Raw genomic sequence first — 1026860 nt, forward strand, 5'->3', positions numbered from 1 at the left:
GTAAAGACTGATTTTGATCTGACTGTTTATAATACAGGCTCTTTTTTTTTTAATAAAAGATCGAAGTAGAAATCGGCCGTGATTGTAAGTGATCACTGTGGACTATAGGCAACAGTAACCAAATTCTAATCACTTTTATTCATATTGAGAACCCTTTTTGAACGTCAACAATCTACCACCGCTTGGGAAGGTGTTTCGCTATGGAGAAGAAGCGGCGAAAGAAACTTCATACGCGTGCAAGTTTGCATCTTTTAAAAATAAATATTAGACAATTTTACATAGTGGTACATAGTATATTATTTATGATGGAGCTGGAGTTGACACACTATGCAGATTTATACCAACTTCATATAAAAATTGAGGGTTTGTGGGATTTTTACCGCACTATAATCCCCCCGGTGGCCGTCCTCAACGCTTGTTGAAGAACTCCGGGATCTCTGAGGGAATACAACCGGAGTCCTCCAAACGCGATGCCCCGATCGGGCTCTGCCCTGGGGGAGCATTCGCTCCTTCCATACTATTATGTATGGAAGGAGCTAGGAGGAGATATATATTATGGTGTTTACGACGGTATGCGGCCACACATGCCGCCGTCCTTCCCGGGGTCGCTTACTGGACGGTTCGAGCACCCACTCTTACCGCCCGCAACCCCGGAAGCCCCTTTAAGTTGCATCTTACGACAGGCAGGGGATATCTTAGCCCTATTTAAGTCCCGGAACTACAGGGACAAAATGCTTATGCCTAAATTACATAAATTAGAGCCTGATGTATAAAGTACTTTTCTCATTTAGAAGGAACTCGTGTGCTCGTAAACCTACAAATTAACAAGAAAGTGTTCGTCTGTGACTTCAGAAAATGCCATTTACTGATCTAATACGTCTATTTTCGTAATACAACGACACAATATAGCGTAGAATAATATTATGGAGCATAGCAGAGCAGAGCAAAACTATGTGCTAACTGACTTTACTAAACATCTTCATTGTTCCCAGTCTGACCCAAATAGCACTGGTGTCTGGCTCGGTGTACATTACTTTGAATGAATACATAGCAATACACAAAATTATGAGCAAAATACATTTTGTTGCTTTTTAGCTAAGTTTTATAAGTAGGTACTTAATACGCAAGTGAGGCTAATTTTCTTTATGAAATTGTAACATGCTTGCATTATAAGTGCCGAATGTTAAGTGGTTGTCGTCCTCTCTGTAAAAATGTATCTGGTTTCTAATTAAGTAAGACAAACGCTTTAATAGGTGTAATGGTGGAGTTGCTGTCAAACCTTTAATTAATTATTAGCAATCCTGTGATTTAATTCTTTCTACATTAATTTTAAACGTTTGTATTTTTATATAATGTATATACGTCCAATATGATTTGCATTTGTGTATATTATTTTTATTAATAAAATAAAAAAATAAAATTGTTTATTTAAAAATTTATTTAATCAGTTCTTTTAAATTATTTTCTTACGGTTGTGTCTAATCAGATTAAATTGTGTTCATTTGACTAGCTTAGCTCAAGAACTTAGATATGATAGGTATGATGGCAGAATAACTCTAGACAGCTCTAGCAAGGTCTAGCAGGAGCTGATGTCGGGCAGAGATCCCTGGCAGTTGTTGATCCACCCGTACCACGCTCTGAAGCCGTGTCGCTTGTAGATCTTCTTCGCACAGGTCGATGCCTTCGTGATGTCATCGGTAATAACATCTGTAATAAGTATCAGATTTTTTTTTTATAAAATGAGGCATATTATAATTTGCTAGGCTGATATTGATAATATAAATTTAAAAAAAAACATAGAAGATTTAAACCATTTTAAATATAATTTTTATTTCAAGTAACGTCATTTTGTTTTATTTGTATTCTCTCTAGAACCCCTTACATTTAATACCCTTATCATAGGAACACACCTTGTAAGGGTTTTCGCCAAATAAGATTTAACTGACGTAACTAAACTAATAAAATCTAAACAAAATTTCAATCGAATCGAGTTAAAAGATTTAAAATCCATTTGACTCACATGCATACGAAGAATCAAAGCAAATTGAAGACGTCAAAAAAGATGCTTTCTACACTCAGCCCGACATCTAGGTCTAGCTAGGATTTCCTGTGCCGTGGATGCTATGGACACATACAAAAACGAATACACAACCCAACACCCAGACCCTCAACCGACGTCTAAATTCATCAGTCAGATGTCTGTCTGACCGGGGATCGAATCCGGAACCCTCTGCGCGTCATACCTGCGCGTCATATGGTGCCCGCTCCGCCACGCCGGTCATCGGGTTAAATAAAACATTGTAATAGCACTCCACTAGTTTAGTCAATTATAGTTACCATTGCAGGTGAGGTTACAGTCCTTGCCCGGAGTGCTGGTCTTGCTGCACCAGTACTTATCGTTGATCTGGAACAGGCCGTAGTCCCGGGAACCATTCTTGTTCACTGTCCCGATCTTGTGGGTCCGGCGGGAACTCTCGTGCTCCACTAGGCACACCCCTGGAAGATATCAAAATGTATAAAATAACACAAAATTACATTTAACTCCATTGAGCGTGTAAACGCAAAAGTCCTGGGTTCGATTTTACTTAATGGCGCTCATGTGTCCATCAGAGAATCTTAGAATGTAATTTTTTATAAGACTGAAGTACCACATGAAAATAGGGGCGACCTGATGATAAGTGGTCACAGGTGCCCACGAACGTCTACAACCAACTCAATGCGTTAACTCCTGAGGATTCAAATGGTCGGCTTATAAGTAAATCAGCTGGCATCTACACCCTTCCACCGATACGCCAGAAGTTCTTGAACTAGAAATAGGTGACTATATATAGAAGTTATAACATTTACCATTTAAGCAGGGAACTCTATAAGGAGAAAAAATACTTACAGTCTCTCATCTGGGCTTCAGGGAACCCCTGGTTCCTGAGTTCATGCACCAACTGACACCTGCTAAGCTGCTTGGCTTCAGATTGAAGGAAGACGGCGAAGAGAGCCACGAGAACCACGGCGTACTTCATCTTGGCAATTGAAGAGTGTTACTTGGAGATGTTCACGGCTTCAAAGCTAGATGTGTTATGATGTGCACAGGAAAATGTTGCGCTTATATACGCCGGTGTATTATTCAGTTAACCGAGTGTATGATAAAGGGGATTTTTTTCATCTGGATGTTATACTTGCCATTGTTTCTGTTATCAACAAATGATTGTCGTGAAACTGGACCTATAAGCAACATTATGGGTACCTATAAAGTTGTTTACATTTGTTAGTTGTTTACTTATTTTATGTGACGGTGTCACGATAGTTTTCATTGCGTTAAAGTGAAAAGTGGTAGAACCATTAAAGGTCGACCGAGGAAGTATCACCGTCACATCGATAATTGACTTACATATGAGCCATCGCGTCTGTCTGACTTCAGGTAACTGTAACCAATAACCAGATGTCCATGGGCGGAAGTGACTTACCATCAAGTGTGTTCCAACTAAGTATATTTTCATTAAAAAATAAATTCTGCGCCATATTTTTTTAATGTCCCAGACTATTATAAGTATATATAGGAATTATAATTGCACAGAATATGACTAAAGTGTAGTAATATCATTGAAGTGTGTAAAGAAAACAGTAAATAAAGATAATAGGCGGATGTAAATATACAAATGTAAATAGAAAAAGTGAAGAATGTTAACAATAATTGACTCAATTTATCACGCAATGTCGCACTTTCATACCAGTAATGTAATATTATAGGTACCTACTTGAGAAATAATCTCAGCTAATAAAACAATTTTTTATGTAACTTTATACTGTATCAGTGATATCCTAGTAGTTTGGAATATGACCGCCCATGCTTCAGTCCGGGATTCAAATCTCAGGCAAGCATCTCTGATTCTACGAAATTATGTTCGTAATTAAAATTATAACTTAATTATTCAGCGAAGGAACATATCGCGAAGGAATCTACATGTCAGTAGGTAATGTTAAAGATCTTATAGGTGTGTGATGTCTTGTCCCTGTAGTTCCGGGACCAGAATAGGGCTACGGTATCCCCTGCCTGTCGTAAGAGGCGACTAAAATGGGGCTTCCGGGGTTGCGGACGGCAAGAGTGGGAGCTCGAACCGCCCGGCCAGCAACCCCGGGATGGACGGCGGTATGTGTGGTCGCATACCGTCGTGAACACCAGATGGTGTGGTGAGTGTCAAGCTCACCTGGGCGGAGCCCGACGGGGCAACGCGCCAAGTGGACTCCGGTTGCGTTCCGTTGGAGATCCCGGAGTCCTCTACGCAGCGCCGAGGACGGCCACCGGGGGGGTTTTAGTGCGGTAAGAATCCCACATAACCCCGTGTCGCTCCCACGGCATAGGGTACCTTTTGAAGGTTTCCCCCTCGTCAACAAAAAAAAAAAAAAGGTGTGTGATGTCTACCAAATTGTATTTGGCCAGCGTGGTCATGTAAACGTTTTTCACTCTAAGATTAAACCCACGACCCGTAGTGGGACAGTAACGGGTTGACAACAACAACCCGTTATCAACATAGCATAATTATATAATATCATAATCATAATAATATTTCATATTATGCCTACAAATGTAACTGTCTCATACGGGTTTTCCCGGTCGTTTGGACCCGCAAGTTCGCCGGTAAACTCCCGATCCCCGTTGATAAAATTATGTACGTGTGTTACATATGCACGTACACATGTATGGTCGTTCATTGATAAGTGGTCGCGATGAGTGGGTTAAATATGAATATGTACTTTGTAAGCAAAAAGGTACACAAAAGAATAAACAGTTTGGTTTGACCAGATCATACCGCTGCTTTGCATAACCCTTTGATAAATAAGAATAACTATACAACTCAAAAAAGTAATCTTCCAGGAGAGCCACTTTAAAATTAAACAATGTCTTTGTTTTGAGATCTTTTTTATATGAATTAAAATAATCAAAAGTAGACTTATGTAACGTCAGTATAGTTGGACACATTAAAATAGCAAATATTTTGTATTAAATTGTTACTTTATCAGAAAAAAAAAATGATTTAGGTATTCCTACGGTTATTCATGCAAAGCAGAAACATATTATGGCGTCCCAAGGTTCAAATCCTAGGCAGGCTAATATTTCAGAATTATGTGCATATTAAAAATTAATAAGGTATCACTTGCTTCCACGATGGTAGAAAACATTGCGAAGAAACCTAAACACTTCAAAGTTCTTTAAAAAAATGTCAAAGGTTTGTAGAGTGGTCAGTTAATGTAGGTACCTGCACTCGACCAAAGTAATGATCTATGACCTAAACCCTTCGATCACTAATAAGAACTAGATACACAATCAGCGACAAAAAAATGGCGCGACGAAAAGAGCACCCAAATAGACATTTGGGTGCGCTTTTAAGTTAGGTCAGAATGTATAAACCATTTAAATTGTAAAGTCTGTTACTAAACGTACAACCTGTAAAAGTGATAGCTTATGACAGCTAGCTTATGTCGTAAAAAATTATTGCTTTTGGTAAGCAGTTTTTGAAAAACACCGTTAAATAATAGTGATAAGGTTGATTTTGCATTAATTTTAGATTCTGTCGCTTAGAATTTTAAAAACACGTTTGACTCCACTTTTTAAGTTCATTTTTGTATGGGATTGTGTATCTAGTTCTTATTAGTGATCGAAGCTTACACCACACGACGACTTTACATGAATAGTGCATTCGCATGTATATCTATATCTATGAATAGTTTCTATTTTTTTATGATTTAACAGGAAAATCTGTAAGTGACGGTGACGTCACTGCCACAAAATTAGGTACTGCCCCGCGACTGTACGAATCAATTGATCAATTAATTGAACATAATTGAGACACCGAACAAGAGAAATAAAACAAAACAAGGTCCTCCTGGAAAATGGTCTGTTCTCGCCTATTTTATATAACGTTTAGATAACAAACAAGCATGAAGTTATCTTGACGATAAGTGCCTACAGCCGCTTATGCACATCTATAATCAACCCCAGATAATAATACATTCCTACCTGAGGTTAGCCACTGATGCGATGCTATCCCTGAGGACTAAGTACGCCTCGGACACCTAGGTTTTTTCTTACCACGCCCTTCAAAGCGGAACACAGCAGCACTTAACAAGTTGAACTACGAAACGTTTTACCATCTTCAAAAAAGTCTCAATAATGCAAAAGGTATTCCGGAGCCCTAAGAAACATTTTATATGCCCATGGAAAAAGTAAAACAATACCGTGTAGGAACCGGCTTGACAAAATAATTATATCTAAAACTGGAAAAAACACAAGAAATTTTATTTATAAGTCTTTTGTATTAGTTATCTATATGTGCCATAGATAAGTATATATATCTCACCGCCTTGTAATTAAAGGAAGCCATTAAATGACTTAAACAGCTGACAATTCTGTCAGCCATTTAATGGCTGTCATGGTGTAATGTATGGTGTAACAATGCCGACATGCGCAGTTAAGTCGTAATAAAACACGAAATCGAAGAAAAAGTGCGGAGAAATATCGTTTTATACGTAAATGATCTAAAAACTATTTTTTTTTTAATATTTTTCAAACACGAAATTAGATGACAGTGACAATTTCAATTGTCAAAACTGGTTACATTTTCTTGTTAGGAGTGAGTAATCTTTACTAACCTATGATGTGTGGATAAATACATAAATACGAAAGAAATATCTGGATATTTATTATAGGTAGTAGGAAAACCAATTCGATTATTCATAGTAATAAAGTAGGTATTTCGTATTTACTTTACATGGTTAATCGATTTTCAGTTTATTTCATGCCTATTCATATTTTCTAATTATTTAAACTCTTTCTTATCTATCATCTATTTAACTGCGTTACAATTTCAAGGTCGTCGATTAAGGTTATTAAAAATACTACTAATTACTAATTTACAACAAAGACAACAATTATAAAGACTACATAATTATATCAGTGATGAGTGCTGACAATGCAGTCAATTTTTAAGCAAAAACAACATACATAAGATACATATTACATATGTACCTATATTGAGAAAGAAAACACAGTAGAGTAGAGTAAAATTTTGTATTTTAGTTAAACACAATCAAACTTTTCCCTTATGACTATGAGTATGATACTCCTACATAGGGGCTTTCAGGAATACTTGTATTAGCTTTTCGGAGGTCCTTTGAGGTCGGGGACATTGGAAAGGGCCCCGCGTACCCTTAGAGCGTTTGTCCACCGCTGCCGTCACCGGACCGTCACCGAGAACGATATGACAGCGCCGAAGTAGCGATACATACATTTACTATAGCCGCGTATCCACCGCACTTCCGTCATGTCATATTAAAGTTGGCCCCAAATAACTTCGTTCTCGGTGACGGTCCGGTGACGGCGGCGGTGGACAAACGCCCCTATGGTAAAGACGGAAGGTAGTAAAAATATATTTCTAAGACCCGTCTAAACTAAATACAAAAGTGATAAGAAGAACATTGTAATTGCATTAAATTTCGCAGACCGACTTAGCAATTGCTGATATCAGGCAGAGGACCCTGGCACTTTACGACCCAGCCAGTCCAGGCTTTGAAACCTTGGCGTCTAAAGATCTTCTTCGCACACGTCGATGCAGCCGTGATGTCGTCAGTCAAAAGAGCTAAAATTAAAATTATATGATATATTTTTAGTGAATATATAGATTCGTCAGAATTTAGATTTGAGACTATTGCGAATTCTACTTATATCTTATTTGAATTTAAAAAGTATGTTACATTCTGTTTAATGCAACAAATTTATATATATACGTATACACAAATCTATACCTAAGCTATCATCCATCAATGAGTATTCGTTGCTACATCAACGAGTATTCGGTACTTGTATAAGCACGCATACATGAACGCAATCATGCATCCATACTCACAAATACACATATTTAGAAGTGCATGGCCAAACGCGCGCATTATGTATATGTAGGTAGGTACATATACATATTACACTAAACTTTTCAGCGTACTTATACCCCTATCAGAATATTTATACCCATGTTTTTTGTACATGAAATCGTACACACAGCGAGTGTTGCAATAAAAGTATCTAACCTTTACAAGTAACATTGCAGCCCTTTCCCGGGATGTTGGTGTTGCTGCACCAGTACCTGTCGTTGATCTGGTACAGTCCGTAGGCCCGGGAGCCGTCTTTTTTACTCGGTCTACCGACCACGTCCGTTCTACGGGAACTCTCCGCTTCTACGAGGCACACCCCTAAAACATTTTAAGCGTGTATGACTAGTTTGAATAAGAACAGTCACAGTCGGCTTTGAACATTTACAGCAGAGCAGTATACAGGGTGAATTTTTCAAACGGGCCTTCAGGAATCTATATCATCGGAATCTATAAGGATTAGAGGAAAATGCTGAAAGGAGTCACGAGACCGATTTTGATAAACATTAAAACTGCATCATTACTTTTTTTTAAATATCTTTTTCCCTAGCCGGGAGTCGAAAGAATTCATTTTGAAAAAAAAATACACCCTCTATATTATTCCACTATCTGATAGCGAGTGTCGCTTATAAGGATCAAATTCTGGGAAGTAATGATAAATGACAAACTAAAGTAAAAGCCTCAATTTTAAGAAAATATATATTTTTACATATTAATTTGGCCAGTAAGTTCCCGCTATTCATTAATTTATACATTTCGCGTATTAACGCGCATTTCGTCTGTAAAAAAAAATTAACGAATTTAATTTAAGTAAGTAATTTTTCAAATCATTCGAAAGCGGACGTTTTATTATCCAAGAATTTATGTTTTTTTGTTCAACTTATTTTTACGACCATTATAATAGATATTCAACTTGCTTTGCGCGGAGTTTCGTTTAATACAGATGTAAAGTTGATAATTTGCGAGAATGACTTTTTCGACTCCAAACCGAGTGATTACTAAATAAAGAGATATAGAAAATCATATTCAACGTTGAAACGAAGTTGTAAACAACAAACAATAAAAAAATACTAATTACCTGTTTTTATTAAACCATAAATCGTAAAAACGACGGGAACTTATTGCTAACCTATTAGGTAGGTACTTTGTCGTACTAAGCCGTATGTCATGGTCATAACATCGAAGAAATAGTTGATTAACCAAGAAATTTGAGGGAAAAAAGATATTTAAACTTTGAAGGTGGTAGAACCCTTTGTGGTTCGACTCCGGCGGCACCACCGCCACACCTATTTCTACCTAATAGCAGCAGTGTTAGGCGCTGCTGTGTTCCGGTTTGAAGGGTGTGGTAAGGGAGATAGACTTTTCCGAGGCGTTCCAGCTTAGTCCTCAGGGGTAGCGGCGCATCTGTGGCCGACCTCAGGTAGGAATATCTAATCCTATCTGGGGTTGATTACAGATGTCCATGGGCGGCAGTAGCCACTTACCATCAGGTGGACTGCATGCTCGTCTGCTACTCTCATATTATAAAAAAAAAAAAAAAAAAAAAAAAAAAAAAAAACTAATAATGCAGTTTTAGTTTTTATCAAAGTCGGTCTCGTAACTCCTTTCAGTATTTTTCGCTAATTTGGACATTTTCGAAGAGCCATTTCTTAGCGGTCTGAATGTCAGGTTCGAAGGTTCAAGATCTTTTCCGAGTGAACCCAAAAAGGTTTCTACCACTTGTGAAAAAAAGCATTTCCTATTTTTTGAGTGTTGCGGACCCATAGGTACTTACAGTTTCTCATCTTATCTTCAGGGAATCCTTGCCTTCTTAGTTCTCTAACCAATCCACACCGAGAAAAATGTTTAGCTTCCGAATAAAAACAGACAGAAAATAGAAGCAAAACAACAATTAACTTCATCTTAAAAATTAATTACTTTTATCAGAGTGCGTTCTCGAAAATTTTTGATATTAAAAAATAGTCCTACCGATCTCGTGTTCATAAAAGGTATGATATGTTAAGGAAAATGAAAGTGGTTTATTAAGAAAATGTGGCATTTATAGTCATTCTGACTATACATAATTATTGTTCGTTATTGTTACTGAGTAAGAATTTACTACCAATGGCTCCTTAATGCGTAGTTAGGACACATTATTTTTATTGCGTGTGACCCATTATTTATAAACCGTAAAAAAATAACGATGAAAAATATTCATTTCAATATTTGTATTAAAATATAAATATTGTATTGTATAATTACGATTGCTACTTTAAGGATAAATTCAACTTTTAGTGAAGCAGTTTAAGTAAACACGCAATTTCTAAATATTAATCCAAATTACTCATTTTGATATCTACCTGGCCGGGGCTCAAATTCGTTCCGAAGAGCAAAAGAAATAATAGTTAACAAGTAATAAAAAAATCAAAAACCCGACTGCACTAAAAAAGCTGAAGTATAACAAAAAACGGTGAAATAGGCGTTTCATTATTTTTATCCAGAAAGCCAAATACAAAGTTTAATAGTAGGTATCTGCTTCAAAATCAAAAGATGTTCAAACAATATTATCCTATTTTTTCCTCGTAGTGCTTTATCGCTATATAAAGAACCTATGTGTAAAATTCCAGCACTCTAAAGTTCAGCGGTTTCCCTTTGCGTTGAACTCAGGCACAGCAACACTACTCATTTAGTCAGACAGTCATCTCGATGTTTTATATATATGTATATACAGGGTGTCCCGTAAGTACCACGACAAACTTGGGGAGAACATAGGTTAGAGTCTGACTTCTCAGAGAAAAATAAATTACCTTAATAAAAGTGTCACCGTTTTTGCACTATCGATTGTTTTATATTTTTTGAAAAATTCAGCCCTCTTCCTCTTCTTTCGTTAACTGCGTGTACAAAGGTGATGTAGTGTTTATTTTTTCTATTTAATACTATCAGATAGTTGGTCTACCATATTGAAATGTAAATTGGAGATGTAATGGAACCATAACTAAATAGGGCTATTTTTAGATTTTATTTTTTTTACTATTTTTTCCTCAACTATCCGCGCTGAAAAAAAAATGTACTGAACTATAAGTTCACATTGCTCAGTTGAAGAAAAAGTTAAGGCAGTTTTTGCATGAAAGGAACTGAAACCAACTAAAACGTAATGATCCAGTTTTTATTTAAATTACGTTTGCTACCTACTCAAAACGTGTCAAACAGTACAAAATTACATAATTGACTAGTTAGACACTTAAAAATATCCTTCTTCAATTGTAAAAAAAACAACTAAGTAACTAACTAGAAATCAAAGTAATACAATTCTTCAAGTAAATTTTTACCTTCTTATAACTGTCCTGTTGAAGTACTCGTAAAACTTCATATGTGTGTGTAATTTGAATGACAATGCCATAATTTGGTATCTTGGAACTGATCTGATGATGGAACGAGGGGTGATACTCCAACTCTTCAGCGACTAAGGGTAAAAACTGGTAGGAGATTTACCATCCATCTCCTGGCCCCATCATCAGATCATCAGATATACAAATATATTTTTATAATCTCCGTTTAATTTCCTTTCATTTGATACCCTACTCGATAGGTTCGGTTAACTTTTTTTTTGAAATGTGTTACTTTTTCGGGCCAAACATGGCGGATGTTTGGCGCGAAAAAGTTTGACTTTTTTTCTAACACCTATCTAAGGACGTGTGCAAAGTTTAAAATTTATCAAGCTTTTAGATACAGGTGAAAATTGAGCTCAAAGATTCCGTTACATACATAAATACAACCCAAGCTAATCAAAGCGTGTTTTAATTACTACCTTTTAGTCCGCCACTTTTAACCTACCCCGGTTTACGGTTCACTAGAAGAAAACATTTGTTCTTAACTCTTTCCAGCTACGCGGATAAATCATACACACTTTCTGCAATTATAACCTTGGAACTAATTCTCTCGAAAAGTGACTATTGAAGCTCATAGATATGTAATCAACCCCAGATAAGAATAGAGTCTAACTTGAGGTCGGCCACAGATACATCCCTCAGGACTTTGTTGGACCGCCTCCGGTAATATGTCGCCCTTACCACACCCTACAAACTGAAACACAGCCGTAGCGGTGGTGACTCTATAGTCGAAACTACAAAGGGCGCTCATGAAAATGCATATACCTACAAGCTATTTAGAAATAAAACCATTTCAATGTTCAAAATTTTTATTTGTATAAGTAGGACGAATAACTCAAAAGATCTGTATCTAGCAATTGCTTATGTCAGGTAGATTTGTTTGACAATGGTTGAGCCATCCATACCACGCTCTGAAGCCGTGTCGCTTGAAGATCTTCTTAGCGCAAGTTGATGCTACCGTAATATCGTTGCTTAGAAGTGCTGAAATACAATGAAAAAACATTTTGTTATTTTTTTAGAATTAGTACGACATAAATATTACCTTGTGGTAGTGGAGGGGAAAAGACCTCGAGGAAGATCCAACCAGATGGTCTGACCAGATCAAGGACTTGACCAAGATGTCTGTCACAGAACGTCTGAGACAAGCGAAGACCGAGCACTTTCGCGAAATTTGCAGCACACCTCCACAGTTATGGACCACCAAAAAAGGCACGACCTTCCTACACAAGGCGCAGTGGTGGATACACTTTAGTTAAGGCCTTGATGGCAGGAGAGATCAGTGTCCAGCAGTGTCCCAAAATATACTTACACCTGCAAGTAATATTGCAATCCTTGCCCGGAGTACTAGTCTTACTGCACCAATACTTGTCATTGATCTGGAATAGGCCGTAGTCCCGAGAGCCATCTTTATTTGGTTTGCTGACAATGTTTGTCGTACGTTGACTCTCCTTTTCAACGAGGCATACCCCTGTAAATAAATACGTAGTTTAACTAGATGATGACAGTTTTCTTAAATAAAGTGTTTTGTCCCTATTACGCATCAAATTACATAAGGAGTTATTTTAAAATGCAGAACGACATTTCGATTTTTATTTATTTGTGGATAATACAATTAAAAGCTGTTGATTTTACGACTTGGGTTAATATTTTTGTAGTAACGTTTTATCAAATGAACTCAACAAACAAATCAAAAAACAAAACAAATAAATATAACGGATTTAACCGTTATATTTATTTGTTCTGATAACAATACGGTACAGTAAGATGTATTGGTTAGATACAGTTTAACTATACTATGATAGTCATAGATCAACAAAGATAGACTTTGCCTCTAAAACAAAACATCGCACAAAATCCTACAGTTGACGTTACGTATAGTTCAGATATACATTATTTTTCAGTTTAGTGTGATTTTTTTATATAGAGTAGGTACGTAGCTGCCGAACATGTAATCCACCTGGTGGTAAGTGGCTACTGCCGCTCAGGGTCATATGTAATTAACCCCAGACAAGATTAGATTCCTACCTCAGGTCGGCCACAGATGCCGTTACCCGAGGACGAGGAATGCCTCGGAAAAGTGTGCCCCTTATCACATCATTCAAACCACAATACAGCAGCGCGTAACACTGTTTTTATTAGGCAGAAATAGGTATGTCGGTGGAGCCACCGGAGAAGAACTGAGGGTTTTACGACCTTTAAAATTACCACTATAATGTTATTTTATAGTTATGTACTTTGAAGGTGGTAGAACCCTTTGTGGTTCGACTCCGGCGGCACCACCGCCAAAACCATTTCTGCCTTATAAAAGCAGTGTTAAGCGCTGTTGTGTTCTGGTTTGAAGGGTAAGAGAGACATAGTTTTCCGAAGCGTTCCGGCTTAGTTACCGTTATGGGCGGCAGTAGCTACTTACCACCAGGGGGACTGCATGCTCGTCTGCTACTCCCATATTATAAAAAAATGTACATATTACTTACAATCTCTCATTTTGGCCTCAGGGAACCCTTGTCTCCTCAGCTCATATACCAATCCGCATCTTGTAAATTGTTTGCATTCGGATTGAATAAATAAATTTAACAAAAGCACTAAAACTACAATACGAAGCATTGTCTAAATTTTTGTAAAAATATCGTCTTCTCGACCCCAATGTCAATATTGTTATGACTTCGTATACAATCTCTGTAACAATAGCCAATAAAAATATTTCGATAAAGCTTAAAATTTGGCGGATAACAGAGATTCATCCATAACAAAAACAATGAAAACACGTCGTATTTTTGTACCACTTGAATATAATTGAGTATAAAAAATGTTATATTGAATTTAGACACAGTTTACGCTATTATACGGTCATGTGTTGTACGGTCATGTGGTAGTGCCATTCGAACAATAATAATCAGTCATGCAATTTTGTTACTTTTTTATTTAAAGAAAAAACTCAGTTTATATACCTTTCTTAAGACATAGAGCTTGTCTAAAAAATGCAAAGAACTTTTTCGAAGTGAAACATTGGCGTTTTCTCTGGTGATGTGTATTTTGAGGCGACGTTGGCCATTTTTCACTAAGTTGTCCGTCTGCCTTATCTACAGGTTTATTTTAATAAGTAATACATACTTGTTATGGCCTAAATAATAAAATAAACAAAAATACCAAACCAAACCAAACCTTTTCTGCTTCCATTTTAACCTATGCATGCGATTAATATAATTAACGTTGTGTATTGTAATATTATATTAACTAACTATACTGCGATGATATCATTTGTTATTAGGTTTGGTTGCAAAACAACTATGTCTCATCCAAAACAATAACTTTAATTAACAAATGTTTTGTTTTTCTTTATATGTAAATGCGAACATATATTGACAGGAAAATGCAGAGACATATCCATTATGTGCAATATCGTCCATCGAATTCAATATAGGGCTGATATAAGGAAACAGTATTGATGAAATATGACAATAGGATAATTATAAGAATGCTAACCCGGCAAACGTTGTGTTGCCATATAAATAATAAAATGTTAAGGGTGAACAACCCTTATCACTTAGGGGTATGAAAAATAGATAGTATTCGATTCTCCGACCTACTGAATATGCGTATAAAATTTGGTGAAAATCGGTAAAACCGTCGAAGGAGTACGGTAACTAACATTGTGACACGAGAATTTTATATATAACATATGCCAAGCTTTTAACTTGCCTTGTCGTTCAACATCGCGTGAAATCAGTGAATGGCGTAAAAAAAAAGAATCAAACATATTGTTTAAAAAACTTTTATTCTAGCATAACTTAAAAAGATCGTGACCTAACATTAATAACAGTAGCAGGCAATTTTATATTCAAGTTTTAGTTTACACCTAATTATGATACAAAAAATTATATTATTTTAAATGCTTATATTTTTAATTTTCTCTTCAATTTTCTTCCGCGCTTCAATGGTCTTTTTCATTAATGTCTCATCCATAGATTTAATCTGAAATAAATATGGATACAATAAACGAGCAGCTCAGACATACAATAAAGTTGACAAGAAACTTTCTATTTACAAAATGGCATACTATGAATGTAAAAAAGAATTAATAAGATATTTACAACCACTCACTTATGAAGAGATTGAGTCACTACTGCAAGCGTAAAACAATTAGACACACACACGCACACACATACTCACACACACCCACACACACATATACACACACACACACGCACACGCACATACAAACATTTACTTATACAATTGCTCACAAAAATGCAAGTGCACTAACAGTTTTAATATTATGTACTTGTGAAATACTGGTAAATTGTAATGTTATGTAACTTGTTCTTCTTATATCCTAACACAGGCATATTTTGCTTAAAAGGAGGCTCTGGCCACTTATATTGTAATGAACCTAATCTGAAAAGCAATAAAGTATTTCTATTATTTATATTTCTATTTCGTTTATACATAAGTAAATTATTACATTCTACACATTAATTTATACTTTTTATTTATTCTAATGGTACCTCCATTAGTGTAAATGTAATGTTATTTTCACATGTATGTGATTGATTTCTATTCTATACCTGAAAATTTGTATTTGTTTATATACTCGTTTTTATGTTTTAATGACACAGACAAATAAATAAATCTAAATGCATCGTTTAGATTTCTGGCTTGCCGGGAATCGAACCCAGATCTCTTAGCGTGCCAGACCGGTATCGACCACGCCGAATCGTCAAAAATCGTTTTCATGTTCATATGTGTACTAATTATTAATGAAAGATTGAATCTATTTCATACTAACTTCACTCGTGAAGCTCTCCTGAATGCTGGCAAGTTTCTCCATACCCTCCGCCTTCTCTTGCATGTATGTGGAGGTCAACTCCTTAATCTGTTGCGTCCGTTGGATCAGCTTATTGCATCTCTCCTTGCATTTCTTGTCTTTTTCTTCTGTGTCCCGTAAGTTGCTGGAAATTTTTTTACAAATAATTATTAAACAGAAAAATGTATTACCAGAGATTTGAGATTTTGCGACTTTTCGCTACTGGTCAGGCGGTGGCGCCAGTATACCTGAATTACGTTTTCGATATTTTACAGCATACATTTTTTAAGAGTATGTATGCGATTGGCCAAACCGAAACTACAACAGCCAAAAATTATCGATTTAAAAAACTTAAATGTTTTCATTTCAGTTTATAAGAAAAATTTTGCCCTTAACTGGTAGTTAAACTAGTTCATTCAGAAAAAATATCACGCCTTAGTACGCCATTTGATAATAATTCTAATAAAGATGAAACAAAGTAATTATAGATGATAAATACATATTTAACCTGACTGTAAAGCGTTATGTTTTTCGGGTGTATATATATATATCTCGATTGATTTTATTAATTGGACCAACCGTACCTTCCAAAATCTTAATATATAGAAATGAATGTTGTCTATATGTGCTTTATAGAATTGTAAACTAAGCATTTGACCATGTGAAAGGTTGAGAGAAGTTGTTCTTTTTATTGTTTGGTATGGTCGAATTTCGACCACTGGAAGACCGCTAGTATAACATAAACATACGTCTCAGCCAACGTCTTCTCCTGTCGCCTCTTGTTATCAGCCTCGTGAATGCTCTTCGCGGCCGCTTCCCTCGCGGCCGAGATCTCAGCCAGTTGCACCTCCAGTTCACCGAGCTCCGTCTTCAGCACATCTAGCTCTCCCTCCATGCTATCTGAATCTAGATCACCGTTCTCGTAATCCCTGGAAATATTTGAAAATTCAAAAATACAAATACAAAAACACTTTATATGTCAATTTACTTCCTCGAACAACAATTTTGTGCCAAGATTTGATTATTACTTTGATGAAACATTACCAATAATTAAAAATGTCGAATTTCGTAAACAATGAGATTATTCTATGTCATGCTATAAGGCTCTCTATTATAAATGTGCCCCATTTTTTCCAAATGTCTTATGCAGTTGTTTTAAAAATTCTACACATTAGGGGCCGTTCAAGTATTACGTAACGCAATATTTGAAGATTTTTGACCCCCCCTCCCCCCCTTGTAACGCACCGTAACGTTTTTCTATACCCCCCCCCCTAACGTTACGTAACACTCAAGTGTCAATTTGTACCCTAAACTCGCTAAAAAGTAATATTATAGTTTTTATCCTTGGGATACTTTTACTTACATATTTACTTTATAATACTAAGAAATAAAACAAGAGATTTTTAATGCGAATAACAGTAAAAACTAATAAAACATCAACTCACGGGCAGGCAAAAATATACTTGTCCTTTTTAACTACACCTAGTCGCTGTCGGATCAAACAGATACTCAGGACTTAGTTCGGCTGAACCAGCTCATTCAAACGTAAATGAAAAGGGTTGCCAATTTAAGAGTTTTAATTCTCTATTTTTTATTAAAAAAATGTTACGTAACGTGTATTACGGAGACCCCCTCCCGCCCCTGTAACGCATCGTAACGTTTCACAAGACCCCCCCCTCCCCCCAAATTGCGTTACGTAATACTTGAACGACCCCTTACTCACACAATATATAGAACATTTAAAACATCTTTTCATATTTTCGAAATGACTATGTTAAAGTTCATGTTTATATTTGCACAATACCAAAATTCAAAGACCTTATCTATCTTTATTAAAATGTACATGAACGGCAAAATCTTAGGAATATGTGAACATATTTATGAATTGACTTTGAAAGACGAATTATATGTTAATAAAAATCATATTCAAATAATAATTACCTCAAACTAACAGACAGTTTTGTGATCTCGTGCAATAGGTTGTTAGCAGCATCGAGATTTGGTTTTATGGTTTGCAGATTCTTCAAACTATTCTCCTTTTGCATTAACGTCTCTCTTAACGACTTCAACTTCTCCTCCGCTTCCTGTACATTCTGTGCTGCCTGTTTCTCCTGTGCCCTTATATCCTCAGCATCGTAGACCCTAAGGGCCTGCTTCTTCTCAATTTCAGCGATCAAACTATCCTTGTGCCCTTTCTTCTGCTCAAGGGCTATGTCGATTTGCTTATTCTCTTTCAAAATTGCCTCAAATTCTTGTTGTTTTTCATCATGAGCGTCCTTTTCAATTTTTAATTCCTCTTCGAACTGTTTTATTTCAATTCCTAACTGAAATTTAAAAAGATAAGATTAAAAAACAATATATGAAAAGAAATACACAGAACGCGTTCTACAATCTTGAAAAACAATTCAAATATGTTATTAAGTAATAACTTCAAGTTTGTCTATAAAATTTGTGATATAATCATATTAGCCGTTTTAAAATTGAACTTTTTTTTCTTTTTAAAAGTACATTTACCATTTCTAGTTGTTCAGCTCTCTTTCCTTTCTTCTCAGCTTGTTCATTAAGCATTTCTAACAATTTATTTTTTCTATCTTCCAAGTATTTTACCTAAAAATATAAATAAAATATATTTTCATATCTCATGAAAGCGTGCCACATATTTTATTATTACCTATGAGTTTATATGAAAACCTCCAAGTTAATACTTGTTAGATAAGCATTTGGTGCGCACTAGCAAAGAAATTAATTAGAATTAATTAGTAATTGTGTGTGTGTGATTTAAGTGGCCAATTTTAAAGATCCTTAGGTAGATGTATGAATAATGTATTTTTAAACTATAGATCAAAGTTGACCTGAATGTTTTAGCTCTGAAAGAGTCATAGCTGAAATGGGTAAAAGAAAAGCAGGTATTATTAGAAATAAACTATTTCAACACATTTATATAACAATTAAATCCACAAATAACAATCCACACTCCTAGAGCAATACACTATAATATCACTTAACAAAGCAGGGTATATTACCACAATCAAAAATAATAAATACCTGATCCATCTTCGAGAACAGCACTTCCTCATGAGGCTGAATATCTCCAAGTCTGTTTTCATTAAACGCTGTGAGGTTCATCAGGAGCAGGAGAATGGAATGCGAAGTGGCGACCGTTGGTTGCAGGAAATGTGTGATGCTGACCGTAATGTCCATGCGAGGTATAAACGCAAACAGGTATTTGATCACACGAGTCATGTTGATCACTGGCAAGAGGTCCCAGTAATATATTGTGTTCTCATTGCGACTTTCTTCTGGTGGAGGCTGTGGAAAAAAATTATACATATTTTTATCAGAGATATTGTCTTATTTCCTTACAAACATTACTACTGAGTTACTAACAATGTGTAATTTTATCTAAGATTAGTCACAGATACATTACTACTCCTGGCAATTAAATTGGATTACCTTAAATTGGTATGTCTCCCTTGGCATACCTTCGGAATTTACATTTTATGAATAGTAACAGCCTAGTGATTTTAAAATTCCCTGATAGAATGTACATTTTAATGTTTAAAAGACATCACACCCTAAGAATGTGTCCAACCCATCAGCATTTAAAATACTATTATTAGGCAAAAACATAATGCTGCTGTCAGGGTCCAAAAAAGGTCCAGAAAAGGTTCTACAACCTTTGAAGCTTTATCACTATATACTGACCGCAAGAAGAGCGTCCTCATCTATTCCTAGCCTCTTGAACACCTGAAACAGAGCGCCCATCACGGTATGTGGCTTCTTCAGGTCAGCAAGAGTCAGCTGGTAATGTGGAAACACACTGTTCCAGTCCTCGAGTAACTTCTCCGGTGTAATTGCTGATGAAAATGAAAAAATAATAAATAAGTAAATTTAGTAAAACATATTTTCGAAATGTATCTTCTTTGAGAAGAAGGTCTTCTCAGCAGAAGCGGCGCATCTATGACTGATGTAGGAATATAATCTTATCTGGGGTCGATTATATACGTTCAGGGGCGGCAGTAACCCCATGGTTACGTTGCATATCGAAGCAAACGACCTTGCATCGATATGCAAGGTTGTCTGCTAGTCCAATCTTATAAGAAGAATCTACACATTCAGTTGGTTTTGATAACTTTATAAACATTTGGTTTAAGTCGGACCGATCATATTTATAATATCTTTATTTACTATTACCTTTTTGAGCCATGATTTGATTTAAATACCATAAACAACTTATAATAATACAGCAATATCACGGTAATTCCCTTTATTTATTCCTTTTTTATTTTAACAGCAACAATGAAGTTTTCAAATTATTTTAAATTCTAACGTAGCTTACGAAGCAAGAAAACGGTTTCTCAATACAAAATACGAATGTCAAATGTCAATTTTGTCATACATGACACTAATGATCACAGAATACCTATACCTTATGACTTGTAAGTTCCAGTCTAATAGATACTTTGTCAATAATATTATAGATTGGAATAATTATGAAATAATTTGTAAATTCAATTATATTTTTAAATGCTTATACATACTTTAAACACATTTTAGAAGAAATTTGTATAGTCTAATAGATCATTTTCCTATAATGGGACGTAACCGTTGACGTTGTCATGTACTTGTAGACGTCAACTCAATAATAAAATAAATAAACGTCATCGAGTGTTCTTTCGACACGGACACGATTCCGTAAATTTAAAACTTTATGCGTTTTTACTGTGATGTTAAATTAGCAAAAGCATAAAAATGAGAATCACGAATGTTAGACGCGGGAGGATTTTCCGCATGGCCGGCGTGTGTGTGATTTTGTTGTTGTTGATCTACGCTCTGCACAGTTACTCGAATTTGAACGTTGGCAGTGTTCAGAACGATGTGGTGCTCGCTGACCCTCAAGCGAGCTACTACAAGTTCCACCGAGATGTGTATCCTACACTCAAAACAGGTAAGAAGCGAATAACATTCATCTGACTGCAACTTTCCCAAGTACAGTTATATGCCCTACTGTGCCGGCGATGCGTGATGTTTTTATCACGTGTGCTGCTGTGTACGAGTGACGAAATAAGATTGAAAACAGCGATAATGTGGGAGCATTTTTTGTTATTTTCTGCAGTTTTATGAATGCATGCTCGGTGGAAATTCCGTTGTAAAGTCTTAAACGACTTATAGCCTTTCATACTTACCTATTATGTTGAGAAAGAAGTATGTATGTATATAATTTTGTAAGTCAATATGTAAAATTCTTATCTAGGAAAAATACATTAAATTTGTAGTAAACATAAATTGGAAAGAAGTAGGTAATATTCCTAAAACTGATAGCATTATAAACCTGTTTGAAATATCTAAGTACACACATAAAGTATAATATTATAGTGTAATAATTATATGTGTGACAAATTAGATTAGTATTGAATAACATAAAAAGTAGCATGTTCAGTTCTGATATTCAAAAATAAAAAAGCTTTTGTCCCTGACATTTAGCCAATTTAAGGGTCACATAACTTGAATGCACTTTGCTATGCATTATAAAGTTTGTATATCTATAAAGTACACAAATTTAACAAGGCATTTTTGTCTGTATATCTGTCTCACCTTATTATAATGTTATATATTTATAGCAGTCTAAGTGTAATCATAATTGAAACACATTTTTACCAGACTGTCAAGGCAGGGTTGTTTTTCGTGTGTATTCTGTATGTTTGTCTTTCTTTATTCCCTCGGATGTAACTAACAGCTGGATGAATTTTGACAGTTATGGTGTCATTATGTTTGTCTCAAATACACAAGTGTCCTTATATAGGTTTTTTTTTTTAATAATATAGAGATAACAGACGAGCATGCAGTCCACCTGATGGTAAGTGGCTACTGCCGCCCATGGACATCTGTAATCAATCCCAGCTAGGATTAGGTATTCCTACCTGAGGTCGACCACAGATAAGCCGCTACCCGCTACCTCGACTAAGCTGGACTAAGTTGGAACGCCTCGGAAAGGTCTGTCTCCCTTACCACACCCTTCAAACCGGAACACAGCAGCGCCTAACAGTGCTGTTACTAGGTGGAAATTGGTGTATAGGTGATGCCACCGGAGTCGAACCACAAAGCGCTCTACCACCTTCAAAGGTGTTAGAAAAAAAAACTAAATGCTGGATTTTTACGTGAAATGGTGATTTAAACATATTTTCATGATATGTAGTTCAGTTGTTTTTCTGCAATACTTGTTGAATCAGACAAACAATAGTTATACCTATAATAGTATAGATAGACCTTAAAAGTGTATATTCATGTATAAGTTTAATATATAAATTAAAAGTTGCAGCTTAAGTAATGGTATACATGACTTCAACACTCATTTTAATACTACTAGATATAGGTCCCATAGCATGATATACTTTATATTAATTACTTAATTTGTATTTTAGAGCTCGGCAACTTTGAACCCAAAGTGAAGAGGGTGGTGAAAGGTCCTGGTGAGGAGGGCAAGCCTTATCACATGTCTCAGGACCGGGCAAATGACATCGCGGACTCAGAGAGCGAGTATGGGATGAACATAGCTGCTTCAGATGATATTGCTATGAACAGGTGAGATTTTTGACTCTTCATTATGTGATGTAATTTATTATCATTGAGGATCGAGTCCCTGGCATGCACCTCCGATTTTTGTCCGTATTACAAAAAAACTATCACTTGCTTACCTGCATACCTGAGGCATCTTAAAAACTCAAATGTATGTTGACTACGGCTAATCTTTCTCATTCTGAGATATGATGTATATCTAACATTAATTAATTAGTAAAAAAAAACCATCCAAAATGTGTAAAAGTAGAATACTGTTGGAAGCACAAGATCTCAAACATTTTTAATAAAAGTATATTCGGCCATTATCATATAAAATGTAATGTGGTTTAGCAATCATTGGAAGGCCAATCTTTGTTAATTGAAGTGTACAATGTTCATAACTTTCTGTTCAGCCAATCATAACTAAATCATAAAAAAATCCTACATAAATGTGATCAAGTCACATTTTATCAAAGTAAATACTAAATGCTATTTAGCTAAATTTCCTCTATTTTATGGTATGATACAAGGGCATACAAGGACATACAAAAGCTACAGATAATTTAAATACATCTAATTGTCTACATTGTCTATGACTCATACATACAGTTTGCCACCAATTATCTTCCTGGTCTTTGTACTTTTTTCTAGTTTATTTTTATTAGCTGCCTACATTTCACTTCTTCTTTATGTAACATCAGATGATTTATGGCAGCAACCATTGCAGGTAAGATCACTCAACCGGCAAGTTAATGTACGATAACTTTTCTTAACTTACACAACCAAACCAACACCAATAATATCAGGAAATGTCTTTTTGCTGGTCTACAAAAGTCTGTTGTTAAAATGTTGGTTATAAGTTTCAAATTCACGAAGTTTTTAAAGTTACAACTTTCGAATTGTGGGAGTTTTTAAATATGATTCTCATGGGATCAGCATAAATGTGCATTCAAGTACTTGTTGTCGTCTTCAACCCATCATTGTCCAACTGCTGGGCTGAAACGTTCTCCTGTTAAAGAGAAAGGAGTTGAAGCCCTAGTCCAGCGGTGATCCAGTGCGGATTGGTAAACTTCTTTTAAGAACTGAAGTCTCGGGAGTGCGAGTTTCCTCATGGTTTCCTCACAATGTTTGCATTTACCGTTTAAACAAGTGAAAATTATTTTCTAATAAACACGTAAGTTTGCGTCGGGATTCGAACCCTCCGAATTAGAGCTGCTTTAGTCAAGTAAAATATTAATACAATAAAGTATTCTTACGTACATTATTATTGACAGCCGTGTTTATGTATAATTATCGCCACTTCAACAATTAATTCATGGTGTTGGCAATATAACATAGCGAATCTATTCTTATCAAACGTACCTTATAATTGTTGATTATACTAAAAAATAATTATGAAAACAAAAAATTCAACGACGCCTTATATTATGTTTTAAATGTGAAAAGCAGTTTTAGGCTGCAGGATACGCCAAATAATGGGATGCTCGAATAATATTACTCTCCGTATTTTCAGCCAAAAGTTTGAGCCGAAAATGCTGAAAAATATTTTTTTTTGCCTAAAGCGGCCAAAGGCGAAGCTTCGGTCAGGCAATAGTGATTGATTTCGTATAGCTCCAGACCTGGACAAATGTAAATATGTATGGCAGATTATGTAAACTAATTGACATTCGAAGTAATGAAAATACAATACAAATAGCTTTTGCTATTTGTATTGTATTTTTGAATTGAAATAGCAACGCAAAATCGTTGCTATTTCAATTGGTTGAAATGAAATCAATTGTAACTTGTCGACAGGACCGTCCCGGACACTCGGCTAGACGAGTGCAAGTACTGGCACTATCCGGAAGATCTGCCGAAGACTTCCGTGATCATAGTGTTCCACAACGAGGGCTTCTCCGTCCTAATGCGGACTGTGCACACGGTCATTGATCGCTCCCCGCCGAATATACTCCATGAAGTCGTGTTGGTAAGTGGATGTGTAGCTTAATATAATATGCTAGTAGAGGTAGCGGCAAGTGATGAAATGTTTGTATGACAGACCGTTCTCTAGTGGTGTGAGTAATGTAATAATATATCCACAAATAGTTACTTTGTGAAAGCTTACCTAGTTTTCGTCGATGTTAAGTACAACATTTGAAAATACACGCTAAGAAGTGAAACTATTAAACAAATTATTGGTACATAATATCATATAGTATTCTTACAGTATCGTATTCGTATCGCACGCGATCATAGTATCATGTCTATAAATCGATAAAAATTAAATAACATTATCATAACGTAACATTCCAGCGTAACCGTTCTCGTTACAAAAATCGATTCGCCAATACTTTTATCTTTCTTATGTTGTGCTTAAATAATTATAACTTCAAACATTTTAAGTGGTAATTTTTATTTCTCGAACTGAAATATTCACAAAACAAATTTATTCACAGGTCGACGATTATTCTGACAAAGATAACTTGAAACAAAATCTCGACACTTATATTAAGCGTTGGAACGGCAAAGTCCGTTTGATACGAAACAGTCAAAGAGAAGGTTTAATTCGAACTCGGTCCAGGGGAGCCCAAGAGGCCACTGGTGACGTCATAGTATTTTTAGACGCCCATTGCGAGGTCAATGTTAACTGGCTACCTCCTCTCCTAGCTCCTATATACAGAGACTACAGGATCATGACAGTACCAGTTATAGATGGTGTCGACCACAAAACTTTCGAATACAGACCAGTTTATCAGCACGGTACTAATTATCGGGGTATCTTCGAATGGGGTATGTTGTACAAGGAAAACGAGGTGCCAGACAGGGAAGCTAATCTTCACAAACATAAATCAGAGCCCTACAAGAGTCCAACGCACGCTGGAGGTCTTTTCGCGATAAACAGACGCTACTTCCTGGAGATAGGGGCGTATGATCCTGGTCTATTAGTATGGGGCGGAGAAAACTTCGAACTTAGCTTCAAAATCTGGCAGTGCGGTGGTAGCATCGAATGGGTTCCCTGCTCGAGAGTCGGGCACGTTTACAGGGCTTTCATGCCCTACTCCTTCGGGTCATTAGCGAAGAACAGGAAAGGATCTCTAATTACAATAAACTATAAGAGGGTTATTGAAACATGGTTCGATGAAGAACACAAAGAATATTTCTATACAAGAGAGCCGATGGCTCGGTTCTTGGATATGGGCGACATCAGCGAACAGACTGCGTTGAAGGAGAAATTGAAATGCAAGGATTTCGGCTGGTTTATGGAGAATGTGGCTTATGATGTGTATGATAAATTCCCAAAACTGCCGAAAAACGTTCTGTGGGGTATGGTGAAGAATAAAGCCAGTGGAGTATGTTTAGATACGATGGGTAAAGCTGCGCCTGCTTATATTGGTAAGTATTCTTTGTTGATTCGAAAAAACGTTAATTTTTAACGGACTTCTAATTATTCCAAAGGGGAGCACAAAACGTGCCATAATTGTCCATCGATATTATTTAACGAAATGGAATTAACAAAAACTAATTTATCTCTTTCTTCATATCTATATTCTAGTTATTGTCGTTCCTTTATAAATTGCATAAAAAGCATATTTGGATTGCAAAAATAATTTTAGTACATTTTAGTACTCTTCAGGCGAATTTTTTACTCATCGTAAGCATCTTCGCCTATGGACTTTTAGAACACCAAAGGAGTCTTAAGTATCGCCCTCTTATAACGAGAATTCTTTGTGCATTTTCTGTTTTATTTTCATATATGAAAACACTTTTCAGGATTCTTTAGGTCTATCTCCACCTCTTACCATGTATTTACCCCTAATTCTTTCCAGGTACATCAACCTGCCACGGCGCTGGCAACAACCAGCTATTCAGGCTAAACGAAGCTGGGCAATTAGGGGTTGGAGAACGCTGTGTCGAGGGTGACATGGATAGCATCAAGCAGGCCATCTGTAGGCTCGGCACTGTTGATGGACCTTGGAGGTAAATATACGTTCTAGTCTACACTGCACATCTGTTACGGAAGTTTCGGATTTGTCTTAATGAAACGATTTTTATTGCGATTGGCTTAAAGATATAAAATAATCAAAGCAAAATGTTCGAAACTTCGAACTAACTGGTTTGATAAAGATTCCACTTCAGGAATAAAATCAGGAAATTTGTAACTTGGTTGCCAAATTGCATTGCATTTTTTGTGTAAGACAATTTTTATTTTACTTTACTAGTTTTTATCGTTTTAGATGTTTAGCAAAAAAATATTTATCACAATTGAATGTACCTAAAAACAGCTTAAATTACCTACAACTCGAATAATATTGGGGTTGATTCATCATCATCAACCCATTAACGTCCCACTGCTGGGCACGGGTCTCCTCTCATAATGAGAAGGATTAGGCCATAGTCCACCGCGCTGGCCAAGTGCGTATTGGTAGATTTCATATACCTTTGAGATATTTTTTTTTTATAAATCTCTCAGGTATGCAGGTTTCCTCACGATGTTTTCGTTCACCGTTTTGCAAGTGATAATTAATTTGTAATACGCACATAACTTGGAAAAATCGTAGGTGCCTGGGATTTGAACCTCGGACCCCTCAATCGAGAGGCCGAGTTTCTTAACCACAAGGCTATCACTGCCTGGGGTTGATTACCAGCATCATAATTAGGGTCATGAGCAATTTGGCAACGCTTTATTTTGCGCCCTTGTAATAGAAAATTGTATATAACCTTTAGTTTATTTACTACTTTGAAATTCCAGATACGACGAGGACCACAACCAACTAGTGCACCGTCTGCACAGCCACTGCCTAACACTGCAGCCACACTCCAGAACCCTGGGTCTAGCGCCCTGTGACCCCCACAACACCTACCAGCAGTGGACCATCACACACAAGAAGCCCAACTGGTGAGCCTGACTACCCTACTACATGTGGTTCTTAACCTAAAGGCATAGATTAGTAAAGATTACTCACTCCTAACAAGAAAACGTAACCAGTTTTGACAATTGAAATTGTCAAAACTGTAAACTGTGTTGTAAATTACACCATGACAGCCATTAAATTGGCTAACGGAATTGTTAGCCGTTTGAGCCATTAAATGGCTTCCTTCAATTAAAAGGTGGTGAGATATCTATACTTATCTAAGCCTGGAGTTAATAAATCTTCGATAAAGAATTGTACAATAAATGACAGCGTTTTTATGTACTGCTGGGCACGGGTATCTCCCATAAAAGAGTCAAATCAAGTCAAATCTACTTTATTGTGAGGGTTGGAGCATAATCCACAACGCTCCATTGTGAATTGTGAGTATAAATAATTTGATTCTAATCTAGACGCACGGTCGTGCGTCCACCAAAATCCGGGATTTATTTTAATTCACACTTGACATAATTGTATGCGTAAAGCCTTATCGCTCAAGAAACAATGTTTTTGTCAATCTAACCTACTCTAAAGATCGAAATAAGAAAAAGTACGGGCGCAGTATACAATAATGTGTTAACAGACAGAAAAAAGGGCAGCAATAACATTTAAAATTAAAATTTTTGATAGACTGGCAAAACAATGATTTGCTATTATTATTATTGAAACAAATTACGTGTTTGTATAATATTGCTCATTCATTAATCCCAGTACACACATGTTCAAATGATTATACGAGTAGAAGTTATTTTTTTTTTATCAAAAATTAACTATTGTACACAATTACTTGTCACAAGTGAGCAGTCTACACTATAATATATAATTTATTGTGTGTTCAACTTTATTTAATGTGGCAATAAATAGGTTAAGAACCACTGGACTTAGATCATAGATAAAAACTTAATATTTGATTGGGTAACACTGACAATACAATATTCATTTACTGATAGTCGAGTTTCAGTAAAATTTGAATGCAATTGAAGTTTGAGATATACTTATGTGTGAAAAATGACTGGTTTTGCTTTTATAGTGTTTTAACTATTTTTTTACTATTTAATTTATATATCCAAATTTTCATTTACATATTTTGAGATTATAACTATTAATTTACTCTTTTATGTATATATCTTAGAAGGAATAGTTTAGTTTTCTTTTATTTTGAATATAAAACATTGTAAAATTACATATTTTTTTAAAATAATTCTACATATTATTTAGTACATATATCGGCCCTTTTTCTGAAAATGATAGTGGAACGCTCACATCAATTAAATTTATTAAATAGATAATAATTTGCATACAGAATATGCCTTCTTGATAAAAATACTTTTTATTTTTTATCAATACTATGATCGCATAAAAAAGTGAATAAACCTAATAAGTTGATATATCGTTTAATTACGTACGGATTTGTGCCTCCTGTACATAGAAAAAATGTAACATAAAGGGTGAAAATAAATTAACGAGGTGGTAGACGGTGGTAGACGAGATGTGGTAGGTGGTACGAGAGACATACGAGGTGAATGTACTTATTCGGTAAAGTGTAAATTAGGTTTGAAATAATCGAATAATCTGATATAAAATAAGTATGAAAACAATTATTATTAGAATATGATACGAAACACGCACATATTAAACAATACAATTTTATTGGACATTCGATTACAAATTATCATTACGTCAAAATGAATTTGTGAGGATATTGTATTGAAGTTGTCTAATAAGTGTTCGACGTGATATGGTTTAACGTACGTCTCATTATACTAAGTAGTGACGTCATATAATATCATCGTGATTCGCAATTTGTAGACTAGCTTTATCAAGCTGACATTCTCCTGTTATTGATAATCGATCTATCCATTCTTTGCCTACCAAAGATCGATATTACATAATTTCTTCGAACTAGAAATTGTCAAATTTCGATCTTTGATGATCGATCTTTGATTCAAATGTGAAGATTGATTTATTAATAACAGATGTTAGTAGCTGACCCAAACATTAACTCAAGTTAAATAACTAAAGTGCCTAGCCCTCTGAACGTTAAACTTCACGTAGGGTCGTTTTAAATGTACACGTAGTCCATACCACTTTTCTACGATACCACTGCAAATTTACAAAAATATTATTACGAAATTGCTACTAAATTAATGGGCTGAGTGTAACATTGAAATATAATTGAAAATATATGTCACATAGATATCCATTAGATAAGATTAACTTCATGAATTTTTCAATCATACTTCTCAGTTAAATTACGATAGGAATTCGTGTTGAATATGTAATTATTAATTCCATACCTGTATGTATGAGTTGATTCTTATTATCAACTATTATAATTAATATGTCATTTTATCATTGCTTATGTTTGTAGATTGTTACCGGAAAGTAGCTAATGTTAACAGATAATGTTAATGGAATAATGTCCATTAATATTTGATACACATCATTGATTAAAATAAAAGATACTTAATCTTTTTTAAGTATTTTAGAATTTTTATTTACGTAGTAGGCGTGTCTCTACTTATGATGACTTGTATAAAATGTTAGCAATGGTAAAAATATATTATTAAAATCAAGCATTCGTAATAAGTATTTACGTAACTCTTATATAACAATTATTTTATTAATATATTTATTCGTGAAATTATGAAACAATTTGAGTAACAGCTTAGAAATACACCTATAAAAATATATGACAAAATTTAATTGTTTTTTGAAGAAAAATACAATAATATATTTCCGAATTAAAATTCCGCATTTCTTTTGAAAGCCCTAAATTTCCGCTTTATATTATTTATTACATAAGGTATTTAAAAGTATAAAATAATTATTTTATTTTATTATTTTCTTATGAATTTAGTTTATTTGCAACATAATTGTTTTAAGGAGTAAAATAAATTGTAATGTGTATCATTGAATTTAAGTTTAGATTTCTATTTTGGTTTAGTATATAACAATATTTTAAGTGTGTTATCTTATTTTCGTATATTTAATTCTCAAATTTATAATTATTTTTATTTAAGTCACAAAAATGGCAATAATATTTTTATTTTTTCTACATTTTATATTAACAATGCAAGCACAAAACTGATAATAAATTTAATTGTACATCTGCTATACTTTCTTTTTTAGTTTTTCTATTACATAATGTTAATGTTATACCAGTTATATAATAGCAAAAACCATCAGCACATAATATATAATACTCCTTGTCTTTCTTCGAACTATTATAACTACCACGTTCATACTATGTATGTTGCATACACGATAACATATTGATGAAAGTTACATAATATAAGGCAATCGAATATGGTCCTCAACGATCATAATCCATTGACTTGCCTGGATTACTGGATTGGGATATATATTAAAATGAAAATAAAATCACTTATTCTAGGATTCCCTTGCCAGATAATTTTACATAATATTGTAAAAATTATAACTTTACATACCTACTATAAATAGCTTTTATATATTCTTATGAATCTGCGTTAAGAAATTGTAATAAATAAAAAATAAAGCCTAATTTTTAATTCGATAAACCTTACGTTTTCTGACATTTCAAAGATGACTGTCTTTTTGTAATCACTACGCCATTTATTTTATCTATTATGTCTAATTTTATTCTAGTCGATTGGCAACACTACAATACATTGACTAGCAACATTTGATAATGTCGATCTGTTTTTCGAATTAAGAATTTGGGTTTGTTTATATAGTTTCGTACTTAACTCTGTATGTGTATATTCATTAACATTTTTAAGAATCTCTTATAACATATTATGTAACAATCTCCTAAAATATTTATGGCTAATATGTTCCTTATTCTACCATTTTATATACTCCTTCTAGACATACAAAACCTTTAATACACGAATATTATGATACATACCTTCTACAATATAAGGTTTACAAAAATGCTCAATTTTCAAAAGCTCTCTCGAAAGCTTTTAATGGAATTAGTTTACACACATTAAACGTGTTTTCCTGTCACGCGGGTTTACGCCCACACGCGCACTACTTGCCTATCGTTTCACGCGCACACGTACACAAGTCTCGAAGACAGCGGCTAGTTAATCCATGTGTGCGTTGGCAGTGTGTGCGGGATTAAACACGAGCGACAGGAAAAGCCCTAAATTGCATTTATTTTTAATTCGAACTTTCGCCATTTTATACATATCAATTCCATTTCACGTAAGAATAATTATTACAGAGTAACGAATACTTCTGTATGTACTCTAAAGATTGAAAAGACAATATTTTAAATAATTACTCGTACTATATATTATACTCGTACATTTGTATTAACCATTGAAACTAAGTTTTGTAATGAAAGCAATAATTTGATTAAACGTGTGATTTATTATTGGCATTTATTTTAATGAGATTATATTTATTATTCGCCTTCTCAATTTTAGGTCACACTACGTTATATATTAGAAATGATTTTATACCTACATGGTCCAAATAAAATTCATTAAAGAAAAGTCGCTACAACTTCTTTATTAACTATGACATTATATAAAATGCATTGATTTTATGTAATTAATAAGAAACATTTACATTACATATAGTAATAGTTGTTTATTCCTGCACATTTGTATAAATCATTGGTTCCTAACCTTTGATTGCACAGTTTAGGACTATAAAAGTAATATAATTATGTCAAAATATTTAAAATTTGTTTAATTCGTACGCCGTCGATATAACGAATAACAATATTAGCAAATTTAGCGGTCGAAAAGGTTGGGAACCATTGCCATAAATACTTATGATTATCTCACATCATAATGTAAAAAATATTTAGTTTTAAACACATTGCTTCTATATAATCTGAATTTGGAATAACTACATTCATACCTATGTATTCCTAAATATTTAAGTACTAGAAAATAATTTTAGACAAATAAAATATGCACAGTTTGAAACTTATTTGCATATTTTCAAATATTGTCATGTATTTTCTTTTGTAATAATAATTTTGTGTAAAATATATCAATAAAATTTTCAATAATTATAAGATACTGTGTTCACAAACTTAAAAAAGAATTTATTACGTTATTTATTTATGATACAATATTTTACATTTATTTTGCTTAACTTGGCCTATAGTTCATAACATTATTTAATAATAATATAGATAGACACTGTGATGTTTCAACATTTTGACCATTTTATATATTTTCAATGTAGAAATAAATTCATATTTATTGTTATAATTGTTTTATTTATTTTTCCTCGTTATCCCACGGATAGTACATATATTTCAAATACCAAGTCACTTATGAATAAATAAATAAAAGACATAGTTAGTAATAATTGTTTTATTCATAAATTATTCAATTTAATAAATGCTATCGTGTTAAATCAAGCAGTTACATTTTAAATTTAGGAGTGAATATCTCAGATTACAAACGCTTTTCGTAGCAAACACCTAATTTGAGTTCCTATACATTGCTTGATTTCTAAGATTTAGGTACTATCTACAAAATACACTTATAAAATCAAAGGATTTTACATGTTTTATAGGATGCTGTTCTTACGAAAAAACATCGAGATTTTTTGAAAGTGGAAAATGATATTCTGATGGATTTATTCTGACATGGGTATAGCACTGGGAATTATCAAATTTCATTATAATTTCAAGGGACCTGGTTAAAAAAAATTGGTTTTTCCTCATGAAAATTTAAATTTACAAAAACCATTTATTTAAGTTGAATAAGTCTTAGATACTTTATAACAATATTATAATTATATAAGTATATGAAATTAGTTGCAGGTTATATATTAATAAGAGTATTTTACAGAAAGGTTAATTAGTTATGGCTACGAAAAATTTGGATAGAATGACTTTATATTTGTAAATTTTCCATTAATTTAAATTTTCATATCTTTAATTCCACTGTAACAATATTTTTTTTTAAACTAAAAATGGATATATTTTTATTTGAGTAAGACAAAAGGATTAGGCATGAACTACAAAATGCTGCACTGGCATGTAGAAGCTTGAAATAAATGGGGTGCGTTTATAACGAAGCTGATTTAATACTGAACTTTCAATTCAGCTTCGCCTTGTAGAAAGTATTTGTTTTGTCGTATGACCATAAATGAGCAAGTAATTTGTTAATGTTCTTGACTTAGTTGCCTAAATCATCTTCGTTATAAACAATTGCAATTTTTAACTACTATGAAGGTACTTTTGACCACCAATCGTGCCAGTCGTACACACGCTGAGAGGAGTCCAATACTGACCAATTAGGCGACGGAATATCCGGCGCCAACCAATTGAAATCGTCTAATCTGTCCCAATTATTGCTATTTCTAAGTAATGTGGACATATTGAAATGTTTCTCTAGATCGTCGTAGTGCAAATTGTATGGTGCGGTACGAATCTCTGTGCAATCTTCGACGATACCTTTACTGGTCACATGTAAGTATATATCGCATTTGACTGAAGTGTGCATTCTGAGCTGTTGGCAGGCGGTGACGATTTTACAATTAGTGCACTTTTCTACAAAAACGGATGACGTCACTGGCCCGGTGAGAATAACGCAGTTGTCTAGGTTCGTCAAGTGTAAGGTGCCCATCACGCCTCTAAGTCCTACAGTACAATTTTTCAGATTACGTAACGCTACATCCCTTTGATATAACTCATCATTATCGAGTGACAGTACCATATTTTCTTTAGAATCGAATCCAAATAATTTGTCATCCCATTTATTGCTATCCAGTTTGCCGGCACTATCATTTTCGTCAACAGAATTCTGTTTCTGACTGGGGGATTTCGGCAACTTTTTCCTAGTGAATCCAAACTTCTTCCGTGGAACATATATATCTTCCAATTCGTAGCATTTCGTTTGTAAATTCTGTACTATACCCAAATATTTTCTCATGTTGAACTCCTTGAGGAAAAACGACGATGTAACCACATACTTTTGTAACTCATTTACTTCTCGCTTTATATTATCGAAGTGTGACGGCAAAACCTTTGTATCTAAAGTGGGAACTTCGGCAAGTAACTGTTCTACATATTCGGATCTAATTTTGAAAGCTCCAGAGAAGTAATCTTCGTTTTCGTCCGAAGCGTCGACTTCTTCTCGTGCCTTGTGCGCCTTTTGTAGTTTTTCTAACCGCTGTGCATCTCGCCTACTCAGTCGTTCTAATATGTTAGGCTTGTCGCTCATTTTTTCAATAAATCGTCGATTTTCTTGCTCACGTCACTTGTGGGATTCGCGGCCTCCTTTAATGCTGTTACTGTGTCTTGAGATACTCTTCGAGCGTCCGTAAATTTGGAATTTTGGTCATACTGAAAAACACAAAATTCTAAATGTGGCATGCTTCTTACAATCTTGTATTGTATGTTTCAACATTCAAAAAAAACATTTTTTTTAATTTTTGAATGCTTGGAATTTACCAAATGTTAGACCAAGAACTTACGGAGCTATTTTCTATCGCTTTTATCTATTGCAAGTAACTTGCCGCTGGAACGAGAGCCCCAGGTATACATGGCACCATGAAATTGGCAACTATATTTCACCGATATTTATTTGGTGTTTCGGATCCGTATCGGCGCTTATCCGCTCCGTGAGTTCTGAGCCTTACTAGTATATGAAAACTGAGTTAGTGATACATAATGTAAACTAAAATCAAGTAAACATTCTCAAAATCAGAAATTTGGCCAATGCTTCACATCCACTTATTTACTTTGGCAGCTCCACCCTTAATTCATAAAAGTTTCGTAGTGCTACTGTATACCAAGGCAGCCTTCCTAACATGCATAAGCCTGTCCAGCTACCAAGACTTTATGGACAGCAACATATCTGTGGTACAAATCACAGCTTTTCTAAGATTACAACCCTATTTCTCCTCATTTGGATTATATGGCACATAAATTTCATGAAAAAAGCTGAACTTTTAATGTTTATTATTAATGATTAAAGCTAAATGAATATACCTTGGGTTTCAAGTAAAATTTCCAAAATTAGGACAATTTTACACATTATGGTAATTCTTTTAATCTTATCTATATTAATATTTCATATAGGATCAAACATGATGAGTTCATAGTTATGATTGAGTCAATGTTTGTGTGTTGGACACTGATTTACTGTATATTATATACGGTATACCATAAAAAGTTAAATAATAAAATATATGCTAAATATTAAAAAAAACCTTATACATTTTAATATCCATACATATTACATGTATGAAAAAGGTGAGTTTGTTAATTGCTAAAAAAAATATTTGATTTTTAAATAATGAAAATAATGACATAAAAAAGCAGGAAAGGAAAAGCAGTTGTAGTAAACGGAATTGTAAAATCAAATAATATAAGATTAAATTTATGGTTCATATTGTAGAAGCATATTTACTATAGACTTTTTAACACGCTTTTATTAGCTTGGGTTGTATGTATGTATGTACGTAACAGAATGGAATCTTTGAACCCGATTTCTATCCACTTTGAACGTTCAGTTTAATTCAAAATTTTGAAGAATTATCGAAAAAACCGATGACAATACACGATTTTAATAATTTTGTACCATTGTCCTTATCAACATCCTCAGGATTAACGATTTTCCAGGCGAAATTAAATAAAGCGCCTGTGAGAAAGTTCATCGCAAGTTACTACATTGCAAATAATTGCTTTTTAGTTTCAATAACTGTTATAGCATGATTTTTAGTTTAGAAAATAGTAATGTTATTTCCCTATAACTCAAATGTTCTGAAACATATCTATAACGCCCTCAACTAAAAAGAAAAAAATAATCTTCAATCTAGGAATCAATTAAGGAACACTAAATAGTATAATTGTGGAAAAAGTGTGGGGCGCTTTTCGAACCTGATAAATGGAGCACCCCATACTTTTTCACAATTAAACTATTTACTGTTCCTTAATTGATTCTTAGATTGAAGATAATTTTTTGCTTTTTAGTTGATTTTAACATGAAAGCGTGTTTTTTTAGTTTTTTAAACTATATTTATTTCTTGTAAAAATTGATTCTAGACATGAATAGCTCTCAATTATTAGTCCATAGATAATTTACTGTGAAATATCTCAGAAAATACTTTTACATCTATTCTAGCTGACCCGGCAAAAGTTGTGTTGCCATATAAATAAAAAAATGTTAAGGGTGCACAACCCTTATCATTTAGGGGTATGAAAAATTTTCTTTTTTAAATATGTAACAGGGATAATAAATGTAATACACATAGTAAATTCAAAAGCAAATATTTGTTAATGGGTATATGAACTTTGGAATAGGATTAATAATTTTATTAACAAAAAAAGTAAGAGACAGTAGATCAGTGACCACACAACACACAAATAAAAAACCAAGTAATGACCTGTTTGAGGAGTTCATCATCAGGTTTGACAACCTTAAAAAGGCCGTAGCCGAGGGTGCCGAATGAAGCCACCCAAAATGTGGCCTTAACAGCAATGTTCATCTCACCAAGTTAGATCTTGCCTTCGTTAGTCCACACTTTGTGATCGAGCTCTCTGGTTTTCAGGTTGCCAAAGTATTCACCGATTGTATAATACGATTCCAATACCCAGTTGTAGTTCTTTTTCATGTGAAGACGGAAATCTAAAATGGGCAAGAGATAGGTAATTTGGCGCAGAATAGTTATTTTTGTTGAAGACATAATTATGTAGTCATAAGTTTAAATGTTATCCTTAACAAAACGTAGGTGTGTCTGGGAGATGTGTTAGTATAACAGACCTGTATTTGTTTTGTTAGTATCATTTCATTTCATTTCAATATCAGAGTTATTTAATTACAATATGCATATGCGTGTCAATACATTAATATAATAATAAAGAATCAGTATTACACTATCAATTTTAGCAAACAACAGAGTTAAGAAATAACTGTCCACTATGTATATTTGACATAAGGCTGAAATGGCAGCCACCACAATTAAACCACACCCTTCTTTTTAAAAGGATTTGCATTTTAAAACCTAAATTTTGGCTAAACTGTACATTATGACCTGTCGAACTGTGAGTTGCGAGTTTTATAGGTGGGTAGGGGGGTACTACAGGAGCATTCCCTGTGAATATGGGTTCCGTCGACCTTAGTATAATCAAATTCTAGGTTTAAATAGCCATTTAATTGTTTCAGAACTAGCTTATAGACTATTTGTGAGGGGTAAGATGTAGGAGGTTGATTTCTTTCAATATTATGTGCATCCCCTAATTATTTAATCTCAATTCCTAATAAAATACATAGGTAACCTCAAAATTTAAAAAAAATATTAAAGGGGGTTTCCCACGGGGGGGGACGGAAGTACAGTTTTACCTAAATTTCTGTTTGTTCACTGTCTAGCACTTTAAAAGAAAATATTCTGTATAAAATTCCTAACTTTTTCAAAACCTGGTGGCAAATAGTTTCTAAAATTAGTTATGTAACTATGATGTATTTATGCTCTATATTTTATAATTGGAATAATTAGATTGTTGCTTGCCTTTATAATCTCTTTATCAGTACTTGATGTATTCAGAGCCATGATGAAATTGCACATTTTAATAACGTAATAACAATTTTGAAGTAACATAAATTGACATTTTAAGGGCTTTTGTTCTGTTCTTCATATTTTTATATCTTCATATGTGTTCATTTTCGACATAATTTTGTTAAGTTTTACTAATCCAAAAATTTTACGAAAGTAAATAAGTTCATTAACATTATAATTCCTTCATTTTTATTACAACTAAATGTCAATGACCTTTCTTTTTTACTACAAAATGCATTTCAAATTAATTCTTACCTCTTTCGGTGTTCAATTTGTACCACACTCCGTAAGTAACCACAGCTCCTAACCCTTCCACAACGAACACAGTGGCCGCCGTTATACCAAGATAACGCTTAAGCTTAGAAGTGGGCTGCTTTGTAAGCATAATAATAAAGCGAATTTATTGAGAATTTTTAATCTTTTTCGATTCCGATAATGTCCGATAGAAAATTTATTTCACAAAATGTCGCACGTGATGACGTAAGAAAATCAGCCTTTTTTATTCGTTAATTTATACTAAGGTAAACGTATTTAACAATACAGCCAATATACATTTAATATTATTTAAACAATTTTGCACTAGCAAAATTATTTACAAATCTAGTACCTGTTTATTTTATTGCACAATTACAAAATTTTGGTATATTGTGTACGGTCTCAATTTATAGCACCAGTAAATTATAAAGTTAAACGTACACTACGGTTTTAACCGTTTTGCAATTTAGGCATTTGCAACGCTTATAATCTCATCAACTTCGTTGTAACAGCACGGCTGTATTGTTTTCATATTTCTGTCCATTTTAATTGAATTAATCTTAGAAATAGAAATCTTATTAAATCCATTGTAATATTGCCAATTGACTTTCATAAATCTAAAAGTAGTTAGGTAGTTACTTACTAGTAGATAGTTAATAAAACACAAATAGATAGTTAAAAAGTCGTCATTTATTCTTGTAGAATGTATTATAGGTAGTATATACTTTGATGTACGTAAATATATAATAGATTGCTAAGTTACCATTTACTTTCTCCCCCAACCCCCTCCAGGTGGAATAGGATCTCGCCATGTCCTTCTTTGAGCATTAACTGCAAGAAATAGTTAATTGAATGTAATTGAATTGAATTGAGAATAATGCGAATTACTCATTTATTCTATCTTAAATTTTATGTAAGAAATAGTTAATTACTCTATTATTACTTTATTATTATTTATATTCATTTACTCCTTGCAAATGAATATTATTAATTCACATAATTAATATTCATTTACAAAAAGTAAATGAATATTAATAATATGAATTTATAGAACTAGAAAAGTGGTAATGATTTCACATCTGGATATTTACTCATTGAGTTTCTCTTTGCAAGACTTTCTATAATAATTTTAGTAACAAAATTATACAATGATAAAATATGACATACTTTCTTCTTCATCACAACTGTCTTGGCATTCTTCTGTCTCGGTATCCGGGTAATTTTTTATACAAAATTGGGATGCATCTTTCGTGTCATACGATGAACCCTTGAAAAAAATATTTTAGTAATTAAATTTTTATTATAAAAAATAATCAATGCCAGATCACCCGTCTATATTGTACAGTTGATGTATGTTCTGGAGGGCGACAATATCTACGTTTTCGTATTACATAAGAAAGAAAGAAAGAAGAAAGAAAGAAAGAAACATTTTTATTCGGATAAATTGCAACACTAAAGGAATATAACGGAAAGACAAAAAAATATATAACATAAAACAAAAGAGAAAAAAATAAAACAAATCAAACATAACGTGTATGTTATTCTTATAGGCCTAGTCAATTTCGCAAATTGCAAAGTCCTATTTAATATCTGTTTACCTTTTTTCGGTTTTATTCCTATAGCACACGCTACGCTTCTGTAGACACGCGCCTGTAATCGACCTCATATAGGTTTTGCGTTAACTACTGATGTTTATAATGTGCAATGACCATTTGACATCGTGTGATTGCACTGTCTCTTGCTTCTTTTATAAAAAACATAACAAATAATTGAAAGCATTTAGGCAGTTATCCTACCGTCCACTAGTATGACTATTTACATTTATGCCTTGGTGGTTACTTACGCTCTCCGTATACTTCCTAACAGGCACATTATCGACGAGGTGATATCTGAATCTTGTATGATAGCCTTCCAGGACATTGTTGGTGCATATCCCTTCACATGGCATCCATTCCTCCCAATCCGTCATCGGACATTCTCGGGTACCGCTTCGGGGTGGTGGGGTTTCACTAGTCATAATAATAATATAATTATTATCAATATTTATGAACAGTTATAAATGGTATGTAAAGAAGCTAAGAACCCTAATAAGAAAATTTCGTTGCTTTTAACTTACTTCTGCGGTTCAGTAGTAGGCTCGTATTCTTTTGAATCTTCGCTTGGTTTCTCTGAAATAACAATGACCATTTAGCATAAAGAACAATAAAACACGATCACGGTCATTGCACGATAGTCCCCGACCTAGTTTTGGTCCATTTTCAGACACCCAAATTTTCGAAATGGTTATCTTGAAGGTTATTTTTCATTTTTTTATTTGTTACACACATAATTTCGATCTAAAACTCCTGCTATAATTTGGACAAAAAAAATCTGTAAAATTTATTGTCAACCTTGTTGATAGCTGCTGCTCGTCAACAGCTATAAAACAAAAACAAAGAAAATTATTTAATAAACAAAAGAGAGATACTTAAATAACATTTTGTCTCACAATAGCCCATTTCGTCTACCAATAAATACTTGACAAGTGCCTAGCCGGTAGACTATGGCCTAATCCGTCTTATTCTGAGAGGAAACCATTGCCCCGTAGGATAGTGTTGCGCTGATGATGAATAGCCCATTATATTTAATACAATGGTTCGAAAGAAGGCAGGGCCTCGAAATCTAAAATATTTTTTTTCTCATAATCAAGTGCCATACCGTTATCTTCTTCATTTTCCGTGGCAGGTGCCTCAGTGATACAATTCGGAGTAATGTAAGTTCGTATTAATGTAAACAGTAGCCTTGCGAAGGGTTTCATTTGCTCCTTCGTTACAGACTTGTTTATCACCGCCCGAGATATCGGCTGGGGCGGCATCGTATCTTCATTGGGGGCCTGTGAAAAACGTTACACATAGTAATTACTTAGCATAATCTTGAGAAAGTGGCTAGCGGTTGAAACTTGTTTTTGTATCTCTGATTTTTTTTTAATGTTATTGCTTATTACATAGATTAGTGGCTTATTATAAGAAATTATCAATTGTTATAACGGTACAGGAAAATATCGTAAGGAAAATGAACACGGCTGAAGTATATATTCGCATAGTCTAACAGTCTGCACTTGGCCAACGTGGGTATGTGGACAGTTTGGAGAAATCTGTTGTCCCAATTTTGGGGACGACTACAGATGCATTGATCAATGACCCGGGGGTATGAGTTAGAATGTCTGGTATTAATGTATTTTCCTTACCATATTTTTCAAACCACAACACAGCAACGCTTAATATTTTATAATGTGCAATTATGCCTCCAGAGCCCAACCGCGAAGATTTCTTCTAATTTATAATTTAATCATCCACTCACCTCGAAAGTTGCACCACTATCGGTCCCAGCGTCTAAAGGGTACAAATTGAATGTCAAATTCGACACCCATCTGTTGGTACTGATCTCACATAGCTCCATATTGGACACGCCCAGGAACCAGTCGGGAGATGGCAAGATGGCCGTGACCAAGGAAACTCGATGGTGTTCCCGACTCGTTCGGAAGATCGCCCTGGTTACCATGTCGGGTTTAGGCTGACTGGTCGCTTTGAATATCGTACGCACAGATATGCCGAGCTGTTGGATAGACGTTAGTTAATAATTTAGAATAGTACATTACAATACGAGGACGAAAAATTTTTTTCTGACAAGTGTGAGTTTGCAGGCCGAGCCGCAGGCGAGGACTGCAATCACACGAGTCAGAAAAACATTTTTCGTCCGCGTGTTGTATAAAATTTTATATTACGGGGTCGGAAATGGGGGTTTTGCGCACGCGAAGCGTGCGTAAAACGTCCATTTACGCACGCCGTGATATAAAATATTTTTTCAGTTGAAGTAATGCTGGAAGTAACTTTGGGTTATACACGAGAAGCGAGACATAACACCATAAAAACAGTGTAGTTTAGTAGCGATTATCTAGGCGTTCATCAGCTGTCGGGCTGTCGCATAACTAAAGAAGTATTATAAAAACGAAGCTGCAAGATTTAAAAATATAGGCTATTCCACACTCACAATTTAGGCGAATCTAACGACACTTTATTTGAAATTTGATAAAAGTTTAGAAACTTGAAAAATTTCGAACTTCGCTAGACAAAAATTGGTCCAGATTCATTTTTAACGGGTGATACTGCGCGTGAAACTGAGGGACAGTTAGTAACTTAATACGCACATATAAGTTTGCCAACAACCTACCTGTTCCCGTATTTCCATCTCTAGTTCCGTGGTGTTGCCCTGCGCTGCCAACATTTTCAACCCTTGACTGGCATCGGATTCGAAACTGTACAAAGTAAAGCTCTTGCTGTGCGATGCGCCCACCACATCGCTGAACCGAGCCAATTCTTTAGTCCTGGGGAACATGAGCGGGTGGGTGTTGTACGACCAAAGACCCTCGAAGGTCAACTGTAAAGAAAACAAAAGATACTTAAATAAGCATATTATGTATATTATTATAAGGACGGCAATCTTAACTGAATACTCCTAATACTACCTAATATTAAATTAATTTAACTACCGGACTAACCATATATCGAGCATCTTCACAAACGTTACAGTTATCGTTTTCTGCTGGCGGCATGTCTTCAGCTTTCCGAGTATCCTCACACACTTGCTTTGAGAGGGGTCCGACTAGATCGTACCATACGTCGGGCTTTACGGCTACCACTGCATAAATTGTCACACATTTGTTGTCTTTCGGTGGAGCTTTCCAATGCGCCTGAAATTATGAAAAATGGTAAATAGGCACTGTATAGGTAGTACGCATGTTATTCACTAAAAACAGCGCATTCTTATGGCATTTTTGTTTTCTTTTCGGTAATGAGGTAGTAACCTGCAAAAGATACCCAGTGCTGTAGAAGTGACACAGGATTATATGGGATGTTAACCGCACTAAACCTAAACATTCTTTTTTATCAATGTTAGATCCCTGGTCGTATATAACGGCATATAATGGAGAAAAAATAACGCTTTCTACACTCACAGCCCCACACTAGGATTCCCTGTATCGTGGGTGCCATGGACACACACAGACATATATACAAGCTAGTTACCTGCCTATATAGTCTTTAGTGATAGCAACGTATTCACGTCTGGTAGGATTCCTACATATCTGGATTATTGCAGTTGTTAAGGGTGACAGATGCCACTTATCATCAGATGGACTGCATGCTCGTTTGCTCCTCCTATATAAATAAAGTAAGGTCTAAATTCACCTCTACTGATGTTTTGGGCGTTATATCCGATTGTATGACGGAATTGTTGCAAGACCGACTGCGAACGGTGTCAGAGTCTGGGGATGGTTGGATCAGGCCAGGGTCCAGCAAGATGGGTTTCCTAGGGTTTTTCTCGTTATATTTCGTGTCCTCGCGAGCAGATATTGTGAACGCAATAAATGTGGATGTGTTGTCGGTAGAATAAAGCCGGACTGTAACACAAAATACAATATCTTATAGCGGTTTCTCATCTCACTCTCACGGAGCGTTTTTCTTCGGCTTCCGCTCACAAACGCGAAACGAAATCGCAAGTTTTTAAAGCGCAATTTATTTCCATTGCAGACCGATTATTAGCTGTTTCCACTGCAACGTAATACCTTGGACAACATAGTTATATTGATCTTTTTCCGCCCTAAGGTTACTACGTAACTGAGGCGGCTTCATAAGTTTATTTTTAATCGCCCAAAACTGCGGGTATTAATTGGGTATACGTATAATTTTGAAGAATCGTGCTTGCCTGAGATTTGACCCATTGTGTAACAAAAAGTGAGATTCAACAAACAAATAAGTGAGATAAAACATTCTATCTAGACATTGTATATCATGGATAAAACATTTTTCCTTACCAGTATACATACGCGATGGTATGTACTCCTTATTATTGTTATCAGTGATGCCTACTATATCAATTTGGAACCTGCCATCTGATGGAAGAGGATCGGCTTTGGTCCCCAGAGGCCTTCTGTCGCAAACACCATCATCGGAGAAACACAGATGTATGGCCAAAAGTAGAAATAAACCGTTTAGTGCTCCGCTTATCTGTACCATGATTCTTTTGGAGTTTTAAGCTGAAAAAATAATTTAGATTCGCACTTAAATGTTTTTCTTAAAACAATTTGACTTGAGAAGAGTCATGCCTCAAAAATAATGTAGGTCTAGGCTATATATAGATCTATATATAGATCTATCAGATCCAAAATAAGTTAAACTGGAACTAACGATACGCACTTACAAAAATTCATTAAAATGGGATGTGAAGTATAATTATTCACACGGCAACACTCCCATAATAGTACCCATGTTTCGTGGTGTGTTCGTGATATATTAGTATGAGGCATTCCAACTTAGTCCACGGAGTAGCACGTAGCCGGTAGCACCTAGTTGCTACTGCTTTGCTAGGATCGAGTACAGAAATATAACTTCTTTTTTATTTGAAACCAAATTAAACGAGTTAAGAACTTCTGTACCTTTTTTTAACCCAATGAAAAATCGCTTACCTCATATAAAAATCGCGTACATTTCTCAAAACTTGTAACTCAGAACACGATTTACAACGTTTGTATATTTCGGTCAATTGACGCCGGGATACTGGATGGGGTAATTAGTGTTAAATTCATATAACACGTTAAATTACATCTCCCACACATACTTGCTGATGACGGAGCGTTTGATACGGGATAATGACCCTTATTGCGCTAGAAGATTAACGACCAAGTAACACAAACACTTTTATTACGAATCCTTGTTAATCGCTTCAATAGATGAATATGGCTATATTCTAGTATATTTACAGGAATTATTAATTGACTAAAAGTTTTTGATCATGCATGTTCGTTTTAAACGCAGTTAGTTCATCAAATAAGTAGGCAATACCGAATGTATCTTTAATTTTATATAAGTAAATCAGGATTATGTATAGAAAAGTACTTATTAACTTTTAGTAGAAATATTTAGTATCCAATGAAATTGAACTGCTGATAAGCAATTCATTCTGTTCTAGAACTAAAATATTCGTATTGAAGTTTTAACTTATCTACTTTCTTGCAAAGTTGTATGTGTTGGCGCTCTGGTATTGTAAGTGGGGTATGCATAAAACTAATCTTGTCTTAATTAAAGATAGTTAAGATGTCCATATGGTTCGTATGACCACACAAATTTCTACAATCATTGATAAAGTTTAAAAATTGTATAGCAGAAACAACAGGATCGGTGTACGTAAAAAAAGGTGAAAAACTTTCTTCTACAAAGTATTTTTATTTCCTTAGTAATAGATTAATTTATTTAATGAACACTGTAATAAGAATACATAGAAAAAGTTAATACTTATAAGACAATAAGAACAAGTTTCTTAAACAAATATTTTAAATAATTAGTAAGGTACGCGCCTTTTTTTAGAGGTCCAAGAATGGCCAGGAGCTACCGGATCCATTATCCTCCGTCCAGCTGTGGAATAAAACATGCACAAATTACTTAATAATCTTTAAATTAAAGGGTTTTGAGATTGCAATTAGGTGGTGTAGTGATGCATGTTATTGTTTTTCATAAAGTCCAAATTCAAATAGGAATGATTGATAAACAACTGAACAAGTTTTTTCTATAATCATAGGGCTAAGAATTCTTTGTTTTTTATATTTAACCTAACGATAAGGCAGACGAAAGCAGTCACCGCCGCCTATGGACATTGTCAACAACAGAGGAGTCGCCAATGCATCGCCGGCTTTGTAATCATTGAAAAACAATAGTTTGGGTAACATACAAAAGGCACATCGATACACACATTCACCACCATTCACACTTTGAATTCACAAAATTTGGGGGGTATAAATATGTAGTTAAACCCAAAACTAACAAAGGGTACTATCCCTTTAGGAATATTTCGACTTACCTGTCACCTGTTTCTGTTTGGGTTTGTCTGAGCAATCAACATTACAGTCTTCTATCTCATAGTCAGTATAATGTTCTTTACAGAATTTCGGAACTTCCTTTTTAGGTGCATGCTTGTTCTTGTTCACCTGCAATTAAGAAACAAAAAGTTAACTTAGGGAATGTCTAATTGCAACGTATATATTTATTAATTTACATCAGTAAATAAAATATCCAAATATCGAGGTAGGCACAATTCTCTCAACTTTCGAATTATTATAGTTGTAGGTGCTGAAACCGAATTTCTTTATGATGTGTAAACAGCCACGCAATACATGTGATGTTTCAGTCTTAGCTGAGGTCAACCACATACTTGTGCTACTCTTAAAGAATAAGAATGCCTCGTGCTAAGAGCCAGGCTTATAGGCATGAATAGTTCTGCCGTGTAAATACTCCTCTACACTTTATAGTTTCGAGGTTTTACCACTGAACTGAATATTCCTCACATTCGGATCATATTTCTCGACCGCGACACCATCAACCAGATGGTACCGTTCCCTCCACCTAAAACCTGACATTTTCCCGTTTTCGCAGATACCATCGCAAGGGTTCCACTCCAGCCATTCCGTTAATGGACAGTACTCGCTTGAATCAGGGTCTGTTACTAAGGGTGTTTCGCTGGGAAAATATAAATAAGGGTTAGTGTAAGCCACATATGAATATGAATTTCATAATTTTTGAATATGACTGAAATGGGAAATGAATTTCATCTGATGGATCTTTTTCACCAGATCTTTGAATCGTCGCAAAAGTATTCAAATTTGGAACACATCCTGTCGACCTAAATGACAAGTGGTCGCAGCAGCAAATATATGTAACTCAACTCTATATCAGCAATAAGGGATTTTTACACTTAAGAATCACACTCATGAATTTCTGTCTGCCATATGCTCCGAAATGAATTTACATGGAACAATTACTATCAGATTCCAATCTCGGCCAACAAACTAAGATACTTTAGATTTTTTATTATAATATTGAAATTGCGAACGACCGTTTAGTCCACTTGATAATAAGCGGTCACTACGTCTCAAAAACACCTGTAACCAACTTCATAGAACAAGGGCTCTATCAAAAGCCGTTCGCAGATGCGTTACCACTTTTATAAGGACTGAGATGATCGCCTCATAATACGCAAGTCAGCTGAAGATTTCTGTTTCGTGTCAAATTATTGTGTATTCTTATTCATGTCCACGGCACCCACGATGGTGGGACTATTCATACATAACTTAAAATGATGAGCAAATGGCATGATCCGAGGTGACAATGGAGAACAAGTAGAAGCTCACCCCTCGCCGCTAGCTAGATCTGTGTTTTGGTACCTGGCGGGCTCATCTGGCTCGGATAGACCGGTCTCTGCCTCTACCGTCGTCGTTTCGGTCTGGCTTTCTGTTGTTGTGCTCGTCTCATTGCTAGCTTCTACAACAAAAATATGTTTATACAGAAGTTGTAATAAAACGGGCAGTACAGATGATGGTAAGTGGATACTGCCGCTAAACGACTGTTGTCAGCTCCACATAGGATTGTATCCTATGGGAGGTCTGATACCGCGTTGCTACCTCTCAGGACTAGGTGACCTCGTTTACGTGTACCTGTAGATATGATGAAGGTATACGCACAAATCCATACCTTCCTCCACCATTTCTGTATCACTTGTGTACTTGTAAACGTGTATCACTTGTGCTTCATAGTGCATTTATATCTACAACACTAGTTGTAGCGAGAAACTTATGGCTTAAAAAGAGTTCCAAGATTCTAGATCACATACCTTCTGTTGTTGTTTCCTCTACACACTCCTTGTGGTAAGTTCTGATTAACTTGATATTAAGTTTGCCGAAAGGATGCAAATCTTTCATGTCTGTTTCGTAAAACGGTGAGTTCCTGTCGTACGAGCTCATTGCCACCCGAGACACTGCATCTTGTGGATACGTCACGATATTTGCGGACTAAAAGTAAAGTAAACTAATATAATGCAAGTACTGTTATGATAAAAATTCCCAGCAGTTTTTGGAAAATATAATTATGAAATAACGAGGAATTTTACAGTCGTATAAAAATAGGTGCTTAAATATAATCCTTTCTTGTATGCGGAAAAAAGTAAACAAAAAGAATTATAATGATTTTAACAATAATTAACGATAACAATATCTAACAAATTGTTGCATTACTAATTACATTACAAAATTACGACTATGTCAGAATATAATGTTCCGTCTATTAGTATGTTCATTAAAATTTAATTTACATTTAAGTACATATCATACCTTCCCATGTCATCTCATTACATTTTACAAATTTTATAAATTAAGTACACCTAACCAATCACCAATTTTCGAAATTACGTGCATTTACCTCGTAGGAGACACCGCTGTCAGTCCCCGCGTCCCAAGGATACAGCCTCAGTTCTCTCTCTGCCAACCAAGTGTTATCCTGGCAGAGCTCGTATCTCGTGACTCCGAGGAACCAGTCAGGTGACGGGTCCAGAGCAACTGCCACCGTGAACAGATGGTTCGTTTTGTCCGCTCGGAAGAACGCGTAAGTAGGCTTGCCCATCTTAGGAAAGCTGTGGCCTTTTCCTTTAATCATAGTGCGGACTCCACTGCCAATCTGACGAGTAATTTATGGATGATTTAAGGATGATATACTTAAGGCATGCTTTATGTTGTAAGTTCAGTAAGTATGTAAGTCAGAGTTATATTCAGAGTCATAGCGGTGGCAGGCAGACGTCAAAAATATTTTTGTCAAGAAGTTACTTATCAACTGTAAAAAAATTATGTTACTTACATTCTCACGAATCTCAGCTTCTAGCTTGCTCGAATTGGCGTACTCTGCGAAATCTTTGAAGCCATCGGTTACTAAGCTATCAGGCATCCATAATACGTAACTGGTGTCATGGGATGCTCCGACAAGATCGCTGAAGCGAGGCAACCAGTCGTTTTCAGGATACAAACGAGGATGTGTGTTACGAGACCAAATTCCAGTAAATGTTAGCTATAAGAGGACAATTTAACATCTTTTAATTTGGGAAATTTAAATAATAATAGAAGCAGTGATAGCCTAGCCTCGGCCTCTCGATCGAGGGGTCCGAGGTTCAAATCCCAGGCACGCACCTCTGATTTTTCAAAAGTTATGTGCGTATTAGAAATTAATTATCACTTGCTAAACGGTGAAGGAAAACAACGTGAGGAAACCTTACATACCTGAGAGATTTAAAATAAATCTCAAAGGTATGTGAAGTCTACCAATACGCACTTGGGTAGCGCGGTGGACTATGGCCTAATCCTTCTCATTATGAGAGGAGACCCGTGCCCAACAGTGGGACAGTAATGGGTTGTTAATGATGATGATGATGAAATAATAATATCGTCTATAACAGTTACTTTCTGCCAAGTTTTGCATTTTATCAGTTATGCTGACTAAGAATAATCTCACGAAGCAATAGGTAAATACTTGCTGTTTTTTTACTTGAGACCCTAGCTGGAATATGATATATACCTACATGTCTCTCCGAATTAAGGAGCCCCTTGGGTAGTTACGTAATATTTAAATAACTCCTTAGACAGAAGTACGAGAAGTGAGTGAGATAGAAAGAAGCAGCTATTACCTCATATTTAGCTTCGTCACATGTCTGGCAATCAAAGTTTAAAATCGGGGTGACATCGTCCGGTTGGCTCATATCCTCGCACAGCCGCTGGGTCAACGGCGATCCGTCCTGGAACCACACTTCCTCGTTCTCCGCAACCATTGCGCGCAAAATGACGCATCCGTTCCCAGATTCAGGAGCTTGCCAGTAGACCTAAAGAAACAATGTGGACTTTTTTCGTATGGAAAATAACCTACTGACAATGTCGAATTTTTGCTTATTCCCTAATAAGAATTGTTGTAACTTGTAATTCAGATCACATTAAAAATATATTTAGTAAAATAGCGGAATAAAAAATCTTTTAAATTAGGTCTAAAAATAATTTACTACGATATCTAAGAAAAGCATCGTGAGAAAACCTACAGGTCCAAAAGTTTTCCATAACTTTCTCAAAGCAATAAGTAAATGTTGTCAACGGTGAACTTGCTATCAAAAAATCACGTGAATATTTAAAAAATATCTAATATTCCTGATTACCACCACGGATGATTTTGTCGATGCTATAGCTTGTTCCACGGCGTACAAACAGCGGTCACTAAACTTTGCCGTGAGGGTATCCTGTGGTCTGAGATCTCCTGGGTACAGGGCTATCATTCGCCTAGGATTCTTGGGATCTACTTTTGTATCTCCTTCCGCTGATATGACAAAACCCGTGAAAAAGGACTTATCGTCTGTGGCTATTATTTGCACTGCAAAAAAGCATTTTAAAAAATTTTACTTAGTTGTATAGAATATACTGAAGTACCTTGTGATTTAGTGTAGTGAGAGTAAAATTGATTATTTAATGATAGTGTACTTATGAGAAACTTTAGCGATATAAATATATGCGAATAAATCGCGTCACTTTTTGTATAAGGCTTTACAACTTACGCTTTAGGAGTAGCATTGCATCCGTAACTGACCTATGGTAGCCCTACAACCCTATTTGGGATTGATTACAAATGTCTGTAGGTAGAATTAGGTATGGCTTGCTACAGTTATATTTAAAAAAATACAGTGTTTCTCAAAGCAAATCATATCCTACTTAAACTCTCAAAATAAGTTTATCATTACATAAACATTTTTCAAATCATATTTTTCAAATTCAGGAATTATGTGCAGAAAATCGTCAAGCACAGTAGAAATGAGAAGAACGAGAAGCTGGCGGTCAAACAACTTACCCGTATAAAGTTGTCCAGGTATGTAAGAGTCTTCGGTCCCAACTACCTCTAGCTTGAAGCGACCGTCGGGAGCCGATGGTTGTGTCATGGACCCATAAGGCCTTCTATCACAGCGGAAACTTAAGACTTGGTATTTCAAAGCAACAAAGGTAAATATAAACCATAATACACAACCAAATTTGAGTCGCTTGGTCATCTTTTAGTTCAGATGCTAAAACGGTATAAATATGAATATGAATGTTGAAAGTAACAATGTAAAATCCCCAATTACTTAAAATCATGTTTGCAATTTTAGTAAATAAATATTTCTCGTAAGTCTGTAAAGCACTAAATACCTTTTAAATAGTTAGTTATTATGCGCGTTATAAGTAATTATACGAACATAAATAACGAAAAATTCGTCCACGCGTCCTGACTTCAGAATCCTTAGTGGTATATAATAATTTAGTCCAGAAAAGCAAATGGTCACGAGAACGTACAAGATATCGTATATCAATATAGGTATTACATTTCTGTTGTAATTGGCATGTTCAGACTTGACCTAATATCTCAAGAAAACGCAGTGGGCATATCCCATGACCAATTTGTGTTAGTTAAGAATTAAATACTAACAATAATATATGTTAGGTATATCATTTTATGATCCATGGGATAATCTTTACGGTAAGCTGTATAGTGGCTGCCCTCAATAGGAAAGGAAGAAGTACTTATATAGCTTACTTCTCTGATATGGAAAAAAGATAGCGAAAAACAAGATTGAATGTGCAGGATGATTTGAATTCCAAAAAAGCAACACTAGTTTTGCCACTGTGTCGAGATGTTGCGTTTATTATTGACTAAACTCTTCAATAACTTTTCACAATACTCTACTTAATCAGAAGTCTAACAAAAGCTAATACAAGCCAGACAGAGCTGGTTAAATAAGAGCAGTTATTGATAGTCGATCCATCTAATGTTTTGATTACAAGCGATCGAAATTTAGTAGTTAAATTTGAATCTTTGGCACTTCCGATCGATGCCTAAGTGTGCGTCAACCTTTAATATAATAATTTATTTATGAGACTTATTTTCAACCAGTAGGAAAACCAGTAGAAATATTTGATTTTATTTGTTCTATTAAAATATTAAAGTACCTATTTTTTATAATTCATTTGTCTCATTATCAGAGACGTTGAGATTGTGCAATTTGTTGTTACAAAAACATGGAACGAAGTACATGAGAATATAATAGTTAGTATTTTACGTGAGCTACGCAGTTAATTAATACTAAATCAATCAAATTTATTATACTTATTGTCTCAATATAAAGAAAATCATAGAATGAATGAGTAACATGAACAAAATAAATGTATAAACCTTATGGCAACATTGCGTTTTCGAACGTCAATCAATGTCAATAATGTCAACTTATTTTATTTTATTAAAAAATTACTGGCTTGGAGTTCTGTTTATGGGACGCGAACAATAAAATATTCTGTGGCCGCGTTCGTGTCAAGGAAGTGATTGTCAAATGGTGAATAGATGTCTGCAAAGCCAATAAAAATGCCGTCGGCAACGAAAGATTCGACTATACTGAAGATTGCGGTGGAGATGTTAAATGCACCGGATAAGGTGCCACAATTGATTGAATTCGACCAGAGCCAACCCTTATCTAGCTACATTCAATTGCTGTGCAAGCAGTGGGGTCTGCTCGACCCAGAAAACTACGCCTTACAGTTTTCCGAAAGCAATAACCAGAATTATATTACGGAAAAGAACCGAAATGAGATTAAAAACGGATCGGTGTTACGCCTCGAGCAGTCCCCAGCGAAAACTGTTCAGGACATTCTCGCGAAGATCAATAACGGCTCAGAACAGGAACAAACGGAAGCTCTGTGCAAATTATCAACAGTGAGCAGCGATTTGACATTTGCGCTGGAATTTATAAACAAAAAAGGTTTGTCTCTCATAATAAACAACATCGAGTCTGGTAGGTTCAAGGGCAGCTCCCTAAAGTACGCTTTGGTCACTTTTGTTGAACTAATGGACCATGGGATTATATCCTGGGATATCCTAGAAAATCAATTTATCAACAGAGTTGCCAGTTTCGTCAGCAATCAGTCCAATACACAGGACCCGAAAGTAATTCAGTCATGTTTATCGATTCTCGAAAATATTGTATTGAATAGTTCAGGGAAAAATTCTCATGTGGAAAAGGAAATCACAATCCCCAGTTTGATATCACACTTGCAAAAAACATACCAGGACAGTATTATCCAGCAGAATACCATAGCATTGATAAACGCCATATTCTTAAAGGCAGATATGACTAAAAGAAGAACAATTGCGGCAACATTATCCTCTAAACAAGTGCGTAATGTGATTTATGAAAATCTGATTGGTCCTCGAGAGGGACCAGGCTCGGAGCTTGATCATCAATTGTATGTGTTACAAACACTCACTCTTGGCCTACTAGAACCTAGAATGAGGCAAAGGGCTGATTCCCAAGAACAGGAATCACAGGAAAAGATTAAAGAATTGAGGAAAATTGCATTTGAAAATGATAACAATTGTAATGTTGAAGTTACTACACGAAGACAGATGGGGAGCTTCTCAAAGGACTTCAAAAAACTTGGATTTATGTTTGAAATTGACCCCATCAAGGATTTTAATGAGGTACCACCTGGTATGTTGGCTTTGGACTGTATGTTGTACTTTGCAAGGAATTACCCAGAAGACTATGCAAAGATTGTTTTAGAGAACAGTTGCAGGGCAGATGAACATGAATGCCCCTTTGGTAAGACTAGTGTAGAGTTGGTGAAGCAGTTGTGTGATATTCTGCACATTGGCGAACCACCCAGTGAACAAGGTATTAAATATCATCCTTTATTCTTCACACATGACCATCCCTTTGAAGAACTATTTTGCATCTGCATTGTGCTGTTAAATAAAACATGGAAGGAAATGAGAGCTACCACAGAAGACTTTGTCAAAGTCTCTAGTGTTGTGAGGGAGCAGATAAGCAGAGCGTTATCAGCGTTTCCGAAAGGCTTTGATAAGTTTCGCCAGAAGATAAATCAACTGACTTACACTGAAATAACACAGATATGGCAACAGGAACGCACAAATAGAGAAGTGTGGGAGTCACGCGCGACACCCATTATAGAGTTGAAAGAGAAAATCACCCCAGAAATAATAGACCTAATTCAGCAACAGAGATTAGGGGTTTTGGTTGGTGGTACCAGGTTTAAGAAATACATATCTAGGGGTCAGAGGATGAAGGACAAATTCTGGTTTGTGCGTCTATCTCCCAACCACAAGATATTGCATTATGGTGAGTGTGATGAGAAAAGTACACCCAGCCTAGAGGAGCTCACTACAAAACTAGCAGTTGCTGATATAAAGTGTGTTTTAGTTGGCAAGGAATGTCCACACATGAAGGACTTGAAAGGCAGAAAGATTAATCCTCACCTTGCCTTCTCTCTCATTCTCAAGTCAGTGGAAGTGCCATCACTGGACTTTGTTGCTCCAGATGAACAAATATTTGACTACTGGACGGATGGAATCAATGCTTTATTAAAGGAAAAGATGTGTAGTAAATCATTTGAGAATGACTTGGAGACATTGCTGTCCATGGATATCAAAGTGAGATTATTGGATGCCGAAGGAATTGACATTCCTAAGGATCCTCCTCAGATACCACCAGAGCCAGAAGACTACGACTTTTATTACGATAATAACTAATGAAAGTCACATTAGCATATTGTTTAATCATGTTTTATTATGACATGTATATAAAATCAACTTTAAGTATTATATTTACCTAGTATACATAACATATTTAATCATTTATGCACAGTATGCTATCCGGAGCTTTATATGCTTTAAAATTTAATGAATATTCTGGCATATCCCAGAATGTGTGAATTGTACTGCCAGGGAATTATAATAGGCATTAACTGATCTCTGTGTAAAACCTGAGAATGATATTGTATGTTTTTGAGCTTAAATGTGTTGATAGATTTTCCTTTTTCGGTTTTAAGTTTGTGATTTTGCTTTGGATAGCAGTTTCGCTGTGTTTTAATAATAAGCATATTTGGACCAGGCCTCATTCCTTTTATTTGTATATTTATAATCTATGTCATGTTGTATGATTGACTTATTGAAAATGTGTATTGTGAAAGGACACTTCTTCATCAGAAACATTTGTCTATCATGTAACAGTTTAGATCTAGCGTTACATCAATAAGTAAGAACTGAGCATTACAATATGAAACTGTAATTAAACATTTTACATATTTCATAGCAGATGATTTTACATAAAATATGCCATTTAGGATTTTTAGAATTTTTGGTTTTTAAAGTGAAGATTCATCAATTACTGACGCAGTATAGTATGTAAAATTAAAAATGTAACCTTGGATTGTTACATTAAAGACAAATGTCTCGATAAGGAAGCACCCTAATGTTTATTCTTGTATTGAGCATTTACTATTTATCTAAATATCAACATGTCACACATAGACATGCAAAACAAACATTATATTTTAGCTATTTTTTTAATAATAAATTACCATTATAATGTCAATTTAAAGTATAAATACGAATGTCAAAAGGATTTCTTTAAAAGCAATTGTATGGAAGATTTTTAACTACCTTATTTTAATTTATATAAAGCACAAAGTATTTGAAATGAATATTTTTTATAATATTCAATTTTTATTTAAATACAACTATATTATAATATATTACTACACTTGCTACAAAATTTTACATACTTACATAACAATTAATCAATTTCCATTGTATTATATGGACTGAATTCAATAATTACTTGAAATTACGATATTAAGCATTGTGGCCATATTCCGATATTATATTTTACATACCAAAGATAATCTGTAAAGAACAAAGTATATTTAACAATATCATTATTAATAAATAAATTTTATTAAGAATCATTGATCTTTTATTTGTACTAGAGAAAAGTGAATTTGTACAAGGACAGTATACTTTAGTTTTAGCCCGTTATTATTAATCCATCCAAATTTTGCCAACGAAAGTTCGATATTCTGTAATTTTTAGTAACGGATGTTATTAATCAATTTATCCATTTCTTATCTACCAAACCAGATGTGGATTCATATGTCGATCTTTAGTAGGCAAAACTTTGGATAGTTTATTAATACCGTGCGTACTACTCTGGTAATAAACATAATATAGAATATAAAGGACCTATACATACATCATCTACCTGATGTCATCATAAATGCATCTAAAAAGTGATTAAGATCTTTCCCTGTCTTAGCATAAGTTTATTTACCTCTCACAAAAGACCTTAAACATAAGTATTCATATCAATTTCCTTAATTCATTTTAATTAATACTTCTTGCGTTTTCTAGTGGTGCGCCTAAACTAGAAATAATTCTGATGCTTTAATTCTTGATAGCGTAATGTAATATCTATGATTTGCATCATTACCAATGACTACAAATGTATTCCTCAATAAGCCATAATATTTGGGAACTATTTTCGTACCATTTTTATATCAACTAATTATAATAATTTTGTTATCGCGTCATGTTTGCTTCATGTTTTCCAAAAGATTGATATCCTGTCCTATGGGTCTATGATTGTAACTAATACCCAGACTAGAAACAAAATCAAATATCTTACTTTGAAAAGTAAGCTAAAATAGTACAGTTCCTCTTACAGGAAATTGTCATATTACTTTTTCTAAATAAATATTTTATTAAATAAAAAGTAATTATCTTGTTTCAAAAGGATTTTAGAAAGTTGCAGATATATAAATCAGGAAAAGAGTTTTCTAAAACACTTTAATTATATAAATATTTAAAAGTGCAAAATGTAAAAAAAAAATCAACCATATTACGTTTACTCCACATAACGCTACACATAGACCATAAAATATTGCATCTAATCTCACAACTCTTTAGACATTAGCATTTAGGAGCACCACACACGGTAAGCCTCAAATAAAACACAGATCACAACACGACACTTTTATACATCTACTGCATTTTGGAGACTTCAAACTTAGTGTTGATGATTTCTTCATCGGAGTCGAGTAGGGGTAGAGTGCTGGCCGGGATGTTGTCCTCGACCCAGCGGAGGTCGTTCTCGAGGGAGTTGTTGCGGGCCTCGGGTGCTTCGCGACTGTCCCCGGAGTCGCCGGTGCTGGTGCCCCTCATCTTTACGCCGTACGCGTCGTTCACGAACTGCTCTTCCTCTTCTGAAATCCAAACGTCAAATTATTATCGTAAAACTGCTTTACAGTACGAAGTAAGCAAATGAATTCTTAATACGGAATACTACTCCTTCATATTTTTTAAATCGCTGAGACATGCTGGTGGAACAGATACATGGGACCCAAGTTGGATTCAATCAGACAGATATCCAAATGCGTAGACATTGCGTAGTTGACATCGACGGAAAAAAAGGGCCCTAAAATATATTCTCAACCCATGCTAATTATCGGAATTAAATCTCTAAATTTTAATCAAAATTCTAATTCTCTCATCTAATAATTACCTAATCGAATTAAAAATATAAATTTATCAGTGTAAACAACGTTCTTATATTTGTTTTTTTTTGGCCTTGGCAAAGGAAGATCGGTAACCCCAAAACCCCACTATAACCGCCCATGACTAACACATACCGTCATCATCCTCAGCGTTATCGAGCAGCGGCGTGAAGGCGTACCGCTGGTTGTTGTTGGTGGGCCGCCACAGCACCATTATCGCGGTGAGCACGCCCGCGAACAGCATGTGCCAGTACGCCTCGTCCAACCAAACGCCTTTCCAATCCTGCCATTTCAAATGTTATTTATTTATTTTACAAACACACCTATCACTACAGGTACGGTCTGTGATTACAAGAGTTATGTATTGCGTCGGGATGCAGCAGCCAGGATACAGAAAGACCGAATTACTTATATACATGTATTTAATCAAAACTGAATATTACAAGTTTTGTATTAAATCTAACCTAAAATATAACTAATTATCCTAATTGACTTGCTGATTGGTGATTATAACACAGGCACAAACCTTTAATGTCTAGATACAGGTCTGTGATTACAGATAATTCCCAATACGTAGTTTGATTTGTTTTTTTTTTAATCCATTAGATACACTGCCTTACCTTAAAGTTGTATGTTTTTTACTTTTTAAAAGATACAAATTTGCAAAGGAATGTTGTTTACAGCACTGCTTCTTCTTCCATAGTGAAACACTTTCTAAAGCGGTGGTAGATTCTTCAAAAATAGTTATATTTCAACCAATTTTGAATATTTATTGCCCACAATTGAACCAGGACTATACAACACGTGAGTTCTCATTCTTAGAGGCAAAATAAAAAAATAACAGTTTCAATTTGCAATGTAACAATATTTGGTATTTAAATATGTCAATTTAGCTTTGTTAATATCATCATAATTTTGGAACATTACATTGAATCAATTATATTAACAAGTCGTTTAATCGTATGAGTAAATAATGTACTGTTTTTTATACAATCAATTTTTTTTACTTTTCGGCTTGAAGGACCAAAATTTATGGCATTAAATAATAAAAAGTTGAATATATGTGTTACAAGTAATAAAAGTGTAAATTTAGAAATCGTTTTTACATAATCGGTTACTTACAGTGATACAATCCAAGATTCTGTAAGACTTGAGCGAGTAGAGCATGAATATCACAGAGGCGATGACGGCAAATATGAGCGTGTTCGTGAAGTGTCTGTACAGGGAGAGTTTCACAGAATTTCTGTAACAAATATGTGAAATATGTCATCATTGTGCCAATTAAGATACAGAAACATAAAATAGATAAGGTACAATAATAGGAAAAATAAATCAATGTAGAAGGAAAACACAAGATATAAATAAAACAAAATTAATTTTATTGTATTTTTGTCAGTAGCTTCAAGTTCTGAAAAGTAAGAAGTCGATACGCTTATATGTATTAGTTGCTGCGTTGACTAGTGTGTGTGTGCGTACGTGCGCGCATGCCACGTTTGTGTATGTGAATGCATGTGTACATACTTGCGGCTTGTTCGTATGTGTGCACATGACTGGGTGCATGAGCACCAACGGGGCGTGGTACGTGTATATGTGTGTATATACATAGATGGGCATGATGTGTGCAGTGATGGCATGATAGTGCGCGCGTGGCGCTTTTGTGTGTATGCTTGTTGGTATATGTTCATTCGTATTAAATGGGGGCGTGAGTATACCGTATTCGACGTGGATGTGTGTGTTGTTGTGTAGTATATTTATATATATACTTGAGTGTGTATATGCATGCACGTAGACGTGTGTATGTGTGTGCGCGCGTTGTGCATGCGTGCGTATGTGTATGTGTGCATATGCGTATACAGCGCAAGTAGAATGTACCGACCTGCGCAGCTGCAGCGTGCGCATGGTGTGCGCGAGCGACACGAAGACCCACCAGCAGATGGCGCTGTCGAGCAGCGAGAGCGGCGCCTCGGCCAGCAGCAGCGCGCGGCGCGGCGCGGGCGCGGGCGCGCGGTGCAGGCGCAGCCACGCCTCGATGCCGCCGAGCAGCGCCCACAGCAGCCCCGTGCCCACCACGCGCTGCAGCGCCGGGCCCAGCCGCGGCCTGCAACCGACACCACATTGAAAATGCTATTTAACATTAAGTCCACGTTTTGTACCACATTGTTTTTAACATGGTCAATAAAGAGTAAATAAATAAAAATAAATTAACGGAACCATTCATCCAATTCCAGTGACCACGAGTCTCCACGAAGTCCTCTTATGACCATGATTACTTGAGATAGTCACTCATAGTGTACTCAAACACGGAAATCAATTAGACCATAGCAAGAGAGAATTATAATATAATCATAATAAAGTTAGAAATGTTGCAGCCAATTACCTTAATAAACCATTAACTATTTGCCTAGCTTAGTCATTTAAATTATGCATTAAACAAGCAACTACACAAAAATATATAAAAGACAAATAAATTCCTTCGCTGTTAAAACAGTAATCATTAACATTATAAAAAAATTGCAACCCAAATAGCACAATACATTTCTTTTTATTTGTAAAAACTACGATTTGATACTTACTTAACAATTCCAAATCCAAGAGACACGATTATAACTAACATTCGAGCAAGGGCCCTCTTAGCTACAGAGACCCATTCTGCAAACATGTACGCTTCAGAGTTGAATAACCTGCAAAATTAAAATCATAAGACATTCTACATTTCTCATAAAATCATAACTTATGACATCAAAATGTCAAATTACAAAAATAATTTTAATTTTCAATAAGCAATTATTGTTATTAAAAATATAACCTACTGAAACAAAAATCCTTTACTAATAAGTCATCTTTAGATTTCAACTAGTAGAATGAACAGTATAGAATGTGGCCAAACGTCGAACATACGGACAAGGGGATCTAAAATTGTGCTTTAGTGTGTTAAAAAAAAAGCAACTACCAACTCAACACCCACCCAGTTCTATTGATGGACGAATAGACCCCATAGTACACAGCGCTCTCCACCATGCCCATGAGCGCCACGCCGCCAATCCAATACTGTATCCTGAGGAGGTCCCGCCATTGCAGTGCACATACGATCATCCAACATGTGCAGAGGATCGTGTACAGTCCACACATCGTCCCGAAGAACTGGTAAAAAAACAGATGTTGAAGTAAAAAAAATTAAAATCAGCTGTTTGCGTCAATTGAATCATCCGCCATTTTGTGTGAGTAGCCATTTCGCGATCGTCAGACTATTCTGCTATTACTTATTTTCCTATTTTTTCCTTAACTTTTAAATAAACAACTCAAATCGTTATTAGCTGTTAGTTAATCTTATCCTTATTAGCTATAAGTCTCACATTTTTTTCTAACAATAAGTGGATTAATATATTACAGATGATAGAAGTGTAAATTTATATGGAAAAAAAAACTTAAATGTGTAATTACTATACACTGTTACACTATCTTTATTAGCATTTAAACATGAAAAGAATCATGTATCATTAACGATAAAAGTAATGTTATACCAAAATACATTTTTGTCAAATGATATATACCTACTCGTTAGGGGTGTGCGAATATCGTTCGAATCGAATCGAATCGAATATCAATATTCGATTCGAAATTCGAATCGAATAATTCGAATTTTCGAATTATTCGAACTTCTTCGAATAATTCGAATAATTTCGAATAATTCGAAAAATTTCGAATAATTCGTAAAAATTTCGAATAATTCGAAAGTTTTCGAATAATTCGCGAATTAAGGGGGTATTCTAGTCTAGAAGCATGAATTTCAGGTAATTTTTTGAAGTGCCGTAAAAAAAGGCAATCAATATTTTTACCATCCATTTTTTTATAACTTATTTATTAACATTACAAGATTCAGTATCGTATTTATTATTTTTGAACAAAAATTTGTAGCAGATTTTCAAATCTTGATTTTTCATAATACTTTATTTGCTATAATTTAATTTTTATTACTTCATTATTTAAAAAAAAAACTATATTAATTGTTCTATTTGTGTTACTATATGGTTTAAATAAAATGTATATTGATTATTGACTGTTAAATTTTTATTCGAAAATTGAAAATAAGAAACCCTGAAAAAATTCGAATTATTCAAAAATTTTCGGATTATTCGAAAATTTTCGAATTATTCGAAAATTTTCGAATTATTCGAAATTTTTCGAATTATTCGGGAACTTTCGAATAATTCGAATTTTCGAATTATTCGATTCGAGTTTCGAATCGAATATTAATATTCGATTCGGAACGAATAATTCGTAAGTTCGAATTATTCGCACACCCCTACTACTCGTACCTACTTAAGGAAATATAATGTATTTGCTATTGCATGCTTGAATTTGATATTGAAGTATCTATAGTATTTCAAATGTTATGGGAGAACAATAAAAAGTTATGCTGGTATTAAAACCTTATGTAAAAGAATGGACATCACACCACAATACATCTACTAGGGGTGTGCGAATATCGTTCGAATCGAATCGAATCGAATATCAATATTCGATTCGAAATTCGAATCGAATAATTCGAATTTTCGAATTATTCGAAATTCTTCGAATAATTCGAAAAATTTCGAATAATTCGAAAAATTTCGAATAATTCGTAAAAAATTCGAATAATTCGAAAGTTTTCGAATAATTCGCGAATTAAGGGGGTATTCTAGTCTAGAAGCATGAATTTCAGGTAATTTTTTGAAGTGCCGTAAAAAAAGGCAATCAATATTTTTACCATCCATTTTTTTATAAGTTATTTATTAACATTACAAGAATAGGATCATCCCCAAATTTCAATTTTTATTATTTCATTATTTAAAAAAAAAACTATATTAATTGTTCTATTTGTGTAACTATATGGTTTAAATAAAATGTATATTGACTGTTAAGTTTTTATTCGAAAATTGAAAATAAGAAACCCTGAAAAAATTCGAATTATTCAAAAATTTTCGAATTATTCGAAAACTTTCAAATTATTCGAAAATTTTCGAATTATTCGAAAATATTCGAATTATTCGGGAACTTTCGAATTATTCGGGAACTTTCGAATAATTCGAATTTTCGAATTATTCGATTCGAGTTTCGAATCGAATATTAATATTCGATTCGGAACGAATAATTCGTAAGTTCTAATTATTCGCACACCCCTAACATCTACCCACCGGTAAGAGAGGCCACATCGAAGCAGATAAGTAACCAGAGGGCGCCACCATCTCGATGTGGAAGCTGGCGTTGAATTTCGAGTTGCTCTGCACTTTCATCAGCAGTGCATACGTTCCTTCAGCTGGCATCACTAATACTGGCGGAATGAGCTGAAAGTTCAATATAATTTAATTTTTTGTTACATATAAACTAACAAACAAGCATATGGTCCGGTATGGTACGGTCACAGCCATCCGGAAACATTTGTCAACCATAAATTGTTAGCTTCAATCCTTCTTAACTACGACAGACACTTAAAATTGAATTCACAAACTGCCTGGCCCAGAACAGAAATTAAAATATTTACTTGGCCAGGAATCATGCCTAGAATCCAAATTGTATCTAAAAATGATGGTAACAATTTTGTCAAGAGTATAGTCTAGTGGAATTGAAGCTTTCTTTACTTTTCAGAGCTCGAATACAAAAAAGAGGATGATTCTACACTGTACAAAGCATTAACTCTCATAATTAATACTCATTCTATCCAAATATTGGCTAACAAAGATCAAATTTTGACTACTTCTAGTTTGAAGATCGCGAAATGTCAATCTTTGGTATGAAAAACATTGGATAGATTGATTATTAACAACTAGCATTGATCTGGTATTAAAAATTCCAAAATGGATAAATAAAGCTAGTGTCTTACAGATTGCCCAGCACTTTTCGGTTGCTTGCTACCATCGTCAGTCTTGCCGTCTTCTGATGTGGAAAACACTATGGAGGTCTTACTGCTACACATATAGTTCTTCCTCACGCTCAACTCTTGAACGGGTGTCGAGTTATTTATGTCATATGTTGACCAGTCCACTTCATTTGTGCAATCTACGATATGCTGGGAAAAGATTAAAAAAATTGAACAATATTATTATAACAATACATTAAGGATGTTATAATTCAAGTATACCCATACTACACTGTAGTAGTAGTAGTAGTAATTTAAATTGTGGGTTGTTGTCAACCCATCACTGTCCCATAGCTGGACATAGGGTTCATCTCAGAGTGAGAAGGGATAGGCCAAAGCCTACTGTGCTAGACTTCACAACTATTTGTATGCAGGAAGACCATTGTTAGGAAACCTACACTTCTTTAAAATAAAAATTTCTCTATGTTGTATGAGGTCTACCAATGCACACTTGGCCAGAGCAGTGGACTATAGTGTAAATCGCTCTCACCCAGAGACACGTGGCCAGCAGTGTCACAATAAAGAGTTGACAAAGATCTGCTTGACTAATCAGCCTTATTAATTGTATAAGTAAAGGTCAGTCTTTTTTTTTCAAAATTATTTTATTGTTATTACGTACAATATTATGTTGAAATATAATAGAAAAGTGATATAAAAAAATACCTCTTCAAAGTAATGAAAATAGTCCGGTGAGCACCACGTAGGTCTAAATTTGTACGAGACAGTAAGGTTAGTTTCCACATCGCTATCACAATGCACTGAAAAAAAACCTTATATTATTTATTTGAATCCACATTACAAGTATAAATATTACACTGCTGTTATGAAATGAATTGAAATATATTTATTTTGTATAGGCCAACAACGGCACTTACAAATTGTCAGTTACAATATTTTTCTTAAACTACTCCCAGATCGGAATGCAACCTCTACTGAGTGAGATACATTATTAGGCAGCAATAGGTTTATGGTGGTGACTTCCGAGATGAATCACAAAAGGTTCTAACACCTTATGGTGATTCTTTTATAAGTTTATGTGACATCTTGAAAATACTGTTGTTTTTATTTTTTGGTCATCAAGATGTCATCATGATGTCATAATGTGTCTTCATGCAACATCTTATCATTCATGTGTTACAGCCTGTAGTGCTCCGGTAACACAGGTTCATTAAGGGCAAGGCTTACCAAAGTTTTAAGATTTAAGATTCAAAGTTTTAAGATTTTTTTACTATAATTTGTTATTTGAAATAAAAATAAACAGCATTCCTTAGTTTTCTAGTACTCATACATCTTTTCCATAAAAAAAGGATCAAAAAGGTAAAAAAATATAGCTATTGCCAGCATGCATCGCCAACACCGCCCTTATCTCCAATTTATAGAACAGATAGGTGTAGATACTACATGCAATAACCAGTTTTTAGTACTGTTTATCTATGAGCAATGGCTATCAATTTACTGAGAAATCATAGACATACATAGATAGACGAGAGAATTTATACGATATTATTTATACATCCTTAAGTTATACGATAAATGTTTGTATGCCCATAAGGGTTGAAGATAGAGCTTTTTGTAATCCCTAAAAACCTGTATACACATATAAAGATATTATTATTATTAACAATAAATAAAGAAATAATTACAAAATAAATAAGGATTTATGCAAAATATAAAGAGACAGGTCATCTGAGGGTAAGTGATGTCACCTATAGGTATTAGCAATGCTTGAAACATCGCAAATTCATTGTATTTCAGGTACTACATGTAGGTATGCAGGTAAACATTCAACAAAGAACCATAGACATTTTTGTTCACAAACGCTTTTGAATGAATGTTTTTGTTTATGCAACTTTTCCATACCACCATGGCACCATTTTCTTTTTGCATTTGAAGTTTACTTTTCTAAGGTAACTAGGTAATTGAAATAAATTGTAATTTTAGTTGATATCATTCTAATTGACATTCTTATTTGTTGTTATTGTTTCAGAAGCAAAACAGATTATTTTTATTTGATTGCTAACAAGTATTTGATATAATTTATTAACCATAATGTTATCGAGCATAAAGTTTCTATACTTAACTAAAATACTTACTTACTTAATTGTTTACTAAAATTTTCTGTACAAAATGTATGTAATATGGCATTATCAAGTGTTGGAGTTTTATTTTTTTAAATTTCATATCATTTACAAATGCAAACCATTTTTATCTAAAAACTAGTTAATATACATGTCATACTCACATACTATTATAAGTTTGGTATCCTTAAATAATGATTTTGATATTGCAAACCTACAATCCTCCTGAAATAATAAAAACATTGTATTAAAATTACAATAATATATAGGTTTAAAAAAAATATTGATTTTTCATAGTTTGAAATACATATTACAAAGATATTAAGATTATTAAAACATCCATTCTATTAAATATCCATAGAACAGACAAAAACATAAAAGTAAACAGATTTTCAGGCATTTTTGTTAGTGCTGTAATGAGTGTCTAGAAATTATTATTAATAGGTGGACAACGAGCTATCAATAGATATTTACGTATAAATAATAATCTAGAATATGTTTTGTTGTTATTTTATATGTTATGTATATTTAAAATTATCATTATAAAACGTATTTTCTCACCCCACTCATCGGCAAATCCCATTTTCCGACATCGGAAAAACTAAGCGCTACTTCGCAGGCCACTGCCAATAATACTAATTGTCCTAACGTTTTACCCATTGCTACGGAAGCGGAGAGCTACGGATTATGTAAAAAAAACTAAATTTTTCAAAAACATTATTCTAATTTTGTTTTACAAAGCAATAACTTTTAACATTTTTGTATGAATAGAACGTAAAGTGAATTAGTATGCACGTTTGACAATGACAAATCGCGTCAGAGTTTATCTTGTATCTTTGACAGATAAATTTTAGATAATAAGATATAAACTCCAAAAATATGCATTATAATATTAATTATAACTGATAACTTTTTTATAATATTTAAGATTAAATAACTAATTCCCTAAAATATTTAATAAAATTAGCTCATTTATGATATATTTTTGATATAAAACAGAATTCAATTTTGACAACTACTTGTATCCGAACTCAACGTCACAACATTTTGACAGCCTCGATTTGTGGTTGCTTGTGTGTCAAAATATTTTTGTTTTGTTCTTCATATTTTACTTTTATGTAAGTGTTATAATGTAATTAATGTGATATATTCTGGTTATTTTATTGTAGGACTACAAGAGGGAGTTAAATGTACAATGATCGGTGGTTATGGTTCGGTGGCGCAGAACTCGTAGTGGTGTGTGTTAGTCATGTCAGATTGCGCGCTGGTAGCCAATGTAAGCGAACACGATGCCAGTATGGACGTGGGGAACGACAAGTCTCTATTCGAGCCGACTGTTGATATGATGGTAAATGACTTCGACGACGAGAGAACGTTAGACGAAGAAGAAGCGCTCGCGGCGGGAGAGCACCAGGACCCGAAGGCGGAACTGAATAGCCTCCAACGGGAGGGTGATATGCCATTGGAAGAATTACTCGCACTTTACGGTTATAACAGAAAAATGGAGAAGGCGCTCCCGGAGCCGGCGCCCGAGGTGGTGCCCGAGGAGAACGAGAAAACCGAGTCTGCGCTGCAGCAGTTGTATACGGAGACGACTAGCCCTGAAGCCACGAGATGCCTTAGGTCGGGATCCCGGCCCCCTTCCGAGGAGGAAGACGACTACGACTACAGTCCTGATGAGGATGATTGGAAAAAAACTATTATGGTTGGCAGTGACTACCAAGCTGGCATTCCGGAAGGTTTGTGCAGCTATGATGATGCCCTGCCTTACGAGAATGAGGATAAATTACTTTGGAACCCAAGTGTATTGGATGAAAAAATTATAGAAGATTATATGAGGAAAATATGTGCTATGAACTCTGGCACAGGCATGGATGCCATTCCACGTGGCAAACAGCTTCGGGATGATGAGGAAGCATTATTCTTACTGCAACAGTGTGGTCACAATGTGGAAGAAGCTTTAAGAAGGCGACGCATCTCCGCACAGACCCCAGCACATGCCAGTGTATGGTCTGAGGAGGAGTGTCGCAACTTTGAAAATGGTATTAAGGTGCATGGGAAGGATTTTCACCTCATACGACAGCAAAAGGTCAGAACGAGGTCTGTTGGTGAACTGGTCCAGTTTTACTACATATGGAAAAAGACAGAGAGGCATGATATTTTTGCTAACAAATCTCGCTTAGAGAAGAAAAAGTATACTTTACATCCAGGTCACACTGATTACATGGATAGATTTTTAGAGGAACAAGAAGCGACAGGCACCAATGTGGTAAGACCTGTCTCACCATCTCCGATGATGGTATATGTGCCTTCTCCCGCTGCTCAACCCGACCCCTTAGCGTTAGGAGAGAAGGAGGTGTTCTCCCAACTAAACCCTCACACTTCACCCCCAAGGACTCTTTCAGTGGAAGAACCAGAACCCGACACTGTTTCCTAATACACGTACAACGGCAATGCCATTTGTCGTTTAGAATGCACTGTTTGCAACATAATTGTTATTAGACGAGAGGCATTGCATTTTCCTTATTCACAAATAGATACATATTTTTTTTACCCTAAGACTAAAGAGTTTTTTATCAGGTGACCCACGGAAATGTTTTATACGAATATTGACAGTACAATGTAAATAATATATTAATGTGTCGTTACTATATGTGAATGAGGGAGCTGAACAATAATTTTGGTATAGCCGAAGCTATTTTCGTAATGGAAGTTAGCATGGTCTCAATACAGCATTTGTAACTCGTCATAAACATACATGCCATTTTTTGTTATTATTTATTTGTATGTTTAATTTAATTTAAATGATGGCTTCTGTACTTTGTAAACTCAGTTTTGCGCGCACATTAATGTTGTGGCGAGCAATACTCAGTTTCACTGAGCGAGGAGTAGATTAATATGATCAACTTTATTAATGAGTTGGGAGAATCTATTGGTCAATTAGTGCAATCCATAAATGTGTGGAAAGTTTGATATACATTATTGTTATACCGTGTCAGAGTATTATAGTATTGAATCTATGTTGTTATGCAACTAGGTACTTCACAACAGAGAGAATGGTAAGCAGAGGTAGCGTTAGTGCCTAAAAGTTTTAAATTCATAGGGTTTTATGTCCTTAAGCATAGTTAAGGTTATTTGACATTTATAATGAATCATTTTTGATAAGCAGTGCCTAATGTTTTTGTTCATTATGTCTATTGAAATCATGTGTATTTTTCTGTTTGTGGTATTCCAAGTCTATGAGTATCTTACATTACACCTAGATATGGTGTTACCATAAGTATGTCTTGAGTCATAATATTTTATTTTTTGACAGTTTCATGCTGTAATTGATGTGCAAAAATTATGATGAAGATGTAAAAATTTTGAAAATTTTAAGAATAAACAGTGCAAAAGTAATACCATGTATTTTAATGATGTAAGTCCAACATTTAAAATTGGGTACTTGACAGTTATAACAATAAAATATGAAATATGTTGGATATGATAGCTTATAAGTAAACATAAATTATGCAGTATTTCGTTTATTTTTTAATACGTTCTAAGTATTTTAATTTTTAAAAAGAAATTTTCGATTTTTTATCTGTGGATTTTAAATCCCAAAACGGCGACAGTGCTGCCTCAAATGTCATGTGACGTCACTACATCGAAACCAAACAAGACAAATAATAATTAAATCGTTTGCTGTTAGAGTTGGTTGAATTTATAATATGTTGTGAACCGAAATGAAGCCATACTATATTAAAGCTGATAGCGTGAACCTGCTTAAAGAATCTCCATATATGCAGTGCAATAAATCAAAATGGATACAAAAACTTCCGTGAGATAACCTATGGAAATATCAAATAAACAACGTAAGTAAAACATTCTTTATATTTACATTTAATCATATCGGACAATTAAAACATTTCTTAACTGACTTCAGACAGAAGAAAGGTTGTCTTCAAGTGATTATTAAGATTTTTTTAAATATACTTATATTCTTATGTGAACTGTTTTAAGGTTATTAATTGATTATATTTATATTTACAGATCTTCCCGACAATCGTATAGTGACGACGTTATAGAGTATGTGCAGTTTAAGAGGAAGGCAAGTTTGTGTTTCATGAAAAGTAAAAGTTGTCCTGAACACAAGGTACATCAATGAAAATGAAAATGTGATGACTGTCCTGCCTAGAAGAAGTGAGGAGCCAAAAGTTTCGAAAGTGGGCACCAGTCTGAAATACATAAAGTAAAATACACGGGAAATAGTACTTCTTTACTTGCGTAACCTACCCAACAAGATGAAGGAAGAAAAGTGACCATACAGTTCCTATTATTGCATTGCAATTTAATTCTGAAAATGACAGTGATAAAAATATATATCCATTTGTTACGGAAAATAATTTTAGTAATGAAGAAAAGCAGACACGCAAGCAGCACAAAAATTTAGCTTAGGTGATCTGTAGTAATTATTGTAACTGTAACATATGATAAATATATACAAAAGTTCTACTGTGTGTACTCACTAATAGAACCATATAAACCAAATAAACAAAGAAATCGGTTAATAAAATACTAATATTAGCAAATCATGTATTTTTAATTATACAGTCCTGTAACTTAATCAGTGCACATGCACCATCAATAATAACACAGTCATGAAATATTTTAATTGTGTCCTATTAATTACAGAATGGGCCCTTAAAATAGAATTCTCATAGACGTCTTATAATTCTATTCTTATCATAGACATCTATATAATATATTAAATATATGAATACTTCCACTTGCTGTTTTGTTTTGATTACGTCCCGTTCCAATGATTTGGAATTGACGAATCACTCGAGAGTTACTAAATTTAATCCTTTTTTTCAATAATACTTCTCTTACATAGATAGTATAAAATGTCATTGCTTGCAAACAGAGGATTTAAACATATAAGAATCTGCAAGTTCTTTAACGTTTATGAGATTTGGGTTTAGGAACTTGTATAAGCAAATTTGTTAGGATATTTAGCGATCGTACTTGAACACATCGTCACTGCACACGCCTTGTAATTTGACATTCTTGCAATTGTACTAATAAAAGTTAAATAATTCCCAAGATTTCCCCTGAATATGTGTAGCGTCGAAGTTTATTTCTATATTTTCAATGTGTTGACGTCACGCTACGAAATGACACTTGACCGCCTGTTTTGGCGTAACGTTCCGTTTACCGTAATAAAAATATGTTTTTTATTAATAAATAGCCCTTTTTTCGAAAAAATGACCAATGAAAGGCATATATAATACGTATATGAATTCATTAAAACAGTTTCCCAAAAAGTGTCAAGTTGCCAATTATGAACATAGTTGATCCTTCCTTCTTCACAATGATAAAATATAATTTAATTATGAATAATTAACCACATTCTGATATGGATTTTTACATGTAGACAATTTAATATTTATCATTTTCGTTGTGTTATAAATGTTATAATTAAACTGAAGCCCCAAAATATTGCCATTTAAATTCACTTATTGCTACAACACCTGTGTTTCACGGTTTGGTCCAGGATTTCTCCTTCTATAGATATCCTGCAGGATTATAGACCCTGATGAAAAGTTTAACTGCAAGTGGTTTATTTGTTTTCACCTTATTTTTGTTAAGAGTTGTGTGTGAAAATACAAAACCAAACACGTGCTAATACGATTTGGATGCAGTTTTCCCTATTGTCATAGATGACGTACGTTTATACATTATATAAAGATTACTAAACTTGAACGGAGACTGCTGTAACATATATATTTTGTGGAAAGAGAACGAACATAAAATAATGCTAGCCCGAAGCTAGCCATTTACTTGACTATTTACTAATGTACTGTGGCAATATTGTTAAGCCAAAAGTAAAGAATCAAAGGCGCAAGAACTGTGTATTAAAAAACGACAATAGATGAGTAATAATAATCGATTGACAACTTGAATAACTTGACATGACAAGAAATCTTAAATGATAAAAACAATGTTTTTTTCAGCAGAACTTAAAAGCTAAATAAAGTAAATATTTCAGTAAAGTATTTGATATTTGAGCTTCTTTTCGCGGCAGAGTAAAAATAAATGTAGGCTATTGTTTTTGGGAAAACAAATCTTAACGTGTGTTAGCGAAATATGAATGTGACTGCAGACATGACTGAGAAGGAGATTCTTAACGATTTTAAGGAGAATTATGGGAAAGTGCGTGAACTTCTCGACGAGCAAAGCAAGAATGATCCGGAGAACGAGCCGTATTTATCGAAATACAAAGCAAAAGGTATTCTTATCAATATGCGTGATTCTCTCTTAGCCCTTAGTCCAGACGCGAATTTGGATAAGTTGAAACACGATGCCATGTTAGGCGCTGTGTTGATGAACATCGGGGTCGTTGACATGGAAACTGAGGAGTTGACTTCAAGCGAGAAAGTGTTGATGGAGGCAGTCGCCCTGCTTTCACCAAACGCATCGAAACCAGAAATAGTAAACACGCTTATCAACGTGTACAACAATCTAGGCATCCTTTGGTCCAATAGGGATGAACCCGAAAAGGCGAAGATGCATCTTCTTAACGCTAAAGGCCTGTATGAGTCCTTCAAATGTACTCTACAAATGCCATTACCAATTGAACAAATCTTCAACAACGAGAATGTTGCCGGTGATTTCATGGTGCTTGAAAAAGCACATACATTAACCTTGTACTACTTAGCTCAAGTGTATGGGTCTTTGAAAGAAAACCTAAAATCTGCTATTTACTGCCATGTGACTTTACGCAGACAGTTACAATACTCGGACTATGAACCGATCGATTGGGCATTGAACTCGGCAACATTATCGCAATTTTTTGCTGAACAAAACGGCTTCTTCCAGTCCAGACACCATTTGGCTGCTGCTTCAACAATTCTTGAGCAATATGAAGCTAAGTTACTTGAGTCAGAAAGCGAAGATGAAGTGTTCTTGGCAAAGAAAGAGACTTTGAAACACAGGTCTGCTGATGTCGCCAGGTGTTGGGCCAAGTACTGCCTGTTGCTAATGACCGCGTCCAAAGCCAGGCTTATGAATGATGCAGATAAATTGAGTGATGCTATTACTGGTAAGGATTAATATATAAAATATATTTCAAAGTATTCAATAGTCATTGTGAGATTATTATGATAAAGGTAAATGGAATATAACTATTGCAATCATATCAACTATGCATTAACTATTTCTACTTTTACCCTAATCATGTGTCATAAACATAGTATGAAAAGTCCTTATATCGGAGTATTTAACTTTCATTCAGAACACAGCTTATTACTAAATTGCTAATATTGTGCCTAATATTACTAGTATGTACCTATTTATTCTATTTTATTAGACCAATTCGTGGTGTAAGAGTCAGATGAATGTATCTACATTTTGTCAATTTTACAGGAGAGCAAAAATAGGGTGGAAATTTGCCACTTCAAACTTTACCAGATCATTAATAGAGATAATATACAGTAGTTGTAAAAAAAATATTGAATATAGCATTACGTCGTTTTGCCATTTCATAAAAGACTATGTTGTGGACCGTTTTGTGAAAAAGAAACCAATTTTTTTATTTTTTGTACATACGTTCATCTGACTCTTACACTGCGAATTAAGGATATTTTAAGAATAAAACAATGTGTTAATATTTTCAGATATGTCCAACTTGGAATTAGAAGATCACGAAAACATTTGTGGAGGAGATATAAAAAATTTGATATTCCCTGATTTAGATGTCACAAAGTTTGAAAATAAGATTGGAGACAAATTCTTGCTGACATACCAAGATGCTAGGGTGGTGTTCTTGAGCTGCCAAAGTTGGTTGAACAAAGCTAAGGAGTATTATAAGCTGGATACACTAGCATCAGACTATATTGAATTAGTACAAGACAGTTCCCAGTCTTACTCATATCTAGCCTTCTTTGAAGAAGATGATGAAAGGAGAGCAAAGATGCATAAGAGACGAGTGGATATGCTCGAAGATCTTATTAAGGAAATCAATCCAACTTACTACTTGCAGTATTGCCGACAGTTGTGGTATGAACTGGGTGAGGTATACTCTGATATACTGAACATTAAGTTGGACAAACTTAACAAAATGACAGCAAAAACAATCCCACATATGTTGAAGAAAATCAACTTGCTTTGCGAGAAGAGTATTGAGAATTATGATCACTTTTTAGACTCTGTTAAGGATAAAAACGGAATAATGCCTCGCAAACTTGAGTTTGACCTCATACGGCCAGTTATCAGTGCATATGCATTCATTGGCAGGAATAGTATGAAAAGAATCAGTCTAGATAAGGCAGCACAACTTAGTTATGCCAGGAAAAGCTTTGATTCTTACCAAGCGGTGGTTGATATTTGCAAGAATGACGAAGATGCAGCAATAATGATGAAAGAGGAGTTCAGTTTGTGTCACGAGATGGTCAAAATCCTACCAATACAAATAAAGAAACATGAAACAGATTTGCTTGTCTAGCTTATAAGGTTGTGTATGGACCAGCTTTGTTATATGATAATCAGTAATTAAAATATTTAATCGCTTGGAACTAGTCAACCGGAATCTGTTAAATTTTGCTGTTTATATCTGATCTCCTAGTACAGGTACAGTCCTAAATATACCCATTTTTTTGACATTAGCAGTAAATATATAGAAATTCTACTTATGATTGATTTGATTTACATAGGTTTAACCAATAAAGCAGAGGTATAAATTAATGCACAGATGTAACTGCTATGCATAAATATTGCTAAAATGTAAACGAATTTGCAATATCGCTACTAATATAAATGGGATAAAGACACAATATTCAAAACATTTGTTTGCAAAGCAGAGGAATTATAGGTATGTACCTATATGTCTATGTACACTTGCGTTTTTATGCTGTTACTGTTGGTTGGAACATGTTATGAAATAAAAATGTATATGTATTGCTTCTATAATATCTAGTTTTATTTATACTCTTGGAATCAAACACTTAGTGTTATTTGTTTTTTATTTTTTATTATAGGAGTGTAGTCCGCGCCAAACTGCTAGTCCGCTCTGAAGTTGTTGCGAGCAGTGTAGTCATACAATTTGCTATGGCGACGCGATTCATTTCTATATTCAGAGCGGACTAGCAGTTTTACGCGGACTTTACCAGACAAGCATGCAGTCCACCTGATGACATGTGGCTAATGCTGCATATTGACATTTGCAATCAACACCAAATAGGATTTGATATTGCTACCTAAGGTCGGGTGCAGATGCACCGCCAACCCTGAGGACTATGCTAATTTGTCTCCCTTACCACACCCTTCGACCCAGAACACGGCAGCACTACTGTTAACTAACAGGCTTAACACTACTGTTGTGTTATTAGGCAGAATGGTGTTATTAGCAGTATTTTTCGTAGTGACATGGTAGGTAGGTTATAAAACCAAACACAATATATTATGATCTGGATTTAAATAACGTTTAGAAATAAAACAAATATATAGGTATTCTTAAAATATTTTATTACTGTAACATTAATTTCCAGCACCGTAATTAGGTTAAATAGTACAGTTTTTTTGAGACAATTTTTATAGCACCTCGCTTGTAATACTAAAACCAACTTAGTTTTTACAAGATTAACGACTTTTTACAAATATTTTATCACTGTAAATCGCATTTACATAGTTATTAGATTAATTAATAATATTTTCTCAGAGATTAGCACTATTTTATAATAGGCTTCGATCACTAATCGAAGATAATAGGTAGGTATACATTTTCGAAACGAATATATTTTTGAATTTATGGTAAACGAATAAACAATTTCTTTGTCTGATGATGATGCAGTCTGCGATTTTGGTAGTATTTTATTAATAAATAAACATTATATTGCCTAAGTAAAATAAATAACCATAATTTAGCGAAACAATTGTGTGTACCTAAGTTTGATTATATTAAAAATTTGAAAAAGTATTGTTGAATAGTTAAATTTCTCCCTCAAAATTCAGTCCAGGACGATAAATTCTTTGAGCCTCAACTTAGTAAAGCCCCTCCCAAAGAATGCTGGGTTCACCACAATATGTCTATGCGGGTCTTCATAAATTCTATTAATATATTCACAACCAAAATGTCATAGAAAATGTAACAAAGGCTAGGTAGGTAGGTACATTTATTTTCAAGTTGTTAGGTAGTTAACCGCGTAGTGTGATAGTGTCTTATACTACATCCGTTCGCTAGCCAAATCGTCATATATTCAATCATATGGATGCCCCATTTGACTTGGTTTGTGTAGTTTGCAATCACTTGTAGGGGTTAAAAGTTTACGTGGACGCGGTATTACATTTTTAATATAATAATATATATGTTTTTAGATATATTTTTTGTGAATTTAGTAGCTACCTATTTAGTTACTACCTATTAACTAAACCATCAAGCGTACGATTTAAATAAAATATTATTTCATTCTCATTATCCTATATTAATTTGGCATACATTACACGACCAAGGACGAGTCATGTTATCTTAAATTTAAAGTTTAATCCAAAAACCATATTGATATTTATCTAATAATATACATTTAATATTTGAAACTACCCTGCCGTGTTCTCACTATTTGTCGGAATGCGATCGGCATTACGAAATAAAATAAAACATGGTATAATAAAGGTTATAACAAGGTATAATAAATAATAAATTAAATTAGGATTTCTATAATTAAATAAATTGTTTTCTACATAGCGAATATTATATAATTATCTAACTATCTATTTGTTGGTAAGCTAAATTCATTTATTTTAGTGAGGTTAATGGGTTACATTGCGAGTTTTTGCAGCGATTTAATAACGCGTTATGTGAATTCACGTTAAATCCGTACGAACGCCCGACTGTGTCAGGTGACATCAGAATTCGGGTAGAACGGGGGATGCAAAAAGTCGTCGTATGTAAACTTGCAGTCAAACAAAAAATATTACCTCGCGCACAATATATTGAAACAAACGAAATTGTGGCATTTTAGTTTACGAATTACAGACAGCTACAATGCAAGGTATAACTTGCATTGTAGCTATGTCTGTAACGCTCTGTCTGTAGCTTGCACTGTCTTCATTATAAAAGCAGAATATAAGAGTCACAAAAACTATTTATATAGGTACATTTGTCAAATTGCAACTTTCTCGAAATATGTCATGGCGTTCATTCACTCACACAAGTACTTCAATGCTATGTTCCACGAGACATTATCTTTCTTGGGCTGAGACAGAAACTAATGCATCTTCTCTTTACTACTCCTAGTAAAAATGCGAGATATCCGCGATAGAGCTAGCCAAATCGCACAAATAGCGAATAATACAATGCCAATTAAAGTCGCAGCGACATCTAAAAGAGCATGTTCGAAGAAGGAGAGTTCTCTCGCTGCGGTGTGCAACGGGGAGGCTGGTCCCCATCTGATGACCCTCTCGACCCAATACACAGCTGTCTCCAACGGACTGGACTGCCGGTCTTGCCAAATCTTGGACAATCGACGTGCATTCAATCGCATTCTGAAAGGAAGCATAAAAGCACTTTGAGATAACTAAGTACTCATTGTTATTTGTTTTGAAGCAAACCTTTAGACCCAAAGTACAGACAAGTTTACTACTTATCTAAATGTGAAGTCGTTACGTTAAGTAGCTGCTTACTTAGGTATAGTCCGCGTAAAACTGCTAGTTTGTTCTGAATATAGAAATGAATTGCGTCGCCATAGCAAATTGTATGACTACACTGCTCGTAACAACTTCAGAGAGGACTAGCAGTCTGGCGCGGAATATACCTACTTTTTAAAATTTGCAGATACAAAACTTATGGACGCCGATTTTTTATATACCTACGTAAATATGTTGATGAACAGGAGGGGTACTTTATTTATATGTACTAAAAACATACTAGAAAATAATATTACTAAGGACACGATAAATTTTAAATTCGTTAATTCATTACTTCAATAGGTGGTAGAAACAATTCAATATGACCACTAAACCTGTTCTAGAAAGCAGTTCTAGCATTTCAGCCGAGCGTAGCTGCCGAAGGAACCCATAGGCCTGAGAAGTGTCAGCGCATTTGTGATCTATGTATTTAGAGTTGGTTGGTATGATAGGGACCACTTCCAATAAAGTGGACTGCATGCTCGTTTGCCACTTCAATCTTATATATATGTACCTACGTAGATAATTATTGTTACTGTAAGCAACATAGTTTTCATATCATTGGCAAGCGAATTAACAGTTATACATGTACCTATTTATTATATCAGACAATCCGATTTTAAATCAAAGGCAGCTGTTGTCTGCATGGAAATATTTATCAAACATACTTATAACTGCCTTACATAATGTATTGTTTTGGCGTGTACCTATTACCTTACATGTATTATTATGTAGGTATTGTATAATATCAAGAACTGGAAAAAGTTATGGTATAATAATAATTATAATACTTAATTATTTTGATTGTAATTTAATTCCCAGAACGGATTAGAACAAGTTAGGTATATTTATTGTCAAAAAATTTTTGGAATATTACAATCTTGATTATTTTTGACACGCTTTTATTAACTTGGATTGTATGTATGTATGTAACTATGTAACGGAATCTTTGAACCTGATTTTTATCCACTTTGAACGTTCAGTTTAATTCAAAATTTTGAAGAATTATCAAAAATCAATGACAACACAACATTTTAATAACTTTGTAGCATTGTCCTTATCGATAATTTTAGAAAACACCACATTGAAAGTAAAATTACTTTCCTTATTTAGATCATATAACTTAGAATATAGTTTTTTTGAGCCAACCAGGGTGACTTCATCCTCTGCTACTTGCATTGATAACATTTTCTGTAACTGCTCTGTAGTTGAAAAATCTATAATAAATCATATTAAATCTGATCACAAGGGGCAGTCTGTCCATATCCAATACAACATATCCAAGGAAGGGAACATAAAGTTTCTTCATAGACCAATTACAAGTCACCGTTTATTAAAATATAATAAAGTGCTACTAAATAAGTTGTCAGTTCTGAACCATAGCACTTGTGTTAATAATTTATATTCTGCATTTTTCTCCACAGTGCACACAGAGTTTAAAAAAATATTTTCTGAAGTTAGGTATGAAAAGAGTACTAGACTTAGTTTTTGTGAATGGGCTACTAAAGGTATTCGTCTAAGTAGAAGTAAACTTTTCGAGCTTTATAGTGAAAGAGAGAATAACTGTAGCCCTCACTTCAATGAATATGTTCGTAAATATTCTAAAATATTTAAATCAGTTTGTATGACAGCTAAATCTAAGTTCATACATAATAAAATAAAAAATGCTGATAATAAAATTAAAACAATTTGGAAAATAATTAATGCCGAAACACGAACTTGTAGATTAAGTATCAGTAAAGTATCTCTTACTACTGAACGTGGTCAGATTACCTCAGATAAAGAAATTGCACAAGAATTTGAAACTTTTTTCTCGAATATACCATTTAATACTACTAAATTTTTAAAATCATCCCCAATTAAAGCAGTGACCATCCTTAAAGAGAATTTAAGTCAGTGTCACATTAAATTTAAATTTAGACATATTTTAATTAATGACATATTAAAAGCTTTTAAAGAATTAACTGTTAAAAATACAGAGGACATTTGGGGAATGTCAGTAAAAGTTTGTACATCAATCATTAAAACTTTAGCTCCCTACTTAGTCACTATTTTTAATATGTGTGTTGATCAGGGCTGTTTCCCTGATTTAATGAAACATAGCAAAATAATTCCATTGTTTAAGGCAGGTGATACTAAAGATCCCAACAATTATAGACCCATCTCAGTACTGCCTGTTCTAAGTAAAATTTTTGAAAAGATCCTCTTACACCAAATGTTGCTTCATTTTAAACTAAATAATCTTTTACATCAAAAGCAATTTGGCTTTACTAAAGGCCGTTCTACCACAGATGCTGGTGTTCAATTGCTGCGACATATTTTTGATTGTTGGGAACAAGCACATGATGCTATAGGTATTTTTTGTGACTTGTCTAAAGCTTTTGATTGTGTTGATCATAAAACCTTATTGTTAAAATTACATTATTATGGTATTCAGGGAAATTCTCTAAAGTTGATAAATTCTTATTTAAACAATAGAGTCCAACGAGTGCAAGTAAATGGAGCATTATCAGCAGGTTCTAATATTAAAATAGGTGTACCTCAGGGCTCCATCCTAGGTCCGTTTCTATTTTTAGTTTATATAAATGATTTGCCAAATGTAGTAAAGGATTTATCTGAGGTTGTTTTGTTTGCTGATGACACTTCCTTGGTGTTTAGAGTAAAACGACAATCACAGGATATGAACGATATTAATGAAACTCTTTGTTGGATTCAGAACTGGTTTGATGCAAACAACCTACTCTTAAATTCTAATAAAACTAAATGTATTAAATTTATGCTACCAAATGTAAGGAGTACGGGGATGAATGTCGCTCTAAATGGTGAGACTTTGCAATTCGTCAATGAAACTGTTTTCTTGGGGATTACCATTGATTCTAAACTCCAGTGGGGTCCCCACATCTCTGCTTTGTCCAGCAGACTTAGTACTGCAGCTTTTGCAGTCAGAAGAATTAGACAGTTAACAGACATACCCACTGCCAGACTTGTCTATTTCAGTTACTTTCACAGCATTATGTCTTATGGCATTCTACTGTGGGGCAGTGCTGCTGACATAGACTCTATATTTACTATTCAAAAAAGAGCAATAAGGTCAATATATAGTCTGCGGCGTGGTGAGTCCCTAAGAGAACTGTTTCCCACTATTAATATATTGACGGTGCATAGTCAATACATTTATGAAAATATTATGTATGTAAGAAAACACACTGATATGTTTGAAAAAAATAGTAACCACCATAACTTTAATACCAGAAATAGAAATAAATTAGCAATTCCTAAACATAGATTATGTAAGGTGGCTAGATCTTTCGTGGGCAACTGTATTCGCTACTACAATAAAATACCCGACCACATTTTGAATCTCACAGAAAAAAAGTTTAAACATGTCGTTAAACTAACGCTATGTAAAAAAGCGTACTATAAAGTAAGTGATTATTTGACTGACAAAACGGTGTGGTCTGAATTAGCTCCAGCTCCACATGTACCATTACGTTAAGTTAACATTGTCAAAAACATTTTTTTTAAAAAGATGTGTGTTATGGAGTTTCTTTCGCCGCTTCTTCTCCATAACGAAACACCTTGTGAAGTGGTGGTAGTTGCTTTGACTTTCAAAAAGTGATCTGTAAAGAACCTATTTTGAATAAAAATTTTTGATTTGATTTGATTTGATTTGACATCCTCAGGATTAACGATTTTCGAGGCGATATTGTTCGAGCGCCTTAGAGAAAGTTCATCGCAAAGTTACTAGATTGCAACCATTATTACTTTTTACTTTCAATAAACGTTGTAGCGTGATTTTTAGTTTTAAATAATAATGTTATTAATTTCAAAAACTTATAGCGTGGTTTGTTGTAATGAAAATTTTCGAAAACTGATAAATGGAGCACCCCACGCTTTTTTCACAATTATACTATTTACTGTTCCTTAATTGATTCCTAGATTGAAAATTATTTTCTACTTTTTAGTTGATTTTATCATAAAAGTGTGTTTTTTAGTTTCTTATACTATATTTTTTATACGTTAATTAACTAAATTAGAAATAATTGGAATAAAATGTAATTACTTACTTAATTAGAATTATGTAAGTAATTAATTAGTTATAATAGCTATATATTTAGACACCGTTTAAGAATAAAAAAATAATTAAGTCCTATTCCATCTATAAAAGTTTATCTTTAAGATCTTTAAGATTTTATTACTAAATTGTTGAAGGTAAAGAGTTCTTTCATAAATGATACAATATCATAAGTATTTTATTAATAATATCAACGTTAGATTAACTTAAACTACATTCTCACACAAATATCACATAAATTAGCACCTACTAGTTAACTAACTTGCCCTTGTAGGAGATATAAGTTATAACATGTTGTGATCCATAATAAATTATAAAAAGTAGCTGACATAAAGAAATTAAAATAATTAGTTATTATTGAACTAAAACAGCGTAGAATAAATAATGATATCACATAATTATATTTGCTAATTACATACATAAATAAAATGTTATGGTTATTTTTTATTTATTCTTAATTAACACTCGTAAATTTCTCACAGTGAATGTAAGATTAGACGTTTTTTATTTGATTCTATTTAAACAAATATCGTAAATTATACTGCCTAAAATAAAATAATTAAACATAAAAGTCATAATTTAATATTAGTTGAAGTAAATTTATCCATGATTAATTACCCAGTTATATTTTTATGTGAGTCGTGAACATGACTTTACAACAAATTGGACTTTCAAGCTTAGGTTAAAACTTAAGCAACTTATTGGTAATTGTTGGTAGGTTATGCATTGGTTTATGCGACAAGATGATAATCTACGTAACTATTGTTACAATAATAGCCAATGAAATAATAAATCCACCTTCAGACTGAAATGTGTAGTTTTGATGAAGCAAAATTTAAATTAATAAATTAAAGACTTACATTTGAACACGAAGGTTTAAATTTGGAACGTTTTTTACGACAAAAAATAATGGGCCATTCCAACGTCATTTTGAGTGTTATTTGTGAAAGGTCCAAAGTGTTCAATTAAAAGAGATTTTTTAAAAGATGGACATAGGCTACAGTGATTAGATAATGTCAGTGCCCAGTGGACTGCATGCAAATTAGCTGCTTACTGAATACATACGTATCTACTTGCGAAAATAATAGACTAGCCACTAGCATTTCCAGCATTGTGTATTTATTGCAAGCGGTATGTACCTTCTTTATCCACGGTAATTTTACATACGGAATTACGGAAGCGTGCATCGTATTGCCAGACTTATAATTACTAACATTGACTCTGGCACAATCTTTTGACTATACCTAGTTATCTGAACTCTTTCTTTGTTAAGTAAGTACCTAATATTTTTCTTACATTTCCCAAAAGTACTACATTTTTGACAATGTTTTGCTTAACATAGGTATTTTGTTCAAAAAAGGGAGCAAACTTAAGATGTACCTCTAACTATAGAATAGGTATGTATCTAAATTTCTTATTAGACTCAGTCAAGTTCCTACGATATACATGGTATGCACGATAGCACAGTCCTTTGCCCTTTCCATGTTATATTCATACATATATTTCTGACCTACCTTGAAAATTGTTTCTATACAATAAGCGTAAGGTACACGGAAGGTAACACGGAACCCACATAGCCCATGACGTCATGCTAGACAAAGCTATGTGCTGACACACATGTGTGTTGTAAATCTGTACCTAACAAGATAAATAGGTACTATCTCTCGGAAGTATGCCAGCGACAGCGACGCTAATGACACTTTTAACCGTACACAAGTGTGAGATAAATATAATGGGATATGAAATATACCTGTTTACTTTGTGTTACGATAACAAAGCATTTTGTATTTTTTAATTTTCAACCCCAATGCAAAAAGAGCAAGGTATTATAAATTTAATGTCCACAGATGTATATCTGTTTCAATGGTCCCGAAAGTATTAGCCAAGTGCAGGTCGAACACGGATGGTTCATTACCATCACCACCAAATTTTCATTCATAGAAATGATCATCAGCCATAGATATCCATTGTGAAAATATAATAGAAAAAGCGTCGAAAAATAGCGGTTTCTTGTACGACGACCTCCATTTATTTTGAATCTTTATTTTTAGTATTTCTTGTTATAGCGGCCACCGTTACACATACTCTGTAAAAATTTCAAGTGTCCATCTATTACGGTTCATGAGATAGAGCCCTGTCACAGACGGACAGACTTATATATATATAAAGGAGGCTTAGTAAAGTACTTAGTAGGGTTCCGTGTTTACCCTCTGGGTGTAGGATGAATTACTTACGACCGAATTTTTCAATTTAATTTCACAATTGACTACGGTGATATATAAATTTTGGCTTATTAAATTTACATTATTATAAGTTTATATAATAGGTATTTAATTAATAATTTTCGTTACGTAAATGTTAAATAACTTATAAACTATCTGTATTTCCTTTTAAATTGCGAAATAATGATTATATAATTAAAATTTATAATATAAGTAAAAGATAATAGATAATAAATAGACGATAAAAAGATGTCTAATTTTCTAATATTATGATTGATATATTTTATCTTTCGCGTAATTAAACACAAGCTTATAATTGGTAATTATTCAAGTCGACGACCCGTGACAACCCTATGTCAAGTGATTTTCATATAAGTACCTACTTATAACATGCTGTGTCATGTGTGACCCATCCATTATTGTCTGACTTCTATAGGTCTTGATATTATCAGAATGAGGATATTCGATATTACAATACATTAGTCAAGTGTTTCGTGTTGCAATTAATATTCCGGTTGGAGAGTTACGGTTTCGTTACCTAGGTGTTTGTCTTCTATGTGGTATCCATAAAATTGATAGAAAGATATCATCACTGACTAGTCGCCTGACGAGTCGTTTAATGTTCATCAACCAATTAGTGTACCACTGCTGGGCACGGGTCTCTTAGAATGACAAGACTAGGCCATAGTCCACAGCGCTGGCCAAGTGCGAATTGGTAGACTTCACATAGTACCATCGAGAGCTTTTTAGATCTCTGAGATAATTAATTAAAGTGATAAATCACTTCTAATACTCCCATAATTGAAAAAAATCAGAGGTGCTTGGGATTTGAACCTCAGACCCTCAATCTAGAGGCCGAGTTTCTACCAATATCTATCACTGCATATCATACTTATGTTACAGAAAACCGTAAAAGAAACTTACTCAGCACTAAGCACGCTCTTCAGCCCGTTCTCGAGCGCGTCTTCAGTCAGCTCTAGATACGGGATGTACTTCGCGAAGCCGGCTGCCGTGGCCGCCGCCGCGTTGGTGGGCTGGTCTCCGAAGAAGGGTACCACTAGCATCGGCTTCCCCGCCGAAACCGCCTCGGTCATGCCGAGTAGGCCGCCGTGCGCGAGGAACGCCACTACTTGCTTGTGTTCTGAAATAAAGAATTGAAGGTAACTTTTTTATGTCCTAGTTGAACATTTATGTGGCCTTACAAGTGTGGAAGGTTTTTATATCGCCAAACCTGTGTCTTTCTCCATTATATTTATGGGAACTTTTGGGGGTAGGGTTAGTATGTTGACACATAGTGTAAGATATAGTATTTGTTATATCTATCTCATACCTTTAAACGAGCAGTTCTTGTATATATATTTATATCAAAGATCTAGGAAATGGCTCCAACGATTTTCTTGAAATTTGGGTCGAATTGAGAAACCTCCTTCTTTTTTGAAGTCTTTCTTCTTTTTTAAAAAACACCGAGCAAAGCAAACTCGGTCATCCGCTACTTAATAGTTAAACAATTGCCCTATAATATGTTGTACAAAGAATACGATTAAAGATTTAGAATATTTAGATGTTGTGGCCCTTGGCCATTTCCTGAAAACCCTAATAGTTCAACAAAAAAAGTCATCAAAAAGTGAGTTGGCTTAAGATAAATGTGTATTGTATTTTTTCTAAAGTATCGCATTTTATATGAGGAATATTTTTTCCCAAAGGAAGTAACTAGATACCAGAAGGTGGCCAATCCATGTGAGATATTATCGAACGGCTCTTAAGACCTCCGATAAAGGTAAACTGTCTTAAATAATCGGCGAACGTGCTCTCATTGGGTCGAATTCGGAACATTTTGCCTGTCAGACGATAAAAGCTCCGGTTTAAAGACTACAAAAAGTTCTCAATGAGAAATAACGGTATTTTGAGTGAAATAGTAGTATGTAAATGTAAGCGGGCAATCGAACGAATCGTACATTCGTACCGTTATCAATACTGTGACCATATTTTATCGCTTACATTAGGACATGGGCGGTAACCCATATATCTATACTAATATTATAAAGAGGAAAACTTTGTTTGTTTGTTTGGTTGTAATGAATAGGCTTAAAAACTACTGGCCCAATTTTAAAAATTCCTTCACCATTCTAAAGCTACATTATCCCCGAGTAACATAGGCTATATTTTATATGAAATATATTTGATAAATGGATTTTGAGGCGGTACAAAGTTTGCCGCGTCAGCTAGTTATTTATACCTTAATAACTAAATGGCTAATTTAATAATTAGGTACTTCAAAATGTATTGTTTTTGTATGTTAATTTAATAATTATGTAATGCTGTAACGTACCTATCTTAAATGAGATGATGAAGTTACATAACCTTTTTATAAATGAACGAAAACATAATATGTTTTTAATAAGTGTTTTTAGTGTAAGTTTTAGGTAAATAATGTAACATACATTCAAACATTTTAATTTATTGCTCTAACAATGTCATACATTAGTAAACATTTCTGCTTTGAACTTTACAAGTTAAATTTTATTGTTATTATTATATTATTTTGTACATTACTTTTTGTAGTATACGTTATTCCTTTATATGTAACGCAAATGGCTGTAAAATTGAATAAACGAATAATATTACAGTTTCAAAATGCAAGTTGCAATTTGCAAATAAAATTATGGCCACATTAGCATGACGTTATAACAGTTATTACAGTTCTGCGAGTTTTTGCAACAGCTCGCAAATTCGTTTTTGCGGTGTTATAATGAATGTTATTACGGAAAGGTGGCTTCTTTCCACCGCTTCGTATGCTATTACAGTCTACAGCAGTGTTTTTCAAAGTTGCGACCCCGTGAGGGGTTCTATAATCTGTCATTAAAAAATAAAAAAATATATATTAAGCAAATTAAATTAAATTAATTCAAGAACGTTGATATGCACTTATCTAATTATGCACATATTTAACAATTACCTACTTATGAAAATGTATATAATTATTGTATGATTTTAATTGTTTTAATATAATCAAATACAGATTGAGAACAGTCGAGAATATGACATAATCGTCAAATATTTCCAAATTTTAGGAGATCGCGTAAAAAGAGATTGAAAATCACAGGCCAAGATATTTGACTTCCTTCTTAAAATTTTGATGAGAAACTGAGAGGCTTCTTAATATGAGACTTGGGGTTTTTAGGACTTATGGTGATGCCGCCTCATACTTATTATACCCAGAAACTTAGTTTAGGTACACGCGGGGCACAATTAAATAGTATCTAAGTATTAATTAGAATTAAACAAGAGAAAAACGTGGTGATTGAATCTAATTTGCGTACAAGATCGTGGATAGATATCACATCATTATAAAGTGTTAAAATAACTAATGAGAATATAATTATTTAACAATAATATTATCGTTAATATTGAGATTATAAGTCATGACGACAACACACGTAATAATATATATTATTATATTATTTATTACACTTAATTGACGTAAGAATTATTTCTCGTGATCTGACTTCGTTTCATCCTAGTACTCGTGAGTATTGGTTAGAAGAGTAATTTCTTGTAAGAACCTACTGATGCATACGATATTGTAATATTTTAGGCGGAAATCGTGTTCCTTATTAATTATTTATTATTAGATGATTACGTCCACTGTACGTAGAACTTTCAACGTATAATGAACATGCTGATTTAACAGGAAAATGTATTTTTATTTTATTTGTACTTCCAGTTTTTTATTTATTTAAGGATTGGTAGCTTCGTATGACATTCGACCACAGCAGGGGAGGTTCGGGGTTTCAAATTCCATGTAAATTTATGTATCTATTAGGAGTTTCATTAAAATAGTCTTCAAACATATGGGAAGCGTATTATTCCTCACTCAGCCAGCGAGGTGGATTAAGGCCTCATTCTGAGAAGAGACAAGATGCCAGCAGTGGGACAATAAAATAGTTGACAATGATTGTAGTTCCTTTTTTTAAGAACATCGGTCCACTTCTAGGACAACACTCCAATCGAAATTGTAAGTGGTCTAAATTGATCAATTCAGTAAAGATTACCTGATTGATTTGACCTTACAGTGCATTTTGTCTCACGACAATAAATAAAGAAAGATAGGTACTGTATGTGCGAATAGGTTATAGGAGTGACTACGGAACAATAAAGCAAACCTAATTTAAATAAATAATTTTGCTTAGAAACATCCGTAACCACTTCTAAATGGCACCGGAGTTATTAGTTCTACTTAAGTGGCAAATTTTTCAAAGAGAACAAAGCATCACATTTGTTAAAAATGACAATTATCGCATTTTTAAAGCGGTTTTCATTTGAACGCTTGTTCACATATCGTTACATCCCATACATAATTGTTCCAGTAAAATCTCTCGGTCTGACACTCCTCCAGATAAATTAGTGCTGATGGAGTTTTCGAATGGCTGAATAGCAGGTAATATGTCAATCGATGTTTTAGCTAGGGAATGTTATGTGAAGTTGAGTAAATGGAGATAATGAATGAAGAGAATGTGAGAATTCTAAAAAGTAAATTCTCAAATGTATCTGCCTCTGTATATCAGTCTAACCAATTCGCATTTGGCTTCGCTGGCCAATATGCCTCACAACGCGGTGGATTATGGTCTAAACCTATTCTAAGTAGACACCAGAGTCCAGCTGTAGGATATTAATGTTTCCCCTTCGTCAAAAAAAAAAGGATATTAATGGGTTGATTTATTTGTTTTTTTTTAGCATTGACATAGCAAACAACGTGCAGCACGTCTGATGCAATGTGGTCACTGCCGCTCATGGACAGTTCATGCGTTTTAACTGAAGCCGATCACAAACTCGTGAGGACTTAGATAGTCGCCTCATATCTTTTTCATTATGATGGCTTTAATTAAATTAAATGCCTAAATCTAAGTAGCTAATTAGATACTAAGATTTAGTTAATTAACTTTAATTGTAAGCGAAATATATAGAAGATACTTACGTAACAATTCGTACTGAGGAATCCACTTGACTCTAAGAATTCTGCCGTTGCCTATGATGGTGCCTTCTTCGTCACTGTCTTCGAACTTCCAGATGACCCTCTGCTTTAACTTCGAGAGGACGTTGATGAACATCTCCTCCTTATACTTTGGCATAGTGGCAGTCTTGATGAGGGATCCGAAGCTGAAGAGGATCACGCCATGCTCGGACTCGTTAATGAACTTCTCGATGTACTGGAAATTGGAATAAGAGACATCTGTTGAGCAGTGTTCGGAATACCTTGGCGTGATCTTCATCACAGATAATGTAAATTGATAAGATCTTTTGTAGTTAAAGGTAAGGTAACGAATTCGTTTTTTGTTTGGTACTTATAAACATTGGCCAAATTAACTGAAAGTCAAACTTGCAAATATAATTGAAGAAAGAATGAATTGCTTTGTTGACATTGGCCAAATTAAGTTTATGACAAATTTGCATAAACAATGTATCAAAAATAAATTGCTTTGTTACCTTTTAGCCAAATTACGTTAATGTCAAACTTGCAGGCATAATGGAACAAAGAAAAAGTTGGTTTGTTAACATTGGCCAATTTAAGTTAATGTCAAACTTGCAGGCATAATGGAACAAAGAAAAAGTTGGTTTGTTAACATTGGCCAATTTAAGTTAATGTCAAACTTGCAGGCATAATGGAACAAAGAAAAAGTTGGTTTGTTAACATTGGCCAAATTAAGTTAATGTCAAACTTGCAGGCATAATGGAACAAAGAAAAAGTTGGTTTGTTAACATTGGCCAAATTAAGTTAATGTCAAACTTGCAGGCATAATGGAACAAAGAAAAGGTTGGTTTGTTAACATTGGCCAAATTAAGTTAATGTCAAACTTGCAGGCATAACGGAACAAAGAAAAAGTTGGTTTGTTAAACAACATTGGCCAAATTTATATCATATTATTAGTTTTATGTACATAGGAGGCGTAGTTAGTAATAATTCTAATTGGGTATTTTAGATAACACGGTTTTTTTAGGAAGTGTGTGGTGTTAAGCAAAACATATTGTTGTACCCAAACCACATTTGATAACCTTTTGCCCTTAACTCTATGTTATTAGAATTATTTTAACGAGTTGAGCTCCAGTGTCACCCGCAATTAAAAATCATTTTTTATAATATTCGAGTAGCAGACGAGTATGCAGTCCACCTGACGGTAAGTGGGTACTGCTACCTATGGACATCTGTAATCGACCCCAGATAGGATAAAATATTCCTACTTGAGGTCAGCCAAAGATGGGTTATAAAATAAATACTTACTCAGAATTTTAGTTTTATTTTATTTTTTTATTTTAATGTTTATAACATCAGCAAACTGCCAAGGGATGTCAAAATCGGGCCAACCGTTTAAGAGAATTGAAGGATCAAACAGGCAGTGTTCAAATTGTATACAGTTATATTTTCCGGTGTTCATATAAATATGTAGCTATACATTGCATCCACGCCTGATGATACTTGGTCGACCGCAGAAAACGTTAAATTAAGCGTAAACATATTTTTTTTATCTGTTAGCGTTAACGTGAGTTACGTGGTCTCGTTATGGTGTTCATCCCAATAAACATACATTATTAAACTTCTCAATATTTTAAAATGATATCTCTTTAAACCACTGTTTATCAAAGTGCGGGTCTCGCGACGCCCTGCTGCGTCCCAAAATTTCTATAAGAGGGTCAAAGGAGGTCGCAAAATTAGTACGCAAGAAGAATAAAATAACTTAAACTTCATAATAATGTTTTTACCAATTTAGATTTTAATTAAACGCATTTGGCGTCATTTATGTCAGATATTATGTCCGTTTCAAAGACTTATTTATTTAGGTATTTAGCTAATTAAGTTGTTATTATAATAATTATTGTACTGAGTACATATTTGTAAAATACGTTTTTATATTTATATACATACCTATTTATAAAGCGTGTTACAAAAACACTGCTTTAAATCCTGCCTTAGACTGTTGCCCATTGGTTACCACAGCTTGAGCAACGGATAGATTTAGTAATTAGTAGTGGTTAAAGTGCCCCTCAAAATTACTCAGTGATTTAGTAGTAGTAGTTGCTTAGTACCTAGTACATGTAGACCGTATCTTTGTGCCATTCCTCGATCTCTCGAACAATAAATTGAATGCCCGACCGGCAAAAAGGTGTCCCCCACCAGGTTTAAAATGTATTATTTATTTGTAACATGAATTAAAACATTATTCAATTATTTGAGTAATAAATTAACATTATTTAGGCATTACTTAAACGTTTCATTTGGTTATATAATAAATTAGTTTTAAATGCTCTCTTACGGTCATCGTAAAACTTGAATAAGTAATTTATTGTGGCACAAGTAGGTATTCACTAAATAAATAATTAATTGTATTTTTGCTTAAATGTAAAATTTAATACGATATTTGCCACTAAGTTTAAGCCCATCTTAAGAAGGATACCAATGATGAAGGTTGATAAAATCACACCTTTATCAAATCCCTTTTTGCAAACTTTTTATTACCCTGGCATGTTACGGATGGGTAAAAAATAAAATAAAATATCAGGCACGCACTTTAGATTTTTCAAAGTTAAGTGCATATTACAATATTATATAATACCTGCATACCTGACAGATCCTTAAAAAAGTTCTTAAAGGTATGTAAAGTCTATTTATTGGTAATTGGCCAGCGTGATAGACTAAGTCCTAATCCTTATCATTCGAACAGGAGACCCGTGCACTGCAATGGGAAGAATAATGGGTTGATGATGACAATACAAGACCACGGTTTTGAAACCAGAGCAATTAATTATTTATGTATGTCATTTAATTAAAATAACAATTAAGTTCAATTACAGTAGAGTCATCGCTTTTAATGATTATGTGTATAAAGATGACGAGTGAAAATAGGCCACTGTTATATAGTATCTATAGTCTATACCTACTTATTATACGGAAGTTTCAAGTTTAGATTAAACACGTATGGTTCCCGCCGGAGAGCCAAAGATTCTTAAACTTATTTCGTATGTCACCCGGAGAGCATTAATTATTTTCTAGCGCCCCCAAGGGCCGCCGAAAAAAAATATACCTATAACAATCATCTTTCATTGAAAATAAGTAGCCACATATACGGATCTATTTCTATACTGCCTGGAAAAAAGAGACCTCTCTAGTTGTTGACTTCTAAGTACATTTGTTCCATTTAATAAATCACAAATCAACCATGGGCTTTATACCGCTTCAACGTAATTTTATTTGAGCCCTTACCGCCCACCTATAGGCTGTAGCACCTAAGAGAAGTTATCGCACACTTTGAGATACACTGGCTTAAACAATGTATGTGGTCACGTTTATTAGGTCATTCAAAATCTTTTTCACTTCTTAAGGTTAACGTACGAGTATTACCTAATTATTTTTGCGCAAATAGAAATTAACTGTAGTATTTTCAGCACGTTACGCTAAGTGCACACTGCACGTGCTGATGAAGTTAAGTAATACCTAAGTAATTTAAAAAAGTTCCGTATTCTAAATCTTAATCTTCAATGGTAGGGATTCGTTTTTGACATAAGTCAGAGATGACCGTCGAGACTCGAGACGACACTTCCTTAACTTATACATAAGGATTACTGATATCCTAATTATACATACCTACTGTAAATGGACACTAAAAAGTTTCGGAAAATAATTCTGAAGATCTCTATAGAAAGATACAAGCGGAGCTGTAGGCATTAGATTGTTTAGAATAACCTTTAAAAATCGAAAACAACGCTATTTATTTAACCTTTTTTATCTACTTCTGATAAAATTGACGATTTTACTTGTTATATTTTATTTGAATTTATTACTGGATTTTCGTACAGGATTTAAGCCCAAAAATATATTTAAGGTAACAGGTACTTTTAAAACTATAAAGTGAATTTTTAAGTAACTACATTGTCAATAAGGTTCTATATATTTTAATAGTTGCTAAAAATGAGTTGGTAAACCAATATGATACAAGAGAGGCGTAGCAATTAAAATAATGTTCTAAATCTATTTTTTATTATCTTACACTGTTGGTTTACAACTTGCTAAATTTAAAGTGTAACCTTACACTTGAAATTTTGAAATTTAAAATTGGACTTTGAATTTATGTTTTTTTCAGTCAGGTTTTTGATATTTTTCATTGAATTTTTTTTATTAAGATTGTGTTTTTGAGACGACATCTTAATGGTTGAAATCCATCCAGCCGTTTGTAAGATACGATGTAATAAGGAAATTTACGATATGCCCGAAAAAACCTTTCCTTGGAAATTGGGTAAAACCTAATAATACCTACTTATTAATTAAGGTAAGGTACTTATTTACCGGAAGTATTAGTAGGTACTTAAGGTATTTTTTTGTTCGGAAAAAAATATATTAATTGCATACGACAACTGTGATATTTACAAATATCATTTACGGAACTCATACCTATAACAGAATGTTTATAAAACAACACGCAACCTCGCTGACACCGATATTCTACTGACCCATTTTTTTAATTAACTACTGTAGGTATCGTAAAATGATTTGATTGTTAACTTACCTGAGGTATTGGTTTTCTTATGGATCCCAAGTGCATTCCACCGACTTCCACAACACCAGGCACCAAAGGTTTCGCGCCATTTAACGGATGGAAGGTGTTCACTAATAGCAGAGACATGTTCTTGCTTAAATCCTCCAAATCTGGGATCTTTCTTCCATACTGCTTCTCGATAATCACTTGCTCTTTCACTTGGATTTCATACCTGAACCACCATTTGTAGAAATAGTTGAAGAACGTGTTCGTGACCCGCTCAGGGAACGTCATTTGAGTCGAAAAGGGGAGGCAGGTGACCGGTACGTAGGCCGGATTGTCGGTCACACCGATCCGGTAAGCCGACCATGGCAACATCGCGCTCGACATCAACGCGACGACCGGCGCTCGCACATTGTAAACATGCAACAAGCCGAGCATGCAGTCGCTGTTGAAATTTTCCACTATTACTAGATCATACTCCTTTTTCAGTGCGGCTACCAGAGGCGGCCAGTTAACCGCCTTCTGGCAGACGTTGAGCGCCATCCCGGCCAGCGGGTGGAACTCCATTAGCCGCATCACGAACTTTCCCAAGTATGGTGTCCTGAGCAACAAGCTCGGGTTTTCGAACAGATTCAAATCTATCGTTTCGAGTCCTACGTTGGCGATTCCTTGGAAGCTGATGTCAGTGTAATTGGCCGGTGGGTCCGCAAGCGGAAAAAAGGAAGCGACGGTGACATGGTGGCCACGTTCCGCTAGCGTTTTTAAGAGGGGCTCGAAGACCATCTGATGGCTCTTGCCGGTGTGCGGGAAGAGGCCGAGGATCCTCGCGCCGTCTGCGTACGATAGCGCGAGGCACGCGGCAAAACAAATCAGTGCGGGACGCATCGTGCGCGTTCTTCCCTACACCGAGTCGAGGCGAGAACTGCCCGTGTACGCTACCGCTACATAACGACCGCGAACTCGAGAGCTATTTTCAGAAACGGTTACGTTAGCACTGTCCACGGCCCGCCCATGAGGTGACGTACCTGAACAATAGTGCAGCAGTGGAAGTGAGTAGCGTTCGACATACGGTTATAACCGTGTCGAGTCTAATGTCACACCGGCTTGCAACTAATTGATTGCTTTGTAAAATTGTAACAAAGTAATTATGTTTTGATGCAACTTGACCATTTGTCGAAACCGACAGACTACGTAGGTTTGTTCATTAACATGTTTCAGTTGTTAAAGCTTGTACGCAAGTGACTTGATCGATAGGTAAGCACGTGAAAAAGTAACACGCGTGTTAGGACGGAAATTGCTTTGGACCTATAAAATAAAATTCATAACTACTTTCCAAGGAAAAATAAAAATACATTATCCTTAAATCTTATGTGGCACTCTTCTAGTATATAATGTATTTTTAACCGACTTCTTGTAGCTATTTATTGCACGGTGATAAACAGGCCACTGGCCTTCACACCTACATTTTTTGGATTTCAATCTGTTTTATAGACTCATGATCTGTTTTACTTTAAGTACTGAAATAATTTTATTATTCCGACTAAAATAATTAATAACAAAACATTATGTTAATAATAATTCAAATACCTATGAAATTATGACTGAAAAAAATCATTAGCATGAATAACCTATTTAGGTAAATGTATGTTGGAAAGAAATAGGTAATCATAACGTCCATAGAATACTATTAAGTAGGGCATCTACAATAGATAAATGTATTTAATCGCGTTTAAATCATTACGCAAGTAGGTATATAGGTGCGTAGATCCACGAAGTCGGTAAGTTTATGATCCTGTAATATTAATAATAAATTTATAATATTAAGCCATTTTAATATTAATTATTTCACAAAACCTTGGGTAATTTTGATAAAACATTTATTAAAAAATACTTCACAGTAAAAGTTACGTAGCTACCAACTTGTAAAATCAGGTCAATTATGCAGAAAGGTCATTCGTAAATTCGAGTCAGTCAGGAAATAAGAATTGTTATTGTAAACTTTCTTAGCACAATCGTATAAAATTTTATGATGATCATATAAAATATAACTTACAATGAATACCATGACAAAACAACTGTATATCTTTATTGCAACAAACTTTAAATACATTACATTATTTATAAAAAAACATATTTACAATAACTATATTATAACTATATTTATGTACATAATAATATATACAAAAAAGGGGAATAAAAACAATAATCACTATAAATAAAACAAACCATCTAAAATTGCCGTGTGAGGCATGGTTCCCAAAACACTGGCGGCGTTCCCTTGCTGCACTGCTAGGCTCAATCTTTGGGCGAAGTAGCCGCCAGCTCTTTGGTCACCAGAAGCGACGACAAGTCTGGTCGACATATCTGACATGAATTTCTTCATGTCAGATGACCATGGACCCATTGTCTCTACTGCAAGCGCCGCAAACAAATAATTATCCAATATATTACTATATTTGCGGCGCTTTAGTATCTGGGCATGGTCGGCTGCAGCCCCAGCGCTCACAGAGGTATTACCAACGTGAGATGGGGCTAGAGTGTCGACACAGTTCGCGTCCCATACCAGGGGTCGTCCGAGACTCCACGGCACCAAAGTGATACCATCGGGTCTCTTGCCATCGTCTCTGAATAGACCAGAAGGTTCCAGTGTCGCTGGTACAGAAACGGTAGCAAGAGCACGACGAATAAGATCGTTAAGAGTCCCGTGACGATAAAGTCGACCGGCACTCCTGGTACAGGACAAGCCATGCCGACCCAACGTGTCCACCGCCTGCCCACACGGACAAAAGTGAGACTCGCATACCTTGGCACCGAGCTGGAGACCTACAGAAATATTTTCGCGAACTTTTTATGTTCGATTTAGCAAACCTATAAGTCTCCAGAATTCGACATTACCGATTTTCCTTAGAACTGCTTCAGTGAAAGATAACATCTGTTTTATATGCAACTATTGTACCTGATTATAATTTACGATGCTCATAAATAACATAATATCTATTTAGACGATGCCGTATTGCAATCTCATTTTATCGTTATTTCATGTAGATAAGTCATAGATAAGTATAGATATCTTACCGCCTTGTAAATGAAGGAATCCATTAAATGGCTTAAATGGCTGACAAATGTGGCAGCCATTTAATGGCTGTCATGGTGTAATTTACGCGGAACAATGCCGACATGTGCAGCTAAGTGGAGCAAAAACGCGAAATCGAAGAAAAAGTGCAGAGAAATATCGTTTCATTCGTAAATGATCTAAAAACTACATTTTTTAAATATTATTCAAACACGAAAATAGATGGCAGTGACAATCTCAATTGTCAAAATTGGTTACATTTTCTTATTACGAGTGGGTTTTACTAATCTATGAGGTAAGTAGGTACGTTAATGTTTTTCAGATCATCTATACACTTAAAAGTAAATAAATATAGCTCATTGTTGTCTGCGAGAGCTGTGAGAAAGAAAATCCGGCAAACTATGGTTTTAAGTCTACTATGAGAAAACTAACGCTAATTGTGAACTCATTACGTATTTAGGCATCTAGTTTCCTGTCTTTTTCACTCTACAACAACGTAATTTATTAAAATTTTCTAATGAGAATACTTCATTGATGATTTACAAAAAGACCGAACTCAAAATACATAGTGCATAAAACGTCTTTACAAGGACGCGTCATGTTATTTATCCAGAGGTCAATGATGACGTTGGGTAAAACAAAAAAACTGAGGTGTGAATTTTTCAGTATTTTAAAATTAGAAAAGTGGACTGCATGCTCGTCTGCTACTCCTATATTATAAAAAAAATAGAACGAGAGCCCGTCTAAAGTCGTAGCTATAGTAGTATGCGCCACATGTAAATTATGAAGTTTACGTCTCCAATTTTAACATCTTGGCAATGTTTTTTAATTCTTTATACATGGCACACTCCTTATAATACAGATTATAGTATAATTATGTAGCTTATCTCCTTATGAAAGTGCTTATATGCACTAATTAGTAAAATGTGTTCCCTTTATATACACCGTTGGTAAGCCACAACGTTGACCCAATCCGATTGTTATTAGGACAAAGATTTCTCACACTTACTCCAGTATGAGAGACTACAAATAGGAATACTGTCAGGGTTTATAATTATGCTTACTTCCAGAAGACTTTATGACAAAAGTCAATATTTATTGTAGTTTTCTTACATTGTAACAGTAACCTTTGTTTACTTGATGTAGATTAGCCGCACCAGTTTTACTCAGTATAGAAACAATATTTGTTATGTATGCTTTCGCAATTTTAAAGCGATTCATCTTGTTTTCGTGCTATAAAAAGACTGTCTTGCAAAATGTTCTTTGTTTTTTCTATGAGACTTAAGTAAACATTCTTTCAACAGCTAGAGGCTAGTTTTCTTAATTAGTCACAGCCAATTTTAATATGTAAGGAAAAAAATGTGCGAAAATGTTTTCATAAAAATATACTAACCTATAGGTAATCATACTTTTTGGTGATGGAGGAAACCTGCCTTATAGTTCGGGTTTTTGCCGCTCTAAAACTTTCTACGTGATTTTCTTCAGGCCTCTAAATATGCCTTCGACGTCTCGTAATACAGGAACATGTAGGTGCTTAGCTACATAACTAGGCAAAGCTAGGCAAAGGCTCAGCTCGAAACGCCCGGCCAACGGCCCCGGGAAGGACGGCGTTATGTGTGATCGCATACCGTCGTACGCATCAGACGGTGCGGCGAGCGTTAGGCTCACCTGAGCGGAGCCCGACGGGGCAACGCGCTAAGAGGACTCCGGTTGCGTTCCTTTGGAGATCCCGGAGTCCTCTACGCAGCGCCGAGGACGGCCACCGGGGGGGTTTTAGTGCGGTAAGAGTCCCACATAACCCTGTATCGCTCCCACAGCATCGGGTACCTTTTGAAGGTTTCCCCCTCGTGAACAAAAAAAAAGGTGCCTAATTATGTAATATAAATTACGGGTAAAGGATGATATTTACTAACAAGATTTCAGCGTATAATGATGCTAGTTACAATCATGTTACAATACCGACATTCGCAACCTACAGGTAGGTACTTATTACAGTCGGTTTGTCATTATAGCATCAGTAATGCAATCATTACATCCATTAAATCTGTGAAATTAGTTCAAGTTAGTGCTAGATTTACCGTATAATGCGTAATTGGTGATTGGAGTTGCAGAATATATCTAGATTTATTGATTGTAATCATCAATTACCGTCAACTCGTCAAAATTAATCATGTACCTACCTATTGTTGAAAATGGGATCATAGAATAAAATATACGCATGCATATAAAGTATAGTAAAAGTAATGCTGTGTTCTCGTTTAAGGGGTCATTCAGTGATTGATGCAGGATAGGATGAAATAGCTTGATCCGATAGTAGGTAGGCATTTATTGTGTAAAGGGTGGCGAGAGTGGCGGATCCATGGGGTAAGTGGCCAAGTTGATACTTCTGTCCACTCATTCATGTCATGTTCGATTTAATTCAGGGGATTTTTTATAGCAATCATTCTTGTTTTTGTCTGAATCAAGCCAAACGAAAAGCAAATGGATCCGTTAGTATTATAAAGATATTAGAGATCATAGAATAAGCACGTGATAGACATTCTTGGCATAACAACAAACGAAGGATTAGTCAACTGTAGTCAACAACTGGACTCAGAGCATTGTTTTCCCGAGACATAAATCTGGTGAATTTGGCTCATTTCCGTGATAACCTTTGGCGAGTAGCCAGCACTAATAATACTTAGAAGAGGAATATAGCTATTCGGAACTTAAATGTATGTTGGCCTTTTGAGCATAGGGTATTTTAGTTAGCTAGTGCTCATTGTTCTACTATTATAACTCGCAATTCTTAAAATAGAAATAGCACTACTAGCAAACGAACTTGCACTATGCACTCCACTTGAATGGTAAGTGGCTATTGGCACCGACTTTCAAAAACTACCCCGGATATAATTTAATCTAATTTACCTACATTTTTAAAGGTTTTGAAGGTGGTAGAACCCTTTGTGGTTCGACTCCGGCGGCACCACCACCACACGTATTTCTGCCTCATAACAGCAGTGTTAAGCGCTGCTGTATTCCAGTTTGCAGGGTGTGGTAAGGGAGACATACTTTTCTAAGGCGTTCCAGCTTAGTCCCTAGGGGTAGCGGCGCATCTGTGGCTGACCTCAGGTAGGAATATCTAATCCTATCTGGGGTTGATTACGGATGTCCATGGGCGGCACTAGCTACTTACCATCAGGTGGACTGCATCCTCGTCTGCTACTCGTATATTATAGTATACATAAAAAAAAAGTTGGTAACTGTTGAAAAAGTTTAAAACATAGTCATAAAATCCTTACATACCTGTAACCTTTGAACCGTTTGGATTTATTAAGTATATTTTATCCTCTTACATTAAGAAATTTAAACATACCTTGAGGCGAGGTAAGTTTCGGGTATCTATGTCTAAAGGTAATAAAAGCGGGACAAGCTTGCCAAAAAACCTATATACCTAAATGTAGTTTTGTAAACAAAAAACCTATTCACATACACTAAATTCATTTGCAGAATTTTGTGTACAAAAAATATTTATGTTTTATTAGTAGTATTTATTATTAGTTTTATAAGTAAAGAAAATTGTAGGTAGGTGTTAATGTACTTTTTCCTAGTCTCGGGACCAAAATAGAGCTACGGTCATGAAACAGAAAAAACAAGTTTCTCTTCTATGGCTACGGTATTCCCTGCTTGTCGTATGAGGAGACTAAAATGATGTTTTCGGGTTTGCGGGCGGTAAAGGTGGCCGATCAATCGGCCCAGCCGGCGATCTCGGATAGGTCAACGGTACATGTGGTGTACCAGGTGTCACTCCCCAGCCCCAGTATCTAACCTCCTTGTCAAGAAAAATAGTCGCTTATTGATACAAACTTAAGGAACTTCCGTCGTGTGGTTTCCCTGGGTAAAACCCAAATCGAACATCTAGGATAAGCGGCATAAGAGTGATTCGCAGACAAGAGGAAATTAGTAAGGAAATGACCAAATAAAACAGTATTTTACCTCATTAAAGACGTGTTTGGGTTATGGACGAAAACCTCGGCTGGCTTAATGCTAATATTGTGCGTTTAAAAAGAAATTGATAGCGAATTTGCGAATGTAATACTTACAAGGATATTATTATTATGAACACTTTATTTATAATTGGTATGACGTCATTATTGAATAAATGATTGAACCGTCACAGATTATAATAATTAAGTGGATAAAAAGTGGCAAAATTAAAAAAATAAAAGGACTCATTGCGATTTAAAAATTGTTTCAGCTTTTTAAAAGAAGTCATATGGGTAGACAATGGCTACTAGATAAATAAAAACAGGTTTTTATATTTTGGTATCATGCCAGTAAGCAAATAGCCAAAATAAAAGTTATTTTGAAATTATAGATAGAGGATAGATATATATAATTTTAGAAATCAGTGTTTAAAATAAATATAGTTTAGTTCCTGCGTTTCAGATCTCATATTAGTTTATAACATAGTATTTTACTTCAGTGTAATTTCTGATGAAATTCCTATTTCGTTGCTTAGACTTAGTGCTAAAGCAAACCAGGTCAAGTCGGTTTGTTGCCAAATGGAAGCTCTATTTATATCAGAATGATTTAACTGCTAATTTCGTTTAATAAACTATATATCGAACCCCTAAAATCCGATCACAGGCGTAGATGCAACTTTGGTTAGAGGGGCGTATGATATATATGGTCTCTGAAATTTGCCGGTTAAAAAGAGATCCCTCTGTTTGAAGCATTTTTCTTTTTTCTTCTTTGCTAAGGGCTTGGGGCCTAGGGTCTAATAGTCACTTGGACCCTCATATACGCTTAGCATAAAGGTATGAAGTACGGTTGAGTTTGTATTTTCTTGAGTGTACCTATGTATTTTTCTTATCTTATTGTTTGGAATAAGTCTTGAAGATAATAAGTAGGTGCTTTCGAAGGTTTTCGATATAATGTAAGTTTTATATTATAAGATATAAAACTTAAATTATCAATACTATTAAGTAAATTAAAGGTATATAGGAGGTATACCTACTCGTATAGTTAATAAGTTACAATTTACATATTGCAACAATGCAACAAATATAATGTCTCATATATTACCTACCTACTTAGTAACAGCATTTTTTTTTTATTGTATAACCTAACGATTAGGCAGACGTGCTACCTGATGGAAAGTAGTCAACGCCGCCTATGGACATTTGCAACACCAGAGGAGTCGCCAATGCATCGCCGGCTTTGTATGAGAGCTCTTTTTGCACCTTTTTTGAAGAGCCCCATGTCATAGCGCTCCGGGAATACCTCAGGAGGAAGTTCATTCCACATCTTACACGTCCGCGGCAAGAACGTCCGTGCAAACCGAACCGCGGAGGACCGCCACGAGTCCAGTTGGTGTGGATGGAACTTCAACCTTCGGCGAGTGGTGCGATGGAGGAATGGTGACGTAGGCACCAGGTCAAATAGTTCCTCGGAACACCCACCATTGTAAAGCCGGTAGAACACACAGAGGGAACCTATGTCCCTCCGCAAACTCAAAGGTTCTAACCGATCGGAGATCACCGGGTCGTTGACGATTCAGACCGCGCGTTTCTGCACGCAATAATGCAATAAATTTATTAAAAATGTCCAAGGTTAGAAGATCTTACAAATTGCATGGCAGACATTTATGTTGTTTTTTTTTCATACGAATGTAGTTATGACGTCATCGTTGCATGCGTGCACACGGAGGATTCCGTGTTTAATCTCCGGGCATACACACAAAAACAAATAGTGTGTGTGTGTGTGTGTTTGTCAGTCGTCTATGTCTCCAGGGCACCAGGAACAAGGAATCATGGTGTATAGATTTGTGTGTAGAAGCGTCATTTTAATTTTATTATACATATTTGACATAAGTGAACGTATTGACGTAGGTAATTAATTACTTTTCGATTGTAATTATAAACAAACAAGACATACCTACAATTATTTTACGTAGGAATAGATAATCAAATAAACACACTCATTTATCGCAGGTGAAGAGTATCATGTAAATAAATGCGTTTGTAATACTGAATGAGTAACTGGTAAAGAAAGATAAGTTATCTTATTCAGTGCACGTGTCATCAACATGAAAGTCTATGATGGGTAATAGCCACGTAAGGGGCAACTAGCATCAATCAGTCTCTATTTTATATGTTTCACTATGTTAATGTTGTCATTTGATAGTAGTCGTCAAACATTGTAGAAAGTTTATGAGCCCTTGGAAAACATCTTATATGGGTTAGCTACTCATCATCATCATCATCAACAACCCATTATTGTCCCACTGCTGGGCACGGGTCTCCTCTCAGAATGAGAAGGATTAGGCCATAGTCCACCAAGCCGGCCAAGTGCGTATTGGTAGGCAGTATTTTTTTTTATAAATCTCTCAGGTATGCAGGTTTCCTCACGATGTTTTCCTTCACCGTTTAGCAAGTGATAATTAATTTCTAATACGCATATAACTGAAAAATCAGAGAATCGTGTCTGGGATTTGAACGTCGGACCCCTCGATCGAGAGGCCGAGTTTCACCAACCTCCAGATTCAGCTAAAAACAGATGCTTAGGAGTGCTACAATGAACAGATTTTAATTAAGACTGCATTCTATTTTTAATTAACACGCTTTTATTAGCTGGGGTTGTACGTTTATATGTATGTATGTACGTAACAGTAACGGAACCTTTGAGCCAGATTTCTATCCACTTTGAATGTTCAGTTTAATTCAAAATTTTGAAGAATTATCAAAAACCGATGACAATACACGATTTTAATAATTTTGTACCATTGTCCTTATCAACATCCTCAGTATTAACGATTTTCGAGGCGAGATTTTTCAAGCACCTTCAGCAAAGTTCATCGCAAGTTTAGATTGCAAATAATTATTGCTTTTTAGTTTCAATAGGCGTAATTGTTATAGCGTGATTTTTAGTTTAGGATCATATACACACAAACACAATCATATACACACAAGAGTGTTTTTTAGTTTTTTGAACTATAATTTTATACTAAGGTAATTTTCATCCTTGATTAAAAAATAGTTTTAATACAACCTATCGACGTAGTAGACCAGCATGCAGTCAACCTGATTATAAGTGCTTACTGTAACTAATTGATGTCTTCAGTCCCAGTAGTCTTATCTACGGTAGATAAATAATAAAGATTGTATTTAAGTCGCTTATAGGGAAGTAATAAGAGGGCTTACACGCGTCACGATGTGCATAATAAGTGGTGCTCTCTTATTTCCTTCTTCATTTTTCATTGTAACTCATTCTGATTTTGTATCCGCTTACCTTGAAAAGTAGTCAACACATGGTTGACAAGATTTTTTCAGACAACGTTGCTTTCAAAGTATTTTTTATTGAAGTTACCTATTTTCTATCCTGAAATTCCCACAAGAACAGAAAACCTCAAGTTGTTGTTTTGAGTGGAAATAAAATTAATAACCTTTCATTTACTTCTTAACTAATTTATCAGATTGCATTCAATAGAAATGCATCCATGTTTTTTGTCTTCAGACAAAATGGATGGGGTACAAATAGGTCGATCCAAATAACTAACGGATAAAAAATACAACAAAATAGGGGTCTGTTTTTATTATTAAAATACATTTCACGAACTATACTGTAACAGTTACACATAAACACAACATTCCATTTGTTCAGACAATACATGACACTCCCTTATGGGGCACTAACAATAAATAAGGGTTTAATGGAAAACTTCGAAATGCATTTTGTAATTACGCTGCGATCAGTACCACGATCATTCTGGAACAAGAATACAACATATTCGTTAATTCGTTAAGTTTCCTTGTTATTAATATTACTTAGTCATATTTGTAATCACTCCAAATATAATAGAAGTCACGTTCAAGGTCTTTTAGATAGATAGTCCCTGAGGATTCAATTGTATGTTTTATGTAATTTGAAGTGGTAGAACCCTTTGCGGTTCAACTCCGGCGGCACTACCGCCACACCTATTTCTGCCTAATAACAGCAGTGTTAAGCGCTGTTGTGTTTTGGTCTGAAGGGTGTGGTAATGAGGACATACTTTTCCGAAGTGTTTCAGGTTAGTTTTCATTCAGGGTTAGCGCGCATCTGTAGCCGAACTCAGGTAAAAATCTAATCCTATCCAGGATTGATTACAGATGTTTTACGAGCAACAGTTGCCATTTATAATCAAGTAGACTGTATTATTGTCTGCTACTCCTGCATTAAAAAAGGCCCCCGATATATTCTACTTTTATATTCTTTCTTCAGTAAAGTAGTCGACTAACTCAATGTATATTTTACCAAAAACATATATCTCTCGAGGGAATAATAAAATATAGTATGGAGTATGAAGTGACTTACTAAATTTTGATCTTTAGTAAACAAAATGTATATAGATTGATTATATTACCAACGTGCGTGAGTTTTTTTAGGAAATCAATGATGTCGTCTTCAAATAGGATTTACCAATTGGGTATTATAAATGTCAATGAAGAGCAGTGGCCAGTAAACCCTAATCATTTGATAAAAGGTCGCTCTATGAAAGGCATTCTACTAACTCTATAATATAATCTCTCATTATTATTGTTAGGCCGACAGAAAATAATATTTCTGCTTGATTGTTAAAGGACAGTAAATCAATGCGAAAGTATGATAACGCAGGTCAATGCAAGGCCCTGTCCTATTTATATCTTATGAGCGTGATATGGAATTGTTGTATTACTTAGAATAACTAGTACTTAATATGATACATGATCTATACAAATAAATAAAACTGAAGTGTCTACTTGTAATTTCAAAATAGTAGCTTTTTACTTAATGCATATGAAAGTATATATGGTATTTATAACAATTTTTCTGTTTTTCTGACTTTTTGTTAGTTTCAGCTACTCTCCCAAATGGCTGGAAATAATTTGAAGAGACTTTCATTGACATTTGGCAGATATTAAGGAGTGACTCAGGCTACTTTTCGGAAGAGAATCGGAGCTCCGCGCACAAAAACTAAAAGTCATGTAATATCCCAAGTGGCCAATTTTAAACGCGTTAATGTAGTTAAAAGTTCGCTTTCAATTTGTTTCTTAAAAGAAAACATGTTTCTTCTGACCTCAAGGTAAAAGATAATAATCTTTTGACCTTTGATTCTATATAAGGTGAGATTAAATCTTATCTCAATTTGTATTTATCATGTGACACTGTGTTCCATCATGCTAATCTATGAAACTGATTTCAATGATATATTGTGTGAGGGGTTGAATGAGGGGCACTGTGTGGTAAATTTATATTTTGGGACCCTTTGATCCTACTTCAATATACTCAAACTATATTTATACTATATTTATATAAAGTGTAAAAACTAAGTGCTCTGTTCAGCTTTAGTCCTTACTATGTTTTACATTGTATACTAGCAGACAAATAAATTACGTACTAAATTGACTGTCATAGGACTAATCTACAATAATATTATAAAGAGGAAAACTTTGTTTGTTTGTTTGGTTGTAATGAATAGTTGCTCAAAAACTACTGGACCGATTTTAAAAATTCTTTCACCATTCGAAAGCTACATTATCTACGTGTAACATAGCTATATTTTATATGAAATATATTTGATAAATAGATTTTGAGGCGGTACAAAGTTTGCCGTGTCAGCGACAAAAATCGAAATATGAAGATAAAAAAAATTTAAAAGCAAAACAAAATTTTATTCAAACTACTTAGAGGCAAATGTAAAAAAATATCGCTAATCTTTTCCACAAAAGAGTTTTACAATAACCACAAAACATTAAAATTTTTAGAACTATAATAAACAGTGGGTTTTTTTTTTATTTATAATACAAAATTTAGACTAAGTTTAGATCATTTCCAGTGACTGACGAAGATATCATATCACATTTATAATTTCATTGTTATCATCTTGTTATCTTATATCTATAGCAATCTCAGTTTATCACAAGGCTATCTATGGTTCATACAATGCAATGTTGGATTCGAACAATTCATACTCATATGGAGTAAAGATCAGTTAATATTTAAATAACCTCATTGTTTATAGGAACAAACTGAATTGTCACTTCTATTTTTAACTTTTATTGTAATAATGTTTCTTTTATAATTTAACATGTGTTATTTTGTTATAAGTAGATTTGAACTATTTGAGCGTGCAGTCTGATGCAGTGGCTACTAATGCCCATGGACATCTATAATCAACCTGAGATAATTGAACAAGATTAGTTCTGAACATGAGGTTAGTCTAAGATGCGCCTCTATCCAAGCAGACTATGTAGGAAAGCTTCGGAAAAGTGTTTTACTTGTCACTACCTTCAAACCAGAACACAGCAGCAATTTATACTGCTGTTATAAGGCAGAAACAGGTGTGGTGGTGTTGCCGCCAATCAAACCACAGAGAGTTCTACCAACTTCTTAGTTAGAAGTTTCAAAGTTTCTGTCTTATATAGATCAGAATTGAAATCAAAATTCATTCTTACATATGTCTGGCCAGGAATCAAACCAAGACTATGCCGCACTGTGGCTATATAGGTACATAAAAATTGATTTTTACTCACCCATAAAGGTATAAAAAGAATGACAGCAAGTAAAAAGCCAGCTTAATCCAGCCTTCTCGTTGGCAAACTGTTAGAACATCAGCATTCATTATAGTCGTTGGATCATAGAGACCTTGTCTTGACATGACCGGTCTTGTGCGGTATCTGGAACAGTTTGCAATTGTTTCATTATGTATTTGAATAAAGCTTACTGTGTAATGCCATTAGCATTAAATATAGTATTCTGTAAAGAATTAATTAATGTTGTGGGAACTGGAGGCCTAAAGGCTGAAGAAATTTTTGGAGTGTTGAAAAGGTTGCAAAGGCAATGGTTTATTTATTTATTTATTACTGAATAGACGAACTGTGGACATTGGCGACATGAACTTTTTTTTGTTTTTATTCAACTATTTTCAGGCAGATTTTTGTTGAACTTCACAAGTTGAAAAATATAATATGTCATGAAATTATTTATCATTTTAATAATGATAATTAAAAATGATAATGATTAACATTACATGACTTTACAATTTCTTGTAATATTATTCAGTAAAATTATAATTAAGCTTCCGAAGAATGAATCCATATGTTTAAAATACTTAGTAGTTATTCTGTGGGTAGTAAATGCATTTAAACACAATATACTTGATACGTATCAAGTACGTGAGTGTAATATTAAATACGCATTAATAAAAAATAGTAATGAGTCACGATATACTAAGTATAGACGAAATGTTACCTTTGATTAGCATTATTGACAACATAACCTTAATACCTGTGTATGTGATATATGATGAGGGGGACGTTTATCAATAATGTGGTCCATTCTCCCGCCAACAGGAACAATAAGTTTATGAAAAAGTGTAGCAAATACTCCGGTAACACCAACTGTAATAAAAAATAAGGTTACTTAAATCTTAGTACTGCAAGTCAGCAAAGCGTCACTTTGCAAGGATAATACTCACGGGATTTAACGTATCACATTGATCTATTGGATTCTTATAGTCAGTTTTTAGTTCATCGAATGCTATAACGTGAAATATAGAGAAGAATATTAGAAATGCATCTATAATTAACGCTATAATATACGAGAACGCTGAAAAGCTAAACGCCATTTTGACAAAAACATACCTAACTGACAATTGACATGATGAATGTCACCTGACGCATGGCAGTGAATACTGAGATTGCCAACATTTTACTAGTTTTTTTTTTATACTATTTATTACAATACTTAATTTTATGAATAGTTTTATAAAACGAAATAGTAATATGATTAAAATAGTACCTATTAAAATCTACACATTAATAATAGTGTTTACACTTTAATAAAAGCCCCACATGTTTGTTGTTTTTCTGAACTCAGAACAAAATGTCAATGCTTCTGTCAACAAATGGTAAGTCACCAGCTCATAGTTTTATTCTATAAGCCGACCAAAATATGTTGTACGTTCTTTAACCAATACTTTCATAGAATCTACGTAGTATTTGTATCACCTAGAATTTGTCAGGTTATCTCATACTGTACGTATTCGTAAAGAATCAATGCTGAATTTACTGAAAAATATATAATTATTTAATATGTGTATGCTCTAGACTTTATATATATTAGTTTACGATGAAGGCTGTGTGGTTAATATTGTGTGTAGTGGGTGTTGTCCAGTGTTTTGAGGGTTTAGGTTCTATCAATCATGACTTCAGAGGCTTTGACGACAATATTTTGTTTTCTATCAAGTGGCCGGGCCAGTTAGACACACCGGAGATCGTTGGGGATGGAGAGAATAATAAGTCTGAGGTAATTGTAATACAAAACTATATTGGGTAGCTATATTGCTAGAATGATAATGAGGTAATAAATAAGTGATGCGAAACTATACTGCTTGTGTGATTATTTAAATATATCATATCTCAAATTTAAATAGTACTTATGTAGATGTAGAAAGTGAATATAGCTCCTAATAGTTCAATTACTTTGCTTATGTATCTCTATTTTATGAAATTGTAGTAGCAAATATAATCAAATCCGATGGCCAGTAGATGTCGTAGTGAAGCAGTCGAGGATCATTGCAGCTACCGCTGTTCATGCATGTCTGCAATGATCCTCATAAAGGATTATCTTCAATACAATTGACCAAAATATTTAATATTCTGGTTTCAATTCATATGGTGGCTAACTGTTTGAAAAAAACATCAATTTCGGTCTTAATTGGTGGTGATGTGGCCACATTATTAGTGATGTGTCCTTCATCTTTTTCAATGTCAAACAAGGCACCTTCAATATAATTAAGAATTCAAGTTTAGAAAGATATGCCATGGCAACTGTCATTAATTTAAGTTCATTTAATTTCAACAACTTATACTATACAAGCTAGTAATATCTAAAATTTCTATGATTCCAGAATAAAGAAACAATAAAAGTCCTAACACATCACAAGGAGAAGTATGAGTGTCAGCTTCCGGAGCTATATTCGAAAGAGTCTTCCGGGATTGAGGAGTATGATGGTCCCTCTCCAATACGTCTGCTGCAACCCCTGTTCTCCCAGAAGATATGCTCCTACAGGCTGGAGAGCTACTGGAGCTATGAGGTCTGCCACGGGAGATACGTCAGGCAGTATCACGAAGAAAGAGATGGTAGGTTTTAATTTTAATTTGTAGGTATTTATTTCTACATACCATTAGTACCATAGTAATTAAATTAAACAGTTAAAATAAATGTTTGTATTTTCCATCTACCTCCAAGGTTTTATTATAAAAAAATGTTTTACTTCTATTGTGCAGTGTATCATATTCTTATTTTATTCTTAAAAAAATCACATGTAAGTGAATGTATATTCTTATGAGAATAAAGATATCTCAAATCTCAAATGTAGCTTAGAAACCTACTTTATTAGATGGGTTTAGTTTTATTACTTTTGCATTTCCAGATAAAAAGGTGACAACACAAGAGTTCTTCCTGGGACATTGGAAGACCGAAAAGATGGCGCAGCTTGAGGCTGATATGAAGACGGCTGAGGAAATGAAGGAGCCTTTGAAAACCACTAAGATGGAAGGCCTAAGCTTACCATTTGTAGAGATGGTTATGGATGATGGTAAATAGATTATATATATGGTATGGTATGGTATGGTATGGTCAATGGTTTCATATGAATAATGTAATATTTTGGTGTGATAAATATATGTTCCTAAATCAGAAGTTTTATTTAAAGAGAATATTGTATGTTAATTATCATCATCTTTGGCAGACTGTTATTAACTTGATTACTATAATGAATATATATGAATTATATTTAGAGTATTTAAGTATTTCATTCAATCCTTATTGCTTTATTTTTCATTTAATCTTCTTTTTTTTTTGGTCCTCTGAGCCGGATTTTATTACTTATTGTATGTATAACATAAACCTTAAATTTTATAATATTTTTAAAATAAGAATTACTCATATTCTTATCACAGAATTTATTTGGAACAGAATGATTAAATGTTCATTTATTCCACAGGAACAGTATGTGATCTGAGTGGGAAACCTCGTCTCACTCGCGTACGGTACGTCTGCGACGTTCATGGCAAGCACGAAGTCTATTCCTTCAAGGAAACGGCCACTTGCGAGTATGAAATAATAATCCTGTCACCGTTCCTCTGTGAGCATCCAAGGTTTAAACCGAAGGAAGTCAGCGAAAACGTCATAACGTGTCTACCTCTAGACGGAGCGCCAGCGAAACCTCGGAGTCTATTAAAGGACGAAATTGACAATGTCAAAAAGCAATTCCATTCTATAAAACTCTCGGTAAGTTAGGAGTCTATCAATTAGGTTAACCGCTTAAGACTTGCACGGGCAGTTTAATCACTAGCGGTTGAAACGCTGTTAAATGTGCTATACTCGGCGCGAAACTGCTAGTCTGTTCTGAATATAGAAATAAGTCGCGTCGGCATAGCAAATTGTGTGACTGCGTATGCTCGCAACAACTTTAGAGCGGACTAGCAGTTTGGCATGGACTATATCAGTCTAAATGTATCGACATACGGCTGATTGTCCGCGGCGTTTATTTAAATGGATACGACGTTTTATTTATATACAAATACAGTTGTTATTTAGAGGCGTTATTTTACATTATATAAAAAATAATAGCGACTGCCGCCAGTAATTAAACGCTCGTGCACGCTACACAACGATTGTGCGCTTATTAGATTCACTGTACCGGTTAATAATCGCGCCTGTGTGTGTAGCCTTATTTTGTAGATAGATTTTCGTAGAATTGCAATTGTGTTGTTTAGTGTTTTGTTAATAGAGATTTAGTTGTTATGGCGATATATATGAATGTTCTATGTGCTGGACACAGGTCTAGATAACTCTTAGTAACTGAGGAGGTCTAGATTTCGCTACAGATCTGGTTACAGATGTTATAGACAGTAGTGACTACTTTACTTTTCAATTTTATTTTAAGATTTTGTTAGTTTTGATTTCAGTTGTATTAATTTAGTTAACATTGTGATATGTTATTTCTCTTAAACGGTTTTTACTTAAGACTCAATCTTTCTTCTTACTCTTTTTATTTTTACAAGCTGGTTTTGATACCGGATAGTGGTTCTCAACATTATACTCTCAATTTTATAAGTATTAATATACACATATTATTTTTCCAATAAATTATTTTCATTTATTACATTATTCAGTAGTTCACGTATTGTAGTGTTGCCATATTTTGCCGTAAAATCTGCTTGAGTTTTAATTTTGTATTTTGTGATGTTGTTTCACTAGTGCTTGATTAACATCTATTTTGGCATGTATTCAGGACAGCGAACCTAGAGATATCCTTGCTGTGTTGAAAATTGAGAAAATCGATGAGGTAATTATGTTTTTGTAGTATTTGCTTAGTTTATTTTTAATTAATTTGCTTTCATATCTGTATGCTGTTTTGTTGTGTTCATTATTTTAGTGTTAAATAAAAGGTAGTTATTACTAAAAGTTGATTCTTGTTGACCTTAAAAAGACAGAAATAATTGGATTTGAATGTCTAGGATATTAAATTAACATCTAAGCTTAAAAGTTTATGGACCATAGTCATTTACCCAATAGCCATGGTTTTTTTTAATTGGCAATCCACTGCTTGGTTGGACTCTGAAGGCACTAACTACTACATCTTTATATTTTTGTCTGATAATGGCAGTGTTAAGCGTTGACAATATTTTAATTTGAAGGATGTGGTAATTGTGTCTTATAGGCACTTATAAAGGCATTCTTTTCAGGTAGAATTTTAATATTTTTAATCCATTCAATAAATTTATAATCATGTGCTGTGGAAACATGTTTTCTTAAATGTCAAAATATAAAGGTTGCGTTGGCGTTGATGGCGCCACGATCGAACGACAAATTCTGTAACGTTTTTGTAATTTGTGTCGTAATGTTTTCAGGAAGGGGGCCTTAACTTCGAGCTGCACCCATTGACTGAAATGAGCGAGTTGACCTCGGAGGCCGGGAAAGGGACAGCGGTGTCCAAACCGATGTCTGTTATCTTAGACGATTCACCGGTACGGGCGTTCCTTAATGGCGAGAATTGCTTGCATGGGGTAAGGGTTTTTTATGATAAAATTTAATACGCGAGCACCGCTGAAACTATCAGCGTACGTACATAAACACACAACTAGCGCGTCTACGTCTACGCAAACATACACATACAATACATACACTAATATGAGCGTAAGACTGCAACGGTGGAAATGACGTAGGTTTGCAGCGGCCGAGATTTTTATTGTATAATATAGGATAGCAGACGAGCATGCGGTCATACCTGATGGTAAGTGGCTACTGCCGCCCAGGAACATCTGTAATCAACCCCGAAAAAGATTAAATGCCTGAGGTTGATCACAGATGCGCCGTTGCCCCTGAGGATTAAGCTGGAACGCCTCGGAAAAGAATGTATCTCTCGCCACACCTTTCAAACCAGAACAGACAACGTTCCAATTTGTTTACACTACTGTGAGGCAGAAATAGGTGTGGTGCTGATTTAAATTGCGCCGTTAAATTGGCAACTGTTATTCATGAATTTTATGTATTGGGATTCGGCCACATGGGTTGGAATTCAAGAAAACAATCTATTTGTAATTTGTGCGCTTGCGACACGTCTGTCTCTCGCCACTACTCATGTAGGACTAACCCGAGCCGATCGGTGGGTTTGCAATCTACCATTTACTTCCAAAGGGCGGGCAGTACACCATACCCTAAATTCTCCTATTCCTGGGGTTCCTAGTTGCGGTTCTGTTCTGCGTCGAGACACTGAAGAACACTCCGCGAGTTCCACACTATAATGTTGCACAAAATGCCTTCCAGGGCACCGGTTGGTGGAAGTACGAGTTCTGCTATGGCAAGCACGTGCGGCAGTACCACGTGGACCGCAGCGGCGCCAAGCAGTCGCTGCTGCTCGGCGAGTTCGACGAGCGCGCGCACCTGCAGTGGATCCGCGAGAACCGCGGCAAGGCGCCCAAGCCCGTCGGTGAGACACCCTATTGCAGCATCGTAGCACCAATACAAAAGAACAGAAGTCAATCTTTTTTTATGTTATAGGAGTAGCAGACGAGCATGCAGTCCACCTGATGGTAAGTGGCTCCTGCCGCCCATGAACACCTGTAATCAACCTCAGATGACAACCTGAGGTCGGCCACAGATGCGCCGTTACCCCTGAGGACTAAGCTGGAACGCCTCGGAAAAATATGTCTCCCTTACCACACCCTTCAAAACGGAACAGTTTTTTAGAGAGTTATAGTCCGCGCCAAACTGCTAGTCCGCTCTGAATTTGTTGCGAGCAAATGTAGTCATACAATTTGCTATGGCGACGCGATTCATTTCTATATTCAGAGCGGTCTAGCAGATTTACGCAAACTATAACTAGCTAAACTAACTTGAAGGTGTTAGAACCTTTATGGTTCAACTCCGGCAGCACCACCGCCACACCCATTTCTGCCTCCTAACAGCAGCGTTAAGCGCTGCTGTGTTCTGGTTTGAAGGGTGGGGAAGTAGGTAAGGGAGACATACTTTTCCGAGACCTTCCAGCTAGGCTCTTCAGGGCTAGGGGCACATCTGTGGCCGGCTTCAGGTAGAAATATCTAATCTTATCTGGGGTTGATTACATATTCTATGGGCGGCAGTAGCCACTTACCAGCAGGGGGACTGCATGCTTGTCTGCCACTTGTATATTACATTAAAAAAATTACTATATGCAGCGTCGTAGTTAAGAACTGAACTAATAGGTAGCTAATAGGTAGGTGATACCCTGGGAGCGAGATTTTCTGACTATAAATTTAAAAAAAACAAACAAAACATTACTAGCTTGCTAGTCACAAACTGTATTATGAGCTCTCTGTTTTGTATCAGTTAGTTATTAAAAGAGTTTTATTTTCAGAACAACGCACATCAGTGTCCCACTTCTACGCAAACGGTGAGATTTGCGACAAAACAGGCAAGCCCCGGCAAACTGAAGTCAAACTCAAATGCCTAGAGAACTCATCGAGTCCGGCACAAGTTTCCTTATACCTCCTAGAACCGAGGACATGCTATTACATCCTAGGAGTGGAATCGCCATTAATTTGTGATATTCTACCGCTAGCGGATGAAAATGGGCTGATAAAAGCCACTAAACTCCCTAAGAGCCTTTCTGATCTGCCTACAGATAGTGCGAAAGAAGAAAAAGCTGATTCAGAGCAGACTCTCATCGATATAGAGAAAACAGATGTTGAGTAGGTTAATAAATCTTTTAGTTTAATCTGTTGTTTTATTTATTTCATTGGTTGCTGGGCTAGTCTTCTCAGAACTCGGACAGGACTGTAGCAAACTCCACCATGCTGTTATTAGGATTCCGTAAGAAAAAACAAAAAACGGAACCTTTACAGGATCACTCGTGTTTGTGCGCCTGTCACTTGATAACTTTCGTATAATACGGACAATTTCAAAGATTATTTAATATCAGCATCAACGTCGTAATTTTCAGGCCATTTTATTTGATAAAGTTATATTATTTTGACAGCGACATCTTTTCTTACTATAGGAAAGCACCAAGATAAACAACAGCGATATCTTTTCTTAACATAAGAAAACGCCACGATAGCAAAGGAATAAAAAAATGCTTAAGTTTTTCAATAGACGGCATTATGTGTAGTTCCATATTCACGTAATATTTTGTTTCACTCACGCATTATGATGCAAATGTGCGAGTGAGATACAAAATATTAATAGAACAAACTGTATTATGTATTTACGTCTCACTCACACTTACATATGCACACCATTAGGGCAAGAGAGAGATGCACAAGAAAGATGCACAATAATATGAATTTCTTTGGAATAACCACTTCTGTATATTGCCCTGGTACCTGAACGTAGTGAAATAGCGTATGGAAAAACAAAGTTGGCTAGTATGCAAAAGGAGATCGGCAGGGCCCATATGGTACTGTTCGTTTCAGAAACTACATACACCAAAAAATCATCATCATCATCATTCTAACCAATATTATCCAACTATATAATTATTATACAATATGCGAATGTGAGTTTGCTATACTTTCACGTCTTAACTACATAATTGGACTAGTTAAACGAAAAGGATCCAATCCATATGAAGACTTCATATAGATTGGATCCTTTTCGTTTAACTATGTCCAATTATAAGATCGTCATGAAATTTTGTACACACTTTCTCAGGGGTTCAAAAAGGGACATGAAGTACATTTTATCCCGAATAAACTACCGTTCCCTTGGGATAGATCATTACTTTCCATAATTTATTACTTACATAAGCTACACTATCTGATGCTGGAATAATATAGGATGTTGTTTTATTCAACTCGTTCGATTCCCGGTTAAGAAAATAGGTTAAAAAAATCTAGTCATCTAAAAACCACGTTTTTAGAGTTAATCAAACTAAAAAGTAATAATTGTTGAACTTGCAATCTAGTTACTTTGCCATGAACTGTATCCCTATAATTAATGCCATCTAGCGATTTGGCGGTGAACTTTGTAGATCGATAACAGCATCACTTGGCTAATTAGTTATGATTTAGTCCGCACCACATAGCCGCGGCGCCACCTCCTTCTAACAACGCTTCGTTAATGCTGATGATTCTAATAAGGACAATGGGACAAAATTATTAAAATAGTGTATTGTCATTGATTTTGATAATTGTTTAAAATTTTGGACCAAAGTTAGATAATCGATATTGTAGATAAACTTTTTTATTCGAATTTTTCACTGAATAATTAAATATGCATAATATATTATGCATGTTTTATTTTCTGTTTTGCTCATGTGTTAATGACATCTAAAATGAATGGTCAGGAGAGGTATGGGTATGTAAAATTAATACACAGTTATTTAACTTGACATTTATTTACATTCATATCAACAAAACGGGTGTTGTATAAAACAGTTCTTTATATTAATTTTTATACCAATTGTATACCTACTAAATAAGGTGCCTCGAAATAGTGTAAAAATAAATTTTGCGTCTGTAATAGGATATGCTGGTTTTGTAGGTACCGTGACTTTTGTTTTTTTTCATATAGATTTCTTTCGAATATTTATATTTTACTATAATTTATAATTTAAGCGCTTTCAAAATATAATCAGCACTGACGCATTGCAATTTCATATTATTTTCGCAACTCAACAAATGTCTACCAGATGGCGCTGGTGTCGTAGTGTTTTTGTCAGGTTATAAGAAGCCTGAAGTCCTATGTATGCTGCAACATTAGTACGTTATTGTTATTTAAAATTATAAACAAAACCTTTATCTATAACAAATGCTAAGTTGCGAAAAATTATGTCAACGCGAGTTTATAGCTCTCTGCGTCTCGCTGTACTAAGTAGGTACTCGAAGCAAAATCCGGCAGAAAAATAGTTATGATGCACTAACTAGCGTTTTTAGCATTTAGCGCTACGACTTATTGCAACGTACAGAATCAAGTAATTGGACACGATTCGGGCGGGATATTTTTTATCTGTTGACATTTTGTAATTTTAAGTTATAATGTTTCTATGACTCCACGATTATGTACAACATTCTGCAATTAAATACTCATTTGTCTTTTTTAAGTATATAGGTAAGAAGTTTTAGTGTAACATGCAGACAGGTAAGATCTAACAGAATTTTATTTTTGCAACATTAAATTCCCGAATCATTTTACAATATATTTCCATCATATTTACTTTATACATCTAGTCCTTTGTCTAATCTATAGACAGACTCGTCACCCCTGGCCGTTTTGATTCATAACCAAGCACCATAGATCTATGGACAATTTGATAACTTCTTTAGTACAGTTTCTTAGGTTTTAATTTATTTTCGAACCGACGAACTATGATTGTGGATCAAAACGAGCGAAGGGATCTTTGTAAAGTCTTTAACAAAATAATCCGCGACATACACTTAGAGTTTATGATAAGATAAATTAAATTTTATATTAATTAACTTTTCATTTTTCTCGGAAGTGGTACGCTTCTTATCTAACTTAAAGCGCAAATATAGTCATCCACAGACCGTAGAGAATGGACACAGATCTTTTTCGGTGAAGTATTTGCACTTGTAGATAGAAAAACAAAGGCATAAAAGATAGGTATATTTTACAGTCAACAGCAAAAGTTTTTTAAACTGTACAATTGTATCCCATTTTGTCGCTAGCTATTACGTCAGAAAGGGTAGGCATTTATCGTTACAACAACAATAACGAGTTCTCTAAACTGTACAGTTCAGAGAAACTATAAGTAGGTAGAAAATCCTCTTAATATTATACATATTTTCATTTTTTTTATCTAAATCACACCTATAAACAGACTGTTCAATATGGCCGTGCCCAGGACTTTTGTTCGAAATAGAATTGCCATATAGAAAAATGTATCGTATTAGCAAACAAATGAAATCGTGTAATGTAATCTACAAAAATATTTTCGTAGTCTGATCTAGCCTCAATTTAAATCAATTTAGTGTCGATTAATTAGAAATTCGGGTAAATCGTATTCCAGACGTAGTTACTGATAATAATTAATAAACTTATTTTTAAAAGTTGTGCGTTTTGAATAATTTGGGCAATGAATTTTTAAATGTAAAAGTGTAAGTGAAATAGCTCGTATGGCGATACAGATTTCATAAAATCTACAATAGTGAGAAGGCAGAACTATTCCGAACAATATAAAAACTCAATACATCCCCTTTTGTAATCATTTATTAACATTAACAAAGAAATAAAGATTGTATCGCGAATGCCCTCTAAAGCGCTCCTTACATAATGACACACGATGGCCTACACTTAAACAATTCAAATAAAGAATCTAGAATCTAGTACTTTAAGTTGTTATACATTGTAGGCTAAACCATCGTGGGCCATCATAGCGTGAGCCGTAAGGAACTAGTGTATGCCAAGACAATAACAAACTGAAGTTACAAACACAGCTGTATAATAACATCTAAGACAGGAAACTTATTCAGTCTAGATATTGTCTTTCCTCAGACATCAAAAACTTGGCTAAAATTATACTAAATAAACAATAAGCCCATTTAGATAAACTTTCTCTTTAAATACAATATAATACTCAACTAAATTAAGTTACAATAATGACGCTCTCTACCTCAGTTCTTTTACACAAAGAATTGAACAAATACTTAATAATAATCGAAAAAGAAAAAAAAACCTTAATGTTTTACTCTATTGGTCATTTTACTAACGGCAACACGCACGCAAGCAATAAGTAATTTGAATGAATCATTTAAAGTGTAGGTGTTTTGTAGCATGAAGCAATAATAAGTAGTGAAATTTCCAATTGAGCGACCTTTAGCGAATAATAATTAAATAATGAAGTGATACAAAGAAGGAATAAACAATATATTAATACTTAATTTAAATTTTAAAATTAGAATAAAAGATGCTACAAATAGTAGAGGTGTAATCACAATGACTTTATAGGATTTAAAGGCATTGGGCATTCATTGAAACAGCCAATTTCATAATTAATTACAATACAAAAATTGGCCGTTTCAACAAATACTGAAACATTAAGACATAATAATTTGGATCATTATGTGCCAATAAAGGAAAGAAAGTGATGAACAAGTACTTATAATATAAATAGACAAAAAGAAAACAATTTATATGCTTATGAATGAATGAATGTCGAACTTACACAAAAGTCTATTATTAAATACTTAACCTAACAAAAATTTTTGACTAAAGGATCGATGTTTATATAATTATAATTAGGTAACATAAGGAAATTATATTTCTAACGGATGCAACATTGTTCGAGGCTGTATTTTTTGATCTATCAACTCATTCACTGAAGTATTTTAAAAGCTTCCTTACGGACGGAGATTTCAATAATTATATTGTTTTTTTTTTCAATACATTTTTTTGTAATATCATGTAATATATTGTTGTTAGAACTCCATAGACCCTTAAAGTAGTGAAGACAAAAACGAGACTCAATATTAAAAAAAAATATCATTCGACTTTTTTCGGTTAACGTGTAGAAATGGCTGTAATATTCTACACGTTGCATTTTATAGGTAGTTTAAGGTGTTTCATGTCAATACTGACTCTAGTTTAGCCTTCATAAAATGTTGTTTGCATGTTCACGGTAACAAGATTTTATATTTGTAAATTTAAGACTCAAGATTTTATTTTATGATAAGACCTAAACTGTTATGTTGAAGCTGTTAAAATAGTTTCAATAAATGAATTTATATTTTCAAAACATACAACTCGAATACCTCATTGTCAGTGTGACAACTTTCTTTGAGCAGTTTCATTTAAAATTGTTAGTTGGGCTTCCCGCAGAAAAGAAAATAAATGACTCGTTATGTCTTTTCATATTAAATTTCTTTGCGCGTCATTAGGAGAGGCGCAATGTCTAGATTAAAAATAATATTTTTAAGGAATTTGTTTTAGTAAAAAGTAATTAATAAGTAGCTTTAATACACTTGTTTAGCAGTAAAATCATACGACATAGAGTCTACAAATTGTTTGTAGACAGGAAATAAATTTGACATCACAACGTTTCGTACAATCGAATCATATTAAAACATAGTCGTTACAAACGTGAAATAAGCTCTAGGAAAACACAATTAAGTACGATATTGACAACAAGTGAGGGAAAACAATAAATACACTGATCACTTTGAGATCATTTCGTTAATCTAACATCTTATAATTTTAAACAAAGACTTAAAAATGTTACTGACAATGGCCACATCATCTAAAGTGGTAACACGTATGAACGTAAATGTAAAATCAAAATCATGTTCCGTAGAACGTAACTGTGTATTATATCTAACAGCAATACTTAAGGTAAATCGGTTGCATAGGTTGACAAAAATATCTCTCTTATATTATACAATATAATATAGTTATGACACAAAACGACGCGTTCAAACATTTAGTTCGGAAACGAAAATATCTTAGTACCGTCTCTTTGGCGTTCACTAATCGCAACGGTCGCTAAACGCATCCAACTTATCATTAACGCGCACAGATTTAAATCGGAGATACGCCCTATGAATTTCAAATATTGTAGACATTATAATGTTTCAATAACGGCACAAACCGTAGACTCGGTAGACTGTATAGATATGTTTAGCCACAGACAAGAATGATAGATTATAAATTAAAAAAAAATAATTGTCACTTGTATATCTTAGGCTGCAAGCGCGCCACAACATTGGTTTGGAAAATGTCATTAGTTTGACATTGACAAGCTTTATATATATTTTTTTTATAGATATAATCATAATTATGTAATTAGATTGAGACTGTTTTCTGCATTGGTACAATTCATTTAGTCGACTAAAAGTGTTATCTTTGCTTTCTAGGCGTATCTAAGATTTTAATCCATGGTAGCGTGACTAAAACTTATCGTTTATGAAATAAAAATATGTAGTAATAATAATATAATAATTACTATGATATAGTAAGTAAGTAAATAAACAAATTTGGGGAATACTTTGGAAACGATAAATCCTTTGACACAAACCTTAACTTTATTCTTATTAGATAACAACTGTGCACGTGGACTCGCGTATTCGACATTCGAACGAAAATTACGAACTACCGTCAATGAAATTATAAATAATCTGAGACAGACGCGACATACCCGCAAAAATAAAAGAGCCAACTCAAATGCTTACTTTTTTTTAGTTTTCAAAAGAAAGCGAAGAAATATGTAACTATTTACAGTTCGAATGTAAATAAACAGTTACGCCTACTACTAACGTAGTGAAATCAATGTAAGTAAGAAGCGTGCTTTTAAGACAATGGCCGTATTTTTAGAAACGTAACGTCTATCTCAAATTATACAAAATATCATCGACAACCATCAGTTCAAGTGCACCGGATACATCACAACAAACGATCAAAAACTTACAACCTCTGCGATAGTTTCTTTCATTTATTTCATCTTTCTTTTGTTTTAATTTGATTTTCACTAGGAACAACTTCTGGAATATTCTAGTACGGTCTCGATAGTTCTTTGGATCGTTTCAATTGAACTTTGAGTCTCTTTGTACCTATTTGGAAGCCGTTCATGGCTTGTATCGCGGCTTGCGCGGAGGCGGCGTTGTCGTATGAGACGAAACCGAAGCACTTTGATAGGTTCGTCTGTTTGTCTATAAACACTTTGGCGGATATGACGTGGCCGAAGGGCAGGAAGGTGGACGCTAGGTCCGTGTCCGTGAACTCCTGCGGCAGATGGTAGATGAACAGGTTGCCACCTTCCGGACCTGGAAATGACAGAAAATGGGTTATTTTGATGTATCTCACTATTTCATACATATTAACTTACAAGTTAAGAAGAAAGTAATAAGTACGAACATCTGTAATCAACCCTAGAATGGATTCTAGTTCTATCTTCTCGGTTAGTAAAAGATCAGTTATAACAGATGTTGCTTTTAGGATTCTGTTCCTTATGCCTCGTATCTAAAAGTTGTTGGATTGCTTCAGTTTAAATGTATATAAAGAATTAGTAGGTACTCGTTTAACTTATAATCGTGTGATTAATATCTATGTTTTTGTGAGAACAAAAGTAAATAAAAACGTTGTACTCAATACTGTTAGTCTAAAGCAGAAGTAAATGTAACGGTGGTTCTCAAAAACTGCTATTATAAGTTAAAACAAGTACCTATACAAGTATAGTCCGTGTAAAACTGCTAGTTCGCTCTGAATATAGAAATGAATCGCGTCGCCATAGCAAATTGTATGACTACACCTGTTCGATGTTCGCTAGTGGTATACACATGCGTACGCCGTACACGGCTTAAGCATCAAGAGTTCCAGCTCAACTCACCTTCGACCTGTTTCCCCGCCGCTGCCGCCGCGGCCGAGCCGAGCACGGAGCCGAGCGGCGCGGCCGCGAACGTGCCGAACTGCGCCGCGTACGCCGAGCTCAGCGGCTCGGCCGTGGACCCTGCAAGTGTTGCCAGGTTATAATCTCGCAGTAGTGTGGGGAGAATTTGTTACGGTAATGCAGATTGACTACGATTGAATCTACGAGTATGTGTAACGCTATACTGTCAGTTATAGGTACGCATGATTTTTTTATTATTAAAAATATACAAATAAATGTATGTTATTTATTTTTTATCGATTTAAATAGCTGCAAGTAATACGGAATTCTATCTACATATTATAGTTGCTCAGTCAAAACTTAAAAGTTCCTATTTTAAAAAAATTAAATCCCTGTAGACAGTTTTATCCCTATTTGAATAGCTTACGAAATCTATTTTTACGATAGGTACTTTTTCCCCGCCCCAAGTAAAAGAAAAAGCGGTCACATTTCAAACAACCGAATGGCAACTAGAGACGTCTTATCCGATTTTCCTTGAGACTACTCATAATAGAATCGTATTCGTAAAAGGGGAGACTTAAAGGAATAAAAAGTGGCATCCAGACACGTGTCAATCCGAATTAGGGAAATGTGCCCTTCGAGTCCCTTTGAATGCGAGAAAATCCTTTGTACGGTTGAACTGCGATCGTAAAGAAGTTACACTAACACGCGTTTTAGAACTATAAGTAGGTGGGTATTTACATTGTTGCCCATCTTATGTTATATTCGTATGTAACATATAGAATGATATTGTTCTATCGCCTTTAGAAAGAAATCTATTTTTGTTTGAGGAAAACGTTCTTCGTTGAAAACGTTGATAGCTTTGAACGCGCTCACTCTCGATTATTTCTTTTAACGAAAATCTTTGAGCTCCAATTCCATTGTAAACTAAACCGCTCAAACTAATCTAATCACAATATGGTCCAATTATTTTAATAGAGTAATAATAATGTATGATGGATTGAGTGACTCTACCTCTTGATAAGCCGTGTCTTTTTTATAAAAGAAGTTCATATTTAGCTGACATAACTATGAATCGGGTGTCGCTACATTAGTTTTGGACGTTGAAGGCAAGTTTTAAAACTATTAACATAAAATAGGTAGATCGTTAGTTACTTTGTTGTAATAACTGACAAAACGCTCAAAACCGAGTGTGTTTAGATCCTTTAGATGTAGTATCGTCTATGCAATGTGAATAAAATAAGTAATCGAAAATTTGAGATTTTATTTGTAGTATTTTCTATATTTTTCATTATGTAAAAACATCTCTAATTTAAAAAAAATAACATAAACTAGAAATATCTTTTATTTCCTAGTTCGTCAAGTGGTTAAATTATCTTGGTATCATTAAGTTTTGGGACACCATGTACAATAATTAATGACGACAACAGTTTTATTACTCATTCATGCCATTACGACGCGTTATTAGTACGACACACACATTCGCGAACAGAAAACAATAACACAATAAAAATCGAACAATATTCGAACATCAGAACATAGCAAACACACACGACGGATTGTAAAACAATCATTTAGTTTTTAACACGTTCATGCGAACATTAAACACATGTTAATTAACAGAAGACGGTTTATACCTAATGTTAAGTGTTTTAAACGAATAGTAAAATTATGTAGTCAATCTATACCTGAATAAAAAGTATGTAGTGTGCGTCGACTCTAATCTTTCAGTTTAATTTGAGCTGAATTATAAATATTATAGATTATATATTTGATATAATTTAAAGAAAAAAAGTTATCCAAAATGGCGGCTTTTGACAGTTATATTATGTATATCGCTCACGCTTTATAAAGAACGAGCGCAATGTCAACAGAATTGCCGCCATTTTGATTAACAACGTTGATATTATATTCCATTACTTTTTAAATTACTATATTCGTATAAATAACAATGTCTAATTTTGTGGTTCAACGGAACTATCAAACTGAGTAATTTTCCTGGTTTTATTCATTTTCAATTACAAAATGGTATTAAGGATAACAATTTTACAAATAACTTATACAAATAGCCTAATTAAATTAAACTCTAATAAGGAAATAACAAAGAATAAAGTAAAATGTGCGTTAAATTGAGTTAGTTTACAGTTACCATTTTGGTTTTAAAATAACTGTAGTTAGTGGTTAAAGTGAAAAACACTTTGAAAAAGCATATTAATTGACCATGCACGGATATTTCATAAGTCAAACTACAAAAAAATCTATTCACAAACGTAAAAAATAATCATTGACAGCCATCAAACTAACAAAAAAAAAAGAACAAGCCAGCACGCGCCAAAATCGATTTGAAGAAAAAAAAAACAATAAAATACAGATAACGTATAATGCCACAGACTTTAAAACACAAGTTATACACTGGCGTCATTCAGCCTAGCTGAGCCTGTACAAAGCCTAACAAGCCACGTCAGATCTACATTCGATGCAATACCGCACAGATATCAAACCAAGCTTTCCTAGAGCACTGTAATAAATGAGATCAATAAGCCGCCATGACGGTCCAAATACTTTAATACTCGTATAGTCCACTATTATTGGGACATGTTTCAAATAATTTCCTTGTATTATGTCGTGTCATATCTAATTTTAATTTGAAACATAAATTTGAATAATCAGTATTATGTACATTGTAACGCTAATTTCGATTTTTGAATGTTAAAATCTTTATCTCTAAAAAGTTAAGTAGCTCGCTTTATTTTTAGTTCATTTGTTATATTTTTTAACTGTAACGAAGTCTTTATAATCATCAATCTCATTTATTGCACTCATCTAAGAAACCAACAGAGATAAGTCATTCCATAAAACACACACTTTCGACTTTCTTTACCTGTGATGTTAGTCTTCCCGAGAAGACCTGAAGTGTGAAAAAGTTTCATCGTTAATTAACGTTTTTAAGTCTCTCAATAACGTAAAAAAGTCCAACCTGAAAGAGGAAAGTTTGTGGACAAAAATACTTTACAGTTTTGCAATGAAACACCCCACTTATTGGGTAAATTTGAGCTGGTAACATTGTCACTATTATCTTGACAATATAATTCTAAGACCTTGAGCTATTGAGTTACGGTACAGTGCGGTACGGTTGTTACCGTATCGTACGTTTACGATATAGAATAACGTATTCCATGTCTCCATATTATGGATAAGTGCTAACGCATCTGTGACCAAACCTACATACAAACTTAGAATATGAAAAATATGCAGATCTATTTTAAATTAGGAATATTTCTCTAAGAATCTTAAGTCTCGATACGTTATTCTTTTTTTAATTTAAAGTAAATTGTAGAGTTACATTATTGTACAGAGTTACAATATTTTACCTAATGTTCTTCTTGAAAAGTTTAGTCCATTAACGAGTTCGATCAGAGGGGAAAATTTTAGATATCCAATGCTTCATATACGCCTTCTACGTATTTTCTATATTCTAAGGATAGAGCGTTACTGATTTTGCATACTGAGTTGAGCATGCCGGGTACAGTCGGATCGGAGTCGGACGGCCACAGCAGCTACTTAACACGGCAGACATTTGGTCACTTAATTTTCCAAAAAAAAAACTTGTGGGCTAAAAAGATCGTTATGGTACCACCACACTGCCGTGGCCACATTCCAATTAGAGATTTGGACAGGTAAAGCAATTAGGACGGAATTTATAGAGCCTTAATTGTCTTGCGGAGGTTAAATTTGGGGAAGGGACGGCGGTGGGGCGCAAAAAACGTCAATTAAGGTTGGCACCCGGATACTTGTGTCGGCCTGAATATTTTCACAGATTCAACGAGGCTTTTCACCTATTTTTAAGTAGGAAATTATCTTGACCTCATTTTATATAATGCAATAATTATGTCGTTCAGTTTTGATCGAATGTTCCTCTTCATAAGAAATTTAATGGGTCAAATTTTTTATATTAATTTTCCAATGAGATATCTTGGAAATTATACTTATTCGAAAAACTAATTTAGAATCTTTGGACTCATCTCGTGTTATTGTTAACATCAAAAGATTTAAACTAACTAATGTTAGTGTCACTAACAACATAAACAACAATACTTACATAATTGTGGTGCGGTTGGCTGCGGTGCGGTCGCTGGTGCGATCGGCGCCGCCTGGGTGACTACAGGGGGTTGGGTCATAGCGGCCAGTGCGGCCAGGTTCTGCACGGACACCGGCGCCAACAACCCCTGGAGTTGGTCAGCGGCACCCCCGCCTATGTTACCCACCCCTGTCACCCCGCTTACAGCACCCCCGCTCAGCCCTGCGCCATTGAAACCGATATCCTGATAGTTAACACCTAAGAGGACACCAGATAACGCAAATTAAACAAAAATAAGGGTTAAAACAAATAAACAAAAAAGGGTGACGACACAAAATAAAGAACAGAATAAAATTAACATAAAAGGATGAAATAAACAATAAAAAGCGTCTAGAAACTAGCTTATCTGTACACAAAAATTCACAAAATATTATAAGTTACAAACGTAAAGACTAATAGAATTTTATATACAAAGCACACATCTATATACAACGTAATCCCCCTAAAACCCTCCGTGGCCGATATAAAAGAAACTCAATGAAAAGTAATAGCATTTTAAATGGGTATAATTAAACGACTTCCTCTAACTGAATACGTAATTAGTCGTAATTTTGTTTCCAATTACGTAGCGTACGTAAATTTGCACAATTGTTTTTCGGCGTTTCATACGCGCGTGTTGGCGTCATTGAAGCTTATTCGCTTTGTGAGGTAACATATGATTTATAATTAATTGGTAAATGTTTTACTACATAGTCGTATTACTAATATATATTTTCAATGTCTATTTTGTAATCCTTAAATATATACAGTACTTAAAATAATTAATTGATTATGTGGAGGCACTGTTTATTATTAACCAAATTGAATCTATAATAAAAAAAGTGCTACCGACCACGTAGCACGAGGTTATGCTGATTTATGGCGCAGAGGGTTCGATTCCCAGCTTAAAAAACTTAAAAAATCTTCAAAATCTAAAAAAGCTTATAAATCTTTTTTAGATTTTTATGGTACTCGTCGTGACATTAAAACATGCGAAATCCTTGGAAATATCAGCGTAGAAGGCGTATAGAAGCGATTATTCATTTTTAAGCACATTTTTAGGGATTTATCTTCTATTAAAACGCTCTAGAACTGCCGACCCAAATATTCCGGAAGTTTTTATTTACATCCAACGCCGAATATCATGAAATCCGAGACGCGTAGCTAGCTCACCTTGCAACAACGTGGACCCCTGTCCTTGCAGCAGTTGCTGTTGCAGTCCGACTGCTTGCAACTGCTGCAAGAGCTGCAGCTGTGTCGCTGGCGACAGCGCGGCTTCGGACGCGAGGTACGCGGTCGGCGTGACCGCGGGCGTCGTCAGCCCCCACAGGCTCGCCTGCATCGCTTGCATCTTCTTCTGTTCTTTCTCCTTCTGCGTGTCAGCGAACTTCACCACTAGGGGCGCTGAACACCCCTCCATCGTTTGACTGTGGTGTAGCGACTGGAATTTTTATTTAGATGAATGAGTTTTAGTTTTGTAATTAGGAAAGAAAGAAACATTATTTTTTTCATATACATCCATTCACCGTACAGCTGCTAGAACTCCACTGCAGGACTGTCTGTCTTTTTCAGGTTAATAATTGAAAACCTCGTCATGTCATGCTTTGTACTTTTTGACTAAATTTAGTCAACGATAATGTGGTGGTTGCATTTTAAATGTTTAAAATTCTAAAGATGGTAGAATTCCGCATGGTTCAGCAGCGGTGGCAGCGATGATATTTAAAAAACAGTGTTAAGCGCCGTCGTGTTCCGGTTTCAAGAGCGCAGTCAGACAAAGAATTACGCATAAGATGTTTCAACTTAGTCGTCAAGAATTGTAACATTTGACCTCATGAACGATTGAAATGTTATTTCTGTTTGATTACAGATGTTTATAGGCAATAGTAAACGATCATTATATGAACTTCATGTTCGTTTTTCACATTGATTCATGTAAGTATAAAGCTTCCTTAATTTACTAAGTTGAAGTATACCTTGATAGCCGCGATGGCTGCCTGCTTGGAGACGAAGGTGACGAACGCGCAGCCCTTGCTCTGCCCCTGGGCGTCTCTGAGCACCGTGCACTCCTCTATCGTGCCGTGGCCGGAGAACAGCGCTCGCACGTCGTTCTCTGATAGTTTCTTGTTCAGCATACCCACGAAGAGTTTTCGTTCTGCGAAAGAAATAGACACAATTTAGCTTATAGAGTACAGTATAGCTGAGGCTTTTAATGAAGGTGTGATAAACTATAACTACGTACTACTACAAAACACAAAAAAAATGTTTTATAGTACGCTAAAAATTCCGAGATTATTTTGAGTGGGTTTTAAGTAGTTTAAGTAAGGGTTGAAGGGTGCGACGCTGGTATCACAAATATTTTTGAGGTAATTGTTAGTCTTTATTGCGTCCTGTAAGTATTTCTATATTCAAATGAAAATCTTGTGTATATAATTTCAGTTGCGAGTAACATTAGCCCTTACAACTTACAAGAGAAAAATAAAAATAACTTGTTTATTTGGTATATTTATGGTTTCGTGTAAAATAGTTACCTATGCTTATGTCTGAAAATGTTTTATATTTAAAATAAAGATAATATTATAATCAAAGACAACGATTATATTCAGAGTACGACACCTAACATCTCCGAGTGATACAAGACACACGCACGCCACGTCCCCTAAAGGTCCAATTCCGGGGTTTTTCTTATATTAAATAATAAATCGTGCGCGACACATGTTTAGCGTGTAAACTACCAGATTCCGTACGCCGACTGAGTGGCGGTTTTATACAACACCCCGTGATATTGCAACGTGTAAAAAATATTGAAATGATTTTGGTTTTTCTAAGAATTGTCTGAATTATTCTGCGTTTTACTCGCAATTTGGCTTTGTATAGTCTGGTTTGTGAGTCAAGAAAGTGGTGAAATAACATTTAAAATCACCTGAAAGATCTGTCCAAGTGAAGAATACACGTATAGCATTTTTTTTAAGTTACGTTTAAGGAACTGATTGGTTACTTTTCAGCCATTTACGGAAGTTTCGCGCGCCAGTTATGCCCTGGATCGACATAAATTAATTTGGTGTTTAAAAAAACATGATGTACCTTTATAAAAGTCAAAAAGTCCGACATACTTACGGTATACTATATTTAGTTTCCTTTTTTGCTGTGAATATAAATTTATCATTGATTACGTAGATTTAAGCACGTGTAGTATGTCTACATTCTACACGACATTTGTGTAGAATGTCTCGAACGTGTAGAGAGTAACATACCATATGAGCATACTTAGGACGTCAAGCAACATATTATTGCTACATGTGTATCGCGCCTAAACTTTGCACAATCGGACGTATATCGTACAAAATAATTAACATGTCCATTAGTAATGTGAAATTATTACAATGTGCGACATTCCATTACATTACAACTGTACCGACCGTTTATTTTACGATTGTTTATTTGTAAAACGGGGACACGGTGGCTTGTTACACAAATTTTGCTGTAAAATTACAATTACAAAGATTGTACATCACGAGCCAAGTTTATCCTCTAATAATTGTAAAAAATGTCAAGGTCAGTTTATTTATTTTTCTCTTAACATCTTGTTATAAAATAGTAAAAAGAATTTTAAATTAAAATTAAATTGCTATGCGAAAATAAAAATATTTGTCCTACAGATGAGATATTGTTATTTATTATTTTATTATTTAATAATTTTTGTATAATATCATTTTAAAGGGTTTGACCAAAATTTTTATTTAAATTTTTAATTTATTTTGTAATTTTCATTTCATTTAATTTTTGTAAAAAAAGTACTTAATTATACGTTACACTTACGCCGTAAATTTCAAAACCCGTAAAATACTGTCTCTAACCTTCGAATGCTAATTCTAACCGATTACCATGCCGCGTTAAAGCGTTTAAATAACCACAATGTGCCAGTAATTAGTTACCATCATTGTTAAACGGCCTTCGACGCCGCAGATAAGACTTACACGTCTCCGCTACTAGTTTTACAAGAAAACAAAACGATATTTATTATTTAGTTTGTACTACATTCAACATTCAATTTGGAACAATTTCATGTGACAGGAAGGTCGAATTTATTTAGGTTTTAGAGATAAATAAAGAGATTTTCCTCACAGAATCATTTGAAAAAGTAAATAATATTTTTGAAATAGTTGCTCAAGTTACTTATTATTCCAGAGGTTTACATAAGCTATATACCTATTACTGTTATTTATTTATTTACTCTCAACAAACATTTCATTTTCAATTTAAACTATTACTGTCCTACTGTTGGCTTCGGATTCTGACTTTTTTATAAATAAGACCCTATCAACTATCCAGAGCATTTAGGTTATTGCTTGCCCATGGATCCAACCTGGTGCTTTTGAGAACTCTAACGTCCCATTAAGGAATCGCATCGAATTAATAATTTTCCCTCAGCCTTTTATTATCACTTTAGTATAACAATCAAGTTTTATCTTTACCAAAAGCTAATAAACTACTAACTTAATACATATTTACGAGTATGTATTCATACTATGACAACAGCTTCAGTTACGTCGAGCAATCAATTTATTATTTCTGAAACAGAACACAATAAAACACTGAGTGATTTCAAGAAAACGACGTTTATGTTACAGCCCCTCATATTGTAGCCGGCGGCCAACTCGCTACAGTCAATAATAACAGCTACAGTAAATAATACAATGTATCAAACTTTGTGTAATATCATATTATTACATTTTATTTATAGTGATAGCTAGGTGATACGAATTTCGACCTTACATCTGGAGGTGCAAGTTCAAATTGGAGACGCTCAGATATTTCATAGTTACCCATATTACAAATTGAATTTAATATTATTCGTATTTACGGAGAGAGAAATATCTTTAGGAAACATGAGTACTCTATTATGTTTTTGAGGGTCTATGATATGTCTTGATAGAGATAAGCTGATAGCTTACAGATGCAAAATATTGGTACGTTATTTTTTTAAGAAATATTTTTTTTTTACCAACGACAATTTGAATTTCAGCCACAAGAAGTTATTGAAAGTAAAGAATTTTGACTTTTCTTTCATCAGCAACCCATTACTGTCCCACTGCTGGGCACGGGTCTCCTCTCATAATGGAAGGATTAGGCCATAGTCCAGCGCGCTGGCCAAGTGCTTATTGGTAGACTTCACATACATTTGAGATTTTTTTTTTATAAATCTCTCAGATATGCAGGTTTACTCACGATGTTTTCCTTCACGGTTTAGCAAGTGATAATTAATTTTTACGCATTAATACGCACTTTGAAAAATCAGAGGTGCCAATCAGAGGTGAAAAAATCAGAGAGCCTGGGATTTGAACCTCGGACCCCTCGATCGAGAGGACGAGTTTCTTAACCACTAGGCTATCACTGCCTTCTTTTCTTTCGGAGGTCCTAAATCCAATACTGTGACAAATAAATTATGATTTGTTTTATCGGCTAAGGAAACCATCGTGAGAAAATGTACATGCCAAACGATCTCCGTAATCACTTCCTAAGCGTTTGAAAATATATTTTTTTTATTAGCTTGGTGTAACATTAATCTGTCAGGAAAACTGTGCGCAGTGAGGCTGTATGATCCTAATGTATTGAAGATTATAATCACGTTGTATAGCAAACAGTACTTGGCCTAGAGGTCACGAGTAGGTTTTACCTTCAATATACTTTAATCCCAATAAGTACTATTTACCTATACTATATCTACTCTAGTCTTATTGTCCATTGACAAGTACTAGTGCTTTCAGTAATAGAGTACACCGCGAGACAATTCCATAGCATTATAGTCACAGAGTGGCCTCGTACAATTACCCTAATGATGTAGGGTTGACAATTTTCGTTTATTGCAGCTGCTCGTAGAAAATCCTGCCAAAGTAAGGGCTGCCTTACATGACTTTAAATAGGTCACTTATACCAGAGTGGGGTCATAGGTACATTGGGTTCACGGTAATACAAAGGACTAAGTAGGAACTTATATAGGAATCTTTGCCATATTAGACTTTTAAAAACATCAGCTCAGTTTCACTATAACTTTCATCATCGACTCATTGTCCTACTGCCGGGCTCGAATTTCTTGACAGATTGACAAGAGTTAAAGCTATGGTCATCTACGTTAGATTAGTACAAATCAGTAGATTTCACAAACCTTTGCGAAGTTCTAAGAGGACGCTTAGTAATTTTCATACCTGTGTCGATGATAAGGACTGAGAGTGTTCTGAAGACATGTGTCGTCATGACATGTGTTGATAGAGATTTATAATTTTCAAAAAAAATGGACCAAAGTCTAAGCCAGAGCGAATATGGCTGATTATTACTAACCTAACCCAACACAAACCAAACAGAAAACCTCGCTACTAACGCAAGCAGCAACCATATCCCGGTTCCTCCCTTGACCCCCAGAGGTCGGGGGGAGTCAGGAGGTTATGTAAATTGTTTAACGAACGATGCCGTTACGGGCCCGATGGCGCACTTAAGGCATTAACATTTTAAAACGTTATTTCTGCTAAGTACACAATTACTCCTGCATTCAAACTGATTACCTGCCGTGTTCGGTGTTCGACTACAATAGGGTAAAGAGTAAACTATGTTTAAGGCGAAGCAATACTCTTCATCGTGTGAATATTCAATGTTGCCTAAAATTTTATAAGCTTTTTGGTCATCGTCAGAAAAGTGAAAAACATTGGCATATTTTACGTGTCAATAATATTATCGCTAAGGGACGTCAATTTCGTCAAACTCATTTTTATAAGGAAAATAAAGGTTTATTTTCCTTGTCAAAATGTAACAGAATAATAAAAATGTTTGATATTAAATCATTGTATATTGATGGTTATGATATTAAATCAAAAACGAATTAATTTCTAAGCAAACAATATATTGAGACATTGCCTAAGTTGTATTTCAAATACAACAATTATCTGAACCGATTAGTACTTAAACCTGACCTCCATATGTTACTAATGTAATCAATTTAGGCAGGTTAAAACTGACAAATTTATAATTTCGATAGATAAAAATTGGTTATCATTGATTATTTATTAATAACTTTCACCACGTTGATAAAGAATATTAAGCAAAATTAATGAGTTAATTTTTGACAATTCAATCAGTTTCAAAAGTTTCATTCTCGCTTACCTCTTTACTCGCTACTCGCTAATGTTGAAACAAGTCCCACTAAGAGGATTCACTTTAAATATTCTAATTAGTAGTTGCCCAGTCTTTACGGCCATTTCAATGGTATAACGACTTAGCCATTTGTTCCACCGCTCAATGCTCACAACTCACCTTTCTGTGCTCGACTTGTTGCTCGATTTTGCTCCGAAAATACCTGTATTCTATTCCGAGGTTGAATGTCGGCTGTTTCTTAGAATTCTGAATATTGTGTCTGAAGGATTTAGGTTGTATTCATAACTATATTAAAACAACTCATGTTAGGTATGTTCCTTTCAATATACTTGTATGTGTACAAGGAATATAGTAGGTAATATCAATGAATCGGTTGGCGAATTTGATGATGATTGGTTGTTTGGGAAAAATCTTGTGGAGAAAATATGATTTATTTTAACAAAATAATACCTATGTGCTTACTAAACAAAACGTATAGGTACATGTAATATTATCAATGAAAACTGTAATAGGCCAGATAAATAATATGCTGTTCTTATCTGTGGGAACCGGCATTAGAATCCAAAGTAGTATTTTAAAATGAATATTATGGCGAAAATACACTGAATAAGAGTTGTATTTTAATGAGTGTGGTTAGGAGTCACTTGTTACAAATTGTTCTAGGTTATCAGCGCATCTACAAAATCTACATTACTTTCGATCTCTGATAGAACGGACTCAAATACTACTGAGGATTGATAATAGATGTCCATGGTCGGCAGTACCCACTTACCATTAGGTGAATTTCACGACCGTTTGCTATTTGAATTTCGAATTTTATAAAAAAAAACTCACGAGTGTGACTACAAACGATGCGTATTACGACCGAACATTGTTAAGACGTTTATTTGAGGTCGATTACATAAATCAATGAATGGCAGTAAACACTTATCAGGTAAATAGAAAGCCGGTTTGCTATTAGAATATAGAATTTTCTAAAATAGATGACTAAAAATGACGCGTTTTACGAACGAACATTGTTAAGACGCGAAATGATTTTCGCACGGCGCACGTCGTTTTCATGCTAATTCCGCGCTGATTTCGCGAGCATGAAATATTTGTAACAGACGCGCCGTACCTTTTCAATTTCCCCACACGCTGCCCCGACGGGATTCAAATGTTGAATTTTACGCGTAATGTTTGTACAGGAGCTGGATGGTTAGAATTTATAGCTTTGGCGGTAAGGAATATTCGTAGGATGAGACATGGCTTCATCCGTTATAAGTATCTTCATTATAAATACTTAGTCTATCGATATTTTGTCCACCAAATATCGATATTAGACAAATCAAATTTCTTATATTATACATTATCAAATTTCTTTGGTAGGTAAAATATGGATAGATTAAATATTAATAATGAGTGTTACAGAAGGATCATATTTTAGGCATATCTATATTACTGGTTCATAAAATTCTTACAGCAGTGTTTTTATTTTAAATGAGTAATAAAGATACAATATTGTTTTTTACACGAGAACAAAATTATTTTTATTAGAGGTAGTTTTCTTTTCTATTCAAACTTAGTAGTATTGACAGAGATTACTTGTCATTAGAAGAACTGAACTTAAACTTTGAAAATTATTTTCTACGTTATTTAATACGAAATTCTTTCTCCAAAATAGGTTATTTCCCAAAATACCATCAAAGTCTGAAAGGGCAAAGTTATAATAAAGACAAGACGTCTTACGTCTAGAAAAAGCTACTTTAGTTCAACTATATTTTCAAAGTGGCTGTTTCTGAACTTTGTGGTCGCGGAGCTTTTTTCCACAAAGCTCTCGGTGTTAACTCAAGATTGCATTGTGTTACGAGGCTTTTGACGCTTCGAGGGGGAATTTCGGCGCCGAAATATTTTCTTGAGCGCCGTTTGCTATTTGACTCGCCCGCGTTAGATGCATAAATTGACTTTTGGAATTTTAAGAACATTTCGCTCACTTTGTCTTTTTTAGAATATTTTCGTGAAATTGCTTTTATTTTAGTTAGAAGCTTTGGGGACAGTCTGGCAACCCTTTTAATCAAAAGGGCAATGGCCTAGTATGGGTCTTTTCTCACAAAATAGGGATTGTCACAAAATAGGGATTCTCACAAAATAGGGATAATCGCATTAAAGCGGCGTGGTAGACCACGCCGCTTTAATGCAGGTTGGTGGTAGAAAGTAGTGGTAGTGGTTTTCTAACATATAAAATATCCAACAAGGTTTAATTGCTCTCCATAGGACCGAAGCTTCAAAAAGTTTGTGTAAAGCGCGCTTAGTTCGCCTGACCCGTGAAGGGATCCAGGTTCGAACCTTGGTCTGATGGACATCTTAATGATGATCAACGTTATGATGATACCATCGACGTAACAAGGAATTCAGCAATTTGTTGTAGTGAGTGTAGAACGAATCATACTTCTTGTATTACAAAAAGCGTCTCCAAGAGAGTTTCCAATAGTGCGTGAAGTCTACCAACTCGCATTTGATCAGCGCAGTGAACTTCAGCCTAAGCTCCTCATTCTAAGGCCCATGTCCAGCAGCGGGACAGTAATAGCACGCCGACGAAGGTCCAAACGTGCCGTCGCAGTGAAACAAAGGTCCACCATTTATAGCAGCACTTACGTCCACAGCCGTCAAGACAGTGGGCCGTAAACCTCACATGCGAGCCGCGGAAGCGTATCCTTATAAGATGGACTTGTCATTGTTGTCACGTAAATGCGACACTTATCCGGCGAGTGCGGCTTCTGTGCCGTAATATATTCCTTGACCTTGTTCCAATATGGCGTTGAAATTGATGTACGTGCGTTATACGGGTTGCTATTGAAGAAACTGTTTTTTTATAATATAGGAGTAGCAGGCGAGTATGCAGTCCTAATGGTAAATGGTCACTGCCAGTGCCGCCCATTGACATCTGTAATCAACCTATAACTGAGGTCGGCTACAGATGCGCCGCTACCCCTCAGGACTAAGTTGGAACGCCTCGAAAAAGCATGTCCCCCTTACCACACCCTTCAAACCAGAACACACTAGCGTCTAACGCTGCTGTCATGAGACAGAAATAGGTGTGGCGGTGGTGCCGCTGGAATCGAAAGGGTTTTACCACGCCTAAGTGGTTCTGCCACGTTTAAGTGCCAAGTTTATTGCAGCTCATGGATTTCTGATACTAAATTCCAAGACGATCATTATCATTATCATCATCAACCCATTTCATACTGTCCCACTGCTGGGCACGGGTCTCCATTCAGAATGAGAAGGATTAGGCCATAGTCGACCACGCAGGCCAAGTGCAAATTGGTAGAAGGATTTCTCAGGTATGCAAGTTTCCTCACGATGTTTCCTTCACCGTGTGATGAAATACATATTAAGTGTTTGCCTGATCGAATTGAACACAGATTGAAGACAGGTCGCTATTAGATTACGCACATCAGTCATGCTATCGGAATAAGATTTATTAATTACTCAGCGAAACCAGATACAATCAGTATTGAATGTGCTTACATATTGAATCCGCACACATATCAACGTGATCAATTTACCGGCATCAACAGATACACTTGCTAATAGCTAATAGCCAATTAATATCCTATTACAATGCAATGTGTAAACCTAGTTCAGTTATATCGCTTGTACAATGGCCGGCAAGTTGTGTGATTAAAGAGGTATGATGGTATGTCAGTGTTGACGGCAAACGATCGTATTTCGGACTGTCGTTGAACGAATACGGCGCTTAAAATGAGAATGTCTCTAATATTACATTATTGGGAACGTTGAGTCAGTCATAATTTGAGCACTACAAAACTAAAATAACACAACAATATGTATTGCGGCTTTTTTTTTACTTAGATATGGTAACATTAATATCGGGATATTAAATTGTCTTGTCGTGTAAAAAGAAACGCCTTAATACTTGAGCGATTACGCCGTAACCGCTCCTAAATCAATTTGTATCCGTAAATCATATTGTATGAAGTAAACGTAAGGGTTAATTTGGTAGATACCAGCATTTATTGATATTGATTAAGTTTTACAAAGAAACAATACAAAGGTAATAAAAACTAGATCTAGTATGATGTCTTACATTTGGCCCACAAAAAGAAACAAAGCGTAAAGAAGTTGAATAAGAAGAAAAAACCGCCCAAGGTACGAGCGTTTGAACGCCACCCGTGTGACGCAACGCTTAGCCGGCATAGACGCGATATCGCACGCCACATAACTCGCGCCTAACGACACATTGTCTCCGCGGAACAAGCGAACGCACTCCCATACGCTACGAATGAGTGACGAATATACTGACTACTGAGACAGTTTACGTGATGTCTTGAGGAGTTTGCCTGTAAATGGATTGACAGTGTACCTACCCTTAATATGTAGGGTATGTTGGAAATTACGAATTACAATACTTGTAATTTTTTAACAAATATCCAAAAATGAAAGTTAGTTTCTTCTTTTCGATCACTTCAACGGTATAGTTATTATTGTTAGTTGGTATTTGTATTAAATTAAAGCATGTATCTAAAGTTCGTAAGTTGAATACTAGTATCTACCAATGTGTACGGCTATAGTGTTTGTATGGTTATGGATATTCCTACCTATATACGAGTACCTCCGATTACAACATCTTATTTAAATTATGGCTTACAAATGCTGAAGACTACATGCAAAAATCCCTCTCATTTTAACCATAAAAATATATGTTATACCTAGTAAAAGTCCGCTCTCGTCACGAATAAATCTATTCAAGATTAGTTCAGCCACCACATTTGCTTATATTTATAGGTTTTACTTACAGTAGCTACCTACTTTTTATATTCTAACAACAACAACAAAATAGCTTATTCAATGTGCAGACAGACGAACATTACAATATTATTCAGTAGTAAGATATGAGTGGAATCTCAGTTAAAAGGACCGAAGTAACTACTCCGGATCAGTGTTTAATGAGTTTTGATTTGATTCCGAAACTAGTTTGATGGTAATTAGTTTGCCTGAACTCCGTCGCTTCAGTTGGATAAACTTTTAAATCTTCTTCTTTAATACAAATAACATTCAGGTCTTTTTTAGAACGACACTGAATGCAGTTTAGCTGTTTACCGATAATTGAATTGATTCTAAGTTTGACCTTCGTCGTTCTCACGGCAAATCTTTACAATCTTTCGTGCTCTTTTGCAACCTCGTTATGTCAGAATAAAAGAATGTTTATGCATAAATAGTAAAATCGCAAAAGTTTTAATAATATATAGAACAAGTGAAGAAGCGAGCATAAGTGGCTACGCCCGCCCATAGAAATCTCTCATCAAACTGAGGTCGTTCAAAGGTCAAAGATAAATTTTAACCAGGACCAAGTAGGAACACCTCGAATAAGTATGTCTCCTTTACCATCAGAAGTAGATGTAGCGATGGTGCCTGCGGAGTCGAACCACAAATCATGCACTCTTTAACTGCACTTTACTTGTTATACTCGTACATGTCATGAGCACGTGCGCCTTGAAGAGACTAGGGGAATTCACGAGTAGAGAGTAGATTGACATATGTACGGCGGACGTACACATACGTTACAGGAAAATTCATAATAACGGATCAGGGGTAAAACCGTACGATTAAAATTTTAGAGGAAACTGGGCATATTTTATAAAATTGACGACATTATCCACGCTATGAATATGTACGTCATTTCGTCAATAGTACATAGATACGTTTTATGACACAATACGATTATTTGCATAACACAGGTTGCAAGGACCATGTTAATTGAATAGATTTTGTTAAGTAGTTCACAACAAAGTAAAGTAGTGACTGTAACTAAGTGCGAGAAGTTGCGACTGACTCCGTGACTCGTTAAATAAGGTAATTAGTTTGCGATTGAGTTTAGACGACTCGTGATAGGTTGGCTTGGAGATAAACTGCTTAATCCTGTATTTTCTACTTGTTTGTTTAATCGAGTTTTGTTAAGTAATATGAAATCGTTAAATCAATTCATTTTGGGTTTGTTTTCTGGCAAGGCGAAAGTCTCAATAAATTTGACTTGTGCTTTCATTCTGGGTGTTTATATACTGAGTGTGTGAATGTGGTTATGAATGTACAAAGCGTTAATCTGACTTATTATATAAGAATAACAGTTAAGTAGCCATTCCTATCATTTTATAAAAAATCAGTAAATTGATCATAATCTCTTGAATAAATTAATCAGCTATACTTGCTAAATGCATTAACTTTTAGCATACACGAATAAGTTATTTGTTCATGCTTATATCGTTTATTTTATACATTGTCAGACAAGCGGCCAAGTTCAGGTTAAATTAAGTGAATAAATTTGTCAAGTACGTACTGTTAAACAACAAAATAGTTAGCAACTGCAGCGTTTAACAAGTTGATACTAATTCCGCGGCTGGTTAATAAGGAGGTAATTAGTTTGCGTTTGAGCCGGGACGCGACGCCGCGATGGATCCTGCCTTGAGGACAAACTTAGTGCCGGCGTTTTCCATTTGCGTTTGCTTAATCGAGTTATGTTTTGCGACAATTTGTTGCCGCTATTAAATTGAAGTAGGAAACGAGCTTGCAGTCCATATGATGTAGGATGTATGTATGTATGTATGTATGATAGATTTTCAGTGTAATTTATTGACATTTATTATTCCTATTTAACCCCAAATATTCCATCTAAGAATCTCAGGTAGAACACAAATCCTATATGCGGTTGAGATGTCCCTGAGTACCAGTGACTTCTTCCCATAAGATGAACTTCACGTTCGTTTAATTTAATAAAAGAAAACATACTTGTATTGAATTCACAAGTGCTTCGTAAATCTTTACATTACAGCTAGTACAATACTTAACATAGATAAAACCTCGTGGAATAGCGAATATTACCCATTTTCGAGCGAAGTTAGAGGGATATACTACAATAGACTAAGCGTCGCTAAGACTAGCAACTGACCTTGAGTTATTCATGTGAATATGTGTTACCAACACATCATCTCCGCAAACATATTAGCGTTAGATAACGCTGTCAGTGACAGATCGCCGGCACCAGCTAATTGGCTAAGTGTGTCGTGTGTATAGCGTGTTCGCACCTCGCACAACCATGAAGCTCCACTTAGTGCGACCTCGATACGTCCTCGGGGCGTCACACGGGCGGCGGTCGCACGCCGCGGTTGAAACGCTGGTGTATTTGCGTTTGTATTATCGCTACATTTAAATTGAGCGTTTGTTGATATTATACAATTTGTTTTAACTAGTCAGATTAGCGTATTATAGGAACCCGTTTAGATGCCTTATTAAGCAAGTTTTTAGAATATCTGTTTATCTGCTATATTGGCTTAAATGTTGCTATTATAGTTTACGGACACGTAGTCGACATAACTATTTATTTAAATGTACCAAAAAAATCTTGAAACATATCTGTAATAACAGAAAAGTGAAAAAAAAGAACTTAAAATGGATGTCTAAGTTTAAAACCCGAGACCAACAAAACGAAAGCACCAATCATACCACTGCGCTGTTATTGAAAACAATACTCGATAATAAAATAAAATAATTTAATCCTGGCAACCGCAACAATACAAGGTTTGCACAACTTAAATATTTAATTAACACCATTGTCTCTGTTCGAACGTGCTGCGCGGGACCCAGTTTTAATTTACAAGAAAACTCGTAGACTCATTTAATAAGGTATGAAAAGAAAATTGTATTTTCTTGTGAAAAATACTTGGATTCGCTCCGCGCTGGAGCTGTAAAGCTAGGAACATATTATGGGTGTTATTGTTTCGTTGACATATTAGGGTGATTGTTTTCAACCCATTACTGTCCACTTTAGACCATTGTCCACACAGGTCAAGTGGGGACTTCAAACACCTTAGATAACTTGAAAGTTTAAACTCTCTGTTCCTTCCCAATGTTTTCCTTCAATGTTTCAGCAACTTTTAATTTATTTCTAAAGCTACGATTGTTCGTTTGAACACGCTTTGAAATTTAAAAAATATTTTTGGGTAAATAGGTACTGTCATTTCATTTATTCAGAACAAGCTTTAATACCATCTTAATCATGTCTCCGAAACCGTTACAAATTTAAATGCAACTTTTGAGTGTTATGAATAGTAGGCACCAGCTTAAGAGACAGGATACATTTGGATCCAATATTGTAAGCAACAAAACGGTTTTCGTGACAGTTTTTATTTACTAACTCATCCACACATTCCTCCGTGTAGAACACATTGTATAAAGAAAAATATCATCCAATATCACTAAACAACAAACGAAACGTATTATCAAAGAGTAGGTAAGTAATGTGTTACGCATGTAAGTACTTATACACATAAACACAAACACAGACACGCGATCGGGTCCCGGGCGATCGCTAGTGAATTATTCCATAGCATTATGTAAATCCCGTGTTTCTCTACAAACTCGAGATTTATCGAACTGATTTACATTCCACGTTAATTCCATTGTAAGGAATCATTTACCTTCGTACGCGGAAATTGTTTTGGAAAACGCGGCTTTATTCCATTCCAATGAGGGGAATTCCAACATTGGAATCTATAATAACTTGGTCATTTTTTCGACTCTTAAATGAGAAACGCGGCTGGTCCAATTTGCATTTTGTCCAATACGCGGTTGGTCCAATAAAAAATGTCCAAATTATGGTTGGTTTCATTTGCATTATGCGCATTTGGTCCAATTTAAATCTAATTAATTAAAAATAAACAAAGAAATGAAAAGATATATAATACAGATATATTAAATGAATAAATAAATAATTAAATGTGTATTAATAATATCAATAATTAAAATATAAATTACTAATGAATTTGTTACGAACGGCAGCGCAAAGTGTCTATACTATTTTATTTTCTTTTAATTTACAAGAGGCGCGTGTAAAGTTTGTGTATGTGGAAAACGCTGTATTTTCGTACAGATGTTGTTTATTAAAGGTTGTTTTGTAGCAATTGTTTATATTAGAGACAAAGTAGGCACCTTTCCATTCATAGCAGTGTCTGAACAAATATTATTTAATGTGGGTGTTTTTAAAGAAGAGCCACGAGGTACGAATGATAAGGGTTTAGACTTTATGGAATTATCAGGGATCTAGGATCACTTAAGATCTAGGATCTCACGATGCCGTCTTTCATTGTTGCCGCCCACAGACACAGGTCTGTGGGCGGCAATATACAGATATTCGACAGAAATCCTGTCTGAAGTTGATCAGGGTTGAGCTGCTTTGAGGTACTTTGAATAGTTGGGATATTATTATTTCTGCCTAAGATTAAGAGATAATCGTTCGAACATTTATTAATCCAACATCGTGAAACATATTGCGATCCGATGAAAAATCTCAATTTAAATTTTCAGATGGGTTTAAACTATGTTTTAACTTATTTATAAAATTAATTACAGTATGAACGAAACAATTAATATTCATACACTTACGTAAAATGTTACAGATGAAGAACTTAATAGAGTGCGTACAAAACATATGTATTTGTTCAGACCTCATCTTTCGACTTAATTAAATCGTGTTTGCGCATCAAAAGTGGATCTCATTAAGTCGAAACGCGTGAAAACTCGCGACTCGACGAAAAAGCGAACCGACGATCGACGAACGCTTTTGTTTTTACTGTATAAAATATAGACTCCTAATACAATGTATAACTTTCTTTATGCCATATGTCATTAGGAATTTCAGAGTCTATTTAAAGCTAAGAACATTATTGGCACAATTTGTTAAAAACTTGTCGTATAAAAATAAGTGAATCTGCAAAATTAAATCAGAGTAATGGGAGAAAATATAAGCAAATAATTGACCGTTTAATTCAACACACATCACATATCCTAGATTTGAAAAGGGTGTATTGGGTAAGTGATTTATTTAGACTAAAATTGTGAATAGAATCAGATCTGATGTGAGATCTAGATACGTAAAGAGACAGAGTTTTTGTTCCAGAATTTGATTATTATTCACGTAAGTGCTGAGTTTTTTTCAAGCAGTTGGAATCGAACAGGTTGCGGTTATAGTTCTAGCGATTGAGCGTTTTGTAGACACTTCCAAGACTTTGCGCTTATGAAAATATATATACATACTAAGTACATTTCTACTTGGTTCTTATCTATTTCTATGTGGAGTCTATTTGGTTCATTCGTCTGCGTTATCAACAGAGCTGAGACGCGATGCGATTCAAAATTAATCACGCCGGTACACTCAGTCTTTGAAGGGACACTTTTCTTGTCACATAGGGCTGTGACTTACGTACCTTTGAACGATGATTTTTTAATTGCAGACGTTTTAGAGTTTAAAGACATTGCTGCTATATATTACCACGCTTTTATTAGCTTGGGTTGTATGTATGTATGTAACGGAATCTTTGAACTCGATTTTTGCCCACTTTGAAAAGTCCGATTAATTTAAAATTTTGAACAATTATCAAGAACCGATGACAATACACGATTTTAATAATTCTCCTCATCAGGATCGTCAGAAATCAGGATTAACGATTTTCCTTGTGCGATTTTAGCATGGTTTTTAGTTTTTAAACTATGTATTTTTAATGTATCAGTGTGTATTTTGACGTGTGCTGACAGCCTAAAACAGAACCTAGACATAATTTTTCGTTATTTTCCCTGCATGATAAATAGGTAAGAATTGTTGCATATTTGTCGCAACATTGCTTGCAATACAAATTTAGGATAAATAAAATCTGTAATGGCAACATTCAATTCTTGTACGTCACGCGTGCCGAAGCAGTGTTTTTCAAATTTCGAATTAAACAACTACATAATTCATTAGAAATAGTTCAGTAGTGTTCTTAAGATTTTATTAAACCACAGCTGTTTATTATTCTAAATGGAACTCCGAACGTGAAAGTGTAGTTATGTGCCTCTATTCGTTTAGTTTTTTAAAATACAGATTGTATAAATGCCAAGTAGAAAGTTTTGTAGTCTTCTTTTTGCAAAAACTTTAAATTTAATAGAAATTCTAACAGTAAACTAGACATTTCATTGCATATGACATGTTTGTGTATGATTGGTTGCAGCTTGAAAAATAGGAGATATTTGGAATCAACAATTGGCCTTGCTTAGTTCTCTAATAAGTTTTATTTCATTTTTTAGGGTTCCGTACCCACAGGGTAAAAACGGAACCCTATTACTAAGACTTCGCTGTCTGTCCGTCTGTCCGTCTGTCACAGGGCTCTACCGCTTAAACAGTAATAGATAGACACATGAAATTTTGACAGAGGAGGCATAACGGTGGCAGCTATAACAACAAATACTAAAAATAAAATAAAGTTGAATATTAAAGATAACCATAAAACATATTTTAATGTACTTATTTTAATTTTATTATACTTTGATTACGTATAATCGTCGTCCCATTGTCACCGCAACGCCATCTATTGTTGTTTCATATGACTAAGTATTGTTGAAAATCATAAAATGAATTAAAATAATGAACATTTGGTAGTACGGAAGCCTCCATGTGCGAGTTCGACTCGTACTTGGCGAATTATTTTAAACAATAATGAGTAAAACATGAGTTTTTAACATATTTTGTAACACATTAAGCCGCTTTTAGTGGATTTAGTGTTATCAGTTATCAACCCTGATTCCTTGCGTGACGACTAACTTAAAAGCTGGCGCACATAATAAAGTGTCGTCAAATAGTGACGCAGACAAACAGAGCTCGGTAGTGTGCCGCGAGACAATGCCGCGGTGGCCGCGCCATTGTGCACTGTTTGCGCGGGAATTTTGAAATGCGAACGCCGAGTTTGTTGCGAATTATTCCCAGCTTTGCGACTAAGGTAGACGCTGTAAATAGGACGGATTGCGTAAATTTAAAATGTTTTCTTTTTTGTTTTAGTAAATTTCTGGTTTTTATTCTTTTATAAACCTTGTTAAATTGTTTGTGGGTACTGGATAGGATCTATGGGGGAAATGTTAGTCCAAAAGTATAAATTACGATCAGCCGATCACTACGTTTTTACAAACCATATAATTTTTCCTTTTATTGTAAAAATAACAGGAATCGACTATTTTATTTTTTGCTTTAATTTCTTTTTGGAATTCTGTATTATGTACCAAATGCGAAAAAATGTATTATATTCATCCTTTACCCTATCGCTAGGTTACAAAAGAAAACTCTACACGATATACGAACTTACTTAAGCTGTTTTTGTATTCTGAGCTGAGAGTCATATTGTTTCCACGTAAACGAGTGCGACGCTATATAACCCAAATTAGTTTTAGCTTGGTGTTTATTTTCACGCGACTTTGGCTAAAACCTTAAGGACTCAGGAATGAGATTCGTTTTAAGATGTCGCTTTAAACGCTGGATAAAGTCACTCTGCGGTGTAGAGAGGGAATTTCAAGATAGCGGGTTTATGCGATTACGAGCGCCAACGACTATATTGTTTATTTTGCCAAATTTTGAAATTGTTATGAATTTTCTGTTTTTGCACTTGTCTCTGTGGCATCGTATCCAAATTGACGATACAATTTTTAAGTTTTTAATCGAGTTGGTTTTGAGCTAACCCTCTAATCTGTTCAGATGTTTAAAGTTTGTCAGCTCATTTTCTAGTAGGCGTACGAATTCTCAACAATAGTTAGGCAACAATATTTTTAATTTACTAACTAACTTTGTTATTTATACAAAAGCCACATTTGTAAATTATTACTATTTTCTACCTTATTATAGCTGTAATGCTGTGTTCAGGTTCCGAAAATTTTATTAAAGCAGATTATACATGTCATGCCTACATAAGCGGCAGTAACCATGTTCGCAAAACAGCATCAGTCATAATATCTTAACATTATAAGTTAACAAGAAATATGAAAAAACATACACAAGTATTCCAAACATAGTTTCAGAACCCGGCGCACCTGATGCAAACCGAAATCGAATTAAATTGGAAATATTTTTTCCCTCCGCGACCGTTCAAGGGGACCTAGTGAGGGGGGCGACAACGGAAATTATTTTGTTCGGCGCACTCGTGGGGAGATGGCAACTCCATTTCAGCTCCATCGTCAACCGACTGACTATTTGGGGCTCGACTATTGCTTTTCCTTTGTTTTCATACATCTTTATTTTGCCTTGAAGTGCCTCTGTAAAATATCAACAGAAAATCGAATTTTGATAAATCTCGATTGCTCTGAAATTGTAGCAAATGAAATCTTATTCCGAATACAATGAAAATGTTAGGGATTCTAGTGCTTATGGAATGTTTTCGTTCTAAGGTCATTAAAGATTTTTTTTACAAAAACAGTTCTACTCGACTCCACATTCAAAATTGCGACGTAGTCACAGGAGCTCATTTTTATCGAATATAAATTTGGTCATCTTAGATTTATATCTAGGATAGTAAACAATTTTATATACAGGACTCAAACATTTGACTGATTACACTGACTATTTGGGACTCACTATAATTTTTATTATGTTTTCATAAATCTTTTATTTTTATTCTATTTTATTTTTATACGTTTGATTTTGACTTAACTCTTAAAATTATAAGCGGTAATATACATTCCTTACAGACAATTAATTATTTGACTTTTCTTAATATAGAAAATGACTTCCACTGTCTCAACTAAACAAAAAATACTTGGAAAAAGAATAAAAAAATCCTTAATAAAATATCTTGACTATTTCCTACGCAATCCTATCCTTACTATTTCCTACACAATTCTACGAGTTCAAGGTACCTACGTAAGGAAAGTAAAATTTCCATTCGTTCATTCAAAAGGACCGGCGACAGCGGAAATTATTTTGTTCAGCTCTCAGCCTTCAAATACTCGCTCCATTTTACAGGTATCAAGACTTCAATCTATTCGGGGACTGACAACTAAGAAATAAAGAAATAAATAAAATATCTACAAGAGTTGTATTTCTGTTCTCGTTTTGTCGTTATATTGTTTGGTAAAATTCTATACGAGTACATGAATGTTTTTCAAATGACGTATCTTATACTCTTGATGGCTTTGAAGTCAATTTGGTATCAAAATAAAGTACTTTGTTATAGTAAGTATGTATCTAATAGGGGGTTTTTAAAGGGTTGAGGCGCGTTGTTAATACAATTATGTTTACATGGGGCTTCCAAGTTAATCCTAGAAGTAGCGAGGGATAGGTTGCAATGACAGTATTTTACATAGTCTCAACGGATAGTACATGTCATATGGAAACCCAGAATAGAAATAAACCTTTGTTCCCTCCTGGCATTGAAGCTGCATTATTGCTTATAACGTTGCACTTAAACATTGATTAATCGGTCCGTCGGAACAGCATTCCGCCTACAATAGGCGGATCAATAATACCCCCAATAACAATGACGGGATCGAAGGTTAATACACTAGAAAATGTACCTGGAGTTCTCCATCTTTCATTTCCGCTGAATTGATTCGTAAAATTGTATAAATTTGAATGCGTAAGGGAGAAAAGCTAGAGGTTTAAGTGCAGGTTGAGGGCGAGAAACTGTTAGATGACGATTTAAAATCGTAATACAATGAATGACTCGATGATAAGGTGTGTAATGTTTTGGGGTTCGATTACGGCGACACCGTTAATAAAAGGATATGAAAAAATGGCTTGCGGGCGCAAAAGAAGGAGCTTGAACCGTTCGACTAGCGACTCCAAGAAAGACGACAGTATGTGTGACTGTATGTTGTCGTAAACATTGAAAGGTGTAGTTAACGCAAATGTTCATTAGGGAAGAGCCTGTTTGTGGCCCGGTGCTCAGAGGACTCCGATTTCGCTCCTTAAGAGATCCCAGAGATTTCCATGTAGCACTAAATATCTATAGTTATTTAAGCTATTTGACTAATCGTTTAGTCAATTATTCATAAAAATAGATAATTCCGGTTTTATCTAAAAGCGTCATCAAGATAAGTAGAATAAAGTAACGTTAAAACAAACTAAGATGAAACTCTAGGAATTGTGTGGTATTTCAAACGGCCAATAAATATTATTTATTTTTATGTATAGAAAACAATAAAAATAAATGATGCGAAACAAAATAGTGTCAGGGCGATCGTGTTGCGATGAGTACATACAACATGGTACAGGGAAAATACATTGTATTGTCCACAATACGTGTTGGTTGTACGATTCGTAAATTGTTTACATTTTATTATTCCTTTTGGTCCTTTTATGTTTGTCAATAATTTTAAGCTTTAAATAAAAAATAACAATAGATTACAGTGTGCGTGAGCAGACGTTTTTCTGCGCCAAAAAAGTAAGTATTTATAAAGACTTAAAATATAGACGTATATATATATAAGTATTTATAACGACTTAAATTGAAGGTGGTAGAACCCTTTGTGGTTCGACTCCGGCAGCACCACCGCCACACCTATTTCTGCCTGATAACAGCAGTTTTAGGCGCTGATGTGTTCCGATTTGAAGGGTGTGGTGTAAGGGAGACATACTTTTCCGAGGCGTTCCAGCTTAGTCCTCAAGGGTAGCGGCGCATCTGCGGCCGACTTCAGGTAGGAACATCTAATCCTATCTGGAGTTGATTACAGATATCCATGGGCGGCAGTAGCCACTTACCATCCGTTGGACTGCATGCTCGTCTGCTACTCGTATATTATAAAAAAATATGCCCTTTCGCACACTCTATTAGACTCGTCAAAACGAATCGTATGAACTCACTCGACAGGTTTACTGGTAGCTACTGAATACGACTTGTAGCTCATCAGATTTGCTCCAAGATGCCAAATTATAGAAGTATCATCTAAACTACATACATCACAATAATACACAATATTAGTATGCGTGCTTAATATCGTAGGCATAGATTCGTAAAGATTAATTATCGCTCCTAACAAGAAAAATGTGCCTTTTGACCTATCTTATAAGCTAGAACTAACCACATATACAATACTTCGTTAAAAATCGGTTGAGCGATTTCGAAGATTCGAACGAAACCTTAATAATTTGTAAACGTCGAGCTCAATCTGTACCCACGAAGTATATCTAGACTACAACTTAAGTACAAGTTAGTACAAGCCTTAACACAGACGTACGGAGTGTAAAGTTGTTGTATTATCGACATCTTGTCTCGGGTGTCAGCTATTTCAGACAACGGCAACATGAACGTTTTTAACAGGGTTGCTACTTTGGTTAAATAGTTATAAATAATATTTTAATATGTGGAATATGCTTTAATAAAAGAGTCATCTGAGAGTTAAATATAATTTTGAACTTTGGAAATTGTATTCAAATTCGATATATTTTTTGCAATCTCTAGTCACTTAGGTAAAGAAGGACTTATTATTATCAATACGGAATTTGTTACAGATAAGCGAAATTTACTACTTCGGATATATTCTATGTGAAATGTGGCAAAAATAAAAATAAGTGGCAACCCTATCGAAGCCCATTGTATAATCGCTATCAGAAGGGATTGTACACAGTCCGCGTGCGGGGCATCAGCTGTCGCCGGCCATGTTAGATTGTGTCCGTTCTGCCGACCGACGTACAGACCGACTGATCTTACCAGGTCTGAGACATTGAGAATCAAAATGTATTTATTGGTTACATACATTTTTAAATTCTTTCAATATAAAGTAATTTCATGCTATTCGAATTTCATGGGCGGTAGGACCCTTCGTAGTAGACTCCGGGGGCACCATATGATATGCGAAGGTTACGGGTAGATTTTGTGGTTCGACTACGTAATACCACAGTTATTTCTGTCTCATAGTCACTGTAAAGCCCTACTATACTCTCGTTTGATAGGTGCGATAAAGGCTCTGACATTAAGTGTTTCGGTCGGCCCTTACATGTGTTTTAGTCGATTTCTGGTAAAACTCTACTAATCCTGTCTGGGGTTGCTCACAACCTTCCTTCAATTTTTAGAAAGTAGCTATATATTTATTCAAGATTTAGTTATTTAAACGAAACAAACAAAGCTTAATTTGAACGCACGTAAAGGAAAACAAATAACGGTGTGAAATGTAAGGTAGACTTTTTTTCTGATAATTAGGTGAATATATTTCTTTTAAACAACAGAAAAACGATCTACTTAGTATTCTAAGCAGAGCTCCTGTTCTTAGTCTCTCCCAGGGGGAGTATTGTCCTCTCATTAAATCCCGGGTCTAGAACAAAGTTTATTATCCTATAAGCTTTCATCCTCTATTTAGCCCCTTAGGGGATGGATTTTCAAAAATCCTCTATACAAGGAACTCGTATGCAGAATTTCATTACTAGCCCACATCAGTTGAAGCTCTGGGCTCTGTCTGTAAGTCAGTTATAGTTTGATTTTTTAACAGAATATCCAGAAAATTCTGATTAATATTATCAAAGAACACTTAGACTTATAGACTACTTTGAATAATGAATTTAGACCTCTATAATAATAAATAAATTGAGAACAGAAAACCATTTAAAATTACATTTACTCGAATACATATAAATAAATTAATTTAACATTATTAAAAGAGCCTAGTGAAACAATTTATGACATCGTATTTGATTTCCATGTAAATAAAATAAATTATAATACAAGTATGATTAGAATTAATAAGAATCTTTCGATTCTAGGTTTACAATACAAAATGAACACGGCATTAAATGTTACGTTGTACAGATTCGAGTATTGAGTAACGAGGTATATTTTTTCAATATATTTCAATAAGCGAGCTCAATAATAACAAAAACACTGGCAAGCAACCGTTCGCATAAACGTCAACGGGAATCAGGGAGCAAATTCCCAATAATATATCGGCAGCCATTGTAATACATTCCCAAATTGGCACACTTATCGCGCTCGCACATAAAAATGGCTACGCATTATTTCTTTGACGTTCTGTGATGTGAGAAAAATCTATTCGAGTATAATACAATACAATATACGATATCAGGCGCCGCTAAACGCACGGAGGGGAAATTATATCGAGAGCGCTACAAAATGTGAATTTTCACCTTCAACGGGGAAAACAAGAGAAACGAGGGCAACATTTTGTATATTAAAGCCAGTTTTTTGCCGTAACTCGGGGAAATTTTATATCCATGTTCAATAATTATTTTTATATTGTTTTTCTCGGAATAATTAAACAACCGCCGGAATGAGATCGAATTGAAAATTGGTTTTACGGTTGTATTCTGCACGGTGAGAAAATTAAATTACTTTCGTCTTTTTACGTGATATTTTTTTGCGTAGAAGTGTAAGTTTTTGTTACGAAATTTAGCTACTTGGGCCATTACATAAAATTCACTAACGTAATTACCGTTAGAACGTTTTGGCTAAACACTTTCAGAAGCAGTATGTCACTACCTTAATGTTATAAGCAACTCTAAAAACCCTATAAGCCAGGTGCGTATTACACATTTTAAAAAGAGAAAAGTAAAACAGATAATTAATTTAAGACAGAAACGCTACAATAAAAACAATACAAGAATCGTGTGTCATTTAAAAAGAAGAATTTAAAGTGAAATATCAGAAATAAATAAAACAATAAAAATACGATGAAAAAAAAAAAGAAAACAAATATAAAACCCGTGTGCCATTTTAAAAAGAAGCATTTTAAACAAGTTATTGTCGTTCGGTGCAGCCCGCGTGCATGCAGCGTGCTCTCGCCGAGACAATGCTATTATTCAGCATGAAATGTTCGCCGTGCATGACACATATTGCTAGTGAAATAAAATAAAATTCTAAAGATAGATGACTAGAACATGGCTGAATGCGACATGAAAAAATAATTGACTTTTGTTATCTGTGATGCTTGCTTGTGTCGAAAAAGTTCTGACGAAAAATGAATATTGGAGAATAATATGGGTTGCTATATTTAATGTGTTTTTAATTGTGAAATCATTATTTAAAAATTAAATTTCCAATTCAGATTAATGCAATAGTTGGTACAATCAACACTGAGCATACGATTTTCGGCCGGAAATTTTTATTGCTGATTTTATTTCAAAAATACGAATTGGTGAAGTAACTGAGATTTTTCTTTTTCAGAACAAGAGTTGTTGGAGAGGGCTTTTCTCGTGAAAATTGTAGAAGCTTCTTGTAATTACAATTGTTGCTAGCTTTTAGTTTAATTGCTATTTACGGTATCTGCGCAACATTTTGGATAGGTTTATTTATTTAGCGACCATTTCACTTACGCTGATGAGAATTAATGTCCATTTGTAACAAATTACAAATTGCAATCATAGATTAGTAAAGATACTTCGCCGCCTTGAAATTGAATGAAGCCACAAACGGCTTATTAGTAAGTTCTTTTTTTGAATTCTTGACAAATAAAAACATTTTTAGAGAAAATTTACGAATAAATAACTAATACTGCGTAATTTACATAATAAATAAATAAGTATTTCAAATATTTTAGGGACATTTTAGCACGGAGACATGGCAAAACTTTTTTACGCAACTATTTCAATTCTCAAAACTGGGTACATTTTCTTGTTAGGAGTGAGTAATCTTTACTAATCTATGATTGCAATAAAGAAAAATAATAATACAACGCACATTTTCATATTTTTTTATTTTTAGTATTTGTTGTTGCGGCCGTCATTAGGCATCCTCTGTAAAAATTTCAAGTGTCTACCTATTATGGTTCTAGAGATAGAGCCCCGTGACAGACGGACAGATAGCGAAGTCTTAGTAATAGGATTCCGTTTTTACCCTTTGGGTACGGAACCCTAAAAACGACCACAAAATAAAACTTGGCGGGCAACTGGCATCGTAACAAATCAGTGTTGCGTTGCAATATTCTATTACGGTGCAGAAGAACTATAAAAGCGTTAAGCTCGTAAATAATTCAGTGTATTTAGCCAACGAGTCCTGTAAAGCAATATTACCCGGGAGAAATCTGAGCACCTCGCCAGGAGAGCATAAAGTGCAATTCGAGAGTTGTTTTGGAATTACCATCGTTCAGAGTTGCCAACTTTTACAAGCTCCGACTTGGGACACGACTGTTTTGTTGATTTGGATAAAAATAAAAAATATAATTTTCTTTTTTAATTAAACCTAGTGTTAAGATACATGTATAGGTAGATGATCAGTTGGTGGCAGCTGTTGTTATGGACTTGTAAAACTACAGGAGTCGTCAATGCATTTGGTTTTGAAGAGCTCCATTTGGATCTCTTTTACGAAGGTCCTCATGTCATTGCGGTTCGGATTTTCAATTGGTATGGATGAAACATTATGGCCGTCATCCATTAACGATTAAAAAGAAACTCTATTGTTATAAGATCTATTAGTTAAATTTAGTCATATATTTTTCAATATTAAATTATCGATATATAGATATCTGGCCATGCATCAAATCCGGAACCACTACGTGTTAGATGTGTATAGTGACAGCATCATGGTCCAGCATGCATTCCACCTGATGGTAAGTGGTTACTGCCGGTCATGGACATCTGTAAACAATCCCTGATAAGAAAGAGAGATTAGAGACCTGATGTCGGCCATAAATGCGTTGCTAGTTGTTTCACTTGATTACTAATTTGAAGCGCTTCTTAAAGTATGTCTCCCTTACAACACTTACTGAGTTTTCACTTAATTACAACACTCCTGGACATACAGAAAGCTAGCTTCCCTATTACGGCATTTTGTTTATAACAGACAGGACTCAACAAAACTGCTCTAGTTACGGACATTTTCAAGAATCAAGAGCTTGACGGGAGTGCTTTGTTAAAATTTTGTTTAGTTATTCTGTTTAGTTTTTTCTGTTTAGTTTACTCTTCTGTTTAGTTATTCGCTGTTCGTTGTAGAATTTGCATGGTGCTGAGAAAATTTCTTCGTTACCATTATAAGTTATTTTTGAATTATTCTTTCATCGAAAGTGAAAGAACGAAAGAAAGAAAGAAAGAAGGAATGAACTTTTACGTGTTCCTATGTATCTATTTAAATTCAATGTGATTATCGCTGATAATAAAAATTAAATGTATTTTCTTAAGGAACAAGGGAACTGCGTCTTCGGTCATCAGTCAGGATCGCACGTAATAGGTGCATAGCTACTTAATGAAACGTGCATAGAGTTAGCTAGTTAACTTTTAAAAATCATCTTAAATGCTTGAGACTTTATTATAAACAGAATGACCTTTCGCGCTCTCTCAGAAGCAACATTAATATCTACTATTAATTTTCCCAAGTTCCTCCCTTATATACTCTCAATTATATAAATTATTATGCATAATCTTTAATTAAACATTAGCAAACGCTCGCGTATACGGCTAATCAAGTGAAAACATAAAATTGTTCGTAAAGCGTACGAGTATTGTAAATAAATAACAGTGACTTCACGCATAATGCAACGAGCTGCGAGATCTTGATAGTGTCACAATGTGAGGGACATACGGGCGAGAAAAACGTATGTGAGGGACATACGGGCGAGAAAAACGTAGCACCGAACTAGGGACTGGACTGAGAAATTATTGTTATCTGAGGTATCCCCTGAACGCTATGACATGGTGCTCTTCAAGAAAGGTGCAAAAAGAGCTTGCTAGCAGAGTCATTTATGGCTAAAGGCCTTTTTATTTAAGATACGAATTCAGCAATGGAACGACAAACGATTGTTCCATAATACACGTAATAGTAAACAATAGAGTTTGCTCTACCTTATAGTAATGAAAAGGCTTTCGCAGATAAAAATAAGTTCAAACTGTAAGACAACTGATTGAGCTCAGTTCGACAAATTACGCTCCCGCATATTCGTGGCACATGTGGGAATATTGAACAATTACGTGGTCGCTTTCCATTTCATTAACGTTATGTTACGTTACGTTCTGTTATAGAATCTACCACTGTTCTGTTATAGAAAACGGCCTATTATGTACATACAATTTATTTTCCCTTTCCGTAACTACTTAGTTCTAACTCTATGACACTGAAATCAATAATAAAAATTTGTCAATTTGTCACTTGTGTGTTTAAAATTGTTCCGTTTCAAAACTGTCTAGGTCTTTCTAGGTCTTATTAGGTATTCTTTAATCATTCCAGTAGTATCGATACAATACGCTTACGTAATTATAGTCTGCGTAAAACTGGTAGTCCGCTCTGAATATAGAAATGAATGGCGTCGCCATAGCAATTGTATGACTACACCCGCTCGCAACAACTTCAGAGCGGACTAGCAGTTTGGCGGGGACTATACCACGCGACAATTCCGTTACTTGCCGAAAAACATTTTGCTGCTTGCCGAAAATCCGTACAATATCTCTCAATGCGCCAAAAGAACATATTTAAAGACTTTGTTTTTTTTTTAATTAAGAATATTAAAACTAAACAGTTTATCTCCTATCCGTACTTTATTTTAAACGCGTTAAAGATACGCCTTCTATTTGTTCAAAGATTAACAACCGTTAGTTTATAGCCATTGGTTAATTCTGAATTGAAAGTCTGACTGTAAAAGCTTTAGATGTTTAGTTGCAGCTGTTTAGTAAGACATCGCGCGTTAACGGTTCATAAAGATTTTACGATATTGAATCATTCGCGAAAATATCTTATACTGATTTCATTTCAATTATCTATAAAGTTACGTGTATTTTAAAAGTATATTTTTATACGACTTTAAAACACTGGGCGAGCGTTTGCCTAGTTCGAATCATCTAACTATATGTATAACGCACATATGGAAAGCCTATAAGGAATAATTTTCGGTTTTGCTATTTATTTGGATTGGATTCGTCACGATTATTTTAAAAACTGTTTTAAGATTTATCAAATTTTGATAAAATGATATGGGTAAAATATAAACAATAACAATGTATGATACTTCTTACTTTCTGGGACTCTTTACAAATATGGGACGGTTTCTTCCTTACCTGAAACAAAAAAAAATACATTAGAAAATCATGCATATAATTGATAAATCCCAAATAATACTGTTATATCATAGTTTTAGTATAAGTCTACACTGTATCTTTTATTTTTTTATAATTTGAATTGAATATTTAGTTAACGCGAGGAGTAGAGCAAAGCTGAAACAAATTACCTAAATATAGTTTCCAGATTAAACCATTTCTCTTATTTTAATTAAACAACTAATCGGACGTAAACGAAAAATATACTCGTATCTAAATTAAGGCACCTATCTACTCGGAAATGTAAGTCACAAAGGGTAAAGCAAAATGGCACGTAAATAAAACAATTCCTCGTGATTCTCTTCACAAAATCGCTTTTACACGTAGAACAGGAGCGCTAAAGTAGTATCAAAAACCAAACGATCCGATATAATCCGTCCATCTTTGTTCTGTAAAGCCAATCGCAACGTTCTCGCATTTCAAATTACGTTTGCAACGCGAGCCTTCGGAATTAAATTCCCAGCTCGCACAAAGATCAAAATTGGAGTTCGTCCCACCAATTATTTGCAACGTCGTGAAAAAAAAAAACACGGGGCGTTCGCTCCAAATCAGGGGGCAAACAGAGTCGTATAATGGCAGGCGGCAGGTACGCTCATGATAGCCGTAGTGGGCGAGTCACCGAATCTGCTACGGGTATGGTTATGAACACTGCCGGCTACCGGTTACGTACCGACTGCGTTTCAAAAATAACTTTGTACATTGTAGCTTCAATTGTGCTGTGACTGCCATGAATATACGAATACACGAAGAAGTACGTATAGAAATCAAATATATAAATTAGTTTTAAGATTCCTGTCGTAGCAGAAATCTAGTTCGTACCAATCTAAATTAAAAAGCTAAATAGGCAAGTGTAAACTTTTAAATACAAAATGTATGTATGTATGTATACCTCTAGGCGTTCATGATTAGCAATTTTCTATTTAATACATATTTTTATCTGCTAACATAATCAGTATTCGAACTAAATTGATGCAAAAGAGCTAAACAACCACGGAACAACATTTCTAAAATTGTCTAAAGTCCTCATTCGAACTCGTCATATGACGCTAAACAGCGAAGTCGGCAAGCGGGCGGTATTATTTCCACTAGCGGGAACACACCACGTTGATATCGAGTGTCAATATTCGGGATCACGGCGATTCGAGTGAGAGTATCGATTCGGTTCGCATCCGAGATAATGCCGGGTATCGAGAGGCTTAATTGGGGATCGACTAGTCTCGCCTGTTCTGCTTCTCTCTTAGGTGAAGTACAGACGACAGACAGATTATTTGGAGCAAAATGATCATCGTTTAGGATATGTTGACTTATCTATACATTTTATTATTCTGCGACGTGGTTCATATTATTTTGTGCCTGAGAATTGAGAGAGAATGTGAATAGAAAGAGATAAGTTAAAATTAGTTTATAATAATGTCTATATATTTTTGTTATGTATGTGGCACCAATATAGACCATATATGTGATCAAAGGTAGAACAACACTTGTAGCCGAATTTATTACTTTAATAGGAAGTTATTGCTTGCAACCCATCGCTGTCCCACTGCTGGGCATAGGTCTCAGGGTGAGAGACGTTTAGACCATAGTCCACCGCTATGGCCAAGCGCGAATAGGAAAGTATATCTAATGAAATCAATTGAAATATTATATATTAAACAGGATTATGTATTTTATAGGCAGTTAATTGGTAAAATAATATTAGTTCATACTTTAATAACCTACACGGGTTGTGGTTTTCTTTAGCAGACTAAGCAAAGAGTGAAATAGAGATTTTACATTTATATGTAAAAGTTGTATGTATTTTAATTTATTTTATGGCTACAAGTGTATGTATTTTCATATATAATTAGCTGACTCGGCAAACGTTGTGTTGCCATATAAATAAAAAAAATGTTAAGGGTGAACAACCCTTATCACTTAGGGGTATGGAAAATAAATAGTAGCCGATTCTCAGACCTACTGAATATGCATATAAAATTTGGTGTAAATCAGTAAAGCCGTTTCGGAGGAGTACAGTAACTAACATTGTGACACGAGAATTTTATATATAAGATTAGTTAGTTCATAAAATGGTTAGTTGTTACAGCCACCCAGCGACGTCTGACCACCGCCATATAGGACGGGATTCTATCTAAAGCCGTAGCCGTCTATCTCAGAGTCCTCAGGATTAAGATCGGCACATCATAAGCCACTCAGTAATGCTTAAAATATGAAAAAAACAGGACAAAATGTATTATACAGGTAAATTTTTAATAACAGCCGTGTGACAACAACCCTTAGCCGAATCAACCCTATTTCGCTCCGAATTAAAACAGGAGTGTGGGATTTTCAGTAAGCACACAGTGTGCCGACGACTCCTCAGGTTAAGCCCCGGATTTGCTACATCTCGTCATATGTTCGCGAAATACACGATCGCTGATGGGGTGGCGTGGGGGTTGAAGTGATATACATTTATCAGGGTTATGTATTCAAAGGGTAAAAATAAAACCCCATAAATAAAATTGACTGTCTGTCGGGCTTTCTGTTTCCGTATGTAAACGATAAAAAATATTACTAAGCCTCGCCTGTCTGTCCATTTGTTCGTCTGTTACGGGGCTTTTATTTGAACCGTAATAGATACCTGAAACTTTATCAACAAACTTAATCTAAATTGTGGCTAGTAAATAAACAAATAATAAAAAAGTTTACATTAACGAAATATGTAGGCACTTTTTTTGACAAATAACAGGGAAAGTTGAAATTTTGCTGTAAACTCTGTAGAAAAGGAATAAACCGAAAAATGAGAATGTTATATAAACATATAAACAATATTTAATAGCAGACTATCGTGGTTATTTGCGTGACGACTTACAAAAACTTCCTAAAAATATAATTCAAACGAGAAAGACTGAATAAAGTAAATTACAAAATACCCACTAAGAAAACAAAAAATACTCGAGTATTCTGTGTCATTGCTTTTTAAGTAAGTGATAAGGACAAATTGTCTTCACAAGGTGCGTAGGGCTTTAAGCTCCTGGAATTCAGGTTAAGCTCTCGTGTTCGTTACAATTTAACGCGCGACGTGTTCATGTATAAAGCTTTCGCTGTTTAAGGAACATATCGAGGATTTTCGACAATATGAGCTTTTTTTTTACTTTTTTTGATAATTCGGAACACGGTAATTTATGAGAAGATTCAGAATTTATGATTTTCATGATACTTGGATAATTGAATATAGAGAAGAGAAATAATAATTTCTGAGAGGAGAACCGTGCCCAGCAGTGGGACAGTAATGGGTTGATGATGATAATGATGAAGCGACAATATTGTACTGCTCAACGATTTGGGGTGTGTTTTATCCAAATGATAATATCCTTTTTATCCTGTAATATATTTGTTCGATTTCCGGCTAGACAAGGCGATTTTGTAATTTACTTTGTACAATTTTACTACTTACTAAGAACGCAAGACTTCTTTAGTTTTTTTTACTGTTGTGGCTGTTCATGCCCAAAGTGCTACCCTCCCACGTGAAAGTATATAAGTAGAGAAGTAATTAGAAAGAAGAAATTGTCTCTACAAGGTGCTTGAGGCTTACGTTAAGCTTCGGGGATTTGCGCCGAGTGTATAAAAATAGAGCCTTCGGATAATGTGACAATACGAGTACATCTTCGACATACATATCAAGAAGATGAATTTATGAAGCATTTACACGGAATATTTTCGCGCTAATGTAGAAATAGGAAACGAGCTTGCCATCCACCTGGTGGTAAGTGGCAACTGCCGGTCATGGACATTTTTATTAGGTAGGATTTATGTAAGAATCTTTATCTTACTATAACCTTCAAACCAGAGCGAAGCACTGTTGTTACTAGGCAGAAATACGGGTAACTACAAAGGGCTCTACCACGTAAAACGCAATCACATCACCCTTTTATGTAAATTATCATTATTAGGCACTGCTAGTTAAAATATTAAGCGTCATAGAGATTAATAATTATCTATAATGAATACTTTGAAATTTGTAATAGTATTTGTGTGTTAATTAAATTCAAGTTAAACTTTAACTAGGCTCTAGGCTTTCTTATGATTACATTGTGACTCATCAAACATTACATCATTTCATTGGAGCTGGTATGATACATTTAACTTATCGGCACAGCACACGTCTGACTGTTTACGTGTTTGAATGCGTTTGTGTGTGTATGATTCTTCCTTTAGTATGTATATTTTATTGTATTTTTTTAAGTAGTTCTTTCCTTTTATTTATGATTCAGAATTAGACCTTTACAAGCGACTTTATTGTATCGCATAATGATTCGGAGGGTGTTTCATCTGAATGAATTAATTCGATTCCCGACTAGAAAACGTGATTTTTTAAATAAGGTCCTTTGTACATTTTTAGGTTTGAGTATAATTTAGATTACAATAGGTGAACGAGTAGGAAAAATGTAGCTACTATTATTTGATAATAGGAATGTCAATTTATGATAAATTTAAAACGGGTAATGTACGAATGTATTTCCGAGTCAAACGAAGTCAAAAATAATTACAGTATGCAACATATTTACGGCCCCAAAAACACCTTATCGACACGCTAGATGTAATCATCAGCGAAAGCCTATTACAAGAATGGTAGTAGGTGCTGCCTTAATGTAATAATAATATACTCCGCCCTGTAATTTGTAAGCGCAACACCTCGCTTTGTAAAATCATTATTCGGTCACGCAAACCGGCGAGACGCGATAGGATTATATTAAAGTGTTTTTATAAAACAAAGAAAATGTGTTTTTATTTTTATTGAATTTGTTATAAAATCATTTTATGTAAATTAAGACCATTTTAATCCTTTTGAATAAACTTACTCGTACTTAAAATTTATTTGCAAATTCGTAAACAGCAGTAATGATCAATATTTAATTCCTTAAACCTTTAACTTTATCGCTCGAGTGTGGAGATAGTATCGCCAAATCTATTTCTGCCTTATAACCGTTTGAACCATTTTAAAGATTCTGGTGATATACAATATACACTTATAAGAAGCGTTTCAACTTAGTCTACAAGGGTAGGACTGAATCTGCCGCGGAACTCCAGGCAGGTGTTTAATCATGGGAATTATTACAAACGAGCTTTTGCCCACGGCTTCGCTCGCGTTACGATGTAATATTTTCATCCCCTATTTTATCCCCTTGGGGGTAAAATTGATCAAAATCCTTTCATAGCGGATGCCTAAGTCATAACATCTACCTGCATGCCAAATTTCAGCCCGATCCGTCCAGTGGTTTGGGCTGTGCGTTGATAGATCACTATGTCAGTCAGTCACCTTTGAGTTATATATATTTAGATGTAACAATGGAAGGTAGTGGCCACCTAAAATATATTTGTATCATATAAAAATAAAAACATTAAATATGTGTTTAATTTAAAGAATTTACTATTATTTTTTAATTTTGTAAACGGTATTCGTTTTAATAATCTCTCCACAGTCACACCACGGCTACTTCACAAAGCAAAGCCTTTGCAAAGCTCACTTTGTGGCTCAAAAGCAAATTGAAAATTGTGTTAGCTCTCATTTTAATCGCTAAATGCGGGTGAGTTGTGGGGATTAAGATAACTTGACGTTATTAGGTTTTAATTTTTGACGAGGTTAACCCGTCGGCACTGGCTTGTAGCGAGCCCTTTTTTCATTTTATAACATGCGCTAGATATTTTTAGGGTGTGGTATTTTAAAAATTGCCTAATTAGGATTATTGTTTTGTCGCTTCCCGTTTGTTAAATTGATTCAGTAGTTGCGAGGAAATATAACATGAATTTAAATAAAATTGGAACGCCTTAGATATGTCATCCTTACCAAAGCTTTCAAATAAGATTACAACCGGGCTTAACACTGTTATTAGGAAAAAAGAGATGTAGTTGTGGTCAAGGGTTTTGGTAAAAGAGAAACAATTATTGACTTATACAAGAAATTCCAACTTAGTCTTCAGGAGTGTCAACTCATCTGTGGCAGACCTCGGACAGGACTTTAAAACTATCTGGATTTGGTAAAAGACAACCGAGAGCTTCAAGGGCCACTAACCAAGTGGACTGCATGCTCGTTTGCTACTCCTGTGGCATTAAAGCTGTCTTGCGTGTAAAAGTCATTACCATACACTCTGTGGCGTGTGCCAGTAAGGAGCTTAAAGCTCCCGTGTTGCTACTTAAGTTAACCGTAAGCTTCTTAAGGCCACTTTGTTGATTAATAGTAAATCCCATGAGGAGGTTTGGTACGGAATAGCAATAAATGATTTCTTGTTGAAATCACCATATAAAATTGTCGTAGCACCTAATATGTCATTCATTAATTGGTGTTTTCTAAGCTCGTAACTCTACACTAGAGTTCCTTCAGTTTGAGGTGTTATTGACACACACCATGACACAAACACCCAGACCAAAAACAAAAATCAAATTCATAATTTTGATTGCTGCCTGACCGAGGATCGAACCTGGCACTCTGTTTGTGTCATCGCACCGATACGATGACCGCTACGCTGCGCCTTCGATGTCTAACATAACTTCCTTTTATAACAAACTAGCTGACCCGGCAAACGTTGTGTTGCCATATAAATAAAAAAATGTTAAGGGTGAACAACCCTTATCACTTAGAGGTATAAAAAATAGATAGTAGCCGATTCTCAGACCTACTGATTATGCATATACAATTTGGTGAAAATCGGTAAAGCCGTTTCGGAGGAGTACGGCAACTAACATTGTGACACGAGAATTTCATATATAAGATAATAATAGATAATAGAATTTTAACATATGTAACATATCCTTTATCACAAATAACAGAATTAGAATCAAGCATAGAATATGCATTCAACCACAAACTTAAATGCAAATCGCTGTTAAGTCGCGCACACACTCGAGTTAAACAACTAGCGGCCATGATTTATGCAGACACTCGCGTCGGCTGCAACGGTCTTGCGAGTTGTGAGCAGAAGTCATTACCATACCCTTCGTGATCTGAATTTTGATTTATAGGGAATCCTTTTAAATATTGAAATGTTCTTATACTGCATCCGCAAAGTTTAAAGTAGTAAGTGATGGATTGTGTTTCAGTTTCTATAGTAGTTTCACGTATTTATGACAGTGACATTCAGCAACGGCAGATCTCCTGCCAGACCAGGAGCTCGTACCTGGAGCGACAGTGCTCCTATAAGTCTTAGTTCTTAGCTTGTATTATTATTTTTATATTTATACTAAAAACGATGAGGGAGACGGGCTACCTGATGGAAAGCAGTCACCGTCGCCTATGGACATTTGCAACACCAGAGGAGCCGGATGTATACAATGTATTTACATAAATTCGACAGCGTGATTTGGAATCTCTTCAGATTCGCGGAAAGTGGCCATGAAGTGTTCCTACAAACACTTTACAACTCATTTATGCTTCTCGCTGTTTAGAAAACTTCCATAGCGTGATTCAGAAAGGCATCCTTTGTCATCGCGTGATCTTACTCGTATGTTGTACTACGTAAAGTCGCCGCAGACATTTCTTAAGCGCTCAAACATACACGACGACTGTAACTAACTATGTAAATCGCTTTAAGCCGCTCACACACTCGAGTTGAACAACTGGCAATGATTTATGCCGCAGACTAGCGTCGGCTGCGACTGTCGCGAGTGGAAGTCATTACCATACCCTCCGTGACGTGAGTGTGTAACGGGCTTAAGTGAGTGCGACGCTACTTGCGCTGACCGACTGGAGGAAACACGAATGGAATTTAATTGAAGTTGAGTCCATTACAGGAAAGGGATGATTGTAACAATTACTTCGATTGGAAAGATGAGCGATACGTATCGCATGAGATGTTTCTTTAATGCTAGTGTACATTTGCCTTTAGCTTCATCTGTCGTAATTTTTAAAGAACAATTCACTGTTTTTTTTTTTTTTTTTTGGAAATGACATTTCCTGTATCCTGACACCATGATCGCTTGTATCGTGGTTGCACACAAAAAAACATAAATATAGACTCGGCAAATATATCTAAAATCCTAATTTTGATATCTACCTGGCCAATTATTGTCAAAATACTACAAGTATTGTCTAAGTTAAGAGTTGTAAATGTCAGCTATATCAGTTTAGAGCAAGTGTAGTAAATTTTAAAATAAAGTAAAAAGAAAATGAATCGAACAAAAGTCTATTTATTTAATTTGTGGTAATAGCTAACTTACTGCACGATAAACAAAAACTCGATCCCACTCTTAATCCATTAGCTTATTACATAACATTTTTCTCGTAAGCAGTCTTTCATTAACCCTCAAGCCACATAAATATCATTAATAGCCCCAATAATCTCACAGAGATGTACACTGATCCCGTTACGACACTCGGACAGGTCTAGATTAGCGCTAAGTGTGTAACAATAATCCTGATGTTGTTATTAAGTGCGGTGTTGTGCTATTGAGTTCATAATCCTGTTATAAATGTAAGGAAGGAAGGTAAGGAAAGGTAGATGAGAAGGGATGAGTACGGGTGATTGAAAAGGATTTTTTATGTAAATTGTAATGGACAACTATGTAATGTTTATTAATAAGAATTAAACAAACTAAAGATTTGTACACCGGATCAACCGGTAGAGTATGCCGAACGCAATTATTATGTATGAACTACTTAATAAACGCATGCTTTAACAAATAAATAAATTCATTCATTCATACATTCTTTAATGTAATATTAAGTTGGACCATAAGTATAAAGCTAACAAAGTTATGATAGTTGTTGAAGTGTTTGAATATTTATTTTGTGTTTTATTGGTAGATATAAAATGTTTTGTTCAATTATTTTACAGATATGTTCATTGTATTAGTAAAAAAAACTAAGTGTTATTTTTTCAACTTACTTTTCCACATTTTCAAGTTCGAAGTGTGTGACAATTATTGTTATTATTAAGTGCGATGTTGTCGTCATTAAGTGCGGTGTTATGCTATTGAGACAATAATCCTGTTATAAATGTGGCAGGAAAGGTAGATAAGAAGGGATGAGTATGGCTGATTGAAAAGGATTTTTCATTTTTGAATGTAATATTACGATGGACCCTAAGTATAAAGCTAACAAAGTTATGATAGTGGTCTCTAGTAAATACTTCTGAAAATAAAAGATCAAACGCTTATCAATGACGTCTTATTCTGGTTATTAACTAATCACAAATAAATGGATAGTTGTTGAATTGTTTTAAAGTTTATTTTGTGATTTATTGGTAGACATAAAATATGTTTTTCAATTATTTTACATATAGTAAAGTAGTAAAAAAACTGGGTGTTACCTCAGATTAATAAATAGTTATGGTGTCACTTTCATTTTTCAAGTTAGAAATGTGAAATGTGTAAATAAAATTAACGAACGAATATAATTAAAAAAAAATCAATTGCCATCCTTACTATTTCGTATCCAAAAGATTTTTAACTTGTTAGACAGGTAATGCCGCACACAATTCGATTGAATTTCTACTGCATAGCTCACCCGAGTCCTGGCTACCACAATTCCTGCTACATTTATGACTAGCTGAAAATGCGAAGCTCCTACGTACATCAGGCACTCTGCTATATCAATAGCCGTATGAGCGTATTACACCCGAGGGAATTATATGCAGCATTATAGAGTATTTCCTCTGAATCATCCGTGGATGTGGTTACCAAATAGACTGCTAATGCAAGATGTATTTTTCAGCAAATGTTGACACATTTATATCAGTCTGTATTATCTATACTAATATAACAAAGAGGAAAACTTTGTTTGTTTGTTTGATTGTAATGAATAGACTCAAAAACTACTGGACCGATTTTAAAAATTCTTTCACCATTCAAAAGCTACATTATCCACGAGTAACATAGGCTATATTTTATATGAAATATATTTGATAAATAGATTTTGAGGTGGTACAAAGTTTGCCGGGTCAGCTAGAGTAATAAAGGAAAATCATTAGTCCTATTTACTGACTCATTTGTTTAGAATTAGCGTGCGATTTAGACATTGAAGTCTGGACTGTCACGATTAGCGCATACAATTGACTATGTTATCTAAGTATCTAATATGTAATTAACGCCGCTTTGTCTGTACAGACAAGCAATATTAAACAAAAACAAAAACTAATTTTGATTATCTATATTTTTAATATTGCTTTTTCCTGCATTTTCTTTTGTTTCTTTCAACAGATTTTAAAGGGTTTTATAAAGTTTGAAAACTAATAGTTTGACCTTAAATTGTGTTTTATTTTATTAAAATCTGTTGTTCCAAAATTTTGAACTTTATCTTAACATAATCACCAAGCATTGAGGATCTCAATCACACCGTCGAACTTTAGGAGAAAAAGTGACAAAAAACGGAAACCTTTCGGTTCGGAGTCTATTTAATCCATTCGTCCGTGGAACCACCTCTCAACATCTGAGCGCTTGTTACGTGTACATCGCTTATCCAGATCCGTCCAAACGATGTTATAAACTCAGCAGCACGTCTCCGAGGAACCGTTACCGCTATTAAACAGTTTCGGTTTCACATGTTAACGTGTACCCACGTTAACGATTATGGTTCATTTACATGTACAGACACAGAGGGTGTCGGACACGTACCGTAGACAAAAGTATTCTTTTTTTCTTATTATAAGTAAGTATAGTAAAAAAATCTATCATTCTCATTGTCTGAGAGCACAAAGAAATACAAATTTCCTTATCCAGTAAATAATTGTATCAGTAATTGAAAATCGTGTTCAGCAAAGACAATAATCTTGCCGCGTCGAAGCAAACGTTAAAAGCTTATGTTGTAACAGGATTAGTAGATCTCAAAGGAATTGTTACCACGAAACAATATTTCTGCTGTAATTAACGTATTTACGAGTATTATGAGATCAGTATTGAGCTGTGCGCTTCGAAGATGAGCTCTGTATTAGCGTCATAGATTAATGAAAATGTAAGTGTACAAAGTAAGTTATGTCTATACTAATATTATAAAGAGGAAAACTTTGTTTGTTTGTTTGATTGTAATGAATAGACTCAAAAACTACTGGACCGATTTTAAAAATTATTTCACCATTCGAAAGCTACATTATCCACGAGTAACATAAACTATATTTTATATGAAATATATTTGATAAATAGATTTTGAGGCGGTACAAAGTTTGCCGGGTCAGCTAGTATTGTATAATAGTGTTATTACAATGCTTACTTCACTTGTATGAGTGTAGAAAATGTAGAAGGTGGTAGAACCCTCTGTGATTCAACTCAGGCGGCACCGCCACGTATATTTCTGCCTAATAACAGCAGTGTTAAGCGCTGCTGTATTCCACTTTGAAGGTATTGCTGGACATACTTATTCGAGGCGTTCCAACTTAATCCTCAAAAGTAGCAATACATTGTGGCCAACCTCAGGTAAGAATCTAATTTTATCTGGGGTTACTTACAAATTTCCAAGGACGGCAGTAGCCACTAACCGTCAGGTGAACTGCATGTCCGATATAAAAGTTTAATGGCGATTTTCTTATTTTACTACTAGCTGACCCGGCAAACGTTGTGTTGCCTTATAAATAAAAGAATGTTAAGGGTGAACAATCCTTATCACTTAGGGGTATGAAAAATAGATAGTAGGCGATTCTTAGACCTATTGAATATGCATATAAAATTTGGTGAAAATCGGTAAAGCCATTTCGGAGGAGTACTAACATTGTGACATGAGAAATTTACATATAAGATGACAAAGACGGAAATAAAGTAGTTTTTTACGTTTTGTGTTTAAAATTTACACACTCTAAAGTGACAAAGATTGTCATTTAACTTATACTTAGCGCTGAAAAATGTACCTAAAATACAACAAAAATTACAAATGGTTTCACGTTAAGGCTGCCAAAAATTCAATTGTGCAACATTCTCGGTAAAGAGGATAATAATGTGTTGGCCAAGTTCCTCCGCTATTTGGCAATCGTTATTCTGTGTCATATTGTTACAAACTGGCAAATAATTTTTTAATTGTCCACTGTTATGAGTATGACTTTTCTTCTTATTATTTCGTGGCGTACGGAGAAATTGTTACGTTTTGTGCACGTTACATAAATCGTTCATGGAGAGGTCTTAAACGGCCAAGTCGTAGTAGTTACACATTTTAGTGCACAGACTCTAGCGAGCTTACATATGAGACAACCATCTCGGTCCTCACAAGTAGCAATACATATAAGATGGGCTTCAGTTAGAACCTCTACTATATGGTGTCCATGGGCGGCAGTGACATGGCACATGGACTGTAAGATCATACACTACTTAAATTTTATAATAACAAGTGATATGAGTATTACGTACATTCCAGCTCAATCAGTAAAAGTGGAAGTTAAAGAAATAGTTGCAAGACTTGACTAATACCTACCTAAATCCTAAGCCCAATAGAGAGTTGATAATAGCTTGTACTTAATGAAAAGTCTGAAAACGCCAGAACATAGCAATCGGGAGTCAATCGCGTCAATCGGTTGGGAACTAACGAATGCGAACCGACGATGATCGCAGCTGACTCGACACGAATGCAAGTGAGCTATTCACTTCAACACGATACGATGCATTACGCTATACGTTCTGAATGGCAATGCAGATGACATGTTTATATAATATACTAGTGGTGCCCGCGGCTTCGCCCGCATTTTAAAGAAATAATATGACATACATAAAACGGAAAATTTGTACCTGCATTGGAATGACAGTGGTGCCATCCGAAAATTGGTCTTACCACCTCCCAAACCCTCGTGGGCTCTTGGAAAACAACTTTGCTAAAGATCATCACTTAATCGAATGCATAGATTTCGATTCTATAACTACTTACGAATTAAAAATTGAACACACTCAACAAATTTCATCAAAATCAGTCCAGTCGTTTAGGAGGAGTTCAGTGACATACACACGCACATAAGAAATATATATATATATATATATAAAGATAACAAAAAGTGTAACAATAAATTGAAGACAAAATTTTATAAGTAGTGTATTAAAATACTGGGGTCATTATTTTATCGTTTATGATGTATTTATTCCTATAATAGAACTGATAGAAATTACATCAATACGTTTAAATAAAACGAGAATATCTTATTAACTTCAGGTTTTGCTATGGCCAGCGTTCGGCGTTCGTTAAATTGACATCACCGTTGATATATGATGACATGACATAATAAGTATCTTAAAAATCAGCTCGAACGATTAAGTATAAGTAGTTAAAAATTTAGTAGCAAGTTTGACCCACACTAGCTTGCCGGTGAAAAGCATGAAATGAAAACTGAAAACGCCAGAACATAGCAATCGGCAGTCAATCGCGTCAATCGGTTGGGAACTAACGAATGCGAACCGACGATGATCGCAGCTGACTCGACACGAATGCAAGTGAGCTATTCACTTCAACCTTAAACGATGCATTGCGCTTTACGGCTATACGTTTTGAATGGCAATGCAGTTGACGGATTTAAAGGAAACAACGAAAATAAATAAGTATAAAATAAAAAATAAGCTTTTAAATGATATTTATACCACACACAATACACAAATGCGCAAACAAGGGTTTTGGCTGGCAAAAAATGTTAAGAAAAGTATGATTTTGTCTAATGTCTGTAGATATAGACGAGGCTTTAATTTTAAGATTGGCTTCTATACTTGTTTCATGTGACTTAAGGGTTCCTTTTCATTCAACTAATTTAAATTAATTAAAATTAGCAATACAATTGATGGATCTGACTTACATCCATAACTTAACTATATCACACATCTGTCTCCCACCCTACAATGCATATGATTTTTCTAACACATCTTTCCGTCTCAATTATTATATAATCTACGCTAGTAGGGTAACCTACATTCGCCTTACAACAGACAATTCAATATCAAAGCCTTATTTGAAACCATCGTAAAATGTAACCACGCTACGTCGGGCTTCCGATAGAACCCGTTCATAGCCGGAACGAACATCTATTTCATACAACGGTCCCATTCTTCTAGAATAATCGGCGCCCATACACGCCATCTATCCTGAGACAGGCTCCGGAGGTGGTGCCTATAAATCAATATCCAATATCCAACTATTATATTTTAGCAATAAATTATATTATCGAGATGGCGGGTATTTTAAATTTTGTTACGACGTACCGGGCTTATGTAGCTCATTTAAAAGTGTATGTATGTTTGTTATTTGTATATGTAATGAAATGAAATATATTTATTTTGCATAGGCCTACGGTGTCAATTACAAATTGTCAGTTACAGCATTTTTTCTTAAACTATTACCGGATCGGAACGCGACCTCAAATGAGAAGATCCGTTAGGAAACTTTACTATTGAGTACCTGCGACTTAGTCTGCGTGGACTTCAGAATTAGGTTTAGTGAGATATGAAAAACGAGTAAGTAACCAAAAATTAATGTTTTATAAACATAATGCTTTATGTAAAGACGGCCGTCCTACCCTTCCTTAATTTTAATAACAATTGTGACATATTTTCAGATAATTTTAAATATTTATAGGATAACAAAAATGATAATAGTCTCATGTCTTAATACTATTTGTGGACCAAATTGGTATAATTGTAATAGGATTTGAAGTATTTTAAAATTTATTATAGAATTTTTGATACATTTTTTCTACCTTCTTGAAATTCAGTTATTTTAAAATTCCAATGATAATGACAGAAAAAAACTAAATTGCATAACAACTGCAGCTACAAGATTTCGAGGGTAGGCCACTAAAAGTCATTACCTACCCACTTTACATTAATGAGTTCCATACTTTCAAGTCCTTTATTATTTTAAGTAGGATTGTACTGCATTTAGCTCATTTCGAAATCTTTTCGAGGTGAGGTAATTTTGTTGATTTTACCTTCGTGAGGACCCAAGAACGTTCGCTCCTTAAGGTTCGGTTTAATATTAATTAGCTGCTGAAGTGTTTCCGGTACCCGTTGAATATTTCATCGTTAACCCCTCGGGCGTGTAGGGTAGGTGGTCGTGTTAATCGTGTTCTGAATGTGGGTGCACGGGAGATTTTAAGTTACGATCTGTAGTGACGGTAACCGAGTCTTAGCTGAACGTTTTATGCACTTAAAATTATTGTGCTTTAAAAAAGTAGGTACCTACCTATATATCATTTGAAAGTTTCTTAAATTGTTATTAAATGTATTTAATAATTTAAATAGATTCGTTACATTTTCAAACAATCAATCAATTAGTTTTTACATTTGATTTGTTAAATATAGTTGCGGATTTTAAATTTATCAATCTTGAGGAAACACATGTTAGTTCACTCGATCGCCGCGGTGAACTAAGGGCTAAACCCTTTCTGCTGTAAAGGGATTAATGGCTAGTATTGCCCATCTGTGGGTTGACGACAAGTTGTATATATTCACCAATTATTCACAATGAAACAAAAACTTTGCCATTCGAGACGGTGTCAACCTATTTTCAGATTCAGATCTTCTGATACCTCAGAGCGGCTGAATATTTCATCATTAACCGTCTCAAGGCCGTATTGGAACCATTTAAAGCCTGCGAACGAATTGCGGTCGTACATTTTAAATGTGTCACTTGAAACTTCAAAGCTCCTAGAACGTTACCTTGTTACGATTGAAGTTTGTTGTAATCGAATTGTTTTTCAATTTACACGATGTAAACCTGTCTCGTTTGTGTAAAATGTTCAATTGTACATGTTGTTATAATTCATTTCTTGTAAGCATCTCTATTTTTACGGTAACTATTATAGAAATAAAATATAAGTTTTGTGAAGAGAGAAATAAATATATGATTATTATTGTAAAGGTCTGTTCAGTCTGAAGGTGAAATCAGTGAAGATGGTAGAACCCTTTGTGGTTCGACTCCGGCGGCACCACCGCCACACCTATTTCTACCTAATAACAGCAGCGTTAGGCGCACAAACACCCAGACCCAGAACATAAATCTAGACCATTTCGATGCGTACCTCATCGAAAATTGAGCCCGGACTTTGGATATAACACTATATAAGCATAATATCAATTACTTTGTAGTCTTCGTGCATTTGTCATCAAGATAACGAGATATGAAATTATATCTGAAGGTAGTAACATGACTCATACTAAATACAGTTGTTTAATGCGAACCGAAAGTCGACACCGAAAACGTTGGCGGCAAGCATTTAGCAAATTGAATCGTCCCCCGCAAATATTAATATAAGTCTTGTAATTATAAAGATGGACGCACACCTGATGGCACCCTAAAAATCTTTGAATAAATCTAGATTAAATGTTAATTTGGTTCTTTGGAAACATTCCTAATGATTTGGATGTTATAAATTCAACTTTACTATTAAGACAATCGGAAATTTATGTGAATAAATGTTATTTGTAAGAAATAAAAACTGATATCGTTTTAAAACGCCCTCTATTTGCAGTAGTAGCAACATATGGGTCCGCATTATTAATATTATTCTCTTATTAGTAGATGGCGCTATTAGTTTGATTGCAATTTTAGCATGATAGAATATTTGCATACCTAATGTAATAAAAATTGTAGTGAATGTTATATACTAATATTTGTTTCGTTTAAACGTCCTTCATATACAGACATAGCTTAGTCAAAGTATAGACTCCACTCTATACCACAGATACACATAGAACACGTGGGCAAACTACACAATCATGTACACTTGATGACAAAACAATAGCGAACGCACACATTCGTATGCGAGCGACACAAGTCTTCGGGGAGTATCGTTTAGGCTCGAGGTGCGAGGTGTGAAACGGGCATAACAGCTGCATTGTTATCGCGTTTGTGGGAAGGGGACGGGAGGTTGTAGCTGTCGCGGCCAATCAAGGTCAGGGTTGCCAGGATCTAACGTTTTGCCCGAGATTTGGGAATAATTTTCGCATCCTTATTTATTCTAGGCTGTCTATTGCATCTGAATTATTTGTAATTTATGTACAACACTTTATTGTGTAAAAGCCTTACTTTTGGTGTGTTAGGTTATATGTGGTCTACATACATAATGTATTATTTATACTCACCTAAAATTATGATATAAGTTTATATGAAATTTCGTTTTCCGATGGCCATAAATAATACTCAAATTAATGTTGATTTTTCACATTATTATAAAGTACCTACCTACTTATTTCCAAACCGTATAAGTCAGATCATGCCTAATTAGTAAAATATCAAGGTAATCCTTTTATTATTTACTTTAAAATTTATTATTAAAAAAATAATTAATCGCAATCGAATAAGTCATAAGTGTTTCACATGCTAATTACTGGCAACCCAAAGCACACACATCCGCACGTTACCTGACGCAAACGGACTCACCACGAATGTTTACATTAACTAAATACCTACTTCTATGCACACGAGCCGAGGCAAAAGCTACGTAATCTAAATTCGCACTAAACTTTACTACCTACTTATCTGTTGTTAAGTAAGTCTTACATTTTGAGTAATAAAAAGTCCCCAATACACAATGCCGTAGAGTCATCGTATAATGTGTCATCCCTTTTATTTTTCCTTAAAATGTAAACAGTATTTCGCATTCACTTTATAACGTCATATAAAAAAACAGCAATATAACATTATTTAATATTAGTCTAAATATAGGTACGATAGGATTTTGAAAAACTTAAACGTAGGTTAAGAGATGAATCTGGAGGAATATAATCTTAAACTTCGAATTTGGTCTGTTAGGCGATCTAGTTACATTAAGCTTATTATAATTTATCTAATTGATTTTCATATTTGCTGGTATATAGATTTTGTACCAGTATATTTCGTTCTTGAAAGCTGCTCATCCAATTTGAACGTGATTTTTACACAAAAGACAAAAGTCAATAAAATTAAAAATATAGACTACTTTTGCTTATAACGGTTTTATACAGAATTTAAAAAAAAGCTGTGCAAAGAGCGTACAATCAGCGGTACGTACAACGTACAATATACACCCGAATAAATACGCGCTAAAATCATACATTTGTACAGAAACAATGGGCGTAAGATCGCTAAGACCAATGAATAAGCAATTAAATCAAATGTTTCCACCCTCGGGGTTCGAGTGTGTGCTCCGCTTAACATTTCAGTAAATCAGGGTTGTCGCTTGCTCCATGATAAAATAAATGTTAGTATTTCAAAACTTTCCAAAAGAATGTGAAGCCTACCAATTCGATGGACTATGCTCTAATCCTTCTAATTCTGGGAGGAGAACCGCACTCAGTAGTGGGACAGTGATGGGTTGATGATGATTATTTTTTTAATTCATTAAATAAAAAATGGCTCAAGATTTGAAAATTTGATTGTAAAATTAATGTGTTAATTAATTAATTTATTATATTTAGGAGTGCATTCGTGTTTTTGTTTATATAAATGTATTTCGCAAAAACGATTAGAATAACATAGTTTAGCACTTCATTGTAAAATGTTTTAAATTACACTATACAAATCTTATATGATGTAGGTAATAAGAAGAGAAGAAAACTCTGTCACGAAGCTTGTAATGTATCAACACGAGTTATTTTTACAAATAAAAATTCATTCATAATACTACTAGCATTTTGGCAAACGACATATAACATCTGGCTCTATGACTCCGATGGAAGTAACTGTGTATCTATTATCTTGGTTTAGAACTTATTTAAAAGAGTAATGTCATGTAAAGCAAATTGACCGTAAAAAATGGTGTTCACTAGAACATAAAATCCGAAGAAAACAGCCTAAAGTTAAATCGCTAGAATCACACACATTAAAAATCCCTTTACGATTACGACTTTCATTTATGACAGTGTCGTAATAATGCGACGTCGTTTGTGGTCGCATTGCCGTTAAGTCAACGCATTACGTCGACTTTTGGCTAGTTGGCAAATAGAGGCATCATAAAGCAAACGTTTAAGGTCATCCGTATGTACTGTACACTCTTATCGTACATTAAAGAGTGTCGCAAAGAACCTTTTGTTTCCTAAGAACTTATGTAGAGTCCGATTTCTAAAATCATCAGAGTAGTGCTTTTACCGAAATTTATTTGAAATTAGAAAACCTTACTTTTTAAATATTTATGTATGTGAAACTATGTTATAGTTTTTGAAATGTTGACATCGATGTTAATGTGTTTAATAATAACACACACTAAAGCTAACACTCCTCAGCTTATTTTAATTTATGTATGTTCAATTCATGTTTATGGGTGTCTAAAAGAAAAACATACAATACCATTTACTTTACTTGAAATAAAATAAAACAATTCATTCTACGTTACCCCAACTCACTCACGCCGTGGTGTGAACCCTACAAATTTAGATTTGCCGATCCTTGGGCGTGAATTTCCCGTGCGGCGTGACTTACCGAGCCGTGTTGCTCCACACGTGAGATGACGACAAACTGCCTACTTACTACGAGATAATATGTCACTGTTTACAATCTCGGCTTATGGCAAAGTGAAATTAATTTTAGGGAAATTTACTCATTATTCTTAGTGATTGAATCACTCTCAAACTGTCAAATCAAACTGTCTACTTGAATGTCTAAATACAGCAAGAGCGATGCTTAAGTAAAAAACTGACATCTTGTTTCTTAATTAATGTTTAAAAATAAATGCGTGACTAAAATTTAATTTGAAATAAGTATTATAAGGGACAAGAACAAAAACAGTAATTAATGTTTGGAACAGTAAGATGATTAAAAATATAATTTTAGTTTTTGCTTACAGTATGATATATTCTCTACAAGTCATCGTAAATTTTTCTAAATTAATTTATTGCTACTTAGCAATTATTTACTGTGTCTGATATTAAAGAAATATTAATCTACACTAATATTATAAAGAGGAAACCTTTGTTTGTTTGATTGGTTGTAATGAATAGGCTCAAAAACTACTGGACCGATTTTAAAAATCCTTTCACCATTCGTAAGCTACATTAACATAGGCTGTATTTTATATGAAATATATTTGATAAATAGATTTTGAGGCGGTACAAAGTTTACCAGGTCAGCTAGTGATTTAATAATTTTAAGGAACGAGCTTTTTTATTTAACGACATGAATAATAAAATGGATGTGTGTAAAATTTTAATTTAATTTCGCAGTACAAATATAATACAGGTGCATTGAAGAACAACCACTGAAAACCCTATATCCTATATCGTTGTCATACTTAGCCCGATGTACTCGTGTTGCGCGGTCAACCGCGGCGCACACGTGACGCTCACGTGTTTTATGATGTATGGATGCTTAGAATTATAAATATTTATTGTAAGCATTTAATTAATAGTATATTCTTCATTTTAAATATAAATACTGGTAATATTAAAATCATAAATATAAGTAATAGCTGATGACTTCATGAAATAGTTATTATTAATTGTCTGGGATCCGATTTTAGTTCTGCTTTTTGCATGATACTCGTACTAGTAAAGCGTTTATTACGGCTTTTATTTCATAGAATTTGCTTTATCAAAAAAATATTGTTAAAGTTTTGGTTTTAGACCATTTTGGTTTGTTAAATAGTAACATTGTTCATATCAAAATATGACCTAGTAGTTTTAACTGAATAAAATATTTAGCGATTAACGATAATTAGCACTTAAATTAAATGTCAAGCGCAATGTGAATTAAACTATTGTTTGTTCGAATATTTTACCTTGACAATAATCGTTGACATTAAATTCACAGTTTGCACAAATATTTTATCTCGTCTAATAAAACAGTAATATTGTATACCCAATTATTTACAATAAGTTGATATTGTAAATAATTGGGTTAACACTTTTATTCATTGTTAAATATAACAAAAAGTATGATAAAGAAAATTAGATATTGTAATTGTTACACTTAATTTAATACTTACTTAATACATACATTAATCAATTATTTATTAAAAGTTAACGAACAAAAAACTTAACAAAACAGTGTGGGATTTGAAATACTGAAATTTATTTTGTCAAACTATTATTTTTAACATGTTTCATTGATTAAAGGTTAAACAACAGAAAGTGACAAAGTAGGTCGGTCAAGTCAAGTAGCACCAAATGTTGACCGATTGGTGATAACAAGAGAATGTTTAACCGGAGGTGTAGTCTGTTTAAATGTAAACCGAGCCATTACGGCGTTGGAGAAAACAATGAGACCCTAGCTAAGGTAGCGTTCATGACACGAATATGTGTCGCCCTCTGCAGGTTATTGATCTGCGGTGTAGAAACACACTGGGGGCTGAGGATTTGAACAATGAAATATGTGTGAGTCAATTTAACTGTAGCGTCTCGTTGTGGCATCAAAGTAATGCCATTGTTAACAGAGTCGTGGAATTTTGCAGGATAAGAAATTTGTAAATTCTAATGAGATTTTTTCACAAATGTTATTAACTTTATGTAACTTATTAACTTATAGATAACACAAAAATGTCAGGACTGTGTCTGCTTAAATAGCATATTCTTAAAAGATACTGAATAGATTTTAATTGTATTTACTTGAAAATATTTCTAATTGGACGTTATAGGGATGTTATGGGATGTTATAATGCTACTCCATTACTAAAAATCAGTAATCATTAAAAATAATCCGCGTATTAAGGACTCTTTTTAAGTATAATTCAACAATTAAATAGTTTATTTTATAATTTTAAAGTACCCTCGGAAATAATATAATGACTGCATGTATTTTTTATTTACTTCACTATGTAGGTACTGTAAAACGCTCAGTGACACTTGAAATCATAAAGAATCGTAATAATTACCGTAACGTAACGTTACGTAACGTAGTAACGTGTCGTAATAATTAATTAACTTGCCTTTGTGCTTTATTATCAATTTATTCGTAATGGGCGATATACATACCTGAAACAAAAAACATTATCATTAATAACGTGGAAACATGTAACAAAGAAATAAAATTACTATCTTAAACTACAAAGACTTGTCCTTTATTTATTCAAAAGTTACAAGTCACAAGATGAAGTCCAAGAATATTTTTGTCATTTAATTTTTTATTTGCCAATGTCAAAATATAATATGTTTTTTATGTTCACATTTTATTACAATATTTGTGTGAAAGCTACCCCCAGTGTGCAGCCAGCTCGTAGATCGCTGTTAATATGCGATGCGCGCGCGCCGCCGCGTCCGCTCTTTCGATGTGTACGCCGATGGAGACGTTTGAATTTAAACAACAGTACCATTTTAATACTTCGTTGAAGTATGATCTTATGAAGATAATGTGCTATAAGTTTTCTATAATATTTTAATAAATTAAGAGAGACAGTTTAAACAAGACTCATGAAATTATACATACGATTCCTCGGATACCTACTTAATTAGATAGTATTAATATAATACACAAGCTTTGAGATTTGTATAAGTGTTTTAAAAAATCCGGTTAAGCGGCTAAATAGAGGGTTAAACATTTTATGATAAATAATTATGGTTTAAATACAAATGAATAGAAGACGAATTAATTAAGAAATTTGAAAATTCATCTAATACGTACAAAGGGACTAATCTAACACGAACACAAACGCTCAGAATATTTGGATTAATTCGTAAGTATACCAAAAATGATCAGCCGACGTTTCTGGCAGCCATAGTTCATATCGCATAAAATTTTCAAAGTTTAAAGTCATGTGCATATAAAATATAAATATTGTAATTTTCTTTAAATAATACCGTAAATAGCTTCAACATTATGACATTTTACAATTAAAATCTAGGACAATAACGACATCTCAGATGTTAATTAGATGACCAAATTGGATCAGCAATGCCAGAATTTCCAATTTCATAGACGTCCGACGGTTTGAATAGGAATGTTTTGAGTTAAATTTGTAACTAAATTAGTTCTAAATTCGTGCCGAGTTCGAGAGAATTTGAATCGATTGTCACAGAAATTATTGTTCTCTAACTATTGATAGAGTTGTGGATCTTACGCTGCTAGTCAAGCGTGAACCGTTAAGATAATGTATAAGATAAAAGATAAATTTAAAGATGACGAAGACAAGTGATTACACGAAGAAATTAAAGAAGTATTTAACTAAAACTTTAAATATCATTTTTTAACTTGATAACTCAAGATTAAATTACCAAATTCGAGTCAACTTCGAGTTTCCTCCAAAGTCGGTTAAGAAATTGACAACAAATTTAATTTTGGTTAGACGGTATAACTTCAGTAATCGCTAACTGATTTTAAAGTGCTAATCACAAAATCTGACTCAGATATCGGAAAATTTGGATAATAATTAACTTAGTTAAATCCAATCAACTAGTACACACATATTAACATCATCGTCAGTCTATCACTGTCCCACTGCTGGGCACTAGTCGAAGTGAAGTTGAACTTTATACCTTACTAAAACCTTCAGGACATTAAGATATCAACAGTAAATGATAAAATTGATCAGGAATCTCGGAGTGGGAACTTCATTATCCCAATAGTTAAAGCTACGTAAGTGTATTAATGCAATTTGGTCCAGATCGGGTAACTTGAGGAGTTTCTATTACGGTCACTTCTTTAATGCTCATCTCGTTAACTGAAGCTGTAAATTCGTTCAGGAAATCAAAGCCACATAGATTCCGAGACCTTTCTATAGATTGAGACAGGTCAAAATGAATTAAATACTTTACTAAACCAAAGCATTTTTTTATTTATCTACGACTGGTGAATTATGGAGATACCAATAAAACAGCTCTAGCCTTTTGATTTAAAGCAGTCATTCTTGTCCATAGGCGTTTATAATTGACTGGGAAGGATAGTAAACCGAATGGAAGAAGATCAAAAACGCATTGCATCCGCTGAAAAGCTTGAAATGATTTTTTGTATTTTCCTTAGAACACCCTTCACATCAGAATACAGAAGCACGAGTATTGTTAGCCAATAGGCAGCCATGCAGCCGTAGTTCACAAATAAATCTATCACCTTCAATTAAAAACTGTTTAAATATAATAATTGGAATACAATAGCCAAAGGATCTCGCAGTCAAAAGCGCCGGAGGTCACGAAGCGGTCCCACAACGTTAAATTATTCAAATATGGGGATCGGAGAGATTTCTACCAGCGACTGTTCATTGCAAATTGAATCTTGATAATGTAATTTGTGAGTCTATTCGACGCCAGGCCGACAGTATCGTGTGGGCAATTGATATTTTAGTCACAAATCCAGTCGTTCGTTCGTTCGTCGATATTAAATTTGCGGTCCGAATGAGCGTCGGAATGAACTTATTGACGGCGGATCCGTAATGGAATTAGCGTCTCTGTTAGTTTGATGGAACGGATTATTTTGATCGCGCCGGATTATAAGGATTAGTCAACGAGACATGTTTATAGATTAATACGTGACTTTGTCCATAAGCGTAGTTTCTGAGAAGTAGTACTAAGGAACAGGACGCAAACAGATGAGCAAATCTAGGTTCATCATGTTGGCAGTATTATATTTTTAAGCTAGACTTCTATGCAATAAACTGCTGGGAATAGGTTTGTCCTAGAAAAAGGAGTTTTGCCGTTGTCACCACGTACGAATTCGCGTGTTGATGACTGCAGAATAAATAACATTGCAGGAAAACTGTGCTGCCTAAACCTTGACTTTATAGCTCTGTAGCTTTCTAGGGGATCCATATGAAAAGAAAGAAGTGCCTTTTAAGTTAAAAACGGGATTTTGACGAGCACATGTATGTCTCGTTCTTTAGGATGTACCATATTAATTTATTGTTAATAGATTGGCATTATAAAAAAGTGCTTAAAAAATAACAAAGTGACTTCGAAACTATACATACTTGATTTTTGTATTCGGTTTGCTTTTAAATGTTTCATATCATCTTTGTGTTATATTGTTAGTATTTTTACATGTGTCGTGTTTCAATACATTTAATAATGGTGTGTTTAATGTGTCTCTTTCTTCTTTTGTGTTTTTTGTAATGTTCTTAAATGTGTTATTGAACAATTGTCGTAAGATAATCTAAAATTATGTAGTTCTAAATTACACAGTTACGTGTTATTTTCAGACATTAGCAGTGCATTTAGGTTAGAATGGTAAATAATTAGCACTAATAGAAAAAAATAGGATATAGAAAAAAGTTGGCTACAGACTTTACTAAAAGCTAACTGCTCTAGTTTCTAGATAATGTTTAGGGTTGGCGAAACTGAAATTGGAAATAGTGTTACGTTATTTTTTTTAGATACTAATAAGAAATACTTTCATTCGACTCGCTCCAAACCTCCGTATGTTTTGTTTTTTAAACAGGAATAATAGTCTCTATTTTGTGTTATTCTCTACAGCTATTTTCATATACTTAGAATAAAATTTCGAGCTTTTCCAGGCCTTTAATGTTACCTCTAATCGTTTCAACTCAAGTGCGTATTAGAAATTAATTATCATTTATTATGATGAAAAACATCATCGGGAGGAAACCTTGTGAGAACCTCTTAAAGACTATTAACTCGCACTTGTCAAGCGCGGTGGACTATCTAACCCCCTCACTCTGAGAGGAGACTCGTGTTTAGTGGCACAATAATGGTTTGACGACGATGATTTATGTAATGCAACTTGTTAAACATGAATATAACAAACAGCGTCCATGTATCAAGGTGGGATAATTTGCCGCGCGGCCACCGGCTATTACGCGATAGTATCTAACTGGCTGACAAACGTACGACTTTGCGACTCTGCGACTAAGAAATAAACGTGAATATAACAAACAGCGTCCATGTATCAAGGTGGGATAATTTGCCGCGCGGCCACCGGCTATTACGCGATAGCATCTAACTGGCTGACAAACGTGCGAATTTGCGACTCTGCGACTAAGAAATACACGTAGATTATGTACAAGTTTCATACATAAAATTATGGTATGGCATGGTGTTCTGCATTATTGGTTATAATTAAAAGCGGAAACAAATGTTGGCGTAAAATGTTTTTAATATTGTTTACAGTTAGACAACGGTAGTTTAAGATTTGTTTTTGTGATAAGACGAAAGTAGGAGAAATACCGATTTAAAATTACATTTTGTACGATTTTTAAGATGAATATTAATAGTTAATTTAGTATTATGCTTTTAAAATAAAAGTAATAATGAATAAGGTAAACTATAGGTTTGAAATATGTTCAAAAACCTCAGATGTACGTGTGTAACCCGCCTGTTCACATGTAGCCGGTGTTAAATTGCGTTTATCGCATCATTTAGGTCATTTCGTTTAGAAAACGGGGATTAAAAATACAAACGTATTTTTTAATTAGTGTTTTTAGCAGAGTGCAGTATTGAATGAGGTAATTCTATACAAATAATGTTGGTTATTTTGAAACTCGAACGACAAATAAATTTTGATTCAAACACCGAGCAAATAAACCTATCGTATTACCAATTAGTTCCTATTTCTGTTTCAATTCTATTAAGTCGAATCGAAATGGAATTGGAGTTTAAACTCAAGTTCAAAAAATTGCTAGGTATAAATAACGAGTTCTAATGCTCGAATCAGGTGCAATGTATAGGTACTCGCTTGCTTTTTAAGATTTTCCCCTCGTAAACAACAGGTGAAGGTGGTAGAACCCTTTGTCGTTCGACTCCGGCGTCACCACCGCCACATCTATTTTTGTTTAATAACAACAGTGTTAGGCGCTGCTGTGTTCCATTTTGAGGGGTGTGGTAAGGGAGACACACTTTTCCGAGCCGTTCCAGCTTAGTCCTCAGGTGTAGCGGCGCTTCTGTGGCTGACCTCAGGTAGAAATATCTTATCCTATCTGGGGTTGATTACAGATGTCCGTGGGCGGCAGTAGACACTTACCGGTGGACTGCATGCTGTTACTCCTATATTATAAAAAAAGTTCACGTTTGCTATTCTCCACTCTATTGTCTTTCCATCTATACAGATATATAATGTAATACGTACGTGCCTTTTTTGTATTAGTTTGAAGATACGGCAGTCGCAAAAAGCACTGACAGCATAGGCTTAGAAGAACCGTTTCTTTTACTAAAAACCCTTAAAAATACCCTACCGTAACATATAACAAACCGAACGTAATCCGAAACACAGAACATAAAACAAATAGACACCGCGATTAATCACGCAGTCAACAAAACGGTAGACAAAGACGTGCTAGATTGATGTCGGTTGCCTATTAACGGACGAACAAAACGACATTTTGTTTGTTTCTTTATATTTAACGCCAGCCACGGATATAGCGCGCTAATAATAAATCAAAGGGAAGTCTTGTGCTGTCGAGTTACGGTTGAGACATGACAGTGTAAAGAAAATATTGAGAGTTTACGAGTGTCTTATAATGAAGGTGGTAGAACCCTTTGTGGTTCGACTCCGGCGGCACCACCGCCACACATATTTCTACCTAATAACAGAAGTGTTAGGCGCTGCTGTGTTCCGTTTTGAAGGGTGTGGTAAGGAAGACAGACTTTTTCGAGGCATTCCAGCTTAGTGCTCAGGGGTAGCGGCGCATCTGTAGCCGACCTCAGGTGGGAATATCTAATCCTATCTGGGGTTGATTACAGATGTCCATGGGCGGCAGTAGCCACTGTACGGCAGTACCATCAGGTGGACTGTATGCTCGTCTGCTTCTCCTATATTATAAAAAAAAACCTACATTTTCATTGAGAACATTATCAATGCTGCATTGAACTAAAATAGTATCCACTCATATATCGGTCCAGAGGAAGTATCCATTAAGTCGGCGACTCTACAATTATAATTGACTTGTGCCTATTATTTCGTGTGGCCATTAAACCCGCTGGCACTGAAGCGGCCTAGCGTACATTTTCAGCATATTATAAGTTTGGTATTTAAACTTGGTAGTCATTAATTGTTAAAGTTTTTGAGTAAAATGTATATAAATATACAAAGATAAATCGCATTTATTTGTTCATTACGTTTTTGGTATAAATTATATAAGATTTCAACTATAACTTTTTATGTCCCAATACAAAGCATGGTTTCCTAACTACTACTGAGGGAGAATTGGACTCTTCACCACTCCACTTAATCGGATTTTCAAATATAGATTAATATATGGATAAAAATAAAGTCAGAGATGTCAAGTAAGTCTTCTATCATATTTTCATTGATTACACCCGCACTTTGGTCCCTTGGTCTAACTATCAGACTAACTACTTGCTCGTTACTTCAATTTAATATCTATATGTATAAAAAAATGAATGTTTGTTATGTCCTTTATAGAATCGTAAACTTTGCATTTGATGATGTGATGATCTTAAGCAATGTTGTTGTGCATGAGCCCACGAAGGTTTCTGAGTTGGTACCACCAATTTTCAACCGATGGCGCTAATGTCATTCCAATGAAGGTGCAAATTTTCAGTTATATGTATGTCATGTTATTTTTTTAAAACGTAGGTGTAGCCACGGGCACTACTAGTAAGCTTATAATCACTAACTAAGGGCTAATGAGAAGATATAGTTACACACATGTAGAGAATACATTACATTTAACGTAATCGATATCAAATTGGGGATGGTTCAAATGTCACGCTACTGCCAAGAGACGTGACGGCCGACGTGACACATTCCAGGGATAATTGGTGTTTGATTAACGCACACATCTACATTACATATGTATGTTTAATTGGTATAATAATATACTTACATCTAGAATGCGTCAGGTGGACTTTGAAAATCTTTATATAATTATTGTATGAATAAATTATGGTTTCTACAGTTAAAGCCTGACACTATTTCCGGTGTCATCAGTATCATACAAATTTATATATGTCATTTGATATTTAAACTGTTTGATTACACGTTTGCTTTGCCGGGGATAGAACCTAGATCCTTTTGCGTGTCTTACTCGTATTATAAGTACTGACGGAATGACTTCTAATTATGGTTTTCTAATTATATCCTATTTGTAACCCATTTAGACAATGATTTCTTTAACAGAGCTCGTATTTTATTTATCTCTAATATCATCGTGAATTTGTCTGACTACTTCAAACAACTTGGAGAATACTATAACGATCTATTAGGTAGGATATGAGTTGCCTGTATACGAAGTTATAAGAAAAAGCCAAAAATATAAGACTAATATAGATATCGTATTACTTTACCTAGTTTTTTTTACATTATTTTAATGTCACAATAAAAACAGCATACTATACTATGTAACTTGACATAACAAAGTATTAAAACAACATGAAATAAGTAAATAAATAAAATAATACACTAACATATATTACATCAAATGAAAACGTTTCGAGAGTACGCCAGTAAAGATAAACGGATTGAGCCTCAAACGTAGAGCCTTAAGCTATACACACAACGCTATGCAAACGGAATAACGGAATGCAGTGAATCATTGTAACGTAATGGGCGTCAGTTTCCGTTGCCTCGGTTTCTCGCTGGCATTTCTTGCGATTCGACTGTCCTTTGTTTGCTGGTGACAGGTTGTAACGATATCGAGGAAAGGGTGCTTCGTAGTTCCATTGTGGCACCATCGCCACACAAAGTTTTGTCTTATAACAGTGTCGTGGTGACAGACAGATGATATCTACAGACTTAGAAAGCGTCAGGCACGGTCTGTGGCAAAACAAAATCATACCGTTCTATAAAATGTGAATGTACGTAGTTCGCCAAGTAGTAAGTGGTTTCTGCTGCCCCGAGATAAGATTTGAGTTAGTACTCATTCAGCCTGAGGTCGGCTCTGTAGCCTGGCCAGGGGTAGCAATGCATCTGTAAGCGTTGCTAACGTGAGGACTCATTTAGAATAAGTACCTATGTCAGTACCACACCATTCAAACCAGAACACAGCAGTGCTTAGCACTGCGTTTAGTAGTCAAACATAGAGGTGTGCTCCTTACTAACAAAGTACCCTTTGTGGTTCCACTACCTTGAAGAGTTGATGGAGCAATAGTTGGTGTTAAAAGTGATTATAGTAACAATATAATTTTAACGCTCAGTGTCCGACAAATTCTCGTTACCGTACCGTACTTTCAGTAGCAATGGGAACTGCATTCTTATTCTTATAATGTGATCGCACGTGGGCAGTTGCAGCGTGTGATCGGATGCCAATTCGGATGACGCATAAGGGCGGCAGACTGACGAACCTGAATACCGATCGGAGATTCCACATTGACGTATCAATACCTGTCGATCCCACTTTATTGATTTATTTCGCACTTACAAATAAATTAATGCTACGAAATATATGATTTATTTATTGCTTATAAATAAATTAATGCGTTATGATATATTTATTGGAGGTGATCTTTTTTAATATTATTTGTTGTAACGGATATGACGTGTTTTATGAAATATGATAAGTTTGTAAATTGATGTCTATAAATATTTCTGTAAAGTTTTCTAGACCTATAAATTAAATAATTAATTATAAATAATAAACGTTATTACTAAACTTTCACATGCAACGATTCAACATTTATTTTATCCGTATTTCAGTTAAGTCGTATACATAATTCAGTCAACTATAAATTCGTCAGATTTATTTCAAGTATAACTATTTTTCATTTATCGATTTTCAATCAATTTACGAATACGTCGGGAAATAAACTATCGAGCATTGCGCGAGTAAACAATAGTTCATAAAAGATCCACTCCATTACATTACTTTTGTATTGCTGGATTGTTGTGCAGTGAGAGATTGGTCAATTGAAATTCATGTAGTCATGTTTGAAGGTGGTAGAACCCTTTGTGGTTTGAAGGGTGTGGTAAGGGAGACAGACATTTCCGAGGCGTTCCAGCGTAGTCCTCAGGGGTAGCGGCGCATCTGTGGCCCACCTCAGGTAGGAATATCTAATCCTATCTGGGGTTGATTACAGATGTCCATGGGCGGCAGTAGCCATCAGGTGGACTACACGCTCGTCTGCTACTGCTATATTATAAAAAAAGTCAGTCTGTAGGCTTGTTGTAGGCTTCGTTGTAGTTCGGATGTTACAGCAATCTGCTTCTATCATATAACAGTGGTAACCGTTGTTATGTTCTCGTGTGGTAAAGTAGCTTTGCGTGAGGATTTTTATGTAACAGTTAAAACTGCTGTGTTCTCATTTCAAGAATGTTCTTAGGCAGATTTTCTTGAGGCATCTTTAAGCCTTTTACAGCTCGAAAATTGCATTTGAATTTATACAATCGGATTGTATTAATAAATGTAGTTTCGGACAGATCCGAAGATTCATTGGATTCTTACAGTAGTAGGCTATTATGGTAACAATTGGCCATGGAAGGAAATTACTTAAGAGATATATCTTCAGAGGAAGAAGAAAATTCGTCTATATTCCTTTAGAAAACCTATCTTTAAGGTAAAGTTAAAGCAGTATTCAATGAGATAGCTCAAGACAATAACACATATAGGAAGATATACAAATAGATAAACATAATACAAATTAGATTTTACTTGAGTTTCCATGCCATGTAGGCTTAAAAACGTAGTAATTTTGTAGTTACATTTTATCTATTTGTAAAGATGTAAAGATAGGACTCTACTGAAGAGTAATCTGCTCTGAATCGAGATAAACATCCCTAATACGCGATTAAAGGCGCGACCTTCGCTTTTGCTCGGCTCACTTCGTTTACTTTACCTTTATCTTTTATTTCCTTGTTTATTTTTCTCTCGGCAATAAATTTACTCTCGGGGAGTGATACGTCATAACCGACGTACTTTCATTGCCTCGATGTGGGTATATGACACGTTTGGATGATGTATGTTATAATAATGCTAGTGATGTCTTGGAAAGCGCTTTGAAGTGTCCATTGAAACTGGTAATGGGGCAGGCACCTCACCAGTCTGAAATTGAGGCCTGGGTTCGATCTCCGGCCAGACAGATATGTAAAATATATAAATTATGAATTTAGATTTCTGTTCTTTGGTTCTTTTCGTTCTTTGTGTAAGTTTCTAAGGCATCGAAAAGCTATTTTATTAAAGAACTGCACAAGAAACTAAGTTCTCAAAGGCATGCGAAGTCTACCAATATACACTTGGTCAGGGCGGTGGACTATGTCCTAATCCTTCTCATTCCAAGAGAATGCCCGTTCCCAGCAGTGGGATAGTAATCGGTTGATAACGGACGAGGAGACTATCACCAAACGGTACAAGGTTACGAAAGTCTTTGGGAACACAACACTAGCGTGTCAGCCCGTGACGTCACGCGATACCTTTTAGCGGCAGCCGGGATCCGTCACGAGCGTCTCACCTCGCTCTGTCAACGGATCAAATGGAACAACACTATAATAAATGTTCACAACATTCTTACGGTAAACGTAATAGAGTCAACTTCTCTATGATTTATTGAAATGTAAATTTGCGCGGGTGATTTTTATTTTATACTAGCTAACCCGATGACGCTTGGCTTCTAACTCGGTCTGATATTAATTAATAGTAAAGTGGTAAGTAGTAAAGTGAAAGAATGTGATATAAATGACAACACATTTGTTAGATAAATTGTTTTTATTTAAATTTACGAAACTGGTGAATCTTCTCAATTAAGAGCTCATGCATTTCTAGCGTGAGTTCTGAGTTTTGGTGGGAGGATGCTGCTGATTAGATATTAGGACCTTTTTAGTCTTTAGGATTGGCAACGTATCTGTGGTCGGCTTTCGGTAGAACCTTTGTTCTATATGGACTTAATTACAGATGTGTTTATGCAGAAGTGGCAACTTAGTCAGGTGTACTGCAAGGTCGTTTGCTGCTCCAATAGTATAGAAGTATTGAATAAAAAATAAAAGGCACGAATATAAAAAATGTTCCTATAGCTTCAACGTTATTTAAAAGTATGAAGTCAATACATCGACAACTTATCGAGTTTTGCGGTCATAAACACACGCGAACTGAATTTTATATATCAAGATTTTCCGCAACGATTTTCATTAAACTGTCCGCTACGGTCGTACGTTTGTTTTAACGTTTTCGCTCGTCGTGAATATTTAAATGCCTCGAAAAGAATGGGTCATCAGGTCTGTGGGTACGATCGGTACAATTATATCAACGGCCCTCTCGGCCATCTTCCGACCGTTTTATTTTTATTATAGTGAAACTGAAACATTTTATGGAAGTGTTATTAGGGCGCGTTAGTGGCGAAATATGGGACGAGTTTTACCGTCACGCTATATCGACAGCATAAAGTAACTGTTAAACAGTTTTTAAATTCTTGTTAATGCTATGGTGTTGCTGGAATCGGTTTAAGTCCATTTATTTTTATATGTACAAAAAAAAAACCTACTGAAAATTTGATATGTTAATTTCGAATAACGATATTAATAGTTGACCTAAAAGTGTTTATATAAAATTGAGAGAAATATTTAGTATGTTAAATTATCTATTTGTATCTTTTTAATCAATGCTAGTTCTAAATCGTTGACAGGCTAATCCATTTTTCAGGGAAGCACCAGCTCTTTGATCGTTTGTAGAAATGAAAAAAGACTCAACATCAAAATCCGGCCGCGTAATAGCTTCTGTACCAAACGTCACAAATATTTAGTCTCGATGGAACGCGACATACTTTCGCACTTTGCAAATTCCTGCCGGCCGCCACAACACAATTTGCCCTTGAGGAGAAATCCAAGAAATATATTTGAAATCAAATATTACAGCATTAGGGTAGGTCTGGTATCGCTATTTGGTAGATTATTGCCAAGGTGGGCGTGGTCTCGGACTTTGATTGATGGACGCCGCGTCCGTTCCGATCGCATCGCACGGCGTCGTCGCGGTCCTCACGACGTCGTGACGCGGTTACGATTCGGTCCAAATATTACTAACATTACGAAGAAATAGCCCCGATATCAGAAAAATATTATTTTACGTCCATTATTAATAATATCTATCCCTTGCTGTACCTACGAAAGATTGACACCTGATGTTTTCTTCATACTAGATCTGCAATTCTGCACATACTTATTATTACGTCCCTTATTAATTTATTTACGTCCCTTATTAATAACCAATCTATCCAATGGTTTGCCTACTAAAGACAGACATTTGATATTTTCTTCATGCAGAACATTGATGATTGATTTTTCTTCATACTAGATCGGAATTTGGACCTTTGAGCGGTAAACATTGATTATTATTAACTAGCAATAAATGGCTTCAACTTTTTATTCGGCCTATTTTGGTCTCTACGTTCAGCTTTCGTTTCATTTAGGTTCAGGTGATTTAGATTAATTAAAATTATTAGTTACATTTTAGTGCAAACTTTTTTGGCGTTAATTAAATTTTAGCAATAATAATATATCCTATGATATAATATAGTTACTAATAACTACAGGGCAGCTGCAATAATTTTAACATATGGGATGAAATTCACTACTAACACATTTGAAAATTTTAAAAGTAAGTATTTTAATTGAGGTAGAGGGAAATCTAGTTGAGTTTCTGATGGAAGAATAGTAATGTAATTTTAATGAATTACAATAATTATTTAAAAAATGTTCACTTTCCAGACTTTTTATTTTAGTCTCAGGAGCAACAACAATGAAAACAGCGTTAGGTTTTACATGAAGTTGATTACAAATGTCCATGAAGGTCTTTAATGACAATAATCTCTCTCCGTTGCTCTACATAATTTGCTACTACTATAACACAAAAAGAAACTTCAATAAATATGAAATTATTACACGAATTTTGTTATTTTAGCTACACATAAACAACACTGTCATTCAATACCGGATCAACGTTGGCCATTAGCAAAGCAAATGTTTATTGTTTCAACTATTGTCTTTTAAAAAAGCGGAACGTATGACGCATCGGTCATTAGCGTGCCGAAGACAGAAATAGTGCGGACGGTATATTTGGACCTTCGTCGTTCCCTGTTTCAAACAATCGGTATTTAGTACAGGTGATCTGACTTGGCTTAGGGTCGCTACGTTAAATATGTTTATGTTGATTCATCGACATATTGTGGAATAAGAGTGGTAGAATTTAAGGCACAAAAGCATAACATTTTAACTTTGCCAGAGAGAAAATTGTGTGACAGGCATATTTAGAGGTTTCAAACAATCTGCATTTATCCAAGACGATATGATATGGCCTGGGCTTACTATGGTTACGGCTGAATACGTGAAATAAGAAGAGGTAAAACTTTTTACTTTTTAGAACATAGTTGAACTGGAACGTTCTACCACCACGTCTATTTATGTGAATGATAAATCACTGAATTTGTAATCATTTTTAAATATTTACGGTATTTAAATTCCGCTGGGTATTTACGTTGTTTTATATCTTAACTTGCTTATATTATTACTTCGTAACTTGCTTCCATTTAGGATCTTATGATTGTTCAGCTTTGATAACATCGATGTCAGACAAATGTCTTGCAAACGACTATGCACGAAGTATTTTTTTAAGAAATATCACTTTCATCATAAAGACATGTACGTAACGAGCCAACACCGTCCACTTTACGCCGATGCGTCTTATAAATAGGAGCGTCACTTAACGGCCGGGCATTCGGGAACCGAATACCGGCGCGGAGGCGATGTGGGCCGGCGCGCGTCAATCTTCACCCATCGCGGACGAGTTTTGTTCGTTTTGTCAACCGTAGAACGGTTACGTTATTTTGGACTGGCGGATTTCTCTTATAGGATAGATTATGGAAATGTAATGTTCATAAAAACAGAATCTTCATTATGTAGTTGACACTGAAGATAAAACAGTCAGTGAACGTCGTGGCATTCAGGTATCGAATACCGGCGCGGAGGCGATATGTGCCGGCGCGTGTCAAACCTCACCCATCGCGGAGGAGTTATTTTGGACTGGCAGATTCTCTAGAGTATAGACTATGGAGATGAAAGTAGTTTCCAGGATCTCCATTATGTGCTTGATACTCATGGGCGATTCTGTTACTTAAACGTTAGGCATTTGAGAACCGAATACCGGCGCAGAGGCGAAATGGACCGGCGCGCGTTATTTTCCACTCATCGCGGACAAGTTTTCGTGGATACTGGTGGACAATTTTGTTGATCGATTTGGGTTAATTTCAAGCAGCGTTTAGTTGGTCCAGTAGCTGTATAAATATTTACTCTTTCAAAGACCAGTTATAATTATTTCATATACTTAACTATTTTTCGCATTTATTTTAGAAAATTAAACAAGCCAGAACGACATTCAGACAACGCGCCGCCATGCCAACAGCCGGTCTGATTCTCCTTAGATGTTTCACACCAAAAAGACAATTAAGACCTTTAAACACGACTTTATCAATCGTATTTCCACGCTCTCAATCTCAATAGTTAATTGTGTAATTGTTCCGCGATTAGAATTTAATTACCGACACCTCATTTTACTTTACGACCATTATAGACATTATCTAAGCACGCTTCTTTTATTGATCCATTACCATTTGCATAATTATCTAGCCTTACTGGTGACAAGTACGATAGTGCTTAGGTATTTAACCTTACTTAGTTATTCGAATGTGTTTTATTAGTAACGAGCTTTTGCCCGCGGCTTCGCTCGCGTTACCAAGTAATATTTTCATCCCCTATTTTATACCCTTGGGGGTAGAATTGATCAAAATCCTTTCTTAGCGGATGCCTACGTCATAACATCTACCTGCATGCCAAATTTCAGCCCTATCGGTCCAGTGGTTTGGGCTGTGCGTTGATAGATCACTATGTCAGTCCGTCACCTTTGACTTGTATATATTTAGATTTAGTAGAATTAGATACACTTTACTTGTGTATCTGTAACCTATTGGAATGTTATTCTAGATGGACTGACATCGACTGTGTATCAACTTCTATGGTATTGCAAGTCTTTAGGAGACCATGACTGTTTCCATTAGGTGATTTGAATGAGGATTAATCGTAATCATAATTGTGATTAACGTTAGTTAACATTTACAACTTGGTTAAGTAATTTCAAATTCCTGTACGGCAATATTTGGTTAATTAAGACTAAAATAATTTGAACAAACCTAACTTGACTTTTGGGAAATTTGAAAAAAAAAAACATGGAAAGACGTATGGATAAGTTATAGCGTACTTCAGTTCTAATCGTAAAAGGAATACTAATATAAAAAACTTCGTCCCATTCACAATCCCATGCATATCACGTGCATGCATATGCGCAATGCATTGTGGCCGCTAATTCAGCAAAGTGCACATCTAGCGCCAATAAAGCTCGCACGAACAATTCTATAGAACACAAAAACAAACCATTCGTTCGGTTCAATATTTGTTCAGTGCCGAGGAACGGGATCTATGTAAAATCTCTATATGTATTTAAATAAAGTAAGATCATTGTAATACTATCTAATTGATAGATTAGAAAGAGGCGTTTTATCTTACTTTTATAGAACCTGCAGTGTTAGACAAAGATGGTAGAGCCAGTATGGTACGACTGGGAAGGTACTACCCCCATATATTTATTTCTAGCCAGGGTTAGTTCTGCAATGTGTAAGGGTGTGGGCTGAATTATATATGAAGGAACTGTCTTAGTTCTTAGGAGTGACAACGCATCCGTGTTCGACTTTAGGTAGAACCGTTAGGTAGTACATTTCCTTGAACACTTACCGATAAACAAGGTTTAAATTGAAACGCCTCGGATAAGTATGTCACCACTGCTGTTAAGACAGTAATAGGTGTGGAGATGGTTCTACCGAAGTCAAACCGTGAAAGGAACCACCTTCAAAATGTAAGGAACCCGGCATGACACCCATCCACCGAAACCCAACAACTGCTCTACGTTATAAATACGCGTATTGGTGGTTCCTTCTCAGTCGAATCATACTCGTTTTACTTTTCCAGAAATTGTGTAAAGTTTTGCGAATTTTGCGATAATGGTTTATCGTTCGCAAGTAATTACAATGCTTTCTTTAAAACCGGTTAATTTACATAGCAATCAACGCATTACGAATGGTGACGATAAAAGGAAACCAACGTTTAAACTATTTACGATTAGTTTTACAGCATAATTCATATGGATCACCTTTGCGCGTTAACAAACCTTATATTTAAAGTCATTTTTATTATAAAACAACAAATTATCTTATATTTAGGGGTTATTATTAATTATGAACAAAATGCCAATGATGTTACTGTATTTTAAATAATTCTTAATTCAATATTGCTTATTTTTCCGGTTCTCGTACTTCCTACATAAGTTTTATAATATACGTACTTAAAGACCAATTATTGATGTGAAACATCTATAGCCGCACGTAAAACCGATTTCTGGCGTGGCGACGCATGCCGTGCGCAAAAATCGTAATATTTTATTTTATCATTATGACATATTTAGTTCCTATCACAATATGTTCTTTTCTGCATATTACTTTTACAAAATAATGTCGATGTTTCACATCTGCCAGGCGTCCCGTGACGGCTCACATGTTTTTTTTTTAAATAAAAGTGTTAAGGTAAATAATTTTGAAAATTAAGCACCCGTAACTCTGTATCATTGTAATATCAAGTCGTGTATCAAACTATCCATAATATTTTCCGTAAATACGACCCGAAATCACACACAATAGATGTGAAACATCTATAGCCGCACGTAAAACCGATTTCTGGCGTGGCGACGCATGCCGTGCGCAAAAATCGTAATATTTTATTTTATCATTATGACATATTTAGTTCCTATCACAATATGTTCTTTTCTGCATATTACTTTTACAAAATAATGTCGATGTTTCACATCTGCCAGGCGTCCCGTGACGGCTCACATGTTTTTTTTTTAAATAAAAGTGTTAAGGTAAATAATTTTGAAAATTAAGCACCCGTAACTCTGTATCATTGTAATATCAAGTCGTGTATCGAACTATCCATAATATTTTCCGTAAATACGACCCGAAATCACACACAATAATAGCGAGCATTTATTTACCGATCGAGTATTATAATAACATAATGCCTATTCGATAGTGATCCCGCCCGAGTTCCGTAGCGGGCAAAACAAACCATTCATTCGTTCCCGCACCGTATTTATTCAGATCCGTCGAACGTCAAATAATTCGCGCGATCCGAGAACTGTACGGTGGCAATAAATAAACCATTCGCATTTTCGCATTCGTATCCGCGCCGAAAAACGATACGGTGTGGCCATGATTCATGGAGTTATAATTCAGGACTGGGAAATTACGCTCTGGGCGGGGAGGAAAAAAGTTGTGTTATTGGCGATATTAAACCGAGTGGGGGGTGGGGGGGAATAGTGAATTATGAGTCTCCCGTGCATTACAGTAGGGTGACAACACCGAGCCGGATTATGGCAACAACAAAGCCCGAACGCTAATGAAATTAATCTCGCCTACAAATGACGCTTATTGTTTTCTCTCTGTGCTATTTCTACATTTCGGTAATAATGCGGTGGCTTTGATGGAATAGTATTTGGGACGGTTTTGATTCGCGTTTGGTAGGTTGTTAGTCCGACATCTTATATTATGACTATTTAGTATTGTTAATAGAAATGATTAGACGTGTTTCACATCACAGATTATAGAAACAGTAAGAACAAGTTATGTTATAAAAAATTTGAAACGATATTTTTAGGTATATCTTCAGTGCTTGACTTATAATGCAGGTGTAGATATCAATTCTGTCTTTATACAAAGTTTAACAATATTTTCTCATATAAAAAAAAAAAACTTAAACTTAAAATTTATTACCCATTATTTGAATATTTATAATAGCCTATTAGCATAAATAATTGTCTTACCATTACACGAATAAATTTGTAAAGTTTGGATACTTTACAAAAAATAAAGCAGCGTTCTTACCTGAAACAAAACAAAAGTTATAAATATTAATATCTTATATATAAAATTCTCGTGTCACAATGTTAGGTACCGTACTCCTCCGAAACGGCTTTACCGATTTTCACCAAATTTTATATGCATATTCAGTAGGTCTGAGAATCGTCTACTATCTATTTTTCATACCCCTAAGTGATAAGGGTTGTTCACCCTTAACATTTTTTTATTTATATGGCAACATAACGTTTGCCGGGTCAGCTAGTCTCTATGTGAGATAATGAAAATATATTTTTAGTTAACGAAAATAAATATAGCAAGTTAAATAACTTAAATATAATATTATTTAGTTTGTAACAGAATATAAGTACCTAAATTATTATATTAAAAACGTATGTAAATAATCACGTTAATAATAACTACAAAAAACTTCACGACAGCGAAAAACCTGATTTTAAATATATTTTTGGGATTTACGTTCATATTATTATACACAATAGTTGTACATTTACGGAATATGTTCATAAAGATCTTTAATTAGGCATTAAACAAGATTTTTGATATATTTTGGTAGTAATGCTTTATTAGGGTACCGTACCCAAAGGGTAAAAAACGGAACCCTATTACTAAGACTTCGCTGTCTGTCCGTCTGTCACAGGGCTCTATCTCAGAGCCGTAATAGATAGACACTTGAAATTTTCACAGAAGATGTATAACGGTGGCCGCTATAACAACAAATAAATAAAAATAAAGAAAGTCGAAAATAAATGGGGGTCTCCATACAAGAAACCGCTATTTCTGGACGTTTTTCGTATTATCTATTGAACCGTAATACGTAGACAGTTAAAATTTTCACAATGTATTTATTTCAGTGGCTGCTATAATAACAAATACTAAAAATAAAAAAATATATGAAAATGTTGGTGGTACGGAACCCTCTGTTTGTGAGTCCGATTTGCACTTGGCCAATTATATGTCCCTAATAGGCCTCCATGTTAAATATACGACGTACTAATATGTAGGTATGTGTACTAATTAAGTACATAAACACAAAACATAGTGCTATCAACAATACCTCATTAGTAAAAATACTACAAAAATGTTGGAGTCTGGGAACAAACGAACATTTATTCTACACAGTTTGCTAAATTCTACAAATCTCCTTCATACTCGTACTTACGTACGGCTTAATTAAAATCGTGTTAAAAAGAACGTACTAATAATATGTAAAAGTGACGGCATTTAAAAAAAGAGGATAATTATTATTAGAGAAAAGACAAAACCACTGAGTTTCTTACCGGATCTTCTCAGTAGAGGTCGCGTTCTGATCCGGTAGTAGTTTAAGAAAAATATTGTAACTGACAATTTGTAAGTGCCGCCGTTGGCCTATACAAAATAAATATATTTCTACTAACTGCATGAGTATTGCCACCTTATAATAGAGCGCCATCTAGTTGTAACTTTATAAGTTATAATGATTATTGTAAAGCACTAAACCAGGCTGCTTACAATAATTGCCTATGTTACTACTACAATTCCTCACCTCATATACATATATGTTTTTTAGAGGAGCAGACGAGCATGCAGTCCACCTGATGGTAAGTAGCTACTGCCCCCCCTGGACATTTGTAATCAACCCCTGATAGGATTAGATATTCCTACCTGAGGTAGACCACAGATGCGCCGATATCTCTGAGGACTAAGCTGGTACGCCTCGGAAAAGTCTGTCTCCCTTGCCACACCCTTCAAACCGGAATACAGCAGCGCCTAGCACCGCTGTTATTAGGTAGAAATAGGTGTGGCGGTGGTGCCGCCGGAGTCGATCCACAAAGGGTTTTACCACCTTCTACTATTTAGTTTTCAATACCACATGAGGTATCTAATAGTCTTCTTAAGTAATATGATTTTTGCCTTCCTTTCGCTCTGTCGTATATACAACTTCAAAATTGAAATAATTTGTAGTGAAGTTATATTTTACAGGATGAATATGAATGAAAACAAACTGTCAACGAATTTTATTTTATCTGTGATTTCATAATTTTAGTATTGTTTTCATCGCGGCTATAAAAGCAAAAGGCAAAAATAACTTGAATATACTGCCATAACTGATGCAGTGTATTTTTCCCGCGGTTTCCTTTGGAGCTTTTATTTTTTATATTTTTAGATGCTTTGCTTTCAGAAAGGATACGCCGCGGTAAAAGTTATTTACACTTTATGTTTCGCATGAAAAAGTATATTTTATTAAGAGAGCCATGCCATTTCTACTTTGTGAAAAGTAAATAGTGATTTGAAGTATGTTTATTTTTAAAGAAAATCGCTTTTACCAGTAAATACGTTATTCGATAATAAATAAGGTTATTTAACATCCATCTTGTGTTATAATAAAACTTAAATAAAAAAGAAAAAAGAACAGAAGTATTTTAATAAAATAGGATTTTATTAAAGTCACATGAATCATAATAATATATTTCTAATCATTATTCGCTTGTGTGTTGAATTATGTTTGAGAATAATATTGTGCCTGAATAAATATTTGGTCTAGAACCCCTCATGCAAGAACCGGTTTCGTCAAACGACATTACAATTTAGCTATTGTTAAATTTAACAAAATAAATGACATAGCCTTTTTATGATATTAACGTAACAATGGGTACAAAACCATTCGACCTCTGAACCATTCACTCTTGCCTCACGAAACCAAAGAAACTGATAATTTTACACGGGGATTAGCAAGCAAAAACATAAAAATTATGTGAAAATCTATGACTGTCCTCAACCTTATTACGAACGCTTCCGAGAAAACGTTTACAAGGCCGCATTACGTCAGCAATTACACTAAAGTGTAATTGTTATGGCTTGTAAATTAATTATCTATTGCTTGTTTATCTCCTATTCATTAATACAATAGCTATACAAAGTCGGCATTGAACGCGATACATTTTAAATTGCTCTCACTTGCAATTTTCTTTTGTATTTGCTTGCATCTCACGACGGCGTGACAGGAATCAAGATACAACGTAATTTGATATGAAAATAAAGACGATGTGAAGTGCCATCGTGAAATGATGTTAACATCTATATATTATATATTATGACCTTCGTTCTATGATATAACTCGCGTACCTAGTAGGTTAAGTGTGTATAATTTATGCAGTACGTTATGCGGTTTCTATGCAAATGTTATTAGCATCCTCAGTTAATAAATAAAGTGTATTTTATACTCATAAGTAAGACAAGAATACTTTTTTAAAATTATGAATAAAATAAATGTTTTAGAATGTCTATTTACAGTTTTATCTACAGAATAATCATAAGAGGTGATTTAATTCGTGATATAATTATTAAGAGTCGTATCATCTTTGAAGGTTGTAGGAGATGCAACTCCAGAGGAACACACCTATTTCTGCATAGTAATGAAAATACTCTATGCTGACTCTAGTTTGAAGGATAAGGGTGTATACACACATACGAGGATTTTAATCCTATCTGGAGTTGATCAGAAAAGGAAATGGGCGGCAATGGTCATTCTCTAATGTAAGGTGGACTACAGGTATTATAAAAAAAATCTTGTTAAAATTGACCAAAAATTCGTGCAATATTTGCGCGAACTAAGGAAAACTGCGCAAATGTTTTCAGATGTACTCTTTGACTGGGTTTAATCACGTTGAATTGAATTAGCAATACTGGGATTGTTACAATACTCTGTTACCTTGTAGTTTTTCCAGTTACGTATTACGTTAGATACAATATTATAGTAACATTTATACGTTTTCCTATTACATGATGAGATCCTAATTGATTACACATACGTTACCTTTGACGTCATAAGTTAGACTACGTTAGAACGCCTCATTTAGTCCAGTCTGTCAGGGCTACCTTTATACGTCAAATTATCTAGTTTTTATTTCATTTTTATGCAGGAAGCTTAAATATTTTTGAGGAAAAAGGCAATTTCCGAATTATTATTACGTAATATAATTTACAAGACAAACCTAACTATATTTCTCCAAACATAACTTTACACAAGGAATTTGAGTGGGTACTAAATTTTGTCTGACCGGGGATTGGAACTAGGATCCCTCTACTGTGATACCTCAGCAACAAAGTTGTTAAAAACACAAAAAAATATATACTTTCTCTTAATTAAGTATTGTGCAAACAACAACATAAGCGTAATACGTCTTACATCAATTATTTGGAAATAATACACAACAGTTCAATTAAACATATTCGTACACATCGGTAATATTCTGGCGCTGCTCTCCCGCGGTCGCGTCGCTCAGAAAACGATAATTGAACAATTAATCATTGGTGAAATGATGATGAAAAATCGACGACCATTAATGTAATTAAGCGAATGTAGCACGGGCCGACGTCTGATTTATTGACTACTGGCATAACACAATAATATTGTTATTACACTATCAAATGTGTTATGGGCAAGGAGAGTACTTCTCAGTAGAGCTTGACGACTTTGTTTAGTTCTGAAGACCTACATTTCTGCGGAGGGTAATATATTTTTTAAATTTATTGTTGTTTACAGCAGTATAAAACTTAAACATAAATAAATTATCCACCAAATTACGAATGCAGTTTTTAGACGGAAAAAGTTGCTCTCATTTTCATATTACATAATACTACTTACTATTTATATAATTACTACTTACACGCATTCTAAGGAAGCTTAAATATCTACTTACAATAATCAATAATATTGTATTATAAACCCGTACAAACTTATAAATAAAATACCTACTATTACATTACATTACATTATTATATGTTGTCCCCATTGGATTTGACAGACAAAGCTGAGTTTACATATTATTATTCGAGCGTCTGTATGTATGTTTCATTTTTATCGACTCGCCTTACAGCCTAAACACCTTGACAGGTTTCAAAATATGAGGTGTCGTTGAATTCAGTTATATTTTACAGTTCCACCATACAATTTTCTTGCGGATTGTTAAAGGGATGTTAAGAGTTAATGCATGTTTTCTTTTTATAATTTAAGAGTAGCAGAAAAGCATGCACTTCCACCCGATGGTAAGTGGCTACTGCCGCCCATAGACATTTGTAATCATCCCCTGATAGGATTATTTCTATATTTAAGGACTAAGCTGGAACGCCTCGCAAAAGTATTACTCCCTTACCACACATTTCAAACCAGAACACAGCAGCGTTAACACTGCTGTTATGAGGCAGAAATAGGTGTGGCGGTGGTGCCGCCTGAGTCGAACCACAAAGGGTTCTACCACCTTCAAACCTGCTTATTAGTTCTAATTCCTAATGTGCCTTCGCTTCATAAGCATGCATATGCTAAATAATTTGCTTAACCCGTTCATCTCACGGTTTGTTCGAGAGCTATTAGTCTTTCCACTTCACACGACCGTATTATGGTGATTGTTATCGTATGTGCATGTCACGAGTGTTTGTGCTAATGTGTGTACAAATGGTGGTTGGATTACGGTGTATGTTTTATATTTTTTATTATTTTTGATAGGCAGAAGTGGGAAATGTCCAAGTAGTCTGGCAGCCTTTGCCGCGCATGGACATCTGTTCAACTACAGATAACAGGAGTCCTACCTAAAGCCAGCCACAGATGCATTGAAACCATGAGGACTAAGTTACAACGCCTCGAATAAGTATCACACTATGAAAGATATATACTATACTATACTATATACTCGTAATTTTAGTATATTAAGTACGTACGTAATATTCCCTATGCACTCTTGATGTAAGATCTTGATGTTTTCCTTACATTGACCAATCAACGTTATTAATAATGAATCTGTCTAATGTTTTGCCTACATATCGACATTTGCAAATTTCATACTAGACATTATCAAATTTTGATCTTCGGTGGGTGAAAATTGTAGAGATTTATTATTGATAATAGATGATGATAGATAAGTCGATTTCAGGTCAAAACATCATAGATACATAATAATAAAGTTAATATAATCTGTAAGTTGACAGCATAGTTAGTACCAATAAATAATATAGTCACGAATATTTTCTGTTAACACATAGATACACAGTGCACATATAAACACAAAGAACACACATGTACGTAGTCGTACTAACTAAATTGGCACACAACAGCGTACAGTGCATTTAGCATGGAGTTGTTTACTCTCTCGCGGAACGCAAAGCTTTTTAGCAGCGCAGCCTAGTTTTCTACGTAATATGGCTCAGTCAGATAATTACATTTGCGGGTTCATTTCGGATGTTTTCAAAATAATTGAAAACAAAAATCTATGAATGTAAAGGCGGTAAAAGCCGAGATTTGATATTGGAGGCATCATGGCTTTTTCTGACTAATGATAGCAGTTTTAAACGATGTTTTGATCTGGTCTTAAAAGTGCGGTTATGGCTTAACTCTTATACGAGGCGTTGCACATTAGTCTTTAGAGGTAGCAATGCTTGTGTTGTCGATTCCAGGTAGGAAGTCAATTTTATTTAGAGCTGGTTAAAAAAAATCGAGGTGGTCTATTCATTGGGTGATCATCAGGTGCCCATTTTCAATTTAATTAGCATAATTTTAAGATAGACAGATTTTTAAGTTTATCTTTGAGTTATACTAAGCTCTACTATAGCTTATCTATGTTTATTCAGAACTGTCACTACATGACAGATTAGATACAATACCATCAATATTTTGTCTGTACTTTGATATAGACAAAAATAAGAAAACATAGTCAGTTTTTGGACGATTTTGCAAACATTAATGTCATGGATGACAAGCGAATTGATCATAATGTTTGTTGATTTCTTTACATAATGGCGGCAAATGTAACAGAATATAATTCAATGCTGTAGTCAATTTCAAGACGTTTTTAGTTATTTATTTCATAAAATCAATACTTTTTACTAACCTTTTTACATATCTCATTGTTATGACTTATTTATACTGTGTCGAAATAACACTAAAGAAGAAGCGTGAAAATGTAATAACAAATTTTGAAGTTACTTGTAAACTTGTTTCAATAAAAATGGTATAGGATGGTCAATTTGGTATATGCTTCTCACTCACACATTATACTGAAAGAGCGAGAGGTAAATACAAGTTCCGTCATTTTGCATTACACTTTTATGGAATCAAGTTATACTTAGTTGTTTACTTAGGTTTTTTGTTTAAACAGTTGCACTGCAGCGGTTTCACTTAACCTCGATGAAGCCCGTGTGACGTCATATTGGATTCGATTCACCTTTATGGTGTAACAGGCACGCCAATACTATAAACAACAAGAAACACTGTAACGTCTTATATTTGTGTGAAAATAACACCAAAGTCGTCTTCATCGTTGCTTGAGTTTTCCATAAAATCAGTAGAGCTTTCATGGCAAATGAATATTTATATTTATCTACTTCAAATTTCACCAAAATTGTAGAGCCGTTAAAAGCGTAATTAAGCTTATAACTTATAAGATACATTTTTAAATGTATGCTTTAATGGGTTCTTAATATTCTTATTCATAAATGTTTATTCATAAATGCCTACAAATAAAAGTTAAAATTATTCCCACTAATAAGCGTACGACGGGGTGTAAAACTAGTATTGTTTACTTGTGTCTGTTACCCGTATTGCCCCACTCCCGAGCCCTATTGACCCAGTTACCGTACAATCGAATGCAGTGCATGCATTGTGCTTGTGTTATATCAATTATATTGCCAGGTAAAGGTAGGTTAGATCGATCTAAGTTTGTATTTTATAGCGAGTAAATACAGTTGAAACATCACCTGAAAATTGTTTCGTTGACGTTTGGGATTATTTCTAAGGTTTGGGGGTAACCGAGTAAATGTAAGGTAACAGAAAAGACAAGAAGGCCCTGAAGAAGGACGCACGTCTTTGAGAACGTTAGAAGCGACAAAAGGCGTCCTAAGGAATACTGTGGAGTACCTATATCCTCCCTTTAGGAGGTTAAGAATTGGAAAAAATTATAAGTAGGTATGTCATGTCATATAGATACAACTTTCCATAGGAGCAAGTTTGAAAAGATGAAGTAGATTGGTTTTAATATTACATGTTTGTTGTGTTTAGACCTTGCAATACCAAGTTCCAAATACGTCTACGTAGGTGAATCTAAAAGAAAAATAGTAGTTACAGGGTAATGGTGTTCATTATTTAGATAAACTCGGGCAACAAAAAAAAATACAAAAGAACTAGAAAAATAGACTAACAGATCTACTGTACACATATAGATACAACAGATCTACTGTACACAGTCGATCTGATAGTTTCTTTTTCCAGTGTTTGTTTTTTGATATAATGTATCAAATCACATATATCAAAAATATTTTTACAGCGGAGTTAAATTAATTTATACGAGTGCAATATGAATTTCCATGCAATACTCCATCGCGTTGATTTCTCCTTTTTGTTTGTTCGTACCCAAGTTTTTATATGTTGTGAAGAGCAACCATCTTGAAAAACATGTCATATTCAGAGACAATTTAAACCTCGCAATTGGGACAGTGTTCATTAGAGAATAATACTCGTAAACCACGTTTTTTATTCGCAAGCACGAAGCCATTGTTACGTGAATACTTTTTCTGGTTGTTTATAATCCGATGGAAATGTGCTACGAGACTCGTATAACTTATGGTGTAGTTTAAGATCATTTTGTCAAGTGTCAATAGATTTTTCACTAAAGCAAAAGAACAGTGGTCTAATAATAACTTGAAGGTGGTAGAATCCATCTTAGGTACTTCTGTATTGTAAATATTTCTGTATTGTACGTTATCGTTTTATTATGATATAGGATGAGTTGTGATGTTGTTGGAAATGATACTCAGAAGCTATTTACACGACTCACTATATTATAGATTTATATATATACAATTAACAAACGAAAGTAAGCGAACAATAATGAAAGATTTAAACATAAAAAATTAATTTTCGTATCAACACAATTGACATGACATCCTAACTGTCTTTTCTTCTTTTTCCTCTCAAAAATTCGGTTTTCAATATCGAAATAGAAGGAGGTTTGTAGGTAACACTCTACAGTACTCCCCCACCGAGATCGCTACTGCGATCGATAATAATCTGGGAATGTAACTTTTCTTCCGCTTCTTGTTCTCTTGACTTCTGGAGCTGGTTGAGCAGATTCATCAGGCAGTACATCTGCTTCACGCATCAGATAGGCTGGTTTAAGTCGATCAATCGAGACTGTGACTGTCTTTCCTGACACAATAATTTTGTAAACTTTAGGGTTGCGCTCGACGACTTTATGTGGACCTGAGTAAGGCGGTTCCAGCGGTCTTCGAACATGGTCCTGCCGCAGGAAGACGTGTGATGAGTCTTTCAAGTCACGTGGGATGTAGAACGGACTATTCCTGTGCCAAGATGCTGGTTTTGGTGTGAGATTAGCTAGGCTAGTGCGCAGACGAGTTACTAGAGTAGTGATGTCTCCAGTGGTGTGGTCATTGGATGGAGCTATGAACTGACCTGGAAGGCGAAGAGGTTCGCCATAAACCAGCTCTGCTGAAGATGTCTGAAGGTCTTCCTTCCATGCACTTCGTATGCCGAGTAACACGAAGGGAAGAACCTCAGTCCAGTTGGAAGAGTTGTGGCACATAATCGCAGCTTTTAATTGGCGATGCAGACGTTCGATCATACCATTGGCTGATGGATGATATGCGGTCGTTCTGAAATGTTTAGCTCCAACCATGGATGAAAGTGCATTGAATAGATGGGACTCGAACTGTCGACCTCTGTCTGTGGTGATTTTTAGTGGACATCCAAATCGGGCAAACCAACCAGACACAAGGGCGGATGCGCAGGTCTCAGCGGTAATGTTTTTGAGTGGGATAGCCTCAGGCCATCGCGTGAACCTGTCGATGACGGTGAGACAGTATGTGAAATCAGATGATGGTGGTAGTGGACCGACGATGTCAAGGTGAATATGAGAGAACCTTGAAGTAGGGGTAATGATAGGGGAAAGAGGAGATGAGGTATGGCGGTAAACTTTACTGCGTTGGCAGTGTAGACATTCACGTGACCACTCTCTACAAGTTTTGCGAATCCCTGGCCAGACAAATCTTTGTGTTACCAGTCGCACTGTAGCTGCTGCTCCTGGGTGACTCAGACTGTGTAGGGAGTCAAAGACTTGTCGGCGAAAAGTAGGTGTTACGAATGGACGTGGTAATGTTGTTGAAGTGTCACAGTAAAGTGTTCGACGCGACTGGGGGATCTGCACCTTCTCAAGTCGCAAAGATGACCCATGTTGAAGCAGGTCTTGCAGTTCAGGGTCAGTTTCCTGAGATCGTGCAAGCTCCTCATAATCAATAGATGACCCAATTTCCTCTACTCTGGATAGTGTATCGGCCACAACATTGTCACGACCTGGTATAAATTTAATGTTAGTCGTGAATTGGGAGATAAAGTCAAGGTATCGAAATTGTCTTGGTGAACATTTATCTCTATTTAAGGAAAATGCAAACGTCAAGGGTTTGTGATCGGTGTAAATAACAAAGTGTCTTGCTTCTATCATATGACGGAAATACTTGATTGCCTCATATGTGGCTAATAATTCGCGGTCATATGGACTATACTTCTTTTGCGATGGTGTTAGTTTGTGAGAGAAGAAAGCAAGTGGTTCCCAATCTTTGTTTTTCCTTTGTTGCAAAACAGCGCCTATGCCTGAGTCAGAAGCGTCAGTTGTAATGGCTAGTTCAGCAGAAGGGTCTGGGTGTGCTAATTGCGTAGCTTGGACAAGCGAATCCTTACAACGCTGAAATGCTTCAGTCATCTCGGGCGTCATATGGACTGGATGGGCACCTTTAATCTTCGGACCAGCTAGTGCTGAGGTGAGTGGTGCCTGGATCTGAGCTGCATTAGGAATGAATCGGCGATAAAAATTAATCATGCCGAGAAAACGGCGAAGACCCTTAACCGTCTTAGGTGCAGTAAAGTCTTGGATGGCTTGGAATTTGGTTGGCATAGGTCTGGTTCCATCTGCTGAGACTAGATATCCAAGAAATTGCACCTCAGATTTTCCAAATGTGCACTTCGCAGAGTTGATAAGCACCCTGTACTCCTTGAGACGATGTAAAAGCTGGCGTAGATGACTTTTGTGCTGCTCTTCAGAAGATGAAAAAATCAAAATATCATCTAAGTAACCATAACAGAAGTCAAAATCGCGTAAAACCTCGTCCATGAATCGCTGAAAAGTTTGTGCAGCATTTCTTAGTCCAAAAGTCATGAACGGGAATTCATATAAGCCAAAGGGAGTTGTTATGGCTGTTTTGGGAATATCATCTGGGTTGACAGGTATCTGATTGTAGGCTTTTACTAAATCTATAGTGGAGAAAATGGTGCATCCAGACAATTGATATGAAAAATCTTGAATGTGGCGGATGGGATACCTGTCAGGTATGGTGCGGGCGTTAAGAGCTCTATAATCACCGCAAGGTCTCCATCCGTCATCCTTCTTCTTAACCAGGTGCAGGGCTGAGGACCAAGGGCTTTCTGAAGGGCGAGCAGTACCGGAAGAAATCATACCCTCGAATTCTTGTTTAGCAGCTTTGAGGCGGACTGGGTCCAAACGTCGTGGTCTGCTGGTGACAGGAGGTCCAGGTGTGGTTCTGATGTGGTGCACTGTGTTGTGTTTGGGTGCTGTAACCATACCCATAGGACGAGTTACCTCTGGGAACTCACGCAGGATCTCGTGATATTGGGTGTCTCCAGCTACTGCTTTAACTGACACGACGTCCTCAGGAATCTTCATGCATAGGGTAGACACAGTGAGAGTGGTAGTGTTATCTATAAGTCTCCGATTTTTGCAATCCACAAGAAGATTATAATGAGTTAGAAAATCTACTCCGATTATTGGTTTTGTAACATCGGCTATCGTAAATTTCCATTTGAAAGAACGCCTGAGTCCAAGGTTCAAATCCAGGTGGATGGGACCATATGTATGAATCACGGAACCATTGGCTGCTACAAGGTCAAAGCTAGATTTGGTACAGGGCACCTTGCAAGCTGAACGCGGGAAAACACACAGGTCTGAACCAGTATCCACTAAGAATAGCATTTTCGTGTAGCGATCAGTAATAAAAAGGCGGCCTGTAGATGAAGGGCAGTGGTTGGCCGCTAATTCCGGCTGCCCAATGAGTTTTCCGAGTCAACGAAACTGCAAGGCTTGACGCATTTCTTCGCGCGTAACCCGTAAGTGAAGTGGTACCAGCAGTGCGGATGGTTAGATGGCGGTTGCGCTGATCGCGAGTGACTACGGGAGCGATGTCTGTATCTAGGACGTGAACGCGACCGATTCCGCGGCATCCGACTAGTCTTGAGTTCTGCCACTTCGCTAGTAAGTTCGCTTATTTGTTTTGCCATAAGGTTCAGAGTAGCTTCAATTGATTTGCAAGAGGATGTTGATGTCGATGAAGAAGATGCTACTTGCAAATTAGGTGGTACAATTTCTAAAATTTGATCGGCAAGATCAGCAACTTTTGATAAAGGCATATCCGGATGCGAAGCTATCAGTGTTTGAATATAATGCGGCAGCCGACCAGACCATAGAGTTCTCATAAATTCGTCCGGCATAGACGAACCCGCGAGGCTTTGCAAGTGTCGCAAAAATTGTGACGGCTTACGATCGCCTATTTCTTCGTGCATAAGAAGTTGTTGCACTTTTTTATTCTTGGACATGGAAAGACGTCTAATTAGCTCACCTTTCAACTTTTCACACTTGCCCGAATCGGGGGGTCTGGAAATTATGTCCTTTACCTCTGCAGCATATTGATGTTCAAGCTGAGACGTCACATAATAGAACCTTGTGGAATCGCTGGTAATGTTGGCCAAAGCAAATTCTCCTTCAATTTGATCGAACCAAAGGCTGGGGTCGTTGGGCCAAAACGGCGGAATTCTCACGCCAACTCGATCAACAGCTCGCGTTTCCAAAGGTATCGCGTCTTCGTACTTCTCCATCTTCTTAAATGACGTGTTTTAGTCGGTGGTCACCAATATAGGATGAGTTGTGATGTTGTTGGAAATGATACTCAGAAGCTATTTACACGACTCACTATATTATAGATTTATATATATACAATTAACAAACGAAAGTAAGCGAACAATAATGAAAGATTTAAACATAAAAAATTAATTTTCGTATCAACACAATTGACATGACATCCTAACTGTCTTTTCTTCTTTTTCCTCTCAAAAATTCGGTTTTCAATATCGAAATAGAAGGAGGTTTGTAGGTAACACTCTACAATGGTTTTAAGGTTTCATTTATTTTTTCAAAAAAATATGCAGCTATCAATTATATAGTCTACCGAACGCTAAGTGGTCATTACCATCTTAGGAAATTTGTAAAAAAACCCAACGTATTGGACCGCTAAAGTATTGTAGTTCTGCGTAACATCTCCCACAAATGCGTTGCCATCCCTGAAGACTAAATTGGAATGCTTCAAATAAGAAACTCGCTCTACTAAACTCTTCTTTATTAAGTCTTTTAACATCGTCCTTCTAATAAGCTAATTCACCGTCATAGATTCAGTAACAATTTTAAAACCAATATGGATATTTTTTAATCAAAAAATACCTTTCGCGAATATTCCGATAGTGTAGATATTTTTTTCAGTGCCCGGAAAACTAATCTAGAGTCCCGTCAAGAGCAGTGTGTAGCGTTAATAAAATCACAGATACAGTATCGATACGACAAAGGGCCGCTGCGGGCGATGTCGCCAGCGCTACGGACACGGCCATTGGGAAATATTTTTAAAGCTGTCGTATACAGAAATGAAAAAAAAAGTAAAATAATTGGTCAAGTCGAACCGGAGGGTTCCGTACCACCAACTTTTTTTTTTTTTAGTATTTGTTATTATAGCAGCCTTTGAAGTAAATACATTGTGAAATTTGAACCTATTACCGTTTCATCGATAAAGCAAAAAACGTCGGAAAACAGTGATTTCTTGTATGCTGACCCACATTTGATTTAAACTTTTTTATTTTTAGTATTTGTTGTTATAGCGGCTACCCTTATGTGTACAGACTCTGTACAAAATTCAGTTGTCAATGTATTACGGTTCAGGAGATAGAGCCCTCGTGACAGACAGCGGAGTTTTAGTATTAGGGTTTCGTTTTTACCCTTTGGCTACGGAACCCTTAAAAAAAGAAAAAAATATAAATTCTACAAAGTCGACGTGACAAAGAGCGGCCGCCGGCGAATATCGACGTGTTCAGTGTTGATATTAAAATATAAATAAAAGAAATATCAATAACAGAAATGTATTGATTTTTTTTATGATGCACCGGTGGATGTGTTTTTTAAATTCCAGATAGGTATTATATGTACAATAAATATTTATAAAAAAAAACAAAGTGATCACAGAAATCGCCAATAAGCCACATTTAAAAGGAGATAGAAATAAAGGTTAATAAGGGAAGTTACATAACCAACATATTATTTTCACCTTTTTTTAAAATTATACAACATATCTGGCTCTTATGGTATGAAATGTTTTGGACTTAGGTGACCTTTGAATGTAACTTAAAAAAACATAATTTTAATAATTGTCCAAAAGATCATATTTAAAGAAAAATGTCTCGTGTTTTAGAATAATACACCTTTTAAAATACTCCGTATTAAATTACTTCGCCTTTGATAGCGCAGTCAGGGATTAATGAGACAGCTCACAATGCGAAAATGTACTTGAAAATGTTACCAAATGACGCTCAAAGAAATGTCTAGACCAGTGGCTCTCAAGCTGCGCGTCGGGATGCTTTGCGACAGCATGGTACTACCTTAGATGTATTGATTATTAATATTGCTAGTTATTAATAATCGATCTATGCAATGTTTTGCCTACAAAATATCGTTATCTGGATTTGTATAGTGGAAACTAATGATAAGCAGACGTTCTACCTGTTGGGAAGTAGTCAACGTTATCTATGTTCATTTGCAACACCAGAGGAGCATGACATTACCAATACATCGCCGGCTTCATAGAAGAACTCATTTCACCTTTTTTGAAAAGCTTTTAGGAATATTCTGGATTGATACGATATTTTTTGTGTCTACTAGAGTTCCAGACAAGTATTTTTTTAAAAGTTTAGCCAAATACAACAAATTGTACAGTGAATCATTATAACAAAAGTTTGAGAATCACTGGTCTAGACGACTAGATTTTATTAAAACCTGTAACGCGATGTCAGCTTTCTTATTTTAATAATATGATTTAGTTCGTTTGGTGACCTTTAGACATTTATGATGATCCAAGAACTAAATATAAGTAGTAGTATAAGTATAATCTCCTATTAGTAGTAGTAGTATTAACCATTAACACTAATTGATAGGAGGATTATATGTTTTTTAAATAATATAGGAGTGGTAAATAGGCATGTAGTGCACCTGGTGGTACGTGGCCACTGAAGTTTATGGACATCTGTTCTCAAACCCAGATAAGTTTAGAGTCCTACCTGAGGTCAGTCACAGATGCATTGTTACGCCAGAGGATTAAGATGGAACGACTTGGAAAATTATGTCTCCCTTACCACAACGCTTCAAAATAAAACATAGCAGGTTTGGCATTCATATATTAGGTAACTATACAAAATGTATTGTTATGTATTTCTACCTAATAACAGCAGTGTTAGGCGCTGCTGTGTTCTGGTTTGAAGGGTGTGGTAAGGGAGACAGACTTTTCTCAGGCGTTCCAACTTAGTCCTCAGGGGTAGGGGCGCATCTGTGGCCAACCTCAGGTAGGAATATCTAATCCTATCTCGGGTTGATTACAGATGTCCATGGGCGGCAGTAGCCACTTACCATCAGGTGGACTGCATGCTCGTCTGCTACTCCTATATTATAAAAAAAAGTGTGTGTGTGTCAGCTACGACGCACGATTGGAGTTTACTCCTTACGAACGATAATTATGATATATATCGAATAGAAAATAGTTAATGACGTTTTAATGTTTTATATATTGCTAATTATTTTTATTGTAATAATTACTTTCATATGGGATTTGAACTTACTGTATTTTAAATTAATAAAAGCACTCTTGATTCATATTTTGGTTAAAAACGCTACTTCATTTTTGAGAGGATATGATGATTGTAATAAAAAGGAGGGATTGTAATGGAATCATTTACGTTGCCGCCCAGCGACATGTATACATGTCCGAAACGAAATGTACCGTAACCGTCCACGGACATGTATACATGTCCGAGTTTAGCACCTTCGTATTTGGCTTATTTTAAATTATCTATGTTTTATTTGTGGCTAAAAATACTTTTAATATGTAGTCTGTGAACCTATTTTACCGATACAACGCATTCTTTCACGTCACTAGTACAAAAAAATAAAATTATGACATTTCTATTCAGTGACTTCACTGGTGTTGCGCGTAAAGTGTGGATATATATGTTTGTCTCTTTCTACGTAACGCCTCAACTTTTCGTGTTACACTTGATTTTACTCCTCATAAAATTTCCGTACCGGGCCTTATAACTCAAATCGTTTCTTAAGGAGTAAACTCCAAAAAATGGAAGGCAGATACATAAAATGTTGGTGCTTCCGGAGTCGAAACATATACGGTTCTACCACCGGTAAGAGAGTCGCCTAGTTATATGATTTTAGCATCTCGCAGACTACATAATTGTACCCGGTTGAAGTATTATAACCTTGATGAGTGAGTTAGAAATAAAACTATAAAATTAATACTCTTACATTTTTGTAATTGCTCACTGGAGATTAGTCGATTTTAATTGCAGAGAACATCATAAATAACTTTAATACTAAATAACTTACTTTTAAATACTAAAATCATATTATATTGTGTTAAGTTTTATTAATGTATTATAGTACCTATAATATGTAACTTATCTATAATAATAAAAATAGATATTTTAATGTTATGAGTTAAGTTTTTAAAGTTGACTCAAAATAAAGTGGTTAAGTGTGAGTTGGGTTAAGAAAATTGACTCAAAATTATCCAACTTCATTGGTAAATATAATAACACTACTATATTTTAACTATATTTTACTTATGGTAAGGAATACATATGCCCGCTTCGCAATGAACCGGTAAATTCTAACCCGTTATCGAATTACGCTAAACTTCATATTTGTACAAAAGCATTCGATTTATAAACATTCGAATTTCGAAAACCGTTAGCGGTGATTAAAACAAATATACTCGTAGCAACAAAACGAATGTGCCCGAAAAACATAACGAAAACAGTAAACAAACTGAACACAACCCGTCAATAACGTAATCATATGAAATAAACAAACGGCCTTTGATGAAACACCACTATTTTATTAAAACCAATTTGGTCCGCGACTGTTACGTACGAGCGTTTTTTGTTTGGGTGCAATTTCAACACTTATTGCTCGGGGAATAAGGGCGAGTGTCACGTGCACTGTTTGTACAGGATAGGGATGGGACGGTTTTTATTTTGTGGGACTGCAACCCTTTTTTGGCCCACCGCTGGATGACCCCCCGAAGGACAACTGAAGATCTGAAATGTTCTACTCTACATGGGGATTGCTGAAGAAAAAGAAGAAATTTTAAGAAAAATATAGGGAACTCTTGTCCTAATAATGAAAAACATAGTGTGAAGATAGTATTAAATTCATGAAAAATCGATGAAAATACATTTGTGTCTAATAATAAAAGTGTTCAGCACTGCTGTGTTCTGGACTGAAAGGTTTGGTAAGGGACTCTTGTTCAACTTAGACCTCAGGGGTAGCAAAGCATATCAGGTAGACTCTAATCTTATCTGGGATTGATTACAGATATCCATGAGCACTGATAATCACTTACCAGCATGTGTACTTTTTTGCTACTTTTATTTAAAAAAAAATAGCTCGTTATTTGCCGCTAGGTCAGTGATGGGGTTGCAGTTTTCATCGGAACATCCCTTAAAGAATGGAAACAACATAAAGTTTTCACACTCGACTCATGGGCTGAGTCGTGAATTGTATCGCGAGTCGTAAATATTTGAGCGGACAGAAAAATCAACGGCGGACGTAGAAAGTTTGGACTGTTGTGCCACAGAGCTAAGAATAAATAGAGGGTACATATTATAAATTTATCAACCCTTTGAAGTTACAAACGAGGTTTCCGATTATCAGTATCAGCGTTAATACCTTAGATAATGAAACTAAAATTTACTCGTCATCAACCCAAACTTTACTACTTCCTACGTACCTCCTACTTTGTTACTAGGACTAGGAGTTTCTTACTAGCAGTAGAGTGTAGTAGTAGTAGAGTCCTTAGTATTTGAAAGTTGTTCCTTATTACACTAATAGTATTTAACATTACTATTAAAAGCAAAAATAGATGTAATGGTGATTTAAATTATTACCTATGTATTAAAGAAAATATATACCTATTGCTTATATTACACCTAAATTATAATCAAATAATTATTAAGTTATTAATAAAAAGAATTCTAAACTTTACCATATCATTTCATTTTTTTCTACCGAGATTCAAACTTGTAAAAAATCTTATATCTCGATTGTCGACTAAGTTTTAATGTTATGTCGTTATGTGTAATGTTATATACTAAAAACATTAAAATATATCATACTAGCTGACCCGGCAAACTTTGTACCGCCTCAAAATCTATTTATCAAATATATTTCATATAAAATATAGCTTATGTTACTTGTGGATAATGTAGCTTTCGAATGGTGAAGGAATTTTTAAAATCGGTTGAGTAGTTTTTGAGTCTATTCATTACAATCAAACAAACAAACAAAGTTTTCCTCTTTATAATATTATAATGTAGACAAGTAACTCGTAAGCAAACATCTGATATAACTCGACAAATGAGTATAAATTTCAGCTGAAAACCGCTGAAATACGACCGGAAGACGCTAGGGCGATAGAGATCTGGAGATTGGAGGCGAGGCCTGCAACCGACGAGGTATTTAGCGAATAGTTTAGATACTAACTGTAACTTGGAGTAGCGTGAGCGTAGTGGAATGGTTTCGCGAGTCCAGAGTTCGAGTCCAGAGTTCGAATATCGAAATCTAGTTTTTACGTTTTTACGGTTTTACGTTTTGACAAATATGACTATTTTGGTATTTGTTTTTGTATTTGCCCATACATTTCCAATCAGAGTCTCTATCGGACTGTATCAGAGCTGATTGGAAATGTATGGGAAATACGTAAACAAATACAAAAACAATATTTTTTGTAAAAACGTAAAAACTTATACTAAGGGTACTGGTCTGACACACAGTGGGTTTTAGGTTCTGGGTTCGATCTCCAGCGAGCCAGAAGAGAAGAATTTAAATTTATGTTCTTTGTTAGGGGGTTGATGGATTTGTATATTCATAGCACTCATTTCATAGGTAACCCCAATGCGGGGTAATGGGTGTGGAGGCATTACAAACATGACTTTGATTTGACTATTGGATGACTTGATGACTTAAACCGAATTTTAACGCCTAATGCTTTCTGCACTAATATTATCACTACCATAAGTACCATAAACACAAATAATACACACATCCTCCAAAGTCAGAACAAAAATCAACACACATTATTTAGACGTCTGTTAAGAATCGAACCCGGAACTCTCAACACCGGTATAATGACCGCCACGCCACGCGGCTCGTAAATAACTATGCACCTACAATGTACTCCTTGTTTAGTCCATCTGTGACACATTGATTGATTGTATATCCATTTCAGTCACACGTCACACTCAACAAGTGGCACGCCAGTCGTGCAAAACGCAAAACGCAAAACAAACATTTGAAAGTTTACAAAATTGTAACGACAAACTTCACAATTCTGTTTCGCGCCGAATAGCTTAGCGTATCGGATATAGTCAGTGGTTCCCAACCTTTTTAGCAGCACCCCCCAAGAATGTGAAAATGTTTCGCGAGCCCCTTTGCTGTTAGTAAACAGTATTTTACAAATGAAAATCAAAATTATGTTACAAATGAAAATCAGTAAAATTTGGTTATTTACTTTTTAGTTTTGATATTAGGTATATAGCTAATTTAGTGTCTAAAATAGTTTTTACATCTTTTACTTCGGCAAATGCTAAATAACATTACTTTATGGTGTTATTACCCGACTGCCAAGGAAGGGTTATGTTTTTCGCGCGTATCTTGTATGTTTGTCTTTCTTTATTTGATCCGATCTAACAAACGGCTGGATGAATTTCAACAGTTAAGGTGTCATTATATTTGTCTCTATAACCCGAGTGTCCTTAGATAGGTGTTAGTAAAAAAAAGTCAAAATGGCGCATTTTTGGCGCGAAATAGTAACGCATTTTAAAAAAAAAGTTAACCGAACCTATCGAGTAGGGTATCAAATGAAAGGAAATTAAACGGAGATTATAAAAACATATTTGTATATATATAAAACAGCAAGGTGACTGACTGACTGACTAACTAAATGACTTTTTCATTTTTCAGAAATCAACGTAAAGCCTAAACCAAGGACCTTACAGTTCTGAAATTTTGCACATAGGTTCTCTATATAGCGTGAATAAGTACTAAGAAATACTTTTTGGAAATTCTACCCTTAAGAGGGTAAAATAGGGGAAAACTGTTTTTTTGAAATCCTTTAATTTTTAAGCAACTACTATAAAAAATTGTATTTGGCTTTCTGGATAGGAACAAGGACACACTTATTTATCCCCCTCCGAAAAATCAACCCCGTAGAGGGTAAAATAAGGGTTAAAAGTTCATTTGAACAATCGTCAATTTTGAAGCAAACACTATGAAATTTTGTATTTGGGTTGTTGGTTAAAAATAATGAAATTCTACCCCTTACGAGGTAAAAATAATGACCGGAACTTTGAATTACTGAAGTTATATATTTTAGGAGTGTAAATGGTGGATTGTTTTTGCGAAATAGTGACACGTTTTAAAAAACTTAACCAAACCTATCGAGTAGGATATCAAAATAAAGGAACTTAAAAGATATTACACATACATTATAAGTATAATATAGACATATATAAAACACATCGAGATGACTGTCTGACTAAATGCACTACTCATTTAGTTGCTGTGATAAAGATTAACGCAAAGGAAAACCGCTGAACTTTAGAGTTCTCGAAATTTTACTCATAGGTTATTTATATAGTGTAAATGAGCAAGCACTACGTGGATAAAATAGGATAATATTGTTTGAACATCTTTTGATTTTGAAGCAGATACATTCTATGAAACTATGTATTTGGCTTTCTGGATAAAAATAATAAAACGCCTATTTCACCGTTTTTGGAAATTCTACTTTTGCTTTTATAGTGCAGTCGGGTTTTTTTATTTTTTAATTAATTACTTGTTTTATTTATTAAAGTTTCATGACCCGTGCAACACTCATATAGAGCCTTTACGACCACCCAGGGGATCACGACCCATACGTTGAAAATCACTGGTTTCCCGACATTACTGTGAAGCCAGACTCAATACTAATTGGCGCAGTCAAATTTTCATTTACAAAATTGAAATTGGAGCTGCACTAACTAACATTTGCACGCAGCTTCGAGTGAAATTCATGGGTGCAATTTTCAAGTTAGACCCATCGTGTTCGAAGGGGTCTATTCTGGTATAATGTCGACGAAGTTTCGAGATTGCTCGAAAGTAAATTTGTAACTATCCGACGAAAAAAATAGATAACGTTTTTCCTTCGAGAAGTCAGTTTATAATTATTGTTTACTGTAAGTTTTGTATATGTTTAAAGTTGAACAATTTCTTTCAATAAAGAATTTAAACCAATATCTTGACATTTATCTGTTTATTATTAACTTGTCCACTTTGTTTATTATGCAAGCGAGAATCATTTCATCATCATCAACAACCCATTACTGTCGCACTGCTGGGCACGGGTCTCTTCTCATAATGAGAAGGATTAGGCCATAGTCTACCGCGCTGGCCAAGTGCGTATTGGTAGACTTCACATACCTATGAGATTTTTTTTTTTTTTTTATAAATCTCTCAGGTATGCAGGTTTCCTCACGATGTTTTCCTTCACCGTTTAGCAAGTGATAATTAATTTCTAATACGCACATAACTTTGAAAAATCAGAGGTGCGTGCCTGGGATTTGAACCTCGGACCCGTCGATCGAGCGGCCGAGTTTCTTAACCACTAGGCTATCACTGCTATATATACAATATAGAATCATTTACAAGAAGGGAAGTTTAAGATTTTACTATTTTTTAAACCAAGTTAAATTATAATAAGAGTTTACCTGTTAATTAAAGATTGTGTTGAACCAAGTTATAGAATAGTAATGGTCACCTGTCAAGGAAACTAATATTTGTGTTGACTGTCCGAAACAGACATCCGAAACTTCGTACGAACCTACGGACTACATGGATACAGAATACACCCCCTATTTCCGCTCGAAACTATCATTACAGCTAATACGAGGCAGCCTTCAGGGATCGCGGGTGCCTATTTCGCGGTGTCTTTTGTTTTAAACTCAATTAAAAGTTGACGCCTGCAAAGGAGACGGTTAGGATCGTTAGCAAGTTTGTACATAGATCAAATAAGAAGTGGATTTGGGATACGCGATACGGTCGCCGATTTAACTTGTGCAGTTAGATTTATGACATGGGCGTTAAGGGAATGCGTTGTACCAACTGCAATTTGAGCTTCGTCGCGGGACAGTTCAAACTTTGAGATGCTATGACTTCTGTATGTGAGTTTTGAAACGAGCTTTATATGATATGAACCAAATTAGACAGCAAATTGGTAGGTATGGTTATAAAGATTGTTAAAGAAATTGCTAAATGTTATTTGCAATATAAATGTTGTAACGTTTTGTTAACTTTTGTACTCAAAAAAGGACAGGAGTCCTGCATTGTTACATCGAAGATAAAGTTGGAATTTCTTATTTGCCTTTTTATCGTTTAAACATATTATCTTTCTTTTTTGTTGGGCATGTTTTGAATATAACTCTGATCTATAAAGTCAATGTCCAAATTTAATTTTATCAATTTCACTCATTCCAATTTAATGAAAATAAAGTAATATACTATTGAAAAACTGATGGCTGTAGTAATTAAAATTGTAAAATATACATGTATATTGTAAACACACGCAATGTGTTACAATATTTAGAAATATTTCAATTGAGAAATACGTCATTGAATTGATAACAAATTAGAATTAATTGAAAATAGTTTAGCGGGTAATTAAAATATCAATCAACCTAATTCCACGAGTTTATTTATGTTTACATTAAATTTTGTAATTAATAAACGATAGAATTTACATGTACGAGTATCGTTTATTAATTTACACACATGTACAAAATTATTTTGAGTATTACTTGTAGGTACTCAAAATTATTTGAATATGAATTCCAATATGTTAGTATTCATAGTAAATTAGTTAATTTGTAACTTGAAGGCTGTGTTTAAGTACGACAAAGATAGTGTAAAGTGTAAAGAACGATGCGATGCTGAATGTGGTAGAACCCTTTGTGGTTCGACTCCGGGGTCACCACCGTCACACCTATATCTGCCTAATAATAGCAGTGTTAAGCGCTGCTGTGTTCCGTTTTGAAGGGTGTGGTAAGGGAGACATACTTTTCCGAGGCGTTCCAGCTTAGTCCTCAGGGGTAGCGGCGCATCTGTGGCCGACCTGAGGTAGGAATATCTAATCCTATCTGGGGTTGATTGCGGATGTCCATGGGCGGCTGTAACCACTGACCATCAGGTGGACTGCATGCTCGTTGGCTAGTCCTATATTATTAATAAAAAAAAATATGCAAATTATATTCCGATGTACATCCAAATATAAAAAGTCCTAATAATAACTAACTAGTTCCATTGCAATCAGAATAATAAATAAATAACACAATGAAAACACAAGCAAACAATTATTTTTGTACATAAGTAAAGTTGCACTTCAATTTTAATTTATCATACAAGCCACGCGCCAGCCCTACATTCAAAGTCAATGGAAACGACTTCCTCTAGTAGCGTTGTGTATAAATTGTAACGTTTACACGGCTCGTTGAGTACGAACGCCGTCGCGCTAACCGGTTCAACGCGAGCATTGTATTTTGATTGTAATAAATATGTAGTTGCTTTTAAAACACCTTTTGTAAGAGATAATGCAGATTGCATTTACTGATAAGCACCATGGCCCACTATGACCTATTAGGGCAAAATGTAAGTTTTTAGGGAAGAATGACCAACATGGGATAAACATGAATTGTAATTGTAACTAGCGTACCGAAACAAATATAATTTTGCAATGGGATTTTTTTAGTAAAAGTACATTTATTTATTTCTTTTAAACAAACATTTATTTTAGGCCATTCCTAATACGGTAATGTATTGGGATTCCTTTAACAAAGTTTAAACGGAATAGCACAAGACATACGTGTGGTATCTGTGATTTCATTCATGAGAGAGAGAGAGAGAGAGAGAGAGAGAGAGAGAATATATATATTTTATTCTGTAACGATGTTTAAAGTGCGTATTATAGATATTTATAAGTTTATCTTTTACTTTATGTATTTTATTAAGCTTCATAGTATTCGTGATAACGATACAACAGTTTAAGATCTGTGGTTTGATAGATCATAACTATATACCATTTTTACACCGAAAACAATTACTAACAGGATTTAAAACAAGTGAATAACTCACGTTATCGCGTCATGAAACACGATCTGCGTTCCTATCGTTTCCCATCGACTCATTTAACAGCTTCTAAGTAATATACTCGTATGTACATACGTTGATACTTAGAAGAGTATTATGTAGTTGTGGATTCAGGATTTTCGTTTTGGGAGAGGCCTGAGCCAGGCGAAGGTAGATTTTCAAAGAATTCATCGCCGTCTATATGTAAAAAGGGGTTTTCATGTGTAGAAAAACAAAATACATTTGAATGTGCAAGTATGTATATGCAAACAAACACAGGGTGTAATTTTTAGATTTTAGATTTCTTTACGCCCACTTGAGCTCTTTTAAAGTGTGGTAAAAGTCCCACATAACCCCATGTCACCCCACGGCACCGGGTACCTTTTGAAGGTTTCCTCTTTGAAAAAAAAGGTTTAGATTTTACAGTTTCTGTCGCTAAGTGTTTGACGTCTCAGCAATTAATTGACAATTCTACGTAATATTCATACCTACAAGCACAATATTAGACATACATATAAATATGTTGCATCGATGTTCAAAGTCCGTATGACAAGATGGTTGTCAATATACGTATAGTTTTATCGCTGTGTGGCGGCTTACATTGTTTTGTAATGATGGTAGAAGTTATGTTACCACCATACCTAGTTTATTAAATATCAGCTTCTCCGAAGCTGGAGATACATTGGCATAGTTTATTAAAATAATGCCAATGTATCTCCAGCTTCGGAGAAGAGCTCCTTTTGCAATTTTCTTAACGAGCCCCTTGTCATATATGCCTCGGCAATACCTCGGGGGAAGGAGGTAATGGTAAGTGGTCATTACCACTCAAGGACATCTGAATTTCTGGAAAGACCTTTTTTAAATTCATTTATGAAAAGAACAAGGACAATAACAATTCAAAATAATTATACAAAATTAAATAATTATTTTAATTTCCCGAAAAAAATCTTTGTTCTACTTACGACATTTTGTAGGTATATTGATCAGAATGTCCTACAATATCCATCATGCCGAATGTCCTAACTTCGAACCTGGGTTCTTGTGGTGCCCAAAATGCTACGCTATATCCAATAACACTCTCTATATATGAATAGAGCAAGGCAAAACAATATAATATTTATAGTTATGAATGCTATTATAAATTGCTTGGTTGCATCAATGCTCATGAGTCAGGTATTGACGTATTAGAACACAATGGCCGTGACAATACCTACTGTTGGCTTATTGATGGCGATTTTTCATTAAAACGTATCGATACATAGTTTAAAAGTATTTAAAATAGTCGTACAAAGTAGTGATCGTTTGCCCGAGTCACTACTTGTATTTCATCATCATCATCATCATCATCAACCTATTACTGTCCCACTGGTGGGCACGGGTCTCTCAGAATGAGAAGGATTAGGCCATAGTCCACCGCGCTGGCCAAGTGCGTATTGGTAGACTTCACATACCTTTAAGATTTTTTATAAATCTCTCAGGTATGCAGGTTTCCTCACGATGTTTTCCTTCACCGTTTAAGCAAGTGATAATTAATTTCTAATACGCACATAAATTTTAAAATCAGAGGTGCGTGCCTGGGATTTGAACCTCGGACCCCTCGATCGAGAGGCCGCGTTTCTTAACCACTAGGCTATCACTGCTACTTGTATTTGCGTGTTACAAATAAATAACTCATTTGCGCCTTAAAAATAAATGATCACAATACGTTTTTTTTAAACTTCTTATTTGCCTAAAAGTTATTTAAAGATACCATTACATGCTATAGAAAAATATTAAAAAGATATGGCAAAAAAATGAGACGGATTCATTATTAATAGATCTGTGTAGGATTTCATAGCAAATTACATTTTTAACTTTGTTCTTTCTAAGGTCGTAAAATTAAGCTCTCCCATTTAGCTTTAAAAATATTTGAATATATATTTTTTTAATATAGGAGTACCATACGAGCATGCAGTCCACCTGATGGTAAGTGGCTACTGCAGCCATAGACCTCTGCAATCAACCCCAGATAAGATTAGATTCCTATCTGAGTTCGGTCACAGATGCGAGGTTACCACTGAGGTCTCCCTTACCTCATTCTTCAAAGCAGAACACAGCAGCGCTTAACGCTGTTATTATGAGGCAGAAATAGGCGGTGGTGCCGCTGGAGTTGAACCACAGGGGGATCTTCAAGAATAATTTTAGTAAATTGCCTGTCACAGGATATTTTAGGCGTATTTTATTCAACTTCATTCGAAACCACGATTTCCAAGTAATACTTAAATAATTACCTATAAGTTTTATTACTACTATAATAATATTCAATATTCAATTAATTATTATATTGTGTACGGACAATAAAGTGACTACTATAGCGTGCATAATGCAAACACAGCATGCGTAGCGTCGGCCGCTTGCGTAACACTACGCACTTATGCAAACAACGCTGATAAACGTTTTAACAGGGCTTTTAAACCTCTGGTCCTTTGTTATTTAATATTTTATGACATTAAGCAGCAAAGGCGCATGTAGTCAACGTTTTCTGGAAGTGAAATCTTTTTAAGCGGCGTTGTGCACATTTTGTGATGGGTAAAAAATGCAATTTACTCGTACTTCTGCCGGCACTCCCGGGGTGCATCCTGTTGATTTTTATCATAAAACTGGAATAGCAAGAGCATGCGGTCTAATGGTGACTGCTTCCACCCATGGCCTATCTCAGTTCGGCTACAGTTGCCTTTTTACCCCTGAAAACCTAGTTGGAACGCCTCGGATAGAACTAACTGTCGAACTTGTTAGCGCTGCTGTGATAGGTTTCAAGGGTGTCGTAAGGAAAAAATACTTGCAACAGGAGTCCCAACTTAACCCTTAGGGGAACGCCTATGTGGCCAAACTCAGGTATACCTCTAGTTTTATCTAAAATGAATGAAAGTAATGTTTTAAAAGGCATTTGCAAATAAATTTCTGCAGCTAACAACGAAGTAAAAGCTAGCTACTTTTATAAAAGTATTATACTTGCTCTATCATAATTTATCATCATTATATTACTGCCTGTATCACGTTTTGACTGCACCACAAAGCGGGCCCGCGGTTGAAAACCCCTGGCTTCCTTACTAAATCCTTTGTAATAAAACACGATTGTGTAACTTAGAGGAGCCGGATTAAATTTATTGTGTTGGAATTCTTTATCTCCTCTGTGGTTTAAGAGCTAATACACGTAAAAAGTATTTGAAAAAAACGTGCGGTTTCCACTATGTACAGTTTATACAGTGTCTTGTTTTGTTGGCGGTGCATCCGGAACGAAAAATAAGTGAATAGTTTTGATTTGAACTCAGACCAAAAATGTTAGACTTGACTCAAACACAAATATTGCAGCATATGAGAATTCTGCCAAGTTGCTTCGTAATTATGACCATGGAAATCATGCCGATTGTTTTTACCAAGTAACAGAATTTACGATGAGTTTTGATGTATGATGATTATAATAGACATCAACTCATCACAATATTAAATGGTTGGAAAAAATGTTGACAATATTATTTTAGTATTACCAGTTCCTAATAATATAATGGAACATAATATTAATACAATCATGTGAAAATTTCACATTCGCTACATACAACAAATTTAACAAGGCTTTCAAAGTCACTTACAGAAGCGTTTGTTGTGTTGTGCAATGTTCTGCTAGGCGTTGTTTGTAGTTTTTGTCTGAGGTGTCGAATAAATTGAAATTATATTTTAAAAACTTTTGTATAGATATAATCATCTCCAAACTGTTTTTACTTGTGACACTCTCCGAAATTGAAAGGTAGCGCAAAAAGTGACGCAAAAAGAGCTATGTAGCCGGCAATACATTGGCAGATTGTTTGGTGTTGTAATGAGGATACATGCGGCACAGCAGACAGAGGAAGGATCTCGGTTTAAACCCTGGTCATGTAAGCTTCAGATATCGTACGTATCAGACACGGGCCGTTGCTAACAAAATATTATTCTTTTATACAAAAGTGCATACACGTATTTATATGTATTTTTTTCAAAGAAATATGATTATGTCTGACTCTACACGTTTAATATAAATAGTGCCTTAGTGTTGAATTTTTGTAATCATTTGGAGTCATATAAGGTTTGACGGTAGTAGAAAAGTTGATAGAACCATATGTGGTTCGACTACGGCATCGCTACACCTATTTTTGCCTAATAACAACAGTAAGGGAGATATGCTTTTCCGAGGCGTTCCAGCTTAGTCCTCAGGGGTGGCGGTGCGTCTGCGGCCGATCTCAGGTAAGAATATAATTCTATCTGTGGTTGATTATAGATGTCCATGGACAGCAGTAGCCACCATCAGGTGAACTGACGCTCGTTTGTTACTTCTATATAATGAAAAAAAAATTAAGGTGGTAAACATTTTAATAATCTTATAAATTCATCTTGATTAGTACATAGCGGTTATAAATATTTATCACAGTCTGTGCATCTGGGCATTGATTATCTGTGAACAAATGTCGCACGTTTGTCTGTGCTTGTTTGTTTGTCACCCGTTCGCGATCACAATAACGGAATGTAATGTTTGTGTTCGTTTGTAAACAAGTATGTTTCGATTCGCAAGCATTTATTGTTTGATTCAAACGTCATGACTGTGTTGTTGTGATGTCATTTCATAGGTTTTAAGTGTCAGTGTGACTTTTGTTCATATCAATTAGTAATGAATCTAGTGTAATGACATCATAAATATCTGAGGAAATGAATTTTTGAAATTCATTTCTTAGTTCCTCATAATTTTCTTCATTTTGAGGAACTTCTGTAAAAAAAATCAAGCTTCTAGAGTCTAGACGGTCTAAGTTGAGTATTGTCTAAGTATATTTTTATGTGTAGGAAATAAATGAGTGATTTAAATTAATGGTAATAAAGTTGACATATTTAGGTAAATTCCATAACATCCTTGCTTTTGCATTTTTATTGTATGGACATTTGTAATCAATCCCAGATAGAACCAAACTACTTGATGTCGGGAGCAGACATGCTAATTCTGAGGACTAAGATGATGACCTCATATGAGTCTGTCCGACGTCTATACCCTTCCACCAAAACACGAAGTAATAGGGATGGTACCCCCTCGGTCTAACTATCTTAGTTCTACCATCTTAGAAACATTCACAAGGGGATTTCTGTCATCCTTCGGGTGCAATTCGAACCTACATTCTTACATACATTTATTTATCTTATTGAGTTCATACACTCACAAGGGGCTTTCCGTTGATCTTCAAGTGCAGCGAATTCACACTAAGTTTCTCACACACATTTACATATCTATGTTACCAAGCTCACACACATAACCCCAACCTATTGTTCCTACACACACGTGAGTATGTGAGCTTATCAGTGCCACCTGTGTGCACGTATCAGGGCATTCCGGATGCATGTGAGGCAATCAAGCGCGGTGTGTGGTTTAAAGTGACACGTGATCTCTATAACATATGTATTTACATGTGTAGGTCATCCTGAAGTAACGTTTCTGATGTTGAAGGTTTTAGAAGCCTTTGTCGATCTATTATGGTAATGATAACACTGACAGTTATAAAAGTTATGAACTCTACATGGTTCGATTTAAGCGGCGTGGCTATAGGTATATATTAGTATGTACTTATGTTAGTCTGTAACGTATATATGATATGGACATTTGTATTTGATTATTTTTATTATTTATCTTTGTTTATATTGTCATTAATAAATGAATATATAAATATAAAATAAATATAACTACTTCTGCGTTATAGCAGTAGTATTAGGTGCTGCTGTGTTTTGGTTTGAGTAGTTAGGTAAGGTAGAGACATTTTTTAAGCAGTTCTAACCAACCAAGGTAGAAATGCTTGTGTAGTCGATAGAGGCATAACATATATAGAGACTAGATATTTGCTTAAATTTGCAATTAAATTGTGACTAGTAAAAATAATTGCATAATAACTATGTAATGTAATTCTATAAAGTTAGTTAATTATAACAAATGATTTAGTTAGACACTACATTTAAACCACCATTAAACCATGATATATCAGTCTTTAGTAATGATTTTTTATCATTGTTGAACTAGGGCTCAATCAAACGAGCATAGAAAAACATAATTCATTTCTAAGCCATAAACCATCCATGGCACCAATGTAAAATTCCAATTCTTCTATTCTATTACTATAAATGTAATATTTGTTTAAACTTTCTGAAAGTTTATAACAGTTATCCCCCAGGCTTTCGATCGTTCAAGTTTAGTTATTAGCCCAGTTTCGGCCTACGAGAAAATAGCATCAACGTCGCAAATAGTTTAAAGTGCTCCTCTAGACACCTGAGATTGGCAGACACCTGGGTATATAGGTACTATATATAGGTCTCCATTTGGAGCACTAAAAGTACATTACGTTTACTTTAAAGGATTTAGGTCTCACACTTTCTAAATGTGGTAGAACCCTTTTTGGTTCGACTCCAGTGGCACCACCGCTACATCTATTTCCACCTAATAACAGCAGTGTTAAGTGCTCCTGTGTTCTGGTTTAAAGGGTGGTAAGGAAAACATATTTTTTTTGGCATTCCAGCTTAGTCCCCAGGATTAGCGGCGCAACTGCGGCCAACCTCAGGTAGGAACGATTCCTATCTGAGCTTGATTACGGATGTCCATGGGCGGCAGTAGCCAGTAGCTCGTTTGCTCGTCTTGTTACAAAAAAACATTACTGCTCTGTACAGGTTTGATATGTAACTTCTTTTTTTGTCTAGTGGTTAAAATAAAGATTAAAAAAAACCCTGATTTTATGTTATGATCTTTAAGGTGTGCCATGTACCCAACTTTGAGCATAAATACCTACTTTTAAGCATACATACGAGTATAAGGCGATCATCTTAGTCAACGCTTGTATCGGCTTCGGAAGCGTGACATTCAATGAATCGTTGATTCGTATCTCAAATCTACGATTTTTTAATTAAGAAATTTAAAAATAAGCAGCACATTTAAACTAAATTTAGTTTTGATGTTTTTGTAAATAATTCTATGTGTATGTAAATGCGTCTTAAGTAGTAATAAATAGTAATAATAAAAGTGATTCTGTGATAGTATGAATGGAGTTATATGCGTACATTTAATTAAATGTCGGCACACTCATAACAACGAGGATCTTAGTTCTCAAGAGTAAAGCTTCTAGGTTTGGCTTCAGTTAGAATCTCTTTCTACAAGTCGGTTACAGATTTCCACGGGTGGCAGTTACTACTTACCATCAGGTGGACTGAGAGTTCAAAATATATAATAACAAAATACTATACTTATTACTTTAAAAAATATTTTAAATTATGCTACGCAATAAAAATTAATGTTAATGGTAGAGTTGACATCTCGGCAAGAGGTTAAAATTGGATTTGAGTTTGAATAAAATTAAATCATAGGTATATATTTTTATATGAAGACTTGCTTAACGTGATGTACTCATATATAAATAGTAATTACTGTTTACATTAGAATTAATAGGTGCAATTATATATCAATTGAATAACTATTTTTATGTGGTAAATTGATTTATGTCTGCAATTACAATAGAGTAGAGTAAACTAACATACTCGTATATTTTACAATACTGTAATAATACAACGAAAATTTTGATTGATCTATTTAATGTCTCTGCAGGAACACCTCGAAAAATATGTGTCCCTTACCACAGCCTTCAAACCAAAACACAGCAGCGTTTAAAATGTCCGTGATTAGGCAGAAATAGGTGAGACGTAGTCAAACCACAAAGAGTCCAACCACCTTCAAACCTTTTATGCTTATTTTTTTAATAATAATATAGGAGTAGCAGACGAGCATGCAGTCCACCTGATGGTAAGTGGCTACTGCCGCCCATGGATATCTGTAATCAACCCCAGATAGGATTAGATATTCCTACCTGAGGTCGGCCACAGATGCGCCGCGACTCCTGAGGAATAAGCTGGAACGCCACGGAAAAGTATGTCTCCCTTACCATACCTTACCACCAATGTAAGACATATATAATAAAATTCTCATTAAAGGGGTGATAAATATTGAACACTCTTCATGCACACACAGTCGCAAGCTACGCAAGTCTCAACTCAATCTGGGAAGTCAGATTAATACATACGTTGGTAACGATCTTAAAGTCTAGTATTCGCGTGAATTAGATATTCAAATAGTGTTAATACGCACGTCATGCAGTAAACCTAGATTCTGTGCAAACAATTCTAGCCTCAGTGGCCACCGGCCGGCGTCGATGTGCGTGGAGGATAATGCATTGAGGAAACAAATAGACACTTATTTTCGTCACACGTGCACAGTGCAATGCGCTGGCAGAGGGTGCTGAATGATGAATAAATTAGCAATGAATAGAATTCACATACTCGTGTGTGTAATGATTTGATGACAGAATTAATTATCAGTATTTATTGTTTTTATGTGTATAGTGCCTATCTGTTTATCATTTTAAAAATATAACGGCTGCCATTTGTATAAGATTATATTATTTACTATTTTTTTTTAAACATGTAAATATTATTGTACTTTTATAAAAAAATAACGAGTGCAAGAAAATTGTCTTAACTAATTAGCCAATATTCTACGCCATTATTTAAACCGTATCCAAATAATCCATTTCTTTTATGCTCATTAACTTGACGAGGTTTTTAATACGATTTCACGGAATCATAGAATATAATGGTTAAGAACAGAGTAATATTTTTAATATAAAGCCTAGAGAAGTTTGAAGTACCTAAGCTATGGATGTATGTATGTCACATTCATAAATAGAATTGCTAGATTTTCATTCAGTTAAATCCCTTAATCAAAATAATGCAATCTTATTGGTAGATTTGATATACATCCATAGGTGAGTTACCTGGCAAATATTTAGTGAACACGCACCCAAAAAGATAAATAACGTTAACTCTGCATATTATCTACACTGTGTTACAAAATAATCGGCGTTAAAGCGTACCCATTTAATGTGTTTATCCTTACCAATGTGCGACATACTAATTAATTATTATCTGTTATTTCATGAACTTATTCTATATATATCTATTCTGCGGAATTAAATATCGATCCCAACTTTGGCGAAATATATAACCTAAAGTAGACTGACTCTGTTCTGAGTCTTAATATTAATTTTTTATCAGAAGGATTTTTTTTATAATATAGGAATATCAGACGAGCATGCAGTTTACCTGATGGTAAGTGGCTACTGCCGCTCATGCTCATTTAATTTCAGATATGATTAGATTCCTACCCTAAGCTCGTCAACATATCCGCCGCTGCTTCTGAGGACTAAACTGGCATGCCTCGGAAAAATATACCATTACCACACCCTTCAAACTAGAATACAGTAACTCAACACTGCTGTTATTAGGCTAAAATAGGTATGGCGGTGGTGCCGCTAGAGTCGAATCATAGAGAATTCTACCACCTTCAATGTGATGTGTTTTTTTGTAGCTAAAAAGGGTTTCACCTAACGTTTATTGGTCACAGGAAGTGGTTCCCAATCTTGTTTTTAGTGTCTTCGTTCTTTGGACCAGTTTGGCATTTTAGTTTTCAGCAAGAACTTTTATCATATAGTAACCATTCAGTTATTTCAGTTTGAAAGAAATAGTAGACCAGAAAGTTTAAAACTGTTAATCACCGCTTTGGTAGAATTAACGGTTTAAATTATCTTAGGTCTTCCAGGCCAACAGACACATTCTGGACAATTTATTGATGACCTCTAGCTTATGTTATTATTTTTTTAGAAGAATAAGTTGAAAAACATATTTTATAAAAATCAATGGTATTTAGATAAACGTTCTCTTAAACGCAAAATGAATTTATGTACTACTGTATTCTTCAGGTTTCAGATTTATCTGATACTTCTTCGCCATTTTCTCTGACATCAGTTTCATATTATCCGATGAAAATCTATCAAGTTCAATATTTCGGACACACTTAAAGCGATGGTGTATACTCGTAGATTCGTTCCTCAAGCCTTCAGCTTAACTAATAAAAGTTAGTGCTCTTAAGTTGGAAATGTCTTAAATATACGACGGAGCTATGGACATCGTACAGTAGCTGTAGAGTATATTCTCATCACTTCAATATTTTCACTTTTTTATCACATTTCCCTATTTTAAAAAAGTAGGAAAAATATAAAATATTGCTAGTATGGATACGAATGGCGGTGATTCCGATTCTGGCTCTACAATACGAAGTATTACAAAGTAGTTTATATGTAGAGTATATATACATGTTTTATACCGTCATAAGATATCTGTATACACATCGATAGAGTCAGATATAACAAACACTAATTTATAAAATCCATACAAAATACCATATTGTACGGAGTAATAACTCTACACTACATACATGGTACATCGGTAAGTGACTCTACAAACACTTAATTACGTAAGACTCTCCTTGGTATAAATTAGCGCGTATAATATTTGCATTATATATTCAAACATCGGTATTTATATAGTAAGCAAGGTTCCGAGTAGGCTTTATGGGTAAAATGAAGTATTTTGTATCATTATCGTTTATCTCATGTGTGCATTTAACCATTAAAAATGTAGAGATTTTTTTTATTGGTTTTTTTTTGTAAAAGTGTAGCGTGTTCGACATTATGACATATTTAATACTAAAGAAATAAAAAAAAACAATTAGACTTTTTCTAATTGGATTATTATTAATATTCAACAATAGGAACATAATAATACCTTTAATTATAAGTTATTATTCAAGTTATACGCATAGTTCTGTAATTACATAGTTACACAATTTTGTAAAAAACTACGTCATTTGGAACCTATTCTATCAGCCGGATACGAACATTTTAATAGTAGTCATTAAAAGTTAATGAAGCAAGTAATTATTAAATGATAAGTCGAAATTAATTAGAACAAAAATGACGTTCGCAGTCATTTTTGTTCTAATTAATTTCGACTCGGCGTCGAATCGGTTCTGTTCAAATTGGTTTGATAACATAGGTGTTGTGGCACAAAACATACGTGACTCATACGATATACGAGCACTTTGTTGGATATTCACATCATTTGTCGCAAATGAACCGGCAAACGCGGCTAGATAGATTAAAATACCAGAGAATCCGAAACGAACGCAATTTATTACGAAAACGCGACGGAAACACGGTATTGTTTTTCAGCTTGCATATCGGTCAATGTCATGCCGGCTTTCGATTTCAAATCCAGCGCAAAAAATACACAGTCTGCAAACTAGACACACCGAGATACGCTACAACACTAGCACAGCGAACGGTGCATGATATAATACGTTTCGTAAACCGCAACAATACCGCAGCGCAGCTAAAAATTTCACACATCGCACATCGGGACCAACGTTTGATCAAAATCCCCCCCATCGGCCAACAATTCGAGCGTTGTTGAACTTATCACTAAAAGTGCGATGATCACAATCCGACGTGCGATTCTCGTGCAGTCGTGTTTGATAGAAGCATAGCGAACCTGGCACGTGGTAGGGGGTCGGGTTCGATGGTGGTAGCCAATAGGCAGCGCTGATGGGCGGGTAGTTGCCGTTCGACCTGGCAGCGCCCGCCTTGCCGCGCGCGCCGCCCGCCTCGCCGCGCATCCTTCACAAACACTTCACTGCACAAACACTTTCACGACATGACGCGTCTGCATTGAACCGCAGCCGGGGCACAACTAAACACGTATAGCGATAGCGAGGTGCGCGCACGCTGACGGACGATCAGTCATTCTTCGCGGGTCTGTGTCACCTCAGCCCCCCCTCTCCCCCCACACCTGCGGTAATGAGCTCCGTCCTGTACGACGTCACGTCGCCTTTTTCACTCGACTTCTGTGCTACCTCTATTGTGATGCCCACCTTTTTATCAGCGGTTTCAGAGACTAGTTTTTGAGTAGATTCAAACTGATTTCAGTCACGGCTTGGGGCATACTTCTCGTGTTCTTTCGTCTAACCACGTGTATATGTGTCGAAAATAATTCTAAGAAATCATGTGAGTATTGTTCTGTGGTATTTCCCAACACTAGTGCTCTCGAACAAATTTGAATAAGTATGTTCACTACTTACCTACTGGATTCTAATTAGTGTTTTCCTCAATAAAATGTGTGTACTACCATGTGGTAGCTATTAATACTATAAGAGCTAAATTGGCAATCATATTTCAACGCATCATATCTCTATGTTACATAGGGAAAAAAGTTTACAATCTACATGAAGAACATTAATACGGTTTTCATATGGACCATCCTCATACCAACAAATTATTACTAAGTATACTATAATATTACGACCTAAAATGCCCAGACGTAGGACAATAACAGAAATAAGACGATTTTAATAAGATTACTAATCGATTCATTCGAAGCTGAAGTGAAGTGATAAATTTAAATTCCAAGCCACGAAAATGTCTCTACATCTCTACCGATTTAATCAAAAAACACTTTTAAATAGAGACATCAAAAACTATTAACGATACAATTAACAGACGGAGTCACTTTAATTTTCAACTCACTACTTAACTCCATTTAAATAACGTTCGAAAGACGAGAGTATTTTTAAAATATTCCAATCCGACGCCGAACTATAAAGGCTATTCCATTCTGTGACAAAATTGTCTCTTCAAAGTTTTCCATTTGAATAAAAGCGATTTAAAAATGAAATCACCCAGTCACAAACTGTTCAGTATTCGATAGTCGAGTCCATTCTAATTCATTCTAACTCATTGCTTTTTGACTGACACTGCTTTATGCCACGTTCACACAATAGATATTTCGATGTTGAATCTACATTTTTTACGCGATCGAGCATTCGATAAAACATGAAACTATTTCGTGTCATACTTTGTTACGAACGATATGAATAAAGTGTAAAGTATATCTGTGATTTTGAAAATACAGCCATTTTAAGCTGATATTCGAACAATATGTCTGTACGAGTTAAACTTAAGCTGCTGAACTGAAATGACGATATATAAACGAAACAAAAAATGGCGTATAAAAATAGTTCGTGCTATCTGAAAACCTATTATGAAAGATAAAAGATATTAGACGATATTTTACTAATAAATGAAAACCAAATAAGTCTTGTAAAGTTTTGGCTTATTCGATACGATTCATAGAGCAAATTTTGATGGTTGATTAATTTGGCGTTGTTTTGCGGAAATCTGAAATTTATTATATTTTGAAATAGTTCACTTCAGATAGTGAAAGGTGGCGGAGTTTTCAGGAGGTGGACCCTTCACTCATAAGCGGTAACGCATCTGCGAAGGATTCAAGTAAAACTTGTTTTATATATAATTGCTCACAAATATCCAAATACTCATTACTTTACTTTTGAAGGTGGTAGAACCCTTCGTGGTTCGACTCCGGCGGCACCACCGCCACACTTCTTTGTACCTAATAACAGCAGTGTTAGGCGCTGCTGTGTTCCGGTTTGAAGGGTGTGGTAAGGGAGACAGACTTTTCCGAGGCGTTCCAGCTTAGTCCTCAGGGGTAGCGGCGCATCAGTGGCCGACCTCAGGTAGGAATATCTAATCCTATCTGGGGTTGATTACAGATGTCCATGAGCGGCAGTAGCCACTTACCATCAGGTGGACTGCATGCTCGTCTGATACTCTTATATTATATAAAAAAAAAAAAAAAACTTACCAGCAAGTGGCCTGCATGCTATTCTGCCACTGTTGTAAAAAATCTGTACATGCCTTAATATTCAATCGCTTGTATGACCCCGGCACGTGTCCCGCTAAGTTCAACCCGTCGCGACTGCGTAAGACACCGGCTATGGAACCGGGTGATTTAGTCCCGAACTTTGTTCCCGAGACCCGTCTACATACAAACTTGTGTCAAGTATTTCGGTTACGTCTCCGCTTTTCTGTTATTCGATACGATTTATTTAGGAAATTTTGATAGTTGATAAATCAGGGTTACTTTGCGAAAATCTAAAATTTATCAGATTTTGAAAAATTTTAATTCGATAGTGAAAAGTGGCTTTCAGGAGTAAAACTTTCGAAAGGTGGACTTTTCACTCCTACGTGGCAAAGCATCTGTGAGGGATTCACTTGGCACTATAGAGTTGGTCACCAATGTCCGTGCGTAGCACTCATCACTTACCATCAAGTGGACTTTAAAGTCAAAAAATATCTGCTTAAGTGCTTGGATATGAATCAGAATACACGCAAAACCGCGGTCAAAAGCCAGTAGGTATTTAGTAATTTCTCGTAACGTCCAACCGTATTATTATGGTTTCGGCTTACGGTGAACTCGTAAACAATGCGACGTCGGAATTAATACGAGCTCTCCGAGTTAATCCATTTATAACTATTACCTGTGATGATATAATCGTGGGGTAGGTGTGTAATGGAGGTATTACTATGATCAGTCCCACTGCTGGAAACAGGTCTCTTACTATTAAGGATTGGCTTCGGAATGATGATCAGTTTGTATTGTTATATTTTGCATACGTTCGAAAGATTTATAGAAAATAAAAACTTGTAATTAAAGACCCTTTTATGAATAGTTTGCCCTTCGTATCCATAGGAACTATCTTCATATATATTTTTTGGGTTATACAATAATATGAAGTATTTTGGTTTGAATTCTGTTTTGTTAACTTTTTTTATTTTTTTTGTTTTTATAAGATTGATGTATTTTTAAGATTCCTACTCAGAAATGACAAATCCGTTGTCACTTGTGAGTAGGAAGACGGACGTCTCATATGTAACTTAGTAGGCATTCACACCCTAAAGTTTGTGTCATAGCTAAATAGCTGTTACAAGTAAAACGATGTAACTGCGAATAACTATACTTTTAAATACTTATACTATTCGTAAACGTAACATAATCTATCGCAGTATTAATCGACTAGCTAACCAGCATATGCAATATTAATGTCCAATATGTGTCGATTGTAAACATATTGATTATGAATACATTGCTCTACCTACAGTGCCACAGATTTAAATGAGAGGAAATGACATCGAAAAAATGAAGTCTGTTTTTTTTCAAGCTATATCCAAAAGAATCAAGTATTTAAGGCTTATTAGCGTATGCAATATTAATGAACATATTGATTATGGATACATTGCTCAACCCCAGTTGGTACCCCAGATATAAATGAAAGGATATGACATTCGATAAACAAAGCCAATTTTTAACCCACTTCATAAAAAGATGTTCTATATTCGACCACTACGTTATAAACATACATACGTACATATATAGCTACATATATATGTATGTATGTAAGATTGTATGTAAAAATTATTTCCGAGCCAATCTACTAGGTAAATTTTAGACATTCCTGTCAAAATAATTTCATGGCTTATTGTACCAAAAGTACTAAGTTCGATTCCCGATCAGGTGCATAAAATATCTTTAGATATCTGTTCTGGGTTTGGGTGCTTTTTATTTATCCTCCTTTTTGTGTCCATAACATTCAGGACATTGATAACGGAGGTTATTTATGAAAATGTAGCAAGCAAAGACGATATGTGAAATTATTCACCGTCACAATGAATCGATCTTTCATATTTGTAAATAATTAAATTACGTGTGTTTGTAAGGATGTTTATATTTATGGATGTAAACGTATGTTGACCATACAAGTAAAAATAGCACATATCAATATAACAGCAATCAATGCGGCATGTGCATAATAAATTAGAGAACTAGAATAATTTGTAATCGATTTGTTGCAGCTATTGTATTGCACAACTCGAAGTGGAGTACCGTTATTTCTTTCAAATATATTTTTGAAGGTGGTAGAACCCTTTGTGGTTCGACTCCGGCGGCACCACCGCCACACCTATTTCTGCCTAATAACAGCAGTGTTAGGCGCTGCTGTGTTCCGTTTTGAAGGGTGTGGTAAGGGAGACATACTTTTCCGAGGCGTTTCAGCTTAGTCCCCAGGGGTACCGGCGCATCTGTGGCCGACCTCAGGTAAGAATATCTAATCCTATCTGGGGTTGATTACAGTTGTCCATAGGCGGCAGTAGCCACTTACCATCAGGTAGACTGCATGCTCGTCTGCTACTCCTATATTATAAAAAAAATCTTTTATATCACGGCGTGCGTAAATTGACGTTTTACGCACGCTTCGCGTGCGCAAAACCCCCATTTCCGACCCCGTAATATAAAATTTTATACAACACGCGGACGAAAAATGTTTTTCTGACTCGTGTGATTGCAGTCCTCGCCTGCGGCTCGGCCTGCAAACTCACACTTGTCAGAAAAAAATTTTTCGTCCTCGTATCGTAATGTACTATTATAGCACTCAGTGACCTAAACCCGCATTTTAGCCACGCCTTTCCGTGTCCAAAGTAGCCGATTTTTACACTGTATCAATGTCAGTACACTACTCTCACAGTTGTAAAAAATAAACATCGCTATAAACGTTTCATACTTTTAAATGTCATTTGAAAATTAAAAGTGAGTAAGGATTATTTTGTTTAAAGCAATAATTATGTTAATATTTTATTTTGCATGTACATATTTATAAATATTTTTGCCATTTTGTATATTCTAAGCAATAGCATCAATGTAAGACTAACTGTTGAGCTGTATCAAATTTTATTGTTTGTTTTGACTGTGTATCTTCGCTACACACCAAAGTAGGACATATTTAAATTAGGAATCATTATCAAAATTAGCCATAATACTACTCCCGTAAAAACTTGATAAAGCGAACTATTTGTTGTCGTACGGCATTCGGATTATCGAAAATTTGGATAATTGCGTTTATGAAGAAAAGCTATTTGATCCGATTGAGGAAGGCAATGTTTTTCGACCGTATGTTTGTACGTATGTATTTTTCATTCTTTGTCAAACCTAAACGACTTCACTAATATTGACATACGATATGTCGTTGTATTCATCTAAATTGCAGGGATAACATAAGCTATATTTTTAAGCAATCGGGTTTTTGGTTTGTATTATAACTTTCTAGTTACGATTTGGCTGCTTTCTGGAATTTAAATGCACATATCACACACAACGTAGGTAATCTGCGGTTATTACAAAGTGACTTGTTCACGTTTGGCGATACAAATAATCTGTACAACTGAGGTCCGGATAATCGATTTTGTACTGTATCACTAGTATATATTATGTGATTGGCATGCAGGTAGATGTTATGACGTAGGCATCCGCTATGAAAGGATTTTGATCAATTCTACCCCCAAGAGGATAAAATAGGGGATGAAAATCGTAACGCGAGCGAAGCCGCGGGCAAAAGCTCGTCACTAATAAAAGAATAGGCCAACTGAAAACTTGTTAACACAAAAATTTACTAGATACAAATTACTAAATTGTCTAAATCAAGACTTCTTCACATCAAATTTCAATGGTTTTGGTTGTGTCACATTTTTATTGGTTTTTTAATTCATAATTTTTAGTTTCAATCATTTATAAGTTTCAAAATAATTATCATTTATTTTCATATTACTTCACAAGTATAATCGGGTTTATGTCACACGAGCTATAAAATAGTGTACGATACTTGTGACATAAGTAGCCTATTATGTGCACGGCGTTTAGCACCCTCGCTGCGCTCGGGCGCTAACTTCACGCCGTGCAAAAATAGGCTACTTTGGCCACGCGTATCGTAATGTACTATTTGAAATTTATTAGGTACTTAAGATGATGGATTGCTTTGAAATTTAGATTTTCTTGGCCGAGTGCATAGATCAATTTTTTTTCCAATTGTGGTAGGCAGAGATGGCCAAATTTTGATCTTTGGTAGACGATATTGCATAGACTGGTTATTAATAACATGCCTTAGTTAGCTTACGGAATATTATTTCTTATATTATATTCCGTAAGTAATTATGTATACCAATGTAATGAAAATTATAAGATTGTTAACATATACTGCTATTAACTGCCACGTGTTTTAAAAGATGATAAATAATTATGTAATAAATATGCGATCTTTACATGGGTTTTTAGTAAAAAAAAATATCTTTAGTAAAAACAATCTGCAAATGTAATGCTAATTAGTGTATTTCTTATCAAACTTAATTACAAACTCAAACTTTCTGAAACGGCCATATTTTAATCAACCATAAGCGACAGAGACAAAATATAGTGACAACAGTATCTAATAACCATAAGGTCATGAAAATTCACCGGCGCCGTAACATCCAGCAAACATAAGCTAGGGATGGCGATTCTTTCCGAAGAAGATCGGTTCTCGAATCGAAGTGTAGTAAATCGAATCATAAAAAAATCGAGGCCCAAAGAATGGATTCTCCGAAAATTTATTTTCAATCTTTTCAACTAAAAAGAGTAAGGATAGCGAAAAACTAGCACTGAAATACGTATTCGTCACCAAAAATTGTCTCTAAAATATTTAACCAACTTCGAAAAGATCAATTTTCAAATTTCTAGGATAGAGATTGACTCACTGAATCAATGCATTCCTGAAGATCGATTACATTAATCGTTCTTTTTATCGATATATAAATCAAATCGAAATCGATCTCAGGTCGCCATCCCTAACATAAGCGCGTTTGTATGCATTTGAATATTTCATTATCGCGGACAAATCCCGTTGTGTTGATTATGAAAAGTAAACAGGATTATGACGTAGTAAATAATAAATAGTGCAAGTGTCATGGCGTATTATGGGGTAATAAACGACTTTAATAATTATGAAAATCTTTTGCAACTGGAAAGTTTATTTAGGGTATAATAATAGGTAATTTATAGAAGGTTCTTTAGGTTCAAAATATAACAAGTATTTGTAATATTACTTTTTTTGTAATAATTAGATTCTTCATTCAATTATTGTTTCATACATATGTATATTAAAAAAAATTCAACACTTCCAACGTATTTTTGTACTTTTTTATTTAGGTTCTAGTTGTTATGTACATTGTTTACTGTACCTCCTCTACTAATTTACGTTTTCGGTATTATTATCGAATAACATATGTATCAGTATGATAGCTACATAATCACTCACCATTTCTATTCTCGCTGTCAGCTGGCTTCATCTGAATCGGGTGATGCATCTGTAACAACATATTTTGTAATTTAGAACTTCTTCTTAAAAATCTTAAAAGTAAGTCTAGATCGAAAGGTTTACCAAATCATAATAAAGCTTTTCAGGAAACGTACTTTTGTAAAGATGAGCATGTGATGAGCTTTTTATGTTATTTTTTACGTATTTTATGTCTTCTTTTGTTTTATTGTTCTATGTAGTATTAATTACTTAGTTTTTTTTTAATTTTGTTCTCTACGTATTGCAATGACTGCAATACACTAGTTTTCTTTCATTCTTGATACTTCGTATTTATCAGAGAGGAAAGAAGAAGATTTATTCAGCGTCATTTTAAATTCATACTTAATATATCATGTGTATGCACTGAGCAAAGAAATACAGAAATGCAAGCAAAAGGAGCTATATCTGGAATACTTGGGTTTTTCACAAGGAGTATGCACGAATCAAAGGGAGTTTCTCCTTATGAAATTCCTGCGCTATAGCGGATAAGCGGGCACAAAGACTCCCCGGCGTCAAAGGCGACAGTAGCCGCTACTCTATGATTGTATTTGTACGTTTTTTTTTTTGTATTTTTTAATAAATTGAAGTAGCAAATAAGTATGCTTTTGTAATTTTATATTCTCTAGTAAATTACGATTATAATCAGTTAGAACAACTCGTGTCATGGGCATATAGGATGACGTACCGAAAGATATTACTTCTTTATGTGGTATGCCAAGAAAGGTCCTTCCTGGATATTTCGGGGCCTTTTGAGGAAACGATCATCTCTTTATCACAAAAATATAATTATTAAGTAGAAATATGAAATTCAACGAAAGTAAAAATTGCTTAACTCATTTCTCCTTCCTAGAATCACCTGGAAGTATATGGTCTAAGATCCGAAGCTAAATCGAACTGGACCGAGCTGATAATAGAATGAAACTCATTTTATAATGAAATTAGTACATTGGGTAATACATTAAAACTGGGTTTGCTAAAAAAATCCTGGACAGGATAATTTTAATTATTTTTTGAAAAATTAAAATTTAATTGAAAATTAAATTTTGCAACATCAAGATAATAAGAAAATTCTATTCTGAGTGAATGTTAAAAACATACAGAATGTGCAGGCTTTGGGTTAGCTATTATTTACGTGGACGAACTACTGGGTTGTCAGGTATAAACAGGTATTTCGCTGGCAACTACTTTCACTCCTGATGATAATAGATAAAATTTTATATCAGTAGAAGCGCTGTTTTATTGTGAACACGTTGATATAGGGTTGTCTGCAAAATGAAAATTATTTTTTCAAAAAATAATTAAAATTATCCTGTCCAGGATTTTTTTAGCAAACCCATTTTTAATATATTACCCAATGTACTAATTTCGTTATAAAATGAGTTTCATTCTATTATCAGCTCGGTCCATTTCGACTTAGCTTCGGATCTTCTACTAATAGTTAGCCGTACTACCTACAGTAAGTATCTTCAGTCATTCAGTAAGTGGTGATTACTGAGATTCAAACTGAGTTTTATAGAATTTTAATTTGATAACAAAGTCAGGAGCTCTTACTCTGTCTTACCACATTCTTTAGTACAGAAAAATAAAGCAGAAATATCAAACACACGAACGTTTTATTCATTATTCCACAGACAGATATTTCATTGCCCATCGTAGCAACGTCTCAATGTTTACACAATACTTGTGCGCGAACGACAAATGTTTACGAATAATTTAAATGCCTCCATATGTTTGTGTAACGCGAAACGACGACGTTCGACGAATTAACCTATCATCGGTCGATGTTACGTTATTAATAAACCATATCATCGTAATGCAATTAGATTAAAATGTCACTCTATTTGTCGACCTCGTGAAGTGGCGTTGAGAGGTGTGTGGCGCGTACGCCAAATATTTTCGTATCGGCACAAAGTGCTCGACGAATTAATCATAATAAGTTTGTTGAGGAAACTTTTTTTTTACTGAAACTTTTTAGACGCGTGTTGTATTTGTGTCAGTGTCACGTTCAGGCATGCGTTCTTTGAGATTTTGTTTTTAAAATGAATAGGTTAAATAAGTTTAGTGCAGATTTTAGCTTTTTATATCGAAATTTACGCCTGGTTTAATAATATTAATCAATCCTTGTCATTTGACAATTTCTGTTCCTTAGTTAAGAATTTAGGACAGATTGATTATTAATAACGCGCGTCACTTACAGCTTTTTTCTTACAGCTATGTACGAATACAAACTTTGAATGATATTGTGGTATATGGCTAGTGGCTACACATATTTTTACCGCAGTGTTAAGCACTGCTATATTTCGCTTTGAAGGGGCTAAGATACTTACTTATCCGAGGCGTTACAACTAAGTCCTCAGGAGTTTTCAGATAGTTCTCTAAATTATCTCTAATTTAATTTAATCAAATTGAAGGCGGTAGAACCCTTTGTGGTTCGACTCCGGCGGCACCACCGCCACACCTATTTCTACCTAATAACAGCAGTGTTAAGCGCTGCTGTGTTCCGTTTTGAAGGGTGTGGTAAGGGAGACAAACTTTTCCGAGGCGTTCCAGCTTAGTCCTGAGGGGTAGCGGCGCATCTGTGGCCGACCTCAGGTAGGAATATCTAATCCCATCTGGGGTTTATTACAGATGTCCATGGGCGGCAGTAGCCACTTACTATCAGGTGGACTGCATGCTCGCCTGCTACTACTATATTATAAAAAAAAAGAAAAAAAATATATCAGGCGTCAATTACAGAAGACCATTGTCCATGCCTTGCAGTGGCCATTATCATCAGGTGGACTGCATACTCTTTTACTGAAATATTATTGAAACCTAAGACCGTAAGCCGCAAAATCAATATTCCTCCACATCGGCCGTTCGTCACCCGACATCCGAGTTCCAGAGCGAATGTCAATCAGTAGCCAGTTTATTTTTACAGGCGCGAGGACTGACGGCCGGCGAGTAATGGCCGCGATCTATTGGCAGATGACGTTCGTGCTTTGGATGTAAGAAAATATTGGCCTATTGCTTGGAAAGCTGCGCGGTGGGTCGTATTGTGTAACTCACTTTGGTATATTACTCGTAGATAAGATTACGGTATTGTTAGCAATAACATTACTTTAGGTAGATTGTTATCTTTATTTTGGTGTTAATTTCTTTATGATTGTTGTAGCATCTAATTATGTTATCCCATTAAATAAATAGACGAAGACAGTCAAGTTGATATGTAGCATGTCTAAATATAAGGTATGATATAGCTACAATGACAATAACAAGCCTTCTCCAAGAAATATACGTAATATATCAGACAAATGTTCCAAATTTATGGAGACTAGTATACACACATCACATATCGCTGGAGTCGTTAACAGAAGATCTGACGAAGAGAGTAGTTAACCGCTGTATGTGGAGAAAATGAAAGCAGTAATCCCCACGATTCGGGCAGTCCTATGTATAGCAGTAGACTTACAAAAGCAAAAATCTCTTACAGACGCCGAAGATATAGAACAAGAAAGCAACAATTACGTACGTACATACAAAAGAAAAGAGAACAATGCATACGGACCGTAATACAACACAGTACTCATACACACATCAGTCACGAAGACCACGGCGCCCATGAATCACGGGCCGAGATTACGGCGGACCGTCTGCGAACATCCCTTATCTAATTAGTCGCAGATGGTCATCAATCACGCGTGACGCCGCGTGCACACACTGTACAAACTGAACGATTTGTCACGGAGACGTGATGAGTGTGTGATCACGCCGTCTGTCTACTCTTCCGAGGATCCTGGTTTAGACGTGTTAGAACCGTTTATACTTTGGTATGCCTTTAATGAGCTAGATTTTCACTCGAATAGACTAGATTTTCAATTCGGTAATTGATGATACTACTAAATGTCGCCAAAGAAACGAATCTTAACAAGGGAATTAAATTCAAGTGTTGATTTGTGATTCAAAAAATGGAAAAAATGTATATTTTTTACACAATCTCACCTTCCCAATTAATCGTCTTTCAATCAATCAATTCTATGCTTTTTTTAATCTTTAGTTACGTAGTATGTCAATTATGTTAACGAAACTTTCACACATACATTTATAATATATATTTTTTTCTGTGTACTTTGCAATGGCTTGTGTAAGTCGTGTCTGTATAATTAAGAAACTGGACTAAAAGTCGCATAGGTACAAGAATTGCTCAAAGTTACAAGATAGAGTTGGGGAAGTTACATACGAGCAACAATAAGCTGATACATTAAACAGCCCGCATTGACGACTGTCGACGTCAGTCAACAGCTAGTCATAATATATATCGGAACCCTTAGGAAAAAATTAAGTTGTTTTAACCGTCTATGATGTTTATGTACACCATCATCATTGGTCTTCAAAACGAGAATTGTTTATCGCATCGCAAAACAAACAACAACTATCTCAAACAATTGACGTTTATCGCCGTGTCGTAATTCCATTGCGCACTCGACTAGAGAGCAATGTGATTCGTGTCAAATTAACATGAGCATCGTCGCCGTCCAATTTGTCGTGACAGACCTTCGGGGTATTAACACTGATGTAGCGGCGCCTTTCCCCCCATTTGTTACGAAGCGCTTTTATTAAGCGCTAGAATTGCTCTTCGCTCTCATTCTTATGAATCAATGTGAAGTCTGCTTTGGTATTTACGGGTTAGTTTTGAAGTCTCGTGAATTGAACGGGTAAGAAATTGGGATTTATTCAAAGATTTATTTCAATTTAAATCACATACTGTCGTACTACTGGGTAAGGGTTTCCTTTTGAAATGGGATGGGAATGGGATTTTGACCATAGTCCATCCTCTGGCCAATCCTGGGCAAGGTTCTTCTCTTAGCTTTATACTTCATCCTGCTGGCCAAGTGTGAATTGGCTCCACACATCTATAATTGATATTTTTTAAAGAACTCTCAGGCATGTAGATTTCCTCGCTACGTTTTACATCATCGTTATAGCAAATGATAATTAATTTTTAATACGCACATAATTTTGAAAATTTAGTAGTACCCTAGGATTTAAGCCTCTGACCTAGCGATGTTCCAGCCACTAGTCTATCACTGCATATTTTTTATATTATAGTATCACTGCCTATTATATATTAGTGATATGTAATATATATATGTATGTAGACGCAGAGAACTAATTTCCAATATCCGAAGACCTTCAACTAATTGGCATACTCATCACGCGTGACATTGATTGGATCACGGATAAGGTCAACAAGATGGCCGCCATGGGAATTGGACCCGAGAGATATCGTAAGGGAAGCAATGAGACAGTATAAATTTATCTAGACCCTTTCCGCACACGACTAACCGCGGAGTACTCACCATAAAAACGTGCAAAGGGTTCCGGGTTAGATCTGAACCCAGTTAGACATCTAGATGATGAACTTGTAAGTAAATAAAATTATTAGAACTTAAAAAACAGCTTCGTCACTTACATCACAATTAACTGAGTATTTTTAAAAACTGCATGATTAACTCTTAATCATTAAAATTTTCAGAATATTAAAACATGTAAAAAGTCATTTATAACATGTAATTATAATTAAAGATTCGCCAGGAATCAATTTTAGACTCTCGATTAAAATGTTAGAATTTAAATATCGATGCATTCGTTTGTAGTTGAAAGGGTTGGACAAACACTCTTGTTAGGAAATCATTAATGCGATGTTGTCACAAAATAAAAGGACATATTTTTCTGTGCTTAGATGCTCAACATCCTAGCACCCATTACTAATTAGCATACATGTCACGTGGCGTTCCTTGGATCGCGGATAAGGTCGTTAGAATCTCTCCCATGGGTATTGGACACTAGAGATTGCACATAGGAAGCAATAATTCCTTGTGGGTTTATGATGATTATAATATCCATGACGTACCACTCAACTACTTTTGAAGACTGGGCTGAATGGTGCGCCTTAGGACAGGCTTATGTCCAGCGGTGAACTGATATTAGCTGATGATAGATTGATTGACTGCCAACTCTATCTATAAATTCAAGGAAAGATGAAAAGTCTATAAAGTTAAGCAGTGATAGGCCTCGTCAAAAGTAGGATAGATGACCAATTGATCACTACAGGTTATGTTAGATATATAGAAAGTATACATTACTATCGTGCTGCGAGGGCTTTATTTTATTGTTGGTCAACTTGGTACTATTGGTTTGGTTCCAATTGATACTATTGATTAGCAATTGGTGAAGCTTGTTGGAATATAACATACAAATAATAACAGCCTATGAACATTTAGTGTAATACCTACTTTTCCGTTTGATTCATTTCTAAAAATAAAGATTCTCGGAAGTTCGCAAAAAGAAACTGTACGGGATTCACGATCAATTTGTTTCAATATAATTAATCACTCGACGATCTCTCATTTATTTTACAAGTAGTGAAGATAAATCGTTAGAATTAGATATATTTACATACTCATTGGTTGTGTACGAAAATAAAATAAACATTTAAGTTATTCTAAATTGGCGTGTGATGATAAAATTAGGGAAACTAATTGGCAACGATCCGCTATCAACATGCATGTTGATTGACGGTATATATTTTATTTAAATTATATTAGTATGTATTTGAAGGTGGTAGTACACTCTGTGGTTCGGCTCCAGCACACCAGTGTTTTGGTTTGAAGTGTGTGGTAAGGGAGATATAATTTTCCGATTCATTACAACTTAATCCTCAGGGGTAGCGGCGCATCTGTGGCCGACTTCAGGTAGAAATTTTCTCTTATCTGGGGTTGATTACGGATGTCCATGAGCGCCAGTAGCCACTCACTAGCAGGTGTAAGTAATATACTATTTAAATATACGGTTTAGGTATAATCAATATCGTTAATATCAACGATACGTCGATATATTATAAAACGGTTATTTCTGTTGTTTTAATTTATTTGTTAGTGTTAAGTAACACTGAAATTAATATATAATTAAAACTCAAGTTAGCTAATGCATTCTTTCTATATTCTAAACCAAAGCAAGCAAGTGTTCTTTTCACCGCAATCCTAATATAGATTTAGTACATAAAGCATCAAACAATCCTTCAGTCTATAAAGGTCGCCGTGTCTATCGATCCGATGCCACTCAAAATAACCCTTCGAATACATTTGCCATAGAGCATGTAACTGAAAGAAATGCCATGCGGCGTAAACACTTCAGTCTATAGTTACTTTTTAATATAGTTAAAATACCCAACGCGCATGCAGTCCATCTGATGGAAAGCGGCAACTGGTGCCGTCTATGTACATTTATAATGAACCCCAGATAAAATTATCCAAGGTCACAGGGTATCTCCTAAGGATTAAGTTGGATCGCCTTACAAAAATGTTTCTGCGTCACCACACCATAACACAGCAGTGATTTATACTGCTGTTATGAGGGAGAATTAGGTATGGCGGCGCGGCGCCTTCGGACTCGAACTACAAAGAGTTCTACCACTTTTACACTACTAAATAGAGACTTATTCTACAGCTTTTGTATTTGTAAGTATGTAGTTATTTGGAGAAAAGCGTAAAATACCCGTGACTTGTCGATTCAATTTCAATCACTTACAAAGTTAAGTAACGTCGGCCGCTGTCGGAAATTAGATGGATGATCCCAGGTGGCAAAATATCTGGGGTTGATTACAGATGTCCATGAGCAGTAAACCGTTACCATCAAGTGGACTGCATGATCGTCTGCTACTTCTATGTTAAAAATCCTACCCCCTCCGCTAAAATGTTTTGGGCGCAGTGTGGTAGTGTACGCTTCAGACCTTCCCAGTACCCTTACCGCGAGTTTTCAAAACATCCCACAATTTTACGTTACGTTTACTCAATCCATTATTCTGTTCCGTTTGCTTCAGTAGACTGAGTTAACGTAACAATAAGTAAGTGCTCAAGTTTTTTGTCTGCCTCACATTTTCGCAAAATAGAGAGACATAACATAAAGCGCCATTTTATCAATTAAGACATTTAATGTTACGTTACTGACACTATAGTTCTGATACAATCCGCTAGGGGCGCTGATTGGAATTTGTATGGGCAAATACGTAAACAAATACCAAAACAGTCATATTTGTCAAAACGTAAATGGTAAGGGTACAGATTCACGCAGCGTTTACAGCCGAACTATTTGTCTGTGACAAGTAATTACGTGTCTCTATGTACAGGTACGAGATGTTCGTTCGGCTTTCAAACGGACGGGCCGTTTAAAAATAAACGAAGTGTAACTGTTCGAGCCAAGGCGGCGGCTCGGGGCTCATTAGCGGCAACGCAAATTAATTTATGGTACCTTTGTTTGACGCGTAACTACCTGTATCTGCATTGCAACGGGAAATACAATGTAGGTGAGTCTTTTTGACGACATGGGGTTCTGGGTTCAGTTCCCGGTTAGGCAGATGAATAAATGACAATTTCGGGTCTGGGTGTTCATTTTTATGATTGTGTGCGTAACCCATGACACACAGAATCCTGTTATGGGTATTTGATTTTAGAAAGCTTACGGATTTTTTTTATCAGAAAATTATGCGTGCTATAGGTATGTTCGTCGACCGTTCGAAACGGTAAAGTATACTCGTACGATATACAGATATAACGATAACCATTTTTCATCGAAATGCAGAACTGCCTTAAGCTAGAAATAGAGGTTTTACATATTACTTCTCTATTTTTTTTATAATATAGGAGTAGCAGACGAGCATGCAGTCCACCTGATGGTAAGTGGCTACTGCCGCTTATGGACATCTGTAATCAACCCCAGATAGGATTAGATATTCCTACCTGAGGTCGGCCACAGATGCGCCGCTACCCCTGAGGACTAAGCTGGAACGCCTCGGAAAAGTATGTCTCCCTTACCACACCTTACCACACCCTTCAAAACGGAACACAGCAGCGCCTATCACTGCTGTTATTAGATAGAAATAGGTGTGGCGGTGGTGCTGCCGGAGTGGAACCACAAAGGGTTCTACCACCTTCAGATTACCTTCTTTTGTAAAATTCCATATTACAATTTGCTTCATTATGATCGTTATACGATTTGGTTCTTTATGTAATTATTTTGCAAAAGTATAGTATAAAGGCACGATGACAGATTTTGAAACAATATATTCATTATCCATAATGTACATAACATAATATATATTATCATCATAGTATTCGTCTTAACAATACATCATAATAAGCGAAGCACTCAATACTACCATCCAATCATCCGAATCAGATCAGAGTCAGGTAGATAAACGAAAAGCAATATCTGCCTTTCTTTCTTTCAATATCAAAGACGGGATATCATCCAAATGGGTCGGCGTTTCTTCCATTATTTCAATACAAAGCAAAAATGTCCGACCATGATCATATAAAAACACGAGTTAGTATGACTTTGTCTGTGAAGGGATATTTATATTTCGGTACGTTTGTCATGAAAATGCTGATCTATATCCATACATATAATAATAATGTAAACTTAGCATGTACATTGAATATATTACAAAAAAGTATAATGAACTGACAATAAAACTAAGTAATAATAATAGCAATTTTTAAGAATGCAATGTAAATTGTGCAATTTTTAATAAGTACTTTCTCTGTTTATTTATCTGGTGTTATATATTTGACGTTATGTTCTTAATCCGTACGAGCGAAGTCGCAGGCTCAGCTTGTTCGTAATAAAGCCATCTCTGTCGAACTGTTCGTAGCGTATTTTCCAGAATAAGGAATGTGTGGAGATTAATTGCAACTCATTCAATTAGTTTAATTTTAAGGTCGTAAAACCCTTCGTGGTTTATATCCAGAGGCACAATACGATACACCAATTATCTATTATTTATTTTAGGCCTAACAAAAGCACTCAACCTTTACTACTCCAATTTATTAAAAATATTTCTATTGCGTACCAAGTTCATTTGTTAGTAGAATTAGAAGGGCTTAGCTTATTCACTACATACTAGTAAGTACATTGCCACATATTTTCCATACTAAAACAAAACCAACATACGTTTAAAATTACTTCGAATTGAACTCAGAAACTTCCAAGAATACGCTTTCTACACACACAGCCCCACACTAGGATTCCCTGTGTCGTGGACGCCATGGACACACAGATAGCCAAATACACAAACACTCAGATCCAGAAACAGAAATATATTCATAATTTAGATATCTGTCTGACCGGGGATCGAACCCGGGACCCTCTGCGCGGCAGACCGGAATGGTGACCGCTCCGCCACGCGGGTCGTAAGACAAAGACGAATAAAACTGAAATTTATACCAATTCTCAAGGGGACTACAATATTCATAATTTACGTCTTAAATACTCGTATTTTTTAGATGACAGTAAGCGATCAAAGCGAAGTCGGTCCACGTCGATTTCCATTCGATAATAATCCGTAAGTCCATCAAAGGTGACTGAGAAACCTACTTTAAAAGGAATCAAAGGCCTTTTAGGCTTATTACACGTTCGAGGGGTCGCGGGTAAAAAATAATTCGCCAAGTGCGAATCGAACTCGCACATGGAGGATTCCGTATAACCAAATGTTCATTATATTTTAATTATTTTTATAAAATAACCATATTGAAATATATTTTATTGTTCTTACTTGTATTTATCATAATAGCAGTTATAGTAGTAACTAGTAGTAGGATTGTAAGAAATTCAACTGTCTTCCTAGTACAGGTTTTACAGTTAGATAGAAATATGCCGAAAAATACCGGTTTGTTGTATGGAGACCCTCTTTAATATTCAACTTTATTTTATTTTTAGTATTTGTTTTTATAGCGGCGACCGTTGTGCATCCTATGTAAAATTTTAAGTCTCTATTTATTACGGTTCCAGAGATAGAGCCCTGTGACAAATGGGCAGACAGAAAAGTCTTAGTAATAGCGTTTCGTTTTTACCATTTGCGTACGGAACCCTAAAATACCTTGTCCGTTCTTCTGTGAGGGGAAAGCGGCCGCAAATACAGCGGAAGATAATTGTAAGTGCCGCGTTGTCTCTTAAAGGGAGGTATTATGAAAGGACTGGGAACATCATTAGCATTTTTGAAAGGAAGCTTGCTCGGTCGGCCCTTAGGCCTGGTTTACATAAGCCGATTTTCTTGAAAAATATCCACAATAAAAAATAACTTGGGCATGTTGATAATAAAATGTAGGTGTAGCGAATGACCTTGCAATCGACATGAATGTTAAATCTTCGTTGGCTATGGACATCTGAAATCAATTATAGATAAGACTGGACACGTACGTGAAGTCAGCCACAGATTCGTTGCTACCTCTGATGACTAAGTTACTAATAACACCAAATGCAAGTGATTTTCCTTTACCATACACTTCAAACCAGTAGTTAACATTGGTATTCTAATGCTGATGTAGATAGCTATGGCGTTAACGTGTTTGAACCACAAAATAAATATTTCGAAAATTTTGATATAGATACTACACAAATAAAAAATAATAATTTCATTTCACTCCTAATTCTATTTCTGGGTACACGTTCCGGCTAATTCAATAATAAATCACCGCCACTAATAAGAAGATAAGTCTTAGAAGCGGGTAATAAAATTATAAATCTAACTGACCCGCTCTCGCATACTAAATCATCTAACTGCGAATTAAGCATTCAACCACGATTCGTGTCTGTAATTCATTTTACTTTGTGCTTTACATAAGTTCCGATGCACTTATTTACTTTGACTGCCCTTATTCCGACCATGGGGATCTTTAAAGTCCGTTATTATTATAGATCGATAATAAGTAACTCAGTGTTTTGCTACTGAAGTTATATGACAATTTCAGCATAAACGAAAATTTGACGGATAGAGTATAATAATAGTGTATAGGCAATGATTTATAGATATTATACATAAATAGATGTAGCTGAAACATGTACCAAATGGTAATAGCTTGTAGTTGTGTGAGAAGAACACAAATAAATCAATAAATAAACTTTTATGTTGTCACACACGCAGTACTCAGTAAGATCGACAAATAAAAGTTGCAATAAAAAGTTGCGTTCGCAAATCATATCATCAAGAAGTACGTGCGACCGTCGATCTGGAAGTAATCTCTAAGAATCCCCTTATCCCTGTTTATTTTCAGCGGCGCACCGAAGCCGGGGACATTGACTTTGAGCTCGAAGTTAGCGAGTGGAAAAAATCGCCCCCGAAAACTAATGGACCGATCGACAAGAGTGAACTTTCGAAGTGTCGTCCACACGATGTAGGCCGCATAAATGAAGATAAAACTTTTTAAGAAACCTAATAATAATGTTAATGATTGCTTAAGTGACAAGTACTGTCAGTATGACGGAACTTCAGTACCCTTACCATGAGTTTTCAAAACATCCCACAATTTTACGTTACATTTACTCAATTCATTATTCTGTTCCGTTTGCTTAGTAGACTGAGTAAACGTAACAATAAGTAAGTACTTAAGTCTTTTTGTCTACCTCACATGTTCGCAAAAAAGAGAGACAAAACATAAAGCGCCATTTTGTCAATTTAGACATTTAATGTTACGTTACTGACACTATAGTTCTGATACAATCCGCTAGGGGCACTGATTGGTAATTGTATGGGCAAATACGTAAACAAATACCAAAACAGTCATATTTGTCAAAAACTCATGGTAAGGGTACTGCTCACAAAGTTACTTTGAGCTGCTTTTTTTCACGAGCAAAATGCCTGACAAAGTAATGGTAGGTAGTAGATAAACGTTTAGAGTTTTACTGGGTTTAGTTTGAACAAATATTGCTCGTTTCAAAGTCCGATAAATATACATGAGATTGGATAAATCTGTACATATAAATAAATAAAATTAAGGTGTTCCTCTGTAATATACCACTACACAATTGACTCTGCGCATAAAGTTTGCTAAGCTAGTGTTATTATGCTCATAGAATTAAATAAAATTACATAGAATAAAGGTTCCCACAGAACTAACCAAATACCAAAGAAGAACAAACTAATAATAATAAATTGATATTTAACATATATTATGAAGGGAATTTTTAGCTACACTATGTTTTTTATTTACAGTCACCAACAAGCCAATTTTGATAAGACATACAAAAAAAAACGTAATCGACTTTTCCAAGCGGCTTTACTATCGGGCCTATTTTTAAATTTAGGGTCGAAGTTAGACGTGTGGAAAAATTGACCCAAACTAATGGACCGAGTGCCGTAAAGTGAACTTTTGAAATTGTGAGCTCAGCCTTTCTGTTACAACCGACTCAGCAGTGTATTCGATTGGAAAAGTATTCATTGGACCAAGTTATTAATGGGCCTGTAAGTAAATTTACAGAACACCTAGGAGTATACGCATATATTATTAAGCGACTCGTAGCAATCGTCTTTATGAACTGTACCTTTACCAGGAGGTTTTACGTTTCGACAAATATGACTGTTTTGGTATTTGTTTACGTATTTGCCCATACAAATTCCAATCAGCGCCCCTAGCGGATTGTGTCAGAACTAGGAAATTATATTGGCCCATACGTAAACAAATATCGTGTCAGAAATAGGAAATTATATTGGCCCATACGTAAACAAATATCAGTCATATTTGTCGAAACGTAAAAACTCCTGGTAAGGGTACTGTAAAAATTAACGTGGTAGACTTCTTCGCTTTCTTTGTAGCGATTAAAATCTGAAGAAAACCTTTAAAGCTACTTTATATTGCTTAACATCTATATGTACATAACAATTATTATTCAAACGTTACCATTCTACATGTTCTGAAGGGAAAATAAGGCAAGACATGAATATGACGCGTTTCAACTTAATCTTCAGAAGCACTACAGCGTCGATCTAACAACGAATGTCTATCACAGACTCCTATTACATTATGCAGTAACGAATTAATATCAGATAAATGCAGCTCATCTGATATTAGCTTGTTTGTGACTTATATAGAATATTGTATTACAATGAAATACTATGGTGGCTATCTAAATATATATAACTCAAAGGTGACTGATATAGTGATCTATCATCGCACAGCCCAAACCACTGGACGGATCGGGCTGAAATTTGGCATGTAGGTAGATGTTATGACGTAAGCATCCGCTAAAAAGGATTTTGATCAATTCTACCCCCATGGGGATAAAATAGGGGATGAAAGTTTGTATAAATCTTCTTACTTAATAATATTACTTCGTAACGCGAGCGGAGCCGCGGGCAAAAGCGTGGGTAATGTGTTATATATGGAAAAAAGGACAAAAAAACTTTTTTAATTATCAGGATACCCAAGTTCTGTCCCATATCCGAACGTCCTGGTAAGGGTTGTCCGCAGAAATGCACTCGCCGTAAACAATCGGATCTTTTCGCTCGTAACGTAATTTACGGGACGCGCGAACCGACCGCAAATCGGGCGATTTATTAAAATATCCCCGGGAAAACGGGGGAACGGCACGAAACGTTCGATCTATTGGCTCAAGGTACGGACGGTATTGGTTTTCGGAGTTTGATTGTTTTTCGAATATATTACTTAATATAAAGATGATTTTATTCCATGTTACTTAAGCAGAATTTCTTAGGATCGTTCATAACGTATTAAAACGTTTATGGTCAAAGAACATAGCAAAAAAAATAAGGTAAGCTTGTTGCTGCGCAATACAAGAGTGGTAGCTCAGAAGTTTCAACTAGATTTCACGCGTTAATTGGCTATTGACTTGCTTTAAAGGGTGGAGAAAAACTCGATGCGATATATGAGTTATATACGTGCCTAAGAATTTCCATTTTGGGTGTAGCGTAATTAATTATAATTACCAGGAGCTTACATTTAATTATTGGAAAAGTATTAATCGTGTATTTGTAGAGCCTCGCAGGCGATCCAAATTGTTGCGTTATATATTATTAAGATTACACTTTACAGATATGCCGTCAAATCCCACCACCCTTTATCATAATGCGATTGAGCAAAACGAGTTTCGTTCGACACACCGCATACCCGGGTTCAGAATGGACCGGTTCACCCGGAATGTGATGGACGGCCGGATAAGACAAGGAAGGTGCGCCGGGTCGGGACCGGGACCTTTCAATTTCCTTGATTGTTCGCCCTCGGGATCGATAGTGTCTCCATTTCGACCACTCTTATCCCATTTATGGGGGTTCAACGCAGAGGTTTGGGTTCATGCTTATTAATGTTATTTATATTTCATATAAATCAAGTGAAAGTGTCATTTTATAAAATTCAGTGCCTATTGGGCTAAGGAAAAGTTGTTTTCGAGATATTTATCATATTAAGTATTGGCTAACTAACTACTTACAATTTTTTTTATTAAATCCAATTAGACGTGACTTTTATTAAAAGTTTTTAAGATAAATGTTTTACCACAGATATATTCAAGTTCATGTTGAAATGTGTACATATTAATCAAACGAATAAGACAACATTCTACAAAAAGTTAATTAATAGAATGATGATAAACAAAATTTGTAAGCATTCGCCCATTGTCAGTAAGCGTTTGTTCAATACGAACGAACGTAGATACAAACGGTTCTAGGCGGAACAAAGTTCTTGCAAACCTATTGAAATATGCCTGCATTCGACAAGTACAAAGGTCTATCTGTATACGTCGAGACGGTTTTAAGATTTAAGCAAACACACTCGTGCCTCGTATCCGCCTTTTGTGTCGAACAAATGCGAATATTTGCAACAGACATGAGAGTATTTCGAAAGGTTTCAAAGCGTTCTATAAATAAAATAATCGGTTTTGGATTACAGCGAAAATAATTTGTTTATGGGTGCACCACATAAAGATCTCGTGGAGATTTGTGGATTACCGTTGTTGTATAAGTAAGTATAGTAACGTCGACACCTAAAGCAGAAATTATATTCACCACGAGTGATTAATTAAGGGGCCCTCTGCGTATGAAACCGGAAATCAAATCAAAATAATAATATAATTTATTTGAAGTCTCAAGTTTTAAGATTTTCCTGACAGAAATGCTAGCTGTTAGGTGTTAAGGGTTAGATAGTTCTTACTCTTACCTATAAGCTTTATATAAAGCTAGTTAGGCATCGATATGTTTGATTATTATCTTAGTTGCTTATGACATAAGTCATAATACGAGTACACAAACAATGCAGACAAAGAAAAGACCTTAAAGAAACATTTCAATTTCAAAACATTACTTAGATCAAATCTGGAACACTCTGTATATCAAGCAACAATGGTTCCATTCCCACGCAGTCACGAAGAAAGGTTAAATCCATAGCTTTAACAAAAAAATCGCTCTCAAAAGCCAACATTGCATAAATATCCGACTAACAAAAGTAACATTTTAGGTTAATATTGAATGTCCTACGAGGGTCCTAAGCGTCGCTGTTTAATATCCGATTTTCATGAAAGCTCTCGGAAATGCCTCCCACGGTCTTTTGTCGTTCATCGGGGATATTTACAGCGCACACAGGGATCCTTTCAGGAGCTCGGAACTTCGTGATCTCCGTATTAGCCAAGATATCGCTATACAAGCTTTGGGTACCAGAGCCGTTCGGGGAATGTAAGGAATAATTCTTGTGTATAATATACAGGATGTTTCAAACAGGTCAGTAGCGGAAAGTCGAATAAGGATAGAGATATTTGGTCTAAGAAGAAGAGAAATTATAATTATTATATACTAGGTGGCTTTGAAGTGGTGACAGATTTTTAATTTCAATCTGTTGTGTATTTTATATTTGTAGTGCCATGACAACATAAAATATGTATTGTATTGTAATAAACGTATGGCATTGTATTAACATTATAAAGTGATATTATGGCATAATTCATATATTTTATTATATAACTCATAATATGCCATTGTTAGCAAAATTGTAACTCTTAACTGAATGGCATTTCGTTCTAATTGTTCAATTTATATTGTATCTTAACATGTATTATTGGAAATAAATAAAGAAATTTAGAAATCGTATGAAACTCCATCGCCCAGGTAGTACAAGTATATAGAAAGCTTGTCTTCAAAAGCACAATTCTGGTATCTCATCTATGTAATGGATCCAATATCTAAATTTGCGTACCTATTGGATACGACTGCAGTAGTATGCAAATAGCTGTCCCAGGCAATACTTCGTCGTAGCCTTTTGTCGTATTGATAGTGGACACAATGCTTTCCGTACAGCTGTATTTGGGAGACAAACTTGTCTCCTACGCTTGTACAGGTTCCGTGTATTGGTATGTAACAACTCTGTACAACAATGTAGGATACGTTATATTATTCAAAATCTTGGGTAATTTATACGGGATTATTTATGGATGTTTGTTTCCGACGGGTTTAATGATAAACTAAACGTTTTCTATCAGTGTCGCAAATATATTGTCGTCCTTGAAAAAAAAACATTTAAAACAAGACACAAGTCTTATTTTTAATACAGACAATAATTGTAAAATGGTATAAAATTAGGTCATTTTCAGAGTAGATTTCAATTTGAGACAAACCATCTTATTCCTCAGAGGTGACTATGTATTTGTAATCGGCTTCAGCTGGAATCTCTGTTCTATATTGGACATAGAATTCTATGGTCGGTTGGGACCACTTATTACTAGGCGAACTTCTGATTTGCTACCTTTACATTTAACTAGCTGACCTGGCAAACTTTGTACCGCCTCAAAACCTATTATCAAATAATATTTCATATAAAATATAGCGTATGTTACTCGTGGATAATGTAGCTTTCGAATGGTGAAAGAATTTTTAAAATCGGTCCAGTAGTTTTTGAGCCTATTCATTAAAAACATACATACAAACAAAGTTTTCCTCTTTATAATATTAGTATAGAAAAAAATCACTTAGATTACGTTCTTAAGTAATTTTATATGTACGAGGTTATATTAAACTTCTTCAATACTAAAAGAGCAACGAAGTAGGAATGGCCATATAAACGAAATAGGTTTGAACTTCGAACCCTCCAAAGTTTCAATTGGTTACCCAAAGGATCCTAAGATATATTCTGAATAATATTATCTATGCATACGAATAAAATTGACATGTGTGTCTGTGACTTCAAACCTACATCATATTATTTCTATTCGTATTTAAGCAAATAAACTGATTGTAATGACTTTGTTATGATATACTCGTAACCTCTCTTCCTTTGGGAAGTCGGTTAAAAAGATAAACAAAAGTATATTGAGTATTCAAAGGTTGTAACATTTTCCCTACTTATATTATATTAACTGAAAAATATTTACAATTATAATTAAACTTACAGAAAATTAAAAGAAATAAATTAAACTATAAATTCCCTACTTTGTTTTAATATTTGCTGATCGAATTTTTTTAAACCGTAGATACCATGGACAAACCCATTTACAAAAAAATGCGCAAAATCATCGCTTATGTTACAGTTTAACATGAATTCGAACCAAGGCCCTGTTAGGCGTACCGAATATTCGCATCAAATCTTTGTGATCACTGAATACTGGAAATCGCAAGCGAAGTCACAAGCTACCGTTAGTATATCACATAAGTATTCCTATCATATTCCGCTATATGAAAACCGAGATACCAACGGAACAAGATTTCAATACGTGGTGTACGTGGGTACGTACGGTTCCAATACAAACTTGTACCGGGTGTTCACGTTGACCAGGATACGCTGAACTTTCAAGACAGAAGCCTACGTAAGGCGTCCGGGGCACGTTCAGTTTGTTGTCAGTTACCGTTCCTACGGTAAATTATTTCGCAAGGCACCCTTGGACGTAAAGTTTTAAGCAAAATCAATTTAAGTACAAATATTATGTCCATCATAATTACTGCAACATTAATTATGTTTCTATTCAGAGTAAATATCTAAATATTAGGGTTTTCGAAAATTATATTAGAGTCGATTGTCTTTAGAAGTGTCTTTTAATACAAAAATGCCTGTTGATTCTTAAAAAGACATTATTAAAGTACCAATTTATAATTATATACAAATCTTCTATTCATTTTGTTTTGTCAAATGTTAAGTTAATAATTCAATAAGTTTAATATATGTATATGCGTATTGCGTACATAAGAACGACCGTCTGTCAATTTAAAATAGCTTTCAAGCTCAGATGCTTTATTGTGTGCTGGATACTAAGAAAAGGGGAACGTAACAATATTTATTTCTTGTTTATAGTTGGGAGTTAATATTAGAAAAATCTGAGCCACAGGAGTCCTACAGTTGCAATATTGACATTATAAAGGGGAACGTAACAATATCTATTTCTTGTTTATAATTGGGATTTAATATTAGAAAAATTTTAACCACAGGAGTCCTACAGTTGCAATATTGACATTATAACATTCAAACAATTTTACGTAGATACTCGTACTTAACGTATGCGTGCAGCCTTACGCCCCTTAGGATGCAGGATAACCGATCAAGTTCGAGAGGTCTGCGGTGAGCTGGCGTCGGTTATGCGATCCTCGTTAGGATAATATCGTGGCGTTTGATAGGCCAACTTCATATTGCGAGTGGAGAAACTGTTCAGCCAGCTCAATATTCTCCGTAGTTAATAGGTTTGTAAGTGAGTCGCAGCTCAATATGAAAAAATGTATTATTTTGATTCAAGTGTTACAGGCACATCACATTGATTCATTTATATTGCTGGTTGTTAATACTTTACGTCACTTATTAAATACTTTTCTATTTTATATTTTTTAGAATATTCATTCCTGCTTTGAGTTATGAATTGTCAACTGATTTTTGCAATGCCTTTTATTATGAAGATGTGGTAAAATAGTGGATAAATATGTATTAATGTATTTTGAAGATTATGGAAGAATATATTGTATTTCTGGAATCCCTTCTGAGCGTTTTTATACAAATTTACTTTAGATTTTTTATTACGATTGTTTTTCTTAATTCTTATATGTATTGTTTTTGTGTCATTATGTTGGTGCTTTATATGCACATATGTATGTCAAAGCTCAAATAACCCAGATCATAGAAAAACGATCTTTATTAATAATCATTCTTTGAGATCGACTTTTGACAACTCCTTCTTACAACAAATTTTTAAATTTGGATCTGTGTAGGCAAAAATAGAATAGATTGAATATTAATAACAGACGTTATACGACTATTTTTGAACACGCATTACAAGTAACATCTCAGGTAATGTAGGCAATGGTATTTCGTTTATTTTATATTCTTACTAGCTGACCCGGCAAACGTTGTGTTGCCATATAAATAAAAAAGTGTTAAGGGTGAACAACCCTTATCACTTAGGGGTAAAAAAATAGATAGTAGCAGATTCTCAGACCTACTGAATATGCATATAAAATTTGGTGAAAATCGGTAAAGCCGTTTCGGAGGAGTACAGTAACTAACACTGTGACACGAGAATTGTATATATTATAGGAAGATTAAACTGACAATATATTTTTTCGAGTAATCATATAAAATACTTTGTAAGGCAAACATAACAGCACACATAAATCGGAATATTTTTTCCATTTCGTACGATATTCGGCAATATGAGCTTCGGCATATTTTCCAGTCGCGTGACTGCAGCTCTAGGGATATAAGAGAGGGGACTCAATAACCGCTAATGCTATTACGTACCTATTACATTAAATGAGCTCTCGTTATTACGAACTCACTTCCAAGGTATTCCTTGGCAGTGAGTTTGATGTTCGTTCCATTGTACGGGAACAACATATTTTCTATTTTTGCTTTTAATCAATTATTAGTACTTGATATCTAAGAAAATATAGATACATCCTCTTTTCATAATTTGTTGTAAACTTTTGTTTCAATTTTCTTAATTTTTGTTTAAACTTAAGTATAAAATGGTTTTTATAATCAAAAGTTATTAATAATTATTTAGTTTTTATTTCATTAATAACCATCAAGATTATATCTTGATTCAAAAGTAATACATAATGTGTAAAAAAAATCAAGTGTCTTTCTATTACGGCTTAAGAGATTGGCAGACGGAGGCTTAGTAACGGGGTTCCGTTTTCATCCTCTAGATGCGGAACCCTAAAAACCATTTCTATACTTTATAGAAGCGTGGATTGAAAAGGTAATTCCATTATTTCTTACATACGTCGGTTTCTCTCCGGTTTGCTATCGCGACGATCGTTTAACTGGAAAAATTGGATTCCATACTTAGCCGGCCGAACCTTTTTTTATGTCGCCATCAATTATTCCTTTCAGAAAATCCATAGGTACGATTATTTTGCCGGTTCACTGTAAAATGGAATCGTACGGATCGTAAACTCGTTATTTCTTACGATAAAGCACATTAGAGTTTTGTGATGCGATTATAATGGTTAATAATATAATCACTTATTTTATATCTCGTATAAGGATTTCCAGTGTTGTGTGAACGTTAACGAACTCGAAACCCTCAGCACTTTAGACCAATTTGGTGAGTGGATCTACTAGGCTCGAAAGTTTATGAGCGTCAATGACCATGATGATAAAAATTTCTTTATTTTATTAAAGGTAATGTTAAGTTATCAAAATTTACAAATTTAGGGGTTTAAAAACGGACATAAAAGTAAGTACATCGAAATGGTCAAAATTTCAGACTAAATTAGAGATTTCATTGGTACAACGTATACTATTCATAATAATACCTAAAGAGAACAGTGCTACACTATAATATAGAGCCAAAACAGTTTGGAGTTAAGATTTCCATAATATATTAAATATGAAATTCCGTAGGTATATATTAGTTTCATAAATAAATATTAGTTTATGTTTATATCAAATCAAATATCAGTAGTCATTTTATATAGAAGCTAAATCCGATTCCAATACAATGTAGGTAAGCGATCCTCCCGTATTTCTATATCGCACCGACTTACCCGGTCATTCCTTCCGGTACATTGTCTTATCCGGGCCGCGCGGCCGCCATCAATCATACCCGGGTCAGCACGTCGTAGTCGGTGCGCCCGGTCAAACGTACTTCGCGATATGTGTGTGACTTCGTAGGGTTACTGCTAGATCTCAATGTTAGGTTATGCTGTAAGAACTTTTCTTGATATTTTAAGCGATTTATTATGATGAGTACAAAACTTATTGCATATCTATACAGTGCAGATCTGAATATGCACATTTTTATACATGGCTTTTCATTGGCTTTAATTCTGCGACGACTAGTCAGTCAGTGAGTATTTTTTTGCATATATATAAAAATTTGTAGTAATTTAATATCGAAGCTAAATACCATATCAAAACAATGTAGGTAAGCGATCCTCCCGTATTTCTATATCGCACCGACTTACCCGGTCATTCCTTCCGGTACATTGTCTTATCCGGGCCGTGCGGCCGCCATCAATCATACCCGTAACCCGGGTGAGGTCGCCGTCGTCGGCGCCCCCGGTCAAACGTACTTCGCGATATGTGTGTGACGGCGTAGGGTTAGATCTCAAGTTGTAAGAAGAACGTTTCTTGAGGCTATCAAAGTATTTCAGAACTAGAAATAATATTGCGATTTAAGCAAGTGATTTATTGAGATTTAAGCAAATGATAATTAATTTAGTTTTTTGTTAGTTATGTAGTTACCAAACATCTCACGTGCGTGAACCTTGGATCTCTTTATTCTCCTAGACAGTTTTTAACAAATGGTTTATTACTGCTTAATTTTGGGGTTTCATTATAATGCATGAATTCTAAATATTTTAAGGATAAAAAAGTTTATAATCCTTGTGAAGTCTTCTTGGATATTTTTGTAATATTACATGGAAATTTCGAAAAAAACGATTTATCGGTTAAACAGAAAATTTGATAGATAGTTTACATAGATAGATAAAGGGAAATGTAGTTGAAAAGTTAATAAAAAGATATAAAAGAAAACTTTTAAAATTACTACTTACATAGGATTTTCATGTTTCCTTTTATTACAAAAGCATTATAAGTCAAAGATAATGATTTCAAAACCTATTATTTGACTTTTGACAAGTTTAAACACCGTTAATAGCTTCACAAAATCGTTTAAGTGTTTCCGACATGCAATCGTAAAATAGGATATAGTTTCAAAACGATTATTTTACGAGGACTTATTAAAAGTTTTAACATTAAATATTAATTTGCTTACAAAACTTTTTTATTTTTGTCGGTAATAGCTATTTAGTAGAGAATTAATTCAGTTGCAACTTTGTTAGTAGTTATTGGGTCTAAGTAGTTTAGAGTTTATAAAGCAAAATTGGTTATAGAAATATTACAATCGTTAAAACTTTGAAGTTGAACTTATTTAAATGGGAGATTAATATAAAAAAAGGCGAACTTTGTGTGGAAAATTGCATTTGCAATTGCAGTGCGTGTGCCAGGGCTAGGCAGCAACCTTATATTAATGATTCAAAAAAAATCTTGTGAAATAAAGTAATTAAACTGGAATAAGACTAAGTTATTGAATTTTGCCAAGTTTCATAGACTATTTTCTGTGTTAATTGGTTTGAAATCAAGTTTTCGAATACTTTGTATCTATTATCTACTAAAAGTAATTTTACTTATTCAAATTCACGGTTATAAACTTGAGTAAAGCTTATAATTACTACTGAGTTGTTAACCAAGTAAAGTAAAAAATTGTAAACACACTCCGTGCTGATTTTTTTAACTTTCCAACATAGATTAGTAAAGATTACTCACTCCTAACAAGAAAATATAACCAGTTTTGAAAATTGAAATTGCCACTGACATCTATTTTGATGTTTGAAAAATATTAAAAAATGTAGTTTTTAGAGCATTTATATGTGAAACGATATTTCTCCGAAGTTTTTCTTGGATTTCATGTTTTTTGCACCACTTAACTGCATATTGCTTGCTTAATGCCGACGGCATTGTTCAAGTGGCAGTGTAAATTACACCATGACAGTCGGAGACGTAATGTCAGTCATTTTACGTATGTCTCTGCCATTTGTGGCTTACTTCAATTACAAGGCCGTGAGATATTACTTATCTATGGTTTCCAAAAACATCGTAATGAAACGTGATATTCCATTACAAAACTTATTACAACATTCATTCGTATCACAATCAATCTCTATCGACATCTCCTAACATGCCATTCGGAGCAGTTGCGTCGGATCGTCATCCATCATGTAATATTAGGTTTTGGCCCTTCAGATGAAGTGCCCTGCAACATCTTGTGGTGATCTAAGGACTCTATTACATTCTTTTTGGGAGCAATTTTATGGGCATAATCGATGTTTTCATGTTTGAAGATATTTTTTGTGAAATATGCTACACACAAAAGTTTAGTGATGGTAAGGAGTCCCTATCGCCCATGGATATCAACAATTAACATAATGCACAAAGTTGAAAGTCCTTCTGTCTTTCTTACTACGTTCTTCATTACATATTATTTATTGAAAGAAATAGATATTGATCGAGTTTATGAATAATACGTAAAAAAATCTAACGTAATACTCAAGAATTCATAGCTATACGTTCTTCATTACATATTATTTATTGAAAGAAATAGATATTGATCGAGTTTATGAATAATACGTAAAAAAATCTAACGTAATACTCAAGAATTCATAGCTATACGCAGGTGTCATCGACGTTAGATACTCTAATCTTATTTGTAGTTGATCACAGACTTCATGGGCAACTGCGATCTCTTTAGTAAAATGCGAGCTCTTTAGTGATCTCAATTTTTTTTATGAAATATTAAACGCTTCTCATACATACAAACACTAGAGAGACAAAGCGAATTAAACCAAATATATATTTCATTAATGTATCTTTAATTTTCACCTGACCGTCGTATTACGACTCTAGGCAGTAGCCACTTAGTTAGTGCCTTTTAGTCAGCGAATTACAAAAGTTTTTCCCCATTTCGCTGCCGTGTTGCCGTACTATTAGTGCCGCTTCGCAAACAGATAATTTTGTGTGCAAGCACAAGCACTATTAGCGTAGCCCTAATGCTCTTTTATAAGCTCTGTTGATGCTATTAAGAGGCGATGTTCGTAAACTTACTAGTTAATTCGGTTTGCGCCTTGTACGAATATTTCTAACGTAGTTTTTTTTGTAAGTCACAGTACTTTATAAGCCGTAGTTGGTTAAATAATTCAAGTAACTTAAAGTAAATAAAATAAGTAACTAAATGAATAAGTAAATAAGAAAGCAAATTGAGTCATAAATGTTTCATTAGTGATCTTGAAAAAATATGTATAAATACATAAATAAACATATTGTACACCTTTTTAAACACATCGCACGCTCTGAGTGTAAGATTTGTTATAATTAAAGTTCATATAGAGAAGAACTGCATCAATATAAAATATAAGGTATATTTGTGGTGCAAATTTGTTTAACAAAATAAAACCTTTACTATTTACTTTATCTTGCAATATTTGGTCCCGGTAATAGGTGGTAGTGACAACGTATAATTAGAATAACTGCTTCCATTACCTAAAAACTTTTAAATATTCGTTAAAACAATGAATTTTGATTTTTTCCTACATTATCAGACGAAATGTAATCCCAAAAATGCGAATAATTTTCATTACATAGCAGCGATACGCGCTTTAGTGCCTGTTTTAAAATATTTTCAAACTGAATTGTGGAATGTCGAAAAAATGTTCAAACATAATATTAAAATAGGGAAGAATTTTTGGCAAAAATTTGAATTATGACATCCATGGGCTGTGGGGTACATTATGACCCTTGGCGGTATTAAGGTGACATTTGGAGGGTTCTGTGAAATATGGGCCAGGAATTCGGTTAGGGCTGACATGGTCTTACGTTGGATAAGCACAATTTTGGTGCCAAGTAAAATCGAGTAGGTCTCACAATATTAGAGGTCTAATAAAAACATTGATCTTCATTTTGACGACATGAAGTATTAAAAGTTGTATAGGAATATAAAATGTAGGCCAAATTCATTCTTACGTAACTATTGCATATATAAATAAATAAAATTTAATAGAATGATTGTGATTTTAAAATAAGCGTCATTATAATTTTTACTTGTTGTTACTTTTTGTAAAATAACAATAATTGAAATTTTCGCCGATTTGTCCCTGCTTATAGTCCGGTCAAGTTAGACATTGAAATAGCTAAAATTCCGGGAAAGCTGAATTTTCGTAGAGACCTTGGGTTTACCATTACAAATAAAGTGTCAAGAGTCTCCATCGATCTGACGTGTGCGTCGGCAATTATTCGGGGTCAAACGTCAAATTTTTAGGTTTTTTGGATTTTTCTCAAAAACGGTAAGTTTTATCGAAAAATACCTCAGCACAAAGTTGTAGCTCTTAAAATTCTCTATAAAATGGTGCTTATATTTTTTTCTCTGAAACCAATAATTATTCAGATATTGCGCTTGTAAGAATTACGTTTTACATGATATCCACCCCACCTGTGAAATAGCGTACTTAGCCGGGTTTTTTAACATGGTTTCTCTGGGGGGACTATCCCAAAAACCTTTAAGATGCTATTTATGTGATGCTAGTATGAAGATTATTGATATTGGTTATTGAGTTCAGCTGTCGTTCTAATTTTTTGTTACTTTAATCTGATTTATACTCTTCATATTCAACTTCAACAATCACGTTTTCTTCTATTTCTTTTTCTTATTCTTTCTTCATCTTTTTCTTCCTCTTGCTGAATGTTTAGAAATTGTTTAAATGGAGACGAATCAGTTGTCTCTTCATCAGATCATATACCTGTCTTGTATTTAATTAAACATTTGAGCAAGGTAGACCTTGGCAATTGGTACACGCTGAAAACACTGTAACCCTACTTTTCTACAGCCACATTTGGCACTACGACCTTTTTTGCAATAACAAAAAATAGTGTTAACAAGTTTTTCTCGAATGGGGGTCAGTAAAGTTTGAATCGATTCCAAAGTATTATTCATTAATTTTGAACCCCAGTCTTCAGGGCTCAGTTGATTGCCTTGCCATGTCTGACCTGATACAAGTGTTGAATAACAGATGCCAATGTTGGAGAAGGAAAAGATAGTTATACTTGCTTAATTTCACAAATGTTAAATGTCTGTACTTATCTACGCATAGATATACGAGTATCTATGTATCTACGCAATAATTTTTGGAGGTCCATAAATAGTAAGAAGAAGCCGAATTCCCTTCGTAATTTGATTATTGCTTGAGGTGAAGAAACAATTCTTCAGTTCTTCGGCGTGTACCAATTACCAAGGTCTATCTTGCTCAAATGGTCCATTAAATACAAGAGAGGAAGATTCATGTGATTTTGATGACAGAGACAACTGATTCATCTTCGTATGAACAATTTCTAGACATTCAGCAAGAGGAAGAAGAAGAAGACGAAGAATAAATCGAAGAAAACATGATTATTTAAGTGGAGTATGAATCAAATTTTTTGAATGGGATAGAACTCTTGGTTCGACTCCCGCGGCACCACCGCCACACCTATTTCTGCCTCATAACAGCAGTGTTAAGCGCTGCTGTGTTCTGGTTTGAAGGGTGTGGTAAGGGAGACATACTTTTCCGAGACGTTCCAACTTAGTTAGTCCTCAGGGGTAGCGGCGTATTTGTGACCGACTTTAGGTAGGAATATCTAAATATTATAAAAAATATATTAAAGTAACAAAGAAATTAGAACGACAGTTGAACTCAATAACCAATATTAATATTCTTCATACTATTACTACATCCTAAATAAGTCTTGTTGCTGGAAATAACATCATAAAGGTTCGTGGAACAGTCCTCCCAGGGAAACCACGTTAAAAAAAACGCGCTGAGTATCCTATTTCATAGGTGGTGTGGAAATATGTGCATATCATGTACTCATAATTCTTACAAGCGCAGTATCTGAATAATGATAGGTTCTAGAGAAAAAAAAATATAAGGACTATTTTGTAGAGAATTTTAAGAGCTACAACTTGGTCCTAGGTACTTCTTCGATAAAACTTACCGTTTTCGGAAAAAAATCAAAGAACCTAAAATTTTGACATTTGACCTCGAATATCTGCCGACGCACACTTCGGACCGATGGGGACTTTTGACACTTTATTTGTAATGGTAAACCCAAGGTCTCTACAAAAATTTGGCTTTCCCGGAATTTTAGCTATTTGACCACAATTTTATGTCTAACTTGGCCGGGCTATTAATCTTTATAATCAGACGACCCGCGTGGCGGAGCGGCCACCATACCGGTCTGACGCGCAAAGGGTCCCGGGTTCGATCTCCGGCCAGACAGAAATATAAACGATGAATTTAGATTTCTGTTTCTGGGTCTGGGTGTTTGCGTATTTGTCTATGTGTGTGTCCATGGCACCCACGACACAGGGAATCCTAGTGTGGGGCTGTGAGTGTAGAAAGTGTTTAAAGTGTTTTATAATGTCTGAATTAATTTCGATTAAACTTTATTGAAATAATATTCTATGATTTCAGTACAAAAATTCAAGTTACTCGTAATCCAAGCCAGGTGTCAAGCTTGTATCCCGCTGATAATTTCTATAACAATAAGGTCCGTAGGGTATACTAATTGGCTTCGTAATGTTATTATAAGCAACACCGCTAATTACACGATTAGTAGGCTCCCAGTGATCCTGAGTGACCTCCATCGTAATGATGTAACTAGTTAAACCGTACACATAGGGGATATTAATATAAATGTATATTACCTGGGCTTAGGTTAATGTAGAAAGTCACTCATATTAATTTCCAATGATAGGTATTTAGGGACATATTCGAAGTGATTGTCCTATTTTAGGCGCAGAGTAAAAAGCCTTATCTTATAATCAAATCAAAATATATTTGTTAAAAATATTTTTAATGATTATTTTTCAACTTCAATAAAATATTAATACCTGTTTTTTGGTAAGGTGTTGCAGTACAGCCACGCTATCATTATCATTGGTTTAGCATTAATCTTCTGATTAATAACGAATCTTTATGATGTATTTTATGTAAAGGTATATATTTCATTACAATACTTTTTTAATTATTTTATGTTAATAATAGTTTATTTAATTGCTGATGAGTAGTAATCTAGCGGGAAACCATATAAAAAGAAAGTAGGATATTATATTGCTCCAGAGAATAAGATGTCATAGATTGGATTGTCAGAGAAAATAAATAATGGAGTTATTATTGAATCTTTTATTATATGAAATAGTCTTTCAAGAATAATGAGTTTATAATTAGCACATATATCATTATAACACTATATTACTTTTATAAATAGTAAAATTAATGCTTTACTAATCTATTGCACCATTAAACCTTGATATTATAGGCACGGGGCTGAGAATTTGAATTATTTCAGAGGGTGGCCGCTTCGTTATCTGTGAAATTCCAATTTCAATTTGATAAACCCAATTATCGTGTGACTACATCTCGCTTCTTCAATTATCATCATCAAGTCATACTGTTTCACAGTTGGGCACAGGTCTAGACTCTTGAATGAGAAGGGCTTAGGTATTCTTGGTAAAACGAATTGATTCATACGTTTGTTTTATGTTATATATAAAATTCTCGTGTTACAATGTTAGTTACCGTACTCCTCCGAAACGGATTAACAGATTTTCACCAAATTTTATACGCATATTCAGTAGGTCAGAGAATCGGCTACTATCTATTTTTCATACCCCTAAGTGACAAGGGTTGTTCATCCTGAACATTTTTTTATTTATATGGCAACACAACGTTTGCCGGGTCGGCTATTTTTCTATAAAAGTTTGATTAAAGCATCATAGGACCGCGATTTGATACAATACTATAACTCAATTCTTGCCGTTATGAGTACAAACGTAACACCTTATAGGTACATACTAGTACTGATGGATTTGTCTAAATTGAGATAGTTAAAGGCTATATTTTTAAGCAGACGTATTAAATATTTTTTTATATAATTTTAATTTCTCATGTAATTAAACTAAATGCTTGTGCTTGGGATAGGAACCCCGGATACCCAATGTGTACCAGTAAGCAATCACTGTTACGAATTTATGAAATCGAAGTAAACAACAATCATGCAGTTCACCTAAAGGTAAATTGCCTCTAATAATAAAGTTTATACAATTCAAAGCGGAATTCTAAAGGTTCTACAGGATGTCACGGGGTTCAAAGTAGGTCCCCTCTCGAGCATCGATCGGGCCTCGCCTATAAAACTTATTGACATGGGACTTGAAATTTGCCCTTACAAACTCCGACGAAGTATTCCTACGAAGATTTATGTATTAAGATTAAAGGTCTTTCCAAGTTTATGGGTAGAATGGAAGGGAGAACTTTTCGTGGTGACTGCCGAGGCTTGTATAAGACAGGGATTGCTCAGTGGTTGAATCTCGGCCTCTCAATCGGTGATCCGAGGTTCAAACCCAGGCACGCATAGGTATCTCATTTTTCTAAGTTACGTGCGTATTAGAAAATAATAATAACTAGTTATAATGGCGAAAGAAAACATCATGAGGAACCCTATATGCTTGAGACTTTTTAAAAAAGTTCTCAAAGGAAGGAATAAGACATACATACGCTGAGAGGAGCCAAGGAGTAATTTACACGTATAAAGGCTCGTCAAACATTACCCTTCAGGGTCAAGTAATATTAAAATAATCCAAATGGCTATATCTTTGTAATATTCGGCGAAAATTTTACCCACCGTAATAATAGAGTTATCAAGGTGAGCGTCGCGGAAGGAATTAGCGGACCATCAATTTGTATATCTGGACGTGTCAGGGGTAGGAAACTTTCGGCTCGCTAGCTCGGGTTCCGTGCCAGCAAAATACGATAGTTTCCAGTTGTTAAAACTTTGTTTATGAGAAACACAGAGTACAAGGAAAAATAAGAAAGAAAGAAAGTATTTGAAAAAATAATTTACTTGATTGTTTGTTATGTTCAATTTATTATTAGAAAGTATATTCGTATATAGCATTATTTTATCGACAAAGTTATAAAATATAACTATAGTACTTTTCTTGAAGTAGATAGAAAATAATAAATAAGTTTATTGCATCTATTAAAATGAAATTTTTATAAACTTTTGGCATATGTCATTTAATTATTTATTGGTGTAGGTAATATATCTAGTATGAATTGGCAGACCGTATCTTACCTTTCAAAACTTTTTCTTTAAACATCTCTCAGATATGTAAGTTCCTAATGTTTCCCCTTATCGTTAGAGCAAGTGATATATTTTTTTATAATTACATTGAAAAGTTAGAGTTACCGGTCTGAAGAAGCAAACTTCGGGTTTTGGATTGAGAGGCCGATTTTCCTAGGCCATCATATTTTTTTAAATAATTAGCTACCCGATAAATATCCATTCTATATGCCCCTTGCCGGATAGCTGAGAACACCCTACCGTACCCTAAGTCGAATGGACCACTAATGGTAGTCAATTACTTAAGCTTCAGAAACTTGATCATATACCCGCGCCATTCATCAAACATTGTTTAACGTCCCGGAAGTATGGACCTAAATATAATAATATGAAGTTTTGTGACCTTTGTTAATAAATAATAAGGATTTCTTCAATGATAGCTCTACATTCATAAAAATCTTCAGGTCTATCTTAAAGACAGGCAACTTGATCAAAAAATATCACCAGTACGTAAATATCTTAAGGTCGGGCAATTCAATCAAAAATCAATCCGGTCATTAGGGACACTTTTGTGGAATCACATAATTGATAAAACCATTTTAAGAACGTGTATTTACTTAGTATTCAAAATAACTTAAATTCGGGCACTTAGACCTATGTGTCAATACGAAATTGATACCATTCCCCTTAAGAATGCGCTATTATCCAAAATTTAAGATTTTTTGATAACTTTCAGTCTGTCGATTACTATATTTCAGTTCAATAGCAAATAAAAAAGTTAAGAATTTGCGCAATTTACGTGTATTAATTCCAACCCAAACGTATAAAGTGACACTACTACATCATGTGCATTGTGCACTTAGACACAATCCACTAAACACTTTTCCTACCCCAACCGTATAATACGAGCCTCTAAGCTTCTGGCTAGTTAATGGCGACAGTCAATTACTTAAGGCCGGGCAACTCGATCATAAATCCGGTCATCGATCAAAGCTCGCCGGAACCGCACAAATGTAGTTTTTCGATTTTTCGAGCGCGCTCCGCTCCGACCAACGTTGATTTATTATTTAGCCGTAAAGTTAGCGACGGACGATTAGGCTTTAAGATGTTGTGCTGTGACATTTACTAAATAAAATATTGATTCATTGCTATCGGGGTTTCGGTTCTTTAGTTTTACATTTTTATTACAAAGTAATTTTATGACGCAAATTTTAAGCCCCAGAGCCAGGCCAGATTTCAGGTACTAGATTTCTCAAACATATTTTTACATTATAATCGTTTGCATAGATTTCGAAGTGTAATTTTTATTAGCTAAAACAATTGTATTTTAACAACATTTTATTTTTGCAAATAAAAAGATTCTTGTACTATTGTAGGATAGCGAACAATAGCATGCATTAATTGCAAGATTTCTTGATATGGCGATAAACTACCCTTAAAATTAAAAGGCGTCTGACGTTTAGACAGCGATCGTATTAAGTAGCCGGGGGTATGTGTTAGGGACGGTGGTTGTGGTAATTTGAGCTTTATCATTAGTTAAAGTTGGATTTTCAATATTGTAAGTTAAGAAACTTTCGCAGATAATTACAATCACCGAGGCGGTTACAAAGTTTCAATCCAAATATTCCAGTACAATTCCAACTTCCCCTCTGATGGCAAGACGCACGCGACCGCATTTGTCATGTAACGCACGACGTGACATTTGTTAACGTCACATCTGCGTGCGACGTCGTCACTCACGACGACGTCTTCTGCACGTTCTATAGCTAAGTTGAGAAAGTTCGCCACAAGAATTAATAGATTCAATTCAGCAGCCATACGATAGTTCAGTATTAGGAAACTATGTTTTTTACTAATACTATTCATTATTTAAAAGAAGGAAACAATAAAAACATTATTTTACTTAGGTTGCTTAATTTCATTTGTCAATAATGATATAATGTCAATGAAATCAAACCATTTTGCATAGAGTCTAATGAAAATCACCAAGACAGATACAAAGTTTCGATCCAAATATTCCAGTACAATTTCAACTTCCCCTTTGATGGCAAGACGCACGTGTTAGCCTAACGGCGAACCAGGCGATTTTATAAACAAATTTATGTATTGATATAGGGAGTATAGCTATAGAGCTACATATGTATTAAGGTCTGAGTAGTAAGATTTGTTGAATAAAAGAGTTCTGTACTGACAGCCTCTGGGCAAAGACGTATTTTCATTTACCGAATCTCCCAATACTTCTGACATCAGAAGTGGGATTGATTCGACTAGTTCGATAGTTAACTCACGCCGCAATACATTAATGTTCGATAAGTGAAAAAGGTGAAATGAATTTCAATAAATGAAGTTATCGCCGACAAACTGTTACAAAAATTACAAATAGACTATTGTGACCTGTGACCTGAAATTATAAGTCGAAAAACTATATATTATAAGAAAAGTGAAACAGTACAGAAGAACATAATGCAGAAAGCAAATACAAATAAGTTAATAGTGATAATTTGAAAATTCATCAATGAACGAATCAATCAGTGAGCCGCATCCTGTGACTTTTACTGCGAGTGTTGGTGGAAAAATAATATCATAAAAACAATAATCAAAAGTATATCAAAAAAAAAGTGAATCGCTGAGGTGTAATTCAACAGTTAAATGGAGGAATTACAAAAATAAAAATATTGTGGTGAAAAACTCAATGACTAAATGTATAAATTACACAAAGAAGTGTTATACTGCATCAACAATAAATAAAACAGTAAGTGAGAGCCTGATGGGCATTTAACGAAGATTTAATTATCTTACAACTTAAGAAATTTAAGTGGCAATATTACTATTGAAAATTATCTCATCTTCGATGGACATGTATAAGGACTTAAAAGTAGCTTAAATGTGAAGCTCATGATAAATATATTACACAATTATAATAAATAACGACAATAGTTGTAAATGACTACAGTGAAATGTTATTAATACAATAATAAGCATACAAATACAAGAATAAGCAAAATTTAAATGTGAGACTGTAAGAAAAAAAAACATGGTTATTGAAGATCAACTATTGAATAAACTATTGAATTAAGATATTGAAGAAGACCATCGATATAACAACTACGAAAATTATTACCAGTAATATTGAAATAATGGTTACAACGTGCGAATAATGAGAAGTTATACAATTAACGTAAACAAATCCCTACATAGAGCTCCGAGATCGTGAAATAAAATGGGAAAGAAGTTAATAAAAAAAAAAGAAGAACTTATTTCCCGCGTTTGACAACTACAAGAAAACTGCAAAGTAAATTATCACTTATGAAGGCAATTATTAATGATGGCTACAATGCAATCGATAAAGAAAAAAGGCGACAATCAAAAAAATAATAAATTTTATGCAAGAAGGACCCATATAATAAATACAAAATTATGAGCAAAAGGACAGTGCAAAACAATTATGTACTGTATATTAAAAGATATAAAAGAATTGAAAATTTGAAGAAGACAGCACATTCGTTATAACAGTAACAATAAAGTACATATGTACTGCGAACGGAATCATCGTGAGGAAACATAAGAATCATTTATAAAGTACACAAAGGTACTACGGTGTGGGAAGTATTAATACGAGTCCGCACTTGGCCAGCGTGGCTGGGTATGGCTTATGGCCTAAATCCTCGTGTACGAGAGGGCCCTATAATGGGACAATAATAGTAACGGGAATTGATAATAAAGAGAGTTAAAGTTGAAATTAATCGCATAATAGAGTATAATACTAATGCACTGAGGTTTATTGTTCAATTCGCAATATAACAATAATTGTATATTGTGCTCTGTATTTTATTGCAATATCCTTGTACAGTAACAATGCACAGTAAAAATGATTAAATTGTAAAGATCGAAAAATATGTGTTGAGAAATCAATAAAAAGTAAATGTATAATATTAAAATAATGCTGGGCATATACTGCAATTTAAAGTTACAGATAGATGATGATAGATGTACAGATAGTTTGGCAATAAATTGACTTTATCTAATTTAATGAGATATAATTGCCACAATTTAAGTAATATAACAAAATTACAAAATATGGGGTGCCGATGGGGTGACGCAATATGGCAGAAATAATTACGTCATTTGTAATACCATAATCATAGCGTCGTCAATAGAGCATTCAGTTCAAACAAAATAATGTTTACAAGACTAGGAATGTACTTCAATAACAATTTGAATCTGACCCCGGGAATATGAATTCGTTTATACTCTTGACAATATAATAGTATGGTTATAGTTGAGAACAAAGGCCCAGATTTAAACGATATTTATTAAACAATGCTTTAGGCCTAATCATTACAAAGAAATAATATGGAGTTAAAGGACCGCTATTCATTAGTTAAAACAGAGAGTCAATTATACTCATCGTAATTGAAAGTTAACTAATACGAGTACAAGAAAGTTAATTTGAACTTTGTGTAAAATGTATTTATTTGTTATCAATAATCAGTATTTATTTGTATCAAGTACACCGATTGTATTTAAAAGACAACTTAACTAATCGCATTAAATAATTATTGTAAATAAAAAGAAAATAGATCGGTAAAAAAATATAATAAGCGAACACAGAATCGTTATAATATTTAATTTGTATATATTTGATATTGATATTTAATTTATCAAACCCTTATATTGAATACATTAGTATAGTATACAAATTCCAGTAACTGTTGGAAAAGGAAAGTTTGATTGAGTAGAAAAACGGAATATTGCCTTTAAATGAGTTGAAATATATGTGACGGTGATAAAAGTTATTTAGGATTAATACCAATATATTTTGTTTTCAGTTTGGTCCATGCTATGGAATGTTTATAATGATAGTGACAATTATCTGACGAATAGTATTTTTTCGATAAAAAAATTACCTATGTAAATGAGAACTTTTAAAACTTCTTAGAGTATTTAAAGTAATATTATTTCGATAAAAATATACCTATAAGTAAAGGATCTCATTTAAATGAAATAATATGAAAAAAATAAATTATAAGGCTTCTTAGAGTATTCAAAGTAGAATATGTCAATAATGTTTATCACATAAAGTATTAAGCAATCTTAAAATATAATTTACTAGTATTAAACAAAAGAGACTAGTAATATTATGTTGTGTATATTTAATTGATTAATTATTAAGAATATGATCTTTAAAACACTAAAGGGAATATAAGAATCTGATTGGATTTTAAGAGGATATTAAATATTTAATAAAAAACTGTTCTGCTATAAATAATATAAAAATCAAGTTAATAAAAAAAAAGAGTTTAATAGAAGTCTATTTCACTATGGATCAAATAAAAGTAAATTCGATTATTTAAAGGTGCATAAAATATACTAATGAAATAATTAAAAATGCAATTTAGTCAAAAACGGAATAAATATGAATTTAAAGAAATAAATCTTTATTTCATACAAAGGAATAAAAATGTTAAACTGAAGAAGCATAAGTTGAAAACAAGGTAACGGTGACGGATGACTTTACTTTATATTATCATTGATGATTTTAATGGGAAATGATTGAGAAAAATGAGAACAATACCTTTGGACAAAGATTAAAAAAAAATCAATTAACTAGTATATCTTATAGATTATAAAAGTTAAATTAAATGTCATATCTTTTTGTTTTGAAGAGGAATATAATTTAAAAAAAAACGTATTAAGTTACATAACTTACAAATTCTTTAAGATTTAAACTTCATTGATATAGATGACATTTCTCATACGACAATTAGTTAATCGCCCCAGCCTTAGATAATGGTACTTGTGCCTATAAAATATGATAACGATTGAATAAAAAAAAATGTTAAAAGAGTCATATAAGAGAGTTATAAAATCTATAGACCAAACATTGAAACTTTTTGGCCGAATAATATATAATATTAATAACTTACAGAATTAATAAAAAAATCGGTGTTTTAAATTAAAAATACCTGTTTAAGCTTCTATAAGTCGACTAAGTAAAATTGAATCATACAGACAATGAGGCGAATAAGTAATAAAAACGTTCAAAAGTATAAACTAACAATGACTCTAGCTTTTATAAATGAATTTAAGCGATAAAAGTCAGAATGGTCAAGCGGGCAAAATATGTTGTTCAATAAAACAATAATATATTATACTAGTTGACCCGTATACAACCCTTATCATTTAGGGGGATGAAAAATAGATGTTGGCCGATTCTCATAGATACCGGATAAGCACAAAAAATTTCATCAAAATCGGTCAAGCCGTTTCGGAGGAGTATGGCAACGAAAACTGTGACACGAGAATTTTATATATTAGATTACAAAAAAATAATTAATGTTAAAATGAGTGATATATATAGTTAAGTATAAAAACAGAAAAAAAAGATATAGTGTCAAATACAACAAAGTAAAAAAAAAAACCAATGGCAATGATTCCTACGTAGTAAAAAATACTAGGTAGAGTAGGTAACTAATTTAACATATTATTTGCAGGATCATTTTCAGGTTTTGATAAATAGAAATGGCCGTGTTAGCCCTTGTTGGAAATGTTACTTTGGGAAATATTACTATAAATTGAGATGTGATAGCCCCGGAAATATTACTAGAAATTGGGATGTCAAAAAACAGTTGGAAATATTAATAATTGAAATGTGATATCCCTGGTCGGCAACACGAATTGGAATGTCAAAATGTATCACAAATAAAAATAAACAACATGAATTTGGAAAAAGCAAGGGTCATAAAATGACAAAATAAAAAAAAAAATAAAAAATAGCGCGAGCAACCCACCTAAATGGGGGTATGCTAGGACCGCAACTGGCGCGAGCAACCTACCTAAATGGGGGTATGCTAGGACCGCAAATGGCGCGAGCAACCTACCTAAATGGGGGTATGCTAGGACCGCAACTGGCGCGAGCAACCTACCTAAATGGGGGTATGCTAGGACCGCAAATGGCGCGAGCAACCTACCTAAATGGTGGGTGTGCTAGGACCGCATAGCGCGAGCAGCCTACCTAAATGGTGGGTGTGCTAGGACCGCATAGCGCGAGCAGCCTACCTAAACGGTGGGTGTGCTAGGACCGCATAGCGCGAGCAGCCTACCTAAATGGTGGGTGTGCTAGGACCGCATAGCGCGAGCAGCCTACCTAAACGGTGGGTGTGCTAGGACCGCATGGCGCGAGCAGCCTACCTAAATGGTGGGTGTGCTAGGACCGCAAGTCATGTAAAATGACGAAATAAAATTTGGCGCGAGCAGCCTACCTAAATGTGGGTGTGCTAAGACCGCACAGGTAAAAGTATTGAAGAAACAAAAAAAAAAGAAAGAAGTTTAAGGTATGAGTAAGTTACCAAAAACAACAAACGGAAATATAACTGCCCAAAGACTACAAAAAAAAATGTAAATGTAAAGTTGATGAATTTAAACAACTGGGTGTGAACCGCAGATATAAAATAAATTAAAAAGCTTGTGGATCAGAGATGCCACGAGAACCTAATAAAAAAAAAAATAAGCGGACACTGAATTTCTAAGAATTAAAAGTAAATTAAATGATAACTTCAATGGGAAATAAAAATAAAAACATGCCAATCAATTAAGTTTCAGGGCATGAATATTTGAAGATATTGAAAGCTTGCTAATATGAGTTTAATTTCAGGTATATAAAAATAATGCTTCGAGAGCGAAGCATGGGCAGGAGGGCCGTGTTAGCCTAACGGCGAACCAGGCGATTTTATAAACAAATTTATGTATTGATATAGGGAGTATAGCTATAGAGCTACATATGTATTAAGGTCTGAGTAGTAAGATTTGTTGAATAAAAGAGTTCTGTACTGACAGCCTCTGGGCAAAGACGTATTTTCATTTACCGAATCTCCCAATACTTCTGACACACGCGACCGCATTTGTCATGTAACGCACGACGTGACATTTGTTAACGTCACATCTGCGTGCGACGTCGTCACTCACGATGACGTCTTCTGCACATCTTACAAGGTTTCAGCAAAGTTTATGCGCAAATTAATTAATTCAGTACGGTATATGAAACTTAATATAGTAAGTAATTTATAAAATAAAATTATTAAATATTGAAATAAAATTCAAATGTTTGCACATTTGAATTTTGTTTCCCCTTTCTCCTCCGAGTCATACATTAGCAAACACGCACATCAGTTTACGTCGTATCGACGGAAGGGTGTATCGCTTACATTCAAATTTCGGGAAGATAACTTTTACCGTAGCAACATTATTGCCTATGAGTATTTAAATGTATGTATATGTGATATATAAAAATAGAAGCTCGATTTTTATTTTTTTTGAAATAGCAAACGAGTATGCAGTTTTCCTGTTGGTGGCTACTGCCGTCTATGAACATCTGTAGTTAGCCCCAGATAAGATGAAAGTCCTACCCAAAGTAGGCCATAGATTTAGGACTTCTGATCACCGAGTTGAAGAGCCTCGGATAAGTGTGTCCCATTATCACATCATTCAAATCTGAATACAGCTGGGCTTAACACTAAGTCTGTTGTTAGGCGGACATAGCTGTGACGGTAATACTACGGGATCGAACCACACTAATAATAATTAAAGTTTTTCTATTAAATTTATTTATTATTAGAGTAGATAGAATACGCCAAACTGAAATATATTTTAGTATACGAGCAAATACTATCTATATACTAAGACATTAGGCCGTGAAACGAAATTATGTTCGCGAGATGCGAGTGAGCGATGCGGACGCGCGCCGGAGCGACGTGAACTGATGTGTGCATCCGCGCTAATGTATGACTGGAGGAGAGCGGGGAACACTTTGCATGTTTTATTGTGATGAAATTTACACGTGTAACTTAGTTGGTGTCACAAAAAAGTATCTTCTAACTTATTTGGGTGGAAATGTCAAATTGTCCACGGGCGGCAGTGCCTACCTTACCAAGTTGACTGGATGAAAGATGAGAGCGAATAATTTATTCACACTAGATATAAGTATAGTGGTACCTTTCCAGTCGAGTCATACAGATATCTTTCAAATTTAAATTCACTTTGAATAAAAAAATAACCACTTACTAATGATATTAAATATCACTATAGTGAAATGCAAAACGAATGTCTGTAGAATTCATTATCACTTAGTAGCAGTGGGAAGATGGATTTTAAAATTCATGAAAGATATCGTTAAAGATGAGTGCGGTGTAAATGAAGGCGGAATAAAAACTGCTTAATGAAGTTTCTCGTTACTAAATGGCTAGAGGATAATGGATGGTTATCGATGGCTTTCATTAACGTAATCAAACTCCATTTAAAAGACTGCTCGGATTTTTAGGCGAAATAAGAATTTGGTAGTCTCGGACTTTTCACGTAAACTGACCGCCGAAATGCTGTAGTATATACGTTATTTATAGGACTCAATATTATAATATTTAAATATCCGATAAAGTTGAAGAATTCACTGACAAATAAAACAACGTACGCAAACTTTCAAAATGCTTTAATTCAAACACGAAAAAAGGAGTTTCACAAATCAGGACTGCAATATCGACCAAAATCCAAATCAAGAAAAACGCCTAACAATGATACAAATGTCTACAAATGTCACAAAAAATATACTGAACGTAATGCAACCGATGAGCCAATAAAGGATGAATGCAAATAAAAACTCAAAACAAGAACACGAAAAAAAACAAACTATCATACTGAACACAAGAAAGAAAATCAAATAACAATTAAAATACATACAAATGACACTCAAAATACACTGAACGTAATGCACCTGACCGAGTCACTAATGAATGAAAACAAAGGGGGGACTGAAAATGAGAACGTAAATAGGATGGGACGATTGGACCAATCAACAAATATTTCTCCGATTCTGAAGTTGGATCGCGCTCCACTTACCTGCCACCGCCATCAAAAAGCGCTGCGAAGCAATCGACGGAGAAAAAAAAACCGATATTATAATACGAGGAGAAGTAAATTATCGCTGTAATAAGCCGCTAACATAACCTAACCTAACCTAACCTAACAATGATTAAAACATCCACATATGACAGTAAACCAACTAAATAACTAAGGAACGAATACTAAGAACAACTCGAAACATGAACACGAAACCAAATAAAATGTCATACTCAACACAAGAAAGAAAATCATATAACAATTATTATACAGAGAAACGACACCTTATGTACACTGAACGTAATACACCTACCTGACCGAGCCACTAAAGAATGAAAACAAAGGGGGGACTAAAAATGAGAACGTAAATAGGATGGGACGAACAATTGGACCAATCAACAAATATTTCCCCGATTCCGAAGTTGGATCGCGCTCCACTTACCTGCCACTGCCAACAAAGTGCGCTGCGAATCAATCGACGGAGAAAAAAAATCCCGATAATATAATACGAGGACAAGTGAATTACTGCAGGATTGATCGCTAATCTAACCTAATTTAACAATGATTACTATATCTAAAAATGATACTCATCCAACAGAGTCATTAAGGAACAAATATACAGAACAACTCGAAACAAGAACACGTAATAAAATAAACTATTAAGAAGGAAAACCTAACAGCAATAATTATAATACACACAACGGACACTCAAAATACACTGAACGTAATACACCTGACCGAGCCACTAAAGAATGAAAACAAAGGGGGACTGAAAATGAGAACGTAAATAGGATGGGACGAACAATTGGACCAATCAACAAATATTTCCCCGATTCCGAAGTTGGATCGCGCTCCACTTACCTGCCACCGCCATCAAAGAGCGCTGCGAATCAATCGACGGAGAAAAAAACCCCGATAATATAATACGAGGAGAATTGAATTATCGCTGGAATGAAGAGGACATTCGATTAGGGTGTTCGCTCTTTGGAACAAATATACGGGACACGCGCTATTAGATGAGGAATATAGAAATCACAAAAGAATGTGGGGATGAAAACTGGAATAATATTAATACAAATACGATATGAGATACAAATTGAGTAAGAATAATAATTAAAGGTCTTACATATTTTAATTCAAAATAGCAATAAACAACAACGCTATTATGATTTATAAAATTATCTCATGTTTAGCTAGCAATATTCAAGACTAGTGGCTAGACCCAGAATAGACATATAAATCATTTAACAATTACAAATCTGGCCAGTCAAGAATCGAATCAGATATAGTTACTACATTGGAATATAGTCTAGTGTACTATCGAGATAGCGATCTATTGTACTAGACTGCACATGGTATATTCCTAAAATAATGTTGGTTTCGGATTTCGGATAACATTATTCTATTCTCAACATAAATGAGCCGCTTTGTAATAGTTTTGTTATAATGAAATCCGATGATAATTACATAAAATAATATATAGATATATTTCGTGTTAAATTACAAAAATATCACCGGAACTTCCACCAAGAAACAAAATAAGGGTTAACCGTTTGCGAGAAAACGCTCGATCTGAAGTAAAAGACTCCATAATTCGATTGCGCTTGCTAACAATCGGCGCGTAATCGAATGGCCCTGTTTGTTCCCTATTGATAAAATAATGGGTATTGACGCGTCCGTGGTACAAATAAATATTATGTGGTACGCGCTTTTAAAATACATATTTTGTTTAAAATCAGTGCTTTTGCAATAATGTCGCTTAGATGTACCTATACAGAAATCAATAAAAGCTAGGATAATGTGCATCTGTGGCCGATCTCAGGTAGGAATACCTAATCCTATTTGGGGTTGATTACAGATGTCCATGGGCGGCAGTAGCCACTTACCATCAGGTGGACTGCCTGCTCGTCTGCTTCTCCTATATTATTAAAAAAAATAAGATCACGCCCGATTCTGTATTTAGGTTGTACCTTCTATCATTTTGTCGGAAAAATAAATGTACATTTTCTAATAATTCCATTCTCAAAAATGACGCGTGAAGCGTAATACTTGTGTGCACCCGAAAATATATAGGTACGATGTCTCGCAAAAGTGCATAATACGAGTGCTCGTAAATATATAATATAATTTTCTTGTTGTGCTAAACTTTGTACCAAACTTTTTTTTGAGGTTTATCATCTGAAAAGTTTTAATTCTTCGTTGGAAAATCGGAAAAGTCACATGTAAATCCTTACACTCATGTGCATCTGAACGTGCAACCTCTTTTACAAAAAATTGCTGATTTACACCCGACAATAGCAAATGTTTGTGCGTAGACTATAATATAATTAAAAAATATATAGGTCTTGTTATTCTTCTCGTTCATTAGAGAACCCCTAGATCCTAATTTCAAGCTACATACGTGGATATAAAAGAAGATTTACTCCGTGGAGAACATGCAACAAACAACATTGATCAACACGATAATGTTGAGCAAATATATTCGAAGTCGCGTCAGGATACAATGGAAAAATTCTGTTGTGATAAGCAACAGGTTTTGTTTGGATAAAACATAAACAGTGCTGTGAATAGTGTGTACAAACAAGTGTACCTAGTGTTTGTATGCAATTGTTGTTTAGTATTATCGAATATGATTTGTTGATGTTAAGATTGATGATGATTATCGATTATATAACAATTTGGTGGTGATTCTTCAAGCCTGAATAGAAATTTAACTGTACATCACACAAAATGATTGATACTATTGTCTAAATTTATTTTACTTTATTTACCGTTTAATAAACATAAAAGATGCCTGTCCGTAAATTTTGTTATAATTTGAAAAAAAAAAGTTATTATTAAAAATGTCAGTAATTTTACTATAAAATAAACATTGATACATAAAATAAATCTACATACAAAAGTAAAAAAATAACTAAAGGAGAAACTGCTCTTCGAAAAGAGACGAATTCTCCCAAAAAACATCAATACGCCTCCTAAAATTGCACATCCTACAGACTACATACAGAACTATGAACATTTTAAACATTTCAAATCATAACAAAACATACGGGCAGGCTACATATAGGATAGCGAAACATGTAAACGCACTTACCCCGGTCAATGTTTTGATATTGTGCAAAGCGTCCTGGGCTTTCAACGCCGCTTTGCGCGTGTAAAACGTCACAAAACAGCATCCTGTAACAGAAGCGCACACTTACACACACGTACGTGACACGGGCACAACGGGACACGGGACATGGTCCTATATACAGGGTGGAGATATTGTCAATGGTCGATTATTTTATTTGTGATAATTAATGTAACTTTTTTAAATCATAAAATATGATTATTTTCTTAGAGTAATATTAATATTATCAAAAATGTTGACTATATATCTCGCTTACAAAATGAAGAGGTAAATAAATGGAAAAGGCAACATTTAGAATAACAATATTTGTTGATAAACGTTATATTTTTCATCATAACAATTCAATAATTATGCAATACAGCAAAACATCACGTTATAGTACTAATTTAGTACCGACAACATAACAAATTATTGTAATTTAATAACATGATGATTAAAATATATTTTTTTTGTAATCGATTGTTAATAAATAGTCTCCATCATAAGTAATTTACACATATCTATCTACATTGAAACATAAAAAATAAGTTTTACAAACGACATAAATAAAAAACAAACAGTGTTAACGTGCCTTTAGCTGTACAATCGTTACGATTTTACAATTTTACAAATTTCAAAGCACGTTTTTTTTTTTAAATTAAACACAAGCAAAACAAACTGAGGACATATAAACGTATTAAGGGTTTTTTTATATCTTCATTGGACTCGTGTGAATATTGTAGCTTATATACTTAGAGCCCTCTTCGGTTCTTGTATCTTGTAAAAAGTTATGTAAAAGTTTTACGTTGTAGGCATTAATATTGCATATTATATAAAGCATTATATAACCTCATTGAAACTTATTTACTTTTGCAATGTGAAGAAAGGCGGAAGTAAAGTGTAAGTATAATATTTTTTTTTATTTAAGACGTACTTTGATTTACTATATTTATTTTGTCTTTACTCGTTCTTTAAAATAAATTTTATTCACTTTATAAATATCATAGATATAAAAGTATTTATTTTTAAAAATGATCTATTTTTCACATATTTACGAAGAGAGAAATGTCCTATATAAAGTAATTTCTTAAAAGAAATAAATTGAAGCCTTCGGAGAAGGCCTGTAGATACGTAGCAATTCCGTAGCTGTTCTACAAACTCGGGTAAACGTACCCAGTATGAAGGTTACCGAGATTGTAATGCGTTGGTGTTGAATACTAGTAAAACTTAAGAAAATTACTGCAAACTTTTATATCATCCTTTATAGCGTGCAATTAATTAGAAAAAAAAAGAGTTGTTGCTATCTAAGTCAAGCTGCTTGGACAAAAGATAAGAAAGTAACACTTTAATCCAGTCTTTAAAAAAGACTTCATGCTTAGTCGCACGTCCTAAACAAAAACTTTGCTTGGAAAATCTAAAAGCAAGCTCAAATTTCAATGGCGGGATCAATTTTATAGCGAAAGAGGAAGACTTTCCGATCACTGGGCGATATTAAAAAAGTTGCCAACAACTGGACGAGGCTGGCACCGAGACAAGTTTCTAAAGCAGTGGTTGTAAACATTTTAGTAGTAGTTTTTTCTTCTAAAGCGTGATGTCTTGAATTTCTTAAGTTACAATAACAGCAATTGTTACATTTTTTAAAGCAAGTGTGAATTCGCAATATGATAGACGTACAGAACATTTTTTTAATGAAACGTTTACAATTTTTTTGCGACTACTTTAAAACATACTCGTTTTATCAACGTGGGATTAACCATTGTGTTCTGATAAACGTGTCTGTCTATTATCTATGGGAACCAGAAAAAGTGGCGGCGAATAGGCCGGGACAGCATCACGTGACACGTGACAGACGCTATATTATATATGATGTGAACATATATATGACAACGAATGTCTACGCATCGGTCAGTAAGGCCAACTAGTTATTAAATTATAAGTAAACTAGATATTAGTTGTTAAATTTATAACTAAACTAACTGCTATTCACTAAATTGATATCTAGACGATATGTGAGATATAAATGTGAGGTTTATTAATATACTGTTACTTTTTATTAAAATCCTTACGATAGATCTCTATTAAGATCATTATATATGCGTTTTGTTTAATTATAATCACTAAGCAACGTTAATGCGAATGGCCCAGTGACCGTGACACGTGACAGTTGTCGCAACTGTCCTGAATATGCATATTAACACTACAGTAATTGGACGTCATTTTCTGGCATATTACAGGCCTTGGTCATAGAAAGTTATATCATTAACAGACAAAATAAGTCCTTATTTTAAGACAAATGTAATGGCAACAAAATAAATTAGTGCCTTAATAACTCTTTCTTCTTTTTTGTCAGTATTAAAAAAAATAATACAGATTAATGTATTTTTAACAATTAATAGGTGACGTAATTTAATTATCCGCATACCGATTACTGGTGCTTGCTTGTAACCCTCTTGTTTAATAAACAATCTGCGAAATGCTGATTTACATATGTCTGTGATGTTAAGATTTCTTTGTGAGTGGGAACACTGTTTCGTAGAAACACTGACTGTGGTCTGACCCTGACCTGAACTGACCCTGGTCGTGACCATCAGAGATTCTGATAAATTTGATATAAACTGTAGTCCTGAATTTCTACTGTAAGTAGGTCTCGTATACTATTGAAGCATTATTGAAATAAACTTATATCACTGATTTGCTTTTCTGTTTGTCGTGTAACAATTACAACTGACTAAAGTGACGTTGAACAGGCACAGAGACCGCGGAACGTGACACGTGACGGGCGCCGCGTCCGTCCGGAAACGTACGTCCGCATACCGATCAACGCAGTCCGTTTGTCACTTACTTAGTAAAATACCTGCGCAATGCACACTTGTATGTGGTAAAGGTTAAAAAAAAGTTTTTTGATTCATTTTCGAAATACATAATAAAAGGCATTTTCTTGGAAAAACATTGTGACGAAGGTATAAGTTTAGGACAACCATGATAATCGTACTATCAGTGAGCATTTTAAAGCGCAGTTTAAATAAAAAGATACTATTTACAAATATTATGCAGAACATTGAGATCTGTTATTTGCTTTCCTCTTTGTCATGTAACATTTGCATTGGGATAAAGTGACGTTGAACAGGCACAGTGACCGCGGAACGTGACACGTGACGGGCGCCGCGTCCGTCCGGAAACGCGCGTCCGCATACCGATCAACGGGACCCGATTGTCACTTGTTTATTGATCGCTCTACGCTATAGTTCCTTGTGTGTGACGAAATATTGCGAAAGTATAATGAGTGTCTTCTGGTTTGGAGGGTTTGGTAAGGGAGACATATTTTTTCCGAGGCATTCCAGCTTAGTCCTCAGGGGTAGCGGTGCATCTGTGGCCGACCTTAGGTAGGAATATCTAATCTATCTGCGTTCGATTACAGATGTCCATGGGCGGCAGTAACCACTTACCATCAGGTGGACTGCATGCTCGTCTTCTACTCTCATATTATCCTTATCCTTATCCTTACTAATATTATAAATCCGAAAGTAACTCTGTCTGTCTGTCTGTCTGTCTGTCTGGTTGTCTTTTCTTCACGCCTAAACCACTGAACCGATTTTAATGAAATTTTGTACAAAAATAGTCAGACACCCGAGAAAGGACATAGGATAGTTTTTATCCCGGAAATCCCACGGGAACTAGGGATGGCGATCTAAGATCGATTAATCGGAGAATCGATCTTTTAGACCGAACACATCGATTATTTTAATCGATATTAGTAAGGATTGAATCGTAAACTATGCACTTGATCAAGTGATGATCTTTAGCAAAGTTGAAGGTACGAATTTTGATTTTTATGTATGTTAGTTTGTTATGTTATTTTCTTTAAAAAGCGGTCGAAGCCGCGGGCAAAAATTAGTAAAAAATAAACAAAAATTTTGTAATAATAAAAGTGCCAATACATATTCAGTGGACAAATGAAAATATTTAATGAACTTTGCTGTCACTGCGGCCAATATACAACCATAACGAGATTCAGTTACATAAGTAGAAGGATAATATTTCATCTAATAATAAAGTAAAATCTTACGAAGCTGAAACAGCGAAGAAATCGAATGGTTTTAACGCATCCAAAGACATTGTTAGTGCAACTCGTTTTGTAATTCTCCATAAGTACCAAATTAACAAACACCGACCTAGGCCGTGATTTGAATAACCCTTTAAACCTAATAAAGAGAGATCAATGCCACGATAAAAATTTTATTATAGCTATAATCCCATTTAATACAGTCACTATTTAGGCAAAAGGCCATAATCTAGACATTGTAGAATATTAAATTGCTAATTAACTTTCGGCTTTATTACATCTGATAGTACTAAGTTTGACCATTAACTTATTAATGGATTTCGGAACTGCGTTTAAAAACGTTCAAGTTAAATGTGTTAACAAAACGGAGAATGTGTTGTAATGCAAATTAGTCTTCAATTGCACGTACAACGGACATTGCAACATTTCTCGCTCGTATAATGAGATATGCGAAAATTAACAACATGTGAAAAATAGTGTTTGTACATTTTATCTATTTATATCTAATTTCAACAAATATTGAAAAAATGACTTTGCTAATAGTAATCACGTTTTTTTCCTAATTTTATAGAAAACTTGACACACAATTATGACTACAACCATATATATATTTTTTTAACTTATAGGAGTAGCAGACGAGCATGCAGTCCACCTGATGGTAAGTGGTTACTGCCGCCCATGGCCATCTGTAATCAACCCCAGATAGGATTAGATATTCCTATCTGAGGTCAGTCACAGATGCGCTGCTACCCCTGATGACTTAGCTGGAACGTCTCGGAAAAGTCTGTCTCCCTTACCACACCCTTCAAACCGGAACACAGCAGCGCCTAACACTGCTGTTATTAGGTAGAAATAGGTGTGGTGGTGGTGCCGCCGGAGTCGAACCACAAAGAGTTCTACCACCTTTAACCTCATAACCCGTACTTTAACTAAGTTTTATATTTTTAAAATATTCAAACAGTGAAATTATCCAGACAACTATACAACGTAAACGTAATTATGAAGAGTAAAGTCCATTTAAACAGTTAAAACAACGCTTTGCTATGACAATTAGCTTTGAAACTCTAAGTAGATTTAAAATGTAATTTTATAAAAGCCACATTTAAAACAATGAATCGTTTGTTTGAAGTAGTTTTGCAAATTAACGTGGGTCCTACGTACAATGTGTCAGTTTAGGTATATTGTGCGAGTAGGTTATATTTTTTTTATTTCTTACTTTAATTTAGATATAGAACTGTCCCATTATTTAATTCAAGTAATAATATCATAAACTATGCAAGAGTAAAAACTTATACTCGTACATCGCAATAGTTTATTTTGCGCTAGCCTTTATTTCTTTTTTGAGGATCATAGTGTGTCACAAATTGTATTGTGTGTGTGTGTGTGTATGTGTTGCCAAAATTGTCAGACAAGTTAGCCTTTAAGTTGTATAAATAAATGTGGTCGTGGCATTTTAATGAGGTTTTATAAGTATCCCTTTTTTTAGTATTTTACTTTACATTTAAAAGATGTTTAATTATTTTCATTTGAGTGGGTTAAAACTAAACTTAGTTTATCTAATTTGTATTAAGTGTAAATTATGAAGGTGCGTGGGAATTAAAAGACACTCTAAAATATATAAGTAAGTTATTCGCCATGTCCAGCTGTACGAGTGGATCTAATATTATTACACAATGTGTCCATTTTTAACATGAATACTCACAAAAGGCGCTTTGTCAAACAAAAGACGTGGTTTATGCAAACAGAAATGTCAACATATTGTTACGAGTAGATGTAAACGTTTAGTTGAAATTTAGGGTTACTAGATACGATATTCTATTTCCCCCTTTTGTATATTATTACTGAGAATTAGCACATTTTCTGGGGAAAAAAACGCATTTCCCATTATTTTAGTTGTTTTTAATAAGTGCTGTCTGCAATCAATTGATCAGTAAAAATAAATAATGTTTTATGATTTTACAACTAATAAAAGCCAGTCGCTTCAATTTTCTGTAGCAAAAAGTAGTACTCGTAATAATAGTACCTAGTCGTAGCAATAATAAAAAATATTAAATCTATTTTTCTTAATATTTTTACTAATAACATTCGAAAGGGAAATTTTAAAATTTCCCATTTACTTGGCAACATTTGTGCAAGTGCTGACAACCATGATGAAAACAATACAAATGAGATTCTTGCCAGTGCCTTTGTAAAGTATGAATAAGTTGCAAGTTTTAATAGAATAGTCCTAAGCCTTTGCAAATATGTAGGTTTTGTTAATCTGGCTTTTGTGTTACACGACATGATTACAATGTACATGTGAATTCCCTTGTTTAAGGCATAAATGACGGATGTGGAGGAGTTGTGAATGGGACTTTTGTTTCAGAGTTGCGTTTAGTCTAGTACTGCTGTGTTATGATAAGGCATAATACTCGTATGAGGTGTTTGAACCTTGTCTTCAATAGTACGAAAGTTTTGGATCCGACGTTAGCCAAGAATTAAGACGTTTATTATATTTATGTTTTGTAAAAGTGACCATTCTACGTTATGTGGAGTGCATGTATTTTTTGTAGATCCTATGTATAAAATTGATAAACACATCTCTGTCTTTCTTTATCATATATTTCATTCATTAAAACGATAGCAAGCGATCGACATGCTTATTAAGTTACTATTAATCTTCGAGATATAAAACAATCCCAAATAGAATGGGAATCAACTCTGTAATGGACCACAGATACGATGCTACTTGCTACACATAATTGAAACTAGGGCACAGGAGCGTTCTGCGTGCCCTTGAAGACAAATGTAGACGTGGCAATGATTCCGCCGGAATCGAACCGTGAATGATTTTCATCATGTTTAAAATATTTATTTTCTACAAATACTATAGGAAATTTGTCAGAGAAAGCACCACCAACTAACCCATATCCTAATAAGCACACACCACATAACTAGAACAACATCAATCAAACGCAAACGAGACAAAATCTCCCACAAATGTTTGTCTCCCACATTTTCCCCGTAATTTAGCAAAAAAGATGTCACGGCCCGGAATATCTTTCATTCATTTCGGATCATTGTGTGGACATCATATTTTACATTCCAACATAAATCTTCGCGTCCTGACAGCTCCTGGCCTGTTCCTGGAGGAACAAGAGCAATATTAATTTATGTTTTTGTGCCCTCCGCGTTTCTTCGAACGGCGCTTCGTAAATTATTAACGTAATCATATTTCCCTGGCATTGTTCCTAGTTCCCGGTTTGCTTTGTTTGTTATTTTATTTGAATACTTTATTTATTGTACTCTTACGTATTACGTTCCAAAAGAAATGCATTTTTGAAAATCGTTCATCTGCGATATGAGTGAAGGCATTCCTGTACAAAATGTCATGACTTTAGACTCGGGATTAAGTTATGTATTATATTGTTTGCTAGTCCTGTATAAGAATTATTAAGAAGTTGCCCAAAGTTAGTAAATACTTTTTTTAAATAATGCTAAGTTTACAATAAAAAAAATAATTTGTATTTGTAGTGGAGTGAACTATGCTATGTAACAAGTCAATGAATGCGTTAGTACGTAGTTTTTTCAAATCACATTGGTAAGAACACTGCTGTCATATAAAAAAAATGTTATATGTGTTGACGCCGTAAAAAAAAATTACATCTTCATAGCCCACTTGTGATTGAGTGAAGTTAACTATTCAGAGACCTCTGTAAATAACTTCAAATAGGAGCCTTATCTGAAGCTAGCCAGAAGTCTGCTAAACTCAAATACACCAGCTTCATACAACTAATACATCAACCTAGAAATAAAAACGTGCGAGAGCAAAGAGTCATGGAAGGTAGATCTAACCTTTACTCGAGCCAGTGATCTTGTCCCGAAGCACGTTGATCTGGTGTACTCTGCCGAACTCCTCAAACATCAGCCGGAGGTCATTCTCGTCCATGCTTCTGGGTACCTGACCAACGAACATCTGGAACAGGGGAATTGCTCAATTAGAAAATGCTTTCGAGATACTTTTAACTAGGAACCTCGAGTATAAAAATATGATGTTGCCTAGTAACACATTCGTAAGAAGGCATCTAGATTTGTCTTGCCTTACGCCGAAAAATCACTTTTGTAAAGATACAATTTGTGTACAGCTTTTTTTCTTTTCGGAATCGAACGAGTCGTTTGATTCCCGGCTAGGGAAATAGATTAAAAAAATGTAATGATGCAGTTTTAGTTTTTATCAGAATCGGCCTCGAACTCCTTTTAGCCTTTAATCCTTATAGTTTTGGATCTGGATTTTAGACTTAGCCCAGAAGGCCCATTAGAAAAATCACCCCATTGTAAAATCGGTGCCAATATTCCTTTGATACAATGCGCTTGACCAAATAACTTTGAAAAGGCTCATAGGATTAATATAAATTTATAATACCCTAAATTCTGAAAATATCTTCATATTTTACTTTCTACTTGATCTCTGAAATTAAACTATTGTAATAAAGATCCCGATGGTACACCAAAGTATTCTATTAACTCACAAGACTCACGTAATATCGTAACCGTTCTTTCAATAAAGTCAAAGTCATTAGTTGTCTACAAAGTAAAGTTGTTTCTAAAGGTCGCAAGGAAAATTGTCCTTCGAGGAATCGTTTATAAGGTCGTATGAATCAAAGGAAAGTTGAGAACAACTTTCAATAATAGTGTAGAATAATGTTCTAGAAAATTGCATTTCTGAGGATCCTGTAGAAGTTTTTTGGATAATTTGTAGTTGTAAATGAGTATGGAGTGCAATGTTAAGTGAGCTTTGTCGCCAATCGACACTTGTAATCAACTCTGGATAGAATTGCGGTCCTATCTAAGGTCGACCACAGATGCCACAGATGCTTAATTATATGCATATTCAGTAGATCTGAGAATCGGCTACTATCTATTTTTCATACCTCTAAGTGATAAGGTCACTTCATTTGCGAATTCGTTGCGAATATGTTTAAAAAACGTTGTTTTTATTAGGCACTTTTAACGACTACCTACTTTATTATAAGTTTAAACAAAAAAAATAAAACAACAAAATCTACACCTAACTATATACCTACGAGGATTTCACTAACGTAATCTAATAATTATATTTATTACTAGCTGACCCGGACACACTTTGTACCACCTCAAAATCTATCTTATCATATATATTTCATATAAAATATAGCCTATGTTACTCGTGGATAATGTAGCTTTCGAATGGTAAAAGAATTTTTAAAATCGTTCCAGTAGTTTTTGAGCCTATTCATTACAATCAAACAAGCAAACAAAGTTTTCCTCTTTATAATATTAGAATAGACAATTATTATTTACTTATTTATTGATTACATTTATTACAATTTACTTATAGTTATTTTAGTTTATGTAAAACAACAATAACAATAAGTTCCATTAAAACAGTAACAAATTGAAAGTAGGCGAGAGGGGATCGACATCGGCGGCGCGAAACCTTTTTAATTACCTCTATATATCACTTCATTTGCGAATTTGCGAGTTCGCCCTCCTTCTCGCGATTTACGAATCGGGTTTTACTTCGCGGGAATACTATTTAAGTGCTTTTATCATTAGTTTATTATGTATATCATTTGAATCAAATAAAGGAATAACTAATTTTACACTTACAGTCGCACACTAGGATTCCTTGTGTCGTGGATGCCATGAATACACACAAAGAAAGTTTCACAAACACGTAAACCTAGGACAGTAATCGGAATTCATCAACCCATTACTGTCCTACTGCTGGGCACAGGTCTCCTCTGAGAATGAGAATTGGCAAATACGAATTGGTAGATTCACATACCATTGAAAACTTTTGTCAATTGGATTTTTTAAGTATCTATGCAGATTTCCTCGCGATGTTTGTGAATCATCACAAGTGATGATTCACAATCATCAGTATTATATTCACACGTATTAACCAAGTAATAATTTATTTCTAATACGCACATAATTTTTAATTTAAATTTAATTTCGAAAATCAGAGGTACGTGCCTGGGATTTGAACCTCAGACCGCTCTATCTAGAGGCCACGCTTCTTGACCACTGGGCTATAAATGCACCGATTCAACATTCATATCTGGCCGAGGATTGAACCTGGAACCCTTTGCGCGTCAGACCGGTGATCGCTCCGTCGCAGGGCTTGCCTAATAATGTCAGGTAATATTAAGCTATGTTAGCTTACGATTGCCTAAAAAAAACTGTTGATCTAAAAAAGTTCAGAGTCTTCTTAAAAGAGACCACGTTTGCGTTCCCAAACACCATCCAACATCAGATATGACGCAAGCCTGTGCAAAGAATGATAAGCGCCACGCGGCCGATAACGACTAGGGATGGCGATTGTATCCAAAAAGATCGATTCTTGAATCGATTCGAATCGAAGTGCAATAAATCGATTCACAAAAAAATCGAGGCCCAAAGAATCGATTCTCCAATAATTGATATCCGATATTTTTATCTGAAAAGTGCAAAAATAGCGAAAAAAAGGTCTTCAGGACCAAAAAAGCACTAATACGTATCCGTTTGCGAAAAGGTCTATAATACATTCAACCAACTTGGAAAAGAACGACTTTCGTTTTTCTAGGATGAAAGATCGATTTACTGATTCGATCCATTACTGTAGATCGATTAAAATAATCATTTTTTTTTGGCCCAAAAGATCGATCTCAGATCGCCAACCCTAATTACGTATCAGTAGATTCGGTGCCGGCGCAAAAATTGCGTCGCCACCTTTATCTAATTCGGTGTCAGTTGAACTTTAAGTGGGACACCTGGATTGCTCTTTTGTTATGACGCAAAAATGGCTTTTGCGTTATAAAATCTTTTTGGAAGGAATTTTGTTTGTGGAATTGAAGTTGTAAATTAGCGTGTTGTCTACGTCATGTGATAGGTCATCCGATTATAGAAATGTATTTATCATTTGTTAACTGGTTGTAAAAGGTAGTAAATTTATTCGTGGTCCGACTCCGGGGGCATTATTCCAGATTTCTGGATTATAACAAATGACGGTAAGCACTGCTGTGTCTCAGTTTAAAAGGCGAGAAAATTATAAGAGGTATTTCAACATTTTCAACTTAGGACTCAGGGGTAACAACGCACCTGTGGTCGACCATAGATAGTAAATAGATAGAATATTCTTTATTGCACACTTCAATAGAATAGAACAATAATAAACAATTATACAAGTTAATTGTATGCAATAGGCGGCCTTATCGCTAAGCAGCGATCTCTTCCAGATAACCTATGAATGGAAAAAGTAAGGAGGACAGTGAGGAAAGTGGAAAGTGTGTATGAAGTGATAGTAACGACTATATTAACTGAACTGCATGCTGCTTCTACTCGTACAATCTTAAATATCAAAAACAATAGGAGTCAAACGTAAGATCGCATAAAAATGTGTTACGATTACCGTCAGGGGCTTAAAACACTTAAAAAAGGTAATGACACTGTAGTCAAATCCCAAAGAAATCTATGCCTTTTTACGGGGGATTTAAAGGGGTGATATAAGAATAACAATAACATCTTAAATAGCGTTTCTTGTTATATTTGTGCGCTCCAGTGGTTTTAATAAGCCTGTTATCAAATAATATAGTTATAAAAGTATATCACAAGTTATATTATTGTTGTTCATCACGATAAGAATATAAACGTACGACAATCATATTATTATGCGTGATGTTATTTTGCCTTAAATATTTTGTTGCATAAACATTGTTCAGGACTGTTTTTTTATTAATTGAAAATTGTATCAAATGCCTATCCTCATACCTATTGCCTATTACGTCGCCGTCGACCCTTTGTTGACCCACTGCTGGGCACAAGTCCCCAGGTGGGCACAGGTGTAAGGGTTTTTAGGTAATAGTATACTGTGCTCGCTAAGTGTGAATTGGTAGTCTTAACACACTCTTGAAGACTTTTTTGTGAACTATCAGATGTGCAGTTTTCTTCACGTTTTCTTTCAGTATTTAAGTAAGTATTAATAGCACGCACATGAATTCAAATTGCATGCGTATTAAGACGCACGCAATTTGAATTCATGTGCCTGGGATCCGAACTTTTGTTCGACAATTGAGAAACTGGGTTTATAATCAGTAGTAAAATAAAATACTCATACAATATTTAAAAATGTTTCTAAGGCAGATTGATTAACTTGTTATTCAAAATATGCACTTAGTTAAAACAAAAAAATCGATTACAATTCAAATATACTACAGAACCGCGAGCACTTCAGGGCCGAGCCCGATTAGGTAACTTAATGTTCTAATAGCTGAGAAAGTGGTAAGCCGGTTACAAGAAGATTTATTTGGTTCCCACCCGCCGCATGTAACAGCTCACGGTAAAGCTTGGATACAAACACAAATCCCCGTACACAGATAGCATGATTCGTAGTGAATAAGGCCGTTGGTACACTGTGAAACGTATTGTTAATGTTGATTCAAAGGTGTTTGACTGAAAAAAGTAAACACTCGACAATTTGTAACCTATCATTCCTGGGAAAGTTGATTGAAATACACGAAGTGCGCGTAATGAAGTATGTTTGAATTAATATTCTACACAAATTTAAAAATAAAAATATATAAGGGTATGTGATTAAACATTCTACAGTTTTTTAAATTTTAAAACATTTAAGAATGTAAGTGCAATTTTGGGACCTAGATTTTCTTATAATAAACATTTTATTGGTGCATAATTTTAAATTGTAGTCTGGTCTACAATACTGAATTACTACGATACTGATCATTTAAATCAACCGAACGACCTCTAGTTTAAGGAACTGGAAACAGAGCGTTCTACCATTTAAAAATCTTTATTTAAATTTGAACAATATCTTGCAATAATATTTATAAACCAATTAATAACTTGGTATAATTATATATTATAATTTGGTATCATTATATTGATATAAACTATGTTAACGTTAACTAATGTATAACGTGCTGCACAGTGTGTAAGGCGCCTACGAATAAATCGAAATTCTGCAAATCTCATGCATTAGTGAGTAGTTCGCGAATACTACACAGAAAATAGCCTGCGATATTGTATCGTACAAATAATTACATTTATTTGTTCATTTAACTAGAATATTATTCTAAGAACAAAAACCCGACTGCTAATAAAATATAGTCTTTATCACTCCCTACATTGTTTAGACGAATTCAACGTGTTATTATGTCAAAATCCGTCAAGCCGTTTGAGCTGTAACGCGGACCAAAAAAATACATACAATTGTTCGAAAAACATTACCCTCCACAATCGGATAAAAATGTATTTTTTATTTGGATTTAAATTGGTTTTGTAATTCATTCCTTTTGTAATTATTTTAAATTTAATAATATATAAAAAAATATATCGGAGAATTGTAACTGATTAAGGTATTAGGAACATTAACGCATTAGGGAACCCTGTAATGTTAGATGTAAGATATGGGTGAATAAATAAATAATAAATCGATCTAGATAGAGGTTTATACCGTAAATTATTTTCAATAAGCTTTGTAGCACTAAATGGGTCCTTTAAAATATTTGACCTTTTAGTAGTAGTTTATTCTAATTTACAGCTATCCCAAAAACTTTGCAACAAAGTTAAAAACTTTTATAATAATAAATTATTAATTACCTTAATATAGTCAGGGTCCGGTAAGTCTGACTTCTCGTCATTGTTGTTGTTGTTGATGCTCGTGCTGTTGTTGTTGTTTATGTTCATATTCAGCCCACTGGAACAACAATAAAGAATATTAACAACACGAAACGCTATTTCGGTTACAATGTTTTTAATAATTAGCACTGAATATTTTACTATTAGGTGCTTTCTTCGTGAACCAAGTATTTATTAGATATTCGCAGGAATTTAAGACAATCTTAGGATACGATAAAAAAAAGGCTATAACTAAATACAACTTTCCATCTTTGCATGCATGTAGACCTGTACCCTTACCAGGAGTTTTTACGTTTTGAGAAATATGACTGTTTTGGTATTTCTTTACGTATTGGCCCATACTATTTCCAAGTTCTGACACAATCCGCTAGGGGCGCTGATTGGAAATTGTATGGGCAAATACGTAAACAAATACCAAAACAGTCATATTTGTCAAAACGTAAAAACTCCTGGTAATGGTACTGATCGACTTCACGTACATAGATATCGTGTTCGATGAGGTCGGTTACAAAAAGATACCATGACAAGTTTACTTAAAGAGGCATGCTTCCAATTAACTTACAGTATCCTTAAACTAACTAAAATTATAAATAAAATAAATTCGCTGCCCCGCGGATTACCTCGTTGTAGTGTCAAACTTGTTTGTTGGCCGAGGTAAGCTCCAGTATGGTGCTTTTAGTTCAGGTCATTAGCCGGTTATACGTCATGTCTTAATAGGTATCACGTATAACCTAATACTAACTACATACATATAGGTATCTACTACAATGATTAACTAAGTCAATATAGTCATTCACTACAATAGATGTTTCATTCACAAGTGTAATACTAATATTAGTCATTCCATAATAGGTACAGAACCGTTTTTAAATTGCATAAAGGTGGTGAAACGAATAAAAATGATTTCTATACAATAAATATAATAAATTCAAGAAAAAGAAATCAATTGTTACATTCAAACAACAAATAAACAACTTATTCTTATCATTCCACATAATTAAAATATTTAATAAACATGAACTACTTATTTTACAAAAATGTCTGTATATAATATAATCATCATCATCATTGACCCATTACTGTCCCACTGCTGGGCACGAGTCTCCTCTCATAATGACAAGGATTAGGCCATAGTTTACCGCGCTGGCCAAGTGCGTATTGGTAAACTTCACATACATTTGAGATATATGCATGGTATGCAGGTTTCCTCATGATGTTTTCCTTCACCATTTAGCAAGTGATAATTAATTTCTAATACATAACTTTGAAAAATCAGAGGTGCGAGAGAGAGCCTGGGATTTGAACCTCGGACCTCTCGATCGAGAGGCTAAGTTTCTTAACCACTAGGCTATCACTGCTTTTATATAATATAATATTAAATATAATATAAACCATTCCACTAAGCTATGTCATTTCTTAGTTACATATCATACAATAATTAAAAAAAAACACAAAATGATAAAATAAATTACAGCGTTTTAAAATTAAAATAATGACTTCGTGTATCATAATAATTCGCGTTGAAAAAACTTCAGGCAAATTTTGTGAGTACATGTAATGGAAAGTTACAAATATTTATTGTGTAGATAAATACTGATTTCTTTAAGGAACACAGCTAAGAATAAAGTACACAATTACGCTAAATATTTTTATGTATAAGAAATTATTATATAGCTTCGGATCATCAACAACAAACTGGTATGGAATACTAGGACTTCAGCGATTCTTAGTAAATCCAATACTACTCGTATATTATCACTTTGGCAATAAACCTCGGCTTAAGGGAGCTCAACATATTTAAAACTCACATACCTCAACGCCATCCCAATCAAATAACACAAGCACAGAACATTTCGTTCATCACAAACTACTTTTAGGTTATGTTATGTTGGTACCTGATATTTCTCGGGCCGGCTCTCCATACGCGGTACTCAGCGTACTTGTTTGCAGTGCCGTTATCACTGATAAGAGTATACATGGCTCGATTACGCCTTATCACTTATCACTCGATCAACAAAGGCCCCGAGAACAAGTTATAATGCAAGCCAAGTACCAGTGTTGACTGAATTCGTCTATGTAACCTACCCGCGTTTGGGCTGATATTTTTCGGTTGGATTACTTGTGGCTGAGGTATACGAATAATATGAAATAGCAATATATATTTACTAGTATAGTATTACGAGTGACAGGGATAGATTGAAAGGCATTACGTGAGACGATGTAATCAGAAGCATGTTGTATTTAAATATGTATGTATAAGGAAGTAGTCAAGCGCGTATCGGAATACGCACAAGGGTTCTGTAGTCGGCACGACAGAAATAGGTTAATATTTTTCATAGTGTTTCTCGAAGAATATTAATAATTCGGATGTTAGAATTAGTTATATACATTATATTTATATCGATACCTTAATTCGCAAATCAGCCAACTCCACTTTTTGTCAAAATGTTTTTTTTAATTTATTTTGATAGTAAATGGCGTTGAACGATATCAACATAAATAAAAAAAAAATACGTGTGGCACTCGGAGACTGCCGCAGTAAAGCTATTGCATAGCATTTTTTATGCTATGAAAACGCTCAGAAGGAATTCCAGAAATACAATATATTCTTCCATAATCATCAACATTTACATTAATACATCTTTATCCATTATTTTATCATATCTCCATTATATAAGACATTGCAAATATCAGCTGACATTTCATAACTCCAAGCAAGACTGAACATTCTAAAATATAAAAAAAATGTGTATTACTGCCATCTGTGTTCAAGTTGACGAATTAAGGTTATCAAATAAAATAATAAGGAATGTAAAATAATACTTTATTCAATTATATCCAATATCCATATTTTTCTATTGCCAGTCAACAACTCGGTTGCCTGGAGACTTGATATCCAACAGTCCTCCACCGCTATTTTCACTTACACCACCAGGGGCGCCGGCAGCATTTGGTCAAAGTGACGGCGCACCAGTATGCCATTTTCAGTTCTGACTTCATAATGGAGTCTACCTAATCTTCGGATGACGACTCCGAACTCCCATTTAACTCTTGGGTTGGTGTAACTGCGGACTTGTACCTTATCACCTTGTCCGAACTCCTTCGTTGGCGGTGCATTGTAATGTAATCAGGATAGTGGGGCGGATTTCTTAAATAAGGCATGCATATAGGTTCTTACCTCTCTGCCGAACATTAACTGATAAGGTGATAACCCTTTTGTATTAGGTGTACGTCTCAATCGTGCCTTGACAGTTAACAGTTTATCAAATAAACTTCCGCTCTAGCCGATATAAAAGAACATTCAGGTATTAACCGATTATTTTCTTTTTGTACATTCAAAAATTTAAATTTTAGCTTTGTATATATTTCTTCAAATTCGTACCTGTATTTTATTTCCTCTTCTAAATTTTCTTCTTCTGTAAGCCATTAAATTTTTTCTTGAATCGAAAAATATGGATTATGGATAGTTGAATTTGTTCAAATTTTCTTGTAAAGAATTCAGTCGTATATTTATTTCTTCATTGTCAATTTTTTCTATTCCGGAAATGTAATTTTCGGTTCATTTCATTACCCCCGTAATGTGGCTCGTATTTTCTTATTGTTTTTTAGTTCATTCGACATCTCGTCGCCAATATCAAATAAAATAATAAGGAATGTAAAATAATACTTTATTCAATTATATCCATATTTTTCTATTGACAGTCAACAACTCGGTTGCCTGGAGACTGTATACAGTTCAAAGTCATTATGAATTATCTATATTATTTTAAGAGCTGATAGTCCACACGTTTAATTCCAAAATAAATGTATATTTTATGTTTTACGAAAATCCGATGAGAGTGATTTTTTCTTCTTAGTTACACATACGGTTCATGTTATTAAATTATACACCAAAAAAATATATAAAAATAAATTTATATAGAAAACAAATTTACCACGGAACCCTAACATGAGTAAGTATTAGTAAATTCTGTATGATACAGTTACATAGCAAGCACTCGATTTTTATCTTTTTATCTATTGATCGGTGTTGTGTTACTATCTATTGATCGTGGAATATAACAAAATGTTTACTGTAATACAGAAGTGTTCTTAAAACAGACTTAACTAAATACAAGTAACACAAAAGGAAATAAGTATAGACTTATTTCTTGAGAAAATAGTTTACCAGTATAATAATACTAATAATATAATAGGTATGGGTAATGTAATCGCGAAATGCGTAAGAGATAATATTAATAATTTAAGAGAAATTACCATCACCACCTTTTCGCCATTCTATTATTTGCATAAGGCGCCTCCCTTTAGTCTCCAGGAGTGACGCATAAGTGGCCAACCCCAAGAAAAATTCCAATCTGGAGTTGATTACAGGTGACCATGAGTGGCAGTGGCCACATATGCTCGTTTGTTACCTTTCCTTTTTTTTTTTTTTATTTATTTTTTTTTTCTTTTTTTTTTCTTTTTTTTAATAATATAAGAGTAGCAGACGAGCATGCAGTCCACCTGATAGTAAGTGGTTACTGCCGCCCATGGACATCTGTAATCAACCCCAGATAGGACCAGATATTCCTACCTGAGGTCGGCCACAGACGCGCCGCCACCCCTGAGGACTAAGCTGGAACGCCTCGGAAAAGTCTGTCTCCCTTACCACACCCTTCAAACCGGAACACAGCAGCGCTTAACACTGCTGTTATTAGGTAGAAATAGGTGTGGCGGTGGTGCCGCCGGAGTCGAACCACATAGGGTTCTACCACCTTTTCCTATATTTTAATACTCGTATATTGTAAAAAATGTTACAGACACATCACACTGATTCATATACAAACCACACAATTGCTGGTTATTAATAATAATTTATGTCACTTATTAAATACTTTTTCTATTTTACATTTTTGGAATATTCAGTATTGCTTTGAATTATGAATTGTCAACAAATTTTTGGGTCATTTATAATGGAAGTGTGACAAATTAGTGGATAAAGATGTATTATTGTAAATACTGTTGATTATGGTAGAATATATTGTACTTCTTAAATCCTTTCTGAGCGTTTTCATAAAAGTAATGTTATTATTTTTTTTTGTAATATAGGAGTAGCAGACGAGCATGCAGTCCACCTAATGGTAAGTGGCTACTGCCGTCCATGGACATCTGTAATCAACCTCAGATAGGATTAGATATTCCTACCTGAGGTCGGCCACAGATGCGCCGCTACCCCTGAGGACTAAGCTGGAACGCCTCGGAAAAGTCTGTCTCCCTTACCACACCCTTCAAAACGGAACACAGCAGCGCCTATCACTGCTGTTATTAGGTAGAAATAGGTGTGGCGGTGGTGCCGCCGGAGTCGAACCACAAAGGGTTCTACCACCTTCAAATTCCATTCATCCTATTTCCATAATATCCACAAAAAACTGGGACATAACATAATATTAGACAGGTTAAAATTAACCCCATTGTCAATGCTTAGGTATACGAGTATTCCGCTATTCATAAGGGGACCGTCTCCATGGAAATGAATCCGTGATATTGAAGGGCTTTCGGGGTGAAAGGTGGCGTGTAACGTATTATCGCTTTTTATTTCCCTTTGAAAGAGGGTTGAATTTTTATATTCGCATCTGCTCAATTGTTTGACATTAGCGATAACATTTAAAATATGTACCGTATCAATTTTATTTCTTTGAGTCGGTTTCTTCGTGTGGGTTAGGTATGTCATATACCTAACCCACACGTTAGTAAGATTTCTTAAACACTTAAGAACACGACGTCATTTTAAATATACAAGACAGAAATATCAAGTATTTCTGTCTTGTATATTTAAAATGCTTCTATGATCAATCCCAGATAGCACCTGTGTTTCGTGAAGTGGTTTATAGATGTTCATGGGGTCCGATAGTCACTTTACATCAGATGGACTGTGTAGGTTTTGGCTGCTTTTGAATATTCACAACATTACACTACACATGACATTATTATCATGGTATAAACATGGTATAAATGACAAGAATAAATATACGAAGCTCCAACGCTTACAATTATACTACGAAAAAGTGTTGCAAATTTCCCCTTCGATAATTGAATTGGTATAATTAAAAATAATAAGGCCGTAAGTAGGGTTAAACTCGAGTGAATGTAATGAACGACAAGTTTTCACGAACAATGCTCAATTAATTGTGTAGCGGAATCGTGCTTATTACGAGTGCTTTTTTTTGACATTCATGCACTTTTAGTGTGGCTGTCACGTGACTCGCCGCCACTGATGTCAAAAATGTAATAAGTACCAGTTATAATTTCATGATTTAAAATTATAGTAATCTAGAAATGGTTATATCGATATGTAACAATAGTTAACACTGGTAGCTTGATTATTATAGAAGGATTAATAAAGGAGTTCCAGCTAATGAAACACTAAAGGAAAAAGCTCAATTGCATGATTTTAATGAACTGTTACGAAAAAGAGTGCTGCAAAATTCACTTGATAATAATATTACCGTAATTAAAAACGATTACATCGTAAATAGGGTTAAACACGACTGAATGTAATGAACGATAAGTTTTCACGAACAATGCTCGGTTAATTGTGTAGCGGAGTCGTGCTTATTACGAGTGCATATTTTCGACATTCATGCACTTTTCGTGTAACTGTCACGTGATCCACTGCCACTAAACCAGTAAGGCTTTGTGACTAGAATAAAGTTTTTATTAATAACCTGCGTCAGATCATGTTCTAAATGGGAAGAATGAACAGTTAGCTACATTCAAGTATAATTTATTGAAAAATGTAACAAGTAAGAGTTATAATTAGATTGTTTAAAAATATGGAAATCTAGAAATGATAACATCTATGTTATAACAGATAACACTAGAAGCTTGATTTTTATCGAATATTTAATAAAAGATATCCATTTAATGAAACACTAAAGGACAAACCTCGAACGCATAATTTTAATGAACTGTTACGAAAAGAGTGCTACAAAATTCATTCGATAATTAAATTGGCGTAATTAAAAACAATTACATCGTAAATAGGGTTAAATACGAGTGAATGGAATGAACGATAAGTTTTCACGAATAATACTCGGTAAATTGTGTAGCGGCGTCGTGCTTATTACGAGTGCACATTTTCGACATTCATGCACTTTTATTGTGGGTGTCACGTGACTCGCCGCCACTGATGTCAAAAATGTAATAAGTACCAGTTATAATTTCATGATTGAAAATTATAGTTATCTAGACTAGAAATGTTAATATCGATATGTAATAATAGATAACACTGGTAGCTTGATTATTATAGAAGGATTAATAAAGGAGTTCCGCCTAATGAAACTCTAAAGGAAAAAGCTCAAATGCATAATTTTAATGAACTGTTACGAAAAAGAGTGCTGCAAAATTCACTCGATAATATAATTACCGAAATTAAAAACAATTACATCGTAAATAGGGTTAAACACGACTGAATGGAATAAACGATAAGTTTTCACGAACAATGCTCGGTTAATTGTGTAGCGGAGTCGTGCTTAATACAAGTGCATATTTTCGACATTCATGCACTTTTAGTGTGGCTGTCACGTGACTCGCCACTAGACCGGTGAATGGTTTTCGGTTTAAACGTTCATTATTAGTCGACATAACCTACGTTATGAATTTTATTGAAATATTAATTATAGTAGAAGTAACCTGCACTGTACAGTTTATTGAAAAGATGAATATATGCAAAAGGTTCATTATGGGTCGAAATCTTAATTGAAAATTTTAAACAAGTTATACAACTTTATATGCCAATTGATTTACAAGGAAAACTTTGTTCTTTGACATTAATTTCTAACTTTTTCATGTGTCTACATCTTTAATATTTGGTTGAGAAAACTAAATAGGTATATACTTTTTCCAAATTGGAACTGAAGGTTATATTATTCGCGTGCGTGTCTATTTCTTTGATATGTCTATGGTGTAAACCTTTTTAGATATGAGATGTTTCTAGATTCGTCTTGGTATTAATTATCACTGTCTACACTAAAATAAAAAAAATCAAAATGCCCTGTTTAATTTGTTATTATTTTCAGTTCGGTATATTGAAATTACCCAGTCAGCTTTCTTTTTTGAAAGCACATGACATGCCAATTTTGCTTATACGTGATAAAAATATTTATCGCACACATTAACCACCATGTTTGTTTTATTGTTTATCTGTATCCATACCATCAAAATAATGGCGGCTATAGATACGCCATAACCATCACTGAAGGGGAGCCGTCGATTATTACAATGTGGGGAGCCATTACTGGATCAATAAATAATATTCATGGCGTTGTGACAGCTGTAATTTGTGTTTTTAATTTCTCCGAATGGCGTGATTGGTTATTATTGTTTTTATTTCGTGAACGCTGATGCGTGATTGTTTTTAACTTTCGATGTAAAAGGAGGGGGTGTAGAAGTCTATCTGCCTGTCAGTAACAGCCCTTCTGATGTTAAGTAGACAGTGCTGTCATTGGACATACAAATTTAATATGCCCAATAATGCCCAAATAGTACTAGTACAGTAATCCGAACTGAGATCAATCACAGATTCGTTGATGGTCCTCAGAATTGTTCTCAATTTCATATTTCTGCCTTACTGCACCCCAGTAATAAGCACAGCTGGTGTATAATAAAATAGATAAATATGGCGGTGGTGCGTGCGCGGTGGTGTCTTTAAGCTTATTAGTTCCGTTAAACATAAAAAGGTATAAGTAGAAAACCCCGTGTTTGGGAAATTTAATATGAGATAAATCGTTCTCTGCCTAATGGAGATTCGCGTTCCGCGGTGGGACAGTAAATAGTTGAGCAATATGAAGTCTACCACTTCGCACTTGTCTAGAGGAACGGACTAAGGACTAAGCCCCTCTCACTCTGAGAGGAGACCAGTGTCCCTCAGACAGTAAATAATTGAGGACGATGGACGACTAATTTATATGTTTAGGTAGTCTGATAGACGAAGTAATATCAATAACTATATTAACCCTATGAATGCTATCAGAAGGTGACCCAACTGAAATCCCCTATCGATACTGCAAGCCACGATACGCATGCATCGAACAGCTGATAAGATAACCGATTTTAAACTGGTCTATGATATGACGCTATATTTGTGACGTTGTGATGTTATAGGTAGCATTTATGTTTGATATTTCTTTCTATAGAGGAGATGTCTATAGTTTCTAAGAAAGGCATTTTGTAAATTCTACCCCTAAAGAGATTAAGTAGGGGATAACAAACAAGGCGGTTAAATTTATTTAGTTACTTAGTTCTTAGGAGAAAAAAATGTGGTCGGCCTTAGGTGTGTTACTTTTATTCTATCAGGGATTTTTTTAACATTCTCCATGGAGTTACGACATACCATCAGGAGGGTATGTAGCACCTTTGCTACTTCGTAAAATATAAAAAAATATATGAGAATATAAATTCTATCTTTCCCATAAATTTAGTTGCCTAGTTTGGAAATTACCGGAAAATGGGAATGGAAAAAAAAAGTTAATTTGCCATTTAATATGAAAAATACGAACTTTACACCTTCAGTGCAACACGACGTGAGAGGGGTGGGAAAACACGTCAAATGCCACACGCGATTTTACTGAAACACTTGTCGTATTTATACGACGTGTTCGTTGTGACGTTTATTGATGTTCTGATTGGTTTTGGTTCACACGTAGTTGTGGTGTTGATGTTAGGGATTTCCACTAAGCATGTGGTTTGTAATAAATTCCTGATTATTTGTACACATTTGGCGTTTCTATTTCTTTAAAAGGCTATGATTATATTATTTTCTTGTGTACGTTACATTAATCTGTTTGTCTGTTTCAACGATTATCACATAAAAACTTTAGGAGAGGGTTTTCATAAGTTTTATGTTAAAAAGTTTGTGGTTAGACAAAAATTTGCATTATATTATCTAGCTTCACTACAAACCAGAAAAAAACATAGTAGATCAGTTGTTATCATTTCAGTGTTAAGTGTAATCCATCACGTAGACCAAGTCCATAGTAAACGGGTTTCGTAAATAAATAAGTTACATTAATTTAAATACGAGTAACTAAAAAATTCGTACAAGGCTTTTAGCCTCAAATCAATGATAATAAGTTTCCAAAAAAAATTACTTACTCAAAAACATTCAATGGAAAGTCCAATACTGACAAAAATTAAAGTTTGCTAGTTAAATATTTCATGTTAAAACTAAAATAATTTATTTAGATCATTGTTCCAAGTGAAATAGTTATAAATGCGCTATCTAGGAGTCAAGGGCGAGTATGGGGTACGTAGAAAGGTTGAAATTATCACATTTTATATGCACACAAAATAAAGTATGTAAAGAATTAAAGTAAATGCGAGTGAGATTCGACTAAGATAAATATCGCGAAATGACATTGCTACTCCCACATTAAAAATCTTCGTAAAACAAAAACGAATATATATTAGGAAATACCCAGAATTAAAACAAAAATCAATTCGGAGGATAGTCCCGCCGGGGATCGAACCTAGACTCCTTTACAAGCCCGGTATTGCCACGCGGTTTATCAACTAACGTAGCAAAGTACGTGAAACGGTGGCTTTAAACTTGTGGTTTGAAAATTACTTTTCCAAAATCTATCTACTTAGTTCACGTAAATTTCAGTAATAGTTGTAGGTATAGCCATAAAATGGCGTTTAATTAAATACCTAAAGATTGAAAACATGCTGTAAATTAAAAGATTCTAAGTACCGTAGTCTGCTGTTGAGTCACGTCTAATCTCTATTTGTAAAGGGTAGTGCCATGATGACCAAACGTAGCATCAAAACTGGCGTCATAATTCTTACTAAACAAAATTAGAACATTTAAAGAGCCATTAAAATATTACGGAAGTATAGGATGTAAGTGAACTGCTTCGTACATTCTAGGACAAATAAACTTAGTTATTATCATATTTTATCTTGATGCATATTTTCATAAAATGTACAGACAGATAAATGTAAATAATATTTGAGATAATCATTCAAACAAATAAAAACATAAATTAAAAAATACGTTTAGTAAACGACTGTTTTTCAATTGTTTTAAGTTTCCTTAGTATTTACAGGCATAATTTAAAAAAAATTATACTTGGATTAGAAACTAAACACTAAAATGTATCTACTAAATAGTACTAAAGCATTAATTAAAACGTTGATGCAATAACAGAAATACAGAAAACGAAATAAAAATCCAATTCCAACATACTAAAACACGTCTAAAATCAGTGATCATTAAAGGAAAGGAATAAAAAAGCGAATGAAAAAGAGAAAATAAATTTGAAGCGGAATACAATTATAACTTTCTAGAGTTATTAATAACGTGAAACTAGTTAGGAATATTAATTTATATTTCCGCTTTGATGGTAAGAGCTTGAATCAACAGGTGACGGAAAAAACCTTTATCGCTCGAAATATTTATAAGAGTGGTTAATGAATAGGACAAAATAAATATAGGGGACATTTTAAGTTTGAATAATGACGATTTTGATTGAAAATATCAGTTGGAAAAGGTAGCAAAACAAACCACTTGTTTATGAGAGACCAGTAGGTTATTAGATAATGAACAAGCTTGAGGACTATTGAGTAAAGTGTAAAGATATAACATAGGTACGTAACGTTATACGGTTAGAGACTTCACATGTTTGAAAATTCTCATGTAGCCGTATCTATCTCGTATCTAATAGTTACAGAGATAAAGAATGTAATGAAGATTAGGAGACCTTACTTGATCGAGGTGAGGTAGTTGGACTGAATTTGGAACCTGTTGATTCAATGGAAAATGTTTGAGTACTGTAAATGTTTGTATGTGTATTTACTGAATCTACACATTCACTATTTACTAAATTCTAATAAGATAAGTTATGCTAAATGTATGACGAAGCTAAACTTTCTAACCTACACTTTTATCAGACCTGTTAAACTATGTGTGTATATGACCACTTACTTTGGCTTGGAGTATGGCGACGATGGTGACGACGCCTTGTGGTTCCTGTTCGGATGCGTGTGTCTGTTCGCGTTCGAGTCGAGGCCGCCGCCCGGCGATATCTTGCCGGCGAGTGCGTTCAGTGAGTGCAGCATGGTGCAGGGCGGCGGCCGCTGGCTCCCGAGCGGCCTGGTCACGGTGAAGACTTGCTTACGTTTGACGAGAGCTCGCTATCAACCGCACACGCCTTATCTCCTGATAAGAGGCGCGGGGGCACACCCGCCCCCCGCCTCATCGCCACCTGACACTGTCACCGCACACACACTCACTGATTTTTTTCTATCTAATGTTTGCTCACACCTCGATTCGGGTCAGCGTCCTGTCCGGCCAAGGCATATTCGAACCATATTTGTCAACTATCGGTTGGGTTTTGTAAACGCACTGGTTTCGGTTTTGTCAAAGCACTATGCTCGTAGCAACACTGTGGCGGACTGGAAATTCACATTTGGCATGATTTAGACCGTGGAGCACGAATGGCTGTTGCGATATTTCTACGTCAGATACGGAGTGGATATTTTGCTTTCGGATTGCAAAGCTGGTACTTGGATGTCTGTTTGGTTAACTTTTGGATGTTTTGCCCCCTACCAAAGTGACTCTTCAAAGTAATGGGAATAATTTTTATACTACGATGAATCAGACTCAATGCGGTTGTATGATGGATGTAGTATTTCGAGAGGAATAGAAGTATGACACTAAAAAAAGACTTGAATAGCTATGTATTATGTACTATGTTATGTATGTAAATACCTATCGATAAATGTTTTGAGTTGTGTAAGAATTACTTAAATCAAGCTTTCCTACCTTTAAATCCGTTTAACCAACGCTCGAATGACTCGATTGTATCATAACGTTAGTTCTGTCTTGACTAGAACGAAAGATAGCACTTAAATAATGGTACGCCTGACAAAAAAACAATCGCAATAAGTCCAGACCGTTGCAGAAGGATTAAAAATGCAAATTACAAGAACAATTGTTTTTGCAAGTGGAAGTAGAAGAGAAAATATTTAGTGCGAAGTGTTTCGTAGTCTACTGTTTTAACTCGTTTGAGTAAGTGCTCTTTCAGACGATTAAAACTTCGAAAAATGCTTCGAACATTTTTAAAGTAGGTCTTAACGTTCATTTGTGCATTTTAATTGATAAAATAAGAAGATAATAATGATTATACCGTTTTATAATAAGGAAGAAATCAGGCAAACAACCAGACGTTTTGATAAAGTTACACGTTATAAGATTGGTGGGTTTGAAATGGTGTAAGATCCTTATGAATTTTGAATTCGTGTAGTATTGTCTACTGGGTAGCTTTATGTGAGTTCTTTCAGTAGTATAGTATACTGTTGTGATCGTAGAAGTAACTGTTATTGCTAAGCCGATAAGTTTGCGTAACTGTTGAATATGTTTGTTATTTGATAATACTCGTAATACAAATGGATTAAGTGAGAAATTTTCGCAAAAATGGACTAAACGAAATATTTAATTATTATATGATCAGAAATCAGCTATTGTTAATTTAGATGGACGAAAGAAAAGAAGAAAAATCTTTGTTAGCAGCATAATTTAGGTTAATTCAATTCAAGTTAGTACAACTATGACGAATTATAGCATGACGTATCGCTTAATAAAATTCGACAATCGGGTATTTTTGGTACCAACCTTCTAAATCATGCCCTGTTCGAAAATTTAAAACCTGCTCCGCCGGAGCGTTTCACGACAAAGAATGGGCATGAAAAGGTCGTGGAACCTTCGCGAATTATCCGTACCGTCTATTACGGGACCATAAATTGAGGGGGGCGGGGGTTGACTTTTTTTATCGAGCACGCGATTCCGACGACACGAAGGGCGCCCACCCCTTCAAAAAGCGTCGAATGTTCAACAAATGGGGGTAAGAAGAATTTTTTCGTGAATATTCCTATTTGATTGTACTTTTACCGACGATTTTAATAAAGGTTATTGTCGTATTACGGTGGAAGTGGAACGTCAGTGCGCTGCGGAATTTCATCTTTGAAAATCGAACGCCTTTGAAAATCGAACGTAAATGTAGGCGTTGGGAAATAACGCTCCCGGGAGATATGCGGCCAATATAATTTTTATTTAAAATACCAAGTGCACCTGTGCAACAAGTATTTTTAAAATAATTTCATAAATACACATAAGTAGAAGATTATTTTCTCGTTTTTAGTTTTGGTATCTTTAAGTTTTCACAGTTTTTAGGCATTTTATCGTGTACCTAGTCTGGTCTAGTTGTAGTTTTGTTTACCTTAGATAGAAACTTGACAAAGTTTTTAGTAGGAAGACATCATCAAAAGCCGATTTTTGATAGATAAAACATTAAGTAGATTGATTGATTAGTGGATGTTTGCGTTCTTGCCTAAGCATGTATCTAATTTAGTATTTTAGAAAAAATCTATGTCTAAGTAATTAATTCCAAAGCAGAATTTTTGAAATCTCTTTGATTATAATACAGACTGAAAGTAATAATAAAGTATATTATAGAATAACATTATTTTAATATTTAAGATTGTTGAACTTTGTTAATAACGGAGGAAGGCGTCTTTTTTATAACGGAGGAGAGGACCAAAGAGTCAGAAGAATTATCTCCATTGTTCGGCTGAAAGTCAGTATTGTCACCTGAAATATTAAGATCCTCAAATTTAATTTAGATTCATTCAATCAAACAACAAACGTTTGTTAGTTACGCAAACATTGTTTCACTGAGAGGCGAACTTGAATACTACAACCCTGTGCTTCGACCCAGTTAAAGTAAGAGACCCAATTCAATACTAGGTAGGTTATATGCCACGGACGGATGCATCTGAAACTTATTTCAGTCTTAGTTTCAATATGTTAATAAATATTCACTATAGGTACCTTCAGTAGAAATACATATATTTGGATTGCAGTTATTGACAGATTTTAACAGAGTAACAGATTAAAAATGAAAACCTATATTGTAATATATACAAAGTAAAATAAATGAGTTGAATTTTTAACGATGGTTTTAATTTAAGGTTAGTTAAAATATCGTAAACACATATTTCCTTGAAAAATTTTGAGTTATCTAAGAAGTTTTCTAAGTTATAAGATAGGTCAAATACGATCCTTTCGATATGTCTAAAAACTTATATCAAACGTGTTTTTTTGCAAGATGACAAAAATAATTTAAACATTATCAAGAGGATCAAATTGATGATTATTATTTATATTTAGTTTGATTAACTTACATTTATTTTTTGGTTACAGGTTTCCGTAGGCGACAGTACTAATACCAAGTAGGCTACTTTTTTAATAAAATATTAAAATTTATCTACAATTAATAAAATTTACAAACAAACGTAAGTGGGTGCTAACTCTTGTGTGAACACCTATTTCTACCTAAAAATAACAGTGTTAGGCGCAGCTGTGTTCCAGTTTGAAGGGTGCGGTAAGTGAGACAGACTTTTCTAAGGCGTTCCAGCTAAGTCCTCAGGGGTAGCAGTGCATCTGTGGCCGACCTCAGGTAGGAATATGTAATCTTATCTGGGGTCGATTACAGATGTCCATGGGCAGCAGTAGCCGCTTACTATCAGGTGGACTGCATGCTCGTCTGCTACTCCAATATTATAAAAAAAAATAGATTATCGTATCGGAACAAAGTTGAAAATCTTTAACGATCAGCTTATTCGGTTGAATTTCATTTAATTAAACAGTTAGCTAAGCGGGTTACATTTTTAACGAGGTTCGAGATAAGTGTATTTTAATTGAAACACTTCCATTTTACTGGCGATCATTCTCGATGATTTTAAGATACTGTTCTCAGAGCGTCTTCTGACTGATCTGACTTACAATAGCAAAATGTTAACGAAATTATTTAAAGACTAGCTGACCCGGCAAACTTTGTACCGCCTCAAATCTATTTATAAAATATATTTCATATAAAATATAGCCTATGTTACTCGTGGATAATGTAGCTTTCGAATGGTAAAAGAATTTTTAAAATCGGTCCAGTAGTTTTTGAGCCTATCATTACAACCAAACAAACAAAGTTTTCCTCTTTATAATATTAGTGTAGATTGGTGCTTGAAATTGTTTACAATTGTTGTTAGGAATGTGTGAATATAAATTTATTAGTTAAAGGCCACGTTGAGTTCTACAGAGTTCTCCACTCATTTAGTTTTTATCTTTCTGCTTTTTAAGTCTACTATAGCATATAGGACTCCTAATAGGTAATAGGCGCCACTCCAACCGGTTGTGCATCATTAACATTGTGCATCGTTCCCATGAGCCCACTGATGGGAACCATATTTCCTATATGGGAACAAAGGGTTCGGGTGCAAACCATCTGTTAAACATCTTTTAAGACTTTTTAAATCCTGAGGCGTGTTGGTTTTCTCAATATAACTTAAAAATATACGTGTCTGGTATTTGTAACTCGGATATTAAAAGGAGAAGTTGAAATTCATATTATTACTAGGCTATTATTATATAGTAAAAGGCATTTCTCAGCAGCATGAAAAGAAACGTATTAGAAACGCGCTATTTAAAAATGAACAGTCATCAAATGTGAGCTCAAAAGGCCGCGTGATCTTGGCTTGAGGTCTAGCCTAGTGCTCTGATTATGCACGAGTGGCACTCGTCAGCTGCGAGTCAAGTGACCTTCCGCTGTTAACACGTTTAAAACGTGCGCTTGGAACTGCACTTGAATGAAAGAAATAAGTAAGATTGTTTTAGTATATTAATGTATAGCTCACATCATAAAGTAGTTTTGCTTATAATTTTATGAGGATTTGGTTTGAATCATATAACAACTCTCATCATAAAGGAAACTTAAAAAAAAATGTTTCGGTAAATAATTTGGGTTACATAAAAGAGTAAAAAACGCCACTAAGCCTAAGCTTGTTTCTTCTTTTGCCCTACGTTGCAACGTTATATTTATAAAACTGTGTTGTAACATTTTTTTTACAACGTTTCTGGTTTTTGTTTTAACATAAAAGGTCACTCGTACAAACTCTCTAGCTTTAAGTAAAATATCAAATAATATTCCAGGCCTCCTCCAGTACAAGGAAGGATCCTTGTTCTGCAGTGAGATCATAAGAGTTACAGCCAATTGTGAGAGAGCTTCAGTAAAACCAACAAATATAACTAAATTGAAATAGTTATAAAATCAATCGATCCGGGCGAAACTGCTGATCAAAGAACTTTTGACGTTCAATGTGAACTACAAAACAGAGTAACTGATGACGTAGCAAAGGCAAAAGTTTGGCGAATGAAAATTAATGAAATACTCGCGGGCACGGTTTACAGTGCGCTGGGTGAGTTTGTATCGCGGATCTATTGGGAATTATCTGGATGTGGTACATGTGGAGAATCAAAAGTTAGTACAAATTTTCATGGAACTCCCACAGGGTTCAGGTTTTGGATATCAGTAAAAATCCACAAAAATACAAGTGTATGATATCGCCTCAAACCCTAAAGATTAAATTGGAATGTCTCAACACAACTGAGACTGATTTGAATAAAATTAATTGAGTAACCAGAAATATAAAAGTGGCAAACTTGTAGAAGAAAGACACGTTAAGCCTATACTTAGATATGTGAAATTTTGAAAAAGTTATTTTTAAAATGTTATACAATATATTTTTGAGATAGCGGGATACCCTGGTATTTCAAGAATTAATATTAATTTGATACTTCAAAATCGCGAACATTTAACTATATTTAGCAAATGAATATTCCTTTCATACTTCCAAATATCTAAAATATAATTACATTTAGCAAATGAATATCACTTCCGCGCTTTCGAGTCTGGAAAACAGACAATACTTCACGGCTTCGCAACTCCATCTCTAAACTTTGTGAGCAACTGACCCACCGCAGTGAAGTTTTAATAAACAAATTTCAATAATTACTGCAGTCGAGTATCGCGACTTGTAGGTGCGAGTTTTGAACCACTTCTTTTTAAAATTAGTAGTAGTATAAAGTGTGTGAGTTGCAAAAGGATTTCATAATATTTAATGTATTTGTGTTATCTTAAAGAATTAAATACATATCGTAATTATATACTACTTGTAAAATAACGTACTTATAAAAGTAAGGTACTTAAGGATAGAAGGCTACTTTCTACACTTGTAGACTTATACAAGATTTCGCATACTGAAGAAGATTATAGGGACAGAAATCTAAATTCATTATTCAGGTGTCTGCCTAGTCGGGAATAGAACCCGAAACTTTCTACGGACAGTCCAATATTGGGACCGCTTTGCTACGCAGGTCATCACATGGGTTATAGTGACTAAGTAAATGATTCTCGTAAACCCATGGTTGATATAAGAATTTATTAATACGATTTTATCAGCTTGGGTTGTATCTATGTAACGGAATCTTTTAGGTCAATTTTCACCAATTTCCACAACTCTGATTAATTTGAAACTTTGCACACGTATCAAGGACCGATGACAATGCAATAAATTGATAACAGTTTTCCATTATCTTTATTAGATTAATTAATTCCCCAATTTATGAGTTTGTCACAGACAAAAAATAAATAATACTAAAAAACACCTTTTTTAATAACTAGAACTAGAATAGAATAGAATAGAATCTAATAGAACTAAAAACTAGAAAATAATTTAAGTTATTAAAATAATAATTCAATTCAGAGTAAAAAGCGTGGGGTGCATTTTACTGCGGTTCATAACTATTCTCTCATAGATAATTGCCAACAGACTGATTGTAACATTTAAAGTATCATATAGATTCTTTTCCACAATATTTCTATTTATTTCTTACACAATTTATCAGTAGTAATAGAAATAGTAAACAATAGCTTTAACTTTATACACGCTTAAGAGCCAAACGCGTTAACCATTTCGGAACTTCCGTCGCTTACTGTACCATACTACGAGTATGGTGGCGCGCAATTATTCAGCAAATTAGGAAGAGACGACCTCACATTCGCCGCGGAAATATAATTTCCTTTCCGCAATGTTTTCCTGCCGGCGCCTGTCCCGGCTACCGGTTGCATCCGATACGATTTTAATATTACAATTAAGGTCCTAGCTTCTCCCGCTCGTAGTTTAAGCATTCGTTATTTGGGCTCCGTTGTTTCATCAAGACTTTTTTGTAAATGAACTGGCAAATATATAATTTTTATAATATAGGAGAAGCATGCAGTCCACCTGATGGTAAGTGGCTATTGTCGCCCATGGGCATCTGTAATCCATCTCAGATAGAATTAGATATTCCAACCAAAGATTGGCCACAGATGCGTCGCTACAACTGAGGACTAAGCTGGAACGCCTCGGAAAAGTATGTCTCCTTTACCACACCCTTCAAACCAGAACACAGCAGCGCCTCACACTGCTGTTATTAGGCAGAAATAGGTGTGGTGGTGGTGCCGCCGAAGTCGAACCACAAAGTGTTCCATGTTCAAATTCATTCTAAATCACAAACAAATAAAATCGGCAAAGTATAATCTCGATTCTAATTTAACGATTCAGGGTGCAGACAATTTTTACGACTTCGTGATTCGATTTAAAAATATTATCATGTAATTACGTTTAGCGGCACAAAGATCGTATCGCGAGGTAACCTGGGGTGACTTTTTAATAAAAAATATATAAATATTATTTTGGAACAAAATATGCGAATAGCCGACCCACGCACGTTTTTTCATTAATTCGTAATTATTTGTTTCGGACGATAAAATTAGATGCTTTTATTTTTATAATAGAAACGGCAAATCGGAGTCATTATGCAAACATGGCTTCTTTCTCATCACGGTCGATTTTGGCAAACTGTGAACAGTTGAAAGTATGTCAGAAATCATTCCTTAGGTATAAAAGATGGCCTGTAAACTCCTGTAATCTCGTTAAGGTGCCTCGAAGGGTTTATTAAATAAACATATTTATGTTTATTTAATAAACCCTTCAAACCACTATTTGGGCAGCATGGATATGGTTTATTATAAAAAAACTACAAAATAAAGAATTTCAAAATATTACTGTAAGCCTACAAGAAATAAATATTTTTATTTTATATATTATTCACTTGCTATAAGTCATATTAGTTAAATAGCCCCTATTTAAAAACTATTAGCCCTTTTTTACACTCAAACTAAGTCGAGACTTCAAAATTAACCTTTTTGATTTTTTTTTACAGTAATGACAGGTAAGGAAATATATAAAAGGAAAATCACCCTTATCTTATTTTTCACCCTAAAAATGTAATGGCACGTCGTATTCAGCCAAGCGTTATTTCGCGCGTCAAAAATCAGGCAACTAATTACGGCATGCTTCATGCCTTACTGATTTGTTACACCGCAGGAGATTAACGATAAGCGATGAAGGATATTTGTATTATATAATATGAAATGTGAAATAATTACAATGAAATATTTAAATTTTATTTTTCATAATGATATAAGAAAACGAGCGTTCCATCCATCGGATGCAAAATTATCAGGTTCACCTTAAAACGTTTAAATAAGGCTACCTACCTGATGTCAATGACAGAAATGCATTGCGATTCTACTATTATGAAGTGCACAGATATACAACTTTGGGCATATATTGTCAGAGTCCATATTAATTTGAAACATCCAACACGGGTTGCCCGCCAACTAAAACTTTCCTCAACCAATTCGCATCGCCCTATCGCTATTCGCATAGACCTGTCCCAGTTACAGCAGCAGAACATAAAAAGAGTTTCAGCTACTTTTATTTCAAAAAATATTTTGTATCTTATCGTTCATCGTTGCTCGACGGCGATAAAACCAGCACCTTAGCGTCAAACCTCATACAATATTGCGAGGGAAACTAATTGCCGTCCCCCATTTTTATTCCATACCAGATGTACCTTCCAATTTCTGGGTTTATTAGTATAATATTATGGTTCATTGACAGGAAATTGTTATTAAAGACGGTAGAATACACTCCCTAAATTCCCCCTTCTTCCTGTCGTAAGATATAAGAGAATATAAGGGATTATGGAGCATGTAGTAAGTAGTAACAAGGTAACCAATCAGACTGTATTTATACTGCAAATATTTTTTAAAGAATAAATTAATATCTTGTTTTAGTATAAAATTTACGACATAATAATAATATAGTCTGCGCCAAACTGCTAGTCCGCTCTGAAGTTGCTGCGCACAGGTTTAGTTAGCATATACTCCTCAACGTAAGGGCATACTAACCCAGCTATGTACAAATGGGGGCAGCGGATGGATGCCGGGAGTGGTCCCGCTGTCTTCCTCCCGCTAATATCTACAATTTGCTATTCGACGCGACTATTTTCTATATTCAGAACGGACAAGCAGTTTGGCGCGGACTATACAAAATGACCTAAAAAGTAATTAATATCTTAATTCATTAAATTTTTGTATAATTTTAATAAGTTATTATTAGTTATAATTAAAAAAAATACTTTCAAAATGGACATACGAGTAATACAAAGAATTCATTGACTATACAGTCCTATAAACCTATGTGTTTGGTTTAATTATTTAATAACGAAAAATGTATACACACCTAAAACTAATTTCCGGTATCCTACATAGTGAAGTGAGCCGGCCCTACGTTTTAAAACCGAGATCAAGTCAAACACTACCCGGGGCGGAGCTAACTGTTTCGTTCGGTTTACACTTAATTAACTAATATTTACATTGGACGAGAGAAACAATTTCAACTGGCACACCTGCCGGCTATATTGCGGCTTGGAAGACTGCCTTTTGATTGAAAACACACGGGAGATTTTTGTGGACGTGACCGCTACTGTTTTTAAATTTAAACCATCAGTATGTCGTACCGCACATAATTATGTGTAGGTAAAGCAACATGAACTTGAATTATATTGTGTACATTGAGTTTTCTTTGTTACTGTTGCTTTTTCTACATTATTGACCATGAATTCGCAATGCAACATAGCAACACAGATTAGCATTCGTGTAGTAGTTATCAGCCAATTTATTTACTCCATTTTATTTATTAAATACACTTGTAATCTGTTTGTATTGTATTGTATATAAAGAATAATGAATTCATCTCCTTGTATTTAATGTTTTTATATTGAGATTCTATGGGTCATTGAATAAAATAATGTAATTGCTGTATAGAACAAAATTGACTTCCGAACACGTAGCGTTTAAGATTAGAATATCATTATGTATGTTTCCCTTATTACGTTGCATTGTTTGCACGATTCAAGTTACCAGTGGTGATTGCGCAACGAGATGTAGTTTTAAGTTTCTTTACTTGAATCTATTCCCGAGTTGGTTTTGGCACGGAGTCCGAATTGTTGAGTTTTTATTAAATTAGAGCATTTGTGTGGGACAATTGATAGTTTGGTACGTATGTGCTCGGATTTTAGACTTGTGTTAACCTGGAAATGCTTAAAGCAAGCATATGGGCATTTTAGGTAATTGTGCTACTCCTTTAGTCATCGCTTAGATATAAGGCAGACAGATATCTAAGATGAACGTGTTTTTTTAAATAAAAATATGGAGTAGCAGATGAGCATGCAGTCCACCTGATGGTAAGTGGCTATTGCCGCCCATGGACCTCTGTAATCGACTCCAGATAGGAATAGATATTCGTACCTGAGGTCGGCCACAGATGCGCCGCTACTCCTGAGGACTAAGCTGGAACGCCTCATAACGGACGGACGGAGTATGTCTCCCTTACCACACCCTTCAAACCAGTACACAGCAGCACTTAACAATGCTGTTATAAGGCAGAAATAGGTGTGGCAGTGGTGCCGCCGGAGTCGAATCACAAAGGGTTCTACCATCTTCAAATAGTAACGATGTAACGATGCGGCATCCGGGTTCGATCTCCGACCAGATAAATATCTGAATGATGAAATTAGATACCTGATCTGGGCCTGGATGGTTTGTATATTCGTCTTTGTGTGTGTTTATGGCATCAACGGCTCAAGAAAATCCTACATCATATTGTTTTACATAAACACCCCATCCTAGAATGGAAATCTAAATTTACACAGGCGTTTACCTAGATACAGATAAAACCCGGAACAGCTAAGTAGATAATATATTGACGAAAATATTAATTTATTTCCCGTCAAAAATAAAAAATTACAGACGTTTTCCTTATTTCGTCTTTTTCTCAATCTCAGCTAACTGATGATTAATGATTTAAAGAATTCTGCAACAGTTGACAGAAAAAATAACGAAGGAAATTATTTTCCTCAAATTCCATTTTTATTTGTCCTTTGCTCAGCGGTTTCTTAATTTTGTTCTCTTAAATGGGATTAATTGAGGCTTTTAATGAGTTTGGGGGATTAATCTCTTTTCCGTATAATTTCATGGGGAAAAGGAGGAATTTTTCATGCTTCCTTCACAAACACTTTGAACGTACAACCTCATATTATAATTAATTTCCGGTGTTTTTTGTTCGTCATTAATACGTGAAAGTAGTCGTCCAGAAAAGGAAGAGATATAAAAAAAAAAACAGCTGGTACTGGCCAATGGTCAATCACCTGTGTGACGTTTTGGTTTAGTACTAGGTCTTGAAATCAATTTAGAAGCACCCAACCTACATCATATTTAAAAATCTGTCAAGCATTTTGGCCTGTATTTTTTATACGGTATGTACCTAAATTCTTAAAATTTATTATGAAAATCAACTATTTATACTAAACTATCTTAAATGGAAGGTAACGCAGCCTATGTCACTGCTTTTTTTTCTTAATGAGGGAGAAACCTTCAAAAGGGTCGACTTCAAACGACGTGGGATCGACGCCGGGCTATGTGGGATTTTACCGCACTAAAACCCGCCCGGTGGCCGTCCTCAACGCTTGTTGGAGAACTCCGGGATCTCCGACGGAACGCAACCGGAGTCCTCCGAGCGCGATGCCCCGATCGGGCTCTGCCCTGGGAGAGCAGTTTTCACTCCTCTCACACCATCTGGTGTTTACGACGGTATGCGACCACACATACCGCCGTCCTTCCCGGGGTCGCTTACTGGACGGTTCGAGCTCCCACTCTTGGCCCCCGCAACCCCGGAAGCCCCCTTTTAGGCGCCTCTTACGACAGGCAGGAGATACCTTTGCCCTATTCTAGTCCCTAAACTACAAGGGCAAGCCTATGTCACTCCTACAATTTAGACACAACAACTACAACTACAATTTAGAATCTCATACATTAAAACTGCCAAGCCATTTGAGTTATAAGACGGGCCAAATAATGAAATTATATATAAATACTTATATAAGCTCGAAAAACATTACCCTCTGCAGTCGGGTAAAAAATAACACACACGAGAAACGAAGGTCAAGAGGTCTTGCCCCACACATGAAAAGCCGCCCTAAAACAGAAGGGCTCCTTGAGTTTTGTCTATAGCAGAGGTACTTCAGAGGGTAAGAGGTTCCTCTTTTTTCGGCACTCCCGTCTGATTGAGCCAAGTGTCGGCTAACCGAGTTAGCGAATTACTCGACCGTTTAAAGTGCTATTCCATCCTTCCGAACTTTCTTTCTCTGATGTCTTTTCGTTCAGAAAATTCGGTGATTGGTTAAGTGCGAGACTACGTTTTTTATGTGGTACGTACCTTGATCTACTTTCTATAATAACCTATTCAACCTCAGACAAGATTAGAGTTCTATCTAAGGTCGGTTACACATGCGTTACTCGGATAATTATGTCTCCCTTACTACACCCTTTAAAGCAGCACACAGCAGCAGTAAACACTGCTGTTATTAGGCAGAAATAGGTGTGACGGTGGTGCTTTTGAAATCGTACCTCAAAGGGTCCTACCACCTTAGAAACCAACCATCTAGGGGAAGGCAGTGTAATACTCTTACATGCTACAATATAGCCCAATTGTTTTAGAAAATTCAAATCCGAAAATTAAGTCAGACCCACAAATCGTGTCGAAAACAATAAAATGTGTCATTAACGACATTTCAAATTGGCGAATATGAATGCTATTATTAAAATGCCTCTTAACTCAGTGAAATGTTAATAGCGACATTTTATCACGATTTCAGATGTTTAGTTAGTTTTAGTTCTATTTACTTTGGGCTAAAATATCAATATGGCCGCTTGTTCTACTAGTGTAGCTATGAAATGTGAAAATATCATAGCTCATATATCGTGATAGAACCTTTTGTTGAGTCGAAAACTCCGGTATGAAGTGCTGCTGTGTTCAGCTTTCAAGAATGTACCTCTGTGGTGAGACGCAGGTTAACAAAAAATTGTCTTCTTCTAGTTCAAGTTCTTCTTCTAGTTCTACTTCAAGTTCTAACAACATTTAGACTGGTGTCCATTGCATTGACCACTTGTTATTTGGTTTACTGCCTGCTAAATTGTTACTTCATAAAACTCAGCATCAACTCCATAGTAAAAGTAAATTGCTCTTAACAATTTTGTTAAGGAACGATTAGCAAAGACATCTATAAGAATAGAAAAGTGAAACAACAAATTTCCATTGCGCCACCTAAAGCTTCAGTAAAAAAAAAGAAAAGTAAGCGTGATAATAAGTTAAAGACTGTCGCATAGTTGTGCAAAGATTAGTCACAAAGTGAACTGACCACAGAAGTGGCAATTGGAAATAGTCTCAGCGCCGGCGACGAAATCTTATTAAAACTTGGTCGTACCGTTTGTTTAACTTTATTCCGTACCCGGACTGTCCGATTTGCACTGTAAATTGTCCGGGCTAGTTCCCTCTGGCCTTTTTATTTTTCTTTCCCAAGATTTATGGTCAATAAAAGGAAGAATGTGGAGCCGTTTTGAATAAAGTTCGCCCGGACGAAGTAAAAAGGCGGCGAGTAAATTTATGTGAGATTGACATAATTATGTGTGCTGGTGTTTTGTGAGCGAATATTATTTTTCCTTGTTTTCTATTACATATATCTATGGTCAACGTTTAGAATAACTTGGGTAACAAACTTCTTGAATATTATGAAAGTTACGGCACTATTCATTTTAATACTAAATAATAATGCGTAGTTTCATTCTTTTTGCACTTTTACCTTTAGAAAAATTCACCGATTCTTTAACTATAAGAATTTATAGAAGAAAATACACATCAACATGGAGTACTTCAATTTCAACGTAATAGCCCCTTTGAAACATTTAATATAACCCAAGTAAACATTAAAGGGAGCATTAAATATCTATTACTTATTATACCTCAATAAATTATTATTATAATTTTATCTACAAGTAAGGCAAGGTATTTATCGCAATCGTCAGAAATTATCCTCATGATGTAAAAAAAAAGGTTTCTTGTATGGCAACGCCCGTTTATTTTCAAGTGTATATATATTTCGGTTCAAGAGACAGAGCCCTGTGACAACTCAAGAGATGGACAGACAGACAGACATATTGGATAGGGTACCGTTTTTACTCATTGCGTACGGAACCCTAAAAAGAACTAAACGGAAACAACTGTGTCCATTCGGCCGGAATATTCCCCAGTCCCTACAGCATTATGATACTAATACCATATTGCCTTTCCCACAAAATAAGGACTATTGCAGACTTAGCAACTCCGAGAATTCCCCCTAGGGCTCAACTTAAGCGGAACGAGGTACCCTTACCCGCTGCAGTGTTGCTAGTTTCGGTCCCCGAAATTGCTATTGTACGGTTTTGTGTTGTTAGCAATTTTTGTTAAGCATTTCGAGTGGGTTCAGTGTAATCCCGTAACAATGGTTTTATTGTGTTGTGGAATATTAGCAATTTTCCTGTTTCGTTGACTATACGTAAGGTATTTTTAGAAGTAAAACCCTTCTGTAAAAAGTGAGGGGGCTTTGACCACAGACCCGTGGAAGTGAGGGTTGGTATATTTCTGTCTAATAACAACATACGTGGAGACACACTTTTCTGAGGCTTCTTTCCAAGCTGTTTCTCAGTGGTGGCAACGTATCTATGGCCAAACTTAGGTAGGAATCTAATCTTATCTAGGATTATTGATGTCCTTGGATGTTTGTAGCCATGTACTATTAAATTGACCGCATTATTGACTCGCTACTTCAAGATTTAAAAAAGGCATTCTTCACACAACTTGTTTTAAGAATTCTCAGGCGTGCAAGGTTACCTAAGTAATAATAAAATTAATATAGTACATAACTATTAAAAATCCGTAGTGCTTGCCTGGGCTTGGAATATAGCTCCCGTGCTTGAATAGCCCTTTTTCTAACCACTACGCTATCACTGCTTACATGTTTCACACTTATTACTCTATATTTAATAACAAGAAGGTAGATAACATTAAAATTGATGTCCTCACTCGAAAGTTCGCAAGTTGAGTCGAATTTTCGGTGAAAGTTTATCAATTTCGGTTTGAAACTGCCGCGGGCGTTGACCCCACTCGTTACAATATTAGCTATCCTTCGCACAGTGCGGGAAGTTAGCGCAAAAATAGTTTGCGAGGGTTCTGATGGATTTTGCGCAAATTTTCTGTTGTCCATTAATTTTACAAGTTTGTTGTACACTTTGTTGTGTATACACAAAGCTCTCTAATTTTACGAAGTGGCTATAATTATCTATTGAAATGACCGATTGCGGAGACTATGGTAATGTATGGTATTTTTCGAGTGTATGTATGTCTTATTCTCTGGCACGCCCTACAACCTAAACGGCTTGATGGAATCTTTTTATATATAATATAGGAGTAGCAGACGAGCAATCCACTTGATGGAAAGTGGCTACTGCCGCCCATGGACATCTGTTATCGACTGCAGATAGGATTACATATTCGGACCGCAGGTCGACAAATGCGCTGCTACCCCTAAGCATTCAGCTGGAACACCTCGTAAAAGTATCCCTTATTTACCACACCCTTCAAACCGAACACAGCAGCGCTTGACACTATTGTTCATAGGCAGAAATAGATGTGACGGTGGTACCGCCGGAGTTGAACCACAAAGAGTTCTACCACCTTTAAACATATGGCTTTATTTTTAACCGGCGGGATGCTGTTTTTATAATAATAGCTGATTGGTTTTACTGGTCAAATATGCAAAATAAAATCGTAATATGAAACACATAAAAGGCCGTCTATAAATAAATCGAGGATCCACTTACGTTACGTATACTCCGATGAATTTTAAAGTTTAGTTTTAATTATGGTCAAATTTCAACCACTGCATCGGGCGACTGATATTTATAGATGCGCGTATCACTTTCGTGGTTGAACTTTATCAATTTTCGACAAAACCGCCTCAAGTAAGGTTCTCGCTTAATTACAATATCGGCTATCCGAGTATCCGTTATTCACGGTTTGTTGTCTAAGTTTTGTAGTACAGCAGCCGTGTTTGAAAACTGGAGGTAGTTAATTTTGTACCCAACATCCGTATAAATCATTCGGATCTAGGTTTCCGGATAGATCCACTCCTGATTTTAGATTCAGTGCCCTTAGTATGAGTTTTTACGTTTTAACAAAAATGACTGTTTTTGTATTTGTTTACGTATTCGCCCATACATTTACAATCAATTCTGATACAGTCCGCTAGGCAGAACTGTTTTACTATAATTTACATAATGTGTTTGCTTAGCTTAAAAATATATATTTTGTTCTGGGTTCAACTCGAATCTTCATAATGTAAGTACTGTTTTTTATTTAAATTCATTTTAAGTCTCAAAATTTGTACTTTAACTGAAGGGTTTGAACTTCACGGTAAGTACCTTTAAAAACTAAAATATGGGTCAAGTGAATTTTTAAAAACCATCATTCAAATAAAAAAATAAAACCCATCCATTCCACATTCACAACAACTATTTCGCTTTACTTTAAAACTTTAAAAACAATCCCACATTGTACAAGTTTCGAAACATCCGTCAAAGCCTTGAAAGCGTGTATGCCCTTTGCCAACTATTTTGTCAGAACTCCGCAGTACTATTAATCCATACAAACAAATGAAACTGTCTGTCTGTAATTTTAAATTTATTGTATGGTATTGTAAGTATTGTATGTGATATATTAAGTAATATAATAAGGATAAAAATATAACAAAAATCAGAAAATAAATAATTTACTAAGTAATGAGCAAACGAAAATGCAGTCCACCTGATGGTAAGTGAGTACTGCCGCTCATGGACATATGTAATCATTCCGTTATTTCACGGTTTAATATTAGGAATCTAATCTTATATTATAATAATAGCTCGTTTGAAATTAAATTATTTATTTTAATCTAATATAATAATATTAGATTAGATTCCTACCTGTTGTCGGCTACGGATGCAGCATCCAACTTAGTTTAGCCCCTCTGAACAGTAAGTTGGAACATCCTGGATAAGTCTGTCTCCCTTACTTTCAAAACAAAACACAACAGCACTTAACACTGTTGTTATCGAGTAGAAATGGGTGTTTTCTTTACTGTCGTAAGAGGAGACACCTGAAAGCCAGCCTCCATAGAACACACACGAGAGGACATTCGGGTAAAACGGCGCGTACAAGCTAGTAAAATAATTTCATTCCAGCAACGACGAGCATTATGTTTCACTTTGTCAACTGTTTAAAAGCTCGCGTTCCAGATTCTTTGAATATTTAACAAGCGTACATACAGTCTCTTAAGCTAAATGGTTTTTATATCATTACATTAAAGAGCAGAGCGACATGACCGATATCTACGAGTAGATCTCACAAAGTTGGTGGATAGAATTAATATTTCTGTAAGTACGCTAATGCTGCTATTTTGACAGTAGTATATTTTTCCATGACTATGTTTGTTCTCTTAGAGGAGTTATATAAAATTAACTTAGTTGTTTTATATAAAATAACCCTTATATAACTTATTTAAGACATTTTTATACCCTTACGAAATACTTTAAGTACATAATAAGTAATAAGATACTTTATATTAGTTACAATCTACCCTATTTAAGACATGATAGCAAGCAATTTTGGACAAATAGTTTGTATATAAAATTAAGTGGATATTGAGCGATGAACTTTATTACGTCCAATAAAGTTGTACCCCTTTTTATATAGTAGGCGAAACACATAACTTATCGAATTATCCATATTTAGTCGCCAGCGATAAACTTTGCCCGAGTCACCCTAATATCCCCATCAGATCACCCCACTTTGTAATAAAAATTCTTATACGAGTTATCAAGTAGCATGTAAGTACACTTACGAGTAGATACTCAAACGCGAAATTATTTAAGTTATGAACTCCCACGTCGTTCTAGACTTAATTAAATTCTTAAAAAAATATTGAAACGTAAGCGATATTAAATTTTCTAAGTATCCCGTTGGTAGTGAGCAGTTTTATAATATTATATTAATTTCGCGCGAAGGAACTTTCCGTTCGTATCCCTTTATGAAGATGGAACGCCGATTATTTTGTTGAAATTAAACGTCGGGTTGGGGGTTGGAGTTTAATAAATTCGTTACTGATTTCAGTGGGGGATATTCATGAATAAAGTTATTTTATTATTATGACAATTTTGAGATCGTTTTTAACATCGGTATAAAGCTGGTTTAGTTGCTTTACGGTACTGTTTTAAAATAGTAAAATAAACATAAAATGTGGAAGAAGTGTCGTAGTTACATTGTGGCAGTAGTACCTATTTTTTGTTTAAAATAGGTGTCATAAAAAATTGTTCTTATTGCAAGAAGGTGGAAAGGCTGATCAACTTAAGCTAGATGCTCTAACTTACTTCGTAACTCTTATGTGATTGACTAGAAAGGGCGCATGTCCTAGTTGAGTCCAGTTACAAATGTTTGCAGGAGTAACGTTTAACATTAAGTGACCTGCATGCCCTTTGAACGCCATTTTTTTATTATTAATTAATGTTTTTTTAATTAATAATATAAATAATTCGAAATACATACGTTTCCTCTTTTGCTATTTGCTATTTCTTGCTTACTTGACTGTAGAGGGTAATATTTTATGTCCGATTTTTGCTAAACCATACAGCCCAAATATGAGGTTTCGTTAGACACGTCTAAATTGATGAAGTTACATAGGCTACAATATTTTTCATTTCAGTTACTACCTTAAAGCAGTCAAAATTTTTTGTTCTTGATCTCTCACTGTCTGAGGGCTGACAGTGAGAGATCGCAAAGGTACCGGAAGATTAGTCAAAAGTAGAGTTTTTCCGGTCGAACGAACGGAATTTTAATTAGAGAACTGTTAATCAAGCTAAAGGATGCTCCGTTGCAGCATCTTTTTGAAAGTACCGGATTTTCAGTCATTACCCTTCATTAATTTACTTGATTTGATTTTTCAGTAGGTATATATGTGTATATTTAAACGTAATTAAATGTGACGGGTATTTATGTTACATAAGATGAAATCTTTAAAGAGTTATAGACTAAACGTTTCCATTTTGATTTTCGTTTTGATGTCTTCTGATATATTTTTCTTTTCCTTAAGGTTGTAAGTAAAAGACAATTCATATTTATAATAATAATATTACAAAATTGTAGGACTATACATACTATAAAGTCAAAATAAAAAACAGTATCAGCAATTTACAAAGGATATAGCCTTCAAACCTTTACCGCGAAACAAGCCGCTCAATTCCCCAACGCAACACTTCCCCATCTCGATAGGTAAAGATTAATCTCTACCATCTCTACTATCTCTACAAACCGGTCTCGAACAAACAACCCGCCATTATACTAATGACGCCATCGGACAAAAGATTGCACGATTAAAGGGTGTTAAAAGGAATAGTTTGTAGTAGAGCAAGGTAGAGAGTTATGGCTTTATTAAACGTAAGCTGAGACAATTGATAGAGCTATTTGATTGTGTAGAGCTGTTCATTTCATTTGAATTAATTAAATGTTATGAAAGGTGTATTTAATAAAGTTAATAAATATTTTTGATCGCGGAGTTTATTTAATTTTATTTTAGTAAAATATAGGAAATAAGGGATTCATGTAACTTTGAAAAATGTAAATCTTTTCTAGACATTTAAACAATTTTGTTGGGTGGAATACGTAAAGTAATAATAAGTACATTTAAACGCATGTTGCGTAGCATGTGTAAATGTTTTTGTTAATGTCATAATAATTTAAAATATTATTATGTTTTTTATCTCTTTTTTGTTACGGTCTTTTAACAATCCCAAAATCTGACAAGAATAAGAATAAGAAGAATAGGTATAATAATTAAATGTATTATTATCAGGTATTATATAAAACATCGTATATAACATAAAAAGAAACTGATATTTTAAGGTTCTAATAAACAAGTTACAATGTTTTTATTTCCAGCAAACTTTAACATCTCCGTTATTTATGACACATTCGTCAGATGCCCTCCAAATGTTTACAGTGGAGGCCCATAGCCCATAGCGGGCGTAACGAAAACAACTTGTTTTCCCCACTGCTCGCATTATGTAGATTCGTCCCAGAGAATTACTTTTTTAAGCTATAAACGGACTGGGACGTCGTATAAAAATCTTCGCCCAGAGGAATGGAGAAGTACAAAAACTGTTGGTCCAAAATAAAAATAATACATGTAATTTAGATTTTAAGACTAGCGTAGCAAATAATGTCAGCATTGTAATAGTAGATTGGTATACAGCAGCGTTTTCCAGCCTTTTTCAGTCCACGGACCCTTAAGAAATCAAGCACAGTTTTCACGGACCCGCTTAATAAAATAAACAGCAAAAACGGATTAGGTATTTATTTGAGTTATTACAGATACAAAAAAAAAAAACAAATACAGAAGTATGTGGTGGTTGGTTGGTCCGCGGACCACACGTTGGAAAACGCGGGTATACAGTATGAAAATTATGGAATGTGTTTAAATCTAATATATGAAACTACTATAATTGGCAAGTAAATGTGTAGACATGGATTCGGTTGCACCTTCTTATTTCTTTCAGTGTTGCCGCACGTAGTCTCGTGACTGGTGTAGATCGTAAGTAATTTACTGAGCTAAGCAAGGTCGAAAGTGTGATTTATGGCTGTTAATGTTTTAATTCCATTCGTAGTTATGATTAGGTAGAAGTTATTATTAACCTTGTTAGATATCTTATATGACATTGAAAACATCTGATTTTACAAAATCTTAGATATCTCTTACCATTGATATGCACTCTACATAGCGCAGTAGAGATCCTAGTTCCCAGTAGTGGGAGATCCATATTCAGCAGTTACCATCTCAAGACTGGTGGATATCGACGAATTTGAGTTTACACGTCATTCAAAGATTAGTAGTATTCAACATTTTCAACTTTTTAAGAAAGACAATTTGTGTTAGCACACTAACCTACAATACTGTGTAAATACATCCTATAGTTTGAGTCATTACCCTTACTTGTTAGCGTCGTGGTATCGTCAAAGTTACGAGAAAGACAATTAAACAACAATACTCATTAAACCCGGCGCATAATAAATTACATTACAATTGTTTTGAACAACGGACACCATCCAGTAAGAGCGAGAATAACGACCGACAGTAAGTCGCAAACAGGCGACAATAAGTCACAAATAAGGCACAATAAGTCACAAATAAGGGACAGTAAGTCACGAATAAGTAGCGACTCGCTGCCAACTTGTGACTCGCGTCCAAAGGGCGGGACAGTGATAATGGTTATGGCAAAAGTTCGCCGTTTTAACGGCCCTATACTGTAGCGAGTTCCTTTAGGGCTGCTGTCGCGAATCCTGTTTGGTGACATTGTTCGGAAAGTACATGCTGACTTTGTGTCGTAATTTATTTATTTATTTAGTCAATTAGTACGGATTACTCCAATTACACTAATGAACAATGATTGATAAAAATTACAATTTGAATAATTAACATAAATACATTAAAATAATAATAATAAAAACAGATCGTGACATTCAAAACCAAGATAATAATAAATAAAACAATGTCCATGAGAAGACAAAACACAAAGAAGAAAGGGTAACAAAATGGCTAGTGTCTTGTAAAAGTGACGAAACTAAAATAACAGAAATGATTGAGACTTAAGATGATACAATTATCAAGCCAGCAAATGATCAACTCATTCAATAGATCACGTGTGTCATTGCCCATTCGAAACTACCGCAAATAACATATCTCTGTGTGATATAACACGGATTTGTGTTCTTCATTGTTCACAGGTGGATTCACAGGTTCACACAACGCACCATTGATACAACCATCTATTAAATACATCTACATATCATCTGACCTATTTGAATGGAAATTGCAGACCTACCAAATCTTTAAAATTCAATTTTAAGTATCTTTTCAAAATAAAATACAGGGTGAATTCTGTAGCGAGACAACAATATGAATTTCCGCTTCTCTTAGAATATCGCTCGACATACGGGATGTCCAAGCGAATGTCAAGACGTTACGGCGGACCGTAAACTGCTCTAAACCTTATGTGACATATACGAGTCTCTAAACCATGAGGTGGCTATAAATTGTATTGTTCAAATATTATCTGTCTGTATATGTCACAATAAAAACTATCCTATGTCCTTTCTCGGGTCTCAGACTATCTTTGTACAAAAATTCATTAAAATCCGTTCAGTTCAACTCACGCCGAGCTTATTGCTATTAAAATATTGTTCATTACAAAATGTATTATTTTTATTTTGATATTTTTCTTAATTTGTATGGCTAGTTGATTAGCAAAAGACAGTAGTAAAACCCTTTGCGTTATCACTAGTGTCGTACAAATTTGGATCTATCCCTTCGAAACTGCATACAAACTACAAATGCGCAAATTTTAATTTACGAAATTATCATTTTTCAATACAAATTAAAATTGTTTTTCATCACATTTTTATCAACCCTAAATTTACTGTTTCGTCGCGCGACAATTTGTTCGGAACAACTTTTGGGCGAATTCGCGACATTGGGTGTTATTGCTGGATCCATTGTGAGTTTTCGTCGATTACGCTTTACTTTTAAACTTTTACAGTAAATTCTTGCCTAGTAATTTACTCTAAATTACGGACCCTTAACAATTTCATTATCAATAAAAATAAATACTAAAAGTTCTATTATTTACTAGAAAATAAAGTTCAGCCTAAATCATAGGGTTTGCACGCAATTCTGCACAATTGCACATGCGAATTTTGACACGGTTTTTGATAAATATCCCCGATGGCGTTTTTAAGGGAGTTCTATGTTTACAAACACTTGATTTCTTTGTAATAAGCCACGACTTCTTCATTTGTAACTTGAAGAATCTAAACGCACGGCCGTGTGTTGGACAATTTTCAGCCGTTTAATATGTACGCATACGTAATTAACCTAAAATCTGTATATGTAAATTATTCATATAAATTGCATAATTTACATATAACTATATTTATCTATAAACAAATAAAAGTTATACTATTCGGTTTGAAAGCACAAAATGTTCATTTTTATGTGCTCCTAATCGTTTCTCCTACATTTACATGAGTCTTATAATTACGTAAAACATTAAACTGGATTTTTAGAAATTTATTCTTCAAGAGGGTTAAACAGGGAATGAGACTTATTCAACGCCGAATTTTTATCAACCCTAAACTGCGACTTAGCTGCGCGACAATTTGTTCGCAACGACTGTTGGCGGAGTTCGCGAGATTGGCTGTTATTGCCGGCCTCGATTGAGAGTAAGCTCCTTGAACATCATTTTCGCAATTTTTTACTTAAATATACAACTTACTTATTTATAACATTATTTACTGGTATACTATTGAGTTTGAGAACACAAATTTTTCATTATTTTCATGTGCTCCTACTCGTACACACAGAAGATTATTATAATTATTATTTTCAAAACAAAAATCATGCTACAACAGTTATTGAAACTAAAAAGCAATAATTGTTGCAATCTAGTAACTTTGAAATGAACTTTCTCTACGGCGCTCGAACAATCTCTCCTCGAAAATCGTTAATCCTGAGGATGTTGATAAGGACAATGGTAAAAAATTATTAAAATCGTGTATTGTCATCGGTTTTTGATAATTCTTTAAAATTTTGAATTAAACTGAAAGTTCAAGTGGATAGAAATCGGGTTCAAAGATTTCGTAACACAGTTACATACATACATACAACCCAAGCTAATAAAAGCATGTTAATTATGTATAACATAGCACTACACCGAATTATGGAAAATTCATTCATCAAGACAGTTAAATAAGGAATGAAAGCTTTTTTCTTTGTCTCTTCTCCAAATTTTTTATCAACCCTAAACTGCGACTTCGTTGCGCGACAATTTGTTCGCAACGACCGTTGGCGGAGTTCGCGAGATTGGCTGTTATTGCCGGCGTCGATTGCGAGTTTTCGCTCCTTGAGCGTCACTTTCGAGAACTTTCCACTGAATTCGGATGAAGTATCGCGTAACATTGTACGATTTAATTTGCATTTTTCTACTTATTAAAATACTGTGTTATTTATGTTTGAGAGAAATAAAATATGGATTATCTTAAATTACATAAATTTAAGATAATCCATAGCTGTTTGACCATCTTTCATTCATTCATTCAATTATCCATAGTTGTTAACCAAATTTTAGGTTTAAATGTCAGGCTAATTCATAATTTTTCGACGCTGTGTGCTTATTAGAATATTATTTATTTTAATCGTGAAAGAAAGCATCACGATGAAGTACACATTTTTGGTTCGTAATTAATAGATAAAACGTAATCCTTAAAAAGGACTTTTTATCTATACTAATATTATAAAGAGGAAAACTTTGTTTGTTTGGTTGTAATGAATAGGTTCAAAAACTATTGGACTGATTTTAAAAATTCTTTCACCATTCGAAAGCCACATTATCCACGAATAACATAGGCTATATTTTATATGAAATATATTTGATTAATAGATTTTGAGCCGGTACAGAGTTTGCCGGGTCAGCTAGTATATAATATTATCATAAAAAAGTATAATAATAAAATTCAACACGCACCGTGACCCTTCCTACATTAACCTGTTATCACAACCACCGATTACGGTAATAACGAATTTTAATACATGTAATTTGCGTTTACAATTTCCGTACTAGGGTTTTAATTAACTTTGCCAACATTTTCATTGGAGTAGCGGACGTAAAGATGAGTAATTCTAGATAGTGTTCTTTACAGTGCTATTGTAATGGGTGCTTTACGGAGTTGTCGGAGAAAACAATTTTCTATCGTTTTAAAGGTTTACAGGTTTAGAGTAACTACGAAAGGACCTTTCGAGGAGGTTACACGCATTTTAGTAAAACAAAAGTATCAGGACTTGCTGTCTTCTGGTTTCGAACTATATATAATATACTATGGTAAGGGAAATAATTAATAGCTATTCCAATACTATACCAACTTAGTCATCATCATCATCATCGACCCATTACTGTCTCACTACTGGGCACGGGTCTCCTCCCATAATGAGAAGGATTAGGCCATAGTCCACCGCGCTGGCCAAGTGCGTATTGGTAGACTTCACATACCTTTGAATTTTTTTTATAAATCTCTCAGGTATGCAGGTTTCCTCACGATGTTTTCCTTCACCGTTTAGCAAGTGATAATTAAATTCTAATATGCACATAACTTTGAAAAATCAGAGGTGCGGGCCTTAACCTCGGACCCCTCGATCGAGAGGCCGAGTTTCTTAACCACTAGTCTATCACTGCTATTAAGTAAGTCACTACAGTGTAAATATTATCCCTGAATTTGGTGGACGCACCGCCGTGCATCTAGTTAGAGTGTATCGGTGGTCGTCCTGAAATAGGATTATCTTGTTTGTAGAAAATTTTAAATTTCCATGGCTAGCTGAGGCTACTTATACTACCATGTTTGCAACTTTTATATTAGAAAAAATAAATGTGTTATGTATATTATTATGGTACTAGTTAAGTTAAATCATTAAATAGGATAATAAGATTTCCATTATTTATTACATGTCTATGGTACCCTAAAAAATGAACATCAATACAAATCACCAACTTTAAACCCATGAATAATTTGCCTCAAACTAAACACACGACAAACGCATACATAACGCCCATTTAACCAATAAAGGTTTAAAACTAGCTGTACTAGCGTTACTAGAGTTACGCGGCGGTAAAAATAAATCCCTACAATAAAGTGGTCCCGTATAAATTAAACGCGTCGTTAGGGACCCGTACGGTGGAATGGTCGCGATGCAAAAACGAGGCCTCGTGATTTACGCAATGTGCGGTTGGCTTTAGTTTGCCGTGTCTTGAGTATTTATAACTAGAAAGGAATAACAAAGTTGCGTTATGGATTAAGAAGCATTTATAGAGGACATTATTTACTTTGATTTTATGTGTGCGGTTAGATTTATTTAATATGGTATGTACACTTGTTTTTTATTTTTATTTTAAGTAGTAAACGAAAATGTAGTCTATTTCATAGTAAGTAGTCACCGTCTGTCAAGGATATTATGTATAGTGAACCCGTAATAAGATCAAAGACCTACTTGAGGTCGGTCACAGATGGGTTGTTAATTCTGAGAATTACGTTGGAATGCCTAGTGTATGTATGTAAATCTCTATCTATACCTTATTCTCCGTAACATCAGTAACCTATAGATTAGTACTTATGGATTTTAAGGTGGTAGAACCCTTTGTGATTCCACTCCAGCAGCACCACCGTCACACCTATTTCTGCCTCATAACAGCAGTGTTAAGCACAGCTGTGTTCCAGTTTGAAGGGTGTGGTAAGGGAGACATACTTTTCCGAGGCATTCCAGCTTAGTCCTCAGGGGTAGCGGCGCAACTGTGGCCGACCTCTCGTCGGAATATCTAAACCCATCTGGGTTTGATTCTAGATGTCCATGGGCGGCAGTAGCCACTTACCATCAGGTGGATTGCATGCTCGTCTGCTACTCCTATATTATAAAAAAAGTTACAGCTAGAAAACATTTTGGTCATACTACATTTACATATAAAGGTGTGAATTAACATTAAAAATAGTTTCTAAAAACGAACATCCTATATAAATTAAACGGGCCGTTACAGCGGTCGCGATGCAAAAACTGCGACGCGTCGTGATTTACGCTGTGTGCGGTCGGCTTTATTTAGTTTGCTATCTTAACTGAGTAGAACGTTAGTTATCTTGAACGGTTTAACCTGTTTTGTTTGGGGATAAGTTATTGTTATGGAAGTTTTTCAGTAAGCGTTACACCTTAATAATACTACAGTGAAAGTTTCGTTCTTCTGTGTGTTCGAATATCACATGAAGTATTGGGTGATTTTAATATTAATTGTTATTAATAAAACTTATTGTATTTAAAAAAAATATAGTTAGACTTGAAAGTTATTAACCCATTACTATCATACTGCTTTACATGGATCTTCAGTTCTTAGAATAGTTTAGTTCATTGTTCACCGTGTTGGTCGAGTGTGAATTGACTTCACACATCTTTGAGAACATTTATTTTCTTTTCAAGAACTCTGAGTAGTATAGACTCCTTCATATACGCACGCAATTTTTGAAAAATCAGAGGTGTGTGTCGGACTTGAACCCTCGATTAAGGGGCAGCGTTTCAACCATACTCTACACTACCCTACCACTGCCTTACTAGACTTCAAAATTATGCATTATTTTTTCTTAAACCTTTACAAAAAATCATTATAGTTTTCACTTTCACGTGAACTTTCATACAAAAGCCATAATAGTTTACGTTGCATGGTCGCCGTGATTTACGCAGTGCGCGGTCGCCATATCTTAACCGGGTAAAGTGTTTCGTTGAGATAAATTATACCCTCTGGTTAGATATCGCGTTTAATGTTACGTGTGATGTTTGGGGGACCCGCGATGCGACCCACTCTATTGTTGTGTGCGTGAAAAGGTGTTATTAAACGATTTTCTGAGATGTTATCCTGCAAGATGACGATAAAGATTGTAGCATTATAAAACATATAAAAAATTATAACTACAAAATGTATGTATTTATATTTATGAAAAAATAATATACCAAGTAAAAATAATTGTGTTTCACACTCTACTACTCCGACTCCTACGCGCAGCAGTTTTAATAGCGCTTTGATTTTCAGAGGGTGCTTAGTTCGATTCCAGGCTAGGTTTACATTGAAATGTAGGTTATTTTTTGGGACTGGGTGCTCTAACTATCTTTTGGGGTGTTCATTGCACCCTTGACCAGTTAAATCTATTTTGGATCATAGTCACAGTAGCAGTAGTGTAAACGCAAATATTTACTAAGTACTTGGTTTTGCCTACTGGAAGAAAATCTGCCGTAATTGTTATTGTAAACGCAATAACATAAGATAAACAAAAAAATAGGAAAGCGATTGACAAAAAACAGAGTAACTTTTTTCTCATAGCCCTATATAAAATTAAGAAATATATTTCCTCCCGGTACACAAGTCTAAATATCAAATCATACAGCCATTATAACAGATACGTAACATCGCGGATAATAAGTTGAACAAACAATTACAAGGCAATTTGTCGGCACGAGAACGGAACATTGGAACATTATCTCTAGAACAAACAGCGATCGGGAGATCCAACGCTAATAAAATATTAATTCTTTGTTCTTCCGTCGATTGTTTTCGGTTATTGCCGGTGTAATCTTCATATTAGGGGGGGTGCTGGGATCTATCGGGTTTTGAGTAATTTGTTACATGATTGCAAGATATTTAGAATATGTAAGGAACGGGAGATCCTTTGGTTAAGTGCATAATTGTGCAGCATGACCCGCGTATCTGAGTGTTCAACATGCTGGTCTGAAACGCAGTGGGTTCCAGGTTCGAACCCCGTCCAGGCAGTTACCTAAATGGTATGTTTCTTGTGAATGAATAGAGGATTAAAAAATAAAAGATCTAGGTATATACATTTACATTATTTATAAATGATAACCACATAATTACTTAATAATCACTACAATTTTATAAATATAAATTTTGTTCACATTTACGAGATTACTACCAAACTTTATAACTAGCGACCATATTCCACGGTACTATTGTAATGCAAGCTAACATCTTGAACTCAACAACACCGAAACGTCTAGTTTTATTACGCTGTTTATATCTCTAACGTGCTCGCATCTGTAAAGCCAGAGTTATCTTGGAACAAATTCGCAATTGTACCTACCCACTGGTAAATATTAAGGTTGCAACGAATTACATTTTATGCTTACGATGACTGAGAATAATCTTCTATTTATAAAATGAATGTATCTCTGTTTGTTCTTTATATACTACATAATTCGCCCGATCGTCATTAAAGTTTAGAAAGTTGTTGAAAACACTCGTAAAGGCAGATATACATATTTATCCTATAATATTAATTCACTATATTAATCAATTAAATTTCGTATGCGTTATTAATTTTGTATGCTTGTTTCGCTCTTAAATATATCTGCCGATAGGTAGCGCTGTCGTCGAGATTTTGTTTGTGGTAGAAAAACATTTGCTGAAGTTCACGGGTAATAAACCCGTAAACCTCGTCATTGAATTCAATTAGGAGTTATATTTGGCTAACCCTTTATTTTAACTCTTAGATTACCTTCCACGATTAAGTTCCAAATAAATAAGAATAACTTGAGCGAATGCCTACCCCGAATACATCTAAGATAATTAACTCAATCTAATTACCCGAAAAAAATATGAGTTTCTTTTGGGACATAACTTATTTCTGCGATGACTTAGCAATACACTTTTATATCCAGAAATAATTTCCCAGTTTGTGCCCACCATCATTTCGAAATTATATTTCGATATCATTATAAGTGGTATTCCTTAGAGACGTCCCTAGCGATATTGAAGTGATGTTTTATATCTAATACTCGTAGGTATTAGGTAGATTTCTTTTATTACTCCGTGGGTAGAAATATTTACACGCTAATCCCGAGAGGATCCGTTATGAAAATACAAGTTAATATTTTTATTGGATCTCCCGCCTAAGATTGGGGTCGGATTTCGGGAATAAAAGGACATATTTGTTACGTTTCCCGGCATTAGACTGTACGCGTGGGTGCGGCGTGGAAATTTGAAAAATATGCTTTTCGGAGCTTATTGTAATATACAGACGTTATGTAGATATACAATACTAAAAGAAATATTTTCTGTTCCTTTTTTAGGCCGTGGAAGGTGACTTTTTCGAGCGTTCTTATTCTATGAAACGCACTACAGCCTAAATTACAAAATGGATTCTGGCGACGGATATATTATAATGTGATGCTATTGAGTTTATTTCAGGATTGAAGAGGAACTTAATACTATAGTTTTATTACGGTCGTTAAAGTCATAATACGGTAAGGTACGGTAAGGTATAAGTTAGTCTAAGACATTTTTGTTTAATTATGGTTACTCCAAAAGCGAGGAATACTAGCATAAAAACTTTAAACTAAATTTTAATTAAAAGATTTACGTGCAAATACTTTCTTTACATCTATATCGTTGATAACTCTAGAACGTATTAAATTAACTTTAACGTGGGAGTATAAAAAACAACCACAACCCAATAAATAACAGTGTTTTAAATAACATTTCGTTTAAAACGCGTCGCCGCTCAGTTTCGTCGCCGCCCGCCCATAAAATCGTCGAGTTCGTCTTTAGAAAACAATCGTCTAGTAAACTGTTCGATCACTCGTTAACGAGACGCTTCGAGGCTTTCAAGGAGGGGAAAATGAAGGAGAAAATGCAAAGAGCGGAAACAGTGTAAAATATTTTGTGAAATGAAGTTTTTCTTTTCCATTTCGCTCTTTTAACTTTTAGATGGATGGTTGGAATTGTTTGTTTCTATACTGTTCGGATTTTTCTTACAAATTGAAGTTAATTAATGTAATTTGAAGGTGGTAGAACCCTTTGTGGTTCGATTCCGGCGGCACCACCGCCACACCTATTTCTACCTACTAACAGCAGTGTTAGGCGCTGCTGTGTTCCGGTTTCAAGGGTGTGGTAAGGGAGACAGACTTTTCCGAGGCGTTCCAGCTTAGTCCTCAGGGGTAGCGGCGCATCTGTCGCCGACCTCAGGTAGGAATATCTAATTCTGGGGTTGATTACAGATCTCCATGGGCGGCAGTAGCCACTTACCATCAGATGGCTGCATGCTCGTCTGCTACTCCTATATTATAAAAAAAAATCGGTATTAAACTATTTCCAGATATTTTCAAGTACAGAAATATTAGTCGAAAATAGTGAATAGAATAAATTCGGAATGGTAAAATAATGTTAATCCGAATAAAATATAACATGACTGATTCAAATTTAGTGATTTTCATGAGCGTAAAATTGTTGTTTCACTTTCATGAATGGTACGTAATCCGTAATAAAACTTTTCCATCACAGCCCTATATGTATGACTTTTCAAAGCTTTAATAAACAAATGTGACAATCTTTTTTCAATACTATTCGTTAAAAGGGCATTTATTACATTGTTCTTATTCTTAAATCATTAAATCATAAATTTATCTCGTATCGCTAACATAATAATATGATTTTACAACACATCAAATATTTATTTGGCGTAAAATCAGAATATTTAGTGTAAGTGTTAGTACATACGAGTAATATTCTGATTTTACACCATATCAAACATTTATTAGGCGATTCATATGAAAGTTAACCAATATTGTTCTGTATTCAAAACACTAAACAATAAATTCCTAGCGAACAAGCAGTATGCGGTGCCGCTGTAATATCGGGGTAACGGATGGCCGAGCGTTAGTTAAACGGCGGTATTAATCGTTGTTTTGTCTTCTCGGCCCGCGGCTATACCTCGATTTATCGTCGGTGCTACCGATTAATATCGAGACGGGAAGAAAACACGTCGATATTCAAAGACGGATGTGTGTACGCCGTAAATAAATCTTGTGTGTGTCTGTGTGTTTGTGTGTATGTATGTGTTTTGAACATTGAAGTAGCAAACGAATATGCACTCCATTTGATCATAAGCGGTCATTGCCCCCCATGGAGTCATGAAACGAAAGAACTGTTTTAGAATAAAAATTGGTGGTAAATTGCATGGATTGATAGTTCTTGCGTCTAAGTGTCGAACTACGAAAGTTTCTACTATGTTTAAATATTATTTGTACTATGTATTAATATTATTAAATTTATATATCAGGCGACCATCAGTCCTTCCTGAGGACCGCCAGGGCATCGAGATCGACTTCAACTTGAACTCATTTTCTGGAATACCTGGAGTACCTTCCACATGTCCATGAGTAGCAATAAGGTCTTACTATCAGTTGGACTGCGTGCAAATCTGCTATTTCGACCTAACAATTAAATATATAAAAATATACATTAATTAGTTTAGCGCCACACGAGTACCGTCTGTCAACAGAACTAATCGAAAACAACGTAATAATTATACCTTTTAGCACTTACTGGAAAACGTTCAATCATCTTTGGACATTGACAAACACAAATGGAAAAGGCTAATTGATGATCTGACGAATTATCGCGTCGAATGTGTTTGACAAGTGTAATTAATGGAGCGGGTGTGTACGTTTGCACTTGCACGCTCGTAACACTTTATGACGGTAATTGACGATCAATGTGGATGATGTTTATGAAGGTGGTAGAACCCTTTGTGGTTCGACTCCGGCGGCACCACCGTAACACTTCTTTCTACCTAACAACAGCAGTGTTAGCGCTGCTGTGTTTTGATTTGAAGGGTGTGGTAAAAGAGACATACTTTTCCGAGGCGTTCTAGTGTAGTCCTCTGGAGTAGCGGCGTATCTGTGGTCGATCTTGGTAGGAATATCTAATCCTATCTGAGGTCGATTACAGATGTCCATGGGCGGCAGTAGCCATCAGGTGGACTGTATGCTCGTCTGCTACTGCTGTATTTAAAAAAATGTGCTAATGATCGTCGTGGACATAAAAGTGGAGTAAACATGCAGTTTTTTCACACTTTACAAAGTTAGGTTTGATACAAACTGAATGTGTTTGACAAGAGTAATTAATGGAGGGGTTGCACTTGTACGTTATAACACTCTATGACGGCAATTGATGATCAATGTGATGATGATCGTCGTGGAATTTATAAATGTTTAGAACGTCTGGCAATTTTTTAATGAAATGAAAGTATACATATTTAGTTAATTGTATCAGGCGGTATTTACTTTGCGGAAATCCATGCTTTAATAGCATTATTAGTTAAAATTAAAACTACTTTGCAACAATCCGCTACAAATATGTATGATGGTATATATTTTAAACCATGCAGTATGTACCATCCTCCCTCCCTCAAAGGATGCATGCAGATGCAAAAATTAAAAATATACACCACCATACATACCACCACCAACACGTGTTTCGCTCCAAAACGGAGCATCATCAGGGTATACATATTTTGTAAGAATACCGAAAAAAATCATGCTGAACTTACCTCCTACTTTTTAAAAATAGGCAAAAATGAATAGCATAAAAATAATTACAGTTATTACGGTATTATAATAACATGAAAAAGTAATTTTAATTTGATGTTGTCATGAAATAGTACTTATCTTGTAATAGTTTCTTTGACTCGCGTTATTGTTTCACTCAATTAACTCTTTATTGACATAGTTCACGCGATAGGATATTAAAGGGGTAAGAAATAAGTTGGGTATACCTGCTTTTTATTTTAATTAAATAATATTTGATATAAGGATATAGATTTATCTTATATCGAGTGATTTAGCATGTAGTCCTTATAAAAGTACCGCATGGGTTGCCATTTTTTTTCTTTCCTCTGGTGAGCGCGATTCAGTTTTTAAACCTATGGGGGATCTAGAGCTCACTCGACCATGCTTTTCTGCTGTTAGTTTAAAGAGGATATGGGTTAACATGACTTACCAGAACAGTCTTACTATTACCCTATGCTCATAACTTGGACTGACGGAGTAGTATGATCTTCATAGCACAGGTGAAATTTAGAAACTACTGATTATTTACCTGATCCCAAATGCGCTAAACATAGCTTAATTTTATCCTGGGTGTATATGTCCTGTATATAGATATTTGTAATCTCATGTAGCCACAGATATTTTTTTGTAATGTTGAACTAAGTTGGAATACGTCATGTAATGCAGGGGCTTTACCATACAATGCAATAGTGCAAACACGTTTGCACTTATTTTCAAGGTTTATATAAACTTTTATAGCAATTTATTGCTTTTATAGCAAATTGAAACAGTTTATTAGTTTATTTTAAAAACCACTTACATCCACATTATATTTAATGTTTTTCAATTTTTCAAAAGTGTATAGAGATCGCGTGTCCACAAATCAAGTCCGCGTATCTAAACAACTCATTAGTGCGACCGGCCCTTAACGGGATTATTTTTAATTTAATAAAAGCTTTCGAGTCGTGTCTCGCCGGTTCACCTACATTTACATTGTAACTTTATTAATGAAAACCTAATTAGGTACGTTAACCCCGTTGAGGAGAATGGACGAGCACACGTTGGTTTATTATATGAAGGAGTTGGGTTTGATTCCCAGTCAGCTTTAGAAGCTATAGCGAAGTTATCTGGAATTTTTAACTAATATGATCACCGTTAAACGTTTGCTTTTGAAATGGATAGTATACAAACAAAAATAGAAATAAAATAACATGTTTAAATCACTTTATCCTTTGTAGTACTTATATTTCGGACGTTGTTGTACGAAGACTCGTAATCATAGGCAGATCAATGATTATCTGGCAATTTGTTCGTTAAAAATAAATTGTGAGTTAAATCGGTAATAAACCTAGGTATACCATAAAACAATTCAGTACCCTTAGTATGAGTTTGTACGTTTTGACAAAACTGTCTATTTTTGTATTTTTTACGTATTTGCCCATACATTTCCAATAAGCGCCCCTAGCGGACTATATCTGAACTGATTGGAAATATATGGGAAATACGTAAACAAATACAAAAACAGTATTTTTTGTCAAAACGTAAAAACTCATACTAAGGGTATAGTTTATGGAATTGGTACAACGCTAGACAAAACCATCCTCCAAAACCTATTTGTCTTAAACACTGACAGTTACGGCTTTAGATGTTTAGCGGAATTATCTTAGAAACGTATTTAACATTCATACCCACGGTAATGACAAACTACGTTAAGCGACGCGGGACGAGTGCAGTGTAAACATTTAATTGATGCAACATTTTAGTTACCAACATTATCTCGACAGAGATGCTACATTTTATAACGTATACGGACATTTATATAATTTCTTAACTACAAACGGAAATACGAGTAGTATAATAATCTTGACTTTAAAACCAGCAATTAGAAAGCTAAAAGAAAGTAGAAAAAAGCCCTTCATGGATCCACTCTAGAAGCAAACGTTTTTTATGTTTACAACTGCAGTGCTGAGTGGTGTTGTTTTATTAAAGGAAGAAAGGAGATACGGTACTCCGACGGCACCATTGCCACACTTATTTCTGACTAACAAAGGCAGTGGTAGGCGCTGCTGTATTCTGATTTGAAGGATCTGGTAAGGGAGACATACTTTTCCTAGGCATTCCAGCTTGCTCCTCAGGGGTAGCGGCCCATCTACGGCCAAATTCAGGTAGGAATCTAAATATAGGGCGACAGAAGCGATTTAGATGGATTTAGATTTAGCGATTTTGATTTACCATCAGTTGGACGGCATGCTTGTCTTCTAGGATTCTTATTCCATATGGGATAGATTTAAGATATCCATATTACCATTATATGATCATCCCATGAAATCGACTTTCTACTTGTTTGATACATCTATATTATAAAAAAAAACCTTATATTCAAAGTTCCTCTGTAGAGACGCTATATTTTTCAATGTTAGTGGGACATTTATATGATTCCTTAACTTAACTACATTGGGAATGGTTACAATAATCTCGACCTTAAACCAGCAGTTACAGGGTCAGAATCGCGGAACGTCACGCTCACGACGTAATATCGTAGTGATTCAGCCCTATCTCAACGATGTCCCGATGTCCCGATGTCCCGATGTCCCGTCCATAGTCCCAATTTATGCGCCCTCGTGCAAATAGACGTCCATTGAAACGTGAGTGGACTCGAATGATTGGACCTCACGTCCGGTCTAAATGGACTTTATGTATGGAAACAGTAATCGTGATGCAATGTACTGATGAAGCTGGGCGATATGTGTGATTTGTGCGCGCACGAATGTGTGGGTACGTATTCGGTTTGTTCGTGGGGTATGTTAGATTAAACACTCATATGATATCTAATCTATTTCCATTAAATTTGTAATATTACGTTTTCTGGACATAAAAGTAAATATATTAAGTATAGAAAGTGCAAACATATTTTTGTAAGCAACGAGTTTTGAATATTAAATTTAGCAAAATTATAAATTTTGTACAATAATTAAATGTTTTGAATAGATTAAAGTTGACTTTTTAGCAATATTTAAATATCTAGGTTATATAAAAACGATTCTCTTACAAAAACAATGAAATCAGGTCCATCAAATCACATAAAATAAATTTAAAAGTAGTGAAAGTTTTAATTTACTTTATTTAAAAAAAGTTATCTAAACTATAAGACATAAAGCAATAATAAATTAAAGAAGCAACATTGCATAATTGGAACGGCGATAAATTCAATTGCCCGGATCGCAATTACGTACAATTACGATTCACGCATGATAAACCGCACTATTACCGGTGTAGCAACACCAACAATTAATGCGCCATCAAAATCATAACATAACACCCCTAATAGACCATTAGGCGATTACGTAAAATCACAAATGCTGTACTAGAGTGACTGTACGCCGTAAAACGGTTAGCGTCCGTTAATTATTCATTTATCGTAGCCGGGCGTTATTTACGACGATCCGTTTAACGGCTGGCCGCCTCTACGAGCTACGGCGTAACGGTGCTACGCCGTAGATATAGGAAACGTAGAGGGAGATTAATATTTATTTGTGTAAAGAGACTCGTTAAATGGAGGAGCTCTTAGCAAGTGTTAGAGCATGCTCTCAGTATTAGATGCTCGGATGAACTTTACGTTCCATATCTTTTGTATTAAATGCCTCGTGTTAAGTAATTAATGTAGAGTAGTATTTATTTTTTACTTGTTATTTATTTTTTACACTAAGAAATATAATTTAAATTTTATTTTTAGTGTATATTGTAGTTGCTTTTCAAAATATTTTTCACGCTTTACCAAAGTTTGAAAGTTGAAGAAATATAATTGATTTTTTCTTACCACAGATTATCAAAACTAGAACCATGCTTTTCCAAAACCAAAAAGGTTGGTTCAGCGCTATAGTAAACTTGGACATTACACACGCCATACCAGATACATAAAATTGACAATTTGTTAGGTCTTTCGCGGTATTTGTGTAAAGCTTAACGCATACTGGAATATCATTTAAAAGAAAACAAGTAAATGTTAATTATCAAAAATGAGATAAATAATAGTGGAGATCATATATTAAGTTAATTTGATTGTATTGTATAAAAAATAAGATATAGTTTAATGAAATATAAATAGTTTATGTAAGGTATTACAGCCTTTGAGAGCCTATTAAAAATTATAACGCATTTAAAATTGTCAAATAGAATAATATTGATATTTCCGAAAAAAAAATCTTTTTACATCTTTTTCCGTATACAAGCTAAAAAGAACTTTCGACTACTAAATTTAGTAGAGTACGATAATACCTAAGCCGAAACACGCAATTCACGTTCATTCAATTTGTATGTGAAACAATTATTTGTTATGAAATATGTGTAACAATACTCCTGTAGCGGGAAAGCGCAGAGTTATCGGTATCATAAACATATTGAATATCAATGTGCCAGTGTAAGCTACGTACTACGGTGCTACGTCGTAGCGGATCACTCGTAACCGTAGTACGCTACGGCCGAACATTAATATGTATTTGCTACGAGGGCAGATGCCGCCGCTCGTATTTTTGAATATTTTGTTGTATGTCAGCAAATAGCGATTGTAAATATAGCGAAACGTTATATGGTTTTTACAACCGTTTTATACTGCTTAAATATATAAAGTAAGTGGAAAAGTTACTTACGCGTTCATAATTATAAAAAGTCTTTTGTAGGTTACAAGGTTTTTTCGAATTTTATTTGTTTATTTTGTCCAGTACCCTTACAAGGAGTTTTTAAATTTCGACGAATATGACTGTTTTAGTATTTGTTTACGTATTTGCCCATACAAATTCCACTCAACGCCCCTAGCGGATTGTGTCAGAACTAGGAAATCGTATGGGCCAATGCGTAAACAAATACCAAAACTGTCATATTTGTCGAAACGTAAAAACTCCTGGTAAGGGTACAGATAACTTATAAAACGGCTAACTCGGTACTGACAGGACAAGAGAGAGAACTGAACCGATTACATTATAATTTAATCAAGTTTTTTTAAAACTCATGTAAAAACTGTTTTTTTTTATAATTGTTTGTATTTATTGATATTTTTTTTTTTTGTAAAATATATAATCTATAAAAAAATATCTAGAACCTTCTAGCTTATAAATATATGTAACAAAAGTTTCATTACGAGATTTCAAAACAAGAAAAAATTAATACTTCCATTAGTTCTGTAAAACAGCAACTACAGAACAAAACAAAAATATAAGTACACATTAATTAAAATGGGAATGTATATTGTTTTTAAAACGAGCTTTTTCAGCCAGTTACATAAACTATTCAAATTTATCAGCGATCTACGTTCGGCAAACATAAATATTAACGTGTTCGGTATGTATATATGTATGTATGTAGAAGTATCATTATGTTTCATGTCAACGACGTATTGTGCAAATAATACTGACGTAAATAATATTTGGAGGTATAATTTATTATGTCTCGATTACGTTGACAAACATTTGATGCGATATGAACTGAATTTCGTGTTATTAGGAACGTTTAATATACATTTGAGTGCTTGTAGTCTTTATAGCCTGAGATACGATTACTACGTTTTTCTTACATAGATAAAATATATAGATAAACTAGCTGACCCGGCAAACGTTGTATTGCCATATAAATAAAATAAAAAATTAAAGGTGAACAACCATTATCACTTACGGGTATGAAATATACGTAGATAGTAGCCGATTCTCAGACCTACTGAATATGCATATAAAATTTGGTGAAAATCGGTAAAGTCGTTTCGGGGGAGTACGGTACCTAACATTATGACACGAGAATTTTATATATACGCAGTAGCAAAAGCGGATAAGTGCTCACTGCTGCCCGTAAATATATAGATATTCCAACCAGCTCTATATAGAATGGGGATTCTACCTGACGCTAATCTCAGATGTGTTACGGATCCTGAAGACTAATATCTGCTCATATGTTAGTCAAAGTAAAATGTAATTTTATTTTGTATACGGGATACGGAGGCACTTAGAAATTGTATGTTTAAATATTTTTTTTCTTGTACTACTGTCGAATCGGAACACGACCTCAACTTAGAAGACCCGGTAAAAAATTCAGTGACATACACATTCCACACACATCCAGAGTGAAGCAGAACTGCTGTACGTTAGAAATAGGTGTGTTAGTAGTGGTACCTTCCCAATTGAACCATACTGGTTTTACTACCTTTTAAATACCTTCCATTAAACTAAACGTACCGTACCAAATCACAAATTCAGTTTTAGGGCGTAATGTTTTAGTAGAGCCTGAATATCAGGCTCGACTGAAACATTACGCTCAATTCCCAACATTTATATAACACATTGGTAAGCACATAATGAAATTAGTCACTGGTGTGAATGTTGGATTCTATTAAACCACAATGCGCACTTGTGAACGTTAAATATAGGGCATTTGACTGTAGCTAGGGCGTCTAAACACGGCAGTTTACAGTTACATTTAAAAACGGTTACGTTACCGATATTTAGATTGAATATCGATATGGAAAACTGTTTTTATTGATCGATATTAGAAGCTTGTTACCAATGTACTATTAGTAATTCCAGTTTTGACATCTACATGTATTTTGACACAATTATTCGCTTCGTCTCTTTCTCACCTCGGCAAATGTTGAAAGTTGAACAGAGATGTAGCGAATATAAGATTGAAAACGGTTCGGTTATATAGTTTTTGCTACCATAAGTTGATCGTTTGTCTTCATATATTGGTGGGCTTTTGTCCTTCGTTAATAAAATCAACGTATTCAAATATTCCCTAACAGATATCGAAATTTGACAAGTTTTGTCTTATACATAGTCATTTTTGGACCTGTGGTAAGTAAAATATTAGACTGATAAGTTTAATATTAACAGCCGTATAAATAGTGTAGCGATATCGTACTATATAGGGATAGATAAAACATTAGATAGATTGATTTATTAATACCGGCCGTATATACAGTGTATCGATATCGTAGTATACAATATATTATGAATAAAAACAGTTTTTAGTTAGCTCTCGGTATATAGTCAGCATAAGTGGCTAAGCGTGCCACATCACAAATTCAGTAATTTGGGCGTTATCAAAGCGATCACAGTCGACTGAGCCTGCCGGAAGTCGGCACCAAATTATCCGCGCCGCTTAACGTCCACTGTACGATCGTCTCTATGTAGAGCTGTTTTCGGGTGTGATTACGTTTTATTGTACTAGATTTGTATATTTCGTGGGTAGCGAGAGACTAGTAGTCAATCTGGGGGACTGAGGTTCGAACTTAGGCACATCTGATTCTTAAAAGTGTGATAAGTCTATCAATTCGCATTCCTAAATTCTAGTTCGTCGGCTTGTAAGCCGACGTACTAGATTTCACACGTGTTTTGTACGTTGGGTTAGTTCCATGATATATGTTCATGTGAAACTATTGAAACATTTTGAAGTTAGTAAGCCTCTTAGTAGTTGTATTATATGCAATACTTTTATCGTAATAAATCTTAAATTTACACTTATGCTACTTTAGGTCCCTTTCAGTCTATATTTAGTTTTCTTTCAAGTTCCCGTCCATTTTTAAGGAATCTAACAAAATTTTAAGATATATTAAGAGAAACTTATTCTTTCAAATACAAAATTACTCATATTATATATTTTTTCTTGTTTCTTATAAGTCTTTTTTTATTATCCTGTAAGTTAAATAAAATCATCCAGTAAAACAACAACATAAGATTCACCATAGCACCACCCGCATCCTACACATTAGGCCTTATCACACATAGCAGACAAAGTCCCAAAGTGCACTTTCATCCATTGTACTAAAAATCGCGAACAAGCCGAGACGCTCTCAATAGTTATCAATCGGCAGCTCTAATCAATAGAGCGATCGACCCCCAGGGGTCAATGGCCGTCGCCTCCGTTATCAATTATATCGCTTACCTCGGGGTAGCGCCCGGTCAATCAATTATTCGTTCAGTAACGCGTATCGGTAATTTATCGGTGCCGTACGGGCGTAAGTTACAGTGTATTATATCACCTATTATTGTTCTACGACTGGACGTTTGTGTCGTATACGAATCACAACATTTAGAAGTAGATAAGTGCTTCTTGATATAGTACAGAAGTTTCCTATTTCTTGCTTCCGAGCATGTAGCTCATGTGATGGTAAGAGGCTTCATGATTATCCGTAATCAATCTCAGATAATAGAAACCTATACAGATAATAGATAAAGTAGACCAGAATGTTGAAACGTTTTGAATAAATAAGCACACCCTTCAATCCGGAATACAGCGGCGCTGAACACTGCTGTTATTAGGCAGAAAACGGTGGATGTACCTCCTTACTGTAAGGATATTTACTATCAAAATTTTCACAAAAGTCTTATGTACATTAAGATACTACTTTTGTACTAAAAACACGGCTATCTAGTCATGTAGTTACACTGTTCAGTAAATTAATTATTCGTTCAGGTGAGTCTCACGTACTGAAATTTATAGCCGTAGGTTGTATTTAGTCTACGCTTTATTGTGCCTGATGGTAATAAAATGAAGGCCTGGAAAGGTAGAACAGTAATGACTTACCACCAGTTCACCGAATTTCTGTTTGATATATTAATCTTATAAAAAAGCTTAGACACACATAATATAAGCAATAAAAAGTCAAATTAAAACGAAAATAGAAAGAGAATTCAATAAAAATGTCACTTCAAAAATTTTGACCAATGGCGGGATTAAAACGTACAAATAAAAATCTAAAATCCATTTAACATAAACGGCGTTTGCATGAAACTAAAAGGCCAAAGGCGTTTTAGGCCGACGCGCGACACCGGAACTTTCAACGCCAATAGTTTCATTCATAGTGGCGATTACAAAGAGAAAATCGCAAAAAACCGCTCGTTTTTTATTGTCCCCCGACGGCCGCAAATGGTTCCACCCGACATATGTGACATGAGTAAACTTAGAACAGTTCCAACTGTGATTTGTCGTCGGCCACTGGAAAAAACCGCCCGGTGACCGATTGCGGTCGAATTGTTCGTCGCACGTTTTATTCGTCGGAGGTTTTACAAGAATAGTTTTGTGACGAATCGGGCGTGATGCGATTTTAATGGTACGTTCGTTTTTTGCGACGCGCTTACTTACCGGCTTGATTTTTTGCGTCGGCCGCTTTTTCATTTTTGTTGAGGACATCATCACATGGGCAGATAACCTACTTTGTTTAAATATTCCTGTGACATACTTCCATAAATATTTTTTGGAGACAAAACATCCTATATTTTTACATTAAAGGCGAATTTTAGGCTCTATTATTGAAACGAATTAAACCACAAATGAATTATTATTCAAATTAACATGATCATATTATTTGCCATTTATAAAGAAACTAACTGATGTAAATAAACATACTATCTGACAGTAAACTTGTAAAATGAATAGTAAGTAAACAGTTTAGTTTAGGTAAGATCATTTTGAATGAAAAACTTACATACTAGAACAAGAATAAGTTCAGATGTTAGTTCATTTTTTGCTTCAAAATTATTGTATGTAATAAGCAAAAATTACATCACGTAAACGTGCACTTTTTATCATATATCATTTTTTTTAATATAAGAATTAAGAACATAAGTGATATACGAAAACGAATTAAACTCTCCGCCGGATGACGTAATCTTCTAACTCGTTAGGTATAAACCCTTTAAGATGTATCACTTCCATCAGGCCGGTCCTCTGCCGTCTCATTCATCTTAATTTGCTTCGTAATCGTATCATGAAGTAAATTAATAAGCATATTACTAACTGAGTGAGAGCCAAAGGCTTCGGAAGTTAGGGTTGCCAAGTTTATGTATCGGGATAGATATATGAAAATTGACGTTTTGCACTATTGATGACCAATAACAGTACTTTACGATTAAATACGAGAAAAGAAATTAAATATGATCCCTATATCAAAACAATAAGCCGATGTTTACTATTTCTAATCCGTTCCCACATCGTGTTGGTCATATAATAGTTGAAATTGTAACGGGATTTTTACGAAAGAAACGTATGACATAGTGTTTTACCACTATACCCCGTTTGTACCCCGAATATACTTCAAAATTAGTGACAGGAAAATTCTTTTGACATCAGTTTAATTATATAATTCGATTTAAATCGCATTGCTGTTTGACTATCATGTATAAATGACACGTAAAACATTTATTAAATCTAAATGTACGTTGCAGAAAAATCCGGGACTGTCCAACTAAAGCCGTCGACGTGGCAACCCTACATCAAATTGAGGTTAGGTTAGGCGAGATATAATTTGCATAATCACCGCCTACTTAACCACTGTCCGAGATATTAATCACGGCGCGCATATTTTGTACGCAAAGTGGGGTGAAGGCGTAAAATTGTTTTACGCATGCGATTGCACGGGTGTTTGCGTAAGTATGCATGGATGCATGCATAATTGAACGCCATCAATTAGCCGTGCAACAGCATGCTGAAGAGCGTAGAGCTGTTAATACGTAAGTTATTTTTTATTAAAAACAATACAGTGCGGGTTTCGAATTGTAAATTAATAATTAATCGTTAATTTTAAATTGTCGCTAATTGTCTGGAATTGCAATTGCGATAGGAAATTAAGTATTTGGTTGAAATAAATATTATGAGTTGACTTTATGTTTGTTCAAGTATCACATAAATAATCGTTTTCTTAATTAAGTACACTTATTAAGAACCAATTTACTTTTCTGTGAGGGCGGCCCCTGAATCTTAAGAATATCAATATTTGGTTTAAAATGACATCTTTTATTTGGATTAATTTTATTATTTGTTATAATAGGTTTAAAGTTGATGGGTATATGTATTTAAGTTTACGACCTGGAGGTCTGTGAGGATGAGGGTCTAAAAGTTCTCCCTGAGAGTTTTACTTAAGTAGGACTCCAATATAGAGTTAGTAGTATTTAAGATTGATTACAAATATCCATGGGCGGTAATTCCCACTTAACATCAGGTGGACTGTACACTTATTTGCAATTTCTACATACATACATATATATATATATATATATCAGTTAGACAGTATATTCGTTTCTTAGGTCTATATTATGACTATCTTTCTTAGGTATATATATTGTTCTGTTATTTTTATCAAAACAAAGGGCAGAGCGCTAGATTGGTTTCGCATGTAGCCGGCGATGTTCGGCTACTAATTGACAGCACGAGTGAAGTCACTTACCGCGGCGCTATCGCCGGCACCTCTTATATCGAGACGAGGCTTCTGGAGGCATGCGAAGTGATTTTTGTTGTTCAAAGTTAAGCGATGTTTCTTTTTGTTTATTATGAGCATCGGATTACTTTTGTACTCGACTGTAGGGTAATGTTTTTCGAGTACATATGTTTGTTTCATTCTTTGGCACGTTCTACAGGGTAAACGGATTAACGGATTTTAACATGTGGTGTCGATGATTTCTTTTTAAGTTGGCGGGTTGTCGTTTTAATATATATTCATTTGTTTATATGTTATTGGCTAACTATTATATACGATGGGAGTGGCAAACAACCACACAATATAAGTGGCAATTGCCGCCCATGGACATGTGCAATGAATCCCACAAAAGATTAGAGTACCACCTGAGTCACAGATGTTTTGCTATCCCTGAAGAATAAGTTGGAAAACTTTAAATACGTCAATGTGACGTTTTTGTTAAAAATATTGATTGTTAATACATGCTTTCGTTTACAGCTCTACACTCAGTTACAGTTGCTTTTCAATTGAGTTCGGCATGCGACAACAAAATAAAAACAAAAAAAAACAACGAATATTAAAACAAACAAAAACAATATAAAAATAAATAAACAGAACACAAAACGATTTAAATTTCAACGTTTAAAATATTCCCCGTGACATTAAACATCGGGCCATAAAAGGGGGAATTTTAAATCAACTCAATACCTGCGCTGTATGGAGTGTCTATCGGGGGCTCGTGTGTGTCCCGAAACAATATTTCTAAATAAAATACCTCCGTTGGGGACTTGAAGGTGTGGTGCAAGTTATAAGCGATGGCTGGAATAATATTTTTTTTTATAATCGACTATGTATTTATATAAACATAGCTGTGACCTCGTTTCATATCGACTTAAAAATACACCATGGTCTCGCTTTCTATAAATATTAAATGAACGCTATTTAGGGTAGCTCTAGTAGGGTAGTAACTAGGATAGTTACTATTTATTAATCTGTGTCTATGTTGGGTAATAGACTTATTAGAAGTGACAAACGTATAAGCTAATGTGAAATAATTTGTAATTGTATATTTAGGAGCAATATTTCCCAAGTAAATACTTATGTTGATTGCATGTAATTTACAAACTGCGTGAAAACCATTTAATCAAATTGTTATATTTTCATGTTTCATTTCATACGTCGATCACTGATGAATACGAGTATGAATGCAATGAATATGTGCAATTCATTTTAATTAATTAAATTAATATTAACGACTTTGGACCTGTTCATCTTATGTACCGATATTTGTTTATCCTACATCTTACTGGCTCATTTCATTATTTTTATCTTTTATATCTAAATGCACAAAAACAAATTACCCTCTACATCTCATACCTTGCGACCTAACCTCAAGATAAAAAAGCCCTATCGCCAACGCGGTATCGCCCGCATTATATTTAAGTGGGTAGTTTGCGAGAAAAACAGCGTATTGTTGTCGGAATTGAAAATAAACCCCCACTCCTTAGATATATCGCGACGCCCGAATAAAGCATGTCACGCACTATCCGACGACGACTGATCGGTGCAACGATAAAATGCAGATTTCACACTTAATTGAACAGAGCTTAATTTAATAAAACTTTTATATTTATTGATAATGAAAGTGTGTATAAGCCGTTTTATATCTTTTATATACCACTATTTCTTATCTACTGTACAGTATCTATTGTGCAGTTTACTGTTTTGATTCCGAAGCCTCCCACATGTTATCGCCATCGCTCAGGGTCGACTGGCGGAGAATTTTAAAAGAATGGCCTTTAGGCATTAAGTTTACCCTTTGTGACACTAGTTTAAGGTGTTACAAGAAATTAAATAAATAAATATATAAATATATTTTTATGTAGGTATATATCATTCACTTTTAGTCAGACTTCATGTTGCAGTTTAATATTGTTATACCTATAGGATTTGTGAAAAAGACGTGTATAAATAAAGGTACTTAAATTATTTACAACATACAATACCAATGTCCGGTTCCGCAGCTTACGTCACGGAAGCGCGGGTAGTATGTAAGCGGCTTTACGTGAGCCGATCGTTTTCCGCTTCCTACGGCCACGCTCGCAAACAATTGTTTGACGTTTGACGTTAGCTCGTAGGAAATAGTGGGAGCATAACATATAAAAAATGGTTGTCTGTCGATGACCATTTTCAATAAACTTCTATATTAAGTACGAAAAAAATATTTTAAGTGGTTCGGTGTATGTTCAATTATATCAACAAAATTTAAAAATTAAATTTAAAAAATTTAAACTGCTAAATCAACTTGGACGGGAAGTTTTACCTAAAAGTACTGAATTTAAGAGAGGTGATAAAGGCTATTTCACACTTCGAAGATATGTAAGTTAGGTTAGTATTTTTAGTAAGAAGGTTAGGTTAGTATTTAATTGAAAATAAAAAAAAAAAACCTCCAATATTTGTAAATCGAGAATAGTTTTAAAACCTAACCTAACCTAACCTGAACTATTGTTTGTAACGAAGTCGGTAAAAACGTCAACAGCGGCCACACAGTACAAATATACAACAGTAAGAATTTACCTTAATTTGTCTTTTGCATTTTCATGGATAATATGTAAAATGGGGCGAGTAAAGCACCATTTAAATTCCCCTTCTTGTAGTACTAAACACATATTGGCCGATAGCAATACGTTTGTATGACACCAAGGGGACTAGTTTTACCAACTTACCTTTCAGCATGGAGAATAAAATGTTATAACAAAAAGAAATTGCTATTCTTTGCTGTTATTACTTCCTTATTGGGTTGTAAAATGTATGAAATAAACAATTTAGTAGCGGCTTAATGGGAATATTAAAATACAAGTAATAAGGTCATCAACCCATTATTGTTCCACTGCTGGGCGCAGGTTTTTTCTTAAAGTGAGAGGAGTTTGGGTCATAATCCACTGCGCTGGTCAAGTTCGAAATAAAAACGCTTACTACACTCACAGCCCCCACACTAGGTTTCCCTGTGTCGTAGGTGCCATGGACACACACAAAACCCAGACCCAGAAACATAAATCTAAATTCTGTCTGTCTGTCTCGCCGGGAATCGAACTCGGGACCCTCAGCGCGTCAGACCGATATGGCGATCACTCCGCCACGCGTGTCGTCGTGCCGATAGCCAACTTCTTTTGGAAAACTTTTAGACGTGTAACCATCCTGACGGTGATTTCCTATACCGTTACAGCAAATGTTAATTAATTTGTACGTTACCTTTTAAAACGTTTTAGCCCTACAATATTTGTATTTCCTTTACGTCACGTATGTGCAAAGTTTTAATTCATCGATCAAACTGTGCAGATTAATTCCGAGGCGTCAAGCGCACGGCACTTTCTGATTGTTCACTCGAAACCGGTTAAACCGGGCGAACCTGTTAAAACTAGTTAATCCGGTTATATCTAGTTTGAAAGTATAATAAAGTTATACAAACAGATCAATGTTTGGTTGATCAAACGCAACGAATGGGCTTACAATGGATAAATAAACTTTAAATAGTAATAAAATAAATATTAATACAAATTAAAAAAGATGATCATTATCGTACAATTTACGTCATTCATTAAATATTATGTACTGAAGATACGAGTAGATTTCTCTACAACATAACCAAAATAGAAAAGTCTTTTATAAAAAATATATATATATAAAAATCTGTAATACTTTACGTCGTAAATATTTTCAGGTTTTTATTTATCCCTCATCAAATTAAGGTACCATCAATATAATGTCACATAAAAATGATAAGGTAATGCGTGCAATAAAGCATAATTTGTAACGTAATAAAACATCTCACATCGCGGAGTGCTTACGCTGATTACGGAAAGCACTTATCGCTTACAATTTATTCATGACTCGTTATGATAAAGATACTTAGATGACAGTAGGTACGTATGTACGTGAGCGTAATGATGCGAGGGACATAAAAAATTGGCTAAGAGTGGGCGGATTCATGAATTCTGGGTTCTTTGTCATTATAATTATTTTTTGTTGTGTATGTCGGAGATGGACGGCTCTCATCGACATCATTGATAGAATCTATGGGTTTTGTGGGTATTGTCATAGGGTACAGTAATCACGGTATTTATTGTTCTTAACATTTATAACTTCGGATTTACAAAATAACTATACTATATCACTACTATTACTTTACAAACAAAGCATTTGAGCAGCAGGTTCAAGGTTAAACGCTCCAAAGAACAATAAACTAATGATCCACCTCGATCACTCACATCAGTTCTTATCAATGTTTCCCCACTATGCCGCCACATAACTCGACTCCACTAGAGATCTCTTAAAAGTCTCTGCTCCGATTTAACATCTAATACGATAGCTATACAATGAATGTTAAATATAATTTAAAACAATATTCCCTTCGATTGATCAAGTATCAATAACATTACTAAAATACTAAAGTAACAGTAAGTCTAGCTATATTCAATAACTTCCATGTTATATTCGACTCTTCCTCAGCCATGTATTTATCTATATATACTACCCGACCCGTGCCCACTTCATTGAGCGTTAATTATATTTGTGATGTAATTATGTTGTGAGAACCTTTAGATAAATTGAGGAACGTTTACAATCTACGTTTTTATGGAGGCCTATTATATCTGCCGATTATTAATGATATATATGATCAGTAGTGTCCACTTAATATTTGGTTAATATCTCAATAATTGTATTTTAAAATAAAACGTTGAACAAATATAAATACGATTATTAAAACCAGAACGGAACATTTATTTCATTATAACTATTAGTAGATTTTTAACAAACCATCAATTCCCGATCCCCGTCCTTACTTCGGGGCTTAATAGAACCCACATAAACCCATTAAAAAATTACATATTCATAATAAATCCGTACAAAACATGCGTCGGCTTAATGATGTAAGAAATATGAGAGCACCTCGCCTCAACTCTCGACAATGCGCTCCCTTATTACGTGTAGGGATGTTAAAGTAAAGAAACATATTATCGAAGTTAATAAAATGTTTCGATAAAAAAATCTGTACCAAGCCAAGAGTTTAGTGTTCAAACTAAGTTGAGATATCTGTTCCGATGCCCCATGTTTTTGGATACGTTTTATGTGTATTTATAGCATTATACCGTACGGAATACTAATATGGACTATGGGTATAGAAAGCGTACTTTTTTAAACGTTACATGTTCATTTTCTGATTCGAAGAAAAATGCGAAAATTATTGAAAGGAATATATTTCAAGAAATAATGTTAAAAATTCTTTTGCAGGTTTCAAATACAAATTGTTTACAGATTCTCGTATAAAGCTATAAGCTGTGCCTTAAGCAGAAAATCGTTCTTTATCTTACAGGTACGCAATAAAAATCTATTTCACTTATTTAAATTTTAATTAAAAATTATTCATATTTTAATGAGTACCAATAAATTTATCGACAATTTTTTATAAAATTATTTATTAAACTTTTATCATTAAAAAATATCGATAAAACTACAAACACCTCACTAAGTGACTCTACGGCGTAGCATCCCGTAATAATACAAGCGGCGCTTGCAGATGAAATTTCGCGGTCGCCGGTGATTCCAGCCGAGGCGGGCTTGAATTATATCGAACAATTTTATGTGGCTTGCTTCTAATGTTGTATACTTATTGACTAGCTATCCTATTATTGCTTTACTGCTGCACGGGTCTTTACTCGAAGTAAGATTTAGGCCATAGTGTGTCATGCTGGGACATGGGTCTCTTCTCAGAAAGGAAGAACTTAAGCCACACTCTGCTTGCAAATTGATAGGCTTTATACAACTTTGAGATTTTTTTAAGGAACTCTTATGAAGAAAATCTACACTTAATTTATTTACGTTTTTTTTTACCTTTAAACGAAGTGATGGTTAACTTTTAATACCACATAACTTGGAAAAACAAGGTCTGCGTGCTTGGAATTCGAACTGACTTACTGATTAAGAGACCACTGCTGCTACTATCACTGCTTTTATTCATATACATATTTAAGTTTAACTTTATTCGTAAGTCGGCTTGATTACAACTTGACTTATTTACAAACAATCTATGTTATATGGTGTTGTCTCTTAGCTAAGTAAAGTAGTTATTTTTTGAAAAATGTTGATGAAAAACAGTTCTATTTTAAAACTTGAACGTTGGCGTTAGCGAAGCCTTATTAATGGCAACAGGCAATAGCAGTCTAGACGTCTCAATTCTAAAAATAATAGTCTCCAAATAAGTAATTAATTTTTATAGTTTATAGCGCTCGTAAAATGGCTATAAAAATTGGATATTATTGAGAATTGTAGCTCAGCAATATTGCCACCACCGCTCTCTTGCTGCAATCTAGCCCGCTAAATAGCAAAAGTTGTACAGCTAAAAGATGGCAGAACCCTTTATGGTTTGACTCCGGCGGCATCACCGCCACACCTATTTCTACCTAATAACAGCAGTCTTAAGCGCTGCAATGTTCTGGTATGAAGGGTGTGGTAAGGGAGACATATGTACCTTTCCGAGGCGTTCCAGTTTAGGGCTCGAACACAAAACTGCGATGCGACGCGATGCGAATTCGCAACGCAGAAAATTGCGATGCGAATTGCTGCGATGCGATATCGTGCGGCGTAGCGTCTCTCAGGGTGACCAACAACAACAACCACTGTGCGATGCGAATCAATTCGCAAGTTCTTGCGATGCGTCGAGGGAGCTCGCAGATTTTTGCGATGCGACGTCGCATCGCAGTTTTGTGTACGAACCCTTAGTCCTCAGGGGTAGCGGCGCGTCTGTGGCGACCTCAGGGAGGAATATCTAATCCTGCCTGGAGTTGATCACAGACATCCATGCGCGGCAGTAGCCACTTACCATCTGTATGCTCATCTGCTACTCCGATATTATAAAAAACGGTAAAATCTTGATAAATACTTTCTTTTTGTTTCATTATCATTGTCTTATTCTATGCAGCGCAATCTGTAATATTGCACTACATCACGGGGCATTGATGGCGTGGATGGTATTAAATTGCCACAAATCTAGGCCCCATAAGAATCCCTTACAGAACATAATTGTTCCAAGGGATATGTACCTAAGAATGGATATGTAATCCTAGCGATTCGCAAATGTATCAGACGCACCTCCCACACGGGCCTGGATTAGCGGGGGTCAGACAGTAATCAGATTGATTACTTCGACCGCCCCGATATAAATTACATTGAAAAAGAGCTACTAAGCCCTAAAGGTAATATACGGTTCTGAGTTTTAACGCGCAATAGAGCGGCAATTTTGGGTGTACTCTGAGATAATCGGGAATCTAACGATTATTCCTATATCCAATATATGTTTATTAGAGTACGTATGGTTTTATTGCGGTTTTAGAGTTCCGTACCCAAAGGGTAAAAATGGTACCCTATGACTAATACTATGACTCTGCTGTGTGTTCGTCTATAACAGGTCTACCTCCTGAATCGTAATAGACAGATGGCTATTTGAAAAATTCACCCTGTATATGTCTCTCTGTAAGATATCCTATTACTATCACGAACATAGTCATAAATAATGCCAATGTATAAAAAGAAAGAGCCCGATTTTCTGTGTTGTGGGTGCCATGGACGCCGGAATCTAGATCCAAAACAGACATCTACATTCATCTGTCTGACCAGGAATTAAACCCGGAACCCTCTGCGCATCAGGGCGGTATGGTAAAGGGGACCTCAAAAATGACTGATGTCACCCACAAATGTAATCAAATTGATTACACCTCGGACCATTCTAATCGCGCCCCATAAGGGTCGACACGTCTAACCATGTTAACGAATCACTGTGATTACGCGCGGTACCCTTAGGGGAATAATTTGCGCTGGACCCCTGTGGAACCTTACACCGTCGGTTACGAGTTATAGGCGAGGGGACGGACCATAGAGTGAAGATGGAGTAGTATTACCTGCTGGTGTTGAATAGAAACAATAACTTGTGGTCGTATTACTCTATGTGTCATAAGTCGTTGGACGTATGAGGTCGTGCACGATTTATGTAACTCTTTTTCTGAAGTACTTTCTGTACCATAATTCCAGAGCTATATACCTAAGTTATAATTTTGCTATGTTAGTTATTTATAACATTTGATAATGAAAAACATCTACATTCGATATTTTCATCGGAAAGATAGCTAACTGTGAACTAACAAATAGTAATTACTGATTAATAAAAATAGGTTTCCATTGTCTCTAACAAACAGATAATTTGATATGAATTTTTGCATCTGCATTAAATATTGTTTATCGCCTGTTATAAATATTTATCCATCAATCCGATGTTTAGCCTAGCAAACATCGTAATTTTATAATTTCTGCCTACTAGAATCGTCAAACCTCGGTCTTGGGGAGACAATATATAGGAAGCAATTATGATAAATACCGAACGTATGTCTAGCCCAGTTATGTTAGTTCTAATTCACGTCATTTCTTTTACTTATGTGATCTATGGCACAGAGGGACGTAATCGTCCGCTTGCGGTGACAATACGCTCCCTCATTTTGTGGGAGACAATGTAATATAATAAGGCTGTTGGTTTTTCATTTGTGAAACGAGAACACAATTTGTCGGCGTATCGAAAATTTTCCCGATCGAGTTTCAGTGGTAGGGGAATTTGTAATTATGTAGGGGTAATTTTTTACTTTTTTTTTAATTAATTTTCAATTATTAGGGTAACCAACTTTTTGTCATTTGTTTGCATAAATAATTGTTACACATCATGACATTTTTTTGTACTTATAAATTGAAATATATTCGACTTAATGGTTAATACATTTTATTATGTAACGGGTACTCACGATATGCGTTTTTTATTGCCAATAATGACAATAAAAAACGTCTCAATTCCGCGATAATTTTAGTCTAAAATCATATATTAATGATTAATAGTTTCACACCTTAAACAGGTATACTTGTAAATATATTCTTTCTTAAAAAATATACTTTATAGTCTATTATGTTTATATTGTAAATAAGTTTCTGGCGATAATCTTAGTAAAATTGTTTTTACTTATCGCTGCACCATGCTTAAATTACGTCGAATGTAAGGAACATCCACCTGTAACAAAGAGAAAAATGTGTTATTAAAAATATTAAGTAATATACACATATACATACATACATACAAATTACAATCTTATTTATTAAAATATTTTAAATACATAATGAGTATTTAATTTTAAAACACATTAAAAAGACTTAATATCCTGTATAATCAAATCTTATATCCATACAATATGTTCTGTGTAAAAAATATAATATTGCATGAATAATACTATAAAATTTCCTTCAGACTTATTACTTCAAAAATTCTATATATTTTCGATTATTTATTGCTTCTTTCGGTCCTACGACGCCACGACAAGCGGTGTTAGATTACTGATATATCAAAATAATTCAGCACACAATTAACTTCGAATACAAATAATAATTTGATGATACTCAATTCCCCTGTTGTAAGTGAATTGTTCAACTCCAAACAACTTCCTTACAACTTTTTAACAACCACTAGATTTTGTTTACGTTGAATTATAATTATGTTTACGTTGTTCCATGTTTACGTCGATTCGTATAAACAAAACATTCGCGCTATCGTACTCCCGCCCGGCATTATAAATCTCGGCAGCGCTACTACAAGTCACCGAACATCCTCTGTTTTAGCATCATTAAGTCGGCGGTGCGGATTAATGAATAATTAATGATAAGTCGCCATGTTGGTTCCGAATGCGGTTTCATTTTCATTTGATTGTTTATTTGCAGTTCCGCTCCGAGCGGGGTCCGTGACGTAAACATAAACAAGATAAGTGTTTATTATATTCAAATCGTTGTTATCATTGATTTTTAATTTTTTTAATATATCAGAATCTTTATTTCTTTAAAAATGTAAATAGTTCTCAATTTGAGCTTACATGTTATTGGCAGTCAATGTAAATGTTATTAATTTTAACTCCTATTTTTTTTAAGTAACTCAACCAAATATAGTATTATTTACGATATATATAAATTTATATACTACTAGCTGACCCGGCAAACGTTGTGTTGCCAAATAAATAAATAAAATGTTAAGAATGGACAACTCTTATCACTTAGGGGTATGACAAATAGATAGTAGCCGATTCTCAGACCTACTGAATATGCATATAAAAGTTGGTGAAAATCGGTAAAGCCGTTTCGGAGGAGTACGGTAACTAACATTGTGACACGAGAATTTTATATATATGTAAGATAATAATAAATTTATTAAAAATAGGTAGGTATTAATTGTTACATAAAATTACATCAGGCAATTTTTTAGATTTAGAATATAATTGGTGATTTTGTATTGAAGATTATCTCACCAGTAAAGTGTTCATTTACATACAACTAAAAATCAAATTTAAGCACTCACAGATCAAACTTGTACATCTATTTGTAAAGATAACGAACATTTTATTCATTTCTATTAAAAATCTCGTCAAAAACAAATATTTTATGTAATGTTACAAAAATAAAAACAATACTTTATTTCGAATATTTTATATTCAACAATTTCGGCTCTAATTCTCACGGCCCATTCCCATCGTATCTCTATTTTTGAACTAGTATTTTATTCGCCCGCTAAAAACGAATGCCCGTGAGCCAACTGCGCAATAAACATTAAACTGGTCATATTTGTTACATTGTTATATGTTTTTGTACGATTCGTTGTATAGTGTTGTAACATTGTTATATTGTTATTTGCGATCCATTGTATTGTTTGCGCACTATGGCCCGCAAACTTCAGTGATTACCCGAATGCGAATGGGTGTTATTTAATTTTATGTGCAATTGTTGTAAATAAACTTTGTTTATTTGTTTGTGGTGCATTTTTTACGTTTTATCCACTTTGTATGGAGTGATCGCTGCATTCGTACCGCATACAGTGAATCATTGAACTGTAAAATTATTTAAAATATTAATTTGAATGCTGACGAAATAAAAATTGTAACTTCCTATCTGGAGTTGATTACACACGTCCATGGGCGGCGGTAGCCACTTACCATCAGGTGGACTGCATGCTACTCCTATATTATGAAAAAAAAAGATGACAAAAGATATTGCCCGTCTTTACTTATCAGAACGAAGTATGTGTACAATACTATAATTATTATGGACAAAGGTGGTAGAAATAGACGTAACTTTGATGTTATTATGGAATAGTATCACAAAGAGTTCTACCAATTCGATTCGGAGGCGGTAACAGACATGATCGCCTTACAAAGGACAGACCAAAAGCAAATTTGTTTTAAAAACACAATAAAAAATATTTTTTCCTTTCAATGAATGAAACACCAACAATGTCAGTTCTCTGTCACTCATAATTTTCGCCGATCGGGAAACACGACGTCGATTTCAAAAATAAAACAAGAGGCACGCTTCTATTTGCATCACCCTTTGTAAAAAGAAAGGGAGGAAGCCGAAGACAAAGAACGTTTCTTCACTTTTTATTTTCAATTTTGCAAACGGTTGTTGTCATCTTTGTGCGTTCTCTGTTTTTCACTGTTTCTGAGCATGTGAATGGCAACTGTGCAATTGGTTGGTGGTGCAACGAGCTGTATGTACTGTAAGTAGCAAACAAACATGATGTCTATCTGATGGTTAGTGCATTGCCTTGCGTTTATGGGTATTAAAATAATCTCAAATAGAATTGGACTTTTGGCTTGAGGTCGTCCATTGATGCGTTGCTCCATCTAGAAGCTTCGTTAAAACACATGTTGTACATCTTGATCACTTAACAATTGTTATAAGGTACATAAATAAATCTGGCCATAATTATGTTTATGTGGATTACATACTTATTAGTTTCTTCAATAACATAATAAAATCGCTGGTCAGACGCGAGTCTATAGGCTTCAAACAATTAAGAACATTATAAACCTAGGCATAATCATATACTTGTCATAATTTATTTATAACACGCATATGACTGGCTGGCTTCTAACTCGCACACGCACAAATTAACTTCGAACCTTAAACCTCCGGAATGGGTCACCGGTTCATACCTATCACTCATACCACTAAATTGTCACTGCTATATAACACGTAGTATATGTTACACCAACATTACATAGTCAGTACACAAAGCCCTTTGGGCGAGACAGCGTTGAATCGCTCACATAAGACAGTCCTTTGTGTCTATTGTCAGCAGCCATCACGGACAGTGATGAGATGACGTGATGCATCAATATATGCATCATAGTACTGAGATAATGTTAAGGGACCGGTTACATGTACTGATACTTTATGTGTGTAAAATGCACAACTATTTACAAAGTTAGGAATCACAGATTTAGGTTAGGTTACATTTTCAAAATATTCGTTAGTAAATAAAGTATTTTTAGTAATCCCTACGTTGCATGTTAGTTTTAGATTATTTCATCGTCACATCGTCAAGCATAAAATTTTTATTTTTTTTAGTTAATACTGTAAGATTATTTTTAAGTTAAGGTACATATTATGATTGTTGTTCCAACAGTTATTTTCATAGGAATATAATGTATTTTTTGTATTATTTCTATACAAAATGTTCTAGCTTATGCTATTACAGGAAACACTTGCAACTGATTTTATGTATGATGTAAATAACTATAATGGACTTACAAAATCTATTAAGTTTTTATGCTTAAGGCACTTTTACTGTCGTGCCCGGAGGCAAACATTAAACCTATTAAATGTTATTTGTCTGACTGACCTAATCATGTCATACTATTGATATGGGGAGCTTATCTGTTTCTGCCTCATAAAAGCAACGTTAAGCGCTGTTGTGTTCTGGTTTGAAGAGTGTGTAAAGGGCTTAGTCTTCAGGGGTAGCGGCACATCTGTGGCCGACCTCAGTTAGGAATATCTAATCCTATTTGGTGTTGATTACAGATGTCCATGGGTGGCAGTAGTCACTTACCATCAGTTGCACTGCATGCACGTCTGCTACTCCTATATTATATAAAAAAGGCTAAATTAAAAATTGTACTCGGTTGTAAATTTGATTGACACCGCAAGCGCAGGCTAGTATTAAATAAGCCCGGTTGTTGCGGTAACAATGCAACCAAATATTTCCCGAATTACCCGAGTTAATTATGGCATGGAATTCTACACTTTTATCGTATTTCGCAGAATAATTTATATCAGTGGAAATCGCATTCGTTTTTCTTGTTGTCGGTTGAATATGATATTACATCGGTCCGTGGTCTATCCCACAGGAATTTATGTGGGGTAGGCACAATTATTGATATTCGAGCACGGAAGAGAGCGTGTAATTGCATTATAAATAAAATATTGTTTATATAATACAGTACGTGTTTCCGAATTTTAGTTCTGTAGATATTTTTGAGTAATAACTGAAACGTCGTTGCTTCACAGTCAATAATACTAAAACCCAAGGTAAATCTGTATGTATCATTTAGCTAGAACTAAGAAGCACATTAGTTTGAAACTCATTCAACGTTCATTCATTAGTTTACTTTTAACGTATAAATGCTATATAATATAATTCTTTATTAAAGGATTTTCTTAAAACACTCAAAGCCCACGTTAACTTGCCTATCTTTTCTAAAAACAGAAAGTATTAAATCTTTATTTTGATTTTAGTACATTAATGTATACGTAATGTAGTTAAGTAAGAACTATAAAAACCAACGACCATCAAAATAATAAAGCAACAAAAAAGCATAACAGCCGATTTATAACCTCTTACTTGATTACGAAGTGTCGTAAAAGTTAAACGGAGCCGCCATTCTTGTTTTGGCAAATCTGTATTTTATTGGCATGTATCCGTTTTACGCATTAAACTCTTAGCGGAGCGGGTGCCTAGTAAAATAAGTTTTTATATGGAGCACCGAAGTTGGGACATAATTTGGGGAGTCCCAAGTTTCCGAGAAGCCGAGCGGTTAAGCCGAGTGTACATTGCTAGATTAAGCCGACGTTGAAATTTTAATTATAATCGTATTCGTACTTAACTTGACGATTTCAGTTGAGTTTTGTGACGGAGTTTGTTGAGAAGCTCGTGATATATGTTGAGTTTGTATTTTATTCTATTCTAATATGTTATATAGTCGATTTTATTTGTATACTAGCTGACTCGGCAAACAGTGTGTTGCCATATAAATAAAACAACGTTAAGGGTGAACAACCCTTATCACTTAAGTGTATCAAAAATAGACAGTAGCCGATTCTCAGATCTACTGAATATGCATATAAAATTTGGTGAAAATCGGTAAAGCCTTTTCGGTGGAATACGGTAACTAACATTGTGACATGAGAATTTTATATATAAGACGTATTTACATAGACCATATGTACATTATATACATGTAGCTCTAAGTTCTATATAATATTGCGTGAATTCACGTAATGTAGTGTTAATTGACATTTTAATATCTAGGTTAAACTATATAAATGCCACTTTATTCTACATTCAAAATAACAGATGCCGGCGTATAGTATTTTCGATTACTGTAATTATTTTCGTTTTAATGTCCATATTATTGGATAAGTTAAATTAAAAATGTATAGCGACTGCAGCCAATTTGTATTCATAATGAATTTAAAAAAGACTATGTAGGAATCGAATTCTAAAACCCGTGTAATGAGACCCCATTTAAACATAAAACGAAACCACCCTAACAGAAATACCTCAAAATTCCCAACTCAGGTTAAGTAACAAAGTATGTCCACATCTTAACAATCTGGAGGGGAATGAGACCAGTGAATCAATAGATCATAATAAATTCCCCCACTCGAGGGCCCGTATTTATACACGTGAAAAAGTATAAGTAATGGCGAAACTTTGGACAGTAACGACTTTTTAATAACGTATAAAGCTTTATTGCGATTCGCGCTTGACCAAAACGTTTTTGTTTTATTTTTTGAGTAGACATTGAAATCGACGAGGGTGGAAAGTTTCCCCTAATTGGGGGTGATGAAGTTGTCTAATGCTTTAATGTGCGCCAATATTTGTTATGGCAAGGATGAAAATGGAGGCTACATTTCGAGCGCAGTATGTGACTGTGTCGACTTAGAAAAAATATTAGTTTTTTATTTAGAAAACAAAGCGATAATCATCATATTATTTTGTTATAACAATGTCATTACCATTTTTTTTTAATAATTTTGAAGATACCTAGAAGATCCCTACAGTCCTATGTGATTAGACTTCGAACTCATCACCGTTGCGTATTTAAATTTTACAACAATGTTAGAAAGCTGTTGCTCATTGATTTGAACAATGTGGTGAACATGCTAATTATATGTGAGGGGGAGTAGCGTACGTTCGGCTCGGAGAAGCATCCTACTCTTATAATTTTTTTTTACAGCATTTCAGTAACAGTTGAGCTTATTGTCCGTTTTGTGTTAGTGTTTAACCAGTGCCCATGTTGACCTGCGTGGTGGAGCGGTCACTAACGGTTCGATACGCAATGAGTTTCCGGTTTGATTCTCGAGCTACATTTAAAAGATGAGTAATAAATTGAAGATGATTAGATTAGTTCAATGTCTAGTATTCATATTGTCAGCAACACCCACTATTATAATAATTCTAATAAGCGTTTAAGGTATAAAGTGTTATTTCCAACTAAAATACCGTAATTAAATTATTTTCCGAACCAAAGTACTCTACAGAACTTAATTGTTTCTTCAGAATATAAGTACACCGAATAAATATAACAAGGAACAATGTGCTCTAAAATTTCATTAAAATTATAACCCTATTAAATTTTACCGAGAAAATGATTTTCCAGCGCGGCTTCATTGTGATCCCCTAAGACTGTTTGAATTAGTATGGCAAATAAATTACAAATATTGTTCCGAGAGTACATAAATTACCGTTCAGGAAAGTCGAGTTTTGGTAAGGAACGCCAATAAGCGATGTTATTTATAGACGACGTTATTTTCGGTGCTCACATACTATTATGGTAGTCGGGACGATGGGTTTTAGTTTGTTGGGTAAGTTTTCTCTTTGTTCTATGATAGGCATATGTACCTTTTCAGTTGTAGGTTATACGAGTAGGTATATATTTTGGTTGCCAAGATAGTATGCAATATGCGCGTGTCATGCAAACGTGTAGAAAAATCGACTATCGAATTATTGGTAATCAGCCTACACTACTCGTAAAATTAATGGTTCTACTTATATGATACACGATATATACTACACATACTTTAGTTGCATAAGGTGATCTATGAAAAGATGCTATTGAAGGACTATGATTTAAATATAATTTAAGTAACTAATATTTAATGTATTTTCATGAACTTATAATAATGTGCACACAACATCGCATTTTTTAATTTTTTATGACAAATGAGTATAGATATAGTACGTATATGAATATATGATATAGACGAACGTGTAAAAATAATTATAATGGGCAATGCAATGTACTATATGGTTCTATACTAGATCAAAATAAGAAAAAAATATTGCTTTTATTTTCTCTTATTGCCCCAGTCCAATTATTACCTTAGGAAACTATACAAATAAATTCCCCGAAATGTACGCCAATAAGCAAAGTATAATTAATAGGAGGATTATTTGTTGGGACAGGAGTACGACCTCCGAATGTTGTACGCAGGGCTGTCACTTACATTTTTATTAATCCAATATTATTATTTTTCAAATGTTTTAGAGTATCTACCACAAGATCTAATAAGAACTAATAAGTTCTTGTGGTATATACGGATGGTAGATACGGAGCGATCACCAGTCCATGTCAGTCTGACACGCAGTCAGTTCCGGGTTCAATCCCGGCCAGTCAATTATCTGAATGATGAATGAAAAACCTCTGTTCTAAATCTGGCTGCCTGTGTATCTACAGCCCACACTATACATAAAAAATATGTGTGGGACTATGAGTGTAGTTAGCGTTATATACCTTCACTGAGACTTCGTAAACGTGTTGAAGAACTTCAACGAGGCATAGTTCATAAATACAACGACCATTTAATTCTCCTACTTAATTTATCTTCTACTAAGATATGAGATCTTCCATCCGTATAATACAGATGGAATATGTAAAATCAGTCACAAAAATTTATGACATGATCGAAATTGGTACTTTTGCATAGCAGACCGGTAGTATTATTTCGATAACATTCTCCCAATGGGAATATACAAGAAAACACACAATTACCTAGATCACATTTAAAATGTACTTATCATTGATATTCAAAATTTTTAAAGTGACATCAGTCAAAAACATATTGAAGTATTACCTTTCAAAAAAATATTTTAAGATTTAGAAAAAAATATTTAAAGATTATATATTAGCAAAATACATCATTGTTTTGGCAGGAGGGCTACCCAAAATCCGAAAAAAGAGCAAGATGTCTAAAATTTACCAAGGGCCTTATTTTATTTGAGTGATTATTTAAATTAAAATAGTTTGAAGAAAAAATGCCTACTTTCGCGTATCCAAAGATTGTATCTAATTTAATAGTATTGACAATATACAAGTATCTCGCGAAATACATTATTCAGGTAGCCACTCTTCCTCGGCCTTTTCTTCAAAGTTTAATTTCCTATGGGGATACTAAGCCTGCTCTCTAAAAAGTACAAAAGTTCTTACAACTTCCCGGAAAGCCGTTAGAAATTTATCGATAAAAATCCAAAATATAGGGCGGTGAAGTTCATTTTATATTTACTGTTGAGGTTTTAACGTCACCTTAGGGAGTAGAAATATTTTATATTGTCTATTGGGAGGATATCGATGAATCTCTATAATTGTAGTAAGTATAGGAGAGATAAATGTGCACAAGACGTTTTAATTTAGTCTTCAGGGGTAGTATTTTACTTGTAGTGGTCTAACTTTATTTCTCTTCGTTGCTGATTAAAGATCATGTAACCGCTGTTAGTAGTTTAATATTGGCCTCTCAGTTTTTTGGAAAGTTTGAGGTTTAAATGCCAGGAAGACATCTGTGTCTTCCTGACGACCCGCTGTGTGATCTGTGTGACGACCCGCGTGGCGGAGCGGTCACCATACCGGTCTGACACGCAGAGGGTCCCGGGTTCGATCCCCGGCCAGACGGATATCTAAATGATGAATTTAGATTTCTGTTTCTGGGTCTGGGTGTTTGTGTATTTGTCTATGTGTGTGTCCATGGCACCCACGATACAGGGAAACCTAGTGTGGTGCTGTGAGTGTAGAAAGCGTTTGTTTTGTTTGTTTGTCTTTTCAAAGTTATGTGCGTATTCGAAATTAATTACTTGGTTTAATGGAGTAATAAAATATGATAAGGAAAGTTATATGTCTTAGAGTTCTTTACAAAAAAAGGTTCTCAAAGGTGTGTGAAGTGTGTTACAGCGGATTCCGATCGTCCATCTAGAGGTTTCCGGGTTCATTCTCTGACCAAGCAAAAATCAAAATATATAGTATTCAAATTCTCGTTGTTGTGTTGTCTACAAGTATTCAAAAGGAATGAATGTTGAAAAATAAATATATTATGTTTTTATCACGCTTTTATTAGCTTCACCTATATGTAAGTATGTATGTATGCATGTGTATATTTATGCATGTCATACGAGTATATATCTGGGTATATAACGGAATTTATGAACGGTCAGATTAATTCCAAATCTTATTTTTATTTACACTAATTTTATAAGTGGCAACCCTACACATTTCCCGCACGTGGGTCTAAGGATCTCTTAATGATTTAATGAGACCCGGTGAGTGAGTGCGTCGCCTTGAGCGGATTGCGCTGAGCCGATTTACATTATAAGAAGGTCTGCTTATGCATGAGTGGTTGTACTTATATCGGTTGCATTTTGGGGGGAATCTCCGAATTTGCACTTGGTTATTCAGTTTTAAGGTTTTGTGCTACTGACTATTGGATAGACAAATTAAAATAAGAAAACGGTAATTTCGAAGGTGGTAAACCCTTTATGGTTCGACTCCATGCAGTGAATCAGGCAGATTGCATGCTCGTTTGCTAGTGTAATCAAAAAGAATCGTCAATATTATAAAACAAAATATAGTTCATATAATTATCGTTTATAATTGCTTAACTTATCTACTCCTAGCACTATAAAAATTACATCTTTAAAAAAATATGTATTATTTCCATATTAGTGGATTTACTTTACTGACTTTTTTATGAATATGTGAAAGTAATTGTATGTACTAAATATTGTGTGATTTCCCAAAGATAACTAAAATGAAATAAAATAATTTACTTAATTTATTTTTTTAAATATATGGTATCTGTGTATCTATATTTTAGTATGATGACGACTAAGCCTCTCGCGCAGTCAAATTTCTTAATTTATGTATAAGTCAACTTTATGATTTTTCCTGGGAAAGTGGAAAACCTTGTTAGCGGTGTCTTAGATCATTACGAGTTCTGGGATCGTCGTAGATCAGAGTTATGGGGTATGATAAATCTAGTCCCTACGTGATGAGATTGCAAACGACATGGTTGAGACGTCTGTGGCGGTAAAATTCTATAACAATTGCATACATAAATGATGAGTTAACGGCATATCGTAAAATATAAAATTCGTTATATACGAGTAGGTAATTGTTGTTTGTTGTCACAACTAACAACATTTATTGTTGTTGGCCTACTGCTAGACACTGATATCCTCTGAGAATAAGAGGGATTTAGAGTAGGTATAGAGGATCTCCTCTTATAGTGAGAAGATATAGTCAACCGCGCTGGCAAAGTATGAACTAGTGGGCTTCACGCACTCTTCTGAATAAGTTACAAACGTGTTGGTTTCCTCACGAATTTTTCCTTAATCGTTTAAGCTATAACTATGAATGCCCATCTACGTATATAGTGCAGTTTACTTTAAGTACCTAACGTACATATGCAATAGAATAAAGAAGTTTTAAAAGATAATATTGACCCCAAAGTATCATAAAGATCAGGTAAATCAACAAAAGTCTCGTGACTTCGGCAGTCGAGTTTACTTAGTAAATTCGATTAGCGATGTAAATTCGACCGTTCTGAAGGTGATTTATCGTGAAATTCGCCAACTTTTGTCACTTTCAAACATTTCGACCGGCTTATTGTCTAAATGTAAAGTAATTAGACTATTCAATAGATTAATGTAGTTTCTATTTATTCAAAACTCCCTTAGTATTAGAAGTATTTCACTAGAACTTGTTGGGATATATTTTGACTAATAGTGATTTTACGATATTAGAAATTACAAACTTGTAATTCTACTTTTAAATAAAAGTACAAGGATGAAAGATTTAGTTTCACTTTCACTCTGTTGAAACTTGTACTTTTAAATATAAAACAGATAATACATACTAGGGCTCCTTATTAATAATAAAAAATTCCAAAATTTCCAAAGTTTCGCCTGCCAAAGACAGACGTTTGACAATCACCTATCCTAATATAAATGGTATAATCTCCATTTTTGGTTATTAAAAATCCGATAGATTATATAACAACAGTCGTATGCATACAAATTAAATTTAAAATATTCTATTCAAGAACTCGGAAACTCGGAAGAATCCCTACAGATGTAAAGACACCCTCAAGTTCAGCCCCCTCGATCTACCCTCCTTTGTCGCGAATTAGAGCGTATCAATGCCAGTAATCCCGAAATCCGCAGTACGCGTGATGAACTCACAAGTTTCCCAATTAAATCTGTATTCGTGAACTCGATAAATTGTCCCTTATTTCATTGTGAGTCACATTCTTCTGAAGTAAGTAAAATAATGAAATGCTTTAGAAAAATACACATAGATTGCACTGAGTTCTTGTAAAGTTGTTTAGTTATTTCTTTCTTGTAAAGCGTGCTTTCGTCCGTGCGTGTTTCTTGTCTACATGCGTTAATTAAGTTGCGTGCGTGTAGCTTACATGACAGAAAAAATATATGAAACTATATAATGACATCCAGACGCGGGCATCAATCCGCGTTATAAGAAAATGGCCTTTAATATGGTCACCAGCACCCATAGTGAAGTGCAGTATGTAGGGCAAGGAAGGCCTATATCCAGCAGAAGACCTGAATTAACTGTATAATATCAAACAAGTTTTTAAAAAAGGGAGGCAGTACTGAATTATAATTGGTTCAGTGGTGGTAGAAAGTTATGTATTCTGGCCACCAGTGAAATATCCATTACGTTTTATTCCGTTCGATCATACGTCATCATTTTATTATTTTATAAGTATTTCACTTTACAAACGAACATTTGACATAATTAACTAATTTTATAAAAGGGTATACTCGGACGGATTATTCAATACAAATACTTTTTAACTCAAGAGGCTAAGTAACCTTAGCAGCCTAAAAAATACACTCAAACAATTAAAACGTGGCCTACGAAATTCCAAGTACAAAAATAATGATTAATTAGACCAAAAATGAAGACGGTTTCGCCTAAATTGGTGTCTGGAAATTTTAATAAGGACCCAACAGATGGCGCTCGGGGACAAGATTAAATACCTGCTTTATTAAATGAGGCATCCCTCCTTATGAGTTTTAGGGCCGCAGAAGGGCACCTTATTAGTTGAGAACTTCTGTTGTTCGTTGACTTATTGTTTGTGAAGTTCCCTTGTAAATTAACTAGCTGCTTCCCGTGGATTTGTGTGCGTTTGTGATGAATGCGATCTAAGTTGTATTGTAGGGCTGGTAAAGTTTATTCAAATGTAAGTGAATTCTAATATTTTTGTGCATATTTGGACTAAGCTTAAAATACGCTTTTATTTATTCTACTTGTATTGTCATGTCAATCATACATGTTTGTATCTATGTTGAGATTTATGAATGTATCAGGGCATTTATGTCTAAAATATAGCAACATAATATAGCACCTAACATCATATAATCTATGTAGTATTGAGGCGTTTATCATGACGCGCTTCATTACACCCACACATGTGGACGCGCACAGTATCGTTATTCTGAATTAACTCACTACAATCTCTTGTAACCTGTTTTATGTATGAATATGAAACAGTTAGTTAGTGATGTGCAAGTCAATGTAAGAACGCGCGTGTGGAAGTCAAAAAAGCGACAGCCACAACACGTCTCAAGATATAACAAATAAAATCGACCTAACGTGTACTTTGTGTAAGGATAACATGAGATAACTATTTGACTTTGTGACCTGTTTTATGTATGAATATGAAACAGTTAGTTAGTGATGTGCAAGCCAATGTAAGAACGCGCGTGTGGAAGTCAAAAAAGGCGACAGTCACAATACGTCACAAGATATCAATAAATAAAATCGACCGAACGTGTACTTTGTGTAAAGATAACATGAGATAACTATTTGACCTGGTGCCTAAGTCACCATTTCTCCATCGCACCACTCGCCGAAGGATGAAGTTTCATCCACACCATTGCACTCGCGGTCCTCCACGGTTCGGTTTGTACAAACGTTCTTGCCACGGACGTGCAAGATGTGGAATGAACTTCCTCTTGAGGTGGTCCCGGAGATTATTTCGGTATTCCCGATATACCTTAATATACTTGCTATAACTTGGGGCTCTTCAAAAAAAGGTGTAAAAAGAGCTCTCCTCCAAAGCCGGCGTTGCATTGGCGACGCCTCTGGTGTTCAAATGTCCATAGGCGACGGTGACTGCTTTCCATCAGGTAGCCCGTCTGTCTCATCGTTTAGGTATAATTATAAAATAATAATAATAATAATAATAATAGTTTAATGTAAAAAACTATTTTAGTATAAATCACATATAATCCTCTACACAATATGTCACTAAAACCTAAATAAATCCAATTCTATTTCAAAACGTCTCTTGTCGCCTAATCCGTATTCCAGTAAAATCGGCTTAGTCTGCGAAATTTCGTATATTTATTTGTTAAAAAAACAACGTATTTCTACCAGCTTTGAATACTATTTACCTTATTTTTCATTTGCTTATATGACTAAATAAGATTTATTTCAAAATTGGAACTCATAACATTTGAAGGGCATCATTATAAAATAATAACTAAATCGGCTTCTAGTGTAACAGTAATACCGTAAATTGTCTTTTATGTAGGGAAGATTCGCTTATTAACACAGATTGTATGATTGTATGATTGACACAGACTGTCGAAATTATTAATTTAAAAATTATTATTACAATCGATGCTGCTAACTATGTACTATGCTGTCACCTTAGACACTCACGAAGACAAGTTAAAAACACCCAGACCCATAAAATTAAATACCTGACCGAGCCTAACAAGATTGTAGCAATCTCCCCTAGGCGTTCTTGCCTTGAGCATTTGAATGCGGTGTATTAGCGGGAAAGATTTATGTTCGGAGAACGACAGGTGCTTACAGATTTATTGCTTCGCGGCTCGTATGCGGGATTGGGAGTACGCACTCGGCGTGTAGATGGCGTGAGTGTCGTTTGTCAAAATTGGCATCTAAGGCCCTTACTGGTATAGATCCGTCGACATTGATAACGAATTATTTAAATTGAAGCCTTTTAAACAAAATTTCATATTATTTTTAATAAAGTGAGGTATATTTATTTGGCAATAGGTACCTTTAGGTACCTTTACCTTTATATTTACTCGTTGCTTGAGGTACTTGAGGGCTTGAGATTTATTTAAATAGAAAAAAATATTATATATAGAAAAAAATATTGTAAATGAGACCAAAAAAGATAATGTTTTAGATGTAAAATATTAATTAAAATTTATTTCCAAAATATGTTTTACCTATTAAATAAAATATAATGTTAGCAAATGGCCATATTTCCCATTTGAAAAAGATTGAAAAAGTAATTCCATAAAGGAAATAAACTGAAATTAATAAAGAGAAGAATGAAGTAAAAGCTGTCAGAATTGAGTGAGTATAAACGTCTTGTATCCCTTTACCATACCATTTACCTTCAAACCAAAACACAGCGACGTTAATTCACGATAAGTAGTAAGGAATTCTAGGGATACAATTGCTGTTTTTCAACAGAAATTATATCAATAATTCTATGAATAGTTCATAGAATTTTAAAATGATGAAACATAAAATATCTTGCATTTGTTTTATATAAACTTTTGTATCCACAGAAAGTTGTAATCTTTCTCGAACATTGAAGCACGTTCTCTACACAAATAAATAATGTTTTGACAGTATAAATCTAACCGATACCTATCCAATGTTTATACGAACGTGTCACGAACTAAAGTATACACGCAAACAAGGAATAAATCGTAGTTCATTCTATTTACAATACGATTGGAAAATGTACTGTAACCTGAAAGTGGATTATTGTATACATTTATTTGCACCCACGAATAGGTGTGTTCATTTTCTAAAGTTATGCTTTTTGAGAGAAGAAATATAATAATGGTTTAAAAAAAACCCTTATAATTAAATTATATATCATTTCGTCACGTAGAAGACACATTTCCAAAAATATTTTGTTAAAACATATTAATCGCTTCCATAATACTAAATAGGACTTAACGTTCCTTTCTATGGCGTGTTTAATTTTAATACCTACTTTTACTGATTCTCAATGAAGAAATTTCACTTTAGTAATGTTTTTTAATGTCGACATTTCTCGGAATTACTAGAACGTTATAAATAATATACGAGTATAGGAGAGTAACAGATAACTTCTCAATTGCCCCACTTCATCTCTTCCCTACTCGTGTCCCGCGAAACATGTTTAAAAGCCAAGTTGCGCCTAACGAATATGAAACCGGATCAAGTTTATATACAGTTAAGGTTCTGTTGGTGTTCAAAATAAAACCATGAATTTCGACTAGGTATTTGACATGATTGCTAGTGCATCGGCTAGTTTTGAGCAGTTAGACAAGTTGAATTGTCGACCGAAATGGTTCGTTAGTTTCTGATATTGATTTTAAATATGCTTATGTTCTTGTATTTATGAACTATCTTATGATTTAGGTAGAAACGTATTCTTCATTTGATTAATTTTAATACTTTTGTTTTTGATATACTTTAAATGATTTTTTTACGGACTGTATGGTGTGGTGGTAGTTACTCGTATATCTAACGATTCTACATATTGAACGGTAATATAACCTACAATCTACATACTTAACATGTAAAAAAATGTTATTTTGATTGCACTATCCACTAGACGTCTCAGTTTCGAAACTACAAATATCACATTCAACAAATTCATCCACTACAGAACCCTTTCCACATTCTCAGGTAAGCTCGCGCTTGGCGGAATTTTTTCACACTCTGTTTCAAGTCGGGAATAAACAAGCGCTGTCAGAAGAGCCAAGTTTACGTTTAGTGGAGCCGAGAAATTTTTTTAAGCTCGTAAAACAAAAGATTTCCCCGCGCACAAACATTCTGTGCATTTTTAAACGATATATCTCGCGAAACTAAACCGTGCCTGGCTGAACAGCGGGACTAGATTAAGCTAGTTGCGTACCTGGTTATGAACTGTCCTCATTAGGTTAAAGTGGTGCTTGGTTAATGTTGTGGAGGGAAAATTTAGACTGCGCAATTTTTGAGAAAGATCTAGATGCGACGAAATATGGCGATTTAATCGCTTATAGCATTTATCAAAACGTATAGTACGTACCGCTAATACTGTCAGTTAGTAATATTGGTAGATAGTAAAGTTAATAGGACACGTGTCGAATAAAAATTAACCCCATCGTGTACTTCTTGGTTCGTTCCCCAGTCAAAGACATATTTAAATGTTAAATATTTCTACCTGAGTGTAGTTATACAGTCACCTTGTATGTGTTCATAGCAACCAGGATACTACTATTCGTGGTTAGGGAATTCAAAAATGTTGAATTTAACATTAACTAATGAAATTAAATCAGAAGACCATTAAATATAGTCTAAAGAAAATATACATATTAATATAAAAAAAAAGAAAATGGAAGAAAAATATATTTTTTCTCAGAAATTAATTCACGCCATTACAACGTTTGCCTCTTCATTTCCAAATGCTCTAAGGCTGCAAGTTAAGTAGTAAAAGCGGCCATATTAAACGACCAGTCGGTACAATAAATGGCGAACAAACACATTTACATTAGTTCGTGTAATGTCCCACATTAGGGACCATTGCCTCGAACAGGATAATATAGGAGATAGGCGAAAGTAGGCAACTGTTTTTGTTGAACACTACCACCCCTCTAACTTGTTTACTTGGCCCATTTGCGTGGATCGAGTCGAGTCTTTTTATTTACAGTGAACGCGGTGCTGGAAGGTTATTGCTTTAAGTCTAATATATGTCTATGTATGTACAGCATTGAGCAACAAATGAGACCTTAAATATGCTCTCATTGAGTATTGAGGTTTATATACGCCGTAAGAGCCGTAAACCATAGAAGAGCTAATGTTCATTTTTAAATAAGTACAGATAAAAAAATATACATATTTAGTGGTAAAATAAAGACTAGAGGCTCATTGCGATACATGCCATTAGAATTTACAAGCCTTAACCTAATTTAAAATTTAAACACAACAAGAAAGAAAGAAATAGCGAACGAAACTTTGCAGAAAAATATTTAAAACGCGGTAAACACTCCACTATACATAATGCATTTGGACTCGTCCCAGAAGTTGTGATACTTTGCATGTTTACTAAGCCGTGATCTCAGCTATATTATTAGTGTAAGTATGATGAGTATGCCTAATGATATTCTTTGACGACCAAAGTGGCAATATTTTGTATTTTTATTGTTATACATCTGGTCCTTAATTTTTCTTTAAATGTATAGTGCAGATAATTCTATTATCCGTTTTTGTGTTTCAAATTATAGAATGAATAAGACTACTCATTCACCTCTCGTATAGGTAGAAATGATTAATTATTATCATCATCATGTGTTGTTTGGAAACAACTCCAAAAATGACAGAAGTACTACCTAAACACTAAGTTAGGACGCTTTTTAAGTCATAGGTTCGAGCGCGCTTTCTATCCGCATCATGAATTTCTTTACTGCAGTCGATGAAACGATACGATCATTCTTTTAGGGCGCAAGTGGCCCGCGTATAGGTGAGACGCGGGTACGGGCACAAATACGCGCGATAAGAGATGTGCCCTTATTATGAGTATGAATCCATCCCAGAAAAAAAATCCTTACGATCTTCAACATGTAATTGATACGATTAAGGATCTTACCCAAATTTATGGTGTAACATAGGTAGCCTACAGCACATACATTCCTACAGGAAAATTACCTACAAGCACTTTTACAAGGTTAATCGAGCGAGTTTCGTGCGGGCCAATTTACTAGTTATATTGCGCATAGCAATTTACACCTTCTGTAAACTGTGACCCGAATGCAGGCGCATGTGGTAGATTACAGGTTAAGGTACTGCGCACACTAGAGATATTTTGTTGCAGTAGAATTAACATGTGTTTCGTGAAAAATCATCTGCGTATCTTTATTCTTAAATTTTATTGTCGTTTTGTATTATTTTATTTCATTTGAATTATTTTAATGAAATTGTTACAATAACATCTTTTTAACTAAATTTCTTAAGTAAATAAAAAGCTTTCTTTATTATTCAATTAATCTGCGCCTGTAACGTACGGATATCAATCCGTAAGAGAGATATTACATGAGCTAGATACCAAATTCGTTTTAATACTACGGTGTAGTGCTTCTTTACTCTTGTAATATTAAGGGGCCCGCCTTAAACAACCTCTAAATAGGGATAAACATATATAATATATTAAGTGTCTCGATGTGCGTCATGCCTTACTCTGAACATGCCGGCTGCATAACGATATTTTGCTTTACGCGTCACGTGTTTTAAACGAAGCATTTTTACAGCATGCCTCGCGGTGTGCGAATTTACTTTTATGGTGGCATCACTTTTTCTAGTTTTTATTTTCTGCTCTTTCACAAAAGCTTGGCTGTAAACATCCTAAGTTATGCGTTCGAAGCCGAAATTTTCACATTTACAGCGAGATTTTTAACTTCGCCATGTAACGAAATGCGTGAATTGTACACAATCAAGATAATTTCTACGTTACAATCTTAATGTGGTACTACATTTTAATAGAGTTGGCACGTACATAAAATATTAAGTGTATAAAAAACGGAGACTTAATTCTTTTTTCCCTCCTCGAAGCCAATAAAGGTTAAAAGCTCCCAAGTATCCCTCCATTGTTACAAGTGTATGATTGAACGAACCGTAAATTTTATCTTCTTATCCGAGATACTTACCTAATATTTAAATTTAAAATTCTCGGCCACTTCCCAGCTATTCTTGAACGTGGAAATCGCGTAAAAACTAGCGGCGAGCGGTGGCCAACAAACGAACCGTTATTTTTGTGCGAGCCGGTTCTAGTTGTCGTTTTGCGGAAATTTTATCCGGGTGAGGGGTTTCATGCATATTTTAGTGGCCGCACTAAACATAGCATGAAGGGATCGGATGTTTTTAGAGCGGAAGTACTCTAGCCAAATATTACAGGCGCAGCTACAGTCGTTAATAGTAAGACTTTAAAAAAACATTTCTATTGTTCTGCTTGTATTGCGTATTTTCAGTATTCAGCCGTAAGATAATGTTGAAATACAAAATTGTGTATATATTATAACTGTTTATAATAGTACTTCTTATTAATATCATTTATTTTCCTATTTATTATTTGTTGTTATAAAATCTGGTCCTGTGCAGGTCTTGTAAAAGTTTGTGAAATTGTATTACATTCATGCCTTATATACTAGTTACCATACAATAATGAAAGGTTTTTTAACACCTATAAAAACAAATACAGCATCGATGTTATGATTCATAATCTAACAAACATTTTACTCATCCATAAAGTATACAGTGACATCTCATCACCGTTGTCACCATTATCATGACCACAAACGTACAGATAAATATCGGTCTAATTTCGGGCGGCAGTAAACAGCGTAGGTTATGGGCATCCGAAGATTTTTATTGTTCACCCCGTACCTGTAACAAGGAAAGAGCGTCGTTAAACGTTAGTGCGTGGCAATAAAGTGTAACGCACGCGCCGTTAGAGGGCGCTGCTGTGATGTGTGGAGCATGTATTGGCTCGCGCGTACGTAAATTGGGGTATAAGCCTTTCTAGTAAACAAAGTCTTGTGGTTCTCAACTTCTGAAGAGGTTAATTTTAACAAAAGGTATGTATAGTAGTGTTTGTCATATTATTTTTATTTAATTAAATCATCATAACCCTACTCTCTTAATTTATTGCGTTCCCTTTGTTCGTATCATAGCAATTTTTTATTATTTATTATTATTGACACTGCACCCGTGTTACTACTTTATTCTTTTGTAAATTTGAAATTGAATTTAAGGAATGTTGTGTAAAAATATGTTATTTCTGGAAATTGGAAAATAAATTAATTTGGCAATATAAAACGAAACCGGTTGTTACTATCAATTGATAAAAACATAGTTAATTACCGTACATATCACCATAAAACAGTTTTGAAAACAACGCGCCGCTTCCTCAAAGTAAGTTCTTTACTTAGACAATTTGATAAGTGGGCGCGAAGTTTTCCGAGATTGTAAAGCAGTTTCGATGTTGTCACGAAATGGGGCACCAGCTTCAGTTTAAAGACATCATAATTTAATTTAATTTAATTTAAAGCAAAGTCATTCCCGGTAAATATTTCGTTGATTGCGTCTTGTTTCAAGTTCCTAAAGTGTTTGAGGTACTTTCACAGTTCTTGGGAAGTTTTTTGTAGTAAATAAATATGCTCTGAACAACATTTTCAATACATTAATTAGAATGTCTGTTTACTATGTCAATTGAATTCGTCAAAAACTAGCAACATTTCTCATTTATAACTTAAAAAAATACGCTTTCTACACTCACAGCTCCGGACTAGAATTATGTGTCATGGGTGACGAATACAAAAACACCCAGACTCAAACATATATGCAAATTCATCATCCAGATATGTCTGGCCGGGGATCGAACCCAGAACCCTTATGGAAGTATGGTGACAATTTAATAAGTGGGCGCGAAGTTTTCTGAAATTGTATAGCAGTTTCGATATCGTTACGAAATGGGGCTCTGGCTTCAGTTTAAAGTCATCATAATTTAATTTAATTTAAAGCAAAGTCATTTCCAGTAAATATTTTGTTGATTGCGTCTTCTGTGAAACTCGTAAAATGTTTGAGGTCCTTTCACAGTTCTTGGGAAGTTTCTTGTAGTAAATAAATATACTATAAATATAAATGACTATGAATATTTTTCATTTATTAATGTGCAAATTTGTTGAACATTAATAAATGAGAAATACATTGCATTGCTATCTTCGGAAGTTTTGAAGACATAGGTACTTAACACACTACACATGAACAAACTATTTACAATGAAAAATCCATGATATAACAATAAAGTTCGCGTAAACGAAATTCAAATTAAATAATTATCAAGTTCGTTCGGACGTTAAATTGCCAACACACGTTCCACGCGCGTTAAACTTTATAACGCCGTATTGTTACCTGAGAAGTGCGAGGTTCGCATCGAATTAAACAATTCGACTCGTGCCGATCTCCGAGCGTCTTAAACTACGGGCAATTAAACAAATCCGCAATCGTGATTCGCTAGGTACCCTCTCACCTACGCTCGTAATTAAACCGCCGAATTCGCGAGGCGAGCGTCGACGCGCTAATATAATAAAGCCAGTATAAACCGCTCTAAACCGGTTTAATATCAAGGGGGGATAGCTCAACTTTTCGCCGCGGTCGGGCGCATTACAACTTACAACCGGGCCGGATTAACGCGGATGTGTACTCAGCTTAATACTAGTTTCTTTGTTTGTGTTTCGTGTGTACTCTGCAACTTTATAGCGATGATGGCTCTTGAAATTGAGATGGGCGGGGGTGCTCCATCCCGAACTTTGCGCTATGTGGGTTCAGTTCCAATAAATGGTTCATGATTATACGAAATATAAATTTGGAAAGAACGATGAGGTTTACCATAGCAATTACTAATTACCCATTGTAGAGATGAAAGCTTCCTTTTGCTTTAACTGAAATGATGTGGACTAATGAATGAATCTAGTATTAGGTAATTTGTCGAAACACAATTAAAAGACACACCAAAATGATTTAATTGTATGAACATTCTCGAATACGCATAACACGGAAGCAACAGCATAATTTAGAAAGGAATTTAAAGGATGCTTCAGAGTACTCGGCCAGGGAAATTCCCCGTCATATTGTCTGCAACGTTTTTATTAAGTATTTTTCCTCAAATTCCTCGCTAATTAATAATGCCGTCATCTTTATTGCGTACCTGAAATTGCCCATTTTTGCATTTCCTTTTTTTCAACAAGTTTTTTTATCTGTTACATTTTAATCTTGTTACATTTTAATCATTCAATTTGTTTCTGTATTTAACAATAATTTCAAGCACTTTTATATACTGTTAGAAGCACGTGGCAAAGCAGACACATGATGCATTCGTCGTACAAACGTATTCCTTCTTAAAGGACCTTCTGATTTGGACTTAGTTACAGATGTACTTAAACGGCAGTAACTATTTAACATCAAAATAATGAGCTAAAAACTCATTTACCACCTCGATTTGATTATCAATTCTTAACTGAGGCTTATCAACGTTAAAAAGGAAATTCAAATGAAGCGGTTAGCATGAAGAGAAACAGTAATTTACTCCACTAAAACCACAAGCATGTAATGTAAGTAAAGGCCAGCAAAAAAAGTGACCGAAATTAATTCAATCGTGCCAATCGGGTCGGTCAGATCACGACCGGACGAGCATAAAGCGGTCGGTACAAATTGAAATCGAGTGTCGACTCTTTATGAGTTTATCACGACTGTCTGCCGACAGCCGAAATTCTTGAACAAATTCTGTTATACTCGAGCAAGGGATATCTTTGGTGGTAATTTTTAAAACTTTTTGTTTTGAAAATATAGGATCAAATGTATGTTCTTGATAGTACTAGTTACTGAAAATATAACTAGTAATATTATAGAAACTCTCCAATTTATAAACGATTACAAGAACACAAGGCTCAAAGCAAAAGATCTAGTACCATCAGATTATATGGAGATGAACTTTAAATAAACTTTAAATAAATATATAAAATTATAATTTAAGTGATAATAACATTGCGATAGACTGGTGTAAAGAAAAATAAATCCGAAACCAAATCAGAGAAAAATTATTACGAGTCAACAAGAAAATCAAAAAGTCGACGCGTCACTATAGCGCTAAATTATAGGGGACAATCTAAAGAAAAGTAAGTAAAATAACAAAAGAAAAATAAACCATATGTTTTACTTAAACACTAGAAAAAAATACCATAAAAACAGAAATCCGTACTGCTTGAAAATATAGCCGCGTCTTACGACACCTCAAATGTTAAAATTCGTCAAGGCGTTTGGGCTAAAAAGCGCGCCAAAGAATGAGACATATACGTACATACATGAACTCGTAAAACATTACCCTCGGCAGTCGGATATTTTTGTTTATATTTTCCAACTAGACTTAATATATACCGACAAATTCCTATGTCCATAGTGCGACGACAGCGCTGATACGTTTGAACCAGCGCTGTACAGAAAAATCGAACCAACTGTACCGTAGTGAAACGAAAGCTGAATCCCAGTCCAATTAAACTCGCAGATGAGATTGATCTGATACCAGCCCAAACCACATTTGACTGATTTTTATTATTTTGTAGGTTTACTTTACAGTGAAGTATAATTATAGCGAATTTCACCTGTATATGTTATTTTATGAGCAAAACTAAAACAAAAATTAGAAAAGTTTAGAAATGATGGTTCTTTCTAGGGAATTGAGGAATTTCAGTTTTGTAGATAATGGTCAGTACCTAGAGATTTTAACGACCTTTAGATCCTAAGATACGTCATTTTAAAAGTAATACAAACTGATCGGACTTAGATTTAATAATATCGATGTTTTTCTATTTTGGTGTGTATTTTTTATTTATGTGTGTACACTGTACATATTAAATAATATTTTCACATATTACAAGCAAAAGATAAGGAAAACGACGATAGATAATTAATGTCGAATGATAAGGACATGTTTTTAGTGAAAAATATAATCTATAAGATAAATAGGAAACTTTAATAATGAAAAAAAATATTTCCAACTAATCCCATTAAAGTATGAAAATGATAAAAATAGCTATCATAAAGTATATTATTATAACTAATTAGAGCATTCTCAAATGTTTAGTAAAAATAACTCTACTTTGTAATGGAGGTTGATTTGTTGCAGGTTTCATGTCGACTGTGAATTACGATAAAGTTTCAAAGTACTGAACAATTATACTCGGAATTTAATTCGATATTTCCAGTGAATTCTGGATAAGCTTTATGCAACTTAATGTACATAAAGTCAAATAATAAATGTTTTTATTACTGCGTTCAGTACTATTAATATTGAACAAAATACGAAAGAATTTATTGGTTTATCTTTGTCCATAATATACGACGAAGCAGTAAGTTTTTATAGAACACTTTTTCAAATATTAGAATCCATCAACTTATGTAAAGTGTTATAATACGTGTGAATATATTTTTAAAAAGCATCTTCTTGATAGTTCTTAACATAACATCCCTCAAATCTTTTACAATCACAATTTTAAAATGTATGTTAGGTTTGGTAAGTATTTGATTTCGGAAGAGCTATACATTACCAATTTGTGAATCAGCGTCGTTTTCACAGGTCTTACCATCAAAACAAACCAAAGATGTAATATTTGTATAAAATTTCCAAAGTTAAATTCTGACGAGTACACAGATTCCGTCAAACTTCCGACCGAAACAAAGACGTCATTATCGCGCTAAATATGCGAAGTTTTGTGCGAATGCGGAATTCGTGCAGATTTCATCAGTGACTTACTGGGCACAATAACTAGAGTTCCGTCGAGTGTGAGTTTTGAAGTTAAATTTCAAGTTTTAAGCGGTATTTGTGTTTAGATTATAATACAACATGAGAACTTTTTGTGATGCTACGAATTTCGAAGCTAAAATAAGTATAAGTCTTATTTGTATGTTACAATGTGTTATGTATATGTAACATGTAATATAGGGCAATGTGAGGAAAGAATTTTAAATTTAAATTTATTATTTACTTCTTTATGATTTTTTTTTCTAAAGTCGTATTTTTTCGCAATATGAAAAATAATATGGTTCTATACGATTTAGCATAGTCATAATGGTAATACGATGGTAAGACTGAATTTTCAATACAAAAATATCTTAAAATCTCAAATTCATAAAGTGATAAATCATAAAATGTCTAAACGACATACGCTTCCTTATATTACCTGTTAAACTAACGCCCATACTTATTTCAGCTTCGAAGTTACGTAGAAAAACACAGTATCATGTATACGGAGTTCAGGTTTACTACAGTCCTGATCACCATAGTTTTCGTGTTAATCTAACTTTTGATATGAGACAAGTTTGCGGCGCTGATGAGACTGTATTAGATGTATTAGATTACGAGTTGGCGTTGCGTTTTCATATTTATTAGTAAAGTCTCTTTATAAGTTTTGATTATTAGTGCCACGGGAGGATTTATTACGAGGTCTAGTTTGCTAAACAAGTTTTAATAGCAGCTATTTGTACGTAACAAAGTCGGTATGTATAATACGATAAATAGACTGAATACCGACAAAGTATATTAGAGAATGTTCGTGTTAGAAAATATATTTACAAGAAATGAGTGTTAAGCGTAGATTCAGTTCGGGATTTTTCGATTGCTATCTTGGCCAACGACTTAAACTTGGCCAATTTCGACAATTCGTTAACTTAAAACTTTGTCCTAAAACTTAATCACACTTAGTTTTAGCATACGAAGTAGGTGTTACGAAACAGACGATAGGGCAAAAATAAAACGAGTTGTTATATATTCATGTTCTTCTATTTCAAAGTTGTTTCTTACTATTTTGTAAAATTTTGACCAGCTACTTTATTACGTTTCAAAAGTATTAAATCTATACTAAAGTATAAAAGTACATACGCACAGACGCACGAACAAACGCCCATTGTAATAGGGCCATTCCATACATAACCGTTAAACGCGAGGTCATGTAGGTACGTGTAAAAAGCGGACCATTCATTCGTATTTGATCAGCGAACATTAGGCATTCAGAAGACCGTGTCCGTTTCAAATGAAAATACCTTCCCTTCGCTCGCGCGGACTCCTTTCATGCGCACTTTTGCATGCATGCTGGGGAATACTAATCTTTCTGGCTTATACGGTCAAATATGACTTATATTTGCGTGTTGTAGAGGTGGAAATTGCGCGAAGAAGGCGTCAGGTGAGCTAGATATTTGATGCCAAACAGTCCGACGTATAAACTGTTAGAACGCTTGAGAGGATCGCCACTTACCGGTCTCTATTGTCCGGTAAGATTAATTTGTACCGAAGAAAGAAGAGGGGTCGTCATCTTTGTAACGTGGCGAGGCTCAGTTATTAACCGCTTGAGACACAATATCATGAAAAACTGCGAAAGTGTCCATTGTGATAGTGAGTGACATTAATAAAATGTGTGTAAATTTAGTAAAAATTGTGATCCAAACATAGCGTTTGTTTATCTATCGTATGGGTAATAACTGTTAAATTAGCTGACAGCAGATGCCAGCACTTGTCCCTGTAGTTCCGGGACCAGAATAGGGTTACGGTATCCCCTGCTTGTTGTAAAAGGTGACTAAAAGGTGCTTTCGGGGTTGCGGGCGGCAAGAGTGGGAGCTCAAACCGTCCGGTCAGCGACCCCGGGAAGGACGGCGGTATGCGTGGTCGCTTACCGTCGTGCATACCAGACGGTGTGGCGAGCGGCATGCTCTCCTGGGCGGAGCCCGACGGAGAAACACGTTCAGAGGACTCCGGTTGCGTTTCGTTGGAGATCCCGGAGTCCTCGTCGCAGCGCTGAGGATGGCCACCGGGGGGGTTTTAGTGCGGTAAAAATCCCATATAACCCCGTGTCGCTTCCACGACACTGGGTACCTTTTGAAATTTTCCTCCTCGTTAAAAAAAAGTACGAAATGGATAACACCTTATTTACCTATTCAATAATTTTTATTTATTTTATTTCCGAAATAAGAATCATAAGTTATCATCTTGTAGTTACGGATTTGGCTATGTAGGCCCACTGGAATTATTCACCCTGTATATATTTTTTTTCAAATGTCTATTAGGTACTAAAACACAACAATAGTAGGTATACTAATTGCGGATTCGCTTTCATTGCAGTGCGTTAAAACCTTTTGTAGCAACCGATCCGGGATAATAAGTGTCAGTCGGCACGTCAACGTTCGTCGTTAAACCGCGCCGATGCGAGTGAGCCAATTTGAAAAACATATGTCCCGGGCAAAAAAAGCAAAGCAACTGTACTGAACTGAAACTGAATCCCGGTTCAATCGGACTACCATGATCCGGTTAAGCTGATCTGGTTGCTTGTTTGCGAGTGGTTTTCGTACTGCTTTTGATAGTATTTTTTTAAATAGACAGAGTATCCGTGAAGACACGGGATCCAGAAATTAATTAGCTGATGTATTTATTTTAAAACATACGTCTGTCTACCCTTTACTGGGTGACACCCTGGATATGGCCATGCCACCGCTGCATATAGCTCTCGTCGTCAATATTATAAGGTTTAGACCATAATTCACCGTACATGCCAAGATTGAACTGTTAGTAACAATCATTAATGTAATGGTAATACGTATGCTAATGCCTAAAATAGGGAAGACTTTTAATTCTTTCGTATTTTTGAAACACCACTACAAAATTCACTAAACTGGGGTTAACTATTTCGACTACACGCGTCGAAACGAAAAAAGATAACGTAACCACAATCCTTCGTATTGTACGCAGTGATGTCTCTTTTCCTTAAAATAACTTCCTATATTAAAGGTATGTGGCAACCTGCTAAAATAAATCCGAATTAAGAATTACGATACTATTACGCAATTCGTCAAACAGTCATATCAAGTACCATCATTTCGTCAATCCAAACATTTTAAAATAAACAACAAACGCCCTTTGTATTTCTCTTACCGAAAATAACTTGGTATGTAACATTCGTCTCTTTCTAAAAATAACTTCCTATATTGACGGCATGAAGCCTTTAAAAATAAAGCAAATTTTTAGACACTGCTACGCAATACCTCGAAGTGGTGTATAAAGTAAAAATATTTCGTCAATCGAAACATTTTAAACAAAACAAGATAACGTAACAACCACTCTTTGTATTTCTCTTTACGAAAATAACTTGGTATGTAACATTCGTCTCTTTCTAAAAATAACTTCCTATATTGACGGCATGAAGCCTTTAAAAATAAAGCAAATTTTTAGACACTGCTACGCAATACCTCGAAGTGGTGTATAAAGTAAAAATATTTCGTCAATCGAAACATTTTAAACAAAACAAGATAACGTAACAACCACTCTTTGTATTTCTCTTTACGAAAATAACTTGGTATGTAACATTCGTCTCTTTCTAAAAATAGCTTCCTGTATTGACGGCATAAAGCCTTCCAAAATAAAAGCAATTTTTCGACACAACCACGCAATACCTCAAAGTGGTGTATAAAGTACAAATAGCAAAGCAAGATAACGTAACCGCAATTCCGTATTTATCTTTTACCAAAACTAACTTGGTATTTAACATCTATCACTTCTCAAAATAACTTCGTAATGACGGTAGAAAGTCTGCTAAAATAAGAATTTGTTTGTTACACTGCATTGCAATTCGTCAAACTAGTGTAGGTATTAAGTACTTGTCCCTGTAGTCCCGGGACTAGAATAGGGCTACGGTATCCCCTGCCTGTCGTAAAAGGCGACTAAAAGGGGGCTTCCGGGATTGCGAGATTGCGGGCGGCAAGAGTGGGAGCTCGAACCGTCCAACAAGCAACCCCGTGAAGGACGGCGGTGTGTGTGGCCGCATTTCGTTGTAAACACCAGGTGTGCGGGAGGAGCGTAAATTGCTCCCCCAAGGGCAGAGCCCGATAGGGGCATCGCGCTCGGAGGACTCCGGTTGTGTTCCATCGGAGATCCCGGAGTTCTCCACCAAGCGCTGAGGACGGCTACGCTCCCACGTCGTCGGGTACCTTTTGAAGGTTCCCCCTCGTAAACAAAAAAAAAACAGGTATTAAGTACTATTATTTCGACAACCGAGACATTTTGAAACTAAGGATACGTAACTACGTAAGAGACATAAACATCGTATCGTACTTCATACCGTACTGCGCAATGACGAATCCTTTTATCTAAAAATAACCTGATATATTACCGTCCCTTCCTGAAAATAACTTGGTACACCGACGGGACAGCAAACAATGGGAATGCGATAAAATTACAGAACGCTGAGCACAATGGACACGTGAATATGATACATTTCATGTCTATTGTGTTGCACAATGTGGTGCAACGTGAATAGTTAATTAATTGGCAGTATCTTCCTGGTTGTTTTAAGTTTTCATTCGCCTTGCTTGTTTACTTGTCAAAAAATACCCTCCAATTCGATGGAAGATAGTCATAAGATTTGGATCCTACCAAAAACAAATACAGTACCCTTAGTATGAGTTTTTACGTTTTTAAAAATATTACTGCTTTTGTATTTGTTTACGTATTTGTTTAAGTACGTGTATTGTTTCCCCATACATTTCCAATCAGTTCTGATAGAGTCCGCTAGGAGCGCTGATTGGAAATGTATGGGCAAATACAGTCATTTACATTACACACACAGGTTTCGCTCTTCGTAAAAATATATAGTACTATACTTAGGAAGAGATCGCAATTATACGTAACGTGGGTAGCACTGAGCTCGCCGTGGGCGACACTTGCCCTTATTGACTCGGCGCGCACGTGACGAATGCGCCAAGTTTGTGTGAACTTAGTTGAGTGTACCTACCGTGACTTTTTGCAGGTATAGATAGGTACATAGAAACGCGTGTTTATCAATTGCGCCACTGTAAGCATTAGACGTTTGTATAATGTACACGCACAGTTAGGGAGCGACGCTGATGACCGTTGCTGACGTTTGCCGTTTGCTGCCGACTACCGTCGTCTATCAATCGATCGCTCGCGACAATCGGCATGGATCGTCAACTGTATTCAGCATCTGTCGGTAACTGAGGATAGAGCTGTCGCTGTTTAACCCCAAATAAATTGAAGTCCTACTACTCTTAACGAGTAACTTGGAAAGTGTCTGCCTAAAACTGTAGTTCCAAGTTACAGATCGTGTGGTTACAGATAAAGTAAAACCAAGAAGATGTACCTTTCACATGAACATACATGATACGTGCGCGGAAGCTAGGGTACACAGAACCCTAAGGAGCTACGACCCTCGCTTGGCCTTTATTAAGAACCGACCATACGTGACAGATTCGTGAGATTACGAAACTTGGCCACACCCTCCAATCTGTTTCCGTGTAATGAAAGTAATGAAGTATTACGAAAACGCGGCATAAAACAAAACAGTTACATTAATCATACATAAAAATATTATATACGAATTAAATTTATAAGAGTTGCATGTAAATTTGTAAAAGAACGTCGTGGTAAAAAATTGTGGGATATATGTAAATCTCTCTTATACATAATTAACCTGAGATAGCTAAGGCCATCATCATCAACTGATTTTTTCCTTCATGTGTTACACGTCTCCTGTCAGAATGAGAAGGATTTAGGCTATTACACATTGCACTGACCAAGTAGGAAATGATAAACCTTACATGGCATAGAAAGTCCTACAATATTTTCCTTAGTCGCTAACGGAAGCAACATTGAATTTATAATACTCAAAAATTTAGAAAAATCACTACTACTACTACTACTACTACTAACTACTTGGCTATCACTGCTTCTACTTGTCACTTGGCCATTATTAAGTTCCCAACGGCACGTGACATATTCGAGGAGATTACCAAACTTGGCCGCACCCTCCAATCTGTCTCCATGTAATGAAAGTAATGAAGTATTACGAAGACGAAGCAAAATACGAATTCGTGGAAACTTGGCGCACGTTTGAACAGTTGTCTTACCTAATTTTTAATTAATTTTGTACTTACGTATAAGAAAATTATTTATAAAGAGCCTTTATTTTAGATTCCATTAACGTACAATAATGTTTATGGTTTCTCGTTTTTTCCAGGAATTCTAAATTTAGGCTGCTCCTAAAAACTGTTATAAAAATCTCTATCTGTTGCGTGAAAATTCCGGAAATCTGGTACTGTTTCCAAAATGTAATGTTTCCAAAATTAAGCTGTACATAGAAAAAATAAAAATAATATGATTAGGCGTACTGATTTTACCGCATCATCGCTCTGTTAGATAATTATGAAAACAAATTCTAACATATCGTATTCAAGAATAATAAATCATATTATCACTTTTATATGCGGTTTTAGTTATGTTTCAAGGTTTTTGCAGCCCTGCGAAGGCCATTACTTATGCGCCGATAAGCATACCTCCACATTATCTTTAATGTCATCATATTCCTCAAAAACAAGCCGGAAGGTTTAACGCGTTGCCTTATCTGTGCGTGTATTTATAGGGACTCACTCTCACATCCAACACTTTCCCCGTAGTCTGAGATGGTATCTTTTAGGTAACTGAAAGGTTTGGAAAATTAAAAGTGATAACTACCTGCCCTCGAAGGGGTATAAGGGGCATCATGTCAAGAAGGGGCCGATGCATTCTATTCAGTCTCTTGATGCATGCGTAATAGAGAAGACCTTGATACTGTAAAGATTTTAGTGAATAATAATCTCACATAAGTAACTTGTTTTTTCCAAAAAGGTTTAATATCATAAAAGTTCCTTCTTTAGCATCGCGTGTTACCACTGGGGCTACCACGCACATTTTTCTCCTATTCCTTCAGTTTATTCATAAAATAAATAGCATTTTCTGCACTCATAGCTCCACACTAGGATATTTCCTGTATCGTGGGTGATATGAACCGACACAAAGACTAAAACACAAACAACCTGACCCGGTAGAGATATTTAAATTAAAACTTTAGATATCTATCAGACCGGGGATCGAATACGGAACCAATTGCGCCGTCTCACCGGTATAGTAATCAATCCGCCACAGTACAGGTGGCTGTGATAAATTGGCAAACACAATGCTCGTTGGCTACTTCAATATCATCATCATCATAATTATCATCATCATCATCATCAACAACACATTATTGTCCCACTACTGGGCACGGGTGTCCTCTAAGAGTGAGAAGGATTGAGCCATAGTCCATCGCGCTAGCCAAATGCGTATTGGTCGCTAATTAGATGTTATAACAAGTTATAAATATGACGCCCCTTATTGGATGACATAGGTGCGTATATAATAGCATTTTCCTTTAATCTTGTGATAATCATGTGGACAGAATGTAGTTTGTCATTTCAACTTTAAAAAAATACAAACATACCCCCTCCTCCTTATTTCCGCGGGGCATACTTACAGTACGTATAATACCATTTTTACCTCAAACCGCGTGGACGGTACAAATTAATCTTACCGAACAATGGACACCGGTAAGTGGTGGTCCTTTCAGCGAGCATAATACGAATAGTTTATATGCCGGACTGTTTGCCCCCAAATATCTAGCGCACCTGTGACGCTTTCTCGCGATTCCCACCTCTATATCATTTAAGTTATAAATCATTTTTCTATGGCATTCGTAGAGATTACTATGGCCCGCACATACAAGAGCCGGTATGAAAGGAGTCGTGTGAAGGGAAGGTATTTTCATTCGAAACGGACACGGACTACTGAATTATTCCCGTTATTCATAAACAATCTATCCAAAGTTTTGCCTACCAAAGATAGACATTTGAAGTTAGATTGTATATTAATTACCGAAGTTAGTGATGTCCGTTTATCGAACATGTATAAGTGAAGATTAAAAACGGCGATGAAAGGCAACATTTACAAGCACTATTTGTCAATTTAGACATTTAATGTTACTGACACTATAGTTCTGATACAATCCGCTAGGGGCGCTGATTGGAAATTGTATGAGCAAATACGTAAACAAATACCAAAACAGTCATATTTGTCAAAACTCACGGTAAGGGTACTGAGCTAGACACTCGCATTTAATCACGCGAACGCACACACTTATGTAGAACGCTTTTCTTGTCACGCGTTTTCACGCCCGCATGTGCGTTCAGCGTGCACACAAAAAATTAACTCGATGCAGTCTCTTCACGACTCATGTGGTTATGAAACGATAGGATGCAAGTAGCGCGTGCAGATGAACGCGTCAACACGTGCGACACGAAAAGCAAACATAAACACTATGATAAACACACTCACACCTAGATACACACACACACATAATACAATAGTGTACATGTACATGCGGAATCCAATAGATCGCTGATCATGCGGAAACGCTTTGAAAGTCACACTAGTAGGTAAAATAATAATGTAGGCATATGTACACAAATAACTAATCAAAATAACTTTCAAAGACACATATATCAACCCTAAACGAAATTTTCCTATCACATATTATCCTGTAATAAAGAGCAGTCTCATTAGCAATATCACGAACTAAACTTGTCCCATATCAAAAGTTAGATTAACGCCAAAACTAGTAATACCTACGATCGCGACCCAGGATATCCTTGAACTTAAATGGGGCAGATTTATTCGCCTTCTTAGGGCTGATAAAAGCGTTTGTATACGATATATATAAAATATTACATAATATACACCTGGTGAATTTCATTTGCAATTTTAAAAATATATTGAGGTGTTTGTGTACTTTGTAAAGTTTTCAACCATACTTATTGTGGTACTTTGTGAAAGAAAATTAAATTTGGAAAATTAAGTATTTGTATTATGGAATACTTAATAAAAATAAATAAATAAATTGTTTTTCAATTCAAGTCAATAATTGCAAAACAACAGTGTTTTGTTTGTTAAATTTTGTTTCGTCAATTTTTACCAAACATTTAACATTAATTTGAAGGAAACTCTACCGTATCAAAAGTAAAACAAACAAAGATTTATTCAATTATTCCTAGATTTATTCAGAAATAACTTAAAATCGAAACAAACAACTGGCAACAAACGGAATTTAATTTAATTAACCATTAGACAATCCTTTCCACGAATCTAATTAACGTGCAGGCTCTTTGATATTGCGATGTCTCGAATATTAGGTGCCTGTTTGATTGGCTGCGTAGTGCGTTAAGCTTTAGAAGAGCATTAACGACGTTCTACTTCTTGCAAACCGTCAAGAGATGGCGCTTTCTGAATCACGGTGTCTAAGTTTTCTTAACATCATGCATATATACAAGTTCCAAAGTAAGACTATTGGAGCACGGCAGCATCCCGGGCATGATCACCTAGCCTGGCGGGAGATCTTACATTGCCAAAACGTCTTGCAGACCATGGCTTTTATTTATATACATGGATCTAAAGACTAATTAGTGTAGGAAGACTAACTGGTTCCCTCTATTAAATAATAAGTATTACAGACATTTTATTTATTTAATAAACTTTGCGAACCTTACAAATATGTAATGCACAAATATAGATTTCGTACTAATACAATCTGATAAAAATTTAAATCTGAACAAAAAACCACGGAGAAAAATTAAAAAATCGAACTACAATAAACATAAAATAGAAAAATAAAATATATTTTTACAATAAACGTTAAATCGTTTATCGCGTCTAGCTCATTCGACCATCGTGGGGCAAGTCGGTTAAAATTAAATTTAATACAGTTCACAAAGTCGACGGGGTAAAATTTTAATAAGACCCTAGCACCCCGATGTGAAAACATCGACGGCAGATGTAAGAACAGGGCTCCCCGTTTCGTATACGCTCTCGAGTTGGGCCATAAAAAAGGCAATTAGTCGAATGGAGTCGAATTAGAGAGACCATAAAAGAGTTATTTGCAAACTTTGCTTCGGTTGCCGATTTCTTTTACATATTTTGTACTTTTACATACGTTTAATCTCTTTGTAGATTCATTCATGTATTCTTTAATACATACTAACACAATTATACTAATACCACAGATTAATAAATAGTAACTGCTAATACATTGGTTCATACTATTCTGCTAATGAACTTAATTACTTTCCTTGAAAAACTTACGTTTAATAATTGTTAATTAGTGAATGAAGTTTAGTTGCTGAAGTTATATAAACCTAGATACAACAAACAGATTTGAAAAACTGCGCCAATATTATTTGCATTAGTTTAAATAAAAGATGTTGCCGAAGTCATAAATGCTAATGGAATACAAAATATACTTCTCAGATTTCAGATTCAGCGCAATCAATGCGGGGCCAACGCGTACCCACTGTTTTATTTACCCGATCATAAAATCCAACTAGAAGTGTAATAAAAGTTAGAATATTTCCAATAGTTACGGTACTTTTTGTTCCAAGTTTCCATTCCCGGGAACGTAGTTTAGCCAGTCGTTTCTCACCTCAATTTCCATCTTTTACATAAATTCGATAAAGTCTGGCGAACCTCCAAATATCGAATCGAAGCCAATGTGAGGTTTCCAGTGTTATTTATGTTTCGAAATTATATAGCTGTTTCACGTCATTACAAGGGGTACGAAGAAGACAGCATGAGGAACTTTAAACCAAAGGTGAATTGGATATATTTTAGAAACGGTAATGTTCGTTGCGCGAATATATTTCACTTCGGAGACAGGGTTCGCATTGCAGTGATGTCGTTTAAGGCATTATGCTGATGTTTATATAATGGTATCAAAATTGAAATCCTTATTGTGTGTTCTCATATAATGAAAACATTAATAATAATCAAGTTGTTCTTGAAACGGTAAAATTCTTACATTCTTTGAAATTATATTTACAGTACAATATACAAAATGCAAAGCTTAGTCCAATACACTAGTCAAGGGCGATAGTAGACTTCACATACCTCTGATTAAAAATACTAAGAACTCTGACGTATGAATACCACACAAAGTTTATCTTAATAAAAAAAAATACCTTCGTAACAACTTCATGCACGGATATGTAAAAAAAAATCTCAAAATTAAGTAAAAAGTAAAATACAACTTTTAAGTTGACTTATTATGATAATGATTGATGGAATACAAAATACGTTATATTAACCAAAACTTGAGTTGTCATACTTTTAAGATAATCGAAAAACAATAAAACGCAGAGTGTAATCGTCCTACAAGTTTTTCAAAAGTATTATTGAATATTCCGCATTATTATGTAGAACGCCGACGTTTTTCGAGCATCTCGTGCACAAGTATTGAGCCACTCCAAAAAAATCCAATCATGCAAACGATAATGACTCGGCAATTCAGCGCTTCCGCTCATTTAATAGCCCCAATAATTAGTGGAAGTTTTTACAAAGCCCCAGAACACTTGAACCGGGATCCATATTCATGAGCCGTCTATAGCGTTTGCTTCCATTCAAGTTATCTCCAATTAAACGTTAAGTTGATATTGAAACTTAAACGAACGGTTTCAAGGGCGCAAGGAGCGCTATTAAACGTTAATCGCTCGGTATTGGGAACTCGGAAACTTAGTATACCCGATGTAAGGTATATAAAAAGATAAAATATATAATATAACAATATTTTATCTCCTACTTGTACGTTATAGTACGCATCCTTATTTTAATTACATGTTTGTTTATTAAATTTGATTTAAATTTACATAATTCAGCGTTCGACGTTTATATTTATTTCAACATAATCACTTATCAATTAATCAGTATTAAACAGAAATTATTTTTTCATTAGATACTTTAATTATTTGAAGAAGGATCTAAAATTTGGAGTATACTTAATATTATATAAAACATAAAAATATACCAATACAATAGAGAGATATGTACTCTTTACTATATCCATATTAATTAACATGATTTTTAATCGTCATTATTCCGCTCATTTAGTAGCCACACTAATTACTCATTTTTTTTTACAAAGCATCCGAACACTCGTTCTGGTATCCATATTCATGAGAATCGCCAACGTGCTGCCACGTTGCTTCGTTTCATTCAATTAATTTATCGATATCGAATATTGAATCGATTCTATACCGGTTACTAATAAACCGATGTTCTTATTCGTTCATATTCCTATAACGAACCCAAAGTGGTGATTATTCGCTTAACGCTTTTGAAAGTGGTAGAATCCTTTGTGGTTCGACACCGGCGGCACCACCTCCACACATATTTCTGCCTTATAACAACAGTGGTGGTGTGGTAAGGGAGACATACTTTTCCGAAGCGTTCCAGCTTTGTCGTCGGGGGTAGCGGCGCTTCTGTGGTCGATCTCTGGTACGAATATCTGGGGTTCCCTATCTGGGGTTGATTACATATGTCCATGAGCGGCACTAGCAACTTACCATCAGGTGAACTGCATGCTCGTCTGCTACTCCTATATTATAAAAATGGTTTGTCGATTGTCGACAAATGGTTCTCTCTTTAATAAAGAGAAAGATAGGTAAACTAAATAGGCAAATTTGATTTAACAGTAATATCCCGTATTTCCGGCATTGTCGTATATAAAGGTCAAATTTCCAAATCAAATAAAAGTTCATATGTTAGTCATAACATATTTTGATGGGCTTAGTGATATCACTATTCGTATGTTAGATATTTCGCTTGATTAAATTAGGTTGTCGAAATCGACCATTAATCCCGACTTGGTAATCAATGGTGGTATGTAATCATCAATCTTCCTTAAAAGGTTTCCAAGAAGATGTAGAACCGTTAATTTCAGAACACATTTAAAAATCGTACACAATCCTACAGGTATTTCATCCGAATGCGGAGAGTAATGTTATTAGAACGTATGTATTTATGTATGTATGTATCATTTTGTACGGATTGTAAGTATTGGAAGAGGTAGTGTGGTCATTGTTTAAATTGTGAGAGTGACATGTGATACGCTGTGTTTTAAGCAGTCGTTAGATTTGTTTTTTTAGAAGAGTGACTTAACCTACATCACTTCCTTTTTCAGTTAATTATTTTGAAGAAGAAAAATATTTTTATAATAATTACTAGTCAGAATTCTACGATTAGAGAGATGACGTTATTATTTTAAATATTTTGAGTGCCTACACAAAATTTCAAAAACTTAAAATTAGTTGCAAAATTTATTTAAACTATCTCGCAATTAATTATACTAAAGTATTTGGTACATAATGAAGATGATAAAGTATAAACGATGCCCACAAATGCCGCAAGCTTAATGTCGTAGGAATATCATTATGGTTGAAGGCTTTCGAAAATAGTAAGCACGTGATTAATCACAGATTCGTATTTTAGATCAGAATAGGAGAGCACTTGTGAACAACATTTATGAGAAGTTTCCCCTCTTTATCGCCACTTGACCCAATATCTTAATGTCAGTTGTTGTTTTAACAACACAATAAAATCTATCTGTATTGTCTGAACTTTTTGAATTTACTATCGACAAAAATATACGAGTACTTGCCGGCAGTAACGGCTCTGATTTACAACTGTTATCGGATTTTACAATTGTTTTCGTTTATTGTACAGCTAAATAAAGTCGATTAATATTGTTTAAGAAATTGTCATTTTTAATTTGCGTTTTGTGGTTATTGTTATCCTCACATGACACAAGATACAAAAATAAAAATATTTGAATAATTTTGACAGTTACGTAGAAAGTGTTGTAGTTAGGGTAAATAAATCTAGAAAAGTAAATATTCAAAAATTCGTGAGTTGCTTCCATAAAAATATAATCTGATTATTCGTTTTAGTAACAAGGTATCGTTCTGTCAATACTAGAATTTAGCTACTATCTATGGATATAAATTTGTTTTTTTTAGGGAACTAAAAAACAGTCACGAATAACGTTCACGGTAATTTAATTTCCGTAATGTTGGCGTGCACGGATTTATGAATATCGGAGCTGAAGCTATAAAACTATCAAAGTCCATTACTTTCCTGTCGCATGTTGAGTAACAGAAAAACTAAGTTAGATAACGCAATTATCCAAAACATTACATGTAAAACATCGAGTTTTTATGACTAAAGTCTCGTGCAGAAAGGAATTCAATATTAATTTTAATCCGTTTATCCATTTTTTCGTTTAAGGAAGGCATTTAAAGAACTGTTTCCACTATCTTATATATATAATTCTCGTATGACAATGTTAGTTACTGTACTCCTCCGAAACGGCTTTACCGATTTTCACCAAATTTTATATGCATATTCAGTAGGTCTGAAAATCGGCTACTATCTATTTTAATACCCCTTAGAAGGGTTGTTCACCCTTAACATATTTTTATTTATATGGCAACACAACGTTTGCCGGGTCAGCTAGTAATAATATAAATATAATAATAATCATAAATGAAACTTAAGATAGAATACGAGTTTATGTTAAGATTCGTCTTAACGAATCAAAAATAATAATGAAAAAATTAAAAGGGAAAATGTCTTCCCAGAGAGAATCCCCAAAAAATATTTCAAGTAAAAATATTTGACTAAAACTACATACAAAATAAATGTTATTTTTTTCAAAATGATGTAATGATTAGACTAAATTTCGTTATTTATTGGAAATACTAAATGGTAGACTATTGGTCATACTGACCAACCTGAAATCAAATCAGAATCATTCACAACTTCAATCCTAAATATATAAAACAAGTACTCAAGACACGGTACTTTTTACGTCCCGCGTAAAAATACTCAGATGTAGTCGTACCACGTCCCGGATCAGGGAAATAACACGAGTCGAATTGCGTAAAAATCCCTAGTTTAATATAAATAACAATTTCATAGTAGCGCGTAGATGGCTCCTTAAAAGTCCCGACTCGACTCGCCTCCGAACCATTAACCATTGTGATATTTTCCCATTACGAATATTCCCTTTTACCATAAATTGTGTCGGATGGGGACCTTAACAAGTCGAGTCCGAGACTTACTCGTAGTTGAGAATGAATTTATTGTATGATAGGTGGTCCCGAGGGATTGTTTTGGATGTGCTGGAGTAGTAGAGAGGTCAACAGTGCTTTCTTAGTTAGTGTTTGATATATTTTGATAGTAGCATTTGGAGTGGGTTATTTATGAATGACTGGGTCGTTTCCATAATACCATAGAGTAGTTGCGTTGTTTATAAGGATGTTTGTGGTCTTTCCCGTTGGAGCCATAGGGTAGTAGTGGCGGTAGTATTAAACAGATAATTTTAATATACTACCATCTGTATCATTTCCACTATTGTGATAGTACATAGTGATATTGTCTCTAAAGATATAGACACACTGTTATATAACTATACAGGTATTAGTATTATATTTAACAAACGAACGTTTTCTACCCTTTTCCATCCATCCGATATCCTCTTCTTTACATCCGCATAGACATTTGACAACATGACTTTTATTGACACACAATTAAAGTTATTTTTTACATGCCGTTAATCAAGATAGTAAGATAGAAATTGTGAAATGTGTCATTAATATAAGCCTAATAAAATTGTATTAATGGGAACGCATTTTTTTTTGTTACATTTAAGATATCTTCTTACAACCGCATCATTTTTCTCGTATTAATACTCCTATACATTTTGCAGTAACGCGTGCTTCTTAACGCAACTAAACACCTTACCGTAACGCAATGCATGTAAGTTATCAATTGCCTTCACCACACAATACCTCCGAGAGGCGGCCGTGCGCTGTGAAACTTTTAATTGGAACGAAATCCTCGCTCCGAAGGCGTTTTAATTAGGAAAATTTCCTATGAACAAGCAAGGCGGACGCGATATAATTTCTATGCAAATTGCGCCTTTAACTTTGAGCTAGGCGTGTTTCACATGCGGCGAATTTGAGCGTATCGTAAAGAATATATTAGCGAAGTGATTTCGCTTTAACGTCATTTTTTGTTTGGTGAATACACCTGTTTTATGAATATTTCAATTTTTATATTAACGACCCGCTTGGCGGAGTGGTCACCATACCGGTCTGATGCGCAGAGGGTTCCGGGATCGATCCCCGGCTAGACAGATATCTACATGATTATATGTATGTCTCCATAACACTCACGACACGGAATCCTACTGTGAGCGTAGAAAGCGTTTTTATACGGATAATATAATATTTATCAGTTAAAAATTTACGTACCTATATTATTTAAGAAATGTAGGAATTCCGCAATTCTACTCTGTGTAAACTTGAAGGATTGCTGCTTGTTTGAGATTGTGTGCCGACTCTACCATATGGCGAATCAAATGACCTCTGCAAACCCTAAATCTTATAGGGAACCTTGTAAGTAAAATATTAAGGGAAAACATAATTTTCAAAGCACTCTTTAGTACTTAATATTTTCTTTCTTTCTTTCTATCTAATATTTTGCTTGTAAGTGTGTTTCCGTATTATTAAAAACTCTCGGATTAAAAATCAAAATTAATTTACTTAGTTGGGTATCAAACCCGAACCCTCTGTAAATCAGACTAGTAAAACCTACTCAGATCGTCAAAATGTTAGCTCATTAAGTTTGCGCTGTTTCGCTACGTATGAAACATACCTAACATAGTAATACCGACCAACGGTTAGTTCGAAAGACGGATCGCGTAGTTCATTCAACATTAATATAGAGCTAATGGATCGAGTTTGTTGGGACATTATTAATAACAGTAGGTTGTAAGTCTGCTACTTTGTAGTTCGGCAGTAGTTTCACCAAGTATTGTATTATGAACAGGACATCCTGAATAAATTATTCGTTACAATACATCAAACTATACATTAGATTATATTTTGTTTATCATACGGTCCACTATATATCCACTGTATGATTCACTGTGTATGGCATATGATGAATCCACAACCTTAAATCAAAATTTAGGGCTCTTGTGATTAAAGTTATTGTAATTATTTATGCGAAGCGTTCCAAGTTAGTCTCAAAGGACTAGATAAATTAGATAATATTCATGGCGGACTTCATATGTTATATATTGTCCAAAACATATCTTTAGTTTTATAAAGAAACGACAAATACAAAAAAAACTCAATAGTTTCTTTAAAGTAATTGATGCCGAACTCCCTATATTTCAAGCCATTATCGAGTTCCCAAAACCCCCTTTTCTTCTTTCCATCCATCCATCTATTAAAACACAACAGGCTATGTTGCCTGTACTATCCTTTTGTAATAAAGTAGCTTCAACTTGTGGCTTCAGCCGCGTATACACTCAAATATATTAATGAAATTCATAGTTAGGTTTATGACGCCCAGAAACGTTATTAACTTTTTATAATCACAGTTAGCCATTGACTTAAAAAATATTAATCAAATACTTAAAAACATGATTAATTAATATAAAAATAAATTTTGATTTCATAAATCATATTTAAACGTTATTCACGAGCTTATCAATATAATTTAAAATTAAATTCGGATTCTTGTTCAAATCCTGAATTTTAACGGTCACATTAGCATTACAACTTAACAGCCGGGATTAGGTCACGTTTCCAACTCGGGGTATTTAATGGCGATCTTGGGGCGATCCCTTGTTTACATAAGAATGTTCTGTGACCGCATGTTGCTGTAACTTGCTGTGAGGTACACGGAACGGGATGCCTCGGTCGGCCGAATGGAGATTACGTTGTGTCCTTGAGTCGAACCGACCAGATGTGTTAAGACTTTTTTTCCATAACTGGAAATATTATCCTTAAACAAGGTTTATTTTTACAATATAGAAGTAAAGGAAAAATGAAGAAGTAGCAGACGAGCTTGCAGTCCTAAGTGGCTACTCCTCCCCAAGGATATCTGTAGTCAACCCCAGATAAGATTAGATTCCTATCTGAGGTTGAACATCAATGCAACACTATCCATAAGGGACTAAGCCTCCTGAAAGTATGTCTCCCTTACCACACTCTTTAAACTAGATTAACTAGAACATAGCACAGCTTAACACGGATGTTATTAGGTACAAATAGGTGTGGCGGTAGTGCCGACCATATTAAGATTGTTTAATGTTTAAGTAGTCCCTTTTAAAGGAATGTTCTGTGACCGCATATTGCTGTAACTTGCCATAACGTACACAAAACGGGATGCCTAGGTCGACCGAATTGAGATTACGCTGTGTTCTTCACCCGAACCGACCAGATGTGTCGAAAATTTTATTTTTTCCCATAACGGTAAATAACCCCTTTAGGTCAATAACCGCATGTTGCTGTACCTAGCTTACCTAAAATTCCTCAAATAAGGTATTTAGCCCTAATGTTTTTAATGTAATGTACACAAGGATACTTTGGTCGAACAAAATACAGATTACGTTGTGTTCATGAGTCGAGCCGCCAGAGAATTTCCGAGAGTTTATTGTTACGCGTAACAAAGTTTTTTTTTTATTTTTGTAAAAATATTAAATATCCTTACAATAAAAGAAGCAGTCATAGCCTAGTGGTTAAAACAGTTATTAAACGGAGTTAGGGATTTTTGAGATCCAAATTTCGAATTTTGGGAGGCACAAAATTGTATAATATTGATTTATTGACAAAAGGCGCATAATACATTTCATTTGTTTTTAACCGTTTTACCTGTTTTTTTTTATTAATCTCAATTTTAAGTTTTAAACTTGCATCCATATAATCAACTCCAATTACTATAAATTATATGAATATATCCAATAATATAATATGACCATGTAAATCTCATTACTGGCCATCAACAGCGAGATGGAACAACGTTTCAATTACTGAGCTTCATTTCATTTAGGCATCTGCTAATAGGATTTGTCATTACAGATTGAACATGCTAATTTGTTGGCTCTGCTGCAATTAAACAATTATGCGTATGGTCGGACTAAGACCGTAGCCGGCCGTGATTTGAAGGCAACGTTTTTGCAGCGGAATCGCCACGATAACGCGACGTTCGACGGTATAATGGATTGCAGATGCGTTAGATCTATTTTACATTAATAAAATATAACTAATGTCTTGTTATTTAGTTTAAAAGTGAATTACTCGTAAAAGTTAGAAGGCACATAGTAGTTGACTCTTATTTTTGAGACACAGTTGAATAGTTTTATTTTCGTTTTACTGGGTGGTATTTCGTTCTGCCTCATAGCAGATATGTATGCTTTTTAACACGCTTTTATTAGCTTCAGACGTATGTATGTTGGTATGTTGGTATGTTAGTATGTTAGTATGTAACGGAATCTTTCAACATGATTTTAACCCCCTTCAAAACGTCGGATTAACCCGAAATTTGGCATACTTATTAAGGACCGATGACAATTCAATATTTTAAACATTAATAGTTTTGTACCATTGTCCTTATCAACATCCTCTGGATTAACGATTTTCGAGGCGAGATTTTTCAAACACCTTCAGCAAAGTTCATCGCAACTTTAGATTGCAAATAATAATTATTGCTATTTAGTTTCAATAGGCGTAACTTTTATATCGTGATTTTTAGTTTAGAAAATAATAATGTTATTTCCCTATAACTCAAATGTTATGAAACATATCTATAATGCCCTCTTGTAGAATGATTTTTAGGATTCCGTACTCAAAGGTTAAAACGAAACCCTCTGCGGTCTGTTCGTCTGTCGTTGGGCTTTATCTCTTAAATCGTAATAGATAGACACTTGATTTTTTTACAAACGATGAATAATGGTGGTCGCTATAACGAGAAATACTAAAAATTAATAAATAATTATAGTTCAAAAACTAAAAAACACGCTTTTATGATAAAATCAACTAAAAAGTAGAAAATAATTTTCAATCTAAGAATCAATTAAGGAACAGTAAATAGTATAATTGTGGAAAAAGTGTGGGGTGCTCCATTTATCAGGTTCGAAAAGCACCCCACACTTTTTCCACAATTATACTATTTACTGTTCCTTAATTGATTCTTAGATTGAAAATTATTTTCTACTTTTTAGTTGATTTTATCATAAAAGCGTGTTTTTTAGTTTTTGAACTATAATTATTTGACATAACGAGTTAAATCTGTTTTTTTTTATCAATGACTATCATCTGTACCCTTACCATGAGTTTTCAAAATATCCCACATTTTACGTTACGTTTACTCAATCCATTATTCTGTTCCGTTTGCTTCGGTAGACTGAGTAAGCGTAACAATAAGTGCTCAAGTATTTTTGTCTGCATCACATGTTCGCAAAAAAGAGAGACAAAACATAAAGCGCCATTTTGTCAATTTAGACTTTTAATATTACGTTACTGACACTATAGTTCTGATACAATCCGCTAGGGGCGCTGATTGGAAATTGTATGGGCAAATACGTAAACAAATACCAAAACAGTCATATTTGTCAAAATGTAAAAACTCACGGTAAGGGTACTGATGTAGCTATCCAAATATGACGACACGAATGTTAGGTAGAACAGGTCCACAGTCGAATATTTTTCTTAAATCGATATTTCCCCCAACTTAACTTTTAATTTTATTTCTATTGCTCTAATCTAATAATAATCTTTACTATGCGTATCAACATAGACGACATGACTATAAGTTATAGGAACTAACTTGTAAAATCAGATACAAGTAGTTACGAGTAAAGTAACTCCATTTCAATAAACTATTCGCGTCACGTCATAAATTACTTAACGTTACGTCTGACTTGACGGATTGACTATTGACAAGCGAAACACAATTATTCACGTACACGATACACAATAACATAATATGCCGCACTGACGCACACACTAACACTTGCACAAGATATCGGCGCGTGAGTTAACGCATTTTCCGTCTAGATACAGTGCAAATAAGGGTTACTTAAGTGACTTAGTGAGTTGCATGAAGCATACACAATATACAATCGAAGGGTGTGCGTATCGTAGTGTCACAGTGATTCGCGTTTCACACTATTTGATTAATCATAAGACGTCAAGTTGATGCGTGGATGCTGGGACGGTCACGGTGGAATCAGTAACGTTTTAATTGGACGAGTACACGAGCAAGTGGGTATATTAAATTAACGGATAGGTTTTAGTAGATGTGCATTATTGTCTTGTATGCGTGAAGTATTTACAATGTCCTATGTACCTCCTATTTGTTATTTTGTATAAGTATAAAAAAGGCACGCATGCCTAAACTCCTGCATGCATACATACATGCGTGAGAGCGTGTTTGTGAGTGAACGTAGATACATATATACGTGCACGCAAATGTGAATCATGTACTAAATTTTTTTGAATCATTTGTTTGTGCCTGGAATTGGAATGATGGAGCCTTAGTTACAATGGTAGACCAAAACTCGAACTACTAGGTTATGACTACTTCTTGTCCCTGTAGTTCCCGGACCAGAATAGGGCTACGGTATCCCCTGCATGCACACATGCGTGACAGCGTGTTTATGTGTGAGTGAACGTAAATACATATATACGTGCACGCAAATGTGTATTATGTACTGATTTTTTTTTTCAGTTTAAATGTAATCCAATAGTAAGCTTATTGAAGTTTTCATTGCCAACTATGAAAAAAATCAACTCTACCGTTCCGTTCCGCACAATTTAATGGTTAGGTAACCATTTCATATATGCAAATGGTTATAATAAGTCACTTTTACTAGCATTCACGCGGCGCGACAGTGACCGAGCGACAAACTTTAATACACCCCACAACTCAACATCTAGCGAGCACTTTGACATTTCATCACTTGCGGTTTAGTGGCGTTACGTTCAAGTAGTGCAAGCGAGGCATCTGACAAGCTAATTTATTTACCCGTTGTATAATCAATGTTAGTATGAGACATTGTATTGGCGTACGACGTTGAAAATTGATTTACCTAAATGAACACACGGAGCAAGTCGTAGTAACCTTGTTTGCTGTGTAAACGCTACACGACCGAGTGTTGAGATTGCCAAAATGAACACGGCTGCGATTATTTTGTTTATGGAGATTGGTGTTGAGATTGTCAAAATGAATACGGAGATTGGTTTGTTAAAGGGAAGATTGGTGTTGAGATTGTTGACGAAAATGACGATAAAAGGTTTGTTTAAGATTGAAATTGATTGTAAGTCGACTACGATTACGTTTATTGGCTATAATGTGTTATTGTTTAAATTTGATTCAGGTGTATTAACAAGTACCCTATGTTCACTAAATGTTCTAGTTTCAATTTTTTAGAAAATCTAACAAAGACAGGTAAATTATATAATATTATATCTGAATATATTATAAAAAAGTTCGTGCGTTTGTCATTTTTTCACATGTAAATATATGTGATCCTCTCGTCATGATCACATCAAATATCATATAATCTGTAAATTCATCAAAGTATTATTACTTTAAAATATAGATTATAGAATCGGTAATGTAACATCAAAAACTACATTTATCAATCATACTAACGAACGTAAGCTAAAAATTGTCGGTTAACATCAATTTTGACAAATGTAACCATATCACGTAAAGAGCAACCTTCAAATATCTGACAATAAACTTACCTTAACATTAGAAATATTACAACAACAGAATTTAATTCTCCGGTCCATCTATTTCCGCTCGCAGCGAAACATTGTTGTTATCACTCCGTCCGATTGCATATTCATTGGGTCTTCGTTCCACCATTCATTCAATTAGTCGTTCGTCAATTACAATCAATTTCTCAGAGAGCGGACCCGATCGTTCCAGTAATTGAGCGTTAAACGGAAACTTTTTAAAGCAACTTAGCATACGTTGCACTGGCAGCGAGTTGGCGATGAGCGATCAACGTTAATATATTTTCACAATTAAAATGAATATATGGTTTTATATGTATCCCGTAGGCAGATTTTTGAAGGTGGTAGAACCCTCTGATGGTCGTCTTTGGCAGCACCACCGGCACATCTATTTCTGTCTGATAACAGCAACGTTAGCACTGTTGGGTTCTGGTTTAAAGGGTGCGGTAAGGGAGAAATTTTCCGAGGCATTCCAGCTTAGTCCTCAGGGGTAGCGGCGCATCTTTGACCCGCCTCAGGTAGGAACATCTAATCCTATCTGGGGTTGATTATGGACGCCCCTATTTATATTTTCTTTCCGTTTTGGCTCTGTTGTGTATTTGTGCAATTGATAGCCTAATGGTTAAGAATCTGGGCTTTTTCATCGAGGGCATCGAGGCACGCATCTTTGATTTTTGAAAGTTGTGTGCGTATTAAAAATAATTATCACTTGCTTAAACGGTGAAGGAAAACATTGCGACCAAAACCTGCATACCTGAAAGATCTAAAAAAAATAGTTTTAAAAAATATGTGAACCTGTGAACCAATACACACTTGGCCAGCGCGGTGGACTTTGGCTTTATCCGTCTCCTTCTGAGGCTAGACCCGTTCCCAGCAGTGGCACAGTAATTAAGATTGATGATGAACTTTACACAATTCATTTTATGACACCATTGATTTTTGTCAACATGTCAGTCATGTCAACAAAACAGTTGTAAGATGTACTTAATAGCTAATAACTATTTTATCGCTTAAAAATCTACTGTGAGACAAGTGCCCCAAACGAAAACTTTTTAAGTCTCTTGTCACTTTGTCTAAAGTTCCAATTAAGAGATGATCGCCTCTCTCTTTATTACGACTCAGTTTGCTATGAGTGGGAGGAATTTTAATGGTCGCTTATTCAAAGAGCATTTGCGGAAAGGTTGAGAATTAAAAATAATTTTCCACTGAGTTAAATTTTACTAAGTATATCTACTTAAAAATAATTTTAAACGGAAGTATTTTTTTAGATATAAACCAGATATATTTCGACGAATTTAAAATGTCACTATAAGTCCGTCAACCACAATAAATTACAACATTGTTTTGAAAGGTATCAAGAAAGAAAACTTGATAGGCAGTATGCATATTTTTTTATAATATGTTACTTATAAGCAAACGAGCATGCTGTCCTATTGATGACGGTAAGTGGCTACTGGCGCCCAAGTAGCCACTTAAGACATCTGTAATTGATACCAGTCAAGAATAAAGATTTATCTTAGATTGGTCACAGATGCGCCGCTACCCCTGAGGACTAAGTTGGAAAACCTTAGATAACCAGAATACATCATCATCGGCGATACCTCTGGATTCGACTTCGTGACCACAAAGGGAATTTGGTAACTAGTTGTATATACTACTACTACAAACTATAATAATATTTTTTTATGCATTTCTAGACCTTTGATCTTTGACCTTTTTGTTCTAAGTCACAAAATCAATTATATAAACTAGAAAACACGGAAACACTCAAGCCAAATTCCACTAGCAATTATCTATGAATGATTGCTAGATTGGATGCAATGATGCTTCGAAATCATTAATATTTACGTTCGCTCACAAACTAAGCACCACTCTAAAACTATTGTTCTGAAGTGATTAATTTTGTGCATACACGAGTTACTAAACACCGATACACGGTATAGACATTGACAAATCGACTATATCGGTATTCGTATGACAAACAGTGTATTTGGTTCAGCGTTGATATATATGTATTGGCGGCCATTCAAATATTTAATTATATTTCATTGGCAGATCACACTTGCACCGATCAAAGTGAAATCGACAGACGAGCTAATTTGACACATACGTAATGTACGATCGCACTGCGGGTTATTTTGTATCTGATCTTTAAGAAATGTGTATGCGGTCAGAGGATTGGTGGGTGACCCACTAATAGCTAAGATTCGTGTGTGTGTCCGTTTTCGGAGGAAAGGTAATCGGTCAATGTTGATGTCATTGCAAGAACAATCTATTGTGGTAACAAGACCTTTTTCTTATCAATGAGAGGTAAAAAGGGCTGCAGCCAAACATTGACATAAGTGTTTTAACAGCTCTTTACAGATATTATAAAACCGAAGATAGCCGATCACATCTGACATAATTTCTCTCAAGCTAGATAATGACAATTTACGTATGGCACTGTACCACAGAACAAAAACAGTTCAATCTGTATTCACATAGGATTTACAGCACGTCTACATTGTACGGGACAGGCCGCGCCGGTGCCGCGCCACAATGCCCGTTAATCGAAGCTGTCCATCTCGATCACTAGGGCACCTCTTCAGGTCTCTCTCATGTGGGATACCAAAATCGTTGTCCACCAATAGAATATAAAAAATCTTGCACCCTTAACATTGTCCTATTTAAAAATATGTGTTATCACAACCCTCATTAGATATCGATGGCAACAAAAAACCGATGATAGCCGATCGCATCCGACATACTTTTCTAAAGCTAGATAATATTTACGTGTGGCACTGTACCACAGAACAAAAACAGTTGAAAGCGCTGCAATCTGTTTTCACATAGGATTTACAGCACGTCTACATTGTACAGGCCGCGCCGGAGCCGCTCCGCTATGCACGCTATTCGAAACTGTTCATTTCAACCACCGAGTCGCTACTCCAGGCCTCTCTCTTTTGTTATACCAAGAGCCTTTTCTACCAATGGAACGTAAAAAGGTTTGTAGCTTAACAGGCTCTTATTAGAAAATAGGTGTTGTAACAACTCTCAATAGATATCGTATGGCAACAAAAACCCGAAGATAGCCGATCATATCCGACCCTTTTTTTCAAGCTTGACAATATTTACCGTGTGGTATATATAGTTCGTGCCAAACTGCTAGTCCGCTCTGAAGTTGTTGCGAGCAGGTGTAGTCATACAATTTGCTATAGGGACGCGTTTCATTTCTATATTCAGAGCGGACTAGCAGTTTTACGCGGATGGTCTTTACAGTAGGATTTACAGCGCGTCTACATTGTACGGCACGTGTCACGCCGGAGCCGCACCGCTATGCGCGCTATTCAAAACAGTCCATCATGATCCCAGAGACATCACTGCAGGTCTCTCGTGTTTGCGGTATCACGACCCTTGTCTACCAATGGGACGTAAAAAAGCTTGTAGCTAGACTTTGCCCTTCGTAAAAATAAGTGTTGTAACAATTCTTAATAGATATCGTAGGGCAACTGTGCTAAAAACCGAAGATAGCCGATCGCACCCAAACTTACTTTTCTAAAGTAAGATAATATTTACCGCGTGGTACTGTACCACACACCATAGACAGTTAAAAGCGCAGCAATCTGTCTTCACAGTAGGATTTACATCACGTCTACATTGTACGGCACGCGCCACGCCGGAGCCGCACCGCTATGCGCGCTATTCGAAGCTGTCCATCTCGATCACCGACACGCCTCTCGGTTTAACTGGTCACGGTTTTGGACTGTGTTCAGTATGTAGAGGCGACTGATTTGAAATTGTTAGATTATTTGTACCAGTTTAATATGCAATTGACATTCACGATATGGGGTTTTGTTATATGTCCTTTATTGTCTCATTTGTAATATAGCGATATTAGTTTTATCTTCTTAAAATAGTGTGAATCCATACTTAGTTATAAGCTAACGAAACATTTTCCATTTTGAGAAAATGCCCAGGACTAGTGAGTTCACTATGATATGACAGTTATTATTCCCGTTATATTCCCATAAGGATCATAATTATGGTGGTGGTGACTATAACTTTTATTATACAAGAACCAATTTTGTATTAAATTAATTTATGAAAGACTAACTATTATGCATATGATCATAAATATCAAAACCTAATTGCAGTAGCTTGTGATATACAATCAATATGCTCTGTTAACCGATGGACAAACAAACGCTTATGAATAGCGTTCCAAAATTATTCAAATTTGCATTAAAATAAGTTGCGCATACAAAATTTATCTATCTTTGCCGTATTATAGCAAAATGATAGATATTATGCTTCGAGCGCACAGTTGATGAGCACGCAATATATGAACTAAAGAAATAAAGATGTTACGAATATTTAATTAAATATTTATATCTTACACGAGCTTTTGCCCTCGGCTTCGCTGGCGTTACGAAATAATATTATTAACTAAGAAGATTTATACAAACTTTCGTCCCCTATTTTATCCCCTTGGGGGTAGAATTGATCAAAATCTTTTCTTAGCGGATGCCTACGTCATAACATCTACCTGCATGCCAAATTTCAGCCCGATCCGTCCAGTGGTTTGGGCTGTGCGTTGATAGATCACTTTGTCAGTCAGTCACCTTTGAGTTATATATATATATATATATATATATATATATATATATATATATATATATATATATATATATATATATATATATATATATATATATATATTTAGATTAAACAAAAATAAAATACGTTACACTTGTAAAATCCTGATTAACGACTGTTTCATTACACAACTGTAAATATTGAACAGTCGTTTAATCCAAGTAGTGCTTAACTGAGCCAAAGTTATATAGTTCAACTTCCTTTAAGTAATTCCTTGAACTCCTCCGGGAATGTATAGAGAGCAATCAACGTACTCCTATAATGGATGAAAAGCTCGCTGTAAAAAGCTTCTCGGAGGCGCACTTAGCGTTCCGGTAGTCCGATTTTAATAAGGAGTTTACAGTACTCAAAAAAAGACAACGAAAAAATCGTTTTGAATCATAAACTTCTGGAGATAAAACTCGGGTTATCTACACTTCAATTTTTAAAAATAAATTCATTCTACTTTAAAGTTAGCCTTCGTATTGCTTTAGGGTTGTGTTTTGGTTTGTGGTAAAAAGAGGCACTTATACAGGCATTAGTATTTAGTCTCCATGGGGTGATGGTGCAAATGTGGGCGATCTCGAATAAACCACATGTATTTTCTGCTTTACAACAATAGTTTTAATACTGAGTTCAGGTTTGAAATACGTGGTATTTTAGTAACATTTATATAACGCGTCTTAACTTAGTCATCAGGGGTAGGAACGCATCTATGGCCAACCTCAGATAATCTCCCCTCCTAATAGTAACCTCTACAATTTGAGTTTACCTGGGGTTGACTGCAGAAGTATAGATGTCCATGGGCGGCAATTGCCACTTAGCTTCACGTCAAAAGTATGCTCGTTTGTAACTTTTTTAATTTTTAAAACAAGAAAACTAAATTCTACTTGTATTTAGTCGTTTACTACTTCAAGCTTTTAAAAAAGACCGCCTTTATGTTACTGATTGTAGCACTGTACACCGACCGAAAATTGCAAAATCTCTACCTCCCTCATTTATATCCAAAACAAAGCGAACCGAATTTGAATGGGCACGGAAACCCACTTAAAATCGATCCGTCTCCAGCTGAAAGGTGTAAAAAAATCGCCAAGTGCGAGTCGAACTCGCACCCATAGCGTTCAGTATTCTGATTTTTTTATTCATAGTATTTATTATTATAAAAGCCATATAAATTTTAACTATGTATTCATTACGTTTCAATAGATAAACCGAAAAACGCCGAAAAATAGCGGTTATTTGTATGGGGACCCCCATTATTATTCAAGCTATTTTTATTATTCGTATTTGTTGTTGTAGCGGTCACCGTTATACATACTCTGTAAAAGAGTCTATTTATTACGGTTAAAGAAATAGAGCCATGTGTGACAAAGAGCAGAGGCTTAGAAATCGAATTTCATGTTTACCCTTTGAGTACGGAACCCTAAAATTCACTTTGTCTTGTCCACTCCTCTATTTCGTTGAACGCTACAAGCATAAAGTACCTCGTTAGTGATGTTTTGAAAAAGTCGAATGGGACGCTCGAGTGTGGTTTAGAAAAGGCATCTTTTCAACCATTACCGGGTAAGATGGGGGTAAGTTGATTGCTCTGTATAGATACCGGGAGAATTGCGGGACACTTTAGGGGTTGGGATTTGAAAATTGCGGTACGGATTTGTGATTTACAAACTCCAAGTGAAAATGAACTTAGCGAAGCGTGTTGCAATCGTGTTGATAACGAGGCTTCGAGCTTTTTGTAGGGTTATCCAATTATTTGAATGTAAGAAATTTTACTTATTGGTACTTTTACGCTTGCACTTAATTTTAGTTGTGCAACAAATATGAGCTTTTAAGAAATTTAAATATTTAACGAAAGTTTTAGTAAGAATCTTGTATAATAAATAAGTAATTGGTTAACCGTGTTATTATACGAGTAATTGCGTATTGTTATGACTTTTACACACATGAATATAGAAACCTTTTGGGAGTACTTAAAAGTACATAATTGAATTTTTTAACTATTAAATAAACTAAATCTACGAGTAATTGTAAGTATAAAGCTCATTTTTCTCTAACAGGATGACTGTTAGAAACAAATGATTAATGTTTAAAATTTACAACACTTCACGATAAGCTTTGAATGAGTTCCGAGCCAGGAAAGGCTTATAGCTTATTAAAGGGGGCGTGGGAAGTTCGCGACGCTAATTAGCGATATGAGTGCTCATTGCTCTCATATCGCTAATTAGACTATACTCACGCTGACACTCATGTTGCGGCGACTCAGAGACTTATGTATAGCTAATACATTTTATTAATATATTCTTATTGTTTTATTGAGATTCTGTTTAATTATTTCGTAAAGTGGAAATTTTTAAAAAGGTCCCGAGTATAACTTTTAACTAATCACATTTTTGATATCACACAAATTTGTAAGAGTGATAAATAGTTAAATGAAAAGTTAAACATAAAAATAGGTAAATATGGCAAATACCTGGAATATTACTTTTTCTCTTTTGTTTTTTCAGGGTAATCATTTTGTTGTGAAAAATATCAGTCAGATACAAATAGTGCAACTATTAAATAAACGAAATCTATTTTTTTATGATTTGGTTTAAAAAAATGACTTCTGGCATTATTTGTGTTTATAATTTTTAATATTTAAAATTTAAAACATTTCACGATAAGCTCTGAACGAATTCCGAGCCAGGAAAGGCTTACAGCTAATTATAACTAGTGTAAAGTTCGCGACGCTAATTAGCGATATGAGTGACTGCTCAGACTATGCTCAGGCTGACACTCGTGTCGCAGCGACTCGTACATTTATGTATTTAAGCAGCTTAACCCGGCCGCGATACGCTGTGACATAATTTATAAGGATTATCATATACTATTTTTGACGTAGAGCTAAAAAAAACAAAAATATTAAAAGTAAACAGTTTTCTTAAACTGTTAACATTTCTTCTCCCGTTAGTAAGCGAAATGAGAAAAAAATGCTTATTACTATTTGTTAGGATATTGCTTATTGGTTGCCTTCAAAATACTGCTGCCATTTAAACGAAAAATAAATAAACAAACTGATATATGGAAAAAATTGCGTCACTTCCTTACAAAAATCGCGTTTCGAAGCGATGGTATATTGTTGACATTAAATAAGAGTGCTACAGGAATCAATTATGAATAAATAAGAATTTAATTTAACGGACCAACAGAGTACACTTAGATTCCTTAGTAATATAATTTCTTTTTGTATGCAAACTCAAACCTTAAAATGCGAAATAATTTATAGCAGGCATATTAACCGGTATGAGAGGTACTTAGCCTAAGCACTCGAGGTGTTAACCCACTCATACAAATCTAAGGCTAGAAAACCGGCTTGCCAAAGCTTCAAAAATCCTTGTGAAATTTGTGCACTCCCGTAACTGCTTTATATTTCTTGTATCCACTTTGGAGCAACGAAAAATTAAAACATAAAATATAATAAAAAAATATATATGACCAAGAAGTTAAATTAAACAAAGTGATATAATAAACGATAATCTAAAAAGAAGATTCATTTACGTTGTCAAAGCCCTTTTAGAATATACGAGAAGAATCTTGGTTAATAAGCGTGAATAGTCCTAAAATCTTTATAGTCTCATATTTTCAGTCACAGTAGCAATAGACCGATACCCAATAACAGGAGCTCTATTTTTAGATCAAAATCCGTAGTTTCGTCCGAAGTTTCGGACTATTCACACTACGAACTATTTACGGACCACTATTTTAGACATCATGAATGAACAATATTTGTAATATAGTGACTAATTCCTATAATATGTGGCTTTTGATCATAAGTAAAAAAATATATTTCATAGTTGCTTTATTGAATCCTAGTATTCAATTTATTTTCGGACGGACCCGAAACTTCGATGACGGATGCACAGAATAGACCTCCAGACAACGTCGCCGACCCATCTGGCTTTTATGGAGTCTATTAGTTTTTATCGACCCCCGAAGATCATTCCATTCCGAACACCTTTGATTCAACCGTAGCATTTTCGAAGGTGTGAAAATTCGAACGGAGAGGTAAAAGGTAAGTACCGGTCGTGACCGAGATGCTGAAATAGGTAAATTGAATCGTTATCAAGTTAGTGTGAAACTACTTCGAACAATCCGTGACCGACGTGCATGGTGTATACTTTTATGATCCTATACCAATTTCATAAGACTGGTGTAGCATACGAGCTTATTGCCCACTGGATGGTAAATGATCACTGATATCATAGAACTAGAACACTATATAAAACAGGTTCTTCCTGATACCGATTACAGATGCATTGCCACTCCCGAAGACAAAGATTGTCGCTTTATATGTGAGTCAATCGGCATCGAAACCTTTCTACAGAAACGCAGAACTATTCACGCTAGAAATAAAAAAAATGTACAACAGTATGTAGTATGTTTATCCAATTGATTTAATAACAATGCGTCGAAACATATGGATACACTGAATGATGAAACTAATAAAACACTGGAAACTCACTTAAGATTTAAATTTGTATTGAATCAAGTGTTACAGGCACATCGCATTGATCCATTTATATTGCTGGTTGTTAATACTTTACGTCACTTATTAAATACTTTTCTATTATATTTTTTAGAATGTGGAGTCTTGCTTTGAGTCATGAAATGTCAGCTGATATTTGCAATGTCTTTTATAATGGAGATATGATAAAATAATAGTGGATAAAGATGTATTAATGTAAATGTTGATGATTATGGAAGAATATATTGTATTTCTGGAATTCCTTCTGAGCGTTTTAATAGCTCAGAAGTGGGATTACTGCAAAAATATACTGTTTTTGCAACGCCCACGGATGATGGATGCTCAAAGGTCATGTTATTTTTGCTATTTTTTGTAAACGATTTAAAGAAATAATGTAGAATACACGATAATTGAAATTATAGTCGAATGAATTTATGAAGTAAATTAATACTGAAAGAATGTTGAAATATATGAATATGTTAAGATGGTGAATATTCTGTTTTAAAATGTTCGATACAAGTTTAATCGTTTTTTCGCTTCAACTGATTTTTATTTTGTTTTGAATTACGTGATGTATTTTTGCATTTTTCATAAAAATCGAGGCGTCATAATTTCGCAAATTTCACATTTCACATGTAAATAAACATTTAAAGACAGCGAAATTGGAAGTATGTTTACCAACAATCGTTGCTTAGCAACTGATAAGGGGAATATAACAAAAGCCTTTTTTCGTCGGTCCAATGTATTTAGAAATAATATTGTAAAATTTTATTTGTTTTATATCAATATTGCTTCTTCTATTCGGCACATTATGTCTGTTTTGAATTAAATATTGTGAATAGATATTTGAACTTGACTTTACTTTTAGTTCTCGCGATTAATCTTACAAATTTTAATTTTTAATTCGTATTCAAACGTATATTAAGTAAATTCATACGTCTTGTACTTAAAATGCTGTGTGAAATTCTATTTTGATGATATAAATGCATACCAGTCTCATATTACAATGAATTTTAAATTGAAGATACTCACATCGTTATACAAGCCAGCTGGTGCGGTGTGCATTATTGAATAGTTTCATAAATTAATTGAAATTGTATTTAAAACACCATAACAAAATCAGACCAAATGTTCTAACAACCTGACATTCCTATGGCATGGCTTATTCTTAGGGTTATTACTACTAAACTTATTTGGATATTTTTTTTGTCTTTGTCTGAGCGCAATAATATCAATGTTGTAAAAGTGAGTAGTATGTAATGAGGTTTAGAAATAGTGGTCATGGCGAAATAAAATATCATCCTTGACTTATTACCACCAATTCGAAATGGTGTCAGTATGAACCAGGATGATCGTTTTTATGAAAATACTGATAAGGCCCTATCTACAGCCTTATATATTTAACTTCTTTGAAATAAACCCCATAAACGATAAATAATATAAAATTAATTAAACGAACAATTACATAGGATTCATGTGTAAGTTTCAGATAAAGGAAGACAAACAAAGTGAAGTTATCCATAAATGCACTTTAGATGGTCTTCGTAGCCAACTGCAGAAGTTAAAAAAGCCAGCGATGATGAACAACGAAGCCGAAGTATTTCCAGATGTAGTCCGAGAGCTTGTTATGACCAGCAACGCAGCCGAGCACTGCAACCGAAGTACCAGATATAGTCCGAGAGCTTGTTATGATCAGCACTGCAGCCGAAGTATTTCCACACATAGTCCGAGAACTTGTTATGATCAGCATCGCGGCCGAAGTCTCTTTAGAAAAGATCGCAAGCCATTAATTACGGGAAATGTGTTAAGTCCCAACGTATCTACGTGATAATAAAAGAAGAGGGAAATCGACAGACTACTCATTATTATAATTTAAGGTCGAATAATAACGAAAATCTTAATCAAGATTGCTTTTGTTAAAGAAAAACTGTTAAAGCAAAATGAACAACTCGTGTCTACGTTACTGCACTTCAATAATCACCTTAAACGAAAAGTATTCGTTCCTTACAGAAGTGATACTAAAAGTACAGTGCTTTATAAATCAAAGTACCTACTCTTTTTCTACTGATTATGTTTGGAAGATTTTGCAAGTCCTTAAGAGATTATGGTTTCCTATTCCGCACAAAATAATGTTCCTGAAGAGTTTTATGAACGTGAAAATAAGAAGATATAGATAAGAGAATATAGAGAAGAGATAAACACAGCAGCACGTTATCAAAAATAGACTAAAGGACAATTAGACTAACGAAGTAAAATATAATAGATTAGATATATGAAATATGTAGTGTATTTATATGATATAAAATATGTAAGTAGTGAAAACATTTTAAGTTAGACTTTTGTCAAGGTGATCACAATAGTAAATCAGGAAAATCAAAATATAACCTAAGTTTAGAGTTGATACTGAATTCAAAGTGTACTTTATAACAAATAATACTTGGTACTTCACTTGCTCGAAATGGTATAACGTACAGAATTATAGTATGTGTAATTAAACCTTTCCTGATCCTGTTTTCTGTTTTAAGTGATAATTAACATTTAAAGACAATAGATAGTTTATATCTTTTTATTATTTCAAATAACATATTGTACTAAATGTTATATGAATGATGAGGTAGTAATGTTTTATTTGAATGGAGCATATAATTACATTTTACTTTTATAAGATGAGTACAAATAATTATTATAATGATATATACGATACGTGTATATAACATACGTATATATTCATGCAATTATTTTAATGAAATTTATGATATTGAATAATGAGATGTAACAGTGTAAGGATATCTATACTGTCTACATATCACATGAGCTTGGTCCATGAGAGAGCATGTTCCATGCATGAGTGTTATGTGACAAATTTAGTTATCTCTTAACTGAGTAATTAAAAGTAGATATCTTATTACAAAGCCACAGGGATAGAATAGTGGTAACGATATATAATTTCATAGCATAATAAAATACGTATGTTTATGTATATGTTTTCATTTTATTGATGTGAAATTGAAATGAAATTTAAGTTCAGACAAAAATGTAATTGTATGATCCTCTTTATTCATAAATATTGAAATAGTGATTTAACTTTAAATAATTGGAAGACCATATTTATACGAGTATAAAATAAGTGATGTAAACAGTTAACACGTTAAATTAATTGACACAAATTACCTATATACCTTGACACAAATATCATGCGATATTAGTTAACTTATTCCAAGACTAAATAGACGAATCAAACCCCAGGCCATATTACAAAGTCTACGGATATTGGGCTAATTAACATATAGTAGGGTTTTAGATATATTTAACTGTACAAAATATTCATCATAGGCTTATGGAATATTTATTTTTAGAAGCAAGTGTTTTTATGACACAACTAATACGAATTAACAACGGATTAATTGAAAAAAAAAATAAGATTTGATACCGACATCAGTCTGTTTGGGGAACGAAAGGAATGGTATTTATGTTACAGTTCTATGATAAAGATTGCGATTGTGATTTATGAACAAAATTATCAATAATTGAATCATACGCATCACAGTCTCATTATGAATAGACCATAGAAAGTTATTGTAAATATTTTCTATAAATAATGTGCTTAAGACAAAATTACTGACATGCACGTAAAACCCATTGAAATTCCCTGAGCAAATCGGAACTTACTTGCAATAATAAAAATTAATTCCAGCTAAATTATATTTTATCTGAAACATAAGAAGACTTAATGTGAAAATCAGTGCTAATGATGAAATAATTAAGAGAACAGTTTTCGAGGTATTTCAAGAAGGCGTTGATGGATATAAGGAGCCAGGACACAAGTTTTAAAAAAGTTGAAGACATAGATTTTATGTTCAAGGCGGAAATAATGATTCTAGTGGAATATTAGAAATGAACTTTACCCCTTAAGATAGGGAAGAAAGATGGGGGTTTCCACGGATCTGTTTCCTTCGAAGAGTCAATCCATTGATAGAGGTACATCATACTCAACATCGATAGAGGCTGTTGTGACGTCAAGTAGACATTCTATACCTATTATAATAAAAATGAAGCAAACATACGATTAAGTAAAGGTTGATAATGAAACTGCAGAATGATGAACACAAATAGAATTGTTTAATTTTAATCGATTTTTGAAGGAGGTGGTTTTATGTTTGGCTATATATATTTTTGGAGTTCATGCTGGACCGGCAAAACCTCAGAGGTTCATGTCAACTGTATATTTTAACGAGTCAGAGACGCCAATAAGTTAACACACAGTAGATACTTCGTGAAAGTGTGTATTCCAGACGGCGTTATAAAGCTGACTGACGTTGGGAACGGGGAGGAATCGAGCGAATGCGTCTTACGGAAATTGTTAGTAAGATACGAGCGAACCGACCCAATAAGATAATTTGCTGGAAAGGAATATGTGTCATATAAATTAAATGTGATTGCTAATGCTTATTCTAATACTGTGGAAAATCAAAAACAATACCAACGGCTAAGATTTGGATTGAATGTAAAGATGCTGAAGGCTTGTATCTTCATCGAAAATAAAGTAAATTCAAGATAAGTCACCAACGAAGAATCAACAAAATACTTTGAAAAAATTGTTGGGGCTCGAAATTGTTTATATGAGCAAGAGAAGAAGCGGCATTTAAGAACTTTAAAAATAGATTTATAGGATTTAAGACTTCTTTGGATATGGAACTATTCTTTGGATATGAACTAAACTGGGAGATTTTATTTTTTTCAGGACCTATCAGAGTATGAGTTAGGTGTAATAATTACATATGCCATGAAGGACCGTTCTGAACAACACTAATTATGGCTTCACGCACTCTAGAGAATAATAATGTATGAATAAATTGACAAAGAAGCTTTAACCTTTGGATTAAAGTAATCAGTATTAAGCAAGGATATTAATAGTTAATGCCGATTTTCACAAATAGATGGACAATTCTTGCAACATCGATGGGTACCTTAGTGAGTGTTTTGAGGACATTAAAAGAACGAACAGCCGACAACAATTCGCTGGAAAATAGATTTATTAAAAATTATCGATGGAAATAGTAAAGATGAAAAATTAATAGCTGAATACTTCTATATTACGGAAAGTCATGTAGGTCAAAGTCATTAAGATAGAGCAATTTCTAAGTGAATGTAAGCTGCATCGAGTGATGAGACACAATCATCCGAAAAATTTAGAAAACATTAATCGTACTGGACAGACTTTGAAATATATTGATTTTGCGAAATTTTATATGAAGAACCATTTTTTTGTACTGGTTGATAGCTACAACAAAAATAATCTCAGAGGGAATCACCTATTTGTGGTAACATATTTTTTTAATTATTTGCCTTGGTCTTTCAATAAGTTTTAGTTTCAGAGAATGAACTACTTCTAACCCCAATGTTACTTTCCGAAAGATGACAAAGGTAGGCAATGTAGGGAACAGCGTTCCTGTACTAAAATGCAGATAGGCTGGGCATCTTAAGCCGTCTACCGAGCCACAGAAAAGTGGACACACAACCATGCAGATGGACGGACGACATCGTACGATTGGCTTGAAGAGATTGGATGAGAACAATGCGAGATCGGGACTTGTGTAAGACCAATGGAAAAGCTGACATCCAGCAGTGGATGGCGACGGGCTGAAGAGAAAAATAAACGAGCATTTGTTTTGGAAGAATCTATTAAACAGGAATAATAATATTTCACAATCTTACGAGTACTGAGTCAAGCGGAGATTACCATTAATATTCTTCTACAAAAAAAAAAAAAACAGCGGTTGAGATGCTGAATGGTCGAAAGTATTGCACTGCGATCTCAGATAGGTATACTTCGAGATGCACAATCAAATAACGCTGACCAGCAGTCAGAAGTTTGATGTATTGAATAACGAGGGGACTCGTTACTTTGTCGGATGGCCGAATGTTACAGGCACATCGCATTGATCCATTTATATTGCTGGTTGTTAATACTTTACGTCACTTATTAAATACTTTTCTATTATATTTTTTAGAATGTGGAGTCTTGCTTTGAGTCATGAAATGTCAGCTGATATTTGCAATGTCTTTTATAATGGAGATATGATAAAATAATAGTGGATAAAGATGTATTAATGTAAATGTTGATGATTATGGAAGAATATATTGTATTTCTGGAATTCCTTCTGAGCGTTTTAATACAAGGGATAAAGAGATGCAACAAAAAATGCTTACAACCACTATAACAAGCGCATATCTAACGATTATTCTACGAAATTTGTTAACTAATGATTATTAAGGGCAAAATGTGTAACAATTATTATGGTGAAATATGAACTTCTAAAAATAACATAATCAGTGAAATATTCTTATCAGCAGCAATTATTATACTGTCATCTCGAGTTTAGTCCAGTCAGTCAGCCGGCAATCATTAATCAAACTCATTTCAAGTTGATTCCAGTTCATTATGATCGACATCGTGACCTAACTAGGCTGAATGCGAATCAACAATCTGGCTCGGATCAAACGTAAACTCAATAATTGGATCGGAACGAGTGGAACTCATCACTAATCAGAGTGTGAGAGTTTGCCGGGTGCGTATTTTTGTTCCTATTTTGTTTTGAATGACGCTTGGGAAATAGAAAAAGGGTTTAAAATTATTTTGATTTGTTTATCGTTAACCCACTATCCCACTGTTGGGTACGGGTCTTCTCTCGAGTGTCGAGTGAGTTTCATTCTGAGTTCGAGAATTTTTAAAAGGGTTTCAGGTGTATTTATAGGTCTCATCACGGTGTTTTAATTCACGGCAAATAAATTGATATAAAAAAATAATATTCATCCGTATTAATTTCGAAAATTTAGGGTTCGTAATTTAAACCAGATCGTAATTTGACCCAGCGTTTTTGTACAGATATTATAAAATTTAAATTAACGTTACTTAATAATTCGGAAATAAAAGTAGTAAAATAAATAACAAGTGTGCTATTTTTCGTAGCAATTGTGTCAAAGCCATTCAGCAGCATGTCATACTAAATTAAAGAGCAAAACACAGTAATTGGATCCAAATAACGACCTCACTAATCAGGGTAGGTCGTTGCGAGAGCGCGTTTTGTTCGCCTCACTACGGGCCTGTTGTTCAGAGAGGTTCTCGGAAGGCTGAGATGAGAGATCGTTGCGTTCAATGTGCAGAAGTGGATTCAAAGCCACTCGTTGGGCCTGTCACAACCGACCCGTGAGAACTGAAGTGATACTTGTGGATAACATTACGCATTTTCTATATTTATTCCGATGTAGCCGGACATCTTAGATTGAAATAAGGATTCTTCTGAAGTGTGTCTAAGTATATTTTTTTCCATTTGATTGACTCCATTGTTTTATAAAATATAAGGACCGCCGGAAAATTGTCGGAATGCAGACTTTGAATGGGACTTTTTAAAGTCCTGAAATGTTGTCAGAGGCTGTAAGATGGAATTAAAAAAAATTCAATTTGTAGTTATTAGATATAATTTTACTAGAAAATTTCTGACATTTCTTCGTTTGCTGGGGAAAGCATTGAACGTGATAGCCGATGTTTGATGCCCAAATTTCTGATTTCAGATTTTTCAAAGTCATGTGCTTATTTGAAATTAATTATCATACTCTTAAATGGTGCCGGAAAACATTGTTAGTAGACCTACGCATAACGTAGCTACGTATATTTTTTGGAAACTCAGGCAGTTTCCAAAAAACGTTCTGAAAGTCTACTTATAGGAACTGGTCAATGTAGTAGACTATGACCTCAACCCATCTCATTCTGAGAGGAGACCAATGGCCAGCAGTGGGAAGTAATGACGACGATGACGACTACCGTTAAGAGAAGCACCTGTAAAATCTAGTTCAAAACATGGAACACCAACAAAAAAGAGCAACAACTTAGTTACCATCGTTACTTGCTCCGGTAATGGTATTAGAGCGGGTACTTTCCGATTCCGTTTCGTTTCCGTCCTTATTCAGTTCATTTGTTAATCTGTTTTACTTCCTCTAACACTTCGATCTTTTTTTCACCGAATCCTATCGATTCATTTACGTCATGCGAGAAAACGAGATTTGTTTTTGGATTTCTTTTAATGAAGCAATAAACGAAGTATGAAATATAAAATTGGAAGATGTGAATTTGAAGGACAGATTAATAATGGTTTGACATTCATGCTCGTATGTTACTTTCAGTATTATAAATGTATACTGAGCATCACAAAAAGTGGAAGTATCGCCTCCATGCGTGGATGTAATCAAGCCGCCCCAAAATATTAAGAATCCTATCTTAAATATTTTTATTGTTTCGTATGTTTACTATTACCTACTTAGAGTTTGGATAATATCTTGTACTCCATTCGAGTAGGAATTGAATTCAGTATTGACACAAAATAACAATTGAACAAACGAGTATGTATGAAACTATTGAATTGTGAGAACAAAGTTGCGGGCAACGCTATTAAATGGAACAAAGCCGAGCAAAATTTCCACAGCGGCCTCACGTCAAGTGTTTTTGACTCGACGGTTCGACAAGTCATCGCGTGACCACGAACATACTCGATTAAAGTTTTTCATAACGTAGCACCCATAAGCGAATTTTCACACACAAAGCGCGTCAAAACTAAAACGTGGCACGTGTCAATTCGCAACGAAAACAATTACGCGAACAAACGGGTCTCGTAATTTACATAGAGGGGCGAAGTCGCCTCGAGCGAGACGCGATTAAAATCCCTAAAATACACGTCAACGTGTTGACGTTTTGATGAGGCGAAATAAATTGTGTTGGGGGCGAAAAGATGGCCCCGGGGAAAACGTGCCCCGGGGAAATGAAGCTAATCATCTGGTCTCCACGTCTTTTTGTCGCAATGTACGAGCAATGCGTGTTGTTGTACAAAATAACAGTGGCAGTGTTTCACGCCAATTAACCGTTTTGCTGCGGGTGCCGATCGTGATAAATTATTTCGTGTAATATCGCTGGTCTGCGTGGAAACTGCTTCGTCATACATGTCTTAATGATACTTTGGAGATTACAATAGAATGGTGCGAATATTTAAAATTGTCTCATTATTTTTGTTACATCTGATATAAATTACAAAGAAGGGATGATGACAGACGGGTAAATGATAGCCACATCAAAATGAACATGAAGTAACCATTACACAAAAAAGTGGAAGACAAGGAAATTTAATAAAATTCTTTGAGTATATCTTTATTACATAAAATACTAAAGTCGATACTGTAATTTTTATGTGATGCAAGAAAAAAAACATCTAACATGATAGTATAGAAAGGTTGACATTAGAACACGGTCATGTCACGAAAGAAGCATGCTCCGTAAGATTTTGACGACGTCGTAACGACGTAACTTGTCTCCCAGAAAAGTCGTATTCATGGCCATCATTTTATACACAGGAAAATAATGAAAGGAAAGGTCTTTCGTTAAAATAAAACACAACTATACGAAAGAACACCAAAGACGCATACAACGGAAGATTTTGATGATGTGACGGCACCATTTTTGAAATATACATAGAAGTCTTAGCTAGAGCCAGTTCAACTCTTGAACTAGTTCCTGTAACGGGCACATCTCAATTCTAAGCAAATTTCAAAATGGGACAACGCCGTATGCATCCACCGAAAGATTTTGACGACGTTGTGTGTGACAAAAGGTACTTTTACGTGACGTGAAGAGGTCTCGAGTAGACCTGTACGTCTTCTTTGACTTCCCGTTATTTGCGCGTTTCGAGTCGTTCGAGGGTCGTTCTTTGATCTCGTTGAACGCAATCGGGGGCCAGCGAGTCCTGAAAAAGGCGTCGTGGAAATTGGAGGGGTTTTTCAATACGGGAGTGTTTGTGTGTATTTGCATGACGTTTTTTCTCCGGTTTACACGCACGATGCTTTCACCTTTTGCAATTTCATCCTGAGAGTGAATTCGTGCGTAGTCATTATCCTTATAATGGAGAATATTATTTGCGTCCTTGCTTTTGCGTTTGCGAAAAGTTACAGAGACGTGAATTGTAATTGAATAGGAAATTGATATCACTTTAATTTTCAAACAAACTTTAAAGTCCTGATTTCAAAACGTACGAACTGCATCAAATCTAACCTTTACCACACTGAAAGAAACAATACCATCCCGACTCGTTGCAAATGGAAACCAAAGTGGGTCAAACATAGTAACGTGGCATCCATTCCGTATGTACGGGACGGTCGCCGCGGAGACGTATTTAAAACCGGGCGTTTGACTGACCGCACCGACCCTGAATACTAAAACGTTGGCGAGTTGCTTTAAAGTTGCACACGGCTGGGAATTTTAAACGGTCGTGACGGCACTGAATCAAAATTCTTTGAGTGAGTTCAAAAATTGTTTTAGTAAGTGCACTTGACGGGTATGAGAGTGAAGATTTATATGGTTTCAAAGAAATTATAATGCCTCACGTATTGAACGTATCTAAATTCTTCCATCTTTTTTAAAACTTCTTTAACGTAGGTCACATCGTTAATGATTTTACAATTTATTTGGAGGTGTTTGATAGATTGCTAACAATTATTTTTATTGAAATATCGGTTTTGAAAACCGTTGTATATGAAGTTGAAAAAAATTAATACAATTTAAGTCTCACTATTTGGGATATTCAACTCCACGTTTCAAGCAATGAGGGTAGAACTATAGGTCCAACGTACGTAATGCTGCTTTTCGATAGGTAATGTTAAACCCAAAAGAGGGAAAGGAAGTAAATATTAACGTGGTCTGTAATGCAAGAGAGCATTTCAAATATATTAGCGCAGGGGTAAACATATAAAATGAACATAAAGTTATTTGCAACATCTGCATGTGGGGTGTAGATGAAATATTTTTTATTATGATTGCGAGCTAGAAACCGTCTAATAAGAGCTGTACAAACGGAACGGCATCATAAACATGTGGAAGTTGTATCGTTATGTTTGCCCATAAAATATTTTACCGCTCGATGCGTGAAGAAAACATGTCTGATTACTGTTAATATTTATGGGATACTTACTTGGAAGACTAATTGTACGGGAAATACTAAGTCATACTAAGATTTTTTTGATAAGAATGAAGTAGCAAGCAAGGTTGCAGTCCAATGATGGTTAATGGTCACTGCCGCCTATGGACATCGGTAACCAACTCCATATAGGGCGGTGGTTCTACTTGAACTCTATCATAAATGCATTGCCACATCTGAAAACTAAGCTGGTTGCTCATATGTAAGTCAACCTTCTCCACACCCCTCCCCCGAAACACAAGCACTGCTTCGCGATTGAAAATGTGTAGCGGAGGCACGATATCTCCGGTCGAAACATATTTGTTCTCTCACATGTCTGTCACATGTTTTACCATTTTAGTTTCACAGTCATCGAAATAATGAAATAATTACTATCGTTACGTAGATCACTGGTTCCTTGTTGAAATTATAGTGGAAAAAAGTAAGCTTTAGGGTGAAGTCCGTCTATCTAGTCATTGCAAATTATTTTGTTTTGCAATTTATTAAACTTCATACACCTTAGAAAAGAATTGAATACAAAAATATAATTTTATACTTATAGTCGTATTTTTCTATTAAAGCGGCATGTCTCACTGTCATGTGGGGTGAGTGGCCTAAACTTCAATGTTAAGCTATTTGCGAAACTTTTACTGATTAAATTTGTTGAAATTTTGTTTAGGAGTAATATGTATTCATAAAATACTGACATGAGATTCGTGAAGGTTAAAAATCTCGTTACTGAATCAACTTTTGAGACACGTAGTCACTATAAATATTTTTTCGCGTTAATTCATTCTTACCTCCATCCGAACGTTTTAATTTTCGCAAAATTTTGGTGCTCAAAGATTTCCCCAGAGCAATTTGCTAAATTAGCTTAACAAACAGACCAAATTTAATGGCGCCGGTATGACGCAAAGGACAGTTTGCTAAATTATTTACGCTCCTCAAGAGGGGTGTTTTGTTACCGTAACCGCTCTTAAAACGCCTCTTGTAACTTATATTTTATGTGTAGTTTTTGTAAAACAATTTAGAAACAAATTAATAATAATACGCTGCGACAAAACGTAATGCTTTGCTCTAAGCAAGCAACGATATTACGAGTATGTAGGTTAAGTTTTTTTATGAAAATTATGTAGTTAATGAACATGTAGGGTATTTAAATTGTTACAGTAATCCATGGAAATATGTAATCAACCCGAAAAACACTGGATTGAAGTCCCTTGTAAAGTCAGCTTCAAATGTGTTGGTGACCTTGAGAACTAGGTCAGAAATCCTTGTATTCGTATTTGTTATCACACTATTCAGACCAGGGTGTAACAACGCTATATCATTTTTATTAAGGAACAAATATACCTATATGGCCGTGGGCCCCGCTAAATTCGAAGTAAGGTAATTGAGTCGCAATTACCTTACTGAGAACAGCAAGTACGACAATAAAGACTCGACTAACCCCATGTTCTCAGATTTTTTATACTACGACTGTGGACTATTTCTGACGACTTTTGATGACCACGCATTTTGTTCTTTATTAGACGGACTGCGCACTCATTCCCCGCTCCATATTTAAACGAAGAAAAAGATGAAAAACGTTCAAGACTCTCGCTCGGGGATTCCTCAGTCGTCGGCTCCTATCTTTTCAGTCCCGTGAGTGGAGGACAAATTAAAAAGAACTTCTTTGTACGGTAACAATGCTGGGAAATTAAAAGTCTCGGAAAGAAACTGAGACGGTTTTCGTGAGAACAAGTGAAGCCACAATTTTTACTTAACTTTAGTTTGAGATCTTTTATCGGGTTGCTTTTCGAGTAATTAATAATTAGATACTTGTAACTGTAATCTGTGTTATATTTCGCTGATGGGCTGGAGTTTCTCTTTACGAATGGGGAACTCCTGGTGATCCGAATGGGTGAAGGAACATACATGCTTGTGACCGACCCATGTCAGAAGTTTTTAAATAAGATCTTGACAAAGTCTATCGACTATTATCCAGTGATAAGAATCGAGAACGAAGACTAACAGAGCCCTCCGAAGCACGAAATGTAGGTACATAAATTCTGTCACAATATTTTTCACCAGGATGTGAAATAACAGGGTTTTTTATATAATATAGGAATAGCAGAAGAGCATGCAGTCCACCTGATGGTAAGTGGCTAGTGGCACCCATGGACATCTTTGATCAACCCCAGATAGGATTAGATATTCCTACCTGAGGTCGGCCACAGATGCTTAGCGGCGGCCTGAGGACTAAGCTGGAACGCCTCGAAAAATATGTCTCCCTTGCCATACCCTGCCCAAAACGGAACACGGCAGCGCCTAGCACTGCTGTTATTAGGAAGAAATATGTGTGGCGGTGGTGCCGCCGGAGTCGAACCACAAAGGGTTCTACCACCTCCAAATTATTAAAAGCTACTAAACATCTCACATCAATACAAAAATATTTTATATTAAGTAACATGAATCTGAACTTTTACTTCGATAATACTTGCTAACGTTTTATTTTCAGAAAATAAACATTTTAGAAGTGTTTACGTGGAAGTTTCTTATGTGTCTTATGTAACGTGGGAAGTAAGAAATATATTTTGTCTGAATTTCCTCATTCCTTTGGAGATCCACATTATATGAATGGTCAGCGATTAAGTAAGTTTACTCGCGAGGTTTGTATGTAACTATATTATTATATACTAGCTGACCCGGCAAACGTTGAGTTGTCATATAAATAACAAAATGTTAAGGGTGAACAACCCTTATCACTTAAGGGTATGAAAAATAGATACTAGCCGATTCTCAGACCTACTGAATATGCATATAAAATTTGGTGAACATCGGTAAAGCCGTACGTACATAAGAGGAGGAGTACGGTAACAAACATTGTGACACGAGAATTTTATATATAAGATTTTACACGTGCATGTTTGGATGAAGAGTAAGGGAAAAAATACTGGTAAACGCTCAGAAGCGATTCTAAAAATACAATATATTCTTTCATACACATCAACATTTACAATAATACATCTTTTTCTACTTATTTATCACACTTCTATTACAAAAGAAATTTCAAAATCAGATGACATTACATAACTCAAAGCAAGACTGAATATTCCAAAAATATAAAAATAGAATAAGTATTTAAAAGTGACGGAAATTATCAATAACCAGCAATTATTTGGTTTAAAGATAGATTATAGACTACCTATATAAATCAGTGTGTTGTGAACTTGTTGCTGTGACAATACATAACTCTAAATACTATTTGAAAGAATATGTGAACATTAAGTTGTATACACACTTATACAACATTCATATATCTTTCCTCTCTGTTTACCCATTGCAAATCAAAGTAAGAAAATCACATAAAATAAACAGTTCCGATGTTACTTAGCTTTCGATGTAGAGGTCGGCTACTGGCTGACCTATAAATGAAACGACCAAGAGTAGCTACACATCTGTAATCGGCTTCTGATAGAACTACTCTCCAATATGGAGTAGCTTGTAAAGGGTTATAGGAATAATTTAAGTTATAATAATATAAGTTTATGCGAATAATTACTGGGAATGCCAACTTATCAGTTACACATCAATTTTATAAAAAGGAGGTTATAAACCAACCTGAGTTCTTGAATGCCTTCTACAAATTCAATTTTGCAACATCCTACTTAAATGAAGGTGCATTTAAGAAAATGACTATTTAAATGACCTTCCAAAACTTAACTACTTATTAACTAAACAAAAATTGAATGTACGCCATATCATGCAGAAATTAGCAGAGCTTAAGTAGGATTCTGCTTTTAATACTATAAAAAGGGAAATAAAAAATAATTCCAAAAATCTAAGCATACAAAAATAGCAATAAAGATTCCATGCTAATGGCTAATGCAAAACCAAAAAGCAAATGTAACAAGGTAAACAATTAAGCGTGTTTCCGTTGCCCAAAGTCCGGAGAAACCGCAGAAACCAACGAGATATAATGATCCGCGCCGGTTCATCGCATCAATTATTTACGATGTTGAGTGTAGCGCGCGGGCGTTACGGGGCACAAATGGACTGTGCCTGCGGTCCGAGCGGGTCTCAAGGGGATTCGACTCGCATCTTCTTACAACGGTAATATTTGTTATGTTATTAAGTTGCCTATAATCTGATTTTTTACATGCAATGGCTTCCAACTGTGGGTATACAATAAAAAAAATAAAGAGAAGTGTAAAGAATGTACTTTACGACTTTTGGGATATTCTATTAGAAAGACACTATTTTAAGTCTAGTGTAAAAAAAAGTAGATAAAGAGTTAAGACCTCTTAGCTTAGCTATTTTGTCTCAAAATAGTTTCCTTCACATTACTTAAATGTGGTAAAATATTAAAGAAAATCAGTGATAAACGCGGTATGGTTACATCGCATTATTTATTTAAAATGTTGAGTTTGTGCGAGCAGGTTTTACGATATATAGGTACATTGAAAAAGGGACTAAATTTCCAAGGTAGAATAAAATTTTGTTAAACATACATTAAAATACGTGATGAATAACAGATTGAAATGTATTATGTCTACGAAACAGATCTTGAAGCCGCAAAAACCCAGTGAAATATAATGACCCCGGCCGGTTTATCGTATCATTTATTCACAATGTTGAGCGTGTGCGGTCGTAATGAAGCACAAATGGACGGAGCCTGCGGCCCAGTTGGTCCCACGGGGCTTCAGCCCGCATCTTCGCATTACAGCTTGTTAGATGATGAAATTATGGGAGTGTTACGCGCTTCTAATTATTGGTAATGGTTTAGTTTCGACATAGTTTTGAAGGTAATTACACAAATACACTTAGAGATGTAAGTGATTATATTGTTATGCGATGCGATACCGTAAGTTACGTATTGTTACGTAAACAATCAATCATTGTAATAATCGTGTCTCTACGAGAAGGTAGTGAGTAGTTTTATATACAAAATTTATAATAATGAGGCAGGCGGCACAGTTGCTAAAGAATTAAGTGGTCTGGATACCACTTCAATCGAGCATAATATAGACCGTTGTAGAGACTCACAAATTGCAACTGTGTTAATACTATTAATTTAGTTACCAGATAACGTCATACGTTAAATTAATGAAAAACTGGCGAAAGAAACAACATCAAAATATAATATTATTAGGAAAATTAGTTAGGAAATAATTTAAAAACAACTATTAGGAAAACTTGTCAGGAATTTATTAATTAAAAACAAACGTTTATAAACCGAGAACATTTTACTTCACAATTTTACTTTACAAAGTTAACAAAATAACAATTAAGCATACAAATTATAGCTTCGACAAGAAAAGTGGCAGAGTAACGTTCTTTACAATAGTCGGAAAATAACTGCCCAGAAAGCGATCTACAATGCCCTTTTATACGCCCCTTTTTACTAATTACCCTCATTTTAAGATTACATTTTCTATCATCTGTTGACGTTCCTAACACGGCCTCTCCTGACGGTGTGGCGTCCTCGACACACTCTTCTCATGCACCTGTAGACGCCTCGTAGATCCAGGAACTGCCTCGTACGCGTGCAGTAGTGGCACAGGCGCGTTGACTGTCCTGGCTGAAGTAGCAGACGGAGCTGTTGCCACGGCTAGACAAGGTGGTGTAGTGTCGTCTTCAATGTCAAACTCTGTAGATGAAAGAACGATATAAAGAAAACTGACAGAATTCAACCTTCTTAATCTAATCTTACAGATACAAAGTACGCCAGAGGAACTTTGATTCGGTAATACAACTGTTTCTGATGGCGAGGCATCCTCAACCGCTTCATCACCCAACAGCGGCATGCCTCGACCAGCTGCATTCAGAGGATTAGATTGTTCACCTTCTGTAATTGAACAGACACATTTAAGGTTTCATACTTATTTGTGTGTAATGTCCTCAGATAGTTGTTTTTGAGAAAGTACTTAGAAACAACAATTCAGAACCCTCATTACAGATGCAAGCGTGCACTCAAGCATCAGCAATAAGTAATTCAATATGAAATTTTGAAAAGAGATATAACAAAGATCTAGGCAAGAGAAAACAAAAAAGATGAATGTCGTGCATGTGTCTCAAACTGCTCAATTCAAAGCACAAGCATGACACCTTTACAATGGCTAGCCCGTTCAGAAAACGTTCTAACAAAGTAGCACGCTGTATTCCCAATGCTCACCGATACAATGACCATTAGCAACACATCGCTTTTGCGGTAGGAGAAGCAAAATCCGGCCGAATCCACCTCAGCCTCACCGCAAAGGATGGTAAAGTAAAGCATAAAGATGCTCACCTCTATGCAGGCCACGGCAAAAAGTTTATTCTTTAAGTCAATAAAATTGGACATAGTCATGTCTAAACTCAGCGGATATAAAACAAACAGATACGAGTACCAATCACCCGGGGCAGTTCCTGTCTACGGAGTGCACCCTCATGACTCGTTAGGGGTCTACGAATGAGACATAACTTTGCATGTGTGAATCGGTACCCATAAAAGGTTGTTCCAACCCAAACTAATAATAAAAACAAAATGTTTGCCACACGAACGTCACACACACCGTGACTCATCACAGGTGTCCGTGGGTTCACTCTGCGTGTACAGTTGCACACAGCTCCAGGACCACATGTCTGAGCGACTCCAAGGCAGCGTCCGAGCACACAAAGCAAAACACAGCATTCGCTAGGGTATGTTTCATATGCACTCGCAGAGTGAACTTTACTTACGAACAAACCTACACATTCTACACATTGTGTAGTTGAGTACACTAACTAATACGTTTACCATTATTTTTCTTATTATTTCCAACTTGCTATAAATATTACACAGTTTGTTACACTTTGTTACATGTTCAATAGAACCGCGGTAAATGTGCTAAATACTAAAAATGTCTTATTACAAGCTCAGCCAATATCGTCACGCTGTCGTCACTATTATAGCCCTAACACTCGGTACCCAGGCATTACATGGACTTAGTCCACAGAGGCCGCAGCGGGTCTTATACTGTATCCTTCCAAGTACCACAACCCGTCCCGGACAGTACCCAGGCATTACATGGTCTTAGTCCACAGAGGCCGCAGCGGGTCTTACACTGTATCATTCCAAGCACCAAAACCCGTCCTGCAACACAGTACCCAGGCATTACATGATCTTGGTCAACAGAGGCCACAGCGGGTCTTACACCTGTATCTTCCAAGTATCAAAACCCGTCCTGCAACACAGTACCCAGGCATTACATGATCTCGGTCAACAGAGGCCACGGCGGGTCTTACACCTGTATCTTCCAAGTATCAAAACCCGTCCTGTAACAGTACCCAGGCATTACATGGTATTGGTCAACAGAGGCCACGGCGGGTCTTACACTGTTTCTTCCAAGTACCAAAACCCGTCCTGTACGCACGATACCCAGGCATTACATGATTTTGGTCAACAGAGGCCACGGCGGGTCTTACACTGTCTTCCAAGAACCATAACCCGTCCCGTGACTGAAGTGACAGTACCCAGGCATTACGTGGGATATAGTCACCTCGAAAGCATAACAATTTTTCGAAGAGTCTTCTATACCAATCCACAACCCGTTGTTGACCTCCAGGCATTACATGAATGATCTTGGTCCTCTCGAAGTCGCGTTAGGCCTTACACGCTCCGTCCTCCCAAGTCATTACAAAACCCGTATATATTGAGCTGATAGCAAACATTGTAACGAGTACGGAAAATACTGATAGAACAAACTTATTTGCACATTGTAACAAAAGTGTAACAATAATAAAATTGTAATTTAATTGAACTCACCCAGGTTCAAATTCAAATCGTTCATTTTCTTACCAAGGACCAATTTAAATTCCATTTGAAGTACCCTTAATGCCAGTATCGCACGGTAGACTATGCAGCACACGTTAGCACCAGCAGTGCTCGCACCGCACGGCATCGCCCGCACTGAATAACAGCGCCCGGCAACGCCTAGTAGCGCCCACAGCACGCTGCGGAGCCTGCAGAGCACGGCGGCGCCCGCAGAGCACGGCAGCGCCCGCACAGCGCGGCAGCGCCCACAGACCGCAGTGGCGCCCGCACAGCACAGTGGCGCCCGATAAGAGCGGCAGCGCCCGCAGAGCGCAGCACCCGCAGAGAGCCGCACCGCCCGCAGAGTGTAGCACCCGCAGAGCGCAGCAGCGCCCGCAGAGAACGGCAGCGCCCATAGCACACAGCTGCCCAACACCATACGACGACACGCACAAGTCAGCACTGGGCTCCATCGTGTCACTATTTCACTGTACACAGAATAATTATTTACAAGACAGTTTACATAACATAACGTAGTGCAGTGAATTTAATAAAAGTTTCATCATCATCGCTCGGCTAAACCTGACCCCGATTTACGTACATGTTAAGTGAAGGTACAGTTTTCCATCATTGCCTTCAAAGTTTCCAATCTTGTAAACTTAAGTACATAGGTCTACGAACAAGGGTATTAACAAAATACAAATCTAAAATAATATTTTTAACGATTAAATAATTTGAATACAAATGTTTTGAACGATTTCTAACATCCACTAGTTTCTCTAAACAATTTCTTTAACAACTACACTGATTTTTATTACAAAACAAAATGGTTAAAGGACTTAAAAATGTTTAAAAGATACTAACAATTTTAAAATCTTTGGTACCATTGATATACCAAATGCCAAAGGTCGGTACCTACAAGAAAGTTAATATTTTGTCTGTCTGTCACAAACATAAAATGTTTTAAAACTCCAACACTAAATATTAGCAATTAACTCTGAAATTAAAAGTAATAAGAAAATATTGGTTTGATCTTACCGCTTTGCCAGCCATATCAAACTTGCCAGCAATAACCTCCAGCTCAGGCTCCACTACATGCCCGAGCATTCCACCAGTAGTGAACAGACTTAAGCCGCGGTCACCACGGTGGTGATGCACGTGGTTAACGCAATATGTTCCATTGCGCCGCAAGCCGCTGTTATAACGCTAAAACCTTACCAATATCGCCCCTGGAGTACAGCCACAATACTCACGACTTCCGTTGTTATTTTACCGATACACGTGGTCTGCCACTCTTCTTGCTTACTTATTTAATTATTAAGAACAAACATACAAGGGGGGTGGATCAGAACGTGGGGCGGATACAATCCCACTTCTGATATTAGGAAAATTAGTTAGGAAATAATTTAAAAACAACTATTAGGAAAACTTGTCAGGAATTTATTAATTAAAAACAAACGTTTATAAACCGAGAACATTTTACTTCACAATTTTACTTTACAAAGTTAACAAAATAACAATTAAGCATACAAATTATAGCTTCGACAAGAAAAGTGGCAGAGTAACGTTCTTTACAATAGTCGGAAAATAACTGCCCAGAAAGCGATCTACAATGCCCTTTTATACGCCCCTTTTTACTAATTACCCTCATTTTAAGATTACATTTTCTATCATCTGTTGACGTTCCTAACAATATAGTACCTAGGCAATGCAGCCATTGTCAAGCAATTACATGTTTCTATTTTGAGTAAATGATAAATGAGAGAGAAAGAGATGATAAACTCGATTTGAAGCATTGTAGTTAACAAATTAAATTTGCTATACTCGAACTTAGATTTTGTTTTTAACAAAACAACACAGGATATTTCAATGAATTTTCAAAAATAAAACTTCCTGACCACAACATCCCGAACATAATAGAACCGCATTACCAATTAATAAAGGACAATCATTTCACCGAACATTCACCCCAAACAATCAACGTTTAAAGATAAATAAAAGGTGAAAACCAAACAACGGAACATCAAAGGCCTAAATCAGGTGTAATGGAGACGTCAGTTGCGACGCCTCGCCTGACAAGAGGGTGACCGTTTAAAACTTTGAACGTGTACGGTTTGCGGGCAAATAATGCTCTCTAAATAAAACTTCATACATACAACACTTCGTTAAACGTTTGCCTATGTCAAACGGTTGTGTGGCTGACAAGAATATTAAGGTACGTACTGCGATGACTATTTAAAAGATTCTCCGAGTACGTCAGGCTTTTATTAAATCTACACGTTTGGAAACAAGAAATATATTTTAAAGAAGAATGATGTCTTACAATATAGATAATTTAGTATTCAAACAATACAAATGGTTGTACAAAATAAGTCGATTGAATATGATAAGGCATATTTAAGAATTTTAAAAAATACTTTTCACATTTATAGTAGGAAACAAATAGGTACTCTATATTAACATATGTCTTAGTTTTAACCTACTTACCAGTGATACTCGTATCATTATTTTCATGTTAATCACATGATAAGAAAAAGATATTAGATGTCGCAGAAAAAATAAGGCGAGATTTCGTAGAGTCAGATACCTAGTGCTTATAAATAATTGAGCTGTCAACATCATTATTACCGTACCGTACCGGGGTAGCCTTAAATTATTATTCTTTAATTATTAAAACGTCACATATTTCACCTCAAAAACGTTACTCTATCGAAACACAATTCTATTATTTTCATAACATTTCGTACACCAAAACAACAAAGTGTTGATTTTCTCACAGCTAGTTGTTTCGGGGTAATGGAGCCGTCAGCGGCGACACTCGTCACCGCGGGGGTGACCGTTTAAAACTTTCCGAAACACGTCACAAACGTTTTTGTTAAAGGCTCTGTGTACACTACGCTACCTTGAAATATTAAATTTCGTGATACTTAGCAATTTCCTGAGTAATTGTCGTAGACTAATATTTGCGAAGTGGAACTTCTTTAGGTGTGGCTTGAGAGCGAATTCAGAGACAATGTAAAATAAAGATACACAAAAGTGTAGTATATTTGAGTTTGTTTTTATTATATTTTACTTATACGGTATATAATATTTTTGGAAATGTTATACCAATAATGGATGATTAGATGTTTAATGAATATTTATTTATTGCGTCAAATTTATCGGTCGTAAATATGATACCTATAAAACTGAAATGTAACAAAATCATTACGTCAATTAAATCCTTTCACACAATGCTGTTTCATAACAGCAGGAGTAATGTTTACATAAACCATACTAAGTATCATAAAATTTTATAACAACTTCAAACATTTTGAGAGCATTACATTTCACGGGAGTTACTTCACAACTAACGTAATACAATAAAACTGTGTACCGAGCCTTACTCTATAATGCAGTGCGCCGTTCGCGGGCATGACGTCACGGCTCAAGATGCGAAAGCAATTTAAGTTTAAACAATAGCTACAGCGCCACCGCACGGGAATGTGGCTTGATAGTGGAGAATACAGCTCATAACCGCCTGCGCTCTGTACCCTTACCATGAGTTTTTACGTTTTGACAAATATGACTGTTTTGGTATTTGTTTACGTATTTGCCCATTTAACTTCCAATCAGCGCCCCTAGCGGATTGTATCAGAACTATAGTATCAGTAACGTAACATTAAATGTCTAAATTGACAAAATGGTGCTTTATGTTTTGTCTCTCTTTTTTGCAAACAGTGTGATGTGACGCAGACAGAAAGATTTGAGCACTTACTTATTGTTACGTTTACTCAGTCTACTGAAGCAAACGGAACAGAATATTGGATTGAATAAGCGTACCGTAAAATTGTTGGATGTTTTGAAAACTCATGGTAAGGGTACTGTTGACAGGTACAAATGGGCGTGCTTCAGGGTATTCCAGTGTCAACGGCGACGGATGTTTTGACAGTTATGTTTTCATATGCCGCGGAGGTGATGATTCTTGGGAACGTGTTGATATTTTTGTTATGTTGGAAGATGTCAAGTTTTACGGCGTTACATGGGTGAAAGCTGACGTGTTATGTGGTGTCTTGTATAAAATACGACACTAAGACTTAAGATGTTTAATATTCCCTTTTATCATATCAACCCTTACGTTATTTTTTTTCAAAGTTACGTTTCTTTTGGCGCGTGCAAGTAGGGGCCATATTTTTTGTTTTTAGTATTAAGCAGCTAGTCGATACCATGATAATAATCATTTCAATCTTTCAAGACTCTATTACATTTACGATGTAATACGATTTACGATGTAATCGTTTGAAAAAATATTTTATCTACGATGTAATAGTTTGAAGAAAATGTGTTATACTTTATAAATTATTATTACTTAAATAAAGTTTTTATGACTTTTTTGCAGAGTTAAATATAAACAAACATTCAGCCTATATTGTTATGTTATGTGGTTCCTACCGAACATAATTTTGTAACCACTTCACAAATACAAAGTGAACTCGACCGTCCAAAGCCTTACAATCTTTAAGCACCTTTAGTATTCCGCACTATTCCAACTTGTATCACAGAGCAAAGGGCCCTCCAATCCCCATTTTCGCTATTGAGACGATAACTACCTGTATTCTGTGGGGAGTAATTATGCAAGCTCACGTATCATGCATCATAACGAACCTACTTCGATACTCCACCACTCGGGGTAGGAATGATAAATGTTAGGTTGGAAAGTATAAGTATTCTTTAGTGTTTTAGCTTAACATTAAAGCGATATTGGTTTTAATAATGAGGAAAATATTTTCACTTGATTTGGTAACTTTATGTTTTAATTACGAAGCTATTTGAAGGTTGTAAAAACCTCATCATCATACTTTTCGAGGTATTGTAACTTAATCCTCAGTAGCCGAACTCAGGTAGAAATCTAATGTTATCTGGGGTTGATTAAAGAAGTCCATGCCCGACAGAAGCCATTTACCATCAGGTGGACTGCATGCTCGTCTACTACTCCATAAAAAAATTATAATTTATAAACTCAGAAATGAAATGTACCACCACCTTAATGACCACCCATAAGATTCGTAATTTGATAGTTCGTGCCCCTCTTCAATAAATCTCATAAAACCCTATGTACAAGCTAAGCCGTACTTGGAATCGGCAACAGACACATTATATAGTGTATAATGTAAGTATATATTTCTTAGTCTCAAGTATTTTCTTACGTCATCATCAACTCATTACTGTCCCACTGCTGGGCACGGGTCTCCTCTCAGAATGAGACGGATTAGGTCATAATCTAGCGCGGTGGCTAAATGCCTATTGGTAAACCTTCACATACCGTTGAAAACATTTTTCTCTCTTCCCTAATTTGAAAAAAAAATAAGCGCTTGACACTGTTCCTTTGAGGCAGAAATAGGTACCCCTATTTCTGCAGTACAATTCAAAACAAGTTCCAAATAATTCTTGCAAATTACAATATATATCACATAGCCATCATGAATAAATTCATACTTATAGCGTATAATATTCATAATATGTTTGCGATGCCCATGGGATATGTACAATGCGAACATAATTGTATCCGGTGAGGGCGGGGGTGGGGGTGAAAAAGTTTGTATTTTCCTTTTGGCGTTCCTACTTCTGTTTTATGTTGTCGGCGTAATCACTGAGTATTTTTGGCAGGAATAAGAATTTTTATTGAGTGTTTAGTAAAGATAAATAATAATCGTGTTTGTCCATATAGCTTTAGACAGTCAAGTAGCAAAATAAGTTGGCTGTCCATCTCATATTAAGGTCACTGCCGTTCATACTGGACACATGTCAGTAACCTCAAATAGAATAGTGCGCAATCTGAGTTCGGCTACACATATGTTGCTGTTTCTGAGTACTTACCATATGTTACTCTCATCCTTAAGCCAAATACATTTTTAGAAAGTCTAATAAATAAATAAAAAAAGTTAATGTACGTATGCAAATGACGTGGCGAGTGTATCACTATACCGCTGTGACACGCAGGGTCTCCGGTTCGACTCCAAGTCATTAGACATCAAAATAATACATTTTCGCTTCAGTTCTGAGCCTGAATTTTTGTATAGGTAATAGGAAGCATTTTATATTTTCATTTCCAATAACTTGACTGATTGGATACGACAACAAGATATCATTATAATAATTCATGTTTCGTCAATTTGAGTACACCGGGGGTGCCAAAATAATCACTATACATAATGAGTATAATGGGGATTGTGATACAATGTACAATGGCTTTAGGCGATGGGGTGCGGACCCCTAATGGGATCAAATGCAGACATCAGGTGTTGGGAACATGCATTTATATGCACATAAACACATAAATAAATGCATGTGCACTGTTAAATTTATTTTTATTATTTAATTTAACGATAGGTATATTTTTCGATCCTTATTTGAAAATAAAGGTTTGTAGCCACTAATATGTTGGATAAAGTATGAGTACCCTAGAGGGCTGTAGCCACTGTCGATCCATCATATAGACTTCAAACTGGTTTACTAATTTTATCTTTAAAAAAAATACATATTTTGTCAACAAAAAAAAAAAATTGTAACTCCTGAAAACCCCGTGAAAACGTATATGGTGGGGTGAAAGTACAACAGATTATCATTTTATTCATTTAATTCAATAGTACAGTTATCATACACTCACATATACACCTAGTCACTTCAGTTAATATTTAGTTACCTAAGCCATCTACATAATAATAATTCTCTCAAATCCTCTTTGACTTGTAGTACAAGAGCGTTATATTACGTTTCCATACAATGCCGGCTACTAGTATTAACATCTACAAGTTATAAACATTTTAACAAAAAACAAAATATTTTTGGTAACTTCTAAAAAGCCTTAAAATGTAGGGGTAAAATTAGAATAACAGATTTTAATTTTAGATATTTAACTCATTATTACAGTTATCCTTGACATCTTCACCTCGTCACTTCAGTTAATATTTAGTTACCTAAGCCATCGCTACATGCTACATAATAATAATTCTCTCAAATCCTCTTTGACTTGTAGTACAAGAGCGTTATATTACGTTTCTATACAATGCCGGCTACTAGTATTAACATCTACAAGTTATAAACATTTTAACAAAAAACAAAATATTTTTGGTAACTTCTAAAAAGCCTTAAAACGTAGGGGTAAAATTAGAATAACAGATTTTAATTTTAGATATTTAACTCATTATTACAGTTATCCTTGACATCTTCACCTCGTCACTTCAGTTAATATTTAGTTACCTAAGCCATCGCTACATGCTACATAATAATGATTCTCTTAAATCCTCTTTGACTTGTAGTACAAGAGCGTTATATTACGTTTCCATACAATGCCGGCTATTCGTATTAACATCTACAAGTTATAAACTTCCAACCATACGGGGTATTATGCTCTCTGAGGTATGATCTCTTCATAAGCTTCATACAATAGCTATTGTGAACTTGGACGGCTGTTTTCATTAGTTTACTATAGTTAAATCTTGTCGGAGGTCGCCTGACAATGTTCCGGCATTGTGAATGATCACTAAAGAGGAGTAATAAGTGATAAATATTGTAATATTATGTAGTACATAAAAAAATAAAGGTTCCTTAATTATACCTACAGACATTGAACGTGTCAGATATAATTCATGTCAGATAAAATATTTTTTTCGATGTTCGGTCCGTTTTTCGCGATTGGTGTACACATATGTAAATACGTTAATATACATAGTATAGAAACATTTTGTCTGACACTGTCAATGTCCATAGATATAAAAGGGGCCTTATGCTGCCTGACTCACTTAGAAAATACAACTTGAAAGGCTACTATACGAAAATACAAGTCTAAAATTATGTATCGTAGACATAGGTCTAAACCATAAATCTTAGCTAAATAGAGTGCAGGTGTCGTGATTCTTGGGAGCGTCTTAGCTAATGTGTTTACCCTCTTACGTCGAAGGGTTCTGCGTCCACTTTAAAACGAGCCCCCAATATAACGCTAGAGTGTGCGTAATAACGTAGGTCAGAGACAATAAAGTAAGACTGTATAAAATTATCTGTATGTTAATATTGTTAATATATTTTTAAATAATGTGTATAAGCAAACTAATAGCCTATGTGTTAGGAACAAAGCTTAAAACGACCATCTAGAATTTATACATTTTTTTCCTAAGTTATACGAGTATCTGCGATTTTGCCCTACTACGAAACTATAGCAAACATTTTAGACCCTTTAAACTAAATTATTAAATATCGAGTGGAACTTTTTTATAAACCCATTTTTTATAAAAATCTATTAACTGTTCAAATCTTAATCCGTGTGAGGTTGGTTGTTCGTGTACTCGTTTGTATGTTTGTACAAAAAATACGCTAATTTACTGTTACAATTCAAAATTTTTTAAGTTAGGATATTCCTCTGTTGTCGACCAATATCTATACAAACAGCTTTACAACCAGCGATGTCTCAGTTCCAGAGCGAAGATTTCCGCCGAACATAGCGGGAGTCGACGCGTTTGCATTAAGTTTTATTACTTCCGCGCGCTTGTAAATTATAGGTGTAATATGCGAGGCGCTTCTAGTGGGACTGAGATATTTTTCTTGGGAAAACGATAAAAATGTTGTCCGGGAAATTCGGTGGGGGTTTCTGAATGTTTATTCGCATCTCTACGCCGAAAACTTACTAACTTAGCGAATCGAACGAATTTAATGGTGGTGGTTGCGTTTGTTAGAATAATACTAATTTTGAAATTTATTTTAATTATTGTTAATTGTTTGGTATAGGAAAATATCGGGACATCATAAAGCTAGGATGATCGCCATAATATTTTTAAAGGTATTAATAAAGTTTAGCGTGTCGGAAAGCATAAAGGTAATTTAAAAGAATAAGAAATATTTTAAAGGTGAAAAAACTCTCTGTGGTTAGACTCCAGGGTCACCACCGCAAAATCATTTCTAGCTAATAACAGCAGCCTTTACAATAAATTCAGCAGCACTTGTGGCCGACCTCACCCAGGATTCTTATTTTGGAGGTAGAAGCCATAACCATTAGATGGACTGCATTCTGGTTTTCTACTTCAATATTATAAACAGAATATGCATAAATATAAATAAGTAACCTAATATTTTTTACCACAAAATTTATACTACAAACTAAAAGCAATATCTATTAATATAAATCTATCTCTAGAGAATATAAAGCTAATGCTTTCATCTTTGCAACTTAAGCCGCTATACTGCTGTGTAAGCATACTGTATTACGGTCCAAGTAGTAAATATCTCCAGATTTTAGTACAACTGCAGTCTAGATTTTTGAGACATAAATATTTCTTATAAGCTACTTTTATTTAAAGTAAAGAATATATTTAATATTTACGTGCCTTTTTCAGAGTCAAATGTACGAGTAGATTTATGTGATGTAAGTAATATACGTGAACATTTTTACTATTCTTATCGATATCAAAGTTATATAATTCTCACAGTTTTATTTATACAATTAGTATTTGTACCTCCTATGACACTATTGCATGGCTCAGTTTAGCTACACCATATTCAATCGCAGAGGGTTCCAGGTTCAACAAAAACAAAACTGAATATTTTTTCTACATTTCAGTATTAATGTAATAATTTTGAAGGTGGTAGAACCCTTTGTGATTCGCCTCCGACGGCACCACCGCCACACCTATTTCTGCCTAATAACAGCAATGTTAGGCGCTGCTGTGTTCCCTTCTGAAGGGTGTCGTAAGGGAGACATACTTTTCCGACTTAGTCGTCAGGGGCAGCAGCGCATCTGTGGCTGACCTCAGGTAGGAATATCTAATCCTATCTGGGGTTGATTACAGATGTCCATGGACGGCAGTAGCCACTTACCATCAGGTGGACTGCATGCTCGTCTGCTACTACTATAATATATATATATATATATATATATATGTATATATATATATATATATATATATTGATAGTCAAGATAAAAATAAGTGTAGTCACTAACACTAAATAATTATTTGTTAGGAACGACGGTAAGAGTAAAAAAAAATAATTGTCAAATGAGGGTATTAACTAAAAGTGGGCGTATAAAAGGGCACTGTACTCGTAGATCGTCTACTGAGTAGTTATTTTCCGATCTTTGTAAAAAACGTTACTCTGCCACTTTTGTTGGTCATTTAAGAAAGTGGAAAGTTAAAGTACTCGGCTTATAAGTTTGGTTTTTAAATAATTTCCTGACGAGGTTTTTAATACACTAATATCCACAAATAGGTCTTTTTATGTTAATGTTTTTAAATAACTATTTTTTTTTAATCTAACACGAAAAAGATTTTACATGCCTAAAGGCAGATGCGATCGCGTATCCCCCGCTCCATGACACACAGATCGTTGTGTACACATGGCTTACGTTGCTTACACATGCGATATGCACATAGACTTATGCACACATAACCCACATACAGTTGTTCACTTTGAAAATATCGTTACTCGACTGACCTTCTTTTATCAGTAGATTGCCTTTTTCATCACACTCGTACCTGGATAGGGTTCGATAGGGTCGGCGTGGTATACATATAGTGGTAATAGGTGATGACTGGATAACTAATACAAATCAGCGGGTTGTTTTAAATAATATTAGCAAGCAAGCGTTCATATTGTCTGGTGCTATACAGTGCATCGCTGCTCATGGGCTACCGTGTCCAAATCCAAATAAGATGGGGATCCTACCTTTTTTTACATAGAGAAACCTTGAATGGGTTCCTAGTCCTCGCAGTGGAGAGGACACACCGAACTTCTATCGGCTATAAGTCCAGTGTTCCTCTGGATGCCCTTTCTCGGGTCTACGGGTACGCTAATAACATTCGTTCATGATCGCGACGGCGTTTGTCTGCGTGTAGGGGTCCTACCTGAGATAAGCCACAGATTCGTTACCACGTAACTAACCTTGAGGATTGATAGGTAGATGCACCCCTGCTATTATGAGGCAGAATTATTTGTTACAGATATGCCACTAGAGTCAACCAAGAGTTTTTTCTCTCCTCAAAGATTTTTAGTTCTTGTAAGTAGGTATAATACTTTCTAAAAGATTTAAAATTTCTAAAGAAATATATCAACATAACGTTATTCGCTTGTCCTATGATTCATGCCACTAGGTATAAATCTTACAAACATTTACTGCTTTCGAGTAAGCATAAAGGTATTAGAAACGAGGGGAGTACAGTTTACGAGACATAAACCGGTTAATCTGACCATTGCTGGAACGTTTATGGCATTATTTGTGTACGAGTGTACGTTAAATTTTTTGCTGTCGATATTTAGAGTGAACCTTGATATTTGTTGAAGTATTTTGCTGTATACGTATCGAGAATCGATTATATTTGAAATGGCACAAGTCTTGACGGATTTGATATAGTGATATTACCATCACATTTATGTTTTCCTTGTACCTAAAATTGGAATAGCATATATAAGCATACTCGTATTTCAAACATTTTTGAATGTGATGGTAATGTATAACAACATTGTGATGATAGTAATTTAATGTGGCATAGAGACAACTATAAGTTTGTTATATATCTATAATGTACGATAATGTATAATGATATCGTAAGCAAACAATGTTTGATGGTCAATTTCAATAAAGCGTTGTTATTGAACTAATTATTTTGGGAAAGAATCTTTTTGCACATCGATTAACTGAAAAAAGCTTTATTCATAATACGTCCATTGCTCGATCAAATAACATTTTTTACGAAATAACATCAAATAACTTTTGTAGCAAGTTTTAATTTTATAGTACTTTTATTTCGGACATTTTTAACGAACATATGAAGTATATAAGTTGGTATTTAGATGAGTCTAATTTACTAACTAATAGAGTTAGTAAATTAGAAGGAAAATATATTCACCACAGGTAAAATTAAATTGCAACGTATGAACTAAATCAAATAAGAGTCAACTTGTGCCATTTAACTGTCGTAATGTATGCGACGCGCGTGCCTCGCCTTCAATGGTAGTGATGAACCGAGTCTAACTAATACTAAATGGAGTGTGTGGTGTTATGAAAATTTGTTATAAGGCTATAATAAAATCTTATAATGTTGACGACAAAATAAATAATAAATAATTGAAATGCATGTAGTTAAGTTAACTTTTGTATGTAAACCTTTTGTATGTTAGTTACTTTCTTGTCACAATTATATAACAGTGTATCTTTGTATGAGTCAATATCTCATACGTAATGTTTGTACAATAAGCTAAAATAAATAATTTTGATTAAAATAAAACTATTTAAAATATGTAACTGCCACTACGCCTGTAAAAAGTATATGTTAGGAAAAAAATGACACGACTTTAAAAGAGGTACTATATTTTAATAAGGGGTATAATGCATATTTTTTAATTTAGATAAATCTTAGAAACACACTTAAAAATATTGGTTTTATATGTAGATCATAAATCTTTGCTTACTACATAATATAAAACAATGTATGTAATATAGTACGAAATCCGCGAATCCGTGCCAATAAAACATAAACGTGGCACTACGGGCACGAAATACAAAACCGCGCGCGGCCGTTAATATTTGCTTTTCATATATAACTAATCCCGCTTAGCGGTTGATCCGGTGAAATTTTTCCCCGCCAGCAAAATTTTCGGCACGATGCTCGTTTTTGTTTCGGACCGAAAAAATTAAGCCCCCAAGTCGAAAACACCTAGTTTCGACACAAATTCGCAAAAGCGAAGCGCGGACCGGAACGAATTGACTACGGGTTGCTGGCCCGATGAAATAAAGTCGGCATGTATGTATTTACGTACGTGTAACACGGATATTGGAAACGCAACGTTTTTTGGAAATTTCCGCTAGTTCTGATAAGTGAGTTGGTCTTGATTCTTGGAAGTGACAAGTATATTAATGATTTTATAAGAATAGAGATTTTAAATATTCGTGGTTATAATGTGGCCCACAACACCTACCTATTCCTATCTTCAGAAGTGTTAAGCACTGCGGTATTTTCGTGTCAAGAAGAGAAGATTGCAAAGAACGTTATAAAGTGAATTTTAACTTTTTCTCAATGGGAACAACGTATCTGTGGCTGTCTTTAAGCAGATCTATTAAGAGTTGAGTATGGCTCTGTTGGTAATAATCCGTTCACATGTGTCAATTTTTTATAATACACTTATGTAGTGTATAAAAGTTTTAACCAGTTATCTCAATCAGACTTTCAAAAGTTACATACCGTTAAATGGCAAGATCAACAACGAATATATTTATAGTTTCCATAAGTATGGTTTGGTTCAAATACATATAAAATCAATATAAAATACCCATATTATTCGTTATAAAATATATCGTTAGTTATTTTAGAAAAAGCGTTACATAATTTCACAACACTGCTTGAACACTAAATATTACCGAGTGCCATTGGAGCATAGGCAAACATTTCAAGTGTTGGTGCTTTTTTGTCAAAAAATTGTTCCCTAGTCGAAAACACCCACTTTCGGCACAAACTAGAAATTCCAAAGCACGGGCCGGAACGAATTGACTAGCGCGGGTTACCGGTTCGCGGAAATACTCGTAAAATCGGTATTCTGCAAACGCGAATTCCGGTGACGCGATAACGCATCGGTAAAAGGTGAGTCTGCTTTGTGAAGACAGATTGGCACTACAGTGTAGGTTGGTAGTTTGCTACGAGTTATACATAGATCAAAATATTTAATGTGGTTTTATTTTTTATGCTTCCTATGTATTCTATCTATATCTATTTGAAAAATATAATATTGACGATACTTTAATTTCAAATATGGCATCGATATTGTTTAAACCAACGAAAGACGTATTTTATGTTTTACACGAGGTATCGTGAGAATGGCACTGAATGGCTAATATGAGAAAGTTGTTTATACGGATATTTTTAAGTAATCACCATATTGTCGTTAAGAAAACTGAATAATAAAATATTCATAGATTACTATACAAGAATCCTAATTTTATTAGGTTGTCTGCCCAGATTTTGGTTTTATTCTGCGTGTTTATATATCAACTGCGGGTATCAACAACAACTAGAGACAGTGTTAGTATAGACCAGTGCCGAAGCCTTTAAAAATGGTAAAAAATGAAAAAAAATCACAATAGAATGAAACCCATTGGAAAAGGAGGGGAATATGATCAAAATGAAAGGAAAAATAAATTACGGTCGATCCGAGTTCGGGAAGTGGGAGGGGTGAGTTTTTAAGGGTAAAAAATGGTTTATCTTGATTTCCGGCTAAACTACACGTCCTATGCGAAAAAGTTCAATGGCAAAGTTGTAGGTAATAAAAAGATCTACAACTTTTGTATTTGCAATTTTTTCACATAACCTCAAAATTTGGGTGAAAAATTCAAAAAACCAAGTTTTTGGTTTTTTATTTATATCTTATTCAAAAAAATTTTTATTTTTACGAAATTTGGTGAAAACTTACCTTATTATGTCCCAAATACACTGTAATTTATTTGATTAAAAATATTTATTTTTTCGCCTTATTTTCACTTAATATCAAAAAAGCACCCTAATTTTCAATCGAAAATTCTGACGTCAAAATATCAACTTTTTTCAAAAAGTTTGGGGGCGTTTTGTTCGTTGAAATATCTACTTTCTGATGGTGTAAAAAAAAATATACATTACTATAGGAAATGTTCTCAGAAAATGCAAAAAATTGAAAAAAACCCAAATTCGAAAAAGTTTTTTTTATCATTATGTACAATTTTGAGGTATTTATTAAAATTTACACTTTAATTACTCAAAAAACGTAAGATTTCATGTTTTATTGATAAATGAAAAAGTTGCAAATTAAAATATGCTTCAATAATTAACAAACAAATAAGTTAATAAAGTTAATATTTAATAAGACATCTACAATATTTTGAAAAAGTTGTAGAATCTTATTTAAATAATATTTGTAGATGTCTATTTACTGCTGTTTTAAGATAATTTATATACCTGAGTGACCTACGGTAAATTTTAGCCCCTTGTAAGTTATTTCATAGAGAAGTGGGGACGGACCTAGGAGGGTCTGGGCCTTACTACATACCTGCTATTTCGTAGCAGCTGTAAAAACCGTTAGCCAGTATTCGAGATACAGAGCAGTGTACAACATCGTTTTTAAAAATACACGTGCAGGCTCAGTTACTCTAAGTGAATTGTGAGAAATTTACTTTATTCAAAAAATCGTTTGGAATCTACATAGCAAGGTAAATACAATCTGTATTTAAATCTATATTAATCAACTTTAAAATAAAAATAGTAATATTTTCTTTCATAAATAGTATGTTTAACATAACATAACCTAAAAAATTAAAATTGAATGATATTTTAGTACAAGAATAAAAAATAGTAATTTCGTTTATTTTATACAAACAAATTTAGTTATACTCATGATAAAACTTTGAAGGCATTATTAATTTAATTTTGTCTTTTCAGATTATCAGTATGGATGGATCTGTTTGTATAATCTGCAATAAGTCAGATGACAAGCAAGTGTATGAAATAAAAAAAACAGCTTTGAATCGTTTAGTGGAGTCTAGCAAGAAGAGAATCGACAATTAATACAATTGGGGTTTTGCATTTTCTGAGAACATTTCCTATAGTAATGTATATTTTTTTTACACCATCAGAAAGTAGATATTTCAACGAACAAAAAGCCCCCAAACTTTTTGAAAAAAGCTGATATTTTGACGTCAGAATTTTCGATAGAAAATTAGGGTGCTTTTTTGATATTAAGTGAAAATAAGGCGAAAAAATAAATATTTTTAATCAAATAAATTACAGTGTATTTGGGACATAATAAGGTAAGTTTTCACCAAATTTCGTAAAAATAAAAAATTTTTTGAATAAGATACAAATAAAAAACCAAAAACTTGGTTTTTTGAATTTTTCACCCAAATTTTGAGGTTATGTGAAAAAATTTCAAATACAAAAGTTGTAGATCTTTTTATTACCTACAACTTTGCCATTGAACTTTTTCGCATAGGACGTGTAGTTTAGCCGGAAATCAAGATAAACCATTTTTTACCCTTAAAAACTCACCCCCTCCCACTTCCCGAACTCGGATCGACCGTAATTTATTTTTCCTTTCATTTTGATCATATTCCCCTCCTTTTCCAATGGGTTTCATTCTATTGTAATTTTTTTTGGTTTCAAAAATTATCGACCCTGGTCTAGTAGTATAATTAAGCGTTTATAATGTAAGACATGATAAGACTTAGTAGCCGTTATTCCGTACAAGCAAAGTAAATCATAGTTACGGCGGGATTTTGTACTCCGCCGTAGAGGCCATATAGCATGACCGACGTCAGCTATTCATCCGTCGTCGGGCGCAGCGCGTAACGAGGCCGCGCCGGAAGCGCGCGGTGATACTTCCGTGTGCACGGCGGACGTACATCACGTTAAAGTGAATGCGGCTACACTATTAACAGGGTTGTCATATCGTTGAATTAACCAGTTTTTTTATAAGTATACCTAACGATAAGGCAGACGGGCAACCTGGTGAAAACAGTCACCGTCGGTTATGGACAATAAAGGACAGTAATTCGCGTAATTTTTAAGCACGAGTATTTAATGCACATAAGATAAATGGTAGTTCAAAGCCCCGACCCACAAGGCTACTTACCAAAATGTATGCCTTTTACTTTCCTGCTCATTTCGTACTCAGTTGCACTTATAAAGGGTATTACTAAATTAATAGCTGAAACAATTGCAAACCATATATACTTAAAAAAAAATTAAAGGCAAATTATTGAGCAACGTCCACATTTTCATATTAAAAGACCGCCCTACAGTTGCGGTGGCAGCCCTGCTACGAGTGCTACGCGCTACGCCGACATAGCGTCGTCCTCTACGGCGACAGATGCCTGCTGTCATTGTATGATGCAGGCTACTTTGACCAGTGGCATTTTGGAGAATACCCGAATACCATCTAGCTTTACTAAGCATAGTTGTGTATTTACGACTTGCATGATTCTCTTCCTTATTACTATGTAACATCTTATTATTATGTAACTATGTCCATATAATTTGTACCAAATTATTTTTGTATCTGTGAATTTTGTGAACAATATAATGTAATAAAGCGTTTAACATAGTGCTAGTTGAATAAATATATGAAGGAAATATGAAATTACTCATAATTCTTTAACGTATGACCTATAACTGAAACCGATACGTTTAGGAGCATAAAATTTGGCATACAAGTTTTTTCTGCTTAAACAACAATCAGTATTTATAAATGATTTAAACTATCATCATTAATCTTAAAACGGAGAAGTATTTACATGTAACATTCCATACATACCAGACATAACTACACGATAAATAAAATTAAATCAGTTTTTTTTATCATATAGGAGTAGCAGACGAGCATGCAGTCCACCTGATGGTAAGTGGCTACTGCCGCCTATGGACATTTGTAATCAACCCCAGATATAATTAGATATTCCTAACTGAGGTCGGCCACAGATGCGTCGCTATCCCTGAGGACTAAGCTGGAACGCCTCGGAAAAGTATGTCTCCCTTACCACATCCTTCAAAACGGAACACAGCAGCGCCTAACACTGCTGTTATTAGGCAGAAATAGGTGTGGCGGTGGTGCCACCGGGGTCGAACCACAAAAGGTTCTATCATCTTCAAAACGACTGTACGAATTCAAACTAAATCGTACAGTTATTTCAAAATTACTGTAAGAATAAAGTATTTAACGTTTACATTTTGTAACATTTTAACCTTTAAGCTTATTTAAAATATGTTTCCGCCATGTCACTTTTGATTCCATTACGCCGTACATTACAGAAGTATTTAATTGAACCATAGTACAATTCCAACAGTAAGCTACGCGGTAATGTCACAGTACAATCAGAATAGTAAAACAACTCCAGTCGAGACATATCAGTAATAGGATGACAGAAACACATCACAGCATTTCAATCAATAATTCGTAACCGCATAATCAGTTAACTGGTCATTCAGTTCAAGATAATAGAACAGCTACGCTCACTTTCAATTAGATACACACTTATGTCATTACTGCGGTAATTAGGACGTTTAAATTAAGATGCATATTATAAATATGCGTTTATTTGTTTAAAGCTTCTATTTAAAGCTTACGGATTCAACTTTAAGAGTATATATTTTATCTCATTACTTTAACTGAAGCCGGTGTGTTTACAAAAGAGGAGGTAAATTTTCAGTAGTACACCCTCTGACGAGAGAAACATGCATAATTAATTAGAACGATGACATGAAAATATAAACTAAATTATTAATGGGCATATTATTACAATATTACATACAGTTATCATTACTACACCCAGTGGTAGCAAGTTAAGTAGTAGTAGTAAGATAACGAAGAGAGACTTTTATATGGTTAGCAGCAAAAATAAGTAATGACAAAATCAATTGTTTTCATCATAGTTTAAGATAGCCGCCGTGCAGACGAAGTCGCACAAGTGAATAAATCAATTGTAGAAAATAATGTAACCAATAATATTAAACGAAGTGCAACTAATGAAAAACGTCCATCTCAATGTACTGGACACATAAAGCAATCTGATGGTTACTGATTAGCCAATGTAAAATAAGACGCGCGTATAAATTAAACACGTGGACGCGATAATGTTTAATTAAGAGCGTCCAGATTATAAATCGTTGTGAATTTATTAGACGAGAGTGTATGACGTCAGAGCTTAAAGTGAATTTATGTCAATGTCTACGAACGGAAATAGAGCGCGGTGCATTCGAGTGAAAATTGGTGCGGAATGTAAAAATACATTTAGACGTGGCTATTTGCGTTTATTATTAAGGTGTTATGCAAGTTCAAGCTGTAATTCACTGATAAATAAATATATAAATAATAAATACATTCGTTCATAAATCAATTAAATGGTTTTATTGATGTTTCGATACGGAGAAAATAGGCGCGTGAATTTTTTATGCACTAAACGTGTGAATCTTTTCTTTTATTATAAGCGTATTATAAGGTGCGTTTATTATAAGGTGTGCACCGCTGTTTCACTTGCGTTTAAAGTATAAATACTCTATATATTTTAAAGAAGAAAACTACAATGCCCCATTTCAGAATGTAAATTTAAATTATTCTAATATAACATTGTATTTTAATTTATGTCAATGTCTACAAACGAAAATAGAGCGCGGTGCATTCGAGTGAAACTTGGTGAGGAATGTAAATATAAAAATAAAATAAACCTAAAAATGCACAAGTGCGTTTTGTACATTAATTAGCTAGTAATAGTTTGATGTGACAAGAAAAAAAAAAGTACTTACAAGATTATATAGCCAGCTACAACGAAGAATAACCGCAACAAACAGAGAGATGGACAAACATTTTAAAATTGTTTTCGATACCTTAATTACAACTCCACTTTTTGTCCAAAATGTTTTTTTTTGTATTTATTTTGATTTCGTTCAACGCTTTTACTATCAAAATAAATAAAAAAAAACATTTTGACAAAAAGTGGAGTAGGCTGATTTGCGAATTAAGATATCGTTTCGTTTTGTGTTATTTTGGTATTACAAATAGATCCTTCCATTTAATTTATTTGTGTTCATTAGTACTACTTAGTGTCCTTGGAGTCATGTACACTCGAAGATCGATATACCAAATTCCAGAATGTAAATTTAAAATTATTATTTAATGTCTATTTGGCCGAGAATTTCATCAGAAACCCTGTATGCATCACGATAATTACGTTCTATTTTAATGTATGTCAATGTCTACAAACGGAAATAGAGCGCGGTGCATTCGAGTGAAATTGTTACGAAATGTAAAAAATTACATCTGCATTTATTATTACAGTGTAATTTAATTAAGCTCAACCTTAAATTCTGATTATATTTATTGATATAGTTGTTATATGACATTTTGGAAAGTTAATTAGTGTCTGTATTGGTTTTACTGAAGTTTCGCTTCGGAAAAGAAGCGGCGCTAGTAATTAAACTGATGTAAGATACATATATTTGCCGTCTTAAATAAAAAAAAAAATAATGTCGTGTTTTAAAGAGAGTAATTTAAGACAATCGAATAAATGTCTACTTGGCTAAGGACCGAACCAGTCTTATAATAAATAAATTGGCTGACATTATATTCCGACGTTTATTACATTGTAATTAATAAAAAACGTTCATGAAATGCAGTAATTAAAATTAATATGCATAACCGCTTGCGATTAAAAAAATTATAGACACCTAAAAACAGAAAAGGAAAATTACCATTAATTTCCGTGCGGTGATAAAAGCACTACTCTCACGAAAAACACTAAAAGCTCTCTTGAACACATTTCAATGAAATCTGAAAAATGTTGAATTATGTAAGCGCACATCGAGCGCGACGAATTCCGGATAAATCTATTTCCTAGCGTACCAGCTTCGCTATTACTGGGACATGGAGCATTCCATAGCAATAAATAAGTTGGAATATTTCGCTTAAAGGGACATTGCAAAGGACGTACCTAGGGTGACATATTCATAGTAATACTAGCTGACCCGCAACGTTGTGTTGCCATATAAATAAAAAAGTGTTAGGGTGAACAGCCCTTATCAATTAGGGGTATGAAAAATAGATAGTAGCCGATTCTCAGACCTACTGAATATGCATTTAAATTTTGGTGAAAATCGGTAAAGCCGTTTCGGAGGAGTACGGTAACTAACATTATGACACGAGAATTTTATATATAAGATAAAGCCTGTTGTTTCTTGTCCACTACGGAAGGTAATGTTTTTCGAGCGCATGTATGTAGGTATGTTTCACTCTTTGGCACGAGCTACAGCCCAAACGGATAATGAATTTTAAGATATTATGAAGTGTCGGTAGATGTAGGAGTGACATAGGCTACATTACTCTCCATTCCAGTTATTTATTTTGAATTTGTCGGTTTTTTTTTAAGAAAAATTAATAGTCATGTATTTTTAATTACCTGCAACGGTCACCACGTTGGTCTGCTCAGAGTGTTCTGGGTTCGACACTCGGTTAGGTACGTTTCAAATTATTAATTTAGCTCTTGATTTATATATTTGTGTTAGTGTGCGATTTAACTAATAATAATTTAACTGATAAAAATTTATTCAATTTTGACTAAAGTTTAACACAAACATGAAGTTCTTCAGGCATGAATAGGTATGTTAATATTTATCCTAAAAATCCAGGATTCCTTAAACATAGCAAGGAAATGAAATCGGGCGAAGGAACTCATAATAAGAGTATGAGATACACAAAATAGACACACAAAAGGCGAGTTTAAAACAAGTTCTCCTGACAAAGTCGCATGAGATTGGCAGTAAAATCTTTATTCGTTGTATTGTCGTAAAATTCCTTTGAATATTTATCATCCGACCGTAAACTGAGATTAAACTATCGACGTTTATTATACACGGGGATAAATTCTGTCAAGAATATGCAATACAATGCGCATAGATCAGGTGTGTATGGAGGTAGATATGGTGATTTTGGTGAACAGTATTTAAATTGATAGCTACAATCCTTTGTACGTTTCACTAATGGGCACAGGTTTTTTCTTAAAACAGAAAAATGGCATATTCTGTGACACCGAAGCCTCCGATAAAGTTTGTATGGTGACTGGTGCAATAGAAGTGAAAACATATTTCACAGGTTCTAGTAATTTTCCTCACATTATTCTAATGAATTTAATTCGGCTATCACATTCTGTAAGATAAATTACATTTTTAGCCTAGTCTTAGTAAACAAATGTGTATGCAGACATACAGTAAGGTGACAGGTAACAAACCTATCATACACATCTATAACTTTGAAGACCACTTGAAGACACTGGAATTGTCCAATGCATACACAATTAATGCGCACATAGGAAACGTTCGCACATCAAAGCGTGAAATTCAACTCGACGTGAAGGGGATGTTTTTTACCTGAAACAAAACAAAATGAACGTCATTATGCGTACGTCAGCACGGATCGTTGACCCCGGCGTTTGACGAAACGGGAATTTACGTCAGTAGGGTAATTTAATGTCATTAAAGTCCCACAGCTCAGCACAAATATCATATAGGAAAGTTTTCGCACATCCAAGCTTTTGCGTTATCCAAGCTTTTAAAATATTTTAGAATTTTTTCAGTTCTGTTGGTTTTCCCATGATGTCTTGGTTCAGTATACACATATTGTAATACTTTACATATTTATTAGAAATAATATAGGTTTTTCGGAATCTTATCTTGAATATTCTCTGTAGCAGGCTAATCGATAATGACAAGTCTACTATTAAACTGTATGAATTTTATATTAATTAATTAAATTAACGTGACTAAGTATTTGTATTTTCAAATTAATAAAAAAATCTTAAAAATTGCGACGTAACAAAAACTAAAAGAAACTATTATCAATGATACGAGTAATTGTTATCTACTCATAATGAAATTTATGCTGTAAATATATGAATTGAATACAGATATCCATTGACTGCAGTAATCTCTTACCATAACAAATCAGCATGTTTTGTTTGTTAATTTCTTAAATAACTTCACTAAGAAGAAACACAAGATTCGTATAACACATCTTAGTGTGTAAACCACAAGACATTACTCGCTCGAGGGTTTCGCTTGACACATTCAGGACAAAGCTGCATTTGTAAAAGCTTTGAATAACTGAAGCATCGCGGATTCTCTAAATGTGTGTAATGCACGAGTTTCAGTGGCCTAGTGTGAATTATTTATCGACAGCGTGCTAATGGTCCAACTTAGAATTTATTAATATAATTAAATTCATTAGAAAATTATAAATTTCAAAAGACATTTAATTTTGAAAGTGTACATAAAGTACGCGAAAGGAAAATAAATAAAACGTGGTGTAATATGTAAACGTGTATTAGTATTAGACGGTAGTATAATCAGGGAAGAAGAAGGGAGTACTTATATTTTGTAACGCTTCCTAAACTTTCTATGCCCCAAAAATTAGGATAGTACAGATTTGATATAATCTTTTAATTACGCCTATTCTCACATAAGTCCGTCGTTGGAGCGCAGTAATCTCATACTATTAAGAGGAATGCAGGTCTCGTGTGATACTTTATGTCCTAAATAATATTACAAAAGATTCGTATAACACGTCTTAGTGTGTAAACCACAAGCCATTACACGCTTGAAGATTTCGCTTGACACATTCAGGACAAAGCTGCATTTGTACAAAGCTTTGAATAGCTGAAGCATCGCGGATTCTCTAAATGCGTGTAATGCACGAGTTTTAGCGATCTAGCGTGAATTATTATCGACGGCGCGCTAATGGGCTTAGAAATTATTATTATGAGGATTAATTGCTCTACTTGTTGTTTAAGCGCGTATTAATGTCCTGGAATTCATTAGGAAATACGAAATTTGAAATTTTAAACGTAACTTTGTTATAAAATTAAAGTTCGTAATACTAGGTTTGACATGTAAACATACATAAGTATACGACATTATAAAACATGATGGTATGTTTAACAATAAAAAAAGATAAAGTTAATGATTTTTATTTTGAAATGCTTTTGATGCGTCCAAATTTGTCACAAATATGAAAAAAAAATGAATACATTTCTCTTTCCGCTCATCTCATATTTCTCCATGCACACTATATTCGTAAAAAATGGTCCGAATTTTTTAATTCACATATTAATATATCTATAGATACATTACGATTACTTGTTTACAAGTGTATTACATTTGAAGGTGGTAGAACCCTTTGTGGTTCGACTCCGGCGGCACCACCACCACACCTATTTCTACATAATAACAGCAGTGTTAGGCGCTGCTGTGTTTCGGTTTGAAGGGTGTGGTAAGGGAGACAGACTTTTCCGAGGCGTTCCAGCTTTGTCCTCAGGGGTAGCGGCGCATCTGTGGCCGACCTCAGGTAGGAATATCTAATCCTATCTGGGGTTGATTACAGATGTCCATGGGCGGCAGTAGACACTTACCATCAGGTGGACTGCATGCTCGTCTGCTACCCTTATCTTATAATATAAAAAAAAAAAAAAATAATAATAATAGGTAATACACTTGTATTATGAATTATTTTAATAATCATTTCGCTCATTTAATAAAATTTCTCATGTATTTGTCGAATAATTTTGCCATTAAATATTCACCTGCTAACATAAAGTATATCCGAATAATCGATTGACATTTCGAACGTACTTTACAACCGGTTATTTACGCTTACGATACGCCCTCGACAATCCACCACGCTTGTGTCGCAGATAATAATATTTCTCCGGTATCCGAGGTGTAATACGTTCCACACGACATACATTCTCGTGCTATACGAGTATGTCGCCGCGTTATGTGCAACGGGGCAATAATATACAGTTATACATCAGCCATAGTAACTTTGTAACAGTTTTGGCTTGACTTCAGTTTGTTTTTACGACGCTGATGTTGTTCATATGGATTTTTTTTTATAATATACTATATTCCACTTTTGGTAGTGGAATGTAAGGGTTGGTGGCCAGCTGTCAGATGTTCTTATTTTGCCAGGATAAGTAGGGATTTGCTATCTTATAATACTAACTGGGACTGACAGTTTCACAAGCCCAAAGTTTTAAAGAAGCACGCTTAAAATTGCTACTAGCGGTCACCCATCCGACTTCGACCCGCGCTCCATATTGCTTAATTCCATCGATGGGTTGGAATCTCAGAACAAATATATAATAATTATTATTCTGTTTATTCTTAAATTAAGATTTATCCGAATCGCGGTGTTATGCGCATAATGTATTATAAGGAAGAAATTCACAAAGGTCTGTATAAATATCAAAGATTGTGTGTAGTCCTCTTTCTTTAATTAAATTGTTATCATAGACTCTTGCTTCAGGGCATATCCAGTACGTGCTCTAAATTTTTTGACCTTACAAAAAATCTGTGCTACTTAAACATAATATATCGGACAAAAGATTTTATATAGGAAATTTCAGAACAATATTATATCATTTTCTAAAGACGTTAATGTAAGGAAATATAGTATAGAATACGATGATGCTTTCATTAAAATAACTACTTGCAGCACATACTTTTAGGTTAATGAGTTCATGAACTAAAATAAGTAGGCGTTTCGTGTAATTATGTATAAATCTGAACCGCAATTTTCAAAATGTTTGGAATAAACTTTAAAGGTCTCTCCCTACTCTATACCGTATAACACAAAGTCCGTGTTTTATAAACACTCTCTTTCATGTATTCTATGAAAATTTCAAACAAACGGTGACCTTTAAGTATGAGCTTAAACGCTGTGAGATTAATTAAGGCAACTGGATACCTGTTATAAAAATAATATATTTAGATAGAATTTTAAGTTTACTCTAGTATTCTACGATGTTACATAAGTAAAGTTATATAAAACAAGGTAACAACATTATATCATGTACAAGCTAATAATAAAGTAATGCAATATATACATAAATATATACTGAGCACAAATACTGAAAATCATTAGATAATATAATTTAAATTACAAATAGGTCTAATAAAAAAAAAGTGTGTGTGTGTCAGCTACGACGCACGATTGGAGTTTACTCCTTACGAACGATAATTATGATATATATCGAATAGAAAATAGTTAATGACGTTTTAATGTTTTATATATTGCTAATTATTTTTATTGTAATAATTACTTTCATATGGGATTTGAACTTACTGTATTTTAAATTAATAAAAGCACTCTTGATTCATATTTTGGTTAAAAACGCTACTTCCTTTTTGAGAGGATATGATGATTGTAATAAAAAGGAGGGATTGTAATGGATCATTATTATTTTAAATTATCTATGTTTTATTTGTGGCTAAAAATACTTTTAATATGTAGTCTGTGAACCTATTTTACCGATACAACGCATTCCTTCACGTCACTAGTACAAAAAAATGAAATTATGACATTTCTATTCAGTGACTTCACTGGTGTTGCGCGTAAAGTGTGGATATATATGTTTGTCTCTTTCTACGTAACGCCTCAACTTTTCGTGTTACACTTGATTTTACTCCTCATAAAATTTCCGTACCGGGCCTTATAACTCAAATCGTTTCTTAAGGAGTAAACTCCAATAAACTCCAAAAATCAGTACTTAGCTTAAAAGTGATTTCCTAAACCTACAAATACATAACTATTACGATATACGATATCTCATACAACGTAAAAATGTAACAACATTATATTATTGCTACAGGAAAACAATTACAACAGCAGACTTTTCCTGTTCAATGGAGACGAATCACCATCGAAAATCCGGCTTAAACGCACCACACACGAAACGGACGAAACCGCATCAAACACACACCCACGCGTACAGATCAACTAACGCCGTCAAAAGATATCTCAGTGGCCGGAACATAGCCAATGTTCTGTTTATTTCATCTCCGGCTGGATTAGGCCCCGCGTCGAAACACGCAACAGGTGCCCCCTCTCCCCACTACCCCCACCCAGCACCACCCCACCGCACAAAGCAAGCAAGATAGAAAATACACCACCCGCTAAACACTGTTTGTACACGTCGTGCCGCGCAAAAGTATACACCAAAGTGCACAGCGAAATGCGATGCAACGTTTTATATTCGAATAAGTGATAAGTTTGCTTTCTTGTTCGGAAATTCTTTGACGGGAAGGAAATGCGAGCGGGAATAATATATTCGAAACAGCTCGTTTAAGGAACGTTCAATATTTGGAATAAATTTACGGAATCGATGCTGTTACTTTTGGGGTACTTCTTCTTCGCACACAATTATGTATTGAAAATTCTTATACAAAGATACGTCTTAATTTTAATAGAAAATCTATTAATATATAGTTGTAAGTAATATACTAATGTAAAACTAAAGGACAATTCAGAATTATTATTTGTTTTTAATATAGAAGTAAGCAACGAGCTTGCAGTCCACCTGATAGTAAGTGGCTACTGATGATCATAAGTATGTCTCTCTTATCACACCATCCACACCGGAACTCGGCAGAACTTCATACTGCTAGGCAGGATTATTGCTGTCACAGGACGTCGTGCCTCCGGAAAAGAACCACAAAGGTTTCTATCGCATATTTCGCATCGTAAATTATCATTCATTTCTTTAATAATTCTTGTTCAAGTTCAAAAGTAGTAATAAAACTATCAAGTATCACGTAAGTACCACTCGTATTACTTCTTAGCGTAGTGGAGTTTCAAAATATCACATCTCACGTTTTACGTTAAAATCATTAATGTAAATTAAAAAAAGAAAGAAAATAAGTAAAAAAGAACAAATATCCTTTTTCATGACCTCACGTGTAAAACGAGAATGTGATGATTTTAAATGAGAGGTCACCTCAAATAGTATCCGGTGTCTTGTCGTAGTTTGTCGGTTCACGCTCAATTGTTCCCTACATTTTTATAAGGAACCTTGTTAGTTGCAATGTTTGTTCGACAAACAAACGGATAGTTTGTCGGAGCGTATAGATACGGATCCAATGTTTCGTGTGTGTTTTCTTTTTCCACCCACATCCCGTGTGTTTTGGAGTGGATGTAAATTGTATAATTTTGGAAGTTGTATAAAATATTTAATAGAGCATTTATAGATATCGATAATGCTAACGATATGCTCAAACTCCTCACGTTAATTTCACTTTCAAATTCTGTCAAATTCTACTTTTTAATAAGATTGAAGTTGCTTGCAAGCTTGTAGTCCACCGAATGCTAAGTCACTATAGTCCATGCACATCTGTAAGTAACCTTATATAGAAAAGGTGCTACCTAAAGCAGATCAGAGATGCGTTGCCTCCTGAGGACTAATATGGTTTCTTTGTATGAAAATCAGCCGACATACGCACACTTCCAACGAAATACAGAATTTCTACATGCATTCTACTGGATGTTTCGGTATCTTTCCTTTATCTAAGGATATTTTAAATATTTTATTATCCCAAATATCGCTATTTTCTTTGTGATAAGGTACCTACTACAAGAAATCTCTTTTTCTATTATGTAAAATTCGGTAGCACATCGAATTTACAATTATCTGTGAATTAGCCCCAATTCCAATTACGACAAAAAAGGGAATCCTTTTTCTATTCAGATCATCCCGCTGAAATCATAGTTTGAATGGAAATTCAATTTTCGAACGGCCTTCAATTTCGCGAGCATTTCGTTTGGAAAATCTAAATTTAATAATGCCTTTGACGTTGTACTCGTACCTAACGGTATAAATAACGGATCTCCCTCCGTCCAGAGGCCTCCTGCCACCGGTTTTGTTTTGTAAAGTAATTACGTATTTTATCAGACACGAAACCAGAGCGCCTTGTATAATTTCACAAATTGCGTTCTCTTATCTGCCATTGTGATATTGTTTGTAGAATGAGTCTAAAATGTTGTTCATCTATGTTATTTCCATGATATAATAATATTAAGAAAGGAATTTTAATTTAATTTAATTTTAAAAAATGCCAACTATTCATGTAGGTATGATTTGTACAGAAAAAAATATAGTATGGAGGGAAACTTATCTGAGGCGTTCCAACTGAGTTACTCAGGGGCGACATTGGATCTGTGGCCGACGTGTTGTCGATTTTAGTCCAAGATGTCCATGTATGGTTTTTTTATATAACGTAGGAGTAGCAGACGGGCATGCATTCCACCTGATGGTAAGTGGCTACTGCCGCCCATGGACATCTGTAATCAACTCCAGATAGGATTAGATATTCCTAGCGCCTATGCGCCGCTACTCCTGAGGACTAAGCTTGAACGCCTCGGAAAAGTATGTCACCCTTACCACACCCTTCAAACCAGAACACAGCAGCGCTTAACACTGCTGTTATGAGGCAGAAATAGGTGTGGCGGTGGTGCCGCCGGAGTCGAACCACAAAGGGTTCTACTACCTTCCCCTACCGAGGTACTAGCCATTTACCACTATACTACTTCTATATAATATATGTATGTATAAATGCTCAGCATGTAATAATAATATTAATATTAGAAATACATATAGGTAGGTAAGTAATTCTAGAGGTCGAGGGAAATTCGGTCACCAAACAACTTTGATATTAATATTTAAGCCTCGATTATTATACTTATTATATTCGATATAAGATAATAGCTGGCATCATATTTCATCGTCATGGTCACCCCAATTAAGCCTGACATCGGATACGGACCCATTCTATTGAAACAAACTGACCAAAAATGGAATGTAATACAAAGAAATCTTAGTACACAATATCACTCCCCCAAAGAATTGGCTACAGAGCTCATAATAGTTAGAAATGTCGTGAAGATACATCCTCTACCTTTGTATGTAGTATTTTACTTTATGGAGTTATGAGTATGAGTTTATAGGGTTGTAGAGTAATTTGGTGGTTGGATGGTGAACATCAATTTCTTATCAGTCGTCGAAATGATTACAAATTCTTTGTTACGTTTTATTTCTAAGTGGCTTGGATAACCAGATACGTATGTAGGCTTATTATATGGCTATATTAAAGTAATATATATTGTCAAGTTAATATTACAGTAAGTTAATATACAGCGTAAGTAGTAGAATTGTGACAACTTACACTCTTACAATATAAGTCAGTTCTCATGTAATACTCAAGGGTGTCAAGGTTATACAAGTATTTTGTTTGCAGCACGTACTTCGACAAGATTGATATTGTATCGATGACATTTGACAGAGTCCGCTTCCACAACAAAAATGTAGAAGATATCTACACGCCATCAATTTTATGGCATTGGCACATTTCACTAATTAGGCATCGATTTGAAAAGGGACTAGACAACATATTGTGTTCTTTGAGAGGGACGCGGCGGCCATTTTGGGTAGGCCCCCGATTCATACGTGGCGAATGTGTTATAGGGGAAATGGTGGACCTTTTTATAATGGACGTTCACCACTGCTGGCTTGCCATTTCGCTATAATTGATTTCCCTTTTTTACGGTTCAGTGAACGCAGACCGTGACGCGTACCACGCTTGACTCATATAAAATTGGGGTGGGATTGGAGGGTCGGCTTTATATTATTCACGTTGAAGGCACTCTTTTGTGGACTCCAACGTAGCCGGCCCGTTGTAAAAACTTCTCTACAATGTATTGGTAAAAATAGTGATATATTTTTTTGCAGTCTTTATTTTTGGCAACCGTTATCTGATGAAAGGCAGACGAGGATTTATGTTTTTTTATTTGTTTTGCCATATTTTTATTTCAGGCCGCCGACTCGCGTAAAATGTGTGTGAATGATGTAATATTTAACGCGAAATGCTTTTAATTCAGAGAAAAAATTCGTGTTTTTTTGTATAATAAGAAAAACTGCATTTTCATTTACGTTTTTTTGCAAGTTTTCAGATCATAATAAATATTATATCTACTTTAAATCTAGTAATTAATTTTCCTAACAGAATTTAGATAAAACTAACATAAAATATATTGTACAATTATTACTATTCCTGTATTGTACTAATAAATACTTTGTTACTATAATTATACATAGAAATACAGCTTTAGTATATTTGACCGCAAAACTTAAAAAAATAGTCAATGTTGAATCAGTGTAATGTGGCCGGGTTTTACTATGGACATTCAAAATATCGATAAATCCTACTAAATTGTTTCATCATAATTGCTTATAAGGATCGATTATAGATTATACGATTACACCGCACGGATTGTGTTCACTAAAGCGTTTAATAGCAATAAGGATGTACGATGTACCATCTAAACTTATAACTTATTACTATCCCGCTGTTAAATTTATATTAATCTCATAAGGGTTTTCATCACCCTAACCAACTGTGGATTCAAGATACACATACCTTCGAGATTTCTTTCAAGTGCTAGAAGTGGATTCTTAATCCACATCTATTATTTCAAATAAATAAATAAAAGTGTAGAATTTGTCTGGAGTCCCAAATATTAAAAGCTTATTTAGTCAGTCAGTAAAACAATGCCTTATAGGCGCCTGATCTACTCTAGTTTACTCTAACAGGTCTGATCTATACATTCGTTCGGATCTGTCCTAAAATAATCCCCTATTTGACCTTCATGCAATTTGACATGTATTCATTCGATCCAATGAACTAACTATCAACTAAATTTTCGAACGGAGAAAGCCACTCAATAGCTACAATACAATATGAATACAAACGCTAAAACGTGATTCTCTGATAGTATATGTCTGCCAGGTCTGTAAAACAAAGCGGACATCTTCGGGTGCACATGAAATTTAAGATTAAATTATGTACATAATTTCTTGCGTCCATAGTACACCTTAAACAAGTTAAAAACTAAGCCCTATAAGCCCTCAGTACCATCCCAAGGGGGTTACACAAATATTCTTGTACAGCGATTAATACCCTTAAGAAGCTAGGTCGCAGGTCAATTGCCACTCGGCGGTTACGACACGTGCTTCTAGTGCTCAGTCGAGACCACTTGCTTATGAGACACTTAATCGGGATTACTTTGAGCGCTTTCAAAAAGATTAAATTTGCAGCTTAATACTTTGACTGTAAGATTTTTGCTGAGATAGGCCGTATGGTATAATTAGGAGAATATGAAGGGACAGTTCTTGAAGATGTAATTTTAGTATAGAAACTACTGATGAAGAATCCACAAAGAACGGTTCTTGGATTATCTTATCAGATTAAAATTGTCACTATTTAGATGACTCTTCAAATGTTCTCTCAACTCTCGAACCTTTTTGAACTGAATCTTGAAATGAATTGATCTCATGCATCCTTTGTTAGTTACATTTCCATAAGAGTCTGTGACTTGTTATTTTTTATCGGAATGTTACATTGAGTAGTAAAAATAATCCTACTATACCGATGACACCAACTATCGTATGTAAATTACATACCTGATAGTTTTCCATAATTTTCTTAAGGAATTGTGAATTCAATAAACCCACTAATGCCTGGTTTCGTCGTTTTAGCGATAACCTTTCTTATTCAACATCCTAAATGTCGACAAAAGATTGGGCTTTCGTATCGTCAAAATAATGTTACATTTTGCGTTGTCTAAGTGTATATAACTCAAAGGTGAGTGACTGACAGAGTGATCTATCAACGCACAGCCCAAACCACTGGACGGATCGGGCTGAAATTTGGCATGCAGGTAGATGTTATGACGTAGGCATCCTCTAAGAAAGGATGTTGATCAATTCTACCCCCAAGGGCATAAAATAGGAGATGAAAATATTACTTCGTAACGCGAGCGAAGCCGCGGGCAAAAGCTCGTAGATACATAATACATGCTGCCATCACACATAAACCATTCCGACAAAACCAACCAAACTGTCCGACAAAACGAATTAATAACAAACGACAAACGAGCGGATGTGACGAGCGGTCGAGATTAAAAATCGCCACTTCATTTCTAATTTATAATCGCAATAGGGCGCGGAAACGCGTGCTGGGTGCGTTTTATGGACACCAGAGGGCGCTAATGACGTCAAATAATTGGTGCTTTAAATGTAAATGATGACACACGCCAACCCCCTCAGCTTTATTAAACTGCGGAGGTGGTTTACGATTCCTGTGGCCTTGGTTATTATATAGGCTAGAGACTTAGCGCTAGACGTGACTGGATTTGGCTTAGAAATGAGGAATTATGGGTACCTTTATTAATAACTCATTAGTTATGAGATTTAAAAAAAAGTTACTGTGTGGTGTCTGAAAATGAGATTGAGAAAATATTTTGCCGTGTGGTGTTTAAAGAGCATCAGTGCATTTCTTCCAATTTCTATAGTTTCAGAGGTTAAGTTTTACAGTTCAAAAGGATTTTCTGACTGACGGATTGTTGGTAAGAAAACGCATACAGAATCTTAAAAAGTCATTTTTTGAACCTAATTAAACCAGTGCAAAGCTTAGCAATGAAATCGAGCAATACTTTGGACGAGTCCGACATACATCCATAATGTAGCAACCTTGCACATCTCCGATGGAAAAGCACCCTTTACTGTGGTTTTAATCAGGCATTGCCTAACGATGTGACTATGGCCAAACCCTTCGAAAGGTTGATAAATGGATAGACTATACATAATTATACTAAGTAATTAGAAAAGGGCTTGTGTCATACGAAACACTGTCACAGTTCATTCATCAGTATGTTATCTTGATTGTGTATGATGGTAATGATTTGGTATATGTTATTGCACTTAACTATAACATAGTTAGTTTAATGAATTAATAATATATAATAAAATATGTCTTTAAACATAATTATGTTTTTAAATTTTCATTTTATCGCCGCAATCATTAAAAAATTTCTTATTGTGGGTCTTAAAAAAAATCATCGTTATAATAAACACTGAAAAACCTAGCCTGATTTTTCAATATTATTATTTCATTGCGTTGTACATTTTTAATTCACGATTTTATAATAACAGATAGAAGATAATTGTCAAGTTGAAACTAATTAAATGTTAGTTCTACGCGTTCCATTAAAACGGAATACAATAATATTATTTTACGATAACGATCCCCATATGCGTTAACTCGATTCTCCAAAACACGCGGATATTAAAACGATAACTTCACGTATATAAAATCTTTGTTATAATAAGCAATCGTAACTGGCTTGGCAGAATGTTCTGCCATGGTGCCATTTTCTGGTTGGCGATGAGTTTTATTTATTGATTAGGTATAATTTAAAGTCTTTATTGATATTGAGAAATTGAGACATGATAATAATTATTAAGTCCAACACAACGCCATATTAAAATGTTTTTTTTTACAATAAACCTAAATGTACCTAAATAAGAAAATTTGTCATTTCGGTTATATTGTAGAGTTTATTATAATTTGACTACAACAGCATGTAAGGGATCTGAGCCTTTCTTCCTTTGTTAACCAATTCCGTGCTCATGGCACCACAGTTATGCCATGAATTTCTTTTGTGTATGGCGGGTGGCACCCGAGAGGTGCCAAAATTTGAAGCCATAAAACTTGGATAAATTGACGTTTATCAAAGTTGTTCTGAAAACAAAAGTGTCTTTATTTATCACGTTTCATAAGATCACGTGATTTCACATACTTCAGGGATTGTAAACCTTTCAAAAATATATTATATTATTTTGCAAATTACTGTGATTGTATTACTATAATAGTACCTACTTTTCGTTAATAGTAAGCCAATAGAAACTGGATTAAAATATTCGTACTTTGGTGTTTATCTATGTCTGAATAAATAGCGCAATCAATTTCGATATTCTATTCGATCTTCAATTCATCAAAAACTTACAAAAATGTTTACAACACCTGATAGAAATAAGACACTTACCTTCCATTTCAGTTATTACACGTAGATAGTCACTTTTGTAAACATTAATCGAAAATTTTAAACCATTCTCTTTCGCTTTTGGGTGGCTACTAAACTTACAGCACGTGGAAAAAGCAAAAAAAACGATAAGTTACAATTCATGGCGGAGGGCACCTTAGGGGTGCCATCAAAGTCCCTGGCGTTTGGCACCACAGTGGTGCCATGAAATATTTGTTTGCCGCCAGGCGTTAAAGTTTGTCCAAAAGGCCGCCGCATTGAATCAGTTAAGCAATAAACTATCAAGTGCCTCCGCTTTTACTTGGTATAGCAACTAGTCAACAAATACTCTATACTATACGTTAAATAAAACAATTTAAAATATTTGATCAAGTAACAAACTTAGAGTGCCTACAAAATGAAATAGATTAGAAGAATGAAAATGTTTATTACTTTTCATCGATTTTTATAAAATTTTAAACATACATTTTCGTAGACGTCCGGCTTTACATCCACCAAATTCAATAGCACTTACACTTTGCTTATCCATACGTTTTTTCAGTACAATCTTAAGTAATCCAGTCTTGGCGCTATATCACACTAATAGACAATTTTATCTTATTAACAAGCGTTAATTATATCATAAATAACTCTTAAGATCAAAGCTTCTTTTAATACAATTACACGCTAAATTAAAATCTCACCCTGCCTCACCGTGGGGGTCACCCCATGACAGTTTTAAAAATGTAAAATTGCAAGCGCCGTGGGTGGCGACTTCATAAATGAATCGCGACGGGATCTCGCATTGTTGTGATGTTTCCGCCTAAATTACTTTTTTTATTCATATCTGCATAAATAATATGTATCTTGTTGTATACTTACATATAAGATAGGAATTCGGAGACCGGTCATTAAGAAATTGCCCTATTTAAGCGTTTATATGCAGTCCATTTTAGTTTAGTTTTCCCTCGCTAAGGTCTAAATTTGTACGAAAATATATGGCATACAAGTAGATTCATAAAACAGCTGAAGACGTATCGTTTCATTGCCTAAGCGTGGTAAATTGAAGTGTGAATGAAAATTCCTTATTTTTTGCTCGTTAATGATTTGTACCATGCGTATGAAGTTGCGGTTTTTCCGAGTAGTTTAATATACACTAGGATGAAAAACAACTCCACTACAGTCCACTCGATATTAAGTGTTCATTTCGTGGACATCTGATATTGACTCGAAATATAACTTGACATGGACAAAAGATGCGTTCCCATTTCCACTCATTCAAACTATTCATTTCAGAGAATGAAGCACTCAAAGTGAACCCCAAATGTTTGCTTTTGTCGTTTACTTTATACAATATGATAAATTTCATCCACGAATTCAAGACGTCAAATAATTACCGGCAGTCAAAAGCGTTCGAATTAATTAAAATCAACTAAAATTTAAAGCGCATTCCAAACCAAATTAAATGCAAATTTCTTGTAGTACCTTTCGCAAGAGAGCAGCCACTCGCCCCCGTTGAAACAATACGAATACGAATTTAAATCACATTCAAATTTTGCACTTCGATTAAAAGCTCCAAGAGGTAACGCCTAAGTGTAAAGTAAACAGCGCTACCGGCTTGGAGCCGTAGTGGACAGTCCAGTTTAACTTGAACCATATCCGTTCAAATAATCGACCCTGGAAGAACTTCAATCAATTGGTCCCAGGGGGTGTGGGGTGTCAACTAAGATTGGGCGGTCTCATGTGATCCCAATTACTATGTGTAGAGTGCCAAGCCGCTTATGCAAATGACGATGTCCCGTGGACGTATCTAATGGCCCGTAATGGCGGCGGAGGGCGCGATGCACGTTTAGCGCTGCCCCGGACTCACAACAATGGATATCGATTTAGTTGGATGCGATATCTATTCGTATGTGGGGCGGAACCCGATAGAAGGGGATGATTATTGAGGGTAGGCGGAGATTATTCAGCTGATTGTACCTATATTCAAATAGTTCAATATTTTTGCTGTATATGAGCAAAAATATTTTCTCTGTATAAAGTTTCAAGACTGATTACTTATTATAATAATATAGGTTTTTGGAGGTAGAACCCTTTGTGGTTCGACTCCGGCGGCACCACCGCCACACCTATTTCTGCCTAATAACAGCAGTGATGGGCGCTGCTGTGTTACGTTTTGAAGGGTGAGGTAAGGAAGACATACTTTTCCGAGGCGTTCCAGCTTAGTCCTCAGGGGTAGCGGCGCGTCTGTGGCTGACCTCAGGTAGGAATACCTAATCCTACCTGCGGTTGATTACAGATGTCAATGGGTGGCAGTAGCCACTTAGCACCAGGTGGACTGCATGCTCGTCTGCTACTCCTTTATCTAGCTATTATAAAAAAATATATATCAATTTCTTTAATCTAAGGTTTTCTTCAAAGACCTTTTCTTGTCACGCAGGTTTGCCTACGTGGATCTGTTCTGAATGCGCACTACTAGCATCCTATGGTATTTTAATTTTCCCGCCTGGTGTGCCACAGGCACTTGTGATGCGTAGAGACTGCAGCAAGTTAATTCACGTGTGCCTGTGGGATACGCTTGCGGGTGTAGACGACCCGCATGACAGGAAAAAGGCCCTAAGTTGGAACACGTCCCATTTATATCACCATATCACATTATATATTGATTACAGATTTAGACCGCTATTTCAAGGCTTTTATAAAAGTAATTGATGAGTATAAGGCAAAAATAGAAATCAGTACTCAGCGGCGCCGTAATCGAATTACGAAAACTACCTTTAAACTTAATTAAATGCAATTTCCTTCAAATTATACTTTTAATATCAAGTCATTTATTGACTCCTATCCTATCCTACACCATGAACACAAATTGGAAACGTTTACCTTCGAACACTAATGAAAACTAAGGTACCATAAAGAACTCCCAAGGAAACCCACACACAACGTAAACCAACTGATGGGTGGCGGTTCACAATTTATACGCCATTACCAGGGTCCGGTAAGTGTAAATTTCCATCAACGAACCCAATACTTGCCTAGCTGTAGCATATAGATGTATGTATATATAATTCGGTTCAATAAAGATTGTATTCACAATTGGCGGCTTTTGTATATTTTTATTAACGAAACTAATACGTTTAATTTTTCTATTATGTTTGGCTCCTGTTTTATTTAAAAACTAATTTCAAAACCTAAGATCTAGCATGCAAGTCTTATAATCAGCATGCGACATATTCGTGACTTGCAGTAAACGTCTAGTTTAGTTTTTCTAATACACTAAAGGAGTACCTTTAACATCAAAAGAATTTTTTTTAAAGAAGCTTTTATTAATCTCATTCCTAAACTAATTATAAATAAACATATAGTAAGCGTTTCGATCCATCATCTGATAAACTTAATCTTAAGTAGATGAAAATCACAGAGATTACAAAAGTATTTGAAAAATCTCAATCGATTAAGTGGGAAAAGTTAAAAGTTTAGTTGCAGCACCTTGCTATGTTATTTAGTTTCAAAAAAAGTAGTAAAAACATACCTAATTCTTATAACAAAATCTGGATACACGAACACATATAAGCCGTTTCGCTACCCCTACGGTTCTACAAATTGAACAATTTATAACGGTGCCGGCCAGACTTTTATTGGCGCTTATACTGTTTAATTGCCATCGGACGAATTAAATCGGAACCGCCGTGTCTATTATACTCGTACGTAATAATGTACGGTAACATATGTTCCGGTCCGGTTACGGTTACGGCGTTATTAATCGACGTAAGAACGTTTTGTTCTCGATCCGTACGGGTTTCCGGAATAAAGTGCGCCTATCCATCTTACGGTGCCTGAAAGTAGATTTATTTGTTTTTGGTTTATCAGTTTAGTGGGTGAACCTTTCTGTGTAATTTATTTAAAAGAATTCCGAATGACCAGTGTGTTTTCCGTTCTACATGAATAGAAGAAAAATATGGGTGCATTGTGCTGTGCTGAAGTTAGAAGTATTACTTTAAATATATTAAAGATAATTGTAATTGCTTGACTTGGAAGGGGCACTGCCTTACCCCCAGATAGAGCCGGTAGAACTCATTGTGGTTCGACTCAGGATCCATCACTGTTATACATTTTTCTACCTCATCCAACCAATGTAATACAACAAATTTGACTGGTTACGAAAAGATGGCGAAAAAGGCGAAAGACCCTACTTATTTTTTTAAATCTAACTAGGTGACCCGGCAAACGTGTTGCTATGTAAATAAAAAAATGTTAAAGGTGAACATCCCTTATCACTTAAAGGTATGCAGAATAGATCGTAGATTCTCAGACCTACTGAATATGCATATAAAATTTGGTGAAAATCGGTAAAGCCGTTTCGGAGGAGTACGGTAACAAACATTGTGATACGAGAATTTTATATAAAAGATTACATTTAAGTATAAACCAAATTTCATTTTATGCAAACGCATACCATTTCACATACCAAATACCATTATCTAATCAAAAATACCACCGATGAAGTAATCTATTATCAAAAAACCAAACGGACAGCGATTGATTGCCGACTAAGGGTCTGTTCACACTGTCATTCGAGCTTACGATGGATTTTAAGTAGAATATAAAATGTTAAGTATAATATGACATTAAATTTACTAAAATAAGATCTAAGTTACAATTTCCTTGAGTTTGATAGAACGAAAACGTATTAGTTAAAATTATTTCTGAAGAGTTCGTATTTTTAAAGTTCTTTTGTTCATAAAAAGACTAAACAGCATTTTATAATAAATAATATGTGGTAAAAACATCATTGGTATCACAGTAGATCAAACACACAGTGTCCTATAAAGTCAGTGTGAACAGACCCCAATTCGGAATGTAAGCCGCTTCGCTCGCATTATGCAAAACGCCCGCGTGCACACAGCGGGAACGCCGAAAAACGCCCCAAAACACCGGCGCGTATGCTAAATGGAGCCCGCTCGCAGACTTTACATTAAACATTACTGCCCTATCGATTCGCCCGGGCTACTCATCATTTACTACTCGCCACTCATGAGAACCTAGAGTTAATTATTAGCAAGAGTGCTATTCCATAAAATCCGCATTAGCGTTTTGTTAACTTTGTTAGTATTTAAAGATGAAATCTTGCAATGAAATAATCACTTAGCCGTTCAAACAAAAAATTGAAATGCTTACGTATATATTCATGCCGGAATTTACACTCCGTGCTTCTTGATAAGTTATGATATACTCGTGGTGTGTAAATTCGACAGATTCATTATTTTAAGTTAGATTAACGTAACGTAATCATTTAGTAACGTAAACTTTATCGTATTGTATCACGTCTTTATTATTTACTAGCCAACTTCATGGTGTTCACTGTTATCATCATCATCATCATCAATAACCCATTACTGTCCCACTGCTGGGCACGGGTCTCCTCTGACAATGAGAAGGATTAGGCCATAGTCCACCGCGCTGGCCAAGTGCGAATTGGTAGACTTCACATACCTTTCATTATTAACTGTCGAAGAAATAATGTGCGTAATGAATTACAAGCATTTTGACATTACAAGCATACGAGAATTTATTCGATTACCCTTCCGAATTTTGAGTTTAATCGTTTCCAAAACACGATATCGCTCGTCTCAATTTCATTCTCAGATCAATCGGGATGACGTATTGGGACTCGAATTCGTTGGTATTTTCAGACTAGCTACAGAAAACACTCCTGTTTGCAAACGATACGTCCGCCACGGTACGTGGGCGCTTTCAACTTTTTTAATTTGGATCGCCGCCTCCGTTGTTTTGGGGATGGAGATGAAAGATTAATGCAAACATTTTATGTAACGGCGAATGCTCTTAGTTGAAACAGATTGTGTTGGTACCTACGATTATATTTGGTGAAATACTTTTATTTGGTTCGTTGTAACAAATTTAAGTCGTTTAAAAGTTTTCTAATTATATCATGTCTATTAATATTTAGTCTATTACAACATACGTATTTATCATTAATTTATATAAGTATCCCTTCAAGGAAAGTTTAAAAGAAAACTCTTTCTATGTCAAGCTTGCATAAGGTAAATATTATGTCAAGGTTGATGTGTACAGTATAATATCCTTCGACGAGAGATACTTTATAATTTTTCCTTATGAAAATATGACTTGATTTGATTTGATATAAGAAAAGCCAAAGAACTTGGTTGATTAAAAATAATTAACTTAAAAGGAAAGTGATGAAGCCTTTGCAACTCCCACAATTTAGACGAATACAACGACTTCTTATGTTAAAATTCTTCAAGCCGTTTGGGCTGTAGAGCAGACATTCATACATATAGCATACATACACAGCATACATACATCCCCTCGAAACCCTCGAAAAAAATTTACCCTCCGTAGTCGCCTAAAAATGCCAAAAACTTTCTGACAATGAGCTTATAAGAACCGATTTTAAAATTCAATTTTCTTTCAATTCTTATCCGACACAGATAATCGAAATCTTATTTCGAATTCGTTATTTTATGATATTGTTCCAAGTGTACTTATTGTGTCAACGCGAGACCTTTTCAATTATTTTCGAAAACTCGAATAACGAACGTAGAAAAGGCGATGATTCAAGCAGGTACTTTGTCTAAGGGCTGCTTCAGGTACAAACTCCCATTACACAAATTGACAAATATTTCAACTTTTTTTTTTTTTTTTTTTTATAATATAAGAGTAGCAGACGAGCATGCAGTCCACCTGATGGTAAGTGGCTACTGCCGCCCATGGACATCTGTAATCAACCCCAGATAGGATTAGATATTCCTACCTGTGGTCGGCCACAGATGCGCCGCTACCCCTGAGGACTAAGCTGGAACGCCTCGGAAAAGTCTGTCTCCCTTACCACACCCTTCAAACCGAAACACAGCAGCGCTTAACACTGCTGTTATTAGGTAGAAATAGGTGTGGCGGTGGTGCCGCCGGAGTCGAACCACAAAGGGTTCTACCACCTTTCAAACTTACTTTAATAGCATTATTTTAGTAACGTAAAGTACATTATTTATTTTAACAATACAGAATTTAAAAAATATATGCATTTCACATTTTTGTTCTATAGCTAATTTCTGGTAGATTCTAGGTTTGAGGTCATTTTATCCAATATTATATTCCTATTGCTGGGCTCCTTTTGCGATAAAAAGATACCAATATAAGAGGCTATATTTCACCATGCAAAACAAATAAGGATTATACCTATAATATTTCATTTTTTAAAGAACTATCAATTATGTAGGTTCCCGATGATATGTTTTGCCTTTAAAGCAAGTTTTAATTCTTCAATATCAACATAACTTCGTAAATTCATGTGTGTGGGAATAAAGCTCAAGAAACCTGAAATTCATCATAAGCCATCTCAATTTATTGTTTCAATAAAGTTCACCAATCGGCCCTTGACCAGCGCGGTAGACTAAGTCCTAAACCCATCTCTCTCTGAAAGACCCATATTACCAAGGAGACAGTAATGGGTTGACGACGTTTGTGATAAGTTTCAAGTAGACTTTTCCTAGATCTTATATCTATGTATTTATATAAATATGTGCGGCTATTCACACCATGGAAAATAACATCATAAACTTGTCAAAGACATTTATTCAAACAAAATATTCAACCCCAAATACAGATAAACGGTTTGGCTATTGGCCTTTCACGGTAATATATGTCCAACGTCTCCCAGATCTCGTACGTGTCCTATTGTTTCTGATTTCTTAAAAGAGTATCGGACAAATCCCCGAATAAGGCTTTCGGGTGCCTTTTGTTTAGGCATGTACGAAATTTATTAAATTACCTCTATCTATTGTTTGATATTGGAAAGTATTATACTAAGGTATAATACGATATTGCTCGACATATTCGATCTCAAAGGTGTATTTTGTAAACACGAATTATATGTTCAAATTGATATTGATTACATGACATATTGTAAGGAGCTAAGTAACAAAAAAAAAACTTCTTCCAAGTACTTCAAACACCTTTGAAGTCACTACGTATGGCGAACTTAAGCTGATTTAATTCACAGTTACAAAAGGTAAAAATAAATTCTTAACAAGTATATACAAATTCCGCCGCAAATTCTCTCCACTCACCAAGGGTTGATTGGTAAAGAATGCCATCAGGCATTAAGTTTGCCCTGTTGAACCTTAACCTTGTGTTTGTGCTACAATAAACATATAAATAAATAAATACATAACAGAGGATTTTGGCGTCTAAATTCAAAACCGATCCGGCATATGTTAATACCATTGGAATATCGCAAATTGTCAACCGTATGGCTCTTAATAGGAATCTGTTTGATAACATCAACTATAGATATACTATACAGTTATAGGTATATGCGTCATATGCTACTCTTCCCACATTACACATTCAGAAAACTACTTCCCATCTTCTCGGAACTTGGAGAGACGCGGCGTGGCTGGCTCAACTAATTAATATTGCCGAAGTTAACTTGTTTTGCTTCTTCCGCATTCTTATATCTATATTTTTTTGTAAGATGCTTTCAACACTCACAGACCCACGCTAGTATTCCCCTTATCCTTGATGCAATTGACATATACAAAGTCGAATACACAAAGATCCACACCCAGAACCAAAATCCAAACATATCAAATTCATCATTCAGATGTCTGACTGGCCGGAGATCGAACTCGGAAACCTTTGTTAGACCGGCATAATGACCGTACGGCTACGTGGGTCGTCACAAAGCAATGAATTCAATTTCAACATTACCTGGTACTATCGAGTTATTTCGAATCTTTTGTAAATAACAGTACCGAAGCGATCGACCGTTAAAAGAACGTGTGTAATTTTTCGCGAATTTTAATTAAAGCGGGTAAGGGGTGATAGGGGTGCCGTCTATCCTATACACCTGGACAACAAAGCGGTCTGTTATCTGAAACGTGGCAACCTTAGCACAAAGGCAGTATATACGTGCGGTACTCGTAGAAGTTAGATTGTTGGTATTTTTGTTTTACGTGAAATTGCTAGATTGGCTGCAGCCATTTATCATATTTTCAGTCGTATCATACATAGCCTTTTACCTTTTTAAAAGGTGGTAGAACCCTTTGTGGTTCGACTCCGGCGGCACCACCGCCACACCTATTTCTACCTAATAACAGCAGTGTTAAGCGCTGCTGTGTTCCGGTTTGAAGGGTGTGGTAAGGGAGACAGACTTTTCCGAGGCGTTCCAGCTTAGTCCTCAGGGGTAGCGGCGCATCTGTGGCCGACCTCAGGTAGGAATATCTAATCCTACCTGGAGTTGATTGTATATGTCCATGGGCGGCAGTAGCCACTTACCATCAGGTGGACTGCATGCTCGTCTGCTACTCTTATATTATAAAAAAAAAAAACATGCTGTCCTAATACAAATTTATCAAGTTAAGATTAAAACTCTTTCGCAACAATTCGCTACCAATATGTATGTATGTATGATGGTATATATTTTAAACCATGCAGTATGTACCACCCTCCTTCCTGCAAAGGATGCCTGCAGATGCAAGAAATAAAAATACACACCACCATACATATCACCACCAACGCGTCTTTCGTGCTTCCAAAACGGAGCTTCATCAGGGTAAGTTGACTCTACGATGGTTAATCGTTAAGTGACGCTGTCATCAAAATACAGGCCTTTTATAGTGGTATCCAACCCTCCCTTCCACAACGATATGAAATGTAAACAACCGACGACAGTTGTACGATAATAAGGTTATAGATTAATTAAATATTTTTTCGCATTAAATCTGCGAATCTGTTCACTGATTATTGGTAGAAAAATGAAGTGAAGGAGGTGTGGACACATTAATTTGTTCATTCAGCAGTGTAATCCTTCTGTTGTTACAAATTTATTTACATTAACGTTTCTTCAGAAACTCATAATATACGATTATGATGCATTATTTATACAAATAAAATAACATAACAAGAAGTACCGTCATCTCTTTTTCATCCTAAAATATTATAAAGCGCTTAAAAAATCATGCAATTATAGTTAAACTTATTTAAATTGGGTTAAAATAGCAAAGTTTGATCCACGCGAATTTGTGTTACAAGTACAATAGTGTTCCAACGAGGTTAAATTTATATCATGTAAATGCAGTGTTTGTCACGTTGCCACAGATAATATTTGAAATCATATATCATTGTGTTGGTACACAGATCGCAGTTAATGTATACGATTTCGTGCTTCTGTCACCATTAATAGGAATTAGAAGGTACATTTAAGACGTTTTTGTAGAAATTGATAGCTGGAGATTGCAAAATTAATGCCGTATTCTAAGTTCAACTTACTCATGCGAAAATAAATGCCCCTTCCAAATATTTTTGACCATAGTGCATCTGTTAAAAAAGTTAATATTTCTACCAAAAAATAAAATAATGTATACATACACAAAAATGCAGTAATCGTCTAGTGGTTAAAACTAAACCATTAAATGTGATGGTCCGGGGTTCCAATCCCAGGCACGCATCTCTCATTACATAATAATATCATTCACATAATTATAACACTCTTTAATGTAGTAATGTAATTTTTAAGGAAATGAACTAAATAAACGTTACTCTCACACCTTGCACTAGTGCGAAAACTCGCGGAATTAAGTATGCTATTTGAATTTTTAACTTTAAACAGTTTCACACCAAACCCCGCAGAATATACAAACAAGTTCAGCTTAACCCGTTTACTGCCGCGTAAAGCCGCACGGTAATCTACACACGGCTTAATAACTGCAAGCACCTTGCTTAATGCATAATTATATGAGTACGATATTACCTGACGATTAGTATATTAGCCATGGAGTATTGTGCTATATTTTACCTTTAATTTTAAATGGTAAATTACATAAAGTAATTAATATATTATTAAATGTAGTGGTAAATTACTTTATGCTTTAATATACAGGGTGAATCTCCATAAAGTGCACATATTGAAACAGGTAAAATTAAACCGCATTTTGTCGACAAAAAAAATAAAAAAAATAATTTTTTTTTTTTTTGGGTTGTACGACCTTTTGAAGCTTTTTTTTTGGATTTGTGCACCTAAAGTAAATAAATCGCTATAACTTTTGAACTAAAAGAGTTATCATGTTCAAACAAAAATTACAATGAATGCCAATTATAGGCCGTACTGATCCATGAAAAAAAAAAACAAATAAGTTTATCGTCCCAGAAAAAAATGTTCAGATTAGTGTGAAAAAAGCAATTTTTTTAGGTTAAATTTCAGTAATCGTGAATTTCCTCAAAATAATTTAGGCATTTTATTTTATTTTTATTATTTAATGTAATTCTACATCGTATTACCTTTCAAACACTAAAAAAAGCATGCCTCTAACTTAAGTATAAAGTTTCCTACGAGCGCTTAAACACAGGCAGTTTTTAAGGGTGTTGGTAATAAATAACATTTTTAATACAAACTAGTGTTTCTTTTTTAATTATTAAAGATTTATTTTATTACTGTTTTATCACTTTAATATCGTCAAAAATAAGAAACTACCACGAATTTACCATTGAAACATATTTTTGATAGTTTTCTTTGTTTATATTTTGGACATCTAATTATGGGTCGGACTATACCAGTTTTATTAGGGCGCACGTGCGTCGCGTCATGAGTATCTTTTTTGAAACGTTCCTAGCAAACTTTATACTTGAGTTAGAGGCGTGGTTTTTTTAGTGTTTGAAAGCTAATACGACGTAGAATTGCATTAAACAATAATAAAAAAATAAAATGCCTAGATTATTTTGAGGAAATTGATGATTACTGAAAATTTTACCTAAAAAAGTGCTTTTTTGCACTAATCTGACATTTTTTTCCTGGGAAGATGATTTTTTTTGTTTTTTTTTCATGGATCAGTACGGCCTATCATTGGCAATCATTGTTATTTTTGTTTGAATCTGATAATCCTCTTAGTTTAAAAGTTATAGCGATTTATTTACTTCAGGTGCAAAATTCCCAAAAAAAAATTCAAAAGGTCGTAAAACCCAAAAAAAAAAATTTTTTATTTTTTTTATATTTTTTTTGTCGACAAAATGCGGTTTAATTTTACCTGTTTCAATATGTGCACTTTATGGAGATTTACCCTGTATTATTAAATGTAGTGTAAAATTAATAATAAACTTAAAAAAGTCGTAATAATTTATATTTAAAATTATTTATATTTATAACACATATATATCATAAATGACGTAATGTTCTTGTCGTTGAAACTTGACCTCTAAAAGGGATGGTCCGAGATTCAAAGCCAAGGCACGCATCTCTAATTTTTCAACATTTGTAGAATGACATAATAATATCAATCACATAATTAGAACACTCTTTAATGTAGCTATTTTTTAAGCAAACGAACTACATAAACGTTACTCTCACGCCTTACACTAGTGCGAAAACTCGCGGAATTAAGTATGCTATTTGAATTTTTAACTTTAAACAGTTTCACACCAAACCCCGCGGAATATACAAACAAGTTCAGCTTAACCCGTTTACTGCCGCGTAAAGCCGCACGGTAATCTACACACGACTTAATAACTGCAAGCACCTTGCTTAATGCATAATTATATGCTTACAATATTACCTCACGATTAGTATATTAGCTGTAGAGTATTGTATTTTGCTTAAGCAGTCTTTCACGTCTCATTTTAACATGTAAAGTATTTTATGCCTACATATATCATTACCTGACTTGTAATTAGGAAAACGCTTTAAAAAGTCGTAATAAAATAATTTCGAAGAATAGCTTAACATAAGACACTAAATTTTCAGAACTACATGGATTTATTTTACAGGGATTATACTACACTCGTGTTGTGTTGTGTTAGTAAAGCCGCGAAGATCTAGGCACTAATCTGCATATATTTATTATTTAATGTAGCTCCTAAGGTAGCGCTATCCATTATGACGCATGTGCTAATATTCACTGACGTATAGGAGGTTATTAATATATTTTATGGAGTTTCACTTTTAATAAGCCACGCATCGCGCGTGGTAATATGAAATAAAATTTTAATATAGATTGAATCTTGTTTTTCGTACATTTTTGTATATTCTGAAAATAATCAAAAGGCCGAGTAGAACTTGCATATCAAGGGTTCCGTAGCGCTCAACAATAATTATAATTTACTAAAAATAATATTTATTTTCCATGATTAAGAGACTGACCATTGATTTCTAATAAGGCTTTAAAAAAAAAATTAGGGATCTCCCGGACTCTCTGTGTGAGGGGTCGAAATCCAAGCCACTAAGCCACCGTTTCTCAAACTAATCTGCGCTCAGCTTTACGTAGCCTCCTTGCGAGATAACACTCTACATAATTATGTGCCAACTACATTTTCTGTGGTTTATTTAAGCAGCTTAGTTACTAATTAATGTAAGAGTAGGTAGCGGGTTGACTAAACAAAGTTTTATGAGGAAACAATGTTTTAGGATAACTAACTTATGTAACCAATAACATGTGTAAGACTTAAAATGTGTATAAGAGTATTATTTGTATGGATATATGGCAAAATATTATATGGTCTCGTTGAATTCGTCTTAATTGTAGGAGGGACATAGGCTTCCCTATATGACATAACATTCCTGTTTAGTTAATTATTTTGAAGCCGTCGGGATTTTTATTTTAATAATAAATCTAAATATAATAAAAATAAATCTAGTTATTTGGTGGTTTTAACCGATAAGTTAATCTGCTATTTATAAGAGATTTATAAAATTCATTTTATAAATTCCATTTCTTATCTTATGTAATCTAATATAAAAGTACCATATTTGAATTTCTGATACATTCATAAATGCCTAACTTGAAGAACATTATTACAAAGTAATAAGTTATTGAAGAAGATACTTCTTAGTGAAGCCTAATGTTTCCCGGGAGGCTAACTAAACGACTGTTTGTTTTAGTCCAAAATTTCAGCCGAACAACTTTCCGAAGCTTCTTCATAATTTATCAAATTATTATAAGCTTTGCGTGCAAATACGAGTACTAGTTTTATCCTAATACATAATCCATTTTTTCTTAGAAGTTCTTGAAAGTCAATAAACACAGACTAAGTACAGTACAGTTTTGTATTCCTTACATTCATCACAGTTAGTTACAAACTATTACTAAACTCTTAAATACTCTTTCTTACACACACAAATGTGGATAAGCACATTTTTCAACTCAAAAAATTTACATAAAATGCTTAATACATAAGCTTAGGAAGTATACAAATCTTAGATTTTAAATATCTAACATAATAAAAAAACGCATGGAAAATCGTTGGAAGTATAACATTTCTAATAGGGTCTCGTATTTAATCTTTGAGTACGGAACCCTAAAAAATCGTAAAACCTACCTATCTACTGGCTCCACATCTGAAATCATAACAGGCAATTTATCCGACATCCATATTTCACATCCGCTGTCTTCGTTACCTCTAATGCCTCCCAGGAGGCTGCCTGAATTTCAGTTAGCTTTGTTCGTTTAGTCTAGATTATCTTAACATTATGTTTTTGTAGGAGGTGGTAGGAAGCGAATTTGGAACATCAATCATTTACTGACATTTTATTGTTATAAACGTATACTTCAATTATTATTATACCACGAAAGTTTCTTAAATGCATGTACAGTCCAACTACTTTTGCAACTACTTGAAAAAAAATCCTGATCTTTATATAACTGTTTATATTTGCATAAACGAGGAAATAAAAAAATATAACAATTTGAGAGTTAAATAATATTTTCTTTATGATAATTGCACGAGTTGAGGAAATCGCATTAATTATCAAGTTATAGACAATATTCTTAGCTTTTACAATTTCAGCAATTTCTTACATTTACAAGTCATTTACAATTTCTTAGCTGACATTATTCTTTAGTTATTTATATATCGATATAAACAAATCATCACACACCACTAAAACAATAATCCGTAATCGTTTAAGCTTACCGCATTAAATTCTCTCACTTTTCCCGCCCTCATGCTTGTACAAAGCTTATAATATCTACAAACGCCGAAAAAACTCCTCCGATCGCATCCCTATTCAAATGGCGATCGTTATTAAAATAAAACTGTTGACGTTCGGCCGAATTACGAATAAATATCGATGATATTATGCAAACGGTTCCATTTGTATTCGCTCTACTGCCCGCGACTACTCCGTTGTGCCTAAGAGCGGCTGCAGACTATCGACAGATCGTCGACTGGAATTGAGATAACATTCATTTCGTGACTCTCGAAATCGCAATGTTGACTATTGTTTGTAAGTTTCTCTTATACTGTTCTATATAACTGCTTGGCTTACTAGTGTTATGTGACTAGAATAGTTATAGTACTTCGAGCCTCTCGAAATCGCAATGTCGACTATTGTTTGTAAGTGTCACTTATACTATTCTATATAACTGCTTGGCTTACTAGTGTTATGTGACTAGAATAATTATAGTACTTCGAGGCTCCCGAAATCACAATGTCAACTGTTGATTGTAAAGTGTCACTTTTACTTTTTTCTATAACTGCTTGGCTTATTAGTGTTATGTGACTAAAATAATTATAGTACCTCGAGGCTATCGAAATGGTAATGTCGACTATTGTTGGTAAGTGTATATTATATAACTGTTTGACTTACTAACGATATGTGATTTCGTTCTTAAAAAGTTACGCGTTGACTAGAATAGTTATAGCATTTCGAGACTCTGAAAGTGACAATGTCAACCATTGTTTCCAGTTACAATATATCTATGTATATTTATATAACTATAATCTACTATGGTGTATTGTATCTATTATTATTTGGCTTACTTAACCCGACGTGATTTGTTTTTCAAAATATCAAGATACTAAGTATTTAATTCCATACAGAAATTTGTATAAAATGGTATATTTACAAAATGTATATAACAAAAGTAGTTCGGACTGATAACTCATCAAAACTTTGTTTAAAACAAAGCAATTTTACTTGTAAAACTTAAGTCCAGAACCGATATGTAAGAAAGCGATTTTGAGACCAAAGTCGTCCATCGTCGTAAGTCCTTATAACCCGAAGGAAAATTCCCTTAAAAATGATACACTGTTCCAATACTTGCGGGCATCGAATCTACATAAAGGTTAACCTTATTTAACGGTGACGGAGATCAGTTCACTTGATAGGATTTTATGGATCATATAATGTTCGGGGGATAACTTGGCCGTTTGTTATGATTTTACTGCTTAAGTTTCTTTGTTTTATACCAAGATTTTGAATTAAATATTGACTGTTCAGATTTTCTTGCAAGAACACTCCAGATTGTAGGTTTCCTCATGATGTATTTTATCGTCGTTATTTTTATTATTAATTTCTAAACGCAAATAACTTTGAAGTAATCAGGGGTGAATCCGGATGTTTATCTGCAGCATGTTTTTTTTTTAATTTTCTGTATTAAGTATACTTATTACTTATTTACTAATAATACATAATAAAATATGTCATAAAAGGATATTATATTCAAAAACTATTAATCCACTTGACAAATACCTCTACTTAGCCGAATAATTTAAGCTAATACGTTCATCGTGATTATACCAAATTAATTTATGGCCAGCTTTGTGTAGGATTTTGTAAACTATAATATTTAATTTTACGGCTCATAAAACTTATCCAAAATCCACGGACGTTACATCGGATAAGCGATTATTTTATGGCTTATACGTTTACAATATAATACAAATACTCTTTAATTATACACTTGTTAAGAATTTAACTGCGATAAACGTTTAAATGCGATATAAAATTTAATGCTGGGTTTTACAGTAAAGAAAAACTTAATTTTTAAGTCAAATAGAAATAAAAATATTTACAGTAATCAAAAAATAACTAAAACTATAATAAATAAAATAAATGAGCCGCCCCGCGGTAATGTTTATAATTTTTATTTCTATTTGTTTTAAATTTAGTTTAAGTATATTTCATAAGAATTATATCATATTCGAATTAAATAAAATATTAATTTTTAAGGTACTAAAAAATCAAATACTAAAAGAGCAAGTCACTGTTACTGAAGAATTGTAAATAGATGACCCGCGTGATAGTGTGGTCACAGTAGTTTTGAAAATCAGTGGGTTCCGGGTTCGATCCCGGCCAGACAGATAATCTAAATGCTGAATTTAAATTTCGATTTTGCGCCTGGCGCCTTTTGCGGATAAAGAAAAAAAAACTATTGAAGCCGATATTGTTGATCTATATCTTACTACAGATATTTTATAACAAAATGATGTTCCTATAATACAGAAGACGCAGCCGTAGACCAGCATGCACTTAAAATATTGTAGGAAGAGTGCGGTTTAATATAAATTTCTACGGAGCGCTCGGGTTAGTTATAAGCTTTTTTATATTAAACTTTATACTTTAAAGTTAAGCTCGTTGGTCCTGAGAACAACTTTTCATACTTTAGTGAAATTTTTCAAGTTTATTATCATCTCCGCGTTAATATCGCACCTGGTAGAGTATTAGGAAAAATAAATGAAAACTTTACTAAATAATGTCTGTATTGTTGGATAGTTTTTAATAGCGACAGGTGGTTATATATATTTTAGTGTATTTATGTATGTATTTCCTTGGTATTAGCTGTAAACGCTGTCGTTAAATTCATGTGGGTAGTCCGAGTGACACTCATGATCATCATCATCATCAACCCATTATTGTCCCACTGCTGGGCACGGTCTCCTCTCAGAATGAGAAGGTTTAGGCCATAGTCCACCGCGCTGGCCAAGTACGTATTGGCAGACTTCACATATCTTTGAGATTTTTGTTTTATAAATCTCTCAAGTATGCCAGTTTCCTCACGATGTTTTCCTGCACCGTTTAAGCAAGTGATAATTAATTTCTAATACTCACATAATTTTTGAAAAATCAGAGGTGCGTGCCTGGGATTTGAACCTCGGACCCCTCGATCGAGCGACCGAGTTTCTTAACCACTAGGCTATCACTGCTTTTTACCTAGTGACACTGGGTACACTGAAATTTTCATTGGTTTCTTCAGCGAGATATATGCGACTTATTTTTGCAGTCAGATTTCTTGTTTTTGTATACATAGTACAATGTGAATCAATAGCAGATACATATTCATAATAATTCATAAAGCAAATAAAGTGTCCTTTCACGGTTTTAACAAAAAATGTAAAATATAGCTAAATGCTTTTTGAAATTTTAAATTTTCTTGCGTAACGTTCCCTCCCATAATTGGTGGGGGTACAATAATAAACAGGTGGCGGCCATTTTAATTACATTTTTCTTTTAGCGCCCCGCCCGAGCGGCAATGATACGGTTAACGCTACTAATCTCATTCGGGGGTCTTCTAGTACCCCGGGATATTTTTAAAATTAGATTGAATGTTCTTTTTTAATTATGAAACGAGCAGCGCGTATTACTTCTAAAATTATTTAACAATATTAAAATCGTGTTATGGGATATGTGAAAATATACTGTACGATAAAATTTATAATTAGCTTTAAAATAATTGTACCTATTAGTAAACAAAAAGAACCTATGATGATTTGTTAATGATTCCTTAATTATCATTATCATTATAATAATATAAAAAGTCGGCTACAGACGTTTCCATAAGTATATACTTATACGTATTCACAACATCTTTTCATAATTCCATTAACATATGAGTTATCCAATTCCATTAAAATTAATCCGCTTAAATAACGAAAAGCCACGAATATCTATCTGTACGCAATGCTTGTGTGAACTCCCATTAAACCACAATATTGTAATATGACGATAAACGATGGATACAGGTGATTCCAAAATGTTGTCCATAAACATTGCAACATTTAGTTAACCCGCAAATGCTCACATCCCGCATCGCACGCAGGTAAATTAATATGATCATGCTGTATAAGTCGAACTACGTACAGTACAGTAAATCAGGGGGAAAACAGACACCGAGAGCGCCCTCTTCTTTTTTTGATTAGAGCGATTTTATAAACATACCTACGATACTTTATACGGTTGGTATTTGAAAAAAAGACAACATTTCGTGGAACAATGCGTTGAAGTAAGTTGCACTTGAGTCGGTGACTTTGGCAAGTAGCGCCATAGCAGCGCGATGGGTAAATTCCATAAATGTTACGAATATAAACGTTTTATGTGATATCGTTTGGAATCCTGCAATAAGTTTTTCATTTTATTAGCTTGGCGGACAAAATTCAAAGTGAACTTCAAAAAATCACACACAGTTATTAATAAGTATTTGTCCTTTCTAAACGTGCGCTGTATCAATATAATTTTTAATACCATAATTGTAAAACGCCGTGATTTTGTTGTTATGATAAATAGAATGCTCGCATGTAAACACATTTAACTATTTAGGGGCTTATAGAGGAATGACATCATTGAAATTATCAAGGCCATACAGAGTCAATAATTGCAGCACGCGAGTGTTTATCGACTATTACAAATATTGCATGCAAACTTTCAATATGCACTATAAATATCCTCCCATTTAGTTCAACCCGCAAACGCTACTGTCCCGCATGCATGCAGGTAAATTAATATCATCCTGTAAAACAACATGTCGTACGCTGCGCGGTCTCTCATTAAAGTACAATTAATGAGGGATGGAAACAAAAAACCGCACGCGAGCGCCCTCTGCCTAATGAATGTAGTCATGCGTTTTATTAAAAGGGTGGCCGGATGCGACGTGGCCCGTTATGATTTCACTCGCAACAATGTACTGCCGTGTTTACACAAACAGACATCGCCTTTGACTGTGCAACGCATTGTGCTTTATATTGCGTTTTGTGCATCATATTTTACAGTTTTATGAACCAACTCAGTTTGAATTTGAATTGACTTTTTATGATTTTTTTTGAGTTTAACTTTGCTAGTGAATTTTGTGCTTTTGAGTTTGCAAGGTGAATTTTGTTTTTTTTTTTTTTAAATATTTTCTGGTCTCCTTTAAATCTATAATGTTTTGTTATCACGATTTATAAGCTTACAGCCCTAGTATTATTTTTGTAGTAGTATATACACCCAGACCCTGTACATAAATTAAGTATATAGTTACATTTGAATGTGACGTGCCTCGTTACGATATCACTCGCAACAATGTACTGCCGTGCTTACACAAACAGACATCGCCTTTGACTGTGCAACGCATTGTGCTTTATATTGCGTTTTGTGCATCATATTTTACAGTTTTATGAACCAACTCAGTTTGAATTTGAATTGGCTTTTTATGAATTTTGAGTTTTACTTTACTATATGAATTTTTCAGTTGAAATATTTGATGATCCGTTATTGCTTTAGCTCTCTTACTCGCAAAATGTAATACTGTGTTTACACAAACAAACATTGCCTTTGACTGTGCAAAGCATTGATTTATATTGCATTTTGTGTATCATATTCTACAGTTATATGATCTCTCTCTATGTCAACTTCTATTGACTTTTCAGTATTAAGTTTAACATTGACTGTACTAACACAGGATATTTGTTTTTAGTATGCTTTAAAGCATAACATAATTTTACATTCCATTAGTTGTCAGGATTTTTAAAGTGAAGTTTTCTCTACTCAAGTTTCAAACCCACGCAACAATTGCCTGTGTCGTTGTTGCTGCAAACGCGCATAAGCCGGCGTTACACGACATGGGTGCGTATTTGATACGATTTCTTTTGGGCACCACTTATATGTAACAACATAACATACTTTAATTAATTTAAAAAATAAATGTCAGGCATGTCCCTCCAGACATAGGTAGTGTCTGACAAAATCTTACGTAACAAAATATGATATTGTCTGCCACCGCCCGTGTCTGGCACGTTTAGTGTCTGTACGGGCCTTAATTGTAAAAATAACTGGTATGCGCTGTTTCATATTTACATCTAGGAAGTAAGGCAAACAAACTGTAGACTTTAGGAGTAGCTCTCAACCGTAACAGATTCTAGAGCGCCGTCAGTCCCCAGGCAATAAAGTTCAGATTTATTCTACACTCACCAGAACTGCATCCTATTACACGCACTGGAGATTCCAGTGTCGCGGTCTAATCCTTTTATTTAAAGCATTAGTCCAAGACGCTTTGATGATGGATTTAACTGACGGCGAATATGATATACAGGTTGTAAAGTGGATCAATAAATTTCGTCAAATTGGAGCGATTTATTATGAGATCGGAGTGATTTATAACAGGATATTCTTAATCACCAAAAAGAAGCGATGACTAAGTAGTTGTTAGAATTTACATAAACTAATTTTCGAGTCTTGGGTTCGAATCCACGGCGAGTATATTACTAATTTTCTTTATATATGAATTGTTTGGATTATTGACATCTTAAGGATATTTCGAGAAAATTTACATTCACAACTTTATTTGTTAATGTAACATAACCAAACAATGATATTGCAGTAAAAATAACCGATACTAAAGCCTTAACGTCCTTACTGAAGCACGGAAACCATATGAAATTAAGCCACTAGAGGTCACCCATCCAACTCTCACTCGCTTTAGACGCTGCTTAATTTTGTAGATCACTTACGACCTACACAACCCATGGGACACCACGTGTTTCCATACTAATACAAGTCATTCATTTTAAATAAAAAAATCTAATGTTTATTTCAAATTTTCTTTCTAATTTTACATGTTATGCTCAACATATTATATCCCAATAGACGTCTCATTTGCAAAATTACGTGTAAAAGTCAACGGTTCTCAAACCAACTTGTAGTACAACGACATATGACACGACGCGATATGTTCTTTAATCCGCTCAGAACATTTACATACAACACTATACATATGCACAGACAAGCTATATAGCATGCGGTTTGAACAGAAAACAACTTCTTTGCTATAAAAAATAGCAATATGCCAGTTCGTCATCACAAATAGTTGGTTCCGTATGGTTGTCAAATATTTAAATTCGTTATATCAACATTTATTACGATATACAATATATCACTATACATATATTACTTTAAAAGTACATGAATAGTTTCAAAGACGTTCATTTGAGGTATTTTTCTTAAATTCACACTATTTATTTTGTTTTGTATGTAGTATGTTTGTTTGTGTTGTTTGTTTGTTTTGTATGGTGTTGTTTTGTATGTAAAAGTCGATCACATGGGCATCGTGGTTACCATACCTTGCTTGTCAAGAAGGTGTTCCGAGGTTCCGGTTTCGAAGCCCAGTCATCCAGACATTCGAACGACTAATAAAATTACTGTTCTAAAACTGGATCTGAAACTGTCCAATATCCATAGCACTAACAAGAAATAATAGTGTGGGCTCATTGTAGAAAGTGTGTAATGTACCACATGGTTTTTACATTCTCCCACGGAACCCAAAACCCCGACGGTCCACCGCAGATGTGAGATGGCATTACGCCAAGCGATGCGTTCGTCGGTGCCGGTGGCAGTTTACCTATCAACGCGATTGCGCGTCGGAATGGAGACCATACGGACGCCGCGTTATTATATACGAGAGACGTGTCGGCAACTCATTTGTTCAACACTAGAGTGTTTGTTTCTAAGGATCGCTCGAATAATGTAAATGTTGCGGATATAATCGATTTTACGATATTGATTGGGATTTGGAAAATGTTATTATGATCCTATATATAAACTCATATATCCATTCATAGATTAGTAAAGATTACTCACTCCGAACAAGAAAATGTACCCAGTTTTCAGATTTGAAATAGTTGTATATGTATCCATTATAGAGACTTGTCACTGACGCAGGCGTTAAAGTTGTTGATGTTATTTCAATTTGATAATGGTTCTGAGAAAGATTTATATTTAGCTTCATATAAATGACTTACGAGGTGGCGTCAAATATGACTCATTTATAACAAATGAGAGCAAAAGATAACAGAAAAATATAAAAATGTGAAATATTAGTAACATTATTATATCCGATTTTCATTTTGTTCCTGAATTGCTTCAGACAAGTCTTGTAAAAATACATAATTTTCAATTCGAATAAACTTGCATATACAAGTGTTACCGTCCTTACTGTTTTCCCGCACAAATGATTCATTAAGAATTCCGCTATGTGATGACTTATTCATCAGAGTCTTAATAAAATACCACACAAACAAAATATACAATTACATTAACGTTAAATGTTACAGATTCAGAAGCGACATAATATATTATATATCCATTGCCTATTAGATAGTGACCATAATATTGTACATCCAAAGCCTATTTACATCGTGACCATATTTTTGACAATATCGATAATATTGTCAAAATTTCTAACGAAATATCTGATACAAGAAATTTACCATTGTTGAATTAAAACAATGGCGTCCGATCCGAGATAGGCACACCGTTAAGGTATATTTTGTGGTACCTAGAAAGGGTATTGTCTATAGAAATATGTATCAACTAGGGATAGATAAATAAACCGTCTTATGTGACCGAAAAAAGATAAATACGAAATACGAAGTGATCAGTAAATAACAACAATAACTAATTAGACCAAAAGCTTTTTCTAGTAAGTTGTCAGACAGTCAAATACATGTATATAAAAACAGACAAGTAAACATATATTTATGATTTACTGAATTCTGGATAATTTTATTGTATATATGAGAGAAAAATGTGAAATCTCTGATATTTATTCTCAAACCGGTTGACGTTGGATACGGGTTAAAGTAGTAATAAATAAATCAGACACTGATGAAACCCTACTAGTTCATCAACTTTGATAGATGCTTATATAAGTTGATATAGTTTCAAAGGGTAATCCTAGGTATGTGAACATTGTCCCTGTAGTTCCGGGACTAGAATAGGGCTACAGTATCCCCTGCCTGTCGTAGGAGGCGACTAAAAGGGGGCTTCCGGGGTTGCGGGCGGCAAGAGTGGGAGCTCGAGCCGTCCAGCTAGCGACCCCGGGAAGGACGGCGGTATGTGTGGTCGCATACCGTCGTAAACACTACATGGTGAGGGAGGAGCGAAAACTGCTCCGCCAGGGTAGAGCCCGATCGGGGCATCGCGCTTGGAGTGCTCCGGTTGTGTTCCGTCGGAGATCCCGGAGTTCTCCAACAAGCGTTGAGGACGGCCACCGGGGGGGGGTTTTAGTGCGGTAAAAATCCCACATAACCCGGCGTCGCTCCCACGTCGTCGGGTACCTTTTGAAGGTTTCCCCCTCGAGAAAAAAAAAAAAAGGTCTGTGAACATGACTACAAAAATTTACTTACCTACATACATTTTCACAGTTTTTGTTATAGTGTACACGATCACAATAAAGTACTTGCAACATGTTTTTGGATCAATTATTATAAGCGGTAATTTAATTTCAACGAAATGGAAACAATTTATAATTAGGTAACTGATTATTTATGAATGCATTGAAATCTATCGTCATTTGAAATTAAAATCCTAAATAGCGAACCTAATATTAATCAAATATCATTTTGCATAACCGATACTTGCTTATAATATCATGTAACTAGTTATCAACGTATCAGTTTAAGAAATTGAATATTGTTAGACTGAAACAATGGGTGCCGACAATCCGCAGTCTGATTTGAGATAGCCGCGCTTCTGATATTTAGCTTTTGAAGCCGTCAGTATGAATATTACCTTCCGCTACGAATATGCTACATTAATAACTAGGTATTTATATTTTATTAGCTACTACCGCGACCATAGAATCATTTTTATTGCCTAAGTGCAGCGTGTGACGTTATTTGGGCGTGTTTTTTTTTATAATATAAGAGTAGCGGACGAGCATGCAGTCCACCTGATGGTAAGTGGCTACTGCCGCCCATGGACATCTGTAATCAACCCCAGATAGGATAGATATTCCTACCTGAGGTCGGCCACAGATGCGCCGCTACCCCTGAGGAATAAGCTGGAATGCCTCGGAAAAGTCTGTCTCCCTTACGACACCATTCAAACCGGAACACAGCAGCGCCTAACACTGCTGTTATTAGGTAGAAATAGGTGTGGCGGTGGTACCGCCGGAGTCGAACCACAAAGGGTTGTACCACCTTCAAATGCGTGTTAGTATGTATGGTCATTAGTTAATATGGGTATGTTATTCTTTAGCACCTCCTGCAGCCAAACGGCTTCATAATTTCTAAAATGGTGCCGGTGATTTAGTTTAAAACTAAATGATGAGAGGCTACATTTAAGCATTTTGGTTTTTGGTTCTAGTTTATGAACTTGAAGCAGTACATAAGCATGCAATACAACTGATACTGTGTGGTCGTTTCCACCCTTCGAAATCTTTTTTCAACTCAAATAGAGTTGGTATGGCAAAGATGCATTGCTACCGTTGAGGATTAAGTCAAATAACCTCACCTGTGTGTATCAGAATACAGCGTTTACAACGAGTGTTGTCAAGGCAAACATAGGTGTTACGGTAGTGGCACCGAATTCGATCCACAAAGGTTTCTACCATATAACATGTTTCAAATGATTTGTTTCGTACGCAGATTGTGATGTTGATTAAATCAAATAAAATGTTTGATTATTAATTTTCGTGTACAAAAGATCTTTCACCTCCGCTGTATTACCTTATATTGACGAATGAGCAGTTTTCCTTTCAATGAAATTGAGTACCTTATTCATTCATTTCAATTCACAAACTCGTTGCAATGGTCAACGTTAAAACAACCGCCTTTTACATGTTCGTAATTCGAAATTGGAACGGATATCAAAATGATCCGGTTGAATTGAAATATTTACCATATTTACCGGTAATATTTACCGGTAATATTTACCGGATGTGCTCATGCAAATGTTTACAGCCCAAAACATGCGGTGAAAGTCAACCGTATATCAATTCCTGTGTCCGTAATGAAAGGTTTTTGATATTAATGACGCATTATGGTAATTTATTTTAATTTGTAATGATGTACGCTATCGCTATTGTATGATTTGGGCTGTTAGTGTAAATTTGTTCTATTACAATATGTGCTGATTATTCTTCAAATAGGCACAAATTAAAGGGTTACGGATGTGTTGAAAGTGTTTAATAGGTATCGATGATTACTTTCTATCAAGTTATCGGCTGCCTGGTATTAATTTTGCGACTATATTCATATATAATGTTCTCAATATTTTTGAGAAAATCTGTCAATCACTGATTATAAATTAACCTACTTCGAAGTTAATAAAAGCTTTCATGATTCGACTGCGACTGCAGTAATGGTTACTTATCTTATTATTAATTTATTTAATTGCAGTGTAAAATACTAGTGTGTTTTGGATTGAAGTGTTTTACAAGACTGAAACGTTTATACATGGAATTCCAACTCGGACCTGAAAGGTTGCAACACATCTTAATCGAGTCTTGCACGGGTCAAAAATCCAGCCAACGACATATAAATTAAATAACACGAAATCACATAAATCTCTTACTTATCTGTGATAATTACAAAATATCATCGTACAATAAATTCAAAGTTCAAAATGGCATATTTCGTGATTTACATATGCATAATATTATTAACATGTAGGTAATATTAATCTAGCGAGCGAAATTAAAGTTATTCGATTTCGGCGACCTCATCAAGCGTCCAATATTGCATGATATTCAACTACGAATTTAACTATACAGGGTGATATAAATATAAATCAGTATTCGAAAATATTCAATAACATAATTGTATTATTGTTTCATTTGGATAAAGTCAATTGCTTTTATCAAACTCCGCAGCTACAACAATATTTGTTTTTATGTTGGTAGGTAAATTAATTTAAGTAAAAGTTATAATAAATAAAAATTGTTTGATAAAACATGAATTGAAAATTTATATGCTTATAGGTTCTTCAATGTTTATTTAAATATAAAATAATATTTATCATCAATATAATTTCCGATTTAAATATTGTAATTTATAATAATTCGTTAACTGATTATTATTTATTAATGTGTTTCAAAATTTAATAATTATTCGGTCGAAAATTACTGATATGTATAAAAATATGTGTCAATGATATCAAATATATTTCTGGAACAGCCTGTAAATATATTCAAATTGCTCAGAATCAATGCTGTACATTAGTTGATTGGTTGGTTGGTCGAAAAGCCGGCGCTAGGAGCGCTCGCCTGTGCGACCGAATTGGAGTATTTAATTGAAGTTATGTTTCGCTTGTGGCTTTAATATTGTTCTCCTATGAGTGATTGGTGCAATTGAGAACAAATGTCATTCTGAGTAAAGTTGAGACTGTAATGAGCTCTCTGGCAGATGTTACAATAATAAGAGTGTGGTATTCAAATTTGAAACTCAATGAGTAATATTCGGATTAGGATATAAATTTGTCAAGTAGTCAAGTAGTAATATAGTACTTTTTTCTCAGTCTTGGTCAATTACACAGAATGTGAAGACCATTTAAATAAAATTATATAATTCTAATTTTTAAGTCATATTTTGTAACCTTTCAGGAACACGTAGCTTTAGATAAATTTAACAAACATTTAATGATCTGTATGAGATACAAAATGTGCACAAGATTAGCTAATTAAGTACTCATTTCAATAATTGTGTAATGTATTCTCATATATATTATCTTGCATATTTGGAAGTATACTTTTATGTCTTCTTAAAAATATTATAATTGTGTATCGCATATCAGTGACGATATTGGACTAAAATTAATGAAAACAGCAATATTATCTCCAAGACCTACCTCCTCCACCTCCACCTCCACCTCCTTTGATATTGAAATACTAAAGTTGAAATTAATATCAGAATCGATACTAAACTTACTATTAATATTCACATCAGTCTTCGGTGTGACGTCTTTGACACCTACCAAATTACTGAAATAGACTAAGTGACAGCTACGAGAATTAGAACACGCTGTATATGTTTCTATGTCCTATAGATATATTCATTTTGTACACGCGTTGATTTGTGCGAGTATGCGTGTATGTGTTCGTATGTGAAAAATAAATACGGTTGTATGCATGTTTGTGTACGTGTAGATGCGTGTATAACCTATAATAAAATAATAAAATGAAACGACAAAGAACCCAACAAGAATCATGAGAGATACATCTACTAGAAATCTAAAAACAGTGGTTTTGATGTAAATATTTATAACATTTTATATACATGTAGATGTATGTATTTTTTTACGGTAAATTATTTAGAAACTTTAAAGGAGAAAAAATCACGTTATACAATCTAAGGCGAACTTTGAAAGGTATCTCAAAAAATACGGAACAAAAAGTATTTTTATAGGAAAACCTGTGTTCAAGTTTTAACGACAGATTCACAAAATAAAATGTTCATGAACAGTGTTTTCCTGTTACTATGAAGTGAAATGAATTTGGTGACGACAGTTCCACAAACACCTTGATACGGGTCTGCCCTGTAGCAAAACAGATAAGGTGAGTTAACAAGATAACTTTAGTAGACTAAACTTTCTTACAAACTTTCCTAACCATAAAAACTTTTCAAATGACATTCGTGTAAATTGAAGTGAAAATTGACGTAATATAGTCCTTAAGTTGAAAACGTGAATCTTCACACCCCTGACTAGTATAAAGATACAATTTGTTACAAGGTGACATAATAGGTCCACTATGGGATTTTCCTAGTTAGTTTTCAATGGTAGCAAAGCATGTGACTGACCTTAGATAAAGGGATAAAACCTTAGATTTTCATTACAGATTTTCATAGACGGCAGTGAGTACTTACCAAGTCTTAGACTGCATATTTATTTGCTAGTTCAATTTTATAAAATCACAAAAAGTAGTTAAATTTTTATTGGCAAAGTAGCTAAAATCAGCAAATTGACTTTAACCTTGAATACGAAGAATATTATTCAAAACCAATTTAAAGGTTGGAAATCTTTTTACTTACGACCACGTCAAACTTTTCAGACGCGATACGATTAGCGCCTGACGACTGTCGTCGCCACTCGACATAAAATTCCAAGTCTTACACTTATCGAGAGCTAGATATAAGTATTCTCTTCTACTAGTTCAAGTTTTTAAAATAAGAAAAAAGTACTTTCATTTTGATTAGCAACTAACAACGTTGCTTCTAATACCAACTAAGCCGAATACGCGCAGAATATCATTCAAAACCAATATAAAAGTTTGAAAATCTTTTTACTTACGACCACGTCAAACTTTTCAGACACTATACGATTAGCGCCTCACGACTGTTATCGTCACTTGACGTCGAATTCCAGCCACACTTATCAAAGGCTAGATTTAAGTAATATGCTCTTCTGTTAGTTTATTTTCATAAAATCGAAAAAAGTACTTTCATTTTGATTGGACACGATGCTGATTCTCTCTAAGTCTGAATATGCACAGAATACTATTCAAAACCAATATAAAAGTTTGAAAAACTTTTTACTTACGACCACGTCAAACTTTTCAGACACCATACGATTAGCGCCTCACGACTATCGTGTCTATTCGATATCTATTAGATCTAATCGATATTCTTACCAAAGCTTAGATTAGAGGTATGCTCGTTTGCAAGTTCAATTTCTTTCATAAAATCAGAAAAAATACTTTGATTTTGATGAGCAAAGTAGCTGATTCTAATTCAATCTAAGCCTAAATACGACTACGACTACGTCTCACTTTTCAGATGCTATACGATTAGCGTCTGACGACTGACGTCGCCGCTCGACGTCAAATTCCAAGCTGACGTCTTGAAATCTACGTCTTCTTCAGGTGACGGAATTTGTCACCTATTCGTGACGAACGATGCTACTGAGGTGAGATAAAATTTAAGTAGATGTGATATACTCGTAGCGTATGCGGGACAAATACGAGATCAAATTTTAATAGACTTTAGTAAAGTGGATTTGTGATTTATAAAATTGTAAAATTTGCATTTACCAAAGTAGGTATGCTCGTTTACTAGTTAAATTTCAAAAATACTGCAAAAAGTTTTTTCATTTTGATTGGCAAAGTAGCTGATTATAATACACTCGAAGCTAAATATGCACAGAATATAATATGAAAGTTTGAAAAGCTTTTTACTTACGATCACGTCAAACTTCTCAGACGCCATACGATTAGCGCCTGACGACTGTCGTCGCCACTCACATCAAATTCCAAGCTGACGTCTTCAAATCTACGTCTTCTTCAGGTGACGGAGTTTGTCACCTATCCGTGACAAACGATGCTACTTACGTGAGATAACATGCGAAGAAAGATTAGATATGAAAAAAATAGAAAATATATATAGAAAAGTTCATTTCAGGTTTTTGAAAACTTAAAAATTTAGATTATTATTGAGTAAGAATTGACAACTTAAAATATTATTTTTATTGTAATTATAAGCCGTTGTTGCTACGCTATGTATGGATATTTTATTACTATGAGAGCAAATTTAACGATAGCTATAATATTATGATTGTCTCATACGGCGAAAAAAGCAATCCGGGGTTCCAAAGTTCAAAAACCAGGCATGAACCTCTGATTTTTTAAAGTCAACTAACTGCTTATTAGGAATTTATTTTACTTGATATAAGTGGCGAAGGAAATTTCACGCGGAAACCTACACCCATAAGTAATCTTTAAATAATGAGCCAAGTGAGAGTTAAACTTGCACGCAATGGATTCCGTACCACCAATTTCTCCAGTATGGAACATTAAAAATGTATTGAGCTTTTTTTTTTTTTTTTTTTTTTATAGTATAAGAGTAGCAGACGAGCATGCAGTCCACCTGGTGGTAAGTGGCTACTGCCGCCCATGGACATCTGTAATAAACCCCAGATAGGATTAGATATTCCTACCTGAGGTCGGCCACAGATGCGCCGCTACCCCTGAGGACTAAGCTGGAACGCCTCGGAAAAGTCTGTCTCCCTTACCACACCCTTCAAACCGGAACACAGCAGCGCTTAACACTGCTGTTATTAGGTGGAAATAGGTGTGGCGGTGGTGCCGCCGGAGTCGAACCACAAAGGGTTCTACCACCTTTAAATGTCATAGCTTGATGTCATCAACAACCCATTACTGTCCCACTGCTGGGCACGGGTCTCCTCTCATAATGAGAAGGATTAGGCCACAGTCCATCGCGCTGACCAAGTGCGTATTGGTAGACTTTACATACCTTTGAGATTTTTTTTTATAAATCTCTCAGGTATGGAGGTTTCCTCACGATGTTTTCTTTTAGCGTTTAGCAAGTGATAATTAATTTCTAATACGCACATAACTTTTAGAAAAATCAGAGGTTTGCGGTTTGTGTGCCTGGGATTTGAACCTCGGACCCCTCGATCGAGAGGCCGAGTTTCTTAACCACTAGGCTATCACTGCTACTTGATGTAAGGTGCACCAATTTGTACTTTCGTCATCGCGGTTGACGACCTGTGGCTATGTCCTTAACCCCTTTCCATTAAAAAAAGAGGCCCACGCCCAGCAGTGGGACAGTAATGAGTTGACGACGGCAAATAAAATCAACCGCTCTTTCAAAATCTAATAACAAATTCATTAACCTGAAAACTTCATGTCTACTTGAGAACGACAGAGTTTGTCACCTCCCCGTGACAAACGATCTAACTTGGCGAGATATGATTTATGAAAATAGTTATTTAGGATTCACTGATTGCTTCTAGAACTTTCTTAAATTTAAATTTATAGAACCTATTAAATCTTATAATTTTGGGTTGTGTACCCTCTTGGTTCGACTCCGGCGGCGCCTCCGCCACACCTATTTCTGCCTAATAACAGCTGTGTTAAACGCTTCGGTATTCTGGTTAGAACGGTGACGTAAGAGAGACATTTCCTTGGTATGAGTACTAGCTTAGTCCACTGGGGTAACGCATCTGTGGTTGATCTCAAGTGGAAATCTAATCTTCTCTGGGGTTGTTTGCAGATGTGCATGGGCCACAGTAGCCCTTTATCATCAGGTGGACTGTATGCTTATCTACTATTTCTATATTTAATAAAATTCTAACAACGAAACAATTGTGAATAAAATAAACTTGTGAATTAATAATCTTGATGAACTTTTAACAGAAATATACATCAAATTAATCATTAAATAGAGCTACGATGCTACAAACAAACTTACAGACGAGGTCGTGAAACTTACTTTGCGTCAAGGATTAAATATATTATGTAACACATATAACCCATGTACGTAAGTCTCCCGTTACTGTGACAACGTTTGATACTCACGCGAGTTACAAATCACTCCACTTAGCAGATGAGCGAGCGCTTGTAATTTGTCGCAAGTGGGATAACAATTTTAGAGTTTACTATTGCATGTCGTTTGAAACTGTAGAACACGGATAATTTGCCGGTTACGAAAGGGAAATAAAATGAGACGCGTTATATGTCGTGACGACATTGGAGACGTATAAGATATTATGTGTAGTGTGAATAAAAAATCAAATAAGATGTTTATCAAAAATTACAGTGAAAAATTTAAGGAATAATTACGGTGACAATAATACAAAAACATTTTTTTTTAATAAAAACATTTTTGTTTTATTTTTGATTATATTGTTGTTATATTTTTAAGCAGTCGGGTTTTTTGTTATTACGATAATTAAGATAAATAAGAAAATAATAAAAAAGCTTGTAACATTTTATTTAATTATGACGAATTCCCTTGCCTTTTATTCCTAGTATTATTTCTAAAAAGCGACGAAATATAATGATCAATACGGAATTTCGGATCTGGATATGAATATGGATTTGTTAAAAATATTATACTGTTACCGATATGGAATTATTTCGGTTTATCCGATAATTTCAGTTACGGATATTACGGTTAGGGTTTCGGATATATTTTTATTTCACATATCTGGTAGTTGCGGTTACGATAACGGACCTCCACGATTATCCCTGCTTTTTATATTTATGTTTGCATTTGACTCAGAACAATGTAAGTTTCATAAATTGATTTGTAATTTGTATTTTCATGTCATTTAAAAATGAATTCCCACTTAATAATTCCCACTTAATATATATTAAGTGGGAATTATCCCCACTTAATATATATTAAGTGGGGATAATTCCACTTATTCCCACTTAATATATATTAAGTGGGAATTAAAGAATATTCTTTAGTCAGTGTTTGAAAAAAAACAATTAAAAATAATTTATAACTTATCTATTGTGAAAAAATTTTCAGTGACGTTATTTCTGTGAAAATCTGCTATGATAGACAGTTAGACGGACGGACACCTGATGATCAAGCTTCTTCCAAAAGTAGAACACATACCCACATAATATCTTTCCGGATTCGAGACAGTATTCTGTTTCGCTACTAATATAAGAAAAAATGTAAACTAGCTTTCACCCGCGGCTTCGCACGCAGCCAGAGGTTTTTATATATCCCTCGGGAATGGTTCTTTTTTCAGGATAAAAGATACCCTACAAAGTCTGTACAACATTTCGTATATTTTTTATCATGTGATAATAGCAAACAAGCATGCAGTCCACCAGATTTTTACTGCTACTGCCGCCCATGGACATCTGCAATCAAACGCAGACAAGGTCAGTTTCCCATATGAGGTCGGCTACTGATGCACCGCTCCCCTGAGGATTAAGCTGCAATGCCTCGGATAAGTATATGTATGTCTCTTATCAAACCAGAACACAGCAGCATTTAACACTGCTGTTATTAAGGAGAAATAGTTGTGGCGGTGATGCCGCTGGAGTCGAACTACAGAGGGTCCTACCACTTTAAACTACCGACAACCGGTTATGTGATTAACGTGAAAGTGTTTTTTTTTTTTATAATATAAGAGTAGCAGACGAGCATGCAGTTCACCTGATGGTAAGTGGCTACTGCCGCCCATGGACATCTGTAATCAACCCCAGATTATTAGAGGATTAGATATTCCTACCTGAGGTCGGCCACAGATGCGCCGCTACCCCTGAGGACTAAGCTGGAACGCCTCGGAAAAGTCTGTCTCCCTTACCACACCCTTCAAACCGGAACACAGCAGCGCTTAACACTGCTGTTATTTTAGATAGAAATAGGTGTGGCGGTGGTGCCGCCGGAGTCGAACCACAAAGGGTTCTACCACCTTCAAATAGTTATAGTGTAGCAAATAAACAAACTCAAATTCGCATTTATAAATAGTTAGGATGACAATTTGCTCCCAAAGTATCCACGTAGGCTATACACAATACTTACAGTTCATTCCCATCCCCTATAACAAATCCTTAGCAGGTACCAAACATAAACTATAACCAACTTAGCTAGAATTCGGAGAGTTGTTCGAGCGTTAAATTCTCATTACGTAGCTAACAAACCAATTTGATGCACTTAATTAAGGTCTTTGATCAGAGAGCGTGGTGTGGGCGATCGTCTCTACATAAATGGATAAAGTAATAGAGACACGACTTTGTAAGTTAAAATGTGAAATGTATACAGATTTATTGCGTGATTTCTCTTAAGTTATCGTTGAGAGAAATCCTACGATTACTTTTTGGCATTCATATTGTGAATTATGTTGAAGGTGGTAGAACTCTTGGGTCGACTACGGCGGCACCACCACCTATATCTGCCACGGCTTAGCATATAAGGTTGTGATAAGATAACACTCATTCATGGTGGTCCAACTTAGTTCTCAGAGGTTGCAACGCATCTGTGGCCAACCCGAATAATAAACCAATAGGACTCTAGTCTTATTCGGGATTGTTCTGAACAAATAGTCTTATACCTTTATTTTCAGGAGTAAATCGTTGTCGTTGACGTTTCACTGTCCCATTGATGGGCGCAGACTTCTCAAAATTAGAGGAGATTAAAGTGAATTCCAGACTTCACACACTCTTGAAAACTCTTAAAGAACTTTCAATCATGCAAGTTTTCTTACAATGTTTTTCCTCGTCATTTAAGCAAGTTATCATTATTTCACGTACGTGACATACCCTTCTAAATAAGAAATGCATTCCGGGGTTTCGAAGCTCGGGGCTGTCGAATGAGATGGTGAGTTCTATCAATTACGCTATTACTCTTTAAATAAATACTTACGTTTACCGCAATAATAAATAATTGAGTTTTGTTTTATTAGTGATCTTAACTAATGCGTTCGTAGCCCTTCGGCTAGTGTAGATCGTCACGAAACTACAAAGTTTAGCAACGTCCGATGCTGTCCGAAGTTAGATGGGTGACCGCTAATGGATTTTATGCGGGCAGTCAGTACCGATTGTTATCATTGGAAAGCAGTTATTAAAAATTATTAGAGGCCTTTAGGCGGTTTGATCACTTTCGAAATATTATCGACGACTCTAAGTTTTTCTTGTAAAAATTTGCTTAACTAAAATAACACATAATGTTACATTTCATTAGAGTTCTACAAATTTAATACAATTTACTCAAGATACCTATTGTAAGAGCGTGTTTTTGAACTTTTCTTTCCATTTAAAATTTCGTAGTGCTTTTACAACTTAAACAATCACGTAATTTGTTATGTTTATGTTTTATCCTCAGGTATACTTAGTTATAAGAAGTAATACTTTATTATATTACTTCTGTTCAGATATTACTTTAAGTATCAACTACGTAACGTAAAATTCCATTAATTTTAACTGACTAAATGTAATACATTACAAAATCCATAATTATAACATACGGGTAAGTTGACACTGCTTATTTATTTTATAATTTTTTTTTATTTAGTTTTACTAAGGTTTATGTTTTTCTTGCAATATTTTTTCAAGTATTTCTTTTTAAAATATATCTACCATACTACAGGGTAAGTGCATTTACAAAATAACTCATGCACGCAATGATTTTACGGAAACATCAAAGGGAATCGCGGGGACGTGCGCACCCTAAATCTTTCTGAACGTCAACTTTGTTTGTTAATCAACTTTACGAGTAACTTTGAATTATTGCATGTGATTCATTAGTGGGCATTTCGGAATTTCTGAATAGTTTAAGGGAAATTTGTAGTTAATTACCTATTCCCACTTTATAAATAACTTAAATATGATGTCATGCAAGAACTGTTTACAGAATAGTTTGACACTTGGAAGTCTCCGGGTTCGATTCCCAGCTATGAAAACATTTTAATAGTCTATGACACCCACAATGCAAGAAATTGTACTATTTGAGGTTATCAATATCAATTATTATTTATTACATATTGATCCTTTTTTATTGTGTTATCTATAGCAATTTTGACGATAAGTAATTCATTAAAGATTCATTACCATTAATTTCCATTACAAATTTCTTTGGGTGGTCAAAAATCTTATGTATTATTACAAACATATTTTAAACTAAAATACTGAGTTATATCTTTATCTACGTTTGCTTCCACGTAATAATTACAATAATAAAATTTCAAAGTTTTCTTATGATAAAAGAAATTTTTTGCATGATATCCATATATGCGTAATGCACTTAATTTTCGAACCCTTTAATTGTATGATTGACATTAATATAACTTAGATACAATTTACAGAGAAAACTGCCCAAAGTAGTAAATATTTTTTTCTACAAATAATTTTTATGCACACAGGCATGAGAAAACGTACCAGTAACTCATTAGATTTCGTTTAATTAAAGCAAATCCAAATTCATATCACATAACCGAACGTAAACATACGTTTGATACATATTTGTTTACAACGATAACATCGTTGTAACTTGTAACACACAATACACGAAGTAAAAGCGAAAACGATTGATGTAAACACGATGTAACGTTACAATGTAACGTTGTTGGCAGTTTGTTTACATTTGCAAGTGACGTTAGAAAGTCCGTATGTTTTCATTTACACTCTGTAACGTTATTCAATTTGAGATTTTGTCCACAATTCATTGTATAACAGGAAGAGGACAGGACTTACCGTTCAAAATCCGCGTGCCGGCCATAGTTGAATTAAGAGTAATGTGTTGTAATCATTATCCGGTCGACGTGAAATATCGCAACATGTTCCACTAATGCAACTGACAAACAACTTACTTAGTAATTTATTTGTTTAATATTTCACAAACACAATCACGGACTCGCGTGGTATCGTAACGCGAGCGTAGGGCGGGCGGCGGTACGTCCTGCTACGCCGAACGCCCCGGCGTGACTGAAGCGTGCCCCCGCCCGCCCTTACAGGGCTTTTCTTTGTTTCGCATCCCCTCCGTGCGTCGTGTCGAACAAATTCTAATCTTATTCGCTAGGATCTTGCGTTCGACGGTTGACTCGACGTTTACAACGATAATTGGGAGAGTTGCGATCGAATTAGAAATGTTTGTTTATTGCTTTTTATTTCTTTGATGTAGGCGCTTATTTATTTAATCTGTATTGTACGAAATAAAAGTAAGTGGTATACAAGGTGGCTGTAAAGTTACGAGAAGTTTGCTACGTATATTGTATTTATTTATTAGTGCTTTGGTATTACTTTTTGCAAATACAGCAAATGTATATGTGGTCTATAATCGAGAATATTTACAATCTATTATCGATAATCTATAAATTTATAAAAATAAATTAATAAAAATAAATTTATAGATTATCGTCATCAATCCATTACTTTCTTACTGCTGAGCACGGGTTTCTCTTCAGAGTGCGAGGGTTTTAGAATATAGTCCACCGGAGTGCCTTCAATGAATTCAAATGTCAAAATATTCTCACAGCGTTTTCCCTAAAACTCGAATTTCTGCAGTATTATGGAGTAATGCTACTCCATACTACTGCAGTAGTTTTTCTATCGCTTAAATTTTACTTCTTATTGCTTCGTCATAAGTTTTAATGACCTTTAACCGGTAAAATTATCCCTCCGCATATCTAAGCTAATTCTACGATATATTTTACACTCTACAATGTTACAAAGATTTTTCGTCAAATATTTTTAAAGCTACAGTAAAGCCCAATGGAAAATACCACGTAAACTTAGTTAGCTTTAGGTGGTATTTTCCACTGTAGCTACAAACTGGAATAATTTTATTATAAAACATAATAAACACATGTAAACTTTATGTTTGACTTAGTGAAGAAATTCACCACATATCTACGCACGGCGTGTTAGTGTTTACTTTGATAAACCGAGTTTCATTACGTCAAAAGCAGGTGTTAATTAGCCCCACCGCAGGCTGGAGTTTAGCGTTTTGAATATTAATTTTGTTACATTGCTTATCATGTGTGACCTGACGTGTACAAATACTTTGTATTAATAAAGATGATATTAACAAAAGTTTTGTAAAATTATATTGAATTTAAAAATGAAATGCGTCAGGTTTCACAGAATGAATGAATAAATGAATAAATTAATTTGAATTTGAGTGTAAGAAAGGTATGTGGTATGTCATTACCACTGGCTTTTAGAGACACACGAGGTATTCAAACGTAGACTTTGAGAATAAAGATGCATCCATGACCAATATCATGTAAAGCTTATATTAGATTAAAATAGCCTCTTGAACCCTGTCACACTCCTAGAGTACTAGGTTGGAATGACTGTTAGGTTGGAATGAATAGGAATGTTGTAACCTTGGAAAGACAACGATTAAGGCATTTAGTGTAATAGTCTGGAAGCAATTTAAAAGTGTCAGGCATACCTTACATGTACAAATTGGCTACAAATTATGTCAAGAACGTTCGTAATACGTACTCTTCGTAGCTGTAATTACAGACCCAGCAAGTTGGGTCTTTGTGTGGAAATTGCACCGTGGCGCGGATGTCACCCTTTTGTCTCTTACCTCAAGTTGGAAGGTAAATTACGACAAGTCGAAACTTTAGTGTGCAGTATACCCTTTTTGAAAACATACTTCTAAATGTGCTAGCGAAAAAAAAACATAGTGAATTCCTAAAGTACGGATGTCACATAAAAATAACCAGATTTTTGTTAGTAACATAATAACTGGTCACAAACCAGTTATAAGTATACGAGCCCTGAAAGTTCTTACAAGAGGCTCTTAAAGGTATGGAACGTCTACCAATATACACTTAGCCAGCGCGATGGACTATTTCCTCCATGTCCTCTTACTTTGCACAGTGCAAACCCGTGCACAGCAATGGTACTATAATTTCTTGACGATGCGTAGTATAATGAAACCAAAAGTCTACCACAAATTCCAAAAAAATTCACCTACTTGAGATAAAATTCAAGTAAACTACACACCAAAAGACAGATCCTGTCAAAGTAAGTTAAAACGACTCGCAATTAGAGGTTGTGAGGTGAACGTGGAGCTTAAAGACCTCACTCGCAAACACTTCAGTTTTATTATAACGCACGTATTGCACCTCAAACACTTACGTACGTAGATTAGGAGAGTGACAATATGTCCACTTGAGATAAAATTAAAGTAAACTACATACCAAAAGACAAATCCGGTGAACTAAGTTAAAACGACTCGCGATCAGAGGTTGTGAGGTGAACGCGGAGCTTCAAGACCTCACTCGCAAACACTTCAGTTTTATTATCGCACGAATTGCACCTCAAGCACTTACGTACGTAGATTAGGAGAGTGTCAATATGTCCCCGCTCCCCGGCTAAGCTCGATTGTGCCTCTGGGAATCATTCGGTTAAGCCAACCTTAGTACTGCTACGTTTTATGTTATCGTACTACTTAATTACCAAGGCATTTGTTTTTGTGATAGTTGCAATATATTAAAGTACATTGTTATTTAGGTACTATTTTAATTGTAGTATTATTTTATCTATTTATTTTATTCTCAAATGAGGGTACTATCTGATAGTGAAAAGTTAATGCCACCGATGGACTACTTAAATATAATTAATGTTGAAATATACAGTTCTATCTAAGGTCAGCCAAAGATGGGTTGCTACATCTGCGCAATGCAATGATAGCTGGAATGTGTCGTGAATTTATCGCTTATAACGTCCTGGAAACCTAACACAGGTGCGGTTAATACTACAGCCAAGAGTAAGAAAAAGCCGTGGCGTCGGTACCGTCTGACTGAGATCACAAAGAGACCACGGTTAGTTGTTTGTTGATTAGGCATCGCGCTCAGAGGACTCCGTTTACGTTCCGATGGAGATCTCGGAGTCCTCTACGTAGCGTTGAAAATGGCACAGGAGAGGTTTTAGTGGGTAGAAATCCCACATAACCTGGTGTTGCTCCAAAGGCATCGGATACCTTTTGAAGGTTCCCCCTTTGTCAACGAACAAAGGTGGACTATTTACAGAAAAAAATGAAAAACAATAGCAAAGTTTATTGAGAAGGAGCATAATTACGTAAAATTTTTCATTACAAGTACCTACTTACAAAGTAAACGACAAACCATCGAATTAAACAAAATCACACTGTCATAATAAATTCCAAAATAATGGAACAACAAAACAGACGTTGAATTATGTAAACTGTGTTACAGATAAGTGATAGTAATGACTTAATGGCGCAATTAAGAAATTACGTGTCCTACTTACGCTTTTAAACATTTAAGTGCCAACTAGCTTTAAATAAATTGAAATTTCACGCCTGGATTGAAGCCAGGAAAGTGTAAAAGAATTAAACTTGTTAAATACTGCAGTAGTTGTTCTCATAAATCATTAGGACGTTTTGACAAATGTCCGTATAATTAGCACGAATGACTGTTACGTGTGACTTCAAAGTGCTTTTTTATGATATAAGTAGCAGAAACAGGATGTCGACAATAAACTCGGGGATGTGACGAGATTTGGTTTTGTTATGAAACCATTAATACTCTAGCAGGTATGTGTAGCATCGAATCCTTTGTTGCTGATAAACTAAGTAATTTAAGTATCACTTAACATAGTTCATCCTTAAAAGTAATTATTTTTTTTTGCGTTAAAGAAATAAAAATATTCTTTCCCGAGCATTTATTTTTTATTACAGGAATTCAAAAAAGCGTAGTTAATAAACTATATGCGTAAAAGTCGATCCTTTCTTTGTCATAAAAATACTCGTAGCTGAAGACTACGAATAAATACTTAGTCGCACATAGATCTGTAATACTAAGCTATACGACATATACATACACCTACAAATCTCAGGTCTCCACATTTGCGGTGTGACGCGTCAATGAATAACGCACGACGTGACGCTGGACGTCGCGCGACGCAAACATTTCCACTGACGCCGACACTGTCGCACGTAAACACGTTGCTTCCCCATATTTATTATTGGTCTTCCGAGTCATTGGACTACACTACTACTAGTTATAATTTTATGCATAAGATTAAACAAATATTCACAGTAAATAAAAATATTGAATTTAAATAGATTCGTACTGTGTTGGAAGGCTTCGCAATATTTTTTTAATATTAACACATGAGAATGTAAAAAAGAAACTGTGTTCGAAAATTATAAATTTGATTTGGAATAGGTTATTTTTTACCTGTAAAAAAATAAATAGGTGCTAAATATAACGCGTTCATTTTTGTGAAGTTTTTTTTTGTTTTCAGGAACAAGGAAGTCAACTTCTAGTCGCAAATATAGCTTTTATGCTGATAGGAAAAAAAAGTGTTTAAACAAAGAAATTGTCACCAACAATTTATCTATGAATCCACGAAACGCGGACACTGGACACTTGCTACAAATCTCAGCTCGCCGCTGTAGCGGTGACGCGTCAATGAATAACGCACGACGCACGACGTGGCGGTGGACGTCGCGCGGCGCAAACAGTTTGACGCCGCCACAGATGCACGTAAACACGTTTACTCCTTGATATTTATTGGTCTCAGTCCCGTTTGGGATTGAAAAATTGTTTCGTACTGTTTTCGATAAACAATTCGTGCTTTAGAATTAAAAAATATCTTACGCAAAGAAATCTAAATAGTAGTAGGTTAATTGCTTTATATTGATTTGGTAATATTAAATTAATTAATCATTGTAAGTTAATAATAATATTTACTGTTTAAAATGTGCACACAGAATTCAATGCAATAATGTTTAGTAATTTAATTCAAATTTACTTTAGAATCCTATGACGTTTCACTATGGAAGCCGATGCCATACATTTATCTGCTATACCCGAGTAACAAAGGGTAATGAAGTGCTGCAGAAATAAAATATTACATTATAAGATTATGCACTTTGAATAGCATAGTAAGTATATATTTCCAAGAGATTTTCTAATTCAGATAGAACTCCCAAGTCTATTTGAAACTGGTCACAAATCTCCATTTACTATCATGTAGACTGGATGCTGCTTGTTACTTCAATTTCATTCATATAGACTTTATACCAATGCATCACCAACCCGAGTCTTTACTGATGTATTTTACTGAACATCACAGAGCTTCAAAGTACCCGCAGTTACCACAAATCTCAGGTCTCTGTCGTTGCGACCTGACATGTCAATAAATACGGGAAAGCGTGCAGTGCACACAGTACTAACACTTTTACTGTTCATCTATATTTTATCTTTTCTTTTGTATAAATAAAATTGACGCGTCTATTTGTGATTTCAGAGTTACTTGCATTATTTTATTAGTTCATTTGCGTGATATCTAAAGACAGTATTATTCTGGCAGTATTTATATTGTCTGTCTGCTTGAGCGGTCTAATCTTAGCAATGTTTGAACCTATTTAGTCGGAGTTTATGATTCTCATAATCTTATCGACAAAGCACAGCATTTCACCAAAATGACAAACTTTTTAATTCCATAAAATACAGCGTCTATCTATGCCGGTGTTTATAATTAGAGAACTACTGCGTGACTTGAATCTGTTTTAAGTATATAAATATATTATTTAATCAGGTTTGTATTTTTAAACGATCGGTAGTGTATTAGTAGTAAATCTTTCAGTTAAAAAATTCGAAACGTATAGAACGTCACTTTTTAAGCGCGAATGGTAATAATGCACAGGGCGTCAATGAATAGGAGAAGGAAGAGAAAATTACCAATAACTTATCAATACAAGTACCTTTACCCGAATGAACTTGAAATCTAGTGAGTTTTAAGCTGAAAATATAGATGCATAGGAACTAGTACAATCCTACAACAAAACGTCAGCACGTCTTACGCTATTATGCATATCTGCATCGGTCGGAGTGTAGCAATGCGTGCATTCTCTAAGGCAAAACATAAGGCAGGCTCGGGAATATTTAGGACGGAGCTAACTTTAGTTATGACGTATTTCTTACTCGCAACTCGCTTCGCAAAACTTTGTGCATGCGGTGTACAAGAATATAGTAGTGCGAATAATCTCCATTATTATTCCACTGCTGGGCTCGAGTCTCCTTACTCCTTACAGTATGATAAGGGTAAAGACTTAGAATACCACATATTATACAAACAAAGAAAGAGTAAATAGGTAATATAATCATATAATATTTTCCATGGAAACCAATAATCATTAAAAAAAGCAAATGCTGATATTATATATTTTTGCACAGATAATCTTATGGAGAAGATTCAGGAATTCAGGAATATAATCGTTAATTTGAGAGATGAACTTATAACAATTAATTTCAACTATGTTCAATTTTTCGAATGTGTTCGAAAAATCAGAACGAATTCAATACTTTAATCTATAATTATAAAAATAAATGTTTGTCGTTATGTCCTTTATAAAATCGTAAATTATGAACTAATCTAAACTTGATCGTGTGATGATCTTTAGCAAAGTGGTTTTGCATGAGCTTACAAAGGTTTCTGAGTTGGTACGGCCGATTTTCGAAAGATGGCGCCACTGTCATGCCAATGAAGATACAAATTTTCAGTTATATATTTTTTTAAAACACATGTTCACTTTAATCAATTTGAACTAACTACAACAAGGTTAATCACTTTGAACTAACTAACTAACTCCTTCTTTGATACATGTATCAAAGAAGGAGTTAGTTAGGCATGCCTTAACCGCATAAAAATACACCCAATTTGCCTATCAATATGTTGTCTCAACATTCAACGTAAACTTATGATTACATACATAACATTATGGACGTAACATCAGCTACAAAGTTCATGAGATGCAATCAAACTTTTCCGCAGCGTTTGTACGGCGCATCTTGCGGGCCGTCGGAGCGCCGGACTCGATGTGTGTGTTTATTGCAACTATGCACGATCTTATGTTACAGCATATAATGTTATTATGGTATAAAATAAAAGTCATTTATTTTTTTAGAAATATTGGAAATGAACATGCAGTTGTTGAGCTTATGTTACGTAGCAGCTATAAATGTGTTGTAAAAAAATGTAACGGTTATTTATTACTGTAAAAGAGCTAAACTGAAAAAATAAATTCATACACCTTTTTCATAAGCTCAAAGAAAACATTCAGGCATTTCTCACGATGCTTTTTATCATCTGTAAATGAAGTGATAATTAATTTCAAATGTAGTACTCACTTTAAAAATTATGAACAACTTAAAATTAACACAAAACACTTTTATGGGATAGAAGATCAGCATAATCACTTTGACCATAGTCTGAACTACCTTGAATCATCCCTTAACACATCCTTTAACCGTATAAAAACATACCCAATTTGCCCATCAATATGTTGTCTCAACATTCAACGTAAACTTATGATTACATACATAGCATTATGGACGTAACATCAGCTACAAAGTTCATGAGATGCAATCAAACTTTTCCGCAGCGTTTGTACGGCGCATCTTGCGGGCCGTCGGAGCGCCGGACTCGAGATGTGTGTAATTTATTGCAACTATGCACGATCGTATTTTACAGTATACTAGTGGTGCCTGCGGCTTCGCCCGCATTTTAAAGAAATAATATGACATACATAAAACGGAAAAATTGTACCTGCATTGGAATGACAGTGGTGCCATCTGTCGAAAATTGGTCTTACCAACTCCCAAACCCTCGTGGGCTCTTGGACAACAACTTTGCTAACGATCATCACTTGATCAAATGCATAGTTTCCGATTCTATAACTACTTACGAATTAAATATTAATTAATTAAAAAAGCCTTTTCCCACGGACTAAATTGTGAATCTAAACCATTCTCGAGTCCCCTTGTACACACATAAGAAATTTCATCAAAATCAGTCCAGTCGTTTAGGAGGAGTTCTGTGACATACACACGCGCATAAGAAATATATATATATAAAGATTATATGATGGTACAAAATTAGTAATTTATCTCATTTTTTTAGAACAGTAGGAAACCACCACCTAGTTCATTTAATTGTACGTGGCGGCTGCGGTCCGTAAACGACTTTAATTAATTTTAGGACGGGTTTGGAGTCTTACATATCATAAGGTCGGCCATATATGCGTTACTACAAAAATAAGGGGGAATGAGTCGAACTAAAAAATATGTTTTCTGCCTCTACATCCACCTCTGCTTCCAGTATTTTTATACATCAGCTATAGAAGTATATGCATTATAAAAGTTAATACAACCAATACTGGTTTCTCGAATGAGGATCTCCCTTTATTTCTAATTTTGTTATTGTTAGTCTATGTTGTAATACCGGGTATAAGTTTTACACACTTTAAAATTTCAAGTGCAAATAGAGCTCTATAACAGACGCATCGAAGGTATAGTAATAAGGACCCCCTGTTACCCTTTTACGACCCTTTTAACTTTTTTAACCCTAACAATATTATAAAAAACAAAAATCCAATTGCTTGAAAATATAACAAATATCACTCCAAGAATTAAGATGAATCCAACGATACTCTACACGTTAAAACTCGTCAAACTGTTTTTGCTGCAGGGCATATCAATGAATGTATGCATACATAAAATACATATTTTCGAACACATTATCCTCCTCAATCGGGTAAAAAGGGGTACAATGGTACATAGATGCACTATTTTTAAATGCGTGTTAAACAGCGGCGCATCTCTAGTCCAAAGCCTACGTACGTTGGGGGGTAGTTTCAAACCAACATTTTTATGTAAAAACCCGTCAAGCTGGTATGGGCTGCAGGGCGTATCAATGTATATGCATACATACATACGTTCGAACACATTATCCTCCTCAATCGCAAGGCAAAATGGTAATTAAAACTTTTTATCCGCATATCAGGCACTGTTTTCTAATGCGTGTGAAACCGCGGCGCATCACTAGTCCCCCAGCCTACGTTGGGGGGTAGTTTCGACGCATCTGCACAGTTCAGTGTCTCGTTGTTCAGCGGCGCTCGCTCATCGAGTGTGTAACACGGCCGGCTTAATTAAGCCTTTAGGACAGTGTCCCTCAAAGTTTTTCGTACAAAGTACCATAGTTCAATTGTAAAGATTAAGAAATGTACGTCATGGTTTTCGTAATGTGATTTTTATAGACAATTAATAGGCATAGAAATAAAAAGATATAAAATTAAAAATACTCATCTAAAATTTTATACAGTCGATGTGCCTAAACTAGTTACGATTTTTAGGAATGTCATTAAAAAAAATTAGTTTGTAAACATTTTTAAAATATATGTCAATGCTTAATATTTAATACGAATACATACGAAACAACGTAAAAAGAAATTGAGTTGTCATTTAGAGTAAAATTCAAAAGCGAATTCCAGTGGGAATACTTGGAGAGCCGCTGGCTTCGATTAACACCTATGCCTTAATACGATCAGGCTCTATTGACTGGTTCTGTCCAGTTTCACGGTAGCCGGATATCCGGTTACCGGGCGTGTTACGAATTTTGACATAAATACATTAGGTAGGCTGTCCATCTGATATTATCCTATTCTAAGAACTTCAGGAGGATTTAGTATATAATATATAAGAGATGTATGTATGTTATTTATTTAATTGGTTTCTCGGCAAAAGCTTCTACGATCCATGATATGAAATTGTGTGTCCTGAAAAGGTTTTACTTTCCACGAATATAAAAGATAATTATGAGTGACTTGAAACGTTTTCTTCTCTACCGTCCCAAATTATTATTACCTATTTAATAGGATATCTTTAGACGTAGAGCGAACTATTATCATAAAGGATAATCATAGATCTTGAATCAGCAGCACCGAACACTGTTGTTACATCGCTGAAACCGAAGCGACATTGATGCAACCGCAGTGTTTATCTATAATCAACCCGAGATAAAATTAAAGCCTTATCTGAGGTCGGCCACAGATGCGTTGCTACTTCTGAGGATTGAGTTCGAATGCCTCGAATAGGCATGTTTCCTTACCAAACCCTTCAAACTGGAACACAGCAGCGCTGCAAACACTGAACAGAAATTGATTTGAGGTTGGTGCCGCTGCAGCGGAATCACACAGAGTTATATGACCTCTTAACCCTTTCAGACCTGAATTATTTATTTGTGTCCAATAAATCTAAAAAAAAAATAGTAGCTAAAGTACAGTAAAAAGACTAAGGAAAATATTATGAAAAAAATCCTAATTGTCAGGTTTTTAAAAAAAAATTGTTTTTCTTTTTGTGTACAAATGTGCACATCCGTCCTACGTATTGATAAGACTAGCGTTTAAGGGGGTTTTATTGGAATTATAAAAAGTTTAATTTATAAATGTTTTTATTAGGAAATATTAATTATTTTTATAAAATTAACAAAACTTAAGTACAATTCTTATAATTATTAGCAAAAAAAGATTTCTTCTTTGGGATAGGCAAATAATTGGCACATAGGTAAATCAGTCATTCGCCCCATTCAAGAAGCATGTTTCATAAGTTTACGTATGAAATGATAAGAAACAGTTTTTATCTTTGCTAAGGCAAAGGTGAACTTTGCATTTTATACATTTAATCCTGGTTCTTCCCTTGCATCCAACCATTTTGCACCGTGTTCCAAGTCCCTCATCATGTGCAGGGAAATGCCCAACACCGTCTCTTGCTATATCCGCTACAGGGCGAACCTCTCCTGGTCTTCTTGGAATAATTTGCGGTATTGGGCTACTGCCACTGGGCCGTCCTCTTTTAGCGATGATAATTTTATTCCTCAACACCAGACCTTCAGCCAGCTGACGACGAAAGTGAAGCAACGTGAGTTGTTTATTCTTTGGTATGCCTAGCAACGCATTGTCATTTTGGTACTCTCGGTACGCCTGCACTACAGCTAAATCAGAAGCATGAAATATCATGCGAAGGGTCCATTTTTTTGATTTTATGAAGGTCCTGTAGTAACTCATTCGTTGATCTAATAGGTCAACTCCCCCCATTGCGTGATTGTATTTCCTGACCACTTCGGGGCGTTCAACGTCAATAAATTTCTTCTCTTTCTTACACCACCTGTTGACTAAGTCTTTTTCACCAATGCCAACAAAATTAGAAGCAAGATGGGTAATCTTATTATCCAGCCACTTGACCACAGTTACATCTTCATCAAAACTACTTACTTCTTGAGAATATCCTCGAGGCTTTTTATTCATTTCTTTATCGCTTAGTAGCGATGGGTTGGCGAATCTATTTATACGAGCTGTGCATGCAGCCATAATGCCTTTTCGTTTCATAATTTGTAATAAATGATATGACGAGAAGTAGTTGTCAAAGTACAGCTCGTGGCCCTTGCTTTCTCCAATTCTCTTAGTGAGATGAAGGACAATAGCTGCACCGTATCCAATTTTTTTTGTCAAATTATTATCAAGTTCTGGACTAGAGCTTTGATAAAGTAGAAAATCATAGGCTTGCCCATGTTTACCACATAAAAAAAATATCTTAAGCCCCCATGGACAAGGTTTACCTTTTATGTATTGTTTGGCAACATGTTTCCCAGTGAAAGGAACCATCTGCTCATCAACGCAAAGTTCTTTTTCAAGCGGTAACTCTAAACATCGATTCCTAACAGCATCAAATATTGGTCGAACTTTGTAAAATGCATCTTTGCAACTAGCAGGTATTATTGTATTATCAACAAGGTGTAAATTATTGCGTAATTCAAAAAAGCGATCCCGGGCCATATTCTCTGAGAACAAGGGTATGCTGATGCCAGTTTCCCAGTACATTTTCAAGCAAGGGTAGCTAAATATACCAGTAGCTAAATGTAACCCAAATAAAATTTCTATTTCTTGTGTAGTAGTAGGTTTATACCTGGGTTTATTTGAATGTATTGCGTATATGTTAGTCATTTCAGCCATAATTTCAAATAATTGTTTTGGCACGTACCGAAAGTAATAATCCACTGGGGCTTCAACTGTAGGGTCAATTGATATTGGTGTAAGCCAATCTGATGAAATTGTGTTTAGGAGTTCCCTGTGTCTCCACCTAATGTTCTGCTTAGGCGTAATATTCTGAAGTATATTTTCATGAGAGGACTCTATTTCTGTTGTCGGTGGTACTTCGAGAACCACTTCATCGCAGGTGTCAGTAACTCCTGGATCATTCGTTCCAATCCACAATGAGCTGGGCCCTTCATCTTCGTCAGTGTCGGGTGGAAATACCTCTCGTTGGTTTTGATTGATGACATCTGCACCAACTCGGACAGACCGCAACTCCTTTTCAGATGTAAATCCAAACGGTTCTTCGTCATCAGACGATAGCTCCAAATCGGAAAGAGTTCCAGTAATTAGAGCTTTCAAGGCGTCCGGTGAAAACATATCGGTGTTTTTTTTATCTGAAAATGTAAAAAAAGTATTTTATCTCAACATATAACATATATAACATAGTTTATATAGCATCAACTACAACAACATTAATAATATAGTTACAAACATATTCAAAATAGATTTTTCAAATACAGCTAAAATACTTCAGCAATCGTAAAAACATCGTTTACGCCTGATGTGTACATTTGTGTACAAATATAAAAAATGTGATAATTGGTACAAAAATAGAATAACAAACTCACATTTATATCTTACTTATGACCTTAGGAATATAACACATCAATTCATATTTTTGCAGTGCGTATATTTAGCTATTTCATACTTTTTAGAAATAAAAATGACGAGCTTACCTACATAGCTCCAACTTCGGTCAGCCACTGATCGAACGATGTCGAAAAAGTTACAAAGAATGCTAAGAGATGGCGTTAATAGTATACATTTTTGTAGTTTATAATGTGGACATATGAACACAAGCGTTGTCAATTGCACTTGTAGCGAAATAAATACCAAAACATTTTTTTATATTTTATGTGTACATTTGTGTACGCCAAGTCTGAAAGGGTTAACGCAATACTATAAAATATTATTTGGCATATACTTTTTGCCGACAAAGTTTCACTTCAGCTAAAGGTAAATAGGTCTTATTTTTCTATGTGGACATAAGGTCTAGGTTTCTGATACCTGAAGCTATGAATACTATTCTTATATTAAACATACTATACTTTTTATCGCTTTTGAAATCATTCTTTAAGACTAGAAGTAAATACTTTATTTTTCTATGTGGACGTAATAAAACGCACAAAAGCAACGTGCGGCAACAGCGCGTTTGGACACGGGTGATGGACGACGCGAATGTGCTCGTGTCCACGTGTACCTAGCTAGGTAACCGTATAATATACACTAGATTTCTGATACCTGAAGCTTATAGTACTATTCTTATATTAGGTATACTATGCTTTCTATCGCTGTAGAAATTGATTATCTAAGACTAACAGTAGATACTATTTATTTTTCTATGTGGACGTAATAAAACGCTCAAAAGCAACGTGCGGCAACAGCGCGTTTAGACACGGGTGATGGACGACGCCAATGTGCTCGTGTCCATGTGTACCTAGCTAGGTAAGCGTGTAATATAGATTAGATTTCCGATATTACAAGTTTATATTTGGTGTTATTATATTTGATAGATTACTCATTCTATCGTATTTAATATTGATTCCCTAAGGTTAGAGGTAGATACTTTTGACGTGACAACGTCTTATAATTCGATAGAGCCGGCTGCACGCACCAAAAAACATGACTCATGCGGCGTTACCTCGCTCTGAGGCGTTCCATTTAAGGCTTGAAGTGCAAGCGAGAACGCGGAACGAGCGACAAAGAGGCACAATCGGCCTCCGGGTATTTACCTCCTTCTCTATATCCATACAAAATTAGTATCAAACAAATAAAATTAAAATTTTCTTTTGAAAAATGCAACCATTCCATCAGTATTTTCTTATGACGTTGTCACGTTCAACTATCGTCTGTACGCCGACTTTATAGACAACAGATCTTTTTTTATTTTTCTATGTAGGCGTAATAAAACGCACAAAAGTAACGTGCAGCAACAGCGCGTTTGGACACGGGTGATGGACGAAGCGAATGTGCTTGTGTCCACGTGTACCTAGCTAGGTAACCGTATAATATAGCCTAGGTTTCTGATACCTGAAGCTTATTATATTAGATACTATTATTATATTAAATATACTATACTTTCTATCACTTTAGAAATTGATTATCTAAGACTAGCAATAGATACTTTTTATTTTTCTATGTGGACGTAATAAAACGCACAAAAGCAACGTGCGGCAACAGCGCGTTTGGACACGGGTGATGGACGACGTGTCTATGTGTACCTAACTAGATACGCGTATAATATAGACTGAATTTCTAATATCACAAACTTGTTTTGTGTACAATGATATATTTTGTAGCATGATACGATTTACAAAGTTTCTGCTTCAAATAACTCTGCTTATTTTGCTACAGACTTGTATAATATAATGTTATTCGACTTTGTTGCTTATAAGGATACAAGTCTACAGGAAAGATCCCATTTTTAAGAACATAAAATTTTGTTAAAAAATCGTAATTGACTTTCTAGATATACAGACGATATACTCCGGTGGTACCATCGCCACAGCTATTTCTGCCTCATAACAGCAGCGTTAAACACTGCTGTGTTCTGGTTTGAAGGGTGTGGTAAGGGAGACATACTTTTCCGAGACGTTCCAGCTTAGTCCTCCGGGGTAGTGGCGCACCTCAGGCCAACCTCAGGTAGGAATATCTAATCCTATCTGAGGTTGATTACAGATGTCCATGGGCGGCAGTAACCACTTACCATCAGGTGGACTGCATGCTCGTCTGCTACTCCTATATTATAAAAATTACATTTTAACATACTCAGTCCGCTAGTTACACACAAGTGAGGCGTACAAAAGCGTGTTAAAATAGACAAAATCTGGCAACAGTGTTTAGACTCGGGTGATTGATGGTACGCAATTGATCGTGACCGCTCGTGGATATGCTCTTGTCATTATGCGTACATTGCCTACAGGACAGCTAGTGATAGCTTATTTTATTAACTTTATTTAAAGGTGGTAGACCCCTTTGAGGTTCGGCTCCGGCGGCACCACCGCCACACCTATTTCTGCCTAATAACAGCAGTGTTAAGCGCTGCTGTGTTCCGTAATGAAGGGTGTGGTAAGGGAGACATACTTTTTCGAGGCATTCCAGCTTAGTCCAGGGGTAGCGGCGCATCTGTTGCCGACCTCAGGTAGGAATTTCTGGTCCTATCTGAGATTGATTACAGATGTCCATGGGCGGCAGTAGGCACCTACCATCAGGTGGAATCCATGCTCGTCTGCTACTCCTATATAATAAAAAATGAAAAAAATATATATTTAGTGTACACACAGAAAGCTAAAACAAAAGAACATATAGGGGCATGCATGTACAAAGACTCTGTTTCTTGCACTTTGAAATATATTCCAGCTACAGATATTTATAAAATAAATAGTTAATTTTGAAAAAATCCTATATGTTAAAAAGTAGCCTAGGCACCCTAGAAAACTGTCTGTGCTTAAAACATTTATCGTAATTAATTCGATTTTTATAGAAACTTTAACGTTCAATCAAATGAGTAGTAACTGCTCTTAGATATACTCTTCTTCAAAATTTATATTCATCATTTCGATTTCTCCTAAGCCGGGAAACGAAGGCCGGGACCATGTGAAACTGGACACTCCGTTAGACTCCAATTAGGAAGGAATTGTCTATAGACTATACATTACTAAATTCTAAGAGTGACGTTGCAAGCGGATACGGTACAGCTCATCAGTATACAAATACAAACAGTCGAAGAAAGATTTATAGCAACTTTCCGGTCGATTACGATCCACGCTCATTGAAGACAACGACACTTGGAACGGGGAAAAAATCTACCCCCATTGGCCTGTTGCCAATGAGAATTGCTAAATAGTTGTAAGGAAGAGGGCAATAAATAAGATCGATACGTTACGTATAAAATGGTACCCCGTAGTTTACTTGTGACCTCATAACAATGAGTGTTATATTTGTGTCTAAAAGTGGTACGAAATTAAAAGTTAAATAGTTGCTATTAATACAGATATATTTGACTTTTCATGTTTGTCTATAATATTAAAACTGTATAATCATCCATCCATTCATCCATCAGCCTGCGATGCGAGGTAATAAAAATATGGATACTTTGTAAATACTGAAAAAGTTATAGTGAATTAAAATTTTGTAGTAGGCCAAAGAGTTGAGTTAAAATAAAAATAAAAGGAGAAATATTTTCGAGGTTTCGCATATGTACACAATACGACCGAACGGTTTATTTAATAAACGTTTAATATTACGTCAGTGTTAATATAAAAACGCTTCAATAACGTGTAAGACAGCTACTAAGGCAACGTGGAATCAATAACAAATCTCAGTCGCCTTTGACGACCGTGGCTTAGTCGTCAACTCAAAGGTATCCCAAAACCAAATCCCGAATGCAAATGAATAATTACGCGGCATACCGCCGATTCCCTCTTGATTTCGCGTTTCTTTGAATTTGAATAATTTCTCGTCCCACTACAAAGCGCCGGAAACGAACCCCGGACCTTAATTAAGTTTCGTTGCGTCGTTTGTACGCTTGTAATTCTTGTATGGGCGCTGCCGACGTAACGGTCGAGATTCATGTTCTCTTTTCCGTAAGAATATTTATTTCAAAAAGGGAGCAATGTTAATTACGTATTTGGATATCACATTTTATTTGTAATGCGCAACCCGTAACCTGTGCTTTTTACACGCAAAAAATATAATTTTATCAAAATTATAATAAAATCAAATACAGAAATTTAAATATAATTAGAATGAAAATTAAAGTAATTATAAATTTCTAACAAAGTGTGAATACTTATAGTCAGTACATCTTTTATATAAAATTCGCGTGTCACAATGTTAGTTACCGTACTCCTCCGAAACGGCTTTACCGATTTTCACCAAATTTTATATGCATATTCAGTAGGTCTGAGAATCGGCTACTATCTATTTTTAATAAGATAAGTGATAAGGATTGTTCACCCTTAACATTTTTTTATTTATATGGCAACAAAAAGTTCCGTAAATCACTTGAGCACCAGAAAGGGTTGAGCTTTAGCGACTTCCGAGCAAAAGTTTCACTATTTCCACAGTTAATAAACCAGTAGTCAAAGCAAAATAAAGTCGCACCCAATATATGGATATACAAACATTACCTTCGTGCAGTTACATTTGAAATATTTATTAACACTTACGCAGGATTTATAAGTGTCATCTTACAACGTTTTCCACCATCGTTCTACTGATAATTACTTTGCATTTCATACATAATTTCTAAAACGCATATTAACTTTCAAAGCCGTTATAATCATAAAAGAAACGTAGATACGATTAATGGCATAAAAAATAAACATTAAACATCGAAGCATACTTTCATTGACTATGTGACGATCAGCAAATCCGCTTATCATATCCGTTGGCTTCCGGGCAACACATGCCACGTAGCAGTTACCATTCATCTCACACAAATTCCCTGGAAACCGTTGCGAAGATGCCGCTTGATCGATGACCTCCAATGTCACGACAACACGAGGTTTCAAAAGATGAGATTCAATTTTTATGGTCCCTTGCTAAAAATATGTCTGTTTTCCGTAAGCGACTTGTTTCAATTGATTCCGTGCACGATTTTGGTCGCGTGTGCTTTGTTATTGTCTTATATATGTTAATAAAAGTCTAATCAAAATAACCTAATTCGTTTCGAATATTAGCCTGAATAAATAGGACGAAAATATATATAATATAAATAGATAAATATATAGGTATATGGAAACTAATAGATAATATATAGAAATAATGGAATAGATAGGATTTTTGTGTCCGGTCAGAGCCTACAGTAGTGGATGGCGACGGACTGAAAAAATTAAGTAGGGTACGCAAGACAAAACACACAGTTTTGTAACAAAATTGTTCATGTTTTTTAAACAAAGTGCCAAACGAACGTGCAGTTCACCTCATGGTAAGTTTTTACTGTCCTATGGACATATAGTTAACACGAAATCAAATAAAATTGAAATCATACGGATATACGGAAATTCGAGGACTAAATTGGGACACCTTGTGTAATCTACTTTATCACTACTTTCAAACCAGAACACCACAGCGCTAACTGTTGCCTTTAAGAAGGCATAATTGTGACACAGTTCCAAAAACTTCATATTTACAAAGCAAGACACATGCACGTCAACAAGTGAACAAAATTATCTACAATTAGAGACATCTTCACAAAACAGAACCTTACAATGCCCGCATAACGATACCTCTAGAGAAGAGACGCAAGTAAATTAATATTTCCCTTAAAGCTAATCTGGGGCGGTTTAATAAGTTCAAGTTGAAAAATAATTTTCCTTCGCAAGCCGCAAAATCGTTTTTCAATTAAACCCGTGTCGGGAACACGGCGCTGTTTCGAGGGTGATTAAAATTGTGACGCGTGGGGTTAGAAACATTTCGTTATTACTTACAATACACTTTTGTGAAAACTTTATTATGCTGAAGTGCCAACGAGCTTGCAGTGTGCAATGTACATAATGGTAAATCATAATTATCTAGACCTCTGCATTCAACTCGACATATTACCTGGAGTCGACCACAGAATGGGTACGGAACTGTTCTTAAGAAGACTAAGTTGAAAAATCATTTGTGACACATATTCACAAATGAGGTCCTTGCCACACTCCTTAAATCAGAACAGCTGCTCTTCATACGGCTGGTATAAGGTAGAAATAGACGTAGAGGAGATGATTCTAGAAGCATAACAAGAAGATCTTTGCGACCATTCAAACATTTTTTTACATAATAAAGTTGACTTTCGACGACCTTTATTTTCTTTTTTTTTCCTTTATTTTCTTTATTTATCTTAATCGGTCCTGTAAAATAAAACCATTTTTACTTTAAATTATTTCCACAATATATCACGTCAACTCGAAATTTGAGCAAATTACAAAGCCAGTCATGAGTCAGTCGATGGGCTTCAACCAAAAAATTACTACCGCGTTCCACCCTTTTAATCACAACCCTTTGATTTCTTTCAGCGCGTAAATTAATTGCGGTTGGACCTGACGATCCGTTCGTTCGACTTTTGCGTGCAAATCGAGTGAGAAAAATATCATTAGCGACTTTTAATCATTGATTAGAGGAGTACCGACCACGGAAGTTGGGAAAGAGTTGGTACTTTGTGAATTTGGTGTCGTTAATTTTTGATTAATTAAAAGTATCATAATAGTAATTAAAATAATATTGCTTGCGTCAAAGGCAACCTCGAAAACTGACCTCACTAGGTTTTCACTCTTTCTTAATCATTAAATAAGTAATTAGGCTAAAAGTATCTTAAAACCTGCACGAGAAGTTCCTGTTAAAATAACTTAACTGTTTCAATAATTAATCCCTTGATAACAATAATTTAAGAAATTCGTTATTATTTCGTTTTGTGATTTTGAAATTACTACTTTTCTAAACCTAAGAAACTAATAAAAAACAACAACCCGATAGTAACATATGTCGGGTATGTTACATAGTAATATAGGCATGTTACTTCCACTATTTAGGTCAAACCAGTAACACTTCATAAAGAAATTCCCATTTCTATCACATTAAAAAGTAGAGGTAAAGTCAGATAAAGTCACTAGTAAAACGTATTTCAGTATTTAGCCTCCGAGCGGATTGCGTGAGGGCACAGATGAGGAAAAATCTGACAAAACAAAAGGTCAATACCATAAATCAACCTTTTCGACGCCTTGGATAACGTTAGGGCAATATTATTACTGTAAATGCAGGGATAAATTCTAAAATCATTTTCAATTGTAACGGATATATTTTCGTAATTACCTAGTTCTTTTATTTCTATTTTTAGATATGCGTTGATATTTATTAAGTTTAGGATATCTAAATGTAAGTAGGTAGTAAAATATAGATAAAAATCCTAACTTAGATTTCTTTTCCTTTAATTCTGTGCGCTCATACATGCTTTGTACTCTAATATGAATCTTTTTCCACTAATATGAACGTATGTAACATTAAGCATGTACACTTTGTTTACATGTGTGCACCATTATATGTGGATTACGCTTATGCTTTATATGTGACACTTGTCACATAAAATCAAATCATATTTCGCGTATTGTTTATTTTATTCAACGAGTTATGAGGTTTAGCTCTCTGTATATGCTTTAGGAATTTTGGTTTCATGAAAATATTCAGCTATTATGTAAGCCAGAAAACCAAAAATACTCCAATTAATTAATATTAGTATACCCCTGACGTAAATTCTTACTTATTTACACGTTTGCATTACCATTTCTTATGTCATCAGACATTAGCGTAAAAACTTATGTCGCAGGCCGTATTAAATATATATTTCCCGCAAAGCGACTTGTAAGTGATAATGCCATTCGCATTGTAATAAATTATTTAAACTATTTGCATTTATAATATGTAATGTATGCTGTACTGTTTGTTTATAATGTAGAACATTGTGGAGGCTTGTTATTTACTCGTGTTACGGTTAACATGCGTTGTGGCCTTGTGGTGGGGAACCGCGACCAAATTTAAAATGGTATAAATTGAGTGGTATGTACGCAAAAAACATATTACTGAATTTTTTGTATATGCAGTTATGCACTTATTAAAAGGAATTATATATGTGATGTATGTTGGTTAGTCCATTAATGATTATTTATTAACGTTAATATAGCATTTCTGCAGTAACACTTACCTATTGGGGAATACCATTTACCTCTTCTACTCTTTCGTAAGTATCATTGGAAAGTGAAAATAAAATGCCTAATTAAATAGCTTAATTATTAATGAACATGAATTTGATAAAAATCTTTGTAATTCGATTACGGCGCTAAAAAATATGAAATATTTTTATGAAAATAAGTTTATTATACGATCATGCTTGAATAATTGAAAAAAATATATGGTCACCTCTTAAACAAACATTTCCTTTATTATGGATAAAATAACCGATTCAGTCAAAACATATAACCTACAAATACACGTAGCGTTTAATATACGTACAAGTGCATACAAACATCAGAAAAAAAATTGTTAGAATAAAAAGTACTAATAAATAATTAAGAATCCACCTCTTCTGATTCATTCGGTTACCAAGACCGCGCAATAGTAATGCAATGAAGGAACTAAGATTTATAAAGCACGCATTAGTTTCTTTTCTCTTAAGCAACTCGTAACTAACTGCATTCATTTGTTTCTATCCACTTACCCATTATTAAAGTTTAATGTGGCTTAAGAAATCAAATTACTTTTATAAGGGTTTGCGCAAACTTGTTTGAAGTTAAATAGCAGGTTTAATTTTCGAAATCTAATTTGGTACAAGGGAAAACTGATATGAGCACTTCAACATGCACGCTAATAGAATTTATTTATAGTACTCTAATACACGTGCAGAAATATTTTAATGTTCACTGTACAAATAATTTATTATTTAGTGGTTTTGAGATATGCCATGAAATAGAAACCTTATGTACTGGCCACAAAATAAATATTTTTATTTATTCGATACGCACTCTCAACCACTTATTAATATTGTTTATTGTTAATAATACGTCAAAAAGGAAAACTATACATGTATTATTAAAATATAATTATACTCGTATATAAAGAGTAACATTTTCTATTCTACTATCTACATTCTACTAACATCGGTTTCCTTCTAAAGTCATCTATCCCGCCGTTTCCCACTGACAATCAATAATTACTTAAAGTCATAGGGGCTTGAAGTAATTATTGCAACATAGGTTAGCCAGGAAATGCTTTTAAGGCATTGTAGCACTTCTAAGGTAATGCGAGTTAAGGCGATATTATTGTAGCTTCTTTGATTAGCGACTCACTTTTATTATTTAGGTACATAAATTATAATATGCTTTGTATTTCTTTTTATATAGGTATCCTTAAATTGATATTTTTCTCTAACCTAATTATATGTTTGAAAAAATCCATATCTACATTTTGATATCCCCATTTTATTTTGTTCTATGTTATAAATTTTCTTTTTTATAGACATGAAAGGCATTGTTAAGGCCGAAAAATGATTTTAACCTACGTAATATTGTTATAATAAAATTTCTGTGATATTTAAAAGTAAAATATCACATTTATTAATTATCGGTATAATTTGATTCATATTTATTAACGTAATATAAATATTTACGACGTATATTCTTACCTCTTAATTCGCGCGCAATGAAACATAGAACATTCTATACTATATTTTTCTACATTACATGCGACGGAGCAAATATACCAGGGAAAATAGTAAAGAGAATTTCGCTTTGATAGTGCGTCGATTGCCAATAGTCACTTTAAAAGCTGTGTCATAAAATTTTAGTGCTCACCCATTGATATGTAAATATTAAAAATGTGTGTGTGTTTTGGCTGTCCTCTCTATACGTTTTATTAATTTTACGTAATACAAATAGAACGTCCATATCCAATATCAAAATATAAAATGACTGGATTTTTTTTGAGAACGTACCCGTAATTTCCCTTACCATTAGGTAGTTAGTTACTACTCTAATCAGTAGTATTGCATATTTGCAAAATGCTAACTTCACAAAGTTTATTTATATTGTGGATCGTCATCATCTACCCGTTATTGTCCCTTTGCTCCGGCACAGGTCTACATGGCGAAAAAATTGACCGTAGTCTCCCGCGCTGGTCAAGAGTAAATAGATTTTACATATTTTTGAAAAAGAAGAGCGTACGAGCCAGGGATTCGAACCTAGGATCCTCCGATTAAAAGACTGCGTTTCAACCAATAGTTTGTCATTAATAATATAGTATACATAGGCAGTACCCACATCCAAAGTAGAATTGTACTTAAATTCATCATTTAGGTGCTGCCTGGTGGATCGAATACCCTCATAAAAGTCAATCTGGTACACTGTGGCACATGAGTATACATAATATACAAAGGGATCTGCTATTTTTAAAACAAAACCTTCCCCACCCTTCAGGAGATATAAAAAAGATACTCAAAGGCTTCACCCCGACCTGTTGCGGAGCTAATCAATCAGTGGTAATCTCTCCTAGGTACCCCCGCAGTAAATATTTGCATCAGGCAAGATCCAATCGGCGCCGCGGCGATCAATCAACAACCCTAGCGAACACTAACTGACAGATTAATTTATTTTTGTTTATAAAAAACGATAGAGTTTATTGTTTTATGTACGAGGAACCTTTGAGGGTTTATCCGGATTTTTATCGCTATAAAATATATAAAAGTACAGAATCTGAATGTAATCATCAATGAAATATGCATTTATTTGTGGCATGTAGCCATTTTGAATTTCGGTGGAAGAGCATGACTAATCGGCCTCAGGTATAACCCCTTTCCTATATGGAGTTGGTTACGAATGTCTATGGGCTGCGATGAATATTTACTATCAGGTGGACGGCAAGCTCGTTGGCCATGCTTTGTTTTCCATAAGAGCGAAGAAACTAAAAAACAAAAACACTTCAATCAAATCTCTGTAAGGGCACTCGGTAACACTGAGTTACGGGTAAATATTTATAACGATACTAGTATAATGTCGGGTTATACAGTCGGCGACAACCTTCACCGCATAACTGAAACGAGCCATCCAATCTTATACCGTAAGTCCATACAGTTTACAGTCCGCATTATATTGACTTCTTTGGGTGACTGTACGTTGCAAGGAACACGCGGCCGTATGCCCGAACGAAGTCGGCCTTTTCGCGGCCGATCCCACAGGAGTTAGGTGAATTTACGTGTGTGTATGTAAATCGCGCCGAAATCCGACCGCCAACGAAATGGTATTCCGCCTGCGTACAATCGCGCCCGACTTCATTGCGACCAATTAAAAAATAACATTCGTTTTACTCGCCGTACTCGTCTGTACCTGCAGCGAAATGCTCGAAACTTTCGTAAATGATACCGAGACGTGTAAAATGAAAAAAAAATGTAGTTAAAAGTAGATACATTTTCAGTAAAACTCTGAAGCACGTTACCTCGAACTTTTAATGAAAAATGCAGGGAAAAAATACAGTGCCGACTTATCTCGAAAATTTTTATTTTCATGGGTATTCATTGTATGGACAGTATTTACATAAATTTTAGGCGACGTTGAAACCATCTATATAATATAAAAAAACGACTTTTACCAGAAACAAATTTGTAACAAGTATTTTAAAATGAGTAATATTTTTAATGTCTCCTATTTATAACGAGATTTAATACAATGGGAACAAAATTCTATGTAGGGATTTAAATACCTTTGAACTGTACGATAAATTGAAATACTTTGCAAACACAGTATTTTAATGGCATTTATTAAAAAATCTTTGTTTTAGATAAGCTGACATTTCAATCTTTATTTTTTTGAACAATTCCGTTTGCGACTGTATTTCTATTAAGCGTCGACCAGGTAAATTCCGATGCGGGAAACAAAACAATACAATCCCGTATGTTTCCCGTCCCTCGTCCTCCTGGAGGTGAATTACGAAACCCGCCGGTCTTGGAAGGCGTTATAAATATAAAACAATGGACGCCCTGTCCATTAAACTTTATGCGGAACCAAATTTCCCCCGTTTTCCCCACTCCCCAATCCCCCATAAACTTCTAATTGAGTCTGTTTACCCGGAGCTGATTTTACGAAAACTTTTTCATAACAAAACACTAAATCCCTATTATTCTAATTAATATTGGCAAAGTTCGCATTGTTTATCCCGATCATGTTTTAATGGATTAACTGAGGGTAACAATATTTTCCAGCTAACCTATGTTTTGGGTCGTCCACCCGTTATTAACAAGTTTCAAACAAAGATTCTGTATTGTATAATATTTTGAATTTAGGTAATGAAAAACTTAAAAAAAAAAAACAAATTCTCCCATTTGTTAAACTTTTCCTTAGGAAATAGTTATCATAACAAGTACCTAATTAATACGAAACGATAAATGTAAGTATTGTGATCATTTAATTATATGCAATTTACATTTTCCACCTTATAGAGAAAAAATATTAAATCTTGATCACATCTTGAGTACAACAATTCTACAATTGTAATAAGATAAATCGGAATTGAAAATAATTTAACGACAAAATCCTCTTACAAGAATCGTTTTCTAACTTAAAAGATCAACCGCATCCGAAAAATTTAAGAATTCTCAGACTATTTGCTCCACAAACGCTCCACAGAAACTGGAGCACGAACTACTACTAAACGATCCCGTCAAGAGCAAAACACGCAGCAAAATATCAAATACATTTCTCGGTTTGGTTTTATACGTATTTAGAATATTATAATGGAAAACGCAAATTTAAAATAAATATCAAAGCTTTTCCACGTTGCAACGTAAAGAACGAAATAAGTAACAAAATAACGTATTAACCGACGAAGACACTTTACGATATCGATATCTGTACGAGGCCTTTTTGATAAATGTATGTACTAAACAGAAAACTCTATCTAAATATCCTCTGTATTGAAATAATATAAATCGGAAAAAATATTTCTTTTCCGTTTTAAATGATATTTTAAATAATTTTATTTTTACATAGACCGTCTTCTGAGCATAAGAAGTCGGTCTCAACTGCATCTAGTTTAGATGTAATCGCAAAAGCAACCGCATCTTCGGAAGCGTCTTCAAAAATTCCCAGAATATTTGCTCCAGAAATGTTTCACTTGAAAGTGGAACACGAACTTCTAAATGGTTCCGTCAAGAGTAAAGAGCAAAATACGCGGCAAAAATATAAAATCGACCAATAATTTTCCTACTCCCAATGTTTTGCCACCTTTTTTAGTTTAAATCTCTATCGAGAAGATTTCCATGAGTTTATTATATAAATCAGTAATGTACCGATGATAAGATTTTATAAAAAGCAAGAAATATAAATATTGAGGGCGCTTAACCCCGCGGCTGCTGTATATCTGCGGCTGTGGTAACGAATTTGAAACACAATTTGCGTCTTTGCTACAGCAAAATATGACAACCTGGACCAAGTTTTAATTTCATAGTAGTTGTTAGTTGTCCAAGGCTTAACCGGTGAACAAAAAACCTGCAATTAAATATTTGGTAAGCATACTACGCTATAGAGTCAGGTCTTCATTGGCTCAGCCGAGGGTTATAAAAAGACTATCAACCTAGCCTAAACAGACATAATATGGTACGTGTTTATCAAACATGAAATACTGAATGCAGTATTCTGTACGGTAGGTACTTCTGCGGTTGACTCAATTTGATCACTATAACTGCATTCCGGCTGTCGTCGTCGCGGTAACCGCCGCCGCTCGCCACCCCAGTCACGGACTTGCGTGTGGGCTCAGTGGCAGCGGGATAATTTCCAAATATAAATAAAATTGAAGGGATTCGAAGATAAGTTATAAGTTTCGTAAATAAGAAACATCCTTTAATAGTTAATTGCATTACTACTAGAAACGAACGATTTTAAGTTCTTCAATGTTGAGCTGTGATAAGCTAATTGCTATTTAAAAAGTGTTAAAAAACCGACCGAGAGCTTAATGTGTCTTATAATCAGTATTGTTATAGATATATAATTAATTTGTAATTTAATGATCTTATACTCTATTTTAATGATGATAACATGAAGATTTCATACTTGTGTAATCTTGATCAAGTCGCTGTAACACAGGCCTCACTCACACAGACTGCGGACAAAGTTCACTAAGAGGTGTTTGTACTAAAATTGATTTATGGAAATTTCACGCGAAGACGGTAGGACGTTACTCAATAATAACGTAGAATTTTATTATAATAAATAATCTGGAGCTTGAATAAAGTAAACAAGGATTTTAAAAGTATTTCAATCTAAGAAGCAAAGTTTTTGAAAGTGCTCTGGCCCTCTGACTCTTGGAACTTAGAAATTGTTAAAAATAATGAAATAATGGAAAAAAGTAATAATAACTGTAAACATAGTACCAACATAGTGAATTATATGTAAAACGACACATTAGACCATAAATGAAGTAAGATCTGAAGATCTTAAGATAATAAACCACCCATGCCTATAGATGTCAGCAAAATGAGCTCAATTTCATTGAATAAATAAAATAAATGTATAACTAAAACTGTTCAGTAAGAAAATATTTATATTCAATTTGATTTATGATAACTAATGCAAAGTCGACGCTCGAAGTTGCACCGCGGTCGTTAATACGAGAGACATAAAAACATTGTGCTTTGCAGAATCAAATTAAACCTAGCAAATAGTGGAATTTGGTAGCAAATAGTGATAATATAAATTACTTTTTTTGAAGTTTGAAGACTCTTGATATTATTATGAATTATGAACTATTGATTTTACTATGTATTTCTAATATAATAACATTTAATTTTCATAAGGAAAAAGACATATATAAACTATATGAAATTATTAAACAAATAAAAGTTCAATTTTCTAAACCTTTAAAAAGTATTTTATTTCAATCTAGTTGCATTTACTTTATTTACTTCTTTAGTAAAATTCAAAATTAGAAATCCTTTTTTTAACTTTTTTAGTTCATTCTAAAAAGGTTATTGCGATACTGTCGTATTATGATATACACACACAATCTATTTTAAATATAAAAATGCCGTAATGTCACGAAGTTCTCATTTATTTTATACTTATAATAATAAAATTAATCGTTAAAAATCAGAGAAACTGCTTGCTCAATTGCTACTACTGTTACTCGATATAAAATTAATGATATTTAATGCCAAGTTTCTTCTAAAGCCCGCTATATTTTAACCTGCCTTTACACTTTAATCATCATTTACTCCAAAGACCCGGTGCTCGGTACCGTTATCTAAACCATACTCCCCCATAACGGTGTACAGTCGATGTCGTTTTCTCTTATCTATTATTAAATCCCATTTTCAAACTAGGTCCTCGGGCGGGTCAATTTTCATTTACAACCGACGCCATTAACTTACGGTGTTTGAAAGCTCGTCGGTATAGATTCCTATGGTATCGAACATATTTTACAGTGTATCATTTTGTCACTTACAATTTATATGTCTATACGAGCTTGCAATCTGTTTCAGAAACTATGCACCCAGGAGGCTCCCTTGGTGGATGATTTTTTAAAGTTCGTTCTTGATGCTCATGCAAATTCTTCATTCTAATTAATAATGATAATACCTTTTTGTCGATTCGTCATCTTTAACGTTAATTCGGGTTATATGTAAGTCGAATTTATTACAAAATCGCTGATTGTTGTGCTTTTCTTATGATTTGAAAGAAATTCGTCCTAATAATAAATTCGTCCTAACAAACTCTGTAGTATTTTTCTAATATATATCGTTACTACAAAAACCAAAGGTCACCTTAGGCGCACATAAGAACTAAGTATTTTCAATAAAATTAAAGGCAACAGGACAGCTGTTCGTAACAGCTTAAATTTAATTCCATTATATGATAATTGTCCCAAATAGTTGCGAAACTTCGCTGCGCTTATTGCATTGCGGGTCGCTTAATAATTTGGCACGGACGTCTCCGGCCGGGACCAGTTCGGTTGGCATATCGATCAGGTATTCAGCAGTTCAAATTACCTTCTGATTCAGGTTTCCTATGATAATGTTTGATTAAATATCTTGTATATGTGTGTGATTTCAGAACATTTCATATTCATAATATGAGGTCTGTAATCTCTCCGCTATTTTATCGTCGTAAATGTTCACCATCTTATATAGAATTTTCAATTTCTATTTAATGTCACTAATACCTATTATACAGGCATAAAATTCCGATTAAAGGAAACCACATACTCGGATAGCATCAATAAAATGATGAGACCAATGTACCTAGAACTTAATGTTTTCTCTTGCCTTCTCTAACGTAGCCCCAAAGAGACAATCCGTATAGTGCATGTCACGGTCAAACAGAAAGAGAAATTGGAATTGTTTAATTGTCATAGCGGCTACAGAGTGAGAAGTGTCGCCGAGAAATCTTGCCCAAAAATTGCGCGAGAACCGAGAAGGTACCTACACACATGCGATCTTCTCATTCGAATTGCGACACGGTCGCACTGAGACCGAAGAAGGATGTGATCGCTTTTATCACCTAATAAACCATTTGAATCGGGCAAAAATACCGACACCACTCGGAGAATAGGAGAGCACGAGAACGAGAAAGCAAGAAAGTGATCACATTCACGCTTCTCGGGTGTTCTTGGGGTCTCGGCGTGAGTCTGTAGCCGCTATCAAATTGGTCAGTTGTGTCATCGATCTGCGGACTACGGATTGATCACATTCAAATCGCTTGTGATCCCAAGATTCAAGGATCTGGTGACTAATCGATGGATCAGAATAGTGGCTACTCCTTTGTCAAGTGCCACCGGGATTGATCCCATATCGTCATCAAGACGCGTTGCGAAATACGTTGCTATACCTCTTGATAAAATATGAAGATTAAGTTAAAGCGTCTCATATAAGCTCTAAGAAAACATAATTTCAATATAATTATCATTACGCCTATTGGTCATCGATAAGTATAGATATCTCATCGCCTTGTAATTGAAGGAAGCTATTAAAAGGCGTAAACGGCTGACAATTCGGTCAGACACTTAATGGCTGACATGGTATAATTTATGCGGAACAATGCCGACAAAAACACGAAATCGAAGAAAAGGTGAGGAGAAATATCGTTCCATTCGTAAATGTTATAAAAACTACATTTTTTAATATTTTTCAAACACGACAATACATGACAGTGTCAATTTCAATTGTTAAAACTTGACATTTCTTGTTAGGAGTGAGTAATCTTTACTAATCTATGCTATTGATACGGAAAGTTCGAAACACAAAAATAATTCAAAAAATACAAATGAAACTACAACTTACTTAAAAAAATAAACATATTACCAAAGTGGATCCGATAGATATATTATTATGATGGAGAGCTTTAGTCAAAATGTCACAAGTAATATCCGAGTTAATTTTCAGACTTCGTAATATCATCCGTTATATGGCTTCGTAGTTTGATGGCTGGCATTTGGAAATCAAATTAGATTGCTTTTACTCAGTATCTACTACATTATCATGTGACATTTATTTTATTACTTTATCAAAAGTAATATTAGAATTGATTGTCTTGACAAATTTATTATGTTTAAGATAAGGTCAAATATCTCATTTGATATATTACGGATAGGTAAATGAGTTTTATCAAAAGTCTCTTGCTGTATGTTTTAGAACTATCTAAAAAGAAGAGGATAGCTAGGATTTATTATTTTAGTATTTATCAAATTTAAGTATGCTTACAGATATGAACTACTAAAATTAAATTTAAATATGCGAACTTTAAAATAATACCACTGTGTTACTACATAACTACTGTACAAACTATATGATGTAAATAAACAAATAGCTTTTCTATTTTTTAATAAATCATAAATAATACAGAAAAGATGCCATGTTTTCTCATGTTAAAAATATTGTTCTAAGAATTCATAGTAAACAATACGAGGCATACATATTGAAATACAGAAAAGAAGAAACATTTACAATGTATATTCGATACACTTAGCTACACGTGAGACAAAGTCGTCAGACAGACAGTGAAACTTTATTCTTACGTATTAACGAACATGCTTTTAATAACTGTAATGAAAGCTGCAAATATGATGCAGGATGTATACAGTGTGCGGGGTGCCAACGGATTAGAGTGTGGGCATATTAAAAGATTCCTTCTAACGAGGTTATATACGAATATTTTCCTACCAAACACTTAATATTTTAATAAAGCAAGTGTGTTTAAAATATATACGAGTAAAATAATATACAAAAATCTTGTTACGTTCGGCAGTACGACAAATATGCCCCATATGTATTATATACCCTGTATGTGTATTGTAGACTATACTATTTTTTGAATGTATGTACTTAATGCTGTTTTATCATCCTTGATTAGTTGCTTTTAGCTGAATCTTCACTTAAAATGCAAAAGTGTTTGAAAAGCTCATGAACACTCGAGCGAAAAAGTAGAGCCCTACTTTTATACATTAGTTCTAATTTAAAATTGAGGCTCAAACCTACTTCCAAACTACACAGAGGAAAAACTGAGAGTCTTTTAGGTGAGATGTATGTGAAAAAATAGTCAAACCCACTGAGTTCCTTGTTGGAACTTCTTAGGTGTTAAAAAAGATTACAACACATAATTTGTATGTGCCTCGGGCACCTCTAGAACTATACAACATAAATACATTTAATTTTATACACATCTACCAATCGTTCATCACTCATCCGTCCGCTCCGCTCACCACCAAACGCGCGCCACCAGTTTCATTTTCCCCGCGCGAAACAAACGCGGCCGTCGACGGTGCATTAGTAAATTACTCACGTTCGCACTCTTCAAACTTGGGATTTGTCGCGAGATTTTACACCGAACTTTTAACTAATTTGTTTAATTAACGGATCCAGCCGCTGTCCGGATCGCTTTTCACCAGGAAATGGATTCGACGTAATTAATTCCGATCGTGTGTTACGGTTCGTTTGAACGTTCTAGATGTGTCGGTTACAGTTAGCGCGTATGGAAATTGCGGAGCGCGTGGGACGGATCGTGTTCAAGCAAGTTTCTAATGTTTTGCTCATCAAATATTACCTATAAAATTATGTTATTAAATTTTCACATTGAACACTTTTAAATTTTCAAGTATTTGTATAAATAAATACAACTTACTAAGTTTAAATGAATATGTCAAGTTTACCAAATTGGTAATAAGTTTGACTTACAAAACATTACACATGTGGAAACAGTATCGATTCCGTCAAACAACAAATGCTTTACAATTTGACTATTACATTTATACGAGTATTAGAAACCACACTTTTGCAAGTAGATCACGCAATAAAGGTAACCTTAAGGTTAATTAAGATCTCATTATGTTATTTGTACCTGGGCCGTTAATACGGACCTATATGTTACCTAGTCACGAATTGCCTTTCCCCTCTAAGTAACATTTGTCATCTCAGTACATCAAATAGGGTCTGTATTATCGTAACGCTCCGCAAAGGTCCCACTAATGCTCTTTATGTTTTTATTCCATTAAGTCGAGGCCACAACACCGGGCCCAGCTTAGTAGGTGCACCATGTTTATAGATTTTTATAGGACATCCTGATCCAAGCTGGGAGATTATTTTTTTAGTATAGTTATCAAATAAACATGAGATCTACATTATGATAAGTTTCAACTGCCGCGCGTGGATATCTGTGTGCAACCCGGGACAAGATTAGATCTTTATCTGAGGTCGACCTTACATACGTTGCTATCCCTGACGACTAAGTTAGAATGCTTTGGAAAGTATGTCTCTCTTACTACACTATTCAAACCATAACATAGCGCGTGACACTGCTGTTATTAGGCAGAAATGCTTTGTCCCTGTACCGGGACCAGAATAGGGCTACGGTATCCCATGCCTGTCGTAAGAGGCGACCAAAAGGGGCTTCCGGGGTTGCGGGCGGCAAGAGTGGGAGTTCAAACCGTCCAGCAATCGACCCCGGGAAGGACAGCGGTTTGTGTGGTCACATATCGCTGTAATCACCAGGGGATGTGAGAGGAGCGTAAATTGCTCCCCCCAGGGCAGAGCCCGATAGAAGGGCATCGCGTTAGGAGGACTCCGGTTGTGTTCCGTTGGAGATCCCGGAGTTCTCCACCGCTGAGGACAGCCACCTTGGGGGGGGGGGGTTAGTGCGGTAAAAATCCCACATAACCCAGCGTCACTCCCATGGCGTCGGGTACCTTTTGAAGGTTCCCCCTCGTCAACAAAAAAAAAGGCAGAAATGCTTGGTGCTTGCGCTATCGACACATATCGTATCTAGACGATTTATTACATAGTTATATGCTTTGCATGGTAGACCGTGATTGTAACCAATACGTTACAACATTAAATTAATGTGTGTTTACAGAAACATACATAAATTGTAAAAGTAAACACACATGGATTACTTCAGCTGGATAATTTCAGCTGATAACAATTACAAACACTTTACTTAACAAGACGTAGTCACTATTAAAAGAGCAGCATATGTATAAAATACTATTAATAATAAAGCAGTTTTATTTGTCCGAGAATAATTTAATAGTACCATGGTGTCTCTAAAGCACGACGCACTAAGACAGACTCCCCGATTACATAGGTGATGTGTTCGAACGCTACTTGTTTTTACTACACTATTTTTTCAAGTGAAAAACACACGTGTGTTCGTTCGAGATATTCGAGGGCCATTTCCATTTCGTTTTTGAACAGCTTACAACGAACGTTAGTCAATGTTTGTCGTTTTGCTTACTTCTTCCAATTCGCCAATAGCACTCTGAATTTGTTTATTGAAATTCTCAATATTTGCTGAAGTGTAATTTAAATACTTGAAATTTTCGAGTACGTATAAAATTATTGTATACAGGATATACATGTATTTCATTGTCAAAATACCTGTTTGCATTTTATTGTTATAAATGTACACAAGAGACGCGGACGGCCATGCAGTCCACCTAACCTAGTGGCTACTGCCGCCGATAAACATCTGTAATCAACTCCGGAGAAGATTAGACTCTGATATCGGCAGATGATGATGATGAAAGGGCTCACACAATATTAAGTTTAATAAATTTCTCATTATGTTATTAATAACTGGATTCTTTATTTGCCTTACTATACCTAAATAGTAATATATTTACTTGTATTTTGCTACAAACACAAAACAATAGTTAGTTCAACAATCCACAACACGCAATCACTCCAGCAGGGTAAACGTACCAAATAACGGCCAATCTTCTATTTTCCGAACGTACACACTTTTTGTTCGTTAAAGTCTGCATCCGGCCTCTATTAACGGGAGATCTGGAAAGTGAAGCCGGGTCGCTTGTTATGGAAAGTTTTTTCATTCGGCCGGTCGGCCCGCTGGTTGGTTGGTTTTTAATCAGCCAACTTTGGAAACTGTCCAGTTGGGGTTCGTACGGCAAGATTTTTAATCAGAACCCTATACGTATTCATGTGGTACTAATGTATGTTATATACATCAATGCGATCCCTTGTCATGACCCTTGAAATTGTTTCTTATTGACATGAATAATGTTTAATTATTTTTCAATGTTTTCATATAAAAATAGCTACTCCTAAATCTAGTTTTTTAATTGGATATCAAGTATTAATAGGTGGTCTAATAGGTTATAAGTGCGGGTTATAATATTGTAGGTAAAGTGGAAAATGTGAATTGAAATTAACATACATTGTATTATATTTTAACGTCACAAAATAGTATTACTCGAACAAATAGACAAATAGCATTTTTTCATCAGTAAAAAAGAGACCAAAAACTGAATAAACGTACTGTGATAGTTCCAGTAAGATATTATTATGACAATAATAGCTACAAAATATTGTATAAAAGGAGATAAAACAATACACTTTATTGATATGTCCGATTGCATTGTAAACTGCATCAGATACTCTCTTAATGGATTGAAAAGATATCCGTACGGACCTACTGTTTTATGATGTAGTTTATACCAAGATAAACCTAGAATAAAAATGATAGGTGGATTGCAATCTCTTATTGTCTATCGCATTAGAGGTGAATTAAAATCGTTCAAGAACATGTGCATTTACCTAACTGAATATGTATCGATAATAGTATATTTTTGGTGATTAGAATTCTTCGTGCTTCGACTGCGTTATCGCCACCTCATCTATTTTTGCCGTATACAGTGGTATAAATTGGGTAGAAGTATTGCAGGTTAGGCCTAAGGGTTATCAAGACATTTGTAATCAACCGGATAGCTCCAATCATATTTGAAGCAGGTTATAGATGTCTACGTACGGCTTTATCTACACATAATGATGACTTGCGAACATAGGTAAACACAAAATTGGAGTTGAAATAGCATACAATACTAAGTCTTCTTAAAACATAGAAAGTGTACATAGTTTTTCTTTGAAACCAGGTAGGTATGGCATACTTTGACCTACAATAATAAACACATAATGCGTATTTGGTTCCAAACAATTTCACACAAACCTTTCCAAATAAATAATTAGCGAATAATTTTCAAATAACCAATACTAATATAGTGGCGCATACATTGTTTAGACGATACAATAGTACTCAACGTATTGAATTTAAATCAAAAGCTAATTATAACGAGATCATTCGTGAAACAAAACCGTATTCACTTCAACTGACATTGTTATTCAGCGAAATGAGTTTATTTTGTTTGTTAATAAAGTTAATTATCGGAACTGCGGTTAATTGAAATTGATATGAAAACGAAACGCATTTTGTCGCTACAATTGAACTCGATTTATCCGATATGCAACTATTGCACTACAAACAGAATAAAGTATGAAATTATATAACCAATTAATGGTACATAATCAGAGTATTAGCTTAAGTGTCACTCTAAATAAATTAGCTTTCTATTTTGATAGGATTCCCTGTATTATTGGCTCTATAGACATACACCGAGACTGGAAATAAACAAGCTGACCCAGAGAAGAAATTTTAATAATTTTTGATGTTAGCTTGAACGAGAATCGAATATTGTTCTTTCTGAGTGACAAATTATTTAGACCACTCTCACAGCAGAACAATCTTACGTATAAAATTCTCGTGTCACAATGTTAGTTACCGTACTCCTCTGAAACGGCTTTACTGAGTTTCACCAAATTTTATATGCATATTCAGTAGGTCTGAGAATTGGCTACTATCTATTTTTCATACCCCTAAGTGTTAAGGCTGAACAACCCTTTTTTTATTAATATGGCAACACAACGTTTGCCGGGTCACAACAATATAAAATGATATGAAATACAGAAAATCTAATAAATTATCCTATATCGATTGGGAACGAACGGTAATCCTTATCCATAAACTAAATTTAAACCTAAACCATCTTGAACGTAAACCTTTAAGCTCCTACGATATAAATCCACAATACTTAATTCGAATCATTATTTATTGTCGTGTAGATAAAACGCAATATTCAATAACACAAATGGCGTTTGTAAAACAACGCCGGCGTCTGCAGATGCACCTGTGGCGTTCGAGATCAGGGGAACGTTTTGGAGTGTTGCGAGTACATTGCTTATTGTCATATATAGATTTTTCAAAAAGAACTTTTTTGATAGTAGTAGCGTTAGTTGTTTCGATTCCAGGCAAGGCAGATATTGAATGAATTTATTAAGATAAACTAATTATCAAGATAAAAATACTTCGCAACAATCCTCTACTAATATTTATGATGGTATATATTTTAAGCCATGCAGCTTGTACCACCCTCCCTCCCACCAAGGTTGGGTAAAGATGCAAGATAAAAATATACACCACCATACATACCACCACCAACCCGTGTTTCACTCCAAAACATCAGAGCATCATCAGGGTAAGTTGACCCTACGACGGTTAACCGTTACCGCTTGGACACAGTCAACAGTGGCGCGGCGTGAGTCGAGTGGTAAGCGACGGCAGCGGGCGGGTGGACTAACTAAGCGGCTAAAAAGTCATCAAAAATGAATCTTTTCAATTAAAATGAATGTTTGAGAGAATCACAGTTCATCACCATAATTTATTTACTTATTAAGAGGCCGAATAACCTGTGATCTAAGATTTCTATGCTTTAAATACTTTTAGATCGTCTAGAAAGAATAACAATAATTGTTTGTGGATCAGCCAATGATGGTTATTAAGAAAAAATAATAATCGAAGGAAGATTCATATAAACAGCAATGTATATCAAGTATTAGTACGGAGTATCCTTTGCATCGCCCAGACAATATGGGAGATATTGAAATATGATAGGGCCGCAGATGTGACTCCCCACTTCGCATTAATTCTGCTGGTTAATGGACCCAAGAGTCCGAGGTAATTATGTTTTAGATAACAACGATTTAACATAAAAAACCTTATCGTGTTTTCCAGGCAAATGTTTCTAATTTTTGATGTGAAACATCTATAGCCGCACGTAAAACCGACTTCTGGCGTGGCGACGCATGCCGTGGCCACGCTATACGATGGTATATATATACAGTCTATATGCAGTAGTGTGTACGGTGTGGCGACGCGTCGCCATGCGCAATCGAATTCAATAAATAGTCATTGTTATCTGGAAAAAAATCGTAATATTTTATTTTATCATTATGACATATTTAGTTCCTATCACAATATGTTCATTTCTGCATATTACTTTTACAAAATAATGTCGATGTTTCACATCTGCCAGGCGTCCCGTGACGGCTCACTTTTTTTTTTTTTGTGAAGATATTAAGAAATCTCATGTCACACCAATCAAACATATGGATAGAGCGCTTGACGTAGTTTGTATAGGTTTGCAAGCGCTTCTTTTTTATAATATAGGAGTAGCAGACGAGCTGCAGTCCACCTGATGGTAAGTGGCTACTGCCGCCCATGGAAATCTGTAATCAACCCCAGATAAGATTAGAATTTCCTACCTGAGGTCGGCCACAGATGCTGTGCTACCCCTGAGGACTAAGCTGGAATGCCTCGGAAAAGTATTTCTCCCTTACCACACCCTTCAAAACGGAATACAGCAGCTCCTAACGCTGCTGTTATTAGGCAGAAATCTACCACCTTCAGAGCTTCAATCTACCACTTCTAGCATGGCTTTTGATCAAGACAAACATTAGATAGTTTTGGAGTTTGTGGCAAATGCCCAAGTGTGCGTATTGAAAGTATTTTTTTAAATCAACAAAAATATATTTTTTATAACAAAACAGAAGGAAAATTAATTTGATAGTTATCTTTATGCCTCGACTCCTGATGTTATAGTGATGTATCAGAAGGGGATTTATTTAATAAATAATTAATATGAATACTTTTTACACACCATTACGTTGAATAATACAAATATAGGCTAATAAGAATATCTACGACCAACAACAATTCGAAACTTAAACTCAACCGATGAAGTTGACGAGCCCCAAATTCGACACCAAAATTGCTTACAAACAAGCCGTGATCGACGAAACTCTGATTAACCCCTGACGTGTTGGAGGTACCAAATTATCAGATCAAAGAGTTGGAAGAACACCTATCAGTCCATCAATATTTCATGAGCCAACACTTCGACATCGTAAAACACGAACCGAACAGTATTATTCAAAATAACAACGTTATACTTTGACTTTGACTAGTATGATGCCCGTGATTTACGTATTTTAGAATTGTTAAAAGGTCATATATAATAATACGGGCTAATTTATTATTGGTTAGAAAATAAACATAAATATAATAATTAGTACAAATTTTAATGGATAATACTTGTCACGTATAGAAAATGTCGTACGTGACAATTTCTAAATGTCCCTATAGACAGAAATAAAGTATCCTTATATTTAGTTTCATGTTTTGTTTTATTTAGAATCGTACTGTTTAATTTTAAACCAAAAACAACTTATTGTTAACACTATTTCAAGTTCTTTTCATACAAATACTTTCATACTACAAATCCCACACGTCTTTTAAATTGTAAATAAAGAATAGGTGACCATATTACATTATATACCATAATTTTTTTATATTGGTATACTAAGTTAAGGGTAAGTTATATAACTTTTGGAAATGGATTGTACTGACCTCTAACCAGTATATCGACCAATTTACGCTGGACCAACGTGTATTATCAAACCCATGACCAAAAACATAAAATTTATCTTTACAAAAAAACACCTCTCACGTTTTGATATTATGTAGATGGAAGATAAAATAACAACTTTATAAATTGATTAACTTCGGAAAATTCCCATCTTGTATGCGGGGAAAGTTAGAACGATTTTCGTCGATACCCATTGAAGTGGAGATCGTTTCGTTGGAGTTTTACACGTGTTTCGGTTTTTTGATTAATATAAAGTTGATGTTCCCGTGATATACATCTTCGTATTACATTAAACGAAATAAATGAATTCGTGTTGTCTCCCTTAGACTTACGATATAGGGTGTTACTTTCCCTTTCAATATCAGTAATTTCACTAAAAAGTGGTTTTAGAAAATTGAATTTTGTTATTTATCTGGTGTTTTATTCATTTATAAAAAATATTTTTACAAGAAATAAAAAAAATATTCAACGTACACGTGCCTGCAGATGCGCTTCCTTTCTTCGGACAAATAAGTAAACACCTATTTGTGACACTGTCCGAACGTTACGTTTACACTTATATGAAAAATATTGTGTATTTCAACAAAAAATGTGAACCAAATAACATTGTAGTTTCAATTCAATTTAATTCCTACATTAAATTTTTGCCTTCGTGTTACATTAAACAAGTACATTTAATTTTTGCCATCTTGTTACGTTAAAGAGACATATTTGTTTACATACTATTCGACAGAAACGTCAAGAATAAATTCCATACCGTGTCATCCCGAAACACTTAACGTAATCACTCCGCTAACTCGAAATATCAAAACATAATTCAACGACACGAAGCTTACATAAAACAAGTTTCTAATATAATGATCTCGTCGTCGAGTGTTCTCTATGATTTTCCGGCGTTGCCCGGGCATACTCCCCCAGTCTAGTCGAGTTCTCTCATAAATAAAGTTGTCGAGAGCCCTCGCGACTATGTTGGGATACGACAAGACTGCGTAACTACGTAACGTGAAAATATCAGTGCAGTTGCTGGCCAATTTTCTTTTTATACATCCATTGCTTGTTATATATACAACTTGTTGTAACCTAACTAAAGTTAACAAGCAATGTATATCATGCAAAGCGATGTGAAGCATTTCACGCTGCATTGTAAAGTGCGCAGTAAAGGCAATGACTTTGACAAGTACGTTCGACAAACAAGACGCTCCCTGGCTATTCGTTTCATTGTTACTCGGACTCTCAGATTTTCTCTGTCTCTCTATGTGGCTCCGAGCTAGTTATGGGCACGACCGTTCCGATGATGACGCGACCTTTGAAGATTCAGTTTCCGTTCCTAGTTGATTTGCATCTGTTTCATCTCTTAGTATTTTATGTTGCAGCAGACTCCAATGGTAAGGTTACACACTTATCATGCTCAAATGTTGAGAATAGGTGTTTTCAAAAAACTCGACGAGGTTTAAAGTAAACTGATCAACTACGGAATGCATTTTTTTGGGTCTTTAATATTTTTTATTAACTTTTTGTAACCTTTTCTGTAAGGGTAAATAAACACCTCATTTTTATTTTATCTAATTATTTCCTTACTTATACCAATTAAGATAATTATAAATAAAGGCACTCAAACTAATAACGACGGCAGAATATCACAGCATCAAGTCTTTATCACCACTCCATTATGTTTCAATCAACAGTTACGAGACCCGCCAGTAGCATTCAGAAAACCGCATCCAATTAATGAGTATCGAGAAAATATCAAGAATCGTTACGCTATTGGTTGAATATAGAAAAACCAGTAGTGCCTGTAGGTATTAAACAAACAAAATGTGTCATTAAACTACAGCGGCACTGCCTGTTGTATTTGTACTAGAAAGCGGTTATCACTATGTTAATTTTGAAATTTTCACATAACTCTTTTCTGTTCCACAGAAGAGCGCGGGACTCTTTCTCTACAATTTGGATGAGGCCTGGAATATACTTCACCACGTTGCTCCTGATGTGGGTTGGTTTCAGATGCTACTCGTATTTTATTTAAAATTAGCTACAATATACACTGGCAACACCACAAAAATGGAAAGCTGGTTTGCATTTTCTCCAGAAATAGGTAGGTATAGCGGTAGTCGACACACAATCGAACTTCGCCAAACATTGTTTTATCAGTCTATATGCTAATATAGAACGGTTGTTGACCTATTGTTGACCAGGGTAATAATTCTGCCAGCTTTTCATTTTAAAACAAATTTTTGATCGCACAAAACTTTTAATCCATTCTAACGTCACTGACCTACTGGTACTATATCATCTGTGTCATCTAAGAGCCGGTGTATTAACTCTTTCGAGCAGTAGCGCTTAGATGTCGGCTAATCAGCGCCCAGGTAGTCCCCGGCCACTACTGATTGGTTATCGATCCGTGCACTTGGCGCCTCCGGTGATCTGTATTGGTAATGACGTTGTACTGACAAACAGTGCAGTGACTACACGGAGAACACATGCGCTTAATGTCGAATTAAATTAAGTGCAGTTTAAAGATGGTGAGACATTATGGTACGTAGCGAAGATGGCACTGTTACCCCTATTCAGCCTTATAAGAGCACTATGAATAAAAAGATTTCGAACTCACTGAATTAGTTGTAGTCCACCTGTTGGTTATTGGCTTCTGTTGTCCTAGGACATACGTAAGTAGCTGCAAATAAAATTAGATTCCTATGTTAGGTCGGGCACAGGTGCGTCGCTACCTTGAGGACTAAGTTGGAACGCTTCAGATAAGTATGTCTTCTTTACTAAACCTTTTAAACTAGAACATAGCAGCGCTTAACACTGCTTTCTTTGGACATAAAAAGGTCTAGTAGTGATCTTTGGAGCTGAACCACAAAGAGTTTACCCTGAAAATATTCCTCCGTTCACGAGTTTAAAATCACCTTCATGAGACAAAATCTGCAGAGTCGCCTTTCCTTGTAATAAAACAACAAATCCTCGGAGTGAGACAGACGAGCCTTGATCGGAACTATTAGACACTAGTCGGCTAATCAACGGTACGTACCGGTAACCGCTGATTGGTTATCGATCCGTCCGCGAGACGCCTCCGGTGATCAGTGTTGGTACTGACGGGATCGGCCTTTGAAACACAGTTCTTTGGATGCTCGAGCAAAGCTTTGGGATTTTTTATTGTGCTGAAGTTTTATTTGATATTTTTGATTATTTAAATTGCATGCATTTCTATTTAAACTTCGTCGAAACTGTGAATTCATGCCTCCGTAGTAAGTGTTGGTACTGACAAGATTGCCTTTTAAACACAGTTCCTTGGACTCTCGAGCAAAATGCTTTGACATTTTTTGATTGTTGTTTCTATTAATTTATCCGAGACTGGGAATTTATTAGAACTATTAAACACAAGTCGGCCAATTAACGGTTTGTATTAGTAAGGATAAACATTGATTCAAAGTGTGTCTTGCATTAGGACTCCATGTAGTAACATAGTCATCTACGTTAAAAGCCCTGTTTCGCGGTCAATTATACGCGCTCGGCGCTCCCTCTACGAGATGTCATGAAAACTGTGTCACTTCAGCTTTTGCAAGTGTAAACAACAGATGGTTCGTTACCCGATTCAATGCGGTACGCTATTCATTTATCTTATTAATTACCTATATAAAATTAAAAGATGATATATTTTCGTAAAATATTATGTTTATAGCGAAAATCAAGATTATCACGTTAATGGAATATATAACCAATTTATTTTGACAGTCATAATAATCTTTAAACTGACAATAAATTTCTTTAACGCAGATAATTGAAAAATTATAAGTGCGCGCCCAGGATTTGAACTTCAGACCAGTCGATAAGAAATGAAATTATGTGTTTCCACCAATAACTTATCGCTACTTTTTATGCTTTCACTTCTTTTAGAAAACGTATAGTCGCAAATTAGTATACAGCATGAGACCGGAAAGGAAATGAAAAAGTGACTCGTAACACAAAAGAGTCACAAGTGAAACGAATGCGTTCTCGGTTTTGCGGTCAATCGTATGGAGCTCGTCACTTCTCGCGCAGAAGTTGTGGAAGTGTGTCACTCGCTCGCTTATTCAGCGCTTATCAGAGCAACAGATGGATGTGACGGTTTTTCAACGTTTTCAAATGTCAAAGTGCTTTTAAAGATTTTCCTGTTTCATGTGTAATGAACCAATTTATCGGGGTTTGAACGTACCTATAATAATTAAAAGGTTTGTAATTGTTGAATAGGTTGCCCAGTGAATTAAAAATGTAATGGTTGCTTATGCTGAGTTAGATGACTGAACAAAAACGTTTTTTTTTATCTAGAACAGAGTTTCTACCTGAAGCCTATCACATATGTGTTGCCACTCCTGAACTCCTGAACAACAAGATGGACGCCGCGTAACAAACACTACAGCGTATTTGCTCTTCCCACATTCACACCGTTGAACACTCCCGTTGACCTCAAAACCGAACCAGTGACCTCTGCAGCCATAGCTAAACGCATCACCCGCAGCACCGCATCTTCACGCACGCTCGCTCGTCAACGAGCCGATCATGCGTAAGGGCCGCCACATAGGGTCCCTTCACGCAGCGCTGGACCCTTGTGCTATTCCTGTACTGTGAGCACTGGGCCTTATAATGCGGCGCAAGTTATTAGCGGACTGACAGCAGACACATACGTAGGTGCAAACCTGATACAACAGTTTCCTATTTATATTTTGATAAAGTATGATAAGCTTAGGATAAATAAATCACAGAGGATTATTAGGTAATCCGCTAAGTCTACATTTTACACCACAACACAAACCACAAATGAGCAAAACGACCCGATTACATCTAATTGCTTTACCTTTGCGTGACTCAAGATAATTTCAACTGATTCCGACTGACATAAAGAGACAAAGATTTATAAAACGGATTTATATAATAACGTTTGTGTGCAATAAGCGTCAGAGCTTTGACTTATAAGTCAGAGGAAGCGGATAAACAATCCGCCGCAGCGTCTACTTTACGCCAAAACACAAACCACAAAGGGGCAAAGCGACTCGACTACATTTAATGACGTCGCATGCACACAAAGTCACTGTGTCGAACGCACACACACAACAAACAGTACATCCAGCGCCGCTATCACGGCTAACGAGGCTGCAAGATAGCATGCAGTTTGAAAGGCAGAAATCTTGCATGCAAAGAGTATGTTTCTTTGTGTTTGCAGACTTCTGTTTGAATAGGAATGTATTTTTTTAACTATTGTGACTAAGCATTAATTGTATCAGCACTGAGCTGATGATGAATAAAGGTGGTAGAACCCTTTGTGGTTCGAATCCGGCGACACCACCGCCACACCTATTTCAGCCTCATAACAACAGTGTTAAGCGCTGCTGTGTTCTAGTTTGAATGGTGTGGTAAGGGAGACATACTTTCCCGAGGCGTTCCAGCTTACTCCTCAGGAGTAGCGGCGCATCTGTGGCCCACCTCCGGTACGAATATCGAATCCTATCTGGAGTCGATTACAGATGTCCATGGGCGGCAGTAGCCACTTACCATCAGGTGGACTGCATGCTCGTCCGCTACTCTATATTATAAAAAAAATCACCTGATATCATAATGAAAATTATTCTTACCGGACCACTGAGAGTTATGTCTTTCAAACGTATATGTAGGTATGTATTTCTCATTATTTAACACGCCTTACAGCCCAAATAGATTAACGGATTTTAAAATATTATTTATTGTTATACTCGTCTATATTGTGGAAGTGAATATACAGGCTATATTTTTAAGCAGTGGGACTTTTGTTTTCCATTATAATAAAGATCAAGTTCTGAAATGTACACTTTTAAGAACAATTCAAACAGGTTATGGAAATTATTTTGATAGTCAAATCTAAAATAAGTTACAATAATAGACCGAAAATTGTTTTAGGATGGAACCTAAAAACACTAAAAATACATAGAAATACTAATTACACTTCAATCACCACCAATAACATTGCACATAACTGCTATGATCACAAACGCGTTACACTTCGAAAACTTTCAAGCATTGTCTCCGAAAAGAACAATAAAACCGTAGAGAAAAGTCACAATACGATTGTCAAGATCGAACACATGTTCCCTCCGGCGAGTGCAGTACATAATACATTTGTTACACTCTCAAATCATATTCCCGACAATATCATTTCGTGAGCCGACGTACCGTGAAATACGTCTTGAGTGACTCGGCGCAAGATGACGCCACTAAACTGATAGGTATGTGCAACAGTGAATGCTGGAGCTATGTTTGATTCTATAATTTGAAAAACAAATATAACATACAAATTCATAGTAGTATGATTGGTGGTACTCGTAGCAGTAGTTAAGCAGCTCTGGTCTGGTAAAAAGGATACGGTGACGCAGATACATTTTACAGGAGGCATATCAAGTAAGTCTTCAAGACTAATTACACATGTCCCCGGGCATCAATGACACCTTACGTCGTCGTCAGTCTTTGTTGCTACTTCAATATCATGTTCCAAACAAACAGGTGGTCTGTACAGCAATGGAAAAAGTTGTATGGGGCTTTTCTTAAAAATTATCATGAATGAATTCCGTAATATTAGAGAAATGGATGTTCCATTATCGTAGTCAACCATTGATAGTTTGTAGTATAATGATAGTTCTATGTCATAATGAATACGAGTACGTATTATGATTCGTATGTTCGTTCTAGTTATAAAATTGTGTGTAATAAAAAAATAGATACCCTTTTCTATGGAACCTGATTAATTACTCAATCCAGACGTCAGATTCAGATGCTAAGATGATATGTATTCTTACTACCATCTCACATCTTAAACTGGCAAACAATCCGAACGTAACCTATTCGTCGTCGTGCAAGCGAAACTTTCCCGATGTAATATTTCACCCCCACTCCGCCAACCAGCGAATCATGGAACTTCTTTCACAGTGATTTGATGATATTGCACTTTGACGAATCCTACCTCTATCGGGGAGAAAAAAAAGAAAACAGGATGACGTCACGATCTCGACGTTCGCGAGGGCTCTCCAACCCGAGGGGGTAACTATAAGCACTCCAGCCAAACTTGAAACCTTTTGACGTAAGGTAGTGCTTTCACGTTGATTAAAACGTATCGTTATTATTGTTTGTGCCTCTCTATTGTGACTTTTACGTTGTGCGTGTATCCACTCGGTCGGAATAAGAGATTTTTTATTGCTATCACTTTGTTTACCGTAAGCTTGGATATTTGGAGTAAACAAGGTGTATTTCGGTGCTGAACGCCACTTCATACGTGTAGATATGTTCATTTTTTATTTTTATATTTCTCAAGGTCTTTTTTTGATACATTTATATAGTGTTAAAACATGCATATTCTTTTATTTTACTTGTTTAGAAATGCTAACGATGACTTTAAGAGTTAATGCTTGTAAAATTATATTGTTGAGGTGTTTTGTGACCTTTTCAATACAATATTTTGATTAATTTAAGAATTGTGTGCAACATAGTATATTTGAGATAATGTGTGATATCTGAGAATATACTTTATGTCTTTTAAGTCCTTCAACTAAAAATCATTTCACTTTATTATAACATTTTAACTACAGAATAATATCATTAATTCATTATAACATATAATCGGCATAAAATTAAGTTTTTCTAAATCGCAATAATAACAAATGCCATTAAACAGAAAAATTGTTCTTATAACTGATTTGCTATTTCTGGTAAATTAAAAATTTATTGGACTTACCTGTCAGTTACTCCGGCCAGTTTATAATCCTGGACCTCCATGTCTCCCATATACTGCGAAAAATCTGGAAAGAAAAATATTTCATATTCAAATTCTGTACAGTGCACTCTTTAAAACGTCAAATTTTTAAGGTTATTTACCCAAAAGTTAAAATTAAAAAAAAATCAAATTTGGCGGTACGGAACCCTCGATGTGATAATTATTCAACTCGTAGTTGGTCGATTTTTCATGAAATTAGCAAACGAGTTTGCATTCCTACTGATGGTAGGCGATCACTGCAACACTTGGACTTCAGTAATCAGCCCTATGCAGAATGGAAACACTACATGAAGTCGGCTACAGGTATACTGTTATGTCTAAGGAGTTAGAACATTTCTCCTAATTTATTCCTAAAGTCCTTTCGTTTCATTGATAGGTCTGGATGCCGGCCAACTTACACAATCATATGAGACCGTCTTAGTCCTCAGCAGTGATGTATCTGTTATCGGCTTCAAATAGTATTCAAGTATCTACTACTCGTATATGGAGTTGATTACAGATATCTATGGAAAGTGGCAGTAAACCTTACCATAGATATCTGTAAGGTAAACGGTATACTCTTTAACTACTTCAATTTTAAGAAAACTTTCAAACCTAAACGCCGTAATTTCGGCGGCTTATCAGTTCTGTTGTTGTCACCTATAACTCCTGTAATCGGCCTTAATTAATGCGAGAGTAAGTCTCATTTCCCAACCAAAGATGGGTACGTACTCAGAGCCTTCGTCTATAAATTTTATAAATCTTGAAAACTCGCTACTCGATTATGGCAAGTCGATTATCAATTCAACCCGTTCGCCGCTAGTTGGATGTCAATATTCATTTACCGGGTGGCCACGGTGGCGCGTGATTTGCCGCCACTGAAGGGAGGCGCCGTGACGCGAATAGCAATCGCGTGGGGTGCATCGGACCCGTTCCGAACGTTTTGTTATTAATAATTCACGCGCAGTTAGAGGGTTATTACGTATTTGGTTGACGGTGCTGGGATGTCCCGCGAATAGATATTAAAGTTACGTTAGCGGTAATGGATGTAGAAAATTATGTTCCAATTTTGGCGTGTTAAACGCGGCTTCATTTACTAAGAGCTACGCTTATGTGAAATTAATTCTGATAGGTTTGAATAATTAACTGCTGTTCGCGAAAATATGAATGGCATAATCTATTGCTACGAAACTCGCCACAGATAGAATTTATAAAGATATCTTAATTAAGAGTATTTTCTTGCTTAACTTTAGTGCTTTAGTTTCAACTTCGCTTCATCTTTACAGATTGTTAATATAATTACCGTAAAATAAAATTATTTTATCGCATTATTAAAACTAATTGCTTCATTCTAAGTCTATTCACAAAAATCCGAGCTTCAAAAATATGACTGAAATCGTCTGTTAAAAAGCGCTCAGCATAAATCCCTTCCTGGAGGACCAGGTACAATATTTTTTAATTTACGATTTCGCTTTCAATAAAATCAGTTATCGAATCTGAAATCGTTCATAATAGTACAAGCGAAAGTAATTTCCAATAAATCACACAGGAAAAGGGCTTCAACGAAAAAATCCGATAAAACCCGGATAAATTTCATTACGCTTACTGACTCCCATAAAAGACCTAATTCGTCGGAATACTGAATAGTACGGGGGGAGAGAGGGGAGTGGAAAAAAACGACGAATAGCCTCTCCCTTTCATTACTAAAAATATTACGGAGTCGACAGTAAAAAATGTTATACATTTCCGTACCTGCCTGTCGGATTGGTAGACGCACACAAAAGCGCAAAACCGACGCTCGGAAGAAAATTGAAATAGATAGCGCCATCGGTCTTATGTATTTCATAATATCCAAGTAAATAATCTTGTCCGTTCGAGGGGAGTTAGGGGGACGGCGGTTAATGAATGGGACAGATTTTGAATAATTAAAAAGGGGTACTTTAGATGATTGCTTATTTCGATGAGCGATGGTCGCGGGCCACCTCGCCGGTAAGTTATTTGTTTCAATTGGAACGAACTTTGAGAAATGTAATCACATTATGGATATTATGAAAAAGCGGCTGGTAAATTGTTATTAATATTATTATAGGAAAGCTTTTAAGGTCGCTGAAAGAGGACATAATCCATATAACTTTGTTCTATCTGACAATACATCCGTCCGTCTGTCCTATGTTGGTCTGTCGTCGATCTATCAATCAGTTCCATAGATTAGTAAATATTACTCGCTCCTAACAAGAAAATGTAACCTTTTGACAATTGTCACTGTCATGTATTTTTGTGTTTGAAAAATATTAAAAAAAATGTAGTTTTTAGATCATTTAGGAATGAAACGGTATTTCTTCCCACTTTTTCTTCGATTTCGTGTCTTACCTGCGCATGTCGGCATTATACCGCGTAAATTACACCATGACAGCCATTAAACTTCCTTCGATTACAAGGCGGTGAGATATCTATACTTATCTATGATCAGCCCATATAATATCAGATCCATTTTAATCAACGTTATCACTCTTTACATTAGATATGCTTTCTCAAGGGTAAGTCATATTCTATGAAATCCTGTACTTCATACTGAAGTAAGTTGTTAAAAAATAGGTAAAAAGAAATAACTTGAACTACAAAAGTAGGTAGTTGATAAAATAGAATAAAGTCAAAACTAGTGCAAAATAAAAAAATAGGACACGAAGCACTTGACACTTCTTTAGAAATTAGTTGAATACCGTGATTAGAATACCGTATACCATATACAAAACATGTAATGAGGGAGACATTTCCTCATGGCTTATATATCTCAATTAATTCTCAGAAATTTCTCTACGATCCAATATCAAATTCAATATAATCAGACTCTATAGGTACGTTTATAAGCCTCAGTGTCCGATTAACAGGAAAACGTATTCAATAGCCGTTTGATATTTCTTTACTATGACCTCGAAATATTATGCCTGATAAAATATGTTCATTCCTTTACTGTTCTTTCATATACTTAAAAAAAAAAATCTCACTTTATTTCGGTCCTAAATTCGATATACCTAATATAACTTGTAAATATTAATAGTTTTCACCAAGACGCGAAAACACAAAGTTAAAAGTAATCTGCACCCCTTCTGGCCAGATTATATATAATGTACATCCCTTTAACATTTAAATTAATTGGTAGAGGCAGTGGTGTAGTGGTTAGTTATTTTAATATCCCATGGAAAACACTTATATCACTGATTTATGTAAAAAAATGTACAAAAATATTGACATAAAACCGTCTATAATTTTTGGTCAAATGGCTACAGGCACATAGACAATGAAAATGCACTGACATCAAAACATACCATATTATTTCATAGCTTAGCAGTAGCTTACGTAATAATATACTGACACGGTAACATCTTATAGGTAGGAAAATTAGGGAAAATTTCCAGGGCAACGATTGGCAACAAAGTTTTTTACGGCATATAAAGACGAAAGTGAGGTACAAGTAAGTTCGGTACGCCGAAATCTTCGGTCGTTCTCCCCAGATCCGTCATTTGGGAGCGACGTGACGAGAGAAACGGAGAGGTTACTTACTTAATATCCGACAATGTACTTTGAACGGCTATCTTCTGAACATTGATATTAGAATACGATTTATAAAATAAAGAAAAGAAAAAAGAAAACCTACTTTACGTACAATACAAAAAAAAATGAAAAGTGGAAGGTGGTAGAACCCTTTGTGGTTCGACTCCGGCGGCACCACCGCCACACCTATTTCTACCTAATAACAGCAGTGTTAGGCGCTGTAAGTGTGTTCCGGTTTGAAGGGTGTGGTAAGGGAGACAGACTTTTCCGAGGCGTTCCAGCTTAGTCCTCAGGGGTAGCGGCGCATCTATGGCCGACCTCAGGTAGGAATATCTAATCCTATCTGGGGTTAATTACAGATGTCCATGGGTGGCAGTAGCCACTTACCATCAGGTGGACTGCATGCTCGTCTGCTACTCCTATATTATTAAAAAAAATGAATGATATGAGCCCTTTATTTATCAAGAAAGGTGCAAAAAGAGATTTTCTTCAAAGTTTGTGATTGTGTAATAAAAAGAAGTCACAATGTCCATATCTATGGGCGTGGGTATAAACAGACGCTTTTTACATCGACAGCCCTACATGAAGATACCCTGGCCTTCCATGGACAAATATATACAAATTCAGACCCAGAAATGATAAATAAATCTATTTAGACCTCTTATGTCCTATCTATCTGTGCATACTATTTGTTTATGCCTATATAGATAGTCCATGTACCAATAATATGCATGGAGCGGATACCTGCTCTTGGCCCACGATATGTAGTGGCACTAAACTAATTTGGATATACAAATGTATAAGCGGGCGCCCGCCGCGTGCAACCGCGTCTACACGCTACTCGTCTATAAACACGTCGTACGCGTGCCCGCCAACTAACGCTGCTCATACTATACTACATCGGATTTAGTACGTTTTCGTAGACTTAGCTAACCTTTAAAACCGTTATGGAGATTGTAAAAAAATGCTTTTATTCCGAACCTAAATTTATAATACCGCAAAAACGAAGTTCTTTTACAAAAAGAAGTACCTAAAACCGATTACATAGTAAACATACATAAAATAAAGAAAGTGTGAAACAAGTAGGTAAGTTCGGTGGCGAAGCTGCGAGTCCCCGGGATCTCAGGAGATCCGTTTGAGGGCGACGTGACAATGGAAGCGGAAACGTTGAGCGCACATTGTACTTGAAAAGACCCGTGATTTATGTACAAGGCGAAATGGTCTAGGGTTAAGAAATAGGGTTTTATTAATAAGGATCTGGGAAAACGAATATATAGCATGATTGGTATTTTTATAAAGTAACATTTATTGAATGGATTTATAGGCGTGGTATTAAATTATTATCGCCTTCTCATACTGAGATTTTTGAGTTGGAATAACTGTCAATTATATACTTCTAACTTACAATATAATTAATAGTTAGCTTAGGTATATCCGTAAATACTTACGGGAGTAGAAATTTATCCATAATCGGCCTCAGTAAATTAGGGTGAACTACTTTTTTTTTTTAACGGTTTTATTTTGTTTAGGAAGTTAAGGGTGCATAAAAGATGTTGATTTACATAAAATAGAAGAAAAAAAATCATCTATGTTTCAAAAGTGTAGAATTTACAGAATTGCACCTATCCTAGTTTTCTCATTCACGAACGATCGTCGTGAATAGAAAAGCACAAGAGCGGGCAAGTAAATCGAACACTTCCGTGATTAAGCACGTGCTTTCCGTAAACGAACATGGTTAAAATTTTAGGCTTGAAAGGTGCACTCTAGAAAATATTTGGTTAAGTTAGAGTAGGAATAGGATAGGTAATGACAATTTACCTGAGCGTCCACTAAAACTGACGCGGGTGCACGCTCACTTGTTTGTATTCAAAAATAGTATGACGCTTTTAAATACATAATATATGACTTCTCGAAAGCAGTTCAGCGCCGCTACTTCATACCGCGTTTTAAACGCATTGGACGCCCTCGGTGGGTCCCAGGTTGTATGAGACGGACATTCGCACCAGTTTTAGCGGACGCCCTAACTTTATTTCCATAAAAAATATAAGTAGTATAAAATATATCCCGTAGTCATAGTTGAACAGTGTAAAAGTTAACGTGCTGTATCACTATCTAGTGCTAAGCTACAACGAAATTGATAGAAAAGCCTTCATAAAGAAAAATTTTGTAGTGTCAACTTTCTCAGTGATCGGTCAAACGATGTCGGAGTCTATAAATCTTACACAATATAGCCACTATCTACTCGAAAAATTGGTAATTGATTTTCAAACAAGTACGAGGTGTCCACAAAAGTTCCATCATACTTATTTTCGGGGACAACACTATTCTACCACGTCCCCTCTGAAGAGATTTTGATGGCGCTCATTTATTTCGCAACATAATATTCCGGGTCGATAAATAATGATTCCGGGAATTTATTTACGGCGTTCGACATTGACGAGGGAACTTTTTAACGGCAAAGAGATTTATGTAAGCCTTTTTTTTTCGCTGGCGTGATTTTTAATTTTTATAGCCTTTTGAATAACCAGAAAAGGTAGGGATGTAATGGAAAAAAATCTTTTTACGAGAGTTTAAGGGAGAGGGAGACAATTTATTAAATTAGAGTTATCTTTAAAACGTACTTTACATGTTAAAGTAAAATAAAATTCTTTAAAATTAAAATGTTCAGGCATCTAAAATAATAACTAACTTACGGGAAAAAATACTTGCGGAAGAATATGGTTGTCAACTGACTTAAATGTGACCATCTTAGTCCGCAGGTGTGGCAAGGCATCAGGAAGGCATCAGTAAGGCGTCAGAAAGAATCACTGTTCTATCTGATTTTTTTGCAGATGCCCATCGGCGGCAGTAAACACTTACCATCATGTTCGCTTGCTACGTCAATCTCAGAAAAAAAAACATTAATCACCAAGCATAGATTAATACGTCAATAAATTCGTGTTCATTTCACTTTCATTATAATAAAATCCTGAGATTCGTCCGTCCACGTACTACATCTTTAAGGGCACCTCATTTATTTCGCAACATAATATTCCGCGTCGATAAATAATGATCCCGGAATTTATTTACGGCGTTCGACATTGACGAGGGAACGTTTTAAACGGCAAAGCGATTTACGTGCGCCTTCTTTCTCTTCCAACGTGATTTTAATTTGGAGTCTTCCTTACGATGAAACGTTTACGGGAATACAAATAATATGATAGACGTTGGCTGTTCCTGATCGAAATAATATCGAAAGTTTGAATATTGTTTGAAAATTATTTTTACGTTTTCATCGTTGTATGGACTAGAATCCTCAGTGGGTACCTATTTCTGCATAACATTAGCTGTGTTAACCTCCGCTTTGTTTAGGTTTAAAGGGTAAGTGAAATAAATTTATCCGAGGCGTTCCAACTTAGCACTCACGAATATGTGCCTTACAATGCATGAGTTGCCGACGTCATGTAGGGATTCAATCTTATCGGGGATTGATTACTTGTGTCCATCCGCGGCAGTACCACCCTCAGTCCGCTGAACGACATGCTCAACTACCACGTGTATATTATAAAAAAAATATTTGTATTTAATTTAAGTGATAATCATTTTTATTTAATTATCGATTTAAACATAATAAAGAATAATAATGTAGACAATGTAATAATGCACAAACTGAAAAGTATTTTATTATAAACATCACATTTTATTTACGAGAAAAAGAAAACACATTTTTTTCTCAAAAACTTAAGAATTTAGAACAAAGTTTCTATAAATTTCCCTTTTCGCCTTCGCACGTGTTAAGCGGGGTCGGCGAGGTCATAAAGAGTTTTGCACACAATCCGTGTACGATTTTTCCTCTCCCACTAATTAAGTAATATACTGCAAATAATAATATATTTAGTACTGTGCACGTTACCACAATAATGATTCTGATATATAAAAATCGAATTAAAATTTACGGAGGTTTATGCGTAAATAAAATAAATCGTACAACAGCAACAATAATACAACTGTAGATGCAACTATACAATATACATCACATTTCTATGTGATGAAAACTTAATAATTAATAATTACAACATAGTCGTACGATTTGATTTATATCTTTAAAGAACCTTGTACGTTGAACGAACCACTGCTTGAGATGAAGATAACAATGTTTAACACATTGAACGGTTACGAGCTGTGTATTTCGACTCACCACCACACCTTTTCCTCCCTAATCACAGTATTGTTTGAATGGTGGTGAGGAAAACCTATTTATCCGAAGCATTTCAGCTTAATCTTCAGCGCAGCAGTAACCATATACTATTAGGTGGACTACATGTTTATTGGCTACTTCAATATTAATAAACAAACCTTACTGATGGCACTACACTCTCCTTTACAACACCAAGAGGATAGATGGGCACTTATAACTGTTATATATCGGATCTTTTGTTGATTTGGCGTATACTAAGTGAAGACGGATAGTGCATAAGCAACTTATACTTGAAACTGTACAAAAACGAAAGTATAATCGTAAAACGCGAGGTGACATTTTTATGAAAGGGAAAGTTTTTCGCGTCGTTAAAGAGCGCCGCCTACGGGATTTCCGACCCCGATGGAAGGGAATTGGCGAAATAAGAATTGGTCATATTTCGTCCTACTTGCATACTTGTTTCAAAAGTTTTTTTAAGCTTTTTGTCGTCGGAGGACAACAACAACAAATTTCATGATTGTTAATATAGTAGGATATTTAATAAGTAACTTTTGCTATGGCAAGACGAAATTATTTAAAAAATAATTATTGTCGAAATGTGTAGGTATCATAATTGTGTCATGGTCTTACAATGGTCTCACATGGCAAGCGATATCGTATGAAAAAAACTTTTTTTTGTTTTTATTATGTACAAAACAAAAATAAAATGATTTTTATAATCTGATCAGTTACTATATTTCATGATCAAAATTATCAAACCAAGAAAAAAACGAAAAAAAAAAAAAATATTTATAAAAAAATACTAAATCCATAGCATACAAAATTGCTACTCCTATTCCTGCTACGAAATCATAACAGTACGGTGTTAGTTTTCGTGCTCAAATTAAATGATTTATAACACAACGTTCTGCTTCTTTGAATCTCCGCCTCGAAGAAGCACTACGACCTTTCTGTAGGCGAAGTTATGTAAAGTCACGTTCACTATGTGGGTCGATTTCTATGTTTATACTATTTGTATTGTTTTTTTTTACAAAAAACATCTTTTGAATGACATTGTTTATTTTTATTGTTATTTTTACCGGGAACCAGAGATAAATCGGAAGTGTATTTTTTTTGTGTAATTTTAACCGTTTTCTATGTTCTTGGAATGTATCAAAATAAAAACGTTATTTTCAAAATGCTTGCCTGCTTCACATAACAGGCTAAAGTGTAAAAATAGCTTTTGGAAACAAACGTTTAATATTCTTTTGTTTTATGCACAATGCAGCTATACGAATGAGAAATATACTCATAAATCCTAATGTACTCGTATAAAATGCGTAAAATATAAAACTGGAAAGTGATTCCATTCTGTGAAATTTGAATGGTGCTAAGTATAGTTGTATGAAGTAATAACTACTGTTGTTCGCATATCAAAAACATCAACAGCTGTTTATATGTTCCGTTAGTCATATTAAGCATTTAGTTTCGGTTGTCATGACACAGCAATCCATAACTTATTGAATGGCCTCGGGCGTTAACCGCCCGACGAATTTCTGTCAGTCGAATCCCATTGGATTTCCGTTGTAAACTTAAGTGAACAGTAGTAGAAACAGTAGTAAAGTTAGATCCTCAAGTTCAGGAACTTAGGTGTAGGTCAGCACTAAAACTAGATATATATTCAGCAATAAACAATAAAAGGTTATACGTTTGCGTAAAACAAAATGAATATTAGGTAGTCACTGCATTAATTTGAGGATGGTTAAAATACGTTATTATCTTTTAAGACAATCGATTTTACCTAGAGAAGATCGGCATTTGACAATGATTTCATACTGCAATTTGTTATTTTCTATCTTAGATAGAAAACATTTTGTCCCTGTTATTCCGGGACCAAACTAGGGCTACTGTATCCTCTGCCTGTCCTCAGAGGCGACTAAAGGGGGGCTTCCAGGGTTGCGGACGGCAACAGTGGGAGCTCGAACCGCCCGATTAGCGACCCCGGAAAGGACGGCAGTATGTGTGGTCGCATACCATGGTGCACACCAGACGGTGTGGCGAGCGTCATGCTCACCTGGGCGGAGCTCGATGGGGCAAAGCGCTAGGAGAACCCCGGTTGCGTTCCTTTGAAGATCCCGAAATCGTTACGCGGCGCCGAGAACGGCCACCGGGGGGATTTTAGTGCGGTAAGAGTCCCACATAACCCTGTGTCGCTCCCACGGCACCAGGTACTTTTTGAAGGTTTCCCCCTCGTTAACAAAAAAAAGGAAACATTTGGATAGATTAAGTATTTAGTTAAGTAAGTTGCTATATTTCGCATGTTGTGACTTCAATTTTATCCCACAGAAAACAGTAACAAGATTATCGTATTTTAAAATAACGAGACTTTCACCCTCGTTAATAGTGATCTGCATAATTACGAAAGTGTTCATTAAAATTTTCACTTAACAAAAATTACATTCCCAAAATGAGTATCAAAATCAATCATTGGCAAATTTGCATCCGGAATCCAGTTATCGAGTCAGGAGGTAATATCGTTACGTTTAAAATTATAAAATTATCCCACCATGACTCCCAGTACCAATGAAATTTGTATGTAAAATTGCATGCAAACAACCAAATCAAATTACTTATCGAAATGTGGATTTTATACTTTCGAAATGTTATGCTTGTTCGAATTCAGATAATATTCATGTGACCGAATTTCGAGAAATATGCAGTTTCATTCATATTCAAAGCTTTTTGAGTGGATTGAAAAACAAATAGAAATGTATTGGTGAATAAAATGTGGAGCATCGTATCCATTTACATTTAATATCCTTAAAATTATTGAATACCAACTGAGCTGTCTGCACTGAATATGTTTCTGTAAAATAAACGTGGTATTATTTCGATAAGAAAAATCGGTTTAAATGTATTTTGGAAATGAATTTCAACGAACGACGTGAAATTTCGTGAATACGATTACATTTTTAATAAATATAAAATTATTATACAGTAGCCTAGTAATCGGATTAAGATTTTTATACAATTTTACATAGGTACAGTGTTATTATTTTTAATGATTTTACTCTTATCATCCCAAATATTTTTTTATATATTATACCTAAATACCTAATGGGCCGGTACGCCATCGACTTTTAATTAAATGAAGTATAGTCCGCGTAGAACTGCTAGTCTGAATATAGAAAAGAATCGCGTCGCCATAGCGAATTGTATGACCACATCTGCTCGCAACAACTTCAGAGCGGACTAGCAGTTTGGCGCGGATTATCTTATATATAAAATTCTCGTGTCACAATGTTAGTTACCTTACTCCTCCGAAACGGCTCTACCGATTTTCACCAAGTTTTATAATTATGCGTATTCAGTAGGTCTGAGAATCGACTGCTATTATTTTTTATACTATTAAGTGATAAGGGTTGTTCACCCTTAACATTTTTCTATTTATATGGCAGCACAACGTTTGCCGGGTCAGCTAGTAACTCTATAATTTTATTTTTATTTTTTTATAATATAGAAGTAGCGAACGAGCATGCAGTCCACCTGATGGTAAGTGGCTACTGCCGCCCATGGACATTTGTAATCAACCGCAGATAGGATTAGATATTCCTACCTGAGGTCGGCCACAGATGCGCTGCTACCCCTGAGGACTAAGCTGGAACGCCTCGAAAAAGTCTGTCTCCCTTACCATACCCTTCAAACCGGAACACAGCAGCGCCTAACACTGCTGTTATTAGGCAGAAATAGGTGTGGCGGTGGTGCTGCCGGAGTCGAACCATAAAGGGTTCTACCACCTTCAAATGCGTTCCTTTCAATGGTTCATCTTTTCGCTGTATAGATTAATTCAAGATCCCAGTGTGAACAAGACCTTACGCCGTCTTACTCTTTCCTTGAGGTCATATTTTCTTATGCCTGTCCGAGACACAAAAGTGGCCGGCCTGTTAATCTTTTTACGTCGACTGCATTATTTTAGGGTTGTTTCCGCTGAACATGGGGCGCTTTTACTGAAATAAATTGTAAGACTTTCCTTTTACGTTGAAGGATTATTTTTGTCTACAATACACCGGCCTTGTAGAACACAATTGCGAAGTCGTATTTTAATTATATAGAGTAAAAGTATATATTAATAAATAATTACTAGTATTATAATCGTTGATGTAATCGTGTGCACTTCTTAATGACTTTCCAACCACCAATCATACGAGTATGTTCATTATTATAACATAACAATATATCATTTTAAGAAAGTTCTTCTAGAATAACAGATGAAGCTATAGTCAAGTTATTGATAAATGTATTTTTTATATTTTGCATAAGTTTTGCCCCCATTTAAAATGAATAATTGTTTTTTTAATAATGAAACTGAACTGAATTTTATTCGAAAAAAGTATCAGAATATTTTCAGATATTGATGTACCTACGTGCGATACAAAAAATGCGTACAAGAAAAAACCCATTGACGATATTTCAAACTTGCACGATAAAATTCCATCTCCCATCGTCGGCTCCATATTTGAAGGGACGTTGTCCTTTTGTATTTTGCGAAAAAATTCATATTGCAAATATCTTTAACTCCACTACTGCGTTGAAACATCCCTTAGGGTGTTTTTTACTCTTTTTGATTCTGGACTTTTGAACTTTATGATTTATTTTTACTCGACTTAAGCTGAAGGTTTTTCTTTTTACAGTGTAAGTAATTTTAATAGCGCGTGCTGTGCTCGATACGAGTTGATGAATTTCATCATATATAATATATATATATATATATATATATATATATATATATATATATATCTTTAGATTTGCCTTAGTAATGCAATTGACAGTGGATACATAAAAATATACATAGGCGTCTTAATTTTGCTTATTTCGATGTGTTATATACTCAGTCAGTTTACCTATTTCGTAAAAAAGTTGAAACAAACATTTAAGTTGAGAACTCACAAAGCGTTTATTTCCGGCACGGATGCGGTACCTTAACACTTGTAAAAATATGTAATCTAAATATATAACTCAAAGGTGACTGACTGACGTAGTGATCTATCAACGCACAGCTCAGACCACTGGACGGATCGGGCTGAAATTTGGCATGCATGTAGATGTTATGACATAGGCATCCGCTAAAGGATATATAGGACATAAAGGATTTTGATCAATTCTATCCCCAAGGGGATAGGGGATGATATTTTCATCTTCATTATCTACTTCGTAACGCGAGCGAAGCCGCGGGCATAAGCTCGTTGTAGATATAGAAGCTGTTTTCACGATGCAATTTATGTCCGCGCTGTGTCCGGTTGTCTGACATTTTAACTATAATAAATAATAGTATATCGATCTTTCCGTCGCACTAGCAATCGCGTTCCGCATATTCTACGAATGCCTCCGTAGCCGTCGCTGTCACGAAACCACATTAACTTGCGATCTCGTGAGTACTGAAATAAAACAGCTATTCCGCGTCCATGAGTGGGCGAGGAAGTAAAACGCTTACTAAGTTGTCACTCATATTAGCCTACAACGTATAACAACGATCGTTTTAATTTATTACTTTCGTCGCGTTTTTGACGTTCATTGATTCATACAAAATTAACCGCTCAGTACTCATTTACATAAATATCTTTAACCGACATTTAGTATGAATGCCTCGTAATATTAAATGAAACTCTTTGATACATTCCTAGAAATTCAGATTGCTATTCTATGTCTGATAGATCAGTCAGATTACAGACGAACCAGCTGCTTGACTTGTTTACTTTAACTTCCTTAGTTTAATCTCGTATGATATTTGCTGTAAATTACTCTAACATGATTTTGATTTAATCGGATCTTAGCAGAAGTCTACTGTCTTTAAGCCAAATTAGGAAAGGTTTCTTTATATTCAGGTTATATTCTTACAGCTTTAATTTTATTGATATTAGTGCTGATAAAGCTTAAAAGGTAACTCGAAAGTTAAAATAAATTAGATCGTTCTTAAATCAGAAATCATCAATATATCATTTACCTTGTGAAATTAATACGTAATTCTAATGTCAACACGTTATACGTTTCACGGTATTGATTAGTCAATATTTTGTATATAAACATTAATAATTTATTAAAAATACCGCAAAATGGACACGTATCAAAAATCCTAATCCAAAACCGATCAACAAAAATCGGCGTGCGCAAAACGGGAATCGAATCTGTATTCCGATCACAGCAGCCAATGATTACAGTTCACCGCAATCTTATGCTAATGTAACTGCTCGAAGTTCACTTGCCTTGATTTTTTCTACGTCACCGGCTTGAGACCGCGAGTAAGTACAGCCGAGCAAGTATAGTATGAAGAAATGTTAAGTATGTGTAAGGGTATATTTTCATTACAATACCTTTTAGTTAATTTATGTTAATAAGTCTATTTAATTGCTGGTGAGAAGCAATGTAGCGGGAAACTAAATAAAAAGAAAGAAGGATATTATGTTTTTTTGAAAAATAAGATGTCATGGAATTAATTATCAGAGACAATAAATAATTGATTTGTAATTGAATAGTATATTTCATTTATTATATAAAATAGTAATTCAGGAATAATGAGCTTACATATGTACATACTTTACTTGCTCTTTACTTTCATTTACAAACGTACAATGTGTGTATGTGTCTATGATTTTGTTTTACCGTTTATTTTTGTATTTTAACAGACTCTTACGTAGTATTTGATTTCGATAAAGTAGCAACACTGAGAGAGTTGGCCTGTCAGTTTTAAAAGATTTACTTTGTGTAGTGCTTAAGCTCTTGAAAATAAATTAAATATGAATTCATTATAATCATCAAGCTTGTCATTTGTACGATCCCACATGTATGTATATTTTTATAATATTGAAATAGCAAACAAGGCAGTAGTCCACCTGATGGTAAGTAATTACTGCCAGCCATGGACATCTGTAATCAACCCCAGATAAGATCAGCGTACTATCTAAGGTCGGCCAGAGATGTCTTCCTATCTTTGAGAATTAAGCTGGAACGCCTCAATGAACTCTTGTTCGCTTTAAATTTAATCATTATCGTTATTAAAATAACACATTACTGTCCCACTGTTATGCACCAGTGTCCTCTCAGAATAAGAAAACCAATAGCTGTTCTCACACCTGAGACCTGTGACCTATGACCTGTTCTCCCACCTGTGACAAATATTTTATTAATGAAATTGTACACACGTAGGTTTGCTTACGTTTTGATAAAACGTATTTAAATCAACCGAATTAACTGTTAATTCAGCAATAAAAAATAATTACTCTTTGTATTTTCGTATCATTCTGCATACCTACAAGTTTTCTACATATAATTCTTACTACAGTAACGCAATCAAAAGCGTATAAAGCCACAGAAACCGACCAGCGGCCACTAATCTCATCGTATTGCTACGACCATGTTTTCTCTTGAATAATAAATATTTTTCGACCCTCTCCGTCGCGGGGAGATAATCTCCATCGTACCTACTTATTCGCCCTTTAATATTTTGGATGACACAAAAGAACTTGCGTATACACGTCCGATACGAACTGGCAGTAGATTCCACTAAAAAAGGTTGACCAATCCTTTATCGACGGATTCCAATATCGAACCAATGTATAGAATCACTATGGAGGGCCGGCCTATTCATGGCCTCGTTGGTACAGTCGCTTTAATAACGTTTACGGTACGCTCGGTACGGCATTTTTATTAAATTTTTATTCAGTCCACCTGGGTCTTTTAAATGGGAGAGATACAAGGAAAAATGTATTTTTGTTAAATAAAAGAATTGCTTGTAATTAAAATAATACAGTTTTAAATTTATGTGACACCTGCTTTATATTAGGTTGTATTTGTATAAATATCTGTGTACGTTAAATTTACGGAGGTACTTATCAAAGTGACGATATAATTTTAATCTATATAGCATAATATATAATTCCTAAGACATATTCTTGGGCTTGCAGTAAACGTGCATTTACAACCATAAAATAGTACATTACAATACGAGGACGAAAAATTTTTTTTCTGACAGGTGTGAGTTTGCAGGCCGAGCCGCAGGCGAGGACTACAATCACACGAGTCAGAAAAACATTTTTCGTCCGCGTGTTGTATAAAATTTTATATTACGGGGTCGGAAATGGGGGTTTTGCGCACGCGAAGCGTGCGTAAAACGTCCATTTACGCACGCCGTGATATAAAAGGTGTTTTTATGTACCAAAGGCTGATTCCATACCATGTGTTGCGTTGAATATAGCAGTACATAATGCACTACAGATGCGTTGCTGCCCTTGACAATAAATAAATCATGAAAAATTTACGATTTTACTCTTCAAATTAGAAAAATCATTAGGTACTCAGCTGTGTTAATAAAGTAGGTGTGGTTGCGGTCTCGCCGTCATGTTTTTATGTGGTAAGAGATACGAGTATGTACTTGTCCGAGGCATTCCAGCTTAGTACTTAGGGTTAGCGGCGCACCTGAACTAGATCTCAGGTAAGAATCTAATCTTATTCGGGGTTAAAGGTGGCAGTACTCAATTACCATTATGTAGACTGCATGCTCGTCTGCTACTCTTATATTATAATAAAATCAATACGCGAAAGGGTTTCACGAACAACACATGTAAGAGTAAATAATTTTAATTTTAAACGATATATACCTTTATTATATTTTATATAATAATAAAAACCCTAATTAACAAAGTGTAACGTGAGATAATTGCCTACAAATTTTAATTAGAACGTTATTGCTCTGGTAAATTATTTATATTACCATAACGAACAATTAAGATAAGAATTTCACAAGTGAAATATCTCTAGAAGAAAATACAGTATCTTTACAATATTCCAGGGATATTTACTGACTGGTTTCCCAATGAAAGTTTAAGCTATATTGTCGTCAAAAATGAATATTTGAATTACTATAATATTTTCTTATAATCCATTATTTTAAGAAAATGTAAAGATTGTTTTACAGTCTTCAATTTTCAATCGAATACCCTTACGATAGGTACGTTATGTGGCAATAACACATAATCATAGTAATCATCAATAGGTGACATAAAAATCCTTCATTTAAATATGAGCCTCAAAGAGGTAATACGATTTATTCAAAATCACAATCAGTATTATGAAGAAGAATGATAAATAAAGACTTCATCATTATACTGTTTCCTTCAAAATCAAATTTATAAACACTTTTTTAATATTTCATAGGTTATTCAAACGCAATGAAACAGGTCATTAATTCCACCCTTAATAGATGTCGAGATAGGCCAAATACAAACTACGTAGCGCACTGCAAACGATAAACATCCCCCTTTGACTCCGTCAAGAGCGAGGGATGAAAGAGATCGACTTAACGATTTTAATAAGATATAAACGTCAAAACATCAGTACCGATTGGCTGAAAAGGCGTTACGCCATAAGCAGCTCTTGAATTATGACTAGCAAAAGCTCCTTGCTTCGTTTGTAATTTATGGATGTTGGTGATATTTAAAATAGATTTTGTAACACCGATAACATAAATTGAATATGATCATGAATCATAGACGATAAAAATGGAGAAAACAATGGGAATGCAGTATTTAAATTAACAGTATACTTAAAAACAAATTTTAGGCGGCTGCAAAGAACAACATGGTTTTCAAGTACATTTATAAAACAACGCTCATACGAGTACCTATGTCTAAATTTTTGGCATCCGAAATGGCTTGAAGGATTTTTGATTATTATAAGGTGTCGTTGGATTCATCTAAATTGCGGGAGTGACAAAAACTTCCGAAAATAATAATGATATCGTGAACGGAAATAAATACCGGAATATATTTCTGTACAGTGTATTAAGATTCTACGCCATTAAATTGAATACCATGGCAACACGTTTAAATTTCACAAAGGGCGTATTGATTTCCAACCCCCTCTATTTGATTCGAGGGTTGCAATGGTATTCAATGTACCTTTCGATCAAGGGCGGGTACTATTTAGAATTTGTTTCTTTTTTTTAAAGCAGTTCAAGTATTTTTTTGATAGGTACATTCCTGGAAAAATGATGGAAATAAGATCGTTTGTAGGTGATATGAGTTGAAGGAGGTCTTCAGCCAGAAAATAGGGTCCGTATCTCAAGCTTAAAAATGACATTTTCTCAATATTAACGTATTACTGTCCCACTACTGGGCACGGGTCTCCTAGGAGAATGAAGGAGTTTGGGTCATAGTACCCAGCACTGGCCAAATAATCCAATTAGTAGAATACACACACATTTACGTATATAACACTCACTCTGAAACCATCCGATAAAAAATCAGACAGCACGCTCGTGTACTACTCCAAAATTATAAAATAAATAATTGAGACTGAATTCTAAATAAAATAAGTTTGTTTTGCTAAATAACCTATTGATAAAACTAGTGACAGACTACAGTTAAAAATAATCTTGAAGTATTTAAATTAAAAAATATATATATAACTGAATGTTTCTTAAAGACGTTTGTGAGTATCTGTACCAACTTGTATCAATCTACGAGAGCTCCACGGACAGTGGACACGTTATGTTATTGTACACAAATGTTATTGTGAATATCCCGGAAAACCCTTACGATAATCATATATAATTATCGTTAATGCTTTTCCGTTTGAGAGTGATTCAAGGAACCTAATTTGATATGATTAATATAATTTTCCAAGAAAATAACATATTAAATTGGAATACAATTTCCACGTATTTCTGTCTCTCAACAGCTGTTTTAAACGGTGTTGTATTTTTCTTTAAAGGTATGGAAGACACATTAATCCGATGTTTAAACTTGGTCCTCATAGGTAGCAACTAATATGCGGCGAAGATCAGGTAGGAATTTAATCTTATCTGGTGTTGATTACAGATGTCCATAGGCGGCAATAGCCACCTACCGTTTAATAGACTGCGCTGGCCGTTTACTATAAAATCAATCTATAAAATTTTTGCTTAAAAAAGATCTAAATTTGTCAATTTTTAGTAGATCAAAACTACCAAATGTCGACCTTTGATAGGCAATACATTGGACACATTAATTATTAATAACAGGCTTCATACGGAGTCCCCGGGAGTGTAATCTCCTCAGGCATCTACGATTAACCCCAGGACCCAAATATTAAGGTTAATTACAAATATCCAATGACCCTGGCAACCAGTAACCAAACAAGCTGACTACTGCTCCTTTGCTATCTCAATTTCATTAAAATCCATACAAATCAATACGAGCAGTCTCTGAAGCCAGTTAAACCATATCAGGTGCACGATCTTCCAACATCGTTCGTTGGGGGAACGTGCTCCAGCTAATTTATGAAAAGAAGCCAACATAGTACGCGGTAAATTCTATTTGATTAATTCTAAGGCAAACCGATATTCCATTAGTGTTCGATCCGTGTTTACCGTTTAACCGCTAAGGGTTGTGTACACGCTTGCTTATTTACGATTTTATTTTATGAGATTAAGAGAACATTCAATAAATTTAACACGTTTACGATAATAAGTACTTTTACTTGCTCCGAATAGAGTACTATTCTGAATGTAGAAACCCTCAAATTTTTTGAAATTGATATTTGAAACAATTTGAAATATTTAACTTATTCGTCATTTGTATAGCCCTAAATATTGTAAAACACTTTGATGGAACCAAGTGACAAGTAAACAGAAACGATAAAACTTCTATTTCTAATAATGAAATTTTACATGAATAAAATTTGACCCACCAAAAATATTTGTGGCACAGTTTTTAACAATATTTAACTGACTTTTTAATTTTCATCTATGGCATATCATTTAACTGCTTATTTAATTTTCTTTTTAAAACAAATACAAAAAATATAAAATGTCCAAGATGCTGGCAGGATTATGAGTGTGACAAACTTGTACGGCCCGTTCCCGTACCACATAATATCCCAGTCCGGAACCAATCGCGCAATTGTCGGAGCCTAAGGTATAAAACAAAAGACGCCCAACCCCGACCAACACTGGTCCGTGACGCTCGGCGTAACTCACTTACGACTATTCAATTTGGGGTGTATTTTTTTGAATCAATTTCCCGGTCGACTTGGTGTGTTCGGATCACGGGGCCCGCGTTCGTGCGTGTAGTTTCATGACACCGCGACGCGACCGCTCAACGGAAACGGATCAGATATTAATTTTGGATCAAGGAAAAAAATAGGGATTCGAAGGCGACTTTGTCCCGCGATGTGGAAAATAGTGATTTAGCGGGATCGCGTTACGTTTGCTGATATCGGAATGGCTTTGACGTCTGTTTTCGCGTGTTTGCGTACAAGATACGCGGTTGCGAGTACAACAGAAAATGTCATCTAAAATATTTCGATCGTATGTCTAGAATTTGATCCAACCATTGAAAATTCTAAATTAAAGATTTTTTTTAATCTTTAATCTTTAAATCTTTATTTCATAAAAATAACACAATTTGATGAAAGAGATTTATTTTTTCTCAAAATATAATAAACAGTATTTTTATGTTCAGCATTCTACCCTGCCGTGTATTACATCACCCTACTCCATATCTTAGAATTACGTTAATAAAAACTTCAAAATTTCGCGTCCCACTTTTTGCAGCGAATATTCACGTAACAACTGTGATTGCAGAAGTCGGTCTTCCAGAACTTTGTGTGATTTCTACAAAACATTCCCGGGAGTTCGGGATTGTTCCCTTCCGAGAATTTCTAAAGGCGGTTGCCTCTCAAGATTTGCATACCGTAGTTTATTTTATGCAACGTCAGATAGCTGCAAGATAATCCACCGTGGTCTCTTTGCTGTACAACCCTATTAAAATGAATACTTCCAGTACATTTCACTTTAATGTTGGTATTTATTTCTTCTCTTAAATTACCTCTTGCTCAAGGCATGAAAAGAGTTTAGTATAAAATAGACAGATAAAATAAATTAAAACTGGTCTTGTTTTTTTTACAAATGAATATTTGAACTGAATAATTATGTAAAATCAAAACTAAAATTAGATTGTTTAAAAAAGCAAAAGTAATAGAGATATAATATAAAAATGGAAAATATGCACTACAGATGCAAAAAATTAGGAAATAATTAAAATTCAACTTAAAATCAAAACTCATTATACACGTGATTTATACCATATTCAAAGTCTGTGTTAGGAATTACTAATTCATATCAAATTATGTTTATACTACATAAACATTTCGTCGACGTTATTGATAAGTTATTAAATGCTAAGCAGCATTCAATAACGTTTGAACTTCAGCACTTATCGGTGTAATAACTACTGACAGTATACAGATTGCCTTGCAATGACAATGTAACAGCGCTTCGTCTATGCCATGCTTATAGTTGGGGAGCCCAAGAGAGGATTTCGGGTATGTCTCGAGCGCGGCAGACTAAGATATGGGAGATACCTTACACCCTGTAGTGTATCCTTAACCACAAATGAGCTTTCTATGTCGGGAGATTTACACAATCAAAAAAATCGATCAATTGACATGCTCGAGCGCGGTCAATTTTATTTTTAATATAAAGGAAATAATGCTAGAAAACGGGAAACATTATAATCTGCCGATAACCCTAGTCAAAGTAGTGAATAAATAGTCATTTTGAAAAAAGGCACCCTGTATTATTATTCTATTTGAAAGTGTCACTTATTAGCATGAATCCCTGGGAAGTAATGATGTATCACAAACTAAAGGAAAAGGTTATTTTTTAGGAAAATACATTATTCTTCATACATTCTCATACTATTTTTTTCCAAATCGTCAGAATAAGAAAACTTCCCGCTGAATCGAAAAATATCATATAACCTTTTCTCCATTTAACTTCTAATCTACACAATCGTATAGCTCCCAATGACGCTCGACTTTGTACATATTTAGCATCGTGAGCTCCCCTACTATATATTGTAGCAGAGCTTCGTCTATTCCACGCTTGTTATAAGTCGCGGCACAATAGCGTCGGTATACGGACTCAGGTGTACGATAAACGTAGTACACGATAACGTGTAAACAATTATGTGCTAATGAATGAATAAAGGGTTAATTCATGATTTCCTCGTCAGTCACGAATACTACAACAGACGTATTGTACGATAACGTAAATACAATTACCTGCTAACGAATGATTAAAGGTCTCATTCATAATTTCTCCCACTTAAGAGTGCGGTAGTGGAAGTAATGTGTTATAAAATAGGCATACACAATTACATATTAAGAAGTAAAAAATGGTTACCTTATTTCATTTCCTGTATGGGTTAATGACTTTTTAGGGTTTACCCAAAGGTTAAAAACGGAACCCTATTACTAAGACTTCCCTATCTGTCCGTCTGTCACAGGGCTATATTTCCGGAACCGTAATAGATAGACATGAAATTTTTACAGATAATTCATAACGGTAGCTACTATAACAACAAATACTAAAAATAAAATAAAATTGAATTCTAAAGGGAGTCTCCATAGAGATATAGATATAGATTCAATTTTATTGTATGCAACAAACCGGTATTCTTCGGCATTTTTCGATCTAACTGTTAAACATTACTAAAGAGACGGTTGAATTTTTTACAAATAAGTGGTATTATAAGTGGTATTATAATAAATACAAATAAGAACCATAAAACAAATTTTAATATAGTTATTTTAATTTTATTATACGCTGTTAACGTATTATCATCATCTCCACAACGCCATCAATTTTTGTGTCATATTAGTAAGTATTGTTGAAAATTTACGTATCATTCATCATTACTCCAACGCCATCTATTGTTGTGTTATATAACTAAGTATTGTTGAAAATATTAAAATGAATAAAATTAAGTAAGTAACAATGAACATGGTACGGAAGCCTCCATGTGCGAGTTTAACTCGTACTTGGCGAATTATTATTTCGCATTTTATTTCTACTATGTACTGGCAATATTTGCTTTTCCATAATACAATTTAACTATAAATTTGCCACTACCTATGAAAACTCTATACTTTTTGCGTACAATAATAAAAGTCATATCGATGAATCACTAAAAGCGAAATTCCACTCTAATAGCATTCGTATTTCCCCGCACTTATCGTTGTAATACCCACCGGCATTGCATCGATTGCCCCCGCAATCACAATCTATCCGCAATAGCGCACCGTCTACACTACTGTCGTTATTGTCGGGGCATAATGACGATGGCGGTCGGATACCAAAGTAGACAAAACCGTGTCATGGTAAATATTGTATGTATGTAATGTAAAATATTTTTTTCGTTCCGATCTGTTTTTGCCCGACTGCCAAGGAAGGGTTATGTTTTTCGCGCGTATCTTGTATGTTTGTCTTTCTTTATTTCATCCGATCTTACAAACGGCTGGATAAATTTCGACAGTTAAAGTGTCATTATATTCGTCTCAATGACCCGAGTTTTCTTATATAGGTGTTAGAAAAAAATATCAAAAGGGTGAATTTTTGGCGCGAAATAGTAACACATTTCAAAAAAAAAGTTAACCGAACCTATCGGGTGGGGCATCAAATGAAAGTAAATTAAACGTAGATTATAAAAACATATTTTTGTATATATAAAACAGCAAGATGACTGACTGACTGACTAATTAAATGACTTTTTCATTTTTCAGAAATCAACGTACAGCCAAAACCGTTCAACTTAGAGTTCAGAAATTATGCACATGGTTTCGCTATATAGCGTAAATATTTACTAAGAGAGGCTTTTTGGAAATTCCACCCCTAATAGGGTAAAATAGGGAAAAACAGTTTTTTTTAAATCCTTTAATTTTGAAGCAACTGCTATAAAATTTAGTATTTGGCTTTCTGGGTAGGAACAAAGACACGTCTATTTATCCCCTTCCGAAAAATCAATCCCGTAGAGGGTAAAATAAGGGTTAAAAGTTCATTTGAACAACCGTAAATTTTGAAGCAAACACTATAAAGTGTTATATCAGGTTTGTTGGATAAAAATAATGAAATTCTACCCCTAACGAGGTAATATAATCACCGGATAGATCAAAAGATCGCAAAAGAAATCCACCATTTACGATCTATTTTTAAAGATCGTAAATGGTGGATTTTTTTTTGCGAAATAGTAACACGTTTTAAAAAAATATATCAAACCTATCGAGTAGGGTATCAAAGCAAAGGAAATTAAAAGGGTAGATTACACATACATGTATTATATATTACATCGAGATGACTGTCTGACTAAATGAGTAGTGTTGCTGTGCCAGAGATCAACGCTAAGGGAAACCGCTGCACTTTAGAGTGCTGGAATTTTACTCATAGGTTATTTATATAGAGCGTAAATGAGCACTACGAGGATAAAATAGGATAATATTGTTTGAATATCTTTTGATTTTGAAGCAGATATCTACTATGAAACTTTGTATTTAGCTTTCTACATAAAAATAATAAATAAATATTTCACCGTTTTTGCAAATTCTACTTCAGCCTGTTTAGTGCAGTCGGGTTTTTGATTTTTTAATTAATTCATTAAGAACATGTGTATATACTCTTAACAACAATTTTTAACCAACTTCAAAAAAGAAGAAGGTTTCTCAATTCGTATACTTATATGTTTTTTTATTATAATATTAAACAAATATATTTGTAACCAACAGTTAGTGTATCAGTATCAGTAATATCTTTTTTGTCGCAAGATTTAAAAATCTCTCGCTTCTCTCAGGATATTGATATGTGTATTATATATAGTACATATAGTATTTTTTATCGTTCCGTTGTATCGTTCGATTAAATTTATTTTTATTTTTATGACACGAAGTAATAGCTAACCATACCATACATATATATCAAATAGACTGCCAAATCACCGTGACAATTTATTTAGAAATTCTACCCTCCCAAAACAGCCCCATATTGTAAACATCGAAATATGAAATTATAACGCCGCCGCATGGTCACCCCATAGAACTGTCAAAATACCGCCCAGAGGTGATTGATTGCGAATTTTTTTCCCTTCAATCTTCATTTTATTGAAATTGATGGCTTGTTTCGCTCGCCAGACGCAGTTATTTGGTAATCGACTGGTTTTAGTTATTAATATTAGAGCTACCTCTTTATATTAATAGATTATTGCGTCACTTTTAATTCCCTTAATGTCTTCATATGTACAATGGCTTTTTACCACGCTTATATTAAGTCGGCCTGTATGTATGTACATATGTAACGGAATCTTTGAACTCGACTCTTACCCACTTTGAACCGTCAGGTTAATTTCAAATTTTCAACCTCTAATACAAAATATTATAATTATCAAGGACCGATGACAATACACGATTTAAATAACTTTATCCCATTCACCTCATCAGGATCTTCAGGAATAAGGATTAACCTTGTGCGATTTAAGCGAGGTTTTTGATTTTAAAACTATAATTATTACTAGGTAAATATATCTTTTTGATGCAGACATTTGAACATTTTAAACGTAGTGGAGCCAATTAAAAAAAATACAGCTAAAAGTAGGACAATTGTGTTTTTACTGTTAAAGCACCATTCATTTAAGTACCCTTAGAAGTTAGTTTTACATAACCGATTATTATGACTAAAATGAAATATTTTTGTAGGAATAATTGTATCGCATACAATCTTGAGCGGAATAATAATAATGGCGAGCTAACAAAATTTAAAATTTTCACATTCTACTACAAATTATTTCACGTTTAAGTAACTGCATTGAGAAGTTATAGAAAAACGACTTAAAAAGCAACCAGGACAAGTTGTTTGCCGGAAAACAAGAAAAACTGAAGACCCACCAACTCGGAACTGAAACCTCAGCTCACCTCTGCAAAACTTTCTACAGTTCAACTTTGTGGTCCTTTCAACCTGCACTAGTAGGATGTTTTAAGCTACTGCTAACGTATTTTTAACACGTTTTTATTAGCTTGGGTTGTATGTATGTATGTATGTAGGTATGTATGTATGTAAATAACAAGTAACGGAATCTTTGAACCCGATTTTTATCCACTTTGAACGTTCAGCTTAACTCAAAGTTTTAAAGAATTATCAAAAACCGATGACAATACACGATTTTAATAATTTTGTACCATTGTCCTTATCAACATCCTCAGGATTAACGATTTTCGAGGCCAGATTGTTTAAGCACCTTGGAGAAAGTTCATCGCAAGTTACTAGATTGCAAATAATTATTGCTTTTTAGTAGTTTCAGTAACAGTTATAGCGTGATTTTGAGTTTAGAAAATAATAATTTTATTTCCCTATAACTCAAATGTTCTGAAACATATGTATAATGCCCTCTTGTAGAATGATTTTTAGGATTCCCTACTCAAAGGTTAAAACGAAACTCACCGCTGTCTGTTCGTGTGTCCCTGGGCTTAACTCTTAAACCGTAATAGATAGACACTTGATTTTTTTACAAACGATGCATAATGGTGGTCGCTATAACAACAAATACTAAAAATTAATAAAACAAATATCGTTCAAAAAACTAAAAAACACGCTTTTATGATAAAATCAACTAAAAAGTAGAAAATAATTTTCAATGTGTGGGACGCTTTGCGAACCTGATAAAAGGAGCACCCCACGCTTTTTTCAAAATTATACAATTTACCGTTCCTTAATTGATTCTTAGGTTGAAAATTATTTTCTACTTTTTAGTTGATTTTATCAAAAAATCGTGTTTTTTAGTTTTTTGAAGTATATTTATTGTATTTATAGTAGAGGTATTTTTACGTAGGAGCGCAAACGAATATCAGTACACCTGTTGGTAAGTGGCTATTAGCGCCTATGAACATGCGAGATCAAGCCCACGTATGATTAAGATATAATTGTAAGTATTACCATCGCCTAAGTGTGACAGTAGCCATACAACTCAGATGAAATTAATTTTCTTTATGTATTTGCATCAGATAAGAAAATATTACGATAAGGCTGAAGAAAATATTACGATAAAGCTGATCGATATAATTATTTCGAAATAAGTGTTTTCTTGTAACCTCAATAAAATTTGATATTAGATTATTTCAAAGAAAAACAGTTTGAAATTATAAAAAATCATATAAATTATCTTTTACAACTCAGCATATTTATAGACTTTATCGAAATATGAATACCAGGAAGCCCACACACACACATTTGCTACGAATGAGGAGACAAAATCTGTGTCTGATTTTGCATTTTATACATAATAATATTGGAGAGGATTACAAGGGATTCCCTAATTGACAGTTGCGAAGGTTGGCGCGTAATTGCGTTAGGAGGCTCCACTTCGGTAGATTAGGCCGTGTTTCAGATTGGAATGCTCGACTTTGGGCACAGTTGGAACATGTCAGAATGGGAAATAATGTAATATTGTCATTTTTTTTTAACTCTGCGATGTGACTTAGAAATGAACGTACTTTGCTTCTGCCAGAAATTGAATTGGAGGTATACGTGACCGTAAACTTTAAATCATGTATATTTTCTATCGACATTAAAAAGGTAAACCTAACATATTTAAACCATTTTTTTGCGTTTCTACACATGTACGCTAAACTATCCGTTAATTATTATTCGAGAAATTTCGAGAAAATGAACGCAAGTAAGCAAGCTTTAAGATCTTTGCCTACTAAAAAGATCAACATTACAACTATTACAACTATTGCGTAGAAAATATATTATTTCGACAAATTTCAAACTTTAGTAAACTAAATTGGAAAAAATATTGTCAAAAATTGATCATTACGACATTTTTAATCTACGTCAAGTTAACCACGACAAGGTAACCTAACCAAGTACAGTAACCCTTATCATCTCGAATCTCTTGCTCAGAAATATCACATTTACGTTGGAAAATGCCATTCCATTCATTAGCCACTGGAAGCCCCATAAATGGATAGAAGCCCCACAGTCGCGTTGCCATGGCGACGGGTGGCTAGACTGCAGAAAAAATCGAGACGCAATACTCCTATTTCAATTAGGAGCGGAGGCCGTAATAGAACCTTCGCTTTGTTGTGTCTGCGCTCGGGTTAAGTATGGTCTGCTTATAAATAAACTGTAATTGCTTTGCTACAACCATAATTTTGTTTACTTTTACTTATTTTGACGCGGAGGTGGAAGTGTTCATGTCTATTTTTAGCGCGAAGCAGTGCTACGTTTCATTGAGATTGAATGTAGTTCAACTTCCTTCATATTTATGAAAAGATTGTGTTAACTTTTGGGAGTGAGCCTTTGGGAGAGAGGAACTCATCTATGATCGACTTTAGATAGAAACCCTGTTTTATATGGAGTTGGTTACAAATTTTCATGGGGAACAGTGACCACTAACCATCTATACATTAAAAAAGGTTTTAACGCATAGTCCACAATACGTTTCCCTAAGACATGGGTGCACTGACACACACAATGACGAGAACACAAAAACTGAGACCAAGACTCAGAAAAGAAATATGATCTAATCCTTATTAATTTGATCTACTTATTCTGGGACAGGACCCGGAATCCGTGTATCAGATTGTCAAATATTTTAGAAGATGAAGATTTTATTTCCACTCGTATCTATTAAGTAAAGGAGTTGCTATATTATATTAACTTAATCCATTCACACGCTCCGCCATAAAGACGCTAACACAATCAACCCGAAGTGGTCTTAACCGATCCCATTTCATTTTATGTACTTTTACGAAACCGAAAATGCTTATCACTACGTACCACAGATAAGTTGGAGATAAGAGAGGTTAATACACAGTGTAAGGCACATCTTAAGATTTGTTTATTTACGTACTGATTTATAATATTTATGTAGCAAACGAGCATACCAGTTCATTTGATGTAACGTGGGTACTGCCGCTCATGGACATCTGTAATCAACCCCGGATAAGATTTGGTTTCCTTAAGGACTAAGAACTAACGACTAGAAACGTCTCAGAAAAGTATATCTCCCTATCACCCTACCCTTATACCCTTCAAACCAGAACACAGCAGCGCTCAACATTGCTCTTATGAGGTAGAAATAAGAGTGGCGGTGATGTCGCCACTCTTATTAATGTCATAATCAATTTTGTGATAGGAGTTTACAACTAAACTGAATACTTATACGTTTTTAGAGCTAGGGACGAGAAAATTATATTGCTTCCCATCATTCTTCAAATTATGCACCGATGCAGCAATAGGAGGCGGAATAATCACAACAGATGAACAAATAAGTTCAAATTTTAAATGTATTAAAAAAAAGGAGGAGATTCTCAATTCGCATGTATTTTTTCACAAAATAGTACAATAATTTCAACTGAATAAAATAAAAGCGCAATAGATTGCATCTCGTTTAATATGCAATCTCCAGTCTATTTTATAGACACATTTTTCTGAGCACGCCGATTGCATCTTGCAATCTCGGAAGATCGCGGGCGGCAATCAATCCAAGCGGCGTTGCAATTTACTTATCCTTGTAAATAAGAATCAAAGATGCTGGGCGGAGAAATATGTAGGAAAGAAAGACTTGTAAAAAGTACTTAATAAGCAATTACATATTAAGGCCCCAATTATATCTAGACTGCGTCCATCTATTAATTTCTATTAGAAATTAATCTATTAGAAATTAATTATCACTTGCTTAAACGGTGAAGGAAAACATCGTGAGGAAACCTGCATACCTGAGAGATTTATAAAAAATCTTAAAGGTATGTGAAGTCTACCAATACGCACTTGGCCAGCGCGGTGGACATTGGCCTAATCCTTCTCATTCTGAGAGGAGACCCGTGCCCAGCAGTGGGACAGTAATGGGTTGATGATGATGATGATGATGCGTCCATCTTTGAGCGGTCTTGTTATGGAAGATATAAATACATTCAAACATATTGTATAGAAAAGTATTATTAGGTTTGGCACTGTAGATGTAAATGCACCATTACTGCTATAGTTTACGATTTTAAATTTATGGACGAATCAATAAAAATCTATGATCAAATTGATGGAATACCTAAAGGTATTAAATGTTGATCTCAAAAATCATAACATCTAACTGTATCCATTCACAATCAGGTGGAGTACGCACTCGTTTAAAAAACAAAACAAAATCGAATTTAGAGGGACTTGCCTCATTGACATGTCAATAACAAAAGCATCCCAAACCCACATCAGAGAGACACGAGTCACTTTAACGACACCATTCGTTCAGAGGCGTCACGTTAGAGCGAAGGATTTAAAGTCCCGCCCCACTTTATTTGGAAGTACTCCAAAAAACTTGGCCGAAATAATCTAAACTTGTACTGTACACGGCGCGAACTTTCCACATCGGCTAAGTGAAAAGTTAGTAGCGAAATTACGTTTCGTCAAAAAAACGAGAAATATTTCGACGTTCCTCCGTGTTAAGAATATAAGAGGCTTAAAATAGGATCAGATTTCTGGTGAGAGCCGCCGAGGGTGTTGGCTCAAACTTTTTTCATTCGGGGAATAGCAAAAAAATTGGAGAAAACCGTTTGATTCCGCTCCGGGAACGCAGCTGCTCCAACAGTTCGGAGCCTTATTCAAATAGTATCATCTAATCCGTTCGAATACCGAGAGGAAAAAGTTTGTGTGTGCGTTAAACGTACGGTACGAACGTTCGCGTCTCGAGAAATAGATGAAGGTATACATAATAGTGGTACATATGTAATATAGTATGAAACGTTTGAAGTGTCTACTTTTTTACATGCCTAATGTATGTCGTAATGCTGTCCACTGTTCGCCTTTCAAAGCCAGAGGTGTAGCCTATATCGTGCTGGCCAAGTTCGAATTAGTTGACGTAACTTTTATATCTTTTTTTAAAGAACTCTCAGATGTGTATGTTCCTTCACGATACTTTCATTTAGCGTTATTATAACCGTTAATTAATCTAATGCACATAATTTAAAAATCAAGTGTTTCAGGCCCGGGATTCGAACTTCGGATTCTTTTGTTAAGAGGCCCAAATTAAGTAGGTTATCACATCACTGAATTAAATACGATTTATAATACAAATTATAATGTACTATGTGACAAATTATTAAATTGTTTCAAATTGATTAATTACTTAAGAAAGTTTTAGGCATATCTATATCTTTTCAAAACACAATATAGGCATACAACAGATATTAAGGTACTTCTAACCATAAGTTCCCGACGAAGGTATTCCCAAGGGGCGCATTATAAGATGGTTCCAGAGTATCCCTAGGCGACTGTTCAACCATAATATCTAATCGGATAGGTATAAACTTGTAATAATAGTGATTTACGATGTTAGATAAAGCTATTACCTTTGAATATGATTTCGGACTTGGTTGAGTAACAAGCATAGAAGACAGTGTCTTAACTACTTAGTCAAAGTCTGGGAAAGTTATATATTACGATATTTACTTTGTTGTGTAATATAATATGTATCAGATCGTTTATTTCCATCCATGAAATCTTGAATATATTTGTGTACTTACATGTATACGAGTATGTACATACATGCAACAGAGTGTGTGTGATTATATAAAATCGTTTTCTACACTCATAGCTCCACGCTAGGATTCCCTGTGTCATAACCACCTTCCCAACCCTACATGAATAAAACCTATCAGTAACATAAATACATTATTTAGATATTAGATTTTGTTAGAATCTTATATAACCAGGGTTACTCCAAAACCTTTCAGAGGTTAATATTATACACGACAGAAATCCAGCCTCATTAATCTTTGATCAGAGAAGGTTAATTAATAAGCTCTCAGCTATGTATGTTATTGACGCTTACCTTTGGCAGGGTTAATTATTATTATAATTCTGGTTACAATAAGGCCGAGTAGGGTAGAATATAGTATGCTTAATCAATGACATAGATGAGATAGTATTAAAGATAGTTCGGCATGGTGCCACTGTAATACCAAATTTTGAATGGGATTGTTCAAGTTAAGGGTGAATAGGATACTTCTAGGTAAGCGTGTTTTGTCCAGGGCTGCATCTCAATTAACATCGGGTAAGATTAAAGGTAAAGGTAAGCTTATAGTAAGATAAAAAAATCTGCCTTGTAACATCAGTGTTACGTATTGTTATATTCTGATATGAAAAATACTCTTATTAGAGGTTAACAGATATTTAGAGCGATTCTATATCGCTCTAAGTATCTGTTAACCTCTTACCATGAATTGATGACATGCTCACATAAGAATTAAAAGGCGATTATATAGCACTTAAGTCATGTTCACTGAATTATAATAAAATATTACGACCTTTGCCGTATACGAAGCAGCAACAAGAGAGCATTTAATCTACTTTACTTTCAGTAATTCTATCCCCAACAACGCTTTGTATTCTCAGACTTAGCTACGCGACAAAGACATGAAATAGAAAGACATGAAGTAGAATCTATCGACAATAATGAAAATTTAACCGACACCGTTTTGCCTTACTTTTTACTTTATCACGCCAGTCTTGTGCAAGCAACAGGTCATAAAAATAACTCGGGCATCTCTCGAAACTCTCGCAATATCCGCTCATTGTGGAGCCGTCGAAAATGAAAATGGAACTTTCTCGATTCCCTATCGAAGTTTTGCTCTAAACATTGATTGTGAAACTCCCTCTGGGCGGTCTCAAAGAGTTCCGTTGTGCGAAACAGACGAGTGATTTGTTGCGAACGAATGATGGTTTTATGTGAGCGGAGTCAAAGCTTTGTTTTCTTTTCGACTTTGATTGCGAATGAGTGTGCGGTCGGCCTTATGTTTAATAATGCTAGTGGACTCTGGGTAAGCGATAAGAGTCGGTCATGGAATCGTCTACTAGTCCTTAGAAGTCAGTGAGATAGCCATACGCTTCTTCTAAGGACAATTGGCCGCAGATTCGACGCTTGCCCAATGCGGTCATCAATAGAAGTAGATACGTACTATTGGTGTCCGCTTTTAGTTTTATGATTGAAACAAAAAAAAATCTATGTCGTTTTATTAGACTGCTAGTTATATAGCTATTTAATAATATATAGAGTTTAAATACTTACTTATGTGCGCCAGCTTGCCGATTTTTGTAATATCTGTAAAAACATGAAAAAGCTGTAGTCATTATAATATGTCATGCAGTGTCAATACGACAAAAAATATACATAAATAACTTAACACTTATCCGAGGCGTTGCAACTATGGCCGATTTCACATAGGACTTTAAATTTTCCATGGGCGGCAGTGACTACATATAATTAAGTGGATAACTCACTGTAACTCACGTAACAAATCTATAAAGTAATATATGAGATAAATATACTTATAACAGATACATGCTTATATATAAAAAATGCAAAATTAATTTGAAAACGTCAAACAATCCACCCAAAACTGACATCCGAATTTTGACGGCTCGTTGCAAAACCGTATCTCAGTTTGGGGTTTTATTTTGCGGGAATAGGGTGGAAAATGCAGCAATGCTAAACGAGCTGAACTCGGCAGCTTGTCAAGATCACGTCATCGCAGCATCACACAATTATCTCTCTAATCGCTGAGAAAGTGATGACAGATGCTCCCCTAAAATCAAATAATGAATAAAACCACGCGACTAAGGCGTTTTGCTCGCTATTAACGAGAAAAGTTGAGCGCAATGCGACTCACTTTTTTAAGGGTTGGCACTGAGATTCGCTTTTAGATAATATTTTTTTATTTATATTTTTTCTTCTCTTGAGTAATCAACACTTAATGTGGTACTATATATTTTTTCCAAAGGTCCTTAATATAACGTGTGACGAGGTTTGATATCGTAACAAAATATAAAGTTTTAACGCTTTAGTGTAGAGTTAAAGTCATGTTAAGGTACGACTTAAACAATATGAGCCCGAAATTATGTTTTGTATAGTCTCTAATAAAAATATGTAGGTAACAAAAGAATATAAAAGCTATTACGAATATTTTAAAATGCTTCCTTTTATAACAATGAATAGTAGATTAAATTACGTGGTTCGTGTATCCAATTACTTTTATAAAAGAGGAAGCTATATTTTAATGAAATAATAATATGAAATGCGTTTTCGACGGCATTCTGCATCTCGACACATATTTTTGAATATTTAAATAAATAAAGAAGATTGAATTTTCACTTAAGTGTCAAAAAAACAGCTTTTTACTTAATGCATAATATGAAAGAATATGTGTACAAAAAATATCTGGTCCGGCTTGAAACGATTTTGATTTTGAACGATTTAACTTCAGTTTGATGATCTTATAAGGAGTACTTTTATACCAAAAAATGATTAAGGTTCCGAGAAAAAATAAAACCCATGAAATTTCCCGCGTATCCCGCTTTTGAAAATGGGGCGCTACTCGTATAAGTAATAAAATCCTACTTTAGAGCAAAACTGAACCTCGATCTAGATTTGTGTACTCGACAGAAATTTTAGCAATTCTCCATACGAGTGATATCTGGAGCGGCATTATCCAGCTAATGATGAATGGCGGCCACTTGGCTTTGTTCCAAAGTAATGTTATGAATCTATTCAACTGTCATTTCATCTTTAATAACTAATATAACCGCGCATCCCGGCTAATACGGTCCCGGTTATGATTATTTCGAGATACTGTGCACTAATTCAGAGTGCTATTTCTACACACAATTGTACAAATTTCAATGTGTTAATAATATATCGTGTTAAAGTTAAATGTATTGCTACAGCATGATTTAAATTTGATGAACGTTAATATAATTTTTTATTATTATGTTTTAAATAGTGATTTCTACCTTGTCGTCCTTGTCAAGCGAGGCGAGCTTTGGCTTAACTTAATTTTGATGATAAACACTTAAATAATATTACATTGAAGAAGAATTAACACTTTTGAAACTCACATCAAATTTCATTAATTTTCCAACTTAACGACATAATTATGACGTCACATTTTGTCCAGCATTTTACAACTTCAAAATATTCTAAATACTGATTTTCAATGAATTCAAGTGCACAAGTGGTATATAAAACAAACTGGCAAATTGTCATAAATATTGATATTATACTACATACTTAAAAATCTATGTCTACCTTCTTTTGGAGTGACGTAAAAATATAACTAAATTCATAAAAGGTTTTATTCGTTTTATAAAACCGCGCATTGTGAGTACCAGTTACACATTAAAATGCCTCAATTCCGTGATAGTATTAGCCTAAAATGATATAAAATATATGCGGAACACTAATTGCTCCGCTTATAACACCGCGTCTGCAACTCAACTCGCGAGTGATTGCGGCGCGCGAGTATCAGCGTTTCTGGCCATCTCTCGTTAGAGCTCGATAATGAACGAGCAATTATAACCTTCTTTCGATTTAAAATTACAATAATAAAAGCAGCATGCTATCCGCTCCGCTTATAACACCGCGTCCGCAACTCAACTCGCAAGTGTTTGCGACGCGCGAGTGTCAGCGTTTCTGGTCATCTCTCGTTAGAGCACGATTGTGAACGTGAAATTAAAAGCCTACTTTCAATCTGAGATTACGCAATCCGCTCCGCTTATGGCACGGCATCCGCAACTCAACTCGCAAGTGATTACAATTAAAAACTAATTTCGATTATATATTAAATGCACAGGCGATACGCTATCCGCTCCGCTTATAACACCGCGCCCACAATCTACTCGCAAGTGATTGCGGCGCGCGAGTGTCAGCGTTTCTGGTCATCTCTCGTTAGAGCACGATTGTGAACGTGAAATTAAAACCGCCGCTTATCGACCGCCATTGTCGTCTCAATAGAACCCCTCGCGTATGATGCTTTGTATCCTTTGTTCATCAATGTTCATATTAACGAGTTATTGTTGTAAAAGTTTATATTGAAGTTAAATAACGGATAAATTACATAGTATTTCTACATAAATTTAAATAAATAAATAGTAATGGAAACAGTAAAATCTGAGTTAATAATGCATTTTTGTGACGTGTTAACAGACTTCAAGCTGTCAGATCAATACGGGATGGGACGGGATGAAAGGAATTGAACCAGATAGGACGGAAAGCTAAGAGAAGGCGTGAAACGGGACGGGCGAGAATGAAACCTAAAATTCGAATACTGCGTAATAATCGAACTCTAATTGTCAAAACGGGATTCTAAGGGTTGTCCGGAGATTTTTCAAAGCAATAACACCGTCTATATCTATTAGCAGACTTAAAAATCTGTACATTTTACGTGTTCTAGTTGGATTGTAAAATCATGTACCTACAATTGTATATAAATACTTAGTATTCCTTGTCGCTATCTTCAGCCCCACTAATGCAGCCGCACCTATCTACGAATGCTGTTTGCTCGTCTGAGGGCCGCCTATTATGCAGCATCCATTCAGAGTCCTCTTTGCGAAACAATCCGTCTCCACTTTGAACAATCCTAGTAATTACTTGCCGAGAGCAAGCGTACTTGCACGTGTATTCTGTGGTGTATAATGGGTGGTGTATAGGTGGTGGATACGACAGTTCATTTGAAACAAATAATATTACAGGATATGTAAATTTTATTGTGTAAAGGCCCTAACGGTCACTTATGACAGGTATTTTTTATTTATTTAGTTTGTATTCAATTTTGTAATTTCATAAGAAAATGCGATGGAACATGTTCATTGAAATACCTATATTCATTTCAAAGGAAACCATTTTTGAGATAAAAAAGTTGTTTTTATGTATGAATCATAGGTGATGGTTGACCGTTAGAGCGGTAAGTTATTATTTGATTTAATTTAAAAAATCAGTCAAAAGTCTATGCATTTGTATAGTTTAAAGCATACACTACTTAATAGTCACCGAACAACTTTTGACAGTCACACGTTAAATATTACTTACCTTCTACATCTGTGCCAAATAACAGCAGTGATAAGCGCTGCCGTGTTCTGATTTGAAGGGTGTGGTAAGAGCGACATAATTTTCCGAGGCATTCCAGCTTAGTCCTCAGTTCGCGACGCATCTGTGACCGACCTCAGGTAGGAATCTAATCCTATCTAGGGTTGATTACAGATATCCATGGACGGCAGTAGCTACTTACCGTCATGTTGACTGCATGCTCGTATGCTACTCCAATATTCATTAAAAATCGTCATGGGCTGTCTATCTAAAAACAGCCCAACCTTTTCCCATTATCAAAGAAAACTGCAAATATAATTCCCTCTCTGAAACCAAGACGGAAATACACATACGCGGTTTCTTATGAGTAACTTATGACATAAGAGCGTGTTACGTACATGCAGCGGCATTCGTTAACCGATACACTAAGCTAATTAGCGGCGAAGACTTACCAACATCCTAACAACGTATCATGTTGCTAATAAATTCACTTGGAACGCTTTATGCATGCTGCTATATACCGGTATTATTATGTGAGAATTGACAAGTGTTATATTATGTGTGTATTTATAAATAAGCTGTATTTAGCTACCGTCTAGTGGATTTTGGGTAGCAAACATCTTCGTCTATACTACAATTACTAAAAATACTACAATACAGAAAAATAACAAATCTTTTCATCGCAATTTGTCCAAGCAAATAGGTCAAATATAATAATGTATTATACACAGACTCTAAATTGAAATTAAAATAATAAATACCTTACCTACTTGGTACTAAACTTTTCTGGTCTGTTATTGTTTTAAAATATCTAATAAAACAACATTTAACGAAAAATTATGTTTTTTGCGACAATAGGGTTTTTTTATTATACAATAAGAACCTACTTATCTGAAGAACAAGAAGGCATACAAACTAAAATAATTAAGAGTATTCTTGTCTGTCAGTTTGTCCCTTGTTTATTTATTTTATGATTTAATTAGAAAATTGCTAAATAAAGCCACTAAACAAAAGCTACGATAGTCTTATATTATAAAAAAAAGTTATCTATGTCAATAATATATGTAATGATGAGAAACACGTGGAAATTATGATAAATATAACTCAATTATAGGAGAATCATAATAACACAATCTCATTAATAAGTAACGAACGCTTTCCTCCACGACCACGAGTAGGTATACATACCTAAAGAGGATTTGTAATTCTCATCATAAAAACAAAGAGAAAATAAGTCTTTCTCGGTAACATTCAATAGATATGCCGTAATGAAAATCTATTTCTGTTGGAGTAGGTTTAAAGTTTGTAAGGGTGGTCGTACACTGGACTCGTTGCAACAATTTTTAGTACAATTTAGAAGTAATAGCTCAGTGGTTTAAAACTCGGCTTCTCAATCTGGGGGTTCGAGGTTCAAATCCTGGGCATCTTAATTTTTCAAAATGATTTTTTTTTAACTTAAATTAAACCGCCAAAGTCAAGTGCGAATTGATAGACTTCACATACCTTCGAGTGTTTTTATTTAAAGAATTCTCAGATATGTAAATTGTTCTCATTCGCTATTATAGAAAGTAAGAAATGATTTATACAGATAACTTTGAAAACAATAGTAATACACACATAACTTTGAAAGATAAAAGGTACGAGTAGTATTTGGGATTTGAACCTAGGACCCCCGACTGAGAGGTCCACATTTTTCCTTCTTAACGCGATACAATTATATTGGTTTTATGTATTTCCTGTGAGCTTTCTACCTAAATAATGCTTGTATGGGAGCTTTTTCGAGTGGATGCTGCGTTGAAAGCTGTAAGCGGATTAAAACCCAATGAGGGTACATATGACAGTAACTGGAATATCCACCTAATATCAATATTTATAGAATTCATTTCTCCATCCCAACACCATACTTTTATCTACATTCGAAAATATCCAGTCCTCTGTTTGAAGTCCTGAATACGAAATGTGGCTTTACTTATTATTTTCAATAAAATATACGTCATTTAGTTTTGTTATGGACGCAAATTCGATTCCCAGGAGGGACAAAATATAAATTATTATTTTTATTTTATGTGGCTGTGTGGTTTTTTTATGGAAGTGGTCGAACTCTTGTTCGACTTTAATATGACCAATGTTATGAATTTATGCCTTATGAATAATGTATAAATTGTTGATATAAGAGTAGCTTACAATCATGCAGTCGATATTATATGGTCACTGAGGCGCATGAACACTTGTAACCAATTTCATATACGTCAGGAGTCGTACTAAAGACGATCAGCAACGTTTGACGTCTTACTGTTACAGCCGTCAGAACTCCTCAGAAAAAAGGAAAGACTCATATTAAGGTACCATACCATACACTTCATACCAGAACATAGCAGCGCCACGCCCTCGTTATACGAAAAATGTAACGAAACTAAATAATTCAATGGTTTTCAACTTACTTATCCAAAAAGAAGAATCAAAATCGACCTCCAAAAGTCACGGACCACACTCAATAGACTGGTACAACACTTTAAAATCACCACTAAAAATTTCGGTCCAAATCAAAAAAGAAAAACCGAAGTCAAAAAACTACATAGATATATATAAAAAAACACACAACACAAAAGTAAAAACTAAAATTTCAGTTACATCGCCCCGCCATTTGTCTCTCAACTGAAAGCTAAATGTCAGAGCTTTCAAATCATTCGGCAGTCAATTAAAGCTGACCAGTTTGAATGAAAGCACGGAGGTTTTATTGACATGGAATTTGGATATTCGGCGAAAAAAGGAATTTGTACATAATAGATTTCAAAATTGAGAAAATAAAACAAAATCCTTTTTAAATTATTCAGGTTACTTTTAATTCATTGTTTATTATGTGTTATAATTTGTTGTTGTTGCTTAAGTTCTTGAAATAAATAATCTATTAAATCTATCTAATCTATCTATCTAATTATTTATACTAAAGTTTTAGACAAAAATTGATACTTTTTCCAAATAGTATATGTAACTAAAAACGATTGTTCTACTATATATTGATAAGCAGTAGAATACCGATAAGAATAATTACTGTCCACGCTTTAATAAGTGTATTGTTTTTTTACTTATGAAAATGCTTGTCTTAATTTGCGTAAATTATTCCTTTATTTAAAAAAAAAAAAGTTTTACCTACCATCAAAAAGTATATGAACAAATACTTGTATGTGAATATTTCTTCTAAATATTTATAATGAAACACGTGGTATTTCCACTTAAAGCACTTGATGTGTGCTTCGTAAGTAACCGTCGCAGGTGAGGAGGATAAGAGGAACGACTAACACATTATTTAATTTTTGAGTTTTTAGAGATCCGTGAGACAATCAGAAATATCGTAGATATTATAAACCTTTAAATATATGGAATATATGATTATAGTTCCTATTATTAGTTAATTAAGCATTGACCGAAATGGTATCACCGCCACACATTTCGAATAGATTGCCGAAAACGCACGAACGCATACGAACACGGAAGGCGGTTGACGTTTGGCTTAATTTTGTTTTAGTGCCATCATGGATTTCTGGCGAACAGCATGTGTTGTGGCGTTAGTTATATCGCTCGCCCAATCGAGACCGAAAGAAAAACCGGATGCGGTTAAACGAAATGAGGTCAAAATGTAACAATTTACGTTTTACAGTCATCTTTAGGCATTTATATAATTATAAAAATTGTATGAAAATAGGAAAAAATATACGGAACCATGTATTATGTTAAAACTCATCACAACACACAAGAACACTTGGCCCTCTACTTTGACACTTCATACTTTTATGATGATGCGCTAGTCTTAAAGAAGCTTTTAAGTGAGAACGCAACTAACACTTTCAAAGAGAAAATGCATACTGTTACTATTTCTTGTACTCTCAAATAATCGTTAATCATTTTTGAAAAGCACCTACCATAAAGAAATAATAGTTGAAGTACTTTTATCGCCACAATTCGAATGAAACTTTAGTACAATAATATACTCGAAAAAACAATAATTACACAAATCAACCTCAAAAAATAGTTAGAAACCTCAAAGGATATTCATTCATTCATTCATTCATTCATTTATTTGCTTTTAAATGTGGTACAATCTGGGTTGGTAGGAATATTAACAATTTTCCTCACACTTAGCTTCAGGAAAGCATGCAAAATTTTAGAAATGCATTATAATTATATACTCGTACTAATGATTACATTAGATTGTATTATTCAATATGGATTAGAACATTTACTTCATGATAACAATTATTCATTAATTTTGTACATATTTAATCATAAATAAAGTCAATAATGTCAATAAATGAATCACAATGTCAATAATAATGATAATAACAATTTTATAAAATATTATGTCAATAAATACAATTAATAAGTTAAGTAAAGTTATGTCATGTTTTAATTAAATGTGTAATGAAGCCTCTTGGTGTAATTTTTATAACACAAATATTCATTTACATGGTAAAAGCATTTTTCTATAAGCCATGCTTTCAGTGCTTTTTTAAAAGTTGTCTTGGATAGTAAGGAAGAAAGGTACATCCAAGAAAAATTACAAGGCACAAACCTTTTTTAGCTTTTTTTGGCCAGTAAAATTATGTTCGTCAAAATTCTTAAGAAATTACGCAAATTCTAATTTTATAACAAAACTGGAAATATTACTAAGAACTAGCTAATTTAATAAATTACTATGAATCCATATCGATCAAGTTACAAATCACAATATTTTTTTTTATATTCAAAGTTATAAAAAGTAAGATAACCTTACAATGACATACCAAATTTATTCCAACTGACGACAAACGAAGACTTGCAGATACTCCAAACTTTATTAGGAGTACTTTGCAAACGCTTAAAACATCGTAAAATCGATATTCGCGAACGTACCAAACCGTCTAATGGAATTTAAAAGGGCCCTTTAAGGAAATTGTCTTACTGTCAGAGAGAATCGATTAAGGATAAATTGAACTCAGCGGGTTGGTATTTTACTGAGTAATATAAATTACTAATATCGATCATTTTCTCCCAATAGCAGAGGGTAATGTTTTTAGAGTGTATGTGTGTATTTTGTTTCCTTCTATGGAATGCCCTGGAGCCTACACGACTTGACGTACTTTAACATAAATATGGTATAGTTAAATTTGACTAAGTTGTGGGAGTGACGAAGGATATATTTAAGCAATCGAGTTTTTTGTTTTTCTAATAATTATATAGTTATTATAATGCTATGTTTAGTGATCCTTAAGATATTGATTTAAAACTAGTCAAAAAAGTTTGCCTGCCAAAATGCGTTGTATATTTACGTTTAAGTTTAACAAGAAACTAGTGCAATTTTATTTGTTTAATATTTATGTGTAAGTTCTGTTATTTTTTATATTTAAACAAGATTAAACTATAAGCAATAATTAAGTTAAACATTTTCAATTACACGCCAATTTTTTTCAGCCCCAATTAAAGTTAAAAGATCTTTACTACTTTATTGAAATATCGTTACTCGCTTGTGGTGAACTAAATTGGTAACATCCGAGAGAATTTACATCTCCCTATAAAAATGCAAAAACGCTTGGAACTCCGTAATCGTATTTTATCAAAGTCAAATCGTGTTTCGACATTGTGAGCTAAAACTCAACTCTGACCTGATTGCATCGCAAATTGTTCATGAATAAATAAATACAGTGAAAGGCTCTTAAGGATTCCGTTACAGTGCACTATCAGTCGATATCGACTAAAATGGTTTACCTTTAGTTTGCAAAAGTAGTGATAGCTTAGTTGGAATGCGGCTCTCAATCGAAGAGTCCGAGGTTTAAATCCTAGGCATCTCTAATTAAAAAAAATGCGTATTATAAATTAATTATCACTTGATTTAACGGTAAAGGAATACATAATGGAGAAACCTACACCTATACCTGAAAGATCTTTAAACAATCTCAAGGGTAATATGTAAAGTGCGACAATATGCATTTGGCCAGCGTGGTGGATACAGACCTAATACTTCACATTCTGAGACAAGACCCTATAGAGGGCCAGTAATGATTAGATGAGAATGATATATAGAAAAATTAACTAGGGTTGAGATTACTTCAGTTCTTTACTTAACTCAAAAGTTAATTTGCTATTCCTACCTGAATTACAGCGAGATTTTGAAATTAATTTAGAGAGTACATAACTTCACTAATTAAATTAGATAAGTAACTGTCGACAATTATATCAAGACTGAGAAATATTACAGTAAATGACTGAAACTAGAATTAATAGATTCGTATTATTAATATTGGCCTGTCTCATTGGAGTTTCAGGATTGAATCTCAGACAAGTAGTTCCGATAGTTTGAAGTTATTAATGTTTTAAAAAATAAAATTAACATGTTTTAACTTGAAGGGCAACTTCGTGATGAAACCTACATTTTTGAAAGTTCTTTACAAAAGTAGTTAGAAAATATTGCGAGTTGATTAACTACAGGCGTCCACGAGCGGGAGTAGCCACTTACCATCAGATGGACTGCATGCTCTTCTACTACTCCTATTAATAAAGAGATAAATAACGAGTGTTGATTACTTGGGGGTGTTGTATATATGAGGTACTGGCAGCAACTCTTTGGCAAGTGTCAGACGTCAGTTATGATTTGAATATAATAAAATGGTTTGAAATATAAAACGTGTTTTTTCTCAATATAGATTGTATTAATTAATTACAAATCTAAGATATAACATTGGCGACGAGGATGGGATAAAATAAATGATAATAATATAAATTAAATGATCCAATTTTATAGGCCTATGCTATTGTTTGGAAGCAAATTTTATGAATTATTATTTGAGCATAAGTTTATCTTACAAACTAATAATGAAGTATTGACAAAAATTTTAGGACCAAAACATGGTATACCAAAAATGGCAGCAAGGCGACTACAATATTGGCTAATTTAATTAATTTATTTAATTAATTTAAGTTAGTTAATTTGTCAAAAAATAATCCAGCAGATTATTTATCACATGTAGCAACTAATTAATTAATTGTCAAAATAAAGAAGGACAACATGAAATCATTGATAAAGGTTTTGAATGTAATTCTATTAACTTTAAATCAGACTTAAAACATAAGATTAGCAAATCGTTCAAAAAGAAACTAAAAAAAAAAAATATATTGTGTAACTTATTAAGATATTTTAAAGATATACTGCATCTGCATAAAACTACCGGCTTTAGTCTAGCAAAATTAATGTAAAGAAAGGAGTTGAGATGTCGTTTTTCATTAAGAAGACCGAATCCAGTAAATGTTAAGATATATGATAAGTAGATGGACTCAAGTGGAAGCGACATGTCAACCAACTTCTTAAATGTAGTTAAAGTTAAGAATAAGATGATTATAAGATGTTATTAGATATATGCATAGAAAATGTTTTAGTTAAGATAGAAATTCAGTTAATTTTTTTTTTTTAAGCGAGGGAGAGTGTTGTATATATGAGGTACTGGCAGCAACTCTTTGGCAAGTGTCAGACGTCAGTTATGATTTGAATATAATAAAATGGTTTGAAATATAAAACGTGTTTTTTCTCAATATAGATTGTATTAATTAATTACAAATCTAAGATATAACAGGGGGATGAGCTTCCTTCGTCCGTAGGTTCTGCCGCTCGAAACCCTACACGTGTCCCCCGGGTGGTGTTAAACGGAAAGCCACACACCGAGTCACAGGCGGAGATTAAATAAGACGGTTACGGGGACCGAGAGGAATTGGATACCCTCAACCAGACGTAGAAGGTAACGGGAATCCACTACGATTATTCCCAAGATAACTTCAATGCAAGACAACAGAACAAGTCTTAATTCAGATGTATTTCAAGCAATTTCAAGTGACTGCAAAATATTCGTACACTTCTCAGAAATTGACTCGAAAAAATATTAACTCAGTGTCGACAAGGAAAAGGCACGTGACAGAAATACAGGATCATTACATTGAAATGTAAGCAATACTGTTATATTTAAATTGGAAATATGAGATTGGCTTTATATTACTTGGTGGTGCTGCTGAGAATTTTTTATTTATTACGTTTGTTTTAGCAATGATGAGGTTAATTTACAGTTTTACGGGCAGAAATAAATATTGATGCGATTTATGTCTATAAATATTAAGTGACTTTTTTATTTAAGTTCAAGTTGTTCAGTTCTTTTGTTTTTAATTGTAAATAGTCATTGCCGCTTATGGATATATCTAATCAACTCTTAATACAATTTCTTCTGGTTAAAGTCGGTCACCGGTGCATTTCCAGTCTTGTCCCTGTAGTTCCGGGACCAAAATAGGGCTACGGTATCCCCTGCCTGTCTAAGTCTGAGGCGACTAAAAGGGGCTTCCGGGGTTGCGGGCAGCAAGAGTGGGAGCTCGAACCGCCCGGCCAGCGACCCCGGGAAGGACAGCGGTATGTGTGGTCGCATACCGTCGTGTACAACAAACGGCGTGGCGAGCGTCATGCTCACCTGGGCGGAGCCCGATGGGGCAAAGCTCTAAGCGGACTCCGGTTGCTTGGAGATCCCGGAGTCCTTTACGCAGCGCCGAGGACGGTCACCGGAGGCATTTTAGGATTTTTAGGTGCATTTCCAGTCTTAACGACTAATTTTGAATGCCTTCGCGGGAAGTTATTACTACTACCTTTAAACCAAAATACCGTGACTCTTTGTATTTCTGATATAAGATAGAATAAGCACCATGTAAAAAGACGTTACGTAAAAATACTTCACAAACCATCAGTTATAGTAAAAGAGTAAAAGTAATTTATTAATATTCTATTTCAGGCAAATACTTACAAAATCTATTATATTTTAGTTACGGGTAACGTATTGTCATGGAATTATATTTATACTCTATATTATCTACTAACTTTTATGTAGTCGATGTAAAGGGTTTGGTAAATCGAGCGACACACATTACCACAATTCAGAATAGGTATTTCACATAGGAATTTTACTTTGAGCAGTTTGAGCGTTTCCGTACTTAGAAGGGCATATAAAGGACCTTGTAGGGCCTCGAGCGGTTCCAACTTCCGGTGCTACGTGAGAGATACTCCATATACCACGTTCATGCTTTGTGGTGCACATGCCATGTTTCTAGATACGTGAGAAATATAAATATAACTCATTATACTGTGCTAATGTGTCCTGTCTTAGTCCTCAGAGGTAACGACGCATCTGTGGCCGACTTAGGTAGGAATACAATGTTATCTGTGGTTGATCATTGATGTCCATAGACGGCACTTGTCATTTACATCTGGTGGAATACACTGCTTATATGCTACTTAAATGGTATATAATCATCATCAACCCATTATTGTCCCACTGCTAGGCACAGGTCTCCTCTCATTATGAGAAGGATTAGGCCATAGTCCACCGCGCTGGCCAAGTGCGTATTGGTAGGATTCACATACCTTTGAGTTTCTTTTATATCAAGTGTGCAGGTTTCTCGATATTTTCCTTCATCGTTTAGCAAGTGATACTTAATTTCTAATAAGCTTAATAATAATAACTTTAAAAAATCAGAGGTGGCCTGAGATTTGAACATTTTCTTAACCACTAGACTATCAATGCTAGCTGCTAGCTATAAATGTTATAAAATAAAAGTGAAAATCAAAATAGCGCAAAATTGAGTAAAGCCCTGCTGCTTGTGTAGACGTTTGGTAGTTTTTTTAAGTTAGTAGACTGAATTCATGCGATAATTAAAAAAAATAGACATATTGGTCCATAATTCTTATCTTCCTCCGCTAATCTGTATTGACGTGAAGTGTGTTCTAATCCTTTTTCAATTATAAAGCGAGACCGATGTAACAATAGCATTAAGTATTACAACCAACAATCAAAATACCACACAAAAATAGGTCAAACCTAGAAGTGTAATAATACGTAATGATAGCAGTAACCACCCCTATTTCCAGGTAGTAAATGATTGGTTTGTCGATACTCATAAATTTAAGAGACCGTATACAATGCTTTATACTGCCTGCTACGCCGTAGAGCTACGAAGTCGTAGCGTGATTGAACGTAGCAACGTAGGCGTTATAAAAAGTGTAGGATATTCTTGATTTCTTTGCAGTTAAATTATTTATTGAGACTATTATTTGTTTTTTTCATAATTTTTGCGGACTTTAATGAGGAGCTTTACGGCCGCACTCCATCATGATGAATTATCTTCAATACTAGAGATTATAGATTTCGGAAATATTATTCTTCTATAAGTATTTTTGTTAAATTTTATGTTTAACTTTATAAAAAATATATTGAAGATAAAGATTCACAATTCAGTTTATACATTAAAAAATAGATTTAGTTTTATTATTTTATACTTTATATTCTTAATTTTGATATTTTAACATTAGAGGAAATTAAAACTTTCTGCGGGGAACACCCATATTATTGTGTCTTAAGAAAATTTCTTAAAATAAGCGTGAATAAGGAAGGTTAATAACGACGAAGCCTAAATCATAATTCTGAGAGAAAACCCATGCCCAACAGTGGGACAGTAATGGTTGACGACATGAATAAGACAGTGCACACGGTCTCCTAGTTGGTCACCGTCGGTCAATACGTAGCCAAGAAACTAGTCGTGGCTTATCAACTATTGATCTGATATCGATTACTACGTTTATGGCCCATTTATATATTACGATTTTTTCACGGTACTACGATTTATCGTTACGATAATTCATAAAACGAAGCAATTGTTATGCCTTAAACAATTAGTATAGCAAAACCAAGTTATTTGTAGTATTTAGCCAACTAGTATAGTATATTTTTACATACACACGCATACATATTTCATGAATATTCAGTACATAGTAAAATATATTTTAATTATTCTAAAGAAATGTATTTAACGGTCTAACAGTACTAAACGTATGTAGGGAATCAAATTGACAAAAAAATTTTACAATGTGATCCTTGTTTATGTAAAGAAAAAAATATTTATAAAATGTACTTTAAAATTATTATGTAATAAAAATAATCCTAATAAAACTATGTTTAAATAAATTGTCACAACAGTATTTACATCCTTCATAACATTTTAATTTTTACTAAACTTTGAACTGACCTATCCTATCGTTAGCAAATTTTGTACTTTTGCCATTCCAGCATAATGTATTATAGAAAATAATGAATCTGTATAGATAAAAGTAAACGATTAATCAAATAGGTGCAGATTTACATCGAACGACTAGAGGCAACACTAGATTAAATCTCTAACATATTCAACGTCGTGTCGCACGATGTAAACAGCCCAGCGGACTTCCCGCCAAGTCAAAGCGAAGGGAAATATTAATGAGTGGCGCTTTCCTCGTGAATAAATGAACGAATTTGCATCATTTGAAAGTCGATTTTACTACTTTGGTTTTGAGTCCATTACAATCTGAATGTTTAATGGCATCGAGGCGCTGCAGTTCGAAAATCGTCCATTATAGCTTAAATTATTTATAGAATAAGTGCCACTTGTAAGTACCGAAGAATACGTCATTGACATAAATAAATTGAATGGATTTTTGTATTGTTATTACGTGCCTGGATTGGAAATTTCATTTATTAAGTAATACTCTGTCGTCAGTTCATTACAATCTCACTACTGGGATCAGGTTTCCTCTCAGAATAAGAAGGATAAAGATGTAGTCCGAGTTAACCAAGTGTATACTGATAGACTTCATATACATTTGAAAGATCTCTCAACCCTGCACAGGTTTCATCACAAATATTAGTGGTGCTAGGTAATACTCTTCTAAAGAGTACTTACAGTAAGCCGTAGCTTAATTAAAATATCTTGCTGCCGTACAGTACAAGTACTTGTACTATTGCTGCTACCCTTGAGACGTAAGCTGAAATGCTTTGTACGTACGTCTCCCTACCACACCCTTAAACCAGAACACAGCAGCGCTTAACACTATTGTTAACAGCTTGAAATAAGTGTGGCGGTGGTACTTTCGGTATCGAACCATACAAAATATATCACTTTCGCATAAATTCCATTAAAGGTATAATATGCGAATCCGGTACACGTATTATGAGAAATGCATATGTGTCGACACGCAGAACAATAATACCGAATGTACTAATTAATATCGAAGCTGTAAATAGATCGGCTACGGGCCACTGCACTTCCCAATAATAACTGAAACAGTTAAACAATAATAACCATAGTTACTACCTTCATAAAGTTCAAAATAGGCACAACACAACATACCATACAACACTTGCTATCAGTGAATATTGAACTAAATTCTCGAAACATAAGGTCGAAATTGCAGTGGAAGAGAAATCATATGATACAGGCTGTTGTGAAAATCACACAAGATTTTAATGTTAATTTAATTATCCGCCGTTAATATAGAAGCCCATAGGAACTGTGACGTTCGGTACGAATTCACAGGCAGTGGCTTCACTCAATTTATTGCTACATTTGCATTGTTTCGAGTACATTTGTGCTTTTTGGGCTTATACAGGCTGATATTTTTTTACTAATGGACGTCGTTACTTCGATCATATTATTTAATACCTGTAGGACATTCGTACTGAATGTAAGTACTCATTTGATTATTTATTTACAACTAAACCGAAATAGAAGCATTTCGATGTCATGTATCTTATGATATGCTTGTAGTGAAAATTCTTTCGTGATTGATATTTTTGCATTGTCAAAAATTTTGAATGTTGACATTATTATTATTCTGTCTATTCATTGTAACTACAAAATAAAGATAACTATCGTTATATATAAGGAATACCGTCGCATAGCAGTCATCTCCTGGTTTACAATTTTTCATCTAAATATAAATATATATGTCGGAGAAGGACGGCTCTCATCGACATCATTGATAGAATCTATGGGTTTTGTGGGCGTTGTCATAGGGTAGATGCAGGCACAAATACAGTAATCACAGTATTTATTGTTCTCTTTACATGATAACTTCGGATTTACAAAATAACTATACTATAATACTACTATTACTTTACAAACAAAGGATTTGAGCAGCAGGTTCAAGGTAGTGACTACACGCTCCAAAGCACAACGAAATAATGATCCACCTCGATCACTCACATCAGTTCTTATCCATGTTTCCCCACCGCGCCGCCACATACCTCGACTCCACTAGAGACCTCTTAAAGGTCTCTGCTCTGATTCTAATACGAAAGCTATACAATGACTTCGATTGATCAAGTACCAATAACATTACTAAAATACTAAAGTAACAGTATAGCTAAAGCTATATTAAATAACTCTGACTCTTCCTCCGACACGAGGGTAGATGCAGGCACAAATACAGTAATCACAGTATTTATTGTTCTCTTTACATGATAACTTCGGATTTACAAAATAACTATACTATAATACTACTATTACTTTACAAACAAAGGATTTGAGCAGCAGGTTCAAGGTAGTGACTACACGCTCCAAAGCACAACGAAATAATGATCCACCTCGATCACTCACATCAGTTCTTATCCATGTTTCCCCACCGCGCCGCCACATACCTCGACTCCACTAGAGACCTCTTAAAGGTCTCTGCTCTGATTCTAATACGAAAGCTATACAATGACTTCGATTGATCAAGTACCAATAACATTACTAAAATACTAAAGTAACAGTATAGCTAAAGCTATATTAAATAACTCTGACTCTTCCTCCGACATATATAATTTTGATATTTCCCATTAAAAATTGTCAAGTTTCAGAAAAAAATTGTAGATTGCTTAGTAATAGATATCTAGTCTGTGAACCCTAAAATATCCCTTCACGCGCAAATACGCATGTATTATTTCTGTTTATGTAATAATATGCTTTACAATGAACTTTAACCGAATGCAATGACCTCTATCACAAATTGAATATCGCTGTATAAAACACCAATAATATAAATTAATATAACAACATTAATTTGATTAAACATAATAAATTACAGTACTAATATATCATTCAGTCATATCTTCTGCGGCAATAATAGAAGCTTTGTATTCATACAATCGGTTAGCCGGCTGACTGCCAAATGTTTAATTATGCTCATTCATATATTAAATTGAATTAGTGCATCAATATAGTTTCTTTGTGCTATTGTCGTGTCACATTAGTATTTTATTCAACAGTATTAACCACATTGCTATTCAAAAGCTTTCACTCAATAGAAATAGGTGAGAGACTATTTATACACAACCACAGCAAGTAGCGCTCATTATTATCAATCTATCTAATGTTTAACAACTTCTACTGTATTGCAATACAATAATAAAATCATTTTAATCACATAACGCAAAAGAGCTACATTACTATTAAGAGTAATAATTTTATTTTGATAAAATTAATATACTATTTTTTTTAGCTGAATGTGTTAGAACTTTTTGAGGTTCGACTCCAACGACACCACCCCCACCCTATTTCTAACAGCATAGTTAAGTTCTAATGTACTCTTGAAGGGTGTAGTAAGGGAGATATACTTATCCGAGACATTCTTGTTTAGTTCTCAGAGGAAGCGGCGCATCTGCGGTTGACCTCAGGTAGAAATTTAGACTTATCTGTGCTTGATTACACATGTCTATAGGATACAGTAGCCTTCACTGTCGTCTTCTACTCAAATATTATAAAAAAAACTAGCTTACCCGGCAAACGTTGTGTTTCCATATAAATAAAAAAAAGTTAAGGGTGAACAACCCTTATCACTTAGGGGTATGAAAAATAGATAGTAGCCGATTCTCAGAGCTACTGAATATGCATATAAAATTTGGTGAAAATCGGTAAAGCCATTTCGGAGGAGTATTCGGTTTTATATATAAGATAACTCGAATACAAACTATAAACTGAATCGCATCGTATATTCTACACAATAAGGATATACTGAGACTTTAACTACTATCCAGTAGCACAATAGAAGCGTTATATAAAATAGTTTTTAAAACACCTACAGCTTTAAATTCAAAGCTATTTTATATTTCTATCTTTCCTTTATGTACTGTATAAAGGCAAGAAAGGTAGTTCAAGTGCTGTAACAGGAAGCAATTTCAAATACCAGGCAGCAATTACGTACCTGCTTCAAAAGACGACGTCTTTAAGCGACGTAACCTATAAATTCTGAGAGAGGTAAGTCATTTTACACTAGATTCATGATTCTAAAACAGGTATTTAGTACAATGTACTTCAGAAAGAAAGTAACATTAAAATCAAGAAAAATGTAAATAAATTGTAATAAAATGAGATTAAAGAAGACATAAATTACGATGAAAGTAGCAAAAAGATCGATATATAATATCGCCTTGGATATGTACGAATTAAAGCTAATTTATATTTATATATTTTCTTTATGTACTGTATAAAGGCAAGTAAGGTACGGCACTACTAGTAATGTGACAGGAAGTAATATCAAATACGAGACACCAATTATATAGTAGTTTCAAAAGATGCCTTTAAGCGAAAATTGACGTAACCAATAAATTCTGAGAGAGGAGAGTCATTTCACACTATATTCCTGATTCTTAAACAGGTATTTAGTGCATTATATTTGAAGATGCAGATACATACATCAATATAAAAATGTAAAGGTATATCGAAATAAATGTATTTTTTAATATTATTGTAGAAGTATTCATATCTAAGTTAATCTCTGAAAAGTAAGGTGGAACGCTTCTGATACCCTTGTCTCTCATAACACATTCAAACCCGAACGCAGCAGTACTTAATACTGCCGTAATTAGGCAGAAATCGATGTAGCGATAGTGCCTCTAGAGTTCAATCACAAAGTACCTCAATCTTCTAGGGGAGATAGAAGAAGTATTTCAACAAAAAGTAAAAAATATAGACATAAATAATAGCGCTTTGAATATGGATCTATTTGGAAACTGTTTTGAATGTATACCTTTGTATGTGCTGTTTAAAGGCAAGAAAGATACTTTGAGCGCGACAGGAAGTCATTTCAAATACGAGACACCAATTATGTAGCTGCTTCAAAAGACGTTTTTTCAAAAGACGTAACCTATAAATATTGAGTTTTCTTTTTTTTGTAATATAGGAGTAGCAGACGAGCATACAGTCCACCTGATGGTAAGTGGCTACTGCCGCCCATGGACATCTGTAATCAATCACAGATAATATAAGATTTCTACCTCAGGCTGCCATTAGATGCGTTGCTACCCGTGAGGGCTAAGGTACGCCTGGGATAGGTATGTTTCCCTTACCACATCCTTCAAACCAGAAGACAGTGCTAATTTGCTGTTGCTAAGAACTAGTACTAGAGCCCACGACCAAGATTTTTGTCTCATAGCAATACGTCATAAAATTATAATATCTATGTAAATTTCCAATTTCAGACGTATTGCTGATTACCAACCGACCGAGTATGATACCGATTAGCTTTTTTTTGGACACAGCAGAAATAGGCTCCCACGCTATTGACAGTTACTCCACACCTAATCGGGTTTAGAACCATATAACACTGAACATATAACACTGAAAATGTAAGTATATCAAAATGTGTCACTTATATTCTACTATTTACGTAATAAAAAGCAATAACAGGTACCAAGTAACATAATTCAAAAAAGTGAAATACGAACACCAAAGTTATTCAATATCGCGAAGTAAATCTCCATCAGGCTCCAAATGGAATTACAGCCGAAAGTTAAATTAATAACGAGGAAACAAGGTTTCATGCCACTAAATGAAATGTTTCGCGCTTTCCAGTTATTTCGGATACTGCCCGAGGCGATATCAATGCAAATATATATTGCGGTGTATCTATGATTAAAATTAAGATAAATTCGTTATGTTTATTATGAATAATACGTTTTATGTGTATGAATTAATTTATACTTATTAAAAAAAAATAAAAAAATGTTTTTAGTGTCCTCATGTGGTCGTATTCATTTAACAAAACAACTATATTTGATATCCTTATTGTGGTAGTATATAAAAAAATAACTGTTACGCCATAAAGATGGTATCCGCCATATTGAATGTAGAACGTCACTTAGCTATAGATACTTTGCGTCACATACAGTGGCACATAAGTGAAAGAAAAGCTTGTAAAATGTTCACACAAATTAAATGTAACTTCAATCATGCTTTAATCTAAACAAAAAATATATCAGAAGAGAATTCTTATCGTTTTAAGTGCACGCAAAACATCGCCATAATCTTTAAGGATAGTAAAGAATTTGTAAGTAGCCTCAAATATTACGGTTATATCTTTTTGAGAGTGATAACATTTATCCATGAGTGGCAGTGACCAGAAATAATGGCTCAGAGACATTAAAACAAAATTATATTAATCACATAAATCTGGGTGAACTTAATTACAAAAATAATTAGGCAAATCATATTTAGGTTTTGAGCGAATAATATTTACATTCCATTTCCAAGAACAAAGTCATAAGTCGAAGCTAGTTTATGTATAAAAATGTGCAATCGCATAAACATCAAAGATTTATGTTATTCGGAATCAAAATTAACACAATCTTTGGCGCCATTCATCCGTACAAAAGTGTTGTCGCCGCTGGCCGCGTGCCAACCCGGCATACTCGTACTATTACGAGATACTACTAGATAATTCAATGATTATAGTAGGAACTGTACCTGGCTTGAAGCGGCTATCTTTGTTTAGCCTAAAAGTATATTCCAGTTAAGATGTTCCAGGTTTGTTCTCCGGCTAGGTAGGCAGAACGGTAGGAACATATTCATATTAAATTCAAAGTTGTACTAATGGCGATAATCATATTCCATAAATACTCACAAATGTATTCCTTTACCGTTAGTAATATTTTTAATTAAAATAAATATATACATGCCATATAAATAAAAGAAAGAGTTCAACCAAAGTTTATTTTACCAGCGTCGGCTCATAAATTAAATTTAATCGGATTATCCTAAATATTATATTAGACCGCAAAATTATGGTATTACTGAATACTTTAAACTAAATACTCATAATAATTATGGCAATAAAATTAATTACTCATTTCAAAATAACTCATGGGCTTAATACACCAATACCTAAAAGATTATTCGGTAAAAGTCATCATAAATCTATTTATCAATAAACTTCATTCTAACAACCACGAAATACAAAACAATAGTTTCAAATAGAATAGGTACTTTCTCCACATTCCACTTTCTAAAGTTGTCATAGCAGTTAAAACAACTGCACTAATTGTTTTGGAGTCCATCCAAAGACATTCTTAACCGAATTTCACGGGTAGTGAGATGCATACAATATTGCTATACCCGTACGAATTTAGTGGGTAACAATTCTGTAATGAGGTGCGGGATTAGGACTTGAAATATGGTATATGAATGTTATATCCCTGTATTCCACGCTGTAGAATATTATAACGTAAACTGTCTTACTGTTATATACAGGGATTCTCTCAGGATGAGAAGAGTTTAGGGTTTACACACGTTTTATAACTCTATGGATAATAGGCCCTGAGACCAAAAAAGATAGATTTAGCCTTAAAAATGGAGTATAGATTATTTTAAAAATGCTTAATAGGCAAAACGGTAACTATAGTGCCGATTGCTTTACGATTTCTGACTAACGCTTGATTAAAATTGACCGTGTGCTGTTAAGGGCCCAAATATACGATTGACACTCGTAAATTACATAAATTGCTAATTCGTATCGTTTACAAAGTCTACTATGGCGTTGAAACCATAAAAGGCGTCTAATAATTGGTAAATTTCAAATACCAAATTTCAAAATATTAATATAGTATGTCAGAAATCTAGTATGGTAGAATCCTTTGTGGTTAGACTCCAGCGGCATCATCGCGACACCTATTTCTACCTATTAACAGTAGTGTTAAGCGCTGCTGTGTTCTGGTTTGAAGGTGTGGTAAGGGAGACATACTTTTCCGAGGCGTTCTTTATCGAAAGAAAATATCAAAAAGAAAAATGTGGTACCAGTCAACCTTGAGGATGTGTAGGAATAAATCGAAGGCGGTTCAATAACAGGAACAATGGATTCTCAGTGCGAAACAAATAGTTTGAGAGCCTCTGACCTAGATCCTCAGTTCTATTAATTCAATTAAATCTAGTGTAAACACCGAAGTGCTGCCACCCGATCTGCGGTCACCACGCGCCAGGTGCCTTATTGAACTCGACCGGTCGGATATTCATGCTACAGTAATTTAGTATAACATTGTTAGTTTAACTATACTAATTGTATCCTATGGACGCTGGTCAACGGTAAATTGGTTAGCTTGTTTATTTGGCAAAGGTCATCTTCGATTTTCTGTTTTGGTATCTGTGTGCTGTGAAAATTAGTAGTTGTTAAGACACTCGGCCTCTTGGTCGAGGGGTCTGAGGTTCAAATCCCAGGCACGCACGCACCTTTGGTTTTAAAGTTATGTGCATATTACAAATTAATGATCACTTGCTCAAACGGTGAAGGATAACATTGTGAGGAAACCTGCATACCTGCATACCTGATATCTTAATCTATCTAATCTATCTAATGTTTTGTAATCATCAGCCATAGAAGTAAATGCATTGTGAACATTTGGAACTGTAAAGCTATAACGGTTCTATAGATAAAGCGAAAAACGCCGAAAAGTAGCTGTTACTTGTATGGCGACCCCCATGTTTGTGTAGTTTTCTTATACATACACTGTAAAAAAACAAGTTCAAGAGATAGAGCCCTGTGACCCACAGACAGAAGAGGGTTAGTAATAAGGTTCCGTTATTTCAATTGGGGTATGGAACCCAATTGGGATTAAATTATTATTAATATTAATAACGGACATAACCACCTACTAATAATTATTCTCGATATCAATTCCACGTACAATTTGGAAACAATTGCCTGTATTATTGCGTTTTACGCCACCATTGGTTCATTTAGATTTTCATCAGCCAGCGACGTTGAATCCCTCTAATCCCGACCTCATTTCAAAACTATTAGCCACTAAATTTGAGCGGACATAACGATATTGTATGCATCACACTACCCGTGAAACTCACTAAGTATGTGTTTGGATAGACTCCAAAACAATTAGTGTTGGGAGGGCAATGCGGATGTAGTTTGTTCCGGCCCGCTCCTTCGTTTGTTTAACAAGTCGGTTTATATTTTTTATGGAAGGGAAATAGGAAACTAGCATGTAATTTAACTGATAACAAGATCACAGATGTATAAGCATGTAATCGATACTAAATATGATTTGAAATCCTATTAAATCAAGGCATGGAACTCCATAGTGATCTTCCATCATCAAAATCAGCGCCATGACGTCGTTTACCTGTTTATGGCATATAGTTGAGTTTTATTCTTTCGTGGTTGAAGCAGTTTTTATAATAAGTAAATTATTTTTATATTTTTTAAATTATTTTTAACCCCTTCGTTTTATTCTTCTAATTATTATTTGTTTTTATTATATTATTACTTAGTTTTGTACTGTAGTACTGTTGTGTAGTAAGTATACTGCAATAAACTTGTTTACTTTATTTTACTGCACATTTTTCTCTTACTGCACCCTACACAACAAAAAACAGAAGCGCATTAGTACAGCAATATAGAAACACTGCTGTTGTTAGGCAAAAACAGTGGCCCATAATGCCTTCGAATTTATAACACGAAGAACTACAACATTTGATTTTACATGTGAATTAACTTAGGTTGTAATGCAACAAACGAGCGTGCAATCTACTTTAGTTATTCTCGCTAATGGACAAGTATAAACGAAATTGCAGGTTCGCTACACACTCGCTTTTATTTGGGTCGTTAGTTTTGTTTTCCATTTCACACCCTTCACTTTTGACTTAATCACGTTAAGTTTGTATTGTGTATGTATTATTGTAAGCAGTAATAGCCTAGTGGTTAAGAAACTCGGCCTCCCGATCGAGGGATCCAGGGTTCAAATCCCAGGCACGCATCTCTGATTTTGCAAAGTTATGTGCGTATTAGAAATTAATTATCACTTGCTAAACGGTGAAGGAAAACATCGTAAAGAAACCTGCATACCTGAAAGATTTATAAAAAAAATCTCAAATGTATGTGAAGTCTATCAATACGCACTTGGCTATCGCGGTGGACTGTGGCCAAATGCTTCTCATTATGAGAGTAGACCCGTGCCCAGTGGGACAGTAATGGGTAGTTGATGATGATGTGTATGTATTACGGTAGAGCCAAAACAGTAGATGTTGGAATACATTTTTTGAATGAATAACGTATTTTTTAGGATTTTAATATTTGATATGATCGAAGTAGTAAACCAGTATTTTGCCTGTCGGTAAGAAATATATCGTCTCCTCCATGCAATTCTATATTTAATTCTATATTAAATAGGGGTTCTTGCTCCAGTCAATCACAGATGCGTTGCAACTCCTGAGGAGTAATATTTTTGCCTCATAGACAGCCATATTTTTTATTATAAGTTATTTTATAAAACGGACAACCTTAACAGGAGGTACCCAAGTCAGGGTCACTATCGGAAAATTTTTCGCAATACAATTCCTTTTTGTACTTAACTCTTAAAATTAAAACTTTTTTAGTAAGTAACGTCATTATAAGAGACAAAATAAATATGTTCTCTCCCAATTTTCATAATTCGAAAAGTTTCAGTTTCAGTTTTATTTTCAGTCAATTAATTTGGTGTCAAGTACGAACATCTGTTCAGTTATTTGTTAGACAACTCGCCGTGAAAATATAATTCATTTTCATTAACAAGCATCCGTAAATACGGAGACAGATAACGAATACGTAATTATAGATTTTCGTCAAAAATATCTCGGCAGCGAGACAAACACTAACAAGCATTACTGTCGAAATATAAACATTATATTTAACTACTTCCTGACCCAGCAAACGTTGTGTTTCCATATTAATAAAAAAATATTAAGGGTGGACAACCCTTATCAATTATGATAAATATACAGTAGCCGATTTTCAGGCCTACTGAATATGCATATAAAATTTGGTGAAAGTCGGTAAAGCCGTTTCGGAGGAGTACAGTAACTAACATTGTGACACGAGAATTTTATATATAAGATTTAACTGGTTTCTTCATACCAAAGGCTTAACTATATACAAGTAGTAGTAATACAGCGAACGTAGAAAAGAAGTCTCTCGGTCGGAAGGTTCTGGGTTGAAATACCAGGCACGTATACACCTATGTTTTGTAAATTATGTACGTGTTATAAATTAATTACTTATTATTTACTATAACGATGAAGAAAATTATCGTAGGAAAAATGTTCTCAAAAGCAAAATCTACCAATTCGCACTTGACCAGCGCCGTGAACTGTGGCTTAAGTCCCTCTTATTCTGAGAGGACACCCATATCCAGCAGTGGGATAGTAATGGGTTGATGTTTCAATCTACACAGACTGGAAAAGTATCGTTCACATGTCATCAATTGGAGTAAGCCTATCTTTTTTTTTATAATACAAGAGTAGCAGACGAGCATGCAGTCCACCTGATGGTAAGTGGCTACTGCCGCCCATGGACGTCTGTAATTAACCCCAGATAGGATTAGATATTCCTACCTGAGGTCGGCCACAGGTGGGCCGCTACCCCTGAGGACTAAGCTGGAACGCCTCGGAAAAGTCTGTCTCCCTTACCACACCCTTCGAACCGGAACACAGCAGCGCCTAACACTGCTGTTATTAAGTAGAAATAGGTGTGGCGGTGGTGCCGTCGGAGTCGAACCACAAAGGGTTCTACCACCTTCAAATAATGTCAGCTATCTCAAATAATGTCAGCTATCAATTTATACGAGATGCTTTTAAGTAGTGTGATGCGAGATGAAAGGTTTTGTATAAAAATTCTAACAATGTCAACTATTAACTATTTGTATTACTATTGTAAATACCATAAACCATTCGTAATTCGACTCAGGGAGCCACCTTACTAATGTTTGCAATACTTTTTGATACTTCTGTAATATAAAAGAAAAACTATTTATGCTATACTCCTCTAAATCGGTACAAAGTATTTTTGAATTTGTAATTCTAATTATTATTGGCTCTGAACAGTGGCCAAAAATATATTGTTAACGTAACGCATAAATAGTAAACAAATGTTTTTACGAAGAAGTATTACGTGACATATTAGTAGGTGTGTTTTGTTTTTTTTTTATAATATAGGAGTAGCAGACAAGCATGCAGTCCACCTGATGGTAAGTAACTACTGCCGCCCATGGACATCTGTAATCAACCCCACATAGGGTTAGATATTCCTACGTGAGGTCGGCCATAGATAAGCCCTGACGACTAAGCTGGAATGCCTCGGAAAAGTATGTCTCCCTTACCACACCCTTCAAAACGGAACACAGCAGCGCCTAACACTGCTGTTATTAGGCAGGCATAGGTGTCCCCCCCGAACGGGCTGCCACCTTGTCGTGGTGGGGGGGCTTGAGTGTCCTAATGATCCCCGAGGCTATACGGCAGAGTTACTCATACCGGAAGGCGAAGGGTGAAGGATCAGACTAAGAGCGGCTCAGGGGAGCTCACCCCTTAAAAAAGATGCAAAAAAATGGAGAAGGCTAGTTGCAAAAGTAGTCCCCAGGTGGGTACCCGAAAGGGAGAATCCCACCCCTCTGCCACGGCGGAGGGCTGCCCCTCGTACTCTGGGGGGGGCAACAACTGCCTCGTAGGTCGGCAATCCGCCGACCTCCGTAAACACGATATTTGCTTACCCATACTGGACTCCGAATTGCTTAGCGAGAAGGAAAAAATCCCCGCTGTAGAAGCGACGAGAAGGAAGACACGGCAGAGCAGGGGTGGGGCAATAGCTCCCCCCACGCCAGCCGTCTCGTCTGATGCAGACGACCTGTCGGACTGTTCCCTGATGTCGGGTGTGTCAGTGCAGTCCACAGCTACGTCGGTCAGCGCCCGTAAAAGGGCTCTGCCGGCGTATAATAGTGAAGGCGAGAGGCCCAAGAAAAAGACCGTCAAGCCTCAAGTTAACAAGGATGACGGCTTCCTGGAACCCCTGACTCCAATAGCCAAGACCAGGGCAAAAGCTTCTCTCCCGAGTGCCGAAGAGCTGCGCCGGGAGATGAATGAGCAGCCCACTGATGACCTAGGTTCTCGCATAATCGAGAACCTAGAGATAATCGAGAAGGTCGCGGATAAATCCCGCAATATTAAGGGAGATATGGTGCGGGCCATTCGCCTTGCCGTGCGCCAGATTCAGGCGGCAGCGACCGAGGTAGTGCAGCGGGCGGCCACTGCACACCTAGAGAAGGAGAACGAGACATTGCGCTCTCAACTCACCAGCCTGAGCGAGAAAGTCGAGACCCTTACGGCGGAACTTGAGGAGATGCGTCGAAGGAACGGACCTGGAGGACCACAGACCCGATCCCAGACAAATCGGGCAGGAAACGAGGAGGACGCTCTAATGCACAAAATCGGGTCTGTCATAGACAGAAAACTAGCGTCCTTCCGGGATGAGCTATTTCCGGGAAGAGCAGTCAGACCTCTCCTGGGGCAGAAGCCCTCGCGCGCTGCTCCTGTACATCATCCAACGGCCACAGCGCCGGTGGGACTCCCGGTCGCGTCGACCTCGCCCGAGCGGGTAGGTGACTCTGAGGCGACTTGGTCTAAGGTCGTAGGGCGTAAGGCCAGAGCGAAGATGCGCCGTCCCCCTCAAATGGAAGCGACTCGGAGGCAATCACCGAGCCGCGGGCGTGGAAAAAGTGCTCCCCAAAGGCGACCTGCAGCGTTGCCTACTAAAACGCCTGAACCAGCCCGATCTGGGAAAAAAAAAGAAGGCCAAGAGGGAAAAACTTCCGAGGCTGCCAAAATCAGCAGCGGTGACGGTGACGGTCCCCGAAGGCTCAAACACCACCTATGCACAGGTGATGTCAACGGCAAAGAGCCAGATAAACCTGCCTGACTTGGGCATTGCCGGTGTCAGGCAGAAGAGGGCCTTAAACGGTGGCTTGTTGCTTGAAGTGGCTGGGGAGGGTTGTACAGAAAAAGCCGATGCCCTTGCGAGGAAGCTGCAGGAGGCAGTGGCTGAAATGGGCGCCAAAGTGGCAAGACCCAGCAAACTAGGGGAGGCCAGGGTGATGGATCTTGACGACTCTGTCACCCAACAAGATGTCGCTAGCGCCATCGCCGTAATGTGCGGCTGTGTCGCAAGCGACATTAAAGTCGGCGAAATTCGCAGGAGGGCTTCTGCGTTGGGGACAGCATGGGTGCGCTGTCCGCTCACGGCTATCCGCAAGCTGGCTTCTGCGAAGCGGGTTCTCGTGGGCTGGGTCTCGGCCAGAGTGGAGGTGCTGCCTGCTAGGCAGCTGCAATGTTTCCGTTGCTTGGAGACAGGGCACGCCAGGCATCAATGCACCAGCGCAACAGACAGGAGCGCCCTGTGCTATGCATGTGGTGAGCCTAATCACAAGGCGAGCCAATGTGGGGCACCGGTGCCGAGGTGCGCTCTGTGTGCAGACCTGGGTCGCCCGGCTGACCATCGTCTCGGCAGCAGGAATTGTAAGCCTCCAAAAAGGAAAACACGAGGCAATGGTGGAATCGAACAGGCGGCCACGGTTGCCAGCTCGACACGGGTAAATGGGCCTGCGCATAACAGCGCTTCGTCCCATTGCCCGCCAGAGGAAGTGATGGACACATAATGTATAGGTCTCCGTCACTTAAAATACTGCAGGGGAACCTGAATCACTGCCGCGCGGCGCAGGACTTGTTCCAGCAATGCGTTGCAGAGTGTTCGGTTTCTTTGGCAGTGGTGGCGGAGCCCTATACAGTTCCTGATCATCCTCGGTGGTTCGGGGACGACTCGCGCTCTGTCGCGATATACTGGGCAGGCGGCGAAGGAGACCCTCCATGCTCTAAAGTCCACGCAGAGCGGGGCTTGGTCGCAGTGGAGTGGGGTCCCCTGTCCGTGTTGGGATGCTATATCTCTCCCAACTGTACCCTGGCAGAGTACGAGTCGTACCTGGGACGAGTGGCGAGCTGCGTCCGTGGTTGCCTTCCGCGACCCGTTTTCATCCTAGGTGATTTTAACGCCCACTCCAGGGCTTGGGGGAATGGCAGAGATAATGCTAGAGGTGAGGCTGTGCTCGAATGGGCGGCGGAACTAGACCTGCGCTTGTTGAACCGGGGCTCGGTCAGCACATGTGTGCGCTGGCAGGGGGAGTCGATCGTGGACCTTTCATGGGCGACTGCCTCTGCCGAGCGTTTGGCAACTGGCTGGAGAGTGGCGGAGGACATGGTGACATTGTCCGACCACCGCTACATCCTGTTCGACGTGACGCTAAGGCTCCCGGTTCACACTGGCCGTCAGGGCGTAGGCTTTCCACGACGTTGGGCTCTGAAGCGGCTCGACAGAGACATGCTCGTCGCCGCTGCCCATGTCGTGGACTGGTCTGGAACCGCCGTCGAAGATGCAGACCTCGAGCGACAAGCTGCCCGACTCCAGGCGGACATGGCCTCGATTTGTGATGCTGCCATGCCAAGGGTTCGATCCGGCAAAAGGGTACCGGCATACTGGTGGTCCGAACATATTGCGCATTTGCGCACGATTTGCCTGCGAGCCAGACGCAGGTATACCCGCGCTCGCAGGCGTCGAACCACCAGTGCCGAAGAGAAGGAGGAAAGGTACAGGGAGTACCGTGAGTCGACTGTGGCACTTCAGACTGCTATCTTTGATAGCAAGTCTCGAAGTTGGTCGGGACTCTTGGATGGTCTGGACAGGGACCCATGGGGGCGCCCGTATAGAGTGGTGCTAGGAAAGCTACGCCCATGGGTTCCTCCGTTGACGGAGACCCTCGACCCCGACTTTGTCGCAGCAGTAATGGAAAACCTGTTTCCTTCTCCTTCGGATGGCCCTGATGCCGTGAACGGAGTGTCAATCCCGCCGGTGTGGTCTGAGGAGCACACCATTACTGAGGCTGAGCTGGAGTGGGCGGTAAAACGACTGGCCGTGAGAACCACTGCCCCAGGCCCCGACGGAATCCCGGGTCGGGCATGGGTGGTTGCATTACCCGTGTTGGGGGAAAGATGGCGGCGCCTCTTTACTGACTGCCTCCGCTTCGGAAAGTTCCCCGCGCAGTGGAGACTAGCGAAGGTGGTGCTCCTGCAAAAGGCGGGTCGCCCCTTGGACTCACCAGCGTCTTACAGGCCGATATGTCTGCTGAACGAGGCAGGAAAAATCTTCGAGCGGATAATTGCCGTTCGCGTCAGCAGGCATCTATCGTGCATTGGCCCGGACCTGTCCGACAATCAATTCGGTTTTCGCGTTGGGCGCTCGACAATGGACGCTATTCTACGCGTCCGGGCACTCACGGAGCGGGCCTTTTCCAGAGGCAGAGTAGTCTTGGCAATAAGTCTGGATATAGTAAATGCCTTTAACTCTCTGCCCTGGAACGCGATAAGGGAGGCTCTCGTACATCATCGGGTGCCTCCTTATCTGCGGAATGTCTTGTCGGCCTATCTGTCGGACAGAAACATCATTTACCCGGGCCGATACGGGAGAGTCCATGAGAGGGGCGTTGTATGCGGGGTTCCACAGGGGTCAGTCTTAGGGCCGCTCCTTTGGAACCTCGCATACGATAAAGTGCTGCGGACAGCGCTTCCTGCAGGGGTCACCATCGTTTGCTACGCAGACGACACCTTGGTCCTGGCGGAGGGAGGATCTTACGAAGAGACGGCGAGGTTAGCCGAACAGGGAGTGGCACGCGTTGTCGCTGAAATAAACGCCTTAGGTCTTCGCATAGCGTCGAACAAGACCGAGGCGCTATGGTTCCACGGCCGAAGGCCGAACGTGAGACCACCCTGCATGTCAGTGCGGGTAGGTGACGCGGTCATTGAAGTGGGCAGATACTTGAAGTATCTCGGGCTGGTGTTGGACAGTCGTTGGAATTTCGACGAGCATTTTGGCCGTCTCGTTCCCCGGATTCATAAGGTAGCGGGTGCTTTGCACAGACTGCTGCCAAATCTCGGGGGACCGAAGGAGGAAGTCCGTCGCCTCTACGCAGGTGTCGTGCGCTCTGTCGCGCTCTACGGTGCGCCCGTATGGTCTGATAGACTGTCGGGCTGCCGGCGCCGCGCGGCCAAACTGAATGCCGCGCAGCGTTTGATCGCGATCAGAGTCGCGCGAGGGTACCGTACCATATCGTACGAGGCGGCTACAGTCCTGGGGCGGTTTCCACCCCTGGACATTCTGGCGGATATGACCGCAGAGATCTTCTTTAAGATCCGCGGTCTCCGCCAGAGGGCTGATCCTGAGACGGTCAAAATGCTTCGGACGAGAGCCAGCTGGCGCGCCCTAAGACGCTGGCGTGAACGGCTGCAGGAGCCACGGGGCGCACGCCAACGCGTAGTCTGTGCAGTACTGCCCAACTTCCGAGCATGGCTCAAAAGAAGGAAATGCGTCACCTACCGGCTGACACAGATACTCACCGGACATGGCTGCTTCGGTGAGTATCTGCATAGAATAGGCAGGGAAGCGACAGCGCAGTGTCACCACTGCGGGCATGACCAGGATTCCGCGCAGCACACGCTCGAACATTGTCCAGCGTGGCAGTCCGAGCGGCGGATCCTGGTGCAACGGATAGGACCAGATCTCTCCCCGGAGGCTGTCGTCGCGGCAATGGTCCGTTCTGGCGAGGCGTGGGATAGCGTGGTTGCATTCTGCGAGCGCGTTATGGTCGCCAAGGAGGACGCCGAACGGGCCAGGGAGCGCGCTGATCCCGCGCGGAGAAGGAGGCGCCGAAGGCGCAGATAGCGCCCCCCGGCGCGGTGTCCCTGTAGTCCCGGGACTAGAATAGGGCTACGGTATCCCCTGCCTGTCGTAAGAGGCGACTAAAAGGGGGCTTCCGGGGTTGCGGGCGGCAAGATTGGGAGGTCGAGCCGTCCAGCAAGCAACTCCGGGAAGGACGGCGGTATGTGTGGTCGCATACCGTCGTAAACACCAGACGGTGTGGTGAGTCCTGAAGCTCACCTAGGAGGAGCCCGAAGGGGCAACGCGTTCAGAGGACTCCGGTTGCGTTCCGTAGGAGATCCCGGAGTCCTCTTGGCAACGCTGAGGACGGCCACCGGGGGGGTTTTAGTGCGGTAAGAATCCCACATAACCCCGTGTCGCTCCTACGACACTGGGTACCTTTTGAAGGTTTCCCCCTCGTAAACAAAAAAAAAAAAAAAAAAAAAAAGGCAGGCATAGGTGTGGCGGTGGTGCCGCCGGAGTCGAACCACAAAGGGTTCTACCACTTTTTGAGCGTTCCGTCTTTTTTTCGTGTTCACTAATATGCATAGCCCTTTTGTAGAATATACGGGATCTTTCCGTGGCCGGGCATCAAACCCCGAATCCTTTTGTCAGAGCGATATGATAACTCCGCCACGCGGGTGGTCAACAACAAACACCAAACATAACATCGTTCCCTAACTGACCTATCATGACGCTAATATATTTTTATTTTCTCTCTAGAAATCTTTCAGAAATACCGGGCAATACTTCAAGGCGTGGTTGGCAGCCGTGGGAATGTTTTCTTGTTATTTAATGCAAAATTTATTTTTAAATAGCTTGTATGTCATAGATAGTTTCGCGACTTCATGCCTGTTTAAGCTTTTGTAAATATTATTGACGAATGACGCAGTGCTGATGACGCCGATCTGTCACGCAGTATATTTCAGTGCCAGATCGGCCTAGAAAAACATCTGAATTCATAAATTAGGTATCTGTCCTAGGGTTTGTAGTTTGCGTGCTCATCTGTGTGTTTTCTTGGAATCCACGATATTGAATATGTTAGTATAAGGCTAAGGCTATTTTGAAGGTGTCATTCGATCTGTCTTCATCTCAGAAGTGTCATTGGATTATTTTTAGGCCAGGAGTACGCAAGACGTTTTATAGTTACGGATGTCTACATCTTTTCAGTTATTTTTCTGTAGACTACTACAGAAAAATAACTGAAAAGATTTTTTTAATCAACAATGATTTATCCAGGTATGAACCCAGGAAATTATTTATTCCAAGAGGACAAATGGTACTTAATATGTGCATAATGGTAATTAATATGTTGAAGATACTTCAGAAAAATCAAACACTGCGTCTATTTTAAAAAGTAGCTTCAAAACCGAAAAACGAAAATATCTTCTTTCCTTTTTGCCTTTATTTTTTTCGATGGGTATTGCACCATATAGTAATTCGTACTAGTTATGGACATCTTAATTAGTGATTCTTATGGGTAATTAGTTTCTGCTCCTGACGACTTAAAATGCCCAATGTATCACACTCTTTTTGGCAGCTCATTTCTAACAAAACTAATAAAAGCGTGTTTAAAAAATACAGCAGTTTTATTACTTTGCAAAATACTCAAGGCATCAAGCCACTAATATTTTAATCTGGAACACCTAGATCGTGGGTTAGCGACAGAGTTCACTATCTGTGCATCAACGATCTTATTGCAAGACGAAAATAATTATAACCCAAGGTCACACCCACGCCGGCAATTTTATTTCCCGACGTGCAATCGCGGCTTCATTGCAATATTTTCGATCGAACGACTTTGTTTTTCACCTTTCCCCGAGTATTGTTCTGGAATGATGCACTAAATAATGGGTAAACTGTTTGCTAATGAAATTCTTTTGAAATAGAAGTCTATTAGCATTCCTTGTCTTTTAAAACAATGAAGAAAAACGTGATAATAAAAATGTGTTAATAAAAGTATGTTTATGTTGATGAAAAGCATGTGGTGCATAATGTGTTAGTAGAAAGATGCTATTATACAATATACATTATTATTTTATTCGTAAATACTTAAAGCTATATCTGTAACTCTTTAATTTTTTAAATCAATTAACAGTGAGCTTGTATATTTATATATCTACAATATGTATTTTCTGCGTCCACAAATTATTTATTCGATTTAAAAAAATATATACTGAATGTATGTGAATATAATAATAATGGGTAACTGTACAATTATAGTGATTAAAATTAATTAAATTAATAAGACACTACTTATTAATGGCGTGACGTAATTGGAAATCTAAATTAGTAACGTTATGAGGAGGGAACGCTGCGATCCAATTTATCCCTCGGTTCTTTGTAAGGATACAGTACTAGCATGCCATAATTTATCTTATGTGTCCGAAAAAACAAAAATATTTTTTGCACAACAAGCAAGCTTCGCAAATCTGGCACCCGTGTAATAACATTCGTATGTCGCGAATGGAATTGCACTTTTTCTTATTTTCAGCGTTCCGTTAAAATTTGTGAAAACATAATTTTTAAGACTAGTTTTGCTTTTTTGAAGCCCAACATAATGTTATTTCAATGAATATTGTACACTATAAAACATCTTAAATTTAAGAATGGTTAATAGTTTTAAATAAACTTTTTAAAATTGACTCCGCAGACACTATCGCCAATCCTACTTCGAAAAGCAATATTAGCTGTGTTCTAAGTGAGGGCAAGAGTGTGCTCAAGTTTGCACATCATTACAGTTGATTGTTTGGTTATATACTAGCAGCCATAGGCGGCCACCCATAACTTTAATAAATGCTCATTTGGTACTTCCTACTCCTGTCCTCATTTTCTAAAAAGATATTAATGCCATTTGCATTCGAGTCGTAGATATTCAGGATACGCATGTAGAAATAGACGACTTCATGTGTTATAATGGTAACGTGGCAATACGCCTAACTATATAAGTGTAGTGTGTAGAACGGTACTATTCAATTATATTTTTATATATTTTACCTACCTATAGACTCAATGGTCATCCTATGTACTATCTAAGCAATCTTTATCTCTTCTAGCGCGATGCGTTGACCTGCATGTCTGCTTGATAACTCATAGGTCACGTTCATAACAAAGCATATTCCATAGTGAGTAATTTTGTGGGATTATTGCAATATATTTGTTTTTCTAAAATAGTATAATCTTCAATCCTTCGATACTTGAGGGAGGGTCGTCATCAACAGTGGGATGGAATTGTGAAATAATAAATATAAAAAGAAAAACAAGTTAAATATATTGATTGTGATAATGAAACGAAACTTATGATAATATTCATGGTGATGACTATAATGATAATGATAATAGGAATATTATCTACTGTTTGATTAAATTCCCGGGTCACGCTACTAGTTGATTCGGCTGTTTATTAATTCGAATTTGAAGTCGAGAATGAATACAATAATAAAGCTTAGAAACTTAAGTCACTTTGTCCCTGTAGTACCGGGACCAGAATAGGGCTACGGTATCCCCTGCCTGTCGTAAGAGGCGACTAAAAGGGGCTTCCGGAGTTGCGGGCGGCAAAAGTGGGAGCTCAAACGGTCCAGCAAGCCACCCCGGGAAGGACAGCGGTTTTGTGTGGTCGCATATCGCTGTAATCATCAGGTGATGTGAGAGGAGCGTAAATTGCTCCCCCCAGGGCCCGATAGAAGGGCATCGCGTTAGGAGGACTCCGATTGTGTTCCGTTGGAGATCCCGGAGTTCTCCACCAAACGCTGAGGACGGCCATCGGGGGGGTTTTAGTGCGGTAAAAATCCCACATAACCCGGCATCACTCCCATGACGTCGGGTACCTTTTGAAGGTTTCCCCCTCGTCAACAAAAAAAAAGGAACTTAAGTCACTTACTTCATTATAAGCAACATATGAATTTATTCTCCACGTAATATAACACCTTGTTTCTAAAAAAGGGAATGCGTTGACCCGTATACCCTACTCGTGGACTCACGGGTCATAAAGCTTTAAACGGGGTGTGTATCGCAATTGATTAGCCACGTTATTTTTATAAAAAGCTATTTTTTATTTGTAATGGAAACATGATTAAACTTTTAAATAAAAAATGTAACAAAGTGTTATTTTACTTTACGACCTTTAAAAAATTACTCCTCATTGGTTCATACTTGTGCAATCCTAAGACAAACTTATGTGAGACATGTATCAATAGCAGACCTCATACCCTTACCATGAGTTTTTACGTTTTGACAAATAAGATTGTTTTGGTATTTGTTTACGTATTTGCCCATATACTTTTCAATCAGCGCCGCTAGCGGATTATATCAGAACTATAGTGTCAGTAACATTAAATGTCTAAATTGACAAAATGGCGCTTTATGTTTTGTCTCTCTTTTTGCGAACATGTAAGGTAGACAAAAAGACTTGAGCACTTATTGTTACGTTTACTCAGTCTACTAAGAACACAAACGGAACAGAATAATGGATTGAGTAAACGTAACGTAAGATTATAGGATGTTTTGAAAACTCATGGTAAAGGTACAGGTTAGACTCTAATGTTATCTGCGATTTATTACAGATGTCCCTTACCATTCAGCTTTCTGCTTCTATATTATTACAAAAAAATTGAAATGCATTCTGCTGTTCCTCGTCTAAAAAATTAAAATATAAAGAGAATATTAAAACTTTCGTATTTCTTTATATCAATTAGATAATTTACATTACAAATCTACAAGACTGTTAGCCAATTAATCTTTGCAATTTTCTGATGATTAATTCTAAAGATCGTGCGAAAAATGTTTTTAAATACATCTTCTCTCGAACATTTTGAGATCAAACGCTTCTTTTCAATAGTAGACAATGCCGACAGCAAGTATGTTGAACGTTTTACAAAACTATTTTAAATTTAATAAATAGCAATTGAAGTCTTTGCAATTCTTCATTGTGCTCGTAAAATTTGAATAAAGTCGTAGTGATATTTTAATCTTTTAAGCAATTTTGAAATAAGAATAATTGAGATATTTCATCGGATACTCACGATACGCGTTTTTATTTTTTCTATCGTCGATATTTTATACATTATATACTAATATATTTTTGCCTAGGTGCCTCTAAATTCTGGACATCGTATGGTATTATATTTTATTTAGTTTAAATGGTTTTACGTCTAGATATTTGTTACTAGGTAAGAAATATAGCACGGCATCAAAATATATTGAAATCTATACCGAAGTTTATGAAAAAAACAATTACAAGAAAAATCCACTGGCATTCTTACCGGATTCAGTTCAGATTAGTCAGGTCCGGTAAAAAAATAACATTACGATAAGCTAAAGAATCCATAAAAAATCCAACAAATATTTGGTCATATAAATTGTATGAAGATTGAAAAACTACCGCCTCCGAAGGACTTCTTGAATGAAAATAATAAATTTAAGTTTCTTCGTGTGAACAAGACCTAACAGTCATCCTAGTTCAATGAAGATATAGCAAGTATAGCATATTAGCAATGCAAAATTTATCAGCAAACAATTATCAAGTGTTGCGTAACAGCTTTACGATCTCAGCTCTCAGTTCCTTGATCATAACTTTTGTTTATCGAGGTCAGACTATTTTAAGGTCTGTGATACACATTCTGTCTCGTTCTCGATGAAATTGTGAGATAGGTGAAAATATAGTATAACTCATTTTTACATGCGGCTTCTTTTTTTATAATATAGGAGTGGCAGATGAGCATGCAGTCCACCTGATGGTAAGTGGCTCCTGCCGCCCATGGACATCTGTAATCAACCCCGACCTGAGGTCGGCCACAGGTGCGCCGCTACCCCTGATGACTAAGCTGGAACACCTCGGAAAAGTCTGTCTCCCTTACCACACCCTTCAAACCGGAACACAGCAGCGCCTAATACTGCTGTTATTAGGTAGAAATAGGTGTGGCGGTGGTGCCGCCGGAGTCGAACCCTAAAGGGTTCTACCACCTTCAAAAGACTTCGCTCGCGGGCGGAGGTCGACGACAGATGATTTTATCTACCGATCGGAAACAGTATTTTTTTTTAATAAAAGATACCCTATATCCTTTTATGGACCTCTGAAAATCTGTATACAAAATTTTATGTCAATCGGTTTGATAGTTACGGCGTGAAAGCGTAACAAACAAACAAAGAATCTCATTTTCGCGTTTATAATTTTAATTATGATGACAGGAAGAGCCTATACTATGTTGTTCGTCTGTAGGTGTTGGTTAAATGAGTTTTCTCTATTGCTCCACCTGTTTTGCGCCATAGTAAATATTGAATATTGTCCCAGTTCATATAAAGTTTTTAGTGTTTGTTGGTAATAGCAGTTAAGTATAGAAGATCACAGATTTGATTTCCGACTGAACCGACGTGTAAATTATAACTCCAATGTGTTGACCGTATTAAGTAGATACCTATGTTCCTACATGTTTGTATTTTTTAATGTACCTGAGACAAGTAATAATCAACGTATTTTATATACCAGTGTGCTCTGTGAGCTGATATTCTGAATCCATGCAACCGAAAAATATTTTTATATTTCATATACGTCATATATATCTATAAAAATAGAATGAGTGTTTACTATATAATTTGTCATTTTTATACTGTTATTTTTAAAGTTCAGAATATATATAATAGAGGTTTAGATACACAACAAATATACTATTAAAGTTTGTATCTCATATATTCACCGGGTAATTGTAAAGAACCCGCCAGTATAAGTATGTTAATTCAATAACACTTAATCGCATTTTATTGCCGCATGCAGCTCTATATTTGTACTTGCTGGTGACTTGCATTTTCCGTTTACATATAATATTATCGTCATTATTTCATTAAGAATTATGATATACAAATAAGTGTTTAGTAAAATTGAATGGTGTCTGCAATTTTTAAATTAAGATGTTAATTGAAGTAAAATGCTGTTTACTACCCTCATATTGTGACTTGCATGGAAAGAGAATAAAAAGTCCGGCTATCAATTTTTAATCCGTAAGTTCTTCGGCTTACGGTTATCTTGGCCGTCTGAGTCAATTTTAAATTAATTACTGATGTAATATATGTTATTATTTACGTAGAAATAAGGACCTTCCGTAATCAAAAATAACAAGGGTACACGTGGTGTTGCGCACGGAGCTAGACATAAAAATAAATTAAGGAAAAATCCTTTTTTAATTAATTCCTCAGTAGAACTTTCGTAAGTTTCTGATCTTTAAGAACTTACCCTATCCAGAAGAACAATCCAAATCACACACACATTGACAGCACAGACACAAACAAACACAAACACGGAACACCGATCCAAATACAACTATCGCCCACGTGTTGCGTTGCACTGAAAAACTGGAAAGAAAAACAAATTCATGAACACACTACGCTCCACACTTCGCCGCAAGTAACTGACAACTGACCGTACATTGCCGTGTAGACATCAGAACAATTTATTTTCATATACATCGAACGCATCGACATATGCCGATCGATTGTAGCGGATCCCTCGTGGTCACCTACGTCTGCCGTCAAACAGCAAGGGGAACACCGCGGCGATATCCACAGATAATTATACTTTTGACCTTTGTGCTTCAACTACCATAGATTATAAATATGGCAGAGAGTGCATACAGCTAAAAAGTTCAAAAAATATTCATAAATAAAATGCTTTAAGTATAAATACGATTATTTGGTTGTTTTTTAAAGTGGACGGGATTTTGAGCTTATGAAATGAAATCGACGTGTTGTTAGTTTATTTAGACTATTCATTTATAGGACGATGTATTGTTTCACATACAAGTATTTTTGTTCATTCCATATTCAAATTCTACCGAATCCGGTATTCATCTGATTTTGAATTTTGAAGATAGAATTCATCTTGAGTATACTACAAAATTGTGGATGCTGTTAGGACAGTCTGCATGTTCCCTTCTTTTTAACACGCTTTTGTTAGCTTGGGTTGTATGTATGTATGTATGTATGTATGTATGTACGTAACAGAGTAACAGAATCTCTGAACCTGATTTCTATCTACTTTAATAGTAAATCACAAACATTTAACATCAGGCAGTTCGTTTTCTGCGCTCATAGACTCAAATGTGTTTTTATTATTTGTCTTCTTTCATCTGTAGAAGATATTCTAGGAAAGTCCTCAAAAGGAGATAAACGATAACAAGAAAATTTTACGCAAGATTATATTATGGGCTAATATTGACTTCAAACATAATATTAAATGGACCTCAGTAAAAATCGAAAAACCGAGCGCGCGGGCGATATTAAATGAAAGTTCACGCCCACTAAAGAGGACTCTGGCCACAGATACTTTTTTATCTTGATCGTGATTCTATTTTTGAATTTCTGCCAATGACATATTTTGATTACCGTTTTACTGCCAGTCGCATCGGAGTTGGGTCGTAAATTTTTACTTTTTTCGTTCCGAGAACACAAGACATCCGGGAAGCTATTCATGAGAGTGAGGTGTTGATGTGTGATGTGAGTAATATGAGTATAGTATATATATCGTGGAATATTTTTGATTTCATTCGTTACATATGAGATGCATATAGGATTATCTGGTGAATCATCGCATGCGATCTGAGCAAATAGAAAACATATAAGCGTTTCATGTTGTGAAATATTTCCATTATTTAATATATTTCAATTTCACATTTATACTACGGCGTCGAAACAAATCACTTTGATAACTAAAGGTATATTTCAAAAGAAGCTGTGTGTAAGATGATGCCTATAGTCCTACTTTTGGGAATAGCCTACTAATGGGAAATATTTGGAACTACTTAATTCAAGCCTGTCTAATGGTAAAAGTTGACTTGCTACCTATACCTAATAATGATTGATTACTAATTATGAGCTTGCTAGCATATTTTTCTTAGGTAAATATAAATGTCTGAAAATTTTAATGTAATAGGCATCAAGCATCATTGAGAACTTTACGAACAAATCATATAAATGTACTTTTTTCCTTTACTGTTAAATCAAGTGATAATTATCTTGCAAAATTATCCTGCAAAAATGAGCAAGTTCGCGGCTTTGAACCCCGGACCGACATTATGAATGAGTAAAACAATACTGGTTAACTCATTCTCTAGTTCACTTTCTATTCACTTATTTCTAAAGTTCCTTTTAAATTTCCCTAGTAACAGGTTTCTTCCTTTAATATGGTTTGGAAATAATTGGGCTTTTGTTGTTTTACAATTCTCCAGGCAACACTGAATCAATATTAAATGATAGGTCAGGGATACACCGGGAATTTTTTAAACTGTATTTTGTTTAGATTAAAGGATCTTGCTGTCTACTTGATAGTACGTAGTCACTGCTCCACATGAACAACTGTAGCGCTGCTGGGTTCTGGTTTGAAGGGTGTGGTAAGGAAGACATACTTTTCCGAGGCGTTCCAACTTGGTCCTCAGGGGTAGCGGCGCTTCTGTGGCCGACCTCAGGAATATCTAATCCTATCTGGGGTTGATTACGGATGTCCATGGGTGGCAGTAGCCACTTACCATCAGGTGGAAAAACAACTCTATATGAAACAGCTTTTACTCGAAGACAATCACTAAGGCGTTGCTCTTCTTGAGGACCAAGATGACCTTGTATGTAAGTCAGTCTGTGATCAGCTTCAAGTAAAACCACTCTTCTATATGGAGTCGGGTACAGCTGTTCACCGGTCGTAGCGATTACTTACCATTCGGTGGGTTGCATATTCGTTTGTTACTCCAATCGAAATAAAAATTCGCGCCGAAATAAAAAAAAAAACCTATATAAGAAAGTGCTCCTTTATATGTTGTCTCCCAGTGTGTAGCCCGCCTTTCCAAGGGTAAGGACAGCTGAAAGCAAATGACGAGAATCGATATGGGGTTTTAATAATTGATTCGGCGAGACCACAGCCGGCTCCAATCCGTAGTAAATATTTGTATATAGTTCCTATTGTATTTGAAGTTATATTTCTTTAGGTATATTTGGGAAAATTATGACAGTTTGACATGAGTCAGCTCCAAGGGAAGTCCCCATAATTATAAGGAATGTGTTTTATGGATGTCTTTTTTTCATATTTTTTTAAATTGTAATATATTCTGATTGGTACGATTAAAGTGGAAATTATAATATATCTAAAGAATTATAAGAAAAACACGATAGTGTAATCCTTACTAATATTATAAATCCGCAAGTAACTCTGTCTGTCTGTCTGTCTGTCTGTCTGGTTGTCTTTTCTTCACGCCTAAACCGCTGAACCGATTTTAATGAAATTTTGTACAAAGATAGTCTGAGACCCGAGAACGGACATAGGATAGTTTTTATCCCAGATAGCGATCTTAGATCTATTAACCAGAGAATCGATATTTTTGACCAAAAAACACGATTTTTTTAATCGGTCTCCAGTCATTCATCTAGACATTCTCTAAGTAACCATGAGTTTAAAAACATCAATTCTTGCAATCGGAGACGGTTCCAACATTATATTTGTTTATATAGATTTATTGGGATTATATTAGGGGTGGCGATTTCTTTCGGAGGATAGCGAAAAAAAAGGTTATCATTATTAATTAATCCTTACTAATATTATAAATGTGGAAGTAACTCTGTCTGTCTGTCTCTTCACGGCTAAACCACTGAACCGATTTTAATGAAATTTTGTACAAAGATAGTCTGAGACCCGAGAAAGGACATAGGATAGTTTTTATCCCGGAAATCCCACGGGAACTACGGATGGCGATCTGAGATCGATTAATCGGAGAATCGATCTTTTGAACGAAAAAAATCGATTATTTTCATCGATCTCCAGTAATGGATCGATTCAGTGAATCAATCTTTCAACCCAGAAGATCGAAATTCGATTTTTTCATAATTAACCTTTTTTTTTTGTTTACGAGGGGGAAACCTTCAAAAGGTACCCGATGCCGTGGGAGCCGTGGATAATTTACCTACAGTTACTTTACTTATCCATGTTAGTCGATCATCTATCTATTTATATAAAAATGAATATTTGTCTGTATACATTTTATAAAATCGGAAACTATGCATTTGATCTTATATCATATCTCTTATCATATCATATGTTATTTCTATAAGATTTTAGATTTAGATTTTAGATTAGATTTTAGATTTTAAAGATATAATATGCTTATTATATCTTTAAAATGCGGGCGAAGCCGCGGGCACCACTAGTATTTAATAATTGAAAAGAAAAACATAGGTACGTACATCCGCTTTAATACATTACTCTCCACAGTCCGGTAATAAAGCATAAGAATAAATAAAAATATTATCGAATTATAACTTGTAGATTATATTTACTGATGACGCAAGACTGAAACAGAAATAACTGTACATAAATATACTCTTATTTGTTAAAATTAAAAAATATATATATTTTGTTTGTTTCTGTGTTTAGGTTTGTAGGGTTTAGTAAGAAAGACTTTTATATACTTTTTCCGAGGCATCCTAGCTTAGTCCTCACGGGTAGTGCGCATCTGTGGCCATCCTCAAGTAGGAATCTAATCTTATCTGGGTTTAATTACAGATGACCATAGACGGCAGTATCCATTTATCTTCGGATGGACTGCATGCTCGTCTGCTAACCCTACGCTATACAAAACCATGAATCGCTAATCCTTAAAAGTAGCATATCTTCTACAGCCGTTAGTAATGTTTATTATTTACTTTTATTTTTTGAAGGTGGTGGAACCCTTTGTGGTTCGACTCCGGCGGCACCACCGCCACACCTATTTCTACCTAATAACAGCAGTGTTAGGCGCTGCTGTGTTCCGGTTTGAAGGGTGTGGTAAGGGACACATACTTTTCCGAGGCGTTCCAGCTTAGTCCTCAGGAGTAGCGGCGCATCTGTGGCTGACCTCAGGTAGGAATATCTAATCCTATCTGGGGTTACGTTACAGATGTCCATGGGCGGCAGTAGCTACTTACCATCAGGTGAACTGCATGCTCGTCTGCTACTCCTATATTACAAAAAAAAACTTATAACAAAGTATAGGTAGTGATACACTTAACTAATATAGTTATCGCGAGAGTTCATTGCTAGAAGCCTACTCAATGCACGCCGTAAATAGAAATTTCCCCTTCTCACTGAACTGCGTCAGATCGACGCTGACTACGCTTAAGTAGCCATTGTATTTAATATTACATTTCATATTCATAAAAATAATCTTCTTTACTGATCATTATTAATTAACTAACTACTAAGATCGCACGTATCACAAAAGAAGACAACACTCATAAAGGTTTAAGAATTGCAATTTAAAAATTCACAATGAGCTCGCAATGAAATTCGTAGGACAAGATTGGGAGCTATTTAATTACTTTATGTAATTGTTATTGAAATTGTATTAAAAAATACGTACTTATATATGTATATCATTGAATTACATAAAATTTAAAAATATATCATTAGAAGAAAAAAGCTATTTTTTAAGAGAAACAAATATATTTACGTCACTTTTATCTTGCATGTACTAATCTCTACTCAAGTTTCCGTGTAAGATAAAATCCACTTATACGTTAACAGCCACACTAAACATTTCACACTAGCTGGTATACCTGGCGGGTTGCCAGATCGACATCAGTCCTTGGTCACTTTATTGCGGCATCTATCTCTCTTTTGGCGATCGTTCTCATGTTATGGGTCCAATAGAAGTAGAACAGGTCTATTGACGCTTAGAGCACTTAATTGCTTGCAATTTGGTCGGTTTATTTTATACTCTCCTTTGGAAAAACAGGTTAGTTTTAATTAATTTTGTTGACCACTTCAATTTAGCGAGGGTAAGCCAAACAACTAAGGCTTACCTGAGTTAGGACTCCAATTCTATTTGGAGTGGATTGCAAATATTGTAGGTTGATTGTATCACTTTCTATAAAACATAAAATACTCGTATTTATTAGCTTAATATGGTCCAATAGCGTAACGCTTATTTTTCGTGGTCCGTGATAAAATTGATGAATACGGTCCAGCCCGCACCGAGGAACTGTGGCACTTTTCATTAAGGAATTATGAAATGGCCTTTAATCTGAAGTTATATCGACACGCACTTTTGGAAACCTTTATTGCGGTTTATGACTGCCCCCAGTCGGTCCCCGTCTCTGTAAACATTCATATATTTATGGGACGTTGGCACCAAGTATCAATCATTCTATTGCAGAATCTATCAGTGCAAGTTATTATAGTCTCCATTTGATTTGACATAGGTATGTTTATGACGTGTAATTATTAACGGCTTACAATGTGCTGCATTTATTTAACCCTTTTTTGTTAGTATTTATGGGCTTAGTTGGGCAGAGTGCCAAATAAATATCGGTCACTATATCGAAGCATCTTGTAGGTTTTTTTTTAAATATGTAATTAGTATTAGCCCTAGTGGCCTTTACAGCTTCAATACCGTTTACAAGGGCCTAAATAGGCCTCATCCAGTGCAGAAGTCTGGAAGAAAGGGATGGTTTTCGTCTTCATATTTACTGTGTTTTAGACCAGTACACCTCTCTCTAATGGGTTCTATAGAGAGAGATGCGCTTGTCTTTCTATTAAATTTCGGACTTAGTTTTTACTAAAGTACTGGCGCATCTTACTTAAATAAATGTTGAGGCTCCTTAATAGCCACTTTATTATTTTCATTCTGACGTTTTTGTGTCGTTCTATGTTCATTTTAGTACGATATATTTTTTCTTCTGATTATTAAACATAAAAAAGCATATATACGGTCGAATTGAGAAACTTCCTCCTTTTTTGAAGTCGGTTACAAAGGTAACGAGAGTGCGTGTTTAATGGGTGCCATCTATACCTAAACACTTAAACCCAGGACAGAAACCGAAAGCCGTTTAGGTATTTGCTAGAAAGAGGATCGACTCGGGTCGAGAATACCTACTATTCGGGGTCAATGCGGGATTAATCTAGACCAATGCCTAGTCACTTACAATGTAGACATAGGTCTCTATGTAAACGTACTAACTGTACGAGACGGAGCAATATTGCCGGCTTATGATAGTAATGCTTCACAGTCAATCAAACATGCATTGCTATTGTAAGCTAGTCCTCTGTCCTATACGAAGTGTAGGGTGGCAATTTCAATATAAAACTTTAGAGGAGAACAAAAACCTTACTCAAATGATATGTACTCAATATAAAGTTGACACGGATACCACACAATTCAATTAGGTGGTGGTGGTGAAAAAATGTAATGTCGTAAGTAGTTTTTGGAAATTGATCCCCCAAAGGGACGAAAACATAAAAAAAACATTAGCTTTTTGATACATAAATGTTACGCAACAAAGACTTGACTATTGTACTTGACTATACTTATCTAAAATAATTATAGCCAATTGGTACATATCACATACTATTGAGAAATGTTGACAATGCCTATGTCAGTACGAAATAACAGCAACAACAGAAATAACAGATGTATCTACGCAGAATTTGACCCCTAGACGACCATTGTAAGAAATCAATCAGTGCAACTTTACGTCTTATGAATGGTTTGCGCATTTGCTTGAAATACGCCAGTATTCTGCTTACTCCTACACTTTTTATGTTTCATCAGTGTTTGAGAAACGATCGTTTGGAACAAAACGATCAGCGCTACAGCCCGTTGGCACCGCGCCATACACCTTCGTCCATCGGGAGATCAGGTTTTCTTTTAAAATTCACCTTTTTTCCCATTTTCTTCGATACCTCAATTTCTTAACGTAAAATGCAGACTTGAAATTTCTGCAAAACGCTCGCGTTTATGTTTATGAGTTCTTATCCGAGCGTTCTTAAATACAATCAGTAAAATATTTTTAATCCAGTAGGAAATATCATCATCAACCCATTGCTGTCCCACAGCTGGGCACGGGTCTACTCTCATGATGAGAAGGATTAGGCCATAGTCCACCGCGCTGGCCAAGTGGGTATTGGTAGACTTCACATAACTTTGAGATTTTTTTTTATAAATCTCTCAGGTATGCAGGTTTCCTCACCATGTTTTCCTTCACCGTTTAAGTTCAAGTGATAATTAATTTCTAATACGCACATAACTTTGAAAAATCACAAGTGCCTTTATGGGATTTAAACCTAGGACCCCTCGATCGAGAGGCCGAGTTTCTTAACCACTAGGCTATCACTGCCTAGGAAATAACATATTCCACAAAATACGAAAGATGTAATATAGCTTATTTATGTATTCAGGCTAGTTTTGTTAACAATGACTGATTGACAATTTATTGCTTAAACGGATGGATTAAAACATAAAAGTTTTGTGGATTTTTTTTAAATACGTCTCTTTAGGGGCTAAATAGATGCAACTTTAATATATACGTTACACAAAATTTATATATATTTATTATATAAGAGGTATTAAAACAACACAAATATTCGTCTATTAAAAAATTAGAATGAATGAAACAAAAATGTTCCCATGACAAATCCGAAGGAATGGAGTATTTATACATTAATAACAATAAACTAACATTTGAAATATTTAATCCTCATCTTGATGATATTATTATAATTTACGTGACATATTTGTACTAAACGAAAATTATTAGTAAGATAAAACACATCAAAGTCCACAATATTATTGTATCCTAAACTATGTTTATTTTAGCTTGTTTTATATTAGCAACCTTGTGGGTATAATGACTCTTAATGCTCCAAATAATAAAATAGCTTTGTCGAAAGAGATCTGATGTTGTGTTGAAATATTTATCGCCAAGTTATGATGTCTTGACGCTTTCTACAGCCACATCTCACAAGAACTATAATTATATAAATACAGATATCTTCTGATTAGTAGTTAGGCATGACGAAGTATAAAATATAGTCAAATTAAAGTTATATTAGGTTAATACATTATAACGCTATATTTCTTGAGTGTATCACAATAAAAGAAACATTTAGAGGAAGATGATATATTTTCATAAATATTTTATAACAATGACGATTATGACAATTAGCTTCTCACCTCGCCTCACCGCACCACAGATTAAAAATCATTCTGCCACAACATGAAATGCTATTTTTCTATTGACGTAACAGTAGATGGCACTGTACCTATATATTAATAAACCCGACTATTTTATCGTAATGTACTCGTATTATTGTAATACATAATAATGTTTGGGAGACAGACTTTTCCGAGGCGTTCCAGCTTAGTCCTCAAGGGTAGCGGCGCATCTGTGGCCGACCTCAGGTAGGAATATCTAATCCTATCTGGGGTTGATTACAGATGACCTATATTAAAAAAAAATACAATACATTTTTATCAATTCTTGACATAGTATCTTCCTTCCATTTACTCGTATTATTAAATACAATATGATTATCTCTACTACCAGTAATACTAGTAATACCTCCTTCCAAAGCGTAAGAGCAAATCAAGGAGAGAAAAGGCACTTAGCATAAACGGCACAAAATACTAAATTTCTTTAAATTCATATTTGAGGCAAATTGTGAAAAAATTTTAAGTCGGATTGCTGTTACGAAATCCTTGAGCGGCGCTACGTCGAGTCCCGGCTCTTCCAGAAACGATTATCCTCTTGTGGAAAGGAAAATGGCCGCCGCACTTCTGTTATACGCGCCACTCAATTCGTGTTTACGGCAATTTACCACTTTGCGTCTAAATGGTGCATTGATTTGTTAAAAATGACAAGTTTTGTGTCGGTTTCGTATAATCTGGAGTGCCTCCGCAAGTCGAACAATTCTTAATTTTTATTTACTTTTGAAGTGTTAAAAGCGGTCAATACGCCGTGATGGTGTGATGATTGAAAATCAGCTTCTTAATCGGCAGGTCCGAGGTTCCATGAAATTTACTGAAATCAATTTCAAAATTAGCTTTTATAGTCCAAAACAAACAATATAATAAGTAAACAGCTTTAAAATCGCTTATTTCTTTCCTCTCAATTTGAAAAAAGGCATTTAAAACATTTTCACGGTTTTTCTTTAACTTTCAGGTTTAATTAATTACTCGTTGAAATTAGACAACCGAAATAGATTTTCCATGGGATACAGAAGGCACCAACGTCTAACGCGCCAAGTGAAGCACCTAAACGAATAACATAGATAATACTAGCTGACCCGGCAAACGTTGTGATGCCATACAAATAAAAAAAATGTTTAGAGTGAACAACCCTTATCACTTAGGGGTATAAAAATAGATAGTAGCCGATTCTCAGACCTACTGAATATGCATATAAAATTTGGTGAAAATCGGTACAGCCGTTTCGGAGGGGTAGGTGCGGTAACTAACATTGTGACACGAGAACTTTAGATACAAGATAATGTCCATCTTTTTGTGTCTATAGACACTAGATCCTTGTGTAAATTTGATTTACCGCTTAAGTTATGAATGTAAGTAAGTTGCTTTATATGTTACGCTTACCTCATCGTTCAGTAACATTCTAGACTCCGAAAAATAGAGCCTGTGAACCCAAAACATAAATTCATTGAGACCTACACCGTTCCGTCTTTCCAAAACGGTCTTTAACGTCCGGCTAGCTTTGTGTAAATAATGTTCGTGAAATTTATCGCCATAATAAATGTAAGGTTGCCGTTCTATGAAAATAAGTTTGAATTTAGGTGCCCTAGGTTCAGGTTGTACGATTTGCGATTTTGGTTTCAAGTTATTTTATTACTGATTGGCTTCTCAATGTCTCTGGTCTCAATTTTGAATCCTAAGCACGCCTTTTTTAAAGTTGATTACTTACGCTTGATTTATAAAACAAAAATGAAAATTACAGATATATATTCTCAAAATTGTGTCAAGTCGTAGTCTACCAATATGGAGTTACGCACTAAACCACTTGTGACTGGCATAAGCCCTACTTTGAGAGCTGAAGAAGAATGGATTGCTCACGACAACTTACATCAAAAACAAATTACGGACAATAAGCTTGAACTCTGCTGCTCGAAGGCAAAAATACTAATGCCACTCCAGTGCTGCACTTACACAGCGGAGAGTCTTAATTTACACATAAACACTTTACTAGAGTTTTTAATAACGTACACAATTATGTAGCTATCACATTTTTTCACGAATACACGAAAAATCTGTTTTTGAAAATGTATTTGTTTACGTATTTCCCATACATTTCCAATCAGTTCTGATACAGTCCGGTGGTTGCGCTGATTGGAAATGTATGGGCAAATCCGATCATTTTTGTCAAAACGTAAAAACTCATACTAAGGGTACAGTAGTGGTGCTGTAGGCTGCATTATTTAAAACTTGCGTTTATCAGGCGTTTAACGCAAGACGCAAGCCGCAGCCACAAGCCGCATCGCCCGAACGAATTTTACTGCATTTCCCGCGAAGAAAATTGTGAATTCTGTCGGGAAATGTTGGTTTAGAGTCAAAGTTTCCATCGTTAGAACTAATGCAATGGGAAACTTCATCTTTATCAAGATTAAAATGGTTAGTTACGGACGTTCTTCATGCAGACTTATACTCGTAACAGAACTATGTAAGTTCTTTTCTAAAATATGGTGTGCATGCGTACCTTGTAACTTTAAATAAATGTATTTATAAAAGTTTTCGATATCGTAAAGTTAAAGTAGCTTTTCCTAGTAAACAACACCGTGCTTTGTTCGATTATATACAATAATCATCTCGATCATTATCCTCGAAACTTATTGCACTACTTCATTTTAATTGCCTTTCTGGGGATGAATATTTGTGTTCTTGACTTTTAGTATGCATCTACCTACGTCTATAGTACCTGTGTAGTACTTGCACAAAGGGAATCATTGATTATTTATTTTATCCTCTTCAGTGTAGAATTTTTGATTTAACTTAGAACAGCTTCAATATAAATTAGTACAGGAGTATAACAAGATAATACGCGAATAACGGTTCATGTATATCCCTTATATTATCTACTTTGAACGCTTTTAAAGTCTTGCGTATTAAGAATAATGAGAACGGTATAATATAATAAATAAATTATTAAAATCTATTTCTCTATACGGATTGAACCTAAAACTTTCTTTATAGTAGACCGTTATAAAACATATTGTCTTAAGGTTACTACCGACAAATATAGCTATAAGGCCTACAGCTCAACTAGTCAATATGCAAGTTAGTATCAACATCACAACTATTGGAACATAAGCAGACCGTCGCCATAGGATTACACGGTAATAGCCTAGGGCTTATTCTAATGCACTAGCTTCGACTCCTAGATGACTGATACCGTGTTTGCTTAATTGTGCTATTGGAGCCAAATTGACTCTGCCACCTCAAACAGTGACCAGTATTCTAATTAAGTAAATCATTATAATAAATTGGCAGGTCATTTTGGTCGTTGTCGTCAACCCTTTACTGTTCCATTGCTGGGTACGCAGTGATAGCCTAGTGGTTAAGAAACGCGGCCTCTCGATCGAGGCGTCCGAGGTTTAAATCCCAGGCACGCACCTCTGATTTTAAAATTTATGTGCGTATTAGAAATTAATTATCACTTGCTTAAACGGTGAAGGAAAACATCGTAAGGAAACCTGCATACCTGAGAGATAAAAATCTTAAAGGTATGTGAAGTCTACCAATACGCACTTGGCCAGCGCGGTAGACTATGGCCTAATCCTTCTCATTCTGAGAGGAGACCCGTGCCCAGCAGTGGGTCAGTAATGGGTTGATGATGGTGATGATGCTGGGTACGGGTTGCCTCACAGTATGAAAATGATTAGGCCATTTTCTACCGCGTTAGCCTAGTGCGTTTAGGTAGACTTCACATACTCTGAGAACGTTTTTTTGTTTTTATAAAGACTTCTTGCAAGTTTCCTTTTGCTGTTTTCTTTGACAGTTACAGCAAGTGATAAATAATTTCTAATATGTACTTAACTTTGAGAAAACAAGGGGTTTCAAACGAAAGTCGATGTTTCAACCACTAGGTTATCACTACATCTTTACTCGGTGTCTAAAATGGTTTTTCGGCTGTTGTTTTACATCTTATGTCTAATCAAAGGAAGGGACTCTATCAGATCTTAGATAGGACTGCAATCCTACTTAGTGTGGATTATAATATGTCCAGCGGACCTCAAGCCGAGATTCAACCTCTAGGCTTGAAGCCTAGAGGTTGAATCTCGGCTTCCCAATCGGAAGGACCAAGGTACAAATCCAAGATATGCACGTTTATTTTTTTTTTAAATATGAGTTGTAAGTAAACAAACTGATGATTATAAAGTTATTCAATTTTTTAAAACAACAATATCAGAAATAAATTAAACTTACTCTACAGTTAAGAAGCGTGGAACTCTTAAGCCATACCATTCATCATTATATTTAAACGGTTACATGAATGTTGTTTGTTCAACAGCACGAAACATGAAAGCGGTCTCAGACAAACGGCGTACAAAATATTTACACACTCAAGACACAAGTTTTAATTGCCCCCGCACGTTCAAAAACTCTGAACCCTTTGAGCCGCGGTTAAGGGAACGCCATACTTGTTGCGTTTTATTGCGATTTTACGACTAAATTAGTCCTTCGATACTCGACTACATGATTGTACGACTAAATAACTTCACGATTTCGATTGTGGTTGCAAAAATTGTGATATTCATACAATTGTGTAATTCTTAATGATTTTAATATAAAATAATCATTATTTAAAATTATTCAGTAATTATTATGATATAAAAACTTAAACTCACTTTAAAATAGTCACGTTTAATTCAGAAAATAATGTCTTATAAAATATACTTTACTCTATCTCATGTTCTATTCCGCAATTACACACATGCATAAAAAGATAATGCTGATTTATAATCAAAAAACAATCATGTATTACATTCATAAAAAATTAAATCGCAAAAACGCAAACGAAGCGAACACGTGTGCTCTCATCCGAAGTAGCGTCGATTAAAATCGCAGAGGGTTGAATATGTTTGCACGAATCCACGAAGCATTGGCTGGTTGTAGATCAATTTGGGATATACGGTGATCGAAGTTCACGGAGTTTAATATGTGTACCTGCAACGGAATTAGGTTTGGAAAGTTTAATTGTACAGCCAATGTCTTTACCTTTCCGATTTACTGATTTGTTCCACATTGACGGGATAAGCTATTACCGATTTACTAAAAAGCAGTCTTAGTAATAGTGTTTTTGTGACGGAATAAATTTTAAAATTGAGTTAAAGTAAATAAACATTAATTATCGGTTAGGTACTTTTCTAAACCCAGCGGTTAATAATAGCAAGTGAACAAGCAGGTACTTTGTAAGTTTAAGTTATCGATAAGTAATTTATGTAAATAATTATTACTAAAGCTACCTTATTCAGCTAACTAATATAAATATATTTTTAATTTAAATATTATTGAATACTCATTTCTATATTTATTTTGTCAAATTAAAATAATATTATTTAGTTTTTACTTTATTTATTTTGTACTTCAAAGTAAGTTAACTTAATGCACACACGTAAGTTATATGTGATAATAATTATTAGCACTGAGAAAAGCATCTCCCAGGCGGATTGACGTTATTCACACAGAAATAAAAGTACTACTGAAGCAATATGAACAGGATGCAATATGAACGTGGGTAATTATATTGCGGACTTAAATAAGTTGGAAGCTGAGCAGGAAATGATGACTACTCTTTTCAACAGTGTTGCAAGTTTGCAACCTTTTAATAAATATTCATGAATGGCAGTTTTATTTACAATTTATGTTATTTGACTTACTTTAAGATCCAGAGAATTCGACGGTGGAATTGTTACGTTATTTACACAGCTTGCTTATATATTTAACTTGCAAAAATTATATGCTTAAATATATTAGTAAAAAAACGTAACAGATATAATTAAAGCACCTACGTTTAGTATATTAGCTATTGGTCTTTCCTAATACATTATTTTAATAATTCAAATTGAAATAGTTCAAGTATGGTAGAATATTATGAATTTAACTTTAATATTTAGAATTAAGTATAAACTAAATCAATAAATTATGAAATATTATAAATATTAAATCAATTGTATACCTTCGTATATAAGTATACAATTGATATTTATAATTGATGCAAACTTACAGAAAACAAGAAAGAAATAAATTTCCTCGCTTAATTTATCGCTGTATCGATGACGATGCAACGATTCCTTAACGAACCTCCGTTGTTTGCGGGTTTGTTCAGAGCCGACAAGTTATTTAGTTGCGAAACACATTACATTGAGATAGGTTCAACTTTAGGTAATACAGTCTAGGTAATTTACTCTACATTTCAAACGGTCTGGAACCGATTTTGGCAGGTTTATTTCGGTCCCAAATCTAAGGCTTCTATTTCAATAAATTACAGGCGAGGAGTCTAGGCGTTATGTGTTTAATAGTATAAAAACCTATTTATTTACAAAAACACATAAGCCGAAATAATACATTTTGCACAGAAATGTACGTTTCACTAGGCAGTATACTGATTTTGTCTAAATAACAAATTTTTGGGAAAATACTAATAAAAATAATTATTACTTTGGGTCTTCACCTATTATTATGATCGCACCGCTGTTTGCAAACTGATAGTATTTTTTTTTAATTTGTTACTGATTCGTTCATGAATAAAGTAAAAAATAGCCTTTGAAACTACTAAGGTTTGGTATGAGTAACTACAGCGCAACTGCATGTTCTAGTTCAACTACCTATGTCTTCCTTTTAACAGTAGTATTAGACTCTACTACGTTCTGGTTGATGATTTCAGTTGATAATTCTGGTTCTGTGGTGGTTGAGTGGATGAGTTCTGGTTGATAATTCTACTAAGTTCGATTACACTTGTCCTGGCGAATGCCAGATCTACTGTCGGACCGGTAGTGACTACTTGTCCGATGGACCACATGCTTTTTTGCCACTTCAATGAAAAACCTAGCCAACGAGGTTGGACGCAACAAATAGTGCACATACCCACGTGTTTGAAAAATCGTGGCAATTCGATACCAACAAATTTTGGTTCAAAGTCCCCTATCCCCAAATCCCCACGTGACCACTCGGCTTAATTCACAAAGGATATACCCGGATATTTTTACCCGGGAATTGAGCATTCCCGGATACAGCCGGGGTACTGGGCACGATACTCTTTATCCCGGATTAAATTTGCAGAGACCCGACTTTGCACAAACTTACTCATCTGCAGAGATACCTAAATAAAAAGAGACGGGAATTTATTTGGGAAGAAGTTTCCTGATATACTTTTTGTAATACTACAGTTTTAAAATAAAGTCAGACACTATTGCTTTTTACTTTTTACATGGGAATTCATTATATTTTTTTCATTACGTTTTATTTTTCATAGTAGCGAGCGAGCGAGCAATCCACCTGATGATAAAAGTTCAATACTGTATATCTGTAACTTACCTCAGAAAATGTCATCGCCCTATCTGAGATCAGCCACAGGTGCTAGCTTTGAAGATTAAGATGAAACGTCTCGTATAATTATGTTCCAGTAGTAAGTATTTCTTACTAAAGCCTTTTCACACAGCAGTGTTTAACACTGTTGTTATAGGGCAGAAAAAGATGTGGCGATAGTCTCCGGGAGGGGAACTAAGAAGGGATATACGAGCTACCTTTAGCTTGTGATTTTTTCCTTCACGCACTAGAATTAAACACACAAATCATAGTTAATTAATTAAGTATTTGCTTGGCCGGAGATAGAACCCGGAACCCATATTAGTATTGTAAACACGGTCAAATCCAAATGCATCTGTTTATTAACAACACTCCTAGTAATTACAACCCCATTCCCTAACGTATTCAAAGCACAAGTGTTATCCAAACAAAGCGGCCAACCCTCATTGTAACCATGGTTATGAATAGATAAGTCGCAGAAAACTACCCTTAGGGTTAATTATTAAGTTATCTACTGTATTATTGAACACCTGCGCTTTAGGGGCGGCCATGAATTGTAATCGGGAATAGCAATCTCTAGTTCTTTATCAATTGTAAATTGATATCAAATGTTTTTAATTATTTTATCTAATTGTATTTTCAATTTTGGTATATCTGAGATTTATAGACTATGGTAGTTATTAATATTGTTTTTATAACGAAGGTCATGGTTATTTTTTAAAGTTACAACTTTTTACTTGTACTATCACTACATAACTATAACAGATCGCATAAAAAGTTGTATGCATAGGCACATTGTATTTGAGCACGGAAATGTTTTCGCGTTATTAGATGATATGATTTATATACAGACCACACATTTTAACAGCACAGCGGACAAAGTCATCATATAATTTCAAATTTAATGACGCATTGACTGCCTGATAAGTAAGGGTAATTGTTTTTCAACCCAGCTGTTCCATAACAGACTTGGCTTATAAAAATACGGAACGAAGTCACGAGCTGGGACTTGTATCAAATAAATATAAGTAGCGGGGTCAGGTAAATAAATGTGGCGGTAAGTGAACCCGCGCAATAGTGCCCAACTAATTTATTGGCCAGTACTTAAGGACCGTATGGCCATAACTTGAGCGATTTGAGTTTGTATATTTGATTATTTTTGGCTGGAAATTTAATTACATTTGAAGTAGTTCTTTTGATGAAGCGAGATTTATATTGAGACGGATTATTTTGTGACTGTTATTTATTTGCGTAATAATAGTCTAGTCTAACTAGACTTTAAAAAAGTAAACAACTCACCATTTAATATTAGTCGTTTTTACTTGCCATATCATGGCAAGTGGTACGTAATTCGACGTTAAATTCCGCCGCACTAATACGGTATACAAGTCGTTATAAGATTTATATTACCTTAAAATTTATAATAATTTGAACTTTAGTTTTTATTCCTATTATTATATCAGTAACATAGAAAAATAATATCGTGCCTTGTGTATGCAAAAATTAATATGTCTATCTTTTCTCTTCCCTCTGTATTATATGATATCATATTGCTGTAAAATTACTTATATAATAGTCACAAGCCAAAAAAAGAAAAAGAAAGAATTATTTAAGAAAGTATTTTAGGGAAAGCATATGCCCATTTCAAAAAATTTAAAAATCAAAACACCTAAAGGTACTGAAAACGCGAGTTTCATAGCCACACACTTACCTGGTAAGTGGCAAAATTTACACCACCAACCAGTCGCTCGCTCTTAACAAGCTTCGTAACCAACACCGAGGAAAAATTGTAGGAATCTGTGACCTTTTGTTATTATGTTTCTTATTGCGTAGCGGAAAAGATTCTAGTAAATAAAAAAATATCCTATTTCGATACTAAATAGTAACTTTAGAACCGTTACCAAGAATGTACGAAAGGTAAAAAAATATCCTAGAAGCTTAGATTACTGAAGAAGGAAGAATCATCAGTCATTCCAAGAGGTGATTAAAATCCGGATAAATCGCTGTGTTCTGATATAGAGGCTTACCAGATCCTCCAACCGGTTTGAAGGTGACACTGTCTATTTTATTTAGTCCTCACGCGTAGAAATGCGTCTATGACTGATCCTATCCTATCCTGGGTGGATTATCGATATCCATATCCTTTTATCAGATGGTTTGAATGCTCGTTGGCTACTTGCACTGTATGAAAAAAATATATATACCTATCTACATATATACTAACTTTAAAACAACAACTTCTATATAAGAGTTGCGTAGAAAATAAATGTCGTATTAAACTCATATGTTGTACTTTAGACCGCATGTTTACAAAGTTTTAGCGTTGATTATAAACGAAAGGGCTTTAGAGAGTTCGTCTTGGAACAAACAGAAAGAATTTCGCATTAAGGATGCTACGATATATATCGAAATTTCGATATCGCTAATATAGAATCTTTAATATCGATATTTAAACATATAGAGAGTATTGCCGATACAGTAATATCATATGGGTGAAAACTGAATTATCGATATCTTGTTTTTTCTGTTCCATGATCGATATCGAAATATTTTTTTTTAATGTAAGAACAGGCGACAAAAAAGTCATACAACTTTAACCGCAAACAAAACATTTTCGTACTTGAATATTTTATAAATTACCGATCGATACATAGATAATTATCCAACAAATTATCAACTTATCGATTTTAATACAAATATCGATATTTATGTCGATATGTTGAAAAATGTGAATCTCTGTCTCGAAATAATATTCTCGTGTGCGTCGTAAACTATTTTGTTAATATCATGAAAATGAGAATTTGTAAAAAGAATTTTCGGATTCTAATAAGAAAAAATGTTGCACAAGCTTACTTTGTTCAAAGATATTTTTATTAAGATATAATCTGTAATCTCACTCATCTTTTAAAAAACCTCATTACATGATAATATTACGATTCAGAAGTAAGACTATTTGCTTTGCCACGTTTCCATGGCTGCTATTTTATTAGATATACGTGTTAATTACTCAACTGCAATGGCTACATGTATGTGTTTAGTCGTTTCATATGATTCGTAAGTTTTAGGCACTAAAAATAAAAACCTAGTTTCCTTGTCAATTATTTTAGTAGTAAAGCGTATACCGTTTACTAAAACTAAAACCGTTACATAATATACAGGGTGAAATAATTATTATTGATATTTTTACACATTTTTTTTAGTTAACAGTGTCAATATACATACTAACAAAAGTCTTTTACTGTTTGCAGTTTTAGATAGTCAATAGTTATATGCTCTAACAGACCGCTTGACTGCTAAAAAGTTCAGTAAAACCCCCAAAATTTAATTAAAATTCTAACATGTTCAGCCGAACTCGCTAAATTAAACCAATATGTTTTGATGGCTGAACACTTTCAATTATTAGATCAAGCTTTAAAAGTTAATTAAAATCTAAAGCAAAGTTTTTATTATTAGTGAAATTAACACTTCTTTGCGATTCTAAAATAAATGCAATTTAAAACTTTTGCACACTTGACAAAACAATTGCACTCCATAAAGACAGGCAATACCACGCGAAGAAATTCTTTTTAAATACTAACAGTCCTCTAGCACATTGAAAAGTAAAACAAAATGCAAATGAGTTTGAACTCCAGACAAATAAAAAGCCTTCCCTAAAATTTAATCAATTGCGAAGGGCGGTCCGAACAAACCCGACGATTTGACTCCAAATGATCCGAAAACGTATTTTTATTAGCCGTAAACGCGTCGAAACAACAAAGGTGATTCCTAAATCGATCCAGCGTCCAAAGAGTATGGTAGGGAGAGCACCTGAATACAAATTTTATAACATTGATTCACGACAACCTCCCAATCCAATCGAAAACTTTCCTACGGGGCTAACCCTCGGATTTAATCCATCGGTAATACGAAAATTGATGTAAAAGTCTCCGCCATCGCCCGAACACCGTGTCCCGCGGTCCATACAAAGTGTACAACCTCTGAAACATTTTCGGATTTTGTACGAGAATCACTGCGGTTGTGGCATCCTGCCAAAATGTAACGTGTACCCCCCGAAAAAAGGTTTAAATTCAATTCGCTCACGAGGTTATTGGAAGCAATTCCGTTCTGAAAGAACTATGGGACGTGTTCGGTTTGCGGAATCAATGGCGCGCGTGAGGGGCTAAAAAGCGGAGGACGTATCGACGGTTTATTTACTTTTTTATAAAAATAAAAACTTTTCGCGGCGCAACTTGCATGCCAATATTTGTTTTTGTTTCACGTGAACTTTTTCACGTTGTTATTAGTGAAAGTCAAAGTTAAAATTAAATAATTAGTATTTTGTTGCAAATTGTCTCATAATGTCATAATTATGCGTAGATTTGGGTACAAAACAAATACAGGTCTGTGGTAGATTCTGATCTGCTCAGCAGGAAAATGTAAACAGTGTTTTTTCTTAATATCGTTTGGATACATACAAAAAGCAGATAACATTTTAAAACCATCAACTTTTCAGATTAATATTCTAAACAGATTAACCGATATAAACATGATATGACTCTCACGCAAAATTAAACACTGAGTTACGTTATGACTCATTTTCATTTTCATTTTATAATGCTAAAATACTAAGAGATCCCAAAGGTGGCTTTATTGTTAATATTTTTTTTTTAATTAAGTTAGTAAAACATAAAATCAACGCGTCACTTGCTGAAAAGTGCAGAACAACGTCTTCCAAAGCAAGAATTAAAAATAAATAATAATAATGATAAGGACACATAGTACATATAGTACCTAACAGTAAAACAGTAGTAACAGTACAACACGAAAGCAATCCTATCCAGTGTTTGACACAGGACTCTTTGACAAAGGTCGTTTGCTATTAGCAGATTGGATTAGAGTTCATCAATCAATGGCGTTTGACAATCCGCCTCTGATTTACAGACGGGACCTTACTAGGTACAATGTAAAAAATATAGGACCTGGGCGTACAATCAAAACTTCTGTTTGAATTTTCATCAGATAGTTTTATTAAACACATGTTTGTAATTCCACGAGTGCTATCTATTGTGATATAATGTAATAAACAAATTTAATGTTATGAAAAAAACACTAGTAGTAGTAGTATTCATCTATCATCATCATCATATCATCGATGCGTACAATAAGATGGTGTTAATTAACGCGTAGCAAATATACTAGAAAAAAAAAACAAATAAGCATTTCAACTGATGAATATGACAACTACCACTGGAGTCCTACCTGAGACAGGCCACTGATGTTTCTACTCCTCAGTATGTGGATGTAATTATTCCCTTACCGTAGCACATTTTTCAAACTAAACATAGTAGACCTGAATATCACTGTTATTATAGTTGTTAGGCAGACCGGTGGATCCCGAACCTCCAAATTGGAACCACGAACCAAACTTTAAACCACTAAAACCTAAATGAAAATGCAACCAATCCTTGCTACACTAAACCGTATGTTATCAAAGTTCACGCGAGTAACTTGAAGAGCACGGCGGGCAATTTCATTGATTTATCATTGTTCTTAACCGATAAATCAGGCCACAATAGGGCTCCCGGGCCCGGAGCGTTGTATGGAAGTTCTATTAATTCCGCTAAGAACAATCCCCAACTTGCCGCACAATGGGATTAGAGACAATACGCCTCAAACGTGCGATGCTATCGGCTGCTCGAAGCCGATCGATAGTTTTACGGTAAAATACGAGGGTTCATAGATTTTGATAGATATACTGACTGTTTCAAATTTTAAGTTTTAAAATTTAAGATTTAACTAAAGTCAATTAACATTAATGGAATTAATTCGAACTCATTTCAAGATTAAAATAACAATAAAATTAAATAAGACATGAAATAGTAAAATTGTCAATGATGACGAAAACGAAAAAATAATTTATTTATATATTTATTTATCTGAAATTGTGTAATATTCATCACATACTCGATTGCAAAAATTGATAAGTTGAATCTGAACTTATGGTTTCTACTGTCTCTTGTGTTATTTTATGGGTAAAAACGAATCAAACAACGACTCATTTAAAGTCCATCCACCCATTCAGACTTTAAACCTTGCAAAGAAATGGATATTGGCATACATAGTCTTAAATTAAAACTTCCTTGTTTTGGAGGGAGTCAAGTAAAAAAGTGCTGTTTATACTGCTATTATATGTATTTTGATATTCTCAAATACAAATTTGCTTTAAATAAATTACAGCGAACTTCTAAACGAATAGGTATTACAAGCTCGTAAAAGTTTACTAATTAAAGTGGATGTACTTATCCAAAGTTAATTACAGGTAATTTCCTGTAGCCCTGTTAGGCTCCAAACTTTGATTGAAAGCTCATCTTGTCTTGTTTAATAAATTTATCCAAAGGTTTCATTCCCCTTAATAAATATATTTGAAGTTTGCTTGACTTCAATTTCTTATTACTTTTTACTTTTAGTAAAATATTGTTTTGTTAATACAATATTTGTATCAATACTTTAAAATAATCGTTCATCATCATCAACCCATTATTGTCCCACTACTGGGCATGTAAGAATGAAAAGGATTAGGCCATAGTCCATTGACGACTTCACATATTTTTTAAAACTTTTTTTTAAGATTTCTCAGGTATGCGGGTTTCCTCGCGATGTTTTCCTTCGCCGTTTAAGCAAGTGATAATTATTTTTTAATACGCACATCATTTTGAAAAATCAGAGGTGCGAGCCTAGGATTTGAACCTTGAACCCCTCGATCAAGAGGCCGAGTTTCTTAACCGCTAGGCTATCACTGCTCATTAGTCGTTCAAAAAGTCATCCAAACACCGATATTTCAAATAAGTGAGTAGTTTGAAGTTGCAAGGGCTCTTTCCACCAATAAGTCTTAGGTCAGCGTCATTAAAAACGTTCAGAAATTTAGTGGAAACTTTAGTTACGGGCCGATGGTCTTACCGACGTAATACATACATGAGTAGAAGCCACGAAAAGTGACACGAATTTCAGTAAATTTGCTCAGTTGTTATCTGAAAGGTTTATTAAGAGAGACGTTTCAATTTGGCGGTTCAACTAAGTTCTCAGGGGTAGCAACGCATCCGTTTCCAACCTCATGTAAAACTCTAATCTTATTGATTACAAGTGACTATGTGGTTGTTCTTCTTAGTCGCTTCTTCATTACTGAAGGTCGCGCCTGCTCTTATCATCTATTGTGCAGGTGTGCTGCAAATTTCGCCAAAGTACTCGGTCTTCTGCTATGCTCAATAGTGGGTACATCCAATCAAATAAACCGCATGTTTGTTTTCTACTCATATACTTAATATTATAAAATAAAAACCTTACCTTTCATGTCTGATCACAATTATAACGACCTGAGTGATTTTCTATCAATAAATCCAAAGCGGCCGGTCAAGTGGCCGGATGATTGATGATCTCTGCCCCACTTCGCTATTAGGTCATTCCTATGAAGCCGACAATAGAGGTATACAGTATTTCACTCTCATATTCTAGATTAAAAGTTGCGAACCATAGCATACACATAAACTTTAAAACTGACTGTTTAGCAACACATTGCTTAAAACCCGTCAGGGATTTTGATTCTAAACGGAATCTTTTCAAGCGAGAAAGTCATCACTGAGATTTCTTATTTATCGTAAATGAGAATGAAGAGTCTTTAAAAAATAATTTAAAATAAAAGAAGAAAACTTCTTAAGTATAATGTTAAAAATCATACATTTTGTAGTTAGAAATTTGTCAAGCTTTATCTGTTTCTGAAATATGTGTGATATTTTCCTGAAAATTAGCTTTCCATTTTTGAGCAAAAGAGAAAAATGAGCTAACGCTTCCAAAGCCACGGTCTGTTTGTTATCATGTTAACACCACCATGAATTAGCTTTATGTATACCTGTTGACCGCAGAAAGTAAAGCCATATACTACGCCTTTGTAAGGCATAACCCGTGGGACTGTAATTAATTATCCCTAATTATACCTTACACGGCGTTAATTCGAATTCCGTACATATTGCAATTGGGCATTAGCACGTAACAGGCGCGATTGGATGGCTGCGGCTTTCAGGTAATTAAAGGCATTCAACTCCACGAATTAATATAGTTGTATTGTAATACTATTCAACTGACGCTAATTATGTACGTACGTATGTATGTAACTCAATTTGTTTGGTCTTCACCTTATTATTAACAGAACTGTTTATGTATTTACTGGTGGTAGAACCCTTTGTGGTTCGACTCTGGCGGCACCACCGCCACACCTGGTTCTAGCTATTAACAGCAGTGTTAAGCGCTGCTGCGTTCTGGTTGGAAGGGTGTGGTGAAGGAGGCATACTTTTGTGAGGTGTTCCAGATTAGTCCTCAGGCGTAGCGGCGCATTGGCTGACTTCAGATAGGAATCTAATCCTATCTGAGGTTGATTACAGATGTCCATGGGCGACAGTAGCCATTTACTATAATGTATTGCATGCTTGATTGCTACTTTACTATAAACAATATATTTACAAACTTAAGCAACGCAACGTAAAATAATTGTTAATAATAACTAGTAATATCGAAGTTAAGATACATTTATAAACGTTAATATTTAAAACAAAATTTTATATCAGATATGATGTGTGTAGACATCGAATAGATGCTTCCAAAGGAGACGGGATATAGCAAATGCCATTAAATTAATTACAATGTAAGTACATACAATTAACTATTCTTATCTGAACCGAACAAAACTAAGTTCCGTCGTCCATGGACTAAGCGCGCATAAGCTAACGATTTAACAGCTAGTGACGGGTATATCGGTATTTATTATCGATATTTTTAGTCTAATAAATGATGTTAGAGATGTTAGAAGTCGATGTTTGTTTAGTTTGTATGTCTTTACTTAATAAAATAAGGGCCAAAAGGATAAAATATTAATAGAAACAAACTTAAATTTACTTTATATGACACATATTTTTGACAAATAATAAAATAGTTTAATTTTATTTGTTTCCAATATTTCCAAATTAAATTAAACTAGTATTCTTTGATATTTTTAATAATAATAATATAGGAGTAGCAGACGAGTATGCAGTCCACCTGATGGTAAGTGGCTACTGCCGCCCATGGACATCTGTAATAAATCCCAGATAGGATTAGGTATTCCTACCTGAGGTTCGCCACAGATGCGCCGCTACCCTTGAGGTCTAAGCTGGAACGCCTCGGAAAAGTCTGTCTCCCTTACCACACCCTTCAAAACGGAACACAGCAGCGCTTAACACTGCTGTTATTAGGCAGAAATAGGTGTGGCGGTGGTGCCACCGGAGTCGAACCACAAAGGGTTCTACCACCTTCAAATCTAATATCATACTATTGTTAACAATTTAGCGGACTTTAATGGTATACTCCTATATCATTTGAAGTAGGTTACGGATGTATGAGCGGCAGTAACCACTTAATATGTATTAGGTCATGTACTGTTATACAAAGTCAATACCTAATGCTAAGTAGACGATATCCCATTTTTTTTATAAAATAAGATGTTGGGCTCTACATTTCGAATCACAAATTATTATCGATACCGATTCCCTAAAGAGCCACTCCCCAGCACAAATACAAAGCTTTGCACATTAAGATACACGTATTATGAGACAAAAAGCAGTAGGATTGAGCTTATCTCGCGCGAACATTCACCCCTACGAGGAAGACACTTTAGTTAAACCTTTTAAATTTTTTCACCCACTGGGACATTGTTTATTTTGTGCGGGAACTTTCCTATCTGAAATTGCTAGAAAATTTTGCTTTTGTGTAATTTTGCAATTCTGTTTATATAATTGTCACGTTTGTAACTTTTGTGAGTAGATAGAATGGAGCGGTGGTAAGTAGTGTAAGAGTAATGTCAAATATTTCACACATGATGTATTGGTTACCTTATTAGCCTATTTTGCGAAAGGCCCCGGGTTCAAAGTCCTGTTCATTAATTCTGGTTCTAAGCTTTGTGTATGTTCATGACATTACATAATTTTTAAAGCTTTTCATTTCATAGTAAATACTTGTTAATATCAAATTCATTTTTACAACTCCATTCACAACCAGGAAATACCTTAAGCAATGAAATTCCTAATCTGTTTTTGCCGACTGCGGAAGGTAATGTTTTTCAATTTTTTTTATGTATATCTCATTCTCTAACACGCTCTTTTTTTACGAGGGGGAAACCTTCAAAGGTACCTGGTGCCGTGGGATCGACGCAGGGTTATGTGGGATTCTTAACGCTCTAAACACCCCCCCCCCCCCTCCCGGTGGCCGTCCTCGGCGCTGCGGCTCCAAAGGATACCCCTAACCGCACTTCAGCCTACATGGCTTAACAGTTTTTAACATAATTCGTTGAATTTTCCTAAATTATGGGAATGACATATTTTTAAACTGCCAGGTTTTGTTCTTATTACAACAATTATTAAACCGTTTATCGATTAAAGTACAAGAACATCCCTAGCGTCTGACAAATTGTTTAATATTTCCACTCAGTATGTTCGTAATCACATACCACCAATTGTATGTCATCTTAAATGTAGCAAAATAACGAGTTTGAATTAAAGACTGCTACGATCTCGTTATAATTAAATTTCTGTGTCTGTTTCGTGAATTAATGGAATTAATGAAAATCAACACTGTCAGCTTGTTTCGCCAAATTGTGTAATAAACGATATGCGTTTCAAACTTGTGATGTGAATTATTTGTTTTGTATTTATTTATAACAAAATGAACAAATCAAGTCATATTTTCTTACAAATAGATTTTTTACATTATACTTGAACTGTAGTACCAACTATAATATGTAATAGAATTATGACACAATTTGATGGAAAGTAATGTTACATTACTAGAAACAAGAAGACAAATACCGGAACTTCGAACAAAAATCAGAATGAGACCGGGCATCCACATTTTCCACAGAAAAGCAAGAAATACTTAACAATAGAAATAGGTGTAATGGTGGTACCTCCCTGGTCGAGCTACACCGCTTCCAACACCTGTCTTATTTTGTATTTTTTTTCTGGAACCTTAATTAATATAAGATTTTTTTCATTGAAATTGAATTCAACTCAAATAACCAATATAACCTTTTTGTGACAACATTTAAACTGCCAATTAATCTTAGCTTAGCGTGCGTTATGAAGGGTGACATAATTGCCCTCTTCCATACGATTTTGTTCATACCCGCTCGGTATTGATCTATCTCCCTATTTGTGATATTTTATGAGCCAAGGGTGAATTTATGTTGTCTGTGTTTACTTTCAGTTTGATATTACTTGTGTAATGGAAAAAAATAATCACTTGTGTTATACTAGAAATAAATGCAAGCCGGTGTTTTGCTAAAGGTACTACTTACAAAGCAAATGTAGGGAACACTATAAAATAAGGAAAATGTATATATAACATTTTTAAAAGCAGTATGTAGTACCCTTATTATTAGATTTCGGATGAACCAACCTCACCTATTTTTGCATTATAATAGAAGGGTTAGGTTAGGTTAGCTAGTTAGCAAGTTAGCTTAAGTGCTGCGGGTTCTGTTTGAGGGGTGTGATAAGGAGAAGATTGCATCTATGACTAACCTCCAATGAGACTCCAGATGTATTTGCAATTCCATCCACTTAACATCAGATACACTTTATACTCATTTGCTATATCATCTCTTCAAAATATTAAGCACAATTATTAATATATGCGCCCTTAATATTATGCTTTCCCTATGTATAAAGAATGTTACCTACGCCTGCTAAACAAGAAATGTGTAAAAAAATATCTGTTAAAATTAACATTGCTAATTTCCACTTATAATTTTTGAGTCTTCGTGCGCTTTGTTATTCAATTGTTATCTTGTTCTCCTAATATGAACATAAGTGACTTTCATAAGTTCAATAAAAACCTTCGTGGAATACTGGGCTACATAAAATACAAAAACCCCAAGTGTTACACAAGCTTGCTAGGCGCAGCTATAAGCCAATAAGTCATTTAATCCTCTACCTTGGATGGCTTCTTCGCAATTGCAGTTCACAGTGCTTCGATATCAGAAGACATGAACTGTTAGGTCGCTAATTTATCCCACTATAGTAATAATTAACTCAAATAAAATTTTACTTAAACACCTTACATAAATTACTAGTTTTATTATTAGTTATCAGCCACTTCGTAGACCTAAATCATAACGTAATATTACAAAAATATATATATTTCGTTATTTGCCAACCAGAAAGCCTAAAAGGTATTTAGGTTTTACAGATATTGCTTCCAAATTGGCAAATTTTTAAATAAACTTTTAAATCAATCCATGAAATAAGACATTAACTGTAGAATATAAAAAAAAACTTTCTGAGTGGCCTCCCCGCTACGACATAAATAAAACCTATTGTTAAAACTGCAGTAGTTTAGGCTCTATAATATTGAACCGGTCAATCAGGTCAATCATTCAGGACAAATTTTCTTACAAGTATAGATGATCACAAGTATAGATGATCAATATAGATGATCACAATACAAAGTGTAAATTTCTAACTATATAATATACGTAATGATATAAATATGCATATCACTAGAGAGTCAGTGATATAATTATACTAAACGTAATATAAACGACATCTTTCTTACTTTTATTTATAAATATTTGAACATAATTACGAAAATAACTCTTTAAGTTGAATAGTATTTTCTTTGCGTAAAGATAAGATCTTCAATTATATTTTAATTTTAACATGCAAATTTTACCAAATGTAGAATTTCTCTTTATGACGCGTGAGTGTTGATATATGCGTGAGTGTGTTATAATTATTATGGATGCGTAATATATTTCGTTTTATCTTCAGAAGTAGTACCTTCGATGGTGTTCAGATAGACCGCTTTACTCCCATAACCCAGGTGCATTTTCATCATCTATGTATATTATTCGGCCATATGTTTTTGGTGCATCATCTCAAATCCAAATATTTACAATGGAATAACAGCTATCAAAAAAGGAATCAAAGAGTCACACCTAATAATTTTATTTGCAAGATAGCAGCCCATGAAAAAACCGTTGGTCTCCCCTGATTAGGAGTTGCGATCTTTGTGCATATTATGACAGAAGTTCGATGGCTTATGTAATAAGCAGGCTCTTTATTCATTTGCAGCCACGATAAAAGATAACTTACTTCTTTTTCTAAATATGTGACAGTAAAATATTATTAAAATATCTATTTATGACACATTTTGGAGCTCATACCTTTCAGGTAAAATTATCTAAGATTTTTATGATCAGCTCATAATTATATTTACTATATCTTGGTTATTTACTACATAATCAGAGAATAAGTTATGCATTCATTAAAACTACATATTTTATTTAAGTTTAACAACAATATAAATTTAAACAATAAACAATTTAACACTATTTAAAATAAAATAAAACTAATACAATTAACACTAAAATTTATAAATAAAATAAATGAGTCAAATCGCTGCCCCGTGGAAGTGTACCCAAGATACTAGCAGCATTACCTCGCTGAATTGACAAACTAATTTGTTGGCCGATATATAAAACTACATATATAAAAATCAAATATCGAAACCTAAAGTTATTTTACTGATTTTTAATGAGAATAAGAACATCGGTAATTAGAATTTATATGTCTTGAAGGTTTGAGATTTAAATCTTGGGGTCTACGTGCGTGCGTTACGAGCATTGAGATTTTTTTATTAGGGTGATAATATTTTATTTATTAGGATGTTTGTCACTATTTCCACGCTATTTATATATTTTAAACTACAACACAACGATATCTAACATTGCTGTCACCAAATAGATATTTATAGGATTTTTTTTTCAAAAAATATCTAAAGTATGTCGAATAACGTACATTTACATATTTTACAGTAGACTCTGGTAGGATTAAAATCTTACAACGATATCCTCATAGACTTTGTATTATCATAGCCTTCCGCAAACATTAGGATTTGTTTGATGTCAGAGCATACAAATGATCTAATTTCCGTATGTTCTTAATTTTAAATTAATACCTCGTGCCAATAAAATCTTAAATTGAAAATGATGTATGTTTTCCTTTTTTATTTATATTTTTTTCTAAAGTTAAATTATAATCCTTTGCTTCAGTTACTAAATTTGGAATACAAGTATTTGGATAATATGTACGAAACTTAAACTCTGTGAAATTTATTTATGAAACTATCTTATTACCGCTCTTGGACGTCTGTACCTACTACAAATAGCCCTACCAAATTACAGTCCTACGAAAGAGCCCTAGATTCGATTTCAGACTAGACAAAATCTAAAAATGAATTTTAATATCAGTTCTGTGCCTGACTATTTGCGTTGAATTTATATGATCGTATTCACATCTCACCTTTTATAATGTGGGAGCAAGACACATATACAAAATCCGGCATTTTCGATTACATCCTTTAGTGACACAAGTTATACCTACATAGTTAAAATACGAATATGACGCCACGTTTGCACAGATGATTAACGTGACTTCGTTATAGCCGTAACCACATTTTATTACTTTAGTGACTCACGCTCAATGTTTGCTTAAACGTACAATGTCAAAGTACCCTATATAGTAAATAACTTTTTACATAATGGCAACAAGTAAGCAGTCCGTTGTATGAAGTCGCTAATGCCCAAGGACATTTATCAGCAAATAGGATATGAGTATCACTTAAAGTAGGTCACAACTGTGTTGTACAGACCATCAGTAACAAGATTGAAATTCTACTTAAATCGATTAATGAAGTGCTTCTCCTAATCGCTGAAGGGCTAATCTTATTATATCTATCAGTTTTCAGTGAACAAAGTACCTTTATATATCTCAGCATAATTAGATGTCGTGGTGGTATTCGCTGCCGTCGAATCGTAAAGAGTTCAAATGTTACTTCATGTCTATGAGCTATACTTACCATTGAAACTACGTAGTATATGTCGTGGAATTAAGTCATTACTTGATTTGGCTTGGCAGCATTATTTATAACGAGAAAAATAACACCACTGTTTTATTAATAATTTTTGTATTTCTATTAGGTTAATATTGTAAATAATTTACACCACTTATACTTTGTGTCACAGGTTATAATTTATATTTCAAAATGCCTATTAAATAAGAGTTTTATGTATCCTAGCAGTGATAGCCTAGTGATTAGAAACCAGTAATCAGTAGGTCCGAGGTTTGATTCCCAGACCACCTCTGCTTATTTATTTATGTGCATATTATAAATATATTATGATCATTTGCTTAAACGGTGAATGAAAACATTGTGAGAAAATCTTTACATGGGAAATATTTAAATATATATAGCTTCTTAAAAAAATATCAAGGGTGTGTTAAATCTATGTATGTGTGATAAAGCGATTATGCGCATGACTGCTACTCAGACAACAGATTAAAAACTCATTGATTGTTTATCCCAACCTAGTAATTTAGTGCCCATTGCCCATGAAGGCTAACTATTAGAGGCTATTACGATGCTTTGTTTGTATGTCACGGTAATATTACGTGACACATAGGCTAATACACGGATAACCAGTACTATTTCTAAATATACAAAAGTCTAATATTAAAGAAGAAGAAGAAATCTTTATTATACGGAAGTAGCAAGTGACAGTGCAGTTCACCTGATGGTACGTGATTGCTGCCGTCCATACACTCTGTCATCAACCTCCCATAAAATTAGAGACCTGACATTAGCAACAGATGCAGTGCTACCGCGAACTAAGTTGGAACCCCTCGGAAAATTACCTATATCTAACCTTATTTACCTTACCATCGTCTTCAAACCGGATCATAGCAGCGTTCAATACTGCTGATATTAGCACAAATAAATATGTCGGTGGTGCCTCCGAAGTAAAACCACAAAGATTCTACCACCTTCTTACTTTTACCACATCTATCTAAAAATATAACATCAAGAATAAAATACGATCCAAAAACAATCATTATATTGTAAAATATCGTTTCTGCAACACAAATTAATGTAATTTATTGAAAGCTTGCAAATATTAATCTAGAATGATGTATCTATTGATTGGCCGTTCCGTAATCTGCAATGATGTATCAACGGCAACGCAATATCACACGTGATATTGCGTTGCCGTTGATTAATTGGAATTGCGATTCATTCATTATTTTGAATAAAGATAATGCCTACCCTTTGTTAAAAATATTTCGTGTTGGATATTAAAACTATTGAAATATAAATTAATATAAATTAAAATAATAATCGTTTCAATTGGTTAATAAGTTAATAACTCGTATTTCATTAAATGTTTTAATTAATTAAAAAATATAAAGTAATAGAAATAAATACCAACATATTTTTCTAAGTACCCTTTATTAAAATGCCCTAAAAAGAAGGAAATAACTTTAAACTAAACCCATAAATTACATTACACAATTTTCATGACATAAAAGCTTGTTATGAGTAACTTTAATTTTATTAAAAAAAGAAAAATACAAATGATCTTAAGTAACAATGTTATGTATAATACATTATTCCTCATTTTAGCTTATGCTTATGTATGTACAGTGTTCTCTGGGGCTCTATTCACAGAGAAACCTGCATCCAAAACCGAGCCTTACGAGTGTATGGCCTCCATATAACACCAATGTAATGGTGACTTCCGGGACTATAGACACAAAAACAATTAGACGATAAATTGGTAGCTTTATGGTGTACAGTAGGATCACTTGTGGTACCCATGGGCATAATTTTCGTACTCTGGTTCTCCCTAGTATTACTAAGGTACGGTTTTTATATATAAGAAACTAAGAAGCAATTACTTATTTTCTATCAGATATCTACAAGATTAACAATCCTATTTGAAGCCAATAAGAGATTGTACCTTTGGGCTAATACTGATCTAGTGACTATCTGGCTTATTTAGATACTGTTGGTCTTGTCATAAATCAGAAATGAAGGTTGAGGTGGTATCGCCGCATCTGTACTAGATAAAAGTGCCTACAGATTTTGAAAATTAATTATAACTTAGTATAAAGGTAAAGGGAAGTATCTGAAAGGGAAGGGAAGAAAATCTGTCTTAGAGTTTAAATTAATTTACTTACACAAACAACTTACGACAAATACAAGTATTACGAATAACATTAGGCAGGATAGAACAAAATTTAGTCATACATAAGACCTGAGTGTGCTTAAGTCAATATTAGTAAATAATATTTATATACCTACTCACTTCAAAGGTATGAAGTTTACCAACAGATTCTTGGCTAAGGTAGTTTACTATGGCATAAACCTGTCACGTAGCAGTGATAGCGTGTTGGTGCAAACTCAGCCTCTAATTCAGGGATCTGAGGTTCAAATTTCAGACCTGGCTCATTCTGAAATTAGCTCACTTACTTCGATGGTGAAGAAAACCATTGTGAGGAAACTATCGTTCCTGAGACATCTTTAAGAAAAATGTTCTCAAATGCATGCGCGTCTACCAATTCACACTTAGCCAGTGCGGTGATCTGAATTAATTCTTCTCATACGGTGAGAAGAAACGTGCCCAGCAGTGGAACAGCAATGATTTGACGACGAAATCTTTCTTAGATCCGTACGCAGTACTGAAATATTAAAACAGTAGTTAATGATAAATATACTGACATCATTTACTAGCATTATTTTCATATTGTAGGTCAATTTTAGTGCATCCAGTCCCTTCGAAGCGTTGATTACTGTGACGGTCAGTGAGCAGAGCAATTATCCACTGTTTTTATTCTACTGCTCCGAGGTTCATTACCATAGCGAGTACCACGGAACGCGGCGTAGCGTAGCGCGCGCGCATCGGTAGGGATGGGAACGTGTCGATATTCAAATTGTATTTATTACTGTTTTTCAGACGATAACTTATTGTGACACATTTTTTATTTAAACTGGATCAAAAGGATATAGGTACAGTAAGTATTGTAATTTCAATTGCATTGAAAAACAAATTAACACACCTTTATACCTTTTAATCGTCTTCTGTCAGGATTTACGCAGATTCATCAACTAGGATTCTTTCGAAGGGACACACATTACGAGTCGTGTCATATAAATTTGCTTACCTCGTGTGTATAGTACAATAATGTTACTTTACAATTCTAATGTCTATCTTGTTAATATTGTTAAGTCAATTGGTTTTCAATAAAACATATTACTATTTAGCTATTTTTGAATTATCATCAAAAAGTTCTAATAACAAATTCAATGCCTACTTAGCATAATTTTTATTTAACATAAGCTATACTGATAAACATAGTAATAAACATTAACGCTACAACCATCCAGTAAAAACGACGCAAATAAAAATCAACATCAATCACATTACGTGCTACATTACATCGATATTACGTAAACATCGACCAACACTAACCACCTCACACTAACCAGTGCTACGTGGTCTGCGCGTGCGCGCGACCGTCTCTCAGTAACCGTGTACGTGAAATATTTATATGGCAGTGGTGACCCGGCGGTGTGGTGATGTCCCCTGCTTCAGAGTCGACGGCCAGCAGAACAGGACTCTTCAAAACGGCTGGGTAATGTTCCGTCACTAATTGGTTTTGCTGACCTTGTTCGGTGTGGTTGCATGCTTATGTTTTTCTTGTAAGATGCGACTTACATGTACTTAAGGTGTGATATTATTTATTTACAATTTCAGTTATCGTTATTGTCATACCAATATAATATTTTTATTAGCGTCACTCCCCACGCTCTACACTTGTAACTTATTTCCGTTCATATAATATTGTTCTCTTATAACAAATTTTATTTTAAAAATAATTATTGTTACTGACAGAAACTATTATAAATCTCGGGCTAGTAGTTTTCAAGATCCCTGCTATTAAACTATTATTGCTCATTACAATACGTCTACTAATAATATAATTAAAATACTCGTAAATACATAAGTACAAGATCAATTACGTCATTCAATATTGTTTTATTTTACAAAAAAATAATAAGTTAAATATTACTTCTTATGCCATTAAGTAAATAGCGTAGTACTGCAAAAACTGTTGGCGAAGTAAGTATACTACAAGTTAGTTGTATTTATTTAATTAAAAGTTTTAGTGAATATGCAGACCATCCACATATGCCGCTGGGCACCTAAAGATTTAATGAGGATAGGTACAAAAGTAATCTTAAAAATAATCTGGTAGGACTTATTAGTTATAAAACACGTCTGATTGAAAAGAATTTAAGCCATAGTCCACCACGAGAGTTAAATTAGAAGGAAGACTACACAAAATTTAAAATTTTATAGAGTAATCTCAAGCATAAATCATTTTCGTATTTTAATTTATATCAAAGAAACAGATAATTATTTATTTAATTTTTATACAACTTAAATCAATTGTTCAACTTGTATGTTTTTTTATACATTTGACATTCCAAACACCTGTCTGAGGTCCCAATATCCGTCATAATAATCCCTTTTCCATTTAGGATTACTTTTACATAAGCTCTACATTCTAAGCCATTAGTGGTACAATGTTGAGGAAGTAACACTTGGTTGTAAAAGAGTTTTCTATTTACTGTTATGCGCGCTCGTAATTAATTAATTAGGTACATCCTGTTTGAGTTTAATGGTTTACAGTAATTTATAAGGAATTTGTTAAATAACAATAATGTTAAAAACCAAAAAAAATAACAAAGAGGTTTAATGTATTTTATCAATAATAACTTTAAAATAACATTTATCACAATTTGTTTACAATTACAGATATTTTAATTAATAATATTTTTCTTTTAATTAGTATCTATTTCAATTTTAAGATTCAAATGACCGTTAAGAATTTTTTTTTATTATTTTCCTGAAAATAAGATATGAAAAGAAAAAAATATCTAATCTTACACAATATGTTGAAAAGATAAACTTTCACAATTAAATATATTTCCATTATTAATTTAAATAAGAAGCACACTCACTACACTATTAATACGAATAACAACACATAATGAATACTTAAAATGCATTAGTTTTACATTACAATGAATAATTTGGACCATCTTGATTTCTCGTTAAGTACTCAAATTCATTAGCTTTTTGACCTATTTTAATCTATTTTAATTTATCTATTTTAATCTATTTCGTTTCGTTCATTCATTTTCTTCAATCGTTTGTTAATTCACCAAGTCACCTTATATGTAAAATTCTCGTGTCACAATGTTAGTTACCGTACTCCTCCGAAACGGCTTTACCGATTTTCACCAAATTTTATATGCATATTCAGTAGGTCTGATAATCGGCTACTATCTATTTTTCATATCCCTAAGTGATAAGTGTTTTTCACCCTTAACCTTCACCTTTTTATTTATATGGCGACGCAACGTTTGCTGGGTCAGCTAGTAATTATATATTTGTATTTATTCATTCCTTCCACAGCAACTTGTCATAGATGTAACGTAAAAATTATAAACTAAGTCTAATAAAGACGCTTCAATAATTAACTATACCGATGAAACAAAAAAATGGGTAGTCAGTTAATTAAAGTTCTAGTTACGGTTAATTGGAACACACTTAATAATGTTATTTAAACTGAATCGTATATAAATATAATACTGTTAAGTATGTTTTAATCGTTGGAAGTTCTCAACACGATACTGTTAAATTGAATAAATAATTAAAATATAGATACAGACGAGATGCTTCAACAGTTATATAATAGTTTCTTACTTTTGGCCATGCCCTTGATAGATGACTTTGAATGAATACTTTTTTGATAGCTAAGATAATACTTATTACGTCTTTATTGTCAATGAGAAGTAATATTTACTCACGCTTTGTATTCAAGTGAGCATTACAAACCTTTTTATACGTTGAAATTTCAATATTTTGTATGTGAAATAATTTTATCTTTCGATACATTGAGGTATTGGAAATGAATCGAATCGCTACTATAATAATGTTATTATTTTTTGGAGATAACAATTTTAAAGACAGAATTTTATATTGTTATAAAAACAGTTCAATTGCTACCATAAAATAATTGTAGTTGCTAATTATCTAAGTCAAGTTTTATAATCAAATTTATGTGTATATTACTAAAATGAATAATATAATCATTCAAATCGGACCAGAAGATTTTAATTTATAAGCACATAGCCGGATTCATTTTCTGCCCGTCAGGCAGAAAATGAATCCATGTTAATATTATGGGGACTAACTAATAAAAGCTAGCAATTATCCTTAAACCTGAATGCCTAAAAATAAGCATAATATGGCCACTCCCACAATTTAGACGTACCCAATACCACCTCATATGGTTACAATCAATCCGTTTGGGCCGACGGGCATGCAAGAGATGTGTACATACATACGATCTAAAAACATTACCCTCCGCAGTTGAGTAAAACATTATATTGTAATTAGAATAATAAATAATTATTGTAAAATATACAGATTCCGTGAAATACAGCTACATTGCAATTAATAAATTCCATGCCACGTTTAAGTTTCTAGTTTTTGTAACTGCTTTTGAGAATCATTATCCACACAGTTGCTTGTTATACTCGTAACGTTATAACAATGTATATTAATGTTAAATAATATAATTAGTTACTTTGTAAATAGTACCTCTGCCTCTTTATCTCTTTAATATAACCGAAATACAAATATAACTAACACAGGTATAAAATAATAACAGTAATTTTCGGGTAAAGGGTCTATCATTACTGTCTCACTGCTGGGCACAGGTTTCCTCTCAGAATAATAAGATTTACTCCATATATCGCGCTACCCAAGTGCGTTTTGGTAGACCTCACATACCTGCGAGAACTTAATTTAAAGTCTCCGAGGTACGCAAGTTTCCTCAGAATATTTTTTCTTTGCCGTTAAAACAAATGATAATTCATATGTAATGTGCACATAACGTTGAAAAATCAAAGGTGGCTGGGATTTGAACCTCGAACCCTTCGACCGAGGGACCGCTTGCTATTAAATAAAACAAAAAAGGTTACCAAGTAAACACAGATCGATTCCTTATCGGAACACATTAGACGGTCCATTTTAGGTTACAACAGTCATAACATTAATGATGACAGTTATTTCGAACGGAAAAGAAATTAAAAGTAAATTACGGATTGACTGAGAGGGAAACGGAGGCACGCGATCCACTCTATTCGTGTCTCTGGTCGATTAACCATCCGCTTATGATTGACTGGCCCTGTCTTTTTTGTTTATAAGCAAATATCCAAAGGGCAAAGGCTTTTTACCCGACTGCCAATGAAGGGTTATTTGTATGTAGAGACCATATTTTAACGTAAATGCGTGTAGAAATTTAACATAACTTGGGTGATAAGGGAGACATATTTTTCCGAGGCGGTCCAGTTTAGTCCTCAGGGGTAACGGTGCATCTATGATCGACTTCAGGTAGGAATATGTAATCTTATCTGGGGTTCATTAGGATGTCCTAGTGCCGCCGTAGTAGTGGCGGCTAATACCGCCCATGGTCATCCTAATCAGGTGCATCAGCATGCATGAGGTGGACTGCATGCTCGTCTGCTACTCCTATGTTATAAAAAAACGTAGGTAAATAAGAGTTAAAGATGTCGACCATAATGTTGTATAGGTAACCCAAACATAAAATGACGTTCGTAACTTCATAAAGAATTCTATATGAATCAATTTTGAAAAGTGAAATTAAAATTAAAATTTGAATTTTCACAGGCTGTAGACATGAAGCATACAAATTGTGTCTCTTTTCGTAAGGTTTGTATTAAATAAAATAAAAAGTGGGTAGAAAAAACCACTAGTACCGTGTTTTTGTAGATAAAGAAAAAATCGTTTTTTTTATTCGTGTTAGAAAATATTCCCCAAACAAAGTTACGTGTTTATTAAAGTAATCTATAAATCATTACGTGAACGTTAAACTAAGTGTTTGGACCGACATCGTTACGTTAAGGTAATGTAGATAAGGCCTAATGTTCGCTTGTGGCTGTGACTGACCGGGGCCAATCAGAATGACGGTTAATGACGTAAGTAATTGTGATAAATGATTTTACTTAGTCTCTTTCGTTTTATAGTTGTATATTTATTTAGCGTTTGAGAAGAAGAACCATTTGTGGTTCGACTTTTAGGCTCAGTCGCCACACTTTCTGTCTGTAACATAAGTGCTCAGCGCTGTTGTTCTACTTTGTAGGGTGTGGTATACTTACTTATTCGAAGCATTCCTAGTAATCACCTGCCTACCCCCTACCACCTACCCCTGAGGACTAAGCTGGAACACCTCGGAAAAGTATATCTCGCTTACCACACCCTTCAAAACGGAACACAGCAGCGCCTAACCCTGCTGTTAGTAGGCAGAAAAAGGTGTGGCGGCGGTGCCGCCGGAGTCGAACCATAAAGGGTTCTACCACCTTCCACTATAAATATAATAAGATATACACTTTTGTAAAAGACGAATATATTCTCAACTTACAATCAGTACAAATCATATATTTACTACTTCAGAGCCAAAATCCTAAAGTAACTAAGGATAGACCCCAAATTTATTTGTGAAAAAATATTTATATCTACTTAACCAAATAAACATTATATTAGAGACGGAAAGCGTTCAACCTCAACGAAACAATGCCATTTGGCAAAAAGACCGTGAAAATGAAAAGGCGTTCCTCGGAAATTCGGATCGCCAAGCATAGCATTGGCATCAGGTCATGTACGCGACCGTCGAATATTTACAGTACAGTAATTTTAAGTAGCATATTTGAAGCATAGCATATGCTTGCGTAATGTAATCGATCTACCATGCAACATCGACGGAATTTGTTTAAGTAAGTAATTGTGGCTTGGCATGCGCATATCGACGATGTAGTAGCAATAACTCGTAACTCATTTTTTTACGGAAAAGCGATTTTTGCATATTTGGACTTAAAATGACGTATCACAGGTCGTCCTTAAGACACTGGTGTCTTAAGCTTAAGGACCTGGGTCCTTAGGTTCAAAATTGAGCAAAATATTAAAGTGTGGCCAATACGTTCTGTCTTTTTAAAGTAGCGTTTCTTCTTATGTAAAGTAGCGTTTTTTGAGTTACGAGTTATTGCCAATTCGTCGTCGATATGCAGTACACCTGATGGTGAGTGGTCGTTGCCGTCCATAGACATGTGTATTGTGTAACCAACTCCGTATAGGATGGGGTCTAAAGTCAATTAGGGCATTGCCACTCCTAAGGATTGACATGGTTGTTTCCTATAAGTTAGGCGGCATTTACATCCTTGAAATGATACCTTAACGGAAACTACTTCACGATAAAAATAAATGTAATGCAATAGAAGTGGGACCTTCCCCGTGAGGTACCTTCAAAGTGTATTTATAATATAGGAGTTTATAGTATAGGATTTTATTCCAAAATTTACCTAATTGTGAGAAGCGACCTTAGCTCAGCATTGAGACACTATAATGAAAATCACTTACTTAAAAAATATTCTTGGATAAGAGTACAGAATAGTAAACTGGAAAATATAATGGATATAAGTAATGTATCACACAAGTAGATACAAATTGCATGTTAAAACGTAATTAATGGTCCTGGGTAATAGCTTTTTAAATAGACAAACAGGTATCTGACGTTCAATCCATCAAGAATCCATTGTTAGTGTGATAAGAGAGACAATAGAAGGCTATTAGAATAACTGCTATGTCCAATAAACTTGTAGCTTGAAATTAAATCCAAAAATAACCGACAAAGGATTATAATTATAAGGATTTATTGTAGATTTAAATATAATTTCATTAGAGGTCCGGAATTACTATAAAGACTCAAATTCACGATTTATGTAATTGTTAAGGCGATATAATTACCAAAAAGAGTCCCTGGAATTATCTTATATATCTTTGACTCACATTAATAAAAAAAAAATTAAATTAATGTGAGTCAAAGATTAATCAGGTATCATTTGCTTGTACAGTTAAGAAAAACATCGTGAGGTAACTTGCATGCCTGAGAGTTCCACAAAGTTCTCAAGGATGTGAAGTCAATTAATTCGCATTCACACATGTCCATGTGTGCATTTGAATTACTCTGGGCTAAAGCTCTCATACTCTAAACGGATATCTGTACCCAGCAGTGGACAGTATTTTTTTTTCGATTTATTTGGGTTAACAAACAGTAAACAACAAAAATTACATTTGAATAACAATTGCAAACATTGCACTATGTTGTTATCCAACACCGTTAACCACGGATTATTACAAAAATAAAAAATAAAAAAATGTTATTGAAAGTGAAGGAATACAATATAAGTAGACATTAATTGTTCTACTTTGTAATGAGTTGAATACGACTCAAATAATTTCAGAAACCAACAAAATACAATTCACACACTGGACCATTAACGTAAGAAACCGAATTTCAAACTTCTAGACTACTATTGTTATGAATCGAATCAATGCTCATGTTACATATTCCGGGAATGCTCTCTGGGTGTCATAGCTCGGAAAGTTTTCAAAACATCTACAACAATAGTGTTTAGATTTATACGAGTCTTTCATGGACGTGTAACACGATGCTACTTTGACGTGTATCAATTAGGAAAGGTGTGAAGTTCACACGCAATGGAGCGGTAACATTTTTATAATATAGGAGTAGTATACGAGCATGCGATACACATAGTAAGTGGCTATTACTGCCCATGGACTTATGTAATCAACCCCGAATAAGCATCCAATACATCGGATGGTGAGGTTGCTGCTGCCCACGGATTCTTGTAATCAACCCCAAATAAGATTTGAATCCAAGCGGTCGGCCACAGATACGTTGTCTTCTGAGGTCTAAGTAAGAACGCCTTAAAAGAGTATGCCTGCCCTACACTTAAAATCAGACCACAGCAGCTCTTAACACTGCTGTTTATAGACAGAAATAAGTATGGCAATGCACACCTATTTTTCTTTTCGTGCCGCTGGAGTTTTACCACAGAGCGCTCTACAAAAAAACGTAACTACTGATTCTTTGTATCGATAGGTATTGCATTGTCAAACAGGATATTTATTTTTACGTAACACGGGAAACATTTTTAGTAGGTACAAATTCTGGGTACAAATGAAAAAAGAAACAATGTACACGCAAGTTCAACACAATAATGAGAATCCATACTTTTTGCTCCTTTACTGAGTTCATCGTTACACAAAAAATCTGGTACCGCAAAAAAATATTAGGTAATTACCACGTAATGATATTCAATTAATGTAAAAAATGTTACTTTGCTCGTTCGCAAATTTCGAAATATTTTTAGTATGATCCTGTAATCTTACGTACCATACATTGGACAAACTAAACTAAATGTTATATCTAAAGAAAGCAACATTATTGTACGCTAATTTAACTTTTGAAAAAATAGAACAAGAATGACTTAACTGGGACGGTGTCACCACGACACATATTTCTAATGTGAAGCAATTCCGGCGTTTCGGTCGAAGGTTTTGGATGCCGGCTAATTTATATAGGTCCACGGGACACTAGTCTGTAATTATTTAGATTACTAGTCAGTAATTAACTTCTTTTTTATATGTACTTACCCACAGATGTCCATGGGCGGGAGTGGTCGCTTACCATTAGAACTGCTTGATTGTTTACTATTTCAAAATCTAAATATATAGTCATCTTTACCCCGTTAAAAAAACAGTGGGGGCGTATGAAGACTTATGTACTTTGTAACCAGCCAGCAATAATGCAAATAAAATCTGACTAAAGTTAAAAATAAAATTTGCTTGGTAAAATAATTTAATAATATACTCGAAATATGGTAATAAAAACGTCTCGACAGCGCATCTAATTGAAAACTAAGAACAAAGACGTGTTAAATTTAATTTTCCTGAGCATTCAGTTTTATATTAAATGTCCAACTGAGTGCTCAACAAAACAAAATTTGGTTTTGAACTCAATTTAGATTTTCTTTTTGTTGAATGTTTAGTGTAAAAATATGCATACCTACTTTTATTTGTTTTCTGATTCAGAGATCGCGTATCTTAACTTAAAATAATAAACAGAGATCGCGAATCTTAACTTAAAATAATAAAAAATAAAAATAATAATTATCCCTAGTTGATAAAAGTTTATTTTGAAAATATATTAAATGTTTAACTTCAGTTTCTATACAAGTAATTCTGATATAACGAAAATAATATATCGATACCTTAATTCGCAAATCAGCCAACTCACAAAATGTTTTTATTTATTTTGATTTCGTTCAACGCCATTTATTATCAAAATAAATAAAAAAAAAACATTTTGATAAAAAGTGGAGTTTGCTGATTAGCGAATCCAGGTATCGATATGTAAATTGATTGTGATATATTAAGACAAGATATATAATGTTATGTTTGTAGAAACTACGTGCGTTAAGGATTTTTTTCTGCTAGTTCTTTCTGATTTGGTCCGTGTGATAAGATAGTTATTCTTATACGAAGCGTTGGATCTTTGTACTCAAAGGTCACGTACAATAGAAACTGAAGTGGTTTTCTGTGTACAGAGAAAAGGTATTAAAATCATAATAATATGTGGGGAGTAGTCCGGAAGCACTACCGCCATACCTGTTTCTGTCTAAAAACAGCAGTGTTCAGCGCTGTTGTGATCCGCTCTGAGGAGTTAGGTAAAAGATACATTTATTCGAAGCATTGCTACTCAGTCCTCAGAGTCGACCTGAGGTAAGGATCGTTATCTTATCTGGGGTTGATTACAGATGTCCATGGGCGGTAGGAGCCACTTACCATCAGGTGGCCGGATGCAATTTTACTACACTTAAAAGTCAATAATTTTTTCCACTTGCAAAACCGCAGTTAATAACATATCAATAATCACTCATATACATATAATAATCAATCATATATCATGTACATATGTTCTTATTATACAAGTATGCCACTTATGGTAGGAATGGGTGCATAAGATTGTTTCTTAGGTAGATGAAATCACTTCTATTAAGATAACACGTAAATATATTTCTATAGCATTTATGGTTTTTTCTTTCTTATTATGGAATTTTCTTATTCACGTCATATTATTATACGAATTACATAAACGCTTGTTATGGAGGTTTAAGACCATAGTCAACCGCACTTTCCAAGTAATGCCAGACATCAAGAAATTAACACATCCTTTAAATTTATTGTTTAAGAATTAATATCATACAGACTTTCTCATACTATTAAAACAAGGCAATTAATTAAAAAAATAGGGGTACGATCACACCCTTGTAACCACAACCATTAGGCTATCACCCTTTAGTACCTAAATAAGTAGCAGGTAGTTATCATATATTCGGCCTCGACTATATCCACGTTCCATAAGTAGACCTACTTATAGACGTAATCTGTTATTTACAGCCCTATTTCATCTCACCCCATTTGTCACATCTCTTTGTTTGTTGTTCCTTTCGCTTTTAGCCGAATTCGGTCCAAGAGGCTGGCAAGGACCCAAGGTTTCTCACTAAGAGTAATTAGGTAATACTCAGTAACCTGAATAGATGTTTTAGGGATCCGTAACAAAATTCCTCATATAGCAGTACTGCATCACATGGATCACTTCCAGAATGGTGTGAGTTTGGGAAACATCCACAAAGTTTATCAATTGTCGTTAATCTATTACTATTATTATTATTATTATTATTATTTCACTGAAAATAACTACCAAAGGTTTTTTAAGATATTTTTGAAAGGTTTCGTTTTGATATTTTTATTTACAGTTATAGCAAGTGATAATAATTACTAATACGCACACAACATTGAAAAATCAAAGATGCGTTCATGTACCCCCTTTACCCTTAGACCCCGATTGAGAGGCAGAGTTTCAACTACTACGCTATAGTTGCTTTTACGGCATAATAACCTAATAGTTAAAGCGCTAATGAAATCAATCAAAAACTATGGCTTAAGTCTTGCCCCGAATAATGTAACGACTAGCGGTAACCCATCCTTCTATTAACAGATGTTTTTCTGTCAACGTTTAACTTATTTGTGTGTAATTTCAATCTCCAGTAGGACAAGATGTCAAACTTTATATAATTTGACAACATTTAATGCGCATTTTAACACTTAATATTTTAACAGTGTATATTATTATGAGGAAAATGCTGTCTAATTAAGCTTATAAGGTAAAATAAACATTGCGAATTTGAACATTATTTTCTTATCATTTTTAATTTCGCGCTGAAATTAAACCGTAAAATATTTGATAACAACAATTGTATTTTATATAACAAACGTACATTAAGGTAATTAAGGTTCACGAATGTAAACAAAATGGACTAATATCTTTTTGAAAATCGTTCAGAGAGCGATTTTCAGGTCAAAATCGGTCAGTGATTTCCAGAAATATCGCCGTTCAGACTAACAAACATTATGTTAGTAGTCTCTAAAAGTTTATTTTTTTTCTTTATTATGATATTGAAGCAACAAATGACCAGTGAACTGCATCACTAATTTAAGTAGTCACTGCCGCTCAAGGACATCTCTGTAATAAACTCCAAATAGAATTGAAGTTCTATCTGTTATCGCGCACCTACCTCCAAGGACTATGTTGGAAAACATGACATAAAACGTAGGCTTACCACTCCCTCAGCAGCGCTTATAGGATGTGCTTACACTGATACACAGAAACAGAAATAGCAGAAATAGGCACACATACTAACCGTTATTTTAAAATTACAAACAAACAACTAAATTAACTTAAATTTAACTCTATCGATTTACATATTGTTTCAGACAGTGAGACGGATATGGGATATTACCAAAACACAATTATGCACGGTAGCGATATCCTTGACTCTGTTCAACTCGGTGCGTCTTCCACGCGAAGCGGTGAAGTATGGCGAGGTGCCGTACCTCATCGTCTACTCCTTTTGGCTGCTGGTCATCGGCCTCCCGTCCACGTTGCTCCAACTGGCCATGGGACAGATCAGCCAACAAGATCCCGTTGGTGTTTGGAGGGCCGTGCCTATACTTAGAGGTAACAATAAGAAGGAGATATCGTTTTTCATCAAGTTAGAAGTTACGTATTGTAGGTACGAGTAGCACGTGAACCTGCAAACCTCCAGATGAATCACCTGATGAATGATGATGATGGATGTAGTCATAAACTGTCACCAATTCAACAGGTATAGATCTTAAGCCGCAAACGAGCATGCAGTTCACCTGATGATATGTGGATACTGCCACCAATGGACATCTGTAAACAACCCCCTGTAGGACAAGATTTCTAACTAAGATTGGCAATCGATGCATTGCGCCTGACGAAACTCTCCATAACGAAACACCTAGTAAAGTGTCGGTAAATATATAGACATTCGAAAAGATTGTAAAAAATCTATTTTGAATTAAATATTTTTGATTTGACTTAGTCGGAACGCCTCGTTTAAGTATATCCCTTACCATACTTATGAGTTAACACACACACACACGGGTATCATTACACAGATTGATACATAGGTATGATTTCTTGCTCTTAGAAACTCAAATTTTGAATATCATGTCTGTTGGTAATAATATTAAGGATAAATTTTTCATAACAAATTAAATACATACAGAGTAAACATACGAAATATATATTTCATGTTATCTGTGGGTATAAAATACCTACTTCATTATGTTTCGAATCCAAAATAATATGCTAACCGCCGTTTTAAATAGACTAATTATTATATTATCGTTAATTAAATTGACTTTAATATTAATTTTAGTTCATTAGTATGAATTCGAATTACTTAGATACTATAAAATAATATGTTTATTATTTCTATAAATTATTATTTAAGTAATTAATTTTGTAGCATGACAAATTAATTATGTAATATGATCAAAAACATACTTATAATATATTTTCCTCCAAATATAGAAACAAACCAAAAGCTGGTTATAAATCATAAACTATAGAGGGAAATAAGTAATAATAAAAATCTATCTTTATAGTATCTAACTAGTCTATTTTAACTTTTGTTTGTTTCAGGAGTCGGTCACCTGAAGCTTTTAACCTCGTTCGTGTGCTGTGTGTATAACATACTGTACGTAGCGTTGTCAGCGGCCTATATCATATGGATAGCAAAGGGAAGCTTCCCTTTGAGGGAATGTGCCAAATTACATCTAACACCGGTAAGCAGAACTAATCATATACGAGCATATATCTAAATGTATTGCCTTACTATCAATACACCTAAGTAACAAGACGTTTAAGAACCCAAAAAATAATTTTAGAATAATAAAAACGCATTCTACACTCACAGCCCCACACTAGGATTCCCTGTATCGTGGGTACTATGGATACACACAGAGACGATACACAAACACCCAGACCCAGAAACAAAACCCTAAATTCATCGTTTAGATATCTGTCTCGCCGGGGATCGAACCCGGGACCCTCTGCGCGTCAGACCGTAATGGTGACCGCTCCGTCACGCGGGTCGTCATATAGATCATCATCTTATCTACGTGTATACTATCCACGAATCGAACCTGGAATCTTATGTGTGCGAATTGCAGGAATATATGACTATAAATAGAGCAAATATATAATGTTGATATAAAGCACGAATATACATTTTTATAAGATGAAACAGCAAACGAGCATGCTGTTGCATTATCATCATCATCATCAACCCATTACTGTCCCACTGCTGGGTACGGGTCTCCTCTCAGAATTAAAAGGATTAGGCCATAGTCCACCGCGCTGGCCAAGTGCGTATTGGTAGACTTCACGTACCTTTTAAGATTTTTTTTTACAAATCTCTCAGGTATGCAGGTTTAAGATGGTTGCCTCATATTATCTAAGCTAGCTGGCATCCACATTGTCGACACCAACAATTTAGTGTTTAACAAAATTGTTTCGTGATCACGAATTATTTTTTAAATAAAAAAAAACTTTCATTTAAATTCTTTGTTTTCATTCACAGTATGGCTATGAAAACAAAATGAACGCATCGGAATGTTTTAAGTAAGTATCTTAATGGAAATAATTTAAATAACTTAAATAGTAATTATTTATTCACTGTCCGTATTACTTTACACGTAAATTGTATATATTTACATACGTTATACGTCGGGGATTAGGTAATCTAACAATTAACTAGCCAGGCGATAAACGGATAAGAATACCATGAATTAATTATGTGAATTCAATCCTTGAAAAATAAAACATAATATATTGTGTTTCTTCTTCGACTTAGCAAAATATTAATACTGATTGACTCATAGAGAGCTTAAATTTATGGGTAGCAGTAGTGTAGGGTGTAGTGTAGTAGATATTTCCGATGTAATATTTAACATACTACATTATATTTATATTATATGTATGTGACAAAGAAATCTTAAATAAGACTCAGGTACTTACTTAAAAAGGAAACTCTATCCGTATCCTTACAAGTACCTACACAGAACAAACTTCAAAATTAATAACTCAAAATACCTGTCAGGATTCAAACTTACAACTCACTTAGCAGCAAACTTTCAAATTCGCTACCTGAATTCCTCGATATTAACAAAAAATAAATGTCCCAAACATACTGAAAATGGAAAAAAGCAATTATCATTATTCAGGCCCTACAGCGTGAAGTCTTGCTCATTAAATTTTATTCTCTCCGATTCCGTAATTGGCGTAAAAATATATCACGTTAATTTCAGCTCGACGTTTTTGGCGCCATTCACCGAACAACCACAGTATCTCGGTGTAATGGCTGTTTTGATATTCATTTTATGGTTCTTCGTGCCCATTATGTGAGTATTCATTTGTTTGTGTGCGGTTATGTGTGCCAGCGAGGTAGGGTGCGTTTCCACTAGAGATGTGCGTTAGCTAAGCTAATCTGAGCTAAGCGAATAAGATGTGTTGTGAAAATACTTAGAAAAGTACACGAGTCTCAATCTTTAGCAGGCATCCTTAGCTCGAATCCTTGGCTCGCATGTTTCTATATAAAAACAAAGCTTAGGTACATATAGGTAGTAGTAGGTAGGTAGCATAGCTTAGCTAAGCTAAATGAGAAAGATGTGTTATAAAAATAATTAGCTACGCCAGGCCCAATCCTTACGCTCAAATTCGTAGTTCCTAATTCTTAGCTAGCATTCTTCCAAGTAAAAATGTAGCCTTGTTACCAGAGCTAAGCTAACCGAGTAAGATGCGCAATAAAATTTTGCTACACCGTTTGCAATCCATAACTTCCGTAATCATTAACTCTCAACCCTCTGTACAAAAAAAAACATAGCTCAGCTACCAAACCTAAACAAATGAAAGAGAAGTGATCCTATTGGTGAAAATGAAACAATCCTTTTAAATACTTGGTGAATTAGACACACATCGTTAGCTTAGCAATCTTGCACATACGAGTAGGTGGAGACGCGCCTTTATGCTTGTTACTATTGACGTATTGCCCGTTGTTAATAAAACTTTGTTTTGGTTCGATATTTGAATGATATGAAATTTGAACTTTGGCGCAAATATCCAAATGCTTGTACAAATACAAATAATAGATGGTGCGTTTCAAATGGTTTATTGAAACATACTTTGTTGATGACGTCGATGTTTAGTTTACACTAATTTCGCGAACAAACAATACAAATCAAACGGATTACATTCAGAACGAATCAGAATCTCATATATGTCGCTATATTATAGAATATCATTATAATACCCAACATAAAAAATACCATTTCGTTACCATTCGACTTAAAATATTTATACCACGGAGCCCTAGGCCACTTTGCCTAAAAATCACTTCTAATAACGTAATCACAGAAGCAATATTATTTTTGAGTTTTAAATTTTAAATACAGATGTATAATATTATTGCTTATTGTCACATACTTACAACTCCATTATTTTCAGGTTACTCTGTCTTCGAAAGTCTCTTAAAATATCACTGGTACTGTCACTCCCGATTGCCGTGACAATCATAGCTGTGCTGTGTACATTTCTCGCTGACAGTGCGCCTCTATCCACGTTAGTCAAATCTTGCGAGCATTGGTCACCGATAACCCAGCCTTACATGTGGCATAGTGCGATGATACAGGCGCTGTTATCGTCACATGTCGTTAGTGGATATCTGATTAGTTCTGGTGGAAGTGTGTATAGAAAATCTGATGTGAGATGGTAAGTGACATTTTTATGTATTTTTGTTTAAGTTTCGTTATTTGTTTCCTACTTAAAAAAAGTAATAAAGAAGTGGCAAGTCTGCAGTCCACCTTATAATGAATGACTACGTTTATCATTAAATGAAATATAATTGGTCCTGTGTGATTGCCCCCTACTTTACTACCCCTAAGGACTATGTTGAAGCCCCTTCTCAGTGTTTGGCACATACCAGATTCTTCTAATTTGAACATAGTAGTGGATAACATTGTTATGTTTGCTTAAGTGTATTATAAAACAGAAATCCGTGTGACGGTGGTGCCATCGGAGATGAGATCGGACGAAAAATTCTACCACCTTCAAAAGTACTAAGAGCAGAGATTACAGGAAATCATTATTTTGATTTTATTTGATTTGATTTGATTTACTTACTTATAAAATTTCATCACACGTAACTCAGTATAAAGTCCAGTTAGCAAATTACCACAAGTTTAAATATAATCCACATGAAGGTATTTATGAAAATTTACATTTAAAGTATGCTCTTGAAAATGTATTAATTGCATCATTATGATATCACAACTCTATAATATTCTATGTGGTAAAACGGGCGGTAATTTAAATAAAATCTTTATGGTTTGTGAGTAAATAAAGTCATTTACGTTACGTATTACTCGTGATTACTCTTCTTAATTTTCACACTTTTTCTTGTACATAATATCTACTTAACTATTATAATTTCGGGGCCATGAAATCTTCTTTAAGTATAAAATTCAGTTATAGGTATTGGTACATTATATATTAAAAAAACGCTTTCTACACTTACAGCCCTACACTAGGATTCCCTGTGTCGTGGGTGCCATGGACACACACATAGACAAGTACACAAACACCCAGACCCAGAAACAGACACCTAAATAAATCGCGTCCGACCGGTATGGTGACCGCTCCGCCACGTGGGTCGTCGTCCTGTGTCCTATTGTCGATATGGTGTCCTTAAAAATTTAAAGTATATATATTGTTAAAAAAATCGAAATTACAATATGTACGTTTGAATATATTTCTCTCTCAGTCATGTATGAGAAGTAAATAAAAATGCGATAATGGATTTCGATCTCTATTGACTCAAGTTCTTTGATTCCAAGGTGCCCTTTATCTGAAACATCTCCCTTTCTGTTGCAAAGATTTTTTTTGCTGACGCTTCTCCGACAAACGACTTTCACTTTAATTGTCTAACTGTTCTTATCTTAATTAACATTGCGTTATCTGTGCATCGGGTGAACTAAATCTATCGGATTAGCAAGTTTTTCAAACTTTTCTTTGGAACAGAAATTTATTGGATTTTCTTATAAAGCAAACGCTACGATTGTGCTTGCATATGCAATAAATAAATGGATATCGTTTGAAATAACGCCCACGTATAAAAATAGGAAACTTATCGTGATTAAGACTTTTTCAAAAGTAAACCCTTAATCCTTGAAATATATGAAACGAACACAATAGCCAATGTTTTTAAGCTTTTCATATCTTAAAAAAATAGACGTAGTAACGTAGTAGTAAGTTGGCTTACTAATCCAAGATTATTTCGACAGCCAGCAAGTATTTACAACAACGATGATATTAAACGGAAAAAAACTTTAAAAAATATTACATACGGACTACCTATGTATGCGTACTAATTGACTGGGTCACGTCATAAAAATAACAGATCACAACTCAGTCCCCTATCGGCTTCAAAAAGGGTCATGTATTTCAAATTGGAAACAACCTTAAACTACTCATACTTACTCTAACTTACTCATAAAATTACATTAAAAAGATTAATTTATACTTTATTTAAAAACTTACACTCAATTGCATACACCATAAACAGAAACTGTTTGTCAAGAAACAGCCTAAAACCTTCACTAAGTATATTTTGATACAAAGTTTAAGTTACGAATTGTTCAATTTAATTTGTTCAAGTTTAAATAAGTTACGTTAAGTTAAGCGAGTTAACTCCACTCGTTACTCGTCGGCGTTTGAACAAGTCCCTTAGGCATTGAATGTCGAGAAAGGTGCAATTCAAGCGTAAAAACATTTTACACTGATCTTGATCGAAGAGCAAATTACTCTCAATCTGATATAGCAATTTTTTTCTTATATCATTATAATATGTTTACTTTCCTTAATCCTTTACAATCTTAGAAGGTAAAACACTTCTTGGTTCGTTTATGAGGCTATCACCACACCTATGTCTGCCTTATAACAGCAACGGCCAACACTGTTGTATCTTGGTTTGAAGGACATTCACATTATAGGAGTTCCAACGTATTATTTAGGGATAGTAATGCATTCGTGGTTACATTTAGGTACGGTAAACGCAATTTTATTACATATTTTAATTGCTCAGATATTGAGCTATTTACTGATTTACGTAAACAGCATGAACCTCATACTTACTATCATGTGAACAGTATAATGCTATTCAAATTTATCCTACCACATCAAACTAGAATTCAGCGGCCCTTTAACACTGCTCTTTTAAAAGCAGAAGTAGATAGTAATAGAAGAAGAAGATATGGCGGCCACAGTTAAGTCTCGAAGGTTTCTGTCCCTTTTAAATCCCGCACCATTTGAGGCACACTCATTGAAATAGTTTTTCGACCCAAAGTCAAATCTTACATCCTAAGTGGTACTGTAATCTATGTCTTAAACCTATACTGATACACATAATTTAATTTTCAGGATATCAATCTTTGTCGTTATCACGAACCTTGTGGCCGGTTGGCTGTGGGTGCTCTTCTGGGAATCGATCGGTGGCAGTGATGACAAGGACAAGGGGATCATAGCTGTGTTGATACTGATCTATCAGTCATCGGTCACTGAAAGGAGAACAAAGGAATGGCCGATACTGGCCTTCGTACTGGTGTTTCTATCCGGTATCATTACTGTGGTAAGTTATCTTAACTGCTGTTTTTTTTTTATGCTTGCGACTTTGTCTATATCAACAGTGTTTGATTGTAAATCTATTGAAGAAAGTCTCTTTTCTTCGCATTGTTTTATTCCTCTCACTGTGTTCTATTTTTTTACAAGCTTTTATTAGTGCTATATTCCCACGAAACATAATTTAACACAAAACAAACAAGACAAGACAAAGTTTTTGCTTGTTTTAAAGATTATAGGAAATAGCTTGAAAAAATCCACAACATAGAAAAGATTTAATTTAAAAAATAATAATAATTAATAAATTTTCAAAGGTGTCTGCAGTATATCCATCAACCTTGTCGATGACATTATATCTTAAGCCTGAGTGAGACATAGTAAAAATATACAACGGTAGAATATGCTAACAAAATGGCCATGACAAAGTCATTGCTATTACACCGGGGGAATCTAGTTTGATTCCCAATGGATCAAACTAAATTCCCCCGCAAGTAATTATAATAATATTAACATCGACTGTGATAAATATTAATAATAGTATATGAATTGAATAAGGCAGAATGTGCTCACAACCTAAATTTTTAAACTGAATTTTTAGTAGACAAAAAATATGAAATTCCCAGCGCGTACTACGCATAAAATGGAAAAAATATGGATACAAGTAAAATATCTTTGTCGACTAAAAATATTGAAGCGGGGTATAAATGGATCGCGGTGCTATAAATGGATTTTGTGCCAACTACGGCAGAACTCGATTACCTTATTAGAATTTGCATATATCGAATCTCTTCGAATCCAATTACTGTACGTACTAAAGCATTTCCGATATTCATAAAATCAGCTAGTTTACTGCCGGCTTCTAACGTGAAAGGTTATTTTCCTTCCCTTTTTACATTATTTTCAAATTTCTGTCGATTTTCATTTTACTATGTTGTATGTTTTATGTCTGTTTTTACTTATTTAACAATTTGAGGAGATAATTTATATCCCTTTTGAAAAATAAATAAATAAAGCTGCATACTGCACATTGTTATTTAGCTAATACACATTTCAACAATTAAAAAGAATATATATATTGAGTAAAAAAAACTTGAATAAAAGTTATGATGGAGACAAAATCACAAATGAATATTTTATTGTATAATAAATTTTATTATATAATAAAATGTCTCAATTCCGCGATAATTTTAGTCTAAAAACATATATCACAAATGAAGTTCTAAATAATATACAATTTCAATTTTGTAATGAATTATATACTTAGTTCATTCTTATTTCAGCTGGCTCTTTTATTCCCGATCTTCGACAAGTTCCACCGCGTCTCCAGCTTCTATTGGAGACTCTTCGCTTCTACGTTATCAGCCGTGGGCTCTGCAGTCAGCGTAGCTGTCTTAGCCCATGGTCTGGGTGTAGCAACTATGCTGGATGAGCTGGTGGTTCCAGTCCTTGCTGCATTCACTACTGCGCTGGAAATTGTAGGATTTGTGTTTATTTATGGTGGGTAAAATACGTAGTTTATGATTTATCCATTTTATTTTCATCCGTTACATTTGAAATCTACGATTTTATACTAATTACTATCTAAAAAAGACAGTTTTCTCTTGATATATTTTCAAATCCAAATTATAAATCATCTGATACAAACATAGTACTTAAAATTTAATAGCATTATATCATATTATTTACTTACCTTGCTATCTTGCTATTCCACTAATACAAATAAAGCCTACTACATTAATCTCTATGTCATGATTACTTACTTTAAATGTATTATTATTCCAGGCTGGTTCTATCTCTCAGTGGACATACAATTCATCACTGGCTCAAGACTACCGTGCTTCTACCTGGTGAGCTTGTGGTCAGCGCCAGTTTTCCTCTTAGGAGTTACTGGTTGGTGGCTCCGAAGTCTTTTGCGAGCGACTTGGGGCCAGGGTCAGACGTTATGGCCACTTGTTGGAGCATTCGCAGCCATTATCATCATCATGGTGGTCATGGCTGCCATAGCTGTCGCAAAAGAAGAACAGTATAATTTAGTTACCGTAAGTCAAGTCTTATCTCTAAAATATTACCAGTTGTAATACTTTGGGATATATTTATTTTCACTTATTTTGTAATTCTTACGTTGAGCAATATAAACCCTGCTAAAATTGTTCTATTTGGCTTTCAGAAAATCGCTTCTGCATTCCGACCATCCAGACTTTGGGGACCAGAAGAACCAATGATCAGGTATATGTGGATGTCGCGACGATTTAACGACGAAAAGCCCAGTAACGACGACGAATTCAATTCCGAAACAAATGATTACCCTTACATTATAAGTAAAAATAGTCCTAAGAACAACGAAGTCAAATACAACGAAGATTGGATGAAATTTGATGATACATACCAAAGAATACCTAAGTCCTATGTGAAAAGTAATTTAGTAGATGATGATGATTTACGTTTCAAGAAAATAGATACAACGTATCCCAGTTCATCGATTGCTAGAAGCAAAAAGAAAAAGAAGACGGAGGAGAAATTTCGGTCTCCAAATATATGCATAGCTAAAGATGAGTTAGGAGGGCCATTAAACTGTAATTGTAATAGACATTTTACACTCAATGTACCGGATTTAAGAAGTAATGAAACAGCGACTAGTCTCTAATTCTGCTGATGCAAAGGTACAACGAATGCCTTATCTAGTCTGTAATTTAAAAATGTAACCTAAGATAAAATTAATAAAAAGAAACCAAAAGGATGCAAGTATACGAATGAAATGTCTAATTCACGTCTAAAATAACGACGTTTACGTGATGTAAATTCTACTGTAAGCAATTTTCTTCTTATAAACACAATCATAGTAATTACACAAAGGTTAATACTACATAGCTTCCATTGTCTATTTATTATTTAGTTAAATTTAATTTATTTAAAACTATTTTGCACTTGTCTTATTTAAATGTATTGTAATAACTTAATCTGTTATTTTGTGTTAGTTTATATTTCCTTAATTTGGAAGTGTAATAGATATGAATGTATTGACAAATGTTATTTGATATAATAATGTTTAATACCATTAAACGTTATGCGCAAAAAAATGTTTTACTCGTGCTTGATATGAAAATTAAAATAAGAAACATAGTATTTCTATAAAATAACATAAACACGCTTAAGTAAGAATGATGACGAGCTTACAAAATAATAAAAATACAATGATACAAAAGAAATATCTAATACCAAAGCGCAAAATAAAAGAACAATGACTACATATTTTGAAAAGGGTCGAGGCACGCAAAAGAAACTTAGTTTGGGGGTGAAAAAAATAAGAAAATGATAATCGTTCACACGGAGCAAACGCGAGCGGAGAAAAAAATGAAAAATGACCGAAGTTTTTAACATAAATCTCAGAAAGTGTCTGAAAAGTATTACTGGAGGACGGCCGCTCACGTCTCTGCTTATTGTGATTGCCTCTGTTGAAGATGCTACTTTAATTTATTATAAATAATAAATCCAAATACTGAAACATATAATAAACATAAATAAAACAAAAAACTCAAAGGAGCGTGAGCCCAACAATTCACACTTTGCCAGCTGCGTCAGGCCATAGTCCACCGTGCTGGCCAAGTGCGAAGTGGTCGACATCACACACTTTTGAGTTTCTTTTTTTTGGCACTCTCACTCTCAGGCATGCAGGTTCCCCCACGATATTCCCCTTCACAGTTTATGCATGTGACACTTATTTTTTAATACGCACATAACTTAAATATCCGAGGTACGTCTGGGATATGAACCTCGGACCCCCGTACATGAGTCTCTTAACCATTCTTATGCTTACTATATTATAAAATAGCTTACATCAATAAAATGTCGGTTGAAGAACCCTTTCAAGTAGTGCCTACAAACGTTTTGCTTGATTCACTGATTTATTGAAACATCGATCATATTGCCAATATCATAGTTACCTTGCTTCACGCCTGGGAATACTCCGGATACAACTTTGTCACCATTCGCCCGGGGGACTAATCTACACGGAGCGGATACTGATCAACGTTCGCTGGAGACAAATTGCATAATTTGTTGAGCGTCCGGCATACAAAGAAAAATACGACTCCATAACATAGACAGGCTTTGGATTTAATTTTGCTTAATATCTAACTATTATCTGTTACCATAATCAATTTCATTTTAGTAACTAAATAAGTATTATCTATAAGCATATTATTCAGTTTATATTCCCGTTACCTTTCTTCACTGCCTAGAAACTACTTGAGTTACTGATCATTAATACTCGTCTCTATTAGTCAAAACTTTACTCTGTAACAAATACCTCTTTAAAAACATCTGAAAAAACGAATTGTTTAAATTTTTGGCACATACAAACTTTTTCTCAAAATCGTAAAATGATGGCGCTAAAGTCTTGCTGTAAAATATTATAAATTAAGAATTTTAAAAGATTTGTAGCTCATCCAGGACCTCTACTATATTGTTCAGGAAAAACGCTACACCTAATAACTCCCCCGGGACAGTGAGTTACCGCCGCATTAGTCCTTGCCACGTGACCTCTCTCATCTAATGTCAATGGGACTAAGTCTTAGGGTCTCTGCACACTTATCGATAGTAAGCCAGCTTTAGCGGCTTTTGCTATTTATTTCTGTTATTTGAGATGAAAATTATTGTTTTTTTTTTAATATTATTATGTCAGCTTACGGTGAGCTGTGTTTATCGTTATCCTTGCCATACTCGTATGTATACTGTTCCACTGCTGGCCCCTTTGGAATTAGAAGTTGAAGCCATAGTCTATCACGCTGGCCGATTGTGCCAACACTTAGACTTCGGTGACTTCGCAAACAATTGAAAAAACATTTGTTATTTTTTTCGTTTTCTCAGATTTTTTTCTTTTTGTTTTGTCTAAAGCATTTAGCATGAGACAAAATAATATTACGGGCTCTTAAAATATCTGTCATTTTCGTCAAAGGCAAAATAAAGGCTGAATCATAATTTCATAAGCGGAGTTGATAAAATTTCTTACACAAGCATAAAATTTGGCGGAATATTTTGTAACAACGTAAAATTAACGTTCTTTTTATATAAAAGACAGTTTAAAAGGACGAAAGATCCCCTCGGGCGTTGTTTAACCCTCATCAAATAATTTACATGAAAGCTACTTAGTAAACGTTAAGATGAATTACGTTGTATGTAAAAATTGGGGGCCCGTCTACCCATTCGTTTAACACTGTAGAGGTGAGATAAAGTCACTTTTATATACCCACTTAAAAATAATATTATTGGTTAAAAATATTTCTAACATTTAAAAACTTGTAATTATGAACAACTGAAATCATTCCATAGTGATCCAAATAATGGATCACCCATCCGTGTAATTGATCGAACTATACTATATTATATCAAAGTTTGTACGAAAGTATGTGAAAAATACATTGTAAGAGGTTGACTAAAAATATCCTAGCCAGTATATGATTTTAATTTTTTATAATATAGGAGTAGCAGACGAACATGCAGTCCACCTGATGGTAAGTGGCTACTGCCACCTATGGACATCTGTAATCGGCCACAGATGCGCCGCTACCCCTGAGGACTAAGCTGGAACGCCTCGGAAAAGTAAGTCTCCCTTACCACACCCTTCAAAACGGAACATAGCAGCGCCTAACAGTGCTGTTATTAGGCAGAAATAGGTGTGCAAGTGGTGCCGCCGGAGTCAAACCACAAAGGGTTCTGCCACCTTAAAATTTAATTAAAAAATAAAATTGTTAAATATGAAATGTATGAATACAAAATGTATTTCCTTTACTTAAAGAGCGTTTTCCTTTAGTTTACCAAAAATCATTCCTTCGCAGGGTTTGATCCTTATTAGCAAAATACCATACCATAAGTACTATAGATTTTATTTTAATAGCTCATTTTGAAAGTAGACAACTTTCATTACTTCAGCACTTATTAAAATATAAAAGGACCGAATCCTTATTTATTCATTGCTCACCAAGATCCTACAAATTCGCAATAAAGTCTGAACAATCTGGCCTTCGCAGGTGAAGAGTGTAGCAATTAAGAGTAAATCCGCACTCGGCGACAGGTGGCGTCTTATTTAAACTTCGCCCGCCGTTGAGCCGTACTTTATGGGACTATCGAGAATACTCGGGACATTCGCCTGCCTTAATTACTAAAGGAGCTGATGTGGCAAGTTATTACGTTTAGCCCCAGACCAAAAAAATAATCTCGAAGAGCATTTTGAAATATACATAGAACCGTTTGTGATTCGACTCCGGAGGCAACAACGCCGTATATGCCTGTGCCTAATAGCGGCAGTGTTAAATACTACTGTGTTCTGGTTTGATGGGTGTGGTAATGGAGACATACTTATCTGAAGCTATCCAACTTAGTTTTTAGTGGTAGCAATGCATCTATGACTATCTGCAGGTAGGAATCTCTTACCTGCGGTTCATTACAGATGTCCATTGTCCACAGGCGGCATTAGCCACTTACCTTTCAGTGTATTTACAACTTCAATATTATATATTAAACAAAACTACTTATATTTTTTCTTTTTGAACACTCTTTACATAAATAAGTGACATATTATGAATATTTTTTTATAATGTTTTTTCTTGTCAACTTGAAAGTGGGTAGATGTAAAACTTTCATCAAAGTTGCGTCATGTCACTGCAACCAGTTGTCTTCTTGCGCGCGGCGGGTTTATACAGGCGTTCTGTGTCCTCTCGCTCCAGTTTTGCATGTGAACCGTGCAACTGCGTGAACCTTATGAAGTGCATGGACTACTCCTCAGGAAATCCAGTTCGTGCTTACTTGATGGACCCCTATGACAGGGACTTCTGCATCACCTCTGACACGATACCAGTCCGCAGATCAGCTTGGAAGACAAGGTAAGTGATTTTAAATACTTATCAATTTAGCAGTGCTACATTTAGCAGTTATGTGAAAATATAATTGGACACACAAATTGATAAATTTTGCGAAATCTACTTCAGGTTTTACAAAGATGTGTTCTTGCACAATATTTTGTCTTCTATTTTTTGGTCTAAGCATGTAGCTGAGACAAAGTCTTCGTAAATAAATAGCCAGCAGTATTATGTCTAAATTGATAGTTGAATTAGTTATTGGTGATTCCATACAAATTGCAGTCATCAATAAAGCAATCCGTTTCTTTCCCATAAAATACAATCAGATAAGTTTTCGCAGCTTATTCTTTCTGCGTAAGTATAGACTAAATGTAATCCAATGCATAAGCAAATATTACCCTGTAAACCACCAAAAATAATTTTCGTATTTCGATTAAACTCATGTTACTCGTATGTACACAATAAAACAAAAAAATTGAAAAATTGCAATTTTAAAAGCAATAAAAGCGAATAGCGTTATTTGTTTCGAATAAATCGCAAAACAAATACAGAACAAAATATTGTAGCATATTCATAAAAAAGAAAAAAATGTTGCACATGTAAAAAACGTCATAGAAAGTTACGCGACCGTTAAAATTTACCCGAATAGTGATTCAAATAACTGCAAACATTTAACGTCAAATAACGTAAAATATGAAGCATTTGATAAACTGAATTGAAAAAAGATAAAAACTGAAAATGGTTTAACCTGAACTACGCCATTCATTCGTGGTTTTATTTTATGGTCAAATAAAGTCCATAAAATGTTTCGTTGTAAATGTAAATATTCGTAGCTGTTATAAGATTAAACTTTAACAATATCGACATCAGTTTACAGAAATGACGGTCCTGTTATACATCTGTTTTTCATGAGGCATGTATGTGGACACTATGACCTACATCTTTTCTACTTATTTCAAATTTTACTGAGGTTGGCCACAGACAAACGCGTTACTACTACCCATGAAAAATAAAGTTAAATATCTTGAGTAAGTTAATTACCTGTTTTGGTACACCCTTCGAATTAGAATATAACAGTATGTTATTAAGGCCATGTTAGGCAAAAATATAATGGTGGTGCAACCGTGGTACCCTACTGTGGAAGGTAATGTTTTTCGAGCGTATGTTTACCTACTATGTATATAGTATGTATGTTTCGCCCTGCAGCCCAATTTGATAGACGAATTATTACACATAAAATGTGTTTGGATTCGCTTAAATTTTGGTGTGTGACGTAGCCACATTTTTAATCAGTTAATTTTTATTATAGATTCTCTAGCTAAATATTTTCATATCGCATATCGCATTTTCATATCGCATATAGCATTAGAAGGAAGTTTCTGGTTTAGTTGGTAAACCCATAATTTCGGCGTAACCACCGTTCGCCTAATATTCTCACCGCAAACTTGTATAAGTGCAGAACTTGCTTAATATAGCATCTTATTAAACCTTTTGCGTAGTTTTGGAGTTATGTAACTTGCACCTGAGAACTTTGTCTAGTTGGAATATCCTCAGCTCAAATTACACCTTCCTCATTAGACACTGATTTTAGTTTCAAAATAACTTTAATATTTTAGTCGATTATTCGTCGGTGGGTTTATCACACTGGGCGATATGCAAAGAGACTTAAAGACAAACATGGAAACTACAGCAGATATCTGATTTGATTATTGAATTGTAGACTAGACTGAGAATCTAAACCCATGCACTACATTATTTAATTAAGAGTAAAAATTCCAGCATGTCGTATCGGGTCGTTGTTCATCAAATATAAAAATAGCCGCCGGTGTCGTGTCGGTGCCTTTACAGAATAATTTTTGAACGTCAATAATCTACCATAACTGCTCAAGGTATGTCGGTATAGATAATAAGCGGCGAAAGAAACGTCATAAAATACATAATAATACATATTTTAGAATGTTACCCATATTTATTTATTTATTACCCATTAATTATTTAATTTACTTTTACCCTTTGTGGTTCAACTCCGGCGGCAGAAGGTGGTAGAACCCTTTGTGGTTCTACAACGGCGGCCCCACCGCCACACCTATTTCTGCCTCATAACAGCAGTGTTAAAAGCTGCGCATTTCTGGTTTGAAGGGTGTGGTAAGGGAGACATACTTTTCCGAGGCGTTTCAGCTTAGTCCTCAGGGGTAGCGGCGCATCTGTGGCCAAAATATAAAAAAATATCGTTGAAATATTTAAAAAATACGTTAAAATCGCACGTGATAAGCATCAATAACTGAACAGTTTATTTTGATACAAATTTATTAAATCAAAAGATTTTCTTAATAAACTCCTCTAAAATGTACATAACTTGTTCTCGACTGTTTCCAAAACTTCGTTTATACCTGAACATAAACTCAATGGCATACTAAGTTGGAAATATCCATAATTTGTCGTAAGCCCCATGCACTTAGTACTCCAACAAACTTTGCACAAGCATCTTAAGGCGCCTGACGTCCTATAGGATATTTAAAGTTATAAGATTTTGTATGGCAGCGACCATAATTTTATTTATTACTAGCTGACCCGGCAAACGTTGTGTTGCCATATAAATAAAAAAATGTTAAGGGTGAACAAACCTAATCACTTAGGGGTTTGAAATAAATAATAGTAAAAAAAACTAAAAAATACGCTTTTATAAAAAATTCGACCAAGTATGAAAAATAAATAATAGTTTAAAAAAACTAAAAAAATTACACTTTTTATAGAAAATCCAACTAAAAAATAGAAAATATTTTTTTTTTAATTTGAATTAAGAATAGTGTAAATAAGATAAAAATATTTTTTATTGTAAAAAAAGCGTGGGGTGCATGGTGTCAATAGTTATAAATATTTTATTGATAGATATTGAGTAGAAGGATTATCATTTTGATAATATCTTAAAAAGCACCCTACGCTTTTTTTAAGAATGTTTAAAATATTGAATTGTCATCGGTCCTTAATAAGTATGCCAAATTTCAAGTTAATCCGACCTTTTGAAGGAGGTTAAAATCATGTTCAAAGATTCCGTTACATACTAACATACTAACATACCAACATACCAACATACATACGTCTGAAGCTAATAAAAGCGTATTAAAATAGATAGTACCCGACTCTCAGACCTACTTAATATGCATATAAAATTTGGTGAATATTTGGCGGCAAACCCGTTTCGGAGGAGTACGGTAACTAGCATTGTGACACGAGAATTTTATATAAGTATAAGATTAATATGTTCATATTATCAATAAGTAAATCGGTATATAATTATATTAAAAAGGGTTGTAGCTAAATTAATTTGATTAGCAGTAAGAACCTTAAAAGACGAAAATAAATATTATTTGGTTGCATATCACATTTTATTAATGTAAAGCTGTATGAAATATTTGGTAAAAATCGTCTAAAACTAAAAGATTCCTGACAACAAATAAACTATTATGGTATTGAAGAATTAAATAAATCGCGTCTTTGATACATGATGCATGAAATCGTTTTTTATTTCATAAAATCCTCAAGTTTTAAAAACAATAGGTTCATTACAAAGTCTATTGGAGTAACGAAGAATAATGTTTATTGAATCAGAAAATATAATCATAATTATAATCAGTCCAATATTTCCCCTAAACATTGGCTCTAAAATTAACAAATGTCACCTCTTTACAGATATATCAAACTTTATCTTGTAATGAGCTTAAACAGCATATTTGGCAACATGGCTGGCTAACAAATGTCTCGGATGTAGAAGGGAGTTATACGATGGCCGTTTTATCCGGGATGGCCATGAATAATCTGTTCAAAGTTTCGCGGCGTAACTTTGTACAAATGGCGCGGTTGGCACCGGCTTCGGTGTGGTCTAAATGTCTGGCCAGCATGAGGAAAATATGAAAAGAAAAAAGTTTTATACGAGACGTATACTTGCTTTGCGTTTTGATGTTTAAAAGACCTTGAAATATTTAAAGTAACATGTAGAATATTATTCAACTATAAAAACTTAATACAAGTACATCGTCAATATTTCGTCCCATCTGTTGAAAACAAAAAAAAAATCGGCATACATTTAAATGTTAAATATTTTTGTAAATAATTACTTACTACCAATTTATTTAATCTTAATGAAACTAATGAATTCTTTATATTTTTTCTACTTGTTTAATTTTTTCCATAGCGCTTTTTCGTTATACTTATTAGATGAATGATGAATTTTAAAATATTATATTTATTTTCCTAGATTGTACATTTATTTTCGTTCAGTGCATCCTTCGGCGACATCAAGACAATTTTTAATAAAAGCCAAATTAGTTTTTTTAGAAAAAGATAGAATCGCTTCCTCTCTTCCCTTAAGCCACATGTGGAAATCGAGTGCGTTTCGCGCGATTGTTGCAATCCGCCATTCCGCGTTATTCGGCGCACTCATTCGTGGCTCGTTAACTTTGTTCTACGAGTGTTCCGTACTTAGTGCATGAAGCCAGATGTAAGCTATCAGAGATGTGGCATATTAACGGAAATTACATTTTTATTACAATTAGGTACTGAACTTGCCTGCCCACCTGAAGGTAAGACACCGCCAAAACGGTTTGTCGACATAAAAGACAACTTACTAATCGTAGCTAGGTCTTCATCATAGAAGATTAAGTTGAAACGCCTCGGATAAGTATATCTCCCTTATGACACCCATCAAATTGGAAAACGGCTGCGCTTAACACTGCTGTTATTAGGCAGAAACGGGTGTGGCAGTAGTACCTCCAGAGTCTAACCATAAAAGATTCTACCAACTTTAAATAAGTATTTAATATGTCAAATATCTGTCAAGTATATTGACTAGAAATCCTAAAATCCAGACTACTAACCTAACACATGTTCGATTTACGTAAAAACTAAAAACAGCAAAACCAAAATAAACAAAACGCGACCGATATATCACATACCTGTCCGGGCATTATTCTAACGCACGATTTGTTAGCAGCCACTATTTTCTAAACTTGTGTGTGACAGACACCTGTGATAAATGACTCTACTAAATCACACTCGGAATATTGCGCGGATCACTAGATAACGGATGGGGCAACTTTAATAAAGTGTGATACAGTTCATCTGTGTGCGTATGTGTGTACATTACACACACTTGTCAATACGATGGGAAAGTGGAGAAAGGTATGAGAGTAATGTTTGCGTTATCCTCAATAATATTTGGAGATAAATGTACTTTTATACAATTGAATATAAACATAATAACGATGTTTGATATTTAAATGGCAAACGAAAATGCAGTCCGCCTGATGTCACCCACTGCTGCCGACTGTTGTAATTGATCAGAAATGATCGATACCGGACGTTAAAATACTTTTTTTTTATAAAATAAATGCTTTATAGTTCGTCTCCGTCATCTAAGATCACATATCTAAGGTACGAGTATTAACATTAAACCTATTTTAGCTAAATTACAGCGATAATAACCGCTACTGTGTAATGGTTTGTAGATTGTAGTAAGGGACACAAATTGATCCGCGGTGTTTAAAGTACTCCTTAGGAGTAGCAAGGAATTTGTGGCCGTCCTCAGGTTGGTGTTTAGTCTTATTTGACAATAAATACCGATTACAGGTGATTTTCTTTTTTCCATGTAATCCGAGTCATTTACTTCATCGCTAATGAAGTTACTCTGCTTCATTGGGAACATTTGAGCCGTGGGGATTGTAACCACGCTCGTTTGCTGTCATTAAAACATCAGTTCCATTATAGACAGACAGAAGTTGCACTCATTTAGGTACCTGATTTATTAAATTCAACTTCGGACTGCAAAATCTAATTCACATCCCTCTGAAACATGGTAGTACCGCTTTAAAAGACGAGGGTAAAAAAACAACCCCGATGCTAAGCAGTCTGAGACCGTTAATTATCCCTAGCCCCTTGCCAGGATTAGTGCCAGACTTACTCTTTGATGTCTAGCTAAGCTAGGGCTGCCAACAAAGGGTATTGAAATAAAAAAAATCAGTATTCATTATTTGTGTACTAGAAAACCATAGATTAGTAAAGATTACTCACTCCTAACAAGAAATGTAACCATTGATAATTGAAATTGTCACTGTCTTCTATTTTCGTGTTAGGAAAATATTAAAAAATGTAGTTTTTATGAATAAAACAATATTTCTCCGCACTTACGCGTAAATTACACCATGACAGCCACTAAAGGGCGGACAGAATTGTCAGCCATTTAAGCCATTTAATGGCTTCCTTCAATTATAAGGCGGTGAGATATCTATACTTATCTATGTAGAAAACATTACTTTCCGCCAATAATGTGTTTATTACCTATAGTATAGTATTTTTTTGATATTTTATAGTATTTTTTTGAGTGTATGTTTGTCTCATTCATTGACACGTCGTGTTGCCCAAATGGCTGGACGGATTTATTGTTGGCTATGACTAAAAGTATCCGGCGGCACCACCGCCACACCTATTTCTGCCTCATAACAGCAGTGTTAAGCACTGCTGTGTTCCGGTGAATGGTGTGGTAAGGGAGACTTACTTTTCCGAGGCGTACTACTATAGTCCTCAGGGGTAGCAGCGCATCTATGACATCAGGAAGGAATATCCGATCCTATATGGGGTTGATTGCAGATGTCCATGGGCGGCAGTAGCCATTTACCATAAGGTGGACTGCATGCTCGTCTGCCACTCCAATATTATAAAAAAAATAGTAAATTCCAAAAAAAGGTACAATTCTTTGCATTGGTATTTCTGTTAGTCTAAACGTTATTGTATTCATCTTATTTTTTAGTTCTAAATCAATGATAGTGTCGATGAATTTCACGACACTTATAATCCTATTGTGAAGCTAGGAGTACAGAAAGCATAATTACCATTTTTATTTACAACAGCTGACGGCCCTATGGCCTAGGTATATCAGCAAGGATTAGTGTGTGGCTCGGTCGATCGATTTCTCATAATTAGTCGTTGGTTTTGACGGCCTTCCCGCGATATGAATACGAGGGGGTATAAAGAGTCCGTGCTAATGTCCCTTAAAGGGGAATATGCTTTCAATGTATTTGTACGTACTTGATACAAATATAACTTACTATATGTAAATGTGCACTTTCGTGCATAATGTGTCTTTATCGTGTAAAATTCAACTGAAGGTCTGTAATAGTGATAAATAACAGAAATGCATAGCTTACTCACTGAGAAATTTTAATTTATATTTATACAACTTCCGTATTTTATTTAATAACTTTCATCGTAAACCTAGAAATGACACTACATTTACATTCTACACTATTATAAGTCTTTTAAAACATTTTTTCAACATACATAATACAATTAGATAGTATAAAAACGTGACTGCCACCATTGCTACTATGGTCCTGTTATATAAAATTATGAAAAAAGTTATTACTTTCACTTAAGTATTTTTTTAAGCTTATAAATGCTATGATAGGCGCTAGACGATAGATGTAATATGTCTCCTAAAATTGTATCAAGTTAACAATACAATGAACATTTATTAATAATTCTCAAGAGATAATTCAATCCGAAGCCCATAAAATCCATGTCATTTCACTTCAGGTCATTCGCTTGTTATACCAAAATTAATTGGCGAATGATTGGTTCTACGCGTTTTCAATATGGCGCTAGTGACTTACTGCCTAAAGTGTAAAATTTGCAGTACGTACAACGTAATGGAAAATAAAAATAAATTGTAATCTCGAAATAGCGGGCATCAACGCTCATTATTTTTATATATCAAACAAAACAAAAATATGTTTAAATTTTATTATTAGTCAGTCAGTACTGTTATTTACTGTTCTTGGAAACAATGAACTGAATTCGGAAAAAAATGATTTGAAAAGCTATACTAGACAAAAAGATTCATTAAACATAACGAAAATAATGTTTTAATGCTTTAGCTTGACGCAGAAATCTTAAGAAAATTCCTCAAAGAAAATACCTCCAAAAATTATTGCATACACCATTAAAATTTCGTAAAATAATATTTGTTTGTTCTGTTCCCAAAAGCAATAAAACATGGCATTTTACTAAAGAGTCAAATATTTCGTCGTGCTCTTAGATTTTAATGAGTTCCTATTCCATTTCTAGACCATAATTATGCAGCTGGTAGCTTCTAATTTTAAGATAAACTATGAAAATACATCAACCTACTATAAGCGGGAGTATTTCATAAATTGTAAGCTATTTTAAGTCCAGCCCATCGCTCGCAGCTAATTGGCGAATAATTGGTTCTGTCTGAAGGCGCGCTGCCGTTGACTGCCAGTTAATTAGACGCTGCGGGAGCCGTGTGGAACGCTCGCAATGCGCTATGGACTGGAAGCAAGTGCTAGAAGCGTGAAGGTGTAGGCTACATGAAGCTTGAAGTTAACATCTGTAAATGCTAAGATTTTAAAAGAGAAAGAACTGTTCTATATTTTTAAAGACTTGTGCTGGCGCGGTGGGAGCCGTGTGGAACGCTCGCAATGCGCTATGGACTGGAAGCAAGTGCTAGAAGCGTGAAGGTGTAGGCTACATGAAGCTTGAAGTTAACATCTGTAAATGCTAAGATTTTAAAAGAGAAAGAACTGTTCTATATTTTTAAAGACTTGTGCTGGCGCGGTGGGAGCCGTGTGGAACGCTCGCAATGCGCTATGGAGTGGATGCAAGTGCTAGAAGCGTGAAGGTGTTGTGCTACATGCTGCTTGAAGTTAACATCTGTAAGTGCTAAAATTTTAAAAGAGAAGGAATAGTTTCGTACGTATAAAAACTTGTGCTGGCGCGGTGGGAACCGTGTGGAACGCTCGCAATGCGCTATGGAGTGGAAGCAAGTGCTAGAAGCGTGAAGGTGAGGGCTACATGAAGCTTGAAGTTAACATCTGTAAATACTAAGATTTTAAAGAGAACGAACTCGTCTCTTCGTGTTGTCTATATTTAAGTTTCATACGTATAAAGACTTGTGCTGGCGCGATGGGAGCCGTGTGGAATGCTCGCAATGCGCTATGGAGTGGAAGCAAGTGAAAGGAGTATGAAGGTTTGGACTACATGGAGCTTGAAGTTAACATCTGAAAGTACTAAGATTTGAAAGAGAAAGAACTCTTCTCTTCGCCCGTCGTGTCTTTTCTTTGCCTACAAGTTAGTTAGAGAATTTACAAAATTATTATATCCTAGTGGTTGAAAGTCTGCCTCTTAATTGAAAGGTCCGAGGTTTAAATCCCATCACTTTTCCCTTTTATGTGCGTATTAGAAATTAATAATTACTTGCGTAACGGTGCAGGATAACATTGTAAGGATACCTAAACGCCTGAAAATTATTTAAAAATCGTCTTCTTATATTTTCATTTTTTTTAGTACTAAAACATTTAGGTACTTAAGAATTTTCACATCACGAGTGACAATAACGTATATAAAAGTCTTAAAAAGATAATGAAACATACTCATAGTTACAAAAAGGTAGGTAAAGGATAATGTTGAGCTGAAAAAGGTTAGCGGGGGCTAAATGCGGAACATGATAAGGTAAGCGTGCGGAATTAATCACACCTCCGGAGGATCGGGCGTACTCAGCGTTTTTCTAGCTGAGGCCATGAAAACAGCGATTGCATCAGTGAACTTAAGGTGTTGTAGTTTTAATATATCACATCACCGATTGTGTTATTTTTGTAGCCACTTAATACAAATTTTATACTAGAAAAACGAATTTATCATTATAATCATCATCAGTCCATTAGTACGATATGAACGCAGCTTTTTTTAATAATACTCGGTTGCGAAAAAAAAAGAATTAAATCACAGACGCCCGTTATGACAGTAAGGTAAGATTTTAAACACAAAATGTTTCATCAGAATCGAACCTATAATTATTCAGTGTGCCTCTGCATTCAACGACTAGCGCTGACGAACTACGAATTCTAACATTTTTATACTATTTATCTGTCATATTTCGTGGCCCCACCCCTTTTCACTCGTGCCGAACCTTTTCTCGTGGAGAATAGATCCTCATTCAATTATCTAAATGAAATCTGGATCAGTCTTGTGATCTCACGATGTTAACACAATTTGTACCAGTCGGACGGCATAATCGCGTTAGGAGTAAAAAGTTATAGGCCGTGGTAATCTAATAATGAAGGTTTGGTTGCGGATAGTTCTTTTATTGAGGCTTGAAGTTGAAAACATTTTTGGTGTAGTAACTTAACATTCTGAGGTATAAAAGCTAGCTCTCTTCTGTTAGCTACACTTGATTTTGAACTTATCAACAGTAGGAATGAGTCTCACTTCAAAGGGGGCATGGACCGTTTTTTTTAGCACGGGGATACCTTCACAAAGTACCTTGGCTTGGAAGTGATACTGGATTACGTGAGATTTTTGCTCAGTAAAACTTATCTCGGTGGCTTTCCTCAACTCTATGTAGAGGACTCCAGGATCTGGAAACCGAACGCAAAGATTAATACGCGGCCGCTGTCGGGCTTGCCTAATAGAGCGTTATAAGAATTCCACATTTTTAGGTGTTTACGATAATACGCAGCCGCTACTTACTGTCATTCTTTTCGGATTTTCGTTTCAATGGTTCGAGTTTAACTTGTCCAGTATACTCCATCGTCAGCAAGGGATGGTATTCTACGTTATAAAAGTAGTAGTAATTGCAGTGATGGGAATTGTTCTGGTTTTATAGAGATCGGCAAAGACCCACGAAGCATTCTAATTTTATAATTAAGTATGTTGATTTTAGTTTCTACCGCCGGGTAAGACTACATTATTCATAGCAGTGACTTTAAGGTTTACCGTAGATATGTTTTTCTTATCTGTATTTTATAATATATCTACAAATCCTATGTTTTTAAAAGGATATTTGTCCGTCTACAAAATAAAGTCATATTATAATACGATTCCCTTCTAAGTATACTCTTATGAACAAATAACATTTATTACTACATCCTTCATATAACATACTAATATAGACTCAAACGACGTTTGAACCGGATATGACGCACGCACGCCGGATGTCGCCGGTGTACACCGGATATGATGTTCGAATTCCTGATTTCCGGTGCACAGCCTTCGGACCAAGTTTTGTGGAAACAAGTTTATACCTCCATCTTCAGTTATATCCGATTTCTAACGCCAACGTCGTGGTTATTTATTTCCCGAAAGATGGGAAATGAAACTTTAACAAAATCTAGTCACTTTACTGAAAAGACGTTAAAATAAAATAAAGTTACGTCGAATTCGCAATATTTGCATATTTTTTTTTATTTTTAAATCTATTTTTTTGTGATAATAACTCTGTTTGGTCCAAAGCATATTTTGCCTATATTGCATCGCTTTCTATTCAAAGGCAGAACCGACTTGAAGGGTTGTAGAACATATTGTTCGACTGTAGAAACATCTCTCTTTATTAATTTCTAACTAAAAACGCAGTAAAGTAATACTTCAGTAATAGTATACACTATAATGTATAATATAAACGGATGAGTGCAAAACTTTTGGCGTTATTGAGCGGCTGAGCACCATTGTTCTAACAAAATATTGTTCATAAACAAATAGCACTCGACAAAGTTACTAATGTAGTGTCTATTCTATAATAGAACGGTACTCCAGAATTCAACTGGAAATTTCAACACTCGAAACAGATTCGGAATTTAGATAATCTACCTAATTCAATTATAACTTGGCTAGAACAGTTCATAATTCAACAAGCTCTGTAGTTTTCAATTTTGGTTAGTTTTGAGTGCCATTGATTCTGTTTGTTCGTGTTGGAGAAAAATTTCGAAACTAAAGTTCGTTTGCCCTCAATAAAATAACTTATTTAAACTTGCACGATACCACTAACGTACTATCTACGGTAATGAGAAAAAGATTTTAAAGAAATTGGATCGTAAGTACTTTACATTCTACAAAGTTTTACACTTATGAGTATAGAATGGTGGAATCTATAAAATATTTAGTGAAAGCTACAAAACTAAACTTTTTTCCATTTAAAAGGCGGTGACGTCAGCGAGTCGGTTTTCTCTTGTTACATAAAATGCAATATGAATATGACTTTTGTTTGGGGTCGATGCAATGTGAATATTGAATACTGATTATATCGCACTGAATTTAATTAAAAAATGAATTTAATTAGATTAAATAGGATAATATTTCTGGGAAAATGAAACGTTATTTCGACAGTGTAAAGAGAGATTTATTGAAAAAGAGGGCTTTCTAATGATTTATGAAAAAGCTTTCACACAATCACATAAAGACTCTCATTTTTTATCTACACAAAGGAAATAACTATCTTATATATCAAATCCTCGTGTCACAATGTTAGTTACCGTACTACCGTACCGTACCGATTTTCACCATATTTTATATGCATATTCAATAGGTTTGAGAATCGGCTACTATCTATTTTTCACCCCTAAGTGATAAGGGTTGTTCACTCTTAACATTTTTTTATTTCTATGGCAACACAACGTTGGCCGGGTCAGCTAGTATTTTATAATTTATAAGTATTTGCTTTTCTAATTTCAAAAATAATTTTAGAAAAAAATCTACAAACTGCAAAGGTACCTACAGGGAGTATACATTTTATAATCTGCCCCGTCGCACTCAAGGCTGACTGCATCGCGATGCGCCGAAAGCTCTGTTTGAAAGTTTGGAACTTTTTAAAAGTTAAGTGTTCTGTGAATTTCGTGTCTTTGTCCCCACGTACATGTATGTTGTTGTTTCTTAAAACTTCCTTTTTCTGTTTTTACCAGTATATGTACAGACGAATCGTCGGATAGTCCGTGGTTTTTGTTTTTTGCTGGTTAAAAATAAGTTTTTTTGGAACCACTTATACGAGATTAAGTAATAAATAGATGAGTAGCTATTACTTACATCAAACATATTGAAAAATAGTTAAGTGCAGAGAATTTAAATATTTTCAATAATAATAAAAGTATGAAAAGTTTTCTTTGTTTTGAAGCTTTAGTTACATCTAATTATTATTTACCAAATTAATCATTTACTCCGCACTTTTAAACATTAAGTATATTTACAATTTTCTTGAAAATTTTCCTAGTGAGAAATTTCAAGGTAGTTTTGTTAGTAAAACTCCAGAAGCAGACAGACTGGATACATATTATATGAAGTCCAACTACGCAGAAAGCTAACGGCGTCTGGAGTCCCGAAAGCTCCAAGCTTGAAACTTTTAAGTGCACCACAAATTTTGTGTTCCATCGCCTGCTTTGTTGATCACCTTTTGCAACTGCGACAAAATAATATAACACCGTTTTATAGTCTCATCATCAAAAATATAAATTAAATTAATGTACAAGTACATGAAGTATGACTCAATCTTAGAAAAAATCTCTGCATTCAATTTATGTTTGCATCGTAATTTTAATGTCAAATTTTTTTAAATATCAACTATGAAAATAAATTACTTTAAATTCGTGTTAAATAAACATAGCTGCGATTGTTTTTAACTTGTAACAATTATTAAAATAAAATACTTAGTAAACAATTAAAATGTAAATTATGTAAACGATAATGGCTAGCCACTGATTGTAAGTTAAAGTAAGATAGACGCAGGTGTCCCGTCACCGAGACCCTCGTCAAACAGCGATCAGCGTCACGTTTTGTGTATTTTATATCGTTTTCATCTTCATTATATATCTATAGAGAAATGATAAAGCTTTCTTATTTTGTATTCCTTACAAAATATATGACAATATTTCTTAAATTAAAAGTTGTCTGTAAGTATTTATTAAAAATTTGAAAGAATTACCGGCTATCGATGATATATTGACGTCAGAAAAAAGCAAGTACCCCAATACTTGAATCCTTCTCAAATAGTAAATAATCTAAAATAATTAATATTGATTCAAAATAAGTTTTAAATTTATTTATTAGTTTATAGTATATAAATTTAAGTTTATTACCATTAAGATACAAACTAAAACAAATTTAGACGTCAAGAGTCAAAAATACGCAGGTGTCCTATGACTCGCATCAGATCCTCGTCAAACAGTGATCAGCAACGTTTTGGAAACTATATGTCGTCAAAATCATCATTGTATTTGTTTATAAAACCTCTAACTTCATTTTCACTGGTATTGATATAAAAAATAATGTTTTTAAAAACTATTAACAAAAAAGAATATTCAAAATATTGTATTACCTCTTATGGCCAGCCACTGATTGTACCTTAACGTCAAGGAGACGCAGGTGTACCATCACTGAGCCTCTCGTCAAACGGTGATCAGCATCACGTCTTGGAAACTTTATGTAGTCAATATCTTTATTGTTTTTCTGTACAAAAAGCGTTAAATTTTATTATTATTGGTATTAATATTAATAACATAAACTATTTTCTTGGTCCAATTTCGAACTTTTATTATTCCCGCGTAAAATACATGTCTCGCGCCAAGCGCGTTCCTTTTCTTTTTTTATGCTAATGCACACAATCGTATAACCCATACAGCCAGTGACTATATAAATGGGCACTTATTATTATAAAAATAACACATCATGAAAATAATACGTAATTAAATAATTTTAATATATTGCTTACAATATAAAAAATAAACAATATCATTAAAAACAATTAAAATGAAAGAATATTGAAAAAAATATATTACCTCTTATGGCCAGCCACTGATTGTACCTTAACGTCAAAGTGACGCAGGTGTCCAGTCACTGCGACCCTCGTCAAACGGTGATCAGCGTCACGTTTTGTGCATTTTATATCGTTATTGCCACCATTATATTCACTTATTGAAAGCTGTAAGGAGATTTGGTTGAATTAGAGTTCCATCCACTGCTTACAAAATGTGTATTTGAAAGGGATTTAATTTCAGTAACATTTGTGAGCGTTGGGCGTAAGGATATTTGTTACCGAGCTTGAAGCCAATTTACCTTTATTACCAATAATGGTATCCATTAGTCAATGAGTTTGCCTTGATTTATATAAATACTCTTATATAAATTATGCTATGTTTGTGAGCGAACCCTATATGAAACAGAATAGTATAATATATTTTTACTACTTTATGTAGGTATCGGTTACATGTTTTACTAACTTTATGTTTCTGCATAATATTAATGCGCTGATTATTCTCTGTATAACAAAGGTACAATCCTTTTATTCCTCATTCTTAAATATATTTATGGTATAAACATATTTATTTATTTATATATTTATTTTATATTTGTATTTGTATTACGTACTTTAGGACCCACCGGATACGTTAATATACGTGTATATATATAAACAATATAATATTTAAAGTAGAATTCATTTAAGTTATAAAAGATCCTTATTATTCAAAAAATTCAAAGATTTATTCATCATCATATACATAAACAGCTGCTATATAAAACTGTGTTACAACTATTTACGCATACCTTCGGACTCAGGAGAAGTACATATATACTAGTAAAACATTAACGGTCTTATTCATAAAAAATGCTTATAGAAGGTTTTAAGCACTCAATAGTTAAAGTGTTCAATAAGCTTATAAAACGTTCTATAAAATTGCTTATTCATAAAACTTCCATAAACCTTCTATAACTAATGTGTCGCTAAAGTCAACTATAAATGAAAATGTTGCCATTATAGTGAGGTTCGGCGAACAAATTGACAAATATCCATAGATAAACATCATTAAATGACATTATTTCGTACTAAAAAAATATTCTGTCTTGACATTCTTGTCAATGCGTTGTCAATAAAACCAAATAACATGTCAGTGTCATTGTATTTGTAAATACCGCGAATATAAAAATATGTAATTTGTTAAAATAGGATATTAAGCAAAAGTTGTTAAAAGATAAAGGAGTGAAAATTGGTTGGATATAAATGTTTTGTTAAGTTTCGTTTTGTAAACATTCGCAATATCTTATGGCAGTAAACATTGTATTTCAGAAGGTGTACCAGGATCTCTGCGATCTAATTTACGATCGTTACGTACGAGATCAATTATAAAATTTACTGTCGATTTATTAAAGCGATAACGGTTCCGAAAGTATTCGTCGTTTAAAGAAAACGGATCAGTCTTTGGTGCAATGTTCTTCGAAGTGGACGGTTTTCTAGATTATTAATAATATCTAAGCTTTGTAAAATTTGCATTGTAATTTGAAATAGTGATATAATAATGTTATTTATCGGATATTTAAATAAATTATTTCAAGTTTATATACAAAACGGACATTGCCATTTAAAATTTATTCAAAACATTTGTCAAATTAGGTTAGTAATCACTAATCAGCTGATGAGAGTCCGCCATCTTTGTCTTATAGCACTGTTATAGTAGGGTTCTGGCCTCGATAAGTTATAGAAGGCTTATAGAACGGTTTAGTGCCTAAAATGCGTTTATGAATAACACTTTTTGACAATCGTACTATAGAAACGTTATAAGTGTGCTATAACTTTTTATGAATAAGACCGTAAATAACTATATGATTTTATAAAATTCTATAAAAATATAATTCTTATTAAACAAATATTAATCAGCAGTAATCAAAAAATACATTAATAACAATTTTTGAATGCGCTTTATTTGTAAAACGTAATCCACAATTATTTAAATTTCATTCTAGAGCCCGTCTTAAAGATAAGGTACAAACTGTGAAATGTAACACACATATATTTAAACAAAGCTTATTTTCCAAAGCACCAGTGATATACAATAAAATACCAAAAACAATACGGCATATAAGCGACAATCAAAACTTTAAAAATAAATTACACGAATATCTCATTGACAAGTCCTACTACCATATTAATGATTTTTATAATGACATTAACTAAAACAATTATTTTTCTATTATATTTTGTCTGTTTTAAGTATGAGCCATTATTTTATAATAAAATATTTTTATTTGTACTGACATGCTATTTTGTTGTTTAATTATTAATTTAATGTGATGATTTCTATTAATTTTATTATTGTATCCTTTTCTAATTCAATATTATTATTTTAATTTAATTTTAATTAGAATTATTACCTATGACATATTTGCATACCCTTTGGGTTAGGATAGGAGCACAAAACTAATGTATTCCATATATAATGTACTTCACCTTATCCTGCAATGAATAAATGAATTGAATTGAATTGAATTGAATAATAAAAGTACTCCATGGACAATTTCTGAAATCAGTATTAGAAAAATAAAACATAGACACCGAATACTCGTACCGGTGGTAAAAAAAACAACCGGTATCTCCAATACTGGAGGCTTCCATATTTTCTATACAGGACCAATCTATTATTACAAATCAGTTTGAACGAGATATTATGAAGAAACCTGTAACTGGTAAGTGTCGAGTATGCTTAGCAAAAGACGAGACTGTACAACATATTGTCTCGGGGTGCGAGAAACTGGCTGGTACTTACTACACAAAACGCCATAACAACATAGTGCAATACGTTCACTGGACAATAGCTAAAAAACATAAGTTTAACGTCAATCCGTTGTGGTGGAAAGAAACACTAACACAACCCCAAGTAATAGAAAATGAAACAGCTAAGCTGATGTGGGAGATACCGGTACAAACTGACAAAACAATTTCAACTAATAGACCAGATATCATTTACAATAATAAACTAGAAAATCATGCTTATTTAATAGACGTCTCAATTCCATCAGATTATAACATTGGAGCCAAAGAAATAGAAAAATTAAGTAAATATCACCCACTTAAAAATGAAATAACTAGACTTTGGAAAATACCCAGCACCGTCATACCAATAATAATAGAAACCACTGGAATAATAGCCAAAAGTTTACATAAATATTGCAATAAACTAGACTCAAATATAAACATACACATTATACAGAAACAAGCCGCTATTCACACCAACACTATATTATCAAAAATTTTAGGGAATAATATATTTATTGGGGAAACTGAATCTCCTTCAATAAAAAAATATATCTTATGGGACTACTTATAAAAACTAAAGTGAAGTGCTTCTTGGATTTTTGTATTTTTCTTACAGTTAATATAATTAGAATTTGGTGGACGCACAGCCGTACGTCTAGATAACAACCGTGTTCTCAATCCTCAGGTATCCGGTGATCTAAAGTTTCAGAAACACAGACTGATAAACATATATTTTCATATTCAGTTATCAAAGTTACGCCTGAATTCTTGCATTATTGCATCGTTGCAAACTCACATGTCATAAACGAGTACAATATCATTAAATTTATGTTACATATCATGTTACGTAGCATTGCCCACAGTAAGTTCATTTAAGTTGCAGGCATCCACTTGGAGAGGATTTATTGGAGTCGAGACAAAACAAGTCGAGAATTCAACATTCACCGCACTTGTTCGTAAATTTTGCCGAACAAATACAATTTCAGCGGTCTTGCCTATGCAGCATACCTGAACTTGACTTATAAGGTGTGGTCAAAATTCATTACACTACCTAATATTGGTATCATAGTTAATACTTATGTGTATTACTTATTCAGAAATGACACAGTTCACCTAAATGTTCTTAATATTTTATGGTTTGAGTTTACTTTTTATTTAGCCCCTTAGGGGATACATATTTAAAATCGCGCTTATCTAAGAGTCCTTGCAGAAAAAATCATGATTTTAAACTCACCATTCACATAGTTTTGATGATTATATTATTATTATAAATAGAACATTTCATATTTCACTTAATAGAGTTATTTGCAGTCTCCACATTAGATTTATGAGTTACACAACATTGTCCGCAGAAGTTTAGCGAAGTTGCAGGCATCCTTGGAAGGATTTATTGGACTCGAGACTAAACAAGTTGAGAATTCAACATTGCCGCGTTTGTTCGTGAATTCTGCTTAACAAAGACAATCTAGCTTAAGCACTGCAGATGTTGGGTCTTGTTTTCGGTTGGGTTTTAAATTTAAATAGCGGTTTGTATAAACAAATAGAATTCTTATGTTCCTTAAATTAGTATCATTTATACACATGATATTACTTAATTAATTCTTGCATTATCATCAACCCATTACTGTCGCACTGCTGGGCATGGGTCTTCTCTCAGAATGAGAAGGATTGGAGTAAATCTCTAAGGTATGCAGGTTCCCTCACCATGTTTTCCTTCACCGTTTAGGCAAGTGATAATTAATTTCTAATACGCACATAATTTTGAAAAATCAGAGGAATGGAGAGGCGTGCCTGGAATTTGAACCTCGGACCCCTCGATCGAGAGACCGAGTTTCTGAACCGCTAGGCTATCACTGCTTTTTTTAATTATTTTTTTTATTTTTTTATTCTTGCATTAACTGTATTTCAATGCTACTCTCTATATGAAAAATGCAGTCCCGATCACGAAACCTGCATATATATCAACAAGCACACACATACCTATGCATGGCTGCTATAACATCTGCAGTGAAATTAGTTATGTAATCTCAATGTGAAGAATGTACAATATAATAAAGTACTGTAGAGTTTCTGAAGTAGATATAGATAAGCAAGTTGGAACAACAAATATGACATAAAATATTTTTAAAGCGTAAAGATCAAACATGTTTGATGTTCAGACGCGCGTCTAAACTTTCGTCTTCCATTTCTCTTTTCTCGGTCTCGTTTGATGCCAAAAACGTCAACGAAGAACCGTCATCCAAGTATTTTAAGTTTCCCACAAATACATCAAACGAAACTTATTTTACCATGCGTAAAAGAAATCAACCATTTTCCGGAATGGACCTAAATTTTGTTTAATTTATTAGATTTAATTTCATAAGAAATAAATTTTAAGTAACTTTTTACTTAACGTTAATAAATATTTTAAATAGTCTTTATTATATTTGGGTGAGGAGGTAAATATTATTTCAAATCGAAACATTGCCAGAATCTTACGTACTTTGCCCAAGTTATAATTTCTATTATATTTTTTAATTTATATATTATTATAATGTAAATTTTATTTGTTTTCATTAAAACCTGTTGGTATCTTAGCAAGTGACTAATTCTAAATATATGATCAAGATTTTGAGTTTTTAAGTCACATTAGATTTATAGTTATTGAATTTGCAAGTCTTTGAATTTCTACTAACTTAATCTGCTAAGTTTGTGAATTATATAAATAACAATAAAACTAAATGTTAAAAGCGTTTGTTATTTAACCGCGCCATCTACGAATGTAATTAAAGCAAGTCGCCGTTTCAGTAGCATTATGTAGGTCACAATGACAATTCTGTGGTTTCAATATGGAGATTGCAATTCTGAAGCCATCTTGGGCCAGGATGGTGGCGACCCTATTTCCGGTCGGTGAAATTGCGCTAAGGCCTCGCTCTTACTACAGATTGGAGACGTGACCGAATGACTTCAGGTGATTTTATTTTGCGGCGACTAATTTTCTTCTTTCGTATTTCTGTTCTGCTATATTTTACAAATATTTTTTGCTGAAGCATTTTCTTAAATTGAAGTGGTTAATGATAACACACAATATAGCAGTTCAGTTCAATAAGTTTAAAATGTTGGTGCACACCAACCATCAACTCAATGTACTCGTAAGGTTGAAATCCCACTTGAGTACTCTCTAACTTGTAATTTCTCGTGTAAGTCTCTCCATTTCCATATCGGTCAATTCAGAACATAGTAGAGCTTAATGCCGTGTGCCATGTTGTTTCCGTACTCGAACAAAGATGTTGCCACTTTTAAACATTATTCAGTAATTATTTTAAAATCATTATCATTTTTGCGGGCGTTTACATTATTGAGGCCTAATATATTTTTATGTAGAATTGCATGTACTTATAAAACTTAGATAAATTTAGTGAGACAAAAAGCCTACTTTGATTATCTTACACATATACGAACAGTGATCATTTATGGGCTTTAAAATAAAATAAAGAGAAACATCAGTCTAACAAAGCTTTTAATTCCAAAGGACTGGCTCTCAGGTGATGAAAAACGAATGTACTCTGTTATCGCATTACGTCACAGGCAGTCATACTCGGGTGCAGATAAATGGGCCATTCTGCCACTCGAGGGCCGCTGAGCATTATTTTGACGAGTGAAAAACCCTTCCTTTATCTGATATCCTGCGATTGACGTAATGGTGCATGTCGGTTGATGTATTAAGGTTTCATCCTCTGCTTAGCCCCTAAGGAGACGAATTTACAAAATCTTTCCGAAAATTATGTTGTATACAGAAATCAAAGGCTAAAATTAAAAGTACTAATTACCAATATAAGGTTTCGGATTGAGCGCTACGCTCTGTGTCAGTACATCAATAAAGTTTTAAGTTTAAGTAAGCATCAATAAACAACTGTAATTTTAGTTTTGAACCCTTATTATTTTCACAGTCTAAATTAATTAATTTACGATAGAATAAATTATCTAATATGGTTTATTTTTAAGTATTTAGCATTTAGCATATAGTATTTAGTATTTTTATGTATTTTATTTTAAGTATTTTTTTAAGAATTTAAAAACGAAGCGAATAATGCTAGACATTAATTTGAATAGTACTTTTAATAATAAAGAAATTAACGAAGAAAATAAGTACTTTTCCTGGATTCTAGAATTATTTGTTAAAGTATCTTTAATTACTTGAAATAAATAACGACTTAGAATAATTCGTTTCATTTACAAAAACCATTTCCACCTGCAGTGGAAATGGAAACTCGAAATAATTACTGTGAAATAAAAAGCTCATTGTAACGTAAACTGTGAAATAACTTTAAAACATATTTCAAAATTGATATCACGACGCTTTTAATAGGATCTGTCTTTTATTAAAGCTCCACATAGCACTTAAGTCGGGGTAATAAAATCATATTTTTCACTTTCTTACCGCAATACGGTCTTATTTCAGTCAGTTCTTCTAGGAGATATGATTTTATAGTAACATTGCCCATAATTTTATTTTTCGTTATTTTCTCATTATATTAATTGCATTTACAACATTATTTAGGACTCTGTCAGTATAGCAATATTTGTTTATGCATATTATTTTCATATTTTTAATTTGACTTTTTTTTTTGTAACATTCTCTATTGACAAATGTTGAGTAATCCTAAATAGGACAGAAGTAACTGAAGGTTACGGCTAAGATCGAAAACATTACATTACTACCCTTCAATACTGGGGAAGCACCTACCACGTCTACACCTATTTCTAGCGTGGAGCAGTAGGTACTTGCGTTTCTAGTAGAATCCTTGTTTTACGAGTATATGAGTTGGTTACAGGGGGTTACTACCATCTCTTAAAACAATATTATTTTAATCATACTTTTACTTTCTTTTGCAGGAAATTTAACTTTTTAAGCAAAATGTGACAATTTCAGTTGTTTTTATACAATGGATAAGCGAAAAATTAATAAGGGTTTAAGTTTGTTCAACTATGTATGACGGAATATTTTACTGTTTTAAGGAAGGAAATAAAACTTTCCTGAACTATAATGGTTTTTAAAAGATGGTGGTAGGCCCCCAGGTGTCTAAAGGGGACAGTGATTACTTATCATCAGTTAAACTACCTGCTGATTCTTAAATCTTGCAAAATAAACATTGCTTTTTAATAAATGTGTTAATATTTATATGAACGCAATATAGAGTAATAACCGTAAACATTATACGATTCTATATTTTTTATCTTGACTCTGTTAGTATTTTATTAAACTTCCACGCAGCACTTACGGTGGAGTAATAAAATCATATTCTTCACTAACCCACGCACTCACTGCGATAAGGTCCTATTTCCGTCCACTCTCCAAGCAGATACGACTTTGTCGCAGTACCGCCTGTTGCTTTTATTTTCATTAGCCAACGTAACCTAATAAAGTGTTCTCTTCTCGCACAAAGAGTTTGTCGTTTCATTAAAAAAATCATATTTACGTGGGAGAGCTTTGTTTTCGTTTATATTTACGTGCCCCGTTATTAAAACATTGTATGGGCTTAAATGAGTTATTCTGAAAAGGTTACGATCGGGACTTTTTATAAGATTAAAGAAACAAACATATGTGTTATAAACCTGATGGTAAATCGTCACTGCCGCCCATAAGCATTTGTAACAAGTTCCATACAGAGGTTCTTCCTGAAGTCAATGGCAGATGATTTGCCACCCAGGACTAAGATAACTTTCTCGTATGTGAGTCATCCGATAAATCCAGTCAGTTAGTCGGTCAGCCGGCCAGTCAGCTAGTTAAATTAGTTATTGTGACTGTCTATGGGTTGTAGTGACTACCATACTATAATAAGTATTTAGATGAAAGTTTACGAACCTGAAAAATGTGGAATGTACAGTCTCGTAGGGTATTCCCGGAGCGCTATGACATGGGGATCTTCAAAATAGGTGCAAAAAGAGATCTCCTCCAAAGGATGCTTTGTCTCCTCTGGTGTTTCAAATGTCCATAAGCGACGGTCTTTCCATCAGGCAACCCACCTGCCTTTAAAAAATATATATATATAAAAGGTTAAAAAGTGCGAAAAAAATATCGCTTGTGTACATTATGGTTTTTCATACATAAGGTAAAAAAAAAACAATAATATAAAAACTTCAAAAAGGTAAGCACGTCGAAGTGTTAACGTATTTTAACTTAAAAAGTCGTAAAAACCGTCGTGAGGTTCTTAAAAGAAAATGGAAAAGTTGTGTCAGGAGCTTTGACCGAATAATAAAGAAGTATATTTTTAAGCTTGTTATGTATATGTTACCGTTTATATGAAAGAAATGCCTTTCTGTGTATTGACTAAAACAATATTCGCACTACTCTGTTCTGCTATGAAAGCAGCAAAGCATAGAGTAGTAGAACGGTCCGTCACCAGTGGCCTTAATGCTACACCTGCTGCTCTGCTTTCTGCCTAATAATAGCAGTATCAAGCGCTACTGTGTACAGGGCTAAAAGGTGTAGGAGTGTACTCGTACTAATCGAAGTCGATCCAAGTTAAGAGTAACAACGTATCTGTGACCAACTTCACGTGGAATTTAATATTATCTGGTTTACATTAGTTTTTTATATAAAGTAAAAGCAGCAGACGAGCATGCAGTCCACCTGATGTAAGCAGCTACAGCTGCCCATGGACTAAAATAAACCCCAGGTGATAGATCTACCTGAGGTTGACCACAGATGCGCTGCTACTTATGAGGACTAAGCGGAAATGCTCTGAAAAGTATGTGCCCCTTTCCACACCCTTCAAACCGGAAAACAGCACCGCTTAACGCTGTTGTTATTAGTCAGATAAAGGTGTGGCCGTGGTGCCGCCGGAGTCGACTCACAGAGAGTTCTACCACCTTGAAACATGTCCATGTCCATGTCCATGAAAACAAAAATAAACAAAAAGATAGAATACTATTTTATTGGCCCACTCAATAAGTAATTAAAATGAATAAATCATAAAAGGATTCCTTTCAGCGAACTAAATTTTATTACTCTGTTAATAAATAAAAGGCAATGAATATCTTTCCTCTAAAAAGTGATAAATAATTTTGAAACACATAACTTTTCTTAGAACTTATTTTTATTAGTCACGATGAACTAATTAATTTCAAACCACTTTTCTCTGGCGATAAATAATTTCCATCGCACTTTTAAAAGGGTCGTTCCTTTAAAAGAAAGTGTGAGGCAATTTATTATTTATGCTAAGCATTACAGAGGCCCCACCATAAAGGGGTCGCAGAAGTCGATTTCTAAGGGTTTTTTCTACAGAAAGGTACTAAAGTAGGTATACATTCCATTACGATAAATCAATGTAAGAATATTTTCTATCGATATCGCGTCATATTTATCTCTTTTGCGTATATAAAACAATAAATTATATTAATGATTTAACGTATGTAATAATAAATGACACTGAACAAAGTGAGATGGGTTTAGCTTTAGTTCATAGCACACAACGCTGGTCATATGCGGATACAAGCTACATAATGCTACAAGAACACTATAAATTAATTAATATTCTTTACAAAGTCACTTTATTCAAAGTTAACGAGAAATAGAAACCGCACTATAAGAACATAATAATGCTCTAATTTTGTTCTGAATTGGATGTTGTCAATAAAAATATATCTCTGGTTAGTCTTATATATAAAATTCTCGCATCACAATGCATATTCAGTAAGTCTGAGAATCGGCTAATATCGATTTTTCATACGCCTAAGTGATAAGGGTTCACCCTTAACATTTTTTTATTTATATGGCAACACAACGTTTGCCGGATCAGCTACAACTAAAATAATTTAATGAGGTTTATATTAATACTATCATCTCCCCTTTAACTCGTTGACACTGAAACAACACCTTAAGGTCCGAGGGTTGTAAAAAACGCGTGCCTAAACACGGTTCAGTCATTCGCGAACTTTAAAACTTTTATCTTTCCCAAACGCCCGAACTATGTTGGTTGGGCGTCACCTTCTATATAAAGTTTTATGGCGCGGAAGAAAGGGGTTCGACTATCAAGAAAATACAGCCGAAGTTTTTGCATTAAGTTCTCTTATTTATACTTTATTTCGTCCGAACCTCCTTTGGCCGGGTTTAATCTACCGTGCGTAAAATATTCGACAGTTTATCGTGTGTGGACTAAGAAACTTATTGGTTTTGTGCGGTTTTAATGAAGCAAAGACGATATTTGGTTACTGATACGTGTACTAAATAACCTTAATAAAGTATCTTGTATGTAAACTTATGTTTATATTTCATTTATAGTCAATATGTAGCAACAACTCCTATGGTAGTAGATGGGAGGTATTTGTTATTGGAGTACGTAGGCATCGCGAATATCACACATGTGTGTAAGGCGTAAAAGTTCTCCCTTTGTATGAAACATAAATAAGAATTTAAGAAGTGATACATAAAATGACATGTACCTAATCAGTAGCAGTTTTTACTAACCTATTTAATATACATAAAATAATTAGGGACAGCAATGCCTATATGATATAAAAATACAGAATTATATCTTCACGTATAACATACAAGGCAATTGTAGTAAATATAACCGCTTGCACACAACCTCGTCCACGCACTAAATACTAACTCCTCAAACAACTTCAATACTTGTTTCTTGTCTTATGTAGTTATTTCATGTTACATTAAGTATTTTAAATCTATTTTATATAATTAATCTAAGTTAAATATAAACTAAAAATGGACTTTTTTACAAAATATATACAAGAAAATTATAAATAAAATAAGCCATCTAATACTCCTCAAACTGTATTTTGAGGAGGAAATATTTGTTGAATTCATGTTTGTCAAGCTTAAAGCTGGAAGATTTTACGGTTATACGTAACCTTAACTGTTCCTACACATTGTGTATGACACGAAAACAAACACTAACAAGTTTCAAGGCACGTTCCCAACGTCAGTTATTGCTCGCTTCCTTCAAACAAACGCGGACCGAAGTCGGTGCCCGTTTTAAATTTATTTCGCAACGCGATAAAATTTTATCCATTCATATTTTATTTTTATTACTCTTCAAGAATTGGGAAATGCAAAATTCGAAGTGGAATGTAAAATTGAAATTGTTTTAAAAATCGTAATTGTACTTCATATTAAAATAGCTTTAAATTCAAGCTTTGTAACTCTTGTAATCAATAACGAATTTATATATATTTTAATTGGGTAAAAAAACCATGATGTTAAATAAAAAAATATATTTCGTTATCAATTTATATTTGTTGCTACAATTGCCAAGTAGTTCTACTTAAGTTCGAACCTTGATGTGGTGCTGACCAAAAGGACACAACAAAACTCCCATATCTTTGTCTTACCACAACCTTGAAAGCATAACATATTAACCAAACCTACCTAATAGTAACGCTAGATTTGTCTTAATGGAAACATACAATGAAAATATCTCAACATACACGTACGTGATTCCTTCGGAAACACATTTTCTTCAGGAAATTCTTCTAACATATTCCCAAGAAATATGGATTCTTTCCGCACAAGGAACAGACACACTAAGTGCTGTCTAAGTAAACCTGTCATTCTTAATCATAATTTTCATAATATAGATAGAAAACGTTTTAAAATTTAAATTAAATTTTACTCTAACGGGTAGAGGAAAATCTTCAAATTCTGAGAAATACATAGTACTTATAATAACATTGAGAATTATAATAGCAATTCACTTCGAACAAAGCAATGTCTACGTAAGGTTTATACTTTTCAGTGTCATTTTTACGTATTCGAGTTTTAGAGTTATTTTTTGACACGTCAGTTTTTTTTTCTTACTTTCTTCAATTTTCATTATTTATAATTATTGCGTCAGGTTTTTTTATAAAACGATATTTAAGTTATACTTATTTTTTTACGTGAATACTTTCTTTTTGCGTTATGATATATTTATCTACATTTAAAAGACATTCTATTCAATGGAAACATTAAGGCAAATGAAGCCATAATTTATGGCCTAAGTTTTATAAAGAAAATAACGTCTCGGCTTTGTGTAACACAATTGAAATCTTTAGATAAAATCTTATTGATCATCAACAAAAGACAATTTGTGAATATAAAATTATTTTTTCTAATAATAAAGGGCTCTGATATTTTTTTATAAAATGGCAGAATATTAGCTACGCCTTTGTGTTAGTATTTTTGTGATTATATATGGCTTCTAAAAATTATATCATGTTATTTATGCTCGTTTGTTTTAGCAGCTTATTTTAAATGTTAATAATTTTTCACGACATATTTTATAATTAATTTTAAAAACACTAGTAAAAGTGAAATATTTCCATAAGGGCCATTATATTTCTTTTAGATATTATATATTTAGTACTTGTTTTCGATACACGTATTTTTAGTAGGTAAGGATATAAGTAAAAAGCAATGATAGCCTAATGCTTTAGAAACTCGGCCTCTCAAACGAGGGGTTCAAGGTTCAAATCCTAGGCCAAATCATCTGATTTTTCAAAGTTATGCGCTTATTAGAAATTAATTATCACTTTGAAAACATCGTGAAGAAACCTGCATACCTGAGAGATTTATATAAAAAAATCTCAAAGGTATACGAAGTGTACCAATACGCACTTGGTCAGCGCGGTGGACTATGACCTAATCTCTTCTCATTCTGAGAGGAGACCAGTACCCAGCAGTGGGACAATAATGGGTTGATAATACATATAATATTATTATGTATGAATGATTATGTAAGTGGGCGAGTACAAAATATTTTCAAAACATATTTTCATGCAAAAATGTGTCATTTTAACTAAAATAAACGAGTGATAAGAGAGTGTACAAAGTGATATAAAATACTCTGAAAATTTCCATACTAAAGTATGACGCGGATGCGAGTGACACGGTAGTGTGACAAATTTATTATACGTGCAAATTTAAAACGTTGAGTTTGTATTATAATAACCTGGATATTGGCTGCTCTGGTGTTCGAGTTAGGATCAGTTTTATAAAATTGAAACAAAACATTTTACTAAGTGTATTAGTTTCGGTTTAATACTTTGCGTATTTTATGCGTAATCTATTATAGATATAATATGGTGGAAACTACACACTTTTGTGCAGCGGTAGGTGTGTAACTGCTAAATAAGCATGCATGATGTCGTGCTTCGGAAGCCATGTTAATATAGATTTCGCTTGGTATTTTCAAATAGCTGACCTTGGTTTATGAGGCATTCGAGGTTTGTAACCTAACCCATAAACCTCCCCCAGCTAAACTTTCAACACCTATTTTGTAAGTATACTTATTTTTGAGAAAGTGGTGAGCCCAGGAACGCTATGACATGGGGCTCTCCTTCAAAGCCGGCGATGCACTGGCGACTCTTCTTCTGTTGCAAATGCCCATAGGCGATGTTTACAAGTTTCCATCAGGTAGCACGTCTGATTTATCGTTAGGTTGAGTTGTAAAAAAGTGAGACTTACATGAGGCATTCCAACTTACACCCGTAACCAATCTCAGGGTCAAAATTAGTTTACGATCAAAACGTTTAGCGTGAGGTTTGTAACGAACACAAATATTGTTAATTTCTCTAAATTAATTAGTCTCTACATATTATTATACTAATATCTACATGCATACATAATATATTTAATATTGGATTTTCTTACAAGCCTAATCAAGTCCCTACGTACAAGTTCGTCTATTTAAAAGGTTGGATATCCTGCAAGTCCAACTTGAGTGAAACCCAATAAGTAATAAGGACCCATCTCAATCAAGGGAAGTCGGGATCGACTCGTGACATGTTCTGATTCTGTCACGTCGCTCGAATGATTTATTTCGGGAAGAGTAGCCGGTGATAAAACGTGACAAATCAGGACTCGAACCCAATCGAACTTGACTTACCTTTACGACTATAATGGACGTTACAGGGTTTTGCACTTTCCGGCAAGGAATGGAAGACTGTTTTATTAAATGTTTGGAGTTAAAGTTTTAAAGGGAGAATTGTGGGAAATGATTGATTCAGTGTTTAAATATGAAACTATAACGAACTTTGGATAAAAGCAATAATGAGTACATTACATGTCACATATAAACATATTTGTTACGTACATATATTCTGAATATAAAAATAAAAATTAAAGTATTTAGTAATATTATAATAGAATTAATCAGATAGGAGATAGTTCTTTTGGTGGCCCTCCACACATAGCTCTTTTAATATATTATTATTATTAATTACTTTGAATTAAATTGAATTGTAATGATCATAATACGTACTAATACTAGATTTAAGTTCTTACTAACACACATGGATCAATGTTATCTGTTAAATTAAATAAATTAAATTAAATAACAAATTTATTATCTTTGAAAACGAATTCTGTGAGAGCCTGTAAGTTGAAAATTCCCATGTATGACCAAGGAATTACTACGACAATTAACTATATATGTGTACACTTAAAACTACAAACTAGGTTTCCCGGTCGTGGGTGCCATACAGAGTCCAGAAACACCCTGACCTAGAAATGTTTAAACTCATATTTTAAAGCCTGCTTGGCGGGGAAGCGAACCCAAATACATGTTCCGGAGACCGCTGTATTAGCCAGGTCATCGAATCTCGGAATTTAATCGGAAAAACTCGCATGTAAGCCATTTAGCAGTAAGCCCTACGTCCTTCGAACGCCACGATGTGTGCGAATGATTTATCGTGAGAGGGGAATGCCTCAGATAATACGTGACTAATCAGCGTTCGAACCCCAAAATTGAACCGTGTGTTCGTACGTCTGAAAATACTTACTTTTCTCAACCATTTATCTTCTTAACTTAATGAAATTGAAGTCCAAACGAGTGTTGTTCACTTGATGGTAAGTGGTCATCTTCAACCCCAAGATTAAAGTCCTACGTGACCTCATGGATGCGTTGCTACTTTGACGACTAGGTCGAAACGTCTTTTTTAAGCGTATCGAACGTGTTAAACTAAATGAACGCAAAGTAATACTCGTAGATTAAAGAAAAGCCGATACACTACGTACTACAATTAGGTAGGTAAATTATATTTACATAGCGGTAGACTACTATTAATCTTTCTATAACAACTTATCATTATTTATGACTAACTATCATATCTAAGTATCCAAAATACATATTATAAAAACAGTAAGTTCAAACCTAACATTTTATACCTAAAATTTAACTATAACGACTCTACCTTAGCCTTGTATTTATCTTGTAGTACTTTAATATATAAATTTAATGTTCATTTTATAGGCACATCGTCGATTACGTAATTGGTTTAAACCAATCACCATATAATTGCGAAAGAAATTCAAAATACCACAGAACAATGCAACCCTTTTACACTTGAATAGTTCATTGTGTAAACTACATAACCTTAGTACAATAAGTAGTTAATATTGCGGCAACATTTACATCTGCGTTTATTTTTATTACTAACTAATGGGAGAGGAAACATACAAGCTTAAGAAAACAGATGAAATAACGAATGTTAATTAGTCACATTTTATATAGTACTAGCTGACCCGGCAAACGTTGTGTTACCATATAAATAAAAAAAATGTTAAGGGTGAACAACCCTTATCACTTGGTGGTATGAAAAATAGATAGTAGCGGATTTTCAGACCTACTGAATATGCATATAAAATTTGGTGAAAATCGGTAAAGCCGTTTCGGAGGAGTACGATAACTAACATTGTGACACGAAAATTTTATGTACATATATGATATTACATTATTATATTTTACACCATTCGTTGCCTTTATTTAAAGAATTAAGGAAAATGTCTCATTTTGTCAAGTCTATGTTTTTGGTATGAGCCGTCTACAAACATATAAAACTATATACATACATACTGTTGTACCATACAAACATAGTTATTACACAGACTTACAAGGCATTGATATGCTATTTCTAACATCTAATAACACAACGGATAAAATAACAGTATAGCTTATAGCGTCTAATAAGGAGAAAGTATCATTAGAGTGACCACAGTTTGGAGAAATGAGGTCTGTAGGTACCTACCTGTGTACACGCACTCTATTTTAACATGATTTATGCATAGATGTATCCGATACGCAGACAATAATGTTAAATAATAATTTCTGTCCATACAATACATTGAACGTAGAGCTTATTCATTTAAGTTTCGGCTTAAAGAAAAAAAAATCGACTACTTACTTTTAATTATTAGTAATGTAAATGATTCGATTATTACTCTACTTTTTTATAATATAGGAGTAGCAGACGAGCATGCAGTCTACCTGATGGTAAGTGGCTACTGCCGCCCATGGACATCTGTAATCAACCCCAAATAGGATTAGACATTCCTACCTGAGGTCGCCACAGATGCGCCGCTACCCCTGAGGACTAAGCTTCAACGCCTCGAAAAATTAAGCCCCCTTACCCCTTCAAACCAGAACACAGCAGCGCTCAACGCTGCTGTTATGAGGCAGAAATTGGTGTGAACCACAAAGGGTTCTACCACCTTGAATGCTAAGAATTTTTAAATTAAATCTATAAAAGGCATTTATTTAAAACGTCACAGAGATACTCATATTATTTTTGTAGATGCGTTGCCATAAAACCCAATTTTCATGCAGCGCACCTGTACGAAAAATAACAGTGTCCAAAGGGTCAAAAGCGGTTCTTTTCGTTTATTTTTCATTCTATATCCCAGAAAAGGTCTATCCGATGCCGTAACAAATATGAAGCGAGGACGAAAAATTCAAAAATTGGATTCCACAAAAAATCTTTGAACACTGAAAAGTGAAAACGAATATCGTATGTGAAAAAATTGGAGAGATACAAAAGTTGAAATCCAGTTCAGAATATGGCTTCCAGGATGACACTGGAGAATCGTGGACAATCCGCATTGTTGTTTTGATTAAATTTCGACAGGCGATGCGAGGTCCTTTTGTGCAGCACGAAAATGGAAATGAATGAAAATATTTTTTACTTCATATACACCACACACTAAAACTGACAAGGTTTTTTAATAAAAGTAAAAGAGAAAACATTTTATTACTCGTACAATACAAGGTTTCAGGCCATTTGGCCCCTTAGGGGATGGTTTTCAAAAATTGTTTTTAGTGTTCATCTATATTGATCACAGATGTTTTGTCATCTCTGCGAACTAATATGATATGCCTCTGATGAGTATGGTTCCATTACCACACCCTTCAAAGCAGAATACAACAGTACTTAGCAATACCATTAGTAGGCAGAAATAGTTATCTGGTGCCTCTCTCTTCAAAAGTAATACTACAAACAAGACTATTCTCTATAACAATGTTTTATAATGGACATATTATTGAAATTTAATAGCACAAAGCCCAATATACGCTTTCCTTTATGTTATGTGTAATGATCGAAAACAAAATATTGTTTACTGAGAATCATATTCGGAACAGCGATATCATTTCACATTGTGTTCCGAAAACATTTAGCATGATATTATTTTCATTTTAGGAAATAGTTATCTTTGTAACTAAGTATTTTGATTTGATTCGGAATTTTTGAAATATTATTTCTTGTGATAAAGTTACATAAACAAACGAAATAATGCGACCACACAAACTAACACACGTTAGACATTCTACAATATAACACACATTATTCTTTATGTACAACATTCCACTGCGAGTCGGTTTTAAAATGTGCATACCCTAAAATGAATACAGTACGTTAGTCCTAAATTGGTTCATCATTACAATTTTAACATTATTGGTTTAGTACCTACAATTCATTGAAAACCGGTACTTTTCACACCAATTGTTTGTGAATATACTATTTGATAAACACGTTACACAAATTAAACAAGGTAAAAATGTATTTGTTTAAACAGCTTACCGTTTCATTTATATTAATACTCATTTATCTATATAAAATGATATACCTAATAGTATTAATAACCAATACTACTAGACTACTATATTAAATCAATTATAGTATTTTAAAATTTCAAATATCATCGAAGGTGGTAGAACTCTTTGTGGTTCAAATCCGGCGGCACCACCACCACACCTATTTCTGCCTCATAACAGTAGTGTTAAGCGCTGCTGTGTTCTGGTTTGAAAGGTTTGTAAGGGAGATATACTTTTCCGAGGCGTTCCAACTTAGTACTCAGGGGTAGAGCTGCATCTGTGGCATCTGCAACCTTAGGTCGGAATATCTAATCCTATCTGGGATTGATTACAAATGTCCATAGGCGGCAATAGTCACATACCAACAGGTAGACTGCATGCTTGTCTACTACTCCTATATAAAAAAATATATATACTAAGCTGAGTTCATATTGTACATTATTTTCCTTAGCACGCATGGCTAAACATTTTTGTATGCCAATCTTAATGATGAGGCGTATTGAAAAGAATTTGACACACTTTTTTACAAGTGTTTGAGTTAACGGTTTGTTAGGCGTCGAAAAAAAATTATAGTATTGTTAAGTGTCACTATTGAAGAGGAAAGGTTTATGGACGACGATAGAATTTGAATATGACACAAACAGAAATGAAAATGAAAGTCTTATTGAGAAATATAAAATGTACGATATAAAATTCCTGCAGTTCTCATTAGTTGAATTTGAATTACTAAGTAATTGGTTATATTTCTGTTGTTATGGAAAATAAACAAAATATTTAGATTGAGAACAAAACTACATAATTCAATATTTTGGTTGTTCATTTACTTTTTACTCAGCGCCGACAAAAAGTTGAAAACGTATTTCGGCAGACAAAAACGTCATTAATATCAACGATGATTGAAACCAAAACAATGACTACCTTTGATACACTGGCAACCGTGTTGAGAAAAGTAACAATAAGTTTCGTGTATTATTAGATTGATTAAACGAGGTGTAATTGAAATTCGTAACCTGCAACGGTCCAGCGCCTTACGAACTTGTCCCTGAGTTGTTGCGCACTGCAAGTCAATTGCCAAATGCTTTCCTCATCTAAACTGATTGACTATAAAAGACCTGCCAACAGTTGACAAAGTATCGAAACAGCGAACGATCAACATGAAGTTGCTTGTGGCATTCGGTCTGCTGTGTCTTGTGGCGGTGTACGCCCGTGAGTTGGACGAAGATGCAAAGGACTTAGTGGCAGCTGCGAGCGGCAAGGCCAGCCATCACGAGGAAGGCGGTGGCAAGGAGCACCACCATCATCATCACCACGAACACCACGAGAAGGGACATAAGGGACACAAAGGCCATCACCACCACCATAAGGGTGATCATGGTGACCATGGCAAACATCACCACGAAGGACACCATCATGAACACGGTGGCCACCACAAGAAGCATTGGGATGAACATGACCATCACGGACATCACCACGAGCATGGTCACCACCACAAAGGAGGCAAGCACGGTCACCACAAGCACCATGATAAGGGAGAAAAGACCGACGGTTACCACAAGAAATACCACAAGGATCACTTCCACAAGGATCATCACTTTTATGATGACCATCATCACGAAGGCAAACACCATAAGCACGGAGATCATCATGGTCATCACGAGAAGCACGGTGGAGGTCACAAGAAGGGCGGTCATCACGACGAAGGTCATCATGAGCATCATCACGGCAAGCACGGCCATCATGATAAGCATCATTACGATGAGGACCACCACGGCCATAAGGGACATCACGGTCATGAGGAACATCACCACCACCACCATGACCATGGCAAGAAGGGCGGTCACCATGACCACAAAGAATGGGGTTTCCATCACGGCAAGCACTGATCTCTACCAAAGCTGTGATATGATGAGGTCAATACACAATGAAAATCATAATTCGAAAAAGTTAAAGGTGACTTTCCAGTAACACTTTCTACGACTCTCTTGTAAATATTAAGCGCTTACTTTTCATACAAATCTTCACATTTTAACGTCAGCTTTAAACTAAGAAGATCTAAGTTTCCTTATAAAACAAATCTATTCTTCCGTCATAACTTTTGGAAAGTTGTCATTTCTAACCATGTGTGGTATGATTTTCATGGCCTCTTGTTGTTATTTTTACGGGTTTTTGTTATATTCTATATAAGTAAATATTATAATAAATAATTTATGAAAGCTATAATTACATTGTTCTATATTATACTTTATGTTCTAATATAGATGTAAAAAAAACATAATTCATACCTATAAGTCGTATGTGCTCCATTACGATTCACATTGCTCCAAGCCTATTAAACCTAAGTATATAACGCTTTCTACACTCACAGCCCCACACTAGGATTCCCTGTATCGTGGGTGCCATGGACACACACATAGACAAATACACACACCCAGACCCAGAAACAGAAATCTAAATTCATCATTTAGATATCTGTCTGGCCGGGAATCGAACCCGGGACCCTTTGCGCGTCAGACCGGTATGGTGGCCGCTCCGCCACGCGGGTCGTCCGTATACTGGTAGTATTTTACAATATTTCATCTGATATTTCATTAAAGATATCAGTGAAAGTTGACAAAAACAAATCATGTTTAAATTATAATGATCAGAAATGGAACGTTAAGAATTATTTTTGAAAATCATCTATTCTCTTACAACCTTACTCCAAGTGGATTTTCCTTAGATAATCTCCTAAATATAATGTTAATACCATTGAATCCAGTTCATTCTACACTGTATTTCCATTGCCCAAACCTTTTCAATATTTGAAGCTATAAGCCGCGGCCAGACACTGTCCAAATGGATCAGCCCGTAAGCTCACGCTTGACATTTTTAGCGCTAGATTTATTAGCTTAGATTAAATTTGTTTAACCACTTATACAAGCGGGTTTGACCTGAATCACTGAAAATAAAAAAATATATGTAGTTAAATTGCAACTAGCGAACTTTTTGTACTACTGGCCGTCTACTATATTATAATATCTATTGCTTTGCCCGCTACCTATTTTTAAGTTTTCACCATCCTCAGTAGTATGAAAAGTAGTTAGTACAGTCATCGGATTACCATACGACCGCCGAACCTATTTCTATCGTGTAGAAATTCTAGTATTTCATGTCTATGTCTAACTTGAGGGAGAAACTATTCTATATCAAATTGATTACAGATGTACATGGGAATGTACATGGTCACTGACCATTTATATGGTATGGTATAATACTCGTTTGTTATTTCAATTAACAAAAAAATATCAGAACATTCAGTATGATCACACCCAGAGCTCTATTACGCCATCTTAAACAACTACTAACCCCAGGAATAACTATTTAACCTAAGTAATAGAACTTAGTGAACAGTAAAACAGAACGAGTTCCCCGAACTACCGGCCACCGTTACACTTTACGATCGCACAGCCCAAAGCGCAGTTCACAACTTGGACCATTCGCACTGAGACCTCGTGACAACTTGTGAGCTTTGTAGTTGTAAATACCGGTGCAACACATTTGAAGTAGTAAAAGTGTAACTACTTGAAGGAAAAAATATAGTTAGAGTAATATTATAAAACTATACAATTAGTCAGGTTAGTTTGAAGATGGTATAAACCTTGGTGGTGCGATTGCGGAGGCACCACCGCCTCACCTTTTTCGGTCTAAAATATACAGTAATGTTCAGAGCTGCTGTGTTCTAGTTCGAAGAGTGTGGTATGCGAGATCTACATATCCAAGGCGTTCCAATTTAGTCCTCGGGGGTGGCGACTTATCTGTGGCCACCCTTAGGTAGGACTTAAATATTATTTAGGGTTGACTACATGGGTAGCAACTTACCATGACGTGAATATATTTAGCTATGAATTAAATAATTGTTCTCCTGTAAGTGACTGTAAGTTTCTATGAGAAATAAATTCTTTAACCCCACGTGAACTGCATGCTCGCTGCTACTCATGTACCTATTATAAAAATATATATTATATATAAATCTAAAATATATCAACCATAACCATAAGAATAGAATCCGAAGCTATTTTCATACGTAAAATGAACATACTTGCATCTCTGCAAATGTAATATGAAAATTGCTTAGCCAATAGAAACAGTACCGTTATCTAAACTCAGTTAACAGGACGCCGGAGACTACACTGGATATAGTTTTAGAACTAAACCGATTTGTAGTGCAATCCCATAGCTCTGGTATGAACATCGTCATATCCTATTGGATATTCAAATTAGGTATCCTAAAAGAACATAGTAAATTTCTCTGGCTTCGGTTAAAAAGAACATTTGCTAAAATTTCAATAAAATAAAACGTATTTTTATAAACGTAATAGGTATATTATGTGTCTTCAAGGTTAGTCGTCGCTTTGACCTACTATAGGTAGACCTGTGGGTAGAATTTTATATTTAATTACATATTTATAAACATTAATGGACTGCGAGAAATATATTAATTTCATAAAAAGCGTTCTAGTAGTCCTCGGATCAGGTAGGCATTTGTAAATTTCTATCTGCAATCCTGTTCTATAAATATAGATTATAACAGATATCTATGGTTGTCGCCGACCCCAAAATATAGAGACCATTCGTTACTCTCATAATTTACAAATATAATTTACTTACCCGAGGCTCCGCTTGCAGTCTGAGGTGGATAACTATAGTTGTTTTTCTGTATCACTCGGAAACAGTATCCTTACCATGAGTTTTTACGTTTTGACAAATATTACTGTTTTGGTATTTGTTTACGTATTTGCCCATACAATTTCCAATCAGCGCTCCTAGCGGATTGTATCAGAACTATAGTATCAGTAACGTACTCGTAAAATTAAATGTCTAATATGACAAAATGGCGCTTTATGTTTTGTCTTTCTTTTTTGCGAACATGTGAGGTAGACAAAAAGACTTGAGCACTTACTTTTTGTTACATTTACTCAATCTGCTAAACAAACGGAACAGAATAATGGATTGAGTAAACGTAACGTAAAATTGTGGCATGTTTTGAAAACTCATGGTAAGGGTACAGTACGTGTTTTCGGGATAAAACGTATCCTTTTCTGGATCCCTAAAAACCTGTACAAAATTTTATAACAATCGGTTATAGTTCGGGCGTGAAAGCGTAACAAACAAACAAACATACAACTCATCTTCCCATTTGCAATATTAGTTAGGAAGTTAGGATGATAAAACATACAAGACATTTATTTTATAGATAAACTCATCCTTAGAATTTGAAACTTCCCATCCAGTCTATAATATGCATAGAGGATAAAGTTTTAAACTAAAGCGATTAGTATCCGCAGGCGTCTCGAACGTTAAGTGTAATGTGATTCGATACTCACTTTATGGCCTCTGAGGTTTAAGGAAGAGGTCACTTTGTACAATATTGTGTAAAACATTGTTTTTGTTTTAGTTATTCAGAATTGACAATGGTTTAGGCTCTACATGTTCGGATTAAACAAAGTTAAGATTTTATTTAGTAGACTCTTATACACTTAGGTTCTCTTATGATTTCCTTCACCGTTTGAGCGTTTGAGGTGGCAAATAATTTCTAATAAATACATAACTTTGAAAAATCAGAGTTTATGTCACTAAGCAGAGTGATAGATTTGGTTAACTTCGCTTCATTGTTTCTGGGTATTCAATTAACTAGTTATTATGTGTTTTTCTGACCGGCCTGTTCACTGGTACAAAATTATATTGATATTAAAAGCACCAAAATTATACCACAACAGACAAAGGTTTTTGCAAAAAAAATCCATAAGATCTATCAAAAAACGTGTTTCCATTAAATTAAATAAAAGAACTTGTAACGGAAATACTCGTAAATATCACAAAATAGTCTAAAACAAGTAACCAAAAGGAATAGGAACTAAACGTGAGCGTTCTTTAATCTCTCTTTATTCCTTAACCGTTCTGGAATAGCTTACAAAAAACTCGTTAACAGCAAATTCAGCTAAGAACCAAGCTCTAGTTAAAATGCCGTAGTTGGAGCTCAGGTTACTAAAAACACAACAGGAATAAAATCAGAAGCAGTCATCGAGACTTAAAGAAAATGGAGCTGATGTAAGAAAATCCGGTAACTAAGGTAATTTGAGAACGTTTTTACTACAGAAATAGCCGGAGCTGCTGTACTTCTGACATTAATTGTGCTACAACACCACAGATATTTATAAAATAACTTTAATAATAATAATATAGTTTATAACCTCCTTAATGTTACCTTTATGGCGCATCCCAGGTCGTTTTCCAACTGAGAAAAACACGATGTGATCTTCAATACGACGTTCTAATGCTTTTGGTAGAGAAAGTGCCTAAAATTTAGTGGTCACCCATCCAACTCTAGGAGGATTCTTTATGGAAAGCAGCCACCATCATGTGCATGAATATGTAAAACATGAGAGGATTAAATAACTTTGCTATTTAAAAGTTATTAACATGTAATTTGATACCGAAACGCAAATAGCCCCAGTGGCTTGTGCAGATTTCAACCAATTTACAAAGTAAAGCAACTTCGGATGTGGTCGGAAGTTCAATAGATGTCTTTCAAACTACGGAGGGCAGCTACATATCGGTTATTAATATATCGATTTTATCACCTGATCTAAATGACGAGGGAAACATCACGAGGAAATCTAATCGCCTGAGAATTCTTTGAAAATAATTCTGAATGATGTGTGAAGTCTACCAATTCGCAAGCAATGGGATGATAACAACCACGTGCTGGGTAGTCATGGTTAAAATCATCCAAGCAGTTTCTGGCCGCAATTTTTTAAATCTTTAAAAAAACTTAGTAATTCCTATCTAGATGCCAACACCTATTTCGAAATCATGAAGAGTAATCCAAAACGAGCTAACATTTGTAAATTCGTTTTAAGCTCTGAATTTTAACTAAAACAGAAACGAAAAGGAGTTAAGAAGCCGACTCTAACAACGAAGATGCATTTATTTTAAAACGTACTGAAGTCGCAGTAAAAACCTCGTTAGCTACAGCACCTTGCTAAGTACCGAACGCGGGGTTATTAGCTTTAAAATACCACAGTGCTAGAAGCGAACGTCCACAGAGCTATATACGTGGAGAAATAGCATCGTCAAACACGCGTAATGCAGCACGCATTCTTATTTACAATAATATAGTGATTTATTTGCAGCCCGAGCGGACAGTGTTCACAAGAATGTATTCAGTATCTGATTAATAATAAAATTAAAGGTTTTTTTATAACCTCAACATGCGATGATTGTAATGATGTCATTATGACATGTGTCAAGTTGTCGAGTCATGGTGTACTATTGCCAAGTCTTAATCAGAAGGTGTAAGCGACATAGTTAATTAATTTTATTACTAGCATCAAGGATTAAGACACTAAATAATTATTAAACCAATGGTCCATTTGTTTTGATTTTAAAAATAAAAGTTATGATGGTGGCTACTAATAATAATTTATCGATGATATTTTTGCATACGATGTCACTTCTACAGTACACTTGACTCTGTGCTAACATCGGAGTAAAAACACCAGTTTGAACAAATTTTCAGTTCGCGCTTAATGGAACAGAAATAGCAGTACTAATAAATATAATGGCAGTTACCGTGACAATTTCCTTTTCTGCGATTCAAATAGGATTATAAAATCTTTTTAAATTTAAAAAATACATTTTTATAACGTGGAACCTTCTCTTTTTTCGAAGTCTGCTAAAAATGGAAAGCAATAACTATGTAGTAATAAAAATACCCCTGAACATATGCTGTGAAACGGATTTAATTCAAAAAGTATATCAGAATCGGACGGAAAAAGATATTAACCTAAATAAACGACATCGCAAATCAACCCGTCTGCTATTCCCTCTGGGTGATCAAGAAAACCCTCAGATAATATGGAAAATAAAACTTCAAACGGCGGAGACGTAAAAACGAAAATGAACGAATCTCTTTGACAAACTGGAGATCAAATGATAAGACGGATTGACATTAAAATGACGTTTAAATGAAGCGAAGAAGCTGACAATATTGACGAGAGCTTTGAGAAGCGCTGTATTTGAGCGACTTATGATATAATGAGTTGAGAATTAAGAAAATTTGTCTTAATATTGAATTATTTACCTCTCAATAGATGTAGAATGTAAAAAAAATCAAAGGTTATTTATTTATATAGGGTTGAAGTAGCATGTTTACGCTCCATCTGATGGTAAGTGGGCACTGCCGCCCATGAATAATAAACGTAGGTAAGTACCTCCCTGGTTTAAAATAAAACATGTTAAAAACATTTACATTAGTAGAATATCTTTTGTTCATTGAACGATTGAAACCAAAGTCATTTAATGACAATTAGTACAGACCTGCTAATTCATGAATGCTCACAAATAACACTTTAATTACATACTTATATTATTATAGCGTTCCATAGTAAGTCACATGTGCTTACTATACCAACAAAGTTAAAGCGCCTCCCGGACACATAAATCTTACCGGACGTCAGCTGTCTAGAGTTTCTTGCAACTCCAGAGTTCTAAGTGAAAGATTGCTGATCTTCGAGTCAAAAGTCTGAACCTCATAGACACTTGTATTTAAGGTTTCCTTTTAAAAATAAGGTGTTTAAATGTTCAATTTGTGTTATTGTAAAGCCTTAGCGCGATGTTTTAATGTATATACATAGATTAGTAAAGATTACTCACTCCTAACAAGAAAATGTACCCAGTTTTGAGAATTGAAATAGTTGCGTAAAGAAGTTTTGCCACGTCTTCGTGCTAAAATGTCCCTAAAATATTTGAAATAAATATTTATTTATTATGTAAATTACGCAGTATTAGTTATTTATTCGTAATTTTTCTCTAAAAATGTTTTTATTTGCCAAGAATTCAAAAAAGAACTTACTAATAAGCCGTTTGTGGCTTCATTCAATTTCAAGGCGGCGAAGTATCTTTACTAATCTATGTGTATATATTAAGAAAATATCTAATATTGAGTATATTTTTTTTTGATTTTTTATAAATTGAAATTATGTTTTATTTCGTCTTACAAAAATTCTTTCATCGCTCTTTCTCATTTAATTATACACCCGGAGTATTAGTTACACTGAAATAGGATATTGTCTACTGAAACATAGGCAATTATATAAGCCATATATTTTAATAACTATAGTATAATACCTTTCACCCGTGGCTTCACTCTCGGTCAGAGGTTTTTATGTAGGTATAATATAGGCTTCAGCGACGACTAACGCACGAAGAGGTCATACACTAATTATTATAATAATAATGTTAAAAGACTTACTTCCTATGAACGAAATCAATATCTTACGAGCAAAGATAAAGTAGTCAAACAATACATCATTACTACTCGTAGATCCATTTACAGCGAAATTTCGTATTGTACTCACAATAATGTACCGTAAAATTATTCTGCGTTGATTTCGTAAGAGCCGTTCTGTTACTACGGCCATTGACTTGAGCCGACCTTGATTTTGAAAACTGTTACAATAATTTTATAGATTTATAAGTAGCAGACATTATTTAGTGATGCTGTATAATTAATATAAAGTTATTATATAGGTATTATGTTTATCTAAATGATTTTAAAGGTGTTAGAACCCTCTGTGGTTCGATCCCGACGGCACCATCGCCTCACCTTCGGCTATGTTATGCTGCGTTGCTATGTTCTGGTTTGAAAAGTGTTTCAAATGTCGAAAATCCCCTCTTAAATACGTTTACAAAACTAAATAAGTGAAGCACGTATTAAGGATCTAGGTATCCTGAAGCGTATTAGAAAGCGAAATAAAACAAATCAATTACAGTTTACAAACTGGATGTAACGGTGTGTACACATGGGATGAATCACACGTTGTGTACACAGACGATCCGTCGGGCCGGGCAGATGGCACGTAGCAAACGGTACACGGATATACCGGATATAAAATATACACAGGAAAATATTTCACCGGAAAGTATTTAAGTATTGGATCATGTTAGCTTTAGCGACATTTCCGTTTTTGGCATAAGGGCACTTGGGGCCCTTGCCCGGGCCCCGATTACACGAGGGCCCCAAAAAGCCCATATTCTATAATGTGATTTAGTGCAATGATTCATTGTATTTTTACTAAACATATAAATTTAAACCTACTGGCATGATTTGTTTCAGTACTTTTTCTTCGTTATTAACAATTTAATTTAGAATAACTACAGTGTAGTTGGGCTTTTAAACTATAACTTTCCTACGGGAACCTAATTCTTGATTGTTTAAGGGCTTCAGCATTTTATCTACCTTTGTAAAATTTTAATTACATTATTTGTGACAAAACAATAAGTCCTTTGTAACTTCCTTTGTATGTAAACCACCCCATTACAAAGATAATGACGAACAAATGTGAGCGTGTTTAAAAATCTACAATCCCACCCGCATCCAATTTATCAGAACCGTGAAATTAGAGTATTTCTCCCTTTCACAACCCCTTAATCCCTTACTAATGTTGAAACATTTTTACCACTCATCCCAATGTAAATGTTGCTCATTTTTTGGTATTTTATCATAGAAGGCAGAAACGGCAGTGCATAAGGTCAAAAGGTTAGGACACCTGTTATATAATCCAAAAAAATAAAAGCCCTATTTAAAATAGACTCACTAAGTGGGGTCATCCTTTATATGCCTATATTTTTCGGCTACTAAGCCGAAGTTTCGTATGGATGTGCAAAATCTGCATACGATGCACGAAAGGTCTATCTTTATCTTTGTATCTTTCCATATCCATCATCCATCCATCCGTAAATTACTTTTTAATAATGAACTTGAATTTTAGAAACTTATTTGCTACTAATAAAGTAAATTAACCCTATATGCAGAACCCTTGATTCTGTATAGTCCGACAGGCTCATGTCCAGTTTCGCTTGCTTCACAGTATCGTAGGCAAGATCATTAAAATTTTATTTTAATTTTCGCTTACCATTCCCGGACATTCACAATTAAGCAAATTAATTGCCATTTCGTTAGTTTACTTTAATCTTGTTTCCGGAGAAAATTAAAATATCGTAAATTGACCCACATTTTGGGAGGGAATTATTAAACTCGTAACTTTACTCCCACGGGAATTACGTTTTTCAGGACAGTTTTAAATTTTATTGTTCTTTTTCTTTCCGAGCCACTCTGCGTTATATTTTGTTTTGTTAATACTTTACACCAGTGATAATATTTTTTAGCTTTAGGGTTTGAGACTTTAATAATAGGTAAGATATGTTTCATAAATAGGTACCATTCATTTAATATGTAATTACGTACCTACGAGAGATAAGGACATGCATTCTGAAATACTTTGAATTATACCTGTTCCGTTCTTTTAAATACAAAGTCTACAAATTAATGGATTCTGTGTTAATTGTGTGTGTTATGCAGTTTTACCGCTTCTTCTTCCCTGTAAATCTTTGAGTAAAACATTACGGTATGCACGTATCATTTCCATGTAAAAGACATAAGTTACCCAACCTGAAAGATCTGCACCACAGACCTGCACAATAAGATACCGATCACCAAAATGCAATAATTACGTAAACTGTAGTCTAGTCAGTGTTGGCTTATTTCCTTATCTAAATTATGTACACAAATGAACAGTCTCTGTGAATAATGCTTGGCAGATAACGGCTTAATTCAAGAGATACAGCGGGAACGAAGTATCGCACTATTATAACTGTTTCTGTCGTAATATTAGCCGTACAAGTAATGATTACTGACTATTTGAAGTGAATAAGAAGTAGGTAATTAAGGCAGATGGAAAGCATAGCTTCTTAGTCATAGGGTAAACGCATCTGCTTTTCGATTTAAGTACGACTATATTTTAATGTCTTTTTGATTTTTTGATATCCATATTCTATATCTCCCGTGTCCCGCATCATTATTGTGTCCCGTCAACTTAAGGTCTAGTCTTGTGAACCACATACGATCGCACGTGGCTCAATTACCATAGAATTACACTTAAAATTAACGGCATGTGTGAAGATTTGGACATATACTTTGGGTGGCAAATGTATACTGCGTTTGCTACTTACTATTAGGTAATATATCTTACAAGTGTATTAATTAACACTAGTAGATTATACTAAATACAGCATAAGCTTTATGTTACTTTAGTGCTGTAGAAACAATTCTTTTCACTTGGACTAAACATTCACTCACCTCTCAGCAAGCAAGCCGGTCGTAAAAAGGCGTCGATCATAAAAATATTTGATTAGGCCCGTCGCTCTCGACACCGTGCCAATTCTCCATCTTGAAACTTTTATTAGCCACACGCGGCAGGCGGAATAATTTAGCGTAATATGAGCATAATTCTCAAAAGCATGAATGTCATTGCTTTCAGCGTGAGCCGCGAAAGAACTCCGTGTGTCGTTTAAAATTTTATAATATCACCTCCATCACCTGTCTTCCTCGTTTTTAGTCGTTATTCTCGCAAGATGCTTTATAATTCTGTATATATTTCTTAACTCCATACGTTCCGAGTCGTAAACTCGAGCTCAAAAAGTCCCGCGAAAATATACTTATTCGCGGCAATTTCTGCTGTCGGTAAAGTTATTTCGCCCGTACTGTTGAGGATACAAGTTTACAAGTACAAGAAATCTAAAGTTACTACCCGTTACTTCGCTTTCGAAACTTTATTGACGAATGGGTACGCGACTTTTCTGTTTTGTCTTGTTAAGTTATTTTGTACGTACTTTTAGTGGTGGAATACTGGTGTTAAGAAAATGATCCTGTCGTCATTTGAGTGAAATGTAGCAAGTTTTATTAGTCGTGCATTATATTTAAAATTTTTAGTAAACGGGAAAGCCATGACGAAACACATCTATTTACGTAAAATATTGACTATTCCACGTAATAATATACAGACACAAAATATATTAGGTAAGTATAGGTGGTATAATATTATATCAACTTATTTCTAAAATATATTTTGTACACAGAAAACATTAAAATTGGTTTTTACCAATCCGCAAATGAAGGGAAAATAACAATGTATTTCTTTTCATAAAGAAATCAATCCACCCTAAAGTGGTGAAATGTATACTATCTCATTAGTCAAACACCGCCCATTAGGGAGTTACTTGAACTCCTCGTAACCGCAAACATCAGTTAGTAATCACGCAATCAGATACAGTGCACGGTAAACTAAGCCTCATTAAAATTTAAATGGACAACAAAAACTACAATCACATCAAATTATTTAGGAAAACTCGTATTAATTTAACAAATATTAAGTAATAAAAGTTGTGGAACAAACAAGCACCCTTGAATAACCCTATAGAAAAAAATGTTTTGTTTTTGATAAAAATGGATGACATACTAGTTTTCATTTCCTGCCATGGCCACAGCGATCTCTCACTCTCACTCTCACTCAACGACAAATGAGAAGACAATACAATCCTCTATGAAGTCATGGTCATAAGGAATACGTTGGAATATCTCATGTAAGTGTCCTTACGGCACTCTTCAAACTAGAATATATCATGACTTACTGTGGTCAGGACAGAACTCACTCTTTGTCCGAACATATGCGTGAAATTATCGCAAAATTGCAAAAGATCAAAATTATAGTATATTTTCATAAAAGCGACAAAATTGAACAAAAACTACTGTTTGTCAATCAAATGCTTATTCAAACGCCTAGCGGCCGCTAATAGTCTGCAGTTAGGAATCACGCAATCTGATAGACTGCACGGTAAACGTTAAGCCTCATTGAATTAAAAAAAGCAATAAGAAAGGCAAGCATTGTACAATACTATGGAAATAGAGGTAAAAACACAGTTAGTAATATCGCGTACAAAATGTTTCTTTAGCTGCAATTTTAGATTGTTAATAAGTAGGCAGTGGAAACTTACTTCTATATTTGGCCTCTTACGGTGATAGTCTGAGGGTCGATATACTCAGGGACGATTTGATTTTTCGATGTTTATTTATGATGTTTATTAAAAAATGAAGGATCACGTGCTTTAAAGGCGTCGGAAATGATCCTGAGAGATGTGAATGCCAGCGAGCTTACAAAAATAAATGTATAGGTCCATCAATCCCCCACTTAACCTGCGTAATGAATTATGCCCTTTTCTAAAAAGGAGACCCACGTCTAACAGTGGGATAGTGCCAGCGTCTTGGGTACCTTGCCCACAGACAACGTCGTTTTTATTGTATTTTTTTTTTGTTTTTGTGTATATTTTATTAGTGTTCATATTTAACTTGTTATGAAAGTTTTTATAAAAGTGTTGATGCCCGTTTTTGTTATAGGTAGGTAGATATATAGATATTTTTACATAATACAAGAACACAATTAATTATTTCATCCCTACTAGCCATCCCTGTTTTATAGAATAAATCACGACGTTTCCTTACGCATGGGTTGTCATCGCACCCCATATCCTACCCCATGGCTATTATCACACTACGCCATGTATACGGAGAATATTTCCTACTCGCTTCCCTCTTTGGACCATTTCCGGTGACTCTCCCTTGAATTTGGTGTTTTTATTGATTTTGTGTTATGTTGAAGGATCTCTACATCTATACAATTTTTATTGCCTTTTTACATAATAGAAGTAGCGAACAAGCATGCAGTCCACCTGATGGTGGCTTCTGCCGCCCGTGGATATGTCTTCGGAAAGGAATTTGAGTTTAAAATTACTAGCCTCTCATATTGCGTTCGCTTTAGTGCCCATTATTCGAACATTAAAATTTTATAATTTCAACATTTGAAGCACGAAGACTTTCCAGACTTCAGCACCTTTAACTTTTACCTTTGAGTCCGGATGTAATTCTTTTTACGTATAAAAGTAACAACACAACAAGATAATCTAGTGGTTTAAGGCAGAATTATGGTTGATTAGAATAACAGTCGAATCACAAATTCTGTCAGCTTCTTAACTTACGAGTTGTAAGAAAACACTTGTAGTCTGCACACGCCGATAAGAACATTTATTGCAAAAGTATGCTGTTTTGACAAGCATTTATTGTTAATTTTATTCCTTTTGTTATTCTCACGCTTTAATTATTAATTGTTACTAATTAACGCCCTGTTTAAAATCCCACGAGACTTCATGCAAACAATAACGTTATTAATATACCTAATTTGAACTATAAACTTCTTAGTAAAAATAAAAAAAAACACTTATTATATTTTAGTATACATTTAATAATGTTCATATAAGTAAACAAATTTAATTTATTCAATTAATCACTATCTATTCGTTTTTACTGCAATTTTTAAACTATGAAATCCCTTTTCATAAATTATTATATTGCCGTCCATAGATATATTATACACCTGATGCCAAAATATATACCGAAATAATATACAAATCCTGTTTAAGGCAATGTGCACCCCATTGCAACCCATAAGGACGTATAGTTCAGACAATTGTTGGCCGAAACCAAAACTTTACCACTTTTTTGCCCAAAATTTTGCCAAAGCCAAAACTTCGGTAGGTTAATAATTGTTAGCATTAGACTACAAATCAATATTCTAAGTATTTATGAGTATACATAAATCTGGACACTTAAAATAAACATAATAATATATTATGCTTATAAAATTATGTAAAAGACATTTAAGGTATAAGTGACACTTAAATCATATTTATAATTTATTTATATTTATATTTATACTTCATAAGAACTACTTTAAATGAACTATCAAGAATTAGTGATTATGATTACTAACCATTTCTAATTTATAAAATACCTATATTCATGATTATGACCTTAAAAATAACCTAAATAATGAAAAAATCCCGTTACACCCTCTCTTATTATATGTAGAAACAATAACAGTGCAATTCCGTAAATATGAACATGAATTCGATTGATATGCAACTGAAGTAGACTAGTGAATTTGAAAATAATTTAACTTAATGTCAAGTCAAAACGCTAATTATATACACATAATTTCATCATTTCCCTGGCAGATTTGAGTATACATTATACTCGTACTTATATAAAGACAAAAATATTAGCCCACCTACTAATCAACTGTTGTAGGAATGTTTGAAAAGAATTATTTTATTTGCGCGCTTGAAGATTATCTTTGACCAGTATAATGCCGCATCCGCACGCTTGTCGTTTGAAAAAAACTGAAAATCTCTACAAACGTTTGGCTTGATCAAAAGCTATTATAAAAGTGATTACAAAACTAAACAAACTATGTCAAACGCTCTATCCACATATTTGGACGAACTGACAAGCGTACAGATACGCAAAACTATAGCATAGCATCTTTTTTCTCTAAATCTAATTAGCATTAATTGGCATGAATTTCAGCCAGATATCGCGGTCTACCACTCTCCCGAAGTCGTGGTCAGCTACTGGCAACGTCGTTGGGGTCCTTTCGCAGGGTTCTATCTTGTATTGCGATAGTATAGCCTCAGTCACTTGCCGGATAATTTGCATCGCTAGTTTTTCACCTAGAACAGTAAAAAAGAGCCATGTATCACAATTCTTTCTAGAATCGTTTGGTGGATATCGAAAACACATGGATGTTTGAGTTGGTACTCACAGGCAGGCAATGCCCATGGGACCAACGGTATAAAATAATAACCATAGCTGCGGTGCTACCAATCATACTACTAGTAAGATCATAGATATTTAATACAAATAATAGTAAGTATTATTATAAATCTTTACAACAACTACGAAGGAAGAAAGAAAACAACCACGAAAAAAAAGAAATTACCTCATTTGAAATAAAAATATTATTATAATCATGAGAGAATTATGTGAAAAATATTAGAATATTGAAATTATACTGCTAGGTGACGGTACGTGTAAAACATATTTAACTAACCTAATACCTACCTAATGTCATTGTAATAAACCAATGTTAAGAAGTAAAAAAGTCCTACCTGAAGATGTACCATTAAAATCTACTACAACAAACCCGAATACAGTCTGAACACTCGTAAAAAGATATCAATGTCAGAATATAATGTTATGTAAATATAATGTTCTACACGTTTTTGCAACCTTATCTTATAAGTAGTAGATACCTACTTCGTACCTATGTAGATTAGCACACGCAGTTTTTGTTGCAAAAAACACAAAGATATTTTTCACCTTTGATATATTATAGTTTATATTTGACGTAATAAACATTTAGGGTAGGTATTTCTAACCATTTCTAATAATGGTTTTGAATAATCTATAGGTATAACACAAAGACTTTAAATTACCTCTTGCATTTAACATTAAAATAAAATGATTATAATATTATGTGCAAGTTCTTTCATATGGAAGCAACGAACCGCCAACACCCTCCTACGTTGCTTTAATCCTCAATTAATAAGGTTACAAAGGCTGAATAGTTTCGCTTTGCTCGCCAAATTCTTGCCCAACCAAAGCCTAACCCAGCTATATGCGAATATTAAACCGAGAGAAATAATATGGTTATGAAAACACTCACCAATACACTTTCTTGGGCCTCCGCCAAAAGGTATATAAGCAAATTCGGGCCTAGTTGATATTTCGCCATCAGAAAATCGCTCAGGATTAAAAATACTAGGCTCCTTATAATAATCGGCGTCGTCGTGAATAGCCTTAATAGGCACTGTCACTGTTAAATGCTTGTCCATAAGCAAGGTTTTCTGTGGAAATTGATACGTTCTCGTGCATACTCTTGACAATATCGAATAAGGAGGATGCAGCCTTAAAGTCTCTTTGATAACCCAGTCGATATAATATTTCTCTGCGCATTTCAAAGAGTCCCTTGCATTTTGTTGCACTCGAGGCTCTTTCGCCAACTCGTAAAGTAGAGACGTAAGTACATTCTGACACGGAACATACCCCTCAGACACAAAGAGCGCGAGGTGCGAATATACAAAATCAATATCCGATTCAATTTTCAACTTCCTCTTCCCGTTTTCATGTATTTGAATTTCAGTTGCAGATTCCACTTTCTTAATTTCATGCATAAGCTTCGATTGCTTCAGAACTTCGACGATTTTATTCGGAAGTTGTGCTGACAGCGTATTCAATCCGAGAAACACGTACACAGACGGGAAAATTTGTTTCAAGTAACTTTTAACTTTTTCAATCGTCGTCCGTCTTTGTATCGCCTGACGCATAGTTTTTATTATCGCGCCATCGGCATTAGTATCGAGAAGTAAATCTGTGAAGACGACATCCAATATCTCCGACAATAACTGTTGAACGTTCGTGTCTCCATTAGTTCCTGACAAACAGTCACGTAAACTGTCTTGGATGTCGGTGTTCATGTTATTCAAAAGCGGCTCCAGTCTCTCGCGCAATAACGTCCACTTTTCGCCTTCGGCGTGAAACAAATTGTTTCGTAAACAAACATCCTGAGATTTGTCCAGACCGGTGCCTCTGCGATGGAAATTTGAGAAGTCTGTCGACAACACCTTCTTCAGCGCATCGGGATCTTTAACGATAAGATCGGGGATTCTGCTCTTGAGCCATCCGACGTATTTATCTTTAGGGTACCGGGAGTATAGTTTGTTGACTTCGTCCGTCGTTGAGCGTAGTCCTAAAATTCTATGATAATCACTTCCATAAAACGGTATTGGTGTTTTGTAGGGAATATGTCTGACATACCAGTAGCTGAAGAATTTGGTCACATAGTCGAAAACTAGCGCGATAATCAGGGCGCCGAGTATGGATAAGTTCAAGAGGAAACTTTCGAAGAACATTTTACGTTAGCGCCTCGCGGTCTCGCGGGATGCACTGCGAGATGATTTGCCTCATTCCTTCTCTGGGTCAAAGTAACGGTAATATGCTCGAGCTGACAGAATAACCGCGATTATTGGTAATGCATGTTACTTTATGCGAATACAACCTGTTTTGAATTCTATGCCAATGTAACATTGGTTACTATTCTGTACCATAAAAAGTGCTGGAGAACAGTTTGTGTTTAATATTTGTATACCTCGAGCCGTTAAATAATGAACTTAGAAATTATTATAAAATGTTATTAAATATTATAACGTAAAACAGTCTATATGAATATGCCTTTATATCTACGAGACTATAAAATAAAATCTGTTAATAATACGGGGTTTTACCGAAAACCAGCAGCCGCGGTTTTCCGCGAACCTCTCATATAATTATTTTGCTCGCCTCTTATGTCATGTTATATTCTTCTGTCTGCTTGTTTTATATATTATATGTATTAAGTACTATGCACCGTTAATGTAACAGGTTGTTTACCGAAATAAATGTTTTCTATCTTTCTTTATGTACATATAACATTTAATATTCCTTTGTAAAACTTTTGTGAAGCGCCCGCGTGACGGAGCGGGCATAATACAGATCTGCCACACACATGGTGCGGGCTTCGATCCCCGGCTAGACAGACATTCAAATGATGGAACCTAGATTTTGGTTCTGTGACTGGGTGTTTGTGTATGTGTGTTCATGGCATTGGAAAAGTCTTAAAGAATAGAAAACGTTATATAAAGCTTTTACAAGTCCTCTTTTCAATCCTTTATAAAGATTTTTTTATATTGTGCATGAAATAAAGACACATATAAGTTACATAACACACAAGTACACAATTACTCAGACACGAAATATATTTTCAAATTCACTATATTAGCTTGGTGGGGATTGAACCCGGAACCTTCTGCACACCATGCAGTAGTAACCACACGTTGTGCAGAACGTGAACATCTACATCATAGGTACAGGTTCCATATTATTAACAATCATCATCATCATCAACCCATTACTGTTCCACTGCTGGACAAGGGTCGCCTCTCATAATGATAAGGTATGAATAATTATAGAATATAATAAGACTTTATTATTATACTACTAGCTGACCCGGTAAACGTTGTGTTGCCATATAAATAAAAAAATGTTAATGGTGAACAACCTTTATCACTTAGGGGTATGAAAAATAGATAGTAGCTGATTCTCAGACCTACTGAATATGTATATAAAATTTGGTTAAAATCAGTAAAGCCGTATCGGAGGAGTACGGTAACTAACATTGTGGCACGATAATTTTATATATAAGATATTACTTTATTATTATACTATGATACAATTTTCAAGTTCACTCTTTAGCACCGTGGTGTATCGCATGCTAAGTGTGTGTTGTATGATTAAGTTTTTTTATCAGTTTCTCTCGTACTGTACGTCACGGTCATTCAAGTGCATTGTAAACTTTCCACGTGCTTAGATTGTTTGAGAAAGTTTTTGCCGTGTGTAATTGCTACTAGTGACATTTTGAAAACGTTATCAATATAGGAAGAATAATCTTTAATGTTTTGTTTGTTACTATCATTTTGCAATGTAGGCAATATTGCAATTTTTAATGTGGGAACCCTTTGTGGTACGAATTCGGCGGCACCACCGCCACACTTATTTCTGCCTAATACCATTATTGCGTTAAGCGCTGTTAAAGAGACATATTGTTCCGAGCAATCCAGCTTAGTCCTCAGGGAAGTCCTTAGTCCTCAGCGCGAAGGGCCAACCTCAAGTAAGGATCTAATCCTTTAGATGTTCATAGGCTGCAGTAGCCACTTACCAACCTAAATGTTCGCCTGCTACTCTTATATTATAAAAAAAAACGTGTCTATACGGATTACCTACGTGTCCTCAATCGGTATTTATGTCCCTTACATAGGTCCTAAGTAGTAGGTAAATAATCTGAACTAACAATCATGATGTTACACTAATCCAGAGTATATTTCATCCCTAAATCTATTTTATTAGTTAATATCATTATTATTGTAAGTTTAAATAATTTATTTAACAGCAGTCCAATATTACCTTGATTCCAAGTATAGTATTAGGTATATTATTAGGAAATATTGCCATCTAGTAGCCCATTTATGAACTTTTACCACTGGTAGTCTTTAATGGCCATGTTGGTCGTAAAGTTATGCTGCACGTTCGATAGATGTCACTTTTTAGTTATGAGCGAGCTTCCGATAGATGGCGGTAGTATCGTCAACACAACACATCAAAAAAGTTTTTATATTAACCGATAGATAGCGACACAGTGGAACGTGTTAGTTCTAATTACTTCCTAATATTACCTATAGATGGCGTTACATGTACGTTTACGTATTATTCTAACTTTGATATTAAGTCCGTTAAAAAGTATGTACCTAATTTGGATAAAATATAAAACAAAGTATTTTTTCGTAGATTTTCTGTGCAAGTAAAAATTATACCAGAATATAAGTGCTATACTAGAGATTGAAACTCGGTCTCTCAATGGGGGTCCGAGGTTCAAATCTCCGCCACGCATCTGGTTTTTAACTTTTTTTTATAATGTAGGAGTAGCAGACGAGCATGCAGTTCACCTGATGGTAAGTGGCTACTGCCGCTCGTGGACATCTGTAATCATCCCCAAATAGGATTAGATATTCCTACCTGAGGTCGGCCGCAGATGCGCCGCTACACCTTAGGACTAAGCCGGAACGCCTCGGAAAAGTCTGTCTCCCTTACCACACCCTTCAAAACGGAACACAACAGCGCCTAACACGGCTGTTATTAGGTAGAAATAGGTGTGGCGGGGGTGCCTCCGGAGTCGAACCACAAAGGGTTCTTCCACCTTCGAGTTATGTACGTAGTAGAAGTCTACCAATTAGCATTAAAGTTTGCATGTTCGTTTTCTACACGTATTTTTTTATTTTATAAACTAAGATGTTAGATACCTATAGCTATGCACTGATTACTATAGTTCTAGGACCAGAATATCGCTACAATATCATGTACCTGTCGTAAGAGGTAATAAAAAGGTATGCGGCCACACATACCATCATGTCACTCAGAGTCGCTGATTGGGCGGTTTCAGCTTACCTCAACGCAACCCTTTAAGCCTCTTTTTAGTGCCTCTTACAACAGGCAGGGGTTGATATCATTATTCTTCTGAAATTCAGATAACAGGGACGAAACAGTAGGTAGGTACATAGTGGTATATAATTGTGTCATATAATTGTGTAATATTCAGCCTATATTTTCGTCATATGTTATTGGTACCTTACTATTCAATGTTCCATACGGTATGGAACATTTAATAGTACTACATTACACTACACTACACTACCAATAAATTTATTCGTTTAGTTTATATGCCTTCATCCTTATCGCTTTGTAAGTTAGAAGCTATGAGTCAATCGTACGTGATCTTAGGGGGTACGCACACTGTCGCAAACAGCTTTGTTCGCTTCAAGACTTAGCATCGATTTATAGGCATGTTCTTCAAGACTATATTTGAATGTCATTGTATCATTTTTTGTAGTAAACAAGTATGTGCGCTTCACTAGTTACATACTAGTCATAATCACTGGCATATCGGTAATCAACTCCAAATAGAATGGGAGTTCAAAATGAAGCCGATCATAAATGCATCGCTGCGTACTCGTGAGGGCTAACACGGTCAGCTCACAATGCAAGTAATCACCTGGTATGTCAGTTTCGTAGATATATTTACAGTCGGTAAAAATAAAGAGTTATAAGAGCACAAATTTAATGCATCCATTCGGCGATATAATCCTTCAGCAACACTACCTTTAGGTATTGTTATCTTAACAATGTTAAACGCAACTCTATGTTGGTTTAAAAAGTGTAGCTCATCAGATACACATACAACATTTTACAACTTAATCCTCACGGTACTTACATCAATGACCAACTTTTGTCAACACTGCAATCCTACTTGGAGTTTATTACAGGTATCCACAGGCGGTAGCCGTTTGTAGCCTAAATGTATGTTCATGCAGTAATGCTCACTATTTCAGTTTTATAAATAATTCGCCAATTCAAGTCGAACTTGCACACGCAAGGTTCTGTACCAACAAATTTTAATTAATTTATTATTTTTAGTATTTGCTATAATAGAAGCCATTGAAATAAATTAATTATGAAAAAATAGAACCTATTACCGTTCAATAGATACAGCAAAAAGCGCCAAAAATAGGGGTTTCTTGTATGGCGACCTCCTTTAATGTTCAAGCATTTTTATTTTTAGTATTGATATTTAGCGAACACGGATATAGGACCTACTGTGTAAAAAAATCAAGAGTATTTCTATTACAGTTCAAGAGATAGTGTGTGACATACGGACAGACATCGGGGGCTTAGTAAAAGAATCCCGTTTTTATCCTTTCGGTACGGAACCCTAAAAGTATCTTTAACATTCGATATTAGAAATAAGATAAGCCAAACTCATCCATTAGTCTTACATCTACTAATGGCTTATGACATCGTTAATTATTGTGCGATATTGTCTCTTCCTATCTGATCTCGGCTTTGATTTATGCTCTGTTATGTCTTTATTTTCTAGCCAGTTATCAGATTACAATACCTGTTTTTCGACAGCCGTTTTACGGGTCTCATATGGCTGCGAAATATAATAGTAATATTTTTTGTTTACTAAATGTAAGGATAAGACAGACGGGTTAAATGGAAAGTAGTCACCGGCGCCTAGACGTTTGGAACATTATTTTTGCACCTTATTTCAAGAGGCTAATGTCATAGGAATCTGGGAATAGTTCGTTTTTCATATCATATTTCGGTCTGAAAATTGTTCATATGCAGTACAGCTGAATTATTTTGAATTTACCTACAAGGTAAACATATCGTAGTGGAGTCATAATGTAATTATAATGAAAATGATGAAATGAAAATGATTAAGGAAAGCAAAAGAAAATAAAAATATCTATGGAAGTCAGTGGAATACAATATTATTTATGTAAAATAGGAGTATCAGTCACAATGATCTCGAACACTGATATAAAAACAAATAGTTGTAAGGTAATACAGAGACACATTTATATGAGCCATTCTTTAATCTTCAGGAATAGCAACACACGTATGACCGACTTAAGGTAGTATTTTAATCTAAGGTTAATAAAAGATGTCCACGGGCGGCAGTAACTACTTACTATCAGGTGGACTGCAAACTCTTTACACACTTTCATTTCAAAAAAAAGCGATATGTGGGTCCGCTATATTGCATTTGGACCCATATCGCAGGCATTCTTATTGCAACCGTTTTTTACCTTTTTAAGGAATGCCCTACATTGAAGGGCCTACCACCCGTAAAGATATATTAATCGATGACACAAAAAACCAATCACATACGCCCAATGACCCCTTTACGACAATAAAAAGTCAGTAAGACGGTTCCATGCGCACAATCAACCAAGATCGATTCCGACCAACAAAAGATCTATAGATCACTGATCGATCTCTCACCTTGATTGGGAAAGTGGTCTTTTTGAACGCATTATTGATTTTAAATCGGCCGTGGAGGTTCTATTACAAAGAGTGTGATATTAGCACGTGGTTTCATAAAAAGTCGATGGCCAAAACTTTTGTGTTGCTAGTTTTTTCAAGTCGTGATCTACAGTAATAAAATTCTATTCATGCATGTTGTAACATTGTTATGCTGTAGTGCATTGTGTGATGATACTTTCAATATCAACAAATGTAACAACTCGGAAATAAGTATCACCAAGCAACATGCTTAGAAGGTGGCAAGTAGGTAGGTACAACTGTTTGTAGACGAGTCTAAGAATAAAACCAATGACTAAGAATTAGTGCACAAACGAATATCCCAAATTTGTTTCGAAGAGAAGTTATAAAGATAACTTGCGATCTAAAAGTACCGGATTCATTCCTAGTTTAGGCATCATCCTAGGTCAGGTTAGCTATCTATCTAAATATCGTTTTTAGATTCCTCTAATAAGACTAAAAATACTGGCTGTCGTTATTTAATGATTAAAGCTTAATGAATTAAATAATTACTTAAACATGCTGATACTTTTCTTCTAAATCTTTTCTTACACAAACTATGCTAATTACACTAAAAAAACTGAGTCACTATGCTATATGCTAATTATAGCGGGAAAAAAACGTAAACCCAGGACTGGCGACACTGAGACGGAGCTCGGCCCGAGTATTACCCTAATGACCGTGCCATTATGGTCTCTGACCATATTCCCCCATTTATTAGGGATAATAACGCTAACGAGTTTTTTATTCGTCATAAAACATTTCGGGCCCGAAAAAGTGCGATTGGTGCGACGTCAAATTATAGTCGCCGTTGCGGCTTGCGTCTGCGGCTTGTGTTTGCGGCTGATGCGTCGATGCCGCATACTTATTTATCGAGACTTAGAACTTTCAGAATTTGGAAATGTTATAATTTAATAAATACTTTGGAAGAGAAGTCAACCGATCCTGGTTGTTATCCTTAAACTCATTAGATTTTTATGGTACTAGGTTTTTATGCTACTACCGCCAAACCTAATTCTGCCTATTGCCTACTACAGCGCTGCTGTGTTACGCAAAAATTTTCCAGGTTCTATCCTCGGCCGAGTAACATCTAAAATGTAGGTATCAGACCTTGTTCTGAGTTTGTACACATGCCATCGTGTGTCCAAAGCACCTACGTAATGAGATTCTAATATGTGACTGGATGCTGGATATAGAATAAACATTAAAATACTGATGTCATTGCATCGCAAGCCGCTAACGCAAGTCGCTACCGCAAGCCGCATCGTATACAATTATAATTTTACAATGCATGATTATCTAGTAACTGTTTTTGTTCGCCTTTATTGGTTCCGAGTGGGATTATAAATTCATAATGATAATATCGGTGTCTAATGGGACAGATGATAAATAATAGCTAGGTATGTAATAGTTGTAATGAAATGGTGTGTTACATATTAAAAAAATCTTGTAAAATGTTTTAGATGTCTATTAAATTTTCGAAACAGTTTTTGGTGGTTAGTAGAAAAATATATTTATATTTGATGGCTTTAAGTATGATGAGTTGGGTTATAATTCCCAGTTACGTTAACGAAACACGTAAAACAAAATAAATTACGAAAATTAGAAAAAAATAACAAGTAAATACATTGAGGTAAAAATACTTTAACACTAAATAATTAATAAGACATCTAAATAATTAATAAGAAGTATTTAATTCTATGGAAAAGGATTAAAAAATATTTGCAAACACACCTATCAAAACAAAATCTTTTAACGGCACTTTCAAAATAGCGCATTTAATTTAAAACTGTATTTCTGTTTTCTCTTTAAATGGTCAGTTACCACCGACTTAACAATTTCATCACCACTGTCGCTTCACCAATTATGAAATTACTAGTCGCGTCACTCAAGCATTATCCGGATTGACGTATCTATCCACTGCGACATCGGTATCAGACGATTCCGTTTCTAGTCGCCTTTATATGGAACGACTTCTGTTAATTAATTTCAATATCTGTACGCTCAGTATGAGTTCATACGTTTTTACAAAAATGACTGTTTTGGTATTTGTTTACATATTTGCACATACATTTCCAATCGGCACCCCTGGCGGATTGTATCAGACACTGCTTGGAAATGTATGGGAAATACGTAAACAAATACCAAAACCGTCATTTTTGTTAAAACTCATACTAAAGGTACAGTATACAGATAAAAAAACAGTCACAATAGGGCGCATAGGCAACGACATTTTCACGTGATCATATCGTGTCGGACCCGTCTCGTGTCATCTAAATCGGCCTGTTTAGTGTAAAGTACACGAAACTGGTTGTAGACGTCGCGCTACGAAAGCTTAATCAGACTAATTGGTCGCTACGACGCAACGAGACTTGACGTCCGACGAATTTACATGTAGAATAATAATTATGCGGTCAGATATACAAGTTCAAAACATGAAGATACCTATTGGATATGATATAATTAATTTTGGTTTTAAAGGAATTCTTTTATGAAATTTTGTCTTTTATGATTTTCAATTAATATTAGAAACGTGCATGGGATAGTCATTTTGAGGTACTGTTTATCAGAAAGTGTTTACACTTTACTGTAGTTACAGATAGTTTTTTTTATAATATAGGAGTAGCAGACGAGCATACAGTCCACGTGATGGTAAGTGGCTACTGCGGCCCATGGACATCTGTAATCAACCCCAGATAGGATTAGATATTCCTACCTGAGGTCGGCAACAGATGCGCCTCTACCCCTGAGGACTAAGCTGGAACGCCTCGGAAAAGTCTGTCTCCCTTACCACACCCTTCAAACCGGAACACTGCTATTATTAGGTAGAAATAGGTGTGGCGGTGGTGCCGCCGGAGTTGAACCACAAAGGGTTCTACCACCTTCAACCACCACCAACTACCACCTAGTATTGTTCGACCGGGGAGGTACCATCACCACAATGATTTCTAGCGTTAAACGGTTCTGCGATTTGAAGGGAGTGTGTGCTTGCCGGCAGACTTATATAGAGGGTTTTGTCCTTAAAGTTGCAACGCATCTGTGATCGTCTTTAGGTAAAATCTCTGTTATATAAGGAGTTGGTTACAGATGTTCATGGGCAGCTTGATCGCTTACCCTCAGGTGGATTGCAAGCTCGTTTACTTCTGTTGCCTTGTTTGGAAAAAAATACTTTCCACTGCTATCAAATTAATTTGTCGGACATAAATAACTCAAATCTAAATCTATAGTAAATAAATCTAAGTGCACCAAGATTTATAAAAATTTGCACGGAAATTCCTTGAATAAGATAGACAAGCTCTGAGAATTATTCATTAAAAAATCCTTTGCATCAAAATACGTTTTATATTAGGCAATGCAAACTTTTATATAACAAAGTACAACTAATCGCTTTGTTGTTCAAAATAAATATTTGAACCAAAGTAATTAGACAACCACATAATTAAAATTAGCTTGTCTGTGTCCCCGAGGACCAGAATAAATCAATGAACACCAAAGGGTAGACACACGACAAAAGAACAAAACAATAGAACAACAAAACCAAAAGTTACACTGACCTTGCGGACTAAGTTCCGTTATGTGAGCTTTTTTAGCTTTTTACAAAAAGCTTAGGGCGCTGCTATTCCTCTGATCTTGTGAGCCGCAAAAGGAGTGGAGTGATACAGTATATTAGGGAGCGTGTACACTGGTGGGTCTAGTGGTGAAATTAACCGTTACTTTTTAAAACTTTAATATAAATTTTACTTCTAATGTTGTTACAAGTTACAATAACTTGTTAACGAAAAAATAATTTATAGTAAAACTCAGTTATCTGTTTATAAAGTTTTATCGCTTATTATCTAATTGTTTTATCTATGTCACCAAATTCACTTATTTACGAATATATCTTGAATTTACTAACTTATATCCTAATTAAATTGACTAACTTCTTACTTTTACAAGTTACTTAATTTTACAAGTTTTTATAACATAAGAACAAGATTTCAAATTGGTAGGTAAAATATTATTTCTATCGTTAAGAACTAGGTTAATAAATACCACGTGTATTCGTGTCCTTTCACGATTATTAGGAGAAAGCCTACTTACCGATTTCGTTTACTTTATTAATTTACTTCAGATCCGTAGATAACTCTTTTATTAAACAAAAACGTTCAGCCATAATTTTTATAATTACAAAGCCATGATAATTATGACCTAAAAGTAGCTTAGCCTGCGTAAGAAATCCCATGTTCATATTTTCAGTATGCTCATTGCTTATACACCATAAAGTGTCGGTAAGTGTGCAAGCTCCCTAAGGAAACCGGGCGGGACGCTATGGCGACGACAGTTTTGACTATAAATAAGTGTTGTATTGTATTCAATGTATGCCGCTACTGTGCTCAGGCGGCGAATACAAAAGAATTTGGAATCCTCGCCGCTACGCGTATGAGACCCCGGATTTGGCTGAGCGAATCTTTAGGATCTTAGTTTTGAGTCATTTTGAAGGTTAATTTTCTATTTATAATATTGTGGAGTCCACCTGGTAAGTGGCTACTGCCACTCCGTAACGCTTGTAACCAACCCCCGACAAAGAATAGATTTCTACTTGAGATCGGCGACACATGCGTTGTTCTCCTAAGGACTAAGGTGGAACGCTTTGAATATGTACATATGTCCAGGGAGACATACATATTGGTACTTGGTGTGGTAAGGTTATCTCACCCTTCATAGCGAAACAAAGCTTTTTACATTACTGCTAGTAGGTTGTTTTTTATAGAACTAATTATAAATTATTCCTTAGATTCGTTATTTCTTGGGTACAAATAAATGAAATCTAAGATAATTTGCGGGATACGAACTAGAGTACCCAACTTACTTCACAAGAAACAAAAGAAAATAAAAAAATAGAGAACACACAGACTTACAGACAGACAAACTATAACCGACAGTGCTCTCTGTGGGTTTGGGAACAGTTCGCGGCGTTTTTGTGTGCGTTTTTGCTAAATGCCGCTACAGTTAGCAACTCTTAGTTTTTACTTTGCTGCCATTTGCGCCAATAAAACACATTGGATATTTATATTGGATGCCAAATTAGGATGTTGAAGGTATATGGAATTAATTGTAAGACATATAATTTTGTGTGGCCACTTAAGATGGTATGGTGGCACTTAAGATGGCATGATGAATTTGTTTTGTTGGAAAATAACGATGTTATTAATTTAGGTCGAAATCATCCACTTTGAAATATGCAATTAAGGTTGTTTCAAGATGTTTAATATTTTATTTCTTTACAATTACTTCGTATAACAATTATACCATTTTACTTCAAGATTTTTACGACTCTCATTAAGTAAATTATATTGTTGTTTATGTATATTTCTTGACAATTTTGGTAGTGTAGATGTCGTAATATACTTTATCTATAACATAGAAGTATACTGCCGCCCATTGGCATCTGTAATCAACCCCAAATAAGATTAGAATCCTACCCGAGGACGACCACATGCGCCGCTACACCTGAGGACTAAGCTGGAATGTCTCGAAAGTACGTCTTCCGTACCACACCCATCAAACGACAACGCAACAGTGTTTAACACTGCTGTGATTAAGCAGAAACAGGTGTCGTGGTGGAGCCACCAAAGTCGAACCTCTGAGGGTTGTTAAACTTAAAAATTTCCATAAAAACAGGGTTCACCCACCCACACATTTAGCCCCTAAAAACAACTAATAATCTCACAATATAGGCAAGTCCCAAATATAAACTTAACAATGCCGGTAAAACAAAGGACATTAATACCATTACCATACTTACTTCACATTAACCACCCACAGTAAAGCTAAACAATTAAACAGCAATCAATAGGAGGATAAAGCAACAAAAACTTTTACAGGCATAATAATTGCCAATGAAATGCCGAACAGAGTTTGAATAACTATTGGTAACGATGGCCCATAAATCCGAGATGCTTGCGGACAGATGAATAGAGTTGGAAGTTTCTAGTTAATAAATTAATCGATCGTGCGCCGATTATTATTGTAATGGCCGGCTCCTGGTCTATCCTCAACGCACTGCTATCGTAATTGAATCTAGCGCCTGGACTATACCTTACTTATAGCAGTTTCGTTAAAGCTGTAATATAACGTAATTTAACTGTTAGTTATTGCTAATATCGTTGAAATATAACATCAACAATTACAAAAATGTGCAACGACTGACGTCTTTATGTTTTACTGTGATGTCTTGATATTTTGCTTTTGGCAATTCGCGAAATTACCTTTACCGCGACCTTTTAAGGCTAAATGATAGTGGCGGCTCTACCACTACACCCCCAGCCTTACAACATTAGGATTTCCAACTTAGCCTTCAGGGGTAGCAAGGAATCTGTGGCCGTCAACATTAAGTGAGACTCCAAGCAGATAGCCGGGCCTATTAAACCATCATATATAGTACCTAAACACCTTCAAACTTGTGTTAAACAAATAATTTAATTTGATAAAGAAGCAATAACATATATTTCGTTACTAAACTGCCTAACAACTTCACTGGTCCTTTCTTTACCTACATTATAATTCATATGTTACTTTAAAAGCTCTTATTTACTCTATAAGTTAAGCGTTTTATATAGGTACTGAAAAATTTAACGACCGTTATATTAAACATTTCACATCACTACAAAGTACAATTGGCACGGAACATTACCACCAATACGACCACCATACCATGGCTGGCGAGTTTTATGGTTTTTGATCCGAATCTAAAATTACTTTTTACTGACTGGCCAGATATTGCGTCCTGATTTATCCGAAAAGTGATGAAGTGTAAGGCACAAAACTATACAAAATGTGGTTGAAACTTGTTTTGTTTCAATGTATCATCATATTTAATATAAATACTTGGTAGCAGTGATGGCCTAGTGCAAAGCAGTGATAACCTAGTGGTTAAGAAACTCGGCCTCTTGATTGACGGATCCGAAGTTCAAATCCTGGGCACGCCCCACTGATATATCAGATACGAGTATGTACGTGTTAGAAATTAATTATCACTTGCTTAAACGGTGAAGGACAAATCGTGAGGAAACCTGCATACCTGAGAAACCTTAAAAAAGTTTTCAAAGGTATATGAAGTCCATAAATACGCACTTGGCCAGCGAGGTGGACTATGACCTAAACCTTCTCATTCTGAGAGGAGACCCGTGCGCAGCAGTGGGACAGTAATGGGTCGATGATAATGATTAAGTACTTAGTAGAAGTAGAAAAAGCTTACTAATTAGACAAATTACTATATATCAACATTCACACTTTTTACTAACCATCCCCTCTAAAGGATATCCAAAATAGGTATATACCTAAACTCTTAGTGAAAGTAAAAAAATAATAATAAAGTAAGAAATACGTACCCAATCAAAAGCATAAGTAGTGGACTTATGCTGGAATGATCACTGACATCAATTAAACGCCCAATCAATCAATCCCCGCCGATGCTCATTAAACTGGAACCCGCTTTTTACCCGACTGCCAAGGAAGGGTTATGTTTTTCGCGCGTATCTTGTATGTTTGTCTTTCTTTATTTGATCCGATCTAACAAACGGCTGGATGAATTTCAACAGTTAAAGTGTCATTATATTTGCCTCAACGACCCGAGTGTCCTTAGATAGGTGTTAGTAAAAAAAAATCAAAATGGCGGATTTTTGGCGCGAAATAGTAAGACATTTAAAAAAAAAAGTTAACCGAACCTATCGAGTAGGGTATCAAATGAAAGGAAATTAAACGGAGATTATAAAAACAAATTTGTATATATATAAAACAGTAAGGTGACTGACTGACTGACTAACTAAATGACTTTTTCATTTTTCAGAAATCAACGTACAGCCTAAACTAAGGACCTTACAGTTCTGAAATTTTGCACACAGGTTCTCTTTATAGCTTGAATAAGTACTAAGAAAGGCCTTTTGGAAATTCTACCCTTAAGAGGGTAAAATAGGGGAAAACAGTTTTTTTGAAATCCTTTAATTTTGAAGCAATTACTATAAAAAATTGTATTTGGCTTTCTGGATAGGAACAAGGATGCACTTATTTATCCCCCTCCGAAAAATCAACCCCGTAGAGGGTAAAATAAGGGTTAAAAGTTCATTTGAACAATCGTCAATTTTGAAGCAAACACTATGACATGTTGTATCAGGCTTTTTGGATAAAAATAATGAAATGCTACCTCTAACGAGGTAAAATAATGACCGAAACTTTGATCTACTGAAGTTATATATTTTATAGACCGTAAATGGTGAATTTTTTCGCAAAATAGTAACACGTTTTAAAAAAAGTTAACCATACCTATCGTCAAAATAAAGGAAATTAAGAGGAGATTACATATACATTATATAATATATCTCATATATAAAATTATCGTGTTAGTTACCGTACTCCTCCGAAACGGCTTCACCGATTTTCACCAATTTTTATATACATATTCAGTAGGTCTGAGAATCGGCCACTATCTTTTTTTTTACACCTAAGTGATAAGGGTTGTTCATCCTTAACATTTTTTTATATTATATGGCAACACAACGTTTGCCGGGTCAGCTAGTACATATATACTCGTATATACACATCGAGATGACTGTCTGACTAAATGAGAGAGTTGCTGTGCCAGAGATCAACGCAAAGGGAAACCGCTGAACTTAAGCGTGCTGGAATTTTACACATAGGTTCTTTATATAGCGTAAATGAACAATACGAGGATAAAATAGGATAATATTGTTTGAACATCTTTTGTTTTTGAAGCAGACACCTACTATGAAACTTTGTATTTGGCTTTCTGGATAAAAATAATGAAATGCCTATTTCACTGCTTTTGGAAATTCTACTTCAGCCTTTTTGGTGCAGTCGGGTTTTTGATTTTTTAAATTAATTACTTGTTATTTAAAATTCTCATTCCACGCCACCTACACAATGTTACCTTATATCTCCAGCCCACAATCTATACATAATAAGAATGTGAGCTTCGCCGGCTGTACGCATATATTTGCTAAAAGAAATAATTTTGGGGAATAAGAATAAGTTATAAGTTTATAATAAGAAATTCTAGCATTTTTAGAATCTTTATCTCTCTGTAAGTCTGTGTGTTTTTAATCCCATCACGCCAAGATTATTGTATTAAATTCAAGGGATGAAAAATATAATCATTTTATATAATTATCTTGACTTAATATTTAGCCTTCCTTAAAATCGATCTACTTTATCAACAGTTATTACTATTTTTATTAAAAAGTAATCCGCGGTACAAACGAATCCGCAGGCAGAGCTTGTCTTAAGTAACATCTCTCGTACATAAAATAGAGTGTAAATTACATGTGATCTGGTTCAACATTTAATAGGTACACAATGTAATTACATTTCTAGTTGGTAATAATAAGAAAGGCATATTCATAACAAAAACTCATCCGGCCGATACGTGTATTAAATCGGTGGCCATCTAATGAAATCGATACTGACGTAATGCGGCAAATAACCAGTGTGGAGTGGCTCAGAAATTACTATAATCGTACCGGACTCGAACCGGCTACCGTCGCGTTGCGTTAACTGGCCCCAGATATAAAATTTTAGAGATAAGACAGAGACCAGAGATGATGCTTAAAATTAATATTTTAACAACTCTGTGAGTACAGTTGCCGACGCAAGTGTTTTCTGTGTCTTATAACAATCATATGTAAATATCACAATTTTCTTTTAAGAATAAAAGTAAGGGAAAGAAAGTTCTAATAGTCGTTCTAAGAGACAATCATGTTGATTGTTGGGGCTGCTATAGGTCTGAAATTAATTGCACATTAAAAAAACTGGAAAAATTATGTCCCACCTCTATTAACGTACAGCCACTCGAAAAAAAGGAAAAGAGCTAAAAGGAGAAATATTATACTCTGCACGAGGCATTCTAAGTTAGTCGTCACACACACGCAAAGACGAATACATGGAACAGAAATGATGTATTTAGATATATCTGGCCAGGAACCTGGAACCCTCTGTGCATCCGACCTCTGCTTTCTGTTACGATATGTCAATTTACTATAGTGCCTACAACGGTGTTGCTATTGGACCTATGAACTCATTTTGCTAATATTGTAAGGCATTGTAATGATGAAAGCAATAGATACCCCCGGTGGAACTGGGACAGAAAGACATTCCTCATGTCTGTTAATTTAGCCACCGTTCGCGCAAGATCCAACATTGGTATGACAATGGCTTAATATCGGGTTAAATTAATATTTTGCTGCTTTAAGGAAAGAAAACAAGTAAAGCTTTTAAAAATAACTTTTAAACACAACTGTACAATAACGCTCCCTTAACCGTTATTATAAAACGGTCCGCCATTTACATTTACGGTTGCTCTGATTGAACAAATTAATGTAGGTCTTAATTACGATCTATATTGTAAAGTAACTTCACGCTCATTGCCCGATTAGTACAACAGTTACAGCTTTTAAACTTTTCCAACATTGACCAGTATTATTTGAACGTCGAAATTTTGAATATTTCTGTCCTAATTAAATATAAACGTTTATAGGTTCTCATTATTAAATGCAACTTTCTTTTGTTTACTTTTTCTAGTACAACCGCTTAAAACCAGTGTTTTGAGTAATGGCAGTCCATTTACTTCAAAAAGTACATTAGTCTTCATATGAAAGCATATAAGCTCTCTTTAGGTACTTTTAAAACAAATGTGCAATATAATGCAAATACTGTCTAGAAAACATATTCATTATTCTACACGATTTCATTGCTAGAGAAAAAAAAATCAGCCAAGTAAATATTTTAAAATAAGGAAAATACTTTATCCATAATTATATTCATAATTTATAAAAAAAAGTTATTTTCCAATGTGTTAAGAAAATACGGACAATCAATTTAATTTATCTCCATTGTAGCAATGATTACGTAACACCTCTTACCTGCCAGCAATTACAAACATACATTTACCGTCGTATTCAAAGCAGCGCGTCAAACCTCCACGGACTTATTGCAGGCTTAAAGTGAGCTGTAAATTAGACAGTAACACAGGAAATGGCTTCTTAGCCCGTCAGTGGCGCGCGATCAGTGATCAATGATCAGACGCTATCCGATAGCTGATTCACTGACGGCTCGCTAGTAAAAAGTTTTCGAAGAATAATGACCAGAAGGGTCCGACGTAGGTGGAGTTCATGCCTACTCGGTGAGACTTTAGAGACTTCTCTATGTTCTGAATCGTATTATCAATGTGATTTTATTGCAACTATACAGAGAGACATTTTGAGTGCGGTTGAAATTTCTGAAAAAAGAAAGATTATCTGACACTGACTTTGAATGATACAAGTATTTTTTTAGATTAAAATAAAATATTAAGTAATTTATTGTAAGAAAATATTGGACTGGTTTCACCTAATGGTAAACTACACAGGTATATGCATATAACTTCGTGAAGTACACACATCTCATAGTACCTAGTAGTAGTGGAATTTTCCTAGACATATTTATTTCTACACGATGTTTTTTCTTCGCCATGTATTTGAAAATTAATAATTAATATATACTTGAGAAAATGAATTCCAAATCCTTATCACTGATCTTTGCTAAGTTATTTAATTAATTATATCACGTTACGAGATACTATTTAACTACATAGATGAAATCGTGGGGCGCAGCCAGTAGATATACCTACTTATATTTTAATACCCACGAATACATCTCTAGTAAACGGCTAACTTAATCTATGTCAAACTGGTAAGCGTGGTTACCGTGTGTTTAAGTAAGGCACGATAATTGAAGATATGCTCCTATCATACACGGAGCGAGATGCTGCGGTTGAGTGACGTGTGATTACTCTCCGCTTGGCCAATACGAAAGTACGATCAAATTTTATTTGAAAGCAAATGGTGTTGTCGAAAATACTTACGCGTACAAACGAAATGTTTTGCCTTGGAAATATGTTACATCAATATTATAGGTGTATTTTTTTTTGTTCATAACAGTATTAAACGCTGCTGCTTTTATTTTAAGGATAGGTACGGTAGCTTACATGTAAGCCTATAAGGAAATCATCTTCGTCCACAGGTGTGGCGACACTTGTGCTCAGCTTAATGTAGAACCCTGATTAAAACAGGGGTAAGACACGGCTTAGTTAATCCATGTTAGTCCATAGGCTGCAGTGACCACTTATCTTGAAGAGGACTGCATATTCGTTGCTACTTTAAATTTATAAAAAAAAACATATGCATTTGGAACGCATATTCATCAGGAGCAGAAACGCATCTGTGATCTTTACCAGTCTTCTGATGCATTTGAGATAGGTTACAGATGTTGTCAGGTGCTTACTATAAGTCTCGCATACATGTAAGCTGCATACTCATTTGCTTCAATTACATAAAAAACATAAGTCGAACTAAGTGATAATAAACCAAGTAAGCTGAGTACAGCCAAAGTACACATCAAAGCAACATTAGCTGATTACACGCTACGCTCAGTACAGTTAAATATCGCCTGGCTTTAACAACTTCTCCGGTTTAACTGAAACAGTTTGCGTACGTGCGAATTAATGGATTACACGGATGTTATAATTCTCGGCGATTATAATTAATTTATTGATGTTAAACAATGATATAGGGAGTGGTATTTACATGTAGTCACGACCGCTCATCGATCTATAATGGACGGCTAAATGCAACAGGAATCATATTTACTCTTAGAGGGTCGATTACAGTAAAGAACAGTCTGATTATCATAAAGTAATAACTAATACATATACTCAACGACTTTGGTGTATAAATTGCGGGCGTGTTAATCTTCGGGTTACGCAAATAAAAGTAGCTTTTGAATATCTAACGTTTACTTGAACGGTGTGTCGTGCGAAGTGAAAAAAACATGGAGGCCTCTGTGTTACCATAGACAGTGGCAAAGAAATGGAGACTTACCATAGATACAGAAATACAAATGAATACTATAAGTAAACCAGATAATATAATTAATAACACAATAATATTCTAAATTAAATAATCAGTTGTATAATAAACATTTATAAACATCTGTAAAAGAATGTAATAAAGTAACAGTAGAGTGACGGTCTAAACGAACCGCCACACGACAAACAGATCAGTTATGAACTGCAAAAAGACAGAATGTTCTAAATAGCTACATAACTTAATCAAAACTTTCACTTACGCACTTAAATTGCTTATTATAAGCATCTAAAAGTATTCATATAATACTATATTTCCAAAATATATATCTTTCTTTCCTCGCCAATTGAATTAAGATATTTCAGTGCCGCATTATAAGGAATTTGAGATATAATTTATTCAATAAAATAAGTTAACAATATTGTTATAAGATTCCTGGTAACGCACGGAACATGTAAAGCTTACACTTGACCGTAATTCCTCGCGTTGCTAAATAACAACACGAATACAATATCACTATATCATTGTACGACACAATTTTTTGACTGTACGATTTAGGGTGTCCCTTCACTTAACAGCGTAAAATCGGTTGAAAAAACTTACATTTACAGATGCTTACGATTCATTTAAGTTTGTTAGTTGGAATAGTACAATAACAAATTTATTGTGGTAAATCAAATTTCCTATGTAACTACAAGTATTGTTTATTTATTATGAGTATTTCTGCATTTTTCTTTTTTTTAATATAATCGGGCAATTTATTACAATCTTGAATTTACTTTTTTATTGCATTATATGTTAGCTGTTACCATGACTTACATTAAATATTTAATAGCAGAAAATAATGGCCATAAATAGTAAATATCTTATAGGGATCACATAAATAGAAATAAGGTAAATTCTGTGTGACATTAAATTTATTTTCAACTAATTAATGAAAAGTTAGTAGAGACCCTTAAAAGAGCAATAAAGTGCTCGGAAGTGGCACAACACGGTTGCAAAGGTACAAAGCCACAAATCACGGATGTCGAACGAAATTAACAATATCGTCCCCGGGATGAGTTGTGGGGTAATCAAGGAACCACGGGCGTTTTTTGTTTCGCTCCTGATGCATAATGTTCGTGGGATGACTACACTGCTAACATCGTTTGAGGATACGAATCCTTATTATCATAGCTTTTACTGGATTATTTTTTAAAAACATAAAGCTTGACTATAATTCTGCCGTGTCCTTATAAAGTTCTTACGTGCTTATTGGAGCCTTATGACTACTTGGTGATACATTAGTAGGATCTAATGTGAATCACTTAATGTGAAGGAAGTAGGTACGCCTGTTATTAATAATCAATTTATCCAAATTCTACCTACCAAAGATCGAATTTAACAATTTCTAGTAGGCAGATATTCTCAAATTCGAGGCTAAACAGCGGACTTTTGACGTTTAATCACGAACATAAGTAACTACTTGTTTCGGATAATTTACAAATCGCAGCCGAGTAACGGCTTTACGTGTCCTCTGAAATAAAAACCTAAAAATTAGTTAGTAGCAGACACAACGTTTAGTCAATAATTTTATATATCCACATAAATATGTAAGAATCCCAAAGTATCCTTTTCTACAAGAAAATCGGTGTCTCCACATTAATAACTGGTAGCCAGTATCGAACGTTAATGACGCGCCCTGCAGCCGGTATCAGCCCATCGAGAGGATTCTCTAACTTCATTCCAGTATACGCTTCTTGTACACTTGCACAATGTTCAGATTCCTGTGCATATGTTTTGATAGCATCCTCATATTGATGGATGTAATCATAGTTTGCTGCTTTGCTTGCGGGTTTTGTCGCGACTTTTTTTATTGTTCTGATTCGAATAGTTCTGGCGCCATCGATTTGATCTCATCTATCGTCAGTTGTATTACTGTTGTTATTGTTAATTATTCTTATAGCATAATGATTATTATCAGTAACAACTATAGCAGTAACAACAATAAGTTCTTTAGAAGTTAATTTATTCCCTTAAAAAATCTAATTTTAAGTAGGACAAATATGTACCTACAGTAAAAAATATTTCTGCTTTTAATCTTAACTGCCCCTGAAATACTACAAATAGGTCAATGATGCTATAGATTTCATTTTTAAGATGTTGTTTTTTCTGTAGTCTAAACATTATTAACGGATTATTGAGAGAGGTGTGTGTCGTGTTGTCAAGAGCAAATCGTTTAAAATACTTTTATGAGTTTATTCTGTGCTTAAGGTTTTAAAAAAGGCGTCATACTATTAAATAAATAGTGAATCACCCACACAGTTGTGGGTGTAATCAGGTCGTGCTCAGTTTCAGTTTAAAACAAGATTTTAAAAGAAAAATTACATAGCAACCTGCAAACCATAGTTACAGATGCCTCAAGACGCCACATGTTACCAGGCAACGAAATTTTTTGGTAACCAATAGATAATCTTCTTATCTGTAAACCAGCCAATCAGCACCATTTTGAAAACCAATAGCGACGATTCTCCTTCCACCAGCCAATCAGCTAAAATAAATATGACTACGTTACTAAGCAACTGTTTTGTTGAAGTTTTGTCAATATATATTTTTTTAAGATAATAGTTATAAATATGATTTTATTTAGTATGTAAATATTTTCAAAGGTAGTTATAATGTTTTTTTGTAAATATTGTTTTATATAAGTTATAATTTAGTCGTTTTTTAATGCAAAATATTTCTATTTCGTCTTCAGGCGCAAACACCTGTAGTCAATATGATAACTCATTATGTGAAAACTTGGTTAAATGTGAGTTGTGTTCTCAGCCACGCTATTTTAAAGGTAATCGGGGGCTGAGGGTTCATTGTGGCAAAGCTCATAAAAATGTCGGTCAGCCTGAAACCTATGAAAACCAACAAGCTGAAGCTTCAATGGATTTTGTTAAAACCCTCGGACTCCTTAAGGGTTCAATCCCAGTTATTAAGCGTATTCCCAGAGGTTCACGAATTACTGTTGCAAATACCTTAAATACACTAATAAAAGGCGTAATAAATAAAAATGATTTGCAAAGCTGGGAACATTTACTGGCATTTCCATATGTTATTTTACATGCAAAAAAGGATAATCGCAGTTCACTCACACAAATAATTAAATCAAACTGCACTAGTTTAAAAACATATAATGGTATAATAGTTAAATCAAATAATACTTTTCACAATAGCAGCAATATTTTTAAAAAAGTAGAACAAAAAGTAGCGGACGGAGATTTAAAAGGAGCTGCGACTATCCTTTTTTCTAATGATGTTATTGCTCCCGATTCACCTGCTACTATTTCGGCCCTTTTAGAGAAACACCCGCCAGCTTCAACTCATGTCTCCCCTGTATTTCTTAACAATGAAGTTGATCCACTGCAGGCAACACCGAAACAGGTTTTAGCGGCAATTATGTCTTTTAAAAATGGTTCCGCAGGTGGACTGGACGGTTTAACGCCACAGCATCTCAAAGATCTAGTAGGAAGTGCTGTTGGAGATGCTGGACAATTGCTGTTAAATAGTATTACTCATCTTATAAATTTAATGCTTGCTGGTAAGGTTAGTCCCAGTATGATTCACATACTTTATGGTGCAAATTTATGTGCTTTAAAAAAAAAGGACGGTGGTATCCGACCGATTGCTGTGGGTTGCACTTTACGTCGCCTGGCTTCCAAAATTTGCTGCAGGTTTATTAAACCACATATAGCTGAAAAGTTATCGCCAGTTCAGTTAGGTTTTGGAAGCCAGGGTGGTTGTGAGGCTGCAGTCCACGCAGCTAGAACGTTTTTGATGAAAGACAGAGGAGATGTGTTTTTGAAGTTAGATATAAAAAACGCGTTTAATTCGGTAGACAGGATCACTTTGCTGGATCAAATAAAACAAATTACTCCATCTATTTACCCCTTTCTTTGGCAATGTTATGGTTCTCCCACGAAATTATTGTACAAACATCATGCTTTTGAGTCATCTATTGGTTGTCAGCAAGGTGATCCTCTTGGTCCAGCAATCTTTAGTTTGGCTATTCATCCCATTATATCAAATTTAAATTCAAAATTTAACGTTTGGTATTTAGACGATGGTAGTCTAGGAGGTGATACAGAAACAGTTTTTAAAGATTTTCAAGAAGTTTTGGATAAATTCAGTAATATTGGTCTAGACGTAAACTTTTCTAAATGTGAACTTTTTGTTTCAGATTCAAAATCTTTAGATGAAAAAAAATATATTATTGAACGATTTAAAACTTTGGCTCCTAATATCAAAATTTTAGATAAGCATTCTTTACATCTCCTAGGCTCACCAATATTTCCTGAGTCAATACCTTCTTTTATCCATAATCATATTCAAAATTATAATGAATCTTCAGATCGTTTACTTAAAATCAATTCACACATGGCTCTCTTCATTATTCGGTTTTGTTTATTTGTCCCTAAATTTACATATATTTTGAGAAGTACACCCCTTTGGAAATTTAATGAAATTTGTTTAAAATTAGATGACATCATCATGAAAACTCTTTCGGCGGTTCTAAATTGTCATATGAATGAACGCGCTTGGACTTAGGCCTCATTGCCCATTAGGCATGGAGGCTTGGGTATACGTAAAATTTCTAGTGTTGCACTACCAGCTTTTTTATCTTCAGTCCATAAAACACAAAATTTAACATCTAACGTTTTGTCCAAAATTTTTGAGGAACCAATTATTACATTTATGGATGAAGCTAAAGATGCTTGGTTACAGGCTGGACCAAATTTAAAATTTCCCGTACATCTAAATTTACAGAAACTTTGGGACGAACCTCTCTGCATACTTGTGCGAAATCAACTTCTCGATTCTGCGCATGATATTGCAGAGAGGGCTCGTCTCCTTGCTGTAGCAGAGCGAGAATCGGGTTTTTGGCTGCAGGCATATCCTTCCGGTAATTTAGGCACACTTTTCGATAACTCAATTATCAATCTGTATATGTTTGCGCCTGGGGGTAAAGACGGTTGAGCGCCATCGCTGTCATTGCGGCGCTGACGTCGATGTGTTTGGACACCATGGACTTTCTTGTCAGCGCAGTGCTGGCCGCTTATCGCGTCACGCTACCATCAACGACGTCATTCGTCGGGCTTTTGTCACCGTCAACGTGCCGGCTTGTTTAGAGCCGAATGGTCTCGCACGTGACGATGGCAAGCGGCCCGACGGTATGTCGTTAATACCCTGGAAGGGGGGGAGGATGCTAGTGTGGGACGCTACGTGTGTCGACACACTGGCTCCTTCTCACCTCCAGGCGTCTTCCTCTGGCGCGGGGGCGGCGGCTACTACTGCTGAAAACACCAAGCGTCGTAAATATATTAGTTTATGCAATAACTATATATTTGTGGCGTTTGGTGTTGAAACTTTGGGTCCATGGGGTCCGGATGCTTGGCAGTTGTTTAAACAGCTGTCAACTCGTTTGGTCGACGTCTCTGGGGACCCGAGAGCTGGCATGCATTTTGCTCAAAGAATTGGTATAGCAATTCAGAGAGGAAATGCTGCCAGCGTCTTGGGAACCTTGCCCAAAGACAGTGATGGTGACAATTTTTTATGGTAGTGTTTTTGTTTTTATATTTTTGTTTTTCATTTTTGTATATATGTAAATTTTGTAAATAAGTTGTTTTATATTTACTTATAGTTTATTTTATTATAATTGTAAATATTTTTCAGTTAATTAAAAAAGTTGTCTAAACATGGTATATATTGTACGATTATTTTACGTTTCGTACTTTTGGTGGTTACAGCTTGGTAGGAATGATTAATGGTAGCATCCAAATACTCGCATGAAACAAATCAAAATGTTTATTTCCTTAACTCTTTACGTTCCTGGTATTAAGAAAAAGTCAATACTTTTAAATTTCTCTCCACACTCGATTTTGGTACTACTTAAAAATGCATTAAAATAATGACGATTAGGTTCTTCATAAACGTTTTTGAGACCCGAACGAGCTTAATTTTAAATTCGACAAGGGTTACAGAAAATCGTCAGCACATTATTACGTCATTAGCCATTACCATAATGCACCGAAATTTTGATATTTTGTATAAAATGATAATTTGTATGTATGAGAAGGATATGAGACGTGTTTTTGTAAGATTGTTAATGGAAATTTCCTTATACGTGAGCGCGTAGTGTCGCTTGGTAAAATCAATTAAGGATAAAAAGTGTTTTGGCAAATTTTGATGCGTATCTATCAAGACATAAACATGTCAAAGATATCATAAATATTTGTACATTATCAATCACGAATTTAATCAAAATAAGCGATAACGAGTGTAATTACCGAGACTGATATGGAAGGACACGAGTGAGTATATTACGTGTAATTAAGTTGTTGGTGTTCTTGTGTAACAAACATAAATAAGATAATATTATGATGATGATAATTTAATAAGTGTCTTGAGGCCAAGCCATAATGTCGTGGTATTCACCTTAGTAAAGTATAACAAACTATAAATTACAAACCTTAAAAACAAAATTAGATTACATGGAATGTTCTGCAAGATATATCGTATTTGGCTGCAATGTATCCTTTATTTACCTCATTAATAATGTTTATAAGTAAATAAATTAATGATTTTACTAAGATTATGGTACCATTGGCTTTATGTTAGGTGAAAATAGTATACTAATTCTTCAAGACTTAAAATTCTAAAAGCTTTTTATATCCCATAGCTGAATATGTGGCTCTTCCGCCAACTGGAAATAAGATCAATAAGTTAGATCAATTAGAGATTAAAACAATTTATATGATCATAAACTTACTGATATTTACGAACTGGCTGCCCAAAAATGAAATTACCTTGCAATTATCCATACGATTTCACGCAATAATTACCGTCCGGTAGTACGTAGCATGATTTTTAATATCAACCGAACGCTGCATTGGAATAATCTGTATAATCACTGTTGTCGATAGATCGATAGCATCTATTCAATCTCGAGCTATTAAACGAAAGGGATAACTTACATTTATTCGAATACTACAGATAGTAATAGTTTAATCAATGGTCCACTTATATATTAGTAACTTAAGAGAACCGTAGAGAACTTAACCGTCGTAGAGTTAACTTACCCTGATCATGCTCCGTCTTGGAGCGAAACACGTGTTGGTGGTGGTATGTATGGTGGTGTATATTTTTAATTTTTGCATGTGCATGCATCCTTTGAGGGAGGGAGGGTGGTACATACTGCATGGTTTAAAATATATACCATCATACATATTTGTATCGGATTGTTGCGAAGTAGTTTTAATCTTAACTTAATAGCATGGATTTCCGCAAAGTAACGCCTGATACAATTAACTATCTAACTTAAGAGAAATTTATTATAAAGGTTACAAATTACACACGTTTTATAACTTTCCCTTCATTTAAGGAAAAATAGTTGTAGTAGTATTTTTCTATCATTTGAGAATAGGAGCCTTTATAGAGCCTAGCGTAGGGTACAGAAGAGAGAATTCTATAATTATCTGTTTTCCTGAAACTGTTTTGACAATTTACTACATTTTTTATTTATAATATAGGTGTAGCAGACGAGCATACAGTCCACCTGATGGTAAGTGGCTACTGCCGCCCATGGACATCTGTAATCAACCCCAGATAGGATTAGATATTCCCACCTGAGGTCGGCCACAGATGCGCCGCTACCCCTCAGGACTAAGCTGGAACGCCTCGGAAAAGTCTGTCTCCCTTACCACACCCTTCAAACCGGAACACAGCAGCGCCTAACACTGCTGTTATTAGGTAGAAATAGGTGTGGCGGTGGTGCCGCCGGAGTCGAATCACAAAGGGTTCTACCACCTTCAAAACTACATTTTTATAGTGTAGTTATAATCATTCCATTTCCAATAAGGCGTTATAGTTTACTTTTCACTTAATTTATTTATTGCATCGCTTTTTAAAAGAAACGAATATATGGGCAAACTTAATGCCTGATGGTATTTGGCAATAACTTTTTTTTTAAATAAGAGACAGTACGCGTAAGTGTAGCACGCTTACAGCAGACGACTTTATTTAATGGATTCAAAACTGATATTTTAGTTAAACGCCAAGCTCGCAAGTGGCTAGTAATCAGTGATAAATATGGGGAGACCCTCAGAGCTCAGCGCTACAAACCTCATATGAATGAAGGATACGAAAGACCGGTTCCCGATACAGGATATTACTTACCGGTAATTATTGGGAGGGATTCATTATGACGTTACGTGACAGTGGAGGCACTTGGTATGCAATTTGTTGAAATTGTTCTCGGAGGTGTATTGAATACCATCTGTCAGTGATACGACAATACAATGTCGCTGATGCTTGTATTGGTCTTGAAGACAAATGAGTCTTCCTTATTGGCCTTGTAATCGTGTTCTGCATCATGTCTCACATTTCAATTATTCTTAGTATCTTTAAAAATAATCAAAATCAATTTTAAGTTTAATTTGAAAATTTGCATTTGAATGAGGCGAATTTGTCTACTATAATAGTTTGGCTCACTCCACAACTTTAAAAACCATATTACCTCTTTATTTTTTTGGTATAGGTACCATACATCTCAGATTTCTGAGTTTACTTAATACCTAGGATTTCAATCTCGGGTGTATTGTCTGAAATTCAAAATAGGCTCTAGCAGTGTCTATACCTATATACTTGTACTTATAATATGAAGGTAAGTTAAAATTATTACGTTTTTACGACTAAAATATTTAAAGCCGTTTCCACAGTAATAGTTGTCTACAATTTTCATAATGCCACGCGGAAACGAAACCCGTTATCTTCAAAACAGTCATTTAGATTCCCCAATTAAGTACTATTATTTTAAATACAGTTCAGCTAATTGTTTCTATAGTCACAATTCGTTGCGAGAATTTAATGTTCGTGAAAGTTCACACTATTCTCTCCTCTATAGACACTATGAAAAGGATTATAATTGTTTAAAATATTTTGAGTAGATCTACAGTAGAAACGGGTCTGGTATTTAAACTTACGATGAATATTTATTCTCACGTTCGCATTGTGCAAATAATTTTTCTGGCGACAATTTTGTACTTCGTATGTATTTATGAGCAGTCGCTGCCATTCCATTTCCTGAAATAATTACTATGAAAGAATTGGTGGCGTGAGTTGAGTCATAAAGAATTCATAAAGATATGCCGGTTTATAGTGGCGAGAGACAGCGGATTTGAAACATAATTTACAAAGAATATAAGGCAAAACACACTGAATAAATAATTTTAAACCTTCTCCATTTACAAATGAATGATTTTCCTTTGTTTGAGATTGTGGAAATCTGTAATCAACCCCAGATAAGATTACATTTCTACTTAAGATCACAGCATTGCTACTCCTGAGGACCACAATTTTTAGTTAAGGGTTCGACCCTCAACTCAAAGTCAACTGCCTTTACAAGGTAGAAATAAGAAATACCTCCGGAGTCGAACAACAACGGGTTGTACCACTTTCATATATGTAATATTGATAATGGATCTAATTTTAGAGTTCTACTTCCTCAGCTATATCTCTATCAGCGGCTTCAGTAACGTTCCCATGATTTTTGATATTTATCAAATTTAATCACATGGACTATCTTATCATAGTCCATTTAACAGATAGATAATCTAATCAAGTTTGATCCGTCCATCTAATTAACGTTGATTAATCTCATACATTCTTGCTTTTATTGCATAGAAATACTTTTTATTATTGTTTATTCATGCACACACAAATAATTACAGAAGAATATATAACTAAAACAGATAAAAGGCTTTTTTATTTTTTTAAGCTGATGTATAGTTTTGTAGCATCGGCAACGCTTGCCAATTCTCAAACAACCGCCACAAATTCAAATGTATAGAAGGAGAGATTGACTTGATGGTGTACCAAATAGGCCCAAACAAATAATATAATAGGCCAAACGTTTGAAGAGGTTTGCAGTTTGCGGCAAATGCCAAATGTGCCGACGCGGCCTAATATTAATCCGATATTATTTGATAGTGATTAAGTTTCATTAAATGTCACGCAACTATAAATTAAGGGTCTAATGATATTTTAACGCTAGAAATTTTAATGGAAACATAACCTTACCAGCATATTGAAACATATGCGTGATGCTGATGAGACAAATAGAATAGCTACTTATGAATGTGACAATTATTGTGGAAAAAATATAATGAGCGTGTAGCCGCTTAGCGAGTACTTGGGTTCTGTAGTATTTGAAGATTTAAACAATATTCAAGCACTCGACCTTAAGAAGTCTGTTGCATGGACAAAGACAAAAAAATGAAATTCAGTAGTGGCACACACACAACAGATAAATATGTAAATTTACAGAGTACCTTTTTTGGATTTAATCCCATACTTACATCCTGCGACATACATAGGAAGAGAGAAAGTGGTGCTGTTAGATGTCGACATTAGGTATACCAATAAAAATAAAATATCTCAGAAAATACCATAATCAAAATCAAAAGGATTTTAAACACATTGCGAAAGCCTGATACTAAAACGATACTCTATAGAAAGAAAAAATCGAACTAATCTTAAAACAGCAGCAGCAGTAATAATTACTCCAATTACTCTAAGGAGCACTGTCATCAGAGCACCAATTGATGGCGATACACCACAATTGGTACGTAATACAATATTAATTGTAACCCTAACTCAGAGCCCTAAACCCGGGAGCCGCAATGGAGCTGTGATTACGATAATTCCATCGCTCCACGTGTCTCGGGACGCCACAAAAACTGGTAATAATCACAGTGCGCGGTACTGTTGTCGGCAAAAGTAGTTTTGATATTATTTTTTTAGTCTTATTGTTATGATGTACTTACATAGATTTATAAAATTCTATAAATGTTTTATATTTTTTTTTCAATTCTAAGGCCTAAGTTGTGTTAGCTTTTGTTGTTTGGCTGTATTGGCTTTTTACAAATGATTGAATATAAATTGAAAATATAATGCATGGGTGTTGTACCTAATTGTAATGAATCAATGTGTCGTCATTGCATCTGACGCGTAAGTAGAACTTTTGTAGGAAGTTTTATAATTGTAGGATTATTTTTATCTTCCTTCAATGAAGGTTCTTATAAACCCTACAAAGTAAAATAAACCAACGGGTTAACTAATTAATACATCGTTTATCAAATTTGTTTAACTTACAATGTAATATCAAATTTGTTTAGCTTGGGGTTTTATTTTACGTACTACTACACAACACTCGTTTTTATAAACCTAATATATCGTAAAGGTCGCTTCTAAAGTTGAATAACGTACTGTCTTAAAATAAATTTAATTTATTATTCATGTCCTTTAATATCATAACCACTTTGCTTCCCACCTGTACATCCCAGTAGTCGCTGCTCCCGGCGCGAGCTACTGTGTCGTGTAATAGCTTTTTTCCTCAGCACCGTCTTGGCTTCAAATCGGCTGTCACATTTTGTTGCTTGTAGTGCTGCCCTAGGCACCCTTTAGATTCATTCTTTACGGCCGCTATTATTCGAGATGAATGAGATTGTGATAGCTACATTACCTTGGGAGGCATATGCATATCAGAAACAGACTGCCTTTATAATACGCTTTATTTCATGCTCCTTTAAGAACGTTCAATATTGTACGAATAAACTTAATAATGAAAAATTTGAATTGAACTTTGAGGTTAAGTCAAACTATGAAATAAAATTGGAACTTTATCTCTTTTTCACTTTACAATAAAAGGGGTCAAATTTATGTATAGTAAGCCCTTCTCTATAGAGTTGATAAGAGACCCGTGCCCAGTTGTGGGGCAGTAATAAGTTCAAAAATGACTAGACCTCGAGTTTTAAATGAGAACACTACATGAATAAGAACATTCCTGTCAGATCAAAATGTGAAAAATTCCAAATACTCAATAGAAGCTACCAAATGTAGTGTTATTTACTTCTGTCAAAAATATAAAGCTTCGGTTACACAGTTTATTAACATTAACGAGTAATACAAAATGAGGTACGTTTACAACAAACTCATCATACCAACACCAAACAACAAACAACAGTCTGAAAGCGACGAACGTACTTCCATTAGAGATACATAAGCGATACAAAAATGGGATCCGATAAGTGTAATGTAAATAGCCGCCTCATTCACCTAATTGGCGTTTAAATTAATAATGATTGAGACAAAAAAACTTCTGAGAATCACATTTGAAACTCCAATTAGACCATAAAGGCTTATCATGATGCCATTAACCGACAACAAACACGTAGGGAGGTTTATGAGTTTTACTACACAAAATCGTAGCGGGTCCATTTTGAACAATCTACCTCCGATTTACAACCAATTAACTCAATAAATACAGAGGCTTGGCTGTACTATTGACGGTTGTGTTGGGCCACTAAATTGAGGATACAGCGATTGTATTATACATGAATCAGGCGAACGTAATTTATATGATGGCGTTGTCTTGGATAAAATATTGGAAAAATGAGAGTATTGTTGGCTTTTTTAGAAAGAACAGTAAGTAAAATTTATGTAATGATATGCAGTATATAGAAATTTGTTCTAAGACCCCGGTAATTCTGAAATATTTTGAAAGATGTATTTAATAGTTTTACGACTGACCGACCGACCTTAGTTAACCAAAATCACCAACCAAGTTGTCACTGCCGCTCACGGACATTTGTAATCAATCCTAGGTATGTTTAGAGTTGTACTTGAGGTTGGCGACAGATATGTTGCTCCGAGGTCTAAGTTAAAACGCTTCGGATAGGTCTGACTTTCTTACCACACCCTTGAAAGTAGATTACAGCAGCACTTAACACTGCTGTTATTAGTAGTAGAAAAAATAGTGTTAGTGAAATATTTATTATTTTAATATTAACTTTGTTATTTACACACAATTCGCTGATTTAAAGGCCTCATTTTATGAATAGAAGTAGTAAAACCATCAAATTGGAGCCGAATTGACGAATATGCCTTATTTATGGGAAACTCTAGACAAAGGCGGCGTCTAATTGAACATAAAATATAATTATCGGAATGGTGCACAGTAGCTTCGGGCTTTGACCACGGCAATAAAAGTAAAAGCTTTTATACGTGATAATGTCGTTTTTGATTGGAAATTACCGCTCTTGTTTAGATAATATGTCGTATATTTTAGTGACAGCATAGCGAGACATAACTCATAAGACTAGAAACACTCTCGTAGCTCATAAGTTTAATTAGAGGTTCCAGAATATGTAGTCGTTGAAGAAGAATTCGCTTTTCATAATACAGGAGTTTAAAGCAATGATATTAATCTTGTGTCTTCACAAGGACGCTATTTTTACCGCTGAGTGCCCTTTAGTTACTATTGCGTGAGTGATAGTTGAGTGAGCTACTATTTTGTCGGTAAGCTACTGAGCAGTCGCTTAACCTACTACCGCTCTGACGTCAAATTTGTTGTTAAACTGACCAATAAGCATTATCTTTGTATATACTATTCTCGTGTCACAATGTTAGTTACCGTACTCCTACGAAACGGCTTTACCGATTTTCACCAAATTTTATATGCATATTCAGTGGGTCTGGGAATCGAATACTATCTATTTTTCATACCCCTAAGTGATAAGGGTTGCTCACCATTAACATTTTTTATTTATATGGCAACACAATGTTTGCCGGGTCAGCTAGTTATATAAAAAATCTGCGAACTGGCACCGAGCAACTTTTGAAAGTCGCGTAGCCCATTACTTAGAAGTTTGTAACAAAAACTAGAGCATAACAGATCCACAAGTAAGGAGTCTTATTCATATGAATAATTTTACATTACAGCGGCCCCTTAGTAAAAAGCTTAACTTTTTACTTCACCCCTATTTCTAAAGGCGGAGTCAAACCAAAATTGAATGTTTCCTAGTGATTGATCACTTCGAAAATACCGTACACATCTCAATTGCGTCATAACTCAAAAATCAGAATGAAGATCTCACGTACTGGTGAAATCTTAACCGTCTTTGTCTAACTAGAACTATCGAATGAACGAACATTAATAAATTCTGGCCTCAGGCTATATTAAGTGACCGGATATGGTACTACGGTTCAAATTCATCTAAGAAACATTCAAGTTTTAATGACACAAGGTTCATTTTTGTATGAGACGCATAACGATTTGCATTCACAAATTCATTGACCAAAATTAAGGTGGTTCCCGATCACTGTTACAGCAATAACATTATGGCCCCAAGCGTTACCTACGGAATTATTAGGTGCTTCCTTTAGCGTTTTTTTATTAATAAAATTCTCTACACTTTGATATACGTTATGGAAAATAATTGCCTCGGTGTGCTCATAACAGTAATTACGATTTTATGGCTTCATGCCTCTGGTCCATATGGGGGTTCTTGTGGACAAAATTCGTGATTTTAAAAATAATGTCAGTAATGTTGTGTAATATCAGATGTACATTTTTCTATAGAATCATATAGTCATACGTATCTACAGTTTTCAATACCGGTCCTCAATGTATGTATGAAACCACATTTATAATTGTGAGGTGATATATGTATGGAAATATCTGTTTAATTTTTGTTTTAATTTACATCACGCAAAAACATTTTATGATCTAATTCAAAGAAAAGTATTATGTCTTAGTATTTTATTAAACATTTAGATACTGTAAATCTAAATTAACACACTCAATCGAATCGTCAAAGTAATTCAAAAACTCGAGTAGAGCTGCAAAAGCAGTTGGTTATTAGTAAAATATCTATCTACAAATCAACGCGTTACATTCATATTTATTTCCCATAATGCCATGGTGGTATTTATTCAATAACTACCATCAAGATAATGTACCCAAACATTACTGGTTCGAGCACATCTGGCATTATTTATAAATCGAGCCAATGAAACAGTTTCCGAAATAACCTCCGAGCGATTACGGTAAGTCAATCGTAGATGTATTATTTTTTACCATTCGCAAGAACAGTCTTCACTAATTTGTAATAATATACAACTTTTATAGTGTGGTGTGCGTCTGTCTTTTGAGTTTGGAAAACCGCTGCTCCTAATTTAACCTTAAGATAGCAGTGTTTAATGCTAGGTATTGTAGATTGAAGGGTGTTGGATGGCAAACACATGAGTTGCTCCTCCCTAATCTTCAGACGTTTATCAAAACGAATTCTCAGACTTTCCTGTGACCTCCACCAATCCCCATTTGAGCAGTGTGTTTACAATTAATCTTACGCACCTAATGGTATAATGTTACAGCGTGTTTCTTCTCGTGAATTTCGTAAGAAGCAACTACAAGACTGTATTAAGGAGACAGAAATCAGTATTTCTGCGAATTTGTGATGATCTAATGCGATTACCAATACTGAACATCATTCGCGGTGATAAATCCCTCTTATTAAGGGAGGTTGATGCTTGGCAACGGACATCTTTGGGCTAGAAAAATAGATAACCTAATCCTGTAGAAGTCCAAATGGAAGCATTATCACGTGCTTCTCCGATTTTTTTGGTTGATGTCAAAATCGTGGATAGAAGACTAGTTTAAACAATAGGAATCGGCACGAGCCGCCCGCGGTTCCAATCAGATATTTATCTGCCGAGGAAAGTTTTGATAGTTTCTCGTTAAAACCGAACGATTGTAGGTATATCATAGCAATTATTGAGCAGCCGTGTCTGATTCGATGATAAATTTGTTATTACAACTGATGTGAATGATATTCGTTAATGGTATTGGGAGAGCTGTAGAGTGAGTACAGTAAAGCGTTTAAGTAGAGGAAATTAGCATATATTTTTTTTCTTTTCAGGTACATAAGACAACATATCGCAATAAGTAAATGTAATCTTGGATTTACCTTATTGTGACATAAGTTTACTTCACAATTATTCTTATAATATAGAAAAAATACAAGTGTCTTACATCAACGGGAAGTATATAGTGGTCACGTTACGAGTGCTGTGTATAAAAGATACCGGTTCGTTCCTGTGCGACGCAAATTTCTAAACTGTATTTTAGCTTAAGTATAGTCTAAGTAAAGGTATTTACGAAAAGGTGCGAAATCAATTACTGATTTGCCGGTACTTGCATACAGGACTTAATGTATATCAGACCAGCGTGATCGCTTAATATAAACATTGGACACCGGATGAATAAGCTTCGTCGTTAGAGCTTTAAATTAAAGAAAGTCAGTATTAATATTTTTAACAATATTTTAAAAGTACACCTGATATTAAATGCCCTGTTATCCACTTATATTCTAATAACTTTGAGACATAACTAATCCACTTTTTCTACATAGTCATAACGAGTTAATTTATACGTTACAGTAAAGTTATTAAGTATAAGACATTAAAGGTATTTATACCAAATATGAAGACTTGATCTATATTACATAGTCAAGTAACCAACTAAAATAGCATGCAAGTTACAATTTGGCCCGCAGTACCGTTGGCTATACATCAGTTCAGGTGTTGTCTGCCTGCGGGCTACTGTGTGGTCTAAGTTATAAGCGAAAGAAATATAAATTACGATTTTATCACTTCTTTTGTCTGGCAAGCAGACTATGTAAATGTTACATCTTATTGACTATGTTAAATGTTATTGATGTTAGATGTTTCTTTCTATAAGCAAAGTAAGTACTAGTAGTTCGGATTTATTACCACTTGACGTAAGATTGAAGGTAACCTGGGAAACAGAAGATATTTTGTAATTCGAATTCTGCGCTACTAACGAGGTAGTGGTTGTGTTGATGTGATAGCTTATTTAGAGATGGTGTTAAAATTAGTAGATCGAGGTAGACTGAGAGTCTTCTGATAATTATCAGTAGCTTTACAAATAGTACAAAACCTATTATAATCTGTCTAAAATACAGTAAGTTATGTTTAAGACGATACAATATTAAAAAATTAAATATGTTACGAAAACAACGACTTATGATTTTATGATGACTTATGATCTAGTCATCCCACTTGATGATCTTACATCAAATTGAAAAAAATAAGTAATAGGATGAAATTCACAAAGAATGAAATATCGTTTCACACTCTACTGTTGTTTCATAGAAGATCTCTTCTAAAGTGTGTAACTATTTTAACGCTTCCTTTTAAACTGTTTATCCGCTCCCGCCAATCTCTTACACCGTACATTAACGAATGGCAGGTGAGCTACGTTATTGTGGCCACCACTCCCATCCATATGGAAGAATATATTTGAAGCTGTTGGTAAAATATTATTTTGCGCTCCACTGTACTGTCAACGGATTGTAACAATATTAATTTTCCGGCGTACTGGACGTTTGTCTGTTAAAGTATTCGTTATTATTTATTAGCGGACGGTGGTCATAATCCAAATATAGTGATCCTCTTGGCTTGGCTCAGGCTGTTAGTATAAAGTGTTATTGTCTTTGTTCACAAATTACGTTATTTGATACGACTGTTATCTACAAAATCGAAATACCAATTTCGTTAAAAGTCAAATGCCTGAGTTTAAAATTTCTTTCACCATGACATATTTCAATGAAATTCTATGTATGTACAAAATTGTTCAAAGGATTGAAATGTGACTAAACTAAACATTAATTGATAGATCTTTGAAATTTTAATGTAGATACTAATTTACGTGTTATTACGTATCCACAATTGATTATTTATATATAAAATACATACGTCCAAGACAAATAATAACTAAGGATTTTTCTCTTTTATTGCTCAACCGATTTTCTTTTTTCTTTTGTTTGATGGAATGGTATAATTTCGACTTCCTGTCTATCTGAAATATTTCTTTACCAATAAAATATGATATACTATCAAATTAACGATAATTGATATGCATTTAAACGTCAAATAGAATTTTGTAGATGGATTACACTTTAAACTTTCTACCTCAAAAACGAATACAAACATTGAAAGATCAACACAGTTTTTTATAATATATGTATATGGAACTGATTTATCTTTGTTGACATTCGATCTTATTTGTTCATGAAGTTTAAATTGAGAATGTAAAACATTTTCTCGTCTGATGCGTAGGCGCAACACCAAATGAGTCCCGAAGCACAGGTACCGCGGTGTCAACTTGATTACGTTACGTCACTACAATGATCGATAAACAACACTAGTTTTAAGTGTTGCCACTATCGAACGTTTTCCTTTGTTATGGATATTTTTTTCCAAAAAAAAGTTTATAGGTATGGGATATACATAAAAGTAACTTCAAGAAATATGTGGATTTAATATTTCAGGAAGTCAAAGTGGAGCCAATGCCCTTCGTTGCTGACTGACGAAAGCAATAAATGTGGTGGAAACCCTGGTGATTCGACTTCATGAGCACCACCGCTACATCTATTGCTGCCTAATAACAGCAGTGTTAAGCACTGTTATATTCGTGCTGGAAGTATAAGCTAAAGGAGACATATTTTTAAGGCGTTCTACCTTAGTCCTCAACAGTAGCAGAACATCGTAACGTTAGCTACTTTCATAATATGATAAAAAAATATATTATTTTTCTTCTAGATTATTGTCATAGTAAAAATATATATAGTTAGGTGCTTATTTTTATTATTTTTAATATAGTGACGTACCTGGCAACATCGCCCGCAACATCGCCCGTTCTAATTACGATGGTGTCGCCTACGCTGCGCGGGCTCTTTAAACTCGCTTGTTATCGCTCGTAAATGATTTATTGCTTGACATTTGTAATTATCATTTTATACACCGCGATGTGTAAACGAAAGCCGTGGAGTATATTTATGCTTATTTATCTATTACTAACTGTCTGGTAACTAATTCATTAATACAAAAAATGGAGAGTTGCTGAGGGATCTGTAAACATTTGCTTACATTTTTGAGAAAGAATTAAAAAAAATAAGCCGATATTTGGCTTATTTTTTAAGGACATAAAAATTAGATCTTCACAGCAGTGCCGTACAATACAACTAAGAACCATCCAGGCGATCCTGTAAATACAACAAATTCCCCAGAAGAGTATGTTGGATTTACTCGTATGGAAGTTTCTCCCTTATCATAATCTTTCAAACACAACACAGAAGTACTTATCACTTTTTTATTTGACATAAATAAGAATGTTGTAAGTATCTCTGGACTCATTACATTCCGGTTGGGTATCCCTTCTCACAACGAGACGGATTAGGCCATAGTCGACCGCGCTGCCAAGTACGAATTAGTATAGACTTTACATAGCTTTGAAAACTATTTTTAAAAATCGAATGTTTCTACTACCTTTAAAACTCGCGCTTCATGAGATACCTACCAATGAATACAGAAATCGAATTAAGTTGTGACCACGATCTGGCGAACAACGCAACGTTTTTTTTGGTCGGTGAACCCGCTCGTGCCAGGACCACGAAATTTCCGTTCGTCACCGTCTGATGGTGATCTATTCTGGTGACTTCGGGGATCCTTATTGTCAACTCTTTCTAATAGTTCACAAAAGTTAAATTTGTTTGTTGCATAATGTTTATTAATATTTCAGAAGCATTTACTATATATTTTATAAGTAATAGATAACATTCAAATAGGTAATAATTATAATTTATGGACAGCTCACTTGCAAAATAAATTAAAATTAGAACCAAAAACTACAGGGAAAAAGAATTAAGTCTTTATGTTTGTATCTTGTTTTCTTATATTATGTTTGTTTCATATTACATTATTTGTAAAGAACATAACACACTGAAGTCTTTATACTGGAAAAGGAAATCAAAGATTTTTAACATATATGTATTAATTAAAAGAACTTATTGAAAGAAAACCCGCCTTTCGAGTTCCTTCAATTGTAATCTTAAAAGCTCTATACTAGGAATAGAATATGCATAAGGATAAATAATTTTCATTCCATACACTGAACCAATCAGTCACACCACCGATCCGATAGCGAAGCCATTATTGCATACAAAGCAGTATAATACAGAACCCTTCGAATGCCAGTGGCCATTTTTTAAGCAAAAAGAGCAAGGTGCGATGCGATGGACCGGAGTGAATCAGACCACGCGACAGCGTGACGGTTGGGGTGCTACCATGCTCCAATAGCATTTTACAAACTAAATTGAGCAACACTTTCAACGCACACGCTGTACATTGCTTGTTTTATTTGGAACTACTTGAAACATTTCGCAGGAAACGATCGATGTATAAGATATTAAGCGGTACGATATTTGTTCGGTGGTTTATAAAACGACATTATGATGGCACGGGGCGGACTTGGGCCGATGAAAAAATTATCATTAAGTACGGTCGAGATTGGAATGAGATGGTTTGAGAATAAGGCACGTTGCGGGAGCTCGTGGTTGATAGGACGTGCGATGTTTTGTTCGGTTCCGCAGGAACATTAGCATGAGAATTTATAATTTTGTTACTTTATAGCAGGAAAGGTGGAAGAAGCTCATCAAGTAACGGTTCATGTTAAATTAGGGTACGGACAATCCAATGTAAAATTAAATCAATCAAAGATAAGAAAAGACAAAAACGTAAACAATTAGGGGTTAGATATTTCAGAGTTATTTGAAGCTTTCAAACTAAAAAGCCATTGTTCTGGTGGTCAACAGACCAAAATTGATACACAAATAGCGATGTGTCGTAACCAACTTGAGTACTCCTTTTTTTGAAGTCGGTGGCAGGCCCTATTGAACAACGACAAAAAACAGCTCCTATTGAATTTTTGATCTGATTCCAAACAGCAGGTGTTGGTACCATAATTCACGGAAAGAAAACACTCCACAACATACATTTACCAATAAACCATGTCAGTACCGAACAACACGAATTAATGAGGGCAAAAACGTACGATTTTATCGTTAAAGGAAATAAAAATATCCAATGCATTATCAATACCGACCGTATGCTCCAATGAGCATATGTCGCGCATATGTTCTCCATAATGATACTTGTATGCTCATAACAGACGAGTAATTTGTACTTATAACACCTTTGTGAGTTTTTTGCTTAACCCTTTCATGTCGGAGAATGGTAGCGGATAGTGTCAATTAGTTTTGAGCGTTTGAGGGTTGAAGGAGATGGCTTAGATTTGTATTGAATAGAATGCAGGTTGATTTTAAAATTCACCGCTGACCGGAAAGATGGGTAATTTATATAGGTACGCGAGAATGATTTTTTTTCCTAAGAAATAATATCAGTGTTACAAAAAGTTGAAATTAATTTTAGATTATTTCATTTTCATAATTCACATATATTTTTGTTTTCATAATTTACGAATAACTGACGGATATAGGAAACTGTCACATTATATCAGATTTCGGAAAAATCATTGTTAACTTGATGATTTCATAAAAATACAAACAAGATTATTTAGTATATAAATATAAAATTGTCGTGCTTTATAAAAAAATATATAATAAAGTATTTTTTTTCAGTTTTTGTATTTGAGTTCTTAGATATTTTAGCAGTTTTCTGTTATAAAGCATGTTAAATGTAGCAGGAAACCACCTAATGAGAATTTAAGTCAAAGTAGGCTAAAAACATTTGTCATTTTAGTGAAACTAATGGGAGGTTTAGATTAAATGAAAATAATTTTTGAGGTTAATAAATAATGGAATGACGTTACCTACCGCGTTTCGTACCGCATATCAGTAATGTTCAAGTTTAATTTCAACAGGAAATTGTTTTCTTCGTAAATAATAAAAATCGAGAGGGTTTACTTCTGGCTACTACCAAACTAAACGACCCGACACTACCGTACCATGTTAAACATCTATTTTTAAGAGTAAACGATACATTGCAGCTGTTGTTAAGTGGAAGGATCGCTTAAGAGTAGTAGACGAGCAATGTATTGGTTAATATACGCTTTCGTTGCTTATAGAAGTTGCTCGATACCAAGATTGTCATCGTAAATTCTGAGATCGTGTGAAAGAACCACGCCTGCTCCGAGATACTTGCAGCAAGCAATCGGTAGATAATAATTATTTTATTAATACCAGACACCTTTTCGCCTATTTTCTTAAAATGATTTAGTGTTTATTGATAATTAATACAGTGTAAACGGTTTCTGCCAGTGATTTCTCTTAATTACCACCGGTTTTTTGTTAGTCCATTTCCTCGCTGCTTTGCGCTTAATTTGACATTGGTAATTGCAGATCGATTAATCAATAGTTCGGGTGCTTAAGGGCTTGTCAGCTGCAATTTGAACTGTAATTACAATCAATCATACAAAACATGTTTCAAGAGAAATTTGTGAAATTGCGATCTACATCTACATAAATGATTTCTTGATTTCTGCTTATTGCGAAATAAATTAGTTATAATTCAAATATAAGAATAGGATAGTAATAGGATATAATACATGAAAAGGGATTAGATTTGGGAAAAACCCATTTTATTATTTCGTCACTACCTTATCACTATACGTTATTAGCATAAAATCGTTATCAAGTATATCCGGTCTGTGAAAATTATTAGAGCGATACGTCGAAAAAATATTAAACCTATATCGTCTATGTTCTAACCGATATTAGTAGGTATACCTACAATGTTATTAATTATATTATTTTTGTAATTAATATTCAATTAATCATTTCATATCTATTCATCTCATATCACCTTAATTCTTATCTAATCACCTGATTATATGAGAGATTGCTGATTATGAGTCACCACAATTCGGTTCATATGAAAATTGTAAATGATAATGAAGTATATAAATCTTGTTACTTTTAATAAATAAGTAATTATTATTATATTAACATCTTATCTCACCTGATATAATCTCAACTCATGACAACCCATTTCATCTCACTGACTTTATGTAGGTCCTAAGTACCACAAGAAAGCTGAACTTTTTTCTATTTTCGGAGCAAAGGTGTAGCGAACATAAATTTACGACATCACAAGTTGCCGTATGCATTAGATGAAAAAAGTTTTAGCCTTTTTTCTCTGAATGAATAGAAACGGAGGCTATGATGGCGAGCAGGTGAACGGGCCTGTCTCTTTAATGTCAAGTCAATTAGGTCCGCCGATAGAAGAATAATTCAGAATATTTCCAGCAAAACTAACGGACGTGGTAAGTTCACTTGACAGCTTTCGATGGAATAGTTCATGACTTTTGTTTATGGTGGGTTATTGTCGTGCTATGCATAAGGATCTGAAGGAAAGGATGCGAGATAAAGACTACCACAGCAAAGTTTCATCATAAAATGAAAGTAAAGTAGGTACAAAAAATGTAATTGGGAGAGTAATGTGTTGGCGACGGCACCAAGGTACACCAGCTCTGTTGTACCTTGCAGCTGTGTTTTAAGAATAACTTTTTCTAGACATTCCATTTTAGTCTTTAAAAGTATCAACGCATCTGTGACCGAGTTTTTGAAGTTGATTACGTTGGCACGAGCTGTATGCACAATAGTTGCTCGTACCATATAAAAATATTTTATCCTTACATAATTTTACAGATTCTTAAACTAACGTCCGATATTATTACTTACCTAACACAGTCTTTACCCTCTTCTTGGGTTGCAAATAGTTTCGCGTTTCAAGAGTCCGTCCATTAATCAGTAGGGTGCCTTGCGTGCAAGTAGGATTAGCTTAGGTCCATACATTTAGATTGCAATATACATATATCTGTAAATTTACTAGATATTTTCAACTTGTACAATTCCTGTGATATTGATATTTTTGTACCTAATATTCGTAGAAAAATCCCTTTTAAGAAACTGGTATTTCTGTTCTTCTTTAGGAAATTAACGGATTTCCTAAAGAAGAACAGAAATCTCGACAATCTCGTTAGATATTAACTCATCGTGACTATGAAATAAAATATGAGGTAGGTAAGTCTTTTTTTTATCTATTCGTATATATCGTGGTACGACTCTTTCTATTTAAAAATATGTGGCAGCTGTCCTCCGCCGTTTTTAACCAGCCCTATAATACTCTAATTCTCACCGACTGACAAACAACGCAAAGCTTAAACTGGTGGATTTACAAGTATACTTACAAATCTTGCTCTTTTGTAAATAATCGTTATAGGAAGATTTTTGAAAATGTATACCCCAAAGAAAATAAGATAAACATGTTTATTTAATATTAATCCTATGCAAGATTTCCAATTCTACTTTTTCCTGTATAGTAAATGTCCTATTATCCTTGACTTTTTGGACGCCAGGAAACTTATTGCGTCCTTCCAGATTTCCATACACATAACCTCACAGAAGCATACACTACTGTTTCAGTAATGCTTTTTTGATTACCCATACACACACACAAGAAAATCTCCCATTGAAATACCGCGACTATTAAAATTTATACGAACATTACGATACATATGTAAAAATAAATAATTATCCACTCATTTCTCAACCGAACTGTTTTAGTGTGCTACCTAAGTACCTGCTGTAATAATGCTAAATGACGATTTAATTCCAGGCTCCGTTGCGTATATCTGTTTCGTCAAAGATTAAGCGTGAAACAGAGTGGACAGTTTTATAATTAGTTTTTACCTACCAAAGATAGTTCTATAAACGACATACATAATACACATATTATAAAGTATTAATACTCGTATTTTAAAATTTATTTGCTTATTTTCATACAAGATTTAAATTATAATTATAGAAATAGCAACATATTTCATACATAAAATAAAATAAATAAATTCATTAGCTTTTGGTAAGAGTTCCAAATAAGTGTGATAGGATTTTTACAAGATTCAAATCCAGCAACTGAATATTATTTTATAAAAATCATTTTGTATAATGAAATCTTTATAAAAAGTCACTCTTAGGCATCAATCATTTAATCCGCAGTTTTGCCACATCTACGACCTAATCTAGTCTAGCTCACAGATGAAGTGTTCTAAACAATTTTTCTAAGACATTAACAACTGCTCTACATTCGTACAGACGGACAAAAAACACAGGCGTGCAGTTAAGTAGATAAAACAACACCAGCCGTCGAATTTCCATCGGACATTAATCACACTAGTATGTTCGGTAAGCTGGTGGGTGGCTAAATGTTTTGAAATTAGTAGGACTGTACCTCCCATCAGGAAATATACTCTTATACATAAAGGTGTCTACATAATTTAATTCCCATGACTTTCAAAATAATTGCCCCTAACGTGTAGATGTATACAATGCACACATACGGAGACAAACACACACATAGGTACATAGAACAGAAATCTAAATTAAAAGTTTGGAAAATCCAAAAGTGCACGACTCATAATGCTCATTTAATTATGAAAAATAAAAAAAAAAAGCTTAAGTCGTTCAAAATTAATTGCCGAAAAAACAGCTGTAGTAGGAAGAAGGTACTGCACAAGCGCCCCTGGTGGAATAAATGTACATAATATCTATAGATATACAGTCTTGTAGTTTTCGTTTTTTATTAATTGCAATTAAACGACACTGAATTAATTAATCATTCGCATTCAGTGACCTACAATCGTCGATTAGAATTAAAAAAAAAAAATTAACTCAAATGATGGATTTTTTCACAAGTTACAGTGTTTTCAGGTTTCACACATGACGGACAGGAAAATTTTTTGACCTATTTTGGTGTTTTTTTCCAATTCTATTGCAGTAAATCAATTTTTTAAAAGTATGGAATTAATCTCCATTAAATTATCTCGACAATAGTATGCAAAATATCTTGATTCCGTGAACTATCAAGGCTATAATAATAAAAATAGCCGCCAAAATGAAGCGAAAAAAATTTTTCGATCGTGAGTCGCATCATGAGTCGCGCAAAAATTAACATTTTTGCCTAAATCATATTAAATCCTCTATGTGACAGACTAGTAGTACTAGTAGTACTACAGTACTAGTAGCATGTGACACGGGTACACCACCAGTAGGTTCCTAATGAGCAAATTATAATTTGATAACTAGATTTAACATAAATAATTTGCGATATCTGTCAATGCATACGTAAATACATGTTCGATTACTTCTTTTACATATTACGCCAATTTTTGTGTACCTATACATATACTCAGTAGTGTTTCAAACGAGTGCTTACGATAAATTTACCTAGTTTTCGTTAAATTTTATAAAATAGGTACCCAAGAAATAAGTCTCACAAGAAGAGCAGTGAATTTAATTTTACGATTATAATATTTTTTCGAAAGTAGTTTATTAAATTACTTCACCTTCTTTTCACTTTTTAGGTCTTATTTGTTTTCAGTCGCTTGTCAAAAATGTCACAAAATATTAAAATACATACTTACATAACTACTACCAACTGCTACTAAATACTTCAATGATTATATTGTTTTTGTCTAATCACAATGTACTAAAATACTCACTAAACTGCAACTGCTAATAACTACTTCAATGCTAATATTGCTATTGTCTAAATTATGTCGGCATATTAACTATTTCAATGATTATACAATATTGCTATTGTCTAAATTATGCCAGCAGTATGGCCACCGTACTCGCGTGCTTGCGCGGGCGCTTTCTACCGCTAACGGTCGGCGCGTGCGCGCGCACCTGTCCCGCGACCCCGGCCAGTGTGGTTAGCGTCTTGCGCAAAGAGTAAAATAATATATGAGGTCTTGCGTTTACTTATTATACGGGATACGGAATTGCTGATAGAACGCGCTGTGCAGACGCTAGCTATAGATATGATGACGGTAGATTAAATTATTGTTTGTGGAATTCTATTGTATATTTCTGTTGATTTTTTTTAGTAGGTGACAAATAGATAATACTAATATGACAGAGTCTTACTGGAATTGTAATTCGACTGCGATGGCATCACATTCGTAATTGCTACTATTTCAATTTTATAACAACTACGCTAAGCGGTTGTAAACGTTTTGAGCTAAAGGGCGCGTTAAGGCACGCATACCAAACATTTTAATTTAAACTTGTAGGATAGCAAAGTATCTTTGGCCGATCTTAGGTTGTACCGTAGATTAGTAAAGATTACTCACTCCTAACAAGAAAATGTACCCAGTTTTGAGAATTGAAATAGTTGCGTAAAAAAGTTTTTCCACGTCTCCGGGCTAAAATGTCCCTAAAATATTTGAAATAATTATTTATTTATTATGTTAATTACGCAGTATTAGTTATTTATTCGTAAATTTTCTCTAAAAATGTTTTTATTTGTCAAGAATTCAAAAAAAGAACTTACTAATAGCCATTTGTGGCTTTATTCAATTTCAAGGCGGCGAAGTATCTTTACTAATTTATGGATTGTACCTACTCTAATTCGTCCTCGCCTTTATAATCAACCCTTTTTTCCACTGCCGGGCACAGGGCACTTCCTACTTCAATATAATAGGCATAGTAGTGTAGCTTAAGAACTCTATTATCCTAATCTTGTATACAAAAAGTAGGTAACATATATTTCTAAAATATGAATGTAATAAGATATAACAAAAATACGAAACAAAAAGTATAATTTATTTTAGCACTTTCTTGATAAAAGCATCTCCAACAATTCTTCACGCTATTTTAATATAAATTAAAACTACTGTGTTTAAAATAACGACAAAATAATAATTAATAAGCGCATTTAGACACGTTAATAGCTTTAGACGGTCACACTGATGTCCCAGACTAATTAATTGCATCGAAATGCGATGCGACTTTATAAATTTCTCGCTAATGAAATTCTAATTTCGATATCATCACTCCATCAAAGTGTCAAATCGTTGCAGAATTACAGAATTTAACTTCTCGGGCTACTAAATAATGAATTTTAGTATCAGCATATCAAAGAAATATACACCATATTAATAGAATAAAACAAATGCTTAATCCAATTTACAACTTTTCCCGCGCAAAATTCAACTCAAGCGTCAAGAGCGATCTTTTTCTTTTTATGCTAATTAATACAATCGTATCTGCCTGTGACTATATAAATGGGCACTTATTATTATAAAAATAAAACACCATGAAAATAACACAAAATAATTAATTAAAATAATACTATAATTAAATATTTTGAATATATTTTTAACAATATTTAATAATTACTTTAACATACATACTTAACGTATTATTTCACAGGCATACCTACATATTTTTTATAACGAATCCTAACAGCTTCACCAAATGCGTAGCCCAGCTTATCCAATTTCTTGTCATACTTTAGTAGTAGCAGATTATAAAACTTTCTTTAACTTAGGTGCAGTGCTTCAGTTAGGTGAAAACAACCAAATTCTCTTACTTTAATTAAAACCAACTTACGAAAAAACATACACGTGGTAAAGGTTCCTGAGTTCGTTCAAATGTGATTATAACGCAGGTATATCTATTTCTACCTTATAGAAGCAGGGCAGGGCAGATTAAATAGATTCTTATTCTAGTATCTATTTCTACCTGATAGAAGCAAGGTAGTTATATAGATTCTTATTCTATTTACATGCAGACGTTCCAACTTAACAGCACAATAAAATACCTGCAACTATGATGCTTTCATTGTGGTAGAATTCTTTGACTCAGAAGGCACCACGGAGACACCTATTTCTGCCTAATAAATTTAATCGGGTGAACAGTGTTCTACTATTATAACAAAACAGGATAAAAGGTAAAAAAATAATTTAAGAGTGAGAAACAAAAAACAATATATTTGCGCATGTCTGCGATTTTCAAAGTAACAGATACATACTTTAAGAGCTTGCTTCGTATATTTTAAATAATGAATTAATGTCGCCAATGAGCGATCCATTATTTATGACTCGAGTTATTTTCTCTACTAAATTACGCTTGCCTCTATATTAGGGTTACCAAGCATTCTATTACGACATTTCCTGTTTTTTGAAACGTCGTGGCATGTCCTAAGTATGTTTTGAATAGCGTCCTAGGTTTTAAACTTTTTTTTTTCATTTAATTGTCCAGGCGTCCAATCTCAGATACTTTTAATTTTATTATGTTACGTATTAGAAATTAATTATTACATGATTGTACAGTGAAGAAAACATGATAAAAAATCTTAATGCCCGAGAGTTCGTTAAAAACGTTCTGGAATATGATGTCTACTAACATGCTAATAATGTAAGTATTCATATAATTTTATTGAGTCTGGTTTTATTGTATATTTTATGAATTCTACGTTCTGTTTTTAAACTGTCCTGATTTTTCCACGTTTTACATTATCTTATCCAATTTTTTATAATTTGGGGATGGTAACCCTACTATACATTAAGTTGGTGCACCATTTTTCTTGCACAAGACGTGAACCATTTTTCTCATCGCTTTGACAACTATCTTGATGAAATAACTCTAGTTATAAATACCATTTGACCTTATCACATAATTATTCTTTTAGAAAATGTCTAATACTTTAGCATCAGTAAATTACCAGTGGTACTGATAAATATTGTTTTATTACTTTTACATATATGTATATGTGTCATTATTATTGAATACATTCTCAAAAAAGATTTGTCAAATTAAAGTTGTAGTTATAAACCGTAGACGGCTGCAACAAAGTATTCTTATTTATACTTTTCCAAAATTATAGATTAATTCAGCTCTCACTGAACTTTATATTCATCAATTTATTTTTATCGATTTTATACTTCTAATAGCGATAAATTTCGCATGTACTTATTGCAATGAAATGTGAAAACGAATTATCTTTTCTTTAAGAAACAATTATTGTCGCTTGCATTTTTCTACTTGCATCCCAATTGCAATTTTTAAAGATCTGATTACGAGTTTCAATTGTTTGCAATAAATAGTTTTTCGAATGCATAGAGACGTAAATCGAATAGAATAAGCACATAATAATAAGATAATAATTATGCGTACATTAGCTATTTCTACTGTATATCTCTTGTAAATAACCACGGACATTGCATACTGCATAAGATCCCAACTGCATAAGATCTGAAGTAATTCACACATGCAGCATTTTAACTTAACCCCTTTTGGTTGCAATACATCTGAGCGAGCACATTGGTATATGGCATATAGTGTCTATACGAGCGTGTGTATAAATTGGTGAAGCTAAGTTTGTGAGTCATTCTTACTTTATCATTGTCACTGTGTACCTATACATAAAACTTTCGTACTTATTTGACTATAAATAATTTTAAAAGTGACGAAACTTTTTACCTAACAATGTGCATTAGTTTGAAGTGTGTGCATAATTTGTGACATTAGTGAAAGAACACAATTAGATGTCCTATATTGTGGAACTGTACTACGATATAACTGAACACTCTATATGTTTAGATAACACATCATATTGGATGAATCTTTGTCGTAACATTTCTATGCATTCCTAGCTCTGTGTATAAAACGATACACTGTGACCCAGACATGAGACAAAAACTGACAGTGATCAAATGAAACTGAGGATTACGGATGTTTTTGCACAGTTTTGCAAACATTCAGACGACGACAAAGAGTCATCTTCCTTTTATTGTCGCAAACGATATTTGAATTGTCGGACCATTTTATTCAATTTCGATTCTAGTATGACCGTACAAAATTTATGTATTTAAATAATTAATTAAAATTAAAAGTATGTCTTTCCAAATATTTTATGTTCATATGCCTTACTATTGAAACGCCTAAGTAATAAAATGTCCAACTATCTACCCAATATGTCTAATAAATAATTGGTCTAATGTTACTCTTTTTGCATTTTACCAAACATGGCACTTATAATTTTTTCATCAGTAAAAAATAGCTTACACGATTTTAAGAAATTTTCAAGTAAAGTTCGATCAATTGATAGACAGTTCTTTTAACAAACTAATATCTGATCATTCTAATTAATAACATATCCGTCAAAATAAAGCGCAGAGTGATTAAAAAAAGACCTAATTACATCACAAAGATAACAAAGACTTTCACATACCAACTACTAATCAATTACCAATTACATACAAAATAACTCGTTAAAAAACGGCAACACAACTAAAACAAAGAGACCGAACAATTCGGACTTCCGTACATACACAACCCCCATCCACCATTTGATCGGATTACGTCATCAACGTACACTAACGGTCGGGGAACAGGTGAAGACGCACCTGCCAACCGTCGGCTTCGTGACATTACGATCGGTTAGATTAGGCTTTTACTGGGTGCGTGTGTTTAATTATTGATTGTTTTTAGAAAACTCTTTCTGGTTTTAAAGGCTCTTTGTGGCTATGTGCCTTCTTACGTACCACTACAACTGCGTGGATAAATTTGCACAAAAAATGGTTGTGTTGCTGACGTTATCAACAATGTGAACGATATACTTAGGTGTCATTATCGTTTGTTGTTGTGTTGTTATTAATAAAAAATACAATGTTTTGATTACCAAAGATATACAATTTCCTCGTGCTAGACACTAAAGCATGATAGTGATCTCATCAGCACATCCATCCCACAAGTATTTATATGATAGTTTCATATTTAATCACACCACTGAGGTGCGGCTCTACCATGCAGGTTTTTAAATGTTTAATAAGATGAATTGGATTAATACACCATTTAAAGAGCATATAATGACAAAGTTCTAAAGCTCCCATGTCCTTTAATAACACAATATAAATGCACATAGGCTCTGAACAAACAATTTTACACCGAACCAAATAGATTTCAAAGCAATAATCAGTACAACAAACAATATTTGTACGTGATAAAACGTGATGCTGAGATCTCATCACTCCCAACAGTATTACGCGCAAAATAAGCTTTATTTCATTGTAATAGGGACAAACAGTCAGTAAACGAAACAGAAATATCATTATGCAACTACACGAATCATAGGTACACCAAATAGTACCTTTTGCACTTGTAATAGAAGTAAAACATGCAAAAACGTATGATATATTTAGAGGGAAATTGTGTTCATGCCACGTGCCTTAGAAATTGTTGAAGGTATTTGCGGATAGGGATGTTAACGAGCTCATGTCGATATCGACGTTTTCTAACAAAGCTAATGGCTGAAGGCTTAAGGTCAACTTAAAATAATTACTTTATTACAATGCCTGTTATGTTTTCTTTTATAAAACAGACTTTTACAGTTAAACTAAGTTTTCCTGCGGCTTTTATTCGCATAGAGAATGCTTTTTAAAAGTGCCTTAAAATACAACAAATTTAATTACTCTGTCATATCTGTTATTGGTATATTTTCTAATAACAACTCAACATGGAGCGTCTTTTAACATGAATATGTTTAAAATAGAAGCTAATGGTTACTAATCACTGTAAATGTAAAAACAAGTGTTTATTCTCGCCAGAGGTATTATAAGCGCTGGAGGATTGAAAACATGTAACCCGATCCTCCCCACCATAATGGAGGAATTCTCCCTCTATATGAGACCAACGAGACCCTTGCCCAGCAGTGGGACAAATTATTTTTAGCAACAAAAGAGTCGCAAAACATCACCGTTTCTAAAAACCTATTTTCACCTTTTTTGTCAATTCCCAAGCACTAAGTAGTGTCTTACTTAAATCCCAATACATAACCGCGTCACAATAATAAAATAGCTATGACAATTGGCCGATGATACAATGATAAGATTTAAAGTTAGGCTGCTTAAATTTCAGATTGATAGAGCGTTTATCTTGATAACGAGACTGTCAAGCGAACGTCGGATGTCAATGAACTGGTTCTGTCAATGGTCCCATAATCGCTAAGATAATTTTATTGTTAGACACATGGATAAAAATGTTTAACTACTTGATAATGTTTTTGAATAATTTATTTATCGTATTACATATAAAATTAAATTGTAATTTCAGTTAATTCTGTATATCGTCATCTTTTATAGCTGACCCGCCTTAATAGTGTTTCGGATGTGCCAAAAACTTATTTGTGGAAGACTAAAAGTTATTATTATTATTATTTATACTTCTTATTTATTATTATTATTTGGGATACCGAAACCTTGGACACCTATTACACATTTTCATCTAGTTACCCGTAGTGACGTCACTCAATCCTGAAACACGTTGAATTATCAAATCGAAATTTCTTGCTTTGCTTGTTCTATTATAAAGAAACTCTGATTATAGAGATTATAGAGAAAGTCTGTTTCTCACCATGAAAATGTCCCTTGAGAGCTAGAGAGAGATAAGAGATCTTCGTTATGCATTACCGTTTCAGAAGAATATGTTTGCTGCCCTCTGTATAAAATTAATTTTATCGATATATTTCGTCAATCTCTAAGCCGAAAGCTAGGCACATCGACATCATATTTCGAACAATCACTGCGGTTTTACTCTACTATTAGATAAAATTACACCTTATGTTTGTTTGTGGTCCAGATAAACTTGTGTATTAGCTTCCCTATAACACTTGTTTGTTTTAGTTCAAACGCAAACTAAAGGTATCGATACATTTTAGATTGAGAGTTATCGATCGATCGGAAATCATTTTGCTTCAGTTATCTGGTACTATTTTGTCCTTATTTATTTATAATAGTTGTTTGAAACTATTTGAGTACAAGACAAGTTTGTATAATCATGAATTATTTTGTAGTTTTCTCCGTTTTATTAATATTTTAGGTAACTAGCTATTATATACATGCAGTTTCACAAGTTGATTTCGTAATTAATCCATAATTATCGAGTGTAATGCTCTTTAGAGCTCTCCTCATCTAAATGTACATCATTATGAATTCATTCATATATCATTCATATATTCATAGAATCATAAGCATATAATATATTTAACATTATGTCAACAAAACTATTTAAAAAATATCTTTATTAATTATTATATTTTTAATTTACCAAAAAAAATTGAAAAATAAAATCTATAAGTTAATTATTTTAGGTACATTCCATATAACGGTACAGCACGTTGCAACGAATAAGTATAGATATAAAGATATTAAGACAAAACCAAAGAGCTTTTATATTGCACATATTATTTAACATACATGTAATATAAACATACAAGTCATATAAATTAGCCCTTTGCTCCCGCTAGGATTGAACATCGATGATTTATCCCCGATTATCGATTAGTGTAACCAACGATTGTAAATTTCATTGGTATTAAGACGTGCGAACGTGTGAAGGGAATAACTGTATCTTGAGAGATCTTGAAAATAATTGTACTTAAGTGAGAACACGATATATTTGTTATCACGTTTTATGTTGTTGTTTGTTTATGTTTTGTTGTGCGGGATGTATTTCTGTCTATGTATAAAATTATTATGTTTTTTGTTACCGTCCCGTATTGTAATTTGGTTTGCTCCATTGCCAAAATCTGTGCACAGCAGGTTCTTAAATCTGCCCAAGTGAACGTAGACTTTACAAAATTGAGAGATTGATTTTTATTTTACGTGTCTAACGTAGTATAAAAAAATCAGATTTGAGCCCCAAACCCTCAGCGTGAGGGCCCAAAATCAATAAAGCTTTGCTATATCACCTTGTATAATGGGACGATGTAGCTAATAATAATAAAGTTGCAGAGATTATAAAATCCTGCCATAAACCCGGGTCGGTCGGGAGCTATGCGCGGTGAGCACGCATCGGATATCGCATTGTACGAACATACTTGATTTATGCGCGATTATCGATTAATTCAAGCAGCGATCATAAATTTCAGCGATGTTATTGAGGTGCCGAGTGCGAACTGCGAATCGCTAAAGTATGGACCAATTAACACGGCTCGTTCAGACCTTTCGAGCTATTTAATAGTGTGTGTAACTAAATAAACATACGATTTCATTTTGTATTCCTGTGATATTAAGTTTCTAGCGTGCATCTTTGTGTATAAAATTGTGAACGGTTACGGCCTGCAACTAGTTTTATATCCAGCGCTGGACATGCGTCTTTGGCCTGGTAGCCTGGTAGTACTGCTTACTCCAATTTAGATTGATGAAGGAAGATACAGATTATTCCAACAGGATAATGAGAATAACCAACGCTACTTTTAAGGCGTGAGTAAACTCTTATACAATAATAAAATAGCCCATAGACTGAATTAGGAAAATAACTTTTAATCTATCATTTAGAAAACGTACCTGGCCGCAGACCAAACCTGCAATGCTCTACAAGTCAGACCGACATGGTAAAGCAAAAAATTTTCTATCATTTTTAAGAAATAAAATAGTTTATGAATTCATTCAACATTTTTTACATAACTTTAATAGCATTACTTCTTAATTCTATACAAAAAATGTCGTGGATGGGCCTCCTAGGTAATACCAAATAATGAGTTTTCGCTTGAATAGGTCGTTTCAGGCTGTATCTTCTCTGAATGTTGATTTGCCGACCTAGGTCTCAATGATTCAGGAAGTTCCATGACAAGAGAAATCTTGTTCTTATAGCCCAAAAGCCATTAGATAAAAAGATTTCTAAAGAATTGTGATTTATCTTGATGCCTATTTCGCGTTTTCCTTTCAATAGATTGCCGCGAACACTACCTTATTTGGTTAAAAGATCTAATGACTAAAATAAGGAAATGATTTTATACAATAGTTCTCATTTTAATTGTATTCACTCAATGTTTACCAGAGCTCACATAGTAGAAACTTCTTCACTGGTTTGGCTGATTTATATGCGAGTACGTATCGACCATCTTAATTCTAAGGAAAGGTAATGCATCTACAATTGGCTTCAGGTACCAACCGTTTTATATGGAGATGGACACAGTTTTCCACGGGCGGCAGTAGATCATCAGGTGGATTACAAGTTGATTTGCTACTCAAATCTTTTTAAAATACTATACAGTTGTTAAAATACTAGTACTGAAATCCCGTACGTTCAAGACAACGATCGACACCAAACATTTGATTAGAAGAGAGATCCTCAGAGATGAGGTTACCAACGAGGTGTAGGAGCGATTGTCGGCGAGACGTGCGACCGATAGGTTTTTTGTGAACAGAATAGGAGCACTCATCAGATAGCGTAACAAAAAGCCGACGATAGCCTCCACACAAAGGCGCCACCGTCCGTCGATTACGCTATATGACAAAGCAGTTTGGCTCGAACAACGCACCATATTGATCCAAACAACTCGTCTATTTTGCTTCGGCTTTATTAGATTTTTTCTACTGCTGATAGTCTCATCACAACCAGTTTTAATTGGTCCACCGACTGAAGCTTTTGGAACGTGTGTACAGGTGTTTCTCTCTGGCTAGGTCAGTAGTTGTTGCTGACTCCCGTCGCGCGATCTATGGCATTGTATGAGCGCTCCAAATTGTTGGTTTAATCGAGCTTTTTATGAACACAGTTTGGATTGTGAACGCAATACCATTATGATTGTCTGATGGCTGCAAAAAGTGAACGGTCGATATAGTAATCATATTATTTATGTCACGTTCCGCTGCGACTTTCTTATATTGAACCACCATTATTATAAAACGAGATGCACGAAGGTGTTCCCTGAAGTAATTTTATTTTTCTTTATACGATTTTCTTATAAAGAAAATAAGTCTCGTTTTTTGGTTGACATAAATAGCGTCACACAACTGTAATGATACGATTGCGAAAGGCAGCTACCAAAACGAAAGCATTTGTTTATTTTGTAGGCAACGGTCATTACTTCTAATTTTGATATGTATTGCAAAGCTATACACATTATCATCGTTATTTTATGCTAATATTTAAGACACACCAAATATTTCGTATTGGAAATTAATGATATTAATTATTTTTTTTATATTTTGTCGAATTAACTTTATATTACAAGGAGAAATAAAAAATAAGATATTTTTCAATGTGATGACACGCGTTTAAGTCTAATGTATGGGTTAATGCGTGCTACATTTCAAGTCTCTGCTGAAGTGTTTTGTGGGAGTATATTGCTAAAAGTTTGTAGTTATCTTTCACATTACATTTTAAAAGATACGGTGTCTTTATTACCAATTCGTCGTTAGCTAAAAGATGCTTAGACACTGTTCTATGAAGACCTGGCTGACATTTAGGTTAATTTTATAATTATCCTATTACGTTTATTTATTAATATATGCATGCACAAATGATACAGAAAATGTAAATTTTAAATTTCCTATAAGGTATCTTCACATTTATTATGCTGATATATTATTAAGGACTGCCAACTAAAACGATTTCTATGCTAGCATAAAAAGAAAAATAGTAATCGATCAGGATCTAATTTTCGATTAATTACTTAACCGTAAGTTTTTAATTCATTTACACTACTTATCTATAAACGATTCGTGTAACTGATAATAACATTTTAATTTTGTCGTGATCAATTGGGTACTCTATCGTTATAGAGCGATGGTTTGGTGGTCCAATCCGACCACCCAAAGATGCAGACAACGTTATAATTGTTGTGGTAAAGATTTATAATGCTCTAAACTAGAGATATTTCGGTTGAAGCATTATACAGGTGGTTTGAAAAGTGAAATTTTATTAATACAACAAAAATAATGAATATGATTTTAAACTGTATTAAAAAGGCTACAGTTGACCAGAGTCGTGTATGTATAAACTGTAGCTCGCATTTTAGCTTACTCAGGTTCCAAGGTTCCAAGGTAAATTCATAATCTTTGATTTCAGTGCGACGTGTAGTGAACTATTATTCAGTTATATATTAGTTCAATTTTTTAAAAGATAAAAGGGCCATTGTGAGTAATTCTTCATAACACTAACAATACCGCTACCAATCCGCAATTAACCAACTTTGAAACTGTGATCTTATTTGTCGTTCTGGGCACTGCGTCATTTTTACTCGTACGAGTAAGTACGCATGGAGTAAGTTTTGTCATAAAAATAGATTATATATTGTATTTGGAAGAAACACTTTATAAAGAATTATAAATTGGTTTTTAAAAGTTTATATGCTTCAGTTTAATAATCGCGTTTATTTGTAACAATAATTATAAATAAATTCGACCACCCCTTATCTAACCATATCGAACAAGTACGTAAGATGTAAGTATATTATGCTCATTAATTAAATTAACCGATCAATATTAATATAACGTCTAATTGATAGGTGAGTACACGGGTAAGTGAAAGTTAATGATATTGTTAAATGTTTGATACATTTGTTATTATCCATATTTACCTTTACGTGAAACGATGGGGGGTATGCGTTCACCCTCAGGTCGATTTATAAGTACCTCTACTCATTTGTTACGTATAAATAGGATGTTTACATAAAATGGTTCGCTTGTTTGTATTTGTTCTACCTTGTATTACTTTGTAATGTGGTGGAACCTAAATGGACATAGAGAGACTTAATCATCTATTTTTGCCTAAAAACAGTTATAAGGCGCTGTGTTCTTGTTTAAGAGGTGTATTTTGGTCTAGTTTAAAACTTAAAAGTATGGCGTGTAATTTTCAGTGATAACAAAGCATTTGGCCGCAATTTCGGGTAGGCAATTTTAATTCCAATTTCTATCCTAGAAGTCTACTGTCCATGGACATCTGTACATGCAGTATAGTATGCATGCAGTAGACGCATGCTTGTTCGCTTCTTCAATCTTAAAAAGTGTGCAAATTTGGAGCTTATAATTAAGTAACATGTAAAAAAACAAAACTATTTTTAAACCTTTTAAAAGGGCTTGAACTTAAACGCTTACTATGTTTCCACTATTTAATATGCAAATTTGAACTTGTAAATAGAAACAAATTACACATGAACGTATTTTCAAACGACTCAATGAATATTAGCAACTTTGTAGAGCGAATGGAGAAATAAAATGCTAATGCACAGACATCATACTTACGTGTATTTATATCAAGAACTCGGTATCGCCTCATATTGACGCTTTTCTTAATAGCTTTATCTCTTTAGTTCATTTACATAAAATTATAAGTCGACAGCTTTACTTGCGTATGAACGTTTTTAAAAATAATGTCATCACTTTTGCAAAATTCTCAGACAGCATACCTAATACTCAGACGCGACGCGAACTTTTGCTTTTTGCTGCTCATATTGCGCTTCTTATTACTTAATAGTGGATTTTATAAACCAATGATATTTTAAAATAGTGGTCTATATATTGACGTGGCGGTTAAACTACCACCATATTAAATCCGATCAAACTCGCTTCAATAGTTTAGCCGTAAAAGCGTAAATTTCGCAATTGTTTTATTAGTATGGTGTCTATCACTCTAAATACGGAGATAAGCATAATGCTACTTTTTAATAAGTTCTTGCATAAGGACGGAAAAAAGATTGGATAACTTACTATAAATAATAATCATCGTCATCAATCCATTACTGTCCCACAGCTGGGCACGGTTTAATCTTTCTCATTCTGATAAGAGTGTCTCAGAACTTAACCTCCACGTGAGACTATCTTCTCAGAATGAAAGATTGAGCCATAGTCTACTGCGCGGGCTAAACGTATTGGTATATTTCAAATACTTTTGAGAACTTTTTTAAAGATCTCTCAGGTATATAGGTTTCCTCACAATTTCCTTCGCTGTTAAAGCAAAGCAAATGATAATGAATATCTAACTATCAATAAATCGTATGCTAATCCTGTGGCGCACGCGTGGTCTATGCTGGCTCCCGCAGCTTTATCACGCTTCGAGTTAGTAGCGTGATAGTGAACAGTGCGCATTTAAGTGCCGGAAGTTAGGTAATGGTAAAAGTTCCTGTATAATGATATATTACTAGAATGAAATATTGAATAAGTTATTTTTGGACGAGTAAGTTACTGACGTTTTGTTTAAATATTGCAGAATTGATATAAGAATCAATTTCTGTTTCTTCGTTGGATTCTTATTCTCTCCTTCCATAAAGCTGCTGTTTTTTGGTTTGGTGTGGTAAAGAAGAAACATAAAGCTTTCCAACTAACTCTCAGGGGAAGCAACGGATCTATAGCTGACCTAAGGTAGGATTCAGCTCTATCTGGGGCTCATCGCCTTTGGTCACTTACCATCAGATGGACTGCAAGCTCGTTTGCTATTTCTTTAATTAAAATAAGCATTGCATTTTACTTGCTTAACATTTGATGTATTTCGTTAAAATTTATATTATAAATTATTTATTGATATATTATTTTTTTTACTTCAGTAAATTGGTACACAAAGTCAGTATACTAACAAATACTTGTTTAAACGATGCCAAATTACGTATTTAATGTATTCGGCACGTCCAATTGAAATACTCTTTCAGCGCAGCGTTGAGTGGTGATTTATTTACTTTCGAGAGCTTCACCGAGATTATTATCTATGTTTAATTGCTACGTTAATGGTTCGCATTTGAAGGGCTTTCTAAACTAATGTGGTGAAGCACGAATCATCGAGCGAGTGACGCACGGAAACTTTTTGGATGCGCTTCGAAACTTTTTTTAGTTGCGATATAGTTATTTGTATGTTTGGTCGTTAGGCTTACAACTCAAGAAGCGTTTTTTAAGCCACCTCCTCACACAAACACTGAATCGCATCAGTGCTTAAATATTAGATAGCTAAAACAAAAGATAGATTTCATTTCCACGGCGCGATTTATTTTCGCGACGTCCGTATTCCCCTTAACGGTGGACAATATATTTTAAGGTGAATAATAATGTATAATAATTATTTATTTAATGTTAGTCTTAATAAGGATGATTTTAAAACTAGGTACTGAATTACTCATTACTATTTGGTTTTACTTTTAAAACATGAGCAAATCTGACGCCACTACAAATAGATTACAAATATTCCCAAAAATACCAATGCAGTTGTTTTAATCTATTTGTCATCTGATACTATAGTTAATCATTAAACCCTTCTCACTCTTACACCTTTACGTCATGAAAAAAAGTAGCAACTACAAATAAGCCTTTGACTTACTACGACATCGAACATGACTACGAGAGATACAACCGAACAAATTCAATGAACTACAAGTTAGCGCGTCATTCATTAAGTCCATTAAGGCTGCGCTACACTAGCGCGAACGCATCTAAACTGGAAATGGAATAAGCGCATTAACTACACCCTTCCTACAAACACCCAACATACCGGTTTGTACCGGATAGTCTTTTCACGCTACCATTTTTGTGCAGAATTTCTTAGGGGGCTAACACACAAGCGACTGTTCATCTCGACGATTGTTGTCGACAGTCGTCGATTGTCTCAGACGGTCGTAGATTGCCTTGGACAATCGCTGACGTGTAGTCAATGAAGAACGATCGAGGCAATCGAAGACAGACGGCGACGGTTGCTCATCGCCACTATCGTCATCTGTCGTAGTTTCTGTGGTATTATCAATGTAATATAACTCCATAATGTACGATTTTGGAATATACTAGTATATTTCTTTACCGTTAATGTAAGTGATACTGAAATGTTTAACACGCGCCTAATTTCGAGAAATAAGAAGTCTAGTATTCCAACCTTACAACCCTAGCACGGTACCCTAATTTCTAACCAATGTACTATCACTTCTTGCACTATCACTAAACCTCCATTCTTTCACTAAGAAACTCTAAAACAAATTTCAATTTTGTGATCCATCTACAATAATAAGTAAAACAATATTGGTATAAGTAATAAGCAAACATAATAAAATAGCACTTATTATGAAACGGACGATTTAAATTAGTATCGAGTAAAGTTATCCCGTATAGGTGTCTAAGGCTGGCAGACTTCCTAGGGATAAAATGCAGTGCATTTATTCCCGGGAGCCTGTTGCGTCCCACCAGCATGTTCCACGGCAACGACAATTAAGACTTAATACTTCCAACTGAAGTTGTTTTATGCAAATGGGTACGAGGATTGCGTGTTCGGACGCCTACTCAGTCTTTGAACTCAGAGCTATATTTAAAATGGACGCTATAAATATTCTAAGGAGTGTGATTGGTTTGTCTAAGAATGAGACGGGCCTGTTCGCGCCCGTTAACTCTCTAATCGATCGCAAATCGTAAGCGTGAAATCTAGTTTTTTTTTGTAACAAATAGGAGAGAAGGGTCAGTAGAGTGCATGCATGTATTGAATTAAAGTAAGATTTGCACCCATAAGTAAATTATTGTGCTTAATGTATTGTTATACGCTACATATCATTTTCTAATAGTTCATAAATGGATATCAGGGTTCATTCCAACTACAGACATATGGCGCATAACAAATTTTATCCATTAAAAATTGCATATCTGCTTAGGTGGGTATCTAACCATGTATTGTCATATATATTTGTAGTGAATTTAATTGTTTCAATTAGTTTTTTTTTAATTTTAAATTAGTATAGAACATTACAAATTAGTCTGATTTTGTGTGACAGTGACTATTTTAAATGCATTCTTATTTATCTTGGATTTGTTTGTGATTTCTGGTTTACGTGAATGCATAGGTATATATCACAGTGTTTAAATGAATGCATGGGCGTCAGTTGAAGGTGTACACAATACACGTCTGTATGTGTTTGAGACACTTATATTTCAGGAAATTATATTTTAAGATTGAAAAACAATTTTAAAAATAATTTCAAGATGCAGATTTACAGATGTGTCTTGTAATAGTAATATATTCTGTTCTGTATGAAGGAGAGGAAATAAAAATACAGATTTAATAATACTTTAAAGAACATTTATTTGTATATCCAAGGAGGCGCTTATAATAATAATATAAATACTTTCTCATAACTTAATAATTCGTTTTATACATAATTTGGACGGAATCGATCATCACAATACACATACGCAATGTAAGTATATTATACCTAACCGTTACATATAAATAATACTATGTAAGTTTTATATGTTATTTGTTTACCGACATGAAATGCCAGTAGAATATAAACCTTTTGGCACTAATACCCATTAGTGCAATTTAGGTACGATAAATACCTTTTAAGAGACAGTTTAGTTTTATTTATTAAACAAGGGTGATTCCACACTAATATGCCAGTTAGTCTACTACCAAATTATTATTTTTATTCGTAAAAAAAATGTTTTACAGTTTTAGTTACCCATTGTACTTGTCCTCTTCTCCTTGTCCTTCCTTGCACACAAGATCTTATAAAACACCCCAGAGACATTATATAAATAGTACTGACAATATAGTGTAAGCCTGACCCTTGTCAGTTTTGGCCGAAAGGTATAATTGTATAACATACAATTATACCTTTCGGCCAAAATTGTATACTTCATCATGTATCATGTATCATGTATGATACATGAATCATGATTATCATGACAGTCGCAATCCATTCCCCTATCGAAGACCAACTGCCAATGCCGAGTAACAACAGGTGGAATACGCGCTTGTTCCCCCTTTCAAAAACATTATAACCTACTGTTACAATGAATATAGGCCGCTCTTATAATTTGAAAATAAAAATATATACAAAAATATTGAAGTAATTTCTATACAAATTGTCTAGAATTTGCAAAATTGTAGTGTTTCTTTGTCAGTTAAAAATCTTTAACAACACATTTTAAAAGTACCGTTAAAATTTATTACATATTTTTTAAATTATACATCTATTTTCTTGTTGAAAAGACATTCTCTAAAATTTTTTTCTACAAACTTATGTCGCAGTTTTTCTCCGTTTTTGCTTGTTTATCTTTTAAAAATATTTTTCCATGAGCGACAAATCGTGTAATAATTAGCACTAAGAATAGTAACTGATTTTTTTTTCTGAAACCACACATAGGTCTTGTATATCTAATGTACAATTGAATGACATGAAAATTTTCATCACTTTGTAACACACGAAATGTCCTCATACTTTTATATGCTTCACGCAATTAACGTAATATATAACTGTCATGGATATGTATCTAAAACCTTAAACAAAGTGTATAATACAAAAATATAGCTATCGGAATAAATTAACGCTTATAACTAGTTAACTTCTAATATCACACTTTTTATACTATCTAAGACTCGTTAAGATTCAGATGTTATGACCGAAGTAGGTACCTAATTAGGTGTTGGCTGCGATAGCGATAGAGATTCAGGTCGCATCTCTAGCACTGTTCCGCTGATGTTTAGCTGCAACAAAGAGAATTCGCTTAGAATTACTATGGCATTTGGAAATGATATAAAATATCGACAAGTTACTGACATTCTTCAGTCATCCTGAGGGACAGTAGGGACAACTATTCTGCAAATATTTTCAGATTCAAACCTCCGTTTATCTAATGAATGACTTATTTTTTAAGTTTTGGTGCTGCACTCATGATATTGTCATTATGAGTATTAGGTAAGGTATGTTCTTACCGGTATGCAAAAACAAGTGGTTCTTCAGGTTGGTGTGTTTGGAGAACCCTCTGGAGCAGATGTGGCACTTGTAGGGCCAGGAGCCGCTGTGGACGTACATGTGGGATTTGAGGTCGCCGGGCGTCGGGAACGACTTGGAGCACAGGCTGCACTTGTGGGGTTTCTCCTGTTGAAGAAAGTATTCATCAATGATGTGACGATATGGAAGCGTAGGACACTTTTAGTGATGTAGTTCAAATGAGCAAAAACGAAGCTTTAGATTATGATAAAAATGAATGTTTATTTCAATTCAATTCTAAAATAAATACAAAATTAAATGAAATTTCATGCAATGTAACGTGCTATTGAATAACTTCTGGAAGATAATTCTAAGTAAATTATAATTTTTATTTAAATGAATATGTGAATCCGTTAATAAAATGGTTCATATGCACAAAATTAAAGTATGAGTAATGTTATTGATTTGCAATTACATGTCTGTTATTTTCATTGATTTATATGTATCTGTAGCTATAAAACTGTTAATGTATTATTAACAATAATAATTGCTAGCTAACGGTTAAAGGCATAGATAATTTTCGTCCTAATCTGAACTTTTCTGTCATAACTAACTGGTTATAGTAGATTTTTTCGAGCTATCCTTGAATGGACTACAGACAGTAGAACCCGAGAATTCTGTAGCATAATCGCGTAATCGCCGGATCTACCGAACCGGTCCAGACCGCCTTTCATTATAAATTCATTTGCGCACGCATGATGTGCAATGTCATGACTCTGATTATATTGGAGATGATGATGATTATTAGCCGTTTTATTGTCTTCCAACATTGATTTCGTTTTCTTTTTCTGGTCATTACCAGCTTTATGATCATAGCGTTCAGACGTGTGGATGGTAATGACGTGTATCTTTGTGTAACGTATCGATTGTGGTATGTGTTTTGATCTCTGGTTTCTTTATACACGAATTCCTAAAGTGTTGGTCGATCCGATCTAGGCTATTTAGGTTTTCCTTTAAATAACTGTTTTAAATATTTTTAAAAGCGTACATAATCCTTAACTGGCATTTTTAAAGCGAAAACGCATAATATCTGTTGTTTAAGCAAAGTGAGTCACATCGCTATCGTTAAATTATGGATCGACAAGTATCATTAATTTTCATTCATTTAGGTGTACAAAGTAGAACAATTCTAAATCACCGCCTACACGCCGTTGGAATGCGTGCCGTGAAATGCTCAGACTGACATTAGTATACTAATTTCGACCACAAACTTCTGTAGTAGGAACATTTGTCCAATCTCCGACCCTAGAAATGTCACGCTTTTAAATGAACTTAATAGTCGTTTACGAATACACGACACACGTGGCGATGAATCGTCAGTGGTAGCTAATGTCGGGCTATAAAGACCGCCACTGATTACTGTGGATTAGGGCTGCCTAGATAAAAGCTGTAATATATCTTTGCAATGCAATAAAATATTTCTATTTTATTCGGACAAACTTTATATGCAGTGAATCGAAACTAGTAAAGTTTCGATTCACTGCATATAAAGTTTGTCCGGCAGTAAGCCGGTTGGTTTATATTAAATGTAACATTAAATATAATCATAGTTTATTAAGATCCTACAAATGAAAATAATGTTTATATACATTATTGGAATATTAATAAATATAGAAAATATGTTACATTTACTTCTTCTTGCTTTGCTTTACTTTATTACACTTGACAACAGTATTTTAAGAAACACTTCAATAACCCCCTCTTCCCCCTAAAGTTATTGAAATCAATTGTATTAAAGTTTTGAATGTTATTGTAATCATTTATTTAAGAAAATTTAATAGCTATCATTACTAATAAATGAATATAAAATATTTTATTGACCATAGATTTGTTATGTTATCGGGACAACCCTAAACCACTTGCCTGTGCGACAGAACAAATTGAATAAACCATATCGTCATTTCTCCGCGGCTTCCACTATACGGCTAAACGTCATTACCTATTTCACTTTTTGTGTACTGGTAATGGAATGACGCTGCATGCTGCGGTCAACCCGACACTTCATTTGAATGTATATTGTTTTATTTCACGTTAATATTGAAAATAATTTGCTGCCACAAAACAGCGCTTTAATGCTTAACAGGTGTGGTAGAGTCGTGTACGAAATTATGCTTGTTTTTTTAAGAGATCTAAAGAAAATCTCTCGGCTTTTGAGTACCTATATCGTAATAGTAGTATATAGAAATGCATATGTAGTATACAAGTATATAAATAAATCGCGGTCTGTGAGATGAATGATAGATTTTTAAGCAAATTCTAACATAGGTCCTAACTAAGGTGAATAATAACGCCTTCTATTAAAAATCGAGGTAATCAACCTAGTTCAACATCAACTTTTTTAAGTTTTATAATAGAACACAAAAACAATAGTAAGACAACAAAAAACCAACATAATCATCACAGATGGCTTAAATTGACAAAAAACGACACAAGTCACATAATTACACTGTAATTAACACATATTGTAATTAAAACGCTGGATCAACTTTTTCACTTCCTGCAAGCCTAATATCATCAATGATCAAGTCGTCCACATCCGATCCAATTTTAGTCCAACAGCAACTCCCATTCAATTTTCACCCGCCCGCCCACAGCACACCCACCAAAAAAGTGTAATTACACGCGACCAATTTAGAAAGATCTCCCAAACCATATATCAGTGATGGCGGAACGTGCGTTTCTTTTTTGTCGAGTTATCAAATCCTCAGTGGCTCAATCAAGGCTCGCAAAAAACCGCTTCCAATATTATTTCGCCCTTCTCGCTACCGAATATTGCAATATATAAATCAATAAACAAAGAGCCATTAGTTGTCTGACAATTTCCGTTGGATAAATCACGGCATACGCAAAAACTGGTCCGTACGTATGAGATAACGAAGGCGGCTTTTCACGACTATACGATATTAAAACGATATTAATGTGAATATTCGTTGCGTTTCGTAGTGATTTATGAACACCTGCGTATTGATGGTGGTGTAATCGGTTTTAAATTGTAGGGAAACTAGAACGGATTTATGAAAGAATTGTTTACGACTACGGGATGTTCTGATGTCCTAGTATTAAACACTAGTATGGTGAGTGAATGTCTAAGTTAGTACGCATCATCTACGTACACTTACTACATGATTCAATTATTCTAAATGGAACAAGCCGCCTTCGTTGAACTATAGAAATGCCACCATAAACTTAAAACTTTTCCCTTTTAATTCCGTAAAAAAGCGACTAGATTTACCTACCTAATTTTTTAATCGTATTTCGACGTGGCTGTCACTGTAAACCCTAGAGTACGAAGTTATACTTACCTACTTTTAATGATTTAATAGCATTTATTTGCACATAACTAAATCAAAATATCATAACACAAAACCCTAATATTCGACAACTATAAACGATTAGCCATTTTAGTTATCGCACAAAAACCCTCACACCTCACAAAACCGTTTAAACCGATATGAATCTGGCGCATCTCGTTGCAGTGACGTATGGGCAGGTGATACGGTCCCGCGTTATGGAAATCGAATGCAAATGCGATTCGCCGCTTAATTTAACTAAATAAATTGATGCGGTACAGTGCGTGCGAGGCTATTACGTCGTATTGCTCGTTAGCGTTTATTCTCGGGAGTCAGGATATGCGTGCCGGTGATAATAGTTGAAATCGGGAGCGATAATTCGATCTTTGAATAGGTATCGCTTGAAATGGGTTTGGGATGAAATTGTGTCTATAAAAAACGTATAGTAGAGAAGAAACATGTAGGTATTACAGCTGCAATCATATTAAGTGCAACTGCGGAGCTTGCATCTCTGCTTAACTTCTGGCGTTAGGAGCATATCTCACCATACTGCTCAAATGAGGATTCGTGAGAAATATGGTTATATAAGAGTGTGTCGTCGACAATGCTAATGCATTGTCAGACTCCTGGGTTCCATTCTCCTCTCATAGAGGGGTTTCGGCCATAGTTCACCGCGCTGGTCAAATGCGGATTAACAAACTTCAAAAAGCTTTACGAGCTTTTCTTAAAGAACTCTTATGCGTGGAGATTTCCACTAGACGTCCACCGCTTAAGTAAGTAAATTAATTTCTAATACGCACATAACTTGCGTGCGTACCTGACTATTGATCCTGAATAAACGATCCCGATTTAAAGGGATTTCAGACCACAGGTTATCGTTGCTTTAAAATTTATTAGTTGCGTTGTTATATCCGTGTATAAAATTCTTTATTGTACAATTTCCAGGTAAGAATCTGATTTTAATATTTCAAAGTGTTTATTTACACGCTTGTTTGAGTTAAATTAGAAACAATTGAATCAATTTCACTGGGATGTAAATACAGGAATTAAAGGGAGATTGGGGTTAATTAAAACAGAGGTACAAGTGGGCGTAACACAACGACGCTTGTAATAAATATTACTAGAGTGTTAGATGTTTTCTCAATGCATACAGATTCTAAAATATTCAAGTCACAGTCATGCGTCATACCCTGTCCCCTTTTATCATACTAATCCAAGCTGGCTACCCATAACTAATTAATAACCGTAGCCCAATTATCTAGGAGCCACCTTAATCAATATTGTGGTGTCGGTGCAATCTGAATACGATGCATATTAATTGGGAACCCATATATCTTGTGATAGCTGTTATGATACCACATTAGGCTGACCGCTCGGTTATTATGTTTGTTATAAAATATTGGTATAGAGTTGTAGGTAGAGTATCGCTCAAAATATTATGAGTTATTTAGATACATCTTTGTACGGGGGAAAAATATTACAATATAAAAGATCAGAAATTGAGTCTTGTAATAAGCTATCTTACGGTCACCAATGTAAAAAATATCTATATAGAGATAATAATATGTGTTCTTTTAATAGTCCGGCATGTAACGCCATTTATTGCCACTTGGTGGAATTTACATAAGTGGTCCAAAATAATAAAGTTCACTTTAATTTTACGGTTAAGTCCCAAAACAATGCCCTTTAGTACGATTATTAATTGGACACTTGACATACTTACATCATGATTGCATATAACTTGCAAACATAGCCATCGAAACTAAACGGTACCTACAACAGCATATTTTTTTCAATATAATCGGTAATAAAAGTAATATTAAAAAACACCTACTCATAAAAATGGTAGTTGTCGCTAAGTAAATTAACACCCGTGCAATATTACCGCTACTAACGAATCTCGAAGCAATCAACTCGAACCGTGCGCGTATCTTATCGACTTTGTCGTTCCAATCACGTCCTGATTGGGATAAAGCGGCTACTGATAAAATTGCGAGACATTTATTCGGGATTAAATATTTTAAATGCTGAGGTAATTAAACGGAAATAATGCATTTACACTAAAATATAGATTAAGTATATAAAAAAAAACCCCGAATATTAACTAAATTTGCTCTAGCTGCTAAATATAGTTGGATTGAAAATCAACGTTTTTAAGTGCACATAGAACTGTCATATATAAAAAGCGCAGGTAAAGTTAGTAATAAAATTCACAATAATCACATATAATATGCATCGCTATCCCTGATTTATAATTTGGAACTTCTCAGCAGTATAGAGCTGCTAGATATTCAATAAATTGTATTTTCGGGACTAAATTTGTTAAAAAAGAGTCATTAATATTTTTATCCATAAATAGTACGTAGACTTTCAACTCAGACATTCCCATAGCCAGCTACGGTTCTATTAATTTACATCGAGATGAATCACTCCGTTCGAGCGCTCCCGAGCGGCCATTTCATTAAGTCACCTCGCTGGAATAATTTAATCAGTAGCAAAAGAACGATAAAGTATGATTGATAGCGAATGGTGCAACGATGCAACGATGCAATCGGTCCCCGTTTTAACGGAGTCAAGAAAAAATGAACTTTCTCAAGTGTTTGTAATATTTTAATTTTTTTTTTCAAGTTTGAAGTTGCAAATGAGCTTGCAGTCCACCTGATGGTATATCACTGCCGCGAAATTCATCAACTTTCCATCGAATCGCGGAACTACTTCGCTTAGCTTAACGGACAGTCAAGCCATACTGGCTTACCATCTATTTATTTGTTTGCCAAACATTTAAGTTACATAAATATTACTATCGAAATTTTGTCACAAGATTAAAAACATGTTAAACGTTGAATATGAGTATACAAAGTATTACCAGAATCGATTAAATAAAGTTTAGTCACATTAAGGCTATTTTGTTTAAATTATGTTGTTAATACTTATCTTGACACAACACTAAATATTTAATTACAGACAAGAGCGTGATATATACAAAATACTGAATGTAATATTGATTTATTAATAAATATTCATAAATCTACAATCTTATAGGCTTGAAGTAATTTTATTAATCTTATTTATTAAACAATTATTATTATCAGTTTAATATTTTCAGTTTAACTCTTTACTGGCGCAGGTGATACACGTTTTATGAGCGACTTTTTTGTTTTTAATTCGATGGTAGGGTCGATTTGCACGAGACAGATTACTCTGTGTTGTTCTTTGTGGAACAATAAATAAGTGATTCTTCTTGGTAAACAGAACCTACATGTATGGTTTATTGATATATTAACATTTATAACACAATTAATTTTATCTAAATTTAATCAAAGAAGACTTTATATGCATACGCTACGTACGTAGCATGAGTATATTAAGTATGTGGTACACTTATATAAAAATATATTTTGAGGCTTTCTAAGGTCAAGGCCTCTAGTGATTCCCTATTTCACCAGCGCAATAAACACATAATTACACTAAATACAAAAATAGCCAAACCTAGAACAGAAATATAAATTGACTAATTAGATATTTATCTAGCCGGAGATCGATCCCGAAACTACTGCGTGGTGACCGCTTTAACAAACGGATTAATAAAATAGTGGCCTGTAAATCAGGAACAAAGTCTATTTTCAATGTATCATCGAATTACCATGTACTACGTATTCGCTCGCCATATTAATTTAATAGTATTAGTTAGCTGAAGCGAAACCATTCCGTTTGTTCGGTAGAGTCCGTGTAATGCCTAAAAGGTCAGATCGTTGTCGCCTCTGGAAGCTCCGTTCCCGCTAGGAGAGGACTATTTATAAATTGGAACCGCTTAAGTGAACAATCCATGTGCAATTCCCGTATTATCCCACCAAGAGAAAAGCTAGGCTAAATAGTCTGTATCTTCAGGCTACGAATGTAACGCAAACATTAAGGACAACGTAGTAGAAGGATTGGTCTACTTGTTCTATCCCTACATCCCATATATAAAAAATCCTCTACATAAAACATACTTATTTATGTGCTTGTAATATGTAGATACCCTTAGTAAATAAGCATGCAATCCACTTGATATTAAGTCGTCACAACTCGCATACATCATAACATTACTGACTATAAAAAAGTCCTACCTAATTTTAGATGAGTTAGTACCCCGATGATCACGTAAAATGGTTAAGCCTTAAGGTTAAAGATGTTTAGGTTAAGTCTGTTACTTACATGTTATGTTATAAATAAATAATACGCCTTATATTCTATACTCACATGTGCTTTACCGTAACATTTAAAAGCTAGCTCATATAGCTCAGCTGTCTAATCAGGCAGTATAATAAACTTTCGTTTTCAAAATTAGGCATACATATTTATGGAACATTACAATCGAAAGTTATCAATTATTCATCTGTCAATTATTCGCACCTGCGCTACCAGCCGTCACATTTTGTTACATAAAACATATTATACCTACTGTGTATGATATGTAAAAAGATTTTCCTCTTTGTACATTTTTCAAAACTTTGAATCGAAGAGGTTGATTATCCATTTCAAACAAAATCATACGAAGATCAAACAATACCAACATTAAATTAGGATAAAAATTGCACAAGATATGTATGAATTTGAATATTTTATATCTAGAAACTACCTTTTTAAAATTATATTGATTTTAGATGTTTAAGTACTTTTTAGTTAGTTGAACAATTCTTTCATAGTTTCTCAAAGTCTTCCGGTGTTTAAACATATAGTAAGCTCTTATTTCAATCAGAAAAAAAATATTTTTATGGATATTCATTTTAAATACTTTGATTTTGTTTTTTTTTAAGTTAATGTAGGTACTGCTTAAAGTCTAAAATAAACAACTTTAGACGTTTAACAATAAAGGGGCCTAAATTTACCAGTATATGTGATTATTTGTATTGATGATAAGTATGTATGTATTCCCATTATTTATGACTATTACCCACATATGATTTTAATAAGATGACTTGATAAACCATCAATAATAAAATCATTTGTAGTATTAAGGCAGTCATGCGCTGCTAAAAGTAGCCTTATAAATCAATATCCCTTGAGATTACAAAATTTTATGCAGGAATTTAAAAAGTTGACGGTTGCCCGTATCGGTAAACGATATGGGACTAACTGTAGTCTAATTTAGTCCCACGTTTATAGTGATTAAGGTTCTTGTTTCAGTGTAGGTTGGGGTATTCTAAATCATTTTAACGTAATGACACCTCCGAAAGTACTTAACGTTTTAATTCATTTCATGTTGCCGCTACTGATAACGTCCGTACGATTATCTACTTGTTTGATAATGCACTTCTTTTTAATTATGATCTTATACGAGTCTTCTGTTTGGGAAAGCTGACATTATTTGTCATGCTTGGTGTACTTACAGTTTTAATGTTAAAATAATTTATGTATTTATTTTATAGATAAATAATATTTTATTTTATAGGTAATCGTAATCGGTAATAGGTAAAAGGTAGTGGTGGAAAGTCGGCCCATCGTTCGAGGGGTCCGGGTTCAAAACCTAGGCACACTTCTCTGATGAAGAATTCTAAAGTCTGAATTTCACCAATACCCGTATACTACGTAGTGCTAAATGATGCATTATTTCTTAAACAATCCGAAATCTGCAATGGGATAGTTCACAGAAATCGTCAAATATATCATTTAAAGCCACAATTTCTAAATATACAAGTCGTAATAACATCTGTTTGTGCGTTTTCCAGTAGTTTTTCTTGAACTATTCACTTTTCAATTACTTCAGTAAAAAGAATCGCTCACTTTGTGATGCACTTATACCGATTTCAATTTGCATCCAAATATTGAAGTATATAAAAACATCATAATAAATCAATATGATACGGATGGCCATTGGCAAAGGAAATTGCAAACAATTTAAAAATATGCATCTAAAAATATAACTCGATGTTGACAGTCAGTCAATGGAGGTTCGTGACAAAACATACGGGTCGACCCTCATTTGTTAGCGACAAATCGGCCACAATAATAAACAACTCTGTGATATAAATAACAATGTGAGTTGGCCGCACGTCGGAATAACCTACAAATATAAGAGCAATAGAATATAAGTAGCACATAAAAAGATGGCGAATACCAATGGAATAAAGGTAGAACCATTTCTCCGGACTTCGGATGCTCCTCAGCTACACCTCTACTTCTGTAGCTACGACTGAAGCAGTATTAAGTTCTTGTACGTGTGTATTTTTTACAGCGTGTGAAAAAATATGTACAGACGGCGTTTCAACTTAGTCGTAAAGAATAGCAATGCATTTTAAGCCGATCTTACGTCAAAAATATTTGTTACTTACAAACATTGAGGTGTGGATTAACATTTACCCAAAGTGCATGTTCATTTTCTACTTCAAATAATTAGAAATAGATCTCAATAAATGAGGACAGACCCTCAACAGAGGCTCTCGTGACAAAACATTATCAGCGTGTCATCACAGCATCTGTCATTACAAGGAAGCTAAACTATTGCAGATGTGTTTTTTTACGGTTTTTTATAAAACAATATCTGGTCATTACGCCGCACTCAACTGAACCGGAAAATGGTAAACTACACGCTTTTGTAAGAACACCGCCACATTGTTGCGTTTTTTGTTTGCATTTCTTATGCAGGTGGTACGAGTATGACTCGATGTGTCATGCCTAGATCGTAGAGATAATTATGTTTACTTTGCCGCTAAGTAGATACTTTAAATGTTTTACTTGAATAAAATATACAATGCAGCTTCGCACTGGATGACAAAATTGTGTTGGTAAAAAGTGTATGTTGAGTGAAATTTATTGCGAGAAAGAGTCTTAATAACTTATTGGTTGTAACATTTTATGGCCTGCTGCTACCCAGGTTTTTTACATTCTAGGGATCTCTAGAGGATACTCGATCACTCTGCTTCAATGTTAATTAATGAAACAAAACTTATTCATTAGCATATTTTAAAAGTTTTAAGTTCATTATTTTAATTCAGCTACTTTAATTTACTGGAACTTAAGTACAGCTTTACTTTTATGAGTAACATTTTAACCTTTTAATATAATTTTAATTTAATAATAAAATAAATCAACTTTGCATTCATTGAAACTATCATTCATATTATCATTACAGTCTAACATTTTTAAGTTTCACAAAACAATACATGCAACAAGATAATCGAGATGTGACCTCACCTTTACAATAAAAATAAAAAATGGACAAAATGGCGTCGCACACGCGTTCGTGCTGATTAAAATGAATTATGATTGTTAGCGATACGCCATTGGTTATTATTTGTAAATCAAGTGTATTGTTGAGATTATTACTTCGGTGTAACACGCGATCTTTGATGGCACTTTGATACTTTTAAAATAGCCGCAAAAAGTGCGCGTACGCAACAATGAATTGTTAGTTGTGGGATTATAATCTACGTGTGGATGACGCATAACTGTATTAATTTTAATTTCGGTAATGTCAGTATCTATATTCGTTTTTGCTCGCGATTTGTCATAATTATGGGTATGAATATTGACTCTGTGTGTGAAAAATGGTAGTATTTTTCGTTTCCTCTCGTTATCCATAATTGAGTAAGGAAAATATACAACATTAATTTTGAAATACATTACTTATTGATATTATATTATTAAAATTATATAAGGATTGTTACACATTTTTTTTCTGAAATACATAACAAATTTAAGGAGTTAATAGATCAGCGCAAATCCACTTTATTTTTGGGCAATCATAGAACACAGATATCGACAGTAGTCGATAATAGAACACAACATTTATCAACAGAATATTTTATTCAATTTATACAATGGTATTTTTATTTGACCTTAAAATAATGAATTCTGTGTAACCTGAACCTACTAACTCATATATTGGCCGTAACCGTTAGAAATCGTAACCCACCCTCAATACAATCTACCAGGAACACATAAGTTCTCAATGCCTTTCGCGGATCGAGGCGTTTAATCATAACCAACACAATGCCCTGTATTTCTCCCATATACGTAGAAGGGCCACAATGTACGGACTGTTTACGCTCCGATGGAAAATGTATGAGCCTGGATTTATGATAGCCTGGTACAGTTTCGCATGATTTGCTCCGCGACTATGGAAATTCTAGCGTAAGATTTAGTTTTGTGTAAAACTTCCAGTATTTGAGATGTAAAGTAATAACTTTGGCTATGTTTAGTTCATTTACTTTGGTAAATTGCTATTTAACTAACAAAGTTAAAATAAGCAAAAAAACTGTTTTAATACTTTCAGTACACCTCGTATACACGTATGGTGTCTCTTCAAAAACCATAATAGAGGTTCTTGATTAGCCGGAAATCTCTAAATTGTTTTAAATGTCTAAATTATAGCAAAGAAATTACGGGAAACAAGTGTGGAAACCATAAATAACAAATGTTTATTTTTGTAGTCATTAAGATGAATCTTTAATTTTATATTTCAATTTACTATGTTCAATTGATAACTTTTAATTTTCTTTCGAATTTTATGTTTCCTTAAGAAGTCAAATTTAATATCTCAATTTAATTTTTGTATTGAAACTTTTAATCACTGCCGACTTACAAATTTCGTGCCTTATTATAAACATGTTTTTCGTCATAAAATAACAAACGTTATTCAAATGTCTTCTTTAGGAAATCGAAAATCAATACACAAGCCGTTAATACACATTTATTTCAATCACCGTCTACTGTCCCCGTGTCAAATGATCTCGTTTATTTCTCGCTGACGATAAATATTCAATCGAAATTTATATTACGGGCAATCAGTACTAACCATCAAATAAAGACCTGTTCAAATCAACGTGGGTCACCGTTTATCAATCAATATAAGTATGTATATAAATAAGCGCGGAACAAATAAATTCAATATACCTACTTAGATCAACAGAGTTGAAAATAAAATATCGTAAATCCTTAATAACTTCCACTTTAATGCGGATTTTAGATGCGGAAAAAGCATGAAGGAAGTACCTATATAAAATTATTTGAAATATTACTGATTATCCTATAAATTAGTTTATTTCATAGTAAAAAATATTCTAATGCACATTTTATTGTACAGTATATTACTGACCGATATGCGTTAACTGAGCGTTTTTCATTCCGCTCTAAAACTCCAGCTTAAGGTCGAACAAGTCTTTATTCGGTAATCGAACAGGTCGTAATGTGCAAGTCTGTAGTTTGTAGTTACTTCATTTGAAAGTTAAGTTCAATAAATATGTTGATTGACTTCCTGTCGTATATCAGTCTACTTAATTCCGTGGTTTTATTTTGTATGTGTATTTTGTATGTTATCATAAATAATTAGTTACGGCGTTCTGGTAGCTGATACCAGTTTGGAGATGTTTTCTTCCTTTATAGCTCAGATAACAAAATAAGTTACTACCTTAGTCAAGGTATTAAATATAGATAAACTTATTAGACACGTCTATTTTAACCGTAATTGATTCTTTACAGATTTATTTTCAATGAACTTTTGAGAAAGGTATAAAGAGCCCTGTGATATGGTACATATTACAAATGTTTCCTTCTTCCTCAACCAAGTTACAATTAGATAACATTTCTATTATAAAAATGTTTCAAACTTTTAACTGCTTGCAGTATATTATTTATCGCCTATAAAGACTAGGTTGTTAGGTATATTGAATTACTTTGTACATAAACGTTTAATGCTTGAAAGAAAAACTGTTAGAACAAAGTAACAAATCAAAATGATTGGCTGATAATGATGATCGACCAAACAGCGTCTTAGCAATTAAAATTAAAAATTCATCGTGTACGTAAGAGCCCTATAAAGGCAGGTGCAACGCCACACGGCACGCCACTATACCTTTAATGAGATTATAAAAACAGTATGGCGCCAACCGCCAAGGAACTCTTTTTGCTTCACGGTATGAATAATCAATTGACGGCACACTCATGAGGGTAATCCATTTTGAAATTGCAAAGGCGACACGTTCAAAAAAGTAATAAATGTAAATAAAAAATCTGTTTGTGATTTCATATTAATATAGGTAAGGTGGTGCGTACTTTCATGGGTCAACTGTACCACATCTGCATCTTTTGCCATGTGTGTATTTAAGTGTGTAGTATGGAGACACACAAAGGGTGAATTCGCATGTGTGACCGACTTCAGGTAAAACTCCAATCGTATTTGGAAATGATTACAGTTAGAGAAAAAATTAACAGGAAAGTTTTAAGGTCCCTGTGAAAAAATTAAATAAAAAACCGTGTATGTGTACTGGTTGCCAATAAAATATTTTTCCACTTACAAATTTATGAATAGGTACCTCTACCTCATAAAAATAAAGATATTAAAACTCTTTGTTCTTAGCATATTAGTCATTATAATACAATAATTATAATACATAATAATCGCGGTAATAAATATTATGCTTTTTGTAATAAAACTTTATGGGTATAAAAAAGTTGAACAATACAAATCAGAAACAGATGCGAATATTTTGCATACCGACACGCGAGTCTGTTTGAATCAACCACCAATCTCTTTGATTCCTCGTTAGTCAGTAGCACAGGCGCAAGAGATAAAAGACGAGCGAATTATTTCAGAGGCGTAGCGGGTTAGGAGCTGGTAGTTCCGTCGATGAAAATAAGGGTGGCAAAATGAGAGTCTATTAGGTATATAGGAAGAAAATTCCGAATAGAATCTTTTTTTCACCTACAAATACTGCAGACATTTCAGAAAGTGTTTGATCCTGAAAACTTTTTCTTTTTCCCAATCTTCTGAGTAGAGGTGAACAAATTAACTTCTACTCTGGGCGGCGTAAATTTACGAGTATGCTATTTGCTATACGCTATATACTATGTATATGCGAGAATTTAATGTACTAAGAAATATGTGAGTACGATGCGGTGTGGTGGCTTCGAAGGTCACCGTTCTCACTTTTTCTTTGGGAGCAATGAGAAAGAACTATGCGATTAAATGGAAAAACCTGGTGTCAGAGTCTTCCTGTGAAATGATTAAAATATTACAATCACCGACAAACGCTGCCAAACGCAGTGTGAATTCATCAAAATGTTTATGTTAAATAGCAATCTCTTAAGAGCTGATAGATAAATGAACTGTCACACTCATCTGTCTTCACAAGACTTTCTGATTTTTTCTAAAACAAGTGTATATAAGAAATCAATGATTTAAAGCTGAAAGAAAACATCACGGGGGAACACATAAAATATCGCTAAAGTTAGTTACATAGACTGATAGTGAAATTTCTTTGTGTGGCCAGCAATTGTGTGGACGGAGCCCCTGTCCACCGTCCACCTGATGACTCGCGCGTTGACAAGTAACAAATAACGAGCCTCTAACGAGTGGCGAGTGACGAACGGGTGAGCCGGGTGACATGCAAAGGCGATCGGGACAATAAAATTGATGGCGCACGAACGAATTGAGGCAAATATTTGTAGTAACGTAGGGGCCTGATTTTGAAATGAGTTAAACGTAAGTCATTTCACTGGGATTAATGTAAAATTGAGAAAATTGGGAACTAAGTGATTACTTACGAAAGACTTGAAACAAGTTTATTAACGCATTGAAAAGTCCTTGCCTTCAAGATAATCTACAAAAGGAAACAGGGCGGTCTTCAATTCGTTTTAGTTCTATTTATTATTTAATAATAGATTAAATAAACATTATTTTAAATAAGCAATCTAGCTATATCCAAACAATGTCAAGATATAATTTAATTTTAACCTTAGATCCTACATTTCATTATTCTATTGCCAATTGCCAGTAGACATATAACACACACACACACACATAACTAAGGTACTGTTTGAAAATAAAAAATAAACCATAATCGTCAATATTCAACAAACATTAAAAAGAGAAGTAAATTAATTATCCAAAACAAAGGTCAAAGGAGTATTCCTGGCAATTAAGGTGAAATACGCAAAAAATGTACCTAACCCGAACATATACAACCGCGCCGCATTCCATTGTGACTTTGTGAGTCATTGGCATATATCAGGCTATTGTACAGTCCTCCATTATTCAACCTTCAGTTCCACTGGCCGCTGGTTGACAGCTGGACCGAAGAATGCCTGATCCATCAGGAGCTGTCGATCCTGTCGGTTATAGGATGGGGGATATGTTATTGCGTAAAGACAGTCCAATTAATTAAATGACTGGGACACATCTTTACTTTCTTTGAAAAATACGTCGATAGGTAATGTTAAACGTAATGATTATTAACTCATTTGTAATTTGGTTGCAAAATAAATGAAGTTTACGTGATCTTCAGTGGTCAATGCCGGTTTCAGATCATGAGCAACTAGTACAGATTAGAATAGAAAAATATCTTAATATCGCAAAGTTAAAATGTTTGAAGGAAGTGTGTTTTTCCAAAAAAATACTCCATAGTAATAGTACATTTAAAACTATGCATAATGTCAGATCCACTGAATTTCAGGCTTAACGGAGGTCATTCATCAACCTGTGCCTTTCGAAGTACGATGGAAGGACTTCAATAAACTCTAAAATAGACCGCACATGCCAAGAAGATCTGAAATGCTAGAAATCAGCTTACAATATCGTAAAATATAACTGCAACACAATAGTAACGAGTCCGTTCAGTCGCCGGTCATCTCATATAGCGTGGGTTCACACACGACCGTGTGAACCCACGGTTGGGTGGCTCCGTCTTCAGTATCGTCTTGTTCAGACACGGTTCCTTGGGTTCGTGGGAAAGCTCCGAATATTCGGGGATGCATCGAGAACAATATCGTGTTCCTAATCGGATATTAATTGATTGTGACTTGGAATTGTTTTGGATTCGTTGTGCGAAAGTGTTTGGCTGGAATATGCTAATTATACAACACCTCTTACATGTCTAACACTTCTAAGCGCTATAACATTTTACACGCCTATTCAACTTTCAGTAAATTACATGTGTTAAATTTTAATAAGACTGTGACGTATGAATTTTAGACACCGACGCTGAAATTTTAGTTGCAATCCAAAATCTCTGAATTTTAGATAACATTTATTGGTAGATCATTTGTTAAGAAAAGTCTAGAAGCTTCGATGATCACAATCAGGTGTCACAAAACATTACCACAGTAATGTTTTGTGACACCTATCGAATCTCAATCGGCCTAAATGGTTATTTTTAGCCTTAAAAATCTTCCCTTTTTAAGAGAAAACCACATATTAGGTTGAAAATATTGATGATGGAGTAATTAATATGCTGTTATTATGCTGTATTATGTTTGCACAGGACTTAGCATATGACTTTATATGACTTTAATCTGTCTTTTGGTAAAGTCATCACTTTTCGTTGTGTGTTGGTAATATTAGACGAATAACTTTGCTAGCAGACGCTGCCCGCTTCCTGAAAATCCTTTAGTCACCTCTACTACTATGATTCGAGGACACTATGCGGCTTTGCACCACGATACACATGTAATATTCACTCGGAAATTAAATTTAAAATTCCTTCACAAAGAATAATGTTCCCGTAACCCATAACGAATTCTTCGATATAACCCATTGGAGCATCGCACAAATCAAGGGAAGTCTGTGACCGATCAGGCCGTCACAGTGCCTGGCCACTGGTGTTCCCACGTTGACCTGACCCGGTAATTTATTGCCCCCTGTGCAGGTGCGTCTTAAGGAGCTAGCTAGGGTTGTCACATGGTATTTCTTTTACATTTTCTTCAATAATAATTATTGGTTCAGAAGAAAGAAGATTTAGTCAAAATATGTACTTTTCAGAACATGCTTTCACTTGTATATAAATACAACATTGCTTTGGATGACACTAAATTTATAAAATTATACCATTTTTCGTGCGTTATGGAATGCATTGATGTCGATAAATAGATAGATAAAATTAATCACACGAACATATATAAATAAATAAATAAATTATATACTGTAAAGTTCGCGCTGAATTTAAATTTAAATAACATTATTTTGTTGTGTAACAATTCTTCTTCATATATAAAGTATACAATAATAAGTAGAGAAATACTCGTATATATTAAACTGAATTCTCAATGTACAAGAATGGAATGTTTTCAGGTCTAAAGAAAAAACAAACGGTATAAATTTACTGCACAACCCTACACCCACTTACAACGAACTAGTGATTTTCTTAAGTCGTGGACACATGAGGTCATAGTTAAGTAAAAACCGGAGGGGCGTTATGGGAAGTGAGCACAGTAACATCACCATATAATGCACCAAGCTTTACCGACAGTAATATACCATTTGGAATATATTATCATCACTTACAATGGCTAATTAACTTAGGCAGCCATGATTTTGAAAATTACGCGCTTAAGAGCCAAACAATCGCGTTCAGATGTTTTTGTTTTGCTTTTGTATTGTAATTTTATTGCAAATTATATTTAATTGAGATATATTTCATTATGATTACGGGCGAATTATTATGGTTATTATGATGATAAGGTTATGATGATAAGGTTTCTGGTATAATCATTAATTATATTTTTATAAATGATTTAATCATAAAAACGTTTTGGTATCCCAGTGGTACCTAAAAGATATTAACCCTCCGTATTAGATCGAAATCTAGGTTCTTATATCGCGATATTAGTCCCTTACAGTTTCAAAAGCCTCTGAGATCTTCCAACGTTAACAATACTCATACCCTTCCCAGTTCAATTTAAATAATTATAATATTATATATTTTTGTTTGGGCGGGACGGTCGTTACGTGTTACCCACAAAAGAAATTCTAGTGTTAGGTGATGATTGTATAATCATTTTTGAGTGAAAATAGCTTAGTTCGATTACATAACTTAAACGATTCAGTTATTATCAGCACGAAGGTCCAACTCAATTAAACATATAACGCGTAATAGAGCATAGCTAACACGGAAACCAAATTAGTGCCTATGCGGTGTTTGTTCACGGATTCGCCTGAAAAAACGCAATTAATATCATAATGTGATGCAAAAGGATACGAAGGCATGTGAATTATCATAGAAAAAACTGTAATGGCACCATTGTCTCATCAAGGATAACGCGTTTTTACACCATTTCGCAAAACAATTGTGTGGTGATGTGTAAGATGCCGTGATTGAGAAAACTACTTAGCGTTTATCATAATGTTATTCGCTAGTAATTGTCATTGGCAGATGTATACGGAACTGTGTATATTATTATCAAGCATAGTAGGTTGTTATGTACTTATGGAAGCGGATCCATTTATATACCTATTATATTATTTATTACAAACCTAAAAGTTAAAAAGAGCGAACTTTCTTTGGTTAAGAAATTGGTAACGTGGGCAGTTTCTGTGATTCAACGTTACTAGTTAAACCATTTTATACCAGGTTGATTACTTAAGTGTGTCCTTGCTAATATATATAAGTAATACTGACATTACAACTATTTCTTGCTTGGCATATCAGATTGATATGGTGATGACTCCAGTCAAAACACCGATCTGATACGTAGAGGGTTCAGAGTTCACTCCTCGGCTATATAAATATCTATATGAAATATTTTGGTTCCTGTTCTGAGTATGGGACTGATTTGTACACGTCGATCGTCTTAGTTCAAGGCAGCAAGAAAGAGAATTCTAGCCCTTTCTTAATGTACTAAACGTGATATACGTGGTATAGTCCTCGCGAAACTGCTAGTCCGCTCTGAAGTTGTTGCGAACTAGTGTAGTCATATAATTTACTATGGCGACGCGATTCATTTCTATATTGAGAGCGGACTACCAGTTTTACACGAACTATAGCATGTATATTTATAAAAATTAAAAAAAAAAACAGTTGAAATCCGGTAAACCGCTAAATTCTAGTCACTTACATACATGCATGATTTTTAAAAAAATATAAAGAAGAAGAAATCATAACTTATTACCATTTTCATTACTACATACAACCTACGACCTAAGGTCCCACGTCTACACTTGAGTGACCACGACTTTTCCGCCCCGCTGGTCACCACCACGTAAGGAACCACTTAACCCTGTTTATTTGGTTACCACAACATTAATTTTCTTTGTTGTCAAAGACCTGTGACTTAAAAGGCGGTTTAACGTCGTTATTTAATATCCGCCCTCATTTGCAAACGCATTCTTTCAGTACGCTCAACCCCTTAAAAAAGGTAATCTTTACAATTTTTTTACAAGATAGTTAAGATATCACATAAATGTAATGTATCTGTAATGTTTATTTTATACTTACTCATTGTCATATATGTTGAACATAAGTACATCACGTTACAATACTGAAGAAATATATTTCAAAACTCAGGCTTTTAAAAAAATCTGCAATTCACGTATTTCATTTGATATAAAACTAATAGCTATTGCCAACGACTTCGTAAATGTAAATCATAATTTAATATAACAAAAGTTTTAAGCCCTCATACCCCTTGGGTTTGATATGGATTCCTAGGTCATAAAAGAAACCTATTGTCCATTTCATGCCTGTGTCTTCATATTAGGCATTGTGGTGATGAGTCATTCAGTAACTTCGGAAAAATATTTTTCTAAACATAGACGAAGTATGTCCTTACCTTTATATGCGTCATCCGATGGTAGTACAGGTTGGAACTAGCCGTGAACCTCTTCCCGCAATGCTGGCACTGATGAGGTTTCTCCCCGGAATGGATTCGTCTGTGGGTGTTGAGGCTGCTCGACGTACTGAACCCTTTGTTGCACACCATACAAACGTGCGGTTTCTCACCTAGAATATATTTGAGAATTAAGACGGGTAGTAGTTAATAACTTTTAAAACTATAGGACAGCTACTCCTTTTACATATAAAATAATTGCGTTTGAATGTTGTAGAATCTCTTGTGTTCGACGCACGCACTACCGGAACACTTATTTCTGTGTCGCGGTTTGACGAGTGTGATAGAGGGACATGCTTACCCAAGGTATTCCAACTTAGTCCTCGGGTGTAGCAGTGAGTCTGTGGTCGACCTCAAATAGAACTCTAATCTTACCTGAGATTTATTACAAATGTCAAATTATCGATGGGTAGTAACCACATACTGTCATGTGGACTTAACGCTCGTTTCCTACTAAGTATAGTCCCCGCCAAACTGCTAGTCTACTCTGAAGTTGTTGCGAGCAGGTGTAGTCATACATTTACTATGGTGACGCGATTCATTTCTATATTCAGAGCGGACTAGCAAGTTTACGCGGACTATACCTACAGTATTAATAATAAATAATGTGTCTACGAATGTTTTCACGAGTAATAACACTCCTATTACATTGAAATTGGTTCCAAATGTTCAAGGGTGGCAGTGTCCACTTAACATCAACTAGCTTATTCATAACTTGAAATAGAATAACAAGTACTACAAAGACTTGAAATAAAGCTACATAAAGGTGTGAATATCTCTTAGACGCGGCCTATAGAGACGTCTAGTGTGGGTGGATGCGAAGGCGGCGATCGTCTTTAGCAATATGATTTTATACGGAGCATAGAAACGGTGCGTTCGCACCACGATATCTTTGATAAATTTTATATCATATAGTTTCTACTAAATATAGGTTTTATAAAGTATGAATACGTTAATACTGTTTTTTGTCATAAACTTGAAGTAACAACTCACTCAGTCACTGACTTCTACGGATGTCTGTAATCAATCCACGATACGTTTTGAGTCCTATCAAAAGTCAGCCACAAAGGTATTGCTACTCCTAAGGAGTAAGTTGGAACGCCTTAGTTAAGTACTTGTTCCTTATCTCACTCTTTTAAGTAAAACAGTAGCATGTGTTTCATACTTCAGTTAATAGTCAGAAATATGTATGACGTGGTTGTGCTACCGCAGTCGAATCACGGAGATTTTTAAAAACTTCATAAGATATAGTTCAACTTACCTGTATGTGTTCGCATATGCCTTTTCAATAGTGATGGTCTATCAAAAGCCTTCCCACATACTTCACACGGTAGTAATGCTCTCTCTGATTTCGTCGGTCTTCTTGGGATTTTTGGAGTCATTTCTAGCAGTTCACTTGAAGATCCAATAGAAGATGATGTAAGGGAATCTCCTGAGACCGACTTGTGTTCATCTTCTGCTCCGGAGGGTGGGGATATTGGTAATAGAACACGGGAAAGGAGGGATGTTGAAAGGTCTAACGGTGAATCTGTTGAAAATTACATCTCTATTAGTTTCAAGTTGATACCGTATAATTAAATAGAAAGCCGTATATCAAAACAACTGAGAAAGTTTGACAATTATACTATCAGATTTTAAAAATATTAAATAGCCAGATATTAAATAAAACTAATTAAAAGAAAGATAAAAAGTGTTTTAATGTAATATAAAAATCATATCCTAATTAAAATTATATTAGGAAATGAAGTTCATCACAAAAAAATTCTCACACTGCGTGTGTCCAATGAGGAAAGATTCACACGAAACTTCAAGTTTCCATTTAAAGGGATACGGCTGATGATTCAGGCATTGCTTGTGTTTATTCACTTCAAATTTTTGCCATTAAAAATCCTGATCCAATCAAGCCAAAATATTTAATGAAGCCACTAATTGACAACCGTAAAAATGTTATTATGGTGGTATAGAATTTATGTTTATTGCGAACAGTCTTTTAGTTGAAACCCGTCTTAATTAGACTTTCGTTCGATTCCGTACTGAGGACTAAACTTCATTTGTGCTACGCATAAAGTTATAATCTATGGATATTGGCTATAAATCTTCTTAGCGAAGCGGCTGTTAGATGGAACAGATTAATTAGCCTCGGAGTGTTTCTGTTCTAGATCGTTGGATAGGTGTGTTTGTTATCAGTCCCACGTAGGTATGTTTCATGATTAGTGGAATGGAAACTCTCGATATGGAGCGACGAGCGTCAGAGCGATACCATCACTTCACTATTCACGCTTGCGTCTATTTTATTTGCAAATTGATTAGCGTCGCGTCAACCGTTTTCAGAATAATATTTCCTTTTACAGCTTGTATTATTCTGATAAAATTTGATTTTAATATTTTTATAATAATTTAAAATAGTATTCCTCCTTTTTTGGAGTTTAGTTATACCAATTTTAACCGCTCATTAAATGATACATAAGCCCCGTAATTTATTGATTAAACCTCAAAATAAAAATGTATCATTATAATTAATTATCACTTACTGAAAGTTAAATTAAAAGGATTGTCTGTAGGTACTTTATAAATATTTTGTACGATTTCAAAATATAAATGCTACATTTGAAGATTTATGTCTATGTCTACACTGATGCCGCGCGGCATGTCTAGAAGCGGCAAAAATAAGAGTCATACTGAAATTTTGCCGCTATTGAATTAAGCCGCTAAAAATTCGAGTGTGCAAAGCTTAGCTGATATTAGCTGCTAGTTACGTTACGTTACGTTAGTTAGGAAATGTTAGTGTCTTAAAATCACTTTAGTAGATGAAAGTTAAATATATACCGAGTGTTAAGTTACTTTTATATTCAATAGGGTAATAGATCGTTAGATTAGTTTGCATCTAAAATTACACAGAGTAGTTCAGATGTCGATACGAAAATACCTTTCTACTTAACATTAGCGATGTTTTTGCGGTACAGTACGTTTCCGTCGACAGCTGCGTTCGAATTATCGATACGGTTGCCGATCGGATCGCCTTTGCCTCGGCAAACGGTGCCGCGTTCGTTATCGTATCGCATATAACTTAACTGGTCGTTTAGGGTATGTTCATTGTGGTGTGGAATTGTTTAACGCGATATTTTAATTTATTCGGCTTTTTAGGTTTTCGCTTTTGGGCCTGTCTTGTTTTTAGTTATAAAATTGTCCTTTGAAGTTCGTGTTCGAATAACAAATTAATAGCTGCGAAAAATGTACGATATTTACATACAATGAAATTGTTTTGGACCAGAGTTAATTTTTCAGTCAATGCAATTGCAATGAGTCAATTTTAGATTTCCTTACTTCTAACATTTCATTTCTTCAATCTTTGCTACGAGTATTTTTAGTATGTCTACTTCAAACTCCAAAAACACACAGAAACTTATTGGCACATTTACATACATACCTACATTATTTTTTACATATTGTATCTTTCTACTTTTACATAGTTTATCACTAGATTATTTCCTTTTTTTTATAATGCCCATGGTTCATGTCGAAAGCTTGCAACATCCAAAATAAGCGCTAAGTAAGTCCTTATAAAAAGCACATTGTCGTTCGATTTAACCCTTAAAGACACGTTTATTTCCCACTGTGTCCACTACCTTCGCTTGATAAAAAAGCAATCACAAGCCGAACTACCGGAGCGGGCCCTTTGTGAGTCGACTAGCTGTTTATACAATTGTATGTGAGACAATTTGGTACAGGGATGAAAAAACGGCAATATCATTATGTTATTTAAAAATCGATATGGACCATAGCTTGGACTACGCCGTTTAAGGTTTAACTTTTTGCAATAGGGAATTTCAGTGTTAACATGTGCGAAAAGTTTCATCTGCTTTATGTTCGTCAGAGCGTTTTTATGTTTTGCTCGAGGTAAATAATAGCTACAAGTACGTATTATTTCTAACTCAGTCCCTTGAATATGTATTTAGATATTCCTAAGATTCTGTAACTAACAGATGTACAAAAGATAGTCTATATTGATATTCAAAAATCGCTAGTTAAGGATTTGTCTCTTCCTGTCATCACATTGTATACTTGTCGTTATTAAGCATGTATTTTAGATTACATAATAAATATAATCTTCTTCTATCCTTTATTCACACCTGCCATAAACTTTCATCATTCCTACACTTGCGGTGGCCTGTCCGAAAATGTCATTAAGAAATCAATTCTTTGTAGAATCATTTTACATACAGTAAAGAACAAATGAAACACATGAAACATATTAAGGGTAGATAGACAAACCATACAATAGAGAAAAGCAGTAATTTAGAATAAAGTCCATTCAAATAAAATCCCACCTTCTAAAATAGAGTCCATCGTTTGCCTGTACAAGTTGTTCCTCATCCTGACGAAAAAGAGCTCTTCAGGTCTCTCGGGAAGGTAGTACACCACAAGTTCTGTATGCGCTGATACAGGCTTCACTGCTTCGTATACAGGCTCTCCTTTCACCTTCGTACAGACTAGGTTTACCTATAACAAGTTATGTATTCAATAACAGATAGGTACGTGGACTTGTAAGAGTAAAATGAAAACTAGAAATTATAGAGCAATAACTGCAACTCTCTTCCCAGAAGTAGAACATCCCCCACTGTTGCTCATTCCCACCACCATACCTATATTATTACCCAAGCATGTAATAACTAACATGTTTCAAAATGAAAAACAGTGACTCTAGCATTCTTTTCAGTTCCTTATTTTAACTATGTGTTTTTACCATAAAAATGTTATCCTTTTCATATTGTAATTTTATTTGCGTAAAGAGTAAGTTAATTCTATATTACAGAAAATGTGTTTCAAGGGTAAAACATCTGGTAACAAGGAAGACAATATTATGAAACACGGTGTGTTTTATAGTCATTGCTAATGGAGTAAAAAGTCACCAAGACCCACACCTTTAAATACAAGGAATTTATATTACTTACTTGAGGTCCGTAATTTTCTGAGGTGCGCAAGAATCGAACCCAATTACAATGTCGCACCTGCACGCCACCGGACGTACACACCTCGTCGAATAATCCAAATCGGTGACGGATCTGCAACAAAGTAAGCAAGATTTAATATAAAATGTAAATTAAATGTGGAATCACTAAAAGTAATTTATTTTTTGTTACTTAATTTCAATATGATTAAAACTCTGCACGCTAATTCGTAGAATCCAGCTCGAAGGACCAAAAATAGTAGCAAAGGTTAATATGTTTACCGATTTTATAAAAAAAAAGATAAACACAGACAAACTAAGAGACACTAATTAATCAGTTATCAAAAATGCATATAAAATTTCTTAGTAGCACCGCATTGAATAATTACTAATTAATGCAATCTAGGAGTAAATTTAAAAAAGACTAAAATTAAAACAGTTTCTATGTAATACAAATGAGGTCTATAGATTATGCAGACGTAATGCGACAGAATGTTGCAGCATATAAATAAAAACTGTCTAGATCTAGAATCTAGATCTATAAATAACTGAATTGCAACGCGGTTCATTTTAAATGAAAATTAATTGACCTTATCAAATCTTTATTCTCGGACTTATCTCCGTAAATAATATTTTCTTTAGAACACGCCGCGAATAAGCAATTTCTATTGAAGCGATCCGATTTGATTGTATTCGCATATCAATTAGATATAACAGTCGTTGGGTATTAGAAAATGTTAGACGTTAAGTGTTCCACTACTGTTGGCGTGCGATTCAATTTGAAAGCGTTAACTTGTCACATATTATGTAACAAAGTCACAATGTTAGTTTAAAAAACATGATATTTTTGAAAGGTTTTAATTACTTAAACTGATATTTAGAATCTTACTATGTGTGTATACTGCGAAGTGCTTATCAGAATATAGTATGGTATAATAATAAGATATAACTTACATATGTCCGTTATTAATAATAATCAGTCTACTTATCTAAAGATTTTTTCCATTTTGAGAATTCTTGCCTATTAGGAATTGCCAAATTTCAATGTTTAATAGGCACATTTGTTTAATATTGATTCTGTAACTGACATTAGGTAGCTCTGACATTTAATAGATCTTCTATCCCATTTGAAATTTATTACAGATAATATTGTTTCTATTAAATGATAAGTACTTGACTTAAGTTTTAATTACTTAACCGTATAAACGTATGATTACATTCACCGACATCAACAGCATAAAGTAAAATATTCTATAGCTTCTCGCTTATCGTTCACATTCAAACAAGTCACTTATCCGTTAAGTAGTCTGAGTGCAATATGCATAACTGGCTTATCATAACAGATGTAAATTGCGAGCATTTCTCTAATAGGTTCGTAATAGATGGCGCAGATAAGTAGACGCGGCAAGCGGCGTGGTATCGTAAAGTGCCTATCATGAGAACGGATCTGAGAGGCAATGCAAGACATTAACCTAGTCTTTTTGCTATATATATATATATATAATTAATTTGTTCTCTTTAGTATCGTTGGATATTTTGCATTTATTTGTAACAATTATAGTAAAAATGTATTCAAGTACAAATACAGGACAGGACAGGTAATTCAAGTACAAATACAGGACCTACGTTTGAAATTTTATAGTGAACGAAAGGCTAATGATAATGTATTCTTTTAAAGGCTCTATTTTTATTTTCGTTTTTATTTATTTTTGTAAAAGAAAAAATATTTCGTAGTTACTTCAAACTAACTCTCCTTTTAAATTTTTGAATTTGTTTTTTCAGTGCATTTCATTAGTAAATAAAGCATGATTGTCGTTAATGCATTCCTTAATCTATGCCTGTTTTACCTTTCAAGTAACCGCCGACCAAGCCCATGCGTAATGACGTGAAAATTGCAACAAATGCTGGCCACTCAGACGCAGCTGAGCCGCAAGATTCAATTCGCCATGTTGCAATTAACTCAGATACGAGCTCAGCTAACCCAGTATTCAGTTCAGCTCAAATCAGCTCAGCTATGCGTGTGTTCGATTTTAATAGGCAAGAAACAAGTGTTTGTGTTGACGGATTGTTTGTTTAGCTTTTGTAGTGATGAATTAAGGGATTATTTCGTTATTTTAATAATTTTAATAGGATGTGAACAGTCTACCTGGGTATTATCATGATATGAACAGTGACCACCGACTTCAAAAAGTAAATAGAACATAGAATCTGTACTACATTTCAAGATGTTGGAAGAGGAGATTTGGACGTATGTAACACAATCACATTCCTCATACTAGAACACAATAAGATATTTAAAACTGTTGTCATGTTCAATTATTCAATGTGTCACTAGATATACATTTTTATTCGCTAATTTGTACATCAGCATTAGAACAGTTTTAACATCTTCAACGTTGAAGTCTTGACAGAGCAGTTAGTCACTGTCATAATACTTACTTTTATTTTGCTTTTGGTATTAATTCGCTAACTGAACTGTAATCAATATAGATGTTACACATTTTAATTTTAAATAAACTTTTGAAAATATCTAAAACTAAAGAGAAATACCTATTATGTATGTATGTTGTTTTCTCATTTTGGGAAACTCATATCCATCCTAATAGGCGTAAATAAAACATTGATTGGTGTTACAGTTAATTGATTATTTCTAGGTAATTATCAGAGATTCGATTCACCACTGTATTTAATCTAAAATTTTAATACCTTTATAGCGGTCAATATACTATAAACTGTATAGTCAGGTTTTATTAATCTCCAGTACAATATGGGAGTTGCCTTATTAATGTTCCTCCTTGCCGTTATATCTAATTAATGTTCTTTCATTTTATGAATAATTTCCGCGCCATAAATTACCTTGGATTTAGAATCCAATTTAATTGATTAAATTCTTTTATACGAAATCAATAATTTCTTTTCACACCTCGTTGGCTACTAACATTAATAGCTCAATTTAATAAACAGTCAATTGAACGGAGATAGAATCAACAGCTCAAACATGATCGTTAATGATCCCAAAATATGCATAATAGTAATAAAAATGCAAATTTATACAGATATTGTACGCGTGGTAAGAGATTAAATTGAAATATATTGGTCTGAGGCGAGCCCACACATAATGGTGCGTTTTATGGAAATTTCAGCTGTACACAGCTGTATATTTTATAAGCTAACACTAATTGTAAAGATTTATTGGGATGATTGACTTACTAATTCTTACCTTAATACGTATCACATGTAATGTCTTTAAAGTACTTTAATTTTAATACAGTAAACTGCGGTTGTAGAGTATTAGTTTTCTTTTTTTTAATATCCGTAAAGTCAGAAATGTTGTTAATTGGGTATTGCCATTAAACTCAATATAACACGACGGACGGGCCATTTTCATTTTTCCTGCGTTCTAATTGTTTTGTGATATATTGTTGTTCTAAGCTTCGCAACCGAATTTGTGGAGACTACCTACGCAGTAAAGTTATATTATTTTCTCAGTAATTAGAAACCCTCAAACTCAGCTTATACGTGTCCAACCATACGTTCCCAGCATATTAAGTCAACGTAATGTTAATTAGACCTTTTTCCATCCCTTAATAGTCCGTAGCGCATATCGCTACGCATCCGCTTTTGGTCGCACTAAAATTTTATTACTTCATCTCTAAGTCGAATTCGGGAATCTCGATGAAGTGCATCGATTCCATAAATTCCATACCATAAATCAGCCGTACCGCTATCCCGAACTCCGAATATATTGGCTTTGTCTGGAATATCTTCAGGCACTGTAGTTTTTGTGATACTTCTGCGAAGAAATTTTCCTACAAAAAACGAGTCTTCGCCCGCCTGTGGCGTAGCTGTTGCTGATTAGTGGAATGACAAAACCTATGAAGTTTATGGCAGACTTAAAACATTAATATGGAATGATTTCTGCATGGACCTTTAGACTTAATTTATGTGCATAAACATCGTAAGCCTTTTCTCTCGCAAAGTTTATCATTATATTTTCCATAATCAATCCAGTTCTATTTCTGGATTCGATGCGTTTTGTAACCGTCGTGCGTCGATGAAGAAATTGGTTGGCATCATATTGTTTATCGCTTACTCCCGTACAATTTTATGATAGCAACTTAAAATTCTACTTAGCCGCTACGGAGCGATCGATCCGAATTCATTACCGAGCTCGCAATCGATTCTGTATCAATTTTTAATCAATCTCCCAAATGATCTCTATCAAATTTAATTGACGTCAGACGTGCAGCTCAAAAAGCGTTCACGTATTGACCGAATGCTTTCCAAACAATTATTGAGACGTGAGTAACGAGCATCGTATCGGTAACAGTTGTGTTGTGTTTTTTGTGATCTCGTAAATCAGTAACGAGTCAAAACAACTTTTTTATTGTTGCTCACTGCGGTTAAACTATAGAAACTACTAGCAATAAATTCATCTCAATTGTAGCTACGTTTTGTTTATCTTTGTATCATAAATACTGTTATTTATACTTTCTTTTTTATGTTATTCGATTTCTATAGGATTAATTCAGTTTTATTTTTATCGTATTTTTGATTCAAGAAAAGCTATTGGTGATGAAATTTATACTGAATCAATTGGCTTGTCAAATTTTCGTATTCTTTGGCAGGCGCGCGCGCACCCCGAGCGGTCACGCTTCCAACAGAAGCGTGCCAGAGGCACAGGACTCGCGTGTGGCGAGTAAGCCCTTATTGAAGGTCGAGCATTGAATCGTAAAGAAGTTCTATATCTATTTCTTCGCTCTGTTTTGAGAATTGGACTGTTTAACAAGACGTAATTGATTCTACGATTTTTAGAGTTTACTACGTATGTGCTATAGCGTGCGGCTGTAAATTTTTACTAGTGGCCAGTTTTATATTGTAGGTTTTATCACCTGTGGGATTATTTTAGCTAAGTACATTTCTTTAATTTTGTAAGAAGAGAAAGCTTTAGCTAGAACTTTTACTTTTTTCAATTGATCAGAGTATTTCTATCGAATAAAATAGCAATACGTCCTTTCAATTTTCCATACTTTCAATATTATTTAGATATTTGTATATTATCTTGAAATATAAGAAAACAATTTTAATGACTTGTTATAACTAATATTCATGAGATATTTCAACTGATTTAATATCCATTACTTGGTACGCGTGTGTCGAATTAGCGACAGTTTAGCAAACGAGCCCTTCGCGTTTCCAGAGTTTGACGAAGAAATTATGTAGATGATACTCATAATGGTCGTATCTACATAAGAAAGTAATACATTAATTTCATGATCGCGTTTTTAAACAGAAGCCAAAATGAACGTCCGCGCCCCGGGCGCGCATTACTGGCATCCACATGCTACGGCGGTTAAATTTAGTGATACCACGTTTCCATTGCACGACGATGTAATAAGTCTTTTGGGTAACGGATACTAATATATAGATATTGCTAGTACGATAAAAAGGTGTGAAAGGTGTTTTTAAGTGACAAAATGTAATTCACATAGATATCAATCAATAAAATTACTTGACTATTTATACTTTTTTTTCTAAAGAGGGTACGGCACCTTTGACTTTAAAAGATAATTAGAATAATATATGATTTTTTACATAATAACACTACCTAATAATTATTACAGAACGCGGTCTTTCCGAAATAAAACTTACAAAAATTTGCCGTTAACGTGTCGTCTATATAATGGAGACTAATCAACGGCTCGCGGAGCAATCCGATCCCCGCAGGGCACGAGCACTGCAACTAGATTACCTGGATAATTCTGACTGTACACCATTCTATTTCCTCAAAACAAAAGAAATATAGCACCGTTAACGTACCGCGCGTACAATGGAGACCTATCAGCGCATGATTGCCGCGATGCGGTCCCCGCGGGCGATTATTTGCCGCACTTCCACCAAATTGCGCCCGTTCGTGCGCACGCGCTATTATGCCCGAGAATGTCGACTCTCAATGAAAAGCCTTGTTAGACGACTCGATTTGAATCATTATTCCTACGCCGAGAAATTAACGCAAAAAATTTGACGAAACGTGGCCGGTCGAAAGGTCTACCGCGAGGTGGGGTGCCTATTATTGCCAAAAACGCTAAATCATTTGTAAAGTATCAAAGAAAATGTATCCCTATTTCATTTAGTGGAAAAAAAAACAGATTATCAACGTTAGGTACATGTAAGAAGTGTACTTTCTATACAATTCTACTTTCTCCGTATAGTCAAAGTATCATAAGCATATGAAAATAGGACAAACCGATTTCAAGTTTACGAAAAAGAAACGGGAAAATAGACATAAACAAATATTTTTGTATTAAGTGTATTTATTTAATGCTTAGAAAGAGTTATCACAAAATCAACGACAGACACATCAATTTCGTTTATTTCTACAGATGTATCGATATAAATAGCTTATGTAACTTTATGTAATATTACTACTTTCGATTTTGATGATTGGATTAGCCGTATGAATACTTCCTCGAAATATCTAACTCATGCCCATTAAATTTGATTTTTAAGTGATGGACGGAGTGAATGTTTCCATTTTCCTTCTCACGTTGTTACATTTTAAGGACAAATGTTAATAATTAATTGTATGCACAAATCTATGATATTATGCATGTATTAATTATTTCTCTCAAATCATTCAAAGAATTCAAAAGGCACTGCGAGGAGATTATTTTTCAAATCTTTTAAGTTATTTCCTTACTTCGACAGAAAATATGTTTGAAATTTCTTCTTACTTACTCTCTTTGTAACCTACATAAGTAAAATTGTAAACAAAAATCTACGTCACTCAATCCTAGATAGCATATCTTTCCTTACGAAATTCCTCCTCGTTCTCTGGTTCAAATCAACCAGTAACTCCAGGAAGGAATGCGAGTAGCGGGCAGCAAATAATACCATTAAAGGATAAGTGAAACAGCCCACGTACGGGAAACACTTAATTCCGATACAGCACGTGCCTTGAGACAAGTGTAAGCAATGATTTCTGAAACAGACCAGTCGTGAAGGCCGCAGGTAAACCATAATAATAGGATATTACGCCAACTGGACACATCAACTGTACGTTGGGAATGGAACAAACTGAGGAAGAAGTGCAAAGAGAGGGGAAATCATAATAAAATTAGTGACTTTTATGGAATCACGTTGAATACGGTGAACTTCATTAATTTAAAATTGTTGACGATAAGTAATAAAGTTAACTTTTATGTTTACTACAGAGTGGATTTTCATTTTTTTGGATACCAATAATACGTTAAGTTTTTAATAATTTAAAAAAAACACCCACCAACATTATTTATAACACGTCTCTCTGGATTCTATCTATTGGTCTCTGGATCTATACTGGATTTACTTATAAAGTCTGAAAATAACGTTACTGCGAAGAGTTACGAATATGCTCTCGTAGTAATCAATTAAAATACTTGAAATTATAACAAATTTCAAATAACGACTCTAAATTACCCGTGATTCCGCTCTCACTTTGTCATTTGGACCACCAATGTCTGCGGGGCGACTGCGTCGGGCCCAAGTGGTGCAGTCATGAACGAAATTGCATCTCATTTTGTTGCAGAACCTACCGGTTGCAATGATTGTGTACCAATTGACAGCTAGCGCATTACGATTGGAAATAAATAACAGTGTGTAAATATCATGAGGCTGGAGTATAAACGCGAGGCTCGAATAGCGGATAAATAACCGGAATGACTCCCTTTGTTCGATTTTAAAGAGGCAATGAAAGTAGCGCACGCCTTAGGACAATCCGCTTGATCGCATTCTGTTAAATGTCACAGATTTTTAAAATCTAATGACACGTTAATACATAAACCAATGACAAATGCGTGTAATAAGTAGGTATCAGATGATATAAAGCCTAAGAAGCAAAATAAATACATATAACATATAAATGAATTCGGTAATATAGCAAATGCAAAGAGATCAATGTGAAGAAAAAACGCTATGTAAAAAGTCAAGATAAAATAGATTAAATAGTAATTTATTACAAGCTTTTATTTACAACACTATCTTACAATTTATTCTCTACCATTTCATGCTTTAACAATGTTTTTGTCATCATATCATTACTTAATATACATTTACCACAATCTGAAAGATAATGATAAGAAATAGAACAGCCATAATTTTTCGAAATCCATCACTATCTGCTGGCGTATGTAATTTCAATATACGGCACTTATGAAAATTACATTTAAACGCAAATTATATATCATACCAGCTTAAGATAACACCTGACAAAATTATTAACTTATCATGCAATCTTGTAATTGATTATGACATCAGACATGCGTTTACATGGCATTTACACGCCTGTTGCGTGCATTACCGACCGTGACAGTACGGTATGCGTCACGCTCCGATATACCACGTGACGGTCGGCAGTGCGTGACAGTGACACCTGTTTTGACAGGATAATACAATAATTAAAATATTAAAAAAAAATATGAATGACATTAGTTAACCGATAAAAAATTATGAATGACATTAGTTAACCGATAAAAAATTATGAATGACATTAGTTGACCTTACGTAAATACCTACACATACAATAATGGAATATACTACTCGTATGGCGTGATGTTAAAGTTTACTCATATTGGACAACCTTTTGATTTAACAATTTTCCTTAATGAAATTGATGTAATGATCGACATGCACTTTGCCAGTACAGTATAATAATTAAACAATATATAGAGGTTTACTCTGAATAAAATATTATTGTACATGTAACATTATAATCCTATATTCAACTCAGTTAAGATTTAGCTGAGACACAAAAAAATCTACTTCACATGCATTTCCAAAAATTTTAATATTATGTCACAATAATTGAACACCAGAGTCGATTGAAGAAAGCCAAATCATTTGTAATCTAAAAATATAAAGCAGTATTATTTTGATCGTAGAGAATCTTTTAATTATTGATACATTTATTACAGACAACTATTTGAAGTTTATTTGTAATGTGTATGTGTATAATCTTTATAAATGCAATAAATCTTTATAAATTACAATATTACCTTGTCACGAATAGGTGGCATTTAATTGACGGTATTTCACGGCAATTGCGTGCAATACCGAGCGTGACGCGCACGTGCCGGTATATCACGTATGGTAGGGGTGGGTGACAGACTGTGACGTCAACACTATTTTTTGTTTCATCACCTGTATTGCACCACAGTAACCAAAATGATAATGGGTTCAGAGTTTGATTCCCGATCAGGCCGACATCTGCATAATCAATGGTTTCTCTTCTGATTTGAATGCACAAAATATTTGTAAATCCATAACATCTACTATAAGTACAGGAACATCTTGTGAGACTACAACAAGAAAGTAAACAAATACATTTATATTCAAATATAAATAAAGTAAAGTGAGGACAGAGTAGAGTAGTTTTGGCTTTTTACATTTGCCTAGCTTCGGATATAAAAGTATAGTAATTCTCTAAAATGCCCAGAAAAGTCTTGAATTTATTTATTTTCAAACTTTTAAAGACGATTTAAGAATAATTTTGATTTTTATTTTTCAATATTCTCGTATTTTTTAATTGAGGTGAACTGATGTCACTTGTCGGGTACTGAGTAATAAGTAGACCATAATTTAATAGACATAGTTGTATAGGACGGCATTGGGAAAGAACATAATTTTACGCCGCAAATTCATATAGTTTCTATATCCCTTAAATATTTATTACTTACATTCTTACATAGCGGCCTTGTGATTGTAATCGCAACAGATAAAAAATAGTTTCATCATAAAATTATCAACAATTTGACACATTAAATTATGGAAGATACAAAAAGATACCGATTAAGACATTATCAGAAGACGTCATTATCATTCCGCTGCCATCAATAATTTTGCAAGATACTAATATTTAATGTTACTGATATATGATTTTTATCAATTAAAGCACTTCGCATTTAAGTAATTGGGGCTCTTCAAAAAAGGTGCAAAAAGAGCTCTCCTTCAAAGCCGGCGATGCATTGACTCCTCTGGTGTTGCAAATGTCCATAAGCGACGTTAACTACTTTCCATCACTTTATCGTCAGGTTATAATACATAAAAAAATTGATAATGTACGTACAATGTACATCCTTTTTCAAAAAGTTCATTTATTACAATTTTACTCGTCTACTTAGTATCCCCTTGGAATCTTTTAACAGATATAGGTATTGATGTAGTGGTCAAAAAAATAAAGATTGCAAAACGATTGGTGATTCGGCCCCAGTGCCAACGTCGCCATGTCTAATGTATGCTTCATTCATGTAATGTGTTGTAAAATGCTGCTATGTACTGGTTTGAGGTGTGCCATTTACATCAGTTTAGTCCTCAGGGGTAACAAGGTAATCTTTGGTCACATCACAAGGCTTTAATATTGATGAAGCACATTTTGTTCCTTTGACAGAAGACAATAAAAAGGTAAAAAGTAAATAGAATATAACGTTTTTATTAATTCTTATTTCCTCTAAGAAAGAAAAATTTAATTCTTCACCTAGCTTAAGAAGAAAAGTACCAACTCTTCTCGCGCCCTAAGAACAGAAGAATGCTTACAAGATTAGCATAATTGCAGGACTTTTTTATTAAAACTGGTTCCAGGAAAGTCACGCTCCAGTATTCTTTGCACAGGTTCATAGCAGGTGGTAATTGACACAGGTGTGGTGCACCACAGAGGTACAATACCGTGAAGGCGTTCCGCTCCGGTATACCACGTGTGAGATATGCCATCTTGTAGGGGTGGGTAACGAGCCGTGTAAACGTTAGCAATTCATTAGTGTTGTGACTTATGCCTTCGTAGTATGAAAGGGGAAATCGTAAAGAGTAACAAGTACTATGAAGATAAATAATGTAAGTTTTAAGTACTCAACGTATTATGAAGAGAGATGTGATTATAATTTGGCTATGTGATAAAATGCGTTACGAGGAACAAAGTTGCTGACCAAGGTTGTCTAAAATTAGCAGTATAAGGTAGTAATAGTCAAAACGAATCGCCAAAGAAAAAGGTTCTAAGTGGAAAACGTCTTTTGGAAAATAGATCACTCTTGGACGTTCGATGCCATTAATTCAAATCCATAAATGCGATGCAGCATCACGCATGTTAAAACTCGCGGTTTTAATATCCGAAAGAAGGCAGTTGCTAAACGTCAAAATATCTTGCAAGCAATATTTTAAAACCATTCCAATATTTCTTCTTCCATCACCTTTTCACCTTTCGAATCTGTATTTGCAAACCTGTCTAAGCATGATCTTTAAACCCAATTACTTCAAGTAGGTACCTACTCAACCCGTACGTTACATAGGTGCCAATTCTATCACAATCTCAATTATTTCGTTAATAGCAACATCTTTGTTACGCTGCCGTCAACGTGATTGATGGCAAGCGATTCTATAAAGAGCGTTTGAATTTTGGCAAATAGTATCCAGCCAATAGTATCAAAATTACGCACGTACTATTCGAGTTTCATATACAGTAATAGAGTATCTATTTCCTTTCTCACAAGGACTTAAGCTGCGTGAGCAGTTATCTAAGAAAGCGTAGCCCATTGAGCATTGTACAGCCTTCATCGGGTTCTGAAGCGTTAAATTGGATTACCATTGTTTGTCATCTCGCCCAGAGCTCGGGTCGTTCCGGTCGTGATCGAGTCGTGAGCGAGTTTTTTTAATTAGAAAAGATTTATAGAATGGATGATAGGTATGACTCGATGTGTATAAATGGTACAATAAAACCTCTCATTTTTTTTGGGTATGGAAATAGCTAACTAGCATGAAGCCCGTCGAATGTTAAGTGGTCACCTGTCACTAAATCCGATTAGACAGATTTTGAGAGCCCTTCATTGGAATACTTCAAATACGCAAACGAATTTCACTTACTTTTACGTAACTTTAATATTTGGTAGCGAAGTTAAACAAAATAAATATTTATTTAATATCGTAGTAAAAATATGTATTTTTACATTAATAATAATAATAATTAGTAGTGTACATCTAATACATAATTTATAGTGGTACTTCATATATCCTTTTTGTATCTACTTTAAGTCCTATAAAATCTACAAAGATTGAAATTTTAAAAATAAATTTAACGCGTTAATCGATGTAAGCTAAAATCATTCTTACTAATACCAACTCCATTCTCATCCGCTACTGGATCATCATCCCAAAAAGAGCAGACGCAACCTCCCAATCAACCCGTCACAGTTTTAATCAAGGGCTTGCGAATTCTATCGCTTCTTTTACTTTTGAATTCCTCTGCGACGTTATAATTGCGCTAAATAACAGGGCGGGGTACCTCAGGGTCTGATCTGAACAGTTGCATTTCGGTGGGCTTATTGTCTGCTATAAACTGGCCCTATTTTAATTAAATTAATCTTTAAACGGTTCATCTCTTTGTGATTTATGTTTAATATATATGATCGAAAGTTCATCATATTTATATCGCATAGAAAGGAAATTTGATTAATATTTTTTTCAATAGAACGTGATTTTATGTAATCGTAATATTTTACTTATATAAATATAATATTAAGAGATTTCGCTTAAATCAACGTGCAATATATCTTCGTATAAATATTGAACTCCTTATTCTTAAACGTGTATCAAATAGCTATTAAACTTTAAAAAATAATCCCCTATTTATGAATTCTTAGTGAAAGTCATATAGGTACATCTTCTATTAAAGAAAAATCGATCTTCAAAATTATGAAGGAAGCGTATAAAATATATGAATATAGCCCATTATCTATTGCAGCATCACATCAGTATGGTTCTGTTACAGTCCGTTTAATTCCCGCACACAAACCCATAAGCTTTGTAATTATTTCGTAATTGGTGGGCCGAGCTGCCTCGGTAGCCGATACATCACGGCTCCAGATTAAAACTAAAGCCATCGCCACATGTTACTGAAATTTAGAAGAAAATTTTAAGTATGATTTTTTTTACGTGAAGATATATTTTAAACGATTTAATAATTACAACTTTCATAAAAAAGTCATGCAAAAAAAGTAACTATGTCTTTTAATTTATTGTGGTAAAATGTAAAAACAATACATAAAAATACAAATTTCAGAAAATGTATATATACTGAGCACGTGAATTAGGCTATTTTTATTTTTCATAAAATACTATGTATAATGTAAAATTATGTTCATAACTTACTCAAAAAGATGAGATTAAAAATCTTAATAAAAGTACTAAAAGGGATATGAAAGCTTTAATGATATTTAGTGCAATAAACTTATTCACAGGCACATTAGCGGTGAAATTTCTTTCGCATTAGTAAACCCGATTGCAAAAGGAATGCATCATGATGAATTTTCTACACTACCATCAAACATATTTTTACAAAAAAAAAGTATTTGTAAATATTTCAAATATATCAATATCAATCTAAAGCCACCTTTATATCTCGTAACTCTATTGGTGATGGGGCTATAGCTGCAGGCTACGCGGCTGTTAAACGTCGGTTCTTTTAAATCAAGTCTCAAATAATAGTCTGTTTTAGAATAAAAAATAACGTGACAAACCATACGATACCCGTGAGATAGCAAGAGATATATGAATGCAAAATATAAGGTACCATATGCGGTTGTAAATTGAGATCGGTGGAATAAATTACAAGTTCTTTTTGACTTTTCATTATGTCAGGTTCTTTTGTTTCATGGTTAAAATTTTTGTAATTAAGTTAATTAAAAGCATCTGTCTACTTACCGTGTTCATAACTAACGTTAAAAACTATTACGTTAAAGCATAATTTTGACTCGAAAGAGAAGTTACTGGAATTTAAGCAAATATAAATGATAAATATGTTAAAGATGATCGACTAGCTGGAAATAGATTAACTTATGATACAATAATTTGCTGTATCAAAATTGTTTTTAATCTTGGTGATTACTTTGTTCTTAACACAAATATAATACATGAAAAAAAACTAATTGCAGAGTTAAACTAAAAATGTATTGATGAACAATCATTTCATTTCATCGGTTTAAAATTCAAAGTGTACAATCTCGAACGTTTTATTAAAAAGGATATAAGATAGATACATGTATTAAGACATTTGAATTTATAAAGCCAATAGCTATATAAAAAACAGGATAGCATAGTTTACACCTCCACGTCGTATATGGAACAAAGATCGTTAAGATAGGGAAGGACATTGGACAAGAAGCACGCTCTAGAACGATAATAAAACTAATACTATATTGCACGCCTTTACGTTGTTCAGTTTGGACGCTGCGTAAACAGCGAAAGTTATTCACTGAACACATTTTTGTCTAAGTACACAATATTTTACTACTACAGAAAATATTACTTTGATCGTTACCTTTGAGAATCTAATATATTTACAAAGAGTATTTAAAATTTAAAAATTTAAAATATAAAGAAATATCTCCTTAAATAATTTATTTTTCATTTGTTTTCAATATATTCATAACTTTCGAAGACAGCCGTAAAATGAACACAAGACGAGAAATGAAATATGTTATTAACATAGTACGTACGTAGGATGTAGTCTGTGATAATGTTACATTGTAAAGTCCCTGCCAAGATTAACCAAGATGGAACTAACCTAGTGTTAATTTGAGCTAAGATGGGATTGAATGCCTTATAAGCCTGAAGTTGCATTACCAATTACACTGGCTCATTTGATATCATAATTATTTATACGGTGAATGTTACACTTCAAACTAAGGCGAGAAGTAAGGTCTAAGGAATTCAATTAAGAATTTTAATAAGAAATAAAAAGAAAAGAGAAGAAATAAAAACACTTAATTTATCCACCACGTCCGATCAATTATGCAACACGACGCGAGTGTGTTACCACGTTTTATATGCATTACTGGTTTTGCTTGGATATGCTCGACAAAATGGTATAGAGGAATTAGTAGATCGTAAAGTTATCGATGTTACCGTTACGTTGTATAGAGTAGGAGCTGTCAAATAAATCAATAGCGAGCATGCCAACGAGTATAAGTTCATTCATTCGTTCAGATCGATGCATGGTGATCTCGAGATTAACGTCTGACGGGAAAGTAGAATTTTAAGCATCTCCCCAATTGTAATTAGGCAGTTATTAATGAATAATTAATCAACAAGTACTTTTAAATAGTCAGAACTTAACGACCAGATAATAAAAAGGGCGTAATAGAGATCTAATTGTGATATTTAAATAACAATGATAGCCTATGTGTTTGAATATTGGTGCACCAATTACGTATAAAAAAATTACCAAGTTCACATTTATCAATAGTCGGTACATAATAATAAAGTTATTTTACGTATGAAAAAAGATTGCGGTCATATGAGCATACCCTGAGGTACTCCTATTCGCCGGCAAAGAATTAATCACCTACAATCAATTTCAATTCATATCTCGCCGGCAATAATTAAGAGAGTACATAAAGATTATCTCTCGAATTAAAGCACGCACCAGTTGCCTATGTTTTAGAGGAGATAAATGAGTATTGGTAGGTACCGAACGTATTAGCATTCCGGATTTACCGTTATCCGATACAGATTCTTTGTCGGGCTTATTAATAAGCAAATCTACGAAACTCGTCTGTACTTACATGTACATTAGCGACTACCTCGAGGCACTTGACTCAATTTAAGACAGCCTTTTTACGTAGTGAAACACATAAATGCAATTATCGATCATTTCCTCCTTCTGATCTCCGACATACTGTGTCTAACAAATTATTTCCTTCGTACATATTTTTTTGTTTTATTTAAAGGTATAGGTACTTTGTGTTTATGTGGATTCCGTTTATTTACAACCTTCGGCGTTTATTCTTAATACCCGTAGATTAACTTCAGATTTACCTAATTTAATGCGCCATATTTTCGAATCATCGCAGAAAAATATATTGGTAAATAGCAATACGAATTGAATAATTTCAACAAAATATTATGAAAGAGTTACTTAAAGTAACGATTGTAATAAAATTACTTAAAGTAATAATTATAATTGTTATTTAGCAGGTATGGACACAGTAATTAAAGATTTCATATTTAGACATTATAAAATATAAATTTGGAATTATCGTGTTATAAATAAAATCACAATAAATTTGTGTAACACAAATATTAACTAGGAGTAGAAGCACGTCTTATGACATGATTGTTATGTTCTAATGTAGGTTATATATGTTGCATTTTTCAAGTTCTTTAAAAATTTCATGAAAGTCCGTAACATTATAAAAATAAATGAGACTCATTACCACTATTAAAAATATTATGAATTGTTATTGTTAAAAATGTCTCACGAATTTAAACTGCGAGCAGCGTCACATACCTCTTGAAGATTTTTATAACAAATCAAATAAATAATGATTATTTTTATCTATGTTTTAAGTGCAAAATTATTCAGTGACACGATTAATAGCTATGACGACCTGAGAATTAAGTTTTTATCTCATACCGCTTCTTGATTGATGGAATTGAAAGCCATATCAGACTTTTCCTTGAATAATAATCGGAGATCGATTAAAATAATAGAAACTTCACCCGATCAGGGAGCCAACTGATAAGCGTCGGTGACTTTACGTAATTCATGGATTGTTGGTAGTAATAATATTAAAGAGTGCTTAATTGCATCCTTATCTCAGTCGTAAACGAGAGAGACTCGGTCGGTGAAATTCAAACACGATTATTTTACAAAAACTCTTATAAAATAAACAAGTTGATCAGAATGAAGCCATAAATTGTCGAAAGCGGCACTTTTAGTCTCACGTCTAACAAATTAACAAGCGATTAAGCTACCGATTTGGGTTAGAAATGCTCTCGATGGAACATTAATGGGACCCAACAAATAACATTGATAGGGGAGCTACAATCGGGAAGAAAACTTTAATGAGTTAAGTAAATATGGCATGACTTTATGAAATACACTAAGTTATTATTGCGATTGTTATTAGCCTTTCGTACATAAGTACTCCTCAAATTGTGAAACAATAAAATTATTGACCTTTCGCTACATACATAAGCTACAAAGGTGACTTTTGCGCAATTCGAAAGAACTTTTGAAAAGAGCAAACGTTTTAAGTTCTATTAAGACTTTATAAAGAATTAAATATTCTTAATTTTAATAAATATGCGAACAACTAACACCTTTTCTATCTGACTATACCTCAGGTGACTGAAATGACCGTCAGATACCTGATAGTAACATTTTTGACGAAACACATAATACGTTGCCACTTGCTTGAAGATCTTTTGAGGGGTAGGATTAACAGTAAGTCATATTGAATAACATGTTATAAAATGAGTTACAAGTATTTCTTATTAATGTGTTATGGGATATTCGACCTACATATTCGCTACGGAATAAAGTACTAATATCTTTAAAATAATAAGTTTCTTAAGTAACTCAATTACTTACCTATCTATATTTATAAAGACGTATTACGGTTCCAGAGACTTGTGCCAGACGGACAGATTGAAAAGGCTCAGTAATACGGATTGGTTTTCTTTTTTTAATAATATAGGAGCAGCAGACGAGCATGCAGTCCTCATGATAGTAAGTGGCTACTGCCCCCCATGGACATCTGTAATCAACCCCAAATAGGATTAGAGATCCTACCTGAGGTCGGCCACAGATGCGCCGCTATTCCTTAGGACTAAGCTGGAATGCCTCGGAAAAATATGTCTCCCTTATTTATTAACCCTTCAAACCAGAACACAGCAGCACTTAACACTGCTGTTATGAGGCAGAAATAGGTGTGGCGGTGGTGCCGCCGGAGTCGAACGACGAAGGGTTCTACCACCTTCTAACGTCTAAAGTATAGGCATTACATACGAAACCCTAAAAAGCAAATAAAAAATTTGTTTGGACGACTTTGTATGACAACGAAGGTATCTATATTTGTCATTACGATAACTTACGACTTGATTGATTGAGGTATTTTTAATAAGATCTAGATATGGGAGGAAGAAGCCTATCTACCGAATAACATCGGCGTAATACCTATCATATCTTTACAGTAGGTAATTATTATTTTTTTTTGTTTTACCAACTGTATTCGGTACCATCTTTACGATGGATTTACGAAGGATGTTTTGCCTATACCGATGTTATTTATTCGTAATTATGTAGCTGAAGTATATATTGATTTTTTTACAAAATCACATAAAAGTTTAAAGAGTGAACTTTTAAGATATTAATAATTTAAAAATAGATACTTCGTATTCTTCCTTCATAGCAGATATTTGTAACCAGTGTATGAATACCTTACTTACATAATTACCTATATCTAATGATATGTGTAAGTTTCGTTTATCCTTAAGATTATAAAAAAAGAAAGAAAACGTAAGGCCGTAACAAGAAATTCTAAAAGATAGCCGAATTATCATTATCGGTGAAGTAAAAACCGGTACCGGCGACAGGAAGCGCTCACTGTTCAATCAATTCAATCTTTGTATTGCGAAACTCGCTACCATTTCGAATACGTGAGAAACCAAAACACCGACAGTTTGGTGACATTTATACCGAAACTAAACTCAAACTAATGATTAATTAATATTATTAATGTAGGCAGTGATAATTTATGATTTTATAGCGCTGTTTCCTGAAGTGTCAAAATGGAAGACGTTAGCAATAGTGCAAGTTATTATGATAATTTTGAAAGCAATAAAAATGTAGTAAATCATCGAAGAAATTCTAAGATTTGAAGTGTGAGAGAACTTACTGAAGGAAATACACAAGGATAAGTGCCAAGTGCGTATTGGTAGACTTCACATACCTTTGAGATTTCTTTTTATAAATCTCTCAGGTATGCAGGTTTCCTCACGATATTTTCCTTCACCGTTTAGCAAGTGATAATTAATTTTTAAAAGGCGCGGCCTAGGATTTGAACCTCGGACCCCTCGATCGACAGGCCGAGTTTCTTAACCACTAGGCTATCACTGACATGTGATGACAAATTTAATTTAATATTGCCTATTTTTAATTATATTGGATTTAAAAATTACATTGGATAAAAAATTCGGGACATTTAATCTCAAATTTTTGTAATCGATACAACTGTATTTATAAAAATGTTTCACTGTGTATCTATATGGAAACTTAACCATTGGCCATACGTCTTCAAGAACCATAGTATTAGCATACATATTGCTCCAGCAATTTGCTTTTAAGGACTGTTTTACACTTTGTCTCTAACTTGAACCGGATCCTGTTGGACTGGTCTGGTTTGCAACCTGTCTTTATGAATAAGTATATCAAGGGGTTGAATTCTTACAGTTAAAATATTTACCAATTATAAGTATATCTTTAGCTACTGTGACTATTAAATTGTAAACATGTATGTTGACTTACTCATTGAGAAATAATACATTAGCAAATACGTTAGTATAATTATTAACATCGTCAATAATTTAATCTACATTTTCTGAATAATGTAATAAACTAACATGTTTTTTTAGGTTTATTAAATTGAGCTCTTCTTTTTATCTATGTTAATGGATGGTCTCTTGATGTAGTTACTGCCTTATAAAGTCTTAGTAGCATACGAGTATTTTCCTGTAACGACTTCGCCGTATCATTTGTTACAAGCATTTCCACTTTCGAGATCATTGGACTTTCTGGAATAATGTGAAGTTACATTTCAATTCCTCAACCCAGGCCGTGTCCACCTGGCAGGACGTCCCACGGTGGGACTTCCTGTACAGGGTCTTAATTTGATAACCAGCCCCGTTATTAGCTTCACAAGAGTCATCAATTCCTCCTTACAAGATTATTTCTTTATTGCCATCACATTAAATAAACCCTGGCACAATTTGATCTCAATGTTTAAAGCATTAGAATTGCGGCTACAGTAAATTATCACCAGGAAGCTGCTTGTATATTAAATAAAATTATAGTCATTTTTCAAATACCGCTATTTCGAGGAATTTGGTAGTCATAATATTTGAAAAGTTCAATATGAGCGTGAGAAGTGTAAATCGGGCAAGCGTTTTATTAATGTTACCTTTAGTTTAATTTAGTAAGCCCACAGTAAGGTTCTTCATCATAATTACATGCAGCAAGTTATTCTTTGATCATTCGATTAGCCGCACCACAAATTAATTACTAATAAAGAGCGCGCGAGAAAAATATGCTTTATCTAAAGCCGTGACATTCAAAGTCTATAATGTATTCATAATCTCGCGTGGGCGTGTTTCATTTCGCTCCCACTGTCTTACTACGATAACGTTGTAAAAAAGTAACAATAAATTATTTTCCGGACGGCTACCAACCTGGCTTTGAAGTACGCGATGAAGATTACTCCAACCAATTTATGACAAAATTTATGGAACCAACTTTTCATTTAGAAAAATAGCGATAGTGCGCCAAATTGGTCGGTGCCTTTCAAAACCTGCTCGGTACGTGCAACTATCGTGTATGTCAATAATTGGTAGATAAATCAATGTTCTAGACTATCGGTTTATATGCTACAAGTTTTTAAGAAACGATTTCTTCTGAATACCAATGAATTAGCGATTAGTTGAGATATAATGAGAACTGCCAAAGGGTATGTTCCCACCAAACATGTTGAAAACGGCAAAGCATACCGCTATTCGACAGCAATTAAGGAATAGAGAGCAATTAAGTATAGTAGAAAATGAGAGCAATTAAGAACAAGGAATATACAATGATCGTAATATATCAAAAACTTCAATAAAAATCTGTCATCGAAGTTGCTTGTTTATTATTACAGTACAATCTTTAAGCATCCAAAATTACTAAAGTCAAATGAACAAATATAACAGGACATAGGTATTCATATGCATAATAATGAGGCTATTGATATAGATCAGATTATATTTGTTATGATTTCTTACGTACATTGAAAAGTGAATCAAATCATTACTACTAACGGACGAATACTTGTAAAACTAGAATCAACACCCAATAAACATAATGGAACAGTATAAATCGTATTTGTATTTGAGACCATAGTTGCGATTACTGGACCGATATTTACAGACGATCGCGTCACGAATAATCGTGGATGGGAATTGCTACTAATAAACCACTATCTATCACTGGCACGAATTCCCCTATTTAATACCTAATAGATACTCTAATCTGTATATATTAAGATAATAAACGCACTTTTCAGTAATGTTAGATAAACAATAATTTTAACAAATTTCGATCTTTGAAAAGTATAAATTGTATAGATTGCTTATTAACGACAGGAGTAAATGGTGATTCTTAATTTCAAAGTAAAGATTTTTTATCTAACGATATAATCATAACAGTATAATGAATAACTGGTTATGATACAAACGACATTTAAGAAAAATTCAAAACGTAATCAGCCCTACATCATCGAAAGTAAGAAACAAAATATTCAACCCACTTGATATTATTTTTATGTACGTCATATTGAATCAGAGATGTGCCACGTAGCCACTAATATACAGGTTGCCGAAGAAATTCAATATGGAATGTCAAGTAATGCGGTGAAATATGAGTGAATTGTTTGCGGTGAATATGAATATGAGAAGGTTACGCGATTCGAAGGATACGCACGAGTTTAGATCATGGGCGAGGTTAACGACGAACTTGAATGTCACAACTGGTGTTACTTTGCATGATCTATAAATTATTGAATCATTATATTTTATTAAATAATAAGGGAGAATTGATTGGTATCATAGCGTATTGATTGGTAGGTGATAAAATTGCTGTGCTGTTGCGGCGTTGTGTAGAACGTTTTATCTATTTGAAAAGTGTTTTAAAATTTCAGTTTTATATTTTAAAACAAGTTTGAACGGATTATGTGATGGAAATAAAAAGTAACTAAATAGAGCTAAAGAATTTAAAAAATATGTAGATTTTATTTTAATAAAAGTCAAATCTATTGTATATACATAAACAAACCTTTAAATGAATGCTATTTATTTTGGCATACATAAGGCAGAACGTCAATCTCAAAAATGTTTATATTGGGTACTTGAAATTAAAACGATTTATATTTCTTGCGAAAGAAACTTGTTACTGGCGCCAGACTTAACATATCAAAGGACCGAAAATCTTTTTTCAATCATTAGGAAATAAAAAGTATGATAAATTATACATGTTCTGTTATTCGCTATGCTATTTAACGATTTATAGCATTTATTATGATCAAACCTGACATACGACTGACGTACGAGGTATCTTATTTATTTAGCCGCCTGATTTCCGCGCTTGTTAATTCAATCTCAAGTAGGACATTTTTATTTTATTTTTTATCATCATCATGGCGTGATCATTCGCCGGCTTCGGTTGATTTTTAACGAGCATCATTTCAAGTAATTATCAAATTAAGTTCTCAAATACTGAGACAAATCTACGTTAATAAAAACTTATAAAGTCATCAAAGCTATTATCCGTGCGAATTTGTTCCCAGGCTTTTAAGTCCGTGGTTTAAATTAAGATGTTTTCAACTTTATGTGCTACAACTTACAATTCAGAATAATATTATTCCGTATGAGATATACGATCTTCTTCATTTAATTTTAAAGGCTCTGTTATTTACGACATAAGCATTATGAGTTTTGCTTAATTATTGCGAGAAAATCATAAAATCTCACATTTGTCATTTTATAACGACAAAATACTTCCGACGCAAAATTATGGTTAAAGAGGAAGCTGCGGTATGTGATTTAAATATATTAAAGCTGTACGCCTAAATGCCTATAGAAAGCAAAAGTTAGCTTCTAATGAGTTTAAGTATTTCGGTATGAGTAGGTATATATTATGAAATGAAAAACAAATAAAAACTACTGTGTATTCACTAAACGTAATTATCACTTTCTAACATATTGAAGTCCATTCTCCCACATTCAGTTTTATACAAAAGTCGATGACCAACGCGGATCTAGTTTGATTAATAAAGGTTTACATATTGTAGACCCGCTAGGTGGCTAATGCATTTGACCTTCCATCTACGGGTGTTAGCGTTTGAACTATGCTCTTAATATTCATCCACAAATCACCAGCCAAACGTTTCCCATTACCCATCAAGCGGCAGTCACGACAAATTTTATTAGTATTAGAAGCGATCCATCAATTCGTGTATGTATTTTGATGCCCACTACCATTACCGTATCTTTTGGGAGCGTAATATTTAAAAGAGTAGTACCACAGTATTGGATGTTGAACCAATAATTATCGCTGTATCTCTGATCGATGGTGCAGCGAGTGAACGTGTGATGTATAGAGGCACGTCAACTATCAAATCGTTATAACTATAAACACTCATTTCACAATTAACAGATTATATTTGAATATATTTGCGTCAATCTACAATAGCATCACCATAAATCTAATTATCGTTATTTTGTATATCGTTATATTTTATATGGGCAATGTTTTTGTGATAAATCGATGTGCGTCTAATGACAACACATCAGTAACGACGAAAGTCGATCGTGAGAAGTTTATGTAACTGCATTTTTATTGTTAGTTCATATTTATTACAAGAATACAAGATTCTAATATTATGTTCATTGACTTCTTAATCGCTCTTATTTTTTTAGATAACATAATTTTATTATCCTCAATTTTCAAAAGTCAAGGAACATAATTTTGATCACATCCGTATTATGCTGGTTTATTTTTATTTTCTCACACTTTTTAGTATTATATTTCCCATAAGGTCTGGGAATCGGAGCACCGTTACGTCGACAACGGACGTCCTGACTGTTTCTTGTTCTATTAGCATAATCTGACTAATCAATTTATTCTGTTCTCAAATTTACACGCGTGTTTTATCGTTTTTAAGAAAGTGAAAACCACTTTTTGGTATATGGTGTCCATTTGGCCTAACGACCGATTGCTGTGAGAAATTCTCACAATAGCTTGTTTTATGAATACCAATTTACACGTATTCATTTAGATAACATCTTTGTAGATTTTTTTTTGTTTCATTACAAGTTTCATGTTATAATTTCCTTTTAACGGTTTGCTTGCTATCTTGTAGTAATGAGTGTGTTTTACTACTTTTTCCATTTACTTATTTTCATCGTAATTAATTATTCGTAACCGTTATAGTACGTTGACATTAATGACTGGTCACTTGTGGTGGTATTCGTTACGACCACCAAATTCCGGTCCAATTTATAATATAGATACAGGAGGTATATAAAAGCAAAATAATTGCTTCATAATTAAATAGTTTCAATGTTGTATAATTAGGTGCTTCAGAGTTTTCGATGGCATATTTAATTTCTAATTGACATTATGCATAGTTTAAATTATTTACTGACAATTTTATTATTTGATTTATTGTTCTTCGTACAGCAAGGGCAAACATTGTTAGGGATCCGAATAGGATAGTATAGGTTGGTCTATACTTTAAGCCCTTTTCGCTTTAAACACCTCCTGTACGTGCCCTGCAGTGGGACCACAATGAGTTAATTATATTTATGAATGTTATATCCTTATGTAAGTAGTACAATTAACATAAGTACCTACTTCCTACTACACTGTACAAATATATAGAAAAAGTAGCTATGTACGTGCCACTTGATCTCGAGATCGTAATTCGAGTCGTCACGGTCAGATTCACGCATTTCTATTCCCATATCACGTGATATTGAAAACTACATACACGTGTGAAATAGTTCGACTGTTAGGCGAATATTTGATATCTTAACTTAAACATTGTTTCTGTATTTCTCCTGTTAGGTAATTAATAATTCTACTATTGCAATTTTTAAATATTGTTTGGACGAGAATGGCTTTCTTATTTCTAATGTACGAGTATTTCTAATTTATGGGCGTGCCAAAGAATTAGACAATAGATGTAATAGGCTCAAAAACATTACCCTCTACAGTCAGGAAAAACAATGTGCGTACATTTTATTGTGCGTATTATGCATGATTTGCATTGTAGTCGTACATATGCATAACTCACGTATTTTACGCAAATTGGCAATATTTTGTTACTCTGCATATTTTATTCAAGAGATTGATTCTATGTTTTTTGTCTAAGACTACAACATTATATTCCTCAAATTCATCATTCACTTTGCTTTTTTTGTCGGGGTATAATCCGTAAAAAAAATTGTAACGATAAAACGCCTATTCGCATAGATCCTAAATTATAACGCGTTAGCGAACTTTTTTATTTAACCACATGTCAATTTCCCCATTCATAGTTTTTTGTTCCAATGAACAGGTATCCACTAAAGTTTTTTTCAAATTTGCACCCCTTGTTCAACGGTTTTAAGGCCTTTATGCAATTTGGTTAATGATGCAATGGATTGCGGGTTTCCTGTCCTTTTTATTTTTATTGCATTAGTATAAGTGTTGTTTTTTGATCCTCGTGTTGTAAAACTTGGTGGAACATATTGGCAAATGTTTTACAAGCTTTTTATTCATTTGCTACGTTGCTATGTAAGGGTGTATAAAAGTTGACAAAAACTATTTTTATAGAAAAAAATAACTATAAGATAAATTGGCTTCAAGATAGAATGTAGACCATCGACTATGAACATTTGCAACACCAAAGGAATCGCCAGAGCATCGCTGGCTTTAAAGGAGAGTTCTTTTTCAACTTTTATTAAGAGTCTCATATCAGTTTCACTGAATACTAGATGATCAACGTTCACTATTAGGTTTATATAAAAAATACCTAAGGAACCTAAGGACTGCGTACACTACTAAGGGCTACTAAATAGATGTGTAAGAAGCATAAGGAAGTACCCATATAAGGACGCATCCAGAAGCAAATGTAATACCAGCTGTTGAACACAGCACCCCGCAATCCAGCCACAAATCACATCCATAACAAACAGCAAATTGGTTTTCTGTAAATAATTATATTTTATTGGCCGCACCGCTCGTTGTAGCGATAACGCCGTACACCATTATTTCACGTGCCACCCATGCTAATAAAGTGTGTATTCGATATTGGTACAGCCAAGAATTATTATTTAATACCTTCAAGTTTCATTATGAAAAATAGTATGAAGAATAAATAATATCCATTGATAAAACACTTATTATTTAAACGATAAACAATAAGGAATATACGTACCTTGTAGTATTTTTCATCTTCTTGCTGCGTGTTTAATATTAATTATCCTAAAGTGCAATAGCAAATGTTTTTTATTACATTAATGAATAATAATGGTACATTTTATAATTATAATGACACACTCTAGAGTTTTTTATAAATATGTAGAAAAAATATTTTGACTTAAGTTTTGGAACTTTACTTAAGTATGTATAACATTTTTTCTCAAATTAAATTGATATTAAACTTTATTTTAAATTTACTTTAAATCAAACGCCATTTTCCATTGCACTCTTCACTGATTCGTCGTATAACTAACTAGTAGAGCGAGTGAACCCTACAGCTGTGATACATCTGTCTTTGTTTGTTAATAAATTTAGAATTGAAAGTGGAGTAACTGAGGAAATCGCGATATATAATATATGTTAGTTTGCCTCGGGCTACGCGCTGCTCCGACGTAATGTATGTTCCCTGGATGTGCATAAATTTGCTCTCAAATTCTATTAAAGCTTGGTAATACTAACGTTTGAGTAAAGCTATGTGTTTATAGTAATAGTAGTTTAATGAATTGGTATAGGCATATTAAAACCAACGTTTAAATAAAACACATTTTTAAGAAATATATTTCATCGTCACTTCAGTTTTAGTAGTCCCGGAGATTAATTAAATATTATTATTAACCCTTTTTATTTTAAACGCATTATTATTACCCTAAAACGAGTACTGTCTTGTCCTTATTAATAATAGGAGTTTAAACACCTTTATAAAAATCTTTTAGAAATATGCTCCAAATCTTTACCTTTACCTACTGTTTAAGGCACCGCACTAAAAAGTTAAAGTTTCCAAATAAGATAAATTAAATACAAAAATCAAATATCGTCGGCTAATCTGCGTACCGCTATAAAAATGTTAAAATTAAAGACCGCGGTATCGTTCCATTTCCATATAAATATTGCAATTACTTAACGCAAGATAGCACAATCTCGTTGCGTAGTGTTTTACTTAAAACGCTAACTTATGATTATGCATGGCACGAGTAAATCTAAGTTTTTTATTAGCTACTCGTAATTTAATTTAAATTGAGTGTCGTTTCTGAATAGAATTAATAATAGTTTTTATGTAAATATATTTAGATTAGGGTGATTTCAATACCAATACGATCATAATTTCCAATATATTGTATGTCGAAACAGGAAATCAATTTTTATGATATAAAACTAACATATATCTTTATGGCAATCACCTATCTCGTGGTAAGTGACTGCTCATGAACTAGTTTAATTAACGCGAAATAAGGTCGGAGCTCTAACTGAGATCAACAAAATGCAATGCTACTCTTCAAAGCTAAATTGGAACACATCATAGGCATATCAACGCGCATGTTACATGTAGTGGTCTATAACAGTATACTGTTTTAACGTGGTAAGAACGTAAGAGCCGTTTTTTTACTTTATTTTTATAATACTCACCCGTTTATTGATAGTGGGTAATCAAAATACAAAGTTAACATTTAATGGCTATAATTTAAAACACGTAGAGACCTTACTGTGGATATAATTAAAGATTGAATATAAATTGGGATTATAGCGACGAAAATTAGGTCTAATACGATAAAAATGTTCAAAGAGCACTAAATTAGCAATTTATGGCCAGGATCACTTAAATACTGCAGCATAGCAGTTGTTTTTTGTTTCATTACAATTAGGTGTACCTATTATAAATAATTATAAGGTAATTAGGTAATTAATTATGACGGAGTTATGAAATCATCTTCTTACTTCAAAAAATATTTAGTTAAACATAAACTTAAAATGCTTTATAAACAACACTACCCAATGTGATGGGTTTCATGAACATACAAATAGATATATATAGAAACACACATACCTAGAACTGGCAGGCTTTTCTGAACATTCATTAGAAACATTTCTTATTTGTCCGTAAATTCTCGCTATTTGAGCTCTTCTCGCTACATCATACAATGGTAAATCTATTCGTTATTATTATCGTTGTTATTGCCGTTCGTTGTTATTACTATTATCTATTCGTTCAAACGATTTCCCAATCATTTTTTCAAGCAGACTTTAAGCCATAGTAAGATTAATTTGCTAAACCGTTCGTAGCAAACCGGGATATGCTCGGACATCAGCCGAAACATCGGATTCCTGAACAAAGACTGAATAGACTTTAAAATTTTGACCCGGAATCTACTACGTGTAGACACTACCTTGTTTGACACGCGGGTCATTTTAAACGTGTTTCTCACCTATAGCGCGAAGTACCATCTAATTGCCGATTTTGTGACCATATGAACAATAGGTGATTACGCCTTTGTAGAAAGCTGGTAGCGCCGCGGGGCGATCATTGTGTTTGTGCGATCACCTTCAGTTATCGAATAATCGTTTTATGCGGAATCAATTAAACATCGATTCAAAGGCTAACAAGCCAACATCTGTTTTCAATTAATTAACCCTCTATGAATAATCGATTGATCAAGTCAACTGTTAATCGATTCCCATATGCTCGATCATGATTGAATGCTGGATTGTTCTACAAATTTATTAACACTTCGTAACAAAGCATGGATGCAGTCTGTATTAATGGGAGAAAATGTATCCTTTGTCAATTTAGATTTTAAACCATTAATTTTGTTTTTCTATTCATTTCCTTTTTTATAAATTTTGAAATTGGAAGGATATTTTGAGATGAAACTTTTTCAACGATACACCTCTTTCTATCGACTAATACTTAGCTGTGTTAAATTGTACTGTGTTCTAGTTTAAAGGATGTAGCAAGTTCACCTCTTTGCACTAGAGACATTTGTAACTGTTTGAAGCCATTTCAGGGATATAGTCCGCGCCAAACTGCTAGTCCGCTCTGAAATTGTTGCGACCAGGTGTAATCATACAATTTTCTTATGGCGACGCCATTCATTTCTATATTCAGAGCGGACTAGCAGTTTTACGTGGACTATAACAGCGTTGCTGCCCCCGACCTCGGATTTGATCTCACTTAGGTACTTAGAGTTGATGACGGATACTCTTAGGCGGCAATAAGCACTTCCACCGGTCGATTGGACGCTTACTACCTCAATTTCATTAAGAGAACCCTCTTACTAGACTGCTATCTTCAATATTCCGTACCATTCTGCATCAAAGCGTATCTTAATGACATTCAAACAGACTACCAGATACAAACATTACGAAAGCCGGTAAACACATGTGCATAAAGTAGCGAAATTATTAGTTCATAAACATAATATGCTAATGAAGCGACTTTATCGAGACCTACTTTATCGTAAGCCTTTATTGATACACCTACGATACGAAATCAAAAGTTAAGTGAAAAGGTACCGTAGTTGAAGGGCAACACACCTATCTGCCTGATGGGGATTGATTATTAAATAAGTGTAAATATAAACGCTTTTTGCACTCATCCATTCCCTGTATCGTGGGTGCCATGAACATACACAGATATGAAGATATAAGCACCCAGACCCAGAAGAGATACCTAAATTAATCATTTAGATATCTGTCTGGCCGGGAATCGAATCCGGAACCCTTTACGCGTCAGAACGGTATGGTGACCGCTTCGCCACGCCTCGTCTTAACAAAATACTCAAAATTTTACTCCTAAAACCATTGACGCAGTCTGATACACAAACATCTTATTAATAACGCTTTCTTCACTATATATTGTACATTTATTGCTCACTATAGGTAGCTAATTTGTATTTATGTTCATAGTTTTTAACAAATAATAGTGTCAAAATAGAAACTTCTTTCGAAAAAGTAGATCTTTCGGAAGTTCGACTGTGGCTGTGACACCTGTTTCCTCTTTACATTCGCAACCCACGCTTATGTCTTATGTCCAACATAGGAACGTTGGTGATCGAAAAAAACTGTGGATATTTATCGATGCTTGTTATTTCTTCCACTTTTCCCAGAAAGAAGAAAGCTAAGGCTTTCTTACACGAATTTTCTAAATTACAGTAATATTTATTAATTTATTATTTGAAGGGTGTGATAAGGGTGGCATACTTTTCCGACGCTCCCTAGCGTAGTCCTTACGGGTAGCGGCGCATCTATGGCTGACCTCAGGTAGGATATCTAATCCTATCTGAGGTTGATTACAGATGTCCATGGGCGGCAGTAGCCACTTACCATTAGGTGGACTGCATGCTCGTCTGCTACTCCTATATCACAAAAATCACACTGAGTATGTTTATCCTTATACCTTACAACTACCCGAAGTTGTGGGTACTAGAAAATAATCAACAGATTATTTTCCTTTACTTATTTTCATCGGTTATAGTCAGTTAGTGTGGTAAGACCCTAAGAATAATATGTGTACAATTTTAGCACCTTGACGACAATTTCCTTGTAATCAACAGAACTGTCTATATTACGAAGTAAACAAATTGTTAGCTGGACATTGTTTCCTTATTAAGTATGTTCAATACCGATAGTCAAAGAAATATAAGGCAATGTTTACAAAGTCTAACTAATGACATTATGTTGGTGCACCTAGGTATATAATATGCTTATATAATTAAATAATTTTAAAATAATTCAGGTACATTGCTGTAAAATTGAAATATATTTTTTTACGAAGCGGCTCGATAGATTGTTACCACTTATCACTATGTGACGAAAATCTGACTCTAAAGATAAAATCTTAACAGTCATAATGACACAAATATTCAAAATGACAACGTTTTTAATCAATTATAGTATTAATGAACACGGAACTGTATTTAGATGTTGTTAAGATACGTACATACAAAACGTAATTTATGGATTAAATTTGAAAAAATTAACAATACTTCATCAAGGTGTTGCTGCGACTAGGCTAACGAGGTACCAAAGGCGCAAACAAACAATATAAATCTAACGCTGATTAAATTCAAATCGCGCGAACTAAATATTCATTGGTTACCTCTCGCGTAGCACCATCCATATGAATAATAAGGACCAGACACTTGCACCGCTTCTGGGCGCATCTCGCATAACGCCTCCCAGTTTTGAAAGCTCGCCTCATAAACATGCGATGATTCCTTATTGTATTATGCTAATATTGACTTGTTTATCGTTAGCAGGCTATGAATCCTGGTGTTGAATACTACACTTCAGGATATTTTTAGCTCCAAGAGATAAGGAAAGTACAAACTCTTGTAACATACATTTATAGCATACCTTAAGACACGAGGCTTATGTTATGCATTTGAGCAAGTTTCTTAACGATCAGTTATGACTTACAAAACATAAAATAAAACAATTTAAAGTAGAACCAACTGATAATAATCTGAGAGGCAATACTTTTTGGTTGGATGTTTTAGGTAAAAATATTTTGTGGCAAAATCGCAATCACAAGCATTACTGCTGCTTCGATGAAGCTATATAGTGAAAAAAGCGTTCCTTTAATAAAAAATCTTATTTAATTATACTTACCACCTCCTTTATTTTTCAAAGACCCTAACTATTAGCTTTATCAATGTGTACAATTGTATCGGAAAGGCGTTTAGCTTGAAGAGTTCCCTTTACTTCACTCCTCTACTACTCAGCTAGCGTACACAGGAACGATTCTGCAGTAAAATCATTTCTAATCACACAAAAACCGCTTCACAGATTCATAAAGCAAAGTCAAAACAACAATGAACTCGTAGTTCAACAACTAAAAACATCGACAATGAGATACAACGCTTCCTACAAATCACAAAACAATATGCTCCTGTAAAAACTTTCTGACTCAAGTTCAGCGGCCACTGTGGAAAAACTGTGACGCAATATCAGGTGAAACACCTAATTATCTCATAACGAATGAATGGACTTTCGCTTTTGTGTTTGAACAATGAACTAAACTCTCTTCTAGTGCGGTAATATATTCAGTTTTTACACGGTATTGTGTGTTAGGTTTATGCTCTGTGTCAGTTTACTTGTATCTGCTACGGGGTTTAAATTAGAATTATACACGTATGCAAATATACTGTATTATCCAAAACATATTCATTATCATATCTCCAAAACTAATGCATAGATATTACATGTATATCGTATATGGAACCTTATGGTATATTTTAATTTATACCTTTTATTTCTAATATTGCATAGTCTTTCCCCTTTATGAATATTTACTACACATTGTTACTACACTATTAAAACTGTATTATTTTTAGCACCGATTTTTTTTTTAATTTTTTGGCTTCATTGGTGGCTTTCCATTAAGTGTTCTAGTGTTCCATTTAAGATATTCCAACTATTTTCACACTATCACTGAACCCTTGAAACGTTTCAAAATCATTATATGTTTTTCATTTCTTAATGGTAGTCAATAACATCATTTCTTTTTTACAGTACTTAATTGAAAAAGGTTGAATAATTACTTTAGTTAATAAATCACAGAGCTTAAAATCATAAGTCACCGCTACAAATATGCAAATGACCGTAACCAAAATGATGGGTTCAAACTGATAGCTACAGTTTACTAATATAAACATCGTCCACAGAATCTCATTAGAAATTCATATTCATATTATAATTAAAGGCGTTCATATACCTCCTCTAGTAATTACTGCCATACAGTTAATTGATGAATCACGAACGTTCAAAAGTGATTTGTTTGAGCCGTACCTACTCTTTGATTATGAATAATTCCAAATATGTAATTGTTGCATCGCGAATAGACAATTTATAAGCGATAAAGTTGAGTGTTTATCAAAATTTATTGCAAGTATTATATAAAAATCATATACTTATCAGTTTTACTGATTACGCACGTATGTAAATAACAAACGACACCAATTATAATCGTTGATTTATTATTTTTTTAGATATAAAAGGATAAAATGCCATTTGAATAATCTGCTTTGATCTACACTTATTAATTCCACAGTATTGTTAAACACTGCTTTGTTTTATTTTATAAGGTGTGGTGAGGGAGAGACACTTAATCAAGACGTTATAACATAGCCCTCAAAGGTAACAAGGCCACTGTGATCGACGTTATGTAGGAGTCCATTGAATGATCCTAGGGTTGATTACACATACAGATACAGTCCATTCGTGGCAGAGGCATATCGCGGTGTAAGAGTCAGATCAGATCAGAGTCTGTAAAATTGACAGAATGTAGATACGTTTTCTACATTTTGTCAATTTTACAGGAGAGCAAAAATAGTGTGAAAATTCGCCACTTCAAACTTTACCAGATCATTAATAGAGATAATATACAGTATTTGAAATAAAAATATTGTATATAGCGTTACGTCGTTTTGCCATTTCATAAAAGACTACATTGTGGACCGTTTTGTGAAAAAGAAACCAATTTTTGATTTTTTGTACATACGTTCATCTGACTCTTACACCGCGATATATCATCATATAGACTGCAAACTCACTTGGTGCTTCCTTAATAAATTGAAAGTTAAACTGCTACTAACTACGTTTAAGAAACGTAATCGTTACTCGCTAGCAATGAAACAAGTCGCATACATGCCAATAGTTTATTTATTAGCTGTTTGAATTATGCATGGAAATTCGACCCTTAAATAATAGGAAATGCAGCTGATAACGATATACAATCATTGTAAATCTTGTGTTATTTATAAAGAAGCGTGAAATCTCGAGAAATGAGGTATTTTAAAATTGGTAAAATAAATGAAAGATCATTCAATAATGAAAGTACGTAAAATTTAATTGGCCTAAATATAATCTCAGTGAAAATTATTATTAATTTTATTATTTAACTATGTACGTCTTTTAATACTGACTTTTTCGTACCTAACAGCCCTTATATAAGTGCAGATACGAGTATATGTACACCAATAATGTGACTCCGTAAATTGATAGTATGAAATTAAGTACCCATTGAAGTTTTAATCTAAATAGTAATAAAGCATGGTTAGCTATAATTGTTTAAGGCTCCTTTCATACTAATCAAATCGCAGCTAAGACCTAACCATGTCTTTATACGCCATAAAATTTAGCGGTTGATTACAAGGGGATCAAATAATACTCAGTAAAATTTCTATAGAAATTCATTTATTTTATAACAGCGTGCATATACTCGTATGACCAAAACAAAACCTAATGGTCAATTATTAATAATAATTGAAAACCTATCTATATATATTTCTCATTTCCTTGATATTTCTTAAGGTAATGTTAAGTTTGGTTATAGAGTCATTATGGAAATTATTTTCCGGTCATATACGTAGATGATATTTTACCAAAGGTTTCTATATTCTAATCTTTCATTCTTCCTGAGGTTGGCCACAAACGCTACAGCTATTGACTAAGGTAGAATACCTCATGTACGTGTGTTCCTTACTACATTCTACAAACTAGAACACAGCAGTGTAGTGTACACCGCTGGGTTATAAATCTTAAATAGAAGTAGCGATAGTGCGTCTTGAGTCGAAACACGAAAAATATCTTTTTTTTTTAGTTTTGTATCATCAAACGATTTTCAATTTAACTTTATTTTATAAAATGTAAATTAGGCGGCATCCACACTCTTCCACTAAAATGAAGGACAGTTTCAAGCTAGAGATGGCTATGGCTGTGGTTCGTCGTCGGATTGACCATAGTGGCGCTACCTTCTCTAAGATACCCTTTAAAACATTGAAACATTCGTATCAAAATCTTCACTTCAATTCATACTCGTATATATTGAGTCACCTCTCATCACAGGCGGCGAGTGTCATCGCACCATAATTACTTCATTTTTGTCTCAGCACGCTCCACGCACTGCTCCGTCGTTCACACGTTTTCTTGCTTTGTCTCAACCAAACAAAGAAGCCATGAACACCGTAATTTCCTAAAACATTTTGATTATTTAATTCGCGTAGTGTGCGCCATTTTGAGTCGCGGTTATGACGAAATTGTCGTGCTTTCTAGACTTTCTTTGGTGTGAATTACGTTTAATTTTTGTAATTTGATGATGTTTTTTGGCGAAAAGCTAGTTACTGTACATTTGAACTGAAACATTACTTATGTTTTCTTGATGAGCGTACAAGTAATTACTTATCTCTACCGTCCATGGTTATTACCAGTGGATGTGTATCAATATTAAACATCGGAAATGTTACGTGAACTAGCAGGTAATACAACGGGCCTATTTTCATTCTCCTAAAATTACATTTACCTTTAAATTAAGCTATTTATTCCAGACAGCGCGTCAATGTAGTTATGTTGAACCCAATAAAACGACACACACCAAATGCAATACAATAATTTTATTCTTAGTGACTCATAACGTGCTCTCGGCTTAGAACTCAATCTGAGGCTTTGAAATCGATAGAGAGTGTTGTGTTATAAATGGGTGTTGTCAAAATATCCCGAACAATCGTAATTAGGCTCTTGTACGGAACAAAGCGGCGGTCGTAATGAACGGCGCGTGCGTTGAAACCCACAAAAAGCTACTAGTTAGTATGGTGTAAGTTATAGGAATATCTCCGCTGAATTCTAACTGAGGAGTATAAAACATTAACAATCTCTAATATTTTGATGAAATGACACGTACCTAACAATAAATGTCTGAGGATTCAATGTTATATTTTACAAATTCTGAATGCCAATAATATGAAATAATTTAACTTATTGCCATTATTTTTGTAATATTCAAGGAAATAGCCTTATTTCGTACATAGTAAGTTAGGCAATAAAATAGCGATTACTATCACATATAATATAAAGAGTTTAACTTTTCTCTCCGTTTAGAGTCCTATTCTGGGTGTACAATTGTACATATCTCATAGTCGAAAGTAGAATGTGTTTATTATAGTCGACCGTAGTCGGACCGTAGTCGGACCATCATAGTCGAAAGTAGAATGGGTTTATTTTTATTATAATAAAGTAAGTAGTAAGTAAGGAGTTTGACATGATTTGTGTTTAAAACGCTTGTGGCTTTTGATTGCTCAAATGAAGAAAAATATTTTAGATTTTACGACAAAAACCAAGCATGTGACCACTGCATAACATTGTGTCTTAAATCTAACAATTAATTCCTCCACCGCCTATCACTTAGCGACGCACAGTGGCGGGCTCAATGAACGGTTAACGAAGTGAAATTAATTACGAATACAATATTATGAACACAAATACCAGTTGTAAGGTGCACTTGTCTAATGAAATTTACAATTTGATGATCCGCGAACTCTCACGAGTTGTATCATTGTGGAGTTTCTCTTGTACTCATAAAGTATAATGTGGTATACATTTTAATTACACTATGTTATACAATTGTAGATTACCATTTATTATGAGTTAATCTTATTCCATTTATCGTTTGAAGAAGGTAAAAACACCCCAACTTATTGCTTAAGGTTGTACCTATGTATGATCAGCCTCATATTTGACTACTTTTATTGTGTAATAAGTTATAGACGCCAAAGAATGGCAATGATCACTTAACGTCAGTAGGCATCTGCAGTGTCAAGCACTACTCTCTGCTTTGAAGACGTCACGAGGTAGAGTCGTTTCAATTAAGCCCTTAGGAGGATAATTGATCTTAGAAGGTTAGCTCCAAGTATGTTTTTTATACTGTAGGAGTAGCAGACGAACTTGCAGTCCATCTGATGGTAAGTAGCTACTGCCGACCATAGACATCAGTAATCAATCCCAGACAGGATTGAATATTCTTACATGAGATCGACCTCAGATGCGCCGCTACCCCTTAAGACTAAACTGGAACGCCTCTAATAAGGTTGGTGATCACTTTATATTTACAGGTATTTTTTCTTATATATGAGAGAGATATGATAGTTAATACTTAGTGGGTAGCTATTAGCCCTAGTGATTTTTAGCAGGAAACACAGTAGGTACAAATCAATAAGCTCCTTAAATAAACTTAGTAGCATATTATTAGTGGTATTTCATGATATTATGGTGGTATCATGTTATCATGGTATGGTCATTTGTCGGAACTATTTTCAATGAAAGGTGGTTATAAAAATTTAGAGCGTAATCGCTTTTTCTAGTTACGTGAATACATGCGCCCTTTGTGAAAGGTGCGTTCCACTTGTGTTTTTGGCCAAGTTGTTTGGTTACAATCCGTCGAATAATGATGTATTAATAGTTTACGACTAATTGGATTTCTTTGACCTTAGCGTAAATTTATCACTGCTTTAATGTAAAATGGTACTAATTTTATAGCTGGACATTATCATAGTCTTTAGACAATTTATCAATAAAATTATTAAAATTTTATATATGTATTAGTTATTTAAATAGGCAATACGTATATAATTTAATAGACAATATCAATTATTTAGTTATGTAAATTCATTGTCTATGAAATGCAAGTATTTGGTAGAAAAACCATCAAATCAGCCAAGTAAAAGATGGTGTACAAGAATAACAGAACGATCGATTAGTTTCGAATTTTAATAATCTGCTTATGTAACTCAGACATAAATGAAATTGATAATTAAAAGATGTGCGCATTTATGGACGTCATACGTGTAAACATCAGATAGTAATATGAATTAACTCAGCAAACAAATAATTTAATAACCGTTTTAACATTAACATTATACCCATTGATGAAAAATTTCATTCACTAAGTGGTCAAGATATGCGCTCGCGCATTGCGATCTTCCTTTTTATACAACTCCCAGCACTTTGCTTTGCTTACGCCGAACCAGTTCAAACCGGTGAAAGTCCGCATTTGTGCATACGATAACACCTGAACTAACGCTGGTTAACTTCCGGTTAAGTAACGCCTGAGGTGTTATTTTTATATATTTTTGGATAATAATTTATCCACGCCATCCACGCAGACATTTTGAAATGCGGTTCCGATTCAGTTTATGGCTTGTAAGCCTAATCTCAAGATGTTAATTAAAACGAAATTTTAATATTGTGTACCTATTTTCATATTTTGGCTATACAAAAAAACTTGGCTATACAAATAAAATACAATATTGTCTAATTTAATTGATTCTTCATAACATTATTTCGTAAGAATTATTTATATTTATTTATCTTGATATGTCTATTTGTTTTTTAAGCTTGTTCTTTATATCAAATGTTTAATAATATTTCTCCATCTTCAGGATCAAAAGCCATTTTTTTGTAAATGAATACCTACTTAACATACATTTTCCTTAATCATTACTCGTGACTCAATCAAGAAACTTTATTGTACAAGACAAATAGAGAAAATCAATTCACTTCAACACAGACTTCACAAAACAGATCAAAGTCCTTAGAAACTGCAATCTTATTGAACAATCATGCGGTTGTGGCCGATACAGTTTTTGTATGATTATTTGTAAAAACCCTCATCTAGTTGGCAACCGAAGGCGTACGTGAGGGAGCGAGTATTGATTCTAACTGGACTCACTTGCGGTTGGGCAGAGATTAGTTATTATTATTGTTTGTATCGCTTTATTCGAGGGCGTAACGAATGGTGCATAGCGGATCATGCCATTTTCTGGATATTGTTTTTTTAAGTATATATTGTTTATCGAAACAGGAAAATGGTAATCCTAATTCATTACTGAGCACAGGTCTCCTCTTAGAGTGAAAATGGTTTAGATATCCTCAAAAAGCTTAAAAACCCCTTAGTCAAATTGTATTTATTTCTATAAATAACAGGTGCCTAAAAATTTTAAAGTTATTTTTTTGAATTGTTGCAATGAACATGAATTTATACACCTAGATCAATCTTATTAAAATTCTGGTTCTAGAATAATTAATGCAAATGACACTAAAATTATACCGATAATGGATTAAATGGCTGTTACAATTTGAACTGTGTCAACCTGTCAAATATAAAATATCGAAGGAGTATAGTATATAACATTATAACTAATGCTGCGGGTAGATTCCTGAGGTTTTATACCTAGAGCATCAAATCGCAATAAATATTGACGTACACTAATCCGATCTCATTTCTATTCAACATTATTGCCTCCAGCCTGCTTCTGAAAGCTAATCAATAACTTCGCAAGGACATAACTTAGTCGCAACAAAGCATGCTATACTAAATCAAAACGGCGTACCGTAATAAACAAGCGCGGAAATACTAAATCGATACAAAATATTAGCGTTTCTAGAGAAAGGTGGGTTTTGTAACTTGTAGATGAACGATGAGCAATGGGTTGCCGTCACTTCGACATGGCATCGGGGCGACAGCAGTACGACATCAGTACCCTTAGTATGAGCTTTTACGTGTTTCAAAAATATCTGTTTTTGTTTTTGTTTACATATTTCCCATATTATTCCAATCAGTTACAATCTGCTTGGGGCGCTGATTGGAAATGTATGGGCATATACGTAAGCAATTACCAAAAAAAACATTTAAACTCATACTAAGGGTACAGTTCAACCTCAGTACGATTATAATGTGAGGATAGCGGTCAAATTAGCAACAATTCGTGTCTCTTGAAATGTTTTAATTCGTTGTTATGGGGATTTGGAAAAACGGGGCATTTTATTTAAAGAAACCCCTAGAAAATCTGCTTAACAAGCATAGGTAACATAACTGAATGATTTTTTTTTATGATGATTATTTTGTTGTATAGATTCCAACAAAATCGCCAGTTATAAAACATAAATAAAATTCAATTCAAAAGTTACGTGAGTCAAAATAAATTTCAACTATATACTGTAATATGAGGGTGAAGGGTATGGTCAGAAAATATAGGTTTGGCAGCAATTGGTTTGGCGTAGGTACGCAGCAGTGTCGTTTGTCTAAATATTTTGTGGTAAAGCACATTACATGCAGGAAGCGTTTTAACTTACTCCTCATCGTACCTCTTACCGAATTTCTGTAGGAATCCGATTCAATTTAGATTAGATTACTGGTTGGTTAACATTATGACATGGCTCTTCAAGAAGGGTGCAAAAAGAGCAAAACGGGCGATGTATTAGCGACTCCACTGTTGCAAATGGCCATAGGCGACAGGGACTGCTTTCCATCAGGTAGCCCGTCTGCCTTATCGTTAGGTATTTTTATAAAATAGGAGTAGCAGATGAGCATACAGTCCACCTGATGGTAAGTGGCTACTGCCGCCCGTGGACATCTGTAATCAACCCCAGATAGGATTAGATATTCCTACCTGAGGTCGGCCACAGATACGCCGCTACCCCTGAGGACTAAGCTGGAACGATTCGGAAAAGTCTGTCTCCCTTACCACACCCTTCAAACCGGAACACAGCAGCGCCTAACACTGCTGTTATTAGGTAGAAATAGGTGTAGCGGTGGTGCCGCTGGAGTCGAACCACACAGGGTGTTACCACCTTTAAAAATTATTATATTAATATTATTATTTTACTAATTACATTACATACTTAAAAACTACTACTATGGTATTACAAATCAAATGTCAACTACATTTACGACAGATTAGGTATCGTGCTTTACTATTAGTTAATTTGTATGCAAAATTGTAATGTGACCAAGAACAGAACCGGATTAAAGGGTAACGGGAAGTAACTCTGATCGCGTACTAATTGAATTACAGTTTTAATGAGTATTCGCGATCTTAAAATTATACATGTAGATAACTATTTTATTAATGTTAAAATATTATGTTTGTTAGAAATTAATATGTTTACGTCTAAGGAAACCTTGTGAGGAAGTCTATACTGCAGACAATTATTTCAAAAAATGATTACAAAGTCTATCAATTGGAACTAGGCTTTGAGTGGAAACCCTTGAAATTGTGGGACAGAACTGACTGAATGGACGTTAGTGGAGATAAAGCGAGAGTAAGTAAAGCAGATATATGATTATTTCTAGCCTTAAGAAATCCTTACGTTTTGGTGGAAGAGTGTGGATAATTGCTTACTTAGGTACATATGAGACAAACACCTTAGTCTTTTGCGGCGACAACGCACCTGAGATCGACTTTAGATAGAACCCTGTTTGATATGAGGTTGATTACCCACGTGTTTATTACTTTAATCGTATAAAGAAACACAACCAAAATGCGGACCATGAATATGAGGTATGTAGCGTTGTGTGGATATCTAAATGTATCATGGAACAGAAACAGTTACAATAAGGACTTCAACGTGGCTTTTTATTGTATATTAATTATGTATTGAATCTGGAATATAGGATTTCAGTCCTATCAGATGTCGACTATGCTTAAGTACCCCTTTATCGTTTACTTTCAAATCAATTAACTACATCTATATTTTTTATCTCAATCCTTAGGTAAGAAGCATACACAAATATTTCATCAATCAATCATAATTATATCCACTTTTTTCAAAATAACGATGGTATATTCCACTGTAAAATATAAGTATGATAATATTTCTAGATATGATAATAGTATAATCGTTGTCATAAACACCTAACTTTGCAATAATAATCTATATCGCTCGTATCGGTATCAATGTCAAAAACAGATAGTTAATTAGGTATCTCATAAAGTATTTTATCGCGTAGGTATTAAAATAATAACTCACGTAGGTATTTGCAGTAAGGATAAATAGATCACATGATAAGGCATTTATCAGTGTAATCGCACTCCATTTTATCATTTCTATAAAATTTAAAAGCGATTTTATTTTAAAGAATTATTATTTCATAAATTTACATAATTATTCGCAAGTGTGAGTAATAGTAGTAAGGACTTCATACTCTGACTTTGGAGTCTGAGGTTCGAATCCGAGATACTTTTACATTTTCGCATGATAAAGTTAGCCATGTAGAATATAACGTGTGTAAGTCTACACGTCTGCGATTCTTTAATAAAATGGGACGACCAATGCACACTTGACAAGGAGCTTTGAGCTGAGCTCGACTTCATCGTTGTCGGGCTGGCAGTCGGACAAAAATGGGTCCATGACGATAAAAGCTCATGAAAATTTACTAATACCGCCCGAGTTACCCTTATACTTAGGATAAATAACGTCATAGATCTACGAGATCGACATCGACATACGTTATGCGACATTTAATTCAATATTGTTTTTGCTACTTAGTCTATACTAGCTTTTACCCTAAAATATATATATTTTTTAAAACATTACAAAAAACGCACTTATGACGCAGTTTTCTAATCTTAAAGTTTTCTCAACATGTGAAAATTGACACTTAAATTAATGACGTAAAGAAACCACGCATAAATGCTAGTTTAATTAAATTGGTCCGAAAAAAACTAAAAAACCGAAGCCGTTTTGACATAATATATTTTATAATGAGATTAGGTAGCCTCGTTTGAAATCGATAAGATAATAATCATAAAATGACGTACGTAATCAATCAAGATTGTATACTTCATTTTAAAATATAATAAAAGTTTTATTTGTATTTATTGTAACATTCGGCGTGAAATGTGACGAAATCACATCATTCAATTTTTAAGTTGTCGCAAGTCCCTTTTAAAATTTTAATTATGAGTAATAAATCAAATTACGATAAAAGTAACTGACGTAAATGCAACAAAATGATAAAATGCGCTACAGAGCACTCATTTTGCACAATGTTTGAACATATAGATTTTTATTGATAATTAAGATACAGTTGTATCATCATAACAAACACAATAAAATTTTATTGACACATAAAATAACATGTTTGCAAAATTTATTTAGTCAAAATATCATAATTCATTACATTATGAGGTAGAATTCGTTTATTATGAAAAGGTGAACACTGAACTAGATGGATTATTTATTACAACGAATATATTTTTTTAATTTTTCTGTAGATAAATTACGCCTGAAAAATGGTATTTCATATAATACTTAAGTTACTTTGCAATAACAAAGTTACATTATTTTACATGATCTAGATTATTGATTACTTAGAATACGTACCATATCTATTTAACATGGTTCAGATCACTAAGGAATCAGGAGAACAACTCATATGAAGAGTAAACACCTACCCTATGTCTTTGACAGCAGCTATATTAATAATAGGTATAAGGTAAAAATAGAGACTTTAGTGCCGTTGCAATAATGTAGAATCACGAAGATATCTACCGCCTTAGAGACTAGGTACATAAGGAAATAAATAAGCTACTTACATCATGATCAGGCACGTAGGAGTAAACGTGTAGCTTGTCGATTCTGATGGTACCCTGGAAAGGGTAGAGCAGCGCACCTCTCTGCAGCTCCGTTGAGGTCCAAACGCTGACGGATGCTTCACGCCCCCTCGCTCCCCCTGGTCTTAAAGCTAAGCTCAACTCTTGAGGGATTAAAACTAGTGTCTCCATTGTCAATTCACTGGCACATAACGTTCCGTTACTAATAAACTATAGGTTCGTATTCGTAAGTCCTAAATCTAAATCAACGTGTCATAAATGAGTAATCTCCGGGAATGCGACCGGTCTCGTCCATCACTGTTAATGAGGACAAATAAATGATTGGAAATAAAAAGAAAATGTTCGGTCTTTCCGATTATCGGCCGACGATGTCGCCAACAAAATATCAGTCGTGTGATCGATCGCCCGGTGAAACGTCTGGCCGTATTAATCACTGCGCGCGCGCTGTCTTTTGTAATAACATCGGATTGTTCACTCGTTTGTTTTCAGATAACGTCTATGAACTGTCACAGGTTAAGCGCCCGTTAAAAAAATCCGGGATAAAAATGCAAGTTCGTTCAACCCTCCAATATTGTTCGATTAAGCACAATACTTGGGGCGGGTGGTATACGGGAGCGCAGGATGCGCGCGCGCTCTTCTCTGAACGTGCACTGAAGGAAGCGCTAACATTGACCTTAGCCACGGCCGTGATCGCGTTTACAGTTCATTTTTTGTTCGATAAAAAGGAGAGGAGTAAAGCCCTACAAGCCGTATCGACTTATGGGCAGAGAAAACTGAGTCTTATTGGGACGATAATAAAGCGAGGTGGGCAGTGAGTTAAGTTTGTAAGACGTGGAGTAAGGTGCTCCCCTCCAAAGGCGGCACCTGCCTGCGCGTGCGCCGCCTCAGATCGCCGCTGCGCCGCGTGGTGCAAACACCTGATTCCATACGCCGCACGCAATTGTTTATGATACCTGCTACTTTTTATGGTTTTTATAGTTTTATTCACGACATCTGCGCTTCTACGAAAGTCGTAGCGTAGTGGTCACAGCTTTCGAATTAGTTTTTAGAAGTTATAGCGGCTTTTGATAATTATTTTGGGTTTGATTTTGATATTTTAAAATATGGAAATTGATTTATTTGATTTAATATGAAGCTTAATTTAATAGTAGAGGTCATAATATAATTATTTGATTTTAAAATACTGTTACGTATTTTAGGTAGGTACATGATTAAATCATTAGTAAATTGTTTAGTAAATATTTGGAACTATTTTTTATGATAATTAAACTTTATAATAGGTAACAAGAAAACTATATAGTACAGTTATTGAACCTAAGAATAAATATTACATTGTGAACGACTAGTTTTAATAATGTGTATGACAAATCTTGGATATTGATTTTAGGTGTTTATTTTTCATAGCAATAAGCTGCTATAATCAGAAAATATTTTTTAAAATTCAAGTAGGAAACAAGGTTGCTCTCCACCTGGCGGTAGGTGGTCGCTGTCGCTTTTGGACGTTTGTAGTCAACCCCAAAAATGAGGTTAATTCTTACCTGACTTTAAATGCTACCCCTTAAGGCCAAGTTGTGTGCATCAAAGATAATCGGCTTTATCAAACATTTTAAATTACAACACAGTAATGCTATATTAGGTACTACATTGATGGACATAAGTATATGACCATATAGAACTAAGGTTCTACCTGAAGCCGATGGTAGAGTGAGTAGCTCCCAAGGACTAAGATATTGATGCTATTGACGTTGCATATCGTATGATACGATTCACATTTAGGCACCCCTTGCAAAATAATCTTTTGTATTCTGATTTCATTTTATTTTAGTTTCTTATTTTTATCATATTTACTTGACAATAAGATATAACGAAATGTTAATTAATGTACCTAAATGGTTTATTCTTTCTATATTTCATATTCTAATAAGTAGGTTCATATAAGTTAGAAATTAGTTATGTTTGTATTGTATATATTGGGTTATATGAAAATGTACCTAATTGCATTTTACATTCGTTTCTATATCGTCGTTTTTATGTTACAGTGTATACGCATATCAAATTGTCACTTTCAACCAATGACGACTCGCGTGGTAGAGCCACTGTTATAATGGAATGAAACGCGTGTACCGGGTTCGAGCCCCCGCTAGTCACACATCTGAATAGTGTATTGGGTACAATACAAATACAGGTCTGTAGTGTATCTAGATTTAAGTTCTCGGTTTAGGTAGGCACTTATGTTTTTGACTTTGTGTATGTCAATGATACCTACGGCCTAATCCTATGTCTATGGCCTAATCTTTCTCATTATGAGAGGAAACCCGTGCCCAGCAGTGGGACAGTAATGAGTGATGATGCTGACGGTGAATGACATGTACGACAGAGCGAATCCTAGTTTGTGTTAAGAGTGTAGAGTAATTAACGTGTATTTGTAAGTAATCCAGGCATCGCTAAATAGGTACCTACAAGTAGGTATTGGTATCTATAGGTAGGTGCCAACTTATATAAAAAAATTAATGATCACAATTTTTGTGTAAAATTTAGGTACCTACGTACAAAATAATTCCTTTAAAGAAGTGAAACCTCCCATCACTTATGAAAGAACTAATAACTATAAAAATGCACTGTTCACTCCGCATGGTAAGGGGGACATACATTTCCGAGGTCTAGATCTCAGGGGTAGCAAGTTCCAGGACGACCTCAGGTAGAAATTAGATCAGGAGGAATATCAGGTAGATCTTATCTGGGTTTGATTACATCCATCGACGGCAGTAGCCACTTGCCATCAAGTCAACTGCATGCTCGTCTGCTACTCATATCTTTATGTATATATTTCTTATGTGCGTGTGTATGTCACTGAACTCCTCCTAAACGACTGGACTGATTTTGATAAAATTTGTTGTGTGTGTTCAAAGAGACTTGAGAATGGTTTAGATTCACAATTTAGTCCGTGGGAAAAGGTTTTTTTAATATTTTTTTTATTCGTAAGTAGTTTTTGATTTTGGAATGTTTCACATTGGATTCGACCGACTTCGCTACCATCGCAATTTCAAATATTCTATCTATGTTTCGTATCGTAAGTGATAAGGGTTGTTCACCCTTAACATTTTTTTTATTTATATGGCAACACAACGTTTGCCGGGTCAGCTAGTACCTATTATAAACACATACTATTAAGGCAACTATACTTATTAATTACTTACATAAATCGCACAGTTCACAACTTTTGCGTAACATTTATTGGCATCACACAGTACCATACAAACATAATACCTAAACACATGCCTGTGGATTGCGGTTTGCGCCAGGTGTGTATAGGTCATCGACTTGACGTAACCCTCTCTCCTGCGGGATAACAAACCTTATTTAGTCCCAACTAAGTTTAGTTTCCCTCGCAAATAACTTAGGTTTAAGGTTCTTGTGTTGCAACGGAGTTTGAACTGTTTGCTTTAGTTCGTAAGCTTTAGTTTAGACTAACGAGGTCGCCATCGAACCTTCGATCTGTCTTCGCACTGTTTGGACAAGGAATCGCTGTAATGATTTTCTTTATTAATAAAATTAATAAGAGCTTACTCATTCTTTGTTCAATGTGCAATTTTTTTTTATGTTTAGGTAGACACATATATTCTTTTATGATATTGAAGTAGAGATCGACCAAGCAGTCCACCTGATGGTCGCTACCTATACTTACCTTACCTCTACTTTGAAGGTGGTAAAACCTTTGTGGTTCGACGCCGGCGGCACCACCGCCACACCTATTTGTGCCTCATAACAGCAGTGTTAAATGCTGCTTTGTTCTGGTTTGGAGGGTGTGGTAAGGGAGACATAGTTTTCCGAGGCGTTTCAACTTAGTCCTCAGGGGTGGCGGCGGATCTGTGGCCGACCTCAGGTAGGAATAACTAATCCTGTCTGGGGTTGATTACAGATGTACATGGGCGAAATATCCACTTACCATCAGGTGGACTGAATGCTCGTCTGCTACTCCTATATTATAAAAAAACATCTTTAATTCGTTTGTGTGGCGTTTGTTTTTAAAATAATTAAAATATGGTAAAGCACTCTTTAACTCCTCACCCTAACGTTGCCTGGAAGAAATCGCTGTCTTAGCGATAAGGCCGCCTTTTGTATCGTTCAATATTTGTATGTTTTTATTCTTGTATTATATTGTTTTTTGGGTACAATAAAGAATATTATTATTATTATTAAAGCGTTGTAGTCCATCTGTAACAGCATCACTGACGTGGTCTTTCTGTTTTATACCTAAGTTGATATAACAGCAAGGTAGCGCTACATGTATTCCGTTTTAACTTATTTTTTTAAATAACAACAGACAACAATGAATTTATTATAAACTTAAGAGGCTGCCTAAACGGTCAATTATATTGCACAATCGTTTGGAGTCTGAGCTCCTTTCAATCTTATTGATCCTTTCAATCTAAAAACTATTGTACAATGTTATTGTAGGTCTAGGATCAGCACAAGAGAAGATTTATCTCAATTAATGATCAATTACAAATAACTGATATTGTCAAATAAATAGATGGATTGACATACTATAAGATGGGAGCTTTACTATAATAATTTTGAACTAACTTAAAAAAGTTTAGTAGATTTCCTTTCAAAAACCCTTTAGACAAAAACAGCTTGACACGTAATTTAAGACAAAATTAGGTCGATACAAATGCCTCTTTAAATAATTTTACCACCTTTACAATTATCTACCTCTAGGTAGGTTTCTACATTACAATTTACATTCGATTCATTTACTATTAAAGGAACACACGATATCTCTGGGGTAGAGTATGGAAATGGAATAACATGTCACGTTCAATTAAATAAAAGTGATGGAGCTATTTGATATTCAACTGTGGAGGTAGGTGTAACAGACACACCTATTAGATATTACCTACTCTACAAGCCCTACTGGTTTGAACGATTTGCTCAAAGTAAGTAGATAAACTGACGAAGCTCTTAAGAGGAGTAAGGTACCTATATGTGATAGAGGCCCTGAAGTTCGTACCTACATACCTATAATAAATTATCCATAGGTATTTAAATGGCATTAAATGTCAAGGCTTCGTAATTTCCTACTGTTTAATAAAAAAACATCGTTTTACCAAATATCCAGAATTTAAAGATAGTTACGTACCTATAGCTATGTGTATCACATACCTTAATCTTAGATAGTCTTCTGCTCAACAAGGGGTCGTGTCTATGTCTCTGTTCTCGCGCATGTTGCGTGTAGTTGAACCGATTTTAGTAAAACTTTTGTCAAATCATTTGTATTAGGTATCATATTAGGTATAACATCATTAGAATTCATCCAAGGAAATTAATCCAACCAATCCATTCTGCAAATGGATAAGTAGATATTTATAAAGTAAACTAAACAAAAATCTATACGAAAGTAGGTACCTCATAGATATCTACCTACGTACCAAAATGAAGTGACCACATTCGTATTATATTGCGTATTGTTCAAAAAAGTCTCCATAAATCACTGCGGAACAGAGCTTATGGGCGGGGCGGGGCGTGGCCTGGCTGGCCCCGCCCCTGCGCCTGCGCGTGCTATACCGAAACGCGCTATTGTTTTCGTACCGCTATTGGTCACTTTTAAAACTTTTGACCGATTTTACAAGCTTTTGTTTTTCATTTATTTGGTCAGTTTACAGGAGCTGCGATTTTTTGACACGAAAATGCATTATTGTGTTCATAATGAATTAATGATATTCTTTTTGCAAAAAACATTTTTGTTTTCACTTAGGTTTTTCATTTAATTGAATTATTAAATTCAACAAAGGTTTTGATTTTTTATACGGAAATACCCTTTTGTTTTCATATCTTTATTGGTGATTTTAATATTTTGTGTGTGAATTTTACAAAAGAACATTTTAATTTAAAGGTAATTTACGTAGTTACGTACCTACCTATAGAAGAAGGTAGAGACAATTTTATGCGTATTAAAAATTTACTATCTTTAGGTAGAAAACATTATTGGTAGATAAGTACGTATGATATAGCTTTATAACTAACCGAATGCTAACCGACCTACTTTTGGAATGAATAACTGAAAATAGTGATGCTTCTTACGTGGATAGGTATTTTACGTGGCTGTGGACTCGGTGAATTACCTACCTTATGTACCATAATACCTTACTAAAACTACCTATGATCTCGTTTACTTATATACCCACCTACATTGTAACTTACTAACTAGGTAGGTATAGGTATTACCTATGTGTGAAAAAAACTTAAGAAGACACATGACGCCCTTACGTTATTGGAACGTAACTTATTATAACCATTCATACTAAACGTCTTCATACCGGTTTTAAATAATTCGTCGTCCTGACAAGGCTTATGACCACACGGGCATATATTTGGTTAGCAAACTTCGCGTTTGCTAACCAAATAACAAGAATAATATAAGTATATTATTCTCTTAGGCTGTAAGATGGTTGTCCCTGTAGTTCCGGGACCAGAATAGGGCTACGGTATCCCCTGCCTGTCGTAAGAGACGACTAAAAGGGGCTTCCGGGGTTGCGGGTGGCAAGAGTGGGAGCTCGAACCGCCCGGACAGCGACCCTGGGAAGGATGGCAGTATGTGTTGCATACTGTCGTGCACACCAGACGGAGTGGCGAGCGTCATGCTCACCTGGGCATTTTATGTAGAAACCACTCACAACTGGAAGACACTCAAAACATAGGTAAGTAGGTTACTAACTTGATCACGTTACTCAAATGCAAATTGGTAGAGAAAAGACAAAGAAGACATACATAGCTGTTGTTTTTAAATCAACTATGAAGTTTCACACGAGGCATGACGTGCTTGACGTGCCCTACGTACCACAGCAGGCATGTTAAGGTTTACTAGCAGACGTTTATGTACGCCCGCCCTGCACAACGTTGCTTAATATTTCTTAGGGCTTTTTAATTAGCTTTGACCATGGTTGCTCAATATCATAAATATAAAGAACTCTTTTTATTATTTTGTTCGATGTTTCTTGATAGTGCCATAGAATTAGAACATGAGACTAAAAGTAGATGTCAGAAAAGAGAACTTTACACAGAACGGTACATATAAGGATTTACGATGAGTACCTACCTAGCCGTGGATTTGAGATTGTCCATAGGAAATCTGACCAAAAATAAATCTGCTCCACCTTCAAAACTTGCCAGAATATTAGAAAGATTGTTATTATTGCTCGCCAATAAATATATAAAAATAAAAAATGATAGTAGGTTTGTTTGCTTACAAGCAAAAAAATAAACATTTGTGTGCGTATCCGTGAAACTATTAGCCCGTATGTTTTCAATGATCCCACAAGGAACAGACGCTAAGCGGATTCCATCCCTCGGCTTAATCGTCATTAATTTCAACTCAATTTGAGCGGGAACTAAGCCGTGTCCGCTTGTCAGTATTGTTCGGTGCTGTCGAATATTTTATTGAAACTTCTTGTTAAAATGTTTGTTTGTTTTGTAGATAACTAACATTATAGAATGGCGTTGGACCAAAATGTAGTGAGCTTAATATCATAACCTACGTTTTTATTTTTTTTTATAATATAGGAGCAGTATCCGAGCATGCAGTCCACCTGATGGTAAGTGGCTACTGCCGCCCATGGACATCTATAATAGGATAAGATTTTCCTACCTGAGGTCGGTTACAGTAACGCCGCTCCCCTGAGGACTAAGCTGGAGCGCCTCGGAAAAGTATGTCTCCCTTACCGCACCCTTCAAACCAGAACACAGTAGCGCTTAAGTGTGGCTGTGGTCCCGCCAGAGTCGAACCTCGAAGGGTTCTGCCACCTTCAAATGTTTAGCAAATAGGCAAAGGTAATTAGGTAATTACATATAGGTTTCGTGTCGACAAGAATAGGTAACCACCTACATTGTTGCCTCGATTAGTCGACGCCTATATGACCTGAGAGCTGGTATACATTTCGTTCAACGAATTAGGTATATTTATCATTCAAAGACGAAATTCTGCCAGCATCTTGGGCACCTTGCCCAAAGATATCTATGCAGACAATACCTAATTGGATGGATAATATGTTCCAAAATACAAACCCTGCTCGATCTCAGCATTGAAACTATAAATCTTGATACTCTCATCAAATCGCTCAGACACAATCAAGATGAGCTAAGATTAGATTTATATTATCTACCCACCTCTTTAAGTACGTTTAGACGTAGTGTAGGTACATATTCTTATACATAAAACTAAAAACAATATGGACGAAAATAAAAACAAAATAACCCGGATCATAAACACATCTCGGCTAAACCTTTAACGAAGCCGACGTCACGATCGAATCGTCTCTAATCTTAAAGGACACGGACGGACAGTATGATTTTTTGTTTTATTTACCTACATATCGATGAAGCACCTAACCAAAGTTTGTTTTAATTGTAATTGTGGCTTTATTTGAAAAATTGATCGGGAATTAGGTACTATAGGTCGCACTATAGGTATTTCCCTACGAGGTGTTCCAACTTAGTCAGCAGGGGTAGCGACGTATCTAAGTCTGACCTCAGGTAGGGTTCCAATCCTAACTAGGATATAGGTATACTTTGTCACTTATCATTACTTTCTAGAATTTGACCCCTATAAGAGATACCTAATATTCCACGATGGAATTATAAAGGTTTTTATTTCTTACAAAATGAACTCGTTCGATTCCCGACTAGGAAAAGGAGGTGTTTTTAAACGAATGATGCAGTTTTAGTTTTTATCAAATTGATCTCGTAACTCTTTTCAATATTTTTTGCTAATCATTATTGTTTCATATTTGACCATGAAGGCCCACTTGAAAAATGAGTACCTATAATGAACCTTATTTTTAACTTATAAGTAGACATGGAAGACACCATAGGAAGTGGTAGTTTATCATAAGGGATACGTGACTCAAGCTTCTGCGATTACGCAATTATTGAGGGCCGTATTTATTCGGTTGTGTTCCGGCCCCGAGGCGTCGCAGGCGCATTCTTACACGCCATACTGGATATAAATGGCAAGATGCTTATGTTGTTCGCTGCATATGCATCGATGGTTTTTTACCAGTTAAATAGACTTCAACGAATATTAAAATAAATAGACAATAATGTCACTGCCATATTAAGAGTAGGTTTTATGTAGGTATAGATATTATAGGAATTAATACCACACTGCACCGATAATATATTCGTTCGATTATAGAAAAAGCTTTATGGAAAATTAAATAAAATATGCCATATTTTTGTGTGAAAACTAAGTTGTACGCCACATAAAAAGAATACGTACACATAGGTGCTCCTACACAAAGCAGACTGACTTCTAACTCTACCAATTACCTATGTACGGGCATTAGGTATATGGAGACAGATGAGGCCAGCGCAGGTCAAACAGAAATTGTATGAATTTTAGTAAAAAATCGTGGTAATACGAGTAGCCATTTAAGAAAGTAATTCTTTACGATAATTCCATCTTATTATTACTCATCGCTCTATTTACTTTTGTTCCTTGTTTGTTCCATAAAATGTAGGATAATAAATATCTAGGCCAAAGATGTAGAGTAGGTACCTACCTACTCTACATCTTTGGCCTTTGTCGTCTGAATACATACAATACCTATTCCAAAATTTCGATGTAAGTTAAAAATCAAGATGCGAGAATTCAGAACAATTTTGATTTAAAACCGAGTGTTATTTAATGAATTTATAATTTGAGGCGTCGAAGAACAATTAGAGATCGGGATAGCCTGGAGATTGAATTTCAATAAAACAAAAAGCTCTTGGAAACCGCACGAGTTTTGGTTTTGTATGTAGTTTTTTTTTGTATAATATTTCAGAATAAAACAAATATTTCTGTTACCTAAACTGTACTTAAGTAACTACTGGCTAATCTTGAATTTTGTTGGCTATTTCGATTGTTTTCAAGCAAAATTATCGGACAATATCATATTAACAAAGGGTACTTTACTCCAAAAGAAATGTCTAGGCATCCTGTGGAAAACAAGGTATCATGAGGCTTCTTTTTTTATAATATAGGAGTAGCAGACGAGCATGCAGTCCACCTGATGGTAAGTGGCTACTGCCGCCCATGGACATCTGTAATCAACCCCAGATAGGATTAGATATACCTACCTGAGGTCGGCCACAGATGCGCTGCTACCCCTGAGGACTAAGCTGGAATGCCTCGGAAAAGTATGTCTCCCTTACCACACCCTTCAAAACGGAACACAGCAGCGCTTAACACTGATGTTATTAGGCAGAAATAGGTGTGGCGGTGGTGCCGCCGGAGTCGAACCACAAAGGGTTCTACCACCTTTAAAAATTCTTTCTTATACTTCTCCTATTGGAGGTTGGATAACATTGGTGCAACCCTTATTTTTAAAGCTGTAGCTATGAAATGTCTGTTAGTGCTACGTTATCCTGGATTTTTCAACCAATATTGAAAAAAAAAACACTTTTCCCAGCGATCTTTCATATAAATAGATATAGAGAACGTTTTTATGTAAGAACACATGATATTAGGTCAAACATCCTTTCACGTTTCTACATAATAATATGCCCCGTAGCGAATTTACGGTGCTCGCGTGTTTCAAACGCGAAGAATTAATGAAATCGCCCACGGAAACAAAATGGCAACCGGGGTTCACTAATAGCTTGATGACTACTGTTCGTAGAGATCTTAGAGTGGTAATAAACTCTAAAGTGCTCATCTCTCTACATTCGTGAATTATTGTAGTGTACAGATAGTTAGGCATTTAGAAATAGTTTTTAAGTAATAAACTCAAGTAGCAACAGTGCCGAACCACTTGACATCATAATCTCATAGAAATTAGGTACCTACAATGAAAGAAATAAATATAGACCTCCTCTATTTAATATCCTCCGACACATCAACAAATTTAATGGTCTAAAACTTTTTACCTATAAGATATCAAATTCGATTCTATATTTAATGTATCGTAAGCATTATTAACGAGAAGTTTATTAAAAAAAGAAAAGATCAAACCTTTCAAACATGGCTTGTACCTACCTTGTACATACTTAACTTTTATGTTTTCTATCCACGAATATTAAATAGTCAATAATAATTTTACAATTAAGTAGGTATGGACATTTTCTTTATACCTACCTGCCTGGGAGCACAGTAATGACCCAACTAAAAAACGTTAAACTAGGATAACCTAGGTTTTTTAAACGCATAATTTTAAAAATGCGTTAGTAGCTACTCTATTCTTATTCGTAGTCTACGGTAAAACCGAATGTTCAATCAGACATCGAAACGAATCTGGAATCTCGTATGCAAAGTTTAAAACGTTTATCTTTCCATTTCGAATTAGGTGTTCTAAATTGATACGAACGTCGAACTTACTAAAATGGACGGTTGCGAATTCTTCGTAATCGTCCGATTCGATAAGTATCTACAGAAGAGAGTTATTAATAACGTTTTGTTTTGGATTCAATACAATTATGGTTCAATACAATTATGGTATTATCTCCTGTTAATATAATCGACGCTTAAAAATCTGAAACTAATTATAGGTACCTACTTATGAATATATGCTCTTTACTTTTCATACATCTAACGGGTATTTTGCTATGAATAAATAGGTAGGAGGTTAGCCTTTATTACATAATGATATCCCGCCAAAACATAAGGTGTACCTACTCTGCACTAGACGCGCTAGTCTGCATATTTTCGTCGGAAGTTATAGGCTATTTAGATAATAGGTACGTACTGAATTGCAGTTACGGATGTATGAATGGAAGTTTAAACGAGTTATCAGTTAAATAGCTCTAATGTTGCCCAAGACCGTTATTTACCGTTTTACGATTCAATATTTTATCGGATCGAAAAACCGTAACAAAATGGAAAATTTTACGGTGGTTTCGTAACTTTGTTGACAGATGTACAAAGTAGGTACAATACCAAGACGTACAGTACCTTGCAAAGTACCAAATACCTACATAGCATTATAACAAACAGTTGAAAGGTACATACCGACAAACAAGTACCTACCTATCTTGACTTTTTTCCAGAGGGGAAAAAGCAAAGACACTGTACATACGTATGTGTAGGTAGGTAAGTTAGGTACCTTGTCCCTGTAGTCCCGGGGCTACGGTATCCCCTGCCTGTTGTAAGAGGCGTCTAAAACGGGGCTTCCGGGGTTGCGGGCGACAAGAGTGGGAGCTCGAACAGTCCAGCAAGCGATCCCGGGAAGGACGGCGGTATGTGTGGTCGCATACCGTCGTCAACACTATATGATGTGGGAGGAACGAAAACTGCTCCCCAAGGGCAGAGCCCGATCGGGCGCATCGCGCTCGGAGGACTCCGGTTGTGTTCCGTCGGAGATCCCGGAGTTCTCCACCAAGCGTTGAGGACGGCCACCGGGGGGGGGGGTTTTAGTGCGGTAAAATCCCACATAACCCAGCGTCACGTCGTCAAGTGCCTTTTGAAGGTTTCCCCCTCGTAAACAAAAAAAAAATAGTTATGTTAGGTACCTACCTATTTAGTTGATAATAATGCTACCTGATTTTTGAAGTGGATTGATGAATACGTCACTTTTTAGGGGAAGCCTCAGAACTATAAATGAAATCAATTCTTAAGATTAGTTATAGGAAGCAAGAATTTCCTATGCCATATTAGTACCTACCTATCAGTTGTATCTCTGAAGTTCGTCCGATTACGGCGAATTTAATTAGAGTAGTTTAGTACCTATCGTATGCAACAGTCAATAGGTACTATCGACGGCTATACAAGACAAGTAGGAACATAATTAAATGTAAATATACATTGGTACAGACCTATGTTTGCGCAGTCGGATAAAATAGAAAAGAAAAATTTTAAATTAGGTAAATACAGTTGAAATAATAACTAAAAGTAAGTACCTACAACCCTGCATGAATATCCAAGTACCTATAGTACTGTAGATACACCTTTACGTTTGATACGATACTGCATACTTCGGGGATCTTTTATCTTAGTATTACAGCAGCGATATTCTTCAGAAAATTTCCGTACAAACTTATATTATCGAGTGCTAATTGCGAGCGGAATGAACGTCTAAAGCTGTCTATTCGAGGAACGATTTTTACTTAAGTAAAAACTTTATTTCCTTAGATTTAAAATATTTATGGTAACATTACATATTATATCGTCATAATAGTCCTAAATTTTAGGTAAACATTTCTACTTCTTCATTGATTTTAAATTGATATCTTGTTCTGATTATGTACCTATATAGACATGTATTTCGAATTTAAAGCTGGATTAATATTATTAAATACACTTGAAATGTATAAAAAATTACTGACGCATGATTTCACGAGAAGCATCGCCTTCCGTTACATTTACGAATCACCACTTAGCAGTGGCTGTCGATAAAAGTCTGAAACATTATTTGACTGAGAAGGAATATATCTATGTAGGTATTTAATTTTTAATACCTCTGAATTTATTTCTTTTCAGCACAGCAACAGTTATATATATTCATATCCATTTAGATAACCGATTATATCAATAATTGTGATATCACAATTAATTTATGTTATCTAAATAAGATGTATGATGTATCACAACACATCTCAAATTTATTAATTTCATCCATGGGCCTAAAAATCGCGTTTTTGTCCCAGGCACGGCCCGCCTTATCCTCAGCGGAGTCCTGCCTCTCACAGAGATAAGGCGGACATCGGCAAAGAGATCCGGCCGCGATACGCTAACAATTAACAATGAGACATTATACTTACGCTGCCGATAATTACGAGGACTCCCGATTTGCTTAGACTTGAATTATAGCGTCTTGTTCGCCCAAGTGTTTTAATTGACTACGTTTAACGTTTGTGGCTGGACTGGGAGGGACTCACAATGGAATGCAATTGACAAAGCTCGGAAATGTATTAGCTCATTGGTTATTTCTCGTTTGAATCGTTATCAATTTACAAGTAAATAGGCTTAGATCGATTTTTCAGTGCGTATTTGAATAATCGTAATGGAATGTTCTTTTTTAAATATAGACGGTCAATCGTGGTTATTTCGTGATCTTGCTGATAGTGGTAGAAGGTCGTGATAAAGAACACAGATTGGAATTAATGAGACTTACATAATAAAAGTAATTTCAAAATTCATTTTCCCCCTGTTTATAGGTTCCCAAAACCATTTTCTTTTCATTCTTTAGTTTCGTTTTCATCACAATTATATGACCTACTTAACCTAAGTACCTACCTAGGTATATAAAACAAATGGTAAGGGTAAATAATATTGATTGTTACTAATATAGAATAGGTATGTTACATGATTATGTAAAAAATATGATTGTATTTTAATGCTAGTACTAACACAGATATAATTTTGGTTGATTACTAATGGAAGATTTGCAGAAATTATTTTTACCAGAAGCTACAGTGTAAATCATTTTTATTTTTCCCACTATTATCTATTAGGATTTTTAACACAAGATGGCGCTAATACTTATTTACGAAAAAATACAAGCGAATTTGTAAATAAAAATTGGTACAATTTTTGTAAGGTTATATAAATTTAATTTTATTATTTTCAGGTAATTTCTTAATTATACATGATAAAATGATTTAAATACTAAAATAGCAACAGGTGAAAAGTTAGTATTAATTTCTGAACGTTACTGTCACTGCCAATATAATATTGAAGCGCGACAGATTGACAGATGAGCTTAACATGTATATAATAATACTCTATGGATAAGCTACAGTCATGAAGTTATAGGTAAATATGGAGGCCACACTTAGAACAAAATCTTGAGGCAAATACCTACGTATCTCCATCCCGCTTTCTGTGGGCCGACCTCTCTTTCTAGTGTGGACTATAGTATTGCTATCTTCTTCTTTAAATCTCCTAGAAAATTCTTAGAATTAGTCACCACACTAGCCTAACCAGAAGTTAAACACTGTCAAATAATTTACCTTTAAATAAATACTTGAACTATGATTAGTTCAATTGAAAATCCCAAAATCGTAGGTCACGTATGCATATCTGGGTTGGCAATTCAACGAATTATAATCCCATTTCTTAAGGATTCGGTAATGTGGCAACATTGGCCCTATGTGCCAAAATAAATAAAGGTTACCCTACTTAGACAGAGAGGGTCTGCCCACAGAGAGCGAGATGGTGATACATAGTTTTTGCTTCAAGTAGGTATTCGAAGTGTGTTCTCCATATTTACCTATAACTTCATGGCTACAGTGTCAGTGGGCTGAAAGGCAAAAAGCCAAAGCCGTAAAACACCATTAAAAAAAAAAAAAAAAAAAAAAAACAGTGTCAGTGTGTCAGTGACATTATTTTGTTTTGTTTTGCTCCACTTTAAAACTTAATAAATAATGAAAACAATTAATGTTACTTTCGTCATATGCAATGGATGTTGTAATAAATATCATGCACGAAAAGGTAAGTTCACTATTTCTTTTTTAATAATTTATTACTAGCGAATATTTTGATTTGTATGTCAGTTCGAGATTTCCTAAACTTCTGTTAAAACGATGTATTAAACTCAACCTTTAATACTTATTTTATTAACTTAGGTTTTATGGCAATTTCTCTGTACCTTACAGTATAGGCCTATAATCTTTTAAACTGCGAGGCATATCTTTACTTGTACAATTTATGTATTTTATGTAGACGCACAGGTCACCGGCATTCTTGAAAATAAAATAAATTTAGCCAAATGCGATATGAACTCGCACATTGATGATTGATTGATTGGTGTGGTAAGGGAGACAGACTTTTCCGAGGCGTTCCAGCTTAATCCTCAGGGGTAACGGCGCATCTGTGGCCGACCTCAGGTAGGAATATCTAATCCTATCTGAGATTGATTACAGATGTCCATGGGCGGCAGTAACCACTTACCATCAGGTGTACTGTATGCTCGTCTGCTACTATTATATTATAAAAAAAAACATGGTGATTTCCGTACTACCGAATTTCTATTTATTTTTCAATAAGAAAAGTGAAAAATGCCGAAAAATAGCAGTTTCTTGTATCAGCGACCCCCAGTTATTTTCAAGTTTTTTTTTTCCAGTATTTGCTATAAGGGCTACCCTTCATACATACATACATTTGACTATAATGTGATGCGTAGGCATTGTATTGTTGTATTTGAATTTTCTTTATTTTCACTTAGTGTTCAGATTTATTTTTCAAAAAATAGCAATAAGATGTATAAGTTATTGTGTAGCTCATTATCATAATTCTGACACAACCATGTTAGTCCTCAGAAGAGGAAAACTTTCCGTCATTCGTTTGTATTCGTTTCTCTCTTCTCTTTGTCATTCTGTATGAAGTTTGTGTACGGAACATCTGTATGTTCGTGGCTTCATGGGTGAATCAAGTGGAGTGCAAGCTTGTTCACCATATATAAACAAATATAATAGAAAGTTCCATATTGATCTATTTTTAAAATTTCTTCTCTGTAGCTAATAGAATACATAATTTAATATAGTTCTTAGGATATCTACAAATATGAGTTCTTTATGATGTTTCATTTTGTAATACAATAATAATTTAATTTTCAGGAAAGAATATGAACCAAATAAGCACATTGAATATGGTGAGATGGAGAATAATCACTGGCCGTCTTAAATTATCTAACAAGTAAGATAAATTTGTAAATTTTATGTATAACAAAATTAAAAAATATTTCTTGTTCGTATATTTGATGATGTCCCCGTAAAACTGCTAGTCCGCTCTGAATATAGAGATAAATCACATTGCCATAGCAAATTGTATGACTATATCTGCTCACAAAAACTTCAGAGCGGACAAAGCGGACTTCAGTTTGAAGTACAAGATACAGAAGGTAATGCAGAATTTTAATGTAAATAATTCCTCTTTTATGCTATCCGGAAATCATAACTGCAGGAGCTGATGCACGTGATAAGATAAAAAATGAATCACATATTTCCCTATATACTTGACTTAGGTATCTAATCTATAGAGTGGGGAAGCCTTTAATCGTTAATTTATTAGTATATACATTAGTTGTAGTTTACTGCCTTCAAAATGAAGACTGAAAAGTTTTTACCTATATTTCTAATAACCACATTTACATTGATTGTTCAAGGTTATGAAGACTTGGATCTAGAGCCACATAATGGAGCATTTGATACGGAATTGTATGAAGATGTGTTGAGTATCCCTAAATGCTTATCACAACTATTGTTATTGACAACAAGTAATATTTTATTGCTGGTACGATGTAAGTATATGTCAGTTATTTTATTCAATTTTTCTGCTTTTCCTGATATGTGGCTAATCTTATTTTGGTTTTACCTGACTGCACCAGTACTAAATCTACCAAAATCCTAAAATATTTCAAGATTCCTATTTTAAATATTTTAGTATAACCAATTATTGAAGTGCTTATTTTTTCTATTTATTATATTTAAGCAGTCAGTTTTTGTTACTTATTATATTATAATAATTGATTATTTAGTAAATAACTAATATTTACACAGAATAAAAAATATTAATATTCATTATTCTACAATTGGTTATTTGGAGTTAAAAAAATGTTATGTAATCTATATATTAATATATTTATCTGTTTACAGTTCTGGATGCTGGCATGAGGGTACCAAAAAACATCCTTTTAGGCAATAACATTGACCTAGGCAGCTACCATGAATGTTTAGGCATACATGAGAGTGTACGTAAAGTATTGATTGAAGGAAAGTATTGTATGCTGAAGATTCCGTTGTACCAGAACTTTAGCCTGATACATTTAAAAAATTTGGATGCCTTCTCCACATTAGATGCAGAGAATTTGCACTTGTATGAAGAAGTTGCAGAACGTTTGAAAGAATTGGATGCTTTAAAAAGTCAATACATAAATATTTTAGGAGGTGATTTGGGAGATCATGTACGGTGAGATCGTTTTTCATACTTTGTTGTAGGATAATGGATAAAATTGCAATAAGTGTCTTTCCACTTGTATGCACTTCTATGAGTGGCGAAAATGGATCCTGACTGGACACCATGCTTGTGCAAAGAAAGCAGTTTATTTGTGTGCAGAGTGTACATAGCTTAATAATATTTATTGTTATTTTCAACAGAACAGTACCACACATTCCTTACCTAGATCGATTGAGCATAAGATTAGCAGTATGTATACCTAAGCCATGCAGTACTAAGCTGTTTTTGCAGACAATTGTGCGCAAGTTTAAATATACGGAACAATTCTGCCGCTTAAAAGATGACAAACCATGGTCGACGGCAGATACGATTGCTGTGTAAGTGTTTTATGAATGTTATTTTAATTGTTAAATGTAAGTAATCAATGTCTACCATCGTCAATCAAATTGTAATGACCCTGTTAATAACGAATCATATTGTCCATAAACATCTATGATCCTTATTAGATGTAGATATCTACACATTCTGTGCCAACTCTAAGACAAGACTTAATTAATTACAAGATTAATGCTTCCATTCCCTACTGTATTACTATACCTCGAATTAACAACTTAGCAGTCATATATATCACTAATTGAAAGCCAAAAAGGTGTGGTTGTGCATCAGTTGGATTAAGAATAGTATGTTACATTTTTAATGCAGTCATTATTTACGTATAAATAAGACATATTATAAGTACCTTCATTTTGTTATAATTCCGAAATTCCAGTACATATTATGCACATGCAATTAATACTCGATTATAATGCTATTTGAGTATCTATTATTTATTTTTCATTGAAATACCAACGGATTTTACAGAAAGTAATATCAGTGACGTTACGTCTGACTATAAAAACATAAGTATCCCACTTATATTGAAGTGTAGCTAGATTGTAACTGCCTTACTCATTTTATTATACCTATGAGACAAGTGGCTTGAACGTAATTTTGATAAGTAACTATTGCTAATCATATCACATATGAATCCAAATCAAGATCCTTTGGTATTCGAAAATAAATGTTACTGTGATCGGCAGACATAGCACCCCTGGTCTATATTGAACTGTTACAGATTTCTATGAGCTGCAATAACCACCAATCAGGTGCACGTTATTTCCAATTTATAAAAAAAAGTCTGTAGAAGAACTTGATTTATGACATCAGTAACAATAGACCATAGATTAGTAAATATTACTTACTCCTAACAAGCATGTAAAAATTAGTCGTATAATTGTAACTATAATAATATATTAATAGGAAGTATTGTTTCATGATTCCAGAGTGGTGTTCGTTATAATAGGCTTGCTGACGGTAATGAGTACTTCCGTGGATGTATGGTATACAGTTATTTTAAAAGGAGGTAATTTTATTCTAAAAATCTGTGATATATTAAAACATGAAGGGTTTTTGTATTTTTGATATACGTAATACGAGTATACTAGGGTTTGTGTTCAATTCAGAGTAAAAAGCGTGGGGTGGATTTTACTGCGGTTCATAACTAGTCTCTCATAGATAATTCCCAATAGAATGATTGTAACATTTAAAATATCAAGCACCCCACGCTTTTTACTCTAAATTGAAACTCTTTACTCTTAAACTGTTTGTCATTAAACATTATTTTCTAGTTCTTAGTTCGATTAGCAATAGAAGCGTGTGTTTTTAGTTTTTTTAACTATTATTTATTATAATATTGGAGTAGTAAATGAGCGTGCAGTCCATCTGATGTTAAGTGGTCACGCCCACAGACATCGCTACGTTGTTACTGCGTTCTACTGAAACAGAATAAGTGCCGCGGTGGTATTTTACCTCGAAACTTTACTAAATCTAATTGTACTTATGTACATTACATACCGTTGTACAAGCCATTCGGATTCGACTAAAAGTAAATTTTAAACAATTTTATAATTCAATAAATGTTACATTAAGGTTTTAACAGAGTACTGTTTGTTAAGTTTGGCTACTAGGTTAAATTTTTCATTCTTCCTGACGTAAATCCGAAATAGACATTAATAAAAAAATAAAACTAATATTCAAATTAAAATAATTCAAAATTTCCAATCGTTTGCGATCGGAAAGGAACAACTGATTTCGATGCGTAGGTTCTAACGAATTGATTCACTTTAAGTTATTATATCTCCTACTTGGTTTCTAATGAGTGTACTACTACTAGTGTTACTAGTACGTACTAGATAATAAACATATTTTTATACCCAAATTATATATTTCAGATCCAAAAAACGTGAACATCGTGTACCGGTCTTTCTCTGTTTACAACAATACACGTCGTTTGGTGAAGTATACACCGAATCCTAACGCGATAGAGTGCTTGGACGGCGTGAGGGTGCTGGCGATGCTGTGGGTCATCATCGGACACTCATTCATCACGCAATCGTATTTTTACAACAATCTTGATCTCCTCCATGTATGTAACATCTGTTATTTATGTATTTACTATGGGGCCGTTCAAGTATTACGTAAGCAGATTTATTACAATTATTTACTCCCCCATCCCCCTTGTCAGCAAAAGTAAGAAAAGCTCTTACCCCCTCCCCCATGCTTACGTAAACATTTTTCAATTAATGTATTGTTTTTTGTTTTTTTTATATTATAATTATTAATTTTAAAAATGCCTAAACGTATGCATGATTTGCGGCAATCCCGAAAATGCGTTTCGCTTTCAAGTAAAGACAATGTGAGGGTCGCCATTCGTGTAAACAAGTAACAAATTACCGATGACGTAATCATCATCTAGACTCCCCTACCCCCCATGTCATCCAAAATAAGCAAAGCAAAGACCCCTTGCCCCCTAAAAGCGCTTACGTTATACTTGAACGACCCCTATCTGACCCGGCAAACGTTGTGTTGCCATATAAATAAAACAATGTTAAGGGTGAACAACCCTTATCACTTAGGGGTATCAAAAATAGGTCGTAGCCGATTCTCAGATCTACTGAATAAGCATATAAAATTTGGTGAAAATCGGTAAAGCCGTTTCGGAGGCGTACGGTAACTAACATTGTGACACGAGAATTTTATATATAAGATTGAATCTCCAACATACTGTACACTAGTGCGCTAGATATTATACAAACTCAAGTTGGTATAGGTCTAAGTGCCAAGACAATTATAAACATGAAAATTAACAAATGTCTATATAAAAGCTATATTATTGATTTATATCGCAAACATAATATCGTGAAAAAAGAATTAAAGAAAGAAGAGTTAAAGAATAAATTATCATCTCAAAAATAATCTCAGAATTTGAAAAATATTGCAATTACATCAAATTAAATTAATTAGTTGTTAAGAAAAGTCAATTTTTTAGTATTTAGGGATTATCCACTTTGTTAATTATGAATTTGTTACAACTTTTAATGAAATTCGCACATATGTAGATGTGATGTTAATGTGACGGATGTAATATCAGAAAGTGTAATGTACGAGTATCTTATCCAGATATAAGATACTACCTTATTATTTCATATTTTTAACAGACTTCAAAAAGGAGGTGGTTATCAATTCGGCCGGTATCTTTTTTTTTATATTTAACTGTTTATTGTTTATGGTTAAATTTATATAAAATAACTGGGATTTCCTGTGCGGCAATTTAATTATGTAATTTCGAATTTATGAACAAGAAAAAATTATACTATACTATACTTAGGACTATACTATACTTAGAATTATACTATACTTAGGACCTTTTTTGCTGGCAAATTTCGGAGACCATTTTGAATTAAAAATCTTAATTTATTATTTTCTCTGCAAGTCTGGATAACATACATGGATATTATTCAATTTTGCAGTGGTTAACATCGCCGCAAGCACTATGGATCCAAGCGGCGCCCATTACTGTAGACACTTTCTTCATGTTAAGCGGATTGCTTATCGTATTTACAACAGCAGAGAAATTTACATCGGGTAAGTTTTTACTGTGTATTAGAAATTATATTTTGGTTCCTAATTAATGATTGAACTATTTGATTATTTCGTGTATTTTTTATTTCTAATTATGTCTATTTTCTATTGATTTAACTGAAACGGCATCACCGTTTACTTTTCTGCCGTATGGTATAGTCCGCGCCAAACTTCAAGTCCTGTATTCTATAAGCGATAACCGGATCATCTCAATCAAGGTCGTGTTCCGGTCCGGTAGTTGTATAACTACTACTATTGCGTTTGTGAGGCATTGGCGCAAGCTGTAATCTCGCAAACAGTTTTAAAATAAAATTAATAAATAAATTAATAATAAATAAATAATGTCATAAAGTCATATGATATCATGACGTCACACCGAGCACTGGAGGGGCGGTTAGTGTCATTGGCAGTTCGATCGTACTCTCCGATCGATGCGCACGCGTTCCACTTGTTCGGTGGAACGTCTTTAATAATGCATTCATAATAATAAAATAAAAATTAAGTCTGAGTTCATACTTTTCGGTGTAACAATTTATCATATGGGCCTTATTGGATATAAGGAACCTTATATACCTTCCTCATTGATGAAAAATCTGACGAGACTAATGCGTTATTGCTAACAAAAATTTAATTGCATTTTATTTCATTCAATGATATTATTGCGGCGCTTTAAGGCAAAAAAAGGAATAAATTCGGGATCCCTGTATAAGCCATCATTTTCAGTCTCACAAGATTGCCTTATCGAAAATTTATATTCTAGAAATCTGAGTATTTTAAAGATATTATCTCTTATTCCCGCTGCCGTAAAAGTAAGGAATTATTAAGAATTGATTTTGTTAAGAATTTGTTGTCATTAAGACTGCTTCAAAATGATAAGACTGCCTAAATGTAACATTAGCTAAATTCTGTCGTTCCAGTAACATTCCTGAAGAATCTCCACCTGTTCTACCTGAACCGCCTGCTGCGAATGTTCCCGATCCTGGCCACGGTGGTGCTGTTAGAGGCCTCGTTTTTCCATCGCTGGTTGGATGGCCCGATGTGGAATATGGTGGCCTTAAACACGGAACACTGTCGGACCTACTGGTGGACAACACTCCTGTACATTCAGAACTATATCAGCGCACCAAACTTTGTGAGTGAAATCCAATCCCTATCCTAAATAATATACTGGCATATGAATGAATGAAATTCGAAGAACTATAATTTGAAATGTATAATGCTAGCTCGAAAGGATTTGTGAAATTAAATTCACCATTTCTTGGTAGAATGTACTGTTTTCTAACATATGTATGTCAAGCATAATATTTTTGGCACACACTACCAAACCCAAATGGTTCGAAACATTTCAACATATGAGGAGGTGTCATTGGGTTCGTTTAATTTGTTACAATGATAAACGCTATATTTTTAAGCCTTTGGATTTTTGTTTTTTTTTTCTATGATAATTACTACTTATATAAGGGAGTAGTGTAATCTATATAAGTAATTAAGAAGAACATTTTAGTATCAAAACATACGCCGAAGATGTTAAGCATTTTATTTGCATAATAATAATTCAATAAAAAACTCATTTATTTTTGAGATGAAGTGAATGTATAATTGTTAGAAGGTGGTAGAGCTCTTAGTAGTTCGATTCCAGTGGCAACACCGCCACACATATTTCTGCCTCATAACAGCAGTGTTAAGCGCTGATGTGTTCTGGTTTGAAGGGTGTAGTAAGGGAGACATACTTTTCCGAGGCGTTCCAGCTTCGTCCTCAGGGGTAACGGCGCATCTGTGGTCGACTTCAGGTAGAAATATCTAATCCTATCTGGGGTTGATTACATATGTCCATGGGCGGCAGGATCCACTTACCATCAGGTGGACTGCATACTCGTCTGCTACTCTTATATTATAAAAATAAATTATAGTTTAAAAACTAGAAACCACGCTAAAATCGCACAAGGAAAATCGTTAATCCTCATTCCTCCTTAACACTGCTATTAAGAGGCATAAATAACCATAAAGATTCGACTCCGGTGGCACCACCAACCTCAAGTTATCTACTACTAATACTATCTGCTGTTAACACCAGTGCATAAGTCCATCATGGTACCTGGCAGTGGACGTGCAGCTCCACATGCTGTCGCCGCTGGCACTAGTGGGTGTGTTGACGGGTGCCCGGCGGGTGGCGTGGGCCACGCTGGCCACCACGCTGGTGGGCGTGCTCACCGCCGCTGGTCTCTACTGCTTCCACATGGGATTCACCGCCAGCTTCACTGGGTTGGGGTGAGTGAACATGTATGTGTTTTACCGACTTCCCGAAGGTTGGGTTGGGTTAGGTTAGATTAGATGTCCCCTCCGAGGAGCTGCCACCTTGTCGTGGTGGAGGGGCTCGTGTGGCCCTACGATCCCCAAGGCTATGCCGGTAGGAATACCCATACCGGATAGGTTTGGTGGGGAGGGTCCAGATTAAGAGCGGCTCACCCTTGTCGGGACTAAAAATGGTTCCGTCAGGCGGGGAAGGTGTACGGAGGCTTTGGCGGAGGACACGGGGGCGTCCTGCGTCAAAATAACATTAAGCCTCGAGGTGCCGTGCGCGGTGTTCCCGCGCGCACCTCAAAGATGTCGGGATCGAGTAGCTCCAGCTCCATCCCACCCAGAGATGGGCCCGGTTGTGGGCGGGCGCCGTCGGGACCGCGGACGAATGTTTTTAGCGTACCCGCAGTCCCGTCAATGGGCGGACAGAGGAACACCATGGGGTTTTAGCCGGTAGGAGTCCGGCATATCCTCTCCGCTTTCCCCGCGGCTGAGAGGGGCATGATGGGTTTCCCCATGTATAAAAAAAAGGTTAGGTTAGATGTGCAATCACTTTGATATAACTTGATATGCTATTAAAAGAAGGTTAATAGGTCATTACTAAAAAAACTAAGAAAATATAACAGACTTATATGTACTATAAAGTACAACATAATTTTAATAAATGTCCTTGTACCACATAACTGTGAAGGTCCAGTGGAATAGATTGAGCTCCACTTAATAATACTCTACTAAACTGAAATTTATTTAATTTAGTTTAATTGTTCTACTCTTAGTGATATATAAGTCTGTTGGATTATTTATTATTTATTTTTATTTGACTTAAGTTCCCAAAAAGAATATCATTTGAATATCACTGACCCGTCTGAATGCCACCCATGGGTATCTGTAAAAAACTTCATGTAGAACAGAAGTTTCAACTAAAGCCGATCTCCAACTTCGTATGGAATAAATGCTCTTCCTGAAGTTAATCACAGATGCATCGCTACTTCCGAGGTTCGAGTTGGAACGTCTTTACCACCTTATGCTCTAATAATAGTTTTTCTTTCTTTCAGCCCAAGTATTGATGAAAGGATTTACTACTTTGTGAATTACTACATAAATACGCTGACTCGGGCGTCGCCGTTTATAGTCGGAATGATGTACGGTTACCTGTTACATTTGTATAGGAGACGACGGTTATTTATCTCACATGTAAGTATTTTTATAATAAAGTGTGTCATGTATTGTAATACAAAGTGTTGATGGGAAATAAAATTGTAGTGCGTTACTTAAAAGCTTGCAAAAGCTTGCTTGCAATAAAGTTTGTTTACTCCCATATTGTAGTTATGTCTTTATGTGTCTAAAAAAAAATTGACTATTTCTTATATCTGTTAGTTTTCAAATGTGTGGAATGACAGAGATACTTGCATAAGGAGTTCCAACTTAGTTCTCAGAGATTGCAAAGCGTCGGTACAGTTGATAGGCGGCAGTTAACACTTACTAGGTGGATCGCATGTTCGATTGTTACCTTAATGTCATCAATCTGGCCAAGGCCAAGTTGGCGTCAAAAAAGCTGAGTGTCTTAAACAGAGCGAAGCAGTACTTCACTGCGGGGCAACTCCTTTTGTTGTATAAGGCACAAGTGAGACCCCACATGGAGTACTGCTCCCATCTCTGGGCAGGGGCGCCCCAAGACCAACTTAACCCACTTGACTCCGTGCAGAAACGCGCGATCCGAATCGTCAACGACCCCAGGGCCTCCGATCGGTTAGAACCTTTAAGGTTGCGGAGGGACATAGGTTCCCTCTGCGTGTTCTATCGGCTTTACAATGGTGAGTGTTCCGAGGAACTATTTGACCTGGTGCCTACGTCACCATTCCTCCATTGCACCACTCGCCGAAGGATGAAGTTCCATCCACACCAACTGGACTCGTGGCGGTCCTCCACGGTTCGGTTTGCACGGACGTTCTTGCCACGGACGTGCAAGATGTGGAATGAACTTCCTTCTGAGGTATTCCCGGAGCGCTATGACATGGGGTTCTTCAAAAAAGGTGTAAAAAGAGCTCTCCTCCAAAGCCGGCGATGCATTGACGACTCCTCTGGTGTTGCAAGTGTCCATAGGCGACGGTGACTACTTTCCATCAGGTAGCCCGCCTGCCTCATCGTTTAGGTATAATTATAAAAAAAAAAAATCAAATTCAGATGCTGAACACGTTCCTATGGGTGTTTTCTCTGGCTATCCTCGGTTTCGTCGCGTACGCAGTGCTACCAACCTTGCAAGCTAGCTGGAATAACAGAGTACTCGACATTCTCTACAACACTTTACTGAGACCGATGTGGGCTGCGGCGATGGGGTGGATCATATTCGCTTGCGCAAAGGGTTATGGGGGTAAGGATATTATTTAACTATAAATATTTTGCTATACTATCTGTAATGAAATCAGATAGGGACTATAGTTCGACTAGGAGGGTGCCACCCCTACACACGTTTCTAAAGTGAAACAGTTCTAGTATTTCGGTGGGAGCGTGTGCGTGGCGGCTGATTATAATCAATGTTGTTGATGGAGTTGGTTACAGATGTCGGCCAGTAATCACTTACCATCGGGTAGATTGCACGATTGATATCTTAAGATGTAGCCTATGGTTACACCCGTAATTTACAAATATCCAAAGACATCTCATATGTTAAATAGTAAATACGTTCAGCCGTTTGAACTGTCGGACGTGCCCAAGAATGAGATCTACATATTACTCTCGGAAAACATTACCCTCCGCAGTCTAAAAAAATTAAAATTAAAAACGTGTTTGTTTTTGTAAAATTAATATTGTTTACAGACACTGTAATAAATCAATCTATCAAGATGATTTCTGTCGCTGAACTATACATATTAATAGTTCACAAATTTTCAGGTCCAGTGAACTGGTTCTTATCTTTACGAGTGTGGAAGCTGCCATCTCGGATATCATACGCGATGTACCTGTTCCATTTCTCGCTGATCTTAACGATGAACGGTACACGCACGGAACCGATTTGGTTCTCACCCCTGAATATTGTGAGTATAGTTTGTTTAATTCATATATTTTATATTTATTACGAATGTAATTAATTAAATGTTATGGATGGTTAAACAGATATTTAAAACATTTATCAAAACACTCACGCCATATTAATCAGTCATCGTAAATGAAAAGATATAATATCAGTGTTAGAGAAAAACATATTTTTACGCGTATTCGCGTTACGCAAGCTATAAATGCGTTTATAAACGTTGTATAGAACTACGATTCTGATTCTGTTTGGTCATAATATATGATGATATATATGACATATTATAATAAAAAACTAGTCCACTTAAAAATATAGTTTACTAGTTCTTGCCCGCGGCTTCGCCCGCGTTTAAAAGAAAATAATATGACATATAATCGATTATGATATGAAAATAATCGATTTTTTTGGTCCAAAAGATCGATTCTCCGAATAAGCGATCTTAGATCGCCATCCCTAGTTCCCGTAGGATTTCCTGGATAAAAACTATCCTATGTCCTTTCTCGGGTCTCAAACTATATTTGTACAAAATTTCAGTAAAATCGGTTCAGGGGTTTAGGCGTGAAGAAGAGACAACCAGACAGACAGACAGACAGGCAGACAGAGTTACTTTCGGATTTATAATATTAGTAAGGAATAGTAAGGATGTCACTCCTACAATTTAGGCGAATCAAACGACACCTCACGTGTTGAAATCCGTTAAGTCCTTTCGGATGCAAGGCGTGATAAAGAATGAGACAGTCATACTTACATTACTCGAAAAACATTTCTCTCTGCAATCGGTTAAAACCACCATAATGCTTAAACATACAATTTTTACTCGTATTTTTTTGGTTTCAGATATTTTTATTCTTCGCCTATGTATCGATAACGTTTATAGTAGCTTTCATTGCAACAGTTTTAATAGATTCGCCAGCGATGATGTTAATAAAAAGTTCCATGGAAAAAGGTATGTAAGGTACATTATAATATGAAAGTCATTGTAATCGATAATTTACTAATAAATAGACAAACGTCTGGAGTTTCTTGTAATATAAGATCTATCAAGCAAAAGATCATGCAGTCATGATAAGATGTCGCTGCAACCCGTGTATATCTGTAACCAACTCAATTTAGAACAGGAGTTATTCCTGAAGCTGATCACAGACGATTCCAGTCCCAAGGATTAAGATGGTTTTTATTTAATTTATCCTTTAAATATCTAATCTACGCTATACGCTACCGTCTATACTCTATCCGCTATACGCTGCTAGCACGAGTCAAACAAAAGGCGGATAGCGTTTATGCGCGGATAGACAAAATTATAAATTACCAGTTTTTAAGGCGTTCGTTTTATAAGTTAGGAATAAAAAATATAGTTTGTTAATAAATAATCATTTGAAGCACTCTTCATAAAGGGCCATCAAGTCAGGTAACGATGTTTCACAATACCCTATTATAAAAAAAAAACTTTTTTCAGGTAACAGAAGATAAACTGAAACTAACATCCACAACTGACTAATTTTTCCAAGACTCATCTCATAAGCAGACCTGGGCGAATTAGGTTAGTTTTCTCTGACACTCAGTTCGTAGGGGTGTAAAGGATAACAAATAGTTGTACCTGATTAGTGCACGCATTGTATATCGCATTGTCTTTCAAAGATATGTTTATGTGCTTAAGTTATTATGTAACAATAGTTAATTAATATTTAATAATTAATTAGTAGATTTTATGCGAAAGAGTGTAGGACCAAAATGAAAATGAAAGTCATTGTATTAAAATAAAATGATTGATATAAAATCTTTTTTGTTTATAATGCTCTATACCAAAATATATTGGAATGGCTAAAGTTAACCCTCAGATAAGTACAGAATTTTGGTGGTCTTTGTTGGTATTATTTTCGATATTATACCATGAATAAAATTTCAGTATGTACCAGTAAAAAAAATAACAAATATAAACGCTGAATGTCTAATCGTATTTTTTAAATTAGGAGTTCCTTGGCACTTGACGTTAAGTCAGACATTTCGCTGGATTGGGTCAAAAATCTGGCTGTAACACATCTTATGTTACACTGCTGTGCAGGGGTCTGTCTTCACAGTTAGAGATACACTGGGCTGGTTTAATATGGATAAGTAGAAAAAAAAACATGTTAATGACCAACCAGTGTCGATTTTAAACCATCGTAAATACCTCCAAAAAGGATTAATATAAATATAATACGTATAAAGAAATTGAAGTAGTTTGTATCGGAATCTGCATCTTATCACAAGATATAGGAATTAATATATTGAAGTTGTTGTATTAAATGATTATTTTAATTAGTACAACAAAAAAAACCTGATAAGATTATAAGATTTAGATTAGATGCCGACCTTAAGACTTGAATCCTATTTGAGGTTGTTACGGATATACGGTTATGGATCTCAACGTTTTGCTCACTTCATGTCGATGTGCATAATCTTTAAAACGCAGTTGACGTTAAATCACGACATATGTGCGACACGACACGTCGACACGACGTGCGAACGTGAATAAATGAGAGAGGGGCGCAAAAAATATTAGGATCCAGGCAGGCGGAGTCGCGGTCTGAACCATGTATTTGTAAATTTTATTTCGTATTTTTTGTAAATTTAAGAAGAATTATTGATAATAATTCTTCTTAAATTTACAATATATATAAGATATCATAATTTTATCTTATGTATGTAATGAATTGATTTTATTATGAGATAGAAAAATGTGCTTACTGAATTTAGGTTCGGAAAAATCCATTTGGAGATAACATTGAAATTAATGATAACGATAAATATTGTTAACGAATATTAAAACCTTATTTTGGTATTTCACATGGGCTCGTTAAGTGTTATGTATTCCTGTTAATTAATAAGAAAAAATACTCCAAGTAAATAAAATGGAGTTTAGAGTGATACATATTGCAATAATATGTTTTCTTTGTTTTAACGTCGTACACGGTCGATTAGCATTAGAACCTCAAGATGTAAGACGACCTTTTGATCAAGATTTATATGAAAGAGTTTTGGACGCCGAATCGTGTCGAGAGCAAATTAATTATATATCGAGGAACAACACGTTGTTATTCCTTCGCTGTAAGCAACTTAATATATTTAGTCATTTATGATTTTGTAGATCAGTGGTGGTAAACATTTCTCTAAATTTCCGCATCTATGTATGTAGTTCTGGACGCTGGCATAAGAATACCACGTGGTGTTCTCAACGGCAATCTCGTTGATTTGGGCAACTATTACCAATGTCTTGGGATTGATGAAGAAGTGGAGGACATGAGGATCGAAGGGAAGTACTGCTTCATCCAGGTACCTGCGGACCAAGACCTACATTGGCCAGAGTTTCGAGAACAGTCCAGATGGTTCGACCCAAATGAGTTGAAGCTGGATGAAGAAACACAGAAGAAGATTCAGTATTATAATACGATTATGTCCAACGCACGGACGGCCGCAGGTTTTGAGGATGAAAGGTGAGATTTTATTTTTTTACTAAACTTGTTTGTTGTTAATTTCTAGACTTGATAGTTTGATCGGAAGTTCAAAAAACGTTAAAAAGCTAAAAAACAGATAGTGTAATGTAATGTAATGATTGTTTGTCCACAATTATAAGTGTTATATTTTTTCAAATCTGATTTGATGTGTTATTCAATAGTGGATTTATTCTTTGCAGATCTGGCGCTATTGATGCCTTTTCCGGGATGGTATTTAGGCTCGCAGTATGCATACCCAAACCCTGTACGACAGAACAAGCGATAGCATCATTGTTGTTTAATGTGAGCGCGGTGGAATTCAAATTTAACGAGGAGTTCTGCCGACTGCCCAATGATAAACCTTGGGTGGCAGTAGATACTGTTGCTGCGTAAGTCGTTTTTTTATTCAACACTTTAAATTTCTTTCAATACTTATTACCTATTATACTTCAATACATATAACACTTCCTAAATATATTTTAATTTAATCGAAGAAGCAAAATGGGTAGCGTAATTGGTGGGTTGCCCTATAGCACAGATTAATAAATAGTTACTACGTAATCTATAGTTACCCCACGTAAGGTAAGGTAAGCGATCATTACCAGGTATAGACATCTATAATATTATGTTTGGTGTTTTACCGGATGCTAGTCACGGAATGTGTGAATCAGAACACATAGCGTTTATCACTTATGTTATTACACACTAACGTGCACTTCGGTGAAGTCGAGATGTAAAGAGTTATACCATTTGTAAATCTTATATAGACAGTCATATATGTATGTGATGTCACCACCAAAATAAAAAAAGATTGAAATAAAATTTATTTTACGTTGTTTTAGTGTGGTGTTCTCTCTCATTGGATTTCTTACGCTACTGAGCACTTGCTACGATCTCAATCACACTTTGGTACTAAAGAGAGGTATAAAAAATATTAAATATGTCTCTAAATTAATGTCGTCTAAGCTTATTTACACATGTATTAAGTAAACATTGAAGTATATTTTTGGGATAATGTTATTTTTTATATTTTCTAAGCTTATGTGCTTATTTCCGTAACATAAAGATAATTTGAAACTAAGTGCCTTGGAAACTACTTGAACCCTTTAGAAAACTGCATTATAAGTAATTTAGCCTTTAATTGTTTCTAATTCGGTGCAGTACACGCGCGTAAAACGCCAAATATAATGGCTTAATCTATTATCTTATGATTATCCGTCTTATCATATCTTCAGAAATATGACACTTGGTTTATAATCTATACTAATATATCTCCATAGATCTGAAAACAGCGAACACGATCTGTACATCATTCTCTCTCTACACAAATACGCATCGTCTCTTGACGTTCAAGCGCAGTAGAGGGACACTGGAATGTTTGGACGGCATCCGAGTGCTCGCTATGATGTGGGTCATCCTCGGTCACTCATTCACCATGTTCGATTTTACTTACAATATGATGGATGTATGGTCGGTAAGTACTTGATATTGGCTTGGTATACTGTAGTACTAACCAACAACGGATAGTCTAGTCTAATTACCACGCTTTTATTAGCTCGACCTGTATGTATGTATGTAATGGAATTTTTGAACTCGATTTTTACCCAATTTTAACGGTCCAATAATTTAAAATTGTTATAATATTTTAATTATTTTATCCCATTCTCCTGATCAGGATCGTCAGAAATCAGGATTAACGATTTTTCTTGTGTGATTTTGGCGTGGTGTTTAGTTTTAAAACTATAATTATTTTAACATTAATTTTCATTGAATAACATCGATTAATAAATTACGTAATACGTTTTACCGTAATAGTATTTAAACAATGCTTGGTGCGTACATGGTATATTTATCACTTGATCTTGTATTAATTATTATGTATTGTACATTTCAGTGGATGACGGGTTTCGACGGGCTCTGGGTAACAACAGCGCCTATTACTGTAGACACGTTTTTCACAATATCTGGAGTTCTGCTCGTCTATACAACCGTTGGAAGATTTAATGGATGTGAGTCAAAGATATATTAAGTATAGTCCGCTTAAAACTGCTAGTCTGAATATAGAAATGAATCTCGTCGCCATAGTAAATTGTATGACTACACCAGCTCGCAACAACTTCAAAGCGGACTAGCACCGCCCGGACTATACACGTTTAACATCCTCTAAGAATTCCTTCCATAAGGATTCCGTCAAGTTTCAAAAACAGCTATCCAATAGTGGGTTTAATAAGATATTTCTACCTTCACTATGAAGTATGGGGGAGATGTTTTGTTTTACCTCAATTAATGTGTGGTCGTATAATTAGTCTAAAGCGCTACAGATAAATCGATTATGTAAGAATTCTTGTGCTTATCTATTATCATAATTAAAACCCCGTGAAGCATTCTATAGCTCGATAAGATATAGGAGCACCTGGCACTAATACTGGAAACATTGCAAAATCTGGTGATTGATATAAGCCGAATTAGTTATATCACATAGATAATTCCTATCATAATTCCGAAAAAAATAAAACAAAAATATTTTCATTTCTCTTTTGTTTAAGTTACTCTTAATTTGTTAAAAGTTGGTATTTAATAATATTGATTACCAGATTTAGTTTGCAGCTCTGCCGTGCTAGTTTTTCACACTTTTGGTTTAATTTTTGACTATATCTAAGTAAGTTATATTTCTGGTTGAACATCTGGGTGAACATGTAAACTAAAATTTTTCATTTAACGCCCGTAGTTTGAATTAGTTTAATCGTTGCTTAAGTTATAAAATTAGCCTTTCCCGTATATTTTAATGATGAATCAGTCAGTCTGTTATTCAGTTGTACATGTTTATAAGTATAGTAACTACTATTTGACAGGTTTTATGATTGTAATTTAAACTGAACTATTTTATTCAAAATAATAACCTGCCAGCACGTTACAATTACGATTAAGCATCATGTTGCAATCTAGCTTATTGAAATACCAATAGTCTACGGTGATAAAATTATTCATAGTTTCAGCTTGACTTTGATCTATAATTGATCAATTTCAGATCAACTCCTCAAACGACTCCACTTGTTCTATCTCCACCGACTCGTGCGCATGTTTCCTATTCTCGCGGCGATCGTGCTTCTAGAAGCTTCTTTTTTCCATCGGATAGCAGATGGGCCGTATTGGGACACGGTTGCTAGAAATACACAGAGGTGTAGAACGTTTTGGTGGACTACGCTACTGCATATACAGAATTGGGCTAATCCACTGAATTTGGTTAGTTAGTAGTAAATATGTCTTACATTTTATTAAAGAAATAGAATTGAATTTTGAAGTTGGTAGAACCCTTTGTAGTTTGACTTCAAAAGTACGAATGGCTTTGTGAAGTGTTATTATCTATTTTTATTTAATTTACGGCTAAAATTTCATTTCCAGTGTCTCCCCCAATCGTGGTACATAGCGATCGACATCCAACTGTACATAGTGTCGCCCATAGTACTCTTCTGGGTGTTGAATGGCAACAAGAAGCTTGCTTGGACAGCATTAATTGGGGGTCTATTGGCCATATTCACTGCATCCACTATATTTAACTTTATTATGAAGCTACCTGCTGGTACAATTGCTTTCTCGTAAGTAAAATGAATAAATAATTATAATTATATTCTAGGGTAGGGTTTATTTATTGCAAAATACACACACAACTTTAATAGAATATAAGCTATATGTGATGCCCTGAGAGGGCGTCGCAAAATACTAGACGTAGCAGCATTAATTTGCATTAGGTTTCATTTCCATGATAAATATAGCAGAACCTACAATTATAATTTAATTAATGATATTTTGTACTGCACTTAGAAATATTAATAACTAGTTTTTGCCCGTGGCTTCGCCCGCGTTTAAAATAAAATAATATGACAATAACATACTTAAAACTAAAAATTCGTACCTTTATTGGAATGACAGTGGCGCCGTCTGACGAAAATTGGTTGTACCAACTCTGAAACCTTCATGGGCTCATGGACAACAACTTTGGTAAAGATCACTTGATCAATTGCATAGTTTCGATTCAATCCTTACTAATATCGATTAAAATAATCGACTTTTTGGTCCAAAAGATCGATTCTCCGATTAATCGATCTTAGATCGCGATCCCTAGTTCCCGTGGATAAAAAAATTTCCGGGATAAAAACTATCCTATGTCCTTTCTCGGGTATTAGACTATCTTTGTACAAAATTTCATTAAAAATCGGTTCAGTGGTTTAGGCGTGAAGAAGAGACAACCAGACAGACAGACAGACAGAGTTACTTTCGGATTTATAATATTAGTAAGGATTCTGATTCTGATATCGCTTTAAATGACGTATGAACATTTTTTCTGAGTTAATTTCTTTTCTCTAGCTATCCTTAAATAGCTATTTTTTATTCTTCAATATAAATAATCTAAATACGCTATCAAAAATATCAGAAATGCTTACTGGTTATGAGCCTCATTTATCCTGAATCATGAATAATATAATTATCTTTCTTACTTTTCTAATAGTAATATTATCTTTCTTGCAGGCGTATGTCGGAAATGGGCAACTTTAGGATGCACTACTACTTCAATACGTTGACTCGAGCCTCGCCTTTCTTCATGGGGATGGTATTAGGATACATCTTGCACCTGTGTCGTGGGAAGAGAGTCAAAATTAATCCCGTATGTTTCTACATTTTATAACATTTATTTATCGTTGCATCTATCATTACAGGTTTACTTAAGTTAAAGCGATAGAGTAGCCTAATTATAACTACGTTAGATAAATTACATAGAATATTATATAAACACTAGTGGTGCCCGCGGCTTCGCCCGCATTTTAAAGAAATAATATAACATACATAAAACGGAAAATTTGTACCTGCATTGGAATGTCAGTGGTAGATGGCACCAGTGTCGAAAATTGGTCTTACCACCTCCCAAATCCTTGGACTTGGACAACAACTTTGCTAAAGATCATCACTTGATCAAATGCATAGTTTCCGACTCTATAACTACTTACGAATTAAAAATTAATTAAAAAACCTTTTCCCACGGACTTAATTGTGAATCTAAACCATTCTCAAGTCCCCTTGAACACACACAACAAAATTCATCAAAATCAGTCCAGTCGTTTAGGAGGAGTTCAGTGACATACACACGCACATAAGAAATATATATAAAGATATAGGTATAAGCGTGCAGCCTGTTGATAAAAGGCCAATGTTGCTCATGGATATATTTATTTAATAACTCTGGTAGGATTGTCTCTCTAATTAAGGGCCAAGGTGCTTATACAGTAGCGATTTACATTACAGGCATTAACTAGAAACATTTAGATATCATTGTAACTTAAATTTCTTTAAATAAAAATGTGCTTCGTTACAGATTGTAGTGCTGATGTTGTGGATTTTTGCATTAGCGCTTTTCGCGACACCGTTCTACACGACATACTTGATCGTGCAACTCGACTGGGACAATCAAGCGGTGGATAGTTCTATAAACTCCTTCCAGAGGTCGATATGGGCGCTTGCACTTGGATGGTTGATATTCGCGTGCGTGCAGGGATATGGAGGTAAGCAAACTCTACAATGTGTATGTTATTAAATTGAAATGAGATATTGAACGATATAGTGTTTTGTTCGCGTGCAGTTTAACACCACAACGTACAAATAACAGTCAAACAATTAAAACTAGGAAATAATCAATAAAACAAAATTGAGAATTAATGAGAAATAATCTTATACTTTGCAGGTCCAATAAACTGGTTCCTGTCGCTGCCGATGTGGAAGCTGCCGTCTCGTCTGTCGTACGCGATGTATCTGTACCACTTCTCACAAATATTCATCACGGGTGGTATGCAATTGACTCCTAACTATTTCTCCGTGCCTAGTATGGTAAGTGACTTTTCATCGCTTAATAATGTTATATTATATTTTATGACAAAATTAACTGACCCTGTAAATGTTCTACCGTTTCGGGTAGTTTGCGTGATAAGTTTGTCTTCTTCATTACGTTTAAGCGCTTTGGTTTAAATTCAGAATACACACACTGCTATAATGTATTAAGTGCAAAATTTGTGATTGTATAATTAGTCACCGAACTGGCAATACCTATTGTAAATTCCAGTAAACTTAAGAGCAAGCAACCTATTTGTTTTTTTAAACAATTTCTCATTTTAAGTGTTTCTTTTCAGACGTTCAACTTTCTTACTCAGTTCACGTTAACTTTTATAGTGGCTTTCGTCCTTGCAATAGTTATAGAAGCGCCGTTTAGTATGTTGTTCAAAACTATGCTCGAATCAGGTAATATGAATATAAATATGTAATAATTTAGGCATACACGAATAATTTAGCTGTTTAATGCTTAATTACGTTTCTACACATAGATCGTTCGAGAAAATTACTTTAATTTAATTTTGCAAATGAAAGTTAATTGAATATTTTTTTTGCAGGAATGAAAAAACCTAAAGCGTCAACTGAAAATGGTACAATGGAGAAGAATAACGCTAAAACCATAGATTAGTAAAGATACTTCGCCGCCTTGAAATTAAATGAAGCCACAAAATGCTGATTTGTTTGTTATTTTTTAGAATTCTTAACAAATAAAAAACTTTTTTTAGAGAAAACTTAAGAATAAATAACTAAAACTGCGTAATGTACATAATAAATAAATAAGTATTTCAAATATTTTAGGGACATTTTAGCACGGAGACGTGTCAAAACTTTTTTACGCAACTATTACATACATTTTCTTGTTAGGGAGTGAGTAATATTTACCAATCTATGGCTAAAACTTAATTTATATGCAACATAGGCTGGAGGATAGTGTGTGGATGACCAAATCCAATACTGTAAAAATATAATTTACCTAGACGGTAATCGAACGAGTATAGCTTGAACAATAAAGACCTACCTTGATACCTAAATTCTAAGTATACTTAACTACTGTATAAAAATTAAGCAATATTTATTAATAAGTAAATTATTAAATGAGAATAACAAATATATTAATAAGTATATAATGAATGACAATGTGAAATATTTTATGTATAATAATTTTGTGTTTAAATGAAGTGTTTGTAATAAATATCACGTGAAAAAAGAAAAAAATCATTTTGTTTATTTATAATTACCTATACCATTACTTGTCAAAATTGTTTTATATAATACTTTTTCTTACAGGAAATAAGAAACCTAAATCAGTAACTGAAAATGGGACGATGGAGAAAAATATTAAAGGATTACAAGTAATATCCAGTACCTGATTAGTTAAAGTTGATCTTGAAAATTGCTGTATAAAAATAACGCGTGTCTAAAGTCTAAAGAGGATTGCTATTAATTAGCTGCTAGTAATTATTATAAATCCGATTGATTAAAAATAATTATCTGAAAAGGAAATCATTTAGTTTATTTCACCTACAATAGGCGAATATATGTTGAAGCCGTCAAACCTTTTGGGTTTTAGGGCGTGCCAAGGAATAAGACAGAAATACATATACATTAAAATAGTACTAGTCTCTAGTCTGGTAAAAGTAAAAATATTCTCCATTAGTATTATTGATATCAGTAGAAGGTATTGACGTCAGTAATATCTATGCCAGTATCATGATCAGTATTAGTGTTTATAATGAATAACATACATGTTTTAGATACTGCAATGACGTCAGTTGTATTATTTATGTGAATTATCGTGTGTGCGTGGTAAAAAAAATAAGAAAGTACACAATGTAGTGGTAGGAATAAATATAATATAAATTATCTTTGTATTGTTTTCTCCACAATTTTGTATACAAATTAAAAAATAATGTCTGCACATAAGTGTAGGATCGTGTTTGGAATTAGTCTTTGAAAATTAGGATATATCGTTGGGTTATGTCAATGTAAACCGCCACTTAAAAAAGCCACTTAAAAAAAAGCAACAATTCTTGTTTACAGCTCTGGGCTGTGCAAGGTTTTCTCCCACAGGCAGTGGTTACATAATAAAAAAAACACATGTCAGAGGCCAATCGGGTCGTTTTCTAACAGCATGACAAACGATACAAGCGTAATTACTGTTATGTGCGTGTAATATAAAAATAGGTTTATTTTATCAGAATCGGCTTAATCAACCAGAAGATCTTATATAAATTTAAATATTGAACTGTATTAAATGATTACATTAATCAGTTCTGCTCAAGGCTGATCCCACGTAGGGCTCGAATCCTATTTGAGTGTTTATATACCTTTATTCATGAGAGATAGTGAAAATGTACTGTACAAAATTTTATATCGAGAATGAATATATTCATTATTCGATCAGGATGCCACCTGTAAGTTTTGGGAAAGTGTTTTTTGGCATTAACAAATTACAGTATTAAAAATACAGACATTAAGAGCCACCTTCGTAGGTATTGAACACAGTCATGTTCAACCATAGGTAATAACCTATAGTCTCTACCGATTTTTTTTTACTTACAAAATCGTTAAAAACATGCCAACGATCATAAATATAATATATTAATAACACTATTACATTGGCTAAGAGGCGTGTGTGGTGTGGAGCCTCTTATATAAGAAGAAGTGTACAGGCAAGTGAAGTCGCGGTCTGAAGCATGTTTTTAACGAATTTAATTTCAGGCGGTGATAGTAAATGCACACGCGGGCAAAATGGCATTATGTAAAAGACCATCACTTTATCTGTGATTTATGTAGTTAATGAATTGATTTTAGATAGAAAAAAATACCTACTGAACTTACACCGGGAAAAATCAATTTGGAGATACCATTGAAATTAATGATAACGATAAGTAGTCCTTTAAAGAATATTTAATTGGTACTTTGGTATTAAACATGTGATTATGTGATTTATATCGATTATTATTTTTTAAACGTACTCGGAGTGTTGTCGAATATGGAGTTTAAAGTCCTAAATATTGCAATAGCTTGTTTTCTTTATTTTAATGCCGTGAATGGTCGATTAGTAATAGAACCTCAGGATAGAAGGCGTCCCTTTGATCAGGATTTGTATGCACGAGTTTTAGACGCCGAATCATGTAGAGAACAAGTGAGATACATATCAAGGAGAAATACATTGTTGTTCCTTCGCTGTAAGTATTTTCTTATACCCGTTACATGTGTTTAACTCAGCTTTTTTTATAACTTAAATAGAATTTATTTGAATATTATATTTTTATGTCGGATTCTTGGGCTGAAAAAATAGCCACTTGCAGTCTTACTAACTTAACTTCTCAGTTATTTATATAATCTCATGTTTTTCATATTATTAAACATTCTAATGACTTTCTGTTATTTTTTTAATAGTTCTTGACGCTGGTATAAGAACGCCGAGAGGTGTCCTAAACAGCAATCTCGTTGACTTGGGAAACTATTACCAATGTCTCGGGATTGATGAGGAAGTAGAGAATATGAAGGTCGAAGGAAAGTACTGCGTAATCCAAGTACCGGCTGACCAAGACCTACACTGGCCGGAGTTTCGAGAACAGTCCAGATGGTTCGAACGGACTGATTTGACGCTGGATGAAGAAAGCAGGAAGAAGATTGAGTATTACAATGAGATTTTGTCCAGCGCACGGACTGCTGCTGGTTTTGAAGATGTAAGGTGAGATTTTTATTTATGTACTTCTCTTAATTTCTATTCACGGCTTGACACACATTTGGTCGTGAACTTTCCAACAAACTTTAGATTGATGTATTATCTTGATGTAGCTGTTATGGGTGTGCAACCAGTAAATTAGGTCATTTTCCAGATTAGGCCTTACAAATTGACTTTGAACGTCAAGTAGCGCAATAAAAATTACACATTATGTTCCGTCAAATAAATGATTTTATTGGTTTTGACTCAACTGTGATTATTTGCAGATCTGGTCCAATTGAAGCGTTTTCCGGCGCGGTATTCAGGCTAGCAGTATGCATACCCAAACCCTGTACGACACACCAGGCGATAGCATCATTGCTGTTCAATGTGAGCGCAGTAGGATTCAAATTCAACGAGGAGTTCTGCCGACTGCCCAGTGATAAACCTTGGGTTGCAGCGGATACTGTTGCTGTGTAAGTTATGTCTTCTGTATACATTATATCTAGATCCAAGATATAGTATATAATAATATATTTCTCATCCTGGATTCCGAGTCCATTACTACTCCTTAGGATTAAGTTGAAATGTCACCAGTAATCAGACAATTGCCACACTCATTATAACCAGAACACTTAACGTTATAAAGAAGAACAACGCATGTGTGGCGTTGAAGCCTACGGCCCTACTTCTGGTAAATGATAACTCGTTCAGAATTTATTTTATCCTGTTTTAGTGTCGTGTTCTCTCTCATCGGACTTCTGACTCTTCTGAGCACTTGCTACGATCTCAATCACACTTTGATTTTGAAGAGAGGTAAAAATAACAAACTGATTAATATCGCTCAAAAATTTTTGTTTTATATATAAAAATCGAAAAATATATGGTTTGCACCTATCGTTCACGCGCAAAAATCCTATCTTACCTGATTGATTTATTAATTTCTAAAGATCCGATATTGTCAAATTATTATCCATTATAATATCTCCATAGATCCAAAAACGGCGAACATGATCTGCACATCATTCTCCCTCTACACGAATACTCATCGTCTCTTGACGTTTAAGAGCAGTAAGGGCACACTGGAATGTCTAGACGGCATCCGAGTGCTCGCCATGATGTGGGTCATCCTCGGTCACACCTTCACCATGTACAACTTTACCTACAATATGGTGGATGTCGGGTCGGTGAGTATTTTATAAGGTTTTTTTTTGTGAATAATAAAGCTTTTTTTATTATTTTGGTATTCTATTATTGAATCTATGATTAAACTATAATCGCGTCGAAATAAGACATACTCGTATCTACTCATCGTAGTTATTCTACGTTAAAACTTTTACAATGTACCATGTTCAATATCAAATTAACCATTATTATTGTTGTATATTTTATAATGATTTATTTTATGTTATGCCATTGCAGTGGATGATGGGTGTCGACGGGCTGTGGGTTACAACAGCCCCCATATCTGTAGACACGTTTTTCATGATAGCTGGAGTTTTGCTCGTCTATACAACCGCTGGGAAACTTAATGGATGTAAGTCGACTTATTAATTCAGGGTCCATAAATACACTGTTTATCGTCAAATAAGTTAAATTTGATGACTGTGTCGCAAATGCGCTCGTTTGCGAAAGGCTCACGAGCTGCATGTGTGGATTATGTAGCGCTGTTTGATGGTCATGCGCGTGTTTGCACCCGCCCGTCGTATGCCGCTTCTCAAGGCTCAATCTTTGTGAGCCTTTCAGCTTGTGTAAGATCTAGAGGATGAAGACGTTTTTTTCCAATTTTCTACTACTATTGAACTAAATTGACAATTATCACCAAAAGCAACGTTCTAAATATCGATAGGTAATAAATTGCGCGCTCGCGATCTGTATGCGCTCAGATCGCGCGTATTGTGCGAGCTTTACGTGTGTTGTAGTTAAAAACGCGGGCTAAACAGACTCTATAATTATACGCGGTGCATTTGCCAGATTTGTATGCAATAAGATTTATGTATTTTTTTTTTATAATATGGAAGTAGCAGACGAGCATGCAGTCCACCTGATGGTAAGTGGCTACTGCCGCCCATGGACATCTGTAATCAACCCCAGATAGGATTAGATATTCCTACCTGAGGTCGACCACAGATACGCCGCTATCCCTGAGGAATAAGCTGGAATCTCTTGGAAAAGTATATCTCCCTTACCACATCCGTCAAACCAGAACGCTTTAACACTGTTGTAATGAGACAGATATAGGTTTGGCGGTGGTGCCAAACCCCACGAACACATGAACATACATACATTAATAACAAATAGGGTACTGTCTTAAATGATAGAAAAATAGATTAATAACGGATAATACTTACATTAATATGTATACAAACATATAACATACACGAGCAGATTACATATCACTTAATTTTAGATTTCCTTACTTAGATATTTCTAAATTGATTGCAGTTGATACCTTATTACATCGTCGCAGTGCGGATCTATATATTTTCTTCCCTTATAATAAGTTGTTTATGCTGTTACTGGCCTGTGCATTTTATTTCATGGTAATTGGGTGCAACAGCTATCACATCTTGCCTAGGGCTCAAAATATATGATTATCAGCATGTCACTTATAATTAATTAAATACATCAATCCAACTCGCTTGTTCTATTGGTAGGGAGATACGTGCTTAGCAGCAGACTAATGCAAAAAAATCAAAAACCTGTACATACGTCAAAGCACTGCAGATTAATCGATATGGAAATAATTATTATGCTTATCTGTTTACATAATTGATATGCCCTTCGAAGAATTCAATAGCTAGATAAGATACAAGAACACCTGGCATTTACTTTCAAAGTATTGAAAATAGTAATGATTGATATTTTCTTTATCCGATAAATAATAATGAACTAATCCCATAAGAATTAAAGAAAAAGTGTGTAATGATACACACTTTATGTTTAAGCTACTGTCCTGTCAGTTTTTTTTTTCTAAAATAGGAATTTTGTAATATTGATTACTACTTTTATCGCTTCTAATTTTTTATCATTTTTGAATATTTTTCTATTTTTAGCATAGATAAGTAAAGATATTTATTTCACTGCCTTGTAATTGAATGAAGCCATTAAATGGTTTAAACGGCTGACAAATGTGTCAGCCGTTTAATGACAAATGTGTCAGCCGTTTAATGGCTGTCATGGTGTAATTTACGCCGGACAATGCCGTCATGTCCAGTTAAGACGTGCAATAACACGAAATCGAAGAAAAAGTGCGGAGAAATATCGTTTCATTCGTAAATGTTCTAAAAACTAGATTTTTTAATATTTTTCAAACACTAAAATAGATGACAGTGACAATTTCCATTGTCAAAACTGGTTACATTTTCTTGATAGGAGTGAGTAATCTTTACTAATCTATGATTTTTGGTTGTATATTAATTAACTACACTTTAAATATAATTCTGCATGTGGCCTTTGAAAAATAACAGCACCTCCATAAAATTTTCGTGTAATATCCCATTTTATTCACTTCAGGTTCAAGTTTATGAAAATCGTCTGCTAGTAGGTGCTTACGACGTAAAAAGAAACTATTGCCCAAATTTAATTTCTCTAGCTTCAGTAGTTAAGATCATCTGCGGTCTAGCCTTATTATTATTACTTACAAATTTCAGATCAACTCCTCAATCGACTCCACTTGTTTTATCTTAACCGACTCCTGCGCATGTTTCCTGCTCTCGGCGCGCTCGTGCTCCTAGAAGCTTCATTTTTCCACCGGATAGCAGATGGACCCTATTGGGACACTGTTGCCAGAAATGCACAGAGATGTAGAACATATTGGTGGTCTACGCTGCTACACATACAGAATTGGGTCAATCCGATGCATATGGTATGTGAATCACGTTATATTTTTATTGAGGTAATAGAACCACAAATTACTGATGATAAGGTACTTTATTTTGAGTGACAAATTGTGATAGAAGCAGAATATAAATAATTCTATAAAAAAATATCACTAAAATTCTCTTTGGACTTAGAAATATTGGAATTTCAAATTAATATTAATAAATCTGCCATCTTAAAAATAAACGACGCAACAACAGATACTTCAACTGATGATTAATTTTAATTTCCAGTGTATTCCCCACACTTGGTACATAGCGATGGACATTCAACTATACATAGTATCACCCATAGTACTCTTCTGGGTGTTGAATGGCAACAAGAAGTTCGCTTGGACAGCTTTAATCGGTGGTCTATTGGCCATACTCACTGGATCCACTATTTTCAACTTTATTATGAAGCTACCTGCCGGTACGGTTGCTTTCTCGTAAGTATTTTCAATATGCTTTTAGTTATTTTTCGTAAAATAGTTTATTATAGAAAAGAAATCCAATTGTTGTATTCCTTACTCTGTTGCTAAGCATGGATTCTCTCATATTTTATATTTGTATAGAAATAAAGTGTCAGTTTAAAATACTAAAATAATTGTCATTTTCTAGGTTTTAACTATTAACCTTTTCAAATTGTACTTCTTAAGATTTTACGGAGTTTCTCGCAAAGACCCAAAACAAACGTCTTACATATATGTAAGGTTACTTTTTACTCTCAAAAAAATATCATGCAAGAAATCTGTCAGTATCATACAAGTCACGCTTATGTTCTATGCTCACATTTTTACGATAACGTTTACGTTTACATTCTTATGTTCAATATTTAATTATAATTTTAATTGAATACCTTAATAGAACCATTATGTACTTGCAGGCGTTTTATGGAGATTGGCGACTTCTTGATACACTACTACTTCAACACGTTGACTCGAGGCTCGCCTTTCTTCGTGGGAATGGTATTCGGGTACATTCTGCATCTGTGCCGTGGGAAGAGAGTCAAAATTCATTTGGTATGTTTTTTAAAATATAGAAATAGGAAACGACAACGCATTCTACGTATATCTTTGCATAGCTCCATTAGAAGATTGTATGCTTGTTTTTACCCTACTGCCAAGGAAGGGGTTTTTACTTATTTAATTACAATACTACAAATTCATTCGAAATTAAGTACTCACTGCCATCCATAAATATCTCTAGAATTGGAGTTCTATTACGTTATGCATTGACTAAGTAGATATCGTGATGCTTACATAGCCATAGCCATACCCATGTTTGTTATTTCCATTACATGGAAATCTATTTCTTTACAGATTTTGGTGCTTCTACTATGGATTATCGCGTTAGCGCTTTTTGCGACACCGTTCTATACCACGTACTTGATAGTTCAACCCAACTGGGACAATCAAGCGGTGGACAGTTCTATAAACTCCTTCCAGAGGTCGATATGGGCGCTTGCTCTGGGATGGTTGATATTCGCGTGCGTACAGGGCTATGGAGGTAAGCCAAATTAACAATTGCGTAACTCTACAATGTGTATATTATTAAATTGTAATGAGATATTGAATGTATTTTTCGCATGCAGATTGAAGCAGTTTAATGAGAATTAATTTTATACTTTGCAGGTCCAATAAACTGGTTCCTATCGTTACCGATGTGGAAGCTGCCGTCTCGTCTCTCATACGCGATGTACCTGTACCACTTCTCGCAAATGTTTATCACGGCGGATATGCAATTGACCCCTAACTACTTCTCTGTACCTAGTATGGTAAGTTTTGATACTGTATACTTATTGGCTCGAATGATGTTCTTTCCCATGTCTAATAGGCGCAATGAGTTATATTTCTTTCTTATATTAAATCGGAATTTATTCACATGTGTCATTCGTTTGTCCGCAAAAATTAAAATTATCAATAACTTGACTGTAGCGTTACCTGTTGTATGCTAGTACATTTCCACACATAACCCGATCTATCAGCGATGGATAGTATCGATCATTCAACATATCTACCATCAGTTGTGACCACATCAATCGATCGAAAGAATCAAAGACGATCGATCGAAGCATGAAATTCTATTACTATTTCCATTTGTATACTATTTGCTTTAGCATTGCCTACTAATCTTAGCTTCCGCTGCCAATTCCTAATTGTGGACAGATCCTTACCCCGAAATAGGAAACACTTTTTAATTTAAAATACATCTTTTCAGATATTCGACTTTCTCAGTCAGCTCACGTTAACTTTAATAGTTTCTTTCGTGGTTGCAATAGTCATAGAAGCACCGTTTAGTTTACTCTTCAAAACATTGCTTGAATCAGGTAAGCTTACATGAAACATAAATATGATTATTTTTAAAGACAACAAATGAATATTGAAACAACTACGCTACTATATAATATGCTTTTAAAATTGTTAAGTCATTATTTTTATCTAATTGTATCTAATATTTAAATAAAAGCTAATTTAAAAGAACTTTAAAATCGTATTTAAGTATAATGTACGAGTAATGTAAGACGGTATTTTATTACAGGTCAGAAAAAACCAAAAGCACTCACTGAAAATGGTACTGTGGAGAAGAATGACACCAAAAGTTAATTTATTTATAGTATAAGCAGTATGATTCGTAGCACATGTTAATATAATGTAAATATGTTAAGTAAGAAATGGTTTTCTTGTCCCCTTTTGTGAAGTTTTATCGCGTTCGAAGAAGTTATATTCTTGATCGACACTATTGAAGACAGGTTTTTTTAGAATACTTTAATGTCTACAAATAAATTGCAAATCTTATATAATCATAGGAAATATCGTTATTGAGAAAGTTTATAAACTAAAAACCACCTTTATTACTTTAATAAAATAATAATAATCTACACTAAATCTGTTTATCAGATAAACTAATCGATCTATAAAAGTCACTGAAATCCGTCATTTCATACCTGTAGTTGCTTATCTTAAAAAGTATTTTTTACATGTAAAATTTATTCATGTTTGTCTGTTAGTTTATAAGAGTGTTTATAGTAGGTATAGTGTTTGTAACGCCATATTTGCTTTTGGTTTAGAGCAGTTTCAGGGTTCGGTTATGTCGCGATATCTTGCATTTATGAAGATAATTATTACCTTTTAATTGATATAGAGTAACATAAACAAGCATACATGTATATCTGCTGTTAAGTGATGTTCTAACATTTGCTTCTAAAATGGAAGAAAAAGGCTCTTTCTCCTCCTGCTTAGTTGTGTACAGATTTAAATACTGAAATATGAACGAGAAATTTGTGATAAATTATAACTATAATGCAATCGAAACTTGCTAACTAACAATTTATCAAGGACCAGTATTTGTGGCACCTTTGTGGTATTTGTGTTATTATAATTTTTCGCAGTACTGTTTAAGCCTTAAACAGCAGGGAAATTAATCCATAAGGTTTAAGGTGAATATGAGTTATCTTGTTTTAAAGATTGTTATTAAGATTAATAGCGTACGATTAAGCCGTACATAATCTGTTGTTTTATAGTATGATTGTAATATCAAAAGATATTTATATAATTTTATGATGGTCATACTCATTACTTAATATTTATTTTTATTGTCACGTTTTGTTATTTTATGCTATTTAAATATTTATGTGCATAATTTATGTATGTTTGTATTTATTATATATAAATATTTGTAGAGTTTACTTTCTTACTTAAAATACCTTCTATAAATCTTGCGGAATTATACCTTTTCTTACTTTACTTAATATTATTTGCAAAAATGTAGACTACGTTTTTTGCAAATTTGCGTTTCCACTTCATTAATACTTACACTAATAATTATTTTAAATATTTTTATTATAACAACGTAAAAGGATAAGAGATCCATTTTGTTGCCTATATGTAGAGTAAAGAGATTCCTACAGTCGTTTGATTCGTGTCATTCCTATTATAGTATCGGCAAAGAACGGATGTATCGTAAGCGCACAAATTACAAAAATGAATAAAATTCCAATTCTGTGTTTGGATATCAAGACGCAATACATCCGTAAACCTTTACGCAGCAACTGTTGGATAATGGCCTCTACTATCGTTCGTAGGAGCAAATTCAAATTCAATTATTGCAGGATAAGGTGGTATACATGCGTGAAATACATAAGTTTTGTGCTCCTATCCTAACCCAAAGGGTATGCAAATATGTCATAAGTATATAAATTACATAAATTCTAATTAAAATTAACCTAAATTATTTAAATTAAAACAGGACAAAGCATAAAATAATAACATTAAATCTTCATATTAAACTAATGATTATACAATAAATAGTTAATTTTATTACGCTCTTCTATGCATGTGCCAGCAGTAGATACCTCTTCCCATCTTCTGGACTTGTCACAATTCGCCACGAATTGTATCCTCAATACGAGGGAGGGACTTTTCTAGACTGTCATTACACGGATGACGAGAACTAAAGTGTAGTGGAAACGCAAACGGGAGCTCCATATAATAGTTGTAAATCATTACGTTTGATGTCGTAAAATATCCATGATTGTTACTAAGTAAAGTATACTGTATAACAAACTGGTTCGACTGGGAGCCGAGCCGTGATAAGATAAATAATAATTATTTTTCAAAGTCATGTACAAAATTTATGCAACATTATCTAATCAATGGAACATAGACGGTTAATCTTAAAATTAAATATCATTCGGTTGTTAGAGCCTTAATAATGAACAAGCAACAATATCTGTGCATATTTATATCGATATTCGTAATAAATGTTGAAGGTCATTTAAATTTAGTATGGGACCCGCCAAATAGTGCTTTTGATACAGAATTGTATGAAAGAGTCCTGGATACAGCAGAATGTTCAAGACAAATCAGTTTTTTGAGGCGGAACAACAGTTTACTATTAGCTCGGTGTAAGTATTTTTATACATTTAGACCCAGATCACAGATTAATAAACAGTTACTACGTAACCCAGATGCTTGACATGTAAAATGAGTGTTGAGTGATGCTACTTTGAAAAAGAGCAACTTTTTCCCTGTTGTGCTAGAGCGAGCAAATGTTACGTGTCTTAAATTTGATAAATTTCCCCTAAGAGCCGGTCCACACGGCGCGTTGCGTCAGCGTTGCGTCGACGTTGCGCTGTGGGTGCGTCGTTTTACATACTAATAATCATAGTGTTCACACGGTGCGCTACGTCGACGCAACGCTGACGCAACGCGCCGTGTGGACCGGCTCTAACTAAATAGTACGGTCGTTGTCTAGAAATTTTATTTGCGTTAAGTATCCGTTTCTTTTTATGAGTAAGCACTAGAGATCTAGAATTCTCCTTTCTTTGAATAAGCTAACAATTATTACTAATTGAACGATCTATGAGCTCGATGCTTAATTGAAATATATCAGTCTATTATTTTCAGTTTTGGACGCCGGAATCAAAGTTCCGAACGGCATCTTCATAGGCAACAACGTGCATCTTGGCAACTACCACCAATGTTTGGGCATACACCATAATGCTCAAGACATGGAGATCGAAGGGAAGTACTGCATGATCCAGGTACCTGGCAACCAGAGCTTCCACTTGCCGGATCTCGGGCCCCGGAACGGTTTTGACCCGAGACAGCTGATCGTGGATGAGGAAGTTGTGCAACAAATAGGTGAAATTAATTTGAGAAAGGCTGGATTTAGAAATATCTTTGGTGCTGATATTCGTGATGATATGCGGTAAGACTTGTGTGTAGAAGTGCTTATACTTAGTCGTATTTTTATCTACGATTATGTCATGATGTTTTCGGCTATTTTCCAGTTTCTTAAACGTGGTTAAGATTTGATTATGCATTTGGTAAGCTATTCTGTTATATGATAAAGTTCGTGTCTTCTATTATTTCTTTATAATATCGAAAAAAACAAATGTGCATACTGTCCAACTGATGTTAAGTGGATCTAACCATGGACATTATTTAGTAATCAACCCCAGGGAAGATTAGGTATTCTACCTGAGGTCGACCAAAATGCATTTTACCCTGAGGACGAAGTAGAGACACCTCAGAAAACTATGTCTCCCTTACCACACCAGAACACAGCAACGCTTAACACTACTTTTATTAGACAGAAATAGATGTTCCTATAATTCTTAAGAAGAGAAACTTCCACATTTATTTTTAGATAATGGCATATTTAAAAGCCCCTATTAAATATTACAATATTCATTAACATCACCGGATATGTAAAGAATATCATTACATCACAACAATTATTTTGTTTCTTATAAAATATTATATGATAAGTGACGATATTGATAGTTTATTAAAAATTATGAATAGTGATCAGATATAAGCTAGTATACTAATTTAAATATGTACAATGCAATTTACTTTCATGACAATATTGTATGTATAATTTAAAAAAAAGTCTACATATAATAAAGTCTGGTTATCGCAAGCCGTCCACTATGTTTTAGGCAAATAGGTACTATTGCATACATATTAATAAATGACAGGTTAATATTTTTTAATGAGAATTCTCATACAAATATTATCCGTTTCTACCACTTTACCTCATAGACCTCCGGCCCCAACAAGCTGTCAACCTGCATACTTTGGGTGTATCCTTTACTTCGAAAGAAAAAATTGATATAAAAATACTTATTACTCAATTTACAGAAATTTTCCGGGCAACCCGTTAGTGGGGACGAATTTCAGACTAGCGATATGCGTACCCAAACCATGCACAACTCAGGAGTTCATAAACGGCCTACTCCTCAACTTGACCGCTTTTGGCTTCCAGTACAATGATCAATTCTGTCGGTTGAATGGTGATAAACCGTGGTCCCCGGCGGATACAGCTGCTTTGTGAGTTTTACCCCTTAAATACTGATAAAATATTCAAAATTATGTTTTGATTTAATTTGAGTATAGTACATATCAAGCCCATAGAAAATTCTAATGCTATCTAATAGGACCAATTATGAAATTCTTTCGACCGTTTAATTATCATATGGATACAAGCAAATGCATTCATCATATTATCGTAATATGAGCATATATTTATAGATAAAATACATTTAATCATTTCAGAGTGGTTTTTTCCGTTATTGGGGTGCTTGTTTTGCTGAGTACGAGCTATGATCTGTGGGAAACGATTATTAATAAAAAAGGTATACGACATATATTGAACTAGTTAACCGATTCAATGCGGCGGCCTTTTGGACAAACTTTAACGCCTGGCGGCGAACAAATATTTCATGGCACCACTGTGGTGCCAAACGCCTGGGACTTTGATGGCACCGCCAAGGTGCCATCCGCCATGAATTGTAACTTATCGTTTTTTTTTGCTTTTTCCACGTGCTGTAAGTTTAGTAGCCATCCAAAAGCGAAAGTGAATGGTTTAACTTTTCGATTAGTGTTTACAAAACTGACTATCTACGTGTAATAACGGAAATGGAAGGTAAGTTTCTTATGTCTATCAGGTGTTGTAAACATTTTTGTAAGTTTTTGATGAATTGATTGTTTTAGTGTTACTATAGAATTAAATATGAACATTCGAGTCGTGGAGAGCGCTATGATAGTTCTTTTCTGGTGTCTTGTTTAGAATAAAAAAATCAAATTATTAATGGATAGGTTTCTAATAGAATATCGAAATTGATTGCGCTATTTATTCAGACAAAGATAAACACCAAAGTACGAATATTTTAATCCAGTTTCTATTGGCTTAATATTAACGAAAAGTAGGTAATATTATAGTAATACAATCACAGTAATTTGCAAAATAATATAATTTTTTTTTTTTGAAAGGTTTACAATCCCTGAAGTATGTGAAATCACGTTTTCTGCTGAAACTGACATTCTAGGAAGGAGCTACGTGATAAATAAAGACACTTTTGTTTTCAGAACAACTTTGATAAACATCAATTTATCAGAGTTTTATGGCTTCAAATTTTGGCACCTCTCGGGTGCCACCCGCCATACACAAAAGATATGGCATGGCACAACTGTTGCGCCATCCGCACGGAATCGGTTAATATGAACTAGTTTTAACTCTTAACTGTTGTATCATTTTTCCTATAGTAATAAATTATTGTAATATTTACAGATCCAAAAAATGTCAACGCCATCTGCCGTTCATTTTCCGTATACACAAACACGCGCGGTCTTCTCCACTTCCCGCCCAATCCCAACGCAATTGAGTGTTTGGACGGCGTGAGGGCGCTGGCGATGCTGTGGGTCATCGTTGGCCACGCTTTCTCTTCGCAGCCCTTTACTTACAACAATATTGACGTTTTTCAGGTACTAACTCAATGATATATATTTCTACGTCGCATGCATTTTCAATTTATGGGAATTTAATTATTACTTGACTTACGGTGAAAGAAAAAAATGCAAAGAAAGTTACCCATGAGTCCATGAGTTTTCGAAAGTATATGACGTCTTTCTCACCCCTTGAAACAGAACATAACCGAATGGATAATGCCGCTAAGACAAAATATTTTGGAAATCTACACTTCATTGTAAATTTTAATTGTTGCAGTGGATAATATCAGCAAAATCTCTGTGGATTCAAGCAGCACACGTGACTGTAGATACATTTTTTATGTTGAGCGGATTATTAGTTGTCTATACAACAGCTGGGAAAGTTACTTCAAGTAAGTTAAAAGTCCCAGTGCTTATTAAGGATCTTTAGTGAGAAAAACAATGCATTATTTGATTATGTAATAATAATGAACGTATACTACGTTTGTATTCAAGTGATGGTGGACATCTCTAAAATACTTCAAAAGCAACAATAGTCCTAGCAGAAATTGATTACTGATGCCTTGTTACCTCGTCTAACAGGCGAGTGTTATTGGTTATGAGTCCAAATCTTCCATACTATAAAATTAGAGCGGGTTCTAAACCTCAACGGAACTTTTTGGGTCACTACTCCTATAAAGTGGAATACCTTAAGTGACATTAACAAAATTTAAATGTCTTCCAGTGAAGCTGATAAAGAACCTCCACCTGTTCTACCTGAACCGTCTGCTGCGAATGTTCCCGATCCTGGCCACGGTGGTGCTGTTAGAGGCCTCGTTTTTCCATCGCTGGTTTGATGGACCCGTGTGGGGATCTGCTGCTGCGAACGCTGACCGCTGTAGAGCCTTCTGGTGGACTACTCTGCTGCATGTACAGAACTACGTTAATCCGGAGCGAGTTGTGAGTTACTTTCATGTAAACAAACGAGCATGCATGTAATGTTGCCGTCGCCTAAAGTCAATCACAGGTGTCTGATAAGTTAGAAGACCGTTCTTATGAAATGAGGGCAGAACTTTTGACTTCAACGAGGGTATATCGTTTAAGACATTTCATTTTGAAATTGAATACACACGCGCATGTACACAAACATACACACACACGCACACACTCATAGGCATACCGGACACAAATAATAATTATAATTATTTTTAAGTTTCTCATTCTAAGTGATGTAAAATCTCTTATGTCTTATGACAAATAAATATTCTTAAACCTAATACCGTACATTTGAACTCCATTTATTACAAGGTCAAAGATTCCTTCCCAGAATTAAATTCGTGAATACATATATGCATATATACTTCAAGCTAGCTAACTAGCAAATCAACCTAATCCTGTTTCCAGTGCATAGGAGCCACCTGGTACCTAGCGATCGACGTTCAGCTTCACATCCTGTCACCGATAGTATTGGTGTGGGTGCTCAGTGGTAACAATAAGGTCGCGTGGTCGGCCCTTACCATGTCCTTACTGGGCGTACTCACAGCTGCAACACTGTACTGCTTCCAAATGGAGTTTCCCACAGGGATGATGGCACCAGGGTGAGTGGACAATTTAATTGCTTCATAAATGTTACAAAACATACATAAATAACTAAGTAATGAACCACTCAGGGTCAGGAAATCTGTATTATATTATTTTGCCTTCCAGTCGAGGCCACCAAATGATGTACTACTTGGTTTATTATTATATGAATACACTGACTCGCGCTTCGCCCTTTATGGTCGGAATGGTTTACGGCTACTTGCTGCACACGTGGAGAAGGAGAGAGATATATATACCAGTTGTGAGTATTTACGATTTATGGTTCATTTGCGGGTTAAATATGAGCTTTAGCTTTAAGTTTGTTCCGTAAATATGACAAAGTAACGTGTCAGGAGGTTTTACAACATCGACTTTCGTGTTGCGTATTTGCGAGTCAGCGTTTAGTAGAAAGCAGCGTATTAAAAGGTGGGTCAGGAGGATTACGTAACAAACTGTGCTTTTGTGTGTTGATGATCACAGTAAAAGAACCAATTTCCAGGAAAACACTACTGTTTTGTATCTAGTACTACCTCCTACATGTTAAAGCCTTATAAATTAAACAGGAGTTTTGACCGGGATTTACTTAATATTCCGTTCATTTACAGCACCATTTGTTCCCTTATTCCAGATGGTAAACATCTTGTTGTGGGTTATATCACTGGCTCTTCTTGGGCTAGTAGGATACGCAGTGCTGCCGACTATACAAATGGATTGGAACAATCAAACTGTTGACAGCCTGTACAACTCCTTCCTGAGGCCGACGTGGGCGATGGCGCTCGGATGGCTCATATTCGCCTGTGCGAAGGGATATGGGGGTAAGTAGTGAACGGTAATAGAACCCTTCGTGGTTCGAGTAACGTATGGCTATAAATCTGTAAATAATTCAAATTAAAACTCCTTGTGTCTCCTTGTTTTAGGATGTTCCAAAAATGTGCACTTTTTTGTGTTATGATAAACATTATGATAGAGGTGATGGGATGAATCTGGGAGCTAAATGCTGTTACTTATATACTTATATAGCATGAAGTAGTTTTTATACAAAGATAAACATATGAACAACCACATCTTGGAATAGATGGGCAGACACGTAATCCATGATTTATCTGACTGACTGGTAACTGAATCTAGAATCCTTTAGAAAGTTCACTAGCATGACGATCACCAAAAAGTATTATAAATACAAGTATCCTGTCATGTTTGAGTTGAGGGGACTAGCAGTTTGGCGACGACTATACTAATTATTTATGTCTGGGTTTTACTGTTTTTTTCTGATCCTGTGAACTGATTTCCAAATGATGTGTCTGTTACCCATATTTTGTTTACTTGTCTGATTTCTCAGGTCCAGTGAACTGGTTCCTGTCTCTGAGGGTATGGAAGCTGCCGGCCAGACTGTCCTACGCCATGTATCTGTTCCACTTCTCACTCATGGTCGTTGTTAACAACTCCCGCTCCGAACCCATTTGGTTCTTCGTGGATTATATTGTAAGTACACCTAATTATAGTTCTTTTAGGAACCCTCAAACGAGAAGAACAATGATTTTCTTGCGAATATCCGCAATTGGACGAAACGTATTCAAACGTGTCCAAACGTGACCTGCGTTTGGATTCAGTAGAAATTAATTACAATTAAGGGACTTTATATGTTGTAAGTGGCTTTGTAGGCTTATTTAAAATAATTGTATTTCATTACCACCGTGATTTATAGATTTTATTATATTATATATATTTATATTATATTTTTGGGCATTTTTCTTGTGGCGCGTATTTACTTTCGCTACATATTTTATCTAAATACGTAAATTAACACGCTAAAATCACGCGTTTTACATGCGTGTAACTTACATAAGATGAGGAAAAGTATCTATGGAATGAGATGTTGCAAGTTGTAAAACTTGTATCACACAAAATATGTAATATATGCATGTGTGATAAAATTATATTTGTATCTTTTCAGATATTCCTATTCTTTGCGTACACAGTACTGACGTTTTTGGTGTCATTTTTGGCCACTGTGGTTATAGATGCGCCCATGTCGGTGTTCTTTAAACTTTTGTTGGATAGAGGTAAAAGTTATTGAATAATTTACTAGTCATAAAATACTTCATGAATCTGTATTCGAGCAGCATCTCCATTATTCACTTGCATTATTATTAATTACAATGTTATCCCTAATTTTATATGTAGTAGTTTTACGAAATGTAACTTATAAAAAGACGTAGGGAGTACCTAAAAAGATTACCGTATTTAGCAACTGTCTTCTATTATAATAATTTTCTATGATAAATTCCTCACTGTAAAAAAAAAATAAGTTAATGTTGTAAGTGGCGAGTGAAGCTTATATCTATAAATGAACCAACGTTGAGTAATTCATTGCCATACCCTTCCAGCTAGAGTACAGTTCATTGTAATTTATTCTATCTAAACAGTATTGATTTAACTGTGGTTGTATTTAATGCATTAATGTTTACTACTGATGAGTACTTTTTTCTTTGCAGGACACTTTAAGAAAAAGGATACAGCGGTAAACGGTAATACACACAGACCGAACAGATATGCTGATAATAAGAAGTATCGTTCAAATTAAAGCAAGGTATTGAAATAGTATATCTAATCAAGGTCAGAATTGCTACATATATATAAGCTTACTAAGATTAATTTATGATAAGCTATAATGTTTCAGACCGAAATATTTTAAGTGAGTACATAGTAACGTATAATAGTATGTAAGTTTATAAAAATATTATTTATATTGGATAGTAAAAAGCAATATTCGATAATCGATAATAATATTCGATAATCGATTATACTGACTCAGTGCTGTCGGAAATTATTAAATATAATTGGATCATGTAACAGGAAAGATTCTTTCATCACCTCATCGGATAATTATTCAACAAAATAAAATTATATTACAAGCGTCCAATGTAAAGACAATTGTAAAAAATTGTATTGTTCCAAATTATGACAACTATGAATTCTTCGTTAGCTTTTTTGTAAATGATCATTGATGATCGATAAATACAAATTTGATGCTGCCAATTATCAAACGTTTAGCGTCGACTAAATATTGTATTATATTCAAATAGTTATAATATAATGTGTATAAAAATATTGTATTTATTCGATTAAGTATTATTATGTGTAATAGTGTATAGTTTAAGTAAGCTGCTTGTAAGTATTGACTCATTTAATCTCACAAAATATAAAGTTGTTTGAGTTCCTTTTATTTTTTTATTACTTTACTTTATCATATTTATTATACGATTGTTACTTATTTATTTCCGCATAATAAAGTTTTGAAAGCAATATAAATCTGTGTCTATTACATTATTTAGTCTCTTATCGGTATTTTTTTATTGAAACGAAATAAAAAATCAATTAATTTACTACTATACGGCTAATTTATTGTGTACAATTCACACATTATATAAAACGTCATAGATACTAGGTACACAATACAACTATCACAACTCTTCATAATCAAAGAATTATATTATAGTGTTAACAGATAAACGACTTACATAAAATTAGTATTTATTTTAATATGAAGGTATTAAACTTCATTCAAAGGATACGCCATTATACTGAAGACGTGCACAAAAATATATGTTTATGAACTAAGTAAACATAGGTACGCATATAACTTTACAAGTAACAATTTATTAAAATATAATAAGGTGGAAAGTACTGGCGGCTACACACTTGACCAAATAGTAGAAATACAATACCAGATAGACAAATACCACTCTTAGAAAATAGGACGTAACATGCATAGAGGGCAAAGTAGAGGGCATGTGTTGGACGGCGATCAAAACTTATGATCAATGTTTAAATTGATGATATCTTTGAACATATCGTTGTATAGGGATAGATGATATTCAAATCGATTTGCTCTGACTAAATTAATAGCTTCAACCAAAGATTTTACTCAAGAAATATAATTAATAATTCATAAAGTTTATTCTTTTCACAAGTTTTGCTACAACATTTGCAAATAATTTATTACTATCAACTATTTGTAAGGTAAATTACACTAATTAATTTAATTAACCTAACCTAACCTATCCTACTACGACATCCACAGGAAAGAGTAAATTCGAGAACAGAAAGGCGAATGTAAGAGTTACATATAATTCTTGCATATAAGTATTTGATAAGATTACTAGCTGACCCGGCAAACGTTGTGTTGTCATATAAATAAAAAAATGTTGCGGCTGAACAACCCTTACTTACCACTTAGGGCTATGAAAAATAGATAATAGCCGATTCTCAGACCTACTGAATAGGTGAAAATCGGTAAAGCCGTTTCGGAGGAGTACGGTAACTAACAGTGTGATACGAGAATTTTATATATACCTCAGATTAAATGTACTAGCAAATGATATAGTTCATCTGATGGTAAATAGTAGAGATGCGCCGAATATTCGTTTGGTATTCGGTATTCGGCGTATTCGGCATCTTTTTTGCTATTTGTATTCGGCCGAATTATTCGGTTTTGGTGTCGAATATATTCGGTTCGAGTATTTCTATTTTCTTGTGTACACGACATGGTACAGGACAAAAACACAAAACTTCTTGTGTAAGATTTATGTTATATTATAAGTCAAACTCAACCCTATGAAAAATGTGTTGCAGAAAGCTAATAAAATAAAGCAATTAAACTTCAAATCAACATTTATTTTGAAACCTCAAGTCAACACAATTATTATTACTTAATCTATAGTTTACTCAACATTTATTTTAAACCTTAAATCATTTATTTTTAAAACTCAATTCAACATTTTAACGTTGTTAAGTTAGTTCTTAAGTTACGTTCTTAAGTTAATGAACACACAAAACCGGCAAATTGACAATAAAGAAATGGTAAACCGAATAATTCGGCCGAATATTCGATTCGGTAAAAGTTAAACCGAATATTATTCGGTAATTCGGTGAAACCACTATTCGGCGCATCTCTAGTAAATAGTCACCACCTCTCTATGGATATCTGTAACTAAGCCCATATTGATCAGAGGTTTATCTAAAGTCAATCACAGATGCGTTCCTACACCTGAAGACTAAGATGACCGTTCCATATACCTATAGTATTATAATAATTATTAGCTTTTATTACCAATTGATGTTTAATCTATAACGAAGTTAAAATAATCTTAAATAGTGAATATGAAAATATATACGGAACCAACACAAAGCGACATTCCCAAAATTCCAATAGTAGAAGCGAAGCCGTGATAAGATAAGTAGTAATTATTTTAAAATGCAGAATGTAAAACTGACGTATTTATTATCTAATCAATAGAGTATATAGGTAAAATAAATCATTAAAATTAAACGGCATTCGGTCATTAGTTTTAATAATGCATAAGCAACGGATCCTGTATATATTTATATCCATATTCATTATAAATGTTGAAGGTCATTTAAACTTGGAGTGGGATCCTCCAAATAGCGCCTTTGATAGGGACTTATATGACAGAGTATTGGACTCAGAAGAATGCTCAAGACAAATCAGTTTTTTAACGAGAAACAACAGCGTACTATTAGCTCAGTGTAAGTTTTTTGCTTTATATTGTGTCAAACTTGTTTGTCTTATGGAAATAGTACTTGTAACTTAGAGTAAATATTACTAGCCCGGTCAATTTAGAGATAAAAATAGTGATCAAATAACGAAAATTCCAGGAAAGCTAAATTTCCGTAGAGACCTTGGGCTTACCATTACAAATAAAGTGCTAAAGGTTCCCATCGAATCGTCAAAATTTTAGGTTTTTTGGATTGTTTTCGAAAACGGTAAGTTTTACCGAAAAAGTACCTCGGACCAAAGTTGTAGCTCTTGAAATTTTCTATACAATGGTCCATATTTTTTTTTTCTCTAAGACCACCATTACCCAGATATTGCGCTTGTAAATATTACTTTTTAAAACACATGATATGCACATATTTCCACACCACCTGTGAAATAGTGTACTCAGCGCGTTTTTTAACTTTGTTTCCCCGGTAGGATTATTCCACGAACCTTTATGATGTTATTTTCAGGGACAGCACTTATTTAATAGTATGAAGATTATTGATATTAGTTTTTGAGTTCAACTGTCGTTCTAATTTTTTTATTACTTTAATCTGATTACTATACCGATACTTACTCAACTTAAACAATCAAGTTTTCTTCGATTAATTCTTCGTCTTCTTCTTCTTCCTCTTACTGAATGCCTAGAAATTGTGTCAAACGAAGCTGGATCAGTAATCTCTTCATCAAAATCACATAAATGTTAGTCTCTCGTATTTAATGGAACATTTCAACAAGGTAGACCTTACCAATTGGTACAAAAGTCTTCGGGCCCCTTAATACTTACTTTTAAACATACAACTATCCTATAAAGCTGAAATCACGAAATTGCATGACTTAGCAGGAGTACTACCGTAACGTTAAATCTTATTTAATAAATAATACCTATCACTGTGGATGATTAGTAAGCTCGGAGCGCTAGGAGGGTATTGAAGGCTACATTTAGAGCTAAATATTTGTAGGAGTCTTTTTTATTACGAGTAGATTAATATTTGATTTCATAGTTGTTATGTCGTGCCTTAGTTTTTTTGTTTCGTAATTAATCTGAATTTAAGTCTTGAATTCATTAAAATGCAAAACAAAATAAATAGCAGTGGCCTTTCGTTATTTTCAGTTTTAGATTCCGGTATAAGGCTTCCAATCGGCATCCTCTTAGGAAACAACGTGCATCTTGGCAACTACCGCCAATGTTTGGGCATACACCATAATGCTCAAGACATGGAGATCGAAGGGAAGTACTGTATGATCCAAGTACCTGGGAACCAGAGCTTCCATTTACCAGAGAGTCCCTGGCCCGGCTTCGACCCGCGACAGTTGGTCGTGGATGAAGAAGTCTCGAAGCAGATAGAGGAATATAACTTGATGAAAGACAGATGGAGACAAATGTTTGGCATTGATGTTGGAGATGTTTTGCGGTAAGATATGTTTCATCAATTTCTATTTTTAACACGCTTTTATTAGCTTGGGTTGTATGTTTGTATGTATGTATGTACGTAACAGTAACGGAATCTTTGAACCCAATTTCTATCCACTTTGAACGTTCAGTTTAATTGAAAATTTTGAAAAAATATCAAAAACCGATGACAATACATGATTTTAATAATTTTGTACCATTGTCCTTATCAACATCCTCAGGATTAACGATTTTCGAGGCGAGAGAAAGCGCCTTAGGGAGAGTTCAGGCAAAGTTACTAGATTGATTTTTAGTTTTGAAAAATAATAATGTTATTTCCCTATAACTCAAATGTACTGAAATATATGTATAATGCCATCTTGTAGAATGATTTTTAGGATTCCGTACTCAAAGGATACAACGAAACCCTCCGCTGTCTCGTCGTGAGTCACAGGGCATTATCTCTTATATCGTAATAGATAGACACTTGATTTTTTTACAGACGATGCATAATGATGGTCGCTATAACAACAAATACTAAAAAATAATAAAATAAATATAGTTCAAAAAACTAAAAAACACGCTTTTATGATAAAATCAACTAAAAAGTAGAAAATAATTTTCAATCTAGGAATCAATTAAGGAACAGTAAATTGTATAATTTTGGAAAAAGTGTGGGGTGCTTTTCGAAAATTAATAAGTGGAGCACTCCACACTTTTTTCACAATTATACAATTTACTGTTCCTTAATTGATTCCTAGATTGAACATTACTTTCTACTTTTTAGTTGATTTTAACATAAAAGCGTGTTTTTTAGTTTTTTGAACTATATTTACTTTAAGTACAAATACTCGCATCTAGTGTCATTGTTGCAGAGGTTGTATTTTTTTCAAAATGAACTCGTTCGATTCCCGGCCAGGAAAAAAGATATTTTAAAAAATTAATGATGCAGTTTTAGTGTTTGTCAAAATCGACCTCGTAACTCCTTTCAACATTTTTCGCTAATCCTTATAGTTTCGTATTTGTCCCTGAAGGCCTATTTGAAAAATTCACCCTGTAAATTCCCAAAATAGTATTTACATACTTAAAGACCCAAGTATATTTAAGCCATATACAATGTACAGAATGTACACATTGCATGTGGCTTAAGTCTTTTATTTTAATTTTTAAACATTTCGGTTTTTGGATACCACGTGTTTTGAATTGTTCTGAACCTTAGGCCTTTGTCTACTTTTTTCTTTGGAACCATCCTGATAGTAAAAACAAAAAGTGGAAAGCTGACATACTTTTTTTTTGGTTTGTAGTGTCTATTTTTTTTGAGTAATCCATACAGATAATCACGATGAGTCAGATTTATTCCAGTATCAGACTACCATCTAACGGTACCAGATATTTATCATAATTATCCTCTTACTCATACTATTTTATGATTAATTACAAGCTAAATTATGAGATAATTGCCGATCCAATTTATTGTTTATCATGTGCCTAGTGGTTAAGAAACTCTGCCTCTTAATGGAGGTTCAAATCCCAGGCACGCACCTCTGATTTTTTAAAGTTATGTGCGTTATAGAAGTTAATTGTTCACAATCACTTGGTTAAATTGTGAAGGAAAACATCGTGAGGCAACCTGCATACCTTAATCTTAGATAAAAGTTTTCAAATGTATGTGAAGTCTAACATCTTGAGAGGAGATCTGTGTCCAATAGTAGGACAGTAATGGATTGATGATGATGGGTAACAGGGAATTTGATCATGATCATCTAGTATTGTAATTGTTTTAGGTAAAATTTGGCGCAAAGCGAAAATCATATAAAAATTAAGTTTTGGTTATAAATTACATCACTTTTTACAATTTCAGAACTCTACCAGGAAATCCATTCTTAGGAACAACTTTTAGGTTAGCGGTCTGTTTGCCTAAACCTTGTACCACCCAGGAGTTCATAAACGGTCTGCTCTTCAACTTGACCGCTGCAGGCTTCCAGTACAGAGATCATTTCTGTCGGTTGAACGGCGACAAGCCGTGGGTGCCGGCTGATACAGTTGCCGTGTAAGTGATTTAATATAACTATTTAATAAAACCCTTAAGAAAACATGAAGTATAGATATAAATAAATAAATACATGGATGTTCGCATTTGGTGCGTTCCAAATAACCTATACATTAGAATAGGTATATATTATGTGTACAGTTTTAGGTAGCTGGTTGATCCGAAATAAAATTTTGATCCTTGTGCATTAGTAACAATAATGTAGGTGAATAAATGTATAAATACCGTAGAGTGGTGCGCTGCTCCCTTCGTCGACCGTTCGTCCGTGATGCACACACACTCGCGACTCCCAAATAGGTCCCCAGGACCCCCGTAATATACTATATATAGTTATATACGTCCCGTGACGAAATCCGAATACCGACTATCCGTACAATGTGTGTTATGACAGAAACATCAACCTTTTAAATTTTGAATTTACTCCTTTTATTTATAATCAGTATTCGACCAGTTCTGAATACTGAACATTATGTAAAGAATTTACTTTAATCCTTACACTTTATTTCATTACTTTTTATATTATATACGTTACTAAAGTCAAAAGTTTAGTTTCTATTAAGTATCGAATCATATCCCACAGAATCTAGTTTCATGGGTAAATTGTTATAAAAATTTAGTAAATACGCGTAGTTAAAACATAAAAATCTGATTACTATTTATTTTTACCATTTCAGAGTGATATTTTCTGTAATTGGAGTGCTAGCGTTGCTGAGTACAACCTATGATTTATGGAAAACGATCATTTGTAAAAAAGGTAAATCTACTCGTAATCTACGCTATTATAATTGTTTTAAATGTTTCAGTTTACTTATTAATGCAATCTATTCTTAAATACAATACAGGGTCGCTGATTTTCCTTATACATTACAAAAATAAAAATAAGCAGCTTTATTCAAATTAGTGTTTATCGGAAATTAATTTAAGTAGTAACAATTCAAAATTGATTCACCTCAATATTTTTTGCGCTTCCGTCTAGTTAGCAGGTGAGATAGATTATGTCCGTTATTTTTCGTATTAGTCACATCTTGATAATTCATATCTAATAACATTTGCAGATCCAAAATCAGTCAACGCCATCTACCGGTCGTTTTCCGTATACACTAACACACGTGGTCTCCTCAACTTCCCGCCGAACCCCAACGCGATCGAGTGCTTGGACGGCGTGAGGGCGCTGGCGATGCTGTGGGTCGTCCTCGGACATTCGTTCTCTACGCAGCCGCTAATTTACAACGGCATTGATGTTTTTCTGGTATATATAGTAACCTAATGATATAATTTATATTTAGTGGCTTTAAATGTACCACTTGCTATTCCTATAGATGTGTTAGAGTTAGTAAGTGGCGAATGGATTTGTTTCAAGGGATAGAACATCTTCATGTGAAATTGTTAGCCTCTTACTTTCATTAACACTTACAGCCAAGAGTCTGTCTATCAAATCTACTTTGGGATATCTATGTCCAGTTGTGTATTTTTAAAGGTTTATGGATGTCTATATTGACCTACGAGTATTACACTGGTCAAATCCATTTTATTGGAGACGTCCATGTCAAAGTAGCTAGGCTTTACGGTACCATGGTCTGTGGCTATACTTCCACTTCAATTGGTAACGTTGCCAAAACATTACATTATCGGGTTGTTAGTTATTATGTTTCAATACATTTTGTTTGAATACTTCGCTGGGAAGGTCTCTTTAGTGACATAGAGCCTTTGAAATAGAAAACTAGGTGGATTCTGCCCTTTATCTAGAAATTGGATTTAATAACTAATTGATAACCCGTTTTGTTCTTTTTTTTTAGTGGACATCGTCAGCAAGATCTCTATGGATTCAGGCAGCACACGTGACCGTGGATACATTTTTCATGTTGAGTGGACTGTTAGTTGTCTATACAACAGCTGGTAAAGTTACCTCAAGTAAGGCTTTTTTAACTTTCATTGTACATTTTTATTAAGTTGACTCAATGCATATGACCACTGAGACCGACAGAGTCATACCTTGATAAAGATCAGAAAAGTATTCCCAATAGCATAAAGACATATAAAATCTACGATATGTATATACCATAGTAACCTTTACAATAAAACATATACTAATAAAACATTACTTATAACCATAAATACCATAAATAACCTATACTAATAAAACATTACTTAGGTGGCTAAAAAAACGACACTTAGGTATTAATATACAAAATATATTTTAGAATAGAATATAATAGAATACCTTTTGAATTTTAACAATAAGCAATATACATACATACCTACATCTATTTATTACTTTGTCTATGCTATATTCCAGTGAAGCTGATAAAGAACCTCCACTTGTTCTACCTGAACCGTCTGCTGCGAATGTTCCCGATCCTGGCCACGGTGGTGCTGTTAGAGGCCTCGTTTTTTCATCGCTGGTTTGATGGCCCGATGTGGGGATCTGCTGCTGAAAGCTGCAGAACCTTCTGGTGGAGCGTTCTTCTTCATGCACAGAATTATGTTAATCCAGGACGCATGGTAATTTGATTTACTGAAAGATTATACATATCTGTTATTCGTTCAAAATAAGATAGAAGATTTACTTGAAGTCTATCATTGATACATGGCTCCTCCGAACTAAGATGGAACGCTTCATATTACTTAAGCCTTACCACCCTTTCAAAGTACTTCTGTATGTATAAGTTACGTTCGTTCCTCTTCCAATTAAACGTGTTATACCTTTAAACCCTACCACTAACAACATAGGTATTAAATAATCATATTGGGCGTGGGCGGAAACTCTTGAATTCATCCATAATTCCAGTGTATGGCGGTTACCTGGTACCTAGCAATCGACGTGCAGCTCCACATCCTATCGCCGATAGTACTGGTGTGGGTGCTCAGCGGTAACAACAAGGTCGCGTGGACGGCCCTCACCACAGCCCTGTTGGGAGTGCTAACAGCTGCGACGGTGTACTGCTTCCAGATGGAGTTCCCTGCAGGGATGCATGCGCCGGGGTAAGTGGGTGATGTCGCTTTACAGGTGATACAAGCATAGATAAGTAAAGATATTTCGCCGCCTTGTAATTGAAGGAAGCCATTAAATGGCTGACACTGTCTGCCATTTAATGGCTCTTATGGTGTAAATTACGCGGAAAAATGCCGACACGTGCAGTTAAATGGTCCAAATACACGAAATCGAAGAAAAAGTACGAAGAAATATCGTTTCATTCGTAAATTCTCTAAAAACTATATTTTTTTATGTTTTTCAATCACGACATTACGACAATGATAGTGACAATTTCGATTGTCAAAACTAGTTACATTTTCTTGTTAGAAGTGAGTAATCTTTATTAATCTATGGATACAAGTGAAAACTATAAAAATAAACAATAAGAGTTATTTTATAATTGAAAGAAAGAAAGAAAGAAAAAAACACTTTATTCAGGAATATTGCAACACACAGTACAATTGCAAATAGACAAAAGAAATAAACAAACTGCACGGTTATAAAACTAGTTAATTATAAATAAGACAGTATATATAATAAGTATATAAATAAGACAGGATCCTTATAAAAATGTAAGAGTAAAACAATACAAAACATAACAAAAATTCTTTTTGATTATTACACAATAAATGAGTTTATTATTACATGCTATGTGCTGCAACAAACGTGAATGGGGACAAACTCAGCGAATGCCATGAGCAGGTAGACTGCGTCTTGGCCCTGATTTTCAGCTAGCCCCGTGGCGTGATGTTGATCGGATAATTGTTATATCAGATGACAATATGTCCAAAGTTTCTTGATGCAACTTCTCAATTGCACTCTCAACTAACCCACAATTTAACAAACGTGCTATAAAAATGAGAATACATTAGAGTTCAACCACGATCATAACAATGAATAACATCAGCTACGAAACTTAAAAATGGTGGCACAAAAAATGTTTGGACTGTGCTACTATTATCACATTTTATTTTCTACCATAAACCATGTTTTCTATTATTTTAATTACTGTATGGAAGGAAATTGAGTTAAATTAAATATTGGAAAATGTGAATTGATCATATACTATTTAGATTTTTTTTGTTGTATTACTTTAATATCTTCAAAAATATGAAACTACCATCAACACTTTTACATTTTGGACATCTAATTATGAATCGGACTAGTGTCATTTGACTGGGAAGGTACCTTTGCCAGACCTGCGCGCTAGTTTTCTATTACACTCATGTTGCTAGGCATGTGGCATAGGGATACCTCCTTCTCGAAATGCCGATTTCCATACCATTTGATTATCACCTGCTCAAATCTTATTTTTTTTTCCTTTCAGCCTATTTATGCACTACTTTGTCTACTACTACATAAATACGCTGACTCGCGCGTCACCCTTTATGGTGGGCATGGTCTACGGTTACTTGCTACATACGTGGAGGAGGATACCGTTAAAGATACACGCTGTAAGTCTTAGTTTATTTATAATTAGACAAGTGGGGATACCAATCACTCTCACACCTCTGATTTTCAAAGTTAATTGTGTATTAGCAATTCATTATCAAATGTATAAATAGGACAGTAAAACAAACCGCACGCCTAATAGTTTTAAAAATCATCTTAAGTGAATGATCGTAAGTCTTGTGAAAATTACCAACCCCTACTTGCCTTGTGCGATGGACTAAATCTTAATATGGTATAGTTTGAGAGTGGTGGAATCCTTTGTAGTTAGACTCCGGCGGCACCATCGCAACACCTATTTCTGCTTCATAACAGCAGTGTTAAGCCATGCTGTATTCTGGTTTGAAGGGGTGGTAAGGGAGGTATACTTTCCCGAGGCGTTTCAGCTTAGTCCTCGGGGGTAGCGGCGCATCTGTGGCCGACCTCAGGTGGGAATATCTCACCTTATCTGGGGTTGATTACAGATGTCAATGGGCAGCAGTAGCCACCTACCATCAGGTGGACTGCATGCTAGTCTGCCACTCCTGTATTATATAAAAGCCCTTAACTATACTCTAATTCCAGATGGTAAACATTACGCTTTGGCTGATATCACTGGGTCTTCTCGGCCTCGTAGGCTACGCAGTCTTGCCGACCATACAAATAGATTGGGACAATCAAACCGTCGATGGTCTGTACAACTCCTTCCTGAGGCCGACGTGGGCGATGTCGCTCGGGTGGATCATATTCGCTTGCGCCAAGGGATATGGGGGTAAGTTTACTAAGTTTACATTTTACGTATAATTTTGTAGTAGCAAATGCAGTGTATAGATCGCGCCAAACTGCCAGTCCGCTCCTAATATAGAAACAAGTCGCAGCGCAATAGCAAATTGCATATATTAGGACCCTCCGCTGACAGCTGGCGGTCACGTGTACATAGCGCGGTTAGTGTGCCCTTACGTTATATGCTATGCATAGTATATGCTAACTAAACCTGCGCGCAACAAATTTCGGAGTGGACTAGAAGTTTGGCGCGGACTATACCTGAGTTCAAAACAGACTGCAGCATATGGACATCTGTAATCAACAGATAGGATTGAAGTCCTCGGGGTCAGTCATAGATGCGTTGATACCCTAGAAGACTAAATAAGTAATTCTCTCCAACGACGTCCTTCCAACTTTAAACGCTTCAAAAGCTGGACACTGGTTTTATAGACAAGAAAATAGGTGAGACAGTGATGTCTTCCAAATAGAACTATCTTAGTTATATATGGTATAAGATTTTTTATTAGTTTAATGCAACAAGATAGACAGGTAGTACCAATTTATTGCTGGGTTTTAATGTTTTTTTTATAATCCTGTGAATTGGTTTCCAAATTATGTGCATGTTCAATTAACCATATTTTCTTTCTTTGTCTGATTTCTCAGGTCCAGTGAACTGGTTCCTGTCTCTGAGGGTATGGAAGCTGCCGGCCAGACTGTCCTACGCTATGTACCTGTTCCACTTCTCACTCATGGTTGTCGTCAATAACTCCCGGTCCGAACCCATTTGGTTCTCCGTTGAGTATATTGTAAGTGGGCCTTGATCACTCTTGACTCAATCGCATACTATTTCATTCAATCTATCTTTTGTTAAATATCTCGCTTTTTACACCCATAACTTCTTTCAATAATTGTGTACCATAGATTAGTAAAGATAACTCACTCCGAACAAGAAAATGTAACCAGTTTTGAAATGTCGCTCTCATCTATTTTCATGTTTGAAAAATATTTAAAAAATGTACTTTTTACGAATGAAACGATATTTCTCCGCACTTTTTCTTCGATTTCGTGTTTTTGAATGTCTTAACTGCACATGTCGACATTGTTCCGCGTAAATTAACACCATGATAGCCACTAAACGGCTGACACATTTGTCAGCTGTTTAAACAATTTAATGGCTTCCTTCAATAACAAGGCGGTGAGATGTCTATACTTATCTATGTTGTGTACATACAAAAATATATTTATGTAAAGACCCAGGCTCAAAACAAATACCTAAGGATCTTTAGGTTAACTCTAAGGACAATAGATTTTTATTGTTTGATACTACAACATGGAATTTATAAAATACCGTCAAGTGCGTGACGTACTGCCGAGGGTACCTCCACGGAATATATTCCTGTGTGCGTACGTATGTATGTACATACCAGTTTTTTTTTTACTTGATCAGCATAATGAATTATAACCCTAATTGTTAGAAAAGCATATCTTTGTCCAGAAGTGGAATAATAATATTTGTATCTTTTTAGGTATTCCTGTTCTTCGCGTACACAGTGCTGACATTTTTGGTGTCGTTTGTGGCCACCGTGCTCATAGATGCTCCCATGTCGGTCTTCTTCAAACTTTTGTTGGACGCAGGTAATATTTGTATTGTGATGTACAATATGGCGTTACGTTATCAAAATTTCTGGTAGTAGAATACTGTAATTTTTATTTCGTTACAGGAAATTTAAAGAAAAAAGATGCTGTGGAAAATGGTAACACCCACAAAACAAACGGATTTTCCGATAATAAGACGCAATGACGTTCAAATTAAAACAAGGTATAGTCCGCGTAAAACAGCTAGTCCTCTCTGAATATAGAAACGAGTCGCCTCGCAACAGCAAATTGTAGATATTAGCGGGACGAAGGAACATAGTTAGTGTGCCCTTACGTTGCTACGGAGTATATGCTTGTGTGTGTTCGACCGCATTATCTCCGCAACTTCAGACCGTAATTTCAGAGCGGACTAGAAGTTTGGCGCGTACTATACCATATATCTATAGGTACATATACCAAATACATAGGTAGTAATTCTAGGCTACGATTGATAAGTATAAACTAAAACTTTCCTATTTATTTATTTACATAAACTTTGAGATTATAATTTATGTTTTATCTGAAAAATAATATTTATGTTAAATAACAATTTTGAAGCAAATTATTCAAATAATATAAAGGTTTCTCTTTCAAAATTTGGTTCCAGAATACTCAAATAGTAAACGATTTTTTACACTTCATTATTGTTTTTATGTTGTATCGGTTAAAATAAATTTTTTGTAGGTATACATATTATTAAATGTACTTTAAGTAAGTTATTTGTAAATGAGTTTTTAAATGTCACATAATATAAAAAGAAAAATAGTTTTATACTTTCTATGTTCTTTTATTACTTATCTATAAATCTGCTTCCTTATATGTATTTCTATAAAAAACATATTTATATTAATGTATCCAGTGTACTTCAAATCAATTTATTGACTACATTTTGAGCTTATCGGATACAAACATACAAAAGCTGTTATTTTTTATATAAAGATTATTTCCGCACAACAAATAATATAGTTTTCATTTGGAGCTATATAAATCTCTATGTATAAGGAATATATTATTGTCTTACCGAATTATTTTTATTGAAGTTATAAAAACTAAGTAAGATATCAACTATAATAATATAAACACTACCTACAATAATCATAATAACGCGAAAGGATTTCTCTTACGCCCCTAATTAAATCTAACCAGATTTCGGTTTGACTTTTGACTATAATAAAATTTTGATAGGTTATTGACAAATTTCGATATTGGTTAAAAATATTTACTAATAACGTATATTAGATACCTTAAGAAGCTAGTCTTCTCGATCGAGGGGTCCGAGGTTCAAATCCCAGGTATGCAGATCTGATTTTTCAAAATTATGTGCGTATTATAAATTAATCATCACTTGCTAAAACTGTGAAGGAAAGCATCGTGAGGAAACCAAAGGTGTGTGAAGTCTACCAATACGCATTTGGCCAGCGCGGTGGACTATGGCCTAATCCTTCTCATTCTGAGAGGAGACCCGTGCCCAGCAGTGGGACAGTAATGGGTTGATGATGATGAAGATACCTTAAATTTCAATATTTTGATGGTAAGAGATAATAATATAAATTATATGTCTGAAAGGTGTAGTAAGACTAACTCACTTATACGGTATTTCGATTTCGGGAGCAGCTGATATTATACAGTGTGCAGGCTTCTACTGTAAGTAGAAGAAGGTTTCCAGTCACATACAATATTGGAAAGATAGTCCCCGGATATGTTCAAAGGCGTTATGAGCTTAATAAACAATGGCTTTAAATCCCAAAATGAAGAGCTTATTATTGCCGTTGCCTATAATGTTGATAATGACATGTATTTATACCTACGTACTAAATTGTCGATGAGATGAACCGATATATTTCATAATTAACCACATTAGTTGAAGTGAGTTACAATTAGCGACTACAATACTTAACGACTAAGCTGAAGAAAGCTAGTCTTTTTTCTGAATAATAATTGAACAATAATAACAGGACAAGGTCGTATTATCGCGGTATTATTGTCATAGTATGGTGGTGGTAAGGTGACCACTAAGTGCATTTGAATTAAAAATATTTATTTTACCTACAAATAACTATGTGCGGGGATGTGATATTCATCATGTATGTCATGTATTTCGACCACTCACTTGTTGACTAGAACCAGCCGCCTATATTACAATACTAATATTTCCAAACAGCGTAGTCGATTAAAATAATCGAATGTACAATCCTTTATCTATTTAATCTATTACTTAGATCTATCACGTGTGACCCGTGAGTCATTGCCTGAAACTATTTTTTATCACTTGTTTTTATCACATCGTCTGTAACAACTATAGTTTTATTTTATCAAATATTAATTAATTAAAATCGAGTAATTGGATAAATGATTTAAATGATGATAACATTGTTTTGAAATTTCTATACCTAGGAAAATTACTTCGATTTAGCGTTATTGCGATAAGTGCTTAAGGAAAATCAAAACCCCTATGACTTGGTTCCGACTTTTCAGTTTTTCCACCGAAACGTTTATTTTTTAACACGCTTTTATTAGCTTCAGACGTATGTATGTTGGTATGTTGGTATGTTGGTATGTTAGTATGTAACGGAATCTTTGAACATGATTTTAACCCCCTTCAAAACGTCGGATTAACTCGAAATTTGGCATACTTATTAAGGACCGATGACAATTCAATATTTTAAACATTAATAGTTTTGTACCATTGTCCTTATCAACATCCTCAGGATTAACGATTTTCGAGGCGAGATTTTTCAAGCACCTTCAGCAAAGTTCATCGCAACTTTAGATTGCAAATAATAATTATTGCTATTTAGTTTCAATAGGCGTAATTTATATATCGTGATTTTTAGTTTAGAAAATAATAATGTTATTTCCCTATAACTCAAATGTTCTGAAACATATCTATAATGCCCTCTTGTAGAATGATTTTTAGGATTCCGTACTCAAAGGTTAAAACGAAACCCTCTGCGGTCTGTTCGTCTGTCGTTGGGCTTTATCTCTTAAATCGTAATAGATAGACACTTGATTTTTTTACAAACGATGAATAATGGTGGTCGCTATAACGAGAAATACTAAAAAATAATAAATAATTATAGTTCAAAAAACTAAAAAACACGCTTTTATGATAAAATCAACTAAAAAGTAGAAAATAATTTTCAATCTAAGAATCAATTAAGGAACAGTAAATAGTATAATTGTGGCAAAAGTGTGGGGTGCTCCATTTATCAGGTTCGAAAAGCACCCCATGATTCTTAGATTGAAAATTATTTTCTACTTTTTAGTTGATTTTATCATAAAAGCGTGTTTTTTAGTTTTTTGAACTATAATTATTTTGCCATTAGACTATTCCGGCTCCGCCTCAGCTTCAAAAATTCCAAACATTCTTGGGCTCGCTTTAGCCCGTCACAGAGATGAAAAACAACTGCATCGCATAATGTAGTGAACCCACTCTCCCATCTCTTTCATCATCTAAATATATATCTTTATATATATATATATATATATATATTTCTTATGTGCGTGTGTATGTCACTGAACTCCTCCTAAACGACTGGACTGATTTTGATGAAATTTGTTGTGTGTGTTCAAGGGGACTTGAGAATGGTTTAGATTAACAATTTAGTCCGTGGGAAAAGGTTTTTTTAATTAATTTTTAATTCGTTAGTAGCTGATGATTTTGGAATCTACACATTGGATTCGACAGACTTCGCTACCATCGCAGTTTCGGACCTATCTTTATATATATATTTCTTATGTGCGTGTGTATGTCACTGAACTCCTCCTAAACGACTGGACTGATTTTGATGAAAGGACAATGCCCATGAAAGTATGGACCGCCGTCCAGAGTTGCATCAAATTGAAACTTGTTGTGGACGATGTATAATTAACCAAATACCACCACCAATACTTATTTTTTAGATCAGCACCCGGGTTCTGAAGTTATTTGCCGAAATGTTACATAACCTCAAAATCGAAAATATCCGACGATAGATTGATGGTCGGTTTTAACTGATAGTAGGTACCTATAATGTAGTTCGATTAACATAATAATATACCTATCCATTTACTGTTAAAGATAGTAGGTGAAAAAAACCTAAAATAATCCTAAAAACCTAAAATAATGAATTCCAAGTATAAAATACCGCCATTTTAATTTTTAAGAACAACAATCAACATTTCGTCTTATTTTATCTTAAATGGAACCCCCTTGTTCAAAGAAACTATTCTGATCGACAAACTATGTAAAAAAATCAAAAAATAATTTTAATATTCCTTTCATTTTGATTCATGAGAAAAATCATTAGTCAAAACACTAATAGATTTTATTGAATTCCGAGTATAAAATTCCGCCATTTTAATTTTTAAGAACAACAATCAACATTTCGTCTTATTTTATCTTAAATGGAATCCCCTGTTCAAAGAAACTATTATGATCGACAAATTATTTAAAAAAATCCAAAAAATAATTTTAATATTCCTTTCATTTTGACGCATGAGAAAAATCAGTACCAAGAATGGGCATTCTCCTTTGTTGTGTGTGTTCAAGGGGACTTGAGAATGTTTTAGATTAACAATTTAGACCGTGGGAAAAGGTTTTTTTAATTATTTTTTAAATCGTAAGTAGTTGTTGATTTTGGAATCTACACATTGGTTTCGACAGACTTCGCTACCATCGCAGTTTCGGACCTATATTTTATAGAATCGGAAACTATGCATTTGAACAAGTGATGATCTTTTGCAAAGTTGTTGTCCAAGAGCCCAGGAAGGTTTGGGAGTTGGTAAGACCAATTTTCGACAGATGACACCACTGTCATTCCAATGAAGGTACAAAATTTCTGTTTTATGTATGTCATATTATTTCTTTAAAATGCGGGCGAAGCCGCGGGGACTACTATTAATATAACTCAATAACTCAAAGTGACTATCTGACATAGTGATCTATCAACGGACTGCCCAAACCACTGGAAGGATCGGGCTGAAATTTGGCATGCTGGTAGATGTTATGACGTAGGCATCCGCTAAGAAAGGATTTTGATCAATTCTACCCCCAAGAGGATAAAATTGGGGATGAAAATATTACTTCGTAACGCGAGCGAAGCCGCGGGCATAAGCTCGTTGTATATATTATTTATCACTTCTTATTGTAGTACTCATCTTTCTTCTGTTTACAATTTGTTACAATACTATTCTTATATTGTATACATAATGTCTTAAAATAAAAAAAATATAATAGTACAGTTAATAGATGTGTTAAATTGTACTAAATTGTGTTCTATGCAACAAAAGATTGAGAAACATGCAGTTTAGTAGCTACTGTCGCCTATTTTAATCTATAAAAAAATCCGAATAGGATAGTTCTATTTGGGTTGTGTTGATTTACATTGCTATAAAATACAGAGTAGCTGTATTGATATTTTATCATAGGTGAGATAAATGTATGAGTCCTATCAACATGTTTATTATAATTAACTAAATGACCAATCTAATATCAGTAATATTAATCATGGGAAACGGTGACAAAATACCGATTAGATAAAGTGTTTAAGAAATCAAAGCACCACTTTTTTAGGTGACGTTCATGCGAGGAGGATTTATTGCCGATAAATATAAAATTAAAAAGTCAAAATGATTAAAAAAGTGTTTCTTGGTGTTACTATTATTAATTATTTAATGATCATTAATGTAAATGCTCTTATGAATTTGGATATTGATTCGGATAGATTTCCATTCGACAGGCAATTGTATGAAGATGTGCTAGATCCAGATTTGTGTCGGCAGCAACTGAGTTATTTGGCGGCGAACGATACGACTTTGTTAGCCAGATGTAAGATATATTTTGGAATAATAATTACCTGCTTATTAAATTCTTTTGTAAAAGCTCCTACGTAAAAATGTATTTCCTACAAACGATTAAAAATATTAGAAACATCTGGCAAAATGTAAAGTTGTGGTCAATTAAAAATCTTAAACTATATAATTTATTCACAGTCCTAGATGCTGGAATAAGGGTCCCGAGAAGTATACTGATGGGGAACGTCATAGACTTGGGGAACTTTCACCAATGTTTGGCTATCAACGAAAAAGTAGAAGATATGGCAATAAGTGGCAAATATTGTCGAATACGGGTACCAGTGAATCAAGAGTTGAGATTACCTGACTTTTTAGAAAGAAAATCTTGGAAATTCGATCCAAATGAATTATATGTAGACGAGAAAACATTAAAACTCCTTGAAAAAAGTAATGTCCAGAAAATGGCTTTAACATCTGAACTTCCTGGGGTTGATATTGAAAGGTATTTTTATATTTACTTTTGTACTATTTTATGGTGGTAAGTGACGATTACAATATAATATAGTATAGCACGAAATGTGGGGTAAAAGTTATTTTACTTATGAATGGAATGAACTTTACTTCTTTCTATTTTCTTTCAAATGTTTGTTAATTCCCAGAGATAATTATTACGTTTTAAGTAACACCAATTATTTACTGCAGTCCTATTTTATAACTTTTTTATATTTCCAGGCTTGGACCTGACAGTCCTTTATCAAATGTGCAGTTCAGCCTAGCAGTGTGTATACCTAGACCATGTACCACGGAGCAGGCAATCAATGGCTTACTATTTAATTTTACCAAGATCGGATTCAACTACACTGATATTTCATGCCGTCTTCCTGATGACCGGCCTTGGGTTGCCGCAGATTATGTCGCTATGTAAGATTTTTATTAGATTCGGTTTCCGTTGTTCTAACATCATAATCATTACTATCATCAGCATTACAATTGTTTTTATTAACTATTGTCGTCATAGTTTTAATTTAGAATTGTCTGTTTAAGATTATTTTAATTAGGCAATAGTATTCCGAATAATCAGCTGTCCAACGTATCATAGGTTCATTATTATGCTTCGTTTTATATTAAAATCACCATCATCATACTTTCTATATATACAAAATGTTTATTACCTACTGTTTTAAATAAATTAAGAATTATTTTCTTCTTCATGGCCAATAAATATTTTCCAAATAATTTATTAGGTAATGTACTTATATTCAATATTTGAATTTGAAGAGAGATTATCCACCACTTGAGATTTTTTTTAAGTTAATAAAAATCTTCAATATACGTGAATTTGTATACCTATTGATAATTATGGGTTTTATTAAGTAACTTAGCTTACCAAAAAAGAATTTGTACCATAGACTACTACTATATTCTGTTACTTACTATTATATTTCGCTAATTTCTGTCTTTGCAATAAATTAATAACAATTGTTTTCAGCGTTGTTTTCTCTCTTCTTGGCGTTATTACACTAATCAGCAGCTGTTATGACATTTATCAGTCTATATACCTCAAAAAAGGTAAAAAAATCCGTATTTTCTGCCCCATAAACTATGCTCACGTAGAACTTTTAATTTGGTAATATTTCGACCCATTTTTATTCGACTGCGGAGTATAAAGTTTATCTAACGTACGTATGTAACATGTATTTATATATATCTGTCTCATTTCTTGGCACCCCCAAACAGCTTGACTAATCTTAACATACGATATTTTTTATTATAATTGCTAGTTTTAAGATGTAATATGGTATATAACTTTGTTATATTATCATGGCATTTATTTCTCTTTCTCTAATCTTTTTATTTTGTTTTCTTTCTTTTCATTTCTTTTTATCATTGTTTTTCATTTAATTGTTTTATCATGTTCTTGTTTATTTCATTGAATTTCAGCCTCAAAAGAAATCAGCTCATTATATACTTCCTTCTCTGTATACACCAATACACGTCGTCTCCTGACCTTCAACTCCAGTCCAGGGTCTTTAGAATGCTTGGATGGTATCAGAGCACTTGCAATGATCTGGGTCATACTTGGACACAGTTTCTTTACCCTATCTGAAACTCTCAATCCTATAGAAGGTTTTGAGGTATGTACCTAATGTGTCACTTCCTGTTTACAATTAGTGAATAAGTAAATATTGATTAAGAAAGAAATATTTTTTACGTTTACATGTCATATTTTAAGGCCATATTGCTTATTTGGGCAGAGTTTAACACCAAAATATACTTTTAAATTTTTAATAGTTTCTTTATTTGTTTCACCTTAAATTAGAAATAATTGAACTGATTTCTTGTACATTTTATAAATTTAAATAATGTTCGATATTATTCCGTAAGTTTCATTACATTACACTTATTATTATTTCAGTGGTCAATCTCGTTAGGTGCAGCATGGATCACGGTGGCGCCACTAACTGTAGATACCTTCTTCTTTCTAAGTGGCTTACTCCTCGTGTATACAACGGTGGGCAAGATGAATCGAAGTAAGTTTTTAAATTTCTTTTTACTGCATTTCTCAACGTTCTTGGGTATCTTTATGTGTGTTTATAATATTGAAGATGTTTTTATGTTTTCTTATTTTTATTTCCTTGTCTTTGGATTGAATAACTCTCCTCGCGAAGATGAACCCCTCAAAAACGTTTTAATTTATTTCTTCATATTTTATATATTTTATAAAATGTTTTAACGAGGACACCGACAAAGCTGTAAATATCAGTCACTAGCGCATTCATGAAAAAACAATGACATACCATATTATATTATCATCGAATATAATAATATGGAATATATTTGACTGTGATTACCTTATTAATCTCTTGATAATATCTGAAATTTATTATCTAATAACGATAATACTATAATACTAAGGCGATAGAGTTACGAATGGAAACATTAATCCCTTATCAAAACCCTAAGCTTCTTTAAGCCAAAAAATGTACTGTTCAGGAATGTTAACCGGATATTACCTGCCAGTACCGCTTATAAAGCAAGGTTTTAAATAAAACCAAACCAAACCACATCATTGACAATCAACTAATGAAACCACACAATCATACAGTCCACCGATGGAAAGCCAATCACAGATGTGTTGCAACTCCTAAGCACTAAGATGTCTTCTATGTATGCCAGCCGACATCAACACTTTTTCACTGCGACACATCAATTCTTCACGCCAGAAATTGGTCCGGTCGAACCATACTGGTTCTACTTCCAAAGATTGAGTAATTACTCAATCTTAATTGTATTTGCTAATGTTGCCTAATTTCGCTGTATCTGCCGTTTCACATCTGACACTTCCAAATCCTAATACAGGATTCAATAAGCCTAATCATGCTTTTAAACCAGAGCACAGCAGCACAAATATTGCTATTTATAGCGGCACCACTATAGCGTCATTACAATCATTTAATTACGATATTTACCCACGTACATATAAATATAACTATGTTTTTATTGTGATGGTTTAAAATTCAAATGCAGGTATAAATCATTGGCAATTTAGTAAATTACAGCCTGCAATGCTTGGAGCTTCAGTCGTTGTGAAATATTATCACATTTGATAGAGTGATTAAAAAGTAATAACTTTTATTCCAGTGCAACTTATAAAGAACGTACACGTGTTCTACCTATTTCGTTTGCTTCGGATGTTCCCAATCTTGGCGGCGGTGATTCTGTTCGAGTCGTCACTGTACATGAGGGTATCGGATGGTCCGTTATGGAACAGAGTGGCCATGCAATCGTTTAGATGTAGGGAGTTCTGGTGGTCCACGCTGCTCCATTTGCAGAATATCGTGAATCCTCGGAATGCTGTAAGTGTACTTGTAATCTTATATATAAAAAAAATCACGTGTCACAATGTTAGTTACCGTACTCCTCCGAAACGGCTTTACCGATTTTCACCAAATTTTATATGCATATTCAGTAGGTCTGAGAATCGGCTGCTATCTATTTTTCATACCCCTAAATGTTGTTCACCCTTAACATTTTTTTTAAATTTTTGAACATTTTTTTTGTTTTTGTTTTTTTATAATGTGGCATTAAAAATACATACAACCCTAAATTTTTACCCTTTATTTACCTATATTTTAATAGCCATTTCGGTTATTTCATAATTTTTCATATCGCTCGATGTTAGATTTTTAATTTTTTTTATATGGCAACACAACGTTTGCCGGATCAGCTAGTTTTTTTAATAATAATGTTATCCAGAATGGTGGCTTGGTCAGCGTTGTTTGTAGTTTCTCTCGCTAACACATTATAAGGAACAAGCGAGAAGTAGATATGCTATCATTTTTATTACATTACATTGGTTATAGCAAGTTAATATTTAAATATGATCTTTATATAACTTTATCTAGAGGAACGAAAAAATGTAATGTTATAGAATTATTTCTTACAGTGTTTTCGGAAGATCAATAGATGTTGAGTTGAACGTTCAGGGTAATTAAAATAAAACTGTTGCTTAATACAAAACTATCCAAATTACGTCAAAAATAAGAGCATTGACTGATATTAAATCGATGTAGACAAAAGATAAAAAGGTAATCATAATAGATTTTACTATTTGTTTAAGTAAATAGCTTTATTTTCTATTTGTTTTTAATTTTCTAGTGCATTGGAGTAACATGGTACCTCGCAATAGACATTCAACTTCATATCCTATCCCCAATAATTCTATTTTGGGTGCTCAGTAGCAAGCGAGCCGCTTGGACAGCGCTGAACACCAGCTTAGTAGCCACTCTCACAGCGGCTACTGTGTACTGTTTCGTCAGGAACTTTCCATCGGGGATCATATCGCCTAAGTAAGTATTAGTTAGCTAAAGTATATTAGCAGACAAAAATTTGGCGTACTCCTATAGTTTCTGTATTTTTTGGTTGATTTTACTTACTTGTTAACAAAATAATGTTGCATTACTTAAATATAAATGTTTAAAGTTATTTAATTTAACAATTATTGTTGTTGTTGAACAAGTAATTAGCATAGTATAGTCCGCGCCAAACTGCTAGTCCGTTCTGAAGTTGCTGCGAGGAGGTGTAGTCATACAATTTGCTATGACGACGCGATTCATTTCTATATTCAAAGCGGACTAGCAGTTTTACGCGGGCTATAACTTAAAAAATATTATTCTCCAACAGTTCTGCAGTCGATTTTGTCAATTGTTTTTTGACAATATTACTTGTATTGATCAATAAAATATTTTATGTACAGCCAGCTCCAACAGTAGATAAACAGATTAAGGTTTCATAAATACCTATACACCCAAGCGTTCATAAGAAACTATACACAAAAAGCACCATAATTAAAAGTAAAGTAAAATTTCTAGGCGATGCTAGGCGTGTTTGGCTACTTATGAACATTTGAGTGTATTGAGTGTATAGGTATTTTTGGAATTTTGATCTGTTTGATGTGTTGTGAATGTTGTTAATTTATATTATACGCTAGTCTTAATTTCGTTTCAGTCGACGCAATGACCCAGTAGACTTCTACACATATTACTATGTGAATATACTGACCAGAGCATCGCCTTTCCTCGTCGGCATGGTGTATGGGTACCTGCTTCATCTATGGCGGAAGAAGGAGGCAGATATACCAAAGGTTATTTGATGTAATTGGACTTCCTTAACTTTTTAAATATTTACAATAATATTTTTTTAATATAGCTATCTCGCAATCTTGTTGATTATAATGAATGTTGAAATTATGTTTTGTAAATATTTCAAAGAAAGGTTACATTAAATACAGTTATATTTATTTTTAAAATCGGGTATTAAAACTTAGGTGGTTAGTATAAGAATACGTTTGTAAGAATTTTAAAAAGAATAATATAATTATTTAAACATTTGGAATATTAATCGTTTAACACACCAATTGAGAAACGGCAGATCCGTCACTTTTAAACCTTCGAACTTTATCATTTTAAACAGACTGCAATTGGTAAAGTTCATGACTTTATAATAATAATAATAATCATATTCCATTTTTTATCAATATTATTAACTAATTTTTATTTTCAGTTTCTAACCAGAATAATTCTGCTATGTTCACTAGCCATGCTATTAGTGGCAATGTACTGCGCTCAAATAGCAATGAGACTGGATTGGGACAACCAACTGGCGGACAATTTCTTCAACTCCTTCTTAAGACCCATGTGGGCTCTGGCTTTGGGCTGGGTTATCTTCGCCTGTATGCAAGGGAGTGCTGGTAAGATAATATATAAAGTCATACTAGTTCAGTCATTGATCTATAACCTGAAGATACGCCACAAGCGGGCAAAACTTGAAACATACAAAATACGTCAAGTGGTGTAAAACGAGTTGAAACGACTCCAGTCGCTCTCGCGCGGCGTAGTAATACACACGAATGTCACTGAACACGTTAAACGTCATTATTTTGAATTTTAAGCCTCAAAATGCCTTCTTGTGCAATGCGTAAATGCAAAAATTATGCTCGAAAGAGAAACAAACTTCATGGAATCACCTATCACACGTAAATGAAGAGAAATTATTAAATTTTGTTTATTTTTCGTGTTCGATCCGCCATGATTACGTGAGTAACCAGAAAGAGACAAAGTATGTTTTTGTGAATGAAAGTGATAAAGACGCAAAATGCATGGTCATAGATCAACAGAACAGAAGTGACATTTTATTGAATCTGACGATGTTCATATGTCGTATGTTATAGTTTAAAATCCCACTGCTTAGTTTTTATATTAGTGTGTTTTTAGTCAAAATATAACTTTTTATAGTTTATTTTAATAAAATAAAATCGATATATGGGAAATTCTGTATCCTAATCTCTAAATTTCCTTCGATACCTGTGGTAAATAATAAAAAAATATTACCATAAAATTTATTTAGGATAGTATACGGTATTTTAAAATTTCTTTAATTGAATAAATATTTCAATCATTAAGGTCGTATTTCTTCCTTAACCTAAACATAATTTAATAAACAATCTTTGTATAGCCAGAAATTAATCCTCAAAAAGACCACGGTAAAATTAGAATCTTATATATAAAATTCTCATGTCACAATGTTAGTTACTGTACCTACTCCTGCGAAACGGCTTTACTGATTTTCACCAAAATTTATATGCATATTCAGTAAGTCTGAGAATTGGCTACTTTTAACTATCTATTTTTCATATCTCTTAAGTGATAAGGGTTGTTCACCCTTAACATTTTTTTTATTTATATGGCAACACAATGTTTGCTGGGACAGCTAGTACATTTATAAAATTTACACAACTTTGCACTTAATGGTCGTGTGTAAAATAAAACTGATAATAATAAACATAGATTAGTAAAGATACTTCGCCGCCTTGAAATTGAAATAAGCCACAAACGGCTTATTAGTAAGTTCTTTTTTTGAATTCTTGACAAATAAAAACATTTTTAGAGAAAATTTACGAATAAATAACTAATACTGCGTAATTTACATAATAAATAAATAATTATTTCAAATATTTCAAACTGTACTATAACATTTCTACGTAAACGACATACTAAAACTATTATCGACAGTTTTGGACATTTTTTACCTTCTGTTCCATTATTTCTTTGTCTTTGACAAGCATGCGGATCAATGGGAAAGCCACCATACGTCCCGTTTTTAACGGGACAGTCCCTTTTTTCGATGCTGCGTGCCGTTGTCTCCGAAATGAACCGTTACCATTGTCAATTAAGTAACAGTAAATAGTATAATTGTGAAAAAAAACATGGGGTGCTCCATTTATCAGTTTTCATAAAGCGCCCCACATTTTTTGCACAATTATACTATTTACTGTTCCTTAAATGATACCTATATTGAAAATTATTTTCTACTTTTTAGTTAATTTTATCATAAAAGCGTGTTTTTTATTATTTTTAACTATATTTTTTCAAGTAAAAAGTATTTGACATAAAAAAAATCGATGTCCCGTTTTGACTGAAGTAATCATTGGTCACTATATTCCATGGTCAATATTTACGTTTGCGTACACTTGAAACGCAAGGTCAAACACTAGTTGTCTTTTTTTATCACATTGTTCTAATAGCTCTGTCTCTTATAGAACATTTGTCTATGTAGTTAAAGGTAAGTAAAATAAAAAACGTGCATGTGTGCTATCAAAGCAGTTTCGCTCAAGTTTTCTCTTAAGTTAGTGGGCGTATAACATGTCTAGTATAAAATGTCATTGAGTTCAGTGATATTATATGCTTTAGGTTTCTAATAGTTGTGGAGAGAGACATCTAATCAGCCATGGGATAAAAAAAAATTTAGGCTGCCTGCCTACCTATACAAAAAGACGGATTTACTCAGGATGATATCAGAGTTGCTGTACTATTTTTTTAAACGTTAATAATAATCTACCACAACTTTGCCACCTGTTTCTGAAAGAAACTCCATAATTAGTTTTTTATTTCCTTATAACATTAAAATGAGTTGTGGTGTAGCTCAGCAAAAATCGAATTAGCAGCTAACATTCTTACAATTCGATCAATCAAAGTGACCCTATCTTACGGAAATCAATATACAAATGCGATCGAGTGACGTTTTTGATAAATGTGAGCGTCAGCGTTGTACATTCTTAAAACGCACCTTTTATTTGAAAGTACTAGAAAGTAATTATCATTTTAACGGTGAAGGAAAATATCCAGAGGAGACCTGCGCGCTTAAGGTCGTTTGTCCACCGCACTGTCACCGAGCCGATACCGAGAACGAAATGATTTCGGGCCGATTTTAATATGTCGCGACGGCGATAGTTTGTCCAACGCGACCGATATCGGCGGTTTATTTTGTTCCAGTTGTCATGCGTGTGACGCCAGTGTATGGACAGGTTCCACCACGTGTTTTATATTGCCGGCACATCGGCCCGTCAAAAACTCTATGCCGATCTAGCGTTCACGCCGATCTACTCGAAGTATCGGCGGCCGGAATGACGGTGCTCGGATGACGGACGTGCGGTGGACAAGCTGTTATAGTAAAAGTATGTAGGCTACTTCGGCGCCGTCATTAATTATCGGTATCGGCGGGGTGACGGTGCGGTGGACAAACGACCTAAGAGTTTTTTTAAAATAGTTTTGAAAGATGTGTTAAGTCGACCAATTCGTACTTGACCAACTTGGTGGACTATGTCCTAAAATCCTCTCAGACTACCCTTTGAGAGAAGACCCGTACCCAGACGGTAGGACAGTAATAGCTCGACGAAGAAGAACAGTGATTGTTTCAAAATTAAAATTATTTGAAATTTCTTCAAACTATTGTATTTCAGAGCCAATCAACTGGTTCCTGTCTCTTCGCATGTGGAAGCTGCCAGCCCGCATCTCCTACGCCATGTATCTTGTCCACTATTCAATTATGGTGGTATTCTATGCCACTATCGTCGCACCGATACATTTTTCAGTACCCGCTATTGTAAGTCACCATTTCTGTTACCTGATTATTAGAATTTTAATTGTCGTGGAATCCAACAGTTGTTGTCGTTGTTGTTGTTATTTAGTCCTCGGTAAAGTTGTTGAATTGAATTACTTTCACATATTTTCAGTGGCTTTCTTCCTTTTAGCATGCATACTATCTTTTAATGTTGTACCAATTAATGACTAATTATATTTCTTTGCAGTTATTTAACTTCATGAGTTTCTTGCTAACAACAATGGTATTGTCGTTCTTCGTAACAATATTGATAGATTCACCGTTTTCAACCATCTTCAAACTATTATTAGGAAGTAAGTAAAATGTTATCATAATTACTACAATGTAAAATAAGTAAATTCATAACTTCTGTTTATTTAAGAATCTAAAAATTGCGATCAAGTTATTTAGTATTCGTTCACTTCCAAACGTACTTCTTCTTCAATTATATTTATTATTATTTTTACAGATTTCAAGAAAACGAAAACACCCAAAATTGTAGTTGAAGATGATAAAAATCCCAACATGAGTATCAAAGGCATAACTAACAATGGTTTTACTGAAGACGAAACCAAAAAGTTGCAGTACAATCTAAAACCAGAAACCGGTGACATGAAACTGAACATCAATGCATCAGATAACACATTTTTAATTGAACAGGAATCAAAGAAGAAATAAATTTTAAGAATTGAATTGTTAATTGTAAATAATCTAGATATAAATTGTAGAACTATCCTGATGGATTCGCTAAATGCATATGGATTGTAATAGTTTTAATTTAAACAAAATAATTACTATGAAAAACATGACGTGTGCAATTTAAAAGTATTATCATTCAAATATGTATTACTAGTTGACCCGGCGAACTTTGTACCGCCTCAAAATCTATTTATCAAATATATTTCATATAAAATATGGCATATGTTAGTCGTAGATAAAGTAGCTTTCAAATGGTGAAAGAATTATTAAAATCGGTCCAGTAGTTTTTGAGCCTATTCATTACAACCAAATAAACAAAGTTTTCCTCTTTATAATATTAGTGTAGAAAATAAGCCTTTAATGTTAACATTTCGCTCCGATAAGAATAAATCATGATTTATAATCTTGAATTGATTGATTTATTGCAAGCAATGCAGGTGTACGGCCACTGCCGAATGTAGCAATTTTATCTAAATCCTGCTATATAATACGCATTGCCTACCCCTGAGGACTGAGTAAGAATGCTTGTATGTCTTAAAACAGCCTTCTAACAAAAAGAAACATAATATTGTTACGTAATTATAGTCGTCACAATGTAATAGGCCCATTTTGACACATGCCATAGCTACGGCACTAAGCATGTGCCATACAAATCGATACCCAGAGAAACCGATTTTGCGATAAATCGATTACAACTCCATAACATATTGTATAGATTGCTTAATATTTTGTAAACAGAATATTTGTTTAGTATTTTTCTAAATCATATTAAGATTTAATAAAAAGAGAAAAGAAAATAAATTACTTCGTAATTTAAAAACTTAATCTTTTTCAGAAGATTAAATAAAGCATACTTGTGCTATCGTAACCTTTATTTTTTTTTCATTTTAACATTCACTGAGGAACTTGATTATTTTATTGTTATTATGATGAAAAGGGATAAATAATTAATTATTGGTAATTATATGTTTCGATTATTTGTATGTTAATCGATTATGGTTTTTTCCGAATGGTTTGAAGTTGCAAACTGTAGCCGTAAATTGTCGTAAACTGCTAAATTACCTGACTGATATAAGATTGCAACGACGCCCTACGATACTTATTGACGTATGATAAATTGGTTTCTGGACACATTTTAACTGAAATAAAATGTGTAATACAGTTTATAAATTTTAATAATTATTCTTGTTAATAAATTATTTCGTTTTTGTACGTTTAGAAGTATTTGACTTTCCAGTTACGTGTTATACGTTCATACAAAGTTAGTTCAAAATTTATATGACGTTAGGTTGGCATGTGTCAAAATGGGCCTATTAAATTGTGACGACTATAGTTAGGGAGTTTAATCTAATGACAAAACGCTTGGAAGCGTCGAACGATCACATCTATCAAAATTTTCGGATTTGTATGACGGATTTCATATAAATATAATCTTTTCAGAAGTCACAACAAGAACATTGACTAAAGTCGGGCAATTACTAACGTGCGAAGTGAGTCGTAAATCATTTTTATCAGATCACTCGCACTTCTAGTGTTGTGCGTAACAACAAATGTATTTGTCGATAGTCAATATCAGGTAATCAAGGAAAGGTTAAGGAAATAATGCAAAATATTTTTAGGATGTATTTTGAAAGGTCCTTTAATAACATCCATATTTATATTTTTGCATAATTAGATTAGTCATCAAAGAAAGCGCTTTAATTATAGCTACCTGCGTCTGAGCGGCAACTCTTTATCGATATCGAGTTGTGCGGCATTGTTACATTACTTTGACGTCATCTTTTATGACTCGGCTCGCACGTTCGTAATGGCCCGACTATAGTAACTATTATTTTCACACACCTCAAATACTCATTTCCAATATATTCGTATGTAATTGCTCTATTTTAAGATGGAATATCAAACCAAATTATGACCACACACATTTACTTTGGAAATTTTGTCCTACGTCTTGACCACCGGAAGGTGAGTTGCTTGTTTGCTATAAAATATATATAAGAGGTTGCTATGTATTCCTGGCCCAATCTTTGTCTATCTAACTTAAACTAAGACTGCCTTCTAGCAAGTAATTAGAAGCCGTTACAGGGACTTAGCGAATTTGTTACAATTGTACTGTCTAATGTCAGCTGAATTCGAGAACTGTAATTGGAAACTAAGTTGGTTCGAGATAAAGGAAATCCCTCGGGTCACCCATTGCAGTGGTATACATGTGGCCGGTTTGTTAAAACACTTTTATAGTAAGTTACATTTACTTTTAACCTTAATTATACACAATGGTTCTAACGCGCTAACAGGGGAACCTCGGTTCGATCTCCGGTTGGTTAGTTATCCAAATGTTGATCTTAGATTATATGTATATGAAGGTTCTACCACAATGAAGGGTTCTACCACCATGAAGGTGGTAGAACCCTTTGTGGTTCGACGCCGGCGGCACCACCGCCACACCTATTTCTAGTGTATGGGTATCTTGAAGGGTATGGTAAGGGAGACATACTTTTCCGAGGCGTTCAAGCTTAGTCCTCAGGGGTAGCGGCGCACCTATGCCCGACCTCAGGTAAGAATATCTAACCCTATATGGGGTTGATTATAGATGTCCATGGGCGGCAGTAGCCACTTACCATCCTGTGCCCCGCGGTATTATGTTTAACGCGGGTGAAACCGCGGGGCACAGCTAGTAAAAAATAAAATCCCAATTTTTTTATCACTCAGCAATATAGGTATTCATGGATATATTCAATATAGTCACACAATAAACTTAACAAGACACGGATGCGAGCTGATACTCAAAAAACGCATTACGGGGAGTAAACCGGAACTCTTGGAGGTCTTGTTTGCATATTTGAACGACCAACAGATTTACGAAGGGTCGAATGCGGGGCTGAATTCTATTACGGACGAGTGGGCTGCATACGAAAGGCAAATTGAGAAGTGTCGGGTAGCAAGAACACCAAAGACGCCAGTGCTCTTAGAATTATTTATTACTCAAAGGAAAGGCTATGGTGTTGTAAAACATTTTTGAAGATCCCAGCAGCGATCTGAGAGTATTGCTACGCTATGCTTACGCTTGATTTTTACACCTATAAATAAATAATTATTATTAAGTAAATTTGTACTTTGTAGTAATTTTTATAATATTATATCTTCATTATTTTTAATACATATTTTATTTTTGCACAATAAAGCGACGAAATCTATTAATTCCTTTTTCAAGTAACAAAATCTACTGAAATAACAATGAGATAGGAATAAAGAAAAAAAAAACATAACATAAAAATGCCACTTTATTTAAAGTTTTAAGGCATAGACACACTATATAAAACCCTAAAATATGATGCGGGTTTGTACCGAGAAAATATTTGGGCCTCATTAAGAAGCAAAACCTTTGTATTGTGAAATTAATAAACTACAATAAAGTATTCATCTATTTAAAAATAGATTTGCAGCAAAATCTCTAGAGTACTGCAGATTTCCAAGGCTAAGCGTTCTAAAGGAAATTTAGCTGCGCAGTTTGCATTTTATTATGCAGCTGTGTCATCTTATGGTAATCACGAGACAGGCGTCACTTAGATTATATTTCTTTAAACTTAAATGTCTGCTAGTTTGTTATCATAACTGGGGAAGGTCTGGAGTGTCTTCCATCATGCTTCTCAAAAGGTACAAGAAGGTAAGAGGTTGGTTGGTAAGGTTGAACCCAAGATGGATGTTTTTGAACCCAAAAGTTACGACATGGTACATCCGCTATTTATATGCTTGTTTGACCGAGGAATGAACCCGCGACCTTCTTAGTGTCAAGTCAGTAGGATGATAATTGCTTATCGTAGCCATAATTAGGTATATTAAAGCAGGTTTAGTGCTCCGAGGCAAATTTAGTAGGTACATACGGACATAGATCAAACTTCCAAGAACTTCTAAGAAATCTAGGTCATTTAGCCTATCTGTTAGGTAAATATTACTGTTAGGTATTTATTTAGTCTAAAGTCTAAGAAACAAGGTTACGAATAAAGTCTACATAAGATACCGTCGTCCGCTACATCAAATACCGTTTTTGACTTACACAGACAAAATCTAGACCTAATATTTTGTTAGGCTCTTAGGTAGCTTAGTATTGATCTCTTAACCTTTCCTCGAGAGTCGCGAATAAATCAAATAAATTTTCAGGGCACGTATAGGTGAGTTGTTACCGTTACATGGTACGGTATGTTACGGTTTCGTCACATACAATTTTATAAGAAAAAATGAAACATAAAAAATAGAATCTGAATATTGCACAAAAAAAACACATTTCAATTTACTTTTTATTGTAAACATAAAAAAGACTGTGGACAAGTAGGTAATAGTTACAATTCCTTAGAACCTTTTTATACGCAAAATGTAGGTAAGTGTGCAATATTAATGCAAAATGATCAAATCTTAAAACAATAACATTTAAAAACAGGCAGGTAAACTCTCACGTGAAATTTTATTTTTATTTTTACTTTACTTTTAATGTTCCTATGTTTAAATTAAACAAGGTTTAAATTAATGCTATTAAAGTCACAGATTGACGTACAAATCAAATTTATTATAAACAAGTATTTATACTTCATTTCGTTATAAAGTGTTGCTGTTGACCTACATCCATATTAAAAATATCTGGCACACATAAGTGTACTTATGTTTATTCCGAGGGTTAATTTATTCTAAGCCTCTGTTAGCTTTACTCTTGGTTATAATAAATAATTATAATTATAATTATAATTATAATTATAAATATTCTTATTTAAATTACCTTTCCCAATCAAATTGAAGTAGCCAAAAAGGATGCCTTGAAGTAGATTAATTTAAAGATTTTTTCAACGATTTATGCTTTCAATACAAATCTGACAACAAGTATTAACAAGATAGAAAACGTATCAATTGTAAGTATAATTTGTAAAAAATATATTTTCTCACTCAAAAATATAGAAAACAACCTAAGTAAGATAATAAAATAGTGCTATTTTGGATTGCAATCGTCAATTAAACAAATTATGAATTGATATAACAAAATACTACCTATGTTAAAAGTTAACCCTGCTTATACCAATTTTTTTAATGAGTAGTTATAAGTTTATGACCAAATCAAGTAAAGCCGAAACAAAATTCACCTGGCTTATAAGCCTGCGAGCGCACCACGAGTGGCTGAATATGTAATGTGGGTCCACCGATGTCAGTACCCACTAAAAATGGTTTTTTTTATGAAATAGGAGTAACAAGTAAGCAACCAATACATCCAAAGCCCAGTATTATGTTATGAAAAGACAACAAAAGGTCAAACAACCCTTTGTGGATCGACTGCGGTAGCACAATCTTGAATTGAGACTTAAACTTGAAAGATTTGAAGGTGGAAGAACCCTTTGTGGTTCGACTCCGGCAGCACCACCGCCGCACCTATTTCTACCTAATAACAGCAGTGTTAAGCGCTGATGTGTTCCGTTTTGAAAGGTGTGGTAAGGGAGACAGACTTTTCCGAGGCGTTCCAGCTTAGTCCTCAGGGGTAGCGGCGCATCTGTGGCCGACCTTAGGTAGGAATATCTAATCCTATCTGGGGTTGATTACAGATATCCATGAGCGGCAGTAGCCTCTTACCATCAGGTGGACTGCATGCTCGTCTGCTACCCCTATATTATAAAAAAAAGATAGTAGAACCAGTATGATTCGGTGGGAAGGTATTGTGAAGCAGTTCTTGCGTTTTGATGGATAGGGCGGACGCCGGCTGACGTAATAAATTATCAGGCGATCATCACAGTTCTCTTCTGTGGAAACTAATCTGTGATCGGCTTCATGTAGAACCGATGCTCTATTCTGTGTTGGTTACTGATGTCTATGGGTGGCTGCACTTACCAGCTGAACTGCGTGCTTGTTTGTTACTTTAATCTTACATAAATAAATAAAAAGTTAAGGGTTCTTATATTATGGTTCGAAGCTTGTGGCACGGAAGGCACGTATCTAGTCTTCATGAGTAGCCACGCATGTGCGGCTGGCGAGGGAAAGACTTCAATCGTTTTTGGGGTTGATTACACGACAGATTTCAGACAAAAGTGACAGCTTACCTTCAGATGTACATAGATAGTTAAAGTTACGTTTAAATAAACAAATTTAAACTTAGGTATAAGATAGATTGTAATAATTTGATCCTCAGCGTAATGTTTACTCTAAGTAAAATCGTTTATTTCTCGACGGTTTACCTCAAAATGCTTTTAACGGCGCGACATAACGAAATTTCCACAAGGCTCCGGTAAGCCGCAACAAAGGTGAAATTAGTCCAACACTGGCCTCAGTTCTTTGAAAATGTGGAAATATTTCCTTCAGTTGAAAGCGGATGTCCCAGAGCTAACCTTTACCACAGCGCCTCTACCCTCATCGTTTGTACAATTGGCTTAGTAAAAGGGTTTGAGATTTGAAATGTATAGGTAGATATTTCTAAGTCTTTGATCCCGGGATTGTTTAGTTACTAGCTTTGGCATCTAGATCTGCTTACATAAAGTTTACTTAAATTGTATTAAACTTTATATAGGTAGTAGGTACCTACTGAAGTTCGAATTACGTTCGAGTTATGTGTTTGCTATGGTTGTCGGAGTGAGATCTGGTAATTAACTGTTGGGTTAATCTAGAAGCTCAGTATTGTGTGAGAAGGTGACCAGAGAGCAATAATAAGCATTGCACTACGTTACAAAGTTTGTAGTGACGGAATCTTGGCCCAAGTCTTTGTAAATAAAAGTTAGTTAAACTCTAAAAATCTTGAATTAAAATTTTATCATTTTAACTTATTTCTTGTACTGAACAGACAAACGAATTTAAGCGTAAACATATTTGAAACATGATCAAAGATTTTGTTACAAATATTTGCTTAAATCTTTTAATATTCAAAGGAAAACATTTGATGTTGTTTGAATATACTTTGTTATTACTTCCGACATGCCCATAAATATAATACGGACTTTTATAATTAAGTATAAGTAGAGCTATTGAGGTTATTTTAAGAATTTCATAATTAATTCGCAATATGGATTTGCTAACATCATAGGTAACGCAAGTGGTATGTAATTAGGTTATAAACCAAGTAATGAGGTCGTTGACATCCGGAATTTGATTCCCAACCACGTACCTCTGAGATTGCCTCTTAGGAATTAATTGTAATTTGGTACTTATAGTTTTCCAAAATATGTTAATTTTAGAAAACAATTGCTTTAGTGACGAAGAAAAAGCTCAAACATAGAGAAATCCAGATTTTTATTTTATTTATCTTTTAAGTGATTTCTACAGTATTGTTTAAATAAACAGTAGCAGAAAGCAGTAGACTTTGTTACGGTAACGTAAATGCAATTATACAAAATCCATTGAATTTAAGCTTGGAGTTTTAAGGCCCAAAAGATAAACTGATTTCAAACTTTCCTTTACGAAGAGTTAGTCGAATTCGTCTTTTGAGATGGTACAAAATGTACATCGAAGTGTGTACCTATTTCTTTTTCTTCTGTGTATTTTTCTTCATTTCTTTTTAACAGATTGAGTTCTAGCAGATAATGAGACGATTTTGAAACTTTCTAGTTTTAAAACATCTTACATTTAAAAGTAAATTTTCGATGTTCAAATAATTGTAGAGTTAATTAAATATTAGTTTTCCTTGAGAGGTTTTTTTTTTGTAAATATTTACTGTGTTACTAACTTAACTTCTGAAGAATAATAAATTCCTTAAGAATATTTCTTTAGAGGCAAACAAATTATGGTAACGGCGGTAACAGTTGCTTCATCTTTTGCGTATTGCTGCACAAAAGTCTTTGATGGAGAGTCAATGGATCGAGATTCACAAATCTGAAACGATATAATTTATCGTTAATTTAGGATATGTGCCCGGAACACACATATGGAAAGCTAACCTGTACCTCTCATCAGGATTTCATTGTTACCACTTTCTCAAATCAAATCATCAATGTGATCTCATCAGTCATATCAATCATATTTATTTTTTCACAGACTCTCTTTACTTGGACCACTTTTTCTATCTTAGCGGCTCCATCTACGTACAGAATTAGTTACGCTACTATTTTGAGCTGTTTCAGAGTCAGTCTGAGATATTCGAGGTTTTGCTACGAAGGAAAACTTCAGCCCGTAATTAAACTAGTTAGGAAGATAACATTGTATGACGTCTGGAGCTTCGCTACTTCGTTACTTAATACCAATGAGCGCACGATATTATTGATCTTATCGATAGATGAATTTGCACTCGGATCTCACTTGGGTATTAAACCATGCAGAAATTTTGTATTTTTAAACGGGAAATTAAAATATTTTATGACAGGTATACTAAAAAACCTGGGTTAGTTTATCACTCTATATTAAAAATCAAATCACTTTATTTTGGACCTCAGATAATTTTCCCGTGTTTGCAACTTTGTCAAATTGGATCAGTCGCAAATATAAAGTTAAACGCACCTACATGCAGTTAACTTTATGATAGCCTCTGAATTTTCTTAATATTTTACGCTCAAAGGCACGGAATTTTTTAATTGCACGCCTCATAAGCGAAGCGTTGAGGTTATGCTCTACTCTCGACATTTCAAAAAAAGCAGTTTTCTGGAAACTGAAATTGATTTTTTGTTATTTATATTGCACTTATAGGTTAATTTGAGTGCACTAATATCAAGTCAAATAATTTATCAGGCACATAAAATATATTTTAATAACAATTTTTTTGTTTAACATAGTAAATAATAATATTAAACATAATCTTTTCTGGACGTCCGTGTATGGACGGGTTTATGTGGCATCAAAATTGGTCGAAAAAATGATCGTATCGGAATAATTTTTTTTAATTATCTAAAGTAACACACGAAATAATTTCTTAGTCCATATGAGCGTTTAATTCACTGTCATTAAATTATTAGATATTTATCAAAAACTTATACAACAACAATCAAAAAAAAAATGCTAAACTTCTTTAAAATCATTTTTTTAATTTGTTTATTGAATAGAAATAAATAATAAAAAATTAAAAAAAAAAGTCAAATGTAAAATCTTAAGTTGTAACCTCGTGAATATAACTCCATCTGATATCTATAAATGGTACTTTTTTGCAAGACACTGTAAAGTTACATTGACTATTGAGGTGTTTTTCTATTTTCGTGCTCTGCTCTTAATTTGTTAATTAATTACCTAGATTAAAACTTTCGATAGATTTGTAGTGGTGGAATGAGGGTGGAGGTGGGTGTGATTACAAATTGTTTTCATTTGAGTCGATTGTTATTGAGCATTTAACAGCTTTCTCATAAAGAGCCTCTAAAATTTTGAATTTTTTAAACAAAACGATTTTAAATTCACATGTTGCTTCTTTATACTACACTATACTTGTCACCTGGATCTCCTTTACTCCATTTATTATTATTTAAATTTTTAATTTAAATTACCACTCAATTCAACAGTAGTGACACCGTGAAAGATCTTGAGACAGTACAAGAACTTGGCACATGAGAACGAGTGTATTTGTATATTTGTATATTTATATAATATACACTTTTACAAATAATCAATTTCATTGTAAAAAAAAAATAGATTATGAGGCGTGCACTTTTGGATTTTCCAAACTTTTTTATATTTTAATGTTAAATAATTTTGATCTGTATGTATGAGCAAAATGTATTTAATGTATAACGGCTTTTGTGTATGTGTTATTATTTAATTTTATTTCAGACATAATCAGGAGGCACGGCAGTGCCTCCGCCAAGTCGAGCCAAAATATATCTATGTTTCAGACTATTATAATTAATAATGACGTAACTGTCAAAAATAGTCAAACCGATATACTTATAAAATGTCTTTAAAAAGCTAAACTGGACAAAGCATTGACTGTTGGCAATTAATTCTGCTACATAGAAGAAATATAATTATAGGCAACATTCCTAATTCAAGTGCATTTCTCGAGTACATTGTAATTCTAAACATTTTTACATCCGGGACTTCAACAACTCATGATAAATACCAAGTTGTACAGTAGTACACCAGCGAACATAAGTTGGTTCCCCGCTTGTTTGTCTTGGCGCTGTCTAACTATCCAAGTCAAACATGTGCTGTGTGCGCCGAGTTGTGATACGCTGTATGCACGTGTTTGGGGAGTGGATGGTGTTGCGAAATTATTTTCTAAGTCGTTTTATTATCGATTTACCGATTCGTTGGTTTGTTGTTTTTTACTATGAGAGGAACAGTATAAATTACTCCACCAGGTCGTTCAAAACAACTTTGAGGGAGGCCTAAGTCGTTATAAGATGGCACTGGTAAAAATGCTTGAGTTTCTTAAGGTTGGTTTCAACAACACCGTACATTTTTGCCCTAATGTTTGTCAACCTCCGATAGGTGTGAAAAAGAAGGAGTTGATTGACAAGAATCTTTGTCTCATGATCTCATCGGTCTTTTTTTCTACTTCTTACCATTGGAGAATACCAAGAGCATATTCCGCTTCTTTACTTCAACGTTGATGGACCTACCAAACGTTACGGGCCTACTTGTATTTTTAAAGCCGTCCAGAATATTCCCTCCGACGCCATTTACGAACATATTTTTGCAAACGGATGTAGTCTGAATTCCTAGAGAATTAATGTTATGTCTAAGGCTACATAACATTTCAGCTTAGCCCTAAGTTAATTAACTTGCAATTATTAGGTCAAAAAGCCTTATTTATAAAGTCTTAATAGGCGAATTACTCTTATAAAAACAAATTGAAGTTCCCAGGCTGGCAGGCAAGTTCAAAGGCTTTATGTTAAAATTAACAAAGACACAAATTTTAATGGGGTCCTACATAACTTTGTCGCGCCCGAAATAGACGATTGTTTCATAATTGAAAATGTTGCCAAATACAAGAAACTTGGGGATATTAAATTTTGATTTTGTTTCTTTCCATTTATTCCGGCTTAGCATTGGAAGTCGGGGTTAAATTGGGAGCCGCTTTTTATTTACGAACTCCCTTCATAGCTGTTTTCAATTGTTGCTTTCAATTGCAAATATAAGTAGTATTTTTTTATAAAATCGAAGTAGCAAATGAGTAGTCTACCTGATCAAGAGTATTTACTGTGCTTAGATATTAATCCCAAACAGTGTTGTATATTATGTGTTATTTTACTTATAGTCTATCCTTGATATCTCTGGTACATTATTATGAAAAGTACAATAATCGAAACCATATTCCATTTTTCTAATGTTCTATCTGACGTTATCGTTTTGTTTTAACTATGTCTACCAAATAATTATGTATTGTAAACAAAACGTTCGTATCTAGCTTAATTTAATTTCACTATGGTAATTCACTGATACCCAAATTCAACTATTATGTTCTGCGCTAACCCATTAATATCAGCTAATCTCTCCATTTTCTCCAATAATGCTCTTGATAACGTTTAAGGATGACAGGGCTTAGATTCGTATTCGAGACTCTATCCGTTTCAGTCTATGAAGAAATTTTATATGAATCTTATATACTGTATGAAACGGTTGAAAATGGAATGAATATTGCTAGTGATGAATTAGAACAGATTATAAATAAATATTGATAACCCATTAAAATAACTATTTGCAATTCTGATACACTTTATGCTCATATAGATTGTTTTGTGATAATCATTTATTTAAAAACGACACGATAAAATCGGTATTGTTCAATAATTGACAATAATCTAAAATATCAAAATCAAGAAGTTAGTCTGACATTGATCAAGTAAGGGCTCTAGTAAATAATTTTCCGATGTGGTAAATACCACAGGCATATAAATAGGCTTTAGGAACACTGAGATTAATTGAGTAATTACTGGACATAGCCTCCTCTACTTTTGTTTGGGGTATTAATGATTGCAGATAATAGATATATGAAGAACTTCTGAGAGACAAATGATTTTCTGAATATTATGATTAATTTCATAAATCTACCTTTTTCAACATTTATTATTCAGTCCCGCATATCTCAGAGAAAAATTATACATCCGTCCAAAATAAAATCATTGCCGCATCATAACAGTTGAGAGCAACGGACCATCTCTCGGGATCTTGTTATCAAATCCCATCCGGCAGCTGTCGACTGCTTTTCCGTAACGTGAAATTATTTTTATCAAGGTCCATTATAATTTAGATGTGGCTTGGGCATGATGTAATACATGTTTGTAAAGTATCTACTATCATTGCATGAGATTTGAAACAGACATTGAATGTACGTATTTGTAATTTAACTAAGGACAGCAAGGAGCTTTCTGCTGCAGTAGCAGTATTTCGTCACTGTGTTGCGGTTTGGAGTATTCGGTAAGTAAACTTGCTTTCAAAATTTTATTCTTAGTTCCATACGAAGCGCAGCAATGCAATAACTGAAATTAGCTATTTACATCATAATATTTATGATTTCCGTAATAAAGTTCATTCTTAATATAAACTAAATTAAGTAGGTACATACACTACATACATGTTTATTTAAAACATGTACATAATAATTATAATATTCCTGAGACTGTAATATTAAGAGACAAAAATAAGAAGATTTGTATATCAAAAAAGTACCTAGCGAAAGATTTTCACTTGAACATACCATATAAAGTTTCATTCCAGTCACTATAGATAAAAGAAACGTACTTAAGAACGTAGATGCGAACCGACAAAGCTTATTTAAAGCAAAAACTAATGGCGCAAGCTTTCTATTGATAGTTTCAAAAGATTTCCATTTCGAAAGTTTTAAAATTTCCAGCTGAATGGATTAAGTAACTAAAGAGGACACTTTTTGGCTGGATACAGTATTCCTTTTAATAGTAACTAAAAGCAAATTCGTTCAGTAAAGGAGTACCGGAAAGTTTGTATTCTGCTCCATAATTGACTGTCTAGGTTAACTTTTTTATAAAATTGTAAATACATAATATTAAATTAATTATACATGATAAGTATACTGTGGCAAGTAAAGCAGAAAACATTTTAAAAGGTGTCTAGTTTTTACAAACATTATTTAAAAACTATAACTTTAACAAAAGAAAAATCTAAATGTAATAAATCGGCAATTGTTTTTACATCGGTGGCAGACATCAAACAAAGATTAAGATTAAGATTAAGTCTTGCCGTGCAGCAAGGAAACGCCGCCAGCGTTTTGGGAACCATGCCTCACACGGCAATTTTAGATGGCTTATTTTATTTATAATTTTCTTGTATATATTTTGTAAATAAGTCCATTTTTAGTTTATATTTAACATTTAATGTATGTTAGTCATTAAAAATGTATCAATATAGAGTAATAAAACAATATTTATAAGTTGTATTAATTAATATTGACATTAAAAGTTAAGTGAAACGTTTTCTATCTATTTATTTGTTTAGATAAATCAGAATGATTTAAGTAATAATGTAAAAAAATCATTGTACCCACATAAATATAAAATTATTGTTGAAAAGTTCAGAATATTTTTTAACACTTGGTCTGACGGTATAACGTAATTCTATTCAGAAGGAAGCCACGAGGTGTTTCAAGTTTGTTATCCGTGCCATAATTAGCTTTCCAGATAACTTGGTTACGGTATTATGAATAAAGGACAGTCTCTAAAGATATTAAATTTCCAGTGAGTACTTTTAGTTTAATATTTAATGTAAGTAACATAATTATGATTGCAACTGAAGGAGTCATAGGATAATATAAACGAACTTGCAGGATTAATCACGATATATTACTTGGAATCTGTACACTACCTTATACATACACTTGACAGACATACTGATCAAATCAAAGAGTGACACATAGATATATTTAAAAGTAAATTAATTTACATTGAGTTTATATATGTATCTTCAACACTAGCCCTTAAACCAATATAAATTATACTATGTGTCGCTTTACACTTTAACAGTCTCAATACAACATAACAATAGATCTTTAAAAACAACTAACTTAACCTTTGAACAATTGACTTACAAAATTATTGTGAATTTCTTTTGACAATGGTTTGGTTAATAAATCGGCTAACATTTCCTTAGAGTATAAATATTTTACATCTATAAAACCATCACAAATGTGTTGCCTAATGAAATGGTGGCGAATGTCTATGTGCTTAGTTCTAGCATGAAAGACAGTATTCTTACATAGTTTTTGTGCAGATTGGTTATCATTAAAAATTGTAACTTTAGATGACATACCTAATATTTCCTGCAAAAGATGACGAAGAAAAATAGCCTCCTTGCAAGTGTCAGAGAGACACATGTACTCCGCCTCAGTACTTGACAACGCTACGGTTCTCTGCTTTCTGCTCTCCCAGGAAACTACAGATTTACCGACTCGAAAGATATACCCGACTATGTATATACCCCACTTATATAATTATGACTATGTAATATCCCACGTTATTTTTCTCAATCAAACTCTTGTACTCTTTGCTTTTCCAACAACAACTTCAAATATGTTTCGAAAAAATGTTCAGTGTAAACCATGTGTAACGTTTGAACAAAAATAGCAATTGTTCAAATTGGCATCGATCTCTGTTTGTAGAGGGTTTTGTAAAATACAGTTGTAATTGAATCATAAAAAACAAATACCTAACATAATCAGTTACGTATTGATTATTATATTATTTAAGTATTTGTCATACTGACATGTTTTATTTATCAACTATTAGGTCATCAAGGATGGAAATGGATATGATGGTTAAGATGATGACGACAAACATAAAGACATGAAGACGGTGACAAGTGACAAGGTAAGTGGTTGTTTCCAATATTTACATGTATAAGCTCGGTCAAGTGACAATAAACGTTATGAAAATAGAAAGTTCTAAGTAGCTATGGGTGATAGGAATCCCTTACACATGACTTATTCATGCTCGTGCGTAGTCACGGGTCAAGTGGGGCCGGTTGATTTAGTCGGGGCGAGGTGTCTTACCGATGAAATGTGGCTCAACTCCGTAACACCGTGGAATACAAACGCGCCATGTAAATCTTGTATTCGATACTTACACCTGTAAAGTCCGTATTCGGTAAGACATGGTTTTATTTTTTTAAGGAAGTTTTTGTAAAAACAATAATCATTAAATAAAATTCGTAAATATTTTTTTTTATTAAAAAATTTACACCGTAAGTTTGTGTCCACATAAATCTAAAATTTATCTATGAATTAAATTTTATTTTCATGAGTTTACCTAGGAGAAGAGTAAGTATAGAATAATAAACTTTACAATTTAACGTACAATAGTGGTTTGTCCATAGGTCCTTTGATTTATTCATTCATTCACGGGTCAAGTAGGGTCGATTGATTTAGGAGGGAGACGGAGAGGTGTCTTACCGAAATGTGGTTAAACTTCGCAAAGCCGTGCCATAGAAATGGTGTCTTTGATATAACACTCGTAAGTTCAGTCAGACGGTTTGGTCGTTCTATTACCTATAGTTGGTATTTGAATATAAAAATAAACATTAGGATTTAACATGTAATTTTCTGGCCATACTTCTATTGAAATATTAATATAGACCTCGGGTCAAGTGGGCCGATTGATTTAGACCGGAGACCGAAGGTGTCTTCGATACTACCGATGAAATGTGGCTCAACTTCGCAAAGCCGTGGAATACAAACGCGCCATGTAAATGTTGTTCCCGATATTTACACCCGTAAGTTCGGTCGAGAGGCAATTTGCAGGGTCGCCACGTCTCGGGATTAATATCGTAAATCATAAGTTTTTGGTTATACGAGTAGTTACTCTGATTGCCAATATTCGGTAGTTTTTGGCGAATAAGTAAATCATGTCAAGTTTGTGGGGAGTTGTGTTCGTGTCTTGTATTGCTAAATTTGAGCAGGAAAGTAATTGATAGTGATTTAGTTCCACAAGTGTATTTCATACTGTGAGTGACTAATTATTCTTATACAAACGACGATGATTTTCCCATATTCGAAGGCCAGGTTACCTTAAATTCTGAACATGTATAATTTTGATATTTATTTTGGATTTTATTGTATTTTTGTGTCTATGATATCCACTAAATAAGTGGGTCATTTAGTGTGTATGTGATAGTTTTTTCCCTAAGTGTGTGGTTTCGATGGTAGAAATGGTTTGACTATTTGTTTCTTACTCAACAAACTCATTAAAATTAACCAGTTGAATAAACTAGTTACTTACAAGAAGGTATTATCTAAATTCTAGTACTTCAATTTTAACAAAGCGAGCCCCTTAAAATCTTTCAGTCCATAATAGATTTACGTAACGGTGTCCTGATAAATTCTGGTCACGTCACTGATGTTATTCTACCGATGAAGATATAATTACGTGAGCCAAATTACGAAACCCCTAATTCCTCTCTCAATTCAACCATCGGCTTAGGCACTGGATTTAGCCCAATAAACTCTATGGGTAATAACTGAAGTGTGTAATCACAAAGGAAGTGATATTTTTAAGCATTTTGTTTGAAATATACCAATGCGTAAAATACATTTCTTAGATACCGCATGCATTTCTGCATGTTTGCTGGATAGTACAAAAGTTATAATCAAAGGTACGAGTATCGAAAATTAAAATTTGTCGTTGTATTTTAAAAACATATATACCTACCTAATATTTTATAGTAATGAAAGTTAACCTCGTTCTTTTATTGGGGCCTACTATTATAGTTGATTCTTGATTAAGTAAGTAAGTTTAAGATAATTATTAACTCGCTATAGAACTACAAATGCTGTTATAGTGAAATGTTGTAAATGAAAAAAGCAAAAAAAAAATATGTTACTAGCGAGTAAACGTGATTTTCTTCCCAGTAACATCTAGTATCTGCATTGTTCCTAAATATAGGATAACAAGACTGTTAATAATAGCGTTAAAAGTTTGCAAAGGGCCCTTCCATCGAATCGGATTTCAACTTTGAGAATCTCAATGTTCTTTTGTCACTGTTTTGTTCCGTCGTCACCCTTTTAGCGACTATTTTGTTTTGAAGTTACAATTCAAAAGTTAAATTGAGCTGGAGTTAGATGTCTCGAAACAACAATATCCTACGCTTACAATTCATTGAATTAATTTGTTAATTATCTTTATGTCATTTTAGTTTGGTTGTACACACAACCTCACAATCATGTGTTGCTCAAAAACGCAGTCTGAGGTGCTGTTTTAGCTTCTTGGCCATTATTCTTCACTTTTATTCTTGTCACGACCCAATAAAGAGCTAATCTACAAAGTTAATAATTACAAATCCTTTTTATAGCGTAGGTAATAAAAAACTCGATTGTATATGAAGTGTGTATTATATGTGGGAGAATGCTTCATTTCATATATATAAATATTCCGTTTTTAAAATCACATGATATTAATTTCGAACTACCGCTCCGTATTAACAATTGGCTACCTGTATCATGGTATAAAAAAGGGGCGCGCAACTGTCAACAGATCAGAAGTTGTCCAATAGTGGGCACGGCACGGTGGTGCTCTGAACTGTTTGGTATTTTGCTTGGGTGTTATTGTTACTATGGTGGCATTAACGCTTATTCATTTAATTATTTTAACTATATTTTTATAAATATTGGTTAAATTAGTTGAATCGAAATACCATTGTAGATCTACCTACCGGCGCGCCCACATCAGAATCGGGATAGGATACGCCCTTTTATTACGTAATAGTTTTAAAGTAACGGTAACAGAAGATAATAAACCGCGTGTGTAGGAAGTGTTCAACTGAAGAATTTATCGTGGCTGTACCCCTGACGACAGTTTGGGACGCGCAATGGAGGCGATATTGACGAGGCCTTCGACATTGGAGGAGCTGTGTGTGAAACACACGATGAACCGGTTGCGTGAGTAACGTGTACGGTTTGTCTAAATGTTGTAATAATTGTATGTGCATTATTTTAGCTACCGCAAGCGTGTGAAGTAGCTTGGGTATGAAAATTGAGAAGGTGGAAGGTGGTTTGCATCATCCATGTTAACCGTCTACGTAATTAAGACTCATTGGCGCCGAGACTCATTGGCGAACGATTGGCGCTCCGGTATGATCAAACCAATGGTTTTTATATTTTCGATTGTTAAACTTGCTATTTTTTTGCTATTTGAAAGTTGTTAAAGATTATAAGAATCACTAATATGAAAATATTTGGTTATGCGCGAAAAATTTAACAATCACACTCGTAGGTACCGACATTTTTTTAGAAATGTTTTGGGTTTTTAAAATCTTCGAGTCATTTCAACTATGCTTTTCAGTTTCGTTGCTTATATCAACTCTTTAAGAGTCGATGCTTGCTTATGCTAAATAAGTAAATGAATAACGATCATACTGTTTTAAATTATTGCGCTGCAAAAAATATTTTACGATTGTGAATACAAGTTCTGATATCTACCCTTTTGTATGTACCTATTCGTTGTAATGCATTTAACATTCTTAATAAACTCCCAGTCTTAAAATAAAACTAGTCACAATGAAGATTATTATTGAAGTAAAAGGTTTGATAAATCAGGTAGCATACTTTTTGCCATCGCAATTCCATGGCCCGTGAATTTCGTAAGTTTTATTTCTAGTTTCACCTGGAACACCGTGATAGTGAGATATGTATTGTGCTCATTGAAAGGTGTACTCTCAACCAGCGCTTGTCATTTTTAGTAGGATGCTATCTAATAATATTTACCTAGCGCTTGTTCCCAGAATCTGTAACTAAAATGAAAGCTGCTTATTGGGGGTTTTGTAACAACACTTGACTTGTGATGGCCGTAGACGTGGACCAAAATTGAATGAAAATGTAACATTTAGATTCTGGTGGTGAGTCAGTAAGTTGTTTATCGGTAAGCGACTTTGTGCTCTTACAAATTTGTGTATTTAAAGTTATTGATAAAGGTTACAATTTGCGAAGGATACATTAAGGTAAAGCTGAAGAAAAGGAGTTTGGTAACGTTCGCATCACTCCAAATGGTGTATTGGACTAGGCAAAAAAAAAAAGGTGAATTAACGTAAGTTATAACTTATTAATAAACATTTAGTCTTCTGTGTTTTTCACATTGTTTTGTGACATAATGTGTAACTATTACTTGCTATTCACTTTAAAAATTGCAGAAGTAAAGAATAATGGTGCAAAGCTGTAAGCATTTTGATCGGTCAAATGTGTTTAAAGGTTTAATTTAATAAAGACAATTCATCAGCCTCGCTCGGAGTCGATCAAGTATTTTTAATAATAACTTAAAGTTTGAACTTGTTTTACAGTAGTTTAAATTGTTATTGGATCTTCTTTCTTATTTTGTGTCATAGTAATTAATACCTTTCGAGATGACGTACATCACGATCCTAGACTTTACGTGTGAAATTATATTATGTTGGTACCTTTAGTGAATACTTTAACAGTGGTAAGTCAACTATACCATCATGTTTTAATTATTCATTGATATGAGGAGTTTATTGTTATTTCATTTAATTTCGTAACTGTGCAGATGGCGACATTACGTCTAGATATACGGCTGTGGATAAAACAAATTCAGAAAATTCACGCACGCAATGTTTATATGATACGAAACTGTTCGGCATGTTTTTCCCCTTTTCATAACTTTATCGTCGTTACACTCAAGCAGGTAAAGTTTGTAAAGGTGGTAGAAACCTTTATGGTCCGGCAATACCATACAGCAGTGTTAGGCTCTGCTGTGTTGAAGGTGTTGATGGGCCTCAGTAGCCACTTACCATCAGGTGGACTGCATGCTCGTCTGCTACTTCTAGAGGTATGAAATTAGGTTTAAAGTTTTTGTGTGTGAGCGAATATTATGTATAAATCAATCCGGGACGAAATAATGGTATTTGTAGGTACTTATTATTCTTGCAAATGGTTAATTACAACAACTTTTTTTTTTTTTTTTTTTTTTTATAATATAAGAATAGCAGACGAGCATGCAGTCCACCTGATGGTAAGTGGCTACTGCCGCCCATGGACATCTGTAATCAACCCCAGGTAGGATTAGATATTCCTACCTGAGGTCGGCCACAGATGCGCCGCTACCCCTGAGGACTAAGCTGGAACGCCTCGGAAAAGTCTGTCTCCCTTACCACACCCTTCAAACCGGAACACAGCAGCGCTTAACACTGCTGTTATTAGGTAGAAATAGGTGTGGCGGTGGTGCCGCCGGAGTCGAACCACAAAGGGTTCTACCACCTTTATGAACCTTTTGGAAGTTATTCACAATTTCTTGTGATAACAGATACTGTTACGCATGAGTTATATTAAATTGAAATAGGTTATTCTATTATTTTCAGATATTGTATTGGAACTCGAGGTTCATACCACAAAATATTCGTTTTTATTTTGTGTTCATACTGTTTTGACCGCTGTTTGTTATTCTACGAATTAAAATGTATATTTTTGCAGATTTATAAGTCAAAGTCAGGTTCGGACGAGCAATTATATACCTACTGCAAGTTCTGATAAAATTCGAAAAAATCGAATACTGCAAAAAGAAAAAGAGACAAGAGTACATACACTACTGTCAAATTGGACTCTGCAATGTGTGATCATTATTGTGTGGTAAAGACTTTGTTTGCAGCAATGCCTATCGCACAAACGAAGGTAATTGTAATAATCAAGGTAAAAGTAAAATGATATAAGGTAAATAATATAATGAAGGTAGGATGACTCCAATAACTTTTTACGTTTAATGACCTGGTTTTCGTTGTAATGTAACTGTGGACTTCAGAGTGTTATTTCGTTGGCATTTGACGTCATCACATGAACGGTACGAACTATAGCTCATGTTATGGTAAGGCAATAGTATTTTAATTATTTTATTAAGAATAACGACCACGGAGTACTTGCTGCTCTGATATTTTCTTTACTGTATGTAAAGTTGACATTAAAACTGTTTTGAACGTGACAATTCACTTTATTATTATTTTCACACATTTGTGTTGTAGACATCAGGTTTTTCGGTTTGAAATTAACTTTTACTTTTTTATTTTTATGCTTGTTACAGCTTTTTTGTTTACAGTTCTAAATAAGGAAAGCACTCGTGCATGGTTTTGAGCAGGTCTCGAATAGTTTCTTATAAAATTCTGTCATAGTCAAATGAGCTGACTTAAAAGGCATTAATGATTTTCAAGAAATCCTGTCTGAGATAGTCAGACACATTATAACAAATTCGGTAAAGGAAGACATCGTGAAGAACTACACATCGGGAAATATATTCTCAAGGGTATCTGGAGTCTACCCAGTGTACGTTTGGCGATGCAGAAGACTATGCCATAGATTTAAGCGAGCCAAACGAAAAGATCTGTAGATTTTACTCTCAAACCATGAACGAAACGCGGAGCACTCTCGTTATATCGTATATAATTATTGACTATAGGTACATATAATGTAATGTGTTTTCAGACTACGAGAACATGTGCTATGGAAAGGAAACTATTTGAACATGTCAGATGACTGTGAACCCTGTGAAGCAATGACAGTATCGACAGTCAAAAATCTGGTAAAAACTTTGTGTTTCTCTTGAGTACCTGCGAACTTTGGAACGGTATGTGGATTGTAAGTTCTGTGTTATCGGGATTGTCTTGCATATCGATGATTGTCTGGCCAACAGTCACGTTTATGCTTGATAATAACCCGAGTGCCATGTGATTTGGCAATTCTTTTCAGGAAATAATCAATTATGTACGTACGCTATGTGACTTAGCGAATTTATGATGTCATGTGACTTGACATCAGCCATGTGATTTGGCAATTCTTTTCAGATAATAATCAATTACGTACGTACGCTATGTGACTTAGCGAATTTATGATGTCATGTGACTTGACATTAGCCATGTGATTTGGCAATTCTTTTCAGGAAATAATCAATTATGTACGTACGCTATGTGACTTAGCGAATTTATGATGTCATGTGACTTGACATCAGCCATGTGATTTGGCAATTCTTTTCAGGAAATAATCAATTATGTACGTACGCTATGTGACTTAGCGAATTTATGATGTCATGTGACTTGACATCAGCCATGTGATTTGGCAATTCTTTTCAGATAATAATCAATTACGTACGTAAGCTATGTGACTTAGCGAATTTATGATGTCATGTGACTTGACATCAGCCATGTGATTTGGCAATTCTTTTCAGATAATAATCAATTACGTACGTAAGCTATGTGACTTAGCGAATTTATGATGTCATGTGACTTGACATTAGCCATGTGATTTGGCAATTCTTTTCAGATAATAATCAATTACGTACGTAAGCTATGTGACTTAGAGAATTTATGATGTCATGTGACTTGACATTAGCCATGTGATTTGGCAATTCTTTTCAGGAAATAATCAATTATGTACGTACGCTATGTGACTTAGCGAATTTATGATGTCATGTGACTTGACATCAGCCATGTGATTTGGCAATTCTTTTCAGATAATAATCAATTATGTACGTAAGCTATGTGACTTAGCGAATTTATGATGTCATGTGACTTGACATCAGCCATGTGATTTGGCAATTCTTTTCAGATAATAATCAATTATGTACGTAAGCTATGTGACTTAGCGAATTTATGATGTCATGAGACTTGACATCAGCCATGTGATTTGGCAGTTCTTTTCATGTGACACGACCATTTATTTACACTATTAGACACCGGTTATGGGGTTAACCAATTAAAGTTACGTGTTTTGTGTACCATGAGATTTGGCTTCTGTGGTTAAAATTGAGACTATATTATCCGCGAATCTAAAGTAGTTTATCCACTTCTTTAATATTATTGAATTTGATTTTTTTAAACTTTTGTTCGCGAGCCGTAACGGCTGCTCGTCAGAATGGCCGTGTGGGAGAATGCTTCATTTCATATATATAAATATTCCGTTTTTAAAATCACATGATATTAATTTCGAACTACCGCTCCGTATTAACAATTGGCTACCTGTATCATGGTATAAAAAAGGGGCGCGCAACTGTCAACAGATCAGAAGTTGTCCAATAGTGGGCACGGCACGGTGGTGCTCTGAACTGTTTGGTATTTTGCTTGGGTGTTATTGTTACTATGGTGGCATTAACGCTTATTCATTTAATTATTTTAACTATATTTTTATAAATATTGGTTAAATTAGTTGAATCGAAATACCATTGTAGATCTACCTACCGGCGCGCCCACATATAGTACACACATCATATACAATCAGTATTATAATAGGCACATTTATTATACAAAGGAAAAATTGTTAAGGAGTATTCTGTGTCCCCGTTTTTCCACGGAGTTACATTTTTCAAAAACATTTCTTTAAGAATCAGGTTAAAAACTATTTGAGTTTATATTTAAAAAAAAAATAGGCACACGGTTTAAAAAGTGCCGTGTAACCATAGTAAGACAAGTTACACAACTCCTTTCCCTCACATTTGACGGGGAGAGACAATGCATTAGAACGTTAGTGGGTTGCATCCGCATCCGGCATGAAACTTGGTGCAACCAAAACAAACTTCTATTCGTGGTTTAACTTGTGTCAAAGCGTGCATTTAAATTTAGTTACGTTGAATTTAAAACAATACTTCCCGGGAAATTACAACCAAAATTTGGTTAGGAATAATTTCCAATTTTCAACACTTATCAAGTTAACGTGTTAACTTATTTTAAGTGAACATGTGTTAACTTATTATAAGTTAACACGTGCGCTCAGGGAAAGTTTATAACATAATCAACGCGTGAAGGACCGTTTAAAAGGAAAATTGAGTTACTGCTCAAACGGTTTAACTGTCCGTTTTTATTGGAGCAAGACATAAAACGAATGTAACTCAATAAATAGAAATGATTGGAATGGGACCTTCGTAAAATTGTTTATGTGATGATCTTATACCAATTGGATGACGTGCATGAATCCGTAGATTGACCTTCGGACCATATTCTGATCTTGGTACTAACTGAACATATTTTCAACATAGAATCAATCCAAATCCAGAACAGTTTACTAGGTACACCCTATTTTTTTAAATTTCTAACAGACTAGCATGCAGTCCACCTGATGGTAAGTGGCTACTGCCGCCCATGGATATCTGTGATCAACCCCAGATAAGATTAGATATTTCTACCTGAGGTCGACCAAAGATGCTTCGATACTCCGAGGACTTATATAGAACGCCTCGGAAAAGTATTTCTCTCTTACCACATCCTTCAAACCAGAACACCGCAGAGCTTAACACTGCTGTTATGAGGCAAAAATAGGTGTGGCGGTGGTGTGTATTTCAAAAAGATATTTGCTGCGGCTAGAATAAAGCTGGCATTTAAAAATCTACCCAGTTTTGTTACCTTCATAAAATATTAAAGCCAACATAGATTGATCTCAGAAGGAGAATAGAAACGATATAAATAATAATACACATTTCCACAGTTCCATATTTCTCAGCAAAATAGGTATATTTGTTTTCTAGATCTGAAGCTGAAAACGTTTACAGAATCACATTTCTCTCAATATTAAAGTTTCAGCGGACATTTTCCTTTGCAGATTTTAATCGAGATTTAAATCTCAGATGTTTATAAATATTATATGCGTCAGTATTATAACAATAATTATTTGTAATGTTATTCGTGCAACCAGTAGAAGATTTGAATTTTAAAATGTGTCTCAGATAGTTAATAGCCAGGGATAAGTTAACAAACCAATACAATAACCAATACACCAATAATGACCAAACCAACCAAAAACCAATATAATAACATTGGCCAAAACAGTTCTTTATGGCGATGGTGCCTCCAAAGTCGAAGCACAAAGCGTTCGACTGACTTCAACACCTTTTCTTTATGCTTCCTTAGTATCGTACTGTCAACGTACCTACTTAAAGACATAATAAGCTCTTTAAAGCTCAAAGTTACTTGTAGTTTCGTAGCTTCTTACTTTCGTTGCTGATTCGTTGCACCTTAAAAAAGATTCTTCTAAAAAACTAGAACAGACACGCATGGATGAACATATATGTTCTGTGCTCACTGGTCTAGGCGTTTCTAAATCTATGCAGTCACGTTTTGCAACTCCGCGACGGAAGGATGCAATCCGCCGCACTGCTTATCTTGCTGACGGTCGTTTAGATTCTAACTACACTATAAACTAGACTTAGCGGAATATCTTATGGTTATTTTTGTCGTATTACAGAACTTCAAATGAGCTGGATATACGCTCGCTTGTGAAATGTTTGATCAATTTGTTCCTTTATTTTAGAAACGCTATTAAATGGGATGTCTGAATGTGATACGTTTTGGTCGATTAGATATGTGTGTCAGTATGTAGGATTGATAATAATAGAGTCCAAAAAAATACCGTCTTTGCCTTCTACTTCTAGGTACTACTACCCGTTGTTGTTACTTCGTCTAGTTGAATACATGTACTGCCAGATTTTAATGTCTAAAAGAAACGGTGTATTGCTTATAAAATGATGAAAGACACCTATATTTTATGGAATATTCATCCCCTTAATCTAAATAAGATGTATAATCATAATCTGGAAGTAAAAATAAATTGCTAAAAATTTCGCATTCATAGTCAACTAAGAGTTAAAAATCCGAAACCCGATATTCTGTCCCCCGTCACGTGCCCGCCCCGGTTCCGTTACGTCAACTAAAATTAATTCATGCAAAGGATCCTTCGCGTTGTCTAAAATGGTTTTAATCTTGTCGTTGGCATAATTATATGACCGCCGCCTAAATGGCAATTTAATTTTTTTATCAGCGCCCAATTTGCACGGTCACTGGCTTCAAACCTTTTGGTGTTTTCCAGTAGTGTTGCCATACTTCATTTGTAAAAATCGGGATTTAATATAAGTTACAAAAAAAATTGGAAACTTCTTCGTGGTTAACAGTAGTGTTCAGCGCTATTCTGTTGTATGTTGTTGTTGATGTTGTATGAATTGAAGGGTGCGGTAAGATGCGGGTCATTTTCTTATCTACTCTTGACTACCCATTAACGCATATGGGGCCATCTTTGATCGTAATTGGGATTAAATATACAGATGTCCATCACACACAATCAAGTGGACTTCACGCTCCTTGGCTACAATTTTGTAACCTTAATTAAAATATTTGTAATTTTAATAAAATGAGTAATTATCAAGCATACATTAGAGCTAGAGCTAGCGAGCTAGCGATCTATGTACAGTAGTGGCATTACACTAAATAATACACTTCATAATATACTGATAGATACAGCCATACCATCTACATTGTGATTGTCTTACTTTTCTATCAAATAGTAGCACGAAAATCAAAACATGTGGGCATACTAACATGTAGAATCTTTTTAGGATTTTTTGTCGGTTTCATTTTATATGCGCTGACTTTGAATATATTTGATAAACATTTATGATAAGGTCGACGATTAGCATAATATCCATACATATCCATATAAATAAAATTACGTGTCTGTATGTAATTTAAAAATTACTTAGAATAATGAAAAATATCATTATATTTAATATTATGCTTAAAACTTATGCTAAAATAAACTTTACAAGGCTTTGTTTTAATAACAAGTATACCTTTTTTATTTCTACCAGACAAGGTAGGTTACAACCGCCACTAACTCAACTATTTCTAGCGTGAAGCAGTTCTTGTCTTTTGATGATAGACTGCAGATGCTTGTTAACTTGCATACTTATGAGGCACCATCTTACACAGCATAAGTACGGCAATACATCTGTGAAACTGTTTATGTTACATTACTACCCTTGAGGGCTAAGTGATGACTCTATTTAAAAATATATTGAAGAACTAAAAAGTTTCTAAAGTTCACCTATAAATGTCTTACAGTGTAAACAACACCAAACAAATAAAACTTCCATTTGACATTGGCCACAGGTTCGTTCCTACCTCTGAGAACTAACTTGGAAAACTTCATCTAAATGTATCTCCTAGAATAGCAAACGAGCATGCAGTCCACCTGATAGTAAGTGGTCACAACCACCCATAGACATTATTATATATCCAGCTCCATATAAATATAAAAGTGATCAGATGCATTGATGATACTTTTGAACGCCTCCAAAGAAAGAGAATGCAGAGGTGCTCTAAAGAACGCAGAATTGCTTCACGTTAGTAATAAGTTTGGCGGTGTTACTTTCTCGGCCGAACCAAATTGGTTTCGCCAACTTGAAAAATCTGGTAAAAAATACTAATGTAAGTTAAAATGTGACGATGGATTTGCCGGGAAAAGATCTTGGAAAAGACCTCTAGCACTTAATTTTCAGTTTAGACTATAAGAAGCAGCTTTCCGCCACAACGATAGGCCTATTCCTTAAACTTATCAGGAACATAATAAATAAACGGTCCATAAGAAGTGCGAGATACGGAATATAAAAGCTGCGTGATAGATGAGCACCATAACTCAGCAACAAAGCGGGCCGTGGTCCCGTGATGGAGCGTGCGGCTCATCGCCAGGATTAGCGACCACTGAGTATCTTAGTGAGTTATAGCCGCGACATATCATGCTCGAATGGGGATATTTTTCTTTAAACGTTACGTGATGGACTAGTGGTAGAATTCCGGTCAGCACTCACGATCCAATTTTTTTGAAATTTACAAGCTTTTGATTTTAGGTACTTTTTTTTGTTTTCTGTGACGTCTGGACGATGGTCTCTTCAATAACGCGTTAATTAGTACGTCGTAGCACTACGATTGAAATGTTCCCTATAAGGATTAGCAAATGCTGATATTCCTATAATTTTTAAACGGTGAAGGGAACCAAGATGCCTCAAGCTTGATAACGTCAAAAGGGATTGCGACACCACCTTTAGTCTTGACACTAATCCACAGTTCGGCTGTTGGTTGATCAACCTGTAATCGCTTATCAACATTGGAGCAGTGTGGTTAAGTCCTGGCTACTGGCCAAGGTATCTACAATTTCCTAAGCTGTAGGAAATGTGGAACTTCCCAAGTGTTTATTGCATGCGCGCTCACGTGCCGACTGAGATACATACACGAGTTTGGCATATTTTGTGAACAACGGAATATTAATGTACGGATTGCATCTCCACCACACTGCTATTCGATATGATACATGGCAACGCATTAAATGTGAGGAAGCTTCCATTTTTCGTTACTTTTAAACGTATCTTTTTCACATATATTATTTCCGCTACGACAAAATAAATATTTTACTGAAGGGAATTTCGCTCACCATGTGTCAAGTGTTAGTTTGAATGTATACAAACATAAAAAATACGTTTAGCTCCACCGTTTCTGAAGTCAAACCGATCCACTTTCTTAAGCAAAAGTTGAAAGATTACTTGATAATGATACTAAATTTCATGTTACCTTTTATGTTTTGGAGGGTTTATTAATTCGTCAGTCATGTTTTATCATTGACTGATTTATTTAAACTTGTAGGATGTCTTCTGGTTTAAGAACAATTAGAACAGTGTGGTTGAGAATATTATAGGTATCCTGACATATTTGAAGATGCCCGTATTCAATAGAGGGATACAAAAATGGGTACAATGTACGAGTAACATTCCCACAACCACATCCTAAGTAGCGTGGTGGAGTATACCTCGGAATTATCCACTCGTGAGGAGAGGCACTTGTCCAGCAGTGGAGAAAAATGGTAACTACATACAACTGCACACAAACATAAGAATGCAGGAGGTTGTGAATCAAAACAAACACACAAACGAAAGCAAGTGTCTCATTAGTACCGCAATACCAAAAGAGCTATGCGCGTTTCGCCCTAAATGCATAGAAGTTAGGTTTTCGAGCCGCCGGTTCCCGTGAGCACTCATTTAAACATTTAAGGAGCTGTCAGAGCGAAAATAAAATTATGAGCTCGCATTGACTACTAAGAAACGGTCGGCGAGTCGTCGACTTTAGGCTTTCATACATTTCTTTGGCAATACAAGATTTTCATTTAAAGTCTTCTCAAAACATCGTGGTTTAACGTATTAGCATTTTAACGTTTATGTAAAGAATAATATTAATGACAAAATGATTAAGTAGAACGTAATTCATTAAAATTATAATACACCGTAATTTCAGGGTTCCGTAATAGCAATCGGAAATGGTACTAATGGCTTATTATTACTTGATACTTGTTGACTTAAATATAATATATTAAAATTCAAACACAATACTGAAAATTATTTTGAATAACATGTTTTATAGTATTATACGTATTTTACATAACAAGCTCTTTTGGGATTAGCGCCTGCAAAACTTTGTTTTCAAAGTGCCTTTGGTACCTACTGTGGACGGTTCATTTATTTACAGACATTTATCATGCTACATACGGGCCGTAGCAAAAAATCATATTTTTTAAATACCTACAATCTTTTGACATGCTGCGCGACCGTGTATGATAAATTCAAATACGTTATTAAACATTGTATAGGAGAATACTATGTATTATGTCTGCCACGACACGTGTCTGATATGCCCTACGTAATCGCCATACGGCAATACGTACCGTAAAATATAAATATTTTTAGCCAGCAGTAAACTTAATTTTCTTATACTGATTACGGAACCTTTAGCATTGCCTTCACACTTTAAATTCATTGATATCGCAACGTGACAGTTGATATTATCACAGAGGTATTGTTGATGTTCGGTCTGTTGCTCAGTAAAGGGCAATTGGCATACAATTGTTTATGAATGTAATTTTTATTTCAATTTTCATATTTTGAGCGCCATATTCACGGCATATTTGCAAATATCTACAAAGTAATTATTCAAAATGAAAGTTAATTTACATACCTAATTTTATCATATTTTTTTATTAATATCCTAGTCCCTAGTGTGGGAACGGTCGCTGAGGATTTCGGGTTCGATTTCAAGTCAGGTTCCTAAAATGATTTCGACGGTTCCTACGTATAAAGCGACATGTCAAAAATTGCAATTTTTTTATTGCATATTCGGCTTTAGATTGTCCATACGCTCATGCCTATATAAGATTTTTCTTTAAATATGATGTATTTTACTAGATTTACCATTCGTATAAGAGAACAAGTATAACAATTACAGGAAATAGGTGTCGTAAATGCAGATATCTATACTTATCGTTTTGTACGATGTCTTAAAAAGCGCGCCACTCGGCATGAACGCGGTCATGTCTAACTTAGCACCACGTCTAAAAAGCATATTTCCCGCTTTAAATAATAAGTAAGAAGATTTTAGTTTGGGCTTCTAATCGAAAAAAGAAATGAAATCTTAAATAAAAAACAATCAATAATATACAATCATAGATTTAATAGTAAATACATTAAATAATAATACGTTTAATATTTACTAAATTGTACCTTTAGTTTATAATATCATCACTTTAGAACTAACGATACAAAAACTCAAAGTTAAGTCCTAAAAGCCTAGGAAAACCGCGCCTTAAGAAACTTTCCTCACTTTTCTTAACGCTTCGCGCCGCTTTATCAAGGTGTTCGTTACAAACGACGGAGCCCTTCAGATGACACTTGTTTATGTTTCCTAGTTAATTAATTCAAGCTTAATTAGTCCGTCTAGCGAAATTATTTCCTCTTAAATTATCTTGTACAAGACAAATGAGGTTTTAGGACATTATGCGAGTAATTTGCGAAGCGTCGAGAGGTCCAAATAAAATATGCGCCAGACTAATGAAAACGACCTACATTATTAACTTAACAGGATTCGGGAGCCCTTTCGTTCTGGACCTTTTAAGAAAAGTTTACGAGCTCTTACGGAAATATATTGGCGCTCTAGATCTGCTTTCAAGGGTAAATAAACTTTGTGAACAGATTTGAATACCCTTAGTATTACTTGAATGCTTGACTTAAACGAACCGAATTATTGAAAGAATAAAGATAATCTAAAATATAAGGTACCCACATATAACACATTAAACATTCCTAATCCTACATATATGAACTAAGTATCATTGTAAGCTTTATGCGCATGACAATTAGAAGACTCGATAAGCAATCAGAAAATTATATTGAAAATAATATATCTGTATCGGTAATGATTTAATTAAATTTTACCGTTTGTTCGACTGCGTCGGAACTTTCGCCACATCTCTTACTGCTTTACGGAATTGTCGTTAGGGTGCTGTATTTTACATTGAAGGAAATCTAAGTACTAATCTAAGTACTAGGCACTTATATAAAACATGCCAAATGGGTCCTCGGTGGGAATAAGAACTACTTTACTAAGAAAAAAATCGTTACCGTTTAATTAGAACAGAAATTTATTGACGGGTACTGATATACTTCTTCTCTTCCATTGAAAATAGGGTCTATACTTATAAAATAACGACATTTTACATTTGATATGAACGACACAAATTCAATAAATATTTTGCAACAATAAATGCTCAAATACGTTCCATGCAATTCGATTCAAAAGACGCAATATCTGAACCGATAACGCGTACAAAGATCCGCTCCACCGTTTAAAGGATCCGTAGCACTACCATGAGTTTACAAAAGTATGACTCGCTAGCGACTGCGTAAAATAAATGTATGAAAAATTGTACAGCGCCTCTGGTGGTTACTCGTAGAACTAAATTCCGTAGTGTGAGCCACTCGTAACGTAAAAAATCTATCGAAATCAAATCGCTAGCGAATGTCATTATGATCTATTGCCATACAAATTCGGTCCCATGAGTCATTAATTTGACAGACGTTGTCAAGAAATACCGTAACAATAGTAGTTATGTTATTCACTAGCAAAATGACAATAGTTTTCTATTTACAATTTCTATAGTGGCGTTTCTATGCCAACTCATGGTAGTGCTACTGTAGAATGTATTATACACTTATACTGAGCGTCAGATCGTATTAAATGTGCTAGCTTATGCCAACGTCTCTGTCCATATTTATTAAGTCTAGACTTATTCTTATAGGTATTACTGCAGCTAAACTGTTTAATTTCCCGATATTCAAAGAGAAAAGTGGGTAGAGACAGAATACCATATGAGAATACGGTTTACTTTGATATGTGACATTATTGCGCATAATTCAAATAATGTTTCATTGATAAAGATAGACATTACAGAGATACACGTTCAGATGTTAGTATGTATTATTGATAAAACATTTCTAATAGGGCAAAGGTAAAGTTAAAATTCGATTTTTCGTGTCCTGAATTACATAGTCACGCAGAAGCAGACATACAATACAGAGAACATATACAATTATATAAAATGTCTCTAAATAGTAGTGCCAGTAACATCATATCAGATATGCCACTGATAGCTAGAAAATTATTTTCTGTAATGCAGAAAAGATGCAGTCAACTTGCTTTTAAATCAGAAGAATATCTTCTTAGGTCTTCATAGATGTGCAGTTACTTTAAATTAAAATGTCTTACCACCATCCACGCGACCATCTTATTTTTCAGAAGCGACAGCGCATGATCCGATTCAGATTCTTCTATTCCATATTATGCAGTTGGTTACAGATACTATGGACAGAGTAATTACGTAGTGTACTCCTTGCTCGTTTCTTGCTTCAATTTTGCTAAAGAGCCTAAAAATTTCAAGTCTAAGATTACCATATAATCATGAATTACATATGCATACAAACACACACATTCTAACATACTATGCATATAGAGACGATGTTACCCGCCCGCGGCGAAGGCGACGCTCAAAGTTACAAGTTAATGGATTTCAGCTGAGCGAGAAACATCCTGCGCCGGATGTAAGAGTTTAATGGATATTGTGTCTTAAAGATATTTTATCTTTTATTTCTGTCTTCTTTTAGTATTTTCTTTTTATTTTACGCCAACGGCGATGAACTGATTTTTAAAATTTTTAAACACCGGCATTATGTGCTGTGACTTTATGTGGAATATTTTGTCACTACATAAGAAATAAATATTCTATCACCAAGTATAATACGTTAGTCTATGAACGGTTGTAAGATAAAAACAAGTATTGTGCTAATTATATATCATCATCATCATCATCATCATCATCAACCCATTACTGTCCCACTGCTGGGCACGGGTCTCCTCTCAGAATGAGAAGGATTAGGCCATAGTCTACCTCGCTGGCCAAGTGCGTATTGGTAGACTTCACATACCTTTAAGATTTTTATCTCTCAGGTATGCAGGTTTCCTCACGATGTTTTCCTTCACCGTTTAAGCAAGTGATAATTAATTTCTAATACGCACATAAATTTGAAAATCAGAGGTGCGTGCCTGGGATTTGAACCTCGGACCCCTCGATCGAGAGGCCGCGTTTCTTAACCACTAGGCTATCACTGCTTATAGTAATATAGTTAATACAATAAATGTGCTTTTCCATCAGAACTGTACCAGGCCACTAATGCGGTGGGCAAGGTCGAAGCTAAGCAAGTAAGATTTGCTATGAAAATACTTAGCTACACCAGTCGCATACTTATAATAATTACTATTAAAGCATATATTGGCGACTCCTGAATCAAAATAAAAAATCATAAATTTTTGCATCAAAATATGTTTTATGTCATGAAAAACGCCATGAATTCTTTATGAAATATTTCAGTGTGTTGCTAGGAAGCAATACAGTTCTTCAGTAGATTTACAGATAATACTTCATTTATAAAGGTATTTAAGTAATTTCCGATTATTCAAGGGTTCTTTGTTAGAACCCATTGTGGTTCGGCTCTAGCACCATCACCGTCACACCTAGTTCTGCCTCGTAGCAGCAGTGTTAAACGTTGCTGTGTTCTGATTTGAAGAGTATGGTAAGGGGAACATACTTTTCCGAGGCCTTTCAGCTTAGTCCTCAGGGGTAGCGGCGCGCCTGTGGTCGACCTCAGGTAGGAATATTACCCTATCAGGTTTTGATTACAGGTGCCCATGGGCGGTAGCCACTTGCCATTTGGTGGACTGCATCTTTTCTGCAACTCCTACATTATAAAAAATAATTCATCGTTATTCGCACTTTGCGACCAATACGACAAGTCATTCGTTCGACAGCGACATTTCTAAAGAGGTTTATTTTTCAACGCGTACTTTGTGTCATTTATTACGGAGTGTTTCGTCGTGTTCTATATTCGAGTGCTATTTCGCTACTGTAATTGTCTACCACTATGATTTAATGTTACATTATGTGTGTTAGTGACATGTCTATATATATTTTCATATTTCCACATTACGATTTGTTGAATGGTTTAGTGGTCGATTTATTTTTCTTTTGCTATTGTATGTCTCTTGATATGCAAGATTACATACCAAATTTCATGGGCTTGTTATAAAAATCTCAGTAGTAATTATCCATCACGATCCTAAAAAGCACTAATAAACCCATTTTGAAATCAATATCACCCCGTAGAGGAACAATAAAAGTAATTATACTAATATAGTATGGATAAAATACGTTGGTATGCTTCTGGATTATTTATTCTTAGATATGTTACATATAACGTAATTCACAAAACTTTTAAAAATAAATCAATTTCTTATTATGAACTCAATTTGAAGCGATATACCTTATGTTTCACATTATTCTTAAAACGTTTACAATTATATGAATTAGGTATTATGAACCCGACTTGAAACGATATACGATATTGTTGCGGTTAATTGGGTCCGTCATTGTAGTTCTTTTACTTTACTTTAGTTTCTTTTAATTCGTAGCACAGACGATTCGCACAAACGCGAATTCTATGGCTTGGTAGACCAATGTTTAATGTTGATGTAATTCGAAGCGACGACTGCGCGATTAATTTTAATTTGAATTTAGTTTTTTTCCTTTGTGACTTCATTTCATTATCAAATAGCTAATAATTTAGTAAATTTGATTTATTTTAAAAAGTAAAATGGATTTCCACGATTTTATTGTACTTAAATAAAGTCGTTAATCATAAGCCGTCGAGTAAAACGGTCGGAATCGTGCTAATTGCCTATTATTTTATCCAATCTTTAATTACTTAACATCTAATTAATTTGTTCGTAAACCCTGAGTTCCCTTACAATAAAAAAAATGTTAAGAAAGAGCAATCATAACTTAGTGGTACGAATTTTAGTCCCTCGAATTAGCCGGAGTTGCAAGTAAAGCAAAGCAAGTAGGTTGTTCTGTGATATACGTATTATAAATAATTATTATTGTTAACAACGAACAAAATATCGTGAGGAAATCTAAATGTCTAAGGGATTTCCCAAAAAGTTTTCAAAGGTCAAAGATCAAAGAACATGAATCTATCGTACTTGGTCAGAATAGCTATGAATCCTTCTCATTCTAAGTGGCGACCTGTTCAAAGCAGTTAAAGACAATAATGTATAGACAATGAACATTGATGAAGGCAAAATCTCCTATTAACAAAATAATATTTCAATTTACTAAAATCTTCGGTAAAGGAAATCGAATCATAAAGTAATACCTCATCATAATGAGATTATTAATTAATATTACCTGTAATTTTACCAGAGTGATACGAAGTCGAAGGTGGTAGAACCTTTTGTGGTTCGACTCCGGCGGCACCACCGCCACACCTATTTCTACCTTTTTTTTTTGTTTTCGAGGGGGAAACCTTCAAAAGATACCCGACGACGTGGGAGCGACGCCGGGTTATGTGGGATTTTTACCGCACTAAAACCCCCCCGGTGGCCGTCCTCAGCGCTTGGATGAGAATTCCGGGATCTCCGGTGGAACACAACCGGAGTCCTCCGAGCTAGATGCCCCAGTCGGGCTCTGCCCTGGGGGGAGCACTTTACGCTCCGCCCGCACACCTAGTGTTGACGACGGCATGCTACCACACATGCCGCCGTTCTTCCCGGGGTTGCTCTCCGGACGGTTTGAGCTCCCACTCTTGCCACCCGCAATCCCGGAAGCCCCTTTTAGTCGCCTCTTACGACAGGCAGGGGATACCGTAGCCGTATTCTGGTCCCGGAACTACAGGGACAACCTATTTCTACCTAATAACAGCAGTGTTAGGCGCTGCTGTGTTCCGGTTTGAAGGGTGTGGTAAGGGAGACAGAGTTTTCCGAGGTGTTCCAGCTTAGTCCTCAGGGGTAGCGGAGCATCTGTGGCCGACCTCGGGTGGGAATATGTAATCCTATCTGGGGTTGATTACAGATGTCCATGGGCGGCGGTAGCCACTTACCATCAGGTGGTCTGTATGCTCGTCTGCTACTCCTATATTATAAAAAAAAAGTTGAAACACTACAATATTGATACGCTGATGGTACAAAGCTTTAAGAGCTTAAAGCTTTTCATAATATTCCATTTTAATGTGCAAAATAATCCTCTATACGTCACGCGTGTAAACTTTCATTATATTTACAGGAACGCTCGAAAAAGTTTTTTGCAACAAATACGAAAAACGGACGAAGTTAGAAAAGCGGTATTTAATGCTTACCGAATTGCTTTTCTCCGCAACTTTGTCGTTATTTCGGGTCAGTTTGCGGGGAAAAGGAAGGATTAGAAAAGGGTGGACAATGTAGAAAATCTCAATTTATAAATACGGGACTGACTTCTTAATGGTTGAAAAGAAATTGGAGTATTAAAGAACCATTCCATTTGATGGAAAGTAGATACAGCTGTTTATACACCTCAACAAAAATGTACAGTCAGCTTCAAAAGTAGATGAGCAGATGAACATTTCAAAAATACCCAAGCGTTCATAAGTAGCTAAGGACCGCTAGAATCATAATTAGATGAACATCGTAAAGTGTCAAAAATAGATGAACACTAGCCCGTCAAAAGTAGTTACGCGTATGAACGCTTGAGTGAATAGGTATTTTTGAATTCTTTATCTACTCATCTACTTCTGAAGCTGCCAGTACAACAAAAATGGTCTTAATTGAGGGCGGTCTCAGTTTGTATACTCGTACCACTTACGACTAAGTTGGAAAGCCTCGTATAAATGTATCTGTCTTAGCACACCATTCAAAGCTGAATACATGACACGGGCATTATGTACATTGTAAATACGCGTAGATTCGGCATCCTGGAATGTAGATATAATATTATTATTCGTTTGTAAACACAATAACACACGGTTTTTTGAGGACATTTTGAGTATCTTCATTATTTGTTGTATTTCGCTTACATTCTTATAAACACATGAAAATTAATACAATTACTAACGAGTGACCTTCATACTTAAAGCTTCAAAACCACTCGAAAATTAGTAACGCTCAGAAAATATCATTATTTTAACAGATGATACGGTCAAAGTAAATGAAACCATTTGAATATTAAGCCTCTAATCTATCGGAGTCCCAAACCAACAAACCGTATCTAATCGTAAGCGGGTTACACGAGCGTATAAATAAGCAATATTTACGTGTAGATAAATAAATTAATATCAATTTGGCTTCAGAACACGGCGGTCCCGATGGAATATGGTTGTGTGTAATCAGGATCCGGTGGAAAGGTCGGAAGGGGTGGCGATCTGAGATCGATTAATAGAAGAATCGATCTTTTGGGCCGAATAAATCGATTATTGCTACATACTCATACAACTCATACATACAATAAGTCACACATAAACACACGTACTCACACAAACACCCACGCATGCACGCACGCACGCACACACACACACACATACACACACATATAGGCATACCGCACACATATATATATTTTTAAGTTTCTCATTCTAAGTGATGTAAAAGTCTTATGAGAAATAAAGAATCTTAAACCTATTTTAATCGATCTCCAGTAATGGATGGATTCAGTAAATCGATCTTTCAACCTACAAAATCGAAAGTCGATCTTTTCGAAGTTGGTTGAATGGTGTTATTAGACATTTTTTGGTGACGGATACCTCTTTCAGTGCTTCTTTGGTCCTGATGACCTTTTTTTCCGCTATCTTCACCCTTATTTAGCTGTAAAGTTCGATGATTGATTTTTAGAGAATCAATTCTTTAGGCCTCGATTTTTTTGTGAATTATGGCACTTCGATTCAAATCAATTCAAAATCGGTCTTATTCGAGAAAGAAGGCCATCCCTGGGGCGGCGTGAACGACTAGTTCGGCTAGATATTGTATCCATAGCGATTGCTGTGAGAAAATGTGATATTCGGTGGAGAAACATATTTCGAAATCAATATCACCCCGTAGAGGAACAATAAAAGTAATTATACTAATATAGTATGGATAAAATACGTTGGTATGCTTCTGGATTATTTATTCTTAGATATGTTACATATAACGTAATTCACAAAACTTTTAAAAATAAATCAATTTCTTATTATGAACTCAATTTGAAGCGATATACCTTATGTTTCACATTATTCTTAAAACGTTTACAATTATATGAATTAGGTATTATGAACCCGACTTGAAACGATATACGATATTGTTGCGGTTAATTGGGTCCGTCATTGTAGTTCTTTTACTTTACTTTAGTTTCTTTTAATTCGTAGCACAGACGATTCGCACAAACGCGAATTCTATGGCTTGGTAGACCAATGTTTAATGTTGATGTAATTCGAAGCGACGACTGCGCGATTAATTTTAATTTGAATTTAGTTTTTTTCCTTTGTGACTTCATTTCATTATCAAATAGCTAATAATTTAGTAAATTTGATTTATTTTAAAAAGTAAAATGGATTTCCACGATTTTATTGTACTTAAATAAAGTCGTTAATCATAAGCCGTCGAGTAAAACGGTCGGAATCGTGCTAATTGCCTATTATTTTATCCAATCTTTAATTACTTAACATCTAATTAATTTGTTCGTAAACCCTGAGTTCCCTTACAATAAAAAAAATGTTAAGAAAGAGCAATCATAACTTAGTGGTACGAATTTTAGTCCCTCGAATTAGCCGGAGTTGCAAGTAAAGCAAAGCAAGTAGGTTGTTCTGTGATATACGTATTATAAATAATTATTATTGTTAACAACGAACAAAATATCGTGAGGAAATCTAAATGTCTAAGGGATTTCCCAAAAAGTTTTCAAAGGTCAAAGATCAAAGAACATGAATCTATCGTACTTGGTCAGAATAGCTATGAATCCTTCTCATTCTAAGTGGCGACCTGTTCAAAGCAGTTAAAGACAATAATGTATAGACAATGAACATTGATGAAGGCAAAATCTCCTATTAACAAAATAATATTTCAATTTACTAAAATCTTCGGTAAAGGAAATCGAATCATAAAGTAATACCTCATCATAATGAGATTATTAATTAATATTACCTGTAATTTTACCAGAGTGATACGAAGTCGAAGGTGGTAGAACCTTTTGTGGTTCGACTCCGGCGGCACCACCGCCACACCTATTTCTACCTTTTTTTTTTGTTTTCGAGGGGGAAACCTTCAAAAGATACCCGACGACGTGGGAGCGACGCCGGGTTATGTGGGATTTTTACCGCACTAAAACCCCCCCGGTGGCCGTCCTCAGCGCTTGGATGAGAATTCCGGGATCTCCGGTGGAACACAACCGGAGTCCTCCGAGCTAGATGCCCCAGTCGGGCTCTGCCCTGGGGGGAGCACTTTACGCTCCGCCCGCACACCTAGTGTTGACGACGGCATGCTACCACACATGCCGCCGTTCTTCCCGGGGTTGCTCTCCGGACGGTTTGAGCTCCCACTCTTGCCACCCGCAATCCCGGAAGCCCCTTTTAGTCGCCTCTTACGACAGGCAGGGGATACCGTAGCCGTATTCTGGTCCCGGAACTACAGGGACAACCTATTTCTACCTAATAACAGCAGTGTTAGGCGCTGCTGTGTTCCGGTTTGAAGGGTGTGGTAAGGGAGACAGAGTTTTCCGAGGTGTTCCAGCTTAGTCCTCAGGGGTAGCGGAGCATCTGTGGCCGACCTCGGGTGGGAATATGTAATCCTATCTGGGGTTGATTACAGATGTCCATGGGCGGCGGTAGCCACTTACCATCAGGTGGTCTGTATGCTCGTCTGCTACTCCTATATTATAAAAAAAAAGTTGAAACACTACAATATTGATACGCTGATGGTACAAAGCTTTAAGAGCTTAAAGCTTTTCATAATATTCCATTTTAATGTGCAAAATAATCCTCTATACGTCACGCGTGTAAACTTTCATTATATTTACAGGAACGCTCGAAAAAGTTTTTTGCAACAAATACGAAAAACGGACGAAGTTAGAAAAGCGGTATTTAATGCTTACCGAATTGCTTTTCTCCGCAACTTTGTCGTTATTTCGGGTCAGTTTGCGGGGAAAAGGAAGGATTAGAAAAGGGTGGACAATGTAGAAAATCTCAATTTATAAATACGGGACTGACTTCTTAATGGTTGAAAAGAAATTGGAGTATTAAAGAACCATTCCATTTGATGGAAAGTAGATACAGCTGTTTATACACCTCAACAAAAATGTACAGTCAGCTTCAAAAGTAGATGAGCAGATGAACATTTCAAAAATACCCAAGCGTTCATAAGTAGCTAAGGACCGCTAGAATCATAATTAGATGAACATCGTAAAGTGTCAAAAATAGATGAACACTAGCCCGTCAAAAGTAGTTACGCGTATGAACGCTTGAGTGAATAGGTATTTTTGAATTCTTTATCTACTCATCTACTTCTGAAGCTGCCAGTACAACAAAAATGGTCTTAATTGAGGGCGGTCTCAGTTTGTATACTCGTACCACTTACGACTAAGTTGGAAAGCCTCGTATAAATGTATCTGTCTTAGCACACCATTCAAAGCTGAATACATGACACGGGCATTATGTACATTGTAAATACGCGTAGATTCGGCATCCTGGAATGTAGATATAATATTATTATTCGTTTGTAAACACAATAACACACGGTTTTTTGAGGACATTTTGAGTATCTTCATTATTTGTTGTATTTCGCTTACATTCTTATAAACACATGAAAATTAATACAATTACTAACGAGTGACCTTCATACTTAAAGCTTCAAAACCACTCGAAAATTAGTAACGCTCAGAAAATATCATTATTTTAACAGATGATACGGTCAAAGTAAATGAAACCATTTGAATATTAAGCCTCTAATCTATCGGAGTCCCAAACCAACAAACCGTATCTAATCGTAAGCGGGTTACACGAGCGTATAAATAAGCAATATTTACGTGTAGATAAATAAATTAATATCAATTTGGCTTCAGAACACGGCGGTCCCGATGGAATATGGTTGTGTGTAATCAGGATCCGGTGGAAAGGTCGGAAGGGGTGGCGATCTGAGATCGATTAATAGAAGAATCGATCTTTTGGGCCGAATAAATCGATTATTGCTACATACTCATACAACTCATACATACAATAAGTCACACATAAACACACGTACTCACACAAACACCCACGCATGCACGCACGCACGCACACACACACACACATACACACACATATAGGCATACCGCACACATATATATATTTTTAAGTTTCTCATTCTAAGTGATGTAAAAGTCTTATGAGAAATAAAGAATCTTAAACCTATTTTAATCGATCTCCAGTAATGGATGGATTCAGTAAATCGATCTTTCAACCTACAAAATCGAAAGTCGATCTTTTCGAAGTTGGTTGAATGGTGTTATTAGACATTTTTTGGTGACGGATACCTCTTTCAGTGCTTCTTTGGTCCTGATGACCTTTTTTTCCGCTATCTTCACCCTTATTTAGCTGTAAAGTTCGATGATTGATTTTTAGAGAATCAATTCTTTAGGCCTCGATTTTTTTGTGAATTATGGCACTTCGATTCAAATCAATTCAAAATCGGTCTTATTCGAGAAAGAAGGCCATCCCTGGGGCGGCGTGAACGACTAGTTCGGCTAGATATTGTATCCATAGCGATTGCTGTGAGAAAATGTGATATTCGGTGGAGAAACATATTTCCTAAAAAAATACCCTAAGAATCTTATCCCTTTTTTATGTACGTCAAAGGGCTTATCTACGGAATATGTTTCGTCGTGTACAAGATTTTTTTACGATTTATTCAAGATTCCGTAGGTCACACATGCAATTACAAACGCGGTAATCTCACACGTATATAGCAATTACTTATCGATTTCGCTAATAATAATTGTTATGAAGATGGTGGTGGAAGACCTCAGGTAGGAATATCTAATCCTATCTGGGGTTGATTACAGATGTCCATGGGTGGCAGTAGCCACTAACCATCAGGTGGACTGCATGCTCGTCTGCTACTCCTATATTATAAAAAACAAAAAAAAAAAAATTTTTTGTTGTTAAAAAAAAATGTTTTTTTGTTGTTTAAAGGAATTAATTTTGAGGAAACTAGTTCTCTATACTCTTTCAGGTAGCGAAGTTATCAAAATCTAGACCTACTTGGCGGGCTATCGTCTCTTTATTCTAAAGTCGTTTGTCCACCGCACCTTCACCGAGCCGATACCGAGAACGAGATTATTTTGAGGCCGATTTTAATACGAGTATGTCGTGACGGCGATAGTTTGTCCGCCGCGACCGATATCGGCGATTTATTTTGTTTCAGCTGTCACGGCGGTGTATGGACAAGTTCCAACGTGTTTTATATTGCCGGCACATCGTCCCGTCAAAATCTCGGTGCCGATCTAGCGGTCACGCTGATCTACTCGAAATATTGGCGGCCAAGATGACGGTGCTCGGGTGACGGTCGTGCGGTGGACAAGCGACTATAGGAAGGCTGTTTGTCCCCTGCACCGTCACCGAGCCGATACCGAGACCAAGATTATTTCGGGCCGAATTTAATTATGTCGTGACGGCGATAGTTTGCCCACTGCGACCGATATCGGCGGTTTATTTTGTTCCAGCTGTCACTCGTGTGACGGCTGTGTATGGACAAGTTCCAATGTGTTTTACATTGCCGGCACATCGGCCCGTTAAAAACTCGGTGCCGATCTAGCGGTCACGCCAATCTACTCGGAATATCGGCGGCCGGGATGACGGTGCTCGGGTGACGGACGTTCGGCGGACAAGTTGCTATAGTAAATGTACGCTACTTCGGCGCCGTCATTAATTATCGGTATGGGCTCGGTATCGGTGGTTGGTTGACAAACAGCGTAAGTGTATGTACGCTACTTCGGCGCCGTCATTAATTATCGGTATCGGCTCGGTGATAGTGGCGGTGGACAAACAGCGTAAGAGTAGATCTGTGTTCCGGGATTAGAACCTCGAACCGTTAGTGTAAAATGTTGAAACTCATGGAAGCCGTCACTGTTTATACAGCTGTATAAACGAAGTAAACCCTTTTCCTACATAAGTACAAGGAAAAATGGTCCATGTACGTTTATTCCCATATGTAGGGTCCTCCCTTCCCGCCCTACGCTCCCCTAAATAACAGATATTGGTGTTGTTATGAGTAGCTTTTTATTTTAACAATGCAAACGGGATATTTATGACATCAAGCCTTTGTTAGTTCACTACATATGTATTTTGTACGTTTCCGTTCGTTGTAATTTACGTTGAACGTTTTGATGATTGTTTTAGGGTACCGCTGTACAAGGGTTCGAATTAATTTATAAATTCTTCTTAAATGTTGTGAACGAAGCATGATCAAAATAATTTACATCTTCACAATAAGAAAGGTATGTTTATATACTTGAATACGTGATACTGAACACATATTTTACAAACTTGTCACTAGATAGCGCTGTCTACGATACTACCTATCATTGCGTAGCGCTATTTATTTTAATATTTTAATTTGGTTTTAACTCTCTATAACAAGGTTTCTTTACAACATTTTTATAAGTATATTTTTTTATTATTACTTAGGTACTTTAGGTATTTTTGTTGTAATTTGTTCCCAACTTCCAAAATCGGTGTGCCACATCTCCATTACTTGCTAAAGATACACTCTGTTTTCTTCCAACGCGCCAAAAGAATTTTAACTTAAGAAATGTTTATAATACTGAATTCAGGCGCATACAGTAGCAATCATTCAAAAGAATTAAGTAACTTGTTAAACTATAATTTTAAAAGTAAATTTTCGTGTTAAATTTGTAAACAACCGAACGCAGTAAATATTTTCGAGCGATATTCATAGCAGTTAAAAGAAAACACATGGCTCGATAATTTACGGTATAATTCTTAAAAGTGCCCCAAATTGTGGGTCCTACGCGTTTGTATAGGAATTTATGGGTCGTTGAAGCAACGGGCGATAAACAAGTCCTCATAAAATACATTTGTTTCCTAAATTAGGGGCTGTCCGAGTCAAGTTATTCACACCTGGGTCTGATACTTAGGATGATTACTTGGCACGGTCCTGTGAAATAAGGTAACGTAACATTACCTGTATGCTCTCTGCTAACTTGGCAGGTAATTCCGATACTAGTGAGAAAGTCTTGAATGGTCGTAAGAAAAACTCGTTCAAAGTAAGTGGACTTAGAGTGCATACTGTCTATTCAAATTACCTTTATTTAATTTAAGCACAGAAGTTGTATCACATGTTTTTATTTTCATTGTTTTGGAGGAATGGGGTTGACTTAAATATCGGGTTAATTAGGGACGCAAAGTCACTACTTACGTAACTTATAATTCCTAAAAATAACGCCTAAATCAAAATAAAAAGCGGTAATTGTTTCTTTATCTAATATCATTGTTTTTATTAAGGTTAGTTATTTACCCCCAACTACACTCACATTGTTAGCACAACGAAATTAGTAGGACCAAGTTCACGTTTATAAACATAGAATAAAGGTAACTAGAGGTACACATTTCGGTAACTACTGTCTGATTTTGGGCGAATAAGCGACATGCGACTAAAGATTAAACTTTAATAAATTTTATAATAAATAAATGTTACTATATTTTAGCGTGTAAATGCACATTTTTATTAAATAAATGATGCCGAAAAAACTTGTTTACCATCCTTACATGTATTGCTGTTAATGGAAACAAAGTTCTGCACTCTTTATGTCGAAATACGGGCAACCGATATTTGAGTCGCAAGTCGCAAGCATTCTGGAAGCACTAAAGTTAACAACGCTAACTACTGCAGTATGAGTATTTACTTTTATTACAAAAATGACTGTTTTTGTATTTGTTTACGTATTCCGTATTAGGTTCGTTACGTCATTCCTGATACAGTCCGCTAGGGGCGCTGATTGGAAATGTATGGGCTATTACTTAAACAAATACAAAAACAGTATTTTTTGTAAAAACGTAAAAACTGATACTTAAGGGTACAGGTAGGACTTTATCGTTTATCTCGGTAGTCGTTTTAGGTAGAACAAGACCCTATACTCATTACTAACCATAAATGCGGCTCGATTAGCTCTTAAGTAATGTATATATGATGTAGATAACATTAATTTGACGTGAATATATGAAATAGAGTAACGTTGATACGGGTTGGTGGAATATTGCCATGTTCCGAAACATATCATAATACATCTCTGGATATAAATAGTACAATCAAATAATGAGCTTAACCTTTTGACATTTAGAATATCGTTTTTATGATGAATAATAATACAATGTATAGCGACCCGGCGGAGCAGTCACCATACCGGTCTGACGCGCAAAGGGTTCGGGATTCGATGTCCGGTCAGACAGACATCTGAATGATGAGTTTAGATATCTGGTAAATAATAATACTTGCATCGGCAAAGAAAGTTATCGTGGGAAAAACTGCGCCAGTGATAAGCCTTAGGAAAAATTCTAAAAGGTAACGTGTGAAATCTATCAATTCAAACTTGGCCAGTGCGATGGTCTTTCTTGTTTCTGAGAGGGACACGTGGCCGGCAATGAGGCAGCAAAGAGTTAATAGTGCATTAAAAAAATAAGGTAACTTACCAAATAATTGAACGAATTTCCACACAAATTACGGTTGAATGGAATTTCTCGGCTTTGTCTAGATAATTTGTAGGACGAACTTGCTCAATTTGTGGAACTAGCACAAAGTATAGGGAAGAAGTAGTTGCCATTATTCAGGATAATGATAACTGGCGTAATGAAGCGAGAGAGTGCTGTGAACTCTGAACCGACATCAAATTCTCGAGTAATTTTAGTAAGTGAGTAAGTAAAATGAGTAACTTTAGAAAAGTTCTAATCATAATACATACATGAAACTTATAGTTAACAAATAGAAAGTGACTAGTACGCGATACTAGTGATTGCCTTTATGTGTAGTGGTTATATCTTGGCCTCTTCGGTAGGACCGAGGTTCAAATCCCAGCTATATCACTTTCTGTAACGGTGACGGAAAACCTCGAGGAAAACTATGTGTGAAAAAAGCTGTGTATAATCTACCCATTCGCACTACGACTATGACCAATCGATATTTGCAATTTGAACTAAGTACATTCAAAATACCTTTTACTCTGAGAGAATTCTCGCACCCAGTAATACAAATACTTCTTTAGTACAGTTGTTTACTCTAATTCAATACAAGGTTTTAGGTAAGCTTCTAAAACTAAATCTCGATTAATAATTATTTTGCAAACATGCCGAAGTTGGTACAGATAATTAAAATACATATCGCAATATGTTCTCCTTATGCTGAAAGCACACTGTTATGAATTTCAGCTTTCCAATACTAGGTTTCAGAATTCCGTAACAAGACAAAGTTAGGAGCGCATTGAAATTTAAATTATTTTAGTGTAAGATAGCAGTTTGTGAAATCAGGTACCTGAGATTTCTCAAAAGAGCTCATAAAAGTGTGCCAATTTGGACTTTTGCCAGTACAATCAGAATATGTAATAAAAATAATTTGGTTGAAGGTAATTCACCATACGAACTTTTCTTTCTAAGAACAAGTAAAATAGAAACATAATAGAAAGATAAAATAGATTATTATGTATTTTAGTATTTTTAAGAAAACTCATAAAAATAATAACTAAAAAGATGTACCTACTGCCGTTTATCTGGGAGGCCATAATTCAAACCACTGTGCAACCGCTTTAAATAGAAAATAGAAAAAAAACAAAAAAGAACAAAAACGGAAAACGTAGTAAGAATAATATAAATTATTTCCAACTCGAACAACTTCAGCCATTCTTGCTAAGAATACCCAAGATAAATAAACCATGCTTCAAAGAGTACAAACTGAAACGTTGCAAATGAAAAAGGGTACCTCAGAGAGGATAGTTCAATTTCATTACTGTTTTTCTTGTTTCTCACAGAGTAAATTATTCAACTCGACTTAGAATGACGATTCATCAAAGCAGAGGACAGGTTTTTGTTGAATTGAAATAAATATATCATAAACTATTAGAATTTGAATAATGATATTATATGATTTTTTGTACTTTCACCGATTGTTGGTGTACTTCATTGGTGTAACATCATAATAATTAAATAAAAAATATAGGATCTTGAAGGTAGAACTCACAACTATTTCTGCCTAATAACAGCAGTGTTAAGCTCTGCTATATTCCATTTTGTAGCGTATGGTAAGGAAGACATACGAGTACTTATCTGAGGCGTTCTTTCTACCCGAGTTCTCAGGGGTATCAACACTATCAACGCATCTGTTACCAAATTAGGAAGGAATCTAGTCTTATCTGGAGTTGACTACATATGTCCATGAGCAGCAATGGCCTCTATGGTGGCTATATGGTGTACTGCATGCTCGTTAGCTATTAAAACATAATAAAAAAAATGTTTTTATTTTTATAAAACTAACCTGGAATCTGTTATGGTAATAACATTCCAATTCGAACGATGTCAAAACAAGTCGTTTAAGTTACTTTGATTGAATTTGAAGAGCCAATGAATATTGATTTATTCAAAAACTATCGGAAAATTTGAATTTAGTGTAGGTAGTTAGGTTCGCAGTAATAAAATACAGTGCAGACAAGTAGTTAGACATTAACTTAATGTTATCACCGTTGTTACTACAATAAGTACCGTAATTATTATATAACTTATTAGAATAAAAACATAATAACAAGAATCTCTGGATTTGATTGGCAACTGATCTCCTTAATGATCATGTAATTGAGTGATGACTACTTATATCTATCTACTTTTTTTCATTTCGAGGGGGAAACCTTCAAAAGGTACCCAACGACGTGGGAGCGACGCCGGGTTATATTGAGATTTTTACTGCACTAAAACCCCCCCGGTGGCCGTCCTCAGCGGTGTTGGAGAACTCCGGGATCTACGACGGAACACAACCGGCGTCCTCCAAGCGCGATGCCCGGATCGGGCTCTGCCCTGGGGGAGCGTTCGCTCCTCCTACAACATCTGGTGATTACGACGGTATGCGACCACACATACCGCCGTCATTTTAAGTCCAGTCCACACATACCGACGTCATTTCGAAGCCCCCTTTTAGTCGCCTCTTACGACAGGCAGGAGATACTGTAGCCCTATTCTAGTCCCGGAACTACAGGGACAGGCGCCCTATCTACCTAACTGATAATGAAGTCCTACGGAGCCGACCACAGTTGCTATATTCAGCTACCCCTGAGAATTAAGTGTTATCGTCGTTAATAAGAAGCTTGGATATTAACGATATCACATTTTTATAACGTTACATTAAAGTAATAAGTGACTCATTTGATACTACAGTTTAAAAACAGATGCGGGTAGGTGAAGTGGGGACGACACCTTGGCGGCGCTCGAATTAACAGAGAGCGACATTCTGGTCGGAGACTTCAGCAAGAGCAGTCGAATAACGGAGATACTTGTGTAGTTATAATACTTCTAATCACTAGTGTGAACTTACTTACGTATAATTGTTATATCGTTACTCTGTACCGTTTATGTGACTATATTATTACATGACTTCAAGACCTACAAGATGAGTTTGATTTCATCAGAAGTGTACAAGGACCAGCTCACAATCATGGACGGCGATTCGTAAGTACGAACATACTTGACACAGGAATAAAAACCGTGAGTTAAAACATTATTATGTCATATGTGAATTCATCTTGGTAGAATAAGTAAAAATGGGGGTAGATAAATGTCGTTGATGTAAGGGAAAACTCATTTGAATTAAGAAAATGGATAGATTGAGACTAGTAATTCAATGAAATGTTAATACCCTCTGAAAATGATATACTTAAATTTTGTGAACAAACTTTACTCTTATCAAATTACTTGTTAACATTGTAAACTGAGGTGTTTACTTCAAAATAAGTGCATTTTATGTGAAGAAGTGTCTAAAAGTAATTTTGCAAGGCAGTTCTTGTGGTAAATCTGTCCATTTGGTTAAATTCTGTGGTGTAAAAAGTAAATCCTAATTGTTCTAAAGTTACACCTACTTTGAAATATATAGAAATACACGTACTTATGAAAATATTTTAAGGATCTTTAATCTTAAATGTCAGGCTTTATAGATATGGGAACCTAATGGTTGTTAATATAGGCTAATGTACGCCAGAAATTGCATACAGGTTAGATTTGAATTTATTTTTGATAACTTTTAATGTTTCAAACGGGGTTTACGTATATGCGTTTGTTTTTATTGTATGGAAGGGACTATGCGGTAGCAACAAACGCAGTTACAGAGTACAGTATACCTACTTGATATAAGTGACACGTTTATTAAGTTGCAAAATTTTGATTATTCATAATTGTACAGAAATGTATAATATCTACGTGGTACATATTTAACTGCCTGCAAAAAAGTATCACGACCACGGTATTGAGTGGCTGAGTGTACCCAGGAGGGAAATGGTAAATGAGTTTAAGGTTTATTGTTTTTTTTTTTTTGGATATTAATTGACTATATTTAAAAATAAACTTGCATTCACATCTACATTGTTCACATTTTCATTTTATAAATCAATGAAAGTTTCCTTTTGATTTCATATACTTGATACGTAATTGTTATGAAAGAAGCATACGTACGTTGCCAAATTTAGATTTCCATCAATTCTAGGCGAATTCACGCAGTACTGTGTACTACTGTGTTTTGACTCCCATAAAGTATAAATGCACATTAGTTAATGATCTATAAGAAAACTGAGAAACTTATGCGCAGCGGTCTTTGGAATATTATATATAAAAATATCTCTCTTATCTCCCATTCTACTTCAGACTGACTCACTTATACATAATATTAAATGTCTGTTTTAAATTTAGTATGCAACGTTTCGTTTTGTATTAATATTTCTTTACATCTCGTAATTTTAAATCTTTAAATTTCAATTTGAATTTGACACATTACACGTCCTTTTGGTTTGAAAATTGGGCACTATCAAATACTGGTAAATGAAGTTTGTACCTTAAACGTTGAGACGCTTAGACTATCGATATTATTAATTATGTGAGCCATTTACGAAATGATAAACGGGATCCACTTTGTATGGGATTGAGAATAAATTATTTTAAGTAAAATAATAATAATAATAATAATAAATTGATGCTTTTATAACTTGAGCTTAGTTCTATTTACAAGTTACAGCAATTAAGTTATTATACGTATTAAGTGAGAAACGGTCACTGAAGCCTACATAAATTTAGATAGTCTCTTGTATACCATATTTAAAATGAGTCTTGCTTGCGACTTTGTTCATGTGGAGTCAGAATATAATTTGAATTGCATTTTTAAAACGAGTCTTGCCTGCGACTTTGTTCATGTGGATTCAAAATATAATTTGAATTGCATTTTTAAAACGAGTCTTGCCTGCGACTTTGTTCATGTGGATTCAAAATATAATTTGAATTATACAATGCCCTCTGTCAAGATCACGGAGTACGTTAGTAATTTGGAATTGTCCATTACCTGGTCATGTAATGTTTTTTAAAAAAAATGTATACTTTTGACATCGACTTCGTAGTTTTGGTTTTAATGCATTTTCAAATATACAAACCGACAGACAATTTTTCTTTTTCAAATATATTCGATGTAAACACGTGAAGATTTCATTCTTATTATATGTATATCATAGCCAAATGAATAATAATGTAATCAAATAAAAGCATAGGTACATTTCGATGGGATTTTCTTATACAATAATTTACTTTTCATATAAATTTCATACGGTTCACAATTGCGTCATGTCTAGGTTTTCTCTATAGAAACATCGAGCATCTCCTTGAGAGTGTTGGTTGTAAATGATACATATTATATTAATATAATCTATATAGATATTACGCACTAATATAATTTTTATTACAAACTATATAAAAGTCAGGTGAAGCCGAGGCGTTTGAAATATATATAATAAATATGAATTGTTCGGTAATAAGGTGTATCATAAGATAGTTTGACTAACTGTTTGTTTGGCTGGCTGGTATAAAATCATGATCAACTTTAATAGACCTTTTTCAGGTCATAGAAATTTTAGGTTGTGATTGATAAGGAGCCACATGTTATGTAAAACAGTTATAGTTTTAAATCTGACGATCGTGATGAGACAAAATTAGAATCGGACAAGATTATTAAAATCATGTCATGTCATAGGTATTTCAAAATTTTTAAATAAATCTGACCGTTCAAAGTAGGTAAAAATCGAATTCAAATATTCCGTTACATACATACAGGTCAAGTTAATAAAAGCGTGGCAAAAATAAAAGCGTGTTTAAAAAAAAATCTTTTATCAGTTGTAGACACAAATAAGTATAGTTAAATAATGGCCGGTTTCTGAAGTCATTTTTCTTGGTAGGTAGTTTACGAGTGTGTATTCAATAACACTATCCGTTTGATAACTACCTACGGAAAAAAAAAAAATCCGCTTCCGAGGAACTCAATGTAAGACAAGGTCTGTTTAAACTCCGTTTAGATTAACGGACCATTTTAATGTGTTTATTCTTTCCATAACATTATTTGATTTTTTTTAAAAACGACGTTTGCGTAAAGTCTAGCAAATCTTCCTTAGTATAATGCATAACTTTTACAGTAAAATAGCCCAAACTATAACTTCCTTATGGGAATCTTAATTTAAAACTTTTGGTGAAATAAAAAAAAAAAAAAAAAGTTAAGTAGTTAAGCCATACACAATTGACAAGTATGTCGCTGACGTGAACGCATGGGTCCTTTGCTTTGTTAATTAAATTTTGAAATTCATGTAATAGTATGTATTATTATAACTGAATATAAATTCAATTTAATGTAATGAAATTTCTTTCTGACTTTCAAAAGTGGGTTATGTGGCCCTACTTTGAAAGAAATAATTTGAATTTGTGATAAATAACGTAAAAAAATTGGGTTCATACAACTTATACGTGTTATATTGTGTGAAATTCATGGTTAGTTTACCATTATTTAGTCTTTAACTTTGATATCATTCATTTCAAATATTCACGATATATTATTATTTTGATACTGCTTCATCAGTTGATAAAAGACGTACATTGGAAAGGCAACTATTTGTATAAAATAACATTGTAATAATTAAAAGAAGTACTAAGTAGTAATAAAATAATTTTATAATAGTATTTTGAGTCGCACAGATTCATTTAGTGGCCAACTATAGATCTATCTATCTATCAGTATAACAGTTATTGAACAGGTTGTTGAGCATTCCGAAATGGACTAATAAGATAAACGTCGTTATTCTGATGCGTAACTTTATCGAATCAATAGTTGTTGGAGATTTAACTATTGGACTTAGAATCCAGACATAAGTAAAGTGGGCAGCTAGATGTTGTCATTACTGTAGGTGTAGGAAACTTTTTTTAGTTTGATTTTTATTTATCTGTAGTTAAGATGGATTAGTGCAGATGCCTCGAGCAGTGTAATGTTCGCGGGTGTCTCTTGGTGATGCATATGGTTGGGTGTATGTATGTATGTATGTTGGGTGGATGTATTACATTGAGTGAATATTGCATTTTTAGAGTAAATTTGAGTTGAGCACTGGCCGAATGTTATCGTAAACAAGGTATAAAAACTGCGGTGATACATGACTAGAGTGATCCTATATGAACATCACCTAGTTTAAACCGTGTGTTTTATTATTTAACAATGGTCTAATGCATTCGCTTCAATACCTGTCGCGCATATGACATTTATGTAAAGAGTCCTTATGAGCTATGCCTGCAACAGAAATCCGTGGTGAACACTGTTGGGGCAGATTTATAACCTAGGTAATACACAACTAGTGTGATTCTATATGAACATCACCTAGTTTAAGCCTTGGTTCGGATCAACAGTTCGGGCTTTTTACATGCGAGTCGGTATTGCAAGAAAATGCGTAGAGTTTAAGCCATGTTTTTGATAAACAGTTCGGGCCTCTTACGTGCGAGTCGGTATTACAAGAAAATGTGTAACTCTTCTGGACTTAGGCATTAAACAACTGGTTTTCTTTTGCAGCTCTTGCATCAGACCATACACGATCGAGGACGAACGTGTGAGCAGGACGGCCGAATGTTATCGTCGTTAATAAGAAGCTTGGATATTAACGATATCACATTTTTATAACGTTACATTAAAGTAATAAGTGACTCATTTGATACTACAGTTTAAAAACAGATGCGGGTAGGTGAAGTGGGGACGACACCTTGGCGGCGCTCGAATTAACAGAGAGCGACATTCTGGTCGGAGACTTCAGCAAGAGCAGTCGAATAACGGAGATACTTGTGTAGTTATAATACTTCTAATCACTAGTGTGAACTTACTTACGTATAATTGTTATATCGTTACTCTGTACCGTTTATGTGACTATATTATTACATGACTTCAAGACCTACAAGATGAGTTTGATTTCATAAGTACAAATGTTTTGTATGTCCCTCCCTTTCAAAACAGTAAAAGCATCTCTTGAAATTACTGTTATAAGACAGTAATTATAGGTGTAATGATTAATGCCTTTGCAGTCAAATCACGAGGATTCTTACGTTTTTCTTAATAAAATTTGTGTAACTTCAGTCACATTGCTATTTGCGTTTCCACGTTATATCATACACGAAATGGAACAATAAAATACAAAAGTGCCGTATAATGTTTCTATATTTTGTTGTCAGAATAGTGCAGCCATTCCGTTTAAACTGAATAATAAAAAGATCTATCTTCCGAGATTTTAAACAATGTAGAAATATTGTTGGGTTTCCTCGCGTCCGCTCACGTACGCTAAGCTGACTAAAAACGTTCACGTTTCTAACAAATTGTGCAATAAAGATAAAATATTTAAACTGAAATATCATATTTTATCATTTCAATACGATGCGGTGCGAAATTCTGAGCTTCATTCTATCTGTACTCGTTCGGAAATTGCCTGAATGAATTCGTTTAGAAATAAAATAGAATATTTAAACTCGTATTTTGAGTTACGTTTTAATCGTGGAATGATTAGTTCTGTTTGTAATCTGTTGTGTAAAATAGATGTGCATTTGGTTGTTGCAAAACTTGGTGATTTTGAATGAATTAGAATATATTTATTTTGTATGGATATTTTGAATGCGTCACAAGGAAATCTGTTAGTTGTGAAATTGTATATTCCAGTTTTATCCTCTTGAGGATATAAGTAGAACATCTTTGGTTGAAACGACTTTCCGAAACTTGGTTTTGCGTATTGATTACCATGGGGAATAAATAACTTGTCAGGAGGACGATGCTCCTCGTCTCTCACCTTTATTCCTTTAGTTGCCCATAAAATACCCATGGAAGGAGAGGTTTTTAGGTTAACACGACTGGCTTGTAACGGTACTAACTGAGTACTAATAACAACGAAAATATAAACGTAGAAACGCAAATAATGTGTAGATCGTAACTCAAGTGGCACACTCAAGTGTAGTGCGCGGAATGACAAACGTTGGCAGAGATAGGCGTCGTTTCTTATATTCATTCCTCCGTTATCATAACGACCGATCATGTTCCTCGTGTGTTTCTTCCCTACGGCTTATTTATTGAACATTATTGTCTTTGCGATAATATGAAGCTATTACTACTTAAATGTGTGCGACTTTGTATTTTTATTTCATAAAAAAATGTGAGCCGTCACGGGACGCCTGGCAGATGTGAAACATCGACATTATTTCGTAAAAGTAATATGCAGAAAAGAACATATTGTGATAGGAACTAAATATGTCATAATGATAAAATAAAATATTACGATTTTTTTTCCAGATAACGATGACTATTTATTGAATAAACATTTATTTTCATTAAATACAAAAATTTACGAATTTATTTCAAATCTAGACTACTTAATTCGTTTAATCAGTGACTTCGGTAATAGTTATTGCGCATGGCGACGCGTCGCCACACCGAACACACTACTGCATATAGACTGTATATTGTGTATATATATACCATCGTATAGCGTGGCGACACCACGGCATGCGTCGCCACGCCAGAAATCGGTTTTACGTGCGGCTATAGATGTTTCACATCAAAATAAAATTCTTGTTGTTGTTGAATAATCTATTTCCATTACATACTTGGAAGTAGTGTTTTCGTAGCTATGTCCTCGGTTAAAATGGATTTGCGTCCATGCTATCCAACTTACTCCTGTTGTATCCATTTACTTTATTTAGTACAGGTAGGTAGATGGTGGATAATTATTGCATTCGGCATACTGTACCGGTTGATCGTATCCCATGGATTTAATCCCTCGGGTACTTTCTGTTTTATAAATACAGGTAGCGGATTTTTGAAGCAAATACTATGCTTACGACCTGCTGATGAAGTCCAATATGGAAGTTATAGTCCTTCTATAATGAAATCATATAGACTAGATATCTATTTAAGTAACCTCGGCGAGTTTGACCAAGTTGGAGAAGCCCCAGTATTATAATGGCACAGAGTGAGCTAACAATTTCAAATTCAAGTCACTTGCTATGCAAAATAGTCTGGTAACGAATGAAAACTGACTTCAGAATGGTATGCACTTAGAACAAAGTTACATCTGATGTTTAGTCTAGCTGATTGAGTTCAAATGTTGTTTGATTTACAGAGGAGTGGCTGGTAATAAACTTGTGTCTTAAATTTGCAATCATGCTTTTGCTCACGGTTCAAACTTTATGTACCTACATTTGAGTTTGGTTGTTGATATTTATGCACATTCAATAGATGGTTTTGGGAAAATGTATGAAGTTTAACTAAAGTGTCTGTTTGCAAAAGCTCCGCCAGGTAGTAGTTTACAAAATTAGGTTGCACAAATATTTTCTATTTCGTTATTTTGAATTGATTTGATTGAAATGAGTAATCCAGAGGGCCAGGCATTTTCTGAGCATAGTAATATGTTGAAGATGATACTGTTTCGGTATTAAGCAAATTAGCTTAGATAACGTGCAGGTGCATTTTGAAACCTTTTTGAACATATTATATTAGTATAATTATAATATGTCTAGTATAGTAGATAATATAATTTATAACATCCGTCATCATTGTAAAGTTTCTATTAATATTTAATTCTTCCTAACTCTAACTCCTCACCGTAAGGTTGCCTGGCTTTTGTATTGTTGTAAATTTGTAGGTTTCTTTGTTTTTTTTCATTTTTGAGCGTGAGAAGTGTATTATTATTTATAATAATACAAACCATAGACAATAAACTCAAACTAATGTGCAATAATTATGTCAAAGGAAGTAGTTGCTTAAGCAACTCTAAGATAACATAATTATCGTAGGAAGACAACTTAGGAGAGGGATAGCCGAGACTGACAGGGCATTAACACTTAACTTCGTAAATAAGGATAAGCCGACAACTTAAGAAATCACCCCGATTAGTTACCTAACACTAAGCTGGCATGATCATCTAATACCTACAGTGTTTGTAGTGAACAGTAGCTTCGAGGATTCAATTTCAATCCGCAATTCGTATAATTGAACATGAGCATGAACTGGACATTGATATATTATATTTTATACCATCTATGGAAATTTAAAGTAAAATTCTAAAACACGCCATGATCATCTTAAACGCGTGAGTACTAAAGTATGCGTTTTGAAAACTAAACTTTCGGGACTTTTGAAAATCACGCATTTTTTTTTCATATTAACGAAGCTCATCGCCAAACCTGGCGTTATGGCAATTTTTCGCTTTTTATTAAAAGACTATGATAATTCTGAATCACGCTATCGAAGGTTATCTCAACAACTTGAATATATGCAACCTCCGAATGTAGACTGAAGACCAGAGCATGGGAACGGCAGTACTCCCAAATAACAAAAAAAATCCACAGTGTGAAAAGCTAGATCTCCATTTGGTCGCAAATATTTTCAAGACTTTTATAAGTAGTTTCGTAGAAAGATCTGCTGTTATATACCTAAAATACTACTGTTTACAGTGCTATTACGCTTGTTTTGTCGTGTAATATACTTGTTCTTGGTAGTAATCAAATTCAGATCCCCAGTGCAGAGCCCATAACTACTGCGACAATTGGCCATCAATTGGTCGTTAATGTTCTGGACTACTAGCAAATTGGACCGTCCGGTGTTGACCAGAAACTAATTCATTTCAGCTGTTGGTCTATTTAGGTACTTATAGAGACATGTGTCCTTGTGGTATGTAGTCTACTAGGGCTGTTAATGTTTTAAGGAGAAGAGGAAAGAACACGGACACACTATCGATACAAACAAAAAAATAAGTGTCTGTTTGTGTCAAAATAACAGCTCTTTTCAAAAAATATATGTTTATCCCTGTCTCTTCATTCCGGTCTCCTTTCAAAATGTTGTTGGCGGATGTTACAAGGAATAACTTAGGTTACTTTGACTTACAAAAGTCTTCTTTTTTGTGATTTCATGGGTATTATTTTTTGGTTTGGAACTCTAGTTCCGCACCAAAAAGTAATACCCAAAATCTCCAGAGCATTTACACCTATAACCGCGAGGCACAGCACATGTAATTATATTAATTAATGCCATTCACCCAAGAACATAATATCTAATCAACTCTAATTATTGAGGCAAGTAACGTAAATTAACGGTTGAAATAATCGGAATTATTGCTTTCAAATTGAACTACAATCAAGAATCTTTTCGTCATCTTCACTCTTGTAAACTTTAATTGATAGAACAAATCACTAGTTATTCCTCGTCCATCGCAGATGTTTTGATTTTGTAAAAACTAAATCTCACCTTTCTCAAACAATAAAGAAACAATCATATCTCTTCAAATGGTACTAAAAAGCTCTTAATGAATGACGAACAATTAAGTTTAATTCACGTCGATAATATCAAGAATACAAAACATTGTCTGTTTCGTATTTAAACAATCATTTGTTGTATAAAGTAGGTCAAATTAAGGTCGAAGGAAAGCGCGTAGAAGCTTTGTTCGTGTGAGGCTTCCTAATTTTCGTAAAACGTCACCCATTGTCAAGATATGAATAAAATGGGTGTAATTATCCAGTGATTAGAGGCTATTAGCCTGTTTATTTAAACAATGTGTTTGGACGTATGTTGTTTAACTGATATATTTGGACGAGTCTTGTTTTAATATATTATTGGTAGAGGCAGTAGCCAGAAAATGTACTATACCCTTAGTATGAGTTTTTACCTTTTTCCAAAAATGACTGTTTTTGTATTTGTTTACGTATTTGCCCATACATTTCCAATCAGCGTTCCCAGCGGATTGTATAAGAACTGATTGGAAATGTATGGAAAATACGTAAACAAATACAAAAACAGACACTTTTGTAAAAACGTAAATACTCATACTGGTACTGGTGGACAGAATTGTAAAATGTGAGTCGATTGATTTATCCCCCGAAAATGACATATGCCAATTTTTATTCTGTTTAAATCAAATCATAAATCTATTAAACTATAATTCTACGTAATTTAATTTTAATTTAAACTATAATGTCAATGACGTCAATGACCATAATAATGATTCAGATGATACAACAATTTCATAACAAATATTAAAACACACAAATCATTTGCCAATTGCTCCAACTCTGTTCTTTCATGAGATTGAAATCCTCAAATTCTTCGTATTGGGATATTCTGCTTCAGCGTATGTCGTTACCAAGATTGCTTAACCGCTAATTTCCTTAGAGACTGCAGCCACGGTCCCGGGAGGGCGAGATAAAGAAAGGGCGGTTCGTTACGTCTCCACAATCGGCCTGATACGGACACTCGTAAAAGTTTATTCGACAACACTATCGTTTTCGGCAGAATTCGACGAATCTTACCTAAAATATATATTATCTTATATTCAAATATCTTCTAGGAAAATATATCATGTGCGCTATGACATGGGGCTCTTCAAAAAAGGTGCAAAAAGAGCTCTTACACAAAGCCGGCGATGCATTGGCGACTCCGCTGGTGTTGCAAATGTCCATAGGCGGCGTTGACTACTTTCCATCAGGTAGCACGTCTGCCTAATCGTTAGGTTAAACTTAAAAAAAAAGATAAACAATAGGTCCATGTATAATTTGCATTAATTAATTGTATTGTTTTTCTATGTTTCATGTAACGTCATCATTACTTAGTAGTACTTTACTTTAGTATTAAAAACCCTACATTCTACTTAATTATATTAAAAAAAAAAAACAAATTTTGCACTTAACTTACATTTCTACCAATTAAATGGTTTCCAAGTTTGTATAATAAAGAGACAGTTAAAAAACGCTGTAGGTAGCATAAATATTTTACATATTACATACCTATATTCATTTGGACTAGAAATGTTGGATTAGAAAGTGGTTATTCCATTTCTCGCAAAAACAGAAGTCTCTCAAAGAACAAAGTAACCAAAACGAGCGATTATTTACTTATAAAGCTATTATATTTAGTTCAAACGAAGCAAGATATTACATTGGTAACAAAACATCAAAGGAATATCGTACAAAAACTCACATATGCTCCTGGCAAGCCAGGCACGCCCCTCATTACCCTCTATTGAAGATGGAACGAAGTTCTTATTCATACAACGCAATATATTATCATGTAAAAAAACAATAGTAATAATAGATTTAATTTTCTCTAGTTGATATGCGAATATGACTAATCAGTAATCTTCAGAAGACCGTGATAAATTATCTGTGTAACAATTTTTTAGTAAGTAATTAAAATAACAAGTAAGTGGTTATACTGCACAGATTTAAAGTAAGTTTGGAGCAAGAGAAAATAATGATAATGAATAAATGAAGCAACTTGACTTTTCCAGAATATTTCACTTATTGGCACTAATTGTACACAGATAAAATAGTTGCACGAGAATGTGGCTTGTGTAGCCCTAATCCTCCTAGAGTCCTATGTGGAAAAAAAAACATGGATACGTTTCTAACCATGAGGATTATATCGGAAAGCCACGAAATAATATTAATGTTACTTATAAGTCAGAATAGGTGATAGATACCGAGTATTATACGAGTATAACGTTGATACCTCCGCAGACGAAAAGTACTACCACCTTCATAACCGTCATTACGAGCGTCTTACATTAACAGACCATTTAAGCCACACGCTTCCCTAAATACAGTTTTAATTACGCATAAATCCCCCATAAATTCCCCACCACACCACCGCATTCAAAACATTTCACAATAGGCCGTAATTAAGTTAAACGCCACTTCCGACACGCGAGCGTCGAAAGTTACTCCCTACGTGTCGACATGACAAAAACATCAAAAGGGACCCGCTCCGACATGTCGCTCCCATATTGGACGTGTCTCGTCATCCCCCATATTGTATTAACGATGTTGAAGGTTCATTTTTGTTGGGAATATACAAAAATGAACAATCATGGTTTGACGTAAAGCGCTCATGACTAATATAGTGATATATTACAGACGAATGCCTTATAAAAACATCAAAGATTGTCAAACAAGTCTCATTTCCAATAATAAGATTCCTTTCTTAGACATCATGCCTTATTTATGCATTGCCTTTTTTTCATATATAAAACTGGTTTGTAATGTTTTCATTACATATTTTTATGTAATTCAACTAGTGAAACTATTTTCGTTCGCGAAGATGAACTGCTGTGTTGTGGTTTGAAAGATGTGGTAAAGAAGACATACTTTTCCGAGGCGTTCCAACTTCGTCCTAAGGGGTAGAGCATCGTATCTGTGGTCGGCCGCAGGTGGGAATCTTATCTTATATGAGTTAATTACAGATGTCCATGGTCGGCACTGGCCACTTACTCGTAACATTAGGTGGACTGAATATATGTTTAATAATCAAATATTAAGAAGAAAAGAAGATAATAAGAAAAGTCTTTATTAAGATCATAATAACGTCTTTGATTTGTAATTCGCTACTGAAAAACAATGTGGAAAGAGGCGTGTGGATTTTTTTTAAGTGTGACTCGTCTTAAGCTTAGTTTTTATCACGAAAAACCGTGGATTATCACTTACCTACACGATAATCTGGGAAATAATGTAACCAGTGAACTGTTAAACTAAGATTAAGGTAATGTACACCTAAACACGCTTTACACAATCAAACAGCATACCACAGTACGGCATTGATTAACCGTCTAGATTCTGAACAAAGCCTCGTGAACATTGTAGCAGCTAATCTCGCTATAGATCAGGCCGTTCCATGGACCTGTAGGTGGGAACTAATTGCTGTGACGCAGCAGTAATGAATGTGATGGTGATCGATTAATATTTGTGGTTACTTACGTGAGCAGATTATGTTTCCAGCATGTATGGCAATAATTTAGAAGAATATCTGCCCTAAAATAAGTTTCTGGTACATTCATGATCCCTTAGAATGAGTTTTTAAGTTTTTACAAAAATGACTGTTTTGGTATTTGTTTACGTATTTTCCCATACATTTCCAATCAGCGCCCCTAGCGGATTTTTAAGTTTTATACTTCGTTCTGGATATTTTCCTTCTGCTTTTTTATCACAATCTTTTTTTTTTCATTTTAAGACATTCAAATTTTCTTACGACCTTAAGGAAAATATCAGATGGATAAAAAAAAGTTTAGAATCTTATATTTCTGACCACCTTCATTAAAGTCTTTTGAAACAAACATTTTCTACAATCGTATATTCAATGCCAATCATCAGCGAACAGAAGGACAGACGGTTCTTTGCATTATGGAAAAGAAGCATAAAGTAAGTCAAGATGACAAATTGTGTAATTTGCAAGCGAATATAGCTCGGGGCCGCTAAAATGAAACCCCAAATGGACCGGTCGGAACGTCTCTGAAAAAACTAACATCGGTAATATTTTGCCACCCCTTTTTCAGGACGGCGTTTTCTCGCCACGAAAATTATGTTCAATATTATGTGCGATTTTTCCTAAAAGTAAAATGTTAGATAGCAAGAAATTGATTTTGTGGTATTAAGGTGGTAGAAATTGTGTAATGTTATGTTCTACGGATGTTCATGGAAAGTGCGAAAAAATAAATTTGCTTATAGAAGATGTTAAAACTATCTAGGTGTGTAATCCGCCCGTATTGTTATTAATCTAAGATGGATTTCGAACAACATTTTTGAACAAATATCAAATGTGTTTTATGGGTATTTACCGCCCACCTACCATCGTGAACCTTGTTCTATTATACCTATGAACAAAATGTCCTTCTATTGTATAAATTCTCTAAAACTATAATAATAACGAAGGATGTATAATTACACTAAAATAGGTCATTTATTTACGGCATAACGTGTGTTATTAGTACTTGCCTATTGATTATTCATACACGCTTGTCAGATATACACACCTATGGATGGTATCTAACAATCGCGCGATCCTAAACTCCGCAACTTTGAAACTTTGAACAACGCACATATCACTTCAGTCAAACTCCCCAAGTATAGTTTATGTTAATAGGATTTTAGAAAGGTTATATCTAGACATAAAAGCGAAGTAAGTTTGTTTAACAAGTTCACTAGAATATTGCATCCTTGTATGCGTATGCTAAACTATCGGCAGAAAGTTAGATCATATAGTGGTATATTCGCGTAAAACTGCTAGTCCGCTCTGAATATAGAAATTAATCGCGCTGCCATAGTTAATTGTATTGACTGCTCCTGCTCGCAACAACTTTAGAGCGGACTAGCAATTTGGCGCGGAATATAATTTGGATTATTTTACAAGACTGAAGTAGCAAACTATTATGCGGTCCCGCAGATGATTAGCCACTGCTGTCTTTGGATATATATATATAACCAACTTAATGTACGTAAAGCAGAAAAAACCTGAAACCGATCATAGATGCATGATCACTCCTGAGGACTGAGATGGTTGCTTTAAGTGTAAGTCATCCGGTACCCTACAGACAGGTGCGGTATGGCCCCAGGCGAACCATACTGGTTATGCATCCTTTAAAATCATCTTTTCCTGAATTGAAATGTATCTGTAATGTATGGGAAATTTACAATATTTTTCGAAAAGAGATATATTATTTTTATTAATTTCAGTATAGTTTTAAATAGTTTTCATTGGAATTTCTCGACTGGTATTTGAATTTCAATTAAAAATTTTGCGTAAAATCATTTTACACTCAATTAAAACAACGCTAAAATAATACCTCTATCAATTATAATTTAAATTTCAAACAATGTATTGGCAAACTAAATCAACATTTTACTTGAAAACGCTTAAGCATTTTTATGTAAAAACAATCGCCATCTATTTAATTGTCCGTGGAAATAAAAAGGGCAATTTAAAAAGGGATTGTAGTGTGCTGTTCGGTGAAATTTATTGCCCTCACAAATAATCTTTTACTCCGCGAAGGAAAGTTGTTTCAGGAGTCCGGAACACGACAAGCTCTTATGAGTATGACATTTTTATCCTCTTGCTACAGATCATATATATCGTAGGTACAGATATTATTTAGGCAGGTCACGTTTACTTAATGTACACGGTGGTTAAAAATGCTAATAAGTTAATTTGTGATCGAAAGAATATGGTGTTTAAAGGTGGTAGAACTTCATTTAATCACTGCCACACTTATTTTTATCTATTAACAATTTTTAACAAAAAAATAAAACCGACTTCTATATCACTACAAAGCAAAAAAATATTCAAATTAATGTTGGTTTAGTATATAGTTCTGAAGTCATACATGGGCGGCAATAGGCACATTCATTAGGTATAACGACCTTGGATACCGTGATAAACAATATAGAATAAAAACAATACCAACTATTGCTGCCCTTTCTGAAATACACTAATTCCATAGTGTAATAAGAAATAGGTAAAAATAACAAGCATATTTTTGTAAAGGATTACCCATTTATATCTTAATATTTATTACAGTCGAAATAATTATATGTAACTCGTAACTCGTTTCTACAACTAAGTCTTGAGGCTTAAGACCCCATGTATTCATATTTAGTACAAGCTAAGAGTGAGATTAATTGAAAATAATTTATATTTATAAGAAAAACACCCATGTCATTATAAATCATAATATTGTATCAATGAAACTGGGTCGAAATGTCAGCCTTTAAGGAATTCGAAGTGCATCTCGTGAGTTCCCGTTGCATATTAAAATGTCCGAACTATGCGATAATATTAGTCTAAAATGAATAAATAAATACAATCATACCTATATTGTTTCAATCAGCCAGCTAAAACCTTTGAACATCAAATTTAAAACTTAAAAATCATAAAAGTGAAATATAGTTTCGGTTATTTAAATAAAATAATATGACTTTTATTTAAATAACGTAATATGACATTTAAAAATTCGACTATTAACCTTCTGCGGCTGAGGTGGTAGTCTGTCAGACACCGCTAACCGAAAAAACGTTACCATTTTGGAATGCGGCGTGATGTTGTGGTGTCTCGCTCAGTACCTTCCTAAGATGGTTCGTGCTACGTGATACTCGCGGCTAGACGTTCACACCATGCTTACTTTTCGTATTACGAGGTGTTAGTGTCTCACAGACGTAAATACAGCAATAAATACTGGATTCTAATAGACGTCACATCAGCAAGGGAATAAGCAGCATGTTTATTCCCTTGTGTCTATAATACGTGTCCACAGTAGATCAACAAAATTTCCTAAGTATCTTAGACGTAACGTCATTTTCATCACGTTAAGACATTTGTTTACCATTCTAAGGGATTCGGGATTGATTCCCGGCAGGAACAAACACGAAAAAATTACAATATTTGTTTATAAGTTTGAGTGTGTCGTATGTATGTTATTTACACTTTATTTACAAAAAAAAGCAATAGTATGTGTATCCGTGCTGGACGTACTATGTTTAGGGTTAGTGTGCGCTGTGTGTAAGTCGAACATTTATTTTATTTTTTTCCTTTTGGAGATGTTCAACCAAAAGGATCAGTTTAGACTTGCTAGATGAGACTGTAGGGGAAAGTTTAATATTAAAGTTCTTAGAGACGAAGAAATCGAAGAATGGCTATTGTTAGAAGGTGAGAAGTAGTTCAAGATGAAAGGGAAAACCAAACCAAACCAGAAAACCAGGAAGTAATAGAGGAATCCGAAAATGATTTACCACCTAGTCTGTCTTAACTTGAGAGGCCACCAAGAAGAAAATTATGCAGCATTTGGACCAGCAGACAACTGCAGACTCAAGAGACAGACAATATTCTCCTTCCGTGCGTGTGAAAAGCCAATCTACCTTGAGTGTGCCTCGCTACTTTGAGAAGATTATAAATTTTATTTTTTTAATAAGGGCCAAACTTGAGGATAAATTGTGCTTAAATAAACCGTGTGATTTCAATACATTTTCTTTTGTAAGTCTTAAATGATGTCATAACTAAAATAATAAACGAAAATGTTAACTTACTTTGACTATTAAAAAATATGTATTGTTACATATACCTAGTGTAAAAAATTGTTAAAACGTCATATTTTAAGTAAAAAATACAAAATAAATATTTAGCTTTATATATAAGACTTCATATTTGATATTGTAAATTAACTAAGTATGTTTATGTCTATTTTGATATATTTTTTTGACTTTACTTATATATATTAAAAATAGGCGTATTTTATTTTGACGTCTGTTAGACTACGCCTCAGTCAAGTATTACTAAAAAAGTCACCTCAGTCGCAGAAGGTTAACATCGCGTGTTATAAATGGTTGCAGAGAATAATAATTATAAACGCACACGTATTTTTTTCCCAGAATTTTATTGTATCTCACATAATTTTGTATATGGCATGAAATTGGGTCACAGTTTCAGTTCCACAGAAGCCCAGACGGTTAATTAATTGGACAACTCAGTTCGTGTGTTGTCGGTGTTGTTAAAAAGTTTGCTCAACTGTTTTAGCCTATAAAGCCTTTTGCATATTATCCATTGTTTAATAATAAACTTCTTAAAATTTACCGCATTTTATGTTTTTTCTCGCAAGTGACATGAGTCACCAAAGAAACTTAAGTAACGTCCGGTAAAGTTGCAAATTGGATAGGTGACCGCTGTTGGTTAAATTTTAAGTGCGTTTCGGTTTCATACTTTATTACCGTCAGGTGTAGTTATTAATATCGTCGGGGTCTTGCAGTGGTTTGACAAAAATTGCCATCTGTACTTTCATACACCAATGTGGATTCACTCAATTGTTAGTAAATCTGAGCTCAGCAGTGGGTCATTGAATACAAGTATTTAAAAGAAAATACTAGTATCATGTGTTACATGACAAAGTCAGGATCGGAATATGTACACGGTCCTTTATTATCCAGCTGCACTTGGTCCTAATGTCATATTTTGTTGCCAGTATTTAAACTACGATTTTGTCATATTTGTATAGACGTTAAACATTATATTAGCTTAAAATAAATATAGGAATTTAGAACTAGCTACTTCTAGAATCAATGAATATCGCCACATTTCTATTACTGGCTGAAAATATAAAGTTTATTTTAATACGCCAAAAGACTCAAATAAGCCGGTTTACTCCCAAGGCCCAAAATAGTCCATTTGTCGTGCCGTATGCACCGAGTTCACACCTACGCCCGGATCACAGAACTTGCGATTTCACCCACTCACACGCACTCACATGTCAAAGTTATAATTATTTTTCACCAGACGCCCGAAATAAATCAGTCTATATTAATCCTCCATATAAATGTCTTATCAAAACATCTGCCTCCCGCATGAGCCCGTAAGATTAAAGTAATTCTTTTTTATTTAAATGTCATACATTTTTCTGGATTCCCTATGTAACGTATTGTTACTGGAGGCATGAGTGCCTACCCTTGGAAAACTTTGATGTTTGCAAAATACCTTTTCTTGAATATTATGAATTTTGAAAATCTTGACGACCTTTTTTGCCGACTTAATTCGAACAGTACTATAATAATTTTAAATGATGTATTTTTAATTTATGTACGACTACCATTTTTGTCGACTTATTACAATAAGAATAATAAACTCAGTTTATTTTTCTTGGTTGGCAAGTGCTCCCCTTGAAAGTGTATTAGTCCCTACGACGCTGCACACAAGTACACAAACCTCCACATCCAAAACAGAAATTTAAATTCATTTTTATATACTTCCTAACTTGTCATAATAAAGCATTTGTTAGGATAGATGGTAAATAGTATAATTATTTATTCTTAAATTTATTTCTTAACTTTGTTGTTTATGTTAACTCATAATCATTATGACCTTATGACATCTCATAATTATATCTTTTTTATATCTTTGTCATTTGAACTCATATTAATTTACTAGATTACTTGTTTACAATATACTTATATACCTTCGTTATCTTATCCCAAGTTAATTAAACAATAGCAAATAGAACAAGGCACCAACGACGAAACTTGTTATAATAGAGTTATCATCTGTAAAACCGATAAGTTTAAACAATACGCTTTGTACCTACTTTAGACTAACATTGACTGGATATAGATCTTTGTTTATTTGGATAAGCGAAGGTCCTAAACATTAGATACATTAAAACACTCCTTAATAGATTGCTGCTAGATAACACATAAGTTTTTACTTATTTCTGTCGCGTATAGATTAGAATAATAAAAACTTTATTACTCATATAACTAATGGAAGATGGAAGCAGTAAATACATGCATTTCTGTGTAACTAAAGTAAATCATAGCAGGAAAATGACAAATTATGCCCTAATCCCCATTCATTCAACCCTTCCCCCAAAGCTTCGGGCTTAGAATAGTGGCGTGACGAAGCAATAAATTTGTCTATGGGATTCAGATTGCCTCTAAACCCCGCCAACCGCTGTTGCGGTTCAAGTTCATTGATCTTTGGTCGCATTAACAGTTGAATAATGAAAATGTTAACTATTCATTTTGAGGGTGGTAGAACCCTCTTCAGATACTCTCATATTTATCTTTGTTGCAGCAGCGTTGTGTTCTGGCTTATAGTGGTAAGGTGGCCAGTCAGTAATCCAAGACGCTCCGACTTATTTTTGAATGTTAGTAAATAGTGATAACGCATATGTGATCGATTACAAAGGGTTAAAGGGGTATCCTGGTTGAGGTTAAATTGTAATTCATAAGTGGCAGTGACCATTTACCATCAGGTAGACGTATTGAAAAGTGATATCATCTTAAAAAACACGTACTTCTTTGAACTACAATTCTTCTTATTTACCCTTTAAAATAAATGGTGTAATTAATAAAATGCAGTGAAATATATAAAGTATATCCTATATAATATGACCCTCACAACAACACGAGACAACGAGCATGTGATACATTCTGAAAACTAATAATAACTAATGAAATATCGTCTATTGTATAACATTCACCACTCTAAAAGCCATAAAAATAACATTGGAATAATGACATCGCAATAAAACGTGATAAGTCGTTAATGTCCGCAGTTCCTCATCCTTCTAAAAGCCTCGGCCAATGACAGGGTAGCGATGTGGCAACGCTATAAATTTACCCATGGGATTCAAATTGCCTCTCGCCGACCGTTAATACGGTTATGGCTCAAAGCCCTTGCTTACGTCGGGATTTTCTTGATACCTCCTTATAGTTATGGTGTAATTATGGTTAAGATTTTGTCTTAAGTCGCTATTTCCTCATTACTGCTATGAATCGGTTTTATTTCTTTGATAAGTATTCACGTATTAACCAATCGTCATTATATTCGGTTGATATTTCGTTTCATATTTACATATATTTCAAAAATAATTAATTTTGGAGACCTAAATGATCTACTTTTCATAGTTACTGGTTGCATTGCTTTATATACGTCAAAATATATTATTAAGCACTGATCTTTACTCTATGTAATTTTTAAACTTTTTAAGCGGAACCACAAATCAAGCGCTTACTTAATAATAATTTAATTTTAAAGAGTGATAAAATATAAATTGAACAATGATAAATAGTAGCATGAAATGTAACAGATGTCTGCATATCACGTAACATAATATTCAACAAGAGTTGCTTTTAACAGGGGAAATTCCACGCAATAACGACGTTGAGTAACGTTATAGTGTTTGTAGAAAATATCATTCAATTTTCAAAGTATACCGATTACCGCGTTCATGATATCGATACTGTTATGATGTTCATCAGTAAACTTAGGGTGATACTACTATCATCTACATACTATAATATTTACATATTCACTCATAAGATCTGTTCTTGGATACAAGTATTCTCACTTGTATAAAAAACGTAATATTTATCACTTGATACAACCGTGTAAAGGATTATCGTAACAAAGCCTACAAATTGACAACCGACAACCTGACAGTTCTTGACAACCCGCGTGGCGGAACGGTCAGCATACCGGTCAGACGCGCAAAGGGTTCCGGGTTCAATCCCCGGCTAGACAGATATCTAAATTATGAATTTAAATATCGGTTCTGGGTCTGGGTGTTTGTGTATGTTTCCTTGTGTGTATCCATATGTTATGTGGAATACTAGTGGGGGGCTGTGACTGTTAAAAGCGTTTAATTTAATTCATTTAGGTTTCAAAGCTGTGCGTACAATCTTAATTTGCACAATTTTCTTCATCTCGAATAATTATTTAAAGAAGGTTCCTTTCAGCGGGATAGAAATATCACTACTGTTAATAACTACTCAGATTTAATCTTGGACACCTGAAGCAAAATTTGAAATGTCGGAATTATATTATATTCCTACAATCTATATATATATAAGAGATTTCCACGTATATAGTCACTCATCACGATATCTCTGGAACCATTAGAGCTAAAGACTTGAAATTTGGTAGGAATATTCTTTTCACCGAGTAGAGGTCAGCTAAGAACGGATTTTACGAAATTCCACCCCCAAGAGGGGTTGCGGGGGTGTTAATTAAAAAAAATTCACATTTTAAAACTACAGCTCTTATAGGTATGAAACTTAGTCAGGATATTCTTTTTGGCCACCTATTTCACCATTTTTGAAAAATCAACCCTTAAGTTGGTAAAATAAGGGTTGACTTAAATAGCTTAATTTAAAATTTGCCAAATTAAAAGCTAGCACTATGAAAGTTAGCCATTGCCTCACTGGTCAGATATAGTGGAACTTTAATTCTACCGTTTTTGGAAAATCAACCCTTATTTGGGTTAAATAAGGGTTGTAAGTTTGTATGAGAGTCCCCCAGTTTTGATGTAGACTGTATAAAAATCGGTATTTGGGTTTTCGATAGAAAATAATTAAACACCTATTTCACCATTTTTGGAAAATCAACCCTTAAGTTGGTAAAATAGGGGTTGACAGCATATTTTAAAATTTGCCAATTTGAAAGCCAGCGCTACGAAAATTAGTCATTTCCTTACTGGTTAGATATAGTGGAACTTTAATTCTACCGTTTTTGGTAAAACAACTCTTATTTGGGTTAAATGAGGGTTGTAAGTTTCCCCTCCGAGGAGCTGCCACCTTGTCGTGGTGGAGGGGCTTGCGAGGCCCTACGATCCCCAAGGCTATGCCGGTAGGAATACCCATACCGGATAGGCTTGGTGGGGAGGGTCCAGACTAAGAGCGGCTCACACCCCCGTCGGGGCCAAAAATGGTTCCGCCAACGGGGAAGGTGCAAGGTAAATCGCCTGCACGAGGAGTTTCTTCCGATCGGGAGAACCCTGGGCGGGCTCGGTGTGCACTAACTATGCCACCGAGCAGGCTACGGTAACATGCCTAGCCACCGTCGATATCGTAATCCTACCCAGGAGACTTGTCGTGGTCATGTCTCGCGACCTCGGGTGGGACCGAGGGTCTTGCCTTAATTGGCCGGACCGCGAGGAAGAAAACCTCTATAAAAAATCACCCTAATCCCAAGCGGCGGCGCACCGCGAGGGGATGCATGGCTGGCAGGGAGGCCAGTCATTAGTGCGGCTCCCGCTACGGTACCGGCCGACACCGTGGCGGGTTACGCTCAGGCTTACCCGGGTACAGGGGGCACTGCCCGGGTGGACCGTTTTTCCCCCATACTCGTGGGAACAATATGGTGGCTCATAAATCTTTTAAAAAAAAAACCAAACACTCTACAAAAAACACACGCTCAAACACACACACACGCACACTACACATTGAGGAGGGGGAGACATCCGAGTCGGATGGGAGTGGAACTACACTGGTGGATTCCGGCCGGAACCGCCTGTGGAGGAGTCGGAGGAGGCAAAACCAGAGCCCTCCGGCAACAGCGCTGTCGAGCGACGAAGAGGTTGCCCCAGTCGCAACAGTCGCTCCAGCGAAAGTGAAGAGTAGGAGGAAGGAATTCCTCGTCAAACGGCCAACGACACGGTCAGGAGACACGGATCTGGCGGCGAGTTTAGTTTCGGCAGGCGAGGATGACGATCGGTCGGCCATGGCACTGAAGGAGAAGGCCTTGGAGGACGTCAGTGTCATCATAAACGTCGCGGCGAAGTCCAAAAACCTGAAAGGTACCTTTCAAAAGGCCCTGAAGGACGCGGCTAAATCGCTGAAAGTGGCAGTGGGGGCTCTGCACGCGCGGACTTCCACGGATGAAACTGCCAAACTACAGGCGGAAAACACCCGTCTGAACAGAGAGGTGGCAGATCTCCGTGGAGAAATGGCGGAGCTCAGGGAGGAGCTGGGCCGTCTAAAAAACATCCTGCCGCGTGAGGAGCCCCAAGCGGCTCAAAACATCGAGGAGCTGTCTCGGCAGATAATGTTGCAAGTGGGATGCATGCTAGATACGCGTTTAGGCGCACTGGAGAACAGACTGCCCTTGCGCGCACCGGATCGCAGCCAGTCGTTTGCCGAGGCAGTCTCCAAGCCGCGTAAGGACGGAGAGGTACCCAGGCAGGTGGAGGTCGCCAACAAGGAGAAGGGAGGCAGAAAGAAGAAAGGGGGGGCTGATGCATCAGCCCAGAAAAAGGCCGACGACCGGCCTACCCCGATGGCTTCTGCGCCCAAGGAGGGCCAATGGGTGCTGGTCACCAAGGGAGGACGTAAAAAGGGGAAGGTGAATCCTCAGGTGGCTGCTCAGGCAGCAGCGACTGATAAGGGGCAGAGGAAAGCTCCTCCTCCTCCTCCTCCTGGGAAGGCCGAGAGACCAGCAGCCAACCGGCCAGG

General features: G+C 34.7%; 25 protein-coding genes and 2 long non-coding RNA genes across 42 annotated transcripts; 14 read left to right on the forward strand and 13 right to left on the reverse strand.

The window, feature by feature from the left end:
• Positions 1-1420: 1420 nt before the first annotated feature.
• On the reverse strand, positions 1421-3405 carry LOC140749701 (lysozyme-like). The gene is made up of 3 exons (XM_073082833.1): positions 2888-3405; positions 2338-2496; positions 1421-1707 (listed from the first exon to the last, which is right to left on the reverse strand). The coding sequence occupies exons 1-3, from the start codon at positions 3015-3017 to the stop codon at positions 1577-1579; spliced, it is 420 nt and encodes a 139-aa protein (XP_072938934.1). The 5' UTR covers positions 3018-3405; the 3' UTR covers positions 1421-1576.
• A 3904-nt stretch (positions 3406-7309) lies between these two features.
• On the reverse strand, positions 7310-10022 carry LOC140749702 (lysozyme-like). The gene is made up of 3 exons (XM_073082834.1): positions 9692-10022; positions 8077-8238; positions 7310-7631 (listed from the first exon to the last, which is right to left on the reverse strand). Exons 1-3 carry the CDS (start codon positions 9816-9818, stop codon positions 7501-7503), a joined length of 420 nt encoding a protein of 139 aa, XP_072938935.1. The 5' UTR covers positions 9819-10022; the 3' UTR covers positions 7310-7500.
• Positions 10023-12076: 2054 nt separating this feature from the next.
• LOC140749557 (lysozyme-like) lies at positions 12077-14120 on the reverse strand. The gene is made up of 3 exons (XM_073082649.1): positions 13760-14120; positions 12595-12753; positions 12077-12266 (listed from the first exon to the last, which is right to left on the reverse strand). Exons 1-3 carry the CDS (start codon positions 13887-13889, stop codon positions 12136-12138), a joined length of 420 nt encoding a protein of 139 aa, XP_072938750.1. The 5' UTR covers positions 13890-14120; the 3' UTR covers positions 12077-12135.
• A 926-nt stretch (positions 14121-15046) lies between these two features.
• On the reverse strand, positions 15047-20454 carry LOC140749863 (uncharacterized). The gene is made up of 8 exons (XM_073083091.1): positions 20284-20454; positions 19795-19946; positions 19135-19398; positions 18604-18696; positions 18031-18413; positions 16839-17018; positions 16072-16234; positions 15047-15257 (listed from the first exon to the last, which is right to left on the reverse strand). Exons 1-8 carry the CDS (start codon positions 20294-20296, stop codon positions 15171-15173), a joined length of 1335 nt encoding a protein of 444 aa, XP_072939192.1. The 5' UTR covers positions 20297-20454; the 3' UTR covers positions 15047-15170.
• A 262-nt stretch (positions 20455-20716) lies between these two features.
• Pgant7 (N-acetylgalactosaminyltransferase 7) lies at positions 20717-32755 on the forward strand. The gene is made up of 6 exons (XM_073083084.1): positions 20717-21037; positions 22512-22671; positions 24442-24613; positions 25083-26019; positions 26454-26604; positions 27377-32755. The coding sequence occupies exons 1-6, from the start codon at positions 20842-20844 to the stop codon at positions 27525-27527; spliced, it is 1767 nt and encodes a 588-aa protein (XP_072939185.1). The 5' UTR covers positions 20717-20841; the 3' UTR covers positions 27528-32755.
• Positions 32756-32845: 90 nt separating this feature from the next.
• On the reverse strand, positions 32846-37129 carry TBCC (Tubulin-binding cofactor C). 2 transcript variants are annotated; one of them, XM_073083093.1, is made up of 3 exons: positions 36888-37123; positions 34749-34842; positions 32846-34695 (listed from the first exon to the last, which is right to left on the reverse strand). In XM_073083093.1, exons 1-3 carry the CDS (start codon positions 36987-36989, stop codon positions 33722-33724), a joined length of 1170 nt encoding a protein of 389 aa, XP_072939194.1. In that variant the 5' UTR covers positions 36990-37123; the 3' UTR covers positions 32846-33721. The 2 variants fall into 2 exon arrangements, with proteins under 2 accessions (XP_072939194.1, XP_072939193.1); XM_073083092.1 differs by having other exon boundaries at positions 32846-34842; positions 36995-37129.
• A 1859-nt stretch (positions 37130-38988) lies between these two features.
• LOC140749860 (spondin-2) lies at positions 38989-44949 on the reverse strand. Its single transcript, XM_073083085.1, has 11 exons — positions 44815-44949; positions 44164-44385; positions 43538-43749; positions 42850-43041; positions 42522-42728; positions 41652-41906; positions 41010-41184; positions 40429-40480; positions 40156-40321; positions 39480-39579; positions 38989-39143 (listed from the first exon to the last, which is right to left on the reverse strand). The coding sequence occupies exons 2-11, from the start codon at positions 44363-44365 to the stop codon at positions 39079-39081; spliced, it is 1626 nt and encodes a 541-aa protein (XP_072939186.1). The 5' UTR covers positions 44366-44385; positions 44815-44949; the 3' UTR covers positions 38989-39078.
• Positions 44950-45557: 608 nt separating this feature from the next.
• Positions 45558-51455, reverse strand: LOC140749717 (spondin-1). Of its 2 annotated transcripts, none has more exons than XM_073082861.1 (11): positions 51379-51455; positions 51044-51254; positions 50361-50572; positions 49845-50036; positions 49025-49231; positions 48593-48847; positions 48009-48186; positions 47563-47659; positions 46687-46858; positions 46203-46329; positions 45558-45760 (listed from the first exon to the last, which is right to left on the reverse strand). In XM_073082861.1, exons 2-11 carry the CDS (start codon positions 51237-51239, stop codon positions 45687-45689), a joined length of 1710 nt encoding a protein of 569 aa, XP_072938962.1. In that variant the 5' UTR covers positions 51240-51254; positions 51379-51455; the 3' UTR covers positions 45558-45686. The 2 variants fall into 2 exon arrangements, with proteins under 2 accessions (XP_072938962.1, XP_072938961.1); XM_073082860.1 differs by having other exon boundaries at positions 47530-47659.
• A 976-nt stretch (positions 51456-52431) lies between these two features.
• Ced-12 (engulfment and cell motility Ced-12) lies at positions 52432-55980 on the forward strand. Its single transcript, XM_073083129.1, has one exon. It carries the CDS (start codon positions 52565-52567, stop codon positions 54764-54766), a length of 2202 nt encoding a protein of 733 aa, XP_072939230.1. The 5' UTR covers positions 52432-52564; the 3' UTR covers positions 54767-55980.
• Positions 54784-66354, reverse strand: LOC140749891 (transmembrane protein 87A). The gene is made up of 11 exons (XM_073083130.1): positions 66103-66354; positions 65706-65766; positions 64127-64221; positions 63428-63613; positions 62742-62891; positions 60533-60708; positions 60141-60248; positions 59444-59665; positions 58690-58810; positions 57703-57850; positions 54784-57276 (listed from the first exon to the last, which is right to left on the reverse strand). The coding sequence occupies exons 1-11, from the start codon at positions 66199-66201 to the stop codon at positions 57056-57058; spliced, it is 1587 nt and encodes a 528-aa protein (XP_072939231.1). The 5' UTR covers positions 66202-66354; the 3' UTR covers positions 54784-57055.
• A 232-nt stretch (positions 66355-66586) lies between these two features.
• LOC140749481 (mesoderm induction early response protein 1) lies at positions 66587-68940 on the forward strand. Its single transcript, XM_073082546.1, has one exon. It carries the CDS (start codon positions 66791-66793, stop codon positions 67976-67978), a length of 1188 nt encoding a protein of 395 aa, XP_072938647.1. The 5' UTR covers positions 66587-66790; the 3' UTR covers positions 67979-68940.
• Positions 68941-68972: 32 nt separating this feature from the next.
• LOC140749482 (uncharacterized) lies at positions 68973-70312 on the forward strand. The gene is made up of 2 exons (XR_012103102.1): positions 68973-69395; positions 69574-70312. It is a non-coding gene; the product is annotated as an uncharacterized LOC140749482 (long non-coding RNA).
• A 1149-nt stretch (positions 70313-71461) lies between these two features.
• LOC140749858 (KIF-binding protein) lies at positions 71462-74490 on the forward strand. Its single transcript, XM_073083083.1, has 2 exons — positions 71462-72625; positions 73200-74490. The coding sequence occupies exons 1-2, from the start codon at positions 71671-71673 to the stop codon at positions 74024-74026; spliced, it is 1782 nt and encodes a 593-aa protein (XP_072939184.1). The 5' UTR covers positions 71462-71670; the 3' UTR covers positions 74027-74490.
• Positions 74491-75026: 536 nt separating this feature from the next.
• On the reverse strand, positions 75027-94145 carry UGT46A2 (UDP-glycosyltransferase UGT46A2). Its single transcript, XM_073083086.1, has 4 exons — positions 93054-94145; positions 88475-88706; positions 84424-84640; positions 75027-77061 (listed from the first exon to the last, which is right to left on the reverse strand). Exons 1-4 carry the CDS (start codon positions 93909-93911, stop codon positions 76785-76787), a joined length of 1584 nt encoding a protein of 527 aa, XP_072939187.1. The 5' UTR covers positions 93912-94145; the 3' UTR covers positions 75027-76784.
• On the forward strand, positions 82413-84671 carry LOC140749866 (uncharacterized). The gene is made up of 2 exons (XR_012103131.1): positions 82413-82549; positions 84403-84671. It is a non-coding gene; the product is annotated as an uncharacterized LOC140749866 (long non-coding RNA).
• Positions 94146-103659: 9514 nt separating the features above from the next.
• cni (protein cornichon) lies at positions 103660-107756 on the reverse strand. Its single transcript, XM_073083094.1, has 4 exons — positions 107576-107756; positions 107386-107498; positions 106632-106775; positions 103660-103848 (listed from the first exon to the last, which is right to left on the reverse strand). The coding sequence occupies exons 1-4, from the start codon at positions 107723-107725 to the stop codon at positions 103821-103823; spliced, it is 435 nt and encodes a 144-aa protein (XP_072939195.1). The 5' UTR covers positions 107726-107756; the 3' UTR covers positions 103660-103820.
• Positions 107757-108057: 301 nt separating this feature from the next.
• On the forward strand, positions 108058-114364 carry LOC140749862 (endoplasmic reticulum lectin 1). Of its 2 annotated transcripts, XM_073083087.1 has the most exons (8): positions 108060-108405; positions 109010-109241; positions 109535-109699; positions 110108-110394; positions 111401-111454; positions 112020-112175; positions 112936-113098; positions 114005-114364. In XM_073083087.1, exons 1-8 carry the CDS (start codon positions 108229-108231, stop codon positions 114340-114342), a joined length of 1572 nt encoding a protein of 523 aa, XP_072939188.1. In that variant the 5' UTR covers positions 108060-108228; the 3' UTR covers positions 114343-114364. The 2 variants fall into 2 exon arrangements, with proteins under 2 accessions (XP_072939191.1, XP_072939188.1); XM_073083090.1 differs by lacking the exon at positions 111401-111454 and having other exon boundaries at positions 108058-108405.
• A 3437-nt stretch (positions 114365-117801) lies between these two features.
• Positions 117802-627406, reverse strand: LOC140749475 (CUGBP Elav-like family member 1-A). Of its 8 annotated transcripts, none has more exons than XM_073082526.1 (13): positions 627241-627406; positions 587555-587587; positions 554912-554975; positions 296813-296909; positions 291029-291149; positions 283117-283199; positions 239149-239197; positions 128015-128193; positions 127215-127482; positions 126024-126260; positions 124806-124832; positions 121925-122044; positions 117802-121361 (listed from the first exon to the last, which is right to left on the reverse strand). In XM_073082526.1, exons 3-13 carry the CDS (start codon positions 554959-554961, stop codon positions 121090-121092), a joined length of 1503 nt encoding a protein of 500 aa, XP_072938627.1. In that variant the 5' UTR covers positions 554962-554975; positions 587555-587587; positions 627241-627406; the 3' UTR covers positions 117802-121089. The 8 variants fall into 8 exon arrangements, with proteins under 8 accessions (XP_072938627.1, XP_072938626.1, XP_072938623.1 ...); XM_073082525.1 differs by lacking the exon at positions 627241-627406 and adding an exon at positions 593788-593989; XM_073082522.1 differs by lacking the exons at positions 554912-554975; positions 587555-587587; positions 627241-627406 and adding exons at positions 308814-309283; positions 508508-508603 and having other exon boundaries at positions 126024-126224.
• On the forward strand, positions 614829-616929 carry LOC140749616 (uncharacterized). The gene is made up of 2 exons (XM_073082723.1): positions 614829-615872; positions 615955-616929. Exons 1-2 carry the CDS (start codon positions 614829-614831, stop codon positions 616927-616929), a joined length of 2019 nt encoding a protein of 672 aa, XP_072938824.1.
• A 34297-nt stretch (positions 627407-661703) lies between the features above and the next one.
• LOC140749708 (sodium-dependent nutrient amino acid transporter 1) lies at positions 661704-683361 on the forward strand. 3 transcript variants are annotated; one of them, XM_073082841.1, is made up of 10 exons: positions 661704-661857; positions 673017-673260; positions 674257-674399; positions 675197-675237; positions 675924-676016; positions 677119-677382; positions 680089-680296; positions 681567-681783; positions 682069-682325; positions 682454-683360. In XM_073082841.1, exons 1-10 carry the CDS (start codon positions 661774-661776, stop codon positions 682928-682930), a joined length of 2028 nt encoding a protein of 675 aa, XP_072938942.1. In that variant the 5' UTR covers positions 661704-661773; the 3' UTR covers positions 682931-683360. The 3 variants fall into 3 exon arrangements, with proteins under 3 accessions (XP_072938942.1, XP_072938943.1, XP_072938944.1); XM_073082843.1 differs by having other exon boundaries at positions 661708-661857; positions 673021-673260; XM_073082842.1 differs by lacking the exon at positions 675924-676016 and having other exon boundaries at positions 682454-683361.
• A 38047-nt stretch (positions 683362-721408) lies between these two features.
• LOC140749456 (uncharacterized) lies at positions 721409-722227 on the forward strand. Its single transcript, XM_073082493.1, has one exon. It carries the CDS (start codon positions 721499-721501, stop codon positions 722225-722227), a length of 729 nt encoding a protein of 242 aa, XP_072938594.1. The 5' UTR covers positions 721409-721498.
• A 13766-nt stretch (positions 722228-735993) lies between these two features.
• Positions 735994-739105, reverse strand: CYP338A1 (cytochrome P450 338A1). The gene is made up of 2 exons (XM_073082807.1): positions 737780-739105; positions 735994-736784 (listed from the first exon to the last, which is right to left on the reverse strand). The coding sequence occupies exons 1-2, from the start codon at positions 739023-739025 to the stop codon at positions 736612-736614; spliced, it is 1419 nt and encodes a 472-aa protein (XP_072938908.1). The 5' UTR covers positions 739026-739105; the 3' UTR covers positions 735994-736611.
• Positions 739106-800365: 61260 nt separating this feature from the next.
• LOC140749689 (uncharacterized) lies at positions 800366-870033 on the reverse strand. Its single transcript, XM_073082810.1, has 7 exons — positions 869349-870033; positions 826354-826464; positions 825730-825901; positions 822663-822929; positions 821345-821514; positions 801473-801638; positions 800366-801244 (listed from the first exon to the last, which is right to left on the reverse strand). Exons 1-7 carry the CDS (start codon positions 869535-869537, stop codon positions 801207-801209), a joined length of 1113 nt encoding a protein of 370 aa, XP_072938911.1. The 5' UTR covers positions 869538-870033; the 3' UTR covers positions 800366-801206.
• Positions 870034-884640: 14607 nt separating this feature from the next.
• LOC140749493 (O-acyltransferase like protein-like) lies at positions 884641-898119 on the forward strand. Of its 2 annotated transcripts, XM_073082560.1 has the most exons (15): positions 884641-884772; positions 885897-885975; positions 886445-886579; positions 886935-887247; positions 887436-887612; positions 888558-888637; positions 889506-889699; positions 891084-891198; positions 892113-892327; positions 893270-893463; positions 894549-894687; positions 895678-895864; positions 896386-896528; positions 897362-897470; positions 897981-898119. In XM_073082560.1, exons 4-15 carry the CDS (start codon positions 886949-886951, stop codon positions 897992-897994), a joined length of 1866 nt encoding a protein of 621 aa, XP_072938661.1. In that variant the 5' UTR covers positions 884641-884772; positions 885897-885975; positions 886445-886579; positions 886935-886948; the 3' UTR covers positions 897995-898119. The 2 variants fall into 2 exon arrangements, with proteins under 2 accessions (XP_072938661.1, XP_072938662.1); XM_073082561.1 differs by lacking the exons at positions 884641-884772; positions 885897-885975; positions 886445-886579 and having other exon boundaries at positions 887107-887247; positions 887441-887612.
• On the forward strand, positions 898015-917122 carry LOC140749617 (uncharacterized). The gene is made up of 25 exons (XM_073082724.1): positions 898015-898064; positions 899652-899997; positions 900198-900386; positions 900840-900919; positions 901278-901471; positions 901892-902006; positions 903026-903240; positions 903400-903593; positions 904525-904660; positions 905366-905552; positions 905732-905874; positions 906174-906282; positions 906432-906501; positions 909269-909577; positions 909838-910026; positions 910287-910366; positions 910544-910737; positions 910973-911087; positions 913204-913418; positions 913666-913859; positions 914297-914432; positions 914733-914919; positions 915045-915187; positions 915631-915739; positions 915952-917122. The coding sequence occupies exons 2-25, from the start codon at positions 899690-899692 to the stop codon at positions 916014-916016; spliced, it is 3876 nt and encodes a 1291-aa protein (XP_072938825.1). The 5' UTR covers positions 898015-898064; positions 899652-899689; the 3' UTR covers positions 916017-917122.
• A 691-nt stretch (positions 917123-917813) lies between these two features.
• Positions 917814-939589, forward strand: LOC140749713 (nose resistant to fluoxetine protein 6-like). 3 transcript variants are annotated; one of them, XM_073082850.1, is made up of 14 exons: positions 917814-918316; positions 918819-919122; positions 920061-920249; positions 920475-920554; positions 921490-921683; positions 921925-922039; positions 922372-922586; positions 923031-923224; positions 923334-923469; positions 923836-924022; positions 924547-924689; positions 925162-925270; positions 925703-925797; positions 929885-930022. In XM_073082850.1, the coding sequence occupies exons 1-13, from the start codon at positions 918124-918126 to the stop codon at positions 925789-925791; spliced, it is 2148 nt and encodes a 715-aa protein (XP_072938951.1). In that variant the 5' UTR covers positions 917814-918123; the 3' UTR covers positions 925792-925797; positions 929885-930022. The 3 variants fall into 3 exon arrangements, with proteins under 3 accessions (XP_072938951.1, XP_072938950.1, XP_072938954.1); XM_073082849.1 differs by lacking the exon at positions 929885-930022 and having other exon boundaries at positions 925703-925928; XM_073082853.1 differs by lacking the exons at positions 917814-918316; positions 918819-919122; positions 920061-920249; ... (7 more) ...; positions 924547-924689; positions 925162-925270 and adding exons at positions 932025-932213; positions 932888-932967; positions 933269-933462; ... (6 more) ...; positions 938907-939015; positions 939102-939589 and having other exon boundaries at positions 929885-930185.
• A 5072-nt stretch (positions 939590-944661) lies between these two features.
• On the forward strand, positions 944662-955015 carry LOC140749787 (nose resistant to fluoxetine protein 6-like). The gene is made up of 13 exons (XM_073082951.1): positions 944662-944824; positions 944989-945292; positions 945523-945711; positions 946280-946359; positions 946732-946925; positions 947207-947321; positions 948433-948647; positions 949450-949640; positions 950299-950434; positions 950854-951040; positions 954089-954231; positions 954437-954542; positions 954698-955015. Exons 1-13 carry the CDS (start codon positions 944671-944673, stop codon positions 954904-954906), a joined length of 2223 nt encoding a protein of 740 aa, XP_072939052.1. The 5' UTR covers positions 944662-944670; the 3' UTR covers positions 954907-955015.
• Positions 955016-1026860: the final 71845 nt, after the last annotated feature.

Source organism: Epargyreus clarus, unplaced genomic scaffold, assembly GCF_041222505.1.
Source record: "Epargyreus clarus isolate Ecla_fem2 unplaced genomic scaffold, WU_Ecla_fem_2.2 ptg000018l, whole genome shotgun sequence".
NCBI classification, from domain to species: Eukaryota; Metazoa; Arthropoda; class Insecta; order Lepidoptera; family Hesperiidae; genus Epargyreus; species Epargyreus clarus.

Excerpts from the sequence above, each read along its gene's own strand:
- LOC140749787 (XM_073082951.1), top strand. The coding sequence starts at position 944,671 with ATGATCATTAATGTAAATGCTCTTATGAATTTGGATATTGATTCGGAT. Across the intron at positions 949,641-950,298 it reads TCGGGGATCATATCGCCTAA|TCGACGCAATGACCCAGTAG; the intron begins GTAAGTATTAGT and ends ATTTCGTTTCAG. Across the intron at positions 954,543-954,697 it reads CTTCAAACTATTATTAGGAA|ATTTCAAGAAAACGAAAACA; the intron begins GTAAGTAAAATG and ends TTATTTTTACAG.
- LOC140749717 (XM_073082860.1), bottom strand. The coding sequence starts at position 51,239 with ATGACCAAGCGACTCAAATTTGGTTGTGTATTATGGTTTATATTTACC. Across the intron at positions 50,573-51,043 it reads ACCTGGACAACTTTATACGG|TGCAAATAATAGCCACAGAC; the intron begins GTAAGTTGTTTG and ends GCTTTTTTGCAG. Across the intron at positions 46,859-47,529 it reads GATCTAGCTAGCGGCGAGGG|CGAAACACCCTTAGTAACAG; the intron begins GTGAGCTTCTAC and ends ATATTTTCCCAG.
- Pgant7 (XM_073083084.1), top strand. The coding sequence starts at position 20,842 with ATGAGAATCACGAATGTTAGACGCGGGAGGATTTTCCGCATGGCCGGC. Across the intron at positions 21,038-22,511 it reads GTATCCTACACTCAAAACAG|AGCTCGGCAACTTTGAACCC; the intron begins GTAAGAAGCGAA and ends TTTGTATTTTAG. Across the intron at positions 24,614-25,082 it reads TACTCCATGAAGTCGTGTTG|GTCGACGATTATTCTGACAA; the intron begins GTAAGTGGATGT and ends ATTTATTCACAG.
- CYP338A1 (XM_073082807.1), bottom strand. The coding sequence starts at position 739,025 with ATGTTCTTCGAAAGTTTCCTCTTGAACTTATCCATACTCGGCGCCCTG. Across the intron at positions 736,785-737,779 it reads AGGCCCAAGAAAGTGTATTG|GTGAAAAACTAGCGATGCAA; the intron begins GTGAGTGTTTTC and ends TTACTGTTCTAG.
- UGT46A2 (XM_073083086.1), bottom strand. The coding sequence starts at position 93,911 with ATGCGTCCCGCACTGATTTGTTTTGCCGCGTGCCTCGCGCTATCGTAC. Across the intron at positions 88,707-93,053 it reads TAAGAAAACCAATACCTCAG|TACATCGAGAAGTTCATTAA; the intron begins GTAAGTTAACAA and ends TCCAATTTCCAG. Across the intron at positions 84,641-88,474 it reads TCCTCAGTACGAATTGTTAC|AACACAAGCAAGTAGTGGCG; the intron begins GTAAGTATCTTC and ends TCTTTATTTCAG.
- LOC140749702 (XM_073082834.1), bottom strand. The coding sequence starts at position 9,818 with ATGAAGTTAATTGTTGTTTTGCTTCTATTTTCTGTCTGTTTTTATTCG. Across the intron at positions 8,239-9,691 it reads TGAAGATAAGATGAGAAACT|GGGTGTGCCTCGTAGAAGCG; the intron begins GTAAGTACCTAT and ends AAAATGTTTTAG. Across the intron at positions 7,632-8,076 it reads CTGCAATGTTACTTGTAAAG|CTCTTTTGACTGACGACATC; the intron begins GTTAGATACTTT and ends TTTTAATTTTAG.
- LOC140749891 (XM_073083130.1), bottom strand. The coding sequence starts at position 66,201 with ATGGGTAAAACGTTAGGACAATTAGTATTATTGGCAGTGGCCTGCGAA. Across the intron at positions 65,767-66,102 it reads GGGATTTGCCGATGAGTGGG|GAGGATTGTAGGTTTGCAAT; the intron begins GTGAGAAAATAC and ends TTATTATTTCAG. Across the intron at positions 59,666-60,140 it reads CTTGGATTTGGAATTGTTAA|GCCGCGGCTGGGCCCGGCGC; the intron begins GTAAGTATCAAA and ends TGTCGGTTGCAG.
- LOC140749858 (XM_073083083.1), top strand. The coding sequence starts at position 71,671 with ATGAATGTGACTGCAGACATGACTGAGAAGGAGATTCTTAACGATTTT. Across the intron at positions 72,626-73,199 it reads ATTGAGTGATGCTATTACTG|ATATGTCCAACTTGGAATTA; the intron begins GTAAGGATTAAT and ends TAATATTTTCAG.
- LOC140749616 (XM_073082723.1), top strand. The coding sequence starts at position 614,829 with ATGGAGAAGGCTAGTTGCAAAAGTAGTCCCCAGGTGGGTACCCGAAAG. Across the intron at positions 615,873-615,954 it reads CGTCGACCTCGCCCGAGCGG|CGACTCGGAGGCAATCACCG; the intron begins GTAGGTGACTCT and ends CTCAAATGGAAG.
- LOC140749475 (XM_073082520.1), bottom strand. The coding sequence starts at position 308,947 with ATGCTGCACTCACTGAACGCACTCGCCGGCAAGATATCGCCGGGCGGC. Across the intron at positions 239,198-283,116 it reads ATATCAAAACATTGACCGGG|ATGCATCACCCGATTCAGAT; the intron begins GTAAGTGCGTTT and ends ATGTTGTTACAG. Across the intron at positions 122,045-124,805 it reads CGGGAAGACTAACATCACAG|GGTCCACGGCCGAGCCGCTG; the intron begins GTAAAGAAAGTC and ends CAACACTTGCAG.
- LOC140749617 (XM_073082724.1), top strand. The coding sequence starts at position 899,690 with ATGTATGTAGTTCTGGACGCTGGCATAAGAATACCACGTGGTGTTCTC. Across the intron at positions 900,387-900,839 it reads GCAGTAGATACTGTTGCTGC|TGTGGTGTTCTCTCTCATTG; the intron begins GTAAGTCGTTTT and ends ACGTTGTTTTAG. Across the intron at positions 909,578-909,837 it reads GCTGGTTTTGAAGATGTAAG|ATCTGGTCCAATTGAAGCGT; the intron begins GTGAGATTTTTA and ends GATTATTTGCAG.
- LOC140749713 (XM_073082850.1), top strand. The coding sequence starts at position 918,124 with ATGAACAAGCAACAATATCTGTGCATATTTATATCGATATTCGTAATA. Across the intron at positions 920,555-921,489 it reads AACGATTATTAATAAAAAAG|ATCCAAAAAATGTCAACGCC; the intron begins GTATACGACATA and ends TAATATTTACAG. Across the intron at positions 922,587-923,030 it reads ACGTTAATCCGGAGCGAGTT|TGCATAGGAGCCACCTGGTA; the intron begins GTGAGTTACTTT and ends TCCTGTTTCCAG.
- LOC140749708 (XM_073082841.1), top strand. The coding sequence starts at position 661,774 with ATGGCAGTGGTGACCCGGCGGTGTGGTGATGTCCCCTGCTTCAGAGTC. Across the intron at positions 661,858-673,016 it reads GGACTCTTCAAAACGGCTGG|ACAGTGAGACGGATATGGGA; the intron begins GTAATGTTCCGT and ends ATATTGTTTCAG. Across the intron at positions 677,383-680,088 it reads AGAAAATCTGATGTGAGATG|GATATCAATCTTTGTCGTTA; the intron begins GTAAGTGACATT and ends TTTAATTTTCAG.
- LOC140749689 (XM_073082810.1), bottom strand. The coding sequence starts at position 869,537 with ATGGAGACACTAGTTTTAATCCCTCAAGAGTTGAGCTTAGCTTTAAGA. Across the intron at positions 821,515-822,662 it reads GCATATGCGAACACATACAG|GTGAGAAACCGCACGTTTGT; the intron begins GTAAGTTGAACT and ends AATATATTCTAG. Across the intron at positions 801,639-821,344 it reads ATCGGATGACGCATATAAAG|GAGAAACCCCACAAGTGCAG; the intron begins GTAAGGACATAC and ends TTTCTTCAACAG.
- LOC140749557 (XM_073082649.1), bottom strand. The coding sequence starts at position 13,889 with ATGCTTCGTATTGTAGTTTTAGTGCTTTTGTTAAATTTATTTATTCAA. Across the intron at positions 12,754-13,759 it reads TGAGGCCAAAATGAGAGATT|GGGTATGCCTCGTTGAAAAG; the intron begins GTAAGTAATATG and ends ATTTATTTACAG. Across the intron at positions 12,267-12,594 it reads TTGCAATATTACTTGCAGGT|CACTTCTAAGCAACGATATT; the intron begins GTAAGTATATTT and ends ATTGTATTTCAG.
- LOC140749701 (XM_073082833.1), bottom strand. The coding sequence starts at position 3,017 with ATGAAGTACGCCGTGGTTCTCGTGGCTCTCTTCGCCGTCTTCCTTCAA. Across the intron at positions 2,497-2,887 it reads TGAAGCCCAGATGAGAGACT|GGGTGTGCCTAGTGGAGCAC; the intron begins GTAAGTATTTTT and ends GATATCTTCCAG. Across the intron at positions 1,708-2,337 it reads CTGTAACCTCACCTGCAATG|ATGTTATTACCGATGACATC; the intron begins GTAACTATAATT and ends TACTTATTACAG.
- TBCC (XM_073083093.1), bottom strand. The coding sequence starts at position 36,989 with ATGAACATTGCTGTTAAGGCCACATTTTGGGTGGCTTCATTCGGCACC. Across the intron at positions 34,843-36,887 it reads ATGATGAACTCCTCAAACAG|TATGACCAAAATTCCAAATT; the intron begins GTCATTACTTGG and ends TGTGTTTTTCAG. Across the intron at positions 34,696-34,748 it reads GAATCCCACAAGTGACGTGA|AACGACTGAGTAGGCGAGAT; the intron begins GCAAGAAAATCG and ends CTAACATATTAG.
- LOC140749493 (XM_073082560.1), top strand. The coding sequence starts at position 886,949 with ATGAGGGTACCAAAAAACATCCTTTTAGGCAATAACATTGACCTAGGC. Across the intron at positions 891,199-892,112 it reads AGCAGAGAAATTTACATCGG|TAACATTCCTGAAGAATCTC; the intron begins GTAAGTTTTTAC and ends CTGTCGTTCCAG. Across the intron at positions 894,688-895,677 it reads GACGGTTATTTATCTCACAT|ATGCTGAACACGTTCCTATG; the intron begins GTAAGTATTTTT and ends AATCAAATTCAG.
- LOC140749860 (XM_073083085.1), bottom strand. The coding sequence starts at position 44,365 with ATGGTACAGATAAGCGGAGCACTAAACGGTTTATTTCTACTTTTGGCC. Across the intron at positions 39,580-40,155 it reads TTAGGAAGTATACGGAGAGC|GGTTCATCGTATGACACGAA; the intron begins GTAAGTAACCAC and ends ATTTTTTTCAAG. Across the intron at positions 39,144-39,479 it reads CAGTTGTGATGAAGAAGAAA|TTAATGCTCAAAGAAGGACA; the intron begins GTATGTCATATT and ends TATTTCTTGCAG.
- LOC140749862 (XM_073083087.1), top strand. The coding sequence starts at position 108,229 with ATGAAGGCTGTGTGGTTAATATTGTGTGTAGTGGGTGTTGTCCAGTGT. Across the intron at positions 109,700-110,107 it reads AGAGATGGTTATGGATGATG|GAACAGTATGTGATCTGAGT; the intron begins GTAAATAGATTA and ends TTTATTCCACAG. Across the intron at positions 110,395-111,400 it reads TCCATTCTATAAAACTCTCG|GACAGCGAACCTAGAGATAT; the intron begins GTAAGTTAGGAG and ends GCATGTATTCAG.
- cni (XM_073083094.1), bottom strand. The coding sequence starts at position 107,725 with ATGGCGTTTAGCTTTTCAGCGTTCTCGTATATTATAGCGTTAATTATA. Across the intron at positions 107,499-107,575 it reads AATGTGATACGTTAAATCCC|TTGGTGTTACCGGAGTATTT; the intron begins GTGAGTATTATC and ends TTTTTATTACAG. Across the intron at positions 103,849-106,631 it reads TTCTTTTTATACCTTTATGG|AATGATCGTGGTACTGATCG; the intron begins GTGAGTAAAAAT and ends TTCTTGTTCCAG.
- LOC140749456 (XM_073082493.1), top strand. The coding sequence starts at position 721,499 with ATGAAGTTGCTTGTGGCATTCGGTCTGCTGTGTCTTGTGGCGGTGTAC.
- LOC140749481 (XM_073082546.1), top strand. The coding sequence starts at position 66,791 with ATGTCAGATTGCGCGCTGGTAGCCAATGTAAGCGAACACGATGCCAGT.
- LOC140749863 (XM_073083091.1), bottom strand. Across the intron at positions 18,697-19,134 it reads TGTTCTCGAAGATGGATCAG|GTAAAATACTTGGAAGATAG; the intron begins GTATTTATTATT and ends TTATATTTTTAG. Across the intron at positions 17,019-18,030 it reads AAACTGTCTGTTAGTTTGAG|GGATTACGAGAACGGTGATC; the intron begins GTAATTATTATT and ends AAATATTTCCAG.
- Ced-12 (XM_073083129.1), top strand. The coding sequence starts at position 52,565 with ATGTCTGCAAAGCCAATAAAAATGCCGTCGGCAACGAAAGATTCGACT.